Raw genomic sequence first — 1,135,173 nt, forward strand, 5'->3', positions numbered from 1 at the left:
CGAACCTGAGATAAAGTAAAAATTATTTAATTAATCTAGTATACAGTTTGTATTACAATGCATAAGTTGTATCTCGTTGCACTGCCTGCCTAAATCACTATTTAGTCAAGATTATTCTTTATTTTGTGAGTGAAATTTATTACAAACAAATATATATAAATATTATATTTCCTCTTTATAATATTTATGGAATATATAGATACAGGTATATAGTATAGAAAATTTAAAGTAAATACCTAATATAAAATGTTTGTACTTAAACATATTACGCCATCTCCAAATGAAAGGGATAAGGAAGAAGCAGACAATGAATAATTGAATATTTGAATTTCTTTCGGTTTCGAAAAATCTTTCTCTTGTGTATATAAAAATATTGCATGGTTATATATAAATAAATACAGATTAATATCAGTGAATTATTTTGAGTACACTAATATCTATCTATGTACCCATGTGTGTCAATTTCCTCAGCCCGATGAGATTGATATGCATTAAGAAACTTACTTTCAACTCCCTTTCATGCGGTCTCGGTGAATTCCTCTGATTATGGTTTATTTGGTGACTGTTCATCGGCTGGTGGCTGACAGTCGCGTGGTGGTTCATGTTGAGCGGCTGGAGCGGCTGGTGTGGAGTGTGGGGCTGGTGCATCTGATGCTGGTGAGGCTGGTGGGGTTGCAGGCCCTGGTGGGTAACAGGCGCGTCGCGACCGACGCCCTCGTCTGAACTTTCGCAGGATTGCTCTCCTGATGACTCGCCTTCGGACCGCGCAGACTGTAACAAAATGTATTATTAGTATTATTATATGATACTATATTAATATATTTTTATTGCACTATTTAAAATTCCATATGGCATTAAACTCGCCAAATATATATTACTAGTCTTTTGTAGAAATACTGGTACAGAAACACTAAGTATTGTTCTAATTAGTTAATATAATTTATTTCTAATTGAAATAATATAAAATGTACTTTATCATTATACATATATGTTAATGTCTGTAACAAGAAATATTTATTTTATTATTTATTGTACAATAAAGTTTAAAGCCATATGCCATTCTATATCAATATATATTTTCTAGTATTTTAATGTACCTAAGTATATCTATAGATATTAGATACTCTAAGTAGTAATAGCTATAAATGTAACAGTTTAATAATATAATTTAATTAGTTTTGTCTAAACATTAGTATTAGTACGTATTAATAAATTATTAGTAGTTATTGAAAACAGCAGAATATGATAAGATTTAATATTACAACCATCTGTTACTCAAAGTAAGTAATATTCTCACGTCTACTTATAAGTTTCCAATCCTAATAAATAATGATTAGAATTAGAAAACGTATTATTAAATGGGAATGCATTAGAATTGTTTATTTTACAAATATTAAGATATATGTACCAAATGAAAATTATAAAATGTAGTAAGTATATATTGTTCAATACTAAAATTAGTCTTCTCTTTTATGTTCTTGTTGAACAAGTATACCGCTGCAGCTTGAGATGTCCATTTTTCTCATCCGAATATTACTTACACAATCACAAATACCAGAATACCATGCTATTAATGCGATACCAATTTCGGATTTCCTCTCCACGAGTAATATGGAACAGTAACACTGTTTGATTAATAGCTCAATAACAAATACATTGTAATCTTTAGTAATTAGTTTACCATCGATTCGCTTTTAATCTGTAAATATTTATTATGTTTGCACATAATAAACACAATTTACTTTGTGGTTTTGAAATGATATTGAAACATATAAACTGCCTGAGGAATGTAATTATTGTATAATAAATACACATAAATAGGTACGCAGATACATCGTCATGTAAACACGAGTACCTACATATGAAACAGATGGCGTAACTGACAGAAATGTCGCCTGAGGACATCGTTATTGATAATCTTTAATTGTAATGTATACGACACAAAACATTATATTCAATTGGTGCTACCATTGCACCCCAACACGAGTACCCTAACTAAGTCTATTCAGTCGCTAATTTATATATGCATTTTCTTATTGATTATCAAGTAAGTTTAAAAGGGTAATATAATCTATACACACTGTAAAAGAGTCTGCCACCCATCTGTCTGTATGTTTGAAATAATATCAAAAATTTTGTTATGGTTATGAGAATTGTAAGTATCAATAGAATAATATCTGATGAAAAGAAAAATTTAGGTGTAGTCGATATGTTCAATAGTTGACGACAAATAGCTTATGGTAATGATAAATACAGTATTAAAAGGAACTAGTCATGCAATACTTTATAACGATAACGTAATAAAATAAAGTCACAATTTCCAAGTTTCCCAAATATATCAATTTCGAAATTTTTACATAGTGTGTTGTTTTCAGTCAAAAGCCACCTGTAAAACCAGTCTACAAGGCAGCTTATACTCAGCACAACTCTGTTGCACCAAAATCGATATATAAGTTATAACAAAACGCAGCGAGGGCAGGCGGCAATCAAACCGTTGCTCGAAATGAGTGCATTTTGCGCCGCCGCCGCCCGCAGCCCCCAATTACGACATTAAATTATTATTTTATTTCCATTATTTTTATTTATTATTCGCATTATTATATTGTGTGGAGTTATTATCGGTGAAATGTTTCGTTTCGATAAACGTTCGACTCGGAGCGGCACGCAAGCCTCACCGTCGAGTTTCAGGGTTCCACATCCAGATTTAGATTCAATCATATAGAAATAGCATTTACATATAATAGCTTGTAATACTAACAAAGACCGCAATCAGTTGTTTCTTTGATGTTTTAATCATCTATTCCTATAATTTTTTCGTATATTTAATGTAAACAATAAGCATAACGAGCATAATGTAGGTTTCTTGGGATACGCCTACATCATTCGTGTGTCAGGTTTATTTTATATCCCAGTAAATATATTTATATATGTTGAATTTATAATTGTTTAATAACACCATTGTTTTTAATTATATTAAATACATACATTGTTTTTGTCAACATAGAAATAATTTATTGCAATTTTAATTTTAACATATTTGTTACAGCGCAATTAGGTAACTACCTATTTTTCACTTACTTATGTATATAATATAATAGGTATATATTAGAGATATTGGAATTCACTTAAGGTCTTTTTATACTTCTTACAAATATAAAGATCAGTCTTGTGTATTTAAATTTGAGTAGTCCTTGTACAGAACCCCACTATTGTTTCATTCGGCTCTGATTACTTGCTATATTCAACTTGATTTTCTCATGGTTCCAGGCTGCTACTGGATTCCTTCAATCTTTTATTTCTTTTAAGGTGACCGCAATTTCATTTAAACGTTATATCAATAAAATGAACCACTTAACTTTTCTCCGAGTTCGTCCACCTTCGGTACATCGTACTAACGCCAAATTCATTGACCATTGTAAACAAATGCTCACTTAAATGTTATTATATTATTATCATGTGACGAACTGTAAAAACCAACAGTGGTACGCGCCGATAAGTAGGATAGAGTTAGCACGAGTCGTGTTAATGCCAAAATAAACAGAATCCAAAATACGTGTGCGCCTTGTGGAAATCTCTCGTGATTTTATAATATAATAATAACTGTAAATTGTTTAGTGGGTCGATATAATGGTACAGTTGGCTTCGGAAAAATTTATTAAGAGTGAGATCTATTATATAATACTGTCTAGTCGCCCCGGCTTCGCCCGGGTGTACATGTATTATATATATTGTATTATACATTCCTCTAAAATCACTCTATCAATTAAAACCGCTTCAAAATCCGTTGCGTAGCTGCGTAGTAATAGTAGTAAGTAGTACTAAAGATTAATACATAGGAACAGACAGCGAGAGCGACTTCATTTTATACTTTGTAATGAAATATATGTGTCCAATACATATTTACCTAAAAATTATTCAAATCATATATAACAAGAAATATTTATTCATATAGGCCTAGCCTAGCCTAAAGGCTAATGTCATATTTTTTTATCATCATCCCTAACGTGTTATGAACAAGTAGCAAAATATTGGCTACTCCATATTAAAAGTTACTTAATTATAAAGTTTTATCTAAAATGTAATTATTTTTATGTATTTATTTTAATAAATTTAATTATAAGCTATCATTGACTCTTTTATGTACATGTTAAATAATATCCTTTATGATATTGACAAATTGAGATGATAACAACAATATATCATTTATAAGTATTTTATCAGAGCAGATACTTATAATTTAATATAATAATTTTGAGTATCCTCTATAATCGTAGCGAAATTTTATCTATTTATTGACATAACTAAATATCATAGGTTTATTTATATATGTTACTAACTGTACACGGTATATACTAGTTATGTCAACAAATAGATGAAATTTCACTACGATTCACTCGCAGTCAATGTTATATGTCAACATCAGCATACATATATAAAATAAAATACGACACGTGTTTATAGTACATTAAATATTATTTATTTACTTATGTTACTGAGATTAAAAAAGATATTAAAAAATAATACTATACATTTTTGTCTGTTTGTTTGTGCATACTAATTTTTAGTAACAGCTTAACTTGGGATAAACTGTAAGTGTGTAATTAACCAATTCGATTACAGTTCTCACATGCTGTAGCAAAGTTCCCGTAACAATGTGTCGAATCGAAGTCATTCCGATTTTGTCACAAAGAAAACGTAATATAATTGATATACCATATACTATTCTAGAAACCACGAGTACGAATTCGCGGGCATAGCTAGTTATTCAATATGACCTTTGATTTCATACTAGTAAATAAGGTGGAGCGAGGTGTCACTTGACACACTGCGCGACATACTGAACTCTCATTATCGTGTAAATATACGCGGAGAAATCATGAATGTTAAATACATAACTCATATATAAAATCAGTTGAGTAATAAAAGAAAATTCCACACATATAAATCTTTCTTTTACGTACATGGAATGGCAAATAAGCTGATAGTACATATGATAGTAAGTGGTAACCGTCTAGAGACATGAACAACAGATTCACTTCACGACGCCCGTGGTACGACTCATACGTTGCCATTCTAAAGGACTAAGATGTCACGGCTGAAGGGTGAGAAAAGGCAGTACAATTACAGGATTTTACTGCCTACTACATATTTATCTTGCCTTCTACAACACTAGTATAGAACATGCGTACTTTGAAACATATATACTTTTGTAGGTTATTCTAATATAGCAGTATATGTATAACAACAAATGCAGTCCATTTGTTGTTATACAATAAGAAGATTGATACGGTTTAAAACATCAACTTAGCGATGAAAGGAAAAGTGTAAGAATGTACCCATCCAAACCATTAAACAGCCGACTCGCTTATTTTTTAGCCAAACAAGAAGTGAACTTGATGCCGTTCTCAGAAGAATCCCGAACCTATACTAAGTAAGTAGGAGGACACACCGTTGATTAACGCCTTTTTCAAATGCGTACGACAAAGAAAAATAATCCTAAGTAGCATTAAAACGAGGTTCACTTCAGGTCGTACTCGAATCATATTAATGAATACAAAATTGAAGATTTAAAGAACGTTAAGTTCGGTAGGACTACTATGATATAGATGTTAATTATAAACAGAGAAATTATTCTATAGCGAGCCAAAATATTTCTAAACCAATATTCTTGTATGATAACTAATACAGTACATTAGAAGAAGTATGAAAGTGGCATCGGTCTCAGAGAGGTTGAAGAGTAATCGTCTATCATGGTATGGACATGTAATGCGTAGGATTGAGGATAATATTTTAAGAAAGGTGTTATATATGAATGTGGATGGTTATAAGGGCAGAGGAAGGCCGAAAAAGAGATGGATGGACTGTGTGATAGATGGTATGGTAAGAAAGGAAGTAAATAACGCGATAACGCCGACCTCAAATAAACGGGATAAGGAAGAAGCAGATGATGATAACTAATACAGTACCTAATGAGAATGACAAAGCCCTTTATGATGGAAGCACAATTCATTATTTACGGAGAAAAAGCAAAAATATCGTAAATTCTAGACGGACCCGACTCGACTCTGATATTACGATACCAAGTAAAAATTTATTTATTAAATGCCATAAAAGGAACTATAGACCAACTGTCCAAGCGACCAGCAACACCCTATAAAAACTATTGAAACTAGTACAATGTAATACTTGTGATAGAAATCATAATCGTGTTCATGCGAGTATCTTTTATGAGGCGAAATCAAATAGAAACTTGTAATGAAAGATGTCGTGTAAGCTCAAGTTGTTTGGTATGCAAAGCAAATACGAACGGTAATAAAATATTGAACATTAAGTTGTTAATACCGATGGAGATATCTTCGGTGTGAAATTGCAAAGTGAAAACATTGAGGACTCGATGCCAATAATAAATCATGCTAGATGACTCATTTATTATCAATACTATTTATAATATTGTAAAAATAATAACGAACCATAGCGTATTAAATTCTGTTTGCCTGGAATTAATTAAGTACTTCATGTTTCTTATGTCCACCAACTTTATGTTTATTTTAATGTGTATGTATTATTATTCTCCTAATAGAAATCAAAGGCCTGCTTACACACTTACTACTTCTCGATTTATATTTGTATATTTCAAACAAGTTTTTATTATTCTATTTTGACAGACGGCAAAATACGTCAAAAATAGATACCACTCCTCTTTGAAAGTCTGACCCTAAAAATATGCTTATTTAAACATAACATAATAACAACAAAGAAATGACAAAAGGTTAGTACTGCATACCCCGTCACGTATGATGGAAATGTGAAATGTTCGCATAAAACTCCACACTCCCAGGAACTTTTATTAGCGGGACCAGTCACGAGTAGCTTTGTCCACACATTAGCAAAGTTAGCGCCCAGGATACCGGCTACCTGCCCATTGCTTATTTATCTAAACACCCAGCCGATGTATTTACTTAGATATCCACACGTATCTGCTGTTTCAAAGAGCTTATTGCGACATAATTTGTGCAATGTATTGTTGACGTCGAAGGGAAACTTACTGTACGGTTTGCGTAATATTTCGAATTCTTGATTATACAAGATAATAATATATTGTAAAGTTTCTCTGTGATATTTAGCATTGCATTTACACTTGGTTCTACTATGTATTTTTATTATTTCTTTCTCGTAGGGTTAATTTCTGCACTATAACTGAATGAATCAACAGCGAACAAAAATAGTCATCAATGGGAACAATGACTTTATATATCTGTGCGATGAATAGTTCCGAAGCTCGTCACAATGTTGCGGATTGTCTGTGGCAGTCACATTCACATTAGCGCACGTAAAATAACCGCCAATAAGCCAAAGCACGCATCAAACCATCGACAAAGCAACAGGTTCTTGCCTCGACAAACACACTGTGTTTACATTACGATCCTGGGGCTTCATTTAATAATTCTCGGGAACTAAAAGCCTTTGAACATTTCATCAGATGACCCTCGCTGTTTGCACACACTCCTGCCTCGAGATGCTAATGTGGACACAAGGACCTGTATCGCCGATCGGCCTCCAATGCTTTTATTGTTGGCCCATCCAATAACTCCGACTTCTATTTCACTGTTCGATCTACACCGATAACTTATGTAAATAAATGGTCTTTAAGTTTTTTATTTCCCTCCACTTATTTTATTTGTCAGCGTTCCTATAAATTGAAGCAATTGTTAATGGACTCAAGGCAATAACAATCAAACACTGGCGGACAATGGAAACAAGTGACTACTAGTGGCACTGGTATGTCAGGAAGCTATAACTGCTGTTAAAATGAGCCAAGTATTTGAGCAAAACAAAAGGTGATAAGGAGAGGTAAATAACCTGACCCATTGACGGCGTGAAGCCGACACGCCGAGTACACACATGTCATGCCGGTGGACGCGGCCGGCGCCGCGCTGCAATAAACACACGCACACCAGCTGTTTAACGCCTTCAACACGAAACTTGAAATATTTTCAGCAATACCATTACAAAGGACATAATACGCATCAGTACTGAATTTACACATACACGTTACAATTATAAAGAAGATACTATTGAAACAAAACATCTAAGTTATAATATAGCCATATTTCAAAGTTCGACCTAATAATACATTTGTTACACTAGTTGCTAACAGATATCCATTTAAACCGTACGGACGTTGTTGAATTTGAAATAATTTGGCCGCTTAATTTTATTCAAAATACCGCAACAGCGGTAAGTAAAAAGAGATCGTGTCGCTTATTGTGATGATAATTATTTTAGAAAACAAAAACTAGAAAGCTGTTGGACGAAGATGCCTATCTGTTAATTATTGTCACCAAAATGGTGGCTCTCATTGTCAATGACTCAAAATGGCGGAGTGACAAATCGTTGGGTTTCATATACGTTCCGTTTGATTGACGCGTGCCAGATTCTCAGGTAATACACCTTTATACATATTTATTTATGCGTAGAAAGCGCAAATAAAAACGAGTTCTTTAACACTGCGATTGAGATAATGAATCGATGTTTACGGAGACATCACGGAGTGATGCAAGGCGGCCGACGATGGGCAATTAATAGTCGGAGCAAGAATCGAATGCTGTCAGATATTGAGATAATATTTGTGATTGGAAAATATCGAAATCGTTGAGACAATTTCGAAGCGTAGCAACGCGAGTTGGCCGTCAAATATTGACATTTCTCACGAGGGACAGAGTTGGACGCGGCTCGTGCTTGTAACACACCTTATGGCCGCCTTATTCCTTCCGCTTTTCACACAAATAGGTAATAATCGATCGCTTTTATAGCGTGTGGTGTGTAGGCGCGGCCGCCGTACGAGTGATACTTCGAAGAAACTTTTAAAATGTAACGTGTCGTTGACGAATCGGACGAGGTGCGTTAAGTGGTTGGACAAACTGGTGCGGCTCCAAACATACACTCAGTGATCAAACAGAATCAATTTTGATTTGTTCGATTGTTCGCCTTTCGTCTAGACAGACAAATTTTTCACTCAATAATTACGTTTTAATTATAATTGTGTCTGATTATATGGACACAGATATTAATAGTATACTTAATATAGCTACTACTTAAATCATTATTACATAGATACGTTGAATTCTTACTACAAATAATACAGACAAAGTACACTTCTCTATAACAGCCATCATACATGAACTTGCTCTGTTTTTAGGCATCTTAGTTTTCACACTAACCATATTTTTTCTTGGGACTTCGCCCTTCACTTATCACGCATATTAATTAAAAACATGATCTTGAATATATTTATTTTATTTATAATTCATCATACCTGTATAAAATTGTTGTACTTACTTATATAGTAGTATGCATTCTAAGTTGTCGAAGTTTCATGTTCATGTTTATAAGGTGCTCTTTTTTGTCAAGTAAGCCTATTTTCTTTTTCCATTATATCCCTTTAAAAAATATATAGAATGGCTTCAAATATGATGTATATTAAACTGATATTAAAAAATATACCTACTAATCTCTACAAACACCACTCAACACTATCGATATTTAACACAGACCAATGACAACACTAGTAAGGGTGATACTTTACAATCAACGTGAATCATAAAAAAGATTTAGTGCACAAAAAACTTGAAAGGGTTGAAACGGAATTGCATTAAAGCATTTTTAAAGTAAACTCGTCATTCTTTATTGATATTATTTACATGTGCATATCAGCAAACAACCATCATCACGAATGAGCCTTTGTGATGTCCTGTTTGTAGTGAGTCATCATTGTGAGGGAAAATTCGCTTATAAGCCTGTGTCTACGTCATACATTATTCCTTACTTGACAAGGAAAACAAACTTACAATGTCAATTTCCTCAATCTTCAATAATTGTTTACTAATGTATGACTTTATAAGCAAGTAGTGTATCGTTATTTTATCCTTTAATGTTACTTTAACTCTATATACTTACGTGCTATTTTTGTATATCAAGATTATATACTTAATTTTATATTGATAAATATATTTATATGACTATTTAGGCATCATAACATAAGATAATAATTGATTAAAACTATCTTCTACAGACGTATTATAATATTTTTGTCACTGACCAGCAATGCATACTAATATTATAAATACGAAAGTATGTCTGTCTTTTTGTTACTTTATCACTACTAACGGATCTTAATAAAATTTTATGTGCTGAAAGATTGTATCGAGTTATCTTTTGTTAAAAGAAGCAGCTAAAAAAATAAATCACAAGAAACAATTAGTTAATTATAGGAATCTATTAACATGTAATACTAAAACTAAGTAGAGCTTAAACTATGACACTAAACAAAAGATTGACATGTATTACTAATATAGAAATTTCGTAAGTGAAGTATGACTTATTACTTAGTCATAAAGTTGAATTTCGTTCGAGTATCGTCTCGTTTAGAGCAAGTGTCGATCGTAGAAAATGTCTCTACTATTGACTGTTAACTATTCGATCAATAATGGAAACGGATGTTATTTTCTTAGTATTTGAGTAAAATATTTATGTCATTTCCTTTGTGACCAATCGTGTACTATATTTACCAATAGTACCAATATCATTTATAGGTAAATCCTGTCTGATAGAGTTTAAAGAGTTAATTTACTCTACGAAAAGAACGCATGCCACTAATATAATTCTAAAACTAAATATATTTATATATAATAAATAAGTACAATATTCATATAAATACGAATACATTCTCTATCTTCATAGGATTATGACTAAGGAGTATGACTACCTACGGTATCTATAGTCAACTCTCACCGAGCGGTTAAGTTTTGGATTCATAAAGTGGGCTTTTAACTTGTTTTCATTTCTCAACGATATACGTAGCGAGTATAAAAAATTACTGATTATGGGAATTATCCACCTTGTCACAATCTGTTAATTCGTTCTCCAGTTATGTCCTCACGAACTATGTGGGTGGAAGTGCATACAACCAAACATACATGCAGTTTAACTGTGGTTACACATGCTAAACAAGTAATGATAACGTTAAGCGCATACCCTAATTCGATTTTTTAGTAGTAAAAATTAAAACTATAAAAACAATCTGACGCTCATAAATTATAGAGAGACCTGATTTATTTTAATGCGATTGAAATTACTTAAATTTTATCGGCCTCTTTGATGGTAAACAGTATCTGTCGTCAATGTACATGGACCTCATACTGTCATATGACACCCGAGATACTACTATAGCAATGATATTACAGAGGACTATGATGTCATGTATTATCCTTTTAAATAATTATTTTATTTATTTTTCTGGAAAATATTGCTTAAGGGACAGGCTGCTCAAAGTAGCAGTACCAATATTAGGCTCTTACAGATATTACATTCTTTGCTATTCTTACAAAAAAATTACTGAATTTGTTTCTTTTTTTTTACACAATGACAGACCTATACAATCCAGGCCGGTGACACACAATTTTAATTAAAAGTTGCGTGATAAAGTTAACATTCAGTTTACAGACTGAAAAAAAACTTTCAAGTTTAATATTTATAAGTATGATTTTTTAAATTAAGAACATGCTTTAAAAAAATCATATAAAAATAAGAACATCCATCTATATATATTTATCCTTGTTTCGTATAATATATGCGTAATAGCTAAAAAAAAATGGAATATGTATTCTATTCGATTCGTATTTGTTCATTTTTAATACAAAGATAACCGCACAGAAGCAATTAAAATTCTAACTATAAACCTAGATTAGTTATTAATATAATGTAGTTATATTATAACAACAATGTTGTCAATTTCATAACATGAGACAATACAATGGACGCGTGACTGCTATACAGTTAAACCTTGGTTTAACCGCCTGTTTAATTACCTCGGGTCTGTGGTGATCGTAAACCTAGTCCAGGAAACTAATGCCCTAACCACAGATAGGTCATACAGAGAAACATAGACGTTATATTATGTGTGTTTATTGTAGTACTGGTGACAGGTAAGCCGTATATTTATACACTGTGACTTTCTCTTTGTCTAGTATATGTATACATAATTGTAGTAGGCATAGCATCAAAATATATATAATATATCATACTATAGGTTACAACAATGTGGTATGTCACAGTTTCTCCATATTAGCTTGTCTAGATGATATTATGTTATTTTTTTTTTATCTTACGTTAATGGATTATCACACTCAGTTGGTTGAACTTAGTTGAATCATCATTATCAATTTACCCAAATATTTTCAATTAATTGTAGATAAAGTGTAATAAAATAATAAAAAATATGTAGACAAAATAAAATTAATTAATCCAATAAAATATAGTCTCCATCTACAATAATAATATCTAAACACTTATGTTTCTTATTAAAGTACTCTTTTAGTATCATATTTTTAATTTTAGAATTGTTAATAATGTCATTTGATAGAGTACTAGTGTTTACATATTAATGTACGTGACTGTACAAAAATACATGTACCTCTTAAAGGTCACAAAATTGACCTACATTCAGCAGTGGACAATGAGCAGTTGAAATGAATAATGATATTCACCAATAAACGACGTTTAAAACGTGCTATAATAAAAAATAGCCGAATAAGTATCGCCTTGTATCATAATCATGATACAATCAGTCAAAATTAACATCAACAAAACGGTGCCCAGTATGCCGTGTTCAATTCTCTGTTAACATAAATCACGACGAGTATGTATGTACACTCATATCGGTTATCAATCAATTTTCAATATATTAAGTACAGTCAGCCACATATACGAGTAGCACGCAGCATTATAGATGGCTAAATTACATGGGACTTAGAAGTATCTATTTCGCATTATTCTAATGCTGTTGAGTATTTTATTTCTAAAGACTGAGTTTTCTGTCAGTTCTTCTTAAATCGAAACTACATTCCCAACGGATAAAAGATTAGACTTATCATAAGTGTCTGTAATAAACCTATACGAATAAAGATATTTTGATTTTGTTTGATTTGATTTTTCTAGTTGGGGTAAGAGAAATCTTTGTTTTCTACATTTTTAAATTTTGATAGGAAGAAGTATGTATATTATGCTTTAGTGTCCTTTAACTAAAAACAAACAATGAAACATATTAGAAAATGTCGTCAACCGTCACCTACATGAACAGCGCCTTAGAAAGCACATTATTACCGTACATCCATAAATAAAAAAAAACTCTTTAATATTGGTGTTTATAAAGCTGACTGTACCATCAAATTGTGTTGAGACTCACTTAACCGTAATGTCGCATATAGGTAAACGGACATCATTAATTTATAACTGAATATTTTTTCTTTAAATAACTTCTATGAATGCTATTTTGTTTTATTGCAATACAATTATGAACGTTGGACTGTATATATATTTGGCTAGTAAAAATAATTATGGAAAGTCGATTTTTAGGAAGAAATAATGTTGTACGTATTAAAAGTAAAACAGATAAGAGAAGAATGTCAATGAAATAAAAAAGTGTTATACTTCTCTATATAAAATACTAAACAAAATACTACTACATAAATAATATATAAAGAGGTGCGTCATGTACAACAATGTATGACATAAATTAAAACAAGCAAATATACCTATGTCTTAATAATTACTTAGAAACTAAGGCAGACCTCATACAAAGTTGTACGAATGTATATCTTCTTATCACATAATTCCGCAAGGAGCTTGCACTAAAATTACAGTGTATGGAGATGTAATTGAGTCTTTGTAAAAGTCGCAATCGCATTTAAGTAAAAACGTATTTTATCCTATATTTTTATTGGTTCACTGCATTTGTCGCATATGAGTCATTTCAATTATCCACGGTAAATGAAAATATTTCAATTCAATTCCATGTTATATACAACGTATGACTTTAAGGTCATATAAAATATAATCTCAGTTTAATGGAATTAGTAGTTTTAGAACTTGCTAAGTTATTAATTTTAAGTATGAATTTTGAGAGTTAACATCATAAAAAAATTGTAGAAATCAAAATTAAATTATAATTATAGAAAACAGCACGCAATATATTTTTTAGTTACTGGGACTTGTCTGTTTATTGGGCAATGGAGCTTAGCATCAAACACATCCACCATATTCTCAAACCTTCTACAAAAATGAAAACCATCAAAAACAAACATTCTTTACAAAAATCAATATGAACCCTTCCCGATAGCATTCGAATGTACACGGCTATTTAAATTCAACAAATAAAAAAAGAATCCAAAAGGACTGTAATCGAAGATGGCCGATCTGTCAACTGACTTTGTATTTTAATAATGTAAGCATCCTACGATATGAATAAATCATAATATCGATTGAGAATATATTGATATGACATTGTGCAGTATAGTTTGTCTTCCCATTCAATGTCTAAACTGATATTTTGTTTTTTTTTTGCTTACAGAAATGTGTTTCCATTTTAAATTATTGTTAAAATAACTAGTATTAAAAAAACTAGTAATAGGTAACTTTTAGAAAAAATTTGCCACTTCAAAGTAAAGTATAAAGCACAACAGACGGGACCAAGGGACTAAATACTTAAAAAAGTAAAAAAGAATAAGCATTTGCTTACTTAGACTAATTCTAAATCTGAGTTCTACTTGAGACCTTATTCCGAAGCTCGAAACTCGGTTGATAAGCACTAAACGAATTAAGGAATGTTTGTGCTACATACAAAATCCTATTCGCACCATTAAAATATGTTGTATTTAATTTTGCTCACATATCCGTTTCCCCCATTTTTCTTATTACTAAACCATTAACTAACGTCTTGACACAATTTACTCCAACGTAGCCACTACTTCATAAACAGAATTTGTAAATTAATAAAAGATAAAGCTGACAAACAAAAACAATCAACCACTGGCCACACTTGTATTTCCGAATAAAGGACCGCACCCTACTGCGCGGGCGCTTCCCATTTACAAACAATGGTCGACACCACCATTCATATTCGCCTCCTATTAATCCCGTACGCTTGATACCACTTATAAAATAAAGTTTTCTTTTACTTGTGTTGTAGGAACTAGGTGTTTACCGCAGCTGTACCCGCGTTAATTTGACATTATCATGAGCTACTGTCGGAATTTCAGAAAATCTTTACACGTCATGTTCAGAAAAGAAAGTTATTTATAAAAATTCTAAATTTAGTATTTTTTGGTTGTAGTAAGTTAATAAATAATTCCCATGGATCTGACTACGGCGCATAAAGGTAGATAAGTAATATAGCGTTTTTAGTGGGTAAAAATTCCAGATATTCTACCATCTACACATCGTGGGTGGATGATCTTAGTAAAGATGTTACACACGTTAAAAAAATAAACTACAGTGTTTTAGGCAGAGCTTTGATAGACAGTCTGTCACTCAGTACAAGTCTCTTTATATATGGAGATTACTCATCCAAATCAGATAATATGAAATGCGCATCAAACATTGTAATTGATGATTAAATTCAAACGGAATGACATGAAGTAAGATCGTGCCTTGAAATACCATGCTCGCATGCCTAAAATAATTGATAAATCAATGCAGTTCTCAATACGAGGGGCACTAAATCAAAAAGAGTAAGCGAGCGCGTATCATAACGTTTTGACGTAGAGTAACATGCCTGATATTAAACTGTTCCCGCTAGATGGCGCGATAAGTAGCTGTCAAACTCAGCTGTCATTAGCTTATTAATGACAGCCGGCCACCATATTGATAGATTAAAAGCTTATTTGGATTTTATTATAGCATCTTTGACGATGCATCAATAAGAACATACGTCCCAAAACAATCTTTAGCTAACTGACGGAGTAAATATTTTTAATGATTTGTTTTAATTTATAAATTAGTAATTAAATTCAATATTAATCAAATCAAGGATGTTAATTTAGAAACATTTATACTAAGATACAATTTACATTCTGTGCACTTAAAGTGTAAATGTAACTCGTCATTTATTCTCTATCAATTAAAAAAAAGTACAATGTTCTTAAAAAAGAGACTATATGATCAAATACAGGACTATGTAGATATTTTATAATCTGAAGCTCTCATCTATGTTCATTTCGATGACACTGTATTATCAATGTCAAAATATATGTAATATACAGATATTACTAATATTCGCAGACCGACCAACTTGTATATTAAAGATCTAACAGTAGTTACCTGTGATTGAAACAATGGCTTTGAATTGATTGACAGTTTCGTGTTAGAACAAAAATTAATTTCATTTGGTACTAAATACATTATATTATTTGTAATAATATTAAACTTATTGTGACATATTCGTCAAGTGAAATACAATACCAAAATATCTAAAATAGGTAATAATTTGATCTTTCCAAAATGTGCATTTTAAATGTTAAAGTGTTCAATTTACTAAATAAGTTGTAGGAAATATATATTTATTAATTGTAGAAAAAAAGACAATAATTAACTTTTCTTTAACAATCTAATTAAATTGTGTGACATCAAACATAATACCATATAATATGCGTTGACATCTCTTAAAATACAATGGGCGCACACCCACGCAACGTCTGGCGTAAAGCCTGCGCTTGCGCATCCTCTTGCAATTTTGAATCAATTAGCATATCCACATATGAGTGTAACATTACTAAAATTAAGTTAATCTAATTTATTGCCGCTTTTACGACAAACAAACCAGGCCGGCTAACACTTTCGCTATTATCCTCAATTTTTTTATTCAAAGGAAACACTGTCTTATTTGGCCAAACATAATCTAGCAGGTCAAACTGTTATAATCATAATGTGAACTGTAACGCTTCGGTAATAAGTTTCATTTTGCTTAACAAATTAATTTCTGCTGCTTTATTTATCTAAGCGTCCGGCATTGGACCACACACGGTCGCAAGTCAACATCGGTCCCAAGAACAACACTATAGCACTTAGTATACTTTACAGGTAAACTAGTAGCTTTTGAAGACAAGAAAAGACGTCATAAGGTTTAATTTGCATTAAAACACAGGCAAAATTGCATAAGTTTTTGTAACATAATAATTAAAATAATTTTTAAAATGAACTTGAAAACAAAGTACAAAATCCAAGGTTCTGAGCACATAATAAGTAGATATCAAAGTATCGAACATAAATGATAAAAAAGTAGTAGTAATTTACGTTTTTAAATTGTTAAACTTATTTTACAAGAATGTAAAAAATATCATGGCATTATAATAATTATATTAAATTAATTATATTGTAATTACTATACAAATTTATTACCAATCCTTATAACAATAAAAGGAAAATATAATTTTCGCTTTGCTTCTTTGGGAGCAATTAAGTTATTCAGTTACTTTCACGGACTTTTGACTTCGTATATCCTTTACGAGTAATTCTATAAGTAGAAATCTTATATTACATATGTATAGTATTAAATATTGCCTTTTATCAAAAACAAATCATTGATTTCCACATAATTTACAGATGGATAAATAAGACAAAGAACGTATACCATCTTATAATTAGATATGATGATGTGATGTGCCTAAATATACGTAATTTAAACAAGTATATTCAATTTTTGTAACAACATATTACCAGTAAAAACTGAACAGAATACTAGTAACAACTGATGCCGGATCATGTAATACAAGATTTGGCAAATTGTTTTTAAAGTCAGGACATATTTTATATTTACGGATATGTACCCATTTATAAATGTAAACTTTAAATAACATTTGTAAATACATACGCACGCAAAAGATATACATTGAGAAATTAATTTTTCATGAAGATATATGAATAATTTATTTGATCGATGATTAAAAACTGCAGATAATAACCAATTAATTATAATTTCTCGCGCCGATTTTTGAAGAAACGAAAGTTATGCATGTTTTCGTAATTATTGATTCCTACCACGTTAGATGTCGGATCATGAATGTTGTCATATCCAGTATCATATTATATTGTATATCTGGTACTAGACCGCGGTTACTGACTTTCTTTTGCAATATGTATGGTAGGAAAAAACTATTTAATACAAACACTAATCAAAATTAGTATAACTATTTGTATCCCCTCAAATTTTAAAGATTTTAACACAGAAATCACCTCTAAATTGTTCTAATATTTCACATCCGAGTTTTTATGCCAGTGATCCCTCTTTAGTACCGAATGATGTACCCAACCACATATTTAAAGGTAGACGGGTACTTACATGCGTAGGTGCATTTGTAGCAGTAGTCACATAAACAGCGCGCTACCATAACTCAAATAGATTTACATTTTCATTACATCTGCAGACGAGTCAACATGTCGATAGAGTCGACACTAAAATATAATAATATTCTTATTTCTTTAAATCTAACTAGTACCCTATACCTGTATATAAAGAAAAAGAAGCTACTTACACATCATCAATCGAAATATTTGTTATTGGAACCACTTAATTATCGTTATACCATATTTAGTTTATTTGTAGTTGATTAAGAGTCAATTTTTCATAATCTTATATTAACAATTCTATATTAACTATATCGTGATACTTTAAACATTTTTTGTAAGTTCAGGTCGTATTTTGTAATGGACAAACAATCCTAACAAATTACATGCAAACATTTTACTACACGCCAACAAAATCATAAGATATAGCACACACTAGCTGTGCCCGCAGTTTCACCTACAAGAAACTTATAGTTATGTATTAGTTCATCATCGGTTTCATCATAAACTGTTCAGTAGTTTTTGCGTGAAAAAGTCACAACCAACCATCCATCCATTCTCTCACTTACTCACACTTTTCGCCTTTATAATATTAATAAAATAAGGTATCCTACCTACTTTCAAATATATTACAACGAAATATTTCAATTTAATTTTGAAATGTAAACGAAATGAGCAAAAAGTTCGTCTCCTTCACATTTGTGACTCCATTAAAAATAGATGCGTAAATCACCTCACCATCATACATCACGCTCTCTTAGAAACATACTCGCGAAAATCACTTTACTGAGGAACTATTCAACTAAAAAATTATAACTATGGATAATTAAAAATTAACACAAAGTTCCAAGTAATTCGTGTATGGCACACAGGCATGCTACGTACGCTAATACTGTACTGCGAGCAGGGGTGAAACGACAGGAAGAGGCGTGCCACACACCACATTAGCGACCTTTCGACGAATCCACGCCACCTCTGATCTTATGCTATGTGTCGCTGTGCTCGATACTTCATAATTAATAACGGTTTCTTTGAAACAATGTTATGCCTTAGCGTAAGTAAATCAACGTAACAAGAAAAATAAATGATTCCCAAAGTAAAAAAAGTATTTCTGACTTATTGGTAGCTTTTGTACATAGTCGTCTGCGTGAATGCCTTAATCTCACCTATTTCAGTCGCAAGCACTGTGAATTGTAATCTGTTTCCGTACCGAGGGCAGATAATTACACTGAATTTACAAGGTACAAGGTCAACTACGCCAATATCATTACAATAGTTTTAGTTATAAAATAAAATAACGCATAAGAAGACGCAAATAAGTAAGACGCTAGATTAAGTTTGGAATTATAGGATCTAATAGTGTAACCAATTATATTGTTTTTACACCAGAATTGCTATTATTTTTATTAGGAAATTTATTAGAAACAGACTATAAATACAAATTCAGTAAAAAGCGCTGTATACAGCTAAGTATATTATAGGCGGTGGGGGTGTAATGGGGTTCTAAGTAATATGGACTAATGAACCCCTTACTAGCAACGAATCAACGATGATCCACTAGGTTCCCCCTGAAAACATCGTGATACATTCCTGGTGAATTTGTCTCGATGGGCTGAGCCGACTGAGATGATAAGATGAGCGTGAGGCTCATCTTATCATCTTCTACTGGTGCGCCGCCAGCGTAAACCTTTAGATCAAGCATGTGCACAATTCCATTATCATCAATTAAAAGAAACCCATGTTAGGTATCTGTTTTGATTATTTTTTTAACATATGGCACTGAAGAAAGACTTAGTAAACTCTTAGTTCATACCAGTGTAGAAAGACAATGACTGTATCTTCATGGACCACGAATGATCAGTTCTTGACTTGTGTAAACAAACCACCTGTATTACGCAGACCACACGGAGAATAGGAGGCAATTATGTGACAACATTACCTCCAAAGTGAAGAGGGCAAACAGTGAGGGGGCGTTGATCGCGGGAGGTACGGATCAACTAAAGTAACTCGGTAGTGTGATGGCCCTCAATGACTGTTCGATATGGGAGGGCCGTCAATTGAAACGGTTCTTCAAACAAATAACAGTAGGAACCATACTATGTCCCGATATGGAAGAATCAGTTTTTATCTCGACCAACTTAAAAAAGAAGTAGAATCTTGATACGTCTATATTTTTCAACCGACTTCAAAAAACAAGGAGTTCTTAATTCTACATTATTTTTTGTGTTAATTACCTCAGAACTTTCTTCTAGATGAAGTGATTGTCATTTCTTTTTTCATTCAAAAGCTCTTCTCATGATCTCTTAAATGATATAAATTTGATCAAAATCTGGCTAGGCTACTACCTATTTTTTGAGTAATCCCTAATAATACGATTAAAGCCGGTTTTGTATGTCTTTAAGCTTTTTTAGGCTTTGATATACGTACATGCTGAGTATTCTTTGTTTACGCCTAATCTGAAAAATTGTTGCTTGGTTGGAACTCGTATAAATAAAATTTTACAAAATACAGATTTACAGCTGATATTCCAAACAGAAAATAGGTAAATGTAAGGTAAGTACATTAATAGAAATAGGTAAATGTATCGACGCCGTGTGACACCTTTTTGCTAAAAATATTTTGAATCCAAAGAAGCAAGGGGGATTGATTTGTTCGGTGATTCTGATATTTCCAGTACATATCCAAGACTTGCTTATAAATATAAATAAGCGAACAATTTTTTTTTATATTCGTATATATAAAAGAAAATTGTGTGATTAGATATCACGGGTTCTATATGATATATATTATTAATATAATATGTATAATATTAATAGAATATATGAATATAGTATATATTAACAGTATATGACCATTAAAATATTCTTTACGATACCTAGCTAGGTACCTACTTATTACATATTATTAAATATATTATTCTCTCTTAAATATCTCTTCCTTTTCTTTATACATAATATAATAAAATCGTGACGTGGCTATAACTGTAAAAACTGTCCATTTATCTGTTTGTCTATTGAGATGTTAAAATGAGTGAAGGAATTACGATTATTATTATTTACTATAATGCTACATACATCGCTAATTCCACTCATTGTCCATATACAATGACATAATGATGATGGCTTATATATTGTACAATCACGTATATAGCAATACTTCTCAAGCCAACATATAAAAATAACACATTACCGACCTCCAAGTAGTACAATCGTATGTATAGAAATCATTGTGATTTATAATAGTATAACAAGTAACCAAACAATAATATTTATATCATTATATTTATAAACCATTATAAATCCTAGCTGGTGCCTTCGACTTCATCTGCTATTTTACTATAAATGATACTATAAACTAATATAAGCAATAAATAAATAGAATAATTTAAATACTCATATAAAACGTCAAGTGTATTTATGACAAAATAGGATATCAGACTGCATTACCATAATGAGATGCGAACAAACCCTCGAACGCTGTTAGTGGGTGCTTATTAACAAATAGAAGAGGTCGAAGAGATCCGAGGTCCTGGGGGACCACCGGTGTTAACATCAGCAAGTCTAATGGGCCAAAGGATGTGCCAGTCATTTTAGGGTTGGGCACACTACAAGAATATATATAGGCAGGATACCTTAATTTAAAACAAACTAATGAATAATTAATAAAGCTAAGACTCAAAAAAAATATGTTTCTATTTCAAGGGCTATAGTATCCTTATTAATATTGTTATAAAAAATGTTTATTTTTTCTTTACGCAGATAAATTGCTTCTAAATTAGCTTAAGGTTAGCTGTTTTAAATATAATCATATACAACGTGATGAATGTAACAATTTTAGTTAGAACACTTTTATATATATATATAGAAGTACATTATATATATATACTATATATATGTAAACTCGCTCGCTCTTCCTAATGTTCGCGAGCGCCGACATACGCCTACTCCAGTCTGTTGTCAGTCGTGTTCCGATGTCGCGATGTGAAGCTACTGAAGCTATATTTTGTGGAGGCCAAACGCAATGTAGGCGCTTGACTCGACAGTTAAACAGCTACCGAAAACACAACAAATATTTTTAAATTATAATAACAATAGTAGAGAAAAAATTGAATTCATTATTAATAACACCACACATAATTTACGGATACCTACAAAACAAACTCATGAAGTATCTAAAAAAATTTTAAAAAATATTAAGGATCTTTTAGATATCAATTTTTTAACTGAACACAATTATACTCATAAAATCCTTAACTTCAAAGTCATTCTAATTGAAATCATTAGACAGAAAATTGTACAAAATGCAAACTGCCATTTTATGTCCCATTCGCACTTCCATACAAGCGAAGGCGGCGTGAGCTTCGATACATCATTAGCATACGTGATAAAAGAGACCAGTCGACGACCATGATATATTAAAATCACGTCTGCGGAACAATTAACAGAAACGAGCGAACGATCAAATAATAAAAAGTGCCTTTGTCATTACAAACAGGCATACATGTTCTAAGAAACACTATAACTGAGAATAATAAATTCTTCGGTTTTCAGTGTAGACCAATCGTTGCGAGCAAGTTGACAATATGGCGGTTATTATTATTATTCCAACACTGGCATTATAATAATATGGCCGTAGGCTTGTCATTATAATGTGAGTATTTCGTAATCTACACATATTGTCAATATATAAAATAAACGATAAAATTTATAAGTCAAAAGACATATCGATTATGCAATCAACTCGGAAGAATTAGATTCCACAAAACTATAATAGAGTATAGAATAAATGATATGTATATTTTTTACCTGTCAACAAACTAAAACAATGTGTACATTTATATACGAGTGGTTTGTACAATAACATTCGATACGTCAAGCAAATCAATACCAAATGACGCAGATAGAGTAAATTACTAGAATATAAAAATACCTATTCAAACAATATTGAGAAACGATTTTCCGTCATAGAAAATAGCGCTACTCAACCTCAAAACATCAGAGAACACAAAAAGCCGAGACGAGACGCATCACCTCCAACCTCCGATTGAGAAACCCAATTTGAATAACAATCAATAAATTAATGTACAACTGTAATTTATTCATAAGCAGAGTCTGTGACACACCGGCGCGACGAGCGCTGAATCCAAATTAAATTTTATAAGAAATACTCCTTTTCAACGGCCCATTATGGTCAGAATGTAATACTTTTCTTAACGTATCATCATTATCGCTTCACATCACAATGCTTCTTTGAGTCCGAGTGTCGTTAAAGTCGACTAATCTCTCTTTACACGAAAAACGGACGGCACCGAATGAGTTTCTCGTGTTGGAATAATTAGTCTGTAATTGAAAGCGTGCTTTATTTCAAGAGACCGGACAAAACGGACATGACACGGTTGGCCAACGGTAAAACACTTTCACGAATACAATGATAATTATTTCAAAAGAATATAATTCCGAAACGGCCGTGGTTAGTAATTCTGTTTTTAGAATATGAAAAGAAAATATTTAAATTGTCTATGGACGGCGCCATAAATAGCAGCTCGTTAATTACCGACTGTAATCACATTTCGCCAAACGCGTTACGACACACATGTCCCATCCCTTCGCTGTTCTAAATTTAAATATTATTAAAGGCGGGAGTGGAGGCACGCTCCCTGTCTCGATAGGATCGAAAATAATTTATGAAGCTTTGTTTGGGTGACTACAAAAAAAGTTGAAACTAAGTTCACTATATTATCTAATACATATATTATAAAATGAAGAATCTTAATCAAAAGAAAATGTAGCACGAAAGTTATATTAAATGCGGAATACTTATAGTTTTTGTGTGAATTGCAAGTTCATATTGTAATTAAGAGCGAATACTAAGATAATACTAAATACTAAGAGCCATGTACCTACCTGCAGACAAACACTAACAGAAGTTATACAGAGCAACAAATGAATTGTAAACTAACAAATAAAGCTTTTTATCAATGCATTTATCTATTAGAAAACAATATAATGTATATATTCCTGAAAAAAAAAAGAAAAATTATGTCTTATACTATTTCCTCTATATCTATTATAACCTCTCGCTCATTCGTAGGTGTGGGGACTCAGGACCTAAAGTGGTAGTAGTAGTGGTCAGACAATGCAATTTCATAGGAGCTTCCTACCTATTATGAAATTAACTATATTTCGAGGTTTTCTCCAATGATTAGACATAATATGAATTTTCCGCAAGTGACACCCCTTATGTTTCAACCATTCATGGGCTACGGTAACAGTTTATGATCTGATAAGTCATAAGCTTGTTTGCCACTGTTACCAATGAAAAGTAGAGATTACAGCAAGATTTTTTTCACACAGGTTTCTTCGAGATCGGCAAACTGCATATACCAAGTAGGTAGTATTATACATTACATACAGACGTTCTCATGTAGATATATAGGGCATCAAACTTTATCTTCATATGTTTGTATGTCGTGAGTATAATACTAAGAGTTTCAATTAGTTTATCTAATCTATTAATATATACTAAACTGGCACACATTAACTATGCTACGTCTCCTATTTCTATAATTTTCTCTTTTTTACCCATCTGAACAATCATTAAGAGATCACGTCGCTTGAAAATATAAATCAAGGAGGTAATAACGGCTTTGAGTGTCAGCTACTGGTTATAGGAAATTATATCGCGGTCCGGAATCCGGTTAAGGCGGTACAAAGTTTTATACCATCGTGGTACTATTAGTTCAAATTATAGACAGGCACATTTATAGATGAAACATAAAATTTATTGTATTTTTTTTATTACCAGTTGCAAAATATTATCTAAGATTTTTCCTGCAATTTTGTATTTTCGAATTAATCCTAATAATTGTAATTATATATCCCAGTATAATTGTAATTGCATTTCTTTTAAAGATTGTGTTGGATACAGAAGATGGACAAAAATATTATGCAAGAAAACATAACATACCTCGTTAGATTCAAATTCAAATATGACGCTCAAATTTCTCTACGTACTTATGGCGTAACCCATAAACAAGCTATTATTAAAATAGATGGATACCTGGCACTTTTTTAAGTTATTTAATAACTTATAAAAGTGTGTGTCAACATTGTACGTTCAATAGTTTTTGCGTGATAAAATAAGGAACATCCACCCACACTCACAAACTTTCGTGATTATATAGTATTTGTACGATGGATGCCAGAAAATAAAAAGAATACCTCAACTACAGAAACCAGCTAGCAATCCTTGCAAAATTAATGCCACATTTATATAGTCGTTACTTCTGTCGAATGCAATAAGGATCATCAAAATTCATTTTCGTTCTAATATATAAGAGACATTATCAAGTCCTCCCTTTTTATAAGTGACATAAAAACGAAATTCCATCAAGACACTAAAATGTTGTTTTATAATAGGTGAATTAGTGTTAAAAAGATGAGTGGGTAGAGTTGCGCAGGCTCACCATTCAGATTCGCGTGTCGTCACGACCACTGGCAGCCCCAGGCTCCCTGTGGGATCTCAGTGGTGATACCCCTGCTTATTTTGACATAATCATGACCATGCAATCATAATACCCATCGAATTTGCCAATTATACTAGTTTAGAAATATTCTGAATAAACCTATAGAACAATATTTTGTATCTTGCGAATAATTTTAGCTAATTTACAGCTCTGTGTAAACGATTTGAATGTAATGTCTTCGTTTACCGATTTCCACAATAAGTTGTACACAAAACTTATTTTGGAAATCGGTAAACGAAGATATATTTGAAGAAAATAAAACCGGTTGCAATTATTATTCCTACCGATACTAATATTATACCTTGTTGGATGATTGAGCAAACAAAAGCAAAAATACCATCTACCAGGATATGCTACAATTATTTAACATAAACGAAATGTATCTATAATACAAAACTATCATCTAAGTTTATAAATGATAACCAGGTGGTCTAGTGGTTTAGCTCACGGATTTAATTCCGATAGTAGCATCCTCGCAAGTGCAAATATTTGTATTTGTGAGTATGATTGGTTATATTCGTCTGTATTTAGTTAGTTTAACATCCATAACACAAGCTTTGCTTAGCATATGACTAGATGGCACTGTGTGAATTGTCCAGGATGATTAATATTTTTATTCTCTTTTAGTCTATGGATTACATCGCTAGGCATAATTATTAATATAACTAAACTATAATATAGGAATATCTAGGTTTATAATATAAACTGAGTTGCATAAAAACCATTTTAATTATCTACTGATCTATCGTAATTGAATCTCTACCTCTAAAAATGTTTCAACTATCAACAATATAAAAATAATAGAAAGTGATGCGCATATTCGCGTGTACAAATCTCAGCCTCAGGGGAACAGTAGCCGACATCGACCAAATTACCACCTGTCATCCACTATAGCAATCAAGCGATCCATTCGAGAAGTTGTGATTGTATCCAATTTATAAAATCGTGGGAATCGATTACATTTATCGTATAAAAAGAAAATGATCGTAATTTCTAATAAGTGTTTATTGTAAATATTCAGGAATAGATATCACATTATCCGCTAATAAAGTAGATTTGTATAAGAAGGATTTTTGGAATTGGTAATATTTTTCGTTTACAAATATTTGTAAAATATTTATACCATTACAAACAGTTTACATAAAAAGTGAAACAAACATATTAATTTAGGATACATTTAAAATTTTTCATACATTTATATTTTTCGTGTTATCATATGGAGATGTATTGATGTTTTTTATGTTATAATATGATCATATAGAATGGCAAATAAATTGACAGCCCAACTAATGGTAAGTGGTAACCATTGCAACTGCAACACGTACATTACATCACACAAAACAATCTGAGCAAAACGTCTACTTACATAGCTAAATGTTGATAGGTATATCTACAATAAATAAGATGTACTTATAGATCGAAAAGAACAACATTTTTGCGGTCTACCATATACATATGTAGTTATTATCTTTGGTCACATTTTGAAATTAGAATACATTTAAAAAACAAAATTATATCATTTACAGACACATTAGCGTGCAATTCTCAAAAACAATTAACTGTCAATCATTCGATTCTTGAATCGAGATATTGCACGAATTCTCACGCTACCGTAGACTACTGTTAGCGGGTTTCTAAGTAAACGATCTCGATTCTCAGAATAATGATGTGTATCGCGAACTTAATGATACATTTCGAATTTATTCATACAGACACTAATCAAAACATAACTAGATACAAATATCTATAATAATGTTTGTATAGCTACGAAACAACACATCTGTATTATGTAGATAGTTGTTATATGATATTTGCAAAACATATTGACATATACCTATACATATGTACCGAAGTACAGTATTACGACGACTCTATGGATACTATTTGTAATAATTTGGTAAATATTGACAACTACGAAGAATTATAACTTATATATCACAAACATATCTGTCAAGACAAACAGGAAAATATATTTTATTATGCTTAAATATACCAAATATTGAATTTAGTGCAAATATATTTTTTTACTTCAACACGATTTGTTGGTTTCTATTATCTACATTACGATAGTAGCGAAACATAGCCTACCCTCAATTTAAAAAACTTCTAAAGAAAAGTGACCACAGTTCGTACACATTATAATGATAAGATGAGGTAAGAATTAACTGTAGACAAAAATACTAAGTGATGACATGAAACCACCAAAAGAAGCATTTTATTCTCTAATTAATAAATTTAAAATTTTATAAAGACGAATTCGTTTCTATTGCATCTTTATTCTTTGTAACGGCTACCGTTTAATGGTAGGTGGTTTGATAACGAATCATAATAATTACGGATCTCAATCGGCGGAGTCGAAACACGCTCTCTCCACCGTTGATACTGCTCCTATAGAGCTAATATTTACACACACATAGGTATATAATGGTAGTTGTAGACTATATAAAAACTAAAACAGAGCAAGGGCAAAAAGGTATTGACTTATAAACTATGCAATATTAAAATCAACCAAAAGATATACTGATTTTTTTATTTTAAATTACCAAGAAAGTGACTTTAATTGAAACTAAATGAGCATATATCAACACGAGATTGCAAAAAGAATCACCAAAATATGTACAGAATTGACAAAGATATTTATAAACTATACCAATGGGAAGTATATTAAAAATTATAATTCCAAATTTAAAATTGATAGTATTAGTAGTAATATTTCATTCAATATAAATGCCATCAATTTTAAATTTATAATATTTGTAGACACCATAGACTCTGAATAGATGGAAATATAATATTTTAATATATACAAATAAATAATACATTTATCTGAACTCGGTGTGCATTAATAAAGAATAGTAAATATAGAAAATTAACAGACAATTGTGGTGATAGTTTTAAACATCAGGTTAATAATTTATTATATATATATTATATATCTGTCTGTATATAATCTATAAATAAATGACTTAAAAACAAGGTATGTAAATAGGTAAGATGTAATATACCTACCTACTATTTAAAATAAAAGAAACAATCTGGTATAGAATTACCTAAAGACTTATTTGCCGCGTTTTGCACTCATTTCTCTCTGGATTCTAGTAACTCTGCGTCGATATTATTACGATCCAGTTTATAATATCCGATATTACTCTGTGGGAGGCACCAATAACACAGGAAGGTAGTAATGATTAGAGGACTTAATAGCGTGAAATCGCACCCCTATATCGCCATGTTGGAAATGGAACAGCAATGGCGGGAAAGCATGCAATTACATAATTCTAACTGCTCGCTCTATCGATGTAGTTTAGCGATCATTTCACATATTTAACTATATTTGCATGTGACAGATAATAACATATATTATCATAAATAGTATCAAGTAATGGATAAACCGTTCCGTTTGCTACATGTAAGAGCTTACTTATTAATCTATAATAGTTACAAAATACTATCGAATGCTCCGCTCTAGCTCAATTATTCCAGTATCTCTAATTAAATACCAAATACAGTCAATGTTAGTCGCTTAAAACTGTAGCTTTTATATATGTGAAATAGAATAGAAACAATCTTGATTAAAATAAACTGAAAATTTATACTAGTCTCATTTTTTAATATGTACAGCTACATCTGTAACGATTTTTTTGGAAATATGTATTAAGCTATTTTTTGGGCCTATATATTTTAAAAAAATATATTCAACCGTGGTGCTTAATCTCTGTCTAAGTTTATATATTTGTTCTCTTTGTTGAAGAAAAATACGAATTGCTAATGGAAATGTAATTGAGAACAAACTATACGTTTGTAAGCTTGCAGAACTGTGTCAGCGATATATTATCTGTCTTGATAAACTTATATTGAATAAAAAAGCGACAATTTTTATGTACCGAACGTTGATTGGACGATTAATCTCACGTCCGCATGCGCCACATCAATGACACCGCGTTTATAATAGGGCTGTCACGTCTAAATAGATACGACTTAATATGTTGGGCACCCATATTGTAAAATTCCACGTCTATTTTTACAAACTATATTATTCCTAATGAAAATTAATTTTTGGTTTCAAACATTTTTTCAACTCTTTTATTTATGTAAAGTCGTGTTGGTTTTGGATAAATAAAAAGATTAATGGCTTGATTAAAACACTATTGTATTTTAAAACAAATGGTATACTTAATGATAGTCACAAATCTTAGGAAGAGTACAAATTGATGGAATGTTTGGATTCACTATAGTACCTCGTTTTTACTCCAATACTCTTCCTTCTCTTATAGTTCACAAACACATTTCTGCTATTTCTACATTCATTACTGAAATGACCTGTACTCATATAGTACTATCATTAATACAAAATACCAGAACTTTAAATGCGATTATTTTTTTTATTATTACCATAAAAGTGAAATTTGAAGAAAGCTATATAGCTGACAACCCTGCCATCAGAGACCGCGCGCGTTTATAGAGATAGCTACTTGAAAAGAAACATCGACTATTCAGTGCTTTGTTAAGATTATTTCTTAATGCTTTATTATTCTCGCTTAATTAATTATATTTAATGTGACCGTCGCTTTTTGTCCATTTGTGCGGTTGAACGTAATAATTTATTAAGCACTTCAGATGATGCCGTTTTTGAATAAGTCATCAACATTGTCGGAACTTCAAAGTATTTATACAACACTTCATACTCCTACTACGGATCTCTACTAGAGAAGACATCTCCTACTCGTCATTATCGTCTTATCAGTAACATTAATTAGATGTCTCGTAATCGCCAATAAAAAAAATGTCTACTGCCCAAACTATCTATGGTTTGTTGTTTTGCATGGATTAGGCAGATGAAATGCTAACCTTTGCTTTAAATTCTGTTCATGAAAAAATCTCTGCTTCTAAGTAAGATAGTAAGTAGTTAGCTTAGCTTATACCTAATGATAATTAAATAAGGAAATTACGATAACAAGATAAAGAGTTTATGATGGCAGATTATGACAACTAGTGTATACAGATATATAAGGATGAAATGTTATTAGTATTTGATTAGCTGCTAAAAGAGAAAAAACTCTATATAAAGACAAACCAACAAGGTCCACTCATCCAGAGGGTCTAATCTCAAAGGGTCCATATTGATTGCAATTTAATAAATGTTTTTCGGTTCTTTTAAAACGTAATATAAGGACAGTATTTCATCGACTAGAATATGGAATTAATAGATTGCTAGGATACAACTCAATAACATAAAAAGGCGCGATTCAATGTCGTTGGATCACCAGTAGTTTCGAGAGTATATCGGCAGATATCTCTACAATATTTAAGTACCTATATAAAAATAGCAGTAGATCACGTCGAAAAGTCAAAAAGAACACGTCACATGAAGACTGTTTAGTAATTATGTTGGTAAATTGTACTTTTATAATTACTATTATATTGGCTCCATTGCTAACAATTTACCCCATAAGTACACCTCCACTGAGTGCCAATCCAAGAAATCCTGATGTTTTATTAACCATGACATTTCTAATGATTGTTAGGCATAACCAACATATAGAGAAGTACTACCGCACAGAAAATAATCTAGGGTCACTCTAAACTGTGTTTACCTGTATATAAACGACATTCGGGAATCATTTTAATGACTCATATTGACAAAGATAATAATAATAAGTATTTATCTCGTATTGTATACAACATAATTAGTACAACTACATAGTATAACCTACCATACATAACTCGTATTAAAAGTGATACTCAAAGAAAGTCACAATTGTCTTTGATATAAAAACACGATGAAAGTTATTAATTGTCATTAGTGGGAGGAGTGAGATAGATCAAAGACGCACGTGCCGCGAGCCGTGGCCGATGTGTTTATAAACAACTTGATCGAGACGAGACACCAAGTAGCCATTGAAAAACTTAATTGAGCTATAAATTTGATCTACACACTTACACCGTGTTAACTGCTATAGTAGCTAGATACGAACTACGTGTTTATGGTTTCTTTACACGCGGGAATTCGTTACCACACAGTTACGTGGGAATTTCAGGAAATCCTATAGATGTAATAAAATATATTTTATAAATTTTTAAATACCTGTATAAACATACAGAGATTCGTTCAAGATTTATAGCGATGCTAACGATGTAGTAACATAAACACTATACTTAGCTTAAAAATAAAAAGTTCTCCTGAATAATTGCATTGTGTCTATTATAGCGTAGATAAAAAAATACCTGATAATAACTATGTCCTCAATATCCAATGGCCCAATCAGCACCTTTTGATATTGTTTATTAACTTAAAAAGAAGGAATGTAACTAGTGATAATTTAAAATATGAAATAACCTTTCAACTTAGGCAACAATAAGCGAATTCATCAGTAAAAATAAATACCTAATGTAATTTTTAGCATAAGTACCTAATAAGAAACCATATATTATTATTAACTAAAACAGTGTGTTTATAAGTATCACGTTAACAAAGAATAAAAATTGTAAATTAATACAATAAGCAGAGGTTCACAATTATCACGTGTTGTACAAAGTTTTAGCAGTCAACAATACATAAAGACATACATTGTTTATCTTGTAGTTATATAATAAACAATATAAGAAACATTATTACTACAAATCCACACTACTAATATAAATACGAAAATGTGTCTGTATGTTTAACGCGTTTAATCTGGTGAATAGATCTTAATGAAATTTGACTTGAAGATGTATACGAAGACAACACAGCCTTATTCTGTCTTTTATCTCAAGAAAGCAGATAAAGTCGCGGTTAAAACTAGTAACATTAAATTATCTTTCAATAATACTTATTTGAAAAAATAAACCCATCACCAATAAAATAAAAAATCAAAATACAACATTTTTACATGACACAAAGATGTAACGAAATGACACGACAATGTCGTAAGGGAAAACCCCCATACCACCTACATGAGCTTCATAACAAGACCACTAAAATATTAAGAAGGAATTAACAATGTTTATTACTTAGAATTACAAATAAATACACTTAAGTACTGCTAATTGTTATTGATAAAAAATTAGATACTATTGTAAAAAGATTCCAAAGTCAATTCTAGAATTTTAGTGTTTCAATTTATGGTTATGATGACCATTGTCTTATGAAAAGTACAAAAGTCATGAAGAATAATGATTGGCAGTTGTATATAGATACACTTAGATGGATGCAGTTATCCTTGACTAGATTATAATGCAATATTGTGATTATTAAAGTCGTCACGTTGGTTTGTGATTAAACGTTATTATAGTTTCATAAATAATTATATTTGACATCAGAAATGCATACATTAATGTAAATCTGCATTATCAAATTGTAATTTGATTGCATTGAGTAACCTATACGCGGAAGAAATGATGCGAGCAATGTAACAAATTCCAGCTACCTACAAAATATTCAGTAATTCCGTAAGACATACCTAATCATATAGAATACCTACATGTTGTTTTAAATGTATGTTCGCTTTTATTACTTTTATAATTTATTAACCAATAAGAATAATTAAAAAATAGTACTACGCAATCATAATACGAAATCATCATGTAACAAAAACTCTGTACCCCTTTTTACGCAATTTTCGTAAAAAGAAAAACTATTCCTACAAAAAACTATGTACCTATAGTTTTTTGTAGGAATATGAAATTTCTCACACGTATGTAGAAAAGGAGTGCAAAATGGTATTTTTTTAATCATACTAAAAAAATACATGTTATCAATAAAAAAAAACATTGCACACACTACCATTTATTTGACTCACACACGCCTACATACTCTTTTGTTTATTGTTAGTCTGTGGTAAAATTGAGAATAGATTAATAGTGTTTGTCTTTAATATTATTTGTCTATAGTCTTACTGAATGTCAAACATAACCATAATAAATATTCAAACGTATAATTTAAATTAATTATGGTAGAAATTCAACCACTGGGCGACCACCAGTCAATATGAAAATACAAGGAACTTGGTCCTTTGGTGAAAAGGATTTGTATTAAATTTACTATTTAAATCACTCTAATTTATTAATAAATATAAACAAAAGACGCGGGCTAGACAAATATTTGTTTTGATTACAATAGAAAATTTTATTTACAATACATTAAATTTTACAGCGTAGCAACAACACTTAAATAAAATTTTCTATTTTTTAGTATGTTTATTATTTATATAAATGTACGTAGATTTTTATGTACATATATATAAATATGTATTACATGATCCTTGTAATATATAGTAATAGCAAGATTTTACAATCTTTCGGTGTGTAAGTAGTAACCATTTTAATATTTGATACAGTAAACATGTTTTGTTGCAGTACCGTGGCGCCTTATATCCTCAACTACCCCATCGATACCAAATGAATGAATTGTAAAACAGATAATACGTTAACTATAGGATGAAATCTGCTCTTTTATTAAAAAGTCAGGTACATTTTAGCGGTGCCTTTGTGCTCTCTGTGTCAACAAACTATGATCCCTCAGTTTGTCGACGCCTCCATAGTTCATTGACAATGTGGCTAGGTAAATATGTAGATATTTATACCCGTGTAAATATATCATAGAATGTCATGCAATCAAATGATCGAATATAGTTTTTATGTCCAAGAAAGATGCTAATAATTCCACATCGGACTATATCTAAATTACATCTCGATACAAAGATTACCATAACCATACATAAAGTTGATTCAACCATGCTCTAAGTACCACCGGTCGGGCTCCCATCAGGGGTGGGGGGGCGGCAGGATCGGGTGTATGATTGTAAAAGGTAAATATATAAATAAAATACATACTTCATTCAATCTCAAAATTTAGTATGTAAATACTTCCGTACCTACTAAATTTTGAATTTGGTAGTAAATTTCAAATCAATAAAAATAAATAAAACGTATTTCTTAATTTTACGTATGAAATGGCAATCATTTAATATACACCTATTAGTAATATGAGTAAAGTGTTTTTAAAAATTTAAGACTACTCACTGTAAAGTAAATAACTATATCCTAATATTTTTGCACAACTAACTTGGAAATAATATAGTAATAAAATGTAACAAATAAGTTCCATGTCGTATACGTAACAGAGTTTACGTCTGTTTGTATGTTGTAGCATCAGTAGATACAGCACTGTATGCACAATAAAGGTTGGGTTTATTGAGCGTAACCATTGGCAGCTGCAGTTAGCAGCGTATGCCACGGGTGAATCGCTCGGATCGTAAAGTCAAACATGAATGGGTTCGACTAGAACCGCACATAAAAGCTAAATCTTTTATATAAATGGAAGATGGAAAATTTCTGCACTTATGTTATTTAACGCTGCGTTTCCCAACTGTTATGCAGCATTTTCTATTTATTGAGTAATTATCGCGCCATTTTGTCATTCATTTTCCTACATCGATGTTACCTTGTAATATTAATTTGTTTTTTTTTTTTGTGACTGACAAATGAATATTTCAATAGTCATGTAATTTATATTATTTAATCTACAACACTATCAATATTAGGTATAGTATATATATTTGTAATCAATATTCAATCATTTATAAGTGAATGTACTTACTTTGTTTCATATCTGTTACATTATCAACAGATAAATAATTACGAAAGGTATATTTATCATAATTAATCACAATACAGATTAGGGACGCGCTTAATTTATACTAATAAAGCTAATCTCTTTAATTTTACGAGTATTATATTGCTAAAGTTTCGTAAATATACAATGTAACGTAAATAACTTCTTAAATCAATGAATATTAAACTCAACGATATTTTACAAAATTATGTCGATTCTAGACTCATACGTAGACTAATAATACTAAGTTGCTACTATATACACTAATACTTAATGAAACGAACTACCTAAAGAAAAATACACCTGTCTTCGCTGACGTTTCCTTGGCACATCACTTTTATTTCCCCAAACATTTTAGTACCCAAACCGACTACCTTAATTTGATCCCTTCAACACTTCGGCATCCCACTCAGGAGGCTCTATTCTCTACCACAATTGAAGAGGAAGGTAGTTCAAGTAATATGGTAGTATTTAACGCTACGTTTTAGTGCTAGTAAATAATTAAACCGCCTAATTTGATGCGAAGGATGCCGGTTTAGTGAGTGGTTTATGTGGGGGCGCCAGGATTGGATGGCGTTCAAACCACGTGTAATCATGCCTACGAAGTTTACTAATTACAAAGAATAAGTATAATACTAATTAACCAAGCGTATATAAACAATTACTAAGGTTCTTACTAAAGGTTCGTACTGAAGACAAACTAATTTCATCGAAATAATATAATGGAATATAATCTATCTATTGCAAATAATTATTTAAAACAGTTCCAAATTGTCGTTGACAATATAAAATATACCTACTACTTAAAAACAATAAACACAGTCAAACCGTTGAAAAAAAACTGATTTGCATATTATTTCCGTCGCATTTCAGTAAAAGAATTTTAAAAATCGAATCATAAATAGAAAAGATTATCTGTTTTTCATTCACGATAATTTCAACAAAACAGTATTTTATCCAAACTGTAACATTACGACAAAAATTGTATTAAACATTATAACGTAATACATATCATTAATGATATTAATAAGTAAACATTCATTACTGCGGCGTACTCAAACATATGTAGATATAATTTAATCAATAAAATCGAAGCGATTCGACGACGATCGAGTTCCCGACGTCTCAAGGTGTGAAGACTTACAAATGTTAATGCCACCTAATCATCGGCATGGTATCAAAACAAACCAGAAAAACACTTAACAAATATGACGGTACAACATGTTACTACGCTACAATACGTATGTGTACTCGAATAAATTATGCTAAGCTATTTTTATTTCACTTGTTTAATTTTAGAATTTCATATAAATATGTGTATACACAAGTATTTACCTAGTTACATGGTACATCCATTAATATAACCAACATAGACGATGTAGGCTGTGACTTTTCAAATCTTTAAAGTCAAATCCGTATTATGTATAAAATAACAGTATATAAAACTTACGTAGCCGTATCCTATTATATTACAAACCTTGAGTTCTCACTTTCCTTCACATGTACCTTTATTCAAATATACCTACTTATAGCAACATAAAAAAAACATTGTAACCTTCTAAACTGAGTCTTGCCTACGGTTTTCTAGAAAGTTTTAGTACACACAATTTCTGTATGGAATAATTGTTGTTGCCGAGCCGGAACGATACTGAAACCTTCAAGAAAAGAGTATATAGCATGTTTGTTAAAGGAAAAAAAATCAAATACCTAATTATTTGTTTTTATTTGTACGTAAATAATAGTATCTACGTTATAAACCAAACCAATCTTAGACTGCCAATCAGATAAGAAATATACAACTGTGTTACCATACATAACATAACATGTAAACCATACCATTAAAAAAAATAGTACTCACAAACTATAAATTTTTAAAATCGAACATACATATTTCAAATTTTATTGTGTTAAATACATATCAATGACTTAAACTATCAAGTAGCTGCGAATCGATAGAGTATTTTCTTCCTAATCTTATATCAAGTTACAATTAATATGTCGTGACTATGGTTTGTGGGTTTTTGTGTCTTGTGTAGTAAGGATCTTTATTTATCGAAATAAATGGAATGGTAATAGAAATGGGAAATAAATGGTTTCAAACACAGAAAGTCACGGGAATCAATTAGTATTTCATAACAACAGTATAACTTAAAGTCATATAATCAACACATATACATTTGCTCTTATAAACGACTAGAAGTCTTTTATAAGTACCTAAAATAACTGGAAGACATACATGAAGCACTATATACACATATACGTACCTATAGTTACTTCAAAATTTCACAGTTGGACAGTCGGTTTGTTACAGTTGATGGCGAAAAACCAAACAGAACCTGTTTACCGATCTGTCAAGATAACCGTGAAGACGTAACATTATTAGATAGATAGCCGCTAATGACTCAGCCGATCTTCGCCTACCAGCAATAAATGGCGAACTATCGCTTTGTTCGATGGGCGGGGAGAGTGGGGATGATTGATACAGTTGGATGTGCGCAAGTGCCGAACAGTCACGACGTGTGCGTAATGGTCTCGGGAATTAAGGTTTCAGCTGTTCTCTTTTCAATTTATGGTGGTTATATTATAAATTTGCAGATTATTAATATCTCAAAAAAAATAAGAATGGTTGGAACATTAGTTCGCTAAGTTCTCGTTTTCAAGGTATAAAACAGTCATAATTAGAGACGTAACAGCACGTGTAAATAGAACAGAATATCAGTAATGAACTATTTAAGAGTGAAGTTCAAGATGACTCAAAGAGAGAAATTATAAACGTCACTGCATTTATACGAGCATAATACATCGCGTCCTAGAAAGAACACTTTTTTTCTAGGACGCAGTGTAGGCTCGTGTTACGTGCGACTAATTGAGGAGTATAAACTACTGCAGTCGTTTTATACTTATAGTAACCTGGGCTGATCTGGAAGTTGGCGTTTGATCATATCATCGTTTCTCGGCTTTTTTCTTTTACCAATCAATCTCCTTGAGTAAGGCTTCGCGATAGGAAAAAATTGATAAAAAACACTGTTCCAGTGCAATTTCAAAACAGGTAACATTATTTAAGATTATTAAATATTTAGTAGAGGGGAAGAGATTGTTATAAATGGAGATAGTGACTGCTAATAATGCCCTACGTCAGGACAACGGTCTCCTTTAAAAACCGCTATGGTTATTTACTTATGTATTCATCACGAATGGCTAACTATCCTGTCTTCTTGCTCACACTATCATCCTCCACTACTGGTCGCCAGTATACTGTTAGCGCAGACGGGTGCAGCATTCCATATTCATCCATTTAAAATATAACTATGACGTGTTACGTGGGCGCACGTTTAATTAAGGACAGGCATGCACTGATCGTAATATCGGAACGCGATTATAATGTTCATATGACTTCGTGAAGACCCACTAATGCCGCTGTGATACCGCGGTGTCCGTTTACATAACTACAATATACTCATTGTCGACTATTTACTCATTCGCTGTAAGAACATCTGTGCTTATTGATTAATATAATATTTATTTTCGTGCATTAATTCGGAGAAATTTTATCGATGACCTGTTCCATAACAAATGCGATGGAGCAAATTAAAAGGAATGTCTAAATGTGTATTACTTATTTTGCAGAATAAAATTATTAATAGATAAAAAATATAGTTTCAAATTAAAGAATTAAGCAAAGCTCGTCTCCCAAAATGCATTCTTTAGTTCATCAGTTGCTAAATTAATATTTATTCAATAGCAACAAAGTTACCTAACCCCTTATTTACATCCCAGTTTTCGTTACTTATTTAATTATTTATTAGTATAATAAGAACAAAACATTAAACCTCCAACAAGCTTTCACAAGTACTTAGTACCTTACGTACAAAATCATTAGCATATTATTATGTTTTAATTCAGCATTTAAATAGCATTTAAACTTACTTATCCAAAGTTGATATCTGCAAAATTTGTCAAATCATTGTATTTTTTTAATCACAGGTATCTATTTTACAATTTACACTATTAAAATCACTTTCGAAATAAAATTCATTATTCAATTACTCGTATCGAACATGTTACAAATCGTAATATTAATTCATATGACTAACTAGATGTATGAAAGCAAATAAAACTCGTCATTTATTACTCAGCGATCAATGAGATGATTTACAAATGTATCACCTTTTACACAATCGAATCGAGTGAGTAATCATGTCTCAATTTATAACTCAACTCACCTACGCTCGAGATTTCGTTAACAATTTCACACACATTTGCAATCCATGCTAATATTATTAATGCGAAAGTGTGTCTGACTGTTTAATACCGTTTCACAAATAAGCGGCTCAACGGACCTTAATGAAACTTCACGTGAAGTTAATTGTACCACAAGAACATCCAAAAAATATCATTTAATCTAATTCATTTGGGTGCGTCGCCATAATCTACTATACATATTATCTATCTCATTTAATATTCTGCTGCGAAGCAACACGTTTGGCAAATGCACAAAGATGATTAAGTATTTGCAATGAAAGTTATTATACCATACCATAGAGATACATGTCTTCAGAATCTGTAAAAATAATGTATCTTTACTGTGCTGGTATAATGCTTATGTATACCACCTGCTGCTGTTTACCACCAAAGAAAAACTATCTGGTAATAATTATCATTTATCCAATATCTCCGGTAAAAATTGCAACATTATAAATATAACACAAACATAGATATAATTACACAGATCATAAATATAACACAAATGATAAATTAGTAACTTGGCGCGACGTCTTACATTATATAAAAATAAATAGGTAATGAAAACTAAGTATTCCAGCTTTCTAGGAAGCTCAGTTTCGTACCTTATACAAACCATATACGAAATGAAATCTCGCCATTTCTCCTCGAAGGCATTTGAATAAAATGCCTTCAGAGGTTTGCCGCCCTCTCATTTATAACAATATAACACGGTACATAATTATAAACATGCAAATTGAACGTTTGCGGTCATGTTTCTAATGACAGACAAACATACAAAACCGTGTGGCGCACATGTTATGTAACGTTGTATGATAACACATAGTAAACCCGTTATCATTGTATACAGTTGGAGTTTCTTTATTTTTATTTATTGCCTACTTATACATATAAGTAGGCAATGCAAATGGAGAATAAGGTATGTACAACATTGTACATACCTTATTCTCCATTCCTTTATATAATTGATATTTTAAAGAAAACAGATACATTAGATGGTAAGTGGCAACAGACACCTCCATAAATGAACAGTACATCGAGCTTCGTCATCATACGATGCCCATAGTAGATACCCCTCATGCGTTGCCATTCTGGAAGACTAAGGCCAAACCTCAATTCCCTATAAAGCCAAATCTTGCCTACTAATCGAAACACGGGTTACAATGCAAGTTACTTAACGGCTACCTTAGACAAATGTGTACCTACTATAGTTTGGTATAAAAATGGTAATAAATTAAATAAGTTTATTTTTAATTATACCACAAAACCGTTAACCAACATGAAGTTGTTAATCAACACTATAATAGGAATGCTATATTAACCAATAGGGAAGGTATTATAGAATAAATTGTTTCAACTGCATGCGGGTGCCCGCGCCGTAACCGTCTGCGTATCTTGTTCCGAATATGACATCACAAATCTATAATATTCTATTAAAACTGAACTTTATTACAACACAATTAAGTTTTTAATCGTTTAAGGAAGTCACAATAAATATACATATGTGGAAAATGTAATAGCGATTTTGAATTTAATGTAGTTGATAGAAAAATGTCGGGAGCGATAACATTTATTCAGAATTGCTACGGGTTAACGTCATGCACTTAATGAATTTAATATAATACGTAAATTAAAACTGATAAAACTTATTACATATTTGCATTTGGCAGTTTATGGTCGCGACTTTAATCAAATTCTAGACTTCTTTAGGTATGTATAGAAGGTTATGACTTGTACATGTAATATATACTCGCCACATTTTTTCCTAATACATAAACGATAAACCACTGAAGTTCTACGCCACCCGGTCAAAATTGTTAAGTTACTCGAAAAACAAAAAATGCACATATTGTAACAGTCAATATGTTAGTTGAATAAAAAAGATGCACTAAAAATGGTAGAACTAATAATACTAGACTCGGAAAACCTTTAAAGTTAACTGAACTTAAATTGAAAAGAGAAACGTTGGTTATTTTTAAAAAGTTAAAGTATTCCGAAATAGATTTTTTTTTATTTCTATTTCGGATTACCATTTAGAACAAGCCATATTAAAAACATTCGTCTATATGACAAACAAAACTGACATTTATTCTTAAATTCTATGCCTTTTTATATTGATTATTATTGATCCAAAAGTAATTGGATTGAAAAAATTGCTTAATAAATATTTTAATAAATTATATTGTAGGTGACACAAGTTCATCAAGTAGATAATATTTTGGTACAGAAACGAGTCTGTAATGGTAAATAATCTTTTTATAATGTAGATGCAAATATCTCCGTTACACGTTTAGTTTTCATGTAAATTGAGATACTGACTTTTAAGTCTTTGTTTCTATATATAGATAGAGGTGTTATACGTGAACATGGGGCCAAGTTAATTAAAGAGACTAAAAGAAACGCGAGGTCAGATATATAAGTTATATATAGATATATATTTTAAACTTGAAATGTATTTGACAAAAAATAAATAGGTAACATGAAATTATTTATAGAATTTTCAATGTTCAGTTTATACCTATTTGCAGACAAAGAAACAACAAGTATACTTACGTAAAAGTATTCAACTGTTAACAAAAGATATAAATAATTATGACAATACATAAATGTTGTTTTAGGTAATAGGTATGTCTAAATAGAAACTTTATACTCCTATATATTTCTTTTTTTTATAATGGTATATTATAACAAGCAGTAACATTTCATAATATATAATTTCGTAAGTCATTTTAAAAATGTTAATATTATTTTATTTCTAATCCGGAACCAAAGTTCTTTATAAAATTACATTCAAATTTTGTATTATTTTCTCTTCCATTTTATACATTATAGACAAATTTAATATCACAAACGTTTGGCTCATTCAACAAAGTCTATTTTCTATTGTACAATAATTTATGTATGAGAAAAATATATTGGGGAATAAACTTGACAATTCATATAAGAAGTGTTTATTAGTAGTACGTATAACTTAGTCTCATTGTTTTTTAAGTAAAGTACAATAATATAAAATACAAAATGTGTCAAAATGTCAACTTTAATATTGATCTGCGTAAGTATTTATTGACAGAAATGAATACACAGGTATTTTTTATCGAAATATGTAATGGACAAAAATGAATATGAGTAGATTAGAATAGACGTAAATGAAATATGCCTAGTTCATAATAGCACAAAAATACGAACTGGGTTCTGTCTGTCTATTTATGTGTTAATAAGCTGAACGGATTTTAACTTAATGTTAAAATAGTTTCCATCACGAGGATATAGGATACTTTTTACCGCAATTCGAGCAGACAACTCCGCAGGATAAATCTAGTATAGGTACCTATCTATTATTTTATGTCATACTTGGTTTTATTTTAGTAAACCCTAGCGATAAGTTAAATTATTACATAATATACGGACCACTTTCGTTGGGGACAATGTGGACATCTGTCAGAGAAGGAATTTTTTAAATGTACTTTTTACATACTTATCCGCTTAGTTTCAATTTTACACCCATGTAGGTACCTATGTCTAACTATCATTCAATATGTTGTTATGCACCAAACATTAACAGCATTATCCCAAAAAAAACTCTTCGTTCACCAATTTTGATCTTGTGTTGATTTGAATCTTGTTAATAAATGCCTACAGCATGATGACAACCATACAACTGTGTGTCAAGTCGAACCCACGCAACCTTTCCTTTATAAATATTGAATGTCAATACGATTATTTACAATATATAATATTGAATATAAATGAGAGATAAACGATCAAGTTCGATTTCTGTGTTAAGATTTGTGACAAAGCTGCTTTTGTCGAGTCAGTGATTTTATTTATATGCAAATTGTAACCGTAACAAAAGTTTATCATGTCATAATTTTAATATTATTGAACTTCAAATTTATCATTGTTAAATGGAATTCGTTAATAAATATATTTAAAAAACTTTATAAATATTTTACTTTAACAAAACATAATAAATTAATATTAAATTAAATTACTCGTATTTATACATAGTTACAATATTCTTATTTTAGCAAATACTATAAAATAATCAAATTTTGATATTTCGCCTTCGCCTTCAAACTATGTATTATGGGTAAGTACCTACTAAACAAAGAATAGACGTAGAAACTTTTTTTACCCATACAATAAAATAGGTATATATAGATAATATTTATTATAGCAATGATTATATTAATAGACAGATCCATTTGTAGATGAAGTAGTAAGTTAAGTAGTAATAAATTATTATTTAAATCTGTCAATTTCAATTTTGAGTCTCTTATCATATCAAAAGAGCCTACACAGATGGGAGTTAGCATAAAACGTCTACACACTGCCTTAAAATCGATAACTATTGTGGAGCCGCAGCAGGAAGCGCCTTAAACCGCCTCACGTGTGGGCAAATCGTCAGAAACATTCATAATAACTAGTGGTTGACCAGTAATTATTTAAGTGAATTATATTTGACTATAATTCATATAAATTTAAAGGTTTATTTGTCGTACGGTAGAGTACGATGATTTTTAATTAGTAATTTAATGTACTTTTTAAGAAAAAAGAAATGGGCCAAATGTACAGCCCTGGGGTACACCCATTTTTATATATGACCCCTTTAACTTGCTTCCTTTTATGTCTACTATTTGAATTCTATCACACAGATGTGATTGAAATAGTTCTGAGGACTTCTCTCTAATTTAAAATTTTTAATTATATCAAAAATCACACTCTACCGACTGTTTTGCATCAGGTATTAATACTATTACGCTGTTGGAGTCAGCCATCATGAATTACAACATATTATGAATGTAGTTTGATACATGACTAACATGAGATGTTGTGTGGAAATTAGCATGTTCGTTTGTGCTCGCTAAACGAGTGACGATGTGACACACTTTGTATTTTTTTTATTTCCACACAAAACCGACAGCTACATATAAAAACGTGTGATCAAAATACCTTTTGACGCAATAATTGTAGGTACAGGATAAAAGAGCAGTAAGGCACGCGCTCAGGTAGACGTATCTAGTCATGCCACACCTGCCAAATTCTTCTCCACAAATACAATTAATATACGAATGCGGCGCGTCTCCATACAATTAATATACAGCGTATTATTCATTTTTAGCCAACTTCGAACAAACAATTAAACTGTAACATAGTAATTAAAATTTAAGTTTGTAATCACTTTAGATATTATCAGTGATAGATTGTATTGTATGGATATTTCTTTAAAATGCAGAATTTTCACAATTCAATTCAATTAAGAAAACAACTAAATATCAGTATAAATAATTTTACAAATAAGTACATACCTATACCAAAAATTTTAAAATAATTACGTTTTGATGTAGGTAGTGTACTACCTACATCAAAACGTACTTATCTTTTAATTTTCTGTATAGATCAATTATCATTACAAAAAATAGGTATACAGTGATAACGTATTATCATACATGATTTAATTACATTCGGTTATAATTATGATACCTATCTTGTTTTATTTCAACTCTGAGCATCTCAAAATAAAAATAGTTACTTCCATAGTATTGTCTTTCAAGAAGCTAAATATAAATAAAAATCGCCAGAATCATAATTAAAATTAATGCGAACCGTCGAGCAATGTTGTCAACGCGAAAAAATAAATCCCAAAACACGCCAATTATTTCAATTAATGAAACGTCTTGGCGTCGACAGGAAAAGGAAGCTGGCGCGCGGGTTTGCTTTAACTTCGGCACGATTGTGCACTGACGGACAGCTAGGTTTGATTAATTAATTTGTGGCCCTCTATTGGTCGAGAGGGGATAATAAATCGTGCTTGCACGCTGGCCTCCCGTGAGATGTCTCCAGCATCGGACACGCCGTTGAATAAATGATTGAGTCAAACGCAAAGATTATAACTGACTCGACCGAAATAAACAGCTAATGATACTGGTCACCAATAATAAAGTCGCCACATCTAAGTATTTCAGATCATTAGCATTCCTCAAGTCTGCCTCTAAATAAACTAATCTAAATACTGAGTAGGTATATATCTATAGAACGACTGAAAGCAATATTGATTGCTTAATCAAATATTTTAAAACTACAGCCGTACGGAGTTTGAAAAAAATATGACACCAAATATACATTGGTCCTTTTTTTCAACGAATTATGAATAGCAACCGAAATGGTTCCGCTAAATAAACAATGCGCAGTCAAATTTCCTAGAGTCGGCACAGATGGTAAAAGGTTCGTCCTTCGTCCTGTATAATAAAATAAACTTGAAACCGAATCGCGAGACGAAAATTTGTTATTAATAATCATAACGGCGCCATTTTGTAGGGACACCGCCTGAACGTTGGCATACAACATACCACACACGTGTGCCCACAAAATGTTGTCGCCATTTCCAATATTGCGGATACAAAAAAATATATAAATCGATTTTAAGCCAAGGGAAAATATACGCCATAAATGTTCTATACGTATTTATTACCTTTGACTCGATTCCCATTTTACCTACCTAATCCTACTCCCTCGACGTGGACAGTCTTGATAGTGTAGCCGATTAAAAGGCTGTCTCAAATTCCTATGATAGCAGGGTCAAGCCATTAATATAAATAATTAAATTCTAATCTGTCTGAATGTATTGCTCTATTAACGAATGATTATTACTAGATATCGTTATATTATAGCAATACATTTAACTACTAATATCTAAATATCTACTAAGACTATGTTAAATCAAAGTACCTACCTATTTCTATCAGGTGTCTAGTTCTCGTAGTACCTACAAGCACTAGTTACAGACTTGATGGCGCTGTTTATTAGGTAGGTACTTATATAAGTAGGTATATATAAGTAAACGTTATATATATAATTAATATAACGTTAGGTATATACCTAATGTTGAGTTAATTGATTATAATGTGAAATAAGTATTTTTTTTATTAATAATGTTTGCAGTACAATCAATGTCGAAAACAAGTTGTTGATTTTATTTACTGACATTTCTAAGGTATCTAGGTATACCTGTTCAATTTGGCATGACATATTTATATTTGTTACCTGCGCATAACAAAGAAATTAACAGATGTACTACCTACTTTATGGAAACAATGTTATCACCAAACCTTTACACCTTTTTAAGCCGAGTAAAAATAACCACGATTTCATTTAAGGTTACTTACCTACAATTTGCATATAAATATTGTTTCATAAACAGACAGGGGAACTTTTGATATTCTCTGAGTTTTGACACAGTTTATAATTGAAATTTATTCAATGACAAAAAAAAATATAATTCTTATAAATGTAACAAAAAATCAGTCAATTTCAGAATCGATTTTTTGCCTGTCTTCTGTTAGGTATCATTATAACTATTCTATTCCTTTTAAAACAAGACATAATTGTGTCACTGACAAGGTCACTTCCATTTATCATAAGGCCTTCCAATTTTGCCACATCAGTTGGTACATCTAATATTAAATAAGTTAAAAAAAAATCAAGTTATACTGTATTGTAATAATACTCATATTACAATACAGTATAGCTAATTCGAATTATTAAACTGTTAAAATTTTTATATAAAATATTGACTCTATAATTATGTATTAGTTTATCTTTTTTTTTATGCTTTGATACAGGTATATACTGAAAATATACCTAGATTTTTAGAAGTATTATCATATACCAATCAGTGTTTTATAGTTCAGACTTAGGTAACCAATAGGTATACCTATAACTCCTCTTTTTTATATGCATAGGTACATATGTACCTAACGGTAAGTTAGAGATTTAAGTAAATTTAGTTTAGTTACATTTCTGTATAATACAAATATATACCTACTCAATTTAGAAACTGTTTGAGATTGATATTATACATAATAATATTATATAAGCCACATATAAGTGATCATTATATGATATAAACTATGCATCTAAGATGAAGATGGGTATGGCTTACTTGTTGTACCTACACAGAGAATCACAGTCAAGCAGACGAAGTCAGGTGCAGAATTGATAATTCTTATTAAAGTATTAATATATGTATTTTATCCGTGCACGAGACTATACCTACTACATATACCGAAAGTGATGTTAATTTGAAAGAAAAGTATCGTATGCTTCGGTGATTCAAGCATGCGGAAAGAATGTCGGAGATGAGATTGAAACACAAGAAATTTATGCGTAATTGGAAATACACAACATAATGAATAACTAATATCTATTAAATCCTAACTACTTAATATTCTAGGACCAAATGGTATACAAATGATAAAAAACAAGTAATATCACTTTATTGTACCTACAATGTATTACACACTGCACATTTAGTGTAATACCCACATATCTACCTACTTAATAATTAATGCCTTACGTCAATTCTGCTATAATATTATCTACCTACATATAACGTGACAGGCTGCAAAGATATATTAGATGTTTGTTACTCAATCAGGCTAGAACAACGGAACGGAATTGAAATAAATTTGGCACACAGATAGATCGTATCATTGACTAGTACAAAGTTTACTTTTTAAACAAATACAGGCGGTAAATACGGGTATAGCCAGACTTACGATCAGTAATAAAATATTCAGTGATCCAAATAACATAACTACTACTTGATCAGTCACAACAAAAACAACTTTAATCCCAAAACCGGAATACGGGAAGACTGAGAGTTAACCAAAACATTCAGCGAAAATATCGCAAAACAAACACCCGAAAAACGAATCTTTTTATATTAGTGATTTCTTCTCTTTGCCTGCCATTTTTATAGCAATTGAAAAGTATAACTTGTACCAACTCGAGCTAAAAAGTGATTCTTGACGTCAAACGTCAATAACCTTTTGTTGGATTGCAATACAAAAACATGAGCGACTCACCACCGGACTATCGTCTCCAAGGTCCGAATCACGGTCGGCGTCGGCCATCGCGTACGCCGGCACCGGATCACGGTTCTTCACCCGAATCTTGGCGGTTTTTGCAGCACGAGGGAAGGAAGACGCCACACAAGGCACGTGCTCACACCCTCACACACAAAACGGACATAAACCGAGCGCGATTGCCGACAACTCGCACAAACCGGACGAGATACGAGCGCCACCGGAGCTCGCACGGAATGGTATGGCGAGATCCCGTGCCTGGCGCCCCCTCTCTGTTGAAGCCCCGCCTTAAGGCGTCCGCGAGGCGGCGAATCAAGTCGCGCGATATCAAACTGATATTTCTGATACACGCTCCGCCCGCTGCGATTATATTGTTTTTATTCCAGTAATAAAATAATCGCGTGCCATTGATCGTGCACTATTATTAATAAGCAATGAAACACCGTATTCACTGGCTATTGTTGGGTTGCTTTTGTGGCTGTATGGTTGTCAATTTGACTAAGTATTTTTTTTATATTTAGTAGATAAATACCTAGTATAGGTAACTTTTAGTTAAGTATAATATAAATAATTACAATGTTATATATTTAATAGTGTTTGTCTTAAAATTTATCAATATTAAAGTATGACAGAAAGCATTAATATTTTATAGTATCAAGTTATCATAAACCTTATCTACTTAAGTGCGTTTGTTAATAAACAAACAATTAAACGCGTTGAATTCTTTTCTTAGGTATTTTCATTGAATTGCATTAAAAAAACATGTGTTTGTTGAATATCAAATTAAATTATTATAGGTTTATTAATTTCAAGCCAAAATAATACAAGTAGGTAAATAGACGCTTAGGTACGTACTCCTAACTGTTCGGTAGAAGTTCTAGCAGTTTAAGGGTGCCTAATCTATTACTATATATCTATGTCTACTTATTTCCAACACAAAGTAGTTATATCTACATACCTATCATCTCAATCAACGAACATTATCTATAGGTAACTATATCTAGATAATCATAGATTTTGTATATAACTGAAATGACAATCATACTGAGGGCCCACCTGATGGATAGTGCTAACAGTAGGTACCTACCTACATGAACAGAACAACGGAAAACACATCGTCATATGACGTTCTTTGTACAAACCATACGTTGCTATTACGGAGTACTAAGATATAGCTATATAATATAGGTATAATAAGATAGCATAGCTCCAAATCATTACCCAATCAATATCCAAAGCATTATATATGGAAATATAGTAAAGTCAAATAGAAGCTTAGTTAAGTCCATTTTTATCTGTTTCTTGCACAACAAACTTATTATTAGTTTCTATCTAGTATTTTCTATGTTGTCTCATTTTTTAACTTTTAAAATTACTTAGATATTATTATTATCCAAAGTAGGTACCTACCTGTTACTCGAAACATCGATAGCAATATGAACAATTCTCAAATTAACCGGTTTTTACAACAGTTTTCAAATTCAGGCGAAAATTTGATTTAATTACTTTCATGAATTACATATCATATCATAAACATAGTACAGTATATGTAGTTATACATAGTCTATACCTATATTTAGGCATAGATCAGCACATCACAGACTCACATCACCCTTGTCGCCTACTTTCGTGGTATTTGTTTCAGAAATGGTTCTTATCTTCAAGCTATTTGGGCCGATAATCCCACTACTACTAATTTGAGGAAACTAGTACGTTTATATTAAGTACTAGCTGTTCCCGAGACTTCGTCCGCGTCAAATTTAACTATATTTTTCTAAAATAAAAGTAGACCTACTCCTTATTACATCAGCTACCTGCCAAAAAAAGTCCCGTCAAAATTGGTCGAGCCATTTCAGAGATTAGCAGTAACAAACAGACAGACAAAAATATTTCAGTCTAGGAATGTACCGTATATATACCTATACATATACATGTACTTAGTAAAAATCGGTTATTACAAACAGACGCTCCAATTTTATTTATAGATTAAATTTAATACATTTCCAAATAGTAGGCAACCGAAACTCCAAAATGTTAAGCGCAACTATTAAATATGACGTAGGTACTTAATTTGAATTCTTCGTAGACTTGTATTGTACCTGTACGGGCAACCGTACATGCCTGCTTACTGTGCAATACACAATTGCCTACACATGCAATTTCACTTCTATACATTTCACCTCATTATATTTATTTTAGTAATAAAAGACTCAAATGGAGATGGGCAGGTCACATAATAAGAGGAGATGATAAATGGAGTAAGAAAGTGACAAGATGGTATCCCAGGGAAGGAAAAAGGAAAAGAGGCAGACCCCACACAAGATGGGATGATGATATTAGGACAGTGGCAGGAGTAATGTGGAACAGGGTGGCACAAGAAAGAGAAGAATGGAAACGATTGGAGGAGGCCTTTGCCGATTGGCAAACAGATCTACAGACATTAAAAAAGATCCAAATAATAGAATAACTATTTTCGTTTTAAGTTTTAAAGCTTTGTTTGTTTGTTTTAAAATAATGTATAAGTTGAATCTGAATAAAGGCTATAATAATAATAATAAAAATCAGTGTTCGAGTAGCATTCAACCAAGGCGGTTTTATTTAACAAAAACCCCTCATCAATCAATCAATAGCATTATCACGGAACTGTGGGCTTAAACCCCCACATTCTTTGGTCCTTCGAGTCTTTGACCCTACTCCTGTTCGATCGCAAGCGGGAACTCGCGTTGAAGAACTTTAAAAAGTGACAATCGCGGAATCCTGTAACTGGTGTCACGTGGGCTGAGAGCACGGTTCACAGACATCGCATCATCAGCATCAGAGCAAAGCATCATCAGGAGCATAGCAGAAGATCACATCAACATCAGTGTAACTGTATGTATGTAAGTGTGTATTCTGTATATTCCGAATTTCCATGTGATATGGAATGTTCGTGCAACGGTTTTTATATCTAAGTATAATTTTAGTTTTCCCTAAAGAGTCTACATTGGTCCGCTCCCTGAAAGCCTTGAATCGATTTAATACAAACTATACCTAGAAGAACTAGCCAAACACATTTCAGAATTATTTAGTATGGAATTAATGTATTACCTAAATAAGTAATAAGTACCTATCTAATAAAATTTCAAGTAACCCGATATTAAAAATGCTTAATAAAATATAGCTAAAAACAATTTCTATCACGACAGCTTTTAAACAAAACACATCATAAATGCTCAGTTATTTGAGAATTGCAAAGAATTGCCTTAAATAATTGCAGATCTGCACAGACATAGATATTAATCTTACAACATCTCTTACTCTCATCTATGTAGGTATATAGGTAAAATAAAATGTTTAAAAAAATGAATTTAGTGAAGAAAAAAATTAGAATTATTTAATTCGAATGAATTGATCAGTGTCTTTTCGGTTTGCAGAAACTAAATTTATCTAACTTTTTTAAAACATGCTGTAAAAAGACTGTATCATTTCATCCACTTCAAACTCAAACACTATTTTGCGACAAAATAAAAGCCAATAGATACTATTATTTTCTATTTCTAAATAACATTAATTTTTGTTATCTAAATTAAAGCATGTACCTACCTAGGTACAAATCATAATGTTTGTTTACCTACATCAAAATATTTTCCTTTTTTGCTTTCCCTATGCCTGCTCGATTATCCATGTCGTCCATTCATTTCGTGTAGCAATTCTATCCCCAAAAAAGAATTAGGATACTTGAGCACAAAAGTACTGTCTTACCTATGAGTTGTACCTACCTATGAGTACTTTCCATGCCAATTTCGAACACATGTATTAAACGCTGCCTAACCGATTGGTTGCAGTAATCAAACATATTAAACATTAAAAAGTGAAGCCTGCACTGAATGAACAATTTAAACAATAGCTGTCTGTATACACACAGTTGGTACACTATATAGGTATAGGTTCAGACAACAACAATTAATACGGACGGCAGATCAATCGGTTGTCGAACAGTGTAAGCGCTTTAGTCTTGTGGTACAAGGCACAAGAGATTCTTGATCTTTACAACAAATAGCTTTAGAAGCATTAAGGATATTCCATATTACTTTATCTTTTATATTCTTTAGATAACTTATATTACCATTACAATTTCATATACCATATTCGTAGAAAAAAAATTAAAAAATAAGTAATTAACAGTTTCGTTTTATAATAGGTATTATTCTGTAAAGAAACGTTTTACCTATAGTAGTTAGTTTTACCATAATAAAAAAAAATCTTATATTAACAAGTAATAAAAGAAGTATAGTCTATGTCATGCGGCAGGAAGAAGGTATTAGAAAAACTGTAAGTATTGAATATGTCAATACTTTACCTTCTTACAACCATAGTTGTGGAGGTAAAAAACGTCAGTACTAAGCTGACTTCAAATAATAGTACAAAGGCAAGGCAATGATTCATGTGCAATGAGCATAGATACATGTGTTCTATACCTATATTATAACTTTTATAAAAAAAAATATACCAGAAGAACATACCAGGGCATTATTCATATTTTAATATATATTTTAGTGGTACTAATTTTTCCATCACGTACCTAATGGAAAGCGATGTGTATAAATGTAGATATTATTATCAGGCCTAATTGAATTAAACCTTCTAATACATTTTATAATGTTGCATTTTTGGCATACCTAATAGTTTATATTTCTGTTAACGAACTCTCCTAGAAAAATATCTCCTAAATTAAAAAAGAACAGTGAGAGGGAGAGAGAAATTAGAAATTGTTTATAGAAATAATGTAAGTGTTTTTTTTTGTAATCGTCGTCGTCGTTCGTTTTGGTTCTCTGTGCACAGTACCTAAAGAGTTTTTATTATTATAAAAGTCTGAATTAAGTACTTAGTAATATAATAAATATTATAAGTACTTAACTTAGACCAACGGCACAGTAATCGCTCCGGGCTGATTGATGAACCCATCCCCCCTTTCCACCCGCGCACCCCGTCCGAGTGGACTCCGCCGCCAGTTTAAACTTGAGTGATCCATGGTTACGAGATCTATTACCCAGACTACATTACCACATTGCTTGCTAGCTTAAATTTTAATTTGCACTTTGTTGTTATTAATTACAGAATTGATAACTGAAAATCAAATTTGTATTAATTTTTTTTACTAATTCTGTTTCTACTAAGTACAATTAGTTTTTACTCGCGAGTGACGAAACAATTTTTTTTATACGTAACTGGAATGACAATCAATCTGATGGCCATATACCTAATGGTATATTTAGTTAAGACCAACTTCTTCTTTTTAACCCATAGTACAGTGTATATTTTAGCCAGAGAACTACATATATTCTGTATTGTCTGAGTAGTAGATAAGGTTGTCGTTGTTTGATAGATGACAGTTACTGTTGCTTTTATACATCAACAGCAACATAATACAGGTACTACCTACTACTACTTACTTCTGCTGCGTTGTCTTTGCGGAGGACTGCAGTTGCGAAGGACTCTATCATATCTGTGTAGTGTCTCGATATACATGTATATACAATTATGAGGATTTTTAAAAAGCGAAAAGGTATTGTTGTGTTATAATAATGTGAGACCCCTGTTGTGTCACTGTTGTGGCACATCAGGCACATCAAAATATATATATATATATTAGAACATGAAGCTGAAAATGAATGATGAAAATCCAATAATCGAATCACAATCTACCCAACATGACTAGGTGGGTAGATACTTTGAATTATCTATGCTATATGAATGAATAGTTACGAGCCTAACTGCTAGATGGCGCATTGTTTATTCATCTATAGATCATCCACATCCAGTGATCTATAATGATCTAAATAGAAACAGAAATGTAACTTAGATGGCGCTATATGTACATTGTTAATATTAGAACAAAATACCTAGTAGATATAGTTATTTTATAATTGTTCATATTTAAAGCAATTGTTAATTGTAAATACAAAATATTTAAGCCTCGAACAAAAGAAATAATTTAGTTGGAAGGCTAATGAACTCGTCTCCACTGGTGCTGATCAGTGTATTTCATTGTTCGGGTCACCATATATCTAACTGAGTATATTTATTTGTTCAAGAGCGTTGAAAAAATCTGTGAATGGAATGGTCGCTTATTCATTCTGACGCTAAAGATCGTGAGATTGCAATGAATCTGTGTATACTATGATTCAAGATCTTTATGTCAACATCCAACAGACTCTGACCAGGCGACTTGGTTATAGATTACGATTTTTTGTTCTTGTTGTTACTAGTAACTCCTGGAATCAGACCACAGCTAAAACAATTTGCTATGTTAAAAGCTCTATTTTAAATACTCCGATTAACTTACCGGTAATACTAGAAAATTAATGGGAGATTAATTTGATGAAGAATAAATTATATTTATTTCTATTTTCAAAAAAACTATGACTACTAGATGTAACATGTAGCATATTTCTCTAGAATAATGTAGAATTCAAAATAGTAAAGAAATTTCTCAAATCTTAAATTTCGTTTTATAATGTTACCGAGTAAGGTATACCTACTTACATTTACATTTTAGAAAATTTTGTCGTTTTATTAAATCGACTCTAACAAGATTGCGATGCAAAGCAGCGTAGGTATAATAAATAAAAAATATAATTGAAAATGAACCATCTACTTTAAACGAGAAACTCGGAAGGCATCGGTATTTGTTCCCCCCTAACCCTCGTGGCACAATGATAAATTAACAATATTATTGAACGGCGAGACTCAGCGAGAAAATTAAATTAGTCAAACACCTCCCTTATTGCTCTCTAGGACAATTTGCCATGCTGAATTGTACAGTACTATGTTTGTACAAGCGCTTTGACATTTTTACATGTCTTTCTTACCACAATTTGTGTTTCACATTAAATTAGGGATGTAGCTACAATTCTGTTAAAGATGTCAAGAGCTCCTGAAGATCTTGCACAGAAGAATCTTAGTAGATACCTACTTGTCACGAATTATAATATTGAAAATTAAGCGGTATTAGAATAGGCCATTGAAACGTAGTTCAAAATAAACTAACTATGCTCCCTGTGGGATCTCCTTTCGAATTCGTTAATTGAATTACGTAAGCTTTATTATCTAGTAATCGTCTACTATCACCTGCAGATGTTTTATTAAGTCTTAGGATATATAATTATAAAACGTAATAAACAAAATTCTATAAACACCTAAGTGTCGCCTCTAAAATAAGAATTTAATTTTAGGTATATAAATAGCCAAAAATAATTTCTTCGCAAAATTAGAGCATTTCAGAAATTCATTAGAAGATAAATATAAAATTCATTAATAATTTTATATATGACTGGAACGATGATCTGGAAACCCATTTTGATTTTTTTACTACTTTTACTAGATTTATTATATTTTAATCCTAAAGAATAGATTTAAAGATATGTGTCGATGGTACGTTAGGGTCAGGTAACATCTCTACATTAACTAGTGAGAGCAATATTCATTATTCATTATTTGTAGTTCCTCCATTATGGGAGGCCGTTTATTGCCCTCTGTGGCATTTCGCATTTGCAAACATTAATGTACGGCCGTGGTTAGCGCAGCGCATAAGACATGGTTAAATATTTCTTAGTAATACTCGCGTCACTGGAGGTGTGAACCAGTGCCATCTAACACATTATATAAATATATATTTACTAGCTGACCCAGCAAACGTTGTTTTGCCATATAAATTGAATATACTTCAATTATATTTGAAACAGGATATAACAGGGTTTGATCATAAAAGAGTGAAAATTTGAAGTTGTATGTATTTGTCAATGCTAAATATATTTTTATTTACTCAAATAGAGATAAAATATTATTAATTAATTTTGTCATAAAAAAATAGTATCTATCTGTTAGATATTTATAGATAGGTAGATTACAGTTAAATTTTATCCGATTACGTACATGAATACCGTAAAGTAGTTATTTACCAAAATAAGAAATAAATACACGTTTGATTACTTGAAAATATGTGTTTAATTATAACTTATGGTTGATACGAAATCTATTGCATTCCTCTTTAAACCTAATTCGTTCATTTCGAATCGAGTTGCATCTCGTTATTGGCCAACAACGAGACTAAAATAAATGCTATTTATGATTCGATCGTAACATATCGATATATCGATTCTAAGGGGATGTAACGATAGGTACAGTCTGCTCTCTGGGCTGTTCCGTTTGTCTGAGCGGTTCTGGTTGTTTGGCCGGTCCAGTCTTCGTTATGGGGACGATTCTTTCACCAGATTGAGGGGGTGGTCGTTTAGGCGCTGTGATAGTAAGAACACCGTCTGAAGACAAAGTGCTGACGAGATCGACGACATCGTACCCCGAAGGTAAGACGTATCGTCTTGTGAACTGCCTGGAAATGTAGCCGTGTTCATCTTGTTTCTCTTCGTGCTTTCCTTCAACTACAATGGAGTTGTTCGCCGCTTTTACTACCAGCTCTTCCGGTGTGAACTGTTGAACATCCAGGATAACCTGCAAGTTGTACATTTGACAATGTGTTATTTTGTTTAGTTTTTTACATGTTTATGTACACATGTTCATTATATATTTATGTCTATTTTAATGGAACTGGAATTGCAAACAAATTGATGGTCCACCTGATGGTAAGTAGTAACCGTCGCGGAACAACTTAAAAGAACCGCGTAGCAATCAAAGGCAAAGCTATTTATTATCATATTAAGTATCTGAGTCCATCGGAAGTCGGTACGTTACTCGTAATCGAGCAACCTGACGACTAACCGACTGTATACAGGCAGCCTAGTTTTCACAACTAAATCGCGTCTCCTTGTAAAGCATATTGTGTGGGTAACCAACTCTTTGTAGCAAGTTTATTTTTATTTATTTATAATTAAAAATAAATAAATAAAAATAAACTTGCTAAATAATAAAAGTCCTTAAATTAAGTATTTTACCTCAAATTTATCCTTTGTAAAGTTAATAGTTGACGCTGATTCCTGTCGTGTAAGGTTTGTTCTCCAGGGTCGGAAGTAGGAATTCCTCAGAGATGTTGAGGGGAAATTCGAGAGGTATGACATGAGGTCGTCTCTCCGGAGACCCATACCGAAGTGCTGGTCCAGGAGTCGAGATGGGCGATCCCAGTCGTCCCACCAGTCACGGAACATCATTGGTACTATCGACATCTGGAAGTTACATAGAGCACAAATTAATTCCACTAACTCTGTATACCTTTATCTTTCATTCTTGTATATGTTTAGATTATATACGGTTTTATAATTAGTTCAGGTATTTTTCTGTGAATATTATAAGTTTGTGTATTATATAAAAAATATTTAAATAATAGGTACACTAGTATTCTTAATAAACAGGTTTTTGTTATTGCTGCAATAGATATATATTATTGAATTCCAAATTGAATAAAACAATAAAAACAATGTTCTTTTGCCAAAGATCTTTCTTGGATAGATATACAGAAAAGTAGACGTCATTAAGGATTCTAGATTATCACCGATACATTCAAGTTTACAAATTGCAAACGCATTAAAACTCTACGTTAATGCTCTACGTTAAAATCGAATTTAATAGTCGTAGATCATGATTGCTTAGATGCAATGAATGTCAATTGAGTCAGGTATAACGGTATAGGTATCTATTTTGCGACAGTGATAAAATGTACAGAGATACATCATTAACTGTGAACAATGTTCATAAAACAAGAAGAAACGTCGAGAACAGATAAATCAACAACAATGTCGACCATTCTACAACCGATACAGTCAGTAGAGAAAAACAGCAAAATTTGTAAGCGCAGATATTTTTGGATTATACGCTTGTTGATCACTGCATGCTACTTCTACTACTACTATGCCTGATTTTATCTTAGTATCGTAGTTTAGATAAAGTCACATGATGTTGTTTTAATAACTAATTTAATATTAAGGTTATAATATTTTTTAATAATGTATTGTTAGAATAACAACGTAAATGCATACATTAATTTGCTGCTAAGCCAGGGGAGTCAATAGTTGAATGGAAGGCATTTGCATATGTTAAAAAATACCGATTTTAATATACAATTGGAATGACAGATATGCTCACGGTCTATCTGATGTGAAATGGTAATATACGTGTATAGATACACATGCTCCAGGTGATAGAATAAACCGTAATTTCCCATAGATATTGCTACATACACTGCTGTGGTAACTCACATATGTTAGCATTCCTGAGTATTGTGCCTGAGTATTATACATAATCCAGTAAATACACAATAGCCATACTTCCAATCAGAAGAGAGTATGTAAACAAACTGCTCAGTGACAATTTTGCTTTGACTTCAAAAACACTGCTTACAGTATCGTACCTATAGCTATCGCATCGCATCGCACGTGGGTAATGATACTATACGACGCGCCGTAAACAATAAATGGGTGTATACGAAATATTGTTCTGGAACGATTCCACGAGTGAATCACCTGGACACCATTTTAGCTGTGATGCAACTGTACTAAATTTCTTCACTCTATTAACGTAGCGACATCGATTTTCATATCTACACTTGAGGGCGCTAATTTTAGACAACCAGTGTCGTATTCTGTTATGCTAGAAATGTATAAGATGATCTCCAATAGAAACAATTCCAATTACACTCTTGTATATATCACATATATCTTGTCACTTGTATATATTTGTAATTATGAGTATTAAATTGTTTATAGAAATTTAAAATGCCGTAAGCATTAAACAATTTATGAAATATCCATTGTAATACAGTATTGTACTCAGGTACTAAAAAAATGAGTACTTTAAAAAATATTGTTAATATCTATAGGTTAAGGACTATTTATTGTATATGGTATATGTATGTTGTGGTCAAGAGTTTAATATTTTTTTATTTAATAACAAATGTTATTACCATAATTTGACAAGTAGTACTGGAGATTGTACGATACCTACAGTTATATTACGAACCTCCTATTCGTATATTGAATACTGTTATACATATAGGTATCACTGAGGTACTTATAGAAAAACAATTTTAGCACCACTATAGGCATAGATATGTCTAGTTGTATGAATGTATATTCAACTTATCTTTCGAATTTTATATATAGTAAATAACATTGGCAAGTCTTTGTGTCTATAATAAACAAGTATATTTATGTGGCGTTATTTTGGTATGTTCTATTTTTAAATAACTAATTTCAATAAAAACATGTCAAAATTGTTCACTGAACCACTAGGTAACGTACAGAAGAATATGTTATGAACTTTAAGCAAATAAACACTACGTTTTAGTCATGAATATAGAATACACTTTTAACTACCACTTCGGAAGACATTAAACTATTTTCTTATTATCCCAACTATATTAAACTCTACGGATTCACAAATACAGTCGCTGATTCACTGTATCATTGTCACATTAAATAATGTTATGAGAGAATGAACACCTCATTTTAGACATTCGAATATTCGATTATGGTATTTAAAAAAATTACCTTTGCGGTAAGTTGTGATTCGTTGCAGGCGCGCGCCGCTCTGATCCAAACACTGGATCTCGATCTTACACGAGAATGATTTAAATAGAATTTCAGCTGCCCACACTCAGCTGAGTCAACGGGAACACACCTTGAACTTGAAAATAATAGGATAACCACATTTTACTTACAACTAAAGTTATTTATTTATTTACTCTTTATTGCACCTAAAGTAAATTACAAAGAATGTTTTGAAACAGAAGTAATGAGAATTTGGGTAGAGGAGCGAAGGCAGAAAGTGGTAGTTAGCGCAAGAATGGACTAGAGAAATAAAAAAAGCATAATAACACTGAATATGATTAATATCTAATAATTAATTAATAGGTACATACGTATATATAAATACACAATACATAAGAGTGCTAAGTACAAAGCATTAACACGCAATTTGGAACAATCTAAGTGGGATGAAGGATAACAGAATAACAAAAGTTATAAATTATATTTTTTTTAACAACAGAGATACCTTATTTAAATGGGTGTAAAATACAATCTCAATATATCTGAAAAATAGGTCAGTCTATATAATATTGACGTTGACGCAACTTAGAAATCTGAACTACTCCTTGCAGAAATCAGGACAGACTTATTTATAATTAGTAAGATACATTCATATCATTCTGTAACAATTCTTTAAGTATAGATCATAATAATGTTAATATTATATGAGGACAATTCACACAGGGCCAAGCTAAGCAGAGCTTGTGTTATAGGTACGTACTAGACAAGTGATACTCGCACCTATAAATTCATCAAGTTTTTTTAAAATACATACTTAATATAAACAAAAAATAATCAGACCGTCGATATCGAATACAAATGCTTGTACCATGCGAGGAATCGAACCCGCGACCATCGGAAGTAAAGCGGTGCGCAAAATATCTAAACCACCGATGCCGTCAATTATAGGTAGTCCATTAAAGTCATCGAAAAAAGTAACGATATTAACATCTATTATTATTAATAGTAAAATAAAAATAACGAACAAAATTTTTGGTTACTGGTCGATGCATATTTTATATAGGTAGATATAGGTAGATAGGTCCATAGATATGGCTGATTCATTTTACATCCAACTACCAAAGAATAGGTACCTACGTACTACCTGTTTTTATAAATAATTATAATAATCATCCCATTTCTTACAATGTGTTCGTAAATAGTCGTAATGAGTCGTCATATTCTCCTACGTAACGGTTCGCATCGTCACAACGATAAAAATATATAGGTAAGTTGTTCTAATGATAGGTAACATTTATTTAATCTATTTTTATACAATCACACACAACACTCCATTTGTTGTGTGTGGTAGATAGTTAGACATTAACTGTAGACATCTACTGGAACTGTAGTGGATGCTACAATAAGCGTAGTGATTACTTACTTAATAGGTAAATTGCTAGACGCAGTGGTTAGAGGACGCTCACTCCTAGAGAAAAATAAACAATTGCTATTCGCTTTTTTTCGTATATTTCTTCTTTTTTCTTTTTGTTTAATAAATGACAGAGAACTGGAAATCAAACACAGAGCCAACAATAAAATTGAACGATAAGTAAAGATATTTAAGTATATCTCTTAGTTATGCATAACTAAGAGATATACTTAAATATGTTTTTTTAAATGGACTCATATCTCACCTATCATGAGCGCATTGTATTCAATAATTTTAAAAAACAATACAAACATTCATACTTATGCAGAGTCATGCACACAAATACTTGCATCGTGTGAGGAGTCGTATCCTCATACATCGGAAATCAAGGGAAACATTTCCCTTGATTTCCGATGTATGAGGAATGAAGAATGATACAAGTGCTGCTTTGTACTAAACTACCAAATTCGTCAAAATATTGACTCCAGAAATTCTTGACAATGACATTTGTTTGAAATGTCAAAGTCCAAGTGGCTATCAGTGAAATGATTGTATCAGTGCTCTGCGATGCGTCATTCAGCTGTATCACAATGTAAATAATAAATAGTTTTTTTACTGTTATCAAAATATTAAACACTTTTGATTTCACTTTTCTTATATTTTAATTTTTATTATACTTAACTATTTTCAAATAATAACAGAATTATTTTTAGTCAGAGCATAAAATTACAAGTATTAAAACTCATAATAATTAATATAAAACTATCGTAATTGTTCGATGTTGATATCACATAATTTCCATCAATAAAGGAAGGATATAAATTATATAATGCATACAAACGTTTTAAATTGATTGCCAAACATGACTTTGTCGGGATATTGAGATACATTGTATTGTTTACGAAGGCAGTACGTTATACGCAATACCGGCGGGCATGATCGTTTAACCTTACTAGCCAATTAGTATAATATCACCCTCAGCAACATGCAGTCCTGGCTGCAAAACAGATGGACCAGCCTCTCCCTCCTTATTATGGCCTTAGGAGGCTTAATGTTGTTCCTGTATGGATTTTTTCCACTAAAATATCATTCAGGAACCCTGGCCCATATGGATGACTTACCTAACTTTATTGATGGTATCAGGTGAGTCATATAAATGTTAAGTACTTGTTATACTACATTAAAATAGTCTGTTATATCCTACATAAAAATTCTATTTAAATGTAGAGATATTAATTTTAAATTGATTAAAGTAAAATTATAGTATTACTTAAACACTATTTTTCTTGTTATATTTATCTTATATTTTATTATATTTTATTGTTAAAAATGTATCAAATTTTGATAAAGTTTAAACCTTCATGTGAATTTATAATATATATATATATATACAATTTGTAAAGTACAACTGCCCTTGTTTTAAAAAAGAAATATTTAAATGTACTTCAGTATTATGTTATAAATCAATAATGAATATGTGATTATATTTTATGTTTAAAACTGTTATTTTCCAGTATTGATGGTCATGAAGTATACAAAACTGAGGAAAACTCAGTAATCCTTATGGTCATTGATGGCTTACGCTATGACTTTGTCACTGATGAGTATATGCCATACACTGGGCAACTACTGAAAAATAAATCTGCCTGTATTTATGTGTCAGTGGCTGAACCACCAACAGTCACTATGCCTAGGATTAAGGTATGTTTTAAATATGAAAAAAAAAATAAACACTATACTGTTACAAGCAATATGGAAAATGCATTAAGCATTGATATAAATTGTCTATTTTCCATCCATATTTTTTATTCAAGTTATACAAATTTATATTCTTCTTGTAAAATGAAAAAAGTGAGCTAAAGTGCAATAAAATTGTTCTATATTTCTACAATATATCAGTCTGATTGTCCATGGATTAATTTTGTAATTTATATAATGAAGATTATATAGATATACTTTTAGCTATGATAATTATTATTCAATCACATTACCAAAGAAAAAATATTTTGATTTTTAGAATCTTTTTAATTTATATGAAACTAACATGTCGAATTGTGTACAGTCACCACAGAGAAAGAAGGAAAAGGCACAATGGAGACGCACCATAAACTTCTGGAGGGATATATTTGCAAGTGTCACATTTTGTATTTATGTTGCACACATACAGCTTTTTGGTGTTGCATCAAAGAAAAAACCATTATTTTAATACATTAAATTTAACGTAATTTGACATAATACTATTGACTTTCATGAAAAACAATTGCATGCATAACAGTTCATTATTTACTTGAGATACCATAATAGATATTTGCTTTTTCAGGCTGCCTCTCAATTTATTCACTCCACCATATTAGACGAAATAAATTAAAAGTCATAGTCATAAGTTAATAATGTGATAAATGTCAAATTACTTTTTGTAGTAATATTCTAGATCTATAAATGATTTGCATTGAAATAATGTTTTTTCTTTGGTTTTGTATTTGTGATCTTAGTATTTGATTTCATTGAGTAAATAATCTTTAACCAGATATTGTAGTGGTTTTCAGGCATGCATTATTTAATTTTTTACACATGCTTGCATCATTTTTTATATGCTATTGCAGAGATTCCTTCAATGCATATTAATTAGCAGTATTAAATAGGTATACATATTATGTTATGAAAGTTTTCAATCATAGTCAATAAATATGTATAGATTGATTTTGTGTAAAATTTGAATTTTTTTGAATTGATTAACAAGTGTTTTATAAAACAACAATAATTGTGCTATTTGTTTCTCTTGCATATAGCTCAGGGATATTACTAATATAAATTCTTTTTACATGTGGATTTGTATGGATTGTTATTTAATGTACTATAGTTCATTTAGCATGATACAATTTTATATAATATTTGAAATAATTAAAATAGGAACAGTACCCCTTAGATTAAACTTCAGTTTTGAGCACATTATGTATTGACCATTCTACTAACGCTAGAAAGTTAATATTTTATTTCAAACTACTAATTTAACTAAACTAACTATTAATTAGATAGATATCTGTATTCTATTATTGCATAAAAAATGTTTTTGAGGTCTGACTGTTTGTATTGCTTTTTTGTCCTTAACTTTGTTTCTCAAAAGTATGTTCCCGGGAAACCGCTATTTTACATAAACAAAAAGTAAAACGCTGAACGTGTCTCACTAGTTCATGTTATAGTATCTAATGACTAGTAATACTATCTTAATATATATGGTTACGCTTGCTTGACTATTAATTGTGAAACGAAGCAAATAGACAGTAATTTTCAAGTGACAAACAGACTGGAACCAAATATTGATTAATTTTGTAATTAGGTACTTATTAATCTACCTAAATAGTTTGTCTTGAGGCGTAATTATAATGCTACTTCTGTCAGCATAGTCAAACCATATATTTTTCTGTTGAGCCCAGATAATTAACTTTTTTTTCGGATTACATTAAATTGAATTCGTTAAATCATGTTCTATTAAACCTATTATAAAATTAACATACCAGCTGTATTAAAATTAACACAATACTAATTTATATCAATACATATATATAAAATGGGATATTTGATTTATATGTGTAATTATTCCTTATGTAATTGGCAGTGAAAGTCCTGCAGAAATCTGTTGCAAAATATTGGAAATGTAAACTAAAACAGTCCAAAAACAAGGCAATCAAGTTGGTTTAGGATCTTAATTTTAATTATTGTTTTAGAGAACACTATTAATTTCGAAATAGACCCCAACTCTACATTCGTAAAAAAATATCAACTTACTTTTACTGTTGGCGATTCTATCTGAATTGTATGGACAATGTAACTAATATTACGCTGATCCGTTCCGCAATCTATCACATTCAAGCTGCAATATCCTCTATTCGTGTTGCATAATGCATGTTTCACTTTACATATGCCGGCCACCTACGTATTCTGTAGTGTAATTTTATACGTAGTATAGAAGTAATTAGAATGACACGACAATATACATGCTACCAAATTAATATATTAATCAGCAATCAATAATTTTTTTTAAGAGAATACTACATGGCATTATACATACAAGGGCATTTTCCATGATTTACAAATGATTTAGTGACTCAGTAATTAATGTTAAAGATACTAAAATTCATTCGATGGTTTCATTTTAAGACTGTATCAATATATCAGAAGAAATGGGCAATGTGAATGCAATATAAAATGACCTAGGATTATTTGTACCGTGTTAGACTTTGTAAAAAGGCGAGTTCATGAATACCTCAGTCTTACCTGCGTTTTGGTGGAAGGATAAAATAAGGTAGTGAAATACGGGATAAGTGTCATGGTATATTAGTCCTCCGACTTCGGTTGTTAATAAATTTTATTCACTATGCATATAATATTAAAGATTATTTTATATTGCCTTCGCAACTCCCATTATTAAACTTAAAGTAGACTACTAATTTCGTGTTTTCATAAAAAGGTCATCTAGAAATTACATCACACATAAAGATATAATGGTAGCAGTGCCATAAGTTTTGTGAGTTTACATTTAAAACCCTACGTTTTATTAAAAAACTCATTTAGATATTTGTAGATGTAAAATCTTCAATTATGGCTTGTCCCTGCAAAGAAACTGCAAGACTCTCCCTCTCTAGGAAGAGTTTTACAATGCTACCAGCTGTGTAAAAGATGAAGAGAGGACTCAAGAATCATCAAATTCGTATGAAATTATGCATAGTGCTTCATAAGGGGCCATCCCCTTATGAAATACTACGCAATTTATAAATTAATGTAGTACAAAAATGGTAAGTAAGACATTTACATTCAACAGGCTATGATGACAGGCAGCGTCTCAACATTCGCCGATGTGGCTCTGAATTTCGGTGCGCCGGCCGTTCGTGGCGACAGCGTGCTGCGAGTCGCCGCATCTAGAGGACGCCGCTCCGTTATGTACGGCGATGACACCTGGCTAAGACTGTTCCCCGGACTTTGGGCGGAATATGACGGAACCACGTCGTTTTATGTCACAGACTACACCGAAGTAAGTTGACTAGCTACTACTATTACATTGTATCAATTTACTACTTTGTGTAAAGTTTGAGATGGAGAATTTATCCCGCCAAAAGCTAAATACGATCATCTGGATCCATGGAGGTCCTCAACTGTGCGTTTTTCCAGAAAGTTTTTGCCACATTGTGTTTCCTTTAAGCAATGGTAACTCATACGATATTGAAACTTTCAAGAAAAGAGCTTATTCCTTCTAAAAAGTTCTGCGATATATCAGTTGCTTAGTACCTATAACACATGTTCTGGGGATTAGATGGCGCTGTGTAAATTGTCCAGAGTTATTATTATTATTATATTAAAGTTACATATACTAGGTTTACATTAAGTCAATTTAATGATCTAGAAATGACAAATTTTGTTTTCCTTCAGGTAGATAATAATGTAACAAGGCATTTAGACAAAGTTCTCGCTCCGGATGAGAAGATGAAACCAAGTTTCGATTTCCTAGTACTACATTACTTAGGTTTAGACCACATTGGACATTTAGAAGGCGCTCGCAGCCCTATGATTAAGCCTAAACTATTAGAGATGGATGCTGTAGTTAAAAAAATATACACAGCAATGCAAAAATGGGTAAGTTCTAAATGATATAAGAGAATGTAATGGAATTAAATTATATTTGTATCTATACATGCTGTATGAGGAGTATTTATTTATATGTCATGGTCGTGGATTCGATTCCTCCCACGATAAAAACATTTGTATTCATAAGTATGATTTGTATCAATCTATTTTTTTTCTATATATATTATGCAAAAAATCTATGTATTTATATCAGTAGTCTGGTACCCATAATACAAGCTCTGCTTAGCTTGGGACTAGATGACGCTATGTGAAGTGTCAAAGTATATTATTATTATTTTAATCGTCGTCCAACTCTAGTCTCATCGTCGTTCACTCCCAAAATGTTTCGGACTATTTATGTATAATATATTTTTGTATGTGTATACATGTATATTAAAACAATTATGTTGTATTATATCGAAAATAGGTTATTAATAGAAGCAATATGTACATGTCCAGGATCGTGCAGGCACGCTGATCGTGTGCGGTGACCACGGGATGCGGGACGCGGGAGGACACGGAGGCGCCTCGCCCGCTGAACTACTCGTGCCGCTCGTGCTCGCACGCACGCCACTCTTCCAATGCCCGCATCCGTGAGTCACATACACATTGGGCATCCAAATTTAAAAAGAAACATTGTTTCGCTATGGTTTAACGGCTTTAAACAATCATAAAATTGCCATTTGGGATCGAAGATATGTTACTGTTTAGACGCACATTGTTACTACTTTGCAATATTCCTTATTGATTTATATACGGCTTAAGAATTCCTGTGCAATGAAATTAATTGAGGTTGGGCTTATATTAAGAATAGCTGAAGCAGTTCCTATTTATAGATACACAAAATACACGAAATAGGAAAAAAAAACGTAACTGTGTATGTTATTTTTTTTCCTATTTTGTGTATTCTTGGTAATTTGTTAATGCAATGAATTCCTTTATATTTCTCTGCATATAAATAGGAGTTTGATTTTACGAGTAGCCAATTATTATAAATTAGGTTTGATAATTAAATGGACTTATAAACCCACTATGACCGGGTTATTAAAATATCTACGCTCGTTTGTAGAGCGGGTCCGGGCCCGACTGTGGCCCAGGTGGACGTGGCGCCATCTGTGGCGTGGCTGTTGAACGCGCCAATACCGGGCGAGAGCGTCGGCCGACTGCTACCAGCACTGCTGCCGTCCGACCTTCGCCAGCATCTGTACCTGCTGCACGTGCTGGCCGCGCATAATGCACGCCAAGGAGTACCTACCGATGCTGGTAAAACAAAGAAATATCTATTCCGCAAAATTTGTCCTTTGCGGACTTTATATTATATGATTTTTGTTAACATTGTTTTTTGTCGTTACATCGTTTTGTCTCGATCTCGGCTTTAAGAATGTGATGAGTTCACATTCTTACAGCCATTTCACCAAGCTCATTTATTTGCTTAATTATACTTTTATTCATTTATTAATAATTATAAAATTTAATAATTAATATTCGGCCCACCCGATAAACACCATCTCCTATATACATGAACAACACTACGGATATGCTATCATGTGACACCCTTGATACCACTCATGCGTTGCCATGCCTGCAGGCGTCCTGAGAACTAAAATATCATGCCTCTTATCCGTATTTTCATTATAAAAGCATTAAAGAGCCCATAAAACTATTATTCACTAAATATAATAGTGTCTATGTGCCTGTATCTCCCATGGTCAATACCGTACTTATACCGATGGTTTTATACCAGAACCTGTATCTAATAAACCTGCACTAGGAAGATCCTACCAGATTTGGCTGGGCAGGGAGAGGCACATGAAAGTGAGAGATAACATACGTGGACAAGAGTAAGATGAAAAGAGTAAACGTTCGTTACCCGGGCGGGTAACAAGTCCCGGCAACTGCTTGGCTTTTCCCTCTCTGCCACATGATTGTCTTTGATTACCGCTGTGCAATTATTATCAATCTGGTTGCATAGATAATATAAACAAAGAAATGCTAAGAAAATTGTCTCTCTAAAATCTTTTACAGAATATTACAAGCAATTTCAACGCGCCCAATCACAATTCGCCCATTACCTAGCAACCGGGCAGCAGAGCGCTGCTAAAATAGCCAAGGACTTCTATGAAGAGTCTCTCGAAGCAATGTCCAAGTATCTCTCTGAGCAGATGGTCGATCTGGATATGTTTGCTATTGGCATTGCTGTCGTCATTCTGTACTTTGTGAGTATAATTTTCTATTAAGTAATTACATTAATAATAAATAACAACAACATAGTGATGACATGTGGTCATAAGGTGATGACAGTTTTATCATCTATACATATAATAAAAATGGCGGCCTCGGTGGTGTAGTTGTTTAGCACACCGATATACTTACGAAGGTCGCGGGTTCAAACATTTGTATTAATGATTATAATTGCTTGTATCGGTCTGGCTGTTTTCTATGTATTTTTACAAATAAAATTATCTATGTATTCATATGGATTGTCTAGTACCAGAGATTTGGACTAGGTGGCGTTGTGTGAAAAAACAATTTAACTAATCTCTGTCTGTAAATGAGACCTGTAGAAGTAAAACCTTTATTTTGGCGTCTTTATCTATTGCTGAAACCTGCATTAAAATTTGTGGCATAATTTGATAGATATACTCGAACAGAGCGGTGGTGAATTTGTTTTATAATAAATATTGGTTTTAATAAATGTTTTAATAGTTATTTCTTATGTTTTTGTTATATTTTCAGATCGCCATCACCCTGTTTTGTATAACACTATATTCTCTACAACCAGAACAGACCCGTAAAACAAGTACGGGCCATCATCGCAAATCCTCTGCGGGTTTATTTGTCGCATTCATCATAGTACTGATCATCTGCACTATTATCCTCGTAATATCCTGTTTCATCACAGAAACCAAGAGCCAGTTCTGTTCTTTCAACTCCGCCTGGATTTTAGTCTTTGCATTAACAGCCTGTGTCTTAACTATGTCCTATTTTATAGCTAAAACTGCTATTGAGAACACAAAGAATTTAACAACACTAAATGATTTCAATATTATGGATTACTTATTAATATTTGGTACAGTGTTTCATTCGTGGTCGTTTTTCGGTACCAGTTTTATAGAAGAGGAACATATGACATGGTATTTCTTGTGGAATACTCTAATGCTCTTCATATTGCTACGGACAGTAGTGGTAGTGATAATGTATGTGGGGAAGATGTTCATTGGAGCCACTGAGGTGCAGGAGAAACCGGAACTCTATAAAAAGATGGACTTCAATATTGGTTTGCTGCCGAAATGGGTGTTACTCATTGCTTTACACAGGTAATTCAACCAACATACTTGTATAAGCTTTGTAAGGTTACGGGTACATTATACGACCTTTCTAGCTCTATTATATATAATCTAGGATAATTATTATACTCGGTGTTTTTTTAATTGAATCCAACAGAAATAATAGCATTCTGTTTTCAATTGATAATAGTGGTAACGGAGAGACTACAGTTCTCACTGGCTGCCCAGTAAGGAATCTGAATGGAACGTTGTTTACGTCCCGTTCAGATTACTTATTGCAATAATAACAATTAAAAATTCTTAATGACGAACTTTATATCTGCAGGTATCTTAGAACGATGAATCAAACTGGAGACAGGTGGCTATTTTTGCCAGACACAGCGGACTGGTTGAACGCGCCCGAAAATTCTATATACTTACAGGCCCATTTAGTCATCGGTATGTTTAGTTTCGATAATTATATATTATTATGTTACTATAGGATGTTCTATCTTCGCCCACATGGAATAGTTACTTGGATAGCATTTTTAATTATTTTGGATAAATATTCTACAAGTAACACTCATACGCGTAAATACTTTAATAATCTTTAAGAATTTTCATTGTTCTAGCTTCAAAAATGACGAATATCCATACAAACTTCATCTCCTATTTTATTTTATCCCCTTAAGGGTAATTTTTTTTACAAACTTTGAATGTTATATTTATTTATATTCATATTTTATCAATGTGAAGCACGACAGGTTTTCCGTAATATCTGTTTTCTATACGTTAATAATTGCCCCAACTTCAATGTAGAAACTTTCTCCATAGTTTAATTTATTTTTTATTTTCAGGAACTATTCTTACATTGACAATTTGTCTATGGAATATCCGGTACATGAACAACGTGATGCATATGCACACTGCATTCACAATAGCAGCCGCGGTCTGCATACTATGCTATCGAATAAATACGAAAGCACTAGGGTCACCCTTCGACGATATACAATCCTGGGACCCGGTGACCATAGTGAACTTTTTCTGGGGAGTCCTCATAGCACAGTTTGTTTTCGAGATATTAACATATATTGGAACATTCAAGATTTGCAGCATACATACTGGTACTTCAAGAGCCAACAATAAGTTTATTTACAACAAGCCAAAAGCGAAACGTGAAGATTATTTTTACGATCCCCTTGTAGAAGAACCGTGGAATCTTGATGAAGTAAAATTAAGTTTGGCACGTTCAGTTTCGCACCTTATGTTGAATTATATAATGCTTATTGTTATTTTGCTGATGCGGCCGCACAATGTTATAATGGTACCGAGTGTTTTCATAACATGTATGTTGACTTCGAAATGCTTAGATCATAAACTATTGGATACTAGACCTGGAAGGAATACAGACATAGTCGACACTTTGAGTCAAGTGCTAGTGCATCTGTGGATCGGTCAGGTGTTTTTCTTCTATCAGGTAAGATTTATTTCTTATATATATATGTATAAAATAACAAATAAATATACCTTCACGATCGTTGTCCCATCTGAAGTAGCCAGAGACGTTATTATATTAATAACAATCCACACAGTTTCATCTAGTCCTAAGTTAAGCAGACTTTGTATTATAAATACTAAATTGTATTTTTTAATTTATATATAATATACATAGAAAACACCCAGATACAAATAATCATATTCATGAATACAAATGTTTGTATCGTGCGAGAAACTGAACCCGCAACCATCCATGTACTAATCAAAGACCATCGAGGCCATCCATGTATTATTATTTTTCTAATATTAAGTTTAATTTGTATGTATTATATATTTTGCTCATTTATATAATCATATAGGTATTTCATATTAGTATTTTTGTATATTATTTTTCTTTATTTATCTGTTTTTATATTTTACTATAAATTATTAAATTGCACCGCTTTATTATCTCTGATTCGCGTGACGGAAAAAAGTGCAATCACTAAGTCTGCAATGTACCAATATGATTTTGCGTGCAAAAGAATAAATTAATTAATTAATGTAAACTGTTGATGACCACAGGGCAACAGCAACAGCCTGGCGTCGGTGGATCTGGGCTCGGGCTATGTGGGACTGCGTGAGTACTGCGCGGTGCGAGTGGCGCTCCGTATGGGGCTGCACGCGTACGGCGGGCCTGCTGTTGCAGGCGCAACACTATTCGCACATATCGCCACGGCGCCATCCTGGCACCAGTTAGTATACTATATTTTATAAATACTGTAACTAAATTATGTAATTTATTAAGATGAATAATAAATAAAAACTGTCTAATTAATTGATAAACTGTGGGAAGCCACAACAGAGAGAATATTTGAGCAGAGCAAGCAAAACGAAGAAAGAAAAGAATAAATAGACTAAATAAATAAAAACAAAATATTGAAAATACTATATTATTGTAAAGTTTCATTAAAATCCATTCAGTAATTTTTGCGTGATAGTACCAAACTTCCGTCCGTCCATCCACACTTACAAACTGTTTTTATATTATAGGTAAAATATTTAGATAATAATTCAAATTTGCATGTTTCAGGTACTTACAAACGTTGTGGAGAACTGTAAACATATTCGCTGTGCATCGAACATACGCGGTGGCATTATATTGCATAGTGACGGTGTTCTTCAGGCACCATCTCTTTGTATGGACAGTATTCTCTCCTAAGCTACTGTATGACTTTGTAGCGACGGTATTCACTATACAAGCGTTGACATCAATAGCACAAATCGTTGGTCTAACGCATTTTACGAGCTGGCTCGCTAAAACTCTTACTTATAAATCAAGACTGTGATAACAATGCTTTATAGTTCATTATAATATCGTTCATAGTATAAATAGTATGATACTGTTAATTTTTTATACTGTCATTATTATCGTAGAGTATGTTGGGTCTTAACATGAACTTTACGTAAGTTCCTAAATATCAAAGACATTTAAAAAAAACAATGATTTTATAATATAAAGTATATCTCTCCAGGCGTATTGACTAGTTTGCACTAATCAAGTCACAAGCTAAGATAAAATACTTTATTTAGAACTAGTGACCCGCCTATGCCCAATACAGACATAGGCTGTCACTCAGAAAAATATCTGTTGAACAGTGACATCGGTGCCGTGGTTCCGAAATTTGCTTTATACCATGTGCACTGTAGCATGGTACCGGTGACAGTTTCAATAACGTTTGGTTTCACTCTTTAAAGTTGTCGCCACAGTTGAAATATTTACAAATTATTTTAGCTGTACCACTTCTGCAATATATTAAATCATTAATAACTGTAGTAACTTAAATTTAACCCAGCCAGAATGTTCAGGTCGACTAATAAAGGCAACTGTCACCCGCACCATGCTATAGCGCACATGGTATAGGTACTCGTAACTAAATCCGTTCTCTCTCTCTCTTTTTCTCACTTTATAAGCATAAATTAAATTATATATTCTTAAGTCTCGACAAGCTCTACTGATAATAAAATACTGGTATCACTATAATAGTATTTTGTTGTTTTAGTTCATCAGTATTAAGATATTCTAAGTTTTAAAAGAGACACTAACTAGTACCGTAGCCATTGCTAGAATGATATAGAAATATAGAATTGTTCATTAAATAAATATCCTTTATATAAATAAAAGTGCCAGCTATAAGCTAACAAAGTTTGCGCTAATAAGATGAACCATGTGGCAACGCATTAACTTAGAAACAAATAAAATGGTCAATCATTGAATGTCTCGTATAGATCGCAAACGAATTCAGAGGGATTTCTGAATTCAAACCACGCGGAGTAGGTCGCAGTTTCTTAATTATTTAGTTCATTAGATAAAATACTATAGCGGTCTTGCTAAAACACAAACAAACTTCTGTCTCCAGTCAGAGAATAGCCTATAAGGGTTCTATGGGTCATTCTCTACATATACCTACTGGAGACAGAAACGAACTAAATAGGTCCCAAGTGAGCGCAAGTGAAGGTAAATTTAATGAGGTTTTATTATGAAGGCTAAAACAAATATAGATATAAGATTGTACATATGAAAGATAGATATATACATATATAGGTATTATTACATCTTTATATCGATTTGGAGACACTACGGATCTGCGACTTACTTATGATAGTAATTAAGCTTGTCCAAAGTATATTTATTATGACATCGTTGAACATTGCACATTGTTTTATAAATTATTTACATCGTGTGTCAGTGCCATCACTTGAATGCTTTCATGTGTGAATGATTGTGATATTTACTATAATTACCAGACTATATAAGAAAGTAATTAATATAATTAAAGAGTACAGAGGCATCTTAGTCTTCTAGATTGCCAGCACATGAGTGGCGCCTTGGACGATAGTAATTGCGAACCATCAATTGAGGCGCCAGCTTGTTTGCCATTCGATATAAATAAAATAATAGACATAAAAATACAATTTTATCAAAGATTCTAAAGTCAATACAACATTAGCTGTGATTGATCAGCCTATAGTTAGATTTAAGTTCTATAACGTTCCAAAGAGATATTTTGTTTATTGATATGACAAAACCTGACATTGCCTACGTACTTTGTAGTATTTGTTTTCTAAGCAAACCCAAGTACGTAGGTACGTATAGGATAGGTAAGTTAATGGTAAAGGATATCCGACGCCAAACCGAAAGCCAATAACTTTTCCAAAGAAAAAAAGTGAAACAGTAAAAATATTTTTTAAAGCTTCACGCAAACTAACACGCCCGGTCACGTGATCAATTTAGTACAATATATATCCAAATTCATCTTCAAAATTGCGCTTAGTGAATGGTTCAGAGTATTCTAATTGGTTCTCGGTGTGGTAGACCTCATTACGACTATATATGCGACTGTATGTATGTAATTATTGTTTTATATTGTTATTATAAATATAATTATTATTAAAATAAAACTAAAAATGTTTGCAACAATTTCTTTATTAGTAACTTTTACTTGGGACCACCGTGATTTTTAATCGTCATAATCTTTATCCATTTATTTCCTTTACGCATAAAATCCTACAAACCAAAGTCTTAATTTAATAAACTCTAATATTATTTATGGAATTATCTATACTTTTTTCACTACAAAAATAGACACTGGGCATTTCCATATTGTACAAGTACCATGAAGATATATTTTATTGAAAAATTTAAGTACTATCTACTATCTATTCACATATGTTCCTTCTGTGGTGTAATTAAAAACGCTTCTGATCGAGATAGTTTAAATATACAGATTCTAGTCCTGTTAGATTTAAATTTTTCAATCTAATATTAAGAATCCCGAAAGCAGGGATCGCGTTTTGACAGAAACGCTTAACATTTATTGGTACACAGTCACGTGATATTATGTACAACCACTAACAATTTAACTTTGTCACTAACACAACTAATTAATTACAATTTCAAATATTTTTTACTTTTTATACTATTAGAAAAAATGTTATTCCGTCTTGTACACAATAGAAAATGAATTATTTTCGTAAAAATGGATAAAAAATCCGCGACAACAATCTATATTTCTTATAGATTATTAGTGGTTTTTTTTTTCATAGCTCCGTTTTTAGTCCGTATGAAAAATTGCGCGAAAATTCAGTAAGAAAAAGGTTCCAACAGCCGACATAAACGTCACAAACATACCATTGCTAACCCCTGAGTGCATTTTTACCCTACGTGTAAGATTGTGTTAGAATTGTACCCTTCTAACTAAATTAACTCGCGCTTCTTTTACAACATTACTTATTAAAGTAGTATTTTAGTATCCTAAATTAATAACTACAACCAGTAACTACATAATTATGCCAATAAGTTTTGACGACTAAGAATAAAATTGTTTGCGTATTATAGAAAAAATAAATACAACACAGTAATGTTTTTTCTATAATATTGTATACACTTATAAACACGCGACTACAAGTTTTATTTTATAAATGCCCGCATTAAAGATTGTTGCATAATATTTTAGGTACTAAAAATAAAATATTTTCTCTAGTATAATAAGTATTATAATAGCTATCAATAATTTTCCCTGACGCACTAGTTACTGTATATACCCTAAAATCAAGACTCGAAAAGATAAAAAAACCTACAAGCACCAAAAACAACAGACTACAAATTATAACTAAGATTCTCTTTTTCTTAATTTTATAAAAAAAATCTTTCGATAAAAAGAACTAAAGTTATTTTTATGGAATGCGTTTAAAAAAATATTTTAGCTGCTATTAATACAGTATCGAAAAATATATATTATTTTCTATTTTGATATTAAAAATATACTTTTAATACGAAAGACAAAATACTATTTTAGACAAACAACACTACCTACAGTGTACACTCCAATGTTTGGCACTAACTACGAAAACTGGTGATATAGATTTACAGAACCATAATATATACATATAATTTTATAAATGCGACTTGCGGCGGTGTATTGATATAAGCCACAACATGAAATATAACAAAGGATCACAATTATATTTAACTCCTATAACTAGCCTATCACCATTTTTACAATTAAACAGATACAAGTTTTTTCCAATATAAGGGAGCAAACTTGTTCTGACTGCTCTGACGGGCAAAAAAACGTGGAAAATATATGAAATCAGTCATTAAGCACCACACCATCAACAGATAACTTATCGTTTAATTTTGGGCTTTAAGTTTTGTACAGTTTGATACATTTTACAATAACATAATTTACTTAAAGACTTGTTGCATGCAGTCACTACGATGGAAATAACAAAGTATATTAAACTGCACACAACTCAACGCCCATATTCAAAATAACAACTTGATATAGATGCCCTTAACCGTTAATATTTAGATCGCTCAAAAAATATATCATACAAAGATTTTTTTGCAATTAAGCTTTATGTTTATTATTGCTATGAGTTATGAATCAGTATGAAATCAGAGCGATATTTGGAAAGAAGAAAAGGACACATGAACAATTTAAGTCTATAGAAACTATTTATCAGCATTAAACAGCATATAGTATAAAAAAATATGTTTTGCAATATATTTCTTTTGAGTAGATATTAGCTATTTATATTTTGATATATAGAATATGTAATTAAACGCTACTCAGTATTGTGTTTAGATCTCACATCGTATTCGTAAGTAGTGGAAAGTGCACCTTTCCTACGCAACATTCGTGGTTCTCAACATCCTGAAAAATGAAATAAATCATAAGTATTTAAAACACAGTATCAGAACTCAGAGTTTTATAACTTGTTTAAAATAACACCAAGAGATTCTGGTACATTTTTATATATAAAAAGAGATCTTGAAAAATATTGCATATAAATATATACAAGTTGTTATAAAATGGACTGACTCCTTCAATAACAACATGGGTCGGTGGCAAAAAACAAACTAACTATACATCAAATAACGCACATACATTTATGTATAATTTTATTCCACCAGTATTTCTGGTGATTAAAACATTCAAATAAAGTGTTCAGCTGTATATATTAGTATCAATGTATATACTTACAAACTTATGGCCGTATAAGTAGCGCGATCATGGCGCGTCAGTGCGCCTGCATCTTGTAACGGTACACGAGTACACTGGCAACGCCCACCAATAGGCTTAGCAACAGCGAACCCCACACCAGCATCTGGACAAATGACAACGAACTGACTCAGGCCATCCTGATCAGTATGATTAATTCTGAACTGATCCATATCAGTTCAGAATTAATAATACTCCTCGACGGCCTCGATGGTCTAGCGCACCGCTTTACTTTCGATGGAATCATTTGTATTCGTGAGTATGATTATTTGTGTCGGTCCAGGTGTTTTCGGTATTATGCATATATTTACAAAAAGAAATAGTATTTATATATCAGTTGTTTAGTACCCGTAACACAAGCTCTGCTTGGCTCGGGAGTAGATGGCGTTGTGAAAATTACTCAGAGTTGTAATTATTTTAATGTATGGACCTTGGCATATTGTTATAATCGTTTTGGTATATAGACACCACAAGTTTTACCTTGGCTCTGGAGGGCTTCTTGTCGGGCTCGGAAGCGGGCGCGCTTTGATCGCCGGCGCCTAACATGCGACGCGCGAGACGACGCTCGAGATCACGGTCACGGCCCGCACGTTGCTGACAGCGCTGCAGCTGCGCACGTGCCGCTGCATCAGCGGGCGCAGCAGCCGCCGCTGCACGCGCTGCATCCAGCGCATCACTCGTACGACCCATGGCGGAAAGGATGCGCGCTTTACGGTATAACGCCTTCGCGTTCTCCGGCTGGCAGGACAGCACGCGGCTCACAGCCTACACCGTCCGCAATAGATCAGTCATACGCCATAAATTAAAGTACATTTATTTGTGGTAACAGTGGCACATACAATATATTATTGGAGATTATTTGGTTCTGACTAGTAATTCATTAATGTTCTGCTCCTATTAATTGTAGAGTGATAAATGAGAAAATAAAACACTAAAAGATTTTTTCTATTCGAAAAAGTGGGTCCTTGAGATTAACACGTTTAAGCAGCAAGGAGACAAACATAATTAATAGTATTCAAATAGACAAATAGTGTAAACTATATAACATCACGCTACAACCAATAGGAGCAGAGCAATCATGAATATGTTGCAAAACCGGGTTTTCTTATGCGACACAAAAACGCGGTTCCGCTAGTTTAATCATGATTTAAGAACCGCGTTAACCTTAGTCGTAAGTATATTGTCATAGCACTTAGATTGCGTTCAGGACACATTCCATCAAACAGATTTGGATTTCTCATGAAAAGAGTAGACTCCCCTAATTGTCAAACTTGTGGTGGTATTGATGATGTTCAACATCTGTTGATGGAATGCGTCAAGAACAACACTGAAAGGCAAATCTTACTAAAAAAAATAAATTTAAACAAAATTAATTTTGGAATATTTCAGAGTATTTTATCAGAACCTGCATCAAAAGAATCGGGTATTAATTTATAAATTTGTAGATAAAAGTAGGTAAGATTTGTTTTTATAGTAATTTAAAGTTTAGATGTTATGTAATTGATTAAGAAGACAACACGGAGCTAACATGCTCACTATTGTGCTAAGCTCCTAAATAAATAAAGAGAAAAAAAAAAAGAAACGCGTTCTTCTTCGAGATCTTTTGCCACGTACTACGATCTTCTGTGATTCTCTTGATATCATAATTTTTTTACTCTTCAAAAACATAAAATACAAAAGAAAAACCCGCGACGTCGTCTGCACAAAATTCAATTTAATTTTTTCCCCTTTCCAGATTATTTTTAGCCTCGTGACACGGTCTTGTTTCACGTCAATTTTATCGTCATAATCATCTCCGCTTAATCTTGATTTATTTTCATTTGAGTCACGATTTTTTTTTAATTGTGGATGTCCCCGTTCTCATTCCTCTCCACCATTCTGCATCACGATATTACAATAAGGATTATACTTTCAACTTTCGGATATGTTACCTGAAGCGCAGCTTCGTAGGCGCCGGCTTTGAGCTGCGCGGCGGCCATGTTGTTGTGCACGCGCATGCGCTCGTCGAGCAGCGCGCGCAGGGCGTCGGAGGCGGGCGGCAGGGCTCCGCTGGCCGTGGGGCTGGTGATGCCGCCCTCGCTCTCGTCCAGCACGTCCAGAGCGCGCCGGTACAGCTGCACGGCCAGCTGCGCCTCGCCGCGCACGTACCACCAGTTGCCGCGCGCGCGCCGCCGTGTTCTAACAACGTCAGTAGCTGACTTACACGTACGCTCTTTCACGCATGAATGTGCATGTAAATATAGACAAATGGAACGAGAAAGAGCGCACACCGCCAGCTAATGCATTACTGCAACCTTCAAATGGTGTGTACTTAGGGCCCTGTTTATTATTAACTAGCTGTGCCCGCGATTGGGTGCAACCTATGTTATTCTAATGCATAAGCTATATTACTGTAAAGTTCCATCAAATCCGTTCAGTACTTTTGAATTATGAACAAACATCCATACTTACAAACTTATGCATTTATAATATTATTAGGATTATCCCTTTAAAATGACGAACATCTCAATAGAGAACAATAACATAATTTTAGTATAAATGATATAATTTATAAATCTTACACGTGTTTTTAATATTAAAAAATAGTAAAAAGTAAAATGCAATCACATAGGATTGCGCGCCCTCCTGCTACTATAGAATCCCTCGTACATCTCACCTTTCCATGTACGTTTTTTTAATAAACAATTATCCACACAAAATGATGGATATTTGTTAAAGTATGACTTTTCGGGTTTATTAAAATATGACTATGGAACGTGAATCCGCCTGCACTAACTTAACTACAAAAACTCTCCCAAAACCGAGTCTCAACTAGGTATTCAAAACTGTGCTTTATAACACATTATTTTTACCTTTATCTGTACTGTTTTAAAGTGCGATAATATTTTATATTGTGTGACTTATAAATTAACGACCCGAAATGAGAATACCAGTCAAAACAGCAACATACATTTACGCATATGAACATCTGAATTATATTATACGTATTATATTTGCTGACACCTGTGACCATTGATCGGAATAAAAATTTGCCTTCTCCATTTCAACTGCTACCTATATGTTAAACTTCACTTAAAAACGAACTGACTGTTGTATTCATTCAGGACAATAATGAAATCTAAGTATCGCGATAGGCTCGTTCCATGGCATGTCGAATACAAATATGTTGCGCTACCTACGCAGACGACTTTTTATGAAGTCTATCTTGTTCCAGAGATAAATGTTTTTTATTACATTATCATCAACCACTACATTACACTAGACTTGCAAAAATATTATAAATAAATAATACAAACTATTAGTGAACTCTAGTGATTGAACAATGACCTTCTTTGATAAACATAAATATTGATTTCATATGCAAACAATCTTAATATGTCACGGTCTTAAAACTGTACGCGAGATAAATATTTCAACCTTGAGTTTACGCAATCTGGCGACATTATCTTCTTATTAATATTACGTACCCAATTTCCATTCTCTCTGCTATAGGCAATGTTTCATGTTCTGGTTCTTCCGCCCAGTCGTGTAGTTCGAGCCGCGCTTCTAACCAGGTGTCGCCATCTATCACAGGCCCTTCGTACTTTGGACTCTCTAATTCTCCAACTAAGCCTAAACTCTCGCCTGATTTCAGACCAATGTCACCGTAAGCGAATCTGGGTGCTATTTGTAGAAGACACTCTTCACCTTGGTACATTAGAGTCAGCGCTAAGTCCAACCCTTGCAGGATCTAAAAGTTACAAATTTTAGTCATAAGCAACAGTGGATATTGCTAAATATATTAGGTTTTTTTTTAAAAAAAAAGGCTGTAAGGTGTATAAGTTATTATAATGTTGTATAAATTTAATTAATTGTTGGCTTGATAAATGATGTATGTGCAAAATGGTTTATTTGAAAATTTAAGCTATCCATAATATTTCAATATGAATCAACTGAGAATTGTCAGCAACTATGCCACATCATCCAGAGGCTATTTGTTATTAAATAAGTAGGCAGTAATGGTACCGGAAATCCTTCTTTTGCTATTTGAAGAAAAATTATATGCTACATAAAATATAAGTTCTATACACAGAAATACTAGAATTACAACTGATATTAAGTAATTTCAATTTTCACTGATAACAGTGTAAAAACTTGTACTTGTACTTGTGTATCTTGTTATATACAAGTACCTTCATAGTATTTTTATTATTACAAATAGAGTGGCCATTATGCAAAACATAAGAGAAAGTGTACTATTTTTTACAAGTTAAAAATTATTCACAAAAACTAAATTAAAGGTTTTAATGTCAATTATATTGCCTTCATGGACTTGGCATCTGTAGCGTAAATCCATGGAGTGTTAAGTATTTATCTTATACTCTAGAGCAGAAAATTAATGGACCATTCAAATACTATATAAACTATTTGTTAGTTATAAAAACAGATTGTTATGTTAAATGTACATAAAAAAAATTCTATTGTTGGTATCCTTAATAATACTATAGAATATATGATATAGTATAGAATAGATAAACATTAAAAAAAAATTTATGACTACATTTCATGCAAACTGGATCATTATTTCAAAGTAATCTTTTAACAATACTTTCTTGTCATTACCATACGAGAGCTCTAAGGTTTATATACCTGTGATATTATTAGTATATGTTAAAGCCATCTCACTGGAATCACTACTTTCCCACCTAACCATTGGAATACTTTTTAATGGGTCTTTTAAGGATGAATTGACATATCATATCAGTATTATTTCAATATATTACACCAACCCCAAATAAATGGGAGAAGAATAAAGCAGATGATGATGATGATGACATGTCATATCAGTTACATCCATATGTAGTACTACATGTGGTTTTAAATTTTATTTAATATTGTATCCCAAAACTCTGTTACTAAGTTCAATAAAGGATATAGTTTAACAAAAAACTACAAATTGTATACTCACTTCATTATCACCCAAGTATATTTTAACTTGTTCCCTTTTCTCCACAATGTCCCCAGTGTCACGAATTTTAACTTCATAACTGATTCTGCATATGTCACTTCTTTGGGGTCTGGCTTCTGAAGACTCATTGCCTTGCTTCACTATCTATGATATAATAATTAAGCTAATAAAAAATATGGTGATATGTTTAATATACATTATTAGTACTATTTGGATTGTTGAATATTAATATACAAAAATGTGTCACTTTCTTCTATACATATTTATAGTTAATTAACATGTATGTAAAGGGAAGTCAGAATAGTTCAACAAAATAATAAAATTAAATTCTGATAAGATTCTTATAGGACTAACACAGTACTATACCATAAGAATTGAGAAAATTACTATCAATATATTTTCAAAATCACAAAAGGCAATAGATAACATCCACATAAAGAAATGAGAAGTATTAATTGTATTGAAAACCTATTTGTTAAGTAAAACAAATGTATAAACTAATAATACAATAAATAATATGAGTAGATTTTTCTTATTTGTAAATAAGAAAATTTTCTACCATTGCAAGCTTATCCAACCACTGAATTTAAAATTTTTTGTAGGGCAATAAAAAATATTAGTAATTCAGTACACAAACACACACATTAATTCACCTTTTTATGTACTATGGGAAACCCAATTTTTCAATGTCATAAACCGACCTTTTTTAACAATGCGCCAGACCCGAGTACATCTTGCCACTGATCTGTTCTGATCTCAGGTGATCTTTCCTTTTCAGTAGCCGCCGCTTCAGCTAACTTCGCTTCTTCTATCTCATGTGCTGCAGCCGAGGCTAAATCCTCAAACGAACTGCTCTCCGACTTGTCTACTAAAGTCCTCTCAGCTTCACTCATCTGAAAACGTACGCATTTTGATTTGAACGTAGTTAAAAGTTAATACGTAATAATGTTTATCTTTTAATAATCTTTTCATACTAAAACTATTTTCAAGTCAAAAATTATTTGCACCTAAATTAGTGAAAAATGGAACAAATACAATATAATTAGTAACTCACCTTAAAAACAATTTGTTTCTATTTTCTAACAATGAAAATAAATCTGAAAATACTGTGCGAAAATATGACAATTCAACTTTTTGGATTTGACAGTTTGAGGTAGACAACGAGACATTCTAAATACCAAATGACAGTTATGATTTTTACCTATTTTTTGACAGACACTGCGTTAGATCAGCTGTGTAATGGAAGAACCTTTGCCTGTCCACAAATAGAAAAACTACAATTGTCGTATATTTGCAAAATGTCAATGTCAGTTTCTATAGTAATTTTTTATGATATATATTACTCTTTCAATAAAATTATTCTGATAAATGGTATTTATTCTTATAAATAATTTGAAGTTGTGTATGAATAACAACAACAACTTTTGATTTTTTAATTAAATTTTTTCATCAAAATTCAAAACCTAACACATAAAGTATCTATTTTATGCAATTTTTTGTCACAAAGTAAAAAGTTAAATTATGCAGAAGTATGAAAAACTTGAAAAAATTGGCGAAGGCACCTACGGAACTGTTTTCAAGGCAAAAAATAAAGAAACTCATGAAATTGTAGCGCTGAAACGCGTAAGGTTAGACGATGACGATGAAGGCGTTCCCTCGTCTGCTTTACGAGAAATATGTCTCCTGAAAGAACTGAAGCATAAGAATATAGTTCGGCTGTATGATGTACTTCACAGTGAAAAAAAGTTGACACTAGTATTTGAGCATTGTGATCAAGATTTGAAGAAATATTTTGACAGTCTCAACGGAGAAATAGATTTGGATGTAGTTAAGTCCTTTATGTACCAATTACTGCGGGGTCTCGCATTTTGTCATAGTCATAATGTATTACATCGAGATCTTAAGCCCCAAAATTTATTAATTAATAAGAATGGCGAACTTAAACTAGCAGATTTTGGTTTAGCAAGAGCTTTTGGTATCCCTGTAAAATGCTACTCAGCAGAGGTAGTGACACTGTGGTACCGTCCACCAGATGTTCTCTTTGGTGCTAAACTATATACTACTAGTATAGATATGTGGTCGGCAGGTTGTATATTTGCAGAATTGGCCAACTCAGGCCGCCCATTGTTTCCTGGCTCAGATGTTGATGACCAGTTGAAGAGAATTTTTAAATTACTTGGTGAGTTGCGTTTGTTACTTCTACCTGTATAGTTTATGTGAAGACCATATGCATTTTATACAGTTTCAAATATTACAAAATCATAGTATCTAATTCTTATTTCAATCTTTGTAGAGCTTTTTTTGAATAGAGAACAGAAACAAAAAATATATATGAGCTACATTCATCTCCTCCAATATTTTTGTGTGGTTCCATATACAAATATTTAAAAGTTGTCTAATGCCCATAGCAGAAGTTCTACTTAGTTTTGGATTATTTGATTGTGTTTACTAATAATATAATAATCTGTTTGTAATAGGTACACCAAATGAAGACACATGGCCAGGTGTCACTCAGTTGCCTGACTACAAACCACTTCCTGTTTACCAGCCAAGCCTGGGCCTGGCTCAAGTAGTCCCACGGCTACCAGCAAGAGGAAGAGATCTTCTGGCACGCCTCCTCACTTGTAACCCAGCATTGAGAATGCCAGCTGATGATGCCATGGCACATGCTTACTTTCATGACTTGAATCCATCAGTAAAGAATGACCGATGTTAACAATCAATCCATCCATACAAATGTACCTCAGAACTATTAGTTTGTGATAAAAAAAATGTTGAGGTGCAGGAGTGTTGTGATGAAGAGACTTAAATTATTATACCAAGACTTGAACCTAGTATAAGATATACTGTAATGTATAATAGTTAGAATACAATAAACGTCATACTTGTTATATTTAAATAATGAATTAATTAATAATATTCAGTATTTTTCGGACATGTTCAGTCACTCTAATCTAAAGATAAAATGTTCTAACATTTTGGTAATGAAGGTTTATACTTTATAAACATTTAATGATGTCATTTGCTCATTATTGATCTCATGTGGATATTATACTAACTTCCTTTAGTGATTAAGAAATGTATATTTTGTTTTAAGCATACAAATGTGTGAGATTAAATGTTAAGTAAGAATTAACTTAATAATAGTGATGTAAGTTTTGTGGTAAGTGCAATAAATAAGAGTAATAGTCAATTATCATGTTTTATATATTCTTTATAACAGCTTCTTAGATTGAAAAATCTTGCCATCAAATAACAGTACCAGATTATGTTATGTTTACTCTCAGGGTGGAACTGTAATGAGTGTTGTCTCCCATATAATATTAGAAATACCCAATAACAACTAGACATGTCATACTGTCATCCTGCGTTTGTTACAACCCAATTACATTTCTAAAAAACACACAATATAGTATAGATTTTATATTCTTAAAAATTACTTGAGATTACTGTATTATTTATGTGATGAAATTAAAAAAAAACAAATATGATCATGCTTTAGAGCATTGAAATTAGATTAAGCTCATGTAGGCTACATTTTATAGTTAAATGCTTTGTTTTGTGTTAGGTAATCTTTTAGCTGCATATTAGCTGCAATGAATGTGATTTCAAAATTGAGATAAAATCACATGTGTTACAGCTGTAGGGAATATTACAAATTGCTTTTTAGATCCAAGATTGGATTTAAAAAGCAATTTGTATTATTATTAATATTGATTTAATACTTATCACTATTCTGATTTTAAAAATAGACTGAATCAATGGAATAGACAACACATATTTATAATTAAAATTATGTATATGAATAAATGAAAATATTAAACTTATTATAGAACATTAGTACTAAAATAAATTACTAACAAAGTAGTCCACAATAAACCTGCTACTTTGTATTAATTACAACATTTCCATTTCTGCTCTTTTACGTTTCCGATGATTTGCTACCATACAGGCTGTTGTGAGAAGTGAATCGCCTCTTTGTAGCCAACCCAACAAGGCATGTTCAGTAGTGGCAGCTGCTATTGCTCTTTCACGTTCACTTGCTGACAAAGGTTGCATTGTACCAATTGAATCATGGGACACACTTGCTGCCAGCAACATTCTAAATCTTTGTTTATATGTCTGAAAATTTAATATATAACATAGTGATGTTTTCAAAAACTCCATCAATACATATTAAGCACATAAATATACTAAATAATATACCTGTAGAAGAACATTACAAACGTTAATTATATATTTAATAGAAAATCTCAATATTTACTGGTATGTTTATTGTTACAGTATTATGTTGAGTTTTTGGGACACCTGTATTACTTTGTTATTCAATATCTAAATAATATAATTTATATATCACAGAACCATCATACACTTAATCCATAAATCGTTTTTAATAATACTTACATTAACAAGAGTTGTGGCCACCCCGCCTTTAATATCATATTTTGCTATATAACAACCTAGTTCATAAAAGTACTGAGCAAATTTATGCAAATCAATCGTACAAGCATCAGCATTAAGAATTTCCCTGTAAGTATCCTTATATATCTTTGGCAAGTCTATACTAACTAATGAAGGTCTTCTAGAATATAGAGTTTCTGCCAGCCACAATGGAATTTCGACATTTGAACCAATTTTTAAATCATCTTCTGTTGCTGAAGGGTCTAAAAATCCTGAAATACAATTAATAAATAGATACTTAGATGACTCTATTTTTCAAAAACAGAACATGAAGAAAGAATACACTATGTATTAATGATATTCTTTACCCATTTTTGGCAATTCCTGTAAAGTTTTGCAAGGAACTTTTTCATTTGATACTAATATATCGAATATATCTAAATAATTAGAATTCGCCATTTCTAAAATGAAACTACGAATATAAATTTTTATATTTAAAATAGTGTAATAGTATAAAATAGTGCAAAATCCTGTTTATTTTAGTTTTGTTTCTAAAAAATATTCAAATAAAACAAAGTAGTAATAAAACAGAAAAATTTATTAGAGATGTGTCAAGTTGTGCTGAATTCGAGTTAACTCGAGTTGAATTCTGACAAGTCGAGTTGGTTGCCAAATCCAGTAAAAGAGCACGAGCATGATTCGGTCGTCAAACCGATAATGACATGAAGTTTTTCGATCATTTCATATCATACAATTTTCATTCGTCATAAATATCTCAATAGTGATTTGAAGTTATTACAATTTTTTTCCCATATTCTTCCGGTTATGTTATCATTAAAATGATTAAATTAGTGGTTCTCAGTTGTCATTTGTTTGTTATTTTTAAATACACTATGAATATATATATTTTTAAATTTATTAAAAACAAGCTAATGGCAACACAAATTGCCGGAGCCACCAGAAGAAAAAATTAATCTCAGAGCTAGTGCTAACTCGTAATAAAATCGAAATGGCACTTCAAAGCCACGGAATTGTAGAGCGCATGCCTGGCTGCAGGTCAACTTCTCCTATTTTAATGCTATTTTTTAATATAAATAACGAGCTCATTCCTATACATTTAAAATGAATTCTACAATTTTTCACATTTTACACATCTACTCACTGGCAATTTGAAAATAAACAAAGAATCCTGGCTCTTGTTGTACTTGATTCGTTCATTTACCCGTTGAATTCTTCCAACTCGAGTTGACAGAATTCAATTCGAGTTAACTCGAAATCAGCGCAGCTACACGAGTTGTTAACTTGAGTTGACAGATCTCTATTTGTAATGTGCGACACCGAAACTAATTATGAAATTGAAATATCTCTGGAACTCAAAATCTCTCCATTTTAATTGTAGTAATTATTAAATTATCATTTTTACTTGAGAATTTAAAAAATAAGTACTTTGGAAAATCGAACACATATCCGTCACCAGACTTCATCAGAATTGCCGTTTGCCGGCTCCCTCCAAAATGACGGGGTATGTTTGTAAATATTTTTTATTTTCTTTTTTAAAAAACTACATATAATGATATTCTTATAGTTATTTTCAACCAAAAATTGTACATATTCAATCTTTCTATTCATTAAAACAACTAATAAATATTGATTATTTATTTATACTTAACCAAATCTACCCGCTTATATTGACTTATGTATTTCGTTCAATAGATATTTGAAATTAATTTTGTAACGAAAAGCCACGCAATGCGATTTTCTGTGACAATTTTTACAGTGATAAATAATTACCAACACAGTATTTATATTGTTCCATAATTGTTGTGATTGTTGATTTTGTGTATTTAATAATTATTATTTTCTTCTTTTCTATAAAGTGATTAGACTTTATTCATAGTGTTTATTTATTATTTTAGAAAATCATACACAATGAAAGAAATGAAGAGTATTGTGGAGTACTTAGTAGCTCACCGAGTGTATGGTGAGGTAAAGGGAAGAAAAATGTGGATGGATTTTGCAAGCACATCTGTAAGAACTTAGTTTGCATGTTACTTTTATTTTTAATAAAATTATTTTGGATAAGAATCCTGAATTAATATCTAATATCTCATCTGAATGAGAGAAAAATATATGCTGACATTTAAAGGAAATGCTATTAGATTCATGTGCATAATTTCAATATTGAACTTAAAAAAAACTACTTCTAGTGACATGCAATTAAGAAGTGTTTTATGAGCCTACTTCTTTTTCAAATATATACAATATACCTGTATACAAATTCTAAATAATTTGCAATTAGTTGAATTAATCACCAAAACAAACTGACAGTATTGAAAATTATTTACATTTTTAACTTCAGTAAAGTCACAACTACTAAGGTATTTAGTTGCTTGATTTATGTAATTTTGCTGTAAAGACTTCATTGTTATGATATAATGCTACTGTACCACAATTCCCTTTCCCTGCTCTATTTAAAAGCTTATAAAATTTGTATTTTAATTTGTTTTTTGTTGATAGGAAACATCTAGAACATGGCAAAGTTTAAAGGAAACATTTTTGAAAAGGATTCTGCCTGATATACACAACCCATATTATAAACTAACCAAGGAGCAGATATTGAGCTTTAGACAAGGGTCAGTATCGAGATTTTCATTTATTATTTACAGTGGTAGTCATATAATTAAAACTTTATGCCAGGCACAACTTTGGAATCACCTTCCTGCAATTGTATTGCCAAACCGATCCTATATCGCTATCTCTAGACTACTAGAGCTTACTCCCTTTTTAAAGGCATGCAAAGAATTGCACTGCACACACTTCCCCTGGTGTTGTAAGTGCTCAAAGGTGGTTGTAATCACTTACCATCAGGTGAGCTGCAAGCTCATTTGTCCTCTATGCCATAAAAAAACTCACTAAAAGATGAAAATAAGAATACCTTTGGGTATATTACACACATGATACATTGTTCGTTAACCAATTTAACTTTAAGCTATTTTTATTTTGTTATAGTGCAAATAATAATGTTTAATGTTAAAGAAAATAATAACCAAATTATTTTAATCAACTTCTATTATAAATTTCAACTATTTGTTCTAGTCACATGTTTTATTACAGATATGACATTGAAACAAGAGAAAAAAACAAACTTGAAGTATGTGCAGTAGGTGAAGAGTCAATTTCCAAAGGTAAAAAAGATTATAAATATTTTTATTGTCTGGAAATATTAGATTATTTTATGTATATGTGGTCTGTCAAAGAATGTCACAGTTATAATATTAGTATGAAATGTTGTCAGACAACCTAAACAAAACAATGTGTTGCATTGTTGACACCACATGATATAAATACTACCTTTACAAAAATCATGCTTACCAAAAATTGTAATTTGTGTTTGATATACCAGAAATTGAAATACATACACATAACTTAAATATATAGTTTCAAATTACCAAACCAATTGTTGCTTTTAAAATGGCCAATTAAATATATATTATTTTTGTTGATATAAAAAAATATAAATGCAAACTCTAGCATCCATACTAGTATTGTAAATTTGAAAGTGTGTCTGTTTGTGGGTTACCTTTTCATAGTTAATGGATATTAGTTAAATTTACTATGAAAATAAGTGGTATCATGAGAATGAACTTTGGATATTTTATGTCTGTAAAAAAAGCAGATGAGGATACTGGTAACAACTATAAATTAAAGATGCTGTGTTTATCATAGGAACAATTGTGATACCATTGATGAGTTGCTAATATAATTGTTAATTAGGTATTAGTCATTATATGATAGCAATATTTTCAAATTTTATGTTATAATAATTAGTCCATATGCATTACTGCATGTTGAGAAATATCAAAGATAGTTCCTAGTAGTAACAATTTTAATTAGGAATTATTACTTTCAGATGAAAGTACAAATAAGGCCCACCCCAGTACAAGTAATGACAATGAAGGAGAAAAAGTGTCAGGTGAGGATGAAATTTCTTCAAAAATACCACTACATAACAGAGCCTCTACTGAAACTATTGTACTTGATTCTGATGCAATAGAGAAAGAATTGGAGTCTCCAAAGTGCGACAAAAGAAGAGAATCACAAGAGGAAAACTCGTATAATAAAAAATTAAGGGACTGTATAACTTACGCGGAACCACCGACACCTTCCATTTTACAAGTTTTACATGATTTTGTTACTGATGAATCTGATGACTCAAGTGGTGAACCAGTATTAAAGATTGATGAAAATATCACATCTGACATTGAAAAGCAATCAAGCAAGACTCAAACTGATGATAAATCTGAGGATAATAATAATAAATCTAATATTGAAAATGGGCCTGAAAGAGTGTCACCATCTACTGTTGTTGTTAACAATTCAAAAAGTATTGAAAATACTTCAGTAAATGAAAAACCTGATCCAACAAAACAAATAGAAAATGAAGTAATTGCTGAAGATAATAATAAAAACAATACCAGTCAGCTAGATGCTTCTTCTAAACTGAAAAATAACACACAAAGTAGTTCTGTTAATAGTAACGATACAGAATTGCCAGGTAATCAAGAAGAATTTGCATCTATTACTCATCAGAAAACGAAAGGAAGTTCAGAAAATGGAGATTTCTATATAATATTAGATTCTAATAAAACTATGGGAAATACTAAAATTAAATTATCCAGAAGGAGAGCAAACTCTGAGGACATTTCAATAAATGCTGAAAAAAAAAAGAATGTGGAACAGAATAATAAACAAAAGTCTATTTCTGAAGCTGGATCTGATGTTGCAGATCATCAGAATGAATTAATACACCCTTCATCCTTAACTGACAAAGATAACAAGAAAAAAACCAGTAATGTTCTTGAAATAGATAAAAATAATGAAGATCAATGTAACAGAATGGAAAATACATCTCCAGCTAACCGAAGCGAGGAAATATCTTCTTCTCAATTAAACCCATGTCTGAAGAGTGTAAGTTTATTTGCTGAGCAGTTTAACACCACAAAATATAGTGATTCTGAATCTGTTGAAGAAGTTACTAGTAATAAAAATGGTGGTAAGAATGAAAATAATGAAGCACATAGTTCTGCTAATCCTCCAAAAGAAACTATTCAAGACAATGTTGAGAAAGATAAAATAAAACATGCATCCATAGACATTAATAGTGTAGTAATCTTAAAATCACGATCTGAATCTGATTCTGATAATGGTGTGCCCTCAAAGAAAATTAAAAATATAGATCCTATACATAAACTACAAAGAGAAAAAGCCTTAGCTAGTATATTTGGATTTTCAACTGGTAAGTCAGTGGTACTCATCCTGATGCTTTCTGTTTGGGATAACGGTGCTTGATATGTAAAACTTGGATAGCAATTTGAAGCATGTTAACTAGTAAGTCATCAATTTGAATGCATCTAAAACGACCTTCCATGCACATATATATGAATATAATGAAACTTAAATTGTAATTGTCACCAAACATTACATAAATAGAAATCCTATATGGCTTATGTGTTAAATGTTTTGTAGTAAATTTTATTTCTGCTTTATCTGTTTATTATATCCTTAATTGAAATTGATGTACAATATTGTGATGTTTATATTTTTTTATTAGTTAACTAAAACTATTTAGGGTCCTCAAAAATGAAAACATAATATTTGCTTGTCCATTAAATCAATATTCGTAGTTAGTAGATTAACTTCATAAGTCTCGTAACAAATCTGTTCTATAAAAAAATCGGTTTGCAATAAGGACACCGCATTGTAATTATACATATGTAATATATTTTATTTATATCTTTTCTAAACTGTATATTGCAAACAAAAATTTTTCTATCTATATCGTCCAAGTGCAGTAAAACTTTTCTATTTTAAAGTCACGCCAAAGCAAAAGCACGCAAAAGCTCATGAATGAATAAATGTTGGGAACATTCTTAATAGTATACCTCTCAGTCTTTTCAACCCTTCTCTAGGTTATTTTAACAGAAACAATTGCTATAATTTTATTATTGACTGATTTAAATGACTGACTATCATCAAATCAGTTACAATATACATAATGATAATAACTATGTACATAATCTATTTTTAGGTGGAATGGTTAAAAGACGCAAGAGGAATCTAAGCTGTCAGAAGCCGTCCACATCGCAGCGTTATTCCCAGTGAGACCTTATCTCTATCTATTTTATTGATCCACAATAAAATTTGTTCATATCAAACGAAAAAACATATCCTCTTGCCAGTTACACTCTCTTACTGAAATGTTTATACAAAGTAGCTATGTTTCTTCTTTCCAAAAAATTTTAGGATAGACCTTAGTTCGCGGAAATGACAATGCATGAGTTCATGTATACAAACGACGGCTACCATATCAGTTAGTTTGCTGGCTATTCCAATTACATAAAGAATAAAATATTTTTTTAGAAATGGTATATTTTTATAATTTTATTCTAGAGTACACCTGACCAAAGATATAAATACAAGAACGCAAGAAAATCATGAGTTAATTTAGACTGAATTATATCAAATATTGTTACAGAACTCGTGTAAATGATAAAAGTCTAGAATCAAGCGAGTGGACGTCAGAGAGTGACTTTGAATACACGTCACCCCCGCGCGGTCGCAAGTACAGACAGAGTAGAAAGTATGTGTAAGTATAGACGTAAATTCATTTTACACATATGCAATTTGTTTACAATGAAGAAGTTATAAATATTGTGTTCCTTACGCCTCCTTTGCATCCTCCTTTGAATCTGCAGAAGTTTCTAGAATTCATTTTGTTGTTGACATCCATTGCCGCTAGTCAAAAATAATGATATAAGAATACAAAATTTAAGAAAACAAATATTAATTTATTAATAATGCCTTCAAATAATATGGTATTATTTAAAAACTTATCTCCAGGAAACCGAAATCAGCCCGTATATTATCATTACAAGAGGAAGGTGGTTTATTCGTTATGCATGGAAAGAAAATCTACCCACTAGTGAAAGACGGGAATATTATAAAAAATTATCTCACATACGAATCCGAAGGTATTTAGACCTATTTATACTAATAATAGAGTAGAATAGAGAGAGAGAGAGGAGATTTTTGTTAAGAGTAAAGTATACACCAAATCCACTACACTTGATGTAAGAAATTTTTCAATATTTTAGAGTTACAGTATTTCGGTGTGACACGTGTTACATATTATGGTTAACATATACAAAACTCACAAATTAGTAAGCTTCCAAAGCAGAATTTTAACCACTCAAAATGTTATTTTTGCATATTTATTTATAAATACATTTGAATAATAAGAGTAATTTTGTAGATGATCAAGAAGAAGATCCTACTTATTGGAAGAAAAAGTATGAGGAAGAAAAAAGAAAAACGGAACAATTAAAAGTGTAAGTACTATTTAACTTTTTAATTATGTTCATAAGGAACTAGAAGTTTTACGGAAATTCTCACGATCGATCGATCTATCTCTCGAGGTTCTCGACGCACCACATATTCAGAAGAAACACTTAGTACATTTCGCATACTAGTACTAATATCGAAAAGAACTCTATTGTAAAAATGTAGCATATAAGATCCATTATTATTATATCTTTTTTATGATTACGTATTCAGCCTAATAGTGTGCGATATTCGGCCGACTATATTCTGTTGTAAAAAGATGGCGGATGGATGATATTTCACATAATAGGATCCAATATAATTATGCTTTTTTATGATTAAGTATTCGTCGGAATAGTATGCACGTAACCGAATACTAGGCCAATATTCATCATATGGTTTGTTTATACATTACAAACCTAAATACAAATGGGTTTATTTTTTAAATTACAGATTGTTAGATGTAGCCAAGGAATCGAAGAATGTAAGAGAAGTTTCACCTATACTTCCCACCCACTCATTACGGTACGTTATTAATATTATTGATGGCGAGTTTTGTTTTAATTGGGTTCGTCCTTCTCTTACAGAGATGGGAGCTTTAACATATTTAAATATTTTTGTATTTTGTATAGAAATATGTGTAATTATTTGTATAGAAAGATTCTATATTATATTAAATTTATTAAAAAATATTCAAGAGCCCTGCAAATTATTAAATGATATTTCTGTTACCTGAAATAGATATGGAAAAATCACACGCACAGCACGATCTAATCCCAAGCTAAGTAGAGGTTGTGTTAACGAGTATTAGATATATATATCTAGTTACAATATATATATTGTAAATACTTATATAATATACATAGGAAACACCCAGATCAGTGTTTGCTGTATGTTAATACAGCATGCGCTTTACTTCATACCTTCTACCAAAACACAATTTAGAAAATAAGCTGCTTGGTGATAGTGGTGAGGTATCCACGAGGTACACATGACTTTGTAGAAAATCGGTAAAATCTTAATTGTGTAGAAGATTATTAAATAGGTAAGTAATGTTTTTTAACTAGGACTTTTTTTTTTCAGAAAAATACCAAAATTACAGAATAGTGCATCACCAAGTAAATCAAATGAAAGTAAGAGATTTTTTTATCAATATCTTGTTCGTTTGTTATGTTTGTTTTTATTGTACCTATATATGTTTTTTTAATTGACAGCTAAAGAACTACTTCCTGTACAAACGGAAAAGAAAGAAGAGAACACAGAAGAGAAGAGAGTAAAAATAAAATTTACTAAGAATAATGAGGTAAGATTATCATAAACCTATTTCTTTTTCAATGGATTTACTGATAAAAAAATATGCAACTAAGTCGAAAGCGCTACTAGTTATAATATAGGTATATCATCCACTTCTTAGTGCTCCCGACTTTGCATCACTAATAATTACAACTAACGAACTTCGGGTAGTTTTATGTTATTAATATAAATTCGAAAGTTTGTAAGTATGGATGTTTGTTACTCTTTCATGCAAAAACTACTGAGCGGATATTGATAAAACTTTACAGTAATATTGTTTATGCATCAGAATAATACATAGGCTATATTTTATATTGAAATTTATATACTTAAATTTAACACGGGTGAAACCGCGGGTACAGCTAGTAGATAATATGTGTTAGTAGGAACAGTATTTATATTTGGGTTGGTGTAGATATAGATAGTATATTGTATTAAAAGTTAATTATCGACATATAAAGGTATGTAAAATAATTAACAATGAAGAGCACAACAATATACAAGTATGTCTGCAGAAGAAGTTTTGTGTTCCATTTCCCTTGCGTGTAGCCGCATTAGGATATCGAGCACGTCGTAGCTGTAAGTAAGAGTATTTTTTAATGTATGATAATGGAATGTTGTCCCGCCTGGCGGATGATAAGATGAACATGAGGTCAGGTCAGTTAGCCCATTGTGACAAATTCAATAGAAATTTAACAAAGAGGTCATTCTGACAAAGGACGTTGTTAGCGTGGGGTCAAAAGTCCAAATTAATATTAATCCAATAACAATTAACATATAATATCATTGCCCTATTTTTCAGGAGGTGCAACTGGAGGGCCATTGGTCACATATTCACCCGGTTCTTGCAGAGGTGGTGCAATTTTTTAACAAAGATGAAAAAGATGGCGCTCGAGATGTACCTGTAACCAATGGTTCTGTAGCAAGGCCGTGCAACAGGGACTTGAAACCTGTTACCACTGTACCTGTTACCACTGTACCTGTTCCCACGGCATCTGCTACCGCTGAACCTGAGGCTGCACTACCTTATGATGAAGGTATAATGTATAGAAAATGGTCTTGAATACAGTCTAAAGATATAGTTTTTTTTTATAAGGCAGTCATATAAACAGATATTGTTAGTGTTTTTTTCGAACTATTCTATACCTATCAGTCGCAGCTGGATCAAAATGGAGGCAAGTGCGAAACGCGCAACAAACCAGCCGAACGATTTATGGAAGCCTGACTGATACAACTTTAGGCTACAACCACATTGTGAAATCACCTTCAATGCGATATCAAACGATATTGAAACCTTTAAGAAAAGAGTTTATTCCTTTTTAAAAGACCAGCAACGCACTTGCAATTCCTCTGGTGTTGCGGGTGCTGGGCGATAATCACTTACCATCATGTTAGCCGCAGACTCGTTTATCCCGTGTTATAAAAATAAAAAGGGTTGGGTGTTCGAACCTCATACAGTTGTAATTTCGAACCTCGTTTAAATGAAACAGAGGCTACCGTTAATGTGCTATGAAATTGTCGAATGGAAGTGCATATTTCATACTGCTTTGAAAGCAGCAACTACAAAACAACAGAAGGCATTATTTTTATATAGTTTGGCCTCTTTTCGTTTTTAATAATCAGAACATTATCAGGTATGCTAAACTCTCCTAAATGGTCAAGAGACGCGTGAATATTCCTGTCGCAAAACATTTTTTCTTATAGTATAAATCAGTTTTATATGGATATTACATAATTATACATTTAGAATAAAACCTTTTGGATACCAATAATAATCAATATCAAAATATAGTAGATTTAATTAATAAATCAATATTTACGTACACAATAAATACTTTAATACTTTCGCATTGATTATATTTAAGTACTGTTGCTTACAAAACTTCAGTGTAACGCAATTTATTCCGACTATACTAGTATAGTCGGAATATGTTTATGATATATAATTCTTCAAAATGTAGTCTAAACATTGCATTTCTCTTAGTGTATTGGTCAAGCTATAATGTTTCGTTACAGAGGTCCGTAAGAAAGTGAATACCTTAGAGAGTGAGATATTTAAAGAAATAGAAGACAGAGATAAAGAAGAATTAGCAGACTCAACAGACCAAGAAAATATCACTAAAAGGTAAGAGCACAAATGAGGCTGTTGAATTTGTTTATGTTATTTTATATTTTAAACAACTATACTACAGATACATACTATCTATAGTAATGTTACAAAGAGAAAATAGGTTTGGTTGTTAGGAAAGTAAACTTTGGAAACTACTTATAAATTTGTATGAAATGTACCATATCTGGAGTGAAATATATATTGGATAACATACATCCACATTAATATTAGTATCTATGATACAGACTCTGCGTAGTTTCGATACTAGTAGTAAATTCTCTAAAATGCGTGCTGCGTATTTTATAAGAATGTAATAGTTTATGAGAATAACTATCTAACGTGCATTGTCGACTAAATACGGACCAAAAGTAACCTGACATTAGGGTGACGCTGGAATCGAGTCACAGCGCGAGTTTCAAGGCGTTTTTGGCCCTAATTTACACCAAAATGCCTTCATGAAAGGAGACTTTTAACCGAAGAGTGTGGTGTATCGGCGCTACCGTGGCAGATTACCGTCATCAGTGTCGTGACCACACGGACCATTCATATTTATTTTGTCTATTAATTTTGAATATACAGTGGACCCCCGGTTATCCGACAAACGTTTTGCAAGGCAGTGTCGGACCATCGAATCTGTCGGATTATAGACTGCTGCCTAAGGGTCCACTATAGTCCGGAATTTTTTACAAAAGAGTGTCTTGTAATCCGACAAATTACAGATCCAGTTATAAGATTCTATGTTATATATATATGCACTTTGAAGTATAAATCATACTTCATTATGTATGTCAACTACTAAAAAATTCGTTACGATTTAGGATCTCTAAAATATCACATTTTTCTTTAATTGTCAGTGTTTTGTGCTTTCGCTTCTGAGCTGATACATATATGTGTGAATAAACAGTAAACAATGAACACATGCTATACTGCACTGCTATCTTCATCACATCTAAGTAGTCACATTCAAACTAAGCAATCATAATCAAAACAATACCCTACGCGTCAAGTACAACAGTGGTGATGCGTACAAGTTCAAATTTGTTCAATCATGTATTAGTGAAGATTGTCAAAAAAATATTTTATAATAAATAATGGACCATGTAGGATTACAAGGGGGCCGGATTACCGCGGGTTCACTGTAATTCATATGTGTGTTAGTCTGTAAGGTATTTATAATATGGGCCATTGGTAGCCTGAATTAAACAAATATATAAAATAAATTATATTTGGGTTTACAGAAAGAAACCTAGCAGACCGCCAAAGTTGTCTGATTCCAATGATAGCACGTCAACCACGAACACATCACGGTCACCACGACCGAAGAGGAGTATGAGGAACAGTAAAGCTGACAAAATAGAAGTTGAAAATCTAGACACAATTGCGAACACAAATGTTGGAAATAACTCGGTGACACCTCGCAAACGTCAGAGTAAGAAATCAATAAAAGTTATAGGTAAGTTTAACTATAATAGCAGGGATGACTACCGTACTGGGGTCTTATAGTACAAATACGAGATTTATAGGCTTTGATATGAAAATAATTCATCTTCTTACAAGGTTGTTTTTAGATTTACAACCCTGTTTGATTGCCTGTATTGTCCTAAATTTGTAATGTAACATATTGTATAATTAAATTACAAATCTGTATGAGTATATAATAATCAAAATTTTATATTTGTTCATAATCCTCTTTACCAAGTCTTATTTAATTTTAATGACAATGTTTATATAAGACCACCTACATACACCTAATAATTGTATGTACATATATACGTCAGTACCCAATCTTTTATTTCTGACAGTGATAATAATATGTATTAAGGATGCAAATTTATGTACCAATTATTATCCCATATGGAGCAGTCAGATAGATGCATCGTAAATAATAACTGACGTTGTAAAAACACAACACTAGACATGCTCACATTTCGCTTGACATATTTTATTAAATTAAGATAATATATGTATAGCAAAGGAGCACAAAATCGTATTCTCGGATTAATTTAATTTATTATCGGTATCTATGACTCTATGATTTCTGACTACCCATCAATCAGAAATTAAAATATTTTAACTTCAAGTTGGATCCATCCATAACACTCTCTCTTAACTTATTTACAGAACAAACCACCAACACTCCTGATAAAAATAAAAGGAATAACTTAAATAGTGAATCGGAATCAAAATTAAACGAATCTAATAATTTGAATGAAGATGACGAAATACGCTACATGTTTCCACCAAATCAACAAACTAATAGGAAACACACAGGCGAAATCAACAAGAGACAGCGGCCTCGTAGAAGGTAAACATGGATTATGAAATTTGTACATATATACATGTTACTATATTATTATGTTATCATACAGTGAATTAAAAACTGACCAAAATCTATCGTAATCATAGTATTCCTTAAAATTTACATGATAGATCAGCATATTTTTTCAGCAAACATTTTTTAAGTGTGAATGAACTATTTTTTAGTCTCGTATATAAAATATACATAATTAAATAAGTAAAATAGATTATTGTAATGGAATTGTTGAAACAATAATGGAAAAATATATATTAGCTAAAAGTATTTTTTTTCAAACGCTCATATTCTATTATTATTGCGTTTTCTTTAATTTCTTCTTTTATACTATCTCTATCTGTTATAAAAATATGCTATTGTATTTTTTTTCATTATTTATACAAAATGTATGATATAAAGGTATACATGAACCATATTTTGTTTATTGATAATATACACCAAATATCTTATCTATATGTACATAGCATACGTTGAAATGTGTAATTTTAATTAGACACTGCTGTAAAATAGACGGACTTTTACAACATCAGTTAAGTAATCAAGCTCATTATAAAAAGTATCCCTTTGCATTTCGTTGTCGCCGTTTTTGCGACATTAAAATACTAACATAGAATCCACTTTCGCGACTATTTCTTTTATTATACTAGTCAGAATGTATTTCTTTAAAATAGCTATGAAATGTCTTGTTTTATGTACCTGTACTGGTAACTAATATTGTGCTGAAGTTATTGTTATCGTCTATAAATTACTAGGAGTGCAAAGGGTGAAATAATTCTTCTGTAATTACGTAAGAAAAATGTCTTTATTTCGGATTTATTAAATTAGCATATATATCCTAACTACATTCGCATGTAATTTAATCGATTTATAATAAATTACTATATACATATTTTAAATATTATTATATTTTTTACGTCTTGTAAAACGTCAAAATGAGCATTCAGCTCTTACTTTTTACTATCCTGTTTTTATCATTCCAATATAAGCATTTCATCCAATTAGTATTAACCATTTGACATCGGTGGGCAATAGAACTATAGTGAATATTCCAAAACAGACAGTGTTCCCACGCGCAAAGTCTTTAACTACGGCCATTTTAGTAAATTATACTGTGTATACTACAAACAACGAAATGTTCATTTTTACTCAACATTAAGAATGAAAACACTAAATGCATGTATTAAATGAAGCCCAATTAAATACGCCTAGGAGAGGAATCATTTAACTTCTATATGATGTGTTTATTTTTTAACATTGCTCCTAAGTAAACACTTTTGTCATTTCGATATACAATAATGAAATTATAGCTATCCATAAAGTATTGTTTTATACATACAATTATACTATAAACATCATAAGTTTGTTAACTATCTACTGATTAAGAAAACGAAGATTTTATACTTTAATGTTAAACCGTTATTTGTAATTATATATATAAATAGCCATAATACATACATTACATTTTACATTGAAAGCATTTATTGTGCAAAAAATACATTATAATTCTGTTTTTAGCAGCATGTGGTTCGTTGTAGGACTCACATAAAAAATATGTTTGACAAGAATTATAACGTGATTCGCATGATTCAATACACTGTTGATAAACTTACTTCGTGTAATAATATATTGTATACTAAAATGGGAGCAGGTGTAACATAATAGGTAGTACGTACCAATAAAAAATTTAAAATTATATTGTGTACTTATTTCATAGAAATAAAACTTAAGATATATATAGTATAGTAAAATCCCTTGCTGAGTCAATAAAGAAACGGAACTGTAATACAGTAATCGCAACATGCCTAAAAAGCCGTAACAACACGTACTCGACTTCCGACTTATGGAAATATTTCTAAATAATAGTATTAATGAAACAGATAATTTTTTCAAAGAAAGTTATATATATATCTTATATACTATATTATATGTAATCTTTTATTCATAACTCAGATTATCCGAAGTATTTCCATTGTTATGAAAGATTAGATAAATACAGTTTAATTATTACTATTAACATATTTAAGATTGATATAATCCTTTAACTGAACCTATATATATATATATATGCATATTATTTTCTTATATGTCTAAACATAAAATTGCCATACTGCTGTTTCCTATGGAAAATCTGTTGCTTTGCGGTGAGTGTAAATATTTGATTGTAAACCTGCTTCCATTGCTTACACTGCACTGACATTTTACTTTTAATGGTCTGCTATAGATTAATGTACAGCGTTAAAATAAATATTATGTACACTACTAAGCTACTATTTTCATTCAAGGCACACTATCAGAATAAACATATTATGCTCTCTAAAGTTGTTAATAATATCTCATTCTGAGCAACAAATCCTTCTTATGCGATATTACTACTTTTGAGGTAATGTTGCGTTGCTTCTTTACATTAATTGATACACTTTTATAACGTAATATGAATCCCACTGTACTACTAAAACTCCTGCACTATAAGCTTACGCTATTATAATCTACGCTTGCTACAAAACTGACTGTTGCTTTTTTCCTCGCAGCTTAACGGGCATCCATAAATTATGCGCTTCAGCAAATCAGCCAGAAAATTCTATAGATAGCACACAAGGGTATCAGGATTCTGATGTAAGTCCATCTTCAAATCGTATAGTTTTGAGGCGAAAAAGGAAATCAAGCTTCTCCAATGTACTTCGTAAACGAAAGATTATACTGCGGTATGGAAATCAAAGGAAATCGCATCCTTATTTCTCTGATGATACTTCCAATGAATCTAACAGTCAATCTCAAGTTCTTGGACACAAAAGTAACAGCACCTTGAATCCTGAAGTATACAAATCGGAGTCTTACCAAATGCTGATGCCGCAAGATCGGTACAATTTTGGAGTTCTGAATAAAATAGAAGAAAATCACACTACGCCAAACGAATTGGCTAACAGTAACTTAAGCAAACCACCTGAAATACACATTGACAATGATATCAATGAAAAGAATGTACACCAAGAAAATAATTCAAGCGATTCTATTCGCGGTAGTATAGAAGCAGTGAACTCGAGTAGTGTCTCTTTACCGTTATCGCCTGAACTGTCAATCGTAGAGCAATTGTCTGTAAGCAGGGAGCTATTAAAAAGTTTTCAAGACCGCCCTAGTATCAATGAAATTCAAGCTCTCAATGAAGAGGCGAATGGATGCATAAACCCCAATAAGTATTTGATTTCTGATTTAGATGTGAGTATGCCGCTAATGGAGCAAATATGTCAGATTCAAAAGAATAGCCCCTCAAAATGTAATACGAACATCCCAAATACATCTACTATATCACAATCAGTATTAGACAAAATAGATGTAAATATTAAAGAAGCTTCTATATCAGATTCACTAGATCTAAAACTACGAAACTTATTGTTAGAGAGTGCCAAAAAGATGCAAGTATCACATGCAAAAACCAGCAGAAATATTTCAAATAATAATGAAAATATCGAAATTACATCAGACATCAATTTGAAAAATAAAGCAAAATCTAAAAAACGGTGTTCAACACCATGTAAACGAAAAGACACAAAGAAACGTAAACTTCCCGACATAGGCCCTGTAGTTGAAGAAGAATGTATGGAATTCTGCTCCCATGGAGGTAGAGAACCCTTTCCACCTATTCCCATTTTAACTAGTGAACTTACTAAAAGTAATAATGAGATAAATGAAGGTAACCCAAGTGAAAACGCAAATACTGGCAATAAAAGGAAAAAATTAAAAAAAGATATTCTTAAAGTGAAGATATTGAGACCAAAGAACAAGAACCCGAAAAAAGATAGATCAGATTTTGAGAATAAACCAAGAGATTGTAGTAGAGTATCTGCACAAACTGATAGCGGCATAAATGATGCGTCGCACTTGTTTGTAGAAAGCTTGAATGATAGCATTGACCTTATCCACAATCATTCTGATACTTGTCTACAAACAAATGAATGCATGGACAGTGTTGAACTTATAGAGGCGAAAAGGTCAATTATATCATTGAATACAAACTCTGGGGACTCACCTGACAGATTTATATTTGTGGCCAGAGACAGCAGTTCCTTGTCAAACGAATTGTTTTGTAGTAATGCTCAAGATGGGGCAAATATGACATGTGGTAAGTTTATTTTTGCACCTATTACTATAAATACAATATTGCGATTACTTTTACTGTACAATTTAATAATATATACTGTACCAGCATAATTTCTACACGTGCCACCTTTCAGTCTTTGCAACTTCCTAGAATTCTTATCGCACGGCAGGTAGCATTGTATATAAGGTTGAAACATTTTTATAATGAAACACTTCTATTCTGTCTGTAGATTGTTTAATTTAAGTTCCCAGATTTTCGACGAAGTAGGTTATAGAGCTAAACCCTAGAGATTATTAGTTCCCGTACCGGGAATCGAACCCGAGCCTTCTGGGTGAAATTCCCGGTACAGGAACCAATTTAAGGGGGTGTGTATACACGTCTCTTTAGAGCTGTTACCTGCAGTTACACCTGTCGTGTACATGTGCAGCAGCAAGTAACAACAGTTGCTAATGTTACACGTGCCGTGCGGTAAGAATTCTAAGAAGTTGCAAGAACTAAAAGGTGGCACGTGTAGAAAGTATGCTGCTACAATACATATAAAAAGTAATAAATAACATAATAAAATTAAAGGTCCGTAGGGGATCAAATGTCTTGAATCACGTGTTTAATATGACCAGTAAGTAAGAGATCACAGTTCTTTAAAATCGGCTAACAGACGTACTTACTTAGAAATCTTTTACAAACCTGTAAACGAGGTTGGCAATTCGCACGGGAAAAGGGTTTAGAGAATAACTCACTGTACAAAGATTTAATAAAACGAACAACTTAATGTAGTCTATTACTGTAATTGTTTTCAATCAATAACAAAAAAGAAATCAATTACGCACCTGAAGCAGCATCATATTATAATAATTTGTGGTTCATATAGTGGGTGTCACATTTAAATATTTTAATGAAATATAAGAAAATAGCCTTAAGCAATACGACAACGTTACAACAACAATAGTTTGTTATTTACAGTAATTCATTATTAATTACAGTTTCTGAATGGTATACATAAAATATTTCTATATAATATTATATCTATTTCAGCAAAAGTCGGATCCAACAACGATTCGGTATACCACAGTCCTATAGCCAGTGAAATTTCTGCTAATAGTCTTATAACAGAAGACTTATCCGATGAATTGCCGTGCCTTTCCGGCAAATCACCACTTACAAATATTCCTACATCTAAATGGTATCTTTTAAGTGAAGATGAGACTACAAATACGAACTTACAAACCCCCAGTGTTGGTGCTAATCTTAACCAAATATTCCCAATAACATGTGCAGTGCCTAACCTCTCCACAATCACTGAAATGTCTAAAGAAACCGAGGACAATAGTAGAAAGCCAACAATAGACATAAGCGAAGATATAAAAACTAATTTTGATTCACAATGTTTGTTTAACTTTTACTTAAGTTGAAAATATTGATATTTATTTATCCGTTTTTGTTATTTATTCAAAATAGTGCATAATAATTTTAGTCTGCTAATATACAGGCGCATATTCGGTAGGTTATATTCGATTATCCTGTCTGATTGTAAAAGGCGATAGAAATCAAATATCTGACTAGATTCCATAGGGCTTTAGTCGCAATCGGACAAACAGACAACTCACCTGTATATCAGCAGCCTAAAACATAAATGAATAATTCAAATTACGCTATTTTACAAATGACGATTTTTGTGTAAGGTTTTGTCTTTACGCTGAACTTAAATATACAAGGTAGTTAATTATTTAAGAAATACCTATTACTAATGAACTACTTCCTTTTAAATACTATAACAACAATGAAGAAAGTGTTCACACACCTGTTATATGCATAGTGGAAGAGTGTTAAGCGTGAAAAATAAATAAGACAATTAAGAATAGAATTAGGTTATTTTCCTTGTATTAACTTGAACTATGAAAGTATTGTGCACTATTTCTCTTTTTACTATTTATATACCTGTAACTTAAACATTTATTAGTTAGTAGAAATATTTTGTGCAAATTGTATTTTATTTTATTTGTTTGTTATTATTTATTTAAGGTAGTAGTAGATATAATATGAATGAGACTGTCTTTTTGTTACTTATTATTTAGAATGGTTTTGAAATGGTACGTAACCCAGAAGATTTGATTGTTTAAAATGTAAGAATGTGATTAATTGGATTAAAAATAAAGTAATATAATAAATAATTTGATACTCAGAATAAATTAAATATAAAATAGCATAATGCGTTTTTATTTATTAAGCAGATACATGTATCTACATGTCACTAAAAATCATCGCTGCAGTGACGCTGCCACGCTGCCAGCTTATGGCGTAATGTTACCTACATTCGTTTTTAAGTTATTTTATATTTTCTACATTGTATTATGCTATGCTATGAAAACTAAATAAATGGTTATATCCTTAACAGGTTGGCAGCCATCACTTGTATGGTACGTTTTTGGTACACCAAAAATTGTGTAGAAATATATTGCTTTCTTTGTTTATTGTATACAGATTTTGAATGTAGTTGTTTTTAATTATTTCAACGTGACTCTTAATTCCTGTCTTTGCATATAGCTTCTTATGTAACAGTTACGAAAGGATTATTTATAATGGTCGTCAAAATACTTATCGAGGTAGGCTGTAAAAGTCCTCTTCGTGTCTCGCCTATATCAGTCGCATGGCAGCTTACTTTCTATAATGTGTTTCATGTGAAGGTAAGACATGGGCGTAGCCAGCCATGGGCTCAAGGTGGGGCAGCAGTCTAAAATATTATGTAACTAGCAAAGTAGTCTTACCCTGATGATATTTTTTTATAAAGAAACACATCCTTTAGCAGCCTGTATCTGTATGTTATTTTTTATGTCTGTCTGACTGTTACCTTATAGATCAGAACCAGGGTGGGGAGTGTAGTGAAGTTATATAATACACAGGCAATGTCATATATCAGAATAGCAATGCAGGAGGTACTCTTAAATTATGGAATTAACTACAATGAGGAACTACTACAACTATAATTAACTACTTCCCTATAGACTACAACATGGGGTTTTCGAGTATGGTATTTAATATACCTATTTATATAATAGTTTATTACGGGACGGCACACGTGGCACACGTGGGGTTCAGTTAATAAGCAACTAACAACTAAAAAGTTTCGGTTTATAGGTACTTAACCGTTTACCATTAGATGGACCGTATGCTTGTTTACCAACATCGTAGTATAAAAAACTCCTACCGCGAGCAAAGTTAACACGTTGTTAGTGGTGCAGTATGTGTAGCACTCTTACCAATAAATAGGCTGAAAAATTATGTCATTTCACTCACATAAAACGATATACACATATATACCTTTGATAAAAACAAAATATTTTAAGCTTGGCAACTTTTATTATCTCAGCTCATGGACTCTTAGCTGTCATGTCATATACTATATGTCAATTGTGGCAATAAAATGTTATTTTGATTTGTCATAAATTCATAATACGCGATTAGTTTATGGGTGGGAATAAAACAAATTTCGATTCAATTTACTTAAAAAACAAGTAAATACTAAATATAGTTACTCCGCACATAATATAAAATATATGTCTTTCTGTAATGTATTCTATTCCAAAAAATCAAAAGTATCTTAGTATATAATAATAAAACGAATACAAAATGTTATAGTTAGTTTTCAGGATGCCGAGATTATTACCTTTAAGAATATCTATTAAAGATTGTTTAGTTTTAGTTATTTTGGTTATTTTTAATACAATACATATTACGGACATGGGTAAGCAATTAAATAAATGTTTAATAAATTTAAATTGTATTGTGTATTCATTATAATTAGATCTAAATTATTTCTTATAGCAAATAATAACATGGATATTCAAAGCAAAGAGAAGAAAGTAAAAGAGGACACGTCCGATAAAGGAGTTACTTTTAATGAAGTTGAAGAAGAATATCTCAAAAGTTGCCCATATGCAGATAAAGGCAATATTTCATTATGTTCTTCATTGCTTTATCCCTGTATATCTTGCGATAGAAGTATAGATTGCCGATATGGAGAATTTTACAATTACAATTGTACTGTGAAACCAAAAGTTATGTGCAGTGTAAGTGTCTATTATTATTGATGATAATTAGCAAACTGTGAGGCTTTGGACAAACTTGTACCTCCTTTCAGTCATAATACAATTTACATACAGATATATTTTTAGTATGGTTCATACAGCTGTTTAGTATTAGCTTTTCATGAAAAGATAATACTGTTTAAGTAATATAAAACTATTAGGTTGTTCGGAAAGTAATTTAGTTTTTTCCTAACTTAGGATTTAATTATATTTTTTGCACTCAACTTCACACTTAAGCCATATAATTTTTATATGCTTTGAGAGCTCATATAGCAAGGCTTGTGCGTGAAAAATTATAATTCATTCTACACAGTAGTTTTGGTTTTTGGAGCAGCATCTTCGACATATCTTACTATTTTTTATTTAAGCGAACCAGTTCTGGCACTGGCATACTGTTAACACACCTTCTCCACACACATCGGTCAATTTCTTTCTGGGTTGAACAGCATTTTTGCCCTTTCTGTAGTAGAACAGTAAGAAATGTCCAAAATGCTGCTTATTCCTCTCCATATTTAAAAGGGTACCTACCAACCAAAACCTACTGCATAGCATTAATTGTACTTTTTCAGACACAAGCCTTGCTATATGAGCTCTCAAAGCATATAAAAATTATATGGCTTAAGTGTGAAGTTGACTGCAAAAAATACAATTAAATCCTAAGTTATGAAAAAACGAAATTACTTTCCGAACAACCTAATACAATGAATAATGATATATCTGCCTAAACAGACATGTTTTCCGTTTTATGTTATTAGTTTGGATAACATTTTAAAGTTTTATTGTTATATTTAAGTCCTGTTACTTTTAAACACTAGTTTCAGTATATAATTAAAAAGTTTAATTCTGAGCATTATTTTATAGTTTCTTGATTGAATTTTGTTTCAGGGCTCCAAAACATTCAATAGGACAGCAATTTGTCGCTTTTGTTACCAAACTGAGAGATGGGAACATCGTTGTGATCAAAAAGCAAATTGCAACTCATTGGCATCTCCTCTCAACTTCTACTTGTTAGTAACTATTGAAATAGTAATTATATAGTTCCTTATTAAATATTTGTTATTATTATTTTACATATAATCATCCTTACCATATTTTAGTAGGCATATATATTTTAGATAGTTTATTAATAATAGAAAGTAGTCAAATTATTAATAGTAGTTTAATTGCAAATTTAGAATAAACTTAAAATCAAAACTTTTCCTTTCTAAATGTAGGATCTAGACGATAATAAATTTGTTACATCCTTTAGAAAAAATGTGACTAGTAGCAATTACTTTATTCACTGTCTAATAATTTATAGACTCATTATTCCTCATAAGTCTTCAATATAATGTGAGATAGGAATATATTTATGTATATAACAGATTAATTAATATTACCTATTTTAGTTATCTAACTAATATACCCCACTATATGTAACAAAAAAAAACCGCATTATCACTGTATGTAACAATTACTTTTTTGTTCTAGGACAAACTGCACAGTGTCTGATGACATCATTTGTTTAGGGAGGCGAAAGTTCTTAAAGAAAATTCGTTGCTCTTGGACTGCAGGTACAAGGTGGGGCACTGCCTTGCTCTTGGCACTTACACTAGGAGGTTTTGGTGCAGACCGGTTTTATTTGGGACATTGGCAAGAAGGCATTGGAAAATTATTTAGCTTTGGCGGTTTAGGAGTATGGACACTAGTAGATGCTCTATTAATTGGAATACATCATTTGGGACCTGCAGATGGGTCATTGTATATATAAATAATAGTAATAAATAGTTATTTATCTAAATGGGTATTATTTCTTGCATTACATACAATAAAACAAGGCATATAAAATTAATTATTATTTTGTTGTCTTAACCCTTACTTAAAACTTTCAATAGTTTTAAAATACAAAAATAAAAACTTAATTTATGTTTATTACACAGTATGAATACAAATATAACTTTTAATAATATATAACAGTAATAAAGTAAACTCTTTCAGGCACTCTATAAGGCTGCAGGTCAGATTAGATAACATTAATGTACTACATGTATTATACATAACATAAGATACAGTATAATATATATTTGCCATTCCTGGGATGTGTCATGTATGTTTACCTCTTTCCAGTATGGGCAGCACATTCCCTAGTCATTTAACATTTAATGAAAATAATGACTCATTACAGTGCCACAAATATTACACCTCATTTCAAATAAAGATTTTAAATTAGTTGTAAATGAATAATTGACATGGTTTCTAAAAATTAAAAACTTATAATCCATATACAAAAGTGCACCCTGTATGCAAAAAGAAACAATGAGAAAGTGACTTAGATGCTAAGGTTTTTGAAGCGCTCAATGTGTTATACTACAATCATTATTTCTAAAATAAAAAAAAAAATAACATTTTTTATGCCAAATTTCAATTACTGTTTAGGCTGTAATCTCACTATTCATAACAATAATTATGAAGAATTAGTATAATGTTTATATACCAGAGCAACTAGCTCATTTTTGTTTAATTTGTGTATAGAACCTATGTCTGGAATACTCATAGAATTTAATATATTTATTAGCTGCGGCTTTGTGTAGGTATTAACTTTTTTATCTTCAAACCTTTCCAGCAGTGTCTTATTATCAATATCTTCTAATTTTTGTTTCTTTGCATTATGATCTTGATTTCTTGGTACTGACCGTTTTAAGTTAACTGCACCAAATGGACCAAACAACTCCTCAAACAAATCTCCACGTATTGTTTGAAACTTTTCAGGATTAGGTTTTGTTGTGTCTTTAAATGGTTCAACATTTTCTTCTGATAAAGCTACTGCTTCAATATTTCTGTACTGTGTTTGCAATTTGGGATTTTCGAACATGTCCGCCTTATATTCAAATTTAAGACAGTTCAATATATTTATCATTGCAGATTTATGTTCATCTAATATTTCTTCTACAGTATTATCTGGAACTGGAAGGTTTCGAATACTTTCAATATATGGTATATGGATTACATTAAAACCTATTTCTACATTAAGACCAAGAGGATTAGAACAAGGAGATAATGCTACAATGTTAGGTCTCGAGTTCACCCTTGTGCATAAAATACATATAGCCACCACAGACATTTCTATACAAGCTTGATACAATGCTTTGAAAGCTATTGTAGAACCTTCTATGATTTCTTCATTAGGATATAAGAAATAACCAGGTTTTAAAAACCACTTTTCTTTACACAAAAGGTTAGCAGGTTTGAAGCCTAGTAGTTTCATCATTGGTGGACCAAATGGATTAGTCATACTTTTTTTTTCATCATCTGTAAAATTTATTCTTTCCTTATCATATTCCTGATAATAAATAATTTCAGATTTCAACAGAGGCACTTCTGTTTTTGGTTGTTCTTCATCAATATCCATTTGATGTGAACATGTTGCAATTGGTTCTATTGGTACCTTCATTGTTTTGTTTACAGTAGTAACAACAGTGTTTTTATCTCTGGCTAAGTTGGTTGATTTCATATAAGAATTTTGCACCAGCAATTTGTACACTCCCACTCCAATATCAAACCCTTCTCCAATAGAAAAAGTCAGTTGTGCAACAGCTAAGTGGCGATGTGATTGCTGATGTATTAATTTTTCTATTGCTTCACAATCATTGACTGGTGAAGGCAAAACAATATCTTTTCCACCATTAGCATCAATAAGAAATTTTTCATAAAATGGATCTACATTATAATTTTCTTCAGCGATATTAATAATTTTTATTTCAACGTTAGAACTGGCTAAATCAACAGCTCTACTACAACTAGGTTTCTGATCAGATTTTGTAGGTGGAATATCAAGTTTAGTTAGAATAACAATTGTTCTCGATAAAAGCTGCTTTTTGCAGTCGGTGAACATTTTATTGCACAACTTCAAAGCGTCAGATATTTTCAGTTCGGTGGCTTGTTCGTAAGTGGATATATCTGCTTTTTGAAGTTTCTCGAAATCATTCACAGTAGGTACAGTAAGAGGAAATATCTCGACTACATCTTGTATGTTTAAACTTGACGCCTTATCATTCTTCAGCCCGTAATAACAAACACCAATACAGTTATTTTTGGATGAACGTAAATATTGCTTCACTACTCGACATGTTACAACATGAGCCAAAGATGTCAAGTTTGAATCATTAAAAGCATTGATAAGAATTATCGTACCTGGTACACCTTTATACTGGGGATTATCTTCAATTTCATCTTCTGAATCCATTACTCAAATTAATATGTACAAATACGATTAGTGAGCAAAATTTTGTATCGAACTAATGAACGACACGAGAGTTTTAAAGAGAGCGCGTAGAGGAAGAGAGCGGCGAAATCTATCTGACATATAGGTATTTTTATTTAGTATTATCTGCTTTGAATAGCGGCAAGAACTACAGAGCAAACAAGTACAGTACAGATTACTTAAAGAATAAATCATGACATTGTTTATTTTTTAGTTTTATGGACACTGTCGTCTTAATTCTCATCTATTCCGGCTAAAAATAGCAAACACACCTCTATGAAAATATTGTCAATGTGGAGAAGATCAAACCCAAAAAATATCTTTTCTTCACTTGCTCGTCTTTCAGTATTCAGCGCCTTGTACTGATAGATGATCTTATTCAAATCTACAATAAGGCAGAACTTGTCCCGCGTTCCATGGAAGATCTACTAACTAATCAAAATGTTTATCCGTCTCTATATAATTTTGTACTCAGTTCTGTTGGCGAAATATGAATAATTGTATTTTTAATATACATATAGTTTTTTATATAGGTTTTGTAAATATTTTATTTTGTTGTAATTATATGTCCTTCGATTAGAATTATATAATAACATTTGACTCTGAGATGTACCTCTGGCTAAGATAATGAAACATGAAAATGGATGCTTAAAATCTTAATTACATATTATGACCAATTATATGGATTACTGAAGAAAATTATTTCAGACATTCTACTTAAGAAATAACTTGACTGAAGCAGTCAAGAATAGCCCGGATATTCTACGAAACACATAAAACGATTTATATAAAGAAGATTAATGTAACTACTGACTAGGCAGTATGGGCAATGCTCTTCGCCTGTCCAAAATGGATGAACTTTAAAACAACAACAATTTATAGAAAAGGCAAAGAGTTTAAGCCCATACAGCTATAATAGACATATAGATAATAATATAAAATAATCACAGATTACAATTACAATTTAAAAATATGACCCGGATTGCCAACTTATAAATTTGAAAAACCTTTAAAACTTTAATGTTAGTTAATACTTTTTGTTACTTAGTCCAAGTGTATACAGCGATATTCTAAAGCGTTTCGTAACGTGAAATTCTTATTGTAAGTATTGTTTGAAATAACAACTGATATTTAATTGAAAAATTATTAATATTATTAAAATATTTTTTGCTTATATCAGTAACTATATATATATACGATAGGAGAATTTAACTTTTTAATATTTCGCGGTTAAAAGCTAACAGACCAGAGACCTAATTCGACGTCTGTAAACAGTTAAACCTAAAGTTATTCGAAAAACGTCATTACGATTATAAGCAGTACACACAATGTTTAAGGCCTGTATACTTATTGATCACTAACACATTACATTACACATCCCCTTTGCTTTTAAGGATTATAAAACATAATTGTTTACATATTTACTTAATTAAAATTATTGATATAATTATAAAGATACCATATTACTAATCAAAATCAAAATAATAATCTTTAGACCACTTAGGTGGTTTTACAATTCTTTTACTCCTTTTCCCTTCTGTCTTATTAGGACTATTGAATCTATTAGGTTCACTATTATTAATACAATTATCTTCCCTATTTGGATGAGAAATATATTTAGTGCTTTCTTGAACTTGACTTTGTTGATCATCAAAATATATTGAACAAGATGAAAATTAAAGTATACAACGACACTGGCACGTGCTACGTACTACGCATGCATGTAGCTGCGTGAAGCTTAGCTCGACGCATTTTCTTTCACGTCGTCGAAAAGTTTAGATATAATTTGAAATTTTATATGGAGATCATTTATAACAACCGTTTGAACTTAACATATTATTCATGGTAGCATGGACGTAGCCATTCGTCGGCTCAGGGTAAAATATTATCCCTCGACCAGACATAAAACCGAATTGATTTTGTGAAATATCATACTCCCCTCGCAAGCGTCTCTCTAGCATTTTCTCAAACACTTTCATGTATGATATCAGGTAAGATACAAACAATCATACTCATAAATTCAGATGTTTGTGCCGCGCGAGTAATCGAACCTGCGACAATCGGAAGTAAGGTGGTGTGCTAGATCACATCCTGACTTCCTTACTAATATTATAAATGCGAAAGTAACTCTGTCTGTCTGTCTGTCTGTCTCGCTTTCACGTAAAGGGTTGCAAGGGGTTGAAAATGGGGATGAAAGATTGTATGGAAGAATTGTTATTTTTGAAGCTAGAAGCTAAAACTTATTTTTGAGGCTGTTGATTAAATATAAATAAATATGACTTTCAAAGGTTGTAATAATTTTACTCCTAAGGGGGTTTAATAAAATAGGGGATGCAAGTTTTTATGTAAATTCGTCATTTTGAAGGTGGAAGCTTGAAACTAATTTTTGAGGCAGTTTATTAAATATAAATATATATGAACTTCAAAGTTTGAAAAAATTGTACCCTTACACGCCTTACACGCCAAAACTACTTAACCGATTTAAATGAAATTTGGTACACAATTAGTCTACACCCAGAGAAAGGACATAGGCTACTTTTGAATGCGAAAAAAGGATTGAAATAGAAATAGAAATAGAAATAATCTTTATTCAAATAAACTCATTACAAGCACTTTTGAATAGTCATATTTTGATTCTACCACTCATATCGGAATGCAGATTCATCACAAGAAGAATGAGCAAGAAACTGTTGTGTGTTGCTCTTTTTAATAAATGTTTTTTTTATATAAATAATTACAGTATAACAAGTAAGAGGCATGCGATAATCAACATAGAAGTAGCTACGCAATCATTATTAATGTAATCAGATAATATTGTCAGTGCTATAGATTTAAAGTTTTTCTATAAAAACATTATTATCTTTAACGAATTCTTCAATTTTATAGTAAGCTTTTTTGCAAAGGAACTGTTTTATTTGACATTTAAATCTTTTTCTGGCAGATTTATAACAGACTATTGTATTTTATTGTAAAACCTTACGCAACACACATAAAACGAATTACTAACTGTAGCCAAACGACATTTAGGTAAAATCAGTTTGTTATTGTTACGTAAGCTTTTATTAGTGCAATCACTAACTTTTTTGAAACTGTCTATATTCCTTCTGGCATAGATGATATTTATCATAACACAAATGTATTGAGATTATAACGGTGAGGATATTTGATTCCTTAAAACACTCTCGCAATGACTCCCATACCATACCATACATGGAACCCATACCATAAATGGAGCGAATGGCCCTCTTTTGTAAAGTAAATATTGTATTTATATCAGCTGCTTTGCCCCATAACAAAATACCATACGACATAATGCTATGGAAATAGCTAAAATAGACAAGTTTTAGCCGTTGCCACGTCTGTTAATTGTCTAATTCTTCTTACGCGTAAGCGGCAGAACTAAGTCGACTCGCCAATTTAGTAATATGAGCACCCCATTGCAACTTGGAATCTAATGTGATACCTAGAAATACAGTATCGTCAACAAAATTAATAGATTTATTGTCCAATACGATTTTTGAATCTACCGGCCTTACACCCAGAGGGGAGAGTAAATTGTAAGAGGGTTGAAAGGGGGTAGGTGCAAGGTTGTATGGATGAATCGTCATTTTTAAAGCTAGAAGCTTGAAACATATTTTTAGGTTGTTGTTTAAATACGAATAAATATGACATTCAGAGTTTGTAAATTTTTTATCCTTAAGGGGGCTGGGGTAGAATAAAATAAAATGGGGGATGAAAGTTTTTATGGAAATTGAACACACACAGCACTCACGGTATCCGTACACTTATTGACTATTGATGCTACTGAACATTGCTTGAATTTATTTATGACTGGATTCCACGCAGATGATAATTTTGACCCATCCTCTCTGTTGAAATTGGGATGTTTTTTAATTTCAATCGCCTCCCGGACCATTCGTGGGATTTGTGTGGTTGTCGACAACCACACAAATCAGGGGGGAAATGGGATTGTTAGTAATGTGGACTAATGAACCCATTACTAGCAATGTACCATATCAGGTTGACCTCCACGCGGTTCCCCCTGGAAACCATCGTGTTAAATTCCTGGTGAATTTGTCACGATGGGCTAACTGACCTGACCTCATGCTCGTATTATCACCCTCCACTGGTGCCCCGCCAGCGTAAACCGTTAGCGCAGGCGGATGCACCATTCCATTATCATATACAAAAAAAACCACACAAATCAGGGGGGAAGGGGATTGTCAGTAATGTGGACTAATGATCCCATTGCTAACAATGTACCATGTCAGATCGACCTCCACGCGGTTCCCCCTGGAAACCATCGTGATACATTCCCGGTGAATTTGTCACGTTGGGCTAACTGATCTGACTTCATGTTCATCTTATCATCCTCCACTGGTGCCCCGCCAGCGTAAACCGTTAGCGCAGGCGGGTGCACCATTCCATTATCATCATTTAAAAAAACCACACAAATCAGCGATTGCCGATCATCTACTGAACGCTGGCACAAATCACTGGACTGAACTACATGCGCCTAAGGTCCTCTCTACTGATCGCCACTATTACCCACGAATGGTGCGGGAGGCGATTGAAATTAAAAAACATCCCAATTTCAACAGAGAGGATGGCTCAAAATTATTTTTATTTATTTATTTATTTTACTATGACGAGATCGAGTGGAATGAGTAGTCATGCTTACTAAAATGTCCAGACATGTGGCGTCGTGGTGGGCCGGGTCATTGGGCTCCCTAAAATATGGTCGAGCACAGTGATGGCTGACGATGAGTCATACTCGTGGACGAGTGCTGCTTGTAGGGACTTGTCTGCTCTTATCACTACGACTGATTTAATCTTATTGTGTTTTTATATTTGAGCCTAAATGAATTAGTGCTGGTTGGTAGTTTGTATTCACACGTTTCGACTTGTAAAATGTGAACTTGCAAGGATTGTTTAAAGCAGCAACACACAAGTTTCTTGCTTATTCTTCTTGTGATGAGACAGCTTTCCGAATAAGCGGTAGATTAAAAAAATTGTTGACTATTCAAAAGTGCTTAAATTAAGTTTGAATAAATGATTTTCTATTCTATTAAAGCATTAAAAGGCATTGATCGATCATGTAGTTTTTACATATATATACCCTGGACAAGAAATAGTTAAATTTCTGTTTTTTAGGTCATATGCATTGTCTAGTACTTTCATCAATACCATACGCATTAATTTATAAAACTTGATAAACTATACGTATTGTACTATATTATAAATAAACGAGGTATCTACATTTTGTAGACACTCGTTTTATTTAGAATTTTAGAAGAATTGCCACAGAATGGATTAGTTGCATATGAAATTAATGGTATGTCAATTGACTTTGAAATTATATTTTAATTGTTTTAAGGATAATGTTATTAGGTATATGTATATTTTAGTTATTTTTGCCAACACGTTCTCATGAACTTGAATAGGCTCGAGAGAAAAGAAACAAGGCTGACGTAGGGAGTAATTAGTGTGTCAGGGAGGCACTGGGCGGCTGGTAGTGGTGGCGGCGTCCGGAGGCGGCAGGGAAGCATGCGCACTGGCGGCGTCGCGACGCTCCTGCGCGATCCGTCATTCGTTCGCGGGCCCACGCCGCGGCGCCACCTTGACCAGTTCGCATCTCGTTTGTGCAAGGTCCACCGCGCCGAGTTGCGACCACCGTGAGCTGCACGCGTACAGCAGACCGGCGGAGCACCCGCGGCAAAAGACGCGTGCGCGAACTAGCGCGTGCGCGGCGCCAGCTGCGCGTGACTGCGCGACGACGGGCCGCGAGCATGCGAGGGGCACGGCGCTGCCGCGCGTAGCGAGCCAGGCCGTGCGCGCCATCGCCATGGGCTGCGCCTCGTCCGCCGAGGAGCGTGCCGCCATCGCGCGCAGCAAGCAAATCGAGAAGAACCTAAAGGAGGATGGCATCCAGGCTGCCAAGGATATAAAGCTGCTGCTGCTTGGTAATTGAGGTTTCCTCTATCTCTTTCTAGTTGCAATGGATGCGCGCGCACCTCGTTACGAGCTCTATCGACTACAGCTTTGTACGACGCTCGTGTCGAGCCGGCACTTATAAATGACTATTCAATTAATTGAATTCATTTGATGTTTATTATAATTAAAAATATTATAACTGGAAACTTTAATTTTTACGCACAAGTTTCTGATGTCATCTAATAATAATGCAATGAAAATGCAAGGAAATTATAAAATGTAAAAAATTAACGCTAACAAAGAAACACATATAAAAAGAACGTGAACCATTGATTAATACATTGATCTTTATTTAGTGACCACTCTTCTTTACATTTACATTAAATCAGAGACCTTTTCAAATTCTAAAATGGAATTCACGCAACTGTACCGGCACCGCCGCAATACATATAACAGATACCTATTGGAACTAATGGAGTCTTAGTTCAGTGCTGTGGTTCACCGCAGTTATTTATCTTTTCTTGTCTTCTATAATGAAAACATTTACAATTAAATAAAAATGCTGCTTTTTAGTAAACAATACCAACATTGTCCTTTCCTTCTAATAGTTTTCTAAATAATTTAAATCATCCTTTGCCCATTGTTTACGATGGGTCTCTCTATAGACTGCTACTTAATATCATTACATTTTTTATATTCTCTGGTTTTTTAAATAATGATACAAAAAAATTCAATCTCTGGATTTACCTTCACATTTTTGGGACCTACGTCCGCTAGGATATTGGTGTTTTGTGGATCTACGACTTTATTGCCTTTATCTTGGTACTGTATGCAACGATACTAGATAACAATTTGTACTTTCCTTCCATTCTATCATTTTCAGGATTATATTTCCTATGTTCTTTGTTTTTAGACATTTCCTGTATTATCCCTTTACAGTAATCCCTTTACTTCAAAACCATTGTAAGAAAATAAATTTCTCTAATACAATAAGTACATTTGTATAACGCCTAAAGAGTGAACATTTATTGGATAACCAAGGTCCACTTTACACTGTTAATTCTTTTCTAATAGTTTAGAGTTAAGTTTGCTTCCTGCATGCACGATATCTACAGAAGTGTCCCTAATAGACATATCAAAAAATTTGAATATTCATGGATAATATTATAAGAGATACGTATATTGTAAGAAAACTCGTGTATAAAATATAAGACCAGGCGCACAGATAACATAATATTACATACTAGGCGCTAATACCCCAAGTGACACTGAGCTCCCAATTTTGCTGCAGATTTATCAAGATTGTGTACATAGAAAAAAAAACGAAGATTAATAGCATCTCTATTAAAATAGCTCAATTCTAATTAACTCGTCCGCATTTAGGTCATGTATTTCCAAAATTTTTACATAGGGGAGATGGTGGTAAGACGGGGTACCCATCAAAATTTACAGTTCAAATTGTCAATCACGCTCTTTCAATCATCGTGCGACGCGCCACCACGAGACTTATCAGTCGCCGGGTGTTTAGTGGTTCACAAGTGCACATTGTCAAAAAAAATGCAGAATAAGTGTTTTATTGCAAGTTGTTTATCACATTTTCTTCTGGCTTGACACGTGACTGTGGTTTGTTAAATAACGTTAGCTGGTGGGGTGTTGTTGTGATTGATGCTTAAACTAATCTATAAAAAAGTAGGCATTGTGTTCCTTAAATAATATTGACTGTTTCGTTTTTAGTTATTTTTTTATATAAAAGGGCTCTGCAGGCAAGATGAGGTAACTGAAGAGAATAATTTTGTTCTGGTTTGTTTTCCGAAAAATGAGTTCGTTTTTTGTGAGTTTGTCTTTTTAGAATGGTTCTACGACTAACGTCGTCGGTCGTGGTCCAAAGAATCCATGCGGGAAGCGAAGAGTTCAAGCGATTTTGGATGAAAAATGGGTTATAAAGAGAAAAGTTAAGGCTTCCTAAGGAAATCCTCTCATGTTGCTAAAAAGCGTGGACACACAGCAATTATCACGTCGCCTCCTACAAAAAAGAATTAGAAGTCATCGCCCACAAAAAAAAACAGAGCTGAACAGAAAAACTATAGAAAATAGTAACAAAAAAGAGCCTATGCAGCCACAGAAATTATAGGGTTATTTACTTAGATTCCTACATTATGATCGTAACGAGTTGGTGAGTAGAGTAGAGTGTATATTTTTTGAGCGAGTTAATATTTTTATCATACAAGGAATACCTACCTACATGATAAGGAAAACAAAAGACCTAGAACCAACGTTACTAGAAATTTAAATAATTTCCAAAATTTTTTGTGCCGGGGTTTGTAAAGTACAAATAATTTAAAATTCACAAGAGTGTTTATGAATATATTACAGTATATAGGTGTTTCTAAAATATATTGTACTTACGTACATACAAAATATATCTAAGTATATCAATCAGTTGCATACGGTGCCGTATGTCGAGGTGTAAACGTGGATACAATAGGTCTACTAAGTCAAAGTCGCTCATTGAGCTACGAAAAGCGCTGGGCTGTGATTTTCTCTAAAAAAAAACTAAATAACTCGCCAGAAAACTAAGTTCGCTGACATACCCCAATAAATTTGCAAAATGAAGTAGCAGTGGCTCATATCTATCGCAGACTGAGGGAGCCGTGATAGTAAATATGTTTTAAAGCGAAGTCTTTTTTAATGTATGATAATGGAATGGTGCGTCCGTCTTCGCTAATGATTACGCTGGCGGGGCATCAGTGGAAAGAGATCAGGTCTTTCCCCCCTTGAGCGCTGACTGTGAATCGGAAAACGTGGTTTGGGATGAACTCTGTAATTGTCGAACGACGACATACGTGGGGTAACAGGTAACAACTAGAAGAGAAGGACTGAAAATCACCTCCAGTATAATTGGGATCTGCCCTGCAGTAGGCAGCTGAAGAATATCAGTTGTTTAATGCATATTGGAAGAAATCTGCTTAGTTGAAAATAAGATAGAGCTGTAAGAGTAGACCAAAAAAAATGGTGGTCTTATTTTCAACATTTTAGAAATTAATGCATAATTGTTCTATTTATCACTCACTAATATTTGCAATGACTTTGTGTATTTGTCTCTCTGACCGCACTATTTAGATAGGTCTTATAGTATATTATGTGCCTTACTTTGTTGGAATAGCAATACATATGTTACATTCTAAATTACTTTGTTACTTATGAAACTTGTTATGATAAAAACTATTTTGCACAATTACTATTTACATATATTTTTAAGTACCTATCTTTTGTTAAAAATCGCCATCGGCAGGGATTCATCCTTACAAACTAAATGATCATTGACTAATCTACCGCTCATACTCAGATCGTGAAATGATCTACTAAAATTATATTTTTTATAGCATAAAGATATATGTATATATATTTTAACGGGTTTGATGGCCTAGATGACATTTAGCAGTTTAATTCTTCGTTTTTCTTGCGATGGTCGCAGGTTTACTTTCTTGAATGATGCATAAATTTGTAATTATGTCTATGATTATTTGAATAAATCGGGGCATTTTCTTTCTATGTATATACGGATTTACAAAAAAATCTAAATATTTGTATCAGTTGTCTAGCATCCATAACACAGCTCTGCTAAGCTTGTGTGAATTGTCTAAATTATTATATGATAAATCAAAAACCATTAATAAAATGCATAAAATCGATATACAGTATTAACAACGTTTTGTTCATACCTATCTACCTACTTCACCGACGGAACCCCAATAATAACTAACCCTATTCCTATTTAAGAAAGATGAAAGAGATCGAGCTGAGCGAGACAACGACAGAATGAAGAAAATAAGTCTATTAATTGCGAATTAAAATTAAAATAGTCTTAATTATTGGTAATTTGTTATAATACTGTATATTTTTTATATTGTATTATACACCAAAATTAAATTAAATTGTAACTAAACTGCCGTAAGTTCAATGTGTTTCATTAGTTTGTTCTCTTTCGTGTGTGAATCCATTTCACGCATGTGTGAGCGAGCCCGAACGAAGAGAGCCGAGTGTTGCCGAATGTCAGTCGAGCGGGGCGCGGTCGCCGTCATGGAGCGGAGTTGGCGCTTGTCATCCGGCCGCCATTATCTTGTATTTGAACCGATCGGTAAAATCAATTAAAATTCGCGCTGTCGTTACGTGTCTTTAGTGTTGGATGTCGTATAAATTGGAAGGAATTATCCGTGTGATTGTTGTTTCTTTAAAGAGTGTGTTGCTGGTACATTCGTATAGTGTTGAGTGGTAACAGTTAGGTTACTGTGTTGGGTGTTAACATTGTGTAGGGTGGCTCCGGTCGGTCCGGAGCGGCAGGACGCGTGTGGAGCGCATGCAGAGGGAGCGGTGAGAGCGCGCCCGGCTGGGGAGTCGGGGCGGCCGGCGGTCAAGGAACAGGGACAATTGCCGACATGGGGTGCGCCCAGTCGGCAGAGGAACGCGCGGCTATTGCCCGCAGCCGTCAGATCGAGAGGAACCTGAAAGAGGATGGCATCCAGGCTTCCAAAGACATAAAGCTGTTACTACTAGGTACGGGAATGATATGTAATGTCGGCGCATGGCCGCACCCTTCGAACGTTTTCAAACGTTGTTTAGTGACCTTACAATTTTAAATTAAATATTTTTTCTATTGATATGCCTATTTATATTCCAGAATATGGAATGTTGTAGAAATTGTGTGTACTACATTATATCATAATGCCTTTGACTTTCTCCTGTTCAAGCTAATTAGTATGCTGGCATGTATAAACAATATGTATCAGTTATGGAACAATTAAGATAGCTAGAATCTTTTTCCAGTTGAAATTTATAGGTTTAAGTATGTGGTATATATAACCTGTCTGTGGGGACCCAAATTCTCTTTTAAATATAATAAAGTTTAAAAAATATATATCCACCTATTATATGTCACAACTGTGGCTAATGGAGCTGAAGGACTATGTGTCATAGCTTAAGTATTATGAAAAAATACAGAATTACTTGTTATGAAGTAAAATAAGTACAAGAAGTGTCATTAAATGGTAAAAACAACAGTAATTATGTTTGTCTTTGTTGAACATACTAGAATATAAAATCAACTAAAAAATAATATTACTAAAAGTCTCAATATAATAATAATATATAGTATAGTATTAACCAAAAATGATAGGATGCATTTGTTTTATAAATGTGTATTCAATAACTTATAAAGTATAGAAGAAGTCAAAAATTAATTCCTACAGTAAATAGTTGTCTAAAAATATATAAATTCATCATAAAAATAATGGTGACCAGATGTTCAGTAACACAAATAGCTCGGTTTTGTATAAATGAACAGAGTCAAGATCAAGGTAGTGCGTTCACTTCAAATTTAACCAAACACCTGGTAACTGCTTTATAAAATAAATAATAAATTTATGAAATGAATTGTTATAGATTTGTTTGTTTTGATTAAAAGATTATATCAATATTAGATGCAATGATCATGGCTCTATAATAGTAATATAAAAGAGTAATAAATTATATTAAACTTTTAATAATATACTCAAAATTGAAAAAAGTTGACTATATTATAGTTTTAAGTTTTATTTTATAATATTACAAAACTGTTAAAATAACACCAAATAAGATTAGTAAACCCAATTGAACTGAGTCATTCATATGATTCATTCAAATTCTTTCATATCAATCAGGTTTGTAATAATAAAACCTTGGTTATCTTATTGTATGTTCAGGGTACCAGAATTATGAATACATGTTCATAATTCCTTGATATATAAATTTAATTATATAAGTACTGCATAATATTATGCATTGTGATTTGCTACCACTTAATTATTTAAATTTCCCCATTACAATAGTAAATGTATTATTTAATATATGTACTTAATAAATGTATACAATATGCGGAGTTCTGACAATGTGATATTGTTGTTGATAGTATACATACCACAGGGATAGGTCATGTCCTAATGAGGTTTATGACTAACTGAATATGTGTGTGTGCCTTTTATACTCTAGTGTCAGTTCAATCAGAGCTACTGCTCCATCTATAATAAAATATTTGTTACAATATACTTTACAAGAATTTAAATATGTGTAATAAATTTATGTTTGTCATTATTAGTACAATATTTGAAAGTGGCTAAATCATTGTAAATGGTATATTTGTATCTGTGGTTCCTTTCATGTATATAGGCTATGGTTACTACTTACCATCAGGTATGAATTTGGTTTGTTTGGTATTCATAATACATAAACTTGTCACTTACCATTACTTTATAGTTTCATTATTTGAAAATTGCATTTTACATGTAAATTTTAAAAAATCTCAACTAATGTGTGGTACAGAGAAATGAGAAATCCAAGGTTCCATGGCCTTCCCTAATAGTGTTTTATAATTGGGATTTGACATGATAAACACAGAAATTATATAGAACAAAACATAACAGATAAATACTGATTTCTTAGTCATGAATACCAGTGTTTTTATTATGCATATTGAATCTCCAACCATTGGAGATGAGGCAGTTTTAAACCGTCATTCTTACTGCGTTGACATTACTAAAATTGTGAATTTTAGTTTGCTTGTCGCAAACTAAAATTCTTTGCTATCATAAAATAATTTGCTCATAAGTCTATGACTAAAAATTGCACTTTTTAAGTAACATTAAAAAATATTGAAAATTTGTTCATTCTAGATGTCTACTCCTATATTTTTTTATTTTATAACTGATTGAAACTTTATAGTAAGCATACTCTTATATTATTCTAATACATTAAAATCAGTGAGAGGGAAATTAAAAGCTAAATCCCAACTGTTATTCATAGTATTTCGAGAATCTATTCTTTAATTAAATAGAAAATAAAATAAAAATGTGCAGTAAACTTGCATAGACTGTACCTGACTGATCTGTAGATAATATCTGATATTGATACAACACTAGAATACTGAAAGATATTGTTGGTTGCTGAGATGAAAATTAACCAAAGTTGTCTTCATAAGTTCCTGGGCCACTTGTTTCTTCAACTAATCAGTTGGGTTTATAAGATATGCTGGTTAGATATTAACAGGTCGATTGGTGTTCATCTCCCCACCACTCCCTTTAAATATATTATTGGTTATAAAAGTTACAACATTCAGTTCCAAAGTTAATTAGGGTTTCGTGCACTTGAACATTATTTATAACCATGTCACTCATTAGCTTTTTTTAACTCTAATATCCTGTTATGATGACGGTTACAATTGAGATGAACTGACGAGGAATTCAACTCTTGTTCGCACACGTGACTTGACGTTATCGGTCGTATCGTATCTTACCATATAAAATGCAGCAAGTCACCCTACCGATATCGGATAGTTTAGCTTGGTGCTGCTTGCGTCCTGTCATAAAATTTTATTTTAAATTACCTACAGTTAAGTCGTGGTAAACTACATCTATGCTCATATTTCGGTTTTGGCTTTAATAAAAATACATTTTATTGTGGAAGGACTGAGGAAGAATTTCCAGTTCAATTTTGGGGATGAACAGAATCAGTAGACTTGTTTTAGTAATTAGTTTGTACAATGAATAAGCAATCTTATTCTTATTAGATTTTAGTACTTTTTGGCACAAAATTCTAAAAATAATTTCTCATAACATCACATGTCATAATACGTACGTATAAAATACAACAAGTGTCACACAATAAGTGTGTCGACCACATAGGCACTTATAGAAGTTAATTGATCAGTGACGTCACAATGTCGATGTCGTGATCACAGCCGGCGTGCCAATATGCCCATGGACCTTTAATATTACCTTCTATGACCAGACACATTTGTTCATAGAAATAGAACAAGTCATACAAGAATCGTAATCTACGTTAATCGCGTTTAAGAAACATCTGGAGATAAACTTGTTTTTTTTTCTCATGTTGAGAGTTCGAAAAAATACTTTTTTTTTACTGATTTCCTTAGTAAAGCTAACGAAAATCATACGGAGGTTTTCAAATGGTTAGGTATTGTATTATATATCTTTAAATTGGTATTATCTAAAATTAATAAATGGAAGCTTAGTCGTAAAGTATATTTCAGGCCGAAAATCAGGTAGAATATTTATGATCTTTTTTGATCTCCACTTTATGTAAAGGAAGTGGAAATTACAAAATAAAATTCATACTGAATTCATCAACTGATCACGTGAACGTGGAGTTTGTATGAAAGTTTAAAAAAAACGCAAAATGAATGTATCCTGTATATTATTATAGTAGTCCAAGCCCACATTGAACATATTTAAACTGTAGCTAATTTTAGTATTATAATCATTGTTATATTAAAATAATTAATCTATAATCTGAGGGAAGGGGATTGTTAGTAATTATGTACTAATAGCCCCAGCCTAGACATAGCTAGCTATGTATCAATAGGTTGACCTCCATGTAGTGAATTTGTCCCGATGGGCTAACCGACCTGACCTTATGCTCATTCTAAAATCCTCCGCTCGTCCCTCATTCTATGCATTATCATCCATTAGAAAAAAAATCTACAATCTAAATTATACAAGCGCTGTATTGTATCAAAAGTGATCAAATGTGCGAACTAACATTAAAGAGGCGCCAACCAAGGGTTTATGGACAGGTATTTTATCAACCCACCGTCTCGTTCGAGCACGCGACGATCTTATCGCGATGATGCCGCAAAAAGGCAACGAAACGACGTCGCTCGTGCTCATCTGATTGTTCAATCGATACAGAACATAATATATAAGATAGTAGAGCTAAGTGCCTCGTCTACCTAGGTTGTTTCAAATACAATAGGATTCAATAGTTATCATATCGATTTCTATCGGAATAAGCATCTTATGTTACTTATTCCAACATTGTATTTTATCGCCCTTGCTTTGTTTTTAATCTGTATTTTGGGATTTGTATGTCTTTTTTTGTTTCTATAGCAGTTATGGTTATTTATATACTTTAGTAAATCTTAATGTGGTTAATATGAGAATCCTTATCACAACGTCTAGTAATTTATTGGCGATTATCATCTCTATAAGTGTACATGTTTTTTTAGTAGGAAGAGTGGAACACGTATATAGGAGGAAATCACAATTTTATAACATGGCACTGGAAAGATTAAAGCTGCTTTTTTCCCGTTGGTAGTATTTGACTGGAGGATGGTGGAGGCAGAAGCTTAAATATTTCATCTAGATAATATATGGTACAAAACTATCGATTTCTTGCTGTTATAAAATTTTAACGGCTGATCTGATCTTATTAAAATTTGCCGAGAAAATAGGTTATGTTACGAGGCAGACATAGTTCTTGTTAGACTATGTTCTTTTAAAAAGCAGAGGTAATCTGGTAACACCTATTTTTTTATATAGGCAAATGTGGGAACTTTATAAGTGTTCGTTCTAAAGTTCATGGTTATATTGGACAACTCTATCAATTTGAGTATTTTAAAACGTATTATATGGTGTTGGTGGGAATAGATTTTTGTCACGCGATAGTCATCCATTTTTATAGTGAAAGTTTTTACGAATCCCGTCCATCGTCTTTCGTGTGAACTTTGTTACGCTGTACATACCTGTTATATAGAATTAAACATAACACTGTTTAATTACTAGAGAATGTTCGCGATGTAGCTTCAATCTTGTTTTTTATACGAATAAAAATAAGTATTTTACTTGGCTTATTTTTTTTTATATTACGTTTTAGGCGATTATGATGATAATTATTGCAATCGATAGAGTTTAGTATCATGTTAACTCTAATCTTGTTACATATGGAGTAGGTTGTTTTTCTTGTGTACTAAAGTGTACTTATATGTGATTTCTTTCATAAAAACTATGAGGCTACTGCCACTTCGATTAACAGAAGGCAGTCTAACCTGTCAGTCCCGGGAATCCATTGTGATTATTTCTGATGAATTTAATCTGCCTTGATTTCATATTTATTCTTTTCTCTAACACTGGTGGTGGTACCGCCAGATATAAAAAGTAGACAATATATGCAGTTGTAAGATACGTTTTAGACTGCATATGGTTTAATACGACTGATTTATGTCATTCATCGATTCCAGCGGTATGTGAATGAATGTTGCAATAAGTATAATTAAATCAGTTAGCCGAGTTGGTTGCCTGCGTAGGTGATATCTGTATCATGAGGTCAGAGATCGGCCATTCGCGTTGGCCTGGCAATTACAGACGACTAAGGTCACGTTGGTTGGACCTGTATTAGACAGGGTTCGTTTTTCAACACCCACACATTTCGCGTTCATTGTAAGAGTACACTGAAGTTATTTTGAAAGCTTCTATTTAGTTTTACTTCCGTATAATACATTTTAGGGTTCGACTCCTGTACGTTTCTTTATGCAAGTTATTTTTTCGACATTGCATAATATCAATTTATAGTAATATATAGTCTATCTCAAATACATATGAAGCAAGATAAGAATTGTGTAATCATTTACGAGAATAAAATGTCAGTTTGAGAAAATACGGTCTACTGCTACCTTTGACCATTGCACTGCAGCGAATTTATCCCCACACGCAGAACCTAGAGGTCTCAGTCAGTGCGGTTTCAGTGGCGCTTCCTCCCACATTACATTGTGAAATGATCTACGTGTCGAGGTTTTCTCTAGAGACTACAGCATAGGGTTTTTCAAAAAGGGTTCCTTTATTAAGGTTCCTAATGGGTCGGCAACGCGCACTTGACACTTGGTGTTTCAGGGGTCAGGCGGTATGCTAGTTTGTCACCATCGTAGTATAATAAAACGACTTATTAGGTATGTGGAAGCTGTAAAAACCAATACGGAACCGAAAAAAAAAACACACTGCGAATAGGATATTCTTGCAACTTTATCTTTGTATATAACATATTTAAAAAAAAGATATGTGGTATATTCTCTGGGGTGATGGGTTTTTCAGTAATTTCTGATGAATTTGTCACGACCCTACGATCTCTTCTGGTGTCCTACCAGTGTATTTACCGGTAATTTAACGGTTGCACCATTCATCACCTATTAAATATTATATCATGTTAACAGTTTCGAAGTCGCTGCTCGCTTGGGAGTCCGTAGATTCTTTTTCTTGTGTTTATCTAAACTTCATATTACTTTCCTATGCTATTTTCATTCGACCAACTAGACTATCAAATTGTGAGTAGTAACAGTTTACATTTAGAACACGCGGTAATTAACTGTTTTTATATCATTGCGTGTTTTATGGCCGCGGTTGGGGGAAAGTCTGTTCCTGACTGGATAGTCAGTCTGCATACATACATACATTGTAATAAATGAACTGTATATATGTAAATAAGATGTACTAACTGGTAAATAGGAATGATTATTCATATTACAAATAAATTGTATTACATGTTTCTATGTATATTAATTGTGTTGTTTGTAAACATAATAAACCTCAAATGTCCTCGGTGTTTAAGGTAGTGTAGTAGTTATCTAAATCACACATTATATGCGTAATGTAAATATTTTTTACTTAAATTATATTGTTTCTACAGTTAGAAATATACAATCTATGCGTTATGGTTATATCATACGTACTAATAAAACTACGAAACTGTCTAATTGAATGCCGTATTAATTAAACACCGTAATTAAGTATTTTTATTCCTATATACCTTGTTGTATATTAAAACTCGTATGCTCGTCAAATTCTCCCTTACACAATGAACGTAATATTTTGAAAGCAACTCTTGAATACCTGAAATAATAATGAAATATGTTTTGTTACAGGTGCTGGTGAATCGGGCAAAAGTACTATAGTCAAACAAATGAAGTAAGTATTGTCTTATGTACCATTATTACTAATTTCCCTACAATTTTGTCCACGTGACCGACACATAAATTCTCCATTCCAAATACTAAAATACCTAACTGCATGACGATTTGTCGAGTGAAGTGGTATAGATAAACTGGTTGCCTTAGGCAGTCGAAAATAACATAGATTTTATATTAAAAGCATATAAGTATATTACATCAATACTGTAATTTGATGATAAATTCGTTACCTACTGCAAAGTGGCGAGAATTGGTTTTCACAGACATGTCCTGCCTAATAACACGAACATTAGAGAATATTATACTACGCAATATATGACACCCCTTATAGACTATGACTAAGTACTCCGTACTAATTGATTAACAAATTATGAAAGTAAAATTAACAGCTCTACCGATTACAAACATCTTTTTTATTGTTTTCTAATACTTTGTAGAAAGTTCTTATGGAAAAAATATTAAGAACAATTAAGCATTTTGCACAATTTTTTTTTTAAAACGTCGTTCAGCTCGATTCTGCCGGTCGAACCGGGAAATACCAGACCTCTGCAGAAAACCGGCGTTAAGCGTTATCGCGTTTCGCATGGTGAGCTGTAGGTTCCGGACAAGTCCCTCCCCTCTCCCTATCCCTTTCCTACTTCCTTCCCCTACCCACCCCTTTTTTACATACCATGGCAGCGGAATATAAAAGATTTTTACCCCAGGGTGGTACCAGTAACCGTGTTACTGGAGAATCCACCCCTGGGAGATCACACTCAGGCTACCCTGCCTTATTCTGGGGTGGGCCATCGGCGTTTCCCTTGCTGATAGTCAGTTTTTGCAACATCTGGGGAATTCATTCCAATCTCAATGCCGTCCACCACCACCTAGAGACGGTGAGGCCGGCTTTGCTCTTCCTTACGGAGACGCAAATATTCTGTCCCGACGAAATTTCGTACCTGACCTACCCTGGATATAAATTGGAACACCATTTTATTCCACGGGCCGGTGTGTGCGCTTATGTCAGAGAGGATATTTGCTGTTGCCGTCTTGGTACACTTGAAGGCACTGACCTGTCCATTTTATGGTTGCGTGTAGATGACTGATCGACTCATTAAACACGTCCAAATGGCTACAGATTTTTTGCTCCAACAGATTCCCTCCGCTGAGGTCGTGATTCTAGATGGCCTCAATGTCCATCACGCTGAATGGCTCGGTTCACGTACCACCGACGATGCGGGGAGATCTGTTCATGGCTTTGCTTTGGCGTATGGTTTGACGCAACTGGTATCCTCGCCTACGCGAATTCCTGATGTTGTTGACCATATACCTTCACTGTTGGACCTTCTGCTGACTTCTCATCCGGACGGATATCAAATCTCTGTGGAAGCCTCACTGGGATCCTCTGATCATTGTCTGATACGGAGCGAAGTGCCTTTCACGCGTCCTTCTTTACCGCGATCTACTGGTCGACGTCGTGTTTGGCAGATTGGGATGAGATGCGAAGTTTTTTTGCATGTTACTCATGGGGGCGAGTTTGCTTCGCACTGGACGATCCTGATGGAATATAATAACCGTTTTACTACATGCATATGAATATATATAACGTACACATACTAAAATAACATTTTTTATAATTTTTGTCTGTCTATTTGTTCCGGCTAATTTCTGAAATAGCTGGACCGATTTTGACGGGACTTTTTTTGGCAGGTAGCTGATGTAATAAAGAGTAACTTAAGGTTCTTTTATTTTAGAAAAATTCTTTTAATTTAGAGAATAAAGTTATATTCCACGCGGACGAAGTCGCGGGAACAGCTAGTATAATAATAAAATTAACACTATGTCACATTATGTATTACAAAATCTTGTCTATTGTAGAAAATCTCTTTTGTAAGCTGACTGATACCTATATATTAACATTTAATCTAGTTTGTTGTCAGCCTATGGCTTGTCAACAACCATTTTACATTTCTGTGATAAAATCGGTTATATACAAACCAGCAATATTGATAATCGATATCAGTTATACAATAGCTTATATACCATATATTGTAAGATTAAGATACTGTATCTAAGCATTGTCTCTATTGATATGGATGAGTGTGAGATATATTATGTGTATCTTTTAACATAATCTTATGAATTGGAATTGATATTTATGACATATTGTCTGTTTTACATTTTGCAAATATCATTGTAGTTCTAAAATAGTTTTACTCTAGTTTTGTATTTATATCAATCCCTTTTGATCCTTGAAACATAAGGCCAACCTTATGTTCTTATTCAGGATTTAAGCTTCAAATAAAATTTTAATTAGCAATGTTACAGATCTCTATATTGAGAGCGAAGATCTGTTATCAAAACAATTCAGTGATGCTTTTATTAGTTATATAAATGTTTTTCAAACAAAGTATCCTCGTAGGTTCTCAGAATCTAGTTGTAGTCAATTGGGTAGCTAATTTACTGGCAAGGATTGACGTACAATCTATATTGGCAAGGTACAGGATACATACCAACATATGACTATACCAAACACAGTGAATGAATAAAAATTAAGCAGTTTTATACAAAACATTGTAATGTACAAAATCATCTTTTAAGTACTTTCGAGTACTTAAAACGACACGCAAGTGTCTTGCTTGTTTTTCTTGTGATGAGACAGCTTTCCGAGTGAGCGGTAGATTAAAAAAAACTATGACTATTCAAAAGTGCTTAAATTAACTATATATCAATAAAGGATTTTCTATTCTATTCTTTTAACCTTTCATTCGAAATCGAAAATATAAATATATATATAATACTTGTTAATATAGAAAAAATCATTGTTGTTTTACTTCTTCGACTACCTAAACCCTTTGAGAGCATTTGTTCAGTTTCTTAATTTGTTTACTATGCTTCGTGAAGTTCTATGCTACTGTTTCATATACACATGGTCATAATGTGTTTCTAAAACTGGCAATTAAAAAGAACAGTCCTTAGTTTCGCTGTTGTTAGGATCCCTTGAGAGAATGACTGACTGATTCTAAACTTGAGTAATTCCATTATTCCGTCCATATAATCAATGAAATTTTCTGCAGTGTATTATAATTCTATACTCTTAAATTGAACAGTACCGATATTTTAGTTCGGTACTAAAGAGTAATTCATAGAATTAAACTACAGTGGTATAGGTTTTAAAGTATTGGATTGGATTGATATACATAATACTTATAGAGTGAGAAATAAACCGCACACAAAATGGTCAATTGATGCCTATAATTGCAAGATTGTTACATGTGTTGGAGCACAGTACGGTACCAGTGGAGGATGATAGATTAGAACATTATTGTAAACTGCGTGAGTACATTCATTTCCGGTATGTAGAATGAGGATGAAGTCAATGTCACTAAGCCCATCTAGTTGAATTCAACAGCAATTAACAGGATGATTTTGAAGTGGTCGACCTGGTGGGCCTAGTAAATTAGTTCCCTCCAAGATTTTCTTTATTTTGATGTTGGACTTTATATCGTCAAAATCGATATTGAGAATAAATTCAAGATTACACCGTTGCAGGCATTGTAGGCTTTTAGGCGATCTAGCATTACTGTACCTATTTGCTTTTAGCCAGGCTGTGTTCATATATTTACGCTCCAATATTATGGTGCAACCATTATAACGATAATTAAGGTACCCATTCGCAAGTGTAATATCCCAATAGTGTTGTGACTATTCGAAAATATATTTACCACTACGCAAGTACGTTATCATTATTACATTTACAATAGATACAGTAGTGTAGAGTTCTATTCGGTGACGTTATTGGGCTTCGTTGTCAACGTCAAGGCTACGTAATTAGCAGTTAATTCGTGTTTCACCTATTATAGTTCAACATGTCTTAAAACAGTACTATTACTACGTCACTGTGTCGCGACTCTTTAATAACAGTTAATAACGAATCGTCCATCGACGGATATAAATACATTATTTTGATATTTTTAAACACGTCAAGAGTTAGGAATATTTGAAATACAAATTGTCTTGACTTTCATCAGTGTGACGTCAGCATGTTGTAAATCTGTTATTAAGCACTGTCAGAAAAATTAAAAAGTAATAGTTTGTCTTGGAGTGGACCTCTAATGCGGAAGAATAAAGACAATGCTTTAAATAAACTGTTATGTATACGCCGATACCAAATGATAGGGATAAGGAAAAGGTAATGAAGTTCTATTCAATGCAACTACTTAACCAATTAGTCAGAGTGTAGGGACGGATAACAGATAAATATTATGTCCATACAACTAGAATCAAATAGGTTTCGCCCATGCAGAATCCGCTATCTATACTGTTCTCGTTGGGTTATCCAAAAAAAAAGTAGAGTTAAGTATACTCTACTTTTCTTGTGACTTACAAAATATTTCCCGAAATTCATGAAAATTAATTTAAAAGTTAATACCAGTAAATTATATATGCTTTGATTTGGTTTCTCGATTGTGCATCCCGAATTCAGTTATATAGTCACGCCCTTTTATTAATACATCCATAAAAAATTTCGCTTTACATTCGGTAAAGAGAGAGAGAGAGATAGGGATAGAGAAGAGTGAATTAAAAATTATTTGGATAACCATTTGCTTTTATCCTGTTATCAGATTGGAAGCATTACTTCGCCTACGTTTAGGCGGCCGTCATTTCTGTTCTAATCTAATCACGTTGTTTACATTGTATATACTAATGTCAACAAATCACGATAACTTGATGTTACGGTACGGAGAGAACGGATTAGCCCGTCGATCGAGATGAACGTTCATCGACTTCGAGTGGGATGGACACAGTCGATGACGTCATCCGCGTCCCGGATATGGATTCACGAAAAGTGCTCAATGAAATAACTGATGCCAAGGACGATCAAAGTAGCTAGCCAATGTGTTTCCCTAATTATGTTAGTCATAAGTACAACTCAACAACGTTTCGAAAGTTCTAGAGTCAGGTTTAGTGTATACACTCCTGTTATCATGGTCTAAAATATGCCGTTTTACATGAATCATAGCGCACGTTCTGGTTTGCACGGTAAGGTTATCTAAATGGATATTACATGAAATTACAGGGTACATACTTATCTCAGTCAGTTAGACTGGCAGTACTTGGGGTTGTACTATAGTCGGCACTGTGTATTTCGTGATATCCTTTCATTTATAAGCGGATACTGTTGCCACTTTTGTATAGATGTATTGGTAAGGTATGGTCTAGTTGACAGTTTGTTTCTTATTGCAGTTGAATGAAAAAGGTCATAACCTAACTGATTGATTAAAATAATAACTCCTTTGCTTCGCCGCATACGGGCAAAAAAGTATGGAGTATAGATGTTCCCCCTTATAGAATATGACTTGCAGTAACATCACTGAACTGCTGATACGAACCGATAAAATATTGTCATGAGAATTAATTCTTGTTCTTGTTCATTATATTTAGTTAGATTGTAAGTCTGAAGTCACTTACAAACAATATGAGTCTTCTTTACGTCGAGTCCATACAGAATTTGTAAAGCGGTATCCTTATAAAGCGACTTTGTCCGTCCGTTTGATTTGTTCAATTATACTTGTTTCACTTTAATTTATTTTTTTGCAATGGAGTCAGAAAGGGGTACACCTAATTTCGTACTGACAAATAAGTTGATTGAAAAAGTAGTACCTATCTAAACATATCGCTAATAATTATTCATATTATATTAATTTAATAGTTTAGCGATGAAATCATCTCTTTGAGCTACTTTTGTTATCTTCTGTACTTCCTATTTTATACATATGCTCCAAAATTCCACTACTTGTATTAATATCATTGTTATATATGTAGCTATACTACGTATGTGAAATGGATGGAGCTGCAACCGCGAAATCAATGAAATGGTAAATCTCACATTTACCTATACTAGGATGTTTAACTATGAATCACACAAAAGTCGATAAGATGACTCATCATTACTTTACAACCTGATTCATTCTATTTCAAAGTGACATTACATACAAACCAATGCAAACGGACATTCCCCTGAACAAATATTTGTATTTTTATGTAACTTTAATGGTGAATAAGACGTTACTTATCTACTCAATATGTCATTGCACTTTAAATCAAAAAGTAGATAAATGTATATAATAATAAATAGCTTGCAAAATAACCAAATGGCGGCAGAAATAGGTAAAGTCCCCTCATGTTGTGCTTGAATCATATAGCAATGACCATTAGAAGGTGAAGCAGTGTGTAAGCCATTAACACCGTGAAGGGGTAGGCCGTGAAAGGCGATAGATAATACTTCTTACTGAATAATTAATCATTTAATCGATGCTATTGTATGGGGTTGCTTCCGTGATCGGTCTTTATCCCTTTTCATGGCAATTGAAGTAGTTTTTTCATTTAACAAACTCGCCAATTATTTAGTAATGCAAGTGTGTATTGTTTTTAGGTTTTATTTGCTTGCGGTCAGTTAGTCTTTTATAATTGACTTTTTTTGATAACATTTAATTCAAACTTTAAACACATCGATATCGTCTGACTTTGACTGCTGACCCTATTTTGTTATTAATTGTATAATGTTGTCAACAGAATTATCCACGAAAGTGGCTTCACGAATGAAGACTTTAAACAGTACCGGCCGGTGGTGTACAGCAACACGATTCAGTCACTCGTCGCCATCTTGCGCGCCATGCCAAACCTTGGCATCACCTATGGCAATAAGGACCGAGAGGTAATATCTTATTTTATTTCCAATACTATTAGAGGTTTTGTTTAGTGGCACTGGTTGGTATTCTATTAGTGAACAAAGCCAGCGACTATCTAGGAATAGATATTAACGAAGATTCACGAAATCGTGGTAGCCAGACGAATTCGATAGAATGGAAAATACATATGTTTTTCAGAAAATATTGTGTATTTTATGTGTACAATAGAAATGATTCTATAGATACTGTGACTACGCTTGCCTATCCTGGAATCAGTATTTGTTTATGTATCTGGAATGGCATTGACTACGTGTGTCTGTCGTCGTCTATTTCTATATCCGAACATCACTATAGATATCACCGCATCCGTCAGGCAGGAGTAGCCATCACCATCTACGTAAGTCCTTCCTCGGATTTGGAGTGCCATCTGCATTAGCTCGCCCCTATCTGTGGGAGATGCTGTAAACACTACTTGCGGCCAATAGTATTAGAATTGTTCGAAAAAAAATAGATATCTCGTAGAATAGTTTATGTAAGTTGTTTAGTGGATATATATAAATCTACTCAAACACGATAAACGATTCGTAATAAGTCTAGAAATATTTGAAATATAAAAATTATACCTATGTAAATATGAGAAAGTTCTTACCGAACTAAGTTGGGACAGTTTGGAAAAAAAAATGCTAGACAGAACATTTATAGAAAATTGCCGTCATGAGCATTCTGTCTGAACTGACACTTGTCTGAGTATGATTTTATTATAGGTATGTATAAAACTACTTAAAAATATTTCTATTAAAATAAATATTTTTTGTACGTAACCAAATGAAAGCGCGTTCTCCAAGTTAAAGGAATTTATTACAAACTCTTGAACTCGAAACATTAAAGAATGTATGACCGTTGCGTAAACGATAAACTGCGTGTATTATGCGTTGGCTCGGCTATATTCTATAAATAAATCAGTCGTCATTAAAAATGATCTCTTGCACTCTACCGCTCTACATTACACTCCAGCTAAGTACAAACTTTCAACTTCCGCCTATGCATGCATGTGTGAAACGTTAATGTTCTATGCTATTAGTATACCACTGTACAGTTGTACACCATGCCATATATGAGTATAATACTTATACATTTTTTTGTGTTTATCAGAAGCGATACAGTTATATATAGGCACTTTAGGTATATGTGAATAGTGTCTTCAAATGCAATATTACTTGTATTCATATCTTACTGTCGTTTAGTTAAATGCTTAACTGTAAAACCACTGTTTTGCAACTATAAAGCAGTAGTAGTTTGCAAACAATTAAATTGCCTTTTATTGTTATACTATTAAAGGATTTTTCTACGTATATTGTACAAGAAAGCGTTAGAAATTGTTTCATCATAGAGTCGAAAGTATATTTTCAGCTATTCAGTGTATCTGTATTTACATACGATCCGGGTCACACACAATAGAAAAACACTGCATTATCGATTTTATGCTCATTAATATTCATTTGTATTCCGTAAGTTGCCAATCGTGTCCCAATAACGTGATAAAATTTAACAAATTACGTCGAACATATCGATTAATGCTTTCACGCAGACTTACTGGTCGTATGAAATGTTTATGAAATTGCATTCGATGTTACTGAAATTGGAATATTTCAACGAAATGGCCGTTGTGCGAGGATCAATACAAGCATTCGTTATTCATGAGAGTAACCCACTGTGTCTATACTGCAGTGTGCATTAGAGCTTATTGCATTGTTTCATATTGATACTATTGTACTACTGTATTGTTTGATTAAAAGTACATAGATGGAACTCTATTGATGAACTCTCTTATTAAGTTTTATACGACTTGTTTACAAGGCAGTGTTATCGCTCAAAAATCAATATTAGATTAACTTAACTAGATTAACTTTGGGTAGAGGAGAAGAGTTAGGGAGAAGAAAAAGTGGCAGAAACATTTTTTTTCTGGGGATTATGTGCGTAACTGAGTCTTACTGAACTTAGTATATTCAAAAGAACTCAAATAATGAAAGATTTTTTACCAATTTACCATTAATTAACGAATTACGAGTCTCATTTGATATCACACTAATACAAGAACACAACGAACAATGTAACTAGCCATACTAATATTATAAATACGGAAGTGTCTGTCTGTCTGTTACATTTTCACGACTTAATGGCTAAATTGATATATAGATAGATATCAGAAAAATATCTGGAAGGGATGAAATTGGGGTTGAAAATTTGTGCAAGGGAAATCGCGGGTAACAGTTAGTACACTTATAAAATCCTTTGTCCTGACTGACTATCAATGCACAACCAAAATTATTACATCTAGAAAGACGAAGTTAGGAACATTGGACTTTGAAAGTGTATATGTGTGTGGGTGTGGGTGTATTCCATTTTGAATTTAACCACATTACATATAAAACTACGGGCAATAGTTTCATGTAACGTGTATATATAATACAGTGTTTTCTAAAAATGTATTTTCTTGTTATCGGATCGATGCTAAAATTATATCTATAATCGCGGTGAAAAGATTAGTCAGTTTGCGTTATCATATCGACTGTCAAATGCATAGGTTCATAGTACGTTGTTTCGTAGGGCTGCCTTCTCTAAGATAAAACAATACAGTATTTTTTATTTTATTTTAATGCCCTAATAATGAATTGATTTAAAAAAAATAAGAGCAGTGTTTAAGAGTGCACGAAACCACAATACCCACAATACCCATTAGTTATTGCTCACAATCGGGACCAGAATATCTTCTCCGATAAGATACTGCCGGATCGTAATAAATACTTAACCAATAAAAAAATAAATATATTTTTTTACGAATTATTTTTGTCGGGTTTAGGATTTGTGTTTACACTATAGAAACTACCCAACTGTTATTTATAAATAATAATAATATATTTTTTGTAGTAATTTTATAGATGTTGCGCGTTTGACGCCTTAGCCGTAATGACGTGAACTGGTTATGTATGTTTAATGTAAAATGTGTCATGAAATAATTGCCGAGTAGCTGAATATGACTAGAATGTACTTAACAGTAATACATTTTATTTTTTATAAGATCTACATTGTACGGATTGTACCCTAGACTGATTACACTCGTGCGTAGCCGAAGAGGTTAGCTAGTTATTTCATATGAATAATAATGAGTGTTCCCAGTTTATCAAATTTTAGCGCTACTGTTATATAATGTAGGTATATACTCGTAGGTGTCGTTTCGCGTGTTATCTACGTGAGTCAGCGGCCCCTGTGCCGGTGCGTTGTTGCAATAAATGGTACAGTCAATCTAACCATGCCTACAGGTCGTTATCTCGTCGAGGCTCACGATTTGACTGTAAAGCATCACTTTCCAGTGGAATGGTTATGGCAAATTCAATTAGTTTGCTTTACCGAAGTAGATTTTATAGTCATGTGTGTGGCAATTATGCACCTGCCTGCCGGTATATGCCGGCGGAGCACCAGTCAACGATGATAAAGTTAGAATGAAGTCAAGTTAGGTCAGTTCATCATTACACATTCTCTCGTAACCGGTATGGTTTCAGGCGAAACCGCGTCGAGGTCGACTTGTTAAGATATATGCCTAGCAACTAGGTAATAATAATAATTATTAACAATGTCTTCCTCCTGACTGTCTAAATAAATGACTGAAATAGGTGAAACAGAGAAATCGACAGATTGCACTGTTAATGCAAATTGGTGGTAAATATGGTTTCTGACAAGTATGTACTCTGATTAAAAAAAATAGATACCGTCTACAAATGTATACATGGATGAAGTCGAGGGTACTAATAGTACATTACGATAGCTTAGTAACGACTTCGATTCGAATTCGCAGTCCAAGTGCAAGGATGTTAAAACTGGAATAGCCTGTTATAGAATGTATTTAGATATGGGAAGGGTGTGAGACGTGAATGTAGGTAGGGTTGTGAATGACGCTTTGCCGGGGCTCCGTTATGACTCCGCTCTATACGCATGCGTCCCCACCCGTCATAATTAGAGCATATTTCACAAAAAGCTCCGCAACCACTGAGAGCAACTCAGGATATATGGCTTATTTATTTTTGTGTGACATTTTATGCCGCATTGCTACTGTAATAATGTTTCACGGTTCGTAAAGGATATGATATGTGTTTAAGGTTTACTTAGAAACGATATGCTTTTACGATACTATTGTGCTAAGAAAATTGTATACGTAGTTACATATATATCTATAATAGACTCGTAATGACGTTGGTGGTTACAAATTTTCAATTATTATTTCAAATAATTTAACTTAAAGTAGGTATTATATTATTATTTTATTTCTGTCATATTTACTTTAAAAATATAGTCTATTTGAAACAAGACTAATTTATTTTTCTTTCATGTTACTCAATCATGCATATACTCAATGAATTCGAATGAAATTTTTGCTCCAAAAATAGACAGCATCTCCTGGTCTCCTAAATGAATATATTAGATTTTATGAACCCAATAAATCATTCCCAAGGATATAATTTACAATGGAGGGCCAACAGAAGGGCTCTGGGGAAAAGTGGTCTTGTAAATTTTATTTAACTGCAAAACTCATATACCGGTTATATTTAATTCTAATTCGCTTATGTTAGACACGTACAACGAAACTTATTTATTACAATGACGTCTGATAACGCCGTCACGGCTCAAGTTTACATGTGACGTCCACCAAATAACGTTTACTGTAATAAAAGAAATATCAAATGTTTACTGTAATAATATACCTTCACCACTACTATCCCGACGGGATAGTTAAATGTTTCTAGCCCGGGTGGTCAGCATATTGGTGGGAACCAATATACTGATCACCTTCATGAAGGACTACTGCAGTGACCACAGAGACAATTTATATTTATGTTGAAATCGGAATTCGGTTCTACATCTCTAACTCGATACCTAATACCACCATTAAATAAAAGTATAATATTATACTATAGTTATTCTTCAGTAATAATTATAACTATACATACATCATGTAGTCAAATCAATTCAATTCTATAAACTAGTATGTACTTGAGAACAATGAATACAGACATAATAACTGTCATTTATTAACTGTACAGTAACTATGTACTACTGATCTATTATTTCTTTAATGAAGGCATTGAATTGTCGATGTGATAGTTCTAGGTAATATTCTTGAAGTTATAGAGTTTAATGACGCTTTTATTTGAAATTGTATACAATTTATATTTTTTATAAAATAAGTAGAAAAGCGCAAAAAGAACGATTGAATTTTACGACTTCAATCGGCAGGCAACAATACAAATTGCAGCATCAATTTATCAATATTATTTATTATATGCCAAATTTGAACCTAAATATTTCGCTTCTCTATACATATAATTATATATATATATATAGAAGAGAATATTGTATATATATTATAGATATAAAGATAATTTTTTTATTCGCCAATTAATCTGTAACATAGTATACAGAAAAAACATAATATTTTTTTCTGTCCTGCAAACCTTGTCCTGACTGAATTACTTAATAAGTTGCAGCTGTTTAGAAGTGGTTGAAAATGTGCTTGTCTGTATCGTTGTTATATTTTCACAACTAAACGACTAATCGGGTGTTGATAAAATTTTAAATGAAAATAAATATGAGGTTGAATAGATTTACTTTTCATCTCAAAACGTAATCTAGAAGAGGGTTAAATAGGGGGTGAAAGCTTATGCAGACAAATTCGCGGGCTAGTTTATAATATATTTGGCAATTGGAATTTTTTATATACATTACTATTGTTATAGATCGACAGCAAGATGGTGTTCGATGTGATACAAAGGATGGAAGACACGGAGCCCTTTAGCGAGGAACTGCTGGCGGCAATGAAGAGACTCTGGGCCGACTCCGGTGTTCAGGAATGTTTTGGACGTTCCAACGAGTACCAGCTCAACGACTCTGCCAAATAGTGAGTACATTTATTTTAATTTATTTTATTGTTAATTCGAATACCAGTGGAGAATGATAAGATGAACATGAGGTCATGTCAGTTAGCCCATTGGGACAAATTCACGAGAAATTTATCGTGATGGCTACCTGGGGGTACTGCGTGGGGGCAAATCCAACATAGTACATTGCTAGCAAAAGGTTCAACAGTCCACATTACTAACAATTCCCTCCCCACGCATGTCAAGTGTTGCTTTCATCACAACATCGACAATTGACAATGACTTTGATTACCAATTTAGGTTATTTAAAGGAAAGCGTAAAAGGCCAAGAAAAGTGGTAACAGTAAGGCAGATATCAGTTTAAAAAAACATGTATATGTTCTTCATAATATATTTTTATTAGAAACAACTCCGTGTCTATAAACTTCAGTAGACATTTGAATCTTTGATGGAGGTCATATTTATGAAAATGATTACTTACTGTTATCAAAAGTATAATAATTTACATAACTAAACATTGTCATTACAAGTTTCCACCTATTATATTTCGTTCACTCGCCGCCTAATTGCCCCACCGATAATAAAAAATATAAAGTATATGTACAAAACATACGCACTTAAAACTGGTCATTAGTGTTACATTTATTTTAAAAATGTTAAACAGTTGTAGCCTATATTTAAATTGAAAAAATAAATTGAAACTATAAAAGTAAAATAATTTGGTCGTAGAAAAATGCAGAACTATCTTATAGAAAAAATACGGTAATTATTGCCTAGAGCCATATAATACGAGTTTAAAATAACGTATCTCTCCTCAATTTTTTGCTATAAAAACAAATTTTGAAATAATTTTGGATACATTTTCCTATTAACAGTTTACATATTAGTCAGAATTTATCAATGCATTGAAGATTTATAATAAATTTAATAGATTTCTAACAACGGAAACGGCTTGAAGAAATTAATACTACCATTTAATTTTTATAATAAATACATGCTTCTTATTTAATTACATTACTTACTTGTAAATATATTTGTGTTTATTTTATTGTGGACAGTTTAAACGGAGTTTCAGAGAATTTTGGCACACTGATAGAACATAGCATGTGTATAAATAGTTTACTTAAAATGAGAGAGAAAGAAAATTCGAGAGTAATTACATTACAATAATAATTAATAAGTAGTTAATTATGAACTAAAATAAAAAGCTTAAAAAAAAAATAGAATATGATAACTAAAATATATTATTAAAAGTGGTCCCTTTGGCACACAGCGTTCCCTCTTTGAATATAGAACATGCCAGCTCTTCGGTCTTTTGTGATGTCGACTAACCTTTTCGTTATTTCTTTGAAAAGTCTTATAAAAAATGTATAAATTATATATTATTTATATGTATTAAAATGCGCTTCAGTGGGTTGAAATCGTTGTTCATTTAAAATTATTTTTGAGGCCTATACATGTGTGGCGTCTGTAAGTAATTTTATTTATAAACAATTTATCGTTCGTTATTCGTGTTACTTAATTACTAACAAATATACACAGCAATTTATTTAGAGATTATTGATAAATCATGTATCTGTAATTCTTTGGTAAATATACAATAGCTATATAATTATACAATTAAGAAGTCTATTGTCTGGACGTCAGGGTGAATTGTAGGGGTTCATTAGGTACGTAGGTTGGCGTCACACTGTACGTCAGATCTCCATACCGCCAGTTAACTTCATATCGATGGAAAGTCTGAAACACAATATATTATTTATTTTGGCGATTTTAAATAAGGGTATTAAAGTTTCCTAAGTGACGGCAATGAGCACGTGAAAGCACTGGTGTTTTAGGTGTCCAAAGGTTACGGTAATCGTTCAGATCAGATGAGTCGTATGTTTAATTAATCTTTACCTCTGTGTTGTAAAAAATACAATACATACCTAATTGTTGTTACAATGCTACAGTTCGTACCCGATTAGACGTCGATGGGTATTATTTTTTTTTTCTTACAAACGAATATGTATAATTGTATTTATAGCATCGATATAAATATATTTCGCGACTGCGTGTGCTTTGCCCATTTCGTGCTCGATTATTGTTACTAAATCAGGGCACAGTGGCGCCTAATTGACGCACACTAAATTTTATTTCAGAGTTTCTAGATAAAATGTACGCCGATAAAAATTTAGAGGGTGAGGGTTGATAAGAGTATTTGATATCAGTAATATCTTTTGTAGCATCATATTATATAGTTAAAAGGGACCAGCTTCGTTTCCGTGTAAATATACATGATACATGTATTATTTGTTATACATAATCAACTAACTGCAATTGGGATTCAATTTGTATATGGATTACACCTACACAAAAAAAAATATAGAAGATATTGAGTACTCTACTCTACGACATCATGATTTTAATTTTGGAATCCGATTGGAAAACCCTTTGGAAATTTAGTTAGAAAACTTATGATTTTATATCACGTTGTCAATTCGATTATAAATTTGTCCAATACAAATTTTAAAATACCCTAATATTTTACGTTTCCTAGAATGAATTTAATGAGCTGAAAAAGGTTTGATAGGTACTTAAATTTGCTAACAGATATAAAAAAAACTACCTTTGCTAACAGAAGTTGTAGCTCAGCTTCAGCAAATCTTTTCCCTATACACATTCTTCGGCCGAAGCCGAAAGGAAGTGAAGCGAACGGATGAATTCCAACTTCCTTTTGCTTGCGCCATACCATCAGTGCCTTGTTCTCTGATACACTTATAACAGATTCCGCTGTTCCTTGTGTCTCCGGCCGTGATACGGGACAGTACAATTTTTGCTTTTCCTTTATATCGTTATCACGTAGCCAACGTTCAGGTACATACTCTTTAGGGAATGGAAAATAGCGTTCTTCATTTGAGAGTATGTAATGAGGGAATACAACGTGAGACTGTAATAGAAAGTAGAATGTTATTTATATTAGCACTTGTTTCTACATTCGTGTGAAAAATATAGTGAATCATATTTCATATACTTTTTCATTCGTATTATGGTTAAACAAATCCAATCAAGTGAAACAAATCACACTAGATATAGATTATTATACAGGTGGTAGTCGTATTCACTTATTATGAAAATACCACCATCTCACCATGATAACGCCTATTATGGCAAGCATTGCGTGCCGCGTGCCTTGTTTCCAGTGCAATTTTTGAGGCAAAGGACCTAAGACCTTTCACATTAAGGATGCTTGCTACATGCTATGGCTCAAGTTGTAAATTCCGCGAAGCGATAGTTTTCGTGTTTATAGTATTCGATGAGTACAACTGTTTCAGTTGAAGCAAAGGAAGCCTCTACTAGTATTTAAATATGAGTTTAGCTAGCTTCATTGACTACATTCAATTAATGTTCAAGAAAAACATATATTTGTATATCTCATGAACTAAATAAGAACATTCACAGTATATTTGTTTATCTAAAGATTTTACGATGAGTCTAATTCTGAAATAAAGTGTATAAATGTTTGATCGTACTCCCTTGGGAACTTCATAGCCAGATATTACTGCATCAGATTGAATACAGCGTCCGTTTCCTAATATCACTGGTTTCATTCTGTAACAGAAATATCAACTTGTGTAACAACATATTTTGTTCAAAAAATAATTAAATGAATTGTAACGAAATTTTTATGAGACTAACGCAGTAATACGGTATTGATTTCAATAAAAATAATCATAAATGATAGAGTATTAGTTATGATATCGCATGATACAAGCATAAAAGGAACAGTCGCATTAAGAAATTTCTCAATTTCCACATAAAAGTATATAATTAGTTTTAGCAAACTAGCGTTATTTCCTGACTTTGTCCAAACAACCGGTTGTAAAAAGTGGCCTATATTCTTGTCAGTCACAATGCTATACATTATAAGCGAAATGTCTCGACGATTGAATAAAGGCGTGGGTAACAAACTCACAATCAGGTTTATTAAATACTAATTAAAATATATACATATATTAAATACTATTAAAAACAAATATGAATCACTGTTTGTCAAGACGTGTTATGCATCTTGCAAATTATTATTAATCTCAGGTGGTTAGCTGATGAGTAATTCAACACTGACCATCATTGTTCAAGTTACACCGCAGAGCTTCGATTACTAACTATTTACATGGTAACTATTTTATACAAATAGAGAAACAATATGTTTTTTCTATATACATATTAAGTGAAGTTTATAAGTACATTATATAAATACCTCTTTTATTTTTAACTGCTACATGTATTATACTCAAATGTCAAGTGTTACTGACGCTTGAACTTGTCTCTAATAAATATTTAACAAGCATTCATATTTGATTTGGTATAATGGCTCTAATTCGATTCAAACTACTAGTATCGTTAATATTAAAGTAAATGTTTATTCATTAATTCTGGTTATTAAATAAATTTATCCGTACTGTAATCATATATCACTTTTGTATTGTAAAACGCGTTGTGGCATAGTGGTTTACTGCCCGATTTAGAAACCCCAAAAGATAGTTCGAATCTATTATACAACGAATGAAAGAGTGTGCGGTAGGTTCTTTTACACTTTGCCTTTATTGCGTTTTGAATTGAAATATAATATGTGAAACGCGGGTATATCAAGTATTACGACATAAGAATAGCAATCTCTTCGTATGAGTTTCACATCTGTTCAAAATTGGACAATATAGCATCATGGCATTTTATCTTTAGACGCCTTGTTTCTAAAGAGCGGTCTGGGATATAGTCTTGAAAATATTTATTTCTATAAACCGCTGCGACTGATCGGTAGATAAAAAACGGAACGTCATTCGCTTAAAACCGTATTGTGATTTCATTGTTTAAGAATTATTCACGAATATCTAAGATAAACCGGCGTATACGACGCGTGATGTATTTCAATGAAGACTTAGAATCTGAACTCTTTATTTGTGAGATAATCTTCTGTAATGCTAAAATGGAATACCACTAAAATTGAATATCTAATAGTGCTCCACATTGACTCTTGATGAAATCTTATGTACTAACATAAATTTTATACAAGGAATGTAGATTAATAAGTTGGTTTAGTTTATAAAAGAACTTGAGACAGAAATTTCATAAAACGTGTTACGTGTACAGTACATTTTTGTTAAACTTATTTAATTTTATATTCATTTGGTACATTATCTTAGTAAATTTACGTATTTTGTCAGCAGTTGGTTAGTAATATAGATAAGAATATAAATAAAACCGCAAGCCGCTAGAAGTTATTTGTAAAGATATTTTAGTGACGTACTAGGATAATATACATTAAAAGGAAGTAAAATTTTATCAAAAAATGAAATATTTTACGCGTAGTTTAGTTTTATACTGCGCATATTTGGATTAATTCCAATAATTATTTATACAACATTTATATATTACAAGTGAGATCGTGCCTTGGTGGTTTACCAACGTGGTGTACGTTGAGATAGTAAACCACCAAACACCAAAGGTCATGAGATCAAATTAGCTGATATCCAAAAATTTTGTCGATTTATATTTCTGAAGGACAAAACTGTCTCTAAATCTAAAATACCAATAACAAATTCTTCAACACGACATCGACAATTGACAATACCTCTCTAGATGATATAGTCCACTATCTCATCTGGGATAACATTTGTTCAATTGTTTAGTTATTACAGTTTATTACTAACGTGCGATGTATTGTAATATAATATGTATTTAAAATCTATCAAGAATCTTGGGTGGTCCGTAAAAATTATGTCGTGTAATGTCCACACGCGCGCTGTTATCATATGACTCGGTTGTTATGTCAGGGCACGAAGGTATCAGATCCGCTCCGTGTTTGCTGCTCCGGTAACATTAGCCTTGTAATGTAAATATTATGCAAACTGCCACTGTGAGATACTAAGATAACAGCGCCGAGGGTTTACGACTACCTACTGAAACTATCGCCAACCTCCATATGAACGTAGCTTAACGCAGATTCCAAAATGCATTTTTGAATAACTGAAACTATCATAGTATTAAAAAGAGAGAGCGGAATTTGTTACGATGAAGTAGACTCCGGAACTCGTGCTCCAATTAAAGATTTTTGTATTATCTATAAGGTACATTTCTCCAGAGTGACATTATGTTAATATATGCAAAACTAGCTAAGTTATGAGCACTCGAACGAAGTTATGCCGGCCCCTACTATAAATAATAAATAAATTGCCCTGAAACTATCACAGCGTCATCGTTCGAAACTAAGTAAATGATATTTTATGGTTCTATACGCCACATGTAATATCCTGCTTATGACAGGTATACAAGTAACTAAAATGTAAGTTATTTACCAACCTTTACTGTATTCAATAAAATAATTGGTTTAGAGAACATGTCAGTTGTGACTTTTAACTACTAACATTAACAAATAAATGTAAAAAATGATGTAATCTTAGCATCACTCGCACCACACTTCTACAATGTGCCGAGTTAGATTATCAATATTAAATGTTACGAAGTAACTTAAATAATTTTTAATTTTTCGTATTACATTCACAACTGATTACAGTTGTGAATGTAATACGAAAAATTAATATGCATTAAAATGCATTAGCATTAAACCACTACACCACCAAGCATATTAAAAGTTCTAATTGTAGAAGTTGCAATATCATGATATTAGCCATTTTACCTTAATGTCTCTTTGATACATGCACGTAAGTACGGCAGTTTGTCTAAGTCTCTACTGGTTAAATTTTTATCCATAGGTAAGTAATTGTCCAGTTCCGACTGCAATTTCTGCTGAGCTCTCTTATTTTTTGCTAACATGTACATTGTACTGGCCGCGGCTGCCGCTGTTGTATCCACACCCACCAACATCAAATCCAAAGCCAAAATCGTCGCAACTTTTTCCCCTGACGTTTTGGCTATTGAAGCACAGATGCCTTTGTCAGTCAATCTTTTTAAACAGAGTGATCTGAAGGCATCCAATGCTTCAATATATGTTTCGTAGGCCTGTGTTGAATATATTCGCCATAACGGAGCGGATAGTTCTAGTTCCGGAACACTATGGAAGAAACCGTGGATGCATCTAATAATTTCCTTTGCTTCAGCGTCGTTGTCACTTAAGCATCCTAATCTTGTGCCCAATGCCCACGCTCCTACCGCTAAAACCATAATATCAAATAAGTAACTACTATAATTGGTATGTTATTATTGTTTAATAATATGTTATACTGGGTAATTCCCTTTATATATTCGTCGTATGTGGAGAACCCAAACTAATTATTATTCTATCAAGTGCTTAATAGAAATATACGTGGTTCAGTGGTTTTTACTTTTCTGGGAATTAGCGAACTGAGTAGAGTATAAACTCTGATCTGGCGGAAAGTAGTAATGGTGTAACAATAAATGTGGATTGCTATACCTCTTATATATTACCATTATTAACAAAATGAAAACTTCTTACAAATATTTTACTGTCTGTACTCTCTATAAGACCATATATACAAACACTCCACCACCAATAATCAAAACTAGTAAATATGCCATTATTGGACATTTTACAGGCATTTGATTCTTAGTTTCTATAGTTTTACTGTGATTAATTTAATTTCACGGATGTAATTTCAAAGGTATATTTTTGTGTAAGTAGCGACACTTGATGGATTATACTTACATTCAAGCGCCCATTTGTATAGCTCCGTGAGAAAGTCTTTAGGTAACTCGCGATTGTCGTTCAAGATATTTTCCATCCTATAAAAATGCAAATAAAATTCAAATAACAGTATAATCAAATGATTCATGGTTTTAAACAATAGGCAATTACCAAGTCTTTGGGAATAATTATCAAAAACCTAATTAAAATTTGTCTATGTGTCAAATTCAGTCAAATGAAACGCTATGATTTTTGTTGAATGAGTTGTTGTACCCTGCAATGAGTCAGTAAACTGTGCTCAAAACAAATGCGCAGACGCCGTTGTTACAAACGGGATGTGGTCATTAAACTGAGATTCAACAGTTGAACCACGAGACCACTTAGAAGATAGTTATTATATTCACAGTTCGTTGTACGAACTTATCCGTTATTTCCTTTTATGAAGAACGAATTTTAATGTACTCGTATACAATGTTGCTGGTTACTTAGGTTTACATACCGCAAAATTATTGAACTAATTTTTTTTTGTCATAAAACAACACATCAGGTTATGTGTTAATTGTTATGAGACATGTCTTTTCGCTTGAGTTCTTATGTTCAGCTAACCGTATAGCTACAGTCCGGTTAAAAAGCAGATGTAATCGAATCCTTATTTATGACTTAATAAAAGTTACTTGTTAATAAGTAAAATCACATAATATGTGTATATATTTGGGAGTATACGTAGTGAGGACTGAGATAGAAGAATAACAGACTTGATACTGTTGTATTACTTCCCGATAAATACACATCTAATTCCATATATAGCATTTAATTGATTTTTAAATTAATGTTGACATTGTTATATATGAATTTAATAAATTCAGAAGACGCAACAGCTATCTAAACTATTATATTTATACATACATATTATTATAACCATACATATAAAGCATCATGGGCAACACAAAATATAATGGTTTAAGGTATTATGCCTCCATAACCTATAACTTCACTATAACCTCTACGTGCATAAGAAGAGTAAGCCGCTGCAATAACGTTACCATAATGTTCAAAGCAGTCGACGAATCCTCAATTCACCTTTGAACCGACACTCAGCTTAAAAATAAGTTGCATGGCGGCTAAAATAGATGAGTTTAAGCTTCAATAATTCGGTTTGCATCCTACTTATCTTTATAAGTGTAAATTTTATTCTTTCTTTCTAATGTTTGAAACATATAGAGGTAAAAAACTATAAAACTGTCAAATTTTGAGAAGTTACTATTGCTGAGTAAATTAATGGCACAAATAAATTGGCAATTCAACACAAATAATCGAAATAAATATGCTGCCTGCCATATGCTTATCTCTCTGTAGCTCATTATGATGATAATTTAAATCATACATACCTATTAACGAAATCATCAGCTACGATGTCTAGTGCGGGTACAGCGGCCCGAGCTGCTTCCGGAGCCGCCAACGCCTTTGATACTTTCGATCTGAATCTTGACCACGGTTCACCATGCCTGTAATCAAGTAATTAGTCCGAGAGTTGAATAATTGACTTAGGATGAGAATCACTGTGAGTTTAGTCATAAAACAACTAGATCAATAATAATGACGTAAACCATTGGAAGGGATTAAATACAAAATACAAATCAGTTATGTTTTGTTAAGTGTAACTGTACACTGTGTGTACACTTGGTTGAAATTCATATACATAGTAACTTACACTCCAATTAACCCTGGCTCACTGCCGAAAAAGTCCTTTCTCAATTCCTGTTTATAATGCTTGAGACACGGAGCTACCGCTCTATGTGGCATTGCATCCTCCCGGCGGTATATCTTTGCAGTCTCTTCAGCACAAAATGGGAATACTAAATCGGGATGTCCGAAAAGTTTTGCTACTTTTGCTGCACCGTTCTTGCCAGCTAAAGCTTTCAACGTCCATAAAGTTACATCTAAGGCGGTAGTTCGCCAAGGTTTCAAGCCTAAAGCGAATCGCCATGAGTTGCCAAATATTGGCAAGGGTTTAGGGCCCGGCATAACCGTATAACACCGCGCGGCACTCATCGCGATCGGAATGCCAATGGGAGGTCTAGCCCCCGAAGACACAACAGTGGAGGCAGTGGGGGCGAGCATCTGCATTACGTTTTCAGCATTATTGGTTTCGTAACCAATGCCACCCGACCGTGTTGACCTAACTCATACAAGTACGTTAACGTTACCACCCGCGCACAAACGGTTGCTAATTATAAATATGTATATGTATATGATTATTTTCTATTATTAGCAAGTATTTATATTGATATGGTTATTTAAATATCGGTATCAGAAAACGTCTATTATTATATAAAAGTGCAATAGGCATGGTAGCATGTTTCCATAATATTGTGCTGTAACTAACGACTTCAAGCTACAAAAACTAGGACAGTTAATTATTCATTTTTGGTTCTATACCTTTATTACAGTTATATTTGCCTAATAGCGAAGTTTTCTAAAATAATAATGATTAATCTCCTTCTTGAATGACAATCGTTTGAATCATATATGATTTAGGATAGTCGCAATTAAGAGATGATATCTGAAATTATTCATAAATTATAAATCATCATTCCTTCATTTCGATCATCTGATTCTTTAGTGCTACTTTACTATGTCAATCAAGTTTGAATGTATGATGTCACTCAGCTCAATTAGTTAGTCCCTCAATGGAAGTCGGGAGTGGTGCGTCCGCGCCGATTGACTCATCCGGTCTTTGGGAACATTTGTACCATCTGTTTGTATCTTCCGCAATCATTGCATTCAGTGAGATACTAAATTACTATTATTAATATTATATTATTATTATTATATTATTATTATTAATATTATATTATTATTATTAATAATATAATAATTAATATTAAAGAACTACATGCATTATGTATCGATAAATATTTAATAGTATTTTGCTAATATCCAACTGATACTGTACATTGTTGACGCTCAATATATTTATAATAATAAAATTCGGCAAGTATGCGTAGTAACAGAATTCAGTTTAATTTGTTTAAAGTATGCAAGTCATCATCAATTTCGCAATCGTCAGATGAAATCTACATGGGTATAGGTAAGTTATGCTGAAACGTTGTTGAAAGTCATTAGCGCTGTTTGTTAGAGTACTTTACGTGTTTAAAACCGTCCCTCAAAGAAAGTGTAATATTATGAAACCCATGGATACTGCACCTTTGTTCTATAGTATATTCACTGTTAATGGATAAGCAAATAAGAAAAAATATTGCTACCACCGTTAGCAGCAATAATTAAAGGACACCACTTAAAAAAACATATATTTAAACAAATTGCCCCGGAAAAGTCCGCGTGTCAGAATTGTATTGATTGATGAGGATAGAAAGTACTTAACTTTAAATTACCAAATAATATTCAAAACTTCACGATGGCTAAAATACTTCAACATATATAAAAATAATTAGAAATGTTACTATTAGGAAGGATAAAGACTCTAAAATTACATTTATATTAATACGTAATATTTAAATGGAACGAGATCAAAACTCGAGATAAAGCTGGTTTGTAATAAGATACTTGACAATTGCTTATATACGGATGTTAGTCTTGTTTGATTTGTGCTGTGAAATGCGGCCGACGGATGCTCTCGTAACAGAAACAAGTAGTGCTTTGTGTTCGGATCATCATGCGTCTGCCTCGGGCTTACATCAAGATTTATAAGCATCAACGTTTCTACAAATAGATAATACAATAATTTAAAAATACATACTTATTGACCTTTTGTTTGTGGATTATATGTTTTTTTTTACAAAACAACGTATTTTTAAATGCGTTTACGTATTTGTGTTTTCCCGCAACACACTATTTAGGCAATCCGTTTCTCTGCTTTTTGCTGAAATATAGTGCTGTAGCGCCACAAACGCTGCGGCAATAAGCTAATATATAAAAACGCGTTTTTTTCTCTTTTGGTTTTATAATTTTGATGCTGTTTTTTAAAATTGATTTTTATAAATTTGTATAGGATAATTATATATTTCTTGATTATGTGTGGTCACATTATTCTTTTGAACAAAATTAATTTTTACGATTATATTTTCAAAACATGTAAGGACGAATCTAGCTACATAATGGTTTACTACGCGTAAGCAATTTGTTATTCATCGATGCAGTATTATTATAGACTGTTGACTGACTGCGCTCCTAACTAACAACCAGAAAATTGCTACTTTGCCAGATCCGATTGTGAAAACTGCTGGCGGAATAAAACGGTTGTCTTGTTCCGTCATACTATAAGATTTTAATTTATGATTGAACACTTGTCTTGTATCGAATATTGATATGTCAATACTATATAAGCTAATTGTTGTTGTTAAGATTATTTAAACATTTAAAGATAATTAAGTTACTTGAGTGCCATGAGCCATATTGTATTGTGCGTGTATTACGTAATTCAGTCGTCGATGTGATCAGATTAGAGTCATATTTAAAATACAAGAATCGGCCTTTACGGGGTAGATTTTGTTAAAGGGTATCTTAATTCGTGATTGTTTTATTCATTGGGCCGTCACTCAGGCGTCACGGAACTCGTACTAGCTATAGAAATAATGACTGTGGTACCTTTACTTATTTGTCGATTGTATCTTGAATCGCTTTCTTTCTTTCTTTGGGTATGACATTCATGGCACTGTTATTAAAGTTGTTAGATTGAATAGTTGACTACATTTTATTATACACTGCCATGGTCATGGCGTTTCTGAATTACGATCCTCGTGACCTGCCGAGTTCTCGCCAGTAAAATAAACGTAATTGACTGGATGATTCATTATATTTATGTAGAAGAATGTCGTAATATTCTAATACTGCGATTATTTTTTTCGACTACAGTATTATGGATAACACATTGCATTAAGTATGGTATTATGAATTACATAGAAATATTTGACTCAGCTTTATTATTCAGACACGTGTAAAATTCATATTAAATGAAAATACATTAGAAAAATTCAAAGTCGCTTATTCCGTCCCTCAGGCTAGGATTTATTTGAAAAGGAGATATATATATATTATATATTTTTGTCAAGCCATCCCAATAACGTATTTCCCCAATAGCAGTTCAGCTTTTAAACGTACAAACCCACCAAAAATAGAGGTGACACGGTTATTTTCACATTTATAAAATTTGCAATACCATTTGTATGTGTTAATTACATATACATACTATCAAGTAGTTATGAACTACTGCTCCGCGTATTCATCCACATATAGCAGATGTATTGATTAAATTTAGATTCAATTTTATTATTTACATACATGTAGAAGGTATTTTACAAATACGTATTTTGTTAATAAACTAAATTGAGATAGTTATGTGTGAATTATAAGAGCCGACTACGTCGCCGTCAGCGTGGCTGACGAGTGCGAAGACCGCAGGCAGTACTATGGGGGTGGAGGGCGACAGATTTATGTGCCGATCGCATGACGTTCGCGCTAATTCCGGAAGCACTTCACAGCGATCGACCTCCGGCTGACGACAACCCCTAAAACTATAGGACACATACTTAATACATAGTCGTTTCTACACCTTGTGTCGTGACACCCGCCATGAGATTGTTGTAATAACAATTTACACCTATTATGCGGTTACTGTAACTCAATGACTGTCTCATGTCGTATCTTTAACTGACATGTTCTTAAGACAGCCTATCGTAAGTTGAATTTTTAAAACTCGTGAATAAGAGATCTTGTCCCGGAGGAGACTTCTAGTTTGATATCGTTTTCTACTGTAGATTTATAAGTTCTCAATTATCGTATCCATGATCCATCGATCGAGTCGTCTTCACCAAGCACATCTTACTGTATGTGAATAAATGGCTTGTGCGTGTCGTGTGCACGGTTCGGGCTGGCGCGGGCGTAGCGAAGAAGGTATCGAAAGGCGCGGCGCGCGGCGCGCGGCGCGCGGCGGCGCGGCGGCGGCGGCGGCGGCGGTGTATTGATCGCGCGGCCGGACCTGTTGCCGGGCGGCGGCCGCACAGCGCCGCGACGGTCGCGACAACGGCCTACATGGATTTTATGCATCGGATGCATGTCCGCCCGCATACGATCGATTCAGGATGTTTGCAAAACCTCTCAAATTAATCGCATATCGTTCGTATATCGATTTCGATTTAATCATCGATTAAATGTTATTTCGATTGTAGGCAATTCAATTATACTAAATACCAGCACTGTAGATCGGGATGGACTAAGAAAGTCGGTCGAGGTTCAATAGTGTAATGAAATGATTTAGGTTGTTCCAAATGTAATTTATCCTTGTCTACTGACCCAGTTAGTGTTGACAGAACGTTGACGTCAGCAGCGCCCAGGACCGGCGCGAAAAAGCGTCCGAACGATAAACACTCGGTCAGAACATTTGACGCATACGTACTTAATGTTTTAATTATAAAATTATCTCACGACAGAGTTATTACTGATGTTCAATGTTATCTTTTCTTCACGCAACAAAATTCTCGGGAAAAAAAACGTCTCCATCATTTCAATGAAATAAATTTATGTCTAGTATTAAATGAAGACATTGAACAATTATTCGTTACAAATGAAATATAATTATCTTAAATGATATTATATTGTTGTAGTTATTTGAAACAAACAAATTTTCATTGAACTATCCTTGTTAAGCCGGTTTAGCAGGTCTTGTTAGGTTCTGTGTTGGCGATCTTCCAAATCGCGTACATACAACCCCCTGACATTGAGACTGGCACGACGCCACTCTAGCCTCTTGACTTGTTTTCGGTACCATACTAGAAAGTGAAAGTAGTCTATTTTTGTGACTCATAAAAACAAAAGCAAATATTAGAATTTTTCACTGAAATTGATACTCGTTAGGTTATATTCCTTTGTTTTCAGAATTCAAACTCACATCCATATATTGTCTTTTGTACTGTTTTCTACAAATTATTGAACTTCCTATGATAATTAACCCTATACATATAATAAACAAAACTTTAAAAATTTTCGAATCATTATTTATAACGTCATCATGACATGGGATATGAAATAACCATAGTAATAACATGAAACGTAGGTTATATGTGATTAAGGGATATATTGATTGTTTATTTAATGTTAAGCTAGGGTTTGTTTATGTTCGATCTAGTCAGGACTATGCAAGCAAGCGGGCGGGCAGTATGCCAGCTTACGGCTGCCCGCGACCTCTACACCCTGACCTTGGCTTGCAACAGTTACTGACACCAATCACGCCACGAAATGGTCATTAACGAAATGCCATTTCAAAACAAAGACTTCCCTTAATTATCAATTTTTGTATTTATATAGTCCACAACTGTCATGTATGAACAGTTACATTGATACGGATATTTTCAGATTTAAATTGAATTTATTTTTCTCAATACTGACATCTTCCATTAAGATATTGCTTTCATTAGAGAAATCGATGTTGATGTTTTTCATACATTAAAACTAACATCTGAATAGGTAGTTAGTCATAGCATTTGTTTCTGTTGAACAATAAAGCTTGCGTGCCTCGCGGACGTAGTTTTTCATTTACCCTGATTCTAAGTTACCGGTATACCTGGCCTGCATTGAGTTTTCACACGCCGCATATTAAATATTTCTTACTTCTCTAATAGTAATAACCACACTTCATATTCATATTTATGCTTAACCTCACGATGTTGAAGTGTTTGTATGAATATTGTCGTAATATCTAGATATGGTCTGATAAATTTTCCTACTGTTACATATGTATGTCACATTTCACGGAATTATGTAATCACGTGTCTTCGGAAATAAATGTATATGGAATCGAATACAGATCGAAACATCTTGTGACACTTCGTGGTAATAATGAACAAGTTAACCTGAATCATTGTCACTTGTGTTTTCCGTGACGGCGCGCAATTGCGGTGATTTTATGAGTTCGCTAAAAGGTGCGGTGTGAAGGGTCCCTATTCCTACGCCATTCTAATATTCAAGAATCGCGTGTTGTGTTGTCTATCGTGTGCCGTCGGTTTCTGAGCTCGTTAATATGTATGCGGTGCCGTCGCCCTCCACTCCTGTTTGCCGGCAACTAGTGGCTCACCGGACGCTACCCACCTACTAAAAACGTAAATCATTCAGATGTGGGTATATTAAATTATAACAAAACCTAATATTTCTTTTGAAAACAATCTAAACTGGACGAGCACATTCATATTATAATTTAGTTGTTTCTCTTTAAATCTCTTTAAAAGATCTTTGCTTTACATCTTTGGAAATTCAAATTAAAAGTCATCAAGCTATGCTACACTGCAGGATTTTTTTTAAATATAAGTAAAGTAAGAGTACAGTGTAACACTTTGGTTGACACGTCCGCAATGAGACTCGCCAAAAAATATAGTCCCTGCGACACAAAGGAGTACGGTACAGACCACATGCAGAATATTAAATGGCGACTTCGTTGTCGTCGCCACGTAGGCATTTGGTATCAGTATAATGCGAATGTCACTCTTTGTTGCATATATATGGCTTTGTATCGAGTCCTCATATATACTACAAGGCAAAACGATTTATTTATCGTCAGCATTTTTGCAATAAGTTAATTCCTATAGTTGATCATCTAGTCTATGGTAATAATACAACTTTTGGTAGTTGGTTTTAGCTATAGAGTTGATTAGGGTTTAAGGTATTCAGAAAGGGGTCTGAGGATCAGAAAGTAGCAATATTCGCTTCTTAGGACTTTAAACTTAATTCAATAGAATTGTATTATACAAGTAGTACCATAGTAATAATAAAACAAAATTGAAATGCTACAGAAAGTCCACAGTCAGAATGACGAACAATTTGCTTGGGGAGTGGTTTTCTTATTTGTAATTTAGAAATGTAGATAAAAGTCATTTATACATGTGGTATTTACCTTTATTACCTACTCAGTTATTTCTTCGTTTTTAACTCTTGTGGCACTATTTGAGTCCGATATTTAGAATTTTAAAATCGTGTGACTTTTTCCGCATATTCCATATAGGGAACTGTATATAGCTGTATGAAGTTGTACGCAATGCGGAAAAACTGCGCGAAAATAATCTATATTATCCGTACATATGTACGAGGAAAAAAATTGCACTATGAATTAAGTCTATTTACTCGAGTATTAAATATATATTGCAACTTAGAGAATACTATATCGCATCTCATTTTAACTAACTAAATGAAATTGACGAGACTATAATGTCTCTTCAAATTTTTCCTACTTACTTTCATATTTCTCTTTTCCGGTCTTATAACAAAATTGTAACAAGGCAACAATTTGAGCAAAAATATGATGTATTTTGAAACTAATCAATTCATCTATACAAATATTATACATAATGAGGCGAGTTTGACTGCCTGTTCATTATTTTTTTACCACTGACCGACTGAACTGAATGAAATTGGACGTGAAGAAAGATAGGAAGAAGACGCTTTTACTAGAATTATACAGTAGAAGAAAATAGGTACATCTAAATATTAAATAACTACATCTGAATAAATACAGTAAGGCGGCCTTATTGCTAAAAAGCAATGTTTTAGCAATATTGGCATATATTGACACTCAGTCCTCATAATACAACAGTTTAGATTGTATCCTGATCATTTATCTCAAAGAAGTAGAAGACGTCGCTGGTAACAGCTAATAATAGTAGTACAATATTTTGTTTTTATGTTTTTTTTATTTGTAAAAGCACATATACCTATACATGGTAACGCTAATAAATAATATAAATACACAATTAATTGACATGTACTGTTTAATTTGTTTTCAGCTTCCTGGATGACCTGGACCGGTTAGGTGCTAGGGACTACCAACCCACCGAGCAAGATATTTTAAGAACTAGAGTCAAAACCACTGGCATCGTTGAAGTGCACTTCTCCTTCAAAAACCTTAACTTCAAGTAAGACCTAATATATATTTTAGCACAGTTAATTATGTAAGTATTAAGACCGTTATAAGGTTGGAGTGTGGTATTTTTTGATTAATTAATTTGAAATGGCACCCTCGCCTGCACTATAGTAAACACGGACGGGAAACCAGTGGAAGATGATGGGATGAGGGTGATGACAAATCAGCTAGTCCCACCCAAATCGGTAGTAGTTAGTTTATCACGACGTTTTTCCAGACCCTATGCGTGACATTACTAACATTATGAACACTAAACCCCTTTACTAACAATCTCCAGAAGGAATGAAAGCAGTTCCATCATAGTATACGTAGATTCCTGAACCTAAATGGAGTAATTAGAGTATTTTCATCTAGCTTAATATATTGTACAACATAATATATTGTTCATTGTACAACAATGAATGTGAGTACAAAACACTCGTTTTGACTAATAATAAAATATCTACCCTCCATGTTACAAATATACACTATGACTAAACTTCCATAACCCAGCTATTGTACAACTTAAAAATTAACTGAACACTACAAAACAAGAAATCTGCTCCTGAAATTCTCCGATAAATATAACTATCGATATATGTAGAATCCATTCATTAGCTTATTCCTCTGCTCTAAAATCGCAAACACACTATTAACCCGTTATAATAATAATAATAATAATCTCAGGACAATTCACACAGCGCCATCTAGTCCCAAGTTAAGATAGCTAAAGCTTGTGTTACGGGTACTAGATAACTGATACAAGTACATAGATATTTTTTTATTCGTAAATACATATACGTATTATACATAGAAAACACCCAGACCGATACAAACAATCATATCATGAATACAAATGTTTGTGCCGTGCGAGGAATCGAACCCGCGATCATCAGACGTAAAGCAGTGTGCTAACCGCTAGACCACCGAGGTCGTCATAATTGAGAATAGTTAAGAATATCAGTACATAGTTATGTCCTTGACAGATTCGCTTGGCAACAGGAATGCTTGCCATCGATCAACCAGCATAATTTAATATGTGGATTTAGCGTTGTAACCTTCCATTACTCTACGAACTATAAAATCTTTCTACCTGACCTTATTACCTTACTAGTATCATAAACTGTATCTTCATTTTATAACACAATGACTAAAAACATCTTTTGAAACTTCGTCCTTCCTACAGTTTTATTATTATGTATCGATAATTTGCAACTATGTAAATCGTATAACTACCTCGTAATTGCTACAATAGAAAATAGGTACTGCATTAAACCTAGCCACTGCATTAAATACTTTATAGCTGGCCTATATTGATTTCATTATAATTTTTACTAATAATACTGTTCTAATATTACAGATTGTTTGATGTGGGCGGTCAGAGGTCGGAGAGAAAAAAATGGATCCACTGTTTCGAAGATGTGACAGCGATTATCTTCTGCGTCGCCATGTCCGAGTATGACCAAGTGTTGCACGAGGATGAAACAACGGTATGTAATACCACCATATAGTTCCAAAACAAACACAGGCTGTATTATGGTAACGAAAGATCTGCCTGTCACTGCTAAAACCCAGATCAAATTGAAATCTGTGTCGTAAATTATCTAATAACAATATTTCAAATAAATAGTGGCAGTGATGTTTATTTTCATTACACGTTCTTTTATAATCAACGCTGGAAACATTTTTTGTCCTATTTAAAAAAGAATGACTGTGAATCATGAAATACTTCTCATTAATAATTTATTGGATTTAGCGGAAATATTTCTACAACAGTTTTCCTTAATGATTCTATAGTACACGCATACCATTGTAACGATAAGTATGGTGACGTAGGTAGGACGAGACGTGGCAAATGGTTCAAAGCGTTTCTTTCTTTATTCACTTGTTTTTCATACTGAAATGAGACTATTTATCTATTCTTATAAAGAGATCTGTCGTGAACTATTTATTGGTCACTAGCATTGTCTGTATGACTGAAACTGGAAGCTTAAGGAACATAATAATAGGGCATATCAGGTAACACATTCCTTTTATGATGTAAGCTGGATGCTTGGAAAGTTACTAAAAAATTACTATACTTCTAGCTGAGTTTCAAGATGCCGCCGGAATAGTCGCAGTGAACTGTCTAAAAATGTCTACCTTTATAAATAATAAATTATTTTTATTATAATCTGAATAACACATTATTATAATGTATATATGTTATAACAGTAGGTGAAGAATTATTAAACAATATTTTAATATATAATAACCTTGGACTATTCACATAGCGCAATATAGTCCCAAAGTAAACAGTACTTGTTCTATGGGTAATAGACAACTGATAAAATTACAAACACACTCTTAGAAATATATAAACTTTAGTTACACCAACGAATACAAATGGTTACATAGATTGCCTTTGGACAACTAAAATACAATTATATTTAATAAATTTATTTTGTTTTTCATGTGTTTGATAATTATCTATGATGTATTTTTACTTATACAAGTACATTGTCCATTGTCTACCAAATAACACAAGAAATATATTATTCTTATTTTCTGTTAACAACTTTCGCAATCAGTTTGGACTTTGTATTATTGTAATTAACGTTATGAATTCTTTTTTTGTATCATTTAAAATCCATTTATAAGAATTGGTGATAGCTATATGCAATATATCATGCACTTTACTGGTTATGCGGATAAGACGTGAAAGAAAAACGCACAAAGGAATAAACCTATTCTATTTTATTTTTATTCAATTTAATTATTAATTGAGCCTGAAACTTAGTATTGGTCTATGTTTTTGTTTCTAAATCAATTGGAATAAAACAAACACTAAATTTTAACACACATCAGTAATAATGCATGGCTCACACACGCGTATATACGGAGACAATAATTCTAAAAATCATTGTTTCTATTACAGTCCCCCAATAATAGTTTAGCTCATATTTAAACAGCGTTTAATTAAATTTTTATTATATGTATAGATTTAAGATTAGCATGAAACGAGACTTCAGTTAAAAGAATATATTTTTTATTTACAGAACCGCATGCAGGAGAGTCTAAAACTGTTCGACTCCATCTGCAATAATAAGTGGTTTACGGACACCAGCATCATCTTGTTCTTGAACAAGAAGGACTTGTTCGAGGAGAAGATACGCAAGTCGCCGCTCACTATCTGTTTTCCAGAGTACACGGGTAATTATAAGAATATTATTAATAATAATAATAATCCTGAGAAAAACACAGACATTTCTTTCGTAAATATGTATAATATACAGAGAAAACACCCAGAAACAAACAAACATACTCATGAATACAAATATTTGTACCTTGCGACGAATGAGATCTGCAACCATCATAAGTAAGGCGATGTGCTAAAATAGACTACTGGACTATATATTATTATTTAATTCATATAAATGAAATAGGTGGACTACTATCGCCTATAGACAAGAACATAGCCATTCTATCATCATGCGACCCTCGTATTTGCTTTTCCTAGAGATTGAGGTGTCATAGTACTTCAAATTTAGATAAAACATATAAAACAAGATGCTTTGCAGCTAAATTTAGTTGAGACAGGTGTAGACTCGCAACCGACTTTGTACAAAATTTACTTGAGCAAAAAAATGCATTAAAAGCTTTAAATATTAAACAAGTTATCATATCATCTGAAGGAAGGTGATTGATGTCATTAAAGTCAATAGTATCATAGATAACACAGAATACACTGTGCCACGCCTCTGCGTCAGAAATTACACTTATTATCTTGCTATAGGTTGAAATTTGTTACTTCATGGCAAAAAATAGATAAAACTATACTACCGACAGCATAATATAGATCGTAATAATCGGAATGGTCAATATTGTCTTAGGAAACAAAAATATCAGATAACTTTCTTGTTGCCAACCAAAGTTGCTAATAATATCTTTGCCAAGCACATTCCAATTGTAAATGAGTCACAGTATTTTTGCCTCTAAAGTATATATTGCAAAATATTTACTACTACTTTATTTACCTAGTTTATTCTAGAATATATTTGACACTTTATCGGTATTAGAGGTGGTCATTGTGAGTACCAGTGGAGGTACAATGAGAAATTCTAATTTACCTGTGTTAAAATGTTATGTATTGTTATGTATATAAATTTCCGTATATTTTGTTAAATACATATTTTAAAGTATATTTTATATGTTCCAGGCGCGCAAGAATACGGCGAGGCGGCTGCGTACATCCAGGCGCAGTTCGAAGCAAAGAATAAATCTACCACCAAGGAAATCTACTGCCACATGACCTGCGCCACCGACACAAACAACATTCAATTCGTGTTCGACGCCGTCACCGACGTCATCATAGCTAACAACTTGCGCGGCTGCGGCCTCTACTAGAGCGACGGCCCCCGTCGGCAGCCGGCGGTGCGACCACAGGACGTGACGTCACGTCACGCGGCGTACACGTCGCGCACGTTCGTTCCACGCTCCCGGTTGGAACTCGGCGTTTTACGAAGCATGACCCCGGACGCGCGGCAGGTTTTGTGGTCGCACTGCATTTCGTTGTTGTCGTAGTGCGGGGACGCCGGCCGCCGCCCGGCGGCCGCGCTCGCAGCTACGCGTATTATTATATATTTTTATGGGAAGTAAGCTTACTGGATATACCGCCGACGTGCACACGAGCGTCACGCCCGGGCGCGACTAGATCCGCCTCGCTCTGTTCCATTCCCCGTGTATTATAAACCGCCATTTCTCTTCGATACGGCGATGCGTTTATCGACACCGCCCACCGTTCCCGGTTAGATGTTCGTTCTCGACGAGCGCGAATTAGTGATCTAGTGTTCAATTCTAAATTTTGGTGCTAGACATTGGAATAGTGTTTCGTTCGTGCAAGGGGTAACTCGCGGTCTAGTGGCGGCGCGGGCGTGCGCTGCGCGTGCACTGCACGTCGCGTGTCGTGTGTCGTGTGGTGTCGTGTCGTGTCGTGTCGTGTCGTGTCGTGTCGTGTCGTGACGTGTCGTGTCGTGACATGTCGTGTCGTGTGTCGATTGCGACCCTCACCGGCCGCGCGAGACGACCCTCGGGACCTCCGGCAACAAATGTGCTTATATACTCACTCTCTTACGGACCAAAAACAGAATGGAACCAATATTTAGTACTGAATAACACGGTAGTGAGATGCATGAATACGTTCACAGGCCTACTTTAACTGATACATCATTCCATTATTAAGTATTATATCGCTTACGATGAGAAATTTATTTTTTTATAAACTTTTGAATGCACATAACTGCTGTCGGATTAAGATGTTAGCATTTATTTTACACGCCTTGAATCGTTATGTAAGCTAAGCGCAGTGTCATCCTCCAAGTGTGTTTACTTTAAGCGTCATATTATGCACAATTTATTTACTCGTGTAAGCATCAATAAATACATAATGCCATATAAAATCTTAAATATTTTTTGTGTTCATATTTTTTCTATATCACTTTACAGTTAACCTTAAGGTGTAGCCATTTAAGATCTATTCTTGTATTCAATTATAAAAAATCATATTAGGTATTTATTTCATCTAGCATACTCGTGTATTGAAGGTGGGTATAATGTAAACTTGTCATGTTTAATTTTATATTTAAGTGATTAACCAACGTTTACGGTCATGTTAATGTTTGTCATTATTTTGTGGAGCTGGAGTGGAGTCTGTAATGGTGAGAAAGGAGTAGTAAGTGACGAACGTGTGCTCGCTCGTGCGACGCACCGGTCGCTAGTCGCCAGTCGTTGTATGTAGACTGCGGTGCGGCAGCGGCGACACTCTGTTCGCATTAAGTGTAAGATATGTGAGTATATAAACTTTGTATACACTCGCGAATTGGCGTAATCAAACTCTATACATATATATACTATATAACATAATTTATTATTAATAATAAAATAAAAATCTTACTTTTAAGCATTAGGGCAGTAACTGTATCAATAAACATTAATTAATAATGCAATTAGACAGTAACCTTTACTATTGTCATAGTTAGGTGATTTAATTTCATTTTATGTTTATGAGTATGTAAAAAGTGATTAAATGCGGAATGTAACGCCTACACTGTGACCGAGCGGGTCATTCGCCAGCGCTTTAGACATCGCATGATCATCGACGTTAACGATTAAGGTTGCTGAAAACCAAAGATTTCAATACTAATCGCTATCTAATTATAAAATGTGTTGTATCGGTGAACTCTAAAGCTTGAGACGGTATATGTAGGTGGATATGAACCTTCCGTCGGCTCGGAGTAGTGTCAGCGGCTGCGTGCGAGTGGCCCGCCGCTGAGCGGCCGCCGCTCATTTGTTGCTAGTAGGTTTTTTACTGTTATGTAACAATATGTGTACGTAAACTAATAAAAATAATTAGCGCAGTTCTACATCCAACCCGAAACCTAAATTTAAGTAAGCTTCACACTACATTGAAAGTTTTAAAGTGTGAATGTTGAATGTCTTCACTGTTGGGTTGGGTCTCATCGCATCGGTACGATGTGTTCCATGATGAATGACCGGTGCCGGTGTGTGTATGTGTGAGGGGCGCGCGGCGCGGCCGCCACTACTGTGCCGTCGTCGCCCTCGTGACGCACGTATGGAATATTTTGTATTCGAGCGCAGCACTGACATGTGTCTCGAATGTCGGCCGCCCCGCACCCCGTCAGCCCGCTACGTTCATATATCGACCGAGCAGATATCGTAGGAAATGATTAAGGTCGTCAGTTTCGCATTTTAATGTGTTCCTCCGCCGCTAAACATTTAACTTGTATGCTTTAATATTTCGAGTGAATGTGATGTAAATTTTGTACACTGCCGCATTGTTTATTCGCTCGAATCACATTTAGTTTATAAGATTTGAGACAGTGACCGAAACGCACACGCCACAAACCAATGTTTGTTTGGGACACAAAGATGTTCGCACAAATAATAGACTGGCGTAAGGACGTAGGTGCACGCGATGCAACGCAAGCAGGCGTGCTAGCCGAGCGGCGTAGTACCATTGGCAACAGCGTTGTAGTGGGTGCCTGATAGTTGGTAGCTGGTACCGACACCCGGTGATAACTCGTCTCTACGCTCAAACTGACTTGTCGGCCAAACGTGACATCACGTGGTATGTGCGTAGGCTTCTTATTTGAAGACTGAATTGATGCGGCTCAAAATGTTCTCGCGCTTTATTAGATCCACGACGGGGGAAGTTTATTACAGATTTTTTTAAGAGAATTACTAGTATCGGGTCGTAATAGATGTCTTATTGTATATGATGTAACATGAGATAATTTGAGGACTACCCAGAACATCTTAATAAAATTCGCAAATCGAGCGACGTTCAGTTATACTTTAATATTAAACGCTGGATCTTTATCACAATGTTGTCGATCTAAAACGATATCACCATGCTTCATTCATATTTGCCAAAGTTAATACTAACCTCACTATTTATACTGTATGTTCTTTGATAACTAAATTATGTCTGAGATCGCGATAAGGGCGGAGGCGCGCCGCACGCATCGCCGTCGACGCGGCCCCAGCGCCATTATAGTCGTACGGTTAACGGTACTGATCATAGTACAATGTTGAAAATATCTTATTTAGAATTGATGACATGTAAACATTTATTTCTAGCGCGTGCGAGAGACCGCCCGGGGTGTGAGTACTGTTGAACGTCACCCGAAGCAGTATCGCGTCCATTGTACGCCGTACATGGACTATTGCACTACCTATAAGCATTACAGTACGCTAGCATCCAAAGGCACGTATGCTTCACAAAACGTGGCAGACAGGAACACGTTGGGCGGTCTCGTCTATTGAAGAAACGTTTAAGAAAAGTAAAATTTTTAGTCACTAGTGGGTAATTTTTGAATGTGATTCAATCTTATCTTTATTTTTCTATATCGAGTGACGTCTCAACTTTTTATTTCTTTACGTTCCATCTTATGTTTTTGTAAAAGCATTTACTGGAAGCGATGTATTTAACCAACGATCTAATTAAAACAATATTTTCTCTTTATGTATCTCGTCTGCACTGGTATTTTTTATTGAAATTACTATAAATGTACTTTAAGTGTATAATTTTAAATAATTACTGAAAATGATTATATTCTAATTTTTATGTTCAAATAATGTGATGGTTTTATTTATTTTTCCAATTCCTTATTCCATTGGAGGTCTTAAGATTTAGAACGTTATTACTTCAATAAGGCAGTAGAATAAAAAGTTGTTAGTACAACTTATAAAAATCTTTTAATTTTATAGTAAGTTGACATTTTGTACATGTCACGTACAATGTACATGTATGTATAAGAAGTCGGGAGACAATGTGATTTTTTTGAATGAATGTTTATGGAATAGTGCGCCTGCACTAACGGTTTACGCTGGCAGGGCACCAGTGGAAGATGATAGGATGAGCCAGGTCAGGTCATTTGGCCCATCGTGACAAATTCACCAGGAATTTATCACGATGGTTTCCATGGGGAACCGCATGGAGGTCTACCTGACATAGCTAGCAATGTACCAAACATTGCTAGCTATGGAGTAATAAGTCCACATTGCTAATAATCACTTTCCCCGTACAATGTGATATTAAAATTATAGTCTCATGATGAAACTGGAAGGTGACCTTAATCCCGTTTTGGCGTATTGATTTTGAACTTATTTATTTATTTATTTTATTTTATTATTATATGGGAACAAAAATGTGTGTGTATGTGGGCATATTGGGAAACTGTAAAGCTCGCTTCGTAAATAAATATGCTCTATGTTCTATAATTTTATATCATATTAATGGAAGTTTGTGATTGTCTGAGACTTCTGAATTGCTTAATTTACTGTGTAAGAATTTTTAAAGAGAAATAACAAATACTGAATATCCTATGTTTGATATTGAAATTAAACAGGCTATTGAGTTTACATATACCAAACATGTATCTGTCATGAGTATGGAAAGGGAACAACTTTCAAACGCACAAGGGATCTTCAAATAGCAAGAAATTGTCGGGGTGGTAAAGTTTTGAAGCTCACGTAACTATCAGCTAATAACTAAGGGGATGATCTGAATTTATAATGACATATTGTTAAGACACTTGTATTATGATGTATCCTCTTAATCTGCATTACAATAATTATTATAATATCAATTTCTGTACAAAATAGAAGAATCCATATTATAATATTATCTAAACCAATTATAAAGAATAAAATTTTGTTTTTTTATATAAATTCCTAACTGTTTTAAAAGTCAAACAAGCACACAGACAGCAAGTAAATAGATTGGTTATATTAAAAAACTATAAATATGCAATGTTGAAAAAAATAAAAGGCACATAGGTATATATTTAACATATAGCATTTATATAAGAAAGTTTAAATGATTTTAAACTTCACTCGTATAGTTTCTAAAGACCTATTCAATCCAAACGAGTAAATCTATTTTTGTAGAATAAATGCATAGACAAGCACCAATACTTACGAATAGTAGTGCTAAGTTCGGAGAGACTCAAAACTCTGCATAATCAGAATACGTCAAAAGTTAGCTGTAAGTTTCAGAGTTCCGTATCACTTGCATACAAAAATGATTTTGTATTAGTAAAATAGAAATAAGTGTGGGTCAGATATATGTAACAGTTAGTGGAGAATACCACTACTTACAATACATAAGAATACTTCTACCACTCGGTAAATACGCAAATACAAGGTTCACTGCTAATAGTGTATAACGTCAATTTGACCTCCACGCGATCGCTCTTTGATAAATTAGTTTTTCATTACTAACGATCCCTGTTATACCCTTATATTTCCCTTTTCCCTTTTATAAATATAATAATTATAGATATGTAACTTCCCTTTGCAACATAGGCGCATAAATAATAAAATTAATTTATGTCATGTTGGTATTTAAATTTTAACAAATAAATATTTAGCAGTTTAATGCTCAGTGTTGATTTTTAGGAGTCCACAAAAAAAGAAAGCGGTTAGTACAAGCATGTTTAAATTTAGTTTAATTTAGCGTGAGGGCGCCATTGTACATTACGTTGTAATATGTATACACTGTAAAAAAAGGTTGTCTATTGATAAATTCTGCCGCACAGATTAATATGGCTGGCGTCTTTCTCTATGTTTCTATGTAGTGCATCTTTGGTTAACCTATTATCATTAATTTAATTGAAATTATTTGATAACTTTTGAAATTAAAATCTTATTATGAAGGACGTGATAGATGTATTAGCTTTACAGAATAATAGACGCGAAAGACGTCTACCGGATTACAGAAGTGCTCCTGGTCACAGTTTAGCTACAAACTTTATATTTGAATGTGGAATAAAACTTCTGTTACAACCGGCAACTGTTGCTACAGCAGCGATATTTTATCACAAATTTTTCAAAGAAGCCGATAAAAACGATTATGATTGCTATGTTATTTGCACCGCTTGTCTTTGTGCTGCTGGGAAATCGCGAGACGAGCCTGTTAAACTACGCGATGCGGTAAACGTTGCATACAATTCTATAAATCGAGGTGCTGGGCCTTTAGAGTTAGGTGAAGAATACTGGTTATGGCGAGGAGCTGTTGCACAAGCGGAGTTACTAGTGCTACGACTACTAGGGTTCAATCTGGACGCGCCTTCTCCCCATCGCTACTTATTACACTATTTACGGTCACTTCAAGAATGGTTCCCCTCTGGTCAGTGGCGGTCAGCGCCAGTACCCCGTACAGCAATGGCATTCTTACAAGATTTTCATCATTCTTCATCAATTTTGGATTATAGAGCGCCACATATTGCAGTTGCGTGTCTGACTTTAGCCCTGCATGTACTAGGAGTATCTGTACCTTTGGCCTCAACATTAGACGATGATGCGGCTTGGTACTCGGTAAGTGATATTTATAGCAATTTTGTCCTAAAACATGGTATTTATTACTTAATCTACACAGTATTACACGAAACGAAACAATACATAATTTGCTCATTTTGTTAGCCATACCATATTATGTGTATTGTACCACCATATTATTACTTTATAAGTATATACAAAATTCATTACAACACAGCTCTTAGGCATAAAGAGTACTGTTTTATGATTTAGTATTAATAGAAGTAATTGTAATAAGTAATGAAAATGAGTTTTTAAACTTCTGAGTGATTGCAATAGGTTTTTTCTGCTATTTTGACATATGTATAGGGTACTTGAATTAATAGAGAGTATTTCGCACAAGAGGCCACCACTAGTGTATGTAGTATTATTATAATATTCCAGTTTGCAATGTCTTCCGCTAAAATCTAGTCTGTGCTTGTATCATTAGGTTGAAAAATATACAACAGTACTAAATATTGTCTTGAACAAATTTAATTTCGTACCAAATAATATTTTTGCGGGAAGATCTTCTTAATGCCGAAATAGGAAGAGCTATTTGTATCGCATTTTCACTGGTGATCCAAAGTGAACCCCAAGCGCAAAAAGTCATGGGTTCTGGTCAGTAGAAGTTCACTTCAGTTGAACAATGCAAAAAATGGGTGTGATGTGGCATCTGAAAATTTCTAGAGAGATGGCCAAAATTAGTGCCCAGTGATGGACAATACTTCTATTAATATATATACATTATTTGAAAATAAATCCATAGTTTAAAAAAATGCTCATTTTTAATTCAAATACTCTATAATAAAATCTTATTTTTTGTAAACACTACTAGAAAAGGTATTCTAATTAAAATGTGATATTTTTGAGTTAATATCAGTATCCTAATGTAGATGTGACTCATCACTATGTCAATAACATTCTACAGTCAGGTCAATCAGATTAAATATTATTACTTATATTAGATCAGATCAAATAATAATGATCAATGTTTTGAACCTTAATCATGCCACTGTCTAGTTATATGTAAAATTTATGAATAAACAAGGTATCATTTTTTAATTACAGGTGTTTACAAAAGATCTCCAGAAAGAAAAGAACTGGGAAATAATGGAAAAAATTATGCAGGTGTATGGCCGGGAACCAGAGCCAATTTAAATATAATTGTAATTAATCTGTTTAAAGTTAATTGACTGAATGTTAATTCATCTATGAAGTCATGTGTTTCTGTATTGCCAAATAAAAAATTTGAAAAATTTGATTTGTTAAACAAGTTATATATTTTAGTTGGAATGGTAAAATAATAATACGTAGTGGAGTCCTTATGACTCCATCACATATTGATTTTTTATCTATTTATTTTTAGAGATATTCCATGCATCAGACTGTGCTATATAGTTAATCCATATATACTATAGTCATTTTAGATTTGGATTTTGGACCACATATTTTTTCTTTTAATTAAATTACTGTTCTTTATGTAGAACCCATCTTGCAGGAAATCCTAATCACTAAAACAATTTCTTATTTTAGGAACTCACTATCATGGTGTCGCTTTTATTTTAAAGATATAACTTTGGCAGGAATTACTACTTTAAAGTATTCAAAAACTGTAAGGTATAAAAGGGATCCTTTTGTAGACCTGTGGGCTAATAGCTATATATATGGTGGGAGTATGTATTCTCTAAAGAAAAGGAACCATTTTCCCGCTAGAGAATGTCACATGAACTTCATAGAATATAATTACATATCACATTGATCATTATTCAGTCTGTACAACTGAGAAATAAAAACTGGGTGGTCTAATTAAAACATATATATGTTTATAAAAATATTACATATTAAAGTAAGGTAATTCTTCCTGCCTTTGGATATTATATTTTTACCTAGATAACCTTTTTTTGTATAGTTTGTTTCTTAACAGCTCATTTTAGAAATGGCACTGTTACACACTACCTTAAATATACAATTCCAACTAATTAATACAAGTACATAGACTAGAAGGAGTAAGGGAAGAAGACATTCGATTTAAAGAGATAAAGTAAACAACATTATAGATCTACAAACAAATATAATTCAGTTTTCTAACATTTTACGATACATAATTTTTATAAATGTACAGGGTAAGCTCATGACGTGAAAAGCGGTAGGTACTAGTTTTCAACTGGCTACCGGATGTATCTTATGTGGTGCAATATTATTTAGACATGGGAGACGGCGGCGCGCGGTGGCTACCGCACTGATATGCTTACTCACATGGTAGTAATATGACAACTTACACCTAGGGTGAACGTGAAGATATGGAGTTTTTTCCATTCCAATGTGCTGTCAGATTACAATCTACATTAGACACCAATGACTAGTATAATTTATAAAAAATTACGCTACGTTTAAGCGTATCGAATTTCAACTTTACATCAGTATGCCAGAGAATGCATAATAGCGCCCCGATTGGGAGCAAATAGCGGCGAGTTTTCTGTGCGTCCCATGGAAGACAACAGAATGAAAACCTCTCCACGATTCACGCATATAAATATTTGTGCTTCTAACATAGTAGGTATTGCGAATAGATTGCATTTGCGATTTAATCATTCAGAAAACTGAATCTAGACGTGTAATCAAGATAGCCGTTGCCACTTTTCTGATGCATTACAGCAAATGCACGATGTTCTTAAACACCAGTTTATAGAGAAATATCTTATACTACGATTTATTAAAATCTATATAAATAAATTCCACACAGACAAAATTTAACACATGATATTGATGTAAACGACATAGATAAATGACAGTAATTAGTTATTGCACAAACTATTTAACTACTGGGTTCGGGACACTGGGGACACACAGAGAAATGACGTGGCGGACACGTGACGCACCTCACCTGTACAATGTAACAAACACATCGTTATACACGGAAATATCAATATTTTATAGGTATATAATGTATCATAGAAGGGAAAACCTCTCAAACAAGACTCCACACAAAAGCAATCAAATATTTGTCCACATGTAAATTGAAGTTGACAGTTGTCGATTGACGCACTATATAGGTATTTACTATAAAATACGATTATAAATTCATTAAGAGTTAAATGTTATTTACAGACACAAGTAGAAAGTGTTTATTGTAGGATTATATAAACTTCACGACATGTATATAAAGAGTTTGGTATAAACACCCAAAAACTGTCAACTTTTTAAAATACAATAATGGATTGGAAATGTTTCAGTATAAACTAACAAAGGTTAAATCTAAACGTCCAATACTCCAAGTGTTGTTCAACTGTTTAATCTTCCGCCCGATGCACTAAACATATACTTCACAACACATTTCACAAATATTAAAGGCAGTTCAAGTAGGTTAAAACACGAGATTAAAATTTAAGTTGTTAGTGAGAAAGTTTTGGTTCTAATTGATTTTGATGGATGTTTTGTATGAAATAGGCACTTGAAGTGAGAAACATTGCAAATAGATGGGTATAGTAAAGTCAAATAAATTTCTATAATGACAATAAATTAATTAACATACATATATGTAAATCAGTAACGAAGGAATGTATAAGCTAACCAAAGGAACTCTACCTGTTAATGATTACAATATATCGAAAACAGCAATGTAAAGATCGAAATATAAATTCCAATAAATATTCTAAAACTGTTCGACAATATCTATGCGGTACTTTGAAGAACAGCTTAACATATGAAATAAAATTATTAACATTCAATTATTTAGTTAGGTATATTAAAAAATAAAACAATAAAATCTTCTATGGCAGCTGAAACAAATTTGTACATCTTTGTACATGGCGTCATAAACGATACACCTCACCCCTCAGGATTTGACTATACCCCATTAAAATTTCCTAATCTACTAATATTTTAAAATACAATAAGAAATGACAAAAACTAACTACTAAATAGTAAATATGGACTTAAATATTTAGCACTACACAATCATGATCAATACACGTCACCTACTTTGGCTGGATTAACAAATAAACATTTGTAGACTTGTCTAATTAAAATAATACTGGAAGTTCTACCTGAGGGTCAAACGTGTGCTGGAGGCGCGCTCGGGTGCTCGTCTCACACTAACGTCATAACGCAATTGGTGGTCAAATCACACCACACGTACACACACACTAAATACCAATTACCATACTACACGGTGCTTGTTGTACGCAATTATACAAACTATCTCCATTAAATAAAATTATAAACATTACACCAATTTGTTTACTCGGCTACATAAGGGTACAAGTTGAGAATCAACATGCTATTTGATAATTGGAGTTCTTGTGTTCCCTATAACATAACAATGTTCAACATACCTCAGATCTATGTAAAACCGTAAGAGCAAACAAAATAATAGGAACTCTCTATAACTAAAAAAAAGTTTTCATAAGATGTAACACAATTATAAGGTAACACAAAATATTCCATCTTCTTATTACAAAGTCGAAACATTCACATGTACGTGGGCCGAAATAGAATTACATAAACATGAGAGTTTCTTATCCATTACCAATATGAATATTTCTAGACTTGGTAATTACAATTGAATACGCCCGAATGATATTTCAAATTTCGCAGATTTGTAACAATTACATACAATGTAACTATTATTTAATTTGGCATTCAATATCTGTTCCGCACATTACATCTCCATATACATACAATTTTACGATACATTTAATTTAAAAAATTTAAAATAAATAAAATTTTAATACAAAGTGAGTAGATTTAATCTAATCACGGAAACAAAATAGTACTCCATGCTTTACCTATAAGGTATATAAAATTTTGTATCTTTCAGAAAAGCTTGTGTGAGTGAAAATTTCTTAAGTTCATAGTAACGGCGATAGAAGTTGAGAATATCCCAAGATAAAACGAGCACGAGTGCCTAATAGCATTGCATTTTCCACTCTCACTACTCAAACATCTTTTATGGTATAATTTTAAGTCTAATGCCTTTACTCCCGATTCTCAAATACGGATTATATTTATCAGATGTTAGCTATACTTTCTGAAGATAGCTGTCGCAGATAACGACCATAGTTAACGACGTATCACATCCTCCATAGATCAAAATATTAAATATCTTAGTTATTGCACTCTATGTTAATATGTCAATTTGCTAATAAAGTATTTCTGTAGATTTACGTGAATCTACAGAAATACTTTATCAGCAAATTGACATACACGTTATGTCACGCGTCACGCGATAGGTATGTTATGAGAATGAAGTGATGGTCCGTATACATTTTATTTCTGCGATAACTGCACGCACGGCGCAATTGTTGGTCGGTCGCTGAACTGTACCTTATATTTACATAGCTACTAAGGCATTATTTCTCTATCTAAAATAAGCGTATTTCAGTTTCAATGCAATATTATTGAGCACTCGCCCGTTTGCGCGGCTTTCGCCTTCCAATAAACGCGTAATCAGTACACACTAAAACACTAAATTATTATTTGAAAAATAATTATCAAAATGGCACTGTTTGACAAAGGATATTCTTCGAGAACTAATCACCTTACTCAGTTTGTACTCAGTAAAACATTAGTAGCTGTTAAATTAGTAAATTAATTAGCGATTTAGTAAGCGATCGCTTGAGCATAAAACATACCATACTTTGGAGGAAGTTCCGAGATTATGCTATCTTGCTAAATTCATCTATGATACGGAAATGGTTATTTCCTTTGCGTTTTTCTTCAATATACAGAAGAGTATAAAACAATTATATCAACTATATATTGTACTAATTACTACAAGGTATAATATTACATTAAATAAGTAATATAAAAAAATAAATAACGAAGTCAGATCTGTATGTTTCTCTCAACCGAAAATAAATCAGCATAATCTCAGTTTCCATACATCCAAAAACATAAAACCAAACAGTAGATTACGGTAAATGGAAGGGGAACGTAATGATGCCGCGTCGCGGCGTTCATCGCACGTCGGTGAGGTTGCTCTTGTCACCAAACAACTTCACCAGTTGTTCCTCGTAGTCGTCAATGTTGCGCTTCATTATCTCCATGCATGGGCCCAGCAGACGCTCGAATGTCTCCACGTCCAGGACTGAAATTAATTTGTTTACTGTTAGCAGAAAAGCATTGAGGCCTAAGAACAAGAAATAACTACATTAAAAAATATATGATTTTTTTAATGTAATTGGAATAACAAACCAGTTGATGGTCCACATGATGGTTCAGTTGTAATTGACGTTTGTTAGATATTGAAAACAAAAATAAAACTTCGAGTTCTACTTATTAAAGTTGGATTTAATAGTCTCCAGAGGTGTAAACCATAATAAATAAATAAAACTAAGCATGCTGGTAACCGTCGTGTATATACGTGAATAGCACTATGGACATCAAATTATTAACAGGACTAAGATATAGTACCACATAACTGTAATTTATAAGCCAAATATACACCCTACAACCAAAACACACGTTACAAACCACGCTGATTAGCTACTGAAATAGGTGATATTGTACCTCAGTCTCACCTATTTCAACCCATACGAATAGAATAGAATTAATATATTGAAAGATCCTCTATCGTTACAAAGCAGCGTCGTATCTAATTGCAATCTTTTTGTTCGATGGATGATGGCAACAATATGGCCCAGTTTTTCATAGATTTTATCGAATAGTTGACGATGCTTCTGATTAAAGTTTTTTAGAATTGTTATAACTTTGTTTTTGGTTTAAATAAATTCTTTAACTCTAATTCTTTAAATATTAGATAATAATACGATATTGTAATATCGTTTATGCTGCTGACGTGTCTCGACGTACTGAATAAGAAATAATGACCGCCACTCTTTTCTTTATATAATTTAAAATATGTACAAACAAACTGTAAGTAGCAACAGTCGCATTTATATGACGTACACGAACTGTATCATGACATCACGATATTATGTAACGCCTGTGGTATGGTTCATGTGAGGTTGTCGAACTAGCTTACAAAGCAATCTGCTTGGCAGGTGATATAGATGAGACAGAAGTGCCAACAAAGACGACTTTGCATAAAGTACTTTGTGAACATGTGGATACTTACATGCCACTTTGGTGGGTCCGACAGCGTAAGCAGACGCAGCACGCGGCTTATGGGTCACCAACGCGAGCTCGCCGAAGTAACCTCCTTTGCCTACGACAAAAAGGCCAAATAAAATTATAAATAAATGATACATGACAAGAAATTATAACAGTGATCATTTATAACAATAAAATATTGTCCATTGTCTGTAAAAAGATATGCATAAAATACAACAGTAGCATGACCTTCACTAAGGCACTAAGATAATGTCATCTGTTGGCTCTCCGGAAGACTAAGATGTAGTAATGTCATGCCTTTGATTGAAATGCGTGCGTAGCTAGAAATTACATGCCTCATGTCAGTAAAAAATAATTATTTTTCCCAATGTTGGTTGTCAAACGATGCCCATAAAGTTGTAATATACATAATAATATATATTTGACTAGTTCGACATCTTTTAGATGTATCACAAGACAAAATGCACAATAACTCTTTACTAGAGACCAGTCACTAGAAGTAAGTCAATTCCTGTATTGGTGATTTAAATCTTTTCGTTATTTATGTATTTCGTAGTGCTCTATCAGGTATAAAAATAATGCTTGTCCTATGTAAACAAAACATATAAAAATTTAATCAGTCATATTTCTTTATGAATCAAAGTCGAGTTAATTAGTGTGAAATTCAATTTATATAAGATTGTTTAATTTAATTAAATTTAACTCAAATTGGAGATTTATGAATGAAACTACGATGTGTTTTCTGAGTATATGCGTTTTTATAACTGAACATTCAGAATTAATTACAGGTTAGTATGTATGTATTAAATTAATATGATTGCTATTAACTAAAGATAATTTTAGTCTGAATTCTTAGTCTCTATATCGATGTAGTATCAATATTTTTAGATGACCAGCTTAAGCTGTCAACTAAAATATCACTAAAACTCTAGAGCATTGTAAAGACTTTGACGAAAACTCCATTGTTTCCATATTATGGTTAGGGTTTCGTTCTTACATTATGTATAAATACTTAACTACAAATAATTTATTTGTGGCTGACGATCAGTATTTTATTTTCCACAACGTCCTTTCCATACCACCTTTTTGTAATACAAATCTGTTAATCCGAAGTCGAGTTATGTTTATATATTCTTCGGGAACAATATACTAGATAACTAAAACCCATACTAATATAAAGATTATTTGCATGTCGGTGTTGAAATAATAGGATTCTCATATTGCGAGAGAGCCCACTTCGACATGAACCTTAAAAGATTGGTATGATAAATGATGATGTTAGTGGGAAACCTAATACAATCCAACTACTATAATATATTCATGTCTAATGATTTCTCTTCTCTTCAGAGAATGTGGCGATGATTACCCACATGCAACTACAATTATTGGCCTAGAAATTTCTGACTATGGAACAAGAAACGCTTGTAAGCGAAAGACACGTGAAATCGACCCATTAGCAGAATCATAGCGTATTAGACCCCACCCATTGAATGCACCAATTCCTTTGTCTTACCTACTCTGCATTCACTATACCACTCTTCTTTACCATTCAGTGCTGTAAAGAAAGAAGAATCTTTGCAAAGATGTTCCAATTTCAATTCCAAATAAATACCATGATGAGTCTGAGTAATTGTCTTGTTTAGAATTGCGTTTGACCAGTTTGTAATACCAAAAATGTCTTACCTATTTTTGTGTTACCTTGAGGTTCGGATGAGTGGTTGGATGATGAAGTTTATTTACAATTTACCAGTTTCAATTGTCAATCAATACCAGTAACTATTGCAAATAATATAAATAAAAATAATAGTAATAAGCTTATGTATTTATTGTTTATAATTGTACTAAGGTTTCAGTTATAGGATTGATATACATATGCTTTTTGTTATACTAAGATCATTAATGATTAACGCGTATACATAAAAAAGCTAAACCTATTTCAGGAATTGGAATGCTTTTGTCTCTTTCTTTCGAGCTATTTTCTTATATTTCAGATATTTACAAAACACTATAGGTACATTTGGAGGATGTTTTAGTTATTATGAAAAAGAAAGTATAATATCATTATAATATAAAAAATGAGTCTATCAATTAAGTACTGTCGTATTAAATTTCAATTTCAGTTCAAGGTCATTTTTTAAAAATCAATATAATAGATTTAGAATATTATTAATTGGTAATTGCCTAGTGATAAAATTAATAAATTAGGGTACGTACCGAGGCGCTTAATCTCGTGCTCGTTGCCGTCGTCGCGGGTGATGCGGATGCTGACGGAGCCGTCCTCCACGAAATACATGCCGTCGGCGGTGTCTCCCTGCCGGATGATCAGCTCGCCATCGATCAGCGAGCGAGGCAGCAGCGCGTCCGCCAAGTTAGCGCGCTCGTACGACTGTTAACAAATCACACATCTCAAAAAATCGTGCTAATTAACTGTACGTATATTAATATGTAATTAAGCTGTGACCAGGATTTCACTACAGTGAAATTTATAGCGCACGTCTTGTTCTGATGTATAAACTATATTATTGCATAGATTCATTAAAATCCATTCAGTAGTTTTTGCATCAAAGAGTAACAAACATCCATCCACAAATACTCACAAATTTTCGCGTTTATAATATTAGTAAGATAAATTTATCTAGGTCTTAATACTTTATCAAGTGTAACCACGCGATTCCCACTGGAAACGATCCTGGTTTAATTGATCATGATAGTCTGACTCGACTTCATTGATGGTCATCAGTAGAAGAGGGTGGGATCAGAATGAAGCAAGTGCGCACTAACATAAAAAAAAAGACTCGTGTAAAAACACCAATAACGAGCGGTGATAGGCACTATCTGGGATAACACTGATTATAATATATTATAATATTAGCGTTATTCTAAAAATAAATCGTTTGCAAATATACCTTTATTGAGTAGTTAGAATCATATCAATTAATTTAGTACATAATTTTAGCTTTCAGATCCGTCAAAAAACAATACCTAGGTTAGTTGGGTGTACAAAATATCAACCGCTGTTTTTATTACTTTATTTAAAGGTCAAACAAAATATTGTTTGCGGGAAGTCGAAGGGCACTACAAATTGGATTATTAAATTAATTTGTAACAAGTACCTTATAAGCAAGACAGTATTGTAAACAATTATTCATATTTTAGTCACGTTTCAAATTTGAACAACGAAACAAGGATAAGTTTTATATATTTAACTAATACTGTGGTAAAACTGTATTTAGCATGACAGGTAATTATAAAATAACATTGTTTATAATGGGGACGTAGTGAATAAATTAGTTTATTTCTCTTATAGAAATGTTATATATACAATTAGTTTTATTACGACCTCGGTGGTCGAGCGGTTTAGCACACCGCCTTACTTCCGCGGTCGCGGGTTGGATTCTTCGCACGGTACAAACATTTGTATTCAGCAGTACGATTTTTTGCATCGGTATTTTCTGGGTATTTTCTATGCATGTATGTACAAAGTTACAAAAAATGTATGTATTTATATCAGTTGTCTAGTTCCCATAACACAAGCTCTGCTTACCGAGGGACTAGATGGACTAGGGGCTATATTAATATTCCAGCCCATGATAATGAAATGGTCCACCCGCCTGCGTTAACGATATACGTTGGCGGGACACTACTGGAGGATCAAAGTATCAGGATGAAGTTAGATGGGCTAACTCATTGCTTAAATTATATTAATAGTAGAGTATCACTACGTTGTATTACAGCACCTCATAAAAAGGGTAACCTGGTCTTTACCTATAAATGAATATTTTTTTCAAACGCTTTTTAAGTGATCACTGTCAGTCAAATAACCTCTTTATATACAACAAAACAATTTTACAGTTTACCAGAAGTATACAGACTGAAACGTCATCTGCATGGGTTCTCAGACTTGCCTATATCAGCCGCCAAGCAGCTTCATTTATAAGCAGTGTTTCAGCTGTTGTGTGCAGATTAGGGAATGAAATTACAGGATAAGAGGCATTACATCTTAGTCCTCTGGAATATAGGCGACGGGAATCATGTTTTCAAGTCACACTCTCAATATCACCAATATCTGTACCGTAGTGCTGTATACGTATAGAGACGACGGTTACCGTTTACCGTCAAGCGGGCCATCAGCCTGTTTAGCATTCCTAATAATAAACCCAGTGTAATTTAGCTAAATAACTAAGGACTCTATTGGCAATGTTCGCCGAGGGAGAGCTTGTATATAGTCACGTGTGGGTCATACTTATATAGCATAGTCATCATCATATAACCAGTCGTTTGTAATCTATTTTCCTATTTGAAGGGATTTGAGATAATACAAGACACGACAACTTTAATCTCACCAACAGAATCGCATGATGGGAAAAAATAATTAATTTTGTTATATTTGTGGCGCTGTAAAATTGCCATTTTACATCATGTGGGCTGCTAGATTATTTGCACTTTCATTTAAATAAAAAAGTTGCAATTTGCTGAAGGGCGTCGATTTTTTTATATCCAGTGTTAGCAAAAGTTAGAACGTTTGCGTGCCCATTCACATGTTTAGATTCAGTCGCGAGCAGGAATGGAAGCGTTGCGTATGTCTGTTTATTTATTGTTTATGTCTGGACGTACTGCGTTCCTACGCAATGGACTGGAAGTATGGGTAGGTGTTTTATATATGTGTTATAATAAATTTAAACTACCCATGTTAGTTTTTTAATATAGTTTGACCGTGTTTATCTGATTTTTTAAATTATAACTTAATTTTCACGGTATAGAAGACCGCAGTAAGGAAATATATAATATTAGCGACCTGCACTTGCTTCGCACTGTATATTTACTGTGGTAAAATGGAGCCTATATTTTAAATTAGACATATAACAATATATCGGTGATCTCCATTCACATCTATATAATAGTTTTTAAGTGACGCATGCATGCATTAGATAGATAAAAAAATTATTATGGTACGTTACTATAATAATTGCTTATTAACAACGAAACGGACAACTTTTTTCATTTAAATTTTTCATCATCAAATTTCATTATGTGATTATTTTTTGTAATATCTAATAATACAGAGTAGATAGAAGTACTTAGATATTACATTCATAATACTGATAAATAATAGTGATAATAATTTGTTTTCATCCAATATTTACATTTTACATTGTTCCCTGGTACCTAAACTAACTAGAAACCTGTATTTTAGGTACCAGCTAGGAACCAGCCGTCCCCTTGCAAATTTACAACTACTAAAATTACAATTGACCGAAAACATAACAACGAGATAGAGAGAGAGAGAGAGAGAGAGAGAGAGAGAGAGAGAGAGAGAGAGAGAGAGAGAGAGAGAGAGAGAGAGAGAGAGAGAGAGCGAGAGAGATATTAATACGAGAACATAGTATATAATTTCACAGTTTTCATACTCAGGACGTTTCAGCCATTTCAAAATATTTTTTTATATATCATGATTAGATGTATCCTTTATTTTAATGACAATTGACAATACCGCAGACCACATCTAGAATTGTAGTCACCAGCATGTATCTTGAATATAGGATTACATTATTTTGATATTTTGAATGCAATGTATTCTTAATATTTATGAGTACAAATATTTGTAGACCAGTCAGTATTACCGGCTTTAGACTAATTTATGATATGTTTTCCCAACATAGGTACGTCATGAGCGACATCAATTTATTGCATGATAGTTTTGATAATATACATACTTTAGTCGTTAAAAAAATGTTATCAGTTATGTTACTTATTCCTGTTATCGTTATAATAAAGTTAAGTCTCTTTCCTTAGTCTCAATAAAGTAAAAAAAAATACATTGACCTGATCAAAGTCTGCGTAGAATTAAACACTCAAGTCATCTAAAGAGGGTAATATGACATCAATTTAAACGGTTTTCTAATGGAATATTAGCGAATTTGAATTTATTTACTCATTCATAATATACCAATAATAATTATTTCGTTAAAAATTTTTGTATTTATGTAGATTGAAATTACATGATTTACATATTACGCAATATTTAGTTTACTTAATATCTCGATTTCGACAGAAAAAAATATATACAAAATATAAGTTGAGCTAAATATTTTATTTATTAATATTGATTATAATTCCTTACTAATATTATAAATGCAAAAGTAATTCTGTTTGTCTGTCTGTATTGCTTTCAAAAACTACTGAACCGATTTAAATAAATTCGAATTCTTGCGGAAAATGTGGGCGTGGCCTCTCTAATTATTGGCTATTTGGTTATCGTTTTTGTTATATCAATTCAGTAGCCTATTTTATATAAAGTACAATTATGTATTGCGTTATTTCTGTTATATACGGTGCTGCGTACACTGATCAAATACACTAATTCAATTCAAGTCTGCATACACTTGTACAATTTATGTAAATTAGCATTTAAAAAGTTGTTGTTTCAATCACAGTGTTGTTAGGTATGAATTGTAAAGAATCAATAAACTACAATAAGTTACACTAAGTTACAATAAATTATACCAAGTTATGCACTTATAATAACTTGGTATAAAGGTAGTACTTAGGTTTGAGAAAGACATGGGCAACTAGAAACAGTTAAATAAAGGATTCAGTAAGTTGTTCCGATTACCGGACAAATCCTCGGAAATAAGTTAGTCAGATTATAAAATATTACCTGATTTTAATTAAGTAATTATATACCTAATTTACCGGTACTCGGCCGCAAAGCCGCTTATCAAACACCCTAATCTAACGTAAATCAAATTTAATGATAACATATTATTTTCACCGACGCCACCCGTATCAAGTTACGTAGCCGATATAATAGATTTGCTTATCACTTTCATATCAGCGACAATTGATTCTTAGACAGTTAATAGTACTTGTAACTATGCATTTTACGATTACTTTATCTATTTTATTTTATACCTATCATAATTCTTATAATATTATAAATGTCAAAGTCGCTTTGTTTGTTTGTTACAAGTATTGTAGTCAAATCTAAAATCGTCTATCATAAAGTAATAAATATTGATAAAAGTATATATTATGTTACTTAATATAGGACCGACTGTTAAAACTTAACTACGTCTCATACCAATTCAAGCCATTGATTTTAAGTTAGCAGTCAATACTGCATTTTCGGGACATTGAGCACGAGCGACACCCATTCAACTACGAAAAAGAGGGGGCTTTAAACTTCAAAGGCGTCTGTAAAACTACACTTCTGAATTCTTCTATAATGTTGTATTAAGATATCTTTTTTGTCTAATCTATGTGTATATAGTAAATAGATGAACATTATTAAGCGAAATACTTGTAGTAATTTGTGTTCGTATAAATAATTATTAACTTCATGCGTTGTACAATATACGCTTATTTAAAATACAGTATGTTGTAAAAAGGAGTATTGCATATACATATTACATTTTTTATGGCCCTCATATTTAGACATAATATATTATAAAAAAATGAATATTAATAATAGCTGATCCTAAAAAGAACACAAAACAGGTATGGATAATTCTGTATAAACTGGTGAAGTACAAGTAATATAAGTATGAATAATGTATAATTACGTAGAATTTTTAATAATTTAGAAACAGAGATATGTCTGATAGAAAAGTAACAAAATTAATATGAATGAACAATCTCAAGTAAACCATGTACGAAAAGAATCATCTAAAATCTGACTCTATGCAAAAACGTCCCACGCAACAGAAAATAAGAGAATTCAGTTCTTTTTATAGTCGCTTAAAATGTAAATAGAGATTGGAACTATAATATTTATGATAAACATAGATATTATCAATAATCATGTTTGCATAAGTACCTACATAATGTAATCGACTTCATAGAGATGGTCGGAAGATTTCGTAGACATTTGTAATACCTTACTTTTGATAATGATAGATCGTATCGATGTTGTATTTTTATCACGCAAATGGTGACATCACTTTCTTCTTTCTGAAGTGAAATAACGCTATAAAATTATGTAGCCCATCAGGCATTAATCAGGCCTTGAATATATCTATCATCGTGATAGTCTTAAATGAACGTCATATAATATTGATTTAACACCATTTCTAACATATTAGATATTATATTTGTGAGTTATATTTCCCGTTGTGTATTTTAATGTTTATAAATTAAATAAGAATAATTAGTTAAAACATTTTCAATCACAACCAAGAGATGAGACCAAAACTACAGTTAATGTTATTGTTAACAAAATAACCATTAAAAACTGCAAACCGATGCATATAATATAAATAAGATATATTCAAAATGCCATCCTCTCATTTAATTGATCAATTGAAATTTAAACCCAAATTAATATATAAGAGCTGTTCCAGTAGACTGGTGTGCAAGGCTGGTGGCAAGTGATGAAGTGCAGTGACAGAATTAAATACATAGATTACACATTTAATGTTGGTGTTGTTTACCACCATAGTAGAATAAAAAAAAATAAACATTTACATCACATTGAAACCAAAATATAAGCATAAGAAATTAAGATTTTGTAACGGTCCTGTTCTCTATCACATCATATATGTATGCAAAATATTCTACATTTAAAATTATAAAAGGTACATTATTTAAAAAATGTGAATACCTGGAGCGCCTTAAGCATGGGCACTTTGTCGAGGAGCTCTTCGTACAGCTTGCGCTTCTTGAAGGCGCTCTTGAGCAGGATACGACGGAAGGTGTGGCGGTCCATGGCCCATAGAGCGCCCGGGGACTGGGCGCGCACCGATGCCGCGCGGGGCATGTTGTACATCAGCGCCAACTCGCCGAACGAGCCTGAACCTTCGTAAGTATGGACCACCTGGTTGATAATAAAAGTTTTATGCTGAATATGACACAAACATACATCTATATGTTTAAAATTCTCATGTCTCAGTGTTAGTTGCCATACTTCTCTGGTTTACTCTATTTTGATGAAATTCTATATGTATAGTCGGTAGATTTGAGAATAGATTATCTATTTTATACCCATAAGTGAAGTGTGGCCCACCACAATTTTTCAAAAAAAATAATCAAGGTAATTTTTTTATGATTCGGCATTAAAAATACATACCTACAACCGAAAATATTTCCCTTCTACTATCAAACCTTATTTCTTAATAGAGATATTAATTGATATGACAAAACGTACCGGTAAACATTAGTTAGAAGAATATAAAATTGTAAGAACTGAAAATATACGCTGTGAGATTTTCGAAATAGTTAATATTCATTTAAGAAATAAGTAATGGAAATAAAATATGCTGTTTAGATAATATAATTAGTCTATCTATGTGATATTAAATTTTTCATATTTAAATTTTAGTTTATCTAACAGAATACCTGTAGGAATTTAGTAAAGGTAACAGTAGTAAGATCAACAAAAGTGAAAATAAATAGAGATAATTTATTATCTTGTCCTGCAAAACCTTTTAGAACGTGTGGGTGTAGTAAGTTTTAGTTGTGATTAGCATAAGATCAGTATTATTAAGTTTGCTACATAGTTTATTCTGTTTTATTGTTCCTATGTATTATAGTATATATGTTGAATTATTATGAAGAGCGATTACAAAGTGCGAGTGCTAATTGGAAGAAAAAAAAATATTACCCTCTCATCTGGGAAGGAGCCAATTATATGGTCTCGGTCATTATAGCTCAATCTGTGAGAAGTCCTATGATCGGTCTCACAAATGGCGTTAACGTCGTTTTGACAGCTAATAGTTGAAAAGTTATACAAAACTTCAAAGTAATAATTTGTATTTTAGATCTAAAAAGAATTAAGAACGTTTGCAATTATTCGTGCATAGACATATTGAAAGATAATAAGCAGATAGAAAACATCTGGTTGTAGTCGGTTGAAAATATTCAATCGCCATAAAATATTACCTTCTCGATGCGGTCATCTCCGGTGACGAGTACATCAAACATGCCATTCTCGATGACGTAGAAATTGTCACCATCATCACCCTGCCTGATTACATACTCGCCGGGCTCGGAGCGTTTCTCAAACATAGCGTCGAGAACCTGTGTGAAGTTAGTCTTATTAAAAAAATTGCAAATTTAATAAATATCTACTTATATTCATGATAATTGTACTGCACTATAATGCCGGTCTTATTGGACTGTTGGTGAAAATATTGTTTCATTTTGTATTACTCAAATCGAAATTTAATGGTCAAGTCTTCATATTTTTTCATAATTTCTGGAATTTATACTGACAATATCATGAAATCTAACAAATTTGTATGTCTGTATGTCTTTTCCCGCTACATAATACAGAATACAGAATTTATAGTACGACAAATCATTATAAAACGACGGACAAATGACGTATGTTTTTGGACTAAGCTAAACCACAGATTTTCTCTAAGTAATTAAATATGTATTTCATTCCAGTGAAATACATATTTCGTGGATAATGGTTAGTTGGGAGTTATTTACTTAGCGGATTTTTTTTGTATCCGGATTCATTACAAATAATATTACTGAGCCTCAATAAATAACTCAGTATTTGTATATAATACTGCTTAACTATACTGAATTTTAAGAATATTTCTTAACCAATGTATTTTTAATGGCTGTTAGATAATTTGAAAATTCAGTATGGTTCGTCCTTGCAACATTTTGAAGAAAAACCAAGCAGAATGTGTATTATGCAAGAAAGTTAAGAACAAGAAAGTTATCAAGGTTTCGGTAAACTTTTGCAACTTCAAATTCTGTGTATGTCTATGTTGGCGTGGGTATAGATAATATAAATAAGTAATCCCATTATTATCGCACTGTCCTCTGCATAGAATAACGTTATTCCGATCGTGTTGTATCAAGGCTAATAGTTTCACAATAATATTACTGTAGGTACTTATCCTTGTTTCTATTTCAGAGGACTTTCCTCATAAGTATTGTAATATCTACAGTTACATTTCTGTTATATAAAGATAATATATTTATAAAGTAATATCTGTTACCCGCGAATTCGTCTACATACAATCAGTCTATCTAGGTATAAAATTTCATTAAGATACGTTCAGCTGTTTAGTCGTGAAAGTGTAACAAGCAAATAGATAAACAGATTCGAATTAATTTTAGTGCAGATTGAACATTAATAAAAACTGACTTCAATCATATTATATTAGTAAAGTCAATAGTAAAGTTTTTGTAGGCAATTTAAAAGTACTGTATGTTGGATTTATAATAATATTATCTATTTCCAGCTACTTAATATAAAAACAATATCGACCTATATTATACATACCTTAAAGACTAATAATATAGAAAATAATTAAATATTAAATACACATTTTATACCGACCAGACTATAAATTTGTATTCATGAGTAGGTATTTGATAATATCGTTCCGGGCATATCTGCCAGGCACATGGCATTTATTTTTAAATTACAAATCTATACAGGCTTGTTTGGTCGCAGTAATTTTGCATATTGTCACCTAGGAAATTAACTTATTCCTCTTGAATTGGGTACAAGAGGGTTTTTTTTTTAATATACTCCACGTCATAGAAGTTAATTCCTGTTGAATATGAAAGAAGAGCGGTGTCACGGGTATCAGTTAATCAAATGATGCCCGTGGTTTTTTGCTTTTTCCATCACAATTTTCTATAAGATAGTCCATCAGAGTAGTATAATAATAATTTATGTTATTTCACACAGCGCCAACTGGTACGTAAGACGGTATGCTAAGCGGCTAGACCACCGAGGTCGTCCGTCAATATAATTAGTGCACTCAAACATACCTGCTGCATCTGCTGAGCATCAAGCGAGCGGAACAGCAAGATGCCTCGCACCGCTTCAGCGAGGCGAGCGCGCTGAGCGTCCGACTTGGGGAACACGGCGGGAGCGCCCTCGTCAGAATCATCTTCCTCGGGGTCGTAGGTCTCCGCGAAGACAGACTTGCGCCGGTTGTTGAAGCGCGCCACTGGCGGCTCTATAGTTGGCAAAAGGAAATTATCATGAAATATTATGATCGATCATTGTTACATTACGACATAAAATATCAGCAATTTCCCACGTGTTTACCTGCAGCAGTTAATGCCTGTGTTATAAAATAAACCTACATTCGTTAGACTAGACCTAGATATGACTGGAATGAATTTATAGACTACTACTTTTTGTTGTGTATGTTTATAGTTGTAACATAGAAGTATGTTGACGATTGAGGTTTACTCAGCGTTATTTAACTAGATAATAAGTATGTTTAAATTGATCAAAGCATCGAAAAATTAGAAAATATACAAGTTCCAATTGTACTGTTAATGATTCGTTAGAGCTAATTCTCAATTAACGATACACACAATAGGTTCATAAAAATAGCTCAGCTCGTTTTATATTATTATAGATAGATTAGATTACATCGTAGTAATATATGTTAGAGAACCCGCGTCACCATGTGCATTCAGTTATAGAAGTGTTTATTCTTCAAAAGGTTACTCGGCCTTGTTAAGTCAGGCGCGTAAATAAAACATTGGTCGGGTATCGACTAAGTTGTTGACATTGTCTGTAACATATGGTCCATGTAGAGCAGGTTTTTCTATAAAAATAGTTATAACATGTCGGTACTAGTTGCAAGGTTATAGAAGTTAAATAAACAGTAATAGAAACTGTGCTTTCACATAAATAGTACAGCGTGAGGCAGTGTTTCGCAAAGTGTGTGCGCCATGGACATTATTTAATGTGCTGGTGGAACAGCAGAAAAATTGAGCCTTAATAACTATTGCTCCAGATTTTTATCTCTTGTGCGCAATTGTCCAGGCTCACTTTTTTATGATGATTTTATTATTTATAACGACAAGTAGTAAAATCGAATCAAGTCGAATACTGTTTCTGTTTGTATATTAAGGTTTCACGTAAAAACGAGAAACTATTTTTCACAATAAATTAACATTGAATATTTTTATTACACTACTATGGTTGGCTGTCATCATTGTGCTATAATAAAAAAATATTTACAAACAAGCATTAATATCGCCATTTTTTCTGTTGTAGTACTAAAACTTTATATTTGACGAGTGTACCTTGAACACAAGTTTGCGGAACACTGTCTTACGTACCTATTACGTTTGTCGTTCGCGTACTACTGACGTCATACTTGCACACTACTGAGTTATCCTAGAAAGTAAGACTCATGAATATTGCATTGCATTGCTTCAAAAACGAGGGGAGAAATTACGTTCTATATCATTTCATAGCAATTCAATGTGACGTTAAGAATTACTAATAATTTACAAGATATAATAATTTCGAGCAAATTATACCTAAGTAGGCACGCCCATGTATAGATTCAGGGTTGACCTCTGTTAAATGTTATCTGTTAGCATTTTCTCATAGTACTTTAAAATTTCCGATCATACAAGCAGATTTAATAATAATAGTTGTTACGTAATGTTTTGTCTGCTGAAAATATTTATTTATAGCTAATTGTTACTTGTTCATTGCATTTATAAGAAAATGTAGCAAATTCAGAAAAGATATTGCATAACTTTGTACCAACCTAGATGAGAAATGTTTTTAGTTTTGTAGTCAATTGTTTTTAGTAAACTTTATACCTAACTAGCTGTCTTGCCAGTTAATTTAAATGTATTGGCGGCCATCCCCATACTTTCATCATCTGCCTGTGCCATTACTATTTTCTTATCGTTCACTTCGATTTCCTTTAGCTCGTCTCCCAAGGGCCGTAATATGTTTATAAGCCTATACCCAGCCTTAAGAACTGGACAGCAAATACAAAAAGGGTTTTCATGTCCCACTGGTGGTTCTAGAAATTAGTTCATTGAAACCAACAAATTCTTCAGTTTTATGTATGTATATATTAATGATGCTTAATTCATTTTAAACGAAGGATATTTTTGTTAAGTCTATTTAATAATAATAAATTATTTAGTAGTGTAAGCCTGCGGAGCACCACAAGAGAGTGACAAAATATGTATGAGGTCAGGTCACTATACCCATCCTGACAATGTCATTAGGAATTAATCAATATGGTTTCTATGACTTGGAGGGACCGCATGTTATGTTATATTGTTAACAATGTGGTCACCTATTCCCATTACTAACAATCCTTTCCACCTGCAATCCAAATGCATGCAAATCCTAAATCATGCAATGATTATTGAACATGGTTCAATAATCATTGCATGATTTAGGAGACACCAACAGGTTTTCAAATCACGTGGGAATGACGTGAGAACACTCGTGATAATCACTCGTCACTTCTCGACTTTATAACTACTTGTAAATGTGTCATTTTTTACCCAAGTATCAAGGCAATTGTATATTTTTTTCGCATAATTAAATTAGTTACAGGCCTATTTATCTTTCTTCGAAGTTAATAGTTGTTATAGTAGGCAATTTAGAGTTTAGAATAAATATTTTGTGTTGTAATACGTACGTAACATAAAAATGGATCCTATTGTCGTGCATGTATAATGACTTCGAGAACTTTGCTCTAACATATGTACCTACGCAATGATTTACTTTTTCAGATAACAAAAATTGTAAATAACCAATTATATTAATTAATAATAACAATTACAGCTATTCTTTGAACACATACGACTCTTTCCCTATATCTGGGAATTTGATGATTCCTTTTTCAGCCAATACGTATTGGAAATAATTTTCCCGCCACTTTTAGGTATTAGGTTGCTTTTAGTAATAAGAAATATACTTTATAGTTATTATTATTAAGTAAGAAATACAATATAGAGATAGAGGCATTTGAAAATATACAAGGCTGGATTTAAAGCAAGAAAGCAAAAACCGTATTCTCATTAAATTCTTGTTAAAAATCAACCTGAGTGAGAACGAGTGAGAGAGAGTATCATCAATTCTATTGTTTTTGTAACTCGATATTTTGACGATTCTGGTAATTGTTTGTTATTGATCGGGTTTAGTTGCATGTTGGTCCGATACTATTTTCTTTATTAGTATTTTTATTTCTTAATATTGTATACTTCTTAACTACTGACACTATAATAATTAGGAATACAATCTATTACTTATGCGGTGGTAAATATTATTGACCAATCTAAGTTGTAATGTGACTTTTACAACACGAGTTAGCAACTATGGTTTGTTTTGTCAATTACATATTTCTACTATATTTTTTATGCTACATAAATTGGTGGTGAACAATACAATAATTATCATGAAGTTAATTTTGACATTCTTTTTATGGTGTAACTGTTCCCAGTCTTTTAAGAAATTAGGTCAGTTCACTTATTGTAGCGATTTCACCAGAAAATAACCACGATGTTTCCCGTAAAGATCGCGTGGAGGTAGCCTGATATGGGCCACTCCACTGCTAGCAACTATTTCTAATTATACTAAAGAAAGAATATGAAATTTCCCGTAACTAACCACTATATATATATTTTCAGTAGGCATTTTTGATTGCTCTGATTTAGGTATTTCAAGTATTATGTAGACGCCATATTGAAAATCTAATTAACTGGATCAATACCTACATATGTGTATAGTTCTGTATGTTGAGGTAATTATACAGAAGTCTCTAATTTCATTGATTAAATTCATTATAACAGCAATTACACTATGTAAACACAGATAACAATTTAATTTGTACTTATCTATAAAGGTTAACCCAATTAATAAAATTTTATTAATTTTTCATAGATGCAAAAGTATATATCCTGACTGAATCCTGTATGAACAAATTGTATGCACAAGTTAGTGTATAAAAAAGATAAATTCTTGTAAAATGTACTTGATAAGAGTACATAACAAACAGGTTGTTCAGATAAGTGATATCATCTTCTAATCTCTAAAGTAAGTTCAGATAATCTATGCCCTATGGTGTTTATAGGAGATAGCAATTAAAAGTATATGACATCACTAATTAATCAACAGGTATTTACAGCTTCTTCATAATACTCTGTTACAACATAATAACTGCTCTGTTATGTCCAGTTATTAGTAAGTATAATAATATCCTATTAAAAGACAAAGGCCTTTTTAAATGACTCATTAAGAACCGAATGTTTCCAGTAATGCTCCTTACATGTGTAAGTACCTAACATATTTAACAATGAAACAGAACATCTCATATGCAAATACTACTCAAGGCCTGGTTAGCACCTGTACAATTCATTGTACATTCATTAAAGTGTCTGTGGTCACATTTAAACAGCCAATTTTATGTAACACACAAGTAAAACATAACAACATCTGGTTCAGTTCAAAACATTAAAGTCAATGGCAGACAGGGAAAAAATAAGCCAAACTCATCATCACACAACTTCAAAGCTTTTAAAATAAACACACAAATGGGAGCAGCATGTAGGTAGTAAACATTGTAAATGTACATCTCTACAAACACTATAAAAAGTTTCAATTTTTAAATCATAGTTAGTATTTGTGCTTCATACTGTTAATAAATATACATATTGTTATTACATGAATAGAAAATGGTTTAGTGTCATATTTTTCTTCATCATCTAAAATGATTAGTTTACAAGACTAAAAGTAATAAAATGTCTTTTTTGTTATTTATTATTTGGCAACAGCATACAATATTCCCTAAAAACTTATTTTATACATAAATAAAGTTATATCACAGAATCCGTAATGGCAATGTGCCAAAACTCAAATGATTACTACTGCTGGTAGTAAGAGAGTATTAATAAATATTTTTTTATATTCAAGCTACCAAAAAGTGGTATAACTATTAATAGAACCGTGTGAATCTGAATGTAAACTATAAAGAGCTATTTTACTACTATTGCTAAAAATTAAAATAAGTACTAATTTTACTATGTCTCTACTCAGCATAAAATAGCAGATACACATAATGTTATCCTGATGATTGATATTGATGAAGATTCCCAAGTTAAAGGAGTATGTATGTAAGTGATATGTTGAATACTGATTACGAGTACTTGTTTAAGACTTAAGTAGAAACATGGGTGAACACACATGTGACTACTAGAACTAGGTCACTATAATATTAGTTCCAAAGTCATTATAAAAACTATTGAATTCAATAGTTGTATACTGTAAATTATTGACATTTTAATTACATATCTAATTAGATAGTAAATTACATGTGTATTAATTTTATTTTTTTATATAGTTATTATTATTGGGAGAGTATTAAATGAAAGATAAATTATAGAAATGACTCTAATATTTTAGTTAGATGTGCAAGTCTTTCTCCTTTATTATATTTTTTTCTATATTAAGGTACCTATGTACTACCTGGTTAATTTATGTGATGAGGAGGCCTAACACTACTGCACCTAGCGAACCCACCTTACTGACGTCCTGCACTTACTCTTGTCTGTATTATTGTTTTTCTAACAAATATGAGTAAATTAGTACCTTCTTCGTCTGATATTATGGACTCATCGGGTGTGCCGGCGGTGGGGCCCCGCACTATGGTTGTCGTCCTGTTGTTCTGTAACCTGGTGAAGAACTCGACCGCGTAGTTGATCACGTCCCCTGGCTGCTCCAGAAGGTAACTTATGGTGAATTCCAATAAGATCTCTCTAAGGTCATCCGGGACTTGTATGCGTCCGCCTTGAGGCCTGCTCATTTCTAACGGCGTCGCCTCGGTGTATCGATATTATCCCGTACAGAGAACGTCAAAACGACACGTTAGATTACAATTTCAATATCATAGCCATCGAATTAGCTAAAGCGACACACCAACGAGCAACTTTACGACGGGAAGTAGCACTACATACAAACGTTAGTAAGAAATAAAAACACACTATTATACTAAAATTTCTTTCAAATAATAGTCTTTTCTACTTGAAATGAAATGTAATGACACACTTTTTTCAAAATAATCTTCGTCCTCCAGCCTGACAAATATTAATTCTCCCTTCACTAAAGTAAAAATGGCGATTTTTGGATTGCCCTACTTCACACCACTTGTTACTAACTTCACTTAATATAAATGTATTGCTATATTAAAAATAATTATTCTATATTGATTGTGTATAGACGATATGCTAACCTTTATGGAATGTCCAAAATAAGAAAAAAATCATATCAATAAGAAAACAATCAACGCCTGCCGATGCAATTCATTGTTAGAATATTATAATTTAAAATACATTATACTTTAAACGCGATTAAAAATAAAGTTACGAATGCAAATACTAAACGTAGTGATTATTTGCTCTGTGATGGCAGAAGTATTCCAAGAGTGAGTCAAGTAATTATGGATCGCGTCTCTTTCTAAAGGAGTTATAGTGATAGGAGCGTAGAATTATTATTGAATTAATAAAAAATAATTATATTTTTAAGTACATTACTAAACAGATTTAAAAGAAGACCATATTTATCTCCTGCTTTTATGCTGGAGGCAGTAACTATTGGATTACCTTTTTAATATACCTACATTCCTTAATTTCCTACTTCATGAATTATATTTAAGAAGGGGGAAGTCCCCTAAGCCCGGACGGCTCCTAAAACTAGACCTAAGCCTTGCGAAGTTTTAATCTAATAATATGTAGTCTGTAAACAGTATTTAAAGTATGGAATGTTAATCATTCATAATCATTAATAATTATTATCGCTATGGTACTAATTTAATATAAATCATGCGTTTTTGCGTGATTAACATAACAAACATAACACACAATGTTAAATATAATTTTTCTTGCATGTTTCTAAGGGTCCCTAAGTTCGGACACGGACACAGTTTTAGAACAAGTTAGTTTTTGTTTAATTTATTATTTTTGTTTTTTTGTTTTTAGTTTCAACATGGGTAAACCCAAACCGAGATGTGAGAAGAACCTCAAACATGACATATTGAAAAAGGCCATTGATAAAGTGATGTCAAAAAAATTATTTCTTAAGTCTGCGGGCGTATTATGAACTCTTATTCCCATTCAGTTTACGGCTTAAACTGAACTGCCTGGAAACTGACTGGATTTTAAAAAGTTCATAATACACCCCCTGTATTCTACGATGTGCCAAAAAGTACGCCATTTGTATTAATTACGCAAAAAGTACGCTATTTGTATTATTTATATTAAAAAAGGAGGGGACATAATATTACCACTCAAAAAAGGTAGATTTGACCCAACTTTTACCGTGGAGTATGAAGAAGCTCTAATTGCGCACGTGGTGGATATGTCAAATAGGTGCATGCCTTTAACTAGTAAAGAATTTCTCAAATTGGCTTTCGATCTTGCGGAGCAATTAAAACTGAAACATCGCTTCAATATTGCAAAGAAAAGTGCTGTTAAACATTTTTACTATGATTTCGTCAAACGCCATATAATAATAGATCTCGGCTTGAGACCTGAGTCAACGAGTCTAATGAGAGCTGTTGCTTTTAATAGGGCTCAAGTTGAACGATTTTTCAACAATTTAAAAGATATTCTGAAAAAAATAATATAATAGTTATTGTATTGTCACCATTTTGTGTTTAATAATGTTTAAGTTTAAACATGAACGAGAATTTCGCTGTCCGTCATTAGGGGATGTTTTTGAAAACGTCCATGTTTCTATGTTAATTATTCTTTATTATTTAGTATATTTTAAGTAACATTTGAGACTGATGATATATCTGTATTGATAAGTTATATAACAAAGGGCTTATTAAAGAGATATAACAAATTAATCTGTAACACGATTTTTTTTATTTTTGTTATTCCTTAAGGGTCCGTTTCTCGGTGAACTCCCCCTATTACTTTTGCGACCAAAACTAAATAAGTTCATACTACTCCGCTAGGCTCTATTTAATTTTTATATATACTACTATATAATGAATGTCACAAAAATTATTAATAACCTGGACAAATTACACAGCGGATTTATTAAGAGAGAGCTTGTGTTATAGGTACTATATCACTGGTAGAAACACAAACATACATAAAGTATAAATATACAGAAAAAACATCCAGACCAATATAATCATACACAAGAAATGATGTCAGGTTGACCCCCACGCGGTTTTCCCTGGAAACCAGCGTGATAAATTGCTATTTGCCAAGGTAGGGTAGCTGAACTGACTTCCAATTTATCATTTTCCACTGGTACCCCGCCAGCGTAGATCGTTGGCGCAGATGGGTTCATGAGTGCGTTATCTTCTAATATATAAAATTCACGTGTTACAATGTTAGTTACCATGCACTCCCTAAAACGGTTTCACTGATTTTTAAAAAAATTTATATGCATATTCAGTTGGTCTAAGAATAAGCTACTGTTTATGTTTCATACCCCTAAGTGATTTAGGTTGTCCACCCCTAACTTTTTATTTAATTATTTGAACAACTTTTTATTTGGCATTAAAAAATGCATATAACCCTAAATTTCTATCTTCACCTTTCTATCACCAACCCCTGTTTTTAATAGCGATATTAGTATTTAAATTTTTATGACGAAACGAATGCCGGGTCGGCATGTCATCCATAAAAAAACCCCTGACCACCAGCAGTAAAGCGTTATGCTAAAATTCTAGACCACAGAGGCGGAAACAGATAGAGTTGGTTTCGCATATATATAATATTAGAGTTGATAAAATAAAATTTGTAACAAAACAATTTATTATTTGCAAATATGTAGATGTAGAAGAACATAATAAATTATTATATTTCTACAAAAAGCTTATACACTATCTTTCTCCTTGTGGTAGTTATTAATTATATTTTTTCTTATATATGAATATCTGCTAATAGCATCCTTTTCTGGGAACACCATAATATTTTCAGGAGACTCATATTGATTAAATTCTTCAAGCTCAAATTGTATTTCGTCATCAGAGAATAAATCAGGCTCATGTATTTCCATTATTTTCATGGAAAGGCATTGGCAATCCTTCAAGAACTCACATATATCTTGGATGCTTTTAGCTGTTATTACTTCAAAAGACTCAGACAAATACATTATTGAACAGCCGGGACATTCGAATATTTTGTTGAGAATAACACCACACCATTTTAAGAATACGTCCAATTTTATACTTAATTCCAAAGTAAACCATGGTGATGGAACAATGGTTTGTTTATCCAAAACTACAGTCCAAGGCTTACAGAACTTTAACAATATAACACAGTTATCATAATATCCTACTCGTTTTACTGTATTATTCTTTTCAAGTTCAGCTAACCGATCAATCAGTGTATTATTGTCATAATTGGTGACTCTCTGTAACAAAAATAACGTATTTAGGATAATACTGTATTAAATGCAATGCAATTTCAGCATATACATATATTAAGAAGAGATAAATAAGCATAAAAGTAGAAATAAATAACAAAACCGAAATATTTCATAGAAAACATCAAATAACAAAATGAACAAACAAATAACCAATTAATGTGTTTTTTAATAACAGATTCTTGATACTAAGTCATTCATTCATGTATATAATAAATGACAAAACATACATAAACATTCATAACAATAATTTAATGCTGGAGTTATTGTTCTGAGGACTACAACACAATTGTTAAATTAATAGAATACAGACATACAGCGATAAATTTACCTTACCTTTAATTCTTTAAATGTAGCTCCTTTTTCACATTTTGTATTCAAGTGTTTTATAATTTTGTTTTCATTGGCAAGTTCCATATTATTTTCACACTTTACTATTGCTTTTCTGAAAAATAAAATATTAGTTATTTAGTTGATATTTATAACTTTACTAATCTGGCAAACATTGTTTGGCAATATAAATTATTACTAGTGGATATTTTGGTACTCAATTAAACATAAGGGTTGATGGTAGAAGGTGAAAATTTAGGGTAGTATGTATTTTTTTAATGCTAAATAAAAATAATCTCTAACATAAAAAAATAAAAATTGGGTGGACCACCTTATTACTATGGCCATATACAGGGAAATAGTTATGATTAATAATACCTTGAAAATTCATTCAACGATTCCTCGATATTAAGTGAATTATATAATTCTGAAAATGTCTGTAAGCTGCTTTTATTAACAAGGTTCAGTGTTCCAGATTTTAGTTTATATTTGGTTTCAATATCTATTACACTAAGATGCTCCTCAGATATGGAAGAGTCAGACGGCCCAGTATAGAGTAAAGGAGTCAGTGTTGTAATGTCCAACAAACCACATGTGTTAAGCTCGCAACACACACAGTTGATACCGGGCAATCCATTTATTTCTTTCTGAGATATATCACTCTGCAACACTTGCGCAATATCGTCGGTGAATTCAGAGTTCAGTCGGCATATCCATCGACGCTGATAAGCAGCCGATGTCTTATATGAAGAATCAACTAAATCTTGCAAATTAATTTTGTGTAATTTGTTATTGAAAATTTTCTCTTTGGGAGTTATTGCTCCAGATTTACGTAATTGATCTACTGCTTTTCGGAGCATCACTTCTGGGAAATTTTTGAACATTGCATAAATTTTCTTTGCAACTGAAATATGAACTTCTTGACTACAGGATAGTACAGTGAACATAATAGCTTCTTTTAGTGTAGGAAGCTCTAATTCTGATTCGTGTTTTGATTTATATGTGTTATATGGCTTATTAGCTGAACTTGGTACAAGTGTATACTTTTTATAGAAGTCATCCAGGCTGAGAGCAATGCAAGGTTGTGGGTGGGTAAATGTTTTGCTATTTCTGACTTGATTTATTATGTATACTAATTCCAACATTGGCAATCTAGACTCACTTGTATATTTTCCTATGTTGGTTGGGTAACGAATTCTGATCTTTCTTAAAAAACCTTCATATTTGACCAATAGATGTCGTCGACGACGAAGTTCACTTAGTAGGCGTTCCTTTTCATAAACCAGTACAGGGTTACTTTCTAGTACCATTGCTCGTCTATGACAAACACTCTGAGTTTTATTAGGGTCTTTCATAGACAATAAATCTTTGGCAACAAGGTTTCTAACTCTAAGGCAACCTGGCTGTGAAGTGGGACTCATAATTGTTATAGCAGTTTTACACATCATAATAATTATATCTTCCTCATTTGTCCATGTTATCAAAGAGTCATTGGTTCGATTTCTTTTTTTTATTTTAATGGGTGCTGGTACTTCCTCTGTAACTACTTTCTTGGGTTTTACCTTTTTCCTTTTAACTTTTGTTCTGTGTTTTTCTATTTTAGGAAATTTCGGTCTTTTAGACAATATCTTATTTATTTTCGGGTCAATTTTAACATTCACACTCTTGTGCCATAATCGTGGTATGTCCATAAAGAAACTGGAGTCATATCCACAAGGCCCCATGCCATCGCCACTTCTTTCACCAACTTTTATTTGCAATACTTCTTTCTGTGTTCTTATGGGAGGGATTATTTTTTTATTCTGTTCGCGCGATGGCAAATCGATAACGGTTTTAATGCTGATTTGGAACACAGCCGTCCAAAAGGTGGAGACATCATCTTGAGTTTCAAAGGAGAAAAATCTTTCTAAATCTGAGACATCTTCATTTTTTCTAGGCCATACACCTGCTGTGTCTATTATTTTAGCCGAGCGATTTACATAGTACATGTAGTCGGGAATATAGCTTGTTGAATCGGCCCCAGGTGATTGGCCAATTAGTTGTATAAGACCAAGTACAGCTAATGTTTTTAAGTTTGATTTTAAAGAGTTTTGTAAGTTTTTGGATTGTAACAATTCCCTGTGTAACTTAGGTGGACAATCTCTCAGTTTCAGATATAGTGTTTCGTCATTTACAATTAAATTTGAGATATTTAAGTTTCCGAAGTTACTTAGACTCCCAATAGCAAATTCCACTGTCATTTCCAGAATAACATCATGTAAGCATCCAAAACCGACGGGAAGATCACTGAGTACTTGGGAGTCATTGAAATACGCTAATTTTGTAACCAATTCATGAAGTTTTTGTATTTTCACATAACGTGGGAAGGAAAACTTAGACACTGGTTTCTTGATACTGGAAGATATGGCTTCTTTGATTTGTGTGTCTTTGGTTAAGTATGCTCTCATACAGATATCTTTATGTTTAGCTTTGATAATAGGGTCAGTAGCTTTTATATGTGGTGCACATATTAAAATAGAATACTTTTGTGGAGATGTGGGCCACTTAAGTTTTAAAATTTTTATTTGGCCATCGGTTGCTAATTTTTGAAGAAATAATTTCAATGCCTTTGTGTCCATAGGTGACTCACCAATTTCTTTCGCAACTAAGTTACTTAATGTTTGGTATCCAGATACAAACAGTTTTTCTCTAACAACTTTTAGTAATCCATTTGCAAATTTTAACTGTCTCAAAGTTAAAATTTTCTTTGAATTAAGCAATGATATTCCGTGTATATTTTCGTAACCATCGAAAGTTTTCACTTCCATAATATCATTTTCTGCAGTCTCAGGGTTTATATTATTGTCCTCACTTTCAGTTTTAATTTTAACAGTGTTTTCACCGGAAACAGATGGTGTTTGTAAATTTTTACTCATATCTAAATATTCAAGAAGTTTTTTCTTTTCTTCAGCATACTTAGCATCCATTTGCCCTGTGGTAGCAATAGCAATATATCTAAAAATAGAAATAAATTACATATACTAGAAATTTTATAATTATATCAGAATTTAGCAAAGATTATAAAAGAAATTTATTGTGTTAAGTCATATATAATTAAATAAAAAAGAATGAACAGCTAAAATAAAATTTGTTATTATTGTTTAATAATTTTTGTATTATTATTACAAGAATGAGATGTATAACTAACAATATGATGTACTAATTAAAGGCATTGGTGCTCTAGTGGTTTACCACATCACTTTATTTCCTATGGTTGTGGGTTCGATTATATTCATAAGTTAGAATGTTTGTATTGACCTTGTTTTGTATATATATTATAGGTGTATATATATTTACAAAAAAAAATTCAAATAGTTATTCAAGTATTAATCAATAACACAACCTTTGCTTTGCTTGGCATAGAAGGCTCTGTGTGAATTATCCAGGTATACTAATATTATTAATTTCAATGTACTCAAAATTACTGATACAATTATACTAGGAATACTTTTAAACATATTAAAATACCTGGCCGTTCTTTGGCGCCCTTTATCCACCAAACATTCTCTTACAATTCCATTTGCTTTGTACACTTTGCAAATAGTTCTGGCAGTGTAAAATTCGATACCTAACATATATGACAATTCTACTTGGGTTAAACCATTCAGTCCAGCATCAAGAAATCTTTCATAAGCCTGTCTTAAGAGATTAACTCCAACTTTGTACTGGAACTTGGGTGGAACTTCAGTAGATTCATCCTCTGACTGTGATGATTCGTCACTCTTAGGTGCCAAAAAAATAAAGCGCTTTGCTACTGGGCGCTTCCTTTTGCTACCTGCAGGTATTGGTTCTTCATCTACAGATTTTTCTACCTAAAATTGTGTTACTGGTATTAGTGATTTCTCAGAAACATCAGACAGAACGGAATAGTTCTTCCATACAGTCTGATGTAGAATTTGGTAGTTTGGTTGATAATATAAACAAACACATTTCACTAACTATTGAACTTATTAAAATACAAATACTGTTTTGATCAGATACCTACAGGTATGTGACCAAAACACGGTAGAGTTCCATATGTCTAATACTTTTACTTATAGGAAAATGTTAATTTATTTGTATATATACAATAAATTATATGCCTACTTATTTTCTTTAACATAATAATTGTTAATATGTAAGAATCATACAAAGTTTTAAACAATTGCCAACAAAAATATAGAACAAGTTACTCACGAAATTAAATACATTTATAGTTTTCTGAAGTCTTCTGTTCATTTGTTGGGATATGAAACCTCTTTTTATAACCTCATCAGTTCTCTCACTGTAGTTGGGTTGATCTTTCAAATAATTCAAAAGATCATGGATCCTACCTACTTTAGGCATTGAAAGGATAATACTCTTGTAAAATCTTTTCAATCTGACTATTAAACTCTTGACACCTCTACCAGCCAATACTTGTGTTAGAAACACAACTCGAATTAAATCCATGTCTTGTAACATTTTTCTATTATAAAACAATAGTTTTGGGTCTTTTACTATTTTTGTTAGATTTGTTTTTCCAACTGTCATTTGTCCCTGGAAAAGATTATTATATATATTTATTTTAGATATATTATGTTTATTCTTTTTTTATTATTACAATCTTAAGTACATATTTCAAATTTAATTTGGATTCTTTATTCATGGTCTCCCATATTGGTAAGAGCCTCCTCCAACTAGCTTCATGATATTGTTTGTAGCTACACTCATGCAGCTAGCTGTATAAAATCTAACTTCATCTTCATCATCCTATGGGGGTCCCCTACTGGATTATTAGATATAGATCATTCATGCCAAAATGCACTACCTTCAGCCTTTCTCTTTCAGTAGTTACCATAAACTCTAGATATATTGTCGCTCCCCCTAGTGCAAGACATCCTACATAATATTTGCAGAATAAATTTAGCTGACAAAAACCTAAAGTTAACATGTGTTGTGCAGTTAAAAATTTTAAAAATGTTATTGTGATAGATGTCTATATCAGGATAAAATAAACTTATATTCTATATTCCAGCTTTGTAGATTTAGTAGTTTTAACTATGTGTTGATAGTAAGAAAATTCATTTATATAGATTACTAGTTGGCATCATCTACTTTATCTATTAATTTATTAAGACAATAAATAGCCTATGTAAGTTCTCATGACACAAATTATTTTCACATAAAATTTCTTTAAGACGAGCTCAGCCTGAAGACATAATAAATAGACAGACACACTTTTGTATATATAATATTGACTGTAATGAGACACAGGTACTGTTATAACATTTACAAGTGATTTATGACATCAGTATGATACTTACATTGTGTCTTGATTTTCCAGTTAATTCCAAAATACAGAAATGTACTGGTGTCAATTGTGACAAAAAGCTGATAGGTAAATGAGGCGCAAGAGCATGCCATCTCTCTTCAATAGATGCTACTAAAACTAAACAATTATTATATTTAGACACAACTCCTGCATATGACATATTTTTAATCTTTTCTTTGTCCAGCAAAATTCTTTTTTTATAATTGGCACAGGATCCAAAATCATTTTCTACTGGGTGGTATTCATATGGGCCATCAATGTAATCTTCCTGAAAGTTAATTTTAATGTGTAAAAGGAAAATAAAATAACGTAATAAGATTTAAATACCGAATTTGAATATCAAAAGGCGGTCTTATGGCTATAAGAAAATTCTTAAAAATATACATATTGGTTGAATCAACATCTATAAGGTTACTCATTAATATTTTTTAAAATAAGTTCACAATATAATATAATCAATTTGTGTAATGTATGATAAATTACCTATCCTCAGATGGCTTATCTTTTTAAATCTATCGGAAGTTAACAATGAATAAAAATTGGTTTAATGAATTGTTATTCTACTCACAGGATCTTTCAAGTGGCCACTTTGTTCATCAATTATTGTGAATCTGTCGATAATCTCAATATGGGGCACAGGCTCGGGGACTTGATATAGAGATATACATTTACAGTCAATAATATAATTCCAAAAACGAATTTTCATTTTGTTTGTAACTTGCGACGAGGCACGATACTCTATTCGTCTCCATAATAGATCTATGCCGATGCCTTCGAGTCCTTCTAAAGCTATTTCATCAATTATTATATCTTTGAAATTAAATGTAATTTGATTTTGTAAATCCATGATTTTTAGTCAGATATTAATAAATAAATGTATTTTTAATATATAAATGTAATATTTAACTTCTCATGGTGCCGAATGTCAATTTCATGTTGTGTTATAATTGTCATATTTGACAATGACATTTGGGAGCGACGTCTTAAATGATTAACACTGAGTAATGAATACTCACTAGTGATTACTTGGTCCTTTCGATATTACTACAAATATTATAATATTTAATTAAATAAAATAAAAGCCAAAAGAAAGAAAAAATAAATATATAATCTTCCACTGGTGCCCCGCCAGCGTAAACCGTTAGCGCAGGCGGGTGCTATATTCCATTATTACCCATAAAAAAAACCATCATGTATTTTTGGTGAATTTGGCACGATGACTTCATGATCATCTTATTATACCCTGCCAACGTAAAACGTTAGCGCAGATTAATGCCCCATTCCATTATCATCCATTAAAAAATACGTACAATCGGATAATAATCGTTCTTCCTGGAAACGATTGCTGTTATTTAGAGGTGGGGAGAGTGATCTGATTTATTCCTTCACTAATACTGTAACAGCGCGTACCATTAAAAAATCAATATAAACAAACCCAGAGACTGGGTAGGGTCATCATTATCATTACATAGCATTAAACAAAGTCACTGTCGCTGTCTGTCCCTATGTATGCTTAAATCTTTAAAACTACGCAACGAATTTCGAAGGAGTTATTTTTAATAGGCAGAGTGATTCAAGAGGCGGGTTTATATATATAATACATTTCGCACACCCGTGCGAAGCCGGGGTGAGTAGCTAGTAAATTATAAAAAGGCCCTCCTAATTATAGGTGTTCATTCATGTTGAATTCGCTACGGTCATGAACTCGGTTGTGCAGTGGTTTAGTAGGTACACTGCCTCAATCTTTGATGATCGTTTCATCTTTCAATACAAAATATTTTTAGTCGTGAGTATGCCTGTTTGTTCTATTTTGCGCAATTGCTCATATTGAGAAATACCTAGATTATATATAAGTCCTACAGTATTACAGTATTTAAGCGCCAGATCCTCGCTATTTAGGTATATGTGTATTAGTTACAGTATGTTCTAATATGTAGACAAGGATAATTCTGGGTACCAAGTAAACAACAACATCAAGTTTCAATATTTTATTTACTAAAGAAAAGGAATACATTTTATCCTTTGCTAAAATATTTAGCATAATATTAATAATTGTTTAATGAGAAAATGATCATAACATTTGAAAACAATGACGAGTAAAATACAAAATCATTGACCATTTCGAGGCATTTATTTCATATTTTGCAAATCAATGTTTTACAATCTATTTGTTTCTATAAGTATATAAAAAAATTGCACTCTATAAACACTGGCAGCGAATACGGTGTAACAGTTCTATCACTGCACTTCCTCTTTGCGTTAATATAGTAATATAATTATTTATAAAACTCCTACTTAAATCTATGGAGTGTCTAAAAAGCAAATTAATACGGTCTTAACAAATATATTAAACATTTGATCGAACGTATCAATAGAATATTTATGAACGTTTTATGGGAAGTAACTGGTGAAATAACAATCGCTGAGATGAAAAATGGACAAGTACTTAATAGGAAAGAATTGGAATAAAAATATTTTTCATAATAAGTACTAATCAATGTGATTGTTTCGGCACGTACCTAATTGCGGTCCTGACATAGACTACTTAACTAATAAATTGTTTAAATAATGTTATTAACATTTCTCAATTTAAAATATCTTCTTTTGCCAATCAGAATCAAAATCTAAGTTTTCTCTCATACAAGTATCCAAAGGTTCATTCTCAAAATCATAATTTTAAATACAAGTTTTCACCCCTTTACATTTCTTTTAAAATTCCCGCTCTCTCGTTTGCGGACACAGATCAGAACCAAGTTACTTTTGTGTTCTGTGTTGTATGTCTTATCTACGTTTGTCTTGTCTTGCCCGAAAAACGCTATAGAGCGATCCACACGAAACTAATTACAGTACAATTTTTTAAGTTGTAAAAGTTTAAATATTTGTTTTTATTCCAATTCTGTACCATAAATCTCTAAAGGGCAGTAGCTAGGTGTGATACTGAAGGCACACTATAGAAACTACGCCGAGTAAGTGAATGCAGTTAATATTACAGAGGTATTTAAATAGTTAGGCACTTCCCATAACAACAGGCTTAAAGCTTTCAATACGGGAGGTGGCTTCGTAAAGAGATCTTTTCAAGAAACTTTAACTATATGGAGGTCTTTATATCATCCTTATTCTGGGATTTCCTCTAGTCTATAGTCCGTCAGAGGTTATTGAAAATCTCCAATGCGTTTTGAGCTGCTTGGGTTTTCTCATTGAGAAATAGATATTTCCTTTCGTTTAGGTTTACGGTAAAAAAAACTCGACAAATCACAGCAAATTTCGGCTCTTGTAAGGAGCAACTACGAATCTGCTAATCACGAATTGTTCAATCACAGCTAATTTTTATCATTACTTTTCTCAAAAAGTAATAGAAAGTAGGTACTGTGTAATCGTATGTCGTCTCTAGTATGATATTCAAACAATACCAAAAAATCGTGTAGGTACATTCTCATTAAATCAGTATTAAATTGTTCATTATAAAGTATCATAAATAAAAATATTAAATCATTTTATATTCATTGAAAGAACTGTTCTAAATAATTTTAATATAATTAAAAGGCAATGTATAATGTTACGCATGTGTTGATTCACATAAAGTTTCACTTTAAAAACACGAAACAATCGTGATGCAACAGCCCACAGCTGAAGTAATAGCAGCTAGTATTTCGAAATTTAAAAAAATATATTACAGGATTTAGTACAAATGGCACATAGCGTGCTTCGAACGAATGTTATTAGAAGCGTACCATCAGAAAAGTAAACCTGAATTATACGTCATCCACCCGGTTGGCAGTAAACCGCGTTTCTTTTTCTATGAAGACAATGATCTACCATAGAATGCGCATGTAATTCCCGTAGCGGACTCGGGAATGTTTCGCGGAATACGCACATATTTCACGCAATATGCGTAAAATCGACTGCGATCTGCGATTCGTCGAATGTACGTACCGCGTCAGTGACAGTTTTATGGACGCCAGTGATGTGTGTTTTCGTTTCATGCTAATATGAACTTTTATATACATACTTTTTAATTTGCTTTCCGACTCGTGCCGTTTGTTTTAAATCATGCACATTTTTTTAGAATGAAATTAAGGAAAAGAATATTGCACACAAAAATAAACAACTTAGTAATCGTTGGAACTCAATCCCAAATATATTTACATTAATAAATGTTAATAAACTGTAGTTATGATCATGGATAATTCGAGATAAATGTGATACAAACGCGCTATATATAGGTACCGTGTTGTACCTATCATAACATTTTAGATCATTTTATTATTAAATTCAATATTCTGTAAATACAGTTGCTTAATTCTTTAATTTAATAAAAGTCTTCAATTTCTAACACTAAGGCTTCGAGTTCCAAAACAAAATATAAGCGGTCTATAATAGACTACAGTACGATACGCTCTATATATAATCCTCAATATATTATAAATCAATAATTTACGCTTAATACAAGAGACTCTAGGCATGTTTATGTTTACAATTATCGTTACGAGTATAAAAAGGTGGTTCAGTAATTTAAACGTAGAAATGGTTATTGTACATTTCATTAATATTTTTAATTACTTAATACAAAAACAATTCTTAACAATTCACCTTCAAAAATTTCTTGCGCTTACACACTAATGCTTACTTTAGTTACTCGACGAAAACTAAATTTATCATTACAGAACTCGCTATTTACAAGTACTAGCCTCCCTTACGTATGTACGTGTTACATTTTTTTAATAATTACTGACTGCAAAAATGATAACCGTCCATATTCAAAATTAAAGTCAAGCAAGATATACATTCAGTCTTGAGTAACTATTAATCGACGACTTCCATACTTGTGCTTAATGTCAAGAATAAAACATGACATACATAAATATAGTTGTATTTGATTTCCATTTCAAAAGTTATATGTCGTCGATATAATTATCATATAACCACAATATTTTTTCTGTCCTAACGCTGGTTATCATTTTTTAAGTCCGTGAATTAAATCCGAACTGGCCGTGTAAAAGCTTCTATATTATTACAATATAACGCATGATACATATAATAATAAAAATAAACCGTCACGTGTGCGTTTACTTTGGTTATTTATAAATAAGTAATATACGAATTGGCAGTTCCATTCACAATTAAAAATAACTATTAAATTTATTAAGTAATACGTTATTAGCGATTACTACTATAAATAAATAATTTACATGAAAATCATGGCATCTTTGGTACGTATAATAATGTTAAATAAAAATAATATTGAGTATTACAAAGGCAAACTTGCGAATGCCTCTTTATTATTATTGTTAATAACATTAGTTTTGCATTCCAATAACTTTAATGAGGCGACACTTCTATTTTTACTTCGCAATGACCTCATTAAAGATGTTAGAGAGCAGATATTTAACAGTCGTCTACTGTACTTTGCTACTCTAGTGGCTTCTAATGCTTGCTCTAATATCAGTCCAAAACAAAAATGAGATATTGCAATTTACAAATTACAATCCTGTTGCGTATACTTAGGCACTAAGTCATTACAAATAGAATTGACATTTTCATTACACACATTCAATTGTCAACAATGAGCGAAGATGAGTTCTATTCATTACTAAAGGTAAAAAAAATGAAGACTAGCTAGATTACAAACGAGTTAGCTTTTTTTTAGGAAAGACATGAGTATCTCTTTTACGATATAAAATAGCAACAGGAACCTATGTTTTATCGAGAAAGGAGTTTTAACGTTTGGCCCACTTTTCTGGAAATTTAAATTTAGAATCAACAGTAGATTAGAAAGGAAATGTTTTTAGTGTTACAGAATGTATGTACACAATGATCACAGTTACACGTCGTAACCTTACTATGATGCACCAACAATCTAAATTGGCAATGTGGCATCACAGTGCCCTCTTATATCCTATGTATCTATGTATACATAAACGCTAAATCTATAACATTATCGAATAATTATCAAAACGATCTCCTAATAATCTAAATACACCCATAAGAAGCACTTTTTAATGAATGAATAAGTATCAGAACTTTATATATCATTTATACATGGTAAATATAATTTATATCATATTTTGTGTTTCATAATGTTCATTGGTTTCAACTATAACGTTATAATCGTCGTTTATTCTAGTAATAACGCGACAACACTAATAATTGCACTCGTGTAATATTTCTCATGAAAACGAAATATACTTGCTTCGAACTATGTTTACAACGGGTGTCGTTATAAGTGTTGTCGAGTTATACTCGTATTATACTGCTAGAACTTTAGAATAAGAGAATCATTCCTATAATTAATGACGTAATACTACAAATAGTAGGTATGTAAAAAAGCGACATATGCCCTCATTACAGTTTTTATAATAGTACAGCTTTTATACCTATCTACAAAAACAGTTGACGTGGGTTATAACAATGGAATAGGTGTACAAAGCTCTTGTACCATAGGGCAGGAAGTATGTTAGGTGAATATAAAATCTGCAATGAGCGACACTGTTTCATATTAACTATTCATCAACATGTTACCAACAAAAACTTATATTTTCACCTAAATTATTTGTAAACTATGTATAGTCTAAACAATCTACAATTTGTTACATTATTCATCTTACATACATCAATCGATAATATTGTTCCGTCTTTTAAAAAAAATACATATTTTTGTCACATTTCTCCTGATCACGTGATACGATCAATTAAGTTTGTGGATTATCACCAGTACGTATATATTTATTCAATGGAAGAGAGTATCTGATCACATTCAGTTTCGTGACCTATATTTTAGTATCCACATCATATATCTTCGTGCCATTGTAAGCGCACCCAACAGTGACTCGGGAGGTGCGCTTGTGAAATGGACTTTAATTACTATGTAATAGGCAACATTCTTGTACGTAGTCGTTACCACGAAACATTAACTATTGGGAGGGTCATCATTCGATTCAGGGAAAGCAACCTTCAATGCCATTCATATAACAACAATGCACTTTCGAATTTGGAATGTTAATCGTCCATAATGTCATTTTTAAATTTAGAACAGTGTGTTAGTCCGTTAGAGTACAGGGGCGAGTAACTCGTGCCAGTGAGGGGAATGCGGGGCGGCGCGCTAGTTGCGGTAGATGTAGGCGCATGGCTGCGGCGCGGGCGGCGGCGGGGTGGGGGGGCGCTCACCCGACGGTGACGGCGAGGACGACGGCGGAGACGGCGACGACGACGACCCGCCACCGCTCGCTGACCCTGAACCCGAGCCGCTGCTGCGCTGTGACACTGTACAGGTGTATAAGTTTCAATCAGCTCAGCTGATCACAAGAAAATAATAAACTGCAATTGGTACAAAGTCGTTTGCGTGGATATCTCTGGCCAATTGATTCCTGCCGCTGCAAGCTAGCTTTACTACGTAAATAAAACACCAAAAACATAGTCCTCAGTGACAGCGATGGAAAAGCTGTACCACGGGTGCTATAATATATATATTTTGTGAACTACATGAGACTTTACGAACGATACAACATTTTTTTTAGGTTTTCAGCTGCTCTACTTTGTATATCATGTAATAATATATTGTACGTATGTAATATTTTAACAAACGAATTAATAATCGAGGGAGTTGCAAACCAGTTCGCGTAATTCTTTTTTGGGATCATTCTCCTAAATTATTTTGTTAGCAAACTACAAAAGATTACTAGTATAAATGTAAACAAATTAAAGAAGTCTGCACTCACCCAACGTATGATGGTGGTGCGTATTATGTTTATGGTGATGCATTTGATCGCGCGCGTCCGCCCCGCTTGTTTCTCAGAGGTACACTTTCTTCACTGAGCGCGTGGTCGAGAAGCCATTGTCGTTGCCGCGCCTGTACCCATCGCCCTGCGGTCCGAATATTCCTGTGTTAACTAACATGCTGCGATGAATATGCGTGCGTGAGTTATAGAGCTGGTGAAGGGTTATTAGCACATTCGAATATTCATAAGTTTCAAATTTTACATGTCAAACAAAAAATTATTTAGGAAATTTTATTTACTTTTTTTTTTACTGGACAATTTACAAAGACTCAACGAGTTCCAAGCTAATTGAATTATATGTATTATTTTTTTAGTGCTGAAACTGATGAATATTTCGATGTTGTAAGATGATTAAGCAATGATATGATAACATGAAATGATTAATTGAAATGATCGACATATCATTTGCCATGAAATCATGCATTGTTAGAGAAAGCGGCAAATAACCTGAGCAACATTTTAATATCATGTGACTTGCGTAGTTAAACTTTTAGGTCAACAGCTGAGCGAGTTTCATTGACTTGGTTATTTTTTGTTCAAGTTATTTGCCGTTAATATTAATGATTCAATAAGATTGAACGGAAGTAATATTATGGTTACTTAATTTAAAGCTACATTAGTGTAAGTTAATGTTAATAATAGAATGGTTAAAATAATGTTCGTGTGTAAGAAAGAGCGGGTGCTTGTTGTTAAATCATGCAAAAGATGAGGTAATGTTTCTGCAATGGTAGAAGGTACCCTTAAAAACAGGATCATGTTCGCTATATAAACATTAATAACAAGATGTTCGATTGCTGGAGATCTATCGGTTCTCTTGATACTTCCACGCCTACAATTAACATTTGATATTACTTGTAAGTATTAATTAACATTTCGGGTAGGTGAGAAGAGATGCTTGCTTTCTCGGTGCTTATCGATTATGTTTGTGTACTTTTTGCTCTTTGCTTGACAAAAAAATGAATATCACTTTAAGATTAGGTATATACCTAATTATTTTTTTTATTTTAATTAGAGAGATTTTCTTCATTTTGTCAAGAATTCACTGGATCTTCTCATTTGATGTTAACTGAGCTACAAGAATAAGTGATAGGGTCGGTGACATTTATGTTTAAGTATTTAAGAACTGTTGAGTTACTTTAATGTATAAATAACTCAACAATATTGTTCCGGAGTCAGTCATCGTTGCTATCTTGGTTCAATCAATTCTTTAAACCTAATTTAATATGTAGTTACCTAATGTTAGTTCATCAATATCGTGCGTTTCATATATAGGTGGAGGATGACTTAATAAGAATAAAGTTAGGCCAGCAAGCAGCAAATCGTGATGAATACACTACGAACCAATCACAATGCTTTTAAGAGATACTGCAAGGAAGCAGACTTGATATTATATTAGGAATTTGATATCAATCCTTTTTAAACGTTCAGGAGGGTAACGTCAGTGACCGATCTGTTTTAAAAATTTATATAGTTAAGTTGACTACTATGTTTGTCTTAGTAGATTTTTTCAATTATTTTTATTTGTTTCACATACATATTGACTTCAGCTGCGGCTCTTTTATACGGCAGAAGTTTTCGTAATAATAATTGTGTTTGACTGAGAGGCAGCGGATATTTTACCTTGCCTCCAGCACCAAATTATTAGATTATATATATGAACCTGAAAAGAAATGAAGCCGTGCAATAGAACAAAGAATACAACTGACATTAACCTGATGAGAGCGGAGTGTTCCGAAGTTGTCGCGTCTGTACGCGTCGGGCTGGAACTGGAACAGTGTTTCGTGGTGGGGGTGGTACGGGGGGTGCTTGCGGAGCGTGGCGCGGGGGGACGCCGGCTTCGGCTGCGGCGCCAGCACCGGCTCAGCGTACGTTACTTCTTCTACTTGTTGGAGCAGCTTCGGCTCTGCTTGAATCCTGTGGGGCAATAATAATTTTATTAGTTTGTACGGTACAATGACAAATAAAAAGTATGCTTAATAAAATCATAATTTTTACGCTACGACAGAATGATACAACTATGTATACTAAACTTGTGGACTCGCATGGTTGTAAAGTATCTATATCTGGAAGGCAGGTAAACGTTTACCATCCGATGGCCCGTATAATTCGATGCTGCATCATAGTTGAAAAAAAAAAAAATCTACATAAAAATGTAAAAAATTGGTAATTAAAAACATGGGTAAAAATGTAAATTGCAAACAATGCAAACATAAGTAAATCGTATAGGTTTTTTCATATAATTGGAATGGTAAAAAACCTGCGTGAAGAGTAAGTGATAACCGTCGCCATCCTCTCGAAGGACTCTGGAGATGTCATGCACTTATACTCTATAATTTCACTGGCATATCAACGGAAACAAATCTATCTTACACAGGAAGTTTGCTGGCTAATCGCAGAGATAGGCTCATGTTCATGTGACCATAAATCCATGTCGACACGTACCTGTTAATATTCTGCCTCTGCTCGAAGTACTCGTACTCTGTGTCGGGGTAGGGCATGTTGTCGTCGTCGTCCTTCTTGCAGCGGCGGCCGCAGACGTAGCCGGCCGCGAAGCCCGCCCCGAGCGCGGCCAGCGCGCCCGCCGCCACGGCCAGCGCCAGCGTCTCCACCGAGTACGCCGCCGGCGGGGGATCTGCCGCCAACACTTCCGGCCCTATCATTTTACAATTACAGTGGAATCCGTTTACGATGACATTTATAATGGCAGGGAAATCGAATACGTCATATTAAGCGGACGTCGTACAAAATTTTTGTAAAAATAAGGAACCTCCTGATTTTGATAGTTTTTATGGGACACAGTACCTAGATATTATACCTAGATAATAATGGCTAGTAAGACAAATTCAATACTGTCTACTAAGCACTGCCGTGTCTAAACTGTGTCACTCCACCTTACATTTTCCTATTGTTATTTAGTATATAAGATCATTATTTCAATGTACATATAGTTTATTATCATCTGTAATACACATCGTCTCGACCAACAACATCGTATCATTTACCCGCAACATTTTTTATTTTAATAGAGAAAAATAAAATAGATATTATATATGTGTGTACAGAGGAATCCGTTTATAATGACCGTATGATGATGTGCCGTATGACTGTTTGTCACCATGGTAGTATAAAAAAATCTAATTACGAAAATGGTTCTTAACTCTATTAACATAAAGTAAAGACTTCTTGATTTTTCAGACATTACAGGTGAGAAGGCTCATTAGAGTTAAATTTTCTACTAGCGGTATTTGTCGGCGTGATACTTTTTAATTTATTAAAACAAATAAAATTTCTAAAACAAAAGTAGTTTAAGTTACTCCTATATTAAATTAGTAAATTATCTCTTACTCCTTACTTAGTAATTATCTCTTACTCTTATTCTTAGATTAGTAAAACAGACATTTTTAATGTGACTATTGTATATGCTTTCTTATGAAATTAGTTAAAAGCTATTAATTCGAAAGTACAAACAAATATTTAAAAATTTTAAATATTGTTAGTGATTTTTCTACTGTTAAAACTTTTTTAAGGTATTACTAAATATTAATTAAACCTACAAAAAAAAACCTTTTCTTAATTTGTGCAATAATAAAATATTATATACCTTCATTGTTATTACTGCCCCCTTTTCCATCTTTGTCTTGTACTATATTGATTACTTCTCCTTTAGTCTCCCGAGCGTCATCGTAAAGCCCTGAACTTAAACCACCTACGGCGCCTGCATCTTTACCTAAAATACAGATCATTATTAATTTTTTCAGTGTTTGACTAAACATCTTCCCTTTCCCATCTTTTTAAGACACGAGACCCATGTTCCAAAACTTTTGTTTATCTTGGTATGAGACCCATATTCAAGATATCAGTTTTACATTGGAGTTGTAAAGAAAAACGGGGCATTCTTGTTAGTTTTAGGCCGAAAAGCTGACACAATTATTATCTAACTAGCTTATCCGCATAATTTGTCTGCATCGCACTTACTTGACATATATTTCGCCCAATTTACGTAATATCTTTTTCAATTATAGCCTATGTGTTATTCTGCTCATAAGCTATATTTGTGAGTATGAATGGATGAATAGATCACAAATTTTCATCTTTGTAATATTAGTAAGATGTAAGAAATAAGATAGAAAAAGGAAAAAAGGAGAGAGAGAGGACTACATACTGTGAGGGCAGGCAGCATGACTACCAGTGCTGACGCTTTGATAGAAGGAATTCTCGTCAAGCCAGCGACTGACACCATGAGAATACGCTCGGCAACGACCTGCTTGCTTATCCCACGCGCAGTATGGGTCTTGCAGCGCCACACATTCACTGAAACAATAAGTACGCGTTAAAAGAGAAGGCATAGAAACGCTTACTGGGTATAAGCGAGTTTCATTTATTATTTAGTTTTATATATTTAAAAATATGGGTACTTAGGGCAAGTACTGTTAATGTTATTATAGCTTTATTCTTTATGCAAAATGTAATATCACTAACAAAGCATCTCTGATTTTCCTAATGAAATAAAAATAGGGCCTAGTGCATTCCTTGGTAAAATTGTAAACATGACATTATTGATATTAAGTATTTTGTCAGGTTTTCTACTCCCGCGGCTTGTGGGTCAGCTATACAGAAAAATGAACTATAAAATACTCACGAACAAGAGCTGATCTTGTCACTGGAACATCTATGCAGCCTCAAACTGAGGACTTCTCTATCAGATACGGCTATTAGCCTGGCAGCGTCTCGGCCAGCGCGGGCTACCCGTAGTGCCCGCACTGGGGAACCAGCTGCGAATGCTTGTAGCTCTTCGATTACTACTGGCACTGCACGCTTATTGGAGTCGTACGAAACGGCGTTGATTGCTTTTATGATTTTGCCGTTATCTGTAAAACATTTTAATTTGCGTAAATAAAATTAAAGAAAGTAATATATATTAAAAAAATCTAATATCTACTTGAAATTTTGTATTCAAAAGGGCAATAAATATATGTAATTGGCACCAGAAGTTTAATGAGAGACTATGTTTGGCACGAGTATTTGAGCTTTGATTATACTAAGATGTTAAAAATCATTTACAATTTGTAGTTACGTACTAATTTCTAAATCATATTATATAATTATTATTATTATAGGCATTTCAAATATTCAACACAGAATTCACAGCTGATAACTGTATGTATACCTCTGACAAAAAAGACTGATAGATCAGTATTGTGTTTTAAAAAATCTATCAGTATGTGACAGGGGCAAGGTTCCTTGATATGCATGAGAAATATTTTTGTTGCCAAAATATAATTCCTAATCAAAACATATTCTATCAAAATAATTCACATATAGAATTAATTAAATTTTCACAATATATTACCTGTGCCAATAAATAGCACATCATATGCTTTGCCTCCTGGTGTTTTCACTTGTGGATCTACAGCGATTTGCGTAAATCGATAGCTGTAAAAAAAATATAGCCATTATGATTGTGTAAATAAATAAATATATATAAAAAAAACTGTCTTATCCAAAGTATGTATATTATATTAAAATTCCTAATGTAGAATTATCATCGTATAAATTATTCAGGCAGTATTTACGTAGTACGTCAGAGTGTAGTTGCTTAGTGGTTTATTACCGCCAATAAGACGGATAGGACGTGAGTTCAAATTTGGCTCACACTAAACATTTTGCGTCAATTCATATTTCTATCCGATTCTCAGGTGATGGAAATACCAACAACAAATCAAACAAGATAGACGTTACCAACGTTCATCGAACTTATTTAGTTTGCTATTGCTCCATTCAATTCCTGTAAATTTTCCCTTGAATAAAAAATACATATATCAAGAGAAATGTGGGCGTGCATTGACAATATTTCTGACTAACCCATCAGGGTTAATAGCCATGAATGTATATTAATTTTAATTTGCTAGTAAAGTGACACTTACTGAAAACTGGTCCTTATAACTATTGGTTCCCCAAAAAAAGCGGGGACAGATTCGTCCATCAAAGCATGCGCTTTAATGAAGTTGAGCGTTGGGTCCGGCAGCTGTCTCGAGTCATTGTGACATGTGCCCGGACGAGGCTCTGGTACCTATAACATAAATGACACTTTGAATAATATTCTAGTCGATAACTGCAACTTTTTTATCACTTGAAATTGTTAAATAATAATAATAACACTGGACAATCCGCACAGCGCCATCCCAAGGTAAGCAAGCAAGTCTGTTATGTGTACTATAATAGATATAAATTTGCAAACACATTTTTTTGTAAATAGATAGATACTATACATATATAACGCCTAGAACGATACAAACTATCATATCCCTGAATAGAACTGTTTACATTATATAAGGAATCGAAACCATTAAAACAGACTTCCTCATGATAAGTGGAATCCGTCACCTATATATATGAATAGCACTATGGCTATCACGTATTCATGTGACGCACATACTATTCGTCATGTGTTGCCATTCTAGACAAAAAGAGTTATGTCTTTCTACATTAATTTTACTGTCATATATCATCCTTTAAGATGGAAAACATCTTATAAAGCATGCTGAAATAGTTGAGATAGAAGTCTGTGAAGTCTACCTCGGATCAAGATGGTTTTATGATAGTTTTTATCATACCTTTGCACTATTAACTGGGAGCCAGTTGGCATTGATCGCGCTCTGCTCCTTGAAGGTGCCTTCGAAGGTGTCAGCGATGTCTTGCATGCTGAACGCGCAGACCGCACTCCCCGATATGCTGTTTGGTGGAGTTGTGAATGTTCCATATATCAACTGAGCGTTGAGCCCACCGTATACTCCTTCTATAAGCTCAGTTGTTGATTCTGTAAGAATAAATACATATGATGTTTATTTATTTAATTCTTTAAGTATTTAAAAAGGAAATATTATTATATTACGTATTGGAAATACCAATTGTACGATGGGATCATGGTGTCGACACTCGTATATTCATGGTCGAATCTTCGAGGAACTAATTGATTTTATGAATTTGCCTAGTGTTCCCGTTAAAGAAGTTATACTCAAGGTGTCTAATATATATCTAAATTTGGATACATTTAGAATACAATAGAACAAGAACTTGTTTAATTAATGAATATATCACTAGCTAACTAGGTTTTATTTGCAAACGTCAAAAAACAAAATTTTCATTGCACAATTTAATTTGTTTAAAATAAGAAATTATTACAATAACATCCCATAATCACATTGTAGGTAATAAAATAGCAATACTCACGAATCTCGTTGAAGTAAAATGGAAAGTCGCCAGCGACGGAACAGTTGAGTCGCGACTTTAGGAAGGAAGTCCATCTTTGCTTGAAGCGGTGGGGCCCGCCTCTGTCATCTCGGCACACTCGCGCCACGCGAGAGAACACCGACTGAGGGAAATAGTAGATTTACTTAGTATAATAATTAAGAACTAACAGCTAGTACATAAACTTCAAAATACAAGTATTTTTTAAATATAATGCATTTACTTTAATTAAGAAAAGTGGTCACACAATACGTGCGTTTATTTTTTGATAAGACCAAACAAGAAAGTTTAAGGTGTCTTGTTGCATAAGTAATGCAACATTATAATTGTTCTAAATTTTTAGTTGGTAAACAGTTCACCAACATTAAAAAAACAAATAAAAAATATGTATCTCTAATTACATACTTGCAATAAGTGAAATATACTGTCAGTCGAATTTAGTTTCAAGTCAAAAGGAACTAACAATGTAATAATAATAAGTTAAATGTTTATTATTAATAAGAAGGTCAATTGCCTTTAGGATATCATTAAAATTATTATATTTAAAATAACTAATCACCTTTCCACAATTTATGTACTCCACAGCTGTTTCTCGAAAGAAAAAGTACACGAAATTACCGTGCACCAATGAGTTCACGAAATCTGGAGCTGAAAGCAAATTTATCTAAATTAATATCTTCAGTTCGTAGTGTTGTTATAGGTTTATATAGGTATACAGATGTGTAAATAGTGGTAGTAGTAATATAGTCCAGTGTCGCGCAGTCAAAGCTAGTCTAAATGTACAGACAAATCATCTTCAAGATTTTTTGGCATTTGATGATCGTCTGGCATTAATGATGGAATAAGCTAACGCTAAACAATACTTGCAGCACACAGCTTGCTGCTGGCCTTTACAGCTTCACCGGACGAAAAAAAGTAGCATGCGCACTCCAAAAGTAACAAGGGTACTCCAAACACGCGGAAGGACTTATATAGCGGCTGAAGACCAACGCCTGAAGTATACGACTTCAGTCTGAGAGTGCCGCTAGGTGATTAAACCTTGGGTCTGGCTGTCGTAATTTCGATCATTGTTTGAATGGTCAGGGATCGATTGTAGAGGCGTCCGGCAGGGCTAGTGTGCCTACATACCTTACACCACTACGAATGCAAAGATATCTTTAAGTAGCCACATAAGCCTATGCACATATATATATACTTTCGACATGATACGACAACTGATGAGGTTTCATTCGCGGAATTCCCTATGGAAATGTGAGGGTTAAGACAACCAGATAATATCTTGGAGCGTCAAACAGATTATGTTTCGATTATTAAACTTACTAATCGAAGCATATTAATGCTAATAGAGATAATCATAAACTTATAACTACAGCGTGTAACATATTAATTTAATACTTCGTTATGCAGACATATATAACCGTATCGTCGCCGCGGTGATAATTTTAATACGATCCTAATCCGATTTGCCGTTTGTTGACATGTCAAACGTCAGCAGTGACAGCGAGTTGCCAGGACTGAGCCCGGTTCTAAATTCAATTAAATTGACGGATGTATGTTTGACAGCGGCATTCGGAAGCAATCGGGCGTGACGGAAGCGTAAACATAGTAGTTGGGCAAAGTAAATAGATACGTTATTCAACTAGTTTCATGAATTACTAGTTATTAAGCCGAAATATTCGTATGCTCCAAAATGAAAACAATCTATTTTTTACAATTATATTTTGTATGTTTAAGTTTTAGTGCAACATTGAAATACAACCTCAAATAAAAAACGATTGATCCACATAGATCATTTATTATTTTTTTCTTTGAATAATTCACAATGCAGTTTTAGTGGCAAAAAATCTGAAGTTACAACTTTTATACTTATTAAGTAGTAAAACCAAATCGAAAGCTAGATAAAATATTTATGAGTCTGAACGATCTTCTCGAAGAAGCATAGTGGAAATCCGAAAATCTTTACATAGTATAAACTGAAGTCTTTTCCGTTATCTGTTTGCTTAGATCTTTTAAACTCTACGGATTTAATACACTGTTCAGCAATAGATACAGTGATTTAAGAGAAAGGTTTATATATATAACAAACTACTCGCCCCGGCTTCAGGCGGATGTATGAATTAATATATAAACCTTCCTGTTGAATCACTCTATCTATTAAAAATAAAAAAAAATCGATTCAAAATTCATTGCCAAGATTTAAAGATTTAAGCATACATAGGGACAGACAGCGACAGCTACTTTGTTTTATACTATGTAATGATGATATATAAATATGATATATACAGAATTTTTTTACGTTTTAAAAAATATTTTCAATTCCCCACTTTACTTATTTGGAATAGTTGTTTAGACATTATCAAATGCTGGATAATGTTTGTCCGTGTAGTCCACTGTCTGTTTTCGGATTATAAGTTTCTCAGTTAAAGTTTAAGCGAATACTTCACGGGACTATATAGGGCAGTGCTTCCTAACCTTTCAATGATGAGGAAAAATGTAACAAAATGTACAAGAAAGTCAATAGATATAGTAATAAATAAAATAAGAGATCAAAGAAGATAAACAGACGAGACGATAAACAGAAAGAAACAGTAGGTACTTATCTAATTATTTTATTTCTTTATAGCTTAGGGAGCAAATCAGCCTGCCACTTACGTGACTTTAGCTGTACCACTTATAAATGCTATTACCGATCGCCTACTAGATCTACTATTATTGCTACTAGATCTTTAAAGAATAATTATTCTTAGAAGAAACAAGCCCGTATCGTGTCAAGTGCCTTAGAAGTCTTTGGAAAAATAATAAATCAAAGGAAGTTTTTTCTAAAAATATCTCTTCTTGAGATAAGATTCGTTCATGAGATATGAGCTTCCAAAGTGTCAAAGTATTTTTCCTACGTAACTTGGGAATTTTGCATATAAAAAACTTAATGAAACTTCTTTTTTCGTACATAGGTACTAATAATAGAAATTTGTTTCCGACACTATATAATTTGAATTTTGGCTTTTAACTATTTATATAATGATTACGAGTCATGTGCTTTTTACCCTGTTGGATTAGGTATAGTGAAAGAATAAAACAAGAGGTATATAAAGAGAGTAAAATGTCAATTAGAAATAATAAGTATATATACATAAATCTAACAAAAATGATTGCCAAAAATATCTATATGTTTCTATTTTTTCTAGGAACTTCTTTATTAGGAAAATGAACATAAAATATTCTCTTTAATAGAAAAAGATTTTGATAGTAGCATGTATAGAGTGTTTATTGTGTTTACTGGGTGGTATTTCTAATAACTTACCATTTAATGTCATTGAGTCATAAGGCTCTGTTTGTAATGGCTCCCGGTATATAATAGGTTCCATGCCACTGAAGTCAGCGACTGTACCCGAATACAGTTCCCCATCTGAAAAAAAACAAATACATCTCTATTAATACAAAAAAGCAATAAAGTTTACTCAATATGCAAAAAAGTTTACTCTTCTGGTTTTAGTATCTAATACACCATATGCGCGTCAAAATAAATATGGAAATAAAATCCATATAAATCTTACAATAAAAAGGTACTAAGTAAATGAAAGTAGGCATATTTTCGGCGAGGGAAGAAATCTGTATCTATCTATAATTTTACCAGTAATTTGATTAAGTTATGCTAATCAAATTGCAAATTGGCTACGTGCATTTATTACAAAGTGTACCTCAGTAAAGTTATTTTTTTAGTGTTTGAACATTAAATGTAGGCGAATGATAATTACATAATAATTTTAAATATTTAATATACGTGAAACACGTTGTAGAATATTTTATAAGCAACAGTTATTTATTTTACGAGTAATTTCATTTGTGATAATAGTATTATCTAAGTACTAAAGTGGTGCCCTCTATACAGTCTGAAAACCGATAATTGGATAGAAGCGATCACTAGCACTGCATAATATACCTCTGCTATTCGTTTTACGTGATCAGAATATTGGGGTGTGAATGGAATAAATTAAGTACATAGCTATACTTAGTATTCAGTATCATTCAAAAAGCCCGTAATCATATTTTTTAATCCAATAAATGCATAATTGGATTAATAATAGATTTTGTTTAATTTTTAGAACTAAATTGTAACATTTGTTTTGTAACATTGGTTTGTATATGTTATGTTATGATTTTTAAGCCGCCTTTACACCCTTATACATATGGGGAGGTGAGATGGTAATGACGGGGAGTTTTTTTTTAGTATAATCGCAGACGAATGGTACTACTCCCTGGGGCTCTCTGAATGCCTACTACTCATAGAGCTACTAAGGAGTAGTAGTATAAAAATAAACCGTTAAAATATCGCGTACCAAAATGCACTAAGTTGAGAAATTATTTTCTGGAATTTGTTGAAAACGTGTCTTAAAAAACCTTGCTACTTTTTTAACTTGAGTAAATATCTAATATCTACCTAAGAAATATTATTAAAATGCTCGCTTTTCCAACAGCACTTGTGATCGTGTCCTGATGTCGTTATCGTGCCGAAACGACGGTAAGCACGTCACACATCTCGTTAGGGCCATAAAAACACGGAAGCAGGAGGGTCTTCCGAATGCCAAGAGTAAGTTGGTTTGTAATTTGGAAATACCATCGCATTACGTGTGGGCGGCATGTGAAATGATCTAACTGAAAACAAGAACGGAATCAGAACAGAATTTTTCAATCGTATGGCATTCGTTGTTTAAGTACGAGATACTACTATAGATATCTCGGTGGTCTAGCGGTTTGGCACACCGCTTCAATCCCGATGGTCATGAGTTCGAATACTCGTATGATGTAAACATTTGTATTCATCAATGATTGTTTGTATCGGTCTGGGTATTTTCTATGTGTTCAATAGTATAAAGTCGCTGTCGCTGTCTGTCCCTATGTATGCTTAATTTTTTAAAACTACGCAACGGATTTTGCAGCGGTTTTTTTAGTAGATACTAGTGATTCAAGAGGAAGGTTCATATATACATATAATACATGTACACCTGTGTGAAGCCGGGGCGAATAGCTAGTATATTATATAATTGTTTACAAAAAATGTATTTAAGTATTTGCATCAGTTGTGTAGTACCCATAACACAACCTCTGCATAATTTGGGACATGACGCATTGTCCTAGGTTATAATTATTTATTATATTATCTTAATAAACGCGAACGTATGTGAGTATGGATGTTTGTCATTCTTTCATGCAAAAACTACTGAACGGATTTTTATGAAACTTTACAGTAATATATGTAGTTTATACATGAGAATAATATATAGGCTATAAATTTTACACGAGTGAAACCTCAGTCACAGCTAGTACATTATAAAAGTATTGTAAACATATTACATAGTGTTAACTAACTGTAATATATAACTTTGGAGTTATGAGTGCGTGGGTAAGGGCAGGACTCCCCAGGGCGTCGCTGCACTTAATTGGACCAGATCAATAGTAGATAACTAACCGTGTCGGGCCGTAATGGACGAACGTTGGATGTTAGTGCCTCGCAGGGTTGTCAACACCTTTTTTATGTTGCAATGGAATACATGCTGACTGCCTACCTGAACCATCACCTATATATATTAACAGCACAGACTTTACATTATCATGCGATACCACTCATGTGTCGCTATTTCAGAGGACTAAGATGTCATGCCTTTCATCCTAATTTCTGTGTCTAATCTACAGCCAAAAACCGGAATACAGTTTTCAAAGTAAAATGCTTGTCTACTGATATAGGTAAGACTGTGATACTCATTTAAATGCCTTTTTGCAGAATAACTGTGGTAAACAATTCGAAAAAAATTGATAAACTCAATTTCGCACTTCAGCTCAATTACGCTCTGTAACTTGGTTTACCATAGTATTTGGATTTTTGTAGATTTTAAGAGAGTGAAAATATCGTCGTACCAAAGGCTAAAAATCTCGATATTTGTAGAAGGATCCTCATACGGTTGGCATCCCTGGTGTTTCGTCGTTCGGAAAGATACAACACACTTACGTTTACATGTGTGGGTGGAGGTTTATAGCTCATATATAGGTAAGAGTGGACAATAATACGCCAGTTGACACCTAATTGGTTATGGAAGATAATATTTCGAATATATATCAAATTGCATAATTTTTAAATTATGCAATTTGATATCTATCTATTTATTATATATTTCTCATCGTTCTATCTAATTGTAAGGTGAGAAATTAGTTGATGAAAACATTTCAGAGAAAAATCGTTGGATTAAGGTTATTATGATAAATATTAATTATTTTAGAATTATTAGACCTCATGCTTCTACATGTGAAACAGAAAGTCGGGACTAATGTCTAACTAACAAGTAAAGTAAATAATTATTATTAATCGGTGATATTTTGCAATTATTATTCTTTATATTTTTATTAGTAAAAGACTAAAAGAATATGTAAAAGAAAAATAATAATTTTATGGCATGGAATTCATTTCTCTGCACTTCATCTATAAATACAATATACATTATTGTATTTATAGATGACGTGCAGAGCATATCTTTTATACTATCAATCTTATGCCTCATTTACAATTATAAATGCTATGCTGTGCATATCTTATTGCAGATGAAATAAATTATTCAGAATTAGAGCAGCCAATTGCTTCTGTCCTAATTCGTAGTGTAGCGGCAATATACACGGCATAGTTTACATGTTTGCACAAGTGTGATAAATGGCGGTGAATTGGCATTGGGGTGTATATGCGTTAATGCAAAGAAAATTGCACAAAGGGACATTGCGCAAATGGATTCCTGTGACGCATGGAACACGTTAGGGGATCCTCTATGGGTATTCATTTCCACGTCTAATAGTTTGGTGTAATTTGTTTTAATTTATTTAGTGAGTAGAGCTCGCTGTGTTTATTTTTCAGTAATGAAGCAGATACTTACTTTCTGTACTAATCTATACTAATATTATAAATGCAAAAATAGGTCTGACTGTTTGTACGTTTTCACAACTTATTGATTCAACATGACCATCTTCGTGTTGAATCGATAAGTTGTGAAAATTGTATCATTAGGACCAACATAGGTATGCTACTATTTATCTCAAAAAGAATCTAGAGTGAAGCGTAATAGGCGATGAATTGTAAAAGTTGTACAGACAAAGTCATGTATAAATGACAAACAGTGCCTGTCTTTTTATTTGGTATATGATCTTAATGAAATTTAACTCGAAATTATATCACGGGAGTGAATCTGTGTAAGATTATCTTAAACTAAAAAAAACAGACGATCGCGAGTTACGGCTAGTATATACAGGGTATGCTTGTTGATCTAGCTATCCCCATATGCAAAAATATTAAAGTATTCCTTTGTTGTTCATTATATCAAAGATCTGATTAGTTTGTTACTAGATAGCGTTGCGTGAATTGTCCTGGCCTATTGTTATTACATTACATGTGATATGATACGTCATATCGCTGTTGTACTGTACGTTATTTGACATTTTGATGCATTTCAGTGTATAGAGTATCAAGATTAATAAAAGATTCAGTGCAACACTATTAACTACATTGGCAGCTGGTTGTTCTCCGGGGACAAAAGCTGCACGGTGTCAATTAGCACCATCACTATTCCACCTGCACCACCTTGTTCCCATTATATTCCGTTATTGGATTATATCAGAGGGCAGTAGTTAGGCATATCGGTTTATACCAGTTCCCCGGTTCGATTATTGGTTGAACTATTCAAAATTGGATAAGGTCACGTTTAAATTGAGATTGTGTCCTAAATTTTCTGTATTTATTATTAACTTTATGTACCCTATGGTGTTACTACAATAACTCGGATAAAATAATTGTATATGTAAATCTAGGATTTAATCAATCTGCATACCAAAATTTAACTCGAAAGCAGTTTAAGCGTGGTTGAATGTCAAACAATTAAACAAATAAAACATTTCGTTTATGATACTGATATTATTTTGTGGCATTTTATGGAGTGGACGACATAAAAAAATCCAATTGATTTAATGAAAGTATACGTTTGGACATTGATGGATGCCTTACACTTAAATGACTATTTACAAATTTTAATTGTTTCATATTTTTACCAACTACACTCCCCGGGTTCGCACGAGTATATTAATAAAGAAAATGTTTCATTTTATAAAGCGTGAAATTTAAATTGTACGTCATTCGTCAATATTTTTTGTGGAGATGACTTTTAACTTTTCCCTACAAAGCAACGTTATAAATATTCTCCATAAATTTAATAATAAAAATAATTTTCTGATACAACAAATAATAGCCAATATATGTATTAGTTGTCAAGTAATGCGCTCGGCTATTGATTTATGTTTTAATAAATTATTATTATCAAAGCTTTTCTCGACAGGGTAAGTATACAGAATACTGCAGTGGGGAAAACCTTTAACTTTATTCAAAACATTTCGTATTTAAGTTTTGCGCATTTTACCTGAATACTTTGAGTGGCAGATATTTTCCTTGCTTACATGCAAATATCTGACAGGGGAATTTAGTGGAAGTATTTCGCATAAACTAAATATCATATTTCGTTTCTAAAAATTACAGATTCTTTCTAACTATTAGCAAAGTAAAATAAATTTTCTTTATTCTGTTTCAATATTTTATTCTGAAAAGGACAGATATAAAGCGGGTTAATTGTATAAATGAATATACGTATATTTTAATCAATGTTAACATTACCACATTATTATTATTTATTATTTGTAAATACTAAAATAATATGCACATTTACTGTTAAGCGATAATCGTTTAAGATACAAAAAAAATATATATAGTATCTACTTAACTACTATTTTATTATATTCGGTATTTTGAAACTGAAATCATTAGGATAATATTGGTTTTAGTCTTACCTGGTAATTTTTAATATCCCTAATTTTATATTAACTATTCCTGATTTCACATTTTTCCGCAATATGTTGTCTTATGAGATTTTCAAACCGCAAACGAAGCTCAAATCCTCTTGAATATGTCACGTACATATAGAAACGTGCCAGTTCTATATAGGTACCTAATAGACACGTTATAACACGTATTTCGTATGCCCATTCTGGCCGTTTTCAATGCAACAATGCGTGGCTATTGTACGTCGCTAGCCTGTGAAAGTGGGTTCAATCGATATGAAAAAGATTTCCCTTTTTCCTAATTTCTTAACAACGAAATGAATGGAGTCCCAACGCATATGGGCATCGTGTAAAGGATTTTTTAGTAAACGGTTACGGCTAATGGTGGAGGGTAGATGGTATGGCATTGTTATTTTAGTGTAACACGGGTATTATAGGACACTTCATTGGTACTTATTGGAATTTCAGTACAATTTCAGAGGATTATGATACTACTTCCTTTCTATTTATTTTAGTGTTCCGCGGTGGTGTAGCGGTTTAACGTATCGTCTTACTTACTATAGTTGCGGTTTTAATTCAAGCATGTTACAAACATTTATATTCAAGAGTATGATTGTTTGTACTCATTTAAATATTTTGTATATAATGAACAACAACATGTGTGTAAGTATTTCTATCAGTTGTTTAGTATTAATCTAAATCTCTGCTTAGATTGGGACTAGACGTGTCAATAATTCTGAGTTAATTATGAAATTAAGCCAGGTCTCTGTTAGTACTCAGGTCATTGAGTAAAACAGTTATATTATAGCATAGCACGAATGAGAATCAGCTATGTTTTAGTATTTTGTAACTAAAACATAGCTGATTAATTGTCACTGTGTTACAAGCAAATATATAGATTTTGCAGTCGATTTTCTAAATAAACTTATTACTGTGTCGGTTATGCGATATTCAAATCGTGCAGTAGCTACTTGGCTGTTTTTATACAGCAATCAAAGTACATATATGTATCACTGTCAATGTATTCCGTGTTTATGGAAACACATGGATAGTTTAACAGCATATTCTATTGTCTATGCATAATTAAATACTACTGTATACTAGTCACTGACGTGCATAAGTACTGCCCTTCTTACGTAGCGACGATTATTTTTATTGCGTTTTATTGTCATTTATAGAGTGTTCTTGCAGATAAAAATTAAACATAATCCTTAACATAGTGCCTATATATCTGTAACTTAGAAGATAAAATATTGGTACTTATTTTTACATTTTTGGAGCGTTTGCGTGCCTTGATCGTTTTCTATGCAAAATGTAACCTTTTACGTGGAAATTTTACGATATACCCACATTACCCGAGTTTATTTTACGACACTATAAGTACTATGAAGCCGTTTCACGTACCGTTGCCCACATACCAACTGTCAATATGTTTTCCATTCGATTTAACCCTTATAACGTCCCAATAGAGACGAATATTGTGCAGCTGTTGGAAGTTAATATTTCTACGTATTAACTTTTCATTGATTCATTAATCCCTTTATTCTGGTAGGCTGAGAAACGATTTTAATTCTGCAAGCGACCTATGTTTGAGTTTAAGAGTGTAAAGTTGCTGTTATAAAGAAGGTTTACGAAGGCCTCAGTCTTGTTTACATTTCTGGTAAACAACGTTCAAAAGAATTAGACGATTGAATTGAAAATTAAATCATTTAGACAATAGTGAGCCTATTGTCTAAACTATTTAGTTTTGTTGGCGGTATTTAAATACACCGGAGAATAGATATTTTAGTTGAGATACACATTCGCTGGCGTTTGGAACCTATCAAATCGGAAATTAAGCGATAAATCTTTCGCAATTATCTATCGCTTAAAAATTGGTGAACTTCTTGATTAACATTACACACTTACACACATACTCAATTGATAAGAACAGAGTAGTAATCCTACTACTAGAGTAGTAATAAACTAACAGATGTATACTATTCTGATTACAAATAGAATCATCGAATATATCATGTAATATACCCAAACAACTACGATCAAATTGAAATCTTGTTTGAAGTAAATTGAATAATTGCAACAGAAATCGTAAATCGTCCAAAACTGCTAGCCCAGAGAATTCTGTTGCATGTACTGAGAATCGAATTAGGTCAGATAGGATTACAACTGTTCCTGAATTGAAGATTCACAGTACATGGTGCGTGTTCCTAATTGGTTGGGTGTACAGGGGGATTGCCAGATCCCATTAGTCTAGAGCATAATGGTTCGCAACTGGGATCACTCAATTTTGTCTCTTCGCTCTTCTGCTATCTTTTTTTTTTTTTTTTTTATATTTAAATACATTTTTCCACAGACATATTCGTCCGTGCCTTTTTTAATTTACTTTAATATTATTATATTTATTTTATTTCCATTTTTGTACAACTCCAGCCGAGATGTTACAATTTGCCTAACAGTGACACCGAGGCAGACCTTATCCGTCTGGCCCAGAACCACCGCTGGCCGGCCGGGTGAGTTGACAACATGCAGTGTCACCCATCTTTATTTGGAAGATTAGATTTATCAATATGCATATACAATTATATAAATCTTACACTACTACTAATTTCACAGTTTTCATTACATTGTGCAATGTAAGAATTCATAATATAACAATACACATTATGAATTCTTACACTGCATATATATACAATTATATGAAATCTTATTCTAACACTATTTTCAAAGTTCACTATTTGTTATAGTCCAGGTTTTGTTTAATTATTGATTGTTTAATTTCACAGTTCACTTTTTGTCGTAATTCGGCAATTTTTTTTTTTTTTTCCCCTTTTTCACTTCCCTTTCCCCTTTTTTCTTTCTCCTTTTTTTTTCTTTTCTTTTTTTTTTTTATACATCTGCAGTGAGTACTCACGAATGTCCGAGTGAGTCGCGCCTTCGGCCTCTTGTATAAAACTCTCTTGTATAAAGCTCTTCTGCTATCTACATTACATTACATTTTTATATATCTATACGTTGTCTTGATTTTTTTAGGTCATAAATATGGTTTTGTTTGTTTAGGCACATTCTTTAGCGGGAAAATATTTTTTAATAAGATATCTACAGTCTTTTATCAAACGAACCAACGAACTAAAGAGCGAACGATCTGTGAACTAGTCTACATAGTTCGATATTGTGAGCGCTCTTCTGAACTAGTTCGTTCACGAACTACACAAAACTAGATCCCATTAGCTGGGAATTTGTGTTCACCGTCCATACACGTACACCCCAAGACTTAGTGCAGTGTCCACCGATAGGGGTGGAGATATTCTATGTAAATTAAATGTTCAATACAATTTCATTTGTAATCCGGTTTGTTTCCGTTTTTCAATTGTTTATTTAGGAACTGGTACAGTTACTAAAATAAACAATTATTTTTACCGAATAGTTCTTTTTAATTGAAAATAACTACTTTACATAGCCTGTCAAATTTTAAGCAATATCAGTTAATATGATTACAAAGTAGCGGCTACACAAGATTTAGCGGTGGAAATGTTTTTATTAGTGAAAGATTATATTTATTTTTTAATTGAAAATAAATTTAGTAATTTTGCCGAATTTACACTTTCAAATCTAGTTTATAGGTATTAGCATCATCAATAATCAATTTAGCGGCGGTAATAAATGTACTTACTGTCAATATATTGTTAATTGAAACATTAAAATAACATAGATGAGGTTTGACTTTACGTTTGGTTAGAATTGTAAAATTAAAAAATATTTTTTAAAATTAATCTATCGTATCTACAAAGAAATTATACTTTAATTTATAATATTAGTTTAGAATATTTAGTAGTAAAATATGTAGCATTGAATAATACACTAGGAGTGAGTAATATCACACTTACCGGCATAAACAGCGGTGGAGTTATGCTCCGGGTCGTACGGACAGACAGCCTGTCCGGACTTCTCCCTTTCCATGTGATAGGACTCCCGTTGTACGCTGTACTCTCTGCAATAGGGTCGAAAGCTGTTTGTCCCGCATACTAGTAGCCTCCCGGGCCCAAGGGACACCAGTACACGGATGTAGTTTTGACAGCTTTCCTGCAACATCATATTGTATATCTATATTATATATATCTTTTTATAGTTTAGTAGATACTACAGAAAGAATGGATTTTGTGGAAAGCAAACTCCTAAGTGATTTAAGAAAATATTTACCTGTTTGATATGTTAATACCTATCTACAACATTCGGACATTAATAACAGCATATATAAATAGAAATAATTTTTATTCATATAAATTTAATGTAAGCATTTTTTAATGGATTTGTAAGTTTTCCTACTATTATGCAGCAGAAGGGACGACATAAAGGGTACTACTGTTTTATTATTTATATTTTTGTTGTAAAAATAATAACAATGAATATCCTCTAATATTGTTGTTACTTTACTGTTTTTAATAATAATATTTTTTTTTCATACTTCGTTTATTAACCAATGTAAAAAACTTTTTTACATATATGGCAATTCATAACATACAGTAATTAATAGATTTGATGGTTGAAATAAAATAATATCTCTGTTAAGATCATTAATAACGTAAGTCAGTTGTAGTAAATACGCAAACCGAAGCCAAAATTAATTGCCTTGTCTCTTTGTTAGTTTCCATACTATGGATAAAAAATGTATGTAAATATAAAGTCAACCTATTCAACATCTGTTCTCGACATTTTGAGTTACTCGAATGAATGATTTAGTCGGAAATATCAATGACAAATTGTTATTTGGTAAGGAGTGAGAGCTTTGTTAGTCATTAGGATTAGATGGTACATTGTGAGCAATGTATCTTCATTCTAGCATAAGTGTTGGTCGTGGTAATCAATGTGCTAAGTTTCTTATGAATTTACCAAGATGCGTTGATTGATCTGATTTCAAATTTATTTTATCGTCTTGCACTAGTGTCCCGTCAGTGTATTCCTAACGATATTCACTGACGGGATGCAGGCTAATACATTTATCATTCATTAACATTTTTTTATAGCCGTTTAAGTTTTTGTGACCTAGACTTATCATAAACTGTTTCAATTTTTGTTGCTTATTTTCAGAAAGGTGGTTTTATCGAGATGCAGAGCGCAAATTTTACGAAGTTAATGTATTAACTTCGTGTTTGCGCAGTGCAGCAGTCAGCGAACACAGTAAATGGTTTCGTACCGCAGCATATTGATAGGGTATTAAAATTTAGTAGATACCAATAGTGGACGAAAACATTATTTTTTATACTTATCAAGAATTGTTATGTACTTTTGGGGATATTCTTGTCAAGAGAAACTAGTAATTATAACAATACTAATTTTCTACATTATTTTTCGAGAGTTTATGCATTCCTTAAAAAAATATGGATTTAAATGTATAATCTTTATGTACACACACAGTAGTAAAAAAATTGAATATCTATTTCGATGAGTTTTATTCACACAAACAGATCTGAATATATTTGGTACCTACATGATGGCCTATACCTAATGTAAACACATAATATATTACACATATGTAGATATACCTTATATGATATTCGAAAAGTCACAGAAAAGTCGTGTAGATCCTAAATTGTATAAATTTATAAACATATAAATCTCTAAAACTTAGTATACTTGTGATACTAAGTTTTAGAGATTAACATGCATCTAGGTCTTCAAGTATTATCTGACGTTGCATACAGCGATTCAGTAGAGCATTATGACACAGTACATAATGGGATGTGTCGTATATATGTATGTACAAGCGTCATAAGATTGCATTAGCATTGCAACATGTACAGTATATGGCCGTTGTGTAAGTTTGCTTGCCTCTGGGATTCATGAAGACTGATGAAAGCTGCCGTTTACGTTTTAGGCACCTTCCTGACCTGGAAGTCTACTTTGTAATCTAATCTTATAATCTTTTTCAAACTAATTTATTTTAGAAGTGTTATTTTGAAACATAAATAAAATAAATCGATAAAAATGTCACTCGGTGCATTTTTTGACTACGAAATATAGAATTAATACGCTGTTCGTGTTTCATTTATAAATTTGAAAAGATCTATCGAATCGAAATTGTGCAATCCCATGTTATTGGATCTGAATTAATTTTTAGAGTTTACGGATTTCTTGGATAGTTCCGTTCATTTTTGTTTTTTATAAATAAATTGTTTTAAGTTAAGTTTTTTCTATCGCATATATGTATGCTTGTATACCGACACGAAAGCGTGCCAATCCGGTCAGGAAGGCGCCTTAGTGGCAGGAACTGAGAATGGAATGAAGTTTACGCAAACGTGAATCTTGAATCTAGACAAGACGGACACGTCCATTGGAAATGGACAGCCTGTGAAATTATCCATTCGAGGCTGAATGCTGATAGATCAGTGAAGGCGAGTCTTTATATTGTTAGTAAGGATTAAGACTCCGACTATAAACACATTAAACTTGCGAAATTGGATTTTGTTATTTTAACTTAGCCTTTCTAGAACTAAGTCATCAAACATGGCTTATAGGGTTATTTGTTCACAATTAAGTTAGTTAATTAATAAACACAGAGTACAGTATAAAATACAACATTTTATACTGTAAAATATATTCTGTGGTACAATAAAATAAAATAAATTAGATGCTATACTATACAATGTCTGAGCAATTACAACATTTTGATTATGATGAATTAAATATTTTTTTTAGTATTATAACTTTACAAGTGAATATGACTTCTTTATTCATTACTTTTTAGCTTTAGAAAGATGTAGGTTAGTTTTATTCCAGTTTGAAATCGACAGGCAATTAGGGATATTTTAAATATATTAATGATTTCTTCGATATATATACTCGTAGCGAACGAAAGGACAACTCACAGCAAAGGTGAATAGTAAAACAAGACTAAATTACATATGCAGAAAAATGGTAAAAATAAATCATCCATATAATCCGTACTGTATTTACATTGTTTAGATTATTTATTTTAATCTAGTATCAACACTGCGTGGTATAGTTAGTAAATTTCTACTTTATATATACATATATCAAAGGAGATTAGTACATCAGGACTCACTTTCTAGGATTAATCTTAACAATAACAGAACATTAAGTAGGGATAATAGAGATTATGACGTCTGCGGTGACCTGTCTCATCGTATGCCTCGATACAATACAAGTTGGGTTAGATTAGTGTAACTTGAAGTTATTGGTTTGTACAAATTAACTATTCGGTGTCGATCAAGTGACTAAAGTAATAGTATATAAGCTATTCTACTCTACGAGTATTTTAAGGTACAATAACCTGTATTAATATAGAAACAACTTTGTAGCCGATACTATGTTATTTATGGATATATTATTCTTTATTTATTATTTAATATTTACAAAATCAATGTAGTAGCTTATTCAACTGAATTCAAGTTTTATTTTCATCCACATTAGTATATTGTGATCTTGTCAATGTTAACAAATTATTAACACAATTTTAACAAAGTAATATAATAAATTTTAATTTGTGAGTACCGCTGTTTCTTACTCAATGACATTTAATGGCTGAACGAATTCGAAGAAATTTGATAAACACAAAAACTATTTCCTATATTAACGTATAGGATACTTTTTACTCAAATTAAGACAAGTAACGAAGTGGTATACGGCTAGTAATTTATAATTCAATAAAATTGACGGACGGATCCACAAGCTTTTAGCGGGATTCCTAAAATTGTTTATTTATTAAATATTTTTATACCTTTTTTATAATTTTATATTTAATAATTATAATTGTAAAAGATATATTTATTTATAGAATCTATTTCCTATTATGCAAGTAATATTTTTTTATCACTTTCCCCACCGTACATTTAGCTATTTTAGTTGAGAATAACTGGCAAGAAACTCAACTGGTACATTTTTTATAAAAAAACTAAACATGTATACATATTTGTGTAACATATTTAAATTAGAAAATTAAATCACCATAGTTAAAATGATTAATAACATTTTTATTATCGGAAACAACATTATGACTAACTCGTAAAGCGTAGTTATACAGGCGGTCTAGATAATATCAATGCTGTACGGATATACCGACTAGCTACGTATAAATATCGTACACTGTGAAACTTTCAGACTGCATGGTGGACTGGTCCAAAATACAGCTCGTTCAGTATTCTGAATGCGAACTCTCGAATTTCCAAAAGCATGTAGTTCCCACATCCAAGAACTTGCAGTTGGAAACTGTCGGTTTTATGTATAGGTAAAGGTACCTAACCTATCTATCCATTGAAGGAAACTCTACACCTGATGCTGATATTGAATTTCTACAATTTCATTACAGAATAACTTAACTACTTGTTCATTAATAACTATAAAAGTATGTAGATATTGAAATGCACTAAGTTTGTACTTACATATATATTTAGCCTATGTAAGATTAAAGGAAAATCAATGATGATGTGTTTGTACGAAGTCATCAGCGCGTATGTTATTTTGTAAGTTGTGAATTCCAATTTCAAAGGTAAGGTGATATAATAGTGAAATGACAGGTTACTGTTCTCCTATTCTAATTATTGTAAATAAAACATAATGTTACGTAATAAACAGATTATTTCCTAATAAAGAAAAATTTAATTATATTTTATTTTAATATAAGACTTACTGTTATAATTTTTTTACGTATATTAATATTTTTATCCACACGTTTTACTTACATAATTTTATTACGGCGGTGATTTAATTTCATTTACATGTATAAGGTTTTGTCACAAACAACAAAGAACAGCCCGGAACCAGTTTAAGCCGGTTTAAACTGAACAAATCTGTTTAGGAACGGGGCGCAGTCCTGGCACGTCTACGGCTGCTTAGGGTACGGTAAATTGCATGTACTATACCCGCATTATATGGTATTATTTCAATTTTTCTTTTTTACGTTTAATTTGTATATGTAAAACATATTTTGACTTAGGAAAAAATAACTTATAAATTAAATTCCTTCTTATTAATATTATAAACGCGGAAGTTTTGGTGTTTGGATAGATGGATGGATGTTTGTTACTCTTTCAAGCAAAAACTACTGAATGGATTTTAATGAAACATTAAAATAATATAGCTCGTACATCAGAATAACACATACGCTGTACATTTTGGGTGAAGCCGCGGGCACACCTAGATGAAAATATTGCAGAGTAACACAATACAAACTGCAAACTTCATTCTAGTAAAATAGATGTTTCAAAACTGACTATTGCTGTAACTATTTTAAACAATATCGATATTTTGAGATTCTTCTATATATACTTAATACATTTAAAATAAATATATCAGATACATGTCCTAAAATAATTGAGTTGTAGAGTAAGCATATAATGTAATTTTTGGTCTGATCTGTCATCGGATGTATAAGTTCTAGCATAGTTCTAGACAATTCTTATACCTTAGTTAGCGTTAATAATTATTGTGTTTACAAGTTTTTAGGCGTTTAATATTAAAACAGATAGGTCTTATGACTGCCGGGTAATATAACAATTTAATAAAACTAAATATAGTTACTTTTGGTATTTATGTTTTTTTTAGTGACAAATGTTTATAGGATGGATTTTTGTTACTTTTTCATTAAAAACTCTCTAATAAATTCATATGAAATTTAGTACACAGGTGTAGAGAATATCCTGGATTAGCACAAGAGATTTTTTTAACATGTATAGTGGTTGATATAAACTGATATATAATATTATCTATATCTACATAAGCAATGCCGCGTTATACAATATATAGAATATATATCCATCTCAACATCTTTTTAATAGAAATAAGAAATAGAAATAGAAATAGAAATAATCTTTATTGATATAAACTGATATATAATATTATTTATATCTACTCATTCGGAATGCAGATTCATCACAAGTTATGAGCAATCTTTTTAATAGAATATATATAAATAATTACTCAACAAGTAAGAAAATATATCTTTATTGTAATATAAAATATATTACAATAAAGATGTAACTAATAATAACGCATGATCATTAAAAAGGTGGAGAGGTAATTTCACTTAACAACGTATTTAATTATGCGTCAACAAGAAATATAACGGTGCTCGTAAAACAAAGGTGTTCAGCGGAATAGTGCCGTATTTACGGCTCACTTTTAATGGATTCACTACACTTTACAGCAACACTAAATTTATTTCATATCTCTACTTAGATAATGTAAATAATTCAGTGCATTATATTATACTAGTTACCTACGAATAAATGTTATCTATACATAAATAATAATAAAATTAAACTTATCAGTGTTTGTACGAGGATGATATATAAGAAAACTATTACGGGAATAGTTTATGAATGCAGAATCCAAAATAATGATTGTTAGAATTTTTGTCTGTGTCTATGCAGCTTAATCTCAAAAACGATTTGACCGATTTGGTTCTTATTTTCACTCATGTATTTTGGATAAAGCTTCATTTAAAATTTAATGCTTATTTCATTCCTATCGGTCTATACATAAGAAATACGAAGATATACGAAGTTGCAGTCGTAGACTAGATAATGCTGCGAATTCGTATATCTATAACTAAAAACAAATAAATGTTTTATTTGTTTTTAGTTATAGATATACGAATCTAGGTACCTTTTATGCGTCTGTTCGAAATTTTTGTTACTTCTGACAGCAATAATATCTTAATTATATTTTGCAATTCATTACATAATATGTAAAACAACAAAAAATATATTTATCAAATAAAGGGAAATCAATGATTTATGAGCTACATTATGATGTCCCTTACATTAATGAGTTTCCGATATTTTGACTCTATTATAGGTTATAGTATTAATGTTTGACTTTTGTGTGATTAAAAAAACATATTAGAACCCAAAGAATCTGTATAGCTGTTTTTTTTTCGTTTTATACTAGTATTTTCTATAATTGTTTTGTAGAATACAAAGTAAGTATTTATAAATTATCATTGTATAATATTAATTACTTGTATACTTGTATGCTTGTCGCTCGTACAATTATATAACGCGTATAGTATTAATTACAACTAGACTACTTTTACAGTGAAGAATAAACATGTCATCCAATTAATATCAATTGTAACGAAGAATGTTTTCTATTTTTATTTGAACGTTCCTAAGGTTTCCTGGTAATTGTTGATCGTATAGGATAACCGTACTAAGTAATAAATAATGTTATTTATTTACTAGATATTGATAATCGTTTTATATGGGTTTTATTATTGAATAGATATATTTGAATTCTTGTACACGCATGTGGGTGGTTTTGATAGTTTTTTTATGACCGTTGGACGGTGGACTAATATGGGTGGTCACCTGTACAGAAGAAGGTAATTTTTACGAACAAAGTGAAAGTCTATAGGGAATTAATGAGCGCTGCAGAAATAAGCTTAGTAAATTTACGTTTACTACAATATTAACAGTTGATAAATGATTCTAATAAAAGATTTTTCGACGGGTTCTCTTGATCTAGCGGTTTAGGACACTGCCTTACTTCCGACTGTCGAGAGTTCGCTTCCTCACATGTTACAAATATTTGTATTCATAAGTATGATTGTTTGTATAGGTCGGGTTATTGTTTACGTATATCATGTATGTATTTATAGAAAAGTATACTTAAGTATATAGATCAGTCGTTTAGTACCTATAATACAGGTTTTTGAGAACGGGACTAAATTATGTTGTGTGAATTATCCAAGGTTATTATTATTATTATTATTATTATGGTACTTATTTATTTAATTTTGAGTATTTAACATCATCATCACTGTCATCAGCCGACCCTATCCAGGTTAGCGCATCTGATGCACACCCAATTCTGTTCATCTATTAAATAAATGTCAATGACTGCCAAATCCAGTCATGAGAATATTTACTAAATTTTTAAGTTTATAGTTAAACCCTCTCGTAAATGTAATATTTACAAAAGATCGCCTGTCTATTGCACAGACAGACACAGTAGCAGTAATAGCATTCTCAAAATGCTATGCAGTAAATTGGACTTAAATTAGAACTGGGGGCACTTACATAATGAAATATGTAATTGTAGGTATTCCAATATAGACTAAGTGCATTGTTACTAACAAATATGGAACGCAGTAATCTGAATAAATAAAATTATTATTATTATTAACTTTACATAGACTTGGCTATTAACATTACACATATGAGTACCTTTCTAATATGGACATTTTGATATTTTAATTGGAAATAATAGAATTAAATTAATTTCAGTGCAAATTGTTCATTATTCCGAACTAAAAGATTTCTGTAGCTGCGAGCGCAGGTATATCCAATATGGAGCAGGCTAACTTCTGCTCGATTGACGTTTTAATTTGCCGGTATTCGGTAGAGAGACGTTTAGCAGAACACAGCCTCATTTCATACGCGACCGGCTCGTTCTAAATTCAATTATACGCCGCAAGATGGCGTCAGGTATGTAACAATTATATTGCACTCCGGGCGCACTACTAGGTGCTTTATTTAATATCTACAGAAATATTACTTTTTAATTGGATTTTAATCAGTAAAAGCAATCACGGAAAGGAATTTCCAGGAATTAAACTAGAAACAGAGAAAACTTCGAACAATATGAAAAGAATTGGCGAATGCTGTTGAAGAATTAAATTTATAATTGCGTACATTCTTGATGACGTTAGTGCATGATTCATATAAACTGAACTGCCATTTAATATCGAATGAAGCAACTGTATCGTTATAGTATCTCCATATATTTACATAGAAATCCGTTTGAATGAACATAACAATTTTATATGCAGGTTAACAATAATTTAGCTCCGAAATTTGATAATTAGTTTTAATAAGTTTTCTGTTCGTTGCTTACCTCATCTTTGCCTTTGACGACGCACATTTTGCCGTCATTCTCCGGCGAGTACCAAACTAGTCGGCGCTGTTCCGTTAAGTCTGTTAAACTGAGATTGTACACCACATTTCTGTAACAAAAATGTAATAATACATTAGCAGATAGAATATGGCAAAATATTAATTTTATATCAACTAATTAGTTTTCTTATAATAAAAAATATTAATAAAAATCAGTGACGACAACAAAGACAGTTCACAATAAAGAAATATTTCAATATGTCCAATAATGAGTTATTTCAATTCAAATGAGAAAGCTGGACGATACGAAAAAATGTTGGTATTAAAACATCCATAGGTGAAAAATCCTCAGAATTTTTTAAGGATTTGGAATAATTAAAAATACCTGTCTGGCTTATGATAATACATATTATATGCACAGGTTGTGAAGTAAAGAGATTATTTAAATTTTGTTCCTTTTACTTTACACTTTTAATAGGTAGTTAGAATATATGAAATCTCTAATCTAATACAAATTCAAAAAGAGGAAGATTAACTAATATATAGTTTTCTTCCTAATTCAGGAACAAGGGCATAATCACTAATGTATAAGAAATAAACAGTATTAATATATAAATATATTTTTTTTTAAATCAAACCGACAAATTTAAAGTTGTAATAAGTCGTCACCGCATAATCTAAACTGTTACTGGACGTGATACGGGCCACTTAACAACAACTTTTAGGCCTATTTCCAACTTTAACTTTCAGGTGGTAGAGTCTATTTTATTTCAGTGATATTCATGAGCTACCTCATAGTTGTTAGCTGAATGTTTGTTCGTGGTTTTAATCGTTCTTGGAGTTGGGCATTTCAGATAAACTTTGTTAGAATGAGCGTCCACGTAGGTTTCACCGCAACACGTTTGTCGTGTGACTTTTGCATCTAATTGTTGTAATAGTGCATATATAATTGGTTCATTTAAACATATGTAGTAAGTCATTTCTTTCCAGTAAGAATGTATGCAGTAAAAATATAATGCTATGTAGCTATTAAAACCATTATGTAAACCAAACGTGTTAATTTGTAAAACCTAATAAAAATTAGGTTTAACACATAAATTATCGTTTAGTTCTTGATCAAATTTATATGGGACAAAACGACGAGCGCGAACTTTCAAAATTTTAGAAATTGATTTAATATATATTAAAATATATAATATAACATATATAAAATACAGTAGAATTGCGAACACGACAACATTATTTGGGTCTTGGTTTTATATCACAGTGACAGTACACAGTCACAGTAGTTTGTTACATTAACTACCAGGCCATAAATGTTAGTAGGTACAGTTTACACACTACATTTTGCGATATCTGTGGTGTTATTTATGTGTATAAACGACAGCTACCACCATTTTATATCGGACAGACGGTTCCTACACGTATTATTTCTAGTAGGTTACAAATTAAACATTCTACGTTATAATCACATCTAACAATTTTTTAATAGTTTGTTATAAATAAAGAAAATTAAGTATAATATCGTTTTATTAGAATAAAATGGGATAAGACAACTCACAATACTCAAGGGCATACCTGCGCAACGTAACTGCGAAAGTCCCCTCAACCCTTAATTAAGATATTTGGCACGAAAATTTCATAAAGAAATTATGACGTAAACTTTCTCAATTATAACGCAACGAATAGCCGGTGTGACTTACATAATGTTTTTGAGATTTAACAGACAAACTTTAGCCCGACTCCGTTGGCGGAAATTTAATTTGAATTGATATTACAATAGAGATGTTAAATTGCAATTTCTTACAAGTTTTCATAGCTGCTTAGTGTCTCGTCTAGTGCCATGAAAAAATTACCATACCAGTCCATATATCTATTATGTTTTGACTAATCTTTTAAATTTATACGTTTCCGAGATAAGAAGGAGATTATTTATTAACACTCATTTTTTGGTTTAGGTGTGGCAATATACTATTATGTGTTTACACTAAGCGATAAATGTAACTTAGTACCTAATGAGCATATGTTAATTGTTCTTGTTAAAAAGTCATCCCATAAAATAGAGAATTGCCTCTGTTGTAATTTGGGGTATATAGTATTTTTTTTATTTTACGCAATAAAATTTATATTTATTGTAAAGTATCTACTGTATGGGTTCTCGAACAGAAGTAGATTTTACCTAGAACTCTCAAGTACTTAATTATTTATTTGTGATCACTATTTACTTAAGTATTGTGATTATTTATTTATTATTTAAGTTGCGGTGCTTACATGAACGTCTTAGAAATTTGCTATCTATCCCCCAGCCACTTGCTGGCGCCCGATTGAGCAGAAATTTGGCACAAAATACAATGTTATCTTACCGTTAACCTAGTCTAATGATGGCGACGGAAGGAGATAAGAACTGTGGAATAAAACAATGAAATCCCTTCCAGTTTGTGCTCATTTGATTTGCGTTGCGATAATTACTGAAAGGTATTATTTAGGTCTGATCATGAAGTAATAAAAACCAAATAATATATAAGCATGTTTTTAAAAAATGTAAATATTTGAACAAGATAATAAAAAATAATTCTAATTATTCATGCAATTCATAAATTTCTATAAACTGCACCATAATTCTTTAAGCTTCGCAAAATTAAATTCTTGAGTGCCATTATTCCTTAAATAAAGTAGGTGCCTATTCAAGTTCGACGTCCTGCATGCGAATAATGCATTTCTCCTGTCTCCCGGGGTTCTCTGTAATTTGGCAAGGTTACGAGGGGAGCCAATTTGTGGGAATCGGGTGTCGTGTATATTATATGTTAACCGTTTTTTGTTGGGCAACGAAGTGGTATGATGCAATCAAAACCAATGACAATGTCCAATGGGAATAGACATTTAATTTGTATCAGTATTTTTATTCTTTTATTTGGTTATCTTCTTCGAGTTTATTTAGTCTAGCTTCCTTCTCCAACTTACTTCAAAAAGGAGATTCTGAACTGTAAGTAATTATTTTGTCTATATGGACCAGTATTCACCCGACATTTTCGCTAAGTCCGTAAATCTTCGTTAAGCTTAGGTATAAGTTGGGCATATCTTTAATACGTTTACACTGACGAGCGAGAGCCCTTGACAACCCAACTATTATTTTTAGTTAGAAATATCATTTTCTTGCAGTAATTATGGCAATATCATTCTTTTGAGACATTATATCAAAGAAATGGAATTACTTAAACTAATAATAATGATATCTCAGGATAATTCACAAAGCTTCTTCACAAAAATTGGTGGTGGCGAAAATGGTAGCGAGTCTAAAGCTAAGCAAAGTTTGTGTTTGGTGTACTAGACAATTGATATAAATATGTAGATATGTTTTTTTATAAATAAATTTGTAATACAGAAAAAACCCAGATAGATACGAACAATTATATTCATCAATATAAATATTCGTACGAGGAACAGAACGCAACAATTAGTAGCAAGGCGGAAAAATGCTATACGATCGAGCCCGTCACTAAACTTAAACGTCTTGGATAGTAGGTACTACATGGTGGACAAAAGTTTGCTCCTATTTCTTATTTTAGTAGTAATATATAAATATGGTACACTCGCGTAATATTTGCATTTTTTATGTTTCCTTTATAACATAGGTATACATAATATTATTACGAATTAGGTATTATTTATTATCCATTATTTTTAAAACCAGAAATAATTTTACTTTATTAAAGCACATATTCTATAAATAATATATATACATATTTATAACATAGATTCGGCGCAGGAAATCGTTGGCCCAAGGAACAACACAAAGCTAGTATCCTTTGTCAATTACGCGCTCCAATGGTTCCCGCCAAAAGGCGGCGGCCATCTTGCTGTGTACGACGGATCGTCAGCGCCATCTATTGTTCGGAGATCCGCTCATGTTTTTGTTGTGTACTCTTGACCGATTTGGGTCGTCAGCCGCTGTCTGATTGATGGTCCAAAGTTACAATTATTTCCATGTCTTCGTAGTGATTATTTATATTTTTTGTTGTACTGAAATAGATTTTCTTTTATGACCCTTCTCTAGACAAATAATTGAAGTTGTGTAATGGTGATTTATTTATATTTGTAGTAACAATGAACTTAATGGAATAAAAGTGTCACAGCTGTCAATCAAGACGACATTTGTCAATAAATGCATGACCACATGCCTGATGACCGAATGGAAAATTAAAAATTAAACAGATTATTATTATGGTTTAATGCATATTGTTTTAAATTAATGCGTTAGTTAATAAGTCATTATAATTAACTAAACGTGATGAATCAAACATGCATAATGTTAGCGTGTATCTATATTAGAGATTAAATTTATAATTTATTTTGTGCATATTTAGGGCCATTATCGACGAGTGATAAATTTTACTGGATTATACTTATTACCGTATAATAATATCATAATTGAAGGGGATTAAACAAAATATGCACTATGATGTGTATAGGTACTACTTATTTTTTAGCATAATTATAGTAGAATTGGACTATCTTCGTCTTCTACATGTTTATTTATTTGTATGAAAAATATCGGTGTAGCAATATTTTGTTTATAAATATGTGTAACCTTGTACAAGGCAAGGCAATCCAATTGTGCGTTTAGTTATTTAAGCTTGTTTTGTTTGTATCCGAATAAACACAATTTCTAGAGAAGTAAAAATAAATAATTCAGTCCTTAAGAGGGAGACATGCGAATCTATTTTTCGTAGTCTGTATCGGAATTTCCGTAGATATGTGAGCCTTAAGACGTCGAGGGATTACTAGGGGTCCATAAAATGTCTCTTAACAAGGTGCAGTAAAACAGGAAAAGAAAATAGTAGGGAGACAATGGCATTGTCGTCTAAGAATAAATTATAGATAGTGTAGCAGAATGACTTTATCTCTGTAGAAAAAAACATCGCCTCCCCAATATTTTGTCGGTAATCATTGCAAAACAAGAGATAGGTCGTTAGATATGTATCACGACTAAATTGGTTGCGGTTCTTGCATTGCATGAAGTACAAATTAGGAAACAATGTTATAGGGAAGCAGAGGGTATACCTAATAAGTTATTGTGAGTAGTAGTAGCCATTTGCGACTAGTTTATGCGGCAGGGTTTATTAAAGCGTAAGTAATTGCAAGCACTAAAGAGATGTTGAATATATTGTTGGATTATAAAAAACAGGAGTACAAAATGATATAGTACCCAGCAAAAAAAATACATTCGAATCGAATACATAATACACATATGCGTGTTCTAGTAAAGTGTGCATTTTAATAAAGAAGTCTGTTGCAAATAACATCTCTGTGATACAATTTAAAATTTAAAACTTGCACTACATTACCTTCGTATGAAATGAACAACGTCCATACTTGATTGGGTTTTTAATCGACGCTTTGTTGAAATATTCACATTTTGGAACGGAACGATGAATTCAGCTATCGACAGATGCAATTTGTTTGCATGCACTCGACACTGTTCCGATATTGGAAAACTTTACGAGTTCCGCTTAGAACAATATCAATAGGACATTGGGGCACGTGCTTTGTGCATTGACATGTTATAGATGCCATATTGGTTCCGTCACCACATGTCTTCGTAATATTGCATATTAGAAAGAACTATTACATTATATTATATATTGTAGTATACGTATCCGAAGACCATTTGAATGTATTCTTGAAATCGAATAACATGTGAGGCAACTAGTGAGGCACTAGAACTTGCTCAAATGAGAATTTAATGTTTGCAACATTTACAGAAACCACACACACACATGAGTGATAACAAAAGTAATGATAAAAAAAGTACTTCCTTCTAGTTTGTTATTTAGGAAAAATTGTTTGATTCTTGATCAGATATGAGTTACAGGTTAACTTGTATATACACAATTTGAATAAATTTTATAATAAGTTGCCCTCGTTCGGAAAATTTAAATATTAGATTGAAAATTTTAACTCCGACAGTAATTCGTTATTTTCGACTGTAGTCTTTTGACACCCTTATAAATTGCAAAACTCTTTAAATAGACCCATATAATGGCTAATGCAAAAGTAAACAACTCGTATGCTCCAGATAGTGTGGATTTCTTTTACTTGTCACAATTTCCACCTTTTAGTGTCGTAATTGGAAATACGCTAAGCTCGGATTGTTGAAGTGTACCAGTTAGAGTCTAGTTCAAGATATATATTATATATTCTTGTTGTAATAAATAATTAAATACAAGTTGTAGCTTGACTGCGTTGGTGGGAAAATCACGGTACTTATACATATATAACAGCGTTTTGGACAAATAAATTATACAGTGAGTTTTAAATTACGGCAATATTGTTGATTATTCTGAAATATTTAACTACATCATACATGTGACAAGAAGTTTACCTTAATACTCATTATCTTAAGGAAGAAAATAATTAGAACTTAACAAATATTGCCTACCATAAATCATAATCGATTATTTTAAAATTCACTTGATTTAGGTTTCAAACAGACAGCAAAGATTTTAGTTTCCAACTTTAGTTTTCCAATTATTATATTTATATTACCTATATGAATTGTGGTGAAAGGATATATGTAGATATGGTAAAGAATTATTAGTAAGTTGTTTCAATACTCATAACTTTTCACCTGAAATGCGAATATGACATCAGTTCTTTCCGATTGCAATAAAGTTAAATCCACTGCTGCCGTTCGGTGTTTGTCATCAGCATTTGACTGTCAAATGGCACTCTCTTCAAGGTGATATAGGTAAGTCGGAATGCCATCGCCGTTTTCGTTTTTCATGTGGCCTCGCGTCAATATTGGAAAACTTTGCCGCGACTGTCTTCAAGTTGAGAAATTGCGATTCACATGTTATAAGATTTATTGCAACTGTTTCTCAACAACGTTCATCGTTTGTTTCACCGGTGCAATGACGTTTCGTACGCCAAACACACCCATGGTGTGACGGTGTAATTTAACTTGTACTGATTAATAGTTTTTGGCGTTTGCCTAACGTAACACAAAGTTTACTGTACTTACGTTATGTAACGTTTATTTACGAGTTGAGAATAATACTATTCATATTATTAATTTGAAAATTCTATGTTTGTTATTCAATCACATTGTTTAAACGGATGGGCGGATTTGAATTAAATGTGATACATAGATAGATTACGGTACAATATAGTTTTAATATCATTGTTACATTAAATATTGTTCTTAGATTATGCTCTATGTGAATTTCTAAGCACGTCTTTAGAGATGACTAATATCTAAAATTCAACAATAGCAGAATTAATAGGAAGAATATTATGAATTAATTTTACAAACGAAGTAGTATGAATTCGAAGAAATATTATAAATAAGAAACGAAAAAAGTAATTGAATAATAACCTAGTTTACATAATTTTAGATAAATCTTTAAGTATATTTAACTAAGTACTACTAATGGAATTGTACCTTTTGAAATGGTATAATTGTATGGCAGCATTAAAAGTCCATGTAAAAAAGTTTTGATTGAAATGAAAAAAATAGAATAATTAAATACTGTATTTTAATTTATTTAAATGGAAGTCTAAAGTAAGAGATTGCTAAATTAGTAAGACAATAGTGGTGGAAAAGAAATTGAGGTCAGTTTTGCTTGAGCACATAATATCTATTACATATTCCTTGATGGTGGCCAGTGCTGACTGACCTATGAGTGCTATACATTTCCCTTGATCTTGTCTCAAAAGTGGAGCTCTCGTGGAAGTGGGTGGTCGCCCTCCATACAGAATACAAATTCTTAACATTTTAATTAAAAGCGTTCAGAATGCCGACCGCGCTGGGTCTTTATTGTTGTCTCATTCTGACGTTGCCGTGATTTATGGTGCGCAAATAGGAAGGGTTGCTGGCGCCTTTACAGTGGGAATTCATGAAATTAAACCTGTCATTTTTGTGGCAAAATAAATGAGAAGTGTTTGTGATTCTATTGCCAAAAAAATGGAACGGAACAAAAAGCATTCTTAGATCACATTATTTTTTATCACATCAGGAAAAGGTATTGATAGCTTCTCATAGCACTACCAGTATACATAATTTTTCAAGGATCTATTTATTTCATTTCAATTTCTTTTATTTATTTTAATACGTAACGTACGTAATAGTAAAGTAATAGTATATACATATTAAAATAGTCAGATGAAAAAAAAATTGCTTTGATATCCATTCGATCACGGAAGCACGTTATCAGTATAGAAGCTGAATATTTCAGTACCCGAATGAAAATTAAATGGAAATAGATGTACAATGATATTCTTGATATGGTCGATTGAAACTGCAATTTAATAATAAAAAAAAATGTTATGATAAGAAAGGTTTCTCTACCCATAACGCGATATAAGAAGCGATAAAATTATAAGAAAACTCATGCTCTTCCTTTTTCAGTTTTGTGTATTCAATATTAGTTTAATTCCATTTCATGATCATGCAAATATAAGATATATTTATATATAACACGAGGGGGGACACATAAAAATTACAAACAAATTTAGCTACCGAAATACTGCCTCGTTTTACAAGAAAACAGGCAATTTCTTGTAAAAAGAGGTTTGCTATCTAGATAATATCTTATTCTGTAATATTAAATGACTATTAACTGAGTAATAATTACAGTGTTGCTACGAATAAAGATTATATGGTAGGCAATGTAATAAAATATAATGAAAAAATACAAACATATTTAGCTACCGAAATATTGCATTTCTATACAAGAAAACTGGCAACTCTAGAGTTGGGATATTAGAAATTACATTATATTGTTGTCTGGCTAATATATTAATCTATTTAATATTGAATGACTATATATTTACTAAGTAATAATTATAGTGTAGCTACGAATAACGATCATATGGTTGGGGATTTACTAAAATATATAACGTGAATGTAACCAGTACTGTATCTAGTGCTCAATAAAAAGGTCGTTTAGTGAAAATAGGTACAGCATTACACGCCCTCCCTACGAACAGGCGTGTAATAAAATGTGAATAAAATATGTACAGCTGAAGAATAAAGTAAGTAAGTAGTAAAAATTTAAACGAGATCTTATTAAGTTTATATATTTCTTTCCACAAACTCGCTATAAACTATATTTGTAATATTATTTATATTCTACATTACTTCCTACCTACCTAACCTACTCACCTGCAATTTTCCCTTCTCTTGGGGTTTATTTTTGTCTGGATTGGTAAAATTATTTATCTATATTATACACGTAAATATTATTTTTAAAGAGCTAATTCTTTTTATGTCATATATTAAGGATAGATTCACTAAATACAATGATTACAGATCAACTTGAGTTATAGTTAAATTTTACTGTATAAAATATATTTGATTAAATTTTAACAAAAAAAATATATTAAATGTATATTTTTTGTTAATAAGTTAACAAACGAAATGAAAAAAGATTTATTTCATTACAAAAAATAACTTATTGAAAAATAGTACTAACTAATTAAATTTTTCTAGAATCATATTTTTTCAAAACCTACTGAACAAATTTTAATTAATACAATCTGAAAATAGTAAGCACTAATGATTCACCTAATTTAGATAAAGTTCAACACATTGATTTATTAAATAGATTATGACCCAACAGACCATCTCTCTAATTAACTTAGGAATAATTTACAATCAATACAACGAAGTCGAAGTCGTGGTTATTCTCAAGTAAGTCTACCACCATCAATAATTCCAGTAGGTAAATAAGTTAGTTATTCAGATTGGCTCAATATTTAACGATAAACATGTCAATCAATTAGTGAATTCTCTGAAGTGTTGGATTGTGTAATTTCATTTAAACATTGTCTTCAGTACAGTGAAAATCAGGGTAGGCGTTTAGCTTCATTATATGTTAATTATATTGAAGGCGTTCCAGGTGAGAAGAGATGTCTTAATTTATCTTGTTTGTGACAATTGAGAAATTCGTGGATGCTATTATGTGTAGTTGGTTACAAAGAGACAAAGTTATCAAGGTAAGTACTATATGTATTCCTATATGGATTACATAAGCAACTATAGTAGGTGTGTTATTTGCAAATAAGCTTATACGGATGTAATCTTGTGGTATATATGGTGACTACCTATTCACATACCACTTTTCAGGCGACTTCAAAAATGAGAAGGCTGTGCTACTGTGTTTTTTAAGTATCACCTGTGTAACTTTAACTTCACTTTTTATTTGAAAGTAGGTACCTCCCTTCTGTCTAATATAAATCGTTTTAGATACTCTTTATGATTTTTTTTTATTAACTAAAATTCAGTACATTTATAAACGTTTTTTTGTAACGTTACTCATTTTATTTTTCATATTTGGGAAAAGAGCATAGGCTATGTATTAGAGTAAACATAGGCTCAAACAATTTATGTGAAATCCAGACGCACTCAGAGGTGGCGCCCTCACACACTTAACAAGTTAACTGATCTATTTTCCCCTAAACTACTTTATTTGTTTAGGCCACAACAAATAGGTACTCCGTAGAAAGTTACCCCGGGATTCGCCTCAAATTGCGTCTAACTCTTGTATTGTTTAATCAAAAGAACGCCGGGGAAAACGTACGAACGAAATAATAATGTAACTATTTGTTCACTTGTGTTGAGATCCCATATTTGTCGAATTCATATCATATAGTTAAAGTCCCAGTAGTTGGTGGATTGTTTTATTATTCTATTGTAGCAGGAAATTCCAGCTACGAATAAAATCTTAACTCAAAGGACGGATAAAAAACACATAGTCTGATATTTGCCTTTTTGTCTGTCTTCCTCATTTCTTTTAAAGATAAATGTCTCTCATGCTAGTGTTATATATATACGGAATCTAAAGAAACAAATGTCATTACTTGTCGTTACCATATACACGTAGAAAATAGGAAAATACTCGTGAAAAAAAAGTGTGATTTACGAGTGGGTGCTAAAGTCGCTATTTGGTAAACAACATATTTTTTCGTTTATATGATTTCGTGCATGGTGACGTAAGTAGGGAAGATCTAATAATATGAAAAGTATAAACGTACGGCTGTATTCAATTCAGAGAATCGATATCAACACGTTTTATGTCACTTTCATTGCCGTTACATAGCTAAATTATTATGTAACTATATGCAAATGTCAGTATTGTTTTTTAAATAGGTCGATACTAAGTCAATTAAATAAGAGACAATTATTGCACTTTATGGCCTATGTATAAGTAGCTAACCGACACTCTCAAAGACATCAAATAGTTCCTTAAGCAGTTCATATTTATTAAACTTTTCATTTTAAAGAATCTGTTTTGCAATTTAGTGTCACACCTCCTAGAATATTTTAATATGAAATCAAACGTAAATGCATTATTTCAAAATAATAAATAAAATATCGTTTGAGACATGGCCACAAATATTTAAAGTAACTGTGTATACAACAGACTGTGAAACGATAAATATAACAGTAACTATACTGTATACTACCTTCGTTCATTTTTCTATTTATGTATATCTATTTAGATATGTTTCATTTAAAATTATTATTTTTAATTATACCATATGAAATACAATTAATGGACAGTCATACAGCTAAAACTTGTATATATATATATAGATATGTTTGATTAGATTCGTGTGGACATGAAATTTTGATAGATGGAATTGGATGGTATCCATATCACGTAGAGGCTTTATTATGTTACTATACTTGCTCGCGTATTGTTTGTTTCTGTCTGTTCATCTCGTTGACGTCACTATCTAGTTGCTGTGCTCACGTTCTCTTATAATCGCGATTGATTTCCATAAACTATGGGTATAATGTATTTATAGGAATATAGGATTTCAAATATTTATTTATGACCTCGAGATTTAGTGCTCATTGTATTCAGAATAATAATAATTCTTAACTATTTTTTTTGTAAAATGATTAGAACAAAACAAATTCAGCATTTACCATAATACATTATTGAAAACTACACCTAAATCGATTAAGCCATTTCTGTGTTTAGCGCGCCCTAACAGACAAACAACCAAAAATTTTACAATCAGTGTTCTAAGTTCCTTTACGTAGCTATTGACTCTTAATTATAGTTTATCTCAGATATCTTCTATGTAAAGACAGTACCTTTCTATTATGAATGTGTATCAGGTATATATACATAACATACCCAGTACATGTTACAAGAGAGCATTAAACATCAGTGTCCTTACATTGGGCTACTCAACTTTCTACCACTTAGTTACCTAGTATTCATTTTATTTGGTTTACTTTGCTTCATTTACTTAAAATGTTGTAATTTATATGTTATATACAAGTAGAGCGTTACTTGTTTTCGTCTTTACTAATTAAGTACCCACTGCAATTCAGCCACGCGATCGAAGTCGCGAGTCGAAGTTAGTCCATACAAGTGCCCTTTATTCTTTAACTATGCGGACTAATAAGAGCGTCTGAACACCCCAATATCGTAATGCTAATTGAAGGGTAGAGCTCTGCCCTACCAGGGAATTTGTAGTGCACCCTTTCACGATATTATTTGTTCAATAGATACTAATTTGATACTATTATACTTAGAGATTAGAACTGTAGTTGACAGAGTATATTTGTATATTATATATATACGTACGGATTATATGTATATACATGTATATATTACATATCGTTATTTATTTAATTACAAACCCTATATTACTTCTATACCTAGTAAAATTTGTAGTAAACGATAATCTTATTTTATGTACGGTTGATTTATATACAAAGTTCGTAAGTTCAGATCTGGCCGACACTAAAAACTCTTAATATATCTATACTTATGACACATTTGTATTTTTTTTGGTAAATTGATGTTATCATTATTCATATTACAAAAAGATATTTTAATTAAATGAAAGTTTTAGGGAACATGATAAGCAGTTTTAATTAAAACGTGGGCTCCATATAAAACCTTACGGAATATGTTTTTTGCCTTCATGTGGAAATTGATTTACCGACGACGCCTCGTATGAATATGATTAATTAAGTACACATTTATTTATTCAGTGTTTCCGAGGATTTCCCTGTTTTCGTTCGAATCATGTTTTACTGTCGGCATTAATTAAAATTAAAGAATACAATACATATACTTTTTGAAAGGCCAACAAAATGATTAACAGGTAAGTTAATAATACATTGTTTTGATGATTTCTTTTGTCATTACAATATTATGGGAGCTTGAAATGATAAATAATGCTTAGTATGCTTAGTATGTGGAACAAAATCATAAATAATTTTATGTCTACTATTATAAAATCATTTATGATTTTGTTGCACAAAAAAGTCTGAAAGCAACATTATTATGTTGGCTTTAGACTTTTTTACAGTTTCTCGATTACAAAACGACTATCGAAATCAGTTCAGAATAATAGTAAAATATCACACAAAATACTTATGTGTTGAATAGAAAAGTTCTTAGTTTTTGAAGTCGGTTAGAAACACATGCGCAAAAGGCAGATTTTAATGTATATCATTTGCGGAGACCGTACTTCTATCTTTATACCACATTCACTTTTATGATTATGTTACATAGAATAAAATATCAGTAAGTACACGTGTTTCACCATTTTAACATGGAAATAATTGGCTGATAAGGCACAAGTGGCCGTTTCAACACTGTAAACACATTTCAACCGCACATGCTCTGTAACATGTAACATTATGTTGCTGAAATAAGCGAGGGTCTCTTTTGTGATACATATTTAGGTTTCTTTTAAGCGATTTTGTAGAGGAAATAGTACTCAATAACAATTAGCTGCGGTTTATTATTTTTGAGACAGTTCTAAATTCTCTGAATTTTCATGAAACGACATTAAAAGAAAGGGATTATGTCTACACACACGCACGCATGTCTAAAATATAATTAGACATATATTTAAAATGTATATTGAGGTTTGACATGCGAAACTATTCATAGTAAAAAATAACTGACCATTAAGAACCTTACATTGCATTCGTAAATAAATATAACTTGTCTAAAAAATAGGATCTAAATAAAATCTTGATTTTATTCTGAAATATATAAAAAACAACTGGTATGTCCACCATATATGCTAATTTCATTACTCTTTTGAACAGTCATACCTTTTGTGTGGAAAGTAAATTTCAATCACAATAAAGGTATTAGAATATTACATGCAAGACAAAGAAGTGATAACAATGTAAGCAAAGTAGCATTCTTAGTTGGTAGGTAACGATATACGTTGATAGCATCGCGTCTACATATGGCCGCGCCTGGCCCGAACTACGTTAATTTCGTTAAAAGGGCACAAAAGAGGCTCACACCCTATAGCAGAATAACATTACATGGGACGCGGCCCGAATAACGTTTCCGCACGGTAAGCGACCTTATAAAATTAGATGTTGGGCTAGCAAGTCGGCGAGGAGAGGTGTGAGTGGTACTAGACATATGAAAAGGACAAAACATAACATTCTAGCATTCAATCTTTTTTGTGTCAGGTCAATCATTTGTTTATCAGGATTATTTTGAGATATGAAGAGCTAACGTTTCTATAATTATGTAAGGTGATTTTATAGTACCATGTACCACCCTGCTATACTATTACAGTGCTAGGCGAAACGCAGCCGTGAATCACTCTAAAGAAAAACCATACAAATCGCTATCCCGCATACTATATAACAACCCTACAAATCTATATGACACATTAAAATTTTTGTTATTGTATAATGTAGAGTAAATATAATATAATAGAATTTAGTAAAAGATTCTCCAAACTTGATTTTAGACGATAAAGTTACAGTTTTACCATAAAACTTATTTTTTAATTAATTAGTGACATTTATTTATTTTTATTTTTTGATAATCTTGACAGATTAAGTACGTCTACACACGCGTTTTTCGTGGTCACAACATACCGGTTTCTGTATACGTTTAAGTAATAACATGATGAGGATTTTGTAACATGTGGCATTAAAATTTTCATCAACGCCATGAAGATTAAAGTAATAGCCCAGTTAATATAATTAAGTACTGTACACAACATGATACTATTCATGTCGTACATATGTATTTATCTATGACTAACATATAAAATATTTATTTTAAATAATTAGAAAGTTATTCTTATAGCATTCACTCTTAAGTAGATATGCAATATCTAGACATTGCGATCTTTGTGTTCTAATTTTAAAAAAAGTATATAGTGTATATTGCACTTCTTGTTTTTCACCAATATTAGATGTAGATAATAATAATTAAATTTGATTCATTCAATTCAGATAGATTAAATTTCGATCATTCTATCTGTATATGACAAGATTTGCTGCTGTGTTGTTCTTATAATAACATCGTCATTGGTTTCTTTTTGTGAATATTTTTTTTGTCAATTCAGTAATATCGTGTATCTCAGCATCTGTAGAATGTATACAAATAATTTAAATAATGTAAATAAATTATTAGATGTTTATAATAATTGGTTTATAAATTATAAGTATGCAATCTCTACCTAGCCCACAGCGCTCGGTGCAAAGTAAATATAACCGATACTCACTTGCTCCTTTGCCCGAGTCTTCACGGAAATGTCGAGTCGACACAGGTTTTATTACAACCTTTTTGCTCCCTTTAATAAATTCCTCAGAGTTCTTCCAATGTGAATTTCATCGGGCTACGACGTGACCATTGTCATGTAAATCTGATTTGGAAAGAAATGCAAACTTCGCTAGAACGGATGAATATTTCAAATTATACGACTCGACGTTGGTTCGTTGTGGGAAATATTGTCCAATTTGTTATGTATCTGCCTTTTTTATGGCTCGGCAGTAAGGGATGTGGTTAGTGTTGATGTAAATATGAAATGTCATAAAATTTTGCATACAATTTTATTGTCCTAGTGAAAAAATCTATTAGTACTATTGTATAGCTGTAGTTGTGTGTACCTAGGCAAGTACTGTTTTTATCTATCAAGCAAGAGCCATTATTGTAGTATTGAAGTTGTGCGTAGGGACTAGGTTATACAGTTAAGTATAGGTAATCTGTGATTTAGTACTTTGTAATATTAGTTTACACTTCTAGATGTTTTATGGGTACTACTCGTTTCAGTTATTGTTTCCAGGGTTCAACAGTTCAGTCTGATAAGAGGTATATATAACCACTAACATAACAGAATAAACAAAATGTAGAACTGGTGTAGTCGAAAAATTTTAAAAACTTTATAATAATACTATGTACAAGATAGAACTATACGAGGGTGTATCTTATAAAAACTAACATTTAAAACCACAAACAGAACACTTCCTGATAAAAAAATAGTCAGACTTTAAACACATTACGCATGTAGTGAAGAAACGATATCAATGAATTTCTTCTTGAGGTGAGAAGAAGTATGTTAGTAGCCAGCTGTTTCACATAGGGAATAACGTCAGATAGGAGTACATCTTCGGTCTCTCCATAAGTAATTTCGCGGATTTGGACTGTACTCGACTCCATTTTTTAATGGAGCACTATAAAAAATAAATGATAATATATATATATATATATATATATATATAATTTATTTTTTATTATAACCAACGTTGAGCACGACAAACACTTTTGGCTTGACGAGAGATAGAACCTAATGTAATATCGTACAACTATATTCTATCAACATTAGTGCTCAAATTTATAAGCTACGATCAATCACAGTATAAAAAGAAATATTTAATGTTTTAGATTAATTTGACATAACTGTATGTTTAAAAAGCTATTCCTTAGCATTAATTTATTCTGCATTCTCTTATATAGAAAAGTAGTTCAGGAGAAATCACAGTACAGATTTCTCAATTATTGATTTTTACATTCACAGGTTTGGTTTCCTACAAAACTGTAAATGATCGGTAAACAAAACAATCAGCTATTATAAAAGAAGATATCATACATCAATGTTCGTTCAAGAATAAATAAAAAAATATTATTATAAACACTATATTGGAAGAGAAATTATGAGTATAGTATATTAGAAAAGTGATATATAGATACGTAAAAAATATATTGGTTGCATGGCATGTAAACAACGTATACACGGTCGGCGCTCAGTGGGCATGACGGCAAGCTGGCAGATGTGTCATGGCGTGCCTATGCGTGATAATAAGGGAGGTACCTTCTACCAAATATCGATACTATTATATCATATTCTATTTTTACATACCTAGCGGTAAGAGTACCTTCTAGCTCAAGTTAAATCTAAATAGAGTTTGCAGTTTTAATTTACTTTCTATGTACAAGTAGTAGATTTATTTATTAGACATAAATACGTGGTTTCTTCTGAATACAACATTTGTGTGTACCTACATAGTACACACAAATGTTTATGATAATGATAATGATTAAAGCTGCTATTATCTAGTATAGTAGATACATAGGTTCTTGTAATAATTATTAATATTTTTTTAACACAACTTTAGATAAAAAGTGTCATTTAAAATAAAGTTCAACTGTTAACTTCTTTATCATACGAAATCAAACAAGTAACAGACTTCAAACAATTCAGCATCGACATAAAACCACAAGCACTCTGGACAACGACGAAAGAGGAACATTTACAACTTTCTTCGAAACTCTAAACATCGATAAATTGTTATCGACAAATCGCCCGTCACGAGACCGTAATAAAATGGCGACTGTAGGCCGGCGGGCGCGAGGGGTGTTTTTAAGTCGTCTTGCCTCCATCCAAACACAAGCCAAAAATCTTTATAAATGCAAACGAGAGAGCGCTATCTCGAATCTGTTTAGATAGAATGGGAGAAGAGATGTGCATTCGAGTTAGCTCTTTGCGGTCTCGGATAGATACAGCACGTTCTTCCCGCTTCAGTCGCAGCGGTTAAGGGTACCCTAACTTTCCTACGAATTGAAGTGGAGTTGGAAAAACAAATAACTAAGTATCTCATTTGAATGTATAACTTTGAGTCTTTTAAAACGAAATAGGTGTTACTAGAGAGATAAGTTTCCGTGGCCCTCCTGTATGTATCTGGCCGCTTCGTTTCCGTTCGAATATCAATTGTTTTATAAAGTTCAAATTGAAAAATGGAAAACTTTAAGTTATTTGCAATATGAATTTTTCTCGGTTCATTTGGTGCACGTGATTGCTATTAAGTTAGTATAGTTTTTATTTCATTCTCACTTTTCAATGATACATTTGGTTTTCTGTGTTTTATTATACAAGTTTTCGGTGTTTTATTACTAGTGTATTAATATATCAGAATTTTAGTTCTAGTACATTCATAAAAGCTAAGTCATTTATATTAGCTATATGAATGAATACAAAGTACGAACAAGTAAAATCAGCAGGTTGTCAATCTACAGACTCTCCAGCATTCGACAACCAATTGAACTTTTAATCAGTACATTGATTTTACTATATTCTGCATTGTAAAAGTAATATTATACGAAAATTTGTTAAAAGCGCGCTTCTCAGTTGATATTCTACAACATCAGTTCGCTTTTCCCAAGAGATAGTAATTTTACGAGTCATATAAATATTTGTAGAACTGCAAAAGCACTCACCTGCCACCAACCAGAAGATAATTGCCGTCTCTTAACAATAATCTGAAGTAGTCTGTGTGTGTCTCGTTCCCCAGGAACTTATGTGTGTCGTCAACTCCTGAAACAATGTAAATAATGTTAAACATTTGATATTGAAAGCAGATATTTCTATCGCTAAGCAACTGAGCTGTTTCAGTTTCAAGGGCGAGATATTTCTTGACAATCACTTACCATTAAATATCTTTAGGGATAGCTTAGTGAATTATAATATATGTGTATACAAAAAATGTATTTAAGTAAGTATATCAATTAGTTAGTAGACAAAGCATACGCTCTGCTTATTTTGTATCTACGTGGTGCAATCTACATGACATTGTGTACTATGACTAGGATTATAAAAGTTGTATACTTTCCATGTTTATAGAAGATAGTTCCTATTTTTCATCAGATAGTCTATCAATTTATTTGCTACTCGAAGTTGCATAAAAAAATATAATATGGATAAGTTCAAGATGCTATCTATACACAATATTCATTTCTAAATACGATTAAACGATTTCTATATATTTAATGTTTTAGGAGTTTGTGCGCTATGTCTAGTTGATATACTCGTACTTCATACAAATTATGTAATATTATGTTATCTGTGATATAAATAATCTATTTTTCAAATACAACTATCTCCTTTTATTTATTTCTCTCATTCAGTAGAAAAAGAGGGCGATTTGGGCAATAATAGAGTTAACCTGTCTATACTCGTTTACTTGAATGTTATTTTCATACTAATTGAAATAGTAGTTAGATTACAGAATTCTCAAATATACGTTACTTACTTAACAAGTATTGTTTTGTTATTTTTTATATTAATAGACATTTTCATCTGTCTATATTTGTCTACTAGAAAATTCAATGTAAACGCAATTATGTTAAAAGGAAGGAAATGTTCCATTTTATCTTATTAGTGCGTGTTGAGTTACACTTTGATACTGTAATGAAAGAATTTACATATCTATTAGTTAGTCGGCTCCATTGTAATGAAGAGTCGTTCTTGTACATAAAATCAAAGATATTTAGCAGAGTGGGGGTAATATTGATTATCAAGAATTCATCGCCCCACATGGAATGAAAGGATCCATTTTGTTTTCAGTCAACTTTAAAAGTCCTCTTTAAATGTTATGCGATATTTTTGCATAATAAAAAACATTGTTTTTTTAATAAACTTTAAAATATAACTAAAGACAGGGAGATAAATTCTATTAACATTTGACTCATACGATTTACACTTGCTTTTGTATTTAAATAATATATGTTAAGAAAATGTTACAGCAGACAAAGTCATTTTTATTCTACTAAAGTGGTTGAGGATTTAATTTCAGTTTAAATGAGGTCTGAAATAACAGACGTAGGTCTCATTACAGACCTTTTATCATGACAGAACGTTGGTCTTGACATTCAAGTCTTGATTGAATGAATTATATAAATAGTACATAAGTTTTTGAACACTAACTTTTAATAAGTACGTCTGGTAAAAGACCCGACTATTCACTTGAATTAACTTAAATAAATTCACAGATATCACAAGAAACCCGTGGAGATTGTAATGTTTTACCAGTTTTGAGAACTAAGGTGTCATGCTTCCGTACTCTGAATTTCAAATTTCATTACCATATCTCACTCTTCGATTTAGATTATAACAAAACATAAATACAATGGAGCAAGAAACGGAAAACTCCACATCCACTGCTGTGGATAGGATTTTCAAACTAAATAGCCTCGATTATTTATTATCCGTCTGATAGGTTCGTGGTTGGTCCGTGTATGTTGGTGATGCTTACCACTTTCGATTAGTTAGGCTTGTTACTTTTTTGGCATATAAAGAAATAATAGTCTGTAATCAGTAATGCATAAGAATGTTTATAGAAGTATATACATTGTAACGTATAAACGAACGGGATAAGGCGACAAATGACCAGGTCAAGGCCTACCCAATTTTGTAAGGTACAATAAAATCAAAGATCCTTAAAAGATAGTTTTACATTGTAACGTATAAACGAACGGGATAAGGCGACAAATGACCAGGTCAAGGCCTACCCAATTTTGTAAGGTACAATAAAATCAAAGATCCTTAAAAGACAGTTTTACATTGTAACGTATAAACGAACGGGATAAGGCGACAAATGACCAGGTCAAGGCCTACCCAATTTTGTAAGGTACAATAAAATCAAAGATCCTTAAAAGACAGTTTTACATTGTAACGTATAAACGAACGGGATAAGGCGACAAATGACCAGGTCAAGGCCTACCCAATTTTGTAAGGTACAATAAAATCAAAGATCCTTAAAAGACAGTTTTACATTGTAACGTATAAACGAACGGGATAAGGCGACAAATGACCAGGTCAAGGCCTACCCAATTTTGTAAGGTACAATAAAATCAAAGATCCTTAAAAGATAGTTTTATTGCCATGTATAAGTTCACGACTTTATTCGTATTGATAGTGTCTAGTATGCTGTATTAGACGAATGCTTCATTAATATTCAGAAATTTTTATTATCTTATGGCTTTGGTTATGGCTTTAGTATATTGCTTTCACAAATATTCTATCTACTTCATAGAAGGTCTAGCGTGCTGAAATATTGAAATTAAGAGACCAGACCAACTAATATTGGTTCCTTAGGGAGGAAGGGGATCCTTAGTAATGTGAACTGTTGATCTCATTGCTAGCAATGTACCATGTCAGGTAGACACGCGGTTCACCATGGAAACCATATTGATAAATTCCTGAAGAATTTTTTACAAAGGGCTAACTAACCTGATGTCATGTTCATCTTATCATTCTCCACTGGTGCCTCGCCAGCGTAAACTATGATGTTAAACTAGACTATATATTATTACTATATTGTAACAATAAAAAAGCAACTAAAGTCATAAATATTTATATCTATATATAATATCCCTTCTTGTACAAAGGGAATTATTATTATACACTAATTAAAATAATAAAGCGGTTTGGATATAAAGAGGCCGTATGACAACGAAATAAAATAAATAAAATATGAAACGATAAAGTTAAGTGGGTCTCCCCTAATCGAGCTCTGAGGGCACATTAAAAAACTAATTAGCGTGACGTCATAATGAAATGTATGGAGCGGTTAGCAGCGGGAATAGAAAGTAAACCCTTATTATCCCTCCGGTTCAGATAATAACTTTGTGTATTTTATTTGTACTGGTTTTATTCGAAATTGTAAAGTATAACATAGGTTACATTTATATTTTTTATTAGGAGGTATGATCCTTTTAAGATCTACTGTCTCTGTTTAAGAGTTTGTTACCAACACTCGTCATAGACAAGAAATAAAGGTTATATTTAGAAACGAAAGGTCATTCTATTTTTTGTAAAGGAAGTTTTTCTATATGCACGTGTTCTTCGTTTATATATTACTACGTATATAAAGTTATATTGGTTTCTATAATGTGTATATCAATTAAATATATAATTGCCTTATTGTATCACTAATAAATTATTTTATTTTTATCGTTATTTTCTTAAATTCATTTTAATGTTATAAATATTTCAGTCTGTTCATTACTTTTTACCGAATTACTGAACGATAATGAATAAAAAATATGTAAAGATATGTTATGTAACGAAGACGGACATTCGCAATCTTTTGTATTAAAAAAAGCTGATGAAATTGCAGGTGTGAACAACTTGTGATGATATATTCCTCGTTCCGCTTATGTTATGGCCTCACTTTAAAAGCAAGCGCACAGTGTCCCAATGGGGTCGTTCGGTCACCATGTCGTCCTCATGCATATATTGTGCAACCCGCTTTACAATTTCATAAATCTACCAAAATGCTAATTAAAACGGGAACGCGTCTAGTATTTTCGAAGCGCCCGTATGTTGTACTTTGTAGTATATTATTTACACAGCCTGTTTGAAATGTATAGAAAATATTTTAATTAGTACTAGCAGTTGTAAATGAAATTGATATACATATGTAGGTGTTTTGAGCAAAACTAAATTTGTATTTGAAAATTAATTATTTTACTTTCAGTATTATAGTAACATATAAAAAATATACAATGATATTAATCTTTTCAATTTAATAAAACACAGTATTTGAAAATCTATCAACTTAAGGCAATTAGTTTTTAAAAAGGGATATGTACATGAATCAGTTTCGATGTTGCTTTTGTCTTTTAAAAGAGTTTGATTTCATCTGTAGTATAATTGACATAAATATTATGGTTTAGATATTTTTTATATTACAAAATACATTACATATCATATAACCACTAAATACTTAATAATACGTTACATACCTAATAATAATACATTATTGTTAATGAAGTATACAAACGTGTAGTAACAAGCTATGTAAGTTCATAAAATAGTATTCGGTAATGTTAAATTAGTATTTCAGCAAAATGTAGAGATCAGATAAAACCTGCCGCGGAACTTCGCAGCTAGGATCTTCGGCTTACAAGTTTGAAGTCCTTCTCACTCAATTGATAACGAGGCTTTATGGATTTTGTGACGTCTTGAACTTAGAAACCGCGGCGATTTTCAGTTCAGCAAAAAATTTCGCAGTGTGAGTATATATAAATATTAGAGGTTATAATGCGATAGAGTTGTTTATATTATAACATCAAAGAATATTATAAAAAAAATTTATTACAATTTACAATATTTTTATTTATTTTAGCACTTTTATAGTTTATAGGTCTGTAATGTAAAATACATTACAGACCTATAAACTATAAAATATAAAAATAATACGCGTAAATATTTTATAAGTTCTCTTTGGTTTGGTAAGATAATTTTGTATTTAAGTTTGGTTAATTGATGATAAATACCTAAATTGTAATATTTTAATGAAATTATTGAAATGGCACAGTGCCATAATTAATCGTATAAGCTAATATGTCTACATCAAGAAGAGTATATGAAACACGCTATGTCAAGATATCCATTGCTGTCGGCTTATTTGGATTCTCTTGGCACAAACAACTAAATGAATCAGCACCGATGTAGCACGTCCCAATGAATATTAATTCTGACCCTAATCTCCAATATTGACAAGGATCCATCAATTATATTAAATCGATAGACACCTAATAGATATGCTTGAGTGTACATAATTAAGTAAAAGACAATTTAACTAATCTTGACCCTCAAACTATAATGCGACCTAACACTTCCTACTAAACGAGAGTTTGTAATGACTTTTGGAATAATGAAAAGTCGATTAGAAGACATTGTAAAAGTTTAATACGACGATAACAATTTAAGTTCACACGAGATAACGTCTGATATCACAAACTTTTTTTACGAGGCTATCCATGTACCCACATATTAGGCTGATGGAGGTGATACCTTTTTAAACCGAGTTTCAAAAGAAGAAGGTTCTTAAACTTAAGTCAATTTATTTTAATTTTACATGATGTTTTGTGACAGTTAATACTCCACGCCTTTTTTATAAGAATTTTGAATGGTCAATATAAATATGCAATGTAAAACTACGAAGCTTTATAGTTGTAGCACCTACAGGTAGAAGATCAAGATCTTTGATACCCACATTTGCACATATGAATAAGAAAATAAATGTATGGTATGGATTGTTTTAGAAGTAACACCATTTAGGGATAATTTATTTTACAACAATGAAAACGAGGAAGTTAGGAAACCACAGAAAAAACGTTATAAACGGCGGTGATTTATCACATTGTGGAAACACTGATGTGTTCGGGAACGAATTATTGCTAATGTTCGGAAATTTAACAATGAACGGATTGTGAAAGAAATCAGACAGGGTGTGGATACGCGATTTTATTAATTTGTCATTGAAATTAATAAAACCGTTTGTTTAATTTGGAAGTTTTTTTCTGATAAAGAAACATAATGTGCTATTAGAATAAACTTGTAAAATGTGTGAATGAATGAACTCAACTTTGTCAGTCACATTATAATTAAATTAGTGCTAAATAATAATTTTTATTATTATTTATTAAATTACGACAGTATGGTCGAAAATGCTACTCGAAATATGAACAAGGGAAAGTGTTATATTTATCATAATAGAAACAGTCCATAAAATATGTCAATTATTTCATTTTGGATTATGTATAGCTGTGATATAGATGTAAACGTAGATTTCAAAACACACATGTTTCATACAGATTGTGCAAGGAGATTTTTTCCGTGGAAACGACGAGATAACGCAGTTTACGAGGAAGGCACGACGACCTTTTTGATACAGTCTCACCAGACTTACAGGCTTGTAAGTGACGTAACTTAGTACTCTACACGCCCTGGTTGGAGCTAAGCGATAAATAAATTCAGAGAAAATGTCTTTCCGCCTGAATCCTTTTAACTGGAAAATATTTTAAGAGATTTTTAGAACTGTTTCGGTTACTTTGTTAATTGCCTGCCGAGAATTGAACCGATAATTTTTCTACATAGGCAAACTTTCGTACAACTTCACAAAATTTGCGAGGTAGGCTTTGTAAAAAGTCGCCTGCATGGGTTTCTCATTGTGCTGCGGTTATGGCAAAATATGGCAGTGAAATTACAGAAAAAAAGCCAAATTCAAGTGCTTCGAAATAATAACGCATGAGTATTGAATATCGCAACAATCGACTTAACATTTGCCAGTTACTATCAGCTAGTTTGATAATCCATTTACATAAAAAAGTACTATATTTTGGTGCCTATCTATCTATGTTCGAAGTATACAGATACAACCTGTTCCTCGATCAAGAAGCATTCAATAGTTGAATAGAGAAAACGCTAGTGTAGATAAACTTACTATCGAATTTCAATATTTATAGGGGTGTCACAAACAGTAACTTACAGTATATCCAGTTGTCTCGAGCGGAACTGATTGTGGATTTCCTCTGAAAACCGATATTGTAGTGAAAGGTCTTAGTAATATCTGCAGATATATTGGGTACAGGTTTTTATCAGTTTAATATTACTAAATATTCTCACTCTAGATTTCGTTTAGTTTTTTTGGATACAAGTTATCTTCTACTTCTATATCCATCTTCGTAATGAAGATTGCATGTTCATGTTAAATTTAATTAAGATCGTTCAGCCGTTTTGCGTGAAAAGATAACAAATAGACACAGTGGGTCTGTGTGTGTATCTTTTGTATTTCAAAATATTAGTATGTAAAAATATATATCATAAATATAGATATATCAGTAGTATAGGTAGTATAGTAATATAGGTTATTACTATGTGAAAGTATATGTAGTTAATACGCAATGTGTAAAGGAATAAGTTAATTTGGTTTCTCTACATGTTAGACGGAAAAATAGAAAGCTAACCAGTATATTATCGTTAAAATCTTGTTACACAAGCGAGTAGTTCTTTGAAGGAACAATATAAAAACGCAAACAGAACGAGCTCGGATCTGTCTTCATTAGGTACAGACCGCTGTTACAGTCAACCACACAAGTGGGCAACGAAATAAATTGGTATAGTTATGTGTACCGACAAAATCTGTTGTCAGCAAATGTTTTTGGTATTTTGACTAACGTTAAAATAAAAAAGAGAAATAGTGCTGTGGTGTTACTGCAACAATGTGAATCATTATGAAGTTATATAATCAAAAATATCATATTTACTTTTATCATAACCATTCACTAATATGGAAATAGAGACGGCACGCAATGGATATATTTTAATAATACATTAATACTATATTTCCATATGAATGTTAACGTGTACGTATTAATATATTAATACACACACACTCACAAACACTCGAATTTTTAGTTACATATATTAAAACTAAAAAAATTGAGTTGTAATAAAAATGTACTACCATATTATAGGTATATATGTATATCAGCCAGCAGTATACTTCCAATAAAATTTTACGTACTTATGACAGACATGGTTACTTCTTATCTTGAAATAAATCAATTGTAATTATTACTACTCAATTTTCAAGCACACTATGCTATATTACTTTCTTTATTCACTACCATATCTATGTTCAGCATTATTATTTACTTTATAATATTTATAGGCGTAATAAATATAAAATATATGGAATCTAAGACAGCAGTTTTACTTATAAGCGCCAATTGTGTTTCTCAAATGATTTATTTATATAATTTGTTGTAATATGTATAGATGGACGAGACTACTTAATCAAGGGAAGACATTTTGTCGTCGCCCCTTGGATCGTTAACTTTGATAGTCGCAGCCATTCTTGGTAATGATTCTCGTACGTTATCGGCATCACCTTTTTTTAGAACTTACACAAAACAAAAACGAACAAAGGTTTAAATGTTACTGCTTTAAGTCTTGTATTTTATTATGTGGCAGGATAAAGAACTAGAAATAAAAAAAACTTACCTGTGGTTTCGTTAATTTCTAAAATTTTTATTGTGTCTAAAATTCGCATATTAATAATTTCAAAATTCGCATAATTGAAAATTTTTCTTTGGATTAAAAATTTATGTTGCTATAGAAAAATAAGCAATATTAGTTGATTTTTTTACAAAACATTTGCAGTTACATCATGAAATAACTTTTTATTTATGAAGAAATAAAATAAACCGATTTTACAAATGAGATATAGTTGAAAAACGGCCAAGATAGACATTATAGAGAGGACTTTATCAATTATCCATTAAGTAACTAGATATATACCTAGTTCTCAGTGTTTAAAGCTCCAGCAGTGCAGCTCACTGGCTTAATACAGTTAAGTTTAGCTACTATTAACCTGAAACTAACCCGAGACACAGGGTCGCAACGTTCAACTAACATTTCAAGATGCAAAGTTTCATAAATGAAAACCGACTGAATTTTGGTTAAGTCCGTTGCGGTGAATCTGTTGAATCCATTTTAATATAGGGACTGTTAGTTAGTAGCCGGATAGAATAATAAATACTTCATTACAACTTTGTGTCCTTTAATTTAAATTAAAAAGTTTTATAATTTACGTGGCGAAAGGTAAACTGCTTCTAATTAAAATCTATAATAACACTCTTTATTACTACATTCTAAAAGAAAAATGGTGTATGACCATTAATTCATCTAATGTTATTCAAAGACAAATAAGACAAGTTTTAGTACATTGTATATTGTGTACCAAAGTAGTATTTTACATAGTTTGGCGTATGACAGAGATTATAATTAAAATAGAACAAAAATACATATGTCAACTGACCTTATAAACAGAGAGATTTACTAATAATTTTGTTAATTTTAATGACAAATGAAAGCGAAAATATCTGAAAAAATACTTTCAAATTATTTTTATATTCAGTCATTTTTTGTTTAGTTAAATTATATAAATTTACTAGCTATCATTGCTAACTGTATGTGATATGCATTACCTGAGCATAGCTACATTAGACACATTTGCAGTCTAAGGCTGGCCGGAGTTTGCACAACGGCGGTAATTATTCAAGTTAATTGAACCTATGAGTTTCAAGTTTGTGGTCTATTATATAGTCGTTCAGGTTCCCATTCAGTTAATAGATATGGGGATTTAGCCATTTATGTCATAGTAATAAAATAGTATTTTTTTTATGTAATATGGAAAACCAGCTGACGACCTATCTGGTGGTAAGGGGTAACCAGCGCTTGTATATATTAACAGTACTAAAGACATCATGTTATTATATATGTGACACCCGTGATACCTCTTATACGTCGTCATTCCAGAGAACTAAGATGACATGCTGCTAATCCAATAATTTCAATTTGTTCTCTAATTGTTAATTTGCTCCTTCTCCTTAACCGAAAAATAGCTTATGAATTTGGTTGGCGTCTAAAATAGAGTGTGACTGAGGTATTCATGTAGACGACTTACTTTAAAGTCTACCTCTAAATTGTTCTGTTATATTCAGAATGAACAAACTTTTATACAAATAAATAAACAGATTGTTAATTACTTGTGTTGTAATGAATCCTGATATTTTCGTACTTTATAGCTGGTGTTAAAAAGGAAAAATTATATGGTAGCACAGAAACCATAAATTTGTTGGCAACATTTTGTTGGTTTAAAAGTATCTCCGCTGGTTGGGGGAACGGCGTAGCTCGTTACGATAAGCTTACAAAAGGACCGATCGATGTTGGATAAATTAATCTTAAAATATACACTCAAAGGTCTCTAATTTTGGACGAGTAGGTAGGTATCTATCGTCCAAAATGAAAGATCTTTGAGTATACTGCGAATTTCTGTTGAAATTAGGGATTACTCTTTCAAAACAAATCGTTTGTGAGTTAATAGCTTAGCTGTTTGAGATTTCAATGGGAAATATTAAACATTTAGTACAATTTATAATATAGTTACGGAATTAGACTTTATCAATACTAAGACAGTTACTGGCAGTTTATTAGATACTGATGAAAACTTGGCTAAGAGGCTAAAACATAATAGTTATAGAAGAGTTTACAGGTCGGTGAATGATAAACGACTGTCCACAGTTGGATAACAATGTAATACTGTGTAAATAAACACTATATTTTTAAAGTACCTAATATATCATAAATTTCAGAAAAGGGTAAGATTTTCATTAATATTAAATTATAACATAAATAATAAATATGGTTTTTAGTATTAAATATTTATATACATATATGCGGTGTCACAGTCTAGTTTAGTGTAAAAAATGATACAATTTATTTCAGTATTCTTAAATCAGGTTTGTTGTACCTTTGATGGTACCTGTACACGTAAACTGTAGTAATAGGCACCCTTTTAATTTCCTGTGTGCCGCACAATCTTTTGCCCTACTTTCATTCTATGCTATCGGAGTTATAGGAAAAAAATGTTATTTCTTCTACGCTAACTATATTTAGTATAAAAAAAATTATAATATTCCAATATGTATTATTATTATTACTAACAAATGTATTATTAGGATAACCTCTGGGCATATAAATTATATAACACACATGTGAGTAATTTATGTCTAATAAAATCTACAGTTACGTCTATTTAAATCTGAATACATGAACTAACTATTCACATAAAAAAATATTACTTATAATCCCTTTTATTAATAAAAATAACTCAAGTTACCAAATGTCGTAGCTAACAGGGACTGTTAGTTATCAACTAATATTTCCCTAATAATTTATTTATTCCTATAATAATTTTCCCTTTCGACGATGAGGCTGTAAATTTGTTTTCTGATGAAATCGCAAGATGGCTCAACATTATTCGGTCCGCAGAGAGGTGCAACTTATTACATGTTTTTAATAGAGTTAGGTGTTATTCTGCACTGGGGGTGTGCAGAATAACACTGACACACAATATACTAGCTACTGAATTGTAAAGGATATTGTTTAGAGTTTTGTTTTACTGGTGTGTTTATTATTCGTCATTGGTCGTCTTTTACAACATCCAGAAGAAGAAATAAATAATATATTCTTACTCAATTTACGTTACACAAAACCAAAAGAAAACTAAAATGTTCACAAAATAAGAAACGGTGTTATCGCTTCCAGGCAACCTTTCAAAGCTGTGGAGCAATCTTTACTAATATTAAAAGAAATATGACATACATGCGGAAGTGTATGTATCGCTCTTTTTATCTGTTTGTTACCTTTGAATTATATATAGGCTGAGTGGATCTTACCGAAAATTGACACAAAAATAGCAGATAAAAAAGCATATGAAGCCTCGGTGAACAGCTGACTCATTTACATTAAGAACCTACATAAATAAGTTGGAAGTAATGCGTAACTAATTTAAAAATACCATGGATCATGAAAAAACATTTAGGTTTCTCTCGTTTAGTATAAATACACCTTAAATGCTACGTGTATATACTATACAAAACGTTTTCATGCATTATGCCATTTCACACGAAACTCCCGTCGCAAATACACGAAACCACATCCGTAGATCGCTTGCAAACTAAATACATATTTACCAGCGAACGGGAAGGAGGAATGTATGGTAGTGGACAGTTATGGATGCATTTCCTCCATTGCCGGTTGTATTGCCGATTAATCTTCTACCTGCATTGAGACTACCAAGAATCCAGTAAATATACAACTCGCCAGATAGGCTACGTATTAAGGGACGTTTATATGCATCATAAACAATATAAATGTCCAATTTTCCCTAGTTCTAGTTTTAAGATTACGAAATAGTTTTAAATCTAAAATGGCTTAAAATTTTTCTATCTCTTTTACAAGTAATCGATATTCCGAAATCATTTATTAGATTGGTAGTAAATCTTCGGTCTAAGATGTCAAATTATATACATCAAGTATAATGAAATTCTAAAAAGATAAATAAGTTGGGCTCATCATTATAAAATATTATTATATAAACACACGAAATTTATTGGCATGAAACTTCTAGGCGGATTTAAAATAATCGTTAATATACCAAGTGGATATCACAGGGAAGTGATTTATGATCTTCTGCAACGTATCGAGACAGAGATTAAGGAGGGGAAGATTTCAGAACAACCTATAGTATAAGTATATAGTAGACACTATAGTATCAGGTCCTTGAACTATGGAATCCATAAATATTTTCTCATTTATTGTTGCGTACTAAATCAAGACATGAATACATAAATATATGAGCTTTAATATTATCTGGGTACTGAAAGTAGGCATTTAATGACGGCAATAATTACCATAGAAATAAAAAAAATACATTTACTTGTCTTTAATTATAGAGCATGCATTTAAATTTGTGTACTAGGGCAAAAGGTAAAAATATTCCTTTCCAGTTTTGATAATTGGTAAATTTAATTATTAAGCGTCTAATACCATTTTTTGATAATGTAGAAGATATTGGCAATAACTACTAACGACGAAAACTTTCCAGGTAAAACTACCAAAGTACTATAAAGGTTATAATTGTAAAGTGGCTATACCATTAAAAATAACACTACATGTATATTTTTCCTTGTAGCAAGATAAGGTTATCTATTAAGAGTATATTAAGATAAATCAAGTACGACTCTCGTATAAAGACGAGAGTCGTACTTGATTTATCTTTTGAAGTTAATTTTAAGTTTAAATACAATTTTTTAAAGTGCACAAGTTTGCATGAATATATTTCTATCAAAAGTCAATGGCTTCGACAAACTCGAATCGGATGGATTTAAAAAGTTGAAGGCCTTTCATGTCTATGCGGTTGAAGAAGTTATATTGTAGCGAAAATGCATTGTAAAAGGATAGCTTCGGACGATGCAAAGCGGTTTGTAGGGTGTTTTGTGTGAGGAGAGGAGGGGGACGTATTTACACATGCCTGCCAATGCGACTTCAGAGATAGATTTGGCGCCATAAGTCTTTTGTCATCTGACAATTCGATATATTTCTCTAATACTCTCTTCTTTATCTCATTGAGTAGTTAGATAGATTATTGTATTAACAGCGATGGTAAATTAACTGATGGTCCATCGGAAGAAATATGATAACATTAGAAAACGATACATAAATAATAATAAATACAATATTTGTTTTGTGCAAATATTTATATTAGGTATACGTCGTATTTTGTTTTATTTTTATATCTTTTCATTATAATGTATGTGTGTAAATAGCCGTGGAAGACGTTAAAGACGGTGTTTAACTCTATGAAATTAGTAAACTGCCAATAATCGTGACATCTCTGAACTAAACTTGTTGGGTGCTATCTGATTCTAGAACAAATTTACAGACTTGCTATCAATTTCCTTGGCAGTCGATGTCTGTCGTACTTAACTTGTTATCTGCTGTTCTCTTGTAATTTAATAACAAATATTATATTCTAATTTGCATATAACGAATTGGGCATTAATGTACAATGAAAATTCCAGGCAATATTAAATATGGTATAATATGCAAGAATATTATAAAGTACGAAATAAATATTAAATTATACAACACAATTTTATTACACTAGTTGTCTTTCATGGCATCTCTACATATTTGCGTAAAAAGTGTACTTTCAATGATTTATCAGATCTATATTATATTTTACAATTTATACTGTCCAATGAGGTGTTATTTTTAAGTGACTTTTGGACTTCAGAACTCATACAAAATGGTACATATCTACTATATTTGTTCAGATTCATATAAGTACATACTAATACTGATTATAAGATATTGCTTTATGCGATAAGACCGTCGTTTGTTAAGCACAATTATGCAAAGTCTTCTTTTTGTAATTACTTATTTTTTGATATGTATTTTAATAAAGAGATATAATATTATTATTATATTATAAATGCAAAAGTGTGTCTCTTTGTCTGTTTGTTATTATTACCATACTTAGTATAAACCAGACCAAGTTTAATAAATTTATATGTGAAGATAGCCATCTATCTTACTATGCCATGTATGATACCTTTATCATGATTGTATCGCATATCGTTCATCTCAAAATAAGCAGTTAAAATCGAAGTGGACAGAGCTAGAATTTCTACATTTCACAGTATTTTGTAACCACTTGTATACTCTGAAAAAAGAGCGAGCATAATAGATATCTGCCAGGTCTAAAACACCGAGTAATATCCCAAACATCTCAATAAAAAAAAACAGCTCGTATATTTATCGTTTATTTCTCCAGTGTAAATATTAACACCGATCAATATCGTTACGTTGAACGAAATCGAATACAAGGCACAAACACAAATCACAAAGTAACAATTGCGGCGCAAATCAACGGAGAATTCTCCTGAGTGAGACGTAACGGACGAAATGAACCTACGAACGAATTAACGGGAGTCTTATTATGTGCAATCGGACTAGACGCTGCGTAATAACCGGTGTACGATTTATCGATAGAAATTATTTACAAGTTCGTAAATTAGAAATGTTTCGTGTTACATTTTAAGGGATTGTGTAATAACTAATAAAATAAAAGAATGATAAATATAAGAAAGAATTTATATTTGTTAAGTTGTTTTATCATTTAATCATAATAGACCTTGACGTAAGTAGGCTAAAGTAGAGATAATATGGTCAAAACAATAAAAAATATATTATATATGTATACTTTTTTTATTGTTTGACATAAGTTATGGCAATCATTAATATGAACAATATAATATTACAAAGGAAATAATATAAACAACGAATTATTCGAATGTCTCACTTAATGAATACATATTCAAAAAGAAAAACAGAATTGTATAAGTAAGGAGTTTTATTGAATTAAGTCCACAAACTATAACAGATATTTCATCTTACAAATTAGAATGTAACTATAGTTCTGTTCACATATTTCTGCTACTAAGTTGGAAGCATGGTAACTTGGAATATGTCAACAGCAAAAATATACGATATGTAGGGAGATCCCGCTAGCGTATACCATCCACGCAGGCAGTTTCAATATTCCATCACCACCCATAAAACAAAATACTAGACAGAAAGCCTATACAAATAACCTAAGAATACAAGGTTTTACTACAGTTATGTAAGAAAATTGAACCAGTCCTTTTTCCTTGTTAATTACAGAATACGATAATTGTTATAATATAAATGAAAATATCTAAGGAGCCATTTTCTTTCATAATTACCTCGCGGAAATATAAAAAGTATAATAACTCGCACAGAAAATACAGGAAACTTAAAAATATTTAAGCTCTCGAACATTCGATATAACCGTAATAAGACCGTGGAAGTTTGCCCGTTGCTAGAAACACCGGGAACAAAATAAGTAAGTACACAAGATTAATTGTCCCCGAGCGGGCAACACTGCAACGGAAGCGCATCCCGGCCATTCGCCGCCATTTTGAACTTCCGTTTAGATAGCACTCGATCTATCGGGCAGTTAAATAATACACTTAGTTGTTTCTCTTATTTTTTTATTAGAAGAAAACAAAAGAACTTTGTCGGCTAGAGAGAGTTAAAACTATAAGTTTCAAACTATAATCTCAGTTGAAGATCCAGAGGTTTATTTCGCGGACTATACTTTTTATTGTTAGCATTTCATATCTGTTTGTATTTGGAATGTTGTGTCAATTTACTCAATATGCTCTAAAAGTCGAACAAATATAATATTGTTATTATTTATGAGTCATATAAGAATAGTTATAACTTTTTTTGAAAACTAAATGTATACAACGATCTATACTACAATATCGCTGTACGATAGAAGTAAAGTAATAAATAAAAGGTTTAAATACGATTTAAATAAGGTAAACAATAACACGTTTCTTTATTTGAAACGAGAGACGACTTATTCGTCTTTTCTTCCCATTACTGATTGTAGTGTTAGAAATATAAAAAAGTTAAATGTTCAAAGAATTTATAAATTATAAGTTGTAATACTAAACAAAAAATATAAGTATAAAATATTATATAATAATGTTGTAGGTTTATATACATCTTTACATAGTATAAAACAAAGTCGTCGCCGCTGTCTGTTCGCTTATATCTTTTAAATTACGCAATACATTATAATGCAGTATTCCGAAATAGAGTAAATCAAGAAGAAGGTTCATATGCGTTTTAAGGTATAGAAAAAGCCGAGAAATTCAAAGATTTAATATGCATATGTGCGAATGCGGGACGGGTCGCTAGTCTTTAAGTGTTTTAAGTAATATATTTATTGTAATATAAATATACGTAATAATAACACTATATCTTTGTCTATAAGCTAAACTAAATACTTAACCTGTTACATGTACGTACGCAAATCGTGTTCATAATGAAGTCTGAACTAGTGTTCACGTCATTTCAACTCGCTATGAATTCACTTAAAATGACTTCGTTGCTAGGTAGTACTTGTCAAAGTCCTAATATTAAGTTTGGAACATAATTCTGAAATATGGACTAAAACTAAACAGAGTAACAGCATACGTGTTGCTGACGTTTCGGTGTTGGAACATGTTATTTTATAGGAATAATTCTGGAATATTGTTGATTTTAGGGAGCAGGATATAATGTAGAGTTTCAAAATTATTGATTAGACGTGCAGGGTTTGTCAAGTGGTGGATTATTTATTTTATGTCTCATTAAAGATTTTATTTATATATATATATATAGTTGAATTGTGTTAACAGTGTATTTAGATAGGAACATGATTTAAGTTAAATATTTATATATATATTTTTTATATAATAGTAGGTTTAACAAAAATAAGTAAGTACATTAACTTTAACACATCTCAACATTATTAATTAATATATCATAATTATGTCGAAAAGGCTGCTGTTTTAATAGTTTTTTATGTCATTAGAAAGCAACTAAGTTTAGTTCAACTGGTGGTGAGTGGGAACCAATGCCTGTGTTTGAATAGCACGAATCATGTACCATAATGCTGCCATTCAAACAATGTTATTCCATTATACCCACGTTGTAGTTGAAGGATGATAACATATCATCTGAAAGACAGTTCAAAGCAAGCTGTTTGTTGGCTGAAATAGGTGAACTAATACAACTTTGTACTAATACTACCTCTAGGATTAATAATGCAATTATTTTACGTACGAACGTAATGAACAATTTAGACAAAGACGTAATGAAAGACTTAAATGCACGCTGCAAAATTTCAATGCTTAGGATTATTCTAATCCCAAAAACCATATGGTCTTAGTATTTCCCCAAGTTCCTAAAGTATAAGGTGCATAGAGATGCTGCTAATATTTTAGCCAGTCTTAAGCTGCACTATGCGAGAACTAAGACCGCCAAAGTAGAGGTAACGTACTGTGTATTCGTCGAATATTTAATGTATAATCGTGTGTTACTTGGAGAACAACAGTTATTTTTGAGTAAGTTGACGGTTGAGTTGTTTATTTTAAATTAGCACTTATTTTTGTTTAATATATTATATAATATTGTTTTTTCTAGATTGCATAATACAGATTTTTAACAATATAAAACAATATTTATATTAATGTAATTAAATGCGCCATCCATCACCTTCCGTCTTTTCTCCTCTACCCAATGGTTGTCTGGAAGAGATCATTTAAGCGATAAGACCGCCTTTTGTATCTATATACTATGTATATTCTTCTTATTTTATATTTATTTAAAGGTGTAATAAAGAGATAAAAAAACATGAAATAAATGCGGCGCGTATTATAATTATATATTGGTTAGAATAAAATTAAACGAAATTAACATTAACTTAATTTTAATAACTTTCTAGTTTTATTTCCAACACAAATTTTAAATATACACAATTACAATGAATGCAGAAAGTAAAGTTTTATTATGCAAATAATTATGTAGTATTATATGTTTAAGGTTAAGTACCAGTTTATGTGTTGTGAAATAAGTATGTTCCCAAGTGTAAATCAATGAAAAGATAAGATTCAAATACACAAATCACGGCACAATGGCTGTGCCAACGTGATTTACGAGTTGGCACTGCAATATGCATAAAAATAAATCGCTAGTGATTTTTTAAATCATGATATATTGTGTTCCATAAAATATATGAAATCCATGGGTCGCAAATTATTTGGTAGCAGATTTTGTTTTTAATTTTACATGGACACTTGACGTACATTACATTATCATTATATTTTTTCTAAGTATACCTATAGACTGTCCAAAGAAGTCAACATACGTATATTAGTCTCACCTATTTCAGTCGCCAAAGTAGCAGCTTACTTTGTAATTGTAGTTGTAACAGAAATTTATGTGTTTCACTTGCAAATAGAAAGAAATAATATATAAATGTAATTTTAACTGAAATATATAATTTAAATATCTGGTATCTGGTATTAGGTAGACGATGGTGTTTTAACTCGATGGTGTTTTGGAGCGTGAATGGTATAAGTACTCGCGAGTCGATTTTTAGCGTTGAAGCGTGACATCCAGTTAACAAAATTCCGATATCAGGAAAAATTATGTAAATATCATTTATAATTATATATTATTACTGACTGAGTTAAGAAGGAGCCTATATTCATTTCTATATTAAGTATATTATCAATAAAATAAAAGTAAACAACATTTGTAGATAAATAAAAAAAAGAATTAACACATCTGAATCATTTTAATTTTATAACTAACCAAATTTAAGTACTTAAGGCTCGCAACAAGCTATAAATATAAATTGTATGATCTTATAACTTGATACTAAAAGTTTTAAAAGAAAAGTTTATTTTATTATTTTTAGCTCATTTAGATACAGACAATTTATTTTATCTTTTCAGTTATCACTGGACAGATTTTCTCAGAAAGTCCTTTAATTTGATACCCATATTCTAGGAAAGCATAAAAATGCGTAAATGTGAAACAAACGAAGTACTTTTGAATTTATAATTATATACATATATGCATATGTATAATGTAGAGAATATACGTTGTGTATTGCATCGTTAATTCACGAAGAAAACCTGCAGCTAAGGAGGTTGAGTAATGTGAATGTCATTATTTCAAGCTGCCACCGATTTTAATTTCCTCCGCACGGTGCAGACGGCCCTAGCGGGATTTATTTGTGTAAATAAATATTACCCCTGCTTACCCCCTTCATCAGTACGTAGGTACACATAATAAATGCAGGTGTGACTTTTATTTACCTGCTACTTACTGTTTGAAATTATAACTTAGGTATAAAATATGTTCAATAAAATGTTTATAGTTAATACTTAAAGTTAAAGTTCTATCTGATTTATGTGGTTGTCTTCTGTAGATATTAACAGCACCACGGACTTCACAATATGAATTAGTGATACCAGTGGTAGCCCTCATGCGTCCCCAATTCTGAAGACTCAAATGTCTGCGTCATCTACAATTTGTCGTATGTCCCTATATACCGTTAGTTTAGTTAGTTACTTTTACTATGGAAAATAGCAGATTACATTCAAGCGAACTTTTAGGAAAGAATTTCTAAGCACTTATTAAATTATTAAATATTAATATTGTGAACGCGGAAGTTTGTAAGTGTGTATGGATGGACGTTTGTTAACATTTCACGCAAAAACCACTTATTAGATTTTAATGACACTTTACAATAATATAGCATATACGTCAAAATAACACATGTGCTATATTTTACACAGGTTAATCCGCGGGCAGCGCAGCTGGTCAATAATAAATAAGACAAAGTAAGATACGTGTATATACACGAAAAATAAAAATGAACCATCCCGTACTTAAGCTGCATAACATTTATTAACGAAACCTTAGTATATTTCCAATATTACCTACAAAAAGCTGTTTCGCAAAACTTCCGTAAAGATGAAACGTCAACATTGTAACTCTTACACTTATTTTTATTTCCAAGCATCGGTAAACAAGCGATCCGACTAGAGCAGGGTTTCCGCAATAAAGTTTGTAACCGTAAATAACAGCATAATATTGATTTTTATGCTGAATATAATTTAAGAACTATCTTAAAGCAAAATTCTTGAATATATGTATGACGGACAATGACGGTCGCTTGTATGATCTTGATACTATTTAAAAATAATTCATAATGCTAGGCTAGTAATTGCTAGTTTTCTTAACAACCTAGTTAACTTAATTTACCTAAAACTTATGTTTGATTTTTAAGGAATGTCTGTCAATGTCTGAAAAAAGTTAGTAAATGCTACATTAAAATAGATTCGTGAATTCGTTTCTTATTTAAATAATGGTAGTAAACAATATATTAATTTTATTTCTAACTGTCTCTCAGATAATGGAGAGGCCTATAAGAAACCAAATCCGAGAGAAGGTGTAAGGTCAAATATACTTGTCGAAATTTGGGCATGTCTGGTTATATTAACCACAACGTCGCCAATTGGTAATATCTCAGACTGCCCCTCCGGAGATAAGAGTTCTATGTTTATTTTTAATTTTACATATTTTAATGTCTCCAAAATGGTTAAATGGTAGCCCTAAGACAGTGACAAAATATCTTTTAAATGAATGTCACAGGAAGCCGTGGCGCACGGAGACACCAGGCCGCTATCTATTGAACTTTCGTCATCTCGATAACAGACCTCTCGATTCGTTTCCATTTAAAATATGAATATTTTAGTCACTCGTACAATTTTATTAATAGTCAATTTTCATTTATTTTAAACTGTGTTATATTTTAAATTAACTGAAGAATTCCGTATTGTATTGGAGCGTGAACATAAGGTAAAATTTATTAACAGGATAAATAGCGTTTCGGTATTTTAATTTGAAATAAAATCCATCATTTACTTTCAAATAAAGAATATTTCAAAGGAATGAAACGATATAATTAACTACTCTATATTTACTATTTCTATTTAGATTTTTTTTTATTTTTTTTTATATCACGAAGTTGGAGGATGCTGGAGGCATATATAACACAGAAAAATACCCCATATTTTTTAACTTTTAGTTATAATAGATTATGTGAAATTTTGGTACATGGATCTTGATTCATGATCAGTTTCCCTATAAAGAATTATTTTCCTATTAAAATCTATTTTTAGTTAAAGTATGTCTGATATTGACTGGTCTTATTTAACAATGGTGGTCAAATAGAAACCTGGGTTAGCAGTAACATTTCAATAGAAGTAGTTACAAGTCCCAAATTCGAATATGTATGATTATTATTAAAATCACAGACAGCTGTTGCTAAGCTGCCACCAATATCGAAACAACTTCACCGCAAATATTGTCGATTTGTGTAAAACTATTTTTAATTTCCCTCAGGGCCAGCTCATTTATTAGTTTTGGGTCGCAATGAGCGACATCTGTGTGCGACTTATACGCCTACCGTCCGACAGATGGCGTTACAAAACATAAAATGGCGTCGCAAAAAATATGGACACACTTCAGCAATCAAATACGTGGGACGGCCATTTTTTCGGCGGCGCGCGGGAATGGCAATAAAAATTGTTCGATTTACGTGACGTGGATGCGAGTTTCAATTCAGTTACAATGAATGTTTATTGCATGAAGTTGAATTTTTGTTCCAATGATATAAGTGCCATCAGCATTCTTGTCAAGAGTCGCTTAATTTGGAAATCCTCATCGAAAACGTGTACGAATCAATGCAAATAATCGGAATAAGTATAGATACATTTTGTGAGTAGCTGTTAATATTGGTTAGTGTATGAATTATTGCAGCTGTTCACATACAATTTGTATTCACGCCAAGACACGTATGGGATAGACAGAAAGAACTAAATACCACAGTCCTCTAACCAGGCATATAATCCTTGATTAATTAAGTCATAACTGAGTCGTAACTCACAATTATTTTGGAGACCTGACACTCGCGACTGTATTGTATATAATTCATCTGGTAACAATAGTCAGTCTTCTCTGAAACTTCTTTTAGCATTGTATAATTCCAGAATTAGCATTGTATAATTATATCTATTACTAATATTTGTTTTTACAATTCTTAGCTTATGTTCGAAGCTAATGTATTACGTCTTCCTAACACTGTTCACAGATATAAAATATTTTACAGATTTCGATTACCTACTTTATTACACTGAATATAAAGTTTAACATGTAACAGTTTTCTACATATAAAAAAAACATTATAGTTGTAAACCATTTGGAAACTGTTGCTAATTCTATAGACAACTTGTTTACCGACAATGCCGTTTAACCTAAGTCATTGAGCGAAATCTAAGTTACGCTTCCATAATGAGTTTTGTTAGCCGACAAAACAATTATGAACTTTTGTAATTTAATTTATGTTCATAATAGAGCGAGACATGTTGGAATGTGTAATGATATTAAAACTTTCTACAGACACCGTACAGATTGTTTTGTGGCGTCAACTTCTATTCTTTTACTCATGGTGTCACGTCATACATCAACATCATGTCTTTCGGTAATATGCGTTTAGATATTACATTTCTTTATTTTTGATTCTAAATTTATGGAAATGAACCGTTATTTTCTATAAATTTAGAACTTTAGAAATTAGATAGGTAGAACTTTTGTAAAACTCTTTTTATGTATTTATTGAATAACATCTTTGTATATATGTATATGATATATAAAGTTCATGTTATTGCATTAATACATGGATTATTTTATGTAAAATTAGTAATTTATACTGTTAAAGTCAAAGCGCAATATCGTCAACAGAAAAATTTATTGCTTACAATATTTTTCTCCACTGCATCTATTTTTTGTATGTTATGATACATTAAATAAGTGACCAGCTTATTTATTTACAGATATTTCAAGTTTTTTTCAAATGCAACTTCGTGTAAATAAAGGTTTGTAAAGATTGTGAAAATTGAAATCATCAATCAACACAATAAATCTGTATCATTTTTTATATATACATATTTAAATAATACCTTTTATTCAGAACTTAATAGTCTGTACTCCAGTGTCATTGTAATTATAATAAAGTAAGTTATATTATTTCTACCTCTACTTTATTAAAATCAAAGGAATAGTAGCAAAATAGAATAGTAAAATGTTTATTTAATTAAGTCATTTTAGAACGTCTAACACAATCGCGGGTTTTATACTTTTGTTACATTTCTCTATATTATTCCAGAATATAGTATACCAATTTGGGGAAACGTTTTTCTTCTTGCGGCAAAACTGGCAAATATGCATGAACAAATATATTTGTTCTTTGTCCGCTTCCATTGTTCCAATACAATATACTCAGTTCAGTCATAATAATAACTTTTTCTCAAAATATATTTCCTTTACAAACAGAGTATAGGAAAATAGATACAGTCTTGAAGGTCATGACTGGAATATCAAATATCTTTACATGTTACATAAACATGGTTTATTAATTCTTTTTCATACATATTCGGTTGTTCAGATTCAGTGTTAAAGACATCCCTGTGCTTATGACTCTCAACAGAATATAAAATAATATATGAAAAGTAAAAATTAGCATAGAGTACATATTGTTTTATGTAACGGGAATGTATAATAATTCAAATGATCTGATATAAACAGTACCACGGACATCACGTTACCACGTGACGCCCATTATTTCATAACTCGTTAATATTCCTGAGGATTAAGAGGTCCTGCCTCAGTACTCTGTAATTTCACTGCCTTCAACCGAAACACATTTATTTATTTACTTATTATTTATTTTGATACTTTAAGACTTTATTCTCATAATAAATAGTTTTAATTACTTCATATATTTGTGTTCTACAATCGGTAAGTTCAATTTCGGTTTTAATGGAAACGATTTTATTCACTTTTTCCTTCTACAGTCTCACATTTCCTTTGATTACAGATAGAATTAATATGAAATCGCAACTTCTCGTGTTTATTTCAGGAAAAACGTGGGTAGCAATATAAGTATTGCTCATAAAAAAAATTCTCTATTGACATTTATGTGAAATTCGTTTTATTTTGTAATTGGATTGGCAAAAAAGTTGATTGAACATGGTGGTATATGGTAACTATTACCTATATACATGAAGAGCGTCACGGGTATGGTCGTGACATTTATCTTATGTTGCCGTATTCTGTAATTTCACAGCCGTGTCTAACCAATCGAAACAAACAATACAAAGAAACTGATTTGCTGATGGAAGAAATAAGTGAAACATAAATACCAGCTATATACTCAAATAACTTTGTGCAAAATCTATCGTTTAAATGGTTAGATATAATAAGAATATTATAATTTGTGCAAGAGAGTTGTAAGTAATTGGGATCGCTGTCAAAGCACAATGCCTCGAGTTATCATACCAAATTCTAACAAAAATTTATATAATATCTCTATATAAAAAACTACTTAAACAATTATATAGTACTTATAAATTAATAAAACTGAAATAACTATCTTATAGCATAAGTATAAGACTAAGTTCTATGCAATATTAGAAGTGAGTTTACTTGCTGCCTTTTAGTGTCTTAGGGCTTAAGTAATCGTTACAAAATTAAGCATGCTTGACTATTTATGATAGAGAAGAAATACGTTACTTTAAATTTTACACTCATCTTCATCTGAGTAACTTTAAGTTCTAGTTACTTATATAAAGATGAGTGTAAAAGTGAGTATAAACATATTTTTTATCATTGAAGACAATAAATAAAAAAAAATGTTGGTTTATACTTAATCGACAATTTGCTTTAGTGGAAACAAATAACACGGTCACGTGATCTGTTTGGTATACTTTTATTTGAACAAATGACTTTTGACTCGATTTAATCAACTGCTACACCCCCAACACAGCTTTCTAATAAAAATAAATACTTGTGAAACTTTCACTTCGTATCTAAGCAATATAACGATGTTAATCGTAAAAAACATCACGTGATATCGATTCGGTGTTTAGCGTGGTACGGGGGGAGGCATAGAATGTCACGGATATGAGGCGGGGCGGGCGGCTCGCCAAATGCTGCCTCATTTAGGTCAATGTGCCCCGCTACGACCGTGTAGCGTTGCGATACAGGCGACATTTCGTACAAATATGGGACATATCTAGTTTTTAACTATTCTCCATTCGTCAAGTGGGGTTTGAAGGGTAAATTACATGCCACGAGACGAATTGTCGACGTTGAAATGAAATATTATTATGTAATAACTGTCTCCTGAGTAAACCCAAAATAGGTTGTCTACGAGATAAGTCTAATATTTTTGTTAAATAAACATTTAGTATTGGTAATCATTTTCATCATTATCTAAACAATGATTTCTTTCATCATCTAGATATATTCATCATCACATAATATCATTCATCAGGCTACATCATGCTAGATATATATTCTATGTACCACAACATTATCCTCATTTAAATAGCAGACACTAGTCATCATCAATTTAGGCCTCGATGGTCTAGCGCTTTAGTACACCGCTTTAGATGGTCGCGCTTTACTTCCGATGATTGTTTGTCGCGGGTTCGATTCCTCGAATACTGTCCATCACCAGGTTAGTGCGCAGCGTTTATAATTTGTATTCATGAGTATGATTGTTTGTATCAGTCTGGGTTTTTTTATGTACTATATGTATTTAAAAAAAATATCTAAGTATTTATATCAGTTGTCTAGGTCACGAAACTTTACCTTCCTCGAATTGTTTACTGGAGTTCCATCTTAAATATAAGTAAAAAATATTAGAACATATTTTTATTGTCTTAGTAAAAATTAGATACCAGGATTGCAGAGCGCAGTGACAGAAGTATTATAAAATAAAAATTATATAAAGAACATCATATTTTGAATATGGATAAAAAGAATATAAAAACTGCCAGTGACTCTCATTGTAGGTCTAACACTCCCCCGCAATGAGAACACTCTGTATAAGTAAAATGATATCAAAACTTAAAACTGTACACAATAAAACTAAACACTATACACTAGCCTAACACCAATAATATATACATAGATCACTACCTTCAATTCTACTATTTCTGCATTGTTTATAATGCTTTTGTATTCCTAGTCATTGTCTAGAAACCAGTCCATTGATAGAAGTAATATTTAAAATTGTATCAGTAATACTAAAAAATATTGTGCTTATCTAGCTATTAAAATTGTATTACTGAATATTAATGACTCCATAATAAAATATCATTGTTTAAATCATTTCTAAACTAAAATAGATTTCCATTACACATAATTTACTTGCAAAGGATAAATTTAATTACTTTTGTGTGGATAAGTGGCAATTACTGTCATAATTTTATTATTAATGTACAATGTTAAATTGAGTACACTGTTGACTTGTAACTTAAATAGTCACAAGTCGACTATTACAGGCTAAATACATTTTATATTGACAATTGTTTAAAGAAATCTGGAGTTCCATTTTTAAATATAAGTAAAAAATATAAAATAGAACATATTTTTAGGCGAACGGTTCTTGAGATAAATGGCTGTATTTAAGCTTCTCCCCAGTATGCTTTTAGCTTGGAATCTTCAAGCATATCGCTTTTTCGAATGGTTCTATTCGCACGTTTAGAGACTCCATTTTGCTGTGGCGTATACGGGACTGTGGTTTGGTACACAATACCGTTTTCCTTCAGAAGGGTGCTCATTTCATGATTCACGTATTCGCGACCGTTATCTGTGCGTAGAATTTTTATTTTGTGACCTGTTTGGTTTTCTACCAAATGTTTGAACTCGACAAACTTTGCAAAAACTTCGTTTTTGGATTTTAAAAAATATCCAAAAGTTTTTCTACTGAAGTCGTCTATAAAAGCAAGTAAATATAGGGCTCCACCCCATGAGCGTGTACTCATTGGTCCACATAAGTCAGAATGGACTAACTGCAGTAATTCACTCGACTTACTAAATGAGTTCGGAAATGGTCTTTTTGTTAATTTCCCCTGTAAGCACGGTATGCAGGTTTCATTAAACCTATCAGAAAACTCTATGCCTACTTTTCTATTTTTAAGAATATTTAAGGATTTGACATTTAAATGTCCAAGACGTCGATGCCATAGTAACGCTGTTTGTTTACTATTTATTAAATTTGTCTGACAGGGCATATCAAGTTTATATAAATTATTATAATTAGAAGCTGTTGCTACTATATGTCCTGATACTTTACAATCCTGTCGACGTAAAATTGTTGCACCACGTTTGAAGAATACAGTAACTAAGTCGTTACTTACTAAACTGCTGACTGACAATAAATTCGTCGCTAAGTTTGGAACATATAATACATTGGAAATACTGCTAAGATCATTAGATAGAGGCAAACTGACAGTACCTGTGCCTTCACAAGGAATGTGATCGTTGTTGGCGAGACTGGCTTCGAAATTGTGACATCGTTTTTATTTTCATGTGTATTCCGGAGTCCAGTAACCACGAAATGGAATCTCGTAAAATGACGAAGAAGATGAAAGTGTTATATCTATAATTGTATTAATATGTGATGTAATACTTTCAACGAATTTCTTACAAAACTTAAACGTTTTCTTTGACATCTGTGACATCTTTATTCTGGATAAAATTGCTACTGTTGTGGAATGTTCTATGCCATGATTAGGGGGTTTGTATTCCTCTGGTGCAGTTTAAAGAGTTAATGCGAACTATATTTATCTATAAAGATTTTGCTTTGCAGCAAAAATGAAACAGTCCAATAAATAGTTTTATTTTATATATTGATAGTATCCAAGCTTAACGACACTGACCTTTATCTGCGTCAATTATGGTATGCGGGGCGAAATATATAGTTTATAATAAAAGTCTGTCTGGCGAATACTAAGTTCCATAATACTAAGAACACAGAACTTTCAATATTGTTCCTTTTTAGAGCTTAGAATAAAATAAATTTAGATCTTAGAGAGATTAGAATAATCTTGGATAACCAGTAAAAATTAATGAAAAATAAAACAGACGTCTTTTATTGCAGAGCGCAGTGAGAGAAGTATTATAAAATAAAAATTATATAAAGAACATCATATTTTGAATTTAAATGACTTCATTAGGTCTAACAGTCTTTTACACTTTTATATAAAGAGGATTAAGCGAATTATAATAAAAATCATTCGACTGTGTCTTAAAAATGGATAAAACAAGTAGAAACAGTTAATGGCTATATTTATCTATAAAGATTTTGCTTTGCAGCAAAAATGAATCGTTTTATTTTATATAATCGATACGTTGTAAAATATATAATATTCCGTACCTAATACTAAGTATTCGCACCAACTTTCAATATTGTTCCCTTAGAATAAAACCTTAGAGAGTAGTGACATAAAACAAGAAAAAAATCCGTTTAAACCGTTCGAGAAATGGACAAGTAGAAACGCTAAAAAATGAATCCGATACGTTGTACTTCCGAACCGGTAGTGACATGTATACTAGACCGCAGTACTTCCGGGTGTAATGTATACTAGCGCAGAATTTTTTTTGTGTTTTGTACGTTAATCTACATATATAGAATATGTTATACATGTAATATATATTTCTAACATGCTATAAACAGCCGTCAGATATCTATTGCTGGGTACGGAATGAGCTCCAAAAAGTGGATAATCTAAGCCTCACGGGGTCTCATTATCATCATTATTATTAATTGATGACTAATATATGTGGATACGAAATTAGTTATCAATAGCGTCTTTGTATCCTCTTTTAGATTTATTACATTACGATCTGTCGAGCAGTTTAGAAGTGGTTAAGATAACCACCAGACATTGAGACGGATTGATAGACAGACAGACACATTTTTACATTTATATTATTATTACAGATGGATGTATACTTGAATTAACATGATCCTTCTTTGCAGATGATATGAATGTATTTAGTTATAGCCGAATTGGATCATTTCCTTTTTAATTGGAATTGCAAGTAAGTTGACGGCCTATCTGACGGTAAGCGATAACGCTCGCTTATATATACATACATGAACAATACAATAGTTATCACGTTACCACGTGACATCCGTGATGCCTCTTATCCTGTAATTTCACTGTCTACAACCGAAACTACTATGTTTCTGTGCTTAGACAACATTTAAACGTGTTGTACGTTATGCGCTAAGTTCAATTTTATTTCAGGCATCGACTTAACCGTTTGATAACGTTTCGGCACAACGAAGATTGATTCGGCCCGGAGGCCGTGTCATCCATCACTTGCTTAGTAAACACGTCTCTGCTTGACAATACCAATAAGTGTCAATGTATCCAAAAATAACAAAAATGTCTTTCGCCTTATGAAACTTTCGACGACGTGTATTGAATGCGTGATCTGTGTACGCATTTAGGGATTCGTAATTTAACATGTGAAAACCAATGTTCCTTGTAGAACTTTAATCAATTTTAATTTATTAGGCGCCGTTGATCTGTGCGAGACTTACTTGACTTCTGAATAAATTAATTTGTTTTAGAATGTTTTGAGACGAATCTAAATTTAACGAAGATTGTGTTAGAAATTTAGTTACTGCATTTTAGGATAAAATGTCAAGTTGCAACGATTCATACGGTTTGATATCTCGTTTATATAATGTGTACAATTACAACGATCTCACTCAAGGTACTTGTAAGACATACTAAAAAGAAAGAAGAGTAGAGTAGATATTACATATAGTAGAAAATACATATCTTACCTTATTAATTATTATTAATATTATAAACGCGAAAGTTTGTTGTTCGTGATGTTCGTTACTCTTTCACGCAAAAACTACTAAACGGATTTTGATGAAACTTTACAGTATTTTTTTTTTTTCGGACTACTCTAATGCTGTTGGCCGTGGCTGGCCTTTACAGCTTCGCCGGACGTTATGGGGCGAGTGCAGATGGCACTTCAAACCCGCGAAAGGACTTATGGAGCGGCTGAAGGCCAACTCCTGTCTGACGGATACGACTTTAGTCTGAGGGCACCACTAGGGGTTTGAACCTCGGCTCAGGCCGTCGTAATTTCGATCCCCGTTTGAATTGGACGGGGGATCGATCGGAGGGGTCTTTACAGTAATATAGCTTATAAATCAGAATAACACATAGGCTATAAATTTCACGCGGGTGAAACCGCGGGCACAGCTACTATTTACATAAAGAGCGAGTAGTCTATTATACTATTGATAATATAATTCAATTCTTCCTGTATTTTCAAAACATTTAGGCATTCTGAAGATTATTTCCTGTTCAAGTTGAAGTTACCTAGTAGTCTACATATAATTGATACAAGTATTAAAGATTCACAACGACCAATGTTAGTTGGCTTTTACAACAACGGTCCTGTTTATGTACTTATTTATAATTCAGAAAAACATTTCATACAATTTTGTGTGAGGCCTTCTATCATGTTAAGTATTCGACAAGGGTTTAGGTGCGTTAGTTTGGGACTAATGGAAAGAACAAAAGCTTTCTCGCTGCGTGACGTGAGCGGCAAAGGCGTGCGAACTAAATGTGCTCAAACATATGTGAATTCATGCTTTGTTTAGTTCGTATTCCAGTTTAGTATGTACACATTATATGTATTGATACAGTTGGACCTGCACACACATTATTACCTTTTTCTGTTTTATAATATTTCGGCGTTTATTTAATATTGACGTAAATAGGACTTTAATCCATATTCAAATTTATTAATATTTCTTTAGCAATTTTCTCTTACTAAGTTACATTACATAATGTTTCAAAAAAAAGTTTTACACTGTATCTGACGATATTGAACTAGTGTTTGTCTACGTATATTTTCTTTTTTATTACACATATAATCACAAGTTTTCTTTCATTAATGTACAACTATCCTAACTCTGAATAATACATATTTTATACATATAGACATTCCTTCAGAAATAGAAAAGAAGCACACGCATAGGTACACGGCAGTAATCGATTATTCAATTTAGTCAGCCATTGAGCCAGCTAAATCAGGTTAACAATCTTATTTATTTTTTAAGAAGGCACATAAACAATGTACCTTCGACCATTAATAATAATAGAAAATAAAAGGAATATTTATGTCTGGTATTCACACCAATTAGAGTTATGCGCTTTATATTTAATGTTTGTAAGGTTTAAGCAATAAATTAATACTAATTAGCACTTTGGCACTCTTAAAATGAATTATATATAATTATATACACAAAACCTGTAAATATTAAATATGCGGCAAATACACTATATATGTTTTATATTTGAATTAAGAGCAACATTTTTTTTAATGACAATGTAGCAATTTACTTATAAGATATGATAAATTATTATCCGATTATGCCGATTGATATAAAAATGTATTCTTATTAGAATTTCACTGACTTTCATTATGAACTGGAATAATAAATAAGCTGATGATGGTAAGTAGTAACCTAGTAACGGTCGTCCGTGCTGTAGTGTGGTTCTCGGCATTACATTACGGTACCACTCATGCGTCGCCAAGCCGAAGAACTAAGATATAATGTCCCCGTAGCGTGAAACTTCACTACCGCATCTCACCTTTGAATCGGAATACATTTTAAAAAGCAAGCAACTTGGCAGCTGTAATAGGTGAGACAGAGCGCAGACGTATTTGTACAAAGGTCAAAATAATTGAAAATGATTAATAGCTAATGAAATAATTATTATTTCAAATTCAGTAGGGTAATTTGAAATTTAATTGTAAATAACTAGATACGTTTCATTAATTTTATTTAGTACAGTTAAACTCGTGCGAGTACTAATCGGATTACAGTGCGGCACTGTAGCCCAAGGCCCGTTGCGTATCTGTAATTCCCATCTCTCAGTACAAAGCCTCGTTGATTACGGAGGCTGTGCCGCCGGCGACGCATTCTGCCATCTGAACGCAGCCTAATGCGTTCTCGCCCTTCTACACGTGCCTTTTTATTTTCCGACTACTAAAAATAGAAAGTTTACAATTCTATTCGATTATATATTTTTTGTTATTTCTTTGATATTGCGATATGTGTCTATGTGTTATAACTTGTAATGTGTAGACTATATTAAGTAGGATACATATAAAAACATGGTTTACATGCATTACTGCCTATTTCCTGCGAATTTGTTGCTGCGATTGGTATTTTGAGATTAAATATAGACTAGTCCGTCCTCCATCTTGATATAATATATATCTTGAAATAAAGTTTAATTAAGATGCATTCAAATGTAACAGACAGCGACACATTCGCATTTAAAATTAAAAGTATAGACTTATAAAATTGTAAAGTATATATTAAATAGTATATCTTTACTAAATTCGCTAACGTTCGTAATATAAACAAATGATTGCTTTAAGTTACAAGCTAAGTGAATTGGTTGACTTTCACACAACTTCTTGAATCATTTAATTTTCACAACCCTAATATACTTTTGAACAGTTTCTAAAGTGCTTTAAGTTTTTGGCGCAAGTTAGCTCACTTATTATTTATGTGTGAGTATTTTGATAGTCGACACAAATGGATTCATTTGTGATACGAGTTCTTCCAAAGTTGCCTTTTGACCTATAATAAACTTATACTGCGGTATTGTCAGATTTAAATACACCATATATTAATCATTGATAAAGTAATTTTCTAAAAGTGAACTAGTTTTAAAAATTGTATAAATATTTTTTTGAGTTAATATCAAAATAATTACTAGCGATTAATATTAAAATAATTATTAGCTCTCCCTGGCTACGTCTAATGTCATGAATATATATTCGGTCTTGTAGTTTTTTTAACTATTCCGTACTTACAGACAGACACGGCTAGGGAATTTATATCATATTATGTATAGATTACAAGTAAAATATAAAAATATTTTTCATTGCAAAAGTTACGTTTAGTTACTTAGTTTTGATACATAATCTAAATAATCTTAGCTATACAAGTAATATCATATGATGAGGTTAAATTCTAAAGCAAGCAAAGCATGGAATGCGCTTTGTATTAAACAATTGATAAACCAATCCTAATAGAGTACATTCCTCATCAAAGCAAAAGAGTGACCGATTGTCAACTAGCGTGACGTTTGTCACTCGAGTGGGAATCCTATTTCCCTCGAGTGATACAATGCTTTACGAGGAAATAGCACGACGAATCGTGTATCATTCTTATACTGTTTAATACGTAGATATAGGTATATATAACGCTAACTGTTGCCCGCGTATTTGTGTATTTTTTTAGATAAAAGCCTATATGCTTAAGCGTGATATAATTTATCCTCACGGCTGATTTTATTATAATCGATTGTTTAATTGTGAAAACATAACAGAGAGGCAGATACACTATTTAACCGTATTTATAATGTGGATGTTTTGTCATAATATAGAGAGTCATATTTATTTTTTTATTATATAATAGTATATTTCTAATTAAATTGATTATATCTTCATCATTTTTGCTTATCTTTCGGCATCAAAATATCTGTAGTGAAAGTAGATAATTGACGTGACATTTTTAATTAAGTTAAACTATACTCAACGACCTGTCCAGAACAATATCAGATTAGTTAAAACGTAATTATTACTTACTCAGTGTATTTTTTTATAATATGAGATAATTTATTTTCAAATTTGGAGTGTGAAACTTTTCAGACTTTAACATCATAATTAAATAATGTTACATAGGTGTATAGCCATATTTAATTACGTAAAAAGATTATATTACAGAAAATCAAATATATTTAAAAAAAAAATCACCACACAAAGGTACAGATGTATTTTTTTTTCATTTCAGAGGATTAAAGTAGACATTTTCGTATTTGTTTGTTATAATAAATTTTTATACGTATCTATTCCAGATAACAAGCTGCTAATTTATCTTTATCGTATCGATCAAAATGTACATTAAGTAAATTATTTACCGACAATATACACTTATTTACATTTTCTAGCTAAATTGAAGAGTCACAAAATCCATTAGCAAAATATTCGAATATTTCAATCCCAATGTACAATAGACATCCGTTTATAATGCCTAGGGAATAATGTCTACAGTGCTGTACAAAGAATGCCCGAAAGACGCGAAGACGACCTCAATTATTTTTTGTACTCCAGAATACATTATGATGGAAGATTAAAATGCTAAAGTAATTTTTTTCTTTGTCATGAAGTTCCATCGCGGAATATTAATGAAAAGCGTGTTAGCTTGTTATGGGTGCTTTCTGTGTACCACTATTCTGGTATTACGGCGTGATGGATGGCCCAGCAGTGTATCTATCATTCGGGCCATTATCGTGTTTCGAAGTCAGAAAATATGTGGGCATTATTCGGTGTAAGTTGTATTATTTCCTTAAGAATTTCTGTCGTTGGATAATATACATAATGGTGATCGTGTCTGAAATAGGTAAGTATATAGCGGCCAAATAACAGTATGTATATTTTTAATGATTTGCTATTTGTGTAGGAAAAAATGAAATATCTTTTTATATTTGATTCCGTAATAAATTGTACATATACGAGTAGAGATACAAATGAGGTTGTCATAAGATTTTAGTGTAATGTATCGGTTTGGATAGACATGAGACTAATACTGTATACGGACTAAACCACTTGATAAAAAAAAAAAGAATAAGGTAACTGAATTTCAAGTTGGATACTATAACGATATGGAATTATATAAATATATTGTCGACAGTATATTTATAGTAATTATGAAATAAATATTATTATATTTCATGTTATTTCTATAATTAAAACAAATAATTGATGTTCAACTAAAAAAAATTTAATGTTCAACTAAAAACGTAATGCATTTTACTGCAATGGGAATGGGCATAGCAAGTACAAAGTAGTATATAACATAAACGCAGGCCATTCTCATTTGCAACGTACATGAGTTCCCACTTTGCGCAAGTACCTAGAGCATTGTACATAGTTTGTGCCTCGGGCTTGCTCGTGTTGAGTGCAGTCGTGGTTGTATTAAATACTATTTGGTTATACAGATTTTCAAGACATTCTCGAGATAATAAAACCAGCGCTGGTTTGTGGTTGTGGAATGAATACTAATTCGTCATGTAAGTATTATATTTTTTCGCTGACAGGAAATAAAATTATATAGAAACATCTTTATTTATATCCAAAAGGTCTAATTACAGACACTTGTAATGAGTCAAATCTCCTATCAATTCGAATCTAATATTACGGAGTATTATTATTATTATAGTGTATCGTATATCTTATTAAAAGAAATATGCAGTAGATTTGAGTTGGTTCACAAGATTTAAGACTGAATTTATGATAGCTTGAACAATATTACGCTTTTAATTATAATGATTAAATTGGCTATCATTAAGCACGTACATATATTGTTGTATATATTATAGATACATCATCTATCTGTCTAGACAGATATGAAAATGAAAAAAATATATTAAATCTATATATATACTGTATACTTTTATATAAATTGAAATGTCAAATAAACTGACGGCTCATCTTATGGAATAAGGTGTCGTATACAGACATGATAGCTTAGATATCTTAGACTATCTACTATATATAAGTTTAGAATGACGTATTATACGGCCTCGGTGGTTAGCGGTTATTATTATATATATTTCTATCAGTATATTATTACAAAACGTGATGTATTTACGACTTGTCTTGACAAGTAATTTGAGGGAAATATGTAATATTTCATATACGTATTCTAGAAATAGGAATAGAAATAATCTTTATTCAAATAAACTCATTACAAGCACTTTTGAATAGTCATATTTTGATTCTACCACTCATTCGGAATGCAGATTCATCACAAGAAGAATGACCAAGAAACTTGTGTGTTGCTCTTTTTAATAGATGTTTTTTTATATAAATAATTACAGTATAACAAGTAAGATGCATGCGATAATCAACATAGATAGAATCTACTACTACGCACGCTACGCACTCATTATTAGTGTAATCAGATAATATTGTCAGTGCTATGGATTTAATGTTTTTCTATAAAAACATTATTATTGTTAACGAATTCTTCAATTTTATAGTAAGCATTTTTACTAAGGATGTGCTTTATTTGACATTTAAATCTTTTTTCTGGCAGATTTATAACAGACTCTGGTATTTTATTGTAAAACCTTACGCAATTGCCATAAAACGAATTACGTTTCTTGAAACGTATATAATAATAATAATATTAGCACAATTTATATTTAAATCCAAGTTAAAATTGCTAAATATTGTGTTATGGGTGCTAGATAATTGATACAAATACAAAGATATATTTATTTGTAAATATAGACAGGTACATACATACTATACATTGAAATCCCAGATCGATACAAACAACATACTCATGAATACAAATGTTTGTGCCATGCAAGGAATCGAACCCGCGACCATTGGAAGTAAGGCGGTGTGCTAAACCGCTAGACCACCGAGGCTGTCAATATATTATTATGTACGAATGTAAACTTACTGTGAACACTGTTTTAAAGTTTTAAACGTGTGTGTTTGAGTTCGCAAATAGCCATTACGTATTTCTTAAAAATAAAATGAATCATTTTGAAAATGGAACGTCGAACGTTAGAGCTTTGATATTGTTTATTTTTTAAAAACATAGATATATATATGTTTTTATTGTACATCTCACGGCTGACGGCTTCTACAATAAGTAATACATTAAGTGCGCAAAATATTTCAACTTATTTTTATTTATTTCGCGCAATATTCCTTCATAAAACATTGGGTATAATATAAAATCGTTCTCATTAATGTGTATTTCGACAATGTGTTGTAATGAAACTTTTAATAATAACTTGAAAGTAGTAAGATGAGTAAATTATATAAATACAGTCAGGACAGTGCAAGAGTGAACAACGACAAACAATATAAAAAAAAAAACATTTCAATTATTTTTTTGAATAATGATTATAATTGTGTAATCGCTAATTTTAATTTGTCGAAATGATTTTTACTTATATTACATAGTTTAAATTAAGTCGGTTCCGCTGTCTGTTCGCTTAGATCTTTTAAACTACTCAACGAATGTCAATTAAGTTCTAGCAATAGATAGAGTAATTCAAGAGGAAGGTTTATATGTGTGATACATGCTTGTAGTGAAGTGAGGACGGGTCGCTAGTTAGTAATAAATTGTTTTTGTGATATGATATAAAAGTGTTTCTATAATTTTTCATTAGTATATAGATATTATAATATAGATATGCTCATAAAATTATTACAATGTAGTTAATAATTTCATAAATTTTTATTTTAACGGTTACACAACATAAGTATTTATATAAGAAACTTATACTTATATATACAGTAAACCGTCCAAGACTACTAGAACGTTAAGGATTAAAAATTAAATATTAATAAAAGTAAAAGTTTGAATTACGATATTCCAATAATAAGACCGTCGTGCCAGTTAAAACATTAACAGGGTACCTATTTATTTATTCACAAAGACTGAATTTCGCTGGCGTATTTCAGACGAGTGATAATACCATGCCGCGACTAAGTGCAGTCTTATTCGCCCTGTTTAACGCAGGTTATTCTTGTTTCATATATATTTTTTATTAATTTTTCATATTTTTTTAATACTAGGCACGTATATATCACGTAGTATTTACTTCGTGGATTATGACCTATGTTATTTGATGATAATATAAGCTACAATACGTTTTTAAACGTATAAAAAATGAGTTTGCGTTCATAATATTAGTAGAGATATTTATTGTATTATTGATTACCTCTTATACCTACACAGGTATAAATATACATATTGAAAATAGTAGAAAATAAAAAGAAAATATTTATACAAATTTTTTAGAGACTTTGTAGAATAATAAAAAAATATATTTATACAATAGGGAATTAGTCTGACTTGTTATTTGTCATACATATATGTGTTTAGTAAACACGAAATTTGTTTACTTTTTGTCTCAATCTTTCTATTATATTTCGTTATTTTCTGTAGTCATTGAGGAAAATATCTAATCTAATTATAGCAATATAATTATTTACGATTTGGCTAGAAAATATTATTATAAATTTACTACAACAATGTAAATTCAAATTATTAAATTAGCTTTAAAAAGTTTTTTTAATTAAATGTTTCAAACATTTTATAACGTGCGATATTGTGCAAAACAGTAACTGCTTTGAATTTATACCAATATTATAAATGTGAAAGAGTCAGTATGTCTGTCTGTTTGTTAGTGACTTTTTCACGACAAAATTTTTAAACGACTCTCTAATGAAATATGACATAAAGACAAATTGTATAATGAGGTATAGGATATGCTTTATTTTATTATAGTGTATATTGCTTGTTTATTGTTATTGTCTAATAAAATAATAATTATTTTTAGACTTTAAATAACTATGGAATATAGATCTTTAAAACTCGACGCGCACCATTTTGCGGTGGATCGTTGAGAGATCAAATGAATAGTCCAGAGTTCGGATATAGACTGTATTTATTAGTATAGATCACGCATTTTATATGTAGTTAGTGCACTATACACTACATTATATCTAAATAGCGGACGGAGTTGCGAGTAACAAATAGAACATATAAGATAGTTTTGGAAACATTGTATATTGTAGATTGAGAACAACTGGACCAGTCCGCTGCATTTGTAATGCATGGCCTCCCTTATCCAGTGCAACTTTAGGCTTACATTAGACTTGCAGATATTTTGTCGCTGTAGCATCGTGCAGCGGAACTGACTCCTGAAATATGGTCTGGCGAGTACGGTTTATTACTTTTAGGCCTTACGCTTAGAAGGCTTTGTTAAGTGTTGGTTGTTTTGTTCCGAGTGTACGCTTTGTACTGTGGTTTGTTATTTTAACGACGCTCTTAGTTTTATATTATATTATTTATTTTAGTATGTAACTAGTACCTACTTCAATTTCACACAGATGTATAGAGTGTGATAGAGGTTGCAATTGACGGCCTCGGTGGTCTAGCAGTTTATCACAACGCTTTACCTTCGATGGTCGCCGGTTCAATGAGGAGGGTTGTTTTTATACTTCAAGGTATTTTCTATGTATCTGATGTATGCATTTACAAAATGAAACATCTAAGTATTTATACTAGTTGTCCTATTGGACACATAATACAAGCTCAGCTTATTTTGGGAATAGGTGGCGTTGTGTGAATTATTCAGGGATATTATTATTATTATTATACACATATTTTATACTCGAGATAATAGAAAAAATAAACCTTTCTGAAGAATATCTCGTAATGTTACTGAAATTGTATCAAAAACCGTAGAATGATTCAGAAGACGTAAGCGGATAAAAATAATGAAAAAACTATGCATTGTACTATTTATAGATACTCGGTTATTACCAATATATTAACATAACTACTTGGATACAGCTGAATCATTATTTCAGTCACGATTATGTGTTGAGAATAACTGAGAAATTATGTATGATATTGTTGATTTAGGGTATTACGTGGTATTTTGAGTCTATAATTATCCTACATAAAACTAGTATTAATAACACAATAGTTTATAATATATATGTCAGTTATGACAAATGAGTTTTTGAAAGTCTTAAATATTTTAGAAATTGTACTTATTTATTGCAAGAAGTAATTAAAAAGTTAAAGAAAGTAAAAAATCGTCTTCAAGAAATAAATACGAGAAGATTTATCACAATTATTAGTCTATAGGCTACGGTAACCATTTGCCATCAGATGGGTCGTATGTATGATTGCTGTTGTCGTAGTATAAAAAAATCGAATTGACATAAACTTAATCGTGTATCGTCCATATCTAATATTTATCTATTTCAGTCACCAAGAACTAGAATGCTGCGATAAAGAAGTAGATAAACAGGACAGAGGTAATATTCATGACGTTTGACAAAGATGCTGTTCATCGTAGTCATCCGGAATAGCAACGCATGAGTGGTATCATTGTAGTCACATGCTGTGATATCAGTGTATCAGTGTGATATCAGTGATTTACCCCTTGTGTTTAGATGGATCGTCAGATTCATAGTCGTTCCAGTTACATAAATATACATATATATATACCGCAATCAACATGCTTTGCGACATTTATCCTAAATAACTGAGAAATCAATTCAATCAAACTAGTTTTCAGGCGTATAACAAAAACCTATACTAAAACGATGTATTGCCAACCAAATCACTTCTGTTATCAAAGCGGACGGTGTCAGCAAAACGTTAATGGGCCAAAAACAAATCAACCACCACAAGCGGCTACCGCGCGCGCCGCACGATATATAAATCACGAAACGGCAAACAAAAGAGACTGAAAATGAATACTGCCTAAATTAATTCACGGCCTTTTTTAATTAAACCAATGCTTAAACGTCGTGGCTCATAGGGCTCAATAGGCTAATGTTTTGCGCCTACCCTCTAATACCGATTGACATTTTTACAGCTGCGTGAACGAAAAATACTTTATTAGGCACTCAGACACCGCTCGGATTGAACGTATGAGAATTATGTCGAGATATAGGAGAGCTCTATAATTTTCTTGAATCTCAAATGAATCATACCACAATAAAGTAGTGAAAACTGCCCTCAAATCGGTTAAGCCGTTTCTGAGATTAGAGCGTACAAACCACAGATAAACAAATAGGAATCATTGTTTTAGGTTCTACGTTTCTTTCTTTGGGTTACGTTAAAAAAATCTATCAAATAATTATTTTATATTTGATATATTATATTATTTTAGGTACACCTAGCAGTTTTATAACATGTATAGATTAGCGCTTTCCGTATTTATTAAATAGTTCATGAATATATGTGGATAAGGTGTTCAACAACTAAAATAACTTTATACAAATATTGTTTTTTATACGTAATACTACATACAGAAGCCTGAATTTCACAAGCGATCGCCATTTTTTGAGTTCACTTTGTCGAGTGTCGGCCGTCCACTTGAAATTAACGAACTCTTAAAAAGGCCCGTGACTGCCGAAAATTAATAATTGTTTATGAAACGTGACGGGAATGTGGCCGGTGGAATATTGCCACGTGGGAATTAGCAATTTTCATTGAAAAGCCATTTTATTTAATTATGATGCATTATGGTTATTATTTTGGTCTGTGGTCACATACATTTGTAAATCATTGGGCTATGCAATTTAACATTAGTTATATAATAGTTCTTTAGAACGAGAGATACGCAACTATAGATAAAGTCATGAAAAATACAACAATTTCATTGTCGTTTTATTAATATAAAAAGTCTAAGAATATCACTTATAGAAATTTACTTTTCCATAATGGCAAGATATTATATCTGTAAAGATCACAGTTTATACTCGATTTTAAAATAGAAGGAATATTACAATTATATTAATTGAAATTAACAATAACTCTTTTATACATCTGTAGAAGGAATTTAATACCTATTTTTCTCTATAGAACGGATTTGATGATGATTTAATAATTTGGATGTAGCGGTGGTGATTTTACGATTGAAATCGAGTTGATGATGGGGGAATCAAAGGGAACTTCTGTTGATAACAATCATCGTTAATTTTTGTAATCTATCTATTGATGGTAAACTCGTATTATAAATATGAATATATACGCTTACTGTATGGCGTTTTTCGCGCCAGAGTAAACGCTAATTTCAGATTTTGCCTCAAAACATAAAATAGCATCCGAGCCGCATTATGTGTCTATAATACATTAATTATGTTGTTTTCTAATAATATTGATAAATTATTAGTATGGATAAACATTGTTGATATTATAAACGTTTTTATTATTGTTTTGTTTTGTTATTTTAATTATTTGAGATGTTGTATATACTCAGATACATCAACTCAACTTTTACTATTACAAAATAAGAGATCAATTTTGTACGCGTCTTACTCTGAATTCCGTATACAAAGTTATCCTTTCAACAATTCTACTAAGAGTTGCATGTAGTTTGTTTTCTGAATGGGTACCGTTTTAGGTCTACAAGCGTGACGTGCGCTGACCGCAACTTGTTAGTCTAGTACTCAGATTGTGATAAAGCGCTTCAGCAGCATTAATGGTAAGGCGCATGCGTCGCACGTCCCCGCACCCCGTCAGCTGACGCCTACCAAAACGACCCCATTATATTGTATCCACACGAGTGTTCGTGTGTGGGTGGCTTACTTAGTACTGGTGAAGCGAGCTTTGTCACACGTTCCCATGAATGAGCGAGACCCGCGATCAATATTTTGAGGTTTCCAAGCTCAGTAACTTATGAAATTTTTAGTAGTTCCATAACGTTTCGCTTTTGTCGGATAATTAAATCTTGCGACGCTTTGATTGTGAGGGAGCATGGGATTTTTGTGTGGCACAGAGATAGAGAGATAGAAGTGTGGTTTTAATGAGGACAATGATACTTCATTGTGAACTAAGAATAAAATTATGCAGTCGTGTTGTATTGTATTGTGTACACTATGTCAATTAGGAACTAGTTCATTACATTAAATATAATAATATTTGTTAAATATTATAATAAAAAAAACATATTTTCAATATGATTTTCTTTATCTTAAACATCTATAAATTATAAAATTACGACAAATATCTAATAACTGTACTACAAAAAGTAACACTGAACTATTGCTTGATAGCTACATGTACACATAAATGCAAAACAACTGCATGGCAGATTAGGAGCTAAATTAAATATAGTACAAGCAATGACAGAACTAACTCCGACAACACATACAAACATAAAGCAGACAGAGTTCAATATTAATACACTAACAGCAAGAGATTAAGAAATATAGACATGTATTTATTGTATAGAACATTTAAGGCGAAAATAAAAATAAATGAAAGAAATTGAAGTTATCGAGAGACAGTGCGACTGTGATTTAATTATTAAATAAAAAGGGTACTGCAAATTAAATGGAAAATATAAAAAGGAACAAAAGTGAAATAAATTTCGATGACTCGTTTCGTTTTGGATGAAATGAGCTAAGCTCACTTTTTCGGTTGCATCGCTTACTTTTGATTTGGTTGGGTTTCATTTTGTTCAAGTACTACGAACGTGATCATTGAATATGATAATAATTACATAAATAGTGTTGTATATGATATCATTGAATTATATTTTTTGAATAGAGTATCCCAAAGAACCCCTTTATTTCCTTTATTATTCATTTTATTTATATATTGCTATCGTGTACGTTATATTGAAAACATTTTCTAGATGAAATAGAACATGTAAATGTAAATATATCCAGTTATAAGTGTTTAAAACATTTTGGGGACGCAATTTGATCACGTGAAGTACACATTAACGAAACCCAACACACTTCATTACTTACACGCACCGTACAACTTTTCAGCCAATTCAGAACTGAAAATAAATAACTTTGAAAATCAATTCATACAACAATCATTCGTATAGTTTTATGTTTATACCTTCGAGTCCATCGCCAAGTGGCAAGACTCACCTGAAACTGAAGAAATTATCTATTAAAATATTGATTAGAAATAATTAATTAACAAATACATTTTTATTTTGGCTTCGATCTTATATCAACATTGTCACTAACTTGTTTGACAACCTTGGTATTGTAATACAGGATAACAAATTTAATTTTTTTTTAATTCAATTTTATTGTGAAGAACAGGTTACAAAGGTCTTAAGAAATGGATAGTAAGTTTCACTGTCTTCTGCAATTACGCCTACAAATATGATTGAAAATAAAATATTTTATATTATTGTAGGATTACATAAATAAATAATCTTCACATTCCAGAAATTCATTTATGCTATAATAATTATTTTCTAATAAATATGTTTTCTTAACTTATAATAAAGACTTTTAATATATTACACGTATATTTACAGTTATGTTTATGTTACATAAAACATACACATCACAACTGTGAATTCACGTATTCATAATTCTGAAAGGTATGAAATTGGCACGGTCGTGGTATTAATGATTTCGATATATCACAGCTTCAAATATGAATTACTAGTATTTTTCAAATTGAATATTCATGATTACAACGACACGTACTCGCTGCAATATTTGTTTTTGAATATATTTTTATCAGTCGTATTATTAATACATGACATTATGTTATTGTACATTGTACAGTGCAATAGATTTTTGAGGTAATTACGTATCTATCTTCAAATATATAATTGAATCTTAGTACGAATTAAAAAGTAAAAAATATTTTAAATTTGTTATTTAGACATGATACCCTTCGGAATGGAAACGTATGAGCGGTATCGCAGGCATCACAGGATAACGTCCATAGTGCATATAGGTGACCGTTACCATTTACCATCATACAAAAGTACTTCAATTGTAAATTATGTTAGTATGTAATAGAACATAGTTTACAAGACCAGTATCTTTTAATTTTCTTAGTTTTTATACAATGTATGATAATAAATAAAGTCATTTGCTTGGTTAATTTTATATAACATTAATATGTTTTAGTACCGAACCCTTAGCGTACGTCTCGTGTTCAACCTTTCTCCTTTCTTTACTTATACAATTTATTGCTAAAGGTATATTAATGATCATTTGTATTCTCGGAAAATTCTACACAATTTTGTAAAATTTCAATTTACTTGAGAAGAGTAACTGCTAAGTTGCTTGGCCATTCTCTGCTGGAACTTTTGATAAAGTGGTTGACATCAATAATATTCGTCTAATTTAAAACGAAAGTTTATTATATTGTATTAATTCAGTTGTCATACAAAATAATACGAACAATCGGACAATACAAATTCATTGTTGTACAAAATTACTTTTTAATAAATAATTAATTACAACGAAGAAATTATATTTGGTACTATATTCAAATATTTTAGTTACTCGATGATCTCATTCGATAGAACTTTGATAGAACTGTTATTTCAATAAACATCAACTGGGGTCCTGACTTTGAAATGTCATTCTATAAATTTATCTTTACAGTTGACTAATCTTAAAGACAACTTTATGGAATAACGCATTAGGATCGGTCTCCTCCATATTTCGAAATGTCATTAGTCATCATCAACATCATTTCTATCATTCATTGTTCACTATTGAACAAAATATCGGCCACTAATGTTCTATGTACTTTATGAATCGTAAGAGCCGATTCTACGCCCTCTTTGTTTAAAACATTTTTATCTGTTTCTGTTCATTTAAACTGGAGTTACGCTACTTCTCTTGCTACTGATATATGATAATTCAGTGATGCTTTGATGTGATGTTGGGCAGTATGGATTTTCTTCCTCATTAAAATCTTATTAATTGATAACCGGCCGAAAGTGTAGAAAAGGCCGAAAATATGATTAATTGATTTTTACTTTGTTTTAGACATTATCAAAGGTTATAACGAGAGAACGAAGATATGTAAGATAAAGTAAGGTAACAAAAATTGTGTTAAAAATACACCAGCCGGAAAGATAATCGATAAAAATATCAGTATACTTCAATTTTCGTTGTCAGCCGCAATATTGTGCCCATATCGTGAGATTGTTACGTGCAATGGTATGGAATATAGGCCAATAAGTCAGCAAATGAATGAAGTATGATACATCGCTAGTCTCAGCGTCAATAACGGGGCATATAAGATTTCTTCGTGGATTTATCACCCTCTATGCAAATAGTCTCTGTGATGGATATTGCGAGTCGAATTTCGGGGGAGCCAGGCTTACCGATGTGTTGAAATTAATATTTTTTCCACACCAAATAGCAAGTTTGTGACATGATTCTAGTAATATTTCATCTTTACTTGGAGACGGAAGTTACATTACTAATTTCGCGGTGATTTTGATGGCCGTGTCCTAACTATGCCTAAATTTATGACATTCGAAAATATCTAAGTACCATATTTTATACTAGGAGGCAAATAACATTACGACCCGGCTGATTGTAAGCATACTACGCACACTTGGCGTTTATCCAGAGGTACTTTGGTAAGAGTATAAACGTAGGTATATACCGCACAGAGAGGTGCGAATTATTGACTAAACTGCAATGACTTTCAATGAGATAATTATTATTTAAGAGCCTAATTTCAGGACACAACTTTTACTTTTTTGTGTTTAATTAATTCTGTCTGTATGCCATATGATATCGTGTAAACTATTATACTATATAAAATAATTTGCCAGAGGAATATAGATTAGTAATATTTAAAAATAGAACACACTTTGGCGGTACTACTACTTGTAGCCGTACCCTATAAATGCAAAATTATTCTAAATAGCATACCAATTTATATAACATAATATAAGATAGTTCTATCATTTATATTTAAAGATTTACAACTCATATATGGTATTATTAAATTGGTGCATCTCTCTACACTACTGCGTAGAATGAAATTGGATTAAGCGGGTATGTTGCTGACCAGGCAGTGGTTGTAATCAACTAGCTTCCGAATTAATTGCTATTATTGATTCTGTATTAATTGAACAAGCCAATCACTGCACGCGTCTCAACGCAATCTGCTGAAGTCACGGCCCTTTGTTCAGGAAGTTTTTGTTTGCATTTTGGGTTGATTTTAGGTTCATAGCTTTAGCCGTGTTGACTTTATTGGTGGTAAGTGGCGAGTTGGGTAGATTTTAGATTGACGTATGTTTACAAAACTAAGTTTCATTATACTGTATGGTAAGTTCAATTATAGTAATACAACTTTAGGGTAACAGGAAAATTACAAAATTTATGCTAAATAATGGTACGATAATTTTCTGATGTAGATTTATGTAAAAAGCTCTTTTCTACGAATTAATCAGATTTTTTGATAAAATATAGCCCATATTCATTCTCGTGATAATTGAAATTCGAATCTATCTTCCAAGCATTAAACAATATTTCATTAAGTTAAGTTAGTCTAGTCGTTTAGTCCTGAAAAATAACGAACATATAGGCAGACATACTTATGCATTTACAATTTTAGAATGGATTTAAGTTGAATACTTGACAACCAGTAGATACATTATATTTTCAACATTATATTAACAAAATAAATCATATCAAAGTGACACCCCGATTGATAAAGAATTTCTTTTTGTGTAACTAAATAATATATTTGTAACTGCTGTTTATCTTTTAACTTATTCTATACAAAAAATTGTAGGAAAGCAGCAAAATGTTTTTGTCAATAGTCCCTTTTGGAATCCGTCCTTTTTAATGTAATTGATAGGATTAACGTTAAATACGGAGTTAGGGACATAAAGCGACAAGGATCCGAGTAACGGTAGATACCTAATGGTTTAGAATCGAGTTACCGGTACCTCGTCCCAATATTCCAAGGTCCTGTAGCTGGCAGCCGAGTTCCGTTAATTTACTGAAATGTTACTGTTATTACAAAATTACTCTCAAGTTAAAACTCATGATATCAAATTCGGTAAATTATCATACAATTTCTGACAGCTATTCAAATAAATTATATCACTAAAATTCATGTTCGTCGCTATTTCTTATCATTACTAACAACAACTATTGCAATTAGGATAAAAATTGTTATTAAATGTACGTTGAATTAACAAAGTTAGTCAATAAAAAACCAGGTGGTCACGAAGTAGGAATATAAGGTCCCTTTTCCTTTCCGTCCCCATGACGTCATCGATATAGCCACAGTTCATAAATACATGAAGTACCATTTTAATTAACTTTTTATTTAGTGCTAATAATGTAACCAGTATGTTTTACACATCAAATTATAGAAAAGTTACAGGAAAATGGATATTTTAATCTTTTTAATGTCTGTCTTATACTCAAATATTTTATTGTAAATACCATTGAAATTTGATAGTGTAAGAACATTAATTGTTTAATGACAAACAATGGAAGCTCAACATGCCTTACATTTATGCATAGTCACCGACATAATGACGCCGTCACAAAACAGTCATCACTTAGGGATAGAGCAGACACGATGTTCCTAGCGACAGGGGCATTCGACAAGGTGGGTATAAATTCCAAAAAAGACGCTTTTTGGAAGCTCAATGCATTCTACCGCAAAGCGTCGCTATAACATAAAATATTGAACCGAGATAAGAACCTGGGAGAGAGAAATCTAAGTCGCTATTTCGCGATAAGCCGCCCATTGTTACCTCTGTTTTCTTCACAGTAATAATATGTTTTATCTATTTGTACATTAATTTATGTAACTGTATTTTCTGTGAAGGCAACAATAATCAGTTTTCATTTCATTTCAATCATCTAGCAGACTCAATGTCAATTAATTCGGTGATGGGTGCTTTAGTTGCTCAATTTTTTAATGCAATTAGAAGAGAACGCGTTGCTTTGACAATTCCGAGTCGTTAAAACAAGATACAGCAATACAATCGCCGATCGCCAACACTAAAAGCATCGTGTCTACAAGTACCCTAATATTAATTTAATTTAACGCTATTTGTGATCGATAGATGTTTATTTATTACATTTTAAGTTCCACTTGTACAATAGACTAGCTGAAGTTACAGACGTACAGAATAGAGAGTGACGTCATTAATCCACGCGATGTCCGACAGATGGCGCGACAGGACAAACTTAATCAATTGTTATTGCCTATTGACACACATGACCCAATCGAACGGAATTAATCGAGTGGTCGATAAATAGTGGCTGGTGACAATAACTTTTAATTTTCTAATGGGGTACTTGAACAGTTATAAAATTGGATAGCACAATATGTTTTCAACAGACATTAAAAAGAAGATATTCTAAATTTCATTATATATTTTTTCATACGATACACCTTTGTCTACTACTAAACCTATTTCTACTAATAAATAAAATGCGTGCGTTTGTCTCTGAAGAAAGTTGGTATATTTGTTTCCTTTTATATATAAATTACGTTGGTTACATTGACTTTTGTGTCATTGGTCTTTTTGATGACTACGATCTTAACTACATATTCTTTCATATTTCATTAATTTAATATATTAAATATTATATTAATTATTTTTTCATATTTCATCTGTACATTTTATGTACCTACAGATGAAATATGAAAAAATAATTAAAATGTAAGAACATTTATCGTGAATTTAGTTTGAACTTTATTTTAATATTTTAGTATACTACAAAAACCACTAAGTTTTCATTTAGAAGTATAGGACACCGTTTAATTTTCTTTTCAACGTGTTCATCAAATTTAATTCAAGTTTCTAATCTTGTATGCGTCTACTTAATTTCTAACATCCCATTCTTATTGCATTCTATATATAGACGTCGGTATACTACACGTAGATACTATAGCCGGGGTCTCATTCCGCGATTTGTAAGTGAAATTCGCAGTCAGCAGAGTGAAATAAATTGCTTGCGAAAACGTCGGCTGGGAGATAAAAGAAAAATGTTGGAGCATCAAGAGTCGAGTAATTAATGGAGATGTCCACTGGCTGACAAATACTTAGGACGTGCGAATATTTTAACGAAATCAATACAGTTATTACCTAAATTCCATGGTTCCATTCCATTAATGGTTTAATTAACACATTCTCATATATTTTAAAGTCTGCTAACTATTAGGGTATTGCATTTTATCACGGTACGGTTCGTTTCATAGTGCTACAATACGGATGTTATACCAGATAGTAAGTACATGAGATTGAGATTAATTTTATTTCGTTTTAGATTTGATGTTATGAGGCTTTTGGGACACAAATCATTAATCTTAAGACATTTAGGGGCTTTTAGGTTTAATTCTAAAGGTCACCTCTTTCTTTAGAAAATATAATATTATTTAATTAATACAATATATTTCTAAAAGTTTATAAGAAACTCTTTCTTTTTAATTTTTCGTTTTTTTTTATCTGCGATCTTATCAGATTTGAATGCTTTCTTTATCTGTCGCGTAAAAGTATAAGTCACTATTTGGTGATATTCTACGTACACGTCACTTTATAATTATTATCTATAATATATTTCTTTATACAAAGACAAATGGCCGAAGTTTGTTTTTAGGTTTATTGGCATTAATATATTTATTGTATCTGTCACCCCCATAATAAAACGTACGAGATATCCAGATCTCTAACTAAGCCATGGATTTCTAATGCAAATACATTCATCAGTGCTAATGCATAGGAAGTAATCAGTCTGAGCCGTCGTGGCGGTCCAGATATAAATCAAACCGGATTAAACCGGTTTAAGGCGATGATTGTAAGAATATAAAGGGATCCAGATTAATTCGCAGCGGGCGCGTCTTACTATGACAGTGTACATGCGATAGTGCATCCGGCACTTATTGGATACATTTTTATTGAAATATTAATCAGAAATTCCGTATATTGAATTTTATTTATACACTAGTGTCCCGTCTCTACGAATACTATGTAATATGATTGTTGTTGTTTGTCATACATATTTTTATAAGTATTTTATATTATGACAGTGTTTATAAAGAAAATCCAATTACAATATCGTCGAATAAAAAACTTTTTTTAGGACTTGATTGAAGCAAAAGATTTGATATTTAGAATAAGACCAACGTATATACCAGAATAAAATATTATCAGTCCGAAATGCATCGAGATAATCATGTAATACAACTGCATACATAAAAAATGTAATGGACTCTTCTTTTAAAGCCGACAACAATTCCTCCTACATTAATTAGCTAATATTTATTATAACAAATATTGGCTAGCGACGCTCTTACTCCTGCAATATACTTGTGCAATTTCCAAGAGCACTTTACATCGTGCGAACAATATTCTGAGGCTATTGTGTTCCACTAATGTGCAAGGAACTGCACAATAGCAATAAGAGATAGTGTGTCGTAATGTTTATAAGTGTACAGTATACTTGTATAGCGTTAAAAATAAACAGCGATGTACAGAGAACATGATAATAGGAATGTAATGTAATATACTATACATCTATATAAACATTATATTTCGAAAGAGATGTTAAATGAAATGTAATTTTTCCTAAATGTTTGCTGTATATAGGAATATAAAATGTTCTGGGTAAAAAAGAAAATTTATATCAAAAAATCATTATTTCACATATAACACCGATGCAACATTTATTTTTGATATTTTATTTGAATCGTAAAAAGTGGATACAGTGTTATTAACAGAAAAAAATATACATTTCATTTTTTCGCAGAAATTATACAGTTATTATAATAAGTGCGTTTATAATTTGCAATAAGTCCATACCCCTGATTCCATAACGTTTTTTTCATTCAAACACTTACAAAAGTATTGTTTAAGATAACAAAAGATAAGGAAAATATTTGTAGAGAGGGAAGTTTGGTGAAATTTTAAGAAAATACTTATGAATAGACGCTATAAATCTAGGAACAATATAAAAAACGTTCGGAAGGTTCGGTCCTTCCTAATCGCTGCGGTCGATCTGCTCCACAAAGGACATTTAAAAATATCAGCGTCCATTTAGACAAGGATCTTACGGAACAGCCTGCTAGAAATAATTATTTAGAAGTAACCTCACAAAACATCGAGGCGTGTGGGTGAAAATAAGTATACTACAAGTGGAAATAAATACATAAATTGTTGGTATTACTCGATTTAGTTCAATTTAATACGTACTTATTGTCTCATAAGTTTGCGAAGATGTTTCTATATTCAATAAATAATATATAAGTAGCTTACTAATGATTGAAAGAAACTAAATTAGATATATAAACCATATGCCGTAGACTATATTGATAACTAGGATTTTTTATACTAATTCACTCTTGTTTACCTACGAGCTATTAGTTTTATTTTACTTACAAACATATCCATCTTAAAAAGTCTGGCTGAGTTTACAGATCTCATTTCCTCTCCATTGCCTTATTTTTTATTGTAAGCTGTATTTTTCTATAAAGGTAGAACGATTAGGAATTTTCATAAATTACCTATAAGCGTAGTCAGTTCATAATTTAAATTGACATATAAACTTTTTGATAAATTCTCTACAAACTCAAATGCATAAATAGGGCCAATTAAAACTAAGGCAGCTGTAACTCGTAATTTTAAGCCCAATATTGGTTTCTTCGATTTCAACAGGCTATTGTGTGAAATTCAGTATAAATATTATGCTGGAAACTTAGCAAAACTCTTGACACGAGAGGGCACCAATTTACTCGAATTTCAAGTAGAAATAATTTTGATGAATAAAGACGAGATTTGGATGATTGAGAGGAGATTGGTAATACTTTCGATTTGTAAGCGTTTTCGATACTTACAAACTGGAAGTTTTCATTTAATTCAACCAATTTCAAAGAAGATTATTAATTTAACAGAAGTCTAAGTATATATTTATATAACTAGCAATGTCGTCAACAAATCTAACATCATCAAAAACATTAAGTTTTTGATGATTATTTTTACAATCGATACATTTACCTGTCATCGGAACATAGGTACTTCTAGTTATATTACGACTGAAAGTAGGTTATATAGTTAAGAAATAGAACTTAGTTTTTTATTGAATAGAAACTCAATACATATGAATAATGAAAAACAAGTGGTAACCGAAATAGTTTAAGAGATAGATCCTGCTGCATGGGTAACGTTTTTTGCTTGTACTTACTGAGTCTGGTGGTACAAATGTAACAAGATATGTATCTAAGTACCTTGAAGAATAAAATAAAAGTAAATGACTAGTATCTTTTTTTCGTAATTTACTATATATAGCGCAATAAGTAAGTTATATATATGAAGTATTTATTTAAAAAATATATACAAAATATTAAAAACAATACAAATATTTGTGTAGTATGAAACATATCTCCTATACTCTAAAAACTCGTAGTACATATACATATATATGCAATATCTACTTCAAATTCACCTGTATCGTAAATATTCAATTCTCGAAAACATTGTCTCGAATAGCATTAACATTTTAAACTGAAGTTGGAAAGTTGTTTATCGACTGTATCTACTCTTGTTTGTTACATATAGATAATGCAAGTCATTGATTTACATTCAAAGTCAAACGGTTTACAAATACAATAAGAAATTCAGATTAGTCTAACAATGAGGGCGTGATTATTTGACAGCTGAAGATTTGGGATTCGAGTTGGAAATGTTAAATATTTCAACAATCAGTCGCGCCGCTTTCGACTAAGTGCGAACTTCCATCGGGCAATTAGCGACATTTGCAATTCCAAATTCTCCATCGTTAGCGATGGAGAAAAAAATATACGAAAGCGCAAAAATTAAGGAGTGGCGAAAAAGTAAACATAAACGAACTGGCGGGTGAGATAACCCGAAACGGCCACTGCGCCGCGCGCGCCGCGCTGCTTCGGCGCCCTGACCAACAGGGTTGCCAATCTTAAAGCACTTAGCCTCGTACAAAGAAATACATAATCTAATAAAACATCCTATATTAATCAATTTAGCTCTCAAACGTCGTATATCTTAGTATTTTGTCGATTTTCGTAGATCAAAATATTGTACAGACTTGTACTCGGACGACAATGTCTTCGCACCGAAGACTAGAAATCTCGTATTTGTACAAGGACGCTCGGACGGTAGGCATCCCTGCTGAGCAATGAAAAAATTTTCTCCAACTTTCAAAATGAATTACACGAAACGTGACTTTAAACTGAGCGTCGCCTCGTTTTAAATTTTTAACGTCTTTGTTTAATTACGTTGATTCTGAAAAACTCTTTTAATTATAATTCCGTTTGTTTTAGAATTATTCGATGGCGGTGCTCTTGAAGATTTTTAATAAACTCGATAAACGTTTCAGTTACTTGTTAACAAGTTGCTTGGCGTAGTCGTACCTGAAACAAAAGATATTGTAATGAAATATTTTTATTTACTTGAAACATAGTGTTGTAACTTTTAATTAAAGTTATTTAAAGCGCTTGTTATGAAGATTTAGGTTCATATATGTATACATATTTAACTCTGTGAGGGTTAAATATGTATCTTGTGGAACATAATGTGAGGACATTATAATATTAGGATGATTAAAAAATAATTGTACAAACACGAATACGGCAGATACCTCGATGACTATAAAATAGTAGATATGTATAAATATCCTTTAAAATTAAAACAAATGAATGTTAATTTATTGTATCTATTACGAGATATTAAAAGTTAAGAATTGCAATAACAATAATTCGGCATATACATATATTGTATTTCAAAATATAATATGATGTGTATTATACACATATTATATGTACTTAAAAAACTTCAGTATGCTGCAAGGCTGCAAAGGAACAACGTGGAATGTCGCTGGCACAAAACAACCACGCAATCCTATCACGAATCGGATATCACATTTTTTGTTCTGTAAACTGATCCAAATATTTCTCATAACACGGCTGCAATGCGGTACTGAAGACAGCGCCGGGAAAACAGGACTCAACCAAAGACAGATTGAATGGGAAGTATTGGGAAGCGTACATTTTTCCTGCGATGGAAAATCTTCGATTGAAAATAATCGGCCCCTTCATTCCGAGTCTATCAGCGAATATTTCGCGAAAATAATCTTTCGGCTTTTATACCGAATGAAGTGGCCTCGCATTAAGAGCAATTTTCATTTTTATGTAGAGTTTTTTTTATTGAAAAACGCTTTCAATATTGCGAGACATGAGTCTGAATTCGAAATGAGTGTACAGCAAATATCGAAAGATTTGAATAAAAATATATACAGTTGCATATCTTATATAGTTACAGTGTGAGTATTTTGGCATTGGAATGCAAAACAGAATTGATGCAATATGCCTCTATACCTTTAATTCTATCTTCTATTTTCTGTTTGTAACTAGAATGGTAAACAAGCTGACGCCCACGGGTAAGTGGGAATTGTCACTTATTTACTTCTCTCTGTTTATTACTATCATTATTGAGATGTATTTTATTCACTAAATTTACCTTATAGCATATATAGACTGTATCAAATGTAAAAGCAGTTTATGCATAAACATATTTGTTTTGCTTTATCCGCTTTTACAAAATTGATAATTAACGAAAACAACTTTTTGTGTTTAAAACATAATTACATTGTATTTTATTTGTACAGAATTTAATTAACGTTGGATCCTATAACTTTATTCTGAATGTAAACCGGGAAGTATAATCACAACATTAATGTATTTTTGTTTTACAAATTATAACAGATTTTCGTAAACAAAAGCGTAACAGTTCTTCAGTGAGGTGAGCTTAATTTGTCAAATTGCGAGTTAATTTATTCCAGTAGACGACGAAAGGCCTTTAAACGTTGGCTTTGATTAGTTATTATCTCTCGTTTGTTAAATGTTTAAGATTTTTATTTAATTCCAGATCATTATATTACTTCTGTAATTAATGTGTATTGATTTGTGAAATAAATATATGAAATGAAAGTTTTTATTTTTTGTGATCTGCAAAGAGTTTCCAGTTTTATTTTTTTATACTAGTATCTTGGCAAACAAGGTAAATTATTATATATTACATACATCAAACTGTTTAAGGTACAATTTCCGTTCAAGATATAAAAAAAATGTATATGTCTATTCTTCTATAATCGGGTAAGTGGTACTCATAAACTGCTTGTAGATAACCTGTTGATTGCAACCTCGCAGAGCATCATATATACAAGAGTTGAATGTTCTAAATGTAAACATTGAATGCAGTTGTAACGACTTTTACAAATTGTATTTAAACCGCAAATAGGCCGGCCATTGCCCGTGAGTTTCAATACGATGTGGGATGTTGTTATTAGTTCGTGGTATATAGCAATGACTGCGTATACGAGTTAATACTAATTACCATTTTGACCTTCGTACATCTTATTAATTAATATTATAAACGCGAAAGTTTGTGAGTATATTTGTTACTCTTTCATGCAAAAACTACCGAACGAACGACGAAACTTTTTATTAAACTTTACAATACTATAGCTTATACATCAGAATCACATTTAGGTTATAAATTTCATGCGGGTGAAACCGCAGGCACAGCTTGTGTAAAAATAAAGCACATATTCCAGTAATTAATAGTTTTGATTTTTGCCATTTGCCGTTGACACGTGGGGCACATGGAGCTCGGAATCTAAATTGTTTTTGACCACTAATTGAGCCCGGCTTATCGAGGTTACTTGCTATATACATTAAATTCAAGAATAACTTACATAGTTTTTTACATTATATTAAATTTAGAATTACAAAAGTGAGTATTCAGTACCACATAGAACAGGATTACTAAACTTATAATATTAAATATACAATTACAAATTTGAACAAAATGAATAGATTGAATCAAAGAAAAGTTCTTCATTATTTAAAGACGACTTTTTAAATATTCTCATTAAATATTCAAATTAATGGGAAACAAATCCATTCAATCTTCCATTATAGAGACTTAACGCCAGAAATATTGCTATGGTGGACTAATTCAATAACCATTATGCGAATAAGTTCCTATAGTTCAGGATTAATAGTCGAATGTCGTGATGTAAATATATTTAAAGGGCCATGTTTTTAATTCACACATCTGTCGACTTAGGGTGCGGGGTTATTACCCCTTAATAAGGTCAGCGAGGGATGAATGAGGTTGGTGTGTCGTTTAAATAATTTATTGTTCGTGTATTGGCTGTTTTAAAACGAATCAAGTTCAATAGCGAGCCAATACAATTGTTACTGTCATGTCTAATGAATGAAAAAAAAATTTTGATTGAAATGGAAATTTTCTAAGTGCGAAATGATTTCGTGCACCGACGGTTCCGTACAGTATAATAGTAAACAGATTTGTTATGTTTATTAGATAGAAAGGGAGTGGGGTTTTTTAACTTTATTAAAGAGCGTCAATAGTAGGTATAGTGATTTATTACCCCGATTTTAGGTCCAAAGGTCGTGAGCCTTTTGCATCAATTTATATTTCTAACTCGCTTTCCGTGGATGGAAACACTGTTAACAAACTAAATATTTATCAGTGTGACTGTAGTAGCCTCGCCTCCTGTCGTGTTGTATTCAGGATACAACACGACAGGAGGTGTTGTGCCCAGCGATATGTGGGCATGCCAAGTATTGTGGTGAAACAACAGCGGCAGTTGACGATGCCTCTGACTACCCCATCTAGCACAGCAGCCGCGACGGTATGTGGTGGACGGTATTTTTTATGTGGTTAATGGAAGCTAAACCCTTGTTTGCATCATAATTTCAGTTGTATAATGTAGATCAAGCTATCCATGCTGTGAAGTCATTAGCGCATGTTAAATCTATAAGTAGTTAGGTATTACTGGAAATGACTGGTTATTACCGGTCCGCGTTCATTATCAGGGTTAATTTGGTATTACGTTGCCTGTTTTCATAGTAATTTATACCGATACATTTTAAGTAATAAAAACATAATGGAATATTCAATGTTTTACATTTTTGAAATTCGAACGCTGAGCCACAATATTATTTACACATATCCTTTGAGCCTTTGAATTTTAAAAAGCGGCTAAAATGTTCTATTTGAATAAATGATTTTTGATTTTAAATTTGAATTTAAAATGTAAAAATAAATTATTTGCGTACCGAAGGCCCTAATATTTCAATCCTGTTACATTTTACAATATAGAGATTATTTGCTCATATTTCAAATCGAATTTCCTTAAAGAGCTAATGTTAAATTTTGAACAAATGAAACATGCCTCTGCACAGAAAAGACTGCAATGCGCTGAACGTAGACGTTAATTCAATAATACTGCCGCATAGTCCATGTTCGTTCTACAAACATTATTTTCATGATTTTTAGACGGGCTTTCATATCCGTGTGATGCAATTAACTGATACCCATGTGAGTGTGATATTGGATTAGTTGAATGGATTAGAGAACAAGCGCCACTGGTAGGTAAACCGTTAGACGGCCGGACTCAAAGTTAACTCAACGGTCGTGGATTCGATTTTAAATAATATTGATACTGTGCGTCAGCGTTAATTTTGACATAAAATATATAAGATATGATAAAAATTGAATTAGAAAATTATTATAACACCAGTAAGTGTGATAAATAAAAGACAAAAATCAGTCGATTCAGTTACAGTAATGAAGTATCAAAATAAGTGAGATTTTGTTTATATGCACGTATATGATACAATAGATATCTATCTAATGAGATATTTATTAACTTTATTATTTAGTAGGATATTAAAAGAAACATTAACCCTAGGTACTTAATAAAATTTTCAATTTAAAACTGAGAGATCTTAATATAATTATTAAGCTTTGAAATATATATGAAAGCATTTGCTTCATTAATTGTAACTTTTATACAGTTACTAGCTCATCTGTCTTCGTAATTGATGCCTCATGCTAAGCGGAGCTTGTATTATGTATATGGCTACTAGACAACTGATAGATATACTTAGATTTTGTTTTTTAAATACAAACATAATATATATAGAAAGAAATCCAGACTAATAACATATCATATTCATGCACAGAAATGTTGGTAACTTGTGAGGAATCGAACCTGCGACCATCTGAACTAAACCACTGTGGGATGTGCTAAACCGCTACACCATCGAGACTGTCAAAAATACTAAATAAGCGCAAGTAGTGATAGATGAGTAGGGTCATACATCTAGAATGAAACCCAAATAAGAAGTATTTATATCAAGCCCGAACTTAGCCATTTCGTTTACTAAACGCCAAGATACCAATAGATAGAGATGAATTGTCTATAATTTATGTTATTACTCATACATTATGATTAGAGTATTGGAAACACATAATAGTTCAAATAACAGGATAATATTATTGTATTAGGAATACGCATTAACTGAAATGGCGCGCCGTCTAAAGTTACGATGTCTATTATATGAATATACGTTTAGACATTGGCTTTAGTTGTGTGTTTTAGTTCGATTAAGGGTATTGAGTGATATGTGAGCGCTTTTCAATAGAATCTTTGTGTTAGAAGTTAATAGTTGATCGACTAATCAACGAGAAATGAGGCTGATTAAAACTTTTGTGGCTTAATCAATCATTATCGGATTTTATATTCTATTTTTAAAACCCGTCAACGTAAAGTTTGACATATGTGTGTGTACGTATGTGGCGGCGTAGCTCTTAAACGAATGGATCGATTATGATGGAGTTTTTTGTTTCAAACAATGACATATGGAGATCTGTTCAGGCGTTTTATGGTCGTTTGTGAGAGTCAGTCAGAGGAATTCATTGTGGTGGACATAACATTTCAAATATTCATATTTCGTTAAGTATAATTGGAATTTAATGTAGCAGTTGAAATTACCAAATTTCTTTAATTACCAATCTTGCTTTAATTTGGTTTCATTATCTTCATTAGGGAGTCAATAATAAATAAATAAATTGAAACAAATACAAAATAACTATCAACGTTTTTATACTGTCGGTTGGTGCTGTTGGTGCTGATTACATTTCACAACTATACAAAGTCGGGGTTGTAAACCACCAGACAACAGCAATCTTTTCTGTTATATTATAGGTTTTATCCTTAATAATATTTTAAATGCGAAAGTAACATCTGTCTGTCTCGCTTTCACGCCAAAACTACTGAACCGATTTAAATGAAATTTGGTACACAGTCTAGACCCTAAGAAACTTTTTAATGCGAAAAAGGGTTGTAGGAGGTTGAAAGGGTAGATGAAAGGTTGTATGGAAATATCGTCATTTTTAAAGCTAGAATCTTGAAACTTATTTTTAGGCTATTGATTAAACATAAATCAATATGACATTCAAAGTTTGTAAAACTTTTACCCCTAGGGGCTAAACTAAAATAGGGGATGAAAGTTTGTATGGAAAATCGTCATTTTGAAGCTAGACCTATGAAACATTTTTCTTTGAATTTTTTAGATTATAGAATATTTTTTATTTATTTGGTCAAGGTCACTATAACACGCGGTCGATGTCGCGGGCACAGTTAGTAATTTAATAAATAAGACACAAATTAACGTTCAGTATCTTAACATAATCGTATGTAGTTAGTTAATACATAAGCTCGATACTTAATATAACTGGCGCGCCACACCGCGGGTGGCGGTTGGCACTCAGCCAATTTGTCTAATGTCTAGTTATGCTCCATTTACCGTCTCTGGATCAAGAATGTACATTATATATACTAGAAGATTATTATGTACGAAACGCCCCTATGACTATGTATGTGTAATTAAAGAAGGCCGATACTGCGGTAGAGTGGCGTGCACTAACACGTATGTTATATATTTTTATATCTTGTCACAATTTAATCAACTGCACCAAGTAGATTAAAATGTTTACAATTGTTAATAGTATTGCTAGGACAAAGTTCAAAAGTGTATACATATTTGAAAGAAATAAAACTAATTTGAATAGTATTTCAAACATATATACCTAGTATTCAAATTAGTTTGATTACATATAGTTATATAATTTGAAATTAGATTTTAATACAATCTGCTAGCTGGCCATCTGATTCCCAGAATGACCTTTCAAATTAGATTCACATTAATTTATTAAGTCCGACTATTGGCAAGTATAATCGAGTTTGCAACTGTTTTATGACAGATGTTAACATTAACAAGAGGGATTAATCAATATTAATTATAAAAGTTATATAAGTATTAATTTGTTTAGTAATAACATGGATTTAGAAAATATATATCTTTTATCTAATAGTCACAAGGAGAAATAAACATAGTATGTAATGACAAGAGTCTACAATGTTATGAAAATGTACATAGATGATGATACATATCAACAGATAAAAGTGGATTTTTTTTATTATAAATGGGGTTGCGCTTCGTCTTACCTCATCTAATGGTAGATGATGGCAAGACTTAGGATGTAGCGCGCTTACCTAGAAGAAATCTAGTCACCATAGACTAGAAGATTCCGGGTTTGATTTCTCCGGAAACACGAACTACACGAACCGCTTAGTTTGAATATGTGGAATTTCCAAGACGTACGGATGTAGTCCCTAGGAATTGTCGTAACTTGAAAACTACAACTTTACAAAAATTCTTTTAGATTCTTTTATTACAAAAATTCATAACTCATATATTAATATAGATAGAAAGTTGGAAATTGGTATGTATTTAACCAGTTTTCTCTTAGATGACTCTGGTGTTATAAGTGGGTTTTTCAAGTTACATACATAGAAGTTAAGCAGAGCTATTATGGGTACAAGACAACTTATCGATATACTTAAATACATACATAATATACATATAAAACGCCCAGTCCAATGCAAACAATCATACTTATAAATACAAATGCACCGTGCGAGAAATCAAATCCGCGACCATCAGATAAGATGGTGTGCTAAACTGTTAGACCACCGAGGTCCTTATAATATTAAGTACTATAGATAATATAAATTAATATCTATTCAGCTAATCTGAATTATAACTATTGTACTGTATATAATGTTATATACAACTGCTCTGTTTTCGGGCTGTTAATTTCATGCAAATTCGTGCCAAGCGCGGCTAATGGCGCCTCTTACTATTTGCACGTCTTATTCTTCACGTTGAATTACTCTGTACGTGGTATGAATTAACCGAGGCTCTGAATTAATTGTAATTATTTATATTTTTGTTAGTAATTATTTCACCGAGATATACTTTGCAGTAATTTGTAAACTGTACGTGTTCGATTTAAAGAGTTTCATATAGTGCAACTGTTACATCTTACTATCAATATTATAGATTTTTCAGACTATTTTAACGCTCTTGGCATTACAGTTCTATCTCACGGCAATGGAACCATGTGCAAAAGGCACTCTATATCCCGAAGGAATTATGGAGCGGCTAACTTCTCACTAACATCTGTCAGTTATTATTTTTACGTACATACGTATCAATAATAATCTTAACACAGCCTAAACGACGCACTATAGGGAAAATATTTTCCTATATAAGAGAAGGACATTAGCATATTATTACCAGGAAATGCAGACTTAGTATACAGATTTAATTCCTGTTTTTCTTATCTTGAACTACTAATACAGTAGTTCAAGATAAGAAAAACAGGAATATTTTTTTAGTCTGGTTACAGTACAACAAATAGATTAAACTAAAAATTTACTACTGTAATGATTAAATATGATCGACTATAATAAAGTTATTGCAAAAGAATATGATTTTCGTAACCACCATTTTTGTTTTTGAAATGCAACTACAAATAGCTGACTATTACGGGAAATAGCACTAAATCTGTGTTTTGACCATATAATTCTTTTGGTCAAAATAACAACGGAAAACGTCACACGGGGCGTGCGTTGCACCATGTACTGTGAAGGCAAACAAATTACTACGGACAATATTGATTGTACCCGTATTTCACGGCTGTAATACTGATCATTTTGGATAAAAAATAATAGAGCAATTTCAAACCCATATGACGATGACTATATATAATAAAACGTATGTAGGACGTTTAAAAAGAGGACAAGATTAGTAATTGACGTTGGCTATATTTGAGTCATATCTTATTATATACTCATATTAACTTTTCAATATATTCAGCGATAAATATATAAATTTATTCATATGGTTTCACGTTCAATTATGGGCTATACCATATTTCGAAATTTCATTTTCCTACGAGAATATTTCTTGCTCTCAGCTAATATAAAGCTAAGAAGCCACCCATTCTAGCCGCAATTTGCCGCTAAATGTGTAACGTTCGCGATATGTTATACTGCCTTATGTATGTACGAGGGCTTTTAGACGCCTACGATGATGTGTAATTTTTCACAGGGGCAATCAGCGGGTTTCCCTCTCTCTTGTCAGTTTGCGAAGGCGCCGCTGTGCGTGCTTTACTATTTGTGGTATTTCACAGACATGAAACTCATATGATGAGTTTGTGGTAACACGGATGATGCATAAATTCCATTGTATTTTATTATGCATATTGGCTTAGGTTAGCACATCGCCATTCAATAATTGCGGTCTCGAATTACATGATTTAATTTATTTATTACATTAATTAATATGATTACATTTTTCCTGTATTGTCCGTTGCAATTTTTTTTCCAATTGTCGATAACGGGATGCATCTGTCAGCGTCAGTTGATTTAACACGGTTGTTATAACATCAGTAAAAACTTAACTTTACAACCTATGTGTTATCATAGATTCAATATTTATACTGTTCAGCCGAGCTTCTTGCTTTGTAATAATAAGTTTATATAGATTATTGATCTGATATCACGGTGTAGTCACTGGACATGATTGATGGATATTGTATTTAAATGAAAATAAACATGAGCTGTCATTTCATACCTTATTTATCTATCTATATATTCATCCCTAATATAAAAGATGAGGGACGAATGTCTAAATTGATACACACAATATTTTTGGTGAAAAGATGGGCAGGGCAACTCAGCAGCTCACAGTGAGTTTCGTTTGTATGAAATGCCACATAAGTCGATGTGACGTTATGCCTTAGGTTTTTTCGACGTTTTACTCTCGCAAAATCGCAATAAGTGCGAAGGGGAGATTAATGTCCCAACAGAGAGATTCGTTGACACGACCACTTTGATTACGAATGTTCGGAGCGCGTCGTTTGTCATGCTTATGTTTTTTGTTGTATGTCAATGTTCGACGTTTTTACGCTACAATTCTTGTGACGTGCTGCGATGTAATCCCTTGTGTGAGAAATGTATGTATATTTATATAAAAACTAGCAATCCGTCCTTGCTTCGTATTTGAATCACATATTTTCTTGCAGTAAAATAGAGCCTATATTTTAAGTTATATCTCTAATAATAGATTGGTGCGAACGGCTACCCAGTCCCTGTAGTGGTTTTTGCGTGATAAGTATACAGACAGACAGAAAACACTTCCAGAATCTATTCCTTTGGCTTCTGTTACTCTAAAAAAACTAAACACTTTATTTATTATGATATTTTTTCAAATATATTATAAAGTGTAATAATATATATACAGATATACTACCAGGATACATAAGACACATATACAAAAGATAATATACAGTGCATATAGCGAATATGCACTGTATATTGTCTTTTGTATAGCGGATATGCCTCTCCAGTGGAGCATCTTCAGTTGTCAAATAAGATACTCGTATCTCGTTATGTTCTAGTTTTTTTTCTACCGTGTGAAAATAGACCAGAGTTTAATGGAATGTGCATTAAATATAGATCATCTATTACTAAGAAAACAGTATTTAAAAAAATTTAGATGAAATATTTACTAATCTATTACTAATATATTAATTTACTTTACTAATATATTAATCCTTGATATAAGACTGCAAAGTCAAAAATAGATCGGCACTTATTTTCTACAATACTTAGGATTTCTTAAAATAGGGCGCAAATCAACCAAAATCGCTAAATGTGGGGTTTTTTTTAAGATACCTAAGCAGGCTTTTGATTCTTTTACGTATTCTATTAAGTTTACATATTAGACATCTCAAAATTTCATTATCTTATGAAAAACGTGATATTTGATGGATCTAGATTATGCATCTAGATCCATCAAATATCACGTTCACGAGATGTCTAATATGTAAACTTAATAGAATACATTATTTTACAAGACTAGAAATACAACTGCATCATTTCTTCAGTCATTTGTGCTATAATAATAAAGATTAAATTGTCTAACAAGATTAGAAATTTTCATGTTTCTTATATTTAAGTAAATATTTAAAATCAATAAAAAATAATTTCCATAAACTAAAAAAAGTCTGGTAAAACAATTTTCATATACATCTTTGTTCGACACTAACTTTATAAAGTGATTTTTAAATAATCGAACCTAAACTGAGAAATATAAATAATAATGAAGTATCCATGACCCGCATAGCACCGGTGCTCACTGCAATTCACTTATGTGCACGGCGAGACAGATATGACGAAATAAAAAAAACTGCATTAACCAGCTTATAACTTATTACGTTGAATATTACAATTTCGTACTAATCAAAAAATTCTAAGGTGGCAATAACTTTTTCTATTCAATGAATGTAACCTCAATAGACGCGATGCTATATAAAGTCACTTTAAAATGTAGTCAAGCTTCGCATACTTAAGTAAAAGTGCTAATAAACCGTTAGTAGTCATTAAAGATCATCCATTAGTGAGGTCTCTAGAGGTGTCGATAAAATGGCTCTCAATTGTTCGATAATAGCATCATGGACTTTTATGGACTGCATAAACGTTGTCCATATGCATGGATGCGATAGGGATAATCCAATTGCGGTGCAGATAGCGTCGCGCCGCGGCTCTCCTCGCTTTTTGACATGCTATCGTTAAGGGAATCTGTCGAATTATGCTCATGAATATTTATTGGTCCGTCTGCCGCCCGGGGCTTGGCGGTATTGGCACCGCATAGCTTCTACAAGCACAGTGAGCGCAAGTGAGGATTATTGAAATTATAAATGTTGATCTTATTATCAACAATAGTGCTTCGAATTTATTCCAATTTGTCATTGAAAGTATTTTATAATAATAGTATATTTGAGATAAAAGTTAAATATTAGTATAGTAATTTTTATTAATTGAAATATATGAAGAAATTTTAAAATAAATTTGCGTTTCAACTCTGTTAAAGAAACGCTTTATCAAAATACTAAATACTTTTTATTTTAACTACACGTTAGTTTTAAAAAATATATTGCTTATTTATACAGCGAAATTTAATAGTTTATACAGGATTATATTACTACATTACTGTGTCCTTTGAGAAAACTTGTTCGGTTTTATGGAAGCGGGCGTTTAGAGAGTTATGGGTTAAATTTAATTACGGTCATTTGTAAATTGACTGACTTCGCACATACAATGGGTTAGGTATTTAAGAATAAATTCACCAACCGTGAGCCACAGGAACCGCAAACACTGGATGATAATCCCCACAGCTATCTGTACACATTAGCCGAAGATAGGATCTCGCTACCGATACGCTCCGGAGTCCGGAGGGATTCGGGAATCGATCGGGGATCGCAACGGATCGCCAGGGATCAGGGATAGCTACCAACTAAAATCGTGCTAAGCGCATCACACTCATCGTACGGTTCATTGTGCTATGCAGTTTTCGCATAGATAAAGTTTACGTCAGCTTGCAGGGCTTTACTAATATAAAATATCGCTTCTAGTCAGGAAATTAATAGTTGTTAAGTTTTGTTTGTGTTTAATTACGTACTAATATTATAAATGTTAAAACGTCAGAGAGTTTGTTATCTCTTTTCAATTAAGCGGTTGAACGAATTTTACTTAAATTTGATGTAGTTTACACATTATATAATAGGCAATTTTTTGTCAAATAAAGCAGTTATAATTGTTGGTAACAGCTGTAATATATTACTCTTGTAAATACTGTGCGAGAAAAGCTGCTGCTTTTGGGCGTTTAAACGTGATTGAGTGGCAAACATCCAAACATATTTATAAATTGTATGTCAGCAGGAATTTCTTGGGTGAAGTTATTGAAATTTATATCTCAAAGCTACTTTACAATCTCTTACTGTACAAGAATATTCTCATCTAACGAGGCACATGACGAATAACGTCTGAATTCCCCACCTCACCGAACAGGTACGTAGCACCATCCATTTAAGTTAGACATGTGATAATTCGACTCATCTCGCGTTTGTAGCTGCTTTATCGGGATTTTCAGTACAAAATCCGGAGTAGGGAGCGGGTGGGGAGGTCTACCTATGCCGGTTATCTCGTATCGCAGGGGTTGAACGGAACGTCGTTTGAGATAACCTGACAATGCATCGTTCACTTCGCTTTATTCGATATCGTCACTGTAGGCAGGTTTACGCTCATGACTGCCTTTTGTATGGTACCTCATGCCAGGGTATCTGGCGACGATTATTGAACTTATAAAAATTTCACTATCTACAACACATCTTGGTAGTATAAAGGGGTGCGCAAAAATTGAGAAGAAAAAATTCTTATAAACCCGTTAATAAATCGGAATTATGCAGTTGATGTCAGATTATATTGCTGTTTGTAAATTAATATAAAACAACAACCATTATAATAAATCTTCGATGATATCATAAAAGGCAGGCTGAATCTATTGTACAGATACTGTTGGAAAACGTCAGTTGACGCTTCGAATTCTGCTGGAAGTGTTATAATAGTTTAATCACCATACATACGTTCATTGTTGATAAATATATTTGGTAACATTATCATAAAACAAGTTAATCAACAAATTGCACATTTGATATTAAAATTAAAAATAAAGTATAGTTAATGAAAATCAAATGTGTAATTTCATATTTACAATATTCATTAACTTATTAATGTACTTCACATTTTATTCCTTTGACTAAAAAAGGGGAAACTACAATCGACATCGCACTGCCTTTGCTGTGAAAGGGCATAAATCTCAATCATAATTTGTGTGCGTCAAGCCTCGGCCGGCGGTCCAGTGATTGATGGCGCTCGTGTCCGTACGCTCATTCCAAATTTAAACAGCCAACCGTTCGCTTGCCGCATTCCAAAATGGCCGACACCAAGTAAATTGATTAAAAATCTATTAGCTAGATGATTCCGGACTTACGATGTGTCATTTCAAATGATTTCTGTCAAATTGATTTAATTTAGGGTTACCAATTTAACTTTTATTTTATGTTAAATGACAATTTAGTAGTTGGTTCTCGTATGTTGACAGACTGTCTAGAATTATGTAACGTCAGGCAAGTAAAAGTCATAAAAGTTACGACCTTGCAATTTAGTATAGACTATTATTAACGTTCATCTATGTCAATGTACATCAATGTTTGCAGATACTTTAATCTGCGGATTGCATATGTTATTCTTTTTAAACAGGAATTAACAAAATGGAAGCGCATCATTTGAAGACAGCTCAATTATTTGGCTTTTTTATCACTTAGTGTTAAGTTTGATTATTCAATTTAGTACAGCCCATACAAAAATATATCGGTAAAAATTGACATTTAATTGTTCAGTTTCTATCATTGATTTAGGTGTTATTGCTATACCATAAGATTTAATCTCATTTTTGATTAGTATTTATATCCGTGTGTATTGGAAATTATCCACTTTGCTTCTTTGGGAAACTACTTTTTGTGACTGACTTGCTAAGCCTAAACGACTAAACCTTGCATGAATTGAATAAAAAAAAACCAAAATCGACATGTCAATAAAACTGTCTATAGAATGGTAAATGGACCATATTAATACTGGATTTTCATCGGTCATAAACTGTCGTCGGCTCACCCTTTGAGTCTTAAAATTTACGTTTTAGCCTACGTCGAGACCATTATTATTTAAGGGTGATCTATTTATTAGGGCACGGGAGGGCCCTTTTGCTATAAACAATCTATTAATAAATTAGCCACGTTTATCCTTTGGGATAGCCCGCAGGCTGTGAACGTGCCAGAAATGTTATACTCACTGTAACTATTCAGAAATCTTAGTTGTTTTAGTTACAATTTAAGATTTTGCTCTACACAAAATACCAAGTACATTTATATCAATGAATATTAAAAGAACATAATAAACTGCTTTATGGCATTAACTAATTTATTTAAATAATACAGTCGTCTTAAAAGCGGTTTTTTAAAGCCGGTTAAAATTCTGACAAAATTAAAAAATGGGGTCTTAATAAAGATAAGAAGATGGTTGTAGAAGTATGTATATTGCTAATGAGACAAAGGACGCAATGAATAACTAAACATATATGATAGACTAAACAAGGCTTTTCTGATTTCTAACAAATATTATAAAAATATATAGTTTAAATATAAAAATTTGTCTAAGTGGTCTAGAGGTTTAGCACACTGTTTTATTTCCGATTGTCGTTCGATTTGTCGTTCGGTTCAAACATTTATATTCATAACTATGTTAGTATTGGTCTGGGTATTTTTTATTTATATTGCATATTATGTATTTATAAAAAAAAAATATTTAAGTATAATGGAATACTTAAATACATTTTTTTTAGTGGTCTAATATTCATTATACAAATTGTGCTTAGGTCGGCACTAGATGGTGTTGTGTGAATTATCCTGGGTTATTATTATTTGGCTTCATATGAGTAGTAAGTTTTTGAGTCATAAGGTAAGTACCAACCAACGGTTCGTATAGTTAGTTCTGATTCCCACCACATTTCTAATATATTATAGGTAAAAACTTGGACTTTCAAAACCTATTATTATGCGGAACTTTGATCGAACATTCCGCAACCAATATCCAATTCGCACCGCGTAAGCAACATTTGTTCGTAAGTGGAACTAGACGCGTCACAAAGTAATACATTCGCCAAAGTTTGCCACTTGAGGGCGTACTACGCGGGCTGCATCGCACCGATCGAACAATTCAATATAAGCTTAGAAACTTAGATATGTCCTTATTGCTTTAGGCAAAATGGGTTTATTGGAATAAGATGTAAAGTTTGGAACATGACTTTATGATCTTGTAAGTTTGTATTCTCATTAGTATACCAATAACTAGTTGTCAGACGAAAATATGTTCTGAAGCGGAAGCTAGCGTATGAAACTTTATGTATGTAATTCGATTAGATTTACTTTATCCATTTAATTAGATGATTACATGAATACCAGTGTTCATATGTATACATATATATTATAAACTGAGAACGTTGATTTTGTTATGAGGAAAGTAAACTCCGGAACTATAATACTATCCCGATTCGAGAAGTATAACAGATTATATTACATACAATATTACAGAGTGACATATACCATATATTCTAATAATAAATAAAAAATACACAAAGTTATGAACAGCCAGATGAATCTAGGGCGGGCTATTAGTATTTTGTAACAAGAAAGATTATAAAAAAATTACACGAAGCTACGATGAAATTCTGGTTCAATATGACCTGACCACCAAAAAAAAAACACAGATTAAATTTAAACAAACCTATAACAAAAATATTTACACCAATATTTATAGGAATCTCAATTGTATAGGGGAACTTTATTTTATTCTTTAGTTTAAGTGACATAAAAAAAAAGTTTTATGTGCAGTTTAGTTTATTATTTTTATAGGAAAATGTAAAATGAAGTAATACTTACTCCAGAAATTTGAGCTGATTTCTTTATATTAGGTTTATTGTTATTACTGTTACACCTCGACCAAACCATAGTCAAATGTTATAAAATCATTATTCTCATTTTTAACGATAATGCTGTCCATTGATATCTCTTGATTTTGCTCATAGTTATATCTTTAAATTTCTTTATATTCATACACATATAAGTAATCATATTATCTATGAGAGGATTTGCAAAGAGGTAACACGTCACAAAAAAAATATAATATATAATATTATAATTTTTATATATTTTTTTTTGTGCTTAGTATATAAAGGTTTTATTTTTATCTGGTACATAATATTATAAAACTCCAACTTCAGGCAAATACATAAAGCCACGTATATAGTATATTTACCTAAGGCCGTAAGCAATTGTTATGAAATTTAGGAATAAAGAATTACCTAGTTCAGGTAAAAACCTTAGGGAAACCGAACCTAATGTTATCATATTGGATAGCGAGATAGGATATTACCTAATTTTATTTACTTTCAGTGTATTCTCTATGGATACCAACATTTTGGTAGGTATATTAACAAGCGTCTGCTTATTTCAAGCTATCAACTAGTTTTTCATTCTCGTATGAAGGGCAAAAAGTGTAAATACATTTATATCTATTATATACTATATGTATATAGAAGTAGACTTTATAAATTATTATATATATTGTTAACAATATGTTTATGATGTCAATGTCACATTTTTACAACTACAATTTTCAAACTTTTTTTTTAATTTAGTCAATTGTATGTATAAAAAACATTAGGCAACAATTTCCTTAAAGTAAAATACACATATAGCAGCCTACTAAATTCAATAAATTGTATTACATACAAGAAAGTGTTCGCACATTCGTTGCAATGGTAATAGTAACATTCAATAAATGAATACTGCAAGATGGCAGCAAAACAAATTGCGCTGCCCACCTTAAACAAAGTAAACGATCACTGGATTTAATTAATCACGAAATTATGTAACGAAAGGGTTTCGGCTCAGGGATGCGCGATCGCGATAACTGACTGACGAATTGGCGTAAGTTATAAGCGATTTGTTAAAGTATAAATAATCATCATTACCTTGCCTTTATCCCATAATTTGGGGTCGGCGCAGTATGTCATTCTCTTCCACTGCTTTCTATCGGTCGTCATATCTGAGCATACATTCTTTTATTCATATCATTTTCATACAATCCATCCATCTTAAGGCGTTCCCTCCCTTTACATCCATGCACATTCATATTATACACTTTCCATAAGACATGCTTCTCGTTCCTCCTTCCTCGTAAAGTAAAAATATAAAAAATAAAATATCTTTTCTTAATCTACTATCAATACTGCTCTTTTTATGATGATGATAATCGTGTTATCTTGTATTTCACCCATTTTGTTCGCTAGCATCTAGCTTTGCAATTGTCATCCAGAATGACGTATGCGATATGACATATTAAAATGACAGGTACATTACAATGTACGTTCTGATGTCCGTAACGCTGTTCTGTTATTTAAGCAACGATTACTATTTTCCATCAGCTAAGCGATCAATTAGTTTTTAATACATTATATTCCGTTACATCTTCTAAAAATGTTCATTATCGTTCGAGCCAGAATTTTCTCAGAATAAACCTTCATTATACACTATTAATTAAAACGGCTTATTTATTTCCATTGTCAGCTTTGAGATAGGTGTATTGATTCGAACTTCACTCGAGAGAACGCTGCACACTTGTGTCTTGGACCAAATGAAGTTAGTCGAGGTTAACGAGACGGCAAATTCTGAAAAACAAGCGACCTCGATGAGGGTCAGACAGTGAGGTACAATTAAAAAGCGAGATGTAAGCTCCGGATTAACTGCCCAGAAATAATGAGACGATTTTCAGAATAATGAGCAAGCATACACAATGTGGATCAAACCACGAAACATCCTTTATGTTTTGATCCGTATAATGCTGTATAAGTATGTTTGAAAAGCAATGGTTTTATAATCGTATTTCCTTTTTCAATTTTGAGACTATTGTAAAAATATTTCTATTCATCCAAATAATAATATAAATTGTTTCTGCAATTATAATAAATTCAGATTTACAATTAATCGAATCTTTATATTACCGGCTAATTCATACAGTGCCATCTAGTTCCAAACTAAGCAGATATAGTACAGGTACCAGACAACAGATAGAAGTGCTTAAATATATATTTTTTTCTTATACATAGAAAACGTCCATATTAATATGAAAAATTATACTAATGATTACAAATGTTTATATTGTGCGAGGAATTGAACTCGCAACCTTCAATAGTAAGACGGTATGCTAATGAACTAGACCACAGATAATACATAAAATACATGGACAATAATATATATAAATACAGAAACAAAAAGCTAAATAAAATCCATATTGATAGATGTATGTATTTACTTGATTGTTTTTATTATATTACATACCTTCATAACTATCATGTTAATAAACTCCAAATTATAATTAAAAATCTACACAGCATTCGTTAAACAAAAAGTACATCAGCGATATAATTTTCTTTATTCAGCACCGTTGTACACACAAAGAAAGAAAATGGGTGTTTATTTTATGATTAATGTATACTCAAGGTTCATTCTGTCAGGAAAAATGAGGTAACAGTATTTTTTATTCATAATAGCAAGACATGTGGTCGTTATTTGATATCTGACAAATTTAATTGGGTGTTATTAACCTAGAATAGTAAATAGCAAATATAAATTGAAATAAATAACAAAAACATACTGTTACAGCTTATTTCGGGTAATCAGAGTGTTTATTAGGGAATTTTCTATAGTAACAATGAAAAGTGTAATCACTAAACATACAATAACTTTATTTTGTAGCTTTAAATATACCTATACTTCCAATCATTACATCACTTCAAAACTATTATAATATATTTAAACAATAAATATATATATTTGCTCTAAAGTTCCCTTCTGGTCTCTATAATATCATTTTTATCTTTTTTTTGTCATCATTTTGGAGCCAAAGTTAATTTACTTTTTTTTATATGGACTTACGGTAACGCAACCACATCAAAAGGTCATATTTATATTATTAAAACCAACAACAAATAATTGACAGTAATTAATAACATTAAATAAACAATAAGTGATAATAATTAGATAATATTAAAAGTGGGATATTTAACACAAAGGCAGAAATATTGTTGTGAATTCCACACTTGACATGCTCATATTTCTCTGTGTATATTTTGAATCAGATGGCAGGAAGCAAGCCTATATCTCTCCGATTTGTTTTTGTCGGTTTAATATTCGTGTTTCCTTTTACGGTAAAGGAAATTCAGTCAGAAACACAAAATAATACACAAAGTTTTTATTAGTGTCAAACAGATTTGAACTCTCGAGCTCTTTATAGTAATTCAATAGCAGGTATCTATTAGATATATACGACGTTTAAGATATGTGCTCGTTATCTGAAATGACACTAATGTAATTGGATGTTATTAACCTAGAATAGCAAACAGTAATTAATAATCGAATACCGTAAAACTAGAATAGTAAACAGTAATTATTAATCGAATATCGTAAAATAAACAAAATGACACTTGATTTTATCTAGATGATTACTGCCACTTCGTCTGCTTTTTTAGATTTAAAAGAATGTCTGTCCTCGTGATACCAAATTTCGTTAAGATCTATTGCGGCGTTATTTGAGAAAAGGAAATAAATAGAGGGATATAGATCAATGTATTTAAAAATGTAACGCTATACTTCCTTACATGAAACATTAAAAATTACACAGGAGAAAGGGTATGAAATTAAAAAAATTATATAAATATGACTGGCAAAATAAACACATAAATAAACTAAACAATAAAAACGGTCACTAACGAGTGTATAGGAGAAAAAAGTCACCAAGTGTCATTGAGGCTCGGCGGTCTCAAGACCAGTAACTTTCTACAATAAGAGAAGCGATAGAGTAACAAGTCGGAAAATTTTCCTTTGCTCGTTTTCTCGGGCCGGGAATCAGGACGGAAATATCGACTTGAAAATTTCTAGTTTGTTAGTTCGGAATGACACCACCGACGGAGATTGGATTATTTTCAGAGTTGCAACTGTGCGGTTCTCATTCGATCTATTCGATTTTTGAATTTATGACGGTTACAAATGCATGCTGGCAAATATAACCAGATTCACCTACCTGACTTGTATAATCAACATCGTTTTCCATATTTCAAATCAGATAAAATAAAAATTATATATAAATTATTATCTCAAATCTTAAACTTATACTCATATTCTAAATGAGGCATTATGTTTGTTTGTAACCATTTCATGCTAAAACGTGGATTTTAATGAAATTTGATATAAAGATAGGTGGTATCATGAGAATGATAATAGGCTGACATCACAAAAAAGAATACGAATTGGGAAACAACTAAATTAATAAAAACGTCGTAGAGTACGGCATTTACTTGTTTATTTAAAAAAATGTCGTTGTAGTTATGTTACAAGTTGAAATAAGTAGTTTTTAAAATCTTGGTAGATTTGTTTATGTGTTTGTAAATCCGTTGCGTAGTGTTAAAGATTAAAGCGTACATAGGGACAGATAGCGACAGCGACTTTCTTCTATATTTTTATACTATGTAATGATGATGATGATGTATGCTTGTCTCAGTAATAGCATTACAAATTTGAATGCAAACTTTCTCGTCATTTTTAGTATTTATTATTATATAAAGACTGATATGCAAGAGGCATACGTCCAGCAGTGGACAAATATATGCTGAAAGAAAAAAAATAAAGACTGGTATTTCTGAAACGAGCTACCGTCGATTTAACTGTAGCCATTTGTTATTCTGACCTCGCATCAATTCGCAGGTACAGTTAATCGGTTATCACTATTTGTATTATTAATTTATTAGCGTTAAAAATAATATTTTTAGTTGAACAAGGTATAATATATTTAGAATAGAATCAATTGAGCGGCCACAGGTGTTGCTTGAATATTGAGTTTGCTAAATTATTTACCATCGCACTATAATATGCAAATCTAAATTGGTCAGATACGTATCTAAAATTTTGGACGACCATAATTTAATTAAAATTTTCGTGTTATTGTTTGCTGGCTTCTGCACTCAACTCTGTTCACGTTACCACGATTGATCGGGAAAAAAAGTAGTCGACGTTCTATATATATATATATATATATATATGGACACTCTTGGTATACTGACTATGTACGGCTTCGTATGTTTTCAGAGTTAAAAGAAAGCTTATGTAAATGCTCTTGATATCATCTATTTTTATATAAACTTTTATTACAATCCATTCTCCTATTGATATATTTTTCATTTTATTTATTCGTTACGATTTACATTGTGTTGAATTTTAGCACAAAGAGGCAGACAAACATACTTTATTTTATTATGGTAGTATAAATATCATCCACTAACTAACATATGTATCCTTATGCTGATTGTTTCACATTCGTGATATTAATTCGCCCCGTCTTTACATGAATATGGATGTGTGAGTACAAAACAGGACATACAAGCATTATCTCCGTGGGAGCTAAATCCGGAACCCGTATACAATACACCGATTCGCTAACACTTTATTCAATATTGCTGCAGTCTGATCCAGTACCAGCACTGCCACCATAGCCCTGATAATGGCATGTGTCGTGTCGTCATATATGTATATGTGTCGTGACAAAACAGTAGCAGTGCTGCTTCAACACACGCTGATTCGTATATTGATTAATCAAATGAAGATTCGAAATATAGTTATATATATATTAACGCATTGTGATTCTAGCAATATTATTTATTTTTAAGTCTTGAGACATATCTATTTAACCACCATTTTTAAGGAAGGTGTTACATATTAATGTGGATGGTTATTAAGGGCAGAGGAAGGCCGAAGAAGAGATGGAAGGACTGTGAGACAGATGATATGATAAGAAAGGGATTAAATAAAGAATGAAGTGAATAGGGATGAATGGAAGAAAAAAAACATATTACGCCGACCCCAAATAAAAAGGATAAGAAAGAAGCAAATGATAATGTATAACATAAACAACATTTTAAAAAGAAGGCAAATCAGACACGGTAATAAAATATTTTTATTATATAAATAGATAAAATAGAATAAAAAACACAGTTTTAGGATTGAGCCCAATGGCATCAAAGAAAACCTCGGTTGTCCTTACTCCCGGAGTAAAAGCAGCCTAAGGTTTTTACCTGTATCCTCCACATGGGGTGCACCATATGTGGAATGGCAGAAGACCGTGTTATTATTATATTATTTAATTAATGTGATCGTAAAATGAAGTATCCGTGAATGTAATTCTTTATATTGTTAAATGCCTAAGAAGGGATGAATATAAATTAACTTCACTTCATAAGCAAACAATAATAATTTAGACAGCGCTAATATGGCTATTAAATAACTGATATAGACATAATATATATGGAAAACACCCAGACCGATACAAACAGTCATACTTACGAATATAAATGTGTGTATTATACGAGGAATCGAATCCGCAACAATCTGAAGTAAAACGGTGAAAGCTAAAGACCTGGACCACAGAGCAGTCAATTAAAAAAATATCTAAATAAAGATTTTGAAGATTATTATCGTTAATTGATATATACTTATCGATTTGGTCACATGATATTCAAATAATAATGTAATATTTGATGATACCCAATAATTTTATCAAATTATTGTTAATAAAACCAATACCGCGATTTGGTCATATATAAAACACAATGTGTACATATACATAAACGTTATGTGTGTATAATTCTAACAAAGCCCCATGAATAATTAATTTCATTCATTAACCTAATCATTGGGCGTTATCGTGTGAAGTTGTTTATTACTGACAATATGGTGAGGAACTTTTATTATAAAGAGACATATCTATATATATTTACTATGACACTGTTAGTATTAAAATTCTCTAACTATTTGACTCAAATTTGTGTGCTTTTTTGATAAAAAATAGTTCCCTTTTAGTGACACAATATTCGTATCTATCTTCACGTCAAATATTACGATTCGTTCAAAGATTTAATCATGAAAATTATAAATAGATATAATTTAGAGTTCTTAATAGACAGACACATTTTTGCATTTATATTACTATACTTTACATCTTGATCCATATGAATTTGGCTAAAAGTAGGGACGTAAATATACGATATTATTATGATCTATTAGTATAATACAATGCGTTCAATTTTTTGTGTTTTTGTATAATTGAGTAACAAACATCTAAACATTTTGGGATGTGAAAGTTAGTAAAAAATATTTCTTTTTTTATAACTGGGATGGCAAACAAGCTGACGACATACCTGATGACAAATAAAATAAAAACAACCATTGGTCGACTATACATGAATATGTAAATATTTGATATGAAACGTTTACTCAATTGTGCTTTAAATCCGACTTGGTGTAGATGGTTCATATGCTGTTAGAGAAAGTACAAATTAATTAGAAGCATTTAAGATTAGAGTTTAGTCGACTAGGATATTTTTGCTCCAATGATCTTTCTTCTTCTACAGCTCACAAACAGTATAGAATTAAGAGAGGATAAATACATAAGAACACATACACTAGTTACAATTCAACATACGGCATTTTATTATATAATATCTCTTAGAAGTCGCTCGCGCGTGCAGAGCAATAAGGTTGAGTTTTTATCTGTAATGTTGAGAAATAGAGGGAGAAAGCCTACAATAAAACAATAACTACCTATATTACAGATAGTTTCTTATATATGTTATTACAATACTTGCAGCTTGTAATATCCCTATCCCTTGGTATTGTAGGCACGCATAGATATGCTACAATAATCTCATATTCATTAGGATAACCGTATATGCTTGAGTGCTTTCTATTGTCTTTAATTTTGTATTACTAAATATGACATATTTTTTCGTAGCTTAGCATAGCTCTTTCAAAAATTTAATAGTACTACTGTATCTACAAATTTTTAATGAGACTCCAACATTATTTTAATCGATACATATAGTAAAAATGTATATACGGTACTTAGTCTGTAGGTATATAAGGAAAACGATTAATCAAGATACCAAACCAACGAAAACCAAAGAACCAACTCATACCTATTATCATAATACATTAGTGGAAATCGTACCCCAGATTTTCACTAATGTATTATGGTAAGCTTCGCTTAAAATTTTGTGTTTGTTTAATTTCAGTCGGTTAACAAACAAAAAAGTTAGACGTACCTAATTATTGTGATATCCAGTATTCCGAATTAATTCATGTGAATTAAATTGTGTGGTAACCATAATCAAGATAAGGCTAGTAAAGAAAATTATTCGTTTATTGACTCACCAACTGAAATTATACAATTTGTGTTTTGTCATGGCACAAATTAAGCAATTATTGAACTAATTTCAAACTTAGAGGGATATACGTATCATAACAAAATGTTCTAATGAATCAGTAACGAAATAAACACATTACCTTTGGGACCGCCTGACGACCGATCGGTCGATGTATTATTAGATAGGGCTGCTACTAATAAATATTATTTAAATTCGTAGAGTCAGTACCAAAGATTCATAATTATGCCAATGTACGGATATAGTTCTACCACCCGACGCAGCACACCAGCCACTGCTTCGCATTTAAACTTCTATGTAATTGATTGAAATACACCAATTACATAGAAGTTTAAGGAATCATACACCTAAATCTTCCTCAGAAATAATTCGGTTGATGAAAAAAGCCGCATAAAAATATGAACAGTAGTTTTTCAGATTAACATGAACATATAAAAAGACGCGGGATTTTGTTTTATAATATGTATCTCTGCATAAATTATATTATTATTATATATACTACATAATAATATTTCCGGAAGCTCTGAACCAATTTAAGAAATTCTTATTCTTGTATTCTATATATGTATATATACATATAATATAATAATATATAGTTTTACTTCTACAAAAAATTAAATGATGCAGATGAAGTGAAATATTATTCAAGTTAGTATTCATACTTATATTTCAAACATAATATATTTAAGCTTATCTAAACTTGAATATAATTTCCAGCACACACACTTGACGAATTATCAATACGATCATTAAATTTAATATAAATTGGCTAGGTAACAGTGTGGTGTGATTATAATTATTATTAACAAAGAATAGCACAATAAGAAAAACATACTGTAACGACTGTTAAATGGGATAGCAGAGGCATTATAAATTGTAGATGGTGGATTTAATTGTCATTGGATCTATTGTCATCATCATCATCATCATTATTCATCATGGTGAATGTTTAAAACAGCAACATTTAATAAACTAGTAACTTAAAATCGCAGTAATTACTTAAGGGTTCTTAAGTATATTAGTAGAGTCTGTATTTATATTCAGGTTTGTTGTTGTTCAGGTTGTTTGTTATATAAGTAGTAAGTATTTATTATATTGGAAGTAAATTGCAGACATTTTAAAGTATAATGAATAGTACAAAACAATTAGGAATTAGGAGCACAAGAAAATTAGTAAGTCTGCTGAAGAAGCCATTTTTTGTAGTATCTTCCCTTCCCATTTTCCTTAGCATTATTATTAACACGGTTACAGAATTGCAAACTATAATGTATAGTCCTCTAATATTGTGTACATTATTAGAGGTTGAATTCAGTAGTATTTTTTATATTTAATTTATAAATTGAGAATGCGCTTTAATTTTCATTATAAGACATTTTAAGAGTACTAATATGTGACCAACTCAACACTTAATACCTAGATAGATGTATAATTTCCCGCTGTTTGGTTTCTATTTAATTTCGTGATCAGCCCTGTCGCGTTGTCCCATATTCAATTACCATGATAACATCACGCAACAACGCAATTACGATGCTAATCCGTCAATCGAATGCGACTTGAATAGGACCCCAACCTAGTCCCTTTTTAATACTTCCAAACACAACGGAATACATTTTTTCGTGTAATACAAACGAATCTGAATTTATGTATAATATATAAAAAAAAGTACTACAGGAAGTTACCCAAATACATATTTAAATAAAATCCGTGTAAATTTATGATTTAAATTGAAATTTGTTGGATATTTACCCTACTAGCTGACCCGTGCGAATTCTGCGTTACATTTTCTCCGTTATTGCAACATTTTTCATTGTACCTATACTCCTATTAATCGTAGCATAATGATGGTCGTCCTTAGTCGAGAAAAGGGCTATCCAACACTGAATTTAGAAAATTTCCTAAATCGCTTTTGTAGAATTACCCTTGCGAACTATGTAGACACTTTATAATAGCAGTGTAGATTAAAATGTTATATTAAAATATTCATTTAAAATATAACATAAGACGACATAAGTTCCTTACCAATTCTTTTTAAATGAGGTAGTCGAACTAGGCGATAGGGATACGGATAAAAAATATGACGTCATATAAGTGCAGAGCCAACAGTGTCCTATGATTAAATATTATAATAATAGGATTGGACTTGGATTGTTTATTGAAAATGTATACATTTTTTTATTTCAAATATTTCTTTTAATCTCTTATAATGATGTATGTATTCGATATCGATACTCCATTACAGGATCGATAGGGGTATACTGCTTTAGTATCATCTGCAAAGCTCGGTAAAAACGAAAAATGCTAATATAATTGTTGATGCCAATTTTAATCAAAATATTATGACGAATTTTGTGTTATACTTTGTGATGTAAGTAATTTGGCTGATGAATAATCTATAGAAATACATAGATAGGGACGGAGGAGATACCCCACTTTCTGTCGCGAATACTTGTCTTTATTGCGAAAAAAAAAAGGGTTGAAATAGACGATGAAAATTTATGTGGGGAATAAATAACTTCTCAAATAAGTGATATAAAACCACTCTATAAAACTCACTACAATATTTTTTAATTAAATAAAATACCAATAGTACTAATATAACGCAGACAAAATCGCGGATATCCGCTAGTGTAAATATATTTGTATTACATTATTTTATGAGAAGGCCATGTCATGTGTTTCATATTCAAAGAGTGAACTATTTCTGTAGTATACGCCTTAATAAATTCAATATCCGAAGTGCTCCCTCTAATTCTGTATTCAACGATATCGACTTTCGCTCAAAGTGGTTGGCGTTATTGATATTTGACAAATAAAGTAATATATCAAACCACATTAGAGGGGACATTCGCTCCGTACAGACATAATCTTGACCGATAAGAGCGTGTGCGGAAGCCATTACGTTTATTGCCGATTCCACGGAGGGGGGGGACACAAATCTTTCAGCATTTTTAATGTGGCATTCTTATAGCTTGTAGAAATATGTAGCGAAAGTTTCTAACGATTAATATTTTGATGAGGCAAGAGATAAAATAACATCTGAACATATATGTTAAGACAATGTTTAGATATGCAAACAAGATTAAAAACACTTGGCAAACATTCTAAGAATGAAGAAAATTCATGTTTTTATTGACTTAGAAGTCTAACTAGATTTTACATTATTCATACTTATAATTAATAATATTAATGTTACGTCGGGAATGTTAAACTTTCCCGACGAATGATTTTCAAATCACAAAACCAAGAAACATTGTAATTTCTATCGCAAGAATCAGCTAAGAAATAAATTTTCTACTTAGCGACGCGTGAAAAGACGCGGACAATACTTAGTTAGAATTTTCCCTATAAAGTTGATGGTGTATCTGTATGCGTATGGGTTTACCGTCATCAATATAAGTTGCGGGCTCCATGGGACCGCATTAGCAGTAAGGATATTTTATTGTATCGATAAAGCCGATTCCAAACAGCGAGGGTAGTCTGTCGACATGCTTACACGAAATTATTATAGATTAGTCTACACCAAGGCTACGACGTGGTAATATTAACTATATTTTATACTCGAAATTTTGTAACCTTTATACTTAAAGTTTTATGGCCAAAAGTTTTGATTGAATCATTATTTTATTGCAAACTTAATGAAATTGGCTGTTAAGTTATCAGAATATATTAAACCAAAGTTGTGAAAACTTAAGCCCCATAGTTCAACATTGTATGATAGTTATTTAGAATATCAAGGTAAAATATGGTTACATACATGACATCAGCTTAATGAATACAATTCAAGAAATATATTAAATTTAGAGGCAGAATAGTCCATAGTATTTGTATCTTAAAAACACTTACTCGACATATCATCTTTTAATACAAATTTTTTTGATGTAAGATTGCTACATACCTGAAACAAAATATAAAATAGTTTGTTAATTTAATGTATTCAGTATAAAATGCCATTGAGTACTAATATTAAAAACAGACTTGTAGTATGTAGTTATAATATCAAACAGATTCTCACAAGGAATTATCATCACAAACCTTTTGGAGTCATAAATACAAGATACGTATATAATGTGGTTTAGATTTGAAACTAAAACTACGGTAATTGGCACGTTGCCTGCACGAAACTCATTACCTCCCGTTCCCCCGTGAATTTAGAGGAATCTTTTCTTAATAGAGATCTACCTAAGTAACCAAAGTAGTTACATTTTAAATTTCAAGTTTCTAAACCCAAGATGTTTAAACTTTTTGTATGATAGATCAGACAGATCAAAAGGACAAGTGTATATTCTACATAATTAAAAATTAATACAGTATGTTTGTTCTTTACGCTTATATGTTTGTGATAAAACTTTGGTTAAGTCCTCTCTGAACGCCTAGATTGCAGGCTGGTGAAAAATGTAATTAATTTTCCTTTAAAAATGTTAACAGTAAAATATTTTACACTATAAAAATAAAATTACAAATTATTTTTAACATCATACAATAATAATTCGACATCATACAACTACTGCAACGAATGCCGTATGTGGCAGAATTGCGTGATTGAAACTAGATGTTTTATGTGTTTAACTATTTTAATTTTTAAATTTTATACAACAAAGTAATGACGAAAATTGCTGAGTCACATGTGCTGACATTTATTATTCTTCCATTCGCAGTAAAGTGCTATATTTTCGTAGGCACAATAAAGCACGAGAACTCAGGCTATATTAAAAAATAAATCAATAATATAATTAGATATCTTACATCTCTTTCCAAAGTCTAGGTTTATAATAACAAGTATCAATAATTTAATAAGTGTATAAGAATAGTAAATAGATTATTCATTTGTTATAAATTCGACTTTCTAGACAGTTTTCAAACTATTCCACCGGGGTGTGCAACCCTAGGTATACTTTCCTAATAGCATAACAAACAAAGCAATGTGTTTTGTTTGTTTTCCAAGAACCTATATACAAGTTTGTAACAAACACTTAGGTCTAATTACACCTTACCTTATCTGGTTTTCGTTGTAATGTTCAGTTTTATTGTGTGGCGTTATATTTGTTTTTTGCTAGACTTTATCACAAACTCCGATGTGAGGCACTTACTAAGAAGTTCATGATCTAAGTGAAGATTGAAATAATTACTCTGAATATATGTTAAATAAAGGTTTAGTATATAAGCAGTATTTATTTTCTTTATAATGTTCTTCGTTATAAAGGGCTTTACAAATATAAAACTTTGGGTTACATTATGTAACTAAGAAGCTAATGGCCGACTTGTTATTACCGTCAACCGTCACATTTATACTTGAACTGTGCGTAATTATGTACGTGGTATACAAAATTATGTATAGCCAGTAACCCTCATATGTTGCTTTCCAGAGAACTACGATGTCTCCATACTCGGTAAATTCACTGTCATGCCTTACCATTTTAACCGTAAGTTGGTTGCTTAAACAGGCGATACGTAGATTCCTATACAAACGAGTTTTTATAACAAATACACTTCAAACAAGTTAAGTAGGTAAATGTTATAATAACTGACCAGTCGGACACTTTCAACTCTAGTAACTCATAAAATATAGTCATTTACCAAAGTACTATAAATTAAATTAGCTAGCGAAAGGAGTTGCATTGCGCTTCTATAAATATTCCCCAAATTGCTTGAGTTCGGTGAAATATTTTCAAATTACTAAAGTGCTAGTATAAGAATGCTTGTAAAAGTAACTAAGTATATACAATACACATTTTAGATCTCTTTGTGTGATTAGTGAATTTCAATTTGAATATGAGACTTTAAAGTTAATAAGACTTATCAATTGTAGTGTTAATGCAGTATTGTATTTATCCGGAGTTATTATTAATAATTCCAGTTTTTGTTTCACTGTTTACAGTTTACAGTGTTGGTTATAAATTGTATACCTAGCCAAAGGTCAGTGACAATATTATTTTATAAAACTGAATAAATATCCCAAAGGAATAAAATTGTAATATATGAATTATTTTATTTATACAGTATAAAATGCTCAAAATTTATTTTCAAATTTTCGCATTGCATGGAATATTTTTCATTTTTGCCGTTATCAAAAACAGGTTAAAGGTTTTTATTACCGATGTATGCGTGATATGAGTTATGACAATAGACGAAACAAGATCTTCGTGTCAGTTCTTTCTGTGTACCACTCAAGAAACCGTGCATTAAGATGTAGAGACTAAATTTAATTATTTTAGAAAGCAGCCTAAGCATTGGCGATGATGAACAATGTGGGCGGCCCTTCGTCTTGACTCTCACAAAATAAATCAAAAATTAATTTCATATATTTCTGATCTAATAACGTTTTTTTGAGCCTTTTATCCCGCTCCAAGTGGATTTGCGATGTCTCCGTATTATCAACTCGGTTTATTTATAAGTACTGCATTTTGCTCATTTCGGACGACGTTTCATTTAAGATATTTGCGTGTTTATTTATTACATAAACCTTGGGAAACAATATTTGTATACAAATAGTGTAATTAATGAATCCCTTTTGTATTGAGTTGTATTTGTCTTTACTAGTACCTGGTACCTAAATACAATCTTATAAAGGGAAATCCTAATTACCCACATTACAAAGATGTAAAATAATTCATTATTACGACATTTATATTTGTCACTCTCGTGACTAAAAAAAGACGACTCGAGTACGCGAACGTCCTTAGATACAGAGAAAGTTTAAGGATATTAATAATGGTGGGTATGATACGCATACACAATTTCATTCATGACGTCATAGGCCGCAATTCTTCAGATTAGAATTTTATATGTACTGGGTGGGATCAAAGAAGAAATATACATAGGGTTTGCAATACATCTTTATATATACTTTCGAATTGGTATATAATAAAACACTATATAATAAATATAAATTATTATAATTACATTTAATATATGAAATGTTATTGTTACACTTCAATGAAATCAATAGACAACTGTACATAAATTGATAATTATAAATGTCATAGATACATAGTTAGAGATTTGCGATAGAGGTTAATTTATATAAAATTGTATAGTGTGATCAGTATGTTGCATATATAATAAACAAATATTATTATGCATCTAGGTATGCATACGTATAGCTGCAAATTGGTTGAGTTAGATAACAAATTCACTTTCATATCTAGATATAAGGATAGCTTAGAAAATAATTTCGAATATGATTGATTTTAAATTGAATAAACACCAAGTGATGATTATGAAATAAGAACTGATTTTCAGTCAAAGCTATTAAGTCAACATTGACATCTCATTCAGATAAAATAGCTGCGGAAACTTGAGCCCGAAGAGATTCCTCTTGTCAAATGGGAATGAAGAGCAATTCATTTTAAAAGTTTCGTATCACTTTAATTAAGTTGAGTAAAACAAATATAATCCGGCCGACTTTGTGTCACGCGAAGTGTAAGGAAATAATTGTACTTACTGCTTCAATATACCTACAGACTGATTCAAAAAGATACAAGTCAACCCGCGACTTCGTCTGCAAAAATTTTCAAGTCCTATTAACTTCTTTTCAGATTTGAAACTTATTTGTTGATATAAAATTGTTATGTCCGTCCTCTTCATAGAATCTATCTTCATGTGAAATATTCAGTAGGACTTCTGTTCAATAGTCGAATCGTTAAAAGGAAACAAGCGGGTATAAAAACACATTTTCTTTCATATTAATAGACAGGACATTTTCTAAATGATGATGCTCTAGATCATTTAATTGAATGCTACATTTACTAGTTTAGCAAAGCACAAATTTTCCTCGAGAAGGCTGACCCCTTGAATTGGCGATCCACCTATTGAATGGTATACTCATACTCAGATAGATACCAGTAAAGAATGAATGGATGAGAATAATATAGAGTTTTAATAGTTTGGGAATTAGATATGGTTGTATCCAGGTAAACCGGGTGGAGGGTACATTATTAGCGATGTACTCTTTATTAATCTATATCTGATAGATGTATACTGATGGTATATCTGAATACTGACCTATTAAGCTTATTCAATATATCTATTGTGATATGTAGAGCCTATCTGTTAGTACAATTATTCGTCTGTAAAGCGATATAGTAAGATACGATTACCGACATATGAGTAGAGATCAAGATATGTATACATACAGGTATATATGTATTGGAATGCATATATCAGGTACATAACGTATCAATTGTATCAGTTTGTGTGGACTTATTTATAAGTCTACTACTAGGACTAAATAGTCTGAAGCAAAGTCTTTTTAGTATCAATATCGTTTTATTACTCTGTAAAATGTTATTACATTAATTAATGCAGCAACAAGCGAGGCGCGCTATTAATAGCAAAAGTAAATAAATAGTAGATATTCATATATGGATAAAACCAGACATAAAAAATTGTATTCAGAATCTTTAACAATTTATGAACAATTTAAATAACCTCTAAATAAATTTCATACCTTCAACTTATAATAACATTTCATATCTATTTACAGAGTTTTAGCACTAGTTGAAGTTTAAAAGTTACAGAAACTGCAACTTGTCCGAAACAGCACAAATACAGTAAAAATCCAATTTACACGCGAGTAAAACTCGTTCAAATCTCTATTTGTTTTCGAAACGGAACGTAAAGTCCAACTACAATTATATAAAGAAGAAATACACACTCTCTTCGCAAGATTTGCTCCACTCATTGCGTGAATCCGTCTGAGTAGTGAGAAAATAAGTTTCCTGAGTTCATGTCTAATGCAAAAGTTTGTTGCGGAGTGCCGGAGGATGTCAAAAGTTGCTGTCTTTTTGATGTGTGCAGCGACCATACTCTACTGATAGTATGAGTTATGACAGACCGCCAAATGGGAAAAATGTGTCATTTATGTAGTTGGCTATGATATCCCATACGATGTATTGTTCAATTTAATATTAATTCTAACATTACTGTCTATATAATTATAATTAATTACTGTAAAGATATTACCACTGCACTTATATAAATAATGAGATGAAAACATTGTTAGAAAATAAACATCGTCTGTACTAGAAAAATTACAAAGAAAACATTTTGGTTTTAGGGCATATTATTAATATAGTTCATCGGGTAGATAGAGACAAAGATAAATACCTTATTATCATAAATTTATTCGTGCTAAGACCCAACTTAACATGAATAGCATAATTATGCGGGACAATATGTATCACATACTACACTATTGCGATAACGTGATGTCCGTAGGAATCAGATGCAAATAAAAAAATATGGTAGGCATAATATACTTATGAAATAATGGAATTATTATTGCATTTAATTAATTTTAATTAAATTATAACTTCATTTCAGTATCACATACTTGTAAACTAACTATTTTTACTATACGAAACATTAGTTATATTTTATAATAAATATTTACATAATCTTATAATAAAGCAAACTGGAGTGTACATGAATCCATTGGGTTATTTTGTGCTTCCTCATTTCTTGTGTTTTAGAGATTTTAAGAGCAAGCTTTGTGATATCTCCCAGCTTAAGATATCTGTAATCTCTTGCGTTCGGATACAATCCGTCCCTTAAGATTAATACGCGTGGTCGCTAGTAAGTCGCAGAACTCACAGATAAACACATTAAATGTTCTATCTACTCTAATTCCTCAGCAAAGTATTAGGAATGCGTACTGAACAAGCTAAAGTCTTCGTTCACCATATGTACAAACCATAAAGTTAATATATACATTCGGTAGATATAAAGTAATTAACTCATTCTTTCCTATATTCTAACTCGTAATTAGATTATCTTTACATACTATAAGCAAAGTTGACATTCAGATTGTTAGTATGTATTGTCAAAAAAATTACCTTACTTTGAATAATTTCAAACAACCTACCAACACACACACAACATTCACAATAAAACATCTGAATCAATAGTTATGAAATTTGACATAAAGATTGATTGTATAAAAATTTACAAGAATTAACACAGATGCTATTTTTCAAGTCAAAAGTTTATCCAGAAGGAAGTGATGTGGAGTATAAAATTAAGTGCAGATAAAGTCGCTGGTAATATGCTGTATTTATGTATATATATGTCATTTCCAGAATACTAAAGTATGGCCTATTTTTACCGTTAGTGGTATTATAATACTAATGCTACACTTTCTGAGATGTGATGGTCAATGGCAATCAATTTTAAATTTTCAAAGCAGATATTTAGTCAAATATGGAAGAAACCTCTGCAATTAAATAAAAAAATATTCACTAAAAACTAAACTAAACTTTGTTTCAGTATTAGTGGAGACATCGTTAGAAATTTTAAAATATTAATGTTATAGCTTAAAACACAAGTTTTACTTTTTGTTTCAGTTTTAGTTTGAAGTAACTTTACAAATAGTTATAAAAAGAGACTGTTTTTAAAACCTATTCTAAATGTTTAATTTGTAAGTAAAGTTTCTAAAGTAAGCTTTCATGAAATGTTTAAGAAAACAATAGTTCTTTTACGTTAGAACTTACGAAATACTTCGTATGTTGTTGTTGACATTAGGACGTAAAACATAATGTAATTTAAAAAAGTTATTCTAAAATAGTTTTTTTAGAGAAAGAAAATAAGATTACATATTCGTATAATAGAAAATATGTTAAAGTGAAATAATATTAATAACAGAATATTCTATTTCTTTTAAATATATATTGCTCAGTGACGAATGTGTTTTTAATATAAATTGTTATTTTATAATAAGTAACTTATTCGAGCAATTTCTGGCTAGTAACATATCATGAAAACAAATTAAATATCTAACATTTTCTAATGTAATTTCTAATTTTATTATCATATTTGAAATCAAACCGACTCCTGCTGTATATGTACATATATTTTAGCAGTTTGGTTGCGATTCCAACAACACAAAAAAGTATAGTTACAATAAAGCGGCCTTATTGCTGAATAGCAATCTTTTCATGGCAACTTTAGGTATTATTCACTTGAAAATAATTTTTACAAAGCATTTCGAAATTTTCACATTAGTAAGACATTTGTTTAGTGTAAGCATATTTTTTCTGATATTCTTATAAAAGAAAGAATAATAAAAGATGACACGCACGCACTCTGACTCCTTGGTGACAGTGTTATTTTCGTTGGATCTAATAATTGTTAGGAACACGTTAAAGCCATTAGTCGAATAACAAATGGGAAAGGAATTATGTTTTTTTTACGATCGCTGTCAAGAAAAGTGATGTCTTTAATTCTATTTTGTACGTGTTTATAGAACACTATTTGTTACCCGCAACTTGTTCGCACAAGTTTTCATCCCCTATTTCAATAGATTTTTTAAAGATATATATACTATCACTAACTAACTTCATAAACGTTGTTTTGCTATATAAATTAAAATTGTTATTAAAAATAGGGGTTGAGGGTGGAAGTGTGAAAATTAAGAGTTGTAAGTATTTTTAATGCAATATTATAAAAACATGGCCATAATTTAAAAAAAATTGGAAGTGGACAACTATTATCACTAATGGTATGAAAAATAGATAGCCGATTCTCAGACCTACAGAATATGGATATAAAATTTCATATATATGTAACGGAGCAGTATAGTAACTAAAATTTTATATATAAGAATATATCTTAAAAAGTCATGAATTAACCTTTTAATGGAATATATCTTCATGTTAAATTACATAAAGATAAGTTCAGCTAGACTCTAACGTGAAAAGGTAACAAAGAGATAAACAAATATATACAAACATTTATGGTATTAGGATTCGTGGTTGTATCGAAATCAAAACTGTTTCAGAATTTTCGAAAAATGAAATACTCTATCGAGTAGTAGTAGTAAACGAGTTATTTGTATTGGTCCTATCCACAAACTTCATACTATTTACTCACATACGTAACGGATTATTCAACCCGCATTCGATATATGAAATATCGGTGGGGGATTTGCGTGATATTGCTTTATAAAATAAAGCGTAACAAACAAAACGAACCAATAAATAGCGGTTTAGAACGTTCAATAGTATTACCGCATTCATTAAATTTTACACCTTTACTAATATTATAAATGCGAAAATGTCTCCGTATGGCTGATTGTTACATTTATAGGAGATAAATGGTTAAACATATCTTAATAATATTAAATATATATGGTACATAAATTATATTTGTTTATGTATAATCTGTGATCTCAACAATCATATAAATGTTTGCACCGTGCGAGGAATCGAACCCGCGACCATCGGAAATAAAGCGGTGTACTAAACCGAGGCAATCAGGCGTCATATTAAAAATGGATTAATTTAAATTACTAATTGTATTTGTTTTGTATTTTCTGTGATGTATCATGTGGTTCAAGTTTAATTATCAGTAGCACGAATAATACTTCAGGTGTATTAACCAAATTCATTTCAAATTACATAAACAAAGCATTGTGATCTACCATATTAAATATAATGTAAACAAATAAACAAATTAATAATATTCTTCTCAACCCTGTCTCAAGCAGCAGACCTAATTACATTATCATTAGTTTCGGTACAGTGGACCGCTACACTGCCATGGACAGCGTACCCTACGAGACCGCCATGTGCCACATTTAAACGGCACGGACACACTCGTAAATATGGCTATAAATATTATAACGGTTGTGCATTATACAAATAAAAAATAATCAAATACGGCATGTATTTGAACATTTCAAGGGTTACTTTGTTTATACATTTAAAAAGAGAATATTACCTATCTAATATAATCTGTTTGTATTATTAGAAAGGATGTTATAATTTGATGTTTCAGCCAACGTTGCTGGAGCGAGATGAGTTATAATTATTATTAAAAAAAGGAATAAAACATATATTGATCTCAAGAAGGTATCAAATTAATATTATTATTTACAAAAAGAATATGGACAAGCTGCCAGCAATATTCCATCCTGCATCTTATAAACCTATTTTATTTATAGGACTCTTTCTGTTCATTTCAATTCAAAAGAGTAACTAAATACATATTATTTGAATTGGGTCTGTACAATATTTTCATTTTATGAATAAGGGTTATGTTCATTTGTATCTTAGTATCGTAACTCCCAAAGTCGGACTGTTTATTAGTAGTATTTGATAATTAGACAAGATTCTGTCACAAGAATTGAACTTGAATTCGACATGCTTAGGGTCCAAACCATGAAATTATGGAAATCCAACTAACTAGATTAGAATTAGAAGACTAACATTTGATATAATTATTGAATCTAAATCAATTTTAAATTGCGTCCAGTAGCTCACATATATTCAAAGCTAAATGTATGTGTGCAAATTGTATTGGGTTATTATTATTATTATTTTAGTTCAAAACATCAAAGCACTCGTACAAAATAGAGCAAATGATAGCACAATAACAGTATTTTTGAAGTTGGTAAAAAAAGGAGATACTTACAAATAAACTTCTTATTTATGCATAACAAAATGATTACGACGCGACGCCCCGATAGGGATTTACACTAATCGATTTTCATACCAACTCGAGTGAGCTTGCTATCTTACAAAATCGAATGACTACAAATTAACTTTTTTACTAGACTCGTTCGAACTAAACGAGATTTTACCCGCATATAAACTACGTATAGCGAGTCGTAGCAATTTCCCTGCCAAATCGAGTGTGAACGAGAAACCACGTTTAAACCACCGCTTTCCCGCTGTTTTTTCTAATACATAGGCTATAGTCAGAGGGTTAGGTGCAAATATATTCATTCTAACAGCGGGCGCATTCAATTCGATCGTTAACGTCGTTAGCGATACACAGCTTTGTTTAAACTGGATATGCAGTAGAATTTTCGTGTAGATTTTTCAGGTTCAAATAGTTTTCACTGAGAAGTAACATGGAGTTTGGACCACTTATTTAACATTTCAACATATTCATGCTAAAATTTAAATTCGAAGGAATTTTTCTGTATGTTTTTATTACTTTTTACAATAATAAACGATTGATCAATTAAGTAATTGTCGAATTAAGATCTATTTATATACTAAGTATATCTTGAAATTCACAATTTTCTGACAACAAAATTCTCACAAATTATATACATAATATTAGGTCTAATGAATTTGACGTGAAGGAAGATTGTATCGCAAGGACGGATTAATAGAGGTATAAGTAACTACTTCTTTTTATTATTCATTCATTAGACTTGTCATAAGTGTCTGTTATTGACCTACATGAATAATTTTTTTTTGACTACGTACATAGTCCGTAAAAATTCAAAATTGTATTTTAATGTCAAATAAAAAAGGATAATTATAAAAAAATACGTAATTAGAATTCATTTACAAAAATATTTAACAACATAAATTTTTGTCACATTTTAATTTATTATACAAAATTGTAATTGAATGCTAGTTCGTAAAGTTTACAACAAATATTTTAATCGGTTTATTAGAATGTTACTATGTTACATATTTCTACAAATTGAAAAATTAAAAGATTATAACGTTAAGAAAATACGTTACTTTTACTCTTTTGCAAATAAATTAAATAAAAAGCTGAATAAATTTAAATCAGCCCTAGGTCTACAAATAGTTGTTTACTGCTGAAGGGAGGTAGGACAGCGATGGAACGGAGCACGGACACGCCCTAAATCACGCGGTTTATGGTTGCGTCTCCATGCCTTTCTTTTTTCCCTAATAATATATGGGTAAACGATGTTGTTCAACTGATTGTATACGTAAATTTCGTGATTTTATTTGTTGTACATAAGGCGTGTAAGGTTTTTGTGGAAGGTTTCGAGGATCACGTTTTTGTGTGTTATTTTAATATAGTTACTATTTTTTTCTATATTTTGTGTGATACACGTGATATTCGGGTAACAAATATACACACAAAGTTAAATCGATAAATCCGACTTACTGTGTGGGTTTTCTATAAATAATATAAATACGTTGATCATCTTAGATAGGAATGATATTTTATTTTATTCGAGTATAATGAAGTATTTTAAGTAAAAATATATCTAATATGCTTAGTCTCTACTATGGTTTTGTTTAAACTCAGCGTGCTTTTTCAATATGGCAGCTGGCCTATCATACGAACTGTTGAATTGAACAAAAAATGGTTTTTTGAATGTAGAGTTACATATAATAGAAACAGTGTCAATTTACCTTTCACGTTTCTAATAACATTGGGAAATCTATAAATGTATACTATATACATAACTGATTAATGTCTTGTGTAATAGATGTTTGCTTTGTTAAGTATATAAGCCGAATAAATATATTATCGTTTGTTTCTTTCTAAATCTTCATCATCAATAGTGTCTGTAATTTATTAACTATTTGGCAGACAAAAAAAAAAGATGCCCAGTAAACCTTTTCGTATCTTTATGGTTGGATTGGAAACCTAAAATAAAATCGAGTCAACTGAAAAATACGAGTACATATTGTGAATACCTACATAAATGTATATGTCTTCAATAAAACACAGACAAGGGGAACCGAAATCTCGTGTGTCCGGAGGTTAAACAGCGAGTTAGTTGAAGACACGATAACGCTGTAGGGTCGGAATCTAATTTGCAAATGCATTTCCTGCCTTTCAGGTTCCACTGTCAGGAACCCCCTTGTATTTTTAAAGTACTAGTCGGAATTGCAATGTATTCCTACTCGCGCAGGTTTATAATAGAATCATGTGCGATATATTTTCAAAAATATATTATTTAGAATTGAGTGAATTTTTAATTCAGTTAATTAATAAGATGATTTTCATTTTAACTGTGTAGATTTTGTCTCTATTAGAATCGTAAACTATTTTAGACGGTCTGTGGGAATAACCCAGACTTTTCTTTTTCAAAAATTTATATTGCCATATAAAATAAAAATAAGCCAAGTAGTACTTTAACGATTAATAACGTAAGTACAAATTCAACAGACTAAATTAAAGAGGTCAGAGTTTAATAAATTTCTAAAAAAACTGAATATAAACTTCCTCCCGGATTTAACCACGGAAAAGTTTAGTTTAAATCATTTATTACGTACTTATTTAATAAAATAACATCACAACTTCTTTGTAATCATTCATATGACGAAGAATAATTATTAAGTAAAGAAGAAAAAAAAATGGAATAAATAAATTAAACAATACATATTGACATAGCCTCCGAAAAGCCTTTGAAAATATCTAAATGCCGCGTACGTTATTACGTTATATTAACACATAGGTATTACATAAGAGCATTGTAATTAAATCACCCAGCCGACAGTCTGTTCCTAATTAAGTTCTTAACTTAATAAGCCATACTTATCCGTCGCGGGATAAGAATAGTACAAGTAAAGAAAGTTATCTCAGAAAAGTAGGGACTAAGAATCAATCCTTCGGTCTGATAGTCACTAAAAGGAAAGTTTTGTTGTCTGTCAGTATATCTCTTATTGATCTTTTATACTCTGTACAAGTTAAGAAAAATGCAACGTCTATCTTGCGGTTATAGATACAAACTTTTATACTTTTATTTACGTATTATAACTAAAACGATTTCAGTATTAGTATTCAAGTCACATTGGTACATAGTAGAAAAAAGATTATATATTTCATGTAGAATTAATTACTCTTGACACATATCCTTGCGTAAACGAGGAAGCAGAAATAGTAATATATTATTATTACTACAGGTACTAGTTGGTAGAAAAACATAACACAGACATACATCATGTACTCATACACAGAATATACGCAAACCATTAAAAACAGACATACTAATGAATATAAATATTTCTATAGTGCGGGCATCCAACACGCGACTATTAAATAATGGGGCAATATTCCTAACAAAATTTTATAGGTGTTTAAAACCATAAACTTAAATAGTAATTCCATATAATAATTATTATAATATAATATTGAATACCTTGAAATTAACTGTTAATAGGGCTACCATTATTTTACAAAATTTTATTTAATTATGTTGAATTAAATTTGAAACATAATATATATCTAATACTACTATACTTTATATCTAATATACTTATTATTTATTATTAGTACTTAGATATACCTAAGGGAATAAGGATCTTCTGGGAAATTTTATATTAAAAAATTCTATTCTTATATTACTATTAGGTACACGAATTTTTAATATTACTCATGTTTCAAAGTACCCAAACTTACAAAAATTTCTAAAGTCCAAACTGCTGTAAAAACATCGAATTAAATTTATTAAATAAATTTAATTTGATTGCTACTTAATAAAACGGCAGAGATGTAGAACACACTCTAACACATAATACCTATGTATGTATCACATCAGAAAACATATGCCGTACCTAATAACCGCGATGGTCGGAATTTCGTCGAAATCTCGCCAGCGTTTACGCTCCATTGACGTCAGAAATTACGTTGCCGGCCTAGCCTTTTTGTGAGTTTCTATTATACACAATATCGATTTGGCTTTTTAAATCAGAGTATGTCTGGGTACTATGAATGAGCTTCATTACGATGTATGTTGCTGATAGCTCCCTTAATCTCGTTAATGTGGATGATTTGATTCGTTTCAGTTTTTTTAGACGATCCTATAGTACGTTATTACTTCAGATTTATACTATATAAGCGAATTCTATAAAACAATTGTTTATTTGATTTTGCAACTGGAATTACTTGACGGCACTCCTGTAAGTGTTAATAGCACTAAGGTTTCATGTTCATGACCGTATTGAGTACTCAAGATCAACATGCAAGTTTCTAGTTCTCATTTTCTTGTGATCAGTAAAAGTTCCGAAAGAGCGGTAGTATAAAAAAAACTATGATTATTGAAAAGTGTTTAAATTATTTGAATAAAGAATTTTCTATTCTATTATATTGTAAAATAAAAGTATGCAGTATTGTACTGTCTCTGTATTCTGTAATTTTACTATCATACATCACAGTCAAGCGAAACACAGCTTTTAGCATAAGCTGCTTGGAAGCGGAAATAGGTGACACAGCCTCCCATGTAGACGACTTTATATAAAGCCGATCTCTCGTAATTAATGCAAGTACGGTCTCTATTACAAGGACGTTTTTAAAAACATTTACATTGAATATTTAGGATATAGTGATAGACCCTATTATCACTGAAAGTAAGGCAGTGTCTAAACTGCTAAACAGCCTAGGACCTCTAATACATAAGGATTGCGTGCACAGAGTAGGATAATATATATTTTTATTATAAATATAATTTATATAATAATTATAAATATAATTTTCCTTTTCTATTATCAATAACAAGCACATTTATTGGTATCTCACTAAAATTATACAACATGCGTATAGTCATTTTGTTATTGAGTTATTATATATCTACTAAAGTCATAATAGCTCTATGGATTTCGTTGCATTCCTATAGAGATTTTATTTGTTGATAAGTCTGGAAATGATTGGGAATATAGGGGTCGACAGGGTTTTATTGTATAGCTCCTGATTGCGGTGGCATTCAAATGAAAATAATTATTACAATTATGTGTCATTACAAGCAATATTAGTAAGTATCAAATAATTATTGGTAATTTGTTAATATATTGTTGGATTCATTTTAACAGGGCGAGATAATTAATTTTTGTGCCATGCTTTTATCTCTTCACACTAAAAAACCTATATACTTTTACAAAATATAATATAGTGAATATTATAAATAATAATATTTAAATTAGAAAAAGGAGTTCGAAATTGGCCTACATCATAAAACGTTGTGTGTTTGTATTATATTTACGACTAACAATCCGGTAATCTCCAAAAACACCAATAACAGTCCAAAATGCCTCTAACTACGTCGTCTATAATAACTGTCGTAAATATATATAATTAAGGTGTATTATTTTTTGTTAATTAATTTAGCAGGGGTACATTGAGCAGGATTTTACAGACAGTGTTCGTAATCACTAACTGTCATCTCTGGGCGTAAGAAGCGTGAAACGAGACGCCGTAATCACCTGATATTTAAGAGAGACGGTTACCAAGAAATTGGCCAATTACTCGAAAAAAAAATTTAAATAGGATACCTAATAGGCCTCTAATTGGACGTAAGATAGATTATCTTAAGGAAAATGGTGTTTGCAATGGAAATTAATGAATATTGACTGTATTTTTTTAAACGATATTTAAATAAACACTTAGTTGTTTATTATATAATGCAATATCCCAATGTTGTTATTTAATACTAGCTGTGCCCGTGCTTCCATACGCGTGAAATTTAGAGGCTATATGTTATTCTGATATATAAGCTATTCTTATGTAAAGCTTCATTAAAATCGATTCAGTAGTTTATGCGTGAATGAGTAACAAACATCTATCTCATCCATATCATTATTACTACAGTAAGAAAGACTTGTATGTATGTATTTTATTGTAAATATAGTTATTTGTTTAGAGTTCATCATTAACATTGTAACAACTCATTCACATCCCACAATAGCGGCTCTTTGCCTAAAAGAGGATAGATATTATCCTAGTATTAACGCTTTGGTCAAGGCCAGTGCGGTAATAGACGGGTAATAGCCGCCCACGGCTTGATATGGTTTTAGGTCGAGTTTTCCTATTTTAGCTCTGGTCTATTGTGCGTTACCCAGGCTTCTTCCGCCACCTACGACATCCTGAGGATCAAAGCGAATAGACAGATCGTTAATACTTTGACAATGTTCCTTTACAGTTACTTGACTTTCAAAATAGATACCTTTACATGGTTTTGATTTAATATTTTCAATATAGGTACCTATTATTAAAATAGTTTGTCGGATCGTGATCATGATCTTTCATTAGATAATCTAGTGTCGGTAGTTGAACAAATTGACACTGACACTTACTTTGCTATATTCCAGTTACCTTGTGATGATCTAAGTGCAACTTAGTGAAACACTTAGAAGCAAAAACTAATATTAAAATTTGTACTGTCGAAAATGTAATAGTAAACTGAATAATATCGAATGAAAAATTGTTCTCGCGATAGAAAATAATAATCGTCTCCTTTAAACGAGAAAACTACTGTGGACATCACAAAGTAAACTGTAATGCCCGTGGAATCCTCTTTTGCCATTTCTAAGGTAATACCATATGCAGTTCTTTACCATATTGTCTCATTAAACAGTATGTTGCTACGCAATGCAATGGTTTACACTCGTTGTAAGTATTGTATGCATTAATAATTATTAATTAGTTCTAACAAGAACGTATACAACTATACGTAATTACGTAAACTAATATCTTTCCCAAAGTAACAAAACTGTTAAACATTATTAACGATATTTTGTACAAATAAAAAAACAAAAGATTTCTGATATTCAACTTGTAGTTTTACAGATTACTAAAACAAACCGTGCTACTTTACTATATCAGTAGCATTACAAAATACAACTCTAAGAGTACAACCAAGAATGTCAATGTAATCTCAGCAAGCGTAGTATAAAACCTATTCCATTAGTGTGGCTATTTTCCACTTTTTTACTTGGTGATCAAGATTTTGTTTCATGAGTATTCCATTAACTATATATTCCCTTTACGATATATCTTCTGCTTCTGTATTTTCTGACGTTTACAATAAAGAATCATTATTACTAACCTTTTACGTTACATGTCATGTTAGTAAGCTGCAATGCTACATACACCAAAGACAATTTGAAACACAAAAGAGCTTACTAATGAATAATGAAACCATCCTGTTTGATAAGACAGATTAAAAATTATTTTGCTTTCGCTGTGCATACAAATACGAACCCTATGCGACTAGTCGAGAGTGCTAAATCCGGATTAGTGTCGCATTGTGCGGTGTGTCGAGAATGTCGAGATACACACAAGCTTGCTACTTATTTGTTTCTGTTTATTTTATATAAGCACGTTAAATAAACACCATGTACGAAGCTTTGTTTAATCCGCATTTTGTTTTTACACGGTTAGTATTCAAATTAATGCAGACTCATTTATATTTATGTATATTTCTTACACAAGGTGTAATAGAAAGGGTATAATAATCTGGAATTCTGCAGTAATATTTATTAATAGGGTACAGTAGTGACGTATGTCCTAGGAGGACAACGCTTTATCCGTTGACTTTTCATATACATTTCATAATTTATATTAATACTAGTACTAGTATTGTAAAGAGAAGATGTTGGTATTTTTTATGTTTATAACGAACAAACTTCTGAACTACGTCACTGATTTCAAAATATCTTGAATATATTTTATTTCTATTTAGATGATTACCTATATAGTACTCAGGGATATACTGCTAGAAAAAATTAGGAAAAAGGAAAATCTCTACTAAACTCTTTTCATCGCATGCGCTACATAAAGTATCATAATAAATTATAGTAAATGTATTGATCAAAGTAGAATAAGTAGTAAAGTATACGTACACATGTATTTTTTTTTTATAAAATTAAATTAAAATATGTTTCTTCAAAACTAGCTTTTACCTATTGATATACATGGGTATACATTACATATAGATATATAGGTTGAAATGAGCGCTGTAAATCCAAACAAATGAAGCAACCCTGTTAACGATGAGGGGTTGTAGCGGGGGGTACCTAGAGGGCATCCGGGGGTACCCAGGGGCCGAGATTGGAGGGAATCGGCAATAAGTGCAAGGGTAACTGCAGGCAATCTGCCGGAATGGGCTGGCCTCCAATGATTTATAGAGGATAATGGAAGATACTGGAAGAGTCCATTGTTTGGGGACATGATAAATCTGCTCCAGTTATAGGTTCACGGCTAATGTGTCCAGTTGTTATGTAATTGGTGTATTAGGGAGATCATTGTAGATTAAAGCACTTCTGCTTAATCACGATTTCAAGTTCAATCAAGCATATGACCCATAACATGGCAAACACTAGGGTTGTCGTGTGTGCGTTGCCGACCCTTAAGAAATCTTGACTATATCTTATATAACATTCGCCTTTATATACTTGTAATATGATTAATCTGATATCATCTTTATTTACACCTTCAATAGAATAAAACCGTATATATTTTATTAATATAAGCAATTCTGAATTCGTTGTGTATTTTTGAAGCACTACAGTCATATTAAGAACATTGAAATATAATGAACAAAAACTCAGCTAGTACTTTTTTCAAGAATGATGTAATCGTATATGTTTGTATGAATACAGGATAACACATAACATAAAATTGTACAAACTTAATAACTTTATCCTATAATTTTAGTAGTAGTAATAAATTTAAAATATCTATTTGTTAACCCAAAAATAGCTCTCGCCAGTGGCATTTCTAGAATTGGACATTAATCAAATTTCCAATAAAGCTGAGACACTTCCACCTGATTTATATCGTGAGACAATAGCCTGAACGCTCCTGTACTGATAAGATGTGGGGACTCGAATGTATTACATATACTCGTACGTTCAGACAAAGCTCCAGCAGCGTATATGTATATTAAGTCAAAAGGAAATCTGATTTGAGCTTAAAGCTTACAAGAACATATTGTTGGACATGATTTTGTTTATCATAAGCTTTACTTACTTATTGCTTTGATTTAGTTTAACATAATTATGTGAACTGTTCGTTCATTAATATTTTTTTAAGAGTCGTATCTTGTCAGTGAAGTTCTTACTACTTCCCACGATTTTTTTATTTGCTTAAAATATAAATTAGGCATCCTTTTACAATAAGATATGTATATATATAATCGGTGATAAATATATAATTCCAACAGTGTCTTGAAGATAATTGGTTGTTAAATAGACTGTCCCATTCTGAGACACAGAGTGGGACAGGTTGTTTCATATGTATTTACTAATAACGTTAAGTATTTCTTACAACGACTGTTATCTGAAATTAAATAATAATAATAATAATTATTATTATGTAGCTTTCTAGAGCAGAAAGTATTCGAAAGTTCATCTATTAGAAACAAAAAAAACAAATCTTTGTTCATGATAATACAGCATCATATTGAAATATTTCACGGTTATAAATACGAACGTAAATACGTGTTGTCACAATCGATAGCACCATACCTCGGTTATAATAATGAAATATCGGTACCTCAATCGCCGACAAAAACAATTTGTCCGGCCGTGTTGCTGGAATGTCGATAATTAAACGAAACGAACCTACAGCCAGCTATTTCAGTTGACAAACCCATATATCGCTTTCGTTTTCTTTTTAATTCTGACTAGCTACGAATACATTCACAGCACATGTATTGTCTAGGTAACTTCATCGAGACCTATCAGATTCGACCTCAATAAATCAGTACGTCATAAAAAATGACGGCTACAAGTGAACTGAGGTATGGTATCGATAAAAAAATGGAACACCTCGCGTGATATGTTGGGATTAAGAAACGAACATCAATAAGTAGCTTTCAAAATTCCGCGCACACCGGTACACGGGAGGCGCGGGAAAAAATTGAAAGGAGACTCAAATATGTCGTCTGAATATTAAAAAGCAAAATACTGAATAATGCAACGGGCGACTTGCGAATGATATAAGAGTGTAAGACGATTGGTGGAGCTATTTGCAAGCCATTAGTGCTGATAAAGCGTAACGGAGTTTCTTCGAGACTTTTCGTAGCGACATTGACACGGCCTCGACGACATCATTAAGTTTTTTTATGTCACTCATATGTGAAATTATTTCTAGGAAATGCCTCAATGGTTTTTGTGGTAGATAAATTTGTTATTTTCAACGTAGCGTTGCCTAATACTATTTTAATGGGTCGGATTACGACTCGATTTTCGTAGCGAAAAAGTGATAAAATGAACCTTTTGAGACATTTATAAATTTCCTATATTGGTAGGTATATTCTGGAGGGAGTAAATTCTACAGGAAAATATTATATGTACTTTAATGAGGGAAGATTAAATATTTTCTAATATTATCCTCCACAATTTCAGATCGAAGTTGGCTGTGATCGAATTGACAATGAGTGTTTTTTCGGTATCATTCTCTGATAATTATAGCAAATACCGTTAATGCGAAAGACAGCGAAAAATCTGTGAAAGTGTAATACCATCTAGAAATATAAATAATTCCGGAAGACAGTTAGATTACCATTGTAAATCTTGAACCTAAAGTAAGCTATTTATTTGAGCATCGGAGTACAGTTAAAAGATTCGTGGGTAAGTAAAATTCAGAGGTGGTCATTACTGGGGATAATCCGGGATAAGTGTGACGAAGCCGAGCTACGGCAAACAATACCGTAGATATTCATTTCCATTCCACATACCTTTCTCTGTAGAGTTTCAAATGACTTCAGGTTTTAACAGAGAATTATTACATACATTGAAAACGTTGATTATGTGATCTCAGTTGTTACGTGTGTTTCTTGTATATAAAGTCTGAATGACTGTTATATGACCTCATAGGACATATAACAGCTATTCAGATTCTATAACATATAATTGTTACAAGTATAACATATAAGTGGTTAAGTAAATACAGATTGCCTAATCAGAAACGAATATTTTTATTATAATAATATTCATTACGTGTATTCAACAAAATAAATGTGAGATTTTTATTACTTCGTCACGTTTTCATGCTTTAAATTTGACTTATAGGTACTTAGCAATTTGATTTGGTAGTAGTTTACGAAGTAAGTAAATTATTATCTATAATTCCTCATAGTAAGAAAGACGAAGTCAGGTGCAGAAGCCGGTCTCTTATAAAGAAAAATTGCTAATCATTTCTAAATAAACTTGCACCTTATAATGTAAGAACAAAAGTAGCACTTTTATTACGTTTTGTAGTTTACGACCCTGGGCTATTTACTTAATGTAAACAATAGCAGCTGAACGTGGCAAGCCAAAGGCTTTCAATAAACCTTAAGTGTGAATATAAAACGGGGCATAATAGTCCCTGGTAGGGGTGTTTACCGCCTCACTTACTAGCTCTAATGGACCATGTGCACTTTATTGTCGAAAATTGCATTTGCTGGATGAAAATTCCAAGACTTTATTCCGTTTTTACTGCCCTGAAGCATCAGGAAAAATGTCCCTGTGTGAGTATTGTGACTTTAATGAATCCTACTGAGCTGAAATTTTATTATATAATTCTAGTATTAGTTAATGTAATTGTATTTGTTATTCAGTAACTGATTTTATTAATAATATGTCACAGGATTGTGACTGTGATTTCGACTCGAAACTTCATTTTTTATTCCAATGCTACGTGAAATTACATTAATATTTGTTAAACCAATTAGGAGAAAGAAAGTATGAAATTTACTTTAGCTTTTAAATAATTATTAAATATAGCCTTGATTTTTATCAGACTTCGAGAGATAGAAAATTAATGCTGATAACAATACCTATTATTGGTATTAGAATTTTTACTTAACATGTAAAACCTGAACAGCGTTAAAGGTTTTAATAAAATAAGAAAACAGGAAAATAAAAGTTATTAATTAAAAATATACTTCTTATTTTTAGTGTAATAATTTAAAAAGTTATTGAAGTAATATAGAAAACTAAGTGTACCGATCCGTGTAGTACGAAATTTGTCAAGTCTAATTCCAGAGGCGACCCTCACACGAACCATTAAATTCACTAACAATTACACGAAGGATTTCCTACGGATCTTCACATATCATTAACTTTTTACAGTGCGACGCGCGCCTAACAAATACCTTTTAAACTGTCTAATGATAGGCCTCCATGTGCGAGTAAATTAAATGGAACCTTCAGAAGTTATGCCTATCTTTCTGGTTTTGAACATTTTATGAAAGAAAGCATTGTAAGCTTGGGTTCCACAATGTATATTGTGCTGCCCATTGTTTATGTAAATATATAAGCGAAGATCATTATATATTAATCAGATGAGCCGTAAATTTTCTCTCTTTGGTAAGTCATATGGTAAGTCATGGGCCTACCGCAGTTGCTAGGATCCATTTGGTTTGTTATCGATATTTTCATCACATGGGAGTTAGTCAGAAACTCAAATATGTCTATTTGAAAAAACTTTGTATCAGTTGTCACTGACACGGTTTTTTGGGGTCGACAGATTTAATGTCACGATCTTTGTTATAAGGAATACATAATTGAAAAGGAATTATTCTATTCTAAATAAAAGAAAATTGTACAAAAATTAATTATTTATATACGTATAAATAATTTTATAACATATACAAAAGTATGGACACACATTTTGTAACAAAGTGAGTTGAAACATAGCAATATACAATTTTGCTTTTATTATATATTGGCACGAAACAAAAGGCAAGTTGGAAAGATCTTGGCATGAATTCTTGGCAGTAAGTGCATTTATTTATATTACACGAATCTTTAATACGTGAAGCCAATTCATGTAGCAACAGCAAAATATAGTCCATTTGGCGTTACCATGCCTTCTTTAAATTTTAAAGCTGTATGTATCCATTTACTGATATGTATATATGTATACGTTTACACAATTATGTATAAAATTTGTATTCATTTCATTTCGAAGTCGCGGGTGACACCTAGTATTTTATGAAATAAAAACCAAAGCATATGTAGTCTGATGACACTAAAATAAGCGTAACAATTTGTATGTTATTTTATATAACAATATAACTGTTAATTAATTAGGTAAATATTTTTGTATATCTACTTCTATCTATATCTACTTTTTAAACAAATATAAGTTCAAATGAATATTTATAATACTACTCGAAACCACATTAAAGTCTAACAAGACCTGTAAAGTTTCATTTACAAATAAGACTACTAAAGAATAGGTACATATCTAAAGTACCTACTATCAAGAGCTTATCAACCGCTGCCGCGATGAAAATCGCTGCTTATTTCCTTCATAATGTCGCAACAGCATTGATTTTCTGTAGCTAGCGCAGCACGGGACATTTATTGCTATTTATTTCATGTCGACAGGGATAAACAGCGTTCTTCTAATCGACATTTTAGATTTACGAGCGCAGCCACCAAGCGACGGATTAAAAAGGGCAACCGGGGAGAGATATATGTCTTTATTCACATACTGCAGACATGAATGCTGCGCGCAAATGAGTCGGATACTGGAGACGAGCTATTTATATAAGCTGGAAGTATTAGCACAGAATATATAGAAGCAAAGCATTAATAACGAAGCGTATGCTATATATGTTTAGGTGTTTAGCGAATGTCCCCAATTTACATTATTTACATGATGAGTACTTATTTTTATACATTGTTTCTATTTTTTATGAAACTGGAATAAAAAACCTAAAGCTATTTGGAATTAGATAAAATAAATATACTACATTTCAGGTGTTTTTATTGTAAGATCTGGTAGACCTATCTTTCTATTGTTTATAGCTAGATTGAATTGAAAATTCGACAAATATTTTTTCTACGAAATTTATTAACGGTCTTATATTTAACTATAAAATTTGCACTACACCATCCTGGAATTCCGGACTTTTTCGATTTAGTTTCGTAAGTTCTTCGTGAAATATTTTTAGACTCATGTAAGCTGGCTTGCCCGTTTAATTATCCGCATTCCGACCGGACAAATTGTTCCCCGGCTCTCGTCCCGGATATTAATTTCGATACATTGTCCCTGCCCGGGGCTCGACGGCGATTATTTCCACCCGGGACCGTAACTTTGGCGCCACTGTCAACGGTTCCAAAAAATTATGAAGAATTATTAGCTCCAGAAGTGGAAAATTTACAAATTAATTCATATTTTACAGCACTGAAAAATAGTATAAAACGCTCGCTGAGCGATAATATGAAAATAAACTGGATTGTAAATATCCATCTTCGCAGAAAGGAAGGTAATCTTTTTTAGGTTTATAAATGTCTGAATCTTTGGCGGAACGTGTTATGAACGTATTGGCTGATTTAAATTTATTCAATCATAATATATACGTCTTAATTGTTTCAGTGACCACAATATTTTGAGTTACCATAGAATAACATAAATATTATTTGATAGTAGGTCACGTACTTTTAATATGTCATCAAATGTATACGCTGCGAATGGATCAAGACGAATATGTATGAATAAATCCTTTTAACATCTCATCTTATTTACTTTGTAAATTTTTTATGTTTAATTAGTAGATGTTATTGTTTTTAATACTTTTATTGAATTCCTAAACACATAATAATATTTAGAACGTACATCAACGGTGATTTCTTTAATTTAGACAAATTTATCTCTGTATTAATCAAATTAAGAAATTATAATTTTCAATTAACTGCTTCCTTATGCAGAGAGAATAATGTTAGTCTTATGTTCTTGTACTCGAAAGGAGTAAAATTTATTAAGATAATAGGATATTATACTTACAAATACGTATATATCTGTAAAACATTAAGTCACCAAAATCAGACTGCATCGTGTGTTACCAGTGTTTATTTTTTATGATATCATACTAAATTGTTTATCCTGAATATGGTAAAATTTTCTACCAAAATAATTCAGGTCACGATTTGAGGGTAGAAACAACATTACGGCACACAAACAAGTATTTATTACGATTCCATTAGAGTCAAAGATATTTTGTATGGCGCAGTGTGACGCACGGTGGTGCGCATTCGAGAAACTGTGGAAAAAATAATGTGGGAACAAACGACCCCGTTGAGATATGTTTTAGATAAAGATTATTTATACAGTGTCTTATTTTACAAATCCAATTTCCGCGTGAATACACGGGCCGGCTGTAAATAAAGTAGACAAAGCTTTGCTGGAATCGCGTACCGTTCGATACATTATGCAGACCACGCTTCGTTGCGCCGAGCAATGAGCTCTGTAAATACACCGGGCATATCTGCGAAACGCCGCTTTTTCAGTTTTCATGCAATTGGTTTTTTTCATCAGCATTCGAATTAGGTCATCACCGAAGTTGTGTTCTATTTTCCGGATATACTATTTAACCACCCCGGATTCGCACGGGTGCAATTATTTAATTAATATAAGCCATGTCACTCACTGAATATAATGTAACTTTCTTTAAGTAAAATATCGTCTAAGTATTATGAGAGTTACCAGTTATCCATTACCACCAAAAATAAAATCTTACCTCTTTACAAATTTACTTTAGATAACATAGGATAGGGACACTGAACTTCATTATCGAGGAGACGATAATAATGAATAGTTAAGTTCTCATACACAACTTATTTAGTAACTCAAATTAGATCCATTAGCAAGTATTACATGGTATTAATATTTAAATTACGACAAATAGAGGGCATTAATAAAATCCTATTGTAATTGCTCCCTAAGTACATAGATATAAGTAAAATTACAATACAAGTTGTCAACAATGAAATAATTTGATTTAACAAACAAAATCGGCGTAACAAGATAAATACTGTTACATAATATAACATTGGTGTGTCTACAACGATTTTGTTATTGAGCAATATCTGTGTAAATTACAATTTTCCACGCAATAACACTTATGAATATTAATGCTGCATGTAAATATTGAGATAGGGCTACGAAAAATAACTAGAGTAAACATTATTCATTTATTCCTTTCCGACAGCCGTTATCGTTATCGGCCACCGTTTTCTACGCCATTGATTCCAAAAAATAGCAATGATATCTTAACAACATAACATGTGGGGTCTCTCCCCCGACATTTATAAAAAGTTGAGTGCCACGAAATGCCGCGTGGACGTAAGGAAATATAGATAACTACAGTGAAACTAGACGGATCACGGTAGGTGCTACAGCGACGTCTAAACACGCCCATGCACTCCTTATCATGACAGTAGAAAGGCCCTTTTTCATTTTTCCATTGTTCCCGTCGCTCAGATTTTTTTGCCGCGCGCGGCTGCGGCCGTCTCCAAGGGCGACCAGCATAGTGGAAAAGTCACGTGATTTACAGACGACAAAAATGTTATTTTCGTTACGAACCGTGTGTGAACGTTACTTGTGGGTTTGCGTGACATATTTTCCTAGTGTCGAGGATGACAAATGGGTAGATAAATCATGGCGAAAGCGAGCTTTTCTTTTAAAAGTTTTATTTCTACGTATTTGTGGAAGTTTTCTGTTTACTTCTGACGGCCTCATTTATTTTAGTGGTATTCGACGAATACCTACACGAGCTATTTTTCCCACTGAATTAGTCATACGGTACAATAATACTTTGTATGTAACTTCATTAAACTCGATACCTTTTCAAATATTATTTTGTGTAGCTGTATTGTTGAAAGGAAAGCATTAGATACAGCGCTCCAAACTTGAAGGTAGATTTTAGCCACGGCGCCGGCGGAAATTAGCGTTTTTGCCAATCCCCCTTATCGTTCCACTCATTTATAATCGTAAGGAGGTACGATTCGTTGTGAATTTACTTTAGGTATAGATGATTCCAATGTAGCACTTTTGCCATATCTTAAAAAATATTGTAGCACGAGCATTTTAAAAAGATTTTTATTGTCGTATTATAACAATGTCGCTTATAAAGGGAAAATGTCACAAAGAGGGTATTATCTATTATTATACTGCAATATTTTATTCATTAAAGAAAATGTAGCTCAATATACTAGTGGAGAGTATAAAAAAATATGCCATACCATTATATCTACTGTACGACTACGTGCATTTCGCTATTACACAGAATTTCTTTCTGAAAAAGTGAATGTTAATACTATCATAACATTCGTAATTTCCTAGGCAATGTTGTTGAATAAAAAAACTATGTTTATAAATGTGAAAGTGTGTAAATGAATGGTAATAAGGTTGGATATTTCTTAACCAATCATGCTTAAAATGCTCAACGGATTTCAATTCAATTTTCATATCCATATAAGCTATTGGTAGAGGAAACTGGAAATATAAATTTGAAATTGATCTGTTATAAACAAGTTCCACCGATGTAGACTTTATAAAATGCAACCTGTATGGAACCTCAGTATCGTTTATTTCAGATGCTATGTAAATGGCTTTGTTTTTCGGTTGAAGGATGCAGTAAAGGAATGAAGTTGTAGAAAATAAGGCAAGACAACTCATTTGTAATGGCAATACGGTTTCGCAAATGTCCCATGATAACGTAGTCTGTAGTGCTTTTCAATTTTTATAGGCGACTTATTCCACATACCATCAGGTGGGCTATTTTAATTACATAAAAAAACTCCTTAACACTTTAACAGCATACTTAATCTTCGTGTAATTAATAATTTTGTATGTTTTTCTGTATCTTTAATCGTAAATAGCTACACAATCCTGCCTCTATATTTGTTCAAACGCTGGGCAAATGTGAACACTCTTATTATGGACAAAGGAGACCATGGTGTCAGTATCCGGAAGTGTAAATTAGATGCAGTCGTTTCACTCAGCAGTTCTAGTTGAATTGTTTGAAAACAAGATGTTTGTTCGTTCCTACATATTGTCCAAGGAACTGTCGGCATTTACGTAGCTCTTTAGTTTTTACTATTTTATATGTGTATATATAAGCTCCTTTCTTGCAAATTCTCTGAAATGTATGCTGTGTATTTAATAACAATGTAATAGTTTATGATAATAACTGTAGCTAAGTAAAATTGATGACAATAAAAAATATTATTAATATTACTAAATATTCCTTTTATTTTACGTAATATATCTGACAAATTATTATGTTAATAATAAATTATTCTGTTGTTATTATATCAATGGAGCAATAAACACCAGATTTTATTAGAGTTGTCATTGCCCATAAGAAAATTGAATCGAAATTGAATCTACATAACAAACTGTAATGCTTTTAAAAAGGGATAGTTTGATAGTTGTATACAAAAATAATATAGTTTCTATCGAGCCTGACTTGAATATGTGGACAAAACCTTCTAAATGAATCTATGTAGTCGGTTACTTCTAAATGTACTATATTGAATAGAACAAAAAATTCATGTTAAAAATATCTTGTTCCTAGTAACGCAAACCTGATCATGTCAAAATTTAATTCATCATTGCAGGCATTAATATTACTATTTAGTAGTTCTAGAATTAATATATGTGTATATTCTAAGCGCTAAAATAAATGGAAATTTATATCAACGCTTAACGATGCATACCAGAAACGGTTGTAAGTTAAAGATTTTTGATAAAGAGAGAACTAATGTATACACTATATTTATTATTTATATGGTTTTTCCACAGGGCAAAAGGATTATAATACTATTTGTGGTCATGTACTTGATATTATGAAGAAGTAGTTTTCATTAGTTATAGTATCAGTAGTCATAGTTCTTGTCAGTTCTTCTCACGTCGATATCATTCCGAACTGACGGTATATTTGACATATATAATAAGAGTCTGTAATAGACCTACATAAATAAAGATATTCTAAATTTGAATTTGAATTCATTCGAAGTTTCTATTCAGTGTCATACAGCATAGTTGCAGGGATGACACTGAAGTAAAGCTTCAAATGAAAATTATAGAAATAAAAGTATCAATTTTATTTAATGAATTTGCCTTAAAGCATAACTTGTTAATAAATAATATAAATAAATAAATATAACAAATCTGTTTAATTTTCCGTTTTGCCTATAATATTTACAATAAGTTTTAATACACATATTTTTGTAAACATTACATACTGGCTGAAATACATTGCTATTTATTTATTATAAATTTTATGTCAAAACTGACGTACCTATACCTAATGTTGTAAATAAAGACTATAACAGTAATATAAATAAATATATATATTATAGTATAAAATAATGTTCAAAAACACGTATCAAAATGGATTATTATCAATTTTTTATAGTTGTGGCTCAAATCCATTGGCCTTATGGGACATGGAAGTAAAAAATGGTCACGTAAAACGACTAACCGATAACGAAGTAAACTCCATAGTTTTAGAAATAGTAAGTACGAATGTTGCGACGACATACATAACATGTCCGAAAAGAAACCAAGTACTAGGAATAAAGCTACCTTTTCTAGTTATGATAGTAAAAAATCTAAAACGATATTTCTCTTTCGAAATAACCATTCTCGATGATAAGAACATGCGTCGAAGATTCAGAATTTCAAATTTTCAATCTACAACAAAAATAAAACCATTTTGTACGAGCATGCCAATTGGCCTTTCTGGTGGATGGAATCAAATCCAATTTAATTTGGCTGACTTTACGAGACGAGCGTACGGTACACAATTTATCGAGACACTTCGCGTTCAGATTCATGCTAATGCTCGTATTCGAAGAATTTATTTCAGTGAGCGGTTGTATACTGAAGAAGAGTTGCCTCAAGATTATAAGCTATATTTACCCTTGGAAAGAAAACAAAAGAAAGGTAAAATGAAAAAGGAAGAAACTGCTCCTGATGCAAAGTCTCAACCTCCTACTCCAATATCAGCTCCAACAGAAGCGCCAGCTGTTGAAGTTCCGCCTATAGAAATTCTACCAACAGAGCCAATTAAAGAAGAGGTTCCTAAAAAAGTAAGTGAAATTGCTGTGACTCCAGCTGCTACTGATTATGAAGAAGAAAAACCTCCAGAAATTGAGGTTGCACCTGAAGTACCTGAAGAGCTTCCAGTAGAGGCCATAGAGCCAGTAGAAACAGAAGGTACAGTGGAGCAAGCAGAAGATCTCCTGCCGATGAAATAGCAGCAGATAATAGTTACTTTTTGAAATCATATATTTTATTATAATACGTTAGTCATTGTTATATCTGTAATTTGATGAAAATATTATGTTGTAGTTATTATTTTTTGTTACACTAGAAATAATTAATGTTAATAGATCCGAACTTATTTATTATTATAGAACGTTAAATAATAAATGTCATTATTTTGTTAACTTTATTCGACATATCATTGATATATGGACGGAGATACAAAATCATATAACTCTGTACTTTGGAGTCTATGATGGTTCAATAAAAAATAATTTTCGTAAAAACGAATGTAAAAATGTTATCCAGTGAACTGGCAATACTGCGTACACGTAAAACTCATAATTCGTTAATTCGCCAAACAAAAAAACGAGGCCATTTGCCAAACCGAAGTGGCTGTGTGGCCATTCAATATGCAAAAGCGACTCATAAAATTGTACGTCGTCGGTTATAGCTGCCTCTTTAATAGTTTATGTTCTGGTCTATGGCGCGAAATTCCGTCCATTATTTAGGGCCAGTGCCCGTCAAACTGACTGTACGAACATCCGGGGATTTATAGGCGGTTTACACTGGCGCTTATTTAGCTACGTTATTATATTGAATTTCGAAAACTCATTAAGAATTTCACGGTACAGCTTTGTGAAATAATATCCGCTAAATTTCACTTTCCATGCCCATGACGCTCGATTCGTTAGTGAATTTACTCTGAATTGGTTTGGAAGCATAATACTTCTTTGTCGTGGGATAAAATTCCGGTTATTGGGATTTGATTTTCTTCTTATGTTTCATTTTGTATTTGTACACAATATATAAGGGGTCTATTTTAAATTTTTATCAACGGTTGTTTATAACTGTATACATTATTTAAACGGGATAGTGTATAAAATATATTATTTATAAGTTTACACTAAGGGAGATTTTGACAAATGTGACTAGCTGTATAAGGCTACAAGGACGGCGGAGCGATCAAAAATCATGAAATTGATATTATGTAATTTATTAATAGCTCTTAAAAGGTTTCATTGTAATTATCATGATTCTTATATTCCAACATGTATGGACTATGTAAACAGTTTAAAATCATGTTTGTACATGAGAGTTTAATAGTGGCTGTAACATGTTTACAATCTATTAATATAATAAAAGCGAATGTTTGCTTTATCTATGATATTTATGACTTTATTATGTTATAAACAGCCGAATGAATTTGATTCAAAGTTGTCAAAGTCTCCCGACAAATGTGACTAGCTGTATAAGGCTACAAGGACGGCGGAGCGATCAAAAATCATGAAATTGATATTATGTAATTTATTAATAGCTCTTAAAAGGTTTCATTGTAATTATCATGATTCTTATATTCCAACATGTATGGACTATGTAAACAGTTTAAAATCATGTTTGTACATGAGAGTTTAATAGTGGCTGTTTACAATCTATTAATATAATAAAAGCGAATGTTTGCTTTATCTATGATATTTATGACTTTATTATGTTATAAACAGCCGAATGAATTTGATTCAAAGTTACATAGTAATACACCGATAGCAATATAGTACATTCATATATAATAGGCTATTATTTTTAGAATAAACAAGATTATTGGTTTTGAAGACTATATCTGGCTAAATAACATTAATTTCAGTTGTATTTTTCATTTAAATGTACATTAGTACGATAACTTAATATAGATACAAATATACAATTCAATTTCTAATAAATTATAGAATAACCATAACTTTATCCCAATATTTTGGTATGTACAGTATGTTTTCATTTTCCATTACGCACGATCCTATTATCCCTACGAACCGCCGTTTCTGCATTTACTTTCTTTCTGAGTAGATCATCTTTCGTACAATCTTTTCATTTTTCCTGGATCTTCGTATCCATTTAAATGTATCACAATTCATGCACATAATCCAATGAAATATGCAATATGTATAAATAAAATAAAAGTATTTTAGAATTTAAATTAGATTTTTGCAATTAAAATCTAAAATCATAAACCCAAAGAGTAGTCCTATATCACTAACTTTTATGAGTTTAAATAAATTGATAATGAAATATATGTAATATAAATAAATTAGTGTCCTTATTGAAATGTTACTTAATCGTAATGATTTCAAATAATTCAATACTTATTTTGAGTGATATACACTGGAAATTATGCATCGAATTATCATTTTAATTTTATTAAATAAACATTACTTACAATACATACTTGCCAGGTACTTTATGAAGCATGTGACTGTCACAAGTAAATCAATTTGTCCATTTCGTTTACCAAGTCTATATCGTTGTTTGAATCATTTTTTACCTGAAAGAGAAGAAAAATGTTTATTAGTTTATCTATATATATACAATCTAGATCATATTAGTATAGCTATTATTAAAATCGTTACTTCCCTTAGATTATATTGAAGATTCGAATTTTAGTTATAATACTATTTGAAACAATCCTTTTTGTAGTACCGCAAATTGATGATTTTGACATTAGTTTTTCTTTGCAAATATAATATATTATAGTTATCTATAAGAGATTTCTATTAATAATAAAACTGCCTTTCTCTGTACTTTCTTATTCTCATTGTTTTACATTTAAGTAGCTTCTATCTTCACGTCTATAATAGTATTCGTTCAGTTGTTCAATTTATGGATAAAGATTGATAATAAAAATCTACTAGGTTTCATAAATACCACCAATTGGTTGTCGCCAATTTTGTGATATATTTTCTGAACTTTATTGACAACATTTCATGCGTAGTCAATAGCGACCGGAAGGGAGTGAAAAGTGGCACATTATTCCAATATATTGGAGAAGGTCCTATCTCATTTCGGATTAGCGGGGTCAATTGCTCATAGAATTGAATAAAAATATTAAAATGGTTACCGAGCGACCTGCCCTCCAAATCCTCGTATAAACCCTTTTTTATTGAACATACATAAGTTACGTACGATATCTAAACAAGTAAACAAGAATGGAGTGAGATCTTTGATTTTTGTAAATATGTACTTCAAAATTAAAGCTCGAATTCGATGGATAGACGACCTTACAAGCAATGGCATAAGTCATATTATTATGTGCCCATAACGTAAGTATTCAACATAATGTTTTTTTGAAACCATGATGAAAGGATGTTTAAAAGGTCAACCTTTTATGTTAGATTGAAATGGACCCTTTCGTTGCTTTTTAATAGTCCATTATATTACAAAAACATCTGTTAATATATTAAGGCAATAGGAAAAATATTGGGAATATCTTTATTGATTTTGTTATACAATCTTACAAGAATAATAACCATGGTTAAGTGTATATATTACATGAGAAATAAACGGGAGTATATTCTGTCGAAGACCGTATATACATGAAGTTTAAACATGATACCGCCTTATTTCTTAAGCAAAACTGGTGAGCTAGAGCGTTATATAACATTAAATCATATACGAAAGTAACATATTCGGTTAAAGCTTAAGATGTAGGCGTCGAGCGATTTAACTAGCGTTTGTGAGTGTAATAACAATTATATCATTAGATTATAAAAAAATATTATAGAATATTATTATTATCTTTTTTAATAAATTTTCTATAATTATAAACATATTATATATTATATTAGTAAAAACAAAATTTGGAACGTATTAAATAAATGAATAAATATTGAGATTGTTATTGTATTTTTACAAAGAATCTCAGAACAACAACGTCATCTAGACCCAAGCTACCTAAAGCTTATGTTATGGGTACTTGAGAACTGATACAAATACTCAGATATATATTTTTTCGTAAATACATACATACTACACATAGAAGTCACCCAGACCGATACAAACAATCATACTCATGAATACAAATGTTTGTCCCGTGCGAGGAATCGAAACTGTGACCATCGAGAGTAAGGCGGTGTGCTAATCCGCTAGACCACCAATGCATATGACACACATAGTTTACAAAGCAAGCAGGTTAGCGGTTGAAATAGTTTCAATATAATTAATATATTCGGGTATGTATGGTGGTTAAGATTCAAGTCCGTTAGAATATTTTTCAATATAGGCATTTTAACCCGGTTTTACAACGTTGATAACTTTCAGTCTAGAGTGCGGAGTTTCCCTTGAGATCAGGAGGTCAAGGTATCGGTCTAATATAATCCTCTTGACCCAGTTTATTGCAATGTTTTACTTATAAGTATCTCCCTACTTTATCGACTTTATAGACTTCACATGGTATAATTTATATCGATGTCAACATATGTAGATAGTAAATATATTGTATATAATAAATAGATTTTATTACTTCTTTAATAAAAGAATATCTTTATAAAGAAAAAAATCATATAAATAAATTGATATAATTTGATTAAATCGTGTTCTCTGTTCAGGCTGATTGTCCCAAACTTAGCAGAATTTAATATAGATAAAAGAACAACTACTAAACATTTCTACATACATAAGGTTATTATTATAAATACATCATAGAAAAATCTCTAAATAAAAGTCTAACATTTATTGTAAGCTAAGTAAATAAATATAAAATGTGCTATATTTAAATAGCATGAAATCGACGATGTAATGTATGAATAAGAAATATAAACTGTCTAATTAATAAAACTGCGGGAAGCCATACCACATATATTTGCAGAGCATGCGAAGTGAAGAAAGAAAAGAATAAGTAGACTAAATAAATAAAATGTAAAAAGGCAAGGACCTGCAGTCTATGGACAATAACGACGTAACTTAGAAAAATATAGCGTAGAATATAGTACTAATCAATATCGGAAACATAACTAAATGATCGTGCAGTTCACCTACTTATCGTTATAGTTGGAGAAAACTTAATTCCGTACCAAGATTTTATGCAAAAATTCTCCTTTTTTCTTGATATCCTTTTCATTTAGTTCTTGCATTTGTATAATGCATAAATTAAACTTTTCCGCTGTTCTTATATCTTGGACTCCGTGGCGAGAAGCTAAGGGAACAGTCCACGCCTGTGTCGGCTTCCCGTTATATTAAGTCTTTAATTTACTGCTGCATTATTTAGTACGAGCAAAAATTGGTCATAAATAAGAATTTGCTTTATAACTTGCCATGGCGAATACGCGGTTATTAACTAGTGTTATTCGCTAAGGGATTTTATTCCAGTAGTATATAAATAATGTGGGTATAATTATATCTAAGCATTAAATGTAATCATAGTTTGTATGCAGTAATGAATAATGGATATAGATTATATGCCCATGAAATACTAACTAGCTAGTTAGTATTTTATAAGCTGGTAGGCTGTTCTTTAGTGATTTAGAAGCTAAGCATGCCCTCCGATTGTCGCGTGTTCGATTCGAGCACAATGCAAACTTTTGTATGCATTGATATGAATATAACTGTATTGTGTGAACACAGACTCATTGCCTATTCTCATGCTATGTTCATGGTTCTATACTTATGTATATAAGCCATCGTCACCACTTACCATCAGCTATACTTATTTTTTACCATTTCCATTATAAAAAAAAATATATTTATTCGTGAATAAATTTATCGTTATCGTATATATATATTTCTAAAGTAAGTAAGTGCATCATGATGTACCTAGTTACTGTAATCGACGCCGTCCGAATATTTATTGTTTATAATTTGTATGATATTACCGAATATATATTGTTGTATATCACAACCTCTGTTTTAATAATTAAACATCTCCACCTCTCCACTCCCAAAATATCAAATCTTCGGCCTCTGATTAATTGCTAGATCTCAAAGCAATTGTTAATCATGTCTCCGACGCTGACCACAAAGCAACAGTAAAACAATTTACCACTAGACGTGTTACCACAGTCTAGTCAGCGTACAGCGCCTAATTTTTGAAGTCGTAAAATTTACGACAAAAGGGAACATAATCCATCCCAAGTACGGTCCGAGATGGACGTGACGGGCCTACGGAATAAATTTACGGTCAGCAGGAAAGGAGAGGACAATCGAATAGTTCGGTCATTGTAATAGTGGTATTTTAGTGGTACGAGCGGCTCACATGTTTACCACGCATCTTTTATTCGAATATTGACAGGATAGGGATAGTAAGTTCATATTAAAAATATTAGTACATTTGGTTTGGCTAAATTAACAATGGTCCCAAATACGTGGTTATTAAAATAAGAATCCTACTAGGACTTAATTGATTTATACATATTGTAATGCAGTTTGTACATTCTGATGTATAAACTATATTACTGTAAAGTTCCATCAACATCCATTCAGTAGTTTTTGCTTTAACGAGTAACAAATACATCCACACACACACATTTTCGTGATTATAATATTAGCAAGTTCAGACATCGAATATTACGTATTCAATTAAATATATACATCTATTTTGCTGCATTCAAAATAGATGTATATATTTAATGTTAAAAAATACATTTTTATATTATAAATGCGAGTTTTTTTAGTTTGTTTTGTTTTTACTTCATAAATTACAATTCATTCTGGCATTCATATATTTGAAAAAAAAATACAATACCTACTTTTTATCTCGGTTAATCGTAGTATAGTAAAAATTCTCGCATTCAGGTGGTGTACATACTTACATTAATATAAATTTAGAATAAATCGACTTTATTTGCTGACGGTATAGCAACACTTACCCAAATTAAAGGAGCCGTCGGATACTTGCGGATGCAGATTCAATTACAGCGACTGAACACTGAGTGTGCACTGCCGTAGAGAAATATTGTTTTACGACCTGGACTCGTCGCCTTTCCCACATATTTATTCTACACAGCGGCGAAACTCTTAACTCACGACTTTTGGTATCAACTAAGTGAATTTTGTATCTGGCCAACACTAACGTCCAATTCAAACGGGGGTCAAAATTACGACAGCCTCAGTTGAGTGGAGTTTTAGGAACTGCTAGGGGTTCGACCCCTAGCGATTCCCTCAGACTAAAGTCGTTTCCATCAGGCGGGAGTTGGCCTTCAGCTGCTCCATAAGTCCTTCCGCGGGTTTGATTTAGTGCCATCTGCACTGAAGTATCGTCCGGTAAAGCTGTAATGGCAAGCTGCGGCCAACAACATTACAGTAATCCGAAAGACAAAACCTAAAAAATTACATATTTGGCTAAAACTAAATTTATTCATGGCGCTTTTAAGCAAACTGTAGGCAAATCAAGTGTTGCGTTTTCTCTAACAAGCATTACAATATAGATTTTTTTATATTGTAATATATGAATGTCATATTTACCTTATAATATTATTAATGTTTTTTGTCTCTTTCTGGTGGTAGTGGTGACAGTGAAAGTGAAAAAAGAGTAAGAAGTGAGTAGACAGATTTGTCAGCTCGAAATCAAATAATTGTTTCCGTCGTAATCTCTAGTCGAGTTGTGACCAAGACGATTGTAACAGCATCGCAATATCGGGAGCTTAAGCTATTTATAAAAATAATATTATCAGATTTTATATTATCTACAGGACTAGACATTTAAAACAATGAAATTGATTTTCACACATTTGTGTTATATATGTATATATATATGTTATATATTTCAATTTCAAAATTCAAATGAACAATAATTTCATATTTATTTATTTATGAAAACGTATAATAATTGTAAGTTGAATCTGTACTCCATAAAAAGCTAATTAAATATGAAAGAAATTGCTTATCTTAACATTAAAAAATATATAAGAAGCCGGTAAAATAACGTATTTTATGACAGAATTTTCCTTTTAAGTCATTAGAGCTTAATCTAAAAGGAAACTTCCATGGCATTTATTAGATTAAATATTTACTTTGTTTCGCACTTTATTGTATAAAAAACAATAAGAGACTAGGAATATGTAAAGTACTGGTATTAATAAATTATCACCATCCGTTTTATTGCCATAAACCAATTATTCATTATCGTGCATATAACGAGAGGTAATCTACTAATATAGCAGCCTTGGGTCTAGTTTAGTCGCCAGTACCTAACAATCACAAGTGTATATAATATAAACCACCAGGTCAGTTCCCAGGCTCATACAATCACAAATTGTTTAGAAAAATTATTAAAGACCTGTATTTTATGTATGACTGTGGCTTAATAAAGTTTACGATTTTTTAAGATTTATTTCTAAAATATTTTTTTTTTAATTTCACGACTTTCACATATCGTTAAAGTCGTGGAAAGAAACTAACCGTCTAAAGAAAGCGACACCCTCACGGCGAGGGCCTATATACATGAACAGATATCACGGAATCATGGGGCATTGCTATTCTGTATGCTAAGCTGATATGACTCCACAACCTGTAAATTCGCTGCCATATCTCATCCTGCTACCGTAACAAATTGTATTTTTTAATAAAAATATCATATCTCTACATTATACATTTAACTTTTAAGTATAAACAACATACCCTTATCTTTGCAGTACATAAAACGGGTCATTTTTGCGCGCCGCGAGCGCTCATATTTTAAAAGGCTTGAACCGGCCGTCGCTGTGGCTCCCAGATAACACTGCCTATCGGTTATTTACTGACCACAAACAAACCACTTTTCAACTTTTTTTACCTTACAAACTTGGTAGAGTAAAATAGAACCTTCGAGAGAATTTTATACAGGGTTAGTGTCGCCGATACTATACTTTTTATATACATTTATTTATCTTTTGTAATTGACATTTTTGTTAAGAAACAAATAAATACTAGACAGAATTGATCATGAGTTTTAGTCTCACCAGTTTGTAAAGAATATAATAAACTGAAAGGTATAGACACACATGAAATTTAATTACCATGAACAATAATTTTGAAATCTGAATTTGACAATCAAAAACAGATTTTCAATTTGAAACCATACTTTCCAACTATATTCATCACATGATCATATAACATAGTATGTACGAAAGCTTTAAAAATTATCCAGACTTGCTGAAATTTAATTTATTTCATTACAGATAATTTTTATATTTTTTATATTTAGCTTTATTTATATATAAGTCTTATTTTTATTATCAATTTCTTAATCTAACAAACTTGGTAGAGCAAAATAGAACATTTGAGAGAATTTCTATAGTTACGCATTATACATACTGGTACTGTTCTATAATTTTATTTATCTGACGGTTTCGTCTTATGTTACTGTCAAAAGTCTATGGAATTATTTATATACAAGTATCATTTTTATGTTGAATTCTTTACCTCACATAGTTGATAGAGCGAGAACCTTCCGAGAAGTTTTTATGTATTTATATAAAAGGCTTTTTTATTTCCTTATTAAATACAACATTTGAGATGATTACGGATATTTTTTATGTCACACATCAAACATAAACGTGTTGCAAAGCTGCTTAGTAGCTAGCAAAAATAGATACGAGTAAATAGATTTTATTACATAAAGTAGTCTACCTGGACGATGCAATAGCTGAATGTAAATTTTGTTAAGGACGGAGAAAATTAGACAAATTTGTGATATTGTGATAGTTTAAAATTTTGTAAAGAAATTACAAAACCGACTAATTATATTATATTCGATATTTTAACTATAACGAGAAACCTAAAATTACTAACTTTGTCTTTATAAACATAAGGTTTAAATTGTTTCAAGTATAAAATATGAGTAACTATATTATGACACATTCATGTGAAAAGTATGATGAATATGTAAAAAATCATGAAATTTGTGTAACTAAATTATAAATGGCACCTTAGATGGTAAACAAGGATACCAAAACTATCTGCTAGATTACACTAATAAAACAAACCACTCTAGAAAAGGAGAAAATATGATTCATACCGTTCGTCTATTCCTGTCAGCTTGGCATTAACAACAGACAGCTAAACGAATTACCTGTCTCACTTGTTCCATACAGATATGAGCGAGATAGTATCTGTTTGTTATCATCGCCACAATAAATGCCATTCCTAATAAAATGGATAGTTTATATTAAGTGTATGTATGAATGAGTGCTGGATCTTGTCAGGGGTGAGGTAATGATGGGATTTGTAATATCAATTTGTGGGGATACATTTTTGTATTATATATAGTGCACATATTTCGGAGCATACGGATGTGTAAGAATGAGTTAGGTGGCCTTATTAATAGAAAATGTCTCTACGTTTAATTATAACAATGACTTACTAGACTTTACTTTACGAGACTTTACTGGACGGGCTTAGTTACCTCGCTGTTTAGCACAGGTCCTTACATCCGATAGTCACGGAATCGATTCTGACACGATATAAACATTTGTATTAGTATTTTCTCTGTATATTATGTATCTATTAATAGAAAAATGTATTTAAGTTTTTTGTCGCCGATTCTATCCTTTTTCTATATACTTATTACTTTATTGTAATTTGACAAATATAACAAAATAAATGCTATAAAGACTGAACGTAAATTTTATTCTCAACATATTTTTTGGTGTCAGAAGTGGGATTCGAAGCCACGCCCACAAGTATATTTATCAGTTGTTTAGTACCCGTAGTTCTGTATAAGCTGTGTGAATTGTCTAGGATATTATTATTATTTTCGTATTTATGTTTTACAATATTCGAGGCTAACCCTAGTGTTAACATATTAAAAAGTAAACACAGCATAACAGGGAGAGCGCGCCGCTCCATGAATATTCATAATGTAAGATCGTATCTTACAATAAACACAGCACATAACCACATGCCTCTAATGACCTGGATGGTTAAACAATAATGACAGTATTCTTGTCTCTTTGGCATTTTACAATCGATTTTCTTTTCTTTGAGTGCAGTATGCCTCACAGGAGATTTACTTACTACGTCAGTAGAATAATGACTTTATTTGTAAAAACACATTAAATAATTCAATACCCATATTATGAGTAGTGTAATTGTTTCCAATAATCATAAGTTATTAACATAATCTTGGTTTTAAAAATTAAAATAATTATTATATATATTCCAACAAAACGGCCGTATCTATTCATTATATTATAAGGTTTTTTTGGAAGTCAACTCTAATATATTCATTAATACAGTTTATCTTATAGAATTTCAGTTTTATTTTATGTCCTATATTATTTTAATATGAACACAATATTTTTATAATAATTACCTATAACCTTAGTACTTACATTAAAATGGAACGTTGCAAAATAAACATTACAAAATCTGTAGCAAAATTTATGTGCAAAAGTTATTGTAAAGAATTTCGCCTCTTATGTTATATTCTAATAATAAAATTTTCGTATACATTCACTGTAATATTAATAATTATTTGATGTAACTCGTGCTTGCCAAATACACACGTTGTCACTGCGGACGCCGCCATGTTAAGAGGTGACAATAACGTTTGACAGTTTAATTTCGCGACAAAATTATTTCATTGCCTCTGGATCCCATCGGTCATCCAATTGGGTTAATGACCCTTGATGTTTCAAATTGAAATTGGAAAGTCAACTCGTCCTTAAATCATAATCGAATGAGAGTTCAAAAAGCATAAATTGATGAACGAAATTTAAAAGTACTACACTCATAGGGTCTTGTAGGGGTTTAATCCACAGTGTAATTATATATATTCTTTATTGCACTATATAGTGAATTAGTAAATTATATATATATATTAGTAAATATATACAGCTATTTAGTAAAAGGCTCACAATGTATCTAGAGCGAAAATTCAACAAACAATAGAATATACAAATTTCAGTATATTTCTAATTATAAAATTCTAGTTTTGTCTTCTAACTACAAGTGCCAGATATAAATTTAACAATAAAGTTCCAATGTATCTAGGTTGCGTTCCTTTTTTAACTTTCCTTTCGCTTTAATAATATATGGTATACGTAATATCTTTGCATTGCGAAGAGAAAATATTGCACGAAAAATCACAGATTATTATACGTATGTATATCCTATTCGTATAAAATTTACGCATCGCGTATGGCAGCTAATACATAAGCGAATAAAAATATGGTTCTAATGCATCATAATTTTAAAAGAGTACATAAATAATCAGTTTTGAACCTACAACATAATTTTATTTATAAATGACCCTTTAGGAGAACTTTAAGAAACCACTGTAACATTACTCGTAAAATTAAGTATTTAGCTAGCAATTTTCAGTTATATATTTGGGAATATATATATTTTATTATTCTGAATAGAGCCCAACCTCAATAAACAAACACAGATATTTGTTAAGTACAAATAAACAAAACAGTTGAACAGATTAATTTTACAATCCAATTGTTTGACGTCATGTCCTATCGGTCATCCCTATCGGTTATCCGCAAACGGGGTTAATGACCCGTTGACGTTTGTCTAAATTATACAAGAGGGTCCATATTTATTAGCGTTTCGGTTTTTCCTTTGCCTTCTTTAACATAACGATGAATATGTAAATAAAAAAAATGCCAAAAAATCAATACACATCAGTAAGTATCCTTTTTATATGTATAAACTAAATGATAAGTAAAATTAGATAGGCGTGAAAGTAAAAGAAATTGTGTACAGTATTATTATAGCGGCACAATTTGATTTTATCTATGCTTGAAGAAACAAAATTAATCTTATACCTTATTTTAAGATAAAGTTGTACGTAATGCTATATCTATATTCATGAAAAAATACAATGCAAATTTAGACAACTTCTGTACTCTACAATAAATTATATATATATATACATGCCAGATTAATAATATAACTCTGTAATAAGTAATATAACTCTACAATGACCACTATAAAACGTCCAACGCACTTCATACGCCCTTAATTCATAGCTTATTAGCATCGAATCCACCGACCACACACTTACGTACAATCGAAGTTATTACAAGGGCCATTGCGTGGGCGATAACATTAGAGGTGGCTAGTTTCCGTAAAAACACGCATAAATCACGGCCTACCCTGACTAATTACGGTTTAATTTAGAGCAACAAAGAAGTGGCCTGGCGGACCCCGAGCAGGGACTTGGGGGATAAATTCTAGACATGTGCGTCGTGGGTGTAGTTTATGTGTCAATGTTAAAGTAGTTGTACAGTGGATACTGTACATTCGTTTGTGATAAGTGTGGATTTTTAAAAAATTTTTTAGTTTTATAAAAAGTGATTTGTGATAACCATTGTCGTTCTAATTTATTTTTGACTCCGGTTTCTCTCTACACGACCAGAATATTAGTCAATTATATGTACCTTTTGGGAAAAACAAAAAGAGCCTACTTAATGGTAAGTTGTAACGGTAACCTAAATATAAGATTACTATATGGTAACCTACATATATCATGCATATCACAAAATACATTGTGAAGAATAAAATCTATGTAAATTCCATAAAAAATATCAAATGGCAAAAACCATTATTTAACTTATTTTATTTATTAACCATAGTTTCCATTTTCCTTCAGGTGATCTACTAGAGATCACCTGAAGGAAAATGGAAACTATCGCCTATAATTATGTATTTGAACTACATTAATGTTATAGATTAATTTCAAATCGTTACTCGAATTACTATTACCACACGGAAACTTAATTATTATTATTTATATAAAATTCACTTACCGTTAGCGTGAAGCATAATGATTAATAATTCAGTAAATAATAACTAGCAACATATGGCGATTCCATCTGAACGATAAAGCAAAAACGGACTAAAGATTACAGAATTTCATTAATGGAATCCAGTATAGAAATATAAATAATCACTCTTATTCCGTTAATAAGTTGTACCGCCACAGAAATAATTGCGTACGATTCATTCTGACTTTGAATGGAGATGTATTATATTCATTCGCTCAATAAATAAGTGACGGGCAATTTACAAACAATTACTCGGTATGTTTATCAAAACATCAAATATGTTTCAAGCTACCGTCATTCATTCAGTATCGGAGTTCAGTGACGATAATTGAAAAAGTTAACATTTTATACATGCATATATAGCGATCAGAAGGCGAATTATTAAACCAATTAAAAGTTTGCAACATTAACTGAATCAACGCACAACAAATTTCCTCTGAAGTTCCTGCCCTTTCTCCTCTGATTTTATTTGATATTGCTCCGCTTTTGACACATAAGTATTGGTTATTTGTATTTAGCTTTAAAAGGTTACCTACCTATTATTATAGAGCGTCGTGGCTTAGTGGTTTACAATCCTGGCTTAAACGTAAGATCACGAGTTCATATATGACAGACATCAAAAATCTTTATATATGAATTCATATTCTTGACTATCATTACACTTATGGAAACAGCACTAACAAACATAATTAAACTGGTATGGCGTTAACCATAGGGCCTCTAACAGACTATCTGGGATGACTGTTTTCATGGTAGTTCTTTTATTATATTAGATTAACCCGCTACTTCATATCCATGGTACGGTACGGTCTGAACAACAATGGTATATATTTTTTGTTTGTCAACAAATTCTACCAGAATATCTAATAAAGGCTTTATCAAAACATTGTAAATGTACTGTTCCAAAATTACCAAAACCGTTATATTTAACACGTTCACGTATGCACGAAGTCATACCTGTAAGTGTAAACAGAAACAACTCTTATATTTCCTGAGCTCGATTTCCCTAAGGCATTTCACAGCGATAACACAGTTTTAGTTCGTTGAAATAAAATTGCATTTTCGTAAACATTCACAACGAAAGCGTTATTTGGTAAGTGTTATTTTTATATAAAACAAAAGACTGATAATTGCGCAATCATGACATCGTTTGTGATGGTATCTTGAAAGTTCTGTATCAAAGAAAAATATTACTAAATCATAACGGGGAGAAATATATTATACCTGATTAATACACTGCTTACCTCAAAAGTTAATTTGTGAGATTAGTTTTAAACTCATCTATATTTTATTGCTTATTATATATTATATATTTCCACCGCTAAGCAGATTACACGCAAGCTGTGTTTCTGTTTAAGGATGAAATATTACAATATTATAGAGAAATTACACGGTACTGAGGCATAACATCTTAGTTTTCCGGAATTACGATACATGAGGAGTTCGATGTGATGACGTATCCGTGATGCTGTTTATGTATATAGGCGAAGTTGCCACTTACTGTTAGAGGGTTGTCAGCTTGTTGACCATTCTTGTAATGAACAAATTAGTTTACGTGCAGATTAGGTAAAAACAATGTATCTATGTCAGTAGTACATGTTTGTGTAATACATAGACATTCGTTCATATTTTTTCTATAGAGAAAAGACATAAAAATGATGCATTAAATTTTACACCGATAAAAGAAAAGAAGCAAAGGACAAATGAAAAGAATGTAGCATCCTGGCTGCGAGACACCTGCGCTTTAAGCCGCCATTTGCGTTCTGAATTCCGAGACATTGCTTCAGTATAGAAATTTTCGCTTTCATTCGTTTTAAAAATACATAAGTAGGTATATTCGTAACCCTTTTATGAATTTTTAATGTGTGCCGTTTGTGAATACACAGATCGAGTCGCGAGCACTGCTTAGATTACATGTATTATTGCAGCTAGTGTAGGCCGAAACCAGATAAAAAATTCATCACAAAGTGGCTTCTTGCTATCGGAATATGAAACTTATTACGTGAGGGAGTAAGTGGCAAATCGCTAACTAGTAACATTCAACTCATTTTCCGCCGACATTGAATATTCTGCTATGTTTGAAGGAAAAACAAAGTGTTAAATTGCGTGGGGAGTCGCTTTTGAGTTGAAAGATGGGTGAGGAAGGTTGATCTTTATGATACCTACACAGGGTTGTTTTTTACTTATTCGGTGTATGATAGGGCTTTGAGGGGGTACCTTCCTGCTACAGGAGACACGTATAGAGTATGTGGGTCAAGTGGCAGGTAACAAAACTGTAAGTGTTGCGATGTCGCGCTCCAGGCGAGAGTAACACGAGTTCGGATGCATTTTATTTGGTTTAAACTTCACGACATATTTTATATATTGTTTCAGTTGCATATAGTTAAAAAGTAGCAACTTCCGTACTTAATGAAAAGTTTTTAAATGAAATTGGATACGGTAGAAACTTTATCAAAAGTTTATAGGATAGATAATATAATGTACGTGTATTTATTGGAGTATAAATCAAGGAAATCTAATCACATTACTGTGGACCGCCTATTTCATGTAGGTGTGATATAGGGAGATAAATATGACATAATTTTATTCTAAACGTCAGTCATCCTACGGGCATCATATTATAGTTTAATTTAAATTACATTCAAGTACATAAATAGTTCACATTTCGTAGAAATGTTATAAATGTTAAATGTATTATATTTTTCCGTTAAGTGCATCTTAAATACATTTTATGTTATTATCTTCTACGAAATTAATTGATGTATTTATAGAATATTCTCGAATTTTCATTTTATTACACTGCTTGCTGTGAAGGTGTAAATATATTTTACTTTATATGTTCTGGCAAGTACAGCAGAAGTGTGGAATGAACTTGGCGATGATACGGACGGTTTGCTCTTAATGCTCCGAAACGTGGTTGAGAGCGGTTTTCAGAGTTATAGTAAAATTTAAATATAATTAACAGTATAGGTATCCGACCTAAAGCGCAATAAAATTCATATTTACTTGTTAACAAATAAATAAATATGTTGTATTATCACTACATATTATACAACAAAGTAGCTGTCGCTGTCTATCCGTATTTATGTACGCTTAAATCTTTAAAACTACGCAACGGATTTTGATGCGGTTTTTTTAATTGATATAGTGATTCAAGAGGAAGGTTTATAATTGTATAATATATGTACACCGGGTGGGTAGCTAGTATTAATATATACAATTAAGAAATTAGTAATTCTATAAGAAATAATAATTTTCGACATTTTTACATTATGATTTAGAGTGAGATAGTAAAAAAAAAGTAGTGCACAAATGAGGTTACAAAATATCTACACTTCCATTAATGTTCTTTCATCAAAGTGTTTGAAATAAACTTTCATACCGAGAAACCTCATTTGATAATTAATAAGTTGAAATTTTCATATCTTTAAAAGTATAATATTTCAGGCGGGAAATTTCATAGCTAGACGCGATTCTAATTACTAAAATTAATGAAGTGAAAATATCCTAACAACAATTTTAATTTAAGCACCCAACTATAATGTCCGCTAATCCAGTCAGCGGTAAGTGAGTCGGTTGAACCATTAAAAATACAGTATCTTATCGCGTTGAAAATATGAAATTTTGCACATTACTTTTGAAGGGTTAAAAGCCCATAAATAAAGAGTATCTCGGTATCCTCCATAATCACGCCGTTTATCTTATAACGCTACATTAAGTACGAAGCTCTAACATCTTGAAATATTCCCTTCTCCGATATTAAGATTCATTAAACTTGGTTTTAGTTAGTTTCCCTCGTGGCTGCGGTGCCCTCTGTCACTTTTGTAGCAAATGTTCTAATTAAATTCACTAGAGCAAGTCTAGAATTTAAACTACTATTGTACCAGTGATACATAATTGAGTAGACATATTTCGATAAATTATTAATGGAAAATAATGTCAATTTATGAATCTTGCAGCAGTAACCATTGAATTATTGGGGCAGGTGGTGATAGTGGTGTAATCAACGAGTACTCATTAGTAGTAATGTATCCTGTCAAGTCACTTACTCGCGAATCTCCCCAAAACTAGTATGGTTGAGTTCTGGATAATTTGGTAAGACTGACTTACTAACCTAATTTCCTACTTATCCATTTTTCTCAAACGGTGAATATTATACTTGCAAATTAAAGTTTTAATAAATAAATAATCAAATCATTATAAGGCGGTTGTATATATATACGCTTTTATATACACGCTTAAAGTGGAAAATAATACATCTTGCAATCCACTCAATCTGGACTTGTATAGTAACTCAAACAAACTCCAGTTAAAAAGTAGACTCGCTAGACCAGTGACAACCGCAGACAATTGAAACTGGAGCGGGAGAGTAATGTAAATCTTGTTAAACTTAAGTGTCAAGTTTAAATGTTTACGACAAGCACATTTTTATTGTTTTCTAATAATAGTAGTCGCAGTAGTCGACGACCTTATAGAGATCAATTTGTAAAGTAAATATGAGATAGTGTCGAGTAAAGAAAAAGATTTTTTATTAAAGTTTTTCTTCACTATAATTCGTTGGTTACAACGCGCACTTGACATCTGATATTGCCAGATGTCTATACGCTACGGTAACTTTTTCTCATTAGATGGACTGTATGATTATTTGATACTACTATGGTATAAAAAAAGCATTACTTATTAAGCAATACACATAATGGTTTACGAGTGTAATAAGTGAGACGGTTGTTTTGTAGTAATAGGTATTCTTCTAGATAAGAAGTAAAAGAAAAAACCAAAATCTAACAATCTTCGAGAACCGGCTGAAACGGCTCGCACCGAACACGTTTTCTGTTCACTTCATTAAATTTAGCCTAAAAGTTCATCGCGCTGATTTGATATTCAATTTGCTGCTGCAGGGACCGCTATAAATTTTTTATGGGGGCATAAAGCGCGTCTGCCAGTGGATCCTTTTTTCTGACTCCAATGTAGCGGTAGACGTCGGGGAATTGGCGCATACGAATGGGATGCGATCTGATTATTTTACCCTGTATTGAATTTATTTTGACCTAAAAATACTCAAGTGTTATATAAATCAATTACTTTGAACTTTTTTCTAAACGTAATAAATTATATATTTATTTATAAACGATTTTTTCCTAATGGATATTATTACATTCAATTGTTTGTTTCATCTCATCTCTCATCATCATTTATTATTCCGGATGGATAAATTTGAGCAGAAACTATAATTATAATATTAGCCTTTGTATAATTTGGAAGGAGTACATAATTGAATCATTTTGGGATTCTACAATAGGCTCACTCGCAGTGTAGTGTATTTCACTCTTGCTTTATTTGTTATCTTTACTTGAATGTACCAACATGTGTATCCAAAATTTATTTGAAGTGATTTGAAGAAAAAACCATAAAATGTTTGTAAATTAAATCTATTTTCTGTATTTAGTATCTCATCTGGGCCGATGTGTGTGTAGAGCCGCCTCTACTGAATTAGCCAAGCATCTCCCAGAAGCGTAGAAGCTTCTTGGTGTTTTCACAAGCTTCACGGATCGACCCCACCATTTCAAGGATTTGTGTACGTTGTGTGGCTACTGCTACGCACTCCAGGATTACGTGAGCGTCCGTTTTTTCGGCTTCAAAGCAGCTCCAACAAAGGGGACTGTCTGTAGCTTTTATTGTGTACCAGTGTTTGTTTAAGGGAGAGTAGTTAGCTGTTGTACCTATAATTATTTTTGGGTTTTGTCTATTTAGTTTAGTAGACGTTTATAAGTAAAAATGTTTATAAGTATATTTTCCGCTACATGCAAAGTTCATTGTTAAGCTACTATATAAATAAACATGAACAATATTATTTCATAAACGATTCAGAGTTCGTATGTTATTATCATTATTATAATTGAAGACATTATACAGCCTGTAAATCACTCCGCAATTCGTGCGTGCAAAACACATAACAAAGGGAATATTTAATTGTCACATTCTCACTTTTAACTAGATGACACCCATCTGTTGGGTTTATTCGATGACGAATCAGTTTCCTCCGAGTTTCAACCAATTACGTGTTAATGAAGTGAATGACGACAATTTATCTCATTATTGACTTTGCGAAACGCTCAAAGCGTTTCCTCTTACATATGCCAAGTTAACACGCAATTATATTCTTGTTAAAATACTAGATACACGAATTATTTGTGTGAAACGCAAACCGTACACAGTGTACACATGAAAGCTTTAACGAAGGTGTATGTGTTAATTTAAAATTTAAAAGCATATGTTAATAAGCTTATTTATATAATTTGGAGTAAATTATATATAGGATTTTTTCGTAGTCTAAACGACTACGAAAATACCGATTTCAATCGATTATTGATCAATGTAAGTTACTGGTCAGATCTTGATAATATTTGTTAAAAACCACAAACTACTCTAGATTTTAAATAATAAAAAAAACAAAATTGGTCAATATAGAAAAATGCTTCAAAAGATATTGTGAATTTTCTGCTTTTCTGAAGTCGGTTGTCAATTAGCCAACAGTTTTTGTTTTCCAACTGTTCAATAAAGAAGTTGTTTCCATTCGTTATGTTCTTGTGTATATTATTTAGATGATTTATTTTAATAGGAAGTTAGTGCTTTTAGGATGATGAGTATTATAGATTATTGAAACAAAGGTACTATACCAGTCACTATCGTTTAGCAATATTTTTTTCTGCATGATAATTTGTATCTCCACTAAATATCACAACGATTTAGTTTTCATAACACGATTGTATTTTGCACCACGATAATATCTTGAATCTCAGAATCCTGGGGCGAGGGTAGAAAGTGCGCACTCATTATCGCTTCCCGGTGCCACACTTCCGTATCTTGAGTGACGGAAAAAAATACGCAACTGCATAAATAATACTCCTTTTTTAAATTTATTATGCAGAATACTTCATTTTATTTGAATTTATTACAAAAGCAGGACGTACGTCAATACATATTTCCATCGAGATCAATTTATGTCTCTTTATGTTGTCTTTATCAATTTGTGTTATTGGTTTTTTACACTTATAAAAATATATAATATATTTGTTATACAAATCAAAATATATCTTTAAATTATACTAAACCCTATCTAAATATTCCAAGTATACTCGTATGCATATGTGTTTGTTGAGAAGGTATTATTTAAAGATACTGACCACAAGAGAGCAAACAATTACTCCAATACATATAATATTATATTATTTACTATATGAAAAATATTTTTTGAAATTGATCAAATACTTAATAAGATACCCATTACGAATGAGAAAACCAATCAAAAATCAATCTATCCTCTATAAAGTAAGTTTAGATCAGTTTTCATTTGATAATGAACATGTAACCTACACATATGTATTGCTGTCAAATTGAGAACTTACTCTACATTATATATATTATACTCTATAAATACTTTTTGGTATTTATAGAGAATTCAATTTACGATTGAAACCGCAAGGGTTTGGAATAAGCGTCCTACATATTCTTGTTTGTCAAACTTAATAAGGTCAAAAGTCAGTTTGTTGAAATCATATTTCTTTATATAGCATCAATATACAAATATATATGCAACGATAATAAAATGGCGGGCGTGTGTCTGGCACAGCTGTATGAAAACGGAGCCATAAAGGCTCCAAATTGCCTCTGAATATAAATCACTAGCTCGTCACACGGATCGAATACGCATTTATTTGGAAAGGCAATCGGGTTTTATGAATTTCGTTATTATATATATTGCCCGTATAAATAATTACGTGTCTCTTTTAAAGGGCGGATTAGGTGTGAAAAAAGATAACGCGTTGTTGATGACTCAACTGAAGGTTATATTTTAGGTTACAATCTATCGTCAATAATCCTGATATATCATTGTTTTTCTTCTGTAAACATTTTGATCACTGAGTAGATACAGATTTAATATTTTTTTATGACTAGAATGGTTGTTTAACTTATTGTAAATAATACAGATAATACTTCGTTATGTGCCGTCAGTCGTAAGACTCATGCGTTGCTATTCCGAACAACTATGATGTCAGGCCTTCTTCCCCTGTAATGTTACAGTCATATCTTAAACCGAAACACAGGTTACAAAACAAACTACTGGGGGATAGTATACGTCTAACAAAGAGATTCACGCAAACGACTTTATACCTACAAAGTACATCTAAAAAGCTGCAAAGTACAGTATCTAGTATTTAATTATTGGTTTCAATACTATTGGGTTACTAAAATTAGTAATTAATACTAAAAGACAATTCGTAATCAAAATCATCGGATATAAAGCATTGAGATGTGTCCAAAGGCTCTTTAAGCAAAGTTGATGCAATCTTATGCAGTCTGTTGCATAATATTACTATACAGTGACGCCAAAATCTGCATGTGAGTCATTATGCCCCAGACGAGACAATGGTCTTCTGTGCTAAGCGTAGCATATATGAAGCTTAAACACTTTTCTGTACAAGTAGTCAACAAAAGGTTAATTACGTTAGTAAATGACACCAGATTTTAATCTTTAGCCTTTTCTAGAAAATGGTGTCATACAGTATATTCATTGTGTAAGACACGTAAGTATCGATCTCGGGTCTCTTACTCGAGATCCATTGATAGGATACTACCAAAATATAGCTGTCAAGAAAATGCATAGATACACATAATTTTGTAACGTATGTTCTACATACATACAAAATTATCAAATACTTCTCATTAATAGGGTACATTTAAAATAATACTGTAGATGTGGAGCTAGTGTAAATATCTATTAGGCGTAAAAATAATTTCGACAGATAATTTTGTAGTTGTTTTAAATATTAGAATATAATTTCATTTTCCGATTTAATCATAACATTAAACAAGATGAAGTAATATATCATTATGAAATCTACTTTATTAGGAGCGCAGAAGTAAGTTTTATCTTGTAATCCGGCCACAAGGCAAGTTTCATAGCAAACGAGTTAACTTAAACGATTTTCTCGTGCGGAAAAAAGGGAAAAATCCAGAAATAACGGCAATCGGCGAAACTTCTAATCTGATGTAAAACATAGTGAGTAGTCACTATAGGGCAGAAATAATCTTTATTTATCGCTGAGATTGTCATTTCTATTGTGTTTTTATACTATATCTTTGTGGGTATGGAAAGTAATGAGTACGGATTTGAATGTTTATGGTTCCTGAACCCCATCTAAAATATGGATGAACTTTATCATATATGATATAAGAGAGAGACATGTCATGCTGACTCGAAATAGTCAAAGGTAACTAGAATATAAAGGCAGGGCGATAATTATATATATATATCTCTTAGTAAACACAAGTTAGCTTAATAGTTGTAAAATTAAAATAGCATATAACAACATAAACTCTGAGAAGAACTAAGAGAGAAGAGAGAAACAATCGAATCGTTTGATTGACTCTCTTTAAACATAACCCAGTAGATATTGTAAATATCATTATTTTTAATTGTTCAAAAAAATCGCATTCTATAGAAATATAATTATAAGTAAATTTATACAATACAAATATTTTATATTACATTTCACTTTTCTCTCTAAACTCTATAAATCAAATGTAACCTCATACTAAAATAGAATAATTGACACCTACATAAATTACTCATTCACACACAGTACACCTACACTCATTTGGTAGAAGTTTTCTAAAACAATAATTATTAAATATTTTATTACAAGTGAGAGGTTCATGTTTGAAAATAATTGTTTAGATACTAAAGTTATTTTTTTATTTAAACATTTTAAAGTATAATATAAAAATTAAATCAGCCTTTACGTATAAATTATCATTTTTGGATTCATTTGCGCGAATTATGGTAATAGTCAAAACATCAGAGTCAACCTCACAAAACAAAGCATTTGTGATATTAGTGGTATTGATATAGTCTAACATATTACGTGTACTCGTCTGCTATTTGATTATGACTAGTTTAGTTAGATTAGTTAATAGGTAGATTTATCAATATACAATTTAACTAACATACAATTGTAAGTCCTTCTAATACAAAGTGCTGTCAAAAGTGTCAAATCGAGAAATTTTACTAATTTAGCATAATTCAATCAATTAAGTTAATAATAATAATTAACGGCGAAAATACAGCGGAGCGTGAACAACAATATTAAATCTCATTAAACATCGCCTTAAATATTAAAGCTGGAGCCATTGTCGAGTGTCGCCTCTAATTGCAGGCATTCGTTAATTAGTGCCCGACTCAAGGAAGTGTGATTTCGTAAATTGTCTAAAATATGATTGCTTTGTTTAAAGCGAGCAAATGAAGCATGTATAAACTATTGATTGCAGTACAGCCTATGCTGTAAATAATATAAATATGCTGGTGGTCACTCTATTCTCCCAAATTTGAATTTTAATGACCCTGTATTATTGTAAACATGTACAATATTTATTTGAAAAGAATACGAGCTGAGTTTATTTTCAGTTCTTCTCATCTCGATATAATTTCGAACTGACGGTAGATTTGACATATCATAAGAGTCTATAATAGACCTACATGAATAAAGATATGTTGAATTTTGAATTTTTTGAATTTTGAGTGTTGTATCCGTTATAAGATATAATAATATCGTCAGTGCAGTTATTATTATTATACTTACATTACTAATAAATTTAATCTTGGATATTCCACTTTATTTTATCTATACATAGTTAATATACATATACATCGATAACACCCAGACCAATACAAATAAATATAGTCATGAAAACTTGTATCATGCGAGAAATTAAATCCACGACCATCGAAAGTAAGGTGGTATGCTCAACCACTACACAACAGACGCCATATTTGGAGAATAGAAAAATTATATATATCGAATACACGTTTGGTTTGGACATCACAGTAATGCTAAATGAAGCGACATAGATCAAGACGGCTTAGCACAACTTAAAAAAACTGTGTAAGATAAATTTTAAAAAGTTAAATCATTTTACCATGAGATAGCCAGCCATCTATAATATTTTTTTGTTGTAATAAAGCGCGTATTATTGCTTCAATGAACCGTACCAAAAAACAAAATCGGCAATAGCTACACGCTGTTAGAACTTCACCTACACACACACAGTAAATTACAAGTTAGTAGCAAGTAGTATTGCTACGCATACCATTTGTATATGCTACGAGCCTACAAAGATCGTAGATGCTACGATACTGCATCTACGTGCTACAACTGTAGCGTGTTGTGCTACGATCGTAGAGAACGTGCATTACGTATTATGTGCTACAATATCCGTTACGCGATATTTGACAGCTTCGGTGGTCTAGCGGTATAGCACATCGCTTTAGTACCGATGGTCGCGGGGTCGATTCCGCACACCGTCTAAACATTTTTATTCATAAGTATAATTGTTTGTATCCGCCTGGGTGTTTTATATGTTAATATGTTATGTATTTGAAAAAAAAAAGTATTGTAGTATTTGTATCAGTTGTCTAATATCCATAAGACAAGCTCTGCTTAGCTCTGTACTAGAAGATTACCTGTAACAAAGTAATATTATATTAGTTTCGAACATACACTATATATACTATTATTATTATTATTATGTAGTATTTACTTTATAAATTCTACTATGAGAATTGCTGGTAAGTCAAATTATTAAATATTTGCATCCCAGAAGTCAATCATCTATCCATATTATACATTAAAAGTAAAATTAAAATACACGATAGTACTTGAAAATATAGATATAAAATAAATAAATAGCTCTGGACAACTCACATCGTAATCTAGTGTCAAACTAAATACTAGATAACTGATAGAACTATTTAAATACGAGTTTATTTCATAAACAAATTCACACAGACACCAAAACAACTAAAATAAAAATATTAATAACATGTGTAAATATAAGCCGCACTATTTGAATTATAGCAGTACGCGAAACTAGTATTAGAGCACCGTTTTGTCAATACAGTAGTGTTTAATATCAAATAAAAGATAATGAATAGTATATTTGCAATGAGTACTCGACAGTACAAACATCAAGTTCTCAAAGCGACTGTAAATACGGCAACAATGGCGGGCGTTGGACAACACGAGTTTATTGTGTTTATTACTGCATCTGTTGAGACTCGACATACTACCACACTGGGCACGATTATAGGTAAAACAATTATTATATTTCTAAAATATATTACCCTTTGCTAGTGTAAAGATAGATCTATAAATGTCGTACCTCTTGTACTTATATGGGATTTTACTGCTTAGCCTGTAAAAGAAACAACTTACAAAGCAAATTGTTTTACATCTGATATAGACGATACTGAGATACGCAGGTAATGTACCTCTATTTAAAATGGGCCAGTCAATCTTTGGCCAGTTATCTTTGCAAATATATTAGATCAAAGTAACAAAGTTAGTTTACCAACATTAATCTTATCTTATGCTTGCTCCTTCTAGTTACGGTTTGGATATTATTAAAAATTAATTATTTCTATTAACTGAATTAGAACGCTTATTACCAGTATCCGGCAATGATATTACACATATATTTCCAATTCTAAGGACTTATTGTGGTTTGTTATTGTTAATATTTAGACTGAAAAGTATATACCAGTTACAAAAATTTAGTAAATAGAATATACGATTTAAATAAAAAATACATATGTAAAATTTAGTAAATCACAAATGTACCATAGTTTAACTCTCTAATTAAATTATTCTGTCCATTGTTTATCAAAACCATGCTCCGTGGACACTTACAGACTCCATCTGAAACTTATTTGACTATGCGCAAAACATGTTTGTTTTCACAAATGTCCCTTTGATATTATCTTAATGCTGACTGCTTACCTGTCCTGTCAGCGGATAAACTTAGCAGACAGTTTATGGCAGTTCCATATCCTGAACTTCAGTAAACTTTAATTCGGTGTTAGTTTATTGCGTCTTAACTGGCTAAGTTTCTGATTCAGGTTAGTGTACACGGGAAATTATTGTTCGTTGATATAATATAAATACTAAAAATCATGGCGTCTTATTAAGTTTTTTTTTTTGATAACGCGATGCACACACGATACACGTCTAATAACAAATATGTAATATAAGCTGGTTAATCATAAATAATGATGAAGGAAATGATTATAGAATTTTATTATAAATTCTAAGAAATACTTAACATACTCCTACATAAACACCGTAGAATATCAAAATTGATTGCTGTACATCATTCAATTCATTACTAATATCACTCAAAGAGCACCGGCCAAGCAACCAAAGGTTTTCAATTACGGAGCCATTAGGGCGTTCATACGAACACCCTAACAAATGACCTTAGGGTACAGAATTAGGCTCGATAAATTCACAGCAAGCCCTATTGGGTTTCACTTGTAGTTTGTTATTGTACTGACCCCTGCCTATATGTCTTGACTAGTTACGAACAGTTCCTACCATTTGCTCCTAAAATTGTGTTACGATTTTTCGAAACTTTATTCGTAACTTTTTTTAAGTATGTTTTTATACCACAGTGGCGGTAGACAACCATACAGAACATGATGTTACCGAAGCCTACAGGTGCCTGAAAAACCAAGAGTTTCACAATTGCGTTGTTAACCTTTAAGAAACCTTAATAAACTCTTTGAAAAACCTTATGCTGTAGCTTCTAAGAACCTCGGCAGGTATTTAATTCCATTATTTGAAGTATAAAATTATTAATTCATAACTTTATAACGGTGCCAAAAGTTTCAATTCTTATATACTTTTCTCACATTACTTTCATAAACCAAATCGCTCTTTCATTATAAATGCAGTCTTCTGCAATAAATACAATTATTTATGGTAATGTTATTTATTGTATTTTAATTATAAAACATAACTGTTATTTTTATACAGTTGTTAATATTTTATTACTAAATTTTAGATAAATAAAATATCCATAACATAAAGGATATTTATCCATTTTAGTGGCATTTGGTTAAATATATACAATTAACAGTATAATTAACACTGTATTTAATAGCTTTGTACGCCGCTATGAACTACATAATCAATCAAAAACTATATCCGCGTATAAAACGAATTAAGCCTTAAGACTCATCACGTATTATCCACGGAAGCTTGGTAGGGGTTTCATCATTTCGAGAATCAGTAATATCTGCTACAAGCACTATACAGCTGCATTTTACTACCTTGCAAATAGAATCGAATTTCGCAGAGCATTATACCAACGCGATGCATTCATCGCGTTATCCAATTAACAATCTTAAGATCTTCGTAATAAAGTTCTTATTGCAATATAATGGGACATTATCTACCAAGGTGGGCAGTAAACGTATATTTCACTCGTTCCCTTGTTTACTGTTGCCAACTAAACAATGGCCGAGTAATAATAATTACTCGATACAGATATGAAATGGGGTGTGGTATCGTAGGAAAATGGAGAAAACCGTTGTCAATAACTTGTTTAGTAATTGGATTATAGTGGGGTTGCCGCTGCGGCACTAAATTTTGTGGCCGATCGAGAAGTGATATAAGCTACCCGTAGATACGGAATGAGTTTTAGCCCCGAATGGAATTGTATAGAGCTGGTTGTATAAAATTACAATTAAAGTTGTTATGTGGACAATTAATGTCGACTGATTTAGGGCCGAAGTTACTGAAAGATAGATTTACGCAATATAAATGTTAACTAAAATTATGGATTATATTCAACATTGTATATTAATTACTGTATATAATTTCAACTATTTACAACTATATATTAAACAACGAACAATGTCGAGGTTCACATTTCGCTGGACATATTTAAACGCAGCAATATTTATCAAACTATTTTGGGTTGTTTTCGGTAATACCATTCATGGAGAGGGAATTAGAAATATATATTAACACAAAGTTTTATGTCGTCCAGAATCATACTCGTGGCCTTTGGGAAGTCTAAAGTCTTTATCTTGTTTCATAAATATTTTTTTTTTTCCGTTATTTAAATATCGCAATCACGTAAACGGATATTATCTTCGTCGTAATGCTAATGATAAGTCAGGGTCTCTACGAAAAGGATTCGGTCGATTACCATATATTCTGTCCCAACTATCCCAAGTAATACCAGGATCTTGCGGGACGCCAAACCTCATGTAGACAAAGCCAACTGAACATTACTAATAAATAACAAACATCGTGACCATTATAAATGAATGTTAAAATACACATACAAATATTTTACTATATGATACCAAAATATATATGTATTGTATTGTATCTATGTTTGTACGAGACCATAATTAAATTATTTTGAGTTTGATTGAATGTCATTTAAAAATATAATACCATTTTAAATATTACTGAATTTATTTTCAACTAGTCCATCAATTCTAATGCTCTTTTAAATTTAATGTAATGGGATGTACCCACTCATTTTATTAACCGACATCAAAATAGGAAAGATTTCAATTCTATTTGTTTTAGCTTGTCCATATACATAACATATATAGAATACATACACAATGAAGAGAGTGACAGAGTTTTGTTTGTGGAGAGTAATCATCCAAATCATTGTTTCTATTACCTATTCGTCATATTCTACGTCAATATTTGTATGTTTTTCAATCTTTTATAGTACTGTATGTTATGGGTTTTTATATTCAGTTCTTCACATCCAAGTTTTTAAAATATTTCAAGAACTTAGATAACATCGTTTAAATAAGTTCTACTCGGTCCGCAATTCTCGCTATACTTGCCTCTAAAATATATAATTTCTACAAGAACCTCATTACTACCCCAGCTACGTACCACTATTGTACGAACGTGAAACGGCCAAAACAATTATCTCCTTCGCATCTGAATCGCATTTCTGCCCGTATAAGTTGCACTGTATCCATTGAGCAGAAATTAGCTGGGGAGAGGAGAAAATCTCTGCGAGAAAGCGCAAACGACGTCCGTCTCTCATTTACACTCGTATACTAATTCAGTAGAGATAGGTACGCAATTTTTCGCCCGTTACCCCGTCCCCCGGACTCTGCTATTTACCGCCCATACCCCGCAACGGACGTGATTCGAAAACAAATACGTACAATTGCAGAATACTGTATTTGTTCGCGCTAACCCGAGCGTTGTTCCGACTAGAATACGACGGACAATGTTATTCTCAGAATCTTGTTACAATATAATAAATGTCGCGCCTAAACCATGTTTGTTTGCTGCATTATGGGATAACCAATTTTCTTGTGATTTTTTTTATATTTAAGGTCAGCTTTTGCGAAATTTGAAAAGCTTTCAGAATGCAGTTATAAGGATTTCTTATATGTTTTCTTATATCATAGAGTAAGAAGATAATAGGTACGCAAAAAGTATGTTTTTGCGTACCTATTATCTTCTTACTCAGGCTGTGCCACAATGATGTGACAATTCATCGTCAGAATAAGTTTCTTTACATATGGTTAAATTTATACATCATCATCATCATCATCTGCTTCTTCCTTATCCCATTTATTTGGGGTCGGTGTAATATGTTTTTCGCTTCCATTCATCCCTGTTCGCAGTCATCGCGTTATTTACTTCCTTTCTTACCATATCATCTTTCACACAGTCCATCCATCTCTTCTTCGGCCTTCCTCTGCCCTTATAACCATCCACATTCATTTGTAACATCTTAAATTTATACATATGAGATACAAAAAAAATACAGTGAAAGAGAGTTAAGTTAAAAAAAAAAGTATTAAATTGGAACATCAGTAAGAATGAAATGGAAGGAAATACATATCAAATAATAGGCAATTTATCTTATTTTTGTACGTATGTCATACGATCCATAGGGCAGATCTCTCTTCACATAAGTTTTATACACCGACTATGGCTTTTAACGTTCAAAATTCCTAAGTATTATATTTTATCTACATTAGTTGGACTGTTTTAGCAATGAAAAGAAAATACAAACACAATACGTAGTTAGTTGTCGCCCAACGGGTTATCATTATAAAACAAGTGGAAAGGAAATGATAAAAACTATTCTTTGTATCCTAAAATATGAAAGAATTTTATTCATACAGAAAAATTTGCATATTTCCGCGCCCGGTTATTCAAAGAATGCATACTTCCACGTCTTAATTACCGAATAATTTTATGCTTGTATAATACACGAAAAACACAAAGAGCGCCATAGCCGAAATGCTAAAGTTTCTCTTTAAGAACCGCGAGGGGATAGAACAATGCGCCGCCATGTTTGATTTCTGAAGAACAAAGGAGTGAACACAATGGCCGACGCGTAGTCACATGCGACTTGGGAGTGAGTTAGGGCCGCCACAAACGGGAACTGGCCCTGACTATGACTATGCAATAATTGCAAAATTTCAGTTAGTTTTTTTAACAACCAAAGACATATAGATTTATTTTTAATTTGATTAAAATGGCAAAATAAACTGACAAGTACAGCCCACTTGGTAGTAGTGATAACCGTTGCCTAAAGCCATTAGAGTAGCATGCACAATGCGTTATTATCTGTCTCCCATTATACCACGCTACGATGTCACGTCTTCATGCCCTGTAATTTCACTGGCTTATTTCAGCCTTCAACATAATCATATCATCTTACAAATCCATCAATACATCATACAAAGCAAGCAGATTGGCGGTTCTAATAGGTCGTAAATAGTACACATGCAGATGACACAATACAAAGTCTATCTCGATTATAATAATATAATAACAATCACGAAAGTAACGATAAATGACTTGAGCATATCTGCTGGGTTCCACTTATATAACAATGACGGGATATACAAAAACTGTACAAGCTCTTCTAATTTATGGTTCCATGCGTGACAACTGGTCTCTCTGCGAATATGCGATGTTTACCAAATACTGTATTATATTATGAGACGTGAAGCAGAGCACGTGCGTCACAGTATAATACCCCACAACGAAAAAAATCTGTGGGGAAATAATATGGCTGCCTATAACGTGTAGTTTTATACGTGACAAGCTGTTACATTCAAAACAACTATAAACTTATTCTATTCCTCATATTATATACGAAATAATGATGATTAATTTTGGAAAAGCATTAAAAATTTTAAAAAGGTCATAAACAACTATACTTATACGAATTTCCATTATTCGCTTCTTTATTGGAGTTTCTGTTCGCAGAATAAAAATATAATATTAATGTGTAGATAGAAATAAATTGGTGAACCATAAACCTTTTACTCCGCGTAGTAAAATAGAAAGGCAAAATTATATTTTTACAACACAAGAACTTCTATCATTTATATGTTCTATTCATCGAAATTTGAGATTCATCAGTCCGTAGAATTTAATCCTACAAACGGTTGAGGCGTATAATTGTATTCATGGCTCGGTATCGTGTGCGGCGACCCTTATGCATAGACCCGGGGATTTAATGACCGTCGGCCCTTAGGACACGGAAATGATGCGACTAACGCGATTCCGTTAATATATTTGGGATATCTATTGTAAGATATCTCCGGGTCTAACAATAAGTTAGACTACATTGATTGGATTGAGACGGCATTGAATTAATGTCCGATCTAAAACTATCTAACATTTATACATTTCTAACCATAGAATAACATTAGGCAGAAACAGTATTATAGAAAAAAATATTGAAATGCTTATGCTTAATTGTTAAATAATAAAATCAGAATTTAATTTTTTTTAAAAGACAGTATTGCTTGGTAAAAATTTGCGAAAGAGGTAGTGAGGCGACAGTGTGCAAAATCATTCCGTGCTAGAGTTCTTTGATATTAAATACAATAATATACCTTTAAAGAAATAGTATAAGCCAACTAAATCATCTTTGTAATCCGCAATGCATGAATGGGTAATATACCAAAATTTATAGCGGTGCCACTTAAATTTCGCAAGCAAACTAGCCTAACACATTCGTATCTAGTACTGTCGTGCACGGACAAGGCAGTATGAATTTGTAACTATGTCGCCGGTGCCAGGTCGAGACAGCACGTAACGCCGCCGCAATAAATCTGTATTGTGTAACAAACACGGTTATGGCAAATACTATAATAGGTTTATGTAGCAAGGGAGTTTACTACTTTTCTTTAATTCATTGGAAGTTCGATGGATGTCTTTAAATTGGCAGTATATTTGTGTTCTACATGAAATCCTAGGCAATTTGAAGTATTTGTATTGATTTTGATTTGATTGTTTTTTCTAACTAGACATATAAATAAATAGCTCTGATAAAATTATAGATATATATATATAATCTACCTATCTATCGGATAAACAGGGCTTGTCTTACGGATACGAAACAACAGATAGATATTTAAGTACATTTTTTATAAAAACTTGTACATCCGGCTACACACATAAGTAGAAGATTTATATATATACATGTATACATATCTACCTATTACTGAAAATTGTATCAAAATCCGTTACGTAGTCTGAAAGTTCTAAGTGTACAGATAGCAGGAGCATATTTATTTTATACTATGTAAAATTTACAAATGATTGTATAAAATTAAAAGTTGTAATTTCTAAGAACATGCTTATAGTAAGTAGATATTATTACCTTTCACATGAAAATACTTCAATAACGAATACCTATAAACCTTTTGAAGTATTTCGTAGTACTGCCTTCTGTACTTGAAACCAAGGTTAATTCTATTATACTTAAAATAAGTATCTAAAATTCTGTGAAATTTTAACGCTCATTAAAATGGATGTGGGGTAAATATAACAGAATATACAGACTTAAAAAATAAAGATGAATAATATTGTATTTCACTTATTGGTTACATTAATTTTCTGAAAATGTATACAAGGATAACCATAAAGAAATATATCAAAGTAAGTTACTAGAATTCATAACACTGAACCTTTTTTTGCAAGAAATATTATAATAATAATAATAATTTTTAATAAACTTCATACAAATTGCGTCACGTGTTCGCAATGAAATTTCATTTTTTTATATACCGTACACTTTATTTCTTCTACCGTACACTTTTTAAGACTACTTCCAGATAAATAATAAATTAAAACGAAAAGTATGTCTACTTTATATTGTCTTCCTATCTGAAATCTGTATTATTCTGTATCCTAATTGCGCATAATTTCATTTTCTTTCATTAAATACGTTTTCACATATATATAAACTTAATCAAACAACGCTATTGATGAGCGTTTGGGATGGCCAAGTTTGAAAACAAGCAGATAAAACTTTGAATTCATAATACACCTAGAACACAAAGATTAAAAATATATATAAAGAATAATACTATTAAGAACATGAATACAATTGTTGCTGTCGTAGGATAATCGAAAGTCAGTATCCAAAACTGCTAGGCAACTGACGCCATAAAAAGATTTTCGAAACAGAAAATGTTGTTACGACTGCCAAAGTTCATGATGTTATTAAAAATGCAACTTGATACAACAACGGACTAGTGTTGTTACAACAATCGTATCGCGTTACTTTTATCGATATAACATTGTTTATGAATATGTCACAAATAATAACTCCCTCGCCATCGTCTAGGCAACGGGGGCGACCCTTGACTTAGGTGTAGGGTTACTGCACACTGGAATTAAAGAGGATCATTTTGTAATTTTAAATAATTCTTTATGTATGCAACAACCTGCATAAGTGAGTTCGGCAAATGACATTTTTTGTTCGTACTTTAATCAGTAACAGTTTGGACACTAAGCCGATGACGTACGCAGGATTAACAACAGATTGGAGCGAGATGCATAAGTATTAGAGCAAGATGACAAATAGGTAAGTAATTATACTTTTATCCGTTATTAATTACTTATTTGTATTAAGGTACTTTTTTTATCAGCTTTTAACGACACGAAACGAAATTCACTATTAGTTAGCCAGTATTATTATTTTATTTTATATACAACAAACCGTTTAAATGATTAGTGACATTTTATAAATTTAATACGAGTATGTTAACAAACTAACATTTGTTTATCTATATAAATAAGAGTTGAGTAAATAAATTACTGTATAAATTAATAATTAGCAATCAACCTTTCATTTTTAAAACTGTTTAACTATATGAGTAGTTTAAATTAAAATATTAATATTTATATATATATACTTCTATCTAATAATATTTTAATTTAAGATAGAAGTGGTCATAAAATACATACTAATTCTTTGTCTTTATCAGCATTCCCCAAAAACCTAATTTTATTCAATTACATAAACAATTAAGATTGTATTACAATTGTTTAAATGCTGTCTTTTATCTAAAAGAACTGAATAAATCGCGTGTAATACCTAGTATAAAATATTATTACGTCAATTTATAAGTAACATCATCATGCTCCGATTATTTATAGTCCTGAATTCGTAATTTTATGCGTGGTAGTCCTACACGCCAGTCGACCCCTCGTAAATTGTTCCCAAGGACGAAACAACATATTCAAACCCAAAACGAGTTATCCCTGAATGGTTTCCAAAACTATAATGTAACTTTGTAATACGAAATTAGTTTTGTACTCCTGATATTTCTCTGTCTGTTTCTGTAACCCGAACATTGGATTCAACTGCCCGCGATTCAAACGTCTGTCCTTATTATAATACGAAGCAATGAAGAGTCCGCATAAGTTTGTAATTATTTACAAACTAGAGTGTAAATATTTCTTGACATTTATATTTCTACATTATTAAAATTGCGATCAAAACGGCAGATGGCAAATGGAAACTGCCGTCTAATGGTTTTTTGTTATATCAAATCTAATCAAATTAATAAACATATCAATGGATATCATCTTGGCGACCTCGGTGGTCTAGCGTCCGATGGTCGCGGGTTCGTTCCATTTACATTTGTATTAGGTGTTTTCTAAGTATACAAAAAAAGTACACATGTCTGTTATCATATCTGTTATCTAGTAACCATAACACAAGTTTTGCTTAGCTTGGGACTAGATGCCGCTATGTGAATTGTCCTGAAATATATAAATTTAAAAAAAATCTTAGACTTCCGGAATGGCAACGCATTAGTCATTACGGGTGTCACAAGATAGCGTGATGTCGTAGTGCTATTCATGTATGTCGCCGACCACTTATGATTAGGCGGCAGTCACTTTATTTGCTATTGTAGCTATTTAAAAAGAAATCAATGAATACTTAAAGTATAGTATAATAGTTGCCACAGAATGCTAAATAAAGTAACAATATATATTATACAAGTTTATTTCACAAATGTTTGTTATGATCACTAGCACTAATTAACGTAAGTTAATTGATCGAGTAATGGACCAGTGAACCGATACCGATAATTTAACGTGTATATGCATTTAACCACATACTATTAGCACATATTCAATTCTACATACATATAAGTATTGATAGAGTATCTATACTTTAATACAAGTACAATAATATATTAATGAAACACAATTTAAAAAGTTGTTAAACTCTTTTAACTCTCGCCAACCAGACCATTAAATTATAGTGTTCAAGAGAATAAAACTAAACAGATTATAAAGTATAGCTAAGAACCGATTTTAATGGACGTTTTTTTCGTTTTCTAAATGACGTAATAGACATGTCTATTTCATTTACATCTCACGTTTATCCCATTGGAAGCAGTCAGATGCACAGATATACAGATAAAATCTTTTTTTCATCAATGGGGTTACATGAGTAGGTACTTTAGGTACTTAATTCTTTTTACAGTAACACTTGATTGGAATAGTTAGTAAAGGAACATAATATAACAGAGTAAAGAAGACATAGCAGGATGCCAAATTGGATTGTCTGTGACCTAGTATTCTGAACCAGGTAATATGTTGTTCGAGCTCAAAATATGCAGTAATATAAAAAGCCAGGCGATAGACCAGTGACCTGACCTGATCGTGATGCCCGTGGTAGTGTTCATGTTACCATGGTTACCACTTCATCTGTCAAGTTATACATAAAACAAATACGTACTTACATCGACTACAAATTTCACGTTTCCAGAGGCAGAAGTTTCGGGTACTTTTAAAAACTCAATTCACTCAATAACTGCGGGTATGAACTTTTATATCAAAATGTTATTTTTATAGTTATGTTATAGTTAAATTAAAAAAAAACTTTGTATGTCGTAAAACATAGCAGAGCAAAGAAAACATAGCACGATGCCAAATTGGATTGTGACCTAGTATGCTACTGAACCACGTAATATGTTGTTCGAGCTGATTTTTATTGGACATTTTATTTATTATAAAAAGTTTATCCCTAACTTTATTATTCTTTAAATTTTCTTAACTTTATGATAAAATTATACAAAAAATATTATATTGCTGAAATAATCGATCACACCCGTACCTATACGACTTTATATTAAACTATTCTTTTCATTATACCAAAATTTACTTAAGTCACTGTTTAAGGACGTTTTTTTGGAATCAAAATGCAACTAAAACTGTACGAGATTGTTGATACAATACAGACGTTAATTAATAATTAAGCTAATGGCACAATACCTTTAAGTTGAATACAAAAACGCGTTATTGTCATCTCGCTCAAGAAAAACATATCTATCAAAAAGATAACACAGAAAAGGAAGTCCTTGGGCGTTTATATATTAGGCGGCGTAAAAATACCAGCACACAAATAAAGAAAACACAATACATTGGCTAAACAAATGTCTTATTATTCTTTAGGATACCAGCTCCGGTGTAATACATAGACCATTTGTCAAGATAAGCGGATACGAGGAACGCCGCATTTGATAAGGGGAAAGTGTTACGTAACAAGATTTGCACCTTGCCTTTTGGTGTATATGTACGTGCTGTGAACAAAAGGGAGGTTATGGTCCATATTAATATTCCACTCGGGAGGAAATCCTTTCATTGGGGACAAATCAATAAATGAACATGCATTAAATTGGGATTTCTTTTATGAAAAAGGAATGGAAGACAAGCGACCTTTTGGTGGTAAGCGGTAACCTTCGCGTCTAAACAGTACATGGACATCACGTTATCATATGACGCCCGTGATACTATTCTTATATTGCGCTGGTCCTCTTCTTGTCCTATAATTTCACTGCCTTTTCTTAATCTATAAACGAATAAAGAGCAAGCGGCTAAATATAAGACTGAGCTATACAGACGACCTGTCACAAGTACAATCTCTCAAAAATATTATTAGTATCTATAGAAACGATTTTGATGATGTAGTAGGCGCCTACATAATGGCGACTGCCAACAAATAGATACATATTCGCTCTCCACACTGTACAAACATTTGTATTGTAGTATGTTTATGTTGTTCCGGGTTTAGAATTTGGACGAGCTGCGGTCAAATCTACAGGATTTGGTTATCTAAATATGGTTATATACCCGATTTAACATGGTTTTTCTATTATTTTACACAGAAAAAACTCGAAGAATTAACTCAAGTTTAAGTATTAAAACCGTATATTTTTTGTTCTGTTCAGTGAATCTATCCTATATATCCTAGTATTAATGTACAAAAGAATGTTAAAGTTACTAATGATATTCACTAATTGATAAGTAATTCTGTCTCAACCGTGTAATAATACAAGGATTAAAGAAAATTGAGATCCTGAGGAAATTGGAACCTAATAAATATTATTAATTAATTTTCATTTACAGAAGGAAGCTTTTAATCTATAATTTCTTCGAACTCATCATTAAAAGGTTCAGAGTTTATAATTACCGATACTCAATACCGTCCTCTACAGTTTAGCCTTTCACGAGTCAGATCGGTAATAATTAAAGAAAAATAACTTGCCAATTTCCCCGAGGCAAGGGGTCAGAGGATTTTTTTGTCTCTTTTACCTTTTTATTCACTTTTCCGTTTCATTTATTTTGCCCGGGGCCCTTTAACAATATTACCCGTCTGACCGACTTGACACCCTCGTGTTAATTTATTCTTTGACACTGTCAAAGGATTTAAGTTCTGCCTGCTCTTATTCTACAATCCGGCTAGAAGGATTAGGACCCGTGTCTACATAGTGTAAAATCGCCTTGAGCAGCCCAGAAGTAACCTCCGACTTACCTCATCATGTGATGTAAATAGCCACAATAGCACGGATATGGTCACTGATGTAAAACAACTAAGCTCATTAACCTATTTTGGGTATTTGCAAGGTTATTACAAAGTGTAGATTAACAAGAATGATCTAGAACCGTTTAAAATGTTTAATAATTAAAATCTCTTAAGAAGTTTTAGAATTTGTTAGTATTAAGATTTTTTAAGACAGATAATAATAGATAAGAAAATGGACGTATTATCAATGTATAAATACAAAACTCAAATGCAATGGGATAAAGGATACAAGAAGATTTTCTTTTTATGTAACTGGTAGGTATGGCAAACAAACCGACGGCCAACCAGATGATAATTGATAACCGCTGCTTGTATACATAAACGTCACTTTATCAGGAAGCCCGTTATAATAACATTACTGTAATAATTATATGATATTATTAGATTTTGATTGGCTAATAAACATTTAAACATTTTTAAAACTACGTTTAATTTTCGACGACTTTAATTCGGATAGCCAGCTACAATCCCTAAAAAAGCATTTAAATTCTTTGATAATAAGTAAAACTTCTTAATAAAATTTCTACAAGTCCATAACTTGTGTACATACTAGAGACAGGATCCCTGAAACTATTGACGATCATTCACAAACGAATTTGTGAATGATCGTCAATAGTTTCAGGTTTTCATCATTTCATCGAAATCCAGAGGTTGGATTCTCTGTTGATATTGATGTAAAATTCCATATATTTTCTCATATCCATTACCTGTAACAAAGGAAAAACTAATTAATATGAGTAAACATGTTTTTAGAAACAAGTCTGGCGGGGTAGATACGATGTGGGTAGGCGACAAGGGTGGATAGGGAAGACAGTCATACGTCATATTACTGAACCGTCACATCGGGCAATATCCTCAGGGATCAAGTACTATAACCGTAGATATTTTTATACGTGACAGAAATTAACTTTTTATTCGACTAGCCAACAATGTAGGTAATGTTTTTCAAGTGTATACTGTATATAAATTTTGAATCACTGGTTCAAATTGCAACCTCCATGTTTTATCTTTTTCTTTTTGGAAGGTTTCTTTTAATAGTTATTCGCTCGAAATTAAATTGTAGTTTAAATTGTAGTTTACTTTAAACCTTTCGTTACATCTTCTTTAAATTATTAAATGTAAGTAAACAGACAATATAGTAATTATGTTTTTACATATCACACACGTGAATTGTGAATTTCAACAACACGGTACGGATAGAAAAATGAGTTCATATTCCATCCGCATTTACAAAAGAATTTATTAACAATTTAATTATTTACAATAGAATTAAAAGCTTGCGGGTCGTTGTCTGTGACAGAGAAGATAGAGCGAACAAGATGAGGAAACGTCTTTTCTTTCACTTTTACTCATATTTGTGAAAGGGATGAGGTTATATTTGCCAGCCGTGCCGGGCATCAGGCGCCCACGTCCCACTAACTCGATTTGAATAAATAATGTGCGTCTCAGTTTTAGCAAACAGAATTATCGCGCCTTCATCTAAATAACACTTGTGTAATTCAACCAAATTCACTTGATATCAGCGAGAGTTGTGTTGTATATGAATTATACGACGTTTGATTAAAATTTTCCGCGAATGTTGACAGAAATGGATAATACTTTTGATGCGCCGTAATATTCCTTCTTTATCTCATTTATTATATATTTTATAATACAATAGGGATAGGTATTAATACTATAATCGTATATATTTATAAACGTACTACATATGTATTTCTAATGCTAAAATGCCTAATCTACTGTATCTAAAAAACATCATCAATTACATGCTTAGCGCGAAAGAATTATCCTAGACATCTTGATTAATCCTTGAAATACAACCTGAAAATGTTTAGTTTCTTAAAAACTTTTAGTTCCATACTAATTTAATCCTTTTGTGGATGTCAGAAAACAAAGGCCGATTGATTAGTAACTTAATCCAGGGGATACATAGCGTAGACGTGCTTCACTGATAGCAAACGGTAGGACACCGCTAGGTTATTTTACGTGTCCTAATTATATGTAGGTATATTGTAATATTTACATACTTTTGTACAACGTCTTTTGGCATTGGAAAATTTCATTTTATTTTATAATTGGAATAGTCAATAAGCTGATCGCCTACCAATCGAAACCGATGAATAAGAAGGTACAAAAATATATTACAATGCTCTTGGTAACTCTCATAAGCGGTAGGTAATTCCAGTCATTTCCTTCCAAATAATTTCCTACAATTATTTTCCTAGGCGCCATGTAGCATATAGTAAGTTGTTTTATAATGAAATGTAGGTTGTTGGTTAAAATAATGGAATTATACTAAAATATCAACGTTCATTATTTCTACCTAAATATATTCGAGGTATCTTGCTACAGTGCTACATATATTATATATCGAATGAGGAACCTTATTTTAGTTCATTATATCGTAATGTATTGAAATAACGGAAGCAACAAATATAACGCTTGGAACAGGGAGGAAATATGATTATTTGTGCGTGTATCCACATAATACATAAGGAAAACAAACACAATTAATGTACACAAATCAGGAGGGTAAGAAAAGACGCATTGGCGCGAACTCATCAGTTCAACGGACAAAAGCACGAACCTACAATATTACCTGTGGAATAAAAGGATCAAGGTAATAGAAAAATGATACAAATTGTGTATTTACAGCGATTCGAGATTGTTATTGGTAAAAACAATATACAATAGCTTTGGAGATTTCGGACAACGGCTGCCCGCTTATTAGTTTCAGTACTACAACTAGTAGTAGTAGTAAGCATTTATACTATTATTATTATACAACTGACAGATACTTCAAAATGTACATATTTTCAATATACCTAACACCTGTGGGACTAATATAAACAGACATACTAATTTATCTATGCAACAGTGATAGGAAAAGTTTTGAGGAAGTTAAGATCTATCAATCTCTATATAAAGATAAGTTGATCTACTCGTACTAAAGTGAATGAATTGTAAGTATTAAAAGTGAATTACGGAAATGGAACACCACAGATCTGAACAATTTTTATAGTAAAGTATAATAATGAAACTTGACTATTGTTTTTAATTTATATAAAATAATACCTAGACTTATTAACGAAAGAAATGTAAAAAAAAATTATTTACGCCAGGTGTAATAATAAAATAATTTAAAAACATTATATAGTTTATGTCATCTATAATTAAAATTAAATTGGCCGCCTCGGTGGACCAGAGTTTTAACACACCGCTTTCATTCCAATAGACGCAGGTTCGATTCCTCGTAAGGTATAAATATTTGTATTCATGATCATCAATGATTTATATCAATTGTCTAAGTACCCATAATATAAGCTATGTGAATTGTCTTCAGATATTGTTATATTATATAATGAAATAACTAGACAAGTAAATGAACAACAATACAAGTAGGTACATTTTACCTTTCCCTAATATCAAGAAAAATATCTTATTTCACAAATACTTTCTAAAATAAAATTTGTTTTGTAAGAAAACGGCAGAAAGTTCAAACGAAGATTACATTGTTTTACCCTGATATCGTCACTGATTAAACACATTTTATAATTGACTACGAAAAAAAATGCGTAAATCCATCAATTTACCTAATCGATTACTCAAAAGCTTAAAGGATTAGAATAAGATTAGCTGTCCTTCAAAGTTTGTTCAAAAATCGCCTGTCCCTACCAATTTAAAGGAAAATCTTCTTTAATGCTAATACGATTTTATGAAACATGCTATCATTTAAGATGCTTGTTTATTATAACAAAATTTTACTCAAAATTATATTAAGGAGTAACACTTGACTCTCTGGCGATGTAAATGCAATCTGAAAGACAATGATAGGCTCGGCCTATGCCAAGTTGGATTTACATATACTCTGCGAAAAGTTGGACAAGTTAAATATTGTACTCCACGATGCCAACAGTTGAAATTACTTTTGACTATCCTTGCTTAGTACACAATAAAAATAATCCTTAATAAAAACAAAAAATATCTCATTAATGAGAACAAAAATTGATGGGTGTATTAATTAAAGCAATATGTTTTTTTCTTTTATCCGGCACATAATTAACACATACATTTATTATGAATAACAGTATCCTGGGCAGTTAATCAAGCAAAAACTGAGTGGGAATTTCCTCTTCGCCGTTGCTAGGCAACCATTCACATTAACCGGTAATTCCGCGATATTCTCATCACGTTGTGGAAAATTGGCTACCCCCGAAATTTCGTGGCGTGCAGCGGCATAACATGTGGGAAACACGTATGAATACATTACCGGTTTCCATCGGAAAAAGATCCACTGACAACTCCTCTTTTTATAGTAATTTCAAAGAATATTGGTAGATCACTTCTTATGACATAAATTTTATCAAATATTAATCTCGTAGCCATAAAAATGTTTTACGTGCTCTTATAGATACGATGTGAGATTATGGGTTTAATAAAATTGCCTATTTTTATGTAATATGCATCGATTGAGTTGTGTAGGAAAAAAGGCAACTATTAGGTATAACCATATCGCGGGCTGGAGGATACTATAGGTATCTAGATAGATTTGGTATTTAAGTGTACATACACTAAAAATATTGAAAAAGAGACTAAAACTATTGCTTAGTCTCAAAATTAGAATTAGAAACTCAAAATTATTGCTTAGTATTTATTGAAAAATAGTGACGGACAAACTAATATACTATAGTTTGGCTATTTACTATATTTAGTACAATTTTATTAATGTAACCAAAATTTTGTAAATACATATAATGATAAAAAAAACTTTATCAGTAAAGTTTGCTTATTTAAAAGTAACTATTTTAATTGATGATTTTTTGGTTTATTTTTAATTTATTAATATAATATATCACGAGGACGAACATAGGATATACTCGTATACCTAAAAAATCCATTAAGTCCCGGGTAATAGCCAGTAATAATGTGATACGTCAATGATATATACGTCATTACTTCAAACTGAATCACAGATCGTGATACTGGTTGGAAAAAAAATAGCAACTTTCAGAAACTAAAAGGCGTCATTAGCTTCGTTATAAAAGTTTTCGGACAGTGAGCATTCTAAATTTAAATTCGAGCGGCACTGCATTCGACCGGCGGCAAACTTTGGACTACACTTGGCCTATACTCGCTATGGTGCCAGTTTACTAGCAAAAAGGTTTTATTCCATTCTACAGCAATAAAGTCTAGCTTAAACGTTTAACTCCATTCATTTTGGCCTGACCCGACATATGCAAACGCTGGAAGTCCCTGGCAGTTTCACCAATTTTTCCACTTGTGATAAACGGTTAATGCGTTATACAAGTGCAATTACTTTGCGGAGTATTACATTATCATAAAATGAAATATTATTAAATATCGAAATTGGATTTTTATAAAATTATCAATTATGTAACTATGATGCTATTTAAACTGCATAACATAAAATAAGCCATCCAAATAAATGTAATAAAGAAGAAAGATTTTATATTTTTTTTATACATACGTCTGAATATTTTCTGTTTGTTTGGTTGAACACAATTCATTTGAAATATTCTTTTAGTATTTAATAGCCCACTTTTGGAAGAAGGCTATAATATCATACTACGACTAGTAACTTTTCAAAAAAAGTATAGGACACAGACGATGATACACATTCAGTGGATTCAGTTCATAATGAATAATTTAAAAAATATTTGCCCAACCACGAAAATTCTTTCATATGCGTAAAATTGTATTTATCAGCAATTACCATGTGACTATATGTTGCAGCATACAAGTAGTATTTGATAATGTAACATCCCTATAGTAATAAAAATCCTTTATACATAGTACGAAAATTCTGTCCCATATCTGATTACGTTTATGACTCTCCATCAAAATAAGAAAAGATTTTCAGATATTCTAAAGGGTACGAAAGATAACGCGTTTACTTCGCCGCTGCATGAACTGATAATAATATAATAAGGTTTTTATTACTTCTACAAAATCTATTTTGATGATTTATTATTGAAAACGATAAATTGATTAGTTTCTATAGGATAATAATATTAATATTTATAAAAAAAGTGAAGCTGTCAGTAACAACGTTTTTTACCATTTTTTTTTAGGTAACAGTTCACTTTCTTACCATCGTCATTTATGAAACTACTGTCTGAACTATATTTAGGATCGTGTATATAAAAAAAAACGTTAACTAAGAACCATCCGCTATTTAAAGTTCGTTGAAAAAGGAACAACAACACTAATTTATACCGACAATATCTCACATAGAAATTTAACTCTCCCAGAGAGCACTTTTTCGAGTTGAGGCAAACAAGTTTGGCGAAATATTTGTTGGTAACACGAGCCAGTTTTTCTTGCCTCGGCCTGCTTATCCTGACAAATGGCGGCTGCATTATTGCGGCCTACCCTGGAACTGAACGTAAGACCTTGCTGTGGTAATGTATTTTTCGGGTTTGTTCCTTTGTCCTCGAGGATTTTGTAGTACACCCACTGGGATTATATAGTACTATCGTAACAGTTCTTTTAAATATATTTTTAAATTTGAAGTGTAATATCTAATAAAGAGAGGCATAGTGAAAAAAAATTATGTTCATAGAGAATTATTTATTGTAACATAAGCTATTTTCATTTTTTAGATTATTCTTTATTTCTATCACTATTCTAAATGAAGCAGCTAGTTGAAGTGGTCGGTAGAAATAGTAATAAAATAATAAAAAAAAAATATTTTGACTTTAACTGAATTTAAAATACAATTATCCGCTACCTTATGTGAAGTACGTACGCGTTATGTCATATCTATATGTTTTCTCTATGACACTACCACAGATATCATAATTTAACATAATAATGTTTTAATAATTAACAAAGAAGAAAAAATGATTTTTACGAAGAATGATGTGATAATAAACCCTGACTATCACAGGATAATAAATTCATAGTAGTGAACCCTCCCTTCTCCAAACCTTCTCCCCTCACAAACGAGATTACTTGAAATACATACATACATATATTACAGAGAGAAAATGAGATGAACACAGGGTTCAGGGCTATTCTTTACGATAGTCTATTAGACAAGTCTATGACTGACAATAGTACAATGAATTAGTTGATTTGGCATTATCAGTTTTTATTCTACAGAATAAAAAAGAGACTGATTATTAAACTGAGAAACAACTACACGATAAAATATAGAAAAGTGGAAGAGAAATTGGATACAATACTGTCGAACTTATAATCAAGTCTTTTAGCTGAAATAGATTAAACACAAGGATACTACAATAAACAATAAAAAACATTAGCAATAAACGGAATCACTTACCGCCAGCAAGTAGTCTTCAAACAGAATACTCTTAAGCGACTTAAAAGATTACCTAGAATCGTTACTTAAAACCGAATCCGGGGGCGTAATCCTCAAAAAACGCTTATGTAAGACCCCAGACACCCTTCCGTATCTTACCCATTTCGAAAATTAAATTACCAAGATTGAAAAACTGCACTTTATTCCGCTGCAATATACGACTACTTTACAATAACACTTTCCTTCGCAGATATACGATTTGAAATAGAATAAAGACATTTTAAACTTCTCGACTAATTAATTATTAATTGTCTTCCTTATTCTTGAAAGAAAGTGATGTTCTTATCTACGCATATTAGAATTTTATTACCAATTAACCAAATAAAGGGGTGTTTTCTATACCCCTTTGTAGGATATCAAAATAAAGAAATTGGTCAGTCCCTGTCTATAGATTTAAAATACAAATCATACCAAAATGGCTTAACCAATTTATGTGCTATATATTGTTTGATTCAACTCAGTCGTTTTATAAACTAAAATGTTGTCGCTAAGGTAGGGTGGGCTTAGGAAGTTAAATTTATATGAATATTAGTTGTAGATATTCAAGATAATAATCATGTTCTTATCTATCTAATTAATAATATAATTATATAACTTACAAACAAAATATAACCGGGTGTAGAATTAATAAGAGTAGGGTCCGGTGACTATAGGATCTCAAGATAAACGGATTATGTCAGCCGCTGTCAAGGGGACGTCCATTGTATTAAATCTATAGATACCTATTTCAAAAACTTTTACTTATATTTATTTTACTGATAATAAAAATAACTTATTTGAGACTTCTAAGAAATAACTAAAAACTTGCTTCTTATATTAAAAAGCATTTTTTTACGATAATGGCATAGAAACTGCCGCCTGACGGTATGTGGCAATCGTCAGGTACCTACACACAATAAACACAATGAAAATCACGTGGTTAAGTAACACCTTACTTTATTTGTAAACACAATAGTAGTTGTTCATAAGAATCATCCAAATAATGTACACAAAAAGAATGAAACATTAATGTTATCAAATAAAAAATCGTTTATTCATGTAAGACATTTTAGCCGCTTATGAACGAAATGTTTTTAGTAATATTTTTACCCTACCGTCCAGTTCAGTATTTCAATTGAGTTGAACTGGCACGACACAACAGATTATTTTAATAGCAAAATTTTTATGGATTTTGTACTTATGCAGGTGTCTATGTCTAACATTAAGTGAAAATCCCGTGCATGAACTATTATATTATTGGCCATTCAAGTAAACGTTTAGTGTGTAATAGTCTTTGCTATCTCAGTATCAATCAATGCATGTACTCACAAAATAATTAATTTCAAATAGCACTAATTTTAATTTTAAATCCAAAATCATTAATAATGTTAATAACATACTCATCCGGTAAACACGTGAACTAATTACTTTGAACCCGTTAAACGTAATATTTATTAATACACATCAATTTTTACATTTCCCACACACCCATTATTTCTACCACAAATTGTAAATCCCATTATTCGACGGTTGCCATTAATAATGCACCCCAGAGACGCGCGTCCACTTACGTGATATGCGTTTTAATTCCAAAAAATATGAGATCGGGTGGAATTTAATTCCGCTACGTTATTATAGTTAATATAGTGATTAATATATTAACTAAAACTTATTGATATTGCTATAGACCATATTTAATGTATAGATTTTATTATCTACACGTTAAATATGGTCTATGGCTCTGGCTGCTCTAATCACTACGACTGATTTACTCTTATTTAGTTCAGTGAGTACCAGTAACCATTGAGTTGTGGTTGTATCTTTAATATTTTCTCTATTTGAGAAACTTTAACCTAAAATGTAAAGTAACAGCAAATTTATTTAATATTTGAATAAATTATTTTCTATTATAATATAATGGACCTGGGCGAGCCTAGTTACTTTATGTGGAAAGTTTATCTAGTGATAGATTATAGTCTACATCAATATATAAGGTTCTAATATAAGGTTTTGCTTCAGATTAGATATCGCTGTGTAAATCGTTCAGAGTTACTATTATTATACCTAAACCTAACTCATAATAACAGTTCTTTATTACGCACAAAGAATAAAAAAAACATTATGTTATTTCCGATGGCAATATCGCGGACTAAAAATATTATATTCAATTCCTAATATTTCAAGTACAAAAATGTACAATTTTAAGTTCAAACATTTGTATCCATGACAGCAGAGAATGACTATTTGTATTTAAATCATGCAGTATAAAATAAAACATTGTATGATATAAGCCAACGTCTGTTCTTTAAATTTTTGTATGATATTATACCAGTACTTGAAAATAGGAATTAATGAATTTAAAAAATATTTATTCTTTATAAATATGTACAAAATATCAAATTACTAAGTACATTATCTTTTTAAAATAAATATGAACTAAAATAAATTAGAAACATTTTATTTATGTGTGTCAAATATTTTGCCCTTTGTAATGTTATTAGATAGAGTTGTGTATGTTTATAATAGAGGTCCTAAAAAAGTCAACCTATTTAAAAAAAACTTTCATCTAAATATTTCACGTGATGTCCGTAGTACTGTTCATGTATATAATCGATAATTACTGCTCACCGTCAGATGGGCCGTCAGCTTCTTTGCCATTTTTTTTATCACGAAAATGACAATTAAGCATACGGGCCGTCTGAGGATAAATTATTACTGTAACCTATGTAAGCCTGCAACATTCTGATTACATAAAAAAACTTTAACGAAACAGTACAACAATCCGCAATCAAGTAATTCGGAAATTAATATACGAAATCAACATGTTGCCGCAAGAAATACAGGTAATCACTGGGCTTGTAAATCATATTTCGACCGACATTAGGAAAATTTATGAGCTTCACGTATACTGACGATGTATCTGTATTGTTATCTTTCCGTTGCATCATTTTCTATAATATTACACCTCGGTTAAACTCAAGTAAACAACAGTTTGTTGGGATTAACTAGACCGCGGTGGACTTTGTACAAAGTCAAGCGAGGGTAACTCTGTATCACTTACTTCTGCGGCTAAGGAGATTGTTTTGTAACATCTGTTTCGATTGAAGGGTGAGATATAGCAATGCAGTTACAGGGATCAAGACGTAGATATAATATTTTATTCCTCCGTAATGACAATTGCATGAGAGGGACATCACAAGATGACCTGATTCCCATGTATTCATGTATTTTGACTTCGGTTACCACTGCAACTTTAAACTTTAAATAAGTACTTGCAATTAAAAAACAAAAGATTATGGATTAAAAATATTTAGCATATTTATTAAATTAATAATAACAACTGTCAAAATATCTGTCATTAATCCCAGATGGGATAGCCAGAAACACTGTCAACTATTCACGACATGGTGAATGCAACACTTGACATGTTTACATTTTTTTATGTAAACATATTTGAATCCTATATGGCAAGAACCGAATCTATCGTCGTTAATTTTTTATTCGATCTTGTGATCCCATTCAAACTTAATGTGAAGATTATTATATATTTATACTTGAATATCCGAATACGGTACAAAAACTAGAAAATGGTTATCGTATCACTGTATGAGACTGCACAAAATTTTAATTTCAAAGATGGAATTTCATTTATTTAAATGCGTTATATGAATGGTGCGGAATTCAAATTTTCAATCTGACCGTGGTGGATACAGCCGGAGCGTTGTAAATGCAGCCAGACAATTTTATTATTACTGCTTTCAATTCTGCATAGATAAAGCAGAGTGGCCAAAGCTTCCTGGCCATGAGCCGCCACTGGCAACCTTCCAACTACCTACCATGTAGCAGGCCACACAAATCGAACTGCCTTACCGACCAGCGACACCCCTACAAATGAAATCTGCATTACATATTTAACCTTAAACTGAAATACTGAAGGTTGAATTTTAAATATTCCATTGTGTGGAAAACAGTTTGGATTCAAATATGTCGCTGAAGCTATTGTGTTTCCAATATTCTATATCAATAAAGCGGAATACCTTATGCATAAGCGAAACAAGGGCCACCAGATTTGGACTACATCGTCATATGATGACCGAGCAGGTGTAGTCTTGGTGATTTGAATAACCAATGTACATAAGGTTTTATGAACGTACATATTTACTTAGGACATGACACGTAGGTAAGTGTTTCGCTATGTTTGTTTTCGTTTTAGCTTGAAAACAGTTTAGGTTGTTAAACGAGTGTTTCCGAGTCAATTTTAATTATTTTAGGGATAATCTAGTCGACGGGTACCTAATATTGTTTTTATATGATGTGCTACTCCGTTATTAATATTGCTACACCCATTTGACGAGTAGAATCCCTTTACACAAACTAAATATACGATCGTTTAAAACATAATATAATCCTGTACCCTTAACTTTTTTAAAGTTCCATATATTTTATAATGGAAAAAAAAATCGGTTAATTTTATATATATTTAAATAATATTTCTCTTAATTAAATTAACATTTTCATTTAGCTTTACAATTTAGTCTAGGAATATTTTAATAGAAGATATTTAGATTCGTGAATAATCGGATAAATTTTGCATATCAAGTAGTTCATAGATCCGGATTAACGTTTGACTGGCCGCTATAAATCATTTCAATTTGAAGATTTATGAATTTGAACTTATAATGTATATAGATTAGTATAAATTTAATTCCTAATATATCAAGAATATGATTAAAATACTGTGTAGGAATTAATTACCTACTACCTGGAACAACAGACCACAGTTTCTACAGATAAATGTAAACTAACAAATAAATTATGTAGTTTTAAATATTTTAACTGACTAACTGAACGTCGGCAATTAAAATATGCTAGAGAAATTACAATGTGGAAGTAAAGTCAGTCCAGTACATTTTGGATGCTCCGATGATATATATACAAGGGATATTTTCACTTACTATTCACTGATTACTCATTTATTTTATACACGACATTTTATTGATAATCGAAGAGCATTTGCGGGCTGAACACAATTGAACCATATAATTTGTCCGAATGAGCGGTAGAATAAAAAAAATATCATATGACTGATCACAAATGCTTATATTAAGTTTATTTTAATAATTATTATTTCCATTTCTTATTATTCCTATGAAAGCTATGAAAAGCATATAATTTTTTTTTCATATCATTGACATATTAAAATTATTTTTATGAACATATCGTGAAATGATGAAATGAACAATTTATTTCCCGTCTTCCGTTTATTGTGTACTAAACACAAAAAATATATATCAAAGTCAACACAGAAAGAAAGTGCAGAATAACCTTAGATAGAATAGGTACTTAAAACGCTTTTATTGAAGATAAAACTTTGTAAATATGCACTTCCTCAAAGGACAAAAAGAAAGCAATCCCAAATCGAAAGTGTCCGGTGAAAAAAGTCTTTCTACCTAAGGAGACTTCCTTGTGTCTAATTACTGTTCCATTCTCCACAAAGAGTTAACTTCACAAAGGCAGGTCTGGTTACGTTGGCCGTTCCAAATTACAACTTAGAAAGACCAGACTTTCAACTGTTCTTAGAATTCTTTAATGATTCTGAAGTAGGTCGGTTTGGGAATGTTACTTGTGCATTTAAAGATGAAAAGTTTTTCAAAAGTACGAGTACCTACTTGGTAGTAACCATTCCGAACTACTATAAGTATATGATTGTTATGAAGAAGAAAAGTAAAAAATACATTGTGAAATATATTATAAAATTTAAATCAATAGAATTATATTTTATTTCTGAATTTGAGTTTGAATATTTATAAATATTTAGACTACTTTACATTTTAAGTAGATATATATCTATCCATAGAGAGTAGATATGTATCCAGCAATTTTAATAGAAACTTAAATAAGGTTAAATAACACCTTAGACATCTTTAATTAGTTTATTTATATGATTTGGATTTATCAACTTAAAGGATTTAATACGAATATATATAAAATCATGATTCGACATATGTTTACGTCGAATCAAGTCACCGATAATAATATAAAAAAGATAAAAATTTAATCGGTAGGTACTAAATTATGTCTTATCTTTTTCAATAGACAAGTTTACTTTGTTGAGGTTGGATGTTGAGATATGGCAGTGAAATTATAGGGTACGGAGGCATGACACCTTAGTCCTTCGGTATGAAGAATGTCACTGTCGAATAAAGGCGTGATATCCGAGGTATTATTGCTGCTGGACACGGCCTCTCCTTATAAGATATGGATGTAAGTATATTTTCAATTATTTGTATAAAACAAGAAACTTTAATGAAGCCAGAAATGGCATGTTGATGGAACAACTCAGCAAATGCAAATTAATATGAACATTATGAGCAATTTAATAAAGCACTCCAATAATACTTTCAGATACAGATGTGTCGATACTTTGAGCTGTAGTTAGATGATTCAAAAAGGTTTTATGAAGAGATAACGTTACGTGAATGTAGCTATAACACGGCGTACTTAAGGTTGATTTTCTATTGCAAATTCTTGTTATGGTTATAAGAATGAACTAGAAACCATAACCCTCACCCTTGGCATTCTGCCAGAATACTTATGCCGAGACGGACGTGGATGCCGCTGTCTAGTTTTATGGTTTTCAGACCGGTTTTAGCTCATAGTCCAAGCACTCGACCAAATTTGGTGACCATGCAGTTATGAAGTGGAAATTACATTAGGAAGCATATATTTTTTATATCTCCTCATAGGCGTACGAATCTATATATCTAATATCAGTAAAATTACGTAATAAGAACCATATAGTTTTAGACCTTCGGAATAGTAACGTATAAGCGGAAAAACGGGTTTCACATCACAACTTGATGTTCATAGTGCTGCACTTGTGGCGATGGTAACCGAGTGGTTGATAAGGTTAATAATATATGAGTGGTTAGTAAGATGATGCCCCACCTGGCGAGTGCCAGGTGGGGCATCATCTTAGTTCATATTATTTTTACTTTAAAATATATAATAAAATTTATACAAAAATAGCTTGAACCCAACTTTACTTGACACGAAAATGTTTCAAATTATGCTATAGTTTTTACTAAAAGGCAGGCAGATGCCACAATTTAACAGGAAGTCACAATTTTAATATTAAATAGTCTAGTATATTATAAAGTTAAAATATGTGTCCATAATTACAACTTAGTCATAGTTTTATTCTTGGTCAATTACTTTTACCTATCAATAAAATAATATTCAAATATAAACCTTCAAGCCTTCTATTCTCCTTAGTTTTAACTTCAGATCATGCCGTTAGCTAGCAAAGGGCTTAAGGACTTGGCACTGAGTGTTCTTGACTTTGCCAATAATGGTAGGGTGTCCTTGGCGATGGCTCTTGACAAAACTTTGCGATGTCTGCACATTGAGTTTCGAAATATGGAAGTAACTACAAACCGAGTAATGGGTATATATTTTTCAATCATTTTGTTTAGTAATGAATATATATACATATCTTCACGACTGTCAGATTACGGGACGACCACTAGTAATATATAGACTGTTAAACCTCCGATAAGTTAAGACCTGTTGGTATTAATAAATAATTGAATAGTCGAATATTCAAACTGTCGAAGTACTGAGGTGACAAATCCAAACAAGTAGAAATGGTTAATTGGTTTATTATTTTATTTATACCTTATTAAGCAAAATAATATATATTATACTCTACATATGAATTAAACTTTTCGGTCGAATATTATACATTGAGTTTGTAATACTGTTAATTATATTAGTTTAATTATTGTTACAAGATAATGAAGTGTGTCTGAATGAAGTCAGGTCAATCAGCCCATCATGCCAAGTACATTCTGCATTAACCACGCCAGTTTCAGGGGAGAACCGGGTGGTCGATCAGATATGGTGTATTCTTATAAAGGAGGTATTAGTCCTCATTACTAACAATTTCTTCCCCTAATAGGTAATATTTATGGCTAAATTTAATCACATTGTGGTATTCTGGCGAAGTTTCATGCTTGTGCCACGTTTATTTTTACTGTTTGTTTCTAGTTAAATAAAAAGTACAACCAAATTAATTAAACTGGAATAGAACTTTACATCTGCCCACAAAACGAGGAAATCCTTTGTTTATCACTAACACTGATTTTAATTACCGAGATCAAGTAATCACTGAGACATGATGAAATGCTATAAAAGTAATGGAAAAACTAAGATCGTGTTCGCCTTACAACTGTGCCATAAAAAGCAAATGGCTCTTAGTCCGGGCACTTAATATTTTGACGTGCTCCAATTAAAGGAAAAACTGTGACGCGACCCCTCCACAATAGCTCCGAACAGTGAAATACGCCTTTTATTGTCCAGGACACAATGGGGGTCGACTTGCCCGAGAACAATATGGCCGCCCCATTATTTGAACGAAAGAAAATAAGGTATTTTCATTAATGAAGTTAAAGTTTAATTGCGTTTTGCAAAATGATCTTTTCCGAGCCGACGTCGGTATCGCGGTCACCGCTATACGAGCTTCTGGCGTTACGGAGCGTCAGCAACACAACTCACTTTTTTAGTTCTATTAATATTATAAACTTGAATTAGAATGTTAGTTAGTTTTTCACATAATATCCACTGGACGAATTCGATTAGTATATACTATTGTTAATAAATCTTCAAAGTTTTTTGTCTTGCTATAAAATTTGTATAAATAACAAATAAATGTATATTGTAAAATTCTAAGTCTACACGAATATGAAATATTCGTTTGTTTGAAGTCGCTAAAATTTGAATGTAGGCATAAATTGGAAATATTTTTTTTAAACAGACATTTGTAGCTTAATTTCTTACAGGAATGTATTTAATATTGCATTACAAATTTAAGGATCCTACTAACAAAACAATGTTAAGCAAATATGTAACAATAGAATAGCGTGAGTGGACGATGTGTAGCGATTCAGTGAGTCAGGAAAAGAAAGCGACCGTTACTTCCTTTAAATAAAACTACAAGTGTATCTGCGGGACATAGTAACATAATACTGGACATGTATACTTAGTTAGTTAGTTACTTATATAATTAGTGACAATAAATAAATGAGTAATTGTTTTAATCCATATTTTCATGAAAGTATGACCTATGACCAAGTCAAGACAGCTAGTATTAAATAACAGATGCAATACTATAATACATAGAAAGTACTGACATAAACAGGTTTTTGCTATACTCTTGTATCCAATATCACTTCAAGAAAATATTACGGTTTTTGTACTATTTTGTTGTCCATACAATGGTCCTCTTATCAACGCGTAGGCCTCGGGCGTAATTACGTCGGGAGGAAGTTAATTGTGACATCTAGCCTGTGCGTAGTGTCTATAAGCAACAGGTTCAATTCCAGCAATTAACATTTTACCTTTTCGTATAAATATCTATTCAGAAAAAGATCAATGACAACGTCTTTATTAATTTTATTATTAATTTATAAAGTATTATCACCAAATGTTTTAACACACAGATATTAATCACTTACAGCTCAGTAGTAATGACTTACTACGATATGTATATATATATAAGCTATATATATGCTAAAGAAAATATACAAAACACCGCTACCCTTCTCTATATATCGAATGTTATGATATCAACATATTACATTTTGACGTACTTAAAAAGTCTCACCCAATAATACTAATAGGCGTCGATTTTTCATATCGGTTTTAGGGTTGATAAATTCAATAAAATGATCATAATATACGAATTCGAGAAGCCCTTATTCGCAGACGACACAGCCCCCGTATTTAAACGATTGGAAAAAAACCGTAAAATGAATTACGCCTTTCTCGAAAACAGGTTGTACAATCGCATTATTAAGAGATTTGGGTCGACCATTAGCATTTTTGGTGATAGATAATGTTCATTTAAAATACAAATAACTTTGGTAAAGATATGAAATACTTTTCAATTGAGTGTGGTGGTGGTTGAGTGTAGTGCTTAACTACCCCGATATATACAACTTGTAGGTCGTGGGTTTGAATCTGACAGAAACCGATGCAAAAAGTGTTTATGTCAAGTATAGCGTTCACGACGACGTCAACGATGTCATGGCCATTCCTAAAAATTCCCCCTTATTGTTAGTATTATATCGTCCCACTGGTCATAGGTCTTCATAAAGATCGTGTTAGTCTGCTTTTACCAACGGCTTCCAATAGCTTATGTATTTTTCGCTTTAGAACTGTACTATAAATGAATTTTATACTCGTGAATATTTTTATTATCTATTTTTATTTATTAATCTGTATATTATAATATACAGATTGTTACACAAACACTAGTAAATCGATATTTTTTCTTTAAATTAAATATTATTATTTAAACAATCTCATAGAATATAAGGCATCCATCACATAAACAAAACACAGATTGTACAATTTAATTCAACAATGTACATCGCACGGCTATCAAGACCATAAAATGTGAAAAAACTATTTAAATCGTAAAATTTCAGCGTTGTAAAGACGACAAGTATTTCAGACAATGTCACTTTCTTGTTGCACCCGGCTGCTGCAAACTAAAATTTGGTATCAAAATACTTTATATTCAGAGCGCATTGTCTGTGAAAGCAAACCATCGACCGCCACTTTAGACTCTTAAAGTGGTCAATAAACGCCACAGTTACAAGTGTGTAACGCAATCCACCCCTCTGCACAATACAAATGACTCCATTTAAAGAGAATCGCTTGCCGATCGTCCCTCAAAAACGAACCAATATTTACAAATTCAACACTCAAATAGGCACTCTGGGTGACGTCACCGCGGTGTTATTCAGGGCCCTCAACTACTATTCCGTATTTGCCACTCCCTTTTTAGGGGGTTAAGTCGATAATAGCCGGTCTTTTCGAACAGGAATCTTAAAAAAGGCATCTGTATTCAGCTGGGCGGGCGCGGGTTAGCCTTTTGATTTCTCTCGCCGATGAGTCTCCGATGCCGGACGAAGATTGATGTATAGCCGGCTTTATTTTGCCATTACGTCGCGTACAGGATTATTTTTCTGATTCTGTAAACAAGGAAAAGTAGACACTCTTGCTGGTTAATAGTGACTACCTTTCTAAAATCCATCTGACATTTACAGATAGCTGTGGAGAAATGATAATTTTATGTTCAGTCAAAGCACAGTAGGACTATCGAACATTATTATACAGTACTATTATATATGCTGTGGTCTACCACGAGTATAAAAATAATTATTTACACGTATATGTATATATATTGTGCTGTAATATATATATATATATAAAACTGACAATAATGTATCTTTTTTGTATTCATTCAATTCATGACATTTCATGTTCCATATGATTATTTTAGTAGTTCTAGATGTGTTCGTTATTGTATATACATATATTACATATGTACATCAATTTATAGCACTTCAAATCATCACTTATTAGTTAAATGAACAAGCTGTATTATTACATTGCATGTTCATTTATAATAAACAACAACTTCTTTCCTATCAATTATATCTATCGAACTATGTAACTCATCGGTTCATTGGATTTTTAGGTAATATATGATAATTTAATATGGTTTGAATTGCCACCAGTATTTATTAGCTAATAACGATGCAAAGCAAATACTTAAAACTTTGCAGAGAAAGTTTGTGAAGTAAAAAACAGAGTAATCGGTAGGCACTAAAATACTTAGATTAACCAGTTTGATCCGGTCCAATTAGCTAACAACAAGCTAAAAGTTAAGAGAGTAAGACAGTGAATAATAAGTTTTATTTTTTAAAAACACCTACATTCCATGAATTAGCCGGTGTTTTGTTGTGATTGATAGATTAGTAATTAAGGTGCCTAAGGTGCCGTATCGATTGTCGTAAAATAACGATAATGCCCACGTAAACTCAGAAGAATGAAGCTAATTAGATAAGCTAGAATTGGAGAAACTTAAGAACTTATATTCCATAGAGAAAAAAACGAAGGTTTCTTTTCGGTGGGTTGTTAAAAAAATGGTATGTATTCAGCAATTTAGAAAAAACTTAACGCTAACTTTTATTCGCTATTTAATTCTATAAAATGGCTTAATTAGTTTTTTCAGTAATATAAAGTATATACATATATCTAACCTCTATACAAACTGTATATGTTTATTACAGGTACTACAATACATTAAAAGTTTACAAAGCGGTTTGTAAGGGTTCGAATAAATAGCTAATTCTTTTCACAAAGTTCATAAATTCAATAACATCGAAAGTTAAAAAGTCTTGGATGAGAAGTTAAGACTGTGAATGTTCTTAGTGTCGACTTACGGATCAGAAACAAGGCTTACACTACTAGTGATATGAAAAACTTCGTGAGTTATCTTATTTTTATCTGACGTCTGCAGTAGCTTACTTGCATACTGTTATCCGGCTGAGGTGTACAACAACGCAGGAAACTTTCTCATTACATTATGTGACATAACAGTATCGATAGACGACTACTTTGCTTATCAGACTAACTTTTTGACATCGTTTTGTGCTATGTTTGTAATATATATATATATATACATAGAAAGACCATGATCAATTTTAAAACTTCATGTAGAAATTTACATTCACCTGTATATAACGTAGGCTATAATTCCGAAGTATTGAACCTTAGAAAAGCGAAAATACGGTACTACTGATTGAGTCCGACGGTGACGGAAAAGTTACTATCTGGTTATGAGATTATGCATATAAAATGAAATATAATCTTAATTTTATCTTCTATAAAAATTGATTGAGGAATTAAGATGATATATTCACAGAATATGTCGTAGACTGTGGGCCTAACATACGTAACACATTAGGCTAAAGAAATTTTAGAGAAATACTTTTAAAAGATCGCAATTTTTTTTATCAATACATCCAATGTCATACTATCACAAAGCGTTGTTTGCCAACGTCATAGTATAAAAAATCTACACGTGATGTACACGTGTACAAAGTCGCGGGCTCAATTAGTATTTAATAGAAATATACAAGTGCCAATATAAGTTGTAACGTTTATACAGAATTGAAAAAGGCATATTATCGCGAACAATTAAAGGTTATCTCTACCAATTATAGCAATCTCTATATCCTTTGTAGTAATGCGGCCCGCGCCCCCCGCGCCTCCTGCCACCCCCAGATCTCATCCCGTATTCTCTGAACGAGCAAAAAACCATTCCCAATTTGAAATGACGATTTCATTGTAAGAAAGCGGTTGGGAAGTTATCACAAAGGGCTATGGGCTCCGATTACGTTGATTACAACGCTCGTTGTAGTACAGATTATTAAGTTTGTGGTATAATTTTCGTAAATGTGAAACAAAAGATGTTTCCTTAAGTTAGCATTAAGATATATTCAAATGATTCTCTCAATATTTTTAAGCAACAAAAGCCGATAGTGTGATATTACTGTGATACATATTTCTAATGCATAGATAAAAGTTTATTTTTTTATCCCACTGCACGTCAAATGTGCATTGGCAGACTTTATATCTCTTGGCATTCTATGAGTATAACAGTCGACCCAAACATCGAGAATACAAAGAGTTATATTAATTATAAAGTTATATAGTCATTTGTGTCCCGCGATACTGACCGCTTTGATTACAGCTTATATTACAAATAATTAAATATTAATATAGTTCAATGAAGTTACTGAAGCAAATGCAATAAATACCATAATATTTTACCTTTCACACCATGTCCCCTAAATGTTGCAAGGAGAACCCCAGTGCCAACGCTCCCTATTCTTACATATCTCTGGACATGTCGTTTTATAAATGCGAGTTTATCCCGGACTATATCATTGATTTCTACCTCGGATAGTTTACAATTATAAATAAATAATTTTAGCATATAATATTAAAGCCACTTTTTGTATGTATGTGTTTTCAGAAATATACATCTTTGTTTTTTTGTATAATATAGAATTTATTTTAAGCAACATAAAAAATAGAGTCAATAATAAAGCAGATTAAAAAATGGAAATGCTTTTTGTTATTAAAATCACAATGACTATAAAAATATCCAAATATGATAATATATTAAAACAAATATTATAACGTTCATTCTACATAAAACCAGTAAATTGCACCAGGATGCAAAAAAGTTAAAATTACACAATCCAGGTCGAATCAGTTTTATAAACAGTATTTCCTCAAACATCCGCCATATGAAATGAATGTAGAAAACGAGAGCCATAAAACTCCTCAGCTAAATGGTCTATATAACAGTAACATCAGTATCAAAACCAAAGTATATAAAGCCATATATATTTTATGGTGACGCCATGCCCTTTAAGGAAATTGAGAGACATGCTTCATAACATCCATTGTTGAACATCGTTCAATGTTTTAATGGATTTTTTTCGTTCCTCTCAGTACAATTTTATAGCATATTAAAACCGCTTAAAAGGTTATGAGTAGTAAAGAGTTGGGGTAATTTTCGTGCTTTGAGATAAAAAATACAATATAATAGGATCTTTTATGTAATAGGATTCATGAGAAAGAAAAAAAATATATCTTTAATTAAAATAGCATGCTTATTATAATTTCTATCTGTATATCTTTAAGCCAGGTATCCTATGGACTAAGAGAGAGTACTATTAACTTGTCATAAACACAACTGCTTCATTCCATTCCATTTGCATAAAAGAAGAAACATTATTTAAATAACTATGATCACTTTTAAATTATATTACTGAGATACTGAAAATCCATCATAATAAAATCGCTTCTGTTTAACACCAATTAATATAAAATGCACGCAAAGAAAACACCATAAAATTATGCATACTATAAAGTAGGGGAAGCAAAAAGTGTAAAACCAAGCATAGACAAGCGACACTCATTTCAAAGGCTAAGTCAGCGGGAAAATTCATTTTCTCTTCAGTTTTCTTTAAATAGGGGATGACGTGCGTTATTATGTAAATGGTTTTATTACGCATATATAAGCAATGTAACCTCCTATTCATAAAAATGTCAAACGTATAATGAACCCATTTTAGAGATTAAAATGTTTCGTTATTAAACTTAGTTGGCGTGTCCCAGTTGAGTATCTTGCTAGTTCATCTTAACTAAATTAGTAAGCCGAACTAGGTGAGACTCAAGTATCTAAGCAGCGTTTTACCTGTTTGCGTAGTAAGTTAAAGGCGAATTAAATATTAGTTTAATTTACTTAAACTACACATAATTGGATGAGTAAGAGTAAGAGAGATAACCTTTATGAGATATGTCAAGATATATAGCGAATTCAATTTATATTCAGAAGATATTGGGGTCCTTATATAATATTAAAGTAAGTAAGTGGCGTCATAAATAGAGGTATACCCCTGGAACATCTCGTAAAAAATTTGATAGGCTTTAATTCTGAAAAATGTTAGCGATGAATATTGAGTGGGATGTTAAAGTAAGAAATCGCCTTTTCATTGAGGAATTTTGGTTATTATCCTTTTGTGCTCAAAAATATTTGTTCAGTTTTGTACTTAATGGCGGCTGCTCGAGAATTTACCTTCTGAAGAGGGTTCCGATTAAATGCGGCTTTATTGCTGGGCATCAATTATTTTTCTTAATTGTATATTTATATTTCTCATAATAAAACAACAAATACAAGTACAAGTGGATAATTTCATAATGAGAATCATAAAATTCATTTTGAACATCAATTATAATCATATCAAAATACATCGTCTATTTTAATTGTGTAACGTGAATACGGTATATAAGAGTAGGTAATACTTTGCCGTAGCTGGCTAAAATTATAAAACTATAATAACGAAAAACGTAAAGAAAATATGTAAAAAGAGAAATATGAAAATATATCAACCCAGTAAAATTACGAAAAAAAATTTGCCATTGCGAATTGTATGTTATTCATCTACTTTTATGGAAGTAAACACAAACCCGACAGTAGAAGTACTAGGTACTACTAACTAACTGTTAAATGATGATAATAATGATGACAAACTTTTAGAAACCTGATATCCTTGTAAACTTCATGGCCTTGTAACAAACTGCAAGCTAAAACTACGTTAAAAGGAGATATAGCAATTTTTTTGCAACTTAAATTTCCAGCCCTCTGAAACAGCTTAGCAACGGATACCTGACTTTTCAATAATTTGCATACATACACTTGTAAACCATTCTATAACTCATGTGGAAATAATTTACATGGCGCTGTCAGCAAAGTATCGTGATACTGCTTTGAAGACAGCTTAAAAAACATTATATAGAATTTACCTAAAATTTATACTTATTTAAATAAAAACGATGCTGTTTTTTGTTCCAACACCGACATATCTGTGTGTAATATGGACTATATTTTCTAAAAAAAAACCCTGTAAGTAATAGCACCTAATCGAAGTTACACCTCATATGAAAATATAAATATTAGGACTTAAAACTACCAACAAACGCGTCAATCAAAAGCAAAGGACTGATATTTACAGAAATAAATGGAAACATAATACCATAACTAGTTTAATACAAACCACAAAATCATAATCCGTGCGATTAAAACGAGAAAGAGCATCCCCCTAAATCAGAGGAATCAATAATCGTAGGCAGCCTAGTGGAAAATCAAAGCGACAAGCAACACTGTTCGCGTTCATTCGCCAGAGATTAAATATTTTGCCTTTGTTTTTATTTCAGTCTATGATGCAATGATTTTTCACGCGCGCCTGTCCACTGTTGTGTATTTTATCTACTAGCATAACATCCGGTGTTAGTAAAGAAAACAAAAACGTAGACGAAGCTTGAATATAGTAAATATGTTGTTAAAATATCCTGCAATGCTGCAGTATAATTATTATATAAATATATATTAAATTGTCTCTACGTGTGTTTATTTGGATACAGTTTTGTTTATAAATTTGAATGGGTTCCTGGATGATTTGTAAATACAATTGGAGCAGGTAGGTGGTGCTTCTATTCTGAATAGGCATAAAAGTCGAGTCTATTCTATCAAAGAATTAAAATTGTTTATTTGCCTGCATATTATCATATGAGGTTATAAAGTAAATATTATATTTAATTACAAATTTCTTCTAAAGTCACCATAGAAAATTATTATGCCATATTATGCGTAAATAATTTATTTTTCTATTCGATTATTATTACTATTCCTTAGCCTTTTTTTCTATTTCTATTTTAACTTCATAACAAAAGAAGATTCGTCAATTCGAACTATTCACTTACTATAAGTGTAGGTATATATGCATTATAAAAAGTGTTGTTAGTATAGTCTAGTATCCATAACACATGTTCTGCTTAGCTTGGCACTAGATGTCTAAAAATCGTTATGTGAAATGTCCAATGCTATTATTATTATTATTGTTATTACACATGTATTGGTTATGGTTCTCTTATTCACCATCAATTATATAACATGTACTTATTTTAAAATACACGAACTCGAAATTTATACCTGTTTTGTGGTTACTTTGACATAAAATCATTCCACTAATTATTCCGCAAACCTCTGTTTAAACAATACTGTATTATATAGGTGAGTACCTGTGCTCTGGTCGCAGTGCGTATTTGCACTGCTCCGCAGCGGTCGACTCGGGTAATGAATAGCTCAATTTTCCGCATTTTCCGCCATTAACAACATCCGCCTGTACGGGTGACGCGTCCGCAAATATAGAAGCCCGTATATCTGTCCATTTGTTTGCAAATAAAAAGGCATTAGTATCCATAACACATGTTCTGCTTAGCTTGGCACTAGATGTCTAAAAATCGTTATGTGAAATGTCCAATGCTATTATTATTATTATTGTTATTACACATGTATTGGTTATGGTTCTCTTATTCACCATCAATTATATAACATGTACTTATTTTAAAATACACGAACTACTTTGACATAAAATCATTCCACTAATTATTCCGCAAACCTCTGTTTAAACAATACTGTATTATATAGGTGAGTACCTGTGCTCTGGTCGCAGTGCGTATTTGCACTGCTCCGCAGCGGCGATATTTCATAAGGGTCTAGTAATTATTGTTTTCAACTGAATCGAATTTCACTGTATTTTTTTATGTTTTGCAATTTTTCAGTTTCCATTTGACTAAACTCATTTTGGATGCAATGTAAATTTAAAATAATATTGGATTTGTTACAACTTCCATACACAAATCCAATAAATGTTTACAATGTGATACAAGTTTTTAACCGACTTTGAACTTTGACTGTTTATCCGTTTGCGTACTTGTTATATACTACTGCCATACACTTTATAATATTTATAATATATATATTGCAGACTAGATTTTTATGACCATTGCGTGTGTCACATATGGTCGCTAATTATTAATATTATTCTATTTTTACATTTTTGCAAATATTGTTTCAAATAAAGTTTTCTTTATGAAACCTAACATTAAATATGAAAGGTACGTGTTGTATGTAAGATTAGAATCCATCAACTTGGATGAGTATATATAGATTATTATAACAATGTCATATTAAAAAAGTTAATATTTATTCGGAAAAAGGTGTCGTTTTTTTCCAAACCATAAAGCTCAGTTTAGAACGTGGCAATAAGTCAGGCGTTTTCGTTTTTATCTTCCGACCTTAATACCTGGGACCCACCAATCATCCCGAAGCCAGGCTAACGATTTCCGATATGAAGGCTAACCGTTAACGACAACAGTTACCCAGCTAACTGCACGATACACAGTATCGCTTCTCAAAATTTCCTCTCCGTTTACAGTTCAGTTACATATTTTCATTTTGTATAACAAATAATCTTTACTCAAATAAATTTATTATAAGCACTTATTAAACAATATTGCTTAAGATCCAATTGACTTATTCGGAAAGCATAGAATAGAATCTGAGCCATAGGTTTTTTCAAACAGTTGTATATATATATAAGGCATAGTTAAAAAGTTCCGATTTTGTGTGAATCATACAAATTATCACAGGCACTGACATCATTTTACCGTATTACCGTAGCCGTAAAAAAACACAAGACGCTGTTAAAGTGATTGTTCAATTTGTTACTCTTATTTGTTAAGTCTGCTTGTGGTTACTATAAGCTAGGTACTAGGTAAACTATATATAAATAATGAATATGGTTTAAACCATAATGAGGTTTTAACCTTAAACAAATATGAAACCCAGACTAACCATAACTACAGACGAATAAGTTGTGTTATTTATTTGTACTCCATTTAAGTTTCTCTACCTCAATGACTCATAGCACCGAAAAAATTACATGTAGTTATATTATTAAAATCTATGAGTCATTGTTGTGGATAAACTTATAAAAAAGCTGAATAAGTTATATGTCACTAGCGGATTTGGGAACAAAAATATAAAATCACATGTGTGGTCCAATTTAAAGAATAACAATAACTCAAACCACAAGACACCATAAATCGTCATGTGATCGGATCAGATTAGATTTATTTCAGCAGCAAATTGACCGCGTAAATGTCTCCATGGGAATATTTTGCGTTTTACAACGCGTTCCATTTCCACATTTATGGTTTGCTCTCGGTTTGATTTGCAATACTTTATGAGGCAGCTGCGATTTCCTCTGGCAATTTTACAAATATGCGTGGTCACAGTGAAAGCGATGTATCATAGCTTAAGCTTTAGATGTCATTTTATAAAACTCGTTTCTATTCTAATAAACCTTTTATGCAACTGAATAATGTCGAGATTAATTTCATTTCAATGAAGTTACAACGTATACCAATTCCAAGACGATGAGGAAAATACATATTATGTTTTAATGATTCGAATAGTAATAGGCCCGTACTGATCACTAGGCTATTTATTTGAACATAGAACTCTGTACAATTTAACAGATCTATGTATTAAATGATTGTACTATTGTTGATATTATCGCACTATTGTATCTTAGTACTTTCTAGGTCAGTCAGTTTGGTATGGTGTATTTTGCGAGTCTCTTTCTCTATTTCTGGAACTGTGTATTTTATTGCTCTAATCGCTATGACTTTTGGGATGATAAGGAGTTAAGACATATTCTTACTTCGTGGAATGTACTAAATTATTATTCAAATAGTCCCCGCTCTCCGTCTGTGTGAAGACAACATCTTTCCACTGTTTATGTATTACTTTTATGCGTTTCCTCCGACATGGTAGCTCGTATCATTAATCTTTGTAATAAATATCTGAGCTGTTCCCCTATAGCCTGTACTCTTGTCTCAGTAGGCGGCACTCTTATGATCCCCTTTGATGGCCGTCGTGTAGGGAGCACTTAATAAAATGCGTTTTTCCAATTTACTTTTATACATCATTCACATGCGTTTTATTCATAACAATATCTACTTTCTTGCATTTTTTGTATGAGGTATCAGATGTTTGTAAGTAGTTAGTCTGTGGTATTGCAAGAACTGAGTGTACAGTCCCATTTATTCCAGTGTTTTGTACCTATATACTGTTTCAAAAATTTCGATATGTTTAATACACAGTAATCAACATATAAGATGACCTCGGTAGTTTAGTTCACATCCTCAGCCCCGACAGTCGAGGGTTCGATACACACACAATACAATTTGTTTTTATGATATTCGTTTATCTGATTGTTTTCTATATATATTTGTATCTGATTGTTTTTTATATGTTAATTTAAACATATGGACATCAATTATTTAATATAAGCTCTGCCTCGGAGATTTGTACTGTAGGAAAATGTCAAGGAATTTTACAATGATTAGAAATAATTACAGCTATAATAATCAGTATTCACTTAGTACTGGACTTGCTCGAGTACAGTATATTGGATCGGATAAGATTAAATAAGAAGTAACGTGTAATTCGGCTACATATAGATACTATACTTTTATAAAACTATAGTTAATGAATGTGAGAAAACTGCCAATTTTTCTCAGAATGTTTTTAATATTAATGAAAGCGAAAGCTAGTTTCTGTACTCATATTATACACTATTTCATATATGTGTTTATGAAAATCATACAAGGTTACTACTACTTATACTAAAATATAACATTTTTATACGAAGTTCACTTAAAATATAGATACTTATTTTTAAGCACAAGAGAACACAGGTGCAATAAGGTAATTGCGTGGACTCTAAACCACTTACCATCTAGAGAAAGTGGCATCACATGTTTTTCTTTAAAAACATATTTCAGACAGAAATGGTATACATATTTCATATTTCAAATATATAGTAGTATAAACATGAAATTGTATATCTGTCTAAGTATCTTCAAGTTCAGCCGTTTAGCTTTAAAAAAGTTGACAAGCGAACAATCAGAAAGACACATTTTCGCCTTTAAAATATTGATATGAATATAATCAAACAATTATTTATTTATTTGAAACATCGATGCAATCTAGCTGGTTTTTCATGATTTGTGATTTCCATTAAACACTATAAACACAAAATAAATATCGAACTATCGCATTGACTTTTATTAAATTGATGAATTTGAGTAAACTATCAATTTTAACAACCTATTTATTGTGTATAGAAACGTATTTCTATCCGCATGTGTTCAAATCAAACGTAACCGATATGGTACGAGAGGAAACAAAATGCAGAATACATTTGTACATACGACATGGAAATAGACAAAACCGAGGATTTAACCCCTTGTTATAAAACTACAGTCGGTGTTAGTTTCAACTTTTAAAAAATCCAACGTATAGTTTTTTTGGTTGCGGCCCCTCTCCTCTAAGCGACGTGGCCTATCATTTTTTAGTTCACTCAGTTAACGTTAAAAGCTTAGCGGTTGACGTCCTAACGGGAACAATTTGATCACTTTGTTTATGACAAAACTTTTTCACTCTGAATACAAAGCGGTATTGCGGTTAATTGTAACAGTTGTGAACCTTTTCAATGCCTTCGCAAATAACTAACGAGAATTTTGTTAAGTAGTCATTCAACAAAAATAAAAAACAATGTATATTGAAAAAATAATTCAATTAACACCTTACTACTTCTATTAACAATACACACAAACACATATCACAAAAATTCAAGAATTTCAAGAATTTCAAGAAATTCAAGAAATTGAATTTTAATTCACTATTTTTTAACGGTGAAATTAGGAACTTTTTCTAATTTAACTAATTCTTGAAAAACTATTTATTTGTATAATAGTTTATCTAATGTTGGTAATGTTCACTATAATTAGACAGACAGTAGTAAATGAATTACTCGTAATTACAGTTACATCAGAATCTCATTCCAAAAATAAAGCCAGCAAATATATAATATAAATCTAAGTAATAAATTAAACTGCCCATACTCGCGGGATCAATGGTTACATGGCTTTAAGCTATTGGTAGTATAAAAGAAAAGTTGCTCCGTAAGATCGTCCACCAATAAATAATAGGGCTGGGTGTCGGATGCAATACATAAATTGGAAGGACTTTTGACAGCAGATCGGATAAGGGAAGGGAGATTTTGGGGGACGGGCGGCGTTTTTATCACGATTATAATCGGCTTCGGACAGGGGAGAATGACAGTAGCCAGCTCTAATGAAAATGCAATACTTACATACTTAGAAAAGTGTAATTAGTGAACAAATAGATACGATACCTTTAATACTGCAGTGAAAAAATGTCTTTAAAGAGAGTAAAGTCACTAAATCATTACAGATTTAGTTCAGATGAACTTAGAAATATCTAACTTAGTATCTGTAATATATGCGTACACTACTGCACACTGCAATTATAATAATCCAGTCAACTGATGTCTCTGTCCAAGGACATGCGGACCGTGAGATGGGGGTAAAGATATTATTCCCCGAACGGACTCCGCGGAGTTTGAACGCGGAGCCGAGTTGACGAGCTGATATCATGGAGATAAAAACTAATGTACTAGGATATATATGAAGACCTAAATAACAAATAGGCGAACACTACGTTGTCCATTCAGAATATCGCAAGCATACAACAATGCTACATTAACTCAAAATTTTCTAATTTTGGGAAAACACTACAGATTTTAATCATTCTAATTCAATTAACTAAATATTAATAGACATTAAGTTATTATGTAATTATTGTTATAATGTAATGTACTGTGTTATTATTATGTATGTATTTGTAGATATTTATATATAGTTAGTTGCTTTAAATTTCAGACTAATAATAGATGTGGCATTTGAGATTTAATACTAAACAAATTTAGATTTAAACTTATAATTAAGTAACGATTTGGGATCGTTTACACAAATTTGTTGGCATTGTTTGGTGTAGGTATATAAGTAAACTTAAACCGCTCTTAATAAATTAAATTTTATGGTAGCTGAGACATTCAACAAATTTTAGGAGCATCTGTGAATGTAAAGATCAGATAGGGATTCTCCAAATCGGTAGATACTGTAAGTTATCTGACAATAAGGCACTTAAGAACACAAACAAAGACACTTGGAGCTGTGCCAATTAAGAATAGACTGATTCCTTAATTGAACTAGCCTAAAAATAATCCTCCTACATAGTGTATGCTAAAAATCAATATAATTGTTGTAAAATAGTAGCAATGTTACAAAAAATTACTTGTAGAAAACCGAGTTTGCTTGGTTTATAAATGAATCAAAAACTTTTTACTTTTTCTTTTCTGTAAATCTCTCTGCTGCGTTATACACATCAAGTGAAAACACTTGAGATTTTAATGAAATTTTTTTTATTGTATACGAAATCGTCCGACACAAAATATACGTTTTATTTCAATCCGTTGAATAAATCGAAAGTAACTAGAACTCTCTATACTTTACGGTCCCACATAAAACGGATTTCGTAGAGTGGTGGTTTCATACTAAATTACTCTCGGTATGGAAGTTGTGAACATTTGTTAATGGGTAATATCGCACTGAGAATTAAAATAGTTATGAATTTATTAAAAAAAATCATAACCATTACAATAGACAAAACAAATATTTATACAAATGCTACTAAAATATATACTCTGTTGATTTTATTGTAAAAGATAATGATATCTGTTTAATATTTACGAGGGGAACATTGCGTAATATTAAAAAGTACAATCTAACTAAAAAGTTTATCCCATAAAGACGGTTGATAACAATAATTTAGCAGTACGTAATAAAAAATATACTGTTATAAAATAAATCAAATAAGGTTGAGCTCTTTACAAAAAGTATATGCGAAAATAGAATGAGTGACGGGTTTTTTGTCATAAAAAAAGCGGCATATAGCTAACTAAAGGGATCGCTTAGCGCGCGTAAAGGGAAGAATGATTCGAGTCATCACTTTTGTAATAAACTCTCTTTATATACGTTTATAGGATATTAAAGATTATTTCCTTTGAATGTAAAGCCTTGGAAAACTCCTACGTTGGCATAAATTAAGTCTTGGTTCAGAAGATAAGCAACTTATTTGCATTTATACCGACTAACTATTAGTTCTGGAGTTCTTGGAAGGTCAAAAGTTTCCGCGTAGATATATTTCAAATAAAGTTTGTTCTATTATGTATACGTGGAATGAAGTGAAGAGAATATTAATATAGAAAAACGATAATTTATATACAATGTGTTTCCTTTGTACAAAGTTATATATCAGCTAATGAATAGAACATGTCGTCCATTACTGTATGTTAATATTTACATATTTAAATTATATTTATATATAATAAATTGTATTAACTAGAAATTGTTTATTTTTTTAAATTATGGCAGCAGTTGAGGAATAGAGGATAGGATTATAGCAGTGATTTCATCGTAGTTGACGATAATGTTACAAGATTCAATTCTCACATGGTTAGGCTATGTACAGATACGTCATAGGATGTGTCTCATTATAATTATAATACGAAAAAAAATGTTTCTGTATTATTAAAAAATAAAATAATGTAATCTATCCATTTTACTGAGTGTTAGGTTCGTCAATTTAGAAAGGAACTGCTCTGTAACGTATCGTTTCAGGAATCAATTACGAGAGCTACATAGCCGCAGACGATTCGGTAGGCGTCTATAATATTCCAGGATTATTTGCAAATTGATCCAATTTGCGGAACACGGGTACGCTTTTAGTGTGCCCCGTTTAATGTGTAGCTCTTTCAACTTTGTTTACAGAGCACGATCACAGGTATTATATTCGGTACACACTGCTGAGTAGTGATGACAACTGCGCCATCTATTGTCGACAGTGGATAAAACCCTGTAAATTGCTTTTGTTCTTGACGAGTTGACGTTGGAAACATATTAAATTACTATGCAGATATCTAGAGCGTTCACCTTACGGGTTGACTTATATGATTCTTTGTTTATAAAACCAGAATATTTTCTATGCAAAATAAATTATATTTCTTACTTTTATGTATATCATTTATACATATATATAGTGAATGACAGAAATCAGAACCTTTTTAAGATGTGATACGGCAGTTTTGTATTTTTTTTTTATGTAGCATAACAATTAAATAAATTTTATTGTATTATTCATCAGGACAGCTATTAAGAAACAATAAAGTAAATTCGGAAAAGACTAAGTAATTTAACAGTTATGCCTAGAAATTAATCGTGTTTTAAATAGTGTTAATCTGGTTTAACACAAATAATTTTATTGTAAATAAGGTATTCAATTCTCTCGATGTTTGACTAGGTATCACTAGTCGTAGTCACGATCTGACTGGCGATCTCAATGTCGGTGGGTGTCAGCAGTTTGTCAAGTAATGTTACTAGATTGTCCAACGAAAGATCGCGACAGCAGTCTCTACATTTTGTTCGCTATCTTTTCGATAACGCGCAAACAAAAAATAACTATAAAAGTAGGAGGTTATATTTTGTAGTTTCAATCAGATTAGCGAAATTTACACTCTGATTTAATGGATGCTCCACTGATTAAATCATTATGTAAATGTTGTGTACAAACTAAAGCAAATGTTTTTGGAACTATAATGGCTTCATTGTTCGCAGAACAAAACATCTGTACTTCCCATAGTTACCAACATTAGTACACAAATCCCTGCTCAGGTGACATAATGACGTCTAACAGTAGATAATAATATTTTGCAAACTTACAGGCGTAATAAAGTTTACGTCCCAAATTACGCGCACGCAAAGTTAATCCTTGTTTGTTTGTTTGTTGTTTACGTAGTTGCTAAGAGTGGCCGAGTTTTGGGGCCGATACCCGAAACTATGGGACTCGTCATGTTGTACAAACGGCCCACAAAGTTTTGCAATTGATCTAACAAAATTACTTTGCTGTTGCAGTCTTGACTTTGGTTGGAAACTGTCGAGATTGGATTGGAAATCGATTTGTGGTTCGTCTCCAAATATTGGATATACACAAATATTGTTCGGTTGTAATGAGCCATATTACAATGTGCCAGAGTCCGAAATTGGTAAACACTAAGATTCTATAATATTGCGATGTACCTATTTGTGTTGTTTGTATTCAACGACTTCCTTACCTACTACCTTTCTACCCACAGCCCTATTGAAAACTCCATACCACTAAGTCATAAAAAAAACTTTGAGAGGAGGTTTGGTTATTATTAATGAGTACTAAAGACATAATTATTAGCAAAGTAAGTACATCTCCACGCGATTTGAAATCATCTTTGTTAATTCATGGTAAATTCGCAATGATGGACTGATGGACCTGACTACATCCTCATACTATAATGCTACGATTATAGTATTAGGATGTAGTCAGGTATGTACTATAGAATGGCAAATAGGTACGCACTATATAGTATAAGGGTGATAATGAGGCCCACGAATATCAATAAAAAATAAAAGAAGTTGAAATCAGTTAAATAAATAATAAATGAACTATGTTCTAAGGCATTTGATTATGATGAAATTACTTTTCTTAAATGGCGGGGATTACTCTCGAGACTGTCTGATGAACAGAAAAAATTCACACACACAATGGGTCATTTATACTGCTGTTTGTTCATCCTCGCTCCTTTGGGTCGAGTTGATTGGATGCGTGTGCGATTCGTGCTGGCACATTTTTTGTAATGAATTGTTTCAAAATTCCAATACCGTAATGTACACAATCAACATTTTACACGGTTTGTTAGTTTTATTTTGTACACTGAACTGAATTGTTTAACTTGCATACCTACAGTACATGTATTACTATTTTTTGTGTATACATACGTGGGACGGACATAAGTTATTTTTTATCACAAAAAATATAATAATAATCGGACGATAGACGATAGCTATATATAGTCTTACAGCTAAGCAGAAATTATGGGTATCAGACAACTAATAGAATAGATAGATATTTTATTTGTTAATATACATAATATAGAAAACACTCAGACCGATAAACAAATGTACTCATTAAATGTTTGCATCGTGCGAGGAATCGAACCCGGACCCTCGGATGTAAAATGGTGGGTTAAACAGCGCCGAGACCGCGAGGCCGGCTAAAATGCAGAGGAAGTAACGGGTTATATTTATATATCTGATATAATTATAAAAGTGTAGTATAGTCTGTAGTTCTACAGCCCGCATGAGGTCCAAACTCCCCACAGCGCTCATGCGTGTTTCACGCTCCAATAGGATTTGGTTTCCAAACCAGTTTGAACTTGTTAGAAAAAAAAGTACTGCCCCGAAATTTACTAAATATATTTTTTTATCTAGATATTTAAACATCGTTAATACCGATGTACGTTGACGAGATATCGTACTCAGAAAAATATTATTAACTATGTTTTACACCAAATAATTCAGAATTTAAACTAAACTAAACAGTTTTTGTATCGCCAAGCTCACAGATTTTAAGGTTTATAAGTTGGAATAGTACACCATGTTTTCTGGTTTATGACATGAAGTATTCTACATTTTAACATTTATATTTAATAATTATTTTATTACAAAATATGTTAATTTTTATACCATAAAATAAATGGGATATTTATGATTAGCCGATATTTCTAGTTATATTCCAATTACATGTTCTCTGTTATTTCGAGAAAATTAAATCTATTTTACTCTCATTATACCACATATTGTACACATAATCGATACTTTCAGAAAAGATAACCAACCTACAAATATACAGGCACATTTATAATATTACAAAGGTTGTACCTTACTGTACTTTGTATTACTTATATAACCGTGATAAATAACACTGTTTAATATAGTTAAATATTAATGAAACAAACAATAAATGTACTAATAATTACCACCAACTTTGGTATACGATAGTTACTCGTGCTGTAGTCATTGATCGCTTACCCTAACTTGAAGGGTACCGGAACGAAGTAAATTGAGTTATTGCTCTTTGGCAGTAAAAAGAAATAAGGGTAGTACCCATACAAACAGTATGAGGGTTTTAGATAACTCAGCAACCGAATTAATATGTCAAAGTTGATTTCTTACTATTGTTTCAATATAATGTTTTTATGCTTCTAAATATGTAGTTTATGTATTTAAAAACAAATATTTTTCGTTGATACTGTGTGCTAAAAAGCAGAATATCTTATCAGTACACAGGGTCTTCTATTGTAAATTAAATAGATACTAAAACCAATAATACGCAAATATATTTAAAAAAAGATCGGTACCGACCAAGACTTGAATAAAATTATTTATAATTAACAAATTGTGCCTGTAGGCTAGTAGGCTAACTTGTTCCTGACATTTCTGAAGGTCAGCAGGAAAGGTGCTATCACTATAGTGATAGCACCATTGCACCGACTAGAGAATTATTTTACTCTTTGAAAGAGATATTACTATGCAGTGGCATAAGCTACACATCATTGTCATGTATACATTACTGACACTATTATGATGATGTTTGTCAGCTTGAACTGCACCCAGGAGAATCCATGGCAGGCCACTAGTTTCTTAATAAAATGGCACAAATTAACGGTCCTTTAGCAAAATACTTGAGTTCGTCTCAATAAGTGTATCATATTGCACTTAGGCGAGAAAACATATGAATTTCGACATGATTTATTTAGTGCGAGTAGAAAGGGTATATAGAAGTTAAGGAGAGGGAAAAGGACAGCCTGTGGAATTTTTAATGAACGTAACATGAGCAAGGGTCGACGACCTATTTTAAGGGTGGATCCCCTTTAGATGGCCACGTTCGGAAAATGTAGGCGGTTTATTTTGATGCATTTTCTGATTGAATCGGAATTTACCCGTGTATAGCATTACCCATGTTTTAATTGTTACCCACCCAACCCTACACGTAGCTTTGACGTATCAATTAATGATAGTAAACAACAGTTAATGGATTATTGTTTTGACGTCTTTGATGCAAATATTCTACAAGTGAACGCAAATGGAGTAGGCTTATTTCATTTTGTTTGCTATCTTAGCTAACCCTTTCAAGTGATGGGCGCTTTGAGATCTTGTAGGCCATTTAGGTAACCAACAATGATTAAATATTTGAATACGTTTACTAACTAATATTATAAATACGAAAGCGAGTTTAAGAAGTTTTAAAGATAAGCACACATAGTATTTTGCATTAAAATAATTTACGAGTAAATAATCTGTGAAAATGTGTCTGTCTGTTTGCTACCTTTTCATCACAACAAGCCTGGATAAATTCAGTGATATTTGACATGAAGTTGTATTGGATTATATCACGAGTACTGATGTAGGCTACCATTAACTTTAAAGAAGAGGTATATTTTGCGAGTAATAGTAGAGATAAACCTAAGTAGTCTACATGAGATAAGATTATGAATTATAATCTTATAATACAATATAAGATTTTGCTCCAATGGACAAATAATAGTATAGAGTAGCGTCGTGGTGGTTACTTTATTTTATAATGTGTATAGATATTAGTAGCCATAAATAGCAGTACAATGCAAGAAAATGTCTTGCTGTATGTAGTGGGCGGTCAGTGACACTGCGGGTGGCTTTAATTTTCCGCCTGCACGAACCAACGGATGCCGCCTGCCGGCCGCAAGTCAGACCTTTGTACTATGCAGTTTATCTGATGATATACGCGATATCCGTTTTGTTTTCAATATAATATTATTTATCATTCAGTTCTGAAATGTTATGTTTCTTTGTAAGTAATAATGGAATGGTCCACCCGCCTGCGCTACCGAAATATGCAGGCGGGACACCAGTGGAGCATATTATACTGAAAATATTGTCAGATCAGCCTATTACATAGTTTTCACGGGAACCACGAAGGTCGACGTTACCTCCGAATTATTATTTGTTTTTGAGAACAGAATACAAGTAACAATGCTTAAGTACAGGTACATATTTACGTACAAATGTACATAGTTTTCGCTTGTTTTACTTTTCATATTTAGATTTTATACGTTTGTTGTTTATATTATATTTATCAATTTTTAATTTAAGTAGAATGTAAAAAATCTACTCTCTCTCATATGAATAAATTTTCATTATATCAAATCTTTATATTGCGATAAACCTAGGTAGTCTACATGAGTTAAGATTATGAATTATAATATTATAATACAATATAAGATTTTGCTCCAATGTGCACACAAATTTAAAAAAATTATAAATTAAGCTTTTAAAAAAACTTTTATAGTCAGACCAGTCAGTCTGAGTCAGTTTACATCACGAGTACCTTCTTCGTATCATGACAAAAGTATCTCACAGCTTTGATTGAAGTTGGATTCACGTGGCGAGATTTACCCCCGTCTATAAATCAGTTGGGTCGTAAATATATCGGCCATGTTACGGCGTAAACATCCATACTATACTTATGTCAACGCATTACATCAATAACCGTAAACAAACGCGTAAAATCGGCCCAATATAAAAAGTATGGAAGGTTATTAGATAAGTTACCGAATTATGAGTAAGGCTTTCGCAACGCCATATTAAAAGATTAGTGATCTCTTAAGAACTACCTATTACCTGCGACTTCATCTGTGTTTTGAGATCATATCATCTATATCATAGACTATGAGCGGCCTTGTAATACTCATAGTCGTATAATATACCTATATATAAAATTTCATGAAGTGCCCCGTTCAGACTCTGAAAGACAGAGTAACACATTTTTTTTTAATTATTTTAATTTATATTTTTAGTACATATAAAAAGCATACTTACATATATTACTATACGGTAAACAGTACATCAGGTCTAAACCTAAATTATATACGAGTATATGTTGTCGTACAAATTACACAATAACAGGATCAATATAGTACGAATAATTCAAAATTTGTCCAAGAAGTTCCAGGCTGTTTTTTGGTAAAAATTGTACGGTTTCACATGTATTCTATGCGCTTTCTGGCTTTGTATGTCCTTTAGACCTTACTCTGTATATATATAATTACACTATTATTATAATAACATCAAAGCACGAAAGAACCGCACCCACAGCTCCCCAAGGGAAACATCTGAGGATCCGCTTTCACGTAGGTAGTGCTTGGTTATTTCCCTTCCACAATATTTGCATGTGAAATTATTTCTATACAGACTAGATCTCCCAAACGTCATTATATATCAGGAAGGGTATTCTTACTCGGGGAATACTGGTATGCAAACAATGTGTCTCATGTACTACAAACAAAAATCATTGTGTTGGTGATGAATTTATCGAGAATTAAACATTATTTATGACCTCAGTTTACGCTTATCCTATCATCCTCCACTGGTCGACCAGTGCATGCTTGTCGGCTTATTAAAGAGATCATAGTACTATATTTGTCCGCTCTTTTAAATTTAAATCTTCATGAAAAAGCAAACTGAAACACTGCGAAGATTATATGGCATAATACAAAAATAGAACGAGGTTTGCACAACGTAGCGGTTTATTTTAGATAACGAAAAAATGCTAATTACCGTAATTGTACAGTAGCGCCACCCACATTAGAAGATGAAATGTTTTAAAACATACCTGTAACAAAACAATTTAAGGTTTAAATAATTACACAAGTATGCAGAAAAGTAAATTATGGCAACTGAAGTAAATAATTATAATATACAGTATTTATAAATAACGCAATTGTAATAAGTCATGGTATTTAATATCAAATATTACTACTGTAATTAGTAACTGCATAATAGTCTAAGGGTAAAAATATAGATCAAAAAAGTAAATGCACTTTTAGAACATCTTATACTATGCAGGAAAACTTATTGTGTATTCAATAAACGACGAATCAAAGCAAATGTATCAATAAAAATCAAAGACGAAACAGAATCCAGTCACAAAACCCTTAATACGCAAATAGAGGAATCCATTTTTTCTAAACTAAAAACATGAGTCGAAATGGCAAACATTGGAAAGGGAGAAGCTAGCTAAGGGAGCGCTAACTCCCGCACGAATCCGTAGGAATGAATAAAAAATAGCTTTCACAAAGGCAGCACGGGTCAAAAGCGAGATACCTCCGAGTGTAATAAAGTCTCTCTTTTGCAGCGAGAACCCAGCAACGTTTCAAATTAAAAAGTAATGCGGCTTTCGTCAATTGCAAAGGAGGCTGTTTTCGCGAATCGTTACATCTGACGTACGGGCTTCAATGACGTGCTTACCTTTTTCAACTAGAGGCTTAAGAGGCAGTATTATAAAATATAAAAACGCAGTACTTCAACTCATAGTACATCAAATTATAATCTGCACTAGTAAAAATCGTTTAGCCTGACTGAATATCGCATTTTTATTACTATATATTTTATATTGTTCAACGCACTGTGCGTTGAACAATAAAATTTAGAAAACATTTGTTAAGAAAATTCACATATTAAAGGATTCACATATCAATTTGATAACGACAAAATGGATAATATAATTTATAGTTTTTATTTTCATATATACTTAGTCGATAAAGAGAAATTTGTTGAATAAAAATAAGACAACATAAATACTTGTAAATAAATAGTTAACAATATAAAAACCACTATACACTGCTTCACAATGTTGAAACTAAAGACTGCCAGTAAGATGTTTAAAGAGTTTTAACTTCAGTAAGTTATCATATTGTCTCTGCCGCACTTTCCCAGCTTAATAAGACAGTGAATTATGGGTAAGTGCAACAAAACAAATAAGAGTAAACTTAGGGACTTCGGTGTTTTTAACATGAGAGCATCATCTAAAAATACTTAAAAAACTTTCAACGATATTTTTTACCAGACTTTAAGTGCGGAGTCATGAAACGTGTTAATTTTGTATTGTTGTTATGTTACAGCAATTTCTTTATGTAAAAATATTCTTAAAGATAGTCTTTAGTGAATATAGATAAATACACCGATTTATAATGGGAGTATTTAGGTGTGTTTCTTTTAGAGTAAATGCATATTATTTATTTCATAAATTAGTATGTGTTCTAGGGTTAGTAGATATAAGTATGTTTTATTAACTGGCTCTACAACGTAGTAAATATAATATGTATGTATTTAAACATCATATATAACGTTGCTCGCTAGATTGCTTATTTTAGTATCATACATTATTCCGTTTCACATACATTCATTTATGAAATTGCACTAATTTCATAAATGAAGTATAATAATATGATTTTAAAAAATTTATCAAGTTCAAAAATAAAAACAAGTCGCCGGTTGATAATTACACATTAGTTTAAATTCCAAATTATATTTTGTAGTTAAATTTTGTAAACTGTGAATTTTTATATTTATAAATGTTAGCAAATAAATGGAAAAATAAGGAAAACTGGGTCAAGCCTTAAGCCAAACAGCTATGGAACGCAACTTGTTTACGAAGTAAAGTAGCGTTGTTGTCTTCATTAAAAAAAACCGTTTTTAACATTTTTGTAAACTGAATTTTGGCTTACAATTTTTATTAAAGTACATTTAGAAGTTATTTACGAGTAGTGTTCAATTTGCATAGTCAGTAGAAGCCGAGTATATTTTGGAAGTAGTGTGACTGCATAGTGCTCCTACCCAAGCGTTAGCGTTAGATCCACTAGCGCCTGAATTAGCACAGAATGAAGACGAGGATAAGTTAGTTAGCCCATCACAAATTTACCACGAAATGACCAGGATAGTTTCCAGGAGGAACCGCGTGTGTCACATAATACATTAGTAACAATGGAGTCAATATTATTTATTAACAATTCTATTCTCTTCCATATAGTACAAGTCTAGTAGTCGACCTCTATCACCGACATCATATAATGTATGCCATTAAGAAAAAAAAACATAATATTAATATAAATTAAACGTTTGTTTAAATTTTCCACATCAATAATTGAAACCTGTAACTGATCGCAACAGAGTCACAGAGAAGTGTACTAGCAAGTAAGATTAAAAATAAAAGTTACAGTTTTTAAACTATTCCCTTATTGTGTTCCAAACATCTAATATTATTAAGAATTATTACAGCAACAGGAATGTATTGTATACTACTGTAAAGCTTTGCAGCAAAGATGAAATGGAGAAAAATAAATATATTCTGTATTATAGTTTCGTTCCGAGGACGTAATAAAATTGAAACTAGTTCTATCATACAGAGTTCGGAACAGACTTAGAAAATGCTATCCCACACGCGATCAAAACGACTACATTGAGGCGTCATAAAACATAGTTTATATTACTTTTGAATACTGCTTTTCACTAATGTAATAGTGTACACTATACAGTGAAACCGGCGATTCCGTAAGCAGTATTATCTGAGTAATTTTATTTTTGCCTACTGTGATCACACTGTATTAAAAAAATTGAGTAATACTGTAAACGATTACTTAGGACACAGGGTATTAGTTATTCAACTTACGGGATTCTAGATATATTGAACAAATACACGAAATAATTTAGCACATACCATCCAGGAGCTACTTCAGTTGACTTTCAAGATTTTGATCCCTATAGGACTATTAAAAGAATATGGTTTCAAGTCAACAATGAGATATATACTCCTAAAATAATACAGTAAGTATTTTGTTGTAACTATCAAGTATTTTTCAATGGTAATGGTGGTAGTATAACATGGATAAGAATTAGGAAATTTTTCTGTTTGTTAGTTGTAGTTCTGTTGTTAGTTGTGGTGATTGAAACCACTATCTTTAGTAGAGCCGGTTCCAGAATGCCTCTAACATCAAAATATCAGCCTATAGTCAACATATTCATGGTAAATATCCCGTATATATGTATAACATGTACAATAGCATATATAATCAATTTATCACTAGATTATAGAGTGCCGTACATACATTCATTCATATAACTAGTTGCTATCTCACACTGAGCATCGTTTGTGACTATATATCAAATGGCGGAGGTACTAGTATTTTATTTCTAACACATTTCCTTTACTTTCACAAGTTTCTCCACGTCGGCGTAACGCAAGCCTGTCGGTCAACCGCAGAAGCAATTTATCCGAGCATTACTCCCACAACAAGATCAAGTACCATGGAACTTTATCAAAGATCTTTGTAAAGATTCTGCCCTTAGTATTAAGTAGAACACCGCAGCGTTCTTCAAACAGAAATAATGGGTGGAGATAACGGCAGGACTGGGCCATTACCCAATTGGGTAAGCGAGGATTCCATTCTTTTGTCCGAGTTTATCTCGTTCGCTGAAATATGATCTGCGGATGGGACTCTGATTGTCGCGAGCCCATTCAATCTCGGGAAAAACTCCCTCGGCCTTCATTAAATAAAGGATATCAATATACTATGTCTATCGCTTCATTGTGGTCAAGTTAGAAATGACTTAAGTTATGATGTGTGTACTGGGTTCGGTAACTGCCTAATATAAGAGTTATAAAAATAGGAGTGTCGTATATAGGTCATATAAACAAGACGACTGGAGATCTTGGACAAATATTGGTTGAGTTTGACCTCAATAATATTATAGCACAATCAAATATCTAATTAGTGATCGTTTAAGTCATATATCCTACTAATATTATAAATGTGTAAGGAATGGAGCAAAGATATTTGTTACTTTTCCACGAAAAAACTACTAGATTATATTTGATTTTTTTTTACCTTGGTATATTATGCTGATTCTTCTTTTGATGTCTGTTTGCTGTATGACTGGTAGAATAAAAAAAAATATAACTATTCTAAAGTGCTTATATTATGTTTGTATGAATTCAGATTATTTCTATTTCTCTATATTTAGTACTTTGTTAAGTTGAATATATAAAGTGATAAAATGTTCATATAATGAGTAGACGTTAATATAAAAAGAAAACATACAATTTTATTTAGAATTTTAATGTCTTTATTAACTAATTTTAATATACTTAAAGTTAGTTTATAAGTATGATAGAAATATTTTCTTAAACCAAAAAATTTGGTCGTCTTAATCGTAGAAAAAACCCGAAAATATTTTTTTATATTAGGTTAACATTATAACTTATTGTCGTTTTCGTGATGTGAAACTTTACATACAGAGCGTAGGACATGGCGGTAACAAGATAGGAACTTCTTTATTAAAATTTATGAGTTCTATCAAAGAAAAGTTCTTGAAGCTTACGGTACTGTGTTTTATATTACAGAGATCTTGTTTCAAATTGCATTAATAATTAATATAATATGATCAAAAACAAGTCGTACAGAAATAATAGATTATTTCCCACCATATTCTTCAATCTCCTTGTGTAGTAAAGTTAGTGACAGTTATTAAAAATTAAAAATGTACAATTAAAAAAAACAGAGACTAACGCTTCATTTGTAAGCATAACTAATCGAAACAACTATTTTAATGCTTAAGAAATATAGTTTACATAAGATTCCATTAGTCCGCCTAAGTAAATGAGAAATTTATAAGACTGATTCCATCAGCTCTTTCAGAGCGACTGAACATTTTTAATCCACTGCAAATGAAACCATCTAATAAAATAAAAGCAATCATTTAGCTTTTAAATAAAACTGATAAACTTCAATGGTAATAAAAATAAAAAAAAAACGAATTGCAAATTTCCTTCGTTGTAAAATTAATTATTTTTTAACTTCATTTTACCAACAAAGTAGAGTTTATTTAAACTAGACAAACTTATACATCACTGAAAAATGAGATGAAGAAAAACTTTTTTAATATCTTTATGACAAACATCAGAAGCCATAATGTTAATAACGTTCACAGTTATCTCATATTTCTTAATAATAGAAAAACAGGAGAGCGGTATTAATAAGAAAATTAAAGAACATTGCTAGATATGCATTCCTACATATAGCTGGAAGGTGGAAAATGGAGTAAATTCTTGCCTATATCGGACCGAAGGTTATAAGTGAAATTCCTAGGGAACTATGCGTTGGAGGCCTAATTGCAATTCCTGATGCTTGTCTAAGCGTCTATTGCAGGTTTGATGACTAGCGGAACGATATTGATGATACTGGTTTTAGAAGAACGTTATGAAATTCTTCTCTGATAGTGTACGGAAATTTTGTATGTGTTGAATTTTAAATGATTACACAATACAATTGATAAACTACGTAATACTTATTTGAATGAAATAATAATATACTATTTCTTTTATACTGAACCCACGACTTAGTACCCTTATAACATTTTTATTTGTAAACAAAATATAATTATCTTTTATTAATATAGCTAATTGGGTCTTAACACGAATAATTTCATGGCAATAAATTTGGCACTTAGATGTCTTCGAATTAAATACACACAAATATTTTAAGTTTAACCTCCCCCACTACTACATCAGTGAAAATTTATTGTGTGTCGCCGTGAGTCAGCCGTTTAATTATGAAAGGTAACAAAGATAATTTCGCATTTACAATACTAGTATATATTCTAAAATCACTACAATTTACCAACAAGATTTATTCAATCATAACCCTTTACACGTCACTAAAAGCTATATTACCTAAACCAATATTATTCCACACCACTGATCGCAACAATGGACACCAGGGAATTTAATTTATCATACCCATTCTTGTCTTATGGCCTGATTTAATAGTTATGGAAAATATACGCTTGGTCCAGGCTATTGTTATAACATTGTTATTCATCCTGACCGCCTTTCCATACGCATTAATCGTAGTAAATGCCGGATGCGCTGAAAATTATAACGCCGGCCTTCCGGCGAAGGTGCTGAGACCTGGCCCTTATATGGGAATGAAATTAAATAGATTTATCGATCCCATACATGTATTGAAATTCCATCTTTGATTGTAATTTATTACAATTTCAGATTCCCTTTAAAAACTAATGTTAGCATTCTGGTACATTAATATATTCTTCTTCTTATTGTTTGTGAAATAATACACTCAATAGTATATCTCTAAAAGTGTATAAATGTATTATAAACAAATGTTCTCAATGACTATAACAACACATCAAAACATTATTATAACACATCATATATATAATTTCGACAACTAATCTAAAAGCGTAACAAACTTTTAGGCTTTTATATCACTATTGAAAAACAATTTTAAACGTAATATTTTTGAGACTTCCTCAATAAATGACGTGTATGCTACACTGACCATTAAATCAATTGTGAATGTGCGCGAAATTCAAATATTGAATAATCTTCATTTACATCTATACAGTAAATTGAAAGTTGTATGTTAAAGCGCCTCAAACCACATACAACAATTATCAAATAATGTTGTTTAAGATATAAATAGATTGTTTATGTAGCTTTAATATTGTTGCTGTACACACATGAGACTAATAAGAAAGTGGAAAAGCAATTAATAGACCGTTGGCAGTCAGTTATTAGGTTCGCAGCCGGCTTCTTAAGAGATCTGACATAAAAATAGATAGATATAGTACTCACTATATTTTTCTAGACAAGTATATAAAGGAAATACATTAAAATAACAAATTTTAATAAGACAACTTTCAACCTTAGTACAATCGTATTACGTCCAAAAATAACAACTATTTGATTTCCTTTGAAAAGTTTATACTTACTCAAAAGGAGTAGCTGTCCGAATATCATGTCTAGACAACATTAGTTACTCCTGTAGTTTCGTAGATCTGCAGGTGAATCAAGACAAAACGTGGCCTTTGATATTTATGTACTACTTACATGTATATAAACGTTAACTAGACAGTAGATAAGTAATCCGATGAGTTCCAGTAAACACGTAAATTCACAAAAAGCACCATTAAATTTAACAAGCAGAAACCGTAATTTTCCCTTTATATCAGCAGTCAAATCGTTGGACAGCTTAAATCAATGATGGATACGGCAAATTAAAGGGAAACACGTACTGTTTCTATAGAGAACATCGCGTGCGCTAGTAATGAAAACTGTTGAACTGAGGTGCTTTGGGGGCTATTGCCAGATCCGCTCGTAATTAAAAAGAAAACGGTATAAAATATGTTTTAATAAATATTAGTATACCTGAACAAATCTCTCCTAGCAGAACTTATTTTGTGCAAAATATTCAATATTTTTTATATGTTATATTATACCTATATAATGAACATATATATATATTTAACTGGATGTTATAAAAATAATACTTAATAATACTTAATACAGCTTTATATTATATTCCGTAATTCATCCATAAGACCTCAGTAAACATCAGCCTAAAACCTAGTATTACAGTACAGCCAAAACAGTTTTTTATTTAAAAATCAATCATGCATATACATAGAGAAACACTCTAATATAGATAGAGATATAAAATAATGTGAAAGTATATTTGTAGATAAAGGTCATAGACATGAATTTCTTATAATAAAATATCGCATACGATTTTTAGATATGAGAATTCTTCCCCCGTTCGTTTCGTGAGCGACTAATGGACGCAATGCAATTTAATGAAAAGCTAAGGTTAATACTTGATTAGAGCCATTCCGTAGAGAGAATATATTAGAAAATACGGAATTCTTTGGAGCTCTGAGTAGGTCATGTGATGTTTAAAGCCATTTAATTTCAACTTTTTAAATGTAAAATAAATTACTTATGACTGTAACGTTTGTGAAATGTAAATGTGAAGTTTGTTATATTTGAGGACGTGAAAATTCATATATATATTTAAGATTGATATTTCCGCACAATGTTGTTGAATGGTATATTGTTATACTGTAATACATAATGTCAACCTTACTTTCTACAACGGTGGATCACATTCGTAGTTAATAAAACTATGTTCTTTATGTGAAAGCGTTATGACTTCGGTTGGTGCTTTGGTACGTCATTTACTACCGTAAATTATACCCAGCAGAAATAAAAGTAGATATACAAAGGTTTTTTTGATTCGAGCTCAATACATTTAGGGGTTATAAGTCGGAGCAGTAAAGCGTGTTTAAAATTATGAATATTCTAACTATTATATTCTAACTTAGATACTAATTTCTCCAAAGACCATCCAAACCCCGTTACCAGTACATTGTTTTAAGAAAATTAATTATCTGTAAGTAAATACATAGAGGACGTTGTACCTGCTTTTATCGTATATTACAGAAGCCACAAATTTCAAAATAACGTGCTCACAACGTAAATCATGAATAATTACATAGCACTCGTGAGCAAGTAAACAGAATCAAAAATTAAAAGTAATTCTCCTTCGAGACTCGTTACTAATGCAACCCTTACGACGCCGGCCAATTTAATGATATTTTTCATTCATTCAGAATTTCAATATGTTTGTAGATGTCTTCATACGCGTTATAGAAACAATAGTTATGAATTTTATTTATTTGACTTTAATGCACATTCTACAAATACAGTACATCAGACGCACTTAAATCTTGGTGCATTTTCTAACAGTCTACCATAGATAATACAGAGAATATTTGTTGGCAAAGTAAAATATATACCAAATAGCTAGATATGTAATAATAGTCACAAAACCGTGGAGAGAAGAATAGAAAAATGACAGAAAGACAGAACTTTAGTTTTTGTAATGGCAAGATATGGTGTACTACAGGTTTCGCATGATGACGAGCGACTATAATAGGTCAAATTCTAATTTTGTTATAAATTGTTTTGACAGAAATCCCAAACATTTAATAATACTACTACATTCAATGTAATTGAACATTTATATCACTAAACAATGCTTTTGACTAGTAGATACACTCTATTGTATATAAGAATAACAATTATGTAGAGTATACAAATGTATACATTACACAGTATATTTGAGCCTATCTCGCTCACGTTCATCCCGGCTCAACGTAATGGAGCGTAGAAGTGTATGTTAGTGGCAAGTATTGTAATTAATTACCATCGCTTGAAATAGCAGCTGTCATTGGCGAGGGCCGATTATTGTTGCTCCAGTAATCTTCGCCGGCAATTTGCAAACGAAACTGGAGGCGACGTAAACAGTGAAATGGAGATACACAGCGAGTTGTTTGGAATATAACTAAATAGAAGTGATACTGAGTTTTATTTTCGACTAAACAAAGATTTAATGTTGCGAGATTAAAGGATTTAAATACATAAAAACTAAAACCTCCCATGAACTTAATATAAATCCATTTTAATTACTAGAGTGTATTGACACTTTTTTAAATCAAGAAAATAGCTTAAGACTAATAAAAACAGTTTAATAAATAAAATAGGTGTAAGATAGACGATTGGTTTGGTCCGTATAAATCGATCCGGGTAACTAGAATTTACACAGGTGATGAAAATATGTTCTTCATCGGAGGATATAAATATTTCTTTATTGTTTACTTATTATTAATTAATGTAGCTACTATAATAATGTTATATATTATAAATGCCTCATTGGTCAAATTACAATTAATATTATTAATAAATATTATGTTAGCTGTATTGCCCACACAGAGTATTATAATGCGCCAAATAATTGAGTAACTATTACATTTATATTTAAAATTTTATGGTTCTATAACCTCAGTTGTGCGCTGACAAATCAGTCAGTCAATCATAACAAATCTTAATAATTAATTTATTCCTAACCTATTAATCTAATTATCCTAATTACTTATAATATATTAAATTCACACAATTCGAAACTTCTCCTACCTACAGTGCAAATCCTAATGATTACTTAATTGCTAAATATGTCCAAATAGTAATTTAGAAAATATATTAGAAATTCGAGACAAAGTGTGGCTAGTGAATTTTGGGGTTTTACCAAATTTCAACGCAATCTCTAGTCCGGGATCCAGAATCCCGCAATATATTACCAACTTGTGACGTTTTCAGCTAATGTTTCAAGCGATATTATAGCGAAATAGTGTAATTAGCCCCCAACGAGCCAACTGAAGGATTTTAAGATCATATTACAGGCGATTTAAGGGTTCCAATGGGTTAAGTAATTTCATGATTCGAGTATAATTGGTTAGATTATGGCAATTTAGATGAACTTCTGTTATCAGTAGTTGAGCTTGGGCTTCTGATTGTCCATTAAGCTTTTTATAATGTTCCGGTTAAATGCTAATTTATGTATCAAGTTATAATTTTGATGAATGTTACAAAATAATAGCTTATTTATGATGTAAAGCTGCATCGAAGTAGTTAATGTACATGTGTATTTATATAGCACGAAAGATCTATATATAATATTAAATTTTAAATATTTTCGAGTTTTATTTGATATAATATTATACTGGCAGTTACCTGAGACATCGACTGGTGTTATTAAGATAAAAGTTAGCTTATTTCCGTCATGCTGTATAATCTGTCTTCAAGTCAAATCTAATCAAAATGCGCGCTTAATCATTTAGTCGCGAAAAAATAACAAATAGAAAAACAGGCAAACTTTTTCATTTGTATTAAATATTGGTATTATGTATTACGGTTATTACCAGGCAAGATGCTTGGTTGTAGAAAATGGTAATGAAGAGCATGCAGAATGTTTTGTGTACAAAATCTAACTACATGTAGTTACCTACTCGGTAGGTGTTTCTTTACATAATACCGTAAATTCTATTGAGTCAGTGTTGTTGACGTCATCAAAACGCCCAACGAAGGTAGGGCGACCTCCATCGTAATAGTCAGTGTAGAAAAAAACAAACATAAAAAGTTAGAGATCCTAATGTAGGTGTGGTATTACCACTGGTTTATATATATCTTCTATATCTTTCTACATCTTTGCTTAGCTACAATTTACATATTGTAATCATAGGAACTCTCGAAATAGAGTCGAATATGGTGATACGAGTTGAATAAACCGTGGTTATTATTTATAGATAACTAACAACATGTGACAAATAGCTGTTATACATATAATATAATACATAATATAAAATATATTATGTCTAATACAATGTATCTTCACGTCAAATTCATTTACACTCCTTCGCCTTTATAATATCAGAATGAATTACTTATTGTCGAATTTGTTCTCGTAGCAGAACTTATTGATTAATTATGATACATATAGACTGTATACATCCCAAACTACTAAAATAATACTCTTATTCCAAATTTTATGACTATTGATCTGGCAGTTAAAAAAGCCATAAAAAACAATGCATTTGTTATGAATCGAATATCAATAGATAATTTAACAGATATGAGACAAAGGAATGTCACATCCTAATTATTAAGTTATTATACTTTTCAATTTGAAAAATATCATTCCGTCGACGTAAGTAGAGGATCGAGTCGGCAGCAGATGGCACTCGACGTTAATATAAAATTAATTGCGTCAACGAAGCAGAATTAAGGTTTCTGTGAGAAGCGCATGAAATGAGTTGCCATTGCTTAATGCCCCAAAAGAGAATATTTTATGTGAAAAAAATAATAATGAAGCCAATTTCAATATTTTTGAGAGTTCGGAAAATTTGTCGCTTGTAATGTTACCTGTTGGAAAGGAAAATATTATTTGTTTTTACAACAGATTATAATGGAAGACTTTATTAGAAGTCGTATTTGTGGAACTCTATATGCGTGGAGTCTTATTTATTTCAGTCAGTTTGCTTTATGGTTGTACGGTTAGAAACAACAGCGAAATTCGAGACTAATAGGCATGATATTTTAGTTCTCTAGAATTGCAACTTATGAGTTATATTGCAGGAGTCATGTGATACGCAATATCCATAGTGCTATTCATGTACTTAGACAGTTACCACTTACTATTAAGTGCGTTGTTCGGTTGTTTGCCATTCAGATTACAATTTAATTTAAAAATGACATCTAAATCATCTGGAATGGCGAATCGTGAGCGGATTCAGATGTGTCACATGGTGACGTCATAACTCTGATACCACTTACTATCAGGGTGGCCATCAGCTTGTTTATCACTTAAATGAAAAATAAGTATTATTATATTTATGTTTAATACTAGCTGTACAACGTGACCTTGTCCGCGTGGAATTTAACTTTATTTTTCTAAAATAAAAGTAGCCTAAGTTACTCCTTATTACATCAGCTACCTGCCAAAAACAGTCCTGTCAAAATAGGTCCATCTATTTTAGAGATTAGCCGGACGAACAGACAGACAGACAAAAATTGTAAAAAAAATATTTTGCGTATGGTCAAACAGACACTTCAATTATATTTATATGTATAGAGATATACATAATATATATAAATACTATGTATACACCAAATATTGTAGCACACAAAAATACTCAATCGTGCCTCGGTTCCGTACATGCAGGAAATGAAGACGTGGTTATAAAATATTGCTATTTGTTGTGCGAGACGCGGCGATCGGCTCACACCCTCTTAGGGTGGCCAAACGATAGTATTCATGTGGATTTCCATAAAAAATATTTCGTCAGTGCTATTCAAAATATAACTTTGTGCTACAGTATCTTATTGATTGTAATAATTGTGACAATAACTCATAATTAGTTATCTAACACCACCATACGGCCCATAGATAGGTAAATGATTACCATAGCCTATGGACGCATAAAACACCCTGGTGTTTTATGCGTTCCTAGGCTATGGTAATCATTATCATCATTATATTATACCCTGGTATCACGTAGCTAGCAGCTTGCTTTGTAAACTGTATATCGGTTGTAAGTTGAGATACAAAACACGACATCTTGGTCTTCTGGAATAGCAACGCATGGCTGATGCACAGACATCACATGATAACGTGATGCTCATACCTGTGATGTTCTTGTATATAAGCGATGATTATTGCTTGCCATAAGATGGGCCGTCAGCTTGTTTACTGTTCCAAATAAAAAAATATATGTATTTCATTATTTCTATCAGTTGTTTACTAGCTATAGAATAAGCTATGCTTAGTTTGTAACGAAATGGCGCTTTTTAAATTGCCCTGTGTTATTATTACCATTATATATTAATACAATATGTTGCACGAAAAAAGTTTCTAACAGATTAATATATTGTCCTTATTTACTAAACATAATGGTGCTCCTATTCCAACGCCCACTGCAAGCAAAATTCTTGTATAACAACATAGCGGGAAATAATAGAGAATGCAATACTAACCAAATTCCGAATGTATACAGTAAACTCGTGTAATAAATAATCACAAATTCACGCCTCGGAAACGGACTAGCGATATATTTATTTATTAACACAGAATACATTTTAAAGTTAGATGTTATCCGCGACTTCGTTTGCTTTTTGAAATAACAGATATCTTTATAATCTAGATTTTGATATCTGCATAACAAAATTAATTGTATAAAGATCCTTACAGCCATTTAGTCGTAAATAGGTAACAAATATGCAGACAGACACACTTTGGTATTTATAATAATTATTTATTGCAGGTTATATTTCCACATATATCATCATGTATCATCCACATATAACACTCTCGTCATGCTTAAACAAATAAAGAAACAGAATTATACAATGACGTAATTAATTAATTGGAACAAACTGAGGATCGCTACATGACTCATTAGTCGACGAATTTAATCAATTATATGATGCGAACATGTCCAATATACATGTAAGTAAGTTCTTACATATATCTGTTATAATTCATATAGTATAAAACTAGAAGATATTTTAATTTACCAAGTTGCTGATAATAGTTTTCTTTCCAATATATACCTAATATTGGGAGAATACTAGTATACTAGTGATAATACATTCATATACTATCTATCCTTGTCAAATTCATGTTTCTTCTCATATATTATTATATGAAAAGTAAAACCATGTCCGGAGATAAGGGTTCAAAATAATTATATAACTAAATTTGACAACGGTATGTAAAACTAAAATAGCAGTGCCCATTTATTCAACGTACAGTAAATCGCGAGGCACAGTTAAAATTCAAAGTCAAAATGCCACGAACAATACCGCAGTAAGCGTAAAACCTACCGCCACTTTTGAAAGGAGCCAGCGAACCATGCGAATTTACGGAAAACTTCTGAACAAAACCAGCTATGTCCTGAAGAGACAAATTCCCCGCTTACACGTCGAATAATAACTGCCAACGACAAATTGCAGCAATTTTCATACCAATTGTACATGTTGGATGTTGTATTATAATTTCATTAGTATTCTAGATTTAATTTGATTTTATCTCAATCGGAATTTTATTTGAACGCTTGGTGTTGATATCATGTCTATGACGTTGAACACTAATTTGACTATGCATAGCACGTACAATATTCCAAAAACGACATCCGTGAACAAACATGGTGTAAGCGAGTTCTAATCTGGGTGGCAGCAGGCCTGTTTTGTTAGGCGACGCTTCAGATAGTGGCCATTCCCGCATTAAAATTAAATTCTGTGCAGCCTGTGAAGGCGGGTCAGCACTCGTTCATTATTGAAGAGAAAATGAAAGGCAAACGGGTCGACCTCCATTCAAATTCGCAGTTTAGTTCACATGTTGCTCACGAAATTTTGCACATCAATTTTAACTCCGGCGTCGTTTTGTACGGAAATAAGTTGAAATTTACTTGCGGGATTGAAATATTAAAATTATGATAGAACAAGACAGGCACCATTAGTTATTAATTTAAGCCAAAAAGTTAGATACATGAAAATTCTTACATGTTCGTAATAAAGTATAATACATTTTGTAACTGTCAAGTTATATGGTCTATGCTTTTGTTTTAACGTAACAGTGAAGGTCTTTTAAAGAAGCGGGCTTAATCTTATCGCTTTTAATTTGAAACGATGCCAGAAAAATAAGGTCTAGCGTGGCAGGACTCGGCACTCGGAGTACAGGGCGACGGTGTACGATTACTTAACTTTAGTGCGGTCGCGGACCAAATTACATGAAATGGCGCCCAACGTGGGGCTCGGTATAAGTAAGCAAATTGTGAGAACGAAACGCCTTGAAATTGCAAATTCAAGCGGCTTCGGCGCATTTTATACGTACCGCTGCGGTGTTGTACTCGGTATTCTCGCACACCTCTCTTACTTACATTATTTAAAGAAATAACCGCGCTAGACTTCCTTTTGCAAAGTTTCTGGACGGCTCCAAAATTCATTTGCGATTTTAGAGGTTTTGGCACTTCATTCTTTTCTTGTTTTCATTTCAATTCTCTCCTCTATTTCCATGCATTCGTGAACTTTTATTATCATTTCGTTACTTTAATGTCTATATTTACATATATATTTTAAATAAAGCTAAGCAATTATCACTTCTTCAGTTAAATGTAACAAAGAGTAATCTCGGCACTAATTTCCCGTGCCACAACGAATGGCGCTTTCAATTATTTCACCCTGCGAATCTCCACGAAAAAAAGATTGCACAAACAAATGTACAAATTTAACACAAACGAGGAGCCATTTGCTCTGTAATTTCATCGGACTTTCGGTAAAAGCAAGTCGACCCGTTTCGATATTTCGACTCAAGAAATAAATGCTTGTCTATAATTTTAACAAATTCCCTGCCCAATGTGGCATTATATTTCGCGACAGAGCAATCTGGGCCGTGATTACGGAACGAAAAAACGCTAAGAGGCTCCCTTCTGCGACGTTACATCTTAATGTAGCCACAATATACATAATGGCAAGATATTTAGAACACGAGTGCTTCTGACTGCTATACATCAAACGAAGACATTACCACAAAACGCCTGTTAGATACCGACAGCATAAAATATTCGGAACGCTTTGATATATTTGAGGGATATGGAAATCAGTGGTGGCGGGGAGTCGGAATATGTATGCCGCGTATTATGCGGAGAAAAAAAATACGGAGATAACAATCGGGTAATTTATATAAGTTACAACATGTCAGAAGCAAAACATGGTACAATTAGTTAATTAAACACATTTAGCTGAACAAACTCGATACAGCCAGAACAGTCTCTCGATACAGTGATGAAGATACGTAAATAGATTTCTAAGTAGACAGTCAATATCAACGGTCAATGCATCGCAATTGTAGATAATAATTGTGTATGTGGAAGCAACATATAATAAAATACAGAGATTAATAAGCACGTAAATTGCAAGTACCTTTAGGGTTGTATTATTACAATTAATGATATTATATATATTATGTATACTGTAATTATAGAGACATAGCATTACAATAAGTAAGTTGATAACAATAATAATAACTCAGGACAATTCAAACAGAACCATCTAGTCTCAAGTTAAGCAGACCTTATGTTATAGGTACCAGATGACTGATACAAACACTTAAATACATTTATTTTTCTAAATGCATACAGAATAGACATAGAAAACCATTCAATGTTGTGATCACTAATGTTTATACTATGATTAAAGTGTAAGTATATGAGTAAAGTGTTGCGTGATTTGTGAAGTGACTTTTATATTCTCCTCGCAGACCACCCACGTCTAGATACTTACTGCCATCCATATATTGGAATAAAATGTAGACATAGATCCAAGTCCTGTTTATGTTTCAAATACGCAGCTTTATGCGCGTGTATGTATATCCATGTGTGTATTAGTATTCTTTATTTAATTACATATGCAATGATACTGTACTTTGTTTTTTCATTCTATTTGCGTTTTATAACACACATAATCACAGAATAACGTTTATGCCTTGTACCATTATGTATTTTTGTTATAGTATTTACAATTTAAAAAGAAGTTACGTATTTACCGTTTGTCATAAAATTTTCTAAACCCATTAGCAGACTATTCGAAATAATTTACAAAACATTATATATTGTGCACTGATGAATTAGCTGTAGAGGAATTATGAAAAAATCAAAATGGTATTTACCTATAAATATGTAGAGCTATACATTAAAGTATGAACTATTAAATAATAACTTCATTATTAATTCTATGCATTAGTTTTACATGTATAGTGAGTACATAACTTCAAATATAAACCAATATAAACGATCTAATAAACCTGAACCATAGCAAGTTCACGCAGTATAGTAAATAACTAGACCACTGAGATTGTCAACTAAGATAAAAAATTAAGCTATACGCATAAAGATATTATTCATGTACTGAGAAAAAAAAAATTACGCCAACACATAACGTCATTTTGCTGGTCGGTATTCTTGGCAGTGTAGTCGGCAAATGGTCCATAGTTTGTGTTTTTGCTAACGCTGCCTAGTGATGCTGACTTCCCAAGTGTTCGAACCGCAAGATATTCATGTGGGCGTTAAGAGTTGCGTACAAGCCATCAGTTATTATACTGTATGTATATATACATATACAAGAGCGTCATGGCTCGGTGGGTTACACACAAAAACTTATGAGTTCGAATCTGGGGGACATAAAAAAACTTGGTGTCAATTTATTTTTCTGATTCCAGCGATAGAAACACTGTCGGACTCCAATACACATGAATATATCAATATTTAGCTGAATGTGGGTATGTTGTATGTATGTTGAAGACGACATCGACAATTGAAAATATCTGAAACGGTCGTGAATTTAGTCACACATCATAAAGAACAGTCGCTAAATTTCGTCCTAGTTGTTTTCTTTTCCTAACAAAAGTTAGTGCCTCAGTCAGAAATTGCAAACGATTTGCGATACCTCGCTGCTGTTAGAAGATACTTAAAAAAGAAAACCTATTGTAGGTTATCTAAAATAAAGTATAAACTTACCTTATCGTGTCTTTTATTAGCTTTTTATTAACATGTCGTTAGTTTAATTAGTATCTCTTAATCAAATCACACTAAGTGACTTTTCGCTATTATCACTACATACAATGAATGAAAGAAGCGTGGTCAGATCGTCATTATCATTTGTCGTGTCGGTACATTTACGTTCATATAGAAGAACTCTTGTACACTCACAACAAAAGGAAATGACCTGCACTACAAGCTCTTCGAGTATGCCTCACCTTTAAGGTTGGCACTGATTTGTTTCACTTTTAACAATATTTTACGGTATGGCATTCTGTTTCTAATTTAGTATTAATTAATATAGTTTTCTTTTCGTTTCTTAACTCTTCTGAATGAATACCTGTATCTCACTTATTTTCGTCGTCAAGCATGTTTCCGGTTTCTTTGTAAGCAGCATTTATATTTGAAGCATGAGTTATGGCAGTAAGATTACAGGATACATATGCATTACACCCCAGACATCTGGAGGCGTCCAACAAATTATGAGTATGGTACAGTTGCGGAATTTTACTTTGCTATACTATTTCAAAACGAGAACCGAAAACCATTATTTTAAAGTACTCGTAGTTATGATGGCTTACCTTCATTTAAATAGTGTCAAGATTGAAACTGTTCTGATATTGTGAAACATTAATTATACATACTAATAAATATTGTGATGTGACAACCCTACGCATGTGGAACACAGGGCGTGGCGAATAACGTTACTCCCTCAAGCTCCTCCAGTCCTAATGAAGGGCTCAAGGATTCGTCTGGCGAAGACGACACTTTGTCTCAGTTTTTGCTGCCACTACAGTCCTACTTGTATGGATGAATAATTTTGGAGAAGTGTGTTTTTCCTTTCTCTCTAACTAGAATTAGGAGATGTAGTCAATTAGGATAATATTGTCCAATTTACTGTCATCCCCAAGAAATAGTACAGGTTATAACAGTCTAAAAGGTAATATAAAGACGTTATACGTTATAAGAGTATATAGTAGTTAGTTCTTCAGTTAGTTGTAAAACCGAAACCTAGGTCGAAAAAACATAGTTCGAAAATCCAAAATAACTTTGGTATCCCACAAACAATCTATCTGTCTATTCATTTAGGTACGTACTAATTATCATATATTTAAATTTTAATGGTATGTTTTCTCATTTTTACAAATATACTTTAATCGTTTCGTACAATATATTTGTAATTATTAGAAAACATACCGTCACAACTATTATCTCAGATGGGATAGTAAGAGGGAATGTCAACTGTTGATGTCGCGGTGAACACAACACATGACATACCCACATTTCATTAGAGTATAATTTAAATCAAAGGTCGTAGGAGGCGAGCCTACCACCATGTTTTAAATTGATTTTTGATATCGATGTTTGCTTCACCGGAGAGTAAATTATAAGTTTTATACTTAAAGTAATTACTTTATACGCAAAGCTTTTCTTCGTGTCGACCAGATTTGTTTTCACTTCTTGGAATCTCATTTCTTCATAATGTACTATTTAAAAATAATCTATACAATTTTAGACAAGAATACAACGCTTTCTAAACATAATTATCACAATTTCATAATAATTTTCAACAGTTTTATTCACAATATGAATATATTAGAAAACATATATCCCATGCGTATTAAGTTATCGATTTAAACTTCAAATTGCAACCACTAGCACCTACTTCATCTGCAAGCTCGCTACGATATCCGGAGTTATACAACTTCATCAAATTATTCACATGGGAAATGAGAAATCAAATGCATATTATACAAGGAAAAGCAAAATGCACTTCATATTTCTCAGCATGGTATTGATTAAGTTTTTATAATTCTCTAGTTGTTACCGGCGGCGGCTTGAATTAAACTTTTTAAAAACATTCTTATAATAAACCATACCAACGACTTCGTCTTTCATTTCATATTTCACCTTCTTTCAGATTTTTTTTTAGATAAATCTTCTATCTGATGTATATCAGTCCTCATGATACAATCTAGTTCCATTAAGATCCGGTGAGCAATTTAAATGTTAAAAAAACATACACTTTTGCATATGAAGTGAAAAATAGTTTATATATCTTTTTAAATTTAAGCTTATTTAGTACAATTTACACTCTGTTATTAGTCAATCGAGAAAACTATTTTAGAAATACACATTTAAATTATATTCTAAATTTGAATACCTTTTTATCTAGATATTATAATAACACCTGCCTTCTAAACTTCGGTCGTGTTTCATAAAGGTCAAAGACAGAGCTTAAAATAAGCTCCAATTTTAGGATCAAAAGGAAGCCGCTAAATGTCCTAAATATATCTAATTTGCTGTAGAAAATATTATAAATCAGAAGTAACATTTACTCATGTAAATCAGCTTTAATTGAAAATCTTTTTCAACAGATTGAAATACAGGAGGTTCTCAATACGATTACAATATACTTTTGTATAAGTTATGATATCTTGGAGAAAATAAATTAGAATACATACAATATGTATACTACTACTTACATCGATATGCTTTAGTTTAATCAAGTATAGTTGTTACAGAACTTATTTTGACCATTTACGAGTATTTTACAGTTCGAGACGTTTACTTCCATATTGGTTCTACAAATATTGTATAACTTCTGATGAAGAACCGCACGATATTGTATGTTTATAGACTAATGTCACCGCGCAATATCGTCACACTACATATATCTACTATTTTACTAAAAGTATAATAAAGTCAGTATGAATCAATAAGTACTCGCAATGGAATATATCTTTCATTTATTACTTATGATCCCCGTGTAACAGAATATCACCATTATCATTATATCAACATTATAGAGCACAAACCATTATAAATGAAATATATAATACCTACACATATTTCTACATATAAACATAATGTTAGCAACTACGATAATGTACATATACTATTATTCACATATAATAAAGTTATGTTTTGCCTAAAGTAAATTACAACCCCAATTTACACAAGCGAGAAATGTAAACCCACTATTTACATATCTCGCGTGAAATTAAAGCAAACAATGATTTAAAATGTAATAATATTTATGTTTAAAATAGGGTGTAGCACAAAGACAGACAGTTCGCAATGAGATACAGACATAATATTATCTAAGCCACAGATTGCAGCCACTACAATTAGATTTGCAACAGTAAAAATATAAAGTCTGTTTAAACCTGTGAGAGGAACATAAAATGAATAAAGCCTGATAAGCCCTGGGCTCTACAGTCGGCCACAGTCACATTCACTGGCAAATTAATATATGAATGTCTACTATACATAAAATTATCTATTTAGGAATATAATCTGGGGAGTTCATTTATTACCCAATTGTCACAGGTACAGGCTACGAATGAAAGTAATGTTCATGATTATCAGTGCAATGTTTTGTTATTAACCTATATAAAAAAAATAGATATTCTTCATTTGACTGTAGTATTTTAGATTTTACAGTATATTGGATCATATACATAAAACATCCTCGAGATATATAGCTTATAGAAGAGGGCAATTTGTGTATATATACAAATAACACATTATTAACACCCCTAGTGGTCTATTAAAATATGCGATACAACAATTTAAACGTATTATGACATAGCCATCAGTTTATACGTCGTTACCAGATCTCTATTTATTGATTTGAGCAATCGCGATGTGTTCAAATAATAGTGTAATATTTCAAGAAATGGTGGCTTTATGGTATCATCAATTCTGTGATCTGGCCACGACATATACATTGCGTCTTCTGTTATTTGTATACGATCGGCGTCAACGTCTCAGGCGGCGCATAAAATATTCAGCGCATATACGTGCCCCTAATGCCTATAAATATCGAGTATCTGTTTGTATGTGCCCCAAATGCATAACTGAGTGTATCTGTATGAATCAATAAAATTTGGAACTTTTGTTTTGGAAGCCATACAATACTAAGAATTCGTTATTACATCCGCGTCGTAGTATGATTTACTTCATTAAAATATAGTTATTATATCCATAGGATAATATATTAACAGGATTCATATTATTCTTTCAACAATTTATTATCACTCCATATAGAATTTGTTATAATTGGTAGGTAAAACAATAGGTTTTTGCAAAACGAATCCCACTATATACGTATGTATAGATAAAATTGCAAATTTTATCGAAATTCAAACAGACAAACCAAGCAATTTCATAAAATACTTATGGAAACAAAATATATTGTAGTACTGAGAAAAGCGATATTCTCTTCTTACTACTTGATTGAAAACAAATTATAAAAAATGCACAGATAAATGTACATTAACATGCAGAATATTACACAGAAGTCGATTGTATAGACATGTAGTGTTCATAAATCGTGAATATACTAGTAACGGACCTGCTGTAGTTGTGACTGTGCCAGGATATCCAATAAGAGATAAGCCAGGCCAAGATTGCGTGGGTGTAATCTTGCGGGGAGCGAACGTCCTGATTTGAAATTGTGAGCAGGTGAAACATGTATGAGAGTTATTTACATGCGACGGCACTCAAACAAATTACAACTTATGTTGCATCTAAATTTTCTTCGCGATAAGACTATAAATTTGAATGTAATATTTTATAATACATTTCTATATTTAAATAAAATTGTGTGACTGCCTCGCTTTATGCACTATGTAACTGTCAGAGGTAGAAATTTGAAATTTTTAATATCGTTTATTCGTAGAGATACCTTATTGTGTAGGGATCTTAAGCTTAAGGGAACTTAAAATGGATTACTATAAATTCAAAGTAAGTTCAAACGAGAATAGTAAATAATGAGATCGCGCTAACCATGGTGTTTATGATTCAAATTTGGAACGTCAAACATGGAACATCGATGTTATTTTGTTTAACTTTATACATAATACATTTTTTCAATTCTTCTTGCAGATTCCGTGGCGATACTATTAAATTCAGTGTACAATAAATTTTAACCATTTCTTATTACATTATTACAATAACTTATAATATATATTCTTCTAGCAAATACATGCTGTTGTAAATAGTTAGTCAAACTTTGGTTATTCTTACGCTCCACTCATCTATAGAACGGAATGTTTTTTTAAAAGTATACATGTAGATAATGCTTCATATTATTGAAGTGCATTAAAGAGTGCCCATGAACTATTAAAAATCAAGTTATTCGAAACTCACATATAATCTATTATCAGGACTTACTGCGAAGCGACGAGGTGCAATTGATGTTGCAAAGTCGGCAATAAAGTTTGGTATTATACGTTCGAGTAAGTATTCTAAAATCGGGTCGCTTTAAATCCCAAGAATAAATTTAAACATATATCTTTTCATTTTATTAGCCCATTTTATTAAAATCTTAGACTTTATAATATAATTACAGCAATTCTGTTAGATATTCTCTGTAATTTGTCATCTATAATTATAATAAAGTCGAAAATAAAGTGATATCTCAAAAGTACACAACACCTGAGTTATACAGTAGGTAAATATGTCAGATATTTACTGTAATAAATCATTCATAAATATAATAAAGGCCAAATATTTATATTTAACGTCGTGGAGACATCTGTAAAATACAAAACAGCCGAGTACTGCAGCGTAATAAATTCATTTAACTGTAAGCCGAGCGGTGCATAGTTGAGAGAAATTAAGCGAGCGCAATAAAGATTTGCCCCTAAAACTATTCGAGCAGAGCCAACAATTCGGATTAAGGCCGGCCTAGGAGGTATGTAGCTTGCGAATGCCAGCAAAGTTAGACTGAAGGTTAACTTTTATTCTTTTTACTGCATCGGCAATATAATATTTGTTGTAACTAGAATGGCAAACAAGCTGGCGAACTAATATAAAGTGGCAACCGTCGTCTATAGACATGAGTAGCATCACGGAATTTAATAAGAAACCTGCATGAACATGTGATGAGTTTATTCTTCAATAAGTTTTTAATAAATTTCGTTTCAAAGAAGAATCTTAAGAGATTCATGACCTAGTCATTACTATACAGTATATATACATTGACATATATACCTGTAACATTTGATATATACCATATGATTGAACAAACAATTCAAACTGCTGAAAAGAAAATGAATGAGGTGTCTGCTATAAATAATAAAACGTTATATATACGAATACGTAACGTTTCATTATTTATTATATTTACTTAACTTTGACTATCAATTTCATATTTCTTCCTTCGTATTCCTTTGACAGTAATATAGACTTTATAAATATTATATCAGATATTTCGAGTAGCATTTTGCTCCTAAGTAATCACGAATTAACGATTGTATATATTAAAAAAAACATTAAAAAGTCACTTTATTTTGATCTTATTGGAAATAGTCCAAAAGCGTATTAATATGTATTTGAGAAAAAGAAAAATATATAATCTCTCTCGGACACAGATTTATAGAAAATGTACACAGTAAAATAAATAAATCCTTTCAAAGATAAAGAGGGACGGAGTTTTTATTTCAATATTTACTTTACATATGAGCTAGGTTTTCTTTTTTGTAGTAGGTATTTTCCACAAAAACAGAAGAAAATAAATAAGTATATACAGTTATTATTTGTTAAACCAGGTAGATACTAAAAATTTAAAACCAGTTTTAGAATTAATAATGATTATAAAAAATAATCATCAATTATCATAATAAGTTTTGGCGTAATATAACATAATATATCGACAACGCATTCAACATGGTGTGGGGTAGAATCTTTTATAAAAAAATGCTTACGAATTAAGATTGTCCTTGATATTCGATTGGCAAAAAATAGTTAAATTGTTACTACTGCTTTTATAACCGATTGATATGCAGTTCTACCATTTTACATAATAATGTATATTATTTTATCATACTAAGACACTGTAAGCATGATGTACCTAACATAGGATAGCTTTGCTTATCAGACTAACACGTGGACGTGATAAATTTAATATTTTTAAATAATAATATAACTAAAGCATATACTTTTGAATAGACTTATATTTTGCATATGAGTATTTGTTGCATTTAATACTAATTAATTACAATACAGTAACCTCCATTCAGTATGACAAACTGAGAATGAACCCCTCAATCATTCAGGATGACAAACTAAAATTTCTATCATAAAGACATCAAGACAATAGCATATCCGAATAAGGAAATTCTTACAGCATTTCTACTAAGCGTTCCTGTTAATTGCCTTCGGAGTATATAAGCGTGTAATATAATTAATCTTAGTTCACATTTCATGGAGCTTTATGGCTGGAACATACGGTACAACAGTATGGCATGGTGCCAGACTCCTAGCTTAGTATCCATAATACACGTAGTCTTCCATGCAGTGTTGCTCTTATAGGTCAGACGAGTTCACATGCATCAGTAGGTCTCAGTGAATTGGACAGAACATTAGAAAATTTAACTTCAAAAATAAAATCATAAATATATTTAAAACAAATTCCTACATATATATCTATCTCAGAGTGATATAAGGTTATAATAAGTACATAATTTAATTCATAATAAAAAAGAACATACAATACCTTTATAATTAAAAAAAATGCAAACTATTATACTGATACGACCTTCGTAATTTCCAACGAAAAGATTGTTCATGTGTTACTCAAATCCTATAACAATATTATTCATAAAAACTTGGAATGACTAATAAACTTATTTAGTTGTTTGAACTGCTATGATATTTTCTTTTGAGTTGTTTTCTTAATTACAAAGAAAGTAACAAAGTACCGCAGTTGAAGAGTTTAAGGTTGATTTTTTATGAATAAAAGAGTATTTTTAATATCTAATTGTACACTACAACACTGATAAATCGTATTTTTAATCTTACTAATATTATAAACGCGGATATTGTGAGTGTGAATGGACGTTTGTTATTACGCTTTCATGCAAAATCTACTGAATGGATTTTAATGGAACTTTACACTGATATAGGTTGTACATTATAATAACAAATAGACCATACATTTCAAGGGTATAAAAACTGCGGGCACAGTTAGTATGTAATACTTATATATAACAAATAAAGAAATTTGTTAAATTATAATATACTCGTAGACAAGAAAGATTTTTTCTTAATTCGCGCCCTTAGTACGAAACTGCAGTAACTCCCAAAATACAAACTTTAGCAAATCCACTCAACAGTTAATTAATTTAAAAATGTAGTAGTTTCAAAAAATGTTCATAAATTTCTTTATATATTATTTTTGAATTGTACAGTATTGTATTAAAAGTGCAATATATACAAAATTACTGCCGAAATACTACCGGAAACAGATAACATTGCAAATGGCCAGAATCCTAAAACTCACACATTCAAACCAACTCAAGCACATATCATAACCAAAGCTTACACACTACCATGATATAAATGGAAAACTTACGGTACTTACTTGCAGATCCAAAATATATTCCTTGGCTATTTTTTACTTGCATACATATACGTTCAGTGACAGTACATTATTCACACTCAGCGGGGATCTAAGGGGATGCAATATTTAATCTAGTAGAGGGTAACTACTCACTTATCGAGGGGAAATAGATAATCTGGAATCGCGTCCGGGCAACGGCAAGCTTTCGATACTGAGCAAAATGTTTATGATGTTGAGAATTTACAAATGTTAGCTTAAGAAGTTGAGTATTGCAACGGATAGTTTGACAATTAAAAACGACGAAAAAGAAGTACCACCTATATAAGTATGAATAGCATCACGAATATGATAATGTTTTCTGTAGATTGTAATGCAGATGTATCTTACATAACACTCATAATATTGTTGTAACTTTAGTCTACGATAAATATTTAACTAGCTAACCGTCCCGGTTTCGCACGGGTGTACTTATATAATATATATATACTCGCCTCTTGAATAAATCTATTGTTAAAAAACTAAATAAAAATTCGTTGCGTAGTTAAAAAGATCTAAGCGAACAGACAACGCAAGCGACTTCATTCTATACTATGTAAAGAAGATAAAAAACAACACAAGTGCTACTATAGTTAGTACTTATGTTACAAAAGTTACTTACTTAAATAAAATTTTGTTAAATAAAAATTACGAATAACTACACGTGTGTGCACAAATATGGAAGACGAATCTAGTAATAAAGTTCAAACTTCAGCACGAGTAAACATAAACCTTTTGAACGTTTCACTTTTCTAACCTCATCTTATGAATATCAAAAGTGAAAGAATTTTCATAACAAGTTAGAAATTAAGGAATACACGTACCTATAAGGAACATATCCTATCTTTTATTTTCTACACATTTTCATTAAACAATTTATATATAATCCAAATACTACAAATAGGAAATATTACATATCTCTATGTTTGTGTTTGAAGTTACTAGATTTTACTTTTTATTTATCATAAAGCCTAGAAAAAAGTTGCCATGTTATATTTTATACCATGCAAGGAATCGAACCCGCGACCATCAGATTTAGGGCGGTGTTCTAAATCGCTAGACTATCGGGGCCGTCTCTTAAACCCAATTAACATGATTCCAATTCGAAATTAAACACAAATTAAATTGGAATTATTAAAATTAGTTCACAATTAGCAACAATATCGTATATTATATATGTATATTTCTTCTACCAAACACCACCCTACACTACACCCTTTTAAGATAAATTGAAATAGTGATTATTTTAAAGTACAGTGCGATAGGTATACCTAAAAGAGAAAATATTACAATGCAAAATATATGTTCTTATAGCTAATATCCCAGGTATATGGAAAAATGATTAACATAACACGTCCCATACGGTGCTTTATTAAACTCCCTTTACAAGAGGTCTCCAATAAAACCAATATTTTCGTATCGATATTCCATATATTCCGTAAAGTAAATGAGAATATCGAGAACTCGATCCCGTCACAGCATAATGTATCGGTGCTTTTTGTACCACCTGTGACAAGCCGTGATAAAGGTCACTGATTACGTGACACTTCTATAACTTAACGTTATATATAGCTAATATAAACGAACTTAGTTATAACTTATTTGCGGATACTCTTGGTGCTAAAATTTAGTTTGGATATGGACTGGGTCGACTTATATTTCGACGACAAATACCTTTTAAATGAACACTATTCTGTTTAACATTACATGTACTTTACTATTTCATGTACTTCAGGAGAGTGAACTAGTGACCCTTTGCTAGTATTGTACTATGCCAGGTAGACCTCCACGCGATGCTACCTGGAAACCATCCTGGTTCATTCTTGACAAAATCCACGACTGAACTATCCGAGTACATATGTATCATATTAAAGTACTACTGTTATTCATACTATCCACTAGTGCCCCGCCGTTAGCGCAGGTGGGTACACAACAGTATATTTTATATATATAAGCAGACAATACTAACACACAATTTACTATATGGTTATATATAAAGATCAAAATACAATATTTTCTGTACCGTTCATTGAACTTTCCAAACAACCCGCATTCATTCATTTAGTTGATGATATTCCGAATATGAATACACGTGTATCTATAATTTTATTATCAAAATCTCGAATACGAATTTTGAAGTATCCAAGTTCCAAGTTTCCTTATAAATACGAACTTTTAAACCCCTTTTCTTATTGCCCGTCTCTTGTAGACAAATTGTCTACTAGGTGCAGTATTTGTAACTTTAATAGTATTTACTTGGTAGAAAAGATAAAAAGTAGAAGAAAAGACTGAGGAACAATTATATGAACCAGAAAAAATATAAGCTAGGTAGCTGGCTGTGATGTCAAACGTACGAGGATCCTCGTATAAATATGGGATTTTTAGCCGATAAATATGGAATTTAGATTTTTTTCGTACGAGTACAAATTCATATTCGTACAAACTTGTACAAGATTTAAAAAAATGAAAACCGAGGTTAAACAGCTAATATATGAGGCTTAATCAGTAATGTATTTCTAAGTACGAGACTAAGTGTTTTTAACCCTGGGATTAAATAAAATGAAGGACAATATATAGATGAGTTTCTTTGACAAAAGTCATGAAGAAGAGCATTCACTCTAATTTACATTGAAAATTGTAATATCTAATGTTATCGGAGGTGAATGTTCAGAGATAATTTCAATTACGCAGAATTAATTTTACGATTATACACTCGTACTTGTATTAACGGTAGGTAGGTGCCTATTAATAAAATTAATTTGATTACTAAGGTCTGCAGTAACAATGTCCCGGCTTGAAATTATCTGAGGGATAATGACTTTGGAAGCTAATCTCCAATATAAAGTTAACTAAGGATTCACTACATTTTCACCTATAAACGTTTAGTTCTACAGTTATACGGTTATTCCCCGGCTTTCTTTATAGCCTTGGGTACAGTTTACGAGTTCTCTTCGAGTACATACTTAAAATAAAATGAAAGGATTACAGAATCAAATAATACAGTATAATCTGGTTTCATGTTAAACAAGAAACTTTACGAAGTTTAACATATTAATGAAGTTTAAATTTGTTAGTAAGAGTCTTTAGTATGTTTGGCAACTTGGTCAAACACTACATGTTCCATGCAGAAAATTTTTGAATAAAAAAATGGCCAATCTGGTAGCACATACAATGCATAAGATATTCAATTTTAAACAGACAATAAGCAACTTCTTGCCAAAAAGCCTTTCTTATGTTTAAATGTGATTTTTTATTACATTTTGTAAATTTAAAAGTTTAAAATATTAATTCACAAAATTTCCATTTTTAAAAGACATTATTAAATTCAAACTTATTCGAAATACATTTGCTTTTTTACTATATTCAAAATTATTAAAAATAAAAACTACATATCTCATAATAACAGTTAACTAACGTTAAACTGGAATACCTTGAGCTGAACAGAAAACATCAAGAGCACACCCAGCGTGCATCATACCAAAACCTGTACCAATATAATATATAACTATCCAAATTAGCCAACGAAGAGCTGAATCCAAGACCACATTAACGCACTCACTGCACCGTAAAGGTAGGAGTCGACTCGACAACGTATGAAAACTGCACATTAATCATCTAATTTACCGTTAGTTTCAGCAACTACAATATTTCATTAGCCAAAACTGGGGTTCCGTGTTTAGATTTATCGGTGTTGTTTGTAAACCTTTTAACTTTTCTATTTAATAAACAAATGATAATATTATGCAGCCAAATCGCCGTTTCGCATGATTCGATCCAGTCATTCAATCTTGCCGTACACAGAATGAAACGATTTGTCAAGGCAAAAGGGGTTATTAGGTACTAGGTTTATTTAGCCTTATGTGTAGGTACTAAATATGTAGAATATACCCGCGAGCAAACAATCGAATATCTTAGATATTAGGTTTTTGTACATTCATCAAGTCGTAACTGATATTACAGATAACATACTGATATTAAGGCTGCAATAGCCTTAATATCAGTATGTTATCTGTAGTATGAATTATTATTATGCGTAAAGACTTTTATTTGAAATCTTGTATAATTATCTATTAGAATATAATCATACGTAATAATGTTTATCCCATTGCGATAAGTGTTTGTTAAGTAGTCACTCGCACTTACACAAAGCACATTACATGAGGACATGTTTGACGTGTATGCCGACAAATGTAATTAAAAGAAGATTCTCTAACCCTGTACGCTGCAGAAGCAGTACACCGTGTATTACCTCATAATGAATTTACATTCGTATCATCTAATATACCTGGGCCACACTTACAAAATTTAAAAAATGAAAATGTTTTACTTCATTTATCTGTTCATAAATAGCCGAAGATAACTGAACTTTTTATATAACATAAATGACTATCGTGCCGACGGCCCATCTGATTATAAGTGGCATCCATTGCCTATATACAAGAACGACACCACGGGCATCGAAACAGTATGTGACGCCCGTAATACACCTCATCTTTTGGTATTCCGTAGGACTAAAATATCATACCCCAATAGCCTGTAATTCCACTTCCTTATCTCACCCATCAATACTTTTGGTGGTAAGATTTAGTTTGGATTCAGGATACGGATTAGGTCGACTTTATTTTTCATCGACAATTTTTTTTTAAATCACAAAACTCAATTACCGAAACAGCTAATAAAAAAGGATGCTTAGCGCCTAAAATTATTACGTTAGATATTAGAGATATAATAATAGACAGACATAATTATAAATAAAAAAGAATAGTTTTTATTCATAAATCTTATATTATAAAGTGCAATACTGGTATATAGGTCTAATTACTAAGTACACGCCCGTGGGTTTGCCTGCCTTACTTAGCACGAAATAAGCTAAATTGCTAAACTCTGCGGTAAAAGGGCCAACCTATTTAAACAATCTCAAGTTTACTGAAATATTGTCCTCCAACTTACTTAGCCTTTTAGGATTACGTTCTGAAGATGAAACTGCGGTTAGCTGAAAACGATAGTGTAGTAGTGCAGAGGACTTGTAATTATTTGTGAAGGATTTCTTGATCCCCCCGAATACCATTTTGAGATGATGTTTTAAACACGAGACAAAGAACCGATCTACAGTGTCCAAAATATTATTCAACTCATACTCATAGAGGAAGGGGATTGTTAGTAATAGAAAACAATGACTCTATTACTAAATTATCACATCATGTCAAACTCCACAAGGTCTATCCTGGAAACTGTTGTAGTTAATTTCTGGTAAATTCTGTGCAGACCTAATAATCATTAATTTGTCATTCTACACTGATACTCCGTTAATTATATACCGTTAACGAACAGACCAGTGATAACGATACTAGAACAAAAGAGTGCACCCCATCTGGGTGCACTATTCTGTTCTATTATCACCCATAAAAAAGTCATATTAATATTACTTATACTAGTACTGATACATCACGTCAGTAGCAATAAATCATACGATTTCCCTAAAGATGGTAAACTCTGTACAAAGTATATCTGTGGTATATACAACATTTAGAAAGTATATTAGAAAAGGCATAACAAGTCGAAATAAAACTGAAACTCTACAAAGTACGCTACATCGAAATAATGAAATGAATTTCTGAAACTTTCATACTTAATCGATCACATGACCGCGCAGTTTTTGTTCAGGCAGACTTTAACAATGCTTCCGTACCGACGTCGCGTCGTATAGACGCATCCCTTTTACGAAGTGATAGGATTTCGATAATTCTTTTTCATTGGAAAGGAGTAGATTTCATTTATTATAAAAAAACACAAGTATACTAAATAAGTATAATAAATATTTTATATAGATTATCCCTTTTTTACAATAAAAAAAATATTCAAAAGAACATCACTCAGCAAAAGATGTTATGCATGGTCATCCATGGACGAAGTTCATTCAATTCTAGTGTAGATTTCTGTCTCTCATAATAATATTAGTATAGAGTTACTCAAAGCTAGGAAATTAAGTTGGGAGCCACTGTACCCTAAGAAATTATTTCTCTATTTTATAGGCACTTCATTCGAAAGGTTGTATATACATATACGTTAATATATTATAACAATAATAATAACTTATTATATTGATATATGTGTAAAAGGTATAAAAGCTTAAGCTAAAAAATTGTGATATTACAAAAATTACTTGTAACCTCAAAAATTGTACACGTCATAAAGATCTCATAGTTTCACAATTTTTGACATTTCAAATAATTAATTAGTAATACAACTCATACATTTGCTGAATAATGTTAACTAATTTCGTGTTTGGATATTCCGTCTCGCTCTTATTGGACTATCGCCACTATACAATGATAATAGCAGTGCTAACACAATACAGTCAGCACGCTGTACGATCTCATCATCACACAATACACTATTTGCAATTACGGCGTCAACGGCCTTACTATATGTACCGACTGGTTTAATGAGTTGGCCCCGGCTGAAACGTGCCCCGACTACATTAGAGTGCAATTTGCCCCATTGAGGCCTGAGTTGCGAGTTTGGACTCCTCTGAGAGCACCTGGACTATATATTCTGTGCGTGTAATGAAATAGTACTTTAGGTTGCAGAGTGGCGTGATTGGGTATACAAACAACACTATTTTATGCTTGGTATCAATAGATACCAAACATAAAGTAGTGTTCATGTAAACACTGCACTCATTATTCGATTTAGACGCCAAAGGTATTATATATTGCTGACTAACTGTCCGTTAATAGAAATATCAATACCAAACCAAATTGCTAGTAAGCTTGTCCCCGGACACGGATGTCATATAACCTGCATAGTGCAAACAATACACATTGACAATGCCTCTGACTATCCCATTTGGAAAAACAGATGTAAAGATACATTATTGTATTATATACTAGTTGATGCCCCACGAGTCGCTGCCGTTCCATCCTTATCAACATCTATGTATCAAGATCACGTTAACATCGAACAGGTTTCGGAGATTCTTGACTCCTCCATCAGACAACACAATATGTAATATGTGTGGATTGTTAATAATAGGGACTAGGACCACATTGCTAGCTATATACCACCTCGAAACCAAGTGATTTCATCACAATGGGCTTACCTCATTTTTATCTGACCATTCTTCACTGGTGCCCCGCTAGCGTATACTGTTAGCGCATGTAACTATTTGATGTTGTTAGACAACTCCATGCTTTCCGGTATACAGACATCCCCGCATGTTCGTTACTAAACTAAAATATGGTTTCAACAACTTCATAAGTCATCGTGACCAAAATAACATGCCCTTTATAACTAATCAAGACAATGTCAAATTTAATAATGTTTAACGTCAAGATCGATAATCAAAGATCGTGTAATAATAGCTATATAACCACAATTTATTAGCCAATTACTGGCACACACAAGCCATTAGAACATTAGCTTTTACGTGGCAATCTGTTATTGATAGAGGGCAGCTTGTGTTAATTACAACCCTTGTCTACATAGATTCCATGTTATTAGGTGGATATAGTCTCCCGCTTTAACGTTACCAAAATAAAAGATACATTATTTTATACATATTTCTTATAAAAATGTACCCATTTAAACCTAGGTAGATTCTGCACAAAGCCGCTTATTAGCAGGCACGAATCAACATTCATTGAGAGCTGTTCTGGTTGAAGAGTGAGACAAGGCAATAAAGTAATAGGATAAAATACATGTTAGGTGTCACCTGATAACGTCCGCAATGAGGTTCGTGTATAATACAAGCATAAATATAGTGAATTATGAATCTACTTCTTACCATAATATATACAAACAAAATAAACACAGTAATTTTAGACTTTACTTGTTTTACAAAAACAAAACCTCCGGAAATGTAAATTGTATCCAAATTGTATCCTTAATATATACTTCCGCCGGCGTTGCTCCTATAATTTCACAATCAACAACTTTTAATCCATGTCATTATGCAGTCAAGATTCATCTAACTTGGTCCTTTTAAAACTTATCTAGTTTACTAGTTCGCGCCACTTTCTATCCCGCGTGAATAATAGAACAGTTGATGCGAAAGAGTCTGTTTCCCCGGGAATCTTTGATGCTGATCCTTGTTCCGCTAATAAGATCTGTGACCCACATCACACCTCATGTGATCTAAATATTTATACAACTTGACCTCACTTCAATTTTAGAATAAATGTTCTACTTGAACTGTTTTTCGGAAGAAATTTGTTATGTAATTGGAATAGCGACCAAGGTGATGGAACATCCAGTGACAACTACGTACTGTAGTTACTCATACTCACTCGTAGATCATACTACGAATGACTACGGACATCACGTTATCATAAAACGCCCGCGATATCGCTCATGCCTTATCATTCCGTAACACTAAGATGTTATGTCTCTTATCCTGTACTTTCACTATATTATCTCACTCTTCTAGAGAAACCTTAAAAAGCAAGCATCTTAGCAACTGAAGTAAGTGAGACTGAGGTACCAAAGCTGACAATTTTTTATATAGTTTTCTTCAGAAAAAAAGTAAAACGAATAGTAATATCAAATTTAAATTAGTGAGATCATAATTAATATAAAGTAGTGATATTCAAATATTATAGAATTTGGCTAGAAATTTTTAATGTGTTAATCTAGGACAAGATGTCTATGTGTAATAAGTTAATTTGAATCCGTCTAGTAGTTATTGCGTGAAAGAATGACAAACTTTTGTATTTATAATATGCAAATAGAATTCTATATTTCTAAATGCACATTCGCACATATTTTATAAAGTAATTTCACACAACAGACATGAAACTATTTAATAAAATGTAAATCGGTCTTCAATGGACCTTAGTAAATAAATAAACATGGCAATCATGTCATTCGTGTTCGACCACTAGCTTTAACAGAATCTCACTTAAACAGAACAACGAAGATACTGGCAACCTTTACACCCGGATAAATAATTTAAACTGGACATGGACCCTAGGTTTATTTAAACAAAGGTGGACTACTTAATAGGGTAATACGTTTTGGTCATTTCTGCAATCCGCTAAAGGGTGTGGTCACAGTACAAGCGACACGCAAGACGGGATAAGCAAGGGTAATTTAGATTTAATTTATTAAAAGCCTTAATTACGTGACACTTTCACAACCTTCCTGTACGGTTTAATTAATATTATAAAGTTAATTGCAGAAGTATTCAAATGTTCCAATTAAGAGTAATGAACAAGTTAATTTTACAATTTTCGAAACGTGCGTGATAAACGACTATAATGTAATTAAGTATCACGATCGCAGCTTTGAAATCTTTCATTAAAGTGATTTGCTATTATATTAATATAGTAGTCAATATAAAATCAAATTTAGAAAAAAATATATTGTCTAGCAAATAGTATTCAATATAATTATAACCTACAGGATTTAATGAAAAATATACATATATACAATACATATACTATCTGACAGATATGTCAGTGTTTAATAAATGTATTACAGAGTAGTATTTTTTATTTTAAATAAAGTAACAAACTTGAAGATGATTTCTGTAGTAATTGTATAATTAATGTAAAAAAGTATATGAATAAAATATAATCTAACCTACCTATTATTGCATATCATACCATGTGTTGATTTTTAATTTGATTATCGTTTTCTTTACAAATGTAATATACATAGAAATATAGAATATGTTAACTAAAATTTACGTCACATGACAAACGAAAATTTTATTTTCTTCATGTCAATGCATCCGCTAATGGTCGCTCTGTACCACAAACAACGAACCACAGCACTTAGCGAATTAAGCATGTCACAAGTTAATGGTTAATGTAGACAAGGGTAAGAGGGCATTAGGCCAAATTAGCCATGTCTCTTGGTCAAGACAAGGCCAAGTTAGACGGCGGCAGTATCCAAAATAATTGCTGGATTAAATAGTGGTTGCTTTTAATTCGACCTTACAGGGCAATATTGATGTACTTACGGTTAACTAAAGCGTACCCACAAAGCTTTTAATTTATATTAATTAAATTTTAATTGTTTAATTTACTTTTACGTTAGTTGTTATCACTATTATATAAAGGAACAATTTGATTCCAAATATTTTTTTTATATTTGTAGCAACTCTACGAAATAACACATACATCAATAATATGATATTACTTATATTAAGTTATAATTTAATTGTGAAGAGACTTGAAAATAATGCAAATATTTAAAGACTGTTAGAGATAATTACCCCATATCATTCAATATTAATAAAACCAGGATTAACTTCAACAATAGCTGCCTAAGTTTCCCTATTTCAGTCCTGTCCGGGTACGGACGCATTAAACCAGGATGCCTTCCCAGTGACATGACAGCTGCATTATAGGATCCGCATCTCCAAGGAATATTTCGTGATATTCAAATACCATTCCACTGTAATCATGCTAAACTTAGAAAATCGATTGCAAGTTACAACAGATGATCTGAGTTAAATTTTACGTAGTACCTATCCTTGAATTATTTAAAGAAATTGGAATGTTAAAGAAGCTAAATATATAAAATCGTATAGGTATGGTTCTCGTATACACAAAAAAAAATAGAAAAGCTTAGACGTTTTGAAATATAATTAAAATTAAACTAAATGAAATTTTAATAATATATGTACGTACAAGCAGAGTTTGTATTGTACGTATTCTTTTGTTTACTTTTGTTGTACACAATTTATATTTATTCAAGTAATCATTTTTTTTCTTCAAATATAGTTATGTAAATTAAAGAAGCCTATTTATAAATAAGTCTATAATGAAGTAATCTATTTCAGATTATCATACCATATCATATACATACAAAATCATGGCAGCACGAACTGCTGAAAGCTTTATAAAAATATTCAGTGTAATTGAACAACATTCCGCAAAACACTTCTGCAATTTTCGCTTGTTTGCAGTCCCATGTAAGTGCAATTGACCTTTATTTCCGTGTCCGACAAAGTACTTCAATATATCAGTCCACTTTTCAATTTTCATATCTAGCTTTAAACTTTATTTTATTTTATAAAACTGTACTATTTTATGACACAATGGTCATATTCACAATGTTCATATAGTATGAAATACTTCTACTTAAAGTGCTATTTTAAAAACACGCACATATTATTATAATATAATACAACGCTATCTTTGAAAGTATAAATTATAATTTACCTTCCTCTTGAAAATATCTATGTGAACGGACAACGGAAACGACTTCTTCGTTTTGTACTATGTAAAGATAATTACCGTCGACGATTTTAATTGTTACAATTTTTTATTCCTACTATAAACTGTACCCTTCCAAAGTCGGAGGTGCTAGAGCATCTAAACAAAACAAAAATAAATAAACGCAAATTTATTCAAAACATACTTCTACATACCAATTTTGTAGTAGTAAGAGATACGCTACAAGTATACAATTATATAATCAAAGGTCGGCATACACATATGAATGTGTGGGTATCCAAAATAAATGTTTTCGTCTAGCCGTGTCGGCGTCACTGGGTCTCATAAATCACACAAAAATATATCCGAAGCGTGGCAGATTAAGTGATTCGTAGGAAAGTTCTCTGGCAAACAGGGAAATCCATTAAAGTAAGCCCATCAAAAGGAAAAGCGAGGCGAAATCTGTTTAACCGTTTGCATAAAACAGGATCGTTACATTTAACTTAGATGTATGATTTGTTAGGGTGGAGTTATCAACAACACACATAGCTCAGCACTCTATATTCACATAAATATATATTTTATTTTTATTATGTAATAGTAGGATCATATATAAAAGATTTATATCAACCTAACATATGCCTGAGTTGAGAACTATACATAAGTAACGCGAGAAAAAAAATTCTATGAAAAAGTTCAATCTCTTCCTTGGTCTATTATCCCAAAAAAAAATCCTTAACTATATGTATATTTGTATATATAATCTATACACATCGAGCTTCAAATTACGCACTTATTTTACACCACTATAATATAACTTAATATTTAATGTTATGTATCCTTTATATAAATACGTTTCAGGAATTAACTAATTTTATCCCTAAAAATGTACCCTGTGCATGACAAAACTAAATAGTATATACCAACTAATTTTATTTGTGCTCAAATAATGGCTTAGTTACAAAGAGATGTGGTATTTCAGAGGATTTAATGAATAAACTAATAGCATTATCTTGGATTTCGTGGAAATGTTCTTTAATTCTATGTGTAAAAATACAATCCATAATCTATGAAGTAGTTTGTGGTATTGGTAGATACAACTAAATCAGTAGTAATGTAAATATATTGAACTTTATTAAGAATACTTGTATAAAACGTGTCCGTTAGTAAATCAGTATGGATTTGCAATATTTTTCTCTTACAACCGAAATCCGTAATTTAGTTATATATATATAAATGAAATAATTTTATGGTAAAACCGGTAGTTGGCTGGAGCACAGCGATGTCAATGTCGGTAAGTGTCAGCAAATTGTTTAACTACCGTTACTAGATTGTCCAAAGACCAGATGACTCACAGTATCCGTATACATATCATATTAACGGAAGACAATGTTTGTTTAGCGAAGATATTGCGTTACATGTAAAAAAATATATAACCACTTTGAAAACCTTTGTAATTATGAGTATGGGTGTTTTCAACGTATATTATTTCTATAGATTTATAACGGATATTTCAGGTATATATAGATTTTATTAACTTTGCCCAATTTTTCTTTATCTAAATAACGGATTATATTCCTGAATAGTTGAAATTTTAAAGAAATAGTAACTTATGTCAATAAGCATCAACAAATAAATTAAAAATATATATTTTCTTTTACAGGGTTATAAATTTCACGTGCGGGACGACGATAAATTAAAAAATCAGAGCAAGCTAACCATTTTATTGAATAAAAAACAAAAAGCCAGTAATCAAAAGTAATGAAAGTAGATAACAATACGCATACACAGGAATTCAATTGAATACGGGACCAATTTTGTTTTTCAATAGAATACACCGCCAACTCGTTATACTGAACACATTAAGCGAGTTAGAGTTTCGGAAATAGCTCGCAAATAAAAATTGGTAGGTATTCCCTATATATTGATGTCGAAAGTTTTGATTCGTTTCATTGGATGAAAATTCGATTTCTCTTCGACGAGAAGAAAACATTTTCTATATACCTAAAAGAGATTTATCTTGACTGATGTATCAACGAACATTCTGAACCACTGGGATTAGAAATTTGTTATTTTATTTTTTAATAGGTAGGTTCTTTTACTGATAAACACTCAAATTTTCTCGGAAAAACCAACCTGGCTTTCAAACATAATCAAACCTTTGTATAGCCGAACTCAAATAAAAAATGTAAAAAAATAGAGATATTTTATAATATATATACACAAACAATATCATTAGATTTGTGAATTAAACATTTTTTAAAACTATTTTTAAAACCGGCGATTAATAGAATTATTATCAATTCTTATCTTAATTATTACCTTCCTGTAACATTTTAAAAATAATAGTCAACACTCGAATCTGCCAGCCCTTTAACAGCCCAAAACACTTTAAATTGATATGAAGTTTGATATAATCTTACTCTAAAAGATTTAAATATATACCATATAAAACAATAACAACACAGATATTTATCTAAAATATATAAGACAATTCCACAAAGAACAATTATTATTATAAAAAACCGACAATATTATTTTTCTATTTATATTGGTTATTCATGACTGGCATCACTAAAGCCGACATAACAAAGTATGATAACAAGCAAGGAAGGGCTACAAGCATGGAGTTTACAGAATAATCGGATAATCGGATTTTCAGGAGCCGAAATCGAGATTTCAATATACTCGCTAGATTTATCGTGTGTATTTACAAGATTTGCGCTACGCTCTATTTCTCACAAGCAATAATATATTGATTCTCCTTGGATTGATATGATACTAGCTATTAATTTTGATATCGTACTAAAAGTACATCACTCTTTAACAAGATAATAATCACCATTAAATGTAGCTACTTGACGATTATTATACTTTTTCTACAGAAATATACGTAAGGCAATACTCTATTAAAATATACATATAAGTTTAAGAATTCTGATTGATCTCAGTGTAGTAGTATCCACCCTAACCCTGGATACATTATATAGCACAAAACAAAATAGAAACTTTAGGCTGAAAACGTTATTATATTTACCGAAACACACACAGAATAAATCATCGGAGAATAATGTTATACGGATTAACATAACAGCAAACAAACACAAATCAATAATATACGAGTTGTTGCAAATTCCATTTTAACATTTGTGCAAAGCTAAATCCCAGGGGTAATCACAATATGGTAACTAGTCTCTGAGTTTGTACCAGACCTTTTGAGGGCCCTTCACATAGTTTACAGGTCAATTTTCTTGTTAAAACATTCCACTAGTAATTCGAGTATACAATTGTTTGAATAAGACTGTTTGTGATTGCCGTATAATTTGTGAACAATACATGAATATAAAGGAGGCTGTTCCGTCTAAGACCTGACTATGAAATAGTTTTCAAGTTTAATCGGATTCATAATTAATCACAGATCTTGAACAATTTTGCCTATCTCAAATATATTTGGGTTAGTTAGAGCAGCTACGTGGAATATTAATAACAATAATTAAATAAACTGTTCTATTATGTTACTGTTATTTCTTCTTGTAATAAATAATTAACAATAGACAACACTGTGTCTAGTGAATACTCGAGAACATAGAAGAGACAAATCAAACATATCATTTTTCTAGTGAAATGTAGGAGATAATTATTGAATTGCGATGATAAGTAAACGAAACCAAAATAAACATGAAATAATGAGAAAACAAATAGAACAGGTAATGAAAAGCAAAGTTAATTATACAAATAAGAACGAACTGCCAAACACTGTTGATACTAAAATAACAAAGATGTTTTAACACAAAGGTATAATTCATTTGGATTTAACTTTCCTCGAATTTGATTTAATTAATATTTACAAGGAAACTCGAGATAAGAGTATAACAGATTTTTTAATGAAAGCGTATGAGTATACTTTTATTTTAAAATATATTTCAAAATTATGGACAAGTTTGAAATATATTTTAAATTAAAAGTAGCGTAGATATAATACGGACATAAATATTGTTGTTTATTCCCTTGACACGATATCTTTAAAAACACGATTAACGACCCATAAAATCTCATAAATCTAGGTGGAGATATCCCTTATATACGAAACGTTATAATAAAAAAAGGATAGTTTTATTGCATACTCTGAAGGCCAAACCTTCCGTGTTTCCGATAAATAAAGGAACAAAACAGTTTCATACCGTAAATTTCACTCTAAAACTGTGTTCCAAACTTCTAATATCGAAATGCACTTTATCTATGAGAGCCTTTCACGCTCCAGGCGAGAGGGTGCACATCAAAGATGTCTTCACGTTTATACTCAAATACCTCATCTCTAGAGGCATTAAAGTTTATATTACTGATACTCAAATTAGACCTCTAAATGGATAGCTGCACGATACACATTCGTTTAACGTCTTTTGTGTCGTATAAGTTTTTTATGGTTGGCGAGGTTTTACCTTGTAGCTTCTGAAGGGGTAAACATCGGTTTCGCCTCTCTAGACGCAAGGCATAAGCGTAATAAAGCCAATAAGGTATTATGTCTTTTATCTTAAACGACACAGCACGATGTGACGTTCGACCCAAGTTTACGAGTTAAAATTGAAGTAATTTATTTCACATTCAGACACGTTTGTGTTAATTACACATTCAAGACAATGAATACAACCTTTAATGTTTCAGGCGGTGTTTTCATGGAAAACAAATTACGTGTTGTAATATGCGCTCAACGGTATAAAATGTTGATTTAACTTGGGATACGTTTGTTAGCATCCGTCAAGAATATTTTTATTATGATTCATTATCATAATGTAGGTAATAATTGCTAGAAATTGCTGTTTTTGTTAGAAAATATGGTTTCATTGGTCTTTTTCATATTTTCCTTAAGGTTTAAATAAAAGAAAAAGATGTAAAGTCGGGCATATAAATTAAAATTCTAAAGATAATAGATAAACACTAGTTGCAAAAACCTGTTCCTAGACGGATTTGTAAGTCTCAAGGAGGAGACGGGAAGATACCTGAAACAAAAATGGTAGATTCTTAGTTACTCTTTGTTGTCAACATAGTTAATAAAATAATATGCTATATTGCATCTATTTAACATGTTATACTAAAGATAAAACACAAAAATTAGGTCAAGCATAATCAAAGTATTCTTGTTAAGCTCCGAAACAAAAAGAGGGGTGTTATAAGTTTAACATGACTGTAGATTTGTGTTGTGTTGAACATTTGTGTCTACTGTCTGTTGTACTTTTGTTTTTTTTTTTCGAGAATGGAATGGTGTGCCTGTCTAACGGCTTCCGCTGGCGGGGCACCAAGGTCAACATGTTTGACCCCCCCCCCCCCCCCAGTGCATAGTAGTTATTTGAATCCAACATGGCACAGATATCTCAGATTATGTTTCACTGAAGTCAGTCAAAAATATAAATTGACACGCATAGTTTTCTTTTTGTATGTCGGCTAGATTTGAATTCACCACCTGTTGGGTGTAAATTCGGCTAATAAACCACTAGGTAACGACGCTCTAGTAAAAAGTAATTGGAAGAAAATTAAATTAGGTCTGATGTTATCCGGAGTGCATAATATGTGGAGCGGCGCTATACTTAAATACCACAAAATTAACCGTAATACTTCAAACTCCTTAGGGTGTTTAATAATTGCAACTCTGCACGCTAGTGCTGTATATATAATGAAAAGGTAATGACCCTTTGTCATAATAGTGCACGTACTAGTTTGCCCAGTATATCTAAAAGTTCTTTGTTTCATTCTCAACTAAAATATAGTAATAAAGAAAATTAAATTAAAATGAAAAATAAAAATGCAATTTTGTCATATAATTTAATAATAAATTCATTTACCAGAGTTAGAAATTACGTCTGCGTGGGTACCTCAGTCTCTATCTCTTATCTATCTAATTTATTCACCAAACTGCTAGCTTTGTAATTTGTGTTACGTTTGTAGAGTGCGATTAAATAGTAAAATTACTAAATAAATAAAATGATATGTAAGTCTTTTTGGAATAACTACACATTAGTGGTACTACCCGAGTCATAAGATAACATGATTTTCGTTGCTATTTCAAATACATAAAAAATATAAACATGACTTCTTTTAGTGTTAAAAAAAGTTAAGGGTTATAATATAAATATATAAAAAGTTATAATAGTAAATATAAATTGCCATGTCATATAATTTAATAAGCAATTATATGACCGCTTCCAAACTTTAGCTGGTATGATGGTCACACTTCATATAAAATTTTATTTATGATGTATATGTTTCTGACAAGGTTTATAAGAGACACACTCCTATAGAGAGACGAACAATGTCGGCCCTCTAAAGATTCTTTATAAGGCTTCATTTAAACTAAGGGAAGCTTTGTAGAAATTTAATCATAGCCTAAGCACAATTTAATGAAGCGAATCTAATTTGAAGGTCCTGACTACTCAGAAGATAATGTACTCAAATAAAATAGATAAACATCTCTGGGCAATTCACAAAGAGAGAGAAAATACTTAATAAATAAATATATTTCTTTGTATAACATATAAAAACAAATGTTTGTATAGTACCACGTTCAAACCCATGATTATCAAAACAACTGAACCCCGAGCTGGTCATATTAAAAATATATTTATAACAGCACACTAATAGCTACTTAAAATACATTCTGTAAAAGTTATATTTGCAGCCACTCTAAGTATATTAGATAAAAACTATTCAGCACATAATACACCCAAAATACATTAGAAGAACAAATTATCGTGATACTTGTGAGAGTGCACCACTAGCGCCATAAAACAAACAGTCTGCAGACAAAAAGTCTATTTGCGTCAACCCTAAGTCCACTATTTTAGAGTTAATTTAATTTTCCACAATGACTATCCCTGAATACGAGAGTATAACCGGCATAAAAAACCGACTGGATCTCGTAATTGCACTAATTAACTCTCGGAGTCACGTACAAATTAAGATGGCGAAGAAAAATTCAAGTAGAGCTTTGCTGAACGAATGAACGGAAACGTTCATTGGTGTCGTTGGCAATGAAGAAGAATTTAGAGAAGACATTCTTTTTTATCACTCCGATTCTAAACATAATCAACCATTTAGGATCACTTGTAACTAACTGTAAAAGTTGCTTAAAAGTGACGCTTATTGTTTATTATTTCTTATCTTATTCTTTATATCGTATGATATATAAATAAAATTTAACCAAATTTGAATATTCTTTTATCAATCATCATTTGTCCATTGTTTTTCCACTCGGCATGCATATCTCCTCATTAGATAATATTTATACTAATTTCACGACACCAGCCTGGTAAGGCATTCACCTATCTTTTGTTTCTAGTATTTGAATAGTCATTGACAAATGTCAAACTATAAAAATATATTTCTCAAGCCATTTCATTGTCACATTTATTTTGTTATTTGCATTTAATTTCTCTATTAAAAATTCAATATTTCTAAACTCTTTCCAACTATATATTGATTTCATGTAGGCTGTCTATTAAAAGGAATTCGGCATATATATATATATAACACTGCTTGTCTATTCTATTATAATCACCAAGTAATTTGTGTTTTAAATACGATTATTTATTCGTATTTCGTAACCAGCGGCACTGTTATACAACGGAGTAGTAAAACTTATTCATTATTCATTCATACCCACTATCTAATGTCATACAAGAAGCGTGTAATTATACTAACTAATGTGTTTAGTAGTAATGTAATTATAGGAACTGAAGAAATGTAACAGTTGGCAACACTCCCTTGTATTATTTTTGTTTTCAATTAACTATAACGGGTATAAACACTGTCGATTAACATAAATTAATATATTCTGTTCTAGAAAAGATAATTTCAAAAAGAAAATCGCAATTTCTTTAGTTTGTCGCAATAATTATAAATGTAAAATTTTTACCTATTTGAATTCCCGAATCATAATAATCGTTTACGTTTTGTAACTAATAATAATCTTTTTAGATCAGCTTTCAAAGAAAAATCACTGCATAATACATCTACTCGTTTAAGGGCTACTTTGCCAAGCCACACACATAAACACATAGACATGTTAAACTTAAACACCCCTATTTTTGCGTAGATTTTTAAAAATACAGTAGATGAATTAAGAAATTCAGGACTACTTACTGTTTAAAATACATAAATGTTATAGTAAAATTTAAAATAAAACTTCAATTTAAGAACCACTAAAGAAATTGTTTATGATGTTCCATAAAGACACAACATTTTAGGTGAAATCTTTACACCAGCTGTTATTAATTCGTTAAACGAGCATGTTCCAACACGTGGCTGTCAATGAGGCTTTATTAAAAAGATTACGTCACAAAATTGTTCAGCACTATAGCAGGCAATGAACACGGCATATAGCACGTCACTTGTCAGTGTGTTTAATATTAAATTACCTACGTCAGTCGTGTCTTACGCAAGTGACAACGCAAAATATTCTTCTTTCTAAGTTGGTAGAAAATAAAATAAGTAATTATTTTTTATAGACATATTAATTGAACGTACATCAATCAAAAGTATATTACAATATGTATGGTGATTTCACCAATGTAGTGCCACACAGTTTCATCTCTCAGCAAAACGCCACGCAGCTTCCTTTCTAAGCTGTTTCTTGATTGAATTAAAATAAAACAATGAAATTACGGAATATAACGCATAACATCTTAGTCCTCCGGAATGACTAGTCTGGTATTGCAGGCGTCAAATGATAATGTGATGTCCGTAATTATGGTAATTTTCAGTCTATTTGTAGATTCCTTAAGATGTCAAAAGGCAAAACACCCCGTCCTCCTTATAATAATTAAAAAGTAAGAATCTTTACGAAACATTACTCCAACTGTCATTAATTCATGAAATGCTGACAGCATGCTAACTTGTTTAACACCTTGCCTGCCGTGGATGAGGCTTTATTGTGACGTCACTAGGTTGTTCAGCATTAATAAAGGTAATGAACGCGCAATGCAGTCACGTCACTTGTCAAGGCGTGTTTAATATGAAATTACGTGAGGCGTACCGTACGTGTGTACGATGCGCCGGCATCCCGCCAAATTATAATATGATAATGACGTAGCAGCGCTGCCGAAATGCATCCCACTGAAAGGCTAACTCTAGTAACAACGTTAATCTAAAGGTACTGAAATAAATTAGATTATGTGTACATACATAATTTAATTATGTACAATTTGGTTTTTTTGTAATAACTGAGTTATTGTTTTAAAATTATTGGCATGTTTGTTCAGCAGATTTTAGTATCGAAATAAGAAAAAGAAAACAAGTGCTTAATTCAACTGTACTTTTTATATACCTGCAATACAGACTCTTTAGATAGGTACTAGAACAGGACCCCTAGAGTAACAAATTAGACTTTATTTAAAAAGATTGATAACAATTTTTCCTGCGCTTCTATTATATTGCGGGAGACAGTGGGATACAAAGAGAAAAAATATATTTTTGCTTAATTGTGGTTTAAGTATAGGTTTAGTTAAACCCAAATTACAAAGGACGGCCTAATTATGCAACATTAAAAAATAATTTACTGTGCCTACGTTTTAATTCCACTGGATTTTTTTTAAAATGATTAGTAGGTTTCATTTTAATGGCGACAAAATTATAATACGGGTTGTAAATAAAAATACGTGTAGATATCAGAAAATGTCTACGCTTTAGAAAGAAGCTTAGCTTAGTTCTACACGCACAGAACGGCACAAATGAAAGGCAAGATGCGGAAAACAGAGTCCAAATAACTCATTATCATATTACATTACAAATGATATATAAAATCTTGAACAAAGTCTCAAATGTTGTCTAAACATTTTTTATTGAGTTATACAATGAAGAAGGAATATTGATTTGAAGCATCGGATGCATTGGTATATATGTATATTACATATCTACAACAATTTATTACTAATTTAACCTTTGTTTTCTATTGGTTACTTAATTGTGAACTAGACATAAAGTCAGAACTATATTTTATGTTACACTTACTGTTACAACTCGAATGAAAATGAAACTTGAGTATTTTACATTTTATGTTAATCAAATCTACTTACCTCCTTCAACAAATTATGTATTTGGGTACTGGTAGTGTGGTGCATTGATAAAATATTACATAACCCATTTACTTAGTACGCAAGTAAGGTTGAATACTGAATGAATCTTGAATTCTTGACCAAACTGAGTACTGAGATTGTTGCATTTCCACTTACATAACGATGACCAATAACGTGCAATAAACTGAATACCAAACACGCTGATTGCTATTGAAAATCCTATTTGTAGACAATGTCGATCACTATAGTATGTATTTGGTACAGAGGTAGCAGTGTCACGCGTACGTGGTCACTGTTGCCTTTTAAACAAATAACACGGATATCATTGAATACATTGTACTGAACTTCACGCTACTTACCTATTACTAAAATAAATAAGACTTTAGTTAGTCAAAGTCACATGTATATAGGATATTTTAGCCACTTACGTATGTACGCAAGAACGCGTACAAAATATATCGCATGTTTACAGATATATACAGGATATTAGGAACTCACAGACCTAACTAGGATTTAAAGTCAAATTTAAGTTGTTCAAATTTAAACTCAATTTCTACATATTAAATTCTATAATTCAAAACTACTTTTGCAATAGCATATTGTAAAAGAGCTGTAATTATTAATTATAATTGCCCAGTATTTATGAGGTCGTTGGAAAAAATATCGATTGTCTATATGTATTACTGAAAGTATTGCATGCATACTTCTTTGCAATTTCGTTATACTTACAACAGTAAGTAAAATATACTTACCTATGTCAACACATACTATTGCTGCTTGTCAAGCGTATAAACACCGTACGATATGGAACAAAAAAAAGTAAATCCGAGCACAGGTGACGTCACTTGAGTGACCTGTGAGGGATTACAGATGTAAGCCGCTCGCAGGATCGTCGCTTCAAAGCGGAGCCGACTTACGGACCTCTTGTGGAGGTTTTATGAGCGCTATATAGATGTAGAACCATTACATCCACATAATTAGCCATATAAGTAGTTTCGTGTTGGTAATAGCTAATATAGAGGTTTATTTAAGACTAGCGACCCGCTGTTGCTTCGCACGGAATAATTTACTTGAATGCCTATATTTTAAATTAGATATACACCGTGGCAAAACATCGCATACTGCAATCAATGTCACGAAGTAGTCTTTCCATGATGCGAGCACAAACATATATACAGTCAAAAACGCAGTTGTCTTGGCTTCTGTCGCAAGATATAGACGATATTCGTTTTTTTTTTTCAATATATATAATGCACCAAAATTGGTTTGTTACAATTTTAATTTTAATTTTAACAATTTTAATTAATTTTTTTAATATATTTCAAATGACAAACAGACTGATTATCCACCCGATTATAAATGGTAATCGTCGCTCATATCATATGCTAGCTTTTGCGCGCGGCTTCGCTCGCTTTATTTTATTTCTCCCTTAGGGGTGGAATTTATCAAAATTCTTTCTTAGGGCATGCCTACATCTTAGTAGCTTATGCATGCAAAGTCTCAGCCCGATCGGTTTAAAATTGACAAAGTTTCATACAAACTTTCATCCCCTATTTTAACCCCTTCGGGGTAGAATTAATCAAAATCCTTTCTTAGCGGATGCCTACATAACATTTACCTGCATGCAAAATTTCAGCCCGATCAGTCCAGTGGTTTGGGCTGTGCGTTGATAGACCACTACTTCAGTCACCTTTGGGTTATATATTATATATTTAGAAATGAAGAACACCTACACATATCACGTTATCATTGCGCCTTGCCATGGCGGAGAATTAAGATGTCATAAATCTTATCCTGTATTTTTTGTACCTCATCTCAACTTACAAAGCAGACAGCTTGGCCGCTTAAATGACAAATAAAAGAATAAGGTGAGACCCACCCTCGTTGAGGAAGTTCACCACCGGTCTATAAATGTATAGACAAGTATAAAGTAACTATTCGTGAGTTTACTAATAATTAAACAGACATTAAACGTAACACATAAGTAGCTACTTCGTATTCGTATAACAATAACCTTTTTACGAGACATGAACGTGATTAAGTGATAAAAATAACCAAAATACTAATTTGTCATTACGTGTGTATTCATGTGGTAAACAATCGATTTAGAATTAAGATGCTCTTTTTCACAGGATTGTCATTTAATATTATAGGTTAGCATTTTCTACAGACGTAATTTCTTAGGATAGCTGGTTCGTTATTGAGATAAAATATATTTTTGTTTGCTGCATTTTACAAAAACTGTAGATTTTATTTTTGTTTTTCAATTTACAAAATTAACAAGTATTTTAGTAAGAATTATAAGGTACATCAGCGAGTAACATAGTCTATATTTATTTAAATAGATATAGCCCTACTATAGTTCCATTTTTGCACAGGCCTTATTGGTCACTAGCCTATAATATGATTATAATGAAGAAAGTGTATAATTGTTTTTTTTTTTAATAATATAATATATTTAGCAAAATCGTACATAAATATGATTATAATGAAGGTATCCGAAGTGTTTAATTGTTATATGTTTATAATAGATAATTTTACCTATAGAAAGCTATATTATTAATGATACATAGTGGCAACTAGTTGCACACCGCGGTACTGTCTGCATAGGAGACAGTACCGCGGTGTTCAACTAGTTTCCAATAAAGTGCCTAACAGAAAGTACATTTTCAGCGGATACATAGTAGAGTAGAATATAAAACAAACCTCACACTCAGACTACAGATTCACTATCGTAGTCTCCCTGCCCCTCCCTGCTGCCCCCGCACGACTACCGTCGCCATGGGAAATACGCCTGATTGCGCTCATTCGCTATTCTACTGGCCCGCGTAGGGTGCATTCTGAAATTGGCAGCTTTCCTTTTTTCCCAGACAGCGGAACTCGCTTTGACGTCCGCACATACTATATATTGTTTTATATGACTGAATATAAAAGTATTAAGAGTCAGGAAATAAAATATTTCTCATACATGCAATCATATTCTTCTTTTGCACAGTTTTAAACACTGCAACCTCTTATACCCATAAAACCTTGTCTTATTTATTTAATAGTGAATTAGTGATTTATTCTCTGAAGCAATGACCATTAGTATGTAGCCAATATTTAGAGTTTTTTTTAAATTCATTATTACCTCTTCGGTCTAACGACTCAAATGATCTTTACAAATTTAGCATACAATTTTAGGTGGAGAGAAACATTACTTCTTACTCCGGTCAAACCTCGGCTTTCACTACTAAAAAATTAACAATAAATTTTTGCATGATAAGTTAGTATCGTGTCTCTGTTTATCCTGTAACAGCTTGAGAGTAGATAGTCTAGTTAAATAAGCACGCATATTCATATTTCAACTCTTGGCACACTCCATATTACGGGCTATCGGGCATGTAGGCACTTGTACACATAGGTCTCATCAATAATGCTACAATATTTAACAGCCAGTCAGCCGAATCGACATAAAATTGCCTGAGGACTTTCATAACTATTTAGTGGAAAACATTTGTTGCGATATTATTACGAGTTAATAATAAATGAGACCATTTTGTTTTATCCATTAGTGACAAAATAACATATTATTATTTCGGCTGAAATCTGTTGTGGTAAATCACTCTAAATAATAAATTATACAGTCCGATCATTTACCATAAACCTTTAGATCTAATGTTAAATTTATAATACCGTTAAAAATAGCTCATTTATCTATTGTTTCTATCCTACTTTCATGAGGCACGTCGTTATGACGTAGCTGTTATATTATTATTGATATATGCAAGTCGTGTGCAATTTATCACAACCATCATCTTCCGTTTAGACACGAAGTCTTTAACATACCAATTACTATCACTTAAAATGATACGTAATTACAGTTATTAAAAATAAAACCTATATCGACATAGATAGGGCATAATATGATTTGACTTATTATGAAATGTAACCTTACGTAAATTAAAAAAGTACATAGATAATTTGTATCTATAATGACTGTTTCAAATTATTTCACATATTTACAATTGTACACGTATATATACTACACTACTATATGTATACTGTAATAAATATATCCCGTGACCTGAATTTCTTGTAACAGCGTCAAAATATTAGGAGCTCTTAATCACGTTTTCTTAAGAATATGTATCTACTTTTAAAAATAATAGTTAAATAGTTAAAAAAGAGTAGCTGTCAAGTTCCTTGGAGGTTGCGCTCGATAAATAACAACTTTACAAAGTTCACAGTAAATTCATAAAAAACAAGATTTAACACTGTTTGGAACACTATAATGTTCAGTAAAAACTCACAGTAAAGAATACAGATGAGTAGGTACAATGGCGTCATTTCCAGTAACCCAATTTCTTCCAGCGGTTACGTAGTGTATTGTTTTAATGCGGATGATAATTAGTTATACCATAAATATCTGAAACTTCTAATATCGCAGGTTGAAGACTGGGGTGTTACTAGACGCCTTGATCGTCCAGTAACATCCCAATCTTTAGCTGACCAGATATATGGTAATTTATTTTTGCTTTTTTTATGGAACTGAAATTTCAAACAAACTAACGAACCGATTCGATCTAAGTAGGTGATAATCCTCGCTGTATACATGACCAGAACTGACATAACGTAACCAAGTAACGCCCGTGACAACGCATGACAATGCATCTACCTTTTGCGCTGCCATTTTATATCTGAACTGCTCTTACAGGAAACTACTTGGTGATAGAGACAGTTAAAGGAGAATAATATCGGTATAATTGCATTAATGTAACAAACTAGGTATAATACAATATACATATATATATATTGTTTGTACTGACATATTTCAGGTTGACAATCCATTTGTCACAAACTGGCTCTCCCATTTCCGAATTCCGGTGTCGAAACTAGGGGAGGGAAACACCCTTTTGTGTACCACAGAAAAATTCTTTTCTATTAGGTTTCAAAGGCTTTATGCAAAGTCAACAGTAATGTTCACGGATCGTAAAAGATCAGGATAACGTCAAACTATAAAATATCAGTGCCTACAATAATAAAAATGAAACAGTAAGAGAAAGTAAATTCGAAATAAAATCATGGAGCAAGACGCGGTACGGTAATAGGGACCTTTTTTTAGAAGTAGTATAGTGCGAAAAAAAGGATATGCTGTTGATTATATTTTACAAAGGGCGCTCCAAATCCGTGGGAGGACTTATGAAAGAGATGCAGACCAACTCCTATCTGACGGATACGGAACTTCAGTCTGAGAGCATCACTAAGAGCTCGACCCCGGCTCAGATTCGCATGCTTTCGATCCCTGTGTGATAATTATTATTTATTATTAATATACGCGCTGTGTCGAGTTCCATAGTTTCATTCCTTAACATGGTTCTTTACAGGTGACTTCGCTTTGATGGTATTATTATTCGGACTACACTCAGAAAAAAAGATAAACACTAATTATCTCATATATTATATTAATGATACAGATTTCACTATAATTTAGACGATTTCCTCCGGGAGGTTTTTATGTATTAGACACGCATAGACGAGTAGTTATATATAAACTATATATTCGTGTAAAGCCGAGGAGGGTCTAGTCCATGCTATGTACATAAAATCAATATGTAACACAAAACAACAAAACGTCTTTGCCGAATTTAGATCCATCTATACATAGTTATTCTTGCAATGCAATATGACCATAGAATGTAAACTATACTTAACTTATATAAACCTTTAACATCGGGTCAATTTAAATTCCAACACTGTTAAAAAATAAATGTTTGTAGGGTAATAGGTACCTACGACCTACTAGTCTATTGTTTTGTTAAATAACGTTTATTAATGTATCTATAAAAAATATTATATTTCTTTTATTTTAAGATAATTTCCTTGAAATACCGATTATAGACATGACAAAAACATACATGTAACCAACCACATAAGTAAACAGAGTTAAAATTAGATTCATCACAATTAATTGCTACCCTAAGTAATCCAGTATATTATGTATTTATGAAGATATCACATTACATAGACACAATAAAAACACTCTAATTAAATGCTGCATTTCTAAAGAAATCATCAAAATACATACAAGTTATTATTATTAAGCTCTCTCGCCGTATCATTTTAATAGGCAGGGCTTATATTAGGGTGAAACCAATCAATGTACTAAAAACACCAATACATACGTCATTATCCTTTAAGTACATAAATATGTAAAATTAAGTATTACGTGTATCGAGACGATCAGGGACCGTAACGGTGGCAGGGCTTACACAACCGCAGTACATATTAACGCGATGCGAGTGGGCCGCAGCAGTGACACGCCAAACGCCAACATGCACTACACCATCGCTGTGAGTAGTCCTTACGATAGTTTACAATTAAATAAAAAACATTGTGCTCAGTTTTAATTTAGAAAAGTGAATTAAAAAGTTGGTTGAATAAGTGCTAATAAAATCGAACAATAGATGTAAAAAAGGAACAACCCTCAAATATAAGAAAAAAACGAATGGTCCCTTAAAATGATATCGATCGGGATACTAATTGTGCCCCAATTGAAACCGTTTTTCCGTAGAGTTAGTTGGGGGTAGGGAGCATCACGAGAAAAAAACTGTACCGAAATCCAGAAAATGACGAATGTAGTCGCTTAAAATAAAAAAAAATATATAAATATTGTCAATATCTTATATGGAGATCTTTAACCATTTTTTTCTTTGGCAAAAAAAACCAAATAGGGCCGGTCAATTCTGTTTTTGAAGTGATGTGCTAATATACATATATTTAGGTTAACGATTTACAGAGAGAGCATTTACATGATTCCTTTATTTTTAACTAGCTGTAATTCGCGATTGTGACTATGTTTAAGATAAATATCTTTCATCTTAAAAATAGGCCTATGTCCTCGTGCTACAAATCGAAAATTTATTTTCAGGTCAAATAAAAAAGTAATAAGACGGACTGACAAATACTTACGTTTTTTTTTTCAATATTAGTATGAATTTACGTATAAAGAAAAAATCTTGACACAATAATTTGATTGGTCTCCAATTATTACCATGAATTATGTGTCTATTATCCATCACATCAAAAAATACTTTAATTCGTCTCTAACATTTCATTTGGCTGATACGAGTATCTAAAAATAAAGTTACGATCGTAAAAAGCTAAAATTTACGCTAAACAAAGTATCCGTTGACCTTATACATCGACCTTTTAAAAAATATTCGTCTAAATTATTTTGAATTTGCGCATAAATTATTGACAATATTCGTCTACCCTTATGTTTAACCCTCATATGTCACCCTCGATAACAACACCTACTCTTAATGCAATACATTTTAACCGATTTAAAAAATGTAAAGATATATTTTTCTTGTTCTTGTATTTAATATACACCCTTTGTTATTAATTGTAATGTTATCATGATGATAATTACTATTTCATACGTAAAATTTTGTTTTTCAATCGATAAGTTTCGCTCTCATTCAAATTTCATCAGATATCGCTGTTTTTTATGAAACACAAAATGCTCAGTTTGTTTAATATAAAGTTATTACTTTTAAATATACCCGTATTTATTCTCTTTACATTACCTACTGAATTTAATGTTGTCACTATGAAAGTTTTATATAAAAAAATGTTTTACAGTTAACTCTGACCGTATTGATTGCGGGTCACATGGCGTCTCCTGTGCCAGACCCAGACCCTCATCATACTCGGTAAGTTTTTTTATAGTTTACTAACACGTTAATTATACGTTATCTATACATATAATACAAATATAAACTATTATTGTAGGCCTTCTATCGACTTAATTTAATAGAATAGAATTAATAATTAATAGAATAGAACATTGATTATTAGATTTTTTGTCCCTTTGTTTGTGTTTGTAGTTACGAACGGAATATAATAATAAATAAGTAAAATACAGATTTAAAAAATCTATTTATCTAAAATGTAATCGTAATAATACAATTTATTAATACAATAATATTATTCTAAAAATTAAAATATATAAATTATAATTTTGTAAAAGTAAAAAAAAAACTAAAAGAAAGTAAAGTCACTAAAACTGATTCCAATTTTATGAAATTATTGCGTAATATAAATAAAATATAAGCACATAGTGGATTTGAATACAAAATGTCCTTATTAAAACCCTGTAAAATAGAAGTCAATATATAAAATTACACCTATAAGGTACATACATTTATTATGAACAAACTGCTTTTCTGACGGGAATATATGATGGCGTCATTTTACAGCTAATGGACTTATGCATTTCTTATAACACCGCCATCGAAGTGAATATACCTAACAAGCTGATGGATCCATAAGAATATATAAGTATATACATATATATATCAAACATATTAAAATAATCTATGATTTCGTGGATAACTTTACAAAAACTATTTTAAGTAGATAAATGCACTTAATTTCAGTTTTTATAGATTTTATACTACACTACATAATACATACTGTCCTAAGTGGTATACACCTTAATAATTTACTTATTTTATAGATAACTAGCTACTCGGCTACCCCGGCTTCGCACGGATGTACATGTATTATATATATACCTTCCTCTAGAATCACTCTATCAATTAAAAAAACCGCAACAAAACCGTTGCGTAGTTTTAGAGATTTAAGCAAACATAGGGACAGACATCGGCAGCGACTTTATTTTATACTATGTAATACTGATAACGAAATGGCGCACTGCGCTGACATTTAGCGCTGGCGGTGCACAAGTAGACGATCAGCCCATCGTGGCGAATTCATAAGTAATAGTTAACCACGATAGTTTCCAGGGGTCAGCCTGTCCTGGTCAATATGTTGCTAGCAATGCGGTATAAGTCCACATAACTAGCAATCCCCTCCCCCACTTTAACTATTCATGAAGCTATATTCAAAACTACGTAGCTTCTGACCGCGACTTCGTCCGCCTGACTATGATTGACCGGGATAGAATGTACCCAATGTATTTTACATCCATAACGGTGTGTGGTAATGGTACGGTGTACGGTAAATGAAACAAACAAACAAGCATTTTCGTGTCTATAAACCGATTTATCAAATAATCATACAAAATGTTTTGAAAATCTTAATCAAAGTCTGTGTGGTGTGTGCGATCACGAGACACACGTTTGCTTGTGTGTAAGTACACACAAACAAACATCAGTCTCAGTTAATCCTACGATATTGACATATATTCTCGTAGATAAAAAAAATCATCTCACAATCGTAACCTCAATTTAGATACTAGTCATTTAGGCTACCTATAGCTCACCTACACCTGTCAGCCTTTCAGCTATATAATACAAATTACAACTAACTTATTTATGTTTATTTTTTTCAGCATAAGAATCCATATTCCTCAAGACGTGCATACTATTCATCATCATCATATCCAGACATATCCTGTGATAAAGGAATTGCCTATCATTAGAGAGGTCCCTATTGTTAAGGAAGTGCCCATAATAAAGACTGTACCTATTGTTAAGACCTTACCAGTGCCCGTAGTTCATACTGTAGCGGTTGAAAAACCTGTACTTCTACCTCTTGGTTGGCACTGAGTGACAACACCAGGAAAATGTTCTGTATATAATAGTATAATCATGTTATAGGGATGTTTCCGAAGATATCAATGGTGGAGACTTAAGCTTCTATGATCTCCTTTAGTACACCTAATTAAAATGACAATTACAGTCACAACCCGACGTGTTTTGTGTTAATTATATGTATAAAACTGATGTTTCGATACGGACAATGTAATAATAACTTTGTTTGGTGTAACCGTTAATATCTGTAATGTTTTACTCAATTACGTCTATCAATTGACAAGATAATAATACTCTATAGACCATAAATTTCATATGTTGTCATGATACAGTAATTGGGTCACAAGGTAATACATCAAACGGTATTAAAACATTGTTAGATTTATTAAGTTAATGTCGCACCTCGAAAGCTTTCGATATTCAATAACATAAAATGCTAAATAGCTTTCATATACACGTGTTTTTGTTGATTACATATAAATAAGCTTTAAGTTAAAAAAATATCGAATATAAAGCATACGTAATGCTAAATGTTTATTTTTTTATTTTTATATTACTAAAAACATATACTGTCAAAATGCACTTATAGTATAAAATGTAATCATAAATACATAATAATTTTCAATAAAAAGATGAAGTAATATGTTGTATAGGTAATAAAATTAGATGTTCTAAATTAGACATGTTCTAAATCGATTTCTCGAATCGATGATTTTGTTGAAAATTATCAATTTTGATGTGTCAATTTTTTGACAATGTCAAAATCTAATTTCTCAAAACGAACATCATAGTAAGAATCTATCGTGTAAATAATTTAACACAAAACAATATCGATAACTTTTGTGCAATAAATACTTATGTTAAAGATTTTTTATTTATCTGTTCATTTGTCAAAATGACAAAATTCACTACACGTCACGTAAATAAAGCGTAAAACTGCAGGAGGGAAGAATACATTGGTCGTGTTAACAGACTTTTAATTAAAGTACGATAATCTATCTATCTATAACCAAGGGGTTGGTAAAAATATTGTCATCAATTATTGTTGTAGTTAATCGTGTCTTAACACGAATAGTTAAATACATATATATAAATAAATATAGTATAATAGTAAATAAAAGTAGCTTTACTCAAAGTATCTACTAGGTCATATAGGTACAGCGATGTTGATGTCGGTAGATGCCACCACTATTTTCGAATACCGTCACTAGATTGCCCAACAAAATATCGCGATACACAACTTCGTACGAACGTAGTTTGAACTTATTTATCAAATTTTAATATTCAATTAACAATATAATAACTTGTAATAAACAGAAATTTTAAAAAATCATTACCTTCAAATAAAAAAAAATGAAGTTGTATAATAATAAATTATAATTCTCAATAAAAGGACAATCATATTGAAGACCACACGTAGCGATAGAATTTTCAAACCATTTCACACCATCAATGCACCATCAGATCAGCTTTGTATATGTATCTATGCGCAACTGTGAAAATTATTTGTACATAATGGGCGGGTCCATTGTTGAGGTGTTATCTCGGCGAGCCGTGTTGCCCTATTGTGGCCATGTCAAAATTGAAAACCATTTTGTTCATGGGTCCAATAATGTCCGAAATATTGAACGTGTTATATTGAAAATCTGATGATAATATTAGGAGATTGATTGATTTTAAACCGACCACAATAACAAAAATGTGTAGTTTTAATTAAAAAACTTACTTGATTCAATGCTAAGTTTAAACTTAGCATTCATTTAAAAGATAAAATTATACGAAAGATATGAATGTTTATGGTGTAACTGACGAAGTGAAGTAGAGAGCCCATATATTATAAATAGAGTACCAAAGAACTGATTAACAGAGACATAAATTAACAATGAAATATTCAATTGTAACCTTTAATTTTATGTAGAATACGATTCACTGACACGGAAAGGATCATTAAAATTATTGACTAAAGACAATATTGCGGCTCAAAATGCTAAGCTTAACCACAGATAACATAATATTACATAGCTTAACCAAGCAATAAAGTAACATGAGCTACAATCACAGCCGGGACTCCTAGCCCTAACTTTATACCCCTCAAAGTTATGAAACTTGCTAAAACTTCTAACTAGGTACAAACACGTAAAATGTACAATTAGATGTAGATATGTACATCAATACGAGATTTTGTATATACTCAGCAATTTACATATGTAGTTGGTTTATGATAAGTTCAGTGAGTGTATAAACTCGGTTCATCCCAAAAGATAACGAACTGATGTTCAAATATATTTTCATATTTCCTCGCACCAGAATCTGTATTTTCTAAAAGGTTTTAATGTAGTAATAAAAAGAAAGTTTACCTTCTCGTTAATAGTATACTCTGTATCTACCCCTAACTTGGATGCAAAAGGTTCGAATCTGGCTGACACCAATAACTTGCATGTCTATTTATATTTCTGACTGACTCTCCATTCGTTAAAACATATGAAACTAAAGTAATTTGATGATGGCAGTAGATTCCGGAATAATTTAAATAACTTAGCGAACTGTAAGCAATCCAGTTGTATTTTCTTGATTTAAATTTAATAATCGAGGTGTCATTAGATTGTCCATAATTATAGGAGTAGTGTAGATATTAAATATTAGGAATAATATATGTACAAGTATCCACATTATGTTCTACAAAATTCTGTAAATTTCTATAGAAATGATTTTACCGATAGTGCTAAATTCTACTGATGCCACTAAGGAATACTTACAAACTTGAGTTACTGCTCTTTATTGTTGCTATTTTCGTTTTGTAGGCGTTTCGGGATATCGGTAATGCAAAATATTATATGGGACTACTACAAATATAAAATATAAATGCAAGAAATAATCGTAGAAATCTATTTCCAATAAAATTTTGGTAATATCGCAATATACACAGTTTTTAACATAAGACAGTTTGAGTTCAGAAGAAGATAATTAAAACTTAAATAAAGTCATCCTTCAAAATTTTACATTTTTGTAACAAGTCATATTATTTTTGTTCATATATTTACCTCTTCTAATAATTCCCATCACCTTCAACTTATTCTTCTTTTATGGACATTATTTTTTAGACTTTTACTTTCTCTCTTATTAAGCTTTCATCATCAGCATCAACAAAATGCATTGAATTCTAGAATAATAATATCGAATCCCAGTCTCCACTCTACTTGCCCGAAACTTTATAATCAGCATTATTACTGTTAATATTTAACACTTCATATTTTTAATTCAGACACAAGCAATCCAGCCAGTGATTTGAATGGTTAATGCTCAATTAATTCTTTTGTAAACAGCAGATAAACGTACTGCTGTGAATATAACCCTTGACAATCCCGATAGCGTGTTACACAAAACTGAGATAGCAATTTAAAATACAGTTTAATTCAATAAAATTATTTGCATGGAACAATGGAATTTCATGTGGAATAATTCGTTTATACTTGTGGTTGATTGTGTTTAATGAGCTCATCTGGATGCTCATTAATGCATAGTTACAGGTACCTTGTTTAATAACAACTGCACATATAAATGGGGAAGTACTTATTTGGTTAAAATCCCTTTAGGCGCCGTCCTGACAGGTTTGGCGCCGGGTCGACCTCCATGATCATAAAGTTTTAATTTCAGGACTCCTATGGTGTGTCCGATCAAAAGTAATACTCGGAAAAATTTACGGATAAGAGGCATACCCTCTTAATCTTCTGAAAGCATTAGTGGTATCACAGGTCTCACATAATGAAGTTCGTAGTGCCATTCATGTATATAAGAGATGGTTACACGCCATTTTATTAGACAATTATAGTATTTAGGTGAAACTGTTAAATCAGTGATCATAGTAATATTAAAATACTACTCATGTTTTTAACTCTAACGTAACTATGAATACCTATTTGTACTCTTGACTCTAGACAATATTGTATGTACATAGGTACGCCCATGTTTGCTTATCCGCAAAGTTTTAATACTATATTTATGAAATAAGTTAGCACCTATAATCTACTAAACTTTTTATACCATACCTAAGTTTATGCTACCAAAGAGGCACTAAATTGTACAGAAAACAAAAAGTTCCATTATTAATGAAGTGAAATCATGCGATCCGATGTGGAACACCACGTGATTTCCGGAAAATTATGGCCTCAACGAAATTTTTAAATTATTCAACGCGATAACCAATTATACAGGCCAGTAATCTCTCTAGCCGGGACATCGGAGCGGAAAATTTGTTTCGGATAAATATATCGCTTCAGCTCTTTAACTATTTTGTCTAGTCTGAGAAAAATATGATTAAACCTTCATCTTTTACGGTAATTAATTGTTTTTTTTTTGACAGACAATAATGGGATGATCCTAGACCAATGATAATGCGTATGAGTAGAGAGAGAGAAAGAATAGGATGCAATCGAATCATTTAGCTCATCAGAAATTACAATGACGAATTCTCAGAAAACTCTACCCGTAATTGCTAATAAGACTAAGACCTTCTAATCAGATAGATTAAGGTATAGGCACTATAATCACGACTATGTTCAGATATATGGTAAAGTAAGAGACGTCGACAATCACATAAATATTATGAAATAAAAAAAATTTTGAAAATTTTAATAACAACGAGTCATACATAGGTAACGTTAGAAAGTTATTAAGTATGAAAGAAAACAATTTACAATGATAATATTAGGTTCAATCTTGTGCAATTGTATAGTGACAAATCCCCAGTGAACTAGCTAGCTGAGAAGTGACACGTGAGTTACAGAATGCTAAAAAGCTACATGCATTCGCAACCTTTCCAAGAAATTCAGTAGAGAAAACGTAGAGCTCACTTACATATAATTATACATAAAATGAGTAAGCGAAAGATGCAAGGATCGTGGCAAGTGGCGCAAAAATGTCGCTACATTACCCCCTTTGGAACTCAAGAACGTAAGACCAACAAAGTGTTACTATTAATACCGTTATAAGTACAGACTGGCGTGTCGTTAAGATACGGATACGATAAAAGCTCAGCATCAAGAGATGCAAAATACTTTCGAACAATATTTGGTTGAAATAAAGTAGCTTTAAATTTAATTACAGACGTCATAAACTTGTAAATATTATTTCCTAGCGACCGGAATTCACATGTGTATTTAAATTAATTTACACTAAACGTTAACGAAGTATACACCCAAACATTTCTAAGAAATTACTCTGTTGATGGATTAAAAGTGCATGAAGTTCTGTTCAGTAGTTATTTATATTATCGCAAACATACAGGCAGACGCGGCGGGAGACTTTGTTTTATAATAAATATAAATAAGTGAAAATATTTTTTTCAATTCATAGTTATAAATTTCGTTACTTTGGAAGGAATCTATGGCAAGCAGAACTAAATCTTAATTATGGGAATATGGCACGAAAGAGAAAAATAAAACACACACATAATCAGGATGGTACTCCGTACGATTACAATCACAATTTCATTTAAAACACAAAATGTAACTTTAACAAAATAAAGCATTTATTTAATCGATCTCTTGAAATTATGAAAATTATTAAAAACATATAATGATCTGTTATAAGTAGTTATAGTTATACTTTTATTTATGTGTGTTTAAAAGTATTATAAAAAATACTTGATTCCGGGCAGGCTGTCTGTGCTCATTTGACCTTTAACTTAATAAAACAATGATATTAACTTGAATTATTTGATATATATACGCTCAAAAGATATTTTTTTAGTAAACCGACTACTAAGTAAAAGATAATGTTTATATAAGTATGTGTATTTGGAAGCCGAAATCATTCATCATATCTTTGTTAGTTTAGCCTAAATAACGCCACAAGCCTGACTTAGATATGCCTACCAACGCTTCGACTTATGTTTTTTGAACCATGGTGATGGTTTTGGAGATTTAAAATTTTGATTTATGTATGATTTGGCTCTTCCGCAATGGACGTTGGAAGGATTTTCTCTAGTTAGGTATATTTGGAGCTACATACCCGCCCTGATATGAAATAGAAACGTATGGTACATCTTCTTTTATTCCGCAAAACGCAGCAAGACATAATATTAAAAATCTACAGCAACTGCAGGTATGTTTGCAGTCAGTGCTAATAAAATTGTATATTCTAGGACTCATTAAGATTACCTAGAACTTGAGCTAAGCTATTACTTATCTTGGCGTCCAAAATTGGCGAAGCGAAAGTTACTTCCTAGTTGGGCACCAACGGAGTTTCCAAGTTAAGAGTTGATTTGAAGGCACTTAGTGAAACTGGACGACCATATTTACCTGAATTTACAGTCAACAATTTTGAACGGTAGGTAATTATAATGATTACTATTGAAACTATCAATTAAAGATAATTATGAATAATTACTTCGTATACAATATAATTAGGAGTGCCGTAACAAAATTATTTTTATTGCTTATTTTTATTTTTATTTGTATTAGAAATAACGATAACAAATCAAACCATTATGAGATAGTTTTCTTTGAATTTAATTTAATTTATAAGTAAATGTAAATGTAAACGATTTATGTACTAAACAACGATACAGAAAGTAAATATACATAATACATATGACATTAACAAAAAAAAATAATGAATGTCTATAATTAATATAGCCATATTCTAGATTCTTTTATGGAACCGGAATGGCAAACAAAGTGTCAGCTCACCTGGTAGTAAATCGTAACTAATACGTAAATAAGCAACTATATAAGAACATTAAGAGAGCCAAGGATAACAGAATCATTTAACGTCCCTATCATATGTTATCATTGCGGAGGACTATTATGTTATGTACCCTGTAATTTCACTGCCATACCACACTATTGTGGACAGCTTAAAAAGAAGCTGCTTTATAGCTGAGTGACCAAACAGAGATGCCCACTCATGCAAATTTGTAGAAGTGTACCTCTGTTAATATTATTATAGTAACAATGTTATAGGACCCTCACCACGCAATTCTCAATCGCTGAAATAAACTCACCTCCCATTACTACTAATCATGAAAGGGCATCGCCCTCTAAAATTTTGTTTACAAACAAATTTTATAGCCAGTAAATTTAAAGATATTGAACTATAGTCCAAAATTCTTGACAAGAATCTAACTAATGATTAACAATATGTATTTTGTATCATATAGTAAAGCAATAGCTACGACACAATGTTTAATTTAATCATTTATCAAATATTAGTTGTCCCGCGCAACTTTGTCAGCAATATTTATTTTTATATTTCGCCCAATTTGCATAATATTCTTTTAAATTATAGCTTATCTGTTATTTTGATACATATGTTGTATTACTGTAAAGTTTCATCAAAGTCCGTTCAATAGTTTTGAGAAAGAGTAACAAACATCCATACTCACAAACCTTCGTGCATGCAGGCATAACTTTGTCCACGTCACATATTGCCTGTAGCGTGATGTTATATATAGCCTGTCATAAATTGATAATTTTTCAATAAAAAGTAGTAAGTAGTTCCTGAGATTAGCACATTCAGCCAAACAAACACTAGCTTTACAATATTAGTATATGTAAGAGCAATTTAAATACGACAATACAACGCACTAGCTTTTGTATGACAAGTGTGTGTGTGATATGTGGTGACGTATTCAAACTATAAATATGCGGGATGTTTTTTCATATGAGTCTGTTTGTAGCACTGTAACAGGCACCCTACGTGGGTGGTCGATGGCACAATAATAAATTTTTGTAACTTGTAATCTCTTTTTATTATGTATACAGTATAGAAATTAATTAGGTTGAACGTGCCGTGTCGCAGAAAGACGAGCGAAATAAGAAGCAAAAATTACCCGCCTGTGATAATAGGTAAAATCGGCTATCAAATCTATCTATCTAGGCTATCGGAAAAAAATATTTATGGACCCAGTAGTAACGGTAGGTGATCGGACATATTAAAAGATCGTCGCTACTGCGGGTTCAGTCAAACAATATTTATACCACTCAACATAATTCTAAAATACTTCAAGAAATATTTTCTACTTTAAAATATATCTGGTTTTTATTAAGCATTAAGTGTAGTGGTATTAAGTTTGTATTTATTATAATAATGCGTACATTTCAAATACAACCATGAAACAAATATGGACGAGGTAAACGTAATCCGCAGCACAAACTCGCTACGATAACAAAACATCGTTATTAATATTAATATCCGAAAACCTACCCTGAGCCCAAGAAATTTATGCCCATTATCGCATAGCCTACCCACTTCTCCCATTTGTTTAACTCATCAAGGAAAAAGATCAATTAGGAAGATTAGTTATCGTCTTTAAAGATTACGTCATTGCTAGCAAACGACAGGGGGTGGGGAAGGATGGATGATGGGGGAAGTGAGGAAACGCACTCCTCGTTGCCAGTTTTAACCCTCGTCTCGCTGCGATCCGTATAAGAGTCGCTCTTGCTAATTTTATAAACTGGATTTGTGGCCCAAGGCGGCCTCAATAGTAATTTTGGCATCTTGTTTCAAATGGAAAATAAATACGATCCTCTTTAAACCGTCCCCTAGTAAAGAGCGAAAAAAAAAACAATATTATTATTACGAGCTATGCCATATGTTTATACCTATGTAATATATATATTATTATAAATGTTACCCGCGACGGCGTCTACTTTCTAATAAAATTAAAGACAGCGTATGTTCTCGAGATACAATCTGAGGTCGCGTCAAATGTTATTAATATCCAATCAGCCGCCTAATCCTGAAAAAGTAACAAGCAGATTGACAAACATTTCTAATATTAGTATGAAGCATGATTAGAATGGTACTTTTAGCCCCTTATGCACGTAAAATAATTATATGTAGATAGAACAATATTTTATTTCCAAGACGCATTTCCTAGATACCAATCCACAACTGCGTTCGTGGTTTGTGGTTGCACGAGGTACTGTTTATAATACGGTATCAACAATAATGTACATACATCATTACACAGAGTAATAGGTACTGCAGACCACATACACCGCGATTAGTTGTGATACCTCCATAATCCACGGTCGATATATATATATATATATATTATAATTTAGTTGTACTAATTACAAAACGTACTAAATATAGTTATCTATTTCGTGTTAAAACATCGCTAGATTATAGTAATAATGATGTGTATATAAAAAATAAAAATAAAAATGCTATTTTTCAAACGGACTTTTAGTGATCGAAGCAATAAAATAATGACTTAATCTTTATCAGGGACCTGTCTAAATATATATCTAAGTACCTTAAGAAGCAGACAAAGAAACATTTCTGATCCCCTTATGCTTGCATTTAAATATAAATATGTATGTAGTAAGAAAACTTTATCGTCATCACATCTGTATAAGATAAGTATGAAATCGCTTACAACAGCGTGGTCAATCCTATTTCCGAATCGGGACACTTGATCCCTTCCCGGGGGGATCATAAAAGGCGTATAAGGAAATAAATTCTTAGAGAAAATGGCGTCATCATCCATATATGCCTATAATTTAGATATTGGTTCACGAAAAAAATTAACAATATGTTGTATAGAAACTATTTAGCACTTTCTATAAAAAAGAATATGAGGAACGAAACTTTAATATATTCTGTATTTAATTTATTGAATTAAATAAATTGTGCTACAATTGGAAAACCAAAAAAATATTAATAACTTCATATTAAATTTAAAATTACAATATACAATAATTCTGATTGTTTAAATTAAAGTTACAAAGGTTATCCAATAAAAAGAACCCAGTTCCATTTTAAAATAATTACCAATGTTGTTGATTTTTAATTGAGCTGGTAAATTATTGGATAATTTTAGCGCAGTATAAAATTATTTGCCGTGTATTGTATTATGAGGGGGTCAAAAGTGGCTCCAAATGGTTCGTGTAAATATACACACGGTGCTGCTCGCCAGTTCTCTTACTTGAAACTCGGCTTTGACACGCTACCGCGTGTCTAGATAAACACAGAAAACCAAACTGAAAATATATTTACCAATATAGTTCATCAGGTCTTAATACGAATAATTTTATGGTAAATACTCTCTCGACGTTTCGTCTAGGTTGCACTAGGCATGATCACGAGTTAACTGGAGTAGAGCTATGTCAATATATGTCAGTATAAGATATTTTTGGACTCCGATAAATGCGAATGTATTAGATAAAAAATCAAATTATTATCACCACATGATTATAATTTTTATGTAAATTTCTTAATAGGAACAATTACGCTTTGATGTGATGATATTATGATAAATATGGTATCATAAATCACAATGGTAAATAAACATAGATAAATGAATATTTTCAACCACAAATAAAGGACATTACAAAATATCCGATGATAATGAATCAATGTTATCAGAAACATAGAAGTGGTGAGCCCGGAAGATATAGAGGCCTATAAACGTAGACCCGTTGAAGGTATGGCCCAATTTTGCTTATTTAATAGCGATCCTCTCGCCTCCAGAGAGTTATTAGTTCTTAACAAAATTGCGGGTGATTCTTTTTTACATTATTTACTTATAGCTTACACTATCAGAAATATGTCTTTAATTACAATTTTATGTAGAAGTAGATATTTATAAAACAAAGTAGTAGATAATTCCGAGAAAAAGTACAATATTAAAAAGTATTTATATATTCATTATCCTTGAGCATTTTTTAGTTATTCTAATACTGCTTACAGTTGACTCTTACAGTACAGGACGAAAATGGAGGCGTGTGCAGAACCAGCGGGAGGACTTCTGGAGCGGCTGAAGGCTAAGTTCTGCCTGACGTATACGACTTCAGTCTGAGTAAACCTCTGGGGTTCGAAACTCGGCTCAAGCTGACGTATATTTCGATTCCCGTAAGAATGAGAGAGGGTATCAATCTGAGATATATATATATGTATAGAATAGTACAATAAGAATGATAATAGTAAAGCACAAATTACTGTTACACATTGCTACATCACATCATAAATAAATAAATAATATATTATTTCATTAAATTAGAAAGCTCTCTTTTGTCTCGTTTCTCTTTACCTTAAAATTTTCATTTTATTCTGTGTGGTTCTTTGACTATCAGTCTGTTTGGTATCTATTGCGGTACCTAGATAATGAATATATATTGCATAATACATATATTTCAAGTTTCGTTCATATTTTATATCAACTTATTTTTATGTATTATATTTGCTCCTACACCAAATATTCCCTGTATCACCTATGGTTAATTCGTAGTAACTGCCGCATGATATTAAGTTTACTAAAATGTACTATTACTTTTTGTATTGTGTGCATTAAAGTTATAAATATAAAAATAAAATATAACTTATGTATTGTAAATCCGTGTGTATCGTCCGTATCCATGGTAATAAGGTAACACTATAGCGATATCAACCAGGTACATAAACTGTATCACCCAAACCAGTTGCTTATATATAAGTGTATGTATTAAATAATAGACTTTTCGTATATAAAACGTGTTACTACATTATAACAAACAAATTTACAAACCATCCAACATTAATTTATTCCATGGGGCAAATAATAGCGGCTGTAGGCACGGTTCGGTCGACGATAGGGCGTGTCTGTCTGTCGTCTGTCACGGCGTATGTATGAGGAAAGTTTTAGGTTTGTATTCGTTATTGGATCTTATTTGATACACGATCGCAACAAATTCTTATTTTCTTCCCTGCATATAGAGCGCTTGTTTTGTGAAAGAAAACTCAAATGTTAATAGAATTCGTCCATAATACAATATTGTAAATGGAAAATTCTCTTCAATAAATAAAGTCCAAGTTTTTCGATTACAACTTATCTCTATATATATGTACCTATAATTTCTATGAAAACACAAGGTCATATTTTAAAAATACTTTATAATTAATTTCCGTCAGATAATTCCATGTAAAGAAAGTTAATAATGAGACATAGATATAGGACTAGAAATTATATTAAACATAGGTATTTTAAATAATTGAAATAAAATGTTACCGAATATATATTTTCCTCATAAAATTACTCTATTGATGTATGAAAACCGCATGAAAATTTTTAGACGTGTAGTTTTTGAGATTATTACGAACATATGGACAGACCTGGTGGGGGAGCTATTAATTTGTAATGCGTACAGATAGATACTCGTATATATTACACAACGGCATAGTACGTTATAAACCTACTTGTGTGGATATTTTTGATTAAAAGACTTGACAGTCGTCCGTAAACTTTAGTTTAAGATAAAAGTCTGCTTTTAATGGAACTGGAATTATCTGAATAGGTTAATTTATATTTATTTCATGAACTCAATTTAGATTCTTTGAAGATCTATTTAAAGAAGTGCACATTTACTATTCACTTGCAAAGTAGACGTAACCTTACCCGCGTAAATTATTAATAGGTTCACAGTCTAGACCATTTTTTAATCGATCGTGACAATGCTTCGATAAGTAGATATACTGTATATATGTATAGCTAACAAGTTTAGCAGTCCGATTGATCATTATTCATTATTAATGCAGAGTAATACTAGGTTAATACACGCCAGAGTGACGTCATTTGACTGATGAACGCCTGTACGATAGCGCGTACCTGCAAATAAGCAAATTAATTAATAACGCGTGTACCATGACAAGCGAATATTATATTAGGTTTAACAATGTTGTTGCTCAGGTTACGGAAAGATCCCCTGCCTAAGCCTTTGTATGTTACTATTGTGTGAAATATTACTGTGAACCCAAGAAAAAGATTTTTTGTAGTCTGTAGTATAGTCATAACATCGGTATGCTACAACTATGAAACATATAGAAAGCTGTTAAATTAATAATTATTGGTCAATGCGATCAACGACATTTAAATTTAAATCAATATTAAGATGAACTCGGATTAGTATTATTTGATACGATATAATACTTAGATTTCGAGATTTCTGTGACGCCATATTGTTTGGACTTTTTTAACTATTTTAAAAAGAAATAATGGTCAATCAAACATAGGTATTTATATTTAGTGTCAAAAATGAATTTAAGATTCAAATTCCTATAACATAACTAGGTACCGGGGAAACTTTATAAATGCTTCCTCTTATTATTTAAGTACTGAACACTCAATGTACAAGTCATTTCACCTGTAAAGGCTTTTCAAGTACATCTAGATCTGTTGGTTTAATATTCCTAAATACTAATTAGACGCAGCCCTATATGAAAGTAGAATACGGATACGAGTCACCCATATTTGAGATGCTTCAAAAATGCCTTAATTTAAACAAAAACAATGAAAGTAATTATAAAGTGAAATAATTATCCTTGGTTCATTATACAGTCTTGAATAAATCAAAATATAATGTGGTGCGGGCGTTGAAAGTTGCTGTGGTGTTCCGCCCTATAATGAACCGTCTCCGCTGCGATAACGCTGCGTTAAAGCCGCGATTGCAGTTTTATTGTTGTTTTATAATGTTTTTATTCACGTTATGCGCTATCCTGCTATTGCTAATAACAGTTGTGGAACAACATTCAACGCGGCGTAATAAAAGCTGTTGATGTTGTTTACTCTTTTCGCGGTAGATTTAATGGTTAAGTTATGTTTTAGTTACAAACATTCAACTGAACAATATCCTGATACATTTGGCAATTTGAGTCCAAGTAGCAGATGAAATAGTTTCATACACCACCGCCAGGATGGATATACATTTTTTCCTGACCCAACAAGAAGAAAATACGAGATCAAAAATAAAAATATAGTGTAAAAAAATAAATTAATAGTCAACCTATTTATGTAATTAGAATAGCAAATAAGCTGAGATAGGCGACGGTTATCATTTAACATCAGGTGCCCACCTGTACCCGTACATGAACGGAACTGTTAATTATCCAAAATTTATGATCGTTTATGCTTGTTATTAAATTATACGGTAGACATATTGTCTATTGTATGAAACTTCTATAAAGTGACAGCCCACGTGGTCGAAAGTTGTAACAAGTAGATAATCTATACGAATAAATAAAATTGAATTGTCTGTTTATAATTTCAAATTAATTGCTTTTCACTAAATGCATACGAAAGTGTATACGGTTTTATATCAATAAATAAATTTAATAAAAATTTCTTTCCCTAACTACCCGTTTATTCTTGCTGATTTTCACTCGTAAAATATAATATTTCTTATTTTATTTATTTTTTCTTTGACTCTATTGTTTCGTTTTGTAGCCATAATCACTCCTTATTGAAAAACAGTTGTCACATGTGTTCTTACTCTGCCATTACCGGAAGTAAGTGTTTGCTGTATGTGTCAAGCTATTATTAAAGAAATGACTAAACACCTGAATTATTTCGATGAAAGTGATGTGACTAAAGTTTTTGCTAACACGCCACCCTGGCGTGACCAGTCGGGGCAATAAAACAAAAGTGTTGCTTCGCTAATAATATTAATTAGTAGTGTATTGTGGAACAGGATTTTCAGTGGTAACGAGTAATTAACCGGGAACGGATTTGTGCTGATGTAATCGTGCCTGACATTATTTTACACTTAGTGGATGTTGACTTAGCGATATGCTAATTGAGCAGTAACGATCGATAAAGTAGCAAATAATGGACGGAAGCGATCGTGTTTAAAGTTATACTTTGAAAATAAACTAACTAGGGCAATGGAACTGTGTCAAAATATTAAAAAACTGTAGATATACAAAAATACTTTACTAATCTTGAAAAAATAATGTATGGTGTCAACACGATAGTTAATCTTATAATAGTTGACAATAATATCTTACAATTGTAATTGTTTTCATCTTCAGCATTAGACCTAATTTTAAATTTAACGTATCAGACAAAAACTTATACGCATTAATAGAAATCCTTCTATCTAAGCTCCTGTCTTAGCTGCCGCATACCAAAGCAGGTTATTATCCCCTTTAATACCTTCCACTTTCATCTATTTTTATACAATATACTTGATTTGCTCCTTGTCAGCTTTACGGTGAATTACACCTCAATCACCCACATTTTATGTAAACTGATCTATACAGGTAAAATGTAAAATACTATACAGGTGTCATATTCAGGCCTATCTCTTTATTTTTATATGGTATATTATGTTAAAAATGTTAGACTACCAGTAATTACGGACACGTCCGCAGCTCCATACCATTAGCCGTCAAATTAAGCCGTATCAGCGAGCGCTGTGGGCCCGTTGGGGAAAACTAGGGGGAGAATACTATTGACATTATGCAAGGAGGGGTAAGCTCCAAGTCCCCGAGGTAAGCCCACTAGATGCCGACTGCCTGACGTGGAATGCTGTGGTTTTAGCACTTAACAGTAGGTGTAGATCGGTAAGTGCCTGACTGACTTACATTATATTTAACTATACAGCCACCTCTGTCACAATATAGCTAACTAGCTACAAGGTCAATTTAGTAACTGAGATACCATACACCTAAATGTATGTTGAAATATAGTTCTAATACTTTCAATAAAATCTATACTAGCTGTTTTATAATAATCAGACTAGTATATGACTAACTTTACGTATATAAACATTCTAATATAAAACATATAATTGGACTAAATTAGTATAAACTCAGATATTTTAGTCTTAGGTACGAAAGAAATATAATTGTCCCTTTTTTATTATGTACACGAATGGATCACTGTTGTAGTTAACACACTATTCCTTATCCAGGTTATGAACCTTTTTGGAAAAATCTCTTTTTAGAGGTAACTATATTTCTTTTATATATTTGCCGTTTTGTTCTAATTTTACTCTGTGTAAAATAAAGAATAAATACTATTAGACAAGTCTAAAAATATTTAAAATATAATTTAGACGATTTAGAATTTAGACAATTCAGACATAATGAAATATCTCCCAACTATATTATTCGGTTTTAGTAAAATAGAATACGAGAACCAGATTTACTAAATACAATTTATCACTTATTCTAATTTGTATTGAAGATTATGATTACCAAAAAAAATAGTAAAGAGCAGTAGCAACGAACTTCATAATATTCCATTAAGAAGTTCGTTCGATTACCCGTGCCGTCGTGTGGCAGAAAGGGAAACTCCGAGCAGTTCCTGCCGGAGTAAAGTTCAGTTCGGAACCGGGTAAATCATATTAGGAAAAAAATGGGTTTCGAGAACCAACCATCAACCAGGTCCTGATGTATTTGTTTCTGTGGTGATACTTAACCTATTTGCTCTGTAAAATAGATCTTACCCTCAGCTTATACGATATAATATTCTGGATTTTTACCTGTAACAAAGAAGTCTTTCGTTATTAAAGTTTATACACATACAAACAATATCTTTGAAGTTATTCCAGTTTTTCGTTAATTATCAATTAAACTAAAATAAGGTCTTTGAACTTAAAAATAAAAAAGAAATTAAATTCATTGAGTTAGCTAAAATAGAAAAACAAACTAAAATAGAAGATATAAACATGATATACTAATTACAGGTTTCAGATGTCTTTCGCGTTTCTTTTAAAATTATTAATCATTTTTGTAACTACAACACGTTTGTAGACGAAAATCAATAACAATCAATGTCAAAACAATAATAAAATGTTTATCCCAACCCTTGGCCTCAGTAGCTTGTGTACTCGTGTAACGAACTTAGTCAACAAGCCAACATGGATATGACGCAAGTACAAGCACTCCAGCTTACACTTAGAAACAATTAAGTAAACCTCGCCGAAGCAAACGATCTAACTATATGTAAACTTCAAACCATTGTGGTTCCGTACGCCGATAACTTGCTGTGTGCCTCCACTAAATATTAGACGTGAACTATCGATACAACTGCTACAACTTTTGGGCAAAACTCAGTTTTTATAAGAGGGAAATCATTTAACTTTACAATAAAGCGAACCAAAGTTGCTTTCAACTTATTTTGAGCTCCAATGTAGGTAATAATTAATAATATTGAATAGTGATAAATATACCAAAAAATAAATATGAAACCTTTTCAAGCAGAATGGCATTGGATTTTAGTAGCTTACGTTCTCGGGATTAGTTGGCATCCCTCGTTAAATGAATGACGATGAAAAATTGAGCTTCGATTTATTTTTTAATTTATACAATATTTGTTGTAGAATATAATATTTTATTTATACAATGTTTAAGGTTTAACAATATCCAATCCTTCAGAAATAATTATTTAAACTAATTAAGTGCAAAAAAATTTATATCCTAAATTGGCATCAACATATATACTAAAATTTATAATATATAGTCATTCTATCGTACGAAATATATAGTCTTCACTATAATTATTATAATAAAATAAATATGTCACACCACTACGTCCACGTTCTGTTGTTTTAGTTTTCTTTTAAAGACATTCCGAGGCTGTAAATAACCATACATTGTATTGTCCGTTTAGCCACCACAAGGAGAATATATGTATTACATCTCAAATAAAAGTAATTCCGATAAAATCCTATCAGGTTGGATTCAACTATACCTAGCAAAATGTGGGCTTACCAAGTGTTGCTATCACCACAAGTTCGTTAGTCAACCATGCCTCTGAATTCATCTAGGAATAAAAATCATGACGGCACGTTATGTAAAAGTACTTAATAAAAATTAATATAAAAATATATGAAAACATTCTACGTGATAAGATATATGTAATATGAAATGTATGTTGCCAAGTAAAATTTCTTTGCTATTCTAGTAGATATTCTTTTCTCAAAGTGAATATCACTGTGCGACGTAGAAACGAGAAGTGGGTGTGAGTGGGGTGTCTGTTCCGGCCAGCGATCAGTCACTGTCAAGTTGCCGATAGCGTCAGACGTTTTGGTATCGCGCAGAATTTTATCGTTAGCGATATCATTTCTTATTTTTAATCGAAACTTTCTTTTCTGATAGGCTCGCAGATGGGCTGAGTAATACAGCAAATAAAATCGATGCTATTCGCCACAGCAAGTACATTACAGAAAAGCTCAATAATAAATTAAGAAGAGATAAGATGTACAATTCTATATTGGATATAGATATTGTATTAAAAATAAACCCTTTCACTGGAAATATATTGTTTTAAGACAGTAGTGACATATTTTATGTGACTGAAACTGGTATTTAAACATTGATAGTCGAAACAATGTCAACATACATCGAATGATATTATGAGTAAATCTAACTAAAGTGATCGATCAGAGTGTTGGGTCTGTGCCACCAAAAATTATTGAAAGATTATTATAAGGTATTCACTATGTATGCAAACAAAAGAATTTGCTTTCATTTTAATCTTATTTTATCATTGACAGAAGGATGATAGAAGATCTTCAACATGTTTCGACGGCTAGACTCTCATGACGTATTTAAAAATAACCGGAATCAAAGCAACTATAAGTTTTTTGAACCGAGCATATTGAAAAATTTTATAATGAATAACGTCAATAAAGTTTTAGGTTTTTGGTAGTCTTTAGTATTCAAATTACAACGTAACGATTGAATTAAAAACAATTGGTCCGAGGAATCGAACCATAATCAAAACTTTATAAACTACTTAATAAATGCACAGACATCCAAGCATTTTGTACAATTCATGTTGGACCCGTCTGTTAAAGTCGTAGTAGTCTATTGTTAAAACTCCTATAGGATATTTCTATAGATACTTCATAAATCTTCCGTATATTGAAGCCGTGTTGGAGATGTCACTGCATCGTTATTGATTCGATCGCACCCATTTCTACAGAGGACCTACAGGATTTATTACTTCACTGATTTTTTCAATTGCTCTGGACGCTACCAAGCGAGATTTATAAGACATTCTTTTACAAAGAGTCACGTAATTCCAGCCCCGGTTCCCTGTGACCCGTGTTCAAGATAAGTTCTTAGACGCTGCAAAAAAACTGAATCGACTGGCGACAAGGTATGAAAGAGAACAATCACATTTGCTTTTTCATTTCTGTGTAATTGTACCATTTGATTTGATTCCTTGACATATAATCATATTGTACTTTGTAAAGTAAGCATAGGTACTAATTAAAAAAAAATAGTCTACCGTATAAGACGGAATAAGATTATACGGTATATTATTACTGCTTACCTATATCATAAACCATTAGCAGAACTAGACATTCTCCTAATTGTTAATTATTAAAATAAGTTAATTTACTACATATGTATATAATAAAGCAAGTTAATACCATAGATGGGGCAGAAGTGTTCTAGGACGGACTAGGGCCGTGTATACGAAAAGGTGTATAGGAAATTACAGCAAAATATAATATTCACGTTTATGTACTGATGGTAGAGATGTCATTAACATTCAAAACGTTATCGTTTCTATAACGCAGTATAACCCAAGACAAAAAACAAAGGCATCAACCTTTATCGCTCAATCGCTATTCAAACAATAAGCGACTAACCCGATATCCGGAACTGAGTTGTCGGTTTCCTATCCCTCTACAATAATAATGAATTAGACGATAAAAGCTGGGTATTATTCAAATTTTATCTCTGGCATTACGCAAGGCAGCTTTTGGGTCTTCAAGAAGTATACATAGATGTGAAAGTCTAACTTTTTACCGTCGCTAAAGCCTATGGAATTTAATTTGCAATCTTATACTACTTTTCTTTTAGAACATTATACTGAATTTTAATTTGTTCATCTTATTGAATATTTCTACTTTTTAATTAAACAAAAGAAAAGAATTAAAAAAAGGATATCACTTATTTCAATACACATATTATTTATAATATGATAATTCATTTTTTCAATATATTATACTCAAAAGTCAAAAAAGTAATGTTGGATATTTTCTTTTGTTTCAAAACACGGAACCGCAATTTCGAAAACTACACTGATACAAAACAAGTAACTAAGTAAAAAACTGATCAATAGGATTCAGTTTGTACAAAAGAAATCTGAAAACAAAAATACGTAAAACACCATTGATACAATCGAATACATCTAAATAATTCATTATCTAAAATGAATACTAATTTTACAATAACGTACAAGATCTACTTAAGTAAGAGATAATCCTATAATCCTCAGCATACGCGATTCCCATAATATTTACAAAAGAATATAGCATATGAGAACATAAACGGTTAGTTTACTAAGGAATAAGCAAACAGGATTAACGCTTGTGAATATTCTTTAGCAGAGGAAAGGATGCCAACGTCAGCCTCGGCGTCAGAAGCATCGAGGCATGAAGCCAGTCCGGCGGACGCGAACGTGACCTCCCAACTCGATCTCCCCACACCCCCACTATATTTACACTCCTTTGTCTGAAGAAATCGTTCCCACTTTATCCCATCATAAACATACAAAAAGGCAGTCGCAGATTTAAATCGAGATACCGCAAAAGTGTCCGCTTTTCAATACGCAATCGATAAGTCTTCATTTCTCGAGACTCAATTAAAAAGTTCCTCTTTATGCGAAGGAAAAATATTTACCCAAATTCGTACATTTGGCAACGGGCGGAAATTAAACTTTGCCTAAACTCTTTTTATTTCTTTACTTTTCGAACGGTATCGGCGATCGTTACCATTTGTTACGTGGCCTCAGATATGTCAGTGGGCGAACAATTGAAAGAGGCTTGTAGGTATTGGGTCTGGCCATTGTGTTTCAGGACTTGTCAGGACGGGCCGACGGCAAAAGGTTCCGTGAAGGAACTCTTTTGTATCTGCGATCAATTTGCCAACAGATATCTTCAGATGAAAATCGCGGTCTCCATTTGACCAATTGCGCGTTGCTCTATTCGAGTCGATTTTTTTAATAACAGCAATATTTTCTGATACAAGAAAATAATGCACCTTTCTTATGAACTGATTCTAAAAAGATAAAAAGTATAGTAATAGAGAACGGATATTTTATTTAATATTTGCTAAAACGTTTTATAAAGTATGGAAACATACGGTACTTGTTTATATTCTTCAATCACTGTGCTTTAATCGATTTATATAATCAATAATAAAACTCGTGGTTTTTTACTATAGAAAAGAACTAAAAGTCATTTCCTAGAAGACAATAATTTAAAAAATGATAAATATATTTAGTTTTAAACAAAATATCACAAATTCACTGCCTCGGTTGTCTAGCGATTTAGCACACTGCCTTGTTTCCGATGGTTGAGGATTCGGTTTACGCATGGTACTAGGATTCGTATTAATTACTATATTTATTGCATACGTCTGTGTGATTTTAGTATATTATGTCTCTATTTACACAAAAATAAATTAACTATTATAGACTAATTTCTTTTTTTCCTAACTTCTCAACGAGAATAAAATCAATATAGATCGTATATCTAGATACGCAATTGAATCTAACGAATATCAATTTACATTCAATACTTTATTCTAAATTTGGATATTTAAGAGTACAACTCTTTAAATATAATTAATAGGACTAAATAAATCATTTAATGATATAATGAGCTTTAGTATCCTTCATATAAGAATGCTAATGTCGATCAATTGACTGGAACATGTATTTACATGTTCATGTCCATTGATCAACATTAGCCTTTCATTTACAATTTTTGAATGTAGATAAGTTATGCATAACTTACCTTCATTTAAGATTCGTAATTTTTTTATACATAAACAAACGACGTCCGCGCACCGATTTCGCCGTCGTATGTAGCCGTCTTTACCGTCTGCGAACAGTGAGCTCATCCAACCATGGCCAGCCCGTCTACCGGCCTCTGTTTACCCGATTCACAATAACTCTATTGTATGACTAACTTTTCACATTGTAAGGGATTATTGTTAGGAAACTGCGAAACTCTTTAAGTATTTATTTTATTAGTTGTAGAGTCCACAGACGGATAAAAATAGGAAACACAAATACTACAATTGTTATATAAACTACTACTGAAATGTATGTACTATATACACACGTAATTTTTGTATAGGAATGAAGTCAATCACATAGGTTAGAGTTTGCGTTCTGTCGGTCAAGTTTTTATAGATATACAATGTACATTATAATAATTTCTGCATGGGACTTAGTCCTTATGGCTTAAGAATATATGGGTGAATATATATCTATATATAGCTAATATACACATATAGTTTCAACGAACTACAACGAACTACATAATAATAATGATAACGATCACATATTCTATATAATGTAAGGTAAACATAGTTGATGTTGATGTTATCATCATGTATACATATATATGTATAGCAACTTAATCCATGTTAATCTAGACTGATAGTGACCTTGAACTTAAGAACTGATTATACAATTACTATCTACCTACCCCGGTTTTGCACGGGTGTTCATATAAACCTTCCTCCTGAGTCACTCTATCTATTAAAAGAAAACCGCTTCAAAATCAGTTGCATAGTTTTAAAGATTTAAGCATACATAGGGACGGACAGAAAGCGGCAGCGACTTCTATTTATACTATGTAATGATACCTATTATATAAACGCCATAATATGATTCATTCATTTATAATTTAAAAGCTCTTGTCGGTGGTGCACCCGCCACCTTCCACGATCGTCTGTCAATATTTTTAGCTATATATATATATATATTGAGTACAATTGTAAACGACCGTGAAAAAAGTCTAAAAAGTAATGAAATGTTTCGAAATCTATCACAATAATCGGAAAATACTACATAATTGAATTCGGAAGTTGGAACAATAGTATTGAGTACGTAGGTGGAGTGTTGCGTTATTAAATTAAATACATTTTATCTCCATTTATATTAAAATTCCTGAAAATATTATATTTAAAATAATCAATTAGGAAATACAACCGTAATTAATGTTTAAACAGTAATTGTTAATAATATTATTATAAAAGCTGTATTTATATTTACAGTTGCATTGCGTTAATTAAAATTTAACTATTTGATTGTATAATATGTGAAAAGATAATAATTAAAATTGTTACTTTACAAATTAAAATAATTCTGTTATTACATTTGATCTGGTTCTTAGTAAAATTAACTTGTTAGGTATTATGACGGACGTGGCAAGTTACATTTTAGACACTGCGCTCATAACCCCAAATTATTTTTTTATATATAAATTAATTTCAATAAAATTAAACTAATTATACCAGCCAGTATAATTTTATTCCGTAAATTTTTAACGTTTTTATAACTGGTTTACTATAGAAGAAAGATAGATAGATAAATCTCAATCAGTAGATACTCGTATCTTTGGCTTGGATTACAGTGCCATTTACAAGTGACCTGTGATCGGTCGTCTGCCACTCTTTATTACCCTGCCAATATAATCTATCGGTTAGATTAACCGAGACATCCTTACTTCACACGTCTGGACGTTCCGGACGATTGTGTAAATTGGAACGTTGATTAGAATTCCTTTCTCTGAATCTTTTTCACTATTTCTTCAGAAATAAAACATATATAGTTAATCTGGTATACGATTTACGTTAAGATTTTGACCGTTGTATTGTTTGCTTATTTTACATATTGCCTCTTTTACATATATCTGCCATCACTTTTTCGGCTGTAGGGTGAAATTTGGCAGTAAAATTACAGGGTGCAATTCATCGAAATTGCACGCATGTGACTATACATGTTAACGTGAGGTCCATGGTATGTCCATGTCCATATATATAAGGGTAAAAATATAAACAAATCCATTATCCCCAGAGTATAAACTCTGAGGAATCGAAATCGGTAGTTGGAATTTGAAGTAGTATACTCAACTACTCTTCCACGATTATACATCAAACTTCAATACAAATAGCAAAATGTAGGATTACGTTGATGTATATCAAAATATGATGGTATCTACTATGTGTTACCAAATTTAACTAATTATAAAATATATTCAATAAGTATATGCGAAAATTACGTATCACTTTTTTAAGCGACTATGGCAAAGCTAAAAGAAACTTTACGTTTCTATCATGTACCTATGTATATTTGAGAATGTATGTTTTTCTGTTCACTCGTCTCTCATGTAACTTCTAAACTATTTATAATAATGAAATAAATTATGTAAAACAAAACATTATATGGGTAATACAGTATCTTAAACCATATCATTTGCAATGTAACCAACTGCATAAAAATTCTTACTTTTCATTTAAACAAGTGACGGACCTTATTATACGATTTATGATCCCATTCTCCCTTTATAATAACAAAGAGTTTTATTTGAGAAAAACTCGATGAAGTTCGCTGACAGAGTTCAATGGGAGATGATTGATACCTAAATGTAGTGAGGGAACGAGCGACAGAGAGATCTACTAATAATAACATTGTCAGGGACTATTGTCCGCAGGGTTGACCCAATTACGGTTTGCGATCACCACATTGGAACGAAATGGTTCGATCTGTCAACGGAAATTAAATTTTCTGTATACCCAGCGTTCAATTTGAGAGCGAAAGTGTAAAACGTCCACTTAATTGTGACCTTCTGAAGTCTGTTCAATTGTTTGTAGGTATCACTTGGAACAGGTTGAGTGAGTTAGTGTGTAATTTTCCTTTCAGGATATTGTATTAACATATTTGAAAGGAGACAATATTGTTCGTATTAAATGTAATTGTTATAGAAGATAAATAAAGAATACGTTACATTTTGCTTGTAATAAATCTTTTTGTGGCCTTTAAACGCCACGAAGTTTATGTACTATGCTTCTTTCATACTGTATTTTTATAGTAACGGTATGCGATATTTTATTTATTTGTTGTCTTGTATTATTTCAGTTACATGACACGAAAAGGTTTTTTACAATATACTAGTCGGGTATGATTTAAACAAATTATGTACCTACTTCTGTATATTTATTTCTAAGTCTTTTTTAATACTAACTATATACCGTATTATACGGTGTTTGCCAATGATAATTACAAATATGGGTTATATGATTGTTTTTATGGTAATAGTTGTCCCGTGTTAGGTAAATCTAGAGTAATCTGAAGTGGACATTTCGTGTTTATCGATATTATTTATAACGATTGCAGTAGCCTAACTCTTTCGATTGGATACCGACTAATATATCCGACGAATATCATTATTATTTTGTTACCTTATGTTACTCTGGAAGAAAGAATCTTGCAAACAGTGTAAGTTTTTTTTTAATCGGTTCAGTGGTTCGAAAGTTTATTTTCCTTATAATCAAATGCGTACTATCTCTTTATAATATTGGTATAGTCAAGTTAATTTTAATCTATACGTTACAAATATAATATAGTTAACTACAAAGGCGGCCGTACACTATGTACCGTTACGGTTCCGTTGAACTATTTGTATACAATACTCTTCATGATTCATCGTTTGTTTTATTAACAGGATTAGAGATCATTTTAGACTGGACTCTAGATACGTAGGGTTGGATTTCTCGAATCATTTGTTATTTCGAAAAGACCGCAGAGTGATCAGTTCACAACTGGGAGGGACGCATTGTGGACCCTCCGGCCATTGTGTTTTTTACGCTGACGTTGCGCTTTCGAAGAAAACGTTTCTAAGTCTTTTGTGAGCGATATCCTAAGGGATATTGAACATCTACCGTTGAACATATAAACGTAGATATGTTCTGGAATTATTACCTATTCAGAATATTTATATGTGGATACTAAATTTGATATCTCATGTTATTATATCTGCAATAATGACAAATATATTTCAAATTCATATTCACATATAGCGCGCGGAACTAATTTTTTCTATACAATCCTTAAAAATACTTGAATATTTTGATTGGTAAGTTCCTATTAAGACAATATATGAATAAATAAGAAATAATTTATCAATTTTTTTTTATAAAGATGAGTGAATACATTTTAGTTACTATAGGGTACTTACTGTAGACTCAAACAAGTTCATGTCTGGACCTAATGTAATATCGGGCTATATCGGCAAATCACACGGTAAGGGCATGGCAACCGTACTTTCACTATAAACAAGCACCTTGTGAATTGTACTTACTGTAGGTACTTAGGTACGGTGCGGTACTTAACATTTGCCATAGATTATCCTCCCTGATAAGACGTTTTCGAATAGGTTTCTTGTAACGGCATCATTTGTCGGGAACTTTTGTTATGAGAATATAAGATTTTGTTCCATATAAATATCTATTTTTAATCGTAAAGAACTGGCTGTGGGACAAACACAAGTGTTTTTATTTTTTATTATAAAGTATATGTACATGTAACGTTAGATATTAGAAAAAATTTGGAAGTACATATATTTTTATGTGTAATAAACAAGAAATGAATACGAAGAGAATAACTTTTCTGATATTACTCGAAGTTGGTAATTTCAAATTACTGCACAAATAATGTTTGTAACTAGATGTTACACGGGACTTTGAATGCTTTTTAGCTATACAAGTTAGCTTTTGTCTGATACATATTACGTTAAAAGGTAGCCTATATTCATATGAGTAATACACTCTCCAAACTTCATTAGGATCCGTTCAGCCCTTTAGTCGTAAAAAGGTTACAATAGACAGATACATTTTAGCATTTATACTATTAGGATGGATGCTTAACTTCAATACATTACTAAATATGTAGAGTTCAGTACATTTAAATACATACTTAACCCTCTGTCCTTTGTTTGTTTACAAATAGACATTATTGTGATATTTTACGGCAATTTCCAATTATTCTTGATAACGACGGTATCCATTATACGTAATCTATTTCTATAATCTCTATCTAGACCCAAATATCGTCCCATATTGTCAGTAAAGGTTTATTGATTAGGTCAAGTAACTGTTCTTATCTGTACGTGGCTGTTGATAGATTATTGGGAATGGCCGCAATATAAACAATAGAAAATATATCGAATTTAAATCATAAACAACACGCGAAGTTCATTGACCTCTCAACATATTTTATCCGCAGAACTATTACGAACGCTTTCACACATTGTGCGACTCAAAATAATCCTAATCTGAAAGTATAAATAATAATAAGACAAGACTGTTGTCCTAGATAAAGTGAAACTGTTTAAAAAGTCATTATATCGAATAGGCAAAAACTGTATGCAGATTAATAAAGTTTCCAGACATTGAGCAATTTTAAATCACATTGCACGCTATTCAAGCAAACTCAAAGTATTTGGCATCCAAATTGTAAGCTAAGTAATTTAGTATAGATGTGCACGCGAGATAGCTTTGCAACTAAATATTTAATTATATATTATTATTGCAGTATAATGGCAAACAAACGAACGTATAGTTTTGCCTTATTTAAAACTGGCAGTTATGTAAAATTCATAAAATCGAAAACTTAAATTACAATTGGACAAAATGAATAACATTAATTACAGTATTTTTTAACAAAATTTGTATTTTTTAATTCTTACTTGCTATAATGAACATTTGTAAAGAACGTCCTTTTAAACTTGGGACATAGTGAACTTATTGATAAAGAAATATAATAATTTATATAGTGGTATATAATTTATTATTAATTTATATTTTCATTTTAGAATATTTTAATATATAAAAAATATTTTACTCATATTAAATATTATTGAAATAGAAAATCAGAAATGCTATATAATAATAAACAACGGGTTGCTTTAAAATTCACTATGTGCGAGATTGGCTTACTCTGGTGCAATTGCAAGCGTCCCGTTAGCATCAGTATACAAACAATGCGGGATCCAATCAAACTGGGCGGATGACCGTAATTAAGATCTGCACTAAGTAATTTGAGGGCTGTAACTTTCATCCAATTCAACACATACTAATAGGTGTATCTATATATAAAACGATTATATAGAACGTTAAGTGTAACGATATAGTATATAACTCTTATAAAATAGTATTATCTTGTATTCTTATATTTAGTTGTCCTAAAAAAAGACGTAGTTCTGTATCAGACTGTATCTTATATATATATAAATTAAACATAATATCTGGACCAAAAAGATGTAGAGATAAAACACAAATTAAGTTTAAACTACTCAATGATGATAAGAATGTTCTCCCAAAGGCAAACAAAAGTTGTGCCAAACTTGTAGCTAATTACCGATTCTGTCCGAAAACCTCCAGTGAGTTACGTAAACTTGTTTACAAAAACTTTTTTCGTAAACTTTCAAATTTATCTAGGCCATATTTCTAGAGACGGGCCTCAAAGCATTGTCGACCAGGAAACACGATATCCAAATTATAAAGGGTGTTTTGGAAACAATTCCCGAACTTTTTCATCGCTTCCTTCCTCCTGGTTCCTATCTCAATTTATCAAGTAGACAATTTCATACCAAAATATAAAACGCCTCTAAATAAATATTTGTAATGAAGATAAAATATTACACAATACCATTAATTATGAAAACATTTGGTAAACACAGTAACTAACACTGAATTTGGTTAGATCGTCTACTGAATCTATTTTAATACTAACTTCAAACAAGCGTTCCAAAAATAATTCACTGAAATCGATTAACAGCGTCTAGAGTAAAAACATACCATAAAACAAATGCATTTTGTAGGATGTTTTAATTAACGTATGGTGATTAAATATTTATATAAATTTCATTTACTTAAAAACACTTATCACAAAAAAACGATGCGAAATCTGTACAAAAAGTAATCCAAAATAAATATCTCCATCTATTGCAAATACTCATTACAATTACACAACAATGAACAAAAGTATCATTTAATGGAAAATCCAGTCAAAGCGAAAAGAAGTCATCCTTGTATAATTAAGAAGTTACTACATCCTTAACTATGCATCACAAAAAGGAAATAAATTTCTGACAAAGAAAATATCATAAGTAAAATAAAATTTAAGATAAATTAAAAAAAAACTTCTAATACATTTGGAACGAGATCACTATTTTATTTTCATTAGATCAATTCTATTATTATCAGATCCAATCCAGGGATCTGGCAGAATACCAGCGCTACTATAGTATGTATCACAAAAGCATGCTGAGTGGAGCACTTACCGGCCCATTACATATAGGTAACATATAGTGTCATATATGTACAAATGTGAATTACTATTTGCATAAGCAAGTAGAACTTAATTGATAGCAACACTGGCAATATGAGTATACTATTGAACCAAAAATTTAATAATGTTATAGGCCTTACACTACTTTAACCACAGTTTCCATCAACTGCTATTGTACTGTGGAATCTTGTGGTATTAAAGAATGTTTATAATTAATTTATGGGGGAGAGAGGATTGTCCATAGTGTGAATTAGTGATTCCATTGTTAGTAATGTATAATTGCTAAGTACCATGTCAGGTCGACATCGTGGTTAATTCCTGTCGTTAATTTAATTCCTTCTTCCTTTCTTCTAATAGGCTAACAAACCTATCCTCATGTTTATCCTATCATCATTCACTGGTATCCCGCCAGCGTATACTATTAACGCAGGCGAATTCCTATTTTAAATTCAGATAGTAAGTAATACTTAATTAAAAAATATTTAGGACGACATCACGAGAACAACAAATAATATAACATCTGGTTAGTGACATTACATTTTATATCGGGAACAGGACTAAAATAACCAGTTAATATCGCGGCGATTATTGTTATACGTGATTTATATTGTTAGAAATTACTTTAAAAGAACTTAGACTGTTATTGTATTTTTATATACGTATACGTTCCGCCATAGCATAGTCAATTGATGTGATTTTTAAAATACTTTTTAAATATTTCTTGATTTCCTTGTTGTTCATATACGTAATCATTTATTTATGATTATAATCTTGTTTATGTACGCCAATTTATATTGTAGTTTGGAAAAAATACTTTTCCAAATAAGTTCCATAAATATGCATAACCTATATATAGCAATAATAAAATATTTCTTAAATATCTCACTGGCTAGCGAATATCAACGAAAAACATGTGATTTTTACAACAAAAGTATTCAAGCTCAGCCCACCTTATATTCCAACTCAAACACTGAAATCCAACGATAAAACCAAAGAATATATGATTATGAAATTCATTAGACTTACCGTATTTCCAATGGCCGCACCTACTCATGTAATAGGAAAAAATCAGTCTGAAAGAAATGGACGAGGTGCCTCTTTCGTTTTATTAAACGTTTTTCTATCGGACGGCGCGCCGTTCTGCGCCCGCCATATGCCAAACAGCTGCCGCGGCTCGATTTTTTACCAACTTCAACTTTTGACCCCACTCTATTCAGATCATTCATGTGGGAATTGCTTTTTAGTAATACTCACGCTCGCAATTTGAATCTTAAGTATTTAGGATTAAAACTACATCTTGTATAGCCGTCAAATGTTCGTTTTGAATTGTCGCCGTGTTTCTATAAATAAGTTGGTATTTTAATGCAAATAGTCTTAAATTATATGAATCACTATTATTTTAATAAGTATAAATTTTATGAAATCTTTTGCACTCGTCGTAGAAGTAATAATATTTCTCTGCCTAAAATAATTCTTTATTTGAATAATGAAAATTTTGAGTCACTGTTAGCAAACCTCATCTTCAATTTGGGCTTTTTATATAAAAAATAAACATGCATAAAATAAAACTATAATAGACTCAAATTCTAACTCATTTATAAGAACACGGCGGCAATTAAAAAAATTATAATTACTGAAAAATAAATTAATAGTATGGTCTTTATATTTTTTTCCAGAACCCAAATCAACAGTTTTACGAAGTTTTGCCTTTCTGTATGTATGCTTCCACTCGCATCACGCAAAAATTAACGCATTGAATTGAATGTAGTTTTTATCGCGATGAATTGCTGTAAGTCTAACCTACCATTTTACCGCACCAAATATTTTATCCGTTCGAAGCAAGGACGAGTCTCTAGTTTATAATATGCGTCTTTACAAACAGTAATAGTACCTGGCAAGTAAAACAATGGCTCTCGTCGCTTCTGTTTGTGTATTTGCCTAAGAGCAGTCACACACTTCCTGGATTTGTAGTGTTAGTAGATCTTGGTTTTACTTCACCCTTGTTTGATTTTAATTTACTTTAGATATTGTATTTCATTTTTTTAATATGTCGGTCCCTGTATTGCTCCATGTCTTTAAAATGTTTACCGAGTGTAAGACAATCTGTTCGTTTGATATTATTTATGTACTACTTCTATCTGTACACTATCAAGTTTTTTTATAAATGAAAAGTAAAACCTTCTATAAATGCGCAATAGTAAAGTATTGCAGTATTTTGTCCCCTTCATTTTCTGAAGAAATGGTTCGACAAAAAAGTTCGTAACAGTTCAATAGTTGTCTGTTATAGTTTTATTACTCGATAGATGTTTTTATGAGTAAGGGGTTATTATATAGTATGAAAATTAATGAGTTATAAAAATATGCGAATGTTTATACCCTAATAATGACCGTACTATCTAACTGAACTTACTGTTGAATGGGAGAACAGTTGACAAGTGTAAAATGACATGAGATGTTAAGTTCGCGATACAATGTTTTTATATGTTGAAAAATAAACAAATAAAGTTACACAAAATACATGATAAAATTGGTAACATTAAATCACTTTAATTCTTAAGAACAGAACAGAATGTAGGTGTGTGACTACCCTAAGGCTTTCAAACAATTTGATGGATTTTATTGCGGTTTTCTCCGTCATTCAAACAATTTCTCGAGTAAAGTTTTAAGCTGTAGATTAAAAGCTTAATAATTATATAATTAGGTATCCATGCCTTTGTAGCAGGCAATAACACAGATAAAACTTATAGGTACTTCCAATAAATAGCAGATAAGTAAAACAAAGTCGTCCGCCCGCGCGCCGCTTCCGACTATTTACATATTTGCCCAAGGCTTTGAAACTACTTCAGAGATTTTATTGCGGTTTACTCAGCTTTAAGCTACAGATTTATCTATTGTATAGTAATTTAAATTAAGGTTTAATGAATGCAATTAAAGTTAGAAACAGCCAATTTCCAATAAAGTTCGGAGGTAACTTTTTGGAGACATATACAGGATTAGCTATAAAGGACACATAGCAAACTCACATCTAGATGGAATACTCATGAAATTTCCAAACTAAATACAGTGAAGATCTGAAAATAATATCGAATTATTATTATCTTATTTAATCATGTTACCGCACAGTTTGTATAAATGTAATAAAAATCGTATTCAATTTTCCACTTCACATTTTTGAAGAAGTTATTCAGTTTCACTGTTTCAGATTGCGTACTCTATTTGTTTGCTTGGCCCTTTACGACTAACCCTGTATAATGCACTGGTATAAAACCAGGGGTATTATTAATAATACTAATATTTTTTATTACTTTTAACTATATATATGCCCATATCCATGCATGTGGTACTGTAGCATGTACGAAACTCTATATTGGAAGATCAAAGAACAATACTAATGAAAGGTTCCTGAGACAATTCTTTTAATATTAATGACAAACAACAAACAGTACAATAATTGCAAATAAACATATACTAAAAGTAAATATATTAAACAGTTTCGATCTAAACTTATATGATTTATAGCCAATTGATAATTCATTGAAATTAAATTGCAGATACGAAACTGATCACACAAGTTTAGTCCTCCAAAACATATCAGAAACCAGAACCAAACTAATCTAATAACAGAGAGGAAGTAAGTAAACGTAAATCAACCTGGCACAGGAAGTGCTTGTAATTTTGACACGGGTGCTAATGTACCCTTATCAAACATTCACATATGCGAAGATATGGATATCAAAGACTGAAAAATGTATCAAAGGGTCAATATAAGTACAAAGAAATAGTTATACACAAAAGTAAACCATACTTCAAGTATTTAAGAAAAAGAAGAAAATAATATAGATTCATTTGAAATTTGGGCACTGCTCAAAATCTGCAGGTTAATAATATACAGAATATAGGATCGCATTTGTAACACAGGATGTCACGTAAACAAACGGGTTTAAAGAAATTGTCGGTGTAAAAATGATATAGAGCATGCAACGTCGGTTCAACTAAGCGGAAATAATGTCAGAAGGAAAGATTTAGGAAACACACAGATAATGCAATAATGGAGGTATGCATCCATCCTGAGATCCTTAGACTATACTACGAAGATTACGCTATCCACCTGTCTGATGAATGAGTCAAGTATTGAAAATCAGCGTGAATGTATGCGACGAATTGTGTTGAAATGCATAAAAAGCTGTCATTAGAGGCATAATGTACACAACCTACCCCACCGCGCCAGATACATTAAGACTTGCTACCTATAAAGTCAAACCATATTTGTCATACCAACACGTTCAACATGCGTTATGACAATTACCTTGTATCAGGAAATTGGCGTTTCTACCCGGAGTACCGTGACAATATCCACAAATTATACCACCGGTAACTATATAATGTTACATGTATATATTTTTTATTCTTTGGTAATTAAAATATTAATAATAACTACATTAACCCGAGATTACGAGACACACGACTTTGACAATTTGGGGTAACAATCGTGAATAAATCTACATATTCATTTACTAATTTTTTTGCTGTTATTATATAAAAAGTTAACATTTCCAGTATTAAACCAAAGATTAACAAAAGGTCAACTAAACCTAAATAGGAAAACCTTAATATATAATAGATAGGGATAATAACGAGCCAAAGTCCCTTATACAAATACTTGTACACAATAGGGGCTACAGGCAGTCCTTTTTGTCAGGGCTGCTTTGAAGACGAAGAAACGGCTGCTTACGTAATCCTGGAGTTCGTAACAGTTACCACACAACGTACACAATCCTCGGAACAATGAAGACTCTTCGAGAAGCCTGTGAAGACACCAGGAGGCTTCTAGGAGGAGCTTGGCACAACGGCCCAGACGACAGGCTAAATACGGAGAATAAAGTCCATAGTCCTTAGATTTTCATTTATAAATTAATGTCACAATTAGGTATAAAAGAATAATTTTTCACTTTATATTTATTTATTTATATACCCTTTATTGCACCAATAGAATTAATAAATAAGAAGTATACAGAAAATACATGGAATTATAAAAGGCGGTCTTATCGCAAGAAGCAATCTCTTCTTTTATACAGAATAGTGTATGAAGTGAAAATTGTCTAAAACGATGAAAACTTATTAGAAATTATGGGAACTAATCCAATGTTACTAAGGAAGTAGGTAAGAGTAAATCGACTTGGCAACAGGAAACGCTGCGAGTTATGCGACTCGAGGCGGAGTTACCCTTGTCAAATATTCAAATAGGTAGGTAACTAGGTAGATATCAACTTTAGGCAACGCATTGTTATTCTCATAGAACTTTGTCAAATATTAAGCATATAAAATATTCTTACATATATATCGACATGTGTCTTTTAAATGATTAAAATAGAACATTCCACTCTCTTGTAACGGTATACGCGAGTGGTGCACCAGTCAGAACTATCATAGAGAATTAACCATAAATGAACCACCAGTTCGAACTGCGTGAAGATCGACTTCACATTATTAGTAATTGTGGCCTCAATTTTTATTTTCATGAATAGATAGTATTGTTCATCTATCGATTGCGAATTCGAATGAACTTGCTACAATATTCAACACATCAATTTAAAAGTTTGGTCTATTATGGTAATTCTTATAAATTATTACACGTTTATATTCAACTGATTGTATTAATTGTTAACTGTATTGTTTTATACATCTGAATATGTGATATAATGTATTTTTTATTTTGAAGCTACTGTGAGTGTTCTAGTACTGATGTTAGAAGAACTCAAACAAATTTTGGCATGTATTTTCATTAGTTATTCACTTCACACTGAACTTAACGTATTTTGTTATACACGGCACGGTGTACTGTTAATAACATTTCTTCAAACAAATCTGTTTCAGAGATCGGGTTGCTTCAATTATTTCTAAACTGACACCGTATTGATCGCAGTAACGCAGACAGCCCAAACATTTGCATTCACCGTTTCCGACGAAATAACGATATAATGAACAGGTTTACGGTGTGAAAGCATTGTGCAACGTTAACAAAGATTAAAATATATGAAATTAAAAAAAGTCTTTAGTAATGTTGTAATTATCTTTATATAATACTAGAAGTGCCCGCGGTTTCACCCGCGTTAAAATTCAATATGTAAATTTCATTATATAATACTACGTGCTATTCTAATGCATAAGGTATTAATTACTGTAAAGTTTCATCAAAATCCGTTCAGTAGTTTTTGAGTGAAAGATTAATAAGCATCAATACTTACAAATTTTCGCGTTTATAATATTATTAAGTTTACTTTAAAAAATTTAATGAAACGTTCATGCAGTTTTTTGGTCTATACAGGATAATACATATAGAGCACCTTATCAGGCTCGGTATTCTATAGACTGATATAGGAACTGTGTGGCTGTACAAGATATCTTAGACAACATTTTTGGTTTAAATTTCATTATACACATCAATCATATTCATAAAAAATTTACCTTTAGAAGGATCTGAAATTTGAATAAAAATAAATGGTCAAAGAGCGATTTAGTACCAAATAGCTAGTATTACTTGTATGTACTTATAATTTAAGTAAGTATACTTATATAAATGTATTCAAGGAAATTAATCCGGACATAGATCCTGCAATGATTATAATTATTACTACTATAATGTGTACCAAAAAATAAATAATTCTATTTAATATATTTAAATTAATTACGTAAATATTTGCACACATTTTTTCTTTACATACAATACGAATACATTATAAAATAGCATGGAATAGGCTATTTAGGATTTAACTTTATTTTTAACGTAGACAGTGCCGTTAGACTAGACTCCAATATAGAAAATCAATACTCAATTGACTTGTTCTGGCGTTTAATGTATGTTCACTTATATACAAATATAGGTTTCACTAGCCATCCTGTGTAAATTTGTTCGCAGTTAACTAACTCAATAGACTTACAACCAAAGCTGTACACGATACATATCTATTTACTCTGTTTCAGATTAATAAATAGACCATTTATCCAATGTATTACAGATCACATTCAACACGACTGTTCAACTACGGTTTTAACGTCATAGTTATTATTAGATTACTGATCAATACATATTATAAAATTAATTTTCATCGTTTAACTCACAAAATGGGAGTCGTGTCGTATCAACATTTAAAGAGCATAATGGAAAATCGTGTAGAGTGGCAAGAACTCCACCAACAAGAACGTAACTCTTAAATTGGGAATGAATTAATGAACTATTGGTATTTCGTATAGATACCATAATATAATAAAAATCTATAGTAATATTAAAAAGCTGATACTGGTTTGAATTGAAAATAGAATAGAATAGAAAATCATTTATTCAAATAAACTTAATTTAAGCACATTTGAATAGTCATAAGAATTTGTTTCTTATCTAGCAAAAATGAAATTAATATGATTTTAGTACTGTAAAATTATCAACATACACGAGTTCACCACTCGATTGCTTGAGGTTGAGCTGAACCGTACAATTTGTGTTTTTATAATGTGTGTAAGTACTTGTGTTAACTTGTTACGCCATCAGTCAAGTTCGTTATCCCTAGATAACGTCGACGCACTTCTTGTAAATATTAATATTGACATTTGTCCTCCAAGTGAGTTCGAACCTAGGTTCTAATATGAAATGTTAAATCTTGTTCGAAATTAAACTTTCTGTTACATATTTCTTTGTAGTAACGTGACACTATTTAAAAAAAGCACGAAGAAGTCGTTTTTAAAAAAAAACTTCAATTGTTTAACTTTTAATGTGTCACTACTACTAGTATAGTCGCATTCAAACGTATCATATATCTTTGTTTGTCGGTAACAGGTTCTTAAACAGAGAAAACAATGAAAGGCTGATATGTAAGCAACTACTTCTATAATATAAAATAGGCTTATTTTAGATCTATACAAAATTTAATACTAGCAATGCTTTCGTCTGTTTATATATGAGATGCCAAAAAAGAGCCATAAATATCGCAATCATACTGTCCAACATATTTAACGTTTCATTATCAACTAATTCCTAAATGATTTTAGGTGGTACAATTTAATTTACGTTCCGGAAAAAATATCTTACGGATGCATTACAAGATAAAACACAGCTACAAAAAACTTTCTAGACTTTTGGTGCGTCCATAATCAGTTAAAACAAAAGATTTTATAAATATAGATACTTCTGTTTCCATTAAAGTATACACAAAGAAGTAGCTAAGCATAGCAACACATGGAGGATATATCATATAAGTGATATCTTCCGGCTGCCCATGGGAGCCGAGGCTCGAAGACAATGTATTCAATAGCCCTTTAAATTTACTTTATACCTATATGCATATGTATGTGTAGGTATAATTCTATACAATGTAGGTAGCTACTATTTCAACCCTCAAGCGAGACCAAAAATATATTCTTTATTCATCTAAATATTAGCAATATCTGAAATACATCAATTATTAAAATTTTATTCTACACTAAGCCCGCGGTTTAATAAAAAGTCGTGTATAACTTTTTTTGTCTACATATAAACCGATTATAAAATAAAAAAATAAGTGAAGATTACAACTATATATTAGTGAAAGCCGCACCCAAATCCGTTAAGCCATTTCTGTTATTAGCATGCGCAAACAGACAAACAGTCAAAAATTATATTAACTTCAAACTCTACACAATCATTATTTTGGTATCTATTACGCTTGCTTTAATAATAGCTATTCTCATATAATTTTCAAGTACAGACAGCGATTAGTTACAGTTTTATTATATGTATAATTAAATACTCCACCCATGGTAAGATTAATTTCAAACTTCAATGTGTGATCGAATTAAGATCTGCACTTATATAAAATCTGTTGGCAATGAAAAAATAATACCATTGATAACAAACACAATAAGGATGCAACAAATAGTTATGAGAGTACTAAATTAGTAAGATAAAGCTATATTTAGTTAGATGAGTCAAAACCATGCCTCTAGTAGCTTGGATTTTTAAACAGTTGGCAGTTTAAGTTACATATGGATATGTATAATAATGTAATGTATTTTTGTAGACACTCCGATGACAAGCAATAAAATGGTTTTTCTATAATTTGCCATAAAGTACTACAAAAACGTTCGTAATCATGGCCTTCACCTTCAATACCTCGAAACATAAAACTGGACTTTAGATTAGCATCAGACTGAAATGATGGCAAAAAATTCTTACATATAGGTATTATCATAAGCTTCTAAAGTAATATAGGTACCTATTCTTTCTTTGCGTGGTTGCTGAAATAGTTTCAGTTTAAAGTGTTTTAATTTCTTAATACATGTATATATGTATATTTATTATTTAATACTCTTTGATTTAAGCTATAATTTGATAGGTCGAAGGTGTGTACTGTTCGAGTGGGGTAATGAAATCATTTGATGCAGTACTTCATATGTTACTATTATATTACGTACTACTTATGTTACTATACATCATGTATATGTTCACTCGCGAATCTCAAGATATAACGTTTAAATTTACATATTTATATATATATATTAGTTATTGCACTTCAATACATTTTTGTCTCTCGTGTGCTAGAAATCAACGTCTACATCACCATTTATATTACTGATTGTCCTTTTCTATAAGTCTTAGTAAGTTTTAAGTGCGGTTAAGCTTTATGGCTTACACAAAACTAACGGAATTCATGTGATTTCATCTCCTGTAAGGAGAACCTGTGCTGGTAATATTACAGTCGTTACTCTCCCCAACTAAACAAATAACTAACCCACAGAAAACCCAAGTGGGCAACATAAAAAAGTGTTACCACCTCACCATATATTACCTCTCGAACTCCGTATAGTCACTCAAACTCAGAACCAACTCATTGGGATCGGCGGCATGCCCGTAATTATCGAAAGCTCTCGGTTGTTGAACTCCAAGTCAAGTTCAAGTATTAAAGGGACGCATGCAGGGCGCACGACTAATGTTTATTTTTAGGGCACTAAATATACTCAACTCCTTCTCAGTAGGATAATGTTTCCTGTGCGTTTCATTGATTAAACAATCACTTTTGCGAAATCTTAAAATATATTTATTGCATGTAACATTCTACATTCAAAATAGTTGTTAATTGTATGTGTTAATAAAATTACAGTAACTAGTACACAAAGTGAAATTCGTCGCACGTAATTTTCTCTTAACTCAAATTTTACACCGCTAAAAATTGAGTCCAATAAAGAGCTACTTTTTCAGAGCCGGCATGAATAGTTTTATAATTTCCATCTTTACAAGAGATAACTTTGAGAAGTTGATTAAGTTAGATCTCTTTGCTACATTTCTCTGTATCTTACGTAATTAAAAAAATATTATTCTTATCTCTCTATTATTTCAAAGGACACAAATTTACAGAATCTTTAAAACATTATTCATATTCATATATACCACAGCTGATATGATAGAGAACATTTTATAAAATTTATCCAAATAAGCCTCTCCATTCATTTTCAATTCAAAACCGGACATCACACACCATCAATTACTGGGTATGAAATATTTATGCTGCTCGGTATAATCGGGGCTATTTTGTTGTTGTGCTTTACAACAACAAAATAGCCCCGATTATACCGAGCAGCATAAATATTTCAACTCTATAAAAACCAATTAAAAATATAACCCATTTAGATCGGACCCACACGCGCGGCTAACAGGGTGCGCTACCCTTAGCGGCTACATGGCATTGTTACTGGGGCACATTGTGCAAGAACCACCTGGCTCATTAACGGAGCTTCGTCGGAGACCAATTCTACAAGACCTGCCGATTTCCCAGCTTTGATGACTAGCACAGCCGGAATTTTACCGTTGTTTTGTCGCAATGTGAATAATATTGTATACATACGTGGCTATGTAACATATACAATTTTAGATGTACCGGTTTAGACCAATTCTACAAGACCTGCTGTTTTAGGACGTACATTGGACAGCTAGCGCACACGGAAATTTACAGTTGTATTGTCGCAATATGCATAATATTGTATACACCCAACTATACGTAGCTTTATATAATTTACAGTCAACAAGATTTGTATGATTTTTTTTCTTTTTTTAGACGATTATTTAGTCTAGTACCCAGGTAAATTCTTTTACAAGCTTATATTAAAGAACACTGTTGTAATTATTAGAAAAACAATTACAAATAATAAGGATCACAGGAATAAACTCCTGTAAAAGCCCATTGCATTCTAGTTTTTAAGCTTTAATTAGTAGAGAAAAATACCTATTTCTATTTAAAATGTAGTGGTACATATATCATAAAGGTTCTTTAGATGTTACAGTTGCTCATTAAAAATGCGAGGGTACTATCTGAAGCGCATTGCTTTAGAACGTTTCAAAACGATCTATTTGTATTTTAAACTATAAAGGATAAACGTATTGGTACGTAATGGTTGTAAAATATACTATCAGTTTTCTTTGTAATTTAGCTAAGTAAGGGATCTTTAATACTTTTTTTAATACAATTCTGTCTGTAAGTACAATACAAGTCTACTCTCTGTCTGTAAGGTTTTCTTATTAACTACCAATTTGAAATAAAAAGAATCAAATTGCCAGAACACTAAGATTTATTGAGATGGTGACGTCATAGTGTAAGTACCCGCCGCTAACGGTATAAACTAGAGAGAGGACAAGATAGGGCATACTTTATTAATCCACAGATATATATTAACGGCGATTATTATGATACAAAAAAGCAATGAAGCAATTTCAGAATCATCTAATGAAAATCATTTTACCATTACACTATGATTCAGGACTCCGGAAAACGGAAATACTATGTCGTGAGTCCACCGTATCCAAGTAAACTAAAGTAAACCGCCACAGATCTTGATAAGATGGTCACGAGTACGTTTCACTTGCCTTGCCTCACGTCACTAGCCCATTTCTTACGACCCATTGACTCACAGCCATTCATCGCCATCGCCCTTTCAAATGAAAGGGTTTAAATGCGACTCGCTGCAAATGAGAACGTATATGGAGATTTATTGCTCAATGGTATTATTGTTCCCAACATTGAAGAATTTTATTTGTTTAAAATTAATAGTTAAAAATGAGTAATACATTGTAATATTTCATGTTGAGTATTAATTGTCATCACTTATTTTAATCTCCAAAATGCAGTAAGAGACGACAAAGGCAACAGATAAACATATGAGTGCCAAAGAAATAAAATTCAAAATGCTCTGTGTTACAGAGCTACTTTGAAAATATTTGTAAATTTAGCTCAATACCCCTATTCGGCAAAGGGAGTCGTGCCCAGCAACGAGACGCTTATGTGATGTTGCGATGATGAATGATAATAAAGTAGTGAAAACAATATAGATAAAAAAATCTATGTACTAGTTCCATGTCAATAAAACAATGTTAAATAGAAAACTTTATACACAAATACTACTAAAGCCTATTAAAGATGTTTGTATGTGCAAATGTTTATTACTCCGTCATTCCGAATTAGAATTTATATTATTGTATGTGATATTCTAGATTACAATAGCAAATTCAACTATGCATTAACCAAGTGTCAATGCATAGTCAAATTTACTAGTATTAATTAGGAGTATCATATGTTTCAATCAATTCAGTTATTCTCTATTTCCATCACAAAAAACAATTTTTGGAATGATTTGATTAGATTTTAAATGGCAAGAAAGCTAGTCTTAAACGTCAATTCTTTTCTGTTTTGGGGATTAAGTATAGTATTTGTACACACACATTATTAGTAGTACTAGCATAGTATTAGTAATATTACTATACCAAGTTAGGGGTGTCAGCACGTAAGGGATGGTATTGATAGAGTAAGTGAGGTTAAATCACAGTATATGAAGACATAATATCTCAATGCTGCGGAAAGGCAAAACTGAATTATACTACAAGCATCTAATGATGACTTTATATTGGTGGTGCTGTTCTTAGTTCTTACAAACAGGCCATGGTTACCAAAAGTTTAAGAAAAGGAATAAGGCTCAAGACTATAGATATCTAAATGAAATTATTAGGATTCAAATATTAGTATTTTAATAATATGTTTGTAAAATTTATATTTAATTTGTACTTCTGGTATTATAAAGCTCTGTAGATATAATTCGCAACAAGCATAACAAATTGAATAATCCCCCTTCGAACCAATGATTAGCTTTCATTTAATCCCGTGCTCAAAAACTGCATGACAATAGACTAGGCACACTCGCGGGGCCTATTTTGCAAAAAAGGCCTCCATTTCTTTTGCTCAATGAGAATTTGAACAAATATTTTTATTACTGAACCAATGTTTGCCTTGCCATCGTCAGCAAGGGGTTGGATAAAATCACCATTTATCCGCCATCTTGCTTTCATTCTGATTCCTCATAGCTTCAACGGTTTGATTTGAATAGAACAGCTGGTGTGATCGATTTGTCTTTGTGTATGATTCTTTTCGTTTATAATATGAGTGTAATGGACATTTATGTAACTCGTAGGTACGAAGAATACTTTTAAGTAAAGTAATGTAAGTGGTACTGAATGTGCTTTGAGCACTTGATTGAGTTCCTTGTTAATGAATGCTTTGCGAAACATAGTTGAAACACATGCAGTTGTTATTTATAGAATCTCCCCCCAATGCACATATGTTTACTTATTCTGTGCAAACTTACTCCTATAAAAATATTTTAATACAATCTAAACATAGTGGGGAAAATCAAATTGTGAGACGACTCTCAAAAAGGCCACTTTAAGAAATTAATCGGCGTGACCGAGAAAATAAAACAAAAGGAACGGTAAATCCCACACTGTGCGAAGACAATATATCGTGTGGTCATAAAGCTGTCCCTCTCCCGCCAGGCGGCGCCATCGTCGAACCCCCCGCACTCCGAAACTGCCGAGACGGCACGCACGTGCGTACTAGTTGTATCATCACTCTTCAGTACATTTCAATAGAAATTACACCTTACTAGCTGAGTTGAAGTCACACTTCACAATATCTAAAAACAGTAGATGCTGCACATTCCATTATTTACTATATCACGTTACCATTAAACACATTTTGTTTTACACTTCTATGGCATTCCGGTCTCCCTAATAGCGCTTGTATTGTCGATGAATGTTTGAACTTTTGTCCTTTTTTGATTAGCGGTTATCGTCGCGAGTATGGTTTTTATTAAAGAGGAGTCTGTATGATGGATCTTTATAAAAAAATAATAATTGCAATATAAAATATGTAACTCCATTAATACCATACCGATTATGCGAAAATATAAACAAAAACTTAATAAATTGTACAAAACTACAGACTGCAATCGTAAACAATACTGCTGCCATATCTGTATTATGCACCCTCGACCACATAACTGTTCCCCCGCGCATTGGTTCCTGACGAATGCCCCAATAAATACCCATAAGGTTATACGCGACACGTACAAAACATTCCGGATGTAAAAGCATTATCCTGTTAAGTAATTTATTTCTTCTTCAGGTAGTAACTGAATGGTTATTTTATGGTACCACTTAAACGTTCTATAATCCTAGCAGTTAAAGCATAAAAGAGGGTGTCGGTGCCTATAATGCAACACCATAAACTGTAAAGAATTGAACTTCGGATGCAGGCACCTGTTTAAACCTGAGCAGTCCATAAATTTTATTTAGAGGGTTTACATTTTTTAAGAATCGTATCTGTCTGTTCTATTGGGTTTATTTTTTTAATGATTTAATACTCAAACAGATTAATTTTTTTATATACCTTGTTCATTCTGTAATAAATAATTGTTACACTTTTAAAGTAGGGTTCCTGAGATTTATTATCATCAGATGTATTATAAATGTAACAAGAAGTATCTCCAGTGATAGATTTATAATATTTTTAAATTTCATTATTGTGGGTGCATATAATTTATATAGTTGTAGATGTGTTTTTATAACAACACTTTTGTGCTTATCTCTGAATCTTCACTTGTGGATCTGAGTCATCGTCCTCTGAATCAGACCTCTATGCACCCGTACCTTTCTGCCTACATCTCAGAACCGGTCTAAATATAAGTCCTGTACTGGTTACACTAGTTATTCAATATTAAACTAACAGCTTTTCTTTATAGTACTAAATAAGCAAGTACTAAATTTACAATACAATGAACAATCTTTAACAATATATTGAAACTTTTGTTTTCTGTTTTCACTTGTCAAGCCATGTGGAGGAATAGTAGACTATGGTCATAACATAATATATAAAAGGATCATAATATATTTTATTAATTATGATTATATCTATGGTAGTATACATATATTAAAATTTTATGATCTATAATTGTATATACCGCCTATAAGCACCATGAAGTTCACAAAAGACAAAGCACTCCTCAGTCGTCACTCTTTCAAAGGACCAGTCAGTAAAGTATAAATGTAGGTTATATATGTAAAAGTGAATTTGGATTTCCATCTATTATTCACCACAGATTGAAGAATAACGTATACGAAGAGACAAAAACCGTTTGTTGTTTTAAAGTTTAGTGTAGGGCTGGAGAAATTAGAATAAAATTTTAACAGAACATCTTATTACGTCTGAGCCAAAATATAGGTTAAAGAAGCTGAGTGAATTACCCCGCTATAAATATATTGAAAATTCTAACCGATGAATTAGTAAATTCATTAATCAAATAATGGTTGGTGTCGTAGATGTTTTATTTATTATTCTTGTTTGATAACCGTGAATATATAACGATCTAATAATGTATACTAATCCGCGGGCATCACAAGTTTATTGATATTTAAAAGTTGTGTACTTGTTAATGTCTCCAACAATAAAAAGTATAATATAAATTTGAATCTTATTTCAGACTTTTACACTCATAAAGTAAAAGAATATTTCTCTAATTATGCAAGAAACCATCTAATAAACTAGTGACATACATGTGAAATAATATCAGTTGCTAGCGGAAGTCGAGTGCAGTAACAGAACCCACAAATTAGGTTATTATATTCTGTAACCACTTATCTGTCAGCTCTCAAACCGTGTTCTTACTATATGATAGCACAGTAATTTACTTTATATGCATAATAAGCGAGTAATATAAATTGATATTGTTAACTTATCTGCGACAAATAATTTAATAAAGTAATTACCAATAAGTGATGTCACATTATTTATTATTAGATCAATTGTTAATCTCATACTTATTAATACATATACACCGGTTTATGACTACTTACTACTATAATAGTATAATGACAGAATATTTTCTGTATTTCTCGAATATTACAACTATTCTTTTCAACTATAATAAATAATTCAGTCGTAATGAATTCTACTAATATTAATGCAATCTAACTCATAAATACGTAGAGTATTTGATAGTTCGATATTTGATAATGTAGACTGTACTTAAGTGGTCCAAGATCAAACTAGTAAGTATGATATTGTAATTAACTCGACGCGTCAAATTAATCTATATGTTTACTTATAACTCACTAACTTGTCTTAAGAGACACTAATTGAATTGATTAATTACTTCACGATACACTTTCCCGAACTTGATACACTATATCTCTTTTGCTTACATAGAAAATACAGATTCGACTAATTTAAACACCGTATGTTATAAGATTAAAATGGCTACATATCTAAGCATCTCTAAATATTTCAGAGCGTTATTTTCATTTCTTATCTTTGCCCTGTTACTAGAGTCATTTATTTTCTTGTATTTATTCAACGATTCGATTTTGTAGATTTAGTCTAGAAGCTTGATGAAATTCCTCGTTTTTATATAGCTATAATTTGTTCTTCGTTCCACTAAGTTCGTATAAACTGCATCTAACAGATTCATTCACATACTTGTAAGTGTGTCGATGATCAAGTGCAGCGAGTGCACTGACTTCAATTTCCCACTGCAAACTGTACACATTGTGCTTGGAAGACGACTTATTCTGCTGGGAAATGTCCCATCACGGCTTCTTTGATGCCGTAATCGGACAATGCCTGTTGCCGGTTAAGTCTAAGTCTGTTTATGTTTTAGGAAATCATTTCTTAGAATTTACTTACTGCATTTTAGAACACTATTTAAAAATTAATACTTAAATGTTTAAATTAGAATCTAATAAATAAATATCTATCTTAAATATGTCTTGTTTTGTATCGAAATCAATAGTGTGCTAATTTTCCAAACCACAGTGCCACACTTCATATGCGGAACAAATGGTATAATAAAACTATCCAAATGTTTACAACCATTTATATTCTGTAGGAGTGTCATATTATTAAAATGCTTACATTTAATGAATTCTAATTCACGAATTCTTCCATCACTTCTATTTTGTAGACTTACTGAATATTGTGTTATGTTAATGTTTAGCCATTAGCATTTAAAGTTATGGTTATAACAATGGCCGGAAGCATTCAAAAGGATATGCGTCGGATACATTCGCGTCTCGGTATATGACGTCAGATATTCTAAATGCAGACTGTTCATCAATTGAAGCTTTATGTGCAATTGCACTGCTCATGTTTCGCGAAGTCTCATCTCAGAGTACTTTGACCGTTATAATAACTTGTCTCTAACTAATCAAGTATCTTACTATAATTATAAACGCAAAAACTTGCGAGTATGGATGGATTGATATTTGTTACTCTTTAACGAAAAATTACTGAACGAAATTTTGATGAAACTTTACAGTAATATAGCTTATAATATAGCATCAGAATAATACAGACTATAATGTAAAAAGATATTATGTATATTGGACGAATAATATAATAAATGACAAGTAAGTGTCATGCAGGCGAAGGTGCGCGGGTCATCTGTTAAGATTACAAACCATCGTAATAACGAAACAGTGCAGCTATTATTCTAAGAGTAATAAATATCAACGTAACATTTCATAAACATGTGATTGATATTTGTACAGAACGACCCGTTATCATATCTTATGATTCTATATGGCTACTGCAAAATAAAACAGAATGTATAAAACAGAATGTTTCTTCTAATTACCAAAATCGAGCGAATATAATTATTTTTGTTATCATTTAAAAATCAAACGAAGTTTTTGAGATTCTGGTAGATATATTTAATATTGAATTAAACGACACCGTATTGAATGAAATCACAAAATAAACCACAATGTGTATTCTCTGCGCTATTCAATATGCGATAACAATAGATGATCTCGTTTGGAGACGATTGTTTCTACAGTTGTTGATACTTCAACAAAGGAATCAAAGCACTTGTGACAGTCAACGTGAGACTTTTCAGGCGATAAGCTTTACACTACTGTAATTTTACTGCTTCACATCCGACTGAATTGTTAAGACAATATTTATAAAATTATAGCTATATTTTTTTAATTTATTTTATTATTAGATATATTTAGATAAATCATATTCAATCAAGGAGCCATCTTCTGGTCTCGTTTGGTTATGCATGTTATTTCTGTTATATAATTTATATGAAAATATAGCTACAACAATACAAAATATATTAGTTAAAGCACTACGCGAATATCTGAACAAAGTTTTGTACAGTACAGTAAGCATCGCGTGGATCGCTAATCCAAGCGTAACATTGCAAAACGCAGAACAAACTGCTACGCTTTGTGTCGTACTAATGAGAGCCACGTGGCTGTCCCCGCAATGCAGGCTGCACAATAAAACAATGCCACTACAATTGTGCACTCTGGCTTTATTCCTGCAGGACTAACTGTCGCGTGACTCTGACTAGTTACGGAGTACCGCAAGGCGCATTTCTAGTCCTAAATAGATTGTGTGAATACCATATTATAAAGTTTAAGTATTTGTTCAATTTAAGTGTTGTTTATTAGTGCATTTTATTTTCTCTGTTATTTAATGAAAATTACATTCGTCTGTTTTTCGCCATGTATTATGTATTTATACATCAACATACAACTTTCTAAAACTTTTAACTTTTAAGTACCTACTTGAACTTTTCGAGGAATATCTAAAATTCCTATGTTAATGCAAATTTTCAGTGTATTTCTACCAACTGTTTGATGTAAACATTAAATACTGCCTATTGTCCAATCAGAAAACTGTTATTTTTGTTAAAATTAAACAAACGTCAAAAGTCTAACCTGTCACTACAAAATATTATCAGATGTTATGTTTTATTGATACTAGTCTTGTTTATTACGTGTCATGAATGTCATATGCACGTTTTCTATTGCTATTTTGACACAAACGTGACAACTTTTGAATGAGAGCGCTTGCTCGCGTCTTGTCATCAAACAAAACAAACGTAAACAGAGGCATTATGACATTAGATAGTTGGCTGTGTCCTCGCCCTAGCGAGTATATGGCGTGCACTGACTCGATTTTGGAGGGCTATTAAGCCGATTGTTGCCCTGAGTTCACTAACACCGACCATTTGTGTTATGAATACAGTTGGACTCACCTAATTGTGCGAAGACCTTAGGCCTGACGTTCTCCTGCCAGGCGGCGGCGGCGACGGCAAGGAGTGCCGCGATGAGGGCACAGCGCAGCACGAGCATGGCACTAGTCACAAGTCGACATCACTTGAAGATCACTCGCGACGCGCGGCTCAGCGCTTCATCAACGGGCGAGACGCGCGGCTGCCGGCGGCGGACTGGCGGGCAGGGGGCATCGGGGGGCGCGCCTGCGCTACCGGCGCCCCGCGGTCTCGCATGCGTGGGGCTGCGGAGTGCGGATCTCGCACGTGACGCAGCCCTCCTCGCCCCCAGCGCACCCTCGACGGCAATCGCCAACCCTGCGACGTCATAATCGCGTTAAAAAAGCGCCTGCATATCCTAATGAACGTCGACACTAAACCTGCAATTAAAGGCGGCAGGGCGCCAGAGGCAGACTCTTTGTTTATAAGCGATTTCGGGTATATTAAAAATCCGTTAGGGGTATGTCGAGGGCGTGACAGTTCAGCGAATCGTAAGGTCGCAATTACAACTTTAATGGTTAACAACAGGAATATGGGGCCGACTGTGTTGCGAAAGCTCGTTTCCCCTTTATAGAAAAAACTCAATTCGAGAACTTTTGCCACTAATTGACTTAGGTAAACGTTTCGTAATGACCAACTCGAGTGCCTACAATTAAATTCATTATTAGTATTGTTGAACTTATTTTTGTGCTATGAGTTGTTTACGAAACATTATTTCCTAAATTCGTAATATATGTGTACGTACCAATATCTACGTAGAATGTTAGAGATTCGCCACCAGCACTTTGACCAAGTATGGCAAACTTTAATTAAACCTTAGATACTTACTAGATAATTAACTTAGGTCTTCATTTAGATATAACTTTATGCAATATCAAACTCGCATACTTATTTAATAAATATTTGACCAAATTTGTAAAGTTTTAGTTGATCTTCATACAAAGTTAATTATGAAAATAAATGAGATAACTCGGCGGAACTTTACGATCATATATTACACTTACACAGATCGTAAAATTAATCGATTGTAACTACGAAACAGAATAAAAATACAACAGAACTAACGCAAACAAAAATAGTATAGCTACGGTACAGTTCTAAATCCATGCACCAAAACGCACAAATGCAACTGTGTCAAACTAAAATAGTTTTTATGCAACAGTGGGGGTTCCATCGGCAGCGGCGTTTTCATTATTATTAATTGAGCAAAGTTGCTCCCCAGTAATTTTATTCAAACAATTTGGAACTTTGTCGCTGTTATGTTATACTAGTAACCAGTAGGATGCATTGCATGGAATCCGTGTGAAAATCGATAAAATAAACATTTAGAGTGCTAACATGACTCTTTACGTGGAAGCTCTGTGGATTTACATAAATGTTTATTTACTTACCAAAAAATCATTAGTTGTACCACAGATAACATAATATGCTGTACCAAAAAAACAATTGTATTTTATAGTGTGGTAAATTATTACGATTATGATGTATAGTGAATCTCTTTATGTCGATAAAAGTCAATTAGTAAATGACCCGGTTGAACCAGTCATTCTAGGGATCCGGTTGGTCCGATCCAATCATTCTCACTTTTGGCCGAGCGTACCCACTTGAGGGTTATAACTTAAACCTTATAAAATTATCTTTAGTCAGAATGTACAATAATTTCAATACAGTTCCATTCTTCAAATTATAGCACAAGTACGGTAGTAACAGTTGCTTGATGGAAAGAATTAGAGAGATTGTAATTAAGCAGATGCCTTACACATTAAATAATAAAATAATATAAATGTAAAATAAATTGTCTACCATAAGCACATACTATCTAGCAGGTATAGTAGTTGCATGTACATTTTATCCATAAAACTGTATGAGCTTCAGGAATTTGTGCAAGCACCATGAGAACTAAGATACGCTTTCGACAAGTAATCCTGTATAATAATACAATTAGAAAGAAATTTAAACTTTAGGAACAAGTATCTCGGACCGGAAATATTTTACTGGAAAATATTTTACTACTAAGAATACCTTGAAACTATTTTACTTGAATTTCAATGCTTTAATTAACAGAATGAAGTTACATTTCCTGTGCAGCGCAAGAATATCTTTTAATACATAGATGAGATGAATTCCTAAGAATATAAAATATTATATTTACTTAAGTTGTATGCATCGCTCTGCTTTCTTTACATTTTATAAATTGGGTAAAAGTAGACCAAAGGTAGTAATAATCACCTATCTATTATGATACAAAGTAATGATCAAATAAGAAGCAAAGGAGTGGAACTTTTTCAGCATCAGTGTTTCATGCGGTCAAACGCGCTCAAATTTTGTATGAAATAAAAAAGTAAATACTTGAAAAGAAAAGAAGCATCTAAGGGGTATACTGAAGCGTAACTCATACATTGTATTTGTAAAAGTAACCATTAGCCAACAGTATACAAGTATAATATAACACGATTTGTATTTAAACAAATATTCACATTTCCAAAATCGATCAACAAAATCAATTTTGTAAGAAAATTTAAAAAAGATTTTCATATAACTACTTTATTTCTTAGGACAACCTATTATCGCCATGATTGTTAAACCTAACACGATAACCCTGTATACATATATTTCTTTGCTACAGTCAAATGTAGTAAAAACAACATATTGTAATACGTTGATTTAATTTAGTGTCCATTATACGTATTTTAACGTCCAGTTCCGCTGGTCAAACGAATGTATGAGTCCCTCATACATTATTCAATTTTTTTATTACAAAAATAGCCTATGTAAATAAATCTAAGTCAACGCCAACGAAATAGCGGATACTTCCTGCGATATAATATGTTATTACTTCGAGTATGTTATTAATATTATATGTTTGAGTCAAAATTCTATTCAACACATTATATATATAAGTATGATTCTTTGTATCGGATTGATGTTTTCTATGTGTAATATATATGTATTTACGAAAATAATAAAAAAACATGTATTTGTACTATTACTAGTAATGGTAATGGTAATCTATGTATTTGACTAGACAATAGAATTGTCCTTAGATTATTATTATTATTATTATTCTTGTATATATTTGACATCCTCACTATAATATAACATAGTACTTCCGTATACTTACCTACACGTACTTCCGTCATATACATCATAAACCCGTGCAAGGCAAGAGCTAGTTGTAATATATTTTCTTTCTAATTTTGTTGGCTATATCTGGCCTCTGTAGGTTCACCGGTGAATAAGATTTCTCTTAATCCATTATAAAATGTATGTATAATTACATACATTTTATAATGGGATTAAGGATTAATTTATATACATAAAAATGCATAATTAACGCTTTTTAAAGCATTTTATTGAGTTCCCGAAATTTTATTACTTTTGCAACCATAATTACTCGTAGACTGAAGAGCAGCAGGTATATGGTAAATTATTGGCAGATATATCTGACTACCGTCGCACGTCTTCGTAGAGATCTAGACACTTATAGTTATCAATGTAAGGTTATTTCCAATCTCGATTTTTGTTTAATATTAATTTTGTTCGAGTAATGTCCGTGTCACATTTAAGATAGTATATTTTTATAGCGTAGCATATATGCTTATATTGGAAAAAACAAAAGCCTTCTCTTTCTTACACGAACGCATTTCAGAAGTTGTTTCAAAGTTGCCGTCGTGCTATTTTATTACAAACACGGTCTAACAGTCTTCCTTTTACTACTACTATAGTATTACGTTATCTGAGCTTTTATATAGCAGTAGTTGCTCTGTGCTTCGAATAACTGTAATGCTTAAACATAATGTTAGTAATAGGACTATTGTTATTATTTTGTATCATTCCAATTATTTATATAATATATGCATCACATTTTAAATCGAGAAAAATTAAAAAGCAACGATCTCAACTTTAACGCCCCATCTCTCAACTTTGCAGACAGACAATGGCACAAACAATCACCAAAATGTATTAATTGAGGGAATAAATTATAAATAACGAGAGTACGAAGGGGCTGCTGCGTGGACCCTAGATGCGTTGAATATTCCGCACTGCATGTGATTAACGTAGACGTTCTTTTTATTATAAGGTTTTTTAATCTAAATATTTTTTAATAATTATTCTGCTTTAAAGTATTATAATCTGCATCTGCAAACACAGCATCTTCGTTAGCTTAGAACTCATTCCTTCTCATTCAAGTGGAAATTCTCAAGAACCCTTAATTTTTATGGATGCTTATCTTATATAACGAGCTTCTGTTCAAAATTGTTGGAGATTTGGTGATTAACCAGTAACTGGAATTTCACTTTATTATAATGGATATAGGTACATTGGTTACATTAATTCAATAAATAAGAAAACATTGAAATATTAAATTACGTAATAACGTAAAAGTTTAAAATGCCTTTTGTCCCTTATAAATAAATAAATAGAATGGTAGAGTAAATATTTTAAAACTACATAGTACTAAATACTTTAAAATATTTTACAATTCTAGAGAACTCTTTAAATCTATAGATATCTACAGTAATATGGTGTATGACAATAGCTGAAGCGTTTGTTTGTTTCCGCGCAAATCTCTAATAGCTTGATATCAAAAAATATTTCTACATTTATCTAATGCTACTGCAATATCATAACACTACAATCTTAGAAGCATAAAAAACGACCGAAGAAGCGAAGCAAGAACAAAGTGCCTACTTATTAGGGCGTTCAAATTTCGAAGTTCAATTTATTTTTTTTTCACAGCAGAAGAAATTATGATGAATAACTAGTTCAGTATAATATTTCATATAAATAACACACAATTAAATTAAATACAAATACAACAATAGTATGTACACGAAATGGATAAGGACATATTTTTTAATAACATCACAGTACAACGCTGCGTTACCGCCACTCAGGGCGTACATAGGCGACTGTCTGAACCCTCCCTGCGTCCAAACTCCAGAGCAAGATCCGAAATCTTGAGTCCATCCCTCGGCTTACTGAGTACCATTCGGGATGTATTACTTGCACATAATTCATGGTTTTTATTCCTAATTTATTCCAAAGTCATTAACTCCAAGAGAGACGCCTCTCTTGTGTTTAAAAACCAGATGGGCTAAATATCTATAATATTGCATATTATAAATGTGTTTATTGAAGAATGGTTTTTGTCTGTTTTTTTTAGGTAAAAGATATATCTCGCGATATTCATTCATTATTACAATTTCCCTTTCAGTCGTTCACTTTTCTGATCTGACAAATAGATAGATCAAAGTGATAAACACAATTTCTCATTTATTAATTATAGTTAATATGTAAGTAATATTAGTAATTATAATATTAGTACAGATAATATGTTATGGATATTTTAAAACTTTATTGTTACGGACTATGTAAAGATTACAACTTATCCTAAGACGTTTTACCTCAGTGGTAAAATATTTTTAAGTTCGATTGTATTTTGTGTCAGTAACATACATAATATAGTGTTATATTCAGATTTTTAAAAGACTAATGGTTAAAAACATCCTATAGTAAGATTCATCATTGATGAAAGTGTACTAAAAAACAAACGCACCGCTTTAAGAAATTCTTTCGCTGTATGATAGCTACATTTTACCAGAGTACCATAGGTTATATACTAAATTTATATTTATGGATATAGGTAGGTATCTTAAATAATACAGGAATACAAATATTTTCTATGCAAATAAACACAATCGAAGTGTCGGTTTGTAATTTCAAATTAACAACTTTTTACCAAAGGCACGTGATTATTTTGTTCATTGGTATAGTCTATTAATATTATCTAATGTTTATTTATTGGCCTGTTTGCTTATCTCTAAGACCGCTGATTGTGACTGGACTTTCTATCACAGATAGCTAATGTGATAAGGAGCAACTTTTCATTTTAATTTTTAAAAAATCTTACGTTCCGTACGGACGGAGTCACGAGTAACAAGTAAAGTTAAATAATATAATAATACAACTCAGAAAGTTATAAGGGTGAACATGAGCAAAATCCATCTTATAGAACACCGAAAAGTTTAATCGAAGGTGAAAACATTTCATAAATATAATATTTGTATTCAATTGAAGATTGAAAACCGTTTAGCCTGAAGTTAAAAATTCATTTCATTGTTAATTTCTGTTTACTCGTTCATTTTGTTCAAGGAATGAAATTCATTATACAATCATTATATTAATAGGTTTATAATCATTTATATAGTATCTTAGTACAATATAAATAAGGAATAACAATTCCTTTCATAATTATTAAAGTTAAACACAAAGTATTTTTTTAATCATAATTTTATATATAAACTAAATTTTATAAATTAATTCGTACATATCAATTTATTTCGCTATTAGTTAAGAAAATTTGGAATGGAACTGACATCAAAGATATTTCTTATTTCATTTTTATATAATTATTTCGTTTGAATAATTAGTAATTTAATTACATACAATAATAACTACTATAATCAAATACTGATTCTTAAAACTTTACATTTGTTACTTCACTTATAATAAAGTATTCACCTTAAAAAAAGAGCCGTACTTATGTCATTAAGCTTAATAATTAATCTATTTATTGATATTATACAAACTGAAGGAGAATTTTGATTCAAAATTAATTCACCCAGTGAAGATAATTGATAGCCGAAATTAGGCTATATATTCTCAAAACCCTGTTTATAATCTCTATTTAGTGTTAGTTTAGTTTTACCCTTGTGTTTTCAAGACTGGCCTCTACATTTCTTTTAAAATATGCCCAGCAAAACCTCGTTCCGGCATAAAAATCGTATTTCACAGAAATACAAACCTAGTGTGACAGCACAAAGGCTCTTCAGTGTACATTTCATAGCATAACGTCGTTTCTCTTGATTTGTGGGAAAGCAAACATCCAGGGCTCATTCTTTGCACACAATAATGTAAGGATCCTTGACACATTTTCCTGTTGACTCGTTCCTCGCGAAGACTCGTTTAATATCGCTGAGTGGGATGATACTTTTGAACGAATGTAATTATGATGTACAGTGTTACACATAATCGTTGCAAATTAACTGGTATCATATGAGTAGAAAGTAGGAGGAGCTACATACGAATTTCCATTTAGGTAGCCATTTGTTACAATAAATGTTATATAAATACATATCATAATATTATAAATACGAAAGTGTGTCTTTTCAGGACATAATCTGATCTAATATATTGATGCAATACATTTTTTGAAGCTTCAAGCTTCGCTATCTTTTATTATGTCAGTCAAAGTAATAAATATGATCGTCCAGATATAACTAGATTACAAATCCAAATATTGGCGCACAAAAAATGTATTCCTATAGTTTTAATAGATTATCACAAACTTAACCAAAGTTGCATGAATGACTGGATAGAAAAATTATGTATGGAAAGAATATGCTAAATCGTGTCGTCAGTTTAATCTAATCTCTGACAAGAGAGACATGTGACTATGATACCGATGTCCATAGGACCTGCTAAGAAACTAACATGGTGCCAATATCCACTTTAGACTATAGAACACAATTACTTGCAATTCTTACATGTTGTTCTATAAGAACCTTTCCTCTATAAAGTAGTTGAATAGGAGAGGATGAAATCTTTAGTACCTACTTAAATCCTTATAAAATAAAAGGACATCCACTGAATAAGTTATTAACGTAAATATTCACAGTCACAAAATGAGGAGCAATGTCTTCTATCCTTATTTACAGAAAGCCTATGTACACACTCCATAAAACACCCTGTTAACGTTTGTCTGTGGGCGTTTGAACGAAAAAAGGCACAGTTTTATGAAGCCACTTCTCGACCCAAACGCAAATAGGCGTCAGTGGGAGCTACGTGTATAAATGAGAAACTTTTGATCTGGGATTAATTCTGTTTGACGCTGGCAACACAGGACGATAATGCTCAGTCGGCTTTCAACGAACTGATGTTTATGACAACTAGCCGGTTACTAGAATAGTTTTATCGAAGCTCCAATCACACTAACAATACAATTACCACCAATTACTAACTTTCTTTATATACGAAAGTATGTTCTAGTACAACTCAGATTGTGTCAATTTCAACACTTTTTACTATTTTACGCAGTCAAATATAAATAGTATCCTAATTGCCATAGTTATTATACTTATGTGGTAGCAAATATACAAGTAAAAAAGCGTAATCTATAACTACCTACCGTAAATCTATAACTACCTAATTATAGCCTATTACTCACTAAACGATTACTTGAATGACGAGTGTGCATGGCAATAATTGTTCATGCACTGGATTTTTATTTAATGTTAAACATAGACACCTATAAATAATACATTGTAAATAAACTGGCTTTTAAAAAAAAAAGGAATTCAATTGAGTTTCGTACCACTTCGGTATATAGATCCAATTGAGAAGAACAGTCTCAATTGGATCTATATACCGAAGTGGACGGTAGGTAAAAAATAAAATTATAATGTAAAATATTTCACGTTCATAAGTGGCTACAATGTCCAACATGAATAAATGATTTTTTAATTTTACTTTGATTTTTCAGTATATTATAATTCTAGTGGCAACGGCGAAGGGTACCAAAAACCTACCATAAATATATCAAATATACCAGCACAATATATGAAGAGTTTACAAATTAAGATTCGCAAATGACATTTGAATGAAAAGCATAGCTTTAAAAGGAAATGTCTGTCTCAACGCATAGAAAGGGTATGCCTGTTGAGTTTGGATATACGTGAAGAAAATGTCGGATGTAATGCGATTACACGGAGATGTCAAAACGAACTACCATCCCGATCAGATACATTGTGTAAGTACTGAGGTCGGAGTCAAGAGTATCAGACGCCAGACGGGATGCATGGGAAAGTGGATAAAATAAACTGTGTAGAAGATAAATTGGTCCTCTCTAACAAGCCAATAACTCAAGTCTGATATGAAATTAGGCTACATTCCTAGTATATATCCGCGAGTTCATTCGCTTAATATGATAATACATAAAAAGCTTTATTGAAGTACCTGATGACAATTACTGCAGCAATAAACCGATTGATTTCTACCTTTAAAATATGATAGACATAATGTATACATAATACATATATATATCATAAAATAACCATAGACAGAAATAAATATCATGTATTTCTTTAAATTAGTTTTCTTTGCATTCTAAAATAGTAATTAAATTAACTCAAACACGAAGCAATTAAACTAGGTCAGTCAGTAATTTTGTTTAAGATTCATACCAAAGATTCTGAACACCAATCTAACGAACGCAGTCTCTAAATCGAGTAGAATAGTGTTGTAATGGAGCAACTGCACTCTCCATGTGAAAAAGAAACGCCAGTCGCAACCAATCAATCTACATTTACAATCATATGAGTATCGATCTTATCGTACACTATCTGACATTATTTGATCATTGACTGGTAAAATTACATATATTTTTAATATAAATTTAGCAAGTAAGCCTAAGAACTGATGTTAAGTAGCAACTATCACCTATATGAACAGCACAACAAACATCTCGTTGGAGATCCGGCGGATGGATGTACATATGTTTACTTCAATTGAAACATAATTTGTAAGCAGCTATAGCATACCTAAAATAATATAAAATTGTTTCCCATCGCAGTCACTTTTTTTTATTGTCAATTGTATTTCTTAATAAATATAATAATAAAAATAGCATTTCACATTAAAAGCATACATCAGACTCGGCTAGCCGTGGTCAAAATTCACTAAACTAATGAGGGTGGTCTCCTATTATAACTTAAATAATGCTATTGAAACAACTTTGAACTTTACACAAAATACACGTATAAAGACCGAAACATTCTCAATTGCTTATAAAAAAAGGTGCGGGCTTTAATTTCTGCAAAAGAAGTGTTATTTGACCTTCTATGTATAAGAAATTGTTAATTAAAAATCTATTTGTTACACAATTGTTAGGTATATGAGAACGAAACGTACAAGCAAAATAACAATAAATTTTAGTATGACTTTTAAGTCTAGAGACTTGATTAATGATAATTAAGATTAATTAAGAAATATGCCTGTCACGACGGATAATAAATTCTGAACACAGAAAGCTTCATGAGGTCAAGTCAAGACAAGTAAATTCTTTATTTTTATTTCTATATTGTTTTAAAAATCATGACAGCAGTCTAGCTATTAGATAGAATAGTTTGAATACCTAGGTTATCGTATTATAGGTACATATATGAAAGAAGTATAGCATTGTCAAATTTCTTTCATTCAATAAACTGAACTTAAGTTTGAAGCAGAGTAGGAGGATATAACTGACATAAAGAAGAAATAGCAGGACTGCTATAATATAGTGTTAGCGTGATAAACGAGAAGGATGCAAATAGCCACTTCACTCAAATAATATCATGAATTTGATCGACTCGTCCGATCCGAAACTGCGCGCATCAGCTGAATATACTTAATAAACTAATAAGGACAGTAAAATACACATTATTGCTCTTCGTAAAAGCCATTGACTATCATTAAACGCATGCATTTGTCAACAATATATAATATATACAATATATTAAATATTCACAAAAATAATTATTTCTGTGATTACGACGCTCTGTTTGGTTCTGTATATTTGACTCATTAATAAAATTATTACGTGTATATTAAACACACAATATTACGCGGTATCATGAGTACCTAATTGTGACATCGCTTTCTGTGAAAACTATAAAATTTGAAGTACACAAAATTATTAAAAAAATAAACAAACCAAATAAATAGATACGGATACAATTAAATTAAATTACTAAGTAATTATTTTACAATGACACTACCTATGATCAAGACGGAACATCGGCGTATAGATATCGTCAATCGAATCGCAGCTCTGTCGAATAGTTTAGAAAGACTTCATTTGATATACACCGAGGGTAACTCCAATATTGGATAGTGAACGAATTCTGTACGTCCGCTCTTACTGATATAAATAAATTTGTACACATTTCATTTTGTTATTGAATAACTTAATTATAGAATCCACTTTGCCCTAAATAATGTTTTATGTGATAGGGATGTAAAACACGGAATCCTTTCAATAACGAACCACTTTCTGAGAGTAGCATCAATGTTTTTATGGAGTAATTAATGAGTAGAATGTTACTACAACCATGAAGTTATGTCAATTTGCCTACCAGGGCAAGTTCATTAGAAATTAACGTTATTCCAAAAATTCCAAAAATCCCCACCCCCACGAACCTTTCATCATGATTGCCAATGTTAAAAATTGTAAGTAATGCAATCTAATGCCATTATTTTCTCTAACTCTTCATCTAAATAGGTCAAATAAGTTAATACCTAACTGTATTTAGGGAATAAATGACAATATAATGACGACCCACCTAATGGTGAGTGCTAACCATCGCCTATGTATGCAATACCACCACTGATATCACGGCATCATGTGACTCTGGATTAACCTGTTATCAAGTGTCAACTTATGCACAGCCATTCAGGAGGACTAAGGTGCCACCGTACACTTCCATCGAAACAGAATATTCTTCTCGCACGTCAACCGAAACAAGACATCATCAGGCTGCTTTGTAGCGGATATACGTAGGACCTATTTAAGTGTAGTGTACTATTGACTCTGTAACAAGCCCACCTCGGTATATTTTTAAAGGGTTGGTAACTCTAATAAGATGATATGTAACTCTAACAGGCCTAAAAATCAACTTGAGCGAGATAATTTTCAATGCAAGATATAGGTATGAAATTGAATTGATAGCGGGGCAGCATACCGACGAGGCAGAGGCGGCTGCCGTGAAATTATCTCACCAAGTGCTACAGCGTAGATTAAGTGACGATCCCTACCTACTGAATAACCTAGCGGAGATCGATCGCTCGTCCCATTTTATTGAGAAAATAAACATCATGGAAGCCTTGGTTAAGTATTTATAGTTGACGCGTGATAAGATGTTATTGGGAAAAATATTATAAAATATTTAAAACTTTGCATTCCTCGTTTTCACTTGAGTGTACTAATGAAGAAATTGTAACAAAATCTTATTCTTTGTAGTATCTTTAAGTAATGAAATAAAATGTCATTTGACTAATTTCAACCATAATTTATTGTAACGTACAACAAATTTTTAATGGTAATTGGTAATATGTAAACAATGTAAAAAATGAAATAACTCTGAAGAATTGACAGTGAACTCTATTTTTTATTATATTTAATTGTTTCATACATTTCATTGTAGACTTAATATTGTATTTCAATAGAATTCTACTGCAGTTTCATTTAATATTCAGACTACTGAAGTTCCAACGTTTCAAGTTACCTACATAAAGAAAGCACTGGTAATATATTTGAATTGTTAATTGGCAAAAACCTCAAATTAATTTTAAAACTCAACAGGGGACTGTGACCACGCTATACCTCGTAAATACAAAATTTTATGTAACATGTGCAAATATAATTCAAGTTAACAGATATTACAAAATATAACACCTACTAGAATAAATATTGAAACTATACATATAGAGGACTCTATTAGTATGTAGGTACTAGCATATCTGTTATTTAATTTTCTCACGTCAAAGAAACCCTTTTAAATTTTATTGTGATGAATAAAAACAAACGATCTCTCGGCATGCACAGTTGTCTAACAATGTATGTACCCTAATTCAAGGTAACCTTTTACCAGAATATTCTAGATATTTTTTAAAGGACTTGTTTGTAAGTCTTATGTACATTTTAATTTAATAATTTAATTTAGTACTAAAAAACGCAGATTTGTTTAGTGTAATCAGATAACATTTTGATGTATTTCAGCTGATTACACTAACTTGTTAGCATGGAGCTACTGAGTTCACGTATAAATTTTTTTTAGAGTTAAGTCTATAAATCATATTTCGCTCTGACTATGATGTGTTGTTTATTTATACACCAATCTATTAGCATCATGCTATAATGATTACTGAATTATATTTTGATGAACTCTATAATATACAAATTTTCTAATGATGATGTAAGGAGATATGTAAAATTAAACAAACTATAAATATGAAAAAAAAACAAATTATAATCATGCAATTATACAGGTACATATGAAACTAATAGTACGATATAAAATCATAATATAATTATTCTAATACTGATGGAAGGAAATTGATAGTAATATGGAATTATAATCCAATTGCTGCCAATGACTTGGGCTCCATTTGGATACCATTTTCAGTCCACATACACATATCACATACCGTCTACAGGTGGCAATAATAATATAATATACACATTTTTTCATTTTCATCCATTAAAAAAAAATTATACTGTATAAGCAAGTCAGTTCCATTAGAGAACAACACGTAGCGAAATAAATGCGAATCCTATTAAAAATACATAGGCAATCGTACTTAAAAGAAATGTGGCCAATATATGGATGTACTAATTCAATAAATTCGCTTCCCATATTGTGGATGTGTCTTAACATTCGTATCACGATCGCTTTCACACGCTCTCAACCAGTTGTAATTCAACAGAATCAAATTAACGTGTCAGTTGGCTCGTTTTTCTTCAGAAACTTGTGTTTTAGCTTCCAGATAACTTTGTTAATTAAATTTTGCATTTTTTTTCTTTCCGCCAAGACGAACTTTTAGCTCCACCTGAGTTGGAGATTACAAAAACCAAGAAACTTTCTTATCGAATAGAATTATGACTATTCGATATTTGGAAAAGTTAGTCTTCATGAGTGAGAATCTATCTGTCTAAAATACATTGCATTAATAAAATAACTTAGTATAAATAATAAATATTATAGATTAACGTATCTAACGAAGCTAAGAATTAAATGATTCAAAGATAAACAATACAAATTTGAAAATTTGACAAGTCTGCCAGGGCTTGTTTAATCTGTCCAGGAGCTACATTCAATTATGTCTAGAAAGAATGTACGAAAATAAAATAGACAATAACAATTACTAAGAGAGCTCCTACTAGCAATAAGTAATTAATTTTTATATTTTTTAATTCCTGTCTTGCATTTCAATACCTTCCACATTACAACTCTTTTAGATGAGATATAACATATGTTTTGTGATATTAAACAAAATTTGACCGTCAAAATCATGTGTACAATAAAATAGTATTATCTTATTAGTAAATAAGCTCTGCTTCCTTTTTGTACAAAAAAATCTTGAACGCTCAAATCATTTAAAATCTGGAATAGATTCAGCTATAAAATCAGGTAAATCTCTACTAAGACAGTTTTAGTAATACGGTTACAGAAACGGGCATTTCCCAAAATAGAGCTAGGAAGGGTTAATAACAGGGGATGTCGTTAATTTCGCCCGTTAAGAGGGCGCCACTGCTTTCGCGATATAGCGTCGAGTTTCAGAAGCCTTACAGAATTACCTGCGGTAAAGTGAAGAACAAACTACTTAACCTAATTAACGAAAATAATGTTACAGAAGCATCTAAAAGTATTCCGTTTTTTCCGTTCTCTAAATGCGAGATAATATGGATTCTTTATTAACCATCCTAATTATTTAGACAGCGTTATAATTTTCCTCATCTATATATACTCCATGAGAGAGCGAAAGCATCGTTGTTTATTAGTTTCTTAGACTAAAAAGGACGTGAGATCGTATCTGGGCGACACCAAAAAACTTTTGTTTGCGTCAGGTTATATTTCTAACTGTCTGGCTAATGATGGAAATACTACTAATAAACTAAAATTAATCCCCGAGGTAGCGGTAGATTTGCCCTCTACCAGTAAATTACTTGACTGTGAAGATGATAAAATAAAGTAGGTATATGGCCCAGCTATTTCATTTTTACCCGAACTTTAATGAAGGCATCGTATCGTAACTCGTAATTGCGGTTCAGTAAAACTTGAAGGTCGACATAAGATTTGGGTCAATGTCGAAATTTCAGTGATCATAATGTTTTATTATATAGTCAATACTTTTATATAAATACAGTTTTAAATGTGTACAATTTTTATACAAATACTAGTGGACCCGTCAGAACTTGTCCTATGGTCTGCAACTTTTACGCCATCTACTCGGCCCAATTGTACCTATATTTGAATCACCCAGTAATCCATTGAAAAAACATAAAATTTCGTCCAGCCGTTTTAGATAACAAATACGTACAGATGAATTGTACAAAGGTATTAAGATATAGAAATAATGAGAGTAACTTGAATATTATATTAGGTATATACAATTTAACATCACTGAAGTTTAATGAATAGTTTATTCTATTCTTTTACTAGCGTTTGGTTGTTAATTCGTCTTTAAGTCTGTACGTTATACTTCTATTCTCTCCCATAAAATGAAATATACTAATATTACTATATATTCAGAGTAGATGCCGGAAATGAATTATTTAAAAGCGCAAACATAATAACTGAATTTCTTATCGCGTGATCAGCTTCAGGAACATCTCATCGAGCTGCGTTGGAGAAAGACAATATAATGAGTACGCATTCCTGCTTTAATTAAAGTCCAACCATACACTTTTTCGTTTGTCGTTATTGTGTTTATATTAAATAGTTGAAACTGAGCATCCACTAGTATATAATAAAAGTGACAAAAATCATCATGTGATCTATTTTCTCATTATACCGTTACAATTAAAGAAAAGGAAACAAACTAATGACTGATACATTACTTATTCGAGCTGCACAGTTACCTAATATTGGCGGAAATATTTATTATAGTAAGTATACATAAAGCTACAAAAGCTGACTCATTGACGCTTTCACTGAAACTCTGCTTAATAAAATGACTCACGTCACTTCCCAGTTGCAATAGAGATAGCGTTCAACAGACGTGATCGGCATATAAAATGTTGATTTTAATATAAACCTTAAAACAATTCTAGGATTTGCCAAATCCCAACTGTGTTATAAAGTCGAAAAGTTCAATCATATTTATTACACTTTACAATACTGATATGACGATAAAACAGCGATGAATACTAAAAACGGACTGTTAACATTGAAACAAAATAATATTTAGTCAATTTATGTGTGTCACAAAAAAAAAGTTAATACCTAAACAATTAAACACGTAGCGAAGGGAAATAAAAGAGTTAGTAAACAAAAGCAAGTACGGTACGAATAAATATGAAATAAAAGCAATGATCGCTGAGCAAACATTTTATATCGATGTTATAGAATTTTAATTAAAAACAACACGCGTGTTTGACGTCAAAATTGGCGGGTTGCTATTTGAATAGAATTTGACTTTCATTCGACAGTATATGAAAGAGATTGACGTTGAGCAAATAACAAATTATTTCATGAATTTAGCTTCACGATGGACATTTTAGCTTTATACGCGCGAGTAGCGTCATTAGTGAAAATATGCTATTCATGTAAAACAATTTTAGTTACGAATAAGATCTATAAAACGCAACATCCGTCAATCGATGGGTAAGATATTTATACTGACAATCCCGTACGTGCAAACGCAGTGTAACGCGATAATGCTAATGAGCTTAATTTTTACGAATTCCTCGAATTGATATTGTTAATCTTTAGATCTGCATTCATATTGTTAGTAAAATATTATCTTGTTTGTGATATATCGAACCGAAATGTAGTTCGATATTAAATATATTTCGATTTCGCCTCTCGTATATGCAGTAATAATATACGCACCGAAGAAAATATTACTATCAAGTGGTTTTTTAGAGAAATGTACGACTCTACTATTTGGATTATCTTCTTTGTGTGGCGTAGTAAATGTCTATATTATAGAACTTTTATTACTTACAAATATTTTTGGCAACTTTGACAAAAGAACGTAATAAATCACTTTTAAGTATGATTGTTGTTGTGAATAACTTGGCAGTTGTTGCTAAGGGTTGCTGCGTTGGCACTTATAATTATTGCAGTATCCATAATAATAATAACAGATGTTATATCTTTTACATTACATTGCGTATAATATTGTATGTTCATTCTTATGGGCTGCGGATATTATTGTCATTTGTCGATCTTAGTGGTCTAACGTTGTAGCACACCAACTTACTTCCGATGGTGGCGGGTTCAATTCTTTGCAAGATATAAATATTTGTATTCATAAGTATGATTCTTCGTATTGATATGGACATTTTCTATGTACATTACGTATGTAATTAACTAATAGAAAATATTTAAGTATATATATCAAATGTTTAGTACTCGTAACACTCTGCTTAGTTTGGGACTAAATAACGCTGTGTGAATTGTCGTGTGTTATTGATTATTATTACTATAGCTTCAGAAATAAATATAGGTACTGTAAGCCAAAAAAAATAAACATTGTCTAGATTAACCCTATTTTAGATTTTCTGGTGTGTACAGCAAAATATTTAATTGCCTATAATATTTATAGTACAGTCACGAGGAAAATAGGCATAATATATAAAAATTTATCATAGGGATTTGTGTTAGTTAGTTAAATTTTCGTATCTATCCCATATTCATGGCCTTAAAATACATGTATACTACGAAATTGATATTGTAAATCCTCCATTCGCGGGCCATTTGTTTATTTCCTGCCCAATTTGTCAAAAACAAAAGGTAAACGTTCAACAGCTCTGCACCACCGACTAATTCAATAAATCCTATAGTACCATTTCAGATGTACATTTTTCTGACAACTGTCATCTCAATGGATATCTAGCAGTTAAGAGTAGCGACTTAATATATTTTATGAAACGCATAATGGATATTTTACTGTATACCCAGACTGGCGACCCTCGTCTAGAATAGGATCACTCTTGCCGCTAGATCAATCAAAAGTTCTGCTGTCTGGACGCTATAAATATTTATGTACAATGTAATATATGTTGTATAATTTTTCATTATGGAAGAAAAAGAGGCAATCTTAGCTAAATATTATACTAATAACATAATCCTAACTAATAGTAGGTATATATTCGTAATTGTCTGTCTGTCTTACGTGAAATTCGACGAGAAGATAGTTTGTAACACAAGGACGGCAACAAATCAACAAAACTTTTATGGGTTCTTAATTTTCTGACCTTATTAAACTACTCAGGCAATTACGATGCATGCAACATCATGCTCAATTGGTTGTTATTGCATCAAATTGTTGGAATATTATACAGGTTATATTTCCTATCTATACTTTTAATTAAATATCCCTGCTACTGGATATAAATATTTTTTTAGCGAATGTGAGCATGCCACGCCCATACGCCACAATGTCGACATGTTTAATGCTTTGAACGACCCCTGCCAGTATTTTTTTATACTACGATGGTGGCAAACAGGTATTATACAGTGTTGTATTTTACTATCTGTGGTAGTAGAGGAAATAGAAAATAGAGGCTATAGACTTTTTTATGAAACAAAAATTTCAAATTGTAGAAAGAATTTAAATGCATCGTCATGGGCATATAAGCAACAAAGACCTCCACAATTGAATAGTCTGTGCCTATAAACTCCTAGTAAAAAGGCTCTACAACTGGAATCCTCAAACATACATTTCGGTCCCCTTTTAGAACATAAATACTATTTTAAATAAAAAAATAATTGGTACATGTTTTGAATGACTTTCTTTTAAGAGGATAATAAACAAATAAATATAAATTCGTGAAATATTCCTAACCTTGCGACTAGTTGTTACCCGCGACTTCGTCTTGTTTTTTTAGATTAAAATAGCCTGTGGTCGTGTGATACAATCTATCTTCATGTCAAATTTCAGTATGATCCATTCAGCCATTTAGGCATCACAAGATAACCAACAACCAGACGGACTAGCCAACACACTTATTCTGTTTTTAATTTTATAAAAATATTGCACATTTACAAATTCTTTATATATATATATAATTTCATTTTATACTATAAAATGTAAAGTATATAATATAATTTCTTGTACATATCTACTGAACAGAAAATATACCTTTCATTCCCACTTCAGCGCTTTTTGGATTATATTTGGGTTTGCTCTCTAACCTGAAAAACGTTGCGAGTAGTATTAACATAGAAATAATTGACACCGGACGTCCGACCCTCAGAAAATTCCTGACCCATCTTGACTAGAATGTTACTAAATATATCTACAAAGACCATAGCATTATATTATCTGTGGTTACGATGAAAACGGTAAAAGACAATACAGTAAGCACAAAAATAATAAATTTTGTAAGCGTAAAGTTTCAATCTAATGTTGACAAACTCATTTATAACATTCCAGAGATATTTATGAAATTTTATCAGATTACAATACAATTTGAAAATTATTAATATAATTTTACCTGCAAGCTACTACATCTTTCTACTGTTTCCTGTAGTTCTATAACTATAATATAACACCAGTGGAATAATCTGTCTTCAGATCTAATTTCATTAGAATCTCCTTAGTCTTAGTCATGACATCATAAGAAAGAGTCGGACACAATTTCGCATTTATAATTTGTATCCAATTATAGATATACTCAATAAGCGTGAACATATATTACTTGGGCATAACTAAAAAATCTCATATATCTTACACTGAACGTAATAAAAAGTCGTACTCTTTCATTTATATTTCAGATTGAAACTGTTTATTAAATTAATGAATGATTCTAGAAAAGCTATAATATTTTGTGTTGCCAGTTATTCAATTAGTTAGTCAATTTAAGCTACCTACGTTTCTATTTCTTATCTAATACACTTAAAGCACATGCCAAATAGTGCTGCCACCAACTTTATGAAATAAAAACACCGTAAATCTCCTAGTATAAAACATGAAGCTATTTATTGTAGTATATCTCTGCATTCACAGAGATAAACGTTTAATGCAACGGCTATGATTATTTAATCCCCACAGACGAAATGCAGTGAACTCAGTGTTCCCTGTGACTATAAAAATAAATTACTATGTTAAATTTTGCACACCCCAAACGCAAGGGAACTGCCTCGATTTGTTCCGGGAAGTCGTTCCTTTTTATTAACTTTCGTATAGGGATTATAATATATAATTGAACTAAAACATTCAACAAATTCAAAAGTATGGCTCTTATTTGAAAGGATGAGAGTAATATCGGCGATGAGTGAATTTCCTCCGACGAGTGGCAATATACTTATTCATTAAATTAAATTTATAGAAACGGTAAAGGTAAAATTAATAGAGAATTTTAATTAAAAGTCAGTAATAAGTGTGAGGAATTTAATTAAGTAGTATTATGAATAGTTTTTAAGGTCTAGTTAATCCCTGATAAAAATCGATTGAGATTCTTTCACCTCAATAAAAAATTTTTGAATGCAATTTGCGAACAAAGCAATATACACAGTAACAAATTTCTAAAGATTAACTCGAAACTCATAACGCTGTAACTCATAACACTTTACTATTGGATTTTTATATCTGTTGGTAAGAATTTTCAAAGGGAAAAAGTCGAGTTTAGTCCATAGTTTTCCTGCTTCCTAGTATTGCTTCTATGAATTGCAAATGTTTCCACACTAACACACTGAAAGCTATCTGTTTAATTACATAGTTTGTTATATCTACGAGAAGTTATTAAATAACTAAATGCTTAGGAAAAATTAAGTATCAGTTGAACAGCAAAAAAGAAGCGTACTTAAAAATGAAAATAAAAATTTTTTTTAATTAAATGAATTACCTCAATTATTCTTATTTGTTAGGTAGTATTTAATTGTACTTTTCTTTGCTAAAAATCCCAGTAGCAATTTAGATTACTTTCCATATAAGTATATAAAAAAAAACAACAGGACAAAGGATCGTAGACAGAATTCCGAAACATAGAATACTTACTCTGCGGCGCATAAAACAAAATTCAAGGACTTGCGAGTACAAAGAGACCAAAACATTATGCATCAATTTATTCTAGGGACTACGCTTGCGTCATTTAGTAAATTAAAAATTGATTACATTATAATAAGAAATAAATATGAAACTGTGTAACCAATGTTTTTTAGCACGCAATAAAATTTTCGTTAAAACACGCGCCATCTGACGAATCTACAAATGCGCATGACAATAATAAATAGCCATGATTACCGGTGATATCTATACAAGTGTTTCAAGATTGCCATGGTTACCTTTATGACCCAATCATCGGTCATTATATGTCAAGATAAGAGAATCTCTACGGAATTCAAGCCTCGTCACCCGAGAACGGTGGTGGCATACCGCCTCCTTAACTACTAATGCTGAAACAACACGTCTAGAATAGTGCGACCTTTCACGATTCACCAAATTTCCCCTCCTCACATACCTTGTACAATTTATATAGGGGGTACAACAGCTCAAGATACAATGGCGTTAGCAGGTGTAAACGGAGTGTTGAATTTCACGAATAATTCCACTGGCGACACCACTTCACCTCCATTTGCTAGTAATTTATTTCACAAATGCAAAACGTTTTGAATTTTATAATCCAACAATGTTCGTTGTTTTTCAAATTACATGCGACATCTCATTTGAGTGAATAAATAGACGGTATTGTTTTAATTAGCTCCCCTCTCTATTGTGTATATTTTCTTATCATTTCAAGGAATGCGTAACAGCTTTTAATTATGGTTCTAAATACACATTCAGAGACAAACGTAAATATTCATTTCAGGTAACGTAGAAAAGGTAATTATTTTCAAGTGCTCATTGTCAATTTTTACAGATCCATACTGTCTCATTATCTATACTGAAAAAAAAGATATATAAACAAAAGCGTTTTAGACTAAACTACCAGTAGGTACGGAATACGTAGTAGGTACGTACTGGTAGTTTAGTTCAAAACACTTTCTAAAAGTTCCTTCTTTTGAACCTAGAAACTTTATAAATAGAGAAGAAACATTTACTATCGTAATTTATAAAAATTAAATCGCCAACAAACCTACTCGAAGTACTAGAGACTTGTCACTATATTTTAAATTAATAAGGACTTATTAGAAAAAAAACCCGTTAAATTAGATTTAATAAGTTAATTAAAAGAAGCCCTAGCCATATCCGTCCACGTAACACAATCTATATTCACGTAAATTTTAATGAAAATCAACCCAGTCGGTTTTTTTGCAGTGAATGAAAATTGACAGACGCATTTCCTCATTTATAATATTAGTGCTCACTCATTTGTGTCTATAAAACGAGACCAATAAAAGCTTATTCTGACTACAAAAACGATCTTTTCAACAGGAATGTAACTATTTCGCTATGTAATGCGGCTTTTGAACTCTATAACATTTTATCTTAATATACACAAGCTAATGTACAACACATTTGGGTACTTGCCTTGCGCCGTTTCGGGGAAATCTAATTTTCGTTCATATTTGAATAGGGATTTTTCGTCATATATCAATTGAATGGGTAATATTATGTTTCACACAAGTGTGTAACCTTTAACGGCTAAAGAAATAAAAAATATAACTATAGATGAAATGTGTTTGACCTATATATTTTTTTAACTTGCATATACAGTAATGACAGATGATCATGTGGAGATTCGCGAGATATTATAGTCGTTGTGAGAATCGAATATCTACTTTCTCATTTTTTCCTAAAATAAAAAACAGATATTCATCGGAATAATTGGTCAACAAACCACTTACATCACTTTCAAGCTGATTAATGTAACTAACTTGTCCTACTCTAATTATGGTTACCAACATAAAATGTAACAAATTGTCTCGCTGTCCCACAGTTGTCGAGTAATCATCATTTTCTTCAATTGACTAAATTAGTTCGTTGTATTTCAGGAAATTAATGCTAGCCACATTACTCAGTAGGTTTTCAGAACGCCACCTCTGCAATGTGGCCGCGAGCATACCGCCTGAGTAATGACTGCTAGGAACAGCGCCCATCGAGAAAGGGCCCATTATGTCAAAAACAAACCCGGCCTCGTAGCCAATTCCCTCCATGTTTGCTAAGGCTGCGCTCTTATAAATATGTAAATGTTATTCTGCGTTTAGCGTTTCGCTGCAATAATATTTATATTGAAATCGGTTCCCGCCCGCCCTTGAACTGCGACTATTATTATACTGTTCAAACAACCCTTTTACATTCGATTGCATTAGATTGATGCTATTATCTATGTTTGACAATGTTCGGGTTAATGGAATACTCACAATTGGTTAGGTCGACTAATTAAAATTTTGAATATAGTCAAAATAATGAGATATCCGGTAGGTACTTAGAGTATTTATGAACAAAAGATTTTGAACAAAAGTTGTTTGTCCAATAGCAGGTAAATACTATTGTGCCATCACATGTTCGATCAACCGACTTATTAACTAACTGCCGCACCTGTAGTGTCATGACTCGCGTCAATCAGATAAATGGTTAGCTTCCAGCGGTTATACTAGATAGTAAGGTGTAATTCACACCATCAAAATCAAACAATAGTCATATTGAGAAATATGAAATATGTCGCTTCCTAGTATCTATATATGGTATGTATACGAATTTTAGTTTGTGTCGGTCTCTGTGTTTTTTATGTGTAACATATGTATGTATTTACGAAAAAAATGTCTATGTACCATATTTGTATCAGTTGTCTAGTAACCATAAAACAGGCTTTAGCTAGCTTAACTTGTGTCTAGATGGCGCTGTGTGAATTGTCTTGAAATAATAATAATATTAAATAATAATTATAAAGAGGAAACATTTGATTGTTCGTTTCCATTGAACGGAAACTACTGAAGCGGAAACTATTTAAAAAAATTCTTTACCTTTAGATTCCTGCGTTATCAAGCACCAAAATAAAAATAATACCTAACAAAATTCATTGATTTAATATCTAAACTTTCTTCATAATGTACCCTTTTACAGTAAACCGAAGGATAAAGTGTGTTAAAATTTTGAATTATATTTTATATATCCGGGGAAAAACCGGGGCAGACCGGTAGTGTAAAGCAACTTTTTGTATATAAACACTGTTATACTATACGTTTTTTAGTTTTAAATCACCATCCAATCGTTCAGCAATCATCCAATTTCCAACGTTTCTTTTTTATGTTTCTGTAAAATATTTATACAACATATTTTTAGACTAACATCAACTTATAATACCAATAGAGAAAACCAGAGTTTTCACGTACTAACTAATAAAGTAAGCAATTTGTAGATAGAATTGCCTCATGAACAACAGCCTCATGACAGTAATGGGCATAAACGATCCGCAGATGAAAAGAAACTCGACGTAGAAACAACGGAACAACAGATTGTTTCAATCTAAAAAGAAAAGCCTACCTAAAGTTTTTTTCAAAGCGAACTCGGATAATATCCTGTCATTTTACAAAAGGACAAGTAATAAACCTGTCCGCAAAAGTCCCTGTTCTCTTATAAAAGATACAGCTCGCATCACGACGAAATGGCAGCGATGTCACTGCCACTTTCCCTAATAAAGTAGAAGTCGTAAAAAGCCACTACAATCATCATAACTCGAGGCGGACACCGCGACACACTGCCTTTTAAAAATTAACGATTACTTACACTGCAACGCGGAGATTTTATTGTGTCGCCAATAGGAACGTATAAAATTTTAAAATATATAATTTTATTACTAATAAGCTACATTATCAGTCTCGCATTGATGTAAACTACGGACCTAAAAACTAGGATTTAATAATAGTAATGACAGACAACCTAGGACAATTAACAGAGCGCCGTCTAGTCCCAAGCTAAGCAGACTTTTATGATGGGTACCTAATAGATAATGTATATATTTTTTTTAAATACAGACAAAACACCCAGGCCAATATAAATAATCATATTCAAGATTATAAATGTTTACACCTTGCGAGGAATGGGACCAGCCGGAAATGGAGGGTGTGCTATACCGCTAGACTACCTATAATTACAAAATAACCGTTAACGAATAAAATGTCGTCTCCCGGTATTTATGAAAACATAAGATTTATAATAAGAAATTATTGACCACAATTTATTTTTCACTTAAAATTTTAACACTTGCATATACAAATAAAGGACATGAATAAAATAAAAACATTGAATATAAAATACCAAAGGCAGTCTTATAGATAAAGAAATCTCATACAGACAACCTTTGAAAAGAGTATTTTCAAAAACTAAAGTAAGAGGCGCATAAGTCGAAAAAGGCATTAAAATAAAAATTGTCTATAAAATTAATAAAAAAAAAAATTTCAATTAAATTGTCATACATACTTTTATGTAAATAACAGTTATCATCGATCATACGCAGGAATGAGTTTAAAGTAACTGAGTACAAATAAACAGCAAAAATGAAATACTTATATAATATAATATATATAAATAAACATATAATCTATTAGTATACATATATACACATAAGAAAATATTGTGCAATTACTTTAAAAATACATTTTTTAAACTAAATGTACTTTATCTAGCTTATAAGTATAATGCGCAGATATGACAGGTAAATTAACTAATCTAATTATTCGAAGAAATACAACAATAAGTAATAATAAATAATTTACAACTGCTCAAAAATAAAATTAGTTTGCCCCTTCATAATTCCAAATTTAAAAATAACAACGCCAATGGTTTTTAACGCGTTATATGGGATTTAATTAAAAGAATTTTTTGTGCACAAACCATAAAATGAGTTTCTACTTTAGCGTGGGGTTAGTGGGAGTTTTACGTACTTAGAAATTAGTTTTGGTGCGGTGTCCACTGCCGCGTGTAGTTTTTGAATTATAAATGTGTTCTAGTAAACATAAAAATGTTCACTGAAACTAAAACCCACACGCCATTGAAGTCAGCATTTTGGGTTTATTTTTACTTTATTGTCAATGCTCCAGTTGAGTTTCTGGCCAGTTCTTCTCAACTAAAACAGCAAACCTAATTGTGAAAAAATCGTCAAAGCAATGAAGTGATAAAAACTTCGACAGTAGGAATAAAAATAGATTGTTTAAACTTTATATATTAATAGACATGAAATAAAATCATAAATATTTATCACAGAAGTAAATAAGAATGTTCGAAAATATAGTAATCACTACATTGTTCTTAAGAATCTGTATTTTAGTAATATGTACAAGCTCATTAGAAAAGAGCAAGATACTTTGATTTAATTTGTTTACACTAATGCATTAATATTTTCCAATTTATTACATATTTACATAACTTAATTGTACAACTAAGAACCTAAAATTAAAAAGCTTAAAAAATATAATATAATAACTAAAATATATTATTAAAAGGGGTCCCTGTAGGCAAATTCCGAAGATACTGGCAGCGTTCCCTCTTTGAATACCTAGACTAATTCTTTGTCCAAGGTAGCTGCCAGCTCTTCGGTCTTCTGTGATGTCGACTACCTTTTCGTTATTTCTTTGAAAAGTCTTATAGCGCTAGGACCCCACGGACCTTGACCCTTGGGTCTCGACACCGAATGGGACAAAATCATATTCGTAGCCTAGACCCCTATATTTACATGCTTTGGCTTTTTCAGCCGCTTCACACGCCGCACCAGCTCTGTTGTTGGTTCCATGTAGATGGGATGGGGTCAGCTTGTCTGAACAGGTTGCATCACATACCAGCACCTGGCCCATCTTCCATGGAATGAAACTCATACCGTCCGGTCTCTTGCCATCGTCTCTTGCAATACCAGTTGTTACATTATAGATTAAAATGAATGTTAATAAATATATAGAATGATTTCATTGTCGAGTCGTAAGTACAGAATAGAAACGTAAATTGAGTAACACAAAATATAAATTGAACAAAACATGGCTGCAATTTGTAACTGGCTTTGGGAAATAAACAACGTAAAAAGCTATTTAGGAACTTGTCGCAAATGGGCAGTGGCACGCGGCGCTAATGTGTTTCAAAAATTATTTTTTGCAGGTGCGTCTGTGTTAAGCGTACTTTAATAGTTGTTGATGACCGCTTCAAATTTAACCGACTATACGAGCGGTAAGTAATTCGTTTACGTTAGATATCGAAAAACGGTTGTTTAGAACAAATAATAAAATGTTCACAAGTCTAAATCGTATGTAAAGATAAAATTTGACTTTTTTTTTGTTAACACTAAACTGTACTTAATAATATGGACTTAGTACAATGTCGTCTGCGTGGTTACCTCTTTAATGTCTTTCTACTTTATTTTATTCCTATTCAAACCAGTTTATACATTATTTTTGTCAAAAAAAGTTGGCAACCCTATCTCATAGTCCAATATACAATAATACATATTTGTATATATAGACTTTTGTGGAATAATATTCTCAGAAATTGTGTTTAACAGCAATGCTACAATCCGCTGAAGTACTAATGCACACATACATTTCAATATTGCCTATGAATCAGATCACTAATGTAATATATAGGGGAACTGCAAATGTTACCTACATAATTAATGAGGTAATTAATTAATTCAATCGTAGAATAACACGTTTTAGGACGTACAAACATGTACCGTTAATTCTAATGTGTTAATATTGTGTTTATCAACAATACAAAACAAAGTGATTATAGCATTTTAATAATTGATATCAAATCTATTTAATTTGATATCTCTAACACATAAACAATCAACCAAGGCTCTGTAGGGATAGCAAACTTTGGTGGATTTCCGAATAACTTTAGAGTTTTAATTTTAAAATCTAGAAATAGATATAGGTAGTAGAATATATAATAGTAGAAGCAATAGTCATTAAATTCAGGAAAAAGATTAGATTTTATTTAGACACACCCAAAAATCTTTGTCAATAAAAAAAAATCACCCATAGAAAGCTAAGTTATCAATTAATAACATGGCCTATTATATGCACTATGAATATACGAAACATATCCAGCAGTCAAAATAAATAGTTTTATATTAGTATCCAATATTATCATTACGTTATAAACATTAGAACCTATTCTGGAATTTATGTTGTATGTTAGGATTGTGTTCAATTGCAGTAGGCAGAGCCAATCGTAGTAATAGACGGATGTTTATACTGTCCAATATTTATAGCAATATATTTTTCATTTAGACTTAAATAAATTCAAATCAAATTGTTGGGAGATTTGTTATTATTCTTTACAAGATTATTCTTGACATTTTAAAGTTTTGACTTTACTCCAAAAGTCTGACGTTCAATGAAGTTATTGTATAGTTGGTAATTCAGTTGGAATTATGGAACTTGAATGGAACTAGTAGACAGACGAACTTAATCTAGCTTAATAAGATTTTGTCAACAAAATTGTCTATAAGAAATATTTAGTAGAAAATTTGTTTTTACGATCCAGACAGACAACTTATACGAGAATGATTAAAATATCCATTATGAATACTGTCTCTAGTATTTATCTGCACATTTACTCTAATTAAAATGTTGATATAAACATTTTTATTATAATTTTGCAATATATACTAGCAATATATAATTTTATTTAACACTTAATTCAGAGTTCTTACTTATACGATATGATTCTGTGTGATTGATTGAATATTTTAACTAAATGGAATATATGGAAAACAGTACTGCAGATATGGAATAAAAGTGGTAATAGTATACTATTATTAATACAGTATTTTACTTTCCCTGGCGGTTGGTAGAATATAACAATTTATTTATTTGGATCGAATGTAGAGAAATTTGAACAATGATCATTATAAAAAAAACATAATAGCAGCCATTACTTTTGTAAACAAATATGTTATATTAAATCTTAGAGATAGCGTAAATACCCTATAACATACTGCATAGCCTACTATATTATAAATATTTTGTGTAAAATTCGATGTATATTCGACTACAGGAAACCCCGTTAGGAAAAAGTAGAAACTACTTAAAAAGCCCTTAAAAATGAAGTTGGAGCCTATTTTGCCTATTAAACTAGGCTAACTTCAGTAAAGTTGTTTTAGAAAAGCCGCCATGGTTAGGTTCTTTTAGTTTCTAATTATTTTTCTAAACTTATTTAATCTTTTTTTTATGAAAATAGAAGTATTCGTAGTTTTAAAAAAGCCCTCACTAATCAAAAATATGTTATGTAATTTAAAATATAGTGTACATATATTAGTAATAAAAGTTTTGTCTAAATAAAAACCCATTAAAGGTATAAATACAGATTTATTTTAATATATGTATTACACTAATATGCTGCGTCCATGTCTGTTTTACGTCTGAAAAAAGATTTACACTTCCCTCGTCATACATGTATCTACAAGTTTCAGCCGTTTAGTCGTAGAAAGTTTACAAACAGACAGACAGATGCTATTTTACATTTATAATATTAGTATAGATATTAAAAGGCACCAAAAGTATTAAAGCCATTAATTCAATCAGACTTAGTAGATAAACATTAATTTCGTTATAATAAACTGCCCAAGGTAATCTCTAGTATACAAATGCTATATTACCTGCCTGTATAGGTTCCCTTATTTGTTCATTAACATTAAATTGTCCAGCTGGAGCTAATTAAAACCGTTACAGGCAATTAGGTAGTTGCAATATTGGCGAAAACGCGTCACGGTACGTAAAATCTAACAATTTAAATTGTACATGGCGTGCAAACATTGCAATATAACTTGGCCATCAACCAAATAGTACAGCATAATACTAAACGAAGTCAAGTAGTCGAAACAAAATTAAAAAGTTATTGGCACTAGCAACAGTAGCAACTTTAGTGGTTATTGTAAAAAAAATAATGAACATAAATTGTATGTTTATTAGATACTTCTTTCAAGTTTTGCAGAATTTGATTTTGTTGCAGTGTTTTATGGATTTTATTAACTAGTAGAATTTGTACAGTAATATGAGTGAGCTGATATTTATAAATATGATAAACTTTTGAAGGTTGTATATGTAATTGTTACGAACCATTCTCAGTTGTAATACATAGATTGATTAAAAACGATTTAACGAATCATTGACTATATGGCTCTCAAACTCGTACACGTAGATTTTATAGATATATATTATACTACCTGTACCCGCGACTTTGTCCGTGTGGAACTTAACTTCTAAAATAAATGTAGCCTATGTTACTCGTTATTACATCAGCTACCTGCCAAAAAAAGTCCCGTTAAAATCAATCCAGCCATTTCAGAGATTAGCCGGAACAAACAGACCGACAGACAGACAGACAAAAATTGTAAAAAAGTGTTTTTTTGGTATATGTAATGTATTTATATTCAATATTACAAAACGGTTATTTCAATATTACAAGTATAAAAAACATAAAAAGCAATTCCACAAACATGAAAGAAAGAATACCAGTGGACATATTGTTATTAGTGAATGCACCACGGTTTTTGAGCGTAGCACCGTAGCGAGTAGTAACGTAACAACAGCACTGGCTACGAGTCGCTACGCTTGCAACGTAAACGGTTTTGTCCCGTATTACATAGTCCAGTATTTTACCTGGTTATTTTTAGCGCATCATTTTTCACACCAATGCTTTCAAATAACGAGTTAGTTATTTTTTACAGTATGAATAGGTTTCTGTAGCAAATTTATAATAATTTAATTTAAATATAAATTCAGTTTATAATAAGTTAATAATGCCATGTTAGATAGTAATACGTGTTGCGGCCTCTTTAACAGGACTGCTTGCTAGCCGCTTATAAGACATAACTAGCACAGATAGAACAATCGACTAGACACGAATATGACAGAGACAAAGACGGACGAAAATAAAGGATTTTATAAATTATATTTTATTAACACAAGACTTTTTATCGACGACAATCTTAACGGTCGCGCTGCCTTAGCAAACCGTTCAATAACAAATAACTTATTTTTATTGTAGTATTTATTAAATACCATCTATTGATTACCTATATTCTGATGTTCATGGTCTATCACCATGAACATCAGGTAATATACCTACCGTATTCATTGTACCATAGCTCGAGGAAGACTTACCCAATTATATGACCAATTAATTTATCTGCATTATCGCTCTTAATACCAACCCGCAATATGAAATACATTGTGACATAATTAATGTGTGAAAGAAATACTCATAGAAACAACTTTGAAAGGTATCCTGATCCATAAATTCCATTGTGCTATGTGATACCGTATCTACAGATATACTTACTATAGCTGTATACTCGTAAATAACAAAGGCCGAATGTAACAGCTAAGGCAACCAAACAAATTAAACCATCAACAAGGCTTTCTAAAACAACAGCACGGAAATCCCCATTGACGTCGCATAGCAGATGATTTCGCCCATTATTATAATGGTAACATGAATCCCGAAACATAGCTGTCCCTGAAACACACATGGATGAGCGTACAGTGCTACCAGTTTCTCTGTGAAATGGAAAAAAAATGGAAATACAGCTACCATGCTGGTATTACCGTTAATTTCTATTTAATTTACTTAATGTAGTTTCATTTAAGTATCACTTCACTGAATAATATATTAACATTATAAAAATGTGAAACTATATAAAATGGCTGAACGAGTTTTGGTACTACACAGATAGATTATTATTTAGTACCCGAGATTAGTAATTCACAGATTCATAAATGGTATAACATTTATATAACAGACTTACAAATAACATTTCTAATAAATGTAGCTTGAGAATGTTGTGTGAGATATAGTAAAATTAAATAACTGTATGTTTAATTTTACTAGGTATATCTCACACACCCAAAACTCACACAATCAATGTTTTGCCATTACAAAACATTGGTCACGTTATATGATATCTCGAGCCGTCAGTTTGTTTGTCATTCCAGTTACATAAAAAACACATTTTTCATTCCCGTCTAAGTTGGTACATAGCATTATATGTTCATTGCAAAATTTTATTACCCTCGTATTCAGTACCTCGTATTTGCACATAAAATGACAACCCACATTACCAGTAGCGCCCTTCAGTCCACAGATAAGTTGGTCGCACTGTACACGGGAACATGACAAGACCTTTCTATTAAAATTCTGCAAATAACAAAGGGACGAGGACAAGGTGTTACTGTCCCTTGTCGGTTTACCAGGTGGGATGCCTTTAAAAAGGAATGTAATACAAACCCAGTTATTTTCATTATTCACCTCCGCCTTAGTGGACGTAGATTTTTAAAACATTCTTCGTAAGAACCAATCTTTAATAAAAATATATATAGGTTTTACAAATCTTAAGGTTCAAATATTACATATACCAACGAAGTGGATATACTTACTTTTAGATAGTAACAAAGCGACCTAGGTATCTATAAAAAAAATACATACATGTGGTCTGTACCTGTATATAAATTTGAATTCTATTTAAAATATAAAATTAATTTTAGTTTTCCTTTCATAATACAATAATATTTCATGTCATAATATAATATTTTTTTTATAAATTCTTTATTGCCCTCCAATAGGCATTTCTGCTATACAAGGTATTGTATAAGAGAATGACATTTATGGATGGTAAAAAACATTTTATTGACAAGTTCTCTATAATGACTTCAGGCTTAATAGTGAGACCACGACCACCACGAAAGTAAACCGAGTTCACACTAAATTACAGTAAAAATTTGTTTTTATGTTATTAATTTGCTGCACAACAAGTTTTCCTTGTCGAGCATCTGAAATAAAACTATCAAGTATTTTGTTTTATATTTAAAAAAATATCAATCCGAATATTTAAATCCCCTAACGCAAATCCATTAAGGCACACCAACAAAATGTTTCAACGCAATAATTTTACAAATTCGAATCCATTTACAACATCCCAGACTTTCTATAACTTAGCAAAAATTGCACTTTATAGAACAAATAAAAAGCCACAAAGTGTCTCTGTCATAGCGACAAAGTTCAGCTTTTATATCAAATCCGACCAAGAGAATAACCATTAAGCATTTCCGTTCGGTCTGCGTGCAATAAATGAATGAAAAACTCAGTTCCCTAACTTCGAAGATACAATTGATAACTTGCTTCAAGCTAACTTTTGTCATTCGCTCCATTATTGAATTCTAAGATGCGAATCAAGTAGTCTGATCTATTTATCTGGATACTGGGTAGTTTCATTGAAAATCATGGCTAGTTTACTCGTATATACAATGAAAAAACAATAAATAACAGGCGTCTATGTTCAGAAGAATGAATCAAACTCCACTTATTTTAAAAATTATTATATCTTGCTATTATGAGATTAATCAGATTAAACAGGGAATTCCTCAAAATACCCCTTTAAAACCATAATTTTTTAAGCTGTATTGAAACCAATCAATAAACACGAATAGTGTTTTGGTTTATAGCGCCCTAATAACCTGGTGTTAGCACTTGCATTTCTTTATATATATGCAGATCAGTGATTGCACATTTTATACGCTAATGCACAATGAAGTGCATATTACCGACTATTTCCATCTACTTAAAGAAACAATATTGTAAAAACAAGCACGAATATTTGTATATATCCCGCATCGTGAAAAATCATCATACATGTGTTAATGTATAAACTGTCATTCGGATACATACATAAAATATTTTAATTTTAAACACATAGAAAATCGCTTTATTGTTTAATTATAGATGTCTGTGCAGAATGGCTACCATCAAAATGTTTCAGAGCAATGAAAACAGCCTTTGAAAACATCTACGAATAAAAAGAAAATTAATATCATTTACAAATACAATAATAACTAGTTGAAGTAAAACTTAATGTTGTTTCCGACCATATAATTTGCGATTGTCAAAACATTCTTAAAATTATAAGAAAATTTGCAACATATCATTCTCTATATTTATAATTGTGTTCTATATACTAAAATACATAATAATAAATCTATATTATTATCTACAATGGCTAATATAAATTTTTCAAACAATAGGATGCTATCTCGTTAGTATTAATTTCACAATTAACACTACAAAAGATGTACACTTAGTTCCTACTCGTCATTATTCAATAAATGTCAACTAAGTAACAAGAACGACATCAAAGCATCTATCTAAAGATCTAACCACTTATGCTTAAGCCCAGAACACCTTTTGTGCGCTCATAACTTAGGTAGAGAAATAGATTTACCCATTCCCCCGAGGTGCCAAGAGTAATGGAATAAGGTAGTTAAACTTATAACACTGTAAAGATACGTTTAATACTTACTGCCTACGAAGGCTCAAGTGTTTCAATTAAAAATGAAACTTGTAAGTTCCCTGTCTCCTGGTCAACTTTTATTAGTTAGGAGCGGAAAAAAGTAATCAAGTCTGCAATATATCGCCGCGGTGCACCTAACTTGGAGATAAACTCTTAATTGTTTGATGTGACGCCCCGCGGATACGTGAGTCGATCTAGTTAGGTACATACCTTGTGAAGTTTGTAGCTTAAAAGCGTTCCGTGTAAAGTGAAATAAGAACAAGAATTAATTGGCAATTAAGCGTCAGCATATTTGGAGACGCACTTGAAAAGAAGTAGGTACTTTTATAATAAATCGAAAAGGTCACATTTTTCTGCAGAACCTAATTAAGGACGCCACTTTCCCAAAATTATTCAGACACTTCATTACTGCGGTTTAAAAGAAATAACAATCCGTGGAAATTCTTATATAATATTTCAGAAGAATTATTGTGTACGTAATCCTAGATTTATTCGCTAAATCATAGACGGAATAACGATGGTGTGGTATTCCTGCGCTAACGGTATACTCTTGAAGATAATAAAATGACAACAAAAGTCAGATCAATTAGCCCAACATGGCGAATTCACTATAAATTAACCACAATGATTTCCAGAGGACACCATGTAGAGATCAACCTAACATGATAAATTACTAGCAATACTAGTATTTACTAGTTCCCATTACAAACTATATATTATGCTGAATGTAGCACTTGACATATGCCCAAATGTACTGAGAATATTATGGAAGCGGCGGTATTTTTCATTAATTTGCTTTGTTATTAGTGTTTTTGATCAATGAAGAGTTATAATTGTAATATTCTACATACGATATAGATATTTTTTGTGTCGATCTCATGTTATGAGAACTCTAAAAGTCGGGATAATCAACATAGTGTGATATCAATTTGTTATCTTTGCTCCAAATTAAACCGTAAGGTCTTCATTTATATAAAACTAGTAGCATACTGTGAACAACATAACAAAATAGTCCGCCAACAGTAATAAAGAGGAGAGTACATATGTTAAATAACCCGCGCCATCTAATAACATAAAAGCTCGTAGACAGAGAATACCCAATTACGGCAACAAAAGGCTGGTACCATAGAGGAATATACACTAGAAAAAACGTTTTCTGAATAAAAGCAAATAAAAACGACGCAAATGTACGAAAATAGGTCATCGAATGAAGTATTGCACGTGTCCAATGAAGCCTGACCTGCAGACTTCGTATTGTTTGTGAAGGTAAGCAAAATGCATAGAGAGATCTACGCGAGTGGTAATATTAAGGGTAGCTCGCACGGGACGTTCACGACACGATTCGCACGACCAGCCCCGGCTACAATTGCTGCAATTGTTTTCTTTGTTCTCTGCAGGCACCGAAAAGCATCGGGTTTTTAACACGAAATTTTGTCAATGCATTTCACATCGTAACTTTTCCAAAAAGCCTTTCAATGTCACAGTTATTAGGAAACTTTTGCACATGAATACAGCTCACATAATAGTCATGCTAATAATGGCCTTGTTCAAAGTATCATAATTATTATTAATAGGTATTCAATATACCTTCCCAATTTTTGTATCACTTAGTATCAATACATCAATACTGTCAAAAAATAATATGAATTAAAATACATTCATTTCATATCTGCAAATTATTATTGTTTGCACAATAAAATCTAAAATGTACATCCATAAAACAACCACAGTGAGCACTTACAGCTATAGGACTGATACAACGAAGTGATAATGTACCACATCTAGATAGAAAACCAACCTCAAATATAGTAAATGTAGGAAGGCAGTAATTCATTAATAAGCAATGCATTATTATTAAAAATACTGTGTTGTCAATATAATTGGTAAAAAAGTATATAGTGCTCTAACTTGTCTGAAAGGAAGGGTTAAGTCTTACCATGGATAGAGGGGAATATTCTGCAAATATCATGATGCTAATTACATGAATACAACTTTAACGGAATCATCAACATAAAATTTGTCATGCTCATTATTCATTATTAATATTTTCTAATTTTCGACAGCATTTACTAAAATCTTTGTGTAATTTTCACTTAATAAAAATAGGTTAAAAAAAAAATGTGTGATTTAAAAATTCAGTGACCACTTTCTAGCAGCATGATTAGCAGTCTTGACTATATATATTATTTGTGAACAAATTAAAGTATGATGAATATGACTGTTAAAAAGGTTCAAATAAATTAAGTTTTGCATTTCAACCTTGCATCAGAGTTAACTAAAATAATATAAATCAGGATATTGTAAAATTTGAGCTAATTCAAATTCTATTTTCACAAATTGGTCCATCCATTAAATAAAATTAAACAATATCTGTGAAAAATGGTCAAGGTTCAAGTTTACTAATAATGATAATAACTCTGAACAATAAGTTGTTATCATGTATTTGTATAATTAATACTCTGTTTAATAGATATATTGGACAGCCTTTGTGTTCTTGCTGTACATATGCATGCATACATAAAACACCTCCTTACATGGCATGATGCAAACAGTAGTATTCATCAGTATGATTGTTAGTATCGGTCTTTTTTATGATGAACTTTTTTATATGTAATTCCAAAAAACTGTATATATATAATACCAAAAGCTCTGCATCGTTGGGATTATATGAAATTATGTGTGAATGATTAAAAACAGGGTTATTATTAATATTATTTATCCATATAAATATAAACCAATCATACATATGTAAATGCATAACTTCAGTAGGGCTGTATATATTCTGCTAATTCTTTTTTAATGTTTTGATACTTTACATGAAATAAATATTGAAATAATTGATGATTTTCAAATTCTTCAGTTTCTATTTTAACTGTGTGTGTGTGTAGTAAAGGAAAGATTTAGTCGCATATTCTTCATTATACCATAGACAAGCAGAATGGGCAGCTGGATTTTTATGAAAATAGAATAACAGAAATAGAAATAAGCAATATTTATTTCAATAAATTTCATAAATACACTTGAATGGTTACCTATAAGATCTCTAAGTACAACATATACTAATAATCATGTATAGGCCCCATCAGAGATTCCCATTCTAATAAACTTAAAAAAGTAAAAAAATACTTATTGGTAAAATACTAGTCAGTTTTATACTTCTTCAAAAAAACCTGTTTGTTTTCAGCTTTTATATATATATATATATATATATGTGTATATGTATACAATCAATTACAACAATTTTTTTAGGAATAATTACAAATAACTACCAACTACTTAATTGAACACAAATTCAATTTAATTCTAGTACAAATATGAAATTCAATCAGATTTTTAGGTACTAAATATAATTTGTATACCAAATTATGAGAATTTAAGAGATAATTAACACAAACTACTACAAAATAAAAAAGGTTAAAAAATGACTTTCAGCTAAATACATTAAATAAATTACAATAAAAATGCACAACTTCTACCACTTGCATGCTTAAATCCAATGAAGTACATACACGGTGACGGTTTCCTTCAGCAATTTAGGGATATATATATATTTATTTAGAAAAATAAATTCACTTATCAATTACAAAAATGTTACCTCTTTATACAATAGTATTAAAAATTTGAACGTTTGGTTTATCACTACAATGATATGCAAAACTTTAGTTTTATATAACATTCAATAGTTGAATATTAAATATTTTATGTTTTAACAATATATCTATATATATATATTTCAATATATTAACAAGTAGTATTGAACACTGCGGTTTCTTATGGCATACACCATACACTTAAGTTATTTTGTGTACTTTGTTATTTATTTATTATTATTTCGCCGCCATTGTTGGCGCAATACGGCAGTATTTACACGCTTTTGACTTTGACATTGACGTTGACGTCGAAACTGTTTGGTTTCATGTAACAGTAGCGTATGAAAGTGTTGGCTATATAATATAATGAATGTTACGTTATCAATTAATGGCGATTTTTTAAAATATGGACGTAAAGTACCATCAATTCTTATTTTTTTACTACAAATAAGAAGCTGTAAGAGCCTAATAAACAAAGTCTAAATTTTTAATTGAAATTGTAATGCAGTGTTGTACAAATAAAAAGTACTGGTTGTTATTTATTACATCTACCTATATATAGATTACAAAAAAACCTTTATACATAAGTCAAAATTGTTTAACCCGTTTTGACAAAATGACAACATAAGTAACACAAAATACTTGAAAAATAAATCATGTCCATATATTCATTATAATGTGACTTATACCGAGTTCAATTTTACTAAATTAAAGTACTTCTGTGATATGCCGGGGCCGGATATTAGAACCAATGACAATGTTTACGGGGAAATGTCGACAGAGCCCACCGCAACTGCTGTACACAGCGGTGTTGAAGCTAAGATAGATAGAAAACTAACTGTACTTGAAACCCATGGCTATGTGCTTGGCAGAACCATTGGGTCTGGCTCCTATGCTACCGTCAAGGCAAGTTATTGGAATTACATTTGTGTCCTAGGTCTAATTACTATTATCTTCATTTCAACAGTTTATGTATGTAGATATTAAGACATCTATTATGGAAAAGTACTCTGAAAGACGTTCTATTCTTCAGGATACATATTATTTTAACACCAATTTCATTACCGCCCTTTAGTTTTTAAAAAACAATCTTATAAACAAACACATATTTATAATAAGTAGACTGGAATTTTGGTGTAAAGATATATACGTTATTTTTAGAGATACGTATAAAATATTGACTTACATATTACTACTCTATCTAATTATTTTCCAACCAGGTTGCTACAAGTGATAGACATAACTGTCAAGTAGCAATAAAAATAATAAGCAAGTTCCAAGCGCCTGGCGACTATTTAAAAAAATTCCTACCTAGAGAAATAGAAGTAGTAAAAGGACTGAAACATGAAAACTTAATACGCTTTTTACAGGCCATCGAAACTACCCACAGGTTTATATGTATTTTATATATTAGATTTGGTTAGTATAGTAAAGTAGCAAAGTAGCACACACATTTTTTTTGTATAGGTACTCCGATGGTAGCAATCAAGCATACGGCCCATCTATGGTAAATGGTTACCGTAGCTTATGAACGCTTGAAACACCAAGAGTATCACGTGCGCGTTGCCGACACTTAAGAAACCTTAATATAGCCTTCTTGAAAACCCCATGCTGTAGTCTCGGGGGAAAACCTCGGCAGGAGGTTCATTCCAAAATCTAAGTGTACGCGGAAAGAAGCTCCTCTTCTGAAAACGCACTGTTCGGGACCACTTAGGTTCCAGCGTAAGAGCTAATATGGAATATATAAATGGCTATGTATATATTTTGTGTTACAACTACAGAGCCACTTTCGTCTAAAACATGGTGGATAAGGTTCAGTGCTTCTATCATATGAATTTGAATTACAATGAAAAACCTTTTTGTGAATAGTTAATTAGATTATGTATTAGCTGTAGTAATCATTATCACGTTAAATTATTTACTTATATCTAAAATGAATGACTTAGTTTATTTACATCCCTTATCAATTCGTTTATTTTTCCGAACTCCAAACTCCTAGAGTCTATATCGTAATGGAATACGCCGAGAACGGCAGCCTTTTGGACATAATACGTAAAGATCAACACATTGATGAAATGCGAGGTCGCCGCTGGTTTCGTCAGCTCGTTGAAGCCGTTGATTACTGCCATGATCGAGGAGTAGTCCATAGGTATTATTAATTTTAATTATAGTTTATATACTATACTTCTTAAAATCATAGTCCTCTGGATTTTCAACCCATGAGTGGTATCACGAGCTTCGTATGATAACGGGATGTTCGATATAGGCGACCCATTGCTTACCTACCAGCAGACGCGTGGATATAGCGCGATATATATATTATTTATCATTCCAATTACATACAAAATATAACAGGTATAATTACATTTACAAAAAATCTGTTTATTCAATACAAACAAACATACAAAACATCTATTCCTTTATGTTCACAATATTAGTCCCTGTGTAACTCAGATGTCTATATAACTCGGTATTTTCCCATATAACGTGAACTTAAATCCAGGCCTTTTCCGGTTGCAGTTACTACTTTAGTGGTATATCTGTCATTAGACTATGTTGTCCAAAGTTTTGATAATTCGATCCAATGCAACATTTCTTTTTAAACCTATCTTTATATTTATTAATATAATTTATGTCCATATATAACAGAGACATAAAATGCGAAAACCTTTTAATGGACCACGGTCTCAATATAAAGCTATCAGACTTCGGCTTTGCCCGAGGTCATATGAAGCCGAAGAATGGAGTATTTTCACTGAGTGAAACATTTTGCGGCAGTTACGCCTACGCCTCTCCAGAGATTCTGAAAGGAGTTCCATATAGACCACAGGACTCGGATATTTGGAGTATGGGAGTGGTGCTTTACGCAATTGTCTATGGACGTTTACCATTCGACGACACGAATTACACGCAACTACTAAAGGTAGTCAATTTGAATAATCTTTATTTACAGATACTTTAGTAATTTTTTAGCTTTCACGCATTCGAAATGCAGATTCATCAGAAAAGAACGGTCAATAACTTATCAGGTGCTTGTCTAATACTCTTCTAAAAAAATACTAAAATACTGTCTTAGATTTTTAAGATGTTATGGCGAGTCTTGGAAAAGGTCGATTATATGTGAATAAGTAAAAACTACAAAATCTATTCAGTTTTCAAGAAAGGCTCACCAAATATCGGTTTGAGAACTTTATCGTTTTGCTATTTGGTTTCAAAATAATATATAGTACATTTCTTGTGATAATTTAATATGTCATGAGAATACTTATTTTGCAGCAAGTCCAAAATAAAGTTTCATTTCCACGGGAACCAAAAGTGTCCGCTGAATGTCGCAAATTGATTACCAAAGTCTTGGCCCCTCTTAAGATGCGCGTCAAGATCCCACAGATCCTCGCCGACCCCTGGCTAAACCCCAACCAGCTCCCTAAAGACGAAGAAGTTGATACAGCTCAGGTGAATTAAATTTCTATAAGGCCATGGTATAGGAATATAGAAATAATATATGAACATGAAATAGATATCTTTATAGGAACTCCTATAACTCCAAATATCCTCCAAATATCCTATACTCCTATAACTACAAAACTGTCTCACCTATTTTAACTACATTCCAAGTTTGCTTTGTATGCTGTGTTGAAGGGTTTGAAGTGGCAGTGAAATTACTTGGTAGGTACGGATGACGGAGTCATGATGATTTGAAGTCCGTGGTAGATACCTACTGTTAATTAAATGGCAACGGTTGTCCCATATGCTTGTTGCACACCTTCGTAGTATAAGAAGAAAACACTCCCAGAGGTTTGAGTTCGATTCTATCCGATTCATACAATAAAGTCATTTTATATTTCTGATTAACACTCCAATCGTGGAAACACCAATAAAATACGATATATTAATCTGAAACACGGCGATAGGTATGCACTAACTTATACAGCCAGCTAATAAAAATAAAACATCCGCATAATTTTATCCCTTTGTATTGCAGGAAAAATCCGAAAAAATCAGTAAAGAGGAAATAAAAAGTGTAAATATCGGAACAGTAACATTCGACAGGAAATTAGAAGAAGTTAAATAGTAATTTCGCATTATAGTGGCTATAAAATTATTTCAAATATAAAACCTACCTAAAATATATTACTGTACCTGCTAACTTCAAATATATTATTTTATCTGTGGTTCGAACTGACGCTGGCAGTAAACGCTGTGGTTAAAAAAATATGGTCTTAGATATCTCTTTTTCAGAAAATAATTAAACATTCTCATTATTATTGTTATTATTATTTCACAAATTACTAGCTTAAAAGTTCTGAATATCGCTATAATTAGTAAGTTATTTACGTTTCTGAAGATGTGCGCAATAATATTCATCATCTTCCAACTTTTCCTTTGCTTTCCTTTCATTGCTTCGTGCTTTACGAATACATAAATAGGATAGTCCGATCATTAATGCATATATTGCAGCAGCAATTAAGCAGTTAAGGGATGTCTTAAAAAAACACAATTAGAAATTCGTTAAAATTTACATTCTACATAATACATTCACATTTATTAATTTACATAGGTAGATATCACTACATTACACTACATAGTATAAAACAAAGTCGCTGTCGCTGTTTGTCCGTCGCTATGTATGCTTAAATCTTTAAAAATACGCTTAACTGGCTGAACCCCACTAGATAAATCAAAATAATGTACTTATTGTACACCTTAAAAAGGTGCCAACAAAAGTCCGCGATGGTATATGTCTATTCCCCTTACATTTTACGGGAAAAATGGCTTATTTAGGAAGAGATAATAAGTAATAGAGTACTTGAGTAAATTTAATATTTTTTATCCAATTAAGTACTTTAAATACATTGTCCATTTAATATAAATCAATGTGACCCTTTACAGCATTTAATTTAAATGAATATTTCTTGAAGATATTAGATTTAAAATGCAGGGACATAGCGGTGCGGCGGTATTGGCCCGACCGGCGGCGGCGCTAAACAAAACATGTTTGTACTGTCTAATGACAAAAAGCTGTAAACGTTGTTTATAAGGACATTCTATAGTAGTTAGGTATATTTATAAGCATTGCACCGTGTGTGGAAGTGGGAAGCCGGAGCGGGTCGCTAGATATTATGTAATATTACGTTATCTGTGCTAGATATTAACACCGATGTTTCTACCCAATAGGTACACAATGAACTCACTGCCTACATTAATAACCAACTGCGCTACCTTCTGACGTCATGCGATCCGCTACTAAATCTACAGGAAATCCATCCCTATGGAAACTACAGTTTTAGAAGAGTCCTCCCTCATGAACAGTCGATATGTAATGAGATTCTAAGACTTTTTCAGTAACTGTAATTATATGTACAGTTAATGTTATATGTACATATCACACTAGTGACTACAGCATTTTTTCAATAATTGAATTATCCGGCTCATGTATGACCACTAGTGTTACAAGTGTCGGCATAGGTTACTATCAGGAGAATACGTTACTATTTCTTTCCCATCATTGCGGATTAATAGATTTAAATAGATCCTGGCTTGAATAATATGCTACACAAAATTGTAATATAAGTACTACACCATTTAATAATATCACTTTCATACTAACCGCCTGATAATTGTTTTTAGTCTTCTTTATAAAGTCGTCGTAATCATCATACACGTGTTCTTCAACATCTTCAATCAATATTGACGCTTCGATCTTGTAAAATAGCGCCATTAAAGACTGTAATTTACGTAGGTATGTTTTATAAAGCCAACATACCTACTCGTAACAGGATTACGTGGTTTGAAACTAAATAACTCTAGCAATTCTACCAAGTGAAGATTTTCTGTAGACAGAAAATTGCATGTCTTCCTTAGTTGCATGCAAATAAACCTAATGCAGTAAGAGATCACATGATTGTAATAAATAAACTACTATCTTATGCCCTCAGAGAAGAAACATTCAGCTCACGTGACTCGCAGCCTTGCAACCCATTGTATAATTTGCAATGCGCATTGCAAATTTGCTTGCAAATTTTGTATGAACAATTTGACATTTACAAGTATGGATCACAGTTTTATGTCAAAGCAATTAGCCATCCGATTCTTGTTTGCAATCTCGGGTTCTGAGATTACTTACAAGTCCAAATATACGCAAATCTATATACATAAATATATTAAATAATGCCTATATACTGCAGGCCAATATTTTTGACGTAAGATCAAGGCAGTACATGAATATTATTTACCACCTAATAGACCTAAAATAAATCTTGCGTTATTTAACTGAAAAAGTATATACCAACTGGACAACTCCCCATATACTAAGGACGAAGCAACAAATACCACAGTTGATTAATGCGCTCATTTTTCTGTTTTATACGTATGATATTATTATTATAATTTGGTTATTAGTGTTGTGAACAATGACGGCAAATGCCAGTAATGTTAACGTATAAATTCAATCAAATAATTAATGCCAATGTCAATACAACTTTGAGAATATATATAATGAAAAAATATGGAAAAAAAAATCTGAAACGACTACCTTCAATTATTGTTCTTAGGCAAGGGGTAAATGATTTTGTCTTTGTATCACTACATATCATAATTGTTATAAAAAGAATAATTAGGTGCCAACGCCTATTCAGTATTTCCTGCAAATTCCACTATGTAGGTACATGAAGGCACGACTATTCTATTATCATTCATTACATCAACCCAGTAACATAGTAATAATAACACAGTAATAAGTGTTTATTCATCAATTAGGAATCTTTCTACGCAAAACTTTCGCTAATAAAATATAAAATATGAAAATAATGCCGCAATCTAGCGATGTTAGACTAAAACCTAGAGAAGTAAATCTTTATAATTTATATTAATCTTAAATACGAAAGTGTTTCTTTGTACTTTTAAGTCCAACCAATCAATACAAAGCTTGGTACATAGAAGTAACATTTGGGATAGACGATAAATTAATATTTTGTTCCAATGAATCACAGCCTACTAGACCTACAATTCTATAGCCCAGTGTTTTACTACCGACTTTATTCCACAGGTCGTGAGGTCGAATCTGGTGAATAGGAAAGTTGCTATAGTACATGATTACTGCCAAGGAACCGCGAAAGTAAGTTTGTACTTTTTTGTCATAATCTACTCCAGGCAATAAGAAAACATAGTAAACATCATAAATAATAAAATAAAAAATCATGTAAATTAACATCAATACTCTTTACTTCAATAAATTCTAAGCATTTTACAGTATAGCTACTATGATATTTAGTATGTACAATTTATAGAACTTTTAATACTTCTGAAAATAACTGTCTTGACTATTATTGAATGCAAAACTTTTCATTAATAATGGGTACAATTGATGGAAGTATAAATGTTACAACAGTAGTAATGTAGTTTTTTGTATCTATAATAAATACTCTGATACCTCAGAGCATATTACAGGAACCCCCTGTTATGACCTACCAGCAACCGTGATGTTATAGGTTTCGAACAATTCAAGTACAGAGGGATTTGTAATAATAAATTACTTGATTTAAATGCAAGATAAAAATTTGCAAGGAAGTCTCATAGAGGAATAAACATTAGATATATACTATACAATATATTTTAGTACTATGAACTGAGAAATCCTAAGAAAATAGTATATTATCAATGAATTATCATGGACATGAATACAGTATTTTTAATCATTGATCATATAGCCTGTACATCAAATTAATAACTTAAGTCTAGGCCAATTATATATATATGCTTTAAAATAATAAAAAATATAATACATGAATATAAGTTAAACATATTTTATTTAGGTACTACATTCAAAAGAAAACAGATTTTGATTTCACAACATTGGTCAAATTGTGACATTAGGTTGACCCAAACTTAAACTTCCAATGTGGTTGTGGAATCGAGCATACCATACATTACAATGGAATGAAATTACCAATAAGGTAAGATAACAAATTGTGCCTATACAATACTGGTCAACTACTCAACATTATAATTATGTTCTTGATTGTAATATACCAGAGAATAATTTATAAGAACCATAACATAACACTGAGTATTGCCATTAACACCTCCTTTGATCCATTACATGCTAACTGAGGAACGGTTGTTCATCCAAAACTGATGTCCAGAAACTACTAATGTGATGACATATAACAATGCAGCAATCCAGCAATTATAAGCATTCTGAAAAAAGAAAAAATATTCTAATTGTAATTACACAACTAATTCAATGGATGTTAGAAAATATTTTTATTTTAAAGTACTAGTGACTTTCTTCCATTTATGAATACAGACAAAAAAAAATGTAAAATAAGGTTACAACAGAAAGGTCTATTTTTTTTAGTGGATAACAATGGAATAGTTTGCATGTTTGCATTAATGAATTACACTGGGGGGCACCAGTGAAACATGATAGAATGAACATGAGGATAGGTCAGTTAACCCGTTGTGACAAATTGACCAGGAATTTATCATAATGGTTTCCAGAGGGAACCGCCAACCAACCTGACCATGACCTGCTCAACCTGACATTGTAAATGATAATTGTACCATAGTATTACTGCATTCAAGTAATTTAATGAAGGATTTTATTTTGATCTGGTTGGGTTAGGTAGTCACTTTTAGTTTTAAAAGTGTATCCTGTTTTGATTATTTTTGTGGTATTTTAGATTTACATATACATTCAGTTGAATATGGAAGGTGAAAATATATTAACCATGAAATGTATCATTTGATGTTTAATATATTTTCACCTTATTGAAAATTTTCAATTATCAATTAATATAAATAAAGACAAAAATATACAATGCTAATGAATCTATTTTGTCATTGCACTGCATATCAACAATAATACATTTTTTTAAATTACTGTCTATGAATTCTAACTAGTCTATCCACGATTGATGATCTGAAAATAAGTTTACATAGTACACTCCTGGTTAGTATGTTGCTACCCGAGTATTAGACTCAATATCAAAAATATATTAAGAATTTTTAAATACACAATGCTTCTAATTCATTACCTAACAGTAAGTCTCAATACTCAATAATCAATTATTAACAAGTATGTTCTTAATCTAATTTACTCATTAGATTCATATAAATATTTTATAATTAGTCTTAGATCATTGCTTAAAATAGAGTAATAATAAGAAGAATAGAAGTTGTTAATTAATAACTAATGTAATGATTCACCTGAGTGTATCCATTTTCAGCTGCTGAAATAAAACCGGAAATCGTATGGGTGTCTTCCTCGTCTATTGGAATATCCTCAAGCAGTGCTACTGCCTGGATATAATAGAAGACGCCCATCAAAGTCTGAAAGCCAAAATAGTTGATAGATTCTAAAGAACAATAATGCTATGAGCAAACAAATTAAAGTGCATAGTGATACCACTTACCAACTGAATAATGCCCCAGACGCTCAAAACGAGCCCGCACAAGGAAAGCTTAGGGCCACAGAATTTCATACCCATTTTATAAGTTTAGTAATAATTTATAATATACGAAGAAAATATACTAGTTAATAAAATATCGACCATGAAGTGTCAGGTGGTGTAAAAAAAAAAATAGCTCACATGATCATCATTGCTCTTTGAGTTTGTCTATGGTCTTTCTGACGGATTTTCGATTAAGTACCTTCCAGCTAAATATATCCTCGGCAGGCTTAACTGGAAGGGATCGTCATCTTCATAAAGATGTCTAATGTAAAAAAATATATCTATTCTTAATTCTTCTTCTTTTATTGCAAAGTTGGAACGAGACGAAATGAGTAAGTTACTAAATTATAATTCTATGTTATTTTCTTTACGTTCATCTAAAATATATAAATAAAACCCAGTAGTCACTGAAAATATAATTTAAGCTAGATTCTAGATTAAATTATTCTCAGTGTTTATTGGATTTTATTTCGTAACCTGTCATGTCAGCTAAAACGTCAAATCAATTAATACTGCATGACATTTTCGCCTTATCTGTTCTGTGACTGTAACATTATGTGTCTGTCTCTGATAGTCTGTGACACATTTTAGTTTTACTCTATAAAGTCTTTCATTTTTATTGCCTATTATTTATAAAATAAATATCTAATAATGGTGGACCGTTTAGGTAAGTTTTACAAATGTATATAGATCATTTGAAACGTGTAAATGTACACGATCAGTATTTGTGAGACTAAAACAGTTCGAATTGCGTGATTAATGTCATTGTAAATTTCTTGACTTTCTTTTTACGTCAAACTTTAATACTGTGCGGCAAACTGTAATTATTTTCCTTATTCCAGTAAATAGTGAAGCCAATTCGAGAAGAATTGCAATGGTGGAAAATTGCTTCGGTAGTTCAGGCCAGGTAACGCATCTCGTATTTTGTAACTGAATTGAAAATAACTTTGAAACTTTGTAGTTCAAGCGTCAAACTCGCACAAAGATAAAGTGTTCAATACGTTTATTGTAACTCACTGCATATCGCGTACACACTAATAATCGTTATCAAAAAACTTGTGGTATAAAACATATTTGGCTTGATGTACAAAACCAATATCATATTGTGTCATGCATGTGACAATCCGTTGTTGACTTTTCTTTTTTAAGCACATCATTTAAGAGAATGCACATAACAATTAGGATTAATATATACTTTTCCATATATTAGGACTCTAAATGACTCAACTCAACATTCTGACATGACATCAATATATACTCATACTATAAAGGGCAGGAAAACCTATATTATCACTGACACCAGATTAATAAAACAGTAATAGTAGTTTCAGTTTGAAGTAGCAATACTTGAGAAATGTTGGGGTGTCACAGTGTTATTAAAAATACCTGTTACATGTCACTCTTGGTGAGGTAGCAATATAAATATCATCTAAGTCACAAGGCTTAGAAACTATTTAATTTAATATATCAATATGTGATAATATAAATAATTTTGATAGTAAAGTTGTACTCTGATAATTTATTTCTTTTTTGTTGATAGTATGGAAAAATTACAAATTGTATATATTTTATGAAAAACTATAAGACAATCATTACATGCTACTTATTATAATTACCTCCCTTACTTAATAATTTAGTCTACATGGTTATATGAACATGAAATTTTATACATTTTAGCAATTAGCAGAACAAGGCAGGGTCCTCGTGGGAGAGGGCGTCCTTACAAAGATGTGTCGAAAGAAACCTAAATCACGTCAATTCTTCCTCTTCAATGATATATTGGTGTATGGCAACATTGTTATAAACAAAAAGAAATACAATAAACAACATGTCATTCCACTTGAAGAAGTGAAGCTGGAATCACTGAAAGATGAAGGATGTAAGTATGATATAATATTCTATTGTCACATAGAAATAATGAATAATAGATTGAAGTTTGTGTAAATTACAAACTATTAACATAACTTTATCAGTAGGAAGTAAGCATTGATGTAGTATAGATAAATTGGATAAACAAACAAAAGAAATATGGTGAATAATAAAATAAGTGTTTCTGTTAAATAGATTAAGGAACTGTTATTTTAAGTAAAGTGGTACTACATAACTGATAGACATGAACAATTTATTTGTTAATTTACAAAAAAGTTTGTCTATCTTTTAAGCATGTAATAAACACACTAGCGGTTAGGGCATAGTGATTTAGAAAAATTGTGTGTAGAAGTAACTAAATAATAATAATAATAATAATAATAATATTTATTCATGATACACATTTACATTTTAATTTACTGTAGTTCTACACTAGGCTCGCAGGCCTGTATTGTAGAGACTGGAGTGACTTATTATTGTGTTCATTTTACATGTTTACCCTTTGTATTAATAGCTATGGGACTTGTGTGTAAAATGTAGGGAATAAATTTGTGGATGTATAATCGAAAAGGTGAGCATTGGTGTGAATGAGAGTGTGTATGTATGAATATGTGTGTGTGTGTGTGTGTGTGTGTGTGTTCAATTTGCAGAACTGTGTGTTAGCCGTAAGTTGGAAGTATTTGTTCTGTTTCGTCATAATTTAGTTTCATCAGCCAGCATTTTGTAGTTTTTTTGACTTGATGCATGGATAGTTTTGCAATTGTGCATTTCTTATTGATAGTTATATATGTACGGATGGGAAAACAGTGGCAAACGCTTGGCAAATGTGGTGCGAATCGAGGGTAGAGGAATTCTGAAAGTACGATTTTGTAACAAGGCTTCGTATTCGATCATGGTCCCTACTTTTTTGTGCTGTAGGCATATAACCCGCCAAATGTAAAGTTGACGTACACGTAGCACTTGTGCTGTTTCATAAATTATATCTGTTGCAGTCCTAAAAGGTTTATTTAACATTACTTTAAGGACTGCCCGTTGTGCTCTCTCAATTTCAATAAAAACATACTTATTAGATCCACCCCAGACAGCTATACAATAAATTAAAATTGACTGACACAGGGAAATATACACCATCTTGAGGACATCAAGTGGAGTTGATTGTCTGAGAGATTTTACTATATATATGATCTTTTTTAGTCGTGCAGATAGACAAGATATCTGTTTTTTAAAAGATAGATTTTCGTCTAGTACTATTCCTAAGTATTTTATCGTATATGATCTTTTTATTGTTTCACAGTTGCAATTTCTGGTTTGATTTCTGCACGGATATGTGTGTATAGGTATTGGAAGAAGTTGTCTGGGGGCAGATGCATTTGTTTTGTGGAAAGCCAGGTAAGTCGTTTTATTTGTGTTTAGAGTTAATAAATTTCGGTGAAGCCAGTCTACAAGATGTGTCATGCCTTCTTCAGCAAGCGAACGAGTTTCTTCCCAAGATGACCCTCTGAAGAGAATCGCTGTGTCGTCAGCGTATCCTGTTATATTCATTTCAAATGATGGATGCTGTAAAAGGTCGTTTATATAAATTGTAAACAGGGTTGGGCCGAGTATACTTCCTTGGGGTACTCCTAGGTTTATTGATAATGGATTACTAGCAATGTAGCCGACTTTGACAGACTGAGAACGACCAGTGAGATAACTGCTAAACCAGTTTAGAGGAATGCCTCTGATCCCGATATAGTCCAATTTCTTTAACAGAATAGAAGGTGAGACCGTGTCAAAGGCTTTTGTTAAGTCAATAAAGACTCCAATACAGCAATCTTTTTGATCCAGAGAAGTAGAGATGATATTTGTTAGACGGGAGACGGCGTTTTCTGTAGAGGCACCTTTTCTAAAACCGAACTGATTTTCCGAAATAATCTGGTGTTTTTCTAAGTAATTTACAAGACGTTTATTAATAATTTTTTTCAAGTAGTTTAGAAAAAATGCTTAGGAGCGAGATTGGTCTATAATTTGCAGGAATATTTTTACTACCGTCTTTGTAAATTGGAGTGACTAATGAGTGTTTCCATCGATCAGGAAATTTACCTTTCAGAATGCTAAGATTGAATATATGGACCAGCGGATCAAGAATAATATAATGTACCTTTTTGATCAACGATGAGCTATAACCATCATCCCCGGGAGCGCTATCATTTTTTAGCCCTTTAATAAGTGATTCGACCTCTATTTTATCGGTGGGTCCTATAAACAGGGATGTCGAAGGTGATTTGAGAACTGACACTTTTGAGAGTAAATCTGATTCTTCTGCATTGAGTTTAGTCATAGTTCTGACAGCCAAGTTTTCACCTATTGTTGTGAAGTATTTATTTGTGATGTTTAAGGATTGGACTGGATCTGAGTTTAACTTTGTAAGTTCATTTGCGTTGCTTTGTCTATTAGGCGAAATATCACAAATGTCCTTGATTGTTGACCAGAGCTTCTTGGGATTGTTTTTATTAATACAGATGCGTTCACTATTATATTTCCTTTTGATTCTAAATAATAGTTCCGTAAGGAAATTACGATAACGCCTGTAGGTTGTTTGTATTGTAGGGTCTAGGGGATTCGTCCTGGCTTGGATGTGTAACTTGTCTCGTGTTTTTTGACATCTCATTAATCCTGGTGTAATCCAAGGTTTTATGTTTCTACAAGACCTTCTTACAACAACAAGTTCTGAATTTTTCTGTATTGCATTCTCCAGGATATGTGAGAAACATCCAACAGCCTGATCAACATCCTGACAATCCAAAACGGCGCCCCAGTCTGCTGCAGCAAGTTCAGATTGCAAACTTTCTGTGTTGATTTTACGTCGTAACTGTTTGTCAGTGGTTTGAGATATATATGAAGTGGCAAGACCGGCAACGCAGATGTCGTGATCGGTGATATTGCTCCTGCATACCAATCCCAAGGCTGATCTCGATGGATTTTTTATGTATATGTGATCTAGACATGCTTTATTGCGAGTGGGTTCAGTTATCGCAGGAATAAGTTGATGCTCTGCCATAAGACAAGTATATTCTATTAAATTTGGAGTCGAATTGTTATTGAGAATGTCTATGTTCGTATCACCAGCTAGGATGATAGTTTTTTTATTTTTTTGTTGTTCCAAAATGTTATTTAAAGAAAGCAAAAATTTGTCGATATTTGTAAAAGATGGAGAACGATATATTCCTAATATAAATATATTCTCTATTGAAATGGCTATGAAATTACATTCGTCACACTGTGGTTCATGAACGGTAGGGGTCCAAATATTTCTAACATAGGTAGTTATGCCACTACTTTTGTTAATTCCATGTTTTGTTGCATAGGCTCGATAACCCGGAATTTCAGGAATAATAGTGTTATCGTTTATCCAACATTCTGTTAAAATTAGTACGTCAAACGGTAAGTTAAATCTGCTAAGAGTCACCAGGAAATCATCTACGTTATGCTGAATGCTTCTTATATTTAAGGTAAGGACTTTAAAATCTAACTCAGATGTTAAATAGGATGAGAATTCTTCAGGTTTCTCAAGAGTAAAACATTTAATAGATAGTAAACTATCTATATCTAAAAGTGGATCAGGCGTTTTGGTTTAATTTTTTTAAATTGTAATAAATTTATATTTACTCTTGAGAGCCAGTAAATTTTTGAAACATGCTGAGAGAACTGTCTGGAGTGTGATATGTTTTGGATTATTTTATGCTGATTCTGAACGTTTTTTGTATAGTGTGAGAAAGATGTATGATTTGTTTTATGTGTGTAAGAAATGTTATGAGCTGTTATTATGTAAAGTAATGAAGGATAAAGTGTATTTCTTATAGGATATTTTAAGTTATGAAATAACTGAAAGTATATTATTACAATCATATATACAGAACTAACAAGCATTTTACCACCATTAGAGGGACACATGTAAGTCAAGTGCAGGGCCAATTTTTTCATCAACATCTTCGAAGCACTGTATACGAAATGCCGGCTTCTTTTCACACTGCCGGATATATATAAAGCCGTTCCGAACCCAGCAAAATTGAAAGTTGTACTTCCTCGAGCGTAGTCTGGCTTCTCGAAATAACTGTTTATTCTTTCGAGTGAGACGCTCATTGATGTACACCGGTTTAGGCAGTCCGTCCTTTATTCCTTCTGTTGTAAGTTTTTTATGAGCTTTACTAGCCTTTATAATTTCTTCTTTCTTGGCGCGTCGGACCATTTTAACTAATATGGGACGCGCTTTTATTTCTTTATTCTAAATGTGCTATATATGTGAATAAATTATGTTGCCTTTAACTTTGAGACATATTCTGCTTATAAATACAAATATCTGGCGCAAAGGATTTCCCTAGCAATTCAATGTGGAAATGCTGCGAGCGTTATGGGAACCTTTAAGCCGGGTACAATACGGGACAATCATAGCAATTAACTTTTAGGTTTTCTTTTATCTGTTTTTTTTTATTGTATGTATTAATGTAATTAATTTTAGGTAATTGAAAGATTATATATTATATAAAAAGTATATGTTATATATATTAATGTATTTATTGATTAAACTAAATTAAATAAATTTAATACAAATTATTAATTCATATTTCAAATTCAAAATATCTTTATACATGTAGGACTATTACAAACTCTCATGATGTCTAATCAACTATCAGTTTGGAATGGTTTTGACATGAGAAGAACTGACATGAAACTCAACTCATATTCTTTTCAAATAAATGTACATGTTTACAGATACAGATTAATTTTTATATTCAAATATGGAGATTATTAAAGTGTAGTTATTCAACCTGCAACCATTCTATACTGGTGTTGTAACTACTACAACTATCACATAGTATGGTGTTTCCCAAATAGTGGTATTCATACCCCCAGGGGTATTGGAAGTTGCGATTATTAGTAAAACAAACATACACACACACTGACAAACTTTCACATTTATAATATTAGTGTGATTGCTTGCAATAAGGGGTAAGCAAGCTTTGAGGTCTTTTTTTGAAGTGGTACGTAGCAAAAACTAATTGGGCACCACTGACATAGTATGTTGAACTGACACCACCAGAATTTGCATTTAATTATATAACTAATAACTATATATACTTTTGAGAAATGCCTAATTATTACCTATGTAGTAAAAAAAGTAAATAATGTCTATTATGATAATTATAAAAAATTACATACTGAGTCATTTTGGAAGTGTGACTCACTTTGTACTACTATCAGAGTTCTACATACAAATCATAGATATATACGTATAAAATGACAATGAATCATATTCTGTACTCCTCATAATGTTGGTAGTATTATATTACTATTTGTTGTGGAGTACTATTGCTTATGCTATACTAGCTGTTGCCTTCTGCTTTTTGAGGTAAAAGATATTCTATCTTCATACTATATATATCCTACAAATTCATCAGACTTTAACATAGTATTAGTATGTTTATTTATGCCTGTAAAATCTTTTGACATTTCATTGTATTTTTTGTCTTTGATTAATTTACCACACAAGTTGATATAAATCCATGAAATACTATAATTCCTAACTATGTCTACAGGTGTCCATGAACTAGTTATTTAGATTATCCATAAACAAATGTCATTCCTGTGTATAATACTAAATATTTATGTGTATTTATAATTTTTTATATCTAAAACATCAATAATAACGTTCACATTAAAGGGTTATTAACCCTGGATAATTCACACAGCGTCATCTATTCCTAAGATAAGCAGAGGTTTATTGGGTACTAAGACAATTCTTAGAAATATTTAAATATATTTTTCGTGTATATAGCCATAATATACATAGAAAACAACCAGAATGATGGAAGCAATCACGCTCATGAATAAAAAAGGTTTGTACAGTGTGCGGAATTGAACTCACGACCGTCGTATGTAAAACTCAATAAAGTTGTGTTAACTCGTTAGATCAGTGATGACAACATGAAATATTAGAGTTTGTTTGGAATAATTAAATGAGTTGGAGGTTAAAATAGCTATATAATATGTTAAACTCATATTTTTGTTATAAAATATTAATAAAAATATTACAAATTCATTGTTGTCGGTTCAACACTGTGTCAAAGAGAAATGCACGTTATTATTTGACAATTTTCTACAAATACAACTCGCGACTGTTTATTTTTATATGAAACTATACATAAAATCAGTAATTGTGTTTTGATTAATTTCAATATGAAGACAGAATAATCGTTCTAAATAGCAAGACATTTATTACTAGACCCTACTAATGACAAACACGTTGCTGTATGATGGTTTCAAGGTTTCGTGCTAGTTTAAGGCTAAAAGATAAGTGTATTTATTCTTTTTAAATATAAGTACTTTATCAAAGTGTATGTGAAATTATATATATATATATATATAGTACTGAGTGCTATATCTACTGATAATTGAATGAACTCCTTTATTTACATAAAAACAATTATATCGTCTAATGATGTTAATAATATTGGTTTCATTATCAGTATAGTATCTGAAATCTATAGTAATATTATAAAGAGTTAAAGTTTCTGAGATTGTAGAAGTAATCTATGGATCTACTGAACCGATTTTGAAAATACTTTTACCAATAGAAAGTCGCGTTATATGCGAGTGTATATACAATATAACGTATGACCAATAGAAACGGAGCTCTAATAAAAAATGTTGCAAAAACGGGAAAAATATGACGCAGGTGAAGGTTCGCGGGTCAACTAGTAACATATAATTTTGTTAATAAAAATCTATTACAATATGATATGACTTTCTAAAATAAAAACAATATATATAATATTTTATTAATACATTTTTAAAAACAATGCAATGGATTTTTATACTTCAATGTTTTAGCAATTATTTAAACAATTTCTTACGGAAGGTTTTTAGGTGTGTTGTGTATAACGGGGACCTCTCTTCCACTGATCTCTATCGGCCGTCATATCTGAACATACTTTAATTTGCTTTCACACAAACCATACATCTTTTTTTAGGGCGTTCTCTCTCTCTTTCTCTCTGCCTTACCATCCATCCACGTTCATAGTCTGAACAAAATATTAGTTTACGAAGTTGTCATGGTTCAATATGTCGTTTGTATTTCAGATAACCGCAACGGCTGGTTAATTCGCACTGCGTCTAAGTCGTTCGCAGTTTATGCCGCCACAGCCACTGAGAAAGAGGAATGGATGGCACATATAGACAAATGTATAGAGGACTTGCTACGAAAAAGTAAGTTTCGTCACATAAAAGCTTTATTCATTATTTCCTACCAAGTATATCTAACTAATATTATACATTGTATCAAATCTCAGCTAGTCTATATCGTGTGAATCTTTATCGTAAATTAATCATTTTAAAATAGAGTTCAAAGAAAAACAAACTACAAACTAACGAACAACTTTTTTTGTTATTAGTTTGTCAATTATTTACTCCTTTTTTTAGTTAAAAAGATATCCCAAGTAGTTTCATAATTCAAATTTGCTACATGTATAAATAGATAATATAAAATTAAGATAATTAAGAGATTAGTTATCATTTCTTATATGTTATCGGAATTAAAACAAGTTGACGACCCAGCTGATTATAATCGGCAATCGTTGCCATCTCAAAGATGGCATGCCTGTTATCCTGTAATTTCACTGTCTAATCTGCACTTTACAACCGAAACGTAGCTGCTTACCAGCTGAAATAGGTTAGACCGAGGCGTATGACGACACTTCCGACTGACCCTGTACATATTTATATGTATATTTTTTTATTTTTACTATTATCGGCAACAGGTGGCAAGCAACCACCATCAGAACATGCTGCCGTGTGGGTACCTGACAATGAAGCCTCTATCTGTATGCATTGCAAGAAGACACAATTCACTGTCCTCAACAGAAGGGTATGTACAATATTCTATTTACCTCATTACATTTTCTTAAAGACCTACCGATCAAATTTAATACAATAGTTTAAAATGTTATATCCAAGATTGTTTAATATACTTTATTTTCAAATCAAAACCAAATTTAGAGATTTTTTGTCTACATGATGGATATCCAACTTTTACTAAAATACTTACTATTTAAAAAAATGCATATCTGTTTAAATCCAGTCCAGTTGCGTAGAGTCTTGCTGAAATACAAATAAAAGTTAACTGAATGGCTCTATTATAATAATGATTTGACTATTCGTTACCTTTCCACAAATTATAGCTTAATGAAAGATATATAGATTGATACAAAAAAGGCAAACACAATTTATCTTTTATATTTAATAAGAATATAAAAACAAATAGTAATAACTCAGATAATGTCGCAGGAGAAATCTCGTAAAACAATAACCGGAAACTTATAGTAATATGGATGACTATATGTCACGCCGACCCCAAATAATGAAGGTATAAAAGCAGGAAAATAATGTCGATTGTGTGGTTATTATTGCATTGCACTTGTAACATTAAACAATTAATATTGTTATACAAACTGTGAGAGTGGTGATAGCGAGTAATGGTAGTGCAATACATTATATTATATTATGCCGTATGATGTAGTCTTTACAATTGTTCATTGAAAAAAAATTGTTTTTATATGCACCTTCGTCTGCACAAACTTTCTGAAACTACTTGAAATAAGGTAAACAGAAGGTTTTAATATTTCATAAATTTCTTTCAACCATTGAGTCAATATAAGATAACAGACGGACCGACACTTTCGCATTTATTATATAGTATGGATGTAGATATATATCGACACAAAACATGTCTTTCGAATCAAGGCAATTCTGTTTCCGATATTTAAAAATTAGTCATAATTTTTATAAGCATCCTATATACCTAAGTATGCCCTAACGCGTTATCACTTCGTACTAAAACGCGATAAGCCAATGATAAGCATCCGTTTACTGACAATAACGGCATCGTAACGTACGCTCTGTTAAAAAAATAATACGATTTGTCCTTAATCATTATTTGTACATTCGAAACATATTCTTATCAATTTATTTATATATTCACCCACGATTATGGTAGACAGAGAGAACTGACTTCCAATCCAAATTGTAGACGTACTTATTTTCATAAAAATTCATGTATACTTTGCTTTAAAAAAAATTAAAGTATGTTTATATTTATAGTCGTATACTTTATGTTTATCTTCTACTTTTATATACATTTATTGATAAAGAACAACAACATTTAAATTATTCACAATAGCGTCCGATTTTTCACAACAACAAAAAATTAATAAATTTTATTTTCACTATTTTGCCGATATTGGCTTCCAAATAAATGATTGATATATGCTGTCATGTGTTTTTACTATTACTTAACTAACTATTTAAGATAAACAATCTCACCATACATTATTTTAGTGTAACTCTTAATTTTTATTCAGCGCACTCCATATCACTCAGATTGAAGATTTCTCGTCAGTTTTTCAGTAGATTTTTTCATAGCATAGACACCGAACAGTCAACATTAGGCTTCCAATCTATATTCGAACTCCTCTATTAACACCGAAGGTGTCTCATATTTGAACTTGCAATATGAATATAGAGTTAGTAACGGTCGTAAATTTATCATTAGTAACGAAGGGCCATTTCTCATAGTTTGTGGTCAAATTTCAACACTTACACACAATATTTGTGGCATCACACAAAGTAATATAAATTCATTAATTATAATTATGTATATAAATATTTAGAATTAAAAAATATATTATTATTTATATTAATATATTTTATTCAACAGCATCATTGTCGCAAATGTGGCTCTGTGGTGTGCGGGCCGTGTTCGTCCAAGAAGTTCTTGTTGCGTGGCCAGAGCGACAAACCTCTGCGTGTGTGCCTACAGTGCTTTGACGAGCTCAGCAAAGAGCGCGTCCGCCCGCCTAACCAGCCGCCAAATCTAAGCAACAGCCCATGTATGTGTTCTTTTATATTATATATCACTATTAGATATAACAACTTTTTTATGCAACTGAAGTTACGATATAATATTATATAAGGCGTATAGCACCCCGAATGTCACATTGTCAAGAGATGACTTTGCCATTCCTAAATACGAAGGTACGGTAAGGTAAGGTATACCCATTAATCTGATAGACAACTTACAAAGCTCGTTGTTTCGTAGAAAGCGAGGTAGGTACTCACAAACTACCTAGGTCTACCTAGGAATAGTTAGTGCATAGTTTATAATTCATACTTCCATTTTACTGTGCGTATTTTTTTCTCCATTTGTGTTTTTTAAAGGGCTATTACAAAGTCTAAAATTATGTGGAATTTTTTTTTATATGTTGTTGTTGTGTTTGTAATATTGAAATAACCGTTTTTTACTACATGCATATAAATCTAAATACGGTACGGGAGACCGGGGCCACAATTAACAAAATTTGCATTTTTCATTGTAGCTCCGAAATTTTCCAACGTTTAGATCTGATCTTTAGGTCACATGTGCTGTAACTATTCAGGTATCATATTTTTAACTTAAATCAAACATAAAATAAACGATGCCTTAAATATAATTTTTTTTTTCTTAAACAAGTCGCATGTTAAATCTTACCCCGTGTTTGGGGCTAGAATTAACAGCTCTGAGGTAAGTATTAACGTCATGTTATACTAACGAATATGAAAAAAACAAATATATGTATGACATTATTTTTTATTAATGAAAGTGAAATCAATATAGAAGTGTATAGAGCACATTTTGTCATATGAATTTAATGTCAGATCATCATCATTGACCTCATTCTCAACAAGTGACTGATTTTGATTGCTGGGATCTGGACGGTCCGTGACAAATGATGGAGCAAAGTCAGATTCTTGAAAGACATCTTCGTTACATGGCCAGATGCCAGATTTTTTGAAGGCGTTAATTATATTCATAGGATTTAATGCCAATGGTAGCGCTTCCTTAACAATGGCAGGGAGATCATAGATGGACATAGTTTTTCCGGGGTTACTACTCATCCAAGAAGTTTGTGCTTTACTAATATAATTTTTCAGTGGACCATAGACTCCAACATCGAGAGGCTGTAGGTTATGAGAGCAATGCGGAGGAAATGACAACAAAACAATATTGTTGTCCTTTGCCTTGTTTACTACTTCCACATTTATATGTGAGCTGTGATTTTCCAGTAAGAGTAAAACAGGATCTTCTTTTGACGGCTTCACATGATGAATAAAATGATAAATAAACCTTATAAACTCTTTTTGAGTCATCCAGCCCGACTGGTTTCCAACTCCTATGCATTCTGGTGGTCCATTCCTAACAAATATGTCATTATAACGAATGCGAGGAAAGACAAACATACAGGGTATAGCATTGCCAATAGCATTTGTCGCAATTTCAAGCGTAACTAGTACACCTCTTTCAGCTGATGTTACAGCGCCTACCTGCTTTATGCCTTTTCCAGCAACAATCTTTTTAGGCTTTTGAACGGTAGTAATACCCGTTTCATCAACGTTCCAAATCCGGGATGGTTGAAAACTGTATCTTTCCAATACGTTTCTGTATTTTTCAAAAAAGTTTTTCAAGTTGGTTCTATTGAATGAAGTAGCTCTACTTAAACTGGTGGCCTCAGGGCTTCGTATCGCTAACCTGGGATTTCTCTTCATAAAATTAGTAAACCAGTCATTACCCGCCATCTCATTAACTTTCCAGGAATCTGGTACCCTCTCAACATTATAAAACTTAGCACATTGATATGCTAATCTCTTTACATCTGCGGGCAGTAATCCGAAATAAATATTAGCACACTTTAACAAATACTCTGCTATATTTGCTTCTTGTTCAGCATTAAAGACTAGGCGGGTTTTCTTGTAACCCATTACTGCTGGTGCACCCGCTTTCTTTTTTTTGACAAAGTTGAAGACAGAAACGTGGCAGAGCTGGAATTCTTTAGCTACATCTCTATAATTTCTACCTTTTTCCATAACTTCTTTCGCAGCCAACTCATAGACCTCTAAGGATTTGGTTCCTCGAGTAGTTTTACGTTTGTATGTTCTCATTCTGTAATAAAATGTAAGAAAAAAGAAATTAAAACATAGGTACACAGTCGGATATATCGGTATATATTAATACGTTTATACTTACCCCGCCGATTTGTTAATTTTAGCCCCAAGGGTACATTTTTGGTTTTAAATAACATAATAAAAATATTTTATAAAAATCTTGTCAATTGAGCTATATGGCATTATTAAGTATGAAATATACTGCTAGGAAAACAAAAAACATCATATTATGCCACATATTGTGAGCATAAATCAAAAAATTGTAAAGTTAAAAATGTTCGTTACCTGCGTAATAAAGTGGTCCGATACACAGCTCAGTCGCACAACGCGCGATGCACAACTGACCAATCCCGAGTCACGTGGCGTGATCTAGGTGACGACTTGAAGCAGGCGTTATATGTTTAGTATGTATAGTTTTAGAGAAATTAGCTTGTTAATACTTACCTCTGTTAATTGTAGCCCCGGTCTCCCCTACATACAAAATAACATTGTTTACAATTTTTGTATATCTGTCTGTTTGTTCCGGCTAATCTCTGAAATGGCTAGACCGATTTTGACGGGACTTTTTTTTGGCAGGTAGCTGATGTAATAAGGAGTAATTTAGGCTACTGTTATTTTAGAAAAAATAAGTTAAATTCCACGCTGACGAAGTCTCGGGAACAGCTTGATCATAAAGTATTTATGAAATTACAGCAAAACCAGTGCCAGACACTGCAGGCTCCGGAGGCGACTCATCACCTGATGATGATGACAGTGAGGATGATGATGAGCGTGCCAATGAAGAAGAGAAGCACGATGAGGTTGGTACATCTAATTGAAATATTTAATTCAATACAATCGTTGCCTGTATTACATATATTTATAATATATGTACATTTTAACGTGATTGTGGTATAAAAAAAAATGTCTGTCCAAGTGTGAGTATGCACTATAGAAATACGGGAAATCCATCAAAGTCCTCAAACCATTAGTATACAAAGCAAGTAGGGTTTGAATTGTAGAAATATCCGTAGGAGATTTAAACCTAAACCTCATATGTATGAGTTTTATGAAATCTTCATGCGAAATAAAGAATAAATGGTTTATTGGTTACCTCTAAGTATATATGTATAAAATATTGACGTGATTTAGTAATTTTTTTATGATTAGTAATTATGTCTAACCGTATAGTATGTAAGTTGCATTAAAGTAGTAATTTAATTATTTAGTATTTATGTTATTAAGTATCTTGTTATCAATGTTATAATTATAACTTTTAACTGTCATTTCGTTACTTATACCATCATTATTAAGTATCAGTTATTCCATATTATCTATATAAATATTAATTATTGAAATCTATAAATTATCTATTTTTAGGGGTTTACAAGTTATAATGGTGTGAAAAATGGATTCGGAAAAAAAGTGACAACTGTATAGTACAAAATAAGTTTGTGTAAGTGACATATTGATGGAATATGATCATACCTTAGTTTGGATTTAGTGTTTTGATTTTGATGTGTTGTTTTTCATGACCATGGCTACATTTTATAGCTAACGAGGCACTCGATGCTTTATTTTCCCTTTCCACATAAATGTTGAAGCTCAATGTCATTCATCATTCTATTTGGAGTTTTATATACGGAAGGAAAAAATAGATTTAAAAATCTGTGTAAATTGTTACAATAATACACACAGATGTATTAGTCATGGTTTATAATATCTCCGACATTTACATTGTTTGAATGGGTAAAGGTATTATAAATTATATGCATTCAAAGAGTTCATTTTTATATCATTGTTATAATATTATAGCAGGACAAAATTAAAAACTAATAAACTGATATAGCTACAGACATTAATATTATAACTAATCAGATTATCAACATATTTAGAGTTACTTTTTGATAACTCCGACAGATATGTAAGGAGTAATTTTCACAGTTTCTCTAATATATTAGAAAAGTTAAAATTTAGGTTTGTTTGTATGAAGACTAATTCTCAAAATCTATATTTAAAAACACCATTTAAAAGGTCTTTATATAATATAATCTGTTTCTTTTGTATTAAGATAAAAACAATGAACACAACTGTACATTAAATACACGTAGACATGATTTATTTTTTGGTATTACATATATTTAAATGTTAATGTAGCACATTTATTTAATTTATATACTATAGTATATATAGTATATAGCTATATTTATATACGTATATACGTGTCACGAAATAATTCCTTGGCTTTTGCATATCATTAATATAATCAGAATCACTAAAAAATTCAGAGATACATTTTAGGTATGTATATACTATCCTTTTTAGAAAACATGGTCAGCCCTAATTTTATGTTCCTCGGCGAAATGAACTCTTATGTGAAAAACACTTGTATCATTACTGTGCAATTGTTTATAGCCACAAACTTATTGTGTGTGTTTTTCACTAATCATTTTGTGTTGGTTTTTGTTCATCGGTTTTCTTCTCTAATCAAAATATAATTTTGTATTTTAAATTCCGTGTGTTGCTTTATTTTACGCCAATATGTACTTCCATTCGATAAGTACTGTTTCGAGAATTGTTATTCTGATTGTTCAGTTATTTTTATTAAAAAATAATTGAATAAGTAGGAGCAATCTCGCTTATTCAGTTTACTGAACTAGTTAATAAGAAATTACTTCAAAAAAAAATTAATATCTTGACATTTAAAATATGGAAATCATATTAAACTTTTTTTACTATTTATTGGAAATAGTCAAAATCCATTCATATTTAGCGGATATATTGAATTGAATGAACCGGTATTACTTTATCTATCTAACCTGAATCTACAAAATAATAAATGCACACTATTGTTATACGTATTTTTTATGTTCAACATTTTTTTACATACATTTATATACTATGCATGAAGGGCACAGTTGTTCAGTTGGATGAATCTTTGAATTCTGAATACATATAGTTGTTTTTTTTTTATATTCGTGCATTCCCTAATGTAATAAATAATGTCTTTGAGTTTTTGCTGTACAAAACCACGATGCTTTGTTTTCAAAATTTATTGTGACATTTCTATTTCCAATTTACAGCCAAAGTTCTACGGTGACGGAGATAAGACTGAAGACACCAACAATCATTCGTCCAAGGAGTGAGGCGCTTTAGATACTTCGCTGTCCTACAGGCCTATACGATTTTATATACAACTAGACACATTTCCATGTTACTGTTTTTCTTATTAGTATTTTTACTAACAATCCGGATGTGTATTCTCTCACCATAAAGGCCTTTTCTAAATTAGGTATATTGTGCTAGTTGACATTTTTCCACGATTTTCTACGTGTAATTTTGATAAAAAAATATTGTTTGTTACATTAAAATTTCTTAAAAATCTACTTAAAGTATGAGATACACCTACGTTCATTTAAACGTTATCACAGCTGTATCTCTTCATATATTGTTTTTGTTATGCAGCTTTAAAACCGCTCAAATATAAAACGAGGGGTCAATTTTAATTTAAATTATATTTATTATATACAAATGTAGATTAGATATCATATCACGGTTCTAATTTTTGTAACATTGTTTAGTCTTAGTCATAATGTTATGTCAATACATATTTAATATTTACGTGAGTTAGCATATTTTATTGTAAACTTTATTATAGTTTATATTTTGCTATTATAATTGTTGATCATTGCAATTTATTTGTGGCGCTGCTTTGAAATGTACTAAAACTAAATATCTTAAGTTCGCTTCATTTTTGATATATTTCAAATAGTCGATATCGTACATCATCCGTCTGATATTAGTGATATAACTTTAGGGAAAATGACGTGTATTCTAAATATTTATGTCATAAAATTTTCATTTGTATAGCATTTATATTATTACTATATATTTTACAAACTATTTTTTAACGGTACACTATTTTTATATTATAAGCCATTTATAGTGGAATAGTATGTGAAAAACGAGCCATTATTTCTATGTTTTTTTCAAGTTAAGACGTTGAAGGTAATATAGAAATAAAACGAATTCTCATTATATTTAGAACCAATTTCTACGTGTTGAGTCCATGATTAATTTACTCTCCCTTAGCTGATTATCAATTCCGTATTTTGTAGTAAATATTTATGAAAAGTTTTGTTTCTGAAATAATAATAAGGATGCATAATTTTGAATTGCACTATTATATGATTGATATTGTATTTCATGGAAAGACAGCAATTTGACTATCTTTCAAACAATATTTGAATCGATGAATTAAAAAATTTAAATCTTTTTTGTGTACTGTTAATAATTGTATAGCTTTCATTCTCTTTCTTGATAGAATATGCGAAGTACGACGACATACATTACTGCATATCAAAGCATCACACACTATTTTAGTTATCTGATATATTTTGTAAACTAATGCTATTATGTTGTATGTATATTAGAACTTTAGAAATAAGCGGTGCAATGTGTAAGTATTTGTTTCATTTGAAACACTATTAAGCTTCATCAAAGAGAACGCGGAAAACCGCAAATACAATGACTTATTAATAAATGCATAAAATTAATTGAAAAGATAATATTGTATGCGTTGTTTGCGGTCTCTTTGCGTAAAGCATGTTATATAGTAGATTATTATTGAATTTAATGTTCATAAAATTCACAATATAAAAACAAAGTTAAGGATTTATTTAATAACATAGGCCTACATGTTAACAAGTTTTAAATACAAAAAATATTACTAAGTGTAATATCTTAAGATATTTTTTAATATTCGGTTGACAAATATACAATAATATTTTTAATTAATTGTTTATTATTTATTTTAATAAGATATATTTCCCTAGACTAATAGTATTTGATATTCTATAAAATAAGTATGTCTATTTATTAATTTTAGCGAACTCAGCATAAGAGCCGAGTTCTCTAAATTTGTTTTGAAACCTAGAAGTAGCTCACAATAATTTAGAATTTGTAAAAAAATTAAAAATAAACTAGTGGTAACTTCGTCCTGGCTCAAATAGAAGTATTCTTTCATTTCGATATGGCAGGAAAATTATAGGCTGGCAGGCATAGGCTGAATACCTTAATTCTTCAGCTTATTTTTTAATTTAAATAGTCAACCGTTGCCTCTTACTAATAACTGGTCCATCAGTGAGTATGCAATTACAGTTAAATAAAAAAGAACAAGGATTATTTTAAAATAAAAAAAATATATTGCAAGTGTTTATTAAACAAAATATTGATATAGAGATATAACGAAAATATACTTTACACAATTTCTTATTATATCTCAACTATTTAATACAATGCAGTCATATAATAATCACAGCACTTAATTATAATTGATATACCTAATTAACAAAGTTGTCCAAAAAATTTTAACAACAAAATAGTGTTTTTTTTTGTTACATTTTGTACACATAAAAAAGCAACCCTTAAACTTATACAATACTATAATACTAGCTAACAGTATTCGCGGCTAATTCGAACCATTGTCTAAGAGCATCTCCTAGGACTGTAGGCAGAGCCGACATATCCCGGAGTATTAGGTAAAACGGGAATGGAAAAGTATCGAGATAAGGTACGAAACCGCCGAGACTGTTTGTAACTGGGTCTATGAGAGGTCGACGGATGTCCATGATTGAATCCTGTAAAGAGATTTATTAAATTGAATTATTATTTTCTGTAATGCGCCTGTAATATATATATACAGGCTAGGTGTTAATCGCGACTTCATTTGGACCACCCTCTTGACAGATTTTTGTCAAATTTCTTTAAGATTCAGCACAATAATGCTGGTGGGATTTACAATGTTATTACTATAGACAATTATAAATACGAAGCAAAGGTTTTTTTGCCCGAAATTTAGTAAGACAGAGATGAGATATATGTGTTCAATTAAATTAAATTTTAATATCATAAACCGCTATTAAGTAATTGCGAGAATAAAAATATATACTGTAAAGTCAATGTAATTAATGCTAAAAACATTTCCTCAGCGTTTATGGGCAAACTTTGAATGAAAAATATAAAATAAAGACAATAATATCTATTTTATAGACTAATGTTTATGGTGCTTAGCAATGAGGTTTTTGAATATTGATACAAAAATTATTGACCCTTCAGAGTCAAGCTCTTGAACAGTGCTCTAAGTAGTATAACTATGCCCCAAAATAGTTTTTAAAAATGTAGTATTTTTCCGTAGCTGAACGAACATGTTGAAACTCTTACCTTATTATCTGGATTGTCAATGATAACATAGACTAAGAATATTCCTTGCTGTCTTGCTCTGCGTACTGCTTGTAATACTCGGGTCTCTCCTTCGGAGAAAATCCCTCGCCCGTCGCTAACTATCACCAATAGTTTTGCATTTACAGCGTCGCTCCTCACTGTTTGTTCCTCGAACAAAACTGAACAGAAGTCTAGTAGTTGAGCTACTTTCGTTTTTGTTTGTTCGAAGCGTAATTGTTCTAGAATCTTCGAGCCTGAGTGCTCCGAAAACTGTTCAGTGAATGGGTGGAGAAGAATAGGTTTCTCGCCAAAGCTGAGAATGGAAAGATCGCCAGACTCCAGCAGATTTAAAGCCTGCAAAGACATTTAAGTGTTATATTATATGAATTTTCTGTCGATTGATATACATATGTACCGAGGTATACTTTATAAAAAATCATCTCTCTATTTAAACCACCACGCAGCATGTTTTGTAAGCTATATTACGTGAATATTAATATGTATTCATGTATATTCCTATATACGTGATGAATATACGGTAGTAACACTTACCATTAGGTGGGCGCCGGTTTGTTAGCCATTCCAAATACTTAAAAATATCCAGGATATATTATATAAAATTGTAATTTCGATTTTTAAATTTCTATATTTCGCTAGTAGACAATGTGCACAAGTTAATCCACTCACCTGCGATACTAGAGCGAGGCTCTCAAATGCAAGCTCTTTGCTCCGGTTGTCGGCCATAGAGCTGGAGTCGTCGAGAGCGATGGCGATGCTGTATTCACGTTTAGCGGGCTTCGTCCGCCGCAACCAGATGCGATCTTTACGGAACTGCGACGCGATGTACGGAATCACACGCCGCATGTTTATAGCTCGACCAGTCCGGAAATCGCCTACAAATAATGACATATTAATATTATGACGCAGACAAAAGTACTTGGTTTTAAACACTTTGATTTCAAATTCTACCCCAGTTCTCCTATATATTTTTTATATTATCTTCAAGATTAGTAGAAAGGGTTAGTTTGATAACCAGTGCTACACAGGAACATCCTGTCAGCATACGCTGAATATTCTGTAAATGTATTTTCTTTTATGTAATTTGATTGACAGGAAAAAAATGTTTCGACCATTTCACTAGTATATATACCTGCTCGCCTAGAGCGTCCAGTAGGCTCTAACACGAGGCGCAGTCTCTCGCAGAGCGCCCGCGCGGCCCCGGCTGATTCTTGCCAAAGCGATCTCCATACTCCGCTCGAACACGGACCCTGGTGAGAACCACGCTGGACCCACTCGCGGATACTCATATATTCCTCTACTGTCATCTCTTCTGTATGCTGCTGATTGTCATCTAATCTGTACGTATATTATGTTTTTAATATACAACTGTGTAATAACAATGAAGTAACATATAACAAAATATTTAGACAAACCATTGTTTCCGCCGTTCTTTTCTGCACTAAACTTCACTTCGGTTTCATACTGAAGTGAAGTTTAGTGCAGAAAAGAACGACATCGTAATCTATAAATAAATTCAAAGATCCAAACATATCTACATAGATGAATATACGTTTGTTTTGGATAAGAACTAAATTTCTGGAGTAAATTAGTAAATTGCTGTACTGGTTTCAGTATTTATCAGCGTCAAATTAAGTACGTTTACATTTTATCAAATCATAATGATTATTTCTTAACCCAATATAAGCAAAGTAAAATTAGCAATTCATGCATAAAGTTACTGAGCTTGCTAAATAATACATACCTTGTGTGATAAGTGGTATCTTTGCCTCTTGGTACATTTGCTGTAAGCACTTGCTCACCCTCTACCTCGATGCCAGTTTCACCTGTTGGCTCTTCGCCTCCTTCTTTATTCTTTCCAGACTTTTCATCATCCTTTTCCGAGCCATTTTTAATTTTCTCTGGCTTGAGTTCTTCAGACTTTGTAATCTGCAAATAATACACATATTCAATAATCTTTCCCAAATTTCTCATAGTAAAAAAATGAAACTACAGTAATATTTAATTTGCCTGGGCCTTGAACTAAAATAACAAAATATCAGATGGTACAAACCATATGTAAACAAACTGTAATAAAAATGTTTTTCTCCGACAGTTATATCAAATATCACTGCCGAAGGTAATTTTAAATGTAATGCCTTCAACTATTTTGTAATTTATTATACTATACTATAAAATTTATTATACTTTATTTTTAATACATTTAGGTATACTAATATTGACAATAAAACGTGTAACAAACCTGAATATCGTCGTCATCAATGTCCATAGGTACTTCTTCATCCTCTTTTAGTTTCTCTGCCTCTTCTTCTTCTTGCTGTATTGTGGGTTGTTGATCTGCTTGTTCTTTTGTAGCTGCGTCTATCGCCTAGGAAAGAGATATACCAGTTTGTGGATGAGTTTATATTTAAAATAACAGTTTACATTTTGCAACAGATCCCGTCAGTTGCTTTGCCACTCCAGTTAATTAAATAAAACATGATTTTGTAATTTGCAGCGAACTTTACCTGCATGTCGTCCTTCTGTGCTTGTTTCACGTGTTGATATGCGTCGGCATTCTTATCTTCATCATGTTTATCACCAGATTCCTCTTCCCCTTCGTCTTCTCTTTCCATGTTTAATGTGTGCATCTGCTTATGCTTCGTTTCATTTACGTTTCCTACAAAATATGTTTATTATTTATCTATAGTATAATATTAACTACGAATGGTGATAATGTATTCCTAATCGATACAATATAAGGCAAAATATACGACCAATAATGAAGGATGGAGATGCGGACTCTAAATATGTAGAGTGAAGAACCGAGTATTGCAGGGATCAATTTATGCTCAGAGTGGTTTGCTAAAGAATTCTTAATAACTACTGGTGTTTGTTCATTTATTACAGTTGATTTGAATTATCCTTTGAAATACATTGAAATTTTGTTTCATGATTACAGAAGTATACTGATACTAACAAATGGTTATAACATATCGCATGTTTAACAATAAACTGTTTTTTGTTGGAAAATCGACTCTATAATAATTGTAATAAACTTTAAAACAGATTTGCATAAAATTTAGGATTATAATTATTGAGCATGATTGATGTGATTAATGTGTTTCAGTTTAAACAAGCCGCTATACCTAGCGTCCGTTCCTGATCCGTGCTTCCCGGCTTGTTCTCGCGTTCTTTCTGTTTTTGTTCGGTGGCGTCGGCGCGACTAGCGGCTTGCTTCTCACCGCGATGTCCTTTATCGCTCTTGTCCAACTCTGATCGGCCCGTCAATTGTTTCTCATCACCCACTTGTTTTTGCGATTGTTCCTACACACAGAAAAATAATAATTAGTAACGAGTTCAATAAGCGCACACTATAAATATTTTTATCACATCAGTGTCACCCGATTTTTCGTACTAGCTATTTTAATTTTGGATCATGTATTTAAATATTGTTGTTGTTTAGTTTATACCGAAGTAGACCTCATTCACACCTATTTTAGACGCCATCCAGCTGGGTTTGTAAGATATGTTTTGTTTGAATATAAGAAATAAGGTAGTAAAATTACAGGATCTTAAAAAATCTGCGGTTAATAATGTTATTGCACATTTTTTATATGTGCTATATGATACCTTTTCTATTACAGAACTTAATTAATCTTTTCATAGAGAAGGTTTTCCACCCGCAATTGTGTCATACTTATTATCTCAAAATATATTAATAATTTTTAAACATTGATCAAGTGGCATGAATAATTTATATATTGTGTACAAGATATAATAAATTTAATTTTTATTAGATTTAATTCCAACTCAAAAAGTTGAGTTTTAAATGAAAAACCAGGATGTTTTTATTAAATTATGACAAATTAGAATTTACAATGTAAAAAAACTTACTTTAAGTTCGGCTTCCTCATCTTTAAGTTGTTCGGCATTAGTTTCAACGTTATCATTAGTTCCCCTATCCATCTCTGCGTTCTCAGCTCTATCTTCTGCCGTCGGATCATTGTTTGATGGATTCGCTTGTGGATTCGCCTCAAGATTCTTCTGTTCTACTTCATCCTCTTTATCTACATCATCGGGATTCTTTGGGAGATTCTCTTCTGGTTTATCAGGTGTTTCTTCTTCGGCATTTTCTTCAAATGTGTCCCCTTTGTCTTCATTTTCAGTACCTTCCTCTTTTTTCTCAGCCTCCTGACTGTCTTCTTCATTTGCGCTTTCAGGCTGGTCATCTTGTGGTTTATTTGTGTCTTCTTTTTCCTATACATTACATGAATTTGCATTAAATTTCATAAAAGGAAAGTACTATACTGTATTTTTTATCTTCTCCTGCCTTATAATTTGAATGTATAAGTAGTAGTCTATTTTATTTCATGCATTAACAATTAACAAGTACAGTTCTTAGATTTGGCGTCGATATAATATTTGATACAATAATGGATATAGATTACAGTTTGTCTATGTCGATCTATTGATTAAGAATATATTTATTCTGATTACTCGAACGAAATAATTGATAAAATAGAATATTAATCATTTTATTTATCATATTTTAAGTAAATAAAATTAGTACAATACTTTCTAATTAATATTTGTAGTATAGCATAAAGTATATTGAAAACATTGCTTTAATTATTGATTATCATTATTTACTTCCGGAATAAAGCAAAAGGTTACAAGTTATTGCAATAAAACGTACCGTCTCTTCATTATCTTGATTGTCGCCATTTTCTTCATCACTTGACACATCTAGACCATTTCTATTCTCTTTCTCTTCTTCACCATCGTCTTCTTTATGTTCTGGCATATCCTCAGCCATTACTGGTATTTCGAATGGATTTTCGGTCTCTGTTTCACCATCCTATAGACAAAATATTCAAATAACTTACCTACTAATTACTAAATGATCAAATTCTACTCATTCGGGCATCGCAGCTTGATGCATACTTTGTGTATAATATGTTATAAATGAATAATTACACTGGATACGGTTTATTTATTTACATCATACAATAGAATACGTACACATATATTACTTACATTATCATTATCCTGTTCATCCCCATCAACATCTGTATTGTCTGGCAACTCAAAGTCCTCGGGTTCTGGAAGCGGCTGCTGCTTACCATGGTACGGGTCCACCTGAAAATAAACATTTTTAAATTATTTAATACTCTAATAGGCCTTACTTAGGAAAAAGACCGATCTCTTGTAGGTACAATGTATCATGTGTGAATCGCGTTTTGTCTATATACTTTAATTCACTGATATCAAACAAATTTGTGATTAAAAAAATTTAGACGAATTGGTGCTAACTGAAATCTTCAAATGACAAATACAATTCTAATGTATAATCGCTCTTAAAACAATTATTTTTTAAGACAATTGCATAAGCCAAGACTTGGCTCTATGTTAAAGCTAATACACAAACAAACAAAACAGAAGGAGTTTCCCGTAAGAAAAACATATTATTCGTATATTAATAACATTTAAATTTCTTAAAAATAGTACGACATTGTCAATCTTATAATATTTGAAATTAAATAGGATGTCTGGGTTCCTATACTTTATTATAATTTTTATGGGGAACCCCATGTATAGGAATTCACATACACACACTATATTTACACAAATTACTAGCACCACTTACATGATCATCATCAATTTCAGGTTCTTCCATTTCATTGATGTCTTTTTTCTTTTGTTTATCTTTCCCTTCTGTCCCGTCATCCGTGCCTTGTTCTTCTTCCTTAGCACTTATCTGTTTTTCGCCCGTGCTCTCACCCTTTCCTTTCTCTTCTTTTTCTTTGCTATTGTTTTGCTCTTCGTCTAAATCATCCTCATCTTCAGAACCCCAGATTTGTTGGTCTAGTCTATCATTCACAACAACATAAATATTACATTGTTTAAATTAAAACAGTGACAATGGACTATAAAGTTATAAATTTAGATTGTCTTTGTTGAGGTTTTACCTTTAAAAACTAAATATTCTGAGAGTTATTTTTATCTGTTTCGACCACACAATATAAATCATATATTTGGCTATAAAATAATCACAAAACTAACTAATCGTGTTACTTACTTTTCAGCGGCGTTCTCAGTATCGCCCATCTGCTTATCGGCGTTTTCTTCATCATCCTCTTGTTCAGAATCATTTCCTTCTATAACAAAATCATATATTATTAGTATATTGATTCGGTAACTGTACCATGAGACTCTGCGAACGCGACTTTAAAGAAAATTAATCAGTGTTCACTGGGAACATAATCATAGTAATCATATTTAAACAGAATATTTCAAATTCAATACCTTTTTGCTCGACGTCCTGTAAATGCGAGTCGAAGTCGTCACTCATGTTAACGCCTTTCTCCTCCTCCTTGCAATCTCTTTCCTCTTGTGTTTTTTCTTCCCCAGGACGATGCGCGTCATCCAATTGGTCCTTTTTACCAATAAATTATAAATATTTTTTTAGAATAGTTATTGCAAAAAGTTTATTTTTATTTTCTTCAAAGTTTATTATTATTTAAGTATATTAAAATCAACACAAATAGATATACATCTAAACATACAGAAACATATTGTTTAGAGTTACACAATAAGTCTATTTAAACATTGTTGAAAGTAAAAGTATGACCGACAATAACATTACGATGCATATAATTAATAATTATATAATCAATAATAAACTAAAATTATAGTAACATTTACGGAAACAATATACTTTAATATAAAGTATGTTCTGTTACCAAGGGTAATAATAAATAGCAAGGAAAATATGTTTTTACAACAGTACCCCTTCATAGTTATGCAAAATGATTGTAAAAATAAACCAGTACCTGATTCTCTATCTGTTCTGAAATATCTTTCTGACCCTCACCATCACCGAGACCAACTCCACCTGTCAGTTTGCCAGGACCGCCCTCACCTTCACCCTCTTCAGTATCTAAGTCTGATGGTCTGCAGAACCTGAAATATACCCATGGCAATTATTGTACTTCATCAATACCGAGTACTTAAATCACTCAGACATATATTAAGTAATGTTAAACACATCACTATTCTTAATTGAATATAATACTTATAAGTTAGAACAATATGGTATGGTATGGTAACGATATTTCCGAAAATATACGTAGCGTCCTTGGTAAATGTCATGCGTTGCTGTTCCGGAACTCTAAAATTACTTAAATCCCACCACTATTGATTTGTGTATGTGAATAACCTTACCTACCTAATTGTATCTATAGTTTCTAAACGATCTTATCTACAAATAGACAATCTGACTGCTCCAAATTGTTGTGGTGGACATTCATATGGTTAAGTAGAATAATAAAATTATATTTTGGAGGAAATGTAACTTACCCTTTTGCTGCTAGATCAGAGAATATTTTTAATAATACTGACAACATCTTGCAAGAAACTCTGTGGACTGCCACTTTCTGTGTAACGAAATATTGTACAAACAATACTGTTTGTTCCAATATTGGAATCAATCTCATCAAGACATTTTTCTCTTCATTGGTATCTGATTGATTACACATCAATTGTACATAATTTTCTAATAAGTCGTTTGTTTTATTTATTATAGTTTCTAATTGAAGCATCCTTCCATCGCTCGTTAAATTTTCTTGCAAATGTTGTTTCAAATGTTTATCTTCCAAAATATCTTTAGATTCTTCTTTGTCTTTTTCACTATCAATAACTTTATCGATAGCGTCTAATATATCTGCATTACTACCACTCAATACAGGTAAATGCTTTTTATATATCGATTGAATAACCAGCAATGTAGTTGCTAACAAATCTTCTGCTTTTCCAAGTAAACTGTTAGTTGAAGATTCTTCCATCACAACATCATTACCTTTATCTAGCTTATCAATTTGATTGATAGTATCCATTAAATATTCCTTTAATTCAACAATACTTCTCATCATTGGATGATGAGGTACATAATTAACAATTTCAGAATTAAATTTGATCTGATATTCTTGCAGAATACTATCAACATTACTTGCAATTTTCCGCAATTTAATCTTAGCTCCGTTTGCCATATCGATGTGACTTTGTGAAATTACTTGCAAACACTGAGTGTTTCTGCCAATTTTCTTAGGGAACAATATTAATTTATTTAATTCTGTTTTTAGTTTATGTACATCGGATATGATAGATTTGATTCTTTTGTACAATTCGTTCCATTCGTCACTATTTTTGTAACAACGTACTATCGAAGAATTCGAAAGTACAGCATCGATATTGGGATTAGATTCTAAATCGATTGTTCTTTCTGGACATGATTTTAGTAATACACTAAACTGTTCTAATAATATGGTAACATTGGTAATACACTCAGCCAATATAGAAAGCTTTTGATTCACTGTCGATACATTAGTAGTAGTAGTATCAATTTCTAATGCGTTCGTCAGGTTTGTAGTGACCGTGCGTAAATCGGAAAGGTGTCTGGAGTATTTGGATATGGATTTCTTTTGAGTGTTGGTCAATTTCTGAAACATTTAAATAAAAGATTTACGACCTACATAGATGACTTATTTTACCTTTATTAGTATAAATAATAACAAAAATAGCCCAAGACTTTTCACATAGCTTCTTCTAGCACCAACTTAAGCAGACCTTATGTTATGGGTATTAGACAAAGTGTACTTAATATATTTTTTGTTGTGTTAAATATACGTTATGTATATACATAACCCATAGAAAACACGCTAACCAATACTTATGAATACAAATGTTTGCAACTTGCAACTATCAAAGAAAAACGGTGTGTTAAACCTACCGAGTAATGCGACAAAGACATATTTTAATGTATTATATTAATCTAACTAACCAACAACTGCGCGGCGAATCCCTTACACCGCTCAATGTTTTGAATTCCCAGGTCTTGGTGTGGGGAACATAATGCGGCGGTAAGAAGTCGATGTCGTGCTATGTTCTTCTGAAAGTACTTTTCGCAGCCCGACCATAGGAGTGATAGAGATGCATCACAACGTCTGTAATAACAAAATGTTCGAATTCAGTTTTTGTCAAATAATTTTTTTTTACATTGACACTATAACGTCCAGTTCAACGTTCAAAATTGTTGATAATATTGGCTGGAAACGTTATAGACATTTTATTTTATATTTTGACATTGATTTAAAATTTTACTTACTTCTTTGCTTTCCATCTTTCTAACACGTTATCAGCACGAATGCTCTAACAAATAATTTAAAATTATAAGGATTTTTGTTACATATTTTTACAAAAATAATAGTAAAAATGCACGCTGGTGATAATACAACTCGAGGAATTTCGAGTTCAAGTTCCTGCGTAAGTAATACCATATATCTTTGTAATAAAGAAGGATATTCATCTTGGAAATTTAAGATGAGTAATTACTTACATGAAGATCTTTTTGAGACAATAGTAGATATCCCGAAGGTGTGGTTGTAAAAGCGACAAGAATCCGTCAAGATCGGAAAGCCTTGTCAAAAATTAATTTGACGTTAGACGGTCCAGCCATAACTCATGTACGGAACTGTAAAACCGCCAAAGATGCTTGGAATGAGTTGAAAAAGGCATATGAAAACCGCAGCATGGGTCGTATAACTTTAGAGAGAAAACTATACAAATTCAATCTCGAACAATTTTCTGGCATGGAAGAGTACATAAATGCAATAATGAGCACCGTCCAAGATCTCGCAGATATAGGGAAAGTCATAGAAGATGCTTCCGTTGCGGCGATTCTGTTAGGCGGTCTTACATTAAAATATGAACCCCTTATCATGGGACTAGAGAATAGCAACATTGAAATTACCTCTGATTTGGTCAAAACTAAACTTTTAAATGAGTTATCTCGCGATATGGAGCCTGTATCAGCATTAAAGACAAGGACCCGTCCAGATAAATATAAGAAGCAGAAGAAGCAAATTATATGTTACGATTGCAAGGAGCCAGGACATAAACGCCCAGATTGTCCAAATAAGAAAATCTTTAAAAGCAATACATCACAAGAATCTTCCGTATTGAGCGCTCACGCTCTTGGAGCAAATGATGGTTTACAAATGAATAGGTGGGTAATTGACTCAGGAGCAACGAAACATATGTCTTCGAGACTAGATTGGATGACGTCTCTTAAACCTTGTTCTGGTAAAGTTACAATAGCAAACGGTACAGATATTAACTGCTCTGGCGTAGGTACTGTTCCCATTAATACTAAAAGTAAATTTTTTGATAGGATTAGTGATGTTGCTTATGTTCCCGAACTAAAGGCGAATTTAATTTCTGTCCAAACTATAGTTGATAAAGGAGGTAAATCAATATTGCATGGTACGAATTCTGGTGGACTGTATTTTGGACTGTACTATTAATAATACTACAAAGTTGAGCTACAATGTTTCACATGCCGATATAGTAACTGACTTGTCACAATATCGTTTATGGCATAGGAGGTTAGGTCATCTTTGTCGTTTTGGGTTACAATCATTAAAAGGTCAAGCTATAATACATTTTGATATAGCAGATAAGGAGCCTTGTGTAGCATGTATTGAAGCCAAGCAGGTCAGAAAACCATTTAAGAGCATTCTATGTAAAAGAGCGACTGAGCCACTACAACTTATTCATTCTGATTTATGTGGCCCATTACCTGAAGTCTCTTTTCAAGGTAACAAATATGCTTTATTTTTCATTGACGACTTTACACGAATGACTTTTGTATATTTTATTTCAAATAAAACAGAAGTGAAAAATAAATTTATTGTTTTTCAAGCTCTAGTGGAAAAACAATTAAACGGTCATATAAAACAGTTAAGGACGGATAATGGCACTGAATATGTTAATAGTGACTTCATTCAGTACCTTAACTCACAGGGCATTACTCACCAAACCACAGCGCCTTATAGCCCACAGTCAAATGGTGTGGCTGAACGTACAAATAGGTCGATTGCAGAAAAGGCTCATTCTTTATTAGCTGACAGTTATTTATCAAAGGCATATTGGCAAGATGCTTTTGAGACAGCTGTATACTTAAAGAATAGATGTCCTCATCGTGCCTTAAGTTGCATGACGCCTTATGAAAAATGGTATGATCATAAACCGAACTTAAACCATCTTCGTGTGTTTGGCTGTAGGGCATTTGTACATATTCCTTCATGTAATAGGAGGAAATTAGATAATAAAGCTGAAGAACATATTTTTATTGGGTATACTACTGAACATAATACTTATCTTTTTCGTAACGCTCAATGTCCGAGAAAGTTAGTAAAATCTCGAGATGTTTCATTTTTTGAGAAAGTATTAAGAACTGTAATACCAATGCTGATTTTTCTAATAATTTACACATGCCTATTATATTTTCTACTAATACAGAAGTAGAACAGGCAGTTGAAGAGGATATATTTGAGGATGCCCAAACTCACGAAGAGACCGTGATACCCTCACCTATAGATCCAAATCAGCATGGAGAAACACCAGAAACCGTAGAAACAGAGCGTCGATATCCTTTGAGAACGAGAAAATCACCTGAGTTCTTAACTTATCAGGTATGTAATTCTATAATGGAACCAGATGAACCTTCTACTTATACGGAGGCAATAAATGCTGTAGATGCTGATAAGTGGAAACAAGCTATGGCAGATGAGTACAGATCTCTCCAAAAACTAAATACGTGGAGTTTAGTAGATAGATCAGGAAAGAAAGTCATACCTTGTAAATGGGTATTCAAACAAAAACGAGATGCGCACGGGAACATTGTTAAATACAAAGCACGATTAGTTGCGAAAGGCTACAGTCAAATAGCTGGACTAGACTACTATGAAACTTTTTCTCCTGTAGTTAGAATGTCATCTTTGCGAACTTTGTTTGCATTATCTGTTGAATTTGGCCTAAAGATGCGCCATATCGACGTAGATACCGCATTTCTAAATGGAGACCTTGTGGAGGAGGTATATATGGAACAACCCCAAGGTTTTTCAGAAAACAGTGAGAAAAAGGTATGTAGATTACATAAGTCGCTATATGGACTTAAACAAGCCCCACGTGCATGGAATATAAAATTAGATAATACTTTATCAAAAATGAATTTTACAAAAACTCCTTGAACCATGTGTATATACGAAACTTTTTGGTGACGAATTAGTAATATTAGCTATTTACGTTGATGACATAATTCTTTTCTATAAAAATGACATGACATATGACAATGTGAAAAATGATTTGGAAAAGTATTTCAGTTTAAAGGAGTTAGGCGATTTAAAGTATTATTTAGGTATTAATATATCAAATGAAGAAGGGATATTGAAAATGAATCAAAGGACTTTTGTGGAAAAGCTCTTAGCGAAATTTGGTATGCAAGATTGTAAAACGGTACGCACACCAATAAATAAGAAACTAGAGCCTAATGATCAGAACGAATGTTGTTCTTATCCTTATCAGGAACTGATTGGATCCCTAATTTTTTTGGCCACTCATACACGCCCGGACATCGCTTTTGCAACCAGTTATTTGGGTCAATTTAATTCTAATTTTAATAAAACCCATTGGTTAGCCGCAAAGCATGTACTACAATATTTAAAAGGTACCATTGATTATTCACTGACATATCGATGTACAAAGAAAACATTGTACGGGTTCACAGATGCTGATTGGGCGAATTGCGTTGAAACGCGCCGTTCATATACAGGTTTTTATATGAAGCTGGCAGATGGACCAGTTGCATGGGAAAGTAAAAAGCAACCTACAGTGGCTTTGTCCTCGGCTGAAGCAGAATATATGGCTTTAACAGCAGCCGCTAAAGAAGCTTGTTATCTTCGCAGCTTCATATCAGAAGTGACCGGTAAGTTACAGCGCGTTACGATATTTTGTGACAGTCAGTCGGCTATAAAATTAGCGCAAAATCCAGTCCATCATAATCGAACCAAGCATATTGATACGCGATTTCATTTTATCCGAGAAAAGATAGTGGAAGAGATAATTGATGTACAGTTTGTTCCAACAGAAAAAATGTGGGCAGACATGCTTACCAAACCTTTATGCAATGTTAAATTTAAAAATTGTATAACTAATGTAGGCATTGTATAACTTTTATTATTGTTAATCTCCAATGTCATGTTTATTGTTTATATTGCTGTTACATACATTGTAGATTAAGGGGGTATGTTGATAATATTGGCTGGAAACGTTATAGACATTTTATTTTATATTTTGACATTGATTTAAAATTTTACTTACTTCTTTGCTTTCCATCTTTCTAACAAAAATAACTCTTTAATATTAAAGAAGGCAGTTGAACTAGAACCGTCCAATGACAGTTTAAGTGCATAATGGCATAAGAATATAAAAAATAGACAGTGATAATTTAATATACCGGTTCTTTAAGTATTGTAAAGCAGCATCTACATCCACGGGCGGTATTGTGAAGTCATATAAGTCCTCGCTAGCCGCCAATATGACAAGACCAGTGCGGTAGTTGAGACCCATTTTAGTGAGATACTTGAAAAGATCTGCAAGAGCTTTACGCTTCTGTTGTATTATGTTCTTTGCTTGAGATGTTTGCTTCTCTTTTGGTAGAGTTGAATCTACCTGAAAATTGAATAATTACCTATTTAGGATTTTTTTCATATTTTGTAAAGATTATCTTACTATTAACTAAGTAATTATTAATAACAGTATTCCAAAACACAGCGCCATTTAGTCCTAAACTGAACATAGTTTGTACAAAGGTCGCTAGACAACTGAAGGAAATATTTAAATTGATATTTTTATAAATACGTACATAATATAAATAGAAAACATCCTGATCCTTAAAAACAATCTTACTTACGAATATTTATATCGTGTGAGGATCGAACTCACAATTATCAGAAATAAATCGATGTGCTAAACCACTACATCACTGAATTATAAAAATGAATAGAAAAAAAATGTGTTTTTTGATTTAAATAACAATTGTTTATTTTAACAAAAATATGTTTCCATACCTCTAATGAACCCAGATGGGTACTGGTCTCAATGACGAGGGTTACAAAATCATCCAATGCCTGCACCATAGATGGATAGCTAGAATTCGTCATGGTATCTTTGCACAGTGTCTTTGCTTTATTCAACAAATTCGTCACTTTCGACAAGAGAGATCCTTCTGTTATGGCCTGACATGGTTGATCAGCATTGTCCAGATATTTCTAAAGAAAAAATGTTGGAAATACATTGAAATTTGCACTATATACAATAAGAATATACTAAATATCTACAAAATCACTTAGTCTTTATTAATAGCTTGATTCCATTCACAATTGGTAATTTAGCGGCTAACTTTTAGATATTTTTTTTTTAACTTTTTTTGTCTTGCTGTCAGTGAGCTGCAGCTATCTGTACTGTATTTAGGAATTACCAGCGCTCAAAAAAAAATATACCTTCATACCTATATAAAACAAAGATCTTCGGCGCCTCTGTATTCGCGATAATCTCAAATAGATAGAAATATAAAATCTCAAATAAATAGATTTTCATGCGGTTTTCTTATATCAACAGAGTAATTTCTTGGGAAGGCTTAGCCAAGCCAGGTTGGGTTGTTAGTTATACATACCATTATGGGTATTTATATTATTAAACGAACCTTAACACGATAATTTTATTGTAAATAAAGGATAAATACCTTTATTCCTTTAGTCTCTCGATGATTTGACTACGTTGCACTAGCTAAAATATTCATGTTAAAACCAAACAATGTAAAAAATGTATATTACTCATAAAAGGTTAAAAAAAAATACCTTTATATTTCTAGTGAGCAGTATGAAATTCAACACATCTATCATGTAGGCGCCGCCTACAGGCGCGCTTGCAGCTCGTTTCGGCCGATCCCAGATGCCGACATGATCTGTGTTGTCTTCGCTGCTATTATCCACCAAGCAATTGGCCACAGGCTCTTTGAGAACATTCTAGAAAAAAATCGTTTTGTGCAATGTTTATATAAATCTTCTTTACATCTATGCAGGTTTGTTTGCCGCCATTTACGGATTTGAAATGATTGCCAAACGTAATTCGGCGGCAAAAAGTACAAAAAGTAAGTAGTGTAGAAGGAAGATTAAAGGTAAATTGAGTAAAGAAGTAAATACCTTAGTCTTTTTGTGTGAAAACTATAAACTAAAGCGAGATCTATTTAGTCTATATTGAAATTCTTTGCAAATTCTTATGATTCCCAGTTGCAGTGATAATAGAATCGGAATTTAATAGAAGAAAAACATACGCTGGAGTGAGCTAATACGAAATTTGGTTGCAAATCAATTATATTATTACCTCAAATTCCTTTGTTTGTTTATGAAGAGCTTTATGTGCTTTTTCCACCGTATCTTTAACACTCCAATAGCTAAGGTCTCTGTCCCAAGTGCAAATTTTCACAAAGTCGCGCAGTTTCTTTTCTATTGGTGCACGTTTCTCTTTTACATGCGTAGATACTTGTGCTTTAAATTGCGAATAATAATTATATGTATTCCACAATATCGATAGTAATTCATCTGCAATTAAAAAAAAAATGTTATTATTATTTGAGCATGTAAAAAAGACTATTAATCACAATCTTTCATATTGAAAATAAGTTGAATGACATCACGATTACTAGGTTGTTTAATTAAATGGAAAAGTCAACATTCTAACAGAACAAATGATGGTAAGTAACACATATATATGCTACTTATATGATTACGTGAGTTATATATCACTATATACATTTGCCTTTAATATTCATTAAATGATGATGACAATAAAATTGGAGGGTGTAGAGAAACCGCATTATTATAGTACATTATATTATCTTAAAAAACAAACCTCTTCTGTCACTGGGCTCCAAATGTACCAGATGACAATGGTACATATATATGATGTCCAGTCTCACTTCATACTCGACAAGGTTAGATTTCTCCATGAACTCGTTGAGTACAGACGTCACTTTAGACGCAGGTACTATTTCATCATCAGCATTAGCATCCAAATACGATATCACAACTGAATACATATAGAACCAGTATTTGTGAGCTTCTGAACGTTTCCTGCAATTTCAACAATCCTTACTATTATTATAAACTCTATCTGTCTGTCGCGCTTTCACGCTAAAACTACTGAACTGATTAAAATTAAATTTGGTACATATATAGTCCCTTTAGGGGTCAAAAATAATAAAATGTTATGACGTAATTTATGGATGAGACCATAATTCTAAACTAATTACTAATTTCAAGAGAAAAATAAAACGACTGTAGACAAACTTACGACAAGGTCACAAATAAAAAGGTCCTATTTTACCTTTTTTGATGCGAAACAGAATACTTATGTTTAGGCACATACCTGTCATACATATTATTAAGGCACTCCTTCCACTGTGACATCTCGAGTTTTCTCCAATTCACAATCTGTTGTCCGACGGCCAATGAGATGTCAATCATATTGTTGCCCTTATGCGCGTTTTTGTTCCACTCCTCAATCTTGTCGCGGAGCAGTTCTAGTCCAGTGAGAAGGCGAGATACAGGACTTGACAAGGGGAAGTTCAGGATTCTGTTCACGATTACAATTATCTGAAAAATAATAAAGAAACCTAATTATGAAAAATTGAATCTTATGTATCTTATGATATCTTATGACTGAATCTTTGGATTTTCGGGTATCCATTGTAGGGGGAATTGAGATATTGTGGATGTTTATAGAAGTAAAAGAGTGTCTACCTGACTGACCTCTAAGATAACTGCAAATGGAAAAGAAAGTAAGAGTAAAATATATTATGCCAAACCCAAATGATCAGTGGTAATGTAAAAAAAATCAGATCAGTGGTAATGCAAAAAAGGGTAAAGATAGTTTGGAAATAAATTAAAATTTTAAATTACTCACATCTTTCAAAGTCGGGAAATCGGGCCATTGGTCCAGAAGTTCGTTTGTTGCCTCCTTTACTTTGTAAAGTAAAGGAACACATTGTCTGGTTTCGGAAACCCACGCGGAACGGTAGAAATCCACTTTTTGACTTGACGGCTCTATAAATAAAAATGATGTATTCTTATTATCTTGTATTCTTTGAACAATTATATGTAATACTTTGAATAGTTGGCGAATGCTAATATATTGTCAATTCACATTAAATACAAGATTAGATGCAGAAAAGATAGTTTACATAACATATTGTAATTTTTTCGTTTCATTTTCATATTTCAATGTCTGTCTGAAAACAAATGTAACTTTTTCTTACCATTGCCATCAACTTTCGTTTTTATCTGCGATATAATCAGCATTAGACTTGGTGTCATAATTCCCTCAAAATCTGCGTCTAATGCTTCCCAAGCATTCTGCATTATGCGGCTAAATGTGGGATACCTTTGAAGTAATGGCATTACTGCATTACACCCTAACAAATTCTTTGGGCTGGGTAACCATTCCGTCCGTGTTATATTTCGAACGAATATTGAATGCCATTCATAAACCAATGATATGTCTTCTTGATTTAAAAACAGTTTTGGTTTATTATCTATACTTTGAGTCTTCTTAGTCTTCTGTTCAAGACTGGGTGGCTTAAATTCACCGAAATCAATGTCTGAATATGATGGAAACATTTCCATTATCTCTTGTTCTGCAATTTCTTCTTCGTTTTCATCCTCGCATTTTGATCTAAAAGTAGGAAAGGAAATCATAGATTTTAATGTGATTCCAAGTTGTTTCTAGGAGAAGCTTGTAATGATAAAGTCGGCTTTTTAAAAGTACATATTTATAAAATTCTTTTCATAAATATTTGCAATAAAAATTAAATATACAGTCAACCCTCCTATAACGCGGTACTCTCAGAACGCGGTTTCCATATAACGCGGAGCTGAAATTGCGACAGCCCTCCTATAACGCGGTACTCTTACAGCGCGGTTTCCGTTCAACAACGTCCCATCAGTTCTTTCCGTGCACCCAATGAATGGTTTTAACTGGATATGTTTATATCAGCGTGGTTCACGGGTGGGTGGTTCTCCTCATGCGCTATCTTCCACTTCTATTAACTAAATAGTTTCGCATCGACTGCGTGCCATGCGTGTGTGTGTCTAACGAAACTGTAACATGAAAGATATATATGTGATCTTTTGACTACATTGTCGCGTGAACTATAGAAAAACTACGTTCTGCTTCTGCTACGTCTTAGCCGCTTAAAACCAATGTGAAGATCAACCAAGTGAGGAAGACATTTTGCCCATTAAAAGAAGGCGAGTTAGGCGACTCATATCTGACAGTGAGGATGAGTGTTGAAAGATTACATCATTTTACAAAAGTCTTTCTTTTGTTTTTGTTGGAAAACAGTTTTTTAGTTTAGTTTTTGTTTCATTTGTTTCATCATTTCCTTATTTTTATTGAATTGAAGAGTTCATACTCTTCAGTTCAATAAAAATAATTTATAATTTATCTTGTCTTTTGTATTTATTGGTCTCCATATAACGCGGTACGAATGATGTGATTTGTACTTATTCTGAGTCTCTTATAGCGCGGTTTCCATACAACGCGGTAGACGGTTTCCATAGAACGCGCTACGAATTAGCCTGGTTTGTACGGTTAAATCCGAGTTTCTTATAGCGCGGTTTCCATACAACGCGGTACGCACTCACCGCGTTATAGGAGGGTTGACTGTACTTACTTAGTGACATATAACGCGTCATCGTCTTGTTTTTTCTGTTCTATTTGTTGCTGTTGCTTTTGCCACGCTTCCACCAACTCATTGAGCGTCAATAGAATGCATCCAAAAGTAGCTTCATCAATGTGCTCCGATGCGGTGTAGTATATTTTCAATTCAGCCAAATTCATTTTCAATAATCTGAAAAAATTACAAAGTGTTCCTAATTTAGACTACACACATAGTAACTGTATAATTCCAGTAGTGAGATATTAATGCATAAGATATAAAGATGTTAAAAAAACTATAAATTAAAATATATATGATTAAATTACAAAAATATGCCTATATATATTCAGAATTTAATATTTTTCCATTGCTTTTTTGTGTGGACTTAACATTCTCTCATTAATTACCAAGTAAGATCTCTTATTCTCCTTTTTTGTCGTATAAATATAAATAGAGAATATAATTATATAGACATATAATAGATAGATAAAATTAAAAAGTATAGCATACATAAATGACACGTTTACTTACTGAATATTCTCCAACTCTGCATTGTAAGGGTCTTCACTGGCAGCAACCATATTTTTATTCAATAAAGCTCTAAACTTATCGGACACGAATCTTTTAAGATATTCCTCTTTTTCATCATTCTTTGCTATGTGATTCGGATATATTAGTAAATCTCTTACAACTTCCTCTAATACTGGTCCTTGATCGATCTTTATAGTTATTTCTTTGATCAAATCAATTATTGATGTAACACTATAGACCATTTGAGATATAGAACTTTGCAACGGTTTTGCTAAATCAGGAAACGCTTCCGAATACTTTTGTAGTTTGTTATAAAATGTATTCACTGAGAACAACCAAGATGTTGTTTCTTTAACAACTGTATGTGCTTTTTTTATATCATTTACTTGACAGATTTGAGTTTTTAATTGATTCAGTAAATTATTAGACACATTTATAAGACTATTGGTAAAGTCTTGTGTTGTTTTAGGTGATAATATAGATTTTTTGAAGTGTTTACAGTCCTGGAATAGATAAGAGTCAATTATAATATATTATAATTTTTATCTTCTAAGAAAAGTTGACCAACGTTAAATACTTTAACGTTCTGTTTGAGGTAGACCGTAAAGAGCTTGCTTTGTGAACTTGTAAAATGCGTTTCGGCAATAGAATGGTAACACATGAGTGCTATCACGGGTGTCACATGGTAACGTGATGTCGGAAAGGAATATAGGCGACCCGTGGTCAGTAATGTATTACCTCTTACCACCAGATGGGCCATACGTTTATTTGTTATTCCAATGACTTAAAAAGACAGACATGAAAAGGCGATAAACTAACAGACAGATAGACAGACAGACTTTATATATATATATATACTTTCGCCTTTATAAAATTACTATGAATTACTTCTATTATTAAATCATCAATGAAAATCTTACCATGACAAATTCACTATAAGATGGAGTTGCAGGCCTGAATGTATTATCTAATGCATATTTATGCACTCTCTTCACTGTTTCTTCTTTCAGTGCAATCAATTCAGCACAATATGGGTGTACCTTAACTAAATCCTTGCTATTTGCACTCAAACACTCTACAGTTACATCTGATGCCATATTAATTTTCCTTTTCTCTGGTATAGTCCCAGTGACCACACCGTGAAGGTAATAAGTGCTAAGTAACGCATCAAACATTTTGATATCCTCGTCAATATATTTCAATTTTAGTTTATGCTTTTCAACATGATCAACTGGTCTAATTTCTGTCATTAATTTTGTAAACAAAAGACTCGTTAGTAACGACAACTCAGCAGTTAATATTTTCACCCTATTGATCTCAGTAATTACATTTTGCAGTAAAATCAATAGCTCAGTGTAAATATTCTGGGCTTCCATTAATAAGTTGCAGTAATGGCTCTCTTTAACAATTTGCATTTGTAATTTCTCTATCATTTCTGTGAAAGTATTATTTGCACTTTGCTCGTCCTTTGATTTAGTTGGAGTTATGGATAAGTTTAAGTAATTAAGTAACTGTTCATATTTCTTAGTTTCGAATTCAGCATCAGACTTACTGAAAAGCAGAGGAGATCAATATGTCCATGAAAAGTATAGTTGCATATGAATAATATGTGATTAATAATCTTAACTGCGGGGTTAATCACAATGGGTTAATCATACACTCTGGAAGAGAGTGAGTGGTTTTAAGGAGAACCAATTTTTCTCTTCCACAGTATATGAATTTATAATCTTGAAATGACAAGTCAAAAAAAAATCTATTCATTATCTATTTATAATATATGTTTAATATATTTATATTTAGGATATTTTGCTGTGACATATTATAACCTGTGTCCAAAAGAGTAACAACCAATTACCAACCATTATTCTCGGCAAAAAATGCTATTAATTTTAGGCATTTTTAGCCTAAAATTAAGTTTAATTACACTTACATTTTCAAAGAAGCAGTGATGTCTAGTGTTGCGATATTCTTAAATATAGTGTTCAATGCTGTATTCAATAGTATGCTGTAATTTGCACGGCCTTCTAGCGATATTGTTTCATATGCTGGCAAATGACGGGAATCTGAAAAGAAGTAAAATGTCATATGACATTAGAGATTGTCGTCCGACAATTGTAGGGTTAGTAATATCTAGAGGAGTACTTCCCTACAATGTTAGTAATTCTATGTATCCCTAGAATAAGCGGTAACAAGAAAGAAAATATCATCATCATCATCCACTGCTGAAAAAAGGCATTCCCAAATATCTCCACGACGATTGGTCCTGCATTGCTCGCATCCAACGCTTTCTAGCGATCTTGACCAGATCGTCGGTCCATCTTGTCAGAGGCCTTCCCACACTGCGTCTTCCGGTCAGAGGTCGCCACTCGTGGACTTTACTGCCCCATCTGTCCTACGAGTTATGTGCCCTATGCATTGCCACTTTAGATAAATATATAAGCATTTATTCCCAAATATTACAAATATTTGCTTACCATTATTAACAAACAATGTCAGTTTCTGTACATAATATGGTAGTAATGGGAGATTAGCTGACAATCTTTTTCCACTAGTGGGCACAGTTTCTACAAGATCTTCACTGGGCGTAGCTTCACTTGTATTAAAGAATGCCAAAGGATAAAAGGCAGGAGAAAATACCAATGCTCGGTAGAATTTTTCCCAGAACCTTACTGGTATTGATGACAACCTAGAATTAAGTTTTATATTAAAAGAAATATAATTTATTTATCAGTCATTAGTGTTTATTGATACTTAATATAAGGCAGGTACAGTACCGTAAAACTATCATATAAGAATTTTTATAAGTATTCACAATAATACTAAAAAAATAATGTATAGATTTATCAATAATGTCACCATGATAAAGTATTTAAATGTCAGTGTATCCGAATCCATTGCACTTATTCTTACTAATATTATAAATGCGAAAGTAACTCTGCCTATCTGAAGGTCTCGCTTTCACGCTAAATCTACAAAACAGATTTAAATGAAATTTGATCTTCATTACGTATACTTTTAGTTTAGTTGACATTTGTAGTTATATAAAATACAACATTCTTCATAGGATGTCTTACTAACCACAGAAAGCAATAGTGAAAACAGATCAGACAGAGATTTGATCTTTGATAAATTAAGAAATACACACCTTTCATGTAGTAGTACATCAGAGCTGCCATTAAGAAGTTTCTCAATAGAGATTAACATATTCACAAGAGATGGTGAAAGCCCTTTAGTCGTCTTGCTGATGTGTATAACGTTTGTTAATATATCAATAACTGGGACCAATAAGTATGATTGGTAAATCAGTCCCTTTGTTTCTATCAACGATACATTGTTGAATATTTTCAAAAATTCTTGTTTCACAATACTTAGTACTCTTTGTATAACATATGCGTTTATAGGCAGAAGTTTTACTTCTGATTGCCATTTACTTGGTGTTCTTACATTTTCCATTGAGTTTAATATATTATCTTCAATTACTGTTACTGAATTTTTATCAGGTACATCAAAGGCAAGAGATAAATCAGTGACATTTGCAAAATCTATCGACAGTTTATTCACTTGTTTGCCAAGTGACTGAGTCAAGTCCAAAGTTAATTTATTGTTTAACTTGGATCTTGCTACACACAAGTCATATTCATCTTGATTTTTATATAGTTTTGGTTGACCATATAATTTTCTGAGTTTTTTGGTTAATTTAGTCATTACTGAATCCTCTTTATCGCTTTCGTGCATTATGCTTTCAGTAATCATTGTATATTCATTCAGTATTATGGGATCGACATCATTACACAGTACACCAAACAAATGTTTTTCAAGCCATTTACTATGTACGTACAATAATTTTACAATTTCGTCGTTCAAAATTTTCCTTCCTTTTTTATCAGTAACAAAAATGCCTGTACAACATATATTTGCGAATCTTCGTCTCCAATTTAGCAGTTGAATAATATAGCACGCCATTTTATCATTTATTTTTCTAGCACTGTTTTCTATTGCGCGAATGATACTGTAGTCGATAGTGTCTAAATACGTTTGACATCTGGATAATATAGGATATTCCGGAAAATCGTCGCTCAAATTGTTTGAACGCAGGGCAATTGAATAGTCAAGCGCAGAAAAATCCTTACTGTGATCTACTAATGACTTCAAAATTTTATTAAATATTAAAAGTGTTTGAATATTGGTAGAACTGACAAAGTTTTCATCTAATAGATATGATTCAGGGTAAAATCGTTTATACATTGCACATATACCGTTTTGGGATTGACCAAGATCTTCAAACAATTCGTCGTTTTTCTGTTTCATAATTTCCTTAAAGTTGTTATTGTTCATTAACCTTATTTTATTACTGATCAAATCGTGTAAAATGTATAAATCTTGATATGGGCATTTCTGGTATGCTGTGAATAAGGCAAGTAGACTACATAACAAGGGATCAGTGTTGGGCGATGAGGTGTCTGTAATTTGTTGGGAGACTACATACTCAATTTGGTTTGTAGTTTCTTTTGAAGAATTTATACATAATCCTTTCACTGTCAATGTATGGTTAACATTATTTGACTTTTGAATACTGCAATCCACTTGATGTAATATTTTTTGCAATGCCTTGACCATAGTATTTTTTGTTTCTGCTAGTGACAAATTAAGGTTAGATGCAAAGTCTCCCCCACATCTTGGTTTTATATAAACATCAGCAAAGGCGCTTGCAAGAGCTGTTTTGAAAGGTATGGCCCGTATTAGTTGTTGAGATATTAGATGCGATGCTTGAAGCAAATGTGATAATGTAGGACGCTCGAACCCTAAAATGGAAAATAAAAAAATGTTAAAAGAATCATTGAGAATATAGCTCGTACAATTCATATAATTATATGCAGCATACCCTAGGGAAGCGTGTTACTCGAGTAGCAAGTTAACACATCTTTAGACCATACTTTGAAGTTCTGACGAATATAAAACTACATATTTTTATACATACAGTTACACATTCACGTTAAATGATAGATAAAAAATAAGGGAAAGAAAACAATTGATTAGAATAAACAATAAAAATTACTTACCCTGAATAAATGACGCCATTAATTCATGGCATTCGAGACATACGTCATGACAATTTTGTGGTAAACCACAAGATGACAATAATGCAATCAGATCCATATAAGGCACCGTGTCTGTTATCCTAACATTCAATTCATCAGATCGTAGTAAAAATATCTCTATACCTCTGTTTCTCATTGCTCTAGAGATTTCCCCATATTTGGGATCCATTGTAAAAAAGATCCTAAAATTTGGGTGGGGTTTTATTTCGCTCGCTTCACCACGTTCGGGTATACTAAGTACTCCATTAGGTTCTAATAGTCCATTTAATCTATCTAAAACGGCTGCTGATGTCAAGTTGACATTATCTAATAGCAGCCAAGATCCTTCGATCATAGTTTTTACAAGTAAAGAGTCAATCCATTCGAATTTACCACCAGCATTTACGGATGTTGTTTGAGACAATTTTGATCCCAATTTTTTTAAACTATTTACTATTTCTTTTAGTTTAGCAGACGCATAGAATGCTGTATTGTATTCAGCTAATTTCTCACAGTGTTTAAATAGAAATTGTATTTTTTTGTTGTACTTATTAAAATCATTACTGATCTCATTATCTATACTATAATTTTGCAATGACTTATATTTATATAATTGAGTTAGTAAGTTATTTGAATTCCACTGGTGACTGTTTTCCGCTAACCAAATATTTCGTACAATTTGTATGGTCAGTGTCTCTATTTTGTCAAATAGATTTTCGAGATTCCTATTTAAATCGACCTGTTCAAACCCTCCTAAGAGATCGGACACATCCATAGCTGAAGTTACAGGTATAACTTGAAGGTCGTTACCTGTTAGGTCCGCGAGGATTTGTACGATACTACTTTTACCTGTGGCTGTAGGACCGACGAGTATAGATAACCAGTTCATTTTAACACTTTGTGCTAAAGCTTTTAAAGATGACAACTGGTTTCTTAAAATTAAGAAATTTGTTTCCATAGAGTGACGATTCTTTAGATTCTTTTCTATATTTCTTTTAATTGCAACATCTCCTATGACAATTTCATTGTCATGAATTTCAAATTGTGGAGTTGTATCACTTCTGAAGTACTCAGGATAAAAAATAGAATTATAAATTTGCAACATCTTCTCTTTGTCTTCCAACGTCCTCATCCGATTGATATACAGCATGTCGACAAACTTACCGGGGGATACTAATCTATCATCTTTTTGATCATATATAAGTGCATCACACCATCTTTGTATGTCCCTTAAATTCATCTCCCAAGGTCCCCCCTTATGCCCCCAAGATTGAAGTTCTGTAATTTCATGGGCAACTTTGCAATTAAACTCCACTATTCTGTGTCGTACTTCGTAAGGTAATATTGGGTATTGAGACTCAATAATATACATAAGATCATCTTTAGTCAATGTGTCTATGTATACTTGCGTGAATCTATTTAGGAATGATACGGGAAGACCTCTTCGAGCACCACCTTGCTTCAACGGGTTTTGACACGCGAACAATCTTGTTTCTGCTTTCACTTTGAATGTTTTACCTAATTCTGGTATATACACTTCACCGCGGTGATCTAGGCATGCATTGAGACCTTCCAAAACAGGTTGAGGTGCTAGATTCAATTCGTCTAATAGTATCCAATCGCCATTCTGAAGAGCATTTAAGAATATACCCTCTTTAAATCTAAAAGATCCATCTTCTGTTGGTAAGTCTGTTCCAAATAAGTCTGTGATATCCTGGAAAGTGTAAACAATATTATTAAATAATATAACGAATTTAACTCTGATAATAATATGTTAAATTATAACGATGCATCGCAATATACTTACAGTTTGGTCACTCAAATTGATACGGACCACTTTATGCCCTGAAGATTTAGCCAGAGCCGTGACCAAACTTGTCTTACCGACTCCAGGATTTCCTTCTAAAAGTATTGCTTTATTCAATTGTAATCCCCTTAATAATCGTAATGTATTGGAACCTGTAGTCGGTGCAGTGAATGTAAATTTTTGGTCCTCAGATATATCCATATGTGGTCCTACTTCAATGTAAAATGGTTGTATACCAAATTTCGTAACCTCAGATTCTGCGGTAAAAGCCGTCTGTTTGTTGCTCAACATTTCTCTTAAATTCTGTAAATACTCATTTCCGATAGATTTAATTTGATTTAGTAGAAAATTAATAGCTGTTTTACGTAACACTATTAAAGTTTCTGAATCAATGTGACCAGTTAAAGTTGTTCCAAAGCAGTCTAAAAATGTCATACATGCACCATGAACGTAGGCTTCTGGAGCATCTAGAAGTCCTTTTGCTACTGTAGCATTTATGAAATGTACCCAAGACAGTAAATCCCGAATACTGAACGGGAATTTGTTCGTTACCTCAGAATCTCTTAGCCAAGCAACAAAATCTAAAATAGAGCTGCCAATACCAGAGCTCCCATCTTCTTGATTTCCTAACGAAATTCCTCTATTGACGCTTTTTTCTAATACAGCCGTCAAATCATCTCGAGATGATACACTATCACACCATATTTCTGTAAATCGATTACGAAGAGCAGGTGACAGTTCTTTTTTACCAAAATCCCCTCCTGGATTCATAGTGCCGATTATATGGAAATTTTTATGTGCTGTTATAACTACAATATCAGAATTAGCTTCCATTGCTCTTTCAGATAATACTAACTGTCTTTCTGGCTCAAGTAACGAATTTAATCTTTCTAATACACTATCGTCAGCTAAAGATATTTCGTCTGCTAAAAACATGTCACCTTGTTCCATTGCCTTTATTAAAGGTCCATCAACCCATTCAAATAGTCTTCCATCATTTTTATAATATCGCACAGGTCTTAGACCGCCTAAGAAGTCAGAACTCTCTGTGTGCATATGACAATTCACAGACAGCAGTTTACACTTGGTAAGAGTAGCGAGAATTTGGCAAATTGTAGTCTTTCCACAACCAGTTTCTCCAACCAGTAGTACAGGTTCATCAAAAGCAAAAGCTTTTGCAATTAAAATAGCCAACCTTCGCATATTATAGGTCCAAACAACATGAGAAAATTCTTCCAATTGATTATTAAGAATTGTTTCTAGAATAGATTTAGTCACGGGCGATGTAGCCTGGTGAAGGCTGAATAAGTTAACAGGACTGACTTTCCTTTTTAAATGCTTTTCTATAACTTCTTCAATTATAGTTCTTTCATCAGTTTGTCTAACTTTGCCTGCTAGTATAAGATATCCTTCATCAGCTATGTGTTGATCCCAATCATAGAATTTTTCATCTGTGAGTGTGTTTTTTGAAGCATGTTTATATCTTTGTCCCCATCTAAATAAATCTCTCAAGGTAATAAATCCATCTTTACCTTGAACAGCGGCGGAACCACGTCTTCTCACTTGCAGCTCGGCCATTACTGCGATCATTTTCTTACTATACGTAGGAGGAACATGACATCTCTGATGTAATATTATTTCCAATTCCTTTCGGGGTATTTCATCAAAATGTAATTCCACAAATCTATTTCTGAAAGCCCTTGATAACATTTTACGACCTCCATACAAACCAGGCGGATTTTGAGTGGCAAACAGCATAAAGTTGGGATCAGCTTTGATAACTTGCTGTGTTTCTGGAATGAACAGCTCTCGATTGTCATCTAATACTCGATTGAGGGCTTCGAGAACATCACTTGGAGCTAAATTTAGTTCATCTAGAATGATCCAATGTCCTTTCGTCATTGCTTCAACCAGGATTCCCTCTTGGAAGACAAGTTTTCCATTGGCATCAGAGGCATATGAACCTATATATTCTTGTAAGTCTGTGTGTTCGTGATTATTTATTCGCACACAATAGTTACCAGAAGCTTTTGCAATGTAAGTAATCAATGAAGTTTTACCAACAGAAGTGTCTCCTTGCAAAAGTATCGGTAGACGACCAAGTGATATAATTCGCGCAATATCTCGAAGATTTTTCCTAACTGTTGGAGTGAGTATATACCCCTCTGGTATTGTTATCTCTAATTTTCCCTGTGGGATCCAATGCCCTTCGAATAGTAGAAAATTTTGCCCCAAAATTTGTGGCTCAGGGATTAGTTGATTAAGAACCGATTTAACAGTTTTCTTCCCGATCACTGCTCTGTAAAATGAAACATATTTTCAAATAGAGTATAAAATAGTACTATTCTAAAATGATTTCTTACAAGCTGTATATAATAATGAACAAATTTCAGCATTACGAAATTATTAGACTAACATATAACATTGAACGTATGTAAATGAATTAACATAAAAATAACGATTTAAATAAAATATGCATACTTGGCAATCATTGCTTCAACAATAGGATGTGACGCACTATCCAGTTGGGTGAGGAAAGACAAACAGAATGATTCATACAGTGATCTAGCAACTGTGCCACATTTTGCTTTAGCTGCAGCTGTCAAAGCTCTGCAGAGTGTTCTTAGAGAATAGTGAGGGGCATTCCCTGAAATAACAATTGCAACAAATTAGATTCTTGTTTCAGAAATAAACAGGCAAGCAATTATATGTATTCAACAACTATTACAATTAAAAATATATGATGAGATGAATATATCTTTATTGAAAATTAGATCTCAACATTAATACATACATACCTGCACCATCTACCAGGTTCAATTTTGCCTCTTTTCTCACGTTAGCATAGAAACTACAAACAGAATCCAAGATTGCGCCACTAAGATTCATATGATACAAGTAATCACCAATGAGTAGCATCAGGTCATTTTTTTCAGTCAATTCATCCACAAAAAACTCTGTAAACCGATTTCTTAGGCCAATTGGCAAGTCCTTTTTGCCAACATCTGTAGCAGGATTCATGCAAGCAAACAATGTAAAGTCGTCATGCCTTTTTATGGGAACTTTATCTCCCTTTTCTAATAAATCAATGCTTTCATTTTTATCTTCTAGTAAACCTGCGAGACATTCTAAAATCTCTGCAGAGGCCAAATTAATTTCATCTAGTAACACCCAATGACCTTCTTGCATGGCTTTCACGAGAGATCCTTCAATGAATGCAAATGTTAACCTTGATGCTGTTTTAATTTGTTGTTCTAATTTTGAAAGTTTTTGACCAAAAACTATCCATTTTTTTAATTTTTGGTCTTTCTTATCAATTGTCAATCTTGTAACAGCTGCTTTGAAGCTCTGTTTCATTAAAGTCAAAAGCGCAGTCCAGTTTTCAGTTTCACAGCAAGTATTGATGTGTCCAAGAAACTTTTTATTCTTTTCAATATTATAAAAACTTCGGAATAAACCTTCAAATTCATTCTTGATTGGTCTGATAACATATTTCAAGTCAACTGGTTTATATCCACCCAGTAAATCGGCAGAGTCTGATTGTTGATTCATGTTAATGACGACTAGTTTATGGCCAGTTTGCCTAGCCAAATATTGGACGGAAGATGTTTTACCAGTTCCAGTCTCGCCAACTAATAGTACTGGCTCATTTGACGTTACACAACACATAATCTTTTCCAGCAAACATGCTGTTTGGCGGGTAAAAGAAAATACAACTTGTTTGTTGTCAAAGTCTACAGATTCTAAAGTCTTTTCTAGTCGGGGCATCTTGGCTCTTCCTACTTCCAACAAACTGGGGTACAAAGATACATTAGGCTTATAATGTTTGCAATAAAATTCCGTTTTAGTTTCCACAACTCCTAAGCAGGTGCCAATCTTTTTAGCTAACTGAAGTCTATGTTCTGGTGCAGATACTGAACAGGTAAATATATCCAAAGCATTTTGAAGAACTTTCAGAGCGGAGTCTGGACTTGAAACATTAAAACCTATGACTGATCTTGTGCACCATTTTATAAGATCTCTTGTAGATATGAGCCTCGAACCTTTTAGTATGTTAATATTGGTTTCTTTACCAGATATGATATTTTCAGTGGTTTGCAAAGAAGTATCATGATTACCAACAGAAAACATCATGAAGACTTCAATCATTCTAGGCGTTATGGAGGAGAGGGGCGCATAAAGTGTTTGTATTATGTCACCAAGCTCAGACCTTGATAGAGGTTCTACATTTATTTGAGTTAAATGCTTCTGCAAGAGTGCGCTTGAATTGGACATTTTCTTTTGAAAGCCATAATTTGTGACTAAAGTCCTAAAAATTATAAAATAAACAATTACATATTAGATTCACATTTTTGAGAAAAAGTTTATTATATAGTGTATTTTACAAATAAAATTATATTAACATATACATTATATTAATGGCCTTGGTGGTCTCGCTTTTAGTACACCGCCTTACTTCCGATGGTCGCAGAGTCGATTCCTCGCACGGTACATACACGCTCAGTAGCATTGGTATTCATATTCATGTGTAGGATGGTTTTCTATGTATAATATGTATGCATTTATGTTCTTTAGTAGTACCCACAGTCCCATCTCTGCTTAGCTTGGGAAGAATTGTCCTGATTTAATTATTATCCCTTTTTTTCTCAAAGCCAAGTGTGGGCGAGGTATGGCGAGGGACGAAAAAACTTATTTTTAATATTAACAATGTAATGCAATGCAAACATTGCAATTTATAACGTTTCTTACCTCTGTGTAACAAACAGTTGGAATCCAGGTGTGACAGGTAAGGAATCCCGGTAGCCTGGGACACATAATGCATTCCTTTCCAGCAGGGAACTCAGTGTTGACGCCACGTCCAGTGCGGCACAATCGATATCTTCCAATAGCAACCAATGGCCATTTTGAACAGCCTAAAGAAACATTTATGAAATGAAATGTGAAGAAAACTCTTTATAATTATTTACATATATAGTATATAAAGTATGATAATAAAATATATATATAAATAATATATACAGATTGTTACAATGAGTAAGCCTTTTAGATAAATAGCTATTTTTCCCAAATTAATGTAATTATTTACTCCAAACATAAAAGTCTAAATATAGATATAAACCTTGGCATTAATATATTTAAAGACGTAAAAAATATATGGACACAGCTTGGAGCATTCAAATACTGTACAGATATCATAATAATAGTATTCTCTCGCTAGTAGAAATAATATTCATAGAAGAAGAGCATATATATTACACAACACAATGGATGCGACGTAAGAAGCGAATTCGGGAAACTCAGGATGTGAGACTAAGGTATGCAAGTTGGAATGTAGGTACGATGACTGGAAGAGGAAGAGAACTAGCGGATGTACTAAAAAGAAGACGAATAAATGTGGCATGTTTACAGGAAACTAAATGGAAAGGGTCAAAAGCTAGAGAAATAGGTGAAGGATATAAGTTTTATTACTGTGGAAGTGATGGAAAAAGAAACGGAGTCGGAATTGTGTTAGATAGTAATTTAAAGCAAAGTGTTATGAATGTAAAAAGAGTGAGTGATAGAGTAATAGCAATAAAAATAATGTTACAGAACATAATCGTTAATGTGGTTAGTGTATATGCTCCTCAGGCCGGTTGTGACGATAGAATGAAAGAAAAGTTTTGGGAGGAATTCGATACTGTAATGATGGACATTGCCAGTACAGAAGATATTTATATAGGGGGTGACTTTAATGGGCATGTGGGAAGATTGAATGAGGATTATAAGAGAGTGCATGGAAATTGGGGATTTGGAAATCGCAACCACGAAGGAGAGGCATTACTAGAGGCAGCTTCCGCTTTTGACTTGGCCATCACCAATACATGGTTTAAAATGAAACAGGATCATTTAATTACCTACACAAGTGGACACCATAAGACACAGATTGATTATTTCTTAGTCAGGAGAAATAAAATCAATTGTGTCAGAGACTGTAAGGTCCTACCGGGTGAGGATCTGATATCACAACATAGACTACTAGTACTTGATACAAAAATTAGGGTTCAGTATAATAAAAACAAAAACCGACCGCCCCCAAAAATAAGATGGCACATGCTCGAGAGGGATGAGAATGCAATGAAATTTAGAGAACAAGTGAATGATATGATGATAGAAATGAATAATATGGAAGGAAAATCTGTTAACGAATGTTGGAATGTAATAGCGAATGGAATGAGAGGTATAGCAAAACATATTGTTGGCGAAACAAAAGGGACGAGAATGATAGAGAAAGATACTTGGTGGTGGAATGAAAGTGTGCAACAAATACTGAAAGAGAAGAAAAGAGCGTTTAAAGAATGGCAAAAGAGCTGTAAAGAGAATGATAATACAAAAGACGAAAAAAAGGAAGTGTATTTAGGATGCAAAAAGAGGGCAAAGAAAGCTGTTGCAACGGCAAGAGCTGAATTCCAAGATAAACTCTACGCCTCATTAGATACTTCCGAAGGCCAAAAGCAGCTCTTCCGACTAGCAAAAATGAGAGATAAGAGTACAAACGATGGAGTATATGTAAAATGTATAAAAGATGATAAAGGAAAGGTTCTAATGAAAGAAGATGATATAAAAGATCGATGGAAAAATTACTTTGAAAACTTAATGAATGAAGAAAATTCATGGAATAAATCGATAGGAGAGGAAAGAGTGAATGTGGGTTTAGTCAGAGAAGTAAGAATGGAAGAAGTGAAACAAGCTGTGCGAAGTATGAAAAGCAGTAAAGCCGTAGGACCAGATGGAATACCAGTGGAAGTATGGAAGTTATTGGGTGAAAATGGATGTAAGTGGCTCACTTTATTCTTCAATAAGTTGTTGCATGAAGAAACTATTCCTGAAGAATGGTGCCAAAGCATATTGGTGCCTATCTTCAAGAATAAGGGTGATGTTCAAGACTGCAGCAATTATCGAGGAATAAAGCTTATGTCACATACTATGAAAGTGTGGGAGAAAATGATAGAGAGACGCTTGCGAGAGGAGTGTGATATTTCACAAAATCAATTCGGTTTTATGCCTGGTCGAGGTACCACGGATGCCATTTTTGCACTACGCCAGCTGTGCGAAAAATACCGGAGTGTAAATAAAAATTTGCATATGGTATTTGTCGATCTCGAAAAGGCATACGACCGAATTCCCCGTCTAGTTTTGTGGTGGGCCCTAAAGAAGAAAGGTGTACCAGGGAAGTATGTAGATCTGATACGTGCCATGTACATTCGGTCTAACACATACGTCCGATCGGCGGTAGGTGCCTCCGATAAATTCAGTGTGGCGGTAGGCTTACACCAGGGTTCGGCTCTAAGCCCTTACCTCTTCCTCATTGTAATGGATGCTCTGACATCGGACATTCAGGACGAGGTACCCTGGTGTATGCTGTTTGCCGACGATATTGTGCTTGTTGGTGAGGATGGAATCGAGGTCCAGAGTAGACTAGATAGATGGCAAGAAAAACTGGAGAGTGTTGGCTTGAAGATCAGCAGAACTAAAACTGAATACCTATTCTGCGATTTCGGCGGTCTCTCCAGTTTCAAGCCTATCTATCTAAACGGTGTAATGCTTCCGGTCTGCTCCGATTTTCGGTACCTCGGTTCAGTTATTCAGAACAATGCCGACATAGACCGCGATGTAAGGCACAGAATTAGTGCGGGATGGATGAAATGGCGACAGGTCTCGGGAACGATATGCGACCCCCGAATGCCCTTGAAACTAAAGGGTAATGTTTATAAATCTATCAGAAGACCTGTCATTTTGTATGGATCTGAATGTTGGGCCGTAAAGGGGATGGACGAAAGGCGTGTGCATGTGGCAGAAATGCGAATGTTAAGATGGATGTGTGGGGTTACCAATACCAGGAATGACAGAATAAGGAATGAGTATATACGAGGAAGTTTGAAAGTTGCGCCGGTTATAGAAAAGTTGCGAGGTAACAGATTGAGCTGGTATGGGCATGTTATGCGGAGGAATGAGGACCATGTCTTATGGAAAGTGTATAATATGAATGTGGATGGATGTAAAGGGAGGGGACGCCCTAAGAAAAGATGGATGGATTGTGTGAAAGATGATATGAATAAAAGAAGAGTATGTTTAGATATGACGACTGATAGAGAGCAGTGGAAGAGAATGACATACTGCGCCGACCCCAAATAATGGGATAAAGGCAAGGCAATGATGATTAATGGCAACATTAATTCATACCTCTGTTAGAACACCAGGTCTCCATATGAATTCACCAGGTATATCAGTGCACTGATGAGATCCAAGCAGCATTCGGGAGTCAGTCTGATCACCTAACTGTACCTTCTTGAAGGCAATCCCTTTTCGGCCAGTGATGGTCGCCAAATGTTCAACTAAGGAAGTTTTGCCTGATCCTACTGGACCCATTAGACAAAGTGCTTTACCTAATGAAATAAAATTTTATATTATAAAACATTGGAGGGAAATTTGTTTTATTGAAACATATAAAACATATATTTCAATAACAAGAAATAGCAATCAATTTTAAATTACACAAAAAAGAATAGGTTAGTTTATAGTTTATGCTGTTTTATTTATTAACACCTAATTGTGTAGAAAGTGCCACATAATTATAATTTTTTTTTGTCTCATATGATTACGATATATTTAGTTGAAAGGGATGAGAAGTTGATTTTTATACTGACATATTTTGTTACAATTGTAAAATACTGATTTGATTTTATTATTAAATAATTTTGTTTGTAAAGAGATTCTTGTTAAGTGACACATAATATTACCTGAAGCAACAGCTAGTGCTGAACTTCTCAAGTTATTGATGGTAGATTTAACCAAGACAAGATGGTCACCTGACACATTGTCTTCATTATAGAGAGGTAACATAATACCATCAATGTTAACAACGCTGTTTGAATTCAGATTCACATCAGTAACAATTTCTTCTACAGGTTGTACTGAATATTCCTTAACAGGTGTGTATAGTAGATTTCGTTCCTCAGACAAAGCCAAGTTTTTGGATAGAGTCTTTGCTTGAGCTTCTGTCATGTTTGTAAGAATCACCATACATTCTTTCACCATCCTGTAATGTTGAAAACAATTTTGGGTAATAAAATTAATAAATGTTATCATTACATAGTATAAAATAAAGTCCCTGTTGATGTCTATCTGTCCCCATGTATGCTTTAATCTTTAAAACTATGCAACAGATTTTGAAGTGTTTTTTTTATAGATAGAGTTATTCAAGAGGAAGGTTTATATCTATAATACATGTACGCCCGTGCGAAGCCGGGGTGGGTAGCTAGTAAACTATAAAATAGCAATTTTAATACTCACTGAACTTATTTGAACAGAATATATATACATATGAAAGAGAAGACGATTGGAGTGTTTTATCTGTATTAGTAAATATATGACTTATGTACATTATGTAGACATGTACCCAGTCTCTTATTACTATAACAATTTGTCAAGAAAATTATATTACAAAAGGTATAGCTTTAGTTCTTTTTAAACCCATAATTAGTTTTAATATACGTTATTGTTACTACAAACTATAACTCTGCTGGTTTCAAATAATAATTAAAAAAATATTCTGAAGTATTTATTGAAAAAAATATCCAATTTAACATTTTAATATAATTAAATGTTAGATTTAACTAAGTACTTAATCCACAATAATAAGCATTAAAGTATTTAAATTAAAAAATATATTCTAATTATTCAGTAAATAAATTCATTATTTGAGCAAAACATTACTTAAAGCAAACCACTAAATAAATATTCCTAAACAGATATGAAATATTTTGCTTTTATGACCATGAGCAGTAGATGAAAAAATTATTACACAATAATCTTTTCATCATAAAATTAGTACAATTGTGGTCTTTAATCACAGAAGCTTGAGATACAATATAGAAAAAAATAGCAAACATTTCATTTCTTATTATTACTACATTAGTGCATGCATTTAAATTGAAGAAGAACATACCATCTAATTTCTGGATTCTCATGACTACTAAAATTTGTTACAAACTTGGTCCAATCCCATTTTGAAGATAGTTCATTAGGCAATTTGGAGAGGAGAGTATAACAGCATGTCACTATTTGTTTATCTGTAACCTTGTGTCGACAGTCTTGCAGTCTACGCTTTTTAGGAGCAACATTATATGACTCCTCATGATGAATGAATACCATATATGGTGGCACTGCATTGATTTCAAAATATTTTAGAGCATATCTGTAAGTAATAATAATAATAACAACCCTGGACAGTCCACATAGCACCATTTAGTTCCAAGCTATACAAAGCTTCATGGATACTAGGATAGGACTAATATATAGCTCACTCTGTATATATTTAAGTTTAGTACTGTATTTAGAAGTGCAATAAAGAATATATATATATATATATATATATAAATAAATACTGAAATACATATATACTTAAAATTCATAGAAAACACCCAGACCAATACAAACAATCATACTCATGAATATATAGGTTTGTACCATGCGAGGAATCAAACTCACAACCATCTGAAGTATGGCTGTCTGCTAAACTGCTAGAAAGACTGTAGAGGTAAGTACAGGACTTAGTACAGCAGTTAATACTACAGTTATAATGCATTAGACTTACTGGTTTCAAGGTATAGAATACAAATTTAAACTTATTTTTATTTCAATACAATAAATAAACATAAGGTATTAAAATACATGTGATGTTGGTTGAGGGAGGGGGAGGGGGGGTTAAAAACCGCTTAAAAAAGATCATGTGATTAATGGATGGCCCCTTAGGGAGAATAAATAGCAATCACTAATTGCTAAAGATAACATTTCTACTCACTCAAAGATACAGCATAGTAACATTTATTTATATTAATTAATACCCAAAATTGACAATTAAAATATTATTGAGTACAATATCAATATTACATATTTCAATAAAATAATTATATAACTTACTGCAAGATATCAGGGTGATCACTGAGTACTGCCAAGATAATAGAATACTCCAAATGACTAGTCTTCTCCTCATCACTACAAGTATCATAGTTGGAGGCGGAGAAAACGGGCTTCAATGGTATCCTAGCAGAGACTAATGCCAATAATATGTTTGACAAATACTTCTTAAAAAGTAAAGCATTCTCAATTTTTAATATATGTTCAGATAACTTTTGAATAGCATTTTGTAATACCATTGAATTCTCTTCAAGTGATTTCTGTAATTAAAAATAACAATATAATTTCATTTCTAAACAATTTTGGGGCATCATCATCATCATTTGAAGTCATTGAAAATGTAAAAAAGCTTAAAATAACACTATTTTTTGTCTGTCTGTTTCCCAACCTAAATTTTTAAGACTAAACAGTTCATTGTATTGTAATGAAATTTAATATGAAGGTTGTATCACTAGGGCAGTCATAGACTTTTTATTTTCTCAACAAAAACTAAGGTAGTTGCAGTTAACGGCTGGTTGCAAATTATTTATAACCATTGACACAATTATCAACAAAATTTACTTAAAAATAAAATTTTAATACCTAGAATACTGGCCAAAAATACAGTTAGTGATTAAAATAAAATTTCAAATGTGTCTCTGAATATAATTTCTAATGTTATAATGTTATAATAATTTAACAAATAGTAATAAATACACAAACAAGTAGTTTAAAACGTGAAAGCGCCAAAAGTTTTAGAGAAATATCGAATTTGGATAAACTAAAAAAATGAATGAGACAGATTTACAACTACTGTTAAATAATAAGATTGAAAATAGATTCCACCGTATGGTAAAATAAAAACAAAGTTTTAATAAATACGAACCATAAGATGTTGACATGTTTTTTGTAACTCATTGTTAATTGTTTCGGAGTATATTGACTTTAGAGAACCTAAAATATTTGAAGCCATTTTAAGTTTTATGTAGCTTACAGCATTATTTTATTTTTGCACAGTAGTAAAATAATATAGCAGTTTTTTATTTTCACCGGTGTGGTGTGAAGGGCACGTGTGTATATAAAACAAACATATGAATATGACATTGACATATTTGACATTGACAGCTATTTTGTAATAAGACTTTAAGCATGACCTGTGACCTAGAGCTGGAAGGCATATTAATTAAAAATTAAGAGACCGAGGAAAACATTTTTAGTTGTTCGTTTAAGCATAAATTGTTTTTATATAATGTATTATGTTTTTTTTTATTTATGAATAATTAAAAAGTTTTTAATATTCATACGGGAGCATTTCAAAATATCAATGTGTAAGTGTGTGAAATTATTTCATATTGCCTCAAATGTTATTTAAAGAAATTAGGTAAGATTATGTAAAAAAAAAAGACACACTATATAGATATATCCTCACAATAAGGAGGTGAAGGTTGGGACCTTGGAGCAAACTCTTTTGCCCCAGCATTAACTCCAGGGGCAAATCTCGGGTGGCAGTAACAGTAATAAAATTAATGTAGACTTAAGAAGTGGTAACGTATATGGGTAATTTTTTGTATTTATATTTGTAACAGTTTTTATAAAAAAAAAAATACTATGTAATTTATGAACAAAAATTTTTTATTTCATTTTATTTGGCAATGAACAAAAATTACTCTAACTCCTTTTTTTTTGTTCTGTTTATCCTCTAATGGAAAGGCTAAGGGAACAGTGCCCATACAGCCATGTCTTCATATTTTTTATTTCCTTGATAGTCTTATATATATTTTTAATTGTCTGAATTGAATTGAAATTGTCTTGAATTGTTGAAATTATGTAGTCGTACAGTTCAAAAAATGTTGTTGAATTTTTTAATATTTCCTGTATGTTAACGCGGGATCCTTCACTGACAAGTTGTCAGTCATATCGTACGTGACCATACCTGACTGACTGATGGCAAAAAACAATTTCGCGGGATTTGCAGAAACTTGAATAACAGCATTATATTTTTAATATTATTATTTTATTTTACACACAGTACAGTTTGTTTTATATCATATCTGCTAATAATGTTCAGTGAATTATGATCATTGGATTACTGTCTCAAATTAATAACTCGTAAACAGTTGTTGTATTAAGTTCTATTTGATCTTTGTATATTGTATAATTTTCTCCGTACTTCTTTAGACAAATTATTTTATATGTATACTGATAAATTAAGGTAATATCAATACCTTACTTATTTACCAGGTATCATAATTAAATACTAGCTGTATTAACCCTAAAGAAACCAATGGATTTGGTAACTTATGAATCCCTTGTAACAAATACAAAAGCGGCTTTGGCTGATAATATTCAAAAGGACGAAAGGAATTCAACATTTTATAAACATTTAACATCTCTTTTGGAAGACTGTGTAATGTGTATCACTCAGGTCAGTCTTGCAAAGTTAATTAAATAAGAAATATTAAAAGATATTCTTAATATCAACATTGAACTTTAAAATTTTTCAGACTTTTGATATGGCTGTAGACTTACTTTTGGATCCAAATGTAAGAATAAGTAAGTTGATTGATTACATAAGTAATGCTGCATGGATAATACAGATGCTTTCCAAATTTTTGAAGAAAGTTGTTGATTCTGTATCAATGTCCTGTTGTTCTGTGAAAATATTTCCGACTGCCACTGGACATATTCTATTAAATGTTTTCATGCATTGTAAAGATAGGTAAGTCTATCAATACATTTTTTTTTAATAAAAATAATTTACTGTATATAACTAATTGAACACAAATTTATCATAATGAAAATATTATTCTTAGGTTATTAAGCACTTTATAATTATTACTACAGTCAGTTTTAAATGAAATTAGATTGTAAAAATAAATCCTTAGCCATAATTATTATGAGATACATACATGTCTTTCATCACATCATAGATATTTATTGTTTCTAAAAACTTTTACAAATCTACATTTAAATATGAAATAATAGCAGCAAGTTAAATTTTATAGTAATTTTTAAGTCTGAAACTTTTTTAACAGAACTAACTCTATGCATAGAGATGAGTTCTTATTCATCACTTCAAAAATCCCATGGCTACAGGTAAATGGTAATGTGATGCCATGACGAAATAAGCTGCCAGTTATTTTTATTTTTTCTGTCTTGCATATAAATGCCTAGTTTACATAATAATATGTAGGTGCTTACATAATAATATAAGGACCTAAAACGTCATGGTCAAGGTAAAGGGATGGTTAATATGGGAATCAGTGGTTGCATTGTTAGTAATGTACCATGCCAGTTTGACCAGTCCACTCTAGAAGCTGTCATCATTAATTTGTGGTGAACCAACCTGATTTTATGCTCATCCAATGGTCAGCACAGCCATTTATAACATTTAATTCATTATTTAAGCTTTATTTTTCCTAATAATTCCAAGTTTAATTAATTTGGTTGCTTTACATATGGTATGGTTTTCTCTCACACACTCATTCAATTTTATCCTGCTATTTCTTTGATGCCATCGGATCATGTTTTTCTCTGTTTCTCACCTATTTAGTTGCACCATTACTTACATTAAAAAAAATATTTTCAGTGAATCTATCTATGGAAGAAATTTGGTTAATGTAGAAACAGAATTAAAAGACTTATTCCGTGCCTGTCATGAACTTCAGCTCACCTATTTGATGATATTAGAAAAACACTTTGTATTTAATTTGAATGAAGCAGAAGAACAGGATATACTGCTTGAAGGTATCTCCTATGGTTTTATTATACTGATAATTGGAATATGAACTATTTTTATTTTTTGCATGGGATTTTCATTTAATGTTATACATAGAAACCTATATAAGTACCCACACAAGTAACACAATATATATAAATTCAGATGAGTTTCTTGCCACTTCTTCTCCATTGAATCTGTATACTGAACTTGATGGTAGGGAAAAATCATTAATACAATATTTTATTTTATTTTATTTTATTTATTTACTTAAGGTGGACCAATTAAATATATATATATATATCTTCCAGGCTGCGATGATGATGATGATGATGAATTAAATATATATATATGACTAAATAAAATAAAATCATAAAATCACTTATTGCTCTTAGTCAATAAATCTAAGGATTTAGGTACTTATATAAATAATTTTTATTACATAGCTTTTTAAATTACAGCATTACATATGAATTTGGAGATAGGAAATATTGTGCAGAGTTTGGATGTGAAAACTATGGCAGAGCAATGGAAAGGTTTTATAGTAGTATGTGAAAAGTATTCCAATAATCTTATGGATAAAAATATTTACAATGATTGTACAAAAATACTTTGTGCAATGGCCACAAATAATATGAGTACTGCAATAGATGTTAGTACATTTATTATACATTAATATTGGTTTTTACACTATTGCTAGAGTTTCTTCATTTTGCACACATTTTATTTGATTACAGATTGAACAAGATGAGAAAGTTATTGTAAGATCCTTGAAAGTGGCAAGTTTCACAATTAAAATATTATTAAAAGTTACAAATATTTTCAAGTATGCCACATTTAAAGAATGCGATCACATTGTTGACCTGATGGTTTATATTTACTTGTAAGTAGTCATAATGTCATATATATATATATATTGTACATATATATATTGTCATTTGTGAATTTTACAGAAATAAAACTACAACTATAGAAAGACTACAAAAGAACATCATGTTTGTTTATCACTGTAATAGATAATAATTTATGTATAAAATCATGGAAATAAAAATGGTTTAATATCTTAGAGAGGGAACTAAAATTACAGAGTGTTATAAAACTTAAAATATATTTTATTTTTTCAGACACACTGAGTCTTATTTGGAATTAATGGCAACAAAGTCACTACAATTTTCACATTTATTCAGAAGTAATGTATTAAATCCAGCAGACAGCTTGCTGAAAGAAATCCTATTAGATGAAGTATTTATGAATGTATGTAAAATATAATATATATATATTATACCTAGTTATAATTATTTCATATGATTGTTCAAAATGTATTGAAAATAATATATTTAAGTATTTCTATCTATCATCTGGTAATCTTAGTGATAACACAACCTCTACTTAGTTTGGGACTTTAGTAATTATTTATAATAATTATTTTTTCAGTGTATATTTCATTATAATGTAAATATAATAAAAGAGGATGACAAACTACTGGGGTTTATAATTCTCCTAATAGCAATTATGAAGATTTTTCTGGAAAACCCTCAGAAATATGCCTTTTCTAAATACCAACTACTTATACGTGTTTTCGATGTGGTATCGCAGTGTAAGTAATTTTTGAGTTATGAAGAAAATTTGTTGTCAACCATTTATTCACATAGAACCTTTTGGCGTCTTGTCCTCATTGAAGATAGTCAATACCTTCTACAATCCTTTTTAATTTTAATGTTTATTTACTGTAATTTATTATAGTGTAACTTTGTCATTATTCACTCGGTTTTAAACATATGATGTAGCTACTCATACTCCATGTCTATATACCACATTATTACTAGGAAGTATTATTCAAGAATATCCCAGGATTGTTGACATTTTATTATAATTCTTAATATGTATTCTTTGAAATAAATAGTACATATGTATTAAGAAATATAAATTATTAATATATGTATTAAGAAATTTAAATCTAATCTAAATGAAAATTAGCTCTGAAAACAATGTCTTCAACATTATGCTAAGGTGTGGTCCACATTGACTCTGTGTCGTAATGTGTATAAATTGTTTGTTTTTTTTATTTAATTATTTTTGTATATGTTAGAGAGTCGATAAATTCTATTTTAATATTTGAATTAACATTTCCCAGGTCATGTTTGGTTCAACATAGGTCTAAAATTTGAAAGAGTAAATAATTGTAATAATCGGCAGCTTACATATGGATTGTATGAATACCTTCTTACTCACACAACAGCATTTATGATGACTCTAAATCAGGAAGATACAAATTTTGTTAAGAGATATATGTATAATATACTGCTTAGTACAGACTGTTATTGCTCACTTTTTGCATCAAATATATGGTTTTTAATATCTAGGCGAGTACAACTTACATAATCTATTAAGTATACATTTTTAATGTCAAATTACAGTTGTAATATGAGATCTATGGGATCATATGATGTATTTATACCTTAATAGTATAAGATTTGGACGAATTGTTACTTTCAAGTCTCGAAACGAATCCATTTCTGTCTGTCTGTAGACCGTAAAAAGTAATATTGTTACAATAACATTACAAAAAATATACAAATAAATAGATACAAAAAAAACAACATTTGAAAAAGTTAATACAAATAACTATGAGAAAGTATAGTGATTACTGATTACATACCACCCACGAACTTACAACTGTTCGATGATTTTGTAAAGCTTCGTTCGATGGTTTTGTGTTATGGATAATTATCCATTGAATTGTAATAAAATCTAATAGTAATTAATATAAAATTTATGAATTATTGTAAATTTTCAGAATTCACAACCATCAACTGGATGACGTAGTAGTATTATGTCGAGTCTACCAAAAACTAGAGAGTAATGTATTATTTCCGAACACGCCACAACAAGTTCATCTTAGTTACATAATCGGTAGATTATTTGAAACAATGTCTAATGATGACAAATTAAAACTATATACACAATTTAGTCCAATATTAGACAAAACAAATCTTTCATTATGGACTACTCTTAGGATTGAGAATTTACCTGTAGATTTACAATACAGGACCCTAGAGGAAGTAACAGATAAATGTAAGCTGCTATTGGATGTACTGTTTGAAGGGTGTGTGCAGACTCAAGCTGAAATCTTTACTTTGGTAAGATTTATAATTCTTCTAATTAATCTATTTCGCCCTACGAATATATACAATGAAATCAAATATTAAATGCCATATTACTTCTTATTAAAATATTTATAAATTTTCAGGCACAATTAATGAAACTTACAGCTACTGGTTCAGGAATAACTGATGTTTCAATGAAAGACTATATTCTCAATTCATGGGCAAAAGGGTGTCCGAACCATAATGTTATTTTTTTAAAAGATCTAGATAATAGTAGAATTTGGTATCTGAAATATATTGAAGCATTGACACTTCTAACAATATCTGTAAAGTCTTTGATACTTGATAGTCAAGATGTAATGATGGTAAATATTATTAATGTAAATTAAAATATACACATTATTTAAGATATTATTATAGATACCCTTAATTAAGATCATATCTCAAAACAATGTCAAACTGTCTGTCTTTTAATAAGATAAAAATAATAAAATATATTTTATTATTTTTAATTTAAATGTGTCCTGCATGGTTTGTTACTTAATTATTTTAGTAGACTTACTTCTTGTAATAGAGACAATACTGACTACAGCTAAAACTAGTTTTTCTACCTTGAATCCGGCGACATTACCTATATTAATAAAGATAAGAAGTATCCTATATACCTACTATTGGACTTCAATACTGTTTCCCATTATACTATACATAAACAGCTGAACACATTTTAATCTCATAAATAATTTTTCTTTAATGCATTATTTTATTTTCCAGATACTCCATGTAGTTGCATGTATCTGTCAAAATGGATACACGGAAATAAAATTATTGTTAAGTGAATTATCATGTATATTGACTAATAATATTGTACAAGACGAGCACAAACATAATATAGACTGTCTATTGGTTGAAATATTTAAATATTTATTTCAAGATACTAATGCAAATGTGAGAAATAAATTACTTAGAATATTAAGTAAATATAATCACCATCCAAATATGGAAGAAATTATGGCGTTAATTATTAGCGAAAACCATTCAATAGCAGAGATTTGGAGCTATTTTGTAGAGCATCAAACATCGAAAAATCATGAATATTATAGTCTTAAACAACAATTATTATCTACAAAAGATTTTAAATACAGTCATATTTGTTCTCACAATGATGAAAATACCCCACACAGCGTTTGTAAAACGACCAGCGGGAATTTTGAATTTGCTGATATAGATACATTCTTTAATGAAAGTGATGCAGAACCCGTGTCTAAAAAAGTTAAATTATATGCCAATGAGGTTGAAGATATTGTAAATAGACTGGAAATGGATACTACATCGTTGTGTAAACTGACAGAAAACATATCTGATTTCGAGCAAAAAAGAAGAATAGAAAATATATGTAATAAATTAAAATCTCTTACTGGTTAAAATAATATATTGTATATACACAACTTGATCGTTTTTTAATTTTCTGACCTACTGAATTGTCGTTGTACTGGAATAAAACAAAAACATATTTCACATTTATATTTATTGTTGTGTTAAAAAAATCTTTACAAATAAGTGAAATATAATAATTGTAGAATAATAAGTAAAGCAGGTATTACACTGCCATATTTCTAATTTAAAGATAGACAAATATATCCAGAGATCAAAAAGAGATATCGGTATTATGTGCCGCGACTTGGTTATATAAATCATAACCATATATGGGAGTGTAATACCGGGCTGTGAGAAAACTTAAAATAGATTTAATTGATACTCGGAGGTAATAAGACCTTAGTTCACGTCGCAAACAGTATCAACTAACATCAGTCATCAGCACTCGAATTTAACATTACCCTACATTTGCCGACACATACTTGCTACAGCTGTACAATACTGTAAACCATGTACAAATGTCGATCATTACAGCAACAATTACTAAATAAATTCTAGTTTAAAGTATCTAACATTCACGTCATCTTAGCCTACGCATCTTATTGATCTTTTATTGTGATGGCCTTATTAGAAAAGTAATTGAAATTTGGCTAACTAATTATAAAATATGAATATTATTATAATATTGCCATAAAACATTGACAGCGAACTTAGCTATTTCAATAAAGCATAAAGCCTAAAGCATATTATACAGCTAAATCTTAAAGGAAATTTAAAGTACACAATAAATTATAGAGTAAATAATAATGATACAGTAGAATAAAAAATATTGAGTTGGAATCATTAACTGAAGTTGCATAAGTTCTGTTTAATCTTACATAACTCTGATGCCTTGAATTAGTTTGTAAGGGATGTACTAATGTCTAATTTTTTTAATATAAATAATTCGTGCTTTATCCACAGTGCATTGAGAAAACGGTCTACTTATTGAGTAGTTATCAAGACTGGCGAGCGAACGAAAATAATATAAATGTATCTTTTCTCTGTAGTCAATCTCTCATTTCTGGTACAATGTAGTCTTAGTAACTACTCATTGACAGACTGCGAATATTTTGTGACATAAACATCCAAAGACGAAAACACCTTATGAGTATGTTTAAAAGACATAATTTGTGCGAAATAGTTACATTTTGTAATAATATTGTCTCTTTCATTTAACAGTCTAGGAAATTTTCTATTTGTCACAAGTTATATTATGATGATCCAATTACAATTGGTTTAGTGGACTTTGATCTGTCGAAAAAATTAATATCAACGTTGTAATATCACTCGCAACAGTTTGATTCAATATTGCTCTTATGTACAGTGATCGTAGGAAGTAGAATTAACAAGACAAACGTTTACTATTTTATATTTATATATATATATAATATTGGTATTATAATATTTTTTTTAAGCTTACATCAATAACTACTCCTTTAAATGTTCTGAGGATGTAAATAAATTGAATGAATTACTTCAACTCTTGTCGTATTACAATTTAAGCACCGGATTTTAACATAATATTGCACAATGTACGTCGAATTAACGTCTTCAGTAGTGTGCAGTTTTAAGTAAATAATATGCTTGCTTTAAGTGATTAATTACTGACTTTAAATAATACTAAGTTAATTCTAATATGTTAGGATACAAAACCTACACATTGAAAAATACTTATTTACTTAGGCCAATTTATATCTTACTTAATCGTAAGATATATTATATCGTAAGATACACATTACAATAATTCTCAATATGATCTGCTTTTCGTGACATCTAACTTTTACTTAAACTTAAACTCTTGGCACAAATAAAACGATAGGATTCGGATTTGCATCACTATACAATACAATAACTAACAGAAAATGTATATTGTTGAGCTCGACGAAGTCACTTATCTGTTAGGAAACTGTATACGCGAGACACAATAAGTTTACATAATATCATTACTAAATAAATAAATGACTCGCATTCGATATAATCATTTGTATTTTAGAGAAATTCAATTGCGTTAATAATTACATAAATAAAGTCCTAATATCTAAATACCCTCAGAACAATTAATATGTATATAAAATTCAGTTCTTTATTAGGATTATTTGGCATCTATCACCAATATTGATAGTCTACTTTAAACATGGTATACGAAGGTGAAATACCTAATCGATTATGCGCCTTTTAAACTAAAACACATACAAAATCGCGCTCTCATTGCACGATTGGATTCCCTGCCGAACCTAAATTTCCTCCTTATCACGCACACATACGCGTTAAGTCTGCGTACACGCCGTCACAGTTGCCACGGTCGTCACACTCGCCACAGCGGCCGAGCACGCACGCACACCCGCGCCATCATCACTCCTCGGCATCGCTCATATACCGATATGCAATAAACACGAAACCAATGTCTTGTTTAGTCGTAAAATAGCCTCTTCCAATACTTTATTTACTGATTTGTCATAAGGCCAAATGTATAATCGTAAAATTTAATGGCAAACAACCTACAAGTGAATTACAATACAAAATGTCGCAGTCAGGAGTCCTTGTTAAAAAGTACAATCATATTAAAACAACGAGAATGAACTTTCATTAAAATTATTAGTTTGGCTAAGTCAATATACCTATAGTAAATCAACGGACGATTATACTCGTATGTTAACGGGATATTACTCTTCTGCGTACTCAATAGAGTACAAAATTGTGCATTAAATAAATTTTAATGATCTTGAATTTTTTGTATTTATATATATAGTGTCTTCTATAGCACAGATGGACTGTTTCACACCATTTTTCAGTCAACAATCTTGACTGATAGACATAGTTCATGTTAAGTTGAGGACGTTACAGAGTTTATTATATCTAATGGCAATGTAGACTGATATGTTAGTTTTATTGCCGAACTTTAATACGTAGTAAAAAAGTAGGAATGTCCAAATAATGTGACTATGTGGTTTACGTATTATATGACCTTACGAATATTTAGTAACACTTTACAAAACGTTTTATTACCACTTTTAAAACTGTAGTGTTAACCTACGGTACATTAATAATACATTTAGAAAACTTGAAGGTAGTCTAACTAAACTTATTCGATTGAACTGAATAAAATTATACTACATTACGGGTCGCTACCCCATTCGAAAACTCGATCCATTGTAGATGAACCCTGAGCTTTATGAAAACGACAAAGTTTTGGGAATAGCGTTTATGGGCGTGGAAATATTCTATACAAACTTCACATTTATGGGTAGCGATTACGTCTAACATATTAGGTAATATACTGTAATAGTAAGTAATATAATGTTACTCAAAATGCTATTTGAGATGAATGTTTTAAGTTGCGCTACAGATTCAAATGGGGTCTTGGAAAGTATATTGTGCAATCAGAATTAATTCAATAATGTACTTTTACATTATATATTACAATTTAATTATTTATTAAGGTAGTATCAATTTCTTGTTTGTATAAACAAAATTACTTATTGAATACATATATTGGTAACATAGTGAAAAAACAATGACTGCACACTAAGTTGTATAGCAAAATATGGAGAAAACAATCTTTACCATATAGTGATTTAATGTATGCCATTTTCCACAATACACTAATATGCCATGAGATTCCAGATAAGTTTACGATGTCGGCGGAAAACGCACACCGAAAATATTCAAGTATGTCATTTTGTGCATTTCATTGGATTTATTTACTTATTTTCTGTCAACTTCGTGTATGGCGTTCCGACGGTGAGGGTAGCAAGGTAACACGTTTGCGAATTATGGATAATGTAAGAGTGCACCCGCTTTCCCAAACAAATATGCCCACGTGTCTATAACCTCGCAGGAGCGCCGCGTACAAATTAATAATAATTAAATGTACATAATCGCCTTTTTGTGGACGAAGTGATGTAAGTATTTAAATGGCAGTGGTTTCCTTGAAGGGGTTAGGAAGCGAATTCCCAAATGTATACCAAATCATGTTGCCTTTTTACACTCATTACAAATTAGTTTTATAATAAATTTTACATTTACTTGTGGACACTTAGAGTAAGATATTTAACCATGTTGCTTCTTCAAATCAGAACTTTCATATGATTATCAAGGGATGGGAGTTAATAAGTATAAATAATACGCCTTAAGCTTAGTACGGCTAATTTGATTTTGGTACAAATGAGACTTCCTAAAAATCGGGTGGATCGCAACTAGATAAAACAAAATAAAATTGCAGTGTTAAAAAAAGTGTCCTGCATCGTTTCGAACCAATCGAAGGTGTTTACATATCTATGTACTTGTTGTATCGTCGCGCGGGAGGGTGTCCGTTCCAAAGCCGCAGTTGGTGGTCTGTGGGCAACGGCTGTTAGGGCGTGCGGTAAGCTGGCAGCTGGGCGTGGCGCGGTGCCCCATGGTGGTGGCACATCTGCCGCGTCCTGCTGGTGGCCGCCATTTGGGCCATGCTCGCCGGATGTTGGAGTTGGCTTATGCTCACCGGGTGCTGCAGGCCGACGCTCGCTTGGTGTGGGTGGCCGACGGCCGCCTGGTGCTGCATACCGCTCGCCTGGTGTTGCAAGCTAGGTTGGTGCAGCTGGCCGACGTTAGTCTGGTGCTGACCGGCGCCCGGGTGGTGGGCGGCTTGGTGTGCTTGCATCTCGTTCAGACTCGCGTGGTGAGCCGCCAGTTGGAGCATTTGGAGGTGTTGCATTGATGCGCTGTTGTGTAACATCTGTAGCTCCGGCGGCATGTGGTACAGGCCTGGCGTCTGTGGAGATCATTTTTATATTACATAATGTTCATACGGACAATAAAGTCAGCTACTACTACTATTTTGATGCAAACACTGACACATTGATATATAACAATATGTATTTAAACATACACCAAAATTATGAAAAAAATTGATTAATTATTTTATAATCACAAGAACATCTCAATTGATTTCTGTGATGACTAGACACGGTTCTAGTCTATGACATCATGATGTAGGATCTTAAAATTATATTGTTATTTCTATGTTTTTTAAATTGAAATTTAATTACATTTTTGCGGTGACGACTTTTTATCTTAATTTGATATTCATTAACTGAATATTATAATTTCCCCAATTACATATTATATTATATATTATTATTAGATCAACATCCTCCTCTTATATGAAGTTCCGTGTTTTGTGAGTCATGGTACATTGGTTATTAGATGATAACAAAATGTTTTTTACACGAGTCATATTCATACATATATGACTTACGTGTGAACGCTTTGAAAGGTTAATATGGGTATGCAGGGGAGGAGCTGAATCGAGCTCTATGTAAGATTTGCACCATCACCGCATACTATGTGTATGACATACAATTACTAGCTACTCGCCCCGGTTTCGCACGTGTGTATATGTATTATTAAAAGAAACCGCTTCAAAATCCGTTGCGTAGTTTTAAAGATTAGACATACATAGGGACAGCAGTGACAGCGACTTTATTTTATACTATGTAATGATTATTACTATAAGTATAATAATATAGTTAAAGTATGTTTTATGACAGCATACGTGATGGCCGCGACTATATTAAACTATGTATAAGATTTATCATCTCTCACAAAATCCATTCTGTAATCATACTGTTTTTTTAATGGTCGTTTATGAAATAAAGCCTGCTCTAATGGTACTCACCAACCAGTGGAGGATGACATTAGTCAGATCAGCTAGCGCAACGTGGTGAATTTACCAGGATTGATGTTGGTTTTCATGGAGGACTTCATTGGATCTGACATGGCTAGCTATGCGATCACTAAACCCTATTACTAATAATTGTCTTTCTCCTAGGGTTACCGTCACGAAACGACTTATGTGTGAATGTGTGTGAGACTTACGTGATGTGAGTGTGCGTGTCGGTGGGGCGGCAGGGAAGGCCGGGCTCAGTAGGCGGATGCCTCCTTGTACTCAGAGTTGTCCATGGTGAAGAAGTCCTCGAGCTTCCACTGCAGGGTCTCGAACGTGGGCCGCTTCACCGGGTCCTTATGCCAACACTCCAACATGATCTCGTAGAGTGCCGCAGGACAGTTCTGCGGGCACGGCATGCGGTATCCGTGCTCCACTTGGTGAAGGACCTCTGCGTTTGTCATCCCTACAAGAAATTATTACACATTATAAAATCTCAGTCCTTCAAATCAAAATATCTTTCTTTATGTAGGTATAATGATATGTCAAATCTCGCTAGATTTACAGTTAGAAGTGTTTCCGAGCAGAGAACTGACAAGGAACTCAGTTCTTATTATTTTTAAATTCAATACTTCGGAATGGCAACGCATGAGTACCAAGCAACAACATGACGTGATGTCCATGGTGCTTTGTTTGTTTTTATAGAGCATAATGTGCAAAATATCTTTCCGCAAGGTAGGAAATTTTGTTTATATATGATTAAACATGTATGCGTATATTCCAAAAATATTTTCTAGTACACATACATTATTTAAGTTATATACCGTAGTCAATATGTTATTATAATATTTATATTCATTCGACTTGACTGAAGTTGGGGCGAGCGACTAGTCTTTATTTTAAGATTGAATTCTTTTTCAATCGAAGCACTTACCCGGATACGGTATACGGCCATATGTGACAAGCTCAGTGAGCAAAATACCAAATGACCAAACATCAGATTTAATTGAGAATTTGCTATAGTTAGCAGCTTCGGGCGCCGTCCATTTAATAGGGAAGCGTGCACCAACGCGTGCTTCATATTCATCCTCCTGAGGAAAAATAAGTTATTATATTATTATTAGTTATGATAGTATTAAAATCTATTTCTAAACAGCCGCCAGTTACATACCAGGTACGCTATATACTTGTATGTCGGCATAATCGGAATAGTATAAAATATACATAGAGTAATATATAATAGATCTTCTAGAAATGAAGACAATTATGGTACATTTTTGTATGATGAATCACTTCAGTAATATTGATGGAATTAAATTTAGAACATCTCACGTCTAAAATAAAACACATATTGCTAAAAACTTAACTAATAAAAGAAAACATTATTCAGAACAACTTTTAAGACAATTTGTGCGTCTTAAAAGCTGTTCTGAATAATATTTTTTTGAATTGAAAAAAGAAAATATTTTATGACGTGTGAAGTAAAGAAACCGTTTTATGTACCGTGGGGGGAGCTCCAAAGGCAAGAGCATATCTCTTAAATTATGAATGAATTAAGTTTTATGAATAAACAGAGACTCATACTCATAACTAAGTTATTTTTATAGAGTATATGAAATGTTGGCTTGAAAAAAAAACATGGAATGTTAGCTTCTGTATTATTAATTAGTCTGTGTAAAACACGGTATGTTCTGCAGCTCGTGCTTATGTAAGTAGTAGTGCATGACTACACATGACATGATTGTGTTTAATAGTTCATAACTGGAAATGTTCAGTTTAGTTCGCGGCTGCGTTGCTAACTATAATAGTTCTTTTAGTTCGCTCGTTCCCTACGAGGCATAATGTATATACTGCTTTCTGATTTGATATCAATTTGCGTTTGGAATGTGTTTTGTTTCAGGTAATGGCAAACTTGATTATCTTAACTACAATACTAACTAATTTATGCCTATTTTTCCATGACGGCGTTTTATCTAGGGAACGAAGAACCGGAAATTTTGCGAACTAGGACGCTCACAAAATATACAAAACTAGTAAGCAGTAAAATGTACTAGGCATCATAGATTATGGCAGCTTATGGAATTTTATAGCTTTTATATTGGAGCAATGAGGCAACTATCTAGTCATTAGGCCTACACTAACGACAGTCGTTAAACAATTACTAAGTAGGAAATGGTAACATAAAAATGTTTTGAAAATGTGTATAACGATTCGGTTTGTTTGTTGGATAAAAAGTACATACTGATTAAAAATTTTCTTCTAAATCTAGAACCCATATAAAAAAAGGACATTAATGACACATATCATACATAATTTCAATACATCAAACACGACATACAACATCAAAATTATTTTATTACTTTAACAATATGTGAAACAAAATATTTTACTCCGTTTTACGAAAATTACGAGGACAAAGGAGTGTAGAATTTGACAGTCTACGTTTATATGGAGGAGTGTAGAAATACAAGTTTTTTTAATGCTGTCTAAAAATATCTAAAATTTATTTGATTAAATACAAATACACTATCATGACTTTAATACACAACATCCGACCAAGTCAGAGTAGAGCGAAATAGAAAATTGTCAAAAAAAGATGGCGGTCGACTGTCTGTTCAGTACGTAAATGTTGCTTTTTGTATTTAACAACACAACTTTATTAGCGTTCAATTATTATTATTTAATGTCAATTATTATTATTATTTAATGAATTTTGGTTAAATTTTAAGAGGTGTCGGTATATTAATTAAAAAGTTACATACTTAAAAAGTACTATTGTTATTTTCATTCTCATTTCAAATCGACGGAATTCATGGAACAAATAGTAAATATCAAATGAGAAAACAATCAATAAGATGATTTAAAAAAATATCTATTAAAGTACTTTACTGAAAGTGACGTCACTACGAAAGCCCATTTACATTATTAAACTAGTGTTTGTATAACTGCACGAACCACAAATGCAAAACTGTCCATTATTCCATTGTTTTAGAATAAATCATTACTATAATTATAATAAAGTTGACTTATACAGCCGTGTTGTCACGGTCAGAATAAAGCGGGCCACAAATGCACAGGTTATTGGCAATTTGTGGCTCTATTTATTATTACCGTTGTGGTACAAATCACTTTCACATATGTATTCGTATGAATCTAATATATTATTATTCTTTTTCTCTTTACTTAGTCCCTGTGAAATAATATTTAAAGATATATTTATACCTACTAATTGTAGGTATTGTTGGGTACTGAGTATTCTACCAACCTTGTAGGTAGAATACTCAGAAACGTGGAAGTAACTTCACTACGTGATTTTGGCAGTTTGTATGAAAGTTAAAAATTAGTCTAATCAATGTTCGCAACCCAAACAGACCAGTCCCTACAAGCAGAATTCCAAAGTATGTCTGTCTTTCAGTTGTTACTTTATCACAGCTAAATAGAGGAATTGTTTTAATGAAATTTAAGTATATGTATATTATATCACAAGAATACATATGAAAATTGTATTAAGCTATGCATTACATATAAAAAATAGCACAAAATTAATCCACCAATTATCTAATCTAGTTTTAAGTGGACATGTAGATATGGGAGTAATTTTTGTAAAATTCACCAGACGGACGCCAGGGAACACACCTACCTACCTGTACATGAAACTAATTAATCAAATAATATGATAAATTATTATCATAAATATTATCTGGTCAGCGAGTAAAAAATTGGTAGGCGCCATTGCGAAATTTTAAGATACATTTACACCTAGTTTATTATTTAATCGAACAAACTTAATAAGTCAAAACCATTCACCCGCTTTTAGTTTTTTCTCCTACCGATTACAAAAAATGAGTAGGTTATTGATTTGACGTGATTATGAATGTTTTTGCAATGGTGTTTAATATAGTATTGGTAAACTACTAAATGAAATTGCTCTGATTGGTATCTAGTCTAATTCAAGTAACTATTAAGCAATTTGTGGAATCGTATCAAAATATAAGCACAAAAAAAAATTGTTAGAAATAGTATTGAATTTTTTTACCTTTATAAGTCTGGCGAGTCCGAAATCAGCAATCTTAACGATATTAGCATCGGCGACGAGCACGTTCCTAGCGGCTAAATCGCGATGGATGTAATTCTGCGACTCGAGATACGCCATACCAGAAGCGATCTGCGCCGCCATGTCGATCAACTGTTGCAGTTTCAAGCCACGGCCTTTGCCTGTGGAATAATAAAAAAGCTATTGTACATACCGAGTACTTACGATGTATATGACTAGTACAAAATTGCCTAACCTACTAGTGAAACATAACCTATGCTTATAAAAACTAGATGATAATATTATTAAAATGATATTTTTTTTATATTATTCCTTACTTTATTAACTTCCATGGGTGTCAAACATATTAGTCACAGGTATTAAGCAATTTTCAATCAAATAAATTGGGTATTATTGATGTTCACAAAATACAGGAAACTGTACATTACTTGAACCGTATGTACAGCCATTATTACCAACGACATACTCAAATTGTGTGCACAAAAAAAAGCACTGCTGTTATCGGATCCATTGGACAGATAGAAATCTTTATCCGAGAGCGAGTCCTGCTGGGACTGGTCTGAAGATTGATGCAACTGATTAATTTGTTTCGTTTGCTTTAGGTACTGCCCGGAGGATGTTGTGGACAAATTCGTAGAGAGTTCGATTTTCATAATTGACATAACATTGTATACTATAATATGGCAACTATACCTTCACTAACTAACTATATGTTCACAAGACTTATTTTTTATACTCTTCACAAAATAAATTTGATTGTATAATTAACTACATATGTTTTCATGACTAGAATATGAAGTAACTGTTGTCGATAGTCATTAACAAATACAGACTTGGTGGAAAGTTGTAAGAAAAGGAAAAAGAGGGTTTTGTAAGAGAAAGAAGCGGAAAAAAACAAAATAAGTGAGTAGTAAATGGAACAGCCGAATGTAGATAAATACAAAGAAAAATAATGCTATAGATATATCTAATATTTACCTTGCAAATAGTCAAGCAAGGATCCATTTTTCATCAGTTCTGTGATGATGTAAATAGGTTCTTCGAGCGTACAGACAGCATATAATTGGATTAACTTATTGTGTCGCAACTTTTTCATAATCTGGGCCTCGGCGAGGAAGTCCTTTGGATCCATGGTTCCAGATTTCAGGGTTTTAATGGCAACAGGAGTAGTATTGTTCCACTGGCCTTCCCATACCTCACCGAACTGTCCGTGTCCTAGTTTCTTTACAAACTTGAGCGAGGAACGGTCAATCTCCCATTGATCGCGTGTTCTATGGGAAAGGCCTTCTGTGACCGGCTTCTCGACCTGCAACAATAAAAATATTTCCAAAGTTTAGGACTGATATCTAAGATGAGATAGAGGCATTGTCAACTGTCTACGTTGTGACGAACGCGATCACTTGATTCTACATTTCGCTGGGTATGGGCTTGAATACAACGTGGCTAGGGTCAATTCTACCATGAATCCACCCTTGCTCTCATTCTTTTTTGATATCCATTTGTTATTCTAAATTATCAGTGCAATCCTTACTTTAATATTATAAACGCGTAAGTTTGTCTGTCGCGCTTTTACGCTAAAAGTACTGAACCGATTTAAATGAAATTTAGTACACAGGTGGTCTAGACCCTGAGAAAGGACATAGACTACTTTCTAATGCGAAAAAAGGGTTGTAAGCGGTTGAAAGCGGAATTGTGATCTATCTATCATCTATACTCTATACATATAAATAAAATTGGAGTGTCTGTTTGTAATATTCAAATAACCGTTTTTTACTACATGCATATGAATATAATTACTTTTTTTGGCAAGTGGCTGATGTAATAAGGAGTAATATTGGCTACTTTAATTTCAGTCTTTTATTTTAGAAAAATAAATTTAAATTCCACGCAGACGAAGTCACAGGAACAGCTAGTTTTTGAATATAAATAAATATGACTTTAAACGTTTGTAAAAATTTTATCCTAAAGGGGATAAAATACAACAGGAAAATATGTAAGGACATTCGTTGTTCGTAATCCATTCCACGCGAACGTAGTCGCGGGCACAGCTAGTAAGGAATATATATTGAATAATAATAGTATGTTATTGGTATTCCCAGTCGGAGTATCAGTGAAAAAGTCATATAAAGTTTCTTTATATGTTGACTATCCACAGTCTAACTCAAGACTTTGTGTTCATGCCGGGTAGCAAAACAGTAGATTATTAATAATTGAGGAAATGTATTTTTGACTACATCATGTACTTAGTTGCTAATCGGATTACATATTATCGCACCAATATGCACTAATCGTATGTTGTGAACTGATTGTTGGCTGCCCTCTTAGAGATTAGTTTTTAGAAATGCATGATGTTATTATAAAAGACAAATGATTTTATAATTAAAAGTCAATGAAAGATATTAAGGCTTAACGTATTATGTACCACATTTTTGATTTGATTTTTGATATCCCCTGAATGGTATATCTTAATAGAAAGTGTAATTTCAAAAATAATATTTATTATCAAAATAATGTTTGCAATGTCAATTAAATTATTATGACATTTTTACTATGCATATAAACAAACATTATGATTTACAAAGGTTATATAGAAACAAAAAAAAAGCCTCGTAATAAATTCAAACTAAAGGACAGAAAAGCAAAATTCATAAAAGGATTTGTAGTTTTCAATGGTATACGCCAAAACAAATAAATGAATTTTCCAAAGAAGTGAAGTAGAAAAAGGGAAATCATTTTCAAAACCTTTATACAAATTGCATCATAACGTGATGTCTTTTGAAACATTAGATATTTATTCTCATATTGCCACTTTGTTTTTTGGTGAAAGTTGTTCAGTTATATGAGTATGCATTTTGACTTTGATATACCTTTATAACTAACCAACCCTGCATAATCTGATACAAGTAGAATAAAGCTGAATTATATGCTAATTATTAATTATGTCATGATTTTAAGTAGTATATTTTTGTAGAAAAAAAAAACTTTATGTAACACATTATAAGTATGATTTCACATCATCAGTCACAAACGATGGATTTGTACATTGTATAACAATTCGCACCTTTAGCAATTGCATCAAATGATATTTACGATCACAGTTATCAGCTGTCTCAATATTGACGTACAATATATAATAATACTGTTGAATATTACCGAAACGGTATAAATACAATAACGCAATCAATTTCTATTTATTGCGTGAAATTTATTCTAGACGATCATCGAACAAGTTTTGTATTAGTTAATTCTTTATCCAATTTCGTCTTATTTTGACCGTTTATACACAATACATAAACGGTCTTTCTTTTAATTATACATAATCCTATTTATAACAATTACTCCATATGACTCGGACGAGTAAACAGAAATATAATCTTCGAGGTGAACCACTAACAATAAAGTAAAGTTGCCCTTCATTTTTCAGTATTTCTATATACTTCCTAGATGCAACATAATGTATATGTATTTTAATTAAACTTTTATTTATGAAACAATAACTGCATTTTGTACCTACAATTGTTCGTTTGATTTTCACATGGTAGTTGAATTCATTAATAATTACCACTGTCATTAACAAATACGGCTAGGTTATATTGTTTTAACAGGTTTCGGTGCCAAGCTTCCTATTTAAAAAAAAAAGAAGAAAACTCCAAGAGCACCAAAGAAACACTTTTCTATTTATTATGATTTAAATACCAAACTAATTTTGATGAGATTTTTATGAGACCAATCATAAAATAACATTCTATTTCAAATAAAAAATAATAATTCTCGAATGCATACTAATATTATATTTACTTAGCAGCTATTTGGTTTACCTTTAGCTACCAAACGAGGCAGTTCTGAGTAAACACACATAAAAATATCCGAATTAACAACCTTCATTTTTTTTCAGGTCTATTAAAAGTACAATGTAATTTCCACGCTCGGGTGTAATAACTAGGGTCGCCAATTGTTTGTACCAGTAATTAAGTGCAACAATGAAATCAAAACGATGCGTTGATAAGGCGTACCATTGAACGTTTGTGTGGGGGTAACCAGCGTGACAAGTTGCCAGACAGACGGTCGCGGCCGCTGCCCACCACAGGTTTCATATTACACGTGTCGTGAATATAAAAATACACTACTCATATTCCCGACACATGTATAATATGCCGCCCGACCGTCTGCTTAAGGCCATTACATGTCACATGTGAAATGACAAGCCTACTCGTACATGGTACCTGCCATTCTTGTAAAAATATATATATTTATATTTCGACAATATACGTAGTAATTTCACAAATCAAGTTTTATTATAATTTAATTACTTAATTTATATTAACTTAAAAAAGTTTGAACTAATAGTTGTCTGTACATGAAAGATATATTACAAAAAATATTCAGAATTTTATCTGAACAATTGTTATTACAAATTTGTCTGTGCGTTTGTGCGCACTAATAATATAAACAGTTTGACCCATTTTGGTTTGCACGCAAATCGGTCAAAGCAGACAAAAAACAGCAATTTTATAGTTTTATGTTTTTTCTATAACTTGTTTTATATGTATAATTGAAACCTTTTACGAAAGGAAATTATACATATGTACTAGCTTGTACAGAAAATCACTAGGAGCGATAGCATAAATAACTAATTAAAGTTAGTTATGTGATTAATCAGCAACAACTGGCGAATGACAGCAGAATAATAAACTATTTTTGGCACCGTAACAGAACTGTATATTTATTCGCAAGGTTATTATTATTGTGTTTTTATATAACATTTTCTGTTATCGTTTTTCTTCTGTACTGTACTGTACAATGGTTTTTAATAAAGTACAAGATACAATCACAGACTAATGCTTACCGAGTTCATATAACGACAACGTCAACAGGTAAAGAATAGAGTTTACTAGAATTATCTATACATATAAATTAAATTGGAGTGTCTGTTTGTAATATTCAAATAACCGTGTTTTTACTACTTACTACATGAATATAAATACGGCACATACACCAAAATAACATTTTTGTCAATTTTTGTGTGTCTGTCTATTTGTTCCGGCTAATCTCTGAAATCGCTGGAGTTTTATTAGCAGGTAGCTGATGTAATAACGAGTAACCTAGGCTACTATTATTTTAGAAAAATAAAGTTAATTTCCACGCGGACGAAGACGCGGGTACAGCTAGTAATATATAAATACGACAGTGGAATCAAGTATGTAAGTTGTGCAATTGATCCTCTAAGTCTAGTATAATCTCCTCTACGACAGAAGTAAATGTTTAGTAAGTATGTAAAGTCTTTCCGTATGTAATTTTGTTCCCATGAAATATTATGCCAAACCTTGATCGAAAACGATAATGCCATTCTAAACAGTATCCATTGATTTTTCTCGAATGTTCCATGACATAGGGAAGTCGTGTAATTATTAGTACACAGCCAAACATCATTAAGGAATAAAGCAAATCCTACATTAGGCTGGTTTATAATAAAGACGGTTTGTAGTACAGCAAAACAATAGCTTTATTAATTACAAATTGACGTCATGTCTTTATAAAATTTTTATAAAATTCCACAGTAAATGAGTTTATTCAAAAGTTTTGTAGTGTAATAAACGTTTATTTATATTAAATCAGTTATATGAGTGCGTAAGGTTCATAAATAATTTTAAACTTAATCAACACAAGAACCATCTAAACTTAATTGCATTTTTGTGCATATCGTAAGCACTCGTTAGGGTTTATTTAAATTTGGTTTAATTTTTTCCTTAATGAAAATTTGATCTACATCTAGAGATTGTTTTACCTTTACGTAGTTGAGTGCGCAATCATAGAATTAATACGAGTAGTATTATTTAATTGAACAGACTATTTTTGAACCGAAATTAATAGTTGTAAATGTATTGTAGGTGGAAAATTTCGAATAGGTGGGTTTTTAATTCACGTAACCTTCGCTTATCATGGCATAGTTACGTACCAGGGGTTATGAAGAATTCTCAGTATAATTCCATTTTGTAAAAGCTTGTCGATCGACTGGTCAATAGACGAATTGTACACTCACGTATGATTTACGCTGACCAATAATAAAATGTTGGGTAAAAGAGAAATTGTTATCTGCAAATTCACAAAAAGTGCGGTGGTTACAGCACAATATGCACTTTCCTTTGCCTCTAAGGATACAGATTTAAAAAACATAAGTATTCAATGTTAATTTTTACCGGTATAAAACTGGGTTGTGCAAAAAACAAGAAATAGTTTTTAGAAAACAAAAGATTTCTATCATGTTTGTGTTAGGATTGAGAAAGTTATATATGAATATATACACTGATACTATATACAAAGTGCCGAACTTAGAACATATTCTAATGATTAAGAATTCATTTCAAATACACTACTATAAACAATGAAAAGATGAATCATTAACAAGATAGCATTAAAACTAAATGCAATCCATTCAGTTTTTATTGCTAACTTGCTGATGCTTTTAATTATATTAAAATTTATGGTAAGTATATGTGGAACAACAATTGTTCATAGTTCAAAATGTTTGATGTATATAAAAATTGTAACATACACCCATATACTTAAATTAAAATCAATGTACTCGGATGATGAATTTTGCTATTGACAGAATTTACTACCACATTGGTAGCACACAGATTACGTTAAGACTGGCAGTCAGTCGCCTTTTTGGGGTAATAAAAAATATATTCTAATTGTTCAATATTGCTGCTTCATATTAACACATGTTCAGACGAGTAAGTGTTGATGAATAATGATTAATTATATATTAATTATATAGATAAAAGAAATTTGTTTACTCTAACAAATTTTGCATTCCCAGAAAAGTGTATACCTGTAGATTGACATCGCAATATATTTATGAAACTTTCTTTATTGTTTAATAAAGGGGACAAAGCTATGAAATTTTGAACGGATGTACATTCATGGAGGATAATGAACTCACTTGTATGAGACAAACTTGTTGAAAATTCAAATAACGAGTTGTAACTAACGGGAAAATAGACAACATTTCTCGACTCCATAGATTAGGTATCAAACATGGAAGGATGCTGTAATAATATGTATTCCTATTTGATATTTAATTAAAAAATATAAAAAGCCTCCTACTGGATCGTATCTTATAGAACTACAAATAAAACTGGCATAAATAGGTATAGATCTTTCCTTAAAGCTACTCGTACAAGCAGTTAGTCCTGTATATACAAATACAAAACAATACACTGTTTTATAAAGAGAATCAACTTTAAATTTTAGCTTTGGCATAAGGGGCGGAGTATATGAATGAAGTTTGCTTGGAATCTCGCATACAATTCTAATGCAGAACCGGTTCTATATTTAAATCTTTCATGTAACGCCTTACCTTTTATACGATCACTGTTGATGTTCAAAATTAATATCTCTCTAGCGCCCAACTTGGGTTTGCTCGGGTTAAAAAATATACATAGTATAGTATGTAAGTTAGAAGGTATGTATTTTTCGAATTAAACATTGCTTCTGTAGATTACAGTGTGTATATGGATTATAATCTGCGGAAGCAGTTCATAAACACACAAACTCACAAAATGTATACACTTTAATAGATATTTACGACTGCAATACAATTATTCCAAATTTATTAAGTTATATTATGACACATGAGGATGTGCCTTTTTCCTAGAAAAACGTCGGCACTTGTCTGCAAATTAGTTCATTTACGTAAATAATTTTAGTGAATCATATTTAAAACTATATTAAATTATACAACATATATTTTTTATTAATACATAATTATAAATTTGCTATTGAACTGACTTTGACTCTTTTGTAAAAGTTCTAACATTGTTTGTATTTAAAATTGTGAAAATTTGAGCACTATTGGTTCAGCCGTTCGAGCAGTTTCTTTAAAAAATCTGTCTCAATAGGCATATATATATTGCTGTTAACATGGATTGTTAATACACTATCAAATCTTATGAATGTAAATATACATTTTGATAGAGAATAAACAAAAAAATTAATCGCTCACAAAAGACTAACTTTTATGAATGGGAATACACGATAAACTAATAATATAATAATAATAATAATCTCAGGACAATTCACACAGAGCCATCTAGGCCCAAGTTAAGCTAGCTAGAGTTTGTGTTATGGGTACTAGATAACTGATACATACATAGATTTTTTTTATTTTTTGTAAATACATACATATTATACATAGAAAACACCCAGACCGATACAGACAATCATACTCATAAATACAAATGTTTGTGCCGTGCGAGGAATCAAACCCGCGACCATCGGTCGTAAAGCGGCGTGCCTGACCGCTAGACCACCGAGGTCGTCATAATCTTATCAGATTGCTATAAAATAAGATTTTACGCGTCTCAGTTACATGACAACAGGCAATTTAACATCAATAATCGGTATAGTTTGTTGGGAAGATTAAAATTGCAACAAATTAACGAGCTCCATGATTATTGGTATTAAAGGATAAAATAATTAAATTGACAACAAGCTGACAGTTGTTTTGTACTCATGGATTACCTATGATGTAATAGCATTGAGAAAAAGCAGTAATAATATCCACTATGTCATATAATTAACATTACTTAAAAACTAGTTTAAAAAATATTGAATGGGTGGGATGGGACAGTCGAAGAAACTATGGGTCAACAGTGAGAATAATGGTATACGCAAAATAAATGAGCACAAAAATGTAGCTCATAGGGATCAACCAAATGAATCCATTTTGTTACATGCTTACAAATTTAAACATTTCGCTGAATTTTTTGTACATATATCAGTTGAAATAATTTACTTATTTCCTACATTCCCCTGAAAATGTTTGTTTTTGGGAAATTATTTTAGGAAAATGGGATTTTGATTTGTTATTAAATAAATCATAAAAAAATTTCAATTGTATATCATTTCACAGGTTTCTTAACGCAGATTTTTAGTTAAGTAAACAAAGTATTGTGCTATCTTGACAAAGTTTTATCTCAGGTGTTGTCGAATATTCGTGATTGACGCACAGTGTGTTTAAAATCTGAATAAAACAAAAGCGTAGCTACCGGCGACTTTGGCATCGAATGAATGTTGCGTTTTGTGCGCAAAATCCGTAACGAAAGGGGGGCCTTCTCGGCCTTGGCTCGACTAAAACTGGAACGGCCTTTTTTACTTGGCGCCTTTTTAATTACATAATACATTGCACATTATGCTACATTGGTGAGGAAAACTATTTTAAAATAACAGAAAATGCAAAAATGTATAACTTATAGAACAAATCATTCAATAAGAATTCATAAAGATTAATTTCAAATAATTGCTACGTGTCGAAGTGATAATACTTATGCATTTATGTGGTATTTCCACGTGTTATATATTGTATAAATCATTAAAAAGTATGCAAGTGACGCAAAACAAATTAATCTTCGTACAGGTGTGTTATAGTCATATGGCAATATTGTCATTGTCATAAAAATGATAATTTATTTTAATTTTGCACGATGTTTATATTTAATCACATAATGAGATGTTCCAAAATGTACATTTGCAAAAAAGAGAACACTGATATTAAAGTAATTATATTTCATTTTTATACGGTTCTTTATTTTGGATAGCTAATGAAACTATGAGTATACTGTATGTATTGTGTCTTGTATCTGTATGCTTTCATGTAAAGGCATTAGACGTAACAATAAAGTAGACGAAACAAGAAATATTTCGATAGAGGTCGTTGGCACTCATACATATATCGAAAGGATCTGACATGAAGATATAGAGATAGCTTGATAATAAAGTAAAAGAGTATTTTACATAAAATAATCAACAAAGAAATGTCATAAAATATGTATAGCTACATAATCTAATCTATTGTATCGAACTAGAAATTTATACCAATTATGAAAATATTTGGAATAAACCATGGCAAACATAGACTTAAAGGTAGACATTTGAGCAGTTGGCGCAAACGTATCTACTAGACTTGCTTTGAACGAAACATGTGTGATGAATGTATAATAATATCTTAATACAGTATATTTGGATCACACTACACACGTTCTAAAATCCTTCAAACGGGACGGAAAAGTGCAAATGTTTGATCAAAGTACGCTTAAAGTTCAAACACACCAGTCAGAAGTCGTGATTTTGTAGATATTAGCGTAACTATATAAAGTTATGTCTGGTACGGACTTTAATTATTCAAATACAAATAACAGAAGAACTGTGTACCAAGAAATGTAGAATGCTTCAGTAAATTTAAAGTATCCTTCGGGCATGTTCAATGCCTTATAATATTTATCACACGGCGCAGAAAGGTTTTCTCCGTCTAAAATCATAAATTTTATAGTCGTCCTGATATTGAGTTTTGCAATTTATGCGTACGTATAAGATTATACAGAGAATTGTTTATTTTGATCACGTGACCTTGATAAGACAACACACACGTAAATTCCACGGATTGACGAACTTGAAACGTTAAGTAAGTAAATTTTTAAATTAACGTTAATTCACCAGCGGATAGGGTCAAGATCATGATGGTGCGTCGTGTTGACGACCCACGACATTTATATACATATTGTATAATACGTCTGCCACGATCATAATCTGCCGTTAACTTTTCTATATGTCATTAATAATCACAATCGTATTCTTTAAATATTTATACACCTATTTATTGTTCGTTTATGTCGAATTTTACGTGGGAATGTGATCAATCTTAAAATATATTGGTTAGGTATTTTGTGCTGTTACATGTAAATTTGTTGTCTTAATATATGACATAACCTTTAACGATTACGACTGACCCTTATACGTGTATTTCTTCAATCGTAATTTGCATTGTTCGTTAGTATTATTTTTGTTATTAGTTAATTATTTAAATTACCTATAATTATTATTAATTACATAGCATAAATTTGAGTGACGTTACCAAAAACTGTAATTTGGTTTGCCGCTAATTCATAATCAGTTATGATATAGATCTAAAAAAAATATTACGTGTATTTGTCTTATTGAATATTTAAATCTATATAATAACCATCTTACTGTTAACATGTTGATGCTATTATAATTTGTCACTATTTACGATGTTCAAATTCAGTGGAAAAAATGGGTTTTTATTTGATCCTATCATCTTCTAAAGGTATTTATCGATTTCGTAACTCTAATGTGTGGTTACAATAATGACGTGGTTATAGCATTATATGTAGTCTAGTTCCGATGAATTATGATTACGAAATTTGATATTTATTTTTATGTTCAATGATATTTATTGCGTATATATACGCGACATGTAGAATACATATTTTTTTCCTTAAAATATTTATTGACCTTATGTATAAAAAAAATATTTTAAATTTGTGTAAATACATCTGTAATATATGGCTTCCCTAATGCGATTACAGGGCTGTACCCTGTAACCGTATTAGAGGTCATATTAGGACATCTTAGCTCTCAAGAATGGCACAGCATAAAGTGTTCACAATGTATTTCGTGACGACCGTGATAATGTCTACAGACATAGGATACGTAGACGATCAGTTCTTTTGGCATTAAAGTTACATAAAAATATTTCTTACATAGTTTGAACGTATATAGAAATGTCAGATAAATAAACGTTTGTCTTCACCGAGCGTCGCCTACCATTGCCTTATAACAAATACGTTGTTATAAACATTAGTAACGGTTGTCTGAACAATTTGCAACAGGTCTACAAATTTACTTGCAGCAAATTGTCTGTTTCAGGAGTTTTAAACCAATTTGAATGTTCAGACCATAATTTATGAAACACTGACACTGTTTAAATTATTACAATAGAATGCTAATTATAATGTTGTTATGATGTCGCTAATTGTGTTTTTCAAGCAATGTCATTGTATAGATATTCTGATTGACAGCTGACAGGAGATCGTGATAGTCGTGATGGTGGATATGATTTGTTAACAACAGAAGCTACTAATTGAAGTATAACTTAATTATTTGTTTTGAACAGACATTAGAAACAAATGATATTATAGCTTTCTTTATAACGAGCCGACCGTTTTGTCTTTATAATAGGTCTCTTAAAAGTATTATTAAAAAATAAACAACTTACGATTATTAAAAATTAATACAATTGATAAAGGTCGTAGTTTCACTCCATTGACTATTGATTTATTATTTTGAACACAAAGCTGTTTTTTTAAAATAAATTTCAGGTATGAAAGCAGCATCATGCACAAGTCTAATTTAAGAACAGACTACAGTATACCATAAAATTGGTCACTAGCTCACCAGGCTACTTATTTTCGGATAAATAAATATTGAATTGCTTTATTAGCATTTCATTTCGTAACATGTATTTTCTCCAGTCGGTAATATATTTAGGCATTACTCAACGACAGATATTCGTATGGTGGACGCCTCGTATTAACTTATAATTCGTTACGAAGTCAGCCGTGGTAGCCGTAACTTGTCTGACCAGGATATTAATACTTAACGCCGTTTAAACAAGGAGTAGCGATCTATTTTTAAGCAAGCACTTGTAATCATCAATGGTTTATGGAAAAACTTTATTAAGTAACTAGTCTTTACCCACAGTTTCATTTATACAGGATTAATCCTCCGAGTGTAAACGGAATGTATGTATATTTCGAAATACAACCCATGCCTAAACTACATTTTTAAAGATAGATTTAACTCCGGAAACAAAGGAATATTATTTATATGGAATATTGCTTATATGGCTTATATGGATCTTTCAGCGAAAAGTTGTTGCAAAGTCTTAGCCTGTTAAAACGAATATATAGTATATACCAACTTATATTTATGAAAAATTAATTTTTGTTTAACTTTTATCATACTGAATAATACAATTCTGAGTTGTATGAAAATTATCAGTATAACTCATCAAAACAATATATTATCGGAATTCACGTAAATATGTGACTTCAGAAGATTGGCAAATCACAATTTCCTTCTACGTATTTTCTGCTTTAGAATAAACGCTAGTCAAATATCATCAATTTGAGACCAATAACAATCATTCATTTCTACATATACTTTTTTTCTTTAGTATTAATTAGATGAGAAAGGACTTATAAAACACTTTCCTTACAAAGGACTTATAAAAACCTTTATATTTTAAAACAAAAGAATTGTAAAATAAAACACCTGGTACCCAAATCTAACACCAATAGTCTGAATATCCGGAAACTATTTATTATCAGCAATAGCCTATGACACTGTCTAAATATTTCGGATTAACCTTTAAATTTAATAAACGAAATTCTCAAGTTTGTCTCAATTTTTTTAATTAACGGAAGAGACCAGAAGTGACGGGAGATGGTGGCCTTTCAATCTCCCGCTCACTCACTCAAACAGCTGTCCAAATACTCGGATATTAAATCTAATATCTATCACAATGCGACCATGGAAAACCTAATTAATGTTTGTGAGTCAAGAGGATGAATAATAAGATTCGATTGAGTAAAAATATGTATAGGATTTGTAAGAAATCGGTCAAGGGTGTCATTTACGTGTGTCTAAATCCATATATTGTTGCCAAATTGAGTATCGTAAACAAATCAACGTACATATACCTATGTTTCATGTATTCAGAACAAACTTTATAAACGAATACCGAGGCTAGTAAATTCTTTAAAAAAAAACACCTAGAATAATTTCACATTTGTGAAGTCAAAGAGGGACGAGTCGCTAGTCTGTACTAATATCATGAATAGTAAATATCTGACTGTGATTATTTATAACGATTTTAAAAATTCTTTCAATGTTTTACATTATTTCTGAGTGACATAGGAGACATGTACGAATAAAACTAGCAGTCATCTGCACCCAGACGAAACCGGGGTTACTAGTAACATTATAGATTTGCTAAAGTTTACTACTAAAGAATAGAAAATATAACTAACCTGTACACAAGGTTTGCTGAGTGAAACGCATAATCCATCAGCATCCTTGCTGTAGTGTTCTACGAGCTCTTGGAGTGTACGGAAGGTAGTGCGTCTGGCGATGAAGAACCCACCCTCATCCAGTTGCCTTATTCGGTAGTGTTTTACGGTGTCACCATCTCGCACTATAAAAATAATACAATTAATTAAAACTTGGAATTGTGTCCTTGGTGATAGATAGTAATTATATCTTTCTATATACTATATTTAATAGCGACTATATATGCTTTTTTAAAAAAAAATAATGTAACGGTCCGCTTCATACAACCTATCTTCACGTTAAATATTATTAAGATTCAGTAGTGAAAAAGTAACAGACAGTAGGTATACATACATTTACTATATATAGTATAATAAGATTAATTAAAGTAAGTTTTATTTGGAAATAAATTTATAATCGTTGTATTCAGCATTACATTATTGAAATATTATAACATATCAATTGTACCAATTATAACATACTTACTTTTATCAATTAATATTTTAATAAAAAAATAGAATATAACCTAAGTCAACCTCTATTTTTAAAGGCTAACTTGCCGTACATTTTATCAGTTATTTATGTAGAATAAATAAATGTGTACTAATTACATAATCAAGTAGCCGGTGCAATACGAGGTACATTACAAAATTTAATATTTTAGCGACATTGAAATTTATTTTGACGATGCGCGATATCTTTACATATTAATATTTCATAGGAGAATGACCTTTAAGATTCGTGTGATGATACTCAATAATACATACATACAGTTATATAACTATCCTTGCGTATGATACAGACCGAATAATATGAACCTTGTATAATGTAGAAATAAAATACATACTAAGTAACTATGTGTAACAAGTAGTTACAATTACATGATTAACCATCATGCAATTGTAACAACTTGTTTAGTTAAGTTTTATTTAAAATATTCTTATATAAATATATATATATATATATAAAGACTCTGAGATTCAATAACTCAAACTTATTTCAGAGTATATAAAAAATATCTATATCTTGTTTTAGATTTATATATAGATATACAAATATCAACAAAGGAAAGTGTTTAATGATGATGACTCAAGTTAATAAGGAAAAGGAAACCTATATTGATGTCCAAACTACATGTTAGGATATATTGTTATAATCGTTTTTTATTTGATTTGACTTGATAAATTATTATACGATTCATAGAATTAAAACCTTACGCATTAGTAATTGTATGTATATATATATATATATATATATATACATAATTTGTATAGAAAACATCCAGACCAAAACAATCGTACTCATGAATATAAATGTTCTATCGTGCGAGGAATTGAACCCGCGACCATCGGAAGAAAGGAGTGTGCTAAACCGCTAGACTACCGAGGCTGTCAAATATGAAATACGAAGCAAATTACAAACACTTTCAAAAGGAAATTGTGATCAACTGATCTCTTAATGGCAAACTTATATTTTCCTTAATCGCGTGCTTCAAGGGAATGTATGGTATGATAATATCATAACCTATCATATAACGAAATGCGTAAAATGCACATAAAATATTCAATTACAAGATTATACGTGCAATAATATTCATATACGTTTCCTGTATTCTGGAAAATAAATTATAATTACCTATAAACGGTTAATGATCTATTAAAATAAGTATTTTTATGTAGTATAAGACTATTTTCATAGGCTGTATTGCTTAGGTATATGATAAACTAGTAGTGTCCGTAGCATCCTATGCATGTACATTAGACATACACAAGAATTGTTTTAAGGTTGTGGAAATCATATAGCACGGCAAAAAAGTGCGAGATTAAGAACTTGGTAATCAAACGACAACAATGAATAATGCATCTATATGACTCCATCTATTATTGCCTCCAATTTAGGGTATTTTTCCTGACTTTCGTTTACTTTTTGCCCGCCTTCACATGTTGGTCTCATCACTTAGTCTTCTATTATTTTAGCACACCGCTTTATTTCCGATAGTCGCGGGTTCGATTCCTCGCACGGAGCAAACATTTGTATTCGTATGGTTGAAAGATCGGTCTGTGTGTGTTCTTTGTATATTTATAAAAAAATATATCTAAGTACATTTATATCAGTAGTCTCGTACACAACTTCTGCTACCGTGGGGCTTGATGAAGCTGTATTAATTGGTCAGGGTTATTTATTTATTAAAATATAAAAGTTACAAATTATTGGATTGAATAATAAATTAAATTTTACCTAATTAATAAGAAAACAGCGTCGCCTGTTTTCTTATTAATTACAGGTACATAGTTTTGGAAGGTCTCAATATTTTCTAATTTTATACTTGATCACATACAATACTCTAATTTTCTACAATAAATGTAAATAGTATTGCTTGTTTCTGAATAATATTATCATTAACGTAACGTTCGGATAAAAAAACATCGTTAAAACATTCAGAGGATTTTCCGCAGAAATGCGTTATGTATCTAAATATAGGTAGAACAACTTCAAGTAGACTTCCTCGTTGCTTTTATGTTTAGTCAAATAATAATTTTAAATCTGCATAGTTACGTGATTTGCATTCTAGTCTAGAATGTATAGCAAAGAACCTTCAAAGATATATGCAGGATAAATATGGTAGCATTTAAAGTATGAATGGATTACCCCAGTTATGTCAATATGTGTGATATGATGTAATAGAACACCGGTATGCAATTCAAGTGCAATCTTGAATGTGTGCAATACTGGCTACGTTGTAGGAATTCCGCGTCTTCTAAGACTTATTACGCACTCGTGAGTCTGTACCCAGAAGTGAACTGAAACTTTAAATTTGTGCATTATGTGTATTGTGTGGTATTTATTCAACAAGTGGACGTAATGCTATGCGCGACCTTGCGTAATTTATGTAATACTTAAATTCGAGGTTTTGCCGAAATAGTAACACATTATTAGACAATTATGTTACCATTGAAATGGCAAGAAAGTAAATTCAAATTTATAAACGTCGACATAAAAAAAATATAATAATAAAAATTACGATGGGCGTGACAAAATATATTTTCATTAATGGATGCCATTGTGAACGTTAGGGTGAGAGGAAATTATTAGAAGTTAGTAATTTTACTAAAACGAATATAAATTAATAAAAATTTCATAGTTGTATTCCATTGGTACTTATTAATTAATAATAAAACCGATATAAGGAACAGATTTTCATAACTTCGTTAACAAGATTTTGTATTTGGCGTATCATGTAATCTGTGACATAGTTAAGAGTCATCCATGTTGAACCAAGTTAAAAATAAATTAGAAGAAACTGGTAAAGTACGAGTCGGGCTTGCACACCGAGAGTTCCGAACAAACATTGTAAACAGGTTTTTACTTTCCTCGTATGATAATTCATTATAGTACGTATGAGGAAGTAGGTATATTTAGATATAAAAATGTGTTATACCTATAAGAAATAAATGTTAGAAATTCTTATCATTAGACGTTTGCTCATACCATATATATTTTTTTAAACAAAATGTGTTCTAGTTCAATTAGTTAATAAAACAGGTTATTTTATATTTGAGTTTACATTTCAGATTAAAACGAACCACTCGCCCAGTGTCAAGGAATTTAGCCAAACAGCCTGGAACCCAAGTAATCTGGGACAGTGCGTTTTCTCTCACATACTTAGATTGTGGAATGAAATGTCTGCTTAGGTTTTCTCTAAAGACTACAGTATGAGTTTCAAAAACACTACAGACACTACAGTACAAAAAGAACACTTCGGGCACTATTGGGCTAGGGTAACCGTTTACCATCAGATGTGCTATGCGCTTATTTGCTACCAGTGTGGTATAATAAAAATATACAAGACGGCAAACGTTTAGGCCAAAAATATAAATAACTGAAATATGGAGTTGGGACATACATGAAGAATGGATTGGAAGAAATCACACAGCACGACAAAAACGTGCAAGATTAAGTACGTGGATTATAAACAATATAGTCATCATAGATAATTTAATATCATAGATTGGCGTATTAGCGATAAATATAAATAACTATAATAATAATTAAGATTTACTATAGTATAATTTTGGTGGAAAATGACGACAAATGAGGAAAACATGAATTGTTAAGTCATATTCCATTTTCTGCTGCTGCTGCTGAATGCTGTGTTATTTTAAGGTGATCCATACTATTGTAATCAAACGTAACATTGGTGAAAGTATAGACAAAAATATAAAACATTTATTATTCCTCTATACCAATATTAGAAAATATTTGATTGTTGCAAACTTTAATCTACTTGACCGATTAAATCGAAATGTTTCACTACTTGTAAGATATATTATTCCAATTAATATATCATACATATATGATGTCAAAATTTCAAAAACTCACAATTAGAGTTGGTTCTTTGTAAACTGTATTTCGGTTGGAGGGTGACAGTGAAATTACAGGGTACGAAGGCATAATATCTTAGTCCTCCATACTGTCGTCTACAGATTATCACCTGATAAGTATGGCGCTCCTCATATGTATATGCGACGGTTGCCACTTGCTATTTGTTGCATAATATTAAAAAATATACAAAAATGTCATCCGGGCGAAACCACTAGTTGCAACTATAATGCGAGCACGACAATGAACTGCGTACATATTTATTAAATTAGCAGTAACCTGTCCAATTTGTATTTAAAGCGATACCATCGAACGGCTCACAGGTGAATGAAGAATAGTAATTAGTATGAGAAATAGAACTAGCCTTCTGTGGGCAAGGCTTTGTTCCCACGGCGCCTATTCTAGGTCCTTAGAAAAACTACAACCGGTTTATCATCTCGATCGAATATTCTAGACTGTTGTTTCTAATAACACTCTTAACAGTATTATGATAAATGGTACGAGTTTCGAGTACATATAAATGATAAATTAATTGTACTTATTCAACATTGGGCACGAATAATTATTTCATTATATAAGTATTATGTTCATTTCGATTATAATTTTCAGACTCATAAAATTATCAATTTACGCTGTACCATTTATTAGGAATAAGTAATTTTTAATTAACTTATCTATTCGGAAAATTAAATGTATTGAGTATGAGTATAACCAGCAGAAATGTAATAACACTCACCCAAAATACTGGAAAAAGGGTTAAGATGGGTACAACACGCGTTACGCATTATTCATATCCATCGTAATACAAATAACAAATGCCGTTCTCTATTCTAGACGTATATATGATATGATACATACGTTTTCAATATAACTTTATCAGTATACGGATATTACATATTTACCTCTATTTTCCATTTTATACTTTTCCTACTTTCTTTAATATCTACCTAAAAAAATTGTTCGTTACACTATTTTTTTTTAAATATATATTTTAACAACTGTTATTATAGGCTTCGTCAGCTGTCGACGTTGTGATGAACTCGTCATTTAATATGCTCACGTCTCGCACGGTATATTTGAATAGAATCTCTAATTAATTTGGTTTTTGTCCGGTGTTACCGTCACCGGAGAGTTAGTCCCAACTAATTAACACAAAGTTATTTGTGTCAGCGAGATTAGAATTCACGTGTTTGGAGTACCTGGGTCGCTTAATTATTATACTATCCCGACTTTAAGGCGTTAATATTATTCTAAATAAATACTTCATTAAACAAAGCAAACCTGATAGTGAGAAGTCGTTGTGGCGGCTCTCCGAGTCGCGGATAAGGAAAGCGCCGTGCTCGTTCTCCGGTAGGAGCAACTTTTTCTCCGCCTCAATTCGTTTTATTTTGCGGAAGTACCATCTGAAACAAACCAAATTGAACAATTAAATCAATGTAGTCAATAATGCCACATATCAATATCTCTGTTCTGACTTACTAACTTTACTTATAACTCACAGCTTAAAAATAACAAAAGAAGATTTGAATAAAATAGTTTGCAAAGGCGATTTTTAAATAATGGACAATTTATTTAGTTTATCTCATATTTGATACTTTGAAGCTAAGAGGTATTAAATAATGACTTCTTGTGAACGTAATGTAATTACAAGTCCTATACTATGACATCGGAGGCAAATCAATCATGATTTAATTTACATGAAATAACGCTGTAATAATAATTAGCATTTATTATCCAGCAAACTAAGATGCTGAAATAAACCTACTTCCACACTGTATCCGTAGTTTGTAGAAGAAAATACATAAGTGGTAATTTTTTTATGTTTGGTAAAATTTAGGGACTTTTGTACAATATAAAAGTACATGCCAGTCCCATTGTACCCTAAAATTAATTGTTCCATTACCAGTAACAGAATAAATAAATGAACAAATAAAAATATCTTCTTGTTTTCCCTCAAGAGAAGCTAATGAAATATCAACACATGGATCATAATTCGTAGCAGACTTTGAGAGTGGCAATAATGTGACCTATGTAAGCAGGTATATTGAGTAAAATTCTATTCTTGTCTATTAACAACGGTTATCACTATCCATCGGTTTCGATTTCAACAGTAAATAGGCCGGAACTATGACCGATACCGAAACTACGTCCTTGTTTAGTAATTACTTAAAATCAGTGATTTGTTATCAATCAATAATCAGTACTGATTATCAGATTGATTCTATTAATAATATAAAATAATTGTATTGATCAACAAAGCTATTAATTTATTAAATAACTGTTGATAATAATCTGACTATACATTTAGAACTACTTATGTTACGTTTAAAGAAGTTTATAAACAATACGTGAAAACTACGCAAAAAAGTTCCTTATCGGTTTTTGACGAAAACTGTACACAAAAGGAAATACAAAAGAGATTTGTAATTATAAAATTGTGTTTCCGTTGTACATTATATAAAAACGTTTACACATGTGTACTTGTAGCAATAATAATTGTATATTTTTATTGTATGTGACTACTGTAGAGCCAACTGCATGAAGGGTCGATAACTCTCATTGAGAGGCAGAAAGCGGGTTGTTGATGACTCAACGGCCACGAATGAATAGCATTCAGCATTCAATCGACGTGCGCCCGTTGCGCTACGCCACTGTGCTCGAGACAGGAGACCAACATTGCACTACCACCGAGTATACATGAGAGGCGACACGAACAATGAATCATAATTTGTCATCCACTAGAACAACACGTATTTACTATTCCACACTTTACTTTCAAATACAGTTTTGGTAATCGCTAAATGGGGTTTTGAACAGTCCGTGGATGGAAGCAGTTATTCTATTACAATCAATTTGTTCGGTAACGTTATAAAACGGTTTCGAAGGCGACTAATTGGGTTTACGGTCGAATTGATCGAGGTAACAGGGAATGATGCGTTAGTTTTATTTGTGATAAATTTAGAAACATTTTTAAAAACTTTTCTTAGTATTCAGTAGTCTCTATGGCACTGAATTTATAGAATATAATTTAATTGGTTATTCATTTATTTGAGTATGTCTCGGTGGCGTTTCTGACTTAATGATTAGACCCTAATTAATATTTGTTAGCTAAGTATTCATCAAGACAACGCAAATAAGCTTAAACTCGATGGCTATATCGAAGTTCTTTAACTTTCCGTCTTCTTATCTCATCTCAATGCATAACATTGCACCATAAACTTCCCTAAAATGAAAACTGAGTGAAATATTTAACCTCAATCGTACAGCAAATGTGGTTGAAAAATAGATTGTAAATCTTGAAGACTTGCATAAGTACAAACATTCCAACTGGTACAGCTTGTATGAATTGGTGACAGTTCAGGTTCATTCAAGTTGTTGCAAAATGTCAGGATTTGAACAATAGCGATCGTGTTGCATCAAAGCCCGTGCCGGGCGCGGGCAAGGTCGCCCTGACAAAAATATAGTTCATTTTTCTACTACTACTGTACTGTACTACTTTCTCTAAATGGTTTAGTATAATGCATATTTACAAGATGTAAAATATTTTAGAATACGACGCCATTCTTACCAAAATACCTCAACTACACCTTAACAAAAATCTTATACATGTAGATATAATTTATCAGAAATATAATTACATCGAAAAATAATGACGTGATTAGTATACGAAGAAACAATTAAATATTCCTCATTGAAAACCACAAAGTGATTACAACCTAGTTAGCTACTTAAGACTTCACAGATATTTCATAAGAAATATGCATATTGTGGAGACGAAGTATTTAAATATGTTATTATTTAAATACGTCAATAAAATTTTAAAAATAATAATACGATTTTTTTAACATGAAGAAAATGAAATATTTTAAATTATACAATATAATTTATTATACATACGTATCTATTATCTACTGAGGATGTCACCCAGTCAAACTTGCTCGCAAGTTGGGGTTTTCCCATTATTTGTGACATTTTATGAAAATACAATCCGCTTGAGTGTTATTTAATAAATAAAATTTTATGTATACAAAAAATATTTAGCGACCATGAATTCGAGAATATCATTTATTCTAATAAAAATAATAATCAATGTAATAGAGTGCCGTTATATTACAAAATGTGAATTAATTATTATTAATTCCATTTACCAATTTGATGTATCTGTATGTAGGTATTATTAATAAACAATTAATAGAGGCAAGCAATATGACGTCTTAATATATGTAATATAAATCAGAAATCTAACGACAGAAAATTATTTTTGGTGTTATATTTATGCAATTATTTTCTTTATAGTAACACTACAAATCAGTAATGTGATTAAAACAAGTGAAACATGAATAAAACAGCAGTAGGTATCTCCCTTTTGTGTAGGGAATATTGACTCTTCAGTAATAACTGGTTGCACACAAAGTTCATTTATCATATATGTTGGTACACCAGGGAAAAAATGTGAACATATCTAGAATAATCATGCCTGAAAGGTTTTAGAGATTTAGTAGAGAAAATGACATTTTATCATAGAAACAAAGTATAAAAATAAGGAAAATTACCCAGAGATGTCACAGTTAATAATAATAGTAATAAAATGCGTGTAAAGGGCACACCGACTATAAAAGTGTTAGAGACCTCGTCACGCGCTAAGGGCATCCTTACGGTCATAGATCTATTTAGTTACACGGATTCGAAGGCTTTCAGGTGGAAAATACTAAGGAATATTTAAAAATATTACACATTTTGATCATGCGAATGTTATACAATATATTTAAATAGAAGTTTAATTCTATATATATATATATATATTTATTGAAAAACATTGGCATTATAAGTATGTCCCGTAAAACAAATATATTTAGTAACATATATATTTTAATATAGTTATTTTAAAGCGAAACAAGTGAGTCTTAAAGTACTAATATCTATTAATTAGTATAATTTGATAGAATATAATATTATAATCAATATATAAAATATTGTTTTTATTATTTTATTTATTGATTATACAGTCACAATGGCAAAGTACATAATAACATACAAGACAATAATAAAATAACATGTATTACGTTTTCATGCATGGGTGCACCCCAGTAAAGTTAAAACTAGGTTTACGCTTAGCATTTTGCTGTAATATAACTACAGCGCTGCTTATTATAACGCCGATGCATATTAAATGATAAATATCCACGTTGCTACAAGAATAGCTAACAAAGTTGCAGCGTATGTATATTTGTAATAGCTATAATTTAATACAAAATATTAATGTAATATAACTGAAATCTTATAAATAAATCTTTAACATTATAAAGATTTATTTTGTAATGATCTCAAAAAAAGTAACTGAATTTAAAAATCAATTTACCATTAAAGTTATCTTATCTGTTCATGATTATTTAAAATTAAAGATTAAAAAAAGGGCTACGCCAGGATGGATAATAAGTAAACGCATTATTAAAATTCTTACGCTGCAATTTTTTTATTATTATAAGGAAAGTAGAATTTGGAGCCCACGTGCGATTTTCTTATGCGAATTCGGAGAAAAGCCGATTCTTTGTATTTAAGTATTAAGGTCAAACGGCGTCGGCCTTAACTTATTAATCCTTTGTCCGCTCATGATAAAAGGACTATGTAGGTTAAACGTTGCTGATATTCCAAGAATTTTATGTGTGACGCTCTAAGATTTATTTAAAAATACTTAAATATAATGCTCCAAATTGAATAGGTGACATATAATAATAAGTATATGGTAAAGTTTAATAAAAACATTATTCATGTATAAAAAACATGAGGATATATTTTCAAAAACTTATGGCTAGAATGCAAATGTAAATAAATAAGTGACGAATAATACTCTGTAGAACTTAATTGGACCTTATATAATTCTAGTTATTCCGATTTACGTAGCTTATTATTTACTATGATGACGATGGTATTTTGAATCCGTCGACAGATGGAAATGCATTTGTTTACTGCATTATCGTAGGATAATGGATGTAATTCTGAAGTACAAGACAACGGTCTTTGACAGAATGGTGCCGGTGGCATAAAAGAGGAAATAAAACGTCTTTTTTATTGGCCCAGAGCAAAGGAAATTATAAATCGTACCACGTATTTTCTTTCCACAGCGTTAAGTTTAAGTTACAATAAGATATGTATTGAAGTTGACTGAATACATTTCATTTACCTATTGTAATATGTTTAACGACATTAAGAATATAATATGTATGTTAAATGATCTATATAGCAATTTTTTATATTTAATCTAAACGCGACCATTTAGAATGGGGATACTCCTAAAATGCAATAAATATAAATGCTGCCACAAAATAACGAGATCAATCAACGGAACTGTACTCAATAAAAACCATAAAAATGACCGTTCTAAGAATATTGGAGCGTACTTTTATTTACAACGTTGTATAAAACGGTAATTCAAGTGTTGGTGCTTAAAATTAATAACATAATACAGTATCGCGCTAAATCTCACAAGCGCGGACTAACCAGACAGACGGAGTGACCTTGACACGGTTGCACTGGGAGAAATCGTCATCTGAATCATGAATCTGATACATATTTAGTAGGCAAATATTCACTCAGCCGAACTCAAGTATGTGAAGAACACTACGATGAAAACGATAAACATAGCGGAAGTGTATAATTTATGCAGTAGCTTGATATCTAATTATATACGAGTAGGCTTTTATGTCTCTAAAACTATTTACAGAATTATAATAAAAATATATAAGCATTCAATACATTTAGATAAGTGTAAGATCTATCTTTATTCCTTAGGCGTGTAATCGGTAAGGTGAAGAAATTTACAAATGCTAATTTAAAATTAAAATGTTGTCACCAATTACAAATAACATATGTACCTGGTAACGTTGGTTTGTGCATTATCTTACATGCATGTACATTATTTTAGTTGAAGACATAGCCTACTAAAAGTAATATTTATTTAAATTGTTGATAGTCATTCATCAAACAAGTTTCGATACTGGATAAGTATAATATTTATATAAGTTAATTTGCCGCTAAATTAATATTTACTCTAGTATGTTTCAATTGCAGATTTTCGAAAGTTCAAATAGCAATATGCAAACATATTCTTTGTCTAGACCAGAAAAGCAAAGTAAAAGTGTAAGGATGCAGATGTAAAATATATTTATTAGTACTTATTCACTTATGGATTGATGTAGTAATGTTTAAAATAATACTTAGTTGAATATATTGCCACTACAATATAATAATAAGTATCTTAGGCTAAATTACGTATGTACGCGTATTATATAATATGAAAAGGTTGAATGCAAGTGACACTTGAATATATAATAAAATGTGGGCAGACCCGGGCAAACCAAAGCCGAACGTTCATCAATGCGAGGAAACGGATATAATATATATCATTAGCTAGATTACATAATTAACTTTCCGGTTTTGGTACATGACAAAAAGAATAAATAGTACATATTATACACGTTTGGTGCCACTTTAATTATGGATCATCAATAATGGTGACTGTTAAGTGTCAAATATGCTAATTATGACTTCGTTTTCCCAAAAGGGATTATCAAAATCCACGAAGCCCTTTGACCTGATACCCGTAAATGTTGTAATTAAGAATAATTAAGTGACTTTCGCTGAGAAAATTTTATAATAACGAGTAAAGCAGAGGCGCCGGTCAATGAACTTTGCGTGCCAATGTGACCACTATTTTTTGCTAAGCCAGTCTCGGCAGGCTCCGGGTTGCTCGCTAGATGGGCAATCTAATTATAGGGTCTCCCTCTCGCGATGGACAAGGACTCGTATTAAACTTCCAGAGACTAGTTCTTTAGGTGAGAGAACGGACGGTTTTAGAAATCTTGCTAGCGCAAAAAGAGTTACCTATCCATTTGTACCTTATGTAGTGACTCAGCAAATGATTTCAAACGGATCCTTGTTGCGTTTAAAAATAGATTTTTATTTTAACTGAATAAATGAAATGAGAATTATTTTCATTAAGTAGTTATAAATAAATGTTAATTTAAAATAGTGGAGTATAATATAGAGTAATTTAATGTCTAAGTCACCATAATAAAAAATATTGACAGTCAAATATCAGTCCTTATTTTATACTTTATTATGATGAATCCAGAAGATATATTAGGAATCTTAATTTCGGTTAGGATTCTTACCCAGTCAAATCAAAAGTTTACAATAGTTTTCTATTCACTGATGTTTCTAATGTTTTATTTTTATACTGATTACATATTTACACAATGAGACACATTTAAATTGATCGAATAATAATAATTTTTCTGCAACGATAAACAATAATGCTGAAGAGCATTTTACTAAATGGCCATTAATCGACGATGCGTGCAATTAATTTTATAGTGGCGAGTAAATTGGATTTCAACCCGCAATTGTTATCTCATCAGACATTGTTTTACCAAGTGCTGGTAATGACGTGGGAACATTTCATTATGTTCTAGTAGCACAACAGTAATCTGTCGCATTATGAACAGAAAATATTCCATTACCATCGTGAAGTTATAAATCTGAAACGACCTCACTTGTATGAATTGTTGGTTTGGAAATGGTATGTTAGCAATGACACGAGCTCGAAACCTCATTCAACATAATAATAAGCTGAACGGTATTTTTGCAAGTAATATGCCTTCCCGTTACAAATTCAGACAGTGAGGATAGAAGGATACTTAAAAAATGAATAGTAAAAAGGAAAGATTCCTTATTGTACACTCATGAGTTTGTCATTTTTCCCTTAGCCGGCTTTTACATTGTCATGTACATATATGTATCATTGAGATTAAAAGGATTGGTGACATGTTGTATTGTCCGCCCCCACACGGAGTTACCAATAATGAAACGAGGTATATACTAAGTATCGTTTATAGAAAAAGTCAATAGGTTTTTTATGGGAATGGGTATAAAAATTTACAATTAGATACGAAAGGATATGCTGGAATTACCTTTAATAAGTTAAAAACATTTTCCTTCAATCACTGAACGATTACTTGAATAAGAAACGGTGCATGGCAATAGTTATTCATAGATTTTTATATAATGATAGACATAGACACCTAAATAAATGAACAAATTAAATAAACTGGCTTTTTAAAAAAAAAATCTGTTAAGTTTCTTGTCAGTCCTTCTCAATTTAATCAGTATACTGAACTGGCCGGTAGGGAAAAATATGAAATAAAAAAAAAACTATGTTCATAAGCGGATAAAATGCCCGTCCATTTTTTTAAAATTTGATTGATATTAAGTATTAAGAATACATCATTATACGCATTTATACTTGTTTTGCCCCCCATTCGCTTTGTTATTAACTCTTTTCTTCAAGTCTCTATGATCAGGCTCTTAGAATTACAACTTGTGAGATTACATGAGTGGTTGGGTAACAATTGAATAAGAATAATCACAAAATGAACGCATAAAAACCTTTAAAGTTTTTCTTTTACTACTTTTTATATATTACACGTAATCGTAAGACTTTTCAAATTTTTCCGTATTAATCAATTCAGAGATCTAATCAGCGATAAAACACGCGACTGATCAAACATCAGTATTGAAATAAATGTTAAAAATAACTGATTATAAAATAATGACTCAATATATTTCGCAATACTAGTTTTGATTTAAGTAGACATATCATAAAAAGAACAAAGCATTAGATTACGAATGAATTATGAAAATTTATTTTACTATGAAAAGTTATAGTTAATCAGATGGTTAAAACTAGCCCTGAAGTGTCGAAGTTTATTGTCACTCTCCGATTTTTATACCCAGTAACTGCCAAGATACGAAGGAATAAATAAGACTTTTGTAAGTGTATTTATATAAACTTTTATTCAAAATTATATAGGCCGCTATATGTTAACAATTTAGGTATTTATTAGTCTAGTAAAATCAATATAATAAAACTCTATGTAACAGTTATGGAGCACTATAAATTCATGTAGGTACAATGAGATCTTGGCCAGTTATATTTTTATACTATATGACCGTGTAGATTGGATGAACAATAATATTATTAACGTACACTAAAGGGAGCGTCATTTCAAATTGATCATTTGGCAATACGGCTACGTTGCAAAGACTATTTAGCAAAGTGCACAATAAGTCGTTAAGTATAACTATCGTTTGATGACTGATTAAGGATATGAAGCGGAACGCAAAATATTCCGTTGATACTTATAGTACAATGTTAATTATTCCACGCTTAGGCCTAAGAGTCATCAATTGTTCATGTACAATCAAGTCATTGGATAATATACCAAAGAAAATAGTATCAAAAACATGTGACATTTGAATAATGAGTTTTGAATTACTAGTTAGTAGTTAGTGTCAGTATTACAAAAATTCGAAACGCCGCCTTAGCCTATGTTAAAATTATTGCTACTCGCCCATGTTTTGAGCACTATGTATCATCGTTACATGAATTCAATTTTTACATTGGCAGGTCTTGTATTTTAAGCTTCAATTAATTTTTATGCGTTTATTATCTATCATACTGAGATAAAACTATACTTTACAGTTATTTCATAAAGTATCGATTGCCCAAAGGGACAGACAGCTCAGTCATTGACAATCGATATTTTATTACGAAGGTTTTAAAGAAACGACACAAATGTTCGAAAATGGCGTGTATGAAAACATCCGCAATAGCAATAATTATCGGCAGAGGTCGGCGTGCGCAGCCGCAGCGCGCATAAAAAGTAAAAACAAATCATAAAACCTGTTGTATTGTTCTTTCGCAAGAGACGACCTCCGCCGAACGCTGTGATAAGGAACGAGTCATTTCTATGGATTTTCTAACACGTGTCGTGTCCTACAACTTGTAACACAGACATTAGATTTAATTGAATTTAATGATCAGTGATTGTGATAAATTTTGTAAATTACACTTGTATGTGTAATAGGTATCTTTATATAAAACTAAGTATCCGATTTATACACATACACACACATGATTATAAATTTACAAAATGGCAAACTGTCATATAAATTAACTATGAAAGGATTTGTGTAATGATATCGTAAAATCTTTAAAGGATTTCCTTTAAATTTTTCAAAAAAGTTCTCAGACAAATCAGTATGACCAAATATGTATTTCAGAATGATTTGTCTACCCGTGTTTCAATTGTGAGATTTTCTAACAATCATAATTCAAATGGCAAAAAGTTTCCTCCTTATACGGTGTATCTTAATTTTTTTATGTTGCGGGCTATTTTTTAGTATAACTAAAGTGACTGCGATGCAATCCATCGCCCTAATTTTTTTAATATTACTGTTTATTCGTATCCTTACAAGGTACCCTAAAATTACAATGTGATATATATTATTTTTTAATTATCAAATCTTTTTATACACTTGGTATATTAAGTAAACATCTTTGCTTGAATATTTTTATAGAAACAATATGCACGAGAGCAAAAAAAAAATAGGTTTTTTAGCATTTTGGGGTAATACATTTACATACGAATACTTATCTAATTATTTCCATTACCAATAATAAACACCATTCTGGTCTGGATGAAATGCAGCCAAAGTTTTACGTGACGATTTAAATGGCGTAATATATATTTTACTAGAAAGTGAGTTAATAGATGAAGAAAAATAAACAACCTAATTTAACGGAACTGAGAGACGTCACGAAACGGAACCTAAATTGTTGCGTTCGACACAGTGAAAGTGAAATAGTAATTGTTATTATACAATTTTTACATATTAATATTAATAATACTACTCATATTAATGAATCATTAAAGTTCATAAAGTGGTAGCAATGAAATGTTTTAACATAGGTATTTATATTGCCGGACCTTTTTAAAATTTATCATTAGGTGTCTAATTGTTTGTATCATAGAATATTTCTATTATTAAATATAAATAATATATTAAGGATAAAATTATCCAGTTACTTTTCATTCCAAAGGCGTTTCCTTTCAGTTTCCAAGGCCGAATCTGTATGCATGATGAGGCGGCATCACGAAACTTCACTTTTAACACCATTCTATGATAAAATTGTAACCAATGCCCTATTTATCTAATAGATAGTATGTCGTATTTCTAAAACTCACATGAAAAAGCACTCAATAGACAATGTCAAGAAACTGATTGTCAATAATAACTAATAATTGAATTACATATCCCTATCAAAAAATTTAATCAATTCGATTTCGATGCATTACAGAACTGTGTACTATTTACGTGTTTATTTTGGTTTGATTTTACTCACTTATATACACTTTACTATTCCTTCCAAAGGTATAAGCACAAATGTGAGTAAAAAATATTTATTTGTATATAATTAATTAATCAAACAATCAGAAATAATCAATGGACAATCATCTAAAATTATCTATAGCGACTTGAAATTACTGATACTCGTTATCAGAAGTATATGAGTACTTATAATCATCATAAACCTATGATAAAAATAATTTAAAAAACATATAATAAATTCAACTGTACCAATTTGACAAGCTAAAATAATGATAAAGATGTACTACTAACAGTGAAAGTCAAACGAGCAAAGGCTACAATTGTTTAATAAATTGATACACCCTAAGAACGCTGACAATATTAATTTTCATGTCAACAAGATTTCAGATGAACAAAACAAGAAAATATTTCAATGTGAAATGCGTTTGTTTCTTCCATAAAGCGGTTGTACATTCGTTGGTTACAATAGCCGTGTTGATGATCATTTACAACAACACTTGTGTTTTCAGAATACATAAGGTAATTATGTTAACCACGAATTAATAGGCATTCAAATCGAAAAGTAATAACAGTGTGATGTTGTTTTGTAAAGTTAAAATAGAAATCTACAAAATATCACTTAATGATATGAGTCATTCAAAACTACTATTATGAATTACATTGTATAACTCAATTTGTCATTATTTTATTTTAGTATAAAGATTATTACGGTGAATTTCCAATTGAATCAAACAAATAAAACAAAACGATGTTCATGTTACGTTAACACCATAATAGTTTCAGTGTTATCCAGTTAACTAAGTACTCATCAGCATAGAAGAACTGGCAAAAAAAACTCGACCTGCGCTTTTTCATATCAGTAACATTATAATCAATTGATTTGACTTATGTCATAAACAACTGATATGCCGATGACTGTGGCGACACCTCGCGGCGTGGAGTTACAAAATATAACGCTTATGACACATTACAATATGTAAAACACACGCACTATGAACCGCATGTAGGATTACCTGTATTATGAGAATCTAGATAAACAATACTGAAGTAAGAATTTAGAACAAAGTACAGTGTTGGAACTAGCTATCAAGATGGATGATTGTGAAGAATACAATATCGTTCAGAGTTTATATAAAAGATATACTTTTATTGTACAATTAAAAACAAGTCCATATAGATGAGAATTCCTTGAAGAGAAAGGGCAACAGTGCCATTACATAAAACAAATACTTAACTGTGTTGGTTTTCCAAGTTGTATAATTATTAGGCACACTACTATGAGTGGTTGGAAAACATCGAAACTTATAAAACATATTATTCTAATGATGTAATTGTAGTGACCCTCAAGGTTCAACCAGTGAAACGCCGACATCCAACACATCCGATTTCCCAGCTCCGCTATCCGTTTTACATTTCTCAATCTGAAAACGCAGCTATCATTGTTTATCAACTATATTGCCGCAGTGAGATTATATCAATTACTATTTAGTAGCAGTATGTTTTGAAATCCTTTGTTAGAGACAGTTACGATATAACCCTATGTTGTTAATACGCAAAAATATAAATAAATCATCTATATGCTAATTATTCATGAGGGTTAAGGAAGAACACAAAATCACGAACACACAGTATTTCAAAAATTCAAAGCACAGTCGCTTCCGATTGTTCGACGGTTGAATATTGTAGCATCACCTTCGCGACGTGTTACTTCCTGCGGCGGGTTACAATTGCCGAAGTGCTGAGGAAGTCAGCGGCCGCCGGTGCAGCGACCGACCGCAGACTCGTAGCCTTGGACGCGAGCTCCCTGCATTCTAATCGGACGGCCTTGCGGAAGCGCGTGCCTCAGGCCCGATCTCGTAACACGGCTCAACCGGCGTCTTATCAATAACAGTACCAGTACGTATTCGAGATTTACTATTCTTATCTATTTTAATGCACGTAATAGTCTATCCAAGTACGGTTTGATTAAAGATATAATTGAACGAATAGACTTTAAATATAATAATAATCTTCTCAAATACGTCTCAATACGTATTTGGTATTCATGTTAGTACAAAGTTTTACATGTTGGACTTATTTCCTAATGGCATTCTCTATCAGAAACCGTTGTACTGTACAGAGAAACAGCGGTGCATTAACCCAATGTCAATATTACGGGTATTGTGGTTATTTGTTAAAAAAAAACGTATGAAGATAATATGGTCTACCAATGTAAGATACATAGGAAGTGTTAAGAAAATGGTATAATAAAATGTAGGCATAAATGTGACAAAAATTTCGTATAAAATGGATAGTCATGGATGGCTATTCGTTGATAACCGATAATCATTTACACATAGTAAAATTAACTAGATTATCAGTTTTATTAAGCGGACTAGCAACTACAAGCTGTAATTATTGGTTTATAAACAAAATATATATTTTTTACTTTATAATAATAAATAACCCTGGACAATTAACACAGCGCCATCTAGTCTCACAGTAAGCAGAGCTAGTGTTATGGGTACTAGACAACTGATATAAAGACTTAGATATTTATTTGTATATACGTAAGTACATAATATACATAGAAAATGCTCAGATCGATACAAACAATGGTACTCATGAATACAAATATTTATGTCGTGCGAGGAATCGAACCCGCAACCATCGGAAGTAAAGCCGTGTGCTAAATTGCTCGACCACCAAGGCCGTCGTACTATTTTCTAGCTTTAGAAATAACTACTCACGGCATGCTGTTGAGTTTCATATATGTTTCAAGCGGCAGGGATTCTACGTTTTTACTATTTATATTAGTGCCTGATAGTCGCCGGGCAGTTCTCATCCAACTTCCTCTTTGTCTTCTAAATCCTTTATCATTTTTTAAAAGTTGCAGGTGTCGTTTTACAATGTCGTGCCATTTCCATTTAACTGTAGCTGGGGAATCGCTGGCTGCATCTTCCTTACATATTTGTAATCCATCACTGAATCGCCTCATATTTTGGAGATATATTTCATTTGATTTCGGGGGAAGACTCTTTCTTCTCTCATCTGCAACTATGCCCGAATCTTGAGAATTTTGTTCTGCTATCCATTTTGTTATAAAATCATTTTTATCACAGACTTGCGTTATCACTGGCTCTTCTTTGGGTGGTGGTGGTATCCAATCGAAACTCAACCACTGACTAGATTTAGGTTTAGATTTAAAAATAACATCTACCTCATCATAGTCCGAGGAGCCAATCGAACATACAGAGGTTTTCTTTCTTGGAAATCTAGAACGAATAGACCTACAAGCCGGTGATGGTTCAGGGGTTACACCATCATCTGCCACTTCTTCTTTTCTTACATCCTGCAAACTCTTAAAGCAATCGATATTAACATAAGAGTTTTCGGAGCACGAAGAATCAACACTGATTCTAGGGGTAGTTCTGTGTGATAATTTAGATCTAACAACTATATCTTCGGTATAACTTTCGATCATTCCACCACCAGTCTCTCGTTCATTTGTAAGAGATATTCTCCTTTCATTCGATATTTCGTTTTCCATTTCTATTATCTTTGTCATACTAGGAAAAGAGACTTCTTTTTCCAATTCAATTATTTTACTTAATCGTTGAGAACATTCTTTATCCACGTCTCCATTAGTAATTGTTGTGAATGAATTGTCTTCATTTAATTCTATTATTCTGGTAATCCTCTGCGGTGCTTCATTTTCTACATCAGTATTGCACACTGATTTTGTTTTATTATTTTCGAATTCAATTATTCTTGTTATCCTTTGTAGTGCCTCTTTTTCAAATTCATTATTCCGTACATTAGGATTTATATCATCTAATTCAATTATTCTTGTTATTCGTTGTGTAAACGTATTAATAAATTCATTTTCAACTCCAAGATGGGGGTCCTCAGACTTCATATCTAATGACTTTGATTTTTTATCTAATTCTAAATAACTTTTGGTAGTAGACGATGCATTACAATTATTAAATAATACCTTTTCATCTAAAGAATTACTGCGGCTTTTTGCTTTCTGTAAAGCTTTTTCCGTAACAAAAACACAAGGTACTTCCACTTGCATTGACATTTTACGTCGTCTTGTAGAATTTTCTTTTTCTTGATTAAGATCATTGTCTATATCTTCATGAATTTCTGTATGCGGTAAAACAATACGGGTTCCAGCAACCATACGTAAAAAGTCTGTCACTGCTGCTATATGAGCTCCTGTAACAGCTCCTTGCAATTTTACACCAGAAACTTGGTGAGGCACTAATTGATTATCTCGTACACACCAAACTACGGGCAGAGCCCCTTCTGACACCATCGTCGGCGATTGGTATCAGTATTTGTTAAGTTTATTGACCTATTATTAAAATGAATAAATTTATTTCACTATGTTTGTGTACTACAAATCACTGAGGCATTTCAGGGCTATATCGTAAGCAAAAAAAGTAAACGAAAACACAATTTCGTCGGGATGGCGGCATAGCGCGAGTTCGGTGCGGGTGTCGTAAAGCGGAGCGCGGCGAGCGTGCGCGTCCGGCGGAGGTCGCGAGAGATAAGGCGGTGAGAGTCGTAAGCGCACCACTGCCGCCCGCCGCACACCCCGCCAATGCGCGGCACATCTTCGATCATACATCAATTCTCATCCGATGTTCTCCGCGGGCGAATTATGTAACGGTATGGATGACCTATTTTACTGTTAACGATTTTTCCGGATCATAATTTAAAGAATCTATAAGGCTATATATTGATTCGATATTAATGGAAATTATTATGTTAATAATAATTTTAGTTTATTCGGTTAACAAATATAACAAAAGGTTGTCAAATCATATAAAAATCTATTGTAGTTAAATGATATGATAATTGTTTTAGTACTAACTATACTAAAACAATTATTTATACTAATTTCAGTTAGGTATTTATTTGTCAAACATTTTTTTATAAACTTATAAAAAGTTTCCATTTGCATAAACTATGCAAGGACTTGAATTCACGGTAAATTTATTTCACGGTAAACTTATTTCTAACAAAGAATAGTGTTTTACACTAAATTAGTAAAAACACATATACAACACACGTTTTAGATTTGTCGGTGATTAATAACTAATCATTATTGCATTACATATATGTAGATGGTTGGCTGGTGTAAATAGACAGACCAGTTAAAAGCTATACGTTATCCTGTCTCATCTCAGGTCATCCTGTCAGTTACAGTTAGTTCGTTTTGTTGTCCCTATTTGTGTCGGGGCGGTCCATCAGCCACGCTTCATGCTTCGTGCCACTCACCGTTGCAATATTGTAAGATTTGTGAGACGACTACATGCATGTTAGTGCATTTCAACAAATTCAACAGGCGTATCAGTACCCATTTGCAGGAATCCATTTAGGACATATTTACGTGAGTATTTTAAAGAATTTAAGAACAACACTTTATTACATGCAGGTAACAAGGCTGAAGTATAACTAATAATTTTATTCGTTTACAAGTATACCCATATTAGTAATGAATAAAATTATTAAAGTTATTCGTTTAAGTTACAAAATCACATTAATGAATTTTAAGACGTAGTAAAATATATTCCTAATATTATGACCACACTGTGATAAGATTAAATTAAATGCTAACTTAGTAATCAACCAGCGGCTGTAGGAGTCATGAATCAATTAAGATAACGAAGACAGGTCCTGTGAGCATTGGCGATAAATGAAAAATAATAAAACGTTAGTATTTGTACGTACATGCACTAAACCATCTATATGCGCAAATGCAAATAGACAGTTAGCAATGGCGCCAGCGCAGCTTGCAATGCGCGATCCGTATCTGGGACGGACAAATCAGGTATTAATTATTCGTATGAGCCTTAATGGAGCCTAAGTTGAGATATATTAGGGATCGATACATTAATTATAAAACAATAAGTATAGAATTATTATATACGAACGAATAATATTGGCATATTTATGGATGACAATTAGTGACTTATATGTAGGTAACCTTATGGTGCTTTAGGCAGTGATAATATTTTTTTTTACTAAATTGTTTTTTAGTATAGCTTCTGGAAGCCATAAAACCAATTGTTTAAATTGTCGTAAAACATAACATGTAATATAGCATATACCAGTGCCATTACTAATAATATAAGTAAGTACTACTATTATTTGGGCAAATTATTAAAATTGTTTGAAATACATTATCTTTTAAATAATTTGCCTAGACTGCTTTATAAACTATTTATCTTCACATCAATTCCATTATAAGATAAAAGAAAAATTGAAATTCTAGATACAATAAACTTCTAAACTACATAAATCAGATTCAAATCGGAAAATACTGGTATAAAGAGATAATAGTAGATATTATTACACAATAGAATGATTGTGCAATCAACTATCATCGCGATAAATCAACTAATGAAACAACGACCAGAAAAGTGTGTAGGGTTTCAAATATTCAGCTTTTAAATTGTTTTTGTATTTTGATTTATGTAGAATTTTTATGGCTACAGTAAAATTAAAATACTCGGAATATACAATATAATATTTGTAAGGCTCTATGAAAACATTGGTAAATTTACATTAGTTGTAAAATAGAATAAAATGACCAGCCAGCTGCTTTATATGAAATAAACAATATTTACGGTTCTTCGTAATGAGAATTATTCAAGTTAATATACTAATTCTTTGTTTATTTTTAGCATATATCAATATGTGGGGTGTCAAATAGGCGGTACCTATCTTGTGGCAAGTATTGGATAACTGTGAACCGATTTGACAATTCCTCTTTAACAATAGAAGCTTATTTCGTGTTGATTATTGTAATAAGACTAAAATAAAATTTTTAATAATTCGTCAAGAACAATATTGTGTATGTGTGGTTAGGTTGGCGTGTTGATATACAGAAGGAGTGATATTAATAAAAGATTGAATATATGACGGTGTATATAATATCAGATATAAAAATAACAAGTAATAATTAATTTAACAACTCATTTAGATCAGTAATTTGCAAGCGAATGAATTTGACATTTTGACAATATACTTTTTATTAAAATGTGTCTGTGTTATATGGCTAGTTTATGCAAGGAGGTTGGTAGCCTACATATGTGTTAAAAAGTTAGCTTGTACTTTACATGCATATGGCTATTTTCTTTATATAAAGTAAAAAGAAAACCTAAAAATATACAATATAAAACGTTAGAGTGAAGGGGTTTTATATTATTTAAACGCAAGGAAATGTTCCATAGAAGAAATATATCAATTTTCGGATGAAAACAAAACAATTCATAAAAAGTTCCTTATACCGATAGAGATAGTAGAGTCAGTTTATTCAATTCCGCCCAATCAATTTCACTGTTAGAAAATGGAGGAACCTTCAATGATAATTTTTTTATTATGTTTATTAGTAACCAAGGCATAGATGCACAATAAGGCAAGATTGGTGATGCATGAATATAACAGCCGAGGACGATAACTGATAAACAAACTCTCATTTCAATTTCCGAGAATAGCTTTCTGTTAAATACGTAAAAACCCAAGTGCAAAGTTAAAATTAAGTAAGTTTATATACATTTTTTGGTTATTAGAAATCGGATTCAAGAAGTTGCAGATATTTAAAATAATAGAAAGTTCCATGCTTTAAACCATCGCAGCAAAAAGAGAGGTGTTATAAATTGGAGACTTTTGTCTGTCTGTGAGCTAGACGGATCAACGGATTCAATGAGGTACTTTATTTAAATACATTCGCAGTTAGTTATGTGGAAATCAATTTACATCCAACAGTATATAACATATAATATAATGTTTCTGGGTAACTATTACTGTTAGACTATACATACTGTTCTCAAAATATTTTATATTCAGGGTTAGATGAAATCATCAGAGTCCGTGCTTTACTTGGCAGAGATAAGCATAAACATAGTTTTTATTAGTTATGATTTGAGATCGCATGAGAGTGGCCACATACAAATACTACGGTCTCTGAAGTTAGCTGACACAGATAACACAAATGTTATGTTTGTTATTTAACTAAACGGTATAAAAACAGTATTCATAATTTTTACTTTTGAAAAGATTTAGCAACAAAGATTATTATTTATTTATTTAATAATAATATAATTAAACTAATATATTCCCTTTATAGGGTTTTATAGCATAACACTGCCCGACAGCATTCATGTGATCATATATCATTTAGAAGATAAGTAATAATTATATAAAAAAGGTTCAGAATTGACAAATACATAGAAGTAGTTATTAAAAGCACAATGAAATGGTGATGGTTTCATCCTTTTTACAAATAGTTGAAAAGGACCTTTGTCATTTTGTTTGTTGCCTTTCAGGTTCTCCCAATAATTTCAATAAACACTATCCTTTATCCTTGTACAGAAAAAAAAACAAACTGATAAAATCTGGTACATTAGATTAATTTGACTTTCTAGCTCTCTAATATCATAATATCTTAATCTATTTTCGTAAGTCAAAATGTCATATAAAGTTAATGTTTGTCGAAATGTCCTCTTCTAAAAATTTACGATTGGTATTCCTGGTTAACACCCGGTTCTAATTTATTGTAGGTCAAAATATTTTGAATAAATAGAGTTTAAACACCTTTAGAAACATGCACGTGAACGAGCGAGACGCGCACAGTTAGTGCGATAAATTACAACTAGAGCATGCAGTCTCATGTACAGGTAGGTCACCACGATAATCTGCAGGCACAATTAACAATGGCCATAGTCGAAATCTAGGCCTCAGTATATACAACAATATAGTACCTAACTAAAATGTTTGAATACGCCTCAATTGCTTTGACTATTTTTACTTATCTACTATTTAGTTAGAAGCCATAACTTCTGAAAGGACGTCCTCCTATATGGAACCCACTAAGACTATCAAATTAGTGGTAATTTGGTGGTTAGTGGGAGTAGCCGCTGGGAAGAACTATATTATTTACATATCCTTATAAGAAACTAAATTATAGTTACATAGTCAAAAAACTATTTTATTTAGAAACTTGAAATATCAATGGTGGCCTTATAAGTCGTATTTCGCTTAGTTTCATTATTTCATATTAGTAGTATAGCATAACCACATTAGGAAACACATTTGGCCTGCAGAATTAATGTGTATTTTTTTATATTAAAGACGGACAGACAGACATTAACAAATTTGACGGATTACGTTTATATTACTGCTAAAGAGACTCTTTCTCTTACGCTCGTATTACAAGACAAAAAGCAGTTTGCAATTAATCTGGAAACAGGTGAACTGATTTCTGCTAAACATGGGTAAAATTAACCCCATTAAACAAGCTTTCAACAGCTTAAACAAACATCATAAAATTTACCATAGAAGTCAACTCTAGTATCAAGTAATACTTTTTTTCTGATAAATCATTATGTTGTCGTCAAGCAAAGTCGCAGTCACTGCTAGTAGGTACCTCAATAAATTGATAATAGATATGCCATTATGTAATAAGCCCCATAATAAATAATACAAGCAAATATTATTCACAGATGTGCAAATTCCAACTATAAGTTCAGGGTAAGATGTTGGATAACTAATATTACGAGTACATTAAATTCTATGTAGTTCTATAAGACATTTGGAATTATAAAACGGTAATGACACTTCTGTCGCAATTCTAAATCAACAGGGTAATGAACCATGTTAATTAGGCGTTGGTAAGTGAATTTGTGTCGAGGAATGGTCGTTCGAGGAAGCGGTCGACGAGTGTCCACGGCGCGACACCGCTGGCGCCGGAGTATGGCGCCCGCTCCATACCACGATTTTTTCTCGACATTATAAAATTATCGTACCTTCACAAATGCGATTAATAACGCTACCGTTTGAACACACTTCATATAAATTTTTATAACTGAGTAAACGAAGCAAAATGTCGATTAATTACAATCGAAATCGATTCCAGATAATAATGTTCGTGTGAAATTCGACCCAGTTTGGTACAACAGCTTTGTAAATACAATATTGTCGAACAATAAACATAGTGCCTATACTAATGACATATATATCACATAATTACAGATATATATGCAAGCATAAAATATAAATTGTCATAAGTACACAAGTGCAGAAGAATTACTTTGATTACGTTTACTCTTGCGCTATGATAAACTTCTTTGTATTTTTTATGATAAATTTAAAAAAATCAAACAATGAAATTGTGTTCAAATTAAATTTCAGGGATACAAATTTGTGTTAAAGAATATTATCGAAACAGAATTGCCTTGGAGTAAACATTTACAATTATATAATCTTGCAATAACATAGGCATACATTTTATATAAAATTTGTTAATGCATTACATGCATAATGATTTTAAGATACTGTTCGAAATTGAGTGCATCTACCTATCTATTTATTTCTATAAATAATATTTAATTTAGATATAAATTTTTACAAATAATTAAGTACGTACGATTAATAAATTCTGAGATTGACCTTTGACGGGTGGTTTTGTTAGCCTTATGTAGCGTCTAGGTGGCGCTGCCGGATGCACTCTACCAAAGATTAGCCTTGCGCAAGATTCCCGTATAGGCGAGCGTTGCCCGTAACATGGGTCACATAGGCTCTTTTATATAATTTAATCAAACATTTGACGAAAACTGCTCAGGTATATTTAAATTTCTATAAAATCAACAAAGTAGTAAAGATGACTGTAACAAATTGCTAGTTTCAAAGTAGTCGTTAGAGTCGTACGTGTTCGGAATTTAATTAGATGCCTATAGGCGATTTGTTGAATGTCTTGTTTTTGTAACTTTATTCACACACTAGTGACGCCATCTTTCCTATACAATATGATAAAAAAATAACGTTAAGATTGCTTTTATAGCAAAAACATTTATAATACCACTAAATTGGCTGAGTACCGTGTATATTAACTGTACGACTTGTATTACTTCAATTGCAGTTGTGGGTTAATCAACTATCACTAGAGAGGAGTGTAAAACGTGTGACTGATTTGCATTTGTACAAATCTTAGGACAATTCCCGTGAACTGTGTTCCTGTTTAAAGGGAAGGACATAGTACTTAGGGACTTTGTGAGTACGAAGAACTAATAGCTTAGTTCTTGGTACTGTAGTTTTGTTCAGTTTCTGGTGCAGTTAGTCTCTAAAGGTGACAGTGGTCACTGGATATGTTTAATAAATTACAATCGGATGAATGAACAAGCAACGAGGTATAATTATAACTAATACACTAATTTACAATGGTGCTTACAACATAATTATTTATCACAAAGCAATGTTTTGATTATAATATTTATACCCAAAGAAAAGAGGTATTTTAATGATAATCGACAATTACTAGTAGCTAATGTGCACTTTAATTTGCCTGTCGTAACATTCTCCAAGTACGCGTCAATCTGCAGATTACGGTTTAAGAGCGTTCTAGACGCGAGCGTAGAAAGTTGTGGCGCGACTCACCGGCGCCTGCATATGTCCTGCGATCCGCATTCTCCCTTCCAACCTTTAAAAATGAACTAAAAAGAATACATAAAACCACATCATAAAACGAAAACAATGTACTGCGAAATCATGGCTTTAGAAGATTAAATTTAAAGTATCTAGTACGCTTCCAGCCGCAACGCGGCACAACAGATTGAAAATGTAACGCAACGCAGCTGCAATTAGGCTCGCGATGTTATTATTATTTGAGGTGTGGTTAATTATTGTGACGTGACAATGGCAATGGGATCGACTGCGCATGTCTTTATTAATATTACATAGCCAAATACCCTGATAAACCGCTGACTGCAGTTCGCCACGCCTTATCACGTAATTATTTGGTAGCTGCGTATGTTACATAAAATTTGCAAGTTACTCTAACCTACACCAATCAAATGCATCACATATTACTAATAAAATGTGTGTCTGAATTTATTCTACAATATGAATTATGTAGATGCATACATAGAACAAAAACTACAACAACGTGATATTTATATAAGCAGAGATGGCGGACAAGATACCACTCAACACTGTTGTTATAAAATTATTATCCAATAAAAACACAAGACAGTGTCTCCATTGTATTCTTATTACGGAGTACTATTAGAATTTTCTGTTATTGGACAACACTCCTGTCTAACTACATTTTTTATCACATTGTTTGCGGGCTCTAATAATGGCAAAACAAATATAGTCAATTACGAATAAAATTTTATTTATAGGTTACAAACAATACAAAAAAGGAAGCAACAATGTTTAAGCAAGTTAATCTTTAATTTAAAAAACAATCACGTGTAAGGCGACGGACGAATTTGCATATTTTTCATTGGTCCAACTCAATTATTCAAAACATTGGCAAAGCAATTCTTATTTTACCTGAATAATTAAAAAAATCTAGAAAAATTAATTTTTGTTGCATTTTGTTTATGTTTATAATTTTGCACCGTCAACAATTATTCTCTGCACCACCTATGGTTGACTGGTAGAAAATGCCGCATGGTGTTAAGTCCGCCAAATGTACTATACTATATATTATATTGTGTGCATTAAAGTTAAATAAATAAATAAAAATTATACATACTATTTGATATATTTGTAATTTTTTGTACATTTCAAATTACAAAATTTTGTTGTTAAATTTATTATACAATTAGGAAGAAAATAATTTCGAATTTTTTTCCTTGTCAAAAGACTTATTGATGACGAAAACAAACTCATGTTGACCGTATATTATAGTATTTTTCAGTTAAAAATATTTACGTTTTGTATCAAAGTATTTAAGTAATATTTTTACTGTCACAGTATAATATAAAAAAAATATATATTAATGTGTTTAAGTATAATAAAACCAAAATGACAAGTTAAAATTTTCAGAAAGTCTATATCAAATCGCAGATTTAATGTTTACAATTTGTTCATCGCCACACATTTTAAATTGTCTCCACATTGTGGAACAATAAAACTGCAACAGCATTCTGGACTTGCGTGTCACCTGGAATATATATTGCCGTACCAAAACCAAGAAGTGAACAAAGCTTGATTATACGTCCGAGAACTCAAAGATTTATGGGAAGCAGGACTCAACAAACCGAACCTATGTGATTTATGACTTATAAATAAAAACGGCAGTACTTACACAAAAGCTCGAGATTACAGAAACAAGGGCCTTAACCTACATTTCAAAATGATTACAAAGGTATGTCACGAAGTAGCGAAACATTGTTTAGATAATGGAGGAGTATAAACAATCGGTGCTGTTGCGGTCGCGGGCTCGCAGTGCACCGCGGGTCGATGAACGACCTAGCTCACGAGGCAGTTTGCTTAGTGTTGCCACCTCAATCTCAGTTATTCGGATTAAGCCGAATTAAAACATATATATAATGGCGTTTGTTGACAATAATATTGTTTAAATTAATTCACTGGATGTCCATTTTAAATGTAAGGAAATTCTGGTATTTATATAGGTTAGTTACAAAACCGCAAAAATTTTGTTAGCTATCTCAATAAAAAAACTGTAAATTAAAAGAGCTACAACAGCTATTGAATCTATTCTTAAGTCGTGAGATAAAAATAGTTTTTATGTTACCTAATATTTGGCTATAGGTATTTCGAGTTAGGTTTAAATTTACACACTCCGTTAGGTTTAAAACTTTCGTAAGCAAAAGGATCTAAATTTGGCAAGAGATATTTTCTACGTTTTAAGTCTTCTGTGTGGCTGCTTGAATATCAATCAGTTAATCCAGACGTTCTGGATGATATATAGGGTTTTCCCTAGAGAGACATAAAATCTTAGTCTTTCGAAATGGCAAAGCATGAGGCGTAGGTACCATGACCGTCAAGTCATTAAGTGTAGTACTACGGGCTACACTTAATGACTTGACGGTTGTGGGGCTCTTTATGTTATATAGGCAACGGTAATCTTTTACCACCAGGAGTGCGATAATTTTTTTGTCGTTTCAGATACATACAACATAAATAAAAATTAAACAATTAAATTTTGACGGCCTAGCGGTGGTCTAGCGGTTTAGCAAACCGCTTTGCTTCCGATGGTCGTGGGTTAAATTTGCCGCACGATGCATTTGTATTCATGAGTATGACTGTTTGTATCTGTCTGGATGTTTTTATACATATATGTATAAAAAATCTATTTAAGTGTCACTTGTAAGTAATCTTTAAGTGTTTTTAACAGTTGTATAACACAAGCTTTAGAGCTAATGCTGGTGGTTTAAAAAAATATTCTGTTAGCAACTTGAGTCATTGTTTATGGTCTGTTTAGATAATAAAGAAAATTGTATCAGATTATTCATAATTATAATATAATATGACGTAAGCGTTCGGGTTGTTCGTTGAATAATTTACGTTAATCGGCAATTACTAAGTCCTATTAATGTCATTCATGGGAATTTGTTGTTTCCATATTAGTAACTCGTAGCCGACTTTGTATAGTTTGGAAATATCATCATAATCATTACTGTAATAGCCTATTAACATCTTGAGTATGAATTTCTTTCCATAAGAGAAGCATATTAGCCTACTATTCACCCCACTCGGGTCAGATGATTGCCTCATCTGACCCGAGTGGGGTGAATAGTATATATAAGTTTTTTTTTGGTATCAGTAATCGCATCTTTTGAAGTACGATATAAGAACATCAAAATGAAGTGACGTCAACTTTTCTCCTGTCGTTATCCAATTCATTATGAAATTTGTAACGATCTAAATACATAGAGCTACTTTATCAGACGGCATCTAAAAGTTGTCAGCCATGTCCGGGTTATACATAGTGCAAATAAAATTACATTATGTATAAAAAACATTACGGGCTGTAATCAGGTGGTTGTCAAAAATTATGGCGTAATTTGTTTATGTGGTAGGGTTTAACGAACGACCTCACTTACACTTTTGCTGACAGCCCGTACCGGACGTATCAATACTCTCTAAGCAATAATTACATTCACGGTACCCATACCAGTTTCGGTGACAAGTCGCAAAACTCTCACTTACGGATGTCGCATCACGTCTCGCGTGCGCGACGCTCCATTACCGATAAATTGGCAACGGCAAAAAATATCATTTTCGCTGTACGTCGACGTACGTACATTTCTAATCACATGATAATCTAGGTCAACGGAAATTTACGAGTTGAACGATTCACTGAAAGCCTTTTACATCACATCTCGTGAACGACACCTGGCGGTACCAGGATCCGAAACACGTGAGACATATCACGGATATTAATTGGCGGGACTTTTTGCAATTATTTTCAAATTGACATCTAAAATCATACTCGCCGATCAACCGATCACTTAATATTAAATCGTAATGCAACGTCTAATTCTATTTGATTTAAGTTTGTAATTAAGATTAGCAATAACGACGCTATGACATATTATGAGACAGTGAAAATGACTTGAATGACAGGCGCATTTGAGTTTGTTAGAATGCAAAACAAAAAGAAGCAAACTGGGAACAAGAGAAAGTATTCATAAAATAATGTAGCGAAAACATTGCAGTCAAAAATGATCAATAATCACCGTCGGCGTACCGGACGCCCACACGGTGCAGCGATAATTGAAAGTGCCATCACTTGCAGCCATTTCGTACCAGATAGAATGTGTGTCAAGTCGTTTTCACGGTCTTGGCGTTGGTCTATACAAAATCGACCATGACATAGGTGGGTACTGCTCGGTACGTAGGTGCTTTTGGGCAACATCTGTTTCAACTTCATTGTTCTTATCTAGAAGTAAATAAGGTAATATGTTTTAATATGAGATTTATGGTTTAGTAGAAAACCGTATTAGTTAGATTTGAAGTTTTTAAAAAATCAGCGTTGCTAATAAATATGAATACTTATTTTCTATGAATTATATGAGCTACGAATTATTTTATATGAGCCTATATTTAGTTCGCGTAATAACAATTATGTTTTGCAACCAGCGACTAATAGCTCTACTAGTTTCTTGGTTTAATTTGTTGTAATTTACACGAAGCTGTGTTAAAATAGTGTCGGAGTTACTTAGGGCATGCACGCGACATTACGCATGCTTCGAGTGCAAGGGAAACTGTTCACCGGTCATTCTGTAATCTGCCCAACATACTTGTTTCAGTTTCGTCACATCTGACACTTTCTAAAGAAACTGCAACAAGTAATAACTGTGGCAAGACGCGGCAAAGCTTCCAGTGGAAACATGCGATAATAAGGTATAATTGCATACCACATCTGTGACTATATTTAGCTGCAAACTCTGGAACTAGCTGCGCATGCGACTAGTGCAATTACGTAAAGCGGTTGAGCCATTTCTAATCTAAAAATAATCGCAGGCTGTACAGACATCGGCGCCACTGGGATCGTATGTGAAAGTAAGAACAATTATTTTTCACAACCAACAAAGTCAAGATAAATGATTTTTTTCTTCAGTTCGATTACATGTCCATGATGTAAAAAGTTAATTAGCTGTCTCAAGCTGCAAAGGATAACATGAAAAAAATAATTACATAATATTGTAATACACTAAACACTATTTAAAAATCATCTTTTGTTACAGTGTTAAAGAGAAATTAAATAACGTAGCATTCTAATTGTATTGCTTTTAATCGTGTCCAATTTTTCTTTCTCTAACCTATTGGGTTATGTATTTTAAATATTTTTATATTTCTATGTACATCGAACAAATTGAGAACTTGTAAAATATTTTCTACTAGATCCTCGTCAGAGCGTGATTTTATTTCTGATCTTCTAGAACACGGCTAACGTTATCCATTAATGAAATGGATGAATAAAATTAATTGTAAACCACAAATCTCCAGTGGATATATATTATACACAGTATATCCGTGACGTGAGCTAATACATCACTGGCGCCAACGGTTGTTTAATGGGCGGCCTGCTCGTGCGACGCGAATTTTCCCCAGCATTTGACTCTCGGCCATTAGGGAAGCTATCATTATCGTGGCGACAGGGCGGATCATAGACTGTAACTGGCTACTCGGATTACTCATGTAGTTAATTAGCTTTTAATTATGTAAATCGAACCCACCTACTTAAATATTGATGATGACATTGTAGAATGTATTCCTTAAAAATACTAAAACCACATTGGAATTTTTCAACATATAGAAAGTCAACAATTTAGACTGATATGAAACATCCATGAAACATAATAATTAAAAATTTTGTTACAGATTTGAAGCAAGTTTTCAAGTGCACCTCGTATATTGTATTTGTGGATAAGGTACACCATATGCCGCGACAAAACGTCTGCAATGACCTTAATAGCACACTCGATCTGGGGCACTGCTCTCTCTTAAATCAAACTCGAAAGCCCTAGATCCCTACTTACCTACGAAGATGATCCGCCCTAACATGCGTGTGACACTCACGTGCCTTATGCAATGCAAGTCAATGACCGCTTGAGCTTGTTTGTGCTGTAGGATCACTTCATTGAAACTACTAACTTTGATACTGTCTCGATCGTACGTTTTGTGAAAGCCGATGTCATGATAATTTTGAATCGATATATACACGGATGACATAAGTTACGTAAGACAAAAACAGAACTAAAGTTTCATATCAATGGGACTGACTGTATATGGTAATATTGGCAACTAGTTCTTACTTCAATGAATCGAGGCGAGCAGTTAATGTAAGGTATTTAGGTCCTCTTAATCCCTACAGACATTGTTAAACAAAACTATCTATTTCAAACCACAATTTATGTCCGTGGAGTGTAAGTTTACAATGTCGTAGGGGGGACGGGGAGCAGGCCAGTGAACTCAGATGCATCCTGTCTCCAAAGTCGGTGATGTCGGTCACCTTTACCGGGAAATGTGGGTTTTTAGAAGCCGTTAGTGGCACGCCCCGGCTCACACATCATCAATGCTAGGTCAATTGGACGCTAAGAATTCCGGGACGATATTGGATTTCTAAACAGCTTTTAAGATGGCCCTAGTTATATTATTAAAATCTTTATATTAGTAGTTACTAATATTCACACATCATTACCCGATATTATAATAGGTAACACATATTATTATGTACTCACACCCCGTTAGTTGGACAAGAGATACAGCAGCACGTGCCTGGCTTATAAATGGGCATCAGCAGTTGCTAATTGTTATTCGATCAACCGTTAGATTCATACGAACAGTGGTAACAGCGAAGAATTACCAAGGTTAATTTATTTTGCATCCTGAAATTTAATGAGACACTGGTTTAAATTACTTTTGAAAAGTAGGTATTGCAAATTTTATAGCAAATATACTTTTTATTATTTTATAATTAATATGTAACAAAAAACTACTTTTATAGAAGTAAGAAGTTGTTAAAAAAAGATCGAATATATAATTGATAATTAAAAACTAAAGTTTAATTTTAATAGAATTAAGACTCTGTGGTGTTGGCCAAGTACAAAACAAAACCAATAAGATAACACAGCATAACATAATTATATGCCACGTTCCATTGAAGAGAATAATATTTTACATGGTAATTTCAAATTTTACAGCATTATTTACATTAAATATTGATAACCATGTTTAAAATTAGCATATCTGCGGGTAATAAACCTTACATTTACCCATATCTCTATGTATATTTATACTGCAATTCGAGGACATCAGTTCTAAAATTACTTTCAAAGCAAAGAACGCGCATAAGTAATACGATGCAGTTTGTACGCAATAAATGGTATTAGAATCGAGGGCCCATTTGAAACCTTTTATGTTGAGTAAGCTACAACGAAATGCCATTGATTGTCTTGGTAAATGCAAAATATTTAATGATAATGCTTAATCAAAATGCGGCATCGTAGTGTCTTTGGCGTTGATGTCGCAAATGATTCGGCGAACAAGTCAACTTCCTGCGGTGAGGAGTGCGTCGAATAAACAAGCTTCGTCGCATGTGCACTGTCTCAGTTTTATTGCATTATCTATATTACGTGAATATTATATAGACAATAAAAGTACTTACTATGAATAATGAATGACAGACCTGGTCATTTTATTATTTATTAATGATATATTATAATGTATTATAATAATTTTCATCATATCTTTCCTTCAACTACTGAATATTTTATCGAATTAGTTGTAATTTTAAATAATTAATGAATTTATATTATACTATATAACTTCACTCTAATATTGAATTATTGAATAGTACTGACACCGGAAAAATAATCAGGAAGAAATTGATTGGAAGAGGATAATTTTATCAGCCTAAATTGACTATGATCTAATATAATAAAATATTTTATTATTTAAGATTCAATTGCTGTCAATTGGGAAAAAAATTCAACTATACTCGTACAGAAAGTTGGCGGCATTCTTAAATATTTAAAATCAACTAGCCTTGATCCGTTAAGTAAGCTGCAACTAAGGAATAGTTATTTGTTGCATGGTCGTAGTCAGCGGTGCGACAGACATACACAAAGTTATGGAACTTAACGCCATATTAATATTTGTCTAGCAATTTGCTTGTTTGGCTAGGGACCGTTTTCCTGTAAGCTCACCGGTTTTACTGGGATGGCACTAAGCGTATTTGTTTTCAGATTTTGATAAACATGTCGAGTCGAAGTAGAACAATATTGACTCGTTATGTTCATATTTGTTTACTGCTGTATGTGGTGCTAACAAGAATAAATAAAATTATTTTGATATATTGGCATATTCATTTCCAATTTTTCGTTGCGTGGCAAGTTTTTTTTTTAAACCGGGGTTTTGGGCTGAGATTGATTTTCTGACTGCACAAAGTATGAGTGCAATATAAAAAACAATATAAATATAGAAGGGCAACACGCAAGTTATTTGCTTAATAATTAAATGCTTTCTTGTGATGAGTCTGCGTTCTATATAGGTGGTCGAATAAAAAAAATATGACTATTAGTGTTTATATGAAAGTTGTTAGAATAAAGATTATTTCTATTACAGAAATGAATGCAACGAGAGTAAGGATATGGGGCTTTTTAAAAATCGTAATAAGTTATTATAATAAAAATAAATATTTATTCAAAATACATCTCGTATGAATGTATGTATACATATACAGACAACATTGAAATATAAATGATATTCCTTCAATAGCCATATTTGATATTATTAATTAGGAGAACCCTCAACATAGTACTCGTATAAGTTATTTTTTTTTTATAAATCCAATTGTAATATATTAGTAAAAGTCACCCAGTTCGTCTTGGTTAAGACGTTACTGAGAGTAGCATCCACAATTAGGTTGATAAAGAACCCTCTTAACGGCTTTCTCGAATATCTTTCATGATTAATTACATTTTACTTATAATATATATGTATAAGAAAAACAATATTTTCTATAGGCATATGCCTATAGAAAATATTATTTTGATCTTAGACTGTTGATAAAAGGTTATATTATAGGGCACTACAACTGTTGAAAATTCAACAGCGTCTTCTATGCTGCAAGTGTTGTTGCATTTGACCTCGTTCGTTTCTAGTACTGAAGTCGTGCGGAACGCGATGCAGTTTTAATTATTGAGGCTGCCTGTCTTTCGTGTTACTAATTGTATTAAAGTCACCAATGGTAAACAATATTCATGTAATCATTTTAAATCGGTTTATTCAAATCTAGCTTTACAGACATAACATTATTTTTTCATAAATATTACTGAGCATTATACTATAAAGATTCTTAAATATTTAAAAAAGTGAGAAAATACCATAATTTCAATTTAAAGAATATTACCTATTACAAGATAAAAATATAATTATATCAATGGCTTTTAATATAGATAATTTATAGTACATCGTCTAATCAGTACTTATCACACCACAAATAGTCCTTCATACACTTTTTTATACTAGATTACCCACGTAATTTCGTCTGCATTACACTTACTTGACAATGAAACAATCGCGGCCTCGATGTTGCGTGGTCATACCGCTTTACTTCTGATTGTCGCGGGTTCGATTCCTTGCATAGTACGAATATTTGTATGATTGAATGTTTTCTTTATATAATATGTTTAAATTTGCAAAAAAAATCTTCGTATTCATATCAGTTACCTAGTACCCATAACTCAAGCTCGGCTTAATATGGGACTAGAGCAACCTGGGTAAAAATAATAATATATATGTAAATATTCTACGTCTAATGACTATCCATAAAGTTTGTCCTTCACGAATCAGTAAGTTTGCAAAATAGCAAATTAATGAGGTATGTTAACAAAGAATCATGAAGCGATACAAAGGTTCATTGATGACAATGTCAAGGCTGCAATACCAAATCAAATCAAAATGGCACAAGACGTAAATCAAATCAAATTTGTTTTTATCGCTTTTAGCCCTTTAGATGATTTTATTAGATATTATTCAACCTCATCAGGAAAAGATTTTTTGATTTCTTTGAAACAATGCTTCAATCTTGATGGTATCAAGTTGTATTGTACAAGAAAACTAGCCAAGAACAGCAATGGTTTACATTGCAGTGTTCCGGTTTAAACGGATCCAGCGAAATTACTGCGCACAAGCCATTGCACCTGAGTCCTCAAAATGTTTACGTATCTGTGATAGCTTTCTTATTGTTAGTTCCCAGATACAGATGTTTGTATAAAAAAAATAGCTACATGTATGTTACTTCTAATATAAAATATTACTAATACGAAATAAGCAAACCTTATATATACAATGGGCAATACAACTGAACTTTGATAACAAAATTTATTTTAAGTTTATCGCAATAGGCTTCATTCCGAGTTGATTTTACATGACAAAATGGCCCATCCAAGGGTTGACTGATCTTAAATTGAATTTACCAACAATATTGTTAGTCTGATACGAAACTTAAAACAAAAAAGAATTATAAAAGATGAACCCCATGTAATTGGAACGAGGTTGAACAGGTGGATAAATTTTAATACGTTAAAACGTAAATAGATGTCAGTTTAATGTGCTACAGTTCGTTTTTTATTGTGACCATGTAAGCAATCGGCTAGGGTTTATATAAAATTGAAATAACAACTTTTTTTAAAACAATGTCACTAGAGTTTCGTTATAAGAGATGGTTCTTAAATTGTTTATTTCATCCAGACGTACACGTGCACTAATATGCTAGAAATAAAATCGTTGTATTTATTATAGTATGCACATCCAAAGTACACAGAAAGTGGTTATGAGAGTGGCTAATCGTTTTTTTTAATAGGTCATTGAATTTATATTTAATGCATAATGCACGGTCTAAAAATAAATTTAAACCTTTCTCTAGAATCACTCTATCTATTTAAAAAATCCGCTTCAAAATCCGTTGCGTAGTTTTAAAGATTTAAGCATACATAAGGACATACAGCGACTGTTACTGTACATTAAGCTATGCTGCTATGTTTTACAGTATTAATCCATTTAGGTGTCAAAATTACTATCGTACTTCAAATGTTTCAAGTGGGCTTGATTTATGAGACATAAAACGGAGCCCTACCCACACATTTTCGATATGTATAGAATATCTAGAACAATGATGTACCAGATTGACATTAACTTATGGACATTATAAAGGTCAATTTTGTTAATAAAATATAAAAATTTATCTTCTTACTGTAACTAAAAATATGCTTCTCATTAATAAAATAAGTTAAATAATATTACAATAAATGTATTTAACACTGTTCTAATAAAATCAGCCTAGCTATTTACTTTGTAAGATGTATTTGGGTAGAAAGGTGAAGGAGATAAAGCAGTATAATTACAGGATGCGGTGCCATGCCATCTTAGTCCTCCAGATTGGTAATTTATGAATGGTAACTGGCGTTACATGATATAATATCTGTAGTTCATGTTATGACTGATGTATGTTAGGCGACAACTTAAATTACCTCTAGTTTGACCGTTGCTTACCATTCCAATTACATGTAAATAGCACAAATTTAAAAATTAAATGTCACGTGGAGTGAAGATAGCAGGTTCATGTTCATGCAAACATCCTCTTTCTAACCTATAAAATAAACTACCAAATAATTTTTAAAATTACTATTATCTATGGTATTATTCGATGCACACGAATTCAAGTAAATCCGCTTTAAACAAGAACAAATTTTGTACTCCACGGATAGTTGTTATCACTAATTTATGTATTGTTAGTTATTATTATGACAGTAGGAAAATACCAGACAGGAAAATATCATCAATATATTAGGATGAACTAGTTTTCAAACTAAGTATGTATGTTGTTTTAGACCGAATATGTAATTAACTTAAAACTTAATAATAAGCCTTGAATTTCAATGTGTGTAATTTACAGTTGAAGTGATGTGTTCTTAGCTATTCTACAGTTCAATACAGTATTTTACATTTATATCAAAAATACCCTAGATATGTACGGCAACAAAACAGTTTATTTAATACAAAAGTTTTTTTTTCAAAACTTTTTGTCCCCTGAGTGAAACTAACAAAGTACAACAATACCTACTTAAGATGTGTTTGTATAATGTAATTCTATAAATAATGGTGTCACTGTAAATTATATCCCTTATATATTATTATAGTAAGAATAACTTAGAAATATCTCATATTTTTACATAACACTCTCATAAACATAAAACATTATGTATGTGTTATTGATTTATGTGCAAATAAATTAATAAATAATATTAATATCTCAGACTATTATATCAAATGTGTGGCGCCAAGACGTTTGAATATGTCGGAAGTGCATTATTTGAATAATCAATTTATTTAGGAATTTTAGTTTGTGGAGTAGTGACAAATTGCACCAAGGGTCAATAGAGAAAAGTGTTAATATGGCAATTGGTCACAGAGTGGATTGTCGGCGGGTACCTGCTTTCGCTTGCAAATTTTCTAGTACAGCGCGAATTATGTAACACAGAAGCGTTGTAAACGTTTGTAATTATTATTGTAATAGCGTTCTAATCTAAACGAGGTGTAAGTGACTTGGGCGTGACGTGAAAGCGTGGCCGCATCTAACCGCGTCAGGCCTCAATTTGTTTAGTTTCGTTTATAAACGCATCTCACTGGCCTCACTTTACACCTACATCTTAAAGTTCCGTAGAAAAATGGCAAAGAAACGGTCATGGAATGTGATAGACCAAAGCTCATTATTAAAATTTGTTAGATCTTAGAAATTTGAAAGGGACAAAAAGAACCCCCAAGTTTTACCTCTTGTATACTACATTTGCTGGCAATAGGCTCAGCCATTCGAACAAGAAGACGTACCGTAAAATGTGCTACTGTTATTAATGTAAAGACTTATTTGAGTGCATGTATAGCTGAAAATCTTAAGCACTTGTTACTATGTCTACACCATAAGGCACGGGGCTAAAAGATAAATACCTCTCAGTAGACATTTTTTTAGTACTACAAATTGCATGAGTATAACGATTATATGGTTTATATTCGGCTAAAAATTAAAATAATTCTGATTAACTAATGCGATAAGAACGGTTATTCGTTATGTTAATAATATTTCCATATTTACTGTTATCCAGTTTACTTATTGTCGAGATTTCTGTTAAAAAAATATTTTTAGTGAAACGCAATTTTTTACTTATGGATTAAATTTATCTACTAAATGTATCAAATTAATAAGTACCGTACCTGCCTATTTAAAAACTTAAAGCCTCTCTAAAAAGTTTTTGTAATATCCTTTGAAAATAAGAAAATAGCACAAAACATATGGAAAAAGTAACTACACAATGTAGCAAATATAAACATTAGACGGCTGTTTAAATTGATAAGTGATCGGTACTACACCTTTTGCAATTTGTCATCACTAGATGGCGCTAGTATGCTTTTGCCAATGTACTACTACAGATATATTTGTTTTGTAGTCTACTTCTATGATATAATAAATAAAATAATTTGGTAAATATATATGTACTTGTAGATCTTGTTAAGAGGATTATTAGAATATAAAAAAATTTTTTAAGGAAATTATCGATTTTTTTTATGTATTTAGAATTACAAGCAATCTATTAGCGATAGCCTATTTAATGGTAAATGGATATTGAGAGAATTAGGTTTAAAAATCACCACATCAATATTAAGTAACATTAAATGACAGAAAGTCAAATACAATAAAGATTGAGAGAATTAGGATTAAAAATCATCACATGAATATTAAGTAACATTACTGAATGACAGAAAGTCAAATACAATAAAGAATCAACTGTTGACTTCAAAGTTACATAGTAAAAAGCTACATTGTTGACCAATTAGTATAATATCAGAAATCAAATAATTGTACAAATCTTTTATGATTGTATTAAAGGATCAACATGCAATAGTCATATGGAAGAATGCATACTATTCTAAAGTCGGGTGTGTCTGTCGTTTATTACAATTTTATAACTATATGTACCTTAATAATTTTTTATGTGAATATATACACTGTACAATGATAATTATAATAAAAACCTTTAATGCACACAGAGAGTATACTAAGGAATACTATTCATAGATGTGCTTAGAAAAAGAAGGCCTTATCAGTTAAAGCAATCTCCTACTATGCATCTCTAACTGTGTTTTGTATTATAATTATTGACATTAGCTATCTTTTATCACCAAAAAACTACAGATGATGTCATGGATAACAGTTTATAGAATAAAAAAAATATTTATATTGTCGTAGCTATTTAATCTAGAAATATTCCAAATAATTTTATAAAACTAAGCAGGGATTATACAAGCTATTCTAAGCAAAATATTGAAATAGTTGATGGTAGTCTCGGTGATCTAGCAGTTTAGCATGCTATCTTACTTCCCATTGTGGGTTTGATTGGATGCAAATTTCAAATATTTGAATTTATGAGTATGTATGTTAATATTGGTTAGGAGTTTATATACATTTATATTATTATCATTATACACCAGCATGTTTTCTATTTATACCTAATTACTAGCTAGTAGAGAAAGCCATTACATTCAACTTTAGTACATGTTTTATTGTACAATAAAGAATAAGAAAAAATATACAAGATTCATATAACTGTGGACTAATTTAATGCAATTTAACTAATAATTATATGGCCTGTTATAAAATAACATTATTATAATGTTTACATAGTTAAGTTTAAAGAAGCTCAAGTTATAACAGTTAAAATGTAATAATTATGAATAAATATATGTTTAACTTGAATGATTTATTGCTTGCATAGAAAACTTTTTGGTTCAGAACACTAAAAGAGTAGCCTGGCAGGTAGTTGGCAATGTATGTAATGTGAGAGAAAGAAAATAAAACATTTTCGCTCTTCTCAGAAACATTTCTGAGACGGAAAGATGTATTTTCTGAAGCAGTTATCTGCTGTTGGTAGGTATATGAATATACAGAAGAGGATGTGACATAGCTACAATACAATTTGGAAACAATTAAACTAGAAGATTAGAATATTTGGTGTAGGATAAAGTAGAGCTTTATGATGAATAATTGTATTATTATTTATACTCAGTTTCCTACTACATACTATTATTAGCAAATTAACAACATTTATCAAAACCACAATGCTTTTTGGTTTCCATTTATATAAAATTGAGATAGTTGTATGTTAATAACATGAATAATTAATTGAAAAGTTAAAGTATTTCTTTAAATTTAATTTAGGTACCCAATTAATCAGAAACATAAATATGCTGTTCTAGAACAGTATATCTGTTTAAAAATTACATATTTAATTCAAAACTAATGTAAAGAGTATTGGAACCTTCATTTACTATAATTGCAGTAAACAAAGAACCAGCTGTTGTAGTCACACAACAGTAGCAACGAACACCGTTCATACAGTATAACATGAAGGAAAAGAAATCGCACAGGAACCACTCACTACCGAAACGATTGCATAAAAACAGATATGATTACTCACGGTTCGGCCTCTATAGATTGCAGGCGGGCGACATAGTTCGATGGAATGTATCCCTCTTGTTTCGTTTTCTTACTTCTAGCTAACCACCAGTCACCCTGTTGGTCGTTGAGAATTTCTAAATGCTCTCCCTTTCTAAAACTAAGGTCCTCATCTGTCCTAGCATCGTAGTCGTACAAGGCGACAAATATTCGATTGGGAGGGACCTCATTTGTATCTGTGCCTTGATTTACAGTCGGTCTGATTGGATCCGGGGGAGGCGTTGGCACTGGTGTTTGGAACTGTCTTGAATCTTCTTCATGGGGGTTCGCCCTCTCATTCTTGTTTTTAGAATCTTTTTCACCTGTACTACTAAAACAATTCCCCATTTTTGCTTTACAAGGTGAGACTGGTACCACAAGTTTTATGTCAAATCACACACTCGTACGTATCGAAACAAATGTTCAGTGTTTGTATATCTATAAACATTTTATTATTTCACTTAAAAGTCATTAAATTGAAATGAAAATATTAATTTTATGGTAAACAATGAATGTATAACACCGATAGATTATTACCGTAGTCAGCCATTTTGATTAGCCATAGAGAAATGTTTGTCACAGATTACAGAAAACTGTTTCAGACACAGTTTTTTTTGTTCATGACGTCTATTTTTTACAATTATAAAGGAAATAGGATATTATTTTGTTTTGAATAATGAGTTACTCTAATTACTCTTTAGAATAAGAGAACGTACGCTGATATTTAATTTATTTTAATCTTTTTTTCGTTTATTCTCTGTATCGCTGACAGAGCCATCTGTCGGGTAATATAAAAATTACACGTGACCATAAACATTTCTCAGCTGTTATAGTATATTCTACGATTTTGATTGATAAATTGTTTAAATACGAGATAGATGGCACTTAATCTAAATTTAATGCCATGAACATATATATATGTCCAACAATTTTATCGACGAGTAGAACCTGTTTTCAGAAATTGCAATAAAATTGATTTCATTTCACTGTATTTTGCAATTATTGCAAGTTTTAATACCTAACAGATTCTGCTGCTAGTATATTTATTATAGGGTATAACTTTATCCGGTTGACTTCTATGCAGTTTCCCTAGGAAATCATTGTGGTGTCGTGGCGAGTTTACTAGATATCATGTAATCATTTACTGGTGCCCCGCCAATGCATACCGTTGGCCACAATATCATTATTGTCCACTAAGAAAAGTGTACTTACTAATTTCAGTACCTACCTATGTTTTATGTGGATCAATCTCTTGTTTAGTTTATATATGATAAGTATCGTAAGCCATAAATCCATATGAAAACAAAAAATAAATTACCAATATAATAATAAAACTAATACCTATGTGGCAACACCGTCAAGTGTCGATCTGACTGATTCTGGTCAGCCGCATCCCTCTAGACAGGTGAAGGGTAGAGCCTCGGGGCGAGCCCATTTGCCCCGGCATAGGCTCTGGGGGCAACAACCCCAGGGTGGCTGGGTTACAACCCTCTTAGGGTCACTTAAAACCATAGATAAGATAATATTACATCTAAGTTAAACCACTTAAACTAAGCTTTGTAAATTGTAAATATCTTTATTTTGTAATTATTCCACATAATTATAAGGTTCCACAATATTTACAATTCTATTCAACTTATACTAATTTACGAGGTAGTGTCTTATTTGAGGGACAAGTGCGTTTTTTATTTAATTTTTCTTTATACTATATAATGATTTTTTTGGGTTTTAAATTTATCTTTGTAGTCCTTTAAGTATACCTAACACTTACAATGTACAATGTCAGGTTGACCTCCATGCGGTTCCATTTAATGCAGCAAATGGTTGCTGCAAGAACAATCCCTCGTTTCGTAGTATTGTAATCTACTAAGTAGGTATATATGATAAAATAATCCTGAATAATTCTTAGTTTTTATTTAATGTTGTAACTAATCCTGAATAATATTTAGATTAGGTACCTATACATATTTAAGTTTGTTATTGTCCAATCTTATTAGTTTGTAATCTTGTTATTGTCAATTTTTATGTTTACTTTGTTAGTTGTAGTTTAGAACTTAACTTAATATGCTATCGTCGTCGTTGATCTCATATTGTATTATTTTACTGATAAAGGCTATAACAGAATAGTAGAGAGGGTGGACTCACTGCTCTCACTGAGTTATAGACCGTTTTATCTCATTCATTAGTTTTAAATTATATTATTGTATGGGCAACAGTTGTATTGTGTGAAAAGTTTTTGTTATTATATTATTATTATTATTAAATACTTCCAAAATCGCAGGTAGCAAAATATATATAAACAATAAAAAAGAGGCATTATAATATGTTTATTCACAGAATGAACCTCTAGAATTACAGAATAGAATATGAAATTTCTTTCGATCGTTTATTTATTCATTAGGAAACTAACATTATCTACATATTATGATATTTCTAATCTTGATGTCAAGATTGTGTCATATTTAACCAAAATTTGCAAATTCTTATACGATCATCATTAATAATCATTATGTACCTAGCTGCATTTTTTTTTAATTGAAGAATAAGGTATGGTACATCCGTGTGCACAGATAAGATAATATGTATTACAGCTAACTGTATAGATATATACGGTAGCGTAACATCAATTGGTCGTTTTAGAATTCACAGCTCGGTTTTCTTTTCGAAATAAATAGCCAGCTGTACACAAGGATCCTTTAAATTGCAACAACCACCTTAAGATCCTAACGCCAATATCTGGCGCCCAATTCACCACGACAAACTAATTGAACCGACTTCATCCTCACTTTATTATACACCACTGATGTCCACTCAGGAATTAACCCTAATGGTTTACATAAAGGACTGCTTGGAGTACAACCTGACATGGTACATTAGCAATGAATAATAACAAACTGGATTTACCTAAATGTCGTTTAACTAAAGTTCATAATTCGTTTTATGGTAATTGCGTAAGGTTTTACAACAAATTGACAGTCTGTCCTAAATTGGCCTGAGAAGCAATGAAAAGTCGTATAAAACGCTTTCTTTGTAAAAACACTTATTTAAAATAGAAGAATTTTTAAAGAATAATAATGTTTAAGTTAAAAAAAACAAAATTCATAGATTTTATTATCTAATTGCACAAAGAATGAGAGCGTAGTGGTTTCTATGTTGATTATCGCATATGAATTCTATGTTGATATGCTTGTTTTGTATTTATTTAAAATAACATTTATTCAAAAGAACAACACAACAATATAGAACAACAAGTAAGTATGTTTATTTATTATTTATTTATTATCTTGTGATAAGTCTGCGATCCGAATAAGTGGTAGAATAATGAGACAACTTTTATATTACCCATTAATTACTAATAGTCTTCTCTCTTCTCGCACTATTATATTAGGTATAATAAACCAACAAAATTAAGGAGATATCAAATTAAGATATAATATGAAATAGAACTGGCAATATAAATATACCTGAAAGCGTACTTACTGGAAAAATAAACTGAAAATTAAACTAAAAATAATGCAGTACAAGCAGTCGGCAAATATCCGAATAAGGTCGATTGACTCACTTGAAAGTGAATAGTTCAACACTTTTCTAGTGCAATCCAATTTTCTTTCGTAGATATAGAAAGAGCATACGGTGATATCTTGGTGACTTTGCATTACTAAAAGGCATCAGTGAATGTAGGAACTTTTCCAGATATTCTTATATACATTCCAGATAGTAAGAAGTGAAACTGCTTTTTGAAGGTAATTTTATTGAAGTTTGCAAATGTCGAAAATTCTTTTACATTTTACCGAAACTACTTAAATAATCATTAGGTACAAGTTATCGAAGGAACATGTTTGTTCTAAATTTTATATTTGTAGCGTTTCATATCTGGATGTGGACTTAGGAGTCTAATCTCAATATCAAATTAAATTAATTTTTGTACTGTTACTTTGAACATTAATCAATGCTAAACCGATTATATTGATGACAATTTTTATGCATCTATCATTGATCACGAAATATGACGACTCCATAATTAAAAGTGTGAAGGGACGCAATCCTTCTTGTCTTTGGATCAGATTTTGTTTCCACAGTAGATCGACACTTAGGTAGTCAATCAAGAAAAGTATAATATAAGGAGTTTTTTTTATTATTTTAAATTCGTTTGCGCTTGGTCTAACCTCATCTGATGTTAAATAATGGGAAGACCTATGACGTACCCAGAATAGTACATATATGGGATTATATATTTTTGTGTGATCTGAGTTTTGGTTGCAGTGGGGTAACACGGTTGTTGATAGTGTAGTGAAGTGATACACATCACTACGCAATAAGTTTATTATCATTTCTATTTATTATTTATGTCGATTTTCAATAATTTTCAATTTATTTTATGTCATATTTATACAATTTTTGTTATTTGTTGCACAGCTAGTATAGTATATTGTTAACTGACCAATATAGTTGTGTATTTACTTTGCATTTTTTTCTTTATGTTACTATATACCTTGTTTGTGTGCCCTTTAACTCAAACAAATTTTCTCTATGTATCTAATATTTACGTTAATAAAATATCTAATATTAATTTTAGGTACTGGTATAAGCATAACACAATAACAGTACAGGCATTCCGTTAGTGCAGGGGAGTATATTCCATATTCATGTAATAATAAAATGTTAAGCCATTGTAAGTAGTTAATATCACGTGACACGTGTACTTACAATGACTTGCATTTGAACAAAATTATAAAAATTGTTAAAACCTATTCCGAAATAACTGTCTTAATAATTAAATAAAGAAAGATTTAAATGAGTATTTATTCTCTTTATATTTGGTTCAATTTTTTTAATTTCTTTCCTTAGATACCAACTGCCGTAGTATAATGAAATTCTGTAGGCCTAATACAGTTTTCCTGTCGCTTACGTCCAATTTACATAATTGCTCCATTTTTGTTCACTCTTTGTTATTATAATAATCGACGCCTTATTTGAATATTATAGATTATCGATTCTATTGGAATCTTATTTTTTGCAATACATCGATAAAATAATGTGAGATATTATAATATTATATTTCTGAATAATTTATTTAATTTTTCTTATTAAATTAGTAAATAGGTATGACCGTAAGGAAACAGCAAGGAATAAGCTAAAAGAATTAAAGGTAGAGCCACAGATAACATAATAGAGCTATAAAAAAGTGAATTTGATATTCTAATATTAATTAAAAAATATGAATAGCTACATATATGAAAATTTTATATAATTATTATTTTTTAAATCATATTATTATTATTTCATTTATTAATTTTAATTTTATTTATTAATTTCATATAATTATTATAATAATTATAAACGATGCTTTAATCATAACGTTGATACTTAGCTTTGTATCAAGAATATGATTATGTGCTGTCTTTTCACTCTTCTTTTTATTCTACAACGATAATACTATTGGGACTCTATTGTGTGTATATCCAGTAACAGTAACAATAACTGAATTAATATTATATTATACTATCTTATCTGTGTTATATAAACATTTAAACAAAAAATAGGTAGGCGTACTATATCTAAGTACAATAGTCAATAAATAGGTATGTATCTAAACTAACGCGAATACACAAAAACGACGTAGAAGTAAATACCATAACGATATGTGACGTAGTTACGTAGGTAGTATGTAAATATACATTGAAGTTGACAAAAACCATATGTGGAAATATAATGACGCCCGTTTTTGCATTCAAAACGGGGACTTACATGCATATTATACATGTTAATACATACAAGCTTTGATTAATGCAACTGCTTTAATTAAAGCACGTTTATATCTGCTAATTCTGTTTTGTTTTCAATAATCAACTAAATGAAAATATATATAGAACAAAAATAACGTCATTTTCATCTTCAAAGAAGGGGGATTAATTAAACTTTATTTTTTGTGTGTAGACATATTCCTATAAGTTTTAAGAAGTCTGCACTGATTTTGATTTGATTGTAGGTCATCTCCAAGATATGCGCAGTCGCCGCTTAATCATAATTTCCAACAACTTACACTTCTTGTCCTAAGATAATCAAAGCTTATACTACGTATATTTTTATATAGATGCTATCAATATTTGTTAAAGAAAGTCTCTACCACTACGTCCTTTCATAGTGCTATTGTCCTCGTTCTATTAGAGTTCGCTAACTTACATTTGTCGAGGGCAGGAGTTATGGAATGTTATTAGAAGCGATTCTCTTCAGGAAATTTAAATATTAATTTATTCAGTATCTTATTTGTACCTACATTAATTATATACATACCACTTATACTTTTGCTTTACTTGAATACCATTTATTTTATATTTATTTTATTTTATATACCAATTCAAACAGATAATGTATCTAGTACCTGCCAAGCTTTATATAAAGTAAAGAATGTTTGTAATCTTCTTTGTAGATGATATTCTTAATTGCTTCATTAAGATGTGTCGAGGACTCTAGGTGGTAATTACATGAACGTGTATACCAACTGGCTCAGAAATGATTTATTAGTACCTACCTACAAATCGTTGCCAAGCACGACACTTGAACCCATTTACATAGAATGAGTTTGCCGAGCCAAATGTACCCCATTAATGTGTTGTAGATAAGCATCTACTAAGACAATCACCCTCTTGTGAGGCATGTCTGTAAAAACATTTTATTCTAGGTACCTACTACTATACTGCGAAGCTTTGCGCGTGTAAATAAAGGTTTAATGTTGATAATAAAAGTATTATATGTATTAATCGATCCTCTCTTAGATACGGTGCAAGCAGCAAACTACTAAATTAATATCAGTCCGATACTGTCCACTCATAATTTAAAAGTAAAAATTTAATTATTGTGGAAATGTTTAGAATTATTCTCATATAATCTATTAGCACAGTAAAACATAACCAACATGTACTATTTCTTAATTATATTTAATTTGTTTAAAATGTTGTAAATTTTATAAGAGTATGAAAAATATAAAATCGACATAAATAACAATTGCACAGTTATTAATTCATCAAGATTATGTATACATTCGTACAATTGTGAGAATTGACGAATGAAATCTAAAACGGCTTTGTCTAAGCTTTTAGTGAAATACGAGGAGTTTGGCAACCAACTTTCACTGTTACTTGACGGAATTGAAGTCTATTGAATTTCATTGGTTCGTTTGATTTTTAAAATGTCTCAGATTTTCATTGACCAATATTTTTTTTGTCAAAGTAATTATTATCAAGGTTGTTAGGGCTTGCTATATAACTCGAAAGTCAGTGACTTTATTTATGAAAATAAAGTAAATTGGAAAATTATGTGCGAAAGATTCAAAGTTTATTTCGATCAAATTTTAAAATTAAATTCGAACTATGTTTCTTGGCAAAATTAATAATAAAACACTTTATTGTACCTAAAGAAATGATTACATAAAAATCTTTTAGCTTAAATGGACTTAGGAAAATGTGACCTAAGGTATACAGAACAACCGATTTATTAGGTTAGTGCTAGTGTCTCCTTTCTGCAACTTATACAGCATTTATTGCCTATAAATATGATATAGCGAGCGAGGTAGCCATTTAAGAGCGAATCTCCAGCACGGAAACCGTATGGCTGATCGTTTAGCAAATCATTATTTATTTGGTCGCCACGAAATAGCATCCCGGTAGCAGTTACAAAGGAAAACCTTATTGTTTAACGTTTTAGTCAATGGTTCAGAATAGTTGTCAAGTTTTAATATTTATTGACGATTGTCTGTTCTTTTAAATTATAGAAATATAGACTAAATATCAGTAGTGGATGATCTTAATTATTTTTAAATGTAGCAAGATATACCGTAAGTATATATTAATTTATCCGTAAAAGGAGTCCTACAATTTAAAGGAAATCGTTTTTGTCTTATTTACGAAATATTAGAAAAAAATGAATGTGTAAAATTAGGTAAAATTGAAGTTTATGTGTAAAGAGTGCACAAAGCTATTTTTTTTAATAATAATGGTTACAAATGCTTAAAATATATATATATAAATAAATTAAAAATAATATGTAAGTATAATATATTACACACAATCATGCGTTTGGCATAAATACACGTACTTCCGAACAAGTGAGATTCAACTATGTACAACCGACATACATTACAGATGGCACGTTAATAAGTCTGATAATTTACATAGACGTAAAATTAGAAAAAAATCACGAGTTTACAAAATTTTTAATAAAAGAATTAAATTTCTGGGCGACTACTAGTTCACCTAATTCGTCGTATTTGCATATTTTTTTTACAAATCTACATAAAGAAAGCAGTGAGTACTGTTAGAAAATATAAAAAAAAAACATGAATCTGGATACAGTGGGGTGCAATTTTTATCGTTCTAAGAGCTGCAGAATTATTCATTGTATACGCGTGATGTCATTGAAAAATAATTGTATAACATAATAATATAAATTATATTTCTTTTTCTGATGTAAGATATTTTTTTAATGTCAGAATTTGTAACGAAATACTACTTTAAAAATAAATTACTAACTACTACTTTAGGTAAAGCGCATAATGGACTCCCAGTTATGAAACTTAGATGAAAGAAACACATTTATCATCATGTGAAACTCTTTACATTTGTGCTCAAAGCTTTTATCTTATCCAGATGATCATATTTAATTTAAAATGCCCCTAATGTTAGTGAAACTGAACACCAGTTGCGCATTGCATAAAGAAAACCAAGAAATTTATTTTTAAACATTTCAGTGTGGAACTGTGAAGAAAATCTACTCCGTGTGCCGGCCATCTAGAAAGTCTTAAATGTCACGTTATTTTACTCATTTAGCAGTTAAAATGTTTGCCAATTTAATTTATATTCGTTTATATAAGGTGTGTACCTAGGAATATATGTATATGTAGATAGCAATAGGTTAAAATAAAGTTCACGACTTGCGTTACCATTTTGGAATTGAATAAAAAACACGACCAGTGAATTATATAGTCAAAAACTATGTCTAGTCAATAACATGATTTAAGAATGTAACTTTGATAAAAGAAGGCCTCATGAATATTAGTTTAGAAGAGATCGCGTAACACGTATAAAATAACGAAAGAGTTATACGATCCTTCTTTTTGAAGTTTACTTAAAGAATGATTTATAAGATGTTAATATTTCTTTTTTATATTTTAATTATTTATGATCACATAATTTATCACATTCCCACGGGTAGAAAGTTTTGTATGCTAGTCGTCTAAAAATAGTATTTTATATAGTTTCATGTCCATTATTTATGTATATCCTTTATGGTTTTGTATTAATTTATTTTCAATATACTGTTACTTACCTCCTAACATACAATAGCGATAAGCATGGCAGGGGGGGGGGGGGGGGGGGGGGGGGGGGGGGGGGGGGGGGGGGGGGGGGGGGGGGGGGGGGGGGGGGGGGGGGGGGGTGTGTGTGTGTGTGTGTGTGGGGGGGGTGTGTGTGTGTGTGTGTGTGTGTGTGTGTGTGTGTGTGTGTGTGTGTGTGTGTGTGTGTGTGTGTGTGTGTGTGTGTGTGTGTGTGTGTGTGTGTGTGTGTGTGTGTGTGTGTAGATTTTAGCAACTGAAAATGTCACGGCACTATAGTCGTAATCGCAGTATTGCGTTAGCATTGTACCTCAAATGGATAACATAGTAAATTTTTAAAAACTTGTCTCTCTTGTACACACTCAGATAGCAGAATAAGGGATACGATATAAGGAGGGACGGAGTATTTCTCACCGTGCTCTCCTTAATTACGTATGTTACCATCTTGCTTAAAAATATTAAACATATCAGATATTCCTGGAAGGACATGGTGTCTTTATATAACAATACTTCCAATTATTGAGTATTATTTTAAAAAATCTGTATAGGGCAGAGCTGATATCTACACAACAAATTACAATACTCTGCTGCATGGCAACTGTTGTTGTTATGACACGGTTGTAATTATGACAGTAACTAGCGATAACGCTGTTTTGATGTTGCTATGATAAGAACAAGACAAGTAAACTATCCCAGGCGATCATATTAAGTACTTTCCTAAATTAACTTCAAAAGGAATATAAGAATTGCTAATAACGACGGAATGTAACAGTGACTATAGTCAATACTAATAATACTAATACTACTACAGAATTATTTGCCAAACATTAGTCTACTTTTAAAAATTCTAAGAATGTCTAATTTGTTGACTTATTAAATCTAGTACCAAAGACTATGCTGTTCTGACTATTTACTTAGCCGTTTATACTATTCGTATAAACGGCTATACGATATAATTGACGGAGTACGGAAATAACTTTCCTAAGAATTTACACGGAAATAAAATAAAAATATCTATAATACGCCCTAAATATCTACACACGCCAGAGGGAACATTGGATCGAATATCGATCGTGTATATCGAAATTAGAGGTGATTTTACATAGTACGATTTTATCCCCATCACTGTTGCGACATTGCCCATGATTTTATTGGTGGCTAAAGCCGTATAATATATTATACTAGAGTTTTAATTCCCAGGTGATAAAGAGTGTAGTTACTGTATGGTTTGCCTGAATCTCGTAATAATTATTTCTCTAGTAAGAAATGTTCCTGTAAAATATAGGATAATTCTTAATTATGTAAAAAAGATAATGGCACAAATAAAATGAATAATGGTAAACATAATTGACAGTGTACTTTTAGAAAGTGCCCTTTTCTTTCGTGAAATATTATAATACCGCTCACGGCATCCATCATGAGTTGCCTGGTTATTTATTATCTCATATTCTTCAACCTCAAGAACAATATTGAGAGCTTCTGTTAATGTTTGTATCGTGCCAGGATTCTTATCCGCGACCATCAGAGGTAAGGCAAGGCGGCGGTGCTAAACTGCAAGCTGCTACTACCGAGGCTTTTAAAAATATAGTATAAAATGTTTTACTAATATAAAATAAATAAACTGGAATATTAATAAACTACTATATATATAGTAGTTTATTAATATTTTAATTGAAAAAAATAAATTATTCCTGATTTACACTTGGGTTTAACATTATACATTAGCTTCGAATTTCTGTCTTGGTCGGGGTTTTTTCTCAAATTATGCATTATATACAAATTCACAAAATTTGGCATTATTTCTTTAAGGTACAATATTTAATTTTGCACCAAGAGATATCCTAGGGTTATGCTAGGTAACCCTGTTATCGAAAAAAGTGCGTCTTCGTAAATATTTATCATTTATAGCCACTCACTTACGTCATAAACAAACTCATTTGTTTATCTCTTTCATTTTCTTTAAACGATGTAGGTATTTATTCAAGACATTTTGTTTCACTTATTGTTAACGGCCGTATAGATTCTCATGAATAATGTTACGCTTTGTCGGTCAGTCGCTTTTATTGTTTGTGTATTATTGCATAGTTTATTACGTATCAAGCTGTTTATTGAAGAGGAATATGTATTAAATGTTTCACATAACAGTAAAGTGATTTTGTATTTAGGAGAAGGACGTTCTGTGAGAAGTTAAGCGAGCTAGAGAAAACAGACAAGAATAAACAAACATAACGATCAAATATAGAATCTACTGCTTTTTTGACATCGTAAAACAATATATAGTTTTCAAATGCAGTATTACAATTTGCCAACTATATATTATTTGCAATTTTTTTAATTTACTACAACTCTACCTTAATATTTAAGTATTACTCTAACCATAATTAAATTTTAAAGCGAAATTATTCAATTTTAAAATATAGTTATGATAGTACGTAATTCACATTCTAAAATTGAATAATGTAATATGATTTCAGGTAACCATTACTCATTCAACTCCTAGATCTAGGAAAAAGAAATGAGATAGAAGAAATTAAAATTATAAAATAAAAACGTGAAAACACAAAATGTATTCAAAATAAAACGGAGACAACGAAGACGTAATGAGTTCTCGTTGAGAAAATTAGTGCTCTTTTGACAAATCAAGTACCTACTTGTTTATAAAATTTGTTTGCTTCATTTTATTTCTTTAGTTGTTAATTAATTTATATTGTTTACGATTACGTTAATTATGTCTTATATTATTCAAGTAAAAGTTTTTGAATGGACATTTAAAGAAATATGTTATTTCAAATATGCTGAAAAACCTGTATGATGTAATATACCTAACTAGCTTTTGCCCGCTCCTTCGCTCGATTTAAGGATTTTGATAAATTCCACTTTTAAATTTATATGTAATTTAAGAATTTATCAAAATCTTTTCTAAGGGGATGCCTAAGTTGTAGTAGCTTTATGCATGCAAAGTCTCAGCCCGATCGGTTGAAAATTGACAAAGTTACATACAAACTTTCATACGCTATTTTATCCCCTTGGGGTTAGAATTAATCAAAATACTTTCTTAGTGGATGCCTACGTCATAACATCTACCTGCATGCCAAATTTCAGCCCGATCCGTCCAGTGGTTTGGGCTGTGCGTTGATAGATGTCAGTTAGTCAGTCACCTTTGAATTATATATTTTTGGAAAATGTCAATGGATAAACAATAATAAGAGAATAATTCGGTTTAGTTTCTTACAGTATTTGCTACATAATTAATATCATTAGAAGTAATTCTAGCCAACCCAAAATCTAGGATATCTATAAAGTAGATAATATAGAATAACTACTAGATTAATGATTTTGTTATTTGGTTATTGGTCACAATTCATGAATAGATACTGGGACATTAATAGCTCGACGTGGAACTGCGCATCAAATTTGAATGATTTCTTAATGAAAGGAGTGGCCAACACTCTCTGTTATTAAATAATGCACCATACTACTACTACTACTAATATATATATACCCATACTACTAATTTCAGGTTAAGTCAAAATGGTTACTTAGTTTTCTACTTATCGCGAACGAAGAAAGTGTGATTTGAGCAGGGGTTCCTTTTTAATAATTTAATAAGGAACCCCTGCGTTAAATATTTATTTAGGGTCTATCAATAAATAGGAACTACGAGAATTAATTGAGCGAGTTACGCATCAAATTCGGAAGATTTCTTAATGAATGAGTGCTTCATTAATAAATTACACACTCCCACTTTTTTAAATTAAGAATTTAAAATTGTGTAAAGTTTATATATGTAAAGTGTACTACTTCCTTTAAGACCATTTATTTTGAGCAATTACTCGGGCCGGCAATATACGTGGTTCACCTAGGACTAGAAAAAAAATGTACAATTGAGGAGACCCATTATTTCGAATAGACAGTGGAAAATGAGCCCGTAGCTCGCTTGATAATAAGTGCTTATTACAGACCGTGAGCATTAGTAGCACCAGAGAAATAGCAGATGTATTACGAGTTTGCAATAAAAAGAAGAGGGTTAGGGCTGCTTATATGGGGCCACGACTCGAGAACATTTCTTTCTTATTGCTTATCTGTTCTTCGAGATATGTAGTCAGGATGACTACTTCATCATGTCGTTTCCTTTTGCCATATTGAGAAATATCATCGGGATAGAGCTTTATTATGACAATTCGTTCTCATGTTACCTTAGTAAAATAATGTTTGACATTTATAATTTAACTACAAAACTCATTTCCAATAAATATACATACTTAATATCTTTTGTATTAGAAATAGTACTATATTCTGATTAGTAAAATATGTCCCAAGCTCAAACGAAATGTAACAAGTTTCAACTGTTCAGCGCTATGAGGACCCTGGCGGATTACAGTTACTAATTGAAGAACAAACGTTTAAAAGTTATACGAGAGGGTCTCTTTGCGGGATTATTGGTATCTAACGTTATTTTAGATTGTATAGAGAGGGATTATAGTTATGTAAATTGACTGATATAATGGAAGGTAATAGCATATAAGACTGTCTCTATGTTATAATTTCCATCACATCTACTTATTCAACTTATTTAATGTCTTCCAGATGCAAATCGTACTTCATTAAGGAAATAACTATACCTAAAGTTTATAATAAAAAAGTAAATGTACGGCCTCGGTGGTCTAGGGGTTTAGCACACTACTTTATTTCCAATGGTTACAGGTTCGATTCCTCGTAAATTTGGCACTGGATAGCGCTGTGTATAATTCTAAAATGACAAAACAAACATCTGTCGATAATATACACTGCTGTAGATTAATGTAGGCGAACAATTACAAAAAACTTTCATAACAAATACACCTAAGCAATTTCTTCGAAACAACCTTTAGGGAAACGTATGAAACATAATAATAAGAAAAGCGTAGCGTAGCGTAGTAAAAATAATGTTTATTATCATAACAAACAGGTGACAACGGTAAAAAATCATCCGGCCCTTGTATTCAAATGTAGGCATAACAAAGATATTCATTACTCGACGGTTGTGTTAACATCAGTATTCGCGATACTTCTTCATGCTTTCGCCATTAAATTTTATTTATCTCTTATAAAGCAAAAAAGGTTTCTCAGATGATAAGTAGGTATATTAATTAACGTAATTGTAGTGGTAAAGAAGCTGACAGCCCACCTGATGGTAAGTAGTAACGGTGGCTTGTATACATGAATAGTAACAACTATCTATGATGTTATGGTTGATGATGATTGACTGATGATTGATTGACTTACATATGACCGCCATGATACAATGCGTTGCTAATATGGTGAGTAAGATGTCATGACTCTTATCCTGTAGTTTCACTACCTTATCATCACCACCCTTCAACTGAAATAAAGCTTATAAAGCAAGATGCTTGACGGTTGAAATAAGTAGATAAAGACATTTACGCAAGTGACTTCAGATGACAAAGTCTACCTCGATTCAAATGAACCATGTATGCTGTAACTATTAGAAGTAAAATACAACACCGTTACGACAGTATTCTCGATTGATATAGTAAAAGGCATATGAAACCGAATTAGTAGGTAAACTTATTAACATAGAATGAATTAATTACATTTGTAAGAGTATTTATTTATTTCTTTATAAACTCTTTATTGCACCAATCGAATTAATACATAAGAGAATTAGACAGAAAAGAGATATGGAAGTACAAAAGGTCTTATAGAAGCAATCTCTTCCTGACAACCTTTAGGTAGAGAAAATACATCATAAGTGGTAGGTGGCGCATGAATAGAATGGAAGAATATATATATGTAATAATAGGGATAGGATAATAATACCAATAAATATTAGAAAATAACACACATTATTTATAAAATATATACATACATAGATATAAAAATATTAATTAATATAGTATTAATAGAGTATTTGGTTTATCAGAGAGTCAGTCAGAAATCTAATATATACATATAATCTGCAACACTTTTTTTGGTGTCCAACAAACGTATTTGGGTGAGTGAATAGTTGTATTCTCAACTAAGCGACGATGCTGTCTACAACAAGTGTATAATATAATGTAATTAATTAGATTTTTAGAGACCATTCCTATTCATCTTGATTGGAAAAATAATGGTGTCGTTCCAGGATATCACTGTGATAACGAATTACAACATACCAATGCAGGAGGAAAGTGGGTGGTTAGATATTGGACCGTTCAATCATTTCCAATATACAAAGTCAAGATGACCTCTACGCGGTTCACCTGGAAACCATAATAAATTCTTAGTGTATTTATTATTAAGAGATAACTAACTTGACCTCATGCTAACTTATCATCCTCCACTGGTACCAAGCCAGCGTAAACCGTTAGTGCAGGTGGTTGCACCATTCCTACATACATATAAAAAAAAATACCAATGCAAAAGGAACAAAAATTAAAATCACAATCGTGCTGAAATCTGCTTCTTATGAAAAGGAACTATTATACGCACTGCATTGGAGCGTTAGGTTGTTATAATTCTGGTGATAGGAATACATATGCATCTGTTTTGCTGTAGATAACACTGTATCCCTGTTCATGCTGCTGTATATGAGCTTGACAGCTTGATAAAGCTGCAATAATACATAAGGATAGTTTCAAGTATCGAGTGTTAGCAACAGGCGTCTAGTTCGGGCAGTACTCAGTAGAGTGAGACACGCCGCCCGGGGCGATCGCGGCGCCACCTAACGTTACTGCGCGCGCAAATATGAAAAATAATTTCGCGCGATCAAAACCTAAAACAAATAAATTTATATTCTAATGTTTACTTTGATAACAAACTACTGTGCTGCCGTAACATGTAAGTATTAAACTCTATCTTTTTATCTCGTGAACCATTATCGTCTAATGTAAACATTGAAAGTTTGGCGGTATTAATTTTCCGTAAATCAAACAAACATTTTTAGTATGTTAGTGCGAAAAAAATATGGATGCGTATCAATGAGCAGTTTTATTTTTGTTAAACATCAATCGTTATATGAATCACTGAGAAAACAGATGCAGAGATAAGATTTTTCAAAAGGGTGTTACCAATTGCCATACAACGTACGTAAGTTTAGTTTACCACTACTAGTTTAAATTAACATTAGATGTAAGATATTTTCAACCATACCTATTATTATATTAAGCAGGTACCTCCTTACTACATGAAGATAAATACAAAAACAAAATGTTTGCATGTAAAGTTTAACCACGGTTTGTTGATATTACGCAGTGCATTGTAGGCTATACAGCCATAAAAATGAATAAAATCTTTTGCATGTTACTCTCATAACTCAAATATGGCTTTAATAATATTCTACTGTTCGACAATGTTTTTATAAACTTTAATATATAAAGTCATAGTGTCAAACAGTGTCAATATTGTTATGAAAAAAAAGTAAGTGTTCAATTATTAATTTTCAATAGTATTACTTTTCTAGATGGAGTTACAAAGTTAAACCATTTCACTGTAGCATTTATGAAAAATTGATTTATATAAAACTTTCATTCCGACCCGACAGAATTTTTTTGTACTATATATAGAATTCAATTATCTTTACCGTGTCAATTCAACGAATTAGGACGATATTTAAGTATCACTTGTTACAATATTCACAGTTGACCTGTTTCAGAAAGTAACGCGTGTGACAATGTTTCCTCAATTTATTATATTACGTTACATATAGACCAGGACATAAGACATTCGTAACAAATCTCTATAGTATACCGATAAAGGAGAACTTTCTTACAAATTACTATTCATAAAATTGACTACACATGCATTGTCTTCATTATACAAATAAATATTACGAACTAATAAACGAATTAACGGAAAATGACTGTGTTTATATACGGTCTAAGTGATTTACTAGTGAAATCTCTCTACAAATTTCTAAAAGATCTTGGCCTAACAAGAACTGCAGTGGTTGATTCATACATACCCAGCACCCGCACGTTGAATCCATGGAATGCTAAGATGTACACATAACTCAGTCTCGCACAAAAAGAACGAAATATATATATTAAATATCAATTTTTCTTTTTTTTTATTTAGGGTTTTGGGCACTATTTGTTGCTAAATAGACTATTATGACGTATAGATCCATTGTACTCGACCTTTTTCAGAGTTCGCTGCATAGGCCCTTCAGGGACAAAAATTGAAGGATAATCTCAGGAGCGAAGGCTTTATCTCCTCAGGATAGAGTGTATACTTTCCAAAGGACATGTTTAGCTTATGCATGAGTGGGCTGCAATGACATAGAATGTATAGTGACAATTCTTGTCCCATTTGGCAAAACCTGCCAATCTTTGTTAAGCATGTCCTTAGTTTCCCATGTGTTTATTTATATAATCTTTATACGGCCAGGTAGTGTTTATTCGTTAAAAATAAAACTTAAACCGTAATAACAATATAATTTAAAAATTATCGAGGCTACAAAGTTTGGGTAGCGACGCTGCACATACATAAACACATAACTAACATACATATAGCTAATGAGAAGGATAAGTTCAAAATTAGCCTGCAAATTATCACTCTTGGACATAAAGATCGTATTAGCAAAAATTTTAATAATTAAAAAATAAATGAATACATATAACTATTGTAGTGTTAATAGCTACTTCTGACTGAATCTATTAACTTAATTGTAGGGTGGAGTAAAAACGACCTGTCGAAAAATGTCTAGTATGAAAAACGATTTTGACGTTTGATGTATAGAGATAAATGCGTAGTAATTAGCAATATATTCGGGATTGTTCGAAATGTAATAAAATAAAAATATAAAATAGTGGGTACAGTATTAGATAGCGAGCCAGATTTTTGTAATTTATACATAGCCTACATATTGAAGAAGGTAATCGGGCATTTTCCTGAGAACGCTGCCTACACATTATTACAACCTATCGGTTTTCCAGGCTAAAATAAACATATTCCCATAATTACATTTAAATTATGCTGTCGCTGTGATGGGGTCGAGGTTCAGTTATTTATCTGTGTAGCCGTGAGTTTAAATCCTACTAATAAAAAAAAAGAAAACAAATCTAATTAATTTATAAGACGAAAATGGATATATCCTCGCATAAGCGAGGATATATCCATATCCATCATAGGATCCGAATAATTGGATATGCTTGGCGATATTTTAAGAACACCTTGTTCGTCACAGTGTTTTGGGTTGCTGGTTTAATTTTTAAATAACTATAATTTAACTTTATTTAGTGAGGAATCATATTATTTCCAAGAAAGTTTCTTATTTCAATTTATGTTTATGAAACAGTCCAGTAATGCTGGCACACAAGTATATCCGTATGATTCAAGCATATTTACCAAGTCTATGTCGTTCATTTCGTCCATTTGAGACGGACCTCTCACAATAACTTTGACAATAGACTACGGATTTGCAATACCGATAATCTATAAGAAGTAACAAAGGTTTCTGAATAAGAACTCTGGATAAGAAAGTGAGGTATTAAGTAGGTAAGTTTTTAATAATACTGGACCCTTCATCATTGTATCATGTAATGTTCCTCAATTGATAATAATGGCAAATTAAAATTATTATATTTATGTATATATTATATTAGTTATTTTATTAATATAATTCTAATAGCAAACAAGTTGACGGCCCACTTGACATCACGTTAGTGTATAACGCACATGTGTTGCCATTCTGGAGGACTAAGAGATTATGCCTCCATATCCTGTAATTCTACTTCCTTATCCCATTTTTCAAGCGAAACCAGCTTACAAAGCAAGCTTTGTAGTAAGTAAGTAGTCACGAAAACAAATCTTTATAAAGTCTATTTCGGTATAAAGATATGGCTTTATGGAATACCTTAAAATAAAATATTATGTACTAGTACAAAATAGCAAAATATACTTGGCTATAACTATATTTAATGGATGTATTTTTAAGCCTGGATGGGATGTACATAACTGAATATAATAACAACAAGAAACGGGCCACGTTTTTTTCTAGGTATTTGTCATATGAAACAGAAGCTTACGGAGTAGCTGAAGAAAAAATAAGAATAAAATTATTTCCATTGTATTTGAATTACTTAAAGAAATGTGAATTACTCATACGCAACAAAAAATAAGTGAATATTATCGAAATTGTAATCATTTTCATTTTATATACAGACATGACTTTTATTACATTCCCTGAATACGTAGGCCCATACTGTCGATCTTCTTTATTGTTATCACGAAAGATTAAATTTCGGCATACAATGTAGTCGTTAACATAACATGACATAGGTTATTTTTATAATTGATGGACAGTGGTCACATGGTAACCGTCGCGCTGTCGCCTGCTCTGTCGCCCAGAGACAAGAACTCTATGAACACTACAGCTTAATATTACGTTGAAATCAATAATCTATCTTCTGATAATTTTAGTTAGCAACCGGGCACAAATAAGCATTTCGAATTCTAAGGTTAGTCCTGTTATATAAATATGTACGGAAAATTATTAAACTTTCTATGTCTTCGTATCCAGTCAGTAGTTTCGATTTCATCCTGAAGTTTTTTTTCGGCCTACTCTAATGCTGTTGCCGCAGCAGGCCTTTACAGTTTCACCGGACGATAGAAGGCAAGTGCCGATGGTACAAACACGCGGGAGGCCTTAGGGAGCGGCTGAAGCCTAACTCCTGCCAGTCGGATACCACTTTAGTCTGAGGGCACCGCTAGGGGTTCGAATCTTAGCTCGAGCCGTCGTAATTTCCATCCCCGTTTGAATTGGACGGGGTATCGATCCGAGGGGGACTCTTCTGTTAACTGCTGTGCTTTTATCACAGTGTCTTGTCAAGCATTTCATTGAATTCTCAAACATCATTACAAAAATATTAATGGTAAAAACTAACATAAGTTTTAAAAGTAATGCAGTTATTACTGTCATTAATATATGATCACGTTTCACATAAACCACAATGTGATTTTCATTATAAATGCAAGTGAATCAGTCTGTGTGCTGGTCATTTCCCAACTACTGCTGATGCTAAACTAGCTAACAGCCCGCTTAATGGCAAATAGTAATAGATTTTTATAAACGTGAACAGCACTATGGATATGACGTTAATACGTGACAATAGTGATACCAATCATGCGTGATCATGTTATGCATGGGACTAAGATGTATTGCCTCTTATCATGTAATTTCACTGCCTTTTCTCATGCCATTTTTCGTACATGTCACGCCGTGAAGCTGCTTGGCAGATAAAATAGGCACGAAAACGAATTTTTACACTCTACCTCCAAACATCTAACAATGAGTTTAATAAAATTGAACGTGGAGATGGAATGCACGAATGACGGGAACAGACATTGGTAAGTCAACTTAAATTTTAAGGACTACTACTTGAACTACTCGATGGTAAGGGACAATCATCATTAAGGATGATATATGAATAGTGCTTAGTGCTATTCATGTCGCAGTAGTATTTCTCATTTGGTGGAGGTGCTGATGGAGTTTCTATTCCAGAAAATTAAGATGTACACTGTAGTTTTACTGCCATTTGTCACCTTTCAACCGAAATATATATTGATGAAATAAATGACAAGGCCCTTGCTAACGACTCTGTAATACCTCTCTCTGTCTACCTCGGTGAAACTTATGAAAGGGTCGACTCGGGAACTAAGTATAAAAATTGACTCCAAATTGTATACAATGCCTACATAATGTTGTATAATCGACAGTCTATATATAAACTATAATTATACATGGTTTATTTATAGATATACAAGTATGCAAATTAATGACGTAGAAATTTTACGCCTTATCTGGTTCAATGGCAGAGCGATAATTCTTTATGATACTGGGTTCCGATTACGAAAATGGGTATGTTGTTCTATATATGAATATTCCGGTGCATTAATTATGTAACAATATTAAGAACAACTTTCAATTCGTTAGTATTGAAAGTTGCAGTGGGAAATCATACAAATCTTCAACTATCAAATAGTTAATGAAAATCGCATTTCATAATGATTTATCCGTTACGAGTACAATTGAGAAATGTTATTAATAATAATAATTCTCAATTGTAACGGATAAATCATTGTGTAATGACGTTAATAATTATTAATTAATTATCGATGTTGATTATTAACATCGTTAGACAATTAAGGCTCTGGTCTCCTAATACAAGTAGATAATCTGCTTTCTCCTGAATCTAGCTATTATTTGCATCAAAGTAATGTATTTTATTCCTTTTTAAGATCTCTTGTTTCGTAATAAAATGATAATAAAAGAAAAGTAGGTACTACTAGCTACTACTACTAACAACTTGTTACTACTACTTGTTACTTGTGGTTTGTTTATTTATGTACGATGACTTTAAAAATTAAATTAATTATTACGCAAAATCTTTATCAATAATGCGATGGTTTTTATTCCAATTATTTTTTAAAGTTGATTCTGCACTTAACGCCTAATAGTAGTAATTTGTAATGATTGTTTGCATATAGTATATGTACATGTACATATATGGCGAATTGCTGTTATTCATGTGACGTGTTAATGCAAGTGGCATTATTCGAATCACAAACGGATCTGCATGTGTACCCATTTGTATTAGCCACTTAGTTTAATAATCCCATTGTCTTGACGGTATAATATTAAAGTATTTATATTATGTTCTCATTGACAATACAGGACTGGAGTGACGAGGATCGTTAGTGAACCCATTGCTAGCAATTTACCAAGTTTGGTCGACTTCCATGTGGTCCACCCTGGGAACCATCGTGGTTAATTCCTGCTGAATTGATCATGATCTCATCATCGTTCACTGATGGTTCGTTAGTGTATATATCACGGGTGGAGGCACCATTCCTTTGTCATTAAATAATAAAATAGGTCTGGTGTTTCGCGGCATTTGTAAATTTTAGACAGAAGAGAGGTTTCTTTTGTATTTATAGTCACAATCTCCATTTATATTCACTCCTTTTAACTTTACAATATTTACACGCACGATGGCCCTGATGAGAGGCAAAATGCGGAAAATATAATCCATTACATTACATTAACTTTATAATACAGAATAAAGTACAGGCACACAGCAAACGAATTGTTTCTATATACATAACTCGTTTTTAAATTAAAACGTCCATTGTCTAAAACAGAACCGGATTATGTTAATACTTTCAATGTTGTTGATTTATAAGCACAGGCACGAGTTGCTTACGTAAATCCATAAAATTCGCAGGTGCTTGTTTGTTCTATCACAACTTAATTACCTAGGTTTACATAAATATCATTAGCTATAATTTATCATATATTCATATTAACGCTGCTGTGCGTCTGTTTTTAGCGTTAAATAACGTTGAAATAAGATATGGTCTGACGCACGTGTTAATACAAGCGGAGCCAATTTGGATATAACTATACAATATTTGTTATTGTTTTTAGTTATTAATAGATAATTACTAACTAAAGCGTCCCAGTGCTCTACTTTTATCTTGATTAGATTATTTCGTGGACATTAATTGCGAAGGACGATTTTTGAAGTACTACTAGGGTTATAAAGTCTTACCAATCGTAGGATGTTGTAGGAGACTACACAAAGATACCTTCTTTGTAATATAATACAAGAAAACGATATAAATCTCGAAACACCACTAAACTCACATACAGAAGATTGAAGTAAAGAACAATAAAGAGAGAAAGTAAAGAAAATGTAAAAAAAATTAACTTCACCATTGTTTTGGTAATATTTTACTTCTAATATGTGACGGAGTTAAAAAGGTATTTAATATAACGAACCTCGAGAGAGTAAGACTAGCAATAAATTGATGGATTTGTGTGACAGATGACACGAATAAAAGGAGAGTACTCATGTATGACGGTCAGAAGGAATCAGTGGAAGTAGTAAGTGTCGCAATTGCAGGCTACTAATTTTACTCTTATACAGAGGAACCCGTTTCAGGTGCAAATAGAGTCTAATTGTGTAATGTAAGAAAAGAATCAAATGATTATTATTACCTTTTTGTTTTTTTAATATACTAAGTAGAAAATTGAAACATGAAAGAGGAATACTGAGTGAAACCAAAATACAGTAGCTACTAATAGAAAATCGATACGTATACTTAGATAACTACAGTGAAAATCCTGTTAGTATAAGTCTGTAGTGAAAATAGACTTTGGACTACATCAACAGATTGGTTTATTGCATTAGAAATATCATGGGATCGTACACTCTAGCCGATAACTAAACTAACTAAATGCAAACATTCTAACAAATATATATATACGTATTCGGAGTGATTTCGAGATGAGAAGAACTAAGTTATAAAAAATTAACAGGGTTTATATAAATGAGTACATATGGTTACAAAATGTCATTTTGTAACCATATGTATTTAGTTGTGTAGTTGTACCTACGATTAATTAAAAAATACATCTATTGATAATATATCAAAGGAACAATACATTAGAAACAGTAATTAAGACCTATATAATATAGTCTATTATGAAAATTTATCACAAGACTTAGATTCCATTAGAGCAAGTGAAGGAAAATTCGAAATATGCCTGTGTCATGCAACTGGCCAATGGAGTAACATAGGGCAAAATTTTCTTTATGAAGAGAGCCCGGAGAAAGAGAGAGAGGAGAGGAGGACATTAATTGAATTGGGTGTAATTTTAATGAAGTTATAAACCAAGCAACCAATCAACTTAGTACATCCTAAGTAATCAAATTCGATCCAAAATTGGCTAATATATTACTTACTATATCAAAATATCTACTAATCTATCTGTTTAAAAATCCTATACTTCCTGCTAAAACTCGGTTTACTTACGTACAAATTATGGACTAACGTACATCACTATAACAAATTACGTTACATTACATTCTTTCATTAATAATAATGTTAATCGAAAATTATATTACATACATCAATAACCGCGGTAATGGTAAATATAACAACATCATCTTATCTACATATAGTAGAATAAAAAATATATATATCATCTCCATTCGCATAGTGAGCTCTACCTGTCTAAAATTATCTTTAGTAAAATATTTTAAGTTTAACCCATATGTAATAATGAGGTAATATGTTTTTAAAGGTTTATTTAATACTACAAAATATTTTTTTTTTATATTTTACTCTTATAATACAGTTATACTTTTAAAAATATATAATTTATGGATATAATATCTACGAGTATATAATACTGACTCCCCGCAGCTTAGTAGTAAGTTATGAGCACCCATGGCTCATAACTTTTGCGAGTTTTGTTCATATTAATATAATATGTTTATGTATATACATAAATATATAAAGGCAAAACGAGATGAAACAAATATAAAATTCAGAAATCTGGAGTTCCTACTTGGTAGGAGATCGTCTCTGGCCATGGAGAACAAATTTCTTATATACAAGGTTGCACTCAAGCCAATCTGGACATACGGCATTCAGTTATGGGGAAGCGCCTGTCACTCGAATATCAAAATTCTCCAAAGATGTCAAAACTGCATCCTAAAGTGCATCTTAAAAGCTCCATGGTTCATCACCAACTCTGAGGTTCACCACTTTGCCAACATCGCCACTATCAGGGAAGAAATTGGGAAATCAAGCATCAGATATAAGGCCCGCCTTGCTAGTCACCCAAACGAATTAGCTCAGAAGCTTCTAGTCAACAACCAAGCAAAAAGATTAAAAAGATCAAATATCCTTGAGCTGGATGATAGATTTCTAGCTATCTGAAACATGGGGACCTTGTCAAAGGATAGAGATCCTCCCACGCCTAATACCGACAACTCACCTGCTTATAGTACCAGTACTGATTGCAGATACCTAACTACCAAACAAAAAATTGTATATACATATAATACTCACAACGTCAGCAATTTTTTTAGTTTTGGAGTTTCTTCATAATATGATCCGCTCTCTCTCTCTCTTTATAATATTGGGACATATAGATAGGGGTAGGGAATAGTTCAATTATTTCAAGGTACTATTACGAGTACTTATTATCATCATTATCATTACATACGTAGTGTAAAACAAAGTCGCTGTCGCTGTCTGTCCGTCCCTATGTATGCTTAAATCTTTAAAACTACGCAACGGATTTTGAATAAAGTGATTCAAGAGGAAGGTTTATATATATAATACATATACACACGGGCGCAGCCGGTGCGAGTAGCAAGTATTATATAAATTTAATAAAAATAATAATATCCATATGATATACTTACCAACATAAACAAGTCTGATAATAAACAATATTGCCCATTCATAACTGATTGAGTATGAATTGAAACCTCACACCATATTTTACTTAAACGACTTTCATGTAAACAATTCCAAAATATGAAATATTTTGACAAGAATAACAATATTCGCTCTAAATATGAAAATGAAATATTTACAAATTGTTTACGATTCTCGGAAAATTGTAATACCAAAAATATGTTTTGTAAATATGAATATTTCAATGCGAATTTTCTGATTAGATGTAATTGGTACCTATTTGTTATCATAACAATTTTAATTGTTGCTTTTGGTTTATTACATATGTTCTATGTTTACTCTACGGCAGTTTTGTATTTAAAAAGGTGTGTATGATGTAGTGAAAAATATAAGAAAATTTTGCAATTGGAACATTATGTTAAATTACTAAATATATTGTCGTCATCATGCAAAACGAAAACTAACCATAATATTATTATGTTTATAGATAGATATTTTTTTTATTTGTAACTTATGTATCTACATATATAGACTTAATTACAAGTAGTGTATATTACAGAATATTTAAACCAATGCAATAGAATATGGATAAATCTGCATGTACCTATGTGCCACAGCAATACAAAATTGCTCATAGCTTGGTATGGAGAATTACTCAAGTTAACTCAAACACAAATTTTCAGCTTTGTTCGCGAAGGTGAATGTACAATTTAGAAAAAAATACTTAACAATACTACGAACCCGCGACTATCGGAAGTAATGAATGTTTCAAAAAGTTTAGAGGATAAAATATTAAGTCTTTATAAAGTGCTTGTATTGGAAATATTGAAATAATTTTCATATTTTATTGAATATTCATTAAGTGTGAAGAATATAAAAACAATACGATCCGAAAATTGAATTGTTTTTTACAAGGCCAGATGAGTTGTTTTAAATAAAAAAAAACAGCTGTTGGCACACCAAATATAACGTAGAATTTCAATATATTAGGTGAAATGTAGGCAAGCCGGATCTTCATGTTCGCCACACGAGCAACAATCAGCTAATGCTCTAACTTTTCTTATAATTATTTATAGTATTACTATCTGATACAAGTACTATTTCGTGCACTAATGACCAGACGTGGCCGACGGCGTACGTTCTAAAGTAACTAATAACGCGTAAGTAAATAAAAAACGTAAATAAACATGTCAGTCCTGATGTACAGCCGTCTGTAATCTTTCCCTGCTTGTTTTCAATCAAGCTGAAAGATAGCTAAACAGATAAAGTTCGCTTCCAAACTTCTACCTGTACACCTACTGTGTAGGTACTAGTATATATGTAGTACTACACGTAGTTTAGTAGGTGCCTATTTTATTAAATATGTATATAGTATAAAAAGGTCACGACCGAAATTTATTTGTATTTTCTTTAGTTGTAAATTGGCTAAGAGAAAAACAAATTTATGTATTTGGTTCTGAAATCCTATTTTCTTTTGGATTAGGAGAAAGGGACGGTCACTTTCATGTTTCAGGAACAGTGTGCTGGCGGCAAGGACTCACTTAACCCTGATACATTAAGTTCATGATGGAGGATAAGGCAAATTCGATAAGATTTGGGAGTATTTGGGAATAGTAAGTAAACGAATCGTTTTTTATCTTTAGTTACCGATAGAAGAAGAATCACTGAAGATAAAAACTCGAACGAACTCTGAAAGAAGGTGACCATAATAGTTTTTTGCAGTTCGCAGTGCTGGAGGTTTATACCACCTGGTAATAGATCAATCCCCTTAAAAAAAATATGTACCGCTCTATCAGATTCATTCTTACTGCCAATTATCCTGTTCACTATTCAGTTTAATTGGATGAGACGTGCCGTTCAATATATATAAATTAAACTTTAGTATTGGAAACGTAGATTAAATAAAAATGCAGGCACTACAGGGATAGCGCGAAGTTCGAGAAAATCCAGATCAATTGATTTCAGTCTCAGGCTTGTATATTGTAAACGTGCTCTCTGCCCAACTCTCTAATGAACTGTCGAAGCTTATGGCTCTATCTCTGCTGGGTAGCTAAAACAAAACTGAATTTGCATCTACGTTGTGTAAATGTGTATTTAAAGAATATAGTAAGTACGTACTATTTGGAACCTAGTTCATAGTCTATTTTCTGTTGATTCTGAAAACATTATTTTATAATTATTTAATAATAATATCTTACAGTTTATACCGAGCCATCTAGTACCAAGTGAAGCAGTCTGTTTTATGGGTGCTGAACAACTTATAAAGAAACTTAAATACATTTTTTGTTAACACATCTTATATTTTACATAGAAAACATTGAGACCAATACAAAATTATACAAAAGTTCGTATTGTGCGAGGAATCGAGCTCGAGACCATCCATGACTGCCACAGAAGCCGTCAAAATGCCCTTTAAGTTTTAATGTAACGGTGCAGATGCCTATGGGCACGTTAGTAATTAATGTGTCCATATTACTTTTGGTCACCTTTGTCGAAAAGTAAGTAGATTATAAGATGGATGTCATGATAATATAAGCAATTAAGGTTACAGTCACAAAAGTACCAATTTATATGGAAAAACTAATATGACACAAATAAGTCACCGCAGTAAATGACATGTCAAGATAAATTTATAAACCATAATCCGCCATATCTTCAACACGATATAGAACAGTGATAATGTGAGGATAAACTCTGGAATCGATCCAGTTATGTCCATCTCTATATGCCTAAACCCGTATGGATAGGTACATATTCTTGTTGCTACATTTATCATCAATGATAGTCTTATGCATACAAGGACTTTCAAATGTTTCACTCTCTTTTCAATAATAACCGAAAAAGGTGATATTCTAAAAAGTCAACTATACCGGCTGCCAAGCAGTTTGGTTTGTAAGCTGTGTTACGGTTGAAGATTAGTGATTAATTTGAGGCAGTGAAATTACAGGATACGAGCCATGATATATTAGTTCTTTAAAAGGTAACGTATAAGTGGTATCATGAGCTGTAAATTATGACGTAATGCCTATTACCACTTACCATCAGGTGAGTCGTCAGCTTGTTTGCCATTTCAATTATATGGAAATACATATATTATAAACAAACCCTACAATTTAGAAAATTATGATTATATATTTGAACAATGCTACTTGAATTTGAATTTTAAATTGAATTCCTTGTCCAGGCTTCTTGGCTGTTTCGGGATTTCGAATATGATGATCATAAAAAAATGACTGTGTTTTTAGTTAAAGTTATTTAAATAAAGCTTATTTGTAGCCTATTCTATTCCAAACAGCCAATCTGATAAAAACAGTCAATCTCAGACTACTCAAGTACCTGCATTCTTTCACTTTCCAATTATACTTATTTTTGTTTTCTTATCCTTTCATCCGACATTCTTTGTACATGCCGAACCAACGTAGCAGCCTTTCTTATTGCTTTTTTATCTAGAACAAATAAAAACATTTTAGTTTAGCAATATCTATGACAATTGTAGAGAAAATTGTTCTGTGGTTTACTTATTTCTTTCAGATATCTGTTTCATATCAGCCTTTTTCGGATTGCCTTCTAAAAAGTAGATTTAATATTTGTACGCAATGTCTTTGAAAAATTTACTCGTGACGTTTCTATTTAATATTTTATTTTCTTGTTTATTATTTACTATTTGTATCACAATTATGTAGTAAAGAAATATTTAACTTCGCGTACAATATTTAAAAGAATCATTATATAATATAATAAAAAAGAAAGTCGCTGTCGCTGTCTGTCCCTATGTATGCTTAAATCTTTAAAAGTATATAAGCAACGGATTTTGAAGCGGTTTCGTTAATAGATAGAGTGATTCAAAAGGAAGGTTTTATATATATAACACATGTACACCCGTGCGAAGCCGGGGCGAGTAGCCAGTATTATATAAAAAAAATATTGTTTTAGTCGTGCCTAGCTAAGCAATTTTTAATAGATTTATTTAATTTTAAATAATTATAAGACATGTTTAGCTTTGCGTACAATATTTAAAAGAATATAATATACTTTAGAAGTAAGATTTTTATTCAAAACAATATATGTATACTCGTAACTTCGTATGCATCTATATTTGCGATCGCCATCTATTGATGGTAATCAAAAACAACAACCAATAAAGCATCCATGCTACGCTTTCTATTAATGAATGAATTATTAAAAATTTACACAAAACTAACTATTGCCACTGCTATATTTCCCTATCCTAACTTCAGCGTATGTAACTAACCTTAGTAATAATATAATTGTTTTGGAACCAAGTAAAAAATAGAAAAAAAAATTACCATTCATTTACAAATGGGGAAAATATGCCGTACAAGAAAATCGTACATACGAATTATGAATTCCATCTGTCTGAAGTTTGTTGAAATTAGATATATTAAGTCAAAAGTTTCCAAGTACATAATATAATTTTTTTAAAGATATCGATGTTTAAAAATGAATTATGAAAAGCAAAAATGATACACCTATGAATAAATCTATTTCATTCGTTGTAAGAAGTAGCAAATCATTTGGAATGATAACTTTGTTTATATACGATTCCGACAGTTCACCCAAGTAGAAACCTGTATCTTTCATTCTCGTATGATATTTACAGATCCTTTCTTACTTAGTAAAAAAAAGATTTTGAAGTTTTTTTATATCGATATTTTTGTTACAATACGTAATCGTTATATTCTATGAAATTATTTACTAACATAATGACATTATTTACTGAAATATTTTCAACTATCTTACACGACAAATAAAACAATAAAAATATTGTTTATTCCATTAAAAAATGCAAGGGATTTTGTCTTAAAGAGTGAATACACTGTAGAAAGGACTTGTATTTTTTTGTTTGGATGGCTAATGAAACTCAGCATTGTGAAAAACTCTATTGATGTAAAATGTATACCTAACTAAATAAAATACTTTCTGACATTTAAAAATAGAAGACAAAGTTTAACGAAACTTGAAGTGTAATTTCCTTGGGATTATAATTGGGAACTTATAATCTATATAATTAAGTCAAGCCTTGAAACAAGAATACACTGTCGCTAGGCAATTTTTAATAGATTTATTTAATTTAGTTTATTATCTTTAAAAAATACATTAATCAAATATGTTTTCCATTTTCTGTAATAAATCTTTATACTATAACATTATCAATCTATCGGTTATGTAATTATTATTTAGAACGTTTACTATACTGAATACTCTTCCATAGAAGTTGGAACGTTTACTACAACAATACTAGTTGTATGTACTATTGCTAGACAAACTTTATCAATATTATATATTTATTTAACTATAGTATACATTATCTTCAAAAAAGCCTTTATTAAGATATTTCTGAGATAAAACTCTTATTATATTAACAACCTCTTGGTTCTATAATAATATTAGATAAATTTCAATTAATTAAAATTAAATTTTAAGTTCACTTAAAATTTAATAATAATAAAATAGAAACTGAAACTGAAACGTTTAAAATATTCCATTTCTCTATTAGCTTAATAAATACTCGTTCAACTTTATATAGATTTAGGACGTTGGGTTATTATAGGGTTTAGTGTCGAATTTTCATAGTTTATGTTCACATGGCTTTTAATGTGTCTCTAAATGAACATAGGGCATTGTCGATTCAGCTCCTCATATCATGGGTCCACAATCGCCCATTGACTATGTAATATGATCATTTAGTCGTAGTCGTTTGCATATGTTAATACAGTTTCAGTATTCTATTATATACGTATATTATGTACGACCTTCCCCTCTTACAAGGTATATAATAATAGTTTCGTCTTTACTAAAGTTTTTATAACATAAAATATTGTAATAACAAGAACGCTATGCTCACTCTCTTTTGGTGTTATATTACAAAGACTTTATATTGGCTTTTCTTCAACGACACATAAATCCCTTCAAGAATAATGAGTATAAATGTAATTTTATTTTATATACCAAAAGGAACTCCAGCAATATGGCAAACACACATATTAAGCAATATGGATTTATTCAAATGTATGCAGTAATTTATTAATATATAATAACTGGTTACTATCTGTACATATGTCAAAATATTTTACAATATCTATGTAATATCTACAGCTAAAAGAAGACATACTCTGGACATTGTAATAGTCATATACACAGAAGAGAAACGTCATTCTTTGATACATAGTCAGCATGTACTTGGAATGTTTACTTCCTAAACGCCTTTTGACCTAAATATGTATGAAAAAATTTTGCTGAATTCATCCAATAAAAATACCAGATTATGTATTTGAATTTTTAAACTATTTTATGAATCATGAATGATATAAATTCAAAGAGTCTATATTTAACCACCAAACGAGTATACTTTCATTCCTGTGACGTTGGATTGCAATATGCTCGGCGAAATCGGCCATATCGAAATTCCTTTCGTTATGCTGAGCGTATTTATTTTTAACTAAGTTACTTCCTGTGAGTTCGTCTGTGTGGAATTACTTAGTTCCCATCGTTATGGGAATTTCTCATAGTGCTATTTGATTAATTAATTTCATTTTAAAAATTTAAATAACGTATCGGAAACACGGCTCCCGCTGACATTTAAATATTTCTTAGAAATGTAAGGCTACCCAAATATGCACAATATCCATTGTTTACTACATTTTTAATTACTTGATTGTGTAAATTTAATTCGTATTTTGTCAGTTATTTTTCCATAAAGATATAGTAACACCATTTTAGTAAATTGAAGTAATATTTTCAATCTACAAATTTGTAAATCATTGATGACGTCTCAAGCAGAATGAGAATGTTGTTTCACTGAAAATCGATTATGTAAATGTGGTTGGATTTTTGTTGCGGGACGCGAGATTAATAACGAACGTCGGGTAGGATTTGTCACCCTTCCCAACAGTTGATGTTTTATAAAACGCACATTGTTTTGCATAAAACGACAGCTTAAACGTACTATGACATTAATCATAATTTGCCTTAGGTATTAAAAATAGCATTACTTGTTATTTATTAATATTTAAAATTTTTAACGTTTTATTTGGTAGCTTATAGTCAGATTCCGATTAGTAGGTAGGACAATAGCAATAGTCTTTATTCAAAATGAACATTATGCTTAAAGTGTATTAGAATAAAGACTGCAGGCAACTGCAACATTCCATATTCATTCTTTAAAAAAAAAAACTCATAGGTAGTAAAATAAAATCGTAACAAATATTTTCGCCGTAAAACTATTTTAGAACATAAAGACCAATAAAACATGAAGGTATTATTCACAGCGTACCTTTTACATACGTTCTAATTTAAGGAGTAACAATGTTCGTCAGTGTTAATCAACGTAATAAAAAATAGAAAATATAACGTATTGAGTAATGGCACTGAAAGATTATCTTTAAAATAATAACTATATTTTTAATATTTAAATGTAACTAATCTTTTTTATCTTTGTACTAACTTGTAGTTAAATTAGAAGAAGTATATACCCTAGACTAAAATTGTAATGCCGTAATGTGGTAAACATATAAAACATGTTTTCGTTGTACATTTGAAAACATTTTAACTTAATAGTAGATTTTTCCAACGACATCATCAGCGTGCTTAGATTTTGATTGGCTAGGGTATAATTGCTTAATAGTTTCTCGCATCCTATATATATGTATACAAATAAATAATTAAACAAAATCACTGTTGTAATATTCATAATATTAGTAAGAATTACTATTAAATCTTGTTACAAATACTATAACAAACTTCTGTCTGTACAAATATTAGAGCTGCATTGAGTTTCGACTAATAGAAATTGTGTTGGATTTTGTTTACGCTATCAAACTTCTAACAATTTGAATCACAGTAGTGTAGTAAACAGTATTTGTATTCGATAAAATAAGTCAGAGCAAAACTTAGGACTTTAGGAATTGAGGAGAAGATTTTTTTTAGTGGTTAGATAAGACAATTTACCTTAAGTTTTTTATTTATTGAGGAGTTAGTGGTTAGATAAGACAATTTACCTTAAGTTTTTTATTTATCATATACATGTAAAAATAATTTCCGCACAATAATTATAATAGTTCTTAAGCTAAAAAAAACAAACAGTAAACTTGAGATTATAAATACAAAATGAAAATCTGATATTCAAAAGAAATCAATAGCTTTATGTAATATAAAGTAAAATTTATTGACATCAGATACTCTTGAAACAAAAATTTGCAAGTGATGTGAAGTAAAAAAAAAGAAAAAAATGCGGTCTGATATTGTGACGAAATTGTATCGTATTGAAGATTTCTTTTCCTATATCTGACTATTTGAGAGCCTGGTAATCTAGAAATACTATTCAAAATGTACAGAGGGTAGTGGCCCAGTGGTCTGTTACTCAACTTAGACACAAAGTATGCAAGTTCAAATCTTAGGCAACACCAAACAAAATTATGTAATTTGAGAGACGGCGCTTGGTGGATAGTTCCTTCTCTGTCACGTGCTATTAAATTATCTTTACGACGATGGTTAACTGTGCTTCTGTCTACCTCATATAGCATAACAACCATGAAGATACAATTTCATTGTTATTTATTAATCAAAAAATTGTTGTTACAGAAACGAATCGTAAGATGAGCACGGGAAATCGTTCTTACTTCCATCTGACCCATTTCGGGTGTATTCGGTGTGATATATGGTTCTGGACGCAGTAATTCTAGTTAAGTGATGAACAATAGACCATTCTACGATAGTCACAATGTTAGCGGACGATAGCAACCGACATAATGTAGTCAATACAACATACGGGTCAAATTTCTCATACGATTTGTTTGATGATCTAAGATTCATTACACTGCTTAAACACAGAGAGTACAATCAAAGCGCAAGCATTAGCGAGGTTCTGAAGGCGTTGGAAGATTGGAGGAATCGCTATAACATTTCCATTGTGAAAGAGTGTGACAGGTTGGAATATTGTAGTGGAGAGTTTAGAGACTTGATTCTCGCTTACAACAGTATTCATGGCTACGTCAGTCTATTAGTAAGTCCTACATTATTATCTGTTTTATTTTTAACTACCGATCCGCTCCAGCCTCACATTGCATGATAATATTTTTTGAAATATAATGTAGCACATGTTACACGTATATTACGCACATAATTTTTTTTAAAAACTAATCTACTAACAAGAAATCAATCAATTTGTTTAAGATAAGGCAGTTCAATTACAGGATACGGAGGTATAAAATCTTAGTTCTCCGTGATCGGACGATAAAATAAAATTTTAACCACATAAAATAAAATTTTAGATAAAAATATATAGGCAAATGTTCTAGATGTCATGTTTTTAACGCATTTGTTTATTAATTAATCACCAGTGTTCATAATAATTCAGTGATTAAACATAAATTAACTGACAATAATTTTTAATCCTAACCAGGTTTGCCTCTTTGGAAGTCTAGCAAATATCCTGAATGTGGCTGTTTTGACGAGAAGGGATTTAGCGGCGGCACCTATAAACAGACTACTCAAATGGCTCGCTGTTGCTGATGTATTTGTCATGATTGAATATGTTCCTTTCGCGATTTATAGATACCTGGTAAGTAATTCGTATTTTAAGTATTATTATTTATAAGTAGTAGTTAATAGTCACCTAATTCTATACCAATATTTATATTCTTATCTTTAAATAAACGTATTGTATCTAAATGCGAGCTACAAAGAAATCTTAAAAATCGCCAAAGACATCTAACTTGTACACAAACAGAGACAACAAATTATGACAGTGACCTTGTGCTTAATAATTAGGTATTTCTATATTTACCATTGCTATTACTGTAAACGTTATAACTTTATCTGGGAGAATTGAAGCGATTCCGAATACTGTTAATAGTATTGGTATTTCGTAGAAAATAAACTATCTGCAATTATTAATATCCCAATAAAAAGTTGTCCACTTGAGAGAAGGAAGTTCGGTTGCATTAGGAAATATATTATTACTAGCTGTACCCGCGACTTCGTCCGCGTAAAATAGTGACCTTGAGCAATTAGTAAAAAATATATATTAATAATCTAACCCAATAAAAAAATTTCATCGTTCTAGCTTCAAAAATGAAATTTCTATACATAATTCCATACAATTCAATCAACAGCCAAAAACTAATAACTACTATATATTCCAACATACCATACATACATTACATCTCTTTCAACCCCTTATAACCCTTTTTCTTGTTTTTTTTAAACTTATAAGTGTCATCATGTACCAATGATATTACTGTAACCATTTATGGCTGAGTCCTGTGACGGTAGGTACTGATATTTTCTCAACAGCCTAAAATATGGGTTTCAAGTTTCTAGCTTTAAAAAATGACAATACATGCATACAACATTTCAACTCCCCTTTTGACCCTTACAACCCATTTTCGTTAATTATATTTAATCAATACGCAAAAAAATAAGATTGAAGCTTAAACTTTTAAAAAATTCCTCTTTCAGTCTCTTATAACCCTTTTTAGCATTAAAAAGTAACCTATGTCCTATCTCAAGATCTAGACTTTAAATTTCATTTAAATCAGTTCAGAAGTTTTGGCTTTTAAGACAGACAGACAGAGTCACTTTCACTTTCATAATATTAGTAAGGTATTTATTAAATAAACTGACCCAAAAAAGCGTAAGAAAAAAGCTTAATCGTTCTAGCTTCAAATATGACGAATTTCCATAAAAACTTTTATCTGCTATTTTATTTTACCCCTTGAATGGTGACAATGTGATATTTACAAATTTAAATGTCATATTTATTTATATTTAATAAACAGTTTAAACATTTCTTTAAATTCTTTTGAAAATTGGTGGTCCAGTTGGCCAATAACATAATAAAATTTTGTTAAATCAAAATAATAGATGTGATATTCTAAATTGCAAACTATCCCTCTACTTGCGCGAACCATATCTCTGACTCTACTGGCCAGAATGGAGAAACGCGTATTCCGAACCTGAATAGCTCGGATGGAACGGTAGATGTTGTTTCTTCCAAGGAAATGTTGTTCATATGTATTGACAACATTTTTAATATTATATGTTGTTTTATTCTTCAAAAATATTAATAATATGTTCTTACGCTCTTGTCCAAGAGCAGGGTCATCAGTTATATATACCAGGATTATATTTATGTATTTATAAAATAAAATTGCAGAACAAACGTTTATTCATTTAAATTCATAAGGAGACAACGGATTGACAATAATCAGTTGCGCGCGCAACAATACAAATGACATATATGTTTATTTATGACATATGAGCGTTAATAAGTCGCATATCTAGTACAATACTGGTGTAATTCAGAAATTAAAAATTTTTGAAAATAGACTTAATAACACAATTATAAAGTAGACTTTCCAAAATATCTAATTTTTTAGTTAAGCCATTATTACAATAAGTGTGTATTCAACCGCATAAAGATAACCTTGCATTACCATTTTCAACCCCTTACAACCCTTTTTTCGCATTAAAAAGTAGCCTATGTCCTTCCTCGGCGTCTAGACTATATGGGTACCAAATTTCATTTAAATCAGTTCAGTAGTTTTGGCGTGAAAGCGAGACAGACAGACAGACAGACAGACAGACAGACAGAGTTACTTTCGCATTTATAATATTAGTAAGGATTACGTAATTGACACTCGGTTTTAACTTTTATGGATATTAAAGATAAAATATATTAACACATAAAATTCTTCTTCACTTAATAAAAAATGAGTATATATTATAATATACACACCGAACTCTACCAAGTATATGTAAGTACTTGCATAAAATATATTAAGTAATAAATTTAATGGTAATGGATAGCACTCAAGCATAATATTAAAGAACGAAAGTACATACGGGCTCGAAGACTTACATGCTTTTAAGAAAATTCATCAGATTATTCTTATACGTTTTCTATAATTATAATGAATTTGGTTTCGTAATTTATTAATTACAACAAATATTTTGTACATAATAAAACATTTTTTAGAATCAGGACCTACATTTATCCTCACTGTTTTTTTAGCCCTGACGTAAAACAGAGGTGTTATAAGTTTGACGTTGTTCTACATCGACGTCGGTTGGTTCCTTTAGTAGCTACGAGTACGAGTATACACTCGTAGCAACTAAACGAATGAACCGATTACGATACAGTGACTTTTGTTTGAGATGTGTTCGAGATGATTCTTGGCTTCCAGTTATGAGATCTGTATAGGCATTTCCAGATTATCAGGTCTTTTTATTATACGCGTAATAGGATTTTTGAGTTCTTTTTGTGCTGAAGGTTATTTGAAATGTTTATTTATGTATTTAACTTGTGTAAGATTATTTTAAAAAGTGTACGTGTCATATTTCCTACTTGTTGCAGTTGCTACCAGGTCAAGAAGACTGGCCATACTCTTGGGCAGTATACATGCTGTTCCATATGCACTTCACTCAAATCCTGCATACTGCATCCATACTGCTCACTCTATCATTAGCCGTCTGGCGGTACATAGCTATCAAGTATGTAAGAGCTTTATTACTTTCTTTATGGGTGTAAACAAAGTTAGATAGATAAATACTAGTAACCTGCTACATCTACACTCAGGTGCTCATAATTGTGTGAGTATTTATTGTAGCGCGATTTTTAAAGCGTCGTGGACTTTTTTTCACGAGGGGAAATGTTGCATACAAAACCGCCCCGACCGGTTTACTATCATTAAGACCAAGATTTTTAATCTGGCCGATACAAAAAAAAGTGTGTAGGATGAGTCGTAGTGGGTGGTTATGTGTGAGTTTATGTTTTACATACATACATTAACATAGTACATATAATATACATGTCGCTCTGGAGTAATTGTTCAGAAGCTTACATTCCCAATAACAAATTTTCATTTTGTCACTATATATATATTAAATGAGTATCCGTAGATTTATATGTCCTAATCCTTATCTTTGAATACATATTGTTATTATTAACATCTATGTTTCTATTATTTTTATATATCATATAGGAGCCATACTAGTCACAAATTAAATTGTACTTTTTATATTTTCGACAGTTAACAAGAAAAGGGTTTTTAGTATATCTTCTTCCTTTTAAAGTCGAGTAAAAGGCATTTGCCTCTGATGAGTGTTGAAGAAGCTATAGTATACACTTAATTGCTGTTGTTCTATATATTACTTTATTCAATTAATTTAAGTTAGATACTTAGTTTTAAAGTTTACACCGATTTATCTAGATGATGCCCTTTACTTAAGTAATTTAGCTTCAAACTTTGCAGTACCGATAGAAGACTGAGTATGCTCATACGGTTAATAAGCAAAGTACATCTCTAGGTAATAGTGGTAATTAATTAATTAATTAACTATATATTTCTATATTCTGCATATTTTTTTAGTTTTTAATCTTACGAGTACATTAATACGTAATGTTTCGCGTTATACATGTTAAAAAGTAATTTATACATAAAATGACTAGGGGCCCGCCATGGCTACGCATGGGTATTATATTAGGTATGGTATGGATATATTATGGTAGGTTAATATATCGAAGTTTTCATATGATTACTATATTACTATATATCGCCTATGTACATAGGGTATTACATAGGATTCTAACGGTTAAATTTTTTTTCAAATAGATCCAATTGTTTCGGAACCTGTTCAATACAAACAAACAAAGAAATAAATCTTTCCTCCTTATTATTATATTTTATATAGACTTACTAAATGACGATGGAGAACATGTGATACACATTATGAGTCTTGTTATAGTTCAGGTGCAAATCCTTCTATACTTACAGGGTTGATATATTATTGTAATCCTGATTTACTACCTATTCTTCTCTTTAAAATAGCTATTGTTGCATACATATGTATGATATGACTTAGATAATTCGAAGTTTTACAGCAAACGATGAAGACGAAGTTAACCGTCTAACATTCTTATTGTTACAATTATTATAGTTTATATACTACGATATATCATCTCCTTCTTTTTAAATTTGTTATAATATAATATTATTATAATATATTTATTTCATGAAACATAATCTTATATCTATAATAATTTTATTATACAGATATCCATCGCACAGTCCAGCATTGTGCACGGATCGCCGCTGTTCTCTTGCAATCTTGGCCAGTTTCGTGTTGCCACCGATACTCTGTATACCTTCATATTTTGTAAGTACCATTATATTTTATCTATTAGTTATAAGTTTATAACTTAGGTATAATTTGTATACCAATCTAAATATCATTTGAATCAGTCCAGCAGTTTAAATTTGTTCATATAACAAACATCTCTGCAAACATTCATATTTATAATAAAACAATAATATAAATAATAATAATCATCTTGTAACTATTTAAATAATTTGGATCTTTTTAGGTTTATCAGAATAGAACAAATACCGGCCTGAACTTACTTTATAGAACAAAACGTGTAAGAATCAGTTATACAAAGAGTGACGCCAAGCGTAGCCCGCATTTTGCATAGTGGTTTTGAGCAAGACTTCAACTTTAGCGTTACTCTTAAAAAATAACTACATTCACTGCCTCGTTCAAATAAGAATCGCAATTATTACGGCTTATAGAGGTTTACCTACACCGATCCTGAAACTAAAATCATTCCTGTCAGGCATGAGGTAGGTAGCTTTTAAGCGACCGCGACGCGTAAATCCTTGCGCGGGTTAGAATAAGAGTCCTTCCGCACTCTGCCCTTTTTCTCGTCCGGTGAATTTGTAAAAGAAATGAAACAAACATAGATAGATAATACAATACTATGACGAGAGGCCGCCGACTGATAACTTTGCAGATGGAATGAATAATAGAACCATGTATAATATTTTATAACTATATAGACTATACCTACGACGTATATTGGTATTCATAATTTGACAATTTACTTAGGAAAATGAATATTATCATAAAATATTTAAATAAAATAATTAACATCCAGAGAATAAGAAGTTTATAACTTCTTATTGGCTTAAAAAACTTAAAAACGCAAGGAAATCTGTAAGTAATAAATAATAATTTTAAAAAAATATATGTTTATTGTAATACTATTTTTACTGTCTGTGAATATGGTATATTCCATTTGGTTAGTCAAAATATTTTTATGGGTTAAGAAAATTAAATATAATTTTCTAAATTAACTCAATTATTTAGTTGATAATTTTGCTACCAGAAATTTGATAATTGACTCTTAAAATACACGAAAGTAACAAACAAACATAAAATTTTGATAAAGTATGTATTGATATATATTATTAAATATAATCTAAACGTTATCTAAACCTTCCATTAATTGCTAACATTTTGTATTTGTCCTCTAGTATGATGTTGTTATTACAAACTAGTAAACGTAGTAGCTGGCAAAGGGTCCATTATTCTCATATTTCAAGTACATATAATATATAAATTTTGCATGACAAACTACAGCTAACAAATGACAACATTGTCTATTCGTGTAGCTGGTTGTGTATACATATATTGCCTCCTTCAATATATACCTGTATATATTTTTATTGTATCATAATGGAATGGTGGTTCTGCCTGCACTTACACAGACGGTGCACCAGTGGAGAATGATAAGATGTACAGGAGGTCAGGTTAGCTAGCCCTATGTAATAAATCATTAGAAATTTATCATGATGGTGTCCAAGGGGAACCGTATAGAAGTCAACCTCACATAGTACATTGCTAGAAATGGGGTCAACAATCTATACTGTCGACAATCCCCTTTCTCCTCTTCAATATATTTACCACTGCATTAGTGAACAATAAACTGATAAATGTTTGAAAATATGAATACCAAACGTTATTATATACACCAAACTATGTATTAGTATTTATTGAATAATACTGACGGCAAAACTCTTTGTACTATAGTAACTAAAATAGTTTGTTTATTTATTAACCTAAATTCCGTAAATATATCCAATATGTAGATGTTTATAACTAGCAACATGTTGGCTTTAAATTAACTTATATTATTTCAACGTAAATAATTCACTGATATAGGTACAAGGCATTCATAAACTGTTATAGTATAGTTAACAATTCTTCGTTAAGTGTTCACTGATTCGCTTCAGTAGATTTTAAAATCTCCTAGAAGAGTCCTTTTGTTTCGTTGAGTGTCTATATAAGTATTGCTGCTAGCTGTAGCTTACTTATAAGACCTTTATTGTAAGACGCCTTAAGACTTTGCTAAATTATATCGCATATACAATAGACAACTTTCACTGAATGTAAAAATAACTTAAAGAAACTATAAATTATTTTAAAAATAAAATTCTCTCCATTATTTATATAGTTAAATCGGCTCATAATTTTATGATAAATAAAAGTATTTACCTCTCTCGACGTTTCGACAAGATTATACTAGTCGTGTTCAACTCGTATCATAAAATTTCTATTACCATTATATTCATATTAAGATTTAATTAACTATATTTTTTTTATACATATTACATACATAAATTTTAAAATTATCAACCACAAGTCGTAGTTCCTTAAATTTTATATAACAGATAATGCAATTAATATTGTATAAATGTTAATACGAATAAAAAATATTTAATTATCATAATAAAAATATATTTTTTATTTTTATGAGGTCAATATTCAAAAGATTACTTCTCCTAAATACCTATCGTGCCATACATATTTTGTATCTCTTTATTAATATTATTAAATCTCGAAATTCTCGCCAGTGTTTATAATTCTTTGAGCACATCTTATCCGAGTACATGGTACACGGAGGTTAAAGCTGCAGATACTATTGTCTATGTTTTGTATTTAAGCGTACTTACACGTATTATATTACGAATCAAATGATTTACCACTTTTCTATAGGAATAAGGCATTTGTGACAGACAAAATACGGACTGTAATCCCTTTCCCAGAGGATCATTTGTAACAAGCATCCCACAAGCGATGTCTTTGTGGATTCTTATCGGTTAGATGGTTATAAAAATATCCTCTAGAATTTATCACATTGCGAAGAATTAAGTAGTTGATATTGTGTATAGAAAGTCTTATCACTAACAATTCATAGTTTGGGTTTAAACTAGCTGATCCGCGCAACTATCTTCGTCATATTTTCGTCGCTTTTCCAACTTTTTCAACTATAGCTCTGCTCCTATTAATCGTAGTGTGATGTTGCCTTTCTCGATAAACAATAAAAAGATTTTTAAAATTGAATGAGTAACGGAGATTACGCCAAGCACCTAGTTTTTAAAATCCACAATATACATATAATTATTTATTATAGTACTACAATAAAATAATTTAATACGTATTATGTATGTTTTTGGATAATAGGTACGAACTGAGTACCTATATTCTAACAATAATATCTGCTTCTCAGTGTTGATCAGAAAACGTTGAATATCAAAATTAATCTGATATCGTGGGCGGACGGCCAATAAATTAGGGCCCCCATAATTGATTACTACATTTACCTGTTTCCTTGTACTGATTGCTAAAGGTTAAGATCGAGAAATGGCAGATATAGTTATAGAAAGCAGAGGGCAGGGCATACCTACAAAATTTTGTGATAGCGTTATCTAATACATAACGCTATCACAAAATTTTGTTTTTAAAACTAATTACAATTAAGGGTATTATTTTACTATTTTAGTCAATTGATCTACAAGATGTAAAATAACAGTTAATTATATAATATATTACGCAATTTATAATGCACCACTTCTATAAGCTTTTATGTAAATGTACTTATTAAATGTTTATTTTACCCTTCCAACTTCGCCATGAACTTTCAATAAGTGAATCCCTTGTTTGAATTAACTTTTAATTTTTAAGGACGTAGAAAGAGAATTAATTATATGTTTAAAAACAGTTCAACATTATGAATTATTTATCCGAATGTAATAAGTTTATGTAAATATAAACATCATCATGTTTATTACTGTAGGTGGACTGTTTGAGAACGTAAGTTACGTAAGTTACAGTACATCTGAAAACTAGAATTTTCTGATAATGTAGCCACATAGCTTTCTACAAACGAAACAATTTTTAAAATTTTTAAGTAATTATTAAAAATTTATTTAAAATAAAATTTTCCTCTCTTTAAAAATTATTAGTACTGTGTGGCTTTACTATATTTTCTTTTTTTTGGATTTTATGCTATAAGTATATGTCCTAATATATTGCACATTTAATTCTGAAAAAATCACAATACGAATAGGCTATTTACCCACATGATGGTGTGACGCAGCTTGCCTACGCGTGGTCAAATTCAGGAAAATGATGGTACAAAAACTGATGAAATACAAATATCACGCTCTGTGCAAATGAATCTATAGCACGCAAACGATCTGACAGTTTTGTCTGTTCCATATACTGTTATACATATTTGGGCTAACAGATTCTATAGACGTTCAAATATTGGTGTGACGTTTTTATGGAAATAATGGATGTGTGTAAAAAACATTAATTGATATGCCTTTTAATAAGCTTTACTGCTTTTCCTTACTCTGTAGCAGATATATTTTTATGTGTTCTAGTTTCTCGTATTTTTTTTCCTATTCGACTATAGATAATAATTCTTAACTCTTCATAATTATTTTATTGCGAGTACTCCATAAGAAATAACAGGCTTAACATATACATATTTTATTTATATCCGACTCTAAGGGAATTGTAATTTAATTGCATATGTTTTATATATTTCAAAATTTTATGATTATGATATTAACAGAAATAGAAATGCCAACTGAAATATCTAAATAGCTAACATAATTATTATAACTATAACTATTAAAATTATTCAGTTCTTTGGAATTTTTTACATTTGTTAATGTACTTACAGTCAATTTATATAAGTACTATGGGGAATTTGAATTTTCCTCGTCAATCTAGAATAAAATTTACTAAGTGGTAGGTAAATATAGTCTCGATCTAGCAGTCCAATAATTTTGTAGCTTACGTGAGCATAAAAATAGTTTTTTCTCCGAAACCATAAGTCTAAAGAAACTTTGTTTTAATTTATCTCATAAACATTAATGTAGCAACTGAACTTTATTTGAGTGCCAAAACAAGTTACAATGTAGATACATAAGGTTTTCTAGAGTTCTATAGCGAGGTGAGCTAAAAAAACAGTCTGTTAAAAGCAGACGCGTGTAGGTATATACGTATTTACTCATTGCATTTGTTGCATTGAAGTAACACTCTCCATTACATATTAAATGTACACACTGTACTATTTTGAGAGGAGTTGTTTAAAAGTGAGTATCGATTTTACAATGTGAAAGAACACTACGTTAGTTTGAGCATGAGGAAAGGATGCCAGATGAAAAGGATACGCGAAGTGTAATGAAATTCTTTTTCTATAATAAATTTCGGCCGAACTCTCGATATTTCCTTAAAATTATTAGTTTTTCTCTCTGTCCCACCGATTTATATTTATCGTTTAATATCTATTCCATCGCAGACAATTTTATTCGATTGATTACGAGTCTGATAAAATAACATAAAAAGCAATTGAATACTCATTGTTCAGAATATTTGGAATTATAATTTTAGAACAGTCCCCTAGTTGTCGTTTGCTTCCAAAGACGGCGGTTAATCGTTTACCAACAGAAGGCACATAATGCTTGTTTGCCAAGCTATTGTTAGAAACGCAATTATAAGTGTTCCCATTATCGAAGAGGAACCTTCAAAACAACGTCGTATAAATGAACTATTTTTACCGAGGTAAACTTTGTACAGAATAGTCTGCGGATACCTATTTCTGCCGCCAAGGTTTGAAAGATGTGGCAGTGAAATTACCGGGTACGGACGATACTTTAGCCCTTAGGTATAACAATACATGAGATACCAGTGACGTCATTTAACGCGTTGCTGGTTCATGTAGGTATATAAGCGACGTTTGTTTATTTCGTTGCCAATTTAGTTGACAAAAGGACTGTATTTGGTACTATCACGTAGTGAATGTCGAATATTTTTAAATTACATGCAAAAATAAAATATATTCGTGATATTCTAAAGCTGTACAGAATTCCAATAAAACCATTCATGCGATCTACTCGGTTAAAATAACACGCTGCAAAATTGTGGCCAGTGTTTATCCAGATAAATATACAACGTTCGCTGTCAAGTTAATCGCGACAGATAAATGGACAATTTTGATTTGATTTTAGGCTTAATCATGCGTTTTAATTTTGATTTTGATGATGAACTACTTTTTTATGGTTCATTAATGGGTAGCAAGCTAAACAAATTTGTAATCGTTGCACGTTTTATGTATCCTGTTATTGCTTCTCTCAACTACCGTTATTATTAGTAATTAATATTCGTTTTTATAAATAAGCGCATTGTAATTTTGAGTTCTAATGAATTTTATAAATATATAATTCATAATGTTCATTAGAACTCAGCGAAGTTTAGAAATACAAACGGTGAAATTAAACGCGTCGCGTCGACTCATTAACAAAAAAAAATACAATGTTTGAAACAATAATATATTTGAGACCGGGTTTTTTTAATAATAATAAGACGTTACGATTTATAAATGTTAATTGTACATTAATTGTGCATTTATAAATGTTATTATTACAACATTCCTAGTAGAAACAGATTCTCCAGGATAATCGGTACTTTTCATAAAACAATACTTCATATATATTTTATGGAACTGTAAGGTGACGAGTCTGCATTTGGCGATATTTGATTTAACATGGAAAAAGCTAGAAAAATGTGTTAGAAATGAAGCCAGTTGAGGTCTGTAATCTCTACCTATCCTTAAGGGAACAATATTTGAGGTTATAATAATAACAATATTAAATTCTGTAACAGTGAATCCTCTTATTATAAATGTGAATGTCAATTTGTTTGTTTATTACGATTTCGCTATGTAATTATTAAATGTATTATCGTTGAAATCATAATACATATGTAGGTATATAGGCTGTGTGGGATAGAGATACATATCGAGTTACTTTTCGTGAATCAAGTTTCTCGGCAATATATTAATACAGAAAAATTTACTTGCATAAGTTATTAAAATGCCTGCAGGAATAAATGATTTTGAAAACTCCAGTCAAATGACAGTCCATGGATACCAGTGGCGTAATAACGTATAAACTCTTGATTTAATAATGCTTTTCTCTTGCAGGTTTTCACTATCCACAAGGACTTTACCATCGACAAAAATGGAAATATACCAACCAAAGTATATTACGTTGATTCGGATTACGACGGGACATTGTATCAGATAAATTTTTGGGTACACGCAGTACTCATAAAGCTGCTACCATGCTTTATATTGACTGTGATAAGTGCTTGGCTCATCCGGGCCCTTTATCGAGCGAATACTAGGAAAAAGGCGCTTAAAGGTTACAGTGCGTGTCCAGCTGAAACGGTCGTCAATGGCAACGGGAATATCTTTACAAGAAAATCAACAAAACGCAGCAAAGCTGAGAGAAGGACGGACAGAACGACAAAAATGCTGGTAGCTGTGTTACTGCTCTTCCTAATGACGGAGTTTCCGCAAGGCATATTAGGTTAGTATGGATTTAAAATTTATGAATAATTTGATATTAGTACAGTTATTCAATATTTTCAAATGTTGTTCTATCATAATAAATTTAAGTATTTTATTATAACATAAAAAGTACCCTGCCTTACATGTGTCCGATATAATATCGAAAACAACTGAACGGATTTTAATGTTTTTTAAGCCATTTGTAGGTAATTTTGACACAAATATTCAGTTATTATAAAATACCCGGAGAAGCTGGGGCAGAGCGCTAGTTTAATAATAAAATTAATATGTCACCTTACTATTTTGTACATTTTGATTGATATACAATATGTCGAACACCTGAGCAGACCCTTTTATAAGAAACCAAGTGGCAAATTTAGGTTTGATTTAGTTGAAAAATCACTTAGGTAGGTAATAACAAAAACAAAATAAGTTGATATATAAACGATTTTTCTTTGTAGTCTGTGAAACTCGGAGAAATGGGAGTTAAGAAGAGTAATACACGTGGTATTAAAAAACTCAATGAAATGAGGGTCAAGTCAGCTTGGGTTTTTGTAACCTAGACAAAATGCGAATGAAATATGTACTATATATATGGTTATTAAACATTTGAGATAAATACTTAATTAAAAACAAAAATCTCCAGAATTGCTCGACCCAGTGCTGCTATATATTGTAAAAACGACATCTAGAATGATGAGAGTGATAAAGTAAATTTTTATCATTAACATTTTAAAAACGCTTTAATTATGGCTTTTAATTATTGTTTGACAAATTATAACTGAAATACACAATAAAAGTCTTCCTAAATTATATTTTGCGTAATGAGATAAATAATTTCACTGTTGCCAACAAGAAACTCCCTTGCGACTAGTGGGAGTAACCTGAAACTTTTGTTATTAAAATTTGTTTATTTATTCTACTTGATGCTTTAGTAGATCGTCTATAATAAGGAGAGATTTTGAAATCTACAGGTCAAATATATATTTAATTCGACTCATTTACAAAATATAGAAACAATTTTTTGTTAAGTCTTTGTCAGTTATACCATGTTCAGGCCATGAAAAAACCTACTTTAATCGTACTATAAAGGATATTATAATAATACAATTGGTAATAAAGTGAATTTATTTGTATCAATAATGGAAACAATCAAAACCTATAAGTTTTAAAAAATTGATTACCTATTAAAACGTACAATATTAATGAATTATATAAAAGGATAAAGTTTATTATATTTGCTGAAGACATAGCTATTCTAGGCTAAGACTATTGGCTTTAATGCATGAACTATTGGACACTATAAATACTAGTTTTGAAATACATGAATTAGATATTAATACCAAGAAAACTAAACAATGACAATTGAAGAGATTGATGGAAAATCGTGGGAAATAGAAGCACCTACACCGACACGGAGGCAGCTCTTAAATTATGAAAGAATTAATATATTTTATATAAATGATATTGAGATCACCATAATAAGTGCATTCATTCATGCAAAACCGCGGCTAATCCCTCGACGTAAATTACAACATGCATAGCACAAAACCATTGAAGCATTCCATTCCCAACATTAGTAATTGATTGTTGATTATCGTAAATATTTGTGGTACGGAGCGGTTAAATACTCGACCCTTTATTTAACGAACCAGTGTCCTTATAGAATCTATTGAATCCTTCTGTCCCTACTTCATATAGATACATATATGTATATACATTCACAAGGTAATAAAAATCTTGTTGAACCATTAATTCACGTAATTAAAATCTTACTAAAATGATTTTTTGTGAATTTGAATATATTTTTATAAGAAATTTATAGAATATGCATGTGAAATGAATAAAATATTATTATATATAACGTCGTGGTTTCAACCTAGACTTAGACTTAAAAGTAGTGAGTACCAATCAGACCTACTCGAAAAATCTTTGTGTGTCAATTTATATATCTGACTGTTATTTCGGTGATGGAGACATCCATAACAATTCAAATTAAGAAAGACGCTATATAATAATAATAATAATAAATTTCATCGCCTCAAATTATATAATTCGAATTTTATTATATAAATGCTATATAGATATAGATTCGCACGCTGTTACTTGAATTTTGAATTACATGAATTTTGCTCGTAACCCCGGTTAAGGCAACGTAATAGAAACGTCGAGTGAGGTAAATACCTTATTTAACATTAAATTACTACTACCACAGATAACATAATATTACATTACTACTAACTGTAGTAGTAATTAAAGTTGTTCAGCGTGGACAATATTGTATTTTTCTCTTACTCTATTGTTATGTAAATATAGTTGTCGGTATTAATATGTTTAAGTATTTCAATAATTTGTACTAAACGGAAAACTTTAAAAATATAAATTTATTTCTTATAAAAGCATATATTTTCAATATGTATTTATCTTAAAATAGGTGTAATATCAAAACAAAGCCGTACCATAAACGTGGTATAAAAAATGTGTCATAACATATATAAAACTTTTGCCTTCCATTTACACACATAGGTCTCTTTACATTTTTAAATCTTAGATAATAATTTAACAATGTACGAACCGCGAAAATGCGGTTGAAAGATTTCAATGAAATTTTCCAGGCACATAAATAGGCATCCGCTCGACAAACTATATCAGAATTCAATAAAGCTTTAAATAAAATAAAGCACGCATGTGCATACAACGGTATTAGCAAAACTATTTTATGCATTTTTGTTAAAGCATCTCTATCATTATAGAAGACAGAGAGAAAGACATAGCAAATAAAACTTGGTATATACTTATATATAAATTATATACAGAAAATATATTATTATAACAAAATCTTTTTATTATATGTTTGTAATTAAGGTTACTATAATAGTAGTCTTAAGTATAATAAAGTACAAGGAGTATTCTCATTGAGTACTAGAATTAAATGACACTGAATATTTGCTACGATGGAGCATTTACTACACAAGTAGGTACTCTCATGTTGTAGTTATTCCATGTAATTACACAATTCGCAATTACATAAGTAGGTAGTCATTAGGGATTTGCCTAAGTGCTTGTTACATTTGTTTAAATGAAATGCTTCTCATTATATTGTTTTGTTATTGTGCTCCTGCACGCATAGTATGTATATTTCGTTAGAGGTTTAATATTCCAAAACTCCTATTCTGACAGATATGTATGTACTCTATTGGAATAGGTTTACGTTAAAGTAAAAGTATATATTTAATATTTATTCCTATAATACTACTGCTTATTATTAGTGATTCACGGTTATAGCTATATAGGTAGGTAGGTACTATATATTTCGTTCCAATTTCAATACCCTTAGGAAAGTTCTTTTATTTGTAATAATATGAAAAAGTAATTTATTCTGACTATTCCTAGAATTCGAACACAAAAGTCGGAAAGATGTTTCGGGTTGAGTAGACTCGACTGTTTTAATATTTAGGTTTCATTAGAAAAGAATTATTGTGAATAATTTTTCTGTCTAGTCTTGCAAGAAAATAATTTTGGACCCTTTTAGTAAATCGATTTCTTGATGCCCTTTACTTGATTACTTTTTTATTTCGAGTTATTAAAAAGTATGTTTTTGTAGATTTCTCAATATACCTGTCACATCATCATTCTCTTAATTGTTTATCATTTTCACCCAAATAAAGTGATAAATTATTAACCCATCAATAATAAAGTAAAAGAAAGATATAAATTGACTAAAAGTACATACATAACAAATGGAAACATAACTCGATATGTAATTTTAACATGTTCTATATGAATATACAATTTCCAGTCTGAGTTATGAGTTTAATGAACATTTTGTTTAATATAATATTATCTCAGGTCTTCTCAGCGGCCTGCTTGGACGCTGTTTCTTCAAACGCTGCTACAACTTATTTGGTGAGCTGATGGATGCACTGGCACTGCTGAATGGAGCCATCAACTTCGTGCTCTACTGTTCCATGTCCAGACAATTTCGTACTACATTCGGACAGTTAATTCGCAACCGGTGTGCGCCTACGCCCCGCGCCGGATCGCATACCGAACTGCAGACTACATACGTTTGACTGAAACTACGACGTCGTAATAGGTCCATTTTATAGTGATCATAATCTGTTTCAATCACGATGATGTTATACATTACCCACATTATATATGTATGTCGCAAATTACTACTACCTACTAGTGAATGAAATTAAGATATGATCAATAAAACGAAACGAATTTTAGCATTATGTAACATCGGCTTGGTCTTTATACAAGAATATAAGAATATATAGATCAGCAAGATCCATATTGGATATTCAAAGACTCTTGGTACGTCCAGATCAGCAGATTCATTATCTGCTATGAAAATGGCGAAATGAGTCAATTCGCCTAGATGTACAGTAGACACAGAACAATGTAAGAATCGTAGACCTGTTAGTATCTAATGTGTGTATATAGATACTAATATAGCAAATTTAGGATTTGATGAAATTTTATGTATATAATATTATATTGTTATTATAGAAATGTATATATTTGTCTAGGTTTCACAAATTATGAAAAACTATCCAAAAACTGTCAACGTATGACATGTCATGTTTATTTAAAGTTACAGTAACTTAAAACTGTATTTTAAATATCACATAATCATGTTTGAAATATATTTTTGTTTGAGGTTTGCCTTCTATCACTGGTAATGGTATATTTATAGATTTCTGAAAAAAATAACCATAAAATAAAGAAATACTCTGTGATGGGTGATATTTCTGACCATCGATTACAAATATAAAAGTATAGTCTTAACAAAGTAGGTCTATGCTTTGTTTCGCTTTGTCAATAGTTGTATACCTTAATAGTAATTAAATCAATGGGAATTTGAATTGTTCTCCGCCCAATTAATAATGACAATAAAAATTATAAACGCAATTATAAGAGATAAGACGAATTTATTACGTTATTAAATAATTTAATAAAAACTGAACTTGTAAACACATAATGTTTGTGAATTCGAATATATACATGTACCTTTTAGTATTGACACTGTCGCTATTTTTTTTTAATTGGGAAGCTTTGTAGTGTGTTTGTATCTATATGCTTCTAGAGATATTGCATAGGAATCTACATACTGTTCCAATCTCTGTATGGCATAAAGAGTTATTATTGTTGTTATACATTATTTATACAGAAACCTTTTGTACAATAGCTTTAATATTGTAAACTTGTAAAAGTTGTACTTAAAGTTATATATAATAATGTTGTAGATTGTTTAGTTAATTATACATTTCTAAATATTAATAAATTTTATACAAGAAGAAGAATAGATAACCATTTGAACTTTGTTAATTTGAATTAAATTAATTTCTATAGAAATCTTTTGGTATGAAAATTATTAGATAATTAAATATTATTTCTATAGAAAGCTAAACATGTTAACACTAACTGGTTGGTTTGTTTGTTTATTTACAATATATTCTTTGTATTACGAGTACATCATATTTTTCAGTTCTTTTATATCTTTTGAGATATACTATTTCAAATAAATATCCTTTAAATTTCTTAATATTACGAGATATTTTTAAGATTCATATGTTTCTAGCCATTTATTGTGTCTCCCCACGCAAATGGCGATCTCTCTCTGCATACCTAAGAATACGATAATGATTCTATCAAATATTTTGATATTTTCGAAGCATACATATTGACTCTATCGACCATTCAGCGAATTGTGACATTAGAACTTATCACAAGTAATTGTCATTGAAAAATGAAAATCTATTCTTCTTTAATAAAAGTCTATATTATTTTTTCTCCATTAATTAGAGTTTCAGTTTTCCTATAATACCTTAAATGTAGTAAGCAAACAAGCAAACTTTGATAAATAGTAATATCTTTGATAAACATCTAATAATAGTTTCGTAATATAAAGATCTGATTAAGTTCTTGAAAATAAACGAGCAACTAGACAAGTTGGTCAACAAGTTGTAAAGTCAATCAGAAGATGAAGGTTAAATTTGCAGCAAGTTATTTGATCGATATCTAAGGTTAAATTAAAGAAGTTCTAATTAATTTTAATACAATTTTTATTTCATATTGTCTCTATTTAATATTATAGTCTATTATAATTATAAAGATTGAAAACGAAATTTATACTACTTTTAATTATATTGAATTTTTAGAACATATGTATATACAATGAAATTATAGATAGAAAGAATTTGTATATAACTTTTTTAATATTATATCTGATTTGTTATCTATCTATCTAACATGTATATAATGTTTTCTTCATTTGATTTTGTATATAATTGCCTAATTTAATAATAGAACAATATAATAAATAGAATATTCCGAATTTTTTTATTTACCATAATATGGATGTATAGTTTGCTCATCAGTCAGGCTCGTTTATACATGTCACTGTCCTTTCCAATTTTGTTATTCAGCCGAGGGGATGGACAGATAGTAATAAGTTATTGTTATCTTTGGGCTTGCCAAAATAAATAAATATATTCGCTGAGTGGGGCGTAAAATGTCCATCAAGAAAGTTATCGGGCGAAATTATCAATCTGTATGGAGCTTCAACAATATATGGCAGTTATTGCTTGTCCCGGATCCCGCTGACATTTTTTCCGACCATAAATTGCAGTCGCTGAAGAAGGGTCGACATGTTCTGTACGAATTTACATAAAGTTGTTCAGCGTGGACAATATTGTATTTTTCTCTTACTATTGTTATGTAAATATAGTTGTCGGTATTAATATGTTTCAGTATTGTTAAGTAATATTACTAGTAATAAGCATTTGGGTATAAAACATAAGTCATATTATATCTATAGTAAATGTAAGTTAGCATTATTACATGTTGTAAATATTAAAATATATATATATTATAAATTAATGTAAGTATTCTTTAAGTAAAAATAGTGTTGTATGTCGCAAGTAAAATTGTTTATAATCAAATACTTACAAGTGTAATATATATGTATGTACCTAGATATAAAATGTATTAAGTGTGAAACATATTTATTGTTTATACCTAAATAATAAATAAATTACGTTACTGGCAATAATTATTCTCAGACCTACCAAAATACACCCAAAAATTTTTTATATTACATATATCAGCTTTATCTCACTGTGAAAACTTACAATACGTACACTATAACTATAAAACCATTAGAGAAGCGTTATTAGTAGGTTTATTTATATAAAGACATAGCACAGTAATTTTTCTTCAAACCAAGTTTGCGGGCATGGATTAAGTAAGCCTTTTTACTGGGTACAGCTTTCGAGTGTCACTGTTATAAATGACATTCGAATTTTAACTCCCTTAGGTCTTACATCACTTAATGGTCGCTACACACGACAGAAATAAAATCAGGAGCAATATCGGAACTGTAGTAGGTAGCATCCAGTATAACTTCCTAAATCGCCTCGTTTGTAGCAAAGTCCGAGCCCATTTACACATTGGCGCCACATATTTCAGATTTAGCCTACACAGCACGTGCCGTCATCGCCGTTAGATTGGAAAATTGGTAACTACCCCCCGTCCTCTTGGAAATGCGCCAAACGAATCCGTGCTGTTCTCTTTTTATTTGGAATGCTAATCTAGCTGAGCGGATTATCTGATGGTAAGAGGTAACCATCGTCAATAAACATGAATAACATCACGTTATCGTGTGACTGCCGCGATACCACTCGATTCTAGAGGAATATAATGTTGTGTCTCTTATCCTGTAGTTGCAATGTCTAATCTATATCATACAATCAAAACACAGCTTACAAAGCAAGCTGCATGTCAGCTGAAATAAACTAAGCAATTTAAACACTAGTGTTGAATACTACAGCTGTACTTCGGCTACTAGCACCATCACCACCACTGCTTTCACATTCCCTGATCTTAGTGTCGTGTGTAGGTTTTAGAAGATACACGCCCGTGCCTGTAATATTCATGGTTAGCATAATAATAGGCAGATTTTACGGAACACTTGATCCCCGAAAAAGACTATCAATCATGACAAAATTTATATGTAACTAACAAGGGAGTGCGCCTAGATGGCAAAAAGCATCAACGAAATTAATTTACTTTTAGTGAAGATACGTCTTCACTAAGGTACGTTGGCAAAATACGTAAACACGTAGTATATTTTATTGTAACAAGCATCAAACATCATTATTTTGAAACGTTTTAGTTTATTATATTACATTCTTAGTTATATAACTAACTACATATATAAAAAATATCGTTAGATTTATTGAATATAATTCAGACATTTCTTTTATTTTAACTTTTACAGGGACAGATTTTTTTATACCACAGTGATGGCTCCAATCCAGCATAAGGTCTATCTCTTGGTAAACGGTCACCATAGCATGAAAAACACCTTTTAGTAATGGCACTGTCATATATTGCCAGCACCGTCGAATGCACCGTATGATATTCAGCGTAGTAAATTACTACATTAAATTTAACATGTACAGAAGATATTAATACAGTTAAATGGGTTTTAACATGAATAATTTTATGGATGATAAAGGTATTTACCTCTCTTGACATTTCAACTTTAGTGAATTATTTCAATTTAATTTATCATGACATTATTTGTGTTAAAAGCAGTTTAACTATGTTAATGACTAGCTACCCATCCAGGCTTCGCACGGGTGTACATGTATTATACATAGAAACCTTCCTCTTGAATTACTCTATTATAAAAAAAAACCGTTTTAAAATCCGTTGCGTAGTTTTAAAGATTTAAGCATACATAGAGACAGACAGCGATAGTGACTTTGTTTTATACCATGTGATGATGATGATGAATTATGTACTAAAACCGTAAGTTTAGAAATAAGTATGGACAAAAGTTAATTCCAGCGCTTGCAATCTTTTGAGGCAACTTATAATCACTGCACTATCTAGAGATCAGCTAGTTTAAAACTGTGCAAACGTTTGTTCCATTATAGCAAGGTTTTGGTTAGCAAAGTGCTCGGTATTCTGGATTTATCACAGCGCAATCTAGTTTTAAATTAAACTGAACTTGTACTACGATAATAAGCTTATTACTATCAGAAGGTCTTATGAAAAATTAGGAAACTATTTACATGAATAACAGACACGTGGGGCAAATACAATTATAGGCTGAATGAGAATATAGACGATGCCGGTGGTCTAGCGGTATCGCACATCGCTTTATTTCTGAAGCTCACGGGCTCGATATCTTGCACAACAAAAACATTTGTGTTCATGAGTATGATTGTTCATATCAGTATGGGCGTTTACTAGATTCAAGTATTTATAATATTGTTTAGTATCTATAATACAAGTTCTACTTAGCTTGAGAGTAGTTGTCGATGTGTAAATTGTCCTGGTTTATTATGGTTATTATTACAGGTACTTAAGTTCTATTGATTGCCACTACAAAGTTTTCAATATTATGTAATGCGAGGTTCTTTGATATAAAAACCCGTTTTAGTACACCTTATCGGTTATAACAAAGCAAAGAAAAAAAAATATATAAAGTTACACATAAAAAATTAACATCAAAAATAAAGAAAAGACATGAACTTGCCAAGCTGACAGCAACAGTCTCTATGTTTACTGTACAACATAATAAACTTTAACTCTTATTAAAAAGCTTTAGGGCAATGCCCTGAGTAACGATTGGATGAAATTTCAGTGAAGATTAAGAAACAAAACAAATTGTTTGTTTTTAAAATGTAGCACAGTTTATTTAATTTGCAGACAAATGAATAATAAATTGCTACGCCCTTTCATGTTAAATGTTTAATATTCATAATTTCTGTGAAAAATAATAGGTACGAAAAATCTTTCAGAACAATATAAACAAAACGTCTTTTCTCGATTTTTATAGCAAATAAACGCTGAAGAGGAATTTTAAAATAACGATAATTATTATCATATAATCGATTGGGTAAACACGAAGCAATCTCGAGAATTTTCTTTTTATATGTCTATTGCTAGCTTGATCCTGTGGGTTTGTCGACTTGAAATCGAGTAAAACCTGTGTGTGTGTCTGTATCCACTAATATTATATAATATACTAATATGAGAAACCGGAATTTGTTGATCACTGTTACGACAAGAAAAATTCTTCCATTCAGTGCCATTTAATTATTATTTGCAGAAATAGGAAAGCAATTAAATACTGTTATTATAAATTTTGTAATATAAAATACAGAGTGAAATTCTCAAATAGTTCATTGTCTAAATTAATATTAGAAAATATATAATACAACGTTTTGAAATATATATTACAATGATGCCTGTGCAATTTGGAAACAATCTCTTTGAATAATTATTAAAAATGTGATCCGATAATAAATTATTTAGTTATTGTACATAATTTATTAGTAAAATATACCATAATAAACAAAACCTTTTCAATACGATTAAATTTACGATATTCGTACTACGAAATTTGTTTGCTATTGTCGGCAAATTCAATATTTTTATTCGAGATTTAATACCTAAGAGTTACCCAAAATTGTTATTCCCGATAATTCTCTACCTATTCTTTTAATTGTTTTACATTTCTATACATAATGAAAATGTAATGCGAAGATATACGAGAAACAATATTATTAGGGTCCTTTACCAACGTACACGTAAAAGAATCCAAGACAATTGTTAGACTATTGTTCTGTTGAAATTATTAATTTTATTCGTATTTATAATAATAAATTATTATAAATACAGTTATTCACAGTAGCGAATACGCTACTGTGAATAAGAGGCATGCTACCTTAGTCATTTTTAGTGGCAATGCATGAGTGTCACGTGTGTGACATGATAATGTAATGACCATAGTGCTGATTATGTACATGTATATGCGACGATTACCGCGTACCATCAGGTGAGGCGTTAGCTTGTTTGATATTGCAATTACACAAAAAAAAAATATGAAAATACAGGTACTTTAAGTGCTAATAGTTGCGAGTTGCGACATCGTCGCTGACGTGATATAACATGACGGGAATGAGAGTTGAAGGTAATAATTTACATACAATTTGACACTCGTCTATGTGATATGTCATTATGTTCGCAATGAATACCTATGTAGTCAAATTCACACAACACTAATGAAGCAAAATCAATTTTAAATTGATGTTAACCAAGTGATATGTGTACGGTGATATGATTAATTACCGCCCGTCAACAATTCACACCACGTTTTGACGTAGCAATACATTATAGCTCTATTATTATGGTATAAACAGAAACGCGATATACTTACATTAATAATAATAATAATATCAGGACAATACACACAGCGCCATCTAGACCCAAGTTAAGCTAGCTAAAGCTTGTGTTATGGGTACTAGATAACTAATACAAATAGATATATTTTTTTTAAATTCAAATTCAAATTCAAAAATCATTTATTCATGTAGGACCTTTTAGCCGCTTATGAACGTCAAGTTTTTACATTAGAATTTTTTTTCCCTACCGTCCAGTTCGGTATATAGATCCAATTGAGAAGAACTGGCAAGAAACTCAATGGAATTACTTTTTTTTTTAAATCCAGTTTATTTACAATGCATAGGTATTTATATAGGTGTCTATGTCTAACATTAAATGAAAATCCCGAACATGCCATGCACGCTCGTCATTCAAGTAATCGTTTAGTGAGTAATAGGCCTTGCTCAGTACATACACAAATACATACATAATATACTTAGGAAATACCCAGATGGATACAATCATACTGATGAATACAAATGTTTGTGCCGTGCGAGGGATCGAACCCGTGACTACCGTGGAAGTCGGCTGTGCTAAACCACTAGACCACTGAGGTCGTTAAATTAATAGATAAATATCCTCACGACTAATATCTCAGATAGAGTAATCTGAGACATTGCCAAACCCTTTAGGTCGTGGCGGACTCCGCACATGAAATGTCCATGAAAAAATGGTATTTTCTTCAAACTTCCCTTCTCTTTGTTTGCTTCTGTATTTTCTGAAGCAAATGAATGTTATACAATTACAGTTGAGTCAGAATGATTTTTGAAAAGCGAAACATGTATGTATATTTATTCAACAACGTCAATTTCATGTCTATGGATTATTCAGTACTACTCACATATGCATAATTACATCACAAGTTAAGAAGATAGGGCATCAATGAAAGTGTGACAAGCGGTGGGAAATACTTGACAGATTAAAGAGGGGTCCCAGGAATCTAGCTGTAACAAAGAATAGAGTGAGAGGATTAAAAAATTATATAATATATGTAATGTATTTTTTTTATATTCTGTAATCAACAGTCTTCTTTCAAATGTGCGAACAGTGAACACGTACCACGATTACAGGATATGTTTAATATATTATAAGTACACCCTCCAGAAACATCCGCATAGGGTTGTCAAACACTACTCGTATATATCTAATATTAAAAACGCAGAAGTCTGTAAGTGTAGATGAATGGATGGATGGATGTTTATTACTTTTTCACGGAAGAACTACTAAATATATTGAAATGAAACTTTACCATTATATAACTTACCTATACACCAGAATAACACACACTGTAAATTTCACCGCTACTTAATAATATTTTTAATACTAATAATTTAGTAAAAACTGCTTAATATAATTAAAAATACCTATTACAGTACCTACTACGGGACTCTACTAAAAATAATACATATCTTGGTCGCATATGCTATTAAATAATAAGTTTAAATAATATATAAAAAAATATATCAATTACTGTCCACTTAGTATTTATTTAAAAAAAGAACACTGTTAGCTTTTTACCATTTTAATTAAATAAAAAAACGAATATTGATTATACACGAATATTTAGTGTAAATAAACCAAATATTCGATAATTGGAGTGAAAACAACATGAGAAAAGAAAACATGAAGTAAAAAAGTGAAATAAACAAGGAATTTGTCTTTATGTAACGAAAGGTTAAATTTTGCAGTTTTGTAATATCTTATTTTTTCGTTGGTATCAGTCGCCAACCATAATAAGGACGAGCGGTTCATAGTCGAATAATTTCTGACAAAAGGGAAATTACAGTAAAGCCCTGGGGTTCCTCATTACACACGAACCTAATTTCGATTTCAGGTACTTATGACTCGTTTTTACCCAATGTCCTCCAATAAAATTATTAGAATTGAAAGAATAATCTAAGAATGGTTGCTTGGCGATTTCAAATCTTGGGTTACCATTAGCATTGATAGCCTAAATAAGAATATATACAATCAGTAATTTGTTTCGTCTTCATGCAGGTGATCACAACTTTATGGTATTTTTGTACATTACCATTATAGCCACTTTGAAATAAACTACCTTTCAAACAGTGAAATAATTTTTAAAATCATGATTGTATTATAATTATTACACCTCTAATAAACTTAATATGGTATTAGCCTACTACTATGGTTGTAATACTAGGGTATTAATGTACATTTATGTAGATTATACAAATTTTTCGAAGAACTTTGTACAAATTCTCACCTATTTCAGACGTCAAGCAGATTGCTTTGTAAAATATGTTTCGCTTCGTAGGGTGAAATATGGCAGTGAAATTACAGAATTCATGGGAGACATGGAACGCGCCACATCAGAACTTCAGAACGCATCCGTATAGTGCTATGGTGTAGTCTGTACTCATTACTATTGTCCCGTCACTGATCTGTATCTGTACATATAATTACACTGTACTCTATTCCTCATTACTCTGTGAATCATTGTAGCCATTTTGCAATTAAATTATTTTAAATATATTTATTTAGTTTAATAATACAATACCAAATATATACATATCCTTCGGAGTGACAACGCATAAGAGGTACCATGAGAATGTGATATTCGTTTTGCCGGTGGTTATTAACTTGTTTCTAGTTACATAAAAAAATACGTGGATATGTGGTAATTATAACATTATATCTCTTACATCTATCTATTTTATTTGTCGTAGGGAGGTATAATGTTATGTGTTTTACGCCCACGTTCTTTTAGTCACGTTATTTACAAAAGACATTACCTACATAATTTATAAGTACATAAATATAATGAAGGAAGAATATAATAAAAAAAACCCTACCCTTAGGGTTCATTTCTTGATTTTTTGTTAGAACCCTAGAATTCGAGATAGATTTTTTTATTTATTTATTTCAGGCAACTAGGTCCATACTATGTATACATTATTTATAGAGTAACTTAGATATGAATTAATATTATAAAAATAATATATTGATGTATTTTTCAGTCTAAGTAAGATTGATTCGCCGAAGCATCTCACTTTGTACTTAATATTAGACTAAATATACAAAGGTATTAAAAATCATGGAGATGTAATATTCTTATTTAAGAGTCTTCAAAATGGTGACAGGGTTACTGCAGTCTGATACTTTGAACTGGGGGAAAGGGATTCTTAGTAATGGCACAGATAACATAATATTACATAAATGGGGACTACTGGCAGTTCTTATCTTGTTGTGTCCAGTGTAATATCTTCGGATTATCTCTGGTACTTCTGAAAGTAGTAATTTAAGTTTTCAAATATGATCTACACTGCATTGCACTTTTACTGCAGAGGGTGTGTCGGAAATTATTGTCTTACTGAGACTATTTTAGTAGATATCCAAACTGAAATATTAATTTCTCAATAATATCTGTAGGTACAAAATATGTATTTTCGTGTGAATGTAAAAATAATTGAAATACCTTTATTCACGAAACGACTCTAAGTACTAAGTTTGATGCATTAGACTAAAACTTGGTGCTTAGATTAGACTTAGAAATATTTTAAATCAATAATAGAATTACAGAATTTCCTCCTCGATATCACTAGATAGGAAATGTTGGTATTCTACTATCGATTTATTTATAGCATTTCGATTTGGGTGTATATTTACCCACGTTACCGAACAGAATGGAAACTCGTTTAGTTACTTTGTGGTTGTACTCATGAGCCAGAATATTTTGATGTAGGTACACTGTTCAGCGGATTAATTGTGTAAACAGACCTACTTTTAAATATGCATGTAACGTACCTATGAATTCGTTATGATATTCAATTGTATTTATTGCCTTTTAAACAAACGTGGATAATATTACCCAAAAACTATACTTAATAGGAGATTTTGTTGTATACCAAAAGATGTATATCAAAAGATGTATGTCCAAGTAACTATATGCTATGTGAATGTATAGTGCAGATGGATGGACAGAAGCCAAAAATGGAGATGAGAAGAAGGCAGCGATCACCAAGATGATTGTGAATAGAAATAAATATCCATTAATTAATTAAAATGGGGTTTAAACCTAAGAGATGATAAAGAAATATAAAGAGTATCTACTACCATACTACATGTATTTCATATATGAAAACATCCATTAGTTTTGCCAAAAAATTGAGTTACATATATATGTATCATAACACTCGATTTGAGCCCATTCTTCTTTACGAAGTAGGTTGAAATTAAATCCAAATTGCAAGAACTCATAATAATAAAATTAGGTCTTACAAAGTAGATGGACTGTCGGTTTTGTTTTTTTCCTGCTTTTCTTGACTAGACCCATAAATTATATAGACATGATCAATCAGGACTGCGCAGCAGTAATACAGATAATATTTTCCGGAATAAATACATTGGCCATGTTCTTAGATAATAATGATATAATGAATGAAACTCTTTATTGTTCATCTCACAGAAAATATAGTTACATACACAATTATGTATAAAATGATAAAAAAAAACACAATAACACAACAATTAACATAATACGGGCGGCCTTATCGCTGAAAAGCGATCTCTTCCATAATAATATACATATGTCGTATACAAACCCAGCCAGCATTTAAATTGGTGTAGACCAGACAAAAACCAGGACATTTGGGTAATTAAATTGAGTTTTACCCAAATGTTCCCGACATTAGGAAAACTGAATTTTACTTTATTTTTTTAAATTTTGTTACAACTCGTGATTGCTTATCATTCAATTAGGCGGGTTTCGTCCACAAAAAACCTTGTTACTTTTTGTAAACTGTTATACGTATACAATATTAATTTCTTATTTTCTTGTTTTCATCATTCTCCACTATTACATCTATTAGTAGTCTATCTATCTATCTATTCGTATTTACTAAACACATGCTTGAAAATAACAATGACATAATTATAACTATTAAGCCAAGACAAAAAAGCTTAAATTTTACTTCTCTTTGATCGCATAATAATTCGTCCACATTTGACAAAATTAACAGAAAGTATTCGATAATTTTATAGTTCATAAAATGAAGTAGATGAAGTAAAAGAACAATGTAACTGATTAGGTACAAAAATAGAATCTTATCAATATATATGATTGTATATATTGACAAGATTCTGAATTATATTTATTACATTGTATTTTATGTAAATCCCTTAGTGTAAGTATATATTAGTTACTATTATTTGAATGCACTAACATCTAATTATCTTTTATAATTAGATCTATACGAAAAAAATGTAATTATAGGTATCTTTCTGGTATAATTTTAATATCAGTGCGGATATATACTGCAAATATAAAAGTCGTAAAGACAGATAACAATAACTTTTCGTTGGTTGATCATAATATAACATTTTATCACGTCATAACAACCAATGTATTTGAAAATAAGTCCATACGAATATATAGTTAACTATAATGCATATTGTTGTTTTGTAATATTTGAAATTATTGACGTCACATTATTTTCTAAAGAATGGCACAAAAGATTTATAATTGTATTTGTATATAAATGTTTGTTAAATGTCTAGAATGTTCTAAACGGCGGAACGGGTCATACTCGTTTTCAAAGACATGAAAATACGAGTACGTTGTATCATGAGGATGGACATTCGCTATCTGTTATCACTAAGCAGCCGAAGTTAGAGATAAAACCTAGTAGTTTAAATGGTCTATCGGTTGGCGTTATTTTTCTATTTACTAACTTAACGTTATTAAACAACTTAACAAATATTCATGAAATTTTACTTTTGATTGTATCGCAAGAACGGACATTGGATATATGTATTTTAATTAAAAAGCAATAGGTAAACTATTGGATAACCAATAGTTTTTACATATATTATTTTTATAATATTACTTAGTTACTTACTTACTTAGGAATAGCTTTAATGATGTTAATATTAAAAGAAACATTGTGTTTTAAGATCTGAAATTTTCCAGGCTAATTTGGTTCTTTAAGCTGTAACCCTGTTTCAGAGTAGATGCGAGAAAAATATAATCTATCGCATGGCATGATTGTGGATGGATGATGGATGTAGATGGATGGGAATGGAATGGAGATGGATGGAAATAGTTAAATCATGAAATAGTTTTGAATCAAATAAACTTTTCAATCGTCGTTTGTAGAATAATACCAATTATTCCTATGTGGAATCAAAATTAATAAAACATGTAACAAATATGTCGCAAGTGTATCGCAAAATATTTAACGATTGCAAAAAGCCAATTTCAAAGTGGATTAATTACAATTATTTTAGAATTTGAATTTCCTAATAAAAAAAAACTTTTGAGTAATTTACAGTTTAAAATAATTATATGTTGAATACTTTGTTTACGATTTGTTTACTATAAAATATATATATACGATTTGATTTTTTGCCAAAATTCACTTTATTTTGCGTAGTATTTTATTTATTATTCCATTACAGTTAATTTCTTGGAAATAAAAAGAGATTCCGTACAGGTTATTGGATCGGTTTCTTGATAAATCAAAGTATTTTGTTGAAAGAAAACTTATATACAGTATTACTTACCAATTGTACCAATTCTGACTAAAATATGAAATACATTGCTCTTTTAATTATTTCATTGTTAATTTACATTTTTAAGTTGTCAATACAAACTACCAACTAGCACTATTTTTAATGTTATGATACAATACTTATTGACTTTTATTACTTAATTATATGGTAGGTATGCTATCTCTAATGTTAACACTGCTTACTTTATCGTTCTTCACGCCATATACCTAATGTGACAAGCAGAGAGAACTGAGTGAAATTAGATTCTAACCCGACAAAGTATTTGGAATTATACCATTTGCTGAACTTTAGAGTAATAATGTATTATTTATTATCTATATTGCTTATATAAACAAAGATTGTATTTAGATGATTGATGATTTAACGAGCACCAAACTCATCAATTTTGGATCAGATTGACGTAAATGCGCCATATAAATGTTTGCGTATTAACAGGATAATGTTCTTAATGGATAACCATTTATTTGGAAGAATTTGAAATAAACTAACACAGACATGTACAAACAGTAATTTTCATAATCTACTTTTCTTCCTTATTTCCTTTTATTTCATCTTTACATTTAATAAAATTTAAAAATCGTGACAAGGCCCAATTTCTCTATTTATCATTTTGTGTGTTATCGGTAATACGTGGTGAAATATTTTTTCTATTTATATCTATATATAGAGTTCTTAGAGAAATACTCCCCAAAGAACTAAATTACTATTAACTTCTTTTGGGAGATTTCTTTTAGGAATTTTTCTTATGGACATCTTCCGGGCTGCAATGATGATGGATTTTTTCTATTAATTGTAAATATTAATAGGAAAAATCCAATATTAATAATTGGTTTATTAAAAAATAATAGTTTATTAATAAAGGGCGTTGTACAAATGCTTTATTTACTTTGTAGTTTGATTACCGTCAACAGGCTCTCGGTCGTTCCAATTTGTAAAACGAACTTACCCACAATTAGATTGGGTCTGGTTTCTAGGTAATGGCTGGTTTTAGAATTTAAGCGACATTGATTAAAATACATAAATCTATTTTATAAAAGCAAAGATTAATTATATCCAATTTAAGTCGTTAGTAAAATTATAATTAGACTAGTACAATTAATAGACATAGTGTAGTGTATTTATTTTTTGGAAAATATACGAAATCCAAAGTTACATATTTTTAGTACACTAGCTAGCTAGTTAGCTACACACACAGTATTTATTTCTTAAAGAATTTTAATCTAGTCATACGATATGACTAGATTAAAATACGTATAATAACGCAAGTAGTTAGAATTTAGTAATAAATACATATTTTCGTTTGAAAATTTAATACATATACCTAAATACTTATTTACGTATATATATGACAAGACGTGTCATTAACCGTGATATTGGCAAATTTATTTCGTGGTAAAATTTTGACAATTGCTGTCTGAGATACATTTCTTTATTACTTTGACAAGACTGATAAAAATAGTTTTTTAAGACGCGTGAATTGTTCGGTCGCAATTATGTATATCAGGTCTGAATATCTATATTTTCTCCATACCTTAACCTCAACTAATATGACAAATTTACCTGATCAATCGTGTGACAAAAACGCGATATGTACTCGACAACAAGAAATATAGGAAATCAATTAGTTACACATTTTGTTAAAATTAACTAAGCAGATCAGATAATCTGTTACATTACTTTACAAGTAAACATTTGCAAAACTATATCTTCCATTTTTGTAAACAGTTCAAAATTATTTACAATAGCCACTTGTAATATTGTTTCCGAAATAATCTTCAACAGTCAACAAAGCAATCGTTTTGTATTTATATTGAAATTTGTATACCATTATAACTCGAAAGTTATATTTGAGACCCGAAAGAATTTAACATTGGATAAGGATTTCACCCGGATTTGCAATATATACCGTATAGTTATACGGTATATATTGCATATATGCACTATACTACAATATATAATAGTACAAAAATAAATGTATTTACTCATCGGAAATGTTTATCAGTTATAAATTACATATTTAGTTCTAATTCGTAATATTACTTAAGGCATGTATGTAAGTCAGACATTATGTAATGAAAATTTAATAATGGATTCGAATTTGGAAAACGTATTCCCGGATTGCATGTTGAGATTACGTAAGGGCCAATTCGTATATGTCAATTGGATAAAAACAAATTCAATCACCATAAATTGCACAATATTTTTTTAAACTCGGGGATTGGTTTGATGTCAGAAATTGGTGCCAGTGTCTGTTACTTTATTTTCTCATTTTATTCAATTAAGAATCGAAAGTTTTCGTCATTTACACCAATATGCAGTTTTGTGACGTAATACATAAAATGTTTATTTTGTACTAGTATTATCTCATGGCTTTAGCGACGAAAATTAAGACTAAAAGTAACATTTCAATGAATTTGATTAACTATTAATTTAAATATTAAAAACTATCTTTTTAAAATTTACTGAACTAAAATTTCCTGAACTTACTGATTGCCTCTAATCCCTACTTTGTACGTATGCGTATATGTTTTTTGATCTTAATAATGTCTATATTACCATTACATTCGACATGTTGTATCATCATACAACGCAGAATCATCTAAAATGCTTCTATACTTACATTACGTACATTATTTTTGGTTGACATAAGGGTCTTTTGATGTTACTTTGATTTTCTGGCTTGGGTCCTACAAACGTATCATATTCTCATTATATCCACTACTTGGGGATATTTTGGTTACTGAAATATTGATTAGGTGTAATTTATGGCTTTCTTGCTTTTTTAGACGATAATGCAACGTTGCAACGTTTTGCAAAGTTTTCCACGTGCCAAAGATCCGTGTACGTGTACTGTACATGTGCATATATAGGTTATAGTACTACTTACCAAAGGACGCATGAAGTCCAGAACAATGGCTATCCTGAGATAGCCTATTGTTTTCGATTTCATACTTTCTTTGGTCGATATACACTCCGTCGTCGAGTGTATATATCGACTGACTGATGACTGACTGACGACTGACTTGATTTATTACTTTACCATTACATTATAAACTATTTCATTAAAGCGATTTTTAGAATGATCACATTTTCTTTTGTTTCTAATAGATAATCTAAAAAAACACTTAAACTATTTTTTTTTAAAAAGTTCATTTGTAAGAAGCTACATTATCGAAGTATCATTCAGTGAATTGTTAATATCAGCAACTATATTTCTCTCAATCGCTCACAGCAAAACAAAAAGCTTACAGTAGTATGTCTTGATTTTCTACGATGTGGAAAGTTTTAATGAGTAAGCTAGTAAAAAAATAAGGTTTCTAGAATAAATGACTCAAAATATGTGTAATACTAATTAACAGTCAGTTGGAGTAGCAAAGACCACGCGGTAGAAGAGAGAACACTCAGAGAATGCGTCATCCTTTTAATATTTTCAAGATCCCTTCATAACGGTGATCATTTAAGAAGGGTCGTATGCTGGAATGATACCAACGATTTAGCTACTCGTAAAAATACAACGAATTATTCGTAATGTCAACGAACTTTAATATTTTTCTGCGATTCGTTGTGAGTTGTATAATGGAGCAATGTTGACGTCGGTTTCATTCATCCTTGTTATTTGCGGGCACCCTTGTCATTGCATAAATAATTTAATTACTTATGTACCATGAGCAACAGTATCAAATTAACTGAACGCAATAAATCTAAGATAACTTGTCAGTATATAGGGTTTTCACGTTGCCCTTTATAAAGGTGTTATGTATCACAAAGGCTTCTAACCTTTCAGTGTGTTCCAAAATATCTTCTCTTACAAGTATTACAAAACTAACATAGGTACTATTCTTTTTATGTGCACTTATTTATGGTCCGAGATTTACTGTAATTAAAGAACCTAACTTTTTCATTGTTGTTTTTCAAGTGATATATCTAGTCACAAAACAACAAATTAATAAGAAATAATATCATTTAGCTAAAAGTGTTTTTGTCGATCCTCTGGAAATTTCCATAAATCTTCAGTAGAACGTACCTATCTACGTCTTAAATGGTAGGCTATAATTTAATATTTCAAGCATCTTAAAGTTATTAAGCTATTTGTTGTTTAATATCTCATAATAGATTTTTGAATATTTTTTCTACATAATCGATTATGTTGATATCGATATCATGACAAATACATTATTTACCGAGGTAGACTTTTACAAAGTTTTTTTAATATCTTCGTCTTGCCGTTTTCTACGATCAAGCAGATGCTTTGTTTTCATTGAAAGATGAGATATGCCAGTGAAATTACAGGGAGGAATGTCATCTTGGTGCTTAGATATGACACATGTCTACCACGGGCATCATGGCGTCAGACAATTAACCATCAGTTGGAACATCAGTTTGTTAGCCAATCCAGTTACATAAATAAAATTGATGTTTTACAGTACAGTGTAATTCTTTAATGAAATGACGTCAAAGACAGGTCAGTAAATGATGAGTATAAATGTCTAAGTTTAATGCCTCATAACACAGGCTAATTACAGCACTAAAATGATATGTGGCTAAAAATAGACAAACCAACAAGTCGTATTCTAGGACAATAAAAGTCGTTATTTTTGTCTCGTCGAATGAGAATATTGCATCAGCGTATCGCATTTACGGTTATGTTGTAAAACTGTTTGTTATTCTGGGAGTTTTCTTAGATACATAAATATGGATAGGTACTTCCAGTTGTGCTAGAGGTGCATACTGGCGGGTATTTGGTTTTAAAGTGAAGAAGCAAAGAGATAATCACTGTTTGTAAGTTTTCTTTTAAATTTTGCATATTGGACTCTGACGCTTTCTATATGTTACGAACTTTAATATATCATATATTTAATGTGATAGTAGTAGTTTAATCTCTGTAGTATAATAATGATGCTCTGGTTTGATTAACAGGCCAATATATTTAATTAAATTGTGTAAATTAATGCCGTGAAAAATAAATGCTGAGAAAAATAAAGGCTGTGAATGTGCTGAATATTTTTTTAAATGAAATTAGGACCTTTGTATGTTGTATTTTCTTCGTAGATATCAAAAAATAATATTATGTTGGCTTTAGTTGAATCATATTACAGTAGGTATATAAGTACATATTTTTTATCATATTTATTATAAATTGTATTTCACAGGGTTATAATACAGATTCTGTTTAAGAATTGACTATTATATATCGAAGATCTATAATATTAGAGGTCAAGAGGATTCGACCGTCAATTTATATTCCGATTGAGCTGTGTCGACTCTATTCAATACAAATATGTGTGACACATCTAACGTTTCTCTTTGAGGGACTGTTTACTCAAATATATATTCACAAATAGATAGTGGACTCCTGATATCTTTGTGAAAATATCAAGTTTCCACAAAACGATCGAAGTAAATAATTTATTTCGTATCTAAAAATTCATTACTACCACATTGTGCGTGTCAAAAGTTTTACAGTATAAACCTGTATTTTCTATTGTAAAAATAAAAAATACTGTTAAACTCATCTACAGCTTCACGGTTACTATTTTTTAAATAAATAACAATCAGAGATTTTACATAAACTAGGTATAAGAGATAAATAAGGAAATGTCAGTTGACAAAAACAGTAGGTATATCATAAAAAATGTGTGGTTTGCAGTTAATTCTCAATCTGAAAAGTTATAGCCCACCAAGATTCTAATAAACAATACTTTCAGCTTCAACGCTAAAGTTCATTATAATTTTCAGTTTGTATCATAAGAATAGTTTTATAATTAGTGGCCACATTTCGTCCGTAGGCAGGTACTTTGCTAGTTTACTGGCTATGACGTACACAAACAGTTTTACGTTGATCGGCTTTCAGTCACTGACGGGCAGCGAATGGAAAAAAAAATAAACATTTAATATAAACGAACTATAAAACTGCCGCTTGTAAAAGTTTTATATCGCATTATCAGGAAAATTACCAAAATAGCAATGATAACAGGAACACGGAATTAAGTGATAGTTTACCAATATCGTAATTATTATTGTATATGAAGCCAATTTATTATAATACACGAGGATTATCTGCGAGGGAGTGACATATCAGTTACCTAATTAGTAGGTTCCTGAAATTTTGCCGCTAGCGACATGAGCTTCTAGAAAATAATAGGGTTAGAAAATCCTGTTAATATTTCATATGAATCAATAGACCATTTGTGGCGACTTTTGTGATTTTGTGTTTTTTTCGGACATATGTTTTTAGGGCCTATACGCTGCTCTGAAAAGAATATATGGTTAAATTACAATTTTATTGCAATTATTAAGTGATTAGATTTTATGACAAAACATTATAAGTTCCTTACTTCACAATATTCGAGTATGGTTTAAAGACAAACGGGAAAGGACGTTTTAAGTAAAACAATATTATTATACAAAAATATCTTTTCAAGTTAATTCTAAGAACCGAATATTGAAATAGCATTTCTCCGAATAAATAAAGCAACGTTTTTTTTTATTTTAACATCAATTGAATCACCTTCTACTTAAATATATATTTTTCCGCACAGACATTTGCATTTAAAATATATTGAACTTTAGTTGTAAGTCATACTTTTTGACATTTATTCTCATCACATCTGTTACTCATTAACTACTTCCTCTGTTCGAATGAGGAAGTAGTGAAAAGGTTTTACTGGAAGCTTGTTTTACTAGCGTGTTCTCGTAAGTATTTGCGGAACTAAGCATGCAATAAATGATCGCAATAGTACATTGTATTTAAATCTCTGAAAGATTTTGTTACATAAAATTTATCAAACTGCAGATGATTTGTATTATTTATTTAAACTAAATATACAAATACAATATATTATAGATAAACTTAGGAAAGTAAACAGTACAAGTCGTTTGTTATAGTAGATACCTAGCAAGTATTACGACACATCCTCAACGGCGATCGGATCGGACCACCAAGCATGACGCAAGAAGGTGCGCTACCGAGAAAACCACCTGCGTCGAATCAGCATTTTAGTCCCCACAGCAATAATACCCATTTCCCTGATTTTTAATTTTATATAATTGCACTTACGGATCACACATCGATCCGAAGACACCTATATAATTGTAATAATTAATTTTTAGAATTAAATTTAGTTTACTTATAAAAATTGGTTTTTTTTTGGGTCTTCCGCCAGCGACTTCAATAACTGGCGCAGTCGGTAGGATACTCGAGACGTATCGAGAATAGAAATAGGGTATATCTCACATCGATTACCGTGTCGTCTATGATCGCTATCGTCGTCGCGAGCGATTCGCGTCCACGAGTATCCAGAAAGAAGAACCTGAAGTTTCCTGGCTGGAAGAGAAATCAAGACATCGATCCTAGAACTACCAATATGCAGCGCATGTGAGTACACTATACATTTTTCCTGTAAAGTTGCTCTCAAGGTGTAAAATTTAGTGAATAGTTATATAGTTTAGTTGCAACCATTTTCCACCCTAGGAAAATCACCCCTAGAGGGCCTGCGCGCGATAGACTATCCCGTAGGCTCAATTTAGATAGAAATAGAGATTTAACTTTAGAATCAGTGTCCGAGGAGTCGGAATATAGTAATATGGGTGACGTAGATAATATTCTGAAGGCCATGCGCCTAGTACCAGAATTTGATGGTAATCCTCACGTCCTACCTAGATTTATCCGTCTTTGTGACCAATTTGTTAATGAGTATTGTATTAAGGAAAATCCTGGCAACGAGTTTGTTAATTTATGTATTGTAAATGCTATTTTAAATAAAATAACTGGACCAGCCGCGCGCATAGTAAATTCTAACGGATTATCTGAGAATTGGGATAGCATTAAAAAAGATTTAATTAATAATTTTTCGGATCAAAGAGACGAGACCGCTCTTTACAATGATCTTATGTTAGCTACACAAGGAAATAGGTCTCCACAGGAATTTTATGACCATTGCGTTAACATGTTCAGCACTATAATGACTTATGTGACTTTGCACGAAACTATTAGCACTACTGTCGAGGCGAAACGTATTTTATATAGGAAACTAACTAAAGATGCATTTGTTCGAGGCTTAAAAGAGCCATTAGGTTCTAGAATACGTTGCATGCGTCCTGATAATGTCGAGAAAGCTCTCGAGTTTGTACAAGAGGAATTGAACGTCATTTATTTGCAAGGCCGTAATGAAAATAATGATAAAGAAGGCACATATGCATAATCCACTACCTAAACCGTCTTCTTTGGCCTTACCATCTAGTACTATGCCTATTTATAAGCCGATCAATTCCTTAGTACGACCACCTCTTTTGCATCAGTGGCAATCACCGCCCATGCAACAACCATGGAAAGCTAGTTATCCGCCTAACCAGCCTGTACAATACAGACCTCCAGGTATACCTTCACGCACACAACAGATATTTAGGTCAACACCCCCAAATTATAACCCTCAATTTAATAAATTTCAATTACCTTCAAGGCAAGCTCCGCAAACTCAAGGGCCTAAACCCATGAGTGGTGTAAGCCATTATGTCGCTAGGGAAAGACCTATACAGGGTCAATTAACTGGACATGATTGGCATAGACATGGAAATCCGCCTCCATCGAACTATTTTAAGACTAGGGATATGAATATGAATGAATGTTCTGACTATAATTATAATGATTATTATTACTATACCGATTTTTCTCCATACTACGATTATGATAACTATTATTTCGAACATAATTATGATTTAGAAAATAAGACGGATTACTTTAATTATAACGACCAAGATTTTAATAACTTGAATGAGGATCATACTTACCCTGCGGATCCTCAACCTTCAACAAGTTCTATTGAGGAGCAGGATTTTCCCAAGCGGGGGAAATCAGAAAAATCAAAATAGAAATTAATATGCACACTCAAAGGCAATTACCATTTATACAAATTTCAAATCCACCTATGAAATTCCTTATAGACACTGGAGCGAATCAATCATTCATATCTCCAGAAGCTGTAGACCGATTTTTCTATAATGTTCACTTAAACTATGAACCGTTTGAAGTAACGAATGCCCATACTACGTCTAGACATAATTATTCTATTACTATTCCTTACTTTAAAGAGTTTAGGGAGCCAGATGGAATGAAATTATTCATTTATAAATTTCACAAAACTTTTGATGGTTTAATTGGATATGATTTACTGGAACAACTAGAATCAAATATTGATCTTAAAAATAAATTACTTAAAACCCGTAATAGTAGTATCCCCATTAATTTATATAATTCTTGTAACGTTAATTTATACGAGGATGTTATTCCTGCTTATTCAAAGAAATTGCTAAGACTTCCAATTAATTTACAAGACGGTGAAGCTTTTATTAAGCAACAATTTTTTTCTAATTGTATCGTTAGTGACTGTGTAACTATAGTAAAAAATAGTCGCGGATTTGTTGAAATTGCAAACCCAACAAATCATGATATAATATTTTCCATGGATCGTGCTATTCAAGCTGAAACATATAACATGGAATCATTCCGTACTAAGCAGTTACCCTCGCGAGTACAAGAAGTCCTCTCACGACTACGCACAGATCATTTAAATCCGGAGGAACGCGCTAACTTAGAAACATTATGTACTAAATATGCGGATGTGTTTTATATTGACGGAGAATCATTAACTTTTACGAATAAAGTTAAACATAAAATTAGGACTACGGACGAAATACCAGTGCACGGAAAGAATTACCGGTACCCATACGTACATAGGGATGAAGTTAGAGATCAGATAGGCAAGATGTTAGATCAGGGTATTATCCAACCATCAGAATCTGCATGGAGCTCACCTATTTGGGTCGTACCCAAAAAGGCTGACGCTTCGGGTAAAACTAAATGGCGATTAGTAGTAGACTTCAGAAAATTAAACGAAAAAACATATGACGATAAGTACCCTATTCCTAATATTACAGATGTTCTAGATAAACTCGGAAACTGTCAATACTTCTCTACTTTAGATCTTGCCAGTGGGTTTTATCAGGTCGAGATGGAACCCAGTGATATTGCTAAAACAGCATTCAACGTTGAGAACGGACATTATGAATTTTTACGCATGCCCATGGGTTTAAAAAATTCCCCATCTACTTTCCAACGGGTAATGGACAATGTTCTTAAGGACCTTCAAAACGTTGTATGCTTAGTATATTTAGACGATATCATTGTATTCAGTACCTCTCTCCAGGAACACATGATCAATCTTGACAAGGTATTTCAAAAACTACGAGAATCGAATTTTAAAATCCAGATGGATAAATCCGAATTTCTCAAGCTTGAAACCGCTTATTTAGGGCATATAATCACCAAGGATGGAATTAAACCAAACCCCGACAAAATTACAGCTATTCAGAACTATCCTCTTCCAAAAACACCGAAAGAAATCAAACAATTTCTTGGTTTGGTTGGATATTACAGAAAGTTTATTCCCGATTTCGCTACTATTACTAAACCATTAACGACATGTCTGAAAAAAGGTAGGAAGGTAACAGTTAATTCAGAATATGTTAGTTGTTTCGAGAAGTGTAAAACTCTCTTAACTAACGATCCGATTTTACAGTACCCGGATTTTGCAAGAGACTTCATTTTAACGACTGATGCATCTAATGTAGCTTTAGGCGCGATATTGTCCCAGGGTACATTAGGTTCAGACAAACCCATTTGCTTTGCATCGCGTACCCTTAATGACAGTGAAGCCAACTATAGTACGATTGAAAAGGAGCTTCTTGCTATTGTCTGGGCGACTAAATATTTTAGGCCGTATCTATTTGGTCGTAAATTCAAAATTGTCACGGACCATAAACCCCTCCAATGGGTAATGAGTTTGAAGGAACCGAACTCGAGAATAATTCGTTGGAAGCTAAAATTATCCGAGTTCGATTTTTCAGTAGTTTACAAAAAGGGACGAAATAATACTAACGCCGACGCCCTTTCTCGTATTGAAATTCACAACGAGGAAGCTAATTCACTGGTTGTCAACCCATCTGAACGCCCTCTTTCAAATTCATCTACTCTATCTGCTCATACTAGTAGAGAAAACCCAATATTAGAGATTCCAATAGTTGACCAACCACTGAATAAATTTCATAGACAGCTCGTCATTACCGTAGTTAGTGACATCAGAAAGCGTGCTACCACATCGAAGCCTTTTGAAACACACACAAGGATATCTGCTCAAGTATCCGAGACAAATTTAGAAAGCGATATCGTAGAAATTATGAAAGAATATGTTAATCCTAAAATTAAAACCGCACTATTTATTAACCCACGGTTAGCAATGTATGATATAGTACCAATTATTCAAAATAAGTTTAAAAGCTCTGCGATGCAACTTGTATTGACTACGTCTGAAGTTGAGAATGTAAAAGAATACTTAAGACAACAGGATATAATTAAAAATTATCATGAAGGGAAAACTAATCACCGCGGCATTAATGAGTGCTACTTAGCTCTATCAAGACGTTACTACTGGCCTAAAATGAAGGACCAAGTAACAAAAATAATTAATGATTGTGCCATTTGTGGTCAAGCCAAATACGATCGTAATCCTATACGACCACAATTCCGTATAGTTCCACCTGCTACAAAGCCCTTTGAAGTAGTACATATAGACCTATTCACCATACATCATGAAAAATATTTAACTATCGTAGATGTGTTTTCTAAATATGCACAGGCATACCACATACGGGATAGCACAGCTATTAGTATATTACAAGCCCTTTTAAAATTCTGCACACACCATGGTCTACCGTTATCGATAGTATCTGATAACGGCACAGAATTTACAAATATGTTATTTAATGAATTTACTGTTTTGCATAAAATAAATCATCATAAGATTTTACCGCATTCCCCAAATGATAATGGAATAGTAGAGAGATTCCATAGTACTTTATTAGAACATTTACGTATCCTCAAATTAAAACATAACGACGAGGACGTAGTTAATCTAGTTCCGTATGCTATTTTAGCCTATAATAGTTCTATACATTCTTTTACAAAATGCAGACCTTATGATATTATAACAGGCCATTTAGATCCCCGAGATCCTCTCGACATGGATATAAGTAGGCACCTATTTCAACAGTATATACAAAATCATAGAGAAAGAATGCAGTTAGTTTACGACACAATAGGAGAGGCATCGCTGGAAAGCCGCACCCGTATAATGGAAAATCGTAATAAAAATAGAGAGCCAGAATTTGAATATCAACCTCAACAAACTGTATATATTAGTAACCCATTAGCTAGCCGTCAGAAAATAGCCCCTAGATATAGTCAGGATACAGTTCTTGCCGATCTTCCTATACATATATATACCTCAAAGAAAAAGGGACCCGTCGCAAAACGCAGATTAAAGAGAACCCCTAAAAGTGCCCAATTGTTACAGGGTGCTTCTGATCCTGGTTGCTCCTTTGACAACTCCTCAAGAGATCAATCAGGAGATAACACTTGAGAGTCTCGATGATGGTCCTGGACTGCTACCATTCCGACTTGGAATAACAAGGCTTATAACCCATTACCATACCTTTCTACAGCACGTACAATTAGATAATATTAGTAATACGTTAGAATTAGTACAGAACCAGCTATTAGATTATAAAATTATGTTAACCAATGATACATACATACTATACGAACTTCAAATAGAATATTTATCTAATAAATTATGTAAGGTTAAAGATCAGTTAGATACATTACAGCCAAAGCGTGTACGGAGAGGTCTCGTCGATGGTATAGGCTCTATAATAAAAAGTATCACGGGAAACCTAGATCAATCTGACGCTATTAAGTATGACAATGCTATCAAAATTCTCCAAAGTAATGACATAAAAGTAAATCATGAGCTTGAAAGTCATATCAGCCTCAGTAAGGAGTGGATGGCTCAACATACGGATATAGTTAATAAATTAGTTGAAAATCAGGTAAAAATTAACGAGACTTTGCAGCTGTTATATGATAACGATGCTCACTCAGATAACGACCTAATAAAATACGCTAAATTCGCTCAATACTTAGCAATTATAACTGAAAATATAGACGACGTATTAAATGAACTATTTAGAATCGAAAATATATTAGCTTTCATTCGCGCTTCTTCTATGCATCATTCTATGATTAAAATCGATACTTTAAACAAAATGGTCCAGAAGTTAGTTAAGATTTATGGTAAGGATAGAATATTAAACTTAGAACTTAGGGTATACTACGATATAATTAAGCCAGGTTTCTATTATTCAGATAATCAGATAGTTATTAGTTTTAAAATACCCATATTTTCCTCAGATAGTTACGATTTATACAAGTTGGCTGTAGCTCCCAATAAATATAAGCAGGTCCTCATTCCTCCTTATCCATTGATTGCAACTAACAGGAAAGGTTATGTGTATATAGAGGCAGAATGCCCGAAGTATGAAAATTGGTATGTCTGCGGAGATAAGATGGATCATCAACTTCGACAGCATCCTGACTGCATACAGAATCTTATATTCAAGCAATCTATCGACCCAGTCTGCGAAGTAGCAACAGTTAACCTATCTAAAGTGACTATGGAAGAGCTAGATGAGAGACACTATATAATATCATTCCCCAATGCTACTACAATTCATACACTATGTGGAAAAGAAACTTACAGTATTCTGAATGGAAGTTATCTCGCAACAATCCCAGTAAACTGCTTTCTTTATACCCCGGAATTCACCATAACTAACATTAATAATAGAGTGGAAGGACAACCTATGAAGATACTGCAATTCTCCCAGAATATGCAACTCCATGACCATAAAATACCTCATGTAAATCTTAAATCAATAGACCTTACAAGACTTCATGAAATTCAGCACAAGGTGATCTTGCAGCATCCTACACACGAGCAAACCTCAAAATCGTTCCTATTTCATACTACGATTCCACTTTACATCATTATATTGGGCTGTCTTATAATAATTACAGTATGGAAATATAAGACTAATCAAGGTACACCTGAAAAACTGCCCCCTGAAACTGAAACCCGTACCAGTACCGAGATGCCACAGTCCGCAATATTCTCTCAGCTGAAGCTTCAAAAATAATTGCTAATCTGAACGGGGAGGTGTTATAGTAGATACCTAGCAAGTATTACGACACATCCTCAACGGCGATCGGATCGGACCACCAAGCATGACGCAAGAAGGTGCGCTACCGAGAAAACCACCTGCGTCGAATCAGCATTTTAGTCCCCACAGCAATAATACCCATTTCCCTGATTTTTAATTTTATATAATTGCACTTACGGATCACACATCGATCCGAAGACACCTATATAATTGTAATAATTAATTTTTAGAATTAAATTTAGTTTACTTATAAAAATTGGTTTTTTTTTGGGTCTTCCGCCAGCGACTTCAATAACTCGTTCTATACCAGATAACCAAATAAACATTATTGTTTACAATCACATTAATGACACGTATTTAATGATGAGAGCATAATACCATCTGATAGAGCTAGTGAAATGTGATGGTATGAACAAGACGTTAGCCAGGTTATTTGCCATTGTGTTGTACATATCTGGAAAATAGTCAACAGACCATTATACATTATACAACAACATACCTTGTCCGAATTAATCGAAAACTAATGAATTTAAATATATTTATAGTTATTTTTAGTCTAAGACTATTTGAACAACATTCAATCATTTTATTAAATGCTAGTCGACCCGCAATTCGCAGTAAAATAAAATTGAGTTATTGAGTATCTATTTCCAAGAACTAAAAGCGTAAAGTAGGTACTATTTTCACTCTTCTTCAAAGTAAATGACCTAAACCGATTAAATGAAAAGGTTCATACCAAACTATTTATTTGAATTCTAAATATAAATTATAAATGTAGTCTCTAAATATGTGAAAGCTGTGAAATACCGAATGGTCAGTGGTCAGATTAATTAAACATGTATACCCAGAAGCTCTCGATAAATCATCAACGGAACAGTACACACAACTAGTTAGCTGGGTTCGTCTCAACGGATCGATTTATTTGATTTTGTATGACGCGCCCATGTTGTGTGACTATGGGTGACAGGATTAGTTCGTTTGTGACTCTTAATTGTACAGAAGCAAATACACATAAAAGAAACCGATTGCAAATGCTGACATTTGCATGAAATCGTCAGGAAAGTAAACTTATTTTAGAAAGAATAATTAATCTAAGACCATGACTTTAAGAAAGCCATAACTATTAAGAAAATAATAAAATACATTGTTACATTTTTTTATTTTATATCCATAAAATATGCCAAGTGCGAGCAATAGTTTTCTACTGTACCCAGAACAATTCACATACTAAAACATATTACTTCAGATGTCGACTATCATTTATTTGGCCAATATAGGTAGCTTACCTATATTGGCCAAATAAACTTAAATAATAATTACCAATCCTTCCTATCAAAATGTATGAAGACACATCCTCATCTCTGGATACAATTAATTGTAGTGTGTGATTCGCTTTAGATCATAGAAGCTTACGTTCCGTATAAACCACAATGAACTAATAACACGAGCGACGCACACGTCTGTTTTGATGTGTATTGAGTTGTAATTTATTAATGGATTACGAGGCCCCAGGGGGAAAACTTGTGTCGAACTAAATTCTTTCTGAAATACAAGGAACATTATAGAAAACAATGTAATTATTTACTCTTTTTTAATTCTTTATTTTATGTTCAATATGACTGGAAAACAAACTAACGATTTACTGAAAGTGGTAACAGTCCTTACCACTTTAGTAAGTCGTTGATTACTAAAAAAAATAATTATGACGTCAGAAAATACAAAGTCTATATTGAACTCAGAAATTACAGTAATAAAATAAGTTTGATACAATGTGAGCAAAGGCCGACTTATCCATAGAAAAGATTGAAGACCAGTCAACCAAAAACAGTAGCATAGTTTGTAATGTGTGGTACATTATGATATCCGTTGAATCCGTCTGTTGCGTTACCATTCCTGAGGACTAAGATCTCTATGGCTATGTTTTCACTTCCGTATTTTCATCCACGTCTCAAACTTGAAAACAGCGTATATTAGGAAGCTGCTGAAGTAAAATGAAATTATTCTTATATTATTTGCCATAAATACATATATGTTATATAAAAAGTAACAAATTAAAAAAATACCAACAAGTGGATTGCCTAAAGATTTTAATCGCAATTGTTTTTTGATCATAATATTTCACATTTTCAATTTCTTATTTTAAAATAGCGATATTTAAGTACATATGTCGTGGGTCTATGCATAATCTGACAAAAATTGCTGATGCCAAAAAAGCTATAAAGAATCAATATCGCAATTTCGTTATTAATAAGAATTTGAAAATACCTCATAATAAGGCTATAGAAGTTTTTGCACGTTTTTTATATCTGATAAAACGATGTTGACTTGCTTCAATCAGTGCCATTTGTTCCGCCTATAGGACCGGAGCGTTCGTAAAATAACAATTTTATGATGAGGTGAATCTTTATTTCATGACAGTACACAATACTTTGAATTCTGTCATAATTTTTGAATATATAAGATGTTTGCATGTTTTATGATTCAGAAGCATTAAATCCGACAACGTATGCTATTTTTTTGTAGGAATATTCTGCACAACTCATTACGGTTTTATTATATAGTTATGTGTGATACACTATACATTTATATAGAATATTATTTTGTCTATGCAGCAGTGACATGTACATAATTAATAATTAAATCTCAAGAAACAATTCTGTTTTGTAAAACTTTATAAAAAACGAATCTGGTTAAAGTTGATCAACATTCTAGTAAACTTCAGTGATATAGAATGCCGTATCTCTATCAACATTCTTAAATTACTAGGGGTATATCTGGTTTATCTCTAGTATTCATTGCGTGACCTTGTTGCTTTTATTTCTCGTCTTTTTTTTAATCTAACTAATTTCTCGTATAATTTTATTTTGTTTCTTTTGGACATCGAGGAAAAGAACTACGACGTGTCAGACATTAATTAAATTACATTTTTGTTTTTCTTTTACGTATTATTTTGAAAGGTTACAGACTTTTGCACTCATAAAGTGTATACTGATCCGAAAGCTACACAATGAAACAGGACAAATTTCCACCAAAAATGGTGTGTAAAATTAAAAATAATTTTAAAATGTTCTTGCAAACTGCGCGGTAACGCGATCTATTAGTATCAAAAGTACAAATCTTTTCAGTAGTAGTAAAAAAGTTTTCTACTTGATTTTTTTGAGAAAGTTTAGTCTCAATTTTAGTGTAGAATACAAATATATATATAGATATAGCTTAGCTTACGTGTGGCCCATATACGGCATAACTTGTAGTAAACTGTTCATAAACATGTTTACAATTAAAGCTTAAGCTAAAATCGTAAATATACTTATCAAATATCACTCGGGCGTCACGATGATAACACATACATAGTTTTTCATGTATATATACGCGATAGTTAGGGTTTACCATCAGGTGGCTTGTCAGCTTGGTTACCATTTCAATTAAATAAAAAAGTAAATACTGTGTACATAAAGTATAACAAAAGTCAATTTATAAAAGTTTTGTATCATACCTACACAAAAATTTTATTAATGATGCTTTTTATTTAAATAAAACCATGAGTAGCAGTAGGCTGGTAATGGATTATGGTGATGATGATAACGCCAAGTTGGTATTTTCACATCTCTCTAATAATATTTTTATTCATAAAACAAATGAATAAGAAACGCATTCGAAATAAATACAAAATAGTTTTTATGTCTCATACAGATATCTATATAAATCCTATACATAAAACTTAAATATTATGATTTAAAAATCCATCAGTTTGTCCGAAATATTATCACGATGAGAGATGTTAGAGATTCACAGGCCATAAAAAAGCAGTAATGGCGAACATAAATCCCCATTAGAAGTCATTTGCAAACTGAGCGCTTAGACGCAACCCGTTTCATTTCCACTTGCTACTTTATCTGTTTGTGGATACTCTTTTATGTAAATAGAATGGCAAGCAAAGTTGATGGGTCACCAGATGGTAAATGCTAACTGTTGCCAATGTCTACATCATTACGTTATTATGTGAGCCCCAGTTGAAAAGTAATGTCATGCCTTTTATCTCAGATAACAAGGATGATCTCTTAGTTCTAGAGTAATCCAACGCATGAATTACATGCGTTGGATTACTCTAGAAATATCATGTTTCTTATCCTGTAATTTTACTATCTTATCTCACCCTTCAACCGGCTGAATTAGGTAGTCAAAATACATTTAGTGGCTCGGGCATAAGTTTGTAGACCCTGGTGTTTTAGCTGATAGGAGTTCAGCAGAGCCTCCTATCAGATAAAAGCCCTGGATCCTTGTCGAATATCCTAGTATCTCCTGCAGCACTGTACCTGAAGTGGTGGTATTGATGTCCCCCAATAATATGCTAGTTACAGTTGGCAGTGCCTTCTTGTAACAACCCCATTATATCGGTGGAATACTTCTTTTCTGAGTATTACAAGTTGGATAATTAACAAATACTTGTTTTTAATAATAATCCTCACAGTTCCATCTAGTTCCAAACAAAGCAGTGCTGGTAATGTGCGTACTCTACTACTAATAAAAATACCAATACAATCAATTATACTGATGCATACAAATCTTTGTATCGTGAATCCGTTTGTTTGAACCCGCGATCATCTACATAAGGCGGTGTGCTAAATTGCTAAACCACCAGGAGGTCTAATAAACAAATTCATTATTATTTTTTAAGTTATTAGGTATAAAGTAAACTACCACCTACACATAATTATATTGCATCTAGTGACCATTTCGAAATACTCATGTGTATTAGTTCAATAATTTGATTTTACTCCGCTGGTAAAGCGCATAGCGTATGAATAAAATTAACTATTCCAATAATTTTAATTGAATTTCATATTATATTAAATGTATTTATTCAATGGCTCCGAGCTATGCTTACTTTATGCTAGAATTAAAGCGTTTATTTATTCATTGTTTAATTCTGATTGTAAAATATACAGGCTATACGAAACTCTCATTACTTGGTTAAGTATGTACCATAAAGAATTTTCCAACGAAACCTAAATACAATTTTATGACTAAAGTATTAGTATTAAAGACTAGCGAATTTGAATGACGTGTACGTACACCTCATTTTACTCTATTTCATGAGAGTAGACTGTCAGAGGTGTTCAAAACAAAAGAGTAATATGGAATATATATTAAATATCGATAAAGAAAATAAGAAAAACTGTCAGTCATGCTTGTTATGTTAACTACTTTTTTGTGTACATATTGCAGTCAAAAACCTATGAACAGATGTGGTAAAAGTAACATCCCGGGTAGAGTGTGATTACTAGTAAATTTATCGTCTCTTTAGGTGGTCATTGTACTTATCATAAATAAAGTAATATATTTTTATGTATCTGGAATCACAACTTAGATGAGAGCCAACCTGATGGCGAGTATTTTTTTTTAATGGACGATAATGGAATTATACTCTCGTGTACAATTCCATTATCATCCATTAAATTCATGCTGGCCGGGTGTAGAGGGTGAAAAACAGTTAGTTAGCCCATCTTGACAAATAGTAATTTAACAAGAAGGTTTCCAGAGGGAAACGCGAGAAGGTTAAACTCACATGGTACATTGCTAGCAATGGGATTATTTATCGACAGATTATTAGTCAACGTTACTAACAAACTCCTTCCCCCCAATGGCGAGTGATTACCGTCGCCTATATACAAGATAGCACGAAGGACAGAATTTGACTCCCGTAGTCCCACCTCTTATGCATTACCCTCCAGTAGGGCAACGATAGCATGCTTCCGTATCCTGTAACGTCATTGCCTTATCTTTACCCTTCAACCAAAACACATCTTACAAAGCAAACAGCTTAGTGAATAAAATAGTTGAGATAGAGATAAACCTACAGCTAACAGAAGGGTTATAAAGTCTTCAAAGCCTCTTATGAGGTTTATCAAATTTTAATTTAAAATATATTTTTAGTATCGTTTAAATTTCTTAATAAACTTTTTAATAAACTTCTGAGGTTGATAAAATGTCAGAAATACTGGAATGAAAAACAAAAATAGAAATCTCTGACCTCTGATACTAATGCACGCCATGTCACTAAAATTATAACGTCATGTAATAAATACAATTTACAGGGTGAGGGTGTTCCTAGTGATAAGGAGTATAAGCTAATTCCTAGTAATGTGCCACCTCAGATTCCACCCACCATCCAGGAGCATTGCGTTTCCTGGAAATTGTCGTGTTCATTCCTGGTGAATCCACCACGATGATCTAATTGACCTGACTTGACATGCTCATCAGAACACCCTCCACTGGTGCTCGCCAGATTCTATCGTTAGCGTAATTAACGTCACCATGCCTTTTCGTCCATAAAAAATATGATAGTCATTTTAAGATCAGTATGTACATTCCAGTATAAATATAGCCCAAAATTCGATTCGAGCGTTATTAATTGGGAATGTTTTATTCATATCTTGTTTCTCATATATAGTTTGTATAAACAATTAATAATGTGGAAACCAATTACTTAATGTTTGCTCTGCCATAATTAAAATAATAAACAAGTATGTCAGGTACATACTTGTTTATTATTTTAACTCAATGTACAACATCTATAGGCCTAAACTTTTTGTCAAATTGATTTATTAACCAGTTACCGGGAAACCCTTTGATCTTCGAAATTAATTAGGCTTCTTCGCTTATTTATAGTAATAATATTTTCTAAGCAATTGGTAAAATATTGATTCCTAATCATTATCAACAACTTTTCCGAATTTCAAATCACTACTAGTTTAATTGTATAAAATTTTTATAAATATTGCTACAAAAAACAATAAACATAAATATGCACTTATCTTGTATATGTTATATTTTTCCAAAGGTTCATCACATTTCGGAATTTCATAGAATCGAAAATTTTGTTGGGTCTTCAACTACTTGAAAAATACAACTTTAGAATATTATAATAATCCTGGAGAATTATCACTACGCCATTTAGGTACAGAGCTTGTGTTATGGGTGTTAGACAACTTATAAAAACAATCAAACTCGTGAATAAAATTTTTCGTGCGAGAAATCGAAGCCACGACCATTGGAAGTAAAACGGTATGTTAGATTATTAAACCGATATAATGAAATAAAAATTTTAATAAAAAAGCTGACTTCGTTATCGCGCACTTTCTCATGGTTTCTCGCGGTTTTCTCATGAATACCATTGTTTTAAATAAAATAAGAATCATCGAAATCGATTCACCTAGTCGAAAGTTTCAAGGTAACAAATATAAAAAAAACTACAGTCGAATAGAAAACAATCGTTTTTAAAGTCAATTAAAAAGTTGATTTGCAGTTATGTATATTTAAAGAGTATGATGGCAGAACTTTAATGCGTGGGGCTGGTTTCAATATAATTCAAACAAGTAATTTCAATATAAACTTCTATAATATTCGTAACTTTGTGTATGGTGATACCATTCGTGTTCCTAAACATGTTCCTGACAAGTTACAAAAACAAGACGCATTCATCTTAGTCTTTGTCCTACCCATGGGTTTCGTCAAATAGTAAAAGTTAAATGTTGTTAGTTTGGTCCCTTCAGGACAGGAGACTGAAAATAAGTGTTCATTGCTCTCTGATGTCTAAGTCTATTTTTAAATGCTTTTTATTGGTACTTACTATAATTTTTTCTCTTGTTTTGCTATTTCGCTTTGAAGTTTGGTCATTAAAATTACACGTTTCATTCACTCACAACAATGTGGAGTAAACAAATTACATATATTGCAAACATTATTTATCATATATAAATAGTGTTAACTACTTCATACAAACGCTAAAGGTTTCTATATTAAATATGTATTAAAATTATCGTATCGTAGTAGGTATGTTGTTAATATTATAATCTCCAAAGTTAGTGAAGAAGGATGTTTGTTGCCCTTTCACGCAAAAAGTATTGGATGCATTTGATGTTTCGTATATAGGTAAATCGTATCCTAGATTAGCATATAGAATATTTTTAATTCACGCGAACACCGTCACCGGATACAGCTTATCAATATTAATTATAGAATATATAAAAACAATGTCATAAATTATTTTGTCGTTGACTGATAACTGTAGTTTAATAAACGATGCCCTACTCGTAACCTAAAAATGACAAAATAACCTTGTCCTAATCTTTGCAGTTTTACGGTAGGATGAATTTGGCTGATGTTTGCCATCAACATTATAATTAGGATGGAAGAAGAAAGTAATATAGGCTACTTCTTCAAGCACATGTAGAATCAATCTATATTGACAAAGACGCAGGAAATGCAAAATTTTGCTATAAAAAAAAAGAGTATTAATGAATAAATCTGCGAAATATATAACAATTTAACTCTACTTTATATATATCTTTCAAAAGGATGCGTGTACACATTTGTTATAATAGATAATTACAGAATTCTTAATGTATGTTTATGGTCAAAATTACCCACAGGGGAGAAACGCGCACTCCACGCGGCTTTCTGGAAATTAATGTGATTCCTTGTATATAGTCCTGGTGATGCGCCACGACGAATTAACTGACTGAATTTAATGTTTTACCTTTACTACCCACCACTAATGCCTCACCATCGTATAGTTAGAGCACAGACGAAGACATCATTCCATCAACTGTTACAAAAATCACACAAACAGTTTGGATTTCATACTTGTAGCAAAGCTCAAATAATGTATCCACAATTTTTATGTTCCAAGACCAAACGGTAGTAGATTCTGGAAAACCTCAAACCGCTAAACTGCTAAACGGTATGACATTGTTTCATTAAATATTAATTAATTATTTACTTCATTAAGTCCTTTGTCTTGGAGATTCAGAGGTACTCCTTTAAAATTGTCCACGCTTTTAATATAAATGAAGAGAAGAACACTTAACAATTTCTTAGAATTATTTGTTTTACGTGCTAACTTAATTATTTGAAGTCGTAATTCGTGAATTTTGAAACATTGGCAAGTAAATTGATAAATGGGCGGAATTGTTTCCGTAGAAGTTTATTCTTCCTATCAAGTAATAATGATATTATTACTTGATAGGAAGTATATATTATTACTTGATATCTAAATATTAAGTGCAAATATTGTGGTCTGTAAATATCTATGTAATTAATAAATATGTTCGCCAATTGAAAGTTTTATTACTAGGGTAATTTACTTATAGTACTTTTCAATACCCTTTGTTGCCGTCTAGATAATTTAAGTAGACACTTAATTAATATAACACCTTATATTCTTCTTATTATTCCAATTCTTAATTAGACCGCTATCATCTTTTATTAATTTAGTATTAATCATATTAATACTCTGCTAAACTCATGTTTTACTGTTTAGATGTTTAGGTAATTAATACTTTAGCCTTAGTTCAGACTCCTTGTCTGAACTAAGGCTAAAGTAGGTGAAACTTCATCAAAGTCTCAAAGTCATCTTATCTAAAAATTCTTATTTCAAACTTAAGCAGAGATTCAGTAACAACGTTTGATGATAAGTTTTAATTTGAAGGTTAACATGAAATTTAATTATAGATTTTATTAAAACTTGCTAAAAAGTTCCGAACTTTTTTTACTTGCTTAACAATTTTAAACATTATAAAGAAATATTTATCATGATAATATTTTGTCTATTACTCTAAAATGGGAGGAAGAGTAACTTTATAATACGTATTCTCCGGTCAGGTATCTTACGTAAATTCTGGGTGCTTTTCTATTTTTTTCTATCCTTCTAATTTGTCTTTATTGGGTTACATTATTAAATATCTTTTCTTTTTGAATCGTCGTTTGAAAACATATTTCGCGTGGAACCTTGACCAATTCAAGGTTCCACGCGAAATATGTTTTCAAACAAAGGATCATCTGATAGTGGTGGTATCCATCCTATCAACCAAAAATCTGTGTAGACGATAGACGATAGATACTAATCTGTTCCTACAAGGATTTGCAGTGTAGTCTTAGGTATAATACAAAGTTTGAAACCTAAGTCCGTGAGATCTTGTTCTTAACGTTAATGCCGTCTATCCTATTCAAAAAGCGGTTTAGAATATTTATTTTTTGTTCGAGTAAGTGTTAAAATAAGTGTTGTTATTTATACACTCTCTATATCTATTATTTCTATATGTAACTTATCTATGTAATCACAATTATGTAGAAAATAGTACATAATTATAATTTAATAGACAAATTTGTTTTGTTATACCGTATATAATATATAATAAATAATATTACCGAATTGAACATTAAAATGTCAGCTATTCTATAGTTCAATAGCCCCTATATTTCAAAGGGATATAACTGTTACTCCCACCGCAAAATAAAGCTATAAATACAAATAAATAACATAGTCTTGTTTACTTAATTTTCGTACAAACATAATTTATATTTATATTTCTCTAAACTAATATCTTCTGTTTTTTTCCTGTGGGGAATTGTAAGTATACATACACGCGATACGTAATACATACATATCGCAGTTGAGAACGAGGGGATTGTTAGTAAAGGGAACTAGCAGTCCAGTGCTGGTATTGTTGGTACATGTTACTGTCAGAACGATTGACATGTTATATTCCTTGACTATACCATCATTGTAAAATCCTAGCGAATTCGCCACGATGAGCTAACTAGCTTGACATCAGCTACAGGGATTCTTACAGTGTATCCCTTTATAGCAGGCAGGTAAATTCCATTATCTATCATTAGGATATGCCTACATTTATTTTATAGATGTATATTTTAAATTGCAGGCACTTATTTTTATATCTAACTAGTGATCCGTCCAGGCTACATCTGGATGCATTACAAATCTTTTAATTTATTGGCTTGTTTTATATTATAATACGCATGTATTATACATATGAATCTGCCTCTTGAATTACTCTATCTCTATATCTTTTGCATAATTTAAAAGATATAAACGTACAAGTAGGGACATTGACTTTGTTTTATACTATGTGAAGATAGATCCCTGCGTAAAAAAATATTATATCACATTTATAAAGTACCTAAGTCACTACCTCTTCGCATTAATTACAAAGAGTAATGTGGTGATGTTGAATCACTCATTAAAAATAATGATCTCATATAAATGAATTATTAAAGTTAATCCTGCGTTAAGTGGTTATTAACAGATACAAGAACATTAATTTCTTTTATAGTAGAGGAGTGGCAAATAATCTGTGGTAAATAGCAAATATTACTATTTTATTACTATTACACAACATAATCGATCTACATAACGAATGTTATGTAGATAAATAGATAGATAAAAAGTTTTATTTTTTCATAGTTTTAGCTGCAGGCATATAGTTCTCTTTTATCACCTAAATAAATAGGTACATATTTGTATATAGGTATTATTTTAGACAGTAACCATTTAACTATTACCACCGTTACGCTATAATAAAACAACTGAGTTGTCATGCATCTAAAGCATATAAGTATGTAATATATATTATCTGTGATATAAGTAATTTCACTGCTGTATCTTTTCCTTTCACCCGAAACAAAGCTTACTAATCAAGCTGCATAGTGACTACAATATGTGATAGATCTACGAGGACGACTTTGTATAAAGTTTATTCGATAGACTAATACTAAAGAAATCGCTAGAATAGATAAATCCGAATCCGAAATCTAAGCAACTTCAGCAGGCATTCATAAATAAAACAAAAGGGAAAATACTAATATAAACTAATACATCACAAATCCTAAGGATGTATATCTCTTGGGAAATATTACGAGTAGGTATTAGTTTTTTTCTGAACGGATCATAACTTAATGCTACTAAAGTTTGAGTTATTACTTACATTTCTTCACCCTTACAGTCGAAACCAATCGTGAGAAAAAGACGCAAAGTTAATAAGCCGTGTTTTAAGTTAAATCTTGCTATAAAGGATTGGTTGTAGATAATATACGTTACGTAGTACCCTTTTCCAACATTTATTATTAATTAACAAAGTTTAACAAAGAATTTATTCCACATAGAATTACGTTTCAGTGGGCATTTAACAAGTGAAAATCTCTCCATAGCAACGGTTTCCAAATACCTTCGTTATCTGTTTAATGAAGGGAATTGCCAGGGTTTTTGTCACGAAATTCAATTACTGGGTGTAAATGTTACACTTGTCTACGTCTTTTTTAAATAAACAATTAGTTTTATAAAAACTAAATGAATTATCAATTTTGTTATACATATATATAGACATAGACATATAGACATCCATTTCATTATATTTATAAACATCAATCTTAATTTATCGCTTTTTTGACGCTTTTTTGATGGTTTGCCGCTTTACTTCCGATAGTTGCGGGTTCGATTCCGCATTACACGTTGCAAACATTTATATTCATGAGTATGATTGCTTGTATCAATCTAGATATTTTCTATGTATATGATGTATATATGTATACATATTAACCGAATGTATTAACCAAAAAAAATCTAAGTATTTATACTCATTTTGTTCTACTCAGAATACTAAATAATGAATGAAAAACTCTTTATTGTTCCTCTCACAGAAAGAAATAACAATTGCATAAATAAATAATATTAATTGTTAGACCATTGATAATAAACAAGATATATTATAAACTTTTAGAAATTCACGAATATAACTTCTTTTTATGGATTTTTCTGTATTTTACTTCACATGTCATTTTCAAATAAATACAATAGTAAAAAGAACAAAAGGTATAAAAACGTAGAATAAAAATGAATGAAAATAAAAAATACTGAGGCTTAAATAAAAATAATATTTTAAATACATAATAACATGCGGTACAATTTGATAAGAATAAGCATAATTTTACCTTCGAATTATTAATATAATTATGCTAAACCCAGAAATTATTTTGAAAATTTTCAGGGATTAGGTAGGTTACTACTTCCCGGAATATTCAAACACAATTTGTTGGCTATTGTCGTACTGATAAAAGTGTGAATATAAGAACGTAGACTTGTATAATTTTAAGGAAGTTCCTTATCGCACAATACACTCCAGATATTTGGCAAACGAGAACTGGATGGTCAAAGTGGACTAGACATACCACGAATATTCGACTGCTATTCGGCCTACTCCTATTTTTTTTGATGATCGGTATTTAGCCAAATATTACGTACTTTTCGACTGAATACCGAATATCAATCATAAAAGGAAGTATAATAAATAATTATTAAAACACATTTTTAATACATAAAATCCAACAGTAGTAATTTATGAGAGAAGAAATGTTTTTTCAGTATTTGTAGAGAGCAAATGATTGCGCCTTTCCTTATAAATAATTAAATGGTGCCATTATATAAAGCTTTTTGCAAACAATATTATTACTTAACATTCACTCAGTACTAGTCAAGCAATTAGAATGCAAATGCATATTGTGATAAATATACCTTGATGTGACGATTATCGTCATCAGATAAATACAAATATACCTTATTACTACGTTGTTACCGCAACTTATCCCATGCGAAATGCGCTAAGTATAGTACAATATTCATCCCCTAAATACCGAGCGCTTCGGCCGTGAGCCTAGCCGAATATTCGGTATTCGGCAAAACCCCTATTTGTGGCTTCTCTAGTTGGAACCCTTACGTCATGACATTTTGTTTCACTCCCGAGCGGCGGAAAATCGACGCTTGGGAGTGAAACTTAAGTTCTTGGGAGTGGCATAAGCCAACTAAAGTAAAAAAAAAATATAGGTAAGTATAAAAATAATTTGGGATATTATATATACTCTCCACTAGGTTACATATTGTAGTTTCAACAAATACAGAGAATATTACGTGAATACTTAATAAGAGAGTCGGAATAACAAAATATATATTAATGCATGTATCTCTCTGATTTTTGTTATCTTTCAAGGGCTGAATAACTTTAACTTGATGACTGGTTGTTTCATAAGTATATACATATATATGTAAAGTTAAATAATAATTACTCTTATTAAGAAATATAAAATTTATCATAAAAAGTAGATAATCCTTACCATAGGAAATATAAACGAAAGTCTCCCTGTCCATCATCTACACGTCTATATGTGTGTTCGCGGTAATCACTAAAACTATTTTTTCCAAGCGGTTTTCTTCTGTTAATAGAGTGATTCTGAGAAAGGTTTGGGTATGGTATGATATAATTCATTAAGGTTTTGTGAAAATACATAGAAATATCCGTTTAATATATCGAAGCTATGCCTGCTTAAAAACTATACATACATAACGGATATTAAAGTATTATATATAAGAGTATATCAAATATACTACTACTACTTATGGTACATATACGGTTTGTACTAAGCTGAATTAAATTTTATGTACTGAAGTCCATTACAATAATACTGTTGGGACCGGTGCCAAAACGCGAAAGATCATATAGTTATTAGTATTACATACACAGTTAATAGGATTCATTATCATCGTCAGGATACAATACTGAGATCTTATATTATTTGTTTGCATGTGTTAAGGTTTCTAATAAAAATAACTGGAATAATTAGGATGAAATTGTCACGTAATATTGTGTTGTGTATAATATACACATAGTGTGTATTCGGTTCAACATATACGTTCAACATTATAGAAGAATGCTGAGAAAAATATCTATAATTTAGCGTGGGTATCTTTGTCTCTAATGAGATCACTGTTAAACCTTTTGGAAGGTTGATATATCGTAGTGAAATTAGAATATGGAGGTATGACCTCTTGGTATTTTGAAATAGCAATATAAGATAGGTACTTGCCACTCTTCCCATTGCATTTGGACACGTCACCATTATAACATGAGGTATTTGTATGCGATGGAAGTCACTTTCTATCAGCTTGTATTAGAGTTGCATGAAAAGCCTACATAAAAAACGTTTTTCAGAATTTATTTCTATTTTTAACAATATTAATAGTCTCTAGTGTACATATATGTTCCTGTAATGTAGAGGAGCGGTATGCACGTCATATTCGTATATACGTACCTATATGTTTAGCATACGCGTCATAAGACCGAAAATATGCAATTTCGATTCAACCGGATGTCCCACAACACCTCTAGTTTTGTTTTTTTCGTCAACTACATAGTCCTTAATAAAATAGTATCCTTTGAATGAGAATGTTATGACATACATACATATTTCTTACATAACATAATAATTTATTTTCCTTGTAGAAGTGAGATACCTAAAAAACAAGAACACGTGAACAATATATTAATGTCAAGTAATGAATTCACTTGTATATTTTATTCTCATGTCGTTGTTCCTTTTACTTCAAATTTTATTTTCTTGGGTTTTATACTTACGCAAACTCGTCTGTGAAAAAAAAAACATTTTTGCTCTTATTACAAACAGAGCCTAGCCTAGAGGTCAGATGATCATGTTAGGCTGCTGATATAGAGTCGGTTAGAGGTCCGGTTCCCCGACCGTGACGTTCAAGTTGGGACTGCAATTAGGCAACTAGACAATAACCGATGGTATATTTGTAAGCATACACTTATTATACTTAAATATTTAATAGTCTATATAGAAATGAAATAGAAGTCTATAAAAAAGAAATAAATTATATAAGATATAAAAACATACAAACAACTCGTCTTATTAACTGAAACGACATATTTCAGAAGTGCTCATAACTCCGATCTATACGCAAATGCTTTTGTTTTTACTTTATCCCAACTTGGCAATTGGTCTATATACGAGTCATGGTTCAATGAAATTGCCTTAAATGTTGATATATGGCTGTATATATGCCTAAACAAAGTTTGTTTGTTGTTAGTTACTGACCGTAAGTAGTTAAGCAAAACACATTAAGAGTTTGGCTGAAGATAATATTGACCAATATTTATAACAATGTACACAGTACATAGCGTCCACGGTGGTTTAGCGATTTAGTGTACCGGCTTACTTTATTTTATGTTGTCGCTTAATTGTTTACATATTTTACTTACTGTTTTTTTTACTTACAAAATTGTACAATTTGGCAAGCTCAATACCATATGACATTCTTTACCATTGAACCATTAGGTAATGAAAGCGGTTGATGGGCACTGGTGGGAAAGGACAAACCTATAATTTTACCTAACATAGGTAAATAGGTCTTCAAAAATTCTTGTAAATATAAATTTATTATGATACAAATGTACCGACACAAGAAAATACCAAGCACAACTAATCCTTATTTAGCAACATTTATTACTGTACTAATAAATGCGAAAATTATGTTTAAGGATGCATGGATATTCTATGTTATTTTGTTATTAAAAATTCTAATTACTTAAATTATATTTTACTACTAATACTAGCGAGCGTATATCGATAGTGCAATTGCTATGGACCGTAATATAAAAAAAAATACAAAAGGTGAAAGTATATGTGGCGGACTAAAAGCTTACAGCGTAATCTACTTTCATAATGATAAATATCTGTGGTATTCTCACACAATTACTAATAGTTTCATTTATATGTAGTTTGTTATGCTTAATCTAACGGAATAATTTGATGTATCTTTAAAAATATATTTCACAATGTAAACAGGCATACACTAGTTACTTTTATATATCTTACAACCATTATTAGAGGTTTTGATACAATTTGTAAAGGTTTACGAGATGCCACAACCAGACAATAAAAATAAATTCCCGTAAAAGGTTTTCAACTGTATGAAAACAACCTTTTTCGCGCAGTGACCGCTAAAAAAGGGTAAGATACGGTTCTACAGCAGCAGCTCTCAAGATGAACAAAATCCGGTAAAGTGTTCTCCAAAAATAAACTACTTACATCACGACAAAAGGTGGCTTTTACCAGAGGATCGTTAGACCATATCGTCAGAACTTTTGTATCAAACCAAGCATTGATATGCTATCATAGAGGTAACGGTTTATTTAAATCAGGCATATTTATGATCCGTACCATATTCGTAATAATAATTCCATATATTAGAAGTGAGATAGTGTGTCTGTCTGTGTGTTTGTTACCTTTTGACGCCTGAACGACTAAACGTTGCATAATGAAATTTGATATTACTACAGATTGTATAATGAAGACGATTGTTTATCTGATAAGGGATTAAAGTGTATGCTGTCGAAGTCGCGTGTAATATCTAGTCTATTATAAAATCACCATCACTTTACGCACCTATCTATCAACCACCATTTGAAAAAAATACGAGCTGAGTTTCTTGTCAGTTCTTCTCACCTCATGTCATAATAGTCTGTAAGAGACCTACATGAATAAAAATATTTTGATTTTTGATTTGATTGACTGGAAGAGTATGTCTGGATAGGATATACATTATATTTCGCATGATCGTCTAAAGATTGAAATTTCATTTAAAGAATAATCATTTTCTTAATTATGAAGTAAAATTATACAACGGTTATTAACTTTTATATCCGTCCTTACACTTGTCAGTTCCACTCAGATATGTATCTAACTTAAATAATCCACTTGCTGCTTGCAATTTGAAAATGAAAATGTAAATATTTATCGTAGGGCTATGTAATTATGTACTTTTTTATTCAATTATTTGCAAAAGAAAAACGGGTCATAGTCATATAGAATTAAAAGAAAGGAATGTTTGATTTTTAAGTACACAAAATATACCATAACTGTTTATAGAAAGCTATTAAAAATCTTGATTTATTTTTATATTTGATTATAACATTCAGATAAATATTTTAGTACATATGTACTAAAATATTTTATATGTAATTATACAAATGTATTGTATTTTAATAGTATTTTGTATTCATAATATAAATTTTCGAGGTAAAAGTAAAACTTGATTTACCATATGTAACAATGAAATAATTGTGTTTCAGATTATAATCCTGTAATACTGGTTTCATCCATTTAAAACATTGTAGGCATCCCAAAATGTGTTAAGAGTCAATCCGAACGTGGGTAGAAAAATAGGCTGATTGTACACGAATTATGGCTATTTACACTTCAAATTATTTATTACAAAATATCCCATGTTTCAAAAAAATGTTTCCCTAACATACTAACAATCTATAAAATACATTTTATAGTGTTTACACTATATGTGTTTAAAATATCATTTATGATATTTTATGAAAACATGGTCAGCGAAAAGATAAGTTAAGAGGAATCTCTTAACTTATTACACCAAATATATACCTTATACATATGTATAACAAAATTTAATACCTACAAATGATAATGATGAGGATATTTTTGAGATAAATGCCTAGTAAAACATGTAAGAACGAAGTCAGACATCTTACTTAATATTTACTTACTATTTTTTCTTTTATGATTACTATTTAATACATGTAAGAAAAATAAACATACACATATAAAGAAAGACAATTTAAGAATTACTTCTATATTGATCCCGATCAATACGAATGTAAATTCTATCTATAATATAACAAAAAGAAATCAAGATTGAGACTTTATATATAAAGTCTTCGCAAACACACAAAAATTACAGTCAGATTGACAAAGAATTGTCGAGTGATTGCCCTAGATAGAGAGTCTCTTTAAAACTTTCTTTGTGAAAAAGATAAAAAATAAAACTCACGATACTAAATTGCGATAAAGTAAAAAGTGCACAGTATACGTACTATGTAGACCCTACTAATATTATAAATACGAAAATTTGTTAAATAGAAATTGAAAATTTGTTTGAAACATACGCAGCAGCACATATTAAGCAGTGCACTCCAAATACAAGTATAGGGTATGTATATCTTGGAGTGCGCTGCTTAAACCGTTAGAATTACACTAAGGTAATGTAAGAATGGGGCATTTAGTTTATTATCATTTATTTTAATATCATTACAGGCATGGGTCCAGTACAATAGTGAATCTAATGCTACATTATAACAGATTATTATTCTATAATATAAACATTAAACATACAATGTTGTTTTTGCGAATTCACACAGACTACACACAAATCCGTTCTTTCTGCTACTTGATTAAGAGTGACCAGTGCGAGTGCGTGTTAACTTCGTCGCCGCTATCCAAGCATCAGAGAATTCCTCATTCAGTTCTATTACTATATGAAACAAACCATTCTACGCGTACGTATACACGAGGATAACCAACCCTGGAACGGCCAGAACCGTGGAATGTTGTTCCGGTCTTACTCCAAAGCTATGAGGCTAAAAAACATAATTAATATTTTACGTTATTATATAAAGCTTTCTATTTAAATAGAAATAACATACTTAGAAAGAAGCCGCAGGCGGGTGCTAGTAAATATTAGTATGCGAACTGTAATGATAAACTGCGTTTATTATTTATTTCGCTCATGAGAAGCCACATCTGTAAAAACGGTACTTATTGATTTTCCTTCAATAAAACTTGTTTTACAACTTCCAAGTCGATTATTATTTTATTCACGATATAGAAAGCCCAGCGAATAATGGTTTTAAAAAGCGTAGGCTTGAATATATGTATTACACGCTCGACTTACTTCCTTTCATGTTAGAAAAGTTCTCACAATATCAAGCCACGTCCATCACAGATATGTTTTTATAAAATTAAGATAATGATGATCAAAGTAAAATATTTACAGGCTGTTTTCCGCTATTGTTTCGGTGTGTAGCTTGCTTTATACTGGTATCAAAGGTCGGCCATTTTGCGGGATGAGAGTTCGCCTACGTCACAACAGACTTGCTTGTAGTGAAATTAGAAAAACAGTACATTTAACAAAGTTTTATGTTTATTTGACGATTTTGCTGTTAAGTTGAAGATATCTGATGCAAATGTAATCGACTAAGTTCACAAACCAATTGGCCTTTTTAAGCGGAAGCAATCTCAGTAAACTTGAACTCAGTGAACTTTAAGTGGAGTCATATAACTTTAACATCTTTTAACTGGAATGATATTATTTGTTTTTATATGAGAACAAGAAAATAATATCACTAAAATTATACAAAATAATTTAATTAGAATTCTAATTTAATTAATATTCTAACATATACATTAATTATTAAATAATTATATTATTTATAATTTACATAAAATACTAAGGAAGAGATATATCTACATTCTACATGATCAAAATAAAATTGACACCGCATATCGCAATAGGATGCTGAGTAGATAAGACAGGGCATAAAATACGAAGAAACGAACAAATATCTATTTTTATTTGAATACAGTCATAAACCCAGAGGACTATTGCACAATATTAAAAAATATAATTTACGCACCTAACATTTTTATCGATGACCTCAGACGGGGTACATAAAGAATCATTCACAGAACAATTAACACTACGTTTTACTACAAGTTAGCAATGAGAGTTGAACCAAAATTTAATCTATATAACACAAAATAAAAGTTTACACAGTTTTTAACACACAGTGTAACAGAACCTTTAAAATTAATATATGCAAACAATTGTTTACAAATATGTTACTCTTACAATACAGATTCAAATGAAAATTATTTTGTTCCCTGTGACGCAAGCCTGTAATAATCATGTTTATCAATATTTTTATAAGAAAACAAATTGTAGGATAGTTCTAAGCTCGATGTTCCATATTCAAATTATGAATTTTATTTTTAATGAATACCTAATGGCTATATTATCATCTGAATATCTTAATCTTATTAATATTAATATGATAAATGCGAATGTTTGTAAGTATGAAATGAAATTTTACAGTAATATAGCTTATGCATCAGAATATAACATAGGCTATATTTTATATTTAAATTTAACGCAGGTGAAAACGTGGACACAGCTAGTATTATCATATATCTGGTGGCATTCAACATTTATAATGATAATATTACGTAATTTAATGTTGTAAATCAAACTTTCTATGGATAGTTGTAATCATAATATTATGTGAATTTGAGCGATATTGAAAGGATTCGGTTTCAAGCTGAACATGTTTGTAGGGCTTGAATTCAACATAATATGGTGAAATATTAACTAAGCACCAAATCACCAATAATTTAGCAAGAAGTAATAAGACCAGTGACCTTTTTGAGTATGGGAAAGCTGCTTTCACTATAGGCAATGCCAATAGCAATATAGCACTAACGATTAATATTACTTTCATTACCTATTTACGTACGTAGGAAGTGTACTATATATAAAAGTATATGTAATATTAAGTAATGGAGGTCATACAGTGGGATGAAACTGCCTATTATACTACGATGGAAAAAGAAGTTAGTAAAGAACAGAAGTATTTATAGATCGGAAGAAAATTGGCAGAATCAGAGTGGCAGTCTATTAAAAGAGTTCGTAGTTATATTTAAACATTATAATGCATCTAAAATATTCTGCATCAGAATATTTAAATAATACAAAAAATATTGCTGTAGTAGTGTTTTTGTACTCCAAGGAATAAAAAAAAGTCCTACGTTCGCCTAAGTTTTGCATATTTTGCTAATGTCACTTAAATAAGTATAATAATATTTTAAATAACTTCGAATATCTTGTTTAGCCGCCTTAAATATAAAATTTTCGAAGTTTTTGTCAAAATATACCGTAAAAAACGAGCTTACTATGCAAAATAACATGAAGGGTTTTACATAACACTCTTAGGCAGAAGCTGTTATAATAGTATAAAAGAAAAACCGTCTAGGTAGAAAAGGAGCTAATTACCATAGTAATACGTTGAATGCGTTTAAAAAATGTATGTGTACATATAGTAAATTTTCCAGATTACCGTAGAGTACTTTTTACCTATAAATATTTTATTATGAGTATAAATTTACAGCTTATTATCTGAGAGCGTTTGCAGTACCCAATAAATGACAAAATACTGCATATCTAATATTTTGTTATTAGTGTGTTATTATTATATTTTATAGATATATATTACGACAAAATTTGTCACATCATTGTTTAATTTAATAATTTATTGGACTACGAGTATATGTGATTATCACAATGAATGTTCGTGGTATAAATCATATATTTATATTCATGGAATAAATTATTATAATATATTAGTCAATTAATCTTACTACCGTAAATCATACTGTTTTCCATATAAAATAGACTCTTTATTTATATCATATATCATATATAGACTATTTATTTAGGAATAAGAGTATCTTCTTACCGCGATTGTTCAGATGTAAGAATTCTTCGAATTTTTCAGTATTATAAAAAATGGAGTGTAAATCATCAACTCTTATCAATACACAGGTTATTTTAAAAGTAATGAAATAATGCTAGTATACTTCCCGTTTCTCGTCAGGCCAGCTTCAGCTACCAACCCCTCAGTATTATGGCAATAAACGCGTTTTCTCATCCGCGGGAGGATCCCGCGGATGAGAAAACGCGTAACAAATAAAATACAATTGACTTTGTTTTAACTTAATATTAATTTTAATTATAAATAATTTGATGTAATAATAATAATTAAATAAATAGTTAAATTTGTATTAATTTAAAGAAAAAAATGAATATATGAAAGAAAATTACACTGATTTTCAACGTATCCTTCATTCCATAGAGAAAACCAAATTTTATTGTGATAAATCTATGGATAATACAAACTGCTAATTACAAGAACAATAATATATTAATAAATAAAATATAAGTACGTCACCTATGCATAAAGAAAAATAACGGCTAACTTGAAAAGAAGGCTTCTTGATGTCACTAAAGATAAAAATTTTGTTTTAAATAATTCTATAATGTTCAAAATTATTTTTAATAATAACATAACAATAACATTTTGAAATGTACTTAGTGATATTGATTTATTAAAAAATAGTAACACTATAATTTTCTTCACTATGTTACCCTGAAAAATAATCAATTCTTACAGGTTTCTGTGTATTTTCTCAGCAGTATTTTAAAACGCACGAAAAACGAACGATAATAAAATAAACAATTTAAAAATAGCTAAAGCTAGTATTCTCCGTTTAAAAATGCCTGTCAATATCGATCCGCAAAATATAACACTGTTAGAATAATGCTGGCATTGTTTTTTTTCTGACTGGATTCTATTACGTTTAGATATAGTCTGTGAATAGAATTATAAATTACTATTAGTTTTATAAGTGTGATCATAGATAAATACCGTTTGTAATTAAGTGTAAGCCAATGAATGCTGAAAATGTGTACGGGAAGAAAATGGTTTCATTTGTCCAAACTCTTCAGTTGAACGCGAGCCTGCGACCCACATGAAAGTCTGCGCTGAAACGCAGCGCCGCCTATCAAAACGAACTTGTGTGATTGCCAAAATAACAATTATTTGAATATGGAAATTAATTTTATCTGTATTATAATATTATTATATAAATAACAGTTTTTCGTGGACAGTGTTACTTGTTAGTTTAGAGTGCTATATGGTGAAAACTTTGAAGTATTTACAGGTATATGGTAATTTCTATAGTCATACTTTTCAAAAGTTCTACAATTTTATAAAAGTTCATTAATTAAAATAACTTTACTATATAAGTACTGGATTTTGTAGTCAATATATTTATCTCGTGTTAAGAAATAATAAAATTATAATTGCTGGATATAAAAAACATTCAATGATTTTTATAGAAATTTTTATGAGTAAGTTACATTTAATTTTGAATTACATGTCTGTTATACATAAATATTATTAAAAAACAAACTGTTATGGAAATAGTCTTATATTCGCAATATATTTTTATATTAACCTAGTCATTTTTGTAATGTTACATAATAATTAAATAACTAGATATTCTTTATATATGTATATTCTATGTGTGTCGGTGAAGTAGCAGATTTTTTTATTTTAATGAAATAATAATGGTTGGTAATATTAATGCTAACCTGAATTTCTTTGTCCTGTCGTAGCACCTCTACAGCTCCATCAATAATTACAAAAACGATACATGTATGTAGTACATGAGCTGGAGAAGGATGTAAATTCGTATATCTAGTAGCTATAATATCATAATAGATATTTAAAAGATACATTTATTAGTAAATATGTGGGTATGATATACACAGGTGGTAGAATTACGATAATAAAATAATATGAATAGCTCGAAATTTATTTCTACTTTGTTTATTGCTGGATATGAATCAGTTTCATAAGTAGTCTTCCTGACTTTTGACCTGGTACACTACTAACCTTGTGTAGTCCAATGGCTCTTCCATTTGATTAAATCTGTAAATCAATTACCTTTGTTGTTGAATACCGAAAGTTAATTGTTGTTCATTCGTATGTCATGATTTCTATAAATGTGGAAATGTTGTATACTTACGTTATGCCCGGAAGGGTCCAAAGTAATCTTATTGTTGTGGTCACACTGTCTGTACCCTTGGGACTATGTCCATTCATCTAGTAAAAAGTTAGATATAATATTAAAAATAAAAAATACTTCTTTCATATTCACATAAATAGTATATAAATAAATAAATAAATAAATAAATAGATTTACAGTAAATTATATATATAGATACTAAAATGAAAATTGAATAGAAGACAAATAAACTCTTTATGATATCCAACATAAATTTGTTTCCTTTGTTAATGAAATTAAAGAAAAATTTTATAGTATTGATAAAATAAATATTTTATAATTTTATGCCATAAAACAAAAATAGACTGTAATGGTACCATGAAATCAAATTCACAATTAAAAAAATCATCAAAATAAAAAGATAGTAATTTCGCATAACAACTGTTCTGTTTATGTAACAAATAGATTCAATTTCTAATTACAAATGTTGTTCTGTAATAAACTATTAACGCAGTACATATAAGTGTATATGTACTTATTATTTTCAGAAATAATAAAGGTAATTTAAAACTTACTATATCTAGTTATTACAAATCATTAGTTGATTTCCCACTTAAATTTTCATTGTATGAAGTAGTGTAAAAAATAGAAGTATTTGTTTATCATATGTAGTATGTTTACGAAACATACACATACATTGTGTTTACAAAAAACCATACGTTGATCTTAGTTTCAAAATAACCACAAATGTTTACTATAATATAAATCATAATAAAATTTATGGTACATAAACTGAAATTATAAACTCTACTACTGTGAATTATAGCTACTAAATACAGAATGCAGGATTCAGGTATTTTTAAATAATACTTTTCTAATTAGTTTTTTAATAATTGCAAATTCAAAAACTCGAAATATGTGAATTAATATTACAAATTTTAAGTATTTTTAAATAATACTAAACCAATGAATAACCATATTAGATACAAGCAGTACGACGGGATACAGCTAGTAATATATAGAGGAATATGCTAAATCGTATATGGTTTCCAAGGACTTCTTTAACCTTGTAGTTAGATAAGATCGCTTTCCACAAATATGGACCGATCCTTGGTAATAAGAGTATTCGGGTCTAGGTTTAGATTATAACAAAAATCTGTATACAAAATTCCTTTTACTAATACGACACGAACTTAATAGGAATACTTATAACATTTGGGCCTCCGCTTTGAATCAGTGCAAAAAGTACGACTTTATTTAGAAAACATTAACCTCACTCTATTATTAGATATATTTTTTATACAATAAATTAAAGTGTTTTTTATTAAAATAAACTTTCCAGCGAAGACTTTAAATTATCATGAAAACTGCTTTAAATACATTACGTTCGCCAGTTCGCTCAAACAGCACCCGTTCAAGAGTTATAATTGATGAGCCAGCTATCTTAACGTTGAAGAGTAATTTTAGGAAGTTCAACAACCGACTACAACCCCGATACCAGTCTTAGACAGTAAGCATGACGTGCTGAAGTGTGCAACTTGAGCAAGTCATATTACGTCAATCCTGTAATATTATTGTAAACAAGATGAATATAAAGTTTGAGGTTTCCGAGTGAAAAATTGATGGATTTTCGTACAAAGTTTCAACTCACTTTTCAGGCCTTTTAGGAAATGAATTTTGAAAAATAATCTTTAGGTAAATCTCGTCTCCATCGAGTCTATTTAATATTAAATTTCGTTAATATTATTGCTTCAGTAACTCAAAGATATATATAATGTCAAGGCTTATTTGTTTATTGCCTTTAAGAGCTCATCCAGTATTCATAATACTTAACATAAGTGAAATATTGTTTAGTTTCTTGTAAAACATCATAAAATTCAAACATAATACTTGTCGGTGAAAGTGATGAAAAGTGGGGATCATTATGTATACTATAATAAATCGATATTTATATAATTATCCCCACTTTTCACCACTTCGACCGACAAGAATTATGTTTCATATCATATCATTCATATCATATTTATGTTATCACATATCATGCAAAACATGTCAGCAAAAAGTAATTTATATTACAAACACGTACATTACAATGCTTAACATAAAGAAAGGCATAGATACTTTTTGTCTGAAGTCATATCTCCTACAAATTCTCAAATGGAATATTGTTATGCAGATCGATGAATATGTTGCTGATTTGGTAAAGAATTTCAAATTGTGTTAGGTAGGTAATACATATATAATTGTTAAAACTACTAACTGTATAATATAACAATAATGGGTTTAAGATACCCCATGATTCTGTAGCTTAAAAGGGATATTTGAATCAGAATCCCGATTGATAGCTTTCAAGGCAGCGTACGTAAAAGAACTGCGTATCTTAAATACTACAGTAGGATTAAGTGTATCTGGAGGTAGGCATATAAATATTCATCCTGTATTAACGTAATAAGTCTTAGTAAAACCAAAATAAAATAATGTCATTATTATCTGTATTTTATTATTATTAATTCTGATGCAAGATGATTACGATCAAAGAAGCATTATATAAAATTTATGTAAAATATGTAAATATGGTAGGATGAATCTAGGAGATTCATCCTACCATATTTATGTCCTACCATACCAGTTGGCAGAAATTGTTTTCGAGTTGTAATATTTTGTTTTGTGAGAATCATGGGATAATCTATGTGCGGCAGGCAGTGAATGGCTGTATAGATAAAAGGTAATAATGATGATATTTTTGTAGGTATTTTTATTTGACTTGATAAAGATAATAAAGAAGAATAAATCTGATAAGGATTAGACGAAGAAGAATTATATATTCTTACAATCTTTTGCTTCTACAAAATTTGGCCAACCTAATTTTTTTGAACCAGTACGAGTGATGTGTTTGTCTTATGTCACATGATAATATGATGTCCGTAGTGCTGTTTATGTACGTATATAGATGACAGTTACAGTGTACCATGAAAATATTACTTGCTACCGTAATCGTTTATTTATACTATTAAAAAAGGTACAGAATTTACTATTTGAACACGAAACAAACTGTTATCTTTGTCTGGTATTTACGATATAAAGACTTCTATTTCGGTATACATTCAGACATCCACACGTACCATAATCTGTTGATACAATAGGTGAGGACACAATACAGCTACTCAAGCCACCAGACTATTTAATCTAACTATAATAACCTCACAAAAAGGTTCTTCACTTGCTAATTGATTCTCCTTTATAGAAAAAAAATGTCCACCCACGTAAAACACACCCACACTAAACCCGTCTACGTTTTAAATTTGAAGCTCTTTAACAATGCTATATAATCTCATTTAACTAAGATTTATAGAGAATTTCACAGAATAAGTCAATTGATTATAATAATTTTTCCATTTAATAAATAATGGACTTGAAAAAATTATCACATTATGTAATATTATAAATTGTAAATGCGTAATGAAATAATTTTCCATTCCATCATTCGTAGCAAAAAGTGTTTTAGCTGTAATAAAAGATCAAAATGTAAGCAGAATAATATTTTCTTTTAATGTGGAAATCTAACTATTGTTTACAGTATAAACACGTTTGTATCTCTTACGTCTTTGTCAGATCAAACCACGCCCCCAAAATACATCAGCAATACTCTTAATCCGTTTTCTTTGTTCCATAATATCCATTAAAATATTTGAATAGACTTAGCAACTTTAATAAGGAACATCTTTTGTCATCTATGAAAATATGGGCATGTGAATCGTCAAAAGATAATTTATTCTTTTCAAATTATCTTAGAAAATACTAAATAAAAATATAATAATGGTCGATAATCACTTCGTCCATAAGAAACAATGAAGAACATAATTTCAGTGACTTAGTGACTGAACATATACATAATGGGACAATTTGATACACTTGGACTACTTCAAGGGACGACCATATCTATCTGTCAAATGATACGTACAGTAATACTATGCCGCATATATAACCTCATTCATATTTATTATTTCATTATATGAAATAATAAATACCTACAAAAGTACTGTTATCATAGAGAATAAAAGCAGTACAATGGAACCATTTCATTAAATGGTCGACCATTTACAAGAAATGATAATTTCTACAATTTTGCCGTAATATAATAATTGTTTTAAAGCGCCTGTACACCTCTAAGTTTTACTGAGTACTTAAGTACAGTAGGTTACATTACATAATTATATTATGACATATTTACAAATATGATATGAAATGGTAAGTACCTAACTTTTTACATAAATGAATAATACCTAGATGTTCTGTTTCGATATTCATTTAGTTGTTATCTATGTAGATAAAAACTAAATGAATATCGAAGCAGCAGCATCTCTATGTAGAGATACACTAAAGAGTGATGGTTAAAATAGTACTCCTACTAATCATTATTAAGGACAGATGTGACAATCTGATGCCATGTCTACAATATTAATGTTCTTAAAATATATTTAGAAGACTCTCCATATTGAAAATTCGTATTTTATTCAATATTTATAACAACACTACTAACATGTCTAATTAGTATAACTATTTCACAAAAAGATATGAACATATTATAGCTGAACATTATATATTCTCTTACGTATGCACCTACTAGACTAAACGATCGAAACATGATCGAAACCATACCTGTATTCCATTCATACGAACTCTGCATACTTTAACATATCCACGTCATCTCTGACGTTTACTCGGAGAAGTACAGTAAAAAGGATTTTATTATTAAATCGATGAGTGATTAGTTATGTTAGTAGGTGTACTTGTATCATATATGCATAACCATATAATACTTGTATCAATATTATGCCAAAAATCAACCAACAATTATACATTATATTTTATAATTTTATTTATTGTTAAAGCAAAGTTTTCTATTCTATTCCATTAAATACCAATATATCTATATTTATTGTTCTGGCTTCACGATCAAACTTTAATCAAATCTAAAGATCTTGTTTATTACAAAGACAATTAAAAGAACCCCTAATAAGAAGTTTTGAATTAATATTTACCAAATAAAATGTTGATTCATCGTCAACAGTAATAACTTTTGTGTTTAGAAACGAATACAATACCTTTAAGAAATTTGGCATAGACTTAGGTTATCAGTTATAATTATTTAGATCTCTGCTTGTTCTCACAGAATTAATATAAATTGAAAATTATTAATTGTTTTAATTATATCTACCCGTTGAACTGGGCATTGTAATTAAATATTGCGTAACCACGATATTACAATAAATTTAAAAATTAATATTAACACTATGCTCTACTACTACCTACTATTGTATTATTTGAATATGTACCTACACAGTAGCAGGTACGATTTCCTCGTAGATATTTCTTTCTGCCAATATATGCCAATATCTTCTTAAATTATTTGCTGTCTGCCATATCACATTGTAACAACTAATGATTATTGGCAAAGAGCTAATACTACTAAGCTACTAAGCGAATTGAATAAAGCACTTACTTGTCTAGACGACATTTTATATTTAAACACATATATTTGAACTGTTATTTGGTTGCAGCACGTCTGAGTATAGTTTCTGAACTTTTCGCTTCCTATAAATATACCTATCCAGTTTTATATTTCATCATAGAACAGTATTGCCATATAAGTTTGTATTTGAGTTTACAACCAGGTCAAGTATTAAATTTTACAATCAAAACAAATATATAAAGTATCAGGTTCGAAATCAATTATATACTTTACGTAATTTGGGAAATCGTACAATAAAACTTTTATAAAGTTAAATTTGAACATCAACGAAATGGTAATTATTTTCTTGATATTATTAATTTTGCCTACATTGTAAACTAAATAAACCTATTGAAATAACAGAAATACAAAATTGAAAGTGATGTTTAATTATAATTTCAAAAATAGTTGAACTAATTTTGTGTTTCAGTTTAACCAAGGTTGGATTTTGGTTTTCATTAATGTCCAAGGCAGTTGAGATTATAATAATTATTAATTCTAATAATCATTGTTTTTGGGTTTAATTACATTGATAAAGTCCCTCAATAAAGAAATGTTTGCTGGAGAATATTACTATCTTTATGTTCTTATAATAATGATATAAAGAAATATTTAAATTGATTGTGCACTAAATTTAATAGCGACTTTACGGAATGTTCGAGATGAAGTGATAAAATGTATAAAAAGTAAAACCAATATCGATGTTCCATGGGTGACGTTCCAAATTTGAATTTTACTTTTAAATAATTCATTGGCTATTTGCAATCGCATTTATTATGTTTATATATTATTGACAATTAAAAAAAATAGATTTTGAATTTCAATGGATTGCACCTAGAATAATAAAGTATGCCTAACATTTTACACAATAGAAACAAATACCGCTCTTTGAAGCTGTTCAATTCATCAGTCAACTAGTACAATTGTTTATTTATAACAGAAAACGATTGAAAACTTTGAATAATTTAGGCTTTATAAATAACTTAACAGCCTCCGTGATCTAGCGGTGTACGGTACACCGTCTTATTTCCGATAGCTGTAGATTCGAATCCTCGTACGGCATTTATTTTCATATGTATGATTGTTTGTGTATTTACAAAAACAACATGTATTTAAGTATCTGTATCAGTTGTCTAGTATCCAAAACTAAAGCTCTGCTTAGCTTATGTGAATTGTCAACGGTTGTAATTTCTATTGTAATGCACACCACGAGTGTCATTCGAAGTTATGATATCCGTGATTCTATAGATATAACTATTTATTCAACGGTTGTGACATAGAAGTTTAGTGTATAAAAATAGTAACAAGAAACTGTAGCGGACTCACGGGCCATTAGGTTTACTCGTTTGCTACTACAATCTAAAAAAACTTATTTGTTACAGGAAAAAAGTTGCACAATATATCAAAGGTGGACGTCATTCCAATCAGAAGACATTCACCCGCTCACCCGCAAATTGTAAAAGTTATGCGTCTAGTCGCTTCGTCTTTCTGGAGGGAAAAATGGCGTCGGATGACAGCTCAAATATAACTCACGCTTTGACTAATCTGTTTGAGGAAATGCTACTGGCCACAGAAGTGGAAAGCGATAACCGAACTAATATTGATCTGACGCAATTCCTCTCAGCTTTGAAAGAGCAATCGACCAAAAACAACAGCTACGAGCCTTTGGATTTTGGTACACTTGTGAAACTCGTGGATGGCTGGAGAAGCAAATTAAACTTGACCAAGTCTACTGAAGTGACGTGCAATTACTGCGAGGGTAATTTTCGAGACGTTATCTTAGCTTACAACAGTATCCACGGTTATATTAGCCTTATTGTAAGTACTAATATTCATCTTATATTATAGATAGAGGCATTTTGTTATTTACTTTACCACATGTCGTTTTTATCTATTGTTACTGTGCGTTGACATTCAGATACTTCTAGTATGAGTACCAGACAACTGAAATGAATAAATACGTACATTTTTTTGTAAATACATAAATAATATACATGGAATGCACCCAAACCTGTACCAACAAACTCAGCAATCGAATCCGCGACCATGGAAAATAAGGCGTTGTGCTTAACAGTTAGACCACTAGATCGTCAAATAATTGGATTGTTTGTTCGAAATCTATATTATTAAAAATGATAGAATGGAAATTGGTTACATAGATTAATCATAATATCTTGGATAATGACATATACAGTTTTTTTTATTTCTAATCCAACAGTACACATACTGCATAAAAACGAAACGTATAAACTAATAGTATAGGTGAAAATAGGTTTCTCAAAATCAATAAAATAATATAAAGTAGTGACGGAATTCGCATAGATAGATACCAGGCACACCTACATTCCGATATTTTAGGAATGACATGATCCTCGAATTATGGATGTTCATAGGTCGCAGTCAGACCAGTCAGGACAAAAAGTAATTAATATATATCCCTGTTACCTGTAGATACATATACATGTCATCAACTGCATCGCAGATTAGTATCTACTAAAGACATTATTTTTATTGTAGGATGTAAGATAAAAGTGCGAACAGCAAGTGATAATAAAATTTAAATTAATATCATATATAACTAAAAAATATACTTAATATACAAGTAGCACGAAATATAGAATACTGTAACACTAATATATATGTGTCTGTTCTATAATAAACAAAATAGTAGATTAAGGTTCCTATTCCTATTCAATAAATAAAGAAATTAATAAATAAAAATTCTTTATTCTACTACATTAATATTGAGTTTACATTCTAATAAGGATTCTAAGAATCCGTAATAGGAATTGAGGAAATAAAAACCATTGCTCCTAAGAATATCTTTCAATTCTTGTCCCTGACGAATGTAGGCAGCGATCTCTCTCTAGATTTACATGTAGGTCACAGTGCTATAGGTCTAAACACATGACAATAGCCCAAATTCCTCAATAAAAAAAAAACAGGAACATTTTATCATATAGTTCACATTGTATCTCATCAGATCGTTCGTCACTCTATCATAATATATAATTGATACCTTAAACAATATTGTGGTAAATTCCAGGTTAATTTGTCACGATTGGCTACATGACCTGATTTCATATCTTATTCATCATTGATGTCCGTAATATAGTTAGGATCACCATTCAACCATCAGTTATTATCAAAATAATAAGAAAAAAACAAAATCCATTCTTATTTGTAAATATATAACATTGCTGTAAACATATTTCTAAAAATATCAAATACGGAATAAACAAACAAGTATAAGTTCAATGAGGCATTAAAAGGCAGAACATGTTTACAAATAAAATTGATATTTTATACAGCTTTTTGATATGGGCATTTATCGGTTTAACAAGATATTTTCATATTGCGAGCAAGTTTGTTTTTGCACCTGGAAATATCAGTTACTGAATCTTCAATATAATATAATCTTGTATATATTGATATTCTATTACAAACATTTTTATTGAAATGTCTCTTCTACCCACGTAATAGTGGCAAAAATTATCTATACTTTAATAATATCATAATAATTTTGTACTACTGTAAATGTAACTATATGATTGATACAAAAGACATCTTTCATCATTTCATCATTCGTCATTTGCTATGTATAGTATTTAAATGATATTGAATACAGAGGAAAATTGAATACAGAATTTTACGAATCAGAAAAATAGTTCTGATCAACTTCCATGTATCAGATAATCGCTTAAGAGTTATTTAATGCACAGTTTTTCACTTTAAATATTATTTATATAGGTAAATACTAATATGAAAGTAAATCCTATAAGTTCCAAACTTAATTATTACAATTAGTTCAGAAATTAGGATGAATAGATACTCTTCAGTATCTGAACTGTACACGGGAAATGTGAACTCAAAAAACATATTATCCTATAAGTGCCAAACTTAATTATTACAATTAGTTCAGAAAAATGTGAACTCAAATACCATAATATCCTATAAGTTCCAAACTTAATTATTACAATTAGTTCAGAAATCAGGATGAATAGATACACTTCAGTATCTGAACTTCTGTACACGGGAAATGTGAACTCAAATACCATAATATCCTATAAGTTCCAAACTTAATTATTACAATTAGTTCAGCAATTAGGATGAATAGATTCAATTTCTGTACATGCGAAATGTGAACTCAAAAAAAATCACCGCTTTTTTTAAGTTAATTCAAAATGTTATCGCATTGTCAGTAGCATACAAAAAAATTAAGCTTGTTATGTTATTATTATGAATTTTAACAAGTTTTTGACGGCTTTATAAAGCTGGTAAAGTTATTATCATCTCTCATGTCGTATTGAGTATTATGTACGAAAACAGGCATGGAAAGTACAACTTTCTTGAGTGCTTTAATTTGTTCCGTCTTCAACTCGAAAGGAGATAACTTATTCCTTACAAGTAATATTACTAAGGCAAATATTACATTATCAGATAGATGAATTCTTTATTTACGACCTACTATAATGCTGCCGCCTGATTTTAAATCTTTAGGGAGATTACCCAGTTTCAAATATAATGATAGATCTATTTTTGTTTTTATCCCATATTTCTGATAATAAAAAGTAGAAATAATTAATGTAAAGATGTATATTCTACAACCTAATATTCCCCCCTAAGTAAAATAAAGGAATAATAAATAAATAGTACTTCAGAAATAATAGATAATTTTATCTTTGTGACATATTTATGTACTTATGTTTAACTTTACACCTAAATGAATAACTGATGTGGACTCTAGTATCCTTGTTTACCGATTGTTGATTCTTGTTCACAAATATTGGTTACATTTTTTTGTTATTATTCAATATATTATATCTCAAAAAGTAAATACTTCGGCACGCCTACGAAGAACTTATATTCTTAGAATTTAAAGGTTGTCTGTAAGAGATTGCGTTCCAATAATGCGAACTTTATTATTTCTAATATCTATATTTTGATACAATGTATTGTACTTATTTGTAAATAAAATATTAAGTATAAATCCATAGTTTTCAATACAAAAAACTCGATCTTTATCTTGGTCACTTGACAATCATGTTATACAACTTTTTCGTAAGAATTTCAGAATTATCTTATATTTTATTAAATATCATCTGTAATACGATATAACAATGCTTTTTTTGAAACAAAGTGCGAAACTGTAACTACCATATAGTAATTTTTGTAGCTGTGACGTGGTCAATACTAAAATGTCCAGATGTATGTTTAACTGGCACAAAACAAAACAAAAGTTTTGAAACAAAGAAGCCCACGTGACAATACTGATGTATGTTTAACTACGGGAGCAAGATAAGAAATATCTATCGTTACAAAGTCCAGTAAAAATACTGCGTGGCGTAAAAAGCAACTTCCAATTGTTGTATTAGTTTTGGTCGTAATCAACTTTTGTTACCTAATATTAGCGATAACATGATAATATAGCAGCAATTGGTTTTACCAAAGTGGACTTTGTCGACTGTGTAGGTACCTCTGTCTCATCTCATTCAGCTTCCAAGCCGGCTTGCTTAGTATTTCGATTGGAGAAAGAAAAGTCGATGAAATTCAATGTAATTTCATCGAGTTTTCTTAACAACTGGCACGCTCTGCGCTCGTCGACTGAATGCCGCGGCTCACGCAACGAAAGAGGATTATTCAACTACCGACCTCCGTATTTATAGACCAAAGTCAGTGTAGTAGGTTGGTCTATAAATACTAGATAGCGCTATTTACAATATTCGTAATAATCTTTACATTGGGTACTTCATTAGTACTAAAAACAAACCTTCCTTCTTTTAATATATTTTGAAAATATCGGATTTTTGCTAAAATAATGATGTGAATTCTAACACTAAGGTATAACAACTTAACGAAATGGCAATATATTAGGAATCACAAAGATCAACGTGACAACATAATGTCCAAGGCTATTTTTCGTGAATCAGGTTCAGTTACCTCTTACAATAAGTAGAAATGACAACATTGCTATTTCAGTTAACTGGAAAAAATCGGCCCACACATAATTTTAAATAAAAAAAATTCAGTTGTTAATTATACGACGATATATGGTAAGCTTTGTAAATTATAATAATAACGTATAAAACTAGAATAGCCAAATATCATCTTTACAGTCATAATAGTAAATATATGAAAAGGTACATACATTTTTATAAACATTTGTCAAATACTGTTGAAGTGGATTGATATATAAGCTGCTCTATTTCGGTTCTCTCGCACACCCCTCGATATCGCGAAAAATTAAGGTCAAATATTATAGACACGCCATTACTATATGATATTTTCACTTTAATTATAAATAAGTATTAACTATATTTACAAAAACATTAGGAATTGATTTAAAATAACTCAATAAAAACAATCGTGAATTCAACATAGTTTTTTAATTAATGTTTTCCTATTCTTTGAAGGTTGAAAGCTTTCTTGCTTTCATGAAGTGTTCAGTTAATGGGACGCTATAGATTTTTCCATTTATAAATATTCAAAGAAAAATCATTTTTCCAATTCAAAAAATCATAAATGAAAATTTCATCAAAGTGGATTTGATGAAATTTTCATTTATGATTTTTATACATAACAAAAAGAAAGCTTTTGATATAATCTGTGGTCTTCCAACATATATATGATTCTAGTAACGGATAGCCTGGATGATAGGGGAAAGATGAAATTACTGAAACTGGTGTGAAGTAAATTTGTGGATGTGTCCTACACAAACCTAACGTTTCTAATTGTCGGAACAGTTAATAGAGGGAAATTGAGGAGTTTTGAACAGCTTTGTAAACTCAGAAACTGGTCACTAATTTAATCGAATGTAGATTACTTTCCGTGACCACATGAACTGAGAGCCTATTAGAATTAAAACATTGTACTGTATGTGAGTTTAAATTCAACTAAAAATTATATTTATAATAACTGCAGTAAATATGTTCCAATTATCGGCGATTACTTTATTACTATACATTTTTATTTAAATATTTTATTTCTTATAAACAATATTAATTTTTCGAAATGTAGAAGTTAATTTGCAAACAGTGTTTAGCTATTTTTATGGATAGATTATGTACACAAGATACACATAAAATGAGATAGACGTCAGAAGTCAATAGAAAAACCTATCACAGTGACAGTATAACCTATCCAGATAATGGGTTAATAGTGGCAAGACATTATACAATTTTGAATGCATGTTTTGACGAGTCCAATTTGCACTTATAACGAAAAACGTTACTACTGTTCTATACGTAATACAGATGATATATTTGAGATGACAGATTAGATTAAACATATTCTCTTTTACATAATGGTATTATATAACAATCTGGAAAACCTTGTTATAACCGTGGAATATTAAAAAATTTTTCTTTTTTTTAATTAACACATATTGCAAACGTTGCAAGACTTTGGTATGCTAGCGTTGTTAAGCGCTTAAATTTATTGGTAAGTTGAGGAGTGTGAGGAATTTTAACGACGAGTACCTAACTGTATCATAAATAACCTTACATTATGTAGTTGGGTAGGGTAATCATATCTTAAAAGGCACAAATTGAATATTATTAGGAATAAATTATTTTGATATAACCTATTGTAATTTAAATAAGGCGCTAGAATCTTTATTTTCTATGTAACAAATCAGAGATTATTTATTCGTTAAGGTATATATAGTTATATAACTAGGACAATTCACACAGCGCCATCTTGTTGCAGGTACTAAACAATTGATGGAAATATTGAAACAGATAATTTTTCTAAATACATACATAATACACATACCACAAACCAAGACCAATACAAACAATCATACTCCTAAATACGAATTTTATTTATTTGTATCGACGCCGCGACTATAGTATAAGGCGAAAGCAGTTTACCGTCTATTGTCGCGGTTCCGACTACAGGCGGTGTGGTAAACCGCTAAACTACAGAAGCCGTCATACTAAATATGAATTTTGTATTTACAGGTATGTTTTTTTGGAAGTTTAGCGAACGCGCTCAACGTTGCTGTGTTAACGCGACGGGACTTAGCTGCAGCGCCAATTAATAGACTTTTAAAATGGCTAGCAGTGGCTGACGTTTTTGTTATGCTAGAATACGTGCCGTTCGCTGTCTACAGATATCTGGTAAGCCATTACTATTCTGTTCTCATTTATCCGCAGAAGCGTTGGGAATTGTGAGGAATTAATTCATTATAAGTTTTGCCAACTACAAATAAATGCCCGTATTCAAAGGCATTTTTCACTGCAAAATAAATCAACAACAAAAATAAATATATATATTCTACAATAGCTAGAATATTTAGACGCGTTAAATCAAGATTATCAAATCTTAGTTGACGAAGCAGATCTAACTTTGTTGGACACAGTAGGTTAGAAATTCAAGTAACTTTTCATAACATTATCATAAGTTAGAGATGCGAAATAGTTTCTCAAACTATAAATAATATTTGAGGTTGAGATATTTGGAGTTCCGATATTATCGGTTTTTAACCTACTTCAATAAAAGGTAGTGAAATTTGTGTTACCGCAGGACGTTTTTCTACAGGTTTCCGATTTCTTTATTTGAAAACTGGTGTGTGTTGTCATATATATCACTAAGATCGGTTCCGTAGTTTTAAATTATACGTAATATTGCAATTACAATCAGTTTATTCATCTAAATTTATACGAATATACAAATTAATATTGAGTAACCGCGGTAGATAAACAGTAGTGTGAGTGGGCCGCAAACTAACTTCGTGTAGTTATACAGAATTGAGTAATGACTGACAATATTTATATACACATTCAAACACCATAACGCCTCTCACATCGATTCCCGGCCCATATCATATCAACATACCAGAGATAAAATAAACATCGCCTTAATGCCCGATAATGTTACTAATTGAGGAATATCTAATTTCCACTTCAGACCAACACATGCCAAAAAAGCTATGTCGGAAATATTTATGAGAAATTTTGAATAATTAACATGTAAATAAAATGTATAAATTTATAACTCGAAAATAATATTGTACCAAATAGCTATATATTTTTGTACTGCAAAAGAGAAACTTGATATTAAAGTCGTTAATTTGTACTTTAGTGCTTTTCGCCAATATAGATGTATAGATACAATAATAATCTTTTGATTTTTTAGATAAATTTGAAAAATTATTTGTCACAACAGACAGTTAAATATTTTAAGAGTATCGTCATAACTAAGCAGCATATGAAATGTTCTAATAAAAAAATATTGACATGTAGCCTAACTTAAGTTTTTTAGTAGTCTTTTTAGAAAATAATAGTTGCGACAAACAATTATAAAACTAATAGTCAAAATATAAATATTAGTCATTTACTTTTTAGTATAATACTAAAATAAGTTAAATGAAACATAATATTTTTAGAAAAATACTTTGTGATTTTGACTATTAGTTTTATAATTGTTTGTCGCCAAGTATTATTTTGTATAAAGACTACTGAAAAATCTTAAGTTAGGCTACATGTCAATTATTTTTTATTAGAACATTTCATAGACATAATGTATAGATATTTGAAACAAAATATTTTTAGAAAAATACTTGAAAATCTTTTCCGTGTTCTATTATAAAATTCACTAAACATATTTTTTCTTTCTAAATCGCTTTTTGCTATACCAGATACTGCCTGGACAGAGGGAAATGCCATATAAATGGGCCGCCTATCTCCTGTTTCACATGCACTTCGCTCAAATATTCCACACTGCATCCATTTGCCTGACTCTATCCCTCGCTGTGTGGAGATACGTCGCCATCAAGTAAGTAGTATTAGTTAGTAAATAAATAATAATTTTTATGTAGTTCCGAAAAGTATATAGACTAGTATTCATAGCGTTTGATTACGTAGACTAAAATTAACTCTTAATAGATTTAGACAAAATACTATTACTTTTATCAAGATTTTTTATCCGGCCAACCAGGCTTTTCACGAGTCCTCTTAACTTCTTCAATTTTGTATATAATAACATAATACACCGTTTTTGTCACTGTGGAATAATGCACGTAAATAACTTTATAGGTCAAAATGTGTAGTAAAAATATCTTTACCAAATAAACCTTTGAAACTTCAGATTGCTTGTCCTAGTTTAATTAAGATTTAAATCACATCATTTATTTTTTTGTTACCAGCCTGATCCCAAATAATCTGTGAAATATGACCGTTTCATAGCCCTTTCTAAATGACCACACTTTCTAAACGACCCACTTTCGTGATTCGTAATAAGATACTATAATATAACGATTTTTATCCCAATGTATCCTTTGACCATTTTCCAATCCGGAAAATGGATCAATTTATTTCATTAATTTAGTAACAATTTCATCTAAAATGCCTGCAATTTGACATTTCCCAATTCTTCGTCACATTACCAGACGTAATGACGTTATTTATTGATTAGCAATTTAATAATATTAATTCTAAGATATAAACCAATGTTATTCTAGCATTGCGCGACTAGATATTTCAGAAAGTGGTTTGCATATATACTTGACTTCACAAGTAGAATAGTAGTTTTCTGCTTATAGGGTTACAAATATTAGGTTCTAAAGTAGGAAAGTTCCAAGCAATTGCTGGTTATATTGAATAATTTTAAAATCAAAATATATCAATTCATATAGGTCTCTTAATCATACAGACTTTTATGATATGTCAAATCTACCGACAGTTCGGAGTGCTTTCGAACTAAGAAGAAATGATAAGATACAACGAAAACAATTTATAACATCATAATCATAAACCACACAAAAACATAGTACTAATCTATGACTGTAACATAATGTACATTTTATATACCTATTATCATTAAACATTTATTATCTTTTAGTGTTACTCGCACAAAATAGTTGATTTTTTGTAGATGTAATACCCAAAGGTTCATAAGCCAAGCTATAGACGATTAATTACACTAGTGACATATACTGACGCTTAATTTTCATTTCCATTTGTGGCAGAATATACCTAATAAGTTTCTCGCTCTATCACTAATTAAGTAAGAGCAGCCCATAAACTATATAAATGACAATATATACGGGGCGGGGCTTACTAATCTTCATTTCATTAAGTGCGACTAACATAAATCTATATGTGTATATAAATATGTTACTTGTAACAGGTAGGAAGTATGTTCATTATCGTTACATAAACTTACATGCCGAAAAATAAAATTAGAAAATAGTGACGAGGTAAAAATTATCTAGGTATTTATTGATAACGTTTCACTTAAAAATGGCTGGAAAATTAGTATAATTATTTTACATAATATAGTATTAAATATTATTTAACAACTAACTAAAGAAAACTGAATAAATAGGAGCGAAATAATAAATTTTACGAATATTCTTAATACACTACCTATAGATTCATTAGTTCATTTATTAATAGAATAATAGAGGTAGCGTTATTTAGATTATTTATTTGTATGATAATAGATGTTGATTTACAAATTTACACGCATACGAAATCGCTGGCAACACACATTCATATATGTAAACCCTAGATATAAAAGTATCATGGCCTAATGATTTTCTACTTCCACATAAACCCCAAGGTCCTAAGCTCGAATCAGAACGACACAATAATAAATTACGGGTGACATTTTGTTTTAATGGTTAACTACCAAATTGTAGATAAACCGATGACAAACCAAAGTCATCCGGTGGTAGGTAGACACGCCATTGACCATGCTGGGTTCAAATACGAGTAGTGACATGATAAGTACACAGTAGTATAGTGACCAGTAGGTCAACAGTTAGCAATGCATCTGCTACGGTATCGTCGTATACCATTATCTTAGGTAGGTCCTTTTCATCAATGTCAAAAAAACGTGAGGACTTTATGATATGAATAAGTATAATAAAATTACAGTTTTGTTACAGATTTATCATTTTTATGTATTTACGTTAGAGTATATGTCTTACTAAATACACACTAATTTATTTAACTTCATGCACTTTTTAAAAATCTAATGAGTTCAACGAATAATTCAAATCCTTGTGTGTTTATGCTAAAATCACGAGATGTCCGCACGGGCCTTCAGTATTACCACAAAGGATTACATATGCAAAGTGAAAACTTTTAGGCCAGTGCTCACCCTGGAAAGTTCTGGAAAGTGGTTCTAGGAAATGCATTGAAGCATGATTACTATGATTAATACGACTTTGATTATAATTGTAGTATTTTAAACCTTAGTTTTTTTCTGATAATCTATTTAAAGTGTATTGTATTTTGAGGGCAGGCAGGCTTAATACAATTAATATCCTCCACCAGATAACATATTGATGTGGCCCGAAGACAGGTAAATATAGGAAATAAATTATATAATATGTGCATACATACATGATAAACAAGCAGTGGTTTTAGACAAAGGTTAGCTGAAATTGCATCAAATTCACAACACAGATTTATATTTGTAAAATGTTATTTGAGTTATTCTTTTACAATAATATCTTCTCTGCTATGTTATAGAGTATATTATAAATTTATATTTTGTCTAATATCGTTTTCAAGAAATAATTAAGGGAATCCAATAATTAAAATTTTACAGAGAAAATATATATGGAAATATTCACAAAGATGCGTGGTCGTTTAATTATAATATATACGTACATTGTCGAGACTTGAAATATAATTGTCGGTCAAGTAACATTTATAGTATAGGAGGACAAGGCGAAACCGTTTACTTTTCCTTCCATTTACGTGAAAATTATAAATAAACATTAGGCAGGCGATATACATAATTAATTGTCGTGTACCCACTTATAAACACTCGTATCTAATTTATGTAGTACGTATTCCTTAAATTAAAAATATATTTTCTAATATTTTAATTCATATTCTGAAAAAGAAAAATGTAATCATTAATACAAATGTTTGTTCTGTTGAAATTCGAATCTGTCGAACTATCAAGTTATTGTGGGTATGGTACAGAGGTACCACAGACAACACAGAGGTGTTACCTATATCAGTTATCAAACACTTAGCTTTGTAAGATGTGTTTTTTTTGCAAAATTTTCAAGGTACAGAGGTATCTTTTGCTTCTGAAATGGCAATAGTGGCGCTGTTCTTGTTATAGACGACGGAGACCATTTACCATCAGATGTACCGTCAGCTTTTTAGAAAATCCAGTTAAATAAAAAAGTCATGTGCCTGTGAGTATCCTAAGCCATCACTAAGCCGAACTTCTCATCTAATTGAACGTTCACTCACGCGAACGTAAGCACAGCGTTGGTTTCTCCATATTTTTTTACTCAAATAAACATAGAACATACCCGCAAAATCTTGGTTAGTTTCAAATGTGTACTATTCCGTAACAGGATGTGTGTATAAATAAACAAATAGTAATATCATTCTACTTCTTTGTTTTATTGGATAAATATGGCAGATATTTACTTGGAATTCTACACACAAACATAACATAACAATTTTATATTTTAACTTCTATCCATTTTAGAATTTGTAGTACAGACAGCTTTATAGATTTCTGCACAATAATTAAATTTAACACAATTTGATGTATGCGTATAAACTAGTTATTATAATGTTGTATTTAAGTGTGTATATATAAACTTGTAGAACATAATGATTTTTATTATTTTTTCATATTAGACATTCTTGTACTTTAAAGATATAGGTGTAGGCTACCAACCTCCACATAGGATACCACATACGATTTCAAATCACATCAAAAACGGCTATTGCTAACAGTCAATTACGGCGATTCAATTATGTATTTCAGAGGGTTTAGAAGTGACGTGAAATTAATATATTCAGAAACATTGAGACGTATGTTTCTTATAAGAGATATATTAAAGCTTTGAGTAAAATTATATCATACTTAGCAGCTTTCCCATTGTTATTTTGTAATTTATCTTATATAATATATACCTATTTTGTACCGTCATCTTGGATGTAGAACAAGTCATTAAATACAAACCGCAAAGTAACATACAGTTAATTATTAGGGATTGTTTCTACACACTAATAGTTGATTAATAACAAAAGTAGATTTGAGCTTTAGAGCTTATTTGCAAAGAATAAGAGCTGAGTTTCTTGTCAGATCTTCTCACCTCGAAAGCACTCCGAACTAACGGTAGATTTGACACAAGAGTCTGTAAACTAGATTTAGTTGGATAAAGATATTTTGACATTCATTTTTGATTGACCGGTAAGTGACACCGTCATAAAAAATTGGCCACATTACTAGCAATAACCCTATAATAATAATAATAACCCTGGACAATTCACACAACGCTATCTAGATCCAAGCTAACTAAGGCTTGAATTATAGGCACTAGATAACTGATACAAATACGTAGATTTTTTTTCGTATACCCAGACCGATACAAACAATCATATTCATGAATACAAATGTCTGTGCCATGCGAGGAATCGAACCCGTAACCATCGGAATAAAAGAGCAGTCCATTACCGCTAGACCACCGAGGCCCTCAAAAAAGCAATTTATAAATGGTATTCTTTTTTTTGTATGGGTGATATTAGTGGAAATAATAGAAAATACTTGCACCTGTGGAAAGTAATAAAATAGACGTGAGGTCTATTTACTTCGCCCATCCAGATAATTTCACCAGGAATTAACCAAGTTAGTTTCTAGAGATGACCGCCTGGAGGTTGACCTTGCCTGTAGTGTGGTCATTAGTCCTATTACTTTTCAATTCTCTTCTTACCCTAGTTTCATTTAATTTTTACTTCTTTAGTGTACCTACAACCATATACTCGTAACTTAATAAATGTTCGCAATTTTCGTAATAAGTCTGCCATGACGGGCGTATATCTGATGAATTTATATTTTACGTTGATTAACACACAAACTAGTAACTACTAACGTTTATTACAAAACTAGCCGTTTACCGCAACTTCACCTAACTATAGCTATAGTTAACTAAAAAATTAATTATTAGAGCAGGCTTTATAGGTCATTGCAAATGACACATTTTTTCGTCCAGTTATAGCATAAATATCCAAAAATGCTGATATTAATTTATAACGAATTTGTTACTTACTTGTACTAGGTATAACTGATAGTGCCGTCAGATTTTATTACATTACCTGATGTTTCCAAAAGGTATAACACACTAAAAGCCAAATAAAATACTCATGAAACCAAACACATTCAACTGCGAAATAAAGTGGAAAAAAGAAAATAAATTTGAACGTGACCGCACACTTGGTATGAAGGTTTCAAAATTTATATTCATTTCCCTAATTTATTTCTTAGAAAAAGTTTACCTTCATGGCCATATGTATCAACTTACCTAGCTCTATGTAAGTATGTATATTTTAACGCATTTATTATCTTTTCAGATACTCAGACAGAAACCATATATTGTGTACGGAGCGACGCTGTAGCACAGCAATATTGAGTAGCTTCATTATACCTCCTATACTTTGCATTCCCACATTTATGGTAAGTAAAGTACTCCACTTTAAATTATCAATATTTTGCACGATAAATGTAATACATACATCGAGACTAGTATTATAAATACGAAAGTGTATATATCTGTATGTCCATTTGTTACTTATTCACAACTAAAGGACTGTAGTACGCATATTTCATCACAAGGACTGACATATGTTACCTTTTATCTCAAAAGATAAACAAAGTTACGGGTAACAATTAGTTATACAAATAAGTCTGGCGGCGCGTGGAAATCTACATATGTGTAGATTTCAGCCTTTTTTTTATTTCTCTCTCCAATCGTAATTGACTTTGTATCGACGAGAATTCGGTAAAATAAAAACATACGATAAGTAAAAACGAGTACAAATGACATCACATAATATATATAGATGTACTATCACCAAAGGTAGGTTTTCAATGTCATTTTCATCTCAAATAATATTATTACTACTGTTAGTGAAATTAGCGGTCAGCAAAATATGTCAATTTTATTTCTATACTCTTCTTTTGAAGCTCATAACCAGTACACAAAAAATACCGTGTTTTAATATTTCATATAAGATATACGTATCAAAGTTAAATTTTCTCTAAAATATACCGAAATTAAGAGTATAATTTAGGGATTACCTATATTATTGAACAAACACTATCAATGCTACCCAAGAAATCAACATTAGTAATCTCATACTTGTTTGCAGTCAGCAAACAAATATTAATGTTAAAATAAATATTACCAAATATATAGATACTATATCCTTTTTACTTGACTGAATATTGAGAACGGCCTATTTATTACCTTCTAAATAATTTAAAATCTCTAGATACGTAGATCAGTAATGAGAACATTGATCTATCTGCACTCCTGGGACTGCAGACTAAGTAGGTACTTAACGTTCGGTCGAAATACGGTCGACAGATTCCAGCAACATATAAGTAAACAACCTGGGAAATAATATTAGAAGGTAAATAAATACGAGTATATATATATTTATATAATTATCTAATATATACATAATGCTATTCTAAAATATTACAGTAACAAGGTAGTACAGTGTTACAAAGTAATATCTAGTTAAAGGATGCTTTAAATAAAACATTTCTTCCTTGGGATAGTTTGGAGTCGGAATTAGATGAAAATCAGTATTACAGAGCTCAAAAGTCTTTCCGGGTTCTTGTATATAATTATTAGATATACACTCTTTCAAAATAATTTTATATTTTTTATTTTATTACCATAAAATTACGAATAGTTAAGACGTTTCCACGAGAAAACTTACCGACACATTTGGCACTTTTCCATTAGCGACATTGCTAATATAATGCTTCTTCTTCTAGAAACCTTTTTGTTTTACTGCGAGAAAATCTTCAAAGAACTTCATTTCACTTCACTTGCTTTAGTTGCATGATCAAATACTGAGAAATTCGTAGACACTGAAACCCGTTCGTTTTTTTTTTCTAGACAAAAGTGCCTATACTAAACTATTAGAAGTGGATAATACGATTTCTTCTTTCAATTCCAAGTTGTATCTGAGATCAGTAATTCAACATTGATCTTTGATCACCCAGAGAACATACGTGGTACTTCTACTGAACCGGTTTTTGCAATTTTTTACAACTTAACAAATTATTGTCTTATATGATAACTGTCATGATGTTTTATTAATTTTAATGATCTTTATAAGTTTCAATTATTATTATTTCTCTATAATATTTCATTTTGACTAAACACATTTATATTTCACTTCAATAATGTCTTAAATACGGCAATAGTTTACTTGTTTCCAACGTTTCGGATGTCTGCGTTGGAGGTAGACCCTCTATAACGTGCAGTAATACTGGAATTCTAACAAAGAGATGTTTCAACTTGTATGTTTACAAATTATTAAATAAAATTTCAGAAAATAGTTTACCATGATATTTATTTTGTTTTCCTGATTAATGATTAATAATTATATCAGTTACGTATTAGGGCACTGTAATTTATTTGGATAGGTATTCACTCTGGAATTCTGTGGGTATCTATCTCGAAGTATGGTCTCTGTATATACATTTTGCCTTTAAATACATGAAACGGATGTTTGTACTTGTATCACATGCATTAATATGTTTATTTAATGTACGTTACTCAGTCGTACTTCATATATACTATTTGATATTCGAAATACGCAATTTGTGCGAAAATTCTAATACAAAAATAGCCTAAAATAAAGGACTTATTGATACAGCGTTAAATCAAACTCTAACACACATTTAAGAACAACAATTGGGTAAATGGGGCATGTTTTACTTCGTTCCTAATAAATTTTATTATCGTCTCGGTAACCGATGGTTTGTTATTTTACGAGAGGGCCTAATAGCTCCGGATATTTGATTTCCTGTAGATACATGTTTGGAAAATATAACAATATAGTAAATAAACGAAACAATCATTCCCGCACATGTACTTTCTTCCTTTAGCCTTGTGTCCTTCAAGCGTAGCGTGGAAAAACACTCTCCAAGTTGGCACAATTCATTGTCCGGACTGTTCCAACTCCGAAAGTGTTTTTGCATAGAGAGCAGAACTTGCTATATACTATACATTTGGTCAAATTCATGGTTCATCTTAAGAGTAATGTAGCTACTCTTCTCTCATATGACTCTTACATTTCGAAATGTATTTAGTTTTATTTCATTATAATTGGAGAAAATGAATATATTCAATATTTAAATTCAATATTATCAACAAATTCACGTTTAACGATTTCATTCAATATTTACTACTAATTGTTTTTAGCGAATTTACGTAGATTCGCATATGGTACGCTATTTGCATATGTAAACTACTACTCCGGTAATCTCATTTTCCAATGTAAATTGTGTATCACAATCGACTAGTCGAGTATGAAGGTTATAAAATACTGATTATTTAGTACTCTTTGTGATAGTTTCGATAAAATTTGAAAGGCTTACAAAAACCACGTGAAAATCTAATCAATTAATGTTCTTGGCTTAGTAATAAAATAATATTTTTAAGAGAAATATTCTTTCTGACATTTTACAAAGAAAGATACTAATTAATATGGACTGTTGTATTGAATCGAAGAAAAGTCTCTCAAAGAGTAATGACTCCAACCCTTTTCGAAGTTTGTAGAATCGTCCATTCTAGCAATATTCAATAGATACCTTCACAATTATTAAATAATCTTTCCCCAGGTAACATTTAATTTAGTATTCCAACTTTACGTTTGGAAGAGCAAATAATTCAACTCAGATTTTGTATTTTTAACGTAGGTATACTGAATATTAATTAGGATTGTCTTCCACAGGTGTTCGACATTCACACGACTGTAGTATTAGAGCCTACTGGCCCAATGATATTGTACTATGTAGATTCAGACCACGAAGGTCAACTTTATCAGATCAATTTCTGGGTGCATGCTGTTCTAATCAAGCTACTGCCCTGCTGCATTTTAACTGTCATCAGCTTATGGTTAATACGTGAAGTATATAGTGCCAATCAGCATCAGAAGAAGGTTCGTGTATACAACGCGTGTCCTACAAATAATAAGACTGTCAAACGTCAATGCAAAGCTGATAGAAGAACGAATAGAACTACTAAGATGTTAGTGGCAGTACTGCTACTCTTTCTTGTGACGGAGTTACCTCAAGGTATTCTTGGGTTGCTCAGTGGGTTGCTTGGCCGTTGTTTCTTCAAAAATTGCTACAATTTGTTCGGGGAGTTGATGGATGCACTAGCACTCTTGAATGGTGCTATTAACTTTGTTTTGTATTGCTCGATGTCTCGTCAGTTCCGAATGACGTTTGGTCAGATGATGTGGCGGGCACATTTACACAAGTGGCCACTGCCGACGGCTTCACATTCCGATGGACAGAACACGTAAGTTATAATATTAACTTTTTATCTACGTTCGGTATCTACACAATTATTAAAAAGTAACAGACTATATACACAAGTCTCTATAAACCAGAGAATATTTTCTTCAGTGACACGAAGGGTTAAAGAATTCGTTTCAAATAGATAGAAAATTGGATTTTATTGTATTCCGAAATCTCGATAAGGCGAGACTTTAAGAGTTTTATTCACATTCCTGGTACAAATTATACGCAATGGGATAGATAATTGAATTAAATTTAGAGAAAAGAATTAATCTTTCTACAAATAATCTTTATGTTAAAATAAAGATTAATTTTTGAGCAGTATTTATTGAATTGCGTCAGCAGTCCAACGGCTTAATACATCGCCTTACTTCCATTGGCCGCGGGTTCGATTGTACAATGCAAACTTTTGTTTTCATGTATATGATTGTTTGTAATGGTCTGGATGATGTCTATGTACAGTTACAGAAAAATGTATTTAACTAATTATATCGGTCGTTAAATACCCATAACATAAGCTTTGCTTAAGTAGTGACTAGATGGCAAGTTATAAAACCTTTCTGGATTATAATGTTTTGTTTATAGAAACTACTAAACAGGGCAAAATTACAAAAAAATATTAACACATATCTTTACTCTGTACACAAACTTCAGTATAATAACCGCCTACCGACTTCAAAAAGTCATCAAATTTCATAACAAAATAAATGTTTTGCACTAGAAGATTGAATAACAGTTCATTTGCCATAAATCAATCGATATTCAGATAAATTTGATATCTAATCTAATGTCATGTTCCTTATTAAACAGTCTATTATTTTAATTACAGGGCCAAGACTTCGGTTCCGTGAGGAAGGTTCGTACAAGAGAAACGAGCGAGTGTTTTGCAGCAGTTCTTGTAAATACCATTAATTATAGACTACGGTGTATAGCACTTGTTATATTTATATAATGATTGAAGTTGAACAAAGTCATTAAATATTAATATTGTCTTATATAACAGATTAAATAACAGGTACAGGTTCTACCCACGAGCCCAAAACTAGATGTAGATGCTCATCATTGTTCAAACCAAAGGATCATATGAAAACAAAACTTACAATATATAATACTTTAGAATACCTAATTGTTTACGTAATACCTACCATTGTTAGTAGATATAACATTACTGAATTTCGAAATAGTTATATTTAAATACAATTATTGCGTTTCAATACAATGTTGTTTCTACTTAGATATAAAAATAGTATATTTTATTCCACAAAAAAAATAACTGTTTAAACAAAACGGAATAAATTTATAAAGGCTAATAAGATTCACAAGGCACATAAAGACCATCTCCTGGTGATATTTAATAGCTTATTAATTTTTAAATTACTAGCGTATGTATTTACTAAACAAGTTGACAGTTGAATGTTACAGTTTTGATAATTTACTATAATTGTATATTGTAATACTGTCGCCATGTTGTCATGTAGTACCTACCTACTTCTATGATGAAGATGAGTCTGCAGACACCTCATGAAAATGCATGAAACCGTTACACGTCGTGCCCTATATCTTTTACATATACAGGTAGGTAACAATATTAGCTTTCATAAAATATTATAATTTGTTGTTGCACAATTTTCCACCCAACTTTAAAACTTCAACATAGGATCTGTTTGAAAGCAGAATTTGTGTTTTAATGCAGAATTCATATTTTCGTCCAACTCAATGTTTGATTTTCTGAACTTTTAAAACATGAAGTCTTTTTATCTGTCTCTTTAAGACTTCTTCTTTTACTCTATAAGATTTATGTCTACTTTCAAGGCTGTTTTGTAGAACTCATTTACAAGTACCGTTACTTACGTTGAAACAGTTGATCAACACCAGTGAAGCTGCAGTTAAATCAAAAGAGCGAATTCTTATAATACTTCACTGTACTCTCAACTTTTATTAAGTATGAAATATTTTTCTTACTTACAGTTACGGGCATTAAAATAGAAATGATTTAGAAACACGTAGAAGTGATATTGATTTTAAAAACAATTTTAAAAGTGTCTCTATTATTCTTTGTGCTTATAGTCTACCTAAACCTTAAAACGGTTCCCCGTGTTGTGTTGTAAATGTAAGAAATAAGTAGATGTTTGGATTACTATTTCTGCTAACCCTAATGAGGTCCAGGATTGTTTGAGATTTGATGATGCTTTTATGTGTTTTTATTTATGATTTTCAATTGTAATTCTTTTAGTTGTTTTTATATTTCAAAGCTTAGTACGCGTTAACATTGACCTATCTAAACATGAATCATTTATAGCTATTCAAAGTATTTACGATTTTCCACCGGTCGATTACCCTGCAATAGTGACGATTATATAAATAAAATATACATTTTCAATTATTACTAGTTGTTCAAATAGTATGATTTAATAGTTTTTAAACAACTTAAATTATACTTAGACGTAATTACAATTTCATTACTAAGAATCTTAACTGTATTAATTAGACAAACTTGTTTTACTAATTACCTATCTTTAAAGTAAATTTAGATAAACGTCTAATAATGTCTGCTCTTTTTGAAAAACATTTGCTTTCATAAATTATTTTGCCGTAAAATATTGCTGTTTGCCATTAAGATTGTTTACAATCCATTTTATAATTTTACATTACATTATGTATCTTATGGAAAGAAATGTCTTTGATTGGTTTTGTTTATGATTTTTGCAGCCAGCACACCTACAGATTAAAGTAAATTCATTGTTTCAAATTACCTTTTAACTCTTCATAATAGATTATTTTAAAATGAAAGTCTCTTTAGGTATTCGTTTCGCAATGAGACTGGTTTTCATTTGGTATATCAATCACCAATAAGGATTGTTCCTAATAAGTTCGCTATAGCTTTCTGTCAGAGAAACCAGAAAAACTGTAATAATCAAGATATTTTCTAGTTATAAGAATGTAATATAACAAATCTATATGTAATTTATATGGTAATAAGGAAATAAAATTTAAGAAATTGATTACATAATTAGTTAAATACCTACTTATAATAATAATATAATTAATCTATTCAATCAAATATTTTCTTGTTATATATTATATTATACTATATTCATTGTATTATTATTAAGTCTACTTTCATTTTTTTCGCCATATAGTATTGAAAATGTACGATACTGACTTTTAATGAAGTTTCATTAAAAGTCAGAACATTATCTGGATATTTTACTGGAAACGTAAGTAACAAGTAAATCTATATATATATTAACAAAATACTGCTTATTGATCGTGAATCGTGAAATTTAGAAGACCTATAAATTGTCCCAAAAATATTGTTTTGATACAATAATAATTAAACGTTCACAATAAATTATTTCCATTTAAAGCCGTGTTAAATCTAGCTTTACATAAGTATTAAACAGTAAAAAATATCTTATACTATGATAAATATATGTACTACAGTAATTAAAACTATGATTCAGTATTCATTCTGTCCGATATAATGTTATAATATAATTTTAAAAGTTATATTCTGCCCTAGTTTTTTTAAGACTGTTTAAATCAATTGTTACAAATTATTATAATTGCTTAATACATATATAATAATTCTCGAGTGTAAGAAGCACTTGTATAAGATGATGACTTAGGCTTTAAAGCCGGCTACCGCGAGTATGACTGTGTTTGCTCTTTTAGAATGCATTAACACTCGCCTTCACCACTTGCAGCTTCCTCCCAGGCCCAACTAAGACCGGGATGAACCTATTTCTAATACAATTCACTTTATCCAAAACACAATCGGCACGCTCTGCACTCGTCGACTGAATGCCGCGGCTTTATTCAACTACCGACCTCCGTATTTATAGACCAAAGTCAGTGTAGTATCTATAAATACTAGATGGCGCTATTTACAATATTCGTAATAATCCTTACATTGGGTACTTCATTAGTACTAAAAAAAACTACCTTCTTTTAATATATTTTTAAAATGTCGGATTTTTTCTACAATAATGATGTGAATTCTAACAGGAGAGTGTTCTAACTAACGAGTGTTATCGACTATGAAACTATGTTCAAACATTATTTAATTAGTTAATCAAAATAACAAAACCATGTATTTAATTTATTGTTAATAATATATAATTTAACATACATCATTAAGTAGATATCTTTATTAAACTAATTAATCAATATTTGAGTTAAATTAATGATTTGAGTTAAATTATATATTAATAAAAGTAAATTAATAATTATTTTAATGATATTTTAATTCTAGTCACTATATATATAAGATGCAATTAAAGAAAATATTTAACATAATACCTAACTTTTAGCTAAGTTGCCTGCAAGAAAATTTTATAATTATTTTGTTAGTAGCGAGGGTTATTATAAATATCGAGAAATTATTTAATCTTCTCTATTAATATAATCCGTCTAGACTTTATCGGGTACATAATAAAGCTATTTTTCTTGTACCTAAACTATCTTAATTTCTAATAAACGGATAATTAAAGCAGTAAGACTGCTTCTTTAAAAACTTTGCAAATCCATCAGGAATATCATGGGCATTAAAATAAATATTGTACATATCTTTTTTTTTATAAATAAAGTTTGTATTTAAAAATTGAATTATGTAAATTGTTTCATTGAATTATTTTTAGAAATCAACCCACGACGATAATAAGCAACATGCTGCAAATAACATTGAAAAACTTTAAAATAAACTAACACCAGGTATCGTTCGAGGTAAGTATATCTTTGTTGATTGTGTACTGTATAAAGACACAACTACATAAAGGCCTACTCAGTAACAACTACGAAGACCACGTGACTATTTGCAAACTGTGTTATATCTCATTTACACTTTTCCATTAAGGAGGTAGCTAATAGAATCTGACTTTGACTTTCACCTCGGAACTACATTAAAGAATCGCGGTCAAAGTCCACTTTCACTTTAGAGAAAATAATTGAAACAAGTTTTTAACACACTTAATAGTTCATATTAGTTACAAAATTGCAAGTAGTTTTTTTTTTGTGTATTATCTACATACACAAAAAATAGTTGTCTTTGATAAATACCTAACAAGCTATGATTTCTTAATGTATCTTTTAATTAAAAAGATAAATTATTGTTAATAGGTAACGAAAACAGAAATCTCTGATAACTATTATACATTTTTATAGAACAATGTACATAATTAACAAATATTTCAGGTGGTTTTTGGTGCATAAAATTGTAAAATAATTATTTTTGGATAATAAAATTGTAAGGTCAAGTTTTTGTTGGGACTAATGGCCTTTCGAAAATTCATTTTACAATAACGTAACTACGCGGATTATCTATTGAAAGCTCTTGATAGGTTGTCATGGTAATATAGCTCTTCAGTTCTACGATTAAAACCATGTTGCTAGGCAAAATATTCATAATCGATTCGAGATCGGTAATTTGATATACTAGCAGGGATACACTTAAATATACGGTTTATTTCTGCATAATGAGACTAGTTCTATAAGGGTTTAATTAACTGACTGACATCCTAACTTTATAGATACGAGAGTTAATTAGTTTGTGACGAATTCACGTCTAAAGGCGTAACCAATCATTATACATTTTGGCGCACACGTGGCACTTTAGATAGTGTTTATTATTTAACTGATATTGCATAAAAGCTGGTGGTTCACCTGATGATAAATGGCAACTATAAAATATATATTATAGATGAACAACACTACAGACATCAAATCATCATGCTTCTTTATCTTGTAAAACTATAGTGGAATGTATGGGCATTTTTCCGTTGTCAATACCATTAAGACAAAGGAAAAATGTCCATTATGTGTATGGATACACGCTGACATAATTATGCGACTGATAGTAACAATTAACAATTAATACTAATTAACAAGAACAAAAACATCTGACATACGACAGAGTGGCTTTCGGATACAAAGAGTTGATATTATTTTAGAAATGACATTTTTACAGTTGTAAATAATCTTAGGCAGTAATTATCAATCAGTATGTCTAACGTAGTGTATATTATAATTATCTCATGTCCCGTTTCATGCGTTTAAAGACAGAAGATCTTAAAGTATCCGCCTATTGTTTGGAGGAAATTATGGGATAATTATATTTAAGTTGTTATTGAGTCGACAAATGTGCAAGACATGAAAAAGACAAATATTTTCATTAAGTAGTAGTAGTATTTAGTATTAGTAATAGTAATAGTATTAGTTAGTACGTAAGAAATGTTCTAAATGAAAACATTTCTATTTGACTGATAAAGAAAATAAGTTATACACTTGATAAAAAATTATAAAGCGATAAAAATTTAAATGTCGTAATTAATGGAATCGAACATATGTTCATATATGCTCATTACCACTTCTGTAATTATCCAATGATTCGATGCCTAATTTCATTATTCAAACCGGAACATAACTCGCAAAACAAGTTGATAGCAGAAATTGGCCGCCCGAAATTGATATACACACGCAGATAACTTTGAAGTACAAAGTTTGTACGCAATCTCCCTTTTATAAGTATGTAACAAATAAAGTAAGTCAAATAATACCAAATAACATATAGCAATAAAACCAATTTGTATAATTCATATAATTCCGCTCATTATAAGAAACAAGCTGTATTAAACATATGTAGGAGCAAAGACAATTTAGATATTATTGTGTAAAGGTATATGGTGCCTGATATGACTTAAAATCTGTTTTGAGTTCGCGACAGTCGTCTCGCCTGACCGCCTCTGTTATGGACGGCTCTAATCGCTTGGGCGGGTGCCAACCCAGTCAACCATCAAATGCTCCCGGATTCATTCACAATATTCCACCTTAAGTACTTAATATCAATTCTCCAAAGAATTATCAATTTGAAAGCTTTTTAAGATTATTGAATGACTAATTCAGTCACGCATATAAACGCTAAACCAATTTATATTAAATACACGCGATTTCAAAGAAACTTTCTAATTAATGAACTTTTATCAAAAAAATAAGAAGAAAATAAAGCAAATGAAGTCGAACATTTCATAGAAAGAATAGAATACCTATACTTATGTAGCTATTGTCGTGATACGCACGTGTAACGCGGATTACAGTTAGCTAACCGGTTACTATGTATGAAAAATAAAGGTAAACACAAGTGTTATCATAAGTAATTGCTATGACATTTATTGTACATGATTAAAATATTTTTTTCAATTATTAAATTGACTTCAAAGCTGCTAAAGTTTGAATTAAGTCCTGTAATTACACCAAAACAAAAAACTATTACGCTATAACTTTCTTAATGCTATTATCTAAATATAATTGGTCTAGTAAATACTATACGTTTTATTTTAAAAACCTAACATGCAATCATAATAAATGAAACTTCGCTCAAACACTACTGTAATAACTTACTATTTAGCCTCGCCTTCCAACAAGGTATCGAATCGAAACGGAGCAATAAACGAACTAAATGGCGTATTTATTCGCCAAAAGTTATGGACCATGATAAAACACAAGCCTCTTTTATAGCTGAATCAATACAGTAACTCAACCAAAAGCACTGAGTAGTATCCACTCGGGATATAATTCCGTAATTACAGCTCGCGTTGTAGCCACTGTTAATTGCTCAAATACCCGGTCTATTTTAAGGTTAACCTGCGTAATTTTATCGCTTGACTTATGAGTTTTGCAGGAAAATGATAAATACTAAGTTATCTGAAATTTTAACGATTAAAGCAAACACTATTTTAAACTTTTTTCGCGATTGTATGAATTCTTACAAACGATATTCGGGAGCTCTCAATAATAATCATAGTAAATATCTTCTTTATGCATGTATTGTGTACTATATATTTTTAAGCAAGGGTTTAAGCAAAGTTGTAGAATTCCTTGAGTCACCGTTTAACAGAGGTAAACTTTTACAAAATCGTCTTCTTAATTCCTTACCTCTGACTCACATATTTCTGCCGACCAGTTTGCATTGTAATCTATACCTAGTATATTTAGACTAGAACGATATGTAAGTTAAATTAGAGATAATGTCGTGCTCCGTCTTTATTAATGGTAACAGTTCAGTTACCAATGGCGACATAACATCATAAATAAATATTTATTTGATTATAGTCATAAATTATTATTATTATTATTGTAAATAAAAAAAAATAAACTAATAAGCTATAATAATTCATAGCTGTAAATAAATATTTTTTTCTTTTATGAAATAAATTAATGCAACAATACCTATCAAATTTTGTACGACGAGCACGAAATTGTATAAAGTATAATACATTGTGTTGCGATGCGTGATGTTAGAATAGAATTTAATATAATGCATCTTATATTGCAGCTATATTCAGAATATTTTATCATATTTTTACATTCATCTCTAATTTCAAAATTTTCTCAAGTAAAATATAAATATATTTATATTTTCAACTTCATACAACACATTTATATTCAAAGATACGTAATGTGATAGTAACATACAGTATTGTGTGAAATATTTGGTGTAATAGTTTATAAATAACTAGCTTCGCACCCCGGCTTCCTACGGGTATACATGAAATATACTTATAAACCTTCCTCTTGAATCACTCTATCTATTAAAAAAACCGCTTCAAAATCCATTCCGTAGTTTTAAAGATTTAACCATACATAGAGACAGAAAGCGACAGCGACTTTGTTTTATACAATGTAGTGATGTTTATCTTAATAAAGAGGTACTTACCGGCTATTCAATAAGTTTGAATCTCTTCTGTATCTAGATATCTTATAGCGTTCTAACTTATGAAATCAAGAAGATAGAGAAGAAGAAATACATTAGTACGGACAATATTATGTGGTAGCTGTTAGCTGTGTAGCTAATATACTAGGTACATATCATTTCGACTTTTTGGAGCAAACTTACATATTTTTAAGTTTACCTGACAATGTATCTAATGTTGTTAGATATGACTGTGTTTTCGTGATTGTCTAGAGTTACCAGTGGTTGTGGTGACAAAAAAAAACTAAAAAAGCGGGTAGACAGAACTGTCTGCTAGTCATAATGGCTTTCACCGCTGTCTCCAGCGGATCTGGACCACTATGGTCCCATGATCTAGATATTTCTGACAGACATAATAACAATATTATATTAAAAATTTCGTTTATGTATATATTATGTACGTGCCTATGGTATCTGCAGCCTATGTTAGATACATAGAAGTTTAATACATTGGAATAAAACACGTCTAAAGTTTATTTTCATTTCTCATAGCTTTAGAAACTTAATGAAATTTTCCTCAAATTAAATAATTGCTTCCTGGAATCATTCTGAAAGCAGCCTTGACGTTTTCCTTCAAGTGATTCAATAACTTCAATCGACGTCTAACTTCCTTAGGTAGGTACATAACTTATGAATCTTATTAGCTAGTTTCAACTGAATTTCATGTTCCCTGTTAAAGTTCGTACAAGGTAAAAGTAACAACACCAATTAATGTTATTATTGAATTTTGACATGTTACTTAAACTTACATAGAATATACCAACTATTATTTTGTTATCGCAATCTAAGTTCAGTTAATAACATGTTTAACATTTAAGTATAAACTATAAAGAGGAAAGATGAATAAAATAATGTGATAAAAACAGATTTTATAAAGTTACAAAAAATATAGAAAGTTCAATAGATTATTATATATATAATGTTTAAAAAATTACATACATTCACTGTTTGCACCCTTACAAAACCAGAGTAAGTTGCTAGTATTTGTAAATTCGGTATCTCTTTGATTCATTCAATTGTTATTATGAAGAAAGTCGCATTTAAAAAGCATTTATTTTAAAGCACTAGGATAAACGACGTTGCAAGGTCTACTCGTGCCTTCGAAAGCGCAGTTTGGATTTATTTTTAATCCAAAGCTGCGGCAACTAATGCAAACTTTAATTTATTTATTTTATACATTAATTTAATGACACATCATTATCCAGCGTTTAATCAACTAATTCATAAATATTATTATGTGCCGATGTGAAATGCTACAGTTTTTCTAATTCATAGTAAAATAGAAAATCTCTAAGTAAGTTTCGTATTAATTAGGACTGAGATATTGCAATAAATTAGTTCCAAACAAAATTTCATTAATACTCGATTCACGGTTATATGAAAAGTAGCATAAAGATAATAGTTATGCGTTACCACTACTACTGCGTATTCAGAGTGTGGTGTATATACTAGTATATATAATAGTTTCATGAATAAAACTCTGGAGTCATAATCTCGGGTATAATAGACAATTTACAAACACGTTGTGATGACACTACATCAATTACGGGGAAATGCAGTCGGTTCGCTATGCGACGCGATGTAATATGATAGTAGGTATTTATACTATGTATATGTTCATAGCATACCTACACTCATTTTTTGATTAAATATAAATAAGTACGACATTAAGAAATGTTACGGTTTTAAAGGGGTTAAATTAAATTACCTCTAATTCTATTGAATCATGATATTTCTATGGAAATTCCCCATTTGAAGCTAGACTATGAGACTTTTTTCAATTTGGATTTTTGGTTTGGATTATTAAATATTTTTCATTTCACGCGGACGTAGTCACGGGTACAGCTAGTTATTTAATAAGTAATATTTTATGTCAGATATTAACAAAGGTAGGCTTTTATTACATTATTTTTTATGGATGATAATGGAATAGTGCGCTAACAGGGCACCAGTGGAGGATGATAAGATGAGCACGGTCAGATCAGTTAGCCCATCTTGACATATTCACCAGGAATTTATCACGATGGTTTCCAGGGGGAACCGCGTGGAGGTCAACCTGATATGGTACATTGCTAGCAATAGGATTAACAGTCCTCATTACTAACAAACCTCTTCCCTCTATATTACACTATTATCATAAATATCTGAAATAAGGGTCGGATTAACTATTAGACAGAGTAAGCAACTTTCTCGAAACCTGTATCGGATTGAGACGCACGAAACAATATTATGAAAGTTGAATTAGAAAATTTTTATGATCAATGAACAATGTATTTTTTTTTCTAAGTAGGTACCTCTTTAAATGTAGGTACTGCAATGGCAGTATTAAGCAAACCGAGACCCGGTTTGGTTGATACTGCCCTGTCCGGATGACCGAGCTGAGCCTTTGCTTTTTTTTTTTAAAGAAAAACTGAATACAAAATATATTGCCATTCGAGTTCTTTCCAAGATACGAAATAAATAAATATGTACCAGAAGAATATCTCGTTTAAAGTAATAGAATATTGTTTTTTTCTGTATAGTTCGTTATCGTTAGATATCAATAATGATTCATTGCGCTGATTTGTTCATAGAAATTCTTCATACTTAATAACAAATTCATATATTCTCAGAAGTTCGTTGGCTTAAGAAAGTGTGATTACCGACAGATAAATAATTATGCTTATAGTAGGTACCTATAAAAATTCAATGTAAATTGTTATTCTCCAATTTGCCTTTGCTACATTTTACTGTAGAATAGAAACTACCTTGAAAGGGTGGGGTAAAAACTACTTGTTCTAAGAAATAAAAATAAAACATAACTATTAATTATATTATTCTAATATTATTATTATATTAATATTATTATTATTATTATAAACATAAGTAAAAATAAAATTAAATCTTAGTTATTAAAAGTTTTCTCTTGCATTGTAACTATCTCATTACTTACAAACTGTCTGTGTATATGTATTAAAAGAGATTTGCTGTTCTATATACTGCTGTTGATATAAACTAGTATAAATACACGGACAAGAAATAATTATATCTTGACTTAGTTAACAAAATCACAAATATAATAGATATTTATTATCACAATATATCAGTTGTGGAAAAATACTTATCAATAATTTTATGATTGTACAACCTGACTAAAATTCATCAAAGTCATCATTAAAAGCTTTATAAAATTATCGTCGGTTTATGCTAGACGCTTTTCATTAGTTCTATCTTAAATATCTACGCCTATAAATAATAGATAAGTAGTAAAAAGTCAAATTAAATTATAAGCGTTTAGGAAATTAATTAGTAATTTTAAGGACGTCAAGTCTCACCCATTGAAAATAACTTCTTACCTTATTTTCTTGCTCTCGTAAACAAAGTTTTAATCTGCCCCACTCAGAAACAATAAAATACTTAACTACTTTGAATTTGTAAATAATTAGAAATTTAAGCCTTTGCCAATAATATTGTTCAACCTGGCTACAAAGGAAATAAGTTTATCGAACTATTAATCTAAAATAGTTGTTACCGCAACTAGTCAATTACTTCCATACAATGTCGGTACATGGCTTTGATATCAGAGATCTATAAAGGATTCCAGACGGTGTACACTAAATTGAAGAAAATGTAAATTGGTCCGTGCCCAGGGTGCAAACAGAGGCCGTGATAAGAATGTTTTCAACACGTCGCAACCTCTACCATTTATCTTGAAAGTAATCATATTAAATTCAATCGGCTTAATGGTTCCGTCTAGATAATGTATTACAAATCCCTAGAATACAATATCTAAATGTCAATAGTAATCAATAGTATCTCCTCAAACTCTTCCTTACATACTGCCCAACGTTTTTATTAATATGGACGTGAATATTTGAAACGTTTTGTTGTTATATTAATTGGTATTGAAATCTCAAACTTAATCGGAATGTGATTTATGAAAGCCGAACGAATACGAAAAAAATCTTTTAAAATGTACAATAAAATTATTTCACTTTACTAGTGTAAATATATACATTATACATATAAATAAATTAAATAATAATACCCGTCATATATCGAGTACATAATATTAATTTTTAAGGCTAAAAGATCACATAATTTATATGCAAATATGAAGCTAAGGTATCGAGTATCAATATCCTTTCTTTACAACTCTTTTGAAGAATATGTTCTTACTTCTTAAAAATCTTATATGAAACTAGTTTGACTGGGATATATCAGAGCATAATCATAACGTGATATAACGTATATGTATAGAAATACAATATAACCTTCATTATTCATGTATCTAGATTCTGACTATATGTAAACTAAAAAAATGTTTGCCCACGAGTATCTCGCCTATTGCAAAGAGGTTTCATTACATAATGCATATGAAATCACCCTTAAATATGATTCTCGAGCTTTTATTCAATATTATTTAATTATTGTCGTATACTTAAATTACTACACTTTCTATACAGGATTTAAGTATTAAAGTAGGTACTATTAAGTCTTAAGTATAATGTATTTGCATTAATTACTATGCGAGTAATTATTTAAATAGTTTATATATTTAATAATTCGTTGTTAATTTTGTTATTTATTTTTGTTTACAAGCAACATGCAAAATTAAATATATTGTTTGTAAACAAAATGACTACCTTGTAAAGAAAATGAATGAGAATTGTTTTAATTTCGTTCATTATTACAATATAGTTCGGGCAAGTAACAAACAGTTCGTAACAAATGTGCCTGTAGTATCTAATTATGTATGTAATAGTACATTGTATACTTTACGTACGTAAATTTGTATTATTGTAATAATACAAACAATATTATCTCAAATGAAACAGTTATGAAACTCAATAACAAATGAACGAATATTGTCAGAACGAACACTTTATAAATTCATTGTGAGCAGGTTGTCCAAATCTGCGATATCTTTATTGCGGTAAATCGCTTTGAAAATCTGTGAAACAACAGTGTCAAACCAAAATACAGCGTGGTGTACAAAAACACATATTTTATTGTTTCATATTATATGAAAAGGTTTTGTCGAAAAATAAAATTAGTGGTTCTGTTATTCTAGAGATCTAAAACCGCTGCTATACATGAATAATTATAGAATTAAGATTTGGTCGACACCTTTCTCTGACAATTTAAAGTTTGAAAATGTGTTCTCCACAATATTCTATAAGTATCCTATAGAATTATATATCTAATAATAGTTGTAGAAAAATATATATAATATTAATTTTTAATTAATTAATTCGAAAACTCGTAGTTGCGTTGCATTTAAACAGGCGTAGGGCGCATTTGTTGTCAGCTATCCGTGCCTGGCCAGTTTTCTCCTTCTTCTATTGAAATCGCGTAAAAAGCAACTTAAAAAGCTATACATATATATATATATATGTCCAAATTTATAAATTTGCTGATAAAAATTTAAAGCAGGAATGCTAATCTTGTCTTTGGTGTACTTCAGATGTAATATAAATTTAATAAGAATTTAGAAGCTATGAAAATATATGATATCATCCGTGCAACTATTGTAAAGGAAAGCAGTGTGTTAAATTGTAATGATCGTGAGGTTATTATAAAGGTATTTATTTACAAAAAACAACACTAAATAAATGTTTAGAGAATAATCAATGAATGAATTGACATACATATCATATGATATATGGATATTAATTCATTCATTGATTCATAATTTATCATTCTCGCTAAATATTCATACCACTGACTTTTGCTTTGTATTCAATATTGCCGTATAATAAGACAAAGGACTAAATGAAATTCCTACTTTACTAATCTCTCGAGCGGTTAATCTAGCTCCTGAAGTTATGTCCTATTTCATAATTTGTAAAGAGAAATCTCGAACAAACGAGATACCGTTGTCTAAAACATTTGTTGTCCATTGTTCTTACCTGCTTACAATGAAAATGCTCTCTCAACTCTGAATCGTACCTTCAAGCACTTTCCGATTAATAATATTGAAAATTTCTATTTGTTCTATATACTTATAGGTTCGTTTGGTATAATAAAAAGTCACAACATACATTTGCATTTTTTATTTAATTATTTTTTATCATTCTGATATAGACTTTTTGCGCAGTCAAGTAATATACGATATCCAGTCTGAATCATATAAGTATACTTGTATAATAGGTGAATAACCACATAAGAAAAAATAATGGAATGAATTGTACCTGTTAGAACAGGATTTTCTCGTAAATCTAATACACATACTCAGAATTGCATATTTTTATTAGATGAAACTATATATCTAGATCTTAGATTAATTCTGTTACAAATGGTATTTATTCAGTTGACATTTAGAAACACGGGAATCATAATTACAATAGACTTAAAATAGAAATGAACAAACCTATATAAAATACACACAAGATAAAAAAACGTTCCTAATAAATATACAAAATATAATACAATAGTAAATAGAACAAAATGCTTGTATAAAGAACACTTATTACATTTTGTAATTACAGTTTTTTCTCAATACTTTATAACAAATTGTAAATCTATCAAATTATATAATTTACTCTTACATAAGGTCAAATATTTCTCATCATATTCGACTTTACAAGGAGTATGATTTTCTATGCTCGATCCAGCTTAGTTAAGTCTTTGTCTCTCTATATAATATGTTGTTTACAACTTTTGCTTCCCTTCATTAACTTGAACATATAATTTGTGTTCATAAATAACCGGAAATATAATGAAAATATATATTTATAAAGCTTATTTGTCTGAATATTATCAAATGACGGTATTATTATTAAAATGGAGATAAATTTATTTATATAATACACAGGTACACATTCCTAAGAAAGGTCCTATCTTTATTTTGAAATGTTGTGATAATTTCTACAATCAACAATAAATAAAATCTAAGTCAAGCATAAATTAATTTACAAATTAATTCATAAACAGACAACATTTACGATATTTAAAGGTAATAGGTACCTGCATTTTGTGTGGATTTTATTTTAAAAATCTTTATTTCTAGCTTTTTATTTTATACGTAATTGCAATTCCCCGGGTGCCCATGGGCGGGCATAATCACTTACCATCAGGTGAGCCGCATGCTCGTTTGTCCCGTGTTATAAAAAAAAAATATCTACTTCTCTGAAATATTACAATACATGAATTTACATGCTTGAAAATGACAACGACGTAGACAGAATATGAGTATTATGTATGATACGTGCGACTCCTCGAAATTCATGATTTTTGCATAATATGATCCGAGTCAATTGACATTCTTCTAACAAATATGCCGCACACAATAAACAACAATACACAGAATTAAACACCAATACATCGAGAGCATTGTGGCCTAGTGGTTTAAGACAATTAAACGCAAAGGTCGTGAATTCAAAAAAACTTTGTGGCAACTTATGTTTCTGATTGACTCTCCGGGCAACAAGATTATAAAGTGAGCGGTACTCAGCGAAATTCGGTCAAGTTAACTGTTGCTTTTACCCCCACGTAGACGGTTGACTATGTCTCTACATGTTCTATCTAGGATAACAATTCAAAGAAATATTGTTATAAATACGAATGTGAATAAATCGTAGTAATTAAACTGTAATTGGAAAGAAAGACGAGAATAATCTTAGCTAAATATCAACAATGTAAGTTTAGAAACACGCAAATTGAAGGGAAACTTGTCTTCCTTTGAGTCTATAAAGTGATCCATAAACAATGAACTGTTTTCTAGGAAATTGTAACATTACGCCCACGGATACCTTCTAACAGGAAATTGACCTTCACCACAGGTATATATATTTCCATACTGGCCTCTCAACCTTCAAATTAATTCATAAACAGACAACATTTACGATATTGAAAGGTAAACCTTTTATTTGTTTTATACGTAATTGCAATTTGCCCATGGGCGGCGATAATCACTTATTTGGAATCGAAATAATAGTGTATCGTGCACTTTCAAATAGTCACACGACAACATAGTTCAGGAAACCACGCTCTCCCCTGAACATTCAGGCTGTGACTCCTGTAGGCGATGGTCTTTAATTATTATAATGTATAATATTACAGTATAATTAGATAACATAATAGTAGGAAATACCTTACTCATGTAATTACATGTTAAACGAGGAATAATAAATACATAATATATGTAGTATACATACAGCACTTAATAAACTATATTAATAATCTGTAGTAAACGTTATATATAAAATAATACAAAGATCCTTTTAAAATGTTTCACCTATAGAAAGCTATATGTTCAGAGAACTAACTGTATATATGTAAGTACATATATACAGTTAGTTCTCTGAACATATAGCTTTCTATAGGTGTATATATACACATTTTATAACTTCAGAAGAAAAAAAATTCATCTTCCTAAAAAATATATTATTTTTGAAATCATTTTCATTCAATCTGTTGTTTTTTCCTAACCGGTTCATAAATTAGTCACTCCATTTGTACTTTAACAAACAATCTGAAACCGAACATACTATTAATTCTGAGCAGAAATAATTATATCAACAAGCCCTTTCTGTCTTGTTTTCTCACAATCGTCCGAAAATAATCTACTAACGAAAGGCCGAGAAACTTTGCCACTATTAAATATAACAGATACGATAACTATGTTGCTCCTATTAAATCCATCATATTTCGTTTCCATTGACAACCTCACCGAGTTTAATAACCTTATAAGTATTGTCCAGATCGAATATTGAATTTCTATCAATGAAGCCTCACAATAACTCTATCTTCTATTGAAACAATAGCTCCTTTGGCCTAGTAGCTTTATCAAAAATATAACATACCTGTAAAAATGGATTTCTAGGTAGTGACCTAAAAGTTGGCACTGGAAATCGGTCTATTATTTTCAGAGTGCCACATTTATAAAAGACTAAATGACAAACAATTTGGGCCATCTTATAGAAACTGGTCTTTATTACATAGGAAGCCGTCAGTCAGTCGAAATATATAAATACAGCTACACATAATTTTCTTTATATACTAAGTTAAATAGTAGAATAAGTAGAAGTGCGTAGTGGAACGCACGGTAGGTGTTTACAAAAACATCCGAATAACAGCGCTAGAGAGAAAAAAACAGAATAGATATCAATTATTAATATTATAGCTACTATAATATGGTCTGCAACAAATGTTTATTCATTATTTTATTTTTATTTATTTAAAAATAAAATAATATAATTTTTATTTTATTTTGTTACTTATTAATAGTTATTTAAGAATACAAATTATGTGTTCGCGCGCAAAAACGCGATAAAAATGTATACTTTATATTACTTTTAAATAAAAATGGCGACAATTCAAGCTGAAAATTTCCATAAACAAACTTGGAAGAGGTCTAAAGGATGATAATGGCTTTATCTCCGAAAAATCTAATTTCCTGCAGGGTAAAAGATCTTTAACGTAATATGTAGCCTTTATCTTGTAAATTAATAAACATCGTTTGAAAGTAAAAAACAACTTCAATTGTGCTTAACATTTTTATCCATTTTTTTTGGTTGATCGTGTGATCACAAATTTAAAATTTAGAAATTCCAAAATTGTATTAACCATTCTAATGTACTAATTGTATTTATTGTACACAATTTTTTTCACGCATGAAATAATAATTACTTATTTCGGATGTAATCGGTAAACAACTTTATTTTCGATATTTATTCGTATATTGAATCTATCTTTAATACATGAAGCAAAAATTTTGTACTCCTTTTTAGCAACATTTCGTGGGTGGTTGAGTATGAACACTTATAGTTTATGCAGAGAACAGTGTACTCTACTAGTGTACTGTTCTCTGTATAAATTATAAGTGTTCATACTTATTCAAACAATAAACAAAAATTACACACATTATTAAATATTTGCCACACACGCAGATATACTCTTCTGTTTCTTATGAATATCTGTGGTCCATAAAGAATAAAGACTCTTTATGGACCACAGATATTAATAAGAATTTTTTTTCTTTAATTTGTCTATAGTATCACTGAATATTAAATTATTATTATGGCCGAATTTTGACCACTCAGCGATCACTAGATTTAAACAATTTCAATTCTTAATTTCAGTTTCGATGATTATGATGACTATTTTCTAATACCAATGGTAATAGACATTGTCGAACTGTTAATTGCATATTTTAAAAAATGTGTTATTCTTTACTAAATTATCTATTACAATACTATTATATTACTATATTTATCATAAGGCGACAATATTTAAACATAATTAAGAAAAGACAGACAATAAATTTGATATATCATATCGCATTACTTTCGATCGACGCGGGTTCGATTCTTAGCACGAAGAAAACATTTGAACATTTGTAATGAGTATATTGGTAGAGTAGAAAACACTTCAAGTGTTTTCTGTGTACATTATGTGTGCATTTGCACAAAAATATATTACATTAAGTATTTATATATATATTTAGCTTGGTACTAGATGGCTTTAGAGCCATGGAACAATTTATACAGGTATATGTCCAGGCTTATTATGTTATATACATATATACCTAAGAAGTAGAAGTGGACGCTTTGTACAATAACAATTACATTAGGTACGGTATCTACTTTCCTTAAATGACGTCTATCACCTTATCTGCGGGCATGGAAACCTCCGAGTCAACAGCTTGGCAAATAAGACTGGATCACGCGAAACTGTCTCGGCCTTTGCCCCTTATCATGGCATAGCTAATTAAGCAAACCCTTCGAGGATTCGAATTTTTTCATGTCCAACCAGCAAACCTAAGTAGACAATACTGTACCCAAGATACTCGCGTTTGATAAGCGCTTGTCAGGAGGGGGCATTTTTATTGGTGTGTAGTTAATCTTCTTGGGATTTATGAGACTATTTTTAGAAAAGAAAGCCTCATGAAAAATGTGACTTGCATTGTGTAATAAGTTTTATAGAGCCTGTCCTCTTTATTGACCAATAAAACTGTAATACAGTCTTTACACAAATTTGGCGATGGTACTTTGAATTTAATAAAATTAATCCGATATCTGTAGCTTGTTTAGGAATAGAATAGAATAGAATAGAATGGAATAGAAAATCATTTATTCAAATAAACTTACATTGAAGCACTTTTGAATAGTCATTACATTTTTTTTTTAATCTACCGCTCATTCGGAATGCTGTCTCATCACAAGAAGAACAAGCAAGAAACTTGTGTATTGCTCTTTTAAATAATTTATTCTTACTTACAATTTAAGTTTAAGTGTGTGAATACAAACCACCGATTAGCACTAATTCAATGAAATAATAAAATAGAAAAATCATTCAATATACAACAACTTGTTAAACAATTAATAAGAGAAAATAAGTCATAGTGATTAGAGCAGACCAGTCCACACAAGCAGCACCCGTTCACGAGTATGACGGACGAGCCAGCCACCACTGCGCTCGACCATATTTTAGGGAGCCCAATGACCCGGCCCACCACGCCGCCACAAGTATGGACATTTTAGTGAGCATGACTACTCAAAACACCAGACCACGTCATAGCTACTCATAATTGCCATCTGATGGTTATAGTATTCACATTTCACATAAGAATGCATGCGGAATGTCAATAAAAAACCGCTACTTTCATATTTCTAAAATAATTGAATCAAGAAAGCAATGAGATAAACAAATTATAACGTTGTATGCCAATAAACTAATTATTTACTTGATATGTTGTCGTCTATGAATTCGTCTATCCTGTAATAGGCTTTCTTACACAAAAATTGTTTAATATAAGATTTGAATTGCCTCTCTGTCAGATTTAGTGCAGATTCTGGCAGTTTACTACAAAATCTTACGCAATTACCATAGAATGAATTACTGACTTTGTGCAGACGGCATTTAGGTAAAATTAGCTTATTTTTATTGCGTAAGATTCTATTTGTACAGTCTTTAAGTTTTTTAAAACTCTCTAAATTCTTCCGTGTATACATGATATTCTCATAAATATATTGTGAAGTAACGGTGAGGATATTTGAATCTTTAAAACACTGACGTAATGACTCTCTTGAACCCATACCATAAATAAAACGTATGGCTCTCTTTTGTAAAATAAATATAGTATTTATATCGGCTGCTTTACCCCACAGCAGTATACCATATGACATAATGCTATGGAAATAACTAAAGTATATAAGTTTAGCCGTCGCCATGTCTGTTAATTGCCTAATTCTTCTAATTGCATAAGCAGCAGAACTGAGTCTATTGGCCAATTTTGAAATATGGGCCCCATTGCAATTTCGAGTCCACTGTTATACCTAAAAAAACTGTATCATTAACAAAATTTACTATTTCATCATGAAGCAATTACTGTGTATTTATTGGTCTTACATTAGGAAGTGTAAATTTAATACACTTTGTTTTGCTGGAATTTAATAATAGGTTATTACATGTAAACCAATTTAATATAGCAGACATAGCACAATTTACATCGTCTAATTGATTAGTTTGACGTCCAATTTTGAACACTAACGAAGTAACATCCGCAAACAGCATCATCAGCAAATCTGCAATTTTCTCTACCATAAAGGAAGGAAGGTAAGGAAGGTCATTTATGTAAATTAAAAAGAGAAAGGGGCCTAAGATTGACCCTTGTGGAACACCCATCCCAATATTAGCTCCCTCAGATTTTATACCGTCAATGTCTACAGTTTGGACCCTATCCTCTAAATAAGTTCTCATTAATTTTAGATCATTATCTTTTATACCATAATGTTCGAGCTCGTACAAAAGTATTTTATGAAAACGCAATCAAATTTTTGATAAGTCACTGTTCCGAGTGCATCCTGTGACTTCTCCCATGATTCGAAAATATGTGTTATTAGCGCTACACCTGCGTCAGTGGTAGACCTGCCGGCGGTGAAACCATATTGTTGACTGTGAAGCAGTCGGTTATTGAAGTGTTGTAACATTTAATTACAACATTATCTTTTCAAACACCTTACTTAGAACTGGCAAAATAGATATAGGTCTATAGTTCCCTGGCTCAAATTTATCTCCTGATTTAAATAGTGGGATTAATTTGCTAAATTTCGAAAAGTGGAAAAGTGCCATTATCAATACATTTATTAAAAATAGCAGCTAGATATGGAGCAACAATATCTATGAAAGAACTAACTACTTTTACAGACATGCCCCAAAGGTCTTCTGTATTTTTTAAATTTGTGTTTGAATATTTTTACGATATGAACGAAGCTATACATGTGAAAATTTAAATCTTAAAAGACAACAACCGATATTTGATCTAATAATATTTTTGCTCGAGATGGAGATGAGTCCAGAGAAGATGTAATGTTAATCGGAATATTAGCAAAAAAATCTTCAAAAACATTAACTACATCTTGTTGTTGCTGATATATTAATTTATTATATATATATATATATATATATTAATTATAGGCTAATTTAGATCTTCCAGTTTCTTTATTTATAATGCCCCAGATGGTTTCAATTTTGAAGAAGACAGACAGAAGACTGGTTAATTTGTTTCTTAATATAATTAGATTTAGCCATAATACAAACATTTTTAAAAATTTTAGAATAATTTTTCACATAAATGGTGAATTTGTCATCAAATCGATATTTTTTTTGATCATATAAATCAAACAAAATATTTCTACTTTTAAGTATACCTACTGTTGCCCATTCCGTGAATTTAGATTTAACATAAACTTCTTTTTTCTTGAAAAATTGTTCATATTCTCATGATAGAATAGTAATTAGCATTGTGTAATAAGATAATCAGGATTATTACTTTATTGACCAATAAAACTGTAATACAATTTATTTTTAATCGCGCTTTTGTATTTGTTAATATTGTAAACATTTATTTAGGATTAATTTTATTAATTTAATAGGCCTGCATTAATTTTTTTTATCACTCTATTTATGTTACTCTATGCGTTGATATTAATGTTTATAAAAAAAAAATAGATTAACTTTTTATAGACCCCAAAGTAACAGTAAATAAAACCTATTTGTCATCTTTCATATTTTTCTTTTGTAGACCAATAGAAACCCAACAAATTTAAATTAAAATTCAAGTAAAAGTTTTTTAAGTATCTATAGTCATCTAAAATTCTATTGTATGCATTGTTAGTCAGGTTATCCCCACAATTATATATCCAGAATAAAATCTAAACACAATACCATTTACACCCTTCAACATTTCCCCATTCTCTATTTTATTCGTTCAATATTTTAGAACTGCGTACCTATACGAAATTACTTAGAATTCATCAAATTATGAACACAACGATGCCGATATTGTATTATTCCCTGAATTTCTATGTGAAATTCATTAATTTTCGGACTAATTCAGAAAACGATATTTCAGATACAGGTACTACCTTCCATTGAAATATTGTTTACTATACCTACAATTAGTTAATGTTTTATTATAAATAAAGATTACAATTACTGAGTTCGATGTCTAGACATTTCAGGATTGGCACAATTATAACAATAAATAGGTATAAATTTTGAAAACAATACAAGTACGTATTATTGTTGTAACAGAATATACCTACTTTATTTTAAAATCTATTTACCTATTAATTACGCCACAAAAATTCACAGGAACTTAAATCTATATATGTACATAATACAAAATAAACATACATCTTTAATAAAAATAAGGGCTAAATTGCATACTATCATAAACTAAATATTAATACATACCTACATATAATATTTATTCTGTATCATTTATAACATACAAGAAAGTAAACCACAGGAATTTTCAATACTGTTCTTTCTATGGGTTGATATAAATAAGAATTTGTATTGGGATCTCCAGCTCCTCATAACAATTGTTTATCATTCCAACTTTATAACTTCTATTATCCAATAATACTAAAGTGAAGTGAAGTGAATAATACTAAGGTGAAGGAAACACCTATATCAAATCATGATTTAATGAGAGAGGCTGTGCGTGGCAATAGGTTATCTCCCTGCTAGTTTGGATTGAAATATAGCTTGCGAAATATTGCGTTCAACATGACAGGTACCATTGACAATGCTTCTGACTACTACTACGACTAGTTTGTACTTTAATAATCAACCTAGCTATCTCTTCTGTACTGACTTGTTCACGATCAAATAAAATGTTTTTTTTATATTTTATTTAATTATATGTTTTGTATCCATTTCGATAAAATGTCAAGAATGTTTATAAATACATATGTCATTTATAAAATATACAAAATAACCTACAAATTTAATACAATCTAGGCAGGATGCATTTTGATTTCCTAAGATTGAAAAACCCTTGCAGCGCATTCGTTTGATACGTTGTTTCGTTCGACATAGTATATATGAAAGACATTATTACTTTGCAATAACGACTAAAAGGATCTTATACATACATGTAATAATGGAAATTTCTCGAACAAGAAGACATGCAAATTATTCTAAAATATATATCTAACTATAGGTATAGCAATAGACTAGATTTTTCCATTGATTTAAATAAATTGGGAAGGATCTTAATTTTGCTGTATTTATTATTGTGTTACCTCAGAACTTTTTATACATGAACCGATTTATAATTTTATTTAATTTCGTATAGTATATGATATATATAGTACTGTAAGGTCCAGGAGAGCGCCGTGAGATCTATAGTATACATAGGTTTCGAACTAGTCTAGACTGTTAGAAGGATTTTTTTACTATAATTTATGTACAATATAAGGTGCCTTGTCAGTAGAAAAATAAAGATTATTATTAGATTATACATATAAACACTTCCAGAAGAAATTTTAGAAACTGTAGTCTAATCGGAGAAACAGACAGACCAAAATTACGACATTACTTTATATTACTTTTTCTATGACAGTGAAGGATATGCCATTAATTTATTTAATATAATTTTACTTTTTTGACATGAACGCATAACACCTACCAACAGCGACGAAAAAATGAGAAGTAAAAAACGTAAGACTTATTAGACAATATTGACAGGTAATTTATAACACAGAAAAATCAACAGTAGTATTTATAGATCAGGAAAATTCCATTCCATTCACTATGGCACCGAATATAGAACCATTATTTCATACCACGTAATTCACTAGCGAAAATATTAATGGGATTCCTAAATTTGTATTCTACCCACACATTGGGTTAGTTATTCACCAAAAGTAATGTTTCAACTACGTGTTTCAATATAAGCAAAAAACAGCCGACGTGCAGCTGCTGTACATAAAAAGGAACATACATTACATATCTGTTGAAACAATACACTGTGTTAGCTTTGCATACGCTATTCACTATCACATTCCACCACGAAGGGCGGTTGTAATATAGTATCGAATAAAAAAAATTATTTATGTTTATATATAAGATGTCCAATAACCAAATCTCCATTAGCTGCAACTGTTACTATGTACAAAGGAATTTTATTTATTGTACATAACGGCAAGTAAATATAGTCTATATTTAGGTACTAAGGCGATTTATTGACCTACCAACAATATTGGATAATAACTGTTCTAATTTTTTTAAATGACAGTTTACACAAAACTAAATTTTTAATCAAATTTTCCGTTTTGGTAAACTGTCATTGTCATCATGTCCACAAATATCCTAAAGCTGTAGGATATTTTTTGTATGAAAATATGGAGAACAATTGAAATTCGAAATTAGGATCTACCTAATATTATACTTTGTAGAAGGCAATTTAGATTACCTCCATTGTCTTCTACCTTATTTTGTCTAGTTATGGATCCGTATTTAAATTTCGATATTGTAAGCCAACGTGTGAAAAAAGTCCTTATATCGCCTACGCTGCGGAAATTATTGACATATACTAGAGGAAAGTGACTTACAACAACAAAAAGTAAAAATGTATATATGTGTGTGTTTAAAATTATATATGTAGATTTTTTTTAAAATAGAAAATTAAGAAATTAGAAAAAGATTATTTTTATAATCTTTATTCAAATAAACTTAATACAAGCACTTTTGAATAGTCATATTTTTTATTCTATCACTCATTCGGAATGCAGATTTATCACAAGAAGAATAAGCTTTTGTTTTGCTCTATTGAACAGTCATTTTTTTTAATTAAATAATTACACAATAACAACTAAGAGGAATGCGATAATCAAACAACGAAACAGCTACGCACTACGCTCTCTTAGTGCAATCAGATAATATTGTCAGCGCTATGAATTTTAGGTGTTTTCTATAAATAATAATAAAAATATATACATGTAAGGGTGTTCGTAAGTAAATACCACAGCCCTTCAATTTGACTGCTCGACGGGCGAAAAAACGCTGACCGTAATTACGGTCGTCACGGTGACAAAGGTTGCTAACACCCGTCAAGTTAATCCTTTACATCAGCTTATTTGGTATGCGGCCTGTCGATATCTCAGTGCTCCTGTAGACTGACTATATTGCAGGTACTATATAAGACTCATCTTGACTTTACAAATGCCTAATTTATATTTTCTTTTCTTTGAAGTTCTTGTGCTTATTTCTTTAAACAACAGAAATGTATTTTTTACTGATTGGGAGGACAGAAATGGTATACATTTTTTTATATGAATGTACCATACCTCTTCGAATGATACATTCGACTATCATACGATAGGTCATACATTCTAAGAGGTAACGGATTAGAGGAAGACTCTTCCTCTAATATTACCATGTCAGACGCTAAGACCTATACAACCGCGATTTGTATAGATCTGTTGTGCTTACCCTTATTCAAAGTTCGTTACCTAGACCCGTGTGGGACAAGAATTGAAGCATATTCTTAGGAGCGATGGTTTTTTCTCCTCAGGCATTAGTGTATACTTTCCAAAGGATATTTTGTTTATGTATGAGTGGCCTACAACCACATAGAACCAATATATAGGGTCTGGTGAGTACATATTTGTACGTATTACGTAATATTTGCGGATAAACTACGTAATATTACACTTTTACTATACCTATGCCCCAATTGCAGTGAAGCCGGATATGAAGGAGCAATGTTCCGGAATAATTATAATGAACGTATCAAGATTAAATCGCGTTACGAGTATCCACTCAATTTCAATGAAATTAATGTCACCGGGAAAGTAGCACACAGTATGCAATATTCGTATGTAGTATATTTCTCCAACAAAATTAAAATTTATAATGATAAACAAGCTGATAGACCACTGCACGGTTTATTGTATCCACAGCCTGACCTACGCAGACTATATTTTAGAGCCTCTAGTATATTTCTTGCGACTCGTGAAAGCAAAGAAAAAGAAGAGTATGGCACCCCTTACTTTCATGTTCATTACATCTAAATTCCTTACTGATTTATTCCTGACTACAACAAGAGCTATGGAACTGAATTATTATAAGGCTAGACGAAGCTCAATGATGAAGACAACTGTCAATTAAAAATATATCGTCAAAATAATTAGCCTTTTATGGTAGCATATTTTTATATTAATAAATTTTTATCTTAATCCACTTTTTTTATACTATTTCTAAATAAAGATATTACATTTGAAATAGGCTTATACATAGTAGAGCACATCTCCACACAATGTTTATACAGTTCAAAACTTGCTTGTAGGCACAGAACGATGAAACTGTCTCTCAATCATATGTACATAAAACTTCTGAAAATTTCAATATTACCGCGCAATATCGTATTAGATACGCAGCGACTAACATATTGCAATATACGAGGCACTTCATGAATGTCAAAGGAATGATGCAGATTTGATTTCACTCTGATACGGAAATAAACACCCTACAACATATAGTAAAGCTCTGAAAATCAAATACCAGGGAAATTATATTTATTCTACAAAGTTGGAATATCAGTCAGTGATATTCCCTCTCTGACTCAGACTCTGCTGTCAGTGTTAGAGGGCTATGAAATATTTGTCCCTTAGGCTGTCTCTACACGTAAGAGATCTCCAGGTGAAAATAGGCTTTAAAGTTATTTAACTTACGATAAAGTTTGCAAGCACTTTATCGGAAGTTAATTACAACTGATAGTAAGTAGTAGCAGTGGTACTTATGAGTTGCCGTTCCTGAGGACTAAGTGTTTATATTTGAAAACTTAAGTCAAGTGTGGTGAACTCAGTATCACTATTCTAACCAAAAATTGAATTGTTACTCAAAAATTAATACGATTATGTATATATATATATATATATATATATAATTTCTATATAAATTACTTTTCTTTACCGTAACTTAATAATTTATTGATAAACTTTATCTTTATAAAGTACATTTCGTAAGTGCTTAAAGTCATTACAACACATATAAAAGTCGTTATGATTGTAAGTTTAGGTTTCTAAATATTTTAATGTCTAAGAATAATAATAAAAAAACAGAAAGGTATAGTTTCTTGTGTGTTTTTATTTTCATATATCATTATCTTAAATTTAAAGCAAAAAGGACTTAATGCTAATTTATATTTACAATAATATCGATTTCGTAATGTGTACAGTGAATGATTGCATACTTTAAATTTTGAGTACACAAGTAAGATGGAGATAGTCGCAATTGAGGGTTTGTTCTGACTTTTTGGGTTGGTACTCTAATTCTACTTCTTACCACTAACTGCTATCACACGTTCATTGTTAATCTATTAATGTATGTATTATTATAATAAATATTTTGAAGTATTATGAATCATTGTTTCTTTTTTGCTGATAGATGAAGAAATAAACATATATAAATACATACTACAAATCTCAGTGGTACTAAAGAACAATGGTTTATTTTGCACCCAAAATACGACCCTGTCGGCAGCAATAAAGGTGCTTTAGGGAAGTTCCTACAAGACTACTCATAATTTATGTACTGTTTATTACATAGCTCAAGCTTAGTTGAACGTTGAACTAAAACACAGCAACTGTCTTGTGTGAATACACAATAAATTTACTTAGCCGTGAGTTTTGAATCAACTTGAGCTGAAGGTAATACGTAGCTTTGTAGTTATAAAGAATAAGGTTACATAAAAACCAAATTTATAATTAACTGTTTCCTCCGCGTTAAATTTCAATAAAAAATATAGCCTGTGTGTTATTCTGATGCATGAGATATAATAATGTAAAGTTTCATCAAAATCCGTTCAGTACTTTTGCGTGAAAGGTAACTATCATGCATACTTACAAACTTTCGCGTTTATAATATTATATTATATATAGGATTGAGTTAATATTCTATTCACCACAGCATCGAGAGTAACAATACCTGTGACTAACCTATCTGGAATAACAGTGGCAACATATTTGTTGTTTGTTATGACATTTTCTTTCTAATTACGTAAACATCTCAAAAGAAATAAATAGACAATACTATAATTAAAAGAAAATAAGACTAATGGCGCATTTAGTAAAAATAGAGTTACTGTTCAAGTATTTGTGCAATGCAATATAAAAAAATACATGTAAATGCTTCACAGGACACATCAATAACAATTGCGTATATCTTTAAGAAAATTAATATTATTTATATATTCAGGATTATATACGTAAACAGGAAATTGTGCATAATATTTTCGTGAATTCTAAACACGTTCTAACTTTTCCTTCGTAAAGTTTTCAAATGTTCCAAATTATTGGAGAGACATTTAATAATATGCTTCTTGCAGCTGTTTTTGCTTAAAAGTACGATATTATAGGTAATTATATATATAATTATATTATGTTTTCCAATTCTAAAAAATTCCAATGAGCTCAGGACAATTTTTTTATGAAATTTAAATAGAAATGGACCTGATGTAAGCTGGTAGTCGTCCATACATTGTACAGTACCACAAACTTCATTGAATACATTGTATTTTATTTATACTACGGTTTTTATTAAATCGCGTGGTACCGCTCATATGTTGATATTCGTAACTACTAAAGAGATTAACTTGTTATGCTGTATTTTATAGGGACATATCTTGTAAGCGCAAAAAAGATACACAATACTCACGCAGATGATTTTGCACAAAGCTCTCTGATAATATTTAATTACGTAGTTACAAGTAGCAATAGCTATTTATATCAATCCATTAGCTATTTTCCGAATAGCTTTTAAATAATAAATAGAATAGAATAACAATTGTTAAGGTCTTCTTAATTAACAAAGTAAACAGTGACAAGGAAGTATATTTTTCCGATAATGGAAAACCGATTTTCTAATGTTCGCCTTCAGTCAGTTATGCCAATTAGAGAACGTTGTTTCTTTCACAAATTTCTAATCTTGAATGGAAATTCTATATCCTCTTTTACCCTTTCGTGTTTTAACAAAGAAATTTTAAACGATTCAATTTAAATAGTAACACATCTTTACATACATATAATGAAATCGTAAAGAGGCGTAAAAGTGTCTTTCTGTGTTAAGGTTTTATATACAATATGCTGGAGGAAATTTCTGATAATTTTGTTTGTGATAGCTTGAAAAGCTGAGAAAAGCACCTCTGAAAGTGTGAAATATTTTTCAATTCTTACTATTCTATTAATAAATTTATGATATTTTTACTAAACTGACTTTTCCCTTCTATACAAAGATTGTCTGGAAGAGATTTGCTTAAGTGATAAGAGCGTTATTTTTATCTTCGTATTCTATGAACATTTTTCAGTATTTTTTTCTGGTGGTATAAAAATAAATAAACGATGAGATTAATTAAAGTATGATTATTAAATATCTATGTATTGTTGTCATTTCATTATTGTATCATCGTTGTATATTCAATATGTTCTCTATTTGAGTAGGTAATTAATTGTATTAGTGTCAATTGGTATTTCGTATTCACACACTTCAACTAAAAAATGTAAAGTAAAAATAACATTTTTTGCAAGTTTCTTTCTCGTTCTTCTTATGATGAGACACTTTTCGGAATTAGCAGTAGATTAAAAAAAATGTGATATCTATTCAAAAGTACTGCAATGTAAGTTTATTTGAATAAATGATTTTCTATTCTATACTATTAGATAATCATAAATATATGAGGTCCAGAAACACGGGCACGAAGTGACGGGCACATTTAGTATCTACGAGTATACATACTATAAATAAAACAAAACCTTCCGCCGCTGTCTGTGAACATACAGTCACGATAATCCCAAAACTACTAAACATATTTTCATGCAGTTTGCGTTATGGTTTCTATGTAAGCTTTAGGTTTATAATTCCAAAACAAATAGAGCAAAGTTTTCCGAAGTTTTATTATCTTCTACTATAATAAAACTTCAGAAATCTTCGGTACTTTATTCAACACGGAAGCAGTTGACTGATTACTGAAGTATGTCACGCTATGCCCGAACGAAAGGCGAGGGTCCCAACACAAATCATGCGTGTTGAGAATCTTCTTGGGAATTTTCCAAGTGTATTAAATCCCAAGTGCGTATTAAATAATTGGAAATTCGACCTAAAACCAGTTTTACGCGCTATCTGCGCGTTAAATAGTATTCTACATATACTCATTTAACAGGAATATACTAAATAAAGGCTTTAGAACTGTATTTCTTTTACATTACTAAAGATTCATAAAATGATACATAATTTATAAGTAATTCTTAAAATTAAAATATCACGGAATTTCTTACGACTTTTTCTCAAAGTATAATATAATTCGGTTCTTGAACCCAAACCAAATTAAATAAAATGATATTATGGTAAATTAATAAAAGATATCAAATTAAGTTTAAGTAAATAAAGCTTACCACGCAAGTTATTACTTAAACCAAAATAAGACGAGGCAGCTATAATATTAAACATCGTCTTGAAATAATTTGTTTTTCCCATTTTTTCGGCAACGTTCGTCAGTGCCATTCATTTAATTTTATAATTCCCAAATACTGATTACATTAATAACTTATAACTTACAAAATGCATTTTAGTACATTTATATTCTGTGCAGCATCCCATTGCAAGTGTACCAATAATCAACTCAACCTCCACGTGCTCTTGGATACTATCTTTAATATTTAACTATTTCAGGTACTGGCCACGATAGACTACTTACCGTAATTTTTTTCATGCCATCATTATCCCAAATTTATCAATTCCGTCAACGGCCAGGGTACCATTCCAATAGAAAACAAAATCAACAAAAAAAATGAAAAGACTAAATAAATAAAACACAAAAAAGGGTTTGGACCTGAGGTACATAAACAATAACAGCGTAATTGAAAAAAGTAGCTATTAGATAATATGTACTACACACACATTTTACTAGGTAGGTACTTTGTTTGTTATAAACTCTATTTCATGCGCAATCGTATTATGATAGTGGGTCCAAAGTTAAATAGCATAGATAAACCTAACCTACGTTTCGAATGAAATTTATGTACTTTTATAAAAGAGCAGGTACTACAAATATTCTAGAGTATCATGATATGTTGTTATGTATAAACAAACACATTGTTTTGTGGCAATCTTTATCGAATCAAAATCACGAGTACACAATATTTATTTGCTGGCGTTTACCCTTTCAAGACATTATTGAAAATTTACATTTTTTAATCCAATATGAACTAATATATCTTCATTACAAAACAATCGAAATGGGTGACTTGACGTTACATTAAGAATACGCATATAGTTTAAGTGAAATAGCATATATAAGTTTTGTATGCCTTACGTCCCTTTCATCACAATTCGATCTTATGAAAAAGTTACACTTATGAAAGGTCACTATTCCTAAATACCTTTTTGCTTATAATAATTTACGATTTCAATGTATAAGTTTAATAGAAATAATCGTTTATCAATATTATTACTCCGTTATTCCTTTACGAGACTCCAAAAACAATATAAAACTTACAATGAGAATTTACATTGATATCCCAGGCAAAATATGGAAATAATATTTGCAACATTTCGAAGTCTTCGGCATTATAAGTAATTGTGGCATTAAAATTTAAATATCTCTGTTTCTTGACTATTAGATTATCATTAAATTAAGGATATACATATGAAATTGCGTACATAAAAGTAATTTTACTTAAAGTTATTGTTATATGTGACATCAGATGTATCTGATTCAAATTTTTTATACAGGCGAAGCGTTTTGAGGATTATTTTTGTTATTTCTTTCAACTTAATGTTTTATTACAGTTGGTATAGGTTATAATTTCAGTCATTCCACCAGCCGGAGGCTTTGTTTAGCTTTTTTATACGATTCTAGCCAGAGATTGAATCTCGAAGCACTCGGGGCAAATATTTTATTCCAGAATTAATTAAATAGTATTATGTACAACGACATATTACCGTCACAGATTTTCAGAAACTATGAAAACCTTTCAACTTCCTATTAATGTAGTGATTGAATGTGTATAACTATATATATATATATATATATATATCTTTGGATCTTTTTTAAAGAAGAGAATAATATGTCGCTTTTTTTTGTGTTGAAATCCTTTTTGCCTCTAATTTTCCTGTGTGTTTTTTTATAAATTGTCACTTAATCAAAATTTTGTATATAAATTTAGCTAAATGAATTTTAAAAAAATGTTGCACCAAATATGGACCATATTGGTAAACATGGCAGGATACTTTTCGTCTTATTTTATTTCATTTTTACGAAGCCAACTACAATTGTAGTATTTATTGTGTATGAAAAAACATCTAAGCGGGCAACGGTTGACCTCTAACCTTTTACTCCAAGTCAAAGGATTTATATTTTAAAATATTAAACCATCACTAACACGATCTTTATAAATTCTAAATAATTTATAACTAATATTAAATTAAACTTTAGAATATAACATTTATACATGTACAAACGTTTTATTGATATTAAATTTATTTTATGAAGATAAATTAATGATAATATTAAAATATTACCTTTTTATTTATAATAAAATTTCTTGCAGATAAGCTACTCAGATTACATATATCTAAATTTGATCAACCCATAAATGTAATTTTCCCACGAGAAAGAAAATCGTCGAAGACAGTAAGTTACCAGAACACACAAACTCAAGGCGACGTTAAAAGTAAGTCAGGGCTATTGTTGTCAGATCTTTTTAAACAGCTTAAGAAGTATAGTTCTGTCACGTTTTTTACATGTGATGTCCATTATAATGGATTCGATAATAAAGTCTTGTCGAAACAAAGATAACTTAGCGTTTAGCGTTCAAAATTGCACATGAATAATATTGAAGAATTCAAGAATTGAACACACACTCCCATTGAATTTCCTGACTTTTAATGAAAAAATCTCATTTGACAAAATATAATTGTTATATATAAAACATCATCACAATGCCGTAAATCGCATTATATTATTATTAAAAAGTTAAACAAATATTAAGAGCTGTATTAAATATTTTCATAAATTCATTACTTTGGGGTTCACTTTTATCGGCTTTCTTTACTGTATATGTTGAATTATATTTAACAATATATTTAGTGAATATTTCATCTTAATTCCTCCAGCCATATTCATATGTATGTGAAACCTTAACACATAAACTAACAAACAGACTACTTTCACCCCAAACCAAACCACCATTTTCTTCACAATTTAGTTATTTAGTTAGCCTTTTATATGAAGGTACTTTAGTTATATGTGATTCATTTATTAAACAGTACCATCAATTTATGCAATATTTTATATGTGCATTGAGCTCATTGTACTTATGATAAGCGAATATAAAGCCTGGTTCATCACTTTTTAAAATTTTGTTGAATGTAAATATTGAATTATCTTAATATCTAATAATACGCATTTTAAAAACATTTTGCTAAATATACATAAACTATTAAAATACAATGCACTTTGTTATATATTTATGAATGTAAAACAAAATAAATTTGGTTAAAAATGTGCTTAAATAACCCCTTTCTGATAACTTAAGCCAATGGTTATAAATAAATTATAGCAATAGCTTTATTTACACGTCTTTAATTTAGAGCCATTCCTGTTACTTCAGCAAGAAGACGATCAAGGGATTATCTGTCTAAAATTGGAATAAGGGAATTTTCACAGCAGCTTTCATTAACGACTTTTAACAAGTGTGAATGAAATGTAAATACGGTATACGTCGATTACGCAATAATATATTTTACTAATATATGATTGTACTATTTTTTTTAATTAAACATACTTATAATAGACAATGACATCCTATATGATTCTATGAAAAAAAAACAATTCTAATGAGATAAACACTAGAATGATGCCTATCACTATCAATACAATTTTTATTCTAGTGATTTCAGAATTAGCTATACTATGTCGTATAACAAACCTGACTAAATATAAATGACTTCAAAGACTTGTCCCTTATCAACAAAGTTCAAAACAGCGTCTTAGGCTGTTATTTGTATACAACCGCAAAGGTAAATAGTTCGAATCGGATCGACACCAAAACACCATGCGTATTAATTTAAACGTCGTATGCTGTTTTAAATTTCTATAGGTAATTTTTTCTTAATTATAAATACGTATAAAATTCTAATTTTGTTGTGAATAACCGTAACAAAGTATATTCATCTGACAGACGGCTGTAGACTTACCATAATATCTAATGTATTGGATCAATATATCCAGAGAAATGAGGGTATCTCACTTCGATAGTAGACTTATTCTCTGACCACCTCATACAAGATAGAAGAAGAGACGTAGCCAAAATAACTTTATATAGGACATAGGATATATTTTCACTCAAAAATACTTGAGTATAAACAATAAAAGTTAATGGAGACGAAATTGGAAATGACAGCTGTTATTTTATATACTAACTCAGTAAGATAAAGCAACTTGCCAGCAAGTAGATATTAATCATGTCGTCCAATTTCAAAGAAATAATAGTAGGTATGTTCGTAGCATTGTAACATAGAATTAACAACAGAGTAGTATCTGTATCAGATGTTTTATATTACATTTTATGTGAGTTCCTGAGTCTGTATGGCTTTTGAATTATAATAGGATTTTGTCGTCGAAATTTACTGATTAAATTAATACTTCCATGTTAGTTGCTTCATATATTTTGTTACGACTGAATTATTTTCTGTGGAATAATAATTATTTATTTATAGGGCTGTTTTATTATCGAAGCTTCCATTTGGATTTATGGACGTCGTATAATGAATGTAGGTAATACATACATACTTTAAATATTCATTACTAGTGGTTTCCCACTGTAATTTACAAGTGTTAGCATTTGGGTTATTGGAATAAAAGTACTTCAACACTAAAAATAATTGTTTCGCCACTGATTGCTGACATTGAACATCAAGAGATTATTAACGACACTCTCTATGTTGAGTATAGCTTTCAAGGTACTTCAAAGTATTCATAAGTATCTCATTATAATATCACTCGTAATAAAGAAAGCAAGGATATCAATAAGTTTTTCTGCGTATTAATAAATCAATATTAGTCTGTAGCCACTCTTTTTTTTAAATTTTGGCGCGTTTAATATTCTTATTTATTTACATTCATGTATACTATATAATGCATGCGATTGCATAATTATAGAGCCCTAGAGATACTACAATATGCTTTTGACAAATTGCAAGTAATTATATTATTATTATCATAACAGTATTAAAAATATTATCAGCAGAAATCCGACTTGTGTAGGTAGGTATGGCGTAGGTGTACTATAGGACGACTATAGGAATCTGTCCCTTTAAAAGTTGGTCTTTGTAGAGTTGTGTATTTCAGGAATCTCAGAGGCTAACACACAATCCTTTAACAGGTACAAAGTTGGTATTTACAACCTTACCTAACTCAATTAATCTTTTGACATGAATATTTACGAATCGACTTTTATGGGCTTCGCAGAATGGGATAGGGTAAAAATTATCAAATAAAACATAGCATCATAAAATTTGCATAGCATGACGTAAATGGGTATTTACCACTCGTAAACAGTAGATTCTGATTATATTTTATTATAGAACTTTGCTCTATATATAGTATGATATTTATAGCGGTATAAAGATCATACTATAATGAATTATGATGATGGTAAAAAAATATGTTGGCTAGATTTATATCTACTAAGGTACTATCTAAAGTACTGCCCACCTAGATTACAATACGAGCTTCTATGACGACCATAGACTAATAGTAGATTAGACAACACAGTTGAGATTACAGTATGTGTTTTTTTATCAATTTTCTCTTCACGATAATTTCAACAAGACCAATATGGAGCCACTCACATTACATTTATACCCTGCAATATAAAGCCCACGCTTTATATACTTGAGAGTCGCCCTATACTGTTCTATTTGACTAAACGGTTGTCTATACAAGCGTTCATTCGAGAAACTTTTCCTACATCGATTGTCGATGGTGAGAATTCATAAATAGATAGTATGTAATACCTACCCATTTATTTTTATTTTATTATGTGACCATATGTATATGTGGTGTACATATAAATTATTATTACCTACCTTATTCAAAAACCTAAAACCCAGAAAGTTATTTTAATAAGTATTAACACGTGTTGTCCGTTTCGTTTTATTTTCAAAATTTAGTTTAATAGGAAATAAAAAAAAAAAAATACAATAATAGCTCAAAGGTTTAGTACCTACTACTGTAATTTAATATTTTCATAACGATATAATATGAAGATAAGAGAACATAGTATTATGATACAAGTAGTTACGTAATTATGTTAGAAATATTTGGATTAATAAGGTAAGGTATTCAACCTTACCTTTATTTTATTAAGTTAAGTATTAATGACAAACATCCATCATCCATCTATCCACACTCACGTAGAAAATAAGGTTGAATACCTTACCTTATTAATCCAAATATTTCTTTGTATTAATTTTTATGTTGTTATTATACTTGTTCATATACATTCTACTTTGCTTTACCATGTTTAATTCGGAATTGATTGAAAGTGACCTGAATACATTTTACCGTAACTGTACAGTGGTCACATTTAATTTTACCTACTAGTGCTCGCCCAGTGCTCGAAATTTGACCATAATTAATTTAACATTCATTAAGTATATCAAATAATTTTAAAAACAAAAAATATTAATCTATTCTCAATTTGAGCACAGAAACAACAACATTATATATACTAAATGCTTTTGACTCTAATACATTATAGTGTGTGTAATGTTTTTTATCGAGTTAATGTATTTTTAATTAAAAAAATAGCATTCGGCAATCTTTGTCTATATAAACTATAAGTGTGCGATACTATGAGTGTGTTCTTACTTCTTCGTCCGCGCAATCTATGTATAAAGAGGTACAAAGTTTATGCTTCGCGTATTAATATATAGATCATATATGTATTTCAATAATACCTATACCAATGCTTTGTGTGTTAGGTTACCAAACAATTCTAATTCATTGGAATTATAATGAGACGTAAACATCATTAACGAAACTAATTAATCCATTGTTAGTATGCTTCCTGACTTTTCGATTTGCAATGAGATCAGCTCATCATCGATAACCACTGGATAAACCACATAGGGATAAGCTGAGGTTATATTAGGATGACTAGAATGTCATCAGAAAATACGATAAGACGTCCTAACAATACCTTCGCAATATATTTTTTTATTGCACAGGGGACAACAAGCTTGCGGGTGAGCCACCTGATGGTAAGTGATTACCGTCTCCGAATGAGCACCCGCAACACCTGGAGAATTGCAAAGGTGTTGCCCGCCTTATAAGAAAGAATAAAGTGTTTTCTTGAAGGTCTTAATACCGTATCGGTTCGGAAATACCATTGGTCCTGACAACAATCGTGGTTAATTCCTTGTGAATGTGATGTGTCATGATAGAGTAACTGACCTGACCTTATTCATATTCTCATTCTCCAGAGGTGCCGTTCATACCATACCGCCATTCCATTATCATACAAATGAAAAATTGTTCTTGTTCATAATTTGCACCGTCATTTCCCAATTGCGCTTGTAAGCTTTTAATATAAATTAACAATTATGTTACCTTTCTATATATATATATATATATATGCCTGTCCAACCTTCTATAAATGGGAAATAGAGAACAGACATGTGTATAATAGCAGTGTTTGTAGTTAAGAGACAAACGAAATATAAGAATGTTGAGAAAAACAGAGACAGCACTTCGAATAGCTGAAATTGTGTTTAGTTAAAAAAATAATACGTTGTTTTACTTTGCTAGGACTGATGCGTAAATATATTTAAAAATGTTTTGTTTGCCGCTTGTCAACACACACATAAGGGTTGTAACGCAGAGAAGGAAAATAAGGGACTACATACAAAGTAATATTTGTATTAGCCGAGTCGTTACCTAATGGAACAAGGATATTTTGTTCCACAAATAAACCGACTTCATTGGTAACGAAATTAATGTGAAACTAAAACGACAGTACATACATCGATTTCTATACGAACAATTAAAATCTATTCAGTATTGTTATATATATTTATGTATTTTAATTAAGTTATACGTATTGTGCGACCTTTATGATCTAACAGTTTAGCCCACCTCTTTAATTCTCAATGAGCACATGTTCGATCCGGGGACATATTATAATTAATTTCATTACTCAGGGTCTATTCTATATATATTATTTACATATTCGACGACCTCGGTGTTCTAGAGGTTAAGCACGTTAAGAAGGGCGGCTTCTTCCAATGGCTCGATTCCTCGCTCATTACAAATATTTGTATTCATGTTTATTATGATTATTTTATATTTATATATTAGTATGATTGTTTGCATCTGGTCTGAGCGTATTCTCTGTATATTATATATTCAATTACAAAAAAATATCTAAACATTTATATCAGTTGTCTAGTACATATATCTAAAATAAGCTCTGCTTACTTGAGACTTGATGGCGTTGTGTGAATTGTTGTGTGTTCAGGGGCATTATTATTATTACATGAAAATTGTACTTGTTTATTTGTTGTCTAGTCCAATGCAGAGCAATCTCAGCTTAGTTTCAGACTAGATAACGCTGTGTGAATTATCCAGGGAACAGACTCTAGTTATATACATGTATATATAAAGAAAACATTTTCTACCACAAAGATACTTATTTATCAATCGCTTATAAATTTTGTATAAATCTATAAGCGACTGATACCACTAGTACAAAGCTATTCAAAACCTATCAGTTTTGGCTGACACAACGTTTAGCATTAGGTCTAGGTCATAGCTAGGCAATACATGTTTGAAAAACTAACTCAAATAAAAGTCACCTACTTGCTGACTTTCGCTAGGTAATAATAAACGTTATTTTTGCTTGTTAGAGTTAGTTCTACCTATTGCTAACTGGACAAAATCTTAAAATAATTATAGAGACAATAAAGAGTCACAGTCTCTTAAACAAATACCTTGTACATAATAGGTGCTACAGACAGTACTCTTTGTCGGGGCTGCTTTGAAGTTGAAGAAATGGCCGCTCACGTAATCCTTGAATGCGTTGCAGCGTTGCGAATCCTTAGAACGGTGAGGTCGCTCCGTGAAGCCTGTGAAGACACAAGGAATCTTCTGCGCTTCTAGGAGGAGCTTGACTACTTTTGTAGTCTTGGTATTCTACACGTATAAGGGCCCAGATTAGAGGATAAATGCGGAGAACAGAGTTCAGTTTATGGGATTTTTGGTGATCTAATCACAAAAAATATTCAACCCTAATTTTTGAAAATTTGGTTGTTCTGTCTATCTAACCTTTAAACAATTAAATCAGTGAACATACACATAAATATTACTCATACTACAAACTTGTATCCTTTCAATTATAACGCATAGTTTATTTGAGTTTTTCGTCGACTGTTCCAATAATTCGACTAAACCAATGAATGACGTCAACAACTTACTCTATGGGGACCAAATGTTATTATAATTACCTTACAAATAAAACTTTATGAGCACAGTCGACAGAGAGAATGAACTTTGTTTGTGAAATCGTAAATGTAATAATTATGTTCCATAAAAATATTACACTACACATAATTGTATTATAACGTGATACTGTCAGTATAGACCCAATGTCAGTTTGTAAAAAGAATAGAAAGCCCATACAACATTTTCAAAATAGTGCCATATATATATATAAAAGTACAGATGAATTAAAGCGTTCTTTTTCAAGTTGGTTGAAAAAATAGAACAATAATAAAATATTACGATTAAAAAGTTAGTAAACGAGCCCATTTGAAAAAGTTTAAATGAGTTCCAGTTTGTATTTATATTTATTTCGTTTAACTTCAATTTTAAGTCTGAATGTTTGTCGTTTACAATATAATCAAGGGAAAATATGCTTGATTGAATAATAAACGTCTGCATTGAAATAAATAATTCATTGCTTTTTTCTGAACTTTCTAGTTTATGTGTCAAACAATTACAAATTACAAAGTTTAAAAAGTATATTTTTTATTTGTATAGTTTTGACTTATTCCCAAATAATACATTTAGAAAAGCACAAAAAAAAGAAAAGGACGATAAATGTTCTATTATATACAAATATGATGAAGAATATCAAGACACAGTCACAAAACTTTAATTCTTACCAAATACAGTCTTCTCTCATTTTTTTGTTATATATATATTTTATTATTATTATTATTGTAGCTGAACTGGCAAACAAGGCTGTCTTCCTGAGGATAAATACTAAAGATTGGCTATATACATAAACAGCATCATGCACATTATCTTATTAAACGTTACATGACGGCCGCGGTACCACTATACACATATCGGATATTTAGTACAATATTGGTGTACTGCAGATAATTTTAAATTTTTGAAATTATACTTTGAATCCACACTTATGAAGTGGACTTTCCAAAATTTGTAATTTTTGAGCTAAGGCAGTATTATAATAAGTGTGCGATATGTACGTTGCTATTCTAGAAATATATATAACCCACATTTAATATTATCTTAATTTTATAATTTGTTTCATACAAATTGTCAATTCTAATAATGTAAATATGACTCGTTCATGTCGTTCCGTTGCATTTAAAGATTAGAGATTTAAAAGATTGATGCAATTAAAAATAAATACCCTTCTATACAGGTAGTTTAATAATTAGTGTTAAGACCATGATTTATTTTTCAATATGGGTACAGTCAGCACCGCGTTGTTTCATTAATGCTGCAACAACGACATTTCAATATACGGTACTTACAATGCGTAAAAATTTAGTTTCAATATTAGAGAATTAGAAATTTCAGAATTCATAGTGTAGTTGAGATAATGATGATTTTTGTTGTTATTCGCTATTCATAATGTCATTATACATATACCTGTACCTGATTCAACATAATTTGGATATTTTTTTCATATAGAATACTATATGAAAAAAATATTATACTATTCATGTTCAAATAATGTTGCGACTGCAATAGCAGTCGCCACATTATTTGAACATGAATAGAAATTTGTATATCAATGTAAAAATTAATGAAGTTAAAAACACACAAATAGAAATCCTTGATCATCAATGAATTATATGTTGAGAATCACGAACGTGTGAACCTTTCATAGCCAAGAGCTTTGATACAGTTGTTAGGATCATAAAATGAATTATTAATTAAGTTAGGAGGAAATTTTGATGTAGGTGTATAAGTACAAACAATTTCAATTAATTGAGACGGCACTATGAATGCCCATTTAACATAACCTTTCATAACATCAAAGTCATATTCGGTATCGTTTAACAAATAATTTTAGTTTAGGTATTTACTAGCTCTAAGAAGACGTATCTATTATCGTATCTACAATAAATCGATTGTATATCGTATGTTACGTTTCCATGGAAATTAAATCTATCTTAGTTTCTGAAATAATAATATGAGAGTCATTTATGTTTTCTACTCAATCACGTATGATCTGTCTTTCCTTGCTTTTGCATCTCATATAGTAACTAGATTCCTAATTTCTCTTCACTACTTTAATGTATCCTGTACATCGATATTTTCAAAGAATAGTATAATATTCTCAGAATAATAAAACTTAAATAGTTTATATTACATTACGAGTTTGAATGCATTTTAAAGCAATAGGTAGACTGACTCAGGATGACGATTTATGTGTACAAATACTATATGCGTACTAGTACAGAAAAGCCGAGAATTTTAAAGACTTGTAATGGACCCAGACCAAGCCAAAGAGGATCGCAAGAAATTTTATAAAACTAATATTTCATATCATGTAGCATGTTTAGGATAGTCATAAAAGGTATATCAACCCTACAGTCAGTGATAGTATTCGTGTCACTGAATATCTTTCCCAAAGAAACAATATGGAAAATAGAAGATATTATATATTTTTTTAAAAAACTTCATCAGTAACTAGTCATTTCGAACTGGTGATCGATTTCGTTAATTTTCTATTTTTATTTAGTGTCTAAGTGGACAATACTGTACCACCTTCACCAAGTAATTGAACCACCTTCTCCAAGAACCTAAGTAGATTCTTGGTGAAGGTATAAGGTAGTTCACAGATAACTTCGGTTTTGTAGGTACACTGTTTATAACTTAAACCTATATTAAAATCGTGACACTGCATTTGTCAGCTCATATAGATCCTAGGATATAGGATCGTCAATATGATATTAAGCGACAAAATTCAAATAACAAGGCTGTCAGTATCAAAACTGCGAACGTAAGATTTTTTTAATTTAGTGCCAAGAATTCTTATTCATTAATTTATTAGAGAGAGAGAGATCCCTCTTCTGTTATAAAAAAATCGAGAACGAATGCTACGCCCGCATATTTCCTTTTTGTAATTTTTTAACTATGTTCGAATATTTCTAGTATCTGACATAGGTATATTTATACATATACTTTATTCTTCTAACACGTAGATACTAGTTCGCAACATAAAACTGACACTGTAACTAATAACTGAGAAATATTTTAATACAGTGTTGTAGATAGTACACTGTCTATAAGAAAAGATTATCATATACCCAGTTATAATAACACCACCTAGTATAATTATTTCTTGTTACATTCGACTCCAATATCTAAATGGTCATAGTAATCTGTTTGCCATAGTACACATAATTGGAAATGAGTAATTAGAAACGCCTACGCAAATTTTAACCAATCCCAAACGTACGTTTTTGTTTCAACATAAATAGAAAATTAAATTCCATAACGCACAAGGGCAAGTTAGCATATAGTTAATATAGTAAAGGAATTTTGCTTTCGACAGACAGAATCACCTTTGTCTGACCATGTTAATCTACTGGATAAGAAATTACTGAAAACAAGGACAATCTAGATATAAAAAAGTACAACTATAGTTGTTGCATCATATAAACAATGAAGTTTCCGAGCTTGACATACTTATAAAAACTGGACCTCGTCACTAACCTTCCCAGGGACATAATAAATATTGCTCTTAATTTGATCCCTTGGTATTCTTCTCACAAAGGAGGCAGTTTGCGGACTCCATTTATCTTCCCCTAATTTATGACTGTAAACTCGTCATCTAAAATCAAGTTTTGACGTCTCTTCATTGATAATATATTATTACTAATTATATTTTAGATTTTATATGCAATGGATATAGATAATTTTCAAGATGATATAGGTACTTTGTGTACCGATATCATCTTAGTTCGCATAGAAATAATATACACTTTTTGAGTTATTTCATTTTAAAAATGATTAAACAAAATAAATGTATGTATTTTACTACTACAGTTGCAACTTGGTTTATTCGAGTTAGTTAGTTAGTTGGAAAACTGGCAAATGAATTGTGAATAGTTTATCTCTAATTTCAATCAATTTAAAATAAGAAAGTTTTCTTGAAAGAACATCCATAATTCATATATATATCACACTAATTTCAATTAAAAAATAAACATCTAAACAAAACAAATCGACAAGGGTAATGGTAAAAGAAATAATAAAGACACGTACAAATTCACTTTATTGTTTAAATAAAAAATCAATAATATTTACACATCATGACTGTTTAACATATATCGTACATATATTCTGTCAGTCTATTTACACAAATGTATAATTTTAGTGAAAGCACTTAAAATATAATATTCTATTAAAAAATTAGAGGCTCCAATTTATAATGAATAAGATTAGATTAATTAATAATTATTAGATAATCCAAATAACATATAAAATAAAAGAAACAAAGTATATTTACAAATATTTCCACAAATTGTGTAGTTCATATACAAAATTATTTATAAGTTTCGAATGAATAAATATTCAGGTGGAATGTCCACCAGCAAAATACAATTTAAAATTATTACGAATCCCGTCTTTTATGAATGGGCACGAACACGTACTAAGCAGAGCATGTGCTGTTAGACGATTATTTCCCATACTTTAAATTAATGAATGAAGAGAAAACCTGTGTAATAATAGGACTGTATTTTATATTTTCAATACATATTTTTCATGTTTTTATTATTAGTTTACATTTCGATTCATCTAAATTGAAATAACATTTCAAATAAATCAGTCTGCAAAAATATGGCAGTCTATTAAATAGTTAATGCTGCTAATATACCAAATAGGTACAAGACTATACCAAATATATACAAGTTTAAGAAATGAGTGAATTAAATTTATTTATTCATTAAATGTCATCAATTATATTTCCAGGTATACTCAGATTATATATGTCTTTATTTAACTCTACACATTTAATATACTATTTACAAACAAATATAACATCAATATTTGACTACGGCGTATTAGATTTATTGTATTGTTCGCCAATAGGTAATTCGCCTAATAGATGGTTTGTTTAATAATGCTTTATTATAGTACCTGTACAAAACGTGTTAAGATGTCATAATTTTGCAAGGTTTTGCAATGATTAATCAACTAAAAGCTAAGTAAATTACACTTATATAATCACACATAAAGACGTTTTTATAAATATATTATCTAGTTTTCATTCGGAGTCATTTATTTCTACTTATCTTAAATTACACAGCAGTTACCTTTACATTATATTAACTAGAAATATATTTTATTGAAGTTAAGACAGGCTATTAAAATTTGTTTAAATCTTAATTAACATCACATTTAATATGTTTAAATCTGTTGATAAAGAAGTAAGTAGTAATAAAGTAATTAATCTAAACAATTGTGTCATTCATCAGACCAAGTTAATATAGGTATTTTATAAACTAATATAATTGGAACATTGATGTTTTTGGTAAATAAAATTGATTACAATAGCTTTTATGTGAACTGTTTTCAAAAGTCAGATTTGTTAGTAGATATTCTATGAATAATCGAATTATTTTTAAATCGGAAGAATTATTATATTTTGGATACAAGATCTTAGTACAAATTCCATTTATTTATACTGTACATAATGTATTATAGTCTTCTGTATGTGGTCCTTGAATAGAAAATATTGTATATTTATTTAACGTATAATTTCATAATAAAACCGATTTTTATTTTATACTTTCGTTTCGTCACATATGACACGCCTCTATTTTTTAAAAATAGAATATATAGAATGGATATTTTAATTTATACAAAAAAATAATGTCAAATTAAGAACTTTCTCTTGTAACTAGAGAATTAAGTAGAAATTATATCATTATAAATTATATGATTCTAATGTTAAACTATTTCTACAAACTAAACAAAATAATACATAATCGTTAACGGAATAAAGCGAGTGAATGATAATATAAATAACGAATGGAAACGAGAGTAACTCAATATGCGTTGCCAATAGCAACCTGTGTAATCAAATAAAATGGATTATTTCTATAGAATCTCTGTGTCATGCACAAAGTAAATTTCCCTGTACTCCATCAGTTTAAGCCAAATGTGTGTACTCAAATGTACACCGGTACAATACAGCACACAAGGTTGTCTCCATTACAAAATGAATTGTAAACAAGACACGTGTTTGATTAACATAACATTGTATTTATTTACTATCTTGTTATTTATCAATCTCTAAAATACATATTAGGCTATATAGTATCTACCGATTAGCTAAGTAATTTTTTTTTTATTTAACGTGGTACCAGGAATCATTCGCCAAGAAATACTTTTAAAGTATGATACTTTCTGAACGGATAAATACCGTTAATAAACTATGTAAGCCCAAATCTTATCTCGCCCACGTTTCGCCTCGTCGCTACCCGCTGCTTAGGCTGGTAACATACATTCGATTAATCGTCAGAATTAGCACATTCAGTAGCTGCATCCTGCCCTATTCGCAGATGCTGAGCTACAAGTACAAAGTATTACAAGCTAAAATTAATTCTTATGTCCTCGATGAAATGAGGGCAATATGTTCACCATAATAAAGCTACAATCAAGTAATATATCTTTGACTATGCCCTGACTACCAAATCAGGATTGCAGTCTTGAATACAGTTTTATTTTTAAAACTACTGTAATCTCATAGCGACCCTAATAAAATATACCATTTCTTTAAATAACATTTTATCTATCTAATTACGACAATGAAGCTTAATTTTCACAGTATTAACACATACAAATTCAAAGTCTTTCCCTCGTTTGCATGTCTTTGGTGTCTAGCTAAGACATTACAGAAAATGTTCACAATTTGCTGGAACAGCTCTGCGCTGTTTACGTCACCCTCAAGGTATGGATGTCTTTGCGCTGAAACAAAAAAAAATGTTTCTATACACTTACCACTTCCTTAAAATATATGTAATTAGCAATCACTGTCACGTAATATCTAGTATAATCTAGCAATTCTTTAAATTTAAATTTAAACATGCCTAAAGAGGCAAAATATAATGGACATTATTTCTATAATGACAATTTATGTATGTATGTTTATCGAAAATAAATTTGTTTTGATTTGATATAAATTTTTAGTAATGTAAAATGTGTAAATTCGGATAGGTATTTTCCGGTAAATTGAAACTTAATCTAATATATTGTAAAGAGCTATATTTGTTCGTACACTCGTACACACATCGTACACGGACAAGGGTCCACAGGGTAATAAACTAATTATTTAGTTGATGTTGAGATCAAATATTACAAGAGAACATTTACTCAAACGAATAGTTATAGAGTAATATATACCATAAATGTAAGTTAAAAATAATATATCTAATTACTGTACATAACATAATAAAATAATAATGAGCCGTATCTGTAAATTAAATATATTTTTCAAAAATATATTTATATATTACCGACGTCAAAGAAATAGTCAAGAATATTTATCACTTCGTTTTTGGTTTGTTCACGTTAATCTCAGTAATACCTTACCGATTTGATTTAAATGTGGTTTCATTGATTTATTGTTCAATGTCTTATTAAGATTCTGGTTAATGTGTGGAAACTACAATGTTATACCTATATGTTATTTTTATTATTATTTCCAATATCACGATAATGAAAAAAGTGAACACAACTAGTTTAAAAATATTTATTGTCGACATAGGAAATCTTAAACAAGACCAGAGAGCAACTGCATCTTAATTATTTATTTTCCTTGCGCCCTATTACAAGATAAACTTCAAGTTTCAACTAGAAGCTGTTGTCTCGACCGTTACTTTATTGTTGTTTCTATCTAGCAACTAATTAAATAAAGTGTAAAGCTTGGAATGAAATCTAAAGCTGGCATTAATTACGCACTCAACTTGTTAAACAGTGGTACGTGCTAAAATATATTAGTGCGATCGGTCATTTTTATCACACATCATTTTTGTTCATATATCTGTTATATCTGACCGCTATGACTAAACAGTCAACAATCATAAACACGATCAATGCTGGTCATACTCCATCATGTATTGGTACTGGTTCTGACCACTAATACCTAAACTCCTCCGTAAATAACTGTTATAACTAATATATTTACTTACAATTATACGAGTATATGTGATACAAGAGTAATTTAGCTGAAACCCGCACATTTTGTATTTACATTGTTTTCCTCAAGCTTTCTCTATACAAATATTAACAATACAAACAATCTAGAGTGACAGCAAAATATCTTACTTTAATTAATATTCGCTAAGTCTGCAAGATTCAAAATGAGATCAACCCTTGTATGGAATTTAATTTAATTCAAGGATTTTATGTCACGCAGTCTACATATTAGAAAGCAATTTCACATTATTATTAATTCTTCTTTATTTATCTTTCATACTTAAATCTATATTTTATATATATTTTTAAGTATTAAATTAATACTTACAAAATATATAACACATAGATTTGAGTCAAAAGCATTGTCGTTATTACTAACCTAAAGGTCGAATTCGAAATTAATCGAAAACAAAAACTTTGTCTGAGAATTGACATTTTAGATCGTCCCTCTAGTACTGGAAACTCTAATAATAGAAAAAGTTAAACCAAGATATAAGAGTCGCTTGGTCCCCGCCATGTTTCAAATTTACTCAGCGAAATGTGAGCATATCAAATGTAACGTTCACTACGATGTCAACAGCTGAAAATGCATTTTATTTCTCCATTTGGGAATGTTATTGTGAAAGTATATTATTATTTAAAAGATAGTGGGTAGTTTTCAGAAATAATGCTGGTAAACAGTTCCATTAAAGCCCAACATGTAAAAAACCCAAAAATTATTACTTACTAGTTCATATATTATATAACAGTACCTAAACAAAAGATTTTTTATATTAATCTAGTTTACTATGTTCTTTCGATTAGTATGGACTATTGTATGAATAGATTCTTAAGGCTCTGTCTTAATGTGGAAGCCCGTTGCCCGTGGAGCGTCATATGATGACATGATATTTGATTGGTATAGATTTGATATTCGTGGTATTTTTCATGTATACAGGCAACGGTTGCCACTTACTATCAGGCGAAACGTCAGAATGTTTACCATTCCAATTATAATAAAACAAAGATCGGTCAGACAAAATTCTATAGTAAAACAATTTTTATTTAGATATGTGATCATTACCATTAAGGTAACAATCGTAGATAGTGACATGACAAATGGAAAGTATTTTGTTTCATATTATGATTGTAGATGTAGATATTACTTTGTATGAATAGAAAGTAATATTTAAATATAATATTAAAGGAGTTTCTAAATAATATCAAGCCATATTAGAGGAATTGCATGCAATGCAAATGTTATTTATCGAAAGTCAACCTCACTAGGACAAATTATTGTATTTAATTTTTTTAGAATCATTACAGGTTGTTACGTTTTACTTCCGTTCTCATAAAGACGGTGCCCACAAAACACCCCCAAAAAGCACTCTCTCACAATCACATTACAGCTCGTAATAATTGTGTTAAATACTGAATATGTCTATTTGTTGTACTTATAATAAACACATGAAACAGATAAACAGCTGATTAGAAAGAATTAAAGCAGGACAATCACGAATAATATTAAAACAGACCGAAGTAAATTTTATGTAAATCTTTTCAGGACATGAACTTGTTAGTTATGTATGTATATAAATGTATATTAAATTTAAGTATTGTGTTGCTGAAGAAACAAAGTAATAATAATCTTGTAGCTTAATATTTCTCGTATGTAATTATTAATGTTTGGAATACTATTTCTCAATTCTTGAAACCTCAACTTGAAAACTCATATTCGGTAAATATTATGTTCACCAAGGATTTATATAGAACACCATAATACTAAAATATAATTTATTCCCGATAGGCATATCTCCTATTTACTTTGGTGTTTTAATGTGGATAGATGTAGGCGAAAGAGAAAGTTGTGAATTACGGAGCATTAATATTATTTATGTGTAACGTTATAAACTAAACAGCGTTACATTACTCACATTCATATTTATATTGAAGTTTTGCTGTAGTTATCTTTTAACCTTTTCCGTGCACCTGCAGGGAGGAAAATAATTATGACTCCATAGTTAAATTACGATACCCGTCGTGTTCTTTACGAATGTAGGTACTTCCCTACGTGCAATTAAAAGCAGCATTGTATTATATATATGTATATAAATTACAGTTGAAACATGCTGAGTACAGTGACTGATTAGAAAGCGTGTTTTAGAAAGAACTTAAATTTGTATTGTTAAAGATACGTACGTATTCTGATTGTGCGAATCTGAGTGTGACAAGGTTGGAGGCATAAATCGAGCTAAGGGTGGCTGCAATAACATCTGTCTAAAGGTTTGTCTGAATTGTCTGGACATAGAACAGTAGAGTATAAAGTTGATAGCTCCATTCAGCAGCGCAAGGAAGTCCATCAACTCCCCAAACAAATCGTAGCATCTTTTGAAGAAACACCAACCCAGCAATCCACTCATCAGCCCCAAGATTCCTTGTGGCAGTTCAGTCACAAGAAAGAGCAGTAAGACGGCAAGTAACATCTTTGTTGTCCTATCAGTTCTTTTGTCTGCTTTGTTTTGTCTTTTAACCATTTTCTCTGCGGCGGGACAAGCGCTGTAATTCCTCAAATTCTTTTGATGTCTATTCGCACTATACAAAGCTCTTATGAGCCATATACTGATAACTGTTAGGATTGAACATGGTAGTAGTTTAATTACAACAGCATGTACCCAAAAGTTAGCCTGATACAGTGTACCTTGATAGTCTGAATCGACATGGTATACTATGTCGGGATTGCCGTGAACATCCGTAACATTCGTTGTATGAATATCAAAGACCTGTAAACAAAGAACCGATTTAGGTATTCGATGTAAATTGACACTGTATGGAAAACAGACGTCGTCACGACAAGAGTCGTGGTACGATTTTTAACATGGTATGCATTGAAAACAAAAAATATTTGCATGCTTCAAATAATGTAAATTTCATGTCTCTCTGATTACAAATTTAAATAGCTGCATTGCTTTACATTTCTTTTTATTTCATAAACATGAACTGTTAACAAGATGTCGTCAAGAAGTCGGAAGAGTTTGTCGTAGATTATATATGTAGGTATTCATTTTATTTATTTATCCTTTGCCAGTTTGAACCAACATATATATTCCTTTTTAAAAATAATTACCTTTAGTTATAATAATTTACTTAGCTATTAAGTTAACTTTTAAGTGATAGAATATATCAATAACAAACCAAATTCAATGCCACCTTGAAATCTAATATGCTTAGTTACATATATACCTATTAGTGAGTCAAGTTTTATGACTACTATATTGGCAATTGACAACGCCTCTGGTAGTGTTATAATGAGTATTTTTTATTTATTTAAAAATGTAATCAATATAGGAACTTCATAATTTTAATATTAAGTATAAGAAACTTACCATAAACGTAGGCGTGCATAGTATCGGTGGTAGTATGAAACTAGTTAGTATGGCTATACTGCAACGTCTTTCTGTACACAAAATATGGCTTCTATCTGAATATCTGTAAGAAAAAACCTCATTAGATAGATACAATGCTTTGTAAAATATTCGCATACACATTAAGATTAAAAAAGGAAAATAACAGACAGAATTTTAATAGTAATAATATCGCTGGACAATTCACACAACGTCATCTAGTCCCAAGCTAAGCAGAGCCTGTGTAATGGGTATTAGATAACTGATACAAATACATAGATATATTTTTTTTTCATAAATAATCAAATATTCAGACAGATACAAACAATCATACTCATGAATATAAATGTTTGTGCCGTGCGATGAATCGTACCCGCGACCATCGGAAGTAAGGCGGTGTGCTAAACTACTAGACCACCGATGTCGTCATCTAGGCATAATAGTATATTGTACACTTATATTTATCAAAAGAAAAATTAATTAGAATTTATACTCAATAAGTATATACTTTGAGTAGTACAAATTAACAGTTCGAAACTTATTATTAACGTTGGATTTATTAAGAATTGAGAAAAAATTCTGCTATGAATGTTGAATAACCAAAGTTTGGTTCATTACAGAATTCTATCAAATTAAGTTTTAATAAAACCCAAATCATTACTTAAGCCCGTAAATAATATAGAGTTCCAAGCACTTCGAATAAATATTTTTTAACTCTTGAGACACTGGCAGTATCATTGGCACTTCATAACTTTTTCTATTTCATTGTCTGTGGAAAGACAATTTCAATGTATTATTATTGTAATAAAAATTTATTTTTTCTTTTAAACAAATACAGGAACGTGCCAAAACTGAAAGGCGTAAATGTTAGATAATAGGGCCATCAATTCCTTTACATTGATACTTTATGATATGGAAATATTGAACATTGAATTTTCGTTTAATGACGCCTACGACGGAAAAAGGTCAAGGCGTATAAAGAAATTATTCGTTCGTGAACTTAAAAAAAGCGAAAAAGGAATCCATGATGTCAATCATTTGAATAGTTTATAAATATCACGTTTCTACATAACAAACGACATATATCAGTAAGACTATATATCAACAGTCAGAGGTAAAATAAAATGTCCTTTGATTAAGAGAAATATGTATATACCTGATGTTCACACACGACATATTTACTATGAAACATTATATAATAGATATAAAATATACCAAAATTGAGTATTGTAATCACTATAACGTAATAAGAAGCCACAACCTCTGACGGCAAATTAAATTATACTTATGATAATAATTATTTATTATTGGCTTTTTTATTGTTCCTATAATGAACCTTGAAGAAAAAGAAAGGGAAACTTAGAATAACTCCTATGCCAAGACATCTGGCCAACGTAGAAACAATATCACAATAATAAACAAATATTTTTATAATGAACAAGGGCCCATGCATGCAACAGTGGAACGATAACGGATTAGTTATGATATTACCATGAAAGACAGTTTCAAAGTTAATGTTTTTCTGTAGTCGCTTGTTTATAGCCAATACAATAATAACGTTTATTATTTTAGAAAAGTACATAATACAAGCGGAACAATTCCATCAAAGAATAATAATAATATTTAAAATGAAAATTTACTGCTTACAGTTTTATCCTCCCTATAATACCCAATTTGTTTCAAATAACTATTTTGTAACATTCTAGTTAATTCTATGTAGTAATTATACTATTATTTACTAGTTATTTTCAGCTTTATTTCATGTTGTTCCCATGCTTTTATTATTCAATATTTTTACACTTATTAAATAATATACAACAAAATATGATATTATGATATGTAGACGAGTTCATGTAAAACGCCCAACATTTAGAAATGGTATGATAACATTTTTATCATTAAACATTGCTTTGCGTGTAGTGATATAGAAAATAATGCACGTTTCTCTTTTACATGATAAGTACAGTATGATAATACAAATAATATAAAATGCTATATAAATATATCGCTAAACTCCAACCATATTCAATTAAATTGATTCGATTCGTTACTACTTACTATATTTTTTAAGCCTAGCTGATTATTGTTTATAAACTAATTCTTATAAAATAAGCACTAAATTTTAAGGGCCTACAGTATTGATAAAATGATAATGATATGATTTCTTATAACAGACGCCAATCTGGTTCATTTTAATTTTATGTATAAAAAAGTATATCATTTTACTTGCAAAATATCTACCTGTATTTAAAATACTTACTTTATAGCAATATACCTCCATATGGCGAGAGATAAAGTCAAACAAATGGAGGCGGTGTGCAGTATTTGTGCGAAATGCATATGAAATAGAAGATACATCGCCCATGAGTACGGAAAATCCAATTTCTCTGGTAAAACCTGAAACAAATTTGAGTAGAGTACGAAAAGCTTGATAGTGTTAAAAAATTCTCACAGGGTTTAGCTGTTAGATATTAAAACTAAATTGGCTATACTAACATTATAAAGGGGTAAAATTTGTGAGGCTGTAGGGGTAATCTCAGTATCTAATAAAATGATTTTGAAAACTATCTTAATGAAAGCTGTCAGTTTAGCAATATGTAAATATTCCGCAAAGTACATTGGACTTTGTACAAAGTCATTTGCGTGGATATCTTTATTTCAGCCGTCGTTGTAATGTGATTCGGTTGAAGGGTAAATTTTGGCAGTGAATTACAGCGTACATATAGGTATGTATATGATATCCTTAATTCTCCGGAATGGTAATGGACGAGAAAAATCACGGATATCACATGATGATGTCAATTCCGTGGTGCTATCCTTATACATAGACGTCCATTACCACTTGCGATCAGGTGGGCCGTCACTTTATTAATCACTTTCAATTACCTAAAAATATCTAAATTAAATTCTTGTTATTATGCAGTTTTGCATTGAAAGGACCAGGATCACTACTTATTTTTCAAATACATGATGATAATCTTCTCACCCATCGTATATCTAATGTCTCTATTGGGATTGTATGGAATAGAATTTAATTGAGACCCTCGTTAATCAATTTATCGATTTCAAGAAAACCTTTTCCGCAATTTTCTAAGGTAAGTTTATCAGAGTCCCTAGAGTGATTTTCAGGGTCGTGATTTCTCTGGAATATTTAGATAACATATTGTAGGTAATTATTGTGTCATAATAAGAAAAAATATAACCTATAATTTATATTCTGTTATATACAGTAATGAAATTTCCTAAGGCGTTCCAGTAAGACATGATGAAGTTACTGACTTGGAAAATAAAAAGAAAAACTCCATGTTCCTAATACTTGAAAGTATATTATATACCCGTACCTTAAATAAAAGATAACAAATACAAAATAAACCTAATATGTTATAAAATGGTAATTATACACCTAAGATCATTACCAGAACTAATAAAAGAGTTGATGATCATGACATAAATAGTAGTAAAGAACTATCTATATCATAAAAGAGATTTTGTCGTCGTTTAGGAGCTAAGATACCACAGAAACACAGACCGGCAACTAGACAGATTAAACTTGTTACATCTCTCTTTTTACATTGGGGTTTGAAATACAGTTGCTTTAAGTATGAATATTCTAGCGTGTGCTTACCAAATATCTATATATGACGAAAGGCACGTATTCCAACATGACGAAGACATCGGCGACCGCAAGCCATTTGAGTAGTCTGTTGATTGGTGCCGCCGCCATATCTCTCCGAGTCAACACGGCCACATTCATGGTATTTGCTATTACTCCAATAGTGCATACCTGAAACAATTACTCATATAATTATTACAGCCTATGTGGTTTAACATACCTTACGTCCGCGGGTTCGATTTCTCCCAACACGCATACAACAACAACATAAAAATGATTGTTTTATTGAGTATTTACCTATGTAGATACTTAGTTTGCGATTTGATGACGTTGTAGACTGTTTTAAATTTGACGCGGTCATTATTTATACATATAGTTAGTAAAAATGTCGGGATCTTACCACGTTTTCTTTTTATTAAGTTCTCGATATTTCGGCAATGAATCCAATGATTGGTTTAATTAAACAAAACAAAAAAAGTGATTTTTTTTTCAAAAAAAAAAAAATTATCATAAAGTGTATTAAATTAAATATATCTGAAGATACAGAGAGTATAGTTTGCCGAGATGAATATTGAGCGAGTTTCAATAGTTGCAACAAACGAAGACGTGTGAAGGTGCATCTGCCTATAAAAAATATATTTATCATCTACACTCTGCTTTTCAGTTTAGCCGTGATCATGGCAATTGAAACACTGCCGAAATAGTGGTAAGATCTCGTGATCATTACTAATTGTACATATAATGATGACGTTGAGTGAATTGTTTTGTGATATTATATTATATTTGTATACACACTGCAGATAGTCAAAAGAAATACTAATTATATAACTTGAACTGGAATTAAACAATAATAATTATAAGAGTAGTAAATGTATGTAGTAAACAAAGAGGCACTATCACTAACAGTCACGACAAAACAAATGTTTTTGACAGGCAGTCCGAAAATATTGCTCACGTTTCCGGACCCTTCGGTTCGAGCAAATAACTATTATAAGGAAATGAAGAGAAAGTTCTATGACAGTCTCTGTTCTTGTACCCGATTATAAGTACAATAGTGTCACATCCCGATCTTGCTTGGGTGCTCATAATTCTCTGAATTTTGTATTAATTAAATAATATATAGACTATGACACTCTGATATAGTGTACATTCCAAACCAATGAAAGAATTTTAGGTTATATATAACAGGGATTTACTGGGTGCAGACATAAAATCTTAGTCCTTAAAATAAGTACCATGTGCTCCGCAGTATAATTTGTGGTACCCGTATTGTTATCTATATTTACAAGCGACGTCAGCGAGTATGGCACTTTCCACACAATAGTCCATCACGCGGTCTACCAATCCATTTATACAATATATTTCTTCAGAATTTCTTACCATTAAAACATCAAGCAGCTTAACTACTTCTAAACCAACTATTTATAGTATAAGCAGGCAAATAAAATATCTCTACATAATTTACTCACAATAATCCTCTTACGTGTTCAACGAAAAGATTTAAGATGATTATGGAAACTGTCAAAGTGTATTCATGCTTAAAGGTACTAAATTATATTTGACAGGATTTCTAATAATATTAAATGGAATTCATTCCATAAATAACATTTGACGTAATGGTAGTGATGTTGGTTTGCGTAAATGATCTCTCCGGGTCTAATTCTTGATTTGAATATGTTCCGGGATATCCTTTAATTATGAGTTATCAGGATTCTAATTAGACCCGTGGGGTCGTTGGGGGGGGGGGGGGGGGGATGGGGGGAATGGGTGTTGATTATACCTACTTGTTTATTAATTAATTGATTTAGATGAAATTAAACAGAAACGTATGTCGATTTTTGAGGATTTAGATGGGGTACGAGACTTCATCATAACTCATGAAGTGCTACTTAGTCCATACTAAAAAATTGTAATAGGGATACTGATAATATTTATAATATACATATAATAAGACCCAAACAAACAGACATAATAATGAATGCAAATGTTTGCGTGTTGTTATGCGAGTACACAACCACCGGATGTTAAGGGAGTGCACTAAACCGCTAGACCACAGAATCCGTTAATTGAAGTATAATTATGTACATCAATATTTTAATGTGAAATTTGACCATGTATTTATATCAACATACATACGGATGTTATTATTTATTTACATATGAGACGTATTAATTGAAAATTGTATCTAGTAATACCTAGTAAATTTTACATTTTCTCTATTGTACTTAAAGTGATACGTTTAAAGGAAGTATTATAATATTGAACAATTAGTTATTGATTATATGTGAACTAAGCTGGCCATATTGTACTTTTTATTAAGTTTCATCATCTATTTATTAATTTATATCACATTTGGAAATGAGACATATCCTACATCCATCTATAAATTTAAAAAGGCGATGGCGAGGCATGACGAAGTTATAAGGGTTCCACACATTCAATAATATACAATATCAATGAAAATTATATTAGCACGTTGTAAATAATTAACATTAACGTTGCGCTGTCTAAATGGAATTAGTATTACATATAGTAAATTCATTTATTACATTAGTATTACAAATCATTCACACATATAGTAGAGAGCTAAAGGCAACATGTCAGAAAATTCAAAGTTATCATCAAATACTAGTATCATAATCAAATTTATGGATTAAAAAAAAAAAAAATGTATTCTTGTCAGATATCACAAATGATTCAAATATAGACATTTTTAAATTTACAACATTTTAATAAATTGTTCAAAATTATATATTGTATAAATTAATAAATAAAATTACTCTATGCGAACAAACTAGATACCAGCTTACTGTCTATAATACCCAATGCTAGTTTTCAGAAGAATGAGATATTTTGATGTATCTCATCATTCTAAGAAATAAAATTTTGCTTTTAACAAAAAAAAAATATTAGAATGCTTTGTCCTAACTATACCTGATTTCAGAAAGATCAGAGCAACAATGTGTACGTAGTAACATACGCACTGCTACGAACATGTTTTCTACTGAAAATAGCTACTCCACAATCTTTGACCGCGTCGCCATTACCTATCCTGAGTATGCACTTATTGTGGGCGGAATGGGCGGCGTGATGGATATATTCCATGGCGTTATACACGTTTATAGGCAATAGTTACCATACTAGTAGAATTTGTATTGGCATTATTTAGAAAGAGTATATATTTTATGGAATGGTAAACCCTTACTAACGGTATGCACTGATGGGAAAAAATGTAGGATGAAAGTATGAGCATTTATAATCATCAGTTAGCCTATTGAAGCCAATGTACATGGAATTAACCAAGACCGTTTTCGGTTGACCAAAAATCAAATCAAAATACGAACGTATAAGTTTATTTAAATTATATTTCAGACTACTAATGCCCCATATTATAAATACCTTATAGACTACATGCATATGAAATAATGATAATATAAGTCGTCTCTGTGTCATAGCACAAACGACGACAGTCAGTAACGGTAGCGCCGATACATCACCACCTTCGGCCAGTAGTCCTGCTTCGTGCAGGTAGGCAGCATGTTCGAGGATATTCGGGCCACAAATGCCTTGAAACTCACGTTGTGACTCGACATAAGCTACGTTACCTTCAATCTTAGGTTACTCCTGGTCCGTATATAGTCGACAATGACCCACTCAATGTCAAACGCACGGAAATCGCCTTTGGGGGTATATTGTTAGCAAATGAACTAGTATTGCGTTCCATTAGTAATTCCTCCTAATTTTGCTGTTATTATAACTCTCAATATTATACATATATAGAGTAGCCTCTATTTGACCTGTACTAATACATATAATACGAGTATATATGTTAAATACTATATACGGTATAATACTAATATTTAAAATATATGATATTAGGAATGGCCTTTTGATAGAAATACAGTTTACCTAATGACTATATGGGTACATATACAATATAAGGATGCAATAAAAGTTAGTCTAAATACTGAGCTTGTCTTTCATTGCCACGTCCACTCGCAAGTCATAAACACAAACTACTAATACGATTGTGTTCATTCAGAGCATTTAGACCAAATTAAGCCATACATTAATCGTCAATATATTTATAAATATATACATACTGTGACTTATCGACATAGACTAATCAAATAGAGAAATATAAATATTACTCCAAATATCTGCATAATATAATAAAATATTGCGCAAGCAGGACCAGTGACGTTGATTCTATTTAAAAATAAGTCCTTCTCGTTTAATATGTTAATAAAATTATAGGAGCATAAAAACGACATTTTAAAAATATCAATTAAACCATATTGCTATATTATTGATATATATATATTCTTTTTTATATATATAATCTTTTTTTACCTATTTAAATTTATAAATGGATAATATTTCTTTATGCTTAGCTTTCCCCTGAAGGACGTAGGTAGAGTCTGGCTTTAAGATCTTTGATCATAAATGTATTGATCAAAAGGTACTGACTTATTTGCTCAATGGTATTAATACAGAATCAATGAAATGCTACATTTCCGTTACACATCAATTCAATATGTAAATCCGACCAAACCATGTGTGTATATTTATAGTAAATATATTTTTATCACAAGTCCATTTATACATATTATACTGTATTTGTTAAGTATTTCATAATATATCTATATTATAAAGAGGTAATGTTAGTGAGGTTCTGTTCTGGTTGTACTGAACAGATTTGAAAAATTACTTTATAAATAGAAAACCATTTTTTGTAGTGTCATAAGTGTGAATATTATATACTATTGCTATACGTTCGCGTTATTTGGATTTGCAAAATGGGAGAAAAAACAGTCGAAAGAATACGTTTCGTTTCTTACAAACGCTGCCTTAACGATGAGAGATACATATATGATAGAGTTCTAAATAAAAATTGTAGAGCTTCGTAATGCCTCAAAGGTTATACAGTACAGCTTCATAATGACAATAGAGTCTGAATAGCGACAGCGTACTTCTAACTTTTATATTTAAGACCAACAAAGTAGTGCTTTTTATAGTGAAATAATTACTTAAATCGATAGCTCATATCTATTGGCTAATAAAGTAATTAGGAAATAAATTTATCATCTCAAGTGTTTAAAACAAAAAGCCTTTTTACTACATATAATTTAGACGAATAGTTAAAGCGATAAAGGGCTATGGTATGTATGATACCACCGCCCTGCCGTAATGTATTGAGTGATGTTTATATTAAATGATTTTATTTTGAAATGACCAGGAAAATATTTGGATGACATTTGTTTTGTTTACAGTATAGTTTTTTTTTTAAGTATTGTTCGTTACTTTAAAATTCGAAACACAAGAAAGTCAATTTTGCCCACAGCGAACGTTATCATTTTGCATCAGATGGGTACATATTGCAATCTTAAAAATAAACATTGTTTATAATAATGTTGTTTTCTTAAGGGAGTTAACTATTCTTAGAACTATTCTTCGCTTTAATCCAAAACGAGAGCAGGCAAGAAAAACATATTACACAATTCTCTTGAGAGGCCGGTAAATAAGGTTGTGGTACAAAATAAGAGCTTGGTGTTATCGCAATGTGATAATAATCAGATTAGTGGGCTCTGACATAATTATCGGTATTGATTGGAGCTGGACTAGTAGCACCTCTGTGATACATGAATATTATAAATATTCATATCTACTAACTAACGATTTACTTCGGTTACTTGTGGATGTATGTAGACTATAAAGACCTCTCTTTTTTTATTTATTTATTTATAAACGAATATGAACCAATGTTCTTGATGTATCATTTTGTCGGTGTTTTTTAATAATAGTATCTAATACCAGTTAGGATAGTCCAGTCGCAAGTCAACTATAGCTGGTGTTAATATATAAAATTTTCGAAAATATACTTTTTTGTATCTTATGGCGTAGAATATTTAGTATTATAATGTACAATGCTTTAGTGTATAAAAAAAAATGTAGTTTCTTAATTCTCATATTATCATTCTCCAGTGATGCCATATATATCATTTGCACTTGCGGTGCAAAATGGTATATGTATAGATATAGCTATTCCATATCATCTTTACATAGTATAAAATAAAGTCGCTGTCGCTGTCTGTCCGTATGTATGCTTATATCTTTACAAATACGCAATGGACTTTGTTGCGGTTTTTTAATAGATAGAGTGATTCTAGAGGAAGGTTTATATGTATAATACATGTACACCCGTGCGAAGCCGAGACGAGTAGCTAGTTCATTAATAAAATAATCCGAGTCATATAAGAAAATATATTAATCAGATTATTGCAATATTGCAAACGCAGAATCCAAAACTGAAATTATAACATTACTTTACGTTTTATATTTTCACCGCAAGTTATATTTTCCACTTCCTATATATTTCACTAATTACAATATTTAAAACTCAATATTGATCAAAGTGGCGCAATATATATTTCGCCTTAGAAGCGTCAAATTAAGTATGTTAATATGAAAATTGATTACAATCTGTTATGTAATGAGAATATTAGTGCAGATTTTCAAATGCTCTTCAGTTTTAAATTAAATAAAAGAGTACTCTATAATGTATATAGGTAGAATACATTATATTATTAATGTGACTAAGTTTGCTTAGACTTATTTATACTATATATTAAAAAAGAAACTCCTTTCTCACGTAACAAACACCGAGGGATTTGACGCATTTACTACGACAATAGTTATTCACTTCTTTGATACATACCCAGCTTTTCGGATATCATAAATAAATATAAAATACTATATCTTTAGACACATAGAAGATCTAATCCGCTGAATAATGTAATCGATTAAATATAATTAAATAATCAGAAGAACTGATTATTTACTAAGACACTATTGACCTTACAGTAAACAACTTTATAAAATTAATAATGAATCTTTGAATTTGACGTGGCAGGGAATGAGCCTGCCGCCGACTCTCAAATTCTTTTGATCAAAGATATATATCCGATTTATCCATTAACATACAAGTTTTTGGTTCGACCAGATTCTACGTCAGAACATTTGGGTCTAATCAAAAAGTGAACCATTAGTCTACGATCTTCTGAACAATGTGGTGACCCCATTACTAGCAATGTACCATGTCAGATCCACGCGGTTCCCCTGGAAACCATCGTGATAAATTTATATTAATTACCTATGCTCATCTTGATCCTCCACTGGTACCCCACCAGCGTAAACCGTTAGCGCAGGTGGGTGCACCATTCCATTATCATCCATAAAAAAAAAATCTTCTGAACAAGTAAACAACATAGATATACTAATTATATTAATTAGTATACTGATTTGAGATGAGAGCCGCAATCTCTAATTCTAAGCTAAAGTGGCTTTGTCGCTGATTGAGCTTTAAGTCTGACTTAGCTAGGCGCGTTAATTGTTGGATCTGGAGCTTTGTTTACGGTTTCGTTGTGTTGTGGTTATATAGTGACTGTGGGTGATTTGAAAAAACAGTGTTACCAGTATGTTGTAGAAATAGTAAACTCTATAATACAATATAAATTTTGAATTTCGATATCGAGTGTAGGATATTGGTTTAGTTTTGAAGTTATATTTTTGTAGATTCCTGATCTCGAGTAAGATAACAAAAGTACTGTAATATTGCACTAACTTGCTCAATACCAAGATAACTAACGACCCTATTATCCACTGTAGTTAATAGATTCCCGTTTTTGCAATATTTTCTTATGTCTAACCAATTCCATTCTTATGTCAATTCAATATATCTAACCTTTTACAAAGAGATTGGTAAAACTACTAATTAGCCATTATAAATTCTTTTAAATAATTTATCTACTTAAATTATGGTACAGGTATTTTTAATTTTTAATTTTGTCTTTACCTACCACTTATAGAAAAGTTTATAAGAATAGAATTACTATAAATAATACCAATAAATAATATCATTTACTAAAAATGTAAAATTCAGTCGGATGAGATAGATTCTCAGTCTCGCTCTTTTTGCAGTCTGCATATACAATATTTACCAGTTTATAAAGTATTCACACTCAAGTAAACACAACATTGATCTTGAATTATAATATTTTTTTCCAAATCGTCGAACAAAATTTGCAAAAGAATCTACAATTGATAGGCAATAGCTTATGAAATAAAAAAATGGTAATATTTAAATTAAATTTCGTCCTAATTGGTAAATATTCACATCTATACACCAAGTGTCAAGTTTATTAACACATATTCACGAGAAAAAATAAAACAATCTCGATGTTTTGTAATAAAGCTTGTGCTCACAACATAAATTGTAAATATTAATGACATGTACTCAATGGACTGAAATCACTTTTAACTATAATTTCTGTAAAGAAACTAGATTAAAAATGTGACTATTATTTCTTAAGTTTGTGATAAATTAATTATACCGAATTATGTTTTACTTTACAATATAATTCATAATTTACAATAATAATTTACAATAATAAATGGATTACTTTAATATTTTAATTGTATTCATAAAGTATTTCAATAACTTCATTTATTTGCAGATTTGGTAATAGAGTTACATATATCATATGTTCTATTTATATTTTTATCTTACTTTTATCTCGTATGTATTTGTGACATGTATCTTTATTCGTCTCTTGATATTGTATACGTCTTACCACCATCAAGGAAAGTTACACGAATAAGTTACTTCTTTCATCAGTTAGGCTTGTACAGCGTTCCAGTTTTGTAAAATCTATTTCCTACCTGACGTGTAATGACGATAAAATAATTTATTATACAGATATTTCTTTTAATTTTATGAAGTTTCCCTTCGTAACTAAACGAACTATTAATGCAGATCCACCTAGGTACTCGTCTATTTATTATTACTCTAAATATAGGTAAATAATGCACACTTACCAATAGACTTACATATCCATGTATGCCGTTGTAAGCTTCAATGATATCTCTAAAATCTCCCTCACAGTACCCACACGTGTCTGGTTTCAGGGTAAAATTTAGATGTCTCTTAACATCTTTCATCATTTTAACCAGCACAGTTTCGAAATTATCGTTTCCCCCGTTCTTCGTAGCCTGCTCTCGCAGCATGGATAGTATCTGAGTTTCATTGATGCTGCTGTCCGATGAATTTCCAGACGCAGCGAGAATTTCTTGGAATATATCCAAAAGAGTCTGTGATTTGTTAGACATATTTATTCGCTTTATGAGACCACCTGAACTGTCTAGTATTTTTGTTGAAATAAATATTTGTTCATGTTATTCAGGCAAATCGTAGAGCTTGTAATATTATATACTGTGACACCTAAAACAAAAAAAATCAGTATTAGATAGTTCTTCTTATATAAATAAGGGTGTATGAATAATGATGTCTTTACAGTTCCTTTCATAGCCTTAATTTATTTTTTATCGTTCAATCATTGTCATACGTTATAACATATAATGCGAAACTTGTTACTGGAAACAATTTTCCAGCGGTTTTGTCGAGATATATATATAATATAAGATTGACTTTGCTGCCATATTGGAAAAAAGGTGTAATCTTGTGCGTGTATATAGTACATAGTACCCATTTCATAGTACTTTACCCCTTTATTTTTCATATAACCTTAAATTATTTATAGCTTCTAAAGTAAATACAATCTCCCAAATCTAAATATACTTGATTCCATAAATGTTACCAACACAGCCCTAGGCGGGCCATTAACTTAATCAATAGCATTCCCAGTAAACGTAATATAAAAAATATGCGATGATGTGAGCAAGTAACACATGTTTCGCCTGGGATGTGTCACAAGTGTACCGACTATATGACATGACATGGTATCATTGAGTACGGTTTATGACTGTACCTATTGTCTATCATTTACTATGCTACAAGTAAGTTATTCAAGCACAATTCGTAAATTCGAGAAACTAAACAAATACAAAATGTAACTATTCATATAATAGTAATATTACATATACATTCAGCATAGCAAAGGTGGACTAAAATTTAGTCTTAAAATATTTCTTAATCATTGTATTTAATTATTACTATCAGTTATTGCATTATTATTTCTGGACACAAAATATATATTGTATTAGGCGCTTGACATTGTAATGTCAAGTCTTAATAAAGTAAGTGATTTCGATTTTCGTCTAAAAGGAAACATTTATAGTTCTGCAAGTCACATAATAGTTTAATAGAAGCCGTACAGGCTTCTATTATATTTCGATTCGCTGTATATTTATTAAAACAATAGTCCAGGGAGCTACCGAGATTGAAAGTTAGTGTGTTGTGTAACTTGCCTCAGTAGTAAGTAAAGGTATTGGTACCCTATATATTACCTACGTCTGCCGTATAATATAGAATCTTAAGAATATAACAGCAGTGGCAACGCAAGAAGTCTTGTCTTAACTTGAGATATAGACACAAACAAGATTACATAATAATATGATCTCAGTAGAGCTGTTAATGTGCATAGGCGACAGTTACAACTCACCTTTGCGTTGGCTGATAGCTTTTTATACACTTTTTTGCTATTTATTTTATATAAAAAAATCCTGAATTTCCTACATAACCAGGTGAAATATATCCTTATATCCAAATAAACAGGTTATAAAAAAAAAAGTTAAAACCGAAATAAAGGACCTCCTTTGTTTCGGTTTTAACTTTTTATTGCTCATTAAGAATTCTATATCTACATTACGTTATGAGAAACGGGAAGGGAACATAATAAATTTGTTACAAAATTTCACCCCAATGTTCCACCAACAGCTGCCACAAAAAGTTTGTACGCGTACTCATCGCGTTCTCATATAAATCCGTTTATATCCAATACATACGTATTACATCTTTCAAAATTGTATCCATGTACTCGTATCTAAGAAAACTTAACAAAACATGCACAAATTTAGATTAGGTTCTCTTACATATACTTTATATACATATATATATATATATATTTATTTTAGACTATATTATATTTTGATTCAGAAAATGGAGACGAATATTTTTTCACATAATGTGATACATAATGTGCATGTTAACATTTATAATGTTAGTGTTTAAATCCATACTAATGTTATAAATATGTAAGTATGTCTGTCGATCAGCCTAATATTGTATTCAGGCTGATCTCAAAAAAGCCAGAGGAAAGTCTGGTAATTTTAATAATTTTTAAACCTAATCTAAATATGTACATACTCCATCTACATAGCAAGGCGCACACCATATACATACAAAACATACATAAACTTTCGCATTTATAATATTAGCAAGAAGTAGGTATGATGTCTTTCAATCGGTTATCAGATCGGAAGATACAGGAATTATTAACATAGTCCTTAATACAGATTACATTCTCATTTTTCTTACGCATTGTTTTGAGGATTGAACAAACCACACCCTTTTACATTATAATGGTCCTACAAATATACATAATCTCTTCGAAATAGAAATAATATTTGTTAAAATAAACTTAAAGCACTTTTGTGACCTAACTTTCGTATTTTTTGTGAATCTCAACTTCTTCCCTTTACAGTCGTCGACGTGTGCAAATGCTTCATAAACAAAGACTCACAGCATTTCCATACTAACTCTCGTCTTTCCTGTAGTAATTTACGAGAAAGACAGCGTTTGGTATTATTAAATTATTATTATATTTTTCACTACACCAATTCTTTATTTAAAAACATTTTTTGTTCTGTTTTATATAAGCTTATTTTTATTCCCATAAGACACTAAACATTCATTTGCCGCTAAAAAATGGGGCCATTTAGAAATGGGACTGAGTAATGAAACTAGGAGTAATACTGTCCTCCTTAAGTAATAAATATTAAGTAGGAAGCAAACATCTTACATGAGCTTATTTGTAATGGCAGTTTTGAAGTGCCATATTGTACTTACAGATTTCAGTTTGTAACGCGATCGATATAGTCGTATAAACTATAGTATATATCTCACGCACGTACTGATTATCGTAACCGTTAGAAAATTGGTCTCTTTGAAAATTGACACCTCATTTGAAGGCAAGTTAATCACTCAAATTCGTACACTCAAGTTTGATCTACTTACTCATCATGCTCTAAGTCGTATCGTCATATACAATCGTACATAAATTAATTCTCAAACAATATTTGATGTTAAGAAACCTCTAATATGATATTCTGATTAAAAAGAATATGACCAATATTTGAGAATCGCATATAAATCCCACAGGAAAACAGGCAGAAAAGTTAATCAAACTGTACTGGCGAAATTCCTTAACCAAAGAATCAGGAAAATATATGCTGTTAAGGTTCTTATATATATAATTATTTTTTGGAAGTGCTTGTATAAAATTATATTGAATAAAAATATATTCATCTAAATGGTAATTGGTGTAAGAGGACGAAAGTACCAAATATTGTAAATATTAATATATGGAATTTTTATCAAGTTACAGTATTATACTTGGGTTTAATGATGTAACTGATAACTCATTATATAGATTAAAAAAATGATAATTCCATTTTAGTAGACATTAACAATATCATGCCACAGCTATATTATGAATATGATCTTAAATTTGCCTTCACTGAATGTTTTAAATTTAAGTGAAGGCAAATTTAAGATACATTTAAAAAATACACTTTGCTCTAAAGCTTATTATAAAATAAACGACTACTTAAATTACTACAATGTGTAGACTTAATTACAATTTTAACTTTTGTTATGAGGTATATGATTTTCCCATTGACATATATAATGTAATAACATAAAAGAAACTTATATTAAATTAGTAATGACATATTACAAATTATATATTGTAATGGGTGAAAACTGTTATCGGTACAGCCTATGCTGTAAATAATATAATTGACGTAGTGGAGTAACTTGGAACAGTCATGCTCGCTATAAAGTTCAAACTTTTGGCGGCGTGGTGGGCCGGGTCGATGTGCTCTCTCAAATATAGTTGAGTGCAATGATGGCTGGCTCATCCGTAATACTCGTGAACGGGTGGTGCTTGTGAAGACTGGTATGTTCAGGTTGCGAACACTGATTAATTTTTTTGTTCTTTGCGATAGCATATGCTGGTGGTCACTCTATTCTCCCAACTATGAATTTTAATGACTATGGATTATTGTAAACATGTACAACATTTATCTTAAAATAATACAAGCTGAGTTTCTTGTTAGTTCTTCTCATCTCGATATCATTCCGAACTGACGATAAATTTGACATATCATAAGTCCGTAATAGACCTACATGAATAAAGATATTTTGAATTGAATTGAATTACAGAATATTATTGTTCGGTTCATAACTCAGTGGACTAATGCATTGCAACTTCTGAAAACGAACTCATTATATTGACATACACGTATGACTTGATACATTAGTAACTACCTACGTAATTACTGCGTTTATTGTGTCGGAAATTGTATTGGCAGTCATATCTATTGAAACTCATTTAACACACTTCATCACTTCACATCGACTATCTATGCAGTTTATATAAACTGAGAAATGTATGATACCCTGACTACTAATCGGTACATTGTTGTAATCCCATTAATAATTCCTGGTGAATGGGTCACGATGAGTTAACTGACCTCATATTCATCTTATCATTTTTACTGGTGCCCGTATATATCTTCAACGCAAGCGGACGTACCATCATCATCATCATCACCATAGCAAAGAAATAAAAACAAATACCGATAGCTCATCAAATCCTGACGTCTAATCTAACCCTGTATCAATACATTAATAATAAGATAATCAAACCTAAAACTACTTGATACATAATTACATCGTAAATGGCAACGAATGAGCGAAACCCCATGGCTAATAGGAACGTCATGTCTGTGGTGCTTTCACGCAGACGAAGTTACTACTTACTATTGAATTCCATTTTGAACTATATAAAAAACACTCCTTGCTGAATCCTATGTTAAGTTTGCCAACTTGTATAATTGTAATCCGCGAAGACCAGTTCTAAACGTACCAATATGAAGTGGCCAGTTCATAGTGTACAACAATAAATAATGTCGGTCGTGTTTAGATCGTTAGCTACTAGAGAGTGCGATTTACGTCTGATGTATGTTGTTATAATTATATTTTGTTGTTGTTACATTTTTTAAACATTGTAATCACTTATACACATTTAGACAAGTTTTATTCTAATCTCAGCGTATATTGTATACCGTTTTTACTCATGCGAAAACAAGGTAAATTGTTGCTTACGTATTCATTACTAAAATATTGAATACATTTGAATAAAACAGACAGTTGATCAACAAATAAAAATATATATAATACATCCTAATCTGCTGATCCAGAAATTATTGTATGATAACTCGTAGTTAGAATAATGAAGATATATTAAAGACATGATATTAAAAACAATATAGTATTTCTTACTCAAACGTGACAAACAACAAAAGGTATGAGTATAAAATACATCTTCCAATATTCGAATCCAATGTCATTAAAACAAATCTAATAAATAATTTTTAGGTACAACTACGTATATCAATTAATTAATTATCGTTGTTATTACTGATAAAATACAGCAAATATTAACAGGTTATAGGTAACCTAACAGAAGATTGGGTTGATAAAATTAATACAATTTCAACATAATGTATATGAACTCGATGATGGCTTCCTTCCTTGTTAGTAAGACAGATTTGTCCACTTATCTACACAAGAGCTCAGTTAATAATAAAATAGCGCGTGTTACAATGAAAACGCTGAAGGTCCGCATAGAAACGCTAAAGAATAGTTTAAACCTTTCCGATTTAGGGAACGTAAAAAGCTGATGTTGAATATTTTAGACATTTCAAGAAGACTTTTTAAATAAATTACAATAGATCATTGGTCTCGCCTGTACTAACGGTATACGCTACTAACGGATAATGCTAAGATGAACAGGTAAGGTCTAACTGGCCCATTGTAACAAATTTATCAGATATTAACTACGATGGTTTCAGAAGAGACCGTGTAAAGGGCGACCTGACACAGTAAGATCCAAGCAATAGGGTTACTAATCACCTATACTATTAAAACAATCTTTTCTCCCTGAAAGAAGAAGATTATTACCTCATCTCGGGTATGTTAGCATCCATTCTACACACTGAATTGAAATACGAATGATATGTACGTCGAACGGGACAGTCTCTTTTTTGGTACTCCTTCACATTCTCGGATCCCTGAGGAAATCTTTGAGATTTGTTCTGTATTCAGAATATTAAATAAATTATGTTCCCCAGAAAAATACGCAAATAATTAGTTTGCCCAACCTACTTTTTTATTCTTTACTTTACTGTAATACGTAATTTTATCAATAAAACTTTCCAACAAATAAAATATTTTTTTGCTTTGTTTAATGACTCAGATAAAAACAATTATTTATACTAACAACGACATATGTATATTTTGTAACGATATATTTTGTGTGTTTTAAGTAGAATTAAAGACATTTAAGACTACAAATATAAACAACTTTATACAAATCAAAAGCCGCATGAACTTTGTTCGATTATACTGTTGGCATTCTGGGTAATGCGTTTTAGGTCTAATGGATATACGAAATGTAATCGACATTGAACGTTATAAACATTATGCGTAATGGACATTTTCAGTAATTAACATGTTATACAAGATACATAAATAGATAACCTTAACGGGTACCGCTTAACAGGACTAGACTACTCATGTTTACCTGAACAATTCGTTAACTTACTAAATCTAATCGTAATGGGTACATACGTAGAAATAAATCTCTACATATCACGAGGTAGATAGTCAAGTAGTATAGTAGATATTTGTAATACATCGATATAAATTATCTATTTATCTAACCACCCATATTTTCCTACAGCCATTTTTTTACTAGAACAACATGGATATCATGGATGCATTCATCTAATGAGATAGATTCAAAACGAACTGAGAATAACTTTGTTTATATATCAATGTACTCTATAAAAATAAGCGGTCGAAAATATGAGTTTGTTAAAATACACAGATCGATGAAATTCGAAATTTAAAAATGCATGTGTTAGTCTAAGAATAGCGGACATTTTTCCAAAATTATTTACTTTTCCATAGAATATTTCAAATATTTTCTTTCGGATTACAAGAGTAACAAAAAAAATATTATAGATATTATGAATACTTTGAATGCTGTATAAAAAGTTTCCAAGAATACGAAATACGTGTTTTCTTTTACTCGAATCCGAACTTAATATCGTGGGTGTACAATCCCTAATATTATCGACCGGCCAAGCCAATTAGAAATATAAAGGGTATGATATTTCTAAATACACTGAAAATACAAAACAGCTTAAGTACACTTACCAGAAATTTTCCAACCTTGTTTCCCAGAAATACTCTACTTAGATACTGACTCAATAACAGGTTGTAGATAAAAAGTTCCCCCGAGGCCATCTGGGTAGAACATTTTTCAACGACATTATACAAATCATTTTTCCAGGCGGAATTAAATATTTTCCTAATTTAAATGAAAACAAAACATTTAACGGTCGTTGAACAGAATTTATTTTTCCCATCCAGCCATATATGTATATATGAGAATTAAATTTACTATAAGTACTATAATTACCGTGATCATCATATTGTATTCTTCTCTACCTGTTGGAGCAGCCGGTTTACAATGATGATGTTTTACAGAGTTTTTATATTTTATTCTAAAACTAGCGCTGGGCTTCTTACATATAGCTATGCCTATTATACAGAAACAATCTAGAAGAAATTCTCTAAGTGTTAGTATATGTAATATGTTGAGTGGTTTAATAGGAAAGTAAGCGGGAAAATATACAGACGACAGCTATATTATTAGAATATATACGTAAATGCAAGTCTAAGTGCGAAGAATAAAAGAAATATAATCTAATTTTGATATTCATTTAAGTGTTAAAATACTCATGTCGCTCCTTAATTAGGTGCTCAATGATTTCTGAAAGGTAAAGGTCGATGGAGTCGAGTTGAGAACTCGTTCGAATACTTTTGTTTCAGGAGTGTTATAAACACTCCTGAAACGAAAGTATTCGAACGACTTCTCTAATAACTACTCCTTTTAATAATATTGAAAAGAAAGTACCTGAAATGAGTTTAGTAACATTGATGACTGACGTCTACTTTTCTATTTTTGTTTAGGGTTATTGTATAGATAGAAGTTTGTAAAATTTTGTTAATAAATCATGTAACACATATATAGAGACACCACAGACAATGTAAAATTGAAAGTTATGCTCAACCTCATCAACCTCCATAAATAGGCACCTACTTTATTATTACGATATAAGTATCGAAAATAAAAATAAATATTAATAAAAAAAATGTATTTATATAGCAATAAAACTAAATTAAACGCAGATTTATTAATACATGCGAATGTTTAATAATTTAAATTACTGCAACAGCATTTATCACCCCTGTCTGAAATCGAAAAGTGAAATATAGGTATCTTTGTTTAAATAACACTGAGTCGTTTTAATATCAACTTTATGTAAATTTACTTTAATTATTTAATCTTTTTTACTACTGTTGTCTTTACCAGCTTATAAATGCATAAAAACGTAGGTACCTCTCCATTTTAGCAACTTTGTTCTTTTGTTTCGAGCAATTTTTCTATTGTTAAACAAAAATGATAAATTATAGTAGGTAGTTGAAATGAGCTAGTTTAATATTATCTAATCCATTGATACTTAAAAAGTGTAATGGTGAGTTTAGGACACCAAATAAAGGAAAGGATATGAATCCATTAAACTCAGTAGAGATCTTTAAACTGCAGCACTGTACAGAATGTGACAAAAGATTTCAAAAATCCGTGCGATTTATAATGTATATCCGTGCGAAAATGTGAATATTTTACGTTATTATGTCACAAGAAATAAAGTAATGTATTTTATGTTATAAATAATATATTTTATAATAAAATATTATTTCATTAACTTTTTACAAACGATCTTATTATCAGGTTAAAAAAAAATACATTTAAGATTGAATAAGAAAAATGTATTTACGTTATTATGTCACAAGAAATAAATTTATTGTTACAATTTAACAATAAATTTGCAAATTTATTGTTAAATTGAACATAAAACAAGTGTGATGTTGGCACGCGTATCTTAATAACCATGTCTGCACGTAATATTATAAATCGCTCGACTACATAATGTAAACAACAACTCCACCAATTTAATGTATCTATTTAATTACTCGCTAGCAACTCGCCCGAACATCGTATGGGTTTTTTTATAGCATAGGTGACAAATAATCTTGCAATTTAACTCATGGTAAGTGATTACCACCACCCAAGGGCACCCTGCAACATCTGCGAAATTGCAAACGCGAGGCCAGCTCATTAGAAGAAATAAGTTCTTTTAAAGGTTTCAATATCGTATCAGTTTAGGAATACCATTGCTTGAAGGTGCTTCCACAAAGTGGTTATGCGTGACAAAAAGTTTCTATAAAAACGCACGGTGGAGGTCCGTTATTCATCCAGATGATCAGGACGATATTTAAGTTTCTGGCGTGTAGTACAAGGTTGTAATTAGGTATTAATCTGAATACTTCCTTAGAACACTCACCGTGATATACGCGGTAGAAAATGCATAGAGATGCAATATCTCGTCGCAAAGCCAATGGGTCGTGTCTGTCACAAAGACGTTGATTATTAATGATTCTGGCTGCTCGGTTCTGAATTATATATTATATATAACTGGATCCAATTATTGTAGTCATCGCTATGTTTTTTAATAGATTTTATAAAACAGCTCATGGTACTCGCTGATAATGTAACTTTCTATAGATAGGAGAATATTTTAAATCTAAATTTAAATAAATTTAAAAAAATATTTTTTTGTATATATATAAAACTATTACAAATCAAATCTTTTCTCTGTATAATATTAGTATAAATAATACTTTTACGATAATTAATATACTATAAATATTCTATATTTATATCTATACTGTCTATTTGTTACATTTTTACTAGTTAATAGATAAATGGATCTTAATAAAATTTAAACCGTGATATTTTTTATTAAGATACTGACTGATTGTAAACGGTTACCAGGCAGGAGTACCTACTAACTGAATTTGTTTCACTAAGGGTGGTCTTATGGTTAAGAGAAAACTCATTTCTTTGTGTAGTTGGAATGACAAACAGGTTGACGACCCACCTGCTGATAACCGGTAAACGTTAGCATATATATAGGAACGGCATCACAGACATCACATTAGGTGTATAAAATAATAGAACTACTGGATATAAGTGATTTGATTATACTAGAATTCTGGGTACGCCCGAGTACAATTTAAAAAAGTATCGATAATCGATTTATTTTGGTTGTATAAATAGGTACTGCGTTAAAAAAAATGTTACATATGTACCTATATCAAACTAAACAAAACAGTTATCTGTACAATACACATAATATAAAAATACTTACAGGTGTTCACTTTCAAAGTTTATAAACATACACAGTCTATTCGTTCATCACTAATCAAACTTATAATAACATATATTAATTGATTAATAGTTCATGATTCTGAACAAAAGTTTAGTTCTTTTCAATATTAATTTAAAATTGTCACTAATATGATACCGATTACACGCTTGCATCAATCCTAGTGAGTGTACAGCACTCGCGGTCGCCACGACTCACTCGCTGGCGATTTCAGCTGCGACTGAAGCCGTTACGTATAATTTCTATTATACTTTATCTCAGGTGAAAACCTCCTACATTATTTGTATTATTTACTCATTATTTTTTTCTCAATAACATACTCGTATAGAATAAATAATTACTGAGGAAAAGTATTATATTGTAAAGGTAGATTTCGTACAAATACATCTGCGTGAATACCTTTGTCTCACCTATTTCAGCCGCCTTGCAGCTTGCATTAAGATGTGTTTCAGTTAAGAGGTCAGACAAGGTTGTGAAATTACTCCGGAATGGCAACGCAGGAGTGATACCACAGGTGCTATATGATCACAAGATTGTCCGTAGTACTATGTAAGCATATATGCCTACCTCATCTGATGGACTCGGTGGTCTAGCGGTTTAGTACGTCGCCTTACTTCCGATGTTCGCTGGTTCGATTCCTCGCACGATACAGACATATATATATATATATATATATATATATATATATATATATATATATATATATGTGTATTCATGAGCACGATTGTTTATATCAGTCATGGTTTTTTCTATATATATTATGTGTGTATTTGTAAAAAAATATATCTAAGTATTTATATCAGTTATCTAGTACCCATAACACTAGCTCTGTTTACTTTGGGAGTAGGGCTGTGTGAATTGTTTAGTGAATGTGATTATTATTATTATTATTATATACGAGAATTACTGCTTACCGTCAGGTTCAATCAACTAAAATATCATTCTGATTATCTGAATGAATGGCTATCCTGCACCGTGCGTTGTTATAGATTTTTTTTTGCCACGCACAACCACATTGTGGAATCACCTTCCAGTAATGCTTTTTCCGAACCGATTCGATATTGAAATGTTCAATAAAAGACCTTATTCCTCGTTTAATAGCCTGCAAAGCAGTTGTAATTCCCCTGGTGGAGCGGGTGCTCTAGGGCGGCGGCATTCACTTACTATCTCCTTGTTATAAAAGAAAAAAAATATTACACTTACATAAAAAATATATATGCCCAAGCTCTAACTAGTTTTGACATTCAGTGTGCAGTGGTCTGCTTAACTTGAATAGTGTAAATGGAATTGTACTATCAGTAATGCAATTTAGTAGGTAGCTTTTAGATAGATTATGTAAATGCTAGGTTGCGCACCGGTTAATCTTTTAGATTGAGTTGTGTAAACGCATCTTTCATCTATGGGGAAAGTAAACAGTCGATTCCCGTGAACGAATAGTTTAAATACGAAATAATCGGTATATTTTGGTAAATCTATTTATTACTCAGGCCCACAGAATAGTTCAAAGATGTTGTAATCATTTGCACCTCAAAGAAATTATTGATATAAAAAATAATTTATTGACCTCCTATTTTTAGAAAATAAATATGTGCCCAAAAATGCACACAAGTTTTTATAATCCATACTTATGTCAATAAAACATATTATGTTATCTGTGGTAAAACTGACTCGTGTTTTTATATGGGTGAAAGGTGGTAACTGTTATTACAATATCAAAAATAATCATCAAAAGCGTTTTTGGTTATTTTTGGAGATGATGTAAAGTAATAAAAAAGCTACAACACTTAAAAAATTTCATCCTTTTGAGATTTTAACCAGTTGATTATTAAATAATAATAACCCAATTCAGACAGCGCGATCTCGTTCCAATGGCTGTGTTAATTTATTATTTCTGTAAACATGTAAAATCATATATTATATTATACATAGAACACACCCAAAGCAATACAAACAATCATACTCATGATTTTATCAAACAACAAACAATTTTGTACCTTGCGAGAAATCCAATCCGCGTCCATCGAAATTAAAGCATGTAAGAACTAAACCGCTAAACTATATACAATAACAAAAGGTAGTTTTACAAACTAAGATCATTAATGCTCAATAAAACGGTACACAATTTAGCTTTCAATTTTGATTTTTTACCTATAAATATAAAGTAATAGTATAGCTGAAGGAATGCACAAGTATTGGGAAAGAAAAAATGAACAGATATCACGAGTACCTAATGATGTACTTATACCTACCTAAAATATAAATATAAAATAGTTATCTAATATACCTATAAGAACTGCAATGTCCACACAATTTTGAAATAGTTCAATCAAAAATTAAATTAAATCCCTAATTATCTATTTAAAGTTGTAATATATTATTATTTTGTTTATTAATTTTGTTTGCATATTCAGTTTTTTCCGCTACCAGGTGTGATTAAACATTCTTATGGAGTCATTACTCCGATGTTTTTTCAAATTGGAAAATACGGCAATGTATCATTAACATACACAACTTCATAATTTCAATGAACAGCAGTAGGTAACCAATTTTTCCTGTTGACCGTTTAATATCTCACAAATTATGTAATTTCGTCAATTAGACTAAATAACTGATTCTTATTAAAATAAATACTTTAAATATTGGAATAAAACTTAATTAATTTTCTAGAAATTTAGTATTACATCTTGTGCAGCTAAGGATTTATTTACTAGTAGATAGAACTGTAATGTAAATCATGAATTAATAATGAAGTAAATTAATAAACCTGTTAATTCATTATTTAATATTAATGAATAAGCTTAAATATATATCGTCCCGTTATTTATCACTACAAATAAATTTCAGTTAATAAAATGATCTACAATTTATAGACGTAATATACACATTATTAATATACATATGTATATTTTGGTGGTGAAAAAACAATCTATTAATAATATAAGCATAATGTTAATAATGGGCAGCTTATTGCACAAAAACATGTTATCGTGTAACAGTAACCCACGGGGAAACAATATTTATATATTCCTGGAAAAACATATGTATATGTATTAGTGTAAGAAAAACAAAAGATAAGATACACTGCAACAATTTTCCCGATTACGTTGGAGACAAAAGCGCCGCCCGCCACAGATCCGCTGCCACTGGAAAATCACACCTTAGGTTGAAGGCTTCATTGAAAACATTACATCAACATCCTATTATCTCTATTTTTTTTTACAATTAAATATTATATTATATTAAGGTATAGATTACAATAATCCAGTCTTTAAAAAAACTCCACACTAACTACTACTAACTGATCATTTTATATGCATCGCTTTAAATAGTAGTAATGTAATGCCCATATTTAAAAATCTCGTTATTTATGTCACTTCTTTGTGAACCCTTTTGGTAATTATACACACCTACACAGTTATCACCGATTTTTAATCAAACTTTTTAATTACAGTCAGATATATATATATATGTACCTACCCAAATCTATATAATATTTATATCTCATGATATGAGACCTGAGGTATTTTGTTAAAACGTTACTATCTTCATACGAATACGAAAACGGGAAACTAAGCCGTTTGTTATGTAACTTAACAAATTAGGTAATCCGGTAGTAGCGGTCCCTTTTGCCGGTAATAGTTTTAACGCAAATCTCAAAATGGTTAGAGTAAAATTAGAACAAATGGTCACCGCACACGACACATCTCCGTAATCTAAGGATTTTGTGGGTTTTGCGGATTTTAGAGCCCTCATAGGGGTTGTACACTTACTCTCTCTGTTACCTCCATCCTACCACAATACTGTGAACATGACAAGCACCTAATTCACAAAATTTAAGACATAGTTATATTAAACTTTATCTGTTCTATAAACAAAATCAATCTCAATTTTTATTTATTATTTGCTGATTACTTTGATTTAGGGATATTGTTTATTGCCATCTTTGGGTAATCCAAAATTCCGACAATAATCTAAAACCCTTGCAATATATAATAGCCGATTATAGTAGGTACAAACGACTATTATGATATTGGTATTGCTTAGAACGCTTGCTAATGTTAAATAAGAATAGCTAAATTAAAACTTCAGATATTTATTATTATTTTTAACTATCAATGCCTAGTAACGTAAGTTTAGTTAGTAGTAGTAAGTATAGTAGATACTATAATGAAGATTCGTTGCTTTAAGTACTGTACATTATTTGGAGTAAAGACATAGGCGTAACATTTTGCTCATTACAATGATATAATGAATTGTAAATTGGAGCGACATATGACGCAGAATAAATTACACGGTGCATAGACGCTCATGTGGTACATACTACTTGCAGTGTCTTGGCATAATAAACAGCTAAAGCTGGATTTCACCAATCGTAATGTAAACACGTTCAATGAAACTGGGTTCGCCGTTAACTCGAAAAAAAGAACGACGTTGATCTCATTTTACTAGTCTATGTAAGTCACATCAACGATACACTTACAAAAACCTCACACTAATTGATTTGTGGAATGCAGTTTGATTACAACGTTACCATAATTTCACAAGTTAAGGAATTATATGAAATCTTATAAATTTTGTGCAAAAAATAATTTCCATCGTTTCGATCCTTTGTAATGAACTAAAGTGTAAAGAAACTGTTCATAAATTTTGGTATTAAGTTACACTACACTGAGGTTCATTAATTTTGGGAATAACTTACACTACTCACTGTGAGTCTGAAATTTTCTTAGAATCTGGAACTCTTTATGATAGACAGATTTGGTAAAGGTTTCGAACTCCAAGTTTCGAACACAATTTAATTACACAATAACTTTCTTAATACAGCTCGCAGTACAAAGATCGTCCTACAACACCTAAGGTTAAATTTAAATTCAGCATTTTACACAGTAAAAAACGTAAAGTCGACTATTTAATTGTACAATGTTATTTTGTTAACAACTTCGTTCGACCTGTCGACCTGCAACATTCCTACAACTAGTAAGAAACAATAAAATAGAACCAGGTGCATTTGCAAACTGTGTTAAAACTCGTATAAATCTCGTGCTAACTACAAATTGTGTTTAAATTTTAGAAACCTGAGAGAACATGTACGTTTGTCTACTATTCGATACGTTACTGCTTACAAAACTTTCTTACTGCTTACAAACAAAATCGATTTTAGTTTTGATACCAAAAAATATAATCACAGTATCCGTTGATGACTGAAAACAATAAAAATATTTAAGAATAATAAAATTTAAATGTATAGATCCTGGTTAGTTTAAGTTACAATTCAATCATATATTACGGTAACAACAATTTTTTAAATATAAACACAGGTAAGAGAATAATGAAACATTGTCATGCTCACATATATTATAGGTGCCAGACGAATATGAACTGTAATAATACGTTTCAAGATGCTATATAATTTCTTAAATACCAATTAAGAAGTTTATTAAGTACCTATCTATATATAGATACAGCCTATTATCTTGTTTATTGACAAAGTTATTTGTACGCAGTAAAACGGATCAATTTTGAAAACTACGCCAACTCATTTGCCTGCGAGCCGTTCATCAAGATGATTTACCAACTTACTGCGTACAAAATACTACGCAGATTTGTAATGACCTAGTCGCATGGCATTATCGATGAATTACAAGTGAACACTGGTCCGGAGCGGTCGATCTGTTTGTTTAACGATCGTATTTTTGTCGAAATACCTGGGCATCAATTATGTAACACCGTTGCTAACAACTGTCATTTGTTACAGATTAAAGTCCTCAGTTTTTTATGCAACTTTGAAACTCACCAAACAAATAAATACAATTTATGAAGTTTTGTTCGCAGGAGGCGAGTGAAAAACGATGCATGTTTTTGAGACAGAATAAGCATGGATTTGAAATAGGAAATAGTGGAAGAAGCTGACATACTGCAATAATCCCAAATAACGGCATAAAGGTAAGGCAACGAAGATTTTTATATCAACTGAGTCCACAGAGTTCAAGTTAACAAAGTTAGTTTATCTATTAAAAGAAAAAGGAATGTGTGCTATGACACATCCCTTTTTCTTTTAATGTCTTTTTCATAGTCTATCTGTTGTAGAAGTGAAACTTTAACGAATTAGTCAGTTTCCCTCACAACGCGATAACCTACACCCCGCGCTCCGCATGGCTTCCAATGTCCTCTCTCCGCAGCCACCAGCCCTCCACGCAACGGCATCACTTATTTGTGAACGACAAATCCCAACACAATGTGTACATACTATGGTCTTTGAAGTTCTGTATAGACAGGTTCCGTCAATATATATATATATATATATATATATATATAGAAGTTTTACTTCAAAAACTTTAGTAGCGACTCCCGCACAAAATGTTTGTTTTTTCTTTATGCCTTATTTATAGATATACTCAACTGAAAGGACAATATCTATGGAAAAAAAGGATTCATAATTATCAAAGTGACACATCCGTGTCCGCAGCCATTCATCAAAATATTTTGTACTTAGATTACACAGTACCTACATAATTCGTGAATATCTTATTAACAAGTCGACGGGGCTACTAAATAGACATAATAAAGTCATTCTTTGTAGTAATAAAAGTGTCTAACAATTGGAATTCTCTGTCTAAACGATTAGTTATATAGGTAGTAGATATTATACAAATAAATAAACAACCCTGAACAATTAGCACAGCGCCCGCTAGTTCTAAGGTAAGCAGAGCTTCTATTATGGGTACTAGACAACTGATATAAATATTTAGATTAGTTAGTTATGTATGTATTTACAAGTATATATATACTTGTAAATACATACATAATACCATATACGTATAAAATACCCAGATCATACAAACAATTATACTCATGAATATACATATATATATGCGGATTCGATTCAGACCATCGAAAGTAAAACACTGTGCTAAACAGTTAGACCACCGAGGCCGTCAAATGTACCTACCTACTTAATTAATCATCTCCAAATAGAAAGTGATCGGTTTATTAATTACACAAAAACGACTATAAATTAATATCTTCCTAACAATCAAGAGTACTACCAAAACTGGTGTACTTGCTTAAATCTTTTGGAATAAAAAGGAACTTCGAAGGTTGTGTCATCGGTCAAATGGTAGTGTAAGAACAGCAATTCTGTACACGGGTACAAAAATAAGGATTTTTGGAGCGATTATTTCTATATATTGGCCCCTCATGAAATTCTAGGGTTGTCATGTCATTGTGGTCGACTACGAGCGTTGACATTATTATTTTCAGTTTAAACGTCACTCAATATAATTAAAACCTATGTGCTAATCGTGGCGTCAAAATCACAGTTGGCAACTTTTCGTAATAAAATAAATAAATAGGAAAAGTTAGATTGGGACTCACGCACCGAAGGTTCAGTACAAATGTTGCAAATTATACAAGAATATTGCCAATGACTTTAAAGATGCATACTAACAACAAGTACTAATATACTGCTAAGAGCTTAAAGCAGTGAAACTACAGAATACAGAAGCATGTTAACTTAATCCTATATGAAAGTAATAATAATATGTGTAAATAATCTTTTTAAGTTAAATACTGTTTGTTAGATTAATCTAATGGAATATTGACAATTTCAATTACAAAACTACATTAATCTGTCAATTCTTCATAATTTTTTGTTAATAATTATTTTTGCATGAATCGGTGACAAGCAACTAATAACATGAAACGTCTATTATGAAATTGTTGTATAGCATAATATATGATTGTATTTTGTTCACGGAAATTATATAAGAAATATAGAAACGCATTTAAATTCGCACCCAGTTTTGTAAATGACAACATTTTTGTAATCCGTTCAATCATTTTATTGCGCTTCCTTATCACATGAAAATGGTTGAACGAATTGTAACGTCTTTTTTAATAAGGGCATAACAACTCGAAATATAATGGTGTAAATTTTGTCAAGTTTGTTCAAACAAATTATTATATTGACTAGTACCAGATATCGCCACTCCACAAATTAAGTCACGTAGATGTCTGAACGCGCGAGAGAAGTCGTGTTAAATTACAGTCGTCTGTGGCTGCAAATACAGTTAATCCACGGTATTATCAAACAATTACAAAAGTGATTTATTTTTGTTCTCTCATAAAATAAGAATTCAGGTTGAAGGAAAGATATTAAACATTTCAATAAGTCTTGACGTTTTTATGATGGAAGAAGGCTTTACTTAAATTAAAACGTGGCTTAGCTTAGGTGTAATGAGGTATTTAGAGTTGAATTAACAATACCTACCACATCTGTATTCGTGAGTATGTTTGTTTGTATTATTTTGTAGCAAACATTTACCTATAATTTAAATACCTACATATTTAGAAAAAATATATTAGAGATATATTTAGATAGACGGGCCGGACTCGGCCTCCATCGCCTCCACTCTCGCCGCCTGTTTGGGCGGACGGCACCCTTTGGTGCTTCCCATTCGGTGGTCAGCCTTCGCCGCTGCACAATAGGGGCAGTGCGGCGAGGGGGCGGTGCACGATGCGGCCTTGTGGCCATCTTTGTCCGCAGCGGAAGCACTTGTCCACCCCACTCGAACTTTACCGGCGTCAACCAGCCTCTTCACCACCCCTATTGGACCTCGGACCCAGAATTGGCGGAATTGTCTCCTCCGTGCGTTTCTCTTCCTCTTGGCCTCATTCTGGGCCACGTTCGGAGCCTCCCTTTGAGCGGGCTGGACGAACATGTACCTAGTCTGAGTCCCTCTAACCCAAAACTTGAAGGTGTCATAAAGATATAAGGCCCACTTTAATTATAAACGAATAGGTATTCTCAAGCTCAGGTAACATAAAACCTTTTACGATTTAAAAATCTGTAAAAGCTTTTATGTTTAAAAAATCCCAATAACAATCGAGATTTTTTATAGGCTAAAAATTTTAATGATTCAGCTTATGATGCTGGTTGTAGCACATATGTAATGTAGGTATAAATAATCCTAAAAACAATACGATCGAATTGAGAACGGCATTATTGTTGAGAGTTGATTAAATATAGGTAGTACATTTAGTAAAATTCCCTCTGAGTAAAATGTTCTATTTTCAATATTGAGAACACTTTTCTTCGATGACTTGTTCATTTTACAGACGACTCTAAAATAATTTCACCACGTTTGATGTTGGTTTTTATGAAACAAAAAATTATATTATTAGATACATCCTTAATAATTTTGTTATAGTAGGTACATATATCCGTAATATATTATTACACATTATCCGACAAAATGAACGTTCCAACAAAAATATAAAGATATACTTTACCGGAATGTGGTGTTTGATAGAAGCAAAGATGTTGTAAATATTTTAGATGGTTTGTTTCTTTGAGAGGCCTTCCTCACTCAGTTGTATCTAATCGCGTTAATGTCAAAAACTGAAATAAAACAAGAACCAAGTATTTAATCAAATTGTAAACCTCTTGGGCCTACCTCTACCTCCTCCTGTAAACCTCCTACCTTGTTTCATTTCCTGCTCAACATGATTGCTATAGATTTATAGAGGTTGGTGAAAAGGTGAATGAAATAAATCTTGTCAACGGATCGGTTTTCTTTTTTATTTTCAAGTTTGGTTAAAATTCTATACTAAATATTATTTAATAATATAGTGGAAATGGACATGTTTACCATATGTATGTTAAGAAATATATTTTATTATTAGCAAATCATTGTCTATATAAATAAAGAAACAAAAACTTTGTATCTCTTTTTACGTAAATTGCGTCGGGGGAGGGCGCCGAGGGAAGGGAGGTATATGGGATTTTCGTCGGTTTTTATTGAATACTAGAAGGTAAATAAAGTTATGCTACTTTATTCACGTACAATATGTCAATAGAAGGTACTACAAAAGTGCGTAAATCTCACATCAATTTGAAAAAAGATATTGTAGATACCTACTGAACTCCTATTCCTTGTAACTTCACAGCGAGAACCACTTGGAGGTCGACTTGATAAGGTACATTGCTGGCAATTAAGTCACTAGTCCCTATTATAAATCCCTCTGCCCCTACTCCAACGACATAGGTATACATACTTAATTTTATATAAACCACAACCCACAGATACCTACTGTTTCGCTGTTTACATTTTACTTAGCAAGGACAAAATATACCATTAAAGTAAAGACGAGTAAATACCATTGCGACAATAACAAATTTTCTTTCAGAAAAAAAACAGTAATAAATTATATGCATGGACACGATCATCACTTTAATATTTCGTTATCTGCATTCACTGTACTTAATGTCCAATATGGTTTTTTTTACCCACAATCGCAATTAATTTCATTTTTTTTTCCTTTTCAAATTTATCAAGAGTAAATAAAAATCTAATATAGCAATTATAAATTTTACACTTTTTACTCAGTTAATTAGGGTGGGTATATGATTATAAATACTGGAGACTGGTTAACCTCCATGCGATCCCCCTGGAAACCATTATGATTATTGCCAGACTGACATTACTCCATTCCTATCCTATCATCCTCCACTGGTCACACGTCAGCGGAATACTTTAACGCAGGCGGAATCCCCATTAATGCTAAAAATCTCTCAATAAATTGTAAAAGAAAGACATGTGTACATCAATTATTAATAAGGCTTCAAAAAGCAAAATCAAAGTCTAATTATACGCCTTAATCAAGACTCATAATCATCATCATCATCATCAGTCTAATGCAGTCCACTGATGGGTGTAGGCCTCTCCATGGGCTCCATTAATATAATAAAAGTCTTTATCATTCATTAAACTGTATGGACATGTTTTATCTGGTTTTTTACATCATACTTCGTATTTGTATTATTTAGGATATTAGTCGAATGTCAATAAGCATTATTGGTACATGGCTTGTCCTGCTCTCCAGCCGTGTAATCTACCAATTATTGTCACATATCGCAAGTATTCGTGCATGATGATGCAATGGGAGCCGACGGACCGCCATGTGTCAATATGTCACTTTGCATTTGCCACAGTTGATCGTGTTTGTTAATACAACACAGACACAAGTATGGACTACAGATTAATGGCAGTCCCCATATATCTGATAGATTTGATTAAATTTATACAAAAAGTAGGTATTATAGTAAACACTTTTGGCATACTCATTTTATTGATATTGATACTATTGTAATATCGCATATGCAAAAGAAACTGTCAATCTGCTACCATTTCACGATTAAATGACTGACAGAATTTTTAATTTAGACCTATATTTGGTACATGACGATCATTGTGACACCGACCGAGTCGCAGATAGAAGCTAGGTTAATTATTATTACAAGAATGACAATTTATATTTCTGTAAGCTTTCTGGTAAGGAGAATACATATACAAAATGACATTATCTCTGACTGCATCTGTGTTTCAATTATGAAAGTATGTATATTTTTATTAGCCTCCTGTAGTTTTCAAGTATTATCTATTAAAAAGAAAGAGTCACTCAATCACTTAGAGAAAACAGAGTATAACTGTAAAACTCATGAAAAGAAAATGTGGCGGATGATTAGAAAAATCAATTTAGTGTACAGTAATCAAAAGAAAAATACTTCATTAAAACGTTATATTTCAAATAAAAAACATAAGTCATAAACCATTACAAATTTTGAGTTAGATTCTAAACATATGTTTACCATACATACAAACCGGGCTGTAAAAACTAGATTTAGAAAAATTTCGATATTCACCAAAACAAACTGTCTCAATGAATAATCAACAGTCAAACATAAGGCCCAATTTCAGCGTCTAGCACCGGTTTTCGTCTCGGAAAACGCTCCATCCATCACAACATCAGTCATCACATATCATAATATTTTTTATTACAATGTTGCCAACTTAAAACATCAACAATATATTATAGTATAATCTAAAATATTATCTAAATTAATAGTACCTATAATAAAATATACAACTACACACGTTCAAATTGTGCTATTTACAAATTAGAATTGACACATGATTGCAAACATTGTAAATGATAAAATATAACAGCTATTCTTATAATAATAATTTAATCTCTACATTAATGAATATCATCTTTGGTTAATAATGCTTTTAACCATTCTAAAGTCCGGTCTTCAACACAAAATCAAAAGTAAATATTCAGTACATACGATTAAAATTAAGAATAAGTATCGATATTGCTACATAATGGCGTAGTTTCACTAAATCTCAGTAAAGACATAGCTTATCTAATCAGTCGGTAAATTGATATATTGTGGTAAAATATATATTTATATATATTTTATATATATAATATTTATTATTGTATACTATTTCAAAAATTGAAATAGTATACAATAATAAATACTATACTACTAACAGGTCCAGATAAAAAAATATATATTTGTAAACTCTATTTGAAGAAACTAAACTCTTGAGAAAAAAATAATCCCTATTGTTATTTAAATGTTAGTAAATGATACTTGCTTATTCCTTGACTGATGTTACACTATATAGATTAGAGAAACGTAGTCTAAGGAAATAGCGATAATCCCGCCCATTTCTATGTATTACTTGTAATTTTTCTTTCTTCTTTCTTAGGTAATGGATAATCACTTATTATAAGAAACGCATCTTATATTAAATTATTATCCATTACTCATGTTACGAATGCATTTATCAAGACACAAAACTCATAAATTAAATTGGATAGCCTGTTACGGGTAAAAGTAAGTCATGTATAAGTAGTATAAGTAGACAATTTCACCGAAATATCCGAAACGTTCCGTTCCTTTGATCACGTTTTATCGGTGCCCAATTATGTCTGTAAGTTAAATATTTAAGATTTAAGTCACAGAGTAAACCTTGACCAAAACCAAGGTAAGTTTTATTAAAATTTTGTTTTGTATAGATAATTTAAACTGTTATTCATATGTACTCATATTTTTAAATATATCTAAGATATTTTACTTTTAAACAGTAATAATCATTTCCGTCTGATTACGATTATCTATAATTCTGTAGTGTACAGTACGCACATTGGCAGCAGATAGTAAACACGTTTGAATATTGTCTAAGAGTATACACGAACGCCTAAAAATAACCATTTCCTACCGAAGAAAATGGATGCTAAGAAATAATGTTCGTATAACAGAAATAGTAATTTAGTGGCAAATTAATCTATTTGAAGATAATATTTGATTCCAGATAAAATAACCTGTAAGGCGCATTACTCTAGTCACGTATACTGTTTATAAAAAAACTATTTTTCCCCGCGTATGGCACATGATAATAGACTGCAACTTCGCTGGCTAGTTTATATTAGGAATGTATATACGTATCGTAAAACAAAATTGTTTTAGTCATACTCGAATCTGTCAATGAAATTAATGTCGTACAATTAGTTTCATTTAAATCAGGTTTTATGTAAAATATTACTATTTTACTTACTAGTTCTAATTTAGAATATATATATTGCAAATATAGTGTATACTATTCAATGGAAAGTTACTATTGAATATAGCATTTGTTCTACTACGCTAATCATGTTAGAACAATATCGTCACTTCTTAAGCAGTTTACTTAATATATCAATAGTATAAAATGATGCTTCATTTACAATATGGAAGTTTAGAATGGTTACAGAAGCAAGATTTAACAAACATTGCATTACAACTCTTATGTAATATATAACATTATTAATAAAATTGACATTGGGTGACGATTCATAATATAAACCAATATTCATTTTAATATAAATTACAAATTCATTTTCATGGCATATAAAAACTGGCAATATAATACATACGTACTTCATTACAATTAAAGCAAATTGAGGTTTGTAAGATAATAAACAGTATTCAGTGAAGTCCCAAAAGATATGCTAGTAGCAACATAATTAAAATTTAAAAAACAATATTGATAGTACCAAAATTAGTATGTACATAAATATAAATCTGATTTGTCTTTAAATTCTTTACAAAAAAATAATTCAAATTGATCACAAAGTGGTAAAATTTTGCAAATACATAGATGATTAAAATAAGGACCTTTATCTGTTGGTTAAAAATATACCCAACGCACTTTAACGAATTAATTATCGTATGCAGAATGGAATACTTTTAATAATTTAATTTATCCAATCCAAACAATAAAATTCAGACTCATAATGTTTGACAATAATTTTAATACAACTTGAAGTCCTGGTTATAAAATATGAGATTACTTAACGAAAAATACCTCACAATTATTTCATAATAATAATTTTGTAATTTATGGCAAATATTGTTCGTTTCTATTGGGCGAAAGGACAATGTTTACTAAAATTAACACCTCACTATCATTGCACTAAATTGATATAAAATCTCGGCAAGTATTTGTAAAAATAAGAAAATGCTTAGGATTAATTATATCTATACTTAGCTAACTGAACAATATAAAACAAGTATCTAAAATAACATTTACAGATTTAAACTTATAAACTACGCACACGGAACTTAAAAAATGCTTTAAAGGAACCAAAAAAAAGGTATTCGTATTCAAACGACTCGCATGACTCGCTTATTCCTACTATTCGTATGAACAGTACTATTCCTATTTCACAAGGAAACTCTACAGGTGTATAAATAAATAATATAACAATCCAGTCTCAAACTATGTTCCCTGTATTACTATTAACCTTAAAAAGTCATACATGAGAAATAAATAATTGATATCAAAAATCATTGACTTCTTAATTTTATTGCTTATTCTGTCAAATGGGTAAGATTCTACAACGCATGCATTTGCTTGCACCATAAAGTTACTTTCAGTCGTTTAAGATTAAACATATTTAACTAACATGTTTGTTCAATCAAGTTACGGTGTTTCTATTCTACGTACTATACCAAACACAGATGATTTAACTCAAACTCAAAATTATTTGTTAAAAGACTTATCGGCCTCTTGTGCTCGTCATATTTTTTATCATTATCCTAGTCCTAAAAGATAAGAACAAAGATCGAAAATACGATTAGATAAATTGTATTGGAAATAATTATATTATTTTTAGTCTCTTCGGTGATAAAACTAAATTGACATATTACAAGGATTCCCTTAATAATCTATTGATATTATATTTTACAGAAACAAAATAAAATTATGGCAAGGAAAATCGTATATAAACTATACTCCAGTTAACTAATGCGGATTCAAAATGAGTCAGACATTTAAAATAATTGTATTTAAAAAGAAAGGCATTGATTTAATACCTCACTTCCATAAAATGCATTATTAATATATTTCTACTTAGTAGGTACATATTCAGTACTGTTTAACTGTATTATAATTTAAAATAATCTACATATATTCATAAACTAGAGAAATACACAAAATTATTGTGCCGTCACTAAATTCGTTAAAATTTCAATAAAAAAATTACATGGCAAATAAATAAGTTATTGTTTAGTTGGATGGCTAAATCCATAATTATATTTACACAAAATAGAGTTCGCAATAACTCGAGTTGACAATCAGGTTATAATCGGGATTTATTTCTTAAAATGAATAGATTACACATCCGATTATTCCAACTGCTATGCTATGCTATACCCACAAACAAAATCGACTGCAATGATAGTAGAAAATTGTTAATATTAATGCTAAAATATTTATATACATAATAATTGATTCATATTATTGCATCGATCATCTACTGGAAAATTAAGGGTTATATAGTTATATGTACATGCATACTAATTAAAAAGTTATTAATCAATGACCTCTACTCATTAATATATTGCCAAGTCGACTAGTCGCAAACTGTTTGTCAAAAAATAGCAGGACTTACCAAATCTAAAATGCCAAATCTAAAACTTACTTTAAATAAAACTTTAATTAAATGGCAATAACAGTTAAAAAGTAATGATTCTAATAGCAATTACGTTTTCTGCTTTGATGTGGCATTAGATCTAAATATATCACCCAAAACTATCTTCATCTTGACTATAATAATTATGGTCAAAAATATATATAAATATAATATTATATATTTCTATAAAATTATGTTTTATAGTTAAACATAATGGCATTAACGTTTTTACATAGGCAGATCTAATTTTGTATTTTATAAACTTATTAGTCTGAAATCTGTTTGTACTCAATTAGGAATGTCTGGCAGGTTTGTTTAAGATCTGTAAAATTAGGACGCCGTTGTGGGTCTAAATCCCAGCAGTTTGTCATCAAACGCCTATATATCTCCAATGGGCAGTCACTTGGTTTTTGGAAACTGTAAAAAAAAATACTGTATAGTATAAGTATAATATTAAGACTTATTGTATAAGATGGTTGAATACAACGTTTTTGAAAGAGTTGTCGTAATTCAGAAAGTCATAGATTAAAACTACATCCTGCTTTTTATTTTCAACTGTCCATCTGTGTCACGCAGCAATATGTATGTATCTTCTACCACAATCAATTTTAATATATGCAGCAAAATGCCTTAAAATGCTGCTAAATTATAGAGTATGGCACCATGATACCTTAATGCTGACATCTGGTAGTATTAACGATTACCATTTTCCATCAAGTGGACTATAAGTTTGTTTCCCATTTCAGTCCCATATACATAAAAAAATGCAGCAAAGGTAAGAGCACAGTCTACTATGTTGAATTTAAATATGCTCAGTGAAACATCATGAAAAGCTAAATACTATATAAGCTTATACGTATACATAAGCTGTATACTAACCATGAGGCACGTTCTCGGGGTCGGTCGACGTCGAACTTGGGCACCTCTTGCCGGACTCGCGTAAATATTTCCCACATGGTGACACCGTACGACCATACGTCGCTTTTGGTTGAGAACAAAAATGGTGGTGTGGTCGACTCTGGTGCATACCTATTTATAAGAATAATAATTATTGCAGGCACTTTGCTATAAGGACTTAATAGTATACATACATATCAACGTAAGAAAACGGAATTGTCGTAAGATGAAAAACCCAACTTACCTAACAACCAAACGAAAAATTCGTAACTCGTATTTATTGAGATAGATTATACGTAATATACCAATTTTCAACTTTCTATATCGACAAATATATGACTAATAATTTTTTGAAATTAAAGTTCTCAAGTTACGACAATTCCGCTTTCTCCCGTCAATATGTACAAATATACTAGCCGGATATTACGACTTTATCTGCGCCAACACATAGCCTTCTGTTCCCATAGGATTTTCAGAAAATTTTCTCTTAGTAAATGCTAGTAAAAGTTGCCACTTTCCATTAAATGGGCGCCATTTGACGGCCCATTTGCAATTTTGCACGGATTGTTTACCATTCCAGTTATAAGAATCGCTAACAAAAATTATAGCAACACAGACTGCAAAAAATAATATTAAAGCTCACCAGTTGAAAGGTAGAAGCCTTTCTGTTTTCAGTTGGTACACATCCATGCCAGGTATACTTCGCGCTAATCCGAAGTCCGATATCTTCACGTGACCTCTATCTACGACTAGTATGTTACGCGTCGCTAAATCGCGATGCACTATTTTCTTACTCGATATATACTCCATACCCTGAAACAAAACATACGTTTTATTATAATCGGCTTCAAAATGAAGGATTTTTCAATTCTGTTTCTGTGTCGAATGAGTTTCCGCCTATACTTAATTATTAACAAATTAATTAGGTCATTTAAGGATTTTTTTTTTAATAAATCAAATATTTACCGTTGATATATCCGTTGCATATTTGAGCAAATGAGAGATGCTTAGTTTATCGCCTTGAAACTTTAGATAGTTATTAAGTGAGCTCTCCTCTAGATATTCCATTACTATAAACACGGTCGGGTCTGGAGTCTGATCGTCCCATGAGTAACCTAATATCTTCACTATATTGTCATGTTTCAAACACTGTAAAAGATAAGAAAATGTCATTGCTTAATTCATATAAAGATATTTATCATTTACAAAAATATTTAAATGTAAACAAAAATATATACATCTATAATATATTACAAATTTAAAGTATGAAAAGCCTAAAAAGTTAAACATGAGTGTTCATATTCCTTTTTAATAACAACTTAGCCATATAAAAAAAACTCAGTAATTCTTCAAATCAACACTACTATTTGCATCACAACACAACAAGCCTTGAAGTTACAAGATATTTAAATTCATGGTAATTAATACTCACTTTCATGATTTTTAATTCATTTTCGAAATCAGCATATGCGTTCAAATTCGCGCCTGACTTCTGTGGGGTGAGTTTCTTGACGGCCACAGTTGTTTGAAGTTCACTATTGTCATCCTCACTGAACATTATACCTTTGAATACCACTCCATAGCTACCCTGTAATATATAATCAAATAATAAAATTTCCATACATACATACATATTATCACGTCTATAATACCTGACGGAATAATCAAAGGTATTCCCAATATTTGACCGAAAGAAAAAAGTTCCATCGACATTACTCCAGTATAAAATTTGAATCCAAAATGGCAAAAGGAATACCAATAGGCAAGCTATTACTAATAGGCACACTATTGCCGTCTCTCCGATTAAATAGGTTTGTTGCACCCTTAACCAATTCTAAATAATCTCTTATTTCATAACAGGAAAGACTTTAATAAATTTTACTTTCTATTAAGAATTCCTCTTACGTGACAAATTATTTACTTCGTTAGAGAACTTTAGAACTTCATATTAACAGCTTTAAATGTATATGAAAGACTATACGGTAATTTTTACAAAAATCATTTTTTAAGTTTTGTATATTTATTCTTGCTGATCTCTAAAACTGTTGGGTCGATTTTGACGGGATTTAATCCTGCTTGATAGCTAAAGTTAACGAAGTACCTGTAGGCTACATTAATTTTATAAAATTAATGAAATAAATAGGTCACCACTATAATAATATTTGATTAACTTTGAATTGTTATATTATTTTTCAAAGTTGACTCCCAATATGAAGTAAAACAATTTTCGATATGAACATTCTTAAAAAATTCAATATACCTCTGAAATATTTCGACTGTAAATGATACTTACACCACCAATCTTCCCTTTGCAGCTAACGAGGTAAGTTGTACCATGCGACTCAATGGCCTGCATCGGCAAGGGCTTGTCATGATGCCAGTCATCCTCGCTCACCTTCAGCTCAACAGGGAACTCAAGCGGCTCTCGAGGCACGCTTGATACGTCCTCGTTTGTTATACCTACCGCCAGCTGTAAATATTTTTTATGGGTTATTATGGAATGATGCTCTCGCCTGCACTAATAATATACTACTTACTCCACTGGTGCCCAGTGGAGTGTACCTAGATACCTGGAGGGTGATACAATTAGATGAGCATGAGGCCAATTGTGACAAATTCACTAGAAATTTATCTCTATTTCTTTCTTTTACTGTACTTTTTTATTGTATAGCCCTATCTACTGCTTATTGCATGCATCTATATAAATTATATAGCTTTTAGGCATACATAGTGTTGGATTACAATCCAGTTTCGTACCAAATTACACGGTCCTATTACAAAATATAATTATACTTACTCTATTTCCATTTGGCTGACGCATCGTACCGCCATTCATAAATATTGTACTGCCGTTGGAGATCAGTGATTGGTTACTGCCCGCGTCACTTTGATCATTACAATTATATTTGTCGCCTAAAAAATAAACATTCAAATAAACATTCTGCAATCCTCTATATAAACTATAAGTGTGCCAAATTTCACACTGCTTCGTCCGCGCAATTTTCGTAAAAAGGTGTACAAAGTTTTTGCTTCATGCATTAATACAATAATAAAAAGATAATTTAGACAGGGGCCAGGTAAACAGTGATATACTTTATGTGCATTTTTTTAATAAAAGATAGAGTATGTCCGTCCTTGTACCACAATCTATTTTCGCGTCTTTAATTAAGATCCTACACTGCATAATTATGTGCAGTTCGGGAAGTATGTTACAATTAAACACTTACTTGCTATAACTGTGTTCATGGCTATGTTATTGGTCACCTTAGGTAGTTCATATTCGTGGATATTGGCATCCTCTGAAACATAAAACTATTTATAAACCAGTGGCATGGTGCTATAGCGCCTCTTTTAATTTTTTTTTATGATAATGGAATGGTGCAACTACCCAAATCTCATGGAATCAATGGAATCAATGGCTTACGCTGGCGGGGCGCCAGTGGAGGATGATAAGATGAGCATGCGGTAAGGTCAGTTAGCCCATCGTGACAAATTCACCAATAATTTATCACGATGGTTTCCAAGGGGGGAACCGCGTGGAGGGCAATCTGACATGGTAGATAACAATCCCTTCCCCCCCCCCCTCTTTTTAGCATTTGATTACACTCATGAAGTTCATGACATAATAATTATCATTAGTGGGAAAAGATGAATTTTGATCATCAAAGTATTGGCGTTGGCGTACCTCTGTATAGCATATGATTCAGGTCCCTCATTATCTCCTGTGGGCGCAACGGGCTGGACTGCCAGCACTGTAGCACCAGTGTCCATACCTCCGGCGGACAACACCGTGGCTGCATCAGCCGGTTGCCTCTTTTGTAACTCTGTTTATAAATAAATGTTACTTATTCATCACAATATCAATTTATTTAGAAGTTTACTTGTTTCTGGTACTACAATGTAGTGTACTTAAGATTTTTAATACGGCGATTAATATTACTTTACATATTAGTAAATTTTTTTTTCTTGGTCCTATACCAACAAAATACTGACTTATTTGACGATTTTCATATTATCATATTTGAGGATTAACACATTACATTTCTGTGCCCTGTAGATGAGTTTCCAAATCTCAGTCTTTATAATCCAACAATCTTACAAAGAATACAAAAGCAAAATAGTAATTATAAAACAAATATAGAAAATGGAAATATCAATATAGAATACTCACAATAGCAGTCATAACTGGATTGGTTTCCAAAGGAGATAGCCCATTCGAGAAAACCTCCCAGATAGTGGTCGCAAACGCCCATATGTCGCCGACAACTGATCGCTTCGCCAGATTCATGTCATCAAAGAATTCTATGGGCATCCAATGTACACTGAAAAATAACATTATTATATGAAGTGCAAAACATGTCAATATATTATTATTTTACTATGTATTATTATAAACGCGAAAGTTTGTGAGTTGGAATAGATAGATGAATGAATGTTTGTTACTCTTTCACGCAAAAACTACTGAACGGATTTTAATGAAACTTTACAGTAATATAGATGTCAAACCAGGCTAATTAAAAATTATAAAAACTTGTAACATGCTAAAGGAGAGAGAGGAGAGAAGCATATTGGGTTATAAAAGAAAACTCCGATTGAAGTGTATGTGTATGTGTGGTCTCATACTTAGAGGAAGTAATAAAACTGAGTGGATTCCTCGGTATAGAACGAAGCGAAAAAGAGGAAAATAGTACAAAAGATGGTCAAATTATATTAGAAAAATTGCTAGCTCACTGTGGCTCCGATTAACATTATGGAAGACGCTGGAGGAGGCCTTTGTGTCTAAAGGACACGTTGACTCAGAGACTGATATTTATTGTATCTATTTAAACTTATAAGTAAATACTTGCGTTATATTGTGTAATTATGTGTAGTCAATTAATAAAGGTTTTGAATTTAAATGTGTTAAGGTTGAGGGTAATATTTGAGGTATCTTACTCGTCAGCTGTGTAAGGACGCAGGCTGGGCCCGGCCAGCTTCACGATGAGGCGATCAGGCGCAGCCGCCGCTAGAAGCAGACGGCGACAGCGAAGTCGTCCGTGCACCACCCCGGCCTCTGATAAGTCCCACAGAGCGCGCGCCACGCTCGCCGATACCTTCAGCAGCTCGGTGGCTTTTACTTTGCCAACATTGCTCCTGTACATAATTTATTATCAATTATCAACACATTTTATTATCAATTTCACAGCATGACAATATTAAGACAGCATTATATATACATAAAAAAGTTTCGGAAGGAAACTTAGGAAAGCGGTTTCGTAAACCGCCTTACTTTCGATAACCGCGGGTTCGATCCTTCACACGGTACAAACCTTTTTATTTGTGGGTATATTGTTTGTATCGGTCTAAGTATTTTCTATGTATATTATGTATGAAATTTACAAAAAATGTATAGTACCCATAATACAAACTTCACTTAGCTTGGGACTAGATGGCCCTGTGTGAATTATCCAGGATTTTTATTATTATTATTTTATACATTAAAAGTGACCGCTTCACTTTCATGAACACATTTGCGCCCGAACTATGGTCACTGATTAGGTAAAAATGAGAAATATTCATATTGTTTAGTAATTACTAAGAAACTTACTTGAGGTACTCGTTCAAAGGTCCATACGGCATATATTCAAGGACGAGTGCAGTAGGAGAATTGAATGTCATGCCATATAACCGTACTATTGAACTTGACTGGATGTTTACGTATTTGCTCGCCAAATTCATAAAGCCCTGGGCAAGTAATAATTGATTTCCTTAAGTATATATATCTTATTTACAGAGAAACAACAATAATTTTATTTTTAGGAATAATAAATGAGTACCATTTTACTTTTCGTAATTCAATAAAAAGTTAGATTCGTATTCGTATTATCATTTAGTATTTTCGATAGTACTTAGTATGTCTAAAAATTTTGATGTTTGACAAAAGCTTAATAATTTATACTATACACAGTAGGTATAATGATCAAAAAACACAAAATGAATACGAAAAGATTGTTTTATAACGAAATTACAGAATTTATATAAAATAAATAATGACAGTAATATAAAATTACCTTTAACTGTTCATCTTTTTGTAGAGCCTTGAACGCGACAATAAGTTTCTTAGTTTCGTCTATTTTCCAAATTGCTTTACACGTCATCGTCAAATTACCCGCACCGAACTTCTCCGAACCTGTTACACAAAACATTGCGATTCAAATCTGACCATGTTTTAAGTGCCTTAGGGTATATCTGGCTATACTATTATTATAGCTACAGTAAATATTATTATAAGTTTTTATAGTAATAATTAAAAAAAACACATGAATACGACTTGTAAAAAACTTGTATAGATGTGTATAACAGTAGATAAAGAAACTAAAAGAACGTGTTTAAGTTGAAATTGAAGTTTTAAGGAACAGTATTATCGTTTATTTACTAGAAATTATTTAATAGTTAGTTATAATGTAAATAAAATACCTATATACAAGTGAATATCCTTATTAAGTAGACAACGTGGACTTCTGTTGGTCTTAAGTGCTTCCGACAGTTCCGACTGGTCTATATGTACACCCTGTCTCTCGGGTTTACTACACAACAACACTTGAGATTCATCTGTACAAATAGAAAATTGGTTAAAAACATGTGGAATTACAATATTGGAATGGAAAACATACTATTAATTCTTTTAACGGAAAGTGGCAATAGTGTTTATGAAACATGAACAACGCTATGGACATCATGTGATTCTCGTACTACCCACCATTCAAGCAGCGACATTCGAGAGACTAAGATGGCCTGAAATTATATATCATCCATCAAATCGGAAAACAGTTTAGAAAGCAAGTTTGCTTGCCTTCAAAAATAAGTGACACTAGTCAACTTTACAGGGCAAGGTCTTTAGTGTACAATCAAAAGCGCGCCAATTTAGCGCAGCAAAACCTAATAGCGGATTCCTGGGTGATTGTTTTTATCTATTGCTACTGTTCTCTCTCGCGCGTGATTGATGAAAATTTTATATTATATTCCAAAGATTTTCCAAAGACACGTTTCAGACTTATGAATAACTTTATAATTATATATTTGCCATAGTCAGATGTCCGCCATTTTGCAATTAATTACACGCACGATTGATGGACAACGGCGAGTAAGCGGTGCGCACGCGTCTTTCGCTTTCTTTTTTTTTTTACACTTTTTGCGTTAAAGCGAATTCGCACCTGAAAGAGCGTATATATAAAGACAGCTAATGGTACATACGCAAACTGCCTTATATTGTCTACCTTAGTAAACTAGAAAATATATACTAGGTAGGTATATAACACATACCATATTCAGATGGAGGCAAACATTCATTAAGGAATATTCGCCCTTTAGAGACTTTGTGTTGGCTAATAATACTTTCGATGCTGGGGTACTCTTTATTTAGAAATATATAGCCATGTCCCTTAAATTCGATTTTGTATGTCTCTGGCGTGCTGCAACAATAATAGAAATTTAATAGTTATATTGTACTACAACTAGCGATCCGCACTGGCTTCGCACGGTACTTTTTTGTAGATAACAAATACTTTTAAAAATTAACATACACTATTTAAATTATCAATGAGTGTATTATTCATAGATAAATTAGGTCAAAATATGAAACTACTATACAGGTATATTCTCAATTCCTCTCATATGGTCTTGCCCCTTCCCAAACTCTTTAAAAAAAGTCGTGCGTCGTCGGAATTCGACAAACTATAGTTAAATTCATTAAATTCTAACATATAAAATCTTTCCAGTCATATGAAGATCAGAAAATGAATTATATAATATTATATGCCTACTTTGTATATTGTATATACAAAGTTGACACTGATAATTTGTAGACAAAGATAACAGTGTCAGAGACCTGTATAAATTCTAACATTATAAATACGAAAGTGAGTTTGTTAGTCATTATGTAGCATGAAATTTTCTATATTTGGGATGCACATAGGTCTCATTTTATTTCTTAAAATCATTTTCATTTTGTTTATACGCAAAGATACATAAAAACAATCTCTTATTTTTTACTACTATTTGTAATAATATAATAATATTTATTGAATCATCGTCAATGTACAAGTTACATCAATGAACTAAGGCTATTTTTCAGTCAAACATTTAAACTGTATATCAGAATTTCTTAAGCAATATTTGTGTGTTTGATAGTGTGGCGGACAGCGGTAGATCACCATCAAGTAAACATTTGTATTTCGTTAAACATTTACAGTACATGTTTCAAAATAAACTACAATGTGTATATTATCTTGGCTTATCATATCTTAAACTTATTATGCTAAATAAATAGTGCAATTCCGTACCTGTTTTTATTACACGCATCCAAATAAAATACGTTGTACTCCTCATGACACTGTCGTAGCAAGTAACATCCATGTTTGTTTGAACACTTTACTTGTAATTTACGATATGAAAATGCGCCCCTGTAAAATTATATTTTTAATAAATTTTAAAGTATACATAGATCTAAAGTACTACTGTACTAAAGTTACTTAATCAACATTTACATTGATTCTGCTAATGTGACCTGATTAAATAATTACTGCATTTTAATTATATTTATCGTAGTATTTTGTTTAAAATATATCTATTTTAAGAATTCTAATATCCATTGAGAAAGAATAGACAAACCTAATGCCAAAAATACTGTGCTTCCTTTCGCCTTTACGAAATGTACAGTCCATATACATTGAGTCTAGGTAACATTACAACAAATAACAAAATACATTATTTCAGTAAGTAGTAAAAAGGTAACGGGCGTGAATTTAATTTAAATTGTAAGATCTGTTTATGTAAATATTTAAACATATATGTATTGTCTGAAAAAAATAATAATCAGGAACATAGCGTGACCGGGACAAAAATTTTGATAACTCGAATTTATAAGTCTTTTATTTCAATATCTGAAACGTTCTTATCCCTCAAAATTAATGTCACACATAAATTCTGGGATGCTATTCTGTCTGTAATTATCTTGTTAATGTTCATTATAAATTTATGACTTACCCAACAGGGCCATGACACTTCAGTCTATATAATTCTTTCAACGACGGCGTTTCGTCATCTTTCGAAAGGTTGAATGTCCATTTCACCATTAACCTGTAGTAACCATCACAGATGGATATGAAAGACGAAAGCTGTTCTTCAGTCTTGAATTTAAAATACAAAGGTGTTCCCTTTCTAGACACTTCCAAAGATAGGTCTTCTTTCCTCATTAAATAAATTAAATCGTCTATGATGCATACATGAACACACTGGAAAGGAAATTAAAACATTAAAAAATTTGTAAAACCTTTTTTAGCAGAAAAAATTATAACACTCTGTTTCTACTTATGCCATCGGGGGCTGTATATACATATACATTCCAGGTTTCAGTTTGAAGAGTGGTTGCGGAACTATGAATACACATCAAGTTAGTTTTATTTTGCGATAGTAGATCAAGTCGTCTTATTTTGAAAACCTTCTCATATAAAGAACGTAACTGTTCGTAACTGTGAAATAAATGCAGTAATCTGGAGATAGTATCCTTCATACTTAGAAGTATAAAAGTCCATAATTTATTATTGTTTTTAAGGACACATTGATATTTCATTTTTTTAACCGTCCGTTGTCCGTGTCCACCCTGTTCTGTCAGAGCTGGTCATCACTGAGACCCTCCACTCGACCGCCTCCACATGTGTGGCGTTATGTATCGATACCTCTAATGATATGTTTACAGACCTATGGACGTCTGGATACAGGGTTTCTGCTATTGACTAAAAATATATAAACTAAAACAAGCCACTTATAAGCCACAAAACAACTACAGACATAGTTATTATATACACAAGTGTGCATGTAAATTCAGCTTTTTAAGAAAGTATATAAGGTACTTATATCAAAAAAATCATTATTAAAATGTTTGTCTGTCTGTCTAGTTGTCCTTGCTAATCTCTGAAACTGCTGGACCTATTTTGACGGGACTTTCACTTCCAGATAGCTATTGTTATAAGGAGTACGCGCACGCAGGTAAAGTCGCGGGTAACAGCTAGTTATTAAATATGATAATAGAATACTTAAGTAATAAATACACACCTCCCTTGATGCCGTATTGTAGTACCGGATACCAGGATATTGTTGATGAAACGGCGCTACAACGACCAGCACATGAACCACATCGTCACCATTTTGCAATAATACATTATGGAATTCCTCTGCTAAGTAGTTTGGTGCCAAAGTATACAATTGTTCTAGGTAACATGTTTTAAAATGGCTGAAAATTCGACAATCATTTTAACATATTATATATAAAAATTCCTTCAACCAATCAATTTCTGCAAATGCACATCTATTTCTCCACATTCATCAAATTATTCATATGAATTCACTGTTGTAACAACATTAGCATACATTAGTACATGCATTATAATATACATATTTAAATAAATACATAATAATTTAACTAATTCTATATCAATATAGTTCTCATACTCTCAACACAAATATACAGACCAGACTGACTCTCTAACCTAATCCTCCTCCTTCTAATCCATTGGCATCACAGCTCTTGGAGCCTTCTCACACAGTCAAGAGACTGGAGAAGAGAGAGGAGAATTTACTGTTGAAATGCAGAAGCTGTGCTCACCTCTGCACACAACACTTATAGTCTTGGGACTGATCACCGATTAAAATAGAAAAAAGAAGTTCTCATACTCACTGCACAGTATAACCTTGGCGGCACAGTATAGGAACATGAGTATTTGCACGTTTTTTAGGAAATGGGCCATGTTTCTTCATTATAATCTTGGGGATGTATTTTTTCCTATTTCTAATCACATCAGTCAGTGACAAGTTTTCCTCTGTCTTCGCTCGACACCTGAGACAAATTATTATTGTTATTGTTCTCATACTTTATGGAATTAGGTGTGTTTATGGAAGTCCATTTAATTACTAATTATTATTTTGTTTAAATATTGTTTTTAGCATGTGTGTGACTGCGAATATTCAGGGCGGTAACTTTACCACCATTACTGAAAGAGTTACAACTGTCTGTATTGGTGGATAGTACCTTAGAGGATAGAATAGCCTAGTGTTGACAGCTGACATATTGAAAGCAAATCTTATTAATATTATAAACTGCAAAACTTTGTATGGATGAATGGATATTTGTTATTCTTTCACTCAAAAATTTCAGAACATATTTTGATGAAACATTACAGTAATATAGCTTACACTTCAGAATAACACATAGGGTTATAATTCAAAAAGATATTATGTAAAATGGGCGAAATATAATGATACATGACAAATAAGAGTGGTCAAAATGAAATTGTGTGGGTCAGCTACAATATATACATGTGTAAAGTAATAAAATTATTTATAAGCTTACTAACACTTTTGAAACTATTTATTATTAGAAACTTACATTTCAGTGATGCCTAATCCCAACAGTTGCTCTTTATATTCTGGATATTTAATTTCAGGAACTTTATTTTCATTTATATCATTTCGTGCCTGTTGAAAATAGTAATCAAAAGTCTTCTCATCCAATAACCTATTAAGATTCGACTTGGGTACCTGGAATTAAATTGCATTATTAATATAATAATAATAGCTTTGACTTCATCCCATCATTTGGGGTTACTGCAATGTGTCATTTCTTAAAAAATATATATCCAATATATATAAAAATTGTTTCTATGTTGTAAATTATAATGCACAGTATTAATAAAAGTAAATATACACTTGCATTTAATAAAAATTTAATCACTCAAAATAAACAAAACATACTATGTATACAATTTCAATTTAGCTAAACTAAAGGTAATTGGGCTAAACCCACAACCTACAGAAAAAAACAATAGCGTAGAAAGTTTAGATAAATATCTCTTACGAATATATATGTCGCATTAATGCAGACATTGGGGTTCAGACCAAACTATGAAAAAGAAAAATAATATATTAACATTTATTATAGTAAAATTTCAGACATTTTTATTGATTATAAATATAAATATATATATATATATATATATATATATGTATATATATATATATTAGGTTTAATTATAATAAGGTTTCTGATATTAATATTGGTTATTTTGTTTATTTAACAGAATGCTTCATTATATTTGTTTTATAAATTGGCCCTCAGCATGCATTTTAATATTTTTATATATAAAAAAGCATGCTGAAGGCCAATTTATTATTCATCTTTTAATTTTTATTCCCATGGTTAAAAAACATAACTAAATACATAAGATTAACAGTTGGTTATTACTTAATATATTCATTTAATTTGATTTTTGTGAGATAACTTTTGTTAACTGAGTCAGATTTTGCCCAATGACCTTTAATTGTATACTTAAATTTTATGTATGTTTTTATATATGCTTAAGTAAATAGTGTAAAATTTCATTTAGTTCACAAATTTATAAATATTCATGTAGCTTAAACATTACTATTATTCTTTATTGTATATTATTAATAAATATATTACAATAATATATTAAGTATAATAATATATTAATAAATAATATACTGAAGACATGCAATAAAATAATACCCTTATTCAAAACATTGGTACAGAGATGTACATTATAATTCATTTATCATTTTTTTGTACACTTCATTAATATTATAGAAGAGGTACTTCTTGATAACATCAAAATAACCATTTTAACTGTGAATTCAAGTCATTGAAACAGAGAAGTGAAAGAATAAAAGCAGATATGGTAGTTCAGTTAGAATAATCTCAGAAAACACAAATGCTAGATGCATTTGCCAGGGTTTGAAGTTTGTCAATAGCCCTCTTGTGATATGTATTTATATCTGACAGAAATGTTATCAATACTTTGCATATTTTTTATGTGATAAATGTAAAATGTAATTACATATATTATTCTCTAAGTATCTTAAATTTCAAATTTGTTTATTCACAAATTAAAATCATAGAGATAAACAAAACTATAAACTTGCCATAAAACGAATTCGTAATTCATAATCTCTGCTGCCTTGGAGTACTTCACTATTAGCGTTGAGGAAATAATTGGTACCCTTAACTCTCAACGCAAACAACGCACGCGTCAGTGGCGGAATATTATACTTGTTACACAATTGTATACACAGTTCTTCAGCAGTAAAATTTTCCGAACAATGTATAATATCGATGTTATTATTAGTTACCACCGAAACCGTAACGTTCTCAACAAAAGATGCCATCCTAGAGATGCAATAAAAAAAACTCTGAGCACTCAACACATTGTCGTATTGATAAGAATTTGTTTACAAAACTATGAATAAACTACTCTCCAAGATTCTAACGAGAGTTTTATAATTCCACCGTCCACATAGACACATTTTCAATTATTTTGTTATTGCATATTACCACTTTAAATTATAGTATTAGATAATGCCACAATTAATGTTTATTTATATATACGAAATTAGAAATTAATTCATGAAATGAACAGAAATATAGAATGAAGTCGTTTGGAAGTTTTACCATAGATAATTTTTTTTTTTATTTAATATTTTACGGCTCTGCCATAGATAATTAATTGACAGTATTGCCATACTGAATCAACTATGTTGATTCGACAACTGTGTTCGGGCTAATTAAACAGATACCAGCAAATTACGTCTAGGGACTTGCACTCCAAGGATTCGGTACTAAAATGTAAAAATATATCTACAAATATTTGTCTCCAAAGACATAAAAAACTCTGGGTAAATTTTTGATTTGATTCGTTCTATTTTTTGTAATACCTATTAATAATAATAATAATAATCTTAGGACAATTCACACAGCGCCATCTAGACCCAAGTTAAGCTAGCTAAAGCTTGTGTTATGGGTACTAGATAACTGATACAAATACATAGATATTTTTTTTTTTTTTGTAAATACATACATATTATATATAGAAAACACCCAGACCGATACAAACAATCATACTCATGAATACAAATGTTTGTGCCGTGCGAGGAATCGAACCCGCGACCATCGGTCGTAAAGCGGTGTACTAGACCGCTGGACCACCGAGGTCGTCAATACCTAATAATATTGTAATTTATGTAATGTAAGTATAATATACATTCCTTTTGGTATAATTACTTTAATCTTTGGTAATAGATATGGAATGTTATTTTCTGCCTGTTTAAGGGGAGTTCATTGACGTAGCATTATCACTACTTGAGGCCAACCGGAAATTCATAACCTATTATTTTTTTTAATACATAATCAATTTCTTACAAAATTCCGTTCCATTCTTTATATTTCTGTGTATATTTCCCTAACTTTGATGTTGGCTAAATGCGAAGCCAAAGATGGAGGAGGAGGAAAAAAAAATTTAATAGTTGTCAAAATGGTATTGTTTGCTTAACTTTGGCCGCCTTTGCACCCTCTGCGCTATGCAACTGATAACTAGTTCTTTAGGTTTTAAGGCCTTTTGCAACACTTTTCCCTCAGTATATAAAACTTTCAATATACAATACTAAATTTCAAATCAATAGCAATAGAAGATTCTAAAATATAAAGCTAAGACAGACGGCCTAAACTACTAACGGCCATTTATTCGCATATATTATTTATAAATCGTTACCTATTAACGCTAATCATACAACAGCCATAAAAAGCATTTATGCGATGCCATTTATTATTTTATTAATAAAATTGTGAGAGAAGTATTGAAAATACTCCTTTAGGAGCAATTTTCACAAAATTCTTTGGCCTATATATTGATCCAATTAATTGATCATATTTAACATCTTGATGTAACTACCTAATTTTCTTATTTCTTTCATATTCATATTTTACTACTTGAAACTTTATAGGATTACCTACTTTGAACGGAAACGGAACTGTAAATGTCATTGATTAATCTATAAATTAATCTCTTGACGTCTTGTCTTTGGCTAATTGTTTGATTTATTTATGGTACTCTTACTTATATACATTTTTTTCATTATTTGAACGCCATTGTGACAACTCTTTGTTTGGTGAGTTCTTGCTTATAATATTCATTTTTACATAGCCATATCTACTTTTTGTAATGCTTTCTATTGTAGAAAAAGTACTCTTTAGAAGAAATGTAATTATAGTATAATTCTTTTAAAATTTCACGTGTTCATAATACCTATAAGTTAGGTAGTTATGTACCTACATTGACCGGTGTTTGGCGGTTATAATTTTTCTTGGTATAACTATTCAGCAATTTGAAGTAACATAATATAGTCGTTGTAGTCATTTATTAGTAAAGATTTTTATTGTAATTATCAAGAAGTATGATTCAACGATTATATATAGGTAACTTTACTAAGGTTGTCTTCCTTTGGCTGATCTTTCGCTTACTTTGATATTTCGATTCTTATTTAGATAAGTCCATGTGCACGAAAATATTGAAATATTATTTCTTAATAATTATTCCTAGCGCTTGAATAATTAAAGAAGTCGTAGACAGGAAAGGTACCTAGACTACATTTAAAAAACTTGTACAAATATCTACCCTCATTTATTTCATTATGTCTATATATCAAATAAATGTGATATCATCTACATCAAAGATTGTATGCATTATCCTTGAAAAAAATATTTTTTTGATATGGGTTTTTGCTTATATCAATAGTACTGTTAGATTTCTTTAGTTATTTACTAATGATTTTAAAATTATGCAAAACAGCCTATCGGCATCAGCTTATATTTAGCGATAATAATTTATTTTTCAGGTAATAATGGATGAATGGGATGATGATTCAGAGGTGGTAAGTATGTCAGTTGGATATATGTTGATGTAAATTTCTATATTCACATTTTTTGTTTTTAAAGTAGATATGTTAGACATCATTTGATATCACAATATGCTAAAAAGAAATGAAACTGTTTTTAAATGCTCTAGGTCTATTAGCACAATATGATTATTAAAGTGGTGATCCACTTTATATAGCATTACATAGTTACTAAGGTTTATTATTTCAACTTACATCAAATATATACACATCTATAATTGCTATGAAACAATAGACATTTTTAACGGAACTTGTGTTTTAGTTCACCTATATTATTTCAGGTTGTACCACCACCGGTCACATTACACAATGTGAATGGTGGCAGTAGTGTAGATGGGGGCCGCATTTTCTCCAGAGGCCGTGGATTTACATCATTTAACAATAATGGTAAATTTATTTTTGTATAAAATTTATTCAATTTGTATATAATTTGAGGAAGTATGCAAGTTTATCATGTCATTAAACAATTGTCTGTTCTGAACATAGGTCTCTTAAACAAATCCTCTAAAAATTTTATTTAATATCAAGTTGAAATAACTTTAACACATTTATTGGTTGGTGGGTAACAAATAAAAATGTGTCTTTTATTCCTGAATATTGTAAATCAACTTTTAGTTAACTCATCATTTTGTAGAGACAAATTGTTATACAGTATAAATAAACACAAAGTGTTCTTTAAATTTGTTTATTATAAAATATCACTATTATTACATTTCATTATTTAGATATAGATTGAGGCATAAGTTCAGTCATAATGTTTTGTTTCCAATGGTTAAATAATATTGGGTACAGTTGCAGCTCTATTACACTTTGTTTATATTACACAATGTGAATATTGACATGTGGCACTTCTTTGCCACTTAATATAAAACCTTACACTTGAGAAAATGTATTGTTTATTCAGTTACATTTTACTGATCCAACATTACCCAATATGTACTGTAATATTGAAAACTTACTGCCTCCCTCACTTGTGTACTAATTAAAATTGACACCATGTTTTTTTTTGTATGAAGATTTTATCGTCAACACAACACAAAATACAAATATTTAAAAGTACATTACCCTTGAGGACATAGCTGAAAATCCGTGTTTCGATCCTTGAGTGATTTTTTGTATTGCATTGGTTTAAAATCTTTATTGTGTACCTACTATTTCTAATGAAGCCTGTATGTCTATATTATACAAATAAAAGTTTCGATCTATCTATCTATTAATATTTAAGTGCAGTCGCAGTGCAATCCTGCAATAATAGATACATATGGCAATATTTTTTTATTTAATAGGTCAATATAGAACTTCGACTCCTAGCAAATGTATTCTCGATGCCGCATAGCATGATGTTTTTTGCCAAATGATTAAGTGTAACAGAATAGATTTTTTTTGAGGTAGACTCCGACAAGGTCGAGAGTAACGGGTTTGGTGAACGACGCGGGCGCGGCGGACGCGGGGGGCGCGGAGGACGCGGGGGGCGGGGCGGCCGCGGCGGCGCCAGAGACCGCGGGGACTCGGAAACTAATGGAGGTAGGTGATGTTGGACATATTGGAACTACATATTATGCTACAATCCTTTCACAATAAAACAATATTAGATAAATTAAAGTGAAATGATGAAATGCTTATTTTCCATAAAAACAATGGATGTTGTTGACCAAGTTGGGATGACATAGTAAGCATAGCAAACTATTATGTTAAAATTCCATCAAAATAAAACAGTAATAGAAAAATTAAAATGAAATGAAAACGATGTTTATTTTCCTTAAAAAAAATTGGATTACAGTAATACAGTATTGGGATGACCTAGTAAGCATATCAGATATAATTTCTATATCTACCACACCTGTGTTTTTAAAAAGAGATAGACAACAAACATACATTTATCATGTTTAGAAACAGTTATTTGTAAGAAAGAATAAGTCCATAAATATTTTGTTTGATATAAATTTTATAATTTAGTCAAATATATAGGCACATTGACCAAGGAAACAAATTGTCTCAGTTGGTAAAAAAATATTATACATACAAACAGAAAGTGTTGTTAGGCTCCCTTGATTATCATAATTTGATTTAGATGTGATTTAAGTTTATGTATATATTTCTCGGTATCAAAATTTATGTGTAATTAATTTCTATGATAACAAACTAAGTACAAAGTTGAAGTATGTGTAACAATTTTGTTAATAAACAACTTCAATGATAATAAATGATGTAGATTTATTTGTTTACCATTTACCATTTGTAATTCATTACAAAAATATTCTAGTTATTTTTAAAGATCTTTAAACTCGGTGGGTTATAATTAATTGTATTATTACTTTCGTAATTAATAATAACCCAGGAAAATACAAATACATGCCTATCTAACTCCATACTAAACAGAGCGTATTATTCCCATAGATCTGATAGAAATAATTAAATACATTTAACATGTCATATTAAATTATTTGTGACATAATATACACATAATACAATAAACAATTATACTTATATATAAGGCGGTGTGCTAAATAGCTAGACCATAGGACGTAAGCTACAAAAATAAGGCAACATTCTAGACTTCTTGAAAATAGTCTATTTTTTGTGAATTTGAGATATCTTTCCCCTATCAGATAGCTATGATGACAAAGGCCGTGGAGACAGAGGCGAACGAGGCCGAGGCCGGGGTCGTGGGGGCCGCGATGGTGGCAGAGGCGGTGGAGGTGATGATAACGGCTCCCCTGAGCTTGGCGAAGATGGAGAACCGAAGAAGGCGCCCGTTACATACGTCCCACCAGAACCAACCACTGATGAACAGGAAATCTTCAGCAGCACCATTAGCTCGGGCATTAACTTTGACAAGTTTGATTGTATTGCTGTCAAAGTAAGTCGTATTGTTTTTTCTCATAAAAATATAGCCGAACTTATGCAATGATGTCAAACCAAAAATTTGTCCCCGTGACGACGGTAGCCTTGGCATGTGGAATTCAGAACATACGGTGCGAAATATGGGCATATTAAGTATTCACTACCACAACATCAATATTTAACAAAATCTCTGACTACCCTAAATGGGATAACAGTAAATTACGAAATTATTTCTTTACATCGTAAGAAATATGTCATTACTTTAATAACATAGAATATTACATTACATAAACAACTCCATACATATATTTATAATTCACTCTTTGTTGTAGGTTAGTGGTGAAAACCCACCACGTGCCATAGAAAGCTTTGAAACAGCGAACTTACGGAAGTATGTTCTTGATAATATTTTAAAGTCTGGTTACAAGAAGCCAACTCCAATTCAGAAACACGCCATACCGATTATAATGACTGGAAGGGATCTTATGGGCTGCGCACAAACGGGATCTGGGAAAACGGTAATAAAATAATACTATTTAACCATTTTACTAAAATTAAAACCAAACTTCAGATTGCTGTGGTCTAGTGCTTATTTACTACTCTAACTTATAAGTACCCTGTAGATTGTGAGTATATCTAACAAAACTGGAAAATACTTTGTATCAATTCATATTTCTCATTCACTACCTGGTGATTGTAACTCCGAAAACAAATCAAATTAATGCTTCTCATACATTTCGCAGTGTCTGTTGCCACATCAAGTGTTATTTACCACAACATGGACAACTGAACATGTTTCTTATTTCTATGAGTGGGTGGCTGGCTCACTCTATTATTATACTTGTTGTTTGTCAGGATTGAACTGCTCTGATAACCGCCTGATTTATTTTGTTACTCAATTACCTATTATATGTACTTTTATCAATTTTGATATTTGTGCAGGTTGAATTCAATAAAAATGCAATACTACTATTTATGTTATAAAGCAACATGCAAATTTCTACTGCTTGCTTATTGTGATAAGTCTTTAAAATATATCGAAATTATTTTTATTATGTAATTATATTTAAATAAAGGTTATTTCTATTTATGAAATGTTTGAGGATATTTATTATAAAATCAAACAGGAATGTTTACTGAAATGACTTATTATAGAAAGAATTTTGTTTTAAATTCAACATTTTTTCCAGGCTGCATTTCTTCTGCCAATTATTAATACTCTTTTACAAGACGCACGAGAGTTGGTAGTTGGACCAAGTGGATGTGCGCAACCACAGGTAATTATATTATGTCGTTATTAACCTACTAATAATGAAAGTTAATAATTTTGCTTCATGTAATTAAAAACAAGATGTTCCATCTGAAATACTCGTCAATAAACATGAATGATAATGTGTCTATCGTAATTTAATTTAATTTAGAAATAAAATTTAATATCAGTATCTGTTATTATAAAAGTAAATAATTTAGAAAGCAAATGATTTGGAATTATCATCTTTTTATCTATCTGAGACTCACGGTGACTAGGTCTATCATCCGTACGTCGTCAGTAGGCTGAAATATTAATATAAACTCAATGAAATTGAGCGCAATGTGGGCATTAAAATGTTACTTTCGTGCTCTCCTAAAATGGTTTTAAGAGTCGTAGCACAGAGATATACTACTCAACTTAGTTATCAAAAGTTAGAAAATTTTGTGTAAATTTATATTACTACCTAAATCTCAGATTATGGAAACGGATAACAAAACAAATTTATCTAAGAAAATAGGTGAATGACCAGTGCCATGTTAGGTTCAAATGTTTCTAGTAAAATTTAACAATAACTTGTAAAAATAGTATATTTATATGAAAATAATAAAATAGTTCACCATAATCAATATTTATCATATTTTTTTGTTTATGTTATTGATTATAAGTCACATTTCAGGTCATAATAGTATCCCCAACACGAGAACTAACGCTCCAGATATTTAATGAAGCCAGGAAATTTTCCTTTGGCTCTGTACTGAAAATTGCTGTTGCCTATGGTGGTACTGCAGTACGCCATCAAGGAGATACTATTTCTGTAAGTTACAAATGTTAAGTTGTGATTAGTATGAATAGGTTATATGCATTAAAAATTAAAATATTTTAATTTCCAAAAAACTGGTAACCAACCTGACGGATTACCACTAACCCACAAATTTTGTTTACATTTATCAATTATAGTAATGTAGACCATTTATTGTTAAATGGAAAAACATAACGCACCGAGTTAATGACTCACAAAATTGGTACACAAATGATTGTGTGGTTTTAGGTATATTATTTGCCTTTTATAATATTTTTTTGTTTACAGCAATATTATTTTCTAAGTCCTGTGGTTATGGCCTGGTGTTATAAAAAACGAAATAATTTCGTAGACGTCGGTAGGTTCGCCCTTCCACGTTGGAAGTAAATAATACCTACTTGTTTATTGATTACCCCAGCGGAAATATAATCTTGATGCTATATAATTAATATATTTTTTTATTGAATATATGTATATTAAATATAGTATAATATTGTCTAATATAGAAAGGATGTCACATTTTGGTCGCCACTCCTGGACGTCTCCACGACTTTGTGGATCGCAACCGTATATCTTTTGATAGCGTGAGGTTCGTCGTACTGGATGAAGCAGATCGTATGTTGGATATGGGCTTCATGCCTAGCGTTGAGAAGATGATGGAACATCCCACTATGGTAGCAGTTGTAAGTATAATTACCTAATTTACTAAATATGAGCATCAAATTGCAGCCTAATTTTATGTCTGTCACCTTGACGGGGACTCACATTCACGTTAATTCTGTTTGATAACCGCACATAATAAGCATTTGTATACATATATATATATATATATACATATATACCGTATATTAAAAAAAAACAATATTACAATTGATTGTTTATTAATTTACATTATGTGTTACAAGATACGAGTATTTAAGTATTGTATCCAGTAGATTACAAACTTTACATAGTACGGCGCTGTATTAGATGTAGGTATATTAATTAATAAATTATGATAATATACCCATACTGCAGGAAATTTTATCTATCTATAATTTCGCTATTAAACTCAAGTTTTTGTATTGTTTAACCATAGAAGAAACAAGTATTACTCTGTGATTTTATTTTCATAGACAAGTAATGATTCAAATGTTTTCTTCTTGTTTAGGATTCACGACAGACATTGATGTTCTCTGCCACATTCCCTGAAGACATCCAGCATTTAGCGGGCAGATTCCTAAACAACTACCTCTTTGTCGCTGTTGGTATAGTCGGTGGTGCTAGCGCTGACGTTGAACAAATTTTCCATCAAGTCAGCAAGTATGAAAAACAGAACATGTTGAAGAAACTCATTGAGGAAAATGGTAAGTCATTAATTCCATAGCTTATACACCAGAATAACATATAATTTTGTCTATAAATCCGATTTACGAAGAAACTATACAATTTACTACCAATAATTAATATTTTTTTAAATTTGCAAGAATTAAAATTTATTTTTTATTACCATAGACGGCAAGCGCATCCTGGTGTTTGTGGAAACAAAACGTAATGCAGATTTCATTGCTGCAATGCTATCTGAGCAGCAGATGCTTACTTCATCAATCCACGGCGACCGCATGCAGCGTGAACGCGAGGAGGCTTTACACAACTTCAAGAGCGGACGCCATTTTATACTAGTCGCTACTGCTGTCGCTGCGCGTGGATTAGGTACTAAATTAAATTGAAATCAGTGATTTCATACACTCAATGTTTAGTTGTATATTAGATATTTAAATCTCAAGCATTTTATTTCTAATTTAAGTACTTTTAAATATCGGGATCTTAAATTATATTATCATAGTAAATGTGTACAATTCAACTGACTTGACTGAATTTCCAGATGAGAAGTTAGCCATAGGTCAATTCTTGATGTTATGATGAACGCTAACGTCTCTTGGATTAATTTTGTTAATTGTTAACTTAGAACTTACTTTGGTACAACTTCACGAATAACATTTATATCAAAAGTTTACAAAAATAATCTATTATTGACACAATATTTTACAGTGTACAATTTATTAAATTGTATCTGCCTCAGGGATACTAAAATGGTTGAGCTATCTATTAAAATAAACTCGCTAATGTGAAATATATTTTCTAGATATTAAAAACGTTGACATCGTGGTAAACTACGATCTTCCTAAGAGCATAGACGAGTATGTGCACAGAATCGGCAGGACCGGTCGTGTCGGAAATAGAGGAAAAGCTGTATCATTCTATGATACTGATCAAGTAAGTGATATATAATTTTTTATAGTCATCATTTTAGTGATTATATAATGGAAAACTTCAACTCGGCATTGATACTAAATTTAATGTAAAAATTGTAGATAAATTTTTATTAATACTGCTTTTAATATTTTTATGTATATATAATGCACTAACTTTGTATAGCATTTTTTTTGTTTGTTTGTTATCACTATTTTTGCTGATACATATATTGAAATATTTTGTGTTCTGAATAAAAATAATGAATAAATTATTTACCTACATTATTTTTTATTAAATTGTTTGTTATAGGATATTGCACTCGCAGCTGATTTAGCGAAGATTTTGCGTCAGGCCGATCAGCAAGTGCCCGACTATTTAGAAAGCGGCGGCACCTCTACATATAAGAGCAACAAATATGGAGGCAGCGATATTAGAGTGAGTATACCATGGTTGTAATGTCTACTTGTAATAATGTAATTAATTTTTTCTCTAGTATGAATGCGATCCAACTTTATTGGGTATACCCTGTTGGGTTATAATGATGATGCCATATCAACAGTGATACAATGGAATTCATGAACAATAAGAATTATTTAATAGTTAGTTTTAATATCTCTCTGCTATTGCTATTTTGAAAGTAATCATTTTTGTTATTGTCCTTGCGATTTGCTATTATCATAATTGTGTTATTATTACAATAATTGTTTTACTTACATGCAATCACTAGAGTAAGGAATCGGATGAGGTATTGCAATATTTCATATATTAATTACATACTAAACTAAACGAAAAAAAAGAGTGACATTTTTTTTGTGGTTTTTGCGCTATTTGCCCTCCTCCATACAATCGTCAACTCCTTCATATCCATCTGGGAATTTGTTGTTTAGGTAGTTTGTGTCTACAGTTATGTCTCTGTTATATGGCCATGCACTTCTTTACTTTTACGCCACTACTTGGCATGGCTACCAACTAATAACTACTACTACTGTATATATACTGCTAGGACCAGATTTCGGCAAGTTTATCAATTATCATTGATAGATTTGAAGCTTGAAAAGGTCTGAAAGCCGTGCAGCCGTGATACTGCCTCGTACGAATATGTTTTTTTTTGTGACGTGAATGTAGCTCTAGTTTGTATATCATGGTTATTTGAGCTTTATTTTTAATTTTCAGAATTTCAATAATGAAACTGCACCTGCAAACCAAGGACAGGAACCAGAGGAAGAGTGGTAAATCTACTTAGACTGATTACCATTTGATAGGACGATCTAGTGATTGATTTACTTGTTTCAAAATGCAACTAGTGGTGTAGTATATCTATGTAAATACATCAAATGGTGCTTATGCTACCGTATTTATGTGACATGATACATGGAACAATTAAAATGTTACTACTACCATACGATGGTAAGCCGTCTAAAATAATGACATTAACTTTCTAATAAACGTTTACACCTAAAAAACAAGACTGTGACTTAATGTATAATTGCTGAGTATTCTAGATATAGGCATTAATTATAAGACTCAGGTATCCCAAAATGACATGTTTATTGCATAAGTCCCTTTGATTTTATACATACATCATTGTTGTGTACTTATATTTTTAGTGTTAGTTTCTTTAAATTTGTTATTTGTTTTATGACTTTTGATTGTTTAGAATAATGTGGCTTAAGTTTATTTTTTCTGTTTTTGTTTCTGGATCTATTATTTTGTGGTTAAGACTTACCATGCAAAGCAAAAACAAAACTGTGATTTTAATATTAAAGTTGCTCATTTAAAATTTTAGTAATAGTTACAAATATATATAGTTTTCTACATTTATTTCAAATATGTTAGCATTGTAAGCAGTGTTTGCTAAATGGACTTTTTAATAAAGTTATGTAGTAGTAACCTTTAAACTAAATGATGTGCTATTTGCAGTTGTGCAACCTCATTAGCATTGCTCGCCCCGTGCTACTTTCTCAAGTAAAAGCTATATAAACAGGTATGCTTCAGGTTATGGTTATATGCTATCTTTCGCAAGGCACAAGCCTTGGCCTAAACAGATACTGCCATCTTTTCCAAATGGTGCTCTCCAGCCGCATACTTCTGCCTTAAGCATTGTGTTACACAAAAAGAACACGTGTTGTAGGAATCTGCTCACTATTCTCTAATTCATTCACCATGATGGTGCAAACCCGTGATTTGGAAAAAGAAAATTGAAATAGATTTTGTTCTGTTTTAATATTGTTTTAACTTGTATAATTTAAGAAAGTTTCAAAGCATATGGTAGTACTCCAATAACAAATATTACAACTTTCCTAACTAAAAGTACAAAAACTATTATATCATGAAACGTTTATAGATACTTTATACTAAGTCCATTTTGCCCACATAATACTGCAATCTTAGCTCTTATCATAACATACGTAATAATACAGCAGCTATTTTGGAAATAGCCATTTCATTAGAATCTCATTTTAAAATGTCATCTTCATCATTATTAAATGTTTATTATTCAGTGAATTGTTATATGGCGTAAATAAAATTTGCCATTGACAGCTTCAAATCTACTCATCGAAGCAAATATTCACGTATGTTGTAATCTGTGATTATTAATCTAAGTGCTGTGCAAATATATTTTTTGCATTGCTTTGCCATAGAAGTTTAGTTCAAGTAAACTTAGTAAAAGAGATTTTTTTAAGCAATATTCTACGAATTTAAACCATCGCAGGTATTGTTTACCGTGAAGACAGCTAAATTACATTCTTACGATATTTTAGTTGTTGTAACTCCACTACATAAGTACAATTTGTTTTGTTATATTCATTTGTAAGAGGTTAATCAAAATAAAACCTGATTAATAGTAATTCTTTTATTTAAACCTAATATTGAGCATGTTACTGCTAAGAAATTATACGGAAACAATATAAAAAAGATTGGAGTGGAGGAATATATTTTGTATAAAAAAAAACTAGCAAAAACTCACAACTTAGGATCTACTGGTGTAAAAAAATGTAATAGGCAGGTTAGTTCACAATATTATTTTATAAATACTTTTGAATTGTACTACCAATTCAAAAAAATAATATTGGCAAACTAACGCAGCAGTTTGCCATACGTCAAAACTACTTGGTTCGACATGAACCCAAAGTTATCGACGGGGATGTATTGAATACATAATAATTTAATAGAAATACGATAATATAGTATATATTTTTATTTATCACAATAATTGACATCACAGTATATCAATGTTTTAAACTTCCGCATAGAGATGAGTGACTTAAAATTTAGTATACAAAGCAATAACGTGATCGTTCATTGCCGTATATTATGCGTTTAGAAATAGGTATATCCATGATATTTCGACTGTTCAAGCGGATATTTAAAACAAATACAGTGTATTTTTGGTATAAAAACTTTGTTCCATCTTTATTCTATTTGCATAGGTATGTACATACTACATAAATCAAATTTAATATTATTATTCCCACTGGATTATTGAAGTCATACTAAGTCGTCGTCTTTGAGTACAACTGTTTCGACTCACAGTAATCACACATGAAAAAAATAAAACTAAACCTTTTAAAAATAATACTACATACTAAGTCACTTAATTTATTATACAATCTGCATTCTATATGCTACAATAAAAAAGTCTTAGAACATAATCATGAAAATAATCAGGGATACAGGATAAACTCTCAACTGTTTCCTTTATTTAAATATATATGTATATTATATGACACGAAACTACTACGAAAACTAGCTAAGAAATAATATGATTTGTATAGAAATGTAGTAAAAACTTATGAACACTTTTGTGGAATCATTGCAGATTAGAAACGTCGGGAGATCGACAATAGAGTATACAAAATAGAGATGTGGTAACTCGTAATAAACATGACTCCAGTTACCAGGAATATTTATTTTTTATTTTTTCGAACAATTCTGTTTTTGGGCGCAGCTAGCCTTGAAAGCTTCACCGAACTTTAGGGTGATACCGATGATAATAACCTTAAATCAATATGGAAATATTTGTGACGAGTGAAAATTATATGATATGAAATGATTGGAAAATTTCATGTCATTGTTAATTCGATGACAGAATCAAGCTCTCGCTCTTTAACTTGATTAATTAATTTACCAGTTCAATTCTTCCAACTCGAGTTGGCAGAATTCAACTCGAGTAAACTCGAGTTGACACATCTCTAATACAAAAGCTTTATACAATTTTTCTTTGGTTACAAAAATGAGCAATAATGAATCTTTTTTTTCTTATTATACTTTTTGCTTTAACAATACGTAATTGCTGAACTATTATTAATAAGCAATAAATTGAACTGAATAGTACTCAAGCCTAAGACTAATTAAAGGCAAATTAATTATAACTAATAACAATCACGTGATATATTAAAATAATAAAACAATGTTACTAAGTACCGTAGGTATGTGTTATCTATTCCTACGGAATATTGTAATTTCTTAATACTTGAACTGTGATAAAACAGTTTATATCACTGGTTAAAATCTTGTAGAAAAAAAAACAAAATATTTGTTTTTATACAAACAACAAAGTTGAATCACATTAAAATATTTTAATACTATATTAATACAGTATTAAAATATTTTACTATACTTTACTATACTATACTAAAAGTATTGTATAAAATTTTAATATTCTGTTATGCATTAACATTAGAGTTTATTGATATGTTTTGATAGGGTGTTGTAGGTGTTCTCCATCTGAAGTATGCGACAAATCTGTAACAAATATAGAAATTATAACTAATTGGAATAATAATATCTAAATAATAACTAAATGGATATATTGTGACATAATAAAATAAAGCATAACGAAAATCCATTCTCCATCAGCCATTCTCACAAATTTCCCGAATTGTAATATTACTAGGATACTTACAACAACATAATCACGCATGCTAGTCTAATGGCAGTTGTCAGCAAACATATAGCACCAGGGAAGGTAGTTATTGTCAGATTGTACAATGTATTGTATAATACAGGCGCAAACAACGGCATTATACCCTCAATGGCACACATCAGGGCGAACGCCTTTGCTATGTCTTCAATCGGCAGTATCTTCGTAAGGTACGACCTTATTAGTGGAGCTGATAAACTGCCAAATACTGTTACTCCTGCGCCTGAAAAAAAATATTAAATATTATCACCCTGTCTAACGCTCCTGTCCCAATCTAACGGGTAAATAAATTACAATCGCCTGAGCTGAGTTCCAAACCAAACAAGTGGTGGCCTCAGACTAAAATAGTATCCATCAGAATTGACCTTAGCGACTAATAATACCATATGTCTTTCAGCGAATTTGGAGTGTTTTGTCTTCTGCACTTGCCCCCAATTTCTTCCGGTAAAGCTGTAAAGGTCATATTCGCCAAACAACATTACAACAGTTCGAAAAAAAGCGCTGCCTGCCTAGTAAGACTTGAAAGTATATAACTTTACGTTTTACTCATCATAATAGAGTCGGCAATACGCAAGTTACACTCCTGGTGTTTAAAACAACACATTGGTAACCATTTACGGGCCAAATGCAAGTTTTACCGCAGTTGTGGTGAAAAAAAATAGGACTTATATAACCCGTGTTACGGTTAGATTTTACGCGAGAAAGATAATATTGACTTACTAGTTACATTATCGTCAGTGGCTTGTGCAAAATAAATTCAATTACGCATCGGCTGAAACGACATTTTGCATGCCTGGATCAGGCAATACCTACTGCTTTGTTTAAATAAGTGTACTGATACATAAGTAATTAGTACTATATTTAATCTACAATTCCATAATATACATATGTACTTACTAAGATACATGTGCCATGTTAACACAGCAAAGGCTTTAATTGCATATTCTGCAGCGGCTGACAAAAATGATATTATTGATAGCACCAAATCATTAATCCCGAGTAATTTCTGTATGACAGTAACGCCAATCAAAGAACCGATGAATGATGTCAACACGCTCACAGCCGAAAATATGGTAAAGTCTTTCATTCCCCAGTGTAGTTTTTCTCTGGTGTACATATATTCGACTCCTGTTAGTCCATACAAAACAAACACGCTTAGGCAATTTGCGAATGTCAATAAAAGGAGCTGGGCCCTTAAGTTGTTCGGACGCTTTTTGAAACACTCTGTTATCATTTCTTTAATTAATAAGACGTTAATTACCGAACACAGAGTACCCTGAAAACAAAAATTAGGTTTATCCATATACATTAAAACGTAAACTGAAAATTAGTTAACATATCTCTTAATTCAATTATTTAAATTTATTGTGATTCTTCAGTCTTTCGCTGGCCCTTATAGGACGTTGGGTGAGGGCCTCGAGAAGCAAGCTGCGAACCATCCAAGCGTCATTCGTTTTTTCTTTACGGCGAAGAAGGAAAGGAGACAAGTCGCGTCAAAAGTTAGTCATCTAGAAAATGTATACGCATCTATGTCCACCAATTCCATCCTCGTTATACTATCTTCATCCCAAATTTCAATAAGTAACGTTCATTAAGTGCCGTTATATCGTGAAAGGGTACAAACAAACGGTCAGACTTTCGCATTTATGATATTAAGTATGGATTCCTTTTATATGAATATCTATCAATTATGTTATCACTATTATGTTATATCGAGACACTTATCAATATTACGTGTTGAAACTACATACCTACTTGTAGATATTTAGGTTTAGGTATCGCGAATTAGAATCGATAACACAGGTTGTTCCATATTTTTCAATATCGCAAGCCATTTAACAGTTTTTTTAATAGATGAATATGGAACCGTACACCTCAATATGCAGATCTTGCCAAGCAGAAGAGGAAACACCACAGCACACATCCTATGTGATTATAGCGGAAATCATACACTCTATCCTGAGGAGCCGGACGAATGGCGCCGTATTACCAAAAACCTCACTCATCGTGATTCAAAATGTTGACCACGACCACTCTGACAAGAGTGTACAGACTAAGAAGAATCCTGAGGAGATAAAGACTATCACTCCTAAGAATGTCTTTCAATTAGTATCCCTAACGGATCTAGTTTGAAAAAGGGCGAGCACAATAGATCTATGCAGGCTGCAGTGTCACAGGTCAAAACCCCTAATAAAAGAAAAAAAATAACTGTACACCTTAACGATATACATGGCCAGGGTACCAGTGGAGTACCATAGGATGATGATGAAGTCAGGGGAATTTACCCGTCACGGTGTCGGGGATATCAGCAAGAATTAACGGCAATTGTTTTTTGGGGGTACCCCAAATGGGGTTTTTTAACAACGAGGCCACTAGTCCCTATTAGTATCAATCCTCTGCTCTTAAAACAATTTCTACCTACTACTACTCTATTACTGTACTGACAGTCACATGTAGAAATGTGAATTGTGTGCATGACGCAACAATATTATTTGAATAGATATTGAAAATACATTGGATCTGTATCAAATTCTTGTAATATAGTACAAATTGCTAAATTACAAGAAATTGATACAGATCCAATGTATTTTCATGTATCATATATACAGTCGGCTAATTAGAGATATTGGGTGTCAGAGTTACAATGTGTATGTTGACTACAAGTTTCAAATTCAGATCAAGTTATATAGTTAATATAAGTATCACTGTTAATTAATAACAGATCATACATCTCAAATCGAATCAAGTCACCAATTCCATAGAAAAGAATGATTACCTACATAACTGGAATAAGTTACTGGTAAAGAGTGGTCTCATTATTAGCTATGTACTTGGATTTTGATGCCCACGCAGTTCCCCTGGAAACTATTGTGCCATAATTCATAAAAATACCGTCCTTTTATTTGAACAACAGAGTTATACAAAATAAGGCCAAAGATTTCATTACTCTTCACTAGGGAAGAAACCATTATTATAATTTTGAAAAAAAAAAAATAAAGACCGTAAAATATTAGGTATATATAATTAATACTTAATAGTATAATTTTGATCGAGCATAATGCTACAATCGATCTAAAGCCGAGCTAACAATAATTATACATGCAGTTTTAATTTCATTATGTTTTAATTATACCTACTACTATGTAGACAAAACACGAAACACAACAAGGTTATCATGTTGAGTCATATTATGCACGCAACAAAATTGGTTGCTGGATAGCTATAACATTTATTTAGCCTTTTGCGATGATTTAATACTACAATATTTTGTTTAATAAATTATAGTTGAATTGCATTCCGTAATAAGCTGACTAAACACTAGGGTATTATGAGAGTATCATTGGTATACTATACCTACTACTATAGTTCTTAATGCTTTTTTGTGAAAATTGTTTTCTTCGAATGGTAAACAAGCTCACGTATATACATGGAAAGAACTACAGATTTCACAATCGTGTGCCAATCGTGCTCCTTCGTGCCTCTTATCCTATAATTTCACTGCCTTATCTCACCATTCAACCAAAACACAGTTTACAAAGCAGCTGCTTGGCACCTTTAAGCAAGACTATGTGATGACTTCACCAGGAGCAAACAAGGATCGTATCCGGGGGGAAGCGTATGGACATTGACCCAATCCAAGTGCATTAAAAATTGGCCACTAGCTCCGATTACTGAATCCATCTCCACCTCAAAATAATGCAGCAATACATTAGTAGCAATAGAAACTACTGGTCAGCCCACAAAGCCCAAATGCAAAATAATGCGGTCACACCAAATAATTTATGTCGTAATAATGTATTAGATACGATTTAATATATCAAGCTACGATTGTGAGTCATAAAAATCGTAAACAAAAATACAGAGGCTTCGAATCATCACGTCACGATTTGTAAGGGAGAAAGGAAATGTTAGCAATCGGGACTAGGGGTAGGTTTTCATTGCATCATAAAATCTGTTTCACTTTCTAAATATCTCTGAATATTAAATACGATGACAATATCTGTGACTAGACTATGCGACAGTACATATACACTATTATCTTCTCTCGATGTACTGATAATTATGTTCTTACCTTTATTGCTCCAGTCAATGATTCTTGTAATCGTATATTCGTAATAGCATAAGCTGTTACGAACAATGTAGCTGCTATGAGCAGTAGGTATACATTTCCTATTGCTTTGAGGATATAGGAGGAAATCAAAGAACCAACAACGCTACCCGCCGAAACAGATATTTCCATCATAGTCATTCTGAAAAAGAAATTTTATAAATAATTATTTACCTATAGATACAACTTTATATACTTTGTATCTGAAAAAGCCGTTATTTCAGAAGGCAAATAATATATCGGAATCTTAAAACATTGAAAAAATATTTTATTTCAATGCGATACACATTTAATTTCTTAACCTAAAGAGACTTTATAATTTGAAAGGTGATCTTTAATTTTTTATGGAATCACTAGAAAAAGCTTTGTGCTAGAAAGGCACAAAGTTAAAACAATGCAAAGGTTATTGTGAATTAGCGTAAGAGTTATTGTGTTCTCACACTTGATGAAAGTTGAGGAATCAATAATTATTGTTGTAAGACTTATAACCTCATCACATATTTGTTAAGAAATAAAAAAAAAACATTAAGTTTGTAATGTTTGGACAAAATATAGATATGTACTAGAAGTTCTAGTTCTACGGAGAAATCGCGCGCATCAGCTAGAACTTTATAAATAATTTCTATAAAATAGAAATAAATTGGTCAAAAAGTCTTTACAGTAGATACTACATAATCAAATTATACATTATTCATTTGAATAATGGCAGTGGTGAGGTATTTTGCGGTTTTGCTATATAAATGTCTTTTAATATAGTTTGTTGTTTATCATTTAAAAAATATAGTGTAAATGTTTTTTAATGATAAACAACAAACGAATACTCATAATTAAAATACACATTACATATACATAGGTCTATTATTATTTATTACACAAAAAGTACATGCAGATGCTAGACAAACAGTGGAAATACATGCAGACATGAGATTGCAGCGAAACAGAATAACACCCAACAATGTGAACGAGCATTATCCAGTCCAAAAACAATTATTTAACGCAATCATTTTCATAGATGATCAAAATTATAGTTAATAAAAAATATTTATTCTACAGTTCTAAACTGTAGATAAGTACGTGTATTTTGTTCATCCATAAAATTGTATGTATTTGTAAATTAGTGAATAGAGCAAGAGTCGTGTGTAAGGACAGAAGCCAATAGCGCCAGTTCTCTCTGTTTGTTTGTATTTATTCTATAAACAGATAAATTAGTTGTTAACCAGGAATACGTTCAAAGTAAAGTATACCAATCATATTTTTGACCATTAGTGAAGATTCATGTGATACTAAACATACTTGTACCACACAAGTATATTGTGATATTCATGATTAGCTCACTCATTATTACTGGGTGGGACTAAGTAATGTCGTCAAGCTCGTCACTTAGTATAATCTTATTGGCTTATTTTTTTCTACTTATAGTCTGTTCATTTGCCACATTACAAAAAAAGGATATCATTGCACCTCTGTGGAATTAATAAATTTATTGATTATTTTATATTTTTTACAACAACACTTTGTTAAATATATGTTCAACAACGTCCAGATATTTAGCGCAGATATGTAGCGCAAAAGGCTTGATGTATTTGAAACAATCGTTATATGAAAATGTTTTAAATATTATACAGGATACTTTTTTTTAGTTTTCACTTCACTTTCATAGTCGAACTTTTATTATTTATAGTTGTTTGAGTTGATTAGTATTATAGTAAAATGATAAAAGAAAATGAATCAATTATAAGACAATTATTTTAGATCCAATTCGTTTTTTTAGAAATAATAAATGGCATAATTGCATAGATTAAATTAAACTTTTGCAACTATAAGTAGTCATTAATAATTTAATTTAGTAATTCGGATTTCCAAAATATTAAATAATACGGAATACCTCTTTTGTCTCTCTTCCTAGCAAAGCATTCCGATATAAGGTTAGCTTTCCTGATTCATTGTGCTCAATGGCGTCTTCTCTTCAAAGACTTGACACTCTACCATCCTGGCCACTACATCTCAACAAAGACGAATGAATGACTAATGAAATACATTAAAGTTAATGCACAAATATAAAAAATCAACTAGACGTTGACTTCTTTTTAGTGTGCCCGTAGTTCCGTATCGAAGTATTAGTTAAATGGTTTTGTTAAGTTCTCTTCCAATGACATATGTACTGGATAACACTTGCATCATTCATTACCTAAGAGAGGTATTCTGAGATATACAGACGTCACTTATATAACACATTGCTCCCGTAAACAACACGGTAAATCCTCCGGACATTGACAGCGGTATTACAGCCAAAGTGTACCACCATGGTCCCAAATTATGCAACAAAGCATAAACGACAATCAATATTCCCGTTATCGCCAAACCTAGAAATGACAATAGGTTAAGTAATATTTTTTGGCTGCCTTGATAATCCAGCATACATCTTTAGACCAGGTCGGGTGTTAAATCTATTATCATCGTCCTACGTGATGAATGATGGTTTCTAGTTAATTCCAGTACAATGTAAATATTTTCATATAAGATATATACCTATAAATGTCTGAATTTCTCTGGGTGTTTATGTATGTAAGTATATTATGTACACATGTCAATATAAAATATTTAATTAATTATATCCTTTATCTAGTTTTATGTTGTAGAAATAGCGTAATAGCCTCTTAGCCGCCATTTATAATTTACATGGCTATGGTTCAATGATCACAGATTGTGTACTATTATTAACAAAGACAATTTTGAACGCCACACAGTGCATGTCGTATTCGTATCCTAACAGTATGCGATGAATCGACAAGATAGTAGGTACGCTGAGTGAAAAAAAAATTAGACACGTTATACATATTATTATATCACCTAAGGCACATGCACTAGTTGGAAAATGAGGAATAAGGTTTGTCCGTAATCAACACACTATCTTAAATATTCTTTAACTACATTTCAATATACGATTGTGACAATTAATAAAATTATAATGCTTAATGGTGAACTATTGATAGTCTTATACAATTATATAATAAAACACAAATGCACATATTACAAAGCATTGAGGCACGTCAAAATATTTTAAGATAAATCCCGTATTATACCTAATAGTTCTCATCCCGGTTGTACTGACGTCACTCAAGTAACAATATGCTCCAGTCATTAATACTTGGATGCCTCCGGTTACCGAGTATGGTATACTGGTTACAACTAGCCACCAAGGACCCAGATGTCCCATACTACTATATAAGACGGTCATCATTAACGACATTGACATACCTAAAATTATTAAGATTGAAAAAAAACTTTTATATGATCCACTGATATATTTGGATAATATATTATATATCAATAGTAAAATAAAAATGTTATAGTACACAGTGGGGAACACTGGACACAATGTGCACGTGCCCAGGGCCCCACGATAGATTGGGGCCCCCTAGTATAGTCTAGTCCGTATTCCATTTCCAAACGATAACCGATACTACTCTACTCTCGCCTGAAAATCAATCTTAACAAATGCTTACCGACTATGGTCCATGGCAAGAACCCCCCTCATCATATAACGACTTTTTAAAATTGCTTTTGCCTGGTTTGTTTTGAAGGTAGGGGATCCCCATATACATCTTTCAAAAACGAGTTTGTCTATACTAACAAAATAGTGCTTTATTACTATGATCATAGGGGCCCCAATATACTAATGTGCCCAGTGCCTCTATTAGCTGAAAGGCTGGTGAGAAAGTGTGAAAATTTAGAGTTGTATGTATTTTTTAATAATACTTATTTTAAAAATTCAAACAAAGTTCGGTAGCACCGGTCAATAAGTATTCGGATACCGTGAGTACTGTGTCTCGCGATATTTCGTTGGACAATCTAACGACGGTAGTTGAACAAAATGCCGGAACCTATCAACATTGACATGTGCAACCTAGTTGAAATGTTGAGAGAGCTATACCTTTATTTAACATAAAATTATTCGTGTTAAAACCCTGTTTACAATATAAATATTACCTAATCGTAAAAAAACATATTAAAAAATAATGAAGCTTTTTGCGTGGGCCTCTCTTTTTGCTTAGCGGTATAAAAACTAGACTAGACAACCTATTCTCAGACCTACCGAGTATACATGTAAAATTTCAACAAAATTCAGTTCAGTTGCGATTCAATAGCGGATAAACAATGTAACAAGAAATTTTTATATGATAATATTTAGATTGTGTCGTATCAACAGCTAAAAGGACTGGTGGAAGATCGTGGAAGGTGGCGGGAGCTCCACCGACAAGAGCACAGCTCTAAAATTATGAATGAATGAATATTTAGATACTGAGTGAAATAAAGGTTTCAAAAATATATTTAGATCACCTTCCTAACTTGCCAACTTTTCTTTTCGACTTGCGATAAAATATCCACAAGTGCTCAAATTAAATATTTTCAATTAAAATATTTTTATGTCATTTCATTACATTAAAATGGTTACCGACTTCAAATCCTATTCCTTCGCACAGCATACATAAAAGTTGCACCGAAATATGACTAAAGTTGAATAATAAATTTAAAGTATCGGTAAAACTTAAATACTTATATCACGACTTAAATGTAGGTATAATTCGAACTTACCAAACAAAGGCCATACTATCAACGGTTTGCGCCCGTGAGTGTCAGACCATACACCAAGAAATAAGGATAAAAAAGCGGGCCCCAGTGATTCGATAACCGTGATCACGGTGGACACATATGTTACATATTTCTGCACTTCTTCTTCCAAATGATTCGTCTCGTTTGTTTGGACTGGTGAGAGAAAACCACGACATTCGTCCACGTCATGATTTAATGAGTGCACACATGTGCGGTACATAAGTACATTTCTTACTGCCGTTCCTGAAAAGATACTTTATGTTATTTATCAAAGGTAGACTATGCACAAAATTGTCTGCATCAACTGGGTCTCGCCTATTTCAGCCACCAAGAAGTTTACTTAGGGAAATGTTTCGGTTGGAAGGGTGAGTTTACAAGATATAGAAGCATGACATTTTAAGGGGGTCTTCCTATGTGATGGGTTGAAAAAATCGATTTTTTTTTTCATAAATTGCTCCCTTAACATGTCTAGAATACGGCAGTAAAGCGATTTTAGAAAATTCGAAGTCGTTTTAAAGATACAGCAGGTAAAAGAAAGAGCGGTTCGGAGCGGTGAGTTGGCAGTTAGAGACCGGGCCTATTGTGTACCGTCGGCTTTATACCTGGCCTCCCTTTTATTAATATATTTGTTTATACAAGTTTAGACACGTTTCTACAGACTTAAACAGAAATTAAGGAATAGGAGGAAAAGGAGCAGGTAAACTTACTGATAAAGTTATCCAAGAAATTACAAAATTCTACGGATTAGCAATTCGACGCCATCCAGATTCGCTTGAAGATATGAGAAAGGAAGTTTGGGCAACGTACTATCACAAATGTTCTTCTGATGAAAACCCTCAGCATCAATTTTGTCCAGAAGGCGAAGACAGTTGGTGTAAATGGCGTAAGGCTGAAGCTAATAATGAACTGGACCAATTTCATCACGATAAACCACCTCTAATTCCGCAAGTCCAAGAAGCTATCAAACCGGTTTTCGAAGATTTATCGAAAGACGAATTATTAATTCGTTGTTTAGGAGCAGAGACACAAAACAATAACGAATCTTTGAATTCTTTGATTTGGACTTTCGCTCCTAAACATCTTCATTCTGGTCCCAAAGTTGTTGAAATTGCTAGCTACTTAGCAGTTATTATTTTTAATGAAGGTTTTCAAGGTATTTTAAAAGTTATGTCGATTATGGGATGCCCTGTTGGTCGTGAAGCCCAAGCGTATGTTGAGAAACGGGATGAAAAGCGAATCTTACGCTCTGAGCGGCGCGTAAGTGATGTCGTTAAACAAGCCAGGATTGACTCAAGAGCTGAACAATCTGCTTTAAAAGAGTTTCACGAGGAAGAAGAAGGAATACTCTATGGACCAGGCATCGCCGATTGAGAGTAAGTTGATATTTTAATACTTTTTAACGGACTTGAAACTTTAAACGCGTTTTTCTCAAAACTGTGTTTTTCAAACTTTCCTCCATTGTATCTCAGAAACGGCTGGACCGAATTACTTGAAATTTACAGGGCACACTCAATATATGTAAACGCATGGAATGAACTATTATCAATCGAAAATTTTCAAAACTTCGATTTTTTTATAGCAAAAAACAAAAAAAAAAAAAACGCCTAATTTGCAACTTTTATTTCAAATGTCTATCAAAAATTCAATTTTTTTTATATTCATTTGATTATAGGTCATTCCGTGCTTTTAAGCCTACAAATTAAAACGCCGTTTTTTTTTTTTTTTCAGACAAGCCGATCAGCCGGAATCGTGGAGGAAGTGGGAGCTCTTTTTTTCGAGGCGGGGGTGTTCAGAGCGCTGTAACTCTAGTTTGACTGAATATTTTTAGCTGAAATTTTATATTTATACTGTCCAAATATGTGTTAATAAATGATAAAAAACTTGAAGCTCTAAATATTTACTGGTCGTAGAAAAAAAATCCTAAAATATCCCTAAAAAACAGGCCGTCACATAGGAAGACCCCCTTAATTCTTCGGAACGATAACATATGACGGCTATGATGGCTTCACATGAAGATGTTTTGTCCATAGTGCCATAAATGTACCTAGGTATTACATTTATGGCAACTGTTGGCGCTGACATACAGTTACATAAGAAAACATAAACAAACATGATAATAAGTCAGTAATTTCGTAGCTTTTAAATTCGTATAATTTATGAGCATTATATCACTGAGGAACATCCTCAGTGATAACCACATGGTTATCTGTAGTGTAGTGTAGTATGTGACTACATAAATATACTACTACTATCTTTATGTATTTTAACTTTCTACTACTGGGACATTGCATGCAAAGAAGTACCTAAATGAAAATATATTTTGTTATGCACATAATAACAAAGCACATAATTACTAACTTAATATTTACAAATTTCCTGTGCTATGCGTGGAATAAGATATTTCTCTGCTGCAAAATTAATTTAATCTAGCTTAAGCTAGATTAAACTTCCGGCAACACAAGAGTGATATGTATATATTCTTTGTAGCTGGCTTGGGGACTATATAACATACAGGCTGACGGACAAAAAACTGTTTGATTCTGTTGCTCTAATAACACTGGCCCCATCACAATTGTATTATATAATATGTATTCACATATAAATTATTGTGCTGTTTATACCGACTTGAGGACAAATGTTAACCAAAGTAGAGAAGGGGATAGGAAGCACAGAAAGTAAAATAGAGTAGAAATCTAGTGACAATGTTTAAAATACTTATTAATGTAAATATTTATTAACAAAATTTCAGCATTTTCAAATGACTTATGTAATAGAATTAATATACTATTTTTTTTGTATGTATGTAATTTATATAATAAATAACATATTCATAAATCTACAACACTAATTTAAATGCAGTTTCAGTGTTAAGGGATGGGAACTTGATTCTTCTTATTCATATTTGAATGCAAGACTCCCAATTCAATGTTGTCATATAAAAACTAAATTTCAAACAGAAAAACTATCTATTACAGCATATAACAGCAATTAATGATAACAGATTTTCTGTTATCTTTCATCACTGTTTTTAACATAAGTTTTATGTAAACTCTTTCAGAGTGTGAGTACATTATCTTAGACAAAAGTTTTGAGTTACATTTTGTAAGTAAATTTTACCAATATAAAATTAGTTTCATGAATAACTTATTATAAACTAAAAACAATTTAAGCCTTTAAGTTTTTCCTTATGCACTCTCAAATCAAGATATCTGGATCATTACAATTAACTTTAATTAAGTACATAGTTATTTTGTACAAAACATTAACAATTAATAAGATTCTATCTCAAAGAAATCATTCACTTGACAGGCTAGCATTGACTTTTTTGTGATGCATACCATAAATAGAAGTCCTCACTCATTTCATGATTGTATATCATGAAATGAGTGTACTACACTAAGTTCAGTTAATATGAAAAAAAATTTATTTGCTGCACTGTCACAGATAAATTGCTGAATTATGAAGAAATTTGGTACAGCAATGGAACCCTGGAGATAATTATAGATTATATTTCTTATGAAAACAGTAACAGTAACAACCCCCAGGTGGCAGGATTAAATTCTCTTAGGGTGACTAATAAAATTAAAATAACTTAACCTAATTTAAAAATGACATTATGCCATACTTGGAAGAGGAAGAAAGGGGGGTGGGAGCATGTAGTCATACTAGAAGAGCGACATAATGTCATGCCTATATAGGAACTCAGCAAGCCCTTGGCAGTGGCGCAACACTATTGAGGGTCATTGTCAGCGCGGCTGAACATGCGCAGCGCAATCTCCTCCACCTAGGGGATGAAATCGCGCGAAATCACTTCATTCCGGACATATCGTGCCGCTCCCGTGCTCAAGCGAAGAATGACACAGGCGACAGTTGCTGGGCCTGCAGCTGCCGCCTTAGCGTTGACTAGTGCGTACCATGTAGCGGTCAACTAGGTCAACCGCGAGCGGACGTACGTGTTGTAGATGAAGACCCTCGTCCATAGCAGCAGCCTTGAAGTCAGACGTCACGCACAGGCCTAGTCTGGCTGATACCTCGCTCGACCTACGGCCCGAAGCACCTGAGTGACTGGTCCATGTCGATCCCGAGGTATACCACGGTTCGAGCAATACCGCAGGTAATGGAAATAATATTAGGAACAACTTACCCGACAGTGTCAATCCCATCATAGTCAAAAATATAGCAAATTCCAATACAATACTAAATGGCTTTCCCGGTAATTCGCTAATTCTCATTGTATTGGCATTGGCATTATTATTAGTTTCAATAAGACGTTCTTCGTCTTGAGCCATTGTGTATATCTTTTAGACATAAAAATTTTACCTAAATTAGTTTTTTAAAGTCAAAATGACATTGGATTATCAAATATTACATAAAATCCAATGTATTTCACTTGCAAACAATGAGCATTCAGAAAAATATTAGAACTAGAACTTTTATTTTATGTACATCATACTACAAAAAATAAACACCACGCGCACCACAGATAAACACGGTCCGCAATCAATAAAGTAAAAAAAAATATAGATATATAAAGAAGACTACGTTCAAAAAAGTGTTAGATACACTAAAATAAAATTACTATTATGACAGACTATTCTGAGTTGGCAACATATAATTATTATATGGATTGTCGATGGCTGGCTGTGCAAAAAAAAAAAAGATATTGTCTATGTTCAAAAGACGGAAAGTTGTGGAAGTTAAAAAGCTATTGGGCGTTTGCATTGAAATCTAACGTTTTTGGCAATAGTGGTCTATAGATTATTTGAAATATAAACAACGTAAGGTTTTAAAGTTATCATAAAACAGGTAAGTTCTGTAAAAGTAATACTAAATCCTTAAAAATGTGCCTGTGATACATCTGCCCGAGTTAGCGATGACTTGTCAATCATAACCATATCCCTCTGCGTTTACTGTTATTTTTTACAAGTAACTATTTATCAGTACATTTTCCATAAAGGTTTTTAAGTGAATTATCCATGAACGTATATAGTTGCGTACATAATTTCTTCATTTACAAATGTACCGCTACCTATTTTTAGACCTGCATGTCTCGGTGGTACGCTATTGTCACTTAGCGGCGTCTTAACAATATAGAATAAATGTATTTGTTTATTTTTTTTTTCATGGGAATGTTTATATGCGTCAAGAAAACATAATATTATTGAATAAATACGTGTACATTCGACGAGTTAACTTTATGTATTTAATCAAATTTTAGGTAAATCTATCGTGATGGCAGTAAACGTGTATTCTACGAATGTTACATCGGAAAACCTTTCACGCCATGATATGTTGGCGTGGGTAAATGACTGTCTTCAATCAAACTTTGCCAAAATTGAAGAACTTTGCACTGGGGCCGCATATTGTCAATTTATGGACATGCTTTTTCCTGGCAGTGTACCTATGAAAAGAATTAAATTCAAGACAAATCTAGAACATGAATATATACAGAATTTCAAAATATTACAAGCCGCCTTCAAAAAAATGAGTGTTGATAAGGTACTGTATTCCTGTATTTCATAAAATGATTGTTATATTAGGTAAACTTCGTCCAAGTTGTCTATGTGGGTCTTTATCTCACCTATTTCATCTACCAAGCAATTTGATTTGTAAGCTGTGTTTTGGTTAAAGGATGAGATATTGTATTGAAATTATGCAGTACAGAGGCATCACAACTTGGACTAAGTTGTTCTGTTTGCCTAAAAACTAAAGTATACTGTATACTGTTCAATTTTACATAACCAAGCTGAAAGAAAGTACAGAAATATTACATGATAATATTTTGTCCATATCCAACACCTGTAGTGCATGCATGAAATATTGGATTTTCAGTTATGTAACAGCTATCACAAATAGTAAAAAGTAGTACCCAATATCCATTATAGGAACAGCACTGTGGACAATACAAGATACGTCATGGTAGCCATGGAACACCTCACATAGGTTACCTAGAATACTTTTAAATAATGAAAGGGGTTTTAAATAGAGGCAATGTATTTTTATTTAGTTATTTCAATAAAATATTATTCTAGGTAATACCTGTGGATAAGCTGATAAAAGGAAGATTTCAAGATAATTTTGAGTTTTTACAGTGGTTTAAAAAGTTTTTTGATGCCAATTATGATGGTCGTGAGTACGATGCTTTTGATGCCAGAGGTGGTTTCACAATCGGCTCAGGAGCTTGTGAATTGGGTGTGCCACTCTGCGTTGCCGGTCCACCGCCCACAAGAGTTCGTCGGGCAGCTCCTATTCATCATTCTGGCAGTACGCATTGACTGCATAACATTTGCACTGCAACTTTTGCACCATACTACAAAATCTTTATAAATATTTGAATGAAATTTGCTTAGTTATTAACTATGTATTTATCAGTCCAATAAGAAATTAATATTCACTTACTTTTCACAAATAATTTTATTACAGTTTGTAAAGATTTTCCAAGTGTGGTAAGTTAAATGGTTCTTCCACACAGGTAGTCAGCACCGCTGTAGTCTGTCAGTTCTTTTTATTTTTACCTTCTTTTTTTTTTGTAGATAGTACCAATTGACAAACTGGTGAAGGGTCGTTTCCAAGATAACTTTGAATTTTTGCAATGGTTCAAGAAGTTCTTTGATGCCAACTATGGAGGCACGGAATATGACGCGGTGGCGCAGCGTGAAGGGCTGCCCATGGGGCACGGCGGCTCGTCCGCACCGCGGTCCGCCGCCGCCACTGCCGTTAAGAAACCAGCTGCGCCAGTCGCCAAAGTTGCAGCTAGACCCCAATCCAGTACTATATTTTGTTTTCTTTTACCATTGAATGTTGCTTCCTTTATTTTGCATTCAAACTATACAATATGTTTATTATAATGGAAATTTTAAAACAGAATCAATTAATAAACTTCAAATTGTAAGGAACCATTGCCCACAAAGTACATAAATATTTTTTCCTCTAAAATACATATGGAAGCTCAACATATGAATAAACTATATTGACTTATTATTCTTGTAGACTGTTTCACTGCATGCACATATTTATTCATATGTGATTAATCTATTTGCACAGCATGTTCTATTTTCCGTTCATTTTCAACAGATCGTCAATGAAAATTATGATTCATATATAACTATTCTTATAGGTGCTGAATACATGTATACATGCAACTTTTATTGACATTTTTTTAATATATATACCTAACCTTGTTTTTCTGTTTATGGCAGTCATGTTATTGCTTGTTATTCTTCATCATCATCATCATTATTGTACCCAAAATTTTTATTTATAAACTAATATAAAAATAAGAAGAGAATCCTAATAAAAGAAAAAAAAATCCAGTAACCATAACAAATATATATATATATATATATATGCTTTGAAATAAATATTCCACTGTTTAATGCAATTATTTTATAAATATATTGAAAGAATTAATTTAGATTTTAGATTAGTGCGTAATTTCGATTTCGCGCAGTATGTAATGTGCATAATTTCGGGATGTATAATAAAAATCTTCCATATATACTTTATAAATGAAACCAAATATCAAACCATCGGTTTAGTAGCAACCCCATAAAACAGTGCAAATAGTGATTTATCTTAAGTATTAGTATGACGGTTTTCTTTCACACTTGTTTAATTTTAATTTACATGGTGTTTTTGCAGTTCTCAAAGCAAACAGCACAATACGGTCTCCACCTGTCAACTCATCAAGGTTAAATCAAAGTGGAAAAGGCGACTCGAAACTTGTTGATGAACTCAACCATCAGGTAATGTGTTGATTGTGAACATTTAATTTTATAAATTCATGAGTGTGGCGCCTGACTGATTTTGACGCTTTTGCGTTTCTGTACTGAATCTGAACAGATTATTTAATAAGTGCATGTGTTAAATAACATTGTTTATGAGCTTTGAGTATTTAGGATTATAATATTATAGGTATTTAATCCTAAATACTCAAAATTTATGACTGAATCCATACAGTAAAAATAGTCTTTACCAAGCTTAAACATGAGTCTAATGAAAATTCATCTGTGCTACCAAGAATGGGTTGACGAGAGCAGCAACTTCGAACCCTGATCAATACAAACAATCATACTCATCAATACAAATGTTTGTACCTTAGGAATCGAACCCGCAACCATTGGAAGTAAGGCGGTGTGTTATACTGCCATACCACCGAGGCCGTCAATCAAAAGTATAGTGTTAAAGGATAAATCTATATTCATAAATATTGTGTTATTTGAGAAAATCAACTCATCATTATAATCCTTTAAATATTTTAACAGGTGAATGAATTGAAAGCAACCGTAGATGGTCTTGAAAAAGAGAGGGATTTTTACTTTGGAAAACTGCGAGATATTGAGGTTATCTGTCAAGAGATGGAAGACCAACAGAATGCTCCGATTGTTCCGAAGATTTTGGACATATTATATGCCACTGAGGTAATTATAATTAATTATATTTATCCCTACTTTGGGTATTCACCACTGCCAGTAGCAAACGGCCACAAAGGAATAATGAACTTGTTCTACTGTGCTGCTTGTAATGCAGGCACATAGAATTCTTTGACCACGAGTCAAAGAATTCTATAAACTGAAACCGTAAATGTGAATGAAAACTATAAATAATCCCCTATGTTAGATTATTTATAGTGAACAACTTAATTACTTTTATTAAGGGAACAAATTGAAATTTAATTTTTATGGCGCGCCGCACATAATGTTAGACCTATTAATAATGTACATAACTTTATTTATAACAAACACTAGAATAAAAAATTATAAAATTTAAAAAAGGAAACATTCCTATATTAATTTTAATGCAAACATAGCTATTTCATGTTGTCACTTTGTTTTGGTTTAGTACATATTAAAGTGAAACAATTTTGTGTTATAATAATTTTATAATAATATATTGATAAAAGAAATCGAAAAATAATATCATTTATAAAGTTTTGAAATCCTTACTGGGTCGAATTAATGTCAGTTAAAAATTAAAAAAAATATATTTTGATACAAGCTTATTTTTATTAATGAAAAATACCTATACTTTATTAATTTTGTATTAATGAGTTAAATTATTTCTGTGTAACCTCTAAATATAATTAATATTAATTTCCGATAGTGCCACAATTATTTAAACATGCAGAAACCTGTCCCCGGGATTAAAAACCGAGCTATAGTAGATACCCAGTATAACATGTCTCCACCTGTCAAGTGTACATACACTAAACAATGGTAATCATAAATGTAATACAAAGAATATTCTTTGTAATTCTGTAATTGTCAGTATCATGCCACATATCATGTAATTTTTATATGTTTCTCTTACATATATGTATTATAAACTTGACAATTTTAGGTTTATCCGTTTATACTCTATTCCTTTTTTCAGTTCTCACTTAGCTTTCAGGATTAAAGGTAGAGTGTAAAATTACGTTTTATCAACTTATTTCATTACCTATTTGGAGCTCAATTTGTTGTAGTATGTGATTTTATGGAAAACGTTGTTGTTACAGGATGGATTCGCACCTCCCGAGGAGATAGACGGTGACAACCCCCCTCCGCCCGAGGAAGACGAATATTGAAAAAAATATATATAACATAAAAAAGCGTATCATAGTGCTATTTGTATATTATCAACTCGAAATTATCTCGCTTACAAATCATCGACAGTATCGAGTGCTTAGTATTTCACAGCCAATGAGTCGTCGCTGAATGTATAACTTACAAAACAGTGCCCCCAAAATAACTGACGTTATAGGTACCTTCATAAATATATTAGGCGAAAAGGTGGTCAACAATATGTGTAAGCAATGTACCAACTTATTGCAATCAAAGTTGTTAATAGTTACTTTGTCTCAATCACTGATTGTGTTGAAGAAAAAATTCTACCACCTCGTTTGAAACGGAGCTGGCCAGGACAGCTAAAAATAGATAGCAACCTAATCTCACTGTTTTTGAATAGTGTTTACATTAATGATAATCAATTCCAGTTACATTTTATAGCTTTTATAACTATGTACGTTAGGGTACAGCTATTTTCTTAATTAAACTGTTTACAGTACTTGGAATATTTTGCAGATTTTTTATATGTTATGGTTGTTCTGACAGCGCGGCAGCATATATAAAATTCAATTGATGTTCCCTAAAAACAATTGAATAACTTTAAATTTATGGTATGTACGAAGTAGACTGTATCATGCACAATACCCAATTATTAATATAATATACTGTCTACTTATCGTATTATAGAATTATTTATATCAATATATGCATATGCATCTGGCTATATTGCGATACATTGCTGTTATGCACATGGCTGTGTTATAGTTAAGTACAATCGTTCATACTCAGGAGCGTTGTCTCTCGACTGAATTACTTCGTATTTTTGCTGTTTTTTTAAGTATCCATCGTAATTCCATTGTGTCCTTCATAAAAGTGTTATTTACAGATTTAGGTCTACAGTAATTTGTAATAAGTAGACTCGATGTTGACAATCGTTACATTTTTGGACCACTGATGCCTAAGCAACGTGCATTTAATAGGTTGTTAATATTGGAAGAAGTTTAATGTTAATTGTTTATTCTGTTATGCCGCAGTTTAATGAATATTTGGTACTAAATTATCATTATTAAGATGACAGTGATTATTAGATCTGAATGTTTTTACACAACACAATTATTAGCAACGAGACAAAAAGTGTAGAATATTGTTGAAAATAGATGGTGAACTGTTTCATATATACATCCTTGTGATATATCTACCTATCCATGATTTAGGGTTAAACAAACACAAGACTTGAGTGTGCACTAGTAAATGTAACTAATAAATTATGGAAAAATGCTAATATTCAAAATAATTTTATGTATTTTTTAATGTATACGCGAAATATCGCAAAAACTAACGACTTGTTGGCAAGAAAGACATTAATCGCTGTTTAAGACAAAATAGATAATTAATTTATTTACTTTAGCAGTCGTACATTGCCTTAACGGCTGATATTAATTGCCTCTGGTTCTCAGATTGTGAATGTCTTGTCAAATAAAATAACTTTATTATAATTTTTGTATCATTGTATTTATCTTCCATAAAACCGCCTCGCCATAAAAAATATATATACGATACACTGTACATACAAAAAGCATGTACAGAAAAATGTTTTTGGTGGCAAAATATGTTTTTAGGTATAATTTGAATGACAAACAGTATACAAGCCCTACCTACCAACAATGTTATAAATAATATTCAATTATAACAAATTAAAACCAACTATTTTTAAGTTATCATTAACACTAGCAACTGTAGATCTCTAGAACTCTTAAATGCTCATACAAATTAGCAAATCCACAATTTTTACTCCTAAGAATTATTAAGATTGTTAGATACTATTACATAATCATGTCCTTTTCAGTAAGTGGCATTTGTTACCTATATACATTAACAGCCCACACAAACATTACGTGATCATTGCCATCGCTGTGTGTGTCATTCCGGTTTGCACTTCATAGGATATGAAATTTGACTATCATATGCAAAAATGTAACTACACCAATAGTTCCATCATGCTGTCATTAAGCTCTCAGAAGTTTTACGATATGTATTTTGGTGTAAACGCACCTACACAGAGTTACTTCCTATATGGTTAAATTGCAAAATTAAAACTTTCATTGATGTACGAATTAATTCCATTTTTCTTTATCCTTTTCTTGTACATACTTGTTATAATCCGTATGGATATATGTGATCTAAATTCAGAGGCGGATTATCCGTAAGGCAAACTAGGGACGCGCGAGCTCAGAATTTTTAAATAAAATAAAGAAAATAACATATCGACGATTAAGAACTAAATGCTGATCTGTAATAGATGGTATTGCACAAGCACCGATATACTCGTATTATGCAATATTGCCTGACATAGCTTTAAGAATGTGCGTATAGACGACAGTCAGTAATTGCAGCGTGAAGCGGAGTTTTTCCTGCCAAAAGAGAGTGAAAAACTATCTTCACTCAACCATGACAGATAAGAGATTAAATTCGTTAGCAATACGAAACATTGAATCTACCTTATTGCTGTCTTTAAACTACGACGATGTAATTGACAATTTCACGAAACAAAAATTTAGACGCAGAAATTTTTTATTTTTTAAATTGTGTTTGTTAGTCTCTTACTACTTATTTATATTTTTTCTTAATAATAAATTATTTAGGCCTTTGTAATAATAATAATAATATAATTATTTGTCAGAATATGGTATGTACAATGGTGGTAATTATATATAATATATGTTTCATCATATTCTGCTGTTTCCAGCGTACAAATATTAATTATGTAATCCAAGCATTATAAATTCTAAACATTAGTCATTCACCATAACTTCTTTCTTTAAAAACATTATGGAATATAATAGAATGTCAATATATTATTTTAATTCTAAATAATAAAATTGATTGATACTATTTCGAAATACATCACAACCACATTATTACTAGCCGTTATTTGTCATTATTATTAATTGAATAATAACATTTTTCAAATATCCATGAATATACACGTTTTTTGAAGAATGTTTTATTGAGACTTAAAATTGTCTGGTACCTAATTTATTATTAATACGGATCGCCATGCAATATTAATTATTTGAATAAATGGTCAATTTCTGCCTAGGATTTTGAATTTTATAAATATTAGTGCTCCTTTTGCTCAGTGTCGTGCTTTTCTGAAATGAATTTATATTAGTATGGACAAATACACATATGTGATAAATATATAGGTAGCGGTAATATCTTATTTGCTCTGCATAATGGCTTGCAACTATCCCGCGTCTTGGTACAACAAATACTGATTATAGTGTTCACTTATTTGTTATTTATGTCTTCTTGTATGTAAGTTGTTATCGACGTAATATCGGCTCGTTAGCCATAGCTCCACGTCTTTACTCCGCGGCGCTTGCGCAGGGAATCCCTTCCCTCTTGCGCACGGCGGTCCGTGTACGCTCGGCTCGAGACGATAGATAATAAACTGCTAGTGTTTCCACATACACTACATCTCTCTCCTTTTTAAGTTTATTTTCTTTTCAAGCATGAATCAATCCACTCTATTAGGTATTTGTTCCTTGGAGGCATGTGTGCTACGTTACAACGATGGTGGACTCATTTTGACACTATACTGCCACACATAAGCCGAATGCCTCTAGTGCGATTGGCCTTTCCAGCGTAACCAGCACCGTGATTTTTCCTCCTCTTTTGAATATAAATTACATTTATATATTAACTCCAATTTACTCTGTGTTTCACATACTTCACCTTTCTTCTTTTATATTTGTTTTCATATAATCGTTATTCCACTTTGTTATTGTGTAATATTATGTAAGATTAGTATAAAGCACTTCTGAAAAAATGTTGTATGTTTATGACCAGAATATCTCTATCATAGTAGTCACTACTTTATATTTTGTAGGTTTAAGGTAAATACTTATATTTTTTTCCATTCTATCTGTCTCATGCAACGTGTTATTTACATGTAGTATTTTTCTTTATCATGTACATTTGAAAACTGATTATCTAAAACATAATCTGGAATTTCTTCAAAACTCCCCACTATTTATTATTATCATTCCATAAAATATTGATGGGTCCTGTGGTGGTATACCAGAATATTATTATTATATCAAGAGTTGCATCAACAATTGCAAACGACTTTCCACTATATTCTGTTTACACATCTGATATCAGTCCATGTAGTATTAATTGGGTATAACTATAACCATTCTTCATCGTACCAAAATTATCTCTCTTATCACCTGCTTTAATTTAGTGCTAAAATATTAGGAAAGGTTATCAGACCAGTCTTTGAGTGATCGACATATACCACATATATCACCACAGCGACTCTACGTACTCCAGCAATCGTCAATTATATTAGTTATAGAAATTATATTTTCGACCAAAATTAATTTGTGTCCTATGACTTTTGATTTATTATATTTTACTGAATCCGCTCCATTTCACTCCGATAATTAATATGCATTAAAACTGGCAATTTTTTATTACTTATATTCAACCGCAATTTAATGCAACATTCTATCAATTTACCTTTAATGAATAGGACACCATTCATCAATACACAATACAATGCTTGATGACCCCGCCAAAGACAATTTAACACAAACTGGACGTTAATACGCAATTTAATGCTTAACGACCCAGCCAACGCAATTTAATGCAACCTGTCCGCCAATACGCAATTTAATGCTTGACGGCCCAGTCCAACGCAATTTAATGCAATCTGTCCATCAGTTCGCAATTTAATGCCTGATGGCCCAGCCAACGCAATTTAATGCAACCTGTCCATCAGTTCGCAATTTAATGCCTGATGGCCCAGCCAACGCAATTTAATGCAATCTGTCCATCAGTTCGCAATTTAATGCCTGATGGCCCAGCCAACGCAATTTAATGCAACCTGTCCGTCAATACGCAATTTAATGCTTGACGGCCCAGTCTACCTTACCTCTGTAGCTCCTTTTTTAGAATATCAATGCTATTGTCACCGTCATTATAACTCCATTGAACTTCTTAATTCATCCTCTTTAAGGATTGGTTATTAGTATTATGCTCATTGTTTTTCTTCCTTTGCTAATTTCTTTAAGGTCATCTGAGCCAATAGTCACTTTATAAGCAAATCATGAACTCCTGCAAAACACCAAATTTTATAATTATAGCACAATTAAACGCCACTCTTATCCATTTAATTTTCACAATATATACATTTATGACTACTAATATTAAACATATTTCAGATTTATTTACTCCACAAGAATGTCCAGTAAATAATTCTAATCTAAAGTATAGGAATACTAATAGTATCCTCAGAACTATTTTATTTTTCCAATAATGTATCGTTAGTAATTGTTACTATCATGCATCATGGTTTACATTATTATCTAGTAATAATAATAATAATTGTGCAGCCATAATATAACGCACCTCATTCACAATAATATACCTCGTATATAACGACTTCCTTGATTTAACTAATTCTTTGTAATCCCTTGGATTTTCCATAAGAATCGATGTAAAATATACCTTTACATTGCGACATTATTATTATTTTTTTTTTAATTTGGAAAAACCCCTCATTCTAAGGAATTTTCTTAACCCAAAACCTTTATATAATGTTCCCACCAATGGTATGACTCTAACTCTACTTATCTCTTATCTCATAAAATGTGATTCATGTCAGGACATGTTTCGACGTACTTTTGTTCGTAGAACAATAATTGTTGTTCGATGGAAAATAATGTAAAGTTTTGTAAACACTGCTGCTCGTCACTATTGTTAAAGATTCAAGTTGAAATGGCTTAGCAGGTTTTTTTTTTACCTTTTTATAACGAAGTTTAGACCAACGTACCTTCAACATAATAAATCTCAGTTCAACGAATTACTTGATATACTATATATATATATATATATTTTTTCGATTTGTTTTATCGAGGTTGCACTGTAGTACGTATGTAAAAGTTAAAACACGCTAATTTGTCTTTGGCTACCCTGCAATGCGGCCAAAGTATTTAGAAAACGACCAACACCAGTACTATTACGATAAACAAATACATGTATATATTTTACAAATACTACAATGAAGCAGGTATCATTTCCTATTAGCTATCTCAAAACTCAAAACCACATTAATACACTTATTTCGCGTATCGCGACACTACACAACTCCAGCCGCAACTGGATTAACTGTCAATTAAAAATGACTCCTCATCGCTCCAACATCCCCGTCACATTCATATAAAACAGCTGTCAGCGCTGTCTGCATGTGATCACAAAACAAATTCTAACTCCATTCCACAGCTACTAAATGCGGTACATTAATGCAATTATGGCTATTATTCCTATTATTTATTCAAGCTTCTTTAAATAAAGAATATTCATATTCTATTCCATGTTCCCGAAACTTCAAAGAATATAAAAACATTTTTTTTTTTTTTTCCACTCTAATAACCCCTTCACTCATCCGCATAATGCATTAGGCGAGTAGGTACAATAATTCAGAACTTAATAGTAGTTCTATTTCATGTAACCATTATTGTGCAATTTCTAATTTACTGGTATTTTTAAATTAGAGAGAATCTTAAATATGATTCCATAAAGACATACTCATCACCACTGTACTATACTATAGCTTATTATTAAAAGTTAATCACTGTCATTGCTGTAAAAATAATAGAATAATTCTATATACATAATTAGGTATCCTTTTTCTCGTTCTAGTGTTACTGACTATAGAAACCACACACCGCATACAGAAACAGCACCCCTGTACCTTACATCCGGCCATAACTAGCGACACACTTCCTCGCAATATAATAGTCGGCATCTCAACCTCTTGACTACGTTGTTTTTTGTTTTTCTTCAACAAATTCATTAGACACTAAATTCACCAAACCAAAAGATTGCCTTCTAGGTCGCAAGTGTAGATGCGCGCTTCATTTTAACACAAAGCACAAATTGTTAAATATATGCCAGACAAGTAGATAGGCACCTTGCACTACACAACATGTATAGTAGACCCCAACATAATATATCAAACTAATAATTAATCTCCATTTAAAACCTTCCTATGCAGAACAATTGCAATTCCCACCGGCATCCATTGGAATGCTCACTAATAATTATTATTTATAAATTATATAATCCATAAGCCAAATAAAAACATTTTAACCACACTACTTCGCGGCTCTGCTCGAATACCAGAATAAAATAGTCTGCAGGTATTCCGAACAACTCATCCGCATCGAAATGTATGGGACACTGTTACCCAGATACTTCAACACTTGCAATCAATTAAGGCAAATATAAATATTGTCCACCAAGCACTGCTCAAACCGTGTGTGTCACCCCACTTTAGATTTTACTATTGTTGTTTTGTATATAATACCCAACATCAGTACTATAATGCAGGTACAATTGTCAGCTCCCCATCATTTGTAATAATATCGTATCACTCGACAACATCGTAATATTATCCCGTACAAAATGTAATATTAGGTTATCATGTGATCCTTACAGTTAGAAAGAGGAACTTTAGACCACTTCCATTTGCAGCAATACCCTAAAAGAGAATAGTGACATTTGAACACTAGTCACCACATCTGTATAAATACAATAAGGCGGCCCTATTGCCAAAAATAATTAAAGTGCATCGACACCTAGAAAAGATAAAGCAAAACAAACGTGTCGTCCGCACAGTGCTCTATTTTACTTCATACCCACAGGTCTATTGCATCACATAATATGATGTCCCACTAAACATCTCACCGTCACCGTCCTCTCATGAAACGAACATGCAGCGGCAACTACAATCATTACCGATTTTTTATTTCAACACGGAAATACGGAAGGGGGAATGGGATTGTTAAAATAATCCCACTACTAACAATGTATCACGCCAGAGGGACCTCCACGCGGCTCCCCCAGAAACAATCGCGACAAATTAACACGAACCCACCACGACGGGCCTACCGATCCTATCCCCCCCCCGCGCTCATTCAACCATACTCCATCAGTGCCACGTCAGCGCAGGCAGTACAACATTATGAAATGAAATTCTTGTCTCGAATAGAAATATAGATATTTTCCATTCAACGCTGGTCCAGTTCCGGAGACAATTAAATTTCCACCGTAAAGAGACAAATTATATTTAACATTGTACCAATTTTCTTTTCTTTAATATAAATAAAATCCTGTTAACATGATAATTCATTGCATTACGTAGTTATATATCATTTTCTATTTAGTTTACTTTTTATTATATAACCTTATCTAGCTATCTAGCGTATATTGAATGCGTCTATATAATTTAGCTCTTAGGCATACATAGTGTTGGATTACAATCCAGTTCTGTACCGAACTACACGCTCCTAATTATATTATTATATTGACTGTAATCTGTTTTGTATGCTAATAAATAAATTATCACACATTAAAAATAATAAATCACGGATATACGTAAACATATTACTACAATGATTATTAATACGACTATTCCTACCAGCTAGAGACACTATAGGTATAGCAAGTACAATTTATAATTAGGTACCTACTTACTTGGCGCAAATCGATCGTAAACCGATGTTACCCAGCTATTGTTTTTTCTGTATAGGTCTATATAATTCGCTCCCCGTGCGGCCCCACCATAATCCTTCTAAATTTGTAATTACTCCGTACCCGTAGGTATATGTATATCTTATTAAATGATTTTGTACTTATCTTTATTTATATCCATTTTGCCTCGTCGCCACATATAGTGTTCACTTATTTGTTATTTATGTCTTCTTGTATGTAAGTTGTTATCGACGTAATATCGGCTCGTTAGCCATAGCTCCACGTCTTTACTCCGCGGCGCTTGCGCAGGGAATCCCTTCCCTCTTGCGCACGGCGGTCCGTGTACGCTCGGCTCGAGACGATAGATAATTAACCTGGTAGTGTTTCCACATACACTACACTGATGCATTTCTTTTGTCTTAAATGCCTTATGTATTTCTACTGAGTTGCCCCATAAAATTATTCCATATCACAGATTAGATTCTACGTAGCCTCGATATGCTGAAAGGGCTGCTAAATGTGTTTCTGTCTTTTTAATACGATTTAGAACGTATACAAATTTGTCTAACTTTTTGCATATGATATTAATATTTTCATTCCACCTACAGTATTTATCCACTACTATTCCTAAAAATCCTTCATATTGATGTTCAAATTGTTTGTTTCTAGCCAGTCTATTACAGATAATAGTTGATTGTTAATTTTTGTTTCATAAGATATTTCGTTTTTATTCTGAATAAGTAAAGTAATGTCATCTGCATACAATACACACTCGTAGTTAAGAATGTTAAGCAAATCATTAATATATGCAATAATCAAAAGAGGGCCCAATATGCTGCCTTGAGGTACGCCAAACCTATTCACTGCGTATTTGGATCTATATGTTTATTTACGCGAATTTAATGTTTTCGTTAGTTCTGTACACTGTCTTCTTTCGCATATATATATTTTTTTATACTACTATGGTGGCAATCAAGCATACGGCCCATCTGATGGTAAATAGTTACCGTAGCCTATGAACGCCTGAAACACCAGGGGTATCACTTGCGCGTTGCCGACCCTTAAGAAACCTTAATATACCCTTCTTGAAAAACCCCATGCTGTAGTCTCGTGGGAAAACCTCGGCAGGAAGTTTATTCCACAATCTAAGTGTACGTAGTGTGTGTAGTGTACGCGGGAGGAAACTCCTCTGAAACCGCACTGTTAGGGACCACTTAGTTTCCAGTGTGTGGGGATGAATTCCCTGTCGATGGCGAGCGGTGCGGTGGTAAAAGGTGGCTGTCGGCATCATGTCAAACAATTCCTCAGAACACAGTCCGTTGTATAATCGGTAGAACACACAAAGCGAGGCGAAGTCTCGCCTCAAGCTGAGTGGCTCGATACCGCGAGAGAGATTGGGATCATCGACAATTCTCATAGCACGTCTCTGAACCGAGTCAAAAGGACCGAGCTGGTATCCTGGTGCTCCCGCCCAAAGATGAGAGCAGTACTCCATGTGCGGCCGAACCTGTGACTTATATAAGAGAAGTCTCTGGTCCGCAGTGAAGTACCGCCTCGCTCTTGAGCACACCGAGCTTCTTGGACGCCAGCTTTACCTTTTTTTCCAGGTGACTGCGGAACTCAACAGTACTAGAGATGTCGACACCGAGAATCCCAATACTCTTAGAGATGGTAACGGACGTGTTCTGGAATTGAGGAGCCACAGCAAAAGGGGTTTTCTTAGCGGTGAACGCGCAGGCTTGTGTCTTAGTAGGATTGAATTGAACTAAGTTCAGTCGCCCCCAATCGGAGACTGGTAAGAGTACTCTCGATTTCAGACACAAGCTGTTCGCGTTTTGCCTCCACAATGGAAAGAGGGATATTAGCACGGCCCGTGTAATATGCGTCCCCGGTACTGTTATCCGCATAGCAATGAAGGTTAACTGTGGTTAACAGATCATTGATATGCAGCAAAAACAGTGTTGGGAGAGAGAGCCTTGCGGGACGCCAGCGTTAATGTCCATGCTATCGGAGCAATCACCGTCTACCACGGTTTTGATGCATCTGCCAGACAAAAAACTAGCGACCCATTTGCATAATCCCTCTGGTATTCCGTACGAGGGCAATTTCGATAGAAGACCTTGATGCCAAACCCGATCGAATGCCTTCACTATGTCAAGGTCGACTGCCAACGCCGCACCTTTACTCTCTATGGCAAGGACCCAGCGATGTGTGAGATACGCTAAAAGATCACCAGTTGAGCGATTATCGCGAAAACCATTTTGAGGATCGCTCAATAGATCGTGATCTTCTAGGTATCCAAGGAGCTGTGTATTAATTACACGCTCCATCACCTTGGAGAGTAGAGATGCAATAGCGATAGGCCTGTAGTTCGATGGGTTTGATCTGTCGCCCTTTTTTGGCACAGGGTGCACAAGGGTGGTCTTCCATGATTGCGAAAATTGCCCAGAGGAGTATGAAAACGCGAAGAGGCGCGTGAGTACGGGACACAACTCAGGAGCACACTTTAACACCAATGCCGTCTGGCCCATTCGACTTGTTGACATCAAGAGACAGTAACTCTCGCTGGACTCTCCGTTGCGTTACGGATATTTCCGGCATAGAGCTACCACACCATGGGATGGTAGTAGGTATGGTGTCCCTAGCGTCTAGAGTCGAATTTGAGGCAAAAAGAGCGCACAACTGATAAGTTAAAACCGCATATTACTAAATAAATGGTTTTAATTTACTAAAAATTCTATTGCTATTAATATATCAATTTTGACAATCAATGGACAATAATATGACACGGCTACAAAACTCATTACATTCTCCCCAGCTGAATAATCAGTCACAATGGTAATCTTGAAGGTACTGAGGAGCATGTTTAGTCCTATTGGATCTGCGAAGAATTGGAGACTCTTCAGCCACGTTTTCGGCCACATTGTCAACTTCCTCCGTTAATAAATAAGTAGGTCTTGTCTCGTTAGGAGTTGAATTAGGCATAGCCGTTGGATCACTCAGACTCAAATGCGTGTCAGCAGATGGTATGACCTCAGTTTCTAGTGAATCGGGAAGTTGAGTGACATCCTCTCCACTTGGTGCTAAATATCTGTTAGATATTGTAGTCTCCCTACCGTTAGCCAATCGCACTAGAGAATAATGTGGATTTGGGTGCAGTAACTCTACCTCCTCTACCTGTGGTTGATATTTATTGGTTCTATTAAACCTCTTCATTAAAACCGTTTGTCCTGAGCTTGTAAGCCATGTAGGGATTGACGTGCCATTTGAAGAACGTCGTGGATGAGCAAACATACGCTCGTGTGGTGTACAGTTGGTAGTTGTACAGAGCAGTGAACGAATTGAATGCAAAGCCTGTGGTAATACTTTCTCCCATTCATCTATTTGCATATTCTTTGTCCTGAGAGATAGCTGTATCGTTTTCCATAGGGTTGCATTCATCCTCTCCACTTGTCCATTACCTCGTGGATTGTATGGCGACGAGTGGCTTGTTGCAATTCCACGAGAGTGTAAAAACTCTTTGACTTCTACAGCAAGGAATGAAGTTCCTCTATCGGAGTGTACATAAGATGGAAATCCAAAAATCATGAAGAGATTATTTAAATTTTTTATTACAGTTTGAGCTGTAATATCTGAGCACGGAAAAGCGAAAGGAAAACGTGAGTATTCATCTACTATTGTGAGTATGTATTTATTCATTGTATTAGATGGGACTGGTCCCTTGAAATCTATGCTGAGTCGCTCAAAAGGAGAAGTGGCCTTTATAAGCTTCGGTTGTGAATCCGTATCTTGTCTATATCTAGGTTTTACTTCACAACATACCCTGCATGTAGCGGTCATGGTACGGACTTCCTCTATACTGTAAGGCAGGTTCTTAGTTTTCAGCCAGTGCATCATTCGAGTTACACCGGGATGGCATAAGGCTTCATGCAAAGAAAGTAACTTGGTGGTTTGAGATCCAGCTGAAGCAGAAATTCTAGATAAGGCATCAGCAGCGAAATTATCCTTACCGGGTCTATACACAATATCAAATTTAAACGGCGATAATTCTAGACGCCATCGTTGTATCTTTTCATTTTTTATTTTACTAGTATGCGTAGCACTGAACATAAAAGACACGGATCTTTGATCTGTAATCAATTTAAATTGTTTTCCGATCAGAAAATGGCGCCATTTCTTTAATGATTCGACGATAGCATATGCTTCTTTTTCTATAGCTGAATGATTATGCTCACTAGCGTTTAATGCTCTTGAATAAAATGCTACTGGTCTTGAGTCTTGTGAAAGAACAGCTGCAATAGAGTGTTCAGATGCATCAGTTTCGACGGTAAATGGTAATTTATCGTTGATAGCGTGGACTGAGGACTTGGCTATATCAGCCTTCAATTTTTCAAACTCTTGAATTTGTTCAGTATTTAAGGGGAATGTTTCAGTTTTTGTTAATATGTGGATTCGTTCCGAAAAGTTGGGAATCCACTTAGAGTAGTGAGCAAACATTCCCAATGCTCGCCTGAGTGATGGCATATCATTTGGTGCTAACAGTTTTATTAAAGGTCGAAGACGATCATTATCAGGCGTAATTACGTGATTAGATATATTATATCCTAGGATATTTATAGAGGTTAGACAAAATTTAGATTTTTATTTGTTGAGTGTAAGACCGTACTTTTCAGCTGCTCTTAGAAACTTACTTAAATTATCGTCATGTTCGTTTTGAGTCTTGCCGCAGACGGTTATATCATCAAGATAAGCAAAGGTTCCCTCCAGTTTTTCTTTTCTAATCACCCAATCGATAGTTCTCTGAAAACTGGAGACACCATTAGTAACACCAAAAGGGATACGTTTAAATTGATACAAGTTTCCGGCTGCTTCGAAGGCCGTGTACGGTCTTTCAGAAAGTAATATAGGTACCTGGTGATAGGCACTCTTTAAATCAATAGCACTAAATATGGAATACTTTGATATTTTACAAATTGTGTCCTCTATGTTTGGCAATGGATAAGCATCTAACAAAGTGTATTTGTTGATCGTTTGGGAATAATCTATACAAAGACGCTTTTTATGATTTTCCGTATTGGATATAAGTACTTGTGCCCGCCATGGTGATTTACTCTCTTCAATAACGCCTTCTGCCAATAGTTTATTTACTTCGTCTTCAATGAACTTTTTATCTTCATCACTGTATCTCCGTGATTTAGCAGCAATAGGTCTACAGTCAAATGAAAGATTAGCGAATAGTGGGACAGCTGGTACGGATGCCTGTGCTACATTACATACTACTACTGGTTCTTTAGGTCCACCAAAAGATAGTTCTAGTGAGGAGTGCTTTGATAAGACATCATGACCAATTATTAGATCAGCACATAGATTATTGACAATAAGTAAGCTTATATTTTCGTAGGTATGTTTACCGATTTTTATATTCTGGTACGTTTCACCAGCGACAGGAGCAGTGTGACTCAACGAAGCCATGGAAATGGTTTGATGACATGGTTTACTCTTGAGATTGCATAATTTACTGAATTTTTCATTAATGAAACTTAAAGAACTGCCTGTGTCTAAAAGAGCTTCTGCTTTTATGCCTTTGATATAAGCAGGGACAGTAGCTTTGATTAGAGAAAATGGTGATGCAGCTATAATGCACGCCGAAACATCATCTTGTTCCGCTGTGGCAGCGCTGTAATTCTTACTACGACACACTTTTGCAAAATGTCCCTTTTTCTCACATATTTGGCAAGTGACGTCTGCAGCGGGGCAATTTCTACGTGGATGTACGTTTCCTCCACAGAAGAAACATTTACGGCGACGATAAGTACTCGCTACAAACTTTTCTCTCTCCATTGATGTTTCGATATTTGATTCTGAATTTTTAATCACGTTAATTGTTGGCATGTTAAAACTTTGGGAATTTGTTTCAGCCATCTCTAATGAGAGCGCTTGATTATACGCTTCGCTAAGTGAAAGAGTCAAATTTTCAAGCAGCCTTTGTCTTATTTTGCTTGAAGAGATACCAGAAATAAAAGCATCTCTTATGCTCTCATTCTTATTAGTTTCCGCATCTACAGCAACGAATTCGCAGTCTTTAGATAATTGTTTTAAAGCTTGCATATATGCATCAATAGATTCTTCTGTACGTTGTTTTCTAGAAGCAAGCACATGCCTAGCGTATATGATATTCTTAGGCTTTATATACAATGCATTTAATACCGCCATTGCTTCAGAGTATGTTTTAGTTTCGCTGATATATGTATATACATGCGATGATACATGATTGACGAGTAACTGTAGTTTACCTTCGTCTTGGAGTAGTAGTGACATAGTAGAGACCGCTCCATTGGCATCGATTTGTTGTTGTTGTGCTGCAAGAAAATTCTGAAAAGTTCTTTTCCAATGTTCCCAATCTCGTGATGCAGAGCTAATAGACGGGTCGACATCGAACTTATCTGGTCTGAGATATCTATCCATATTTTATAGTCGACAATTAAATTTTAGTAAATTAAATTGATAAGTTAAAACCGCATATTACTAAATAAATGGTTTTAATTTACTAAAAATTCTATTGCTATTAATATATCAATTTTGACAATCAATGGACAATAATATGACACGGCTACAAAACTCATTACAACTACTACAAATCGGCCTTCTCTTTTGCACTGAGTGCCAAGTTATCATCCGGCTTCCGTAGTGGTGGTAAGGACGACTGACAAAAGTTACCTTCGGCAGCTTTGGCAAGCGACCAAAAGGCACGACTTCCAGAAGGATGTCGTGCTAGTCGCTCTCCAATTTTGCTGACGAAGTCGAATTTGGCTCTAGCAATTGCCCTCTTACTAAACCTAGATGCAGCATTTAAATTCCGCCTCGCATCAGATACGCCAATGTTATTGTTAGAACGAGCCGTGGTCCAAGCCTGAAAAGCAGTTTGTTTAGCCTGTCTGGCTTGTCTGCAAGACCTATTAAACCACGGTCGATTTTTCGCCCCTGAAGCAACAAGAAAGTTTGGAATAAAGTATTCCATACCTGGAAGTATGACTTCAGTGACGGCGGCTGTACAGATATCGACGTCTTCTGATGCAAAGCAGTACTGCTTCCATGGGTACGATGCGTAGAATTCTCGCAATCTATCCCAATCTGCTGACTTATAATGCCATATGCGACGTTGACACGGAGGTCGGGATGTGGCAGGACTTGTGCACGGTAACTGGGATCGGATAAGACAGTGATCTGAAGAACCAAGTAGTGTCTCCACGGTCGCTGAATATCCGTCCGGATGTGTAGCCAGCAGAAGGTCAAGTAAGGAGCTCGTATGGGTCTCAATATCTGGTATTCTCGTTGAAGAAGGCACCAGTTGAGAGAATCCATATGCCAGAGCAAACTCGTGAGCAGTTCTCCCCGCGCGGTCGGTGAGCCGAGAACGGAGCCACTCGGTGTGATGGGCATTGAAGTCTCCAAGTATCACTAACCTCGCGGAGGGATACTGCTCAAGAACTTTATCAGACGTCAATTGAAGGTGCTCAAACAGTCGAGTCGTATCCTCGTCACCGCTATGAGACCTGTACAAGCACGCATAGATGCCGGTGTAGTCACCCTGATCTACACATACTCAAAGAACAGACAGGTCTTTGTCTTCTAGACCAAGAAGGCGGCGACAGCAGATATCCCCCCGGACTTACAAACATACCCTCACGACGACGTACAAACTTGTGATCGAGTTTATACCCGGGGTATAGTAGGTATGAAGTATCAGCCGGAGAGGATATCTGGGTCTCCGTACGGAATAAAAGGGTCGGGTTGGCGGTCTCAAGGTGTTGATGGACCGCATTGATGTTTCCGTGAAGTCCCCTGATGTTACAGAAACCAAATTGCTTTTCAGTCAATACGATCGATGTCAGTTTTATTGCCTTTACCTTTGTACAAAGGCTTAATAACTAAGTCTTTTAATCGTGTTGGAAAGTGTCCTTCAGTAAAGATAAATTTATTATATGGGCTAATGCAACAGATATTGATTTTTTGCACTGCTTTAATATTTTAGTGGTAATATCATCGTGTCCTGCTGAGTTTCTGTTTTTTAATGAGGTAATTATTTTTCTACATGAATATATATGCTATATCTACATCTACACTAATATTATAACGAGGAAAGATTTTGATTGTTTTTTTTAATTGTGGCCAAGTATATTGGCCCCACTCTGTCTGATGGTCAGCACCAGAGGAGACCACGTTGCATTAGCGACTGACAAAAGACCTTCGTTGCAAATCAGTCCCCATTGCCATACTGGCCGATAATAAGGTATACAGCAGACGTGCTGAAGTCCTTATGGTACAGCGTACACTTACACAGGTCAACAGTAAATTGAGGCTATTGACTGGCGTGTTTTGCAGAGTTAGGCTACCATTAGGCTTAATAACGTCATATTTCATTTGCGTATTAGCGTAAGTACAAGGGTCCTGGTCTACTAAAGTCTAGGGTTTGCTGATATAACGTCACTGTAATTACAAAAACTACTAGTTAAAATTTATAGTGTTATGATGGTCATTTATGACCAGTACAGGGGCGCCGATAAAGCGATTGCCTAGCGCGCTCTGGATCTTTAATTCGCCTCTGTCCTAAATTGTAGTTTACTATACACTCCCTTAGCAACAACGGCAAGCTTTCGACATGGTACTTAGTATAAAAAAAAAAAGTACCCTACTACTAGAAAAATGTAAGGATCTGAAACTAATCATGTTTCAATCACAGACTTATGTATGTTAGAATATATATAATTAATTTCGTACAAATACGATGTAAATAAATTTAAAATTAAACCATATGGGTATATATAGACCATCTAATTTAATGTTAAACATTATTGTGCACTAACAAGTCTAGCGTAATAGCTTTGGTATCAATAATGCATTCATTTACTGCTAATCAACCGTTTTGAATTAATGAAATAAAAGTAATACACAATTACCATAATATTTACTTATTTCATTATTCATTATAAATAGTTTGTACCATTCATTTAGTCAAGACATAGAAAATAAATTAACTACAAGTATCTAACTTGCGTAAATAATGAAGATAACATACTAAAGTTGGAACAATTCTAAGTTTACATAAATTCTAAATCAAGGACATATCTAGGCAAATATTATAAAATAGTAAAAGATATATGTATTAATATAATTATTAACTCCTTGCTAAGGACATATCTATACTGTATATTATTTGCTTATTTATCTCAAAGCGTATACAAAATTTGTGTACATTTTAATGTCTTAGGTAGTGTCGATCAAATCATAAAATAACAAATAATCTTAACACAAGAATAATTGTGTGCCTTGTATGTAAATATTTTCTGTCAAATACAAATGAGCTAATTAAGGGTCGCCAATGACCACGTGACACTCCTAGTGTTTCAGAATATATATATAATATAACTGTATTATTTTTCACCAAATAAGGTACCAATTCCTTACAAGTAAATTAAAACAAAATCTATTTGGCCACAATTTTTTTATGTTAAACGATATCTTCTTCAACACCTATGGATTCCAATGATCCCTATTTTAGTTACAGTCAATAGGCTTTTTTTCTATGTTAGTTTCATGTTAATTTTCTCTGAATTGGAAATAGCACAATATACTCGGAAAGTATAATTTTTAACATGATTTACCTACTCACTGCTTTACTACTTTAAAATATTTACATTGCATTATATGACTTTAAGATATAGATACAAGAGTGCTCTTTAGTGAATAAGGTCTGTTATTTCACAATTATTTTATGCAAGCAAAAAATATAGTTAGAAAGTATTTGAAGATGAATTTGGTACACTTGGAAGTTATGAATTTACATATGGCACTGGTAGACATCCAATTACTTCTTTTTTCTTCATCTTTAATTCTAATATAATAATACTAATAACATATCTAACAATCATAATCTAGATAAAACTACATCAATTTATACCTACTTATACTATAGTTTTGCAAAATGCAACAGATTGTGACATTTAAAGAGATGGTTATTATTGTTGCAAACTCTATGACCATAATTATTCCAATACTAAATTAATTTATACATAATATATCATAATTGTGAGTTAGGCATTTTTATAAATTGCTTTTCTGTCTTATTATTTCATATAAACATGCAACAAACAACATTACAGTATTCAATTCATAGATTATGGTGATGCTCATGATTCCTCATGCATTGCCACTCCTACGGAATATGGTACAATGTTTTTATGTGAGAGATTTCTCTTGGCGACTGATCCACAAGTGATTTAAAAGCGGTTTTTACGACTTTATAACGATTTAATATCAACTGTATATGGATAGGGAAAAATACAGATAAGAGATAGAGGCATTCATATGATATATATATACATGCGTACATAAAAAGACGTACACCCTTATATCAATTATGGTCTAAGAAAATAGTCCAATAATTATATGCTAAGTACAAATCATAGCATAGCAGTTAACAATCAATATTGTTAGCTTTCACTTTAATATATATTTTATTTGCTTGATATTGTTTTCTTCCTTGACTTATTGGACTTCCGGTTATTTTTCTTTTGATTGTTTTCCTCATCTAAATTAGATTTATCTGTAATTGAGGAAGATAAATCTATTTGCCTTGATCTCAATGTTCTAAATGTTGTTTCAAATATATTTGGTCTACCTTGTTTAGATTTCTCAACATCATTTTCCTGTACTCTATTCTTTGATACATTTCGTGTTCTAAGAGAACTTCTGTTAATTATTTTGTCTGTGGTGCTGTCCAAAGATGAATTGATAAGGTTTAATGATTTTTCCACATGCATTGTATTATTTTTCTTCTTTGTAACTTTATTCATAGGGGAATCATTTGAAGAGGAGTTAATTTCTAATATAATTTTTTTACTTGGTTGTATCTTGTTAATGACTGATGTATTTGTTTTCTTTTGGATATTATTTTGCTTCTGTTTCAAATTTGCTTCTTTTGACTTTTTTGCATCTATTGCTACTTGTTTTGGTTTAGAAACAGCAGGTTCTATACAACATTTCATCAGTTTAGGAGATTGTCGTGTCCTATTTAAACTTTTATTACTAAGCACTGGTACTTTTTCCAAGTGATTATTTACTTTTAAAACATTTTTTTGTTTTGTTACGGTATTTATTTTCTTGTGATTTACGATTGCTGTAAAAAATAATCATGTTATATAAACTTTGTTCTTATACATTAATTTTTTTATAAGAAAAACACTAAATAAATTTAATATACTTATTATATTAAGAAATAGCAATACAGCATATTCCCAGTGAAAGTATAGTCCAGTCAAAGTGAGTTCTTCTTATCTTAATCCAACTTAGCAGAAGGCAAGTGTCATGAAGTTAAGTATTAGAAGGAGAGTTAAATATTACAATAAATCTGCTTACATACTACTTGAATGGCCCCTAATCACATATATATTATATATATGATACTCATAAAGATTGGTTTTATAAAAGTAACACAATAATACAAAAAAAGAAATGGTAATAATTACCTGAAATAGTATTCACTTGAGTGTTTGATTTTTTCTCATGATTTTCTGAATCACTTTCAAAATCAGTGTCCCAAAATGATTTTACACATTTATAAATTTTGTTTTTCTTCAAATCTAGAAAAATAAATACATTAGATAATTATATAATTAATTAAGATTTAATATTCCAACTCAACAATATATATGAATAAATGTTACCTTTTTGTTCCACACTTGTATTACCTTTCATTGTTTCAGTCTTTTTTTGTACATGTGATGATTTATTGCTTTCTGATAATTTCTTGACTACTACCTTACATTCCAATGGTGAATGTTTATTTTTTATATTTCTTATATTAACATTATTCTTTGTTTTTAAAATATTATCATCTGTCTTAAATATTTCCTCATCAGTGTAAGTGTCACTGACATCGTCATTATTACATGTGGTTATAACAGAGGTAACATCCCATTTATCTTCATCCTCTAAATTATTTTTATAATTGACATCAGTTTTGTTAGCCAAGCTTGTCCTATTCATTCGATCTGGTGGTACTATCTTGTGAATTAAATCCAGCAAATTTTTATCCTCCTGAAACACATCACGATTCAAGCATGATTGATTAGTAACCACCTTTCTTGTTTTGTGTTTTTCTTTCTGTATAGCACTATAAACATTCCCTTGTGGGCTATTTGCAACTATATTATCAGTGCTGACATTTTTGCCTTCCATAAGGTCAAGTTTTTTAGAATACAACTTTCTTTTAATAAAACTTGGTCTCATTGAGACATCTTCAGACTGTTGAGATAATTCAGATTTACTATTTTCACAAGGGTGATCTTTAGTTTTCTCTTCAACACACTCCGGAGGTTGTGATTGCTTTTGAATCAGTGGTTGAGCTGATTTGGCTAGCAAAACCTCTTTAATCCTGCCTTGATTAGATTTTCTTACAGGACACTGGGGTTTGATAAATTCAAAGTCTGTATTTTTAGCTTGTTTCTTATTATTTATAATGTCTTGAGTTTCTTTAGATGCATGATTTTGTTCCTTATGCTCCTGATTTTGATTTTTATGTTTCAATTCTAAATTTATCTGTGATGATGAATCCACTTCCTTTCTTTTTTTATCAAAAATTTTTGGATCATCAATACCTATTCCTCTTTTATGTTGATTTGTAAGTTCCATACCATGTATTTTCTCAATATTGTTAATAGTCTTTTCTCTGATTGTTATTTCAGAAAATATTTCATTGTCATCACTATCTGTTTCTTCCCCATAATTTCTGGGTAAAATTGTTCTGCATTCACTACTTTTTAAATGTTGTGTGCTAATATTACTTGTAGGTGCACCATATGGATGGAACCTTTTGGATGGCAAGAGAGATGTAGATTTAAATCTATGTTTTTGTGTTGTCGGAATATTACTGTGTTCTACATTTAGATTTAGATTTTTTCTTACATGCATAGAAGGCATATGCATTTTGTTTTCCAATGGGTTGTTCATGCTTTCACATCCAACAGGTACCCTATTTGTGAATACACTTTTAAAACTCTCTGTACAATCATTATACATGTTGTTTTCTCGAATTGCCCTTCGTAAATCCATAATATCAGTTCTAGTCGATCTACAACTAGACATGTTGTCCTTATACATTGCAGTGCATGTAGATCTACATCCATCACTGCTTATTGATGAATCACTTCCCAATTCTCCTGAGTCATATCCTGACTTCCGTCTGTAACCCTTAAGATACAATTTTAGATTTCTTCTTTTCTCAATTTTTTTCCGAATCTTCCTCCTCATGAATTTATTATATGCTTCTTTAATAATCTTCATATCATGTTTATTGAAATTAATGTTTTTGAATGCAAGTGCTATGTCCGAAGCACTCACACTTGTTGTGGTGTCTAAAATGATAAATTATATTAATTATACATATACATAGTCCTATCCTCATATAACATGTAGTATTATCAATTAATAGTTTAGTTAATTGATGTGTGATGAGTGTTTAAGAAAAACTTTTATCTTCATTTTACCCCAATAGCAAAAAATATATATCTATATATATTTTTTAAAGTTATTTTGAAATATGTATATTAAACACAATGTAATAGAAATAGAATCTTACAGTAGAAGCAACTAGTCAATATTATATGGACGTAGAAAATGGCCTTACAACTAAAGTAATTGGGGAGTTTAAGATTCTCTTGATTGACACCCTCTGAGTGTAGATTCATTGTATCAGCCCCAACACTAGAATTGCATATAACTAGTTAAGTAAAAATATCATATTGGACTATTTTTCAATATAAATATATTGTCAATAAGCAGCATATAACAGGAAAAAATACATATAGAGTGGACCTGCAGTAATCGGCCCCCTTGTTATCCGACATGGTCTATTATTTATTGTTGAATACTTTTTTGACAATTTTTGATAATGCATTGAACAAGTTTTGACTGGTACATACTCAGGTAACAGTTAGTAACATATAGATAAATAAAAGTTACCTATACTTCTAACTGACATTGGTGAACCACTTCTTCCGTTAAACATTGATCTTTGAGAACTCATGGCACGAGGATAGTGTGATTGACGATAGTTAGACATTCTGAAGTCTGAAGCACTCCGCAATGACATTGTTGGAGAAACATCTCTTCTATAATAGCGTCTACTATCCATTGCATGTTCCATTTGTCTTTTATTATCAAAACGGCGTGACATATTCATTGTTGAAGTCAGTACATTATTTCTGAAGCTTAGACCAGTAAGATTAGTAGCATTTATGTTAGGTCCTCGGGCACTAAATGTCTAAAACAAAAGTACAAAAATCAGAACAGTAAACAAAGTCCTAAAATAATTCACAATAGTACGTTAAACACAAAATTAAATATTATTTATGTATTAATATTTAAGAAACTAACCGTATTCTCATTTTGGTAAGTAAACACATTATTGGGTAAAAAATCATTTTCACTATCTGACATGTTTGATGCGATTAAAAGTTTATAAATAACCACTTAAAATTAATTTGCAAATCATTACTCGGTTCACAATTAAAATCGAGATGCTATAACATTACGAAAGACAATATTTTAAGAAATCACAATACAATTTCTGATTCTTCAAAACTCGGCGTTTCAAGCAGCACAATTTTGTTTGTACCTAACGGTTTGCTCGTTTAAAGCACAGATGAGAAAAACTATGTGCAGCACAGATAAAAAAAGACAATTACGACTCGTCAGATCGGTTGGTCCGTTACTCAACATTATTTCATATGTCAAATATGACTGAGATTGATTTGGTTGTATAGTTACTATTTATTTGGTTGTATAGTTAAGTTCTTTTGCCTTTCCCGGTGACGAATTAACTAAACAAAAAAAGTACATTGGGATGTCATTCTGTGGAATGCTGTTTTATGTACTGTGTGAAGTCTAACCTATAACTTTTTGCATATTGGTGTCTCGATAATCCTTTACTTTTCACGTTGCTTCATTATTAATAATATTTAAAATACAATAGTCGAAGCATTACTTCATCAGAGATCAGAAGTATACTAATGCGTAACTGTACAAACGAAATTAATATGATTTTAATATAATTTGTTATATATTTTTTAAAGTTATAAACAAAAATGTCTTTACAAACTCGGTTATTCGTTGGGAATCTACCTGAAAGCACAAATGAAAACGAAATTCGTTCTGCCTTTTCTGTTTATGGGAAAATAACCAATTGTGATATAAAAAGCAAAACAAGTAATGACAATCAACAGAAACTTTTTGCATTTGTAACTTTATCGGCTACAAATTATGATATTGAGTCATGTAAGTAGATTTGGAATTATTAATCAATAAAATAAACATTACTGCATAATTGTACTATAAAGTTTTATATAATGATATAAAAATAATATTGTGAATTATATTTTTATCCAGGTATCAAGCATTTTGGAAATGAAGCATTTAATGGTAATCAGCTATATGTAACTAGAGCTCGTGAAAGTTTTTTGGATCGTCTACAAAGAGAAAGAGATCTAGCTCAAAAGAAAGAAAGTGAGAAGGTAGTATACTTCTAGTAATGTCAATAGAACTATTTTGAATACTGTATTTTTTATTTGTAACTAACTCACCCATACTATTACTACTCCATTATAACTAGTCATAGCCTGGTATTATAGTTTATAATCTTCCTCTATAAATGGACATATTGTACCAATATGGTTTTAGTTTCTTTTTTAATTGTGTCATTTAGATTAATAAAAATACAATCAAATATGAGAGAATCAATAATAGAAAATACAAGTGTAAATAAAATATTTTAATTTAGAATGTAATTAATTGTAATATATACTTCTATATATACTTGTTAATTATATATAATGTCAATACATTATCAAACATTACATTTAAGATTGAAATACATCAGCAAGTATTACCCAAAACAATTCCAGTTCTAAACTTAGGAGAAAAACTCAATCCTCGTAAAAGGAAGAATGATACAAACAGTTATACAAGTGGTGTAACTTGCAATAAATCTGGGCTTAAAGTTAATAATTCATTTGACAAACATGTCAATAGTAAATTAGTTGATTGTATTCCTGACAATGCATTGAACAATGTATCTGAGAAGGATAAAAGGAAGCAAGATGCAGATAGGAAAAGAATGGAATCTATTAAACAAAAAAGACAAGATTTTAAGCTTAAACAAATGATTGTAAAAACTGATTTAGGTGATATAGTAAGTAAAATAAATTTATTTTTAAATAATGAATTTAAATTTGAAATATGTCTAAGGTACTGTTGTTTGAATTTACTTGAACATGCTATTTAATTTTAGGACAAAGTATCAAATAAGAAGATAATATTTAGAGATGATGAACAAGACACTCTGCTTGTTAGTGATAATAAGAAAAAGAACACAAATACTTTGTTTGATGATGATGACAGTGATAATGAAGTCAATTTTGAAATAAAAAAACAGTTTGAAGGAAAACAAGGTCAAAAGGTACATAATATTGCATACTAAAGAAATTATGTTTGTTCTTATCTTCTTATTACCTTAACATTTAATGGAAAGAATTATCATTACCTATAAGTATATTATTTTTTGGTATATTTGTTAGGAAATACAAACTAATTTTCACTAATTATAGCCTTTATGTAGTACAAAATTATATATTTAATATTATTCAATTCATGTCTACATTAGCTAGAATATATGTCTTAGTAGTGAAATATTATGGCATTATATTACTGGAGTATTTTAGGAATAAAAAATCAATCTAATTCAATGTATTCTAGGAGAATAATTTATCTAATCCTACCATTTTGTTATTAAAGTACTTACAATATAATATTAATAAAGGTTTTAGATTTGCAATCAAAGTACAAAAGTGATAAACGTTTCACACTAGATGAAAGGTTCATTGAAGGTGAACAATCTGACATTGAAATTGACAAACAACAACAAAATATAGAAGAGGATGAGGCTGTGGCAGTTGTACAAATAGATGAGAAAGCCAAACAGCTTAACATATTACAAGATGTGCTTGGAGTCACCATTAAATCATATCACACCCAGCCTAATGATTCTAAAGATAATAAAAAGAACAAGTAAGATATATGTATTATTATTCTTATAACATAGTTTGAACATACAATTGACAGGTTTGCTATATGGAAAGTAATAGTTTATGATACACTAGTTTATTATATTTTTAGTTTGTGTGTGTGTTTTTACTAAACACCTAGAATACTTAGCTTACCCTTTGTCAATCTCTGTTCTTTGTTAACAATTGTGCAATAATTTTGTGTACAAGAAATTGATAATAAATAAATATTTAATATTTTAAGGTCTAAAATAGGGATGCTTAGATTTGATCCCATGCAACCAGACCATGCAAAATTCTTGGCACCGGTAGAAGAGACCATACAAGATAATAAGAAGAAACCAAAAAAGAAAAAATCTAAAGACATTCATGAAGTGGAATCTACATTAGAAAATTTAGACCAAGAAAAAAAAATAGAGGTTTCAAAAGAACAATTCTATAAAATCAGTGATACATTAAAAGATACTCTTGAACAACCAACTACATTTAGTTTTAGAAGTTTGTTTTCTAAGAATGAAAGCTATGAACGAGGTATCTAACAATTATGCACTTAAATATTTAGATAATTTATTTATAACTAAAATTACGATTGGCGAGTTAGCGACAGGTCAATGTGACCAATTCCTTCAGGTTTTAGGTTGAAAACTTCTATAATGGTTAAAGTAGTTGTATTATGAGGCCTAGTGAAAGGCAGTTGCGGTTCCGATGGTATTCGGTTCTGTGGTTAGAGGCTTTAATATCCTAACCATTTTAGAAGTTTTTGATTGAGAGGAAATCATTGACGAAATGCGGCTGCATTAAGTAAACTAAGGCACCCATTAAACGACTTTTTACAAAATGTACCTCATAGTCTAATTTTAGTAACTGATTTGATTTTTATTAGTATTGGATGATATTTTTTTTATATAGATATTTTTTCAGAGGCCCCAGACCAAGACTCTACATATGTATCATTAGATAAAAATAAAGAACGTAAAATAAAAAATCCACTTGATCCTGGTGAAAAAAACCCATTTGTATATGACTCATCGGAATCTGAAGTTGAGGAAGACAAAAATGAAAAGGTGTTCGAAAAAACAGAAATTAAAGCAGTATGGAAAGAAAATTTATTTTTTTCAAATCTGGATAGCAGGCTTAAAGGTCAATGTTCTTTATACTTATTTAGTAATAATTATAGCTTAACTCTCTTGTTCCTCTTCAATGGGAACCCAATTGTGACGGCTTCAACCAAGCTTCAAACCCCTAATGGTGTTCTCAGACTAAAATTTTAGTTTTATCATTAGGCATTTAGTAGTTCCATGTTTGGAGTGTCTGCAGAGATACCTGTGAGGGAAATATAGCTTCTTAGAAATAGTATGTGAATGTAACCTAGTAAAGCACCTTAATGATGTTCTGACCACACATAGGGCACCACTCATGTCTATAAAATAAACAATGGTTACCAATGTTTACTTGGTGGCAAATTTCCTCGTTTGTTAATGCAGTCCCTTGAAATAAATCTATCTACTAATAAATCTATGTAATAATATCTTGAAGTATTTTTTTATACTAGATGTTGGAAACAAGCATAGGGCACAACTCATGGTAAATTGTTACTGTAGCCTATCTGTGTCCAATGATGCATACTCAATGCTGAAACTTTAAATTCTTCAGGATGGCTTACTATTGCTAGTTGTCCCTATGATGCACAGGTAATCTGTAGTCAATAGTAATGCAAAAAAATATTATTTATTTTCAGATGGCTTAGATTTCTTTAACAAATCAAGTGTAGAGGATGTACAAAAGGAAAGAAGGGGACTAAAGTCACTTATGAAGAAACGTATATATAACAAAGAAAGAAAGAACCAAATGTTCCAAAAGAAAATTGGAGGGAGGAAAAAATCATTAAAAAAGAGCTACAACAAAAGAAAAAGCTGATGCTGTGTAAAATAATAATTTATTAACTTGATAACTAAATGTGTATGTTAATAAAACTAAAATAAATGGTGTAATTTTATTAGTATCATTTGCATATAAATCTAATTATCGCCTCTTCCAAGTAGGCTTCTTTCTAGCTCCTGGTTGGCCAGGCTTCTTACGTTCACGACGCCTGTGATCACGAGTTAGCAGACCAGCTACTTGCATTTTCTCTAACATGTGTTTATCAACAAAACTTCGTAAACCCCAAGCAATACCCCATCTAATAGCTCCAGATTGACCTGTTGGTCCACCACCTTCAATATTACATTCCACATCAACACTTTGCTGCATATTAGTAAAGAATAATGGAAACATAACTTGTTCTCTAGGTTGTATATCTTCAAAGTAAGTCAAATCTTTACCATTTATAGTAATCTTTCCAGTTCCAGGAACACGAATAGTCACATCGCCTCTGGCTTTTTTTCTTAAACATTCATATGTAGTCACAAAGGCTCTGCCTTCATCATCATAGCTAGGTTTAGGTATTTCTAAAGCAAACTTTTGTGTAGCCAATGGCTTCTGATATTTCTCTATAAATTCTTTATGTCTATATGAGTATGGAAGAGACACTAATCTCTCCATTAATAATTTGAAATTATCATATTCCAAGTCTGTGATATTCTCTACTAGAACTTGTTCAAGTTGATCTTTAGTCAACCATGCACTATTACCTATATTGAGCTCACCATTAGGATCAGGTACTGCCTTTTTCCTAGTAACCTTGTCCTGAAAATCATAAGCCTGTTGTATAAGTTCAGCACCATCATATAACAATTTGAAAAAATTTGGTTTTCCTGTGTAGAATAGAAAATGATGTGGTCTTCCGGCTTCATCAAATTCAGCTGCTTTACGCGCTGGAAATACTTCTTCTGGAGGCTTCATTAGAGGACGAGCTGCAGGATCATAAATACCGCTAGGAAACAAATATTCAATTGCTCGGTCAACGTCTTTTTGAGTAAATGTTTCTGGATCTTCACCCATCATATTTGCTAGGTGCCTCTTACCAATATTGAATTCGAACTCTTGCTTTTTCATAAATTCATCATGTTCTTTAGCTCTTTCTAAGTACGCTTTCATAGCTTTACTTGTTTTTTTCTTTTTATTCAATGTTTCCCAGTCAGTAATATCCTGAAGGGCATGGGTTGTCGTAGGGGTACTCTTAGAACTATATTTACAAACATTTTTCAAAAGTATATTTTTAACCAAGCATTTGCTTACAGGAAACAGATGTTTTACCCCAAACTGTAGCGCCATTTAGAAATTAAATATGAGAAATAAAGAAATACTGAAATATTAATTAAAGTACATTTCAGCAAATGAAGTATTTCAAACAATTGTACTATTACTAGTATTTAGTAAGTTAAAAAATTGTAACCTATAAATTATTTTCAATCTGAGCCCATAGATAATATATTTCAAGGAACATAATACTCTATACTCTGTGCTAAAGGCAAACTGAAAGATAGGGATGTCAAAAGTTTAGATATTCAAAAGTCAACTTATTATTGATTTTCTAAGATTAAATTAATTCTTTATCACGTTCACTTTTACAGACGATGACGATTTTCTATACTCAAACAATATAAAAACAAACATGTAGTTATAGCAAATAAACTTGCTTTCGGCTTAACGAAAATAAGACTAGCTTTTGATCTATAAAACTCCGATCATCCATACCAGAGAGTTTTAGAAGAGTATAAAATTATTGCAAGGAATAATTGTTATTTTTCATTGATTATCATGTTAACTATCGTGTGACGCACCTATTGCAAATATAACTACAAATAATGTTTTAGGTGTTTATTACTTATTAGAAAATTTGCAACTGAATATACAATATTTGACTTATCAGTTTTTTCATGTTACTTAGCGACAATTCGAATTTAGAATAAGCATGCGTCACAGTCCGCAGCGAGAAAAACCGGGAGGTGAACAATGATATGTGAAATATACATAATGATAATATTTAACATGTGAAGTCGTTAAGATATCGTGGTGGTCTTAATTCGCGACCACTACGTGAACGTAATACTCGTGTCGTAGAGTCTGTGTTGTCATGGACTTCTTCTGTCATGTCTTGTTCAGTCATTGTCCCATTAGATGTATCACTATCATGATTATTGGTAACATTGTGTCGTATTTCTAATGGGAATAGTCGTTGAACAGGCCTTACTCTATCTCCAGTAGCTGTACGAACTTTGGCCACTCTAGAGAATTGATCTGTACCGTCATAAAGTTCCTCCACTATACCTAACGGCCAATTAATCCGTCTGTTATCCTCTGTCTCTATTAGCACCACATCACCACACTGTAGCTGAGCGTATTTCTTGTTACGAGGTTGAATTAACGTACTGATATATTCTTTTCTGAACCGCTGTCTGAAAGCGTCTCTTATATTTTGACAGTGTTTTGCTCTTACATTCAATGACTTGCTATCAATTTCATCTAAATCTCTTACTTCACACTGTGCCTGCGGTTGTATAAACATAGATGGAGTTAATGCTCGAAGTTCATCTTGACTGTTGCTTATGTAAGTCAGAGGTCTATTGTTAATAGTAGCTTCACAATCGCAAAGTATTGTTTGCAACTCGACGAATGAAAGCGATGCTCTACCTAACACTCTTCGAAGAATTTGTTTCAACGTGCCAATAAGCCGTTCGTAAAACCCTCCCCACCAAGGTGCGCTGGGAGGTAAGAACTTCCATTTGATCCTTGTTATGGTAGAAAACTGCAATATTTCATTCCAATCAAGAGTATTGAATGAATTATCTAGTCCTCTAAAATTGGTACCGTTGTCGCTGTATATAGTTTTTACTCTACCTCTTCGTGCTGTGAACCGTCTTAACGCCATTATGAAATCTCTTGTAGATAAGGACTCGACGAGCTCTAAATGGACGGCCCGGTATGTAGCACAAGTAAACAAGACAATCCATACCTTTGATTCTGATCGTAACATAAGTGGACCTGCTAAATCCACGCCAGTGGTTTCAAATGCCATATTTGCCTCCATACGATCTGTTGGTAAGCTGCCAGTAGGAACATAGCAACTCTTTGCTTTGAATCTTTTGCATCTTATGCAATTACTAACAACCTTTCTTGTTATTTTTCGTAACCCTATAATCCAAAATGTCTCTCTCAAATTACACATTAGTGATTGTACACCTGCATGTTGAAGAGTAATATGTCGTTGTTGTACCATACGTTGTACGATAGGCTCTTCACTTGGGAGTATTATAGGATATTTAAAATCATACCTTTCAGTTCCTTTATCAATTTTTGTTTTCAGTCGTAATAATCCATTATCATCTGTAAATAGTAACAAGTTTTTCATATTTATATTATCCTTATACCTACTCTGAATTATTCTTATTAATTTTCTTTCAGCATTTTCATACTCTTCGTAAGTCAAGTCTGTTGTTTTTGGTTTTCTTTTTATTCTTAACATCCAACCTATCATCCTGACTATTTTTATATAATTTGAAAAATATCTGAGTTTTTCTAAGAATAATTCTTCTTCAATAAGCATAGACTGAATACAATGTTTTTTCCTTTCTTGATTTACCTCTTTATAGTCAATTCCAAACTTCTCATTTGGCCAATCTTCTTCATCTAATAATAAAAAAGCAGGACCTTCCCACCATTTACTTTCTAGTAACCTCTTTGGATTTATGCCTCTAGAAGGTAAGTCTGCTGGGTTGCTGTCTCCAGGAACATGTCTCCAAGCTGTAGAAGAGGAAGAATTTTTTATTTCTTTAACTCTGTTTTTCACAAAGATACTCCAATCACCGTCTCCTTTGATCCAGGTCAGTACAACGCTCGAATCTGTCCAATACCAAACCGGACAATTTTGTAAAGCTAATGTTTTTGTTACAGTTGCAGCCAATCTGGTCGCTAGCGTCGCGGCGATTAATTCGAGTCTAGGTATAGTAATTTTCTTTAATGGTGTCACTCTAGCCTTCGCCATAACTAGTCGTACGTCTATTTTCCCGTTGTAATCCGCGCGTAAGAATATACATGCTGAATACGCATTGTTACTAGCGTCACAAAAAACGTGTAATGAGTTTTTACTCTCATTTATGGGTGAACTAGTGAGACGTCTAGGTATTACACACTCATTAATAAGGTGAGCTTGACTAAGCCATGTTTTAAAATCTTTTGCAAGGTTTTGAGGTAACTCTTCATCCCAGGTAAGTTTATATGTCCATGCCGCCTGTATTATCATTTTTGGAATGATGGTAGTAGGGCATACAATACCTATTGGGTCGAAAACTCTTTGTGTTATAGACAATAACGACCGTTTTGTTATTTTCTCATCTATATTTTTTAAAGAATTGCAGTTACATCTGAGATTATCTCCATTTATATTCCATAGTACACCTAGTATAGAGATATTTTCGACCTTGTTATCTACTAATATTGGACTCGATACCCAACCTCTAAGATCAAATTTACCGTTTATCATTAGTTCCTTGGACTCATTGATGAATTTATCTAATGCTGCCTTTGATGGTAAGCTGGTCACACAATTATCAACATAAAATGAATTTTTCAGTTGTTCTGCTGTTTGTTTCAGGTGATCATGACAATGATCTAAATGATGATTTATAGTCGCAATCAAATGAAATGGGCTTGAGGCTACTCCAAAAACAACTCGTCTGTGCCGATAAGTGACGATAGTTTTATCCATATTACTTGGATGAGACCACCACAGGAATCGTAGATAATCGCGATCGTCCGGAACTATTGATATTTGTAGGAATGCTTTAGCAATATCTGCTGTTACACCTATAGCTTCCTTTCTGAAATTAAGCATAAGTTGAGGAATTTGTTCAAGTAAGTTGACGCCTTTTTCTAAACAAGAGTTCAATGATATGCCGCATTTGTCTTTTGCTGACGCATCGAAAACAGGGCGTATTTTTGTAGTAAGACTCGATTCCTTTATAACTGCGTGATGTGGCATGTAGTGACCTTTAACATCTTGATTGGGTGCTACTTCAATAATATTTAGTGCAAGCCATTCTCTAAATACAGTGTCATATTGTTCTACCTTACCTAATTGCAGTAATTTTTTCATCGTGGAATCTAAACGTTTTCTCGCTACTTCAAAATTAGCAGATGGACGAGGAACGTCACGCCAAGGCAAGCATACCTCATAACGACCTTCTTCATTGATCTTTACTGACTTTTGGAATGATTGTAAAACCTTCAACTCCTGTTGAGTTTTATTACTTTGTTCTACTGGATCTGTAATACCCAAAGTCTCCAATGTCCATAGATCTGAAATGTCAATTTTTGTTAAACAATGTAATGTTGTTGTCATTGTAACTACAGAACTATAAATACCAGTAGTTGGTCCTTGAATTGTCCATCCTAATTTAGTTTTTATAGCGGTCAAGTTTTCTAAGTGGATTATGTCACCGGTCAGTAAAGCTCCAGAGAAGTCGGCTCCAAATAATAAGCATACGTCATCAGGTGAGTCTACTTTGTCAGTCAAAATGATACCTTTATCTCGCAGTTGCTCAATTATTACAGACGATCTTATTTTAGGTAAAAAACCGCAGATGTTGTCTTGTTCTAAAACTGATAAATTCAAACTAAAGTCATTAGTAACACTATCAACACTTATGTCAAAAACGTCACGTTCTTCGGTTTTCGTTTCTATGCCGCCAAATAAACAATGAGTTATTCGCTCTTTTCTAGTTGACTTTAAATTCAATTTTCGAACAATATCTTTTTTGATATATGATCTTTGAGCCCCGCTATCGATAAGAGCTCTGACAGGAATCTTTTTATTTCCAGACTTAATTACCACTACCACGGTTTGTAGTAATGTTGTAGGCTTTAATTGACATAATAAATTGTTCGCCTCATTCTCACATATTTCCTTTTTCTTTTGTCCTTGTTCATCTATATCCGGACACATTATAGTAAAATGCCGTTTTTTACAGAATAAACATTTTGGGAAACTTTTACATCTCTTCATAAAATGATGATTATTTGTTAAACAGATTGGACATGCTTTCTTCGATTTAACAAACTCTTTTCTCTCTTTTAAAGTCATTCTCGCCGCCTTATAACATTCTGAACTACCATGCGAATCCCTATCACACCATATGCATATTATGGAACGTTTACGCTTTTCTTTTGTTTGTGTTTTTGTTTCTGACATGAAACATATAGTAGGGGACTTTGGTTCACTAGATGTTGTTGGCGTTAGAGTGAAACCTTGTCGAGCTAATTGGATTCTCTCTTCCGATTCTACCTCTTGTCTTAAAAATTCGACAAGTTCAGAGAGACCTTTGTTATTATCGGACCTATGCCTGTTCCATGCGCGTAGTATTTCTTCCGGCAACACTGACTCTACCATAGGAAATAAGATTGAAGCGTACTTATCTTTTGTTACTCCAAGAGTCTCGAGTGCTTGGAGATGCGTTTGGAGTTTATCATACAGCGCAGGCAGGTCACTAGAGTTAGATAATTGATTTTTATCTTGCATTAATGTTAATAAGCCCCTGACATACGTCTCTATTAAGACATCGTCTCTTGCGAATCTAGTCTTCAATGCGTCTATAGCTTTTGGATAGTTTGCAGCGCATGGTGGATAACTTTCGACTAGCTGTCTTGCACTGGAATTTGTTGCCATAGACTGAAGTAGATATTGGAACTTATCGGAGTCATTGATCTCCTTGTCATCATGTACCTTCTGGAACTGTCCCCAGAACAACAGCCACGACTTCACGTTCCCGTCAAATTTAATTATCTCTAATTTCGGGATTAGGAGCCTTTGTTTGTTGTTGCATTGGTTATTATGTGACTTCACCATAGTTTCAGCTGAAACGATAGAATGGTTGGAACTACATTGTAGCGGATCACTTCTTTTTATGTACTTCGTATATTTTGTCCTTATCTTTGACCATTTTTCCCGATATTCGAGTGTTTTGTCCTGGTCGGCTTGAAAGGACTGTTCGTCGAAGTTATCATCCTCACACCATAGGTTGCGAATTGCTGCTTCACATTCGAATAGACTTTCGACACTATCTGTGAGTGTAGTATATTTTTCGTCGATTGTCTCGGAGTCTTTTGCTTCGAATGCTTTTTCTATTGCATCGGATAGGATGGTGAATTCCCGTCTAAATTGTGTTCTTTTGCGTTTCAAGATATCCATGGTGTTCTATTTTTGTTTTATTTCGTCACGGTCGCCACTATATTGCAAATATAACTACAAATAATGTTTTAGGTGTTTATTACTTATTAGAAAATTTGCAACTGAATATACAATATTTGACTTATCAGTTTTTTCATGTTACTTAGCGACAATTCGAATTTAGAATAAGCATGCGTCACAGCACCATTAATTAAAAATGGTAAAGTCAATAATCATGTAACCTGAAACGGAACGTCAGAGGCCAGAGCCAAAGTAATCTATGTGACATTGACAAGTGGATGACGGATGATTGAACGTACGCAGCGGGAGTTTTGGAGCGAAAAAGTTGAAGTGTTTATATTATTATAAAAACAAATAAGAGATAGGTAATTGTGAATATTGTAGGCATTGAGGTGTTTCTCTCCCTGACTAACCGGTATTACGCCTAAGTCGTCAGGATACTAGTGATTTTAAAAGTTCAGAAGCGGTACCAATCCCGCCTACAAATTCGACCGTAAGGTAATTCTGACTAGAAGTTGTGGTAAGTGAATTTACGTTAATAACACGCATACCAACTTTTGGATGAATTGCTTTCTACATATTAAATAGATTTAGTATGTACGATAACTTGCGAGAGTAATGACATGACATGTAACACGATATTGAGGTATACAATATACCTAAGAAAGAAGTATTATGAATACATTAAGTATAAAACAACATGGATATCTAATTAGTTTAAAATACAGAGTAACTATTGTTATGTTATTAATGCCTATGATAGAGTATGATAGGATATCAACAGATTAGAAACAGTTACATTAACTATGTGACATACAGGTTGAACATGAGAACACATACCATGTTATACATATAAACAGTGTAATGGTATTGCTGAGTTTGTTGCTAATTCACAGTAAATTAGTCAAACTTACTGTTCAGTTTTGTGTGTTTGTTCTACGTGAATTGACTTGAAGAATTGTTATTATTTCTTTACATAGGTACACATATATGCTTGATGATCCCATTTCAGATAAATGACAATCACAGGCATAGTCCAGGTATATGTCTTGATTCTGGTTATATTCCCAAATTGAGATACTGTCATATATATATTATATTGGTTGATACTTTGATATGTGTTTATTAATGAATTAATAAAGCATATTAATATAGATAGACACAGTATATTGTTGACATAAACTGATACAAGCTACATAACATGTTATATTTCATAATATTACATATTAAAGACATTTTAGATGCTATCTCATGATTAGCTGTGAAGCTCTCAGTGAAAATAGTACTTAACTCTGATAGTACAATTATTATATTTATTTCTTGCTGTGTTTTGAATTTTATAAATGTATATATATATGAATATATATATAGCAATGGCTAACAATTGGTAGTAAACTACAATGTTAAAAACCGAATAACTGTAAACTATTATTATTAATAGTTCCTTATTTAATTATTAATTAGTATAAAATCCAATTGAGATCTATTAGGATCCTCAAGGTTATCATAATCATATGATATTGATTATTAATGTGTTGAAAAAGCACCTAGAAATGTTATCCAAGTCCTCCATGGTGTCATATTAGGCTGGAATTATATATTATATGTATGCTCATATTGAATGTATTATATGGTTGAGCAATTGGTTCACTTTTTGATGCTTCTCTTGAAATTCATTAGAAGGGCCCTTAGCAGCCATTGTTGATCAATAAAGGTACTTAAAGGTCCTGTAGCTATGTACATTGTCATTGGAGACAATGTTTAGTAAGTGATTGTTGGAATTTATAAGCACCCAATTAATATGTGACACGTTAGAAAGTGATAGATTACAGGTAAGACTATTCTTACATGGTTCAGTTTTGTAAACTATGAAGTTGTCTTTTAACTGAAAGAAAGGCTTTTGGTAAAGCCAGAAATGGATTTTGTTGGGTCTTGATTGTAAAAAAGACATGTTGACTTTAGTGTAGTTTTATAATTTATGAAGTTGTCTTTTAACCTAAAGAAACGCTTTTGGTAAAGCCAGAAATGAATGTTGTTGGCTCTTGATTGTATTATTGATTGTACAAGAAACCTGTTGAATTTTCTAAACAATACTTGAGCAACAAGTTTGTCTTTAAATTTACTATTAGTGTTATGAATATGAATAAAAGTTTTTGGAAATAAGTTAATATTTGTGTATATACAGAATGTTTGGATATATATATATTGAGTTGCAACAGTGAGAGTATTTGCCTTTTGATGAGTTATAACTCTCCATACAGTAAATTGCACAAAATGTCATGATTTTATAATATGAATATGTACAACATAAGACAATTGTTATCACAATAATGAAAATAGACTATTGTAATATATTGCAATGTATTGCTATATTGTCCAATCTTGTGTACTGCATAAGCTAATGAACTGAAGATTTGCTGCAAGGATCTGAGCTTAAGTTATCCATTGAGTTTTATTATTTAGTGTCATTTGTAGAATGACAGTACTAAGAAACTATAAAGTGGACAGATTCATTGTTAAATCTGTATTGGAATTGAAATGTCAACCAAGGAGGAAATCATAATTGTTTAAATTCAAATTGTATTATATATTTGTGAAGTACAGAGAATAAAAAAAAATAGAATATATTATTGAATATTAATATAAATAAATGTATATCAGAAGATGATAATAACTGGTTTAAAGCATTCATGAGTTAATAATGAACTCATCTTGAAGTTATCACATGGATTGTGTCAAACAGTGTGGTCTAGAATTGTGAAATTTGGATAATAAACTTTATAATTCAGATATTATGGCAGGAAAATGGAAATAAATGAGTGCATAGCACTCTTTTGTTGTATATAGGTATGGACAGATGGGAGAGAATTAAGTGAATACATGTAAACTGTGATATGGTGAAATAGAGGAGAAAGGAAAATTGGATACTATTTTTACAAGGTTTATGTAACTTACCTTTTATGTATTTGTATACTACAGGATTATAAAATATTTTATGATTTGACTAATGAAGTTTCTGTATATTAATTAGTTATTATTAAATAGTCTCTGTGGGAGGCAATGTTAAGATATTCAAAGTACATAAGCTTTAAAATTATTATAGAAGAAAATTATGAGACACAGACAGACAAGATTGTTAGGAAAGTAAAGAGATATGGATATTCTAGAAAACTTTGCTGATGACCTTGGTAATGTGGTTATTAATAGGCTGCATAACTTTCCATGCATGGAAATTCGTTCCCATTCTATACAACCATTATATATTTATGAGAATTCCTGATTGTTGGTGTTTTATGCTATGCCTTTATAAGCATGTGGTTTGTTTTATTTAATATAACTTTGTTACCAAAGAGGATGAGACTGAAGTTAGTCAGTTTTATGAAGATAGCACTCCTATACTGTGCCACACTTCCAATTATCTTCTGTGAATCTACTGTACTGTAGAGGACAGTGCATGGCGATTTAGGTATAGCTATGACAGGAATATATAAGTAAAAAAAAAAAAAGAAGAATAGGAAAAATCCTCAATATCTTGTGAACACAAGTTAATCACTGCAAATGTAACTTAGATTGAAAGTGAGATGTTGGTATCCGTTGGGATGAACAGTGATTCACAAGCACAGTATCAGTATAATTTATAGAAAAAAAAAAATATATAAATAGCAATGATTCAAAAGAAGATTGTATCATATGTACAGGTATAAATACATATAGTAATGCCTATTTAACATTTAAATAGTATTGTAATTGATTGGATTGGATGACGCCATATAATGAAATGAAAAATTTATAAGCCAAGAGACCAGTGATAGCCAAAGAATATATATGTATATATATAAGAAAATGGCAGAGACGACAGACAAAAGAAAAGTAGGACAGCAGAAAAAAAGATAAGCAGATGACATAAGAAAAAAAAAAGAAACAGCAGGAAAAGACTGGATGCAAACTTCCATAGGGAGAGACGTGGATAGTCAGTATGGACGAGCTGGTTTATGAATATGGATACTGGCGCAATTTATGAGATTTTTATATGGTTTACTGATGGATAATAAACTACTTTATGAATAGCATATATGTAGAATGAAAAATAAATACTGCATGGTCTAAGTTGTAAGTTTTACATGTTATAGAAAAGTATTTGTTGAGAAAATGTTTGCAAGCTGAGCCATTGTTGTTTAATTATAATGGTATTATAGTGAATACAAATTTAAGAAGCATAGGTAGTTAAAAAAAAAAAAACAAAAGGACAATTGATTGTTGTTAAATGTATGAGCATTAAAGTTTTGAAAAGTGTACATGGGTATACTAGATTTAAGTTGAAAGGATCCTATTGAACCTATAACTGTTTTAAGAGACCTTTATATCCAATGCAAATAAAATGAGAGAGAATATAAGTTGTGGAAGTAAGGCTATATCTGTCAATTTAATCCCAGGAATATATAAGAAAAGTTACTAGAGGATATAAATGAAAGTTAAGATATAAGAAAGTTAAATATTGTTAAGGATTACAGTTTACAGTTATAAATTACTGTTGTAGATGGTTTTGCCAATTTTCTTAATTTCTAGTTAACCTTTGTTAAATCTTGAGATATTGTATCTATTAAGATTTTAATTGATTAAAAAAAAAAAAAAAAAGAGAATAATCGAAGCGTATAATGCTAAATTAACGAGCATGTAAGAATTGTTGGTATACATGTTGACTCAATTGACTTGAATATGAGATTGGATGTGTTGTATTTAGACCATTGTAACTTTTGACATAATTGTTGAGTTGAAGTAAAATGAAAGTGTTAACTAAGGCTTTTAATAGTGAACTCATCAACATATAAGAATTGATGTTGTCACTTGCATAGCATACGAGAACGGATGTATTAAATAAGTGAGGGTGTTTTAATGTTGAATTGTACAAAATTACAGGTGTAGAGATATTGGAAGTTTATAATAATAACGGTGATGTTGTTTTCAAATATTTGGTTGATATTCATCAGATAAATAAGATTGAATTAAATTTAAAGCGTTGTCTTTGACGACGACGGAAGTTAAAATTTTTATACGTAATGATCACCTCAATCAAATGCTGGGCATTTGATTCCATAGATTAGTCTGAGCACCTATATGCACTTGTATGTGTGGCTGAACGCCCTTTAGAGAAATCGGATTGACTATTGTACTAACTAAATAGTTTAAATTGAAATTAATCCTTTCAGAACTGATTTTATGTGTCTTGAATTTAAATATAACTAATGGCTTGATAACATGGTCTGCTAGTAAGCAGAAAGTTACAGCCAAATACGCAGAATATTTTAGAAAATGTGTTGTAATTAATGGGAAATTAGAAGAGGTGCTAATTTATAGAACCCAGACACCGTATACAGACACTTTAGAAATATTATGAATAAAGCGCTCGAGGTGTACAAGATAGTTACACTGCAAGATTGTAGTAAGGACGATCACAAGGTAAAATTTGATACACCTCGATGGAAAATAGTCGGTAAATATACGCGGTGAAGAGTTGTACATGAACGAATAGATCTGAAAGATTAAGGAATGCTAGTGATACAATGATGAGTTACAATCGATGACAAGCTGAATTATGAGCAAAATGGCTAATAGAACGGGCGGTTGATATGACAATGAAAAATGATTTGCAATACTTGATGAAATTATGAGATTAATATAATAATCATATGACTATGAATACGATTTATGGATTTTAAGGTAAATGATGGTGATTTAGATTTGATGATATACTGATGAGATGATTGCGCTGAGATCGCGGCTGATGGTTCCGTATACGTTAGTTCACGGAGAAAATGGGGATCCGCGTGTGCTCAATGCGACGTACAACGAACGACTCGCTTTTTGTTGATGCTACTCAAGATTTGGTAGATAATAATAGGAGTAGGGTATGTGGTAGTAATATATTGCAAGTTCGTTCAGAAATTGATAGATATATATTAACCAGATATATAATTCGAATGTGGTACATAATTAAATTGAATTAACTTATGATTAAATGTTATTAAGTCCTTTAAAGCGTTGGAGAAATAGTAAAATGGAACCAGGAAATCCAGTTCTTAAAGAAATGTAATAGAATAAAAAGTAATAGTAAAATTTGATGGGAGTGCATATAACCCATAGTTGAGTTGCAATGTAGAGCACTTGAGGCTGAAGTAAAAATAGCATAGTACCATAAAGAATATGACTAGTTGGAGGCCGTAACTCCTTGCGTGCGCAAGCGGTGAATGCCTCATTGAGAAAATGACCAGTTGTTAAATATTTGATGTGTTTCAGTTGGAGGCCGTAGTTCCTTGTGGCGGCAAGCGGTGGCTGAGTCTAATGAGAATCTGACCAGTTTGAGGCCGTAGTTCCTTGTGTGGGCAAGCGGTGGCTGAGTCTAATGAGAATTTGACCAGTTTGAGGCCGTAGCTCCTTGTGCGGGCAAGCGGTGGCTGAGTCTAATAAAATCCAGATCTGTTGAGACCGTAGCTCATAGTGGGCAAGCGGTGGCATTTTTTTAATGTTTTGTTTTAACAGGTATTTCACTAATTAGCTAGGCAGCCGTGTTTGCAGAGATGCTGACTAGTACCTGGTGTGAAAAATTAAGTGATACAACTTAAGGCGGGATAATATAACAAAGACTGAATTCATGATGTTGAAATGTAATGTGTAGTTGTCAGTGGCAACTTTCATATTTTAAGTATGTAAATTATCTCAAACTAAATTTTATATGATTTTAATTTCATTATATTACCCGATGTTAACTGTTATGATAATATCGAATGAGGCCCTTCGATAACGTTGGATGGCCGAAGTGGCTACGAATACCATCGATTAAATATAAAGTGAATAGTAGGCTTACTAAACTCACGTTCGTTTAACGAAAGTTGGTAATTCGTTTTATGGAGATTGCGCAGGGTTTTGCAACGGACTCCCGGAGTCTGTACTCAATTTGCCAGAAAAAGAAATCAAATGTGTCATAAAATATTTTCTTTGTAAAAAAAAGAGGCTTATTATAAAATTGAAGAATTTATAAATGTCATCATTTATAAATCAGTGTTTTTTAGAAAATATCTAACTTGAAATTCATAGCGCTGTCAATGTTGTCTGATTGAACGGAGATTAAGTGCGTAGCGGTTTTTATGTTGATTGCCGCATGCCTAATCCTTGTTGTTAATTAATTATAAGTAAATCAATATTTATTTAAAGGAGCAACACACAGGTTTCTTGTTTATTCTTCTTGTGATGAAACTGCGTTCCGAATGAGCGATAGGTTCAAAAACTTGACTACTCAAGGGTGCTTGTGTTGACTTTATTTGAATAAAGATTATTTCTATTTCACATTAATCTGGAACAGTGGGTTTTGGTTTATGTTAAACTGGTGTTGTAAAGAAAATTGAGATCAGTATCTACAATCATTTATAGTCCCCTAAATGTACAGGGTTCAAAGGGTGCAATAGATTACTTGACCAGTGAGCTGATGGTATTATTAAGTAAATCATAACTGAAATTCAATGAATTATGTTATATTAAAATAATTCTCTGGTAAATCAAGAGTATCGTCGAAGTAAAATAGTAGTAGTAGTATTGAGGGTATTAGAACCACTTGAATAATATTGACCTGTTATTTTCTATTGGTTAGGTGAAGGCAGGCAGCGATTTTGTTCTAATTTTATGTCACGAGAATATTACTTTCCCTTTATATTTTTTTTCTCTATATATGTAGGTAATTAAGTTTTACCTTTTGTAATGTGATATGTTAAATTTATCCGTTAAAATATTCATGACGAGAAATGTCAAGTTCTATTTTGGAGGTATAAAAAAAAATGCAATGTTCATAAGATCGGAAACTTACATTGTGATGGTGATATGTTACAGTCTGACTCATAGAAGTCAATCACCGCCAAATAATTGTTTGTTACTCTAAAAGGTTGTTCATGTTTTTGGGTGATTTGGATTATGTAAATTAATATATGTTATGTTATATTTTGTGCATTTCTGAATGCATGCCGAAACTTAGCTCTGTTAGTATTGATTTTAGATTGTAAACCTTTGACAGTATACTAAGATAGTCAATGTTATGAAAGTAATGTATATCTTTAGTTTATTTAATTTAGTATTTGTTATATGATCCTGTAGACACTATATCCTTTGATAAGCATGACTACGCTCATCAGTTACCTATGTGTCTGGGCCAGACACTATTGCAGGATGGCCGACTGTTAACTATCGTGTGACGCACCATTAATTAAAAATGGTAAAGTCAATAATCATGTAACCTGAAACGGAACGTCAGAGGCCAGAGCCAAAGTAATCTATGTGACATTGACAAGTGGATGACGGACGATTGAACGGAGGCAGCGGGAGTTTTGGAGCGAAAGTGTTGATATTATTATAAAACAAAAAAGAGATAGATAATTGTGAATATTGTAGGCATTGAGGTGTTTCTCTCCCTGACTAACCGGCATTACGCCTAAGTCGTCAGGATACTAGTGATTTTAAAAGTTCAGAAGCGGTACCAATCCCGCCTACAAATTCGACTGTAAGGTAATTCTGACTAGAAGTTGTGGTAAGTGAATTTACGTTAATAACACGCATACCATTAAACGCAGTTTCTCACTTGTTTTATTGAACTTTTGGATGAATTGCTTTCTACATATTAAATAGATTTAGTATGCACGATAACTTGCGAGAGTAATGACATGACATGTAGCACGATATTGAGGTATACAATATACCTAAGAAAGAAGTATTATGAATACATTAAGTATAGAACAACATGGCTATCTAATTAGTTTAAAATACAGAGTAACTATTGTTATGTTATTAATGCCTATGATAGAGTATGATAGGATATCAACAGATTAGAAACAGTTACATTAACTATGTTGACATACAGGTTGAACATGAGAACACATACCATGTTATACATATAAACAGTGTAATGGTATTGCTGAGTTTGTTGCTAATTCACAGTAAATTAGTCAAACTTACTGTTCAGTTTTGTGTGTTTGTTCTACGTGAATTGAATTGAAGAATTGTTATTATTTCTTTACATAGGTACACATATATGTTTGATGATCCCATTTCAGATAAATGACAATCACAGGCATAGTCCAGGTATATGTCTTGATGGTGGTTATATTCCCAAATTGAGACACTGTCATATGTATATATATTATATTGGTTGATACTTTGATATGTGTTTATTAATGAATTAATAAAGCATATTAATATAGATAGACACAGTATATTGTTGACATAAACTGATACCAGCAACATAACATGTTATATTTCATAATATTAGATATTAAAGACATTTTAGATGCTATCTCATGATTAGCTGTGAAGCTCTCAGTGAAAATAGTACTTAACTCTGATAGTACAATTATTATATTTATTTCTTGCTGTGTTTTGAACTTTATATATATATAGCAATGGCTAACAATTGGTAGTAAACTCCAATGTTAAAAAACCGAATAACTGTAAACTATTATTATTAATAGTTCCTTATTTAATCATTATTTAGTATAAAATCCAATTGAGATCTATTAGGATCCTCAAGGTTATCATAATCATATGATATTCATTATTAATGTGTTGAAAAAGCACCTAGAAATGATATCCAATTCCTCAAAGGTGTCATATTATGCTGGAATTATATATTATATGTATGCTCAGATTGAACGTATTATATGTTTGAGCAATTGGTTCACTTCTTTGATGCTTCTCTTGAAATTCATTAGAATGGCCCTTAGCAGCCATTGTTGATCAATAAAGGTACTTAAAGGTCCTGTGCAGGTACCTGTAGCTATGTACATTTGTCATTTGAGACAATGTTTAGTAAGTGAGTGTTGGAATTTATAAGCACCACATTAATATGTGACATGTTAGAAAGTGATAGATTACAGGTAAGACTATTCTTACATGGTTCAGTTTTATAATTTATGAAGTTGTCTTTTAACCTAAAGAAAAGCTTTTGGTAACTCCAGAAATGAATGTTATTGGCTCTTGATTGTATTATTGATTGTACAAGAAACCTGTTGAATTTTCTAAACAATACTTGAGCAACAAGCTTGTCTTTAAATTTACTTTTAGTGTTATGAATATGAATAAAAGTTTTTTGAAATAAGTTAATATTTGTGTACATACAGAATGTTTGGATATATATATTGAGTCGCAACAGTGAGAGTATTTGCCTTTTGATGAGTTATAACTCTCCATACAGTAAATTGCACAAAATGTCATGATTTTATAATATGAATATGTACAACATACGACAATTGTTATCACAATAATGAAAATAGACTATTGTAATATATTGCAATGTATTGCTATATTGTCCAATCTTGTGTAGTGCATAAGCTAATGAACTGAAGATTTGCTGCAAGGATCTGAGCTTAAGTTATCCATTGAGTTTTATTATTTAGTGTCATTTGTAGAATGACAGTACTAAGAAACTATAAAGTGGACAGATTCATTGTTAAATCTGTATTGGAATTGAAATGTGAACCAAGGAGGAAATCATTGTTTAAATTCAAATTGTATTATATATTTGTGAAGTACAGATAATAAAAAAAAAAAAACAAGTAGAATATATTATTGAATATTAATATAAATAAATGTATATCAGAAGATAATAACTAATTTAAAGCATTCATGAGTTAATAATGAACTCATCTTGAAGTTAGCACATGGATTGTGTCAAACAGTGTGGTCTAGAATTGTGAAATTTGGATAATAAACTTTATAATTCAGATATTATGGCAGGAAAATGGAAATAAATGAGTGCATGGCACTCTTTTGTTGTATATAGGTATGGACAGATGGGAGAGAATTAAGTGAATACATGTAAACTGTGATATGGTGAAATAGAGGAGAAAGGAAAAATTGGATACTATTTTTAAATGGTTTATGTAACTTACCTTCTATGTATTTGTAGACTACAGGATTATAAAATATTTTATGATTTGACTAATGAAGTTTCTGTATATTAATTAGTTATTATTAAATAGTCTCTGTGGGAGGCAATGTTAAGATATTCAAAGTACATAAGCTTTAAAATTATTATAGAAGAAAATTATGAGACACAGACAGACAAGATTGTTAGGAAAGTAAAGAGATATGGATATTCTAGAAAACTTTGCTGATGACCTTGGTAATGTGGTTATTAATAGGCTGCATAATTGTCCATGCATGGAAATTCGTTCCCATTCTATACAACCGTTATATATTTATGAGAATTCCTGATTGTTGGTGTTTTATGCTATGCCTTTATAAGCATGTGGTTTGTTTTATTTAATATAACTTTGTTACCAAAGAGGATGAGACTGAAGTTAGTCGGTTTTATGAAGATAGCACTTCTATACTGTGGCAAGCTTCCAATTATCTTCTGTGAATCTACTGTACTGTAGAGGACAGTGCATGGTGATTTCGGTATAGCTATGACAGGAATATATAAGTAAAAAAAAAAAAAATAGGAAAAATCCTCAATATCTTGTGAACACAAGTTAATCACTGCAAATGTAACTTAGATTGAAAGTGAGATGTTGGTATCCGTTGGGATGAACAGTGATTCACAAGCACAGTATCAGTATAATTTATAGCAGAAAAAAATATATAAATAGTAATGATTCAAAAGAAAATTGTATCATATGTACAGGTATAAATACATATAGTAATGCCTATTTAACATTTAAATAGTATTGTGATTGATTGGATTGTAGGACGCCATATAATGAAATGAAAAATTTATAAGCCATATATATATATATAAGAAAATGGCAGAGACGACAGACAAAAGAAACGTAGGACAGAATAAAAAAAAGATAAGCAGATGACATAAGAAAAAAAAAGGAAACAGCAGGAGAAGACTGGATGCAAACTTCCATAGAGAGAGACATGGATAGTCAGTATGGACGAGCTGGTTTATGAATATGGATACTGGCGTAATTTATGAGATTTTTATATGGTTTACTGATGGATAATAAACTACTTTATGAATAGCATATATGTAGAATGAAAAATAAATACTGCATGGTCTAAGTTGTAAGTTTTACATGTTATAGAGAATTATTTGTTGAGAAAATGTTTGCGAGCTGAGCCATTGTTCTTTAATTATAATGGTATTATAGTGAATACAAATTTAAGAAGCACAGGTAGTTAAAAGAAAAACAAAAACAAAAGGACAATTGATTGTTGTTAAATGTATGAGCATTAAAGTTTTGAAAAGTGTACATGGGTATACTAGATTTAAGTTGAAAGGATCCTATTGAACCTATAACTGTTTTAAGAGACCTTTATATCCAATGCAAATAAAATGAGAGACAATATAAGTTGTGGAAGTAAGGCTATATCTGTCAATTTAATACCAGGAATATATAAGAAAAGTTACTAGAGATATAAATGAAAGTTAAGATATAAGAAAGTTAAATATTGTTAACAATAGATTACAGTTTACAGTTATAAATTACTGTTGTAGATGGTTTTGCCAATTTTATTAATTTCTAGTTAACCTTTGTTAAATCTTGAGATATTGTATCTATTAAGATTTTAATTGGTTGAAAAAAAAAGTATAATCGAAGCGTATAATGCTAAATTAACGAGCATGTAAGAATTGTTGGTATACATGTTGACTCAATTGACTGGAATATGAGATTGGATGTGTTGTATTTAGACCATTGTCACTTTTGACATAACTGTTGAGTTGAAGTAAAATAAAAGTGTTAACTAAGGCTTTTAATAGTAAACTCATCAACATATAAGAATTGATGTTGTCACTTGCATAGCATACGAGAACGGATGTATTAAATAAGTGAGGGTGTTTTAATGTTGAATTGTACAAAATTACAGGTGTAGAGATATTGGAAGTTTATAATAATAACGGTGATGTTGTTTTCAAATATTTGGTTGATATTGATCAGATAAATAAGATTGAATTAAATTTAAAGCGTTGTCTTTGACGACGACGGAAGTTAAAATTTTTATAAGTAATGATCAACGCAATCAAATGCTGGGCATTTGATTCCATAGATTGGTCTGAGCACCTATATGCACTTGTATGTGTGGCTGAACGCCCTTTGGAGAAATCGGATTGACTATTGTACTAACTAAATAGTTTAAATTGAAATTAATCCTTTCAGAATTGATTTTATGTGTCTGTTGTAATTAATGGGAAATTAGAAGAGGTGCTAATTTATAGAACCCAGACACCGTATACAGACACTTTAGAAATATTATGAATAAAGCGCTCGAGGTGTACAAGATAGTTACACTGCAAGATTGTAGTAAGGACGATCACAAGGTAAAATTTGATACACCTCTATGGAAAATAGTCGGTAAATATACGCGGTGAAGAGTTGTACATGAACGAATAGATCTGAAAGATTAAGGAATGCTAGTGATACAATGATGAGTTACAATCGATGACAAGCTGAATTATGAGCAAAATGGCTAATAGAACGGGCGGTTGATATGACAATGAAAAATGATTTGCAATACTTTGATGAAATTATGAGATTAATATAATAATCATATGACTATGAATACGATTTATGGATTTTAAGGTAAATGATGGTGATTTAGATTTGATGATATACTGATGAGATGATTGCGCTGAGATCGCGGCTGATGGTTCCGTATACGTTAGTTCACGGAGAAAATGGGGATCCGCGTGTGCTCAATGCGACGTACAACGAACGACTCGCTTTTTGTTGATGCTACTCAAGATTTGGTAGATAATAATAGGAGTAGGGTATGTGGTAGTAATATATTGCATGATCGTTCAGAAATTGGTAGATACTAGATATATATCAACCAGATATATAATTCGAATTTGGTACATAATTAAATTGAATTAACTTATGATTAAATGTTATAAAGTCCTTTAAAGCGTTGGAGAAATAGTAAAATGGAACCAGGAAATCCAGTTCTTAAAGATATGTAATAGAATAAAAAGTAATAGTAAATTTTGATGGGAGTGCATATAACCCATAGTTGAGTTGCAATGTAGAGCACTTGAGGCTGAAGTAAAAATAGCATAGTACCATAAAGAATATGACTAGTTGGAGGCCGTAACTCCTTGCGTGCGCAAGCGGTGAATGCCTCATTGAGAAAATGACCAGTTGTTAAATATTTGATGTGTTTCAGTTGGAGCCCGTAGTTCCTTGTGGCGGCAAGCAGTGGCTGAGTCTAATGAGAATCTGACCAGTTTGAGGCCGTAGCTCCTTGTGTGGGCAAGCGGTGGCTGAGTCTAATGAGAATTTGACCAGTTTGAGGCCGTAGCTCCTTGTGCGGGCAAGCGGTGGCTGAGTCTAATAAAATCCAGATCTGTTGAGACCGTAGTCATAGTGGGCAAGCGGTGGCATTTTTTTAATGTTTTGTTTTAACAGGTATTTCACTAATTAGCTAGGCAGCCGTGTTTGCAGAGATGCTGACTAGTACCTGGTGTGAAAAATTAAGTGATACAACTTAAGGCGGAAAAATATAACAAAGACTGAATTCATGATGTTGAAATGTAATGTGTAGTTGTCAGTGGCAACTTTCATATTTTAAGTATGTAAAGTATCTCAAACTAAATTTTATATGATTTTAATTTTATTATATTACCCGATGTTAACTGTTATGATAATATCGAATGAGGCCCTTCGATAACGTTGGATGGCCGAAGTGGCTACGAATACCATCGATAAAATATAAAGTGAATAGTAGGCTTACTAAACTCACGTTCGTTTGACGAAAGTTAGTAATTCGTTTTATGGAAATTGCGCAAGGTTTTACAACAAACTCCCAGAGTCTGTACTCAGTTTGCCAGAAAAAGAAATCAAATGTGTCATAAAATATTTTCTTTGTAAAAAAAAAAAAGCTTATTATAAAATTGAAAAATTTATAAATGTCATCATTTATAAATCAGTGTTTTTTTTTTTTAGAAAATATCTAACTTGAAATTCATAGCGCTGTCAATGTTGTCTGATTGAACGGAGATTAAGTGCGTAGCGGTTTTTATGTTGATTGCCGCACCCCTAATCCTTGTTGTTAATTAAATATAAGTAAATAAATATTTATTTAAAAGAGCAACATACAGGTTTCTTGTTTATTCTTCTTGTGATGAATCTGCGTTCCGAATAAGCGATAGATTCAAAAATCTTGACTACTCAAAAGTGCTTATATTAAGTTTGTTTGAATAAAGATTATTTCTATTTCACATTAATCTGGAACAGTGGGTTTTGGTTTATGTTAAACTGGTGTTGTAAAGAAAATTGAGATCAGTATCTACAATCATTTATAGTTCCCTAAATGTACAGGGTTCAAAGGGTGCAATAGATTACTTGACCAGTGAGCTGATGGTATTGTTAAGTAAATCATAACTGAAATTCAATGAATTATGTTATATTAAAATAATTCTCTGGTAAATCAAGAGTATCGTCGAAGTAAAATAGTAGTAGTAGTATTGAGGGTATTAGAACCACTTGAATAATATTGACCTGTTATTTTCTATTGGTGAGGTGAAGGCAGGCAGCGATTTTTTTTCTAATTTTATGTCACGAGAATAATACTTTCTCTTTATATTTTTTTTCTCTATATATGTAGGTAATTAAGTTTTACCTTTTGTAATGTGATATGTTAAATTTATCCGTTAAAATATTCATGACGAGAAATGTCAAGTTCTATTTTGGAGGTATAAAAAAAAATGCAATGTTCATAAGATCGGAAACTTACATTGTGATGGTGATATGTTACAGTCTGACTCATAGAAGTCAATCACCGCCAAATAATTGTTTGTTACTCTAAAAGGTTGTTCATGTTTTTGGGTGATTTGGATTATGTAAATTAATATATGTTATGTTATATTTTGTGCATTTCTGAATGCATGCCGAAACTTAGCTCTGTTAGTATTGATTTTAGATTGTAAACCTTTGACAGTATACTAAGATAGTCAATGTTATGAAAGTAATGTATATCTTTAGTTTATTTAATTTAGTATTTGTTATATGATCCTGTAGACACTATATCCTTTGATAAGCATGACTACGCTCATCAGTTACCTATGTGTCTGGGCCAGACACTATTGCAGGATGGCCGACTGTTAACTATCGTGTGACGCACCATTAATTAAAAATGGTAAAGTCAATAATCATGTAACCTGAAACGGAACGTCAGAGGCCAGAGCCAAAGTAATCTATGTGACATTGACAAGTGGATGACGGATGATTGAACGTACGCAGCGGGAGTTTTGGAGCGAAAAAGATGGAGTGTTGATATTATAATAAGAACAAATAAGAGATAGGTAATTGTGAATATTGTAGGCATTGAGGTGTTTCTCTCCCTGATCAACTGCCATTACGTCTAAGTCGTCAGGATAATAGTGATTTTAAAAATCATAACAAAAATAATCAATTGTGAATACCAGATTTTTTTTTATGGACGATAATGGAATGCTGCACCCGGTTTACCCCCTTACCCGTTTATGCTGGCGGGGCACCAGTGGAGGGTGATAAGATGTACATGAGGTAAGGTCAGTTAGCCCATCGTGAGAAATTCACCAGGAATTTATCAGGATGGTTTCCAGGGTGAACCGCGTGGAGGTCAACCTGACTTAGTACATTGCTAGCAATGGGGTCAACACTCTATATTACTAACAATCCCCTTCCCCCCTGAATACCAGATTGCGACTACCTCAATTGAACTTCCCAGAGCAGTATATATTTTTTTCATGCAAAGAAATTTAAAAAATACGTTTTACAAAAATGGAATCTTGATAAAAGAAATATTAAAAATATTAGCAACGGTGAAAAACAAATCATAAATTTGTATAAAGGTGTATGAGTATGAATATATCTATCATAGTACCGGACTAAAAATAATTTTTGGTCTTTGAAAAGAAAAAAAATCCAAATCATCATAATTCCCTCCGATCGATACCCCCGATGTCAACGTGTGCAATTGACACTACAAATCTGCAGAAGGAGGTTTAAACTAACCAACTAAAAACCAACTTCTGCTTGACAGATACAACTTTTGCTTGGGGGCATATTTAGAGGTTCAGATCCTCGGCACAAGCCGTAGTAATTACAATGCCCTTTTGAATTAGACGGAGGACCGATCGGAGGAAGCGACCAGGGTCACCGGTGTGGAGCTCCCGGTTTATTGCGCTGTATGGTGTGGTTAAGGTCGTCGTCTTCGGTACCGCGATGACGGACACCAGATAGTAGTTGGCTTTCATAAGGGTTGGGTTGGGTTCATAAGGCTTTCACCGGGTTTAGAGAGCTGATCACTCGCCCTCTATCGTTAAGCGAAGCTATAGATAATAGTCAGCTACAGACAACTTTCTTTTTTTTGCCTGACCTTAATCTCATTTATTTAGGGTCGGCCAGTATTGTCAATCTTCGCCGTACAGTCTGTCCTGGGTTGTCTGGGGTGTTTTTTAAGTCCCTATTAATAACAGACATCCATATCTGCCATCTGGTCTGCTGCCTCTTCTGGGCTGGGTACTCATGTCAAGTACTGTTCTTGCATTGTAGTCTGATAGTCGCCGCATGACGTGACCGTACCACCTTAGGCGGCGCTCCAACAGCATTAGATTAGTTAAAAAAAAGGTTTATTCGCAATATGCTCCAGTACCTAATTAAGCTTATTGTAAACATATTAAATAAAGTATTATTCATTCTACCATATTATTACATACTTAGAACATAAACTACAACCTCAGTCATAGATTTCAGAGATTAGTATTACTCCCTTCAACTCGACGACACTTTAAAATCGGCAAAGGACGTTAAATAACGCCGCATACTACAAATTTCATATAATTTCATGTTTTTACGATATTGTATGGTATTTTGCAATTTGCTACATCCGTTGTAGTAAGTTGCCAACATATACCTGAAAAGAATTTCATAAATTAAATTATATTTACACTCACTTATATACCTACACATATTAGGAATACATGTGTATCCACTGTTTGTCTTAATTTACAATATATATTGGAATTACCCTTAAATAAATTCAAAACATCTGTTAAATCATATTTACTGAGCAAGGCCTATTACTCACTAAACTATTACGTGAATGACGAGCGTGCATGGCAATAGTTTTCATGTTCGGTATTTTTTTTTAATGTTAGACATAGACACTTATATAAATACCTATGCATTGTAAATAAACTGGATTTAAAAAAAAAAAGTAATTCAATTGAGTTTCTTGCCAGTTCTTCTCAATTGGATCTATATACCGAACTAGACGGTAGGGAAAAAAATTCTAATGTAAAAACTTGACGTTCATAAGCGGCTAAAATGTCCTACATGAATAAATGATTTTTTTTAATTTGAAGACTATTAGCACAAGGAGACTTTAACTTGAAAGGTATAATTTATTTATTGAGATTGTCCGATATGTCGAGTCGAAACATAAATTTAATTTAGAGAGATACTTCTTGTATTGGATTTTATCATAGAATGCTTATGTACGAGTGATCTCGAAAAAATCCAGGAAAATGTCTCATATTGCTTATCTGTTAGGCTATCAATTATAAGTGGTAATTAGTACAAATCACTTGTATTCTATAATATAATTATGTACGTTCATAAAATAATCATTATTATTATTATTACGTAGTATAAAATAAAGTCGCTGTCGCTGTCTGTCCGTCTCTATGTATGTGTAGGTCTTTAAAACTACGCAACGGATTTTGAAGCGAGTTTTTTTAATAGATAGATATCAAGAGGAAGGTTTATATGTATAGTACATGTACACCCGTGCGAAGCCCGGACGAGTAGAGTAGTTTACCTGTATATTAAACGGGATACAAAGTAGTTATAATGGTTTAAAAAGGACCTTAAGTTTAGGGGCAATATTGGAGCAGTACTGGTTGGATAAAATCGGCACGTTTTTGAAAACGCTAAGTACAGAGCGTTAACTTTCTAGACTATAAGCGATTTGCCTACACATGTGGCGATCTAGGAAACAATAAAAGCAGTTGTACCATTGTAGCGTTGTTGCTTCTAATAATGGGATCGTGTATGATTGTTCAGATTTTTACCCACCTTAGGTACAGATATAATGAGGAATGGCTAAGAGGTAACAGGTATATAAACAAACTTTCACACTTTACAATACAAGTCATGTCTCTTTTCACGCAAGAGTAACCCTTTAATAAACAATAATGTCAATTCTAACATAAGCTTAACCACTTAATAAAAGATTGAATATGATTTAAAATTATGACTGACATAACATTTATTCGAATAATATAAAGTTTACAGTCTTATAACAATCTGTTCCAATAGAAATTAATACAGTAACATTTCGCGATTGACTTTCAATTTAAATATACACACAAATACGTATTACGTATTTATGTAGGTATACTTTTATTTTGTCGAGAAAATAAAAAGAAAAAGAAATATTACCACAGATTAGCCACTAAAAATGACAAGCAATAACACAACTATATAGTTTATATATCTTAATAATATTATAAACGCGACTGTTTGTAAGTATAGATGTTTGTTACTCTTTAACGCAAAAAGTACTGAACGGATTTTGATGAAACTTTACAGTAATATAGCTTATGTAACAAAATAACATATAGGTTATATTTAGTTTTGAAAATTAACGCGGGTGAAATAGCGGGTAGTATAGAATAAAACCTTAAGAGGGAACACAGGTAATATATGAAAAAAAAAATCATTCACGATTGTGCTAAGGCGTTAAAGCGCCAAATAGCCCGCGTTCCTAACGCGTGAAAGAACCTGTTATGTATAGTTACTATTATGTGGGCTTGTTTTTTAATAATGAGAAAGATATTCTATTATGAATATATTGTAATGTTAAGAGACGGCTTTTAGTTAGTACGCTAATAATTTATTTAGATTTATAAGATTGCTAATGTCTATTGGAACAGATTTTTATAACTATTAGGTATGTATATCTCTAATATAGAGACGAAAAGGCACAGCTATAGTATTAACTTATTTACATAAGTACAAGATTTCGTACATGAATAGAAAACAGAGATGGATTTAGTAATAATAAACAGCCAGTTTATTTTTTATATAAGAAATATTCGCTGAAAACACGCATTTAGACTACTGTTATACATAAAATTATCTCATCATAAATCCATTTATAGGTCTAAATATAACATTAATTGTCAAATTTTCATCACAAGTATTTTTTACAGTCTGATTATTAGGTACAATTCTATTGTAGAGTAATAATTTTAAACATAAAGTACTTAGTCTCTTTCTTCTTGAAACAATTGTTAATTTGAATTGAAAGTGACAATACACAATATTAGGAGCGATAGCTTTAATTTAATTTAGTTTTTATGAATAAAATATTAGTTGAAGTACACATTTCTTGAGAACCTACTGAGCTACATAATATTTGATAGATGTTTACATAATATACAACTTGATATTAAATATTTTTATTCCGATATTGCACTTATGTGGAACGAAGTTTATATTATTACTACTACTTACAATGTGGAATGATTATTTAATATTACTTAATAGTTAACATTTTGATTTTTAAATAAATGCTAATCATTAGAGACTAGGAATAAAAAAGCGTGGTCACACAACAAACTAGGTGATATAAAATAATTTTTAAGTTGCAGTCACAAATGACTAAATTCTATTATGTTATATATAGGTATTCTGCATCAATCAGACTTTCAAATTCAGTGAACTACGAAATATAAAATACGACACAAGTAATTTATCTAAAATGGACATTAATGTAACGCATTGTAAAAAAAGGCCCTACCATTGCTAATTGTCTATAAATTAAAAAATGTCATTACAAATATATTTTTTTTATCAGTTACATGTGATGCGCCATTAGTCTACTGATGCAGTTGTATACATAATTTTGAACTTTGCATACCATAAATTTGGATACATAATTTTGAACGCGACATACCATAGAATATTAGTCCAACCTATTTGCTTGGTATTAGTACAAGCTAGAGATTAGTTAAATGAGATCGATCACGAATTATGTGGTATCCGGGCGCCTGTGGTATAAATTATACTGTACACTTTTATATAAAAACCAGCTGCACTTGAGTCTTCAAACAAATCCTCTTGTGCAATGTTCCTGCAGAGTGCTACGTCGGATCATCTGATGACATAAGAGCCTCTGATTGCTCGTCGAGATCTGGAATATTTCTTATTACCCTGTGAAATTACAAATTTAATTATTTGTTATAATTTATTTCCTTCTTTGATCTCTTATTTTACTATTGTTTGTATATGTTGTAGAAAGTTTTAACTGCTTATGAAGGTTAAGTTTTTTGTATTAATATGTTTCCGAACTGACAAGAAACTAAAATTATTTTCGTTTTTTTAATGCCAGTTTATTTACATTACCTACTTATATAGGTGTCTATGTGTAACAGTAATTAAAAATCCCGTGCTTGACCAATTATTGCCATGCACGTTTGTTATTCAAGTAATCGTTTAGTAAGAGACTGTGTTCAACAAATTTAATTTAACTGATATTTTAAATCAGTAGTTTGGAATACACAAATATGATTTATAAAATATAGAAGTAGATACATACGTGAATCCTTCCGCGGCCCGCAGTCGGCTGTTAATCCACGTGAGTGGCGACAAAGAGCGCGGCAAGTCTAGCGAACCGACGAGCCAGCCACCGGCCGCCAGCAGCGCCGCAGCGATTCTCCACACTTCGCCGTCACTGGTAACGCCGCCGCGCCACGCGTCCACTCCCACCGACAATGGGATCACCAGCGCCAGCATGCACGTCGCTGTCTGACACGACGTCAGTGATCGGCCCCTGTTGAAAATAGAAGAATAGAAGAGAAAGAATATAACAAGAAGAATAGAAGGGATTTCATAATTATAACTAGGGTGGTCGAAACTCGACCATAATTATTGTCAAGGTGTTTGTTTCCGAACTCTTCCAATTTTATAGAAATTTTGTGTGAATATCGGATAGGTCTGAGAATAGGCTAACATCTACTTTTCAATGATAACGATGACCCACCACTACATTTTTTTTATTATGATTTAAGTAGTAATGAAAAATACATACAACATCACTGTTCTACCATTAACCCCTATTTCTTATTAAAATATCAATTTATTATATATGGAAAGACAATGTATGCTGAGTCCGCTAGTTTAAATGATAAGAACTTTATTAAGGTTCCATTGTCAAATACATGGCAGTGTGTGTAATGTTTTTTTGATTTAATGTATTATTTATGCATTTAATTTAAAAAGAATATTAGCATTCAGCGAAATTTCATCACGCCTTTATAGAACATAAATGCACAAATTACACGTAGTTCTTAATCTTTACATACCTACATTTAACTATAACATAACAAACACGTGAAATACAATTCAAATTTAAGTAGCTATGACGAGGTCGAGTGGAATGAGTAGTCATGCTCACTAAAATGTCCAGACATGTGGCGGCGTGGTGGGCCGGGTCATTGGGCTCCTTACAATATGGTCGAGCGCAGTGATGACTGGCTCATCCGTCATACTCGTGAACGAGTGCTGCTTGTAGGGACTGGTCTGCTCTTATCACTACGACTGATTTAATTTTATTGTGTTTTTATATTTGAGCCTAAATAAATTAGTGCAGGTTGGTAGTTTGTATTCACATGTTTCGACTTCTAAAATGTGAACTTACAAGGATTGTTTAAAAGAGCAACAGACAAGTTTCTTGCTTATTCTTCTTGTGATAAGACTGCTTTCTGAATAAGCCATAGATTTAAAAAAAAATATTCAAAAGTGCTTAAATTAAGTTTATTTGAATAAATGATTTTCTATTCTATTCAACAAATAAAGGTAATTTATATATATTAATTTATATGATAATAAAGTTATACAATTCCAGCTATTAATTATATACAGATTATTTTTTGAGATACAAAATAGCCATGTTCAGACTAGTAATACAGTCTATCTTCATGGCAAATTTTATATGATCCATTTTGCCGTTTTGTTATGAAAAAGTATCAAACGACAATTACACACACACATACTTTCGCGTTTCTAATATAAGTACATGTACATCTCAGGAATAATGTAAAAAAAAAAAAATTACTTTTCTATTCTATTCCCGATTAGTAACTCTAATATACAGTCATGATTACAATATATTTATACTTTTATACATTACACATACAATAATATATAAGACTACTTCAAAACATGATTTTGAGATATATTATGAAGAATATGAATGTAAAGAAATACTTACCATAGCCATAGTGATTCAATTAAAAGTGGTCCAATGGCCGCATCAAGTAATAACCAACTCCAGAGTCTGGGCGGAGGCAGTTCCGCAGACTCTATGCCTACTGCGGCCAGTACTCCGCCCATCGCCCATGCTATGCAACCACAAGCACATCCCACTAAACCTATAAATTTAAATGAACATTTACAAAAGAATTGTAAGCATTACTCAAGGGGGCCACATAACAAGAAGAAATGAAAATAAAACAAAAATATAATAAGTCTATATTAGAAAAATATGTGTTATGAGGAAGTTTAAAGGTATAATAATAATCTTCATAACAATGATAATATAAAATAAAATTATATATAACTTACCAACCAGCAATGGAGAATTGATACCGTCACCTTTCTTTAACTCTTGACGATACATCACAAGGTGCACCGCATAGCATAACGCGGAGCCAAGAGCAGAGAATACTGCTTTCCAGTTGTTCTGACTCTCTGATAAACCTAATACCACCTACAAAATAAATTCAAATATGAGTGAAAAATTATAAACTCAAATTCAAACAAATAGGTGTCCTGAAAGTAACAGAGGAAGAATTCTGTCTGTGTCTACAGACATAGTAGTATATGATACGACATGCCTTATCTATTTAAATTAACATTTTTATCATTATAATTAAGCTTCAAAAATTAATAATTTCTTTTAATATATTTTTTTGAATTAAATGTTATTTTGCAGAAGTTCATTGCACTGTTTCGGCAACCAAACTGCGACGCCGTACAGTCTACACTAGGTTTCTAAGCTATATCCGAACACTATTCAATACCTGATGATGTTTCATTCAGACACGAAACATGTGACGCGATATGAATGTAGACTAAATAACAGTTGAAATTTTATCACCATTAGAGAATGTCGTAACGGTAATCAAGTTTCTGCACTGAATATTTATGGTATTTGTAGCACATATGCTAATTGTAGCGTCTTAAACAAAATAAATTAAGAAATTCCTTAATTAAAATAATTACTTTTAAATTGTATTGTCGATAGCTTACCAGACTAGCGGCGGTGATTAAAACGGCGACACATTTGGAAAGGTTGAACCGATCGCTAGGCATTTGAGTAAATACCGCGCCCAACGAGAGCGCTAGTGCGCCTGTTGTAGAAGTATAGATCGTTGCCGTGCTTGCTGCACTGTATTTCAAACTTAGTCGGTACAAGTAGTTTGATATGAACCACTGAAACAAATGGTATTTTATAATTAACATATATGGTATCGAAATATGGGGAATGAAAATAATGCTACTTTTAAGTGACGTCCTTAAATTACTAGATCCACTTTGTGAAAATCTAGTGTCCAATGGAATGAATTAAGAATTGAAGGCAGGTATAGCAAAGAGCTGTGTATGTTTTTTTCATAATGAAGTAATTTCTGAAATCGATTATCAGTAATTTATTGTTTTTCATATTGCATATCAATATTCCACTACTCAGGGCATTGTTAAGGGTTTAAATTGCTTTTGCTCCATGCACACAATTGTTGAGTGATATATGAAGATAAATTTAATTAAAGTTTTTTTTTAATTAGTAAATGAAGTGTAGTCAACAAATTATATGTACTGGAACAGCAAAGAGGAGAGCGAGTCGCAGATGTCGTCGGGTGGCGGCGGCGGCGGCGCGGCGCTGCGCATGTTCGCTGGCGCGAACTGAAGCGGCCCATGACAGCCTCGCTAGTAGGGCTTCGCCCGCCATCGCCGCGGACATCACTCGCACCTGCACAATTATAATAATTATCACACAATTGCATGAACAGCCTTCTTCTTAAGTAAAAGGGCAGCTTTGTATTATATGAGACAAGAGATTTCATAGCACAATCGAAAAATTTAAATATTTTGAATTCTAAACTGTTCTTTTGTATTGGATTAAACTTATCAAAGTAGGTGTTATTTTATGGAAGTCAATTTAATTTTTTATTGGATTAATATTATTATCACAAGTATTCAAACTGTATGAATTTTTTTTCAACTTTATTATGGAAATCCCAAACTTTATTGACATTATACTCTACATCTATATTGCGACACATGTCTCGCCTCTGAAGAAGTCACCAAATACACTTTTTCTCAATATAAAAAATGTACTAATTTTTACCTCTGCTACTTTATTGAAGCGTACAGCTCTTGGAGCTGCATCATCACTATCCGTGGTTTCTCCAGCACGAACTGGTACAAATGTAGAATCACCCTGGAATAAGCCATATGAATATTTTATACAATTTCAAAAATGTTAAATACTAGCTGTGCTTGTGATTTTACCTGTGTTAAATTTCAATAAAAAAAATATAGCCTATATGTTATTCTGATGCATAAGCTATATTACTGTAGTCTCATCAAAATCCGTTCAGAAGTTTTTGAGTGAAAGAATAACAAACATCCTTATAACACAATACTTACAAATTTTTGGGTTTATAATATTATTAAGATTATTTACAACTATATTTTTATTTTAATAGTCAATGTATAGTTAGAAAAGAGTTATTGTTTACATAAATTCTATACAAGTATTATATATATCATCATGTGTGCATAGAAATATAGAAACATCTAAAGAACAAATCAAATATAAGTATCTTTTTTAAATTAACATTAATCCTTTAACAATCCTCTTCTGTTTTAATTTTCTGTCATTGTAAATTAATAGTTATAATATTTTGAGTAAATACTTACCAAACTATTAGTGGATTCACTAAAATAGTTTTCATCATCTGTTTCAGCAGAATGCTCTAGTAATTGCTGAAATAGTTCAAATTACATATTAAGCATAAAAAAAATATCAATAAACATAATTATAATGTAAAATAAAAAAATGTTCCCTATTATGTGAATTATATAAATTAATCTAGACATATTGTACAGTACCATCTAGTTACAAATACATAGAACTTGTATATAGCCACTAGTAGTCAAATACAAGTACTAATAATAAACAATATATATCTAAATTGAAGTTGGCTGTCAAACAAACAATTCTATTAATTATGAAATTCTAAATATTAAGAGTTATTTTTAATTATTATAGTATGTGGAGTAAATAATACATATATACTTACAGTGTAATCAACAGGTCGACAAGGATCCCTTGTAGGTGGTGTGAAGCATAACACCAAAAGATAAACAAATAATAGTGAACTTCGAACATAGGTTACTAGAAATGGTCTCTCTAGTTTCTTTTCTACATATATATACTGAAAAAAATACAACCATTATTGTAAATAAAATAAATATTACAAGTAAATAGAGATGTAAGCAAAAGATACTTACTTTGGTCATTTCCGACGATAAAACCCACAATATAACAACCAATAGGAGTAAGAATAAACCAAACGTAAACTTTTTACGACTACTGTGTTGGTTACCATCTTTGCCGTTTTTATTGAGAGAGATAATTCGAAAATAATCATGACATAGAGTCAACATGAAGATGAATGTTAACGATTATACAAAGAGAAAACTTAAATCAATGTTATGGTTTGTTGTTAAGGCTCATAGTTCGTTTAATGTTAACACCTCTGCTTCATAAACCCTATGCTCTATATGGTATTATAATTTATCCGTTCACTTCCTAATATGTCATATATACTTCCAAAGAGACTAAATAGTTAGTAAATATTATAAGTTTCGTGTTTTTTTTAGTACCTAATAGGAAAAATACGAACAAATATCAAAGAATCTTAATCAGTGACAGATTTGACAGCGCTCACAGAAACATAGATAACTCATGATATTCTCGTTACGAGTTATCTGTACTACTTTTTTCTTTGGTTTGTATCAGTTAAAATACAATTCCAACAAACGACAATATTGATTGACGTATTGACGTGCGTGAAGTCTTGTTTTCACTTAGCTGTTTTTTGCATTTGAAATATTAATGTGACTGTACCACAAACTGAACATAACCTTACCATTCTGACCACACATATTTATTTAGTTTTCTTAGTTAATTTTATTATCATTATTATTCAATAATATTTAGTACTTAAAAAGATTTCTGATAGATTTTACTGTTACATTAAATTGAAGAAAGATATTCTTAGTCAAAAACAATAAAATGAGTGCGTGTAATACAGAGACAATAAAACTAATAGGAAAATACTTAAACACACCTGTAGGCCCAGTTTGCTATAACACTGATAGGGTCTGTATCTAATTTTTGTTTGTTGCTGTAGAATTTTAAGTTATAATATTTATTAACTGATCTATATAAATGATTGTCCTTGTACTTCTAGGTATTGACAACAGTATTGGGTAAACAGAATGTATATGGTTTTGCAAGTATTGTATTACAATTAGTATCAAAAAGTGGTGTACAAATGTCACAGGAAAATTTATTGCTTAGCTATCAATGGCTTGAGCATATTGCAATCTATTCCAACCAGGCAGTTACTAATCCTATTCTAGCCAAGAATTTCTTGCAGGTATAGTTTTACGTTACCTTAAAGTAATCTAATAATTTACAAGTTATTATGTACCTACTGATATTGTTTATAATTTTTTCAGGACATAAACAAGGCCTTACAAAGGAATACCTATCTGACAGGCAATTTCATAAATATAGTTGATGTTGCAACTTATTATGCATTATATCCTCTACTAGTAAGTATACTTTTGGGTCATTAGTCCAAATATTAACCATCCACTATTTCAGAATAAAAGTAACTGCTTTAGCCATAGATATTTTTTTTAAATCTAGTAATTTGGGATAAAACCAAAGTAGTTATGATTACTTAATTACTATGTTCATTGACTACTATCTATTAAAGCATTATACTATTTAATACTAGCTGACTTTGATCTCAATACATTTTCTCTGTTTTACATTATTAATTGCAGCACCCTTTTTGTTGGTCATAGTGTAATGTTATGTAGCCTATACCCTCACTTGAGCGGACCAAAAAGTACTTTGAACTGCCAAACTCACAATCTTTATCTCATTATACTTAATATTGATTAATATTGAAATTAAATTAAATATTTTGTACTTACTATTTTTTATTAATTCCAGGAACGTCTTCCAATTTATGAACGTGAGTCATTACTTCATCTTTTTAGGTGGTCAAAACATATACAAGCCCAACCTAAAGTGTGTTCAAGCAAGCCACCTCTAGCACTGAATAATTTGACACTCTCAGTATTAGCTCCTATAGCGCATTAAATTTCATATATATGAACACTTAATGTGTTAAATTTAATAATATTAAATAAATTGACTCATATTATGTCTGGTAGATATATCATAATATATTGTTGAGAGTACACAACTAAAAAAAATACAAATAAATATTTTTTTATATGTTTGTGATGAAATGAGATGGCTTTTCTTTCCTCAAAAGAGACTTGTATGCTGGTCAAAGTAATAAATGAAAATTGATATGCTAATAAACATTCTTTAAATAATAAGTAGTCAAATACAGGCAGTATTAAATCTAATAATTACAGTATTTATATTGAGGTTTAAAACAAAACTTAAACAATATATTTTTAATAATAAAAGATTAGTTCATTGAAGAACCAAACAATTATTCTGAAAATAATGTTTGTAAGAACAGAATCCTTCACATCAATTCATAAAAAATACATTGTTAGCTTTATATGATTCATCTACATGAATGATTAACCACAAAGTACCATGTATATTTGAATATTTACAGTAGAAAATCAATTATTATGTAACAATTCATACAATAAATATTAATGACTGAATTCTTCTGTTTCCATTTAATAACATTGTAATGTGCATATCTATGTAAAAAGATCAAGCTACACTACACATCTACACATACAAATCAATTACATATATGTTTATCTACAAAATGAAAGAGAAGCAACGAGAACACTAGATGAGTTCGATGTTTTTTTTTTAAATAAATAATATTTTTCTTGCATTTGTTCATTGTAAATATTGTCGTAATTGGAAGTAATTTTTTTCTTTTATCACTGACTGCATAATACAGAATACTTGCATCGTATTTGTTAATAATACTGATGTAGGTACTTACCTAACGTTATTTTCCAATTCACTAATTTTAAAACAGCGTAGACTATAAAGTTTGCAAAGCAACATATGTTTCTATGAAATTTTGATTAAAAATCTACGAATAGTGTAGGAGTATGTAGTTTATATAAAGTGGTTATAGCTTATACACAATACGCCGTGCTGTACAATTGCCCGTGTATTATACAGTCGTAATGGAACTCGTTAACATTTTTGTTCTCTTAATTGTAACGAGTACATTTAAATATTGTGTATGTATGTGTTTAGAATTATTTAGCTAACCAGGTATTTGAAAACAATATATTAGTTATTCTATAGTATTCTCTAATTTTGAATCTACTCAATATTGAGGAGAAATATTGTCAAGGAGTGTGAGTGGAAGTGTGTGGCACTGAAGACTAGAATGGAGTGAAGAAGACTTCAATGGAGCCACCATTGAAATAGATTTGAATTTTCCAACATTTCAAAATGAAAAATAGTAACAAAACTAAATATTAAACTATTAAACAAATAATTTACGTATTTTGATACGAGTCACATTATAAATAAGCCCTATAAAATTTATATCTTTTAGGAATTGAAGACTGTACAAGACCCATTACCGAAACAGATATATCCACACGAGTTAAGAAATATAAGTTTGGATGAGGCAGTTGTGTTTCACCCACAGCCATTTTCATTCCCCGGTTATCCTATTGTATTATATTTATAAAACAGTTGGAAAGTAAATACAATAAATGAAAAGGATCTCACATTTACAATAGGTGCTTACTTTAATTGTGGTGACGAACTGACGTAGAATTTATGGTTAAGAAAACTAGTAAAAATATACTAAGATAGGTATATAATTTATTTATATTTTTTATTTACGTATGGTCTATTTATTACCTACATATTTGTGAAACAAAACCTACTTACAAAGCACTAAATTAGTAACAAATTTAAATTAAATTAGTAACAATCCTGTATCATATTTCTGTAATAGGTATTATTATAGGTATATAGTATAAAATAACAATACCTACTATAGGTAAATGTAATTATAATAACATTATTTATCCTTAATAATTAAGTCTTTAATGCTTAATTAATATTATTGTTTTTTAATTCTCTGCTTTTTTCGTATTTTCGTTTGGCGTTCTGTCAGAAAATCTCAACATAAGACACCGATCTAGTTTATTCGAATAAGAGCAACCATTATCCTCTTCTTCTGTAACAGAGTAATTCACAATTAATTGAAAATTTTGATAAACATCCAATTGGATTATATAATTAAATCTAATCTAATAATAGGCATTAAATCGTTAGCCTGTTAAGTTAGGTTCTAAAGACAGCAAAATGTGTCTGCACTATGGTTCCGATTACCCCATTTGGGATAACAGTCGTGATCGTAGATATATATAGGTAGGGGAAAGGGGTTTGTTAGTAATGATAACTAATTTAGTTAATTACTCGTGAAATCGCCACGATAAACTGACACCTGACTTTATCATGATCATATCATGCACCAGTAGTGCCCCGCCAGCGTAAATTGTTAGCGCAGACGGAAGCAACATTCTATTGTCATCCATAAAAAAATTAAACGTACATATGTATGTTTAAATATAGTACTACTTTATTTCTATGATATGCTATTTCAGGTAAAATAGTTGAGTAAGTAATTTCTCGCTTGCGGTTTGGTTTCATATTGTTTTTGTTTTTTCTTCTTATTCTAATTACTGTTTTAGGTAAATACAAAATATTTCTGATAGTACCTACCGAGTAGTTATATAATTGTATTATTTACATTTATTTAATATAACTTCTTGAAGTAATAACTATTTGCTGGGTTTTGGTATTATTGATCGTAGTGGACATTCTGTCTATGCCAAAAATTGTGTTCTATGTGCAAAGATAATGATCATCGTCGTCAACTTCTTTGTCATTCTCAGTTACTATTAGTAGTTTTTATGAAAGCAAATTTATATTACCTGTTTCTAATTCTTGAAAACACGCTCTTATTTGATCTCTCAAAGCAGTACGAGACTGTTGCGAGGTAACCGATGACTGTACTTTGTTCCAAAGTTCAATTTCACGTGGTATTCCTTGAGAGTCCACCTGTTTGTTTATACATAGTGGAGATATAATATTGTAGCTCTCTTAAAGTGTGTTTTGTGCATGAATATATCGATATATATCGATGTAATCTGTGGCAAGACTAAAGGTCTTGCCACAGATAAACACTTTTCAAGTTTGACCCTACGTTCTTGGATCCATGGCCGACCTAGTGACAACTACTAATATCGCTGTTTACTATTTAAAAACTCAAAATACATTAAAACAACAATATGGCTTTAGTGTGAACTTAAGCCGTATCTCCACATAGTGCTCATTATAAAACTGAGAACGTCATTGTCTAGCTGTTTATTACCAGGATTTATACCCAATGGTAGTGAAGTAGTAACACAAAAAAAAATGTGTTACTTCATATTTTAGTGAGCATGTTAAATGTTGTATTCACCCTATCGGGCATAACAGATACAAAGCTATGTTATTATTTACATCTTAAATTGGAATTATACTTTTATTTGATAAATAAATTGATGCGAACCATAGGTTTGTAGTAGCAGCAGTAAGTAGTATATATAAAACATATATAGCCTTTATAGTTGAAAATCTAGAAATTAACCAAAGGATCTGACCCTGATTTGCAGCTATATTTTTGAGGTGATTGGCCTTCGGATGAACGAGAGTAACCTTAAATATCCCAAGTTACAATATGTCGTGGGAAATCCCTGTATGTAGAAGATGTAAGTATTCTGAAGAAGCAATTTAAATTATTTTTTGATTTTGTTTTAATTTCATGACAGAAGTAAGCACTTATTATTTTATGCAAAAAATTGATTTAAATTGTAGGTTTTAAAGTAATTAATACGTGACTATGACAGATATCCATATAAAAAAAAAAAACAAAAAATATTTGTAAGTTGGTTGATAAACAAAAAAAACATAAGTCCCCGTATATAAAACAAAATAAAGGTGATCATAGACCAATCTTTCGAATAAGGTTAAAATTAAATAATTTTTATTTAAATGAGAGTGATTTTGGTACTTTGGATTTATTGTAAGATAAGGTTACAATATATAAGGTTATATATAATAAGCTCAAATATCTTATTATATAATATTAGATCTCTTATAAGTAGGTAAATAGGTATCTTTAGTTTTAATAAAAATAAGTAGAAATAACTTACTATTTGCAGATTGGCAAATACACACTGGCTCAAACACTGAAAAAAAATATATATTTAACTTATTGTTAATTGTTTACATAGGTACTTATTGCTAAATAAAACATTTATAAACATAGGACATAGTGCATAGGTATTTAGCATGGGCAATTGTTACCAGTACAACTATATTATACCCAAAAACTGCACAATGTATAATGTATTTTAATTTCAAAAGGCAAGGAAAGGATAATCTCTAACTTAGATATGTTCTTATCTAATTATATTGGCTGCCTTCTATTCGTCATAAAAATAGACTTCATTTATTTTCCTTACATATCTAATTTATATAAGCAGTCCTATTAATGCCAACATATCAATGATCTTAATAAATATATGATGTTTTTAATCGTACCTGATCAGAATCAGCTTTATTTAATAGTGTATCGCTTCGTTTAGTTCTATTAGAAATAGTATTTCCAGTGTTACCATTAATAGTTTCATTAGAAAGGTTTTTACTAGCTATCCGTGGAGCTGATGTGACCAATTTTTCACCTCCACTCCCTGTTCCGTATCCGCCGTAATCATAATCAGTTGCATTCAGAACAGAAATGTTTTGTTCTCGTAAATCGCTTGTGTTTCTTATCTCGTGTCCATATTGATTTATCTGCCTTGGACTGTCTAATCGTGAGTAATTTTCGGAGCGGCGTTGACGCTGGTTATTTGTATTGTGTTCCTCTCTAGGAGTAAAGCAATACTTTAATGCAGTAGCCACTTCTTCTTCCAAAAGCCATATGTTCCCTTCCCCGGCACAAGAGACGAAACACGGTAGAAATATTAATAGCAATGCGGCACCCTCCATTGCAATGTGACTAATAACAAAGATGCATTATTTTGTGCGCTATAAATTGGAATAGTACAGGAAACTGGCTCATTAAAGAGTGACACTTTAACGACATCAAGGTAGATGATAATTCGATGTGCTTTCATTATTAAATCAGGTTACATACAATGGTGACATATGATTACAAAGTTCTAAATAGTTCTAGTCTGTGTTGGTATTTTTATAAACTTGTCTGCTATAAAATTATATTGATACTGAATATTGATGTAATTAGGATTTTCTTAATCTAGATTAAACTTGATTATGTAGTCGGATCACAACACACTTAATATTTCTTTGAACAGTTTTCCGAGTACTAAAATTTCAAAAGGATTAGGTATTATTTATAGGTATGTTAATATTATTGAAATATGTAGATATCTATTGTGGTGATAACATGAACATTAAAATATTGTATCTTAAGAAGAACTTACGAATAATACAATTTTTGTTAAATTCAGTTAACCATTGTCGCGAAAGTTGAAAACATATTTAAGTTCATTAAACTCCCGTACATAATTATAAAATATTAGGTAGGTACTATACATTAATTTATTATTATGCGTACATATTTCATTTTTCTTCATTATATTATTATTGATTTATCCTTTGCCATAATGTCCCCACTTCCCATTACCCCAACCACTCCAACTTGGTTTTCCGGAATTTCCAAATATTCTTATTCCCGGGTACCCCGACCCATAACTTCCATAGCTACTCCCTGCTAAAGCTGATTTACCATAGGAGCCAAATATGCCTGTATCATCATTAGACACACTTGCATAACTGCTGCCGATTATACCCGCGGCTCCAAAATTACTATAACCATTGCTGCCATAGTTGCCAGATATGCTGAAAGTCACCGGAATATGGATGCCCCTAAGGCCGTAGGACGCACTACGAAATCTTGGCCAGAAAGTTTCTGCCTTTTCCATTGTTTCCTCTTTCACTGTTGTTGTTTGTTGTTCTGGAATAAAAATGTTTATAATTAGGCACAATATAAATTAATTGCATTACGAGACAAGTTTACTTATATTTTTGGCTCACAATTACGATGACTAGCTATTTCGTTAAAAATGTAGAATTACTGATAGGCATTCAAAATTTTTATTCGTAATAAGCATAAACATTAAAAGTTCTTAAATCATTTTTGTTACATGGTTAAGTTACCTATATGTTACTTATAATCTATTACAGAACAGCTAGAAAAATATTGTTATAAGAAAAACGAGTGTATTCTTACTCGATTCAATACTAGGTAGTACAACGAGGTCTTCAGTGTCCCGTGCATGTCTCTGGCTGAAAGGTTTCAACCACAAGTCTCCTGGTAGTATGCTACCACTGGTGGGTGACATGGGTGGGCTTGGTGATAAATACAATGCTGGGTCCAATATTGCAGTGGCACATTCGACGCTCCAAATAACACTAACGTAAGTGTACAACCAGCTTAATTGTTTCTACAACAAATACATATAATCATTGTGGCGAATTTATTCTATACTATTATATTATAATAGTATTCTCTGTTATTTATACATTTATTACGATTATAATTACTTATTTTTTATATTATTGAATCTGTCTCGGCTGTGAGTACTTCGACTAACCGAATAAATATTTAATCTATGCCGTGCCTATTATTCTTAATTGTTCATGGCGAGTTATGCCCATATTTTACTTTACGGAATATAAGAGGTGTTGGTAAGTCAATAAAAGAATAAAGGGCACTTGTAGTTATATTTATATTTGTACGCATATTCTAACGTGCATTGAGGATAAATATTTAATAGGTACATACTACTAAACACCTATTTTAATTGTTTATTTGTGTCTATGATATGCTCAATTAACAATGAAATCATCACATGGTAAATCATAAATGGTGGTCAATTGAAATTGAAAATTTGTATAACATTTAAAGGAGAATAAAAATAGAGAGCTGCTAGGGTTGATTTTCACATTACGGCTGTTCCAACTGTATCTACGACTTGGTTTACTTTTTTGGTATAAAATATTGCCTATTTGCTCTTGATGAACTCATGAACTATTCATGTCAAAGCCGTACCTGCACCATTATTGGTATTAAGCTGACAAAGAGAGAGATGGACATTCTGTTACAATTATAATTTTAATACTAATGAAATATAGGCTCGGAATACAATCTATCAATATGCCATTCATTTCTATCCAATGAATAGTTTTGTGGCGAGAACGTAAATAGACAGTCATACACATTTTCTCAATTATAATGTCAAGTATACATGGATTATATGTATATATATAAACGATTCATGATTATGTAGATATATAGTGACTTGGACTTTGTTACGATGCATGCTAGAACGCATAAAAATTACAAAAGGAAATCTGTTAAAAAACAAAAAGTTTAACTATTAGGATTTTCATTTTGACTTGTTATCGATATATTAACTACTAAGTTGTTCTAATATAGTCACGACCCAAATCGGTTTTTGTGAAACAAAATCTAATTTGTTTATTATAAATTGTATTGTAAATACATAAGGACTTGAATGAATCACGCATAGTATAATTACTACCTATGCAGAAAGATATAAGTAGTAATTTATTTCATATTCATTGGTATGATTATATGATTGCTCATCTTCTTGAGTGGATGAGTAGGTAAATAGGTATAATAAATATAATATGTTTGATGTCGTTAAGTTGAAATTGTTAATAATATTTTCTTAGCCATTGTCTATGTTAAAAAATAAATCTATAGGTACATAAGATATTATTATCACACTTACATAAGATTATTAAAAAATCTAAAAATACTATTCCTAATAATGAACTTAATTCCAGGTGCCGATTCGATTTACTCTCCAACAAATATATTTAAACTTTGATGAAAACTGGCGTTTACGCAATTTAGAGTTCCGGCCGATAAGAAGAGTATTAATTTATATTGTATACTGTATTGGCTAATCATAATTGTATTTTTTATCCTAAACTTGCGTATAAAGTTGACGCATATGTTAATTACTATCCTATTGAACAAGTGAAAAATTATTGCAATTTTGTAATGATTTTTAGATACTTACAAACTAAAAATATTATTTTGTATATATCTGTCCTCTCTGTCTATATGTATGTTCTCGATAATATTAGAAACGACTGAACCGTTTTACATGCGGGTTTAATCCATCAATAGAGTGATTTCTATAAGGAAGGTTTGGGTACACCCAACCACATTGATTTGCAGAAAACTTTAAAGAATTATACATAATTCATTAAAGGTTTCTGCAAATTTATTGAAATACTCGGGCAGGGCGGGTCCCTAAGGAATTAGCAAAATTTAATAAGAAAAAAAATACACATATCTACTTACAATCATTTTTCTTCCTATTTCAAATCAATGTTTTTTTTTAATCAGTCCGTTACTGCACTTCACGACGATTCCCAACCGATTGTACGTAAGGCAGGCGTGAAAGCCTTTCTCCAAGTTTTAGGAGACGGGATTTTTTATATTGTAGCTTTCAAGGACGTCTGGTTAGTAATGATATGAAAGTAAACGACCCAATTATTTTAGCTCTAAGTTAATAATTTTACCTATTTTCTACGTAGCCATGTAATAATCATTTTTTTATAAGAATGTAATCAACTAGTTGTTTTGTGGGGAAGGGGAGTGTTAGTAATAGTGTCTAACATTATCTTATCTGTGGTAGTAGGGACTAGTGGCTCACTAGTCCCTACTACCACTATTGCGTTCTCAGATCGACCTCCACAATTTCTCCGATAACCAAAGTAGTTAATTTTTAGCGATTTCAACACGAAGCGATGGGTTACCTGTACTTATCTCATTTTCATACTTTTCGAATACCGCGAAGCGGGCACACCATTCAGTAAGAAAAGTGATTGTAAAATTCTACATGTGATGTATTTTTTAATCTGAAAACATCATGTATGTTATTTTACTTAAATGACACGTGTAGGAAAATCTGAATTGCATCATTCAATACATAATCACAAGATGGAATCATATTTACTTGTGTTAATGTCTTCGTGGTTTATTTAATGATCTGTTGATTGCATATATGCAATATGTGTGCAGTATCCATAACATAGTGTATGTTGAACAACTACTTAGGATACTTTAAAATAGCAGCAACTGTTATAATGTGGTGACCAATATGTTTGACTTTGACTTTGAGCACATCTATGATTTAACATTGTAATATTAATTCTGTACTTGTTTATAAATACTTACATTTGTATCTAATTTACTATTGCGCATCCATCCCCTATGTCCTATTATGGCCTAATAGTTTCTTCGTACGATCTTGTGTTTTACGTTTAACTTTCTTTTGAAAATATTTCTCCCTACTGTTGTTTTTACTTCATTCAATTTTATTATGTCTTTGCCTTTTTATTTACCTCTATACTCACTATAACGTCCAGTACAAATAAACGTGGTTAATAAAATAATATTAGAATAAGTAATTATTTGAAACCTAATTGAAATTTGTATTTTATTAATGAAGCTACATTCTGTACGAATTTTACTATATAGTAATTTTATCCCAATTGTCTGTATTCTTTCTATAGAGTTTAACGAATTTATTTTTGTCAAGTAATTCTACTTCCTAAACGTAATCGCGTGCGATCTCCCCGCACTCGAGAAAACGATTCCGTTTTTGAAAATAAAACAAAATTTTCTTTCTAATTTAACATCGACCCCTAAATCGGAATCCAGTATTACATCGTATTATATATTTTGTCATTTTTGGTCTCCAATACTATTTAGTATATATTATTGTTGTGGTGTAGGATGTAGAGACTTTAGCATACTGGCTTAATTCCATTAGTAGGGGATTTCATTCTCTCACGATACAATAATTTTTATTCAAGATTGTTTTTATTGGTCTGAGTGTTTTGTAGATATTATGTCTATATTAAAAACAAAAATAAAGTATTTCTAACACTTCTTTAATACTTATAGTACAATGTCGGTCAAAGTTTGAGAGCTATGTGAATTGTTCTGGGTTATTAATTATTCAGTATATACGTATATTGAAAAGTCAATGTAGGCATATAATGACGTAAGAAGCCTATACCCATTCCACAATACAAACATATACACATCTTTCGCTAAATTAACGTGTTTGTGGTGGACGAGTGTAAAATATATACCTAAAGACATTCGAAACTGGTTTTGAAATTATGTTATGGACTTTAAAACCGGTCGATGACCCATATACCCGTTGTTTGAATCGTATCAAAGATCCTGTTTGAGATCCACTGTGTCACCAAAAGATTAGTAAATAAACATCTTATCTATGATGACTTCGTTGATGTCTGTGTGAACTTATGCCACATCTAATATTAGGTAACATTCAATAGGAGCCATTCAATAACATAAAAAAATCTACTAGCAGAATTTCTTGACAGTTCCTCTCATTAAGTATCTTGAATGGACGGTAGGTATAGGTATAGTGTTAAGAAATTCTGACATGCATAAATGGCTGAAAGTGTTCTATTTGTATAAATAACTTTGACTATAAGCACCTATCAGAAAAAAATCAATAACTACATATACATATGTAATATTATATTATCTGTGATATATATACACATATATATATATATAAACAGATATAGCTACATTTGTTACTTTAAATCGTTGTGATATCCTTACTTACATATTATGCATGCAAAAATGTATCCGTTAGTCGAAATTTAATAGTTAAACGACTTTTAATAAATAACGGTAAGATAGATTCTGTCACGAGCAATCATAGGCTCTTGCTGAAGTTGCGACCTTATTTGCAATATTATTATATAAAGGACATTCGTAAATTCAGTTACACGTTGCTAGTATGGGCCCCCCATACGTCAGGGGCAGACGTCGACAAAAAGTGACATTGTTTTGTCATCTCATTGCAACATATGTGACGTCACATAAGGGAGTGGAGAGGCTCGTAAATGTGATCTATTATTATGATGGGGAGGGGTCAAAAATTCATAAATATGGGGTGACGCAATTTATAGATGTCAATTTATATTAACTAAGTTATAGTAGCTATGAAAATTGTATCTATATATATTCGTAGGTACCTAAGGATAACAATATTTTTAGTTAATAATTTAAAATTATGACTAAATAAAATTTACAAGGAAAATTGTCTTAATAAAATAATACTTACAATTTTATAATTCAATCAATACTGTGGGTGGTAGTTATTTCTTTAGGATTTTTTTTAATTTGCAGTCATTTTTCAATTTTAAGCATGACTTGCAGATGAGAAACCTATTTTTTTGCTCTTATATTTGGTCAATGACCAATAAAGTTACCTACTACAAGGTCACAATTTGAATCCATTAGTCGCAAAAGTATAGGTGGGTACCTACAATTAACTCACAGACAGTATAAACAATTTTTAATGTATGATCTCATGATATCGTCTATGTGTCTAGTCATCTAGTGACAAAATGATTACTTTGTATAACATAAAAATAAAATATTGTTTTATTATCTATTGTCGCCCACTAGGGGTCGTCCAATGGTCGATTCGAAAAAATACAATAGATCTTTGAAACACCAATAACAATTAAACAAATATACTCTATATATGCGTGTTTGTGTCAAATATACGTTAATGTGTTTTTATTTATATATTTATATACGCATAATTAATAAAAATATATTTACCACTCCTCGATATAAACTATATAAGTGATTGAAATTTTATACTCCTTCGTCTGCGCCTTTTTCGTAAAAAGGGGTTTTATGTTTTACGTATAATGATTCTCGAAGTAACCATATACTAAATATCTACTAGGTATACATAGATCTTAATACCAAAATTTTATTAAGATGCTTCTGATTATTCTTAATTTGTGAAAAATCTTCACCAAGGTCATCCATCTAAAGAGAGAAGAAGGCGGAATACGTGGTGTTTTTATACACTAAAAAGCACATAACATTTTTTGTTTAAAAAGGCGTTGTAATGAGGTCGCTTAGTGATATTTCATATTTATAAATTTGCACTAACTATTGTCAATGAAGTTACAAATTGTTACTATAAATTATCTTTCTATGATATATTTTTAACTTCTTTTGCGCCTCCGCTGAGCCTCCTCCTAGACCAGCCATATTAATAAAGCAGTATAATGTTAGAATTATGTAATATTATGTTATGTATGGTTAGAATAGACAAAGTCATTTTAGAACATGACTCTTTAGAGATGGGAAAGCCCTACCTTCAAAACGAACCAGGCAAAAATAATTTTAAAAAAGTCATTATGTGATGAGAATTTCTTGCTAGACATTTATAAAAAAAATAACAAAAACCAACAAATTGACCATAGTCGGTAAGCATTTGTTAAGATTGATTTTCAGATGAGAGTAGAGTAGCTATCGGTTATCGTTTGGTAATGGAGTAGGGACTAGACTAGACTAGGTGGCCCTGATCCATCGCGGGGTCCTGGGTACTTGCCCAGTGTGCCCAGTGGGGAAGAGAGAGAATTGCCATTCTGTTTAAACAGCCCGGTTGAGGCGTCTTAAAAAGAGTCATGGTGTCGTATTAATATCCCATAATAAAGTACTCTAACGTCAATAGTAGGTACATAGATTTCGATGCAACATTGTATGGTTATGTCTCTGACCACACCGTCGGAGAATACAGTTGTAAAGTGTTTTATTAACACGTCGAAGAGCGCATTGATGACCGGTGATCCCCAACGTGTAATTTACTTTCGTTGCGGAGTGATCCACCAGTGGGCATACGGTCTTTAAGGTGTAAAGTATCTATATGACGACCTCGGTGGTCTAGCGGTCTAGCACACCGCTTTGCGTCCGATGGTCGAGGGTTCGATTACTCGCACGGCATAAATATTTGTATTTATGACTATGATTGTTTGTGTCGGTCTGGGTGTTTTCTATGTATAATATGTATGTATTTACAAAAAAAATATCTATGTATTTGTATCAGTTGTCTAGTATCCATAAAACAAGCTTTAGATCGCTTAACTTGGGTCTAGATGGCGCTGTGTGAATTGTTCTGAGATTATTATTATTATTATATTTCCATTGTATTATCTTATCATTATTTTTTATTTTTCATTGAAATCAAATGAGTGAAAAAAGTCCATCCTATTTATGTATTAATTCATAAATAGTTGATCGACTTTTTTCACTATTTTTGTAATAGGTAATGTTCAAATTAAAAGATTATATTTATTAAATTACATATTTATTTGGTTACAAACACTAGAATATTAGAATACTGTTAATAAAACTGTGATCGGTTTCGTTACATATAAAAAAATGATATTTAACAAAATGAAATTTTTTAGTACAATAATTTAATAAATAGATACACTTTCACAGTGACGTAATCAATTCAACTGTTAATTTATAACTAACTCTATGTTACAATTGTTAACCATGCCAGTAATGTCCTCTAGGATAATGTCCCCAATGATGGCCACCGTTATGTCCCCAATGATGGCCACCGTGGTGACCCCAATGGCCTCCGTGGTGATGTCCGTGATGACCACCGTGCCGAGATTCCTCCGGTTGAAGAGTCTCGTCTCCCGCAGATTCTATTGCCTGCACGACTTCAACTTGTTGAAGTTCTGGTAGGGGTACAGAAGCGGCATACGCCATACCAAGGCACATCAGCAGAGCGATACAAGTAAACTAAAACAAAAAAAATACTCATCAGAAGGCCGTTAAAAAGAAGATTCTTTATAAAATCTTGAGATTACAGATTCATTAAAATAAGAACTAAAATTAAGTCACGTTTTAAAAAATATGAAACAAGAAAATATTGTATAATAGAAATTGGTATATATCGGATATCTTTTTTATTAGTGGTCAAGTAAAAAGCTACGTGTGCTATATTTTAGAAATTAATAGACAGACAATCACACAGATTTTTTAATTTGAGCAATTTTCAACCAATTGAATTTATGAAAAATGCGCAGAATAAAAAATCTTCGACTTTGATAGTTTTTGTTGGCATGTGGAGTTACACTAGGGATAAACAGCCTCTGTGGTTTCGCGGTTTAACACACCGTCTTATCCCCGATGGTCGCTGGTTCGATTCCTCGCACAGTACAAACATTAGTGTTCATGACTATAATTGCCTGGGTATTTTCTACATTTTTATTTACAAAAAATGTATTATGTATTTATCGGTTGTCCATTACCCATAATACGAGTACATAACGCTGTGTTAGTTGTCCTGAAGTATTATTATTATAAAGTCAGAAACGAGCATGTAAAGGGTACATTCGAAGTGATAGTTATTACCCAAATGCTCAAAGGATGTAGGGTAAGTTGTTAGGGACATATTTTGCGAAGACCCAAAAACCATATAGTGAAGAAGTGCCTTTCCATGGCTATGATGAAAAGAGGACGAGGTAAGCCACTACTGGCTACCTGGCTGACTAATATCGCTCCCTAGAGCCATGAAGAAGTTGGGCTTGTTAAATGACGATGTTTACCAGCAAATGTTTGGCGCTTCGAGATTAGAAAACCGATTTCACGTAACGGGAAGAGGCGAGGATGAAGATGGGTAATGTAATAAAAGATAATGGTATTTTTGCCCAATATCGCATAACAACAGTAGCGATTAATACATAGATACCTTTAATTAGGTCAGTTAAAAAGAAATCATCGAAAACAATTCGTAGACTAATATAATTTTCCGTTCTAATTTTGTAACTAAATTATTATACTTAAATTAAATATAATTCAATTACATTGTTCAGCGCCTACTTTATAGCTTAGGTATTGGCTGGAAGTGGCTGACTATCCTAAAGAAAACAAATTTTATACCTCTTTCGGGATTAATTTGTATCGTTCTGTTTTAATGACAACAAGAAATTTACTATGAAGAGTGTAATTCGTTTTTTAATTATTTTTAACATATAACACAAAATGTAAAAAGCATTAAAAAGCAAATTCATTTAAAAAAATTTGATTCTATAACATTTCGACGATCGCGGTTAGCTATTTCTATAGTATGTATTTAATGACAAGGTGAGTGTCTTGTCTGTTTAGACATAAGTTTAATATAAATTTTCTGTTTATTATTAATGTTATAATTGTAATTTATATAATTAAAATATATACTTCTAAAATAAATCTAGTAATCTTCTATAATCTAAATCTGTAATTTGAAATTTTTTGACTATTTTGCGACTACTATTACACGAAAAACAAAAAGAATATATTGAAAGTAAGCAGACAGTAAAAACATTTAAATTTAAATGTATAAAAAAAAACATATTTAAACACAATAATATTAATAAAATATATAATCATGAATATAAACGATAAATTTATTATTTATAAATACGGCTATAAATATAATAGTTAAATATTAATGTAGAAGTTATGGACTTACTGTGTTCATTTTGAGATTATCAGCAACACAATGTTGGATGTGCACTGCACTCTAAACTTATTTATATGATCAAGCTCTTCTTGGGTCGAAAAGGTCATCGTATGTCTTCCTCAACACCTCCCTCTTCCAACAAATGACTAATCTTTAAAATACAGTTAACAATAACCGGTAACTAACAACAATATCGCCGACTAGTTTGCTAATAAACTGGAAAAATAAGGAAAACAAAAGTGGTACGTAGTAAAGGATGGATACGTCACAAATAAGTTTTCTAAATGATATTTAAGCTAATAATAAAACATCGAAATTATCATAAAGAAAGTTATATTATCGATGTTAGTAGAAACTATTATATCACAAAAATCAATATGCTTACAGCACCAAAGAGGTACGGTTATCCTAAAAAGCAGTTCTTATCAAATTTTGTCCTTCATCCATCGCCGAAGCTCTTTCTCTGATTACGCTACAAAGTACAGTTTCGAGCAATCAGCTTCATATACAATTGTTTTGGTCGTTATTCTATCTTGTCGCCAAAACACTGCCTAACCGGCCTATTAGCACTTGAGATTGATCTCTTCAGGTTCTTTGTTACCTAGAAAGTAGGTCTTATGACTGTGTGATATCGTTTGGGCATTGTAGTTAATAAAAACCATTCAACATGTTAATTTAACATAAAGTATACTTTTTTAAAATTCGCAATTTAAATGAATGTGAAAATAACTCACTAGGTGGAGTCCACCTAGTTTTTATAATGGGAGCTATATACCATTAGGACGCAATACTTTCTACTCTATTATCATTCAGTCATAATAAATTCAAATTTCTCATCTTGATACTGAATCACTATTAAAAAGATAGAACAAAAATTACAATATTTAGTACACACATAGATCATGTTTTAAACTGAAATGTACTTCTTATCTATTTTTGTATAATTCACAAGAGCAAAGCTCTACATTTATTAACTGCATTATACTATTTATTAACAAGGTTCTACAATAACAGTAGGATTTTGAATATATGTACACTTTATGTTTTTAATTTCATATAATTTACCAAATTATATATATAGTTTTTAAATTTCGTAATTTAGTCTCAAAGCAAGTATAAATTGATATTTATAAAAAAGCCAATTAGATAAAACAAAGGCATTAAAATGGAATTTGCATAGTATATCTGACTACAGCTGCTTCAGGAGTACATCTTAAGGAAATCTGTAGGGGGAATACTGGTTAGATAATAAATCTCCAAAGTGGTTATAATACACTATAATATATGAATAATTTATACGCTATTTAAATTATAAACATTGTGCAATAATAGCAAAAATACAACTATTAACCGAAGACTGGTATAAAGTTACCACGATTATTCTCTTAGAAGTTAATATTTACGATAACAAGGAAAACTTAAACATTTTATAAAGGTGCAGATTCGATTAATTAAGGCGTAGTATTTTCAACAATAAATAACAAAAGTATTTATTGTTGAAAATACTACGCCAAATAATAAGTACACTTCATAATTTTAATTAAATGCACATATATGGAAAGGAAGTTTGATATAATATGAAAATTGAAGAACAATACATTTTTTGGGAAACCCATAAAGCGGGTAAAGTATTATGTACCTATACCTTTGCGTAATACTTAATGTATTTTGTGGTAAAGTTACATTGTTTATTATGACCACAAAAGCCATCAAATGTACTGACCACATAATATAAGAATAATCTACATGCGGTAAGAGCTATTGATCCTCTACGTGTGAATGATATTGATATCGTTTGTTCTCTTGTCAAATGTCATACTTATTTACTTTCCACAATTAGGAACTCTTAGAATAGAAAACTGACATAAGAAGGAATAAAAATTTTAGTTTTATGCAAGGAATCAACCCGAACGGTGACGCAGTATTGTAAATCGCTACACCACTATAATGATACTGATAAATACAAATATTTGTAGAACAATTTTCTGTATTGCAATAAAATATTCTCCTCCGATCGATCAATTCAACCAGGAATCGAAAGTACGAAGCCTGAGCCGAGGTTCAAACCCCTAGCGATGCCCTCAGACTAAAGTCGTATCCGTCAGGCGGGAGTTGGCCTTCAGCCGCTCTATAAGTCCTTCCACGGGTTTGGAGTGCCATCCTATCTTCCGACGAAACTGTAAAGGCCAGCTGCTGCCAACAGCATTAAAAAACCGAAAAAAAAAACATTGAAAAAACTTAAAATATTTATTAAATTTTGAATAATATTTACTTTTTTTTCATCACAGTCAAAAAATATTTTTTATAATAAATCGGATCTCTCAATGCTTAGTGAGAAGTTTGTTTTTAACGCCATCCGCCCCAGCCGCCGCTCCATCCGCCAGTATATACTGTAACAGGGCTGCCCCAACTTGCGCCTAAAGCTCTACCACCCCAGCTTCCCCATCCGAGTCCACTTCCCCATCCTCCGTATGCGATAGGCCCAATTTCAGATCCCCAGCCGGGAGCAGCCACGGCGTATGCTAGGGCAAAGCATACCACGAGGCAAATACTCAGGTACTGTAAAAGTAAGATAAAAATAAATTAATACTTATAGATTTATGCTCTTTAATCACTATAGTTTCTTATCCTTGTGTATAATGTCTCGATAGACCTTAAAGATGTTGAAATCAAAACTGGTCGATACCAAAAAAATATTTATGAGGTGATATTTGATTCCAACTTTGGTGATGAAATTTATATGGTGGTAAGCCCTGTGGATTCAATTCAACACACACCAAATGACAGTTGAGTCTATTTATCAAATATGTTGCTGTAGTATTATATTATATATATAGGTATTATATTCAATTAAACACTACGCTGAAAAACAAAGGATCACAAGTTGAAAGCGTTGGCAAAAGGTCCAATACCCGGTATGCGAAAAATATAAGTGGTGATGATATGACACGAGATATAGTTGTTCAAAAAGTACTAATCACATAAAATGTATTACAGATTTTGTAAAATCGTTGAAAATTACTAGAATTACGAGTTTTACACTCATAATTCTAGATTCTAATATTAATGATACGAAGGGAATGTAACATCTGGAAAAAAAGTATCGTAGCCAATTTCTATTTAAAATATTAAATAAAATATAGATATTTTACTCACAGTGTTCATGATTTCGGGTTATATTCTGTAGATAGAATATCAGTTTGTAAAATCGGAGACCTATATATACTTCTCGAAGAAGCCACCTCCCGGTAGCAATTAATTTAAATAAATGTAAATGCATATGAATTAATGCAAATCATTCTACAGACTAATTTTAGTACATTTTTCGATAATAGATAGTAAAGTTATAAAATGAATAATTACTATTTCATATGAACTATTTATCCAATATGCATTTAAGTAATTTACTATCCCTTCTTGTAAATCTGAAAATGTGAATTTTATTTCGTTTAGAATAAATTTCAATGTTTAGTATTTTATTTATACCAAGTGCGCTGTAGCATTGTGCAGGCGACAGTTTCTGTAACGTTTGGTTTCATTCTTGAAAGTTGCCGCAATTTACAAATTATGACTTAGTATTTTAGCTGTACCACATTCGTAATATATTAAATCATTAATAAATGTAGTAAATTAAATTTAGCCCAGCCAGAATGTTCTAGTCTACAAATACAGGCAACTGTCACCCGCCCTATGCTACAGTGCACATAGTATAGTTCTGTTGTTTTTATTGATTTGTTGGTTGCTGTAAATTTTCACAAAATATAGTAACAGATAAGACAATATGTATAGGTACAACGCTTTTAAAAAAAAAATATTACCATTTCAGCTTCGCATTTTAAATATTATTGATTGATATAAATATTATTAGCAATATTGTCTCGTCCGTCACGGAGTACGTAATAATATAATAATATTTTGTAACAGTAAGAAAGACAAAATGTAAAAATGTTTTAGATCTTACTAGACGAGCACTCTGCTAATTTTGTCCATATTTTATAATATATAGTTCGTTTTTGGAACTTTTTTATTCTATATTACCTATATTCCGCAGCTTTCTCTGCAAAAAAAAAGTATTGTTCTATTAGACTTCTTGATTCATATATGTACGTGTAGTATATATTTATAAATATCTACAACACAGAACACTATCATGTGCACTAGCATAAAATATAGGTAAGTGTTATCGGGATAATTCTGTTTAAACAAAAAAAATGTTAGTTTTTATTTATATTTCTGAATATCTATTTTACAAAAGATCAGAAGAAATATCACAACATATATATGTACAGTCCTTGATATTTTGATAATAAAAAAAAACATTTTCAATATTCATATACCTGTTTCCGTCTGGTGTTTACGAGTATCATTTTAGAAAAATCTGATGATAAAAATGATGAAATTTAAATATAATATTACATAATAATATTGACCTAATATATATGCAATTGTCAATTAATATTCAAATTTTCCGTCCACTAAACAACTACATTCAATAGCATCAAAATTAGTATAGGACTGACACGGGAGTAACTAAGTAATCCGCAATCTGCTCCGTATTTGCAAATATTTCAGAAAAAGAACATGCGTAAAAATTCTTAACTATGGGAATAAAAAAGGTTGTGTATGATCATTTTCTTAAATTTATTTTTAAAATGTCTTCACTTATCATTTCTTATAGAATAAGTTTTTGTTTATAGTTTCTGTTATTGGGTATTATTTGTAATAATATTTCGTTCATCTATTTATGGAATTGTGTCTAAACTGCTTTTAAAGTTTTCACACTTATTTATTTAATATTATTGTTAGTGAATTATAATGCATTCTAATGATTAATTTCGTAGAGCATGTATGTGTATACACAGAGTACATTATATAAATGTGACTTTATTTATTATTTTCTACTAATTTATTAGGAAATTTCTAGAAATCACAACACCTATTTTATTTCCGAAATAACTTTAGACGTACGGTACGCACCATGCCTGCCACAATTGCAAAATTCATCATTATGATAATTAAGCGTAGGTCAGTGATTTACAGTCTACTGACTACTGAATATCGGTTTCCACAGTATCATAAGCAATAGGTAGGTACTAAAGTATATTTGCTTACTCGAAATTCTGCTCTAGTATCTATACACAGTTATTCGCTTCGTGTGCTAGAGTTAGCACGTACTTAGTTAAAAAAAAAGATACTTTACACGTAATTAAGTCTAGTAATACAAAATATTAACTTCTTTTTGTTAATACCTGAAAGCTAAAGGACAAGTAATTTTGAACAGGTTCTTTGGTAAAAGTTTTATTAATGTATCTAAACAACAAAGTATAAATTTTGAGTATAGATAAAGAGAAGACAGGGCTTCATACTATTATTATAAATGCAATACTAAGAAAGAATAATATGATTTGTTTATGGAACTAACTACTAGTAATGTTATTAAGTAATATCCTAGTGTTTCTTCAGAATTCTACTCTTGTACATAAAGGAATTTGAAGAAAAACTATTACAGGATATGATTGTTAATACTTACAAAATAGACTGACAGAATTGGTTGATATGCATATTGGTAAGAATTAAAGTAACTAAAATTTACAGATGACACGATATAGTCAAATTTATAGAATGGATTAGCAGGTTTCCTACAACTGAGATGTCGATTGGCAAGTTGGTTAGTCGTCTTCGCTTAATCAGAGATAACTCTACCAATCACTCTGGTAAACGTGTGCCAAATTGCGTATTTTGTAGAAATTATGTACCTACTTCTAATTATCATCTTCGACCCGCGAATCAACAACTTTTGGTGGTTTTTCCTCTACGCTTATTGTTCGATATGTACATATTGATTTATTTATTTTACTAATAAAAGATGAAACCTGACTTGATTAGTCATGCGACAAGGGATCTGCACATTTTAGATTTTTTTAAAGCATAGGGAGCAAACAAGTTTCCTTTACAAAACGTCTGAGGGCAATGAGCATCCGCAACACCAGGGGAATTACACGTGAGTTGACTGCCTTAAGTTCTTTTCTTCTTTTTTTCTTTTTACATTAAACATGTACTATAAATATGTATTATCACACATTTACGTATTTCTGCCAAAGGCTTTGTAATCTTTGTTTCGGTTTGTTAGGCGTATAGTGTATAGTGTAGGGTATGGAGGCCTTAATCCTCTGGACTAACTATCACAGGGGTCACATGACGACGTGATTTTTGTCATAGAACTGAGAAGTAACTTTTACTTTTCTGTGCTATGATTTATGTAGGGCCGATCATGTACGAGTATATATTTGCCTATCTTTTTGTCGAGCGGTCAGCTTTTTTGCAACAGTAATAGGTGGGTTAAAATTACAAAAAAAGGAAGATCGCAGTGTAAAAACATAATATAGAATAAGAATAAAAAAAGTATAAAAAGTGGAATCTCAAAAAAGTTCATAAAAATATTGTTAAGGCAACAGAGTCAAGAACCTCTTCATAATACGTGCCGTGTCAAGGAGTAATGCCATATCATGATTATTATTGTTACATTCTGTTTTCCACATCTTCAATAACACATTGTGACAATGTTTATTAGATATGGCACCGGGACAATCCCGTCATACATTATCAATTATGGTATATAATAGATATCAACAAATGCAACGTTATGTGAAATTAATGGGCGCTATTATTGAGCAAATAAAACTATGAAGTGAGTTTTGTAGACGAAAGATGGATTGAAACCGGTTTAAAACTGCCTGTCATTATTATTCCTTTAGTCGAATACACATCAGTGGTGCTTTTAGTATTCTGCACGAATTCTTTAGCCAAAAAATAAAAATTGGATGTTTTTTACGAACACATACAGAGTTATGGGAGTGTTTGGAGAAACATGGAGCGTCTGGGAATTGGACCAGCTCCCCGAAGCACTGGGTAGAAAGGGATTACCCAAAATGAAAATGGAACACAGAATCGAATCAGTATCCGTATGATAGTCTATCAACAGTGTTTTTTCATTAGACAGACGAATATGTATAGCAAAATTTTGGTATGGCATAATTCTTTAGGTATGACATTGAAAAAAATTCCGACAAACGACCTTTTGGAAGGAGAAGGGGTAATTAGAAAATAGGATAATTTATAATTAGATATATCAAAAATATGTTTAATATAAAGGGACTTCAAAAGAAAGAGATAAATTTGAGTATTTGTTTTTTTTTTGTATTGTGTGTGTTCTTCGTTAATTTTATGTTTAGATATAGACATGTATATTTTGTGAATGTAGGTAGAAAATTGCAGATTCTTCTACAATATTTGTGAATAAGCAAGAGTTAATTATTTTAAAGGTTTATTAACATAACTATTCATACTTATAACTAAGCGAACTTATTATAAATCATTGATTCAACCCCAATAACGTCTTCTGTAACCACCATATCCGTAACCGTATCCGCCACCCCATCCACCACCGTAACCGCCGTATCCACCTCCGTAACCGAATCCGCGACCATATCCGCCATATCCGCCATAACCGCCATAACCGCCAAAACCGCCAAATCCGATGCCGATGCCGCCGAATCCACCATATCTATAGCCACCATAACCCGGCCAATGATGTTCAGAAGGTTCTAGAGTTTCGAGAGCATCGCTGTCAAGTTGTTTTTTCTCTTCAAGGGGTAACGCTGTGGCAAGTACTAGACTGCTATAAATTATGAAGCACACAGTTAACTGAAAAAAAGAGAATATTATTTGTTATATTCTAACAAGCCACGATTGCGTAACAATTTATTAAAAAAATCTTGTTCACTAATATATGTTTTCAGTATTATATTATTTATACTGAATTTAAAAATGATTTTTTTAAATTAGAGTAAAAATTCGAGAAAGTAGCTTAAAAATTTGAGTAAAAATTTCGATAAGATCAAAATTAAATTAAATTTTAATAGGTTAAGTACACACTTAAAATTCATACTATATTTCTATATAAATATCACGTAAAAGTATACTAGTACTGTTTTTTGTAAAATTATTTTATTATGGTAGCGAATAGGTCTACGTTGTAGAAAATTCTACTTACAGTGTTCATTTTGCCGTCCTTGCTATAGAATATGTGTCCATGGTGCGGGAGTCACCTATTTATACCATCTTTGACTCGTATCCAATGATTCACAGGTAAATAACCGACTCTGTGCTATCCTTGATATCGTTTGCAACATTTTTTTTATCAAAAAGTTTATAATCCTGGCCATTATTTTAAGGACTATTTTTGTAAAAATGGAATATAGACAGAGGCGGTTTATAAATATTATAATATGTAGGGAATATATTGTTTGTCTGTACATTGATCATCAATCAAAAAATCAAGACGGAGCAATACAATAAATAAATGGACATCCGCAAAAGCATACTGCATCAGGTAATTACCTATAGATACACAATTGCACCCACTACTTAGTTAGCATGCTTATTTTCCTAGCTGGCATAAAAATCCGTTTACACAACATACTTATAAAAAATATAAGCATTAATTGTCTATTATTAATTTAATTATTTAAAAAGTTAAGAAACATTTATTATTTTTTATATTTTTAACCTTGGGATTTTATCCCAGACAGAACACACTAGACTTTTATACTTAACTACCGTTTTTACAGTCTTGCTCGAGTAATCAAATACTTAAAATGTACATTATGTACAAGTCAGAATGTGTAATTATAGATAACCTAAAATATGATTTTATATATAATTTATGTCGGATATTTATGATCCACAACATGTTAATAAGATACATGTTCCCGGCACCTAAAAAGTAAAATAAGTATATCATTAAAATAAGATATGAATTGACTAAAAGAAGAAAAGGATTTAAAAGTTACTACTTCCAAATGCAGTAAATAAGTATTGATGTGTAAACTAAATACTTAAAAAAATGTAAACACTCGTAGACACAATTATAAACACCAAACATTTGTTGCTCTCATTGAATAGGTCATAATCATCTAATTATAAAAACATTTTAATTTTAAATAGTATGCAATATATTATGTTAATTATATAGTAGGTATTCTGCGAATATCCGAAAATAATTAATTTTTCATCAATTTCACATGTGAATAATTAATGTTGTTGTTTGATAAAAATTTGCTTGGATTCTGTAAATAAATCAACCACTCTTGTATACAAACAACCAAGATCTAAAAAATATCCTACCAGGATACTTCCCATACCCCATTAGATAATATCCGCCTTGAACAAAACAGGTATAAGAGAAGTCCCTGAATATAACCTATTTGACCTAACTTAAGATACACGAGGACATGAGAACTGGAAGAACTATGTATATGTTATACACAAATTCAAATGTCACGACTCATTTACGTGCTATCTATATTAAAAAGGAATAACAAACACATACACTGTGTTATTATTTAAGATGCATAACTACGCATATGCAATTGTACGTGAATTAACAAAATAATTTGATAATTTTGATTGACAATGCCTTATGTATTAAAACTTATTTCCATAGTTTGTAATGTTACCAAGTAATGAAGAAACTCATGATAAATATAATTATTGTTGCATTTTAAGTTTTATCTAGTTTATATGTGTTGCATGCCTATTCTAATTTAGTGCGGAATTATTACTATAGTATTTTTTATCAAAAATATCAGTATACTGCAGGCTAATGTGTGACTGCGTGGCTGTCAGTTTGTCTGTCCATGCGAAGCCGGGGTGGGTAGCTAGTTCTAAATAAAAATACAGGCAAAGTCGAGGATAACTGCTAATAAATTAATAATTGAAGATCACCTATTGACGACCTGAAATGATAACATGATAAGATTCTTGCATCTTGTTATTAAAAGCCGTTATACTTTGAACAGGTTTCGATAAAAAAATTAGAATTGTAAAATAGATTAAAAACAGGTTTCTACTAAGTGGATCTGATATTTTCTGCTACAAATATTTTTATTAATATTATTTAAATAATAACAATTAATAAGTGGGGTTTCCCTTTATTTTAACAAAAATACAAATAATTATATTATTTACTGAATTGTATATTGTATTATGCAGTTATGTAATTTTTAAATTAGACCACAATAATTAGACAACATAACCAACTACTCGATTATTTATTTTTAACACACTATGTTACTGGGTTTTTTTATACTACTGATACATTTTTTTATAAGAGCAACTGTTGTATTAGATGTTACTGTACTTGTAGAATTTGCTAAAGTTGACAAAGCATTTAGTAAAGTTGTTATATTAGACGATTTCAATAATTATGAACTCATACTTAATATTGTTACTTTTTCTTTTACTAATAAATCAATAAATTGTTTAACTGTCTTATTATTATCATCTATGTTTTTATTATAACCGCAAAGAATTATCTACGTTTCTGCATTTCGTTTCATGATATTCATAACCAAAACAAGTTTTTTTTATATCTTAATTGTTTCCTTTTTCTATTCTCTTTATATTAGCTTTTACTAGTCTACTTGAATTAAATTGTACTTTATTTAATGTTAGTATTACTTCATTAGCTTCCATAAGTAAAGAATCAGACATGTATGGGCCAAGTTTTGGAGCACAGTTACTTATTATGACGCCTTCAATAAAAATAAATCACTTCTGAAACTGTGTTAATTATATTAAGTTATTGTGCTATTGTTTACAGGAAAAAACTGACTACGCAGCTTGGTAATTCTGTTTCAATAACTTACCGATAATGTTATTGGCATTGTTATGTTCATGAAATGAAGTAAACACTGATAGATTCGGTAAGTTATCATGAGATTAATATCGATTCCTTTCGACTACAGATAGCATTATAGTAGATATATTTAATACAATGAAAGCATCATTTTACACAATGTCTTATAATTTATATTCACAATTTTGGCGGAATATTGATAATTTTTTAATGACATAAACGAAATTTAAAAGCAATATTTAGTATTAACAGAGACGTTCTATTTTATTATTATAGTTAATCGGGTCTTAAACGCGAAAGTTTCAAATAATACTCTACTTTGAGTTTGGTAATAGTGATATGTAGACAAGAATATATATTGCATTGATTTAATCTGCAGGCGCTTTAGTGAACAAGGTACAAAAGGTCTCCAATTCAAATTGACATAAAAAAAACATCTGTAAATATTTAGTTCATGATAAAGTATGTATTCTATATTTTTCAGAAGTTCATCTGCTTAAATATATGTCGTAGGAAACCCGATTATTACACTTGTTTGTGAAATAATAGGCATTGTTACCTACTTGTTTCTAAATTTTAAATTCACTAAAGAATGGACATTCATGATACAAAATACAACTGGGAAAATGTGTACGAATATGTACACTTTAAGTACAAGTATATTTTTATTATATTTTAGATACGAAGAGTAGCTGCTTGTTATTCTTTAAATAACTAGATGATTTGCCGTTTATCTGAGATTATTAGGTATAGGTACAATATTATTGTGTATTATGTATGATGGCAGAATATATACTCTTTATTTCTGCTGTGATTCTTAAATTACAGCAAAAATAAGGATGTCACTTCAACTTTGCAGAATCTTATGTGGGTGATCAGAATGAAAAATCAAGGAAATCAAAACGAATTTACATATAAGAGTAATAACTGCCAGACATACCCAACACTTCCGAATAGCCCAGAATCGGCTGCTAATATAGTTATTACAAAAAATAAAAAAAGAGAGTTTAAAAAAACCTTAGCTAATTCTAAATATGCAAAATTACCCAAAATATTGAATGAAATCTGATCCCTGAGTGTCCAAAGTTTTATGAACAAAAACGATACATAGAGTAAAATATTTAAAAGAACTGCTAGAAAACAGTAATGGCGATTGTCTAAAGGTGCAATAAAAAGAAACGAACGTTGGAGAAAAATAAGGGCTGATAATATATATATTGATAACATTAAAGTAGATTATCTCGATCTTAATTTAATAAATGTAGACGGACTTAGAATTGAAAACAAATTCTTAAAAAGGACTGTGACTTGGTTACTTAAACAAATTTAATTTTGTTAGCTCATTTTTTAGTATAAATACATATAATAACTATAAATTACAATTACCGAATATTGCAAGAGTATTGACTTAATACTGTAAGCTGTTTTTGTTTAAAAAAAATAATTTTGTAGGTTTTACCTCATGAGTAGATTTATAAAGTATAAAGCTATTCGTGAGGCTATTCCTACGATGTTTTTAACGAATTTCATAAAGTATAAAGATTTCAATGTGACCACTTTTTATATACTATGTTGTAAAAATAAAAGGCATGTAATTATTAATTTTCATGATTATAATATAAAAGTAAATCAGGAGCTGATTAGTTCGATTTAATTCCATTATCATTGTTAGATATAATAATTTGTAAATATTTTGACAATAATAAGAATATATTATGCCCATTTGCTGAATGATGTCAAAAGTGAATGGTATGCATATGGTATGTAAAAATGACTAACGTAAAACTCTCTACTCATCAAATGATATTCTCATATTTGTTAATTATAACAAATTGTTTAAGTACTAAGCCAAAGAGTCAAAAAGATAGCAGTAAATCTTAAAGATTATTTATCAGTAAGTAGTTTGCTCTGTATGCTACTAGTGTTTAGATTAGTATTTAGATTTCAATGGATGACATTGAAATTATAAAGTAAATTTCGAAATGTTCTCAGAGGAACACATGCCACAGGAGTTGCTATAGGCAACAGTTTGCCATTTCCGTAACGTAAAAAATGGTGTGTGTATTTGCTGCCAGTACTTGTTTGTTAAAATTGCTAAAAGTTAATTGCAATGGATAAGTTGAGTAGACGTTTTGATAAGAGAAATGTTGGGTGGCGATGTAAAATCAATCATGGTTAGTTAGTTGATTTTCAATTTCAATAGACTTTGATTTACATTGTAGATGATGGCTGTGTTTATTAGTACTAATGTAACAAATGACAATATAGTAGAGATACTGAATTCGTTATTAAATTATAAATAATTTGCAGGTATGCCTTACATTATCTTCAATAGTTGAAGCCAATAATTGCGGGGATAATAATATTCAGGATAATCATATTTCAGCAACGATAATAGAAAATCAAGAAAAGAAAATTTTAAATGACATTCACAACAGAAACTTAATAAATGAGAATACTCCGCGGAGACCTCGAAAACGCTGCTGTCCTTATGATTTTGATAGTAGTCTTTGTAATGTGTTAGACGACAGATTGCTTTGTGGATTTAATAAAAATGTGGGAAAGACGATTGGCAAAGACGTAGCAATGTATATGTCTGATGGTTGCCGGTGGCGTGATAACAGACTAGAGTGTGGATATATGCATGGTCCCTTCACTAATTCTCGGAGACCGCCAGCGTCAAATAATTTTGTAACATCAGAACATACAGAACAAAATAACAATGATTATTTACCACAACAAACTGAAAGGGATATAGATAACGAAGATATTAAGAAAAGTTTAAAAGCATCTACAACTGTGCTTCCTGGAATGGTAACAAGATGCGTAGAAATACGTGATCGTATTGTGTGTCGTTATATGTAATTTATTGGAGATATTAATCCTAAAGTGTTTATATTCCTACTCGTAAATTTATATTTGTAGTTTAGGTAATTTCGTGGTCATACTTTACTTGCCATTTCAAATTAAAGTACATATTAGCTAATTCTAATTCTATCTCTATAATCTCATTACATATAACCACATTAATATCATTATTAATTTCTGAATACAATTCTTACACACATGCAGATTTTTAAAATTTTTGTGTCATTATATTCTCTCATCACATTTAGCTACGAAGACTATGAGGGGAACGATTGAATATAATTTTGAGATTTCCATTGTCCTGAAATAGTAATCAAATGTAATATAATGATCATTCAATAATGATTTATTTAAATTAAATATTCTATAATTTAGAATAAACTCTAGATAATGTTTTTTATTCTTACTATATGTATTGTATTTCTTAATATATGTAATCTCTATGATACTCACATTTTTCCATTTCGGAAGCATAAAATGTTATAACACAAGCAAGCTATATCACTGTTAAGTGGCACACAGCCTTTAAAAAAAAACTGTTTTGCGACGGTTCATATGAGAAGTTGTATATTCATTTCTCGAGTAGGTACAAGTAAATTCCAAAAAGTCCTTCTCATTCTTAAGTATTGCATTATTTTAATGTACACGTATGAAAGGCGTTATAAAATCCTAAATTTAGATGTTCCATCGTCTAGATCGGATATACTCTTAATATCGAATCAAACCAAACGTATAATACTTTATACTTTTATTTTGCATAGTCCGCAGAAATTTTTACCTTTGGTTTTAGGTATTAGTACTAACTGATTAGTACGCTTGAATTGGCAGATTATTAAATTTCTGTATTGAATCGTGCAGCATTCATGCGGCATTTTAGTCTATCTGGTAATTCAGATCTCATCTACTACTCGATTGTAATTAATATAACAATGCACTGATATTTTACGCATCAGATATTATCTTGGTCAATGTCGAATTAATTATATAATATTGTTTTTTCATCGCTCTATAGAGTACCTACATTAATTTCTTTTAATTTATAATAATTCCTATAATCACAAACAACTATCTTCTTCTACGTCTATTATATATGTGTATATATCTTTCTACCATTTAATAACCTGCCTAATATTTGTTACTAGATGATAATAATATGATTAAACCCACCTATGCTAACGTTATACGCTGGCGGGGCACCAGTGGGGGTTTGATGAGTATGAGGTTGGTTCAGTTAGCAACAACACAACAAACGTGACAAATTCACAAGGAATTTATCACGATGGTTTCCAGGGGGAACCGCGTAGAGGTCAACCTGGGTCAACAGTCCACATTACTAACAATCCCCTTTCCCCTGTCTCGTCCTGTCTATCCGGTCTGTGAAATAATCGAGGTAAGATTGGTATAAAATTCATTAGCAATTATGCACATTTAAGGCACCTATTTGTACAATAGCTATATATTGTCTAATACATGTGAAAAGAAAATTATTAACTGTGAAATATAAATGCCTTCATACCGACATAGCTGTACAACTGTACACGTAGTACTGCAAGACAACAAGCAAAATATTTTAGTCAAAATCAGGTATACATCAGTATATTTTGGAGATATGGGAGAATTATCTATTTCCATTGACAGATATAATTACAAACGCTGATTGCAGACATAATATTTTATTACACAACAATTGTAATACTATATACGACAACGTAACTTTGTTATTTATATTGCAACTACTCATCAAACAATTTACGATGATGCTAAATGTCAAGTAATGAAAATCAAGGTTAAAAGAAAAATTTAAATATAGTAGTGCAAAAGTTTATTAGTTTCTTAGAAAAAATATTAATTTATATGGCACTTATTATTGTCTTTAATGGCCTGCCTTGAACTACTAATTATAAACATGAGATGTCCTAGCGTGCTATTGTAAAGATCGTGAAATGATTATGTTGATTAATCTTTCAATTGAGATCGAAATTGTTTTATTATGGTGAAGTTACTAAGAGATATTCTATTTTTGCAGTAACAATCAGTGCGATATGACACGTTCAATTCAGGTATTTTAAAAATGAAAATATTCTAAATTAACAATTTAGTTTGAATTGTGTGTGTATACTTATTTTCAATTGTGTTCATTTTTACAGATATGTATGATATTAGTCATTATACAATGGCTTGTGTGTGTAAACAGTGTACCTCTGTTACAAGGAATAAGTATAAAAAGAAATTTTGATATCTCTTTGAAGCCGTTTCAATTCAAGCCAATAATATTTACTAGAGAAAAATGGGGACCATTTGGAGCCTATGGCAGAAGACATTCCATTACAAGGAGACAGGCAGACTCAATCAATAATGTGCCTAATCCAGTGATTCCCTTAGTGTCAAACCTAGGACCCGGAGTATTACCGCCACCCGCTCCTGTGACTGTTCCATCAGTTTTGAATAATGAGATCTTTTCACCGTCTTCAATATCTCCAATCTCAACTATAATACCATTGCAACCTATTTCTCCAGCACCTGTTTATGAAAATATTCCTGATGGCCCTAACTTTCTCACTCCACTTACTCAAGTAAATAGTGCATCTTCAACATTATTATCAAATGTGACACCACAACCTACCCAAATACAAAACAGTTTTTTCCAACCTTCGTCTATAGGAGCTGTACCAGTATCAGATCCACCACTAATGTCTAATCCAACTATAATCACTCCACCACCTGTTACTAACAGAATCGGAAGTACTATTACACCTTTTCGTTTCAATACTGCCATCACTGAATCAAGACCTGTAAATCCTTTTTCAAATCTAATTAATCTGCCTCCTCCTCCTCCTATTTTTGAATCTGGTCCAAGGAGAGTGAATTTATTAGTGCCAAATATTGACCAAACTCAATTAGCGAATCCAGAAATTCCTCCTTCTACCAGAAGGGGTATATTAGCACGGTTTGGTGAATTTTTCTTACAATTGTTGACTCGTTTCGTTAGTACCACACGTTTTAGTCGCGATAGCTTGTCATCAAAAAAGTGAATAAGTATTAAAAGAAAACCCTTTTAAATCGTAGTAACATTTTATTAGTAATCACTAATTAAATATGTTTTTACACATGTAGTTTTTATAGTTTAGTTAATATAGCGTCCAGGTCTTCCAAAACCACCTTGACCAAAACCACCTTGACCAAAACCACCTTGTCCGGGAAATCCGCCTTGTCCGTGACCGAAACCGCCTTGTCCAAACCCTTGTCCACCAGATCCAAATCCTCCTTGTCCAAAGCCTCCTTGTCCACCAGGACCAAATCCACCTTGGCCGAATCCGCCTTGTCCTTGACCAAATCCACCATTACCAAAACCACCTTGACCGAATCCTCCTTGTCCAAATCCGCCACCACCAGGTCGATTGCCACCGAAACCACCGTGTTGGGTACCACCAAAGCCTCCGGGTCGGTTGTCACCAAAGCCCCCGGGTCGGTTGTCACCGAAGCCTCCCGGTCGGTTGCCACCGAATTGAGCTTGAGAAATATTTACAAGTAACACCAAAATTGCAGACGTTACGAGAATCTGAAAAATATATTTTTTTAGTTCCCGTGGACAGTAGGTACATGTAGTTTTAATGATGTATTAGAATTATATCTTTTTATAATTTATAGAATATTAATTGTAAGTGAAATAAAATATTTTTTATTATTTCGATTGTGTTTAACTTACTTTAGCAGCCATTGTTACGTCTTTTGCACAACATAGTACAAAACTGATCAGAGTTTTATATAGAATTCGTTTAAATACGAGGTTCTAATAGATAATGTGAAGCCATGTGTGTATTTCCAGTTTATAAAAGTGACGTATTATGTGGTTCTCAAAGTTTCTATTGAATTATCAAATATACATAATAATCATAATATCATGAATTATTATTATATTTGGACCAAATTGCAGTGATTTGTTTCATTTGCACTGAATTTACTTATTCTGATTAAAAGCTATGGGCTACGAGATTTTGAAGAGGTCCTTTATAGGATAGATTTACAAATTAAAATAAGAATCTGTAAACATGAAAAATCCGAAAATTTTATAAAATGTGGGTGTTATTTTTATAAACATTATATTATTTATATGTTATGTATGAAAATAGACATATTACTCAATAACTTCTCGTCCATATCTCTTAAACTTTAACGAGAACTGAGCATATATGTTTTTTGCTTACACGTTGAGCATAAGACGTCTCAAAAATATAAAGACTTAAGTCTACAATTGTGCGAAAAATCATAGATATGTAAAGTTATATGCTTTAAAAAGGATATGAGTCTACCGCAAGCCCGTTTACCGTTATTATCTGTCTCAGGATGAACTTGAAGGTTATCACGCATTACGTAGTTTTAGTATTCAATTATGTTAACTTTTAAACCGACTTTAAAAAGCAGTAGGTACCTCATAATAAGTTGAAATATATTGTTTCTAGATGAATCGACTTTAATATTTTTTTTATTGGAACTTCATGCCACAAATGTCTTCTCATTATATTTTGTCAAATTTTCAACGATGATTTTTATATACATTTTAGAATTTATACATATTTTAGAATAATCATTACCATTTTTATTTATTTTTCTGTTAGTAAATCAATATATTTTTTAAAATACTTTATATAACAATATTGGCCCATGTTATATATACCTACTGTTAGTACTAACATATATAGAAAATAATAAAATTATTATCTTTGGGGTCTCCACACTCGGCCATAGCAGCGCTTTTAGTAATTTACAATATTTACTAATTAGTAAATATTTACCTGTTCCCTAGTTGTTAAAGAAGATGAAGGCTTCGTTCATATTTATTGAAGTTTAGCGTTTGAGATGCTTTGTCCGTTACACACTTCAAGCAAATAATTCTCGTAAAATTTAACGTCAAGCTGTGACATCTATGGGAATTATTATTTAATTAGTACGCTTTTGATATATTTATAGAACCTAAGAATCGATCTGGCCTTCTTCAGTTTTACTACGGATTTGGCGTTTCCCGCTGGCTTAAGTCTAACTTATAGCTAAAAACAGCATTCGTAATTAAGTATATTATAAAATGTGAAGAGAGTTTTTTGTTCGTTCATTTCTCGGTACCTTTATTATTCTTGTCATTCATTCTTTTATAAAATTAACCGTAAATATGACTTTCTTTTTATTTGCAAATATTACTCAATAAATACATTAATATATATAACATACATACATTTTACAAATGTAAATGTAATTGTGGGTATGTAACATATTAATATACTAGTAGGTTGTATTACTGAGATACGTTTTCTGACGTACTAACCTGAGAGAAACTTTTTTAACATCTAGGCTATAGTCGGTAAGAAAATATACCATACTTCCAGAGCTAATACCGATTGATTATTATCATCAATAAGGGGAGGCTACCCATTAGTTACTTTAAATTTAGCTGCTTTTCTTGTCCCGATCAGTCAACATCATCACACAAACAAAGTCGCAGGCTTAACTAGTTATGTTATTAGATAGAAGTGAAATATTAGTTGAAACTAATGGAACAAGTTTTAGAATGTTATAAAATATAGGCACCTGGCAGATGGGAAAATTAATATACACTGTTTGTGAGTTCCCGCTGTGAGTTTTATCTACACATGCTTGTTTATAATTTGACGTTAATAAGGACAACGACCGAGGCAGAGTCTGATTTAGTATACTCGTACCTGTGTCTCACGTTTTGCCGTTAAATAGCTTGCTTTGTAAGCGGTGTTATGGTTTGAGGGGTGACAAATATATATCTAATAGTAATTAAAATTATAGGCTAGAAGGAATAACACCTTAGTCGTCTGGAATGATAATTGAGATTATCAAGTCCATTACTCACTCCTTCGATCGATCATCCGTCTAATTAAAACTAAGAGAGGGTTGAGAATTATGACGATCTGAGCCTAAACTGTATCCATCAGGCGAGAATTGGCCTTTAGGCGCTCCGTAAGTCATTTTGCAGATTTGGAGTGCCATCTGAATGTGCCCGCAATCGTCTGGTGAAGGTGTAAAGGCCAGCTGCGGCCAACAGCATTAAAGTAATTCGAAAATATGAAAATTGTTTTATGGATTGTTAGTTATTTAAAAAAAGACTTGCTAATTGGACAATATTGTTTTTTTTTAATTGGATTATATTAATATTTGGACGAACATTGTCAAATATCAACCTTAGTGATTTTTCCTACATTGATTATGGTATAATAAATGTAACACGTTTAAAATACACTATTACTTTTATAAGTTTCATTACATTTTATTTATTTATTTTAAGATTTACACATCAATAACACAGCTGGTATATATTGGACCTGCACTAGACGAATCTGTATTGCGGGAATCCACAAAACACTTGCCACTGCCATGTTTGACAAACATTTATGACTATGTAGTAGTAGCAAAGTGCGAAATGTTGAAGGATACAATGTACACAAATATATAGGAAAATACGGAGTATTTATAACGTTTATCTCAAAACGTGTTGCGCAAATATTTTTGTTATATTTCGAATGACTAACATACTGGCCTGTATTTGTTTTATAATTTAATACAAAAAAGAAATATCCAGTCTCTATTTGTTACTGAAATGTGCGGGACTCACTAGTGGACCCATTGCTAGCAATATACGAGAATTTTTGAGTACAAGCAATGTACTCTAGCGATGATTCAAAGACGGTTGTATAATGAATTCGCCACAATGTACTAACAGATTTCATGTTTATCCTATCGTTCTTCACATGTGCTCCGCCAGCGTATAGGTACCACTAGCACATGTGTTAACATCATGCATCTTTTCTCTTAGAAAAAAAAATCTACATAATTGTACAATTAATTTCGAAAACTTTCACTAAAAATGCCATTTACTTAAAAATGAATTGCGAGACTTTTTCCATAAGAGCTATAGACATGTGAGGGTAATGCCTATGCATTCTACATAGATTTTAATTATCCTATACGCTACTCTGTTATGTACACTCACAGCCATCAAATTCAATAGTATCTACTAGTCATCGAGGTAACGAGTCAACTTTTTGATTTAATTCAGATCAAATCAATAATCATTTATTGCTGTAGGACATTTTAGCCGGTTATGAAAACTTCTGTTTGTTTTTGTAAAACTCCAATTCGAATATACACACAATAACGAGATTAATATTAAATTTATAACATCAAAAAAAGATTTCTTTTACAAGAAGTATAAATTTATTTGTATGTGTTATATATACCGTCACCATAAAAAGTTATATAAAATAATACGTTTGTTTCATATTCGATATTAACCTTACTTAATATTTGTAGCCAGTGTATGGGCTTTCCTGTTTTTCTTTCTTCATTAGAAAATAGTTATAATAGTCAGTAGATGACAATACTGGACGATTTGTTGGCATGTCTCCGTAAATATAATACGGGTATGTAAATAGACAATTGAAAAACGTCGCTGGGTTATTAGGATCATAGGGTCTGCCTGTACTCGGTGGATAATAATATTTATTGCCTTCATCTTTAGGATCCTTCTTCACTGGCTTTGAACGGTCTCCATAAGGATCCAAAACTGGTTGCCATATGTAATAGCGAATATCTTCGGTATATTTTTCATTGTTTTCAATCTCAACGGCAAACGTCAAAGTGAACAACAATACAAATAACAGATTTCGAAAAAGAGAATGCATATTAGTAATGTAACTTACGAATTGTTTAGTATCTGGTTTCTTAACTATAACTAAGTTTAAACGAAGAGAGACGCGTCTATATGCATTTCTAAATTATATTCTGAACTGTCATCACCAACAGCAATTACTGCTATCAGTACAAAGGAAATTGCAACTTTAAGTAGTCACATATGGGTTTATCTGTGCCCTTGTTTTATGTTTGTGTAATTTTACTCTAAGATATTTTGAAAGTACCAGTACTGTTATATAATGTCATTATGAAAAAATTACTTTTGTTAATTATATCTTTAGTTATGCATCCTCAAAACTAATTCATATTCTAAGGAATAACAATCAGTAAATCATAATAAGACCGATTTAAGGGGGTCTTCAATGATGACTACCTGTTTTTTAGGGATATTTTAGGACAATAACCAGTAAATATTTAGAGCTTGAAAAGTTTTTTATCATTTATTAACACATATTTGGACAGTATAAATATAAAATTTCAGCTAAAAATATTAAGTCAAACTAGAGTTACAGCGCTTCTGAACAATGTCTCGAAAAAAAGAGTCAAACATTCCTCCACGATTCCGGCTGATTGGCTTATCTAAAAAAAAAAAAAAAAACGGCGTTTTAATTTGTAGGCTTAAAAGCACGGAATGACCTATAATCAAATGAATATAAAAAAAATTGTATTTTTGATAGACATTTGAAATAAAAGTTGCAAATTAGGCGTTTTTTTTTTTTTGTTTTTTTATAAAAAAATCGAAGTTTTGAAAATTTTCGATTGATAATAGTTCATTCCATGCGTTTACATATATTGAGTGTGCCCTGTAAATTTTTAATTCGGTCCAGCCGTTTTGAGATACAATGGAGGAAAGTTTGAAAAACACAGTTTTGAGAAAAACGCGTATAAAGTTTCAAGTCCGTTAAAAACTATTAAAATATCAACTTACTCTCAATCGGCGATGCCTGGTCCATAGAGTATTCCTTCCTCGTCCTCGTGAAACTCTTTTAAAGCAGATTGTTCAGCTCTTGAGTCAATCCTGGCTTGTTTAACGACATCACTTACGCGCCGCTCAGAGCGTAAGATTCAATTTTCATCCCGTTTCTCAACATACGCTTGGGCTTCACGACCAACAGGGCATCCCATAATCGACATAACTTTTAAAATTGTTGAAACCTTCATTAAAGATAATAACTGCTAAGTATTTTTTTATTAGCAATTTCAACAACTTTGGTTCCAGAATGAAGATGTTTAGGAGCGAAAGTCCAAATCAAAGTGTTCAAAGATTCGTTATTGTTTTGTGTCTTTGCTCCTAAACAACGAATTAATAATTCGTCTTTCGATAAATCTTCGAAAACCGGTTTGATAGCTTCTTGGACTTGCGGAATTAGAGGTGGTTTATCGTGATGAAATTGGTCCAGTTCATTATTAGCTTCAGCCTTACGCCATTTACACCAACTGTCTTCGCCTTCTGGACAAAATTGATGCTGAGGGTTTTCATCAGAAGAACATTTGTGATAGTACGTTGCCCAAACTTCCTTTTCATATCTTCAAGCGAATCTGATGGCGTCGAATTGCTAATCCGTAGAATTTTGTAATTTCTTGGATAACTTTATCAGTAAGTTTACCTGCTCCTTTTCCTCCTATTCCTTTATTGGTTTTATCCTTTTTAACAGCCCGAAGTCGTGTTCCCATCCTCTTTTCTACGTGACCCACACATTCTTTTTTGTTACCGCAGTATCTCCATACGGTTTAGTATCTAGGATGCCCTTGAAAGTTTTGCTGTCACCCTCGCCAATGTATGTTAGATACTTTACGCCATATTTTTCTACAGACCTCAGAAACATTTTCGTGATGGCACTTATTTCCATTTTACCGGAATCCGGAATGGTTTATGGTGCATTCATCTACATGCGATCATACCACATCTCGTATTCTAAAGGATTTGTTTTTTTTTTTATTTTTCCACAAATTACATCCACCACAAAAACTACTCATGACCATGACATCTAAAACTTTCCCAGTGTACTTGCCGATCAACGTAGATACGCCGGGCAGAGATGAAAAGCCTCTTTTCTTCCAAGTACCGTCACCTGACCAATTAATCATCCTGTGGTTTTCCTGATTCTTCATTCATAGTTTTTTCTTGCGTAACAGCGAATGCCAATAAAGTATCACACAGTGAAGATGTAGCAATATGAATGTTTTCCAGTAGTGCAGTATAAGTAGAATTTGCAACACCCGAACACATGTCCATAAAGCTACAGAAAAGATTTACTCCTTCTTGACCAACTCCCAATAATCGCATCGCAAATACAAACCGACGATTAACCTCAAATGCATTTCCGATCAACGGGCCTGAGTTTATAACTGTCTGTTTTTCACACTCACACGATAAATTAATTTTAAAGCCTAGGCCTCGGAAACTTGATCGCGAAATAGACACGTCACTTTTACAAGTTTTACATATAACTATTTCAGAGATTGCAGCAAATACAGAAACACTCCAAAATGCAATATACAAATTCGAAGCGATGGGAACATTCATGTTCATGTTATTTTTAAGTTTTTTGGCCAATCTGATGTAAATACCGATTACGGTTAATTTCTTTCTAAAAACTCTGCTATCATTTTGGTGGGTAAAACGGTTTCCACTAAACTTTCTTTTTTTACTACGACCAGGATGAACATTTCCACTCGTACTTCCTTTCCGTCCACTCATTATGAAAAAAATAATTTGTTCCTGTTGCTCTCTTCGAAGTTCAACCAAGACTAAAATAACTTCGGTAAAATATTATAACAATAGAAATTTCTGTTTAAGTCTGTAGAAACGTGTCTAAACTTGTATAAACAAATATATTAATAAAAAAATATTTAAAGCCGACGGTACACAATAGGCCCGGTCTCTAACTGCCAACTCACCGCTCCGAACCGCTGTTTTCTTTTACCTGCTGTATTTTAAAACGACTTCGAATTTTCTAAAATCGCTTTACTACCGTATTCTAGACATGTTAAGGGAGCAATTTATGAAAAAAAAAAAATCGATTTTTTCAACCCTATGTGATATAGGAAGACCCCCTTAAGATCTACGATTATCCAATGATGACTACCATAATGAATGTTTAGTGACAATAACCCCCAAATCAATGTAGATAATAATGAAAATGTCCTCTTTAATTTGAATAATGGAGTAGGTAGGTAACTGACTTTTTCTTAAAATTAATCCGATTGCTAAGCTAAGGCATTGCCGCTTACCGATAAATGTCATTTATGAAGTCAAACATTTAGCTTGTGTTGAATTTTTTTTTAACAATGCTATAGTATAACAAATATTTAACTTGTAGATACATCATGTTTGGAGCCTCAAAAGATTACAGTGAAACCTGTAACTTATAAATTGTAAAGGTTTTACATAGACAATACCTAGATTATGGATTTAAACAAGTTATCAACTATTAAGGACTAAATAACCTATTTAGTTCTTAATAGTTGATTACATGTAGATTTTTATTTCTTTCATTTTGTAAAAATAAACTACACAATTAATCTATCTCTTATAGCGCCTGATAAAACTATATACAATTTTATGTATCAGTAAAACTTTGCTCTAAGATATTCATTCTGTAGTATTTGTCAGATAATACTATAATAATGGTACTCATTATATTATGTTGATAAGAAACATTTTTTCGACAACTATAGATAGTTAGTTGTCGATAGATAGTAGTTAGCTCTAAATTCTAAATCTAGATAAAATTCAATATTTGGTAAAATGCCAATTACTTAGTGGTTTTCTTGCTAAAACTTTAGTTTAATGTTGTTCGAAGGCAGCTATAGGTATTATTAGTACTAGTACTAACAGGTATTTTTTTATTACATAATTACTTTAGTTATGTATATAAATAATTTCTATTGCCAGCTCGAGAATAGGTGTGTGATATGTTAGAATATTGTGTTTTGATCAATAATATGACATTTTGTGTCTATTGGATATTTATTTCTAATTAGTTTTTATTTTACATTTGTGCATAAAATGTACTATACTTCACTTGCTAAGTACCTACATGTCTATACTCTACATAGTTAAGTAACTGTCCTATTTTCCCTTTGGTGAAGATTGTAACTATTAAAGAAAGAAACGCCCCATTACTTCGCTGGTTTTTCTGAAGGGCTGTCGGTATTTGAGGGTCCTTTAATTCCTAATGCACCAGACAAACCGCTCAGAAAATCAGGAAATTTATTTAAAAATGTGTTAGCTTGAAAATTTTGAAATGGATTTCCTGCATTGGTGTCCGTTTTAGTTGGAGTGGCTGATGGTACATCTCTTTTCTTGATTGTTCTTGCTTTTGTTTTATGAAAGACACTCATGAGGCATATTAGAGTGATGAAGATCACTAATTTCTGTAAAGAAATAGCACATTATACAGTATTAATATAGAACAGTCTGCTATAAAATAGTAGGAGCCTTAATATTGCCATTCTGAATGGCAATGGATAAGTCGCAGATGATAAATCGATAACGTGATGGCTGTGGTCCTGTTCGTGTATTTGTCGTTGTTGTCTCGCGAGAGTTACCACTTATCATAAGTATGTAATATTATGTTATCGGTGTCATAAGGTACAGCGTTAACTTGTTAGCTATCTTAATTTTTAATTTAATTTAGTTCCAAAGTCATAAAGTGAACTACACGAAATTAATAAAACTCTGATCACAGCCCTTGTTGGGTAATTTTTCTAAGTGTGAAATATTACCCGGTTTATAATTTGTTTCCATTTTAAATAGGGTAGTAGTCTAGTATAAGGACAAGGCAATTGCTGAATGCGTGGCGTGTATGTATTATTGTATTAAAGTTCCTTATGTCAATAAATCTGACCTCTGCATCTTATGGGCCCCGGAACAGGGGAGAACCTACTAAGCTGAATGTTATCAACGTAACCTACGTGTCCGTATCCATTTATTTATAAACGGAGGTAGATACGTTTTGTGATAGTACTATTATTGTTTTATAGTCAACAGATTATATCTATAACACTGTGAAAACTATACACACTTTTTGAATAAGTAGCAGTAAGCACTATTAGTTGAAAGTATTTTCATTATCTTAGAATAGATTATCTGATGGAGATTACGGTTAATAAAAAAATATTTCTTTCTAGAAATGTACTTTGCTAGATCGACTCTTGCTAGTCAATCCGGTTCGTGCTGGGATTCGTTGTAACCTATTATTGCGTAAATGACCTGATTTGAACTCCTTCCTTTTATTCTCCATTTGTTACCTCCTGTATCGAATATAGAACAACCACCATCGCGCATGAAAACAAAATGCATAATATTTTCTCAATTTTTCTGAACATTAAGTATACTTATTTATAGGAATTATGTTAGAGTCAGCAAAAATATTTAAGAATTTTGTTATAGGAGTAATGTTATTTACCTTGGATTTCATTGTAGATATTGTAGCCACTTACATGTGGTACATTTTTTAATTTTCCTGAATTTATACGTGTTCACTTATCTATTTATAGCATTTTATTCAGCAATATAGGAAGTAGTAAGTATCTTAATGTATTTAATTAACGGGTTGATAAAGTAAGTTTGTAAGACAAGCAAGTAGGTAAGTACCGCTCACATGTCATTTGCATGAATATTTGTTTAAAGTGGGTGTTCGAACCATATTTATGTTTCCACTGTTATTATTGTTTTTTCATTTAGTTTAATTTAGTATTTTTAACTCGAATACCAGTGCTTAAGAAATATCATTGTTCTAGAAACTAGTATTATAAAGAGGGTGTGTTTTTTTTTGGAGTGGGTAAACTCAAAAAATATAAAACCGATTTTGTAAATTTAAAGCTAAAAAAAGTAATTTTACTTTAAATTGGTTGCTAGTGTTAGTTAGTTGTAGTTGCTAGTAGTTAAATATAAAAAGTGACCGCTTAATGTTAATGAGATATTGAGCATTATTTGATTGGGGTGAAGCAGATGACCACAGTCGTTGACAATAAAATAAGCGATACGAATAAAATAATATAGCATTTGGTAGGAACTTTTGACTTAAATAAAATTTTGATTTCTTGTTATTTTATCAAATGCTTTACTTACTTAATGTTAACAGGAATTCGTGATTGAATTATTAGATATCATGTGACATTTGCAAGCCTAGCGCTATATGAAGCCGGACGGAAATGTCTGCTCACCAATCTTACTACAGACATTGTTATTACAAAATTATGGATTAAAAACATAAATTAGAGGGTGCAAAATATTATTATATAATACATAATTTTTTTTCTTACCAATAAACAGTTCTAAATGGAACGGAAATATCATGAAACAAGACCAAATGGTCTATTTCCGCTCGTTAATAGGTATTTACAGAAGTATGATTAAACTTACATATGTTAGAATTCAAATGCATTTAGAGTGCGTTGCAAATTGTACTAACATTTATAATTTTATATTTTAAGTAAATTACACGCTTTTAATGTTGGTGTTTGTAAGATAGGTATTTTAAAAATAATTATTATCGTCTGATTAGAGAAGAGATTGCAGCTCATACGCTAATTAAAATCATTGCAATATCTTTTTACAAGTCGGTTGAAAAAGAAAATTCTAGACACACCATATATGCATACATATACACCGTATATGTGCATATGTAGTTAAATACATTAATTTTATAGTTAGTGAATTCCTTATATTTATAGCTGTTAAACTCCATTAGCGTATTTAATGAAGGGCATAAAATTTCTAATGAGTACTGAAGATAAAAAAAATGTAGTTTCTGTTGTTACAAATTTGCAATAGTATATAGTATATATATTCTGTGAAGTGAAAACATAATTCCTTAACTCAGAATCTGCTAGAAAATTATTGTTATTAAACATATTAGTGTATAATAATATAATACAGCTAAGTATAGCATAATATCTACTATATATATAATTATATAATAATAGTCACTTTATTTTCCGTAATGTGAAATTAAAAAAGAATCTGTAGGTTTACTACAGATTATTTTTCATTTCACATTAGGGAAAACACGTACAGGCATATTTGAAAAGAATAAGAGTTTCTTCTCAGTTCTTCTTAACGTGAAAGCACTCCGAACTGACGATAGATTTAAATCTATCGTCAGTTCGGATATACATATCATCAGAGTCTGTAATATATCTACAAGAATAAAATTATTTTGATTTCGATTTTTTTAATGTCATTGGATTCTTCTTTCATTCCCCAATTTACTTAAACTGTGCCACATAGACCAGTTTGTGTAAAAATTACCTAAGTAAATATATTTATAGACAAGTCAGTTTACAACTTAAGTATATTATAATTGATAAATTATTGTAACATTCACAGAGATAACGTTTGTTTCTTTTAAGAATGTGCTAAATATGTGCCTAAGCGTTTTCTAATACGTGCCTATGATTTAAACTATATATACCACTTAAAATAATCATAACGAGTCATCCACAGTTAGTGTCAGTAGATTCAAGTACTTATTAGTTGAAAATAATATAAAATTGACAAAATGAAGATTAAATTCCTGTGCTTCATTCTTCTGGTAATTATTATATTTTTTTTATTACAACCTTTATCTAGTTATTAAACACTTATATTAATTCATTAGACGAGTGATTCGGCCATTTACTCAAAACTAAATAAATAATGTATTCAAACTCTGTTGAATTATTTTATTAGTTCAACCTATATTCCGTGTGGATAATGCTTCAGGGATAATAATATTATTAGCTACATACTTAATAGTAGATATATATTTCGATTTTAGTCCACACTCGTTCGATATAGTCTTAGTAAGAACAATGTACAGTTAGATGTTCTCCTACATTCTATATCCATTTTTACTTCAGCTATGTAATATTATGTTATCTGTGCTTCAGCTAAACATCTACCAATATTAGGAAAATTTATAACAGGATTATTGTGTTTTGGTTTTATGGTTGCAGTTTATATGAATTAACATATTATCATAATCAATAAATTTAACATTTAGTACTATACCTATTCTTGTATTAGCATTATATTAGCGCATTTCCGAAGAGAGCGGGGTGTAGGGTTAAATCCGCCAATCTCAAGATAGGTCATTTCTGATAAATGATATAATGTATATATATAATGAGAAATGATATAATTTTACAATATCTTATTGGTGATAAACAGGTATACCTATTGTTTTAGATTTGGTGAAGATTACAGTTTCTATATTAATGTATCATTCTCCATTAACAATGTAATTATATGTTTTTATTTACAGTTCGATTTTCTACATGCAATATGGTGGAATGAGAGAACAGGTTACCAAAAGTTGTCGGTTCAAGATGACGTTGGTAAAGCATTCAAGGATTTTAAGGAAGTGGTCATAAATATGACAAATAAAGCTAAAACTAATACAGAACCGGTATTTAATAAGCTTGGAAAATGGTTTAAAAATGCCGGAAGTTGGATACAAGATAAATTTACAAGATGACACATGGTACTTACTGCAATAGAGACCTGAAATATTAGTGAATTAAAAAAAATACTTGATGTGGAAAATACAATAAGTATTTTTATTATTAAAATTATTTTTATCGAAATAAATAATTGGTTTACCTTTGTATTAATTTTACATATATTTACTATAATTTGGAACCGCCACAATTAAAGCGCTAAAAATGGGGGTATACACATGTTTATGACATTCTAACATAAAATACCTAATAAATCGCAATGATCAAAATTTTCGCAGGAATTCTTTAAGCAACATAGACAGTTGCAGACGACTCTGTTCGTAAGTTTAAAATGTTCCTGATTCAGACACATATTTATTATGTTGCATCAAATAATTAGAAGGCACAGTGTAAGAATATTTTAATTATCAAGTTGATAACATTATTTTGAATCTTTCCGTATTGATACTAGTTTTACTAGTATTATTGAAATTAGACTTTATATAAAGATAATTCATTTTTATTATGTAGCCATGTTTGATTCGGTGTAATACAAATCGTGTTCGCATTCTCGTGTATTATATTGTTATTGCCATTTGGTGAAGCTGGTTGTCACCTCCGGTGGATACCGATTACCCAATTTGCGCAGTGGGGTGACCAAATTGTATACGAATCAATGACTTATTGATTTTATTATTAATTCTTCGAAAATTATTGGAAATGAATAAAAATATCTTAGATTGTAGAATGAACCAACTGTCGAGGTTGTCTCACAAGATTACAGCATGGGGTTTTCAAGAATGGTATATTGGTCGGCAACCCGCACGTGATATCCCTGGTATCTCTGGCGTCCATTGGCTAGGATAACCGTTTACTATAAGATGGACCGTATGCTTCTTTGTACCAATAGTAATATAAAAAATAAATGTTATATTTAGTCCCTATTAGAAAAAATATTTTCGTATGAAATTTCAGTGTAACCAAAGAGTATGTGTCAATTATTTTTAATATAAGTCCTAATTTCAGGAGCTTCTCGGTCCTGAAAACTAGATAGTTTTTCAATCATTGGTAGGTATTGTGGGACAATAACTTAAGTACCCATTCCTACAAGTAAAATAACAGATTGTTCATAAAAAGAAAACAAATGAAAGGATTAAGAAATTATATGTTCCAAATCAGCCTGAAAAGAGATCCAAATGTCATATAAAGCACTTACTTTGTGTGCGGGGAACGCTGCCAGTAACTTCGGAACTCGGGTCTCCTTTTAATAATATATTTTAGATATTATATTATATTTTTTTAGGTCTTTGTAAAAAAGATTATTATAAAACTGAACAGTTTGTAAAGGAAAATAATGTTTTGTAGAAAATATTTAAACTTCATAGCGCTGACAATATTATCTGATTGCATCAGGAATGAGTGCGGAGCGCTTTCTATATTGATTATCGCATACCTCTTATTGTTATTGTATAATTATTTATATTAAACAACGTCTATTCAAAAAAGCAATATAAATGTTTCTTGCTCATTCTTCTTGTGATGAGTCTGCGTTCCGAATGAGTGGTAGAATAAAAAAATGCGACTATTCAAAAGGGTTTGTACTGAGTTTATATGAAAAGATATAAAGATTATTTCTATTTCTAGTTCTAAATGTAGATTCTTAAGGGTTTATCCCGCAGAATACCTAAAGCCATGCCAACCCTGCCAGTCTGCGAATAGTTAAGTAGTACGAGTTGTAAGAGTGTGGGAATAAGAAATAAATTGTATGCAATATGTTTTTCTCTGTATTCTTCTCGAATATTGACCGGAGTGGTCATTAGTTAGGACACCTTGCGATGTGAAGACCGACTTTCGTATAACTTGCTAATCGAACAAGTATAGCATATGACCTTGTGAACGGAGTGATGACCTGGATAATGCTAAAGACAGTGAGATAGCTCTAGGGAGGTCAGAATTGGGTCTATGTTGTAATAATTGACCAGTAGACAATAGATTGAAATGATATTGATGTTTTTTTGAACAACCCTAACCCGATTTTGATAGAACTTTTCAGTATAATTATCAAATTTCGAAACAAAAATGTTTATTAAAATTATGATATTAGATTTAAATGGATGATGGCTTTGGATCATGGGTTAAGTTATGTCACCATTGGTTTACCACAATGATTTACCACCACTTACTAGATTTTAATTCTATAATAATTCTTTAATTTTGTGGTCATGTACCTATCCCTAATATATAGAAATGTCTAATTTTCTTGTCTAATTTGCTTTTATATATATATATATATATATATATATATATATATATATATATATATATATATATATTACGAATACAATACAATACAATAAAGGTCACTATAGCTGCGAACAGATGTAAGCGATTGCAATATTGCGCCGACGACCTTATTGGTGGAAAAATGATGATGTGATATAATATATTTAATCACTATCCCGAATGATACGAATTCGTGGACCTTATTTTTAAGGCCCTGATTCGTATCGGTTACCGTGATTGGACGTGGTCAGGCTACAATGTGTAACCAATCAATATAGCATATGTTAATAGTGTTGGCACGTTTATAATCGTTAACGACAATAATGTCATTTTAAATAGTAATCAAGTAAATCTTCGCTCATTCTATCAAGTAGAAGTTTAGATTTAATAATCATTAACCTATTGAACACAGAGTCAGACTTGGTAGAATGTGATGTGGGCGTAATATTATTATGATAGGTACTGGGTTTGTACTTCTACACTATTGCTAACGTAGTATTGTTAGAAACAAGAGTTGATATTATTATTCTAGTCATATTTTTTATGCGTATTGGGTGTACATGGGTGTACAGGTGGTACATGTGGCGCTTCAAGTGTGAGCGATTAAAATTCAAGTATTTGGATTAGGAACTGATACCTACTGCAGATTATATTACGTTCTAAACAATTTCATCGAAGTAATACTAATTTCTAAAAATTACTGATCAATTAGTATTTGTGTTACTAATGTACAATATTAACTGTTCTCCCAAGTGTACCAATGAAGAAATATAACGTCAATTCTACGTATTTTTACCACTATTAGTCATTTCTACATACTTTGATTTTACGTTCTTATTTTTTTTATACGAACTAAGATGATTATTAACCTAATATAAAATAGAATTAACCAAATACGAGTAGCAAACGTTTTGCGAACAATTGTTTTAATTGCGTAGGTATAATGCTATAGCACAATGTATATATTTCCCTAGAAAATAGAGGAAAACAGTTATCAGTAAATCGTACGTTAAAGTTTATACATTAGTGTGATATTTTTTAAATTATTTTTCCCGACTTATTGCGGATATATTCGTATAATGTGCGACAGTTATTAAATAAATACATAATCATCATCATCTGTTTCTGTTCCTTATTCCATTTATTTGGGGTTGGCATAATATGTTTTTCTCTTCCATTCATCCCTGTTCGCAGTCATCTCGTTATTTACTCCCTTTCTTATCATATCATCTTACACACAGTCCATCTATCTCTTTTTCGGCCTTCCTCTGCCTTTATATGTAACACCTTCCTTAAATCATTACATGCCCATACCATGATACCATTATTAAATAAATGTATACTAAAGGGAATTTTAACTTTAATTTAATGTAATATAGGTACAGTTGTAATTCGTCTGTTTTTACTGTTTTATTGCCATATGAGCTAAAATGGGAACAGTGTTAAGTACACAGCCCTTGAGCGTGACAGATCAGGTCTTTTGTCCCCCATTATTTTCTGTCTGCCATTTGATTACAATGACACACGTGCGTGGCCAAAGCAAATTCAGGCTTTCCTGTTGATCCTTTGTTGGCAGTAGGAGTTGGATCTTCGCACTGATAGCACATTCTTGTGACCATTTCATTTTGAAACCAACATTTTGGGCTCATCTAAAAAAATGGATTTTCGGCTATCAATCATCTTTCTTGTAGTAAGTAATGTACTTAGTATTACAAGTTTACGCTTTTTTGGATATATAAGATAACACAGTTCTATGTTGTGTTCCTTTAGTAGTTTTGAATAATTTGGTTCTCGTTATTATTATTTAATTATAATTAAACTGTAAAAAGAAATCTTATAATAAATAATATAGTAAAACCACTACACTATTCTGTTTCATTTATTCAAATTAAGAAAAGTATTTCGATAGAAAAAGGACACAAGCGATCGATAACTAAAATAGATTTCTTAGGCGTCTCGTGTTCTTGGGAATAAAGTCTTATTATAATATTTTATTACTTTCTAAAAATAACTTTAACTCATATTCGTTAAGTATTGTTTATTTGAAATAAATATTTTATTTAGTAACTATTCATTACAATAAATTTGATAATGGTTGCATATCTGATAGAGACAGTAGATCGCTAAACTTTTATTAGCAGCTATATTCATTAAGAAATATTTCGTCCTGCCTATACTTCAGCATGTACTACATCCAACATGATAATTCGTCCGTTCATTACAGCCGCAAGATGTTCTCAATTGTTAGGTATCTGTGTAATCAGGTTTTCGTAGCTAAATAGAACTAGTACTCGTCTAGTAGTTGAAATCCAACAGTAATCCGTTTAAATTTAATGTTATTATTTTATCAAGCACGTGGTAGTGTATGTAATGTTTTTTTATTATTTTGCAAATTTATGATGTATTTCAAAGGTATACGTATTACGAAACATCTCCTTTTGGGATAAATATCTATATTAAAACATAACGAATAAGTATAAGGGAAATAATGATTATTATTAAAGTATAATATAATTTATTTTAATTTGGTATATATAAATACTTTTTACATGTCATAATCTATCGTCTATTCTAAAACATCTAATATGTTTACCTTGTTTACTAGCTATTTAATTCTATATTTATATATATTTTCTGTAGTATTTCCAGTAGTAGGGCCCCGTTTTCGACCGATTGCACATATTTTTGAATATTGTATATATTGTCATATTATGTAGTCCATGTTTCTTTGGAATTCTTCTGTATCTATCAAACAGTGAAAGAATTTCTTAAATCGGTTATTTTCTTCATAACAAAATACTCTATCTCTCTTTATAATATTGGTACAGATATATAGCGTGTAACAAACACAGTAATAAATATTTATATTAATTGTTCATTAGCAACGTTTACAGTAAAATTAATTTCTTTCCAGTTCATCATTGTGGTTGCATCAGCTCTGCCCACTGACAACACAAGTCATCGAGACAAGCGTGACGTCATGGAATCAATGAAGAATGCCTGGAACGAGGTAGTGAAGACTCTTAGTGACGCCGGCGATGCTGTTGTTCATGTATTCAAGCCCACAGAGAAAAGTGTAGTAGACAAAGTTGCAGATGGGGTCAAGAGTCTTACACAATAAATCGATTTTAGTGATGTCCCCAACTTTTGTAGGTATTAAAGACTGCGTTTCTGCATAGAATTACTTTGTATGCTCTTAAATATTGAATAGCAATATACTTTTTTATGTATGCTTAGAACTATAAAAATGTTGAACTTAATATTATTGACATTAGGTGTCTATTTTAAAATTCAACAAAATGTTTACATTTAAAATTGAACCTTGTAACAATGGGCCACAGACGCAGTAATTTCATGTATTAGATTAAATGCATTTTGTTGCGAAATGCACCTGAAATGGTTTTAATAGTTATCGGTCGCCTAGAATATATCTATCTACTTGTATCTTCAACTGAAATTCTACCCATAATTGTACGATGTAGTTTAAATTATATACCTAAGTGTAATAAGCAGTAAATATTGTGAAACATTATGATGTGAATACAAACAATAGAATACCTAATATTGAATAACCAGTTATTGACTGTGAATTGTGTTAATTGACAATGTTATCTTTTTAATCATATTCGTCACCGTATTCAATTATTATCAAGGGATATATAATAACAATAATATTCAAGTCGAATATCATTCGAAGTCGCGAATGATATTCGTATTTATCAAGGAATGTGCTATTTTCTAGAAATAAAATATAAAAATATCTTTGTCTATCTACTACGATATAGTTCATGCAAAATAAACCTTTTAAATTTGTTCAACTAGATCGTTTTAAAAATATAATCACACACTAAGACTCTACAAATATAATATTAATAATATCTCAACAGTTCATAATAAATATTAATAGTTTCTTGTTTTAAAAGTTTTGGATTCTTTTGACATTTAGGTAACTGCCTGCTTGTTGGTTTCGGATACTCAATTTGGCCCGAAGAGGATGCCCTCGACCGACTTGCCCGGTTACAAATTATATAATTATGTAAATATCTGTAAATTGTGTTGTCAATATTTATGGTTAAGTGAGTATACCATGAGCCTATTTTGTCAACAAATGAACTTTTGATATGATGGTACGAAATAGTAATATATACAAGACTAATCTCAATGGGCTTTGTTGATACAGTAGTTAGGCCTATTATGGGCATATTGTTCCCAAAATTGATAGATAATTTAAATAAATGAGTATCTTCCATACAGTATTGGACATATTGGACCGCGTCTATATATGTAGAAGCTTCGTGTACTCTTACTGCTCGTAACTTGTACTGCTTGTTTGTATCTATTGAGTTAATAACAATTAAACATATGTATATACAGAGTATTCTATCGACTACCTACTTAAAGGAGAAAGTTTTGAATTTGAGGTTACAAACTCACTTTTATTCGATTTTTTTTAAATCAATTCTTATGCTTACTTATAAAATAATATAGAGATTAATTTATAAGTAAGCATAAGAAATGGATTTTAATATACCATAAATATATTATATTAAATTTCAATTATTTACGTGTCATTGATATCAGTGTTAATTATAAATAAATCTACAGGAATATTGGAAATAAACAGGGAAAAGAGTAGTTAAGGAAAATTATGTTCAATTATAAATAAATAATTACATTAATAACACAGTTTCATTTTAATTAAGTTAATAAAAATATATAACACTTTAATTGAAATAACCTATCTAAACGTCCACACAATTTTTTTGGTTTTATTACTTGAATTGGTTAAAGTCTTTGTTAGTATATATATAATAGTTTGTTTATCACATGTGAAATTAATTGGAAGCAAAGAAGTGCGAGTTGGAAAATCCAATAATTACTGATGTTAAAGAAGCATAATGGTAATATATTAAACTTCACTATGGTAAGAAATAGTTTTGTCCACTTGGTCTATACCACCTTTGTGGTGCACGTCAGCACCCACTGAGCTCTCGTTGCATATCTCTACGAGTTTATCGGTGCTCACTTCCATACGATGTGGCGGGCTCTCAGGGTAATCTGGCCTCTTTTCGTAACCGTCGTCTATGTTTTTGTTTCGCGGTGGCAGTATAAATATCCCAGCAGTGACCTCTTTGGTCTCAGTATTATCTCCAGATAGATCAGATAATATTTGCTGGCGTCGTTGTAAATCGCAGATGTTGTACTGATAGAACTCTGCCTTAGGCCGTTCCCTCACGAACATACAGTAGGCGATCCATAGTAGCACCAAAACTGCCTGTAATAGTAAACGATTGTTAGAGCGGCCTTCGAGAGTGAAAGACAAATGAAACGCCAATGTTCGGTATGCAAATATATTGAACAAACTTACCAATATAACGGCACATATGAACCCAGCTAAGTCAGCACTCATTTTTTATCTTGTTTAATATTATCGAAAGTCTGAGACGAGTGGTGCAAGCGAGGTTAGATTGGAACACTCACGAGTCGCCATCGGTCCACTTGTCGCATTCAATTAATGTCAGTTGTAACTCTTTTAGTCCATGATGTCATCGCGATGATTGTATTCCCTTCAATGGATATAAGGAAGTGTATTTTGTTAAAATAGATTAAGATAATAAGAGAGGCAGCAAACACGTATACTTGTGCTGATTTATTCCTCGATACTGAGTTTCTAAAGGATATTTCTTTGTACGCAACATGATAGTATCGGATTGCGTTTGAGGAAAAATGCTGGTGTTTAATGTCATTTCCTTAATGATACTTATATATGTCCATCAGCAAAATATATTTAGAAAATTAACGATAATTTATGTCTTTTGTTATAAAAAATATTATATATTAGTTTTTATTATATTAATAACAAATAAGACTACAATCTCTACGTAGCTGAAAGCTATTACCTATACCTGTATAATATGTAGGTGAATAAGTATATATGTATATTCGCATTACTTTCCCAAAAACTGTTAAAATTCCGATTAATTTTTACGCCGTTATAAGGTCTCATATAATGTTCTCAGGGTTGCAAGTAGTTTTAATAATAGTAGAAAACATATACTTCTACTTTCAGTCAATTTTGCGGGTAGTTTATGAAAAAATATTGCTTTACGTATTTAATCCATCGTATATTTGTAGGAAATTCTTTTTTTCGAACTATTCTAATGCTGTTGGCCGCAGCTGGATTTTACAGCTTCACAGAACTGATGCACTCCAAACTAAATCCGCGGAAGTACAGAAATAGAGTGCGAAATGGAGCGGTTGAAGGCCAAATACTGCCTGACGGATAAGTAGTCTAGACTAAACTCTTATCCGTCAAGGCTATACCTAGGTATAGCCTTGATGAGGCTGACAGGGCGGTAACCAGAGGGGTCGGATTTGTTATTACCCGGCATGGAGATACTAATATAACCAATATAATTAAAATTTAAGTAAATAATCAAACAATTTTTTTCTAGCTGTCTAGATATTGAAGTTGGGCAGCACTGCGTTAAAAATAGTGACGGGGAGAGGTAGGAGGTGGGAGAACAGACTTTTGACTAGTCTGTTGGTTATACCTTCCGAGCCGGCGACCTTTTAGTTAGTAGTTACTTAACTAACGTTTGGATCTCATCAAGCATAACTAGTGAGACAGATTCGGTGAGCAGTGTGGAGCAATGCATTCGATTTTGGTGTCTATCCTCTCGAGATAACCTGCCTCGAGTGGGAGCATAGATTGGATATAAAACACTCAGCTTTCTCCTCGTCGATAAAGCTATACTTTACAGATCCAACAATAATAGGAAGCTACTTAAGAAAGAAACTAAAATACGCGCGTTTTAGGTACCATTTAGAGAAAAGCATAATGGAACCTGTTACGATATGAGTATACAGAGAAATATTTACATATCACCTGATGTGTACACCTGGCTCTAATATTCATTTACTGAGCGTAGCAATAATACAACTAAAATATTTTTATAGACCTGGTTTATGTAAGCCGTTACAACTTTTTTCAAGACAGTCTTAGTTAGTGAAGGTACTATACCGGATATGTTAGTGTACAAGTAGCGTGAACCATATGTGATCCAGAGAGGAACAAGTTTTTTGATGGACCCTACAGCTGGATTTGTAATGAGCCTCGTATCTTCAATTGATTCTGCCTTGACCTCATAACTAGCATCCAAATAGATCACATAAAAGACTTGAACGGAAATGTTCTACTACTGACCGGATAAGCAGTCGGATCGGATCAAAATGATTATGGTGTAGAGTATATATATTGCGGTTCAATAGTCCACTAGCTTGTACACTTGCACTGAAGATCCAATTTTCAAGGACATATAAGGCCATACCCTATATAGGAAAGCATATTATTATCCGTATCTGGTGCACTCTTTCTATTTATCTTAAGATTAATGTGATACGCACATTAATCTTTATGCAGTAAATTATAGAGTTTGGTAATTTATCATGTTACTCTCAAAAATGCCTTGGAATGCGATATTACTGATTTATCCAAGCAACAAATTCAAATTCAGAAATCATTTATTCATATAGGACTATTTAGCCGCTTATGTATCTAATTTTTTTTCCCTAACGTCTCAACTAGTAAGTTTTCGTCGTAATATACAGTATCCTAGTGTTTCACTGCAATCTTACTAATTTTATAATCGTGAAAGTTTGTGAGTATGGATGGATGGATGTTTCTTACTATTTATCACATAAACTACTGAACGGATTTTGATGAAACTTTATAATAATATAGCTTATACATCAGAATAAGATAAGTTGCGCTGGTCTGTTATTAATTAATAAACATTAAATCTATACTAATTTTATAAAGAGGAAAGATTTGTATTTTTGTGTGTATGTTTGTTTTGAATAGGCTCCGAAACTACTGGACCGATTTGAAAAATTCTTTCACCATTAGGAAGCTACATTCACCATGAATAACATAGGCTATATTTATTGCTAGAAAATATTAGGGATCCTTACTACTTTAGTAACGTAACTCAAGGTGTAAAAGAAATGCTATAAAATATCTTTCGTCCCGTGCGCTGAGTGATATTTTCTATGGAATTGTTAAAGAAACTTACAAAGCTGCATGCCAAGATAGAGGTTTGCTAGAAGATTAGATAAAAATGTAAAAATATCCACCCGTGCGAAGCCGGGACTGGCCGCTAGTAGCTAATACAATGCTCTATTATTGGCCCTAATTAAATACTCCTTACTTACGTTACGTTTTTAATGAGTATAACTATCAATATCAGTATTGTGTATTACTAAGCGGTGATCTTGACGGGTCAGGTAATAGGTATCATTTCTTTATAAAACACAAATGATATAACACTTTAGTACATAAGTGAATCAACGGGGCACTATATAGTTTGAATGAATGAATATTCACGTTAATATGTTATATGCAATGATGGCTAGTATCATCATACTCGTGAACGGATGCTGCTGGAGACGGGTCTGTTTAGATTACGGCCACTGATTAGATTATTGCTGGTAGTCACTACATTTTCCCCAATTACTAACGGCAGATTTGACATATATTGGTATAGACTGGTAAATATTGTAAAGAACCACCTGATGGAAAGTAGTCACCAATATATGTACATGAAGAGGATATCACTTCATAAGTCGTCGTATTTTCTTCTCATCGCTAAAAACTAAAAAGCCAGGCCTACCTGTCGTGTATCGAACCTATCCTGTAAATTAGCTGTTATATTCCAAATCTCAAATCGGAACACAACTTTTTTTATAAGCTTATTTATGGGAGGTTGTATAAAGTGTACGTTGGTATATATGTATATATATTATGACATGCAAACATATATTATAAGTGAGTAATCTATGTTGTCGTAAGCAAAGCTAAATATAGCACAAATTGTTTAACCATATGTAAAGAGTCAAACATTCAAAGTTATTTTGAGAACAAGATCTTATTACGTTTATAAGGATAAAAAAAATATAAAAATCTGTCTGATATGAGAGGTTTTTTGTGGATTTGCGCAAGCGGTTATGCTCGAATGCCACGTAGTCTAAAGGCCTTCTTGGGGAAATTCCCATGACGACAAGAAATCTTTGTCAGCATTATTTTAACTAATTAACACGTAATAAATAATACCTAATGATAATATGTTAAAACATTATAATATAAAAATTAATAATCGTAATAAAAATATTGAAGAGTAAAATAATACTTTCATGTTATCTTTATTAATTGGGAAGGCAGGGAAAGAAACAGGCGCGATGTAGATTAAATTATAATCATAAATAGTAATGAAAAAAGTTCAATTACATCATTTTAACTCGCTTTCAAGTGTAGGAGATCCTAAACTTTGTTTTTGCCTTGTGTTCCTATTTTAAAATATTTCCATTTCTTTACTCAGTTTCAATTACTTGCTATCATTGTCCGTTAGGCGTTATCACAAATCCATTATTAGAGAATATACCTATAGATGATAATGGCAAAAATCTAAATATAATATACCTATATCTTATGATTTACATATTCTAAACACGTGATATGATTGCTTAGTACAAAGATCGCATTTACTCCGTCACTAAATTAATTTTCAATGTTCCAACTACTGATATCAAATGTAATGAAAATAATGAACAAATTATTAATTAAATGTTTAATTAACAAATTGATTTATAAAATATTAGACAAAAACATATTTTACATATTAATTTATGATATAACCATACACAAATGTGGGTAATATTTAGATTTTTTCTACTCTCCGTCTCTCGTTTGTGCCCCTGAAAAAATACAATAAAAATAATTTGAATAACAAGTATTTTTTAAACAAATTCATAGAGTTACTAAACTTTTTGAACAAAGTTTTTACACTGAGGGGAGGGAGGGAGGCTTTGTACAAAGTCATTTACGTGAGTATCTCTGTTTATCCTATTCCTGACGCTACAGAGTTGTTTTATAAGCTCTCGTTTGAAACCCATGACACTTCAGGACTTCTTAGGAATGACAATCCAAGAGGGATACCACGGGGGAAGATATGACCACGTAACGTCAGCAGTGTAGGGGACGGTTATGACATTTCATTAGATAAGTGATCAGCTGATTTGCTAATCCACTTACGTTAAAAAGTTAATGACGATAAAACAGATTATGATTCTAATTTTAATAAATGGATAAGATTAATCCATTTATTAAAATTAAGACAACTTTGTTTTGGAAGGAATAAGTCCTACCTACAAAAAATTAACTCTCTTTTTTGGCAGATATTGATTTAACAAAAAAAAAAAAGTGTATCGTTTTATTTGATAAATTTACGAGTAACTTATAAAATTAATTAAATTAAAAAAAAAATGTATTTTTATAATAAAAATCAAAGCTTTTAGGAATTGTCTTACCTTGAGGACCGTCAGCAACATTTACTGAAAAACAATAATTAAGACATATTAATAAATGTACGTAAATAACGGGTTGTTGAAAGTAATGTTACTAAGAAAAATTTTTTTTTACTAAATGAACGAAATATGAATTTTTTTTTATTTTTTTATGTGTAATTGAGTATCGCAAAGACTACATAACCGATTTTTAAACTGTTTCAACTGTTATTAAAGCTACACTAAAGGAGTGCTCTCCTGCAGTTGTAATTTATTTCTTAAACAATTTAGATTACTGGTATTAAACAAATAGAAGGAATTATTTAGTGAAGCAACTAGTCCAAGAGTCTACTAACTATGTTATACTTCACGATGAGCATACTTATTGGCAATTAAACCCTTGAAATTTATAGGGTTACGTCATGGTCTAACCGGTACCGAGACCACTAGTGTGGTAGGTATCAGAGATAATAAAATTATTTTATATTAAAGGTCATATTGATCAGCTTTCCTGTTGATCTCGGAAAATTACCTTTACAATAAATAAATGCATACCTTGATTCTCTCCATCAACCACTTGAACTGTAACAAATAAAATTATGTGTTAATTAAACTATAGAATAGCAAGTAAGTTTTATCTGTTGTAGATTTAATACAAAGTTGTCTGCATGGGGTACTAAGTATCTCTACCTGTATTGGTACAAGTTATAATTTTGTTACGTTATGTACAGAAGCACAACATTTTGGTTTCGAGGAATGGTAGTTCATGAGAGGTACGACGGGACGGATTCACATATTGTACTGTTCATGTATATAGGTTGTGGTCGCCAATTACTATACAGTGATTAGTAGCTAGTATGCCATTCCAGGTACATAAAAAAGTAAGTAACAGTTTTCTCTTCCTTATTTCTCCAATTCAATTTCAGAAAGCATTTAGTATAAAAATGTAAAGAATAATTTATATTTTCAAATGTTTTCCATCTACGCTAGTTTTTGTTTGTTTTATTCTATTTTAGCCGTTTACTACTAAACATTACATTTAATTGTGGATGTTGAATGGGATTGTTACTAAAAACGGCCTTGAGCCATCTATACCCATTAAAATACTTGAGGTCGATGCTCTATCAAGTTATAATATATGTATATATGCCGGAGGGTTTAATAAATTACATAAGTTCTGTCGAATTATAAAATAGTGTGACAAAACATACAATATACATACTAATTCACCCTAATTTACTCCAACCCCAAATTTTATTTTATATTGTCTGTCTAATGAATTAAATTAGAATAGAAAGGCTAATAGTTCTGTAATTTTCCGATTATAAATTACAAATGTAGATCATAAAACTATATCATCGATATCCATATAATTTTGTAAAAATATATCTACATATTTACCTGGGTCAGGTCCACCGACCACATTTACTGAAACAATAATATATATTGAATTAAATTTGCTAATAAATAGTCACAAAATTGGACGACTAAATATAGAATATTAAAATATAAATATTAAGGTACGTTATAGGTACTTATATAAATATGTAACAACAATTGTTGCTGGCAGTTTGCCCATGATTTCTTTATATAATGATTTATACATCTTTATATAATGTTTATACCCATTGTATGTATATCATTTTAGACTTTACTTTATTATGAGCTTTTTGAGACTGATATATGTATTAATTAATAAATAATTATTTATTAGTATTATAAAAAAAAAAGAAACTCGCTACGGTAATGATTAATTATTCTTGTTAATTACTATTAATTATACTGTTCTGGAACAAAGTGTCCTAATTATATTTAATTATTATACAACACTCCGAATATAGTGTTCCAGTGGAAACTTTACAATAGAAAGTATTAAAATATTATTTAGGAGATTACTAGAATGTATTTATCTGGAGAAATCCTAGTTTGTCTATCATAGGTAAGAAGGTAGCTTGAGGCATATCGTGTGATTTTTAGAGGATAAGAATCCAGTTATAAAATAAACTCTACTTGTAAAGAATACTATGTAAGTAATGAGATACCTGGGCCTGGAGTGATACTCTCCGCTACGTTAACTGAAAGAAATAGAATAAAATGCACATTAAAACATAATTTGAAAGACTTGCACTTGTCATATAGGATAGTCAGAGGTAGTCAACAGTCGACTTCGCGGTCAAGATAATAAAATAAAATACACACATTTTACTGACTATGTTTTTAGCCTATCTTCTTTTTAACGTGGAGAAAAACTTCACATATTTGACCACCTGTCCGGAAATGGGTGGTTACTATTAAACTAACGATAGGTCTAAATCGAGTATAAACCACTTTGACCAGTACAAGCAATAGTTACTCGTAATAACACAATGTTATGTATTAGGCTTTATTTAAATGAACTAATTTTCATATTTACTTTATTGAGTAGGTATTCAAAAATATAATTTTTGTTATTACTACAATACCTATTTTTTCTATACATCTCTATGAGGCCTTGATAAAGAAATTATTAATAAAACCATATACCTATGCACTATTAAAAGATCTATTTTGTGTAAATAAAAGTAACTATATGATATTTATACACAATTTACTAATATAGTTAGAATCATATTTATTATTATATATTTATACTACCTACTGTTTATTCATATTATACGGAAATTGATTTTTTGCTTACCTCGTGGGCTGGCAGCTGTTATTGTGAACAGAGCCACTAGAGCGAAAACAAGCTGGAAATAATTATACATATTAATAAAAAAATAAGCTAAATTTCCGTATCACGTTATTAAAAATATATAAACTACTAGAAAATGAAATTATTATTTGCTTAAAAGTATTCTTACTAAAAGAGTTGTAGGTTTAAGTTTCATTGCAATATTTTGAGTGATTTCATTTGCAGTCACGATCAATTTGGATAATAAAATAAAAATAATTATATTATTTAAAACCTTGAAACTAACGTATAATTAACAAGAGTTCCCATTTTTTTATCTGCATGGTTTTCTAAATCTATAACATATATCTAGAATCTATATAAATATTTACTCAATTATGTAATCTAAAGTACTCTATGATCAATAATAATAAAAACAATACATTAATATATTATTAATTTTATAAACATTATGTTTACCCACTTACTCGAATTTATTAGCTAATTTTAATTTTCACAAATATTGAAATATCACAATGTATAAAACATAAGGTATTGAGATATAAAATCCTAACACCATTTTTTAAGTCAAACTTAACTTTTATCTATAAACGACTTCTGTGAATGATATAACTAATATAAAGTAACGTATAACTTGATATTTTTTTATCACTGTTGCGGCAAGGTACCCAAACTTTAGTACATTTAAAAATTCAATAAAAAAGTAAAAATAAATTTTTATATTACATGTAGAATTAGAATTTTATAACTTTGTCATTACACCTTTTATAAAAAACTTATGATATTCAGCACAATAAAGTAAAAAAATCACTCTACATCAGGCCAGAGCACAGTCAAACCCAATCAAATTTCAGAATAAAAAAGACACTAAAATTACGTCTATTAACAGTGAAAATTTGGTATTTTGTAAAAAAAAAAGGATTTCACAATTAACATACATACCATTAACTTAGTCATGGTTGTGCTAATGAAAACTCACGCAAGAAATCGTTAAGACTGAGTAGTTTGACGACAATTAAGATCTTTTATACTGAGATAATATTGACATGGAGGCAACGAGAGAGATAACCCCAGTCTGTGGCCAAATCTGTATTTCGTATTACTATTAGTTGACGATCAAGAAGGAAAAATAATTATATGAAAGTTGGCATGCATAAGTATAAACAAGTAGAGATATAATAAAGAATAAAAATATATCTGTGTTTGAATATATACGAGAAAAACTATAAGGGAGGAGGAGGGAGGACTTTATTAATGTAATAAAACAAAAAAAGGGGTTTATTTTATCCCAATCGGTTTATTATTTTTTATACCACGGCGGACTGACACGAAGTCACGGGCTCAACTAGTTATAATATGAATATAATAAAAATACTTTTTCTTTTTCTTCTTAATCGTTCCCTCACTGGCGAGGATCGCGACTATACAGTATCTTGTCGACCAGCTGTCGCCATCGGTTGCGCTCAGAGGCCTGGTGTAGTGCGGCGCTGACAGTAATGTTTAGCTGACGGGATACCTGGTCTGACCATCGAGTGGGACTTCGGCCTCGAGGTCTTTTACCCTCTATCTTGCCTGTTACCATTAGTCTCTCCATATTGTCTACACTCCTCCGCGCAACGTGTCCGAAGTATCGCGCAATGCGTTGTAGACAAGTAAAAGGCAGACGCCGTGACTCTTCCAATTTGAGCTCTTTTAGTATAGAGACGTTTGTATGGTGGGCTGTCCACGGTATCCTCAATAGTCGACGCCAGCACCACATTTCAAAGGCATCAACTCTTTGCCTATCAGCGGCTTTGAGCGTCCATGTCTCTGCACCATATAGCGCGATGGAGAAAACCAGTGATCATATCAGGTGCATTTTGGTTTTGTTGGTGATGTTTCTGTTTCTCCATACTTTACTCAATTGGGTCATTGCAGTCTTAGCCATGGCGATTCGTCGACGTATCTCAGTTTCGCAGCCGCCTCGGTTTGTGATCACGGAACCAAGGTATTGGAATTGGTCAACAGTGTCTCCTAGTAGATCAGTACGCTGGATAAAAATACAAGTTATCTGAAAAAAAGAATAGTAAAAAAAAACAATTACTATTTAATATATACATAATAACATAATATTTTTTAAAAAAACCAATTTATTGGTGATAAATTAATTTATAATTTAATATGCATTATAATTCCGTAATTGAAGTTATAGAATTACTAGAGGTCAAATAAATAGTTATGTCACTACTATAAATAAAACTATCGTATAATGGACAAAGTATAATTGTTACAAAAAATATATTTTGAGGTAACTTAGAAATGTAGCTCCTTTTAGTTCGTTTTTTGTAAATAAATTATGTTGTTGATATAAAAGTATTAATTAATATAATATTTATTACAGGATAGTGTAATATGTATTAGATATAAAACATTGCGGGAAATACAATTTTTGTTTTTAATTATTTATTATATCATATTATCGCGAATGGCAAACAAGTTGATAAACCACTTGAAGGGATCCATCGTGTATTATAAACCATATGATATCGTAAAACATACACTTACCCATTGTATCAATAATGAGACAGAATGACAAATATTAATAAGAGAAACAAACTTAGTTTAGGCACTCTTGAAAGTATATATATTCTCAGAATTTCAATCAAAACAATATTTGTCTTGATTATTAAATTTGTTGATGAAAGTTTAAAGTAGAAATGCTAATATTTGTCTTTGGAGTATTTTTAGATGTAATTAAGGAGCTATGAGAGAGCTCATGCTATTGCTGCTCACTACTATTATCCTAAATTTATGATTAAATTAAAAAGAAAAATCTTCAAATATCAATTAGTTCGTCAAAAATATTCAGTATGCAAAGGGGTATATGCGTATGACGGTTTAAACTGTCATTTCTTTAGATACTTCCTACGATTTGTCAATCACAATTTAATACCAATTGGCATCACTCAGGGGACTCGTTTATCGGGAACAGCATTGATCAGATACTATATACCCAACTGAATGAATCAAACTGAGTTATTTTAAGCTGATAGGTAGGTATAGTATACTAGTACAATAGTACAATACATAGTTATAGTAACTATGCAGGCTATCATGATTTAACAATAAGAACCTTCGTCATTGCGGGACAAGGTAGAATTTTACCAAAAACGTGGAGGTTCCGAAAAAATGGTTGATGCGTATGCTTAAAAGTTAGTTACAAAAATCACACATATGTAAACATAATATATTTATTGTTATTGGAATGTTATTACCTCAGTACTTTCCATGTAGTTCTTTTTAATTATTTATGTGTTTAGTGTTTAATTCAATTTAATTACTAAATTGAATTAGAAAAAAGCATTTCATTTTTTAGACAATTATTAATTTCTTGTTTTAGATCATGATGCGTGGCAAATGTAAGGAATATGTCACAAAGGAAACGTTTTATTTACTCACTTTTAGTTAAATGGGTACTGTTCTTTTTTTATACCTACTTGTATTGCCCTGTTATATATTCTTTGAAATTTTAATATGATACAGAGTATCCAAAGTTTATGGTAGAACGAAAATAACAATTATAAAGTATTTTTATTCAATACTGAAAAAACAGAGACAGACACTAAAATTGAGCGTAAATTTAATATTTGTGAGCATATTAAATTTATTCTCAAATTTAGTGTACATATAGGAATATTTATATACACTAACGAAAATATGACCATTTTCTTTTTTACGTGTACTGTTTGTACATTGTAGCTGTTATTACAAATTCCCTATTTTGTATTCTGTAAATATTAAAGTTCTAGTCAATATCTGTATATACACAATTAAATCCGTTCAGCAGTTGAAGAGTGATTGAGTAAGACTTATGCAAATACATATATGTACAAACTTTCACATTTATAATATTAGCAGAACATAATATTAGGAAGGCAATACTGCATAAGATGCATAGGTTATACAATGTATTGTTAGTTACATTCGAGTTTATTGTCCGCCAGTAAGATACTTATGTAAGAAATCTGCAGAACATCAACATCATTGTAACTATTGTTAGATACCCGACAAGGTAGGTATTTTTAATAGATCTTTATTAGAATACCATAGTAGACTTTATAAAAAGTTGTCAGCTTTGGTACGGTAGTTTCATCTATTTCATTGTGTTCCGTATGACTCTTCAACCGCAGTGAAATAACTGGATAAGCGCCATTGCAGTGGGATCACAGGCATCATATCATAACATGATGTCCGTAGTTCTATTGATGTATACAGCGGACGGTACTGCCTACCTTATGGTAATTGCATAAGGTAGGCAGTAAGCTTGTTAGATATTCTAACTACTTAAAAAACGGTTAGTGCTAAGTGACTGCCTCCCTACAATATATTCGAGGTCGCACCCCATCTAGTTGGAAGTCGCAAACTGTGTTTGCTTGTTTGTAATCGGGACTATGTTATGTGTAACTAGTGAAGTCGGTTTGCTAATTCTTTGAGAATGTGATTGTTCAGATTTTCTAATTCCATTCTATATAATAGTGAAACTCCAAGTTAATACTTCTCTATAGCTTTCTGAAAGACTTGAAGAATTGAATCCTTGAACAATTAAGAATGTGAATGGTAGCTTCGGTAGTTTGGTAGCTTCACTTGTAACACTTACCACAAGTGTTGCCAAAGCTGCCGAAACAAAGACAATTTTTTTAAAAGTTCGAAGTACTTTCGTTCTTACCAAAATGTTTAAAAGTTTGGCGTTACCTAGTTTTTCAAACTCTACCTAATGTAGTAGTATTATCGAGTAACCTCTAGTCGAAATTGGGATTGCACGTCTGACATGTTCTTTCCGATACACAACTCGCCTATAACTTAAATGATTATGTTTCCGTTAGCTTACTTTGGAATATCTAGAAAATATACCGATGTAAATAAATTTTAATATATTATATATTTAGTAATGTAAATAATACGGTGCTCATTGTATTAATTGGAAATATAATACTATGTGGGGGGAGTCAGAATTGGCCACATAAGTAAACTATGAACATGTTTCATTATCACAGGTATGTAAAATCGTAATGCATATTTTTAGGTATATGTTCTTTTATAAAGGTTACGATGCACTAGAATTCTAATGTACCACTTAATATTATATATATATGAAGTTTTATAAAGATTTATAGATCTTTGTTATTCGTTTACGATGAAACGGCACTTTCGTCCGTGTGTATATATAATTAAATTGATTGTACTCGCGTATATAAAATTATTAGTAAATAATAAATGCTATTAAAAAAATATAGAATAGTTTGTATTAAGTCTAGTTTACGAGCCTGAGTATATAGACAGATAGAGAAAAAAGATCTTTACATCTTTGCACATGATCTTGGAGACAACTCCGAATATACAAACTCATAGTATTATAACTGTACTCTTTATACTATTACAGTGTAGATAGAGTCGTAATATTAATTAGTGTTCGGGAATAATACCGTGAACTGACCACTCACCACGTGCATCACATTATTTTGTGACGTCAATAGAGCTTTTAATGTCCACTGAGCAAATTAATTACCACATGACGTATTTCCAACATGTATATGTGTATACAATAATACGTCACATATGTATAATATATGCTTACTTTTTGTGAGGCTGTGGTCATTCAATCATAAAAATGACGTTCGTTAAAGAAAAAAATGATCTGAGCTCTTTTTACATGTATCACTCTAGCCTTTATCCAATAAAACTATTTGTTTTGGTCGTAACAAGTAGACATTGGTCGACGAAGCTGTTCTTATAGAGTTCCGTATTATAAAAGAAAAGAACGCAGTCCTTATTATATACTAAAAAAAAGAAAAGTCTGTTAGAAGTTTTATCACTGAAGTATTATATACACATATATTATTTAAATTATATACACATAGTAATTTTAAATTCGGATGTAAATGTAGATTTAGAAAGTCTCCTATATAAAAAAATACGTATACATATGAGTATACTTAAATAATTCCAGGTAGTCAGGTGAAAATACATGGCATCGTACACTAGACCAAACTTCTAAAGTATTAAAAATTTTGGCTCTTTTCAATCTCTTATGTTACTGATTCGAAAATTTTGAAGTTGGTTTCTACTGATCAAGTGTACCTACTATTGCCTGTTATGGATTTCTTTTAGTCTTCAGGCTGCATTTAGTTAAGCAGATAACTATATACAAAGCTCTTTTTTGTAGTAATATTTAGTGCATTATTAAAGAGTTACATTATTATTATACTTTATCCAACCTTGAAAAAAATGCTAAATATTTTTTTAGTGTCTATACGTTTATATATTGTATTGACGTAAACATTTTTATAATTAACATCCTACACTAGAACACTACAGTCGCGGAATCGACTCGCGCTTCACCGATTTTGTGTACATACGTTAGCTGGATCAGGGGAAAATTTCCTGTTTAAAATCTGTATATAAGATTGCCAGGTGAGATAATAGCACAGTGTTTGTTGTGACGGTGTATGAATAACTTCAAATTAACGTAAGTCGTTTCATTTAATTTTTATACGATAGTTGTATATAAAGTTGTAGCGATAGTCATATTAGAAGATACATATTTATAGTTTACTAACTTTGAATTTTAACATATATTTAAAATTTGCCGCCAACGCATTGATCATCCGGATACATAGCTATCAGGATGGTCAATACGTTGGCGTTGTCATTAGTATTTCAGGACGATACTAGTAGATAGAAAATAATAGGTGTTTAACTTTAAATGAGTAACTCGTTAATAAATTTGAAATGTACTATTTAAGTAGTTTTCAATTATCCTAAATATCCATGAAATTTAGGGGTATATAAAGTCTGTTCTTCGTTATTAAAAAAATACTCTTTTTAACTTTTTACACAAATAGGGTAATTTATTACACATTTATAAAAGAAATTGTACACATAAAAGTTAAAATTGCTCTAAATGTTTTTTTTACCGACTTCATAAACAATATTATTTCTCCATAATACCGTACGGTTGCTACTAGATATCTCAGCAAATTATTGCCTTTGATGATTTCTCTTGCAATTGATTGAGTATGGGCTACTTTTTCTAGAGCAATTTGATATGAAACTATAATATAATAATAGTAAATGTTCTTGATGATTTTGCTATAATTTCACTATTTATGTATAAAACAATACTTACTATGATGTTTATAGAAACATCATAGTAAGCTGTGTTTTATATGTATGTATAAATATATTTCCAATAGTGGAAATATATTGATACATATATATAAAACACCTGGTCATATCTGGCAAAGCGTCCGGTGATAGGTATAGATTTTCTACAATTTTATTAATATTATTCTGTAAGGTATTTATATTATGGGCCATTAGTAGTATTATTAAATAAATAAATATTCTCATGTTAGAATAAGTGTTATTATACTATTACCATCCTTAAAGTCAATGTCAGTAACAAACGACCACAGGGCTTTCAATGTTACATAAAATGATAATCGCATGACGGTCATGGCAACAGTATACATATGACTAGATTTTAACATAACCTGTATTGATTAATAAAATTTAAATAAAGAAATCCCATATTGATAGTTATATGACATATTTAAAATTGTAATAAATTTCTTTATACATATAATTAAATAAAAACCCACTTTTATCAATACCTAGAGATAGAAGTGGATTTTTTAAATTATTTTATTTTAGTTCAATTTAATTTATACGAACGAAAAAATATAGGACAGGCAAGCTAAGTGCGGGTTAATTTAGTGTTAGTTATTATTTCTTAGTGTTACACAAAATAAATTAAAAAAATATTGTTAGCAGCGTCATTTCAGTTTTCTTACGAGGAAGGAATTTAATGACTAATTTAAACAGTAAAATCAATGTATCTGAAGAATAGTCAAAATATATTAAAACAATCATAGTAGTGTATTTTTTTTGTATTTTTCAAATTAGTGGATAATGATTGTTTATCTAGTGACTAGCTAAAATTTTTGATTTTAATAAAGTATGTAAATAATGTAGCCTGAAGCCTAGTGTAGATAAATCGTCAAAGGAAATTTCGCGGATGAAATCTCAGTATATTTCTCGTAGTCTGTGTCTTAATAGACATGTCTATAATTATGTTTACAATCGTCCGTCAAGACCTAAGTAAATATTAAATCATTGAATGTTTATTTGCCTTAGTTTGGCAAAGTTTATTGTAAAATAAATATTAGTTACGCCAGCAAATATTATTCTGTATTCCTAAACGTATTCGTATTTATATTTTTGAGTATAGGATGATGTACATGGGCATTCAATTAGCTGGAGTTTGATAATAGCTACTACCTCTTCCTTTAGTGAATGATGTACATTCAGAAACATTGGTTTAATAATAAAATTTACCCATAGACCATTAATGTAACTAAAAAGTAGAATGTTAGTATAAGTTAAAAGAAATCAATCCCCATTACAAAAAGAATCATCACAATCAATGCGGAATTCGCAAAGATATAGGTAACATGCTAGACACGTAAACGCAAATCGCAAAAATGTCTAAAAAAGTCGTATTTACTCGATTTGCACAAGTGGGTTCATAATATTGATATATTTCCTTAATATTTCAGAATGAAGACTGTAATCAGTTTATGCGTGCTGGTGGCTGCAGTTTGTTATGCTCAAGATACATACAATCCACAGTTCGATAGTTTCAATGCTGAGGAGGTTGCAGATAATACACGCCTTTTGAAAAATTACGGAAAATGTTTCCTAGATCAAGGGCCCTGTACTGCAGAAGGGTCTGACTTCAAAAGTAAGTAGTTATCTCGTTGACCTATCTATACACATTAAAAAAGTTACTAGTTTACTATGAATTATTCACAAGTAGATTATATGTCTAAGAATCCAATATATCATTAAGGCGAACTAGTGGAATAAATACCAAATACAACGGAAGAAAAATAGAAAAATACAACTAAACCTCCTAGTATGGCAACACTATAGGTTGGGAGATACCTCTGTCTAACAGTGATATGCTAATAACTACAATGTACCTAATGATGATGATGATAAATTTACATCACGAACCTAGTTTAATGTTTAATATATTGAAGGGGCATCGTTATGTAAATCAGGCTTAAATTACTTTATGTTAATTGTATCCAAGTGAGACAGCATTTGGCATTACAAGTTTTATCATTGTTGACCAACACTGATTAAATTAGTATGATACCTACACGGACTATACGCTATCAGTTATAAGGAGAATAATTCAAATCAGCTCAGTGCAATACAGAAAAATAATATTTATACTTTTTTATTTCGTTTGTTATTAAACATATACAAAATATAATTGTGTAAAAAACTTCCTGAATTGGGTTATCTGTTATAATCAAATTCTTTTAACAGGAGTCATACCAGAAGCATTGAGAACGAGTTGCGCTAAATGTACACCCAAACAGCGGGTACTGATCCGCACCGTAGTTCGTGCCTTCCAAACAAAACTGCCTGATATTTGGGAAGCTCTGATCCAAAAACATGATCCTGAAGGTACATACAAAGCTAGCTTTGATAATTTCCTTAATGCTCAAGACTAAAAATCTAATTTACAACACTTAATGTATGGAGCTGGTAACACGACAGGGCTGTGCAATTTAATGTTTAGGAAGTGTATAAAAAAACTTAAAAAATGTTATGACTCTTTTTTCAAATCTTGTGAGATATCTTTTGATTATAGTAAAACAAACTGCGAAAGTCTGCATATTTGTTTTATAGTCATATTCTTCACGATGTTTATACGAATGATATTGTAAAGTATATAGAAATCATGGAAAATTGTGATATTTGATAAGATGTGAGATTTGATAATAAATTGTAAAATTTTACGATTGAAAATTTGTGCACCGGCAATTTCTTAGATATGAATAAGTTGGTATGAATGAAATAAAGAATTGAAGTAGACTATAAACCCGTTGTTAATATTTAAGTATAATTTGTAAATTGCGTGTTACTAGCTCTTACTGGAACATCACATTTATTGTTTACTTTATGATATTTGGTTTACATCTAATTATTTATTATTAAACACATAAATGCTGTATTTTGTTTTATTTTATCTATTATCATTCCTAAGGGGTCTTGCATTGATAACCTTTTGTTATTACACGTATATCTGTAAACATAGAAAAATGTATTTTTTTTATATTCTATTTACTCAAGTGTATATAACTCAGAATTTGCTAAATGTTCTATTATGGAACTTTGTACCTACATTATATCTATTTAGATATAAATTAAGTAGGTAATGTATTTGTATTGTCTTACTATATTATGACATACTTTATTATTCACTTCATACTTGAAAAGTCAAAGAACTTTAAAAGTAAATAAAAACAGAAACTATACAATGTACCTACACTATAAAGATCAGATTCTGATGTAATATTTATACATATGACAAAATTGTATAAATGCTCATAAAGTAGTCAATTATTTCATGAAAGGTTACACTTTACGAAATATTTCACTGTTTCATGGTATGGTTTATGCTAATCTAAGAATAGGTTTAATTTCATGATATAAACGCAAAAATTTTAAATACATAAATATTGTACTAAAAATAGTTTATTAATTACTGCTAAAGGAGTTAATAGAAGGTAAGTTCTTATTCTTAAGAGAGGTTTTACCTGGCCTAATAATGATTAAAATTTAGGTAATAATCAGGTAAAAATATTTTTTCCGTGAAATTTTAATGACGAAATAGTAAATAATTTTCTAATTACTGATATTTTAATGTACCCAATTGTTAAGTTTTATGCGTATATCCAAAAGGAGTTCTAGTTAGAATACAATCATTTTTATATTTAAAAACAAATGATATATCCGTATGAATACGAGGTAAACACCAGCTACATGAGTTATTCTGTCTAAAATGATAAAGGGTTATTGTCATTTTGATAATAAAGTTGTTGTTTTTATTGTTACGTGTAGTCAATAAATATTGACATTTGCAGTAACATCAAGTATGTAATATTTTTATACTATATATATAAGTAAAACTTGATATAACTCGTCTGCGTGGGTACGGTATGTACCTCTGTCTCACCTATTTTATTTATCTCAGCCACCAATCAGTTTGGTGTTTAAGACACCTAGGGTGAGATATGGTAGCAAGATTATAGGATATAGATATAGATAAAATCTTAATCTTCCGGAATATAAAAGTATGACGGCTTTTTTTTCATTGACGATAATGGTATGGTCAGCCTATACGCCAGCGCTAACGGTCGCGGGCAACAGTGGAGATGATCATGAAGTCAGGTCAG

The 1,135,173-nt window shown here is 31.5% G+C and overlaps 46 protein-coding genes and 2 long non-coding RNA genes across 62 annotated transcripts; 19 read left to right on the forward strand and 29 right to left on the reverse strand.

Annotated features, from left to right (window-relative positions):
* Nucleotides 1-504: 504 nt before the first annotated feature.
* Nucleotides 505-48,627, reverse strand: LOC131853726 (cyclic AMP-responsive element-binding protein 5-like; the record flags this gene model as incomplete). Its single annotated transcript, XM_059204744.1, has 2 exons — nucleotides 48,407-48,627; nucleotides 505-771 (listed from the first exon to the last, which is right to left on the reverse strand). Coding segments are annotated over exons 1-2 (315 nt in total), but the record flags the coding sequence as incomplete, so codon positions are not given.
* Nucleotides 48,628-56,352: 7,725 nt separating this feature from the next.
* On the reverse strand, nucleotides 56,353-59,973 carry LOC131853822 (protein lethal(2)essential for life). The gene is made up of 3 exons (XM_059204876.1): nucleotides 59,881-59,973; nucleotides 57,334-57,561; nucleotides 56,353-56,893 (listed from the first exon to the last, which is right to left on the reverse strand). The coding sequence occupies exons 2-3, from the start codon at nucleotides 57,559-57,561 to the stop codon at nucleotides 56,546-56,548; spliced, it is 576 nt and encodes a 191-aa protein (XP_059060859.1). The 5' UTR covers nucleotides 59,881-59,973; the 3' UTR covers nucleotides 56,353-56,545.
* A 1,948-nt stretch (nucleotides 59,974-61,921) lies between these two features.
* On the forward strand, nucleotides 61,922-73,953 carry LOC131853823 (GPI ethanolamine phosphate transferase 2). The gene is made up of 13 exons (XM_059204877.1): nucleotides 61,922-62,434; nucleotides 62,806-62,992; nucleotides 63,354-63,419; nucleotides 66,111-66,320; nucleotides 66,716-66,919; nucleotides 67,370-67,503; nucleotides 67,980-68,173; nucleotides 68,936-69,126; nucleotides 69,647-70,227; nucleotides 70,523-70,635; nucleotides 71,034-71,653; nucleotides 72,238-72,407; nucleotides 72,746-73,953. Exons 1-13 carry the CDS (start codon nucleotides 62,277-62,279, stop codon nucleotides 72,999-73,001), a joined length of 3,084 nt encoding a protein of 1,027 aa, XP_059060860.1. The 5' UTR covers nucleotides 61,922-62,276; the 3' UTR covers nucleotides 73,002-73,953.
* Nucleotides 73,954-74,943: 990 nt separating this feature from the next.
* On the reverse strand, nucleotides 74,944-83,832 carry LOC131853824 (peptidyl-prolyl cis-trans isomerase FKBP8). Its single transcript, XM_059204878.1, has 8 exons — nucleotides 83,723-83,832; nucleotides 83,370-83,561; nucleotides 82,669-82,812; nucleotides 81,188-81,450; nucleotides 79,652-79,898; nucleotides 78,201-78,485; nucleotides 77,703-77,826; nucleotides 74,944-77,372 (listed from the first exon to the last, which is right to left on the reverse strand). The coding sequence occupies exons 2-7, from the start codon at nucleotides 83,559-83,561 to the stop codon at nucleotides 77,740-77,742; spliced, it is 1,218 nt and encodes a 405-aa protein (XP_059060861.1). The 5' UTR covers nucleotides 83,723-83,832; the 3' UTR covers nucleotides 74,944-77,372; nucleotides 77,703-77,739.
* A 255-nt stretch (nucleotides 83,833-84,087) lies between these two features.
* On the forward strand, nucleotides 84,088-85,989 carry LOC131853770 (cyclin-dependent-like kinase 5). Its single transcript, XM_059204806.1, has 2 exons — nucleotides 84,088-84,847; nucleotides 85,146-85,989. Exons 1-2 carry the CDS (start codon nucleotides 84,190-84,192, stop codon nucleotides 85,382-85,384), a joined length of 897 nt encoding a protein of 298 aa, XP_059060789.1. The 5' UTR covers nucleotides 84,088-84,189; the 3' UTR covers nucleotides 85,385-85,989.
* A 50-nt stretch (nucleotides 85,990-86,039) lies between these two features.
* On the reverse strand, nucleotides 86,040-87,668 carry LOC131853771 (DNA replication complex GINS protein PSF3). 2 transcript variants are annotated; one of them, XM_059204808.1, is made up of 4 exons: nucleotides 87,438-87,668; nucleotides 87,073-87,341; nucleotides 86,530-86,790; nucleotides 86,040-86,061 (listed from the first exon to the last, which is right to left on the reverse strand). In XM_059204808.1, exons 1-3 carry the CDS (start codon nucleotides 87,526-87,528, stop codon nucleotides 86,566-86,568), a joined length of 585 nt encoding a protein of 194 aa, XP_059060791.1. In that variant the 5' UTR covers nucleotides 87,529-87,668; the 3' UTR covers nucleotides 86,040-86,061; nucleotides 86,530-86,565. The 2 variants fall into 2 exon arrangements, with proteins under 2 accessions (XP_059060791.1, XP_059060790.1); XM_059204807.1 differs by lacking the exon at nucleotides 86,040-86,061 and having other exon boundaries at nucleotides 86,412-86,790.
* A 708-nt stretch (nucleotides 87,669-88,376) lies between these two features.
* On the forward strand, nucleotides 88,377-105,833 carry LOC131853802 (uncharacterized). Its single transcript, XM_059204845.1, has 18 exons — nucleotides 88,377-88,591; nucleotides 88,986-89,097; nucleotides 89,587-89,702; nucleotides 90,184-90,254; nucleotides 90,980-92,365; nucleotides 93,158-93,227; nucleotides 93,605-93,715; nucleotides 93,970-94,100; nucleotides 94,382-94,457; nucleotides 94,903-94,974; nucleotides 95,533-95,582; nucleotides 95,664-95,752; nucleotides 96,545-96,779; nucleotides 97,759-97,867; nucleotides 99,091-99,305; nucleotides 99,974-100,157; nucleotides 102,695-104,283; nucleotides 105,295-105,833. Exons 1-18 carry the CDS (start codon nucleotides 88,584-88,586, stop codon nucleotides 105,669-105,671), a joined length of 5,001 nt encoding a protein of 1,666 aa, XP_059060828.1. The 5' UTR covers nucleotides 88,377-88,583; the 3' UTR covers nucleotides 105,672-105,833.
* A 1,851-nt stretch (nucleotides 105,834-107,684) lies between these two features.
* Nucleotides 107,685-110,107, forward strand: LOC131853825 (TM2 domain-containing protein almondex). Its single transcript, XM_059204879.1, has 4 exons — nucleotides 107,685-108,001; nucleotides 108,082-108,326; nucleotides 109,230-109,351; nucleotides 109,815-110,107. Exons 1-4 carry the CDS (start codon nucleotides 107,908-107,910, stop codon nucleotides 110,092-110,094), a joined length of 741 nt encoding a protein of 246 aa, XP_059060862.1. The 5' UTR covers nucleotides 107,685-107,907; the 3' UTR covers nucleotides 110,095-110,107.
* Nucleotides 110,108-110,683: 576 nt separating this feature from the next.
* On the reverse strand, nucleotides 110,684-112,710 carry LOC131853795 (X-ray repair cross-complementing protein 6). The gene has a single exon (XM_059204835.1). It carries the CDS (start codon nucleotides 112,564-112,566, stop codon nucleotides 110,788-110,790), a length of 1,779 nt encoding a protein of 592 aa, XP_059060818.1. The 5' UTR covers nucleotides 112,567-112,710; the 3' UTR covers nucleotides 110,684-110,787.
* Nucleotides 112,711-118,189: 5,479 nt separating this feature from the next.
* On the forward strand, nucleotides 118,190-165,025 carry LOC131853857 (guanine nucleotide-binding protein G(o) subunit alpha). 2 transcript variants are annotated; one of them, XM_059204921.1, is made up of 8 exons: nucleotides 118,190-118,547; nucleotides 130,259-130,301; nucleotides 136,859-137,000; nucleotides 142,764-142,924; nucleotides 160,335-160,463; nucleotides 161,811-161,940; nucleotides 163,489-163,642; nucleotides 164,649-165,025. In XM_059204921.1, the coding sequence occupies exons 1-8, from the start codon at nucleotides 118,430-118,432 to the stop codon at nucleotides 164,834-164,836; spliced, it is 1,065 nt and encodes a 354-aa protein (XP_059060904.1). In that variant the 5' UTR covers nucleotides 118,190-118,429; the 3' UTR covers nucleotides 164,837-165,025. The 2 variants fall into 2 exon arrangements, with proteins under 2 accessions (XP_059060904.1, XP_059060903.1); XM_059204920.1 differs by lacking the exon at nucleotides 118,190-118,547 and adding an exon at nucleotides 122,587-123,072.
* LOC131853856 (probable cytochrome P450 49a1) lies at nucleotides 144,534-152,667 on the reverse strand. The gene is made up of 7 exons (XM_059204919.1): nucleotides 152,258-152,667; nucleotides 151,935-152,051; nucleotides 150,568-150,644; nucleotides 149,581-150,055; nucleotides 146,417-146,495; nucleotides 145,513-145,833; nucleotides 144,534-144,644 (listed from the first exon to the last, which is right to left on the reverse strand). Exons 1-7 carry the CDS (start codon nucleotides 152,665-152,667, stop codon nucleotides 144,534-144,536), a joined length of 1,590 nt encoding a protein of 529 aa, XP_059060902.1.
* Nucleotides 165,026-170,560: 5,535 nt separating the features above from the next.
* LOC131853766 (cyclin-Q) lies at nucleotides 170,561-173,058 on the forward strand. Its single transcript, XM_059204802.1, has 2 exons — nucleotides 170,561-171,328; nucleotides 172,379-173,058. Exons 1-2 carry the CDS (start codon nucleotides 170,663-170,665, stop codon nucleotides 172,466-172,468), a joined length of 756 nt encoding a protein of 251 aa, XP_059060785.1. The 5' UTR covers nucleotides 170,561-170,662; the 3' UTR covers nucleotides 172,469-173,058.
* A 303-nt stretch (nucleotides 173,059-173,361) lies between these two features.
* Nucleotides 173,362-196,256, reverse strand: LOC131853767 (cAMP-dependent protein kinase type II regulatory subunit). Its single transcript, XM_059204803.1, has 8 exons — nucleotides 195,723-196,256; nucleotides 190,124-190,314; nucleotides 188,261-188,398; nucleotides 186,984-187,196; nucleotides 180,599-180,770; nucleotides 178,389-178,478; nucleotides 177,227-177,398; nucleotides 173,362-174,194 (listed from the first exon to the last, which is right to left on the reverse strand). The coding sequence occupies exons 1-7, from the start codon at nucleotides 195,934-195,936 to the stop codon at nucleotides 177,268-177,270; spliced, it is 1,149 nt and encodes a 382-aa protein (XP_059060786.1). The 5' UTR covers nucleotides 195,937-196,256; the 3' UTR covers nucleotides 173,362-174,194; nucleotides 177,227-177,267.
* A 2,660-nt stretch (nucleotides 196,257-198,916) lies between these two features.
* On the reverse strand, nucleotides 198,917-206,101 carry LOC131853758 (uncharacterized). Its single transcript, XM_059204788.1, has 7 exons — nucleotides 205,748-206,101; nucleotides 205,172-205,447; nucleotides 204,063-204,404; nucleotides 203,355-203,698; nucleotides 200,226-202,841; nucleotides 199,854-199,962; nucleotides 198,917-199,505 (listed from the first exon to the last, which is right to left on the reverse strand). The coding sequence occupies exons 1-7, from the start codon at nucleotides 206,024-206,026 to the stop codon at nucleotides 198,966-198,968; spliced, it is 4,506 nt and encodes a 1,501-aa protein (XP_059060771.1). The 5' UTR covers nucleotides 206,027-206,101; the 3' UTR covers nucleotides 198,917-198,965.
* A 4,700-nt stretch (nucleotides 206,102-210,801) lies between these two features.
* Nucleotides 210,802-555,564, reverse strand: LOC131853868 (semaphorin-1A). 6 transcript variants are annotated; one of them, XM_059204943.1, is made up of 17 exons: nucleotides 555,356-555,564; nucleotides 260,425-260,521; nucleotides 241,914-242,022; nucleotides 232,946-233,141; nucleotides 223,504-223,608; nucleotides 220,762-220,850; nucleotides 220,185-220,326; nucleotides 219,569-219,771; nucleotides 218,879-219,024; nucleotides 218,305-218,387; nucleotides 217,594-217,822; nucleotides 217,117-217,265; nucleotides 216,556-216,681; nucleotides 215,397-215,607; nucleotides 214,667-214,868; nucleotides 212,895-213,039; nucleotides 210,802-212,439 (listed from the first exon to the last, which is right to left on the reverse strand). In XM_059204943.1, the coding sequence occupies exons 1-16, from the start codon at nucleotides 555,450-555,452 to the stop codon at nucleotides 212,968-212,970; spliced, it is 2,256 nt and encodes a 751-aa protein (XP_059060926.1). In that variant the 5' UTR covers nucleotides 555,453-555,564; the 3' UTR covers nucleotides 210,802-212,439; nucleotides 212,895-212,967. The 6 variants fall into 6 exon arrangements, with proteins under 6 accessions (XP_059060926.1, XP_059060923.1, XP_059060927.1 ...); XM_059204940.1 differs by having other exon boundaries at nucleotides 214,661-214,868; XM_059204944.1 differs by lacking the exon at nucleotides 210,802-212,439 and having other exon boundaries at nucleotides 212,901-213,065; nucleotides 214,661-214,868; nucleotides 215,397-215,586.
* Nucleotides 371,363-372,316, forward strand: LOC131853834 (cilia- and flagella-associated protein 20-like). Its single transcript, XM_059204891.1, has one exon. It carries the CDS (start codon nucleotides 371,426-371,428, stop codon nucleotides 372,314-372,316), a length of 891 nt encoding a protein of 296 aa, XP_059060874.1. The 5' UTR covers nucleotides 371,363-371,425.
* Nucleotides 503,861-507,111, forward strand: LOC131853869 (uncharacterized). The gene is made up of 3 exons (XM_059204945.1): nucleotides 503,861-503,886; nucleotides 505,181-505,251; nucleotides 506,895-507,111. The coding sequence occupies exons 1-3, from the start codon at nucleotides 503,869-503,871 to the stop codon at nucleotides 507,109-507,111; spliced, it is 306 nt and encodes a 101-aa protein (XP_059060928.1). The 5' UTR covers nucleotides 503,861-503,868.
* Nucleotides 555,565-593,541: 37,977 nt separating the features above from the next.
* LOC131853818 (testis-specific serine/threonine-protein kinase 3-like) lies at nucleotides 593,542-597,191 on the forward strand. The gene is made up of 6 exons (XM_059204866.1): nucleotides 593,542-593,851; nucleotides 594,166-594,335; nucleotides 594,945-595,094; nucleotides 595,595-595,868; nucleotides 596,222-596,398; nucleotides 596,928-597,191. The coding sequence occupies exons 1-6, from the start codon at nucleotides 593,672-593,674 to the stop codon at nucleotides 597,015-597,017; spliced, it is 1,041 nt and encodes a 346-aa protein (XP_059060849.1). The 5' UTR covers nucleotides 593,542-593,671; the 3' UTR covers nucleotides 597,018-597,191.
* A 76-nt stretch (nucleotides 597,192-597,267) lies between these two features.
* On the reverse strand, nucleotides 597,268-599,366 carry LOC131853855 (ribonuclease kappa-like). 3 transcript variants are annotated; one of them, XM_059204914.1, is made up of 3 exons: nucleotides 599,232-599,366; nucleotides 598,554-598,670; nucleotides 597,268-597,428 (listed from the first exon to the last, which is right to left on the reverse strand). In XM_059204914.1, exons 1-3 carry the CDS (start codon nucleotides 599,295-599,297, stop codon nucleotides 597,273-597,275), a joined length of 339 nt encoding a protein of 112 aa, XP_059060897.1. In that variant the 5' UTR covers nucleotides 599,298-599,366; the 3' UTR covers nucleotides 597,268-597,272. The 3 variants fall into 3 exon arrangements, with proteins under 3 accessions (XP_059060897.1, XP_059060901.1, XP_059060900.1); XM_059204918.1 differs by having other exon boundaries at nucleotides 599,236-599,343; XM_059204917.1 differs by lacking the exon at nucleotides 599,232-599,366 and adding an exon at nucleotides 598,902-598,963.
* Nucleotides 599,367-600,158: 792 nt separating this feature from the next.
* LOC131853754 (ribonuclease kappa-B-like) lies at nucleotides 600,159-602,531 on the reverse strand. Its single transcript, XM_059204780.1, has 3 exons — nucleotides 602,359-602,531; nucleotides 602,153-602,275; nucleotides 600,159-601,141 (listed from the first exon to the last, which is right to left on the reverse strand). Exons 1-3 carry the CDS (start codon nucleotides 602,431-602,433, stop codon nucleotides 601,040-601,042), a joined length of 300 nt encoding a protein of 99 aa, XP_059060763.1. The 5' UTR covers nucleotides 602,434-602,531; the 3' UTR covers nucleotides 600,159-601,039.
* Nucleotides 602,532-602,959: 428 nt separating this feature from the next.
* On the forward strand, nucleotides 602,960-621,050 carry LOC131853753 (pleckstrin homology domain-containing family F member 2). Its single transcript, XM_059204779.1, has 8 exons — nucleotides 602,960-603,064; nucleotides 603,240-603,304; nucleotides 604,075-604,276; nucleotides 611,386-611,511; nucleotides 612,063-612,169; nucleotides 614,018-614,189; nucleotides 616,972-617,078; nucleotides 619,341-621,050. The coding sequence occupies exons 1-8, from the start codon at nucleotides 603,049-603,051 to the stop codon at nucleotides 619,401-619,403; spliced, it is 858 nt and encodes a 285-aa protein (XP_059060762.1). The 5' UTR covers nucleotides 602,960-603,048; the 3' UTR covers nucleotides 619,404-621,050.
* On the reverse strand, nucleotides 614,677-616,750 carry LOC131853752 (uncharacterized). Its single transcript, XM_059204778.1, has 2 exons — nucleotides 616,564-616,750; nucleotides 614,677-616,276 (listed from the first exon to the last, which is right to left on the reverse strand). The coding sequence occupies exon 2, from the start codon at nucleotides 616,273-616,275 to the stop codon at nucleotides 614,920-614,922; it is 1,356 nt and encodes a 451-aa protein (XP_059060761.1). The 5' UTR covers nucleotide 616,276; nucleotides 616,564-616,750; the 3' UTR covers nucleotides 614,677-614,919.
* Nucleotides 621,051-621,504: 454 nt separating the features above from the next.
* On the reverse strand, nucleotides 621,505-660,419 carry LOC131853872 (midasin). Its single transcript, XM_059204948.1, has 41 exons — nucleotides 660,333-660,419; nucleotides 659,471-659,727; nucleotides 658,497-658,745; nucleotides 657,289-657,587; nucleotides 656,732-656,934; nucleotides 653,261-653,424; nucleotides 651,310-652,820; nucleotides 650,993-651,158; nucleotides 648,512-650,810; nucleotides 646,687-648,418; nucleotides 644,772-646,428; nucleotides 644,101-644,312; nucleotides 643,557-643,689; nucleotides 642,547-643,177; nucleotides 641,627-642,129; nucleotides 641,111-641,287; nucleotides 639,695-640,110; nucleotides 639,343-639,482; nucleotides 638,806-639,032; nucleotides 638,290-638,510; nucleotides 637,762-637,979; nucleotides 637,236-637,403; nucleotides 636,447-636,647; nucleotides 635,834-636,048; nucleotides 631,319-631,481; nucleotides 629,839-630,977; nucleotides 629,313-629,442; nucleotides 628,786-628,915; nucleotides 628,559-628,637; nucleotides 628,127-628,349; nucleotides 627,517-627,618; nucleotides 627,176-627,337; nucleotides 626,374-626,736; nucleotides 625,626-625,803; nucleotides 625,005-625,156; nucleotides 624,740-624,865; nucleotides 624,242-624,426; nucleotides 623,630-623,835; nucleotides 623,167-623,372; nucleotides 622,480-622,833; nucleotides 621,505-621,896 (listed from the first exon to the last, which is right to left on the reverse strand). The coding sequence occupies exons 1-41, from the start codon at nucleotides 660,417-660,419 to the stop codon at nucleotides 621,708-621,710; spliced, it is 16,173 nt and encodes a 5,390-aa protein (XP_059060931.1). The 3' UTR covers nucleotides 621,505-621,707.
* Nucleotides 660,420-661,426: 1,007 nt separating this feature from the next.
* LOC131853881 (FIGNL1-interacting regulator of recombination and mitosis-like) lies at nucleotides 661,427-670,498 on the forward strand. Its single transcript, XM_059204959.1, has 11 exons — nucleotides 661,427-661,871; nucleotides 661,951-662,165; nucleotides 663,036-663,193; nucleotides 663,626-663,816; nucleotides 663,902-664,047; nucleotides 664,289-664,418; nucleotides 664,599-664,761; nucleotides 665,299-665,527; nucleotides 665,962-666,304; nucleotides 666,415-666,636; nucleotides 667,043-670,498. The coding sequence occupies exons 1-11, from the start codon at nucleotides 661,731-661,733 to the stop codon at nucleotides 667,691-667,693; spliced, it is 2,589 nt and encodes an 862-aa protein (XP_059060942.1). The 5' UTR covers nucleotides 661,427-661,730; the 3' UTR covers nucleotides 667,694-670,498.
* A 1,847-nt stretch (nucleotides 670,499-672,345) lies between these two features.
* Nucleotides 672,346-735,271, reverse strand: LOC131853880 (tyrosine-protein kinase Src42A). Of its 2 annotated transcripts, none has more exons than XM_059204958.1 (8): nucleotides 734,700-735,271; nucleotides 696,961-697,082; nucleotides 691,281-691,444; nucleotides 678,364-678,691; nucleotides 677,368-677,546; nucleotides 674,266-674,422; nucleotides 673,544-673,797; nucleotides 672,346-672,437 (listed from the first exon to the last, which is right to left on the reverse strand). In XM_059204958.1, the coding sequence occupies exons 1-7, from the start codon at nucleotides 735,062-735,064 to the stop codon at nucleotides 673,589-673,591; spliced, it is 1,524 nt and encodes a 507-aa protein (XP_059060941.1). In that variant the 5' UTR covers nucleotides 735,065-735,271; the 3' UTR covers nucleotides 672,346-672,437; nucleotides 673,544-673,588. The 2 variants fall into 2 exon arrangements, with proteins under 2 accessions (XP_059060941.1, XP_059060940.1); XM_059204957.1 differs by lacking the exon at nucleotides 734,700-735,271 and adding an exon at nucleotides 710,640-712,439.
* A 33,713-nt stretch (nucleotides 735,272-768,984) lies between these two features.
* On the forward strand, nucleotides 768,985-785,825 carry LOC131853786 (G-protein coupled receptor dmsr-1). Its single transcript, XM_059204825.1, has 6 exons — nucleotides 768,985-769,266; nucleotides 769,666-769,824; nucleotides 772,621-772,757; nucleotides 774,320-774,422; nucleotides 781,384-781,771; nucleotides 785,602-785,825. The coding sequence occupies exons 1-6, from the start codon at nucleotides 768,985-768,987 to the stop codon at nucleotides 785,823-785,825; spliced, it is 1,293 nt and encodes a 430-aa protein (XP_059060808.1).
* A 58,858-nt stretch (nucleotides 785,826-844,683) lies between these two features.
* On the forward strand, nucleotides 844,684-863,829 carry LOC131853755 (G-protein coupled receptor dmsr-1-like). Its single transcript, XM_059204781.1, has 6 exons — nucleotides 844,684-845,113; nucleotides 851,257-851,415; nucleotides 852,936-853,072; nucleotides 858,634-858,736; nucleotides 862,039-862,610; nucleotides 863,439-863,829. The coding sequence occupies exons 1-6, from the start codon at nucleotides 844,796-844,798 to the stop codon at nucleotides 863,458-863,460; spliced, it is 1,311 nt and encodes a 436-aa protein (XP_059060764.1). The 5' UTR covers nucleotides 844,684-844,795; the 3' UTR covers nucleotides 863,461-863,829.
* Nucleotides 863,830-907,899: 44,070 nt separating this feature from the next.
* Nucleotides 907,900-927,356, reverse strand: LOC131853745 (G-protein coupled receptor dmsr-1-like). 2 transcript variants are annotated; one of them, XM_059204768.1, is made up of 7 exons: nucleotides 926,974-927,356; nucleotides 918,109-918,267; nucleotides 916,744-916,880; nucleotides 914,466-914,568; nucleotides 913,282-913,862; nucleotides 913,017-913,071; nucleotides 907,900-909,873 (listed from the first exon to the last, which is right to left on the reverse strand). In XM_059204768.1, exons 1-6 carry the CDS (start codon nucleotides 927,262-927,264, stop codon nucleotides 913,047-913,049), a joined length of 1,296 nt encoding a protein of 431 aa, XP_059060751.1. In that variant the 5' UTR covers nucleotides 927,265-927,356; the 3' UTR covers nucleotides 907,900-909,873; nucleotides 913,017-913,046. The 2 variants fall into 2 exon arrangements, with proteins under 2 accessions (XP_059060751.1, XP_059060752.1); XM_059204769.1 differs by lacking the exon at nucleotides 913,017-913,071.
* Nucleotides 927,357-949,107: 21,751 nt separating this feature from the next.
* Nucleotides 949,108-967,713, reverse strand: LOC131853789 (tyrosine-protein kinase hopscotch). Its single transcript, XM_059204828.1, has 21 exons — nucleotides 967,222-967,713; nucleotides 965,669-965,820; nucleotides 964,961-965,119; nucleotides 964,339-964,516; nucleotides 963,271-963,518; nucleotides 962,568-962,687; nucleotides 961,549-961,697; nucleotides 960,703-960,837; nucleotides 960,297-960,415; nucleotides 959,834-959,970; nucleotides 959,182-959,379; nucleotides 958,418-958,568; nucleotides 957,932-958,070; nucleotides 957,474-957,545; nucleotides 957,044-957,159; nucleotides 956,540-956,716; nucleotides 955,679-955,834; nucleotides 955,213-955,395; nucleotides 954,890-955,059; nucleotides 954,229-954,378; nucleotides 949,108-953,766 (listed from the first exon to the last, which is right to left on the reverse strand). The coding sequence occupies exons 1-21, from the start codon at nucleotides 967,462-967,464 to the stop codon at nucleotides 953,616-953,618; spliced, it is 3,303 nt and encodes a 1,100-aa protein (XP_059060811.1). The 5' UTR covers nucleotides 967,465-967,713; the 3' UTR covers nucleotides 949,108-953,615.
* Nucleotides 967,714-969,167: 1,454 nt separating this feature from the next.
* Nucleotides 969,168-978,581, forward strand: LOC131853774 (ATP-dependent RNA helicase vasa). The gene is made up of 14 exons (XM_059204810.1): nucleotides 969,168-969,240; nucleotides 969,967-970,002; nucleotides 970,308-970,413; nucleotides 971,419-971,550; nucleotides 972,636-972,886; nucleotides 973,203-973,388; nucleotides 974,061-974,147; nucleotides 974,799-974,936; nucleotides 975,428-975,604; nucleotides 976,072-976,267; nucleotides 976,416-976,613; nucleotides 977,047-977,177; nucleotides 977,466-977,591; nucleotides 978,330-978,581. Exons 2-14 carry the CDS (start codon nucleotides 969,973-969,975, stop codon nucleotides 978,387-978,389), a joined length of 1,818 nt encoding a protein of 605 aa, XP_059060793.1. The 5' UTR covers nucleotides 969,168-969,240; nucleotides 969,967-969,972; the 3' UTR covers nucleotides 978,390-978,581.
* A 2,755-nt stretch (nucleotides 978,582-981,336) lies between these two features.
* On the reverse strand, nucleotides 981,337-995,349 carry LOC131853779 (proton-coupled folate transporter-like). 2 transcript variants are annotated; one of them, XM_059204818.1, is made up of 7 exons: nucleotides 994,947-995,349; nucleotides 990,785-991,045; nucleotides 988,377-988,551; nucleotides 986,153-986,330; nucleotides 982,978-983,356; nucleotides 982,063-982,303; nucleotides 981,337-981,902 (listed from the first exon to the last, which is right to left on the reverse strand). In XM_059204818.1, exons 1-7 carry the CDS (start codon nucleotides 995,089-995,091, stop codon nucleotides 981,824-981,826), a joined length of 1,458 nt encoding a protein of 485 aa, XP_059060801.1. In that variant the 5' UTR covers nucleotides 995,092-995,349; the 3' UTR covers nucleotides 981,337-981,823. The 2 variants fall into 2 exon arrangements, with proteins under 2 accessions (XP_059060801.1, XP_059060802.1); XM_059204819.1 differs by lacking the exon at nucleotides 988,377-988,551 and adding an exon at nucleotides 989,272-989,446.
* Nucleotides 995,350-995,454: 105 nt separating this feature from the next.
* Nucleotides 995,455-1,001,843, forward strand: LOC131853812 (microtubule-associated protein RP/EB family member 1). Of its 2 annotated transcripts, none has more exons than XM_059204857.1 (6): nucleotides 995,455-995,608; nucleotides 996,021-996,301; nucleotides 996,835-997,066; nucleotides 998,444-998,547; nucleotides 999,067-999,222; nucleotides 1,000,299-1,001,843. In XM_059204857.1, exons 2-6 carry the CDS (start codon nucleotides 996,035-996,037, stop codon nucleotides 1,000,365-1,000,367), a joined length of 828 nt encoding a protein of 275 aa, XP_059060840.1. In that variant the 5' UTR covers nucleotides 995,455-995,608; nucleotides 996,021-996,034; the 3' UTR covers nucleotides 1,000,368-1,001,843. The 2 variants fall into 2 exon arrangements, with proteins under 2 accessions (XP_059060840.1, XP_059060839.1); XM_059204856.1 differs by lacking the exon at nucleotides 996,835-997,066 and adding an exon at nucleotides 997,336-997,570 and having other exon boundaries at nucleotides 995,456-995,608.
* Nucleotides 1,001,844-1,003,617: 1,774 nt separating this feature from the next.
* On the reverse strand, nucleotides 1,003,618-1,005,302 carry LOC131853830 (uncharacterized). Its single transcript, XR_009358006.1, has 2 exons — nucleotides 1,004,875-1,005,302; nucleotides 1,003,618-1,004,170 (listed from the first exon to the last, which is right to left on the reverse strand). It is a non-coding gene; the product is annotated as an uncharacterized LOC131853830 (long non-coding RNA).
* A 13,557-nt stretch (nucleotides 1,005,303-1,018,859) lies between these two features.
* On the reverse strand, nucleotides 1,018,860-1,023,574 carry LOC131853762 (putative uncharacterized protein DDB_G0282133). Its single transcript, XM_059204793.1, has 5 exons — nucleotides 1,023,325-1,023,574; nucleotides 1,022,911-1,023,211; nucleotides 1,020,615-1,022,303; nucleotides 1,020,417-1,020,530; nucleotides 1,018,860-1,020,067 (listed from the first exon to the last, which is right to left on the reverse strand). Exons 1-5 carry the CDS (start codon nucleotides 1,023,385-1,023,387, stop codon nucleotides 1,019,406-1,019,408), a joined length of 2,829 nt encoding a protein of 942 aa, XP_059060776.1. The 5' UTR covers nucleotides 1,023,388-1,023,574; the 3' UTR covers nucleotides 1,018,860-1,019,405.
* Nucleotides 1,023,575-1,023,749: 175 nt separating this feature from the next.
* Nucleotides 1,023,750-1,027,998, forward strand: LOC131853747 (nucleolar protein 8). Of its 2 annotated transcripts, none has more exons than XM_059204771.1 (8): nucleotides 1,023,750-1,024,224; nucleotides 1,024,336-1,024,460; nucleotides 1,024,811-1,025,137; nucleotides 1,025,237-1,025,404; nucleotides 1,025,765-1,026,012; nucleotides 1,026,253-1,026,539; nucleotides 1,026,918-1,027,148; nucleotides 1,027,747-1,027,998. In XM_059204771.1, the coding sequence occupies exons 1-8, from the start codon at nucleotides 1,024,035-1,024,037 to the stop codon at nucleotides 1,027,923-1,027,925; spliced, it is 1,755 nt and encodes a 584-aa protein (XP_059060754.1). In that variant the 5' UTR covers nucleotides 1,023,750-1,024,034; the 3' UTR covers nucleotides 1,027,926-1,027,998. The 2 variants fall into 2 exon arrangements, with proteins under 2 accessions (XP_059060754.1, XP_059060755.1); XM_059204772.1 differs by having other exon boundaries at nucleotides 1,023,753-1,024,224; nucleotides 1,026,930-1,027,148.
* LOC131853748 (small ribosomal subunit protein uS9m) lies at nucleotides 1,027,928-1,029,385 on the reverse strand. The gene has a single exon (XM_059204773.1). It carries the CDS (start codon nucleotides 1,029,219-1,029,221, stop codon nucleotides 1,028,031-1,028,033), a length of 1,191 nt encoding a protein of 396 aa, XP_059060756.1. The 5' UTR covers nucleotides 1,029,222-1,029,385; the 3' UTR covers nucleotides 1,027,928-1,028,030.
* Nucleotides 1,029,386-1,029,933: 548 nt separating this feature from the next.
* LOC131853727 (uncharacterized) lies at nucleotides 1,029,934-1,035,132 on the reverse strand. Its single transcript, XM_059204745.1, has one exon. The coding sequence runs from the start codon at nucleotides 1,035,130-1,035,132 to the stop codon at nucleotides 1,029,934-1,029,936; it is 5,199 nt and encodes a 1,732-aa protein (XP_059060728.1).
* A 20,902-nt stretch (nucleotides 1,035,133-1,056,034) lies between these two features.
* LOC131853810 (solute carrier family 35 member F5) lies at nucleotides 1,056,035-1,062,163 on the reverse strand. The gene is made up of 10 exons (XM_059204854.1): nucleotides 1,061,682-1,062,163; nucleotides 1,061,471-1,061,605; nucleotides 1,061,088-1,061,153; nucleotides 1,060,513-1,060,605; nucleotides 1,059,982-1,060,134; nucleotides 1,059,417-1,059,599; nucleotides 1,058,730-1,058,874; nucleotides 1,058,377-1,058,536; nucleotides 1,056,703-1,056,936; nucleotides 1,056,035-1,056,317 (listed from the first exon to the last, which is right to left on the reverse strand). The coding sequence occupies exons 1-10, from the start codon at nucleotides 1,061,835-1,061,837 to the stop codon at nucleotides 1,056,248-1,056,250; spliced, it is 1,395 nt and encodes a 464-aa protein (XP_059060837.1). The 5' UTR covers nucleotides 1,061,838-1,062,163; the 3' UTR covers nucleotides 1,056,035-1,056,247.
* Nucleotides 1,062,164-1,062,410: 247 nt separating this feature from the next.
* LOC131853811 (eukaryotic translation elongation factor 1 epsilon-1) lies at nucleotides 1,062,411-1,064,120 on the forward strand. Its single transcript, XM_059204855.1, has 4 exons — nucleotides 1,062,411-1,062,555; nucleotides 1,062,647-1,062,835; nucleotides 1,062,918-1,063,013; nucleotides 1,063,423-1,064,120. Exons 1-4 carry the CDS (start codon nucleotides 1,062,469-1,062,471, stop codon nucleotides 1,063,570-1,063,572), a joined length of 522 nt encoding a protein of 173 aa, XP_059060838.1. The 5' UTR covers nucleotides 1,062,411-1,062,468; the 3' UTR covers nucleotides 1,063,573-1,064,120.
* A 1,175-nt stretch (nucleotides 1,064,121-1,065,295) lies between these two features.
* Nucleotides 1,065,296-1,068,483, reverse strand: LOC131853803 (odorant-binding protein 59a-like). Its single transcript, XM_059204846.1, has 4 exons — nucleotides 1,068,037-1,068,483; nucleotides 1,067,646-1,067,681; nucleotides 1,066,383-1,066,509; nucleotides 1,065,296-1,065,622 (listed from the first exon to the last, which is right to left on the reverse strand). The coding sequence occupies exons 1-4, from the start codon at nucleotides 1,068,481-1,068,483 to the stop codon at nucleotides 1,065,516-1,065,518; spliced, it is 717 nt and encodes a 238-aa protein (XP_059060829.1). The 3' UTR covers nucleotides 1,065,296-1,065,515.
* A 623-nt stretch (nucleotides 1,068,484-1,069,106) lies between these two features.
* Nucleotides 1,069,107-1,070,578, reverse strand: LOC131853728 (uncharacterized). Its single transcript, XM_059204747.1, has 3 exons — nucleotides 1,070,570-1,070,578; nucleotides 1,069,748-1,069,961; nucleotides 1,069,107-1,069,471 (listed from the first exon to the last, which is right to left on the reverse strand). Exons 1-3 carry the CDS (start codon nucleotides 1,070,576-1,070,578, stop codon nucleotides 1,069,107-1,069,109), a joined length of 588 nt encoding a protein of 195 aa, XP_059060730.1.
* Nucleotides 1,070,579-1,076,869: 6,291 nt separating this feature from the next.
* LOC131853882 (histidine-rich glycoprotein-like) lies at nucleotides 1,076,870-1,078,900 on the reverse strand. The gene is made up of 2 exons (XM_059204960.1): nucleotides 1,078,884-1,078,900; nucleotides 1,076,870-1,077,169 (listed from the first exon to the last, which is right to left on the reverse strand). The coding sequence occupies exons 1-2, from the start codon at nucleotides 1,078,890-1,078,892 to the stop codon at nucleotides 1,076,909-1,076,911; spliced, it is 270 nt and encodes an 89-aa protein (XP_059060943.1). The 5' UTR covers nucleotides 1,078,893-1,078,900; the 3' UTR covers nucleotides 1,076,870-1,076,908.
* Nucleotides 1,078,901-1,086,181: 7,281 nt separating this feature from the next.
* On the reverse strand, nucleotides 1,086,182-1,086,599 carry LOC131853729 (keratin-associated protein 19-2-like; the record flags this gene model as incomplete). Its single annotated transcript, XM_059204748.1, has 1 exon — nucleotides 1,086,182-1,086,599. A coding segment is annotated over one exon (345 nt), but the record flags the coding sequence as incomplete, so codon positions are not given.
* An 8,966-nt stretch (nucleotides 1,086,600-1,095,565) lies between these two features.
* Nucleotides 1,095,566-1,096,159, reverse strand: LOC131853730 (uncharacterized). Its single transcript, XM_059204749.1, has 2 exons — nucleotides 1,096,148-1,096,159; nucleotides 1,095,566-1,096,000 (listed from the first exon to the last, which is right to left on the reverse strand). The coding sequence occupies exons 1-2, from the start codon at nucleotides 1,096,157-1,096,159 to the stop codon at nucleotides 1,095,566-1,095,568; spliced, it is 447 nt and encodes a 148-aa protein (XP_059060732.1).
* A 16,267-nt stretch (nucleotides 1,096,160-1,112,426) lies between these two features.
* LOC131853799 (uncharacterized) lies at nucleotides 1,112,427-1,114,419 on the forward strand. The gene is made up of 2 exons (XM_059204840.1): nucleotides 1,112,427-1,112,554; nucleotides 1,113,779-1,114,419. Exons 1-2 carry the CDS (start codon nucleotides 1,112,522-1,112,524, stop codon nucleotides 1,113,983-1,113,985), a joined length of 240 nt encoding a protein of 79 aa, XP_059060823.1. The 5' UTR covers nucleotides 1,112,427-1,112,521; the 3' UTR covers nucleotides 1,113,986-1,114,419.
* Nucleotides 1,114,420-1,115,540: 1,121 nt separating this feature from the next.
* On the reverse strand, nucleotides 1,115,541-1,116,518 carry LOC131853798 (uncharacterized). The gene is made up of 2 exons (XM_059204839.1): nucleotides 1,116,233-1,116,518; nucleotides 1,115,541-1,116,139 (listed from the first exon to the last, which is right to left on the reverse strand). The coding sequence occupies exons 1-2, from the start codon at nucleotides 1,116,272-1,116,274 to the stop codon at nucleotides 1,115,774-1,115,776; spliced, it is 408 nt and encodes a 135-aa protein (XP_059060822.1). The 5' UTR covers nucleotides 1,116,275-1,116,518; the 3' UTR covers nucleotides 1,115,541-1,115,773.
* A 3,997-nt stretch (nucleotides 1,116,519-1,120,515) lies between these two features.
* Nucleotides 1,120,516-1,124,885, reverse strand: LOC131853854 (uncharacterized). The gene is made up of 7 exons (XR_009358009.1): nucleotides 1,124,822-1,124,885; nucleotides 1,123,883-1,123,934; nucleotides 1,123,248-1,123,280; nucleotides 1,122,607-1,122,633; nucleotides 1,121,761-1,121,787; nucleotides 1,121,230-1,121,253; nucleotides 1,120,516-1,120,617 (listed from the first exon to the last, which is right to left on the reverse strand). It is a non-coding gene; the product is annotated as an uncharacterized LOC131853854 (long non-coding RNA).
* A 5,441-nt stretch (nucleotides 1,124,886-1,130,326) lies between these two features.
* On the forward strand, nucleotides 1,130,327-1,133,693 carry LOC131853840 (ejaculatory bulb-specific protein 3-like). Its single transcript, XM_059204895.1, has 3 exons — nucleotides 1,130,327-1,130,384; nucleotides 1,132,477-1,132,661; nucleotides 1,133,258-1,133,693. The coding sequence occupies exons 1-3, from the start codon at nucleotides 1,130,365-1,130,367 to the stop codon at nucleotides 1,133,443-1,133,445; spliced, it is 393 nt and encodes a 130-aa protein (XP_059060878.1). The 5' UTR covers nucleotides 1,130,327-1,130,364; the 3' UTR covers nucleotides 1,133,446-1,133,693.
* The last annotated feature ends 1,480 nt before the right edge of the window (nucleotides 1,133,694-1,135,173 follow it).

Source organism: Achroia grisella, unplaced genomic scaffold (genome assembly GCF_030625045.1).
Source record: "Achroia grisella isolate CSIRO2021 unplaced genomic scaffold, CSIRO_AGI_Agris_v1 utg906, whole genome shotgun sequence".
Taxonomy (NCBI): domain Eukaryota; kingdom Metazoa; phylum Arthropoda; class Insecta; order Lepidoptera; family Pyralidae; genus Achroia; species Achroia grisella.

Coding starts and splice junctions, on each gene's coding strand:
- LOC131853822 (XM_059204876.1), bottom strand. CDS start 57,561: ATGTCGATAGTACCAATGATGTTCCGTGACTGGTGGGACGACTGGGAT. Junction 56,894..57,333: donor TTACAAAGGATAAATTTGAG/GTAAAATACTTA, acceptor TACAACTTGCAG/GTTATCCTGGATGTTCAACA.
- LOC131853823 (XM_059204877.1), top strand. CDS start 62,277: ATGCAGTCCTGGCTGCAAAACAGATGGACCAGCCTCTCCCTCCTTATT. Junction 66,321..66,715: donor ATGTCACAGACTACACCGAA/GTAAGTTGACTA, acceptor GTTTTCCTTCAG/GTAGATAATAATGTAACAAG. Junction 72,408..72,745: donor ACGGCGCCATCCTGGCACCA/GTTAGTATACTA, acceptor TGCATGTTTCAG/GTACTTACAAACGTTGTGGA.
- LOC131853824 (XM_059204878.1), bottom strand. CDS start 83,561: ATGAGTGAAGCTGAGAGGACTTTAGTAGACAAGTCGGAGAGCAGTTCG. Junction 78,486..79,651: donor CCTACGAAGCTGCGCTTCAG/GTAACATATCCG, acceptor CGGACGGTGTAG/GCTGTGAGCCGCGTGCTGTC. Junction 77,827..78,200: donor AGAAGCCCTCCAGAGCCAAG/GTAAAACTTGTG, acceptor TCATTTGTCCAG/ATGCTGGTGTGGGGTTCGCT.
- LOC131853770 (XM_059204806.1), top strand. CDS start 84,190: ATGCAGAAGTATGAAAAACTTGAAAAAATTGGCGAAGGCACCTACGGA. Junction 84,848..85,145: donor GAGAATTTTTAAATTACTTG/GTGAGTTGCGTT, acceptor TGTTTGTAATAG/GTACACCAAATGAAGACACA.
- LOC131853771 (XM_059204808.1), bottom strand. CDS start 87,528: ATGGCGAATTCTAATTATTTAGATATATTCGATATATTAGTATCAAAT. Junction 87,342..87,437: donor ACAGGAATTGCCAAAAATGG/GTAAAGAATATC, acceptor ATTGTATTTCAG/GATTTTTAGACCCTTCAGCA. Junction 86,791..87,072: donor TGGCCACAACTCTTGTTAAT/GTAAGTATTATT, acceptor TTAAATTTTCAG/ACATATAAACAAAGATTTAG.
- LOC131853802 (XM_059204845.1), top strand. Junction 89,098..89,586: donor TGGATTTTGCAAGCACATCT/GTAAGAACTTAG, acceptor TTTTGTTGATAG/GAAACATCTAGAACATGGCA. Junction 104,284..105,294: donor TGGGGCAAATATGACATGTG/GTAAGTTTATTT, acceptor TATCTATTTCAG/CAAAAGTCGGATCCAACAAC.
- LOC131853825 (XM_059204879.1), top strand. CDS start 107,908: ATGCCGAGATTATTACCTTTAAGAATATCTATTAAAGATTGTTTAGTT. Junction 108,327..109,229: donor AACCAAAAGTTATGTGCAGT/GTAAGTGTCTAT, acceptor ATTTTGTTTCAG/GGCTCCAAAACATTCAATAG. Junction 109,352..109,814: donor TCTCCTCTCAACTTCTACTT/GTTAGTAACTAT, acceptor TTTTTGTTCTAG/GACAAACTGCACAGTGTCTG.
- LOC131853795 (XM_059204835.1), bottom strand. CDS start 112,566: ATGGATTCAGAAGATGAAATTGAAGATAATCCCCAGTATAAAGGTGTA.
- LOC131853857 (XM_059204921.1), top strand. CDS start 118,430: ATGGGCTGCGCCTCGTCCGCCGAGGAGCGTGCCGCCATCGCGCGCAGC. Junction 137,001..142,763: donor ATGGCAATAAGGACCGAGAG/GTAATATCTTAT, acceptor CTATTGTTATAG/ATCGACAGCAAGATGGTGTT. Junction 160,464..161,810: donor TTCAAAAACCTTAACTTCAA/GTAAGACCTAAT, acceptor CTAATATTACAG/ATTGTTTGATGTGGGCGGTC.
- LOC131853856 (XM_059204919.1), bottom strand. CDS start 152,667: ATGCTCGCCCCCACTGCCTCCACTGTTGTGTCTTCGGGGGCTAGACCT. Junction 150,056..150,567: donor ATACAAATGGGCGCTTGAAT/GTAAGTATAATC, acceptor TTATGGTTTTAG/CGGTAGGAGCGTGGGCATTG. Junction 145,834..146,416: donor GCTATGAAGTTCCCAAGGGA/GTACGATCAAAC, acceptor TTTCTATTACAG/TCTCACGTTGTATTCCCTCA.
- LOC131853766 (XM_059204802.1), top strand. CDS start 170,663: ATGAAGGACGTGATAGATGTATTAGCTTTACAGAATAATAGACGCGAA. Junction 171,329..172,378: donor ATGATGCGGCTTGGTACTCG/GTAAGTGATATT, acceptor TTTTAATTACAG/GTGTTTACAAAAGATCTCCA.
- LOC131853767 (XM_059204803.1), bottom strand. CDS start 195,936: ATGAGCAGGCCTCAAGGCGGACGCATACAAGTCCCGGATGACCTTAGA. Junction 190,315..195,722: donor CATAATATCAGACGAAGAAG/GTACTAATTTAC, acceptor TGCCAACTATAG/AGCCGCCAGTGGCGCGCTTC. Junction 178,479..180,598: donor GCACGAGATTAAGCGCCTCG/GTACGTACCCTA, acceptor TTTTTGTCGTAG/GCAAAGGAGGTTACTTCGGC.
- LOC131853758 (XM_059204788.1), bottom strand. CDS start 206,026: ATGGATTTACAAAATCAAATTACATTTAATTTCAAAGATATAATAATT. Junction 204,405..205,171: donor CTGGAAAATCAAGACACAAT/GTAAGTATCATA, acceptor AATCTTTTCCAG/GGACAAATGACAGTTGGAAA. Junction 203,699..204,062: donor CTATAAATGTATTTAATTTC/GTGAGTAACTTG, acceptor ACACAATTTTAG/GTAGAAAAATCTGTAGATGA.
- LOC131853834 (XM_059204891.1), top strand. CDS start 371,426: ATGTTCAAAAACACGTATCAAAATGGATTATTATCAATTTTTTATAGT.
- LOC131853869 (XM_059204945.1), top strand. Junction 505,252..506,894: donor CCAGACCCTCATCATACTCG/GTAAGTTTTTTT, acceptor TATTTTTTTCAG/CATAAGAATCCATATTCCTC.
- LOC131853868 (XM_059204938.1), bottom strand. CDS start 555,452: ATGCTCGTGCTGCGCTGTGCCCTCATCGCGGCACTCCTTGCCGTCGCC. Junction 219,025..219,568: donor TCCCAGTTAATAGTGCAAAG/GTATGATAAAAA, acceptor TTTATGTTATAG/GTACCAGAGCCTCGTCCGGG. Junction 217,266..217,593: donor GACAAGATCAGCTCTTGTTC/GTGAGTATTTTA, acceptor TTATTGTTTCAG/TGAATGTGTGGCGCTGCAAG.
- LOC131853818 (XM_059204866.1), top strand. CDS start 593,672: ATGCCGGGGCCGGATATTAGAACCAATGACAATGTTTACGGGGAAATG. Junction 594,336..594,944: donor GCCATCGAAACTACCCACAG/GTTTATATGTAT, acceptor CCAAACTCCTAG/AGTCTATATCGTAATGGAAT. Junction 595,869..596,221: donor ATTACACGCAACTACTAAAG/GTAGTCAATTTG, acceptor CTTATTTTGCAG/CAAGTCCAAAATAAAGTTTC.
- LOC131853855 (XM_059204914.1), bottom strand. CDS start 599,297: ATGAGCGCATTAATCAACTGTGGTATTTGTTGCTTCGTCCTTAGTATA. Junction 598,671..599,231: donor TATGGGGAGTTGTCCAGTTG/GTATATACTTTT, acceptor CGTAAATTACAG/TCTTTAATGGCGCTATTTTA. Junction 597,429..598,553: donor CTAAAAACAATTATCAGGCG/GTTAGTATGAAA, acceptor TGTTTTTTTAAG/ACATCCCTTAACTGCTTAAT.
- LOC131853754 (XM_059204780.1), bottom strand. CDS start 602,433: ATGGGTATGAAATTCTGTGGCCCTAAGCTTTCCTTGTGCGGGCTCGTT. Junction 602,276..602,358: donor TCTGGGGCATTATTCAGTTG/GTAAGTGGTATC, acceptor TTTGGCTTTCAG/ACTTTGATGGGCGTCTTCTA. Junction 601,142..602,152: donor CTGAAAATGGATACACTCAG/GTGAATCATTAC, acceptor TTCTTTTTTCAG/AATGCTTATAATTGCTGGAT.
- LOC131853753 (XM_059204779.1), top strand. Junction 603,305..604,074: donor GCTTCGGTAGTTCAGGCCAG/GTAACGCATCTC, acceptor TATACATTTTAG/CAATTAGCAGAACAAGGCAG. Junction 612,170..614,017: donor TCACTGTCCTCAACAGAAGG/GTATGTACAATA, acceptor TTTATTCAACAG/CATCATTGTCGCAAATGTGG.
- LOC131853752 (XM_059204778.1), bottom strand. CDS start 616,275: ATGAGAACATACAAACGTAAAACTACTCGAGGAACCAAATCCTTAGAG.
- LOC131853872 (XM_059204948.1), bottom strand. CDS start 660,419: ATGGCTTCAAATATTTTAGGTTCTCTAAAGTCAATATACTCCGAAACA. Junction 627,338..627,516: donor ATGAACAGGATAATGATAAT/GTAAGTAATATA, acceptor TTTTGTCTATAG/GATGGTGAAACAGAGACCGA. Junction 623,373..623,629: donor TGGACGCTCTAGGCGAGCAG/GTATATATACTA, acceptor CATTATTTGTAG/GCGATTTCCGGACTGGTCGA.
- LOC131853881 (XM_059204959.1), top strand. CDS start 661,731: ATGGATTTGGTAACTTATGAATCCCTTGTAACAAATACAAAAGCGGCT. Junction 662,166..663,035: donor TTCATGCATTGTAAAGATAG/GTAAGTCTATCA, acceptor AAATATTTTCAG/TGAATCTATCTATGGAAGAA. Junction 664,419..664,598: donor TAGATGAAGTATTTATGAAT/GTATGTAAAATA, acceptor TTATTTTTTCAG/TGTATATTTCATTATAATGT.
- LOC131853880 (XM_059204957.1), bottom strand. CDS start 712,213: ATGGTGTCAGAAGGGGCTCTGCCCGTAGTTTGGTGTGTACGAGATAAT. Junction 678,692..691,280: donor TCAGCAAACCTTGTGTACAG/GTTAGTTATATT, acceptor TTATTGTTGCAG/GTCGAGAAGCCGGTCACAGA. Junction 673,798..674,265: donor TGGCCGTATACCGTATCCGG/GTAAGTGCTTCG, acceptor AATTTCTTGTAG/GGATGACAAACGCAGAGGTC.
- LOC131853786 (XM_059204825.1), top strand. CDS start 768,985: ATGTTAGCGGACGATAGCAACCGACATAATGTAGTCAATACAACATAC. Junction 769,825..772,620: donor TCGCGATTTATAGATACCTG/GTAAGTAATTCG, acceptor TACTTGTTGCAG/TTGCTACCAGGTCAAGAAGA. Junction 774,423..781,383: donor TCTGTATACCTTCATATTTT/GTAAGTACCATT, acceptor TTTCTCTTGCAG/GTTTTCACTATCCACAAGGA.
- LOC131853755 (XM_059204781.1), top strand. CDS start 844,796: ATGGCGTCGGATGACAGCTCAAATATAACTCACGCTTTGACTAATCTG. Junction 853,073..858,633: donor TGGAGATACGTCGCCATCAA/GTAAGTAGTATT, acceptor TTATCTTTTCAG/ATACTCAGACAGAAACCATA. Junction 862,611..863,438: donor CATTCCGATGGACAGAACAC/GTAAGTTATAAT, acceptor TTTTAATTACAG/GGCCAAGACTTCGGTTCCGT.
- LOC131853745 (XM_059204768.1), bottom strand. CDS start 927,264: ATGTCTAACAAATCACAGACTCTTTTGGATATATTCCAAGAAATTCTC. Junction 918,268..926,973: donor ATGGATATGTAAGTCTATTG/GTAAGTGTGCAT, acceptor TAATTGTTTCAG/GTATGCACTATTGGAGTAAT. Junction 913,072..913,281: donor GATTCGCACAATCAGAATAC/GTACGTATCTTT, acceptor TCCTCCCTGCAG/GTGCACGGAAAAGGTTAAAA.
- LOC131853789 (XM_059204828.1), bottom strand. CDS start 967,464: ATGGCATCTTTTGTTGAGAACGTTACGGTTTCGGTGGTAACTAATAAT. Junction 962,688..963,270: donor AAGTGTCATGGCCCTGTTGG/GTAAGTCATAAA, acceptor ATAATTTTACAG/GGGCGCATTTTCATATCGTA. Junction 959,971..960,296: donor AAAAAGATGAACAGTTAAAG/GTAATTTTATAT, acceptor TTACTTGCCCAG/GGCTTTATGAATTTGGCGAG.
- LOC131853774 (XM_059204810.1), top strand. CDS start 969,973: ATGGATGAATGGGATGATGATTCAGAGGTG. Junction 974,148..974,798: donor GTGGATGTGCGCAACCACAG/GTAATTATATTA, acceptor GTCACATTTCAG/GTCATAATAGTATCCCCAAC. Junction 975,605..976,071: donor ATCCCACTATGGTAGCAGTT/GTAAGTATAATT, acceptor CTTCTTGTTTAG/GATTCACGACAGACATTGAT.
- LOC131853779 (XM_059204818.1), bottom strand. CDS start 995,091: ATGGCTCAAGACGAAGAACGTCTTATTGAAACTAATAATAATGCCAAT. Junction 986,331..988,376: donor TCTCAGAATACCTCTCTTAG/GTAATGAATGAT, acceptor TTTCTTTTTCAG/AATGACTATGATGGAAATAT. Junction 983,357..986,152: donor CATTGACTGGAGCAATAAAG/GTAAGAACATAA, acceptor TTTTGTTTTCAG/GGTACTCTGTGTTCGGTAAT.
- LOC131853812 (XM_059204856.1), top strand. CDS start 996,035: ATGGCAGTAAACGTGTATTCTACGAATGTTACATCGGAAAACCTTTCA. Junction 997,571..998,443: donor TGCAGCTAGACCCCAATCCA/GTACTATATTTT, acceptor GTGTTTTTGCAG/TTCTCAAAGCAAACAGCACA. Junction 998,548..999,066: donor TTGATGAACTCAACCATCAG/GTAATGTGTTGA, acceptor ATATTTTAACAG/GTGAATGAATTGAAAGCAAC.
- LOC131853762 (XM_059204793.1), bottom strand. CDS start 1,023,387: ATGTCAGATAGTGAAAATGATTTTTTACCCAATAATGTGTTTACTTAC. Junction 1,022,304..1,022,910: donor AATGTCAGTTAGAAGTATAG/GTAACTTTTATT, acceptor TTATCATTTTAG/ACACCACAACAAGTGTGAGT. Junction 1,020,531..1,020,614: donor TACAAGTGTGGAACAAAAAG/GTAACATTTATT, acceptor TTATTTTTCTAG/ATTTGAAGAAAAACAAAATT.
- LOC131853747 (XM_059204771.1), top strand. CDS start 1,024,035: ATGTCTTTACAAACTCGGTTATTCGTTGGGAATCTACCTGAAAGCACA. Junction 1,025,138..1,025,236: donor AAACTGATTTAGGTGATATA/GTAAGTAAAATA, acceptor ATTTAATTTTAG/GACAAAGTATCAAATAAGAA. Junction 1,025,405..1,025,764: donor AAGGAAAACAAGGTCAAAAG/GTACATAATATT, acceptor ATATTAATAAAG/GTTTTAGATTTGCAATCAAA.
- LOC131853748 (XM_059204773.1), bottom strand. CDS start 1,029,221: ATGGCGCTACAGTTTGGGGTAAAACATCTGTTTCCTGTAAGCAAATGC.
- LOC131853727 (XM_059204745.1), bottom strand. CDS start 1,035,132: ATGGATATCTTGAAACGCAAAAGAACACAATTTAGACGGGAATTCACC.
- LOC131853810 (XM_059204854.1), bottom strand. CDS start 1,061,837: ATGTTGACTCTATGTCATGATTATTTTCGAATTATCTCTCTCAATAAA. Junction 1,061,606..1,061,681: donor TATCGTCGGAAATGACCAAA/GTAAGTATCTTT, acceptor TATTTTTTTCAG/TATATATATGTAGAAAAGAA. Junction 1,058,875..1,059,416: donor TAATCACCGCCGCTAGTCTG/GTAAGCTATCGA, acceptor TTTATTTTGTAG/GTGGTATTAGGTTTATCAGA.
- LOC131853811 (XM_059204855.1), top strand. CDS start 1,062,469: ATGAGTGCGTGTAATACAGAGACAATAAAACTAATAGGAAAATACTTA. Junction 1,062,556..1,062,646: donor TTTGCTATAACACTGATAGG/GTCTGTATCTAA, acceptor TTGTACTTCTAG/GTATTGACAACAGTATTGGG. Junction 1,063,014..1,063,422: donor ATGCATTATATCCTCTACTA/GTAAGTATACTT, acceptor TATTAATTCCAG/GAACGTCTTCCAATTTATGA.
- LOC131853803 (XM_059204846.1), bottom strand. CDS start 1,068,483: ATGGAGGGTGCCGCATTGCTATTAATATTTCTACCGTGTTTCGTCTCT. Junction 1,067,682..1,068,036: donor ATAAAGCTGATTCTGATCAG/GTACGATTAAAA, acceptor ATTTTTTTTCAG/TGTTTGAGCCAGTGTGTATT. Junction 1,065,623..1,066,382: donor TTTTCAAGAATTAGAAACAG/GTAATATAAATT, acceptor ACTCTGTTACAG/AAGAAGAGGATAATGGTTGC.
- LOC131853728 (XM_059204747.1), bottom strand. Junction 1,069,472..1,069,747: donor ACTACCTAGTATTGAATCGA/GTAAGAATACAC, acceptor TTTTTATTCCAG/AACAACAAACAACAACAGTG.
- LOC131853799 (XM_059204840.1), top strand. CDS start 1,112,522: ATGGATTTTCGGCTATCAATCATCTTTCTTGTA. Junction 1,112,555..1,113,778: donor TATCAATCATCTTTCTTGTA/GTAAGTAATGTA, acceptor ATTTCTTTCCAG/TTCATCATTGTGGTTGCATC.
- LOC131853798 (XM_059204839.1), bottom strand. CDS start 1,116,274: ATGAGTGCTGACTTAGCTGGGTTCATATGTGCCGTTATATTG. Junction 1,116,140..1,116,232: donor TCATATGTGCCGTTATATTG/GTAAGTTTGTTC, acceptor TTACTATTACAG/GCAGTTTTGGTGCTACTATG.
- LOC131853840 (XM_059204895.1), top strand. CDS start 1,130,365: ATGAATAACTTCAAATTAAC. Junction 1,130,385..1,132,476: donor ATGAATAACTTCAAATTAAC/GTAAGTCGTTTC, acceptor TTAATATTTCAG/AATGAAGACTGTAATCAGTT. Junction 1,132,662..1,133,257: donor AGAAGGGTCTGACTTCAAAA/GTAAGTAGTTAT, acceptor TTCTTTTAACAG/GAGTCATACCAGAAGCATTG.